Here is a 1,153,433-nt window from a genome sequence, read left to right as displayed (position 1 = left end):
AGAAATAATTAAACAGTAATATCTATTTGACTTAGCCTGTCACAGCCTTATTAAAGTAAGGTTTCTTACAGACAGCAGTAGACTTTTAAGAATCAGAAGAATTATATTAAGATTGATTTTTATGAGTGCATACAGTATGTCATCCAAGCAAAATAGATAGTATTGTGCTTTTCTAATGCAAAAAAATACAAAGATAGACCAAAAATTGAGTCTTTCTTAAAAAGGGGAGAAATTTAAGAGGCCAAAGGAATAAATGGGATTTTTTTGGCATTCTGGGTTTAAAACCCAAATTATCATATTTAATTATGAAAGAAAAATACATCTTTTAGGAACGTAAATATTTTTCAACACTTTCAAATTAACCAAACTTTTTGCGTTATGAAAATAAAACATTTAATCTTTTTTGTATGAAACTGAAGGGGAAGAACATCATTGCAGTTCAGTTCTACTATAAAATAACTCTGGTACCAGGGTTCTGCTTTTTTCCTTTGTGCTTCTGTTCTTGCATGTATGGCATGTACTCGTACACACAGACGTGACTTTTGTAAAGTGCTCCTTGATAAAGTTTGAAGAGACATCCTGGGAAATACAGCTAAACCTGGAAGCATAGCCTAGGCAGAACTGAGAGGGGAGGTCTGACTGTTCCTTTCTAAAATGCTGAATAACGCTGAAGTGAAATCAAAGCAATGTGGAGTTTCCAGAAAAATTACATTACTTCCCAGTCAGCATGCTAATGTGAGATGTTTTGGTTCAGCTTTGCCCATCTTGAATGGAAGTTTCTTATTTTCCCTTTCCTAAGATAAAAGTGAAATAATTTTGCCTTTCTTTTTTTTTCTTTTTTTTTTTTTTTTCCCTGAATCTTTCTATTGTTACTCTGTCATCTCAGGGTAGAGCCTTAGCAGTTTTCTTGAAAGTTTAGTGGGAAGCAGATCGGCAGTGCTAGGTCAAATAAGAGAGCTTTAAATCAAAACATCCCAAGAGGTGTTACTGGAGTTGATCATCTGAACAAGGGGAAGTTTTAGTCCTTGATCTGAACCCAGAGGAATGCCCATAGTGTTCAGTAAATTGTATCATGGTACAGTACAGTTGAATTGGTCTCTCCTCTCTGGTGCAGGCTCAGAATAGTTTCCTCCTGCTGTGGACTGAGGAAGCGTTTTGCATCATGTCTTATATCTGGGACACAAAGGCATTCTTACTTTATCTTACTATGTAAATAAAAGAGAATTACTCACAAAACTTTATTTATTTCATTTTTATTTTATTGATGCAACTTTTTCTTAATTTAACTTAGTGGTCATCAGTCTGATTTGCTGACTCTCAGAAAAGAGAAAGAAAACACCCCAAGCCAGAAGAGAGGAGCACACTTGGTGCAGTTGATTTTACTTACCCAGTGACTAGTAGAGGTGTAAATACTACCAGAAGTAATTAATTAATCCTCCTAGTATTTATTGCTTCAAACATCTTTTGACTGAACACACTATTGGTATATTTCTGATGACCACTTCTAAATTTCCAGGATGTTTAACTTACTTACAAAGTATCCCCCAACACCAGCAAAACCACAAATGATTTCAGATGACAGCAACTACTCTTTTCAGCATCATTGTATCATGTGTCAGTCTTTATAAACTTGCCTCAAAAATCTAATAATGTCTTGATTTAGCTAGTTACTATAGTTTTAGAAATTGCCTTGCTAAATTTCTACTCTTAAAGTCATATCAGGATGTTAAGTATTATCTTACTGTATCTTACTGTAATATTTCCTTGCCTTTTTAGTTTATTTGTTTTAATATTTTTTTGTAGTATAGCATCTTGGGGAAGCATCAGTCGTCAGTTGAGAAATTTCTTTCCTATGGTGTATGTTCTGCTTTGCGCTGACTTTTATTTTAATTATCTGGATTAAAAAAAACCTAGGCATTTCCAAGGACGAAAGAAAGGAAAATGAAGTGATTAATAAGGCATATTTTAAACCTGATTCTCAGTGAGCAGTAGTACTTCCGGTGTGTGAGTTCACATACTTGCTTTCACCTGCTGCTTTCCTTGGGCTGGTGTGGCTGGACACCTCCTGAGCTGAGCGTTTCCCCACTGCTGTTCTCAGTCCTTCCCTCATGGATACTTGGGAAGCAAGGAGGAAGAGTTGACATGACTTGAATATGGAGGGCTGCTTCAAATGGATGTAGTGGAGAATCAGCAGAGATAACAAGGCTTCAGCTTACTTGCTGATTGAAAGACTTTGATGGTCTTTTCTTAAAAATAGATTGTTGTGGTTTGGAATTGTTTGTAATTTTTGTTTTAAAATCAATGAAATATGACAGAGACAGCATTTGTGGCACTTTCATAGAAATATCTGGCAGAATAATGACTGCTCAATCCTTTTAGAAATAGCAGTAGAGCTAAAAGTTTGCTTGGACTTCGGGTGTTTACAGTTCATGGCTGTTACTGTAAGACCACATCACACTTCATCAAACTATGGATGCATTTTTTTCTTTACGACATATCTGGTTTCTTTTATCTAGGCAGAGAAGGTTAGTACATTTGATACCCTTTGTTGCTGCTGCTACTTTTTCTCTCTTAAATCATTATACATCTGGTCTTAAAGCTAAGTTTGCTTACAGTTAGTAAGAATGCATTTTATTTGCCTTAGCTTGGCATAGTTTTGGTTTTCTTTTGCTCTGTTCTGAAGAGGAACTGGATAATATCTTGGGAACTTTCTTCTAATGCTCTGAGCAATTGTGATTTCCACCCATTTTTTTTCGTAAGGATGAGACATGGTAGCACTGATTTAATCAGAGGTATAGGAACTCAGTGCTAAGATTTATCATCAAGATGTTATTTCTTTTTCTTTCCCCTCACCTCCTTCCCCCCAAGGCCTACATTCAGACACTGAGTGCTGCATGATATAGAAGTATTTTATGGATGGTTTTATATTTTAAGGAAGTATTAAGTTCCACTAGAAATAATGCCATTTGAACAAATAATACTATTGATATGGTTAAATGTCTTGGGGTTTTCCAAATAATTTTTTTTCAGGTATGACGAAATTTCAAGTTCAGATAAAGTAAAGAGTTCACTAAGGAGTTTTGATCTTTCAATTTGAGTTTTAAATTTACAAAGGAGGAGGGCAGTGGATCCCAAATGGATCTGGTCTCCTTAGGGAGCCAGCAAGGGTAATAGGTGTGCCAGCCTCCATACCATACCTTGCAAGTACTAAACCTGGAGTTTGTATGTGCACATTTTAGAAATTATCTGCACCTGTCAGTGGAGGTAACAAGAATTGTAAAAAGGAAATAAATTCTCTTGCATTAAACTAAGATCTACTTGAACAACCATTGGAAATGCTTGAATACTTTGATTTTTAAGAGTAGTAAGTTTTACAAATATTTCTATTATCTAAGCAGTACTGTTTTTTCTGTGTGATGAGGGTTTGGGGTTTTTTGTTTGTTTTCCATAGAGTGGGCATTTTAAAGACAATTCTAGAAAACCTTGAGAGAAAAAAGGTCACTTAATGTAAGACGTGCACCTGTACAATTTATATTTCTATAATATCCTGAATCAGGGCAGGCGATTGAGTTAAAAATCACTATGGTTTCATGCCAAAATCCATAACATAACTTTCATTTTGCTCTGCATAATATAATTTTATTTGGAGAACATATCTGACTAGATGAAGACATCAGTGTGTCTTGGATGAGACTCTGGCAGTAATCCCATATATTTTCCATCATTACGTTATACAGTTGTCACTTCATCTATGCTTGAAAAAACCCCTTCCTTTTGGAAGGCTTCCTTCAACTTCCTGTGGTTTCCCTGCAGAAAATATAATAGTTCTGCAAGGATATAAATGCAGTTAGCTTAAAAAAAAGTATGTCCAAGTTGGAATTGGTTCAGGAAGTTTCCTTAAGAATTAAACTCTTTCCCAGACTGAGAAGCCCTGGGGCTTCATACAATTGGATCTGGGATAAAGTGGACATAGAATATGTAGGGACATGATACAAATCCTGCAAACCTGTATTTTAAATTGTTGCTGTACAGCACAGCATTGATCAAGGCTTTTAATGTAACACATTGACTCCTCCCTTTTCCAAATTTTAAGAACAATTTCTTGTAGCCTCAAAAAAAAAAGTAATATGAAACAAGGAATGGAAAATTAATCATAAAAATAAGCAGTTTACATGGTATTAAAATCATAACTTGAATTCCCTCTACATGTTGGTTTAAAGAAGAGTTATGCCCCTACATTATCAAAGGATTTCTGAAAGTAATCCAAACTGCATAAGCTAAAGGTGTTTTACAAATCTTTCAATCTCTTAAAAAAAAAAAAGCACCCAGACTGATCAGTAGCTAATGCATTTACCCTTGGGGATCCTAGAGTATCACTTTAAGTGATTAAGTAATGGGAAAAGAGCTTTATCTCTTACAGCTTGTCTACGAGTAAGGAAGATCAAAGACAGAGTGATCAGGTTTGCCAGCTTTGCTGCTCTTTTGAGACTAGGAAATTAAAACAGTTCCTCGTAAACTTAGATTTGTAGTCCTGTCCTGAACAAATACGTTCATAAATATATAAGACCTTCAAGAAGAGAATAATTTGTCATATTCAAGATAAATCTATTGCCTTCCTTAAGAACCAGTATATCAATTTACCAAAGGTATGTCAGCACGGTGCGATCAGCTCCAGGATAGCACTGGCTGGAATTTCTCATTATAATGAGTTGTTCTGCTTGAGCATTCCTATCTGCTGAAGATGCAGTGTGCAGACAAGACTGTGCTATGTGCTTCTGTGGCTTCAAGCCCACCTTGTAGCTCTGGGCTCTCCAACTTCGCGCAGTGCATTTGGATACACTGCTCCTAAAGGTGTAGTGGCTACCCAAGGAAACTGATACTCTTGCCGTGCTCAATAGTGACGAAAGCAGATCCTCTCTGTAGTGGTAGTTCATCTGACACCCGAAGCAAATTTTTGTAGAAATGAAATGTGAAATTAAGTCGGTTGAGTTCAGTCTGGTGTTGGTTGGGATCCCCACACGAGGAGCCACTTGGTCATTTTGATGCTTGCCTGTGTTATGCTTTGCTTTTCCATTCGGTCTGCAATGCTTTTGCAGCCAAATTTACTATTTATAGTGCCTTTTTATTCACGTCAGATACTTAGGCTTGGTTTTCTTTGTTACCCTGTAAAACCAGTTTTGCCCAGCAAAAGTAAAAAATTAGCTGTAGCCAGCTAATCAGTAGAGGAACTGTTCACATCTAAACTGCGCCAAAACAAACCACCATGCAAGAGTAGGGCTTGCATGTGTTACCCCACCTCTCCCTTCTTCCCGGACCCAAATCACTTTGTTCCCGGTTTCTCTCCCTCCTTCCCCCCAGCGGCACAGGGGGACAGGGGATGGGGTTTAGAGTCAGTTCACAGGCTGGTGGTTCCTGCTGCTCCTTCCTCCTCAGGAAGAAGGATTCCTTACAGTCCTGCCCTGCTTCCCCAGGGAGTCCCTCCCATGGGAGAGAGTCCTCCACGAACCTCTCCTTCATGAGTCCTTCCCACGAGGCCTGGAGCTGCTCCAGCCTGGGCTTCCCACAGAGTCACGGGCTGCTTCGGGAACAGCCACCTCCCCTGGTGCCGGGGTCTTCCACAGCTGCACAATCAGAGTCCACTGGCAGCAAATCCTCTGGCCACAAAATCCAAGTCCAGTGGCCAAGTTCACCCATCCTGGCACCTTCCATGTTCCTCCATGAGTGCAGGGGGACAGCTTGCCATCTCGCCATGGGTTCTGTTAGGGCACCTTCTTCCCCAAACCAGAACAGCTTGGTGTCAGGGTTGCCCATACTGGACAATTGCAGGGTGTTAGGGTTACACAGCCTAAAGTACTTAATGTTTTCTTAGTATCTATTGTACAGAAATGAAAGCCTACTTGGAAGAGTGTTAAAAGCAGTTTAACCTTGCAAGAGAGCTTATGTTGAGACTTGTCACAGTATCTTTGATTGCCAATGCCCTTGTGAAAATTCTGTTGTGTGTTTTGTGCAGGGAGCTTACTAAATACACAGATCTGACCCATGCTGGTTTTGGAGAATATGGTGTTAGCTCAGGTGTTATGTTATCGCACCTTGCTGTGTTGTGTACAAATAACTGAAAGGCAGGGTGAAATATACGCTGGTGGTGAAGACATGCCCAGGAATACATCCTCAGTTTCTCAAGGGCGGGGGCAAAGACCGTGCCCGGGAGCAGAGCATCCTGGTCCCATCCCTCGGGCTCTGACCCAGTGCATCAGGCAGAGCATCGAGAGAAATATGGACTGCTAGCACAGCGTGGCTGTTCACTAATAACCTGATCCAACCAAATCATTATGTGCTTCACTGTAGCTATCACCAGGTGGCGCTGGTGTCCATAGCCGTTACAGTTTAATCTGTGTTATTTCTGGTTCTTGGGGAGGCTTGCTGTAGCAGTGTTATCTTCAGGTGCTATGCTATTCTTGGTGCAATAAAAGCTAGGAAGTGTTACTGTGTGAAATGCAGGGCAATATCCTTCAGAGGCCGGAGCTGGCCTGAGCCTAGAGGCAGGGATGCTCTTGAAGAATAAGCTTTCAGCAAAGGCTCTCAGTAATCTTGCAAGTCTCCAGAGGGTGTAATTTCCACAGGAATATAGGTGAAACCAAAGGAAATTGCACTTTCAATATAATTACATTCATATTCATTATATTGTCCGCCACTGTGAAGCTGACTTGCAATGCCCTGAAACCATTTTTCTTGGAAGAGAGCTGACAATGGCTTCAGAAAAAAGGGCAATGTGAGGTGGTGTTGGAATTTTCAATTGGGCCAAGGCCTCCCTCTTTCTGCTTGCAGACAGCTGTGGCTCATATACAAATATAATTAACAGGAGAGTGAGTGTAATTAATCTGTTAATGTAGAGGCTGTTTGTGAATCTCTGTAGTTACTTGTTTACTTGTTGCTGATTTGGAACACATGTTTATCATAACGGTTTCATGATATTAGCTGTTGTAGTTACTAACAAAAATAAGTGCATTTGAAAAAGGAAAGGATATTGCAGGATTCTTGTGGCTACAAAGGTGAATTATTGTTTATCTTTTTTAAACAGGATAAAGGAGCGAGTGTAATTTTACAATGAGCAAGAAAATGGAATGCATAATTTAAAGCTAAAGTTTTCATATCTAAGTCTTAGGAAAAATGTGTGGGAATTCAAACTATGTTTAATTTTTAAAATAATTTTACAGAGAGAAAGCTTGCAGATGATTAAAATTGCCCAAAATATGTTTTTCACTGGAAATCTCACACCTGTGAAAATTCATTTGATGGAGAAATTATTCTGGGCAAGGGACCAAAAAGGAGTAGCCAAATGACAGGTTTTTGATAGGGGAATTAGAATGTGTTGTAGCCAAAAGGATGTGGGTGCAGTTTTAAAAATCCTTTGAATGACTAACAGTCTCATTAGACTTCTCTTATGAGATATTATATTTATAAGCAATTTTTTAAACAGCTGTTGAGTAAAAAAAGTAATGAAATAATGTAGGACTGCTGGTTTTCAAATTGCTAATAGTATCTTTGCTGGCTGCTGCTACAAGATTTTATTACTTTAGTTTTTAACTTAGTAATTTAGTTAAAATTTCAAAACTGTAGCTACAAACTTGTATATTTGGCTTTGATTTAATTTAAATGATTGAGAAGCCAACCAAAGGAAGAAAAGCTCCAAAAACTTACTCCAATGTATAAAAAAATCTGAAGCATAGTACATATTCCTAATACAACAGAGCAGAAATTTGCATTAGATAGGTCAATGGTAACCCAAGCATTTGAGACTCTGATGAGAATTTACTACTTTTACATGATAGTTAAGTAATTATTTTCTAGTTCTAAGAACAGTAAAAATAGTTTAAAATGCCTTAAAGTCGGAGCAAAATTGAACATGGGGTTAATTGATTAAAAAAAATGAACAAAGGGAAAGAGCCTAATAAGCACTCTAGTTCATATGCTACTTGTTTGGCCTATTTCTGTGAGGTGTATTTTCTAGAACTGTTTTTTTCAGATAATTTCCATCCATATGGTTAGGTCTTAGAGGACTCTTATACTTCTCACTGTATTCTACTACCAGTGTCTTGATGTAGAGCTAAATTATGTAATTGCTTTTCTGCACACATACCCAGATACCCAAACACAGCGTATGTATGAATACAGATAGTATGGACTGTTTCTGTTCTCTCTCCTCCTCTCTCACATCTGCACTACAGGCTAACTAGGATTTGCAGGTCAGATGCCCAAACAGCTTCAAATTGGACAGGACTCTTTTCTAGCTAGTTTTCAGCTGCTTAAGGTTACCATGCCTTCCCTTATGCTATTACATCACTTGTTGAGTGACAATGACTGCCTTTATGCAAATCTGATTCAGAAATATGGAACTACAGTTAAGTTAGTATAGGAATATTGTTTTCATAAATCAATTGAATAATGTACATTGAGCTGTAGGCATAAACCGAAATATATCATGGAAAAAGTATGTACGTTGATTTAATCCCTAAATCCATGGTTGAAGTCCCAGGGCCTGTCATTATTCAGCTCAGTGGCATCTGACTTAAAAGTCAATTAATACTTGGTTATTATTTTGGAGGTTCAGGAGTGGAATTTAAAAAAATAGTTTTAAAAAATTAAAAATAATTTTAATCCTGCTTCAAGCAAAATTTTCCTGAGGAAGAATCTTGTTCTCTCTCAGGAGGAAATAATGTACTTTAGCCTATACAAATTAATGTTTAAAGGAGTTTAAAAAGAGACTACGCACTATTTATGAAACTTAATTGTTCCAAGTCCTCTTAGCAGCCATCTAAGCCATCCAAGACATAAAGGATCCAGAGTTGTATTTCTCCTTTTCAATGGAATGGTGAATTTAATAGTGTTTCGTCTAACATTTCAGAAGAACTTTGTAACTATTGGGATAAAGTAATCCTAATGTTTTTCATATGTGAGCTGTTCCACTTTATGCTTAGTATACAAAAACTATTGAGAAAACATGTTTTTAAATAGCCAAAAATAGCTACAGTGATCTGAGAGGTGATCTGTCTGAGCTCAAACTTCTGCTACATTGACAAGTTGATATTTATATCAAATAATGTTTGTATTTATATGAAACAGAACAGGATTTGCAAATAACTGCCAAAACATTTTCTACTTTATAACATATACCAGGCTGCAGAGTCAGATTGTGGAGTCTCCATCCTTAAGAATACGCCAAACCTAACTGGACACGGCCTGAGCACTCAGGTCCACCCTCAAAGCCAGTTTTCACAAACTGCATAGCCTAGCAGTTTTCTTTCCTCTGCCTCCTTAGCCTTGCTCAAGAGACTTATGTTGACTTTAACACTGATGGCCACTTACTGTATTACAGTATAATGTATAGAAGGCATGCTGTGAAGAACTGTAACGGCATTTCACAGTGTAGGCATTTGTTTTATAGGGGAATACTCCATTTATACATTCAATTGAACAAAATTTAGATAGTAATTAAAAGTGTTTAACCCACATAAAAATTTTATGTGGGCTATACAATTAATTTTATTACAGAAATTGCATTTAACTTAAGAACTGATGACCTTATCTTAATGCACTAATGTATTTTTCATTAAAATGAAACATCCTGTTAGCCAGGCAATAACCAGCAAGAAAGGAGGAGATGGAAAAGGTCCACCATATACCATGTACAACATCTATCTTAAAAAAAAAAAAGCCAGTAATGCAGCATTTTTCAATTTATTACTGTGTCAGATTGGAAAGTTTAAACTGTAGTTAAATGGATGGGCACTACTAATACACTGTCATTTTACAACTTGGATGGCTTCTACTGCTGAGCTGTCCTACCTCCTTCAGTAAATTACAGCTGTTGCTTGGTCTTTTATGCCGGCTTTTTACACGTGGGATATATTAATCATCAAGGAAGATTATTGAATGCATTTCCAGACACGGGAACAGCCAGTATTTCTTCTGTCAAATCCAGTGTCCAACCTGTTTGCTACAATGCTACATGTGTTTTTAGGGATTTCTTGTGTTTATGTTGTATGCAGATAATGTGTCTGACAGCTGAAGTTATCTAAATTACTTAAGATGATAACTCTGTGGAACAGTGAGTATTGAATAACACTATTTTTGCTGTCATAAGATGGTTTCTGAAGTACAGCAAATCTAGGTATTATGAGATAAGTGTTTGTTTTTTAGGAGCAAATTATATTTTTAGCAATGTTATACTACACCTAGTAGGGGAATTTTTTAATATCTAACGAGTGAGGAATGTTCATGGATTTTGTATTGAACCCTGCTTAATCAAGGCTATGCACTAGAAGGTAGAGTGCAAGCACAGGCTAAGGGGTTTAAGACTACATTTCCTTTTCTCAGAGAAATCAGATTATTAAACTGTTTTTGATGGGAAGTAAAAGTACTTTAATTTTTTGCCTTTTTTTTTAATCGCACGTTTAGATGCCAAGTTCTCGTAAACAGGTCAGGTTGGTTATATATAGCATGTTGTGATTCCTATTAACACATCATGGATCTGATTGTAGAAAACTGAAAAAGAATTGTGCTGCTTCTTCTCAGAAGCATTAAAAATACTCTGCTTCTGTAGCTTTCCAAAAGTATGAACCACAGAAGAAAGACTATTCTGTGTAAATGACTGCTGAGTTAATCATCTTGGTGCAGTAGTTAAATTCTTTGAACAAAGAAGTTCATGTTTCAGATAAGAATTCGTGAACCTCAGTGGAGTTTAGCTTAATTTTATCTAGGTGGTTTTTGTGTGGTGGTGGTGTGTGCCTGTGCATGTGTGTATTTGTTTTACTTTAGCTGATGAGTGTTGTCAGAATGGTAGAAAGAGAGTAAACTGAGATAGATAACCAGCCAGTGTGAGTTTGATTTTCAAGGCAGGAGGACAACCTCCTGCTCAGAGCAGGCTGTGTCTATTTGGATTTTGAGTACCTCCAGTAATGGAGATTCCACTGCTGCTCTGGACATCCTGTTCCAGTGTTTGACAACCTTCACAGAAGAAAAATGCTTTCTTATGTTTTGGTGGAATTTGTTGTATTTTGCTTAGTGCCCATTGCCTCTTGTTGTCCTGTCTCTGGAAAGCACTGACAAGAGTCTCACTCCCCCTTGCACTTTCTTGCACCTTCTTGGCTGTCCCTAACAGAGCACATGCATTCAATCCATCTTAGAGCAAAGGCCAACAACTGAGCTTAAGCCTGTCAGAAGGAGTTTAACCTGGTGTATGTGACTTTGCATTCAAGTGGACTGGAAGCAGGCATGCTGTGAAGGGCAGATGACATGTGAATGAGGAAAGTTTTTCTTCACTGTTTCTTGCAGCCTTCTGTCCCTCTGTACGTTCTTCACTGCATGCACAGCTGGCACAAGCACATGCAGATCGATCACTTTCACTTACACGGCTCACATGCTAGCAAGATGAACTTGAAGTGCAGAGATCAGGAACTTGAATGTGGATGGGAAACTCATCACTCCAGGACAGCTAAGCTAAGGCAGGTTATTCTGCAGGTTGCTGGCTTTCAGACAGCTCCTTAGAAACTGCCATTCTTAGCAATCAAATAGCCTGGCAGCAGAGCAAACACCTGGTTTAGACTAGCCAGGTTTTGATTTGGAGGATCCTGACCTAGGACAGACTTAGAGACTACTGGAGTGACAGGTATCACTGCAGGGAAGATAAAATTGTTATGGGAGATGCAAATAGCATGTTATCTGCTTTGTGAAAACAAAACCACAAAAAATAAACTGGGGGAAAGAGTACAAAAGGTATGTACTGCTTGGTAATTAAGACTTACCATATCAACAGTATATTAATGAAAATATGACAAAAGAAGAGTTAATCTGAAATGTTAATGTGAAGGAAGATTTCATCAAAGTTGCTAAATAGAAATTCTGGATTTGATTAATCATTTTTGTTGTTCTATATTTTTTGATTATTTTTAGCAACTTTACTACCACCAAAGCAGTAATTGTGATTGGACATCAGTAAGTAATAATAGTAACTCAAAGGCAGGTGATGGCAACATGGAGATTATGCAGGAATGGCTGCTCTTGTTTATTTTGTTTTACCATAAAGAAATAAGAATTTAAATTAAAGCCATAGTGATCAGACCAGGCAACGTTGGTTTCTAGACTGTAACTATAGAGGGAGCCTGTACTCCATCTGGGGAAACATGCCCTGTTGTGCACTGACTTTAGAAGAAATATGTGTACTTCTACTGGCATGACAACCTGAACTCCCTGGGTGACATCCAAACTTATGTAATTGCAAGACCTAGATGACATTAATCATTCAGCCACAAATTGAGTTTCAGGCTAAAGAAGTATTTGTCTTTCTTTCAGCAAATACACCATTCTTGAATACATAATAATTTCGGATGTTTTCTGGGCTTTGGGAGAAAAGGTGAGTACAATGTAGAAGAAAGAATATACTAGGGGGGGAAAAAAAAACACCAAACCTGCCTGCCCAGTTCAATGTGTTTACTTCCACTGAATAACCATTTTTTTTAATTTAAAAAATACTTTTTTTTTTCCTTTGAGACCACTCAACTTCTTTAATGTTTTTCATGTTTATGCACTTAAAAATCCCCTAACAGATCTTTATATACTAATTTTTAACATTTTACTTCTTTAATATTTGCATTAAGGAAAATCCATAGCATTAATACCCAGGAAGCCATATGCAGTATGAAAGTAGAACTTAATCTGTGTTCTTTTTGCATTGTGTGTAATGATGTTTTGTTAAAAAAATAAGCAACAGCTTTCTTGTACAGCTGCCTGCCTGCCTCAGTCTGAGATTTGAAGGGGGGAGGGGATAAAACTGGGCCGCCTGTAAATAAGACTCAGGGGACTGGGCTTGCTGGAGAGGAGCCTGTGCTCAGCATGCCAGTGCTAAAAAGGCCCAGCTCAAGTACATCCTATTGCAGCTCAAGTTCATCTGTACTAATACACACAGCATGAGCAACAGCCAGGAGGAACTGGAAGCCATTGAGTGGCAGGACAGCTATGACATAGTTGCCGTCACAGAAACATGCTGGGATGGTTGTCATGACTGGAGTGCTGTAATGAGTGGCTACGAACTCTTCAGAAGGGATAGGTGCAGGAGGAGAGGTGGTGGTGTGGTCCTGTATGTTAGGGAAGGTCTTGATTGTCTTGAGCATGATGATGATGATGGTGACAATAAGGTTGAATGCTTATGGGTAAGAAGGGGAAGGCTAACAAGGTGGATGTCATGGTAAGGGTCTGTTACAGACCACCCAGTCAGGATGAAGAGGTTGATTAAGTGTTCTATACGCAACTAGGTAAGGTTTCAGAGTCGCTAGCACTTGTTCTTGTGGGGGACTTAAATTTAACAGATGTCTGCTGGAAACACAATACAGCAGACTGGAAGCAATCCTGGAGATTCTTGGAGTGTGTGGAAGGTAACTTCCTAACTCATAGAAGATAAAGCTTTCCCTCATGTCAGAATAATTGAGAACAATTTTGGTAGGGAAACTGTTTAGATTTTAAGGTTTTAAAGGAGCCTCTAACAAGTGACACCATTTCATTGGAGCATCAAAGTCTTAACTTTTCATAATTGCTCTGTAATCACTGTTTCTTGGATAGAAATTATGATACTCCTATTTGCTTTAAAGATGGTAAGGTTCATGAGTAATAAAACAATAATGTAGGGGGACCTGTATGTCATTGATGCCTGCACAGTAGCAGGTCTGAGCTTTTGCAGAGATCTGTGAACTTCATTATGAAATTGTTCAAATTGCAATACTGTGCAGTAACTATGACATTATATCTTTTGAATTGGCAACACTGATTAAATTTCTTAACTTTCATGTTTCCTTTAAGTGGTATATTTCATTATGTATACCAAATTGATTTTTAGATTGTAGTTCTAGATGGGCATTGTTATAATCTGGTTATTGGAACTCACCAGAGACCAAAACAAAGAACCTTGTTTTGTTATTTTTCTCAGCCAACTACCTGTCATGATGGCTACCCTTTATTTTCAACTACCTGAAAAGGTTGGTATGAAAAGTGCAACAGGCTGCTTTTGTTTTGAAGCTTGTTCTGCCTTTTTTTTATCATATATTTACTGCATATATTACAGTCCTGTTCGAGTCCCACAATCTTCCGTCTTTATTTAAAAAAATATTTTCCATTTTGAATTCCTCAGTTTTGCATAAAACTCTGGCAAACAGTGGTTTAGTATTTGTGAAGTCTGTTTACTTTGCATACAGATTTGGTCTCCTGGTGAAGTTACACAAAACATCATAGGATTCTGCAAAACTTCTAAGTAAACATTTTTTGTAGGATTAATAGAAAGTTTATATAGCAAAGGTATTTGGTGATAAGTCTTGGAGGGAGTTGTCGGCAGATGCAGCTAAAGAGCAAGCTGTTTAAGTAAGATGGCAAGTATAGTAATAAATACAATGTTTTAGTCCCTTGATAAAACATCGTTAGCCCATTGCTAGCCCCTAATTACAATCTTATCTGGTAAACGTAGAGATTGCAGAAGGATACAGAGAGAACTGCATCATGATTGTAAGAGGAATGCTCCGTTGGAGAAGTGTTTTGAGTATAGACATTTGGAAGACAGTAGAGGACGTACTCTGAAACATGTTAATTTAAATGTACTGTTTCTGCTGAAAAGAATGGGATTTAAATCAGCATGCCTATTCAACATAAAGAAAATTAAATTACAGGTGGTGCTGATTCAGGTCCATACATTAAAATAACCTGGGGGAGGAAATGACTCTCATTGAATGTTCTTTTTAAAAGGGATCCCAACTTCTTGACACTGCTATAGCTCAAATAGTAATTAAAATAAGTCTTGAAGCAGGAAAGAGATAAAACATACAGTGCACATGTAACTCTCATTTACATTTCTGCAAGTTACTGAGTAAAATCTCTCACTAGTAAGACAGAGAACAAATGTGTTTTCTTACAACAACTTGTCAGGCCAGAGTACTCTTCCAAAAAATGTATTGGATAAAACATAAAAATCTACATGTGCTATGATGTTGCATTACTTCATTTAGTAAAAATCACTTGGTGCTTTAAGAGACTTGAGCATAACAGTTTTTGCTATAAAGTAGAATAACAAATATCAGTTATGTAGGGCTGCGTAACTTTGCCACGCAAGTTCTTAACAAGATTGTTGCTGGAGGGGAACAGGTTTTTTCTGCCTGTTTTTTCATTAAAAATAAATCTAACATTCATAATGGATCAAATGCTAGTTGATTAGAGGGATCCCCTTAGTCCTGTTATATCTTCTTACTGTCATTAACTTTGTATGCTGCCATTCTAAGTATGAAATGAGAACAAAAAAACCTTCTGTTGAAGGTTATTTTTTACAGTTCACTCTACAGGGGGGTTGAGGGACGTGGCAAATGAAGATCTAAAATGTCCCTGGAAGGTGAAATTACTAAAATATCAGTGCATTAGTCAAACCTTGTGTGAGATTTTGAACACTCTAAAGAGCAGAAAGGTCTTTCTAGAGAGAAAGCAATGAAATAGATATTTTATGTGTGTCACTTTACTGGGTCTTTGTTTAGCTGGAATAAATCTGTATGAAATGGCATCATTTAAAGGACTACATAATCTGTAGGAGTTGATGATGAATTTTTAATTTGAGAAAGACTGGCTTTTTACAAAATAAGCCTCATGATCTAAGATGTAATGACTACAAATTGCTGTTTAAAATGCCAAGGCTGTGGCTTCATTATTTTTTGCACATTAAATAATGATTTTAATAAAAGTCTAGAGTTCACGTTCTCTTCTGAAAGCTATTACCTCTCAGCTACTGGCATATACCTCTTTGTCTAGAGGGCAAAGTGAACAACATCTCATATTTTTCTTAGGCACTATATGAAAGCATTAATTTCCTTCTGATGCTTTGATGGAACTCCAATGCTGTGGGGCAAGTTAATGCAAAATGATCACATTTTCACTCATAATCAATATAGCTGGATGACAGTGGGCATCTATTTTTCATTTCAGCATTCAGTAAAACTGAATGATGTGTGGATTTTCTACAAAAGGATATTTTTTGAAAAGCAGGGATGGAAACAGCATTTTTAGCAGGAGGCTGAGTCACTTGGTTATTACTGCAGTTGCCTTCCAGCAAAGAAAGATCTCTGTGGTTTCACTACACACACACACCTTTTCCCTTATTGCTTACCTGTCACATTTGAATAAATCAGATTCTTGCTATTTTACTTAAGAAAATAAAACAACCAGCAATTGATTTCTTGTTGAGTTTTTGGTGGAATTTTTTTTTCCATTCTTGTTGCTCTGTCTGATGTTTGGCTTCTTACACCATGGTGACAGAAGCAAAAACTGCTGAATAGCCATACAGTCCTTGTGCATTATTGAGAGGAGAACGATCAAAGACAAGAAAAATGCGGTTTTAACACAGAAATTTAAGTTAAATCATCTGTTCTTGTGATTCTAAAATTTTAAAGTGACAAGAGAGAAGTTTGATATTTGCATATTTATATAGAAAGTAGTTTATATCCTCGCAAGGAAACTCTTAGTAGAACATGTGCAGTAGTAATTTCTGTTGTTCCACAGACAAAACACAAAATACATAGTTAATACTTGCATCATTAAGCCCTGTCCTTCTAATGAAAATAAACTCACTTTAGTTTACTGTTAGTTTGAATACTGCTCCAAAGGTCTGCAGAAGCATAAAAAAAGAAAAAAAATTCTAAGTTCACATTTTGACTGGTATGATTTTCTCATATGACATATTTTGAAATAACTTTTCGGCACAGGGCATTAGAGAGAAACACTGTTTTGAAAAAGAGTTGTATTGGATTTGTTTGGCCAGGTTTTTGGTAGCAAAGGAACTACAAGGGCTGCTTCTGTGAGAGGTTGCTAGAAGCTTCCCCCATGCTCTACAGTGTCAATGTCAGCCAGCTCAAAGACAGACTTCGCTGCTGGCCAAGTTTTCTCTCCCCTGTTCAGCTGAGGAGTGATCAAGCAGCTTTGGTGGGCACCTGGCATCCAGCCAGCCCATCTTGAGAGTTTAGTATTATGTTTCACAAATACAAACAAACTACAAAAATCTCAGTATATCCTGTTCCTCCGGCCAATTACAAATATTTATCAAGAATGTAGTAGATTGTTCTTATTATCAAGTGCTTAAGATTCAAAATAAGGTAGTATGATATTTTGATCCCTTAGGAAACATTCACTAAGGGCAAATCATGCCTGACCAATTTGATAGCCTTCTGTGACAAGGCGACAGAGATGGTGGATAATGGCAGGACAGCTGACATCATCTATTGGATTTGTGCAAGGCGTTTGACACTGTCCCACACGACATCATGGTCTGCAGACTCACAAGACATGGATTTGACAGGTGGACCACTCGGTGGATAAGAAATTGGCTGGATGGCCACACCCAGAGAGTTGTGATCAATGGCTCAATGTCCAAGTGGAGGTGAGTGAGAAGTGATGTTCCTCAGGGGTCAGTATTGGGACCAGTGCTGTTTAACATCTTTGTTGGAGACATGGACAGTGAGATTGAGTGTATCCTCAGTGAGTTTGCTGATGATACCAAGCTGTGTGGAGTAGTGGACACCCAAGAGGGAAGGGATGCCATCCAGAGGGACCTTGACAGGCCTGAGAGGGGGGCCAGTGCCAACCTCAGGAAATTCAACAAGGCCAAGTGCAAGGTCCTGCACCTGGGTTGGCGCAACCCCAGGCACAAAGACAGGCTGGGGGAAGAATGGCTGGAGAGCAGTCCTGAGGAGAAGGACTTGGGAGTGGCAGGAGATGAGAAGCTCGACATGAGCCGCCAGCGTGCGCTGGAGCCCGGAGAGCAACTGCATCCTGGGCTGCATCAAAAGAAGTGTGGCCAGCAGGGCCAGGGAGGTGATTCTGCACCTCTACTCTGCTCTGGTCAGACCCCACCTGGAATGCTGTGTGCAGTTCTGGAGCTTTCACCACAGGAAGGATATGGAGCTGTTGGAGAGGGTCCAGAGATGGGCCACCAAGATGATTAAAGGCCTGGAGCACCTCTGCTATGAAGACAGGCTGAGAGAGCTGGGGCTCTTCAACCTGGAGAAGGGAAGGCTGTGGGGAGACCTTACAGCGGCCTTCAGTACCTGAAGGGGCCTACAGGAAAGCTGGGGAGGGGCTTTTCACCAGAGAGGGTAGTGATAGGACAAGGGGTAAAGGTTTTAAACTGAAAGAGGGTATATTTAGGTTAGACATCAGGAAGAAATTCTTCATCATGAGGGTGATGAGGAACTGGAATGCGTTGCCTAGGGAGTTTGTGGAAGCCCCCTCCCTGGAGCTGTTTAAGGCCAGGTTGGATGAGGCTTTGAGCAGCCTGGTCTAGTGTGAGATGTCCCTGCTCATGGCAGGAAGGTTGTAACCTGATGATATTTAAGGTCCCTTCCAACCTTAACCATTCTATAATACTATAAAACATCTCTTCAAGGATAGGAAATATTATTTTTTTAGGAGATAGAAATAATTTTCAGTAATAGAGTAAGTTAAATTGAAGATATTTAAAATTAGAGGCAGTCAGTTGTAAAATTTCTGTTCTGTGTTTATTGGAAGATCTTCCTACAGCTAACTTAAGATGAATGGGGAACTGATTTCCTGAAGTTTTGCTATCAAATTCATAATAGGCATATAAACTGAAGATTTAAATTTAAAAATGAAAAAGGTATTTGATTTATAAAAACATGCATTTTTCCACTGGTTTCTAGGGATGTAGAACTTCTGCCTCAGCCTTGATTGAACTGCACTGGTGTGACAGCTGTCCACCTAGAACAATAATGAACCGGTTGTGGGTTTTAGTCTCTTTTTGACAGCAGCGATACTTACTAAGGCCTTATTTTAGGTCTGTCAGAGTAGTCACTTTTTTTTCAGTAGAACAGTGCTAAACTGTCAAATTCTTTTAGTAGAAGATAATTTTTGTTTGATTATTTCTGCAAAGGGTTATAAATGGAAAATGTTGATCTAAATCTAAGAAGTCAAATAACAGCAGGTCTTAGAAATCATGTAATTATAATCCTCTGATGAGAACATTCTGGAAGATTAGCTCGACTTTAGAAGTTCTATTTCTGGCAAGAAACTGACAGTGCAGAAATTCTCAGGATTCTTGTTTCTACGCAGCATTGGTGTTTAAGATATTTTTCAATTAGAGTATTATGCAGAGATATATGGGAGAAGGGAACTGAGTGAAAAACAACAACTTCACTCAACTTTAGCATTCTGGGATAACTAGCTCACTCACATGAAAAAGCAGGTATCGAGAAGCCCTTCTTTGGGACCTTGAACTTAACTTGGAGCTGATTCGATACCAGTTGCACAGCTGCAGCAGTCTGTGAGGTGGCTTCTCCTTTCTCCACCTGGAGTTCTGAGCAGGTTTTATGTATTGTTCTAAATATGCCTGTCATGGTTTGGGCCCAGCTGGCAACAAAGAACCAGTTGGCTGCTTGTTCACTCCCAGTGTGGGATTGGAGCTGCAGTCTCTCAGGAGCAGACTGCTCCAGCACAGGCTTCCCACAGAGTCACAGCCGCCTTCAGGCACAGCAACCTCCCCTGGTGCGAAGTCTTCTGTGGCTGCAGATCCACAACTGCTCCACTGTGCTCCTCCACCGGCTGTAGGGGACAGCAGCCACCTCACCAGGGGCTGCAGGGGAACCTGTGCTGTGGGGCACTTCCTCCCCTCCTTCCTCACTGACCTTGATGTGTCTGCTCAGGTATTGCTCTCATCTCCCCCTCCTCTCCCATGCAGGTCTTACAGTAGTTTCCTTTTTTCTTTCTTGAATATGTTCAAAACAGAGCTAGTACCACTGTCGCTGATGTGCTCACCCTTGACCAGAGGTGGCTTCGGTTTTGGAGCTGGGGGAGGTTCCAGCAACTTCTCACAGGAACCACCCCTGTGGTCCCTTCCCCCTACCAAAGCCCTCCCACACAGACCCTACACAACACCACAACTGATTAGTCTTGAAACAAGATGTGTGATATTTTTGCCTTGTAAAAGTGCCGTAGGATGTTTTAGTTGCATGAGCTTGTGTTGTAAGGAGAGCACCAGGTAAACTGAGATGAATTTGACAGGCACAGGGATGTACATTGCTTTACCAGTGAACTGGCAGATGCTTTCACATGAAGAAGTGTCATTTTTAAATTCTGCCCCTTCTTCAGAATATGTCCACCTGCCAAAATACTCTGACCTCCCTGCTATCTGGACTGTGTGTCAGCCAGCTGTCTCGTCTTCTGGGCTCTCTTTCTGCCAGAATAATGAAGCAGCTCCTTTTGAAAGAAAAAGAGGTCTTAAAAACTTGTTCTTGTCAGAATATTGATGATTTTCTAGCCTATGTTATAATGTGCTCTTCATTTGTTTGCTTCATTTAACTAGTAAAGAAGTGATGTGACAAGCTTTCAGCCTCATGAAATATGACAGATTAGGCACCCTCATATTTGAAAATAAATATATAGATTTTAAAAATCTTGGCAGCAAGATGTGGAATTGGTTTTTGTTCTGCAGTATCTGTAGGTCTAGCACTCTTATCAAATGCAGATGACCACTGATTTGTCATCCTGAAGACATAATTATTGACTGGGTGCCATCTGTAAGTATGGCTAAACCTTTCAACGACTGTCAGACACATCTAACTCTTGCTAACTACATTTTGAAGAATATGAGAAGACTTAGTTTTTAAAGGTTACTTTCAGTGTTCTCAATTACATTAATGTTGTTAGAGGTTTCCTAAATTAAGGAGCCAAAAAGATTTTTAAGCCAGAAAGAAAGGAGATGCGAAACACACTGAATTTTTGGGTAATTTAACTTTTTCTTGTTTCTGCAACTAACACAGAAACCCTCCAGTCTGGTGTTCTCCAGAATGCAACATGTAACGAAGAAAGTTCTTAATATTTTTTTCTAGAACCTGTAAATTGGCTGTATCAAAACAGCGAAGTTATCACAAGCTACTATAACTGAGTAAAAGACTGGTTGTGAAAATTGTGGAAGGAAGTCTGAGTTGGTGCAAGGTCAATATCAAAAGCATGTTTTGAGCGATCATGTATAGAATGAGCAGAGTCTAGACACTTGTACACAAAAGTAATGACCATGGGAAATGACCAAGAAACTACCCTTGTTCTGTGAACTGGGTGCTGCCTTTGGATTTTGAAGATCTGCATTGTTGAAAGATACCTTTTTCTTGCTGGACAGCTTTGTCCTCATTACACAGAACTCTCAAACTTCTAAAAGCCAGCATTTGAAGGAAATGAGTTAGCTGTCTAAGGTGAGAAGATGGAAAAGGCCTTTGGTCAGTTATGATACTGTCACTGCTTCTCTGAACATACTTTCCAGCACAAGTAAAAAGGTGCATCAAGTGCTGCCAGCTTTTAGTTTATATTCCTCCTGCAAAGAAGCTGCAATTGTACTTCTGGTCCAGCTGGACTGCACTGCTGGTCTTCCTACGTAGGTGGAAAAAGATTAGAGTCATTAGAGTCTACTGGCCGATGTTTGTGGAATAATTAGTTGTAGATGAATGAGAATATAATATAGAGTGTAGATTAATTTTGCATGTCCATCCACTTCTGTTTGTGGGGTCTCTTTGCACATACCTCTGTTCTTCATAGCCAGGATGGCCAGCTCCCTCAAGCTGGACAGAGGACAGAATAGTGAGAGCCTTACACTCCCAGCACGCTCCTCGGAACTGTTATTAGTTAGTGGCTTAAGATACTGATACTACCTGCACTGACCTGAGAAGAATAAATTTCTGGCACTACCATGATTCCTTGTATTTATTTCTGTGCTGTTGGCCTTGATCTGTTGCAGCACACAATATATTCCATTTTACAGATGAGCAAATTTGGCAGCTGTCTATGGTAGCAAACTGGGAAGGATAGGGTAAAAATGCCAGGTCAGGAAATAGCAGGGTGTATGCCAGGTCTTGTGTCAGCTATATCTCCTGCTCTTTATTTGGTTGTTGAAGAACCAGAGCATTGAACCCAGCTCTCCAGTCCTCTGCAAGCTTCTCTGCCAGCAGAGTTAGTTTGGTCTCCACTCCAGGCAATGTCATGGTGTAACTTCAGCAGTAATGAGGAGTTTGCCTTGCGTCACTTACAGTGGTGATGGCTAACCATGCAAAGCATACTTTGCCTATTGTGAAGAAGGCAAATTTAGCATTAACTTATTTTTTCTCTGGAAAAAGCATTGTCTTTATTTTTAACCCTGTACAGCCTCTGTTTGGGCCACATGTTGTATTGCTGGACACTTTGAAGTTCAGGGACCTGTCTCATTACAACAGTGGTTTAACCTGTTTTCAAATATAAATCAATATGCTTTGGTAGAAAAGAAGTAGGAGCCAGTTAGGGGTTCGTTCTGGTTCTGCTCTTACACACTGAGTAACTTTGAAGCACTCTGAGTTGAAGTTTCTTTGACTGTTAAATGAGAATCATTTTTATTTCACTTCTAGTAAAAATGTCAGTTGGAATGGATGCAAAATTATTATTGGCATGAATGTTTTTTACTGTAAGAGAACTCTTGTATTATTGAATATATAGCAGCTGACGGGATCGCACTGGTATAATGAACATGCCTGTGAACGCGGATGAAACTGTAACATCATTAACATGTAGGAAAGCCTTAAGCAACCTCTTGATTCTGATACCGTTGTCCCCTACAGCAGTATCCATTAATGATCTTCACCTTAAAATCCATTGTGCTCTTCCTGTTTCTTAATTTTATTTCTTGTTTATGCATGTTTGTACGCTGGTCATTATTCAAAACAGCTTTTTGGGATTTACATGAGCTTTTGTCTTTTGGAGAGCTTACAGAGGTCCTCTGCTGTTTTCTTTTTCGGTCTCCTCTCTCTTTCTCTCTCCAGATCTCTCCTCCTTACCTCCAGTAGTGAAGCACCCCGCCCCCAACCCTGTTCCAGTTCCTTTGGACTAATAAAACCCTCATACTTGGGTCTCGTATCCTGTCTGTATCCTTGACTTGTGGGCATTTCCTTACAGCCGTAAATCACACTTTAAAAGTTTTATTCACCACTACACACAGATCACTCTGTGTTCTGCAGTGTGTTATTACTGAATCTATAAATAAGGAACTAAATCATTGGTTTCTGACTTGCAAAGAATATGCTATGGCATATGAAAATAGATCAATTTTTAATTCATTTCTGAAGGTGACCCAGAAGCAAATGATCACCATGCGAGTAAAATAGAAATATACATATAATACAGTCCCTGATAAAGAATTATATTTTAAGAGCATCTGCAGGATTTATGATTTCATATTTATAATTTGCATATGTTCCATTTTTTTTTATTTAATATGCTGTAATTTCATAGTCATGTAAATAAATTCAGTGGGTACTGCTGCCATCTCCTGGTCAATATGTAAATTAAACACTGATCTCAAAAATTAAATCTGATGTTTAAGTGAGATTTTCAAGGTCTTCATTGCAGAAGCTGAATTTAATTCCCAGACACACCACCTTTCAGTATAGGAGCCTAAATATTGGACTGATTTGCTCATTAAAGACTGGTACTGCTTAATTATTATTCTTTTAATATGACAAATTTCAGGAGGCATATTACCTGGAAGTGCACTTCCCAGATTTTGAAACTAGATTTTTTATTTTATTTGACAATTGTGAGAATGAAGACCATCTGCTACCTGGTGGGACCCTTCCCAAGTGAGGTTATGATCTAGAGTAATTTATCTTCTTTTTACTTCTTCCCCAACCAATGGGCTCATTACCTTTATTTCTTTCTACCAACATTTGTGCTTAAGGAAAGTCAGCAGGGTAAGATCTGTTTAACCTCTGAGCTGAAGTTTTAGTATGAGCTGATTGAGCTTCATTGTTAATCTGTCCATATTCATTGTTTGTAATGAAGTGAATTTCAGCTTCATAGTGAATTCCACCATTCCAAATGAATGTCACAGAAAAGCTATTTCTTAGCTTTGTGCTTTCAAGTGTGCCTAAAACATATTAAATCTCATAAAACTTTATTGAGAAAGATTGTGCTGTTTTATTCAAAGCCTATAGCAGTACAAAATTCTGCAAAACTAAACCACAGCCACCCTCTTTCTTTGAGTCTTTTTAGTAGTTTTACCTCATTTTGAATACAGAATGTGAAAAAAGCACCTCATAAAATAATTGACAGTTCTTATGGTAATTTCATTAACACATAGTCTGTTTTCAGCTGTGTTCTAAGCTGGTGGATGTGTGCAGGGTCTCAGAACTAGCACTACTATCAATCTTTAATATCTTGTTCCTGTGAACTTTAGCAAGTTTTTAACACTGTTGCAATGGTATTTAGCGTCTTCCTTTGCAACACAGTTAGGCTGGCTAATTTTTAATGTTAAGTGATTTATTGACTCATGCATGAAATGAGAAGAAAAACTTGGAAATTTTACATTTGTAGCATTGCTTTCAAATTCAGTGGACTCACCACTCTCTGTTTTGGTGGCAAGTTTATGTACCACATTAAATTCTCTCTGGAGAATGCCTAAAAGATACTCCATGCACAGGGAGGAGTGAATAAAGGAAAGGCAAAATGCCTTAATATGCTTACTCCTTTCCTAGGTGCTACAGCAAAGGCACACAATGTGACCTATTTTTTTATGATTATACAAAAGTGGAACTGGTCAGAAAGCTTCTAACTTCAATATTTTATCTTTTTACATTTAGTGATGTGACTAGAAAAAAATCTATTAAAAGTAATTGGAAAAACAGAGTAAACTTATCTGAAGAAGGAATGAGAAAAAGGAAAGAGCAAGATGGTAAAAATCTGCTAGATGGGAATTTGATAGGATGCAGAACTGAACTTAATCTCATTGGTGGCTTAAGTACTTTGAGTTCAATATAGCAACATGTTACCACAGATAGCAAGCCACATCATTGTTTTAAAATTAACACAATTTTGAGTAATAAGAGCAACATAAAATGTTAAAAGATTATTATACCATTTTAGATGAAAAATATTTACCAGTTGCAAAAATCTGGATGTGCTGTGAAGCTTTTATTCAAGCTCTCCATTTCTCCCTTTCTTGTGATGGCAGGCATGTAAAAAAAATTCCCCACAGAGATTTCCCCTCCTCAGAATAACTTGCTAAAAGAAGTGGGGTACAGAATGGCAGGTATTCAGACCCGCTCTGAGCAGCCCTTCAAACTAGGGATTGCCGCACTGCAGATTAAGAGAGAATATTTATGTATCTCTTCAGTCAAAAAATAGCAATGTGTGTCTGTAAATATTCCCAGTCTAACTCTGAAAAAAGTCAGATTTCTTGTTTAGCAGGGTCATCTGGACTGTTTTGGGTGGACCAAATCTGATATCAACAGGACTTTTTCTGTTGGTGTTCAAGGCTTTTAGCTCCTAGAAGCAAAGATTATCTTCCTTTGGTGAGATTCCGTGGTGCCAGCTGTGACAGTTTGGATAATGCCAAATTCTGGTGTTCACCTGAAATTTGTGGGAAAAGTTGTTTCAGTTTGAGGGAATGCAGCATGTAGTGGCTAGATCTTGACCAATTGCAAATTATCTGCAGCATGATTCTTTCTTGCTGTTATTGATTGCATTGAAGTATGGCTTTGTTTATTTCGACAGCATGCAAGTCTGCCCTTTGGCAGGGAGATGCTGGCAAACCAATTCCTTGGTTAAACCAGGAAGAAGAGTTTGTAACTAAATATAACTCATCAGAACCAATATATATATATATTTATATATTTTTTTTAATTAGTGTTTGCTTGTTTATTAAAGCCATGAGGCAAGGTCCTGAAACTGCTCTTTAAATAAGAAATAGGGGTTGATCATCTTTGAAAATAATGTGGGAAGATCTTATTTGAAAATAATACAGGAAGTCTGATTTAGGAATAGAAGTTGAGTGTGAAGCTTTGAAATCAAAAGAGGTACTGACGGGGAGCGATGATTTGTACTCATACTTGCTGAAGTGGTGGGGAAGATGCAAGGAACACAAATCAGACTGCCTCAGTATTCAGTCCCATCTGGAAAAGAGCCCTTTGCCTGTTGTTGCATTTGTTGAGGTTAACGACATATGTACAGTTTCATTTAAGTTTTTCGGGAGAACTTTTATGGCTGGAGTGGGGGTGGGTAATAGGTGGAGTCTAGAGAATCAGTTAGGACAGAGTGACCTCATGGTGTTTTGACCTTAACCTCACTGAACAGCTACAGGTGATGTCTGTGAAGACAGGAAAGGATTTGGGGAACGACTGAAGGGATGTTGTATAATAGGGGTTTTCCACAGACATAGAGCTCTATTTCTCTGGACAGCTTGAGACACAGAAATATGGTGCTCAGTAGCAACATAATGGCTTTTATTATTAAAGTACTGATGTAAACAGCTAAATGAAAAATGTGAAGAATGAGTATCATCTCATTTATTTAAAGTTTAGATTTTTCGGAACCAGTATCCACCTGACTATCTCATCCTGGTCATGTGAGTTTACTGTGTCTGGATTCAATATCTTGCCTCAGGAGCTGATGTTTTGATTACTTAAAGACAAGGAAGATTTCACTGTGTTTTTGTAAAGATTAAGATGATAACTTCAAGGCAAATATGAAAAAAATAGTATTAAGAAATTATTCTAGTCTAAATTCTTCAGTCCCATTCAGTTCCTAATAATTCTTCACTCGCTTCCATCATCTCTTTTTGTAGTGCTGCTGTACTGCCAAACACAGATTTTGTTTTGTTATTTTTTTTCTGTAGAGGTTGATTGGTTTTTCTTGCTTGTGTGGTAGTTTATTCCTGTATAGAATGAGTTCCTACAACTCTCTACATCCTTGCTATTCACATGCTTTTAGGAAAGATGGACTGTCCTTGTGTATGTGGTACGTCAAGTACAGGTGTTGCTCTCTGAGAAGTGGTGCTATGGCAGGACACGTGCAATAGGGCATCCTGCCCAGTCCAGCACATATGGAACAGGATGCAAAAATAATTTGGCTGTGACAAGTTTAGCTACAGAAGCAGTATATCTGTATCAGTGTGAGGCTGTGCTGGAGCCAACTGGCCTTGGTTTTGGGCCCTGTGGTAGTATTGCTACACCGCGTTGCTACCATCCCACAGCCATACTAGCCTGCTCCAAATTTTACAAATGCTTTCTGCACCACAGTCCTTTGGATCTTATTAGCACACCCTAAAATCCCCTCCTTGCCTTATGGTGTTCCTAAAATGAATTACTGACCTCAGCTGACCGATGATATGTGGTGGAATACAGCACTTCCAGTTAGTGTAGCTACGCTTCAGAAATGAAAAGTGTCTTTATTTGCATACATAACAATTTTTAAATTTAATGTAGTAACAAAACTAATTTTAATTGATTCCTTTAGATAAAGATTTTAAGTATACACGTCTAAACAAGAGTTCTTAGCTCTACTGGGTATCTTAAAGAATTTGTTTTCTGAGGCAAAATTCACTTGTCTCCAAAGGACTGCTGTTGTATTGAAATATTCAGCAGGTGGAGGAACAACTATTTAATCAAATGTATGGCTAAAGCTTCTGCTGCCCAAACCCTCCAAGCAGTCTGTAGTTGAGAAGCTAATTGTTTACATTTTATAAACACGCTGGATCTGTAAGAAACAAAATTATTAAAAAGCTTAAAGATAAGTGGGTAAATTTTAATTTCATTCCACTGGAGGACAATCCTATAAACTTGGAGAAATTTCATATATTTGTGACAATCCATTTAACCCATGGTTTTTAATGCTCTTTTCAGTAACACTTGACGACATCTTGTATGATTGGAGTCTTGCATTTGCACGCCCTGTGGTGGTATGCATAATTGACTAATGATGGCTGTAATTTGCCTATGTGATTAATTCATTTGATGCTATAAATATTCTATATTAAATTATGCAGAAAGTTAGCAAACTTTTAACCAATGTGTTGAAATGAAAAATAATTTCTGTCTCTTTTTTGTCACTAAACAAACCAAGAATTAAAAGAAATCAAATGGTATTTTAAATGGGAAAAAATGTACAGCAATAGTAAATAATATAGGTGCACAGTTTTCCTGTAATATGAATGGAAGAAAAATGAATTCTGCTTGTATTGCTGATTTTTAAAAACTTATTCTATTAGTATTTTTGCATAATCGTGTGGTTAGTTTATGTTGAAATCTGCTGTGAACCCAACAGAGAACAATTCTTTTGGAATTTTTTTGGGAAGTTTTTATAAGTTCTGTATGAAAAAAGCAAGGGACACTTTATCTTTTATTTTCCTCTTACAAGAAATTAAATGCTTTCTCTCTTTCTCAGAATGAAAAAAAAAGCTGAAAAATGCTATTAAATGCTCAGAACTTTATTTCATTAAACAAAATTTTTCATAGTTTATTTAGTGAACTGATGCATTCTATTTTTGTGTGGTTTGACTTGAGCCTATCAAAGCAACTTATAACCATGTAGATACTGAAGTTTAGTTGGATGACTTTATTTTACATATGTTCACTGATTATAGGACACTTCAATTAAGCAAGTCCTGTGAATATTCCAAATTTGGGTGACAAGGGAAAAAGAAAGTAATGGTTTGTACATATCTCTCTGCTCTTTGAAGAAATCAACAGTTGAGAAGAAAAATCCATTTGTGACAGCTTTGAAGAGATGCAGAGATTAATGAACTAACACCAGGAACACCATTTGTACTTGTGCTGACTTTCCTCTAGGAAGTTTGGGGCTATCTTGCTACAACAGCCCAAAGGGAGCAGTTCCTTGGTAATTTTTATCATGAGCATAATTTCCATGCAGAGGTACATGAAGACCGTGATCAGGACTCAAGATTGTGCTCTCATGTGTTTCAGTTCCTCTTACATAACTTTTTGAAAACCTCCATGGAGTTGTAGGAGTGAGATTTTACACTCAATAGTATGACTTCATCTTTTGTTAGGGAGACCATATTTTAATATCAATCCATTGATTTGAAACTCCCGAAGGACAAAGAGTTGTGAAAGCAGTACTGAAGTTGAGAATACAGGTGTTCAGAGTGGCAATTCCTAGGTACTCTGGATGTTTGTATGATGAGGAAATGTCGCCTTGCCCGTGGCCTTGGAAGAGTTGCAAGTAACTAAGTTACTAAGTAAGTAACTGTGCTGACTGCAAACAGGCTATACAGCTGGAGGACTGAGAACTCCAGACTAATGCCTGGAGGATTAAGGAACAGTCTTCAGATGAGGCTCACAGCTATATCAGAAATAAGCAGATAAAGATATTTCCCTTATCTGAAGTGCAAAGAAGAGAAGAGCAACAATACAAATGTGAGTTCCCTCTTCCATCTGGTTGTAGGAATTGCCTGTGTTATGGCTGGATATTGAGGGATAATTCAGCTTGGAAAATTTCTGCCTGTCTGCTTAAGTAAGGTGCTATATTTGAACACGGGATTTATAGAAGGATTAACTAATCTTCAAAAATACAAACTAGAACACTAAACTGTTTCAAAACTCATGGTGTTTGCTGTAAAGCTTTCAGGTTAAGCCCATATCCTACCTAACATGTTAAATGAATGGCACTATTAGGAGCAGCAACAGTGTGACATCAGAAAAATCACAGTGCTAATTGGCACTGCTTTTACAGACCTTAATATTGCTTCTTTAAGTTCTCATTGTTTGTTTAACAGTTACATTACAAATCTCCTGATTAATAGCTTTTTGTACAGAATTGTCAGATTCTATTTTGACAATTCATTTAATTTAATGGTTATGTAATTCAGATAGGTTAACTCCAGAAGGAAAGGGTCAACCTGAGAGTGTCTGCAACAGAAAAAAAAATAATTCCTTGTGTCTCTGACAAAGTTAGCCAGAAGAGTGTTCGTATCTAAGGATGCTTAATACGCAAACTGCAGGATCCAGATCATATGTATTGTCCATTAAATATAGGAATAACTTATTTAAGGTACAAGTAGTCATGATTCCACAGTAAATTAAAAAGTAGATTAAATTAGTCTTAAAAAAACTGCATTTCCAAAAAAGCTGGAAATCCTAGTTTAAATCTTGTTTTAGTAGAGCAGATATTGGATTAACTAGCATATAATTCATATTGTAATCTTAATACAACACTATGCAGTGCAATAAGTGATGAAACTAAATCAATCTGTTGTGCGTTGAATGACAATGCTACAGAGTGTAATCCCACTGTAAATGTAAGCAAGAAAAATACTCTGAATGTCACGTCAACCTAATATGGAAAATTTTATTTTTTTTTTAAATGACAGAGTAGCAATTTTGTAAACTAACTACAGTAACCTCATTCTCTATCCTAAAATGTAGCATTTAACATTATGTTTAACGTAAAATGTGGATAGGAGACTGCGAAGACTGCAGTGTATTGGGAAGTTACTGGGAAGATGTTGATGCTGTGAGGACTGTACCTGTCATTGAAAAAGATGACAAGAAGAAGCTGGATCAGCCTTGTAGAGTGCTTCTGTGTGCTTGCTGGGGAAAGCATCCCTTCTTACTATGCCCATTTCTAATGGCAGAAATGGCTTCAGCTCCTGTGATAGTATTTGAACAGGTTTAGTTTATTGTCCTCATTTAGTCTGCAGTGATGGGCAAAGAGCTACCACATGTATTCCCAGAAAGGCCCAATTACAGGGACATTTATACACCTTATTATGTTTCTTCCTATTTCTTCACTCTTCTCTTTATCACCTCTATATTTCCTTATCTCTGCCCCAGTCTTCTCTCAGATAACCTATCCATAATTACTTTTCCCCTAGTGGTGCCAGTTTTACTATTTCCATACCCACATTGGATATTTGTGACCCAATCACCTAGGTAACCTCGACCTCAACCACCTCAATGGCCAGTCTGTTCCAGTGCCTGACCATTCTTTTCAGTACAGAAATTCTTCCTAAGATCCAATCTGAGCCCTCCCTGCTACACCTTCAGGCCATTTCCTCTGGTCCTATCATTATCCACTTGGGAGAAGAGGCCAACACCCACCTCCCTACAACCTCATTTCATATAGTTGTAGAGGGTGCTGAGGTCTCCCCTCAGCCTTCTCTTCTTCAAACTAAACATCCCGTTCCCTCAGCTGCTTTCATATGACTTGTTCTCTAGACCCTTTGCCAGCTTTGTTGCCTTTCTCTGGACATGCTCCAGCACACCTGAAAGTCCTTCCTGTAGAGAGGGGCCTAGAACTGAACACATTACTTGAGGTGCAGCCTCACCAGTACTGAGTACAGGGACAAGATCACTTCCCTGCTCCTACTGGTCACAGTATTCCTGATGCAGGCCTGGATGTTGTTGGCCTTCTTGGCCACCTGGGCATACTGCTGGGTCATGTTTTGCTGGCTGTCCACCAGCACCCCCAGGTCATTTTCTGCTGGGCAGCTTTCCAGCCACTCTTCCCCAAGCCTGTTGTGTTGTCTGGGGTTGTTGTGACCAAAATGAAGGACCCAGCACGTGCCATTATTAAACCATATACAATTGGCCTTGGCCCATTGATCCAGCCTGTCCAGGTCCCTCTGTAGAGCCTTCCTGTCCTCAAGCAGATCAACGTTCACACCCAGTTTGGTGTTGTCTGCAAACTTACTGAGGGTGCACTCTATCCCTTCATCCAGATCATTGATAAAGATGTTGAACAAGACCAGCCCCAAAACTGAGCCCTGAGGGATACCACTGGTGATCGGCTGCTAACTAGAATTGACCCCATTTACCACAACTCTTTAGGGCCAGCCATCCAGCCAGTTTTTTGCTCAGTGAAGAGTACGGTTGTCTATGCCATGATTCGCCAGCTTCTCCAGGAGAATGCTATGGGAGATCATGTCAAAGGGCTTACTGAAGGAGGAGAGAGCCATGTATCCAAAGCACAAGTTCTGCTTAGGCAAGAAGGCAGAAAAGCCCAAAATGTCAGTAGGGCAGATCACAGATCGTATTCCCGAAGGGTGACAAACTCAGCAGCAGTGGAATCTGGCTGAGGTTTTAGGCAGCTCACTCTGAATATTTCATCTGCAGTGCTAGGAGATGCAGTGCTAGATTCCAATTTTCAGACTTGTCTTTGACTGTGGAAAATAGATATAATCTGTCAAAGGCTAGAAGATGAAATTCTTGAGAAATTATCCATGGGAAATGAATGCCACCATAAATTCTGTTTCAGTGCAAGAGCTGCAGTGGACCTGACCGTTATGACATGTAGTCATCTCAGAGTAAAAAAAAGTAACAATGCTGTGCCATTTCATAGTATATCCCTACTGCTGTTGTCTTCCTGAATGGGAAGTTGTTCCTATTTGCTACTTATTTTAGTATTGCATATTGCTTTATTTAGAGGATTCTCTCAAGTGCCATTTTGGGGCTTTGAACACACGTATCTCCTTCTAAAGTTTACTCAAAAGGAAAAATGAAATTATAGGTAATAAATAAATATCTCCAAGATAAAATCTCATGCATATGAGGATTTTGAACTTAAATGCAGTGAATTATGAATATTAATTTCAGAGCAAAACTGAAGGAGTTAACTATAAGGTAACCATAAGACTAGGCTCGTGTATTTTCCATCTCAGAATCAGTGAACTAAATTAAACACTGATGTCTTTAATGTCTCTTAAGTCTGTGCATGCGTAGGAATAGGTATTAGATTTTTAGGTTACAGGAGGGTTTGGACACATGTGAGTTAGATGTAATTTAAATTTTATTTGATGATCTTCAATTTCTACACTGTCTTTAAGAGATCTTTTATGAAGCCTGAAAAAGAACGGTGTTTCTGAGAAGTGCTATCAGTTCAGAGTTCAATAGGATTACAGAATCAGGTCATCACTAAAAGTTCTACATTATTAAGAAAAGTTTTTGGTAATAGTTCATCTTCAGAGGTACCGAAAAGGTTCAATGAATTACTCTTCACTTTTTCATTTCAAAAGGGAAAACTTGAAAGATGTTTTATTTTTTAAGTTATTGTCCCTTTTGTTGTGATTGGACTTTAGATGCATGTATGTGTATGGACATGTGATCATCCATGTATATATAAAAGTGCAACTTTTAAGAGTATGTCTGCTAGAAATATTACTAATGAGAATTAATAGGAAAATGTGCAGAATAGGTCAATGTGGGGTCGATGCATAGGAAACAGTTTTTTAAGACTAAGCAGATTAGAAAGTGCTACTACATTTTTTAAAGTTTAGAGGTCCCTCAGGTTCATGCAGAGAAGTTTATGGTATTGGAATTTTTGCTGTTACCTTCTTACCTATTTGTGTTACAGTAATTTTACTAAATAGTTTAAAAAAATTGTATACCATTACCATTATTTTAAAATAACATTTTCCTGGTCATTTGTAATTGAAACAAAACCAAAACCCCACAAAAAACTCACTTGAGGAAAAAAAAAAAGGCAGGTACTGTAGATAAATATTAAATGTTAGAATTAGTGACAGTAAAGTTAATGGGAAGAATGGGTTTTCATCCTCTGGAGCAATTTCTGTCTATGCTAAAAACTAGAAATTTAGAGGGACTTAATGTTTTAAGGGTGCTGTCTCTGTTGCTGTTAAAAGCATGTAATCCATGATGACAGCTTACCAGTTAAAATATATGTATGAAAAAAAGATACTGAAACCTAATTCCAAATGTCGTAAGGATTTCTCTGCATAAAGTCTGATCAAACAGAAATAAGCACCTACTTAACAGTGGCCATTTATGCTTGTCTTTATTAACACTTTTGTAACATAAAAACTTTCTAATTTGGGTGCAAAAAGATGAGTGAATTCTTGATTCTCCTATGGAATCAGTGCCTGGACCTTGAAGTATGGTAGCTAAAATTCTGGGCAAGGTAATATATTTTTCATTGTAGAGTTAGCAAACTATAAAGTCATTGAATCATCAAGGTTGGAAGGGACCTCTGAAGATCATCTAATCTACCCCCCCCCCCCCCCCCCACTAGAGCAGGATCCCATACTCAACTCACCTGTAATGCTCAAGCGGTTTTTATTTTTGGCACTTCTCTCCCTCCCCACCACAAAATCTGTATTACTCACTAAGAACAACTGTTTAGTTCTAGACACATTTTTCTATGAGACTACCTAGTCCATCATTTCGTTTATCTTCTTTCCTAAAGAAGGAAAGAATTTTTTTTTCACAAACTTAACTAGGAATAATATTCCTTTTAAAATAAATATTTTTTAAACAGAAAAGTGGCTTTTGCTTTTAGTGTATGTCCATAACCAGCTCTTTACAGTTGAAAATGGTTTGTCAACATATTACTGTCATGCTTATCAAAGCCTCATTCGAGCTGTAAGAGTGAGTCAGAGAATGATTTTTCTGCCAGAGGAGCCTGGCAGTGATTACAAGCCTAGTGATACTTATGCTGTGCAGAAAATTATTATTGATGGTGGTAAGGATAAACCTGATGAGGGAAAAGATGTTGAGCTGAGCAATAATAGGGAGAGTTGGGGTTTTGAGTTTTATTATCAATGAACTGACCCTGGTCATGTCCAGTAAAAAAGAATACCTTTTATAGGCCACCTGGTGCTTGACTTGACAGTCTTAATCCTGTCCTCATTTTCCCCCTACTGTTTTAAATTATTTTTCTGAAGAGCCCATTAATTCTATTAGAGTGTCTTGATAAGATGGTATCAAAAGAGAAAAATCAAATAGGTTGTATAGGGGCAGAGAGTTTCCCAAAGACCACGAATGAGAATCTTGATATAATGGGACAGTAAATACATAAGATTGAAAATTCCTAATATTTTTCCACATATGTAGTCTACTAATAGGATGTTGTGGTTTTGGTTTTTTGGTGGTTAGTTGTTTGTTTGTTTTGTTTGGTGGGGTTTTGTTTGTTTGTTTTTCTGAATGGAGTATAATTCTTATTTTTTAATTCCCTTTAAATTACAAAGAATGCTTGGTTTCTCCTCTGCAGTTATCTGTAGTGTCACCAGCTTCTCCAGTGCTAGCTTCATACTGATCTCTGTTTTCAGTAAATTAGGCTCTAAAATTTCTGTAGATCAAATCTATTACCCACATGGGAGTATGGGTATGTCTAATAGGAAATCAAAGCCAACAATCACTGTGAGGCTCAAATGTGTTGCTTTGTAATATGTACTTGAAAGTAGCCATTGGTCTTAAGTATTGATAATACCATTCATTCAATGGATCTTGGTTTCTGAAGTTATTGCTGAGTGCTCTAGGAGCTTACAGTGTTCTGGTGAGATGTTAGTGTTTTTCCTTCTCCTGTTTAATATCAAAGCCTTGATCATGCTGTGTATAAAAGCACCGGATTTAGTCCCACTGTTTCCCCCTTGCTTTGTGCCAGCCCTCCCTGAACTATTTGGAATGAATCAAGTAAAATAGGGGGTACTTAACTGGATACCATTTAGTTGTATTTAATTGGGATATCTGTGGTTTTAATGTCAGGCCTTGAAGACAGATAAAACATGAACAAAAAATCTTAGATTTTTTAATTATTTTTTTTAAAGAAGAGGAGCCAGAAGCAAAAATAAAAAATATTTTTAAAAAAAGTTTGGCAAAATGGAGTTTGCTGTTAACCTGAAGGCCCCAAAGCTGTGTCTTCATTAGCAAGCTAAACAGGGTTAAAATATAGTCTGAGCACTAGCATGTGTTTTGCTCATTTTGTGAAATATTAGGCCGATCTGTGGCATGATTTTGGTCTAGGCCTAATCCTCCTTCTCTAGAGACTGCCAGGACATGCGTTCGGGAATAGCACACTCTGGGGCTGCTCCGAGGGCAGTGAGGCTGATGGTGCTGTGCCTGGGGGCTGTGGGGACAGGACAGGGTCATGGACCTTAGCACAGATGATGCGAGTGGTGCTGTGCAGGGCCAGTGGAGGTCAGGGCTGGAGAGCAGACCTAAGCCTCTTACCTATATTAGCATGGGTGTAACCCAAAGGCATTTAGTTTAGATCCTTTAGTGAAGCGTTGCCCCTCGGGATGCTGTGTAGTAACCCTGAGTGTCTGTAGGCCTTCAGCTGAAGTCATGGAAGAAATCAGAAGCAGCTCACATTTTTTTTAGGTTTTCAAAATAATTTTTCATGCAGAGTAATAATAATTTTACTGGTGGCTGTAGAGGAAGTTTTCTGTGTTTGGAAACATATATGACTTTATTTGTCACCTCTCTGTAGGGAGATTTTTGAGTTGAGCGTAATGTCCCCATAGTCTGTGGGGAGATGACTGCTATGCTTCTTAATGATTTTTTTTTCACAGAATCACAGAATAATTCCAGTTGGAAAAGACCTTTAAGATCATCTAGTTGAACCATTAACCTAACTCTACCAACCATTGACCTAACTTTACCAAGTCCAGTGCTTAACCATGTTCCTAAGCACCACATTTATACGTTCAAAAGACACCTCCAGGGATGTAGATACTACTACCTCCACGGGCAGCCTATTACAGTGTTTAATAACCCTTTCAGTGAAGAAGTTTCTTCTAATCCATAATCTAAACTTCCCCTGGTGCAACTTGAGACCATTTCCTCTTGACCTGTTGCTTGTTACTAGGGAGAAGGGACCAACCCCCACCTTCTTACAACCTCCTTTCAGGTAGTAGCAGAGTGATAAGGTCTCCCCTCAGCCTCCTTTCCACTAGACTAAAAAACCTCAGTTACCTCAGACACTTCTCATATGACTTGTTCTCCAGTCCCTTAACCAGGTTTTTTGCCCTTCTCTGGACTCATCTCAATGTCTTTTTTGTATTCTTTCATGCCTAGCAAAATTTCAACCCGTGCTGAAAACAAAGGACATTGACAGTGAGAGGAACCTGAGAGGGGAAAAAATTAAAAGATAAACTAATGGTAACCTCTTTGACCATCTAGTTACACTTACTCACACACTATTCAAATAGCTTTGAGCTGTGTCACTAGCAGCAGATTAGGAGGTCTTATCATGTTGTAAGGTTAGCTGTTCTTTTACAGCACCACACAAGAGGTGCTTGTAATTCTGTGGTTCCAAAAGGTTTTTCATCTCCAATTCCATTAATCCTCAAAGTGCTCCTTAAAAAGGCTAAATTTGATGCATCTAGTATTGCTAAAGCAGCTGAAGTTTTTGCATCTGAGAATTCTTCCTTTTTTGTTTAAAACAAAACAAAATAAAAACAACAAGAAACCTCAAGCAAAAGCAGAGCTGAGGATTAGCAGTGTTGGGATGCATAATGTCACATCTGCTGTGTGATGGGCTCAGTCCATCCCATTTCACCTGCAGCTGTCTGCGCTAGTCAGGACGTGACCCATCACCCCAGCAATAGCAGAAGCAAGAATAAATGCTTACATTTAATGCAACCTGTGCTCCTTTCACTCTGTTCCTGTCTTTTGACCTAGAATAAACCATTTCAGTTCACCAAATGGGCAGAAAGCTAACCTAAACTAATATTTTTGTATTAGCTGTTTGGCTTAGCAAATTGAAAGAGCTTGTCACAGAAGATGAGAAGTGCCAGGAAGGGACAGAAAGGCAAGACTGTAGCAGTGGCTGTGAACCTACCTGCAGCTGCAAAAGAATCACAGCCTGGAAAGAGGCAGTAATGCTTCCTCTCTGTGTCTGTTAGCAAATCTGGGTCTTCATGCTGTGTTTGTTGTGGTGGTTTTTTTTTTGTTGTTGTTTGTTTGTTTGTTTTTTGTTTGTTTGTTTTGTTATTTGTAGTACATTTCTCAGTCCCATCTCTGATGTATGTACCCTGGTAAAATCCTCCCACCCCCCACCTTAAGTACATCATAATGAGAATTTCAGTGACCTGGTTCCTGATCTTGCCAAGCATTTGGCAATTTTAAACTTGGTAGGCATGAACAATTCATATTTAGTTGATATATGGGTATATATATACTTACTAGACTGTGCTTTCTTGAGCATCATCTGTGTGTAAGAGACTGAGATCTTTTTAAATAAGATTCTTCTGCATCTCTCTCAGACAGTAAGTGAGATAAACTGTGTGAATGATGTGAAACAAATAAAGTGCTACTTAGGATTGCATCCACTGGAGATAATAGATAAATCTTGCTCTCAGCCCCATGACATTATTTCAATTCTACAGTAAACATATTTTCAAATTCAGAATTAACTTCAGGGGAATCTCTAGCAAATACAGTCTTTTTAGCTGCTTGAAGGATCCAATCAACTAGATACTGTGGCTTATGAAAAGCTGATTTGCAAACTTGTTCATCCAGAACAAGAGGGAGAACATTTATAAAGATATGAAAAACAAATATTTATGAAAAGTCTGTTTTATTCGCTTTTAATACATCTATGCCATCATTGCATTTGTGTATAGTTAAGCACCATAAATAAGCAGCTGTCTAGCTCAGTGGCATAACCATTGCGCTTCTATTGATACCATTTTGGGGAGGGGGGTGTACCACAGGTTCTCTAGGAGAAATGTTATTGAAAAACCTACTTCCAAAATTTGAGTGACTTAATCAATTTGTTGATTAGCAGTCAGTAATCAAATATATTACAGTGTCACTTTATTATCACATAGGTATCTGATAAGGTATCTTGTAAGCAAATGTTCATGGGATTTTATTTGTTGTGATTCATATGATCTAGGAAGATGCTCAACTGTATATTTCATGCAGCATTTGACCTTGCTCTGGGTTCAGCAAAATCTATTTCTTTAGAGAAATGTCAGAGGTCCTTAATTTAGGTAGTTCTCACTTTTGCCCTGTGGGTACCAATAGGAGTTTGCATTAGACACTCACCAAGGAAGTTCCATTTACAGACATACTTCTTTTTATTAAGTACAGAAGATCATAGTAGAGTATACAATGTTATAGTATGGCATAGCATAATGTGACAGAGGAAGGATACTGGATTTTTGAGGATAACAGAAATGACACTCAGATCTGATTATCTTTGATTTCGTTATGCTTAATCTGATACTAAGAAAATACTCATATATATGCTAATTCATATTAAAATCATTAGCTTTAAAGTTCCACTATCTTCCCTTTTTTTCAACATGACCTGTTACAAAATAAATGTTTACCTGAGCAATGATCACAGGAAAAAAGAAATTTCCTAATTACTGTTTCATGAAAAAGGTCTACAGGTGGAAGACACCTAAAAACTTGTCTTCTTTTGCCCTTGCAAGTTTTCAGCAGGAAGCTGGTCTGTAGGACAGAGACTGCCATACCAGCTTCGCTGATGGGTACTGCTCAGCACCCCAGCTCCAGTTGTATGCCCACAAGCTGTTAGCAGAGCTGGCTGTGCACCTGCACCTCTTCTGTTGCACTGCAGATTGCTGAATTTTAAGTTGCTCATGAAATGGAGTTGGAGCTAACTCCAGGTTTTGCACCCATATAGGCAAGGCAAACAATGTGTTCACTTCCACCAGCTTATGCTGTGGTGGCAGCAACCTCTTGCAGAAGAGTGGGGGGCTGAGGGGGAGAGGCAGCTGAAGGTGATAATGTCTTTCGCTAGCACAGCTAGATTTGCAAGGTGTCATTGTTCAACACCTTTGTTGCCAAAGTACACCATGTATTTCATCACTCTGCCATGAAGCAGAAGATCCCTTTTTGTATGAATGACAGACTCCACAGTTGCAATCAAACAGCAATGTGGGGATATTTGCACTCATGATTTTCATACTTCTAATAGGAAGGAATAGCCTTGTTGCTGTGCTGTGAAATATTGTCTACAGAATATTTCTCAGTTGTAGGAAATCAATTCTGACTTGAGCTGAAGAGTATTTTGCTTATTTTTGTTACAGTTTTCACATTAGAAGAGGAAAAAAGTAAATTGTGCAGAAGATGAAATCTGATTTTGATGGCTTTTGGATTACCTTGATTCAAGAAGAGCAATTGCTTCTTTGCATTTATGTGTTTGGAGGATGAGGGTGCTGAGAGATAGACATCCAAAAGGGTGGTATTCTGGGGAAACTTTAAGAGTAATTTTTAAATTGGAAAATCAAGAACGTTGATCAGGTCCTTAAAAAAACCCAACATAATAACCTATGCACTCTGAAATTATACTACCAGTTTTACTCAAATCTAAGTTGAATTTTACTAAATTGAAATATTTTCATGGCCTAAAAGGATCTTTGTATTTCAGTCTTTCTAAATACAATATGTTTGGAGGTAATCCTTTCAAACTTGGCAGATTGTGGCAGAGTGGTGCATGCTACTCCATCAGAATGTGTTGTTTCACCCTCAGTGAAGGAAAAATCAGCTGTCATTTGAAGTAGAAGGTGACTCCCTGCTGACTCATGCCCAGGGCAGTTTGGAGCAAGTTTATTTCCTGATGAAAAGCTAGTCATGGAAGGCAGAATTTTCTTTTAATATTTTTTTTAACTTTTAGGAATTTTAAGGATTTTGCTTGGAGGAAGGCAAACTGAATTTTAAACCTGGGGAAATTTAAGTCACATTATGTTTGCAATCCATTAGAATTTGGAAATAAAAATATTATTCCTGTGTTTCCAAATGTTTTAGCTTGATTTTGACCTATTTTGCTTAGTGCTTTCCCTACATCTTAAATTATACTTCCAAATGTAGTCTTAAAAAATGAATAATAATAATAATATGTTCAGGTTTTTTTTGTCTTCAGGAATTCAGAGACCCTTTTGTTTTCTAGGAGTAATATTTTTACTTTAAATCTCATCCTTAATTCTGTGCAGATTCAAAATTTAAAATGGAGCCACATGAAGGTACCATTCTATCTTTTGCTGTCTGCTACTTTAAATGATTTTTATTTGAAAAACAAGTGGCAACTGGGCCACAGAAATGGGTCTTGGGTTTTCATGGTTCCAAAAAGTGTGCATTAAGGAACCACAAAAACACCATTCTTTTTTGGTGTTTGTTTAAACAGGAGGATCACGTGTGACAGGCTACTGTTGTGCTCTTCTGGACTTGGTGAGGCCTCAAGTGAAATATCATATTCTGTTTTGTAATGTGGTAAAATGTCCCAGCACAAAAAAAAAAAAAAAAAAAAAAAAAAAAATCACAAACCCAGACAAAACAACAGGAAAAGCCCTTTTTTTATTACTGCTGCTTTCCATATCAAATCCATATGGAAGTGCCTTACAAAATTAAGCAAGTGATTGAGCCTTAAAATAAAGAAGAAATCAAGATGCAGGTCAAGGCAAAGGGAACAAAAATAACATTCTAGATTTTCACAGTGGAATCTTAGAGACAGGTAAATGCATAGAACAGAAATGCAGTAGGTGGTGTCAGACTGAAGAGGAGAAGACTGGTGTGGGGAGATGATAGGGAGGAGAGTAGCAGCAGGTAATAAAGAGGGGAATACTAATATGTAGCTTGAGGTCTCAAGGTGACTTCTAGGGACACAGAGAAGAGATTTTATGTACCTTCTGAAAGAGACTCCAAGGAAATTGGCTGTTGGAAAGTGTTCAGAGGAATTGCTTGTACAAGAGAGGAGTTTTCCATCATGTACTTCTGCAGACTGTTATGAAGGGTTTGATGCAGGGAAAGTCATATGTTTAGCCCTCAGCACTTCTCCATCCTATGTACTCAAGCTAAAAAGAGAAGAGGCTTTCCTAGAAAGGCACAGTGCAATTAATTCAACCTAGGCACCAGAGAGAAATTTTGGGGATATAGACTGAAAACATTGTTTAAGAAACACTTTAACAGTAAGAATAACATAAAAATGTAAGACTACTGGGAGAAACCTTGCTGTTAAATGAAGGGCATAATTTGATGACTGAAGAGGTCATAAAGCTCCTCAAAGAACACTTTATAGCTCTGATTAATATAATTCATTTAATTAAAAAATATAATAGTAAAGGCTTTGGAAAAATACCTTGAAAAATAAACTGGCTCTGAAGAGTTCTCCAAAATGTTAGCAGGAAATGTTAAAGAACCCAGAGGTTTTTAGCTTGGTAAATGACTGTTACCAGGAGGTCTGTTCAGGCTGCAGAAGAAGCTGAAAATAACAGGAATTATCTTACTGCCATGCCTGCTTTTCAGAAAAAGAGAAGAAGTAATCCAAAGTGAAGCCAGAATATTTGCCACTGCTATTTCTGAGATAGCTGCTTCTAAAGGTTTCCTTCATCACTGTTGGAACTTTGTTTGCTCTGGCTGGGAGGTGTGTGAGGATTGATTCAGAGATCCAGCTTCCAATTCATTTTGGGACAGACACACACACACACAAACAAACAGATAAAACCCCAAACACAAAAGCAAACAAAAACAACAACCCCTCCACACACATGCACACACACAACCCCAAACAAACAAACCCCAAAACCCCACAAAAAAAACAACGTTCTACCTTCCAGCCTGTGTTTGGAGTTTTTTTTTAAATTTATATTTCTAGTTAAGCAAGATTGAATAGGAAAATACATGGTTCAAACTGCAGGAAATATAAAATGTTTGGGATTTAATTAAAGGAATTTTTCTTAGCATAGTAGCAGTTTCAGCTCATTCACAAGAAGAAGAGCAGTCTAAGTTCACAAGCCTGCTGTGTCATTGCCCTTTTCTGCAATAATCTAGAAATAGGAATTCTCACTGAGAATGGGAGAAAGCAAATTCCATGACCTTCTCTGCTGTGGGGATCCTGCATCCTTCTCTCTCCTAAAGGGGATACTAAAATCATCAGGGTATTTGTTATTCTAAATGCTTGTCATTTCCCTTTGCATAGGAAGAGAGTGTTTCAGCAGTGGTTGGAATCCATTTTTCAGGTAACTATCCTGTAAATGCACTCTGAATAAACAAAATATTAGGGATTAGGAATTTCTTCTTGAATGTGTGATACCCAAGTTTAAATGCGCTTGGCCTTCATTAAAGGCAGGACAGTGAACCAACTTAAAGCACTGATAACAGCACCCTGACATGGGGTATTTTTCAACACGTGGGCCTGGGATTATATTTGAGAAAAGAGGGTTTTGTATTTAGATCTTCTAATTGTTAATCATAAAGAGAGTCCAAGCCCATAATGACACTAACTGAATTTGAATTACACTAACCTGAATTTTATTTTCAGAGAGCATAACATATTATTTGCCTCAGTTCTCCCATACAGAACAAAATACTTACTTAGCTTCTAATATCACTTGTGTTGGGAGTATAAAAGACTTCTGACTATTGTTTATCTGGAATGAAGTCCCTGACTAATGCTGGTTGTGGATGTTACATTTCCCATATGTGCCTGTGTAACTTAATGGTACAACTACATCTTTAAAAGTATTGGGATAAAAATCAATAAATAAACAGAATGTAATATACAGCAAGAGGCTAGTCTGTAAAAATTCTTTTATCTAGACTAGGAACTGAAGATCCCTCTTTGTCATTGTAGGCACACGTGTACAGTCAAGGCAAGTCTATTGCACTTTCTGTTGGGTAGGAGCTGGTTTATAAGATATATTAGCTAAAGATATACTAGAAGTAATTAATTACTTCCTAGTGTTCCAGTTGTAAAATTTCTTTTCAGCAGGCAGGAGAATCTGAAAAATGGAGTCCCATTCCCACCTATGCTGCATCTTGGTATAATTTAGGAGTTGGCACAGATCCAGGAATTGGGAGGCGTGTATTATTTTCAAGTTTAGTACATACATCATTCAGTTGTACTTTGAAGCTTTTTGTGTTCAGTCCATTTACACTGCTCGTCTTTCCACCTGCTAGTCTTCACTTGGAGCATTTTTTAAAAGTTCCTTTGTAATTAATAATTATGAAACTTGGTGCATTCTAGAAAGTGTTTTGATTTTTAAATCCTCGACTGGAGCAACATTTCCAATTTTAGCCACGTCAGAGGTCTCAATAGTGCCCTAGAACTTCATAATCTAGGATTTTGGTGCAAACTTGCACCTGTTCAGAAAAATTATAGAAGTACAGAAAAAACCAAAGGTGTTCCAAAGGGAATCCTTTAATTGATATATAGCACTTTTTACGTTACGCCTGGGTAAACAGATTTACTCGTTCAACTGGAATTAGCATCACACATGAACCATGGGACAGTGTTTTGGCAAGAAATGAGGCTTGTTGTCTGATTTCCAATAAAGATTTGAGATGAAACATTGTATGATCACTTCATCTTGTTAAACGTAGCACAAAATACTAAGAGTATTAGAGCATGTATTTCAGCGATAACAAATCCTGCTGTTTAGACCTAATAGAAAACAGCCCTTTCTCCACTCAGCTGCTGCTCTTAGAAGGCATTCCTTTCCACTTTGGGGCTATTTATGCTGCTGGTTTTTTGTTGACAAGTGTGCCTTGTTACACACTTTAAATCGTTTGCTTTTAAATGTTTGCATTTATGTCTTGGTTTAACCCCAGCCAGCAACTAAGTCACATATAGCTGCTTCCTCACTCCCCACAAATGGGATGAGGGAGAGAATTGGAAGGGTAAAAGTGAGCAGATCCGTAGGTTGAGATAAAGAGTTTAATAGGTAAAGCAAAAGCTCCTCATGCAAGCAAAGCAACACAAGGAATTAATTCACTACTTCCCATGGGCAGGTGCATTCAGCCATCTCCAGGACAGCAGGGCTCCATGATAATGGAGACTTGGGAAGACAAATGCCATACCTCTGAACATTCCTTCCTTCTTCTCCTCTAGCTTTATACTTTATATGCTGAGCATGATGTAATATGAAATGGGATAAAGAATTATACAATGGTTAAGGTTAGAAGGGACCATAAAGATCATCAGGTTACAGCTTACTTGGTATGAGCAGGGTCATCTCACACTAGACCAGGCTGCTCAAAGCCTCATCCAACCTGGCCTTAAACAGCTCCAGGGAGGGGGCTTCCACAAACTCCCTAGGCAACGCATTCCAGTTCCTCATCACCCTCATGATGAAGAATTTCTTCCTGATGTCTAACCTAAATATACCCTCTTTCAGTTTAAAACCTTTACCCCTTGTCCTATCACTACCCTCTCTGGTGAAAAGCCCCTCCCCAGCTTTCCTGTAGGCCCCTTCAGGTACTGAAGGCCGCTGTAAGGTCTCCCCACAGCCTTCCCTTCTCCAGGTTGAAGAGCCCCAGCTCTCTCAGCCTGTCTTCATAGCAGAGGTGCTCCAGGCCTTTAATCATCTTGGTGGCCCATCTCTGGACCCTCTCCAACAGCTCCATATCCTTCCTGTGGTGAAAGCTCCAGAACTGCACACAGTATTCCAGGTGGGGTCTGACCAGAGCAGAGCAGAGGGGCAGAATCGCCTCCCTGGCCCTGCTGGCCACACTTCTTTTGATGCAGCCCAGGATGCAGTTGCTCTCCGGGCTCCAGCGCACGCTGGCGGCTCATGTCGAGCTTCTCATCTCCTGCCACTCCCAAGTCCTTCTCCTCAGGACTGCTCTCCAGCCATTCTTCCCCCAGCCTGTCTTTGTGCCTGGGGTTGCGCCAACCCAGGTGCAGGACCTTGCACTTGGCCTTGTTGAATTTCCTGAGGTTGGCACTGGCCCCCCTCTCAGGCCTGTCAAGGTCCCTCTGGATGGCATCCCTTCCCTCTTGGGTGTCCAGTACTCCACACAGCTTGGTATCATCAGCAAACTCACTGAGGATACACTCAATCTCACTGTCCATGTCTCCAACAAAGATGTTAAACAGCACTGGTCCCAATACTGACCCCTGAGGAACATCACTTCTCACTCACCTCCACTTGGACATTGAGCCATTGATCACAACTCTCTGGGTGTGGCCATCCAGCCAATTTCTTATCCACCGAGTGGTCCACCTGTCAAATCCATGTCTTGTGAGTCTGCAGACCATGATGTCGTGTGGGACAGTGTCAAACGCCTTGCACAAATCCAGGTAGATGATGTCAGTTACTCTGCTTTATCTACCATCTCTGTAGCCTTGTCCATGACCAAATGGGTCAGGCATGAGTTGCCCTTAGTTTAGCAATTTTGGCTGTCACCAATCACCTCCTTAATTTCCATGTGCCTTAACAGATTTTCCAGGAGTATCTGTTCCTTGATTTTGTCAGGCACAGAGGTAAGACTGACCAGCCTGTAGTTCCCTGGGTCTTCCTTTTTCCCCTTTTTAAAAGTAGGGGCTGTGTTCCCTTTTTTTCCAGTCGGTGGGAACCTCACCAACCTGCCATGACCTCTCAAACATGATGGACAGAAGCTTAGCAACTGCATCTACCAACTCCCTCAGGACCTGTGGATGGACACCATCAGGTCCCATAGAGTTTGCACCTTCAGGTTCTTTAGATGGTCATGAACCTGTTCTTCTACACTGGGGAGTACTTTGTTCTCCCCGTCCCTGCCTTCATCTGCTGTGGCCTTTGCAATGAGGCTGGAGCACTTGCCAGAGAAGACTAATGCAAAGAAGTCATTGAGAACCTCAATCTTCTCAATGTCCTGCGTAGCTAGGTCTCCTGTTCCCTTCAGGAGAGGGCATTTTCTTTGGTCATACTTTTACCCCCAAGATACCTATAGAAGCTTTTCTTATTGCTCTTTACTCTTTGCTTTTATCACTTTGGACAGCTGTTCCCTCCCAGCTTCTTGTGTACCTGCACACTAGCAAAACATGGGAAGTGGAAAAGTCCTTGATTTCTTAGCAGCAACTAAAACATCAGTGTATTATCAGCATTCTTCTCATACCAAATCCCATATTAAAGTCAAATCATAGTGCTATTATAGCTATTACATCCCAACCAAAACCAGGACAATTTATTTATTAGTGTATATACATATTTAAATATAAATCTTTGTGAAGTAGTAATATACATTACATAACTATACTATATAATTTATAAAATGTGTATAATTATAAAAATGCATGTAATAATGTAAAATATACAATATATATGTATCATATTGTGTGTTACAGCTACATTGAGAATCTGTGCATACAGCTCAGACTTGATATCAATAAAAAAGTGTTAAAATATCCATGTCCGTGAAAGGAAGAATCTGCATCTCGTTCATTATTTTCAGGGGTAGTTTGGGTTTTTTTATAAAGTATTTTACAAAGTGAAACAGATTGTAGACTCATAGAGTAATTTTGTTTGGAAAAGAGCTTTAGGATCATTAAGTCCAACCATTAACCTAGCACTGCCAACTACTGCTAAACCATGTCCACCATGTCTACATGTGTTTTAAATACCTCCAGGGATGTGTGGTCATGAATGTCAGTGAAAAGAGGTGATGGGCAAAGCTTAAAACAAAACAAAACAAAAAACTCTGCAGTTATTCAGGAATTGCGCATAGCTCCTGGTGCAAAGAAAAGGTCACAGTTATGCAGGTTGCAGTCTGACCCAGGTCTCTGCCACTGGTAGCTTTCCATGCGTTAGCACCAAGGTGCTTTCCTCATATTGGCCATCAACACCATTTCCCAGTATTTCAGTGTGGAAATGCAGCAGATGTAAAATGCTTTTCCTCATACAGATAAAAAGGTAAAATTTCTTCAAGATACACAGGAGGTGTATGTCTCTTTCAGGACTAGAGACTAGGGGAAGTTTGTGCACTGAAACTCTGTGTATTTCTCACAGTTTCAGTAGATGGGTATGACTTCCACCCACTGCTTAAAAATTATGGCTTTGTTTTGATAGAAGAGTATGAATTAAGGTTGCTGTCTTCTAACCTGTTTTCTAGAATTAATACTCAAATACAGATGTAAAGGTCTGAAATAAAATAAAACTTCTCCAACTCCTAAATATCAAACACTTTGATACTGAAACATTAATACAAAAATTTGGTTTTGTGCTCATGTTTGAGAATTTTGGTTAAGTTTCACACGTTGGCTTTGTGTGTTTACTCATAATGTTAAGCTGTGATTGTAAAATACACACATTTATATTAGTGGATGTATCTGCACATTCTTTCGTGAATGTTCATAAAATACAGAATTGAAAAACTGCACGTACCAGTTGCTGCATATTCTCTGGGTACTACCAGTTGTCCTTGTTCCTGTCAAGTAGCTCTGCATGCACATGTCATCCCTGTAATTTTCATCACATTGATGTGATTCATTAGCTGTTTAGGAGGAAAAGACATGTCAGATGTAGAAGTAGATTAACTTTGAAGTTTTATCAAAAATAGAGAATGAGTGTTCTGCAGACTCCCCATGAAAGTGTGCCTAGGGTGTTTATATGAAGTAAATACAAGGGATGGTGACTTATGGCAGAACTGCCATAGCTGTGCACAAACTTACCTTTTCCCCGTTGCAAAAGAAAGTATCTGGCAAATTATTTAAGAATCTATATCTCTGTCACATTTGCTGGTATGGCCATACCTTGAGTCAAAGCCCAGTAAAGAGGGACTCCACTTTGTGGAGTGGCATTGCTAACATGCTTTACTATTTCAGTCTATGTTTATTTCAGCTTTTTGTAGGAGTTATCGCCTGGTATGAGTGCATGGCAAGGTGACTAATGGATGGTTTTCTCTTCTCTCCATCCCACTCTTCCTTTATTTTCCCTATCTGTCCTTGGCACTCGTAACTCCAGTTTATCTTAATATTAGAAATACCTGGCCTGGTGACTAAATATCCTCTAAACTCACATGTTTATATGTTTTTTATTGCAAAAGGAAGAGAACAGGTTACCTTACTGTATCTGAAAAGTTTTTGTGGCTGTCCAGGCTCCAAAGGGAATGCTGAAACTAATAGCAAGTTGCGGGTTTTTTGGAAGGGTGTTTTTGATCAGAGTGTGTGTGTAAAATAGCTGAGGAACATAGGAGAAGATACTGGAGAATCATAGAATCATAGAATCATAGAATCCTAGGGGTTGGAAGGGACCTCGAAAGATCATCTAGTCCAACCCCCCCGCCAGAGCAGGGTCACCTAGAGCACATCACACAGGACCTCTATGTACCTCTGTCTTACAGCTGCCAAACCTCTACCATAGAGCAGGACCCTGGAGGCAGGAGCAAGTGTGCTGTAGCAATCACTGTTGGGTATCAATTAAAACAAGTAGCAAAAGTTAAATCCAAACTTTAATCGTGCTTCTGTGGGGTAAACCTATTGCTGGCTTGTAGCTCTTCTAGCTTTCAGATAGTGGTTTGGAGAACACCCTGTTTCTTCCTGCCTGAGGGAAGGTGTTTCCCACTTCGAGGGCTAAATTAGCTATAGTGAGATGTTAATGTTGCTCATTCTAGTGAGGCTCTGAGGGTTTTTTGCTTGACTGAACCCTTTAAAGCAGGGGATGAAAACACCTTCGGGGAGCAGTTCCTCCCAGCTCTGCAGGTGTAGAAACAACAAACGCTGCCTGTGTGCTGAAACCAAACTTATTAAGCAATTGTTGCTTTTGTAACTTGTGCTGATGTGGCAATTCCCTGAGCTTTGATCCTGAAACAGCCTGACCCTGCTGATGGGGACCTGCCTCCCTTGGACCAACAGCCCCAGCTGTGGGGGTGTGCTGTGACCTCTGTGCTCCTGCACTGCCATGTCAGGGGGGACTTAGAGCATGAGCATGCCTTGCTCTGGGGTGGTAGCAGTAGGGGTACAGCCTGGCCTCTTTGTGGGGCAGGAGGTGGTGGTGGTGGCCAGGGCTTCTCCAGCTGTTTCAGCCCTCTGAATACTCTGGAGCAGTATGTACTGGTGGGGGAAGCACTGATGGGGAGGGGGCTTGGGGTAGGTTGCTGGCAGGTGTGGATGGAAACAATCTCTGGGGCTGGAAGGGCAGCAGTTTTAGGTGCATCCTGGGCTGATGCATAGGTGCATGCTCGGGTAGCCTCCTCCCCTTGACCTCAGGACCTGACACAAGGTTACTTGTGTCAGGTTCTCCTGCTAGAGGATTTGCATAGTTTCTGGATCAGCAGTTTAGATCTGTTCCTGCTAAAAGGCTAGGCTGATACCTGCTCAGAACACAAACCTGTGCAGTTTATGTGCTATGGACATGAACTTTTTTTAGCTCTTGCAGGGGAGACCTCTCCACTCACCAAGCAGGGAAATGGGATGCTAATGACTGACTTCAAACAGTTTGTGACATAAACCTCAATTTATTCATAGCAAAACAGGGAGTTCATTAAATTGCATACGCGGAAAATACAGTGCAACCCCTTTGCAACCATGCAAGTTACTAGGCTTAATTGTTGAGAGTACTCCAATATCATCTTTCCATTTTTCCTTTGCTTTTTTTTTAAAGATGATGTATCTTTTATTTTAGCCATTTAAGTTCTGTTTCCCTTGCTTTACCTTGGTTTCTCATTTTCATAGGTACTTCCCATTTGCATTATAGCATATCTTTGAGTTGTTTTTCTGATTGACTGCATGAAATTCCATTGTATCCAGAGATTTTTGGATGTGGTGTTTAAAAATAAATAAATAACCAATTCTTCTGGTTGGTGGGGTAGCTACTGTGTGCAGGATTTATCCTTTTCTTGAGGAATACTCTTGTTCCCTGCTTGCTTTAGGTACTATTGCTTTCTTGTTGGTAAAGGATTAGACTTGAGAACTTTTAATCTACTTTACTAATGGTGTTAAGCTGCTTTGTATTACAAATTGTAAACATTGCTAGGTATATCCTGTAGTAAAACTCATAGTTTATTGTAAATAATACTACATGATATTGCAGCTATTAAAAACATGCAGTTACTCAGTCTTGATACAAGAATGCTTCTTTAAACTGTTATGCTGAAAGCTCACTCAGCAGCATGACCTACATTGTGCTTTTTTATTCCTGACATTGACAACAATTGTAATCAGTCCTCGTAAGGAAGCAATTTTCAAGTTGATTTTTGGCAGAAAAAATAGTTTGTGGATTAAACCAAGTGGAAAACTTGCCACCACATAGCAAAGCATGGACAATCTTATAGGATAGAAAAATACAACCAATACTAATAACAGCACTCAAGGGTATGTCAATTGATATGAGATGGAATATGGCACAATGCTAAGAAAATGTGTGTTGTTCAAACATTTTTTCCTTGTATAAAGGATACTTATAAAATATATGTTTTAATTAAAAAAAAATCTCCCAACAGTACATTCTGTAATGCAGAGCAGAAGTTTATATCAAATTTTAATATTTGCCTTGGCAATAGCTTGGTACTAATGAAATCAGAAATGTAGGGAAGATATGAAAAATGAAACAGCTACTTTATGAGCATTTTTTTTACTGGACCATGTAAAATGTGTATCAGTTACACCAATAGGTTGAGCATCACTAAAATAGCTCTTTAGGAAAAATAATTGCACTTTTACCATCGTTACTAAAAATGAAGATAAAAAAATAAAATTACTAATAGATTTAATTTTCATCTGATTGCTAGTGCATGTCAAAGCAAAAATATGAAAAGTGATGGATGTTCTTATTTTATAGCACCAGCCCTGTATGACATACACATCATTTTACATTACATTTAATGAGAGAGAAGCAGGTGATGTTGACAGATGATTCTTGGTTTTTTACTCTTTAACCAAATCCTTTATGAGCTGCACTTATATTTCTTTTTATCTTTAAACCTATTGATGCCTTGAACCATGTGCAAATCCTAAATAATCAAGTGAGAGGAAAACTTAGCTATGTTCTCCATGTGGACATTAAAAAAATACAAAAAAATCCAAGCCCCTCCAAAAAAAACCCCACAAAACAAACAAACAAACAAAACCAAAACAAACAAAAACCCACCAAAGAATGGAGAAGAGAAGGCTCTGAGGAGACTTCATAGCAGTACCTGAAGGGGGCCTGCAAGACACCTGGGAAGGGGTTTTCATTAGAGAGGCTAGTGATAGGACAAGGGGTGTTTGCTTTAATCTGGAAAAGGGAAGATTTAGATTTGATTTTAGGAAGAAATTCTTCACTGTGAGAGTGGTGAGATACTGGAACAGGTTGCCCAGATGAGCTGTGGATGCTCCTCTCTGGAAATGTTCAAGGCCAGTTTGGATGGAGCTTTGAGCAACCTGGTCTAGAGTGAGGTGTCTCTGCCCATGGCATAGGGGCTGGGGCCAAATGATCTTTAAGGTTCTTTCCAACCCAAACCAGTCTATGATTCTGTGAAATCAAATGGCTTATGGTTCCTTGAAAGGAGCTTAAGCTGGAACAAAGTGCAGTAAGCATGGGCATATAAATTGCTATTCTGTTCAACTGCTGTATATAGGCAAACTTGAAGTTGCAAGGCTAGCAACAGAGTGCTGTTCATGAGCAACAAAATGTACATAAAATTAAATTAGAAATTGTTATACTGCCAGAAATAATTTGGGTTTCTTCTAAAACTTGTACTATGATTATTTTCAGAAGAGTGTGCCTTAGTTTAAGATCTTTCCTTAATGCATCTCCCACATTATGATGGGTTATTTTTCAGATTCATAGGCTAATGCAACAGGGTAACCCTACGGTGAAATGCTCTGTACTTCTTATGTTCTGCAGGTAATTAGCTATTGCACTTTAGTTCATTACTTCATAGGTGATAAATTACTTTGGGGAAAAATGCTTTTAAAGAGTTTGACAAGTTTAATTAATCTATTAAAACTTTGACTCTTGAATGAATTTACAAGAAACATCCTCCTGTTTCAAGGGCAGCTGAACTACCACCCTCTAGCACCACATCAAAATTACACTGAGTGAGAAGCACAAACATACCTAGTGAGTTAAAGGAAAATGGTAGTCCTGTACTTGGACACCCTGAGTACAGGCAATTACACATTTCACTGAATGTAAAGCAGAAGAAAATGCTGTCTTTCTGCTGTCCCTGTAAAGCAGGTAATTTGTACCCTAAGGAAAAGAAATTAATGTGGTCAGACTCCATGCTTTTTCTAGTGGGAGTGCTTTTACTGAATCACAAAATCAATGAAAAGAACATTAATATTTTACTCAGAATGCAAATTTAAGTGATCAAAAGGCAAAACAATACTTAGAGTTTCCTTAAGTGTTTGTATGCTGGTACATATTAAAGTATGTGTATGTTTTTTACTTTTTTACCTCATTTAATGTACAAAATAACTTTAAGAATCAGCTATTTGGCATTCTTAGTTTTTTCTTTCTAGTTCTGTATGTTAAGTTTTATTTCTAGTCCACTGTTCCAATCACACTCTGAAGGTGGAGTTCTAAATTTCTTCAGGATTCTTTCTTTAATATTGTATCTGAAGATTCCAAAATATATCCATTAAAACACAAATTAATAATTTATTTTTACAGCAATTTTGTAATATAAAATAGTATAATTCCTCATGTTTTGGTGTCGGTTATGTGAGGCAGCAAGAGCAAAAGCTGATGTATATAATTATATGGGCATTCATTTTGAATCACTGAAAAAATGGCCACATGCATTGTGAAAGACATAGTATGTCAATCAGAAATCAGCTGGCATTAACACAACTTTCTGGTGAGAACATTCAGCAAATGGACATCGAGGTTTCAGCCACAAAACAGATGAAAAAATAGTGGCCGTTTTTCCTAATTTATTTCAGTGACTTTCCTAAGTTTACATGGGGGTCTCTAATTAAGACAGAATAGAATCCTCTGCTCAAAAGCATCCTTCACCTGGTTTAACCACGGTCATAATTTCTTTTCTTCACTTCAGTTTTACAATTTCTCTTTGCTTGTAAATATCATTCTTAACAGGAACAGTCATCATTCTTAATAAGAAAGAAGGTTGTTGGTACTATGTCTTTATTGCTGTAGAGCTCTGATTTATTCCAAAACAATTTTATTCCCATCGGAAAATGAATTAGCAGTTAAAAAAATAATTCTGTAATTGTATAATTAAATATTCTAGTATCACAAAAACAGACAAGACATGAAGCTGCAGAAAAAAGTCTCTTTTACATATGTGACCACTGATGGAAACTTTTGTCCCACAATCAAAGTGTCTTGCTAACAGTAGGTATGAAAATAACCAAAGCTGAAGAGTGGAATGTGTCCATTAATTTAATGGATATGTTTTAACAAGTAATTTTGCCTATTTATACATAAAATAAAAGAACCAAGAGCTAAATTCCCATCTTTTTTCTCCTCCTTCTCCCTGCATGGAGTTGATGTGTACAGATAAAGGTGAAATGTCTTTATCCATTGAACCTTATGCATCAACCTACATATTAACAACACTACTATCTAAATAGTTAAACGCCTATAAGGCATGTCTGGCCATTGATTGAAGCTAGGTACAAAATGAATAATGAACCGCTTGGCAGTTGCTGGGTTCCTAATGGGTGACTGATCCTTAAAACCTTTTCTAGCAGGACACGATAATACTCAGCTAGTCCTGCAGCGTTAAGTCTGTGGACACAAATGTGTGCGTATGTAGTGGGCCTATGAATGTATTTTGCTAATTTGCTAGGAAGCATTTCCACCATATGATAGCATACGGCTGTGAATGCAGGTCATCAGCAGTGTCAGGAGATCTGTGTCCACCCTGTGGACATTTGCTCTTCTCAGTCATGAAAAAGCTGGTAGAACAGAAGGGTGCTTGGGAGAATTTCTTCTCTTTGCAATTCATAAAAGGCTATTTGCTCCAATTTGAGAAGTAAAGGGTGTTTAGCAGCAACATTGGTCCTTGTATGCACCTCATGGCAAAATGTTTTCTTACAGCCCTGTGTGTTCACTTTCAGTGCTATTAAAAATATTTAGCACTTCTTTTATAATGTGTTTCTGGGTTAGCTGTGTACTAGAAGAAAGAGTAACCCAGGCAACCCAACAATCTAGCCCTTAGCCTACAGGCAGTCAGCCTTTAGAGAATAATAATAGTAAAAGACCCCTTACGGTGCTAGCAGCAAATGCTACAGCATTTTTGAAAGGTGAGTGTGTACCTCTAAGGTGAAGCAGAGGGGGAAATGGGCAGCATGTCAAAGTGCTAGTTCTGTTAGGCTTATGGTAGTGCCCTTGGAGATTTAATAAAATAGTATTTTAGAATCAGATTGAACCATGTAAGAACACTGTCCTGAGACAGAGAACCAGGGCAGGAACTGCAGGAGAAAAAGAATTCTGTGTGCTCTGTAGCAGCAGGGAGAGTTATTTATATCTTGCTCTGCAGCAGCAGTAGAGGGCTGAAGACAGCAGTCCCTTCCCCCTGGATGGCCTTTCTTAGTGGTGAGAGAGGCTACTTTGGTTGTGCAGCATCTGTTTACTGTGTTCAGCTTGTTTCTGCATTCCATAGAAAAGATGACTGCCTGGAGCAGTCAGTGAACTAGATGGACAGCCCTCGGTAGGCTCAGGCAGGGAATCCCTCCTCAGCAGGAAGACATTACTAATTTTAGAATCTAGGCTTTCCTGGACAAATTCAGATTATAGAGTGAAATATTTCAACACTGTATGATGAACAGCATATTTTTCATCTGTTTAAGTTTCTGTTACTAATTGAAAGAATGGTTTGGCTTAATCCCTTGAGAGGAGTGATTCCCTGGGAGGGAGAACACTTCTCCCTGCCTTGAACAGTAACTGAGCTGGCACCAAGAAAAAAAGAGGGACTGTAGGGTGCAAGAGGCGAGGGGAGCAGGACCCTTATGTGAAGGGGCAAATAAAGTGCAGAAAGGAGCAAGGAACAGCCTCTCAGGCCACAGAGGAGATTGCTAGAGATTTGTATAGACGAGAAGTAACTAGGCAGGGTTTGCTAAAACTCAGAAAGGGTATGTTTAGAAAGAAGCATCTGCCCTGGTTCTACAAGTTCTCCCTTCATTAAAATGCTAATTATTCCAGTTAACAGTCCACTAAAAGTTTGGGGTTTTTTTGTTTGATTTTTATTTTAGAAACCTTCACATCTAAACTCTAGAGTTTAAAGCTTTGGCCAGCTGGAGATGCAGACTTACCAGGCAGCTGCATAATGTACAGGCCTGGAATTGCAGAAACATAGACCTGTTAATAAAGTAATGGTTATGTCTTCGTTTTGGCTGGATATACCTCTTCTAACCTTACTGTGGCATATATTGTACATGGAAGATTTGAGAATTGCAGTATGGACTCTGTGATTGCATGAGTAACTCTGTAGAAATGACTTATTTTTGAGAGATGTGAAACTTTGCACAAACTTGAGACGTGATCAATTGACCTTGAGTTACTGTGATTTTCTTAGAAGCTTTGTAACTTGTGCTCACAACTTGTGATTCCCATGTTGAGAAGTGTCTGTTGACTTCTTCCCTTAGGTTTTCTGATGCCATTCATTACATACAGCAATATAGGCAGTAGAGGAGTAACCTAAATTATTCTTGGCTTTTGGATTTTTTAAAATGTATTTAAGCTGTAATCAAATTTTCATCAGGATTTTCAGCTATTTCTTATGGTAGATAGGAGAGATACTTGCTAGGAGATGAATATGGATCAATGTGCATGTTAGATGTGTAAATAAAGGTAATGCATTCCAACTATCCCACACCTCTAAGAGAAAAAATTGAAAAGCTTGGGAAAAAGTAATTTGTTGGATGAATGGAGCGTCTTACCTTATTGGAGATATGCTGCTATACAACAATGAAATAACAACCTCTAGGTTATCATTGCAACATAGGATCTATTTTACCCATTTGTTGGGGCAGATGCCTTATCAAGATGAATTGACATCAATTTCTCGTTATTGAAGTTTCTGTAGTTGCATTTGGTTTTGTTTTTCCCTTTTATTGACACACCTTACATCCAAGTTTCAATTACAAGTGCATATGCTTTATTTAGAATATTACATTTCCATGTAGTGGGGGAGTTGGACAAATATAGTGAAATCAAATCAAAATCCCTAGTTCTTACTACATACAGTCACACATGCTATTTGCTTTTTGAATTAACCTTTGAATTTTTTGTTCCTTAGAATATGACAGGCATGTTCATTTTTGTGTCCGCATCATCTGTTTTTTATTGCTTTTCATACTTCTAGGGGGTTCAATTAAGTTTACATAACCTTGGCTTCAAGCTATTGGTAAGAATGTTGAAAATACTGAGATACCAGGATAACTATGTATATGGGCATGTGCAGGCACATGTGCATTGTATGCAAGTGCAAAAGGAAGGGGAAAAGATGGCAAGCTCTTAAGACATAAAAGGAAATTTTAAGTTTGTAAGTTATATTCTTTATGAAGTGTATGTGTAGTATGGCAAAGGTAATTTTTTTACAAGGCTGCTGTAATGCACATGAGTGCACAGGACTCTGTGGGAGCATTTCTTAGGGACCCTGTAAAATGAAGAGCCCTTTGGACTCCTTTGTGGGTGCATGAACTGTCTATCCTAATCACTTAGTTTTTTATTATAATTGAAGTGTGTAATAGCTCAAACAAAGTTAATGAGCTGCATCAGGCTCATTTTCTTTTTTTTACAGGATATATTTTTTTCTGCAAGAGATTTTTTAACTTCTTCAGCTAAATGTATAGCAAGTATAAATCTGTCTAGCTGTAATTCAGTAGCATAACTTACATTGGCTGACTATTCTTCCTGTGAATTTTACTGGATAAATTAAAAGCATGAAATTTCTATGAATGGTTAAAATGTTTGTTCAGCAATAATAAAGTTTCCTTTGGCCTTTATGAAATAATATACTATTTTTTTGAGAAGCTGAGATTTTGAAGTAACTTTAGATTAGTGATTCAAAGAGAAGTTGTAACAAAGGGTTAAAATAACTGTGAAATATGACAGAGAATGGTTGAGTGACATGGATTTCATCCCACTCCCTTCGTGCTTTAAATTGATCTACATGCCAAACAAATGTATACTATTAAAAATCTCTTTATGTGTATGAATTTGTGTATATGTGTAAAAAAGTAATTAACCAACTGAACCTCAGCTGCAAATCACAGCAGATCATGAAAATAAGAAATCCTTATAGAAAAAGGTATTTTCACTTAGAAAATATTGCTGTTACCTATTCTTCCTGTCTAAAAAAACATTTGGAAAATACTGTTTTAATAATTATTTAATATGTTGCAATAAAAAGCTGTATTTAAGCAAAACATAAAGGACAAATTTATTTTACTCGTAAAGCTGGACTTGACTCTTTTATCTCCACTAGCTTGTTAGTACTTTAAGACTCTGAATTTCATATCTGACAATCTTTTCTGGATGTATTTTGCTATTTGTTCTAGCCAAATAAGTCCTTTAGGGTTATTTTTTCCAAAAGTGAACCTAATAGAACCATATAAAATATTCCCAGAAGTGAAGATCTACTAGTTTTGAGCAAAGGAGCAGCCAAGCCCATGTGATAAAAACATAAAAATGTAGGTAATAGAATTCAGGAGCTCTATAAAGTGAAAACTGTGAGACACTGTAACAGGACTATGAAATGCGGTAGTCAGTCAGTGATTTTGTGGATTTTAAAATTATATGAAGCAGGGAGTTTAAAATGTCATTTATCTAAAGAACATGCTACCCTAGCAGCAGAAGAGACAGTTTAATACTAGGCTTTAATAAAAAAGATCTGTAATAAAAATACTCGGGATGATTTTGTCTTGTCTCTTGGTTGAACTGCTGTTCCAGATAAGCATCAGAATGAGGGAAACTAATCAAACTCTCCTCAGGAATGGCAGTTACGTGTCTTATACCTTCCTTATGTATGCCACTGAATGTTTAAACTGAGTGGATATTTTTTTAAGAATACTGCTTTTAGTAAATCAAACAATTTGAATAATGTACTAACAAAACAAAATAAAAAAGGAAACTAAATATTAAATTACTTGATTTTAAATTCTTGACCCTTGTTTTTGAGCTCATAAAAAACCTAGAAAATCTCTGAGATCTTGCTTCCCACCTCTTTTTCAAGTAAACCAAGAGACCAGAATTCAAGGCAATTGTTCCTGGGTTCTGATGGTTACAAATAGAGCTGGATTTTTTCTTAGTGTATATCAACTGGCAGGTTTTTTATGTTCACAGACCACCATTTTATACCAATTAGTATGGCAGAAGATAGCAGTGTACTCTTGCAGTTATTTCAAGCTGCTTTCAAACTGCTTATCTGTGAGCACTCCTTTCCTTGCCACTGTGGGTGGGGGGTTTTGTTTTAATTTTTTATTAACTGCTCACTTTAGCTGTGCAGTCACCGAGGTAGGAACCATTACAGCACAAGAAGGAGGTGGATAAAACTGCTTCTCAGACCTGATGACATTTTTTAGATAACAAGCCTGTGGCTGAAAGAACCTTTCTTTTATTTTGGATGCTTTCTACTCCTGTCAAATACTATGAGTGGCAGAAGTTCCCAAGTCCTTATTGAACTCCCATCTGGCTTCTGCGTCTCTGAGAATAGATACTACATATTAGATTTCTTTATTTCAGATTAACACTATGTTTTGGATAATAACATACAGACCTGCCATGAACTGCTCTACCATAAATTTCCAAATAATCTGAAATCAATTGTTCATTCTTAGCAATTTATTTAAATATGATAGTTTAGAAATTGGACATATCCTTCAGAAAAATGAAGAAATAATACCTTTTTCTAAAATTTACTATTGATGTAATACACATATGTCCTTATAGCACTGTCCCCTTCATGAAGAAATTATGGTACAAACCAAATCAGACATGCAGTGACTTTACGTGTGTGCTGACATGCAAGGACAAGACTACATTTCTGTCAAATACATCGATGCTAAAATATGCTAAAAAAGAGGCAACTGGTGTTGATGGAGTGTTAATTAATTATCTTGAGAAGTACCAGCAGCCATGGGTACACCTTATAACCCCAAACTGTCTCTTGATGTTTCTAATGATTAGGCATAGCTAGAAGTCTACAGCATTGTATCATTTGTAGGTTGCATTGATTTTACACTTCCTGAAAATTCATTTGTTCTTGATACAAAGAAGGCCCCTGGTGCAGAACAGAAAAAGGGAGAACATCTGAAGCAGGTCTGTATAAACTAGTGCCAAATTAGCTCTTGTGGGTAGAAAAGGCAGAGGTGAAAGATTAATAGTATATTGTCCAATCTAACATTCCTGTCAGTGTGTTTTCAGCCAACATCTAGACATAAATTAGATGTATAAGCCTTCCCACAAGATAATTCACTGAAAAGGTGTACACAAATTCTTGAATATGAACTGAAGGATAAAAAACAGTTTAATCATACAAACAGTTGAAACTTTATTTTAGTGAGATTACACAGAAGACTTAGATACTGTCTTGTGGATACGTTAGACAGCTTGTTCTATTGAAGCTAAATATGATGCTTTGAAATTATAAAAGTTAAGGCCTGCTATGTAGCAATGCTTTCAGACAATTTTGAAAAAGGACACAGTCAAGTCTCTCAGAGAAAAGTCCTAATGAATACATTAAAGACTAATAACATTTAGAGTTTGGCAGGGCATTTACTATACTTCAGAATTCAAACAATAGTACGGTAACTACCCAAGCCTTAGAAGGAAGGAGGTTATAAATCAAAAAGTTAACTGATGAGGCTTAGATGAAGTAAGAATGCACAGAATACAATAGCTGAGGAAATGCTGTAACTCCACATTACAGATGTGTTGTGAATATTTTCGGATTGCTAGGCTTAAGTTGAACTATTTCCTTGTATTATCCCACCTTCTTGTCCTGCTCCACCCCCTTATTTTTTCAATAACACAGACTCATTGCCCTAATGAGAGTTAGAAAGCCTATATAACTTGGGTTGCCACAGAAAGCTTCCAAGCAACTTGTAACCATGAGGTAGGAGTCTGGAGATGAAATGGTAGATTTGAACTGTAATGTGTTACAGGTTTTTGCTTTATTTACATTGAGTGCCACTGACTACTTTTTCCTCTGGGGATATAGTTAGGTTTTGTGGTGCACAGAAGTATGTTTAATGATAACATAAAAATGTGTATTCCTTTCTTGTGTGGAAATTAAATATCCAGAAGTATTTAAATAAAAACCCGTATCTTAAATTTCTTGTCCAAAGAAACTTCCAGTGTACCTTGAGTGGACTACTGACCTGTTCAAACCCCAATTTTAGTGATGTTCTAACTATCCTTTTGATTTTTTTGACCTCTCCATGCTGTTCCTGATAGATAGCAGTGGATAGTTGGCTCTATTTGTCATCCAGCAAGAAGTACTTTTATCACCAACAGTAGCTTGTGCTGCTGGTCTCTAATCTGGCTGCTGCTTTTCATGAAAGGAAATCACAGGACTCTTTGTCAGTAGAAATTTAAACTAAGAAATCCTGATGAAGGTGCCTGTCCCTGAGGAAGGCAATGTTTGCAGTTTTCCAACCAACATGAAGTAATTTGTAACTCTAGGAAACAATAAACTTACTGTGAGTCCAGTTTACCCAAGGGCAAGGCTTAAGGCATCTGCCTCTGTTTTGAAGATGTGTGAAGAAACAAAATGAGAAGGCTTGTTGATAATGCTCTTCAGGGCACAGGTACTTGTGTTGGCTTTGCAAGGAGGCTATTTGAAAAGATGCTGCCGTCAGTGCTCTATGAATTCTTGTGCTCTCCTTTTGATTTTCGCCAAATATTAGATCCTGAAAATACCAGTATAAAAAGATAACTGTTTTGCTTTTTTTTTTTTTTTAATTTTTCTTTTGGAGGTGGTTTTGGAAAGAAGAAAAGCACTTTTAATTTGGGCTGTGCAGGATCAGCAACTCCATGGACCATCAAACTGCTACACTCTATGGGGCAGCAAACTGCAGCAGGAGGATGGGATGGGCAGGGCAGGCACTTAAACAACAGCCTGCCCTGCAAATAGATTTGTGCTCTTCTCTGGTGTCAGTGTGCTTCGTGTAAGCCACAGGAACCACAGGTTCTTAGCTCATGCTGTGAACCAGGCAGGCACTTCTGAGGGTGCATCCTTTAAACAGCTTTTCAGGTGTAAAGGGAGAAATACTGGTCTTGGGCAAAGATCTCTGTCCAATGTGTCTATAAGCTGTAAATGTCTTATTTAAGAAATTCTTATGAACTTCCAGACTACATACTGGTGAAAGTATCACCTTCTTTCTGCCTGAGAGCTGAACTATCTGAGACAGTTTGGTTGCTGCTGCATTAGGATGCCCTTTGCCCAAGGTGACAGCAAACTTGGACCGTAAGCAAAGCCATTCATGCAACAGACAGGTCAACGAGGGAGGATTGTATCACCTCTGACGTTAAATGCGTGAAATGTATGTGACATCTAACTCTTGAACAGTTCATCCTACAAACATGTTAAAATAAAGGACTTGCCACCACCCATGGAGTGAAATTGGTAGAAAATCAGTGGCTTAACTAAGTAATAATTTCCTCCTTCTAGAATTTATTTTGTCAGCTCAGATGAAACCTGAGAAGTGTTTTGCATTCCCTCTTTCTGAAAGACACAAAATAATATAATGTGAATATTTACTTTACATAGAAACAGGCATATACAATTATTTAGTCTGTTTCTTGTGGAAAATGTAAAAATATTCAGAATGTTGAAGAGCTGTCACATTCTGTGTTGTAAATGCTTTCCATACTCTCATCTCAAGGAGGAATAGAGGTCAAAACTCTTATATTATGCTCAGGGCATTTTGGTTTTGTTGTGGGCTTTTGTTTTTCGTTTGTTTGGTGTTTTAGTTTGGTTTTGGGTTGTTTGTTGCTTGTTGGGGTTTGTGTGTGTTTTGTTTGTTTGTGAGTTTTTTGGGGTTTTTTTGTGTTTTTTTTTTTTTCAGAGCCAGAAAGTTTCAGAAGTTAAAAGCAAACCAGAATGAGAAGGAATCCTAATAACATATTAAAATAATCCTTTTCCAGCCTTTTCTGAATACATCTGTCTGATTTGAGGTAATTTCTGAAATAATTTATTGAAATTCATGTTACCTCAAGGTCGAGAGTGTCTGAAAGCAATTAAGAGAACCCATAAATTTTCAAAAAGTCAGCTATGACAGGTATTTAAAGACAATTCTTCAGAGTAGTTTAGACTTATTATCCTTACATGGTAAATGTGAAAATAATTCCGATATCTGGATTTTGTGATTGGTAATCCAGCATTCTTCTTTATTTCAACAAACTGCAGAACTGTGTTAGTTCATTCATACAGTGAGACAACTACCTATTACAGGAATAATTGCTCTTTCTTTTTTCCCCATGCATCTTTCTGTGTCTATGTGCTCTCTTATATTTTGGTTCTTTCTTCTTTGTTCTACGCTTGTATAACCCCTAAAATATTAAGGACTTATTCTCAAACTGGGAATCTTAGACCCAGTGGAAGTATGAAAATAATATCAATCTAGCTTGTTACCAGTTTAGTTACGTATTTGTGACACTCACCGAAATAGTAGAAATGGCAGAAGGTTCTTGACAAGCAGTGTCACTAAAGTCTGTTCCCAGAAAAATAAATTAATAGAAAACTGTTTCAATAGAAAAATATAGAACTGTTTCAAGAGAATAGTTATCAACACTTCAATTTTCAATTGAAGTAATTCAAAGAGGGGATTCAGCTTGGTTCTTTCTTGGATCTGGTATTATTGAGTAGCTTTGCTAACAGCTTGGGTAGTATAACGGGATGTGTGGTTATTAAGTGAAGAAATGGTATAGATAAAGAGGGGCTGCATGCACTATAAAAGAGAAGACTGGGATTTAAAAGAACCTTGATAAAAATGATTAAAAAAACCCACAACCTATAAAAGAATAAAATAGGTTTCAGCTAATGAGGATGCATGCAGTATGCTGTACTAGTTCTTTGATGCTTCCTCTCAATCCACCTGCTTTGTTTCAAGAGCCTCCCTGGAGTTCCCTGGTCACCGCTTAACCTGGTTGATGGTCAGCTTCCTCCTTCGCAGTGTTGGTTTGGGACAAGGCACAGTTTGGGGTGTGTGATTAATCCTTAGTATTTTAATTCACTTTCCTGTCCTCATTTCTGTTGTTACCCAGGACAATTTGCCACAGGTGGGCTCTGGGAGCACCCCACAAGCAATGCCACACATGCAAAAATGTCAGCCTGTTGTATAGAGAGGAACAATACTCATGTCTCACAAGAAATAATTCCTCTCTTGTGTTCTGTACTAGTAAGCTGAAACAGTCTCATCCCGATTTTGTATCCTACACCTGTGTAGACCATGGAGAAGTCTACTAATACCAGTTCAGAAAACTGACCATAGGAAATACTGTACCAAATGGGCTTATTTGATCTAGAAGGGTAACTAATGTGGAGTTAGTTACACTTGAAACATTTCTACCCCAATGGAAATACGTTTTCTTTTTTATACTGAGCCAAGAGGTAAGAAGTGATGGGTTTACCTTGAAGCCAAAAAGATCAATATTAAGCATCACAAAAGAGTTTTTTTAACACAAGGAGGCTGAAGTGTCTCCAGTATAGGAGAATTTTAAGAAAAAGTTATGGTAGCATCTTTCAGGGTTAGGTTAGGCAGAGTTGGTAATTTTTGAAAGTAGAGAGATCGACCATATAATTCAACAAGTTTTCTTCCATTATTTTTTTCTGTTTGTTTATGGGCTGATGATCTGTTTAGGTTACAGAATTTTAATGCAATCGCTTGGTTGTAGTCCTTTATACAGTGTAGTTAAACATACAGTATCACCATTCAGTCTCCCTTATAGTCAATGAGATCTTCCTTGGAAACATACATGTATATTTTATGTGTGTGTCTATATATATATATATATATAAAGTTGTCCATCTATATTTTCATTGTGAAAGACCTCAAGAAGTGGAACAATAATTCTCCCTTCTGTATTCAGTAGTGTAGCTGGAAACGATGTGTTTACCTAATGCTGTGCTGAAAATGAACTAGCTTTATAAAAATAATAAAGCTGAGGGGTTTTTGGTGTGGAAAAAAAAATAATCAAGAAATGAAGCAGTGTAAAATTTAACTGCTCAAGGAGGAGGAAAATTTAATTTGAGAGTGTTGAAATATATGATTTGGTGGGGCTAACCCAAGGTGTTTTCAGAATGCTAACTGGAAAGCAAAAGGCCATGCATGCTTGCTTTGTGTTTTGATGCAAAAGATTGAACTTCCCATTCAAAGCCTGTCATTTTGAAGAACAGCCAGGCCAACTATGATCTAAATTTTCTGTTGACAATGAAAGTATGTTTAAGTGACAGTATCATAACTTTTTTTAGGGGTTGGCTGCTTTGGTTAGGATTTGCCAGGGAGCACTGCTTGAACGTCTAACTTGCTAGTGTGACTCTTAATCAGAAGGAATGGTTTCTGCATGCTTTATGTGCATACTTTGACAGGGTTATGCTGGAAGTATCTCAGTCCTATTTGCAAATAAAATAGCAGTTGATTCTTTAACTGGCTGTTAACACACTCCTTTATCCAGCAGGTCTCCTCCTGAAGTCTTTAGATATATGGCCAAATCATTGTTTAATTTATCTGCCTGCTTTCATCTGACCAAGTAATTTCCCTATTCCTCAGGTCCAACACCATATTTTTATCTAGGTAGATTAATTTGATCAGTGCTAGGAGGTTTGGGTTTTTTTATGTCTTAGGCATGTGTTGCCTGTGATAGCCTTTTGATTCTTGTCAGTTTAGCCAGTTGCTTTTATTGTATTGATTCGTTTCTAATTTTCTGCTTTCTGTTGCTGTTCATTATGGATAATATTCCCCTTTTGCAAACTCTCAGGTGGCTACAGCGCTCACCAGTGCATGTGCCTGAGTTTAGATTCTGGAACACTGGTGCATAACTAGGGATGTGAGTCAAGCTGGAAAGGTCCTAAAGAAGTGCATGATTTGGTTAAAAATAAATATCAGATATAAAAAACATAAATAAATTATATCTATTTTATATTATAAATGTCAAGTCACTATAATCAGAATTGCCAAATAAGTGTTAAAAGTAATGATGAAAGAATATCAGCCTTGTGGCACAGAGTCAGCTCCTGATGGACACGGGGTTGTGTGACAGGCAGACCTGTAGAGTGGGCAGATATGGCTTGCTTTGTGATTGCATAACTACTTCATTCCTTGATGAGAGAGAGTCCTGCAAGAAATCTTACTGCGTGTCTTTGGAAGCAGAATATGTAATTTACTTTCCTTCATTCATTTGCTCATTGACTCCTTCAGAAAAATGGATTTGAAAAGCATGACTTCCCTTTACAGGAGATACTTAGGCTCTTCCTTCATTATCGTATCAATCTACATTAGTTTATTTAGGGCATTTCTTATTCCTGGATCTCTCCTGAAGCCATTAAAAATTGCTACATATTTGCCATGAAGGCAATTGAAGTGATACAGTAGAATTAATACTTTGGATATTTTATTCCTGAGTTCTTTTAGAACTTAGGTAAATAATGATGATTAGTCACTTTCCCACCTCAGTTTGTTCTACAAGTATTTCAAGCAATTTTTGCAACACATTTTTTGTTGTTTGGGTTTTTTTTAAATATTTAAAAATTGGCTCTTGAGCACTCTGCATGTTAAAACCAGATATGAGAAAATTCTTTAGCTTTTTTTGCTGTTCTGTCTTCTCTGACCATTTTTTTCCTTTTAATTTCAACATCTGTTCACTCTCTCTAGCAAGGTTGTGTTCCTGAGAAAATTCTTCAAGTTGCTTCTCAGTTGCTTTGGGCCAGCCTACTGTGTACATTTAGGCTATCAACATTTATAATCTCCTCTATTACTTAATTTAGGCATATATTTTCCTTCTGCAATATACCGTTCTTATTTCCAAAAGCTTTCTTACCTGGATTTTCAGACAAAGAATATATTTTCTTGTCTTTTTGGACAGCTGAAATGCATTTCCATTGGGCCTACTGTAAGTACAGTGTTGAGGAACAGACTGGTTTGTGTCTGAGTATTTCTGTCTTTTAGGTGATTTTATCTTTTGAAAAGAGCTCTTACAGTTGTGTACCTTTTTTTTTTTTTTTTAAATCAAGTATTGCTACAGTTAATTTTCTGTCTTGCTGCACTTGTAAGATGCAGACCCCTGGTATGTTATTGTCGTGGGTGCCTATTGGGTCTGCATGTGTGTTTTGAGCCAGGTCCTACATGCTGCTTCAGACCAGCGTCCTTCTCCTCTTGTGGTGCCCCAAACTGCTGCCTTTGTGTTGTCATCGAGAGCAGCTAGAAATGACAACTGAATGTGGTAACTGCACAACCCAGCTGGAGGGTAACTGAGGTTTCCCATTGCTGTTGTGTTTCCTCGGCCTTGTTAGACCCCTCAGTCTCTCACAGCATACTACAGTCGCTGCCACTTTCCTGTCTGGGCTGTTGCTTTCTCTGCTGCAGGACTTAACTGACTAGAATATATACACATACTGAAGTATATACACAATATCAGGCACAATAAATCAATCACAGAATTATCCTAGAGTTTGCTTAATAAAAACTAATTTCATTTTTTGAGAGCAAAACTGCATTTCAAATTAGTGCTGAGAAGTATCAGCAGGTCTAAAATTACTTCTGCTATCATTTTTTTTTCCTGGTGTCCTGACTTTGTTAACAGCAGTGTCCTTGCCATAATGTTAAAAGAGTGATCTTTCATGCTTTCAAGAAGAAAGAAGACAACACCTGAAAAGTAAACTGGTTTTTATCTTGCTTGGATCTTTGATGTTTTGCTTTATATTTTTCTTATTCAATATACAAAATAAGTATTTGCATCTCCCATCACTTTCCTGACAAACTTCCTATGCTCTGTTCTTTAAGACAGGAGTCTCTTCTCAGCTTTGGTAAAGTGAGATTTTGCTTTTTGGGTTTTTTTGTTTGTTTTGTTTTCATTTGATATTTAACACATTTTTAATTCCCTTAAAAAGAGTCAAAAGATGGCTTGATCAGCTAGTGATTTCCATGTATTCAATTGTTCCTACCATTATTCTTAGAAGTTTTGCTCGTGTTTCCAAAGATCCAGCACAACAGGGAATGATCAAGACTCAAAGTCACTCCATAAGAAATAGCACAACAAAGCAGAAATGTGCCAAATTACCCAGAAGCAATTTGGACGTCTGGCAAACAGGGTAGCCTGCTGGTTTGTGAACAGTGTAGGTAATTTGCCACTCAACTCTCCTCTGTGTGCTTCAATAAATTGTAGGGTACTTAGCACCCTACTATCTGTTATCTATCTGTCTGTGTTTCTTTGCACTGTCAGTGTCTGACAGTAGTTCTGCTTCACTTTGTCTTTGCCTGTCTTTCACTCTCAGCTTGATGGAAAACCTCTAAAAAAGAAGGTGTACAGTGTTTAGAGGGCTGGCATCCGAAAGCTTATCCACCATAGTGCATCTGTGTAGTCTAATCTATTCTTGAAAAGGAATAAAAAAGATTAATCTAATACACCTAAAATATATTTCAGCAACACTATATGAAAATAAATCACCAGTAAATTCTCATAATGCAAATAGGAAGAGTGCTCAAGTAATAATTTTCAATCAATAGCTTCATAAACAAGATGTTATAAAATGTGAACCACATCTATGAGATACAAAGATTGCTTAAAATAATCGATCATTCTTCTTACACCAGAACTGCAACTCCATTTAAATAGAAGGGCAATAGTGGTGTGTTTGAGGAAAGGAGAACAGGAATTAATTACCTTGTGAGTAATTTGGAGGAAAAATGGAAAGATAAATCCTTAGCTGCTTTTCTATTTTATTTTTTTTTATATTGTATGTGTATGTTAATGTTTGTGGAATACTTTCCTGTTGCTTTTCTTTTGTATTGGTGTTGTCCAAGTTCAGTTTGGACCCCCATGCCCCAGCAAAAAATACTGACATTGCTGCTTTCTGAATGTGCCTGAAAGGGAATGACATTTCTAGCAGAACATATTATTATGGCCAAGGATTTTGATGTTAGAGCCTTTGTTGTTCTGTGAAGAGTGAAACAAATCCATTCTGGTATTTGAATGTACTGATTTAAAGTCTGGACAGAATTTTTAGTAGTACATTCTTAGAGTGTCTTAGCTCTTAGTTATTTACTATTTGTTGTCTGCTAGGTGGCTGATACATACATTTATGATTTTTGTTTCTGCAATGTTTTAAAACTTGTATTAGTATGTAACTTTGGAATATTTTTGTATGAGTACATTAAAACTGTATTTTTAATTGATATATTTATTTATTGATTGTCCGTACAAAGTAAACTGAGTCAGCCTGTTCATATTTTACAATACACTGAGGGTGTTGGGAATATTTCTTTGCTGATATATAGAGAGACTTTGAATGAAAGGGGGTGTTATATTATTCTTTTTTTCCTTATGCACCTCCCATCCACCTAGTTAGTGATGCTGTGTCAGAAACAAAAAATTACTTGTGTGAGAAACTGGGAAAATACTTTAGTTGCTTGACTAGGAATTCATTGTTCCATTTGATGCTAATAGAGCAGCCAAAATGCTGCCCCCTAGAAGTCCTCAGACAGAACATAACTAGTAAAATAATAGTAGAAAACCCTAGAAAAAATCTACATATGCTATCTTTCCAGAAAATGACTACATAAAGTGTAATTTTATTCAGATGAAAATACACGTGTGTGTTGGAAATGCAACAAAAAATGTCATTACATCAAAAAAATAACTTGTATAATGTAAACTGTTCATTCCAAGAAAGATAGCTTAGGCTGTGGCAAAACCATATGAGATGGGAGATGAAAAATCGCACATGAGCTAATAGACCGTGGTCAGAACAGGGGTTTAGACCGGGTGATCTCCTGCCTATCATTCTGTGCGAGTCTGAAAAACATATTTCATGTGGCTACATTAGTATTTTTGGCTGTAAGTTATGAATAATAGTGGCTGTGAGATTTTTCCGCCTGATTTGTTCTAGTTGACACGGTAGATACCCAGGTAGCATTAGTAGGGGGTGTGTCTTGAAGCTATTACTAGCTACATCAGTAGCTCATAAGTCATGGTCGGAAGAATAAAGATAGATGAGAAAAAGCTTTATTACAGTTTCAGCCTTTCTGGGACCTGGGAAGGCTTTAGATCTTCAAACAACGTGTGCAAAGTCTGATTTCTTTAACATTGTTTCAGGAAGCCTAAATTAGCACTGCTGACCTTAAGTTAAAAATGTCCTTGCAATTGCGGGCGTGTGAAACTGTATGTCTGCACACTGGCACTAGGATATTCTTTAATGTTCTTTTAGCTGGCAGACCAAAAATACTATGTAACTTTACACTTAGTCACATTGGACTTGTCATTGTTAGGCTTATGGTTGGACTCTATGATCTTAAAGCGCTTTTCCATCTTAAATGATTCTATGATTACTTGCAAGAGCACCTGTAGACTTTGAATTTCTAGCTGGCATTTTGTGTGCCATCAAATGCACTCACATGGACACCAGCAACTGCAAAAGCTGCAGGACCAGCACTTCTCCAGAGGTGAAGTGCATGTGTGCAGTTTGACCCTGCATTGCATACGCTGTGGCTCAAACACGTCTGTGACACAGAGAGTTCAGTCTGTGGACACAGAATCGTTTGCAAGCCTACAGTGGCAAGATTTCTGGCACCTAGCAGCCAGAATGGATACAGAGACTTTGCAGAACATTGTTCCATGTGGGAAGGTGGCAGTGTCCAGCCAGAAGTGATACTCTTACCAAGCTGAGTAGACAGATTGGTAGATGTGATCTTAAAGGAAGATCTTTAGGCACACAAAGAATATTGGGTGATTCTCGCTTTTAGGGGGCAGGAGAATTTCACCTCATCAATTACAAGTTGTTTAAAGCTATGTAAGGCTCTTTTAAACCCTCAGTGTATCAACAGCTTAGCTACTGATTTGGTAAATATTGCTAAGAAATATGTATGACAAAATGTTTGCATTACCTTTGCTATTCTCCATTTTTAATGATACGTAAAACTCAAGAACATACTACCATAATATTGTTAGGTGGGTTGTTTTCTGTAATTGCTTTTGGATAATGGACAGCAAATCATTAGTGAAAAAAGACTGTCACAAGATAATTAGAATCCATTTTCTCTCTCAACTAGTGCTTTTGCTTCCCCTCAGCGTATCTGTGAGTGAGAGACCATTATCTCATTGCAGCATCCCAGCTCATTGCTGGGCTCCCCTAATGAAACTGGAATTTCTGCAAGAATCCTGGATATGACTAACAGATTCACTGAGCAGTAAGGTTTCCAATTTCTGAGTTCTGGACACCTCTTCAAGGACTCCCTTGACAACTGTAAACTTCTTTTAAATAAATATTGATACACCAGTTTGAAAAGTAACGAAGTCTCTTTTCTTGCTGGAATATGGAGCAGTAAAGATGACATGTGAATTTTTTCAGTTACTTTAATGGCTGGAATTGAAGATAAAACAATAGGTAGTTTGATTATACAAGAATTTGAAAATGCATTACTTAGCTATTATTGCCAACCTGCATTCTAGGTTTGCTAGATTATCTAGATCTGTATATTATTTAAAACCAGTATGTCAACACTTTGAATTATATGTGTTTAATATGGGGCTAGACATTTATTTATGATGAAACCTCTTGGTAAATGTAGCTATTTAGAAGATATTTAGAGCTGGTCATAATTTTAATAACTTATGTATATTACTGAAAATCGTTGATGGCAGCAGCCCAGCATTCCATCTACTTCTTAAATCTTCTATATGTATATATATGCTGCAAAAAAACTGAACATATTCTACTGCAGAATCATTTGTAAGCTCTCTTTGGTTTGCAAAAGTGGGTTTGTTGTTTGTTGTTTTTTTGTAAGAAATTGACTATACAAATGTCATGGCAGGTATAGAAGTACATTTGTTTACAAATGTTGGATTGTTGTTCTCAAAACAGAATAATCCTCAAGAAGCTGAATTACTGTCCACATAATATTTTTGAAATAAATTTACTCTTTAAAAGATAGTATTTTTTTCCAATTTTTTCCAATTTTAAGTGTATCATCTGAAATACAGATGTCTAGATGTTTTAACAAGTGCTTTAGTTTAATGGGGAGCTCAGTTTTCCACTGAAAAAAATAAAATGAGAAATTCCAGGCAAAGCCTTAGTGTTCTCTGCTACAGCTTTTTATAGCACATTACTACAAATAGTGTTCTGAACATATATTTAAGTTGATAGTTATAAGAGTTGTGCTCTTGCTTTATAAGAAGAGGAAAATAATTTTCTACATTGCTTTTTAGTAATAAAGGGATGCTGCTGACAGTGCTAGAATTTAAGAGTATTAATACTGTTGTCAGTTGGGACAACGATACCACTCAGTGTATATGACAAATATTTTTCTGAACAGCAGCTGCACAATTTCTGATTTTGAATTGAATCAGAGTGGAGCAGAGTGCTCTCCTGCGAGTCTGACAGCTGTGTGCTCTGCTTCTGACAGAGAATGCCTTCTCATTATTTCTTCAGATGGTCACTTGTGTTTTTAGTGAGGCTTCTCAAATTTATTTATATTCTTCCTCAAGTAGAATAAACTTCAAATAAATGAATCTTCGTATCATATTGCCTTCCTCTGTGTGGTCTGCTCTTTCTTGTCCTAGTCCAGTAGCTTATTTTTCATTTAAAGTAATGGAGAAATGCAGAGTTGGGAAGAATTAATAAATAAACAATAGCAGGAGTTTTCATTAACTGTTTATCCAACAAATTTGAGAAATGTCTTACTGGTTAGTTCTTATTTTTGCAGCAATCTTTAGATCTTAAAGTTCTTCAGTATTTTGTTGTAGAGTGAGTTCAGAACTGCATGCTCTAATTATTACAAAAAATAAAATAATGGCCAGGAATATATGGGTGGGGAAAGCAGAAATATATTTTTTTCTTCTTTTTTTCTTTTCTTTTGTTAATAGTAATTGAGAAATTACTTCATTATTTTGCATAGGGATGTATGTTTCTGTTTTTCATTCTTGATTGTGCATATATTCTTAAATTGGCAGATTTATGCTTGGAGGTAGTGGTGGCTTTTCTTTTTTTTGAATGAATGTGATTTTGGAAAGTAATTACATTGGTATATTTATTGGTGTCAGAGTTTTTTATGTGTAAAACCAACATTCCCATGATTTTTTCTGTTGAAAAAAGGAAAATTTCCCAAACTCTGAATTTCATCAAGGAATGTGTTTTTAATAATTCATTCTGCTGTGATTTCCCCTAATTCTATATAAGGACCAGAAAATTGACAGGAATGGTACAAATGTGAGCACTCCATGCTTAAACTTCTAAATATTCCATTACTCTATGTGCATTCATAGCTACATACAAATGCATCAAGGTATTAAACTCTCACTGAAATGTAAAAGAGGGCATTTGCCCTAAAGATTGGTGGTGTGACCATTAACTTTAAATCCCCACTTGTAGTCCAGTCATTCAGAGAGCACGATTCTACAGAAGCTCATTAACTTTTGGAGCCAATACTGGTTTCTAGAGGGAATGACACAATACTTGGAGGAGAGGGCCAGAGGCGAGGGTAACTGGGTCGGAAGATCTCTGTCTCAAGAGATCCGTCAGCACTTCTTTCAATCTTGCAGGCATATACTACATTTTTTCTCTTCTCCTGCGTCAAAATTCCTTAATGACAGAGGGGGAAGTGCGGTGGTAGCAGTAATTTTGCCTAAGTACTGTAAAGGATGTGGAGAAAGTTTGTTTAAAAAAAAAAAAAGTGGGGGTGAGGAGGGGGGAAAGAAGCAGAAACAGAACTTCAGTGGCAGACTCTTAATTTCCATGGGCTAGTTAAAATGCTAGCTAAAACTCAGAGAACAGGAGTAAATGCCCAGCTATGAAAATGTCCATTATGAAAAAAAAGAGATTTTCTGTTCACAGGGTAATGTTCAACCCTGTTTCGGTAACTCTGCTCTTCCTTTGCATAGTTTTAATGTTGAAGCACTAGTGCAGCTGCTCCTCTTGTTGGTAGGGGATTGCTGTTGGACTCTATGAACAGGCACTGTGAGCCACCTGAAGACCTCACTACCACCGTTTTACCCAATAATAAGTGCAACAAGTTGCTGACGTTTGCAGACTTTCAAATAATGGAAAAAAAGCAAAACCAACCAAAAAAACCCCCACAAAACCAAACAAAAACCCCACAAAACCACCAACCCCCCAAAAAAAAACCAAAGAAAAAAGAAAAAAATGCAATATTAGAGATTTCTATTTTAAACTGTTCACTTTGTGAAATGTGGGAATGAGGGTGTGCTGACCTCCTAACAGATCATTGGAAAGCAGATGGGCAATTTTATTGCTTGGCTTGAAACTGAGCTCCTGCTTTCAAAGAGTCACCCCAAATCTGCCTTGTAATTCCTCTGAGGTTCCTAACTGGCACCACATCAATATTCAGTTCCTAACTCTCCTAAGTGTATAGCTTTTTTCATTAAATTGAATTTTTCTATTGAGGTACAATACAGTCCATTTACATTTAGCTTTCTTCCAAGTGGAGCATACAGAATATAGCATGGGATGATTTTATGGGCCGCACATTGAGAGCAATTAACACTGGAATTGAATCTACATCAAGATAACAACAGGCTATTATGCTATTTAACAACTGTTAAATGGTGTTAATGGCTAAGTGTAGACGACAAACCCTACAGATTAGGACACAGTGAAATTCAGCAGGCATGTAAATTAACAGAAATGAAATGGATAATATTTGCCACTGAAAAGCTGCAAATTATTTTAGAATGCACAAATTACCTAATTTTTTTGTAGGTGAACACACTGATAGGTTAAAGAAGGTCATTTTGCTGGAGGTTTTTCTAGATTGATTAAAGTGAATCTGAGAGTGGGTTTTAGGTAAATCACATTCCTGTTCTTTTTAATGTCCCAGTTTTATGGGTCAATAGCTGCTATTTTGTTGTGTTACACAGAACTTACAGTCTTAGCTGGATGAAGGAACCTAGATGACAACAATAGGCCATCAAGTACCCAAATGATGATTTAATCCAGGAGGAGAAGCAATTTCAGTTTCACAGTATTTTGGAAATACTTTGGTTCATTTCAGCAAACTAGACGTGTTTATTTAAGTCGACCTACCTTAATAGGGGAACTTTTATTTCCATTCTCCTGATAGATTTATATATAAACATTTGAAATTTTCTCTTTAGGTTTCATTTCACCACTTTAACAACCACTGTGAGCACAATTTTAATGTTTGTCAGGTTTTTTACTTATTCTGTAAGTTACTTCAGTTTTACTTAGCATTTGCATAAGTATCCAGAAAGGGCAAATCAATACTTTTCTCAATTTCATTCCCAAAAGCAACTTTACTGAAGACACTCTAATTCACTTAGTTGGAACAGGAAAAATTGAACTGGTTGTTTGGACTTCAGCTGGATGAACGTGAGGATACAGTCCCAGTCTCTCAGTTCTGCACTGAGGAAGAGATGCTGCGTGGGTCTGGGGGAACTGGCCATTCCCCTCTTGCCGCTGACCTGTACTGTGTATGGGCTCCTCCTGTCATGTCAGTCTTTCTGGAGTGCCCAGCACACACAGCTCCTGTCCTGAGAATTAAAACTCCTCCTCTAGTGTTGAGGGCTTTGTGCCATGAAAGCAGTGGTAAATATAGAAGAAAATACTGAAGGCTTTTGTAAGATCTCCATTTTTATTATAATAAAGATGTCTCCCTGTAGTGTTTCTTACCATCCTGATGGATTTGAAGATACTTCTTTTGGAAGTAGTTTCAATGTACCAACATATTAGGCTAGGTAACAATTTTTTCTTTGACACCCCTCCCTCCCCATTTTGAGCTCTTGCTAAAGTCTTTCTGTAATCAGCTTTAGATTTGGCCACTGGGAATTAGCTGGAATTGCCTACTTCAGGCAGCATTCTCTATAGTTAAGTATCTATTTAGTATGGGCCAAATCCAAAAAGATCTTCAATTGCCTTTGAATGGGAAGTCCCATAAGGAGCAAATGAACGCTGATGGGTTAGCAGTCCAGATAGATGGGAACAGAATAACAGAGGATGTGAGTGATTCATTAAAAAGACCACTTTTTTATGTTAGCTCGAAGCATGCATAACCCACTCAGATACTAGGCCTTGCTTTCCATCTGTTAATTCTATGTGATTAAGGTTTTGATATCTTGAGAAAACAGATGGCTATCAACTTAAACAGGTGTTCACATTGCACTTTTAAAAGTTTAAGTGCTGAACAGGTATAACTTGAAGTTTGCATTGGTATGAAGGGAATTAGTGCTTTGAAAGATGTGAGAATGGAGAATAATTGGGGGGTAGGAGGGTCAATTAATTAACTGGAAATACACCTACACACACTTACCTATGAACCTTTGCCATTACAGAATTCAAGGAAATGTGACAGCAGAAAGATTTAAAGGAACACAGTTAATTTTCAACCCATATTTGATATCCTTTGTTGAGAATGTACACCACAAAAATGTGACCTAAATGCATTACAGTACGTGAAAGAGAAGGATGTAGAGAAGTGTTTGTTGTTCAGAGATTCTTCCACATCTTTTGGGTGGCTCAGTACTTTTTCACCTTGTTAGAAAGCAAACACGCAGAGATGGACTTCCTCTGGTTTAAATGAAATCTCATTCAGAATTTTCAATTTGTTGCTCCAGTAAGCAATTGTAAAAATTCTCTGATTCGACCAAAAAATTTGCTAAAATGAGGTGGATAATGTCTAATATAATTTGATTGTAAACTGGCATAACATTACCTGCGACACTGAAGGTCTGCATTGTTTTCTAGCATAGCTTCTTTATAACCTCTTTGTCAGTCAGTTTGGCATTGAGAGTGATATAAAAAAAGTATTGGTAAATAATGCAGCAGGATTGGGTTGTTCTCACACACAGATAGTTTTCTCTTTACACTTCTCATCAAAGATTCAAGAAGCCCCTCCTGTAGTGAGATGTCATTGTGAAGACTCTATTTTTGTTATATGTTTCAGCAAATATGCCGGTATTCAATGAACAGGTAAATAATCGAAATAAACAACATGGATTCAATGAGGCAAAATCTTTGCTTGTTCATTTACTGATTAACAGATAGATGCATCTATACACAAGTTTCAAAATATAACGTATAATAGCACCCTGATTTACTCTCCTTTATGGGCTCTGCCACCTTGTGGCAATCAGCAAGGGAGAAGGTTACAAAAACTCTCCTCCACCCCACCCCGTTTCTTTTCATGTTGATGTGCTCTGGATGGTTGAGAGGAGGGCATAATGGAAAAACAAACCTGACTTACCTTTGGAAGGGCTTCCAGAGTAGTCGATGACAGTGCTTTCTACCTTTTGTGACCATCTGTAGAGTATTTTCCCTCAAGAGCAGAGTGTGACTAAGAATAACTGACAAGGACATTATTTATCCATAAATACATGAGGCAGAGCCATACATTGAAGTTCTGTGGATTGCTTCTTTCTTTTCTAAGTTTCCAGTCTGTAAGGATGGAATGTTATTGAACTTTTTGAGATGTGTCTCAACTGTGACTGGAATTTCATCTCTGTCTGACGGTGGCCTGAATGTACTCACATTTATTAAGCTACTGTGTGAAGAATAACAGCTGATTAGCTAAGGTCCTAGTAAGCATGGAAGACTGGAGTGCTATATACAATGTAGTCCTTCACATATAGACTCTTTTGTACCTTATGTTTGAACATGAAGCTAAACATAAAGAACTATTAAGTGTTGTTGTTGTTATTATTGTTATTGTAGAATTAATATACAATAAAACTTCCAGGCTTTTTAGCATAATAAAATATTAGACTTTGATCAATTTGCTGGTGCATGAAGACTGCAGCTACGTTAGCAGTTTGGTTTGCTGAAGGGTGCAGATTTGCTTTGTATCTAACCTCAGAGCTTTGCATCCTCCAGTTGTATGAGTGCACTTGGGACACGTTTCCTTCAGGTGTAAAAAGGGGCAAACTACATGGATCGTCCAGCAGCTAGCACTCCATGCATGCTGATGGGTCCCCACGGTGGTTACAGCCAGCACAGGCTTAATTTCCAGTAAATACAAAAAGTGGGACTGGGGTGCACTGGAGCAAACTGAAGCTCTCTCCTTGCCTCTTGACACGAAAACATAGATATTCCATAGATGTGCCAATATAGTTGCTGTATAGACTTCGCTCAGTTCTGAATTTTGAATGTCTCAATTCTGAAATTGCGTATTTATGTTATATTAAAGCCAAAAAAGCTCCTCCTTACTCAAAAAGCTCCTTTGAACTGTTGATGAGGCTATAGGGAAAAGTCTTAGGGCTGAGGAACTGGCAAAGACTGCCAAGGGAATCCTTAGAAAATTCTGTATGTAATTGTATGGATTCCACAGTTTGCCTATGAGTTTCATCACAACAGATGTAGTTTCTGGGGATATGCTTGCTTGTTTTCTTTTGCTTTAAAAAGTGGGGTAAATACGAATTTAGTATTGTAGACAGTGCTATATAGGGAAAAGAGTTAAAGGAAAACAGTAGTTTTTTGAATCTTTATGCTCTATGAGTTGTTTTCTTGTGAGCTATCGTAATAGTTAGATACTAGAGGAAGAAAACAAAAAAATCTATTACCCCTCTAGTCAACAGTAGGATTATGTACACAGGAGTAAATGCATTTCAGTTGTCAAGTGAGACAGTTGAGGTTTCCTATTAAGAGCAAGAAGACTTAGTCTAAGAGGCCAGTGCACTTTTTTATAGGTCAAAGAAAATTTCTAATAGCAGAATCAAAGGAAAATCTATTTTAAAAGGACTTATGGAGTCATACTGAGAAAAGCTTTTGTTGATATGATTCTATGATATGAACCAAGAATTATTGTCTTAGTTGACAGTCCCAGCAACAGGGAGCAGACTGGCTAATTCTGTACATGCCAAGTCAAATCTCCGGTTGGTATAAATCAGGACATATTTATTGACATAGCACATCTCTACTGACCTTCAGAGCTTGGGGACATGTGGTCGGCTGTGCTGGCAAGGCCCTCCTCCCTTCTGCCATTGGGCATCTTCTGTGTTAATGTAGTTTCAAATGAATTTCAGACATGCTTTTAGTTGGCCAGAGTGCTGAAGGATGTGAAAGAAGATACGGTTGATTATAATTTTTAGTGATACAGCCAAACACGTATTTATGCAGACAACTTAGTTTTTGATATGGTATTTCTTATTGTTGCACTTTCGAGCAGGACAGGGTGGATGTTAGTAAGGCTACTAGCATGTTTCAGGGTTGATTGCTTCTTGAATATAAAATTAATATATACAATACTGAAGACTACATTTAGCTCTTGTCCTGTCCTACAAGCATCTTGTTTTCAACAGCAGCCTTTGCATGTAATGCTGGGCACAGAACTACCTAAAACAGACGAGAATTTGCCATGTCTGCCACCTGCTGCGCTCACTGCCTGCCCTCAGTGAATCCAGGGTGAGAACGAGGAGAAACAGCCCAAGTGGGACAGGGAGCTGGTTGAACAGGCTGCCCTGGCAGGTTGCTGGATCCCAATCTCCTTTGGCACAGCAGTCATGTGCAGCATGACCTCTGCAGCTGTTGGTCGTGCTGCTCTGCATTTGCTTTCTCTCTTTTCAGGAATTTGAAATATTTATTTGCATTCCTTTTATTTATTTCCCCCCCCCCCCCCCGGCTTCAACACTTGCTGATACTTGCATAACAAATAAGCCACAAATAGGTATTGATTTGCTTTTTATGTATTTGGGGGATTTATTAGGGATAGTGCTGAAGCTAACCCTAGGTAAAAATTTGAGGGAATGGGTCTAAATCCAGTCTTTGGCATAATGGTATCTCTCTGCATGCAAACTGAAGTGCATTTTGGGTGATTCAAGGCCACTGTTCTGAAATACAGTGACAGCAAACTGAGGAGAGAGGAAGTTAAAGAAGAGAAGAAATAGGCACTAACCCTAAAGCCAGTTCAGTGCCGTAAACAACCACTGGGCTCACTCATGCTAATAGAAATGTAGTTGAATTTCACAGCATATCCAATTTTAGTCTCGTCTGAAATATTTTTTACAGTTGAGCTCTATGATTACCCTGTGATGTTACAGAGCAAAGCGTATATATAAAAAGTATGTATGAAAAATCTCAGCTTTAAAAATTAGAGATGGTCTGTAATTAACATAATTTGTTTGACAGCTTCACAGCATGCCTGTCGTAAAAGATATTGATGATTTTTTTTTTAATGTTTAATTTTCACTCTGTTCCACTTACAATACATGCTAAATTGACAGAACTGAAGATTCCTTTACATTGGACATTTTCATATTTGTCATGAATTTGTGTAAATCCCCTGCACCATTAATCCAAACTTGGTTCAGGCATTATGAAGGAAGGAGGCCACTTATCTTTCCCCTTTTTCTAAGAAGCAAAGGTTTAAATTAGGTGTCTGACACAGAGAAAATTGCATCTAGGAGTGTGGAATCGAAACAGTGTAAACACAAAAATGTTCCTGTTAATTTATGTGAGTGGTTTCACTGAAATAAATGAAATTCACAGGCTTTTTAACATTTGTAGCATCAGGGCTAAAATTTGTTGGAATAATGCCATTTATATCATCAAATGTATTGTTTCTACAGTGAAGTGGTCTTACGAGTCCTTGACTAATGTTTTGCTTTTTTTTTTTTTTAATAAAATAAAACAGGGATTTAGTTTAGGTGGTAAAGATAATGAACTGCCTTAAATAAATTGCCTTCATGCTAGGGGAAGTAGTGGGTTGGGGCTCCAACTATAAAATTGTAATATAGGTCAATTAAAATGAGATTTTTTTCCCCTATTGGACTTACGACTAATTCTTAAAGTAGAGTTTAGGAAGAAAAGAGTGTAATTTTTGTTTCTTATATTCTGCTTCCAGTTAGTGTAAGAAGTCAGTTCAGGTTTTTTTCTCCCTCTTTAGGAAACTAGATAATATTTTTCATTGTTATTTCCCTATATTTAATTAACTTAATACAACATTGTCTGGTAATGGCATAATAAAATAGTTAGAAATATGCGATTATTTATTGTCAAAGTTGGAAAGGGCCTCTGAAGATCATCTATTCCAAATCCCCTCTAAAGCAGGATGCCCTAAAGCACATTACTCAGGACTGCATCCAGGTGGGTCTTGAGTATCCCCAGAGAAGGGGACTCCACAACCTCCCTGGCCAGCCTGTTCCAGTGCTCTGTCACCCTCACAGTAATGTGTTTACTCATATTTAAATGGCAATTCCTATGTTCCTGCTTGTGCCCTTTGCCTGTTGTCCTGTCACTGAGCACTACTGAAAAGAGTCTGGCTCCATCCTCCTTGCACCCACCCTTTAGATACTTACAGACATTATTAAGGTCTCCCCTCAGCCTTCTCTTCTCCAGGCTAAAGAGTCCCAGCTCTCTCAGCCTTTCCTCATAAGGGAGATGCTCCAATCTCCCAACCATCTTTGTTGCCCTCTGCTGGACTCTAGTAGTTCCCTGTCTCTCTTGAATTGGAGAGCCCAGAACTGGGCCTCATTTCACCTTTTAGTAGCTCTCTAGATTGTAGTAAAGATAAAGACATGGAAATGATATCCAGTGCTCAAATAATGAGTCAAATACTAAGGATAATATGTAAATTATAAAAGTCTTGCTCTTGAAGATGTAGCATCTTCAGTGTGTATTGGAAGATTTTTGAGGATAAGAAAGCTGGCAATGTTAAGATTTTTTAATATAATTTTAAATATTAAATAGTAGTTTTTGTCTGTAGCTTATTATACAGCATTTAAAGATTGGTGGTTTAAAATACATGTGTATTTCTAGGTTTTCACAGTAGTCTTCCAAAAGCTAGACAAATTCAAAGATGACCCAGTCTAAATGTGTACGTAAATTTTACCAGCTCTGTATATCAATCTAGAAGAGTTTCTGAATACAGTGCTTAGCAAGAGAATCACAGGTTTAGAAAAGCAGTTTGAAGATAACCCTTATAAATACTAAAAATAAGCATCCTTAAAAGGTAGAAGGAAGAAGTAACTTTTGATTTTTGCAAGTAACCGAGTAGCAAATCTTGGATCCTCCAGGCAGATCTATATTGTTATACACATATAGGAGTCACAAGTCACTTGTTAGCAACTCTGATTATCTCAGAAGCTAGAAGAAAGTATGACATACATAAGCTTCTGCAAAGACAGAACAGTTATTTAATTTCAGACATTGTGACCAGTCCCCTGAAATCTGTGAGACTATTCTATGCTTAAATGTAAGTGATTATGTAAATATTAAGAGGATTATTATTGCAAAATAACTAATCCAAGAGTCTCCAAATATAAGTGTAGGATTCATCAGGTTTTGACACTTGTGTTCTCTTTAAATAGTTGTTTAGTTCTGGATGATATTAATACATTAATATATATTTTAAAACTTTAAAATGTTGGTGTCAAATTTCGTCTGAAAGTCTGTCAGGATGCTTGATTGTTTCTTAATTTATTCTTTAGTGGAAAATAATGCAAAATGAAAGTGTGATGCATCAAATCAGGCAGTTGACAAATATTATTATTTGGCAAGCACTGTATGTTTATAAATCTATCAATAAAAATAAAATTGTGTTTGGCAACTCATGACATGGAAGAAAGGTGAGTGTTATGATGACATAACACTTATGAAGAACACTTGAAGAAGCTGGGAATGTTTAGTTTGAGAAAGACGAGGCTGAGGGGAGACCTCATCAGTCTCTACAACTACCTGAAACGACATTGTAGAGAAGTTGGTGCTGGTCTCTTTTCACAGGTAATTAGCGACAGAACAAGAGGGAATGGCTTCAAGCTGCAACAGGGGAGGTTTAGACTGGACGTCAGGAAAATTTTTTTCACAGAAAGAGTGGTTAGACACTGGAATAGGCTGCCCAGGGAGGTGGTTGCATCACCATCCCTGGACATGTTTAAGGGTCATTTGGATGTGTTGTTGGTTGGTGGATATGGTTTAGGGGAGAACTTTGTAGAGTAGGGGTGATGGTTGGACTTGGTGATCCCAAGGGTCTTTTCCAACCTGAATAGTTTTATGATTCTATGGTTCTATAACTGCTAAAGCAAAGTTGGAGACTTTTTCTGAAAGTACAGCTGTTGGAAATACCTGCAGTGTGGTTGGAAAAGCTGAGTTATGACAAATTCCATTATCTGTTAAAAAACACTAACCACCATGTTTAGATTAAAAAAAACATTAATTCTGTTACAAGTTAATTGAATAATTAAATTTTCTCCGTATGAAGTTTGGGTGTATAAAATCAGTCTTTACACAAATGATCCCTTGATTTAATCATAGTTAATGAAATAACAAAGCCAAATTAAATAGACATCTGACTAAACAAAACAAAAAGTCAGTCACACTTCTCACTGATTTCCTGAGTGAATAAAATTACTCTCTTCTTACTCTGTTAGTAAGTACATATTTTCTGAAGATAATGCAAAACTATACAAGTATATTACCTACATAAACTCAAATACTTAGCAAGTGACAAAAACATGGCAATACAAGAACTGATACCTAGCCATCATAATTTCTCCTTAGCAAACTGTCAGCAAATGCAAGAAATTATATTGAGGTATGTATATTTTTCATTATTTAGACATTATAGTGAATATAAGACAAAATTGCATTGGAACATTGCATATTGAGACACCTAATATACCTGTGAGGGCACTCTTATGAATGCCTATTTTGACCAAGCTGTGGAATACCAGAATGTCAGGTAACATTAGCCACTGGATTATGTGGTACTGTTTTTGGTGAGACAGATTTTCACTTTTCAAATTTGCTCCCTAAGAGGGTATATTGAAAAAACAACACACGTTTTTTGAAGATCAGTGCTGAATAAATAAGAAGTCTTCAACAAGCAATATACAGTTGAAGTCCCAACCAATTTACAAGTCTTAAAAAAAAAAAAATAAACCACAGAAAGTTTTTGATAAAATAGGGGACAAAGCCTTACTGTTTCCTGGAATGATGGTTACAAATGAACTTTCTTTGGAGTTTCATATTAAAAAAAAAAAAGTAGACATATTTTAATTATTTCATTTTATGCTTTCTATATGCTTTTATAGCAGTTATGATCTAAAGCATCTATATTTCCAAAGTAGTCATTGTAATCTTAAAAGAAGGAAATCCTTCATAATTTCTAGTTTTCTTCATGTTTATTCAAAATAAAGTGATAGTATCTGTAATATAATTAAGTTTAGAATTATAGTTATCAATTGACAATAAAATGTATTAGGAACTGAATTTTAATAATGAACTGCTGAGCATCTTCTTCCTTTTTTTTATTTCCTCATAACAATGGCAAGTAAAGAAAAGCCAAAGAACTGATGTGGAAGAAACTCTGATTTGTTGCCCTGGCTTCATGAAACATTTACATCAGACTGATTAGAAAGAAGCAACTGTTTGTTCTATTATATCATGCTTAGCTATACCCTTTAGCAATCTGCATTCAAATTACCACTTTAATAAGCCCAGAGTATGAATGTCAAGTTGTAATTTTTTACAAAATAACCAAAAAACAAAACATGGGTTTGTCCTTTTTGTTTTGCTACACACACACACAAATACATAAAACCAGAATAAATATTGCATTGATACATCAATAAACTAAGGACCATTAGAAGAGTTTACCACTTAGATGAGAAATGCTAATAATAATTTTGCTCCACTTCCTTATGTATGAACTCACGCAACAGAAACTAATTAAGTGTGGGGTTTTTTTTAATAAATATGTATACAATCAATGATTGATATTATATTACTGTTTCTCGTGGTGGGCTAACTGGAAAATAATTAGGCACAAATTCTCAAAATAATGTTAAAATTGCATGGGATTTTATTTTGAAACTGTATCACTGATGACGATGGAAACTAGGAAAGCTAGTCCTTGCAGTTGAATGTGAGCTCTGATCACTGAATGAGCTAACCAGCTGAATCCTTCTTTGAATCATACATTTGGAAATTTCAGTTATTTGACTTATTCTTTAGAACAATTCCTATAGCACACGTCTGTGTTTATTAGCATAGCACTAAAAAACAGGAAAGCTGGGATGTTTGACTTTAAAGATGATTGGAATAATTCTTTAAAATATTGGTTCATTGGGAAAAAATTTGTCAGGATGCACCAAGAGAGTGACATGTCTTTAACTTTCCAACATGGTCTCTTTGTGTTTCTTCTTCTGTAAGAGGCAGTGAAAAATATTGGCACTTAGTAGAGTAACTGTTGGGCAGCAATATCCCTTACAGCATGCAATCTTTCACAGAATCAGAGAATCACTTAGGTTGGAAAAGACCTTCAAGATCATCAAGTCCAACTATTAACCCTACTCTACCAAGCCCAGCACTCAGCCATATCCCAAGCACCACATCCAGACAACTTTTAAACACGTACAGGGATGGTGACTCAACCTCCTCCCTGGGCAGGTGGTTGCAGTCCTTAGGACAGACTCTTTTCTATTGCCAGAAATGGTGTTTTATGGTGTTTTACAGCTGTCCTATAGGCCCCTTAGGGTTGTTGGTGGTTTCCAGTATCCATTGGGTGCATACTTTAATGTACAGTGAACTCAAACGATGTTTTAAATGCCCGCAAGCATCTTCTTAAGCTACACAAAGTGTAGGAAAACATGCTAAGCCTCTCAAAAAGGAAAAAAATATCAGTGTTTACTTTTTAAGTGCAAATGTAGTTGAGAGGCCTAATGAAATATGGTAAGAAGGTATGCTTCACAGAAAACCTTGCCAAACATTTAGAAAATAACGTACATGGACAATTGGGTGTTATTTTGTAATTTAAAGGTCTCCTCATGATTTACTTTCTAAATAACATACTTTTATGTGTAAAACTAAATCACAGGAATGAACATATAATAAATGGGAATACTTAAAAAAAAATCCCCAGTCCTTCACCAGCTGCCATAGAGGGTTAAGTTAAATATTTTGCTGCTTTAATATATTCTCAAATGAACTGTATTCATCCTGTTAACAATTGTGTAGCCACATTAATATAATAAATTGATCTTCCTGTTAAGATGCTCAATGCAACCTACAAATAGCATTGTATTTAATCAACCACTGATCTCAGTCAACAGATCCTAACATCTGCCAGTCATATCAGATCAATCTTCATAGTTTCTTTGCATGCTCTCAGTTGCTTGTTGAATTAAAGATATTTTACCATTTCAAGAATTCACAGAGACTCCTCTTCTGTAGAAGCAAGAGCTCTCAGCTCCCCTCTTTGTGACACCGCTGACATCCACATCTGCCTGTTGCTCTTTTAGTTCCTTTCAGTCTACTTCTCTTTGAAGAGGAATGAGCTGGGGGCTCAGTTTTATAGATTTCCAGATTTCTCTAGCACAATGTTACTAGTCCAGCTGCCCCTGTAGTACAGGGTCCATTAGAGGCTCCACTTCAGAATTACTCCTTCTGATAGTTTAACAGTTATGCCTATGGCAAAGCAAATTACTTCTGACATTCACTCCATCAGTCTACTACACATTTTTCATCTTCCAGTCCAGAGAACATACATTATACTCTGCAACAGATGAGGTTTTTCACCAAATACGTTATCTGCTTGTTGCCTGATGGCAATGTTAATGACTCTGCAGATTCTTGGAATTTGGAGCACTGGAAAGCCAGGATCCCTTCAGATCCAGACATTTTGACACAGTCATTATGTTCACTCAAGGACTCATCTTATATCCCACAATTGTAGTTATTTCAAAGGAAAAAAGCCTCCTACCAGGTTCTCCAAGTATGTAGCAGTAACGTAATAGAGAAAATGAGTATCTCACCCCATTCATGAATAAGAGATCATAGAAAGCCAGACTTTCCATTTGAATGAGACAGTCTTGCCCTATTCTGAAAAGTAACATCACAAAATTTTTAACAGAACAACAGAAAAACAAAATTCTGTACATGACAATATTCCTTGGAAACATTTTAAAATAGTGAAAGAGGTACTTGCTCAGATGTATGCTATGGCTCCAGGCAATTAAGAGTTACATAGTCATTGGACAGAGGGAGAGAAAGACATGTTTAAACTAGTGCTTAAACTACCTGGAAGCAAAGTCTGAGATGAAGATTTTTCATAAGATGCAACAGGAGGAGTACTTAGGACATTGTACCATAATGTTACATGACTGAACACCACAGATGATGGTGGTGGTTAGTACCACTGCACACAGCTGAGACTCGGGCAATTTTGCTTTAAGCTGTTACTCTGAAGTAGGCTGAAACAGAAATTGATTCACGCCTCATATATTTTTAGTGAATACCAAAACAGTGTTATGGGGCTTTGGTGGCCTTTTTGTGAATAGCCCTGTTGAGGTAATTAATCCTAGAAATTCTTAAACATATCTGATATTTTTTTATATTTTTCTTCTATTTCTATTCATCTGAATCACTTAGCAAAATTGAGTTGAATTGCACTTTTTCAGGAATTCAAACAGTTTTAAAGGTATGGTGAGAAACTGGGGAAAGGTGTTTCCTCACAATGACCATGTTGTTGACTTCCAGTTTAGCAGCATCCTGTTAAGCCCAAAAATTTAACTTTGAGCTTTAAGTTACTTTACTTTATGATTGGATTCACTACCATCCAAGCACACCCAAAACGGTTGCAAGTTATAAATATTAAAAACAACCAATGAAATTTAAAAGCCTGGTATCCAAGATTTTGACCCAAGCAGTTTTGCTATCTAGTGCACAGCAGTGCTGTGTTAATACACACATAAATTCTATTGCAATTTTAGCTTAACATTTTTTACAATATAGATTGAGTAGAGATACTGCTCTCAGGCTTTATACATTTAAGAATACACTTTGTTCTAAAAATAGTGCACAGAAATTTAATTTGTCTAAAGAAGATGTTTCTCTCATGGTGACTTTTTTGCCCTTTGTTTCTTTATCTCACTGGGATTGAATGGGATATACCCAAGGTAGGATGGAAATTTTCCACTCAAGGCATGTATATGCCTGTCTTTTAGAAGGTCACTAAACATCATCAAGCCACTGGATTTCTGAAGGCTGATCCACTGCATATAGATAAGGATACATTATTAGTTACAATACTTTCTGCAAGGTGACTGAGAAACTTTGCTCTAAATGGATTTGCCCTCTAGTACTTTTCAGTGTCTTCCATGGAATAGCAAGTCAAGCAAAAAAACTTAAGCAACTGGCTTTGTAACATTGAAAATTATGCTCTACTTAGAAAAAAATAAACATTAAATTTAAAAATTACCATATTTCGTGGTTTGGGCCCAACATGACTACAAAAGGAAACAGCACTGTGGCCGCTCACTCAGCTTCCCCCAACACACACACACACTCTCTGGGATGAAGAGGACAAAGCTCATGGGTCGAGACAAAGGACAAGGAGGGTTCTTCACCAATTAAGGTCCTGGGCGAAACAGACTCAACTTGGGGAAAAATAATAATTTCACACTAATCAAACACACACAGGACACAGACAACACAAACAGCAGTGCTTGCATATGTTATCCCAGCCCTCCTTTCTTCCTGGGCCCAAATCCCTTTGTTCCTGGTTTCTCTCCCTCCTTCCCCCCAGCGGCACAGGGGGGCAGGGGATGGGGTTTAGAGTCAGTTCACAGGCTGGTGGTTCTTGCCGCTCCTTCCTCCTCAGGAAGAAGGATTCCTACAGTCCTTCCCTGCTTCCCCACGGGGTCCCTCCCATGGGAGAGAGTCCTCCATGAACCTCTCCTTCATGAGTCCTTCCCACGAGGTCCGGAGCTGCTCCAGCCTGGGCTTCCCACAGAGTCACCGGCTGCTTCGGGAACAGCCACCTCCCCTGGCGCCGGGGTCTTCCACAGCTGCATAATCCAAGTCCACTGGCATCAAATCGAAGTCCAGTGGCCAAGTTCACCCCTCCTGGCGCCTTCAGGGAATGTTCCACCATGTTCCTCCATGAGTGCAGGGGGACAGCTGCCATCTGACCATGGGTTGCAGGGAAACTTCTGCTTGGGCACCTTCTTCCCCTTCTTCCTCACTAACCACCAGCACTGCTTTCCCTCTCCAGCACAGCTCTTACCCTCCAGTAAAGCTCTTCTCCCCGCAAGTGCTTCTCAGCTCAGGTGTTATGTTGATTCTTCCATATGTTAATTGCTGAGGCGCATCTATTGTCCCTCTAATGGCTCCATGGCTGGGTTTTGCAGCTGGGGAAGCTCTTAAGCTTCTTACTTGAGCCACCCCTGTGGCCCTTCCCCCGCTACCAAAAATCCCACCGAACCAAACCAGAACATCGTAGAAGCACAGAGTGGTTTGGGTTGGAAGGGAAGTTAAAGATCATCTAGTTCCAACACCTCTGCCATGGGCAAGGACACCTCTCACTAGACCACATTGGTTAAAGCCCCATCCAACCTGGCCTTGAACACTTGCAGCAATGGGGCATACACAACTTCCCTGGGGTCCTTGTTCCAGTGTCTAATTTCTTTCTAAAATCTAATCTAATTCTACCCTCTTCCAGCTTAAAAATGTTCATCCTCATCCTATCACTACATGCCCTTATAGAAAGCCCCTCCCCAGCTTTCCTGTAGATCTCTTCAGATACTGAAAGCTGCTATAAGTTCTCCCCAGAGCTTTCTCTTCCCCAGGCTGATCTCAGCCTGTCTTCTTAAGAGAGGTTCTCCAGCCCTCTGATCATCTTTGTGGCCCTCCTCTGGACTTGATCCAACAGTTCTATGTCCTTCTTATGTGGGGGGCTCCAGAACTGGACACAGTACTGCAGGTGGGGTCTCACAAGAGTGGAGTAGAGGGGGAGGATCACCTCTCTTGACCTGCTGGACACACTTCTTTTCATGCAGCCCAGAACACAATTGGATTTTTGGGCTGCAAGCACATCTTGCTGGCTGATGTTGAGCTTCTCATCAACCAGCTCTCCTAAGTCCTTTTCCTGAGGCCTGTGGTCTTTTACTTATATTCATGGATATTCATGCAACTGGTGTTTGTTAATTTTTTGTGAAATGGAATTTTTCTCGATTCCATTTAAAATTTTAAACTAAACCTTTTTACAAGTGCTTTAGGGAAACAGACGTCCCTTCCTTCACATTGTTCACATATTAATGTAACAAGTAGGTATCCAAGTAATTTTCTTTACCACTTGGAAGTTCTGATAAACCATTAAAAATTAGTTAAAAAATTAATAAAATAAATATGTTATTATAATTTTATTGGCATACAGATTGAGCATAAAATCAGTCTAAATATTTTATATAGATGCAGAAATAAAAAAATCAAAGTAAGTATTTTAATATTTAGCTTGTTTTCAATAGTATTGAACTAAAAAAAATTAAAAATTAAAGCAGGAGAAGATTTGTATTTCCATGAAGTAACATGGCCTATTTTAATTTTACTGATTTTTAGTTGTAGGGTCTTTCAAATGTAATACTCTTCCTCAAACCATGTTTCATAATGGTGAAATACACATAGTTCGGAGATTTTGGACATGCATTTCTTTTGAGCTTTGTGCTGTTTATTATGTATGTAGCTTTTGTATTTTGCTTCTCTTTTCAGACCAAAATTAGTGCTAAATAAGCAGAATGGACTTTGGACGATCATATTCTTTTAAGGAAATGGCTCTACTTTTCAAGCTATTTCAACATAATGATAGGACAAATATTTTCACAGTCTTCCTTTTGCTGTCATTTTAAACAATATTTTGAAGAATATTTTCTTCAGGAAGGGTGTAGAATTATACTTCTCTCACAAAATACAAGACTGCAATTTGTCTGACCTTCTTTCTGTTTTCCATCTGCATACATTAAATGAATGACTCTCCATTTTGCAGCTGAGGGAAGCACAACTTTGAATGAAAAATGTTGCCATTAAAAAACAGGGAGCAAATTGCATAAATTATAAATGACCTGCAGAAGCTGAAATGTACTACCACGTTATCCTGATTATACATGCATGGGTTTTTTGTCATTAATCCAACAAAATAGCATGGCAACGTATGGAACTCATGCAGATACAGATCTTTTGGTAAAGAAAGAGAACTCCAAATGGATTTAAATTTATAGCATTTCATTATGCTTTCCAAGGAGAAGAACAAGGCTGATTCCATTCCTGAGTTATTACTGTTATTTTTGCACATTCATGCAGTTGGTTTTTGCTTTGTATTTTCTAAAAGTTTGGATTTTATTGGAATATGTAGAAAGAAAGCAATTGATGCTTCTGCCAATCTCCTAGCTAGCACTTCAGATTGCACTATAGTATAAAGGTTTCTGTAGAAAAAAATCTCCTTGTTGCAGCCTCACTGTGTCAAAGAATTTGGCAAAGCCAAATTAAGCACCAAATTAAGTTTTTCAGTGCTTCATTCTCTGCTTAGGCCTTTCACGATTTCACATCACTGAATATTGATGGAACAATACATCTCATTAATAAATTAACCCGTAGTTATTATTAAGTACTTTTCCTTTATATGTATTTTTAGGATGATTATAAGAACATGGAGAATACCTTGTCAGGCCACAGATACATCTGGCACGTTGTCGTGCTTCTAGTATTCTCTGGTAACAGCAGGTATCATCAGTCTCTATCAGTTTACAGCTCAGGAATTCAAATACCTATATTTTGGTGCATTCCTCTTCCAAGAATTTCTTGAGGTACTTCTTTAAATTATGTAAAATGCAGTAATACTGGGTAGCTAGACAGGGCACTGCTGAGCTCTCCAGTGTGCAAACAGTTACACCTTTTGGTTTGAACTTGTTTTTCAGTAGTTTCATCCAATGCCCCTGATTCTTCCCCTATTGAAGGAAGGACTGAATTAACAGTTGCTGTCTTCCTCCTTGACATTTGTGGCTTGACTGCTATCATCTTCGTATCACATAATCTATTTTCCAGGCTAAAGTTTCCCAGGATTTTTTGTCATTCTTCGTGCTGCAGTTGTTCAATTAATAAGGATTTGCTTTCATTGTCCTTATTGCCCTTTCTATCTGTTTTCTGTTCATGCATCCTTTAAGATGGAGAAAGGAGAAATGTGCCCTGCATCTGACACATCGCTGTGTTCTGACTCATCTACACTGCCACAACAGCAGTTCCTCTTTAGTCCTCTGTGCATTCCTAACAAATCCAAACATTGGAAAAGCTTGCTTTCATAAAAGACTGATTAAATAAATTAACAAAGTCAGGCTCCTCCACTGATGAATATTTTTCCCAAATGCCTAACTAAAGTTGGACATTAATCTACAGGGATTATCATCTGCTACATTAACACTGAGTCATCTGGCAACTTCCTGCTCTGATTTCCAGATAGCCCTTGACTGTACTGACACTAAATATAATTAAGTAGCCATAGGTAACTTCATAATCTTACTTTTGCCCCCCTCTTCCAGGTAATTTTCGAACAGCATGTCAGCAGACTTGCAGGTACAATTCAGGGAGTGTTATTGAACAGCAGCTTCATACAAAAGGAGATTTTTCTGTCTTTTCAGCATGTATTTCAACAGATAAAGCATCTCACATTCTGTAAGGGATAAGTACTTGGTCTTATTTCAGGTCTATCTCTCAATAATTAATTATTCCATCACCGTGCTTTTTACCAGTAGCATTTTTTACACACTTCTGAACATCTTTCTTTTGGGAATGTCGCTATGAACACCTGAGATTTGGACAAATAAATCTCTTTGCCTCCTAAAATAGTATTGCTGAGACCATTTAACCTGGATATTTTTCATACCACCCCTAAGCTGACCAGGATTCAAGAATCACTGAAAATTACATTTGGTCTTGAAGTCTTGAAGGGTCTACTGTGCTACGTGTAGACTACTAGAGCTACTAGTCTAGTAGACTACTGGAACTTCTACAGTTTTAGTGATCCCTCTACCATTTTCAAGTTTCAAGACAAAGGCATTTCTATTTCACATTAACAGAACAGTAACTGTGCAGCTCAAGTGTAACTGAAAGATATCAGGATTTTTCACAGTAGGTAGGTGGAAAAAAATACTGTATTTATAGGTCTGGAAAAGACAGCTTAAAGCCTTAAGCTTCTGTTATAACTAAACTGCTGATGTTTACACTACAACTTTAGTAGATCCAATGCCACATCCTGCCCTGATATGTCAGTAAATTGGCAAATAGTGACATCATGGTAGGTGATACAAAGCTAACCTCAGGTTTCTAGTATGCCTACATAACAGGAATCCTAATTTGCTATTTTTTTTAGTCCATTTTTAATCTTAGAAGCAAGTGGAGGTATTTGGGAAAGGGAAGAGGTGAATTATACAGCATGAAGTCTGAGTTATTAGTGAAAATTGAAGGATGTGAAATGTACTCCTGTGTAATGTGTTTATAAAAGTGAAGTTCATCCAAGTGAAGATATACTGAGTAATTTTTACTCATTACATGTATGTAAGACTTAATTTTCTCCACAACCCACCCTTTCCTGTGTATGTAAAAAGAACCTTTGAAAAAAAATAAACAGAATCTGCCTAAACTCATGACTGGTAAATAGTTCCTGCTTTTAATTAATGGTATTAAACTTGTATTCATTGAGTCCAGATACCTCTTGGGAAATATGAGAAGGGAGCTAAAATACTCTTTCATCACATAAAAAGAATTCTGAAATTACTTCTTTGTCATTTTAAACTTAATACTGTGTCATTTTTCTTAAACTTTATTAAAGTAACATTTATAAAATAACATTATAACATTTTAAATTTCAAACAGTTTAAAAGATAAAGCTGGATTTTAATGAATTTTCTTAATTAAAGGAATGGTTAGTTGTGCATGTTTTCAGTAAATTAATTAAACTTTTAGTCATTAAGCAAAAAGTTAATTCATTATTGAAGGATACAGGAAATATAAAAAAACTGGCAATTGAGATGGATACCATACCCTAATCTATCATTGGTATTATGGCATTACATGCTTAAAGATGTTCTTGATAGTATAAAATATTATAGAAAGTGCCTGGTCACTAACTAGGGATATTTAAAGCATTTTAGTTTCAATCATCATCTCCGATACAAGAATCTTATAATTGGTGTTAGAAAAATGACTTTTCCATGCGAGATGTTAGTGGACAAGTTTTTAAAAAGAAAAAGATAGTGAAAATCATGTTCTCATTTAACATGCACTGATTCGGGGTGACAAGACTGTTTTCCTATGCAGAAGAAAACGAGTATTAGCACTATATATATGCCAGGTTTTGAACTGTACAAATGAGTAACAACTTTTTTTTTTCTCCACTGGACTTTCTCTGACTCAGATCCTGTTTTATCCTGAAGTTGCTCTGTTTCTTTTAGTGAAACTCAGTATAAAATGTCTTTAACCAGACTTGTAAAAATGTTGCATGAGGCAACTCTGCAGAGGAGTTCTCTACCCAGTGTGCTCAAACGTATTATCAGAGAGACAGGCAAGTAAATGTCCCACGCTGCGTATTAATCTTAATAATCAGTAGAGCAGATTTTAATCCATGTTCTCCTTGCACCAACATTCTTACAGTGTGATACAAAAAAATTGTTTTATTAGTGATACCTCAGTGTGATCATTTATGTATTCTGCCATATTTTCCTGCATTAGAGAGAAAGATACATAGAGGCAAGCAGTGCAGTTTTATGACACAGGGTAAAACTTTCCCTTATTATGTGAAGTATTGCTGTGCCCTGGCTGGTCATTACTGCACGCAGCTGGCAGCCTTGCAGTTGCTCCTGCTTTGTGTTGCTGGAGGTGTTTGGCTAATAGAAGGCAGCAGGAGGAAGGAGGGCTGGACTCCTCCCTGCTAAAAGCTGGTGGGCAGCTGGAGTGTCACAGCTTGGCCATTGCAGGTTGAGTATGTGTTAGGAGAGTAAATTCAGCTGACAGCTTTGTGAGATTTACTTTAAAGATGCCATTATTTTTTATTTTATTTTATTTTCTGATGGACAATTTGTCTTAGAAAACTGAGGCAAATCAGCTTCTCCTTAATGGATATAATTGCAATAATTTTTTTCTCCATCCTTTCTTGTATTTGCCTAACATAAGGAGAAAAGGTGTTTTCTCCTTAGCTGCAGGGAAGTGGAATGTGACAATGTGACAGGACAAACCCTCCTCTGCTATCAGTGTTGTGCCATCAGCAAATACTACTGTGAAATAAAGCATATGCCAGTATGAATTGCACATGCATGGTTATCTTTGTTAATGTAACCTTTTTCCTATTTCCTGTCAATCATGTTCATGTACCACTTCACATCAGCTTTGATCAAGATATGAAAGTCATTATCGAAACCTTGTAATCCAGTGTATTGTGTTTTGCTTCAATAGCAGCTGTGTTGGTCAAAAGAACACTTTTAAGGAGAGGAGGTTAGCTTTGAAATAAAAACAGAGACTTCTTTCCTGTGTTTTGCAAGTAAGAAAAATACTGTGGGATGCTCATCAGATTGGAACTTAACAAAGTAGATTCTATCATAAAATACAGCTCTCCGAACAGACCAGACTCTGGATTACCTGATAATGTGTTTTCAGTGAAAGCAGATTCTTACAAGGTCGGATGTTTACACAACTACAATTTTAACCTCTGCATTTTTAATTGCATGATTCTACATAATGTGGCTACTTTCTGTTCACTGTCAGAGTTAAAAATAATGATTAAGTATCTCAGAGGAAAAAAATTATTGCCTGAATACCCATCTTGTAAAATTTAATGGTTTCTCTTTTTACAATATTGTATTATTGGCTGTAGTAGATTAAGACAACTTTGATAGAGGAATTGCACATAATTAAATTTTCATGTGTGTTCAAAGTGCAAAAAGATTAGAAGGTTATTTAAGAGTGCTGGAGTGCTGTTATATTAAGGTGCTGGAAATGTCACACCATATCAGTAAAGTCTATGAGACAGTACAAAGGTACTGATTTAGTGCAGCATGTCACATTATTATAGCAATAACTATAAGGAAGATTCCATGGATGGGTGGGTGTCTATGAATACTTGTAAAGATATTGTAGAATCCATTTTTTATCAAAAATTGATATGGAAAATGGATCCAGAAGGTGCATTCAAAGTTGTAATTTAGTAATCTGTTTATTCAAATAGGATACTAAGGAATTTTTTAATTACCTTTCTTTTCTCTAGGCTTATTAATACTTTTGTGTCATGGACATCTATGAATTATTAATGTACTTTTTTACATTGTGGTGAGTTCTAATGGGTTGGTTTGTGGCAGTATTTGCCAATTCAGTGATAAGTGGTAGGAATCACTGCAGCTCCAGAAGTGCAGGATGATTCCTGTTAGTTCCACCATAGGATTCCCTTTTCAACTCAAAGGAGTGAAGGTGGGCTCATATTATGGCAGCAGTTTTTCTGGCACATACGGTTTGTAGTTCCCTTGCAGAGATAAGCTGATATTTAAAGATGGAACATTGGTATGAACCTATTGAAAATTGCTTCATACTTATTTTTTCATTTATTATTTATTTTATTATTGGGAAAAGAAGTATTGAGATTCATTTGAAATGTGTTGACTTCAAATATGATTGAATAGGACTGTTCTGTAGAAACAGAATTCCGACTTAGCTCCTTTGCAATATTTTTGGAATAATACAAATCAGTATCTAAGATAATCAGTGCAAATAAATAAATAAATAAATGAAAATAGTTGATAGTTGCCGTTTTCTTTCTGTGAAAGAGTGGATTGGATCCAAGTGACAGGAAAGCAGAACATCAAAGTGTATTTTAGTAATAACCCACACTGCAGCCCTTGGAATGGGCAGATAGACTCTCTCCAAAGGGCACTAGTGAGATTTGGCTCTCTCTTGCATTTGAGGTCAGAGGCACACCTTCTAACAGCTGTGAAGCAGCAAATGAAATATTGGCCATATTATTGTGTCATTTAATTTGTAATGATCTTGAATACTTTTGAAATGCTGGACAAGACATGTGGCAAAATCCAATTGTGTCATTCCTTGTAATCTTAGGAAATAAGACAAATCACAATATAATGAGAATATAAAAGGTTAATGTAGTTTTCCAAAACTAATGAGCAAGCACATATTGTGCTATAAGATTCAACTTTCTCACAGCTTAGTATTTCTTTTTTTTTTTTGTCTAGCTGAAACTGATATGTATGTCCAGCATTAAATGATTTATGAGACTTTTATTACATTTTGCCTTTGTCCGATGGATTAAACTTCATTTCAGAAACACATATCAAGTTATAAAAGTTATTAAAAAAAAAATCCCAAGCAACTTGCCAGTTGGTTTGGACCCAGATGCTTCTCCAGTATCTAAGAAGCAGGGGTTCAAGGTCATGCTTGGGAATTTAATTTCCTTGGTCACAAACTCAAGTAGAAAGTGTAATCTTGTTGCATCATTCAGCTTTCAACGAAACAAGTGGGAATTTTGCTATACAACATTAAGGGAATGGACAATGGACTTTGAAAAGTATCTGAATCAAAGAAGCATAAAGAAGAGTGGAGTTACTCATCCATGAACCCAGCACTGCTTGAGGGAAGGTTTTGCATTTTGCATGAAACAAAGTATTTGCTTGTGTTTTGTTTCTTGAAACGCAGGGCAGAAACAACAACAACAATAAAACAAAAAACCAAACCGAAACAAAAAAAGACTTTTAGGGACATACCTTTTACTGTCTCCTCACCTCAAAGAACAAAGATCCTGCTAGAATAGGCAGCTTTTGTTGCTGCCTTTGACATGGTCCGCTGCAACATCCTTCTCTCTAAGTTGGAGAGATACGGATTTAATGGGTGGACTGTTTAGTGGATAAGGAATTGGCTGGATGGTCACATCCAGAGAATAGTGGTCAATGGCTTGATGTCCAGATGGAGAAAGGTGACAAGTGTTGTTCCTCAGGGGTCCATACTGGAACAAGTGCTGTTTAATATCTACATTGATGATATAGACAGTGGCATTGAGATCACCCTCAGCAAGTTTGCTAATGACACCAAGCTAACTGCTGAGGTCGACATGCCACAGGGATGGGATGTTATCTGTAAGGACCTGAACAAGCTAGAGTAGTGGACCAAGGTGAATTTCATGAGGTTCAACAAGGCCAAGGGCAGGGTCCTGCACCTGGGTAGGAGCAATCATTATCAATACAAGCCAGAGGATGATGTGATAGAGAGCAGCTGTCACAAACTGGATGGGATGGCAGACGAGACATATATGCACAGATCAAGATTTACTGCATATAACACTGAGGTCTTGACTCCTTAAAATTAAAGGCACAAGTACAGTCAAAGCATAGGGACACTGGGAGATTGGAACGGAAGATGAAGTTTTAAGGGTATCTTAACAGTGAATTTTATTACTTATAGTTGGATACAACAATAAAGTTTAACCATGTAAATACTAGCAACTTACTTATTATCAAGTTTTATACTAGGCCTAGAACATTAATTATCAATCTTAAAGGATTTTATAATATTAAACTTAATGATGAAAATAACTTCATGTTGTTTGCTAATAAAGACAATGAAAGAGTTAATATCTCTCACTGTTACCTGGCCACAGCTGGGTATTCTTGGGTGGACCTTAATTCTCTAGTCAGTCTCTCTGGCAGGTGTCCCTGCTGGAGAGGAGAAGGTCCAGAAACCTCCTGTGAAAGTGTATGGAAGTCAAACTGTGTTGTTCATCCGTTTGTTATTACTTCATCACCATTTCAGGCCTAGTTGTGGGTAGGCTAGGATCCATGTTCTTCAACACCGGAGAGCAGCTGGTGTTATGTATGTCAGCTTGGCCTCTGTTTGTACCTTCCAAGGCTGTTCCCAACTCAGAGCTTGCTAGGCCTTTCCCTTCTCATGGGAGTTTTTCACTTCAGGGCTGGGCCTGCAAAACTGAGAAACAAAAAGCAGTTGAATCATAGAGGGAAACTGAGGCAGGCATATTGAGAGGTGCAGCATCCTGCTACAGCAGCCCTGGAGAAAGGATCTTGGGGTAGTGGTGGATGAAAAGTTGGACATGAGCAAACAATGTGCAGTTGCAGCCCAAACGGCCAATCGCATCCTGGGCTGCATCAAAAGAAGCATGTCCAGCAGGTCAAGGGAGGTGATTCTGCCCCTCTACTCTGCTCTTGTGAGACCCCACCTGGAGTACTGTGTACAGTTCTGGTGCCCTCAACACAAGAGGGACATGGATCTGTTGGAGCGCATCCAGAGGAGGGCCACAAAAATGATCAGAGGGCAGGAGCACCTCTCCTATGAAGACAGGCTGAAAAGGCTGGGATTGTTCAGCCTGGAGAGGAGAAGGCTCCAGGGACACCTTATAGCAGCCTTCCAGTACATGAAAGGGGCCTACAGGAAAATTAGGGAGGGGCTGTTTACAAGGGTGTGTAGCGATAGGACGAGGGGCAGTGGCCTTAAACTAGAGCAGGATAGATTAAAAATAGACATTGGGAAGAAGTTCTTTACAATGAGCGTGGTGAAGCACTGGAACAGGTTACCCAGAGATGTGGTGGAGGTGCTATCCCTGGAAACATCCAAGGTCAGGCTTGACCAGGCTCCGAGCAACCTGATCTAGTCACAAAGGTCTCTGTGCATTGCAGAGGGGGCTGCACTAGATAGCCTTTAAAGGTCCCATACAACCCCATATGAACTTTGATTCTATGAGTATTACCTCAGGACTCTTACCTCTCCAAGCATGTCTAGTTTGCCATGTTCACTTGGTGAAATCCAGAACAATAGAAAGTTACTATTTCTCTTTTATTGATTTGTAATGTGGCAATTTAGGTCACAAGGTTGTAGTTTATATAATACAGTTTCTCTTTGCTATTTTGAAAATGTAGCCTGTGCATTTGTGTATCAGTAATTAGAACAAAAGGCACTCCTGTCCGTACTTTCAGATGCACTTGTAATAATTTGCAAAAGCAAGTAAAGCTTGGCAGCAAACTAGAACCTGAATGGTATTTCCTTTTCTTGAACCCAAACAACAAAAAAATAAATGTACATTTTACCAGTTTAAAAGCCTACAAAAGGATCACTCATTTCCATTATTCTCGTTCATCTGTTTTTCCTGAGATAAATGACTTCACTTTCTGCTCTTCTTTTGCCTGAAAGGAAAAGCTTTTAATAGATCTTCTCATGGAGCAGATGCCTTTTTGCTGCACACTAATCTCCCACTCTGATTATCAAATGGGGGACATTATGTGGAGCCAGGACTTACCTGCTCCCTTGCCCATTACAGAGAATATTTTTTGTTGGGTTTTATTAGACTTGCAACCCCTCTGAAAGAAGGAATCACAGTTCCCTTTCTGCCACTTGAACCATGGCTTGAAGGGATGTTTTGGCTTTCCTTCCTGCTCTTACCAGTATCATTTAATTAAAATCTTTCAGTCAAGGAGACTAGTGTTTGAGTGTTTGCTGTAAATTAGTCCTTTTCTGTACTTTGAACTCTGCTGCTCATCAAGGAGCAGGTCAGACAGACATCCTTTTAATCTTATGGATATTAAAAACTTTCAGTAGTAACAACTAAAGTGAACACCTCTCAGTACTAAAAACTGCTGTAATTGATAGTAATATTTTGCTCTCCTACTATCTTTTCAATTACTTCGCATTCCTTCATGAAGTAACTGGTGGTGCATCCAGGCTGGCCATTGGTTCTGATGACTTTTGGGTAGTGATGCCAACTTACTCCAATCTTAGATTTGGCCTAAGGCTTACATTTAAAGGTTTTGTATTGTTTGGGGCTTGGGGTTTCTTGGTTTGTTTTTGGGGTTGTTTTTTGGTTTTGTTGTTGTTGGTTTGGTTTGGTTTTGGTTCTGTTTGTTTGGATTTTGTTGGGGTTTTTTTGTTTAGTTGGTTTTTTGTTGTTTTTGTTGTTGTTGTTGTTGTTGGGTTTTTTTTTATAGTGCAACATTTTCCTAGTTTTCTGCAGTTTGACCCTTTAATACAAGAGTAGAGTGAGACTGATGCAGCGGGAGATTCCATTCTTCTCAGCAGTATGTCCTTGGAATATTACATTGCTGCAGTGCAATGACTAGGTGCTATGGAAACTAGTCTACCCAAATCTAATGATTGCCTAATACCCATTATATTGTAGGCATGTTTCTGGGTCAATTTGGGATACTTCTCTGTCACCGTTTGTCTCAGGTTCGACAACAATGACAATGTCATATGACAAGAAATCTTTAATGTCATTCGTTCCCATTCATCAAGAAATTATATTTAGCTCAGTCCTGCTGTTTGGATCATAAAGGGTACACCCATGTTGAACAGCTCTGTTGTATTGCTGTCAATCCAGAATCAGTATGAGATGCATATTCTTTTCCCATCCTAGAGCACTTTGTGCCACTTTCTACATGGATTTGTTTGGTGCAGTATTGTTATTGTTACTGCTGTTATATTAGCTTCCAGGCTATTTTTTGTATCCCTGCAGGCAGGCAGCCAGCCCTGGAAGGAGCATCTAATTTTTGAGGAGAGCATGTGGCCAGCAACAGCCAGCCAGAAGAGAGGTCCATGTTCCCTGAGTAGAGAAAAATAAGGGTAATTTTCTGAGATCACAGCTAGCACACTTGGTGGAGAAAAGAAGCCATGAGATAACAAGGCAGTAGGCCAAAAGCAGCAGGTTGAAAGCAGGGTACAGAGGAATGATTGATTAGGAGCAAGCTGCCAAAAGGTGGTTATGTGCACCTCATTGCTGCTGCTGCTACAACAACAGTAGCTGTAATATGAAGCTCATGTAAACCAACAATCAGTGGTTGACACCATTAGCTGTCGGGGGCAGAGCTGGGGCTCTGCTGGGTGAATGGGCACTCTGCCTTGGCTAATACCAAGTAGTAGCAAAATGACAGGGCTTGCTTAGGAGCACTGCATGTCCCTGGGGGTGTGTGAAATTACAAGGGCACAGGAAGGGCAGGGACCACAGAGTGCCTCTAGCATCAGCCATGCTCCCTCCTAAACTTGCGTGACAGGGTGTATTACCAGACAGCTAAGAAGTGGCAGCAGACATGCCACTGCAGACATTACTTCTAATCTCCTCTAACCTGGTCCAGCTGCTCTGCCTCAAACAGCTGAAGTTTTGGCTTTCAGAAATTGAGTGCTGATCTTTTTCCAAAAAATTAATTTTGAAATTGAGGATGCAATGTGTATGCTGCTGACCTGAACATATGTTACAACCTGATAATAACAGAATCATCACTCAGCATCACTTCACAAATGAGTGTACTGCTTAATCTTTCTGAGCCAAATTACAGCTTCTTTAGGACTCCCTTATCACTCTGAGACATTGCCTCTTCTTCTGTTACCATTAGCTGTCCTGGACAATTACTTTCCCAGAAAAACAGCTACAGATTCACCTTGGTGAGAGGATGAAGCTGGATGTGCAAAAGATTTGAATGGCCACATGTATTGCCACTTTTCCAGAGTAAATTTTCAGTAAATTTGACATACTCCCCTTTGAGAGTCTTCATGCAGTGGCATACCAGTAAGAAAGTAAAAGAATAAAATAAAATCAGGTTGTCCTGTGGATGGGAGTGAAAAAGAAAGGGAAATTATTAGTATCATTTCAACTGCAAATGCTCATCAGGCACCTGGATCTCAGTCACTCTCATGAGTACAAGTAAAGTGTAATTCAGGTAATTTCAACTGCAGGAACAGAGAACCATCTCATTCTGGTTTTGTGACTTTTTTGTGATTTGCAAATTACATTTATAAAAGCTATATGATAGCTGAATATTTTAATTGGTTTCTGATGCAAAGGATTTGAATTCTAAGGTAAAATAACTATGCTCCAGTACAAATCACAATCAGTAAAATCTGCACAGCCATTTACACAGGCATAACAGTTCATTAGCAGGACAGGAAAATTCCCTGTCTTGCAAATTGTGGAAATAGGGCCACAAGGCAGAAGCACAAGCCCTTCCTAGCTGCTGCCTAAACATGTCTAATGGGTTGTGTCCTGATGCCTAATCTGAAGCTCATCTAATTTAGCTGGACCATTTCCCTTGTGTAGAAGCACCAAGCACCTTGCACAGAAATACTTGTCAGCAAGGTTTAATTCATGTAGGTCTAATGCAATCTCTCTTTGTTGTTTTTTTTTTTTCATCAAAGATCCATTGCCAATAAATTGAGGGGAACTAACATAGCTTGTTACAGAGTCTAAGTTGCAGTGATGACATCCAAAGCTAGCTTTATATTAGCTAGCTAAGGTTTAAATAGTAGTCTGTGGCAACAGAGCTCAGAGAAGAACAATATCCCTACTTCTTGGGCAGAAGCAAATAATTTTTCTGAACTGGTGATTACTAGCATGCTGAATATTGGTTTTGCTCCTAACAAATATGGGAGTTACCCATAAACTTGCACACAGCTTTGTACTCTGGCTAAGTATGAACCCTTTCCCTGGATGATTCTTGATTTATAACATAGGACTTTGTTCCAAGTTAAATGTAGATGTATCTTTGAGGCTTCAGTTTAAAAGCATGTTCATTTACAAGTGTGGATTTTTGTGAGGAAAGAATCCTGGATGTTGACAGATCTGTTAGTGACTTAAATCTCTCAGACCACTAAGCCCCACATAATCTTAAGAGTGATAGCTCTGCATTCAATTTGCTCCTTCGCAAGTCAGCATCTTCACTGCATATTTGAGGAGGAGTTATTTTAATGTCAGCTAACATGGTATTGCTGTATGTGTAATCCCCAATCAGTAAAACCTACACATTGAAACATACGTGCACAGCTCACATTCATTAGTGGCAGATCATGCTGGATATGAAGTTCATAAGGTTTTTTTCATCAGTATTCTAACAGGTTGTTGTCATCTTTGGATCATCTCATTCTTACAATATCTTTTAGATTGCCTAGTGCTCACCTTGTGATGCTCTATTAGTCAAAACATCTCTTTGCCCATATATTCAAATGAGCTGTAGAGGTTATTACCTTGCCCTTGGCAAAAAGATTTAGTTTTCTAGGGCAAATGCTTTTATAAATTCTGTGTGTGACAGTTTTATTACGTATTGTAAATAGAATACCCTGCCAGATTTTTATGACAGCCATCACTAAGTCATTCAGACCTTATTACTTTTCAACCCTTCACATACCTTGAATGCTTTTTTTTATTATTATTTTTTTATTTTTTAAAAATCATTAACAGGCCTTGGTTTGGTCAGTGTACTTTTCTTCCATAGCCAATTTTATTTACTAACATGCCTATTTGAAACCTTTTGTATTAAGTCAAACATTTTATCTTGCAGAAAATCAAGGCTGCATTTTAATTTGGCCCACACATTAATTTGCACATTCTACATTTATAGTGATAGACTCATTTAAGCTTGTACACTCTCTGCTAGCAGTTAATATAATAGTTTCTGTGCTCAGCTGCATACCTATCCTGGGTCCCACTATCTCTAACTGAATGAGTATTCTGCTGAAATACTGCTGCTATTGCCTTGATTTTCCATTTTGTGTTTCAAAACAATGTACATGTTGTGAAAAGAAAAGACAAAGCACACCAGCCATAGTGGTGTTAAGAACTACTCGGACATATCTAGTTATTCCATAATTTATCAACTCATTTCTCTGCTCCTAAGGATGCTTTCAAAGAATTAAAGGGTTATTTAAGAGATTTTATTTAGATTTGTAGTTTATTAGCAATGGAAATCTCACATGTGCTAGGCTTTGTTAACATGGACAATAAAAACAACAGTTCCTATTTTAGTTTTGTTTATCATTGAGATGACAAACCTAAAAGAAGGAGGCATGAAATTGGCTGTGGTAAAGATCTAGGAAAAGCAAAGAGTAGTGATTTCAAAAGACTAAGTTCCTAACATTTATTATCCTTTTGATACTATTGAAATGTTACCTTGAATAGTAATTTAAAATATAGAAAAGCTCTGTCGCTGGAGAGTCCACTGGCAAAGGGGGCCAAGCTGCCTGGAAAGGGACATTTTGCTACTAGAGGAAACAGCTGCACTGTCAGCACCAAGGCTGAGGAACATGGGAGCCCTTCGCCTCCCTCCCCACTCCCTTCCAGCTGTAGACCTTGGGATAAGCCTCTGCTCTTATGCCTTGATAAACCAAGCCTTAACTCTTCCTGGGGATGTCATATTTGGACAGATGGGAGGTGCGGCTCATACAGTCGTTCATTAGGCAAAAATGTGGATGCACTGATGGCACTTCCTCTTCCTGAAGGTGATAGGAAGGTGGTGTGAAAGCAGGAAAGATTCAAGTCCTTCTGGTTTTCTACTGCTGCCAGACAGGGCACATGTCTTCTTACAACCTGCAGTTCTGATGAATCAGAAAAAAAAATCCCTTTAATAGAGAATTTTGAATTGGCTGTAATGAGGCCTCATTTAGAAATTCTCTGTATGTTGCTCCTTTTTTCAAATGTTTCTGCAAGTATCTGTACTCAGAATCTTATAAAGGAAAGAATCAGGTGATTTGCAGTTTTAAAATTGTATATTTTGCTGTCTAGGCAACTTAACAGTAGTTACTTAGGTCACATTATGATAACTAGCCTATTTATAAGGTAGCTAAGAGAGTTCTTTGTTTTAAGCACTATAAATTCTAAAATTAGTGAATAAAACTAGAAGCCCATTTTCAGATGCATTTGGATGAAAGGTGCTATATAATTTTAAAGCGATTATAAATGATTGAAAGATGTTTTCACAACTGCTGCTAGATTGCATGGGAATGTGGAATAGCATTTCAAAAGATTTCAAAATTAATGTGGCTCTGGGTGCGCTCTAGAGAACTGCTGAACCTTCACTAAAGCTTCCTTTCTGCCTGCTGTTGACTATTGCAGGATTTCAGTAATCAGGTACTCATTTTCATGCTAACTTAGTTCACTTTCAGTCCTGAATCTCCTAGCCCTCCAAAAAGGCATCACATTTCTTTTTACTTAATTACTTTATTTATATGTTTATTTATTTTTCCATTTGCTAACAATAGATTAGAGAAGTCCCATGGGACAGGGTACTAGATGATAAAGGGGCTCAAGATAGTTTGTCAACATTCAAGGACCACTTCTTGCAAGCTCAGGATCAGAACATCCCAGTGGGTAGGAAATCAAGTAAGGGAGGCAGGAGACCTGCATGATTAAACAAGGAACTGCTGGGCAAACTCAAGTGGAAAAAGAGAATCTATGGATCATGGAAGGAGGGCGTGGCCACTTGGGAGGAATGTAGGACTGTTGTCAGAGGATGTAGGGAGGCAATAAGGAAAGCTCAGGCCTCCTTGGAACTAAACCTTGCAAGTGAAGTCAAAGACAATAGAAAGGGCTTCTTCAAATACATTGCAGATAGAACTAACACCAGAGGCAATATAGGCCCACTGCTGAATGAGGTGGGTGCCCTGGTGACAGAGGATGTAAAGAAGGCAGAGGTGCTGAATGCCTTCTTTGCCTCTGTCTTTACTGCTGCAGACTCTCCCCAGGAGCTCCAGATCCCTAAAGCCCTAGAAGAAGTCAGGATGAAGGAGGAGTTTGCTTTGGTAGATGAGGATTGGGTTAGGGATCAGTTAAGCAATCTGAACATCCATAAATCCATGGGTCCTGATGGAATACACCCGCGGGTGCTGAGGGAGCTGGCGGAGGTCATTGCTAGTCCACTCTCCATCATCTTTGGTAAGTCGTGGGCAACAGGAGAGGTGCCTGAGGACTGGAGGATAGCAAATGTGACTCCAGTCTATGAGAAGGGCAAGAAGGAGGACCCGGGTAACTATAGACCAGTCAGCCTCACCTCCATCCCTGGAAAAGTGATGGAACAACTTATCCCCGGTGCTGTCTCTATGCATATCAAGGATAAGAGGGTCATTAGGAGCAGTCTGCATGGTTTTACCAAGGGGAGGTCATGTTTGACTGTTGCAGAATGGCTTGAGCAGCAGGGCCATGGGCCCCTGCTATCTCCTCGAGAGGCCTTGAGAGTGTGGCACAAACAGCAGCTGTACAAGCAATCTCTTTTTTTAGCCTAACACAAGTATAAACAATCTCTGTTAGCTTAAACTAACTCAAGGACAAGGTAGAGAAGTAGAATGATAGAAAACAAGGAAGAACCCTGGAACTCAGATGTGTGTTACTATCCAGTAAAATCACTGCAAGTAGTTGCCGTCCAGTGAAATCACTACAAGTAGTTACTATCCAATGAATTCACTATGCGTGGTTACTATCCAATGAATTCACTACATGTAGGTTTGGAAAAGGGTATAAAAGTAACACTGTGTATTCAATAAATCGAAGTTTGCTTTATCAATCACATTGATTCTGGACTGCTTGCTTCCCTCGCCGCCGGCATTTGACCAACCTTATAGCCTTCTATGAGGAAGTAACTAGGTGGATAGATGATGGTAGGGCGGTAGATGTGGTTTATCTTGATTTCAGTAAAGCATTTGACACTGTCTCCCATAGCATCCTCGTAGATAAACTGAGGAAGTGTGGTCTTGATGGTCAGATAGTGAGGTGGATCATGAACTGGTTGAAAGGAGGAAGTCAGAGAGTTGTGGTCAATGGGACAGAGTCTAATTGGAGGTCTGTGACTAGTGGAGTCCCTCAGGGGTCAGTACTGGGACCGGTGTTGTTCAATATTTTCATCAACAACCTGGATGAGGGAACAGAGTGTACCCTCAGCAAGTTAGCTGATGACACCAAGCTGGGAGGAGTGGCTGACACACCAGAAGGCTGTGCTGCCATTCAGAGAGACCTAGACAGGCTGGAGAGTTGGGAGGGGAGAAATTTAATGAAATACAAGGGCAAGTGTAGAGTCTTGCATCTGGGGAAGAACAACCCCATGTACCAGTACAGGCTGGGGACTGACCTGTTGGGAGAGCGGTGTAGGAGAAAGGGACCTGGGGGTCCTGGTGGACCGAAGGATGACCATGAGCCAGCAATGTGCCCTTGTGGCCAAGAAGGCCAATGGCATCCTGGGGTGTATTAGAAAGGGTGTGGTTAGTAGGTCAAGGGAGGTTCTCCTCCCCCTCTATTCTGCCTTGGTGAGGCCGCATCTGGAGTATTGTGTCCAGTTCTGGGCCCCTCAGTTCAGGAAGGACTGGGAAGTGCTTGAAAGAGTCCAGCGAAGAGCCACAAAGATGATGAAGGGAGTGGAACATCTCCCTTATGAGGAAAGGCTAAGGGAGCCTTGGAGTAGAGGAGATTGAGGGGCGACCTCATCAATGTTTACCAATATGTTAAGGGTGAGTGTCAGGAGGACGGAGCCAGGCTTTTTCAGTGATGTCTAGTGATTGGACAAGGGGTAATGGGTGCAAACTGGAACATAGGAGGTTCCACGTAAAAAAACCTTCTTTACTGTGAGAGTGACAGAGCACTGGAACAGGCTGCCCAAAGAGTTTGTGGATTTTCCTTCTCTGGAGGCATTCAAAACCCGCCTGGACACGTTCCTGTGTGATGTGATCTAGGTGATCCTGCTTTGTCAGGGAGGTTGGACTAGGTGATCTTTCGAGGTCCCTTCCAACCCCTCAGATTCTGTGATTCTGTGATTAGTCATCACTATGGTTAGGGATGGTGATACAGATGGTTCTTTTTAATATGCAAGGTCCCACAAATAATGGGATTTTAAAACTGCTATTGAAAACAGAACCAGACTTGACTTCTATATTAGTATATATTAGGATATATGCTATTTATATTATCATGGTAAAGATTATGGTATCCATTGCATTAAAAACTGTGATTCAGTTTCCTTATTTATGTATGAACTATACAGAATGTTCTTCCAATAATGGTGGTATTAGATTTTTTAAAAATTGTTAAGGATGCATTTGCTACTGAGTCTCTTAATTATATTGACCTAACACTTACTTTTAAATAACCGCTTTAAGAGATTTTGCCATCTGTCAGACTTCTTTTAGTTATTTCTGAAATGTTCCCACTGGCGGAGAAAGAGTTGCAGGTTCTTTAATGTCTCTTCACAGTTAAAGCTAATGGAAGTCTTAGATTTGTGCTTAATGCCAAGTCCTGTCTTTAATAATTAACTGTCTTTGGACATTGTGTAGGTGATAGATGTCGGTCTCTTCTGCTTAAAAAGTTACCTCAAAGCTGCTGTAAAAGGAAAAGAAACTTCTGAAATATGCTTGAAAGAATCAGGAACAGATTTCAGCAAAAATTCTGCTTATAATAAACAAGGAGTCTCATTTGTCAAAGAAATATTATTTTTTAAAAAGGAATCTTAAAAACAGCAATTAGAAGAGAACTCCTGGGTTTTCTAAAAGTATCCTGCACTTAGTCCTCCAGTTCCCATTGGCTCTTTTAGTTTGTGCAGTGTGTCTCCTACTCTTAGGCCTCTCTGCATCATTCGTACATCAAGGATAGAATGGGAGAACGATATCAAAGAACAAGCACCAAGAACTAAATTAATTACATAGCCTACACTTTGAAAGCTGGTTAACCAAAAGATTTTTTTTTAATTTCCTTAACTCTTCCTTAACTGAGTATATTTTTTTATTTCCTTTATATTTTTAGTATTGTGATACCTCAGGGTGAACTCAATAGAATTGTTACATCGTCTAATATAATAAGACGTGACATGATGAAACTTGATCTAGTGCCTGAAAAGAATAAGTTATGATGCACTGCAGAAGGCATTTGAAAATTCTGAGCACTGCAGGTAGAAAACAGCCAATTTGAAATCTGGTATGCACATAACCTTCATTTTTGCTCTCTAATTACGCTATAAACAAACCTAATTCATTATAGCACTTCAAAGTAGTTGGCAATTATTATTTTCAGACTAGAACATTACTTTAGGCAGCAAGAACTCTTCACTCCTTTATATATCAATATGTTACTGTGTTAATGTGTCTATTATTGTACCATTTTGATTGACAATGCTAATTACGATTGTTCTTGAACATATTGTGATTTTCTGAATGACAGTGACCATTTAATAAATAGGAGCAACTTCACTACAAGACGTATGATATTAAATGTGACCTGTTCTTCGTTTCCACAAAATCCACACACCATTTCTCTGGAACAAAGTTGCACTTCATTGTACCTTTAATGCCTTTCTGGAGGGTGTGGTTATACTAAAATAATCATAGTGGTGGGGAATATTCAAGAAAATGTAAAAGTTAATAAATAACAAGCATTGAGGATGGGAGTGGAAGGTCTTAAGGTCCCTTAAATAATCAGTAGCAAAGATATTAGGAAATAGTGATTTTAATACAGATTTATGAAAGTGCAACTTAACAGAATTTGATTGCAAGGTTCACTTTATTACTAGGTGGAAAGGAAGTATAGGGGTTTGAATTGGATTGGGGTAACTTACATGGGGATCAGAGGAAATCATTTATACAGGCATAGGAGAGATTGAGTCAGGATCCAGTTGGAGTGACTTGCACAGGACCAGGGAAAAGAATGAGGAAAACTCTCCCATTGAGTCATGAGGTTCACAGTGGACCCCCTTGCTTTCTAAACTCCTTCTCAGATAGGAGTGTAAGTGCAGCTGAGTCCATTCCTAGTCCCAGACTTGGTCAGTGGCTTATGACAGAAGGGTTTAGGTGTAGGAGTTTCAGTGTGGTGCTTTAACACATAATTATGGGTCTGGTGTGATTTGGAATAGCAATAAATTGAGGTTGATAGACACTATTATAATAAATCAATAAATTAGATGATACGATTTTCTAACAACACTTAATTATCAAAAATTTGTTATAATCAAGTAGAGTGGTTCAATTACAGACTTATCAAAGTTTCTGAACTGAATTACTTACATACACACATATACAGATGCAGAGGTTAACCTATGTTGAGATGTTAATAAATGTTGATACCTAATGATGATCGATCGAACTGCACCAAAAGAAGTTGCAATTTGATCTTTTTGCTGCAAAATGAGAAGTAGCTGACTAGTTACTGTTTCCCATCAGATAGGCCAGCTTCCTTCCTGAAGCACATGGTAGCAGTTTGCTGCAATCCTGGGTAACTCCAAAGGGCTGATTTTAGGATCGATATTTATGGGTCACAAAATTATTGACTTTGGTCAGTACTTTTCCATTGTGGCCACAATTTGAATTAGGTCATCTTTGGCAACTTTCAGAGTGGGCTTGTGATCTGGGCAGAAGGGCTACATTTCCCAGGCAACAGAGTTTTGGGTATGGTTAGGGAGTGCTTGATTCTCTCAGCTTGCTATATTTGCACTAGGACTAGAGGTACCCAATTGTTCCAACTCAGTGCTCCAGTAGGGAAGTTCAGAATGTGCCAGAATGTCTCAGCCAACTGCACTTGTGATTGAAACAAGAGTAATGCTGGGCCCAGCACCCTTATAACTAAAGCAAGAACAATGTCAGCTAGTGTTGACATCACAATGTGGCTCAGTGAACGGGAGATCTACACCATCACAATGTTGCTCAGTGAACGGGAGATCTACACCACCACAATAAGTCCTGGGACATAGTTAAAACTCTTTCTTTGGAATCTGCTAATTTGTATGTGAAAAAAGAGAAAAGTTGTCGTTTAATTGCAGTAAGCTCTGTAACTGAAAATTGGGATAATTCATGCATAACTGAGTCTTTCTAGTCTGCTGCATAGAAGTGCTCACCATTTCAAAGGACAGAAAGAGCAGTTGATAATCCAATTTACCTGGAAGCAAAACTAATGAGCGTCTGTGTAAAATCAGTGTAGACAAGTAATACTTAAGGAAGAGAAAGATTCAGCTGTGTAAACTGATGTTCTGTTGCTATTTATAAAGTTAAATTTGTGCTTAGACCATTGTTGAGAAAATGGTCATAAATATTTGTATTAATTATTTTACTATGGCAGATTAAATTACGGCATTTGACCTTTGTGTGGGTAGGAAGGGTCCTCTGGAGCTCATGTTGTGCTGTTTGAAATCAGAGAGATACTGCACTAATTAAACTCACTGGAAGTATCTTTCCAGTCTCATTTAGCATTATTATTTCAGTGTTCCCCTTAACCCATAGGATAATTAATTAGCATTAGGAGCCATATGCTTGCATTGTTCGTCCAGCCTTCTGAACAATGCCTATGCTTTTTGTTATAGGGCTTAGCAGCGTTGTATCATATCCAGGTGTCTGGAGAAACCGTGCTGGCCTCCTGCAGAGGGCCATGCCACCACCCTGAAAGCCTGTGGCTTCCCAGAGGGATGTGGTGGAAATACCTGCCAGAGGGGTGCAGGGGATATATTAGGGGGTAAATTATGAGAAATGCCATTATAACCCCTTGTAGGTAAGAAAATAAAAGATAGTAAGAGAGGAAGGAGAAACAGGGAAAATAACAACTTCAGGCTTTTATGGGAGGACAAGACAGACTGGTAAGAGTCTGGCATTGGAAAGAGAGTGCTGAGCAAGGAATTTGTCAGAAAACGGGTCTAAAAGGGTAGCAGGAGTTTGGGAACAGAAGGAAATAGTACTAGTGTAGAGAAGGTAAAAAGCATTGCTGTCCTGCTAAAAAACAGCCTGGGAGCTGCTACCTCATGATCACAGAGTCTTGCACAGAGCAGTTCATCCTGCTGGAGATTAGAGCAGTGCCCCAGCAGGGTCCTCCTCTCACTGTTGGTTGCAAAAGAAAATATGGTCTACCATGGTCCTAATTTAGACCACTCATACAAATGTTGAAAACTTTCAGGGTTTTGGGGTGGAGTCTTGCTCTTTCTGGTTTCACTGCAGCTTTCCACAATATAGCACCTGCTTGTGTTGCTCAACTTTGATGACTGTTGTAAGTATAAATAATAAGAAGAATGATTCCTGCTGTTATTTAAAGTACATTGTAAACAAACTGAGGGTTCTAGATTTTTCTTTATAGGAAAATGTGAACATTAAAATAATCCCCTGCATAGGTATAGAAAACCAAAATATTATTTGAAAATAAATTAGTTTGAGTTTAAAATAAACTTTGCTGTACCCCAGTAAGTTTTGCAAACTGCAGAAGCAAAATATCTGGACACTTATAGGATATTTTAAATTTTCCTTTATTAAAAATTTTCAGTTTAATAGCAGTGTATGAGTGCTAAATAAATGCAGTGCCATTAAATCTTGGTTATATTCGTTATTAGCTGTATGTATTGCTTCTGTTCTTTTCAGATTTGATTGTGAGTGGGTACTTCCTGGGACAGATGGCTTGGTATCAGCTAGTGCTGACTCCAGAGAAATTAAGGATTTCCATATCTCACCTACTGAAAGCCTTTGCTTTGCTTCAGCTTGCTTAAATTCCCTGCTCATATTTTTGCCTGGGATTCTTGTAATGAGTGAGTACTTAGATCATCAGCCAGATCTTGCCCTCAACACCTACTCCTGTGGCCCTTGTGCTGTCACATGTGGTTGTTCTCCACTGCTGCTGCTGCCCCCAAGCACAGCCCTGGTAGGGTCATCCGGGAGCATATCCAAGCCTGGTACGGCTCATTGCCCTCAGTACTGCTCAGCTGGAATGGAAGGGATGGAGTGGGACAGCTGTTAGCTTCCTGACGTCCCAGTATTCCCCTGAACTATTGAAGCTCATAAAACCCACTTTCTTTCCTTGCCTTTTAACACAGAAGATTAGTGTTAAATTAAGACAGTTAAGGCCTGGTGTTCTTGTGGACCTTTGAGGAATACTCACTTAAATATGCGTTCATTTTCAGACACATAGTGAAGCTGAATATTAGTGTCTATCATTCATTAAATGTAAGTACATTATGTTTATCAGTCATCAACGTGCTTGCATTTTAGAATATCTGAATTACTTTTACTGTAAAATCATTTGCTTCCTCTCCTTCCATTGGAAAAGGAAAAAAAGGGAAAGAAAGATGAAAAGTCTAAGTGAAGATATGTAGGATTAATCTGTGTGTGGAATTTTGCTGTTTCTTATAAAAGAGTAAATTTAATCTTTGATAGGTGAGCAAATTCTCTAATTACCCAACAAGAAAACATGATTTTTGTATATAATAAATGGATGATGTAGTGTTGATAATTTATAATTGAAATATAGAAATGTCTTTTGAAATTCCTCTACTTTAAACATGAATTAAAAAAAAATAATCTTGATTGGTTAGAATAGCTGACAAGTGACAACCATTTATCTAGTCTATCATGTCTGTCTGCTCCAAACTACATCTTATGATATTTTAGCCATGGACTATTATTTAAAGGACTCCAGGGAAGTGAAGGCATCAGGCATTTTATTTTCTTCTGTGTTTTTCTAGAGGCTCATCAACAGTCTTCCCTCTGCTATTTTGGAAAAGGTGATGAAAAACATTTATTTGTTTTGGAGGGGACATGGGGGGAAACCCACATGTGCACACAGTAATCCATGACACAGCTGACTCAGTGATGGGATTACTCTGCCATCCTCACCGTTTCCTTCTGACTGAAAATTGTTAACACACCCAACTTGAGACAGTAAAATGGTACTGCATAGATGATCAGCTAGTGCCAAAGTTAAGCTCCTGGTGAGTGGCACAGGCACAGCTGGTTTAGGCACAATATGTACTGTGTTGTCTGTGTATCTGCACTGACTGTGCAAGTCCTGTCATACTGAAGTCTTTTACCATGCTTTTTTATGAGACATGGATCTAGACCAAGGGGAACTCAGGTCTTTGTCCAACGGCAGCTGCAAAAGTAGAACAATTCTGAAATTGATAAATGCAGTAAAGCACTTAAGAGTCATACTAGTCATTAGTCAAGACTGCTTGTGATTTTTTTAAACATTTACTTTTTAATTTACACTGGATTATTTCCTTGCTTTAGATATTGTCTCATGCTCTTTGCTGGAATAATTCTTACAGAACATAATAGGAACTAAGATAATGCTGTTTTATAAATGGAGATCTGAGCTCTTAAGTTACTTTGTTTTCCTTGTGAAAAGCTGAATTCATAGTTTGAGGGATGGGAGATTTGGTCCAGCATGAAAGGAATACTGTGCTGCCACATGCCATCACAGTCTTCCCAGCTCAGTCTTAACCTGCTATTTAAGTAGAGGAGGATTTGCTGAGGTTTCTAAAAAGCCTTTCTGCTTTCTGGATTGTGATGAATCAAAAGGTATTACTTCAAAGGTGAATATTTGAGCAGGGCACCAGCTCTGCTGCCCCTGGGAAGAGGAGTGGCTCCCTCCCTGCAGCAGCCTGGCTGCAGTGTTGGGGGAATGCAGTGCTTGCCCCCCCTTGCTGCCTCCTGCTGCCTCTTCTTGCAGATCTTGAGGGTTTCTAGAGAGAAGCCCTGATGCTGCACAGCCAACTGCAGTAGCTGCCTTGTGTGAGAGGATACAGAGGCAGAAAATAAGGCTTTACGTGTTGTGAGGTCCCAATATATCTTAACCATGGGAAATTTTTTCTAGTAAACCTAACTCCTTCTATATTGTTAATTTATTTTTTTTAATTTATGCAAAAACAAACCCTAAAATGGAAAAATCTACTAACTACCAGTAAAAACAGGCATTTTTATATTATTTTCTTGGAAAAAGTTAAACCAAGCACAAGTTATGCCTTTTCTCATGTGTCTGGTATTTCAAACGAGCATCTACTCACAAATAACCGTAAATGCTACAAGGGATGATGATTCTCAAAGTCCCTTCTTGCCTTAAAATCTGTTTATTGGAATAATCAGCATATGGGCCCCTATAAGCCTGTAGGATTGCTGCAGCAATTTGCATATTTAAAATATGTTGACAGCATGTACTGTAGTATAATGATACCAAAAGGCTTGGATTAACCATTTAGAAGAAGTTGTATGGTTTGAATGTGGCAAGCTTCTCTAAGTATTCCTGAAATTAGGGCACTCTACTGTGTAGGGTAAGGTGGCGATACCATTATATCCTGGGCTCTGGGCTAAACTAAAGCATTTATCCTAAAATGGGTCACCTCCAACAGTGAATATCAACTAACTCTTAAATTGTTTGTCATAGAACTTGCAGTCTGATTTGCATGTAACATGTACTTGTTAATCTTTGTCCTTAAATGAAAGCCATATATGGCTTTGAGTAAAATACATTGCAGCTAATGAGGGGGATTGATTTCTAGAAATCCTCCTCTAAATCATGGGTTCAGCTACAAACTGCCCAAGTCTCCAGGCTTGGTTTGTGTCTCTGCTGCTTGTTTGTAAACTGTCTATTCTTCTTTCACATCCTGTGAGAATGAAACCTTAAGGGATTAGAAATTGTGCGGGTACTTTGGTGGTAAAAGCTGTGTAAGTATGTAGCTAGATTAACATATGGAGTAAAACGACATCTGCTATGACAGTGATAGGAGTTAAGAGCCAAAATCTGACAAGGTATTTGTACTTATTGAAGTATTTCTACCATTATCTTAATGCAAGCCTACAGGAAACATCTGCTTACAGTTTGCGTTTTATTCAGTTGACATCATTCTCTGTTTTCTGAAGCAGCCACATGGTAGTGTTATTTTATTTACATACAGGTTATTCATACTTGCATCTGGAAGTCTCAGAGGCACAGCATAAGAATTTTTTCATTATTATCTGAGGGTGGTATGCAGTCTGCTCTGCAACATGACGTGTGGGTTTGTTGGGTTTTGTTGGGTTTTTTTCCATGGGAAGTGGAATCGTCATTTAAAAATTCGATCGTGTCATTTTACAGCGCTGTCCAGACTTTGATGTATAGTAATAATCTCTTGTAAAGGATTATTGCTAATGCTGACAAGTTATCAGAATGACACGTTGTAACTATAAATTCTGGTTGGCATGGATATTGATCAAGGTTTCTGCTAATTTCACTTTTGCTCTTACTGTGAAAAGGAGAAGCCTTGGGACTTACCTAGAACTGCCTACTTGTTGCCTCATACTTGATCAGCAAAAACCTCTTCCTCACAGAAAATAGAAGTTTTAAGGGCTTTTTAGGCACCATAAACAGCACTGGACCAGAGATGAAAAATTTATCTACAGTATGTGGGTCTCACAGTTCAAGTAGGTACTTCACAGGTCCCACCAGTGGACATGTTTGAAACTGTCAAGCCAAGTGTCTGGCTGCTGGTGCAAGGGAACACATTTCTGTCTTCTTAGTCTAAGACTGACATCTGAATTGACTGCCATGTACACACCTGAGTTAGAAATCCTTCCCTGCTCTTCTGCTCAGCAAACAAGTACTGTGGCAGTAGAAGCTCTCTCACCACATCTACACTTCAGATTCTGTGAGGACACATCAATGAAGAAGCTTAGGATGATGTTAAAAGCATTGCATCAAGAAATCTCATGGAGCTGTGATCTGCTCATAAATGGTCCATGGACTGGACAAAGCCCTGTTATCCATGCAATTCATTTTCTGAACCCTATTAATCATAAACTTAATTTCAGTTTATAATTTAACAATATGATTTGCTCTAGATTATTAGGGTTTGAAGGTCAAGCCAGATGTCATTCGAGAGTAGTTTTCCCTTGATTTGCAATCAGATTTCTCAATTGACCTGCAACCTTACTGACATATAGTGTTAATGAACCACCCATGGCTTGCATATAGAGAGATGCAAATACAGAAATTTTTAGAATTTAGTAAGAATCAGTATTTTCTCTTTAATTCTTTTTGGCATTTAACTTCATTGAGTCTTACATGCATATACCTGTGTGGGAAACTAGATCTCTTCATTTATAAATATCTCTAATCATGGAATATCTCTCATTTGGTAAACTGATAAAGTAACAAAGGAACAAATGAGGAAATGAACCAGTGCAGGACTGAAAATATGTTACCTGTATTTTCTTAGTCCTGTGCCAATTGCTTGAATTAGATACCATTGTGTCTCTGCCATTCAGTGTTCTTATAGTGAAGAAACCCAGTTTAAGATTAAAAACATTTAAGTACTCTGCCTACTTTCAGAAATGCATTTAATAATTAGTTGTTGTTGTTGTTGTTTTTTTTAAAAAAAATCAGTGTTATTCATGGGTATTACAGGATCAGTTATGGAATCATACAATCATTCCAAGAGATGTAAAATGAACAGAAGTTATTGAGGAACAGTGTTATAAATTAAACTTATTGCATGTAATCACAACGTATATGTGAATTCTCCAAGTCTTTTGCGTGTATAAGGAATTATTGGCAAAGCTAATAATTGTTTCCTATGTTTTTTAAACTATATTTTTCTACTTTTTAAATTAACTTAAAGTTGCAGAAGATGTGTTAAAATAAAACCCACCTTCTGCCAGCTGCACAAAGAGGTCAGAAATAGTATATAATTATTGCTGAGTTAATTGCTGGCTGCTAACATACATACAGACATACAGTATTCAATTCAGACATTATCACAATAGTGGACAATTAGGGCAAATTCAGTGACACATAAAATGCCAATATAATTTTTAAGCAAAGTACTCTACTGGTTATTTAATTTTTTAATAATCTTAGAAAAATTGCCACTTTTAATTTTTATGTCTTACAGATGTATTCTAAAAGGGTGGCTAAGTCAGAGTAACAGTTGTAAATTCCTTTTGAAAGACTATGCTTAAACTCAAAACTACTGATTGTAAAATTAGAGATTGTATTTTCCTTCTGCTGCTTCTGAATGTATAAAATGAAAACTAGATCCACAGCAAATACACATTATATAAACAAAATCACCTATATTGTAGATGTAACATACTTCTCAATATCAGCCTAGTTTAGTCTTCATTGAATTTGATTAAATTATAAGACTTTATTTTTTCATAAGTGTTTTTTAGGCAAAAAATGTTTTTTTCCTCATGTTGGCTTTTTTTTTTGGTGAAGCACAAAAATGAACTTAGAAAGCATAAGTTTTCTTTGGAGAATGTGTTCTGCTGTTTAGTCCCTGACTAAAATAAAATTTTGGTAAAATATGTGATCCTTTAATAAAAATGATGTATTTTTATATTTTGGGGAAAGAAGATAAATTTCAGGAGTTTTTTTAATGCTCAAATATCTTAAAAGATGTAGGAGGATATATGAGAAGGTAACATAATTAGAAGAAATCTATAGCAACAGTCGGTGCGCTTCATGAAGCTTAAGGGTATGATGTCTCCTCTCAAACTTTAACAGTTTAATGTAGCAACACAGAAATGGTATGAAGTGCTGATAGTTTGACTGTACTTTTCATTTATGAATGTTAAGGAAATGTCAGGAGGATGGAAAATCATTCTCTCTGTGTGTATTTAGATACGCGTTTCTGATGGCCTTGTCTTCCAAAGGAGCAAGAACTTGAAGTCACAGCTTCAGGGTTTTGATGCAGGAGGACCATTGGCTAGTTATACATAGGTTTAAAAGACATTACTGCTCTAGAGATATATTCCTTTTTTGGAATTAATTATGAATATTAGAGTTTACTTAGCACTTTAAAAGTCAACAAAGCTTTAAAATCACTTCAGCTGTTTCCACTATGTGTGTATGTTAAGAAGTAAGAATCCTTTTAATTTTCATTTGTAAAGAAAAAACAGAAAAGTCAGAAAAAATAAAAGTTGAAGTTATATTTTAAAATCATAGATAGGTAAGGACAGACTTTGCTTCCTTTGTATGTGCTTTTAAGCACAAGAACCTTACTAGTATCTATTAAGGAGCCCTTTGATGGCACGTGTAGACACCAGCCCCTTCCCAGTACATGATTTTCCCTTACTTTACAGATCAGAGACAATACCTCTTCAAAGTCTTTTACAAACTTCTGGTTGTTTTTTCAAAGTTTATGATTTATTTTTCACTCAATACCCTGGATGTGATTTATTGCCTGTTTCACAGAGGGAATGAGACTTAAATTGCTAAAGGCAGATGTGGGGAAAGCTGGGAGCCAGTGTATGGCAATTGATTGCAGGGATATAGGCAAGGTTTATGGGGGCCATATCTGATAAGGCTAACTCTACTTGGACAAGAAAAACCTCTTTTTTTCAATATGAGCACAGATGAATGGGCTTTGAATTGTTCAGTTAGTAGTAAAAATGACACTGAGTTTTAAGCTGAAGGTTGTGAGATTGATCTGAATTTCATGGAAGTCAGCGAGTGTATGCTACTTGCTTTCATAGATATCATGTGGTTTTCAAGGCTATCAGCCAGGACAATGATTTGGGGCTTCTGGCCGAGGGGAAAGGAGAGGTTGAAGAAACAGGATCAATAGGTGTAATTTGCTTAGCCTCTCAAAGGGAGATCAGGGCCTGCCTCTGCATAAATCTGAGATCAGAGTACCTGTATGGCAGTTCCCGTTAAATGCTCACACAGGTATGGCTTGATGATTTTGAGTGACCAGAAACTTCACAAGAGTTTCAGTTCAGCATTTTTTACTTTGTACCACTGTTCTTTGTACAATGTAAAAAGGAGCAGTGTGCTGGCATGGTACTCTAGGGTCCAGTGCCAAATTAGAGCATCCTTCTCATCTTGTTGCTCAAAGGCGAGCTGTGTGGATGTCAGGATTCATTTCCAATTCACCTCATTCTGTGTGTGATGAAAGCTCTGCTCCTGTCAGCATCCGTGTGTTTTTGTGGGGTTGAGTTGGTGGCTGTTGGGACTTGCATGAGTCCCATGAGGGGCTTGGGTCATAATTACGGTATTGTAAATTTCAGAGACCTCTGGTACTCAGGATGAAGTCTGCAGACAAAGCTCACTTCTTGGGTACAAGAATGATACTACTAGTCATTTGCACTGTACATCTTAGGGCACTGTATCCCTCAACTTGAAGTAGTTCCTTCCTGTTAGGTATATCTGCAGTGCTTTATTTGAAGCCAGAGCAATTGCCTCTGCATAGGGCAGAATTTTCCATGCTGAGGGAAAGAGCAGAATTATTAGCTGTTAAACATATAAGTGATGACCTTATTAAAATCAGTGTACCAGGAAAAGGTAGTGAAGTGTACTCCGTTATTCACCTAATTTAGGTGCCTTAACAAAATATTTACATATATGCAAATTCCCAGTTGTTTTGTTCAACCTCTGAGCAAGGCATGTTTAACATAGATTTGACATGCACTGTTGCATGTGTGCAAATGTGTGCACGCTTGTTTGCACACCTGGGCCTTGGAGACCAACTTGTTCTGCTTCCTTGGGTGGTGGTTTGCTGCTGTGCTAGCTTGTCTTAGGAAGCTGCTCTGTGTTACAGTGCCGTGATAAATTATAGCCCTTGCTAATTATCCACTGTCATCTGGCCCCTGGTCACTGGACTGAAACCAATGAAAGATCACGTTTCTTCCTACTGTGTTGCTATAACACAACCTTACAATGCTGTAGGCAAAAACCTTATAAATTGTTTTATTCAGCCATGCTTATAATGCCACCTCTATTGAGCCTGCAGCACAGGACAGCCAGGTAGAGAGGAATAACCCAACTTTATTTTTGCTCTACATAGTCAGTCTTCTAACAGCAACAACAGTGTTTTACCTCCTGGTTTGATTGTTTTGTTTTGTTTTGTTTAACGCTCGCTGGTTTTGTATAACTTGTCTAAAAACCATTTTTGGTTGAACATTTATGGAGTTGTTTAGTAATGCTAATTGTTTAAAGTGAAAATCATGTTTATGTGCTGAAGGAGATGTAAGGCAGTTAACTATTATGATAAAAGCCATCAAAGGAAGAGATTATTCTTTTGTTAAAAAACAATGGTTGAAGTGTGGCCTTGGCTCAAAGTGGGATACTCTGACAATGTTGTGGAAGAATGGGGTTGGGGATAAGCTTATCTTGGAAGGACTTACATGTACATTTTTCTCAATTCATGAATAATTAATTATATTTTCTAACAGAACAAACTGAGTCTAGGATTATAGCCTTGCTAAGTTCGTTTGCCTTGTGAACCAGCACCATTAATAAAGATTCCTGTAGGTCAAATGATGCTGTCATTTATACTTGTGCAACATCATTGCGTGTACTCTCTGGCCTTGGTTATAGTCCATTGGGGTTGGCCCTTGCATTGGAATGTAATTATCAAGCAGTGCCTGATGTGTGAGCAACATTTGCATGTAGTCTGGTTTGTTTTGCTGGTGTGGGCTCTGTAGTGCTAACAGAGGTAACAAAAAAAAATATTAAAATAATAATTGAATGAATGAGTTCAGGATTGCCAGTGAAGGCTGTGGCAGAGGAGGGGTCGTATGGTAGCTGTGTCTACATTTCATCTGTGAACATTAAATCCAGTTCTGCAGCCTCTGCCGGTGCAGAGGCTCCCTGCCTGATAGGCTGTCTCCCATCAAAAGCAAAAACAGACCCAACATACGTAGGTACCATGGATTGTCAGACAGTTTGGGTTTGTCTCCTGCTGTTACACAGCTGGGCAGATGTAGACTATGAATGAATACTGAAGTGTAAATATTTCATAACAGTAGAACACTGTGAAAAAGGCTTTTTGTCCTTATTTGACAGAAAAGAGACAGATATATTTCTCAATATCTGCATCTGTATTAAAAATGGAAAAGAAAGAATAAATGCAGACTTGAACGTATCCTTAATCAGCAATTGGTTTTGCACTGTTGTAAACAAAAATATTTGGAAAACATAAATTGCAATTAAACCCAAATGCATTTTAAATGCAACAGCAGATATTTGGTTAGCAGGAGTCTGTGGTGGTTTGTCTCAGTATTTCAGACAATTATCCAATTTCAAATGATTATCCAATTCTTGCTGTCTCAGAAAGACACTCATAGATCCTTAGAGTTAGAGAAATCCTCTGTTTTGGCATCCTGTTCAGAAAAATTAACAAAGGATTGGAGCAGGTGTGTCACAGTTGCTATTTTCTGCCATGTAGATGTTTGTTCTGAACTTGAATGTGATGAGCAAACAACCCAGCCAAGCCAGCCAAACCTTCTTCCTTCTTTTGCAAGTGGATTGCAAACATGGAGCTCTGCAGAAAAGTTATTTAAAGTATTTAAAGCTGCAGGTGTATAAGCCTTGTGGCATTTTGGCAAGGCTTTCATACTGACACGTTACACCCTTCTCAGGTAATTGCTGGTACTTCTGATACTTATCTGGAATCCCAGCTGACAAATGAGATTCTTCACTTGAGCGTTTCAGAAGTCAAAGGCAGAAGTGTAGAGCCACTGTTACATCTTTTGTCTTGAATGTGTCCTTAGGGAAAATTCAATACCACATAAAAGCAAAACCAAGCTGATATCTTTAATAACTGCAATTAGTCAGGGTTTCATTGTTTCAAGTCACCTGAAACGTGATAGCTTCAGCAACACTGGAGGCATCCCAAACATAAAACCTACTGGATCAATATTTGTTTGGAGAAAGCAGATTTATCTCTTGTCAGCAGCAGTATTTCCTGAATAAGCTCTACTACGTCTTGGTCCTTCTTTCTTTCTGATCTGAAATTCCAGATGCTATCTAATTTCATTTTCCAATAAAACTTTTCTTCTCCTAGCACCTTTATTAGCCAGAGATACATAATACTCTGTGATTTAGATTGTAGTTTCCATGTTTAATTTCTGTAGATTGTATCCAGAGATACTTGATTGACTGATGTTAATCGATTGTTCCTAATGGGGCTACTGGGTATTGCAGTGCCAAAGTGCTTAAAAAATTCATTGGAAGCAGAAGGAGAACAGTTCAGTACTTTGTGGCTTTGAAGTTGTGATAGTAAAATTTAAAGTGAATTGGTCTAAAATAATACCAAAGAAGGCAAAAAACTTAGGGAGATGAAATGCTTTGAGGTTCTTGGATTTAAAGATCTATTTTAAAATGAAATATGAGCCTGACTTTTTTTTTCCTTTATTTTTTCCTGTGAGTGATAACAAGATTTTGTTTACTGACAAATCAAAGCCTTTAAGTCATGGTAGGCAGGTTATGATTCTCATAAGAATGAACTGGAAGTTTTCAGCTTTGCTATCTCCTCTTCATAGGCATTAGAAATAGGCCCAAAGGAAAAAAAAAAAAAAAAAAAAAAGGGTTGTTTTGCTATAATAGTTCAAGCATTTTCAAAGTATAACTATTGCTCTACTTAAACTTTGTGAAAATACATCCTGGTATCTTCTCTAGCTGCCCTCAATTATTTTGTTTTCTTGTTCTCTTTTATCCCCTCCTGTTGGGTAAGTAGTGTGTGCCAGTTTTTGTTGCAGATAATTTCAAAGTTTTATTTTGGATAAATGTTCTATTTCTGGATAGGAAATAGAACAAAATGTGATACAGTAAGATAACAAATATATTAGAATTTTTCTATACTAGAAAACTAGAAAAGAGGTAACTACCTACTCTTGTGATTTATGAGTTCATATAGTATTTTTCTTACCAAAGCTTCTTCTTGCAAAACTACATATATTTGTTTAACAATTGTTTAGCAATTTGTATTATTATTAAGTACACACTTCTTTTGATGCAGCCCAGGACATGGTTGGCTTACTGTGCTGCAAGGGCAGTATATATTGTATATACTTTAACATATTACCATTTAACTCTATGTACAGTTTATGTTATACAGAGATAGATGCAGTTTAGAAATTACATTTCAAAGTAACAATATAGCATATAATATTATGGTTTTGATTGGGAGGGACCTTTAAGGGTCATTTAGTCTAACTCCCCTGCAATGGGCAGGGACCTCTTGAACTTGATCAGGTTGCTCAGAGCCCCATCTAACCTCACCTTGAATGTGTCAGGGATGGAGCTTGTCCCATTTTGAGCCAGGATTGAACCATGTTTCTTTCTAGTCATTTCACCTTTCGGTTAAGTCTTTTCTAAGTAGCTGCACTTTCTGAAATAAACAGCAAGTTTTTCAGACCATGCCTGCTTCTAGGACTGATAACGTTCATTGTTTATAGTTACTGCAGGGGTAACAATATGACCAGTATGTAGAAAGGCTCTTGCTTATACTTATTCTTATAGAAACCAAGGCCACTGCTTGGTTCTGCTATACTTATGTGCCAGAAATGAAAGGGAGGAACAGGGGTCACACCTGCGACCCTCCTGTGGGGAGCAGAGGATAGGACAGGTGACCAAAAATTGACCAAAGTATTCCATCCCGTACATGTTGTACTCGGTATAAATCTGAGGTATCATGAGAGTCAAGCTCCCTTAATCCGTAGCCAACATCCTGGGAGGACTCTGTTTTTTCTTGTGCCTTTGATCTTGATCCATCCGGTCCTGAATCCAGTGCTGTCTTTTGGGATAGCAGCAATGGTTATGTGATCTTCATTTTCAGGGTGCATGTTGGGAGCATGACACTGGTTTCGTATATATTTCATTGTTTTTCCTATTATTACTGTTACCTTTTTTGTTTTATTGTTATTGTCTCACTAAAGCTGTTTTAATTTCTTCCAGTCCATCAGTCTCTCTACCTTTTCTCTCTCCCCCTCCCAGGAAGGGAAAGTGCTAATAGAGAGCATCTGTTGTCTGTTTAATAGCCAGCCCAGCCTTAAACCTTGACAAGGCTTCTACTGCCTCTCTGAGCAACCTGTTCCAGTGTTTCACCACCCTCATAATATTTTTTTTTCCTTATATCTTGTCTAAATCTACAGTCTTCCAGTTTAAAACCATGCCCTGCTAAAAAGTTTCTCCCCAGCTTTCCTGTAGCCCCTTCAGGTACTGGAATACTGCTAAAAGGTCTCCCTGGAGCCTTCTCTTCTCCAGGCTATCAGAACAGTCCCAGCTATCTCAGCCTGTCTTCATAAGACAGGTGCTCCAGCCCTGGATCATCTTCACAGCCCTCCTCTGGACTTGATCCGATGGCTGGATGTCCTTCTTATGTTGGGGGCTCCAGAACTAGACATAATACTCCAGGTGGGGTCTCATGAGAGTGGAGTAGAAGGGCAGAATCACCTCCCTCAACCTGCTGGCCACACTTCTTTTGATGCAGCCCAGGACATGGTTGGCTTACTGTGTTGCAAGGGCACATTCCTTGCTCTTGTCCAGCTTTTAATCCACCAGGAGCCCAAGTCCTTCTCCACAGGCCTGCTCTCAATCCCTTCATCCTTCAGCCTGTATTCATGCCAGGGTTTGCCCCAACCCATGTGCAGGACCTTATACTTGGCCTTTTTGAGCCTTAAGAAGGTGACACAGGCCCACTTCTTGTACTTATCCAGGTGCCTCTGGATGGCATCCTGTCCCTCTAGCATGCCAAGCACATGACTCAGCTCGGTGTTGTTTGCAGATTTGCTTGAGCGTGCACTCGATCCCACTGTCCATGTCACTGGTTATGATATTAAACAGTACTGGTCCCAATATGGGCCCTGGAGGGGACACCACTTGTCACTGATCACCATCTGGTCTTTGAGCTTGTCTGCTACCCTCTGGATGTGATCATCCGACCAATTCCTCATTCACGAAACAGTTCACTCGTCAAATCCGTATCTTCCAATTTAGAGAGAGGGATGTTGTGGGGGACCATGTGAAAAGCTTTACAGAAGTCCTGTCCATATTATTAGTGCTGAAAGAATTTAGAATCTTTGTGTGTATTGTAGTGGATAAGATGATTAAAATGATTTTATTAAAAATACTGAAAAAAAGAAAAGTTGTTTTCTCACACTTTACCACATATTTAAGCAGTTACTGGTTGTCTATGAACTCCATCAAGCAAATGTATACTTTTGAACTGAAACAATTTATTCTTATTTAAGACTGGAATAATTGTTATATTCAAATGAATTATTGTCATTCTTTTTATACTTAATTTTCAGATAAATCCTGATTGGTGGGTACAAAATAATATGAAATAACTTCCATGCACTTCTTCATTCTACAGAATATAATATGCAGACTATCAAAAAGACCTTAGACCTCTAAGCATGAACAGGAAAAAAACACTTTGGTGTAGAAAGCTGAATCTTGGACTTATTGTCCTTGTTTTATTGATGTGTTCTAGTGCACTAAAACTGGTATATCACTGTACATCAAGCTTTCATGTTGTCTTGTGCAAAAAAGGAGCTACTAATTAGTTATGATGAAAAGAGAGACCCTTTTGAGAGTCTATATTACTAGTGAAAGTCAAAACAAACATAATATTTAGGGAGTGGCATGCGATGATTGTCAGAACTTCATCTTATTTTGTTATATTTGCAAAGGGGAAATATAAATGTTTTTTCAGAATACCTGCAATGGAAGTGCAGATTTCATACTGGGCAAGCACTGTTTTCTTAATCCTTGAAATCAAATGAATTGGGAGGAATTTCAAATGGTTTTTTGGTTCAAAAAGGCTATGTGTTTATTTGGCAACGTACTGTATTTCAAGTATCAAAAAATGTTGTTCCCATTGGTGTCTGTGGCTAACAGAAAACCCCAGGAGTTTCCACAGATACTCAGAATGCCCTAAGCTGAAGGTATTTAAAATCAAAACAATTTTCATGCCTAAAAAGAACTGAATTAATTATGGCTTACGGCAACTTGGGCCTCTGTATATGGTGAAGTAGACAGTGGAAAAATATTCTTCATGCTTATAATGCAGGATGTGATGTTTCCATCTTGTAGTGTTTAGTGTTGATTATATTCCTTTTGCAAAGCTAATTTAGGCATGGCCATTTTCATGCTGCCAAATGCTGGCTGCACAGCATCTTTGGGAGAATAGAAAAGGAGAGGTAGGACAAAGTAAACAATTTGGAACTTCTTGGGGGTGGGAATAGGCATTTCATCTTTTGTTTCCATTCCTTCTCATGTTAATGATGACTCTCTAAACAGTAATTTCTATTTTTTTTTTAATCTGTTTAATCTCTTTATTTTTTTATTTTAATTGTCCAGTTTTCTGAAATGTTTTGAAAGAGTGAAGGCTGTGATTTCTTCCTCAGCATCTCCAAATGTTAAGACATTGCTACAGTTTAAAAGTGCCAGAAAATACAAGCATGAAAAATGCCTGTTCTACTGAGTGCTGGGTTTGATCCAAGTGTTCGTTCTTGCAGTTACTGAAGGATCTTGTGAAAGCCTGTAACCTTTACCATAGTGGAATGGGATCTGGATGGCAAATGCAAAGGGCCAGTGAGCATGTCAGCAAGTAAGCAGTCTAGGCTTATGTCTGTCTCTCCTGTAGTCTGTGAGCAGCAGGCCTCTCCAAGATATCACCCTTAAAAGAGCATGTTGCTCAGAGGCTCCAATATTTAATCTTCCGTGAAGTTATTGTTGCTATTTATTCAAGCTTGAGGGTTTTAGCCAAATACTTATACCAGCAGTCATGTGTGCTAGATAGTGATTAGCAAAAAGCAGGAAAATATGTAAAGGAAGGTTGACCAAATAACTGGATACAACTGCAGATTAGCTAAGTTGGTTGTTTTTTTGTTTGGTTGGTTTGTTTTGTTTTGTTTTCCTGAGTATCTCACTGGTACTTTGTTACTAAGGTTCCTGATGTAGCCTTCCACTGAGTAAACATCTTACAATTCTGATAATTAAAAACCACCTCTGTATCCATTAATGTTGTAGGCATTTATAAAATAACTTCAGATTAATGTAATGGTAGCTGCTGCCCTTTGGCACCATGAGAATGCAGGAGAGAATATGCAACTGACAAGTCATCTTGAATACTTGAGGCTTGTCTTTTCACTTTACCACATACCCACTAAATTGGAACTGGATATACTTAAGATGAAGTCAGCAAGGACATTTCTGAGTATGAAACAATTTTGATGTGAAAGAAGAGTAGGTAGGGCTTTTCACAAAATCACAGAATCTTAGGGGTTGGAAGGGACCTCGAAAGATCATCTAGTCCAACCCCCAAGTATTCTTACTGGAATAAGTTGTATGAAGGGAGAATACATTGGAAAACCATGATATGAGGAAATGTGAACGGAGATTTTTTTTTAATGGTAGAAAACCAGAATTATCTCAATAAAATTATCAAGTTTGCTTTTCAAAGAAACAAGAGGAAGTATGTTTTTCAGGCTGCAAGTAATTAAATCTGTGGAACTCCTTGACAGGGACTGTGGGTGTGGAGAAAAGCGTAACTGAATCAAAAAAGGAACTAGACAAAGTCAAGAACTATAAGTCTGTCACTCTCTAATCAAACTTGATAGCTGTGATAGAGTCTCTAGTTTAGAAGCTTCAAAGCGTTTTACAAACAGGGGCTGGCAGGCTGGGTGATGCTTTCTTATCATTCTTGTACTTTTCCTGTAAGCATCTGAGGTTGACCATGACTGAAGATGAAGATGTGAGATAGGCATTTGGTCTGTCTTAATGTATGAATTCTTCTGTGCTTAGAAAGTATTAGTCTCATACTTATGACTGGTGTACGCTGTCATGAAGAACCTTGGTAGGTGTAAAAGATCCTGGCAAGGACGGGTTGGATGTCTGGGACATTTAGGTGTAATGGGATCAGTTTGCCTCATGTAGCTCTCATAGGAGTTCTTCTTGTAATAGTAACAGACATAAAGGTAGAAGAGACTGCTTATTTTTTCTGTTTCCAGTGTTACATATTCCAAGCATGAAACAGAATCGTAAATGAGTTCTTTTACATCTCTAAAACGTTATGTTGACTTAAAAATCATGATACTTGAAGGAAAAATAAATGTTTGGTTTCTTTGTTTGCTTTTCTGATGTTTCAACCTATAAAGTTTGTATAATCTTTCTTGAAACTATATATTTTCTCTGGAGGCATTTCAACTCTGGAAAATTGAAATTCTTATGAACCTAGAAACGAGGACATTAAAAACCAACTAAATTTCATAAGAAGTGACAACGCTTTTTTCTGTATTTCCCTGAAGGTCTGCCTGATCACTTTTAATAAATGCAAAGTGGATTTAATAACTTACCTTTTGCTAAACAACCCAGAAAACCATCAGCAGAGTGGAAGTCTGGGCACTTTAGGCATAAGACTGAACTAAACACACCCATGACCAGCAGCAGTGATGGTTTCGCGTTTGCTCTTGTGAAGGGTGGTCCTTCTTTTCTCTTGCCACATCACTTGAGCTGCCTACTCAAGTGGTACTTGATCCTGCTGAGACTGCTGGAGGCACATGTCAGAGCTGGCAGAAAGCTGACAGAAACTTGTAATGCCTTCCAATAGCCACTGCTTTCATTAGTGCTGAAATTACAAGGTGTCCAGGCTGAAGGAGTTGAATTCTTCTGCAGTATAGGAACCAAGGAGGTAGTTTTAGGGATGCCTGCCACCATTAGGAAACAGGTTTCCCCATGGCAGCTGGCTTCCACGTGAGTAGAGGTAGAAAAAGGGTGGCAAATTTTCCGGGGATTATACAATTTGAAAGCAAGGCAGAGAGTGAAGAATGGTTGTGGGAGGCAGAACTGACATAAGGCTGCAGAGATGGCTAAGAGAATGATCCCATCAGGATTTCTGAAGCATGACTGATATTGTCACACAGGTTTTGGACACTGGCGGTGTTTGCGTTCTGATTCAAAACTCTCAAGGTAGTGAATTTGCGTAGTGGTATCTAGGGATTGTAGTGGTGGTGGTTGTTTTAACGTAAGGTCATTTCTTTATCTAGACATAAAATGTTTGCAGCCTAGTAATGTGAACTCATAATTTTTTTGATGCTTCAACATGGCAGTATGGTGCTAGTTTCAGAGGAGTGTTACAGAAGCAATCAAAATAAACACAAGTGTCAGCCTCATCTTGGTAACAGTTGGGAGAGAAACAGAAGAAATGGTGTTTTAATTATTAGCAGTGAGACTGGTGATTAAGAATGGCTCGATGGAGAAATTTAACAAAAGAAGCCACAGCTTAGTGACTCTACATGATAGATGCTGACCCCATTTTTGGCAACTAAGAGCCATAAACATCACCCTTGATATAGCAGACCCAGCATCTGGTAAGCTGTCTTACAACTTTTAAGAATTAATGCACAGAGGATTGAAAAACTACTGTACATCAGCATGCAGTTTTCTGTCTAAATGCAAATGTTACATCCTCTAACCAGCCCATAAATATATTTTAGAACTAAAAAAAGAAAATAAAAGTTCTTTCATAGTTTATGTGGTGGTGGCAGAGTCCAAATATTTCCTTGTTTGTGATGTTATATGTTCTTTGTTTAAAAAAATCTCTGTATATACATTAGATGTTCACCATTGTCTCCATCAGTCAAAATATCATTCTTTATTCGGACGAATAAACAAAGCTTCAGATTTATTAATATAATGTTATCAATGTGGTGCTGAAAAGGGCATCATGTCCCTGGTTGGAAACATGATAACTTCAGGGAATTTGTGACCGTTGTTGCTTTGTCACTCTAAGGACATTGATTTTTTTTATTTATGTAAATCTACAGCACAAGGTTTGTGGCTCATTGATTCAAGTAGTGAGAGCTTATACAGAAACAACTAAATGCCACACCGTAGATGAATTTAAGCTATTGGGCATACTTAAATAAGCAGTGGGCAATCTCAAGACTGTTTGCTACAAGCAGTCTTAATGTTGTAAATCTTCATCTGAGAAGAAAATTTTGTGAAAATCCAAAATTCTGTGCAGCAAGTCTTATGTTTACTGATACAGCTTTGGCATTCTTAAATAGAAACATCTGGAGACATAGGTAGCAGTATTATTTCTGTGGCACTATCAGCAAATATTAAATGAAAACCCATGACTGCAGTCTATTCTTTTGAAAATGTCAGTACTTCTGAACGTCCCCTTTATCTTTCCCTCTCTCTCCACCCCCAACTCCCGCGCCCCAGATTTAGGAGAACCTGAGGACAGACAGTGTGAAAATATAAAATGCATAGCTGCTCTGTGCAGTGAAGAGATTACTGCTACTGCTAAGGATTTGTTCTTCCTGTTTGCTACTTTAAGAGAAAAAAAAAAAAAAAAAAAGGAAGCAAAAGCATGCAGAATATTTTCCCATGTAATAATTACTTCAGAAATGCTTCGAGTAATTAGTGTTTCAAAGCTTGCATTTCAGTTTAAAGAATGAACTAAAGCCTTAATAAAATGCAGTCAAAAGTCCTGAGCAGTTGCACACTGTAAAGCAGGAAATCTCCTCCACACAATAGAGATTAAGTGCTCCCTGTGCATACTGTATTCTGCTCAGCCCTCTGTGTTCGGAGCTGGGACCGTGGCAGTCGTTATCTCTAGCAGGTTTCTTGGTGATTTTCAAGCCCTGCACTACCTACCCAAGTGGCAGTGACACCAGCTTTCACTGAAGCCTTATTACTCTTAAAAGAGCAATTTGGTTGGTTGCACGGCTATTAGGATCAGACAGTCAGGCTTAAAGCTGTCAGTACAACTGCTTCTCATCTTTTTTCACAATCCTGACATCTTTTCTCTTTTCTGCTGGACACAAGCATTACTGTTTTTATCATTTTCAATCAAGCTCACGCTGCAAGCTGAGGAATATATTCCCACAGAAACCAAAGTGAGGAGCAGAAATTATTTTATAGCTACTGTAGTAGCAGCGGTGCTGGCTGCATGTTGTGTGGGAGAAACCGGATCAGTGAGAAATGTGGCTTTCCTCAGGGCTACATCATTGAGATATTACTTCAACATCTCAGCAGAGCAAAGCTACTCCTTGCTCTGATTTTTCAACGATTAATCACTCCTCCATAAGCAAACAGAAGGTGGGGAAGAGGATGTAAAAGAATTTATTTTTTAAAAAAATAACTTGTGGAAATGTTATCATCAGTGAAACGGGGGAAAATCACTATGCTTGAACTTCTTTTCATTTTGATGTTGCTCTTCTCTGGACCAACCCTCAGCAAGCTTAGCAGGACCAAAGGCAAACACTGGAAGGGGGGTAAGTGGAAAAAGTTTTATAATGGATCTTTGGGTAAGATTTTAAAAAGCTGTTGTAAGGGTGATCTAAGGAGACTACCTACGCTGTTTTGAGTTACCTTGTGGTCTTGCAATAGGATGCTGAAAAGAGAGCAAAGAGTTTAATTTATTTTCATGTTAGTTCTCTTGACTGACTCTGTTAGGCATATATTTCTTGCAGAAACTTTGCATTTTGTTAGCAGAAGGCCTCTATACAAATAAGTGTGTGCTGTTTAGACGCTTTTTCTGGGCTGTGAGAATTCAGATTGTTCCTTTCATTATGGAGACTCTGGGACAGATGCTTGTGGCTTTATTGCAGGAGTTGTTGCCCCCATGATAGGGGGTTATAGTGCTGGAAAATAGGAGGAGGGAAGAAGAGAGAGAGAAAGCGAGCAAGCAGCCTGTTTTTAGTGCAGAATTGTTTGCCTATATGGTAGAAATGAATAGACAGACATTCTTTTAGAGTATATGAATGTTGTGAAATGCACTGCCAGCAGCACTAATTGGCTGACTGGCTATGTCAGTGTTGATGTGTTAATAAAGATAAATTGCATTAACTTTATTGAAAAAAATGCTGTGCTGAGAAAACACTTAAGATTTTTGAAGGCAGCAATCCATTTTCCTCTTCTGTTAAAAACTGCTGAGAAGATTTACCCTATATGTGCTGTGAACAGTTCACTAATTGTGCCTTTTCATAAAGTTCACTTTGTTTTGCTTCCTTCCTTGTATGACATTTGTTTATGGAAAACACAGGTTATTGAGGTCTCATAGTCAAATAGCTCAGTGAGCATAAATGGTATCATAAATATTTGGACTGAGGGACTGTGGATTGTAAATAGATTGATATTTTCTCCCTGGTTGTTTCGTGGTGTTACTGATTGGAGGCACCCCAAGATTTTTTTTTTTTTTTTTTTTTTTCCTTACAAGTGTTGCCACAGCATGATGTGTTTATCACAGCTTTAATAGCACTTCCAGTTTTCCTCTGCTGTCAGTATTGGGATCTGAGGTTAAAGAGTAGCATCAACATTAAAAAAGAAGTTTTAATAATTTATCACAACATCTCAGCAGGAGACTCCTCCCTCCTCCCTCTGTATTTCCTTTTGTTGCTTTTAAAGATATTACAAATCTTCTGCCTACAGTACCTTTAAGGGAAAAGTTGCAGCACACAACCTGGACTCTTAATGCAACACAGGAGATCTGAAAATTATTTCCTGGTCCTCTAAATCACATTATCACATGTATCTCACCGTGCTGCTGGGTATCCTCCTTGCAAATTACAAGCTGTTTACTCTGGGCAGCAAGACCTCTTCTCTGAGGCACGTGAGTTAGGAATATATGTCACTGTCAAGTTCCTGGAATTTAAAAAATGCTGTTAACTCGTTTCCCTTACTCCCATTTTCAATTAAATCCAGTACATGAGGGGTGTATTGCTTTTAGTCTCTTACCTGCTCTCTGACAGATGCAAGGAGCTCTACTGAAGAATTTTTATCATGGGTAGAAGATGATCCCTGAATCTGACTGCGGAAAATAGTACCTTTATATGGGATTTTGCTTTTTGTAGAAGTGTTCTTTGCAGATGAAACAAAACATGAGGAAGTTATCTTTTTCAAGGAGACTAAGGAGCAATTTGTCTTGTTTACTCACAGTTCTTGAATTAGCCAGAAACTAGGCATACCTCCTGTACAGTAGTTTTTTCATACATAGCTGTTATTGTGAGAGTTGTATGATTTGAAGATAATGCATTCTTTCCAGTGCAAGTTTCAAGTTCAGGATGTGTCAGAATCTGTGTGTTGTAGTATCATGTAGTCTTTCTGACCTCCAGAACATATTATATGCACTTCTTTTTCCATTAAATATTAAGGATCAGCTTTTGCTTAATATATCAATTATTTGAATTCTGTTAGTGTGCAAATGGAATTTGTAGTGTTGCTGGGTGAAATTTCCACATGCAGACTTCTCTGGAGCACACTGGAAAACCCATCCCAAAATGGAAACAGAGAGGTTATTACTTTTTTAAAGAGGTTCAGAAGAATCAGGCACCTGCATATCAACTTCCAGCTGTATTGTTCAGAGGGGAAAGCTGATGCTGGATGCATGCATCTGGAAATGGAATGTATGAATCATAGTAGTGCTATACTGAAGTCAGTTTCCATGGTAGTCAGCCATAGCTGGTTCAGACCATCCTCTAAAGTTTTCCTGCACCACATTTTGTTTCAAGAGTGCTGTGAAGTATAAACATCCTTGAAAAGTGCTGTTCTTCCCTGTCTGCATAGGCCCTGATCGTGATCAGTCCAAGTACAGGCTAATGAATCTTCTGCTATAATTAAACAGACAAACAAACAACTTTTTCAGTGAAGTTACAGGCTCTGATAAATAATTTTATGTGGTCTTGATGTGTAACTTCTCTGCATTATTCATGAGAAGAACAACTCTGTTCACCTCTACTTTTCTCCTTGGAATTTAAAAAAAAAAAAAAAAAGAAAAAAGACCACCCACATACAACTAAAATAAATGGCATTATGGGTAGAAATCACTTCCTGATTTAGTTGCAATGTCAGGTGTCAGGGAGAGAAATGAGTCTCATACGTGGGCCTGGAGAAATGTTAAGATACCATTTTCTTTTCCAGATGTTTTTAAGTCTGCACTCCAGAAAACCTTTCAGAATAATTCATTGGAATGCAGGCTCTAAATGTGCCTTAAACCAGGATTTATAAACTAATGATCAAGATAAACTGGAGTATAAAAGCAGACTCTGAAAGTACGAATCAACTGGATTTTCTTTTTCCCCTTGAGCCAAAATAACACACCACAGTACAAGTTTTTAAGAAGGATTTGTAATATGGAGAACAAAAACTGGGAAAAGAAGATTAAGTACTCTTTTGAATTTACCTTAAATTGGAAAGCAGATTTCAAGCATTGCTAATGCCTATCCCCTCCTGAATTTGTTTCCACGGTGGTTTTACTCCATCACACATTATGGGGACAGGGAGGAAATAAGTTTGCGTGTATCCATCCATACATACTTGGACGTCCTTTGTGTCTATTCAGCAGAGAATTTGGAGACTGGGAAGAAAGCTGTCCATTCATGTCATGCTTGGGAGCCTTCCCAACAACTTTGCTCATATAAATATTGTGGTAATAGTAGTGCCTGGCCAAGGAAAATTGTGGTGTGAGACCAGGGGATACAGTTGTACAGGCTATGTCCTTACATGTTGCTGCTGGGATCTCAGCTTTGTTGAGGAGCTGGCAGGGCCAAGATAGTGCCTGTATACCAAAGCCCCAATGTGTGATGGCTAGGTGTTCCTTCAGTGGGCAAACAGCAACATGATGATTGTTTTCTGGTAGACATCAGTGTGTTTTACAGCTCTGTGTGAAGGCTGTGTGAGAGAAAGGGTTCAGAGGAGAAGCATTAGGACAATCACTGTGCTTGGTGGATATTAATCCTTTACTCATCTTGGAAACAACTCACATGTTCAGTCTGGGATATAGCTATACCCTTCCAGGCCACCAGGCACTTTTGAAGAGCTGACCCTTTATGTAGTAGTTTCTGTAACAGGACCAGGTCCATCTGACAGGCCAGCACCCACCCTGGCTGAAAGGCTGCAGGCTGAGCTGCTGTGGGATGTTCCTCAGGGGTGAGACAAACCTTGGCAAGGAAGGGATTCTGCATGTGATTCAGGATGCCTAGGTGTAGGAGCAATCCACTGACACTGGACTGACAGCACCACACAAGGGAAGAAAAGGCCTCCAGGGTTAGGGAGAGGAGTCAAAGATGAAAAGACTTCAGAGGGAAGGGACCAGACCTGGGGCTGGGAAAGGCAAATTAAGTATGCCTTTTTCCCAAGGACTTGGTTGCTCAGGTCTCCCTTGTGCTTCACGAGAAGAATTTCCAATTTCAGAACTAAAAGTGTGATTTGATTTACTTACGATCAAATTGGAGAAATAAAAATAAAATGCAGCCACAGTGCAACACCCTGCAGAACTAGATGAGGACAGTGCCTGTCCTTTCTGTCTGCATGGAAGTGAAGCAATAATCTCTTTAATGACTAAATCAAAGTTTATTATGCAAGTGATCCAGCCTTATATTTCAGTTCCAATTTCATCTCTATGGCAGTTTAATCATTTTTATGGCATAAGATACCAGCATGAGAAATCTTAAGTGTCACTGGCTAGGTGTTACTGGTACGGGTGATGCAAAACTGTGTGCCTAGATTCCTTCAGCATCCCTGCAGATTGATCAACCCATGTATTATTTAGGTTGCATGTAACCCATCAACACTGGTTTAAATGTTTTTAAAAGCATAATTCAAAGATTAGCTCAGAAGATTAAATTTCAATAAACATTCTTCAATACAGAAAGAAACTACCTCTCAGACCTTCCAAATTTGGAGGTAAAGTATTAGATTATTAGAGTAATGGCTACAGTGTTAGAGTTGAAGGTGTGTTACTGAACTGCTTCTAGGTGCCTGGTAGCCCTGAATACTCAGATGTCTCAGGTAGACGGACATTTGCATGCAGAACCACAACCCTGCCGTGCATACACAGAGTTTGGTGAAAGCAGAGCCTTGAGATATTCTGCATTTGTAGTGAATAGCCTCTGCACAGTCATGAAGTCCCACACATCAAGGTCACTGTGAATTGTTACAGACATTTAGATTTCTTCTTGGCAGCCACTCAACAATACTATTCACTTCCCTCATGGGGAAACTCACAAAGCTATTTTCACCAGGAGGAGCTTGTTTTCATTTGTCTCATGGCTGTGGGGTGGTGAGGATAAAAGGATGGAGGCTGGGACCTTTGAAGTAGGGGAAATAGAGAGAAGGCATTTACAGGGATCTGGGAAGCTTGGGCTTCAGTGCGAGTTATCATGAGGCACACAGAGTCTGGTTGGATGTGATGAGGTGGAGCCTTTGACTTGGTGTTTGAGTTGTAACACTAGGAAAGCACACTTACTTGTGCTGGTATGGGTTTACTGCGTTGTTATGTGATTTTGGGGGTAGCATTTAATGTAGTTTACCATTTATCTAATCTAGGTAATTTATTTCATGGAATTTCAAGGATAAACTGAAGGAATTATTTTTTAATACATTATCTTGTGATATGATTAACATTATCTTAACTTAGACATTAAGTATGCTGCTATGCACTTGTACATTGTACATTACAAAATGCTCATCAGAAGTTTCAAACTCAGATTCCTGAAAATATTTCCCTGCATTTCATACAAGCAACCTGATTTTGAGTAGTTCTGAAAATTCAAAATTCTGGTAACTTCAGAGGAAGGTAAATGTATTTGAGGAGGTGGCTTGTGCATGTATAAGGATCTAAAAGCCTAATTTGAGAAACTGAGGACTGTAAGTGTGGATCTGCAGTTTTCATCTGACCGCAATTATAGAAAAGTGTGTGACTATGGGGAGCATGTGACTTCATGTACTGGAGATGTTCTAACAGTTTTGCTTTGAATATACTTAAAAGGAAAAAATATATTTATTTGTATACTGAGTGACTGTGAAATTAACTGGGTTTTATTCAGTCTTGTTTCCTTTAAAGTCTAGATTTATCCCCTATCCCACAAAAACAACCAAATTTTTGCACCTTCTTTTATACCACCTTCTTCCGAGTGAAATCTGAATTCAAAATGATTCTGCTGATGTGTGAAGCTTCCTGTAGATATTTTCTTAAAGCATATGGCCTTTGCTTGTCTATTTTCTATCTCTTTGAAGACAGCTGAAATACCATATAACAGTCTGGTAACCTGTATTCAGACTTACACAGGCAGAGATGGCAAAGATGAAGGCAATGGAAAACAAGTTTTTGTGAGTTTTCTTCCTAGCTAGAAATCTGGGAGGGGGTTATGTTGGGGTTATTCCAATCATGAGGGAGCAAATGTGGAGAAGATGTAACATCTACAAAAGAACAGACCAGTGTTGGCATAAAACTGAACAGTAACAAATAAACGTATGCTGGAAACTGGAAGTGTGTTTCCAGCCATCAAGAGGGCACTGTCATCCTTTGGCATATGAAGTCTGCCTGAACAAGGTTTCCACAGACTCCTTTAATCTCTTCTAGTCCTGGCTGCCAGCACTCCCTCCACTGATGCTAGTGCTTTTGCACAGCTGCTGGCACCCGTATTCAGGGAGCTGATCCAGGTAGCAATTATCCATATAAAAGAGAGGATAACATTCATATAAATGATGGGACCCCTTAATTCTCACATTCTCAGATCATGGGGGAACCTGGTACACAAGAAAGCTGTGGCCACAAGGGAAAAGAAGAGGTTGCAATCCTGGCTCCATTTAGACTGGTTTAAGATGATACATAACTTCAGCCTGCAGCTCTGGTTTATCCAGAAGAAAAAGAAAAAAAGATTTAATAAGGTGGTGCCTTACATAGAATCCTATGTCCACATCCTGTAATTGGAGCCTTGCATGAAATGTTTGCTATCATATTAAAAAGTATGTTGATCAAATAGTTATAAAAGAGAAGGAATATTTAAATACTGTTCACCCACACATATGCATACACATCCCTGTCCTTTGGTTATTTGCATTTATTTTTTTCTTAAAACAGGGTTTGGAGCCACCATAAAGCATCATTGGCATTAGAAAACTAGCAAGCACAAGCACTCTTACAAATAAAATGAACTCCTGTAAATCCTGCTCTGACAGGGGTGGTTGGACTAGATGATCTTTCGAGGTCGCTTCCAACTCCTAAGATTGTGTGATTCTGTGAAATCGCCTTTTAGGTGTTGAAAGAGCACAGATCAGAGACTCAGAATTATGAACAAGTTTGAACACATACCAGAGTGTCTGAGAAAAAGTTGTTTTGGCTTTCCCTTTCTAGCAATTTTGACAGACAATGATGTTCATCAGTTAAACACTATTGATTTTTTACTTCAAAGAATGATCTAAAGAGTACTTCAGAGTACATTACTTCTTTCAAGAGCCATCACTAAATGCCTCCAGAAAACTTCTTTGTTTATTACTTTCAAAATTGAGGGGAGTTATATTATTTTTTTACATATTATTTCATTTGGTATATGATACTTGATTTGCCAGCAAAGGAAAGCTTTTGATGTTTTAGAGATGCTGTTCAGTAATAACAGCACCTCCAATAGAAATTACTTTTTCAGTCGTATATATCTGAATCACAAAATCTTGTTCTCAGTTAAATTGTGGCATGTTAGATCTCATTCTAGCACTGATTTCATCCTACTGTTTTGAAACATCATCCTTCTGTGCTAGCTGAATAGTAAAACAAATTCATGTTTGCGTATCTGTATTGCACAGAAAATTGAACTGCAGTAATTCAGAAACATCACAAACTTTTTCTCTTTTCTAAGGTTCTCTCAAAACCTGTATTTTTCATTGTCGTGTTTCCTTGCATAAGGAAACTTAAATGAAGTAATGGAAAAAACAAGAGGGAGACAACATTTAGTTTTGTTTGTGGAGACGCTGATCACTCACCAGAAGCTGCAAGAGGTGAGGGTTCTCAGCTTTGTCAGAAATCAAGAGTTTTGATAGGAGTAAGTGTGTAGCTCCACTTTCCTCTGTGCTCCTATGGCCTCTGAATAGCAACTGTCTTTGCAGCCTCCCCATTTCCTTTCAGGTGTGGGCATGCATGCAGTTTCTGTGCTGGCCTAATTTGTGATGAAACTGTATGGACAAAATTCCTGCTGTGATTTGAAGCACCAGCTTGGCTACAGTGGTGCTGAGGAGCAGCAAACTCTTCACTGTCTTTCCCATGCAGGATGATGGGGAAAAACAAATTACAATGCTCATGTTAGCATGTCATGTGTTTTTTTGTTAATGATTAACTTTCTACTAGCTAGGTTTTCTGTGTACTTTGAAAGTCTATTTGGTCAGTTTTGATTTTAGAGAGAGAATATCACAGGTTTACCACACCGCCGAAGGTTTCTGCCTCTGGCTCAGTAACTTAACCAACTCTACGTGTGTTATACTGGCAGTGGAAAACAGACAAAAGGGATCCTTAGCTTTGTAAACAGGAATAAATGAGCAAATGGTTTGCTCCCTGCATACTGCCCTATTGAGAGAAGAAATGGAAGAGTGAGTAATACTTGATACAGAAAAATCGGAGAAAATGAGGAAAATCCACTAAATTATTTTGAAATCTGGAATAAATGTTTTTTCAGAGAGGTTGAAGGAATTTAGTTTGCTGAATTATGGATGATTTGAAAGACAGCTTTCATGCAATTTAAGTGTGTCGATAAATTTCTTCTCCCATCAAGGGAAAAGCATCCTTAAAACTATTACAGAAAGGTATTACAGATGGATGAGTGAAAGCCCATGTCAGAAACATCCAAATACAGACAATAAAGAAGTTTTAGATCGAGTATTTCAAAAAGCATTTTTCAGTTGTATTTTAAAATCTTACTGACCTGCCACAATTTTGCATGCCATTGTTATACTTTGTGCTTACTTTAGGAAACCAGAGATACTGTCCTGAATTTCTTTTATACCTTGAAAAGCTGCATGGAGAGCGGGTTCTTCAGTCATTGCATTCAGTGTTTCATCTGGGAAGTGGTTGGTATGCCAAATCTACCACTTCTGATTTAAAAATTAGCATGGTATACAGAAGCCTTTAGGGAATGCCCTTGCTTAGCTATCTTCTGCAAATTTAAGAGTGTGTCTTATTTTTTGTACTTGCCTGAGCAGTACTGCTCTGTTGTGCCATGTATTGGGATGTGCCTGGTACATACTAATAATCTTGTACTTGGTACAGGCAGGAGTAACTTCACTGGAATTGATGCAGTTTATGTCACTTCAAGTGAGAGGAGAATCTACTTTTCAATCTTAGCTGTATTATCATCTATTTGATAATCAATCATGGCAGTTCTCAGCAGGTAATGCTTGCCTAATAAGAAATCTAGGCAGCTGGGGAAAGACTGATCTGAAGATGGGAGAACAGAAAAGTCCTGAGGCTGATGAAGACAGAGGACAGATTGTTACATTGATGCAGTTCCCACTGCTGTACAATAGTTCCCACTTGTTAAGGTGGCTTCACACTGCTAGTGATTCTGATAAAGCTTGAGAATTTGCCTACCATTCTTATTTGCTACCCACCATCCTGTGATAGGTCTAAATGAGTTATTGTTATCCTTCCATTTGATTATCCGTGAACTTGGTATGAGTTCATACACTAGGACAGAACATGTTTTAATTAACTACTGTCTCTTCTGGTGTCAAGGATTGCTTAATTCAATAGTTTTCAGTTTATGCAGAGAGTAATTTCAAAGATATGATAAAACTTACTCATACAAGTTTACTAGAAAAAAACATGAATGCATACTTAAAATAATTTAAAGTTACATAGCATAGTGAAGGTTAAAGAGTTCATTAAAATCTGGAAAACAGTTTTTTCATTTTCAATTTTTATTTTCTCTACTGCTAGATTCTTTGGTTTCTGCTTTCAAAAAGTGACAGTGTTGAAATATGAGTAATGTTCTTGCTGTTGGTAGTCACTGTGGAAAAAAATGAAAAATTACTGTTCTTTGCAGAAGTTTTATTACCTTTTTTTTTTAAGTTGGAACTTAAGTTGGAAACTACTTCAACTTCTGAACACTGAAGAACAGGAAACCTCCCTTAATTTATTTCTTGATGCTGTTGAATTGTGTATTTTAAAGGAAAAATGTCTTTAAAAGAGGATGGTTGTGGGAGTTGAAGAACAGAGTTGCAGTAGAGTTAGAAAGGTAACTTCTCTAAAGTTGCTGGTGGTGCCTCTTGGCACAGTGTGTGAAGACAGAGACGCTCTCAGCATATCAGGGCAAAGACAACTTTTTGTACTCTGAGAAAAAAAGTTGTGATAGTATTTATATAGAACTTTATTTTAACCAATTTGTGGTTTAGGTGGGTCTCTACTTCCAATTTTTTTAAAATTAATTTCTTAATGGATAGATTTTATTATTGTGAGGAGGAGAAATCCTGTTTAACATGGTATTGTGTTACTCTTTCTACAGTAGCCTGGCATAGGTTGTATTTCAAAATCCAGATTAACAGAATCTCACTCCTTGAACTGTCTTAAGAGCCTGTTTTGCATTGCAGCTCCGGGGCACCAGTGACTGTCATTTTTAAATCTGCATCTTGGCTGTGCTTTCTCTCATCCTCTTTCATCTTCATGTTCAGTGCATAGTTTCTTCGATTTGTGATTTGTCTTCTCATTTTTAAAAGACCTACAAATGGTTATCTAGAGAGGATATTTATCAGAGTTTTCTTAGTCTTTTTTTTTTTTTTTTCCGATCAGCTTTAATAGTTTTTCACTGTATTTAAATAGAAAAATGTTACTATTAAGTAATTTTACCATGAAGAAATGTTACCTTGAATTATTCCTATAGACATAGATACAATATCGCAGACCACAAGGAACACATAGACACATTTTTGTTCCTGGCAACATGCTTTTTAAAATTTACATTCTCTGGAAAATATAGTTTAGCATCTAGACTAATTTAATTTCTGGTGCCTTTTGATGGTATATCATTGCTCTTTAATAAGAAAGGAATACAGTTACTGGTTAGAGGTTCCATACCATTGAAATGGCAAAAGATGCTTTGCCTTTAAATATCTTGTGGTGCTTATAGCTTGGTTATAACTTGATTATAACTTCATAAACTTACTTAAAGCCTAGCTTAACAAAAACTATGTTACAAAAGCTTGCATGTGCTCTGAAAAACTACTGAAAAACAGCTCATGTAGAGAAAGTGAGCTGTGTTGAGAACACAGGGTAATATAATGTATTATGCATGCAAATTTACTTTATCTGTATTGGTCTTTTCAATTCCCTTTCCAAACAATGAACATGGTAATTTCATTTTACAGATAATATAGTTTGAGGCCCTAAATCAGTTTAGCAGTACAGATTTTTGATTCATGGCAAGGGCAGTTGCTAGCTCTAAATGTATCTGTTCAAATCTCTTCAGCAGAAATACAACAATAACTGATAGGTTTCATGGCACATATGTTGTCTTTGTGTATTGGGAAAGATCACATGATGATCTGTATGACCCATCAATCATCAGAAAAGCTGTAGATAGTCACCACAGGGCAAAATTTTGCTATGCGTTTAGAAAGAAGAATAATTTGAAGAATATTTCACTGACATTGTGGCCATTCTTCCACTGATGTTGTGAGTACGAGTTATGTTCTTCTATTATCTTTATATTATTTTTTATGTGGGCATGTACATGTATATAATGTTATGTTGAGTTCCAATTTTGCATTATGATATAAACAATGGCTGAAAGCAAAAAGGTTCCTATGCACATTCCTTATTTATTCCTCTGTTCCCCTGTGCATTTAAGTTGTGCATAGACTGATGACCAACTTGAAGATTGTTCCTTTCTGCTGCTTGGTCTGCAGCAATCCACATGACTGCTAGTAAGCAGCTTGCCATCCTTTAGTAAATTATCCTGTTAGTTTTCAAAAACCCTGTAGATATAGGCTTTTATGACAGTGTTAAAGGTGCAGCAAGAACTGTCAGTTAACTTGCTCAAAATGCAAAGGAGATACGATTTGTATTGATTGCTATAGACTTTTCTCTTCTCTAATGGGATTTATATTTTTTCTATGAGCTTGTATTGAAAAAAGTGAAAACAAATAATGGCCAGACAGAGCTAAGGCCTTCTAAGTTAAAAAATAACTCAAAACTTTAAATTTCTCATGCATACCATTGCATCCTTGGTTTCTAAGGCAGCCAATCCTATCTGTCTTTTTGCCAGGGCAGCGATGCTAACATGGGCTGAAAACAACATCCTTTCACTTTGCATTAAAGCACACAGACCAGCACTCAGCTTTGTGCGTTTTGAACTCGCTGCAATAAAAGTTTTAAGAGATAAGAAGCTTTTTCTATTTCAGGGTTGCCATTAGCCTGAATAATACATAAACATGGGAAAAGGTCTGAAGTCCTTTTGAGGATCACAGTATAGCTTCAATTAAATTATACATCATTATCACAGCTGCCAAGCCTGGTGTGGGATTTTAGCCCCCTATCTCACTAAATGTTCTATGTAGCTGTCTAGTCCAATTCTTTCTTATTCTTTGTTGTTGTTGTTTTGTTTGTGTTTTTTTGTTTGTTTGTTTTCCTAAGCAACAATAGCGCTCTTTGAAAAAACTAGTGTAAGGAATAAATTGGGGGATGAGGTTTGGTTAATCAAGAAAGAACATTGAGATGTCAACAGTCAAGCATCAAGGGAGTAAAGAGGTCAACTCTCTAGCCTTAAAAAACACTAGGGAGAAATCAAACTCTATTAAGTCATGGCATATTAAGTTCCTTTTGAACCAGGGCTCTCTGCACTCCCTCTGTGTGCTGAGTGCTTTGCAGTGTAGCTCCGAGTTGCTTATGAAACCATTTGTTAAAGCAGAATTGCTAGGGCTACCCACTGGGGATGCTTTCAGTAAAAGTCCACATAGATGGCAGTGACTTTGAAATGCAACCTGGACAGACAGATTCTTTGCCAGTTTGTCCATCTATGGTTCTTTCAGGCTTCACAACCCAAAATTTTCACAACGGCTTGTAATGTTGTAGATTATTGTTTTCTTGGATCTCACTACGATATAGAATTATTCAGTCATCAGATGTCAGCTGGTTTTTACTTCTGTGGTGGCTTTCACATAAGTCTAGGATATACAGAACTATTACTCCATACTTAGGAAAATCATAATGGCTTTTCTTTTTTCATTTATTCCTATAATATCCCCTTAAAGTGTTAGAAGTGTTTTGATTAATTAATTATGCTATTAACACTCCTAGTGCCACTGCATTTGCCATTAATTTTATCAGTTTGCTTGTCTTATTCGTACTAGTCTTACATTATCAAATATTCTGTCTTGAGTAGCCACGTATGAAAGACTGAAATCAAGATGCCATTGCAGAGTGTTTTGTGTAGAATACTTTTTTAAGATTATAACTTACCATTGATTTTTACACTGAACATGTCATTGAATTCAATGGATGCTTAAGACGGAGAGCTCATATGGTAAGATTTGATATTTAAAGCTGATTGGGCCAGTGGTATCGCTGAGTTTCAAGCAGGACTGAAAAACTTTGATAAAAATCCAAACTTCCTTTAAATTTCAGTTACAAGATGTTTTTCAGGAGGAACAGCTGGCCATCATTGTGTGAGGAATTGTGTTTAAAATGCAAAATGAGAATTCATAGGAAAACATCTGGGTTGAAAGTTGTTTGTAATGTGTATTTGTTGCACAATAGCACTGGGAATGACCTCGCAAACCTTTACACGTTGACTCATAGCCTGCCAGGCCTATGCTGGTGCCTGACCTCCTGCACAGCTTCCTGCCCACATACATCTCTCACAGATGTGTTGGATTTGATGTGTTCTGTGTCTGTGTGCTTGCCTGGTACAGTAGTAGTTTGCAGAGTGGCAAAAGAATATTTAGTGTATACTGGGGAGAAATTAGGCCATATAATTAATTATCCTAGCATCCTGAGTTTCTGGAGTGCAGTTGGAAGTCCCTTAAGAGTGTTTACATTAAACTTTACATGAACCATATACTTTCCGGTCTTGTTTGAGGGACAAGGAGAGATGTTTGACTTGGAAATGTATTATGGATTTTTGCAAGCCTATTGAACTAGGAGACTAAATTTCTGAATCCCCCACTTGGCCCAGTTTTGTTCTGATGTAGGTTTCTCAGACCTATGTATGTTCTCAACTGTACTTGCAGCTTTCAGAAATTCTTCTTAAGCCCAGGTTCTGATTTCTGCATCATTTGTACCACTAGAAGGGCACTGAGTTGGAGGGTGGAGTGTTCATTTTTGATGTTTTGCACTGTGTTTCATTAAGCCTCAAACTACAAAAGAAACTCAGCTGTGCTTTAGTACATACCTTAAAGAGAAATGCAGAACCTTTAAGTCTGTGCAGGCTGTCAGACCAAATATATAGAGTTAAATTTTTGCTGTTCTGTGGCAGAGCAATTTTATAAGCATTTCTTCTGATATTGAAAGAGAAGTAGTAGAAGCACCTTCCTCAATCACTTCTTTAAAATGGCTTGAAAAATCTGTTCTCCAGCATGTAAGGGTCCTGGTTTGAGCTCTTCAAAGCTGCTCCTGTGCTGCTGCCTTCTCTTATCAGTATGGGCCATAAATTTTGCATGAGTATAGAGAGAACTGCAGATTGAGTACTTGAAATAGTTAGCAAGATGCTGCTGAAGTATACAGAGAAAGTACCTTGGCAAATGGGTCTTTGTAGACAGGTGTTATTACCAAGATCCATGTGTGTCAAGTTGCTTAAGCCCAAGGAGCACTAAGGCCAGCGCTCACAGGAACCTAATTTTGGGTGAATAGAGTCCTTAGATTCATTGTGATATCTCACATAAATGAAAATACCAAATGTCATTGACTTGTCAGGGAAAAAATAGCCTAGGCTTTGTAACAAATGGATCAGCGATGTATATTTGGAAGCTCCGTGACATATTAAAGTAGTTTATGAGGCACAATTTGTTTTGGTGGCCTACTCTGATTGATGGTGTGCTATCTGCCACCGCTTCAGCTGTTGTGGTATGTTTGTAATAAATGTTCATTGTGAGACAGTGCTAAATGTGTTCTAGCTAAATCATTCGTTACTTATAACAAGTTTCAGTGTATATGAATCAAAGGTTGTTTATTCTTGCCTCCAAAAGAATTTATCATGCTGAAGCAGCTCTATCACCTCGCATGGGGCAACTGCATGCCTAAGTGCTCAGACCCTTTCCAGCAGTGCCTACTAGAAACAGAGCAGTGTTACATTACATACTACTTTAAAAAAGTATGTTATCTTTTTCAATCTGCATGTCTTGTTTGTTTTTCTTTTTTCCTCTTCTTGCTTTTTTGTAAACAGACTATCAGAAAATATCAGAAAAAAAACAACAAAAGTGAGGGACAGGAAGGCAATGTTCGTGTGACAACTGGGACATGTCAGAGGAAGCACATCAGTGGCTGCGATTTTTGCTGATGTTTTATACCTGTGTATCACTAGGTTATCAGAAAACTATTAAAAATGTATGCACTATACACAGGGGATTTCTTCTTTCTTGAAAGTGCAGAGTGCACTGTCCTTAAGCAATCAGCATACTTTGTTTCCTCTTGATTGGTAGGAGATGGGATAATTTTTCCCTGTGGGCTTTGCCTGTGTCCTTCCTCCAAAATTCAAATGAAAGACAAGAAACCCGAAGGACTAGCATTTCAAGGTGTTGAGTATAAAAACATTACTTCATTTTTTATTGTATAAACACTTTTTTTTTTTTTCTATGCTGCACCTGAAGGAAGAGAGCTTATTTGTTCTCCCTCAGTAGCCACTAGGAAGTACGAAGTAAAGAAAGATGTCTCCAAAGTAATACAGAGGTATTTAAAATAATCTTGAATTCTTAATAGAACAAAAAATTGAATACTAAAGATTTGAATCAGAACAAAAAATTGAGTAATTCGTTTAAAATCTGTGTACTGTTGAATCATAGGATCATAGAATGTCTTGGCTTGGATGGGACCTCTAAAAGTCATCTAGTCCAACCCCCCTACAATAAGCCAGGACATCTCACACTAGAACAGATTGCTCAGAGCCCCATGAAGCCTGACCTTGAATGTCACCAGACACAGGGTTTCCACCCCTAGGCAACCTGTTCCAGTGATCCACGACCCTCATATTAAAGAATTTCTTCCTAATGTCCAATCTAAATCTGCACTTCTCTAGTTTGAAACCATTACCCTTTGCCCTATGATTACATGCCCTAGTGAAGAGGTCTTCCCCAGCCTTCTTGTAATTGTTTTTTGACTATTCCTTAAAGACAATTTTTTTTTCACATAAAATACCAGTGTCTGTTAGAGTGTAGGTCAAGAAAATAAGATACAACTTTTAAAATTACTTTGTCTACCAGCAGTTATATTTGAATCATAACAAATATGTGAATATATAAATGAGATAATTTCTTCAGTGTCCTTGGTCCCTTATAACAAGAGAAGAAGCAGACTTTGGTACCAAACAGTTTGTAAAATAGAGAAACAGCTTCGACAAATAATTGAAAGGGGAAACAGTAAAATTACTTGCCTGAGCAGTCCAGATTTGATGCAAGGAAAATATCTCTAACTCTTGATTGCCAATTAAATTTTTAAAATGCAACAGAACTGTAAAAATGCAAATTATATTATGGCATTTGGAAAGAAGCATGTGGTTGCTTTTTTCAGAAAGAAAACAGCACAGTATTAGAGAGTTAAAGCTGCTGTAGCAATGGGTGGAGGCCATACAGTTGCAGCAACATCGGTGAGGCAGCTGCATGGCAGAAGGTGGTCTCTTAATTCCCCCAGCAGTACGTATCCAGTCTTCTGTTAAGTTCATAATTTTGGGGGTTTTGTTTGTTTGGTTTTGGTTGGTTTGTTTTGTTGTTAGTGTTTTGTTTTGTGTTTTAAACAAACCAACCTTTTAGCTGTTGATTGATCCTGTTCCTTTGTTTCTGTTAATGCTTTCTCTCCAGAAGTTCTTAAGGTGTTAATAGCATCTTGTAAACAGTGTATTCAGGACTGTCTGTCAAAACCTGAAAAATTTTATAACTAGCCCTTGAGGAAAAACAAGATCAAATACAGGAAAACATTGAAACTTGTAGCATCAGCAACACATAAGATAAATCAGTTCAAAATTCACTGCTTCCTACAGTTAATGAACATACAGTATGTGGCAATAGATGGAAATTAAATCTTCACTTAGTTTAAGATCTGTCTTATCTGCCTCTAACCACTCCCCTGCCTTTTAAATTGCAAATCTTTGCCTCTGCACCTACACATTTATTTCTTCTCCATGGGTATCTTTATCATCTCATAAACAACCAACTGAACTCTATAAAATCCCTTATATAGGCCTGGTGGAAGATGTGGCCATCTTGAGTATGTTTCTTTCTAAAACTGATTATCCCATGAGTTCACAGAAACTATACCCATCCATGGGTAAAACATGGCTTTTACAGGTTGCCCACTTGTTTCTCACTTTTGTATGTGGAAAGATACTGTATGCTTATGTATGACATATGTATGGCGCATATATATATATATATACATTATACGTATGATCTACAAGAACTGAGGTTCTAAATGTTTTTATATATATAACTTATAACTCAAAATGACACATGCTCACCTCAGGGGGAAAAAAAAAAACAAAACAAAAAAAACAAACGAACAACAGGTGTAGGCATTTGCATCCTCTGATCAAATAATTGCTCAGACTTCAGCAATGACAACAACTGTTCCTGGCTCCACGTGCCAGCAGCTCTGAAATGTGGTGGTGAGGGGCTTCAATATCTGCTGTCTTCCTTTCAAAAAGTAGTAAAGGTCTTAAGAGGAAGGCAAGACACAGATCCCAAGTTGTCTTGATGATTTTTGGTTTTGCTCTTCATCTTGTGCTTAGAATGAGAAGAGAAAAAGAGGGGAAAAGGAGGCAATGGGAATAGCCATGATGTGTCAGGAGCAAGCAGGCCAGTCTTGAGACTACTGCCTTGTGCTGGTGACTGCAGAAGTTATAGCGCCTTGCCATTCTGCTTCTTCCTTACCTACTGTTTCCACTATTTCTCAGTTACAGAAAGTGTTGTAAAGTTCAGCTGCTACTCTCCTTGCAAGCCTGGTTGATTTTCAAGATTCCCTGCAATAGCTGGTGTTGCTGCGTAACCAGCCATCTTTCTTTCATATAGAAACTTTCCACACAAGTTTTGCACTCAAGAATTTTGTGAGCACAGTACAGACACAGGGGGTTTATACTACCAAGATAAGGTCTTTTGTTCTGGTTTTTTGACAGTGATGCACAATACTCACCATGTTTGGGAGGAAGCAACACATTTGTCTTTTTATCCACTTCAATAAACTCTACTGCTTGTGCTTGCTACTATAGAGGGAAGACTAAGCTGGGGATCAGGGCTTTAATTTTTAACTCCCACTTGCTGGTGTAATCTGTTTGCCCATGCCTTTTTTAAATTTAGCTTTGTTGAAAGGCAGCAAAAACCACCAGTCTGCAAACTTTTCTACCAGCTTTGACGGACCCTTCTGTCCAGGCAAATCTGTGATATTTTTCACTTGTCCTACTTACAGGGGGTCTGCCCTTCCCAGCAGCTATCACTGATTTTTTTTTCCTCCCTTTTCTACAAAAGTCAGTTTAAACTCACAGCCCTCTTGCCAAGGGAGAATTTTGTCTAGTAAACACATAGAAATCTGAGAAATACAGGTATTAGATGATCTGCCAAATTGTGCTTCTTATCTTCTCTTACAGCACAATATTGAAAATATATCTTTTGTAATGCCTCTTCATTTCCAGTTCCCTGGTTGTTCTTCACCTAAGTGCAATTAATTACTAAAGGGGCTTCCCATATGGAAAACTGTTGATGGAGCATCTGGAAAAAAAAAAAAAAAAAAAGCAGTAGATCATAAATCCCTGGAAACACACTACAAGGGGGGAAGAATGTATTTCCCACCCAGAGGATGCCCTTTATTCCTCTCATTTGCATTCTGAGGTTTTTGGTGTTTGCATGGTTGGGTTCCCCCCTCCCTCCTCTTCTTAACTTGTCTCTCTCTTCCTTGTTACTTTGTTCTTCATTTATGAGCAGGTTAAAAACAGTGAAGGAGTGTTGTCTGCAGAGTTAGCTCCAGGCTCCACTGTTCTCTTTTAAAATGACAGGTCTCCTTCCTCAGTTTACGCCAAATGGCTTAATTTGCTTCCATAATCTAGATATTTAGTATTATTGTGCGTTAATTCAGAGATTAAGGATAAAATGAAGAGCTGAGCTGTTGAGTGCTTAGAGACTCCTGAAAATAGGACTGAAATGTTACTGTCCCTTATGGTTTATTAGGGAAAAGACACAGTTTGCCAATATTTTCTTTAAATACATGTGAACTCAATCTTGCAGAAGTTGTAAAAATCAATTTCACTAGTAATTAGAGTTATAGAATTTTCTGCCAGTAAATATGATAAATATAAGTAGGCATTGGACTCCACAAGTTCAATATATTTGGCTTCAAAATATATCCTAATATCTGTTAATGTAATCCACCAATTAAAAAGTCTATAAATAAGTATTTACTCAGTGGAATATAATGTCTCTGAAGGGAGCAATTAGGCTTTTAAGGAGAACTCTTAAACATACCCATGAAGGTTTTAGTATTTTCTTGAATGCTTTGTCTAACACAATTGCACATTTCAGAAATTACCTTTGAAAAACTAGTTATTTATGGTAAACTTGTACTTTGTGCCCTGATGATAAATGGCCCTAAAATGAGTGTTGAAAATGTATAATAATATTTATTTCAGTATGTAAATGATAAAAATTAGGAGGCAGGTTTTCTTCCCTACTATATTGTACACTTTGCTACATACTGCAACCTTTGGTGCAATTAGCACTCATGTAAGAATATTTTTTGTCTCATAAAACTCTTTTAATGTATTTTATGTACTGGAGATAAAAGGATTTAAAAGACTGAGGCAGGCTCTAGATGTAAATATCAGTGAGCTGGGCTGATTTAAATTAGCTGAGCATCTGGCCCATTCTCTCTGAAAACAGATAATCAGCTTCAGTAATTGACTGAGATTTGTGGGTTTCATTTCTTTCATTATATATTTAATTGTATAAAATAGTGGCATGCAAATGTAGTAAAGATTATTAGAATTATTGATCATCTATACTGTCCAATCAGCTACAAACTATGTGCATTTATAAGCCATTAGTTTTAGGTTATATTAGAGATTCATCCAATTAGAAAAAAATAATAAGAATTAAAATGATCAGGGATGTGTGTCAAAGTATAATTGCACATTCCAGAGCTAGAAAATTGTAATAGTAGGACTGGCAGTCATTCTTATAAGAGAGGGCAAGGGCACAAGGTGAAAAATTAAAATATGAGTGAAATGCCAGTAAATGTCATACTAATAACAGTATACGTTAAAATCTGCTGTGATTTCTCTCCCCCCTGGGTCATATCTTTTTCCTCTTTTCTCCCAAGGTACCATGACCATGGAAGAAAGCTCTTTCTCAAACCTGTGCCCCTTTTTCTCAATGTATATTTTTTTTCTCTTCACTTAATTGTTCAAATTAATACCTTCTATAATTAATCAAAAAGTTCTGTAAGATGAGAGCTATGAGTCACAGACATGCAAAAATAAAACAAATCCATTTATTTTGACATCATATTGTTTATATGTTACATAATTCCCTTTAGAAAAGATGGGAACAAGAAGAACAACATTCACCATGTTTTCTTGGCAAACTTTGAAAATAAAACTGTACATGTTGTCTAGTTATATCAGTATAGCAGGCTGTAAATCATACCAAGTTACATAGTAAGCAATGGCAAAGGTGACAAAAAGTGACTTGCAAATATAACCCCAAGCTGATTAACAAAGTGATTTCTTCTCAAACGATATCTGAAAGAAAGGCATTATCATAGAATCATAGAATCATCCTGGTTGGAAGGGACCTTAAAGATCATCAAGTCCAACCATAACCTAAATCCTCCTACCATAACCTGATTTACCCGTTCAGTGCATCATCCCTGAGATGCTACTTAAAATGGCAACTTCTAGCAGTCACAACTTTTTTTTTTTCTGTCAGGAATCTTCTCATTCCCACAACAGGATTATTACTATTTTTTTTTGTCCTTGGGAAATGTCAGCATTTTGGGTGTTCTAGGGAACCTCAGATTCTCAGCATGATACGGAGTCCTCTCCACGCTTGCACAGGGCTTCACACTGACCCGTCTCAAAGGCAGTCTCTGCCTAAAAAGAAGTTTCTGTCATGTGGTTGATACCCTGAGAAGTGCCTAAGTAATTTAGGATTGATAGAAAATAAGATGCTACATGAGAGCTGTTAAATAAATAAAAATAAATAAACTTTTGGTGGCTGTTTCAAATATGAAAGTAAGAAGGGGTCAGAAAATTAGCTTCCTAAGGTAACTGAGCTGCAGCCTCTCCCTTTCTTCTCTGGACGAGAACCTCATTCACAACCAAAACCATTAGCAGAGAGCTGGGAAGAATTATAACAGCCAAAGAACACCTTTTAATGCTGAGTACTTTCAATGACTGAAATTACTGGAAACTGCCCATTTCCCTTAAGTTATTTAAGTGTCCAAAGTGGCAAATGGGTGCAATTTTCAAAAGTATATAGATGAATAATTCTCATTGATCTGAATTGCAGAGAAATGACCAGGTTCACCTGTGGAATCCCTCTTTGCACTCATCTGCCTCTTTAGGTGCCTGCATATTGCTAGTATTTCCTTTGGGCACCAAATCAAGAAACCATCTTTGTTTATTTAAACTCCTGCTTAAGTGTGGGTACGTGCTTAAAATTAAGCATATGCTTGTGTGCTTTTCTCAATAAACATAACTCAGACATACGAGAGTCCTCCTGATCCTAAGTACTGGCAAGGGGTAGGTGCCATTACTAGCTAGCAGTTGCATTGCTTCCTCCTAACTTCCGCAGTTTTGAAACTCTGATATTGTGAATTGAGATACAGTATCTTTTTGTCTTGAACTCAGAGGGGAATTCAAAATCTAATCTGTTAATGTGGAACAGAAAATAGACAGGGTAGAGGCTGAGGGTGCTCACTGAAAGAAGAAAATAAAGACTTAGAAAAATAATCCTCATTTAAATCCCCTAGGCAGCGTTTTGAAAATCTCTGCCTGGAGTATCAACTGTGCCAGGGACTGGTACCAAACAATGGGGGAAAAAAAGTACTTCTGATAGTCGGAAAGTATTTGGTTCTTAAATAAATAAAAAGGGCCATAGACTGTTGCTTTGGTTGCTGTGCTAGTTCTTTTTTTTTTTTTTTAAAGATCTATTCATTGAATAACAAAGATAAATGATGCCAGACCCTCAGAAGGTTTTCAGTGACAATGTAGATTACTGAAGTCTTAATTCATGTAATTAAAGAAGAATAAGAAATATATTATTCATAGTCTTTCAAAAGAATTAAAGAAAAATGAGTGGACTGAGGATTTTCCCCAGTCTATAATTTATAACAAGGCTCTCCAGTCTTAGTTAAAAAAAAAATAATAATAATCAAACTTGTGATCTATAAAATATATAAGTACATAAGAGGACAGGATTAGTTACTAAATGAAATGGTTATTTGAGGGACATGTTTTTCTTCTACAGGAGAGGGAGGAAAAATTGCTATTTTTGCACCATCTGATTTGGTTTGGTATTTAAAATTTCCTGGTGTGTTCTGGCCACAAGAAAAAGACAGCAAACTGAGTTACAGGCTGTGGAGGTTGGAGAAAGCAGGAGTGGCCCCCAGGCACTGTCTTGTTTCATTTCTGCTCCTTCCTCCCAAGCTGGATCTCAAAGGTGTTGCCAACTGGGGCTGTGAGTTTGCTGTTATGTCATCTTGGATGGTCCACTTCAGGAGCATTTTACTGCAATATTTGAGAGGGAGGGAAGGTGATACAGTCTGGGGTTTCAGCCTGACTGGACTTTGGAGGAGGGAAGGAGCAGGGGGCCAAGAGAGGGGCACAGGTAACAGAGCAGAGGTGTTCTTGGGCAGGTTTTGGTGGACAACTTCCTGTGATTTCTAATTGCCTTTTCTACTGCGTTAGTCCAGTCTGCCTCTACTGTAGCCTTGCATCCAGGGAGTTTTCTGTCTCTCTTGCAAGTCTTGCCCTACAAGAGAGAAAAAGAGTGGAGATAAGCTACAGAGAGCAGGCTGTCCTCTTGTGAGCAAGTGGAGAAGGGTAGACCCAAGGTCCTTGCAGGCTGAGATGCCCTGTGGTCTTCTCTCCCATGGCAGGAACCATCAGTCATATTCAGAAAGGAGCTCTGCAGTTAGGCGAAATACTATTTAATTTGAAATAACTCACTGTGAGCGGGGAGGCCACTGGCCTGTAAGTGGGTCCAATGTGGTGTCTGCTAACTGGGCAAACGAGAACCACTGTGGCTTTGAAAGCCCACTCCACACCTTCCCTTGGCCTATGTGTCCTAACCCACAGCCTTTTGCTTTTTTTCATGCCAATTATTGTACAACATTTTAAACTACTTTGGCATAGCATCAAAACTGCAGGAGTCCAGAGACTCATGTTTTGGCATGGTTCCTGAAGAGATAATAGGTCTTAATATACTTTTACACTGTAAAGGAATGTTTATACACAGCAGATACTTCTTACAGCAAGTAAGGAGACATAATTATTGGAAATTCAAGCTGTAGGATAAACTGAATGTATTTCTAATGAAAGAAAAAATAGGATTGTATTTTTTATAGAGTGGGTGACCTTATACTGAAGTACAATACTTCTGTGTTCACTTATTTCAGCGGAAGATTGCATGCTTGAAAGGCAACTATAGTATCAGCTCTACATTTCTGTTACTTCAGGTGAGAATTAAATGGTATAATACCACACCACCATTTCAGCATAATTTTTTGTAAATATTTGCCACTGCTTAGAAAGTATGTAAAATTATTTTGTGAAATGCCAGGTTCTTCATTCTCTGTTTACAGATATGCTAGAATTTAGCAATCAAATTGTTAAATATCTTTATATTCTTATGCTACTAGATTAATTTTCATGTGGATATTTCCTGTAGTTTAGTGAAGGCTTGTGTAATTTCTTAACTTTCAGAAGTGCAACTATACTCAATTTAATAGGAGAGTTAAAAATTCAATATATTCAATGTATTATTTGGAATTGATCCAACTTACCTAACTTCTCATGCTAAGGCTTGTTGATCTAAATAAGCTAGCCATGTTGCAGTTTCTGCAAAGCATATGTTGTATTTTTTGCAAATACACCAGCTATATTAAAGAACTTGATCCTAATAGTCTCATATTTTGAAACTTTTCTCCAGCTAGTTAAATACAAAGGTTAGTGAATCAAGTAATGATGCCTATTTTAAATTGAAATTTCAATAATGGAAGAATGCTTAATATAAATAAAATAACATCATGTGCAAGTGTTATACTCTAAACAATAATAAACATCTTCCTTGCCCTTTATTTACTCCTCTAGAAAGAAGTGACAGCCTGACTTTTTACTGTTACCTGTAAATCACTGAACAAGAGAAATTATGTCAACTTAAGCATGAGGTTTCAGAGCAAGAAACCAGCCTTCAGTTAATCAATCTGAAAAACTGGAGCACAATTTCTTTTCTATAAGTAGCATAGCTTGCTTTTACATTGTTTTCCTTTGGTATAGCATGTTTCTTCATGAAATGTCTTACATATGTATTATATACCCTACTTGGTTCCACTGCATACACTACAGTCAAGGACATTATGCAGATCTGGAACAAGCCCCAGAGGATTTTCATCCTTAAAATAACAAGATTTTGTCAGGCTGTGCCATATATAATCTTGCTTCCTTAAATTAACAAGTATTTAACAGGAAACTTTCCAGATTTCTACATCATTCTGAGCTTTAAAAGAGCATGTATCAGTCCGAGTAAGTATGGAAATTTGAGATACCTTTTCATATTACTAGTGTAGTGTATAATTTGCATTCTGCCTGCTTATTTTCAATCTAAATATTATTGTTCTTAATGTAGGGTGTTTTTGTTTGCACAGTTTTTTCTGTTTCATTAGTGGAAAAGCAATCCGAATGTTTTTCTTAAAAGTCCTCTCACTAAATAAATGGCGAGTCTATTATAAATGCCATCATTTTAAACTAGGTTGTAAGTTTATGATATCTCTGGGCCTCTGTGTAAGTTCTTCATGCAGGGTGATTGACTTAGTCGATAGTAGCAGGGTTTTTTACTAGTAAATCGATGCAGTTATTCCACAGCTTTGCAAATGGATGTTGCTTACTGTGTTCTGTCTTGCTGCTGGAAGATTAGAAGGCTGGCATCAAAAAGCATGAAGTGAAACCTTTATTTATTGGTTTTAGCTTCAGTTCTGAAAAGCACAGTAGTAATGGGAAGTATAAGATGTTTATGAAAAATGGTGGTGCTAAAAATAATATGAAACTCGATGGCAATAAAAAGAAAATATTAAGCTGAGAGAAAATAGAGCAAGAAAAGGTTACCGTTTTCTCTGTTATCAGCCCTTTTCAAATGTATATATTTCTGAGGCAAGAGCATTAGATGACAAAGTCATAAAATCTCAGTGGTATTATGTACAAACATTACCTCCTCTGAAGCTCCAGGAGGCTGGAATAAGAGCTGCACATGTGCACATGGAATGCAGCCTCCCTTTGCGTGAATAGTGCAGATGCTGGTACTTGCGGTTCTGTCTGCCTTTCAGTAGCTGTGTGTATGGGGCAGAGGTGGCCCTTCCTCCTGGAAGAGTGCAGAAGTAATGCATGTTGGACAGATTTCTTTTTTTTCCTTTCTGCACATTGTAATGAGTTTTAAATAATGTAGATCAGAAATATGTTTGGTTTGAGATGGAAGCTCCTCAAGAGAAAGGTTAAAATATCAACATGCTTACAACAGTCACGATCCGTGCCTACCACTTGTACCTTAATAATAAAGAAGTCCATGGAGTCCTAACTCCAAAATGCTGAGTGAAAGCAAAAGCATATAAATATACTTTCAAGAGAGCTTACTGGGGACTGCGTCTGGGTCTTCATTCCTGGTTTTGGTGTGGCATCGCCCCTGGATCTTTGTTTGAGCACCTTCTCTTATCCTGTGTTTCCCACTCATCCAAGTCCTTCAGTTTCCCACAAAGGATGGCTTATTATATTTTCACAGTTAGAAGGTAGATAGGTATTTTTGACAGTAGGGCCCTCTGCCCTGTGGGTTAAACTCCCAAGGAGAATTATAGATTCTCTGTCACCTTGACAGAGCAGAAAAATTGAAACATTGGTAGACTCACCATGGATGATCATGTCATGTTTTGCATTCTTTTGGTTGTATGACGAAGGCCATATAAAATGGAAACCAGTTTCTTCTGAGGAACATGAAATAATAAGCAAACTGTTGCCTGTTTAGTCTGAGTCGTGTACAGAAATGATTTAGTAGATCTAGTGCTGTATGATTAATGATGATGATATGTTTTAAATTTCTTGTTCCATTATTAAGTTTGTGGCTTGTGTAAAATAAGATTAACTCCTTCAACCATATGGTATGAATAATAAGTTAAAGAAGGAGGTGAATTTTCTCTGTCCACAGCATCTTGAAAAATTCAGCTGCACACAGTTTAAATCTTCTTAAAATACACTTTTTAGAGTATCAGCACTATATTATTTTTTATAAATCAATTTAAATAAAAATAAAGTATTTTAGAGACATAGATAGCAATTATTTACTACATAAAGGGAGTTTGTATTTTGGTTCATGTTGATTTATTTTTAGAAAATTATTGTATATACAAGACTGAGCAGGTGTATAAACACACATGCCTTAAATTTGCCATAGAATGATTTGCATTTTAGGTCAGCTGATAGTGAGATAATAACTAATACAGGTGGAAAATGTATATGCTTTTAAAAAAAATAATTCTAATTTGTTACCCAAACAGTAGTCTTTAAAATTCCTTATGCTAGTGTTCATATATGTAAAAGCAAGCTAAAAAAGCTGAAAAAGTTAATCTTACAGCATCTATCTCCAGTTTTCAGAAATCTGTTCACACAATCTCAGTTTGGCAGGCTATGATTGATATACCTGAGGTGGTTTCTGTAAAGCTACCCTGATTTTTCAGGTGGAGGCGCAATGCACTCCTGCATTTCTGCTGCTTTCTTACCTTGCCCGGCTCATCTAGAGTCCAATGGCATGTTGCTGCAGAGCAAACTGCAAAAATAGCACATACATGAAGCGCAGAAAAACAAAAGGAGGGATTATCCAGTGTAATTATCTGTGTAAAACTCAAAGTTTTTCTGCTGGCAGACTGAGAGCAGTTCTGTGATGGTGTTCAGCCTGTGCAAAAGCCCACTGAAGTGAGAGCAGGGATCTGGGCTTTGGCTGTAGTGAGGCAGGTGTGGGCCTCTAGTCATTTGCAGCCAGAGTGATGGTCAGCCCTGCAGGTCATGGTGCACAGCCGTGGCCCATTGACCAAATTTGGTTTTGGAATCAGCAGCCCAATTCTATCTAACTTATAAGGCAGCAATAGCAGAGTTTAATCTACGCTCAAGGAAATGTTTAGGTTTCAGCACTTGCCATCTTGCATCGATTTATATTTCAATGAAAAATGCTTTAGCTCAACAAAAATAATTGGTATCTTAACATTAATAAGCTCTGCATGAAATGTGAAGGTAAGAGATGAAATAAAATTATAGTTATTAAGCTATGGCAAAATTACTTAGATGCATTTTTCTCCTTTTTATAAATAATCTACTTTTGTTGTTCCTTAGATGGACACGCATGATCTGAATGCTCAGATATTTCTATACTGTCTTTAGGATCTAGCTCTCTTAATTCCGTATTTGTCACTGGGTCACATTCTGATTCCCTTCTTCACATTAAACACAGCTGTGAGTCCCACTAGGTCGATATGACTATTTACTTCGTTTATGTGCCATGCAACGTAAAAGGGGGTAATGGAATCTGCTCCTTCACAAGTTAGAGATGGTCCCATTTGATACTGCAACAAAGTTTTCTTTTAGCTTTGCCCTTAGGTGTGCTCTGCAGTCTTTACTGTCTAATTTACGAAGCTCTTCAGTACAATTTTGGTAATCAGTACTATTATTTTTCATCAAGAATGGTCAGATGGAAGACTTACGTATTGGAAAGTGCATGGAACAACTCCAGAAGTATGTTTCACTGTAAATAAAACAACTTAGGTTTATGCAACTTAGAATATGTAGAAAGCTTTTCTCTGAATAAAAATACCAGATAATCTCATGTGAAAAACAGAACATGAAGCTGAATCCATTTTTTAAAACAATTTTGTAACTTCATCTCTCCTCTTACCAACTTGTATTTCTCTTCTGCTATTTTTTTTTACTTTTTCTATCTTCTAAGGTTTTTCAGCATTCATTCTTTGCTAACAGCTATATCTTTGCTAACAGCTATATCTTTTTTTCTATGTATCCCAATCAGCAATGTTTTTTTTGTCTTGTTCTTTTGTTTTTGGTTTTTTTCTGTGATACCTTTTTATTATTTTATCTCACCTCACTGTTTTCCTCTGTATTCATTTTAGGAATATATATTTTTATATATTGCTACATTCTTCCACATAAAGGTGACCTCTCCTGCTTAATCCTCTGCATTATTGTTTAATATTGGTTTTAGTTCTACTACAGATGGTTAAAATGTCTTGCTGTAGAGATGGTACAGCAGAGATTGATAAAAAAAGCTGAAGAAAATCAGTGTTATTTAGAAAGAAATGACACACCAAGACATGGAGAGTCTTTTTACTTGCATAGTTGTGAATTTTTGTTCTTCCTCCTACATTTCATTATAGTGGTTCAGAGCATGAGATTCTGATTCTTAACTCTGCTTCACCCTACCCCTCCCAAAAATAAAAACTCTATTTAAAAAAAAAAAATTGCCTAGGGGAAACTGACATCAGTACATAGCTCATAAAGTATGTATTTCCAATTTTGGAAGCATTTTCATGTTAATAGGTTGTGCTTTTATAGTGGATTTCCAAAAGCAAAGAGGGAAGTCCCTGATCTAATTCTTTTTTAGGTTTTCATACTGTATGGCTCAAGAACATAGATTTAGGTTGTGCCTGCCAGATCAGTTTATTCTGAGCAGCAGGCCTCTTTTTTCAGGTATAAAGGCATCCAGTTTGCAGGCAGTTTTATACTTTGCCATAAGTTGCAAGTAGTTTGTTTTTATGAGTGTTACCTGTAAGAGCAACTCCGGAGATAGGAACTTCCAAGTTTATGACTCAAATTAAATCCCTAATTTCAATGAGGAGACAGGTTGTTTGTTTAGGATAAACTTAAGACAATAACTTTATGCCACGTTTCTACAATATGCTTCTGCAAGAAGCATATAGAGGTCCACACAAGGTCATTTCAAAAGACATTGCAAGATGAATCTGTGTAGAAGGGGGACTTGATACTTCAAAACACTTTGCAATGTGGTTTATGATTGTCTCCAAAATGTCGGATATTGCTTTCTAATTTAAGAACTGTTTTTATTCTAAACCATCTGCAGACAGTGATTGTATAAAATTTCTGAAAGTTTTCTTTTTTGTCTGAACAGTTTTCACAATCTCGTTACATGGGCATATCTAATACTTGACTGGGTTAGCCAGTTTAGGAAACTGCATGGCCTCAAAGCTTTGAGAATTGTTTCCTTCCAGTTTTAATAATTTTATAGTTTGCCATATTAATTAATTGAGAAAATCCTCTTTCTGTGGCCAAATATATTGGTTATTTCCATCTGCATAGACTTTTCAGCTGCGGTGTTTTCTGGTATCCGTAGTGTCAAATATCTAGTTGCAAACATTGGTTTTGATTCAGAAGATGACAGTTGTTGACTGCAATCTAGAAATTTTCATTAAAGGCATAATTTCTTAATTCTTTCTTCTTTAATAGAGAAAAAATCTATAGCTTTTACTAAAGGGCACACCACTTAACCTATTCCTGTAATTCATCCTCTTTATTCTATTTGTAAATAAAAATTGAAGCACCTAACTTTAGACACATGGGATAAGAATTATCTTCTCTGCCTTTAGCATCTACAGCAGAGATGCCTACCCCTGAATTCATAACCCTGGATTCTCTTTTGAGTCAGTGGGAAGCACTAGCATTTTTAATGCATTTGACAAAACAGCTGGATGAATTTCACCCTAGATATAGCCTTCCCCCTCTGATGACCACAGTCTAAAGCGAGGTGAGATAAATACTGCACTTTTAAAAATCCTTAATATACTAATTAATATGGGCTGATATTTCAGTTTTTTGAAATCTACTCAAATCTACTTAAGCATGAGACTCAGGATGTGAATTTGCAGGTTTGGACTTCAGGAACTTCAGGAGTAGCATGATGACTTTCTTACAAGGTGGAGAGTAAATCTCATTCCAAGTTTTTTATTTTCCCTAGTGTTTTGTGGCAGTAAGTTTGTTCCTTCATGTCTTGGGCCTGGGGCCACCTTACAGTGTTCAAAAGCTGTATAGTAAGGGCTTCTAACATGTTATTTTTACCCATCTAATACTTTAAAGATCTTTCAGTTTAGGTGAAAAGGTTTCGCTTTATTTTCCTTGTGGTGCTGCTTATGTAAATGTTTGGGATACAGAAAAAAAACAAAGAGAAAGATAAATTGGCATGGTGTCTTGTAATTCTGTATTGCACCTGCTCCTACTTCCTAATCCATTGTCATGTCGAACTTTTGTGAGAAGATGATTCTAGCATTGATAATTAATGCTTTATCTTAAAATTGACAAGATCTTGTATGTGAGCAGACACCCATTCCGTGGGCCTTCCTTCGTCTGAGTGACATTTCATCTGATCCCAGAATGGGTGAACTTTACGGGGCCTGGTTGTGTTTTGCACTATCCAGACTGACAGCCTTCCATGGCCCTTGGCTGATGGTGCCTGCCACTTTCTGCAAGGTGCAGAAGACAGGAAAAAAACCCAAACCAAAACAAGGCAGCATGAGGGGATGTTTTAGGTCCTCTTGATGCTCTGGGGAGTAGGCAGGGATCCCCTGGTAGGAAAACACTCAGCCAATGCCCACCCATCCCTGTTCAGGGATTAGCATATGCAGTAGCAAAGCTATGCACTTGGAAACTGGTATCGGTGTCATACCTGTACACCACTCACCACTTGGCCTATGGAGTAGTTTATGTTATTACCAGAGGGCCTTATAATTAGTCTCATCTTTGAAATGCATGTACTGTACAGTGCAGTACTAAGCAGTAGGAAAATCATCTTTTATCTTTTTTTCCCCCTTCTCTTTTGGTGTGCAATCTTCTCTGTACGGATTTTTGAAAAGGAAATCCTGAATCTGTTCTTTAACATATAATTTTGGTATCTAAAAACAGCACTTGTGGTTAGCAGGCTTGTCAGAACAACAAGAATTTGGATGTTCAAAAAAACTCAACAGTCCACCCCCAGCTTTTCAAGTATGTCAGGCATTATTTGCCTGTACACAGCTGCTGTAAGATGAAGAGAGAGGAAATGTAATAAAGGAAAAGGTGTTATTTTAAGGGCATGATCTGAAAATAATAGAACCACCTGAAGTGCTTCATATAAGGTACTTTACATGCTCTAGAAAGAGTAGATGAAAATGGACACTGATGTCACATTTGGACACATGTTAATTGCAGACTCACAGCAAGATTAAGTCTCTTAGAACTTGTTTCTTTCTTTTAGTTTTCTCCAAAAAACAAAGGAACTGTAACTTGCATTCATCCTCTTTCTCTCCTCTCTGCACACAGTCTGCTTTATAAATCAAGAATTAAATGAGTTACAGCCTGTTGACACTAATAAATTATTTTATGGAGGCATGGAGACTGCTATCATTGTTTCTGACAATAGATAAAAAGTTGTCTTCTTCTGCTTCCACTCTTCCAAAGTATTTTTGTCTACCTGTATTTACTAGTCATGTCAGATGTAGCTCTTTGGTCAGATTTTTTTTTTGCTATTCTCCTGCTCTGCTTTTCAACCTCTGACAATATTTTGCTTCTATGGAGCTACAAAAAAGACTGGATTTTTATAACTTGACATGTTTTCTTATCATGGCATATATGTTTACTTCCAGTGCTTTGGTTATGAGCCTAGTAACACCCTTTAATAATGCTGGCAGGTTTTTTTGGTAGCTGCTGATCACCACAGTTTCATTTTAAAATAGATTAAGAAAATAACATATATAATAACAAGTCACAAAACTGACCTCTAGTAACTGAAAAAGTTTGAAGCATTACTTTAGTTTTCCAAGCAAAATTTTCTCTATGTCCTGTTTCTCCTCATAGTTCTCTAGTTGCTCTTTTAATGTTATCCATGGAAGGTTTTTATTTCTCTTCCATCAAGCTTTCATTGTGGATTCCTCAGGAGACCATCATTGGTCTTGAGACACAGGCATCTTGGATACTCTCATCTTCTAGTTCTGGTTCAACCACCAACTGAAGGGTACCTCCCTACTCCTGGAATCTGCTCAATGACAAACTATCTTCATTTATTGTAGCCATTCACTCAGACTCTAGATGCATAAATTACTCTTATGCCTCCCAAACTCTCTTCTTGTTTCCTTTGTGAGAACTACTTTCATAACTTCCTACCCTATCTGTAACTCTGATGTGCAATACTACAATACTGTTTTTCCCTTCCTTTCTTTAGTTCTAGATATACAGCTAAACTGGATATGAGTGCACATAAATACATGCGAACATTACTAGAATGCTGGGGAGAATTATGGGAATAGAAACAAAAAGGACATTTGCCTCTGAACTATATTTAACTTTGAAAATCACTCAGGAGCTGAGTTGAAATTCAGTGCTTCTACATATATGGTCATACAAACCTGTATTTTCCTACACTGCACATGGGTTTGATTGTGTTTTCAGAATGAGACCTGCTCAGAAACTCAAGGCAGGGATCATTCTTCTTCTTTTCTCTCCAAAGAAATAATATTATAAACAAGGTAAGAAAACAAGTTAATCTTTCTATGATCACTTCACTCAAAACTTTCTAACACTTCATTCATAAAAGCATGATATTGGAAGAGTGTCAGGGTTTCAAGTGTGCATGCTTACCAAGCACCTAAAGGAGTCTGTCAGAGAATCTGACATTCCATCTTGTAAATGTGCCATGATAAAACCTGACACATCACTGTATTTTTCATCAGAGGCCACCATATTCAGTGAATGGTTCGATTAACAAATGATAGATTATGGAAAGGGTAAAGAATATTGTCATGTGTGTTGGAATAGACAAGAAGTTGGAGATTCCTACTGCAGGTGTGTGAGGTACTCCTAACATGAGCGTATTAAATCTCTACAGGCCACACTAATTATGTAATCTCTTGTGTTTCTCTGGAACCCCACTGTTTCTGTTGCCACGTGCATCATGTGTATCAAGTGGGAATTCACAGGACATCTCATGCCTTTGTGAGATACCACGCTTCACAGTGGGGAAGCAGCAGTGCTTCTCATCTCTCTTTGCTAGCATACTGCACAAAGCAGTTGAATAAAAATATGGGATAATGTGGCTTACTGAGAGGAGGAGGATGTTTGTAGTCCTCCAAGGAAAAACGTGCTTGTGAGATGTGTTCCTTGTGCTGCGGTGGCAACTGGGGAGAGGTTGGGGAAGAGGAAGGAGGAGGCAGAAGCCTCCCAAGCCCATGTACTTCAACTGTCTTTGCAATCTCCAACAGTGTCACTGGGGAGTACATTTTTAATCTTTCTTTTGTCATGTTGAGTAATGCAATCTAATCTTTAAGTGGCTGAAATGAAACGTGTTGGTAATAACTTCACATCTTTATCTTTTTCTGAATCGAGCCCATAGTTCTATGTGTAAAACCACATTAAATATTTATACAGAATCTCCATGTGGTAGAAAATAATTGTTTATATGAATAAAACAATTATAACACATGCACAGTAGCAAAATCTAGTATTTGAATCTCAAAATTTCAAATTTGTCACTGAAACAATGGGTTTAAATTTGAAAGAAAAGCTGACATTTATTCCCTACTATTTTAGACAAAAATATCCTCATTACAGCAATTCTTTTCCTCAGATACTTTGCTACTTATATTTCAGTGAGTTTCATGTGCTTTAACAACTCTGCGAAAATGTTCACATACTGTTCAATAACAGGCCAGAATTATTTTATTCTACAAAAAAAGAACTGGAGTATAAATATATAAAAACCAAAATAATTCACTCCAAAATTTCAAATTCCTTCCACTCCCTTTGCAAATAAACAAATGGATGTTTGCATTGTTTTGCTTATGAAAATGAGAAATATACAAAACATGGAAGCAATAAGTGAAATAATGTGGTTTGATATGTTTGCATTTCATTTTTGTGTGAAAATGCAAAATGCCTCCCACATCTGCCTTAACCACTTACCAATGATTTCTTTCATCTGCTGCGAAACTTGTAAAATACTGAAGAGAAGTACCCAGATTTCTGATGATGTTAACATTTTGATTATTTCTTGACCTTTTGGAATTCATGTGTATCTCATCTTCTGAGTGTATTAGGGTGGTGTCAAATACTACTGCACAACATTACATATTTCAGAACTGCGTTTATGTAGGAAGTAGTAGCTGGTAAATTACAGGCCCTTCTGCCACTTGGAAGCATCATAGGTTTTGCTCCCCTGAATTTTAAAGCCTTTCCTTGTATCTGCAATGTTGTTGAGCTAAGCATGTGCCATAAGAGCACCATGTGTTAGTAGATGAAGATGTATTTATATAACCTGCAGCAGTACAGATACAGATGAACTGCAGTAACCCAGATGCACATACACATCTACAGAATATGGAGGGGGGGAGAGAGGAATCTTGTAACACTTGTATTTTAAAAAATGTGAGTTGGTATTGTGTCTTTGGAGACATTCAAATACTGTGTTCTTTAATTTCTGGAAGGGAAAAGATTGAAACATCCAGCTACTAATTTTGTATTTTGACTTCAAAGTTTGGAATTAAATTTGTGGGGGAAACTAAACAAAGGCATACAGTAACATGAAAAAAAAAAATGCAACATAGACTGACAACATAAGTCATGATAAAGAAGGTTTTTAAAAACAGAATTACTTAGAAAATAAATAATGATAAAGGATTTTTTTTTAAAGAAGGAGGCTTATGGGCTTGGATATTGAAAGATTCTATATACACTTATTTCTCTTTCTTATCAGAGAAACTGTGCACTTTATTATGCTTTAACATGTTGGGTATGTTGTAGCTGTGGTCTGACAGGTTTGTTCATCATAGTTTATTTCACAGCATAAGAGCAGCATTTGTTTTTCTTTCTATCCTTAGATGAAGTTGCTGAGATATAGTGCAGGTATTATTTCAAGACAACAGCCGCTGAAACCATTGCAAGCATTATCTATTGCTAAAAATGAATGCTGAAACAGGTTTGTGATGTGCTCACTTTTATGTGGCTTTAGTTTAGTTGAAAGCTGTCAGTGCTCATGCAGGCTGGTCCACAGAAAGCTTAAATATCCAAGGCAATTTATGGAAGTGCTATGGCATGATGTTACTGATAGTGCTGAGAAGTCACAAAGTCACAGTTACAACATGGGCAGGGTTGGAAGGGACTTCTGAAGATCATCTAATCCAACCCCCTCCTGCTAGAGGAGGACCAGCTAGAGTAGATCACACAGGAACATGTCCGGATGGATTTTAAATGTCTCCCGAGACTGAGACTCCACAACCTCTCTGGGCAGCCTGTTTCAGTGCTCTGTTACCTTAACAATAAAGATTTTCCTTATGTTTAGTTTGATGCCCCTAAGGTCCACCTTGGGCCCATTGCCCCTTGTCCTGTCATTGGACACTGCTGAAAAGATACTGGACTCATCCTCCTGACACCTGCCCTTTAGATATTTAGAAGCATTTATGTGATTGCCCCTCAGTCTTCTCTTATCCAGGCTAAGTGACAACAGCAGAGAAGGGTGCACGCTGCCCCTACTGGATCTGTGCTGTCCCAAGTTCACCCTCAATTATAGACTAACCCTCACCTGGGGAGTGTGCAGTCAGGAGATCTCATTTCCAATCCTGAATTTTATTAATTAATTTGTGTTGTAGGTGTTACAGGAACTCAGCAGTATGGAAAACACTCTGTGTGACTCTAGGCAAAGGCTTGTTCTAACACTGGAAATGTTTGTTACATCTTGGAAATATATCATCTTATGATTGTTCTGAAAATTTTTGTAACGTAAGCTATTCCAAATCCTATCAGATTTGAAAGTAATTGGTGTATTTGTTGATTTCTATTTTCATCCTTTTCTTTGTTTTTTCTTGCAATATTTCAGTCTACCATCTACAATGTGTGCAACAATAGAAGAGGTGATTGGTTATCTCTATGAATATATAAATCCAAAATGCAGGCAAGGCTGCAAAAGAAGAAGGGAAATGCAGGTGATAAAATTTAAATAATCTCAAGAAGAATATGTTCATATTTGGATGATTAGAGATAAGGTACTGCCTGGCAAAAAAAAAAAAAAAAAAAAAAAAAGGCAATGCATAACAGTTGTTTGTAAAGTTATTTACATTTAAATACTTCTGCCCTCAGAGCAGTTGTATTTCCTACAATACAGTATCTCTTATTAATATTTCTGGGTCTAGCACTTCAGATAAAGGAATCCACTCCTGAATAATCCTGAATAAAAAGTACTATAGGGATATTTGGAGTGTTTACATGTATGTACATGTTTTCAGATTGGGAATTACTGTGGAACAACTTTATGAGAATTCTAGAGGTGTTTCCAGAGGTGCATGTTTGCTGTAGCAAGCATGGTGTGGCATGGCATAAAATGAATAACTTGAGTGAACGGCACAGTGACTTCTAATGGGACTTTGGACATCAGGCAAACTGTGCAGCTGTGAATACCAAGTTACTGTCTTTCCATTCCTTGCATGATAGCAGGCAATACTCATCACTGTTCAAAAGCTTCTCTTTAAAAGAGAAAAATCTTTAAGGCGTTTTGCTATGCGTTTCTTTATTTCAGCAAAAGCTCCTTGAAACAGATAAGAAACATACACAAGGGAATCTGTTCAGAGAGATCCTCAACAACTTCCTGTTGTTAATCAAACAGCCCCACAAGTGGTTTCAAGTGTGTAAGTTTCCTTTCTTGAAGCATTTTTTTCCTTTTACTATTAATCCTGGTGCTGTGACAACTGAGTTTTTTTCAGATAAGTATCACTTTTAGAGCTGGAGTGCTGCAGACATAAGGAGAGCATAAAGCATCAAATGGATCAAATGACTATTGAGTGCTATCTTGGGAAATTTAGCACAGTCTGAGAGGGATAATGAACTGAAGGGATGTTAACACAAGTTATTTTTGTTCATAACCCCCACTCTTCTCATCTTGTTGCTTCCCCAGCATTTTTTTAAGTTCTTTTTATTTTATTTTCACTCAAAAGTTTGTTCTTCTGGACTATAGCAGGGAACAGATGAGCTGAGTCCAATGTTTCCATTGATTTTTGTAAGATTTGGGTTAGGACTTATGTTTATAGTTAACCCAACAGGATGCACAAATGTCTATCAAAGCTCAAATGATGAGACTTCCTTGCTCCAACAGCTCCATGTCCTTCTTCTGTTGGGGACTCCTCAACTGGACACAGTACTCCAGATGGGGTCTCAGCAGAGCTGAGTAAAGGGGGAGAATTACCTCCCTTGACCTGCTGGCCACACTTCCTTTCGTGTAGCCCAAGACACAGTTGGCTTTCTGGGCTGCAAGCACACATTGCTGGCTCATGTTGAGCTTCTCATCAACAAACTTGCCCAGTTCCTTCTCCTCTGAACTGTTTTTGATCCATTCTTCACCCAGCCTGTAGTTGTGCATGGGGTTTCCCGAACCCAGGTGCAGAGCCTTGCATTCAGCCTCATTGAACTTTATGCAGTTTGCACGAGCCCACCACTCAAGCCTGTCAAGATAGTTGAGTCCCCATGCTTAGGAGTAGTGTATGGGAGCCACACAGTCACCACTGCATGGCACTTGGTGAGCACCGGCTTGCAATGTGGTTTCTAGAGAATTGTTTGTAGTGTAGTTTAGGTTGTGTATCCTTCTCTTTTGTCTTTCAGTGTTACATTTTGCAGACGAGTTGCATATTAAAAATTGATGAACCATCAAATGGCTTTCTAATTCAATCTTGTGAAAATTACAAGCAGAAAGTATTTCTTAAAGTCTAAAACCACGTGGGTGAAATGTTAGATGTAAGAGTAAACATGAGGCATATGTAATTCACAAGTCTTCCAAATAAAAGAAAAGCCATAGGACTGATACTTGCATCTGCGGCAGAAAACTGAGCATGTAAATGAAATCTTGTAAGTACTATCTTTTAATTCTTAGAGGTTTCTTTTAATGCTTCACCATTTTGAGAAGTGGGAACATTTATTTAATACTTCAAATTTTAAGGTTTTTGTTTTTTTAATTATGCCAATAACTCAGAAACATAGATCCTTCTAAAACTCAAGAGAATATGCCGTGATAAGTGAGAATTATGTCTTCTGCACGGAAAACATCTGCATTGAAATTACTCAAATGAAAAACAAAGAACACAAAATGTTTTTAGAAAAAAAGATCTTAATGAAAAAAAGTCATTATATGAAGTTAAGAAGTTTTGGGTTCTCCAGTGTTGACAACTGCTTCATATGTAATGAGTCAGAAGGTTCCTTTTTTATTGAAGATAATTAAAATTTTTCATCGAAAATGTAGTGGATACGAATATGATTTAATGAATGTTATGATTTAATGAAATCAGGGGGAAATCCTAATTTTTCACTAAACAAATCTATTCTCATCATTATTTTTGAAAAGCAGTGGTGCATGTCAGTGTCAGATATATGTTGTTATCAACAGTGCAGAGTCCAGTTCGAGACCTGTGACTAGTGGTGTTCCTCAGGGGTCAGTACCGGGCCCAGTATTATTCAGCATCTTCATTAATGACCTGGATGAGGGGATGGAGTCTTATCCTCAGCTGATGTTTGCTGATGCTGCAAAGCTGGGAGGCGTGGCTGATACACCAGAAGGCTGTGCAGCCATCCAGCGAGGTCTAGATAGACTGGAGAACTGGGCAAAGATGAAACTAATGAGGTTGAACAAGTTATCCATGGGACAGCAACGTGCCCTCGTGGCCAAGAGAGCCAATAGTATCTTGGGATGCATTAAAAACAGTGTGGCCAGCAGGTCAAGGGAGGTTCTCCTCCCCCTCTACTCTACCCTCATAAGACCACATCTGAAGTATTGTGTCCAGTTCTGGGCTCCCCAGAGAGCTACAAGGATGGTTAAGGGACTGGAACATCTGTTGTACGAAGAAAGGCTAAGAGACCTGGGACTGTTTAGTCTTGAGAAGAGAAGACTAAGAGGGAACCTTGTTAATGTCTATAAATATGTGAAAGGTGGATGTCAAAAATAGGGCAATCTCTTTTCAGTGGTGCCCTGTGATAGAACAAGGGGAAATGACACCAAGCTACAATACAGGAAGTTCTGCCTCAACATGAGGAAAAAATTCTTTACTGTGAGGGTGACAGAGCACTGGAACAGGCTGCCCAGAGAGGTTGTGGAGACTCCTTCCCTGGAGACTTTCAAGACCCATCTGGACATGTTTCTGTGTGATCTTCCTTAGGTGTTACTGCTGCAGCAGGGGGTTGGACTTGATGATCTTCATTGATCCCTTCCAAGCCTTAACATTCTATGATTCTGTGCTTTGATGATATAGGTTCTTTTTCAACCATGATTGTAGAAGATTTTAGGAAACACAAATATGACTATAAGTCTGCAGTGTGTGATGCACTATGCTAGAAGTTTCCAAGCTAGAATTGCTGTCCCTTAGTCCATCTTCATGGCTTTTACTACAGAACATATTGTTGGCTACTGTTCCTTAAAAGAATAATTTTTTAAATCTGGCAACAGTTCACTGGCGACTCTCTGAGGAATCATGTGTAAGGGCTCTGTTTATGCAAGAAATTTACTCATGTTTATTTTGGCATTTTCCATTAGAGATTAATAAGTAGTATTCGTGTATATCTTCAGTAATCCTACATTAATGGCCCACTGGGAACTGAATAACATTTCTGCCTGTAATTTATTTGTGCTAATTCTTGAAGGCTTATCAGTGCAGTACAGCACCATATAACTTCAAATCTCAATATGTTTTCTTTTTAGCTTTTGAACTCTTAAGATATTATCTTTTACCTCAGTTCAACCTAGTGTTCCCAGTAGAAGAGTCTACTACTGATTTTAATTTTACAAACTTATCAGCTTGCTGAGTGCCTTGTATTAATTATACAGTCATTTTATACCCAGTAACTTAAAGCAAAGCATTGGCACAGAACAGTTCATAGGGTGAGACCTTAAAATAACTGTGTTCAACGGTTGTTTCTGTTTGGAGCTTTGTTTTGATCACTAAATGAGTGTTCTACATGAGACAGCAGTGCTTTCTATCTACATATGTTTTCATATTTACCTATGTTTCTTATGTTTTATTGCCTTTCAGTTTTTAGGTGAACAATTCAAATTTTGGGTTGTTTGAAGTTAGGCACTTAATTCCTTGTTCAGGCATATATGACTGGATTGCATTTCTGAGAAGCTGCAGCTGCTGTTGACTGTGGCTGAAAATGATTTTTCAGTCTGAAAATGAGCTTATTTGTATTTTGATGGCTAAAGATGTATACAACTGCCGATTTTAGGCACTTGAGTTTGCACATGTAAATTTTCAGCTGAGAGCGATTTCCTTATGGTGTTTATAAAGCTCCAAAACTTCTGTAATTTTCATATACCTTATGCACCTAATGACAATGATCATTTATCCTTGCAATGAAAACTGTCCGTAATGTTCCTTGCTGAACCAACCTGAGTTCCTGGGATCTGCTCCTGCACTCTCAAAATTCATAAGGAAATCTTTCCTTCTCACTGCAGGAGCAGATTGTGACATCACCAACCCCTCAAAACAGGGGTTTTGTCATTTGTTCTGAGAAACTTGTTCAGCATCAGATACAAGTCTAGCAGTAACAGCAATAATGTGATGTGTCTAGCATTAGGATTTGTTATGTTGAAGTACCTTGGTTCAACAGTATTTCATGTTGAGGTCTGAGTATTTTGAGCATATGTGTACTTTCTCATCAGGACAAAGACCTTAGGATGTGTTAGAATCTTACTTGGAACTGGGAATACATTCTTTCACCTTATGCTATCATAGAACCAGAGCACCATGCAATAACATTAAACCCCAGGCCTTCCCTCATTACACCAGAGGTGTCAATAGTGTAAATGCACCCAAACTGGATTCCTTTTGTATGAAACTAAACAAGATTATGTGTTACAGCAACACAGGCAATCTTCTTCAGCCACAAATTATCACTAGAGTTACTCTGGTTACATCTCCTAAAATGGGTGTAATGTGGACATGGGAGCCTGAACATGAAAGATGTTGATCTGCAGGTCAACTCCAACTGAAATTCATGATTTACTGGTACAGGTGTAACCTATGTGCTGTTTCACAAGAGTTGAGGCAGAAACGGCTATAGGTCCAATTTTCACAGCTCCCTCTCTACCCGTAGTAACAAAAAGATAATTAATTTTGATAATTTGCTGTTAAATTATGTAGTCAAAGATAGAATCATAGAATCATAGAATCTTAGGGGTTGGAAGGGACCTCGAAAGATACATGGGAATTTGCTGTGCAGTCTCCAAATCCATGCTGGACTGATTTTATTTCTCTCAAAACTGCAATAATTGAATCTCAACTGTCCCCCCATTGCCTCCCAGACCCTAAAAGGATGGGTTCAACTGTGATTAACCACCAGAAATAGTTTATTTGGATCTAGGATATATGCCTCACTCCTTCTGTGTACTTCCACAGTAAAATGTATCTTAAAGTCTATTGCTTTAAGTAACTGATTTTTTTTTGTTGTTGACCTGAGCACAGATGGTTTATGTAACCTCGGCTGCACTCTTGCATTGCAGAAGCAGCTGATGGACATACAGAAGTGATGTTACCAGCATCTTCGTTGAACTCCAGGTAGCAAAAGGCAGTCAGTGATGGAGAAGTTTCTCTGTAAACCTTCTAGTCTTTGTGCTGGGGTTTACATCCCCTCATGCTCTGCAGTTTACCATGGTTAAGGAATCATCACAAAATTAATTTTGCAGTTTTGTTTTTATTTTTGTTTGCTTGTTTGCTTGTGAGTCCAGGCATTTGCTGAATGAATGATGGTCATTTGCCAGTATGTTCTTTCTGGAAAAGTGTAGTTATTAAAATCTGGGTCATTGGTGGGGGAGTGGGAATCAACCAAGTAAATTTTTTATAATCTGAATTAGCTATGTTTACTGAAAACATGACAGACATTACCAAGAAAGCAAGCTACCCAGATTACAGAAACACTAGTAAGATAAAAGAGATTTTGTATGCTGTAAATAAGAATAATTCACCCACATATAGTGCTTTGTATACTCTCTGTATATATTTTTAATAGAGAATATGAGTTTCCAGAACCTGAAATAAATGTTTTGGGACTATTCCCAGAAGAGACATGGATTTAAAGTTAGATTTGTTGTTGGTATTACCATAGCAGACCTGGCAGATCCAAACATGTGATGAGCCAGGCCAGGCTGAAATGCAGGTGAGCATCAATTTTAAGACATGAAACAATATTGATTTATCTGCAAACTGGTTAGAAACAGATCTTTCACTAATCTAATCTATGTACATAATTTCTCTGTTTAGTGCATGCTGCTTTACATTCAGCCGCATTCAAGAGGAATGCATTTAAAGTAAAAAATGCTTTGGATTTTCCTGATCAAGACTGTGGAGAGTCTGATGAAACACAGTACAGAGTTTAAAAAAAGAAAGGGCAAACTACCCTGCTACACACGTATCAGTTCACTCTATACATCTTTATTTTGCTTTATGGAAAGCTTCCTGATCTCTGCACAGTTCGTTGGCTACTCAGGAAAATCTTATCTGCTCACTGGTTTACAGGAAGCATGTTAGACCCTGCTCAGCCCACGGAAACCGCATGCACAAATCCTTGGGGAGCATCATGATGGCAGAACATACTTTCAGGCTGAAAAGGCAAGCAAATATGAAGTGTGTGATATATAATTGATGAAGGAGAAATCTCTAAATGTAACAGTTTCGTTCAGTCAAAATAAAGTAGTCAAGGGCATGCAGGTGTTGGAATTTTCACAGATCAATATTTATTCTTGACTCTAAGGCAGTAAGGAGAAATTTGTAATTTTTGCGTAAAATAATGAAATTGACTTAAATCTCACAAATGTTTTAAAAAGAAGAAAAAAAAAAGAGCAGACCAGATTTCTGGCTAAGACATCTCTCTTCTCCTTTGGTAACAGGAGCAAGCTTCTAATTGTTCTAATTTTAAATAGATTGCGTCAATCACTTGCAAAATCTTAAAGGAAAGGAAGGTTGCAAGATGCAGGGCAGAGAAGGATGTTAGTTGCAGAATGTGCGAACCTTGTAAATCTTTGCAGTGCAAAGAAGGATAATTCCTTTTCCCTGAGGTATTTTGGAATTTGTTGGGAGTAGGTTGTGATGAAAATTGCAATGTAATATCATCCCTCTTGGATCCATAAATCCTCATTTCCAGAAGTGTTATGGCTTTGCAAACTTTCCTATGGGATCAGAGCTGAAAGTTCAGAGAGTACTTTTGTGGAGAATGTGCTACAGCAAATGGGCGTGGGATTAAACCGTGGCTGCAATGTACCAGATGTCCAAATGGCTCTAGATGCCAACTAAATCCTACTTTGGATTTTTAGCTCATTCTAGCATAGAGAGGTGTGGGATTTTTTTTTTTTTAATTTCACCTGTGAACAGTCTTTGAGGTGCCTGATGGTGCTCTTGTAGCCCCACAGTGCACCGCTGCAGGATCGCCGGTTTCTGTGACTCAGCTTGGTGGGGAGGGCAGGAGGAGGGTGTCAAGAGAGCTGGAAAAGAGGTCAGGTTTTTTATTTGTTACTCTGGTACAATCTGCTGCAACTTGAGGGGTTGTTGAAAACTGGGATATTTCTTGTAAAGCATGATCTTTCCAGAAAGACAGCATTTATTTAGTAACTTTCTGCATTGGTTTCATTATTTGTGTGATATAACTGTCAGTGGCATTATGACCAGGAAAAACCTCCTTTTTCTGTTGTTCTATTTTTGTTCATGATATTGAGGTCATTCTGCCTAAGATGAAACTATTTCTTCAGTGGAGTGTCCTGAAGATGGAGTCTTCAGACTTCACTTTGTGGTGAAGAAAGTGCTGAACTCCCCTTCTAAAAGTAAATCCAGTAGTATCTGAGGCTTGTGCATAGTACAGACTCCTCATGCATTTGGAGTATGTTGCTGGAGGTAGATGTATTGTATAAAGGTACTTAGTAACGTGCAACTTTTGGGATGAACGTGGTGGTTGACTGAACTGATACAAATGCACTGCTTTTCCAAAGACGATTTTGTGAAGGACAGTGGTTATTTATGTTTTTTGGGGGGAAAACTGTGAGGAATTCCAAGTTTTGTACCTGGAAAGAAAGTGTGCAATGTCTGTGTGTCTCAGCACTGTGTGGGTCTGGTGTGGTGCTTCTTCCTATTTCTTCTCTAATTTGCCTCATTATTTTTGCTGACATATTGCGGGGCTTACTTGATACCTACACCCATGCCCATGATATAGAAAAGCACTGTTTAATTGGAGTATGCTTTCCTGATAAAATGATTACCAATGCAGTTATTCCTAATTAGTATTTAGCTTCAAGTATGTTACATTTGTTTCTTGTTGGAAGAAGGTCTACGTAAACAGAAAAAACTCTGTTTTTTCCCATTTTAACACAAAACATTATATTCCCACACATATGATATTTTGTGTACTAAAGCATATTATTCCATGCTATAAATTGCATAACTTTTATTTTTAACCATGAAACCAAAAAGGCCCTTACTTCTGCAAAAACACCAAAGTGTGTGGGTGTGAAGTTAGTCAATTCATTGTGAGTATTGCTGTGGATAATAAGTACACATGTGGCCACAAAGACTTTGTTCATTGCTGCTGGAGGGCGGTACCACAGGCAATAGCCAAGCCTGGAATTTCCAAGTTAGGGATCAGGATCTTTTGGGACTTTAATTAGTAGTGTTGGTGAGAAGGACGTTTTGCTGTCTTTTGTAGAAAGTAGCAGCAGTGAGACCTCATTTAGGCTGAATATTAAAGTATGCAAACGCTTTCTAGCACTGCGATACAGAATCACAGAATCACTTACGTTGGAAAAGACCTTCAAGATCATTGAGTCCAACGATTAACCCTACTCTACCAAGTCCAGCACTAAGCCATATCCCCAAGCACCACATTGAGAGGACTTTTAAACACATCCAGGGATGCTGACTCAACCACCTCCCTGGGCAGCCTGTTCCAATGTTTCACAACCCTTTCAGTGAAAAAGTTATTCCTAATGTCTAGTCTAAACTGCCCCTGGTGCAGCTTGAGGCCATTTCCTCTTGTTCTATCACCAGTTGCTTGTGAGAAGACACCAGCACCAACCTCTTTACAACGCCCTTTCAGGTAGTTGTAGAGGGCAATGAGGTCTCCCCTCAGCCTCCTTTTCTTCAGACTAAATAGCCCAGTTCCCATACCTGCTCATAAGACTTATTCTCAAGGCCCTTTACCAGCTTTGTTGCCCTTCTGTAAAGATGATATTCTGGTGGGGAGCAAAACTTGTTTTAATCAAAAATGGTATTTCCAGTGTCTTTTTCCAAGCTTTGTTCAGATAGCAAACACAATGATTAACTGGGTAAGTATTAAATGGTGTAGCTTTCCAATGACATTTTCTTCCAACAGTGATAAAATGGGATTTTCTTGTGTGCTTAGAAGTGGATATTAATATAACTACAGAAAGATTGTATCATGAACGATACTAACTCATTTATTAAGATTACTTTTTTTTTTTACTGTGATATTTCTGGCTGTCTCTGCCATACGTCCAATGTAGGTGCTTTCGAGTCTTCATTTTATGTTACGGTAGATAAAATATAAACCAATATCATAATAACATTTTGCTTTTTTTATATTAATCTTATTTACCGAAGTAATACTCTTTTTTTAAGTCAGGTGTTCTTTCTGTTTTTAAGTCTCTGAAGACATGTACAAATAAAAATATTAGAGGGTTCTTTTAGAGTGAAGCCTGGTCATTAATCTCTTTCTCCTTTCATCTCTGTCACCAGATATTTGTATTAAAATAGATGTACTTAGACTGTATCAGGAGAATAAGAAACTGTGTACAAGATCTTTCATTTTTTAATGGTTTAAGGTTAAAAGAAAATGTCCCCCATGCTTCAAAACATTCTTTGTCTTCTAAGGATGCCTGCAGAGGAATGAGATGTTATGGGGCTTCGTTTAGTTTCTAGAAAATATTTAATTGCATGAGTGGCTGTTGCCTGGAAAGGCCACTTGCTTACTTTGGATCCTTCTACCACAAGAGAAAGTTTGCCCCTCTGGAGGAAGGACTGGTCAGTAGCTCTGGCTGTAGTGTGATGGACACTACAAAAATAGCTGTACCTTGTCTCTCCTTATGGCCCAAGGTGTCTTGGATGTTATTCTGTATTGTGGCACAATGTTAGGAAGGGTGGTCAGTGACTTTTCAGTGCTGTCCAGAGCCTGCGGAATGTCTTACCAGATTGGAAAGGTGGCTTTGAGCCTGCTGAGGAGAATATGAACTTGTTAACTCTCGTCTTCTGCTGTAGCCTCTAATTATGAGCATGAAGGTAATAAAGGACTATGTATTGTAACTTTCTGGATACCTACTTCAATTTCTTTGTGCTTCAGTCTAGAAAGTGGCTAAAATGGGCCACCATAGACCGTTTGCTTCCAAAGAAGTAAATAAATTACGCATACTCATCTGTACATTCATGGATATAGTTTACTTATGTATACAAAACCATGTAAGTTGCCTTGTGAGTCTTCTCTCAAGCTCAGTAACCAGTTAAAATAGATCTGATCTTAGACAGGCAAAGAACATTCTATGATCTTTAAGTGCACTTTCCAGGGGTTTTATTCTACAATTTAATGAAAAAAATTGCATAAATTTAAACCCCTTGTATGATAAAATAGTTACCCACGACCTTGCCCTTCTTTGCTTGCTTTCTCTTACTCGGTTTTAGGGGATGGAGCAAATGAGGTTTTTGGTTAAAATTCTGCTCATTTAGGCTGTGTTCATTTAACGCTTCATTGGACACCAAATGGACTGCTTCCTGTGGGTGTATCCATGCACATCCCTTGAAAAAGTTAGAAAGGCATGGTAAATTGGGGGTGGGGGAGAGTATCTACAATTTCCAAGCATGCAAAAGCTTTTACTAAAAGAAGGCTGAAGTTTCTTCTGTTTCAGCTCCTTTCAATGCCACTGAAACAGTGATGCAGTGGCAGATTGAAAAGCTTGGTTTTGAACTCAGCAATTTGGTGTTTAGCTTAAGTAGATCAAAGTGAGCAAATAGTAGAGTGAGTCAAAGGTGGGTAAACCCTATTTACTTGCATTCAACCATGACTGAGAATGACATGAACCGTTCCTAATTTGCTTAGACCAATAACATGGTGAACCAGATTATGTTCCAGAAGAGATTTCAACACACTTTATTTTTTAATGGACTAGATTTCACCTCATTTGAAATACATGTTCTATTGAGCCTAGGGTGGAAGTTAAGCTCCCCAGTTCTACATAACAGTCTGCAGCTGCATTTAGAAATCTAGTGAGTTTATAAGTAGTAGTGATTAAAATTTGCTGAGATAGTCAGCTCAGCATTGCTCTAATCTATAGTTTTATTAGAAAGATTTAAATATGACAGCATTGTCATTAAATTTTGTTGGCTTTTTTTAAAAAAACTGCATATATCTAGACAAAATTTGCAAGAATATCCATTGCATTAATAATGCAAATCTTAATTACTTGTTATAAAATTGATGTTACCCCTCCAAGCTACATTATTGCACAGGCTTCCTCCAGAGTAAGATTATTTGGGTAACGGTCTCCTGAGGATCTCAGGTTTTGTGTTGTGTCAAATTTTTTGCAGCTATGTGGCTTACATTTTTTTGCACAGCAAGGGTGAAAAATAATCTTGACTGGCTTATTAGTAATCTTGTTTAGACACCTGTACAAATCTTATTGTTTGGAAGAATGATTTGGCTTATGTGTATTAATAAGACTAGAAATACATTTCTCAACCATTACACATTGACAAACGTTTCAGTCTCCCTCTCCTTTTCTCATTAAATGTATAAGAAACATGTCTGTGTATATATTAACTGAGCACAAAAACTGTGAAAACCTTGCTAGTATTTTTAGAATTTTTTAGTCTGAACTTTCTTATGGCATTCTCAAATCAACAGTATAAAAATCTGTGAGAAAAATTAGAATTAAGCTACATTCTGAAGTTAATAATGGCTACTTTTAAAGGCACCTAACATGGTAATATCTTGGATCTTCTCTTATTAGTCTAAAAATATTTCATAGTGAAAGTGCAATAATAAAACTTACTGAAAACAAATCTTGTTCTTGTTTTTTGAGTCACTAGGCTTGCCAATCTTCAAATTTATTTATTTTTTTAAAGGCAGATTGTATTCTTGAACTTTCATTATTCTTAAGGGAATATAATACTATAAAGTGATACTAGATTTTTTAAACCAAGAGCAATAGTGTTTCTGTTTGGAATATCATTATAGTTGATGCCCATTAGTAGATTTTCACCCATTTCTTGGTTGGCAAAGTGGCATTTAGTGATGGCATGAGCATACTGTTGGGAATATTACTCTGCAGACAGGATATGGACCTGCTTGAGTTTTAAATATATGAAAGCTTTAAAAAAAAATCTGATTAACATTAAAAAATGCTTTCTGTCAGGAAATACCCCATTGTATCCCCAAAGACTGAACTGAAAGCAAACCCGAATTGGCTGAATTTCTTGCAGAACACAGGTGCCACATTTCTACCAGCTTCTATGGATTATGCTTGAGCACTTGATTACACAGTTTTGATCTGCCCTTCATATTCACTCCAGTCTTTACTGTTTGAGAAAAAAAAAACACAAAACCAGCTTAAGGTTTATCACATTAATGATTGAAATGTCATGCCAAAAATAATTGTAAATAAAAACTTGCTTGTAATATATTTCTGCAGCCAAATTGTTCACGATTTTGAGATTTACATTTTAGAATGTAATTATTTCTGATGGAATGTAGGGTATTCATTATGTCTTTATTGTATGTAAATAATTCCAAGAATGTTGGGTTTTTGATGGAAACATTTTTAGAAGTTGAGAGTTTATTTTATTTGATATCTATAATTTGTGTAAGGTTAATTTTAATATGAACACACTCACCAAATAAATTTTCTGAAAATTATTGCTCAGCATTTATTTAAAAACTACCTCCAAAAGAATACAGAATTGTTGTCTGTTTGTTACAAGAATCCAGAAGAATACATCAATTTGCTGTACTTCTATAAGGGGTGTGCAGTGTGATTTTCCAGAATCTTTTAATCTTATTTATATTATATATGTGCAGAGGTACTTCAGCTAGCTTTATCTAAATTTGTTGTACCTCATATTTTCTCACTGTGTTTATCCTCCCAACAGCTCTTTCAAGTTGTGAGTGGCTGTATGTTTTAATGTGCCTGGGGTATTATGAGAAGGATATCAACTTCAGTCTTCCACCAGCTCAGTGGCCATTCCTGCCACTTCAACAGCTCTTGGAATTAACATGACAGGAGCTTGCTTGGAGGAAAGCAAGAGTATTGGTATCAACACTTTCCAGTGCCTGGAAATGTTGGAGCTCAAAGACAAGATGGTTTCCAGCACGCTGCCCTGTAGCTCTAATAGCAAAAACAAGGGGTAGGTGAGGAGCTTTAGGTGATGGAATGAGCTTTTACTAGTAATCTAAATGAGTCTTTTGAAAAAAGGTCTCTGTTGCTGGCCTTCAAAGGTCACTTCACTGGCAACACAATTAGTACAATATGGAGCTTGGTCGAAAATTCAATGCAAATGCAATCAATACCGTAATGATGTAATAATAAATGAGAAGAAAGCAGAACCGAATAATCTGTTTGAGAAATTCCATTTTAAAGAAGCCATAGATATCTGTAGTTTACTTTTTGTGTGGTGAAAACTTTTATTCTCTTTGTCTGTCTCATCTTCAAAAGTGCCAGACATATCATCATATCATTGCAGTGAGGTAATATGAGATAATCATGATTTTCCTACTAGTGATTTAATGAAACTTTTGCTGGAAAATTGTCAAATCTCCATTTAACATGAACTACTGAAATATGCAAACCTTAGAAACTTCTAACTACAACGTATTCTTATTAGGAGGATATTGATTTAACCTAATTCAGTTTAATTTATTTATAATATTTTAAAACTTGAAAGTGATGAGTTTAGAAGAGTTCTAAGTACTGCTCAGCAGTCAAAATACGGGTTTTTTTAAAGGCAGACCTACTAATGTCACTTACTATTCATAACCTTAAGCTTCTGCTTCACTGTGCTATTTTTAGGGCTTTTTTTTCTTTTAGTGCTATGGGTTTTTAGAGCATGAGAGTATATTATGACAGACTTTATTTTTATCAAGGCAATAAAATAATGTGGTAAAAAGCTGTTTAATGCTGTTATAGTCAGGAAACTAATATTGAGAGAAGTGATGTGACTGGAAGGCTAAACTGTTCTAAATAAAATTATGCCTCAGCTTCTCAATCACAGAGTCACAGAACGTTAAGGGTTGGAAGGGACTTCTGGACATCATCGAGTCCAACCCCCCTGCCAGGGCAGGACCCCCACAGAATCCAGAACAGGTCACTCAGAAACACATCCAGATGGGTCTTGAAAGTCTCCAGAGAAGGAGACTCCACAGCCTCTCTGGGAAGCCTGTTCCAGTGTCCTGTAACCCTTACAGTAAAGAAGTTCTTCCTCATGTTGAGGTGCAACTTCCTGTGCTCTAGCTTGCATCCGTTGCCCCTTGTCCTATTACAGGTGTTCCAGTCCATTAATTATCCTTGTAGCCCTCTGTTGGACTCTCTCAAGTAAGTCACTGTCCCTCTTGAACACAGGAGCCCAGAAATGGACACAATACTCCAGGTGAGGTCTCATTAGGGCAAAATAGAGGGAGGGGGAGGACAACCTCTGTGGACCTGCTGGACACACTCTTCTTAATGCACTCCAGGATACCATCAGCCTTCTTGGCCACAAGGGCACATTGCTGTCCCATGGATAACTTGTTGTCCACCAGGACCCCAAGGTCCTTCTCCACGATGCTGCTTTCTAGCAGGTCAGCTCCTAACCTGTACTGGTGCATGTTGTTATTCCTTCCCAGGTGCAGGACTTTATACCTCTTCTTATTGAACCTCTTTAGGTTCCTCTTTGCCCAGTTCTCCAAATCCTGTCCAAATCTCACTGAATGGCTGCACAGCCTTCAGGTGAATCAGCCAATCTTCCCAGTTTTGTATCATCAGCAAACCTGCTGAGGATACACTCTGTCCCCTCATCCAGGTGGTTGATGAAGATGTTGAACACAGCTGGACCCAGCACTGATCCCTGGGGAACTCCACTAGTTACAGGTCTCCAGATGGACTTTGCACCATTGATCACTACCCTCTGGGCTCTATTGTTTAGCCAGTTCTCATCCATCTCACTGTCCATTCTTCTACCCCATACTTCCTGAGCTTGCTCACAAGGATGTTATGGGAGAGAGTGTCAAAAGCCTTGCCAAGTCAAGGTAGACAACATCCACTGGTCTCGCTGCATCTATCCATTTAGTCACAACATCATAGAAGGCTATCAGGTTAGTCAGATATGATTTCCCCTTGGTAGATCCACGCTGGCTACTCCTGATAACCTTCTCTTCCATGTGCTTAGAGATGATCTCCAGAATGAGCTGCTCCATCATTTTTCCAGTGATGGAGGTGAGGCTGACTGGTCTATAGTTTCCTGGATCTTTATTCTTGCCCTTTTTGAAGACCGGAGTGACATTGGCTTTCCTCCAGTCCTCTGGCACCTCTCCTGTTTGCTATGATCTTTTGAAAGTGATGGAGAGTGGTAGGGCAATAACATGAGCCAGCTTTCCCAACACTTGTAGGTACATCCTATCAGGGCCCATGGATCTGTGTATATTCAGTTTACCTAGCTGATCTCTAATCCAGTCCTCATTGACCAGTGGAGAGTCTTCTTCCTTCAAGCTTTCTCTTACATCCAGGGTCTGGGATTCATGAGGGCTAGTCTTAGGAGCAAACACTGAAGCAAAGAAGGTATTCAGTAAATCTGAACAATGTGAAAATATGCAGCTTTTGATGGATTGAATTTGGACTTTTACAGGCATGGTCTGCTTCAGTGTCCTTGGCTGATTTTTTCTGAATTTCACTTGAGATCACGATCAGGCCTCAGGAGTTGCTATTGACTCATATATGGGAAGGGCAGTAACTCACAAAGACCAGCAAGTAATACATTAATAAGTAAATTCTGGCAAATATGTATCATTCCTTCAATAGCTGGCTAGAAATGGTGAAAGGGGAAGTCAGATCAATGCTTTGTTTGCACATCTTAAACTTCATTGTGTTTGCTTTATTAATAATAGAGATGCACATTCAGATGAGCAGATGGGATTGCAATAGTATCTTCACATAGCAATAGGAAACACTATTTCTTGGAATATCCCTTTTATTTACGGATCACACCTGTATCATTCAAATATAAAGATTTTATCATTTTTGAATTTGATACTTTAGAAAATTAAATGTTAAAAGATGTGATGGTAAACTGGAAATCACAACTGGGGAGATCTAATAGTTTTAGAGCAAACCTTCAATTTTTGGTATTTAGGATATTTTTTTTGTATTAGGTATATTGTGCATATATAGATGAGATTTTGTCATTCAGTGCCCAGTTAAGGAAATTTACATCCAGATCTTTTAGATGGCATTGGAAAATGTTGACAATCAAATGAGAAAGTATGATATGAATTGTGGCTTTACTCAAGTACTTTGGTAAAGTCCCTTCCATGTCTGTTTGAGCAGAGTCCTAAAGCTGACTTGACCAAGGATGCTGGCTGCCTAGCAAAACTGTTCATCTCAAACTCTCCCTTTCCTTCCCTGCAGGAACTGCAGAACAAAGAGCCAGCTTTTCCCAAACACAATACCCAAATAAGCTCAGCACCACAGGTTGCTGAGATAGATTTGAAAATGTGCTTAAGCAAAGTCTATAGAGATTTTTACCTTTGTGGAGAGATCTCTCTAACAGATGTGTCAGGGCCTCAGCAGCTCAGAACTGCCATTTGCAGTTTGACACTCTGTTTTCAGCTGAGAATCTCTTAATGGAGGACTTTCATTTTAAGTTGGGGCCTTTACATCATCTGGAAGAAAATGGCAATTTTCTACTTCTTTCTTCTTCTTTTAGGAAACTAGATTTCATCCAAACACTACACTTCAGCTTTTACATAGATGAATCTCCCTCTCTGGAGAAGACCTGAAGGCAGAGAATTACCTACAGAAATCACTTTGAGGTCAGAGTCCTGGAACTACAGTTACCTTTTTCATCATAAGTGAAAATATATAATGTCCCACTGGGCATCCTGATAGCCTGAGGAGATACAGATTAATTAATTGCTCAATAGCAATATGCACAGAGCTTCCTTGCTTTATGCCTCTGGTAGTCGTATGCACCTACGTTTGCAATTTGGGAGTATGAGGAAGAGCCAGAGTTTGAATTTTTTTAGTGCCTGCCAGATGGCCATGCAAGAGAAAGCTTTTTCATGTTACATAGGCCAATAGCTACCTACTTCGATAGCTACCCTTGCAACACAGACCTTTCTGTTTTTTACTTAGGTGTTGATAGAGGAAGTAGTGTGTGATAGTTCCTCTAGAGCTACTTCTCATTTGTAGGCTGATCTCTGCTAAACCAGAATAATGATTTGGCCAGTAATTTGGGGTTAGAGACAAAAATGAATATGAAACAATACCTGTACATCAAATCTTCCACAGTCCCTGCCCAGCTAAAACTGCAGCAGTCCATTCACACTGCCAGTAGTGTTGAAGGATAATATCATTTATACATAAAGCTTTGTCAGTATGTGTGCAAGTTAGTAGATAAAAATGCATTAAAAATGGATACAGCCTGAAAAGCATTAGTCTTTTACTTATGGTAACATAACCTGTATTCCTTCTAAAAACTGTGAAGATGTTTTCCAAAAATCCCCCAAACCAAGTTTATTGCATCAAGCTAAACCTTAAACATCAAAGCAGTTAAAATGCTGTCTGTGAGTAAAATGTACTGTGCCAAAAAAAAAGTCTATATAGAGCGGTGAGCTCTCTCTAATAAATTAAGAGCCCTGTGGTTAATGTATTCCATTTTTTTCTCCATGGACCTTAAGTACAGGTAGCTTGGTGATTTCAATTAGTTTTTTACCTGCCTCTTGCAAAGCCAAATTGGGCAAGAGTCTGATTTGCCATTTATTTTTCTTTCATCTTACAGTAAACAACTGTGTTCCAAGATTGATAAGAAATTTTACTTCATTTTGTCTTTGCAATGGGGAAGAGGTGAGGAAGCTGTCAGAAATCATAGAGCTGTTGTGCTATAGGGCTTCCAGTCTTGAGGTTTTTAGATGTTGTTCTGAACACTGTAAAGTACGGAAGTCCAGAGAGCAAGTGATGCAGTAACTTAGAAATAACCCAACCCAAACCCTTTCTTACTTGGCTTAGTGTGTCTCAGGTGATTGTCTTGAGCTGCTGAGTCACTCATTGATGCTGTGCTCCACAGGGTGCTTACCTTGCATGTAAACATTTAAATCTGCATCCAGCTGCAGAGTCCGTTATTTGGGAAATGCCTGAAGGGATCCTCTTATTGCCAGTGATTATCTTCTGAAATGCACAAAGTTGTTTTTTTCTTTTCTATTGCAGAAATTTTTAAGCTGGTGCTGTTGCAGAGAATATCTCCTTAAATCCTGTATGCAAAAGGTTTTGTATGCTTGAGAAAAAAGTCTAGTTTGATATAAAAAATGATGTACAGCTTTCCTGGACAATTATTTTTACAGTTCACAGCCTAACAAGGGACCTTCCAGCACATATGATGTTTTCATTTTTCTCCATTTTCAGGAGACTTGCATCAATCTCTTATTGTGTTGCAAGAGAATAAATGCAGTTTGTTTTCCTCTGTTCAGGAAAAAAACCCAAAACACGGTGATGGGAAGATGGGAGAAGATGTCGTAATACAGATTTATGTATGAAATAAAAGCACCTCTTGTCTCAATTTGATTTCAAATAGGAACACCTGCTGATAGCTCAGATTGTGTCCTAAATCACTTTGCTTTTGATGCATAAAAATGGAAGAAATTAATATGTTCATTCTATGTTCTTAAAAAGTTTTCTTAGAGTCAATGATGAGTTTCTCAGAATTTGGAAAAGATTTGCTTATGACTGTAAGAAGGTGTTGGGATGTCTACTCAAAGTTGACTTCCAAGATTAGGGGATGGTTGATACCAGCCCATGATTAACATTGTGTTACTGGTTTGGGTTTGGTTTGGTTTTTTTTAAAAATAAAATAGAAATTTGCTAGTGAGACAATATATTTAATGGCTTTCTGAGAATCCTGTACAGCTGAAACCCTGTGATTCAGTCTGCCTTTTTTTCATTTTTTTCTGTTTTGTAAAGAAAGTTGAAGGATAAACAATATAGTTCTATGTGCTATACACAGTTGATAATTATAGACTAGTGTGGCACAATGGAAGAATATCTTATTGGGAACTTTTATAAATCACTCTGACTGCATCTCTCGTAAATGACTGGTACTGGGTAGATTCCCCAGGAGAGGAGAGGGCTTGGTATATCTCAGCACTCACCTTTTGTTGGATGCTTGGCATCAAGTAATATAGCCAGTGCTAATGTAAACTTCAGGGACTATATTAGATCTTGCGTTTACCATTTGAGTTTGTTACATGCTACAGTAAGCACTCTACATAACAGTGCAGTGCAACAGCACTATTCAGTGAGGTGTCTGACATACAGCATACTCACATGTGTGATACGTGTGAATTTCCCTTCTGGGTGGTGGAGAGGAAGGAGGATCTTTCTAAAAAGTAATTTCCTTGCTTTCATGTTTGCCTGCTGGAAGTGGAAAAAGTGGAAAATAGTATTGCAACTAATGCCAGTGCTCAGAATTTAGGAGGAAAATTAACTTCTCCTATACCTGGCACAAGGTTTTTTTGTAAAACAACTCTTTATTTGGGAAAGCTGACACAAAGCTGGAGTACTGTGATTGCAGTAGGCAAATCTGGTATGGCATCTATTATGAAATATATTTAACACCAGGCCTCCATCAGCTAATGTACTTCTTTTAATTTCCTCCATCCTTCCCAGTAATTTAGACAATTTTTTCTATTGTTCTATTTTTTTAAATTTTTTAAAAATTTATTTTCCTGTTTTAATATGGAAATTTGTCTTGAGAAACAATTTGAGGGCCCTAAGAGACAGTGTCCAGTGGCTGTGATGGTGGAGGTGAAGGAGTGCAAGTGTTCTTTCCTTTCTTCCTGACCCTTTTAACTGTTGTGTCAGCAATCTTTGCCTTGCGTTGGCACAGCCACACATTACTACAGCTAGGAGAGTGTGTGCTGGGGGGTATCCTTATGGCTGTAGTCTTTTCTTGTGAGCATTTATTGCAGGCTGCTTTCCCCAAAGGGGATGCTAAGCTACATAGGTCTTTGTTTTCACAGAATCATCATGGTTGGAAAGGACCTCTAAGATCACCAATAACACAAAAAAAACCTCCAAAACACAAAACCACAACCTTGGCCACTGGAGCAAGTACCAAATCTACATGGCTTTTTAATATCTCCAGTGATGTTGACTCGACCACCTCTCTGGGCAGCCCGTTCCGGTGCCTGACCAGTCTTTCAGTATAGAAATTCTCCCTGATAACCAATCTAAACGTTTCCTGCAGCAACTTCAGGCCATTTCCTCTGGTTCTTTCATTATTTACTTGGGAGAAGAAGCTTCTACATACTATTTTTATGTTCTATACTGCTATAATCTGCCTGGCAGAAAGGAATCAGAAATGTTGATCAACAGCCCGCTGAACATGAGCCAGCAGTGTGTGTGCCCAGGTGGCCTGGAAGGCCAACAGCATCCTTGCTTGTATCCAAAATATTGTGTCCAGCAGGACTAGAGAAGTGACTGTCCCCCTGTACTCAGCACTGGTGAGGCCACATCTTGAATGCTGTGTTCAGTTCTGGACCCCTCACTACAAAAAGGACATTGAGAGGCTGGAGCAGTCCAGAGAAGGGTAACAAAGCTGGTGAAGGCTCTGTGGAGTCACCATCCCTGGAGGTATTTAAAAGACATACAGATGTGGTGCTTAGAGACATGGTTTAGTAATGGACTCGGCAGTGGTAGATTAATGGTTGGACTCAATGATCTTAAAGGTCATTCCCAACAAGAAAAATTATATGATTCTATATTATATTTTTATGGTAGAGTTTAGGAGTAATTCTTGATGGGGAGGGAGGCAAGAGGGGCTTAATCGTTTTCTGAGGTGGCATAATTTTGGAAAAATAAACATTTATGTGGTTTTAGATGCAGGATTAACTCATCAAAACTCTTGCTGCTTGTGGTTCCTGGATAAGGAGCAAGAATTACAAGCTCTGGTAGAATTCTGGTATTTATCTTAGCTAAGGACTTACAAAGCTGCCCAACCCCTGGAAGGACCTGTCCTGTCTCTCAAGTCTCTGGGTCATGACCAGGGTACACAAGGAAGAGGGCTGCAAGCCTTTTAGATTGGACACTCTACCCTAAACATTTCTAAACCAAAGGAGGAGAAGGCGAGACAGCAGAAGGGGTCAAGGTCTGTGTGAGAATTACTTCTCAGAGAAACAATTTATTTTTTTGCTCTGAGAGTTGCTGTACCGTCGTAGTTTAGACATTGAGAGGTAAGGCTCCTTGCTAAGTGGTGTGACTTCAACCGAGGCTTTTTTCAGCCTGCAGGATTCCACCAGGGGCTGGACAGTTTTGTCTTCAAAAGGGAAATATTTAACAGAATTGTAAAAAATTCCATTTCTGTCATGCAGCCCTGGCAGTATCTTTGTCTCATAATCCCAGAATCTCTACTGAATTGTGGTTATGCTATGGCATTGCTGAAAATAAATCCTAGCCTGTTTTAGTAGTACACCACTTTGGATATAGAAGCTTCGAAGGATATCTATAAGCAATTCTGAACAGCAGGCCTTCTCCAGTGTGCATGTTTGCTATCAAATTAAATACAGGAATAAATAAGAAATTATGTTTCTATCATAACACAGTGAATTTAGGATTATAATGGATACAAGTATATAATCTAACTGTTTCTTGGCAATTATCAGGGGATTTTTTTGACAAAGGGATCCTTAATTTCTCAAAAAAAAAAAAAAACCAAACCGTATCAGTGTTTGTGCTGTTAATTTGTGTAGTGGTAGGAACTGCAGCAGTAAAATTTAAATTCTCCAGGGTTTTTTTTTTGCATAATTTGGCAATCTGTAAGTTGCTGCAACCCTGGGCAGCAGAAACTTAATATGCATCATTATCCATCATTATTTTTCTTGGTAGAAAGATAAGAAGTTGCATTAGTGGAGATTTTGTAGTATTTTAATAATAGGTAACTCTGGCTTACTTTTCTAAGAATAAACTTCTAAATAATATTTTATATATAGTGTTGTATGATTCCATTGTTACCAAATAATGACAACATAAGAAGAGACAAGAAGCAGATTCTTTCAATAGATAAGAATATTGTGACTTGGAACAATACAAGTGTCAATTATCTCTAACCTAAGGAAGAAGTGTATCTTTGCAAAGAACTCCACTGTGTGTCACGTCATACTTTTCAGAGATAGGCTTGTATACCTAAGGTGCTTGTGGAAATACTTTGATGTTGAGCTCACTGTATTTTTACACAATGCAGGATTTATTTGAAACTTAAGTTTAAGCAGCTTACTGCTTCCAAACAAATGTGTACAAAAAGATTTAAAATGGGCAATGAGACTAGCTTAAGCCTGCCTCACACAGAGCTCCCCCTTTTTACTTTTGTGAGGGGGCATAGCACTTGGAATATATACATAATCAAAAGTCTGTTTGTTTTGTATTTTGTTTTATATCCACAAGCCTTTGGCACTTTACTGTAAGGCTAATCCTTGCTATTTTCATTAGAGCACTAGGCTAGTGTGTTTTGTCTCTGAGCATGTGAGTATGATGAGCCTCCTTCACGGACTCTCAGGTCCCACCATTCCAGGAAACAGGGACAAACCTTGGGAGCATCTCTTGGGAATAACCAGAGCTTGCTGATACTTTGCTTTGGCAAGTCACTTAGCCTACTCCCATTTTCCCATCTCTAACACATATTTTATATCCATATGTTGTTTTTCTTTTTAATACAAGCAACAAGTGAAAGCTCAGGGTCTGCAAAGTTATTTCTGTTAGGATAGAAGATGTGACAAGTTGGACATGCTTGATGCCAGCATGTTTATTTTAAAGAATTAACCAATTGTGAGGATTCTGGGTTTGAATGGAGAAGGGACTGCCTTGAGGGGCAGTTTTCTGGCTCATAGCCCTCTTGATTTTGAAACAAAACTTCCTCAGAGTACTTTTCCCTTCCCTGATCACTTCCCAGTGTTTTTAGGTTAGAATGAAACCTGTCCAGCCACCTGGCTGCGGTGCCAGCTCTTGTCAACAGGGCTTCTCACTGGCACAGGCATCTTCTCCCCACAGCCTCTTGGCACTTCTCACAGAATCGCAGAAACACAGAATCACAGAATTGTCATGGTTGGAAAAGACCTCTAAGATCACCAAGTCCGATTGTCAACCCCCAAAAGACGCACTGTGCCCACTAGAGCATGCCCTGAAACGCCACATCTACACATTCTTTGAATACCTCCAGGGATGGTGACTCTACCACCTCCCTGAGCAGGCTGTTCCAGTGGCTGACTACTCTTTCAAGTAAATAAATTCTTCCTAATATCTGCTCTAAACCTCTCCTGGTGCAACTTCAGTCCTATTGTTATCCACTTGGGAGAAGATGCCTCCTCTTCTCCAAACTAAGCAATCCCAGTTCCCTCAGCCACTCCTTATAGGACTTGTTCTCTACACCCTTCAGCATCTTGGTTGTTCTTCTCTGGACTCGCTCCAGCCCCTCAATGTCCGTCTTCTAGTGAGGGGCCCAGAGGTCAAAATAGTGCTCGAGGTGCAGCCTCACCAGTGCTGAGTACCAGGGCAACAGCTGAATACAGAATTTTCAGTAGCCTTGCAGATACTTCTGTTTGAAATTTTGTTAATTTCATTCATGCGTTTATTTTGGTTAACTGTCAGCTTTTTGATGAAATTTGTTACAGCCTACTTGTATAAATGTTTTAACAGTGCTTTTTTTAATCTTGCCTGAGTTATTTCCAGGGGCAGAGGGGTGTGTTACACCATTTTTTTATAAATTACATGGATTAGTTTAGGGTTAAATATCTTGGTTGTTGTGAATATCAAACATTCAGATTTCCTACAAAAAGAAAAAAAAAAAAAATAGAAGTGGCTCAGATTTAGGAGTCCAGCAATACAATAGTCTTTCTTAACCATTTATTATTTAGTGCCTTTTAATTGTCCTTCTGCTATTTAAATGTAACTCCTTTCTAAGCAAAAGTATTCCAGCTTTGTTATTTATTCCTTGTAGAAGAGTTTGTGCATGTCCTGGAGTAGTCATGCTGCCTCCTCTCAGCCATCCTCCACCTGAGTCAAGCAGGGCTTACACTTTGCTCCAGCTGATAGCATCTTGCAGCATTATCTCTGGTGTTCACGACATGGACTTCTGTGCAAGTTTTTCCAGCTTCATATTTATTAGATCTCATCCCTGAGTTCAGCAATGCAGAGATACTTCACTCTCCTCCCTAGCAAAGTAAAACTCTTTTAAGTTTAAAGAGAGTTTCAAGCTTCTACCTCCAAATATAGACTACTTTCCCTGTGTGACCTCTTTTACATTTGAGGTTTACCTGATGTTTGTAATTATCTTCCATCCTGATAAAGCTGTGCAGCTTTGTCATCTCTATAAACATTTCCGCTGTTCATCAGCATTTCTTGATTATTAGCTTATATTTTAATCATTTATATTTGTGGCCAGATGACATATTTACCATGTCTGACATAGTAAGCAGAGACTTCAGCAGCCAGTGACTTTTCACAAAATATCCAGGAAGAAGTCTGAATCGCAAGAGTTTCCATAGAACTCATATCTCCCTTTTAAATTCACATTAAAGTGGACAGAAATGTCTATGATGTCATAGTGAATGAGGACATGCTTTCAATCTTAAGATAAATAAATCCTAAATGAGAATAGTAGTTGCTATTTTCCTAACTGGTTTTATGGTGCTTATTTTATAGGGAAATATTAGTAAACGTTAACTAAAAGACTAGATGAAACTTGGTGAAATATACTAATATGCTTATATAGTAAAAATAAAAATCTCTTTAAATGGTATAAGTAAAAAAATGTTTATTATAAATAGTAGAAGTAAAATATCTTTATATAGTAAAAATATAATATTAAATGCTATATTTTCCTTACTGTCTGCTAAGCAGCTTTTGATAATTTAAAATGATTTGCTCTGATACCCAATTGCTTACATTTTCAGAGATTTTCTATGTGAGACTTTCACAAACAGATTTGAAAGTCCAAATAAATTATGTCAACTGTTCTCTTTTATCCATTTTACCCATTACCATGTGTATGCAGTATGACCCACTTTGAGAAGTATATCAGATGAGAAAGAGTTACATGAAGTGCTATAATACAGACCAAACCACTGTGTAAATGCATCTTCAAGCACCATAGCAGAAAGTGGGACTTTTCAGATCACTGTAAATTAAATTGATTAATAATACATCATGTTAAAATGAATTTTTCATGGTTTGGGAACTAATGTTCTCAATTATTCAGGAACGCAAAATGTAGGAAACTTACATATAAACAGCATGCAAGAACTGATCCATAAAATCTTTATTTAGAAAACATTTTTGTTTTAATATGATAGAACAATTTTTCATAAATATATCATTTACATTTGGTGGCAAAAATGAAATTAAATTGGCCATATACACACAGCATAAATGTCCTGTTTATTACAGCAACAGGACGCACTTTAAATTGATCACTGTTTACCCACAATTTTCCCATATTTTACTTGTTCAGTACTGTGAAATAAAACTCTTGTTCCATAGCTAATATCAGAGTTTCTGGAAGGCACTGACCATACAGAAATGGGAAGTTCTGTTGTGTTTTGCAAAGCTTAAGAAATTTTAGAGCATTCCATTATTAAGTATTGATGTTATATTCCTTGCATCTTTCCTTTACCATGAATCCAAGTGATAATCCTGTGTTCTTAAGCCTTGTAGTGTTTTAGTTCAAATGAATTTCAAAAATTCAGAAATTGTACATTCTTGAAAATATGGCCAAAGAGGATGTTTCATATTTAGGAGGGCTGTTTGGTTACTTTTAACATATAACTTCAATTAGAATTAGAGATTTTTCACAGATATTCTAAATGAGATCAATTATATTGGGAAAAAAAAAGTAATTATACTAGTCCAGGTACTAATCTCAGTAATAACTGCATAATTTTGCTACGAAGCAGTAGCAGTACAGTCCTCTGCATTGTACTTTTGGACATCAAGTATTTTCACACCTTGTAGATGAACACAGATAAGGACACTAATAATGCCGAGCACCCATAATGCCTGAGTGTTCTGGGGCATTTGGTATTTCTCAGGATTTGGCCTGTAGAAATGGGAGATGGGAAACACTTGTGTGTTTGTCTAAATCATCTTTTTCTTACTCATGGGCAGTTCCCTAGGGTGAATTTTTTAAGAACAGATGCCATGATCACCTGCTGTGTGGAATACCCCTTAAGCTTGGTGGGGGGTTAAAATGTAAAGTGATTGCAAGATTCAACCTGTTCTGTCTAGTGTCATGTTAAATGACTCAAGATTAGAACCTCCACATATGGTAGCAGTGGTGGCTAATATTTATAAATTATTCTCTATTCATAATTTGTATGAAGTAGAGGCCTTAATTTGTGTTTTCCATATTGCTAGATAAATCGTGTATCTGAGGTTGCACGTGTAGTAAGGTATCACTTAATAACCTTAATGCTAAAATTATATTCTTTATGATGACATCTTTGCACCAAAAGAAAGTTCAGTTTAACTCTGTCAAGCTAGCCATGGACAAAGAGGTGCATTCACATGCAATGTGTTATAAAAGGTGAAAGCAATTAAGGAATTGAAGCAAAGATGCTCTCTACATGACTACTTCTCAACAGAAACAAAATGGATATAATTCGCCATTTTTCCTTCTCCCTTAAAATCGCAGCTCTTGACCTCATTAAGAGATTTGGGTTGCACCAGTGAGATGTTTTGTCAACAAGAACTATGATGTTCCCAGACACACGTCACTATAATTTTCTGGAGGTTTTTGATTTGACTGGTTCTTTTTTCCTCTCTGAGAATCTTTAAATTGTTTAATGAAACTGAAGAAAAATCTACTTGAGTTCTAGGAATCATGCTTGTATTTTTCAGCATACAAATGTAGAGACAGATGATACTGGTTTGAGAAAAAAAGTGTCTTTTTCTCAGAATAAGAAGACTGGTAGGGAACTTACCCTGCATGACCCCTATTCAGTGTCAAAAGTCAATGGAGAAATTATTGCTAATGGCATAATCTCTACTTTAGTGAATTAATCAGCATCAAAAGAGTTCTGTTGCATGCAATTAACCATCACTGTGTCCCTGAGCACAGGATTATTGCAGGCTACTTTGCTGGGTTTGCCATATGCTTCTTGCATGGTTGGAAGGAACCACAATAGCTTTCTGTGTTTCTGTTTTCCTCTTTACAAGAATGATCACCAAAGTCTGGAAAAAAAAGTCAGATTTCTCATGAGCATGAGTGAGTTGTTTCCTGGAGAAACAAAGATGCATTCATATTTGAAAATGATAATTTCCTGTGAGTCCAGATCTCACGGGGAGACCTTGTACCTCCCCTGACAGCCTGTTGGGATCTGTCTCAGTGGACATTCTGAATTACAAAATATTTTTTAGTGCCTAATGAGATATAAAATTATATAACTTAGAGATGTGGAATTTTTGTGTTATCCATTCCTCAAATCTGTTCATGATGAAAGAAAACTATTTTCTTTTTCTGATGTACCTGTTTCACAAACACATCGTGGGTGCACAGGTAGACAGAGACCTGGATGTGTGGGCCACAGTAACCTGCCCCATTCTACACAGGAGAATCTGTTCAGAAACAGCATTTAACCCACAATACTTAGGAGTTCTATCCAGCCACCAGGTTGTTCTCAACCTTGCTATCATCAATCCTTCTATCATACCTCACCATCAAATCTCTCTTCCCTCAATGTATTCCATTGCTATACTGTTTGTTACTAGAGCTGATTTTTGAGTGCAGATGTAAAATTGAGATTGCGTAAGCAAGAACTAGCCCTGGTATCCACTGGTGCCTATTTATCTTGGGTGAGACCGGTTAGCTCTGTAAGATTTGTCAAAGCACTGTCGGCAATGTAATCTAGAGCAATCATTTCTCTTCTGTCAGTGCAAATTCTGCCTGGGAAACTGTAAACCAAAAGCAGACTTTCTTAGAGTGTGGTGCAGAGTGAAAACTAAAAGACTGGGAACTGCTGAATATCAGCAAAGGTTACATAGTCATTTCTCATGTCACTTTGACAGGCTTGCCACTCACATGAGAGCCAGGAGCAGGGGAGAAGTGCAGAACAGGGATCCAGGGGTACATGGGGAGAACAAGGAAATGCACCATTGATTAAGGACATCCAGGCAGCACATGGGAAAGGGCTCCATGGTTCAAAGTGGGGTTGACCCTTAGGAAATATTTAGTTAAGCAAAGTAAGCAACATAAACAATGTAGTTAATGTTCTATGTTCATTGCTTAATAAGTTGAATTATTTATTACAAATAAATAAAAGCAAACTTAAAAAGAGCCGTTTTTAGAGACATCATTGGAGCAGTTCTGTTCAGTTGGTAGATCTGTTTGTTAGATTTATGACACTGTCTACCCCAGATTTTTCAGAGCAAACTTTTTGGTGATGCTGATAGGCACTGTGTACTCAGCAAGATTACACTAAATTGCTCATAGAGACAGTGATACATATTATTGCCCCATTGATTCATGAGGTGTTTTATACTATGAACTGTAAAATCACTAAACCTCAGGTTAAATATTCAGTGTGGTTTGGGGTGTTTTAGTCATAGAAATCCTATTAAGAGAGAAAGGGATCATACAGTTAAACTCCTATAAATGGTACTGAACAGTTACCTCTAGTGTCCTGTAATGTTCTTAATAATGGAGAAGTCATTTGATATTCATTGTTGAGCTATTGATCATAATGGATTCATTCATTATTAATGTGGCTATAGCAGTGTTGAAAGACCTGTTGCAAAGAGAGCAAGAAGATTACTTTTGCAGAGGAAATCTTGAGTTATCTTGAGATCAACAGTCTTACCTACCGTGCTGGCAGTATTGCTACAGAGGAAGTTAAAGGATATCAGTGGTTGACTCTTCAATAAGCTCAAAGAGAAAAAATTGAAATTGGGAGGAGGAGATATTGAAGCTGTATAAGGAGCCTAAATTCTCCAGGCTCAAATATTACCTTCATAAATTGACGCAGATTCCTACCCATCATCATTACTGGTTTGAAGATCAAACGCCAGCTTTGGTTACACAAAAGCCTGCCAGCTGGAGGCAGATAGACTAGAAGATATAAAAGGGCCTTTGGGGACAGAAAGGGATCCTTGGGCCAGCTGTGCATATGCAGTTGTCACCCACTGTGATGCAAAGTATCTTTCCTTTTAACCCAACGGGCCATTGCTTGCTGAAAGCTCTAGCTACATATTCCAGATGATTTTCCTGTATCCCAGTTACTAACTCAGTCTGTTTTTTAAGTATCTTCACTGTACTTAGTTTTGTACTTATTCTTACGTTTCTCTATCACCTTCCGTATGCATGAAGAAATACTCAACCAAGCTACCTCCTAGAGTAACTATCTAACTTAAAGTACATCCAAAAGTATTGTGGAATGCAGTAAGACAATACCCCCTTTCTAGGCATCTCCTTTTGTGCTTCCCAGTTGTATGACTGCTACTTTCTTGACAGGAGCAGAAAGGCAGATTGGTTATTCGGGTGAGAGCCTAACAGGTCACTGTTTTACCCCTTATGTTTTATTCTGATGCACCAAAAGCTCTGAAAAGGCTTTAAACAACTATTTCCACAGAATTAGTTAGCTAGCTAAAGATGTAATAATCAATAGCTCACCTCCACTTTTTTGCCTTTTCACATGCTTATTTATTTATTTACTAATGTTACTGGGAGCAAACAGATCTTTTTAAAAGTAGCAATGGAAGATTATTTTCCAGCGCTTTAAAAGACAGGCAAGAAGTTCGTCTTTGATGCACTTTGCTTAATGGTCCTTTTAAGCAGTTACTTTTTGCTTCGTAAGTCGTTGTGGTGAGTTGTTGGAATTTTGCTTGAAGATTTTTGTACCACATCCTTGACTGGTGTGAGCTAGGTAGAAGCTGAGCATCTGACTCTTACTTTCCTGTTTCACTGAAACTGTACACACCAGCAATTGCACTGACATTTTGTATTTCTTTCTTCCATAAGTACCTTTTTTATTCCATATCTGGATTTACTTCTCAAGCAGGTGGGCTATGATGAAATTAGAGCTGGGTTTGGAACTGGTGTGTGGGTGGCATTTTACCACATAATCCTCAGAGAGAAAATGTTAATTTCTTTAATTTATTTTGATCAGAAGAAAACAGTGTTCCTATTTGTGCTATTCTTTCTCGTGTTTTCCCTAAAATACTAATCGGTGAGGACGTAATGGTCACCTCCAGGTTTTGAGACAAATGAACTCCCATTTTCTCAACCTTTGTATTTCTGCTTGTGTTGTTGTAGGATCACATTGCCTTCACAAGCATACTGTTCATCCTAACGCTAAAGCTTCTGTGATTTGTGTAGCTTAAGAATGTAGAATATTATTAAGGCAAAGCAGTATTATCAGTCTTCATGTGCAGTGATGTAAATCTTCAGTAAATTAAGCAAAGTTCATAGGAAATGGTGCCTGTTCAGCTGAACTGAAACACACCCCGCAGTTGAGATTCTGTAAGAGTTCTTTAAAGGAATGTGCACAGGTATCTTTTTATAACCTCTTCTCTGAATGTGCTTCTGATTTTTCAGCACTCCGATCTTACCTATGTTGCAGCAACTGTTACTCCTTTTAGCAACTTCTCCTTTTCTGACCAAAGATAGTGAGTAATTAAACCAGTCTTGTTGTGGTTGAAAACATGTTCTCACCTAATTTCAGAGAAACTTGAATGTTTTTCTTCCCCCCCTCTCTGAGCAGAAATACTTTCATATGAGACCAATAAAGCATCTGTCAAGCAGGATTTTAAAGCTGCAGAACAGCAAAGCAGAGGTCTGAAGAAGATTGCCAAAGGCAATTAATACCTTAAATATTAAAACTAATTATAATTTTCTTCATACTGTGATAGTGAACTGATGGAATGTCTACCTTATTGCAGATGTGCTGGGTCGGAGACAGTAAAGTCATCTCTTGATTTTTTTCCTTAGATGTTTCAGGAGTATACAGCAACATTTTATAGCCCATCACTAGACAAAAGATGATGTGTTTTAAATATACTCAGCTCTGAAATGCCATAGAAATCAGTGCAAATTTGTTGATTCCCATTTAAAGCAGCCCTCTATACAGATAGAAACCTGATGGATGGTGTTTAAACATAAATACTTTAAAATAATAAATAGCAAATATAACAATAAAATGCCAGAGTACAACTTCTCTTTAATTCAAATAATTATTAGCATGTGACATCTTTAAGTGGCTGTTAAAAATAACTAAAAGCAAGTATGTCTTTCAATAAATAATTTCCATACCCGTTTAAGCAAGCTTGAAGCTAGGCTTATAATGACAAAGTTCTGTAAGTGTAGGAGTTGAAATAATTCTCCAAAAGCTGCTGTATCAACATTCCTGGACAGAAAACATGCCCATGCATCAATTCATAAGCTTGTTCTCTTGCATGCCTGCACTTCTACCATCTGTTAGAGTGGCATTTTGCCAACTCCAAGAAATAATTGTTTCATTTTCTACTGTCTATAAATATCAACTTGCTTTCTAGAGAAATCTGGAAAAAATACGGCTATTATTTCTGTTTTTTTTCTTCCCACACATTTCCTCTTTTCAAGCACGATAGCTGTGTGCTTTCAGTGGAAGCATAATGGATAGTTCAGTCTTAGTCTTTTTTCCATTTGCCAAAACCTTTTCTGAACATCCAATTTTTTGCTTCCTCTGGATGACCACAGGTTCCCCAGGTTCAGTGGTACTGGCTGTTCAACTGGTGTTTTAATAGTTTAAACATAAAACTTGGCTTATATTTTACTTGGCCACAAAAAGTGGAAATACAACCAGTATCCCTGTGCTCTCTGGAAGTCAGCTGACAACCTGTCCATGCTAATGTGCCCATCAATGTATCCAAAACACAATGGTGTATGAACTTTCTCTTGTAGAAACTCCCAGACAGATTTCTTAATCTTCAGGATGACAATGATGAATATTCATGCTGTTCTGCTGAGCCCCTGAGCATTGCTCTTAACCTCGTAATTCAAATTCTCAGTGTTTTAATGCCCGTGAAAGCTGAATAATCTATTTTGTTCTCAACTCAAAACACATTTCTGCATTCTCCAAGTCACCAGCTCCACGTTTGGTAGTAAATGGCATGATTTCATGTAAAATAATTTCCAAAGCTCTCATCAAGTTGGAAAAGGTGGCAGCTAAACAGGTAAGTTGCATATGGCTCACATGAGGTCTCTTCATCACAGTGCTGAACTTACACTTGAATACAGAAATGCCAAGAGGGATAGTAATTACCTTAAAGAAAAGTAAAATATACAGGCATAATTGCAGGATGTGTGCAGTGCATGCCAAATAAAATGGAGGTTTCACAAATGCCTGAGTGATGTGTGAGTGCAAGGGGAGCTGAAAGGCCCAAGCAGGAATGGGATTGCAGGGGAATGTCAGTCAGCCAAAGAGCAGCTTTTGTTGTGAATTTAAGTCTCAGTGGCATAATTTGCTTGTTTATGCCAGAGGATCAGATCTGACTGATGATTTATAGAGGTTTCCTTGAGATCACTGACAGGTATTTTTAATTAGAGTCGAAAATACTGTGGAAGCTGAGTTAGGAGCTGTGACTCCCTCTGTGTCAGTGGAATTCCTCTCTTTGTAATAGCTGCATTGCATAAAGGAACTGTGAGAGGAATTGCTTTGGGAAAAGCTCCTGGGTGTGTTGGAAGACTTTTTTCAGGTCCATTCCCAAGTAAATGTTATCAAGAATAGTGCCAGACAACAAGGACTGAAAGGACAGCCTTAATTTTTAAAAATTAAAAAAGGGGATGACTGCAGACCAAGTCATCATTGGTTCACACACCAGACTAGTGAGAACATGGGTTTCTTTTTGGGATTGGATAGAGTAAAAATTTATGCAGGAGAAAAGAAGGCTGCTAACCAGAGAAGCTGAGAAGTGTCCTGGGAGTGTGACCTCCTTGCAGGATCTTCTCTCCCCTACAGATCCTAGTGCTTCTTTCCCACATTAAAGCTCCATATCCACTCCACCTGCCATCAGTCATCCTGCTGCTCTTGCTTTTTCCAACTTCAGACTCATTCTTTCTGTCTGTCATTCCCATACTGATTTGCCAGAGATACAACTTTCACAGACAGGGATTCTCATTTGCAGTTACTAACACAAAATGCAAAAGATAAGTTGGTTCAATAATATATAATGGAAGAGCCCTTTAAAATTGGCCGATGGCTGTAGCTGTTTACAGAAGACTTTGCATTAACTGTGGTAAAGTTCAATATTTAATTTATACCTGATGAGAGGTTTGGCAGACAAGTGCAGATACTTTATTTATTATAGGTGTAACTGCTAAATGTTGAGCAACAGCACAGTATTGTGTATACTTACTTTTTAAATTGCATTGTATATATTTATATACATGTATCTACTCTGTATGTAAACATATGCATAAAAAAGGTTTTGTTTCTTAGAGAAACATAAACAATTTACAGAGTGTACAGTTGATGCTGTACTGTGGCCTTTAAAAATAAATGTAGCTGCACTTGGAGCAGCTTTTGGAAATGCATTTCACATAGAATGCAATCCAAATAATTTGTCTTCCTTAAATAGAAACATTTGGTATGTACTTGTGTGCTTACACATATGTATACACTCATGTACATGTATATATTTATAACTGTGTCCTTAATTACATCTGCTCTTCAAAAGAGGTTTCCCAGAACCAGGCTCTAAAATCCCTGTTAGTGTCCTTCTGCCATTTGGCAGGAGCATGCATTCATCCATGACCATTGTATATATGTATATATGAAGGCAGTAAACAATGCTTATGGCAATGGCAAGAAATAATTCTCCTCCAGAGTGCAAGGACAGACTCTTTATTTTGGGAAACAGATACTGTAGGTAAATTTTCACAGGTAAGTTTTGTGGAGGTGACTCAAAATACCCATTCCAAAGTGCCAGCCCTCCGATTTCACACAGTACACAGCTGGAATGGGAACTTGACTGAGCAATGAGCAGGTCTTTTCAAATACATCTGTTGGCCCAAACACATCTTAGGGTTTTTCATATGCTTGTTGCACAGCATGCGGTTGCAGGAATGAAGTAATATCAGCAATATGTTATTTCCCTTTCACCTACACTTTTATGAAAAAAATCCTGTAAAAGAATTCTGAGATTAGAGAAAATAGCTTATTGGGATTCAGTCTTTTATCTCGTTTTGTTTTATATTCTGTCCACTGGGATTGTCAGTATTGAAAATGAAATCCTTACTTACATGTCAATAAAATGTCACACTAGTCATTGTTATGGAAGTAACAATAATGGTAATAAAGTGATAAAGTTCATGGACTGAGAAGACCATGAACTGAAAAATGACAACTTGAGATGGAGAAACTAGATAAAAGAGAAACATGAGCTGTACTGTGATTGGACTATCAGTCTACCATTGCTGTAGCTAATAAAGTACAAGGACCAGATTTAGGAAGCAGGTAGAAAGCTATAGATGCAGGCAAGTGAGTGTTTCAAATAGTTTCTTAGGATGGGAATTTCCTAAAGGGACTGTAGTAGAGCTAGAAAATAATTTTCAGTTTGGATGACAGTGGCTCTCAGTACAGTTTATTTTACTGGTTCAGTGATGGTCACAATAGATAATTTTTTTCAGAAAAGTTTTTACTACTTTGAGGTACAGAGCAAATACAAAGTTGTCTTCATCTAATTGAATGTGAATATATATATATATTGCTGTCTTGTCAACAGTAAAAGTTATTAACCAATATTTAAAAGCTTTGTCTTTTTATGCTGCAAAAGATTTCATATTTTAATAATGGCAGTAATAAATTATTATTTAAGTGTGGCCTAGGGATGTTGGTCCTTTTTGGCACGTGCAAAACAATAATTTAACAATTGCTATAGAAAAGTGTAATTATACCATGTAAACTATTAGAGAATTATTTCACATTAAATTTGTCTATGCTTTAAACTGCATTGCCCTCCATGTTCTGCTTTAAATTTCAATGGTGCTATTATATTTATATAACTCTGCTAACCAAGAGAGAACCGTACCTATCAATATTTAGCAAGGCATAACTGAGTACATTATTTATGGAGTTTTTCTGATGCAATTAAAAAAATATTCAAATTATGTTAAAGTACGTGGCTTTCACTAACAAATAGTTTGTCAGATAGCAATGACGTATTTTAAGTCTATAGCTAGGTTATGGAGATGTGATTATGACATATTTACATAGAATTTCCTTTGGAAGGGAACTTACGCTACCGTTACATGCTAAACATGGTTTTGCAAAATCAAGGCAGATCACTTTTGAATATCTTTCAGCATGGTCCTTTTGAAAGAAATATAGTGATTTGAAATTATTTGAATATGTGGTCTTTATAATGTCCAAAGGAATAATAAACAAGAGTGCATTCCTGGTGTGCATTGCATGCTTGTACCTGATAGGCTTTAGAAAGTGAGCACAAAAAAATTCATATTGGAATATTCAAACACACTGCCCAATGTGCTCATTAAAACACCTAAATTACAACATTCTTCTAAAATACAGTGGATATGCCAGCACAAAGTCCCTCTTTCATTAACCCAACAATAATGATTTAATGAAGTCCAGAAAGTTGAAATATGTCACAGAAGACAATTAACAGAAAAATACATTTGCTAAAGAATTATTTGGAAAGAAAATTTCAAGATGTGTCCAAAGAAGGGTTTTTATCTATTGCTAGAAAAATAATTTATTATTTGGTATGGAATCTCATTACAGCTAAAAATATTGCAGTCACTATTTCAGTGATTAAAAACTAATCAATTTAATGAAGGAAGTATGCATCCTGTAAGAATTTGCCTGGTTTTCATGTAGAGAGGTGTATATCTTAAACTGGTGTAAAGGGTCTTCACATTGATTTAAAGAAAACTCAGGGACAGTGATGAGGCATTTTCCACTGTGCCCAGCAGATGTGGTTGGTCAGCCTTGCTCCTTGAAAGAGGAGCTGCCTTCTTTTCCAGGACTGGTGGAAAGACATGTTGGGAAGGGTGTATCTCCTTTTCAGCTTCTTCTAAATAGTTCATGGTCCTTAAATGCAGATTTTGTTTAGAAATTATAAACTGATTACATTTCTAAATATTTTAGTCTATGCTTTAATCACTATGTCTTTAAACACAAGTATTTTCAGGGTTGATATTGATAGTGTCCTTGCTGGAGTCAAGGGTGCTTAAGTAGAACTGAAAAACTGAATCTGTATGTGCTAAGCTAATATATATGTAGAATAACAGTAAAATTATACCACTTTATTTTGGTAAACCAAATGTAACCTGAAATAATTTATCTATAACACACTGCTAGATCTTTTTAGTTGGGAGAATAGGACCATAGGAATAAACCAAAGCAAAACAAAAGAAGATTGGCTGGCTTTCAGCAGCAGCATTTGATTTCTCTTGTATAAACAGGAAATATTTTCAAAGTTTCACCATTCTAGGTTTCAGAGCCACCAAGTAACGTAAAGAAGTTTAACTTTGACCTCAAATGTTGCAAAACTTTTGCCATTAGGTTTTCCTGGGTTCATGCCTAGATGTCAGTGGGTATTAAAGTCTGTCAAAGTTTAGATAAATACCTGAACATTTTCAAGGTTACAGTGTTCAAACAGAATTCCAATACATTTTTTCCCCTGGACAATATTAACAGCACATTATGTCACAAAAAGTTCCATATAGAATACTTTTCCAAACCAAATATGACATATTGAAAATTACAGACGTTTCTGTGGTTTTTACTCAACACAATTTCACGGGAGTTAATCTATGAGTAAGACCGTAGATGAATACTGCAAGTGTTTTGACTTTAATGTACTCCTTTATCACCAGTGTACTAGAATAAAACTAGGTCTCAGACTGTTGTATGGTAATTGCTAGAAAATGAGCCCTTGTAACATTATAAAATAGTTCTTGTTTACATTTTTACTGCAAGGTTTTCTGTATCATTTTGTAAGACAGTGTATATGTTAAATTGACAGCAGCTACATAGCAATAATTTACATGCCTTGATATGCTTTAAGATATGAGCATGGCTGTTCCTGGGGTTTAGGGAAGGACAGGATTGCTCCTTTGCTTGATGTTTTATTTTTTAGAAATACTACACAATCTTTATTGTTCATTTTTCATTTTGTTTTCAGTCTTATCTGAAGGGCTGTATTTCAAGACGCCAGATGTCAGTATACCCAGTGGCAATTAACTAGAAAAACAAGTTCCTTTGTTCAGGCTTTCACATACCTGAACTGGATGACCCAGAAAAAAAAATGGGTATAAATCGAATTATATTGACATTTATTTCCGTTGGAATTCTGAATCACCATTTTTCCAGTAAACTGGTATTGATTAAATTGATATGGCTGTAAATTTAATTATATTAGGAGTATATATAATTAATAATTAAAGTCGAGCTGATAATCTGTAATCATTCTTTCAATAGTAGCATGGTGAGAATTTACATAAGGTAGTTCTGAAACTGAATAATTGAATTGATGAAGTTCATATGCGTTAGACTTTAAAATACTCATTATGTACCTTAACTTGAGTATTTTCATTATTTGTATGTATGAAGACAGTCACTGTAGGCTTTTTCCCCATCTTTATTTCCCTAGTGAAATGTTACTTTTGTTCTATTCCAGTGGAAATTTTGAGGTTTAATGCTTTGTATAACTATAAATAAATCAGTACCCTTGTTAAGGAAAGGAAATGAGTACTTTGAAGAGGGGCAATGTTATCTGTAGTATAAAAAGGCAATCTGGAAGTGATATAAAGGGAATGGCTGGTAGAAGTCAGCACACTGCAAGGGAAGACTGGAGCTCTATAGAACTGGATTGTGACAGCCAGGTTGGATCCAGACACTTCAAAACTCGTACCCTGGATCTGACTCTCAAAGCTCTCAGTCAAGGCAAGGTTTTAAGGCATTTTAACATTCACTATAAAGTACAAATGTAAGCAGTGTCCTACAAACATCCACAAAAGATTAGCTGGAAATTATCTAGTGATGCTACTGAGACTTAACACTCCAGGTGCTGTAATGACACAATGCCTTTTTTCTTTTTTTTCCCAAAAAACCCACCCACTATGAGTGAGAGACTGCCCTGCCCTGAAAAATAATGACTTATATCCATGTGCACACTTTCATTACAGAGATTAGCTGAACTATTGCAATGTCCAGCTGCATAGAAAACTTATCATTAAAACTTGGGAAAATTGCACACTTCAAATGAGTACAGAATATTGTAGCATATTATTTCAGCACCGTGATTCTCCCAGATAGACTTCACACTGAATATCAAATCAGGGCAGGGTATTCAGTGCACTGGGTCCGTGTTAAACATCATCTGAAGCTCCAGAGTAAACACCAACCCACATTTCTGTGGTGCCAGTCAGTGTCCATGATAAGAATTAAATAATCTGGGCACAGAATCTGTATTCTTTAGGGGGGCAGATAAATTGAAAACATGCAAACTGTCCGTGTCTGACAGAATTGTAAACTATGAACACACAATGAAGTATTTTGTTTATGGAAGTGTTATTTTATGTAAGTGCTCAAGCCCAGGTTGGATGGGGCTTTGAGCAAACTGATCTAGTGGGAGGTGGGAGGTGTCCCTGCCCATGGCAGGGAAGTTGGAACTAGATGATCTTTAAGGTCCCTTCCAACCCAAACCATTCTATGATTCTTTTATTTTGTTCTATGTGGGGAAGGTAAAAAACTGAAAACTATTAAAATATTTGTTTGCAAGTGTTGTTTTAATTGCCCTCATAAGATATTTGAGTACTGTAGTAAGAAGCATAAACACATCTGTCTATCCAAAACAGTAATTCCCTGTATTTTCTGACACCTTTCAGGCAAATGAGTCCTAAGTACTGGTTTCTTTAGCTCACACAAATGGAAGTAAACCTAAGAACAATAATGTTCCTTAAGTCATCTTAGTTACACTTTGTGTTTTTAATGACCTTACCCATAGCACAGCCAATAAACAGAAGTTACAAGCTATAGTGCAGCAGGGAAACCATGATATAACTGCTGTCATGGAAACGTGGTGGGATGATTTGCATGGTTGGTGTGCTGCAATGGATGACTAAAAGGCCTTTAGAAGGGATGGGCAAGGAGAGGTGGTGGGGTAGCGTTATATGTTGGGGGTACTTTGACTGCCTAGAACTCAATGTTAGACACAACAAGGTGGAATGTTCATGGATAAGGATGAAGGGGAAGGCCAATGAGGTTGATATCTTGGTGGGAGTCTGCTACAGACTACCCAACCAAGATGAAGACAGTGACAAGACACTCCTTCAACAACTAGGAGATGTCTTACATTCACTAGCCCATGTTCTCCTGGGGGACTTCAACTTACCAGATGTCTGCTGGAATTCCAACACAGCAGAGAGGGGGCAGCCCAGAAGGTTTCTGGAGGCTGTGGATGACAACTTCCTGTTGCAGCTGGTAAGCGAGCCTACCAGGGGTAGTGCACAACTAGACCTGCTGTTTACAAACAGGGAAGGGCTGGTGGGAGGTGTGGTGGTCGGAGGCCATCTTGGCCACAGCGACCATGATATGATAGAGTTTTCAATACGTGGTGAAGTTAGGAGGGTCGTCAGCAAAACCTCTGCCTTGGACTTCCAGAGGGCTGACTTTGGTCTCTTCAGGACGCTGGTTCAGAGAGTCCCTTGGGAAGCAGCCCTTAAAAACAAAGGAGCCCAGGAAGGCTGGGCTTACTTTAAGAATGAAATTATGCAGGTGCAGGAGCAGGTTGTCCGTATGTGCCGAAAACAGAGCGGGCGGGGAAGAAGACCCTCCTGGTTGAGTGGGGAACTGTTACAAGAACTCAGAAAAAAACAGAAGAGTGCATCAACTTTGGAGAAAGGGGCAGGTGAATCAGGAAGCGTTTAAGAATATTGTTAGGGCATGCAGAAAGAGAATTAAAGATGCAAAAGCTCAGCTAGAACTTAATCTGGCCTTTATTAAGGATAATAAAAAGTGCTTTTATAAATACATTAATATCAAAACCAGGGAAAATCTCCATTCTTTATTAGATGAGGGGGGAACATAGTCATGAAAGACAAAGAAAAAGCTGAGGTACTTAACACCTTCTTTGCCTCTTTAACAAAAATACTGGTTATCCTCAGGGCAACTGGACTCCTGAGCTGGTAGACAGGGATGGGAGCAGAACTCCCCTCCTGTAATCCAGGAGGAAGTAGTTAGGGGCCTGCTGTGGCACTTAGATCCCAGCAAGTCCATGGGTCTGGATAGGATTCATCCAAGGGTGCTGAGGGAGCTGGCGGATGAACTGGATAAGCCGCTCCATCATTTATCACCCGTCCTGGCTAACTGGGGAGGTCCCAGATGACGGGAGGTTGATCAATGTGATACCCATCCACAAGAAGGGCTGGAAGGAGGATATGGGGAACTATAGGCCTGTCAGCCTGACCTTGGTGCCTGGCAAGCTTATGGAGCAGGTCATCTTGAGTACCATCAAGCTGCATGTAGAAGACAACCAGAGGATGAGACCCAGTCAACATGGGTTTAGGAAAGGAAAGTCCTGTCTGACCAATCTCATCTCCTCCTATGACTGGGTGACCCGTCTAGTGGATGAAGAGAAGATTGTGGATATGGTCTACCTAGACTTCAGCAAAGCCTTTGACACAGTCTCCCACAGCATCCTCCTGGAAAAGCTGGCGGTCAATGGCTTCAACAAGTGCACCCTTTGCTGGGTTAAAAACTGGCTGGATGAACAGGCCCAGAGAGTGGTGGTGAATGGTGCTGCATCCAGTTGGTGTCCACTTACCAGTGGTGTCCCCCAGGAATCAGTACTGCGCCCAGTCCTATTCAATATCTTTACTGACGACCTGGATGAGGGGATCAAGTCTACCCTCAGTAAGTTCACTGGTGACAACAAGTTGACGGGGAATGTTGATTTGCTGGAGGGTAGGAAGATGCTGCAGAGGGGCCTGGACGCGCTGGATCGATGGGCTGAGGCCAATGGTATGAGTGTCACAGTTTGACTCAGGATTGGCAATTAAACCACTGACAATAATGCCCTCGATCCCCTCCCCCACCCCCTCCCAACCAGGTAGGGAAGGAGAGAGAATGAGAGAGAGACTCCCTGGACTGAAAACTAAACTAGACAGCTTTAATTAAACACTAATGATAAAAGAAGATATGTACAATTATATACAAGTGTGTTCAGGAATGTGCAAACCCCAGTTGCCTCCCCTGACCCCCCAGCAACTCCCACGTCACCTCCTGAGCTGTGAACAGTTCAGAAATGTTCCAGAGCACTGCTGGAGGGAGCGGCAGAGCAGACGGGAGCTGAGGGGAGAGTTATAAGGGTCAGGAGTGCAGGAGCCTGGGGATGAGTGGTGATGGATAGATGGAGTCCTCCCTGGACACCAGCCATGGACAGAAGATAAGGGAAGAAGAAGCAGTAAGGAAGTTGGCTTCCATGATCTCTGACCTTACACTGAACTTACGTAGATATATGCATGGAATATCTCTGGCCAATTTCGCTGTCCGTCTAGTCCACTCCTCCCTACAGGAGGGTCACAGATGCAACTCTTCTGGTGACCTTGCAGTCCTGGCAGAGTAACATAAACATTCCAGTGTTGTCAGTCCACTAGCTGGAAAACTTGCTGCTAGTTAAAAAAGATCTCACTGAAGGGGAAAAAAAAAAATCAATAAAAGGAAAATTGGCTTCATCTTGGCTCAAACCAGGACAATGAGGTTCAACAAGACCAAGTGCCGGATCCTGCACTTTCGCCACAATAACCCCAGGCAGCACTACAGGTTGGGGAAAGAGTGGCTGGAGAGCAGCCCGGCAGAGAGGCACCTGGGAGTACTGGTTGACGACTGGTTGAACATGAGTCAGCAGTGTGCCCAGGTGGCTCAGGCCAATGGCATCGTGGCTTGTATCAGGAACAGTATGGCCAGCAAGACTAGGGATGTAATTCTCCCCTGCTCTCAGCACTGGGGAGGTCCTACCTCGAGTACTGCACCCCTCCCCTCAAGAAGTATATTGAGGGACTGGAGCAGGTCCAGAGGTCAGCAACAAGGCTGGTGAAGAGACTAGAGGGAAAGTCTTATGAAGAGAGTCTGAGGGAGTTGTTTGTTTTTTTTGCTTGGAGGAGACTCAGAGAACCTTGTCACTCTCAACAACTACCTGAAGGGAGGTTTTAGTCAGGTGGGGGTTGGCCTCTTCTCCCAGGCGACTAGCAACAAGACAAGAGGGCATGGCCTGAAGTTGCGCCAGGGGAGGTTTAGGTTGGGTATCAGGAAGTACTTCCTCCACATCTTCCACCAGGAAGGGGTGATCAGACATTGGAAAGGACTGCCCAGGGAAATGGGGAAATGGTGGAGTCACCATCCCTGGAGGTTTTCTGCTTTGATTTCAGGCTCTTCTTCTGTTGCTTCCTTGTCTGACTTTCCTTTCCATCATGCCACCCTAACCTTTACCTGCCGCCTCCTCTTCTATTCTTGTTTCCTGTTCAGAGATTAAATTAGTTTCCATTTTTGTACTCCTTTCATTTTCCAAATGGTCCCCTCCAGAAGTGGCCCCTTCTTCACTATCTCTTCATTTGCAAATGTTCAGAGTGCCAACAAAGTCAAACTTTCTTCTATGGTTGTTAAGAATTCATTGCATATGCCTAAAGAGACCACACAATCTCCATATAAAGACAGGTAAGCACAGGGTAAAGTTAACCATGACTCACTGACAGTAAGATATGTTTCTAAGTATCTTGAGCTGCCCTGATCTTTACTGCAACACCTACTCTTTACTGACTGCTGGCTAACTCTGGTAGATTCCCCAAATTCAAAGTGAATTCTTGCATTCCCCAGTTCATCTCAGAAGTCCAACATGGTTGGAGGGTAAAAAAAACCCAAAACTGATTAGCAAATGCCTAACTCAAACTCTTTTTCATATACAAGTATACAAACACTCAACCACCTCCCCCCCCAAAAAAAATAAGCCTTCCCAAACCAGTGTTTTTAATTAAGCTTCTACAGTTTAAAGCAACATTGGCAACATGTTTAGGAGTGAACTTTCTGTAGATTTTATTCAGTGCTTCCTCACTGAAAGACACAGGGGACCTTTTTCTGTCTACAAATCATCACCGGTCAAAGACCACTATTGCTGTTCTTGGGAAGTGTTCTTAAGGAGTGAGTATTTCAACACATTGTTGTTAATTTTATCACTGGTATTTTAATGATATAACATATAAACCAAATCAGTGCTCAATTTATGCTATAAGATCAGGTTTCCAGATAGGGTAGAAGATGCACAGATGCAAAGAAGCTTTCTGAATGTTAACGCTGGTTAATGCTGTACTATAAATAAGAATTAACAGTTACGAGTCAGAGAAATTAAACCATCAGATGGATTGGAAACAAGAGCAGAAATCCAGTGAAGTATCATGTCTTTTCTACTGTTTGATAAGTTAGAAGTTAACATTTCCACACATGCATGTGATCTGCCACATAAAATTACTTTAACTGCTGTCAGATAATTATCTTAACTGTAAAGACTGAGTTTTTCCATGTACAACCTGTTATACCTGGATTCTCTCAAACTTTTGAATATGTTTATTTTAGGCCAGTGCTTGCTGTGGAAACATAATCTGGCTCAACTCAAACCTTGTCAAGGACTTTCTGGACAAACTGTAAATTATATATATATAGTAATTCATATTGATTGTAAACAACTGTAAAATGTACCTAAAGCATTTTTCTCAAGGAAGTAATTTTACCTAGAGCAAAGTTTTCTAATATTTGTTCAGCTTGTGGATTTCTAAATGTTTGCTCCTTGGTAGCTCTTTTTTTTTTTTTTTCATGGCAATAGGCATGTTTTTCTCAATTATTTCTGCAGGAAAGGAAGAATTCTTTACTGAAAGAGTAGTCAGGCACTGGAACAGGCTGCCCAGGGAGGTGGTAGAGTCACTGTCCCTGGAGGTATTCAAAAAAAGGTGTAGACATGGTTCTTCAGGACATGCAGTAGTGGGCATAGTGGGTTTTTCGGGGCTTGTGCGTTGTTGTGTTTATGGAGTGGGTAGTTGTGGTTTTTGTTGGGGGTTTTTGTGGGGGTTTTTTTTGTTGTTCTTGTACTTTGGATGGGTTATGTTGTACTCCGCTCCACCCAGGTTGATGTTTGGACTAAGTGATCTTAGAGGTCTTTTCCAACCATGATGATTCTTTGATTCTGTGATTTTATGCAGATCCCCAAACCTAAAGACTTCAAGGAATTAAAATCAAAAAGCCATAAAGATCATTAAGCTACCTACCTGCTACTAATGTGTTGGGGTTTTTAAAACCTTCCTTCAGAGGCCAGGTTGTTAGATGATTACTGAAGATTTAAATATGCACATTAACTTTTTTCAAACTGTCAGATTTCCTTCCTCATGCCTGAAGATTGAGGGACCAGGCGTATTTTGGGTGAACTCCTTACAAATTTGATCAGCAAAAGCATGTCTTATTTAGTGTCGTGGTTTGGGCCTAACATGACAACAAAGAACCAGCCACGTGGCCGCTCATTCAACTCCCCCACACACATGCTGGGATGGGGAAGATAAAGGCTAACTAGAAGCTTACAGGTTGAGACAAAGGGCAGGAAGGGTTTTTCACCATGTCACATGCAACACAGACTCAACTTGGGGAAAAATAATAATTTAACACTAATGAAATGCACACAGACAACACAAAGAGTAGTGCTCACATACGTTACCCCAACACCTCCCTTCTTCCCGGGCCCAAATTACTTTGTTCGTGATTTCTCTCCCTCCTCTTCCCCAGCGGCACAGGGGGACAGGGGATTGTGGTTCCTGCCGCTCCTTCCTCCTCAGGAAGAGAATTCCTTACAGTCCTCCTCTGCTTCCCACAGGAGAGAGTCCTCTATGAACCTCTCCTTCATGAGTCCTTCCCATGAGGTCCGGAGTTGCTCCAGCCTGGGCTTCCCATAGAGTCAGGGGCTGCCTCGGGAACAGCCACCTTCCCTGGTGCCGGGGTCTTCCACAGCTGCGTAATCAGAGTCCACTGGCAGCAAATCCAAATTCACCCCTCCTGGTGCCTTCAGAGAATGTTCCACCACGTTCCTCCATGAATGCAGGGGGACAGCTGCCATCTCACCATAGGTTTCAAGGAAACTTCTGCTAGGGCACCTTCTTCCCCTTCTTCCTCACCAATCACAGGCAAGGCTCTGCCTCTCCCAATCAGCTCTTCCTAACTGCTTGTTCTGCTCAGGTCTTACATCATCTCTTTCATATGTTAATCACGGAGATGCACCTATTGTCTCTCTAATGGCTCCTTGGCTGCTTTTGGAGCTGGGGAAGCTCTTCAGCTTCTTACAGGAACCACCTGTGGGGCCCTTCCCCCACTACCAAAAAACCCTCCAAACCAAACAAGCGCATTTAGGAAACAACATCTTTTAGAGTGTGTAATATCTGAATTACTTGTACTTGAGGGTTTGTCTCTCTTAATAGAATAGTTTGGTTGAAAAGGACCTTAAAGATCATCTAGTTCCAATTCCCCTGCATAGGCAGGGACACCTTCTGCTAGACCAGATTGCTCAAAGCCGCGTCCAGTCTGGGCTTGAACACTTCCAGGGATGAAGGTTCCACAGCCTCCCTGGGCAACTTGATCCAGTCTCACCAACCTCACACTAAGGAATTTCTTCCTAATTTCTTCTTCTTCTCTCTTACGGATCTTGTTTCTTCTTTTGTTTGCTAAAGGATACTGCTTTCCTTTCCTTTCTTTCCTTTCTCCTTTCCTTTCCTTTTCCTATTTTCCTTCAGCAAAACATACATTTTTTAGTTTGCAAAAACCTGTGGGGCACAGTGTGAAACCACCTAGTCATGGGGTGAAAGATTCTTTTAATGGACAGCGAAAGCTCACAGTGTGAGCACGGCACTGGTCTGCCTCTTGAGTCATAAAAAGCAAGAAACTGTAAATGATGCATAACTTTTTAATGAGTAAGTCCTAAGAATAAACTTTTAATATTTGACATGGAAGGACAAATTTGGCTTTAAATCATGTATGCTCTTTATTTTATAGTACTAATTTTCAGTACAGCAATTGAAAATGTTTAACAGTTGCCAAATGCAATTACTTTACTAATTTAAGTATACATAGGCCCCTCTAATGCTGTGCAAAATACAACATCTAACAAAATCTCCCCTCAAAATTTTTTTGTGTCAAGTATGTTTATTGTAGAAGTACTTCCAATGAGACATAACAAAACAAGCTACCAAACCTAAAATGAGACCAGAGGCCTCAATCAAGTGAATCTCCTTATATAGTACTACGGGCAATGTCTTCTTTTAAGGGACCATATTGAATGCAGCCCATTTCACAAATAAAAAAATTGAGAGCTTTAAGTGAGATGCTACATCTAAGAAGCAAATGTTTTGAGTTTATTAAAAATACTTCTCTCATCTAAAAACTGAGAGTCTTTCAGACTATTTTTAATATAGAAGAGTAACACTATCATCACAGTTTTGAGAAATCATGTTTCTGGTATCTATGCTATTGCTCAGCAATAATTATTGAAACAGTGATTGTTGTTTAAAAAGCTCATGTGAACACCTAAAGGGAGTATGTATTACCAAGATGATACCTCCACATACATTTGGGTAAAGATCATGGTACTAGGATACATAAAGTAGATTTGTGTTTCAGAAAAAGTTCAGGAAAAAGTAGAAACACCTAATAAATGTAAAACCATTTTGTATACCTGCTACATTTTCTTGAAAGGATATTATTCCATGTAACATTTGAAAAGTTGTAAGAAAGATGTCAAAAGTAATGTTTTTTAATGAACGGGATATGTTGAACTCAATGTGCTTACTAATATGCTCTCAGCCAAAAAGGGATGGGATTTTCTCTGTCTCAGCAGTGGAATATTGCTAGAAAAGACCAATATGACTTGAAACACAGGATGGTAAGAATGCTTCGTGGCCTTAAAAATATGGGTTAATGGGTGATTGCTTTAGGGGAGATAGGGTGGAGGTAGGGATTGTATCAGTAGCAATAGCCATTCCATTTGGAAGTAAAGCCACAGTATTGATCACTGGTTTGCAGATTCTTTTCTTAATTTCATCATCAACAGGTATTCAAGAGACCAAATTCCAAAGTTCCTTTTCCAGCAATGTGCTGGGATATATTATTTCAGGTGTACTTTGATTTATGCTGGATCAATTTTGTAGCTCATGCATCATCCTTTGCAAAGGAAACACGAATGTATCTGTATCAATTAACCAAGTGGACTCCTCAGGGCATCATTAATTCCTTGTCTGGGGGAGAGCAAGGAATTGTGAAAGGGTTTGCTTGAAGTTTCTGAAGTAATGCATATGCTTTCTGTTTTAATGCGTGTATAGAGTAGAGCTACCTCTCTGGCAGGTTATTTAAGTTGTATCTTCTTTTAAATAAAATAAACTATTCTGATGAATGAAGAATTATCTGTTCCCATTTATGGAGAGAAGAGAGGTTGCTAAAAATCAACAAATAATTTCTTCAGATGAACAATCTCATGTAATTAAAAGAATAGCAAGTTAACTAGTTGGAGTAAAAACATTTCAGTGTATTTGCAGAGTCCAAAATTTTATGGCTATTTTAAGTGGAAATTTGTTAATGTGATTTTTAAATAATTATTTATAAATCACTGGTTTTTAAATAATGATCCTGACTGGTTTTCAATTAATTGTCTTAATTGGTGCTAGGAATACAAGGAAGATTTAAGATGTGTTTAGGAAAGCAGGTTGCTTTCCTGGTCCTGGCTAGTCTGTGCCACATCAGGTGAATTATAAACAGAGAAAGAGATTTTTCTGTTGTCTTGGGAGCCCCAAGGCCCAGGAGAGATTGCTCCAGACAGTAAGATAGCAGAGCGTGTGGAAACTCACTAAGCAGTGCCCAGACCTGTGCTCCTCAGAGGCAACAGGACAAAGGAAGCCTGACGAGCAGTTGCGAAGTAGGTGTTTCTTGACTTGCTGGGCTAAAACGAAGCCCAGCTGAAATTATGTGTCCTGCCTGACTGTGATGGGAATATATGTCTTTACAAAACCTGTTGTTTCTGTTCTTATTCTGAATTTTATCTATTTTAGAAAGTTCCCTGTTGCAGTTTATTTTCAAGTAAATCCTTGCCTAGGTTCTTAAAGCCTTTGAGTGTGTTTTGTTGTACACTCAAAGCCCTGGTCAGCTTGTGTTCCACCCTAGGTGGCCTTTCAGAGAACCTGCTCTGCTCACTGCTAAAATGGGAGATGAGGTTCTTGGAAGGCTGAGGGGGGAGAAGGATACACATTTCAAAAAGCATGTCATACTACTGCTGTTATGGTAAGTCTTTTCCAAACAACCTGTGCTTAAGATGTGTTGGAGAAACAAACTGTTTCCAAATAAAGTGAACAGGTAACTACAGACCAACAGCAATACAGAACCCTGCTGTGAGAATGAGAAGCTGATACATCACAGAAACCAATCACTCGAATGCACTGGGATGTGTCATTCAGGCCATGTGGGCAGGCACACCACTGTCTGCTTTCTGACTAGCCTAAGTTTAGGCAACCCCTCTGTGTGCTCATATTCAGAGCTGCTGGTTTCTAAATTAACCCTTACAGCTGATTGGAAAAAAGTTACTGTACCTTAGAATCCTCTAGCCTGGTCCTAGCTTTCCAGCCTTCAGAGTGCTGGTCTTCATTATCTTGTTTAAAGATTTATTACCTCTGTCGAAGAAATAAGTCAAAATTAAAAAGAGTTTCTGTTGCAACACTGAATTCATAATTACATATAAAAGAAAAAAAACATACAAAGCTAAGTAGTAACTAATAAAAAAATGGTGTTTTGTGCTTGACTCCTATACATCAGTAAGCTTGAGAGATTTCAGGTGATATTACCTTGCTCTGTTATGTAGCTGAGTTGTTAAGTTTGCCTTATTAAATAGTAAATAAAGCAAGCAAACAAACAAAACCACTGCAGAAGTACAAGAACATGGAATATTATATTAATGTATTCTGTTAGATGCTGCAGTTTGACTTGAAAACTTGACTAGGTTCCCATTTTTGAAAAAACTTCCAAGTGGCTCTGAAATATTGGCTCTTTCTTATGCAAAGACTTCTTATTTCCTGAAGTGTCTTTCTTGTTCTCATTAATCTATTGCTTAAATAAATATCAGAGCAGCCTTCCCCTCTAGTGAACAATGTTAGCTGTTTGGACTGTAGGAAGCAATCCTGCTGCATCCTGCAGGCTTTTTCCTGCATTGAAAGGTTTTGTGCAGCATCCAGGTTCAAATGTCACTAAAGCTTGTTATCAAAAAGATACTGACAAACTAAAAGATCACAGCAGTGTGACTGATGACAGAGTTAATGGGATCCCTTACAAAAACAAAGGTTCAAAGAGCCTAAAGACACATTTTGGCCAAGAGGTGACAGGGCTTGATAACAGTGTACACGTACCTGAAGAGCACAAATGTAAGAGAGGAATTTCGTGTTGTAGTAACTACTGCCTGAATCGTAGTAAGTACATTTGGACAATTAAATTTAGTGACTTGTGGAGCTCCCTCTGGAGTGCGGCTGGTGCTGCAAGGCAGACATCTGAAATCAGGTGGTGCTGGGGGCCAGCAGTGGTAGAAAACCCACTGCTGGTGGGGAGGTGGCCAGGATGCCCCATTTTCTGCTCTCCATCTTCAGCACTGGGCAGTCTGTGCTTCTGTTGTGTTCATTGTGGATACACAGGAGCAACTGCAGACTATGAAATTTAATAAATAAATGTGTTTTAAAAGCCATGGGTGTTGTATATGAGGAGGAGGAAAAGGGAGGCAATTTCAAAGTTAATCTGTGTGATTATGTTCAAAAATTCATTGAGATGTATTTGTGTTTCTGTGCATTTAATATAGCAGATATGTGAAATGCATGGTGTGCTATGCCAACGGTTGTGTGGGCTGATGGATGACTGACATTATTATTTGTTTGGCACACTGTGGATGAGGCTGTTAGGCAGACTTTATTAATAACAAATTTTACAAAGCCTTTTTTGGGATGATCACAGTAAATGTTTTGAAAATCTATTTATGGTACAGACTTGTCACCATAGTTAGCTACAACTACAAAAAAAAAACCCCACCCAAATTACTGGTTCCTGATATTTCCCTGTCAGATTTCACAGGTTTTTGTGAAGATGTGATTCAGTATTACCTTATGAATTCCATAGTTGTAGAGTGTTTGCTGTCACGTCTGTTAGGTTTTTCTAGGTTGATGGTGAGGGTGGGGTTAATGAGATCTATTGAACAGCCCTATCCATATAGTTCATATGGGTTACTGGCAGATGTCATATCCAAGTGGATTTCTGAGTGAAAGTGGCTGACAGGAGGAGTTACACCAGGTTCTGATTAGCTATTTAGTGTTACAGTGTATTATAATTTACATCACTTCAAGCAAAATAAGGCCCTTACCTGAGAACTCACCTGAACTGACAGAAGCCCAGAATAGCAGTTAGCTCCATGCACCAGGATGCTGTCCTTGGGGAGAGCGAGATGATGGAAAGAGTAGCAGAGAAGGGCCTGAGGATCATGCGCTTAAAGTTTTGCAGCAGTTGGGATTGGGGTATGTACGGACCCACAGTATTCTTACTTCATTCAGGTGTTCAAATACCTTATATTCTTTTGTTTCACCAGCAGCTGCTGTTGGTGATGCCCAGTTGTGGATTTTTTTGGGGTTAGGCCTTTTTTGTGTAAACTTTTTACTGCATTTAATCTTTTTTTATCAGCAGTGAAGTGTACATCCGTGCGACTCAAATGAGAAAATGACATCAGAGAATGAAATTTCATTTGACTCTCAAATGTTAAAAGCAGCAGTTGAAATTTCTAATTGCAGGTTGGATTGTGAGTCATCTTTCTAACAAAGAGATCTTAAGTGCTGCCATATTAAGTTGCTTTTTCATAGATTAGAAACATTTGTTAAGCAGACTGATTCTCCCTGAACAAAACCATGTTCTAAAGTGTTAAGTGTTTTTCACCCACATACTGAAGAGGAAAAATCCCTCTCACTATGAATCTCATGCCAATTGAAACTTACTTAGGAACAGATGCATAAACTTTCTGAAGCAAACATTTTTCAAAAATGAGTGTAAAGTAGCTATTAATTTATTTCCAAACTAGGCAAGCTGAATGTTTCTTGGTAGATGTGCAGTTTATTCTAATAAATTACTCAGTTTACCAAAAAAAAGAAAAAAGAAAAACACAACAAAAAACCCAAACTTCCATAGAACTATGAATAGTGACATATAGCTTAATAGTTTGGTAGACTAAGTATATAGTATGACATAATCTGGAGATTTGAATCAGGGTATGTGATTCAGAGGTCCAAGAAATCTTGTTTCTGCAGGAGCTCAAGTTCAGTGTTACTAACCTTACAGTGTCAGTGTAAGAGCAAAATTAGATCTGAATGAGTTACTTGACCTTAAATGTGACTGTACCAGTGGGGAACTACAGATCCCTTAGTGAGCTTAAAAAGTCCACACTAAACAACAAATGTGATTTCTTTTTAGTTCAAGTATATCCTTGGTGATTGCCAGAATTTCCTTTTGATTTTTTTTTTAATTATTATTTTTAATTATTCTGCTGCTGTGAAGATGTGGAGGAGTGCATTCTGGGCAGCAATAGTCAGAAATAAACGGAGCATGCATAATAGCTGCTGTTTCTCAGTGATCTTTATAAGGCCGTTGAACAGCAATCTGCTGCTCCATGACGCAGCAGTTCACAGCTCTTGGCCACTCTCCATAGCTTATTGCAACACAGGCCAACAGAGACAAGTATGTGATGTTGATGAGGTGTGCTGAACTGTTCAAGAGCTGAGAGATACTTTGGTGTAGAGTTGTGTTACCTAGAAGTAGGTTTGGTTGAAGGACTATGAGGTTTCAGAAGTGGAACAAGTCGTAAAGCAAATAAAGAGTAAGGTGTATAGCCTTGCAGAGAGCAGCTTTGGTCATTCGCACATAGTCCATATAGGCCTCACATTTTTTCTGTTCGTGCTGCTTCTTCACCAGGTGTCTGGTGTTTTGAACTACAGCAGCCCAAAATGAAGTTAAATGATAATTTCCAGCCAGACGAAATATTTCATGAGTAATCTCAAAATAGGTTAACTTGTCTCTGATACAGATATGCAACATATTGCATAGATTGTATTAAACACAATTGTATAAATCTAACTTTTGAAATAGAAGCAATTGATGCACTTCTGCAACTACCTTTCTACTGAAAATATTTAAAGTTTAAGGTCTTCATGTAGTACTAACTGAATCAAAGAGAGAGCAGAGAAGTCAGAAGTAAATAAAAATGGGAGGATTTCTGAAATGGTGCAGTTACAAAGAGGACTAGCGCTGATTACTTTCAAGCAGTGAAGGAAAATCCAGGTACCAGTTTAATGATGCCATAATGATGGCATAAACTTAAATCACAAAAGAAAACATTTAATAATCACAGAACTATGTGTCATGCATTATGATTTGGGCTTTCTTTTAATGACAAATTTCTATATAAGGGAATAAAAGTTAGTAAAGAACATTGTCCTCTGACAGATCTCTTATACTTGGCTTGCTGTAATATGGCCTCTTACAAATTGGCTTTTCTTTCTTTATCTAATCTGTGTTATGACTGCTGCTAGTTGTGGTTTTAAGCGTGTGGCTTGCTAGACATTGAAAGGAATAATTATGTTACTTTGTCTCTCTGATCTGTTTCCTCAGACCAGAGGAAAGTTAATGTGGTTGAAATTTTGTCTATTTAAACCAGATAACGAATACTTAGAGGTCAGCCATTTATCTAGTTTCAATCCACTTTTATCTAGCGTCTCATTGGTAGTCTCAGCTGCTGTATCCCATGAATTAGCTTGTCCCTTTACAAGCATTGTGTAGTAAATAAAACAAGTTCAATTCTCCTAAGGTTTTAATTTACCCACTAGCCTTCTGTTCAATGTGGGACTTCTATGGGAATATTACAAGGGTTTTTTTAAAGTGTTTTTTCTGTGGCAGACTTGTAGGCTAGTACAACTGCAGAAACTTTGTGATGCACTAAATGGAGCGTGGCAAGGGATTGGTCTAGTTTTCACTTCATCTCATTTTGAGAGCTGAAAATGAATTATTTAAGCAGTGAGATAGGACAGACTTTGCAGATTAACGCCCATTCTGGATGTTTGCATTGTTTTTCCATCACATGTGAATGTGCATTAATCAGCACTAACGCACAAGCTAATGTTTCTTAATAAGATTTCACTTTATTCTTTCTCTTGATAAAAACAGAATTTAAGAAATATTACATTCCTGTTTCCAAGATGTGAAATGACAAAAATGCATTCAAAACCAGATATTATTCAGTGGGAGTTTCTTTGGGAATTTCCTTCCTTATCTTACTAATTACAGATCTAAAGCACTTCCATAGAATTCATATGTTTGCAGATCAAGTTTTCTTTTTCTTTTTGCATAGACAGATCCATACAGCTTCGCATTGAGGCATAGCTAATGTGAATTTGTTTCTGGGACATCAGCTCCTGCAGCATCACAGTAGAAACTACTGCTAGAAGAGTTCAAAATTGCATTGATGTGTGCAGCTACATTAGCCTCTCAGTTTGGAGCATGAGTTTGCTTTTGAGTTTTTTGTGGGTTTTTTTCTGGTATCTGAAGGGGGCGTACACGAAAGCTGAGGAGGGACTTTTTGCAAGTGCATATAGTGACTGGACAAGGGGGAACGTTTTAAACCAGAGGAGGGTCGATTTAGATTTGATATTAGGGGGAAATTCTTTATTGTGAGGGTGGTGAGACATTAGAACAGGTTGTCCAGACAAGCTGTGGCTGCCCCATCCCGGAAGTGTTCAAGACCAGGTTGGATGGGGCTTTGACACATCCTGATCTGTGTGAAATAGAATCAATTAAAATAGAAGCTTTTAGCAAACAAATCTCTTCCTGCTTTCTTGTTCCTTTCAGGGAAAATCCTTTCCTTCAGCTTTACTGTCAGTACGGTAACTTTTAGTAGCTTTTTGGCTTGCAAAAAGCCTGAGTGATGTGTTCTGAATCCCTCAAAAATATCTCCCTTTTTATTGTCTCTGCAGTATGTCTTTGTGTCTGCTTTTCCATTCCCCTGGATACAAATGGATAGTGTGTCCTAAGAAGGAGGAATTTTCCTTGGCAGCATGCAGAGGGAACTACATGAAGGAATGAAATTGCATGAAAAGCAGGAAAAGAAAAAGATTGTCAGTTGGCTGTGTCTCAGTAAAACAATGCATGTGCAATAAAACCTAGATATACAGGTTGGAAAGTTATGCAAACTATTATAGTTGTGGAAAAAAAATAATCAAATGTATTTCATTTTACACACACAAAAAAAAAGAAATGTAAAAAGAAAAAAATATGCTTCAGTCTATGGCAGCTCAGAAATGGGTTTGGTTTTATTGCTTCTTAATTTACTCCTGGTGATGTAAGGAGAGAAAGAAGGGAGAGGATCATCTGGACTGATTCAGAGCTGAGGGCACAATATGCATTTTTTCTGTATTACGTTGCTTTGAGTTTTGCAATATAAAATCTTGTTATTTGTAAACACCTCAGGCACATTCAGTAGTTTGGGGACACCAAATCTTTTACACAGTGGCCTGTGGCCTTACTTAATGGAGTGCTTTAGAAAAGCTTTATGTTATCACCATCAAATGGGAGCTAAACCACAATAAAAGTTGGGATTTTCTTGCTGGAAGCAAAGGAAACAAAGCATGATATGCGTAGGCCTAGGATCACTGTAATCTGTGAGTGATCCAGCTTTCAGGTGTCAAAATGCAAAAGATCCATTCCCTTTCACTTTCTCTTCCTTCTGGTCTCTGAAAATTAGCTATGGAGACTTTGTGGCTCTTTTTATACTGAAAGATACACAGGTTTTGATTAAGTAAAATTTGATCCTTTTTAAGTGTAAAATAAAAAATGAAGCAAAGCTATGCAGTCCTATGACTATTGTTCACTAGTAGCTTCTGCTAAAAATACAGGGTTTTCTGCTTGCTTTAACAAAAACTCCTGACATTTTTCGTCTCTCTTGTCCACATATGCTCATTCTTTTATATCTTTGCTGCTGAAATCTCAGTATTTTTTACAGTAGATTTTTATTTCATCTTCACTACTTCAAACATTCTCCTTTCCTACCCATCCAAAATGTTGACATAATTATCAACTGCATTGCTCTGATCACATTTCTCTCCTTCTTAAATTATTGAGCAGGTTTTCCTCTTCCACATGTAGTTCAAGTTTCTCCTTATACTTGATGTATTTATTCTAAACTGCTCTCTGGCTAATCCTTTCCACGCTTGCTCCCTTCTTTCCCCTCCTCCTTTTCCCACTGGTGCTTATAATATGTTGGTCTATATTAAAATCACAAAGCACATCCATTCTCCTCTTTGGAAGCACTTTAAATAATCTATATATTTGGCAAAGCCTGTAAGTATGGGCACCCCTTGGAGAACCCATTTCCAATGTATGATGGAGGTTTTACTCTGGTTCCCTTCAGCATGTGATGACAAAAGCACTTCTGTCCTCTCTCCGTGGTAGGTGCCTTCAGGGAAATGGAGCTGATGGGACTTTGGGCTCTAGGCCCTATGGTTTTATTCCCTTGAACTTTTAATGTCACAGTTTGCCTCAAGAGCTGCTTTTTCCTACCTCTTAATACTTTACAACATATGGGCTATTTGCCTTTGGGAAACATTGTGTAAAATTCCTAGGCTTGTTTTACAGCTTTGAAAGCAGTTTTTAATTTGGATTGCGTTTAATTTTAAAATCTAAAATTCATCTGAATGTTTCCTCAGTTGTATTCTTAGTCAACATTAGGACTGAACTGTCCTTTGGGCCACTTCCAGATGATTATAATGTGAATGTCCTAGGCAATGCTGAACTAGAATTGTAGCACCCTGCATGTCTGTTTGGAACTTACTCCTGCTATTGTGTCCAGCAGCAGCTCTGTTTCTCTTTCCAGCTGCCCACAAATATCCACACTTAAAAATATTTACCTCTGCAGTGGAATAATTTCAAGAGCTGTTTCGAATAACATGGGTTTCTTTTATCCTAAGACCATCGGCTAATACTCTTCCTTGGAAATAGCAATGGTAGTTTGTCTTGACATTTTATTGATAGTAAAATCTTCATTTTTTTAGTAGAAGATTTTTAACTCCTGTTTGATTTATACATTCACATTTGGACCTTCACTTCAATTTCCATAATATGAGGAGCACAGTCTGTAGAGATTTAATATAAGAATTTACCGCCAACTGGTGGAATGGTGTTTTAATGTAGAAATTAGATAAAATGTTACTCTGAGTGAGCTTCTGCATTTAGAGAGCATAATTTCATTTTATGTGTTTAGGAAGATGCAATTACATATTCAGGAGGAAGACAAAGTAGCTTCATGTCATTTTTCAGTTACATATATGGAGAGCTCTAATGAAAGTGAAGATACATTGGAATAAACAAATCACAAGTGAATTTTTTTCTCAACAGTGCAACACTAAGGCTTCTTGAAGCTTCTCAAAAATACTTGTATTTTTTGATAGTAGAAAAGGTATTCTTAGGAAAGCAAAATAGACTTCTTAGAATTGCCAATTGGTCATAAAGTATTTCTGATTCCATTAAGTACAGAAAAATTGTGCAAACGTTGAGATCTCAATGGAGACTATCTTGCAGTGATAGTTTGTCATTTAGGAATTAAAAGTTTCATTTGCTTCATAGGCTTTTTTGTTTACAAGCTGTGCTTGAACAACTGCAGCATTCCTGATGGAAGAATTCAATTTTTTCTTACTATGAGTTCTTATCTAAGTAGATCCTATAAATAAGCTATAGTCAAGTTCACAAACAGAATAATATACATGTCAGCGAGTGTTCAGAGGTGTATAGCAGTTATCAAGACAATCTATAGATAGATGTTTCTAATTTTAATGGTGCCTTTAAGCAAGTAACATTTCCACTGTTCATCACATTGAAGGGCCATCATTTTAATATAGTCTTCTGTATGCTAGCACGTTCTTTCCAATCCATTTCACTGGGAAATTGTCCATTGTTAGAAAGATATTGTTTGCATGGTTTGGTACATCACTGTCACACTATTAACCTTCAAATATTATGCACACAATTGACATACACCGAAAGAAGCAAATCAAGATGTTTCCACTTATTTTTGCCGTCTAGTGGATATGCGTTAAATAATGTGCTCTTAATTTGACTGACAACAGAACACAACTATGATACTTGCATATTATGGAAATAAACTGTAAGATGAATTTTGAAGATGTCATTGTTAGATGTGTGGGGTTTTTTCCCCTTTAAGTACTGTAACAGATGAATGCCTGAACTTGGGCACTGACCTGTGTGCCAGCCAGCCTTCCATGGGGAAGAAAAGTATGTTCAGGTCTGCTGTCTGGAATACTAATTCACATTCAAGAACTTAATTGTTTGCCTTGATAAACTGCAGGCTAGGCTTTTTCATTTCCCTTGCATACGTTTATAATCTAAATTAAGTAAAAACTGAAGCACTAAATACATTTTCAGCACTGGAAATATGTTCAATATATTGAAAATAGCAGCTACTGTTATCAAGCTCATCAAACTTTTAAAGTGTATGTGGGTATTCTTTGTCTTAAGATAGAAGTCGTATGAATCCCATCTATTTAAAGAAATGAGTGAGTCAATCATTGCTTTGCATGAATTTAAGTCTTTGAAGTTTTTAGAGAAGACATGCTGCATTTTTGAAACTAAAACATGCATATGAACCAAATACTTTCTTCCTGGGTGATTTACAAGATCTCATTTAAAGTGAAGAATGACTTTTCCTCTCTAGTTTTCTAGTTATTTCACATATTAACTACATCTTAGACAGCTAAATCTACCACAGTCTTCATGGTCCCATAGAAGGCTTATTCCTTATTCTCCTGCACTGATGTCATGAACATGGTTAATTTTTTTAATTAGTTTTCTGTATTCCACCCCAAATAAAGTGGCCTTCCTACAAATACCCTTTTCCTGTGGACTTCCACAAGTGCTCTGAGGTCTGTTCTCGCAACAGAAGGGATTCTTCTACTCTTACATTTTTAATATTTTTTTTTTTTTGGAGTGGGGAAACATGTTTCTCTGCCCCTTTCTTATTACCAGTGAACAGTGTTGGCTCTTTGCTTTAGCCCAACTTCTTGTTTTGTGCTGTGCCTCTATTTGGATGTAGCTTAGGGAGGCAGGGAAACAGGAGATGGAAACAAAACAGTCTGAAATGATGCAGTCTCACCAGGAGTGGGTCCAGAGCATTTATTCTACACATCTACTGCCACCCCATAAATTACCTTTTCAAGCCATTCTCAACAGAGTGCTTTTTCAAGGACTACTGAATACAAGTATTTATTTTCCAAATGGTTGAAGAAAACTGCTGGTTTTCTGTTCACAAAGTGATTAGAATTTCCACCTGGAAAGTCACATTATGTATTAGATAAAGCAGTTTCCTAGGCATATATAAGTGATACTGAATTTCAATATGTTGTTTGGCAAGAAGAATACCTGAATGTGTTTTGTGCTCATGTAAAGTATCACAGCAAGACTTGGAGCAATTGGTTTCCTCTAAAATGCTTGCACTTTTATGTGGACTGCTGGTCAGTGGGTGGAGGGCTAAGAGGGCTGAAAATGTTATTATTGCAAAGAATTTTTAATGGTTTTCATTATTTGAATAAAATGTAAGGAAATGCTGTAAATTAGGCTTCTGTTGTGCTAAGGTACCAAACTTGTACCATAATCTAATGGCCCCACCTTATTGCAATTAGTCTTTTGTTTAGTACCTAGTAGAGAAAATGACTGGTTTTCCTTCTGGATTTTGTTTTAGAGATTAGTGGTGAGGGAAGTCTTTTATTTAAGAAATTAATAACAGCTGTTTGTCAATATTTTGAAAGAGTAGCACAGAAAGACATGAAATATTAAAAGTGTTCCAAATCCCATCCTTTCTGCAAGCATGCCTTTGGTTCCAGTAATTCTGTTTGGTATGGGTTATTTATACTTTTCCAATGAGAACTAATTTAGACATTCATATTCCTAGATCTCGGTTAAATATTTATCTAAGTTTATAAAGCTGCTTCTGCTGATTAGTGAGCTACCTGTTATGGAAGAACAAAGAACCTCAAAAGGCAGCAAATTAAGGTCACAGGTCAGTGTTCAGGCAAAATAGAGCTGAGCTACCAAATGATTTCCCGTTATTAAGCCAATAAATCAGGCAGATGTTGATAGATGCAAGCACTGGGGCAGTGTGTCAGCCTCATGAAAAAATTGTTTAACAGATTCAGGTGATCAATGCTGTCAGAATCCTGCATGTGAAAAATAAGATGACAAATTAAGCTCTAAGGCTGTGACACCAGAGATTATTATGTGCCCCTTCCCCCCACCCCTATCACTGCCACCATCGTTTTACATCTAGCCTAAAAGCAAAAGCACAGCAAATAAATAAATAAAATTATTTGTCTACCCATTTGTGTCCCTTGGAAAGCCCACAAGTGAGACGGAAGGCTAATGGATTTTCAAAGCGAATGCAACCTGCTGCATAAACCCTGATTGAAGAGCTCTGAAGGGGAAGAAAACAGATAAGGGAGTTATTGAATTATTAATGGGCTCTATGATAGTGGTCTAATTAGAGCTAAAGAGGTATCACTTTTTACTTATGGTACAATGAAAACAAAAATAACCATCAAAAGTCATCATGATAGAAATTATGTTAAAATGTAACACCTTTTCATGGCAAAAACCTCTATATTTACTTCTAGGAATTTCTGAGGTTTGCAAATTATGAAACGTAGCAGAAAACCTGCCATTCATTTTCTCTGTATGACACCAGCAGAGTAATCCAGTAATTTGATTTTGAAGGCTTGCGTCTTCTTGTTTCCTCAACATTAAGGCACTTAAAACTGACAAAAACATTAGTCTCTCTTAAAAAGAATATCTTCCTAGACATTGTGTCTAGTATCATGAGCCACTGAAACCTGAGTACTGTTGTTTTTTCAGGGGTTTTTGGAAAAAAAATAAAGGTGTTTAATTAGATGTTAATTTTGGAAACTTGAAAACTAGGCTCCAAGAGACCCTTAATATGCTTTTCCTGGAAATCTCACTCTTGGGAGACAGTGCCCCTCATGTGGGGTGTGCCAGCCCCCTCTGCCCCACTGCTTGCCCTCCCCACTTCTCAGGCATTACCAGAGTTCAAAACTGTTGGTTGTGGTGAAGTGTAAGGGACCCAGCAAAGGGCTATATGAGTGAGGGACTTTGTCGTTTTCCTCCTGAGCCAAGCATGAACCCTTTCCTGATTTCCTGATGTGTAAGTTAGACTATTGCCTTCAACAAGTGCTGAACAAGCACATGTGCAATGTGAAATACAAATTCTCAAGCACTGAGCTAATTTGCAAACTGTTAAATATCATAAGGCCACAAGATTGATGAATTCATGGGGAAAGTTAGCGGAGGAAGACAACTAAAAATATTCATGCTTACCTTAGGAGATACATGGATGCCAGGATGAACTCTCTCAGGTAATTTAAGATTTTTTCATAAATTCTTTCTCAGGTCTTTGACTGGTTCAGTTCACAATGACAAAGTCATGGTAAATGATAATTGGTAAGCATTTGAAGGAAGCAGGTGAGTAAAAGGATCCAAATTTAATTCTGATTTTTTTTACAGGAAAAATAAACAAGTTCAGTAAACTGATAGGATTGTTGGAGTTTGCTGAATTTGATTGATTCTGCCAATTTGAGTGAAATGCAGTTGGAGCTGTAATTTTGCAAGACTGGTACTGATTTTTAGCATCAGACCTTAATGGTGCAGATATTCAGATTCAGGAGCTATTTTGGGAGGTGTTGTGAAACTGGTACATAAAATCCCTGGGCCAGTGCGAGCTGCAGTAAGGCTGTGTTCATTGAGAGGAGGCTATGGGAGCATGCTGCTCCGGGTGGTACCCATAAAAGCTGCTGAGATGGTCTCTCTCCCCTCCACCAAACAAATCCTTTCCATCTGGCTCAAGTGGTTAGGTACTGAATACTTAGTTCAGTTTTTTCAGTTATTGCAGTATGATTTGTATTTGGAAGTTTTAACTATTTGTAATAGGCAAGCTATTACAATGGATAACTTTAACTGACCTGGGTTTGAAGGAAAGTACAAGATTTGATGTCCTGCTGTGAAAGGTCACCGCCTCCATTTTGGGGGTAGCAGGTAGGAGGTTTTATCATGTTCAGCTGCAGTTAGTTCAGGACAGGTAAATGCAACCCAGTGGTGTCAAATCTCCATGAAACTGTTGAACCTCACTGAAGGGTGTCTTTCTTTTTCTTCTGTGTTTAGCCTAGGCCAAAGCAGACACATTTTTTTAAGATTCTAAGCAATCATGTCTGAGTTTGGATTGTCAGTGCATAGCTTACTGAATGGTGTCAGGGATAAGCAAAAAGGATGAGTGTTGACAAACAGAAACACAAGTGCTTTGCTTGTCACCCATGTGAACAATCCTGTAGAACATTTTGCTGTCACTAAAATAGCGCTACCACGCATGAGTGTCTGGATGACACATCTGGCTTGGGGGACACTATTTGCCACAGCTTATTGCAAATGTTCAGTCCCCCCAAACACCACCTTTTTATTCCTCGCATAGGCCACAAATAGATCTGCAAGCATTATTCACACAAGAAATGTTGTGGAGGTGCTGGCACTGCCAGCAGAACACTTCTGGCCCCATGATGTACAAGCTGCTCCATCACACAGCTGTCACACAGCTGTCTCTTGTATCTCCTGGATGATGCTTTCTGGCTATTTCAGGCAGTTCTATTTCTTCTTGTTTTGTATAGAAAAAAAATAAGAAGGGTTAGAAAGCAAAAATGTATTAATATCATACAGACTCATAAAATATTGCTTCCTTTGCAATCCTGCAAGAATGTATGAGCAACATAGATCAGTTTGTGAAGTCAATTTCTTTCAAGAAATTCTGTGTGTTGCAGGAAACTGCATAAATACCCCATAACAGTGCCATTTGCTATGCTGAAGCAATAACCATCTATTTTTGTGAGTTTCCAAGTTATCGTATGAGGGTCTTTTATTATTAACCCCAGTGGTCTCTGCATAGGTTGCTTTCATCTTTGCGGAAATGTACAAACCTTCTCTTACCAACTTTTACTTTTCATACATAGAGAGCATTGAAATGGGCCCTGCTGGGTACACTAGTGACCAAGACAGTGCATGTGATGTATATTGTCATTTCAGTGGAGACACGTTAACAGTTTTTGAGTACACAGTGTACTTACTGTTAAACATTGCCTTGAAATTTGGGTTAAAATAGAAAAATGTAAGTCCTTGGTTTATCATGTCCATAACAACTGTCAGAAGACTACATGTGGTTATATAATTAAAGGCTCCTGTTCATCACAGCAGTGCTGTTAATGAGTTGACTCGATTGAAGGTCTCTTCTCAGATATAACTTAGGGTGCTATATGCTATCGTTTTAAAACAGCATGAGTACAATGACAATTTATTAAAACACCGTTAACTCTCTCAATATGACCATGAGGCTAATTAAATATAACAAGTTCACTTGTGGGATTGGCGGCATAGTCTACAGGCTATTCTTTATCCAGATCCTTTAGGGTTTCCCATCTGTGTGGGAGATCAAGTGCAGCCCCATGTGACACAGTTTTCTGCACTTGGAGGGATTTGTAATTCCCTGTCAGAGAGGTGAAAATTACATTTAGGTATCAATTGCATCCAAGATTTAAGGGCAATTTTTTAAAAAATCTAGAAGTCTGTCTTAATGCTGTAAAAGTTTTTCTCCCTTAATAGTGGGTCTGTGTTTATACTGTTAAGTTAAACATGGCTGCAAACACGTTGGCCTAGTTCCTGAGGCCAACTGATGAGAAACAGCCCATATCCCTTCCTGGTTTAGCTATCTTTAGCTTCCACAAGAGGCTGGCTTTGTGCAAACTGCCTATTGAGCTCTACCTGTCCCCTGTTAACTCCTGAATTGTATGCAAGATCAGTTGGGAGAGTACTAATTGTCCTGGGCCAAAATCCCACCAGGGATGCTCTAATAATGAAGGGGTATAAACAGTCTTGTCCCAGATCCTGAGAGTTTCCCAAGGTGCTTTTGAATTTCCTGGTAACCTGTGAGTGCTGTCACAGGGAAAAAAATGCTCAGTTAACATACTTTTAATCAGATTATTACCAAAGTGGTTTATTGACTTATTCATGACACATAATTAACCAGCAATCAGGAAACTGTAAGTATCAATATCCCAAATGTAACCAGTAAACCACAATAATAGACATTCACACAATGTTAATTAACACCTACAAATTTCTTGGCACCCCTTCTATAGCTAATCCCCAAAAGCTATCCTCACACCCACACCAAGTTAGGAACTCCAGTCGCTGCACACACTTGTAGGAATTACGATGCTCCAGCTCTGTGAACACTTGTGCTGCTTCCCACAACCCAGTGATGCACAGGCTGGTGAGAAAGCACCCTTGGGGTTGCATGTGTACACCCGAGGCATGGGTCCTGCCAGTGTCCCCAGGATGGTCAGTCCCCCAGCTGGAATGCAGAGGCTGCTTGTTGTCTTCAGACCCCAGTGCGGAGCCTGTGAATTCTGGCCAAGACAGAATTCTGACCATGGCAGAAGTCTCCGGGGTCATGCAGGAGGTCAGGGGGTGACTTCTGGCAGTATTAATCCAGGCTTGACTCTGCTGCCTCCACTGCCAAGTCTCTACCCAACAATGTTCATGCCTCCTTTGTACTTCTTTTCCAGCTGACTCCTATGTCTCAAGAGTGTCCTTATAATTCCCCAGTTACTGCTTATGCCAGCTAGGTTGTTGGCTTTTCCTTAAGCATTATCTGCAGGTGCCCTTTTAGGCAGTCCTAGGCAATCAATTCACTGATGCCACTTATACTGTTATGCCTTTCTTAGCAGCTGTTGTCCAAGCCATTTTGATGAGTGGTGGAACACAGCCCCACAGGGTAACTTCTGTCTTCCGTAGACAGATAAGCATGTGTTCAACTGGACTACACAGCATGAAAGGTACACAGATCTAACCTTTATTTTAAAAATAAGAAGCAATAAATATTTTTCTTGCTAAGTAACAAAGCTTTAAAAGGCTCTACACTAAACACCTCTTTAGCAAGAAGCTTGATATCCTTTCTTTCAACTTCATTGTATAAGAATTGAAGTACATCATGAAATTGAGTGAATACAGGTTTTACTCACTTTCAGGATTTGATTTGCACAAATGAGATTGTGGTCAGATAAAATCATATTGGTTTTATTTGCATATGTGTTTTCTTATTTTCTGCACGCTCCACTGACTGCTTAGAATTAGCACATTGTTTCCAGTAAAGCCATTGGAGATTCTGCTTTTCCTTTTTGCTTCTCTCCTCCCCACCCCAGCTCCTTATCTCATGTTTTCAAAGGCTGGAAATAATCGCTTTTCCTAAAATCTCTTTTGTTAGCTTAAGAGACATTTCTAAATAATACAACCTAAATCTTCAAGACTGGCTTGACTGATGCTCCTTTTTTTATGACTCATATTTGAGTGTCCATGTAGATATTTTCTTTTAGGTTCAATCTGTGTGCAGCCTTCCAGTGATTCTTCCTGTGTTCTTTCTACTCCAGACCTGAAATTCCTGTCTTGTCTGTAATGCCAGCTCTGGAAGCCCTGGTGAACATTCTAGGTACATGCCAACTACCAGTGCACAGCTTAATTTCTGCAGTGCATTCTACCTTGTTTTCTTGTGTGAGTCAAGATGGTGGACCATGTTGCAAAGCACAAGCATCCACACTCCAGAGATAGTGGTAGGGTGTGATTCCTGAAGTTGAAAGTTTTAAAAGGAGAGCTGTGAGTCAGCAATTTTAAAAATAGTTTTTTTCAGGAACATTTTTACAATAGAGGTGGCATACTTAATCTAACATTATTATAGGTAAAAGAAAAATATTTCAATCTGAGAGTTCTGAAAGAACTATTATCTCTTGGCCTATGTTTCTCTTTCTCTGTTTCTGTATAGTAATAGAGGTGTGTCACACTTCTATGAGTATTTTGAGCTTTGATCAAGGCCTGTGTATAACAAATAGCCAGTAAGTAGAGTGCAGTAGAATAAATTGTGTGACTTCCTTTCAGATTACCCCATAATATCCAGGCAGCGTTTCTTACTTTGAGTACTAATTATCCTGCAACTTAATTGAGCCATGAATTACCCATAATTATCTATTTTCCATGGTAAAACAAAACCATGTAATTATGCTCTCTTCAATGCCTTAAATTTATACGTGCTTTGAGGAGAATTTAGGTAAATGTGTACTGGCCTAACAGCAAGAATGGGCTTATTCTTTTAGCCTTGAACTTCTTCATAGCGATATTAATTTGATTTCAGGAGAGCCAGAGATATCACCCAGAGAAGAGAAAATCTACTTTCAGGATGTGAATCATAAGGGTGTAGTCTGAAGTGTGTTTTTAATCATCCTGATCATGGCTGCTTAAGCTAGGATCAAGTTAAGGTGTGTGGAGATACATGGTCATAGTGCACTAGTGTTATTCCGCATGCACTGTGGCTTTTGGAGATGTGAAATGCTTTTGCACTTCATTTGTTTACAGCAGGCAGACAGGGTTGTGAACAGCTCCAAGATGAAGTGACCTTTGAAGGTGCTTAAACTTATCCATCTCTGTCTGAAGCGTAGTAATTGAGACTCAAGCCCATCTTTGCCTGTATTAAATTATTAGGTAACAAAAACCAACGCTAAGAGTTTATTCCTGGGAGTAGAATAGATACAAATCTTTAGGATAATACAGTCCTAAACTTTATATCCTGAGATTTGGCATCTCATTTTACAAAGGCCAATAGATTACATGCTCTAAAACAAATATAATGCGGGAAAGTATAAAACAGATAAAAGGTATTGAATCATGTCATTCTCTGGTGTGTATCTCTGTTATGTGTCCCATGATGGAGCACCTGCATCAAGGCTTTCTAGAAATGACATATCACAAAAAGGTCAGATATCATGCAATTCCTCTGCTGAGGCATCTGTCAAGTCATGTTTGCTGTCAAAACAAGGTAACGTCCTGAAAAAAGCAGTATGTTCTGTAACAGTCTGTAGCATATGGCACTAGAAATGTATGTCAGTAAAGTAAAAGTCATGCCACGTACCTGCTTTTCAACTGTAACTTGTTATTTGTCATAAAAAGCTGCAGTTGTTTAATTTTTCATAAACAATTTCCATGTTTTCATATATTGCTTCACATACTGAATTCAAAACAAAGAGCAGGAAGCCTCTTTGTTCAGTATAGAAGTCTGAAATGTCAGAATATAATGTGTAATAAATAGATCATTAGACAAAATATGAGGCTGATTCTCATTTACACTAAGGCCCACTTACACTGCTTCAGCAGTGCAAAGCACTGTGAGTTTAAATCACCCACTTGAAGTGAAATTGAGAATCAGGCCCAAATACTTGAGTTTAATTCTAATTAACTAGGATTCTTATTTTGAAAACCTGCTGTGAAAATCTCAAACAAGTAGTTATGGTTGCTTCTAGGGAGAAGGAAGTATTGAGTAAGGTTATTTATAGAACTAAATTGTTCAAGCATGGTTTCAAAGCTGCGCAACATCCTTGAATGCTAATATTTGCAGGGGGAATGTATATGATGAAATGTGTTTTAAAATCTTCATGGATACGACAGTGATAGTAGCATGAGAAACGCATATATTTGATAAAAGATGAAAGGGTCAACTTCCTCCTTAGTGGCTCCACACAAAAAGAGTTTCTGCGTTCCAGTTAAAGACTGAAGCACCTTCTTCCTTTACCACTTTTAAATACTTGCCAGCAAGAAGGAATTAAACTTAATTCCTTGTTTTATCTCACCACAGCAGAGAAATTATGTGGATTGTTTTATTGGTCAGTGCAACCAAAACTTGGCTTTAGGTATGACTGTATTCACTGAGTGCACCTATTGTATGCTCCCTGGCCTAGCTCCTGAGAGCCAAAGAGAAAGATGCTCAAGTCAAGGTCAAAGCTTATATATGAGAAAGCCCCAGGTACTCCTCACTGGGCTAAGAAAATCCATTCTCGCTTAGGCCTACAGGTAGGTGTAATTTCTACCGAGCATGTCCATTAAACACTAACTGCCTTGATTTGGGAAGATAGTAACTGGTAATTGCCCCATGTCATGTACACTCTTCTTTAATGATTTGCATGGCTACTGCTTTAGAAAAGAACTTGCACTAGGTGAGCCATTAGTTCCTGTCTTTTCATGCCTTATTTCCTGTTTGGGAAACAAATAATTTGATTGCTGAATAGACACAAAGTCATAAAGCTCCAGTGTCGGCAAATTAATCTTCTTGCTTTTTAGCAGTTCACTGATACTCTTGTATATTCTTATTACTGCAGTGCATTATAGCCTGTAAAGGAAAAGCCTGGTAGAAATCAGAACAGCCTGACTTCTATATTACACTCACCTTTTTAATCAAAGTACATTTACATGCACTATTGTGAATATGTAAATCAGAAAATACACAGTGAGATAAAGATTACTTGGTACTTTATGAAAGCAGAAACTGGAGGAACTGTGTCCCTCTCTAGATCTAAGGCTAGTCTGATCCCTAGAAATATTTAGGGCTAAATGTTGAACCTGCAAAGTTTGTGAAATGCCCTGCCTTGTTATCTGTACATGTCAGAATTATAATTTATTTTGCAAATTACAGCAGGATACTAAATATGTGAGCTTGGAAAATCTTACCTATCCTTAAGATATGCTAAAAAACCTAGCAAACTTCCCAACCCCAAAGCCCTAGGAGTAAATTGAGGAAAGTTGTTACAAGATGTTAGAGTTAATATAGGGAAGAAAGATAGTTTCACTTAACAATTTTAGAAACTGTAATAAATGCCACCTGTCTTCTTATTTAAGAGGATTTTGTTTGGCTGGTCCTTCAAAGATGACAAGAGCATTTAACATGAACTGTTGCAAATGTTAAAATCCCAATGAATTATGAATGTAGTGAGAAATCCATAAAGCTATTTACTTGGATAAACCTAGAGAGAACATTTACTTTTGAGTCCTCACTATTTTAGCATTTATGCTGAAAAGTTACTCACTCCAAACTCTACTTTGGTTCAAGTTCTCCCTGGAGTACGGAAACAGGTTTGCAGTTCACACAACTGCCTGGCCTTCTGGCTTGAATGTAGAAGCACAGCTCTCCTTACAGTTGATTTCTTTAAAGTTTACATTCTCAAGCCTTGAATTCTCCATCATTTGGATTGATTTTTCGATAATTTTCCAAGGTTTATAGTCCTTTAAGCTTTTAAGGCTTTTCTGTCTGTAAACTACTTGATTCAGGAGTATTTTAAACATTCTTTATCATAGGAAATACCGGGCAATGGGAAATTGCTATGCTTTTCAAAAGATATAATGTATTACGTTGTGAAAAATATGTCCAGACTCTCCATGTGGCAGTGTGAAAAAAATGGATCAATACACAGAATGAGCATGTCTGATATACTCGTGTATACTGTCTCTTCAGATCCAGCACAGCAAAATTTCTATCTTTGAAGAATTCAACTTGGGATTTGTTCGATTTGAACAATTTTTGCTCAAAGCAGTATCTGTGTGAGACTCACTCTCCTGACCCCTCTTTGCTTTCCCCTGCCTGCCTGCTGCTGGCACCTGGTTCCATCTCAACTCCAGGTCTCTCTTCCCATGTGCGATTGATTCCCCCATGACAGATGCCAGTGCTGCCCAATGTGGATCCACCATCAATCAGTGTCTGGCATGAAGACCACTGGAGTCAGGCACCTTCAGGCTATGGCAGTGCTTCAGCCAGGATTTGATTCATCCATGGTTTCTCGCTCAGGGGAGTACTGTTGGAAAAAGCAAATCCAAGCACAGAAACCCTGTGTTTCTCCTAAGAGTGTCTGCACTTCTACTTAGGAAGAAATGGAAGGAAATTATCCTACTCTGACCTTGGTATTCTGTATGTTGTTCCTTTTTTGTCCCATGTTTTCTGCCCTTCCTTATAGAGACTTTCTCCAAGGCATCACCATGGTGGCTGTGGGACTCTGCTGTGCCCTCCTGGGGGTTGGTTGGAGCTGGCAGGAACTGGTTGTGTCCAGTACGGGGCAACCTCAGTCATTCCCCAGAGGGGCCCTGCAGACCTGATAGCAATGGGGCAGCTGCACCCCATATAGCTACATTGTGATACAGGTGGAAAATTGAGATATCTCCCACACCCAGTCTGGTTTTCTACCAGGTAACCTGTAACCATCTGCCTCACCAAAATCCCTTGATTCTTTTACTGCAGTCAATTTTATAAAAGTCTCTATACTACTTTGTCGATTTAAAGTTTATTTTTCCCCTTCTCAGTTTCTCTATGATGGGTATAGGGAACATACCTTCTCACAATCAGAGAGAAATGCAGTGATACAAAATAAACTCGCTTTGTCTTTCACTGGTAACTTATAGTTTGAAATACTTCATGTGGGATAAATTTCTTGTCCATTTCGTTCACAAATATCTTTTCTCTTTGACGCTGTGTTGTGAGTCAAAGGGGATGAAAACAATTTCCTCCTCAGCAAAGAGTTGTTAATGAGATTTTAGAACTCTCTGAATTGTTTATAAATCTTTTCATAATTCAATACTCAAAACCTTCAGAATTACATGATCTGTGGTGATATTAAAATACATTAAAAATATATTGAACAGCATTTTTTCTTCAGTTTGTGGTCTTCATAACGTTTGCAGATGCCAAAAATAGTCCATTACACTGTGTTAACAGTTTGAAAATCTGATCTACGTCAGAACAAATACAATACATTTTCCTATTGCATTCTTTTCCAGTGGATATTTACCTCATTTTAATGGCTGTTCACCTGAAACTACTAAGTACATGACAAAAATCTTTGACTGTGAGCTTCCAGGTACATCAAGGATGTCATGGGGAGCCCAAGAGGAATGGGCTTGATGTTGGCTCCCAAGGCTTCCTACCCTGCCCAAACGTGCAGTAGCCATCTGTCTGGCTTTGTCAGCCGCTGGATTTTCTCACCTTTCCAGAACTGCACAGCCTCTATGCCATACCAATGGCTGTGTATATTGCTAGGGAGAAAGTAGTGTTGGTGAATAGGATGGATTGACTGCATCACCAAGAACATGTAAAATGGATCAGTCCTAAGGAACTGATCACAATGACAAGGACTTTAGGAAAGCCCTAGAAATGGGAGGAGTGGACATGAAGTCTGTTGATGGGGAATCAGGAGAGAACTTCCTGAAGCTAAATAGGTCAAGATACATCCCAGCTGAACTCTAAATTTGTGATTGAGTGAGCTGAATATTAAGGTCATTGCTTAGTGCGATGCAAATTTAATAGAAGCTGAAGGGATGTGGAGTCCTTTTGAAATATGCTCAGAATTATGAATTTAAATACAGACATTTTAAAAGCATAAGTTTTGAAATTAGAGTGTACTTTTACACTCCATCTTTTAATGTCAGTATTTTAATTAGTTTTTATTCCCTGTGTCTGTTTGACTCTAGGATCCCTTTTAGTACTTTCAGTTTTGAAAAAAACAATATCATCTGAGTCAGGTCATCCAGTGAAAGTAAGATCTGGCTATATGTAGGAAACCATTAGGTGGGTTAAACGTTGTTCACTTCTGTTACCTTCAGTTATTTCTTTTCTGCATTACTACAGTATGCTGCAAGTCAAAACATTCAGCTTAGCATGTCTTAGAGTGATCAGTTAATTATTATTTTTTTTCAGTGTTTCTATAGAATTCCTTGATTTGTCCCACTGAACTTAAGTCTCTCTGATAGTGAAGATGTGTAACCTTAACTATAGTCTCCTTGGGGCATGGAGCTTGTCTTATGTTAATACATAGAGTATATTGATTGTATTTAATAGTCAGTGATTCAATAATGCTAACAGTTATCTTTCAAACTTACAAAATATTTCAAAATGAAAGAATGTGGCTTTTTTTAGGCAGCAGGATTAAGTTAAAAATCTGTCTTAAATGTGTATGGACATAAAATTGTACTGCATTTTATGCATTGAAGAGGAAAAGAGACTTTAAGTTGCTTATGTAGACAGAAACATGTTTTTCTGTAGCCAATTTAAATGCAATGAAACAGCTTTATATTTTAGTACATATGAAAATATTAAAATGTCAATATTTTGCCAGTAAATAGTACCTATCCTATTATTAGCTTGCTGATACGATTTCCTGATGTTCTCCCTAGTGTTTCACAGATTTCTCATTATTCTGCAGTGCATATGGTAGGCTAAGTTCAGCCCTTAAATCTTTCCAGTGGTCACTAAACTCTCTTCCTTCTTGTTTTTGCTAGAAGAAGGGCAATTCATGTGGTCTCTGGAGAATTCTCTGGTGGTCTGTGAATCTGTCTGGTGATACAATTCTGATTCTTTAATTCTCAGTTTAAATTTTATTAAAAAGAAGCTTAAAGGAGTTTAAATACCTTCCGTTATCTGTTTTCCAGATAATGAATTGCTGGGGTTGGTCCTGTAATCAGTCGCTAATGAGAAGATCTGTGCAGAAAAGTACTTTATTTCACACAACAGTGTCTGAAAATGGTGGTTCACACTCCCAAGAGTAATTGTTTTGGCTAGGCTTGGCAGTTGCTTTTCCTGAGACCTGGCATAATAATGTTTTTTGGCATTTCTGACTTGCTCTGGAGCTAGCAAAACATTATAATTGGTGGTAAAAAAATACTTTGCTTCATGTATTTTAAAGGTATTTTTAATTTGGTTGTGAAGATCATGGCACAGCCTATAATTATTTTATTCTGTTAAACTGGAAACCAGTATTGTGTGGTACTGTTGCAGCTACTAAGTCACTAGACCTCATGCTCTGGCTATAATACGCAGGCACTCATCTCTAAAATGCCACTTTACTACTTAGTGCATTTGGAGGATTTGGGGAAGAGTTTTGTTATTATGTCTCTTACATCTCTTTCGCCTCATTTGCTTTTGCAGTTGAGTCTGTTTTGAAATACTGTTCCATGTGGGAAGGATCTTTGATAAATTTCTGTCTTGTTTATTATAGTCAAGAGCACTCAGTCTAAGAGGTATTGGGATGCCTTTCTAAGGGAGACCAAAGAACTGTGCAAAATATTCTGAGTAGGCATTCCATGCAAATGCATTTTAGGGCATTGTATGTCATATATTCTAATCCTAAGCTGCCACAGAAATGATATAATAATCATACAGGCTTTTGATAGTTTAGTCAGTGGAAGAAAAATATCTGTAAACATTCTATCAAATTTACAGTTCATTGAAAGTGACAGAGAGATAAAAGAGCGGCTAAAATGTTATAATAGAATATGGAACACTGCAAGAATGTATAGAATTTAATCTTGTATATACAGATGCATGTAACATTTCTGCACAGTTAATGATCCAGTGCTTAAGCTTGAGTGATAATGGGTCACTGCTCGGCACATCTAAGAATGCAGAAGATAGCATTGTCTAATTAGTTTTGCAGTGGCTTGGTTTTTCTTTTATGTTGAAATAGGTGATGAAAATCTTTTCTGCCTCTTACTCTTTTTTTTTTTTTTAATGTGGTTTTCATGAAATTACATGCATTTAAATTTTTAGTGCTGTTACATAAAATATTCTGTTCATTGCTCTTTTTATCTAGTTTCATAAATGTAGTGGGTATTTCTCTTCCCTTATTCCTTTTATCCCCGTTTCCCCTAGAAAGAAGATAGGAGCTGACAGAATTGTGAAATTGACTTGGAAGTTAAAATCTTTCAAATAACTGGTCCTGTCATTGACAAATCTTTTTCTTCCATTCTCATGCATTTCATGGTAATTTTGAACAAGTTTCAGAAATTTTACAATAATAAATACAGTTCTGCTAAAAGCATACATTATACAAGCAATAATTTAAAACTGTTCATGACATCAATTCTATTTTGTCATGGTGAAATATATAACACATTAGATTTTATCAGCACAACGAAGACATACATTCCAGAATCATAAAGATGGAAATCAAAAAGGCTTTTCCTTTGCCTAATGGATTTAATTGCAGGATACAATAGAACAAGGTTGCTCCTTTATTTAAAATTTCATTTTATCAAGTGTCTATAACCTGTCACAGTATGACCAGTGCATGACGGTTGTACCATTCCATTCAGTTCCACCTCAACAGACTTGTGACAATATGCCAGCTGATTGTTTTCTTCTCTTTCTTCATAAATGTGCAGGTTCTGCACACTACAGATTTATTAAAATGCTGTCTAAGCTCCATCATGGATGAGTATTATCCATTACCCACTAGCTGTCCATCTATAGACTCATGATCTGTCCATCCATCCATCCATCCTCCACCATAGCCATTTGTAATAATTTAGCAGAGTTCATAAGTAAACAAAACTGTTGAAATATAATCATTATGATAGTGCTTTTTGCATGGTTTGGCAGATAATTTCTGTCTCAGTTCTGTGCCCATACAGATAAGCTTTACAATAGTTATTTTGAAAAAATGCCTTTGGCTAAAGCTTCATTCCCTGCATAGACTAAAGACAGTTTTATTGTATTAACATACACATTTTCTTTTATAGTTGTGTCTAATGCATATAAAAAAGTATATATAGAAACATAACTAAAGTCAGTAGTGGGCCAAATTACTTGATAGCCATACTGCCCAGAGGTGACTTGGAACAGGAAACAAAAAAAATGTGTTTTCTCCTACACATGCATGCAATTAAAAATAAAGAGAAGAGCACATCCCCTGTATGAAAAGCAAGGTGACAGTGTGAAAATTATAAAAAATGGCAGGGTTGCCATTCCATTTTCAGATGTTTCTTAATTAATAAATAAAAAAATAAGAAGAAAAAATCCCATAACATTTTTTAAATGAGAGAGCACTCAAGACCTTAAACATATCAAGAACTCTCTGGACAATGTGGCTGACCTTTGGAGGTTTGAAAGGGATATTCCAGAATATAGACTGCTGGGAAAAGTTGTACCCTCTTCAGAGGGTGCGTTCAGAGCTCCCATATGCTGCTTGGTGGCTATACAGCTTCCTCATTTTAACTTATTCTTCTCTGGTGAGCAGGAGCCTATTAAAACTATAAAAAAAAGCAAAAGCCTTACTTTGTTAAATATCCTTCCTATCACAGAAATGCCTTGAATCTATTTAATGTACCAGTGTGTCTATTTCAACATAGTCTTAGGAAAAAACACTTTAAAGCAGTGTTTTTAATGTCAATATATATTCAGAAATGTAAAAATAGACAAAAACATAGGAAAAGGGATGTTAAAATATAAAGAAAAAGAAAAGATACATATGTGTTTCAATATGGACGCAGACATCAAAATAACGATGCTTATTTTAACTTTCCTCTGAAGACTATCTGTATTTAATATTTATGAACATTTAATTAGGACCAATATCTTCTCTCCCAAGTGCTCCCCATAACCAAGGTTCAGACTAACCTGTTGTTGTGGTATATCCAATTATCGACTTTACCCTTGGTGTTCTCAGTGGCTCCATCACTTTCAAGACAGTATAATCAGGATTTCCAATAAGACATAGCACCATAGTATGTACTGGAGGAGAAAAAATGAAGAAAAAATAATTAAAAAAACCACCACAACAAACACATAACAAGCAATAAATAATTACATACTATGGAAAAAACAGTCAGTTCCCTTACAGAACACATGGTGGGACTAGACAAAGGCAGAAATTCATTGGCTATGTAACTATGAATGAACAGGCAAAATAACAACACAGAATTATAATCTGTGGTCCTTGTTGTAAGAGACAGTTATCAGACATTTAAGAGAACTGAAAGGGTAGCCAAACAAATCTTTGGAAGCTGGTATTGCTCTTTGGACATGGTTGTGAATCCTAACATGATGGGGAGAATGAAATGTAAACTAATGCCAACAGAGAAAAATGCAATCAGCTTAGGTGGAACACAAATAACATACTGGATGAGAGCTCTGGCAAGTATATGCCTCTGATCTCTCTCAGGCACAAAGTTATGTGCATTCCACTTTTAAAACTGTAAAAAGAGGGGGAAAAAAACATAGCAATTTCCAGTTGTATGAATAGAAATAACTATTCATTACCAGGCTTTGTGATTACTTTTTGAGTGAGAAGGAGCAGGTCCAACTAGTTTGTAAAGAATTACTTTATTATAGCTTCATCCCAGTAAATAAATTTTACAAATTTGGACCAACAAAATTGTCAATCAGCCAAGTCCATGTAATCTAGATTTAAATTTCTATAGGCAAGAATGCTATGTAATCTTGGGGCATCTGGGCAGGGAACAGTCTATGATAAACTTCAGCAGCATATTTACTCGCAGAAATATATTGATTGAATGGTGGATGTTGTCTACCTGGACTTCAGGAAGATCTTTGTCCTGTAAGACTCATAGACAAGCTGTTTATGTATGGGCTGGATGAGCAATGAGGTGGATTGAAAACTGGCTGAACAGGCAGGCCCAGAGGAGGGTGATCAGTGTCACAAAGTGTAGCTGGAGGTCAGTAACTAGAAATGTACCCCAGAGGTCAATATTGGGCCCAGTCCTGTTTAACATTGTCACTAATGATCTGGATGAAAGGGGAGGGTGGACCCTCAGCAAGTTTGCTAGTGGCTCAAAACTGGGAGGAATGGCTGATATGCCAGAGGATCATGCTGCCATCCAGAGGGACCTTGACAGGCTGGAGAAACAAGCTGACAGGAACCCTATGAAGTTTGACAAAGGGAACTGCCCAGTCCTGCAACCAGAAAGGAACAACTCCATGCACCAGTATATGCTGGGGGCCATCCAGCTGGAAAGCAGCTTTGCAGAAAAGGCCCTGGGGCTCCTGGTGGACACCAGGTTGAATGTGAGTGAGCAGTGTGCCCTTCCTTGCTGCAAAGATGGTTGATGGTATGCTGGGCTGTACTAGGCGAAGTGCTAGCAGCAGGTCAAGGGAAACAATCCTTGTCCTCTGCTCAGCACTGACGAGACGAACCTGGAGTGTTGGGACCAGTCCTGGACTCACCAGGACAAGACAGACATCAATGTCCTGGAGGGAGTCCAGGGAAAGGCCACAAAGGTGACAGTGACTGGTGCATCTGTTGCATGAGGAGAAGCTGAGAGAGCTGGGACTGTTCAGCCTGAAGAAGAGAAGGCTCAGGGGGATCTTATTAATGTATATAAATACGTGAAGGGAGTGTGCAAAGAGAATGGGCCCAGGCTTTTTTCTGCGGTGCCCAGTGACAGGACCAGAGGCAAAGGGCACAAACTGAAACACAGGAGGTTCTCTCTGAGCATTGGGAAACAGTTTTTGATTTTGAGGGTTGTGGAGTCTCCATCCTTGGGGATATTCAAAAGCCATCTGGACACAGTCCTGGGCAACTGGCTGTATGTGCCCTGATTGAGCAGGGGGAGTTGGATGAGATGACTTCCAACATCAGCCATTCTGTGACCCTGATTTATGGTTAGGAAAGTTGTGGTCATAAATCAATCCTCCTTTTCTCCCCCCTAACAACATTGAAAAGGTGGACATATTCATTGATTTCATATCCATGAGAACATTCCTCATTGATTTTTTCTTTTTGGTGAGTTTAATTTGTAGTCCCTATTCTATACTTAAAAGTTTTGCAATTTTGAACATAGTATATTTCAAAGGTATATTAATAAATCTTTTCAAAGCTTAGGAACAACCTTAAAATAAGATTTAATAACCTATTATTTAAATGCTCATTTTATAAAGGGTTCTAGCTAATCATACATAAGCAATATTATATTGTACCAATCTGTAATATGTGCTGCTCATGTCTGTAATATTCTTGTTACATGTATGAGCGATCATTTCATGCTTTATAAATAATTTTTAAGTGTGAGCATTAAGTGTTATCAAATGTTTTTTCTTGGGTCCAGAATTATTTCTTCGTCTTGCCATGCTTAAGGAGCCAAATATGCTGTTGACAAAGCAGTATCTCAATTTATAGTACTTCAAGGGTGTTCAATGTTAGGCCTCAGAAGTAAGAAAATAGTACCATTAATACTCAGAAATTCTAAAACTGCTGCACTAATTACTTGTAAACACAAAAGACCAGTCTAGTGGGGAAGCCTATTGACTGGAAGAAAATCTGGACTTAATAACCCTTTTGTCTTAGCAACATTTTCCAGAACATGAGACTCTCTGAGATGTTTCTGTGATGGTGATTAGCAGTGTTCTACAATGAAAAGCAGTGCTTTTTTAATGTGTTTCAGAGGAGGAGTGTTTATTATTAATTAACTTATATTTATCATTTATTATTTAATTTTTATTTGCTATTGGTTTTGAAAATAGCCACATGGTACTTTGGGGAGATAACCTACCATTTTCTTTTCCCATGGCTGCTGAAAATGGTGACATTGTTAACACTAAAGTAATCTGTATTAGCAAAAATCTGTATTAACATTTTCACTGATTACATTCTGCTAGAATTAAACCCATCCTGACAGGAAAATTGGCACAATTCAAAATAATATCCAGGTCTGAAATGGAGAGAGAGAGAAAGAAAACCCTAGACTGAGAATGAAACAAGAAAGCTGGAATGACCATGGATAGCAGCAGCCTTTTAAATTATAATCGCACACAGAAGCAGATGGCGTTCTTGTACCCTCACCCATCCACAAGCATGCCCAATAACTTGCTTACCTTGTGGTTCAGTGGGTGTAATTAATGTCGTAGAATCATGGAGTGGTTTGGATTGGAAGGGACCTTTAAAGCTCATCTAGTCCAACCCCACTGCCACGGGCAGGGAAATTTTCCACTATACCAGGTTGCTCAGACCTGCACAACCTGGCCTTGGACCCTGCCATGGATGCGACGTCCACAGCTTATCTGGGCAACCTGTTCCAGTGTCTCACCACATTCATCTTAAAGCATTTCCTCCTTATATCTAAAACTTCTGATGAAGCTCCACGGTCTGGTCTGTTACCTTGATTTGCCAGCATTGTTTGCATCTGTCAGCACCTGTATAGAAGGGCCAGTCCTAGGGCCCTGTGGGCAGGGGTCAGCAAGCCCAGCCCCAGTCTCCCCTCCACAGCCCCACTGAGCTGGGTGAGAGTGGTAGGTGGAGACTGGGACTGCCTCTGCTCCCTCAGTGCCTTTAACTTTATCAGGATGAATTCTGTCTCTTATGAATGAAACAATTTTTATTATTTGCAATACAGATCAGCTGGCACTCCCACTTGTGGGCAACACTTGAGTGACATGTAACTGCAGCTTCTTGGAGTGATGCCCAGGTGGACAGATATTATAGAAAGATCTGTGAGTCCCTGCAGATAATTTGCTGGCTGGCTCATTCCTGAATCATTGTCAAATCCAAATTCTTCATCACTACTTCTGAAATATGATGGCACAGTAATGAGTTCTAGTATAAATAAAGGAGCAAAATGGCAGTAGCTTTATATGCTAATTATTCTGAATACTATGCATTCTGCGGCAGATTTACTGAATATACTCTACACTGAAAATTGATGATGCTAATTCTATTTAAATATTATGGATTGCCAACGTCAATTTAGGGATTATTCTCCATATTTATAAGGCAAGTTACCTAACCATGGCAAAATAGATATTGACAGTCTAGTAGAAATAGTACCAAAGAAAGTAATAGACCAGTAACAAACTGTGTGTCAAAAAGGTTTTACAAAAATAGTTATAGATAGATGACAAATTATGAAGATGATTTCTGACATCTTACCAACACAGTGTGGAATACCATATTGCAATGGTCAAAACTTTTCCTGTGCTCAAGCACAAAAAAAATCTGTTGCTAACTGAAGATAGGAAAGTGTGTTTCACAAATTGATCTATAAAGGTGGAAAAGGAAGAACAGCTTTTACAGTTTTGCAGTTTATAAAATGCTCATTTTGAGTTGATAAGGATTCTTTAAAGAACACGTGATTCGAATACTCAATGTGAGTAAATCTGTAAGATGCTAAACAGATGTATTGCTTTTCAGTGTTAAATCAAGGCTGATGAAATATAATCTATGCAAGAACATTTTTTATTATTATTTAGAATAATAACATGTTATAGCACTCTGTCTTCAAAAGGCTTTGTATTCAAGATGTTCCAAAAGCTTTAATTAATACTTGTAACACATCCTCTGTAGAGACTTTCTGTGTTTTACCCAAGAGGTCATGATCATGATCGCCAAGACTAGGAGCAAAAATATCCATCCATCTTTATTTTATCTTTGTCCTCTTCAGAACCCCTACTTTTCTGGTTCTTCCCCTATTGCATGTTGTTATACTGGTCACAGTTCCTTGGGTGTGGAGACTGTCTTTGTGTCTGGCAGCCTTGAAACTGTCAGGTGTTACCTCAGTGTATGACCATTGTTCTCTTACGCCCTGCGTATTTTTTAGTTAAAATGCATAATGTTGCAGCTTTGTCTGAAGTGGTAGAGTGGGAATAGTTGGATAACTAAAAATGTGTACAGAACAGGAAGCCAAAATCTATTTCCCCAGTAATGAGATACCAGCAGTTGCAGACACGTTTTCTTTGCCTTTTTTTTTTTTTTTTTTTTTTTTTTAATGCACACTTATCTGAAGTTCATTGCATTACTTTTAACTAAAGTGATGGTTACATTTAAGAATTCTTCAGTAATTTACCTTCAAGCAAGTGTTGGTGAACTTACAGATAAAAAGGTTTAGCTATAGCCATGAAAATCTGACTGACATAGCTTCAAGCAGCACAGTTGCTGTCAGAAGATTATGTTTTTTCTCTCTTTACGTTTTGGAACCAAAGTCCCAGTTCAACATAATGACTGAGCTGCTGATAACTTCAGGGAACCTTTTGTACAAGGAGGAGGCTTACAGGGACTGTTATCCTGAAAATGACACTTGAGATGTTGAGTATGGACATAATAAATAGGATACAGTTGTTATAAAAAGTCTGGATGGAAATGAAGCCTGTAAACTATATATTTAATTAATGAAGAGATGGACAGGTTTGGTTTTGCCCGTGATCCAGTCGGTCCTTCATCAGTATGCTGAAGTCCCTTGTCACTTCCTCTCCCGGTTAATTTGCTGACTGAAGAAGGAGCTGAAGGCTCAGAGTATTTGAAGAACAGGAAGTTTCTAGGTTTGTGTTCTTTCTGATGTCAGCACAGTTCTCAACTGGCTGACAGTAAGGGCGTTGAAATGGTAAAGCATCAGGCTGTTGCATGTGGAAGAAAAAACCAATACATTTTGAGCTGTGCTTTCATTGAACATGATCCTCTTCTGTGCTTTTCAATTATTTGTTAGATGCTCACAACCTCCTGAAAGACAGTTGCTTTGTAATTTTCTCTGTACGTTTATATAATTTGTTTATATATCCCTGCATGTCCATTGCCTCAGTGAAGGTGAGTTCTTTACCTAGGTCCACCAATAACTGTATTTCTTTCTTGCAGAGGATGAAAATTGCTTTATATAATCTAGACTTGTTAGTACAGTATGTAATGATAATTAAGTTGGCCTTACCTATTGCTTTACATTTGCTCTCATTACTTACTGCAGGATTTGAACTGGTTAGTGCTCTGTCGTCACAAGCTCTAGGCCAGGGACAAACACCTTTCACAAACTTAGGTCAAGTGTCACACTACATTAAATGCTACTGGCTGTCATGATGCCAGGCAACTGCTATAGTCACGCTCTTCTTCCACTGTAATTCTGACAGCAAGCAAAGTTCATGTACTTAAAAATTTTGCCTTCTCCTCTCCACCTTGTGTAGAGGTGACTGTGATTCCCAGTGGATGCAGACTTTTAGGACTGGTTGTGTGCCAATGCAAAGCTGTTGACTGTGATATGGTGTAAACTTCTGGGGGGAGGGTCTGGTAATAAGGTCTGCAGAGAAGGATGAAGCAGGTATCTAAACACAGGGCTCTTCATAAAGTCAATCTTTCCATGCAGATAACATTGAGAATCAGGTAGGGACAGTCCATAAACACACAAATACAGACATTGTAACTTGAACAACATTAGGACTAGAGCCCAAGTCTGAAGTATTTGTGGACTCTGTCTAAATTAATTTTATTTGCCTTTTCCAAGAGTTTTTCTTATTTCTTCTCCCTCTCTGCCCTCCTGAAATGCTTAAAAAAAAAATCAAAATATGCAGCCCTTGACTAGTATAAACTGGTGGGAAGTTCTCTATTCTTAAACACTCAGCTAAGATGTGAGCACTATTTATTGCTAGCAGTTAGGCCAAATTAATGCCTTACCTACTTTTAGGCATCTTATTGAGTTCCCTAAGGTGGAGCATAGTCACCTTAGATCTCTTCTGTGGTCTGTGGAGATCAACAAGCACTAATAGCTGCTAGAGTAAAATCTGTGTCACCCCTGGAAATCGAATGGGTATAAAAATGGCTCAGCAATTTCCCTCTGAACTCAGACACCAGAGGTAAATGCACAGTTATTCAAGGTGAATCTAGACTTTCCTGCTCTGCCTGCCCTTCATCCCTGTCTTCTTAAACCCTCCAGCCTGCTCTTTCAGATTAATGTCTGTGTGTTGATTCATGTTTATACAGACCTCAGCTGGGTTTGACAGGGCACAGATTAGCCCTGCACAGGGCTGATTACAGGGCCAGGATGCATATGTGTATATATATGTCTGCTTCTGCACATCAGAACTCATGCAAGTAGCTGCTTATATAGATATGGTGTAAATAAGGATCAAGTCCTATGTTAGAAGGTGCTTCCAGTGTTTTTCCAGCCAATTTGTCCTTCCCATCTCTGCTATTTTAAGAACTTGCTGTAGAAGGAGCACTTGATTTCTCTTATCTCCTCTATACAGGCTATAATTAGAATTAGCAGAAGTGTTTTACTTAATGTTTCAGTAGTTCTTGTGTACAGCACTCATATCTTAAGTATAATTAACACTATATAGCTCCCATTAGTGTTTTTAAGCACTTGAAAGGTACCATAATGGCCAAAGCTAAAGTTGTCATTAAAGGGCCATTGCTATTTATTATGGTCATAAAGTAGACACTTTGCTACAGAAAAATATATAGTTTGGTTCCATTTAGAAAGCAGTAACAGCAGCATTAGCGATGGCACCCTTGGGATTAAAGGACGGCTTTAAATTGATCCCATTCTTATTCCACACAGGAGTCAATAGGGAAATGTAAAAGCAGGTGACAAATCATTGCATTGCACAGCATAACTCTGACTAGCTGAGTTTTGCTAGGAGGCAGGTTTGCTGTTTTCTGTGAACGTTCTTTTTTGTAAATGCTTGACTATATTATTTTTTTGTGTCTGTATTTTCCTGGTAATCGCATGGATATTTCATCGATCAGTTTCATTACTTTCCAGCTTAAATGCTATGTTGTTTTAAGCAATTATCAAAAGAAAATGTTTTATATCCTCTTCATTGTATTTTGGGAAAAGAGCCAGGTACATTATTAACATGAGGATCTTGCAAGAATCTTTCCCTAGCACTCTTGATCAGATGCACATGGTTGTGAGCACATAAGGTTTCATATTGCCACTGCTTCACTTAGTCCACTTGGTGATTGAATTAGACAGTTTTTATAAGACATATTTTCTCATACGCAAAAATAAGAGGCTCCTCTACTTTCATAGCTCCTTCTTTCTGAAGAAGTTAATCCTCTTTGCCAGCACTGCTCTGAGGATACATTTTAGTCACAGTCCAACTGTTGGAACAAAACATGAACCACTTATAGCAGTAAACAATTATCACTGAAATGAGATAACAATTTGATGGTCTTGCATGATTAATGTCCTACATAAATTCTTTATGACATAGAATTGAAAGATGGTGTTATGAATGTATAATAGAAAGTCAACAGAACATGTCATCTTTTGGTTAGTTTCTAAGGAAACAGTCCATGCAATCAGTATTTTCATAATAATCAGAGGTTTGTAACAAAATTATCATATATTGTCCTTACTAAATTAAATTTCCAAAGGTACAGTTGTTGGCTTTTTTGGCCTTAGTGCCAATTATGCACACAAGAGGTGAATTCAGTTAATGGCATCCCTAGAGTCTTTTTTATGTTTGTGATCCAGGGCCAACATTTTCAAATGTCGGTACCTACATTTAATTTAAATTGCCATCTACTTCTAGGCATATAAATAAGTGGTCTGTTCTCCATAAGTGCTTATTATTCACAGCGGGTTCTGACTTTGCCCTCTGGATCCAAGGTGAATAAATGTGTTTAGTATCTTCTATAATCAGGACTACAAACTTACGAAGTTCAAATATTATTCTGATGCAAAGGTTTTTAAGAGAAGTCCAGTATTGCAGCCCTAAGTTATATTCATGTAGCCTAAAGAATGTCTAAATTATGGGAAAAAAAACTATTGCATTAAAAAGCAGTAAAAGCTGTGAAGCATCTAGCATGTTTAAGATCAAAACTGTTTTTTATTTCTTCATGCATTTCTGTGTGTTGGGAGGACAGAGCCAGGCTTTTTTCAGTGATGTCTAGTGATAGGACAAGGGGCAATGGGTGCAAACTGGAACATAGGAGGTTCCACGTATAAATCAGAAAGAACTTCTTTACTGTGAGAGTGACAGAGCACTGGAACAGGCTGCCCAGAGAGGTTGTGGAGTCTCCTTCACTGGAGACATTCAAAACCTGCCTGGACGCCTTCCTGTGTGATGTACTCTAGGTGACCCTGCTCTGGCAAGGGGGTTGGACTAGATGATCTTTCGAGGTCCCTTCCACCCCTACGATTCTGTGATTCTGTGAGACTAAATTTAAATTTATATTAAAGCAAAATAAACTCAGATATCAGAAGCATCAAAAATAATTTGCTTTACTTAATAATTTTTAATATCTCTCTTCTTATTCCTCTACCTACATATACATACACACACGTATGAAATAAGCTTACTACAGTAACAAACTGGAAAAAATAAGTGTTTTTGTGACCACCATGCGTCTATCATTTACTGAGATATTGTAGAGCCCTCTGCTGACTTTACTGATGGTTTGGAGCCATGCCTGAGAGGAACAAGTTTGACTTTCATTTCATTGAAAATCCTTGTTTGGTCCAAGGGATGCTCTGAGTTGAGAAAAATTGTGTGCTTGTCATTTCATCATGCTGCCATTGGAAACAAGGAGAGAAAAGTATCATTTCCTCTCCAGATTTTTTTTCCCCACAATGGTACCTACTAAACATGAAAACTCCCTCTGTCAGTTTTATACGTATTTATCTGTTTTCACCAACTCCTGTCCCTACTGTTTCATCAAACCTGTGGTGTCTTAAGGTAGCATAAAGGTCATTTTAACTGACTTGATTATTCCTTAATCCTTAGGTAGGTCCTTGGGTAAAAGGACAAGTGGAGGCAGAGCTAGAGGGTTATTGTATTAAGATATTCTTGGATGTGAAATGGGTATTTAGGGCCACAGTGAGAAGACAAATATGGAGTGAATACTCTGATGTTAAGGAAGATGAAAAACTTAGTACAGTATGAAAGAGAAAATGGTATAATTCTATTGAGAGGATAGGTAGTACCTACAGAAAAATGAAAACAGAAAAATAAAGAAACACTTAAATTGTTCCCAGAACTTAAGTGAGTCTGTCTCCTAAAATACATTCTGTAATTTTCAACTGGAGTTTGTCCAGGAAGGTATGTTCTGAGAGCTAATATCTTTTGGTAGATAGATTAAGGGTAATTTTCCTTTGGCATTTACAGAATTCAGGTTCTAAATTAATTTAAAAAATCGTTATGATTGGTTTGATACTTTAATATGTGTACAATCTTAAAGAGATTTCAGTTAGTATGTTACAAATCTGAAAACTGCCACAATATTAGTGAAGGCAGCAATTTATTTTTGATGTTTCTGCTTGGGTGTTTCCTAGTGATTTATCAAATTTAAGTTAGCAAACAGTAAACTATAAAGGGTAATCAATCATTTATAACCACAGCCACATGAAGCTGTCCTTCCTCAAAGAAGAATAGAAATAGGAGTACCTATTACTGTATTTATAGTCCATCACTAGGAAATAAAACTCATCAATAAACTTTGTTGTGTAGTCCAATTAGAAACTGTGACTGGGAATAAAGGTCAGTAACACACTTACCTGGTAAGATGCTGATATACATCTGTGGTGAAGCAAAAAGTGAGGCATAATCTTTTACAGTTTTATTTATTATGTCATTAGTAAAGCTAAACAGAACTTGTGCTTTCATGGAATCACAGAATCACAGAATTGTCAGAGTTGGAAGAGACCTTTAGAGATCATCTAGTCCAACACCCTCTAGAGCAGGATGCCCTAGAGCACATCTCTCAGGACTGCATCCAGGCAGGTCTTGACTATCTCCAGAGAAGGAGACTCCACGACCTCCCTGGGCAGCCTGTTCCAGTGCTCCATCACCCTTACAGCAACGAAGTTTTTCCTCATATTTAAATGGAACTTCCTATGTTCCAGCTTGTGCCCTTTGTCCCTCATCCTGTCACTGGAAACTACTGAAAAGAGTCTGGCTCTATCCTCCTTGCACCCACACTTTAGATACTTACAGACATTAATAAGGTCTCCCCTCAGCCTGCTCTTCTCCAGGCTAGAGTCCCAGCTCTCTCATCCTTTCCTCATAAGGGAGATGCTCCAATCTCCTCATCATCTTTGTTGACATCTGCTGGACTCTCTCTAGTAGTTCCCTGTCTCTCTTGAACTGGGGAGCCCAGAATTGGATGCAGATCTTCTACTGTGGATATGTTATTTCCTTTTAAAGTTGATACTTTCTATGGAAAAATTTTGACATGACTGTTTTGTTTTCTTCTGTGTGAAGTTAAATGTTCTGTCCAAATTGGTTTCACTTGCCATTTCTACTTGTTGGAGCTGCCAGAACATCTCCAGTGAGCTGCAGTTTAGAATCTCATGTCCATATGATTCTGCAGAAGGTTTCTGGCTAAGCTACATCTGTCCTCTGACTCAGGGAAATTAATCTGCCACAAAATGATGTAGCATAGGAGATGTCATTTGATCAAAGGGCCAAGTATATGAAGAAACATATGCACACCAAACTCCTGATGTTCTTAAGAGGTATTAAACTGATTCAGAACAAAGTCTTGTGACACACAAGCTTTCTGAACCTTAAATTTTTTTTAAAAGCCATTCTATTGGGACTTTTTTTCCCAAAGTAGGAGTGGAAGAGAGAAATTCCTAACCTTGGCCAGTTTTTCTTTAAGAGAAATCCAGAATAATTCAGTTTTCTCTGAGACAGAGGATGAAAATGAGGCTACATGGCATAGTGTTTGTTTAGCAGGGGTTTTATTTATTTTTGACAAATAGGAAGATGGTACCTCAGTACTGCATAAAAAGTTCACACAATGTTTCAGTAAGGATCTGTTCGTCAAACTCTGTGTATTTAGAGTTTCCTTAAGTTCAATATAGGTCATATTGTAGATATGTATTATGTAAAAATTACTTAGTCCAACTCAACCTGTTTTGTTTGGGAAAGACTATTGGGCTCCACCAGAGGTTAAGATACTAGGAGCTGCTCATGTCTATTGATTACTTTCTTTTTAAAAAATGTGATCACTTTTCTTATTAATTAACTAAGAGGCAATTAATTTACTGCATAATGTTAAGCACTAGAGGACTTAATATGCAGGTTTTCACTCATTCAGTCTCTGTTGTAGCTGTGAAGTAGTAAGAGAGCTACCTGATCACTACTCAGCCCTGTCAACACCAGAGTGAGTGGGTCTGGCTTTATGCAGGATGAGTGCTCTCTTCCTTTCAGAGCTGGCAATTTCCAGAAGCATTCACAGTTTTTAAATGTCCCTCAAGCCCTTGTAAAGCTCAGTTTTACCCATCTTGTAGTATGCTGGTAGAAAACCTACTTTATGCAAACAGTTCTCTTTTCATCGACAGATTGTCAAAGAGTTATTGAGCTTTCTGGTAAAAGTGATAACACCACCTCACACTCCCTGCTTCTGCCTGAAGACCTCAACAGGGCTACATTTCTGGGCTTCTGTGAGATCAACAACTTGTGTTAGTGGGGCTGTCCTTGAATCCTGGCCTGCGGGAATCCCTCCTTTCCCAGCTACCCCTAGATACCTGCTCCTGGGCAAGGGGCTCTGTCACACCTGAACCTGAGTGACATGGAAAATCAGAGGCCAGGTCTCAGTGGGGCAGACCAGTTTCTTCCCCTTAAGATAATATTTCCTTTGAGGACCATCTTTGAATTTTAAATGTGTGTTAGGATGTTTTTTCTTCAGGTTTAGATTCCTTTTTCCCAAGAAGTGTGATTTATAGATAGTTCCATGTATAATCTTCCTATTCAACAGTGCTTTCTCCTCTGCTGCTTAGCAGTTTTATCAGTCCTTTACTGTCAGAGTGCAGCAAGAGTTTTTTGCAGTCAAACAGCAAATAGTGAAATATTCCTGAAGTAGGCTTCATTATTCTCATCACACCCAAAGTTTTGTTCAGATAACCTGAGCCTGCCCTGTCTTCTGAGACACCTAAATTAAAACAGGCTCTGAATCAACCATTCAAATATTTCTCCTCCTATATTGTTTTTCTCACATGAAAAAAACCAAACCAAAACAAAACAAAACAAAACAAAACCACACACACCCAAAAACCCAGCAACCAACAATAACAAAAGAAAATAGGAAAGAAGGTAACAATTCTGTTTTCTTAATAAATTGATTCAATAAAAATACCCAGTCTCCAATACCTTTTTACCCCAATTTTCTCCATCTCTTTTGAAGAAAGCAGTGAATAAGTAGGATAACAGGAGTTTTCTTTTATTTGACTCATTATTTCCTTTAACATAAATGGACTATGGTAGAACCCATTTTATCTCTGCTGAAGTCAGTAACAAAGTTCCCATAACATCATCTAGGGCCAGGATTTCATTCCCTGTGTGTTGCTGTGAAAAGGTAAAAACACAGTGTATTTTTCAAAGGTTTAGCCTAACTATCTTCTCCTGAAATCACTTAGTCTGTCAGGCCGCTGCTGAATCCTTTTGAAAATGCTGTGCAAATAATATATTCTTTATTTCTTGTTTTTCTATTACTATATAATGTAGAATTCTAATAATGTTTTTTTTCCATAATGTCAATTGTTCTTTAAATGGCTGAATGTTAATATTGCTGGAAAATTAAAAATCTTTTTTCTCCTATTCTAAGGCCAAATTCTTTTCATTAATTCAAAGACCCTGAATATGTATGAAAACATGTTGACCTTTCCTCTTTTGTTGTTTTTAGATATATGTAAATATGGTAGGTGTTTATGGGTGAGTGAAATCCATGAGGTTCCTAAGATGTATTCTGTCTTTTCTGACAATAATCTCAAAAAAAAGTAGGAAAAAGTTCATAGATAGTTCCTCAGTTGGGCAACTCTTTAAAAATTCCCCAGAGTTGAGAGAATGTGCATTTATAAAAATACATAGATCATAAATATGATGGGAACCAGTAAATAACCTAGTAACCTAAATATTGCTGGGTACCAGTAAGTACTCAAAAGCAAGTAAGTGATGTAAAACAGGATTCTCATATGCCTTCTTTGATTATGTTTGAAAATTTATGTTCTTCTTGAGATAATTGTTAGTTTTTAATTAAAAACATAGAAAAAGTTTGGAGGTTTGGTTATCAAGAGTGATAAGAAAGGATTTGTCACATTAAATGCACATTATTTTCAGTGAACCACAGTTTAAAAGTAAAATGTTATTCTTGTCCTACAAATGGCCTGTAAATTGCTAAACCACCTCATATGGCCTTTATTTTGTCCACCCTGGCATATCAAAGGAAAATAATTCAAGCATTTTGGAGAGCTAATTATTTGTTTCTTTGATAATCCTGTTATATGCCGTCCTGGTTGATTTCTTTTAAGAATGGAAGTTAGCCTTAGAAATTGAGATTCTCTTTTGATCATTGCATCTGTGGAAAAGTGGAGCTAAAGAAACACATGTGCTGGGGGTCCCATTAGGGAGAAAATTAACATTCTGGCATGTACTTAGTAACTGCTGTCATTTGTTGATGGTGAAAGAGGCTGGAGAGCATAAGGATCTTGTGCTGTGCACTTCTTCTGACAGCAGTTCTTACATCTGCAGAAAGGCGTTTAGCAAGAACTAGGAAAGTGGAATAATTAATAATAAAATTATACATATGGTGTGAAGGTGACAGAGACAAATGTATTTCCATCTCTAGCTGTACTATTTCTAAGCCATCCTTTTGGTGACTAAATCAAGTGACAAGATACTGAGAAAGAGCATATGTGATTATTATGCACCATGTAGAGTTCAGAACAAAGCATAGATAATTGCCATGCAATATCAATTTGTTTGATCTAGGAATAAAATCTTCAGCAGATTTTCTAGTGCCTGAGTGTGACTTTGAACAGTTTTATTAGTACATATTAACTAAAAAAGCCTCATCTGACCGAAAGATTGGCCTTAGGTGGTGCAAAGCTGACGCAGAGAAGGTTACTGCAGGAAGCAGCAGCATATAAAAATGATTTGGCTAGTATTTGTAAGGATGGACTTAAAGTGAGGCTGAGGCTATTCCTTTGTATTTCATCTCTCTTACTGTAGTGATCTGAAACTTCTACTCTCTCAGAATAAATTAGTGTCATTTCAGGAAAGGATTTGTTAGATGCACTTAAATTGAAATTATTCCCAGTATGTACAAGTTTCTGAGACTTTATCTTCTGTTCTATGTATTTATTGAAAACTGTACTAGCTGCCTTGACACATCTGATTTGGTTGTTGGATACTCTTGACAGACATTTTACCACCCATTTCGTCTGTGTAATGATCAACAGTTTACCAGCCTGCATTATGTTCATGGTGGTAAGAAAAACAGAAGAAATACAGAAAAGGTAACATGACTGGTTAATTTTCGTCATCAGTTACATCAGTGCAAAATTGCTGTGTGTGGTTTCCTGTCCCATTTTTTCACCTACATTTACTCTTGTCCTAGTTTTTCACCTACATTTACTTTTCTCTCACTTTACTGCCAGCAATGCGTACACAGTGATGTTTTCTCCTACAGACCATCTTGTGCAAACACTAATGCTTCTTAAGTGTTGACCTGTCAGCACTTCACTGATAACCCAGCGAAAACAGCTCCAGTATTGTACTAATTCAGAACATACACACAAATTAGAGATGGCTTTTCAAAAATTGCCTTGTCACTAGCATTTTTTTGGGGCATAAGCATATTTTCCAGGACAGAATATTCTCAGGAAGGACTTGACAATAAAAACTCCACTGAAAGTACTGAGCACTACTTCATATAGCATTCAGTTGAAATACAAGAAGTCTGCTTGAAGCCAAAGTAAACATTCATTCATGTTCTCTCACAATATTTATTTACTGTGTCAGTCACGATGAATCTCCCATTCCTGTCAAATTAGACAGTCCCTCTGGCAGGTCACAATAGCCAGGGTGGCATTATCAATATTTTTAAAAGGTCATCTATCAGAGAATGCATCTTGTAGATAATGAACAAGGAGGGAAAGAAGACTGCTTTGTATGCTTATAGAAGTAAAAATGCTACAAAAAGCTGACATACCTTAAGAATAATATTATTTTTTTGTATTTTACAAAACATATAAACATGCCCACAATTCTAGTCTTGCCAAATAAGATAGTTATTCTGTATCTTATTTAGATCAAGGGCCCATTCAGAGCTAGAAGACTTTTTGCCAGTCTTGTGTGGGACAGGAATTGGTCCACACATGCAGGAAGAAGGAGTTCAAATAATTGAAAGCATTTTATTTAAAAACTAATGAACAAACAAGCAAACAAAAACCCTATTGGTATTAAAAGGTGTTGTATTCAAATGTATGTATTTTGTTGTGGGAACATGCACTTGGTTATCTGGAAGCAATTCAGTTATTCTAACTTTTATTTGTCTTAAACTGAAAGGGAAAAAACCCAACAAAACAAAACTATTCTTGTAAATCCACCAAAATATCCCATTATTTTTTGGTGTATATAGAACATGGCAAGCATATCTGGTACTTTACAGATAAATGTGATCATTTCTTTAATCCAAGGAATGTACAGTTTAAATCTAAGAGCTTGGCTTTATGTATCAAATATATGATTTTTTATTTGTATGTATTAAGAATCACAAATGAACTTTTAAAATTTTATTTAGGATGAATAATTATTCTCATAGATATAAGTAAATGTTTAGACTTTTTTTTTCCTTTCTCCCCAGGAAATGGAAGATAAGGCAGATAAAGCCAAAAGTTTTTTTTCACTTCCTGTGGGGAATGGAATCTATGTTAAAATCTTTGAATTTTTTCTTCAGTCCATGAAAACATAAAGGTATTGTCCTTTTAACTGAAAAATCCACATCTGACATCAGCAGTTATTATCAGCTCTGTGATCACTGTCAAGATGTGTAGGGTGTTCCACGCAATTGTGAAGAAAATGTGGTCAATTTCTTTATGATGGAGCAAAATCTCACCATGCGACCACTTTGATGCACAAAAGACTCCTGGCTGAGATACACATGAATGAAAAACCCCTTGCTTGGCTTGTTGAGATGCCTTGCATGACCCAGAAAGACTGGACCCAGAAAAATGTGAAGTTTCTAATGCAGCATGGCTCTGTGGCAGGTTTCAGTCATTTCAATAGTCTGTTGGCACAGCAGGAGAAAAGCACAACGGGTGGCTTTGGCTGGCAGCTCAGGTTTTCTCAGGCAGCAGCTCCAGGGCATTGCTGCTGATTGTGTAATTTCACTACAGAAGTTTGTATTTTAAACTACAGAGATGGTTCATTAACAACAAATAACTCCAGCTCACAGTGTGCCTCTTCCTTTCTCAATAGTTAGAACATAAAAAGACTTTGGCACAGCTTTTTTATACTGAGATTCCCTACTGACAGTCAAAATGCTGCTGTCCTGTTTTCTGGTCATTGGTGCATATTTAGGGCTTGACTTAATGTCCACCATAGTTTATGGAGAAGCTTCACAGCGTTCACTTGGCTTTACATCAGAGAAAAGAGAGGCAACACTGGATCTTCATCAGCTAACAGAAAATCAATTTTAATTCCACAGGATGGAATTATTGGGGTAGAAATAGAAGTCATTAAATAGCCGTGTTTGCTCCAAGACTAGTGGTATGAAAGCAGAACCAAGAAGAAAAATTTTAACTTTGGATTGCCATAATTTTTATACTTGCCTACCTAATGGTGGATTCCCTTGTTAACCTAATAGCCAGCTGTTATTTTTAAGCATCTGTTTTTTCTCATGGAAAGGAATGTAGCTATTACTCTGTAGACAAATGGTGCTGCTACTTTCCTTCTGTAATTAAAACTAGTTGACATAAAAGAAGGCAGCAGGGTACCACAGCACCATATTTTTTAAAAGCTACTGTAAAATACAGGCCTGTAAACTTTATGTAGTAAAAATAAATGGATATGAAATAAACACTTAAATAGTATAAGGCACAAAAGAAAAAAAAAAAAAGGGAAGGGACCCCACAGTCTGGGCTGGGAATGAGGCCTCCCCTGGGCTGAGGTCACACAAGCAGTGGTTTGTAGCAGGGCTACCCAGGAGCACCTCTATTCAAGCTCCTTTGAGCTCTTCTTCCAGGGGCTCCAGGTTTTGCTGAGGTGCCTCCAGTGATCTTACCACCACGATCATACTTACCAGAGAGTAGCTGATGTGCTGCAGCACCTGACAACAACAAAATCAATGTAAGGCAATTAAAGGACACATGAACAAATTTGAGGTTAATCCAGCTAATCTTTTATTAACTTGCATCTGTCTGTGTATCTTGGATTTCAGTATTTGAAACTGTTCAAATTTGGGCTCCAGGAGTCTTTCTTTTTAGGCTGGGCTTGATGATCTTAAAGGTCTTTTTCCAGCCATGGTGATTCAGTGATTCTGTGATTGTATTGATACATACTCTTGCTGTATCTGAAGAGCCTATATCTTCTAGCAGGCTCTTCAGATACTTGCTTCTCATGTAAAGATATGTTGATTTATGCAAAGACTTGCCATGATAACATTTTCAGTAGAGCTCAAAAATCTTTAACTCAAGGTTGCATAAGCACCTTATGCAACAAAGTTCGTACTCTGCTCTTCTAAACTGACTTCTCACTAGAGAAGTCCAGCTTAAAATCTGAAGACTCCTTGTCCTAGACTGAAGTCCTGCAGGATTGTTCCTTAGCACTTGTAATGGACAGAGTTTACTAATAGACACTTTTGATTTTATTTTACTGTCTTCTAAGAAGAAGTGAACTATTGAAATAGAAAGTATGCTTTAGATACTACATCAGCTTTGTAACTTTTAAACTGTTCAGTTTGTGTACACACTCTGAATTAATGACAGTGGGTTATGAAAGGGCAGTCATCAATAAGACAGCTCATTATCTATGATACTTCTAATTATACTGATGTGAGTACTAATGTCTTGGTTTAACCAAAGCATATTAAAAAAAATGTCCTAACAGGACATCTCATTATCACCCTTATTTTTGCTGTGGAGTTTATTAGAAAATCAAGCTACTCGTCTCAACTGCCACAAAAACAGCATTATCCCTAGGGCGTTTTTTCATATCAAGGTTAATTTAAAGTGATTAGCATAAGCACTACTGATGTTGCTATGGGGATAGGAACCTCACATCTACTATGATGGACATCACATGATTGCTGGTACAGCTCCAGTATGATTGGATTATTTGTTTTAATGTCATGCGAAATAAGTCACCTGATGAAGATCAGAATCTCTTTAATAGCGTTCCATATTCTCTAAATCAATCACCTTTTCTCCCTTTTTCAGTATTCAAAGTGCCTGAAGAGCACATAAAACAGATGTCTTTGGTTTACTGCTACTTGTATCTGACTGTCTGGTAAAATCTGCCTCTAGTGACTAAAATACAAACCTATATGAAAATGGAAAAAAAAAAAACAATTAACTGTATTTAACCATAATTACAATATTTTTTTTATAACCTGGAATAAAAACTTAGCATTAATACCTTTAAATCACACTTTATAATAAAACCCTATCCCGAATGCATGCAAAGTCATGTATTGATGGATGACCCAATACCATTAAAGTCAGCGAGAAACACCTTACTTTCCTCAGCAGACATCACTGTGTGCTTCTTTCTCAGTTCAGTCACAGCAATATTTAAGTATATAGTATTGCAGTAGAGAGAAAGAGAAAAATGTTTCCTGATGACTCAATAAGGACAATGATTACCATAGAAATGCAGCATATTTAAAATGTTAATTGTAACATGCTTCTTAATAGCACCACCTTACTCTCATAACTGTGGACAAAAGGCTATGATTAATGGAGTCTTTAGCAATATCACTCTAGTGAAATGAAGTGGGTTTGTCATCTACAGGATACTTTAAAGTCTACAAGGTGCTGTGTAATGCCTCTTGGAGACACTTTTAGCTTACCACTGACTGCATAGGCAACAAAAGCTCCTAAATTTGGTCTTCTAATTTACATCTAGAGCACACTCTAACTTCAAACACAGCTTATTAAACTTTCATCCACTTTTGTCTCGTGAGTATTTCTGTCTCTGATGTTTGGATTTTATATCTACAATGTTCTTGTTTCCAATAAAGTAGAAGCAGTTAATTGGGAAACTACTCCAAATGCTGGCTTTACTTTCTAGATAATTTTGTCTTTGTTATGTGATTTTGTTTTAAGCATGTTAATATTACTCTATACAGTATGATATTACACTGAAAATGAATATGAAAAAAGAACAAGTAAAGAGGATTTTTAACATACTGAGAATAACAAAGAATATCTTAAGCTCATGCTTCATTTGCTTGAACACTGACTTAAATAATTCTCACTTCTACTTTTAAGATGGAATAAATTTGTGTTTTAGATAGCACCTTTCATCCCTCAGAGAGTGTCAGAAAGTAATTAGAGATTGATATTACAGTCTGATGATGGGTGATAGGTAATCATGACATTAGTGGTACTTTGAGCCCAAGCTAACAATAGCACTAGGTTGTGGAATTTGATTTGTTTGTCATGTTAGCTGGAATTCTGTGGTATTACTGCCATCTGTTCACAAGACATATTCTGATCTTTAACTTTGAAAGAATAGTCACGTGGGAAGGGCAAGGATTCAATTTAGTGGTCTCTGAGAAGGCAGAAACATAGCAGCTCAGTACTCAGAACCACCTTCAGCAGTCAAATAAGCAGTGGATTTAAAAGCTCATATCCCTGTGAAAGTGTTGTGTCTGCTGAGCAGTTCAGTTCCTTGTTGAACAAGCTGTACAATATTTGGCTACACAGAGAATAAACACATTCTAAAAAAAAATGATACATTAATTGATCAGTTTCTTCATAGTGCTGGCCCTTTTTATTCACTCACACCTATGCAAGGAGACTTAATACTCAGCTCTTCACTCATATTGATATTACTGTTAGTTTTTTAAGTGTAAATGAATACACCATACAGTTAATCATAAGAGATGGGGAAGTTGTGCTTATGAATGTAATAAAGTAAAACATTTGTTCCTGACTGGAGTCTGAAACAACTTCTTACTCTGCCCGCAAAAGAGAGAATGAGTTTGGGCCTTTTACCCACATATGGTCCCACTCCTCTGCAGATAAGTGGTAAGGACATGGATCCAAGCTCATCTCTGTTAGTAAACATTGCTGTAGTACCTGAAGTAGCTGGAAACAATCTAGAAATGCTGGCATAGGCAAGCCTTTTTATTTTCTGAACACTAGAGCTGAGATATAAATCAACTCCACCTCCTTATTTCTCCTCAAATGTTTGAGGAGTCCTTGATGTATGGGACTATTCAGCATTATATTGCATTGAGGTGGAAGATAGTGCATTAATGACACTACAGTAGAAGTAAATAATGCAGAAGTAGTACAGAGGCTTCTGTTCAACTCCTGAATTTCCAAGTTGTTAATTTTTTTTTTTTTTTTTTTTTTTTTTCCCCAGGGCTCAGTATTTGGGCCAGTTCTATTTAATATCTTTACCAGCTATGTGGATTGAGGGGATCAAGTGCACGCTCAGTAATTTTGCAGATGACACCAAGTTGGGCCAAGGGTTGATCTGCCTGAGGGTAGGAAGGCTCTATAGAGGCTGGATTGATGGGCTGAAGCCAACTGTATGACATTCAACAAGGCCAAGTGCCCAGAAGAAAAGGACCTGGAGTTGCTAGTTAACAGCCAGTTGAACATGAGCCAGCAGTGTGTCCAGGTAGCCTAGATGGCCAACAGCATCCTGGCCTGCATCAGAAGCAGCATCACCAGCAGGACTAGGGAAGTGATTGTCCTCCTCTAATTGGCACTGGTGAGGCTGCACCTCAAATACTATATTCAGTTCGGAGCTCTTAGTACAAGAAATACATTGAGGTGCTGGAGCGTGTCCATAGAAGAGCAAGGAAGCTGGTGAAGAGTCTGGAGAACAAATCTTAGAAGGAGCATCTGAGGGAACTGGGGTAGTTCAATCTGGAGAAAAGGAGGCTGAGGGGAGACCTTATAGCTCTCTACAACTACCTGAAAGGAGGTTGGAATAAGGTGGAGGTTGGTCTGTTCTCCCTAGTAACAAGCAGCAAGACAATAAGAAATGGTCTCAAGTTGTGACAGAATGGTTTGCCATGATGATAGTCTGATAATTTTCAACAGCTGTGATGATACAGTACTGTAAATCTATGGCTACTAAAATGACAGATCACACCCAAAGTATTTCTGTTTAAAAATTACTAGTTTTTTTGTTTTTTTTTTTAATTAAAATTTTATCCCTTCAGGAAAGTCTAGACACTTAGGATACTAAATTTCATTTATAGCAAAGGCATTTCAGAAAAATCCTAAAAAAGAAGTTTAAAGATATCCAAAGACATTATTTGGTATTCAAAGGCATTAACATTTTTATCATTAAAAAGTTTACTGAATAAAAACATGAGCCAAACTTTTTTGATTAAAAAAATATTTTTTTTTCTAATTTGAATGTTTCTATACTTGCACCTACATTCAGATAATATATATGTTATAAATTATTAATAGTTAAGAAGACTGCTCCTGAATAATTTCACACTCTCCAGATTACCAGAAGAGGAAATTGTATAAGAATTTCAACCCCTTGAGCAAGGAAAAGACTTCAGGAAAGGTGTTAAATTCTTTGGCTAAGCTTTTAGAATTACTGCATTTTCTAACAAAGTTTCCAGAAATTCACCTCTCAGTACTTAGGGCTGCAGTATATGTTGACACCAATAGCCCTCAAAATCACTTTCTCTCCTACAGCTCAATTTTCTATGCTCCACTTTGCTGCCCTATATATATTTCGAGTCTATGAACAAGTGCTGTATTTTCAGTATAAATATGTAAATATAGGGTTTCCCCCCAGAACTTCTATGCAAATTATTTGACTTTTTATTTGGTTATAATTATGTAACAACCTACTAAACTTATGTTGACAACATGTTTAAAGATTAATGGTTAGACAGCAAAAGGGAACATTTTGCACTGAACATGACAGTCCCCTAAAATTTGGCAGCTGGTAATTGGCACTGGTCATTTCTGTTGTTCCATTTAATTGTGTAATTGTATCCTAGCTCCATTAAGAAGGATTGTTGGAAAAGATTGTAATACAGAAATGCTATATTCAGGTATATTTCAAAACATTTTTATAGGATTATGAACTTGCAAATGTAAGGTCAATACTTTCCCAAAGCTCGCATGTGGTCCCACTTTAATTTTAGCACTACCAGTGAGATGTAGTTGACGTTACCAGAGATCTCCCTGTGTAACTCTTAAAACCAGAAGATGCCAGTTCCCCAGCTGTTGTGATTCAGTATAGCTCTGATGAGGTCAGAATTTTAAATATATTTCAGGAAGGACTAGAAACTGGTATTTAGCATCATCTTTCTCAGCTGAGAGGGCTTACAGTTTCAGTTGATTTTAGTGTAGCTAAGTTTGTGTTAGTGACATGATTGTACTCTGATAGAATACAGCTTCATGAAATGATGTTCAGGCATGCAGAGTTAATTTGTGAATGGGTTTTGTAAAAACCCTTAGTGTTGGACTGTGTTCATATAAAAGAAATGGGAGGCAGAGTGTCAACGTCAGTGGGAGGAGACCTAGGGTTCTACTCAAACCCACCCTAACCATAAAATTGCCAGTCAATAAGCTTTAAATCAGCACCTCCATGTAGGAGGTCTGTATTTTCTTATACTTCATCTGTGAGTATGATGTGCATCAACTACTCAGAAGTTTGGAGTTCAAACTGGGATAATAAAGAAATGGTAACAATACAAGACTCTGTTTGCTTCTTTGCTAAGAAGTACTTCAGGGTGGAAGTTATGTTATTATTACGAATTGAATGCATCACAGGATATGTATGTTTTCAAAGCTGAAGGAAGGGAAGGAAAGATTTATAGGGGGTTTTTTGCTTAAAGGATGCATGGTCAGGCATGGTTCTGTTATTTTCTGTAGTGGGATCCTGCCGTTCTTGCTCATAGGCTTGATTCTCAAACACTTAACTACACAGTTTTTCTCCTTAGGTATTTTTCAAGCTTGTGAGAAAAAAAAGAAAAAAATCCTTCCATTCTCTGCAGTGAGCATAAGAAGAGAGGGCAAGGTTAGGATGGGAGTTCAGATTCTGTTCTTTTTATTCATTATCTGTAACAGTTTTTCAGCCATAGTGGGGGCTTCTACATGTAAAGAGAAGGAATTTACTCCACAAAGAGAGGGAGAGGACAGTGGAGCACATACACTTCTCTACCCCAGATTTCTGTGAGTGGTCAAACTGTTTCAGGGCTAGTAAGAGTAAAGGTACTAGGATTTAAGGTCACAGTTCTGCTTGTTAACATTAACCTCCCAAATTAAGCTTTTAGTGGCCTATTTCATCCCACTCGTGAAAGAGATGAGAATTTATTAAGAGCTCCTTCTCTCTAAATTTCCCATTACTAAATTAAGCATGGAAGTGTGGTTTTCTTTTTCCTCAGATGCCATTTGTTTCCCAAAAGTAATTACAATATCAGCTTGATAAAGGCTGCTAGTAATTTTGTTAAGAAATTTTCTGAAAAAGAGGAGGGAAACTTAACAACCTAAGAGAATTGCCTGTGGAATGGGTTGGGCTCCAGAGACCGCTCTCCTACCCATTAGGAATTCTAACCACTGTAATTAGCAGCAAATTTCCCTATCTCTGTATGTTAAACAGGGAATTAATCTTCAGTTTGTAACTGCCTGGGGCAGGAAGAGGCTGAAGGAAGGAAAATGTAGGCATGCACCTGCTTTCATATAAGCAGTATTAGCTGCACTAGAAGGAAACAAATCCACAAATTGCACTGGCTTCTGATGTATAACCCTGTTAAAGTTCAGGGGTTTTACTTTGGTTATAATCACATGAAAAATGCAAATGCACAGGTAGATGGGAAACACCCAAGCAGGGAAATTATGTGAGTATAGATGCAGTTTTTTTAAATCTGATGAATAAGAGATGAACATTCCCATTGTAGAGTTACTATACTGAGAAAAATAGTTACTTTTTGTGAGTGTTTTGTTTGTTGGTTTTGCAGTATCAAACCTTAAGTGAGCAAAAATTTTCTGTACCAGAAGAGTGAGAAGAAAGGAAGATGATTACTATGTAACAAGACTTATAATGTCTTACATTGTCTGTTAACACCCTATGTGACTCTTGACCAGCTGCTTGTTGCTGACTGGTAATCTTACAAGGAAAAACAGATTGAAAAAATAAAATATCATACATTGGTATAATGAATAACAAAGCTAGATATAAATAAAAAAAAACAATTTGCCTTGCCTTATGGATTATATTTGATTGTTGTTTATCTATCAACTTTGGGAGAGAGTTGGGGTTGGTTGTTCAGCCTGGAGAAGAGAAGGTTCCTGGGAGACCTCATAGTTGCCTTCCAGTAATTGAAGGGGTTCTACAGAAAAGCTGGAGAGGGACTTTTTACAAGCAAGACAACAAGGGGTAATGGATTTAAACTAGAAGAGGCAAGATTTAGGTTAGACATTAGGAAGTAACTCTTTAGTTTGAGGGTGGTGAGACACAGGAACAGGTTGCCCAGTGTGGCTGTGGAGCCTCCATCTCTGGAAATGTTCAAGGACAGGTTAGATGGGAATCTGTACAACCTGATGTAGTGGGAGGTGTTTCTGCCCAAGCAGAGGGGTTGGAACTAGGTGATCTTTAAGGTCCTTTCCGAACCAAACCATTCTGTGATTCTATGATGAACATTATCAATTCTTTTTTACTTTCCTGGTTCAATTACTACTAAAGATAAAAACTGAGTTAAACTGCATTTTTACTTACCCCAAACTATTATTTATTTCAAACTTACACTCTTTCCTCCCTGATGCTAATGAGAATGACTGAATAGAGAATGAAAAGTGACCAGTGAATTAAAGAGCAAACTGTACCACCTAGAGTGCTTTCTTTTTTAAATCTGGTGCAAAGAAAATAAGTCTGCTTTAGATTTGGCTTTGCTATTGCACATATAAAAGAAAAACAAAAAAATTCAAACAAACAGAATAAACCCAAACATTTAATTTCTCTGGTGTCAAAAGCTTTGCTCATTCCAAACTATTTTGCATATATTTTGTTGTTCACCTAAGGTAATTTTGTTCTGTGTTAAAACACTTACCTAAAAAACCTTGACTGTCTTTAAAACAGAACAGATTAGAACAACATCACCAGCCCTATTTCTTGGATTCACAGAATGAAAACTAACATATCTGATCTTCAGCAAAGTGTTCCTTGGATGTCAGTTTCCCAGATTACTTTTTTTCCCCTATTATTTATGCTGCTTATAAATGTAAAGCTAGACTTCAGTTCAGCCATCAAGCCATAGCTAAAGCCCAAGGACAAACAACTGTTAATTCAGAGTAACAGAATAACCATTAAGAAAAAGCATCTGAAAAGTACAGTAATTTGAAAAATAACATTGTGAAAAATAAGTTATTTGTTATAATGAGGTGTTTTGGGTTTTTTTAAATACCATATTGACATTGTCATAATTATTCTTCCAATGCAAGTATTACCACAAATGCTAAATTTCTGACTGAAGTCAATTGAATTCATCAGTGGAAAACATGAGTATTTGTGAGGCTGGATGGAGTTTGCTGTATGAAATTTTTATCTTTGCATTGTCTTGTTAGGAAGTAGTGGCAATCTGACTACTTTGGGGGAAGCATCTGCAGTGCACTTTTTGTGTCAGTAATAGACTGTTAATTACATGCTTCAGAGGCTTCTTTGGGTCATCTCTAGAAGCCAGAAAGCAATTTCTTTTCCTTTATTGCATGACAAATAGTGGAGGGAAAAATTAACCAGGGAAGAGGTGAAGAGTTGAAACATCAGAGGTGCACTTGGAACTGGAGACAGCATGCTAAAAATTCTCTGGTTTTGTTTGACAGTAAATGTTAAACCTAATGATGGTAGATTATATTTATCTGCTTTTCATTGAGTCTAATGGTATTTATCCTCCACTTACGTAAACGTTTTTCTTCCTTGTACACAAATACGGTAGAATTTCAAAGCTACCACAGTCCACGCTAGATCACCGAAAGAGACTGGACCTCCTCCTGCTGGTAGAAACAGGGCCTGCTCTTCACAGCAGAATCCCATTGTAGGAGTGTTCAGGGATGTCCTGAGTGAAGATGGTAGCAATGATGAGTGAAATACATTCCCTTGAAATACTAAGGAAGCCAAAAACATTGACAGTACAGGATGAGTATTCAGGTTCTTATAAACAACAGTGCAATATATGTGTCATGACACAGAGGGAAGGTCAAGAAAAAGGTCTGTGTGACAGATGGTGTAGAAGAATCTGGAGTGTACTTTTCAACTTTGTGACTTTTTAGTACAGGCAGCGCTCTCCTGACGGAGATGTCAGGAGATTGTTAGCGGGGAAGAGAAATCATGCTCAGGAAAGAAGTATCTTCTATTTCTCTGAAAGAAACTGGCATAACTGCTAAGTCATTATGCCCTGCTTAAGCCTTTGGCAAGGGGTATCTTTTTGCTATAGAATTTAAACCAAGTACATAAGAATATGACATTTGTATGTTTGCTCACACATCTAGAATGATTTATTTGATATAAATAAGCATGGCTGTCACAAAACTATTAAATACAGAATGCTTAGACTACCCCTGGAATCATCCTATAATGTTTGCATGCCTATATGTGAATAATATTTACCATTATCTGGTCTTGAGTATTTCATATTATTTTGCATTTTTATGTAGTTGCATCCATTATTTACCAAAAAACGTGGAATTGACAAAAGCATCACAATTGAAGTTTGGTGATGCAGTTAATTGTTGCTAGAACTTGTACCTCAAACTGCATCCCAGATAATTTATGGCTTGGATTTCTAGGTAGTCACCATCCAACTGTAAATACATACAAGTGCCTTAGATTTGATTGTTGGAAGATGATCCAAATGAACAGTAATGTGATGATTTTGAGTGCTAAACCATGTCTGATTAAACTTCTATTTTTCCTCAGGAAAAAAAAAAAAAATCTGTTCTAGGATTTTTCTATCAGGGTTTTGGTTTATAGCCTCCTCTGATATTTTACATTATTTGAGAATATTGGGGGAAAATGACACTACTGAAGTAGAGATTTTTTTTTTTTTTTCAACCCCATTTCTTCTTTTTCTCTGCTTGGTTGTAGTTCTTCATGAACTCTTGTATTACATATTTTAGTTTTTAAATGCTGGTGGAGCATGGACGCAGACTGCCAACATCAGTTAGCTCATCACTTGAGTATGTTGTCTGTAGATGAGCTTGAGCATAAATATTATATGTCTACGCTCCCCTAGTATCTCTTTTTCTACATGAATGACTTTATTTTCACCACAGAAAGAACAATAATGAGGCCATTAAGTGACACAGAACACGCTCCTGTTTAGTCAAAAGGAAGCATACAACTCTGTGTGCTACCTTAGCATACCTTTCTCTTTTACTCTGCTATTCTTACAATATTTTAAAAATACTTCTTCTGTGTCACCTTACAAAAGTCCTTAATTTCTGTCCTGACTACTTGTGGCACCCTTGCTTCTCTCTCCAGGACAAGTACTCGTGGAATCTAATTGTTCATAGACACGTTAAAGTCAAGAAGCTGTGATTCTTTACCCCAGATGGGTATCTGAAATCTTATATCTGTTTAGTTCCTAGCACTGTTGTCATTGAAAACATTGTTTCCTGTGGGTTTTCTGAGTGGTGATTGGGTATCTGCTACACGGAGCTGTTTGACTAAGAGATTTTGCCTGGATGACCAAAAAGCTTTCAGACCTGAATTGCTTGCTTTTCTGCTCTGAGCATGTAAATCTCCATTGAAGTAGATTTCTATATACTTCTTTGTGTCAGGCTTTTTTTGATATAGGTGCATATAACACTCCTACAGGTAAAAACAAAACTGCTTACAAAAATTCTAACTAGACATAGATACAGATATTCTGATGTGAAAAGGTTAATTTCTGAGGGAATTACTGTATTTCCCCATTGAAATTTATTTCTAAGCTCTGAACAACTTAAAATCAAAGCAATCAAACCAACCAGGCTACATTGTTTCCTCATACTTTCAAGACATAAATCCTTAGAGTGCCAAATGTGTATCTTCAGGGCAGCAATAGAAGGGGAAAAAATTTATTCCAGCACTTTAAAAAATATTTGACTAAAATACTTGCCATCTTCCACAGCAGGTAGAAAATAATGAAACATTTACACCCAACTATCTTAATAGCAATTTATTAAACCAGTTGTATGCAGATGTACTAAAGGAAAAATTAAATCAAATATCTTTATAAAATGTACTAAACTAATTTATTTTACTGCACCTCAGCAGGAGGAAAAAAATAAAATGAGGACAAGCCTGCCACCAGTAATGAATAAAAAACACTCCACAGCAGGAAAGAAAAGAAATAGAAGGACTGAAAAATAAAACCTAAGATTGAAGGCAGTTCATCATAAAAAGTACCATGTGGAACATGACAGCTGTGGTCAAAACAGGTGCACCTTTGTAACTGCATGCTGGTGTTCATTCAGATATGACAATCTCATCTCATTATTAGCACATTGTTGCAAACCTTCTCTTTTGTGCACATTAACAGAAGCTAAAAAGGCATCCCATCTAGGCAGTTTACAAAAGTTAAAAAGAATTTTACAAACCCTAACTTCTGTTCAGTGTAACACTGCTTTTTCCATGAAGCTGTAAGAAAGGGAAAATGCAGCCATATTGGAAACACCCTCCTCCAGGACTCTGAGGGTATTATTGTCTCTTATTTGGGTCATATCCCATCTGTTTTCAGAAAGAGTTTCACCTTGCTGTACTGCCAGTTTGAACCTCTGGAGTAGCTACTAGAGCATTCCCAAAGGGTCTGGTGGATCAGTGTCCATTCAGCAGAGCCCATCAGTTTTCTTGTTTCTGGAAAATATTTACCTCGAGACATAAAAAAGAAATGGCAGATATGCACAACTATTAACAGAATGTTCTTTAAAATGTTGAAAATGTGTGTTAATATATGTCTGTGGGCAGAGATCTTATTTAACTGCATTAAGCAGGATATAGAAAGCTTAAACATGTTTTTCACCTTTTTTTCCCCCACTCTAAATGTATTAATTTGATCTATTTCCAGTTAATTCAGATGTCTCTGCTGTGCTTAGAAGTACATATGTACTAACTTACTAACTTCAGTAACAGCAGTTCTTGCTAAAATGTTGTCAGCTGTCACAGCTTAATGTAACACTAAAGTTGTTACATGGACAATATGTGTGCACAGGTACCATGCAGCCATGGAGGTACATATTCCTGTTCCACAAGAGGACAACTGTCAGAGGTTGCTAGCACTTTTATGGTAGCATCACTGATGAAGAGTGAGCACCTGGATAGGAGTGGTGATGTTGACATAGGCCACTGGTAGCACATTTAGCCATGTTTAGGGAAGAAAACTAACATTAAAGCCCTGGGGACCTAAGAGAAATAAGCCTGAGGTGACCTTTTTTTAACATTGTTTGGACCAAATGGGCTGACATAATGGAGTCAAGACGCAAAAGCAGGCTGTATTTGGGTGAGTATCCCTTGATACCCAGAGAAGTTTTTGCCTTGGGGTTTTTTTTATGGTGGTTTTAAATGTGGAATGACCAGTCAGTTTCGTGTTATCCAGTGTCCAGATTACCTGTGGATAGTTACAAATACTCTACCATTTCCACTTCTGATACCTTTCCCCTTGTCCTAGAGCTCACCATGGGACCTGGTCCAGCTTTTTAGCCTTCTCTTGTCTTCAAGACTGTTCAAACACTGCTTTTATTGCTGCCACTCTGGTACACAGAAATTACTAAAACTGAGGGAGTTTTGTGGCCAGCAAAGAAAGGTTTGCTAAGTGTCAATACAAAATTTAAGTGAGAGTTCTATGCAATCTTACTTCCGAAATACTAACCTTAGAAATGTCCATTTGCTGTAACTGCAGAAAGAGGGAGCTGATGATAAAGCCTTGAGACTACCTAAGGGAAGTGCATTGAAAAAACTGTATTAAATGCATTCTGTTAAAAAAAAAATAATTCCACCAAAATTAGGATTTTTTAAAATATTGCTGAATTTTTTTTTACTTGATACATAATTCTGTGTTGGTGGTTGACTTTGCATCAAGTGGCCATAAGATTTCGATGCAAATCTGGAAGGTATCTCATGGCAAAATGGTGGAAGAGCAACATTAAATTTTCCTATTGGAAGCTCAATACCCAAGGAGAATGGGCAAAGTTGTAGATTGCTATTAATTAATTTCCAAAGAACTGTTCTTGCACACAGCTGTTGTTCTTCTAAAGAAGCCAATATAAATTGCCTCCATGTGACAGAAAACTTGTAGCCACAAGCAGTCCTGGCTTCAGAAGATTTTCATGCAGACATAAAGATGATGGAATTAGAGCTAAATGCTATTAGGGAAATAAATACATACATGCGTACATACATACATTCATCACAGATACATAAACAAGCCCTTATTTTCTTATTGCTACAAATACTGTCTAACATTTTTGAAGCAGTGAATTCACTGCTAAGAGGTTGAGGATGCAAGTAACAATTAACTGAGGATAATATCTGATCTTTTGGAGAAGAGATGTGACTAAAAATAAATCTGTTGGCTGTTTTAGTTGGGTTCAGTGTTCAAAAAAAGAAAATTATTTGTGATGGAAACAAGTACAAGTGGAGACTATCAGTCTTTCCACCCCAAAAAAGCTATTTTTAATGTCCATTATATCTCAGAATATGAACATGACTAAACCTGTTTCTTCCCAAGGAATCCTCAGTGGGAAAGATGCTCAGAAGACATTTTAAGATTAAAGATTTTTTTTAAAAAAAAGGAAACCAAAATAGGTCCTTAGCAAAAATCATGTTACGATTAATGAAACCTTCTCAAATAAAAAAAAACATAAATGGGCAAACTGCAGGGATTAGTTTTAGGGCCACTACCATTTCTTATAAATGACTCATAAGACAGGATGGAGAGCAGAATATAAATTTCCTTGTGTCATAAAATGAATTTAAGATCAAACAATCCAAATGACATTGATAGAACTCAATAGGATTTGTACAGATTAGAGAGTAAGGATATGAGGGGGAGACAAAAAAAATTGCTACACAATGGAAATGCAACGCATGGCATTGATATATTTTATCACTTCTGGTCCAAATAACATAGCTTATAAAGTGATGACATAGTCCTACATATAATCTGTTTTTCTAATAAAATGTATATATCTTTATAGCCCCTTAAACTTGCAAAGCTCAACTACATAACCAACAGTCTTTGTCTCTAATGTGGTTGCACCATAATTCAATGGTTTTAGATAATTAGAAGGTGGAATTCATTAAATGCATTGTGCTGGAAGGATTGCAGCATCCTACCCCATGTTCTTCTTAAGGTGTGCAAACAGAAATGTGCTTCTCAAAAGCTGTCACCCATTAATGTTCTGCTGCAGAGAGGGATAAAAATTTAAACAGATCTCAAAGTCCAGATTGATGTGAGCCCAGTGAGCCATGGTGAGGGACATGCAAATAATGCTGGGGAGGGCTAGTGAATTTTGGGTTTGAAGCTGGAAAGCAGGCCTGTTCTTTCTTTCCCTTTATGTAGCTCATATTGTAGAATCGTAGAATCATAGAATCACAGAATCACAGAATCATAGAATCATAGATTGTCTTGGGTTGGGACTCATCTAGTCCAACCCCCGTACAATAAGCAGGGACGTCTCACACCAAAAAAAATTGCTCATAGCCCCATCAAACCTGACCTTGAATGTCTCTAGGAATGGGGCCTCCACCACCTCTCTAGGCAACCTGTTCCACTGATCCACCACCCTCAGATTAAAGAACTTTTTCCTAATATCTAACAGTCAGTTCTTCCCCAGCCTTCATATAGCTCCTTTCAGGTATTGGAAGGTTCACTTGGTGTCTTCTCTTCTACAGGCTGAACAACCCCAGTTCCTTCAGCCTGTCTTCATAAGATATGTGCTCCAGCTCTCTGATCATTTTTGTTGCCCTCCTCTGGACGTGCTCCAACAGATCCACATCTGTCTTGTGTTGGGAGCACCAGAGCTGGATGCAGTACTCCAGGTGAAGTCTCAACAGGGATGAGTAGAGGGGCAGAATCACCTCTGTCCATCCCGTGGCCACACTCCTTTTGATGCAGCCCAGGATGTGTGTGGTTGGCCTTCTGGGCTGCAATTGCACATTGTGGCTGATGTCCAGCTTTTGATCCTGTGTTACACCCAGGTCTTTTTCCACAGGGCTGCTCTCTAGCATGTCTTCCCCCAGCCTGTATTCATATCTCTGATATTCAGAAAGCATCTTTTGGCATTTGCTGATCAGGAGATGAGAAAGAACCTACTTCTCTAAACATGGTGAAAATCTTTCTCATTACCCTTATCAAGGATGCCTTCTCTCTGTTAGGCATGACTTTGGCAGGACAGCTGTTTGGTCCCCTTACTCTGTTGTCATGGCAGAACATTTTGCAGTCACGGAAGGAAAGCTATTCATGCTAATGCACATAATACTGACCCAATTTTTGGTCTTCATCTTGTAATTTTTCAAACTAGAGCAACTGTGGGTCTTAAGAATTGTATATTACATATCAGAAAGTGTTTGGAAGTCATTTAAAAACTGGACAAGGTAAAGACCTGGTTCTACAAATACTTCCAAAATCAGCATTCACTATGTGAAGTGCATACATTTTACTAGGAAAAAACACTGAGGAGCAATTAGAAGTTAAATTTCACTTGGAAATACACATCTTGTGTCTTCTTGCTATTGTTTAATAAATTTGGTTAGGGATTTTTATTACTTTTTTTTTTTTTTTTTTTTTTTTTGCATGTTGGGCTTCTTTCTTGAACTTCCAAAGGCCAAAGGACACACGTGCTTTCAAGACCTTCCCTTTACTAAAGGCTGTATTTATTTTTTTTTTTTTTCCTTTCTCCCACCCCACCTTGTTTTGGTTCTCCTGTGGTTTACTTGCTTGGTCTTCCCTAGGTCACTGGTTTGACTGCAAGGGTGGAAGAGCTAATGATGCATAGGCAAAACGAATATGAAGCTTGTTGTATGTTTAAAACATTTGATTTACAGGCTTTCCTTAGTCCAGGAAAAGCCTGTAGTTGGGGATTATTGGATGATAGCAACCTAGCTATGGTCCTGATGATAGAGAATTAGAGTGTGTGTGCTATTTTTCCTAATGTATACAGATATATTTTGAAAAGATGGATTAATTCTTGAGTTATTTACTGCGGAAAACAGGATCCAGTGGATAAAAGCTCAGTTCTCATTCTCACTCTCTAAGTGCAGGAGTAGTAAGACTTTGAAGAAAGAAATTATGTGAGATGTTTCATATGAATGAAAATTAAACTGTTATGAAAGTCTGTCTCTAATACAGAGCAAAAAGCAAGCAGGCATTGTGATGCCTGCAATTATCTTAGAAGGCTTCTATCTGTGTAAAAGGAGTTGTGAGAGTATCTTGAGACTATGTGCCAATTCATAGAGTTTATAGCACTCCCGTTCCTTTTGTGCTTTCTTGCTTTCTGGCTATTTCTAGGTTGCAAAATGTCCTATATGTTTTGATATAAAGGCTTCTGAGCTGTATTTAATCCTTTGACACTTTTATAGTGGGTTATTATATTCCACTTTTGTTTCCTTGCTATTAATGCACTTTCTATTCTGTGGAGTATTTGATGCTTGTAGCCCCTTCTGCCCCCACTTCTCTATTGATGCTTTTCATGTCAGTCTTTCCTGAGCAAGGAAGACTCCATATAATTCTCTAGGAGCTGCTGCAGAAGGAGAGCGGAAGCCTCTAGATCTGTTAAAACTCTATTTGCTTAATGCCTGCAGGCTGTGAATGTGTCAGCCGAACAGTTCACTAGCTGAAATAGGGTGAGAAAGAAGCAGGGGGTCACGATGAATGTTTTGGGATTTTGCTGGGGGTGAAGGTAGATGTCTGAAGTCACTGTTTATTTAGCTGTGTATGAATGATATGCTGTTTCTAGTCTTTGTTTTTAACTGGAACAGAGAAGCGAGGCGTATTGGATTAAGGTGTTAGGACCATGGATATAGCATGCAACAGAATTGCTGCCTGTCATTACACCTTGAGAATGAACCCCAAATGAGAACCAAATAAAACCTCTAATATCAGGATGAATCTTTCAGAGTTGTATATGAGGGGTATGTTCATTAGTTACTGTGCACTGATACTGACATCACATGATATACTTGCTCGCCTCTTACAAGGCTATACAAAAAGTACAGTGATCGTGCTTCACGTTTAGTGTACACAAAATGGTATTTAAGTGAAAGAATAATTTGTTGTTGCTATAAATCTGCTAATGCAAGATAAAAGCCTAAACATTCAAGAATGTGATCACATCTACTATTGAAATGTAATTGCAATATCAGTTTTAATCTAATTTTATTGGCTATCTGAAGCATCTCTGCATATTGCTTCAGAAAGCATGCAGTATAAATTTGGGTGTGTGCTGGAGTTTTATTAGAATACATTTTCATATGTAATCATGAAAGGAGAGGTTAAGATGAATCAGTTTTAGTAGGATGTCATGTGATGCTCTGCCATGAGTCTCATAAAACCCTGAAGCAGTTATTATGTTGTTCAGGATTTTAGTGAAGATTAGAAGGAGAGAGAAGGAGAGAAGCAAAGTGATCTTTCTTGCTCATAGATGTTGCACAGGCTTCTTCCCTTATGTGTTGGATCTGATCTGCAAAATTAATTAGGCCTACTCCAGCTAAATGGAAAAAATATGTGGATTTATTTAAATCTCATAACAATATGCTTTACAAATAACCAGAAGCAAGAAAAACAGTATTTTTTAAGTCAGAGGTAAGCTATAAGATTCATAACAAAGTTCCTAATCTATAATAAATTTACTGTGATATTGCATCTGTACTCAGTCATGAAAAGCAGTGTTCTGGACATTGTTTTGCCTGAGAAACATCCAACATTTATGCATTGAAGAAAACAACTCTGTCTAGCGTGGGGAGGGCTAAGAGTCCTGTCCAGACATAATCTCAAATTGCAGCAAGTATCACTACACTTCATACTTGTTTTGGAGAGCAGAGTTGCTCAGACAGCAAGAGCTGAATGCTCAGCTGTCCCAAGTGTCCATGGAGACAGGCTGGTAAACATCTACTTGTGAGGCCCCCAATTGTGCCTTACCTGCAGCAAACTAAGGTCTGTTTTCTAGGGGCTGGAGTCATGCTTACTTCATGGGCTGAGAATTCTTTACTGTTGTCCTAAAATATTTGAGAACTAGTTCCTCAGTAACAGCAGGGTCACTCTAACAATATTCAATGACAGTTTTTGCTTGCAGGACTTGTAGAGTGAAAATTATTGAGCTTCCCAAAGCCACCTTTTTTTTGTTTCTGTGTAACAGCATAACTATGTAAGGGGGTAAATTTGCTTGTAAACTTAGCTGACAAGTGTAATGATAAATGAATTATTTAGAAAAAATATTTTAAATAGAGTAGGCTTAGGTAGCCAGCTCAAGTTGGAGGCTTGATCACATCCTTTGAAACTTGCTGGAAATGTGAAATGAAGTCTTGATGAGCATGAAGATCAAATCTGAGAAAAGCCACACTTAGTGTATACAATTGAAGGTCTCCTCTTCTGATGAAAAGATTTTTAAAAGCAATCAAAATCAATAATGCTTATAATTTTGAAATGTGTCTGAGCTGTTCTTCTTGCTGAGGAAAACTGGAAAAGTAGTAGTGCTTTTGGGGGAGAATTATATATTATTGGAGGGTAATATTGTATTACTGTACCTGTTAGACATGGTAGTCAATAACCAGAAGAGTATTTCTCAGGGGTCTGCACAAACACAGAATCAAAAGGTGGCCTGTATCCTTAGCAGGGTTGAAAGAAAAAGTGAGACAACAAAGTAAGCAATCAAAGAGGGAACCAAGGGAAACAATGGAATAATAGTAGTCAAGATCATAGGCAGTTGCATCAGTGGCCATGCTGGTTTTGTGGCAAGAGAGACTTATAAGGGGAGAATTTTAATAAAGCGATCAAGAGGTGTATCAAGATGTCCCATGGACAACAACAGTGCCCTTGCAAGTGAACAGCAAAAATTATTTCCTTATTCTTTTATTTTGTTTGTATGTTTGTTTTTTCTTCCTTCTCCTTTCACAGTTTCATATAAGCTGTGGAACAGAACTTGACCCACCAGCTGCAGCTGGCTTGTATGTTAAACTAGACATTTCGTCCATGGAGTTTTTTGCATCATGTTAAAAACATAATTCAAAAAGCAAAATAATATTTCTTGGTTTTTTCTAGTACTATTGTGTAATACCACAATGGCTCAACCCTTACCTGTGTCTGCTTTGGAAAGCAGTTGATAAAGATGACTGCGGGAACAATTTTTCCTGCCAGTGCTAACACTCCCTGGAATTATAAGCTCTGGCTAGTGAAACTAAGTGGGTAACTTCAATGGAATCACTGTTACATTACCGTAGAGGCCAATCCTGCACTGGAAAATGAGTGAGCTAAATTATCTAGTTAATATTTTCCATCTGCAATTTCTTGCATATTAAGTACTCTTTCAAAGCTTTTCCTCCCTTTTCCAGCTAAGTTGAAAGTCTTGATGTTCCTAAAAGAGACCAGCAATAAATGTATTTTTTTTTTTCCTGAAGGTGAAAGGCTTTTTCTTGCGTGGAGTAAATCTCAACTGCAGTTTTTCTTGGGAGGGTTTTTTTTTTGTTTGTTTGTTTTTTATATAGCTCTTAGATGGCTGCTGTAGCAGCTGGATGCATGGGAGGAAGGGAATTGGCAATTGCTGATTCAAGATCTGCAAGAAAAAGTTTTCCTTTTTCCAGGATATAAACATCTATAGCAGGTTTCGTGTCATCTGGAATTCAACGTCCTTTCTAAATCAAGTGAACTGTTCTAAAACAGTTCAGCATCAGTTTAAAAGTATTCTCTTAGGTCAATTTTGGTCCTGATTGCAATATTCTAACAAGTTTTTCTATTAATCTTGCCTGTTCCTGAGGATATTTTGTGTTTTCAGTGTATCCTTTTGTGAGCTTCTTCCCTGCTCCATCCCTGCTGATCTTGAAGTGCAAACACTATTTGAGTAGCAACTTCCAGCTAAAATCATAGGCAGAAAATGGAACTACTTTGAATTCAGTTAGGAAAAGAAAAAGAAAAAGAAAAGGTATATTTTCTTATCTACTTTTTACTAGTTCCATGCAAAGGAAAACAGAGGAGCCCCCAAAATAAATAAATAAATAATGGCTCCAAGGTTTAAATCTGTCAAGGAACACCTAAGGAATCTGCAGTAGAACCTTTCTGTGGCTCTGCCATGTTCTTAGATATGCTTTATAGCTGCAAATGGAGTTTTTTTTTTATTGCTTTTCCCAAGACTGGAAGGTAGCTGAGGTCATCGGTGCTGCTATATTGCTTCTAACGTGTTTTTTTCTCAAGTGTGTGTTCCAGAAAACATATCCTATTTGTATAAAGTAAATTGAGTATGTAAATATCCCACTCAGGGATATTTAAAAATGCCTTTGGGAACAATATTCAGTAAAATAAATAAACAAAAAAAAAGGTAAATCTAGTCCAGCCCATTTACTGACATGTGTAGTTAGTCTTTCACATTTCTGTGGAGTGAGTAACTGTAAACATAGCAGTCTTTTGGGGTATTCTGGCTGGCAAATAATATCGTGGTTGAAAAAAATGAAAGAAGCCAATGCAAAACTACAAGTCAAACACAGATCCACTAAGAGGGTAAAACTGTCTCAAGGCTACCTCCTGTAGGTGTGCATGCATATATGTGTGTGTACATACAAATAAGCACAAGATGTGCATGCTTTTTCCCCAGAGGAAAAAGGTGCCTTCTCCCTGTTCTTGATAAATCTGGATGTGAGAGAAGATCCTGAAAATTAGCAGCTGTGAAGCCTCTGGCTGTTGGAGACAGCTTTGAGCCCTAACTTACCTGCAGCTGCACAGGGCTCATCCACTTTGTTTAAGACTGTTGTATCAGCTTCTTGTTTTTCCCGCTCTTTTCCTTGATGCATGATGGATGAGCCCATGAGCTTTCTTCAGAGATGTGGGTCATGTTTTATTCCATGAGGTAACTGGATATTAGGTTGGTTTTGGTATGTAGTTAGACATTTTTTGTCTTTTCATATACCACTAGGGTTCCAGCCCTGTTTAGCTCCCTCTTCCACTGCAGTTATTGCTTTTATTTCAAAACAGTAATGGAATCAGATTTAACTGTTGTGATTTGGTTTGTTTGGTGTTGGGTTTTTTTTCATTTCTTGGAACAAAGAGGTAAAAAAAGGGGCATAATTGCTAATGTACAACTACAGAAGTAGGTGTTATGAGCAGGACTAAGTAAAGACAAACATTGATGTGTAGTCAGGCAAGAACTTATGTCAACATGGCTATAATCTGTTGTGTCAAAGTGGTAAGTAAAGTGTAGAACAGGAAGAAGAGCATTTTGACATCATGATGGCTCCTGTGATTTTTCACTCACCTGTTTATGGCATGCTCATGCAGTGCAAGGTACTTCCAGGTTTTCAGGAAGGTAACAATAGCACCTGTTTCTCCAAGGACAAAGGAAGACTATTTTTAGGACTTCAAGAAATTGATCATTTTTAGAAATATCTTCTAGAGGAATGGGAAATTAACTCAGGCAGAGGGTAGTATGTTTGAAGGTTGTATCAGAAAAGAAGGTATAGCAAGGTTATGCAAGGAGCTAACAGGCTGATAGACCCTGAATGGAGTAACACTGATAACAGAAAACAAATGCAATGGAATAGACCAAACATAAATTGTGAAGCAACTTCATGTGCAATGAGTGGCATGGCTGCTAGACAGGTTGCCTGCTGCAGAAAATTACCAATTAGCTGTGCTCTTTGTTAACCTGGGGTTAATCCTTCATGTGCTTAGGATTTGGCATGTGGTTTAAGTCAAATAGGTCTGGGAGGAAAATCAAAGAGACGTGATGGAGTGACTGTGTGTTATTAGAGTAGAAGATGAGGGTTTATCATGTTGGGGTCCTGCAGCAATGACTATACATGAGCACTGAATAACTTTATGCTTAGGTATGATTCAGGTCTTAGCTCTTAGGTTGTTTTTTTTTAGTGGGGCAACTCATTCAGTCATCCACAGGTCAGTTATGACATGCTATATATGCTGCTTTTTTTTGGGTCTTTGTGGAATTTGTTTGTGGGAAGCTTTCCCATGTGTTTGCTGCTTCAGTTTTGATCACTCCTGTGATTTTAGATGAGACATAATTCAAAATTCTCGGATTAGCTTTCTATACTAGAAGAACTCACACGTCTGGAATTTGGCCATGGATGGCTATGTGTTTTTTAGGAAAGATCGGTTGGTGAAGCGAAGTGGTGGAGTTGCTCTTTATGTGAGAAAGCAGCTAGAATGTATCGAGTTTTGTGCAGGGGCTGATGAGGGGCAAGTTGAAAGTCTGTGGGTAAGAATTAAAGGGCAGGGTGGTATGGGTGATACAGTTGTGGGGGTCTACTACAGACCTCCTGATCAAGATGAGGAAGTTGATGAGGCTTTCTACAGGCAGCTGAAAGCAGCCTCACAACTACAGTCCTTGGTCCTCATGGGAGATTTTAACTACCCCGATATCTGCTGGAAGACTTACACAGCCAGCCTTTCACAGTCTAGGAGGTTCCTCCAGTGCATTGACGACAACTTCTTAATGCAAATGGTGGACAAGCCGACTAGAAGAGGAGCGCTGCTGGATCTTGTGCTCACCAACAAGGAGGGCCTTGTTGAAGCAGTGGTGGTCAATGGCAGCCTTGGCTGCAGTGACCACGAGATGGTGGAGTTCAGGATCCTGTGTGGGAGGAACAGAATACCCAGCAGGACCAGAACCCTGGACTTCCACAGAGCAAACTTCGGCCTCCTCAATCAATTGTTAAGGGAAGTCCCATGGGACAGGGTGCTAGAAGGTAAGGGGGCTCAAGATAGCTGGTCAACATTCAAGGACCACTTCTTGCAAACACAGGATCAGTGTGTCCCAATGGGTAGAAAATCTAGTAAGGGAGCTAGGAGACCAGCGTGGTTAAAAAAGGAACTGCTGGGCAAACTCAAGTGGAAAAGGAAAATCTATAGATCATGGAAGGAGGGGCTGGTCACTTGGGAGGAATATAGGACTGTTGTCAGAGAATGTAGGGAGGCAATTAGGAAAGCTAAGGCCTCCTTGGAACTTAACCTTGCAAGTCGGGTTAAGGACAATAGAAAGGGCTTTTTCAAATACATAGCCAACAAAACTAACACCAGAGGCAATATAGGCCCACTGCTGAATGAGGTGGGTGCCCTGGTGACAGAGGATTTAAAGAAGGCAGAGGTGCTGAATGCCTTCTTTGCCTCTGTCTTTACTCCTGCAGGCTTTCCCCATGAGGCCCACTTTCAAATAGCCCCAGAAGAAGTCAGGATAAAGGAGGAGTTTGCCAAGGTAGATGAGGATTGGGTTAGGGATCAGTTGAGTAATCTGGACATCCATAAATCGATGGGTCTGGATGAAATGCATCCAAGGGTGCTGAGGGAGCTGGCGGAGGTCATTGCTAGTCCACTCTCCATCATCTTCAGTAAGTCATGGGTAACAGGAGAGGTGCCTGAGGACTGGAGGATAGCAAATGTCACACCAGTCTACAAGAAGGGCAAGAAGGTGGACCCAGGTAACTATAGACCAGTCAGCCTCACCTCCATCCCTGGAAAGGTGATGGAACAACTTGTCCTTGGCACTATCTCTAGGCATATCAAGGACATGGGGGTCATCAAGAGCAGTCAACATGGTTTTACCAAGGGTAAGTCATGTTTGACTAACCTTATAGCCTTCTGTGAGGAAATTACTAGGTGGACAGATGATGGTAGAGCGGTAGATGTGGTCTATCTTGATTTCAGTAAGGCATTTGACACCGTCTCCCACAGCATCCTTGTAGATAAGTTGATCAAGTATGGGTTTGATGATCAGGCAGTGAGGTGGATCAAGAACTGGTTGAAAGCCAGAAGTCAGAGAGTTGTGGTCAATGGGACAGAATCCAGTTGGAGGCCTGTGACTAGTGGAGTCCCTCAGGGGTCGGTACTGGGACCGGTGTTGTTCAACATCTTCATCAACGACCTGGATGAGGGTACAGAATGTACCCTCAGCAAGTTTGCTGATGACACCAAGCTGGGAGGAGTGGCTGACACGCCAGAGGGCTGTGCTGCCATTCAGAGAGACCTAGACAGGCTGGAGAGTTGGGCGGGGAGAAACATGATGAAGTTCTACAAAGGCAAGTGTAGAGTTTTGCATTTGGGGAAGAAAAACGCCATGCACCAGTACAGGTTGGGGGCTGACCTGCTGGAGAGCAGTGTAGGTGAAAGGGAACTGGGGGTCCTGGTGGACAGGAGGATGACCATGAGTCAGCAGTGTGCCCTTGTGGCTAAGAAGGCCAGTGGCATCCTGGGGTGCATTAGAAAGGGTGTGGTTAGTAGGTCAAGAGAGGTTCTCCTCCCCCTCTATTCTGCATTGGTGAGGCCGCATCTGGAGTATTGTGTCCAGTTCTGGGCCCCTCAGTTCAAGAAGGACAGGGAACTGCTTGAGAGAGTCCAGCGCAGAGCCACAAAGATGATTAAGGGAGTGGAATATCTCCCTTATGAGGAAAGGCTGAGGGAGCTGGGTCTCTTTAGTTTGGAGAAAAGGAGACTGAGGGGTGACCTCATCAATGTTTACAAATACGTAAAGGGTGAGTGTCAAGAAGATGGAGTTAAGCTTTTTTCAGTGATGACCAGTGATAGGACAAGGAGTAATGGATACAAATTGGAGCATAGGAGGTTTAAGATGAATATCAGAATTTTTTTTTTTACTGTGAGAGTGACAGAGCACTGGAACAGGCTGCCCACAGAGGTTGTGGAGTCTTCTTCACTGGAGACATTCAAAACCCGCCTGGACGCCTTCCTGTGTGATGTACTCTAGGTGACCCTGCTCTGGCAGGGGGGTTGGACTAGATGATCTTTCGAGGTCCCTTCCAACCCCTAGGATTCTATGATTCTATGAACTCCAGTTTACATATAGCCCTCAAAGTCAGGATACTTCTTATCCAGACCCAAAGACAGTGCTTAGTCTGAAAAACTTTCCCATTTCTTGAAGTTCAAGTCCAAGTCCAAACAGATGTCTCAGGACTACCTCTGATACAGACCAGATCTAGAGTAAACTTCAAAAATTTTAGGGTTCTTTTATCACCAAAATATTTTTAATTGGTTCATGTTTTGCTAGAGAAACATCTTGGATTTTCAGTGAGAGAAGATCCTTTTATTCCCTTATGCAGCAATTATTATTTCATTAGACAGATTACTTAGACAATACATTACATTTCTGTTTCCCTTAGGCCTAGTTTCTCTCTCTCCTTCTGTTGTCCTTTGAATCCACATGAATATTGTCAATTAATTGCTAGTAAGACAGGAAGGATTAGAATTTTCTTCTGCTGCCCAGTTGCTCATTGGAAGACAAAACTCAAGCAACAGGGCAAAATGTATAACTGATGTAGTTCACAGTGGCTCTTACGTGGGTGAGGCTCAGCTGACTTAGTTCAGAGTAGGCTCTGAACCCTGATTTGTAAGGAATAGCGAAAAATTGCCACAGGAAGGAAAATACCATTTTTACTTTACTGGATTTTGATTTAGGACATAAATGAGGAAGTGCTTCTCATCAATAATGTAAATACCAATTTACTTTTGCAAATGAAGTGGAACATGAATACTAAGTTTTCTTTAGGATTTCATGTTCTTGAGAGCTATTAGACAAGGGAAACTCCTGCAAGTGAAGTGAAGTATGCATAGTTTTAATAAAGGGTTCTAATCTCTGTTCATTTCTTACCCAGGGTAACCTCTGACTGTCTCTTTTGGATTAGAATCTGATTGTGTCTCTTCACTTCCTTTGAAAATTGTGTGTTTAGTACCTGCCTGAAATGACCTCTTGCAATATTTGGGGATTTTTGTTAACATCACAATACCAACTAGTTTTTTATAGCTTTAATTATTTTTTTCTATCTCTTAAAAGTTTGCAGATACTTCTTTCCATATAAGTTTTGCCTTTTTATTTACCAAGTCATACACTTTTTACAGATTCCCCTATCTTTCTAAATGGGATTTTTGCTGCCTTATTCTTTTCCTTTTGTCTGCACATACCACAGCAACCAGTAACTGGAAAGAATAGTCATGTTTGTGCTCTTTTCATACCAAATTCTACCTGCTATATGCAAAAATTATAAACTAATAACAATTTTAAAAATCAAATATTTAAGCATGAATTTTGTCTGATGGGTAGAGTTTGTCTTTAGCTGCTGTATCCTCATATACTTATTTTCATTTATCTCTTAGGCAAAGCTATTTGCCTTCCTTCTCTACAGATATACATGTATATATACACATATAATAATGTATACAGAAACATTTAGTCAAAGCATTCTGTAAGTGTAGGAGCTACTTGAGAGACACGTAATATGCACAGGTTGTAGGCTCTGGTTTGTCTCTGTGGCTAGTGGCGTGGGAAGGGGCTCCATCCCCTGCTGCAGACACAATGTGTGCCTTTCTACTGTCCTCCTTTATGTCCCAGTAGCACTGCTCAGGGCCCACAAGGTACAGAGTCTGCATATCCCGACTTCTGGCAATGTTAAAAGCCCATAGATAACCACTGAGATATAAATTGGAGTAGGCCTCCAGCTCTCTGAAAAACTAGGAACACAGACCTAGCATTATTCCCTGCCCTCCCAAACTGTTCTTTTAGGATTGTATCTCTTGTGGCTTTTCTCTTCAAAAGCTGAAATACTCCAGTAGACTTCAAGAGTTGATAGAGGTTCTTTCCGAAGTGCTCATTGCACAAGAGGAAGCACTAGCAACAGAGCCTTTCAGAAAAACAGTCCAGCGGTTCTTTCATCTTGACTGCCTTCAAATGATCACAGACACTTTGGTGTGTTATTTTTTTAGGACTATTGCTAGAGTAACCTGAAATGGACATTCTGAATAATCTGTGTATGCATGCTTAAATTTTTTATTCTAGCTTCTAACTTTTTGGTTTCAAAAAGGGATTTTCTAAAGCGCAGTAGTTACAAAAAATGCAAAATGATAATCCAGAATGGGAAACAAGTGAAGAACAAACATGGAAAAAAATACTACACAGTCCTCTCTGCTTCATCTCCTGCTCACTCCCCAAGCTGATTGTATAATCCAGTAAATTTTTTGCAAGACTGTGATGAATTTGCTTAGGGACATGGTTTAGTGGCAAGCTTGCAGTGTTAGGTCTAAGGTTGGACTAGATGATCTTGGAGGTCTCTTCCAAACAAAGACATTCTGTGATTCTGTGAATCTTTTCCATTTTATTTCCCCCAGCCTTGGTTGGTTCTGGATGAGCAGGAGAGTTTGCAGGCAAACACATGTGGAATTATTGTACTGTCTTTTCAAGAGAAAATAACGTTTAGAAATTTTCCTACTGTGAAGGAACAGACTGTGCAGCGACCCACAACCCACATTCCTGTTGTACAGTCAGTGAGAAATAAGACTGTTACTGGGATCTAATTATACTACCAGTGACCACAGGAGTAGTCAAGTAATTTTATAAAGCTAACAAGCTGTAGGCAAATAGTAACATTCAGTGTTTCATGGCTTTCAACAGTGATTGGACAAGCTACAGTCTGACTAGATGCTTGATTCTTTTGTGGGATTTACAGAAAGCCTGGGCATGATTCTTCACTTCTTTGCATGTTACACAGTAGTTTACATCTCTGTGGTAGAGGAGCATGACATCAAGAACCAAGAACACTTTTAGGCTGTGTTTTAGGTCTGTTTTAAAGTTGGGAGTTCTAAAAATAACCTTTGTACAATAAAACTAGCAACAGAAGTGTTTCTTGGTTACAGCACTGCCTTTTAAAACTTTTTGTTGGTTAATGCAGTTGTTGAAGGTACCCTCAAGCAGGATAGGGAGGGGATTCGTGAGAATGGCTCTGATGGACTGCTTCCAACTTGGCACTTTGGCAAGTAGCAAATATATCCTTTAGATGCAGGAACTTTACCTTAAATTACTTCTGTCCCTCTAAAGGAATCTTGCAGATGGCTCTGCCTATGTAAGCCATCTTGGTCAGAACATGTTAGATGACACACAGGCCAAAATCCAAAAACCAAGGCCAGATCTGGAGTTGGTGTAATTGAGTATAGTTCTTGTGGCTGTAGGGTATAGATGAGTTAGTTCAGCTGTGTATAGTATATGCAAGGTACAAGTGCATGAAGGCATTTGGTGTAGCAGTTATGACTGATTGTTATCAGATGACAATATGTGGTAACATTTTCTTTGTTTTAGTTCATTAATGTATCCCATCTGACCAACCTAGCCAATGAATTAGTAAGATAATTACAAAAATGGAAGACAAAACATTATGGGTGGGATATTATATTGTCTGCTTAATCAGCAGTAGAGAGGGATCACATACAGGTAATCTGAGAAGCTCTGTGCTTTCCAGAGTTTCCCGATGCATGGAATAACTAAAGAACAATTTAGGCAACTATTCAAGGCAGAGGGCTGCTGTGAAGAAGGAAAAGGAAGTGAACCCATTTCATGGACTACCATTCCTTCCCCTGACAATGTAAGCAATCCTCTCTGTTTTTCTAAATGGGCCTTTTATAAACTGAAGAGACCAGAAGTAAAGCTTCTTGTGCTTCCCTGGTACTTCCATACTAGAGGAAGAGTTGCTGCTAGTCTGTTAATTATGAAGAATTTATTCCTGCTTGGTTGCTGATTTGTAAACACAGCATATTTGGCCAATGTATTTGAAACTTTACCTTCCCTTTGCAGGCTATGTTTTACGTTGCTTTCCATAATATATATTTTCCTTCTTTTTCCATGCTTAATAATTTATACTTCTTAATTTGAATTATTCTCTTTACCCTGAAGGATTTTTTTTAAATTAATAAAGTTGAAGCTAAGGCATTGGTAGCAACCACAAAAATAAAGGCCAAAAGCACATTGGTTTTGTAGTGAATAAAGTAAAAATTGCTTTAATGAGATTCTAAAGGTTGTTGGAAAACAAAATCAGAATGCTGTCTGGGTATTAGAATCACAGAATCACAGAATATTTGGGGTTGGTTGGAAAGGACCACTGGAGATCACTGAGTCCAATCCCCCTGCCAGAGCAGGACCACCTAGGGCAGGTCACACAGAAACACATCCAGACAGGTCTTGAAAGTCTCCAGAGAAGGAGACTTTCTGGGCAGCCTGTTCCAGTGCTCTGTAACCCCTACAGTTAAGAAGTTTCCTCATGTTGAGGTGGAATTTCTGTGTTCTAGTTTGCATTCATTGCCCTTTGTCCTATCACAGGGCACCACTGAAAAGAGATTGGCCCCTCCTTCTTGACACCCACCCTTCAGATATTTATACACATGAATAAGATCCTCTTCCCTTCCCTTCCCTTCCCTTCCCTTCCCTTCCCTTCCCTTCCCTTCCCTTCCCTTCCCTTCCCTTCCCTTCCCTTCCCTTCCCTTCCCTTCCCTTCCCTTCTCTTCTCTTGACTAAACAGCCCCAGGCCTCTCAGCCTTTCCTCTTAAGACAAGTGTTCCAGTCCCTTAATCATCCTTGTAGCCTCTGTTGGACTCTCTCAAGTAAACCCCTGTCCCTCTTGAATTAGGGAGCACAGAACTGGACATAATACTTAAGATGTGGTCTCACTAGGGCAGCATAGAGTGGAAGGAGAACCTCCCTCAACCTGCTGGACACACTCTTCTTAATGCACTCCAGGATACCATCAGCCTTCTTGGCCACAAGGGCACATTGCTGTCCCATGGATAACTTGTTGTCCACCAGGACCCCAAGGTCCTTCTCCACGATGCTGCTTTCTAGCAGGTCAGCTCCTAACCTGTACTGGTGCATGTTGTTATTCCTTCCCAGGTGCAGGACTTTATACCTCTTCTTATTGAACCTCTTTAGGTTCCTCTTTGCCCAGTTCTCCAAATCCTGTCCAAATCTCACTGAATGGCTGCACAGCCTTCAGGTGAATCAGCCAATCCTCCCAGTTTTGTATCATCAGCAAACCTGCTGAGGATACACTCTGTCCCCTCATCCATGTGGTTGATGAAGATGTTGAACAGAGCTGGACCCAGCACTGATCCCTGGGGAACTCCACTAGTTACAGATCTCCAGATGGACTTTGCACCATTGATCACTACCCTCTGGGCTCTATTGTTTAGCCAGTTCTCATCCATCTCACTGTCCATTCTTCTACCCCATACTTCCTGAGCTTGCTCACAAGGATATTATGGGAGAGAGTGTCAAAAGCCTTGCCAAGTCAAGGTAGACAACATCCACTGGTCTCGCTGCATCTATCCATTTAGTCACAACATCATAGAAGGCTATCAGGTTAGTCAGATATGATTTCCCCTTGGTAGATCCACGCTGGCTACTCCTGATAACCTTCTCTTCCATGTGCTTAGAGATGATCTCCAGAATGAGCTGCTCCATCATTTTTCCAGTGATGGAGGTGAGGCTGACTGGTCTATAGTTTCCTGGATCTTCATTCTTGCCCTTTTTAAAGACCGGAGTGACATTGGCTTTCCTCCAGTCCTCTGGCACCTCTCCTGTTTGCTATGATCTTTTGAAAATGATGGAGAGTGGTAGGGCAATAACATGAGCTAGCTCTCCCAACACTTGTAGGTACATCCTATCAGGGCCCATGGATTTGTGTATATTCAGTTTACCTAACTGATCTCTAATCCAGTCCTCATTGACCAGTGGAGAGTCTTCTTCCTTCAAGCTTTCTCTTACATCCAGGGTCTGGGATTCATGAGGGCTAGTCTTAGGAGCAAACACTGAAGCAAAGAAGGTATCCAGTAACTCTGCCTTCTCTGCATCCTCTGTTACCAGGGCTCCCACCTTTCAGCAGTGGGGCCACATTTTCCCTATTCTTCCTTTTACCACTGGTGTGTTTGAAGAAGCCCTTCTTGTTCTCTTTTACTTCCTTAGCCAGGTTTAGTTCTAAGAGGGGTTTGGCCTTTCTTCTTGCCTCGCTACATGCTCTGACAACTTTCCTGTAGTTCTCCCATGTGACAAGTCCCTTCTTCCACACCCTGTGAACTTCTTTCTTCCATGTGACTTTTATTCAGAAGCTCCTTGCTCGTCCATTCAAGTCGCCCTCCTCCTCTACCTGATTTTTTACTCAAAGGAATGCACCTATCTTGAGCTTGGAGGAAGTGACATTTGAAAATTAACTAACTCTCTTGGGTCCCCCTACCTTCTAGAGTCTTAGCCCATGGGATTCCTTCAAGTAGATGTTTGAAGAGGACAATGTTAGCCCTCCTGAAGTCCAGGGTTGTAATCCTATTTACTGTCCTGCTTCTTCCTTGTAACATTGAAATCTACTCCAGCATTATGACTGCAGAGGGTATATATTTTTAACTCTGAGATTAATAACCACAATATTGCTTACATTAAATCTGTTTTGTACCATTATGTCCAGTGGTCAGGCTGATTCGCTCAGGTTGAAAAATCAATCACTTAATCTCTCTGTTCTGAGTTTTGAATTTAAAGCAATGATTTGGTATACCTGTTGCCTCTACTGCTTTTGTTGTAGCCTTCTGCTTTTGAAAGTAGAAGTCCAGTCATTTAGCAGCAGCATGTCAAACATTCATTTGTCAATTCCTGACAAATGTTGAATTGCATGTGCATAGGCTGATTCTGCTTTGCCTGTGCAGTGCATCTAAAGCATACCAGAAACCTCAGTAACTGATGAAAATTAAAAATGTTGGCAGATGTTTGTCCAATCCTTTGTCTGCCTTGTCTATTTAAACTGGTTTTCCATGGCTGTTGCTTATTATCTGTTTGCACAAAATCTACCATCCTGAGGCCTTTAGATAGCACTGAAGTAAAGCTGTTAAACATTAATACAGTGGAGGTTTTCCTTTATGGATTGAAATCCATTTCCAGGCATACCACTTGAGAGGAGCTTTGTGAGATAAGAAGTACCTGTAAGAAAGTTGCAATAAAACAGATAAATTAATTCTGAAGTTTTTGGCTGATTGTAGTATACATGCCACTGGTGCACTATTTAGTAGAAGTCATTATTTTTTCAGTTGCTACCTTCTTTCCTCTAAAAATATAGTATGGATCTGGACAGACCAGCTAATATTAAAATGTTCCTGAATCATAAGCATGATCTCTGGTTGCAGGTTACAGATACTAGCTGTGTAGAAATGGTAGCTGGAACCTTTCCAACCATCAACCTCATGCAAAATCCAGAACCTTCTGAATCCTTAGCAGATACTATATACTGACATTCTATCCAGGTACTGAGTTTGACAGAGCTAATAATACTATTTATATGTATAATTATTGAAATTACCCATACTCTCTTGATTTAATGGTGTTCAGTAAATTGGCATGCATAATTTATATATCATTTCTGTCAACTATCAATCCAAGCGTGAGACAGCAACATATAAACTGAATGACAGAATTAAGTGTTTATGAGTTTATTCAGGACAAGATCACCATAAACTATGACACTGGGAATTTTCATATCATTTTTTCAGTATTTGTGTGAAATAGGATGCTGTATTTGGGATTTCATTTGTTCCATCAGTATAAAACCTCTTCAATAAATAATTTCAGAGACAACAACTACAGCACTCTGCAGAAAGAACCCGAGGGCAGGATTTATTCTGGAAGTCGGTGTTACCATTTTTGTTTCAATTTGAAATAGGGAAGTCTACAGAGGGCATAGCCTTAAGCTGCTCCAGGGGAGGTTTAGGTTAGATATTAGGAAGACTTCCTCACAGAAAGGGTGATTAGACATTGGAATGGCCTGCCCAGGGAAGTGGTGGAGGCACCATCCCTGGATGTGTTTAAGGAAAGGCTGGATGTGGCAGTTAATGCCATGGTCTAGCTGATGTGGTGGTGTTGGTCATAGGGTGGGCTTGATGATCTTAAAGGTCTTTTCCAGCCTTGGTGATTTGGTGATTCTATGATTCTGCGATTTTATGAACAGAAGCAAAAGAGAAAATGCTGAGGGGTTTTTTGGCACTTTCAAATAAATAAATGGATTGTTTTCAGTGATCTATCAATAAGTACAAGTTAAAATGCACAGGGAGTCGAAACATACTCTCTCACTTTCACTTGTTTTGAACTAAGTCTATTAGAACAAAGAACAACCACGAATCTTCTAAAGACTTTTGTTTAAAAAAATAGATTTAATGTTCATATTCCCATAGATGCTAAAACTCGTGCTTCTCATAGAAACAAAGGATGTAATTGTACTTATTCAGTTAAACATATATTGAGTAAAAATATTTTTTTATCTTATATTTTAATATCTGTGACTGAACACTACGTCATAACTAGTGGCTACTTTCAAGTTAAACATTAGTAGAACTTTCTCCTGACTTTAAAATAGCTCCTTGGCCAGGAGTTATGCCAGCAAAATAGCTCTCCTTTGATGACCATTCATTTAAATCATTGAGAGATCACCCAGAATGGCTATTAAGCTGAGGAAGAACATTCAGAGGATGTCTAAAAAGTAAGGACATCAGTCCAAATGTGAAAGCAATCATGGTACAAATGCATTTAGGATCAAGGTTGTGATGGCACATCCAGTAAGTATGGTGATGATAATGCTTACCTACTAAGTGATCTGGATAAATCATTGCCTTTCATGTCTGTGCCAGCATCCTGCTTTGAGCAGAAGTTTGGGCTACAAGCCTTCCTGAAGTCCCTTTCAGTTATCCTGTGTTTCTAACCTTGAAAAATATAAATGCAGCTCATAGGTTATAATGACAATAGCTAATGACTAGGACATTATTAATGTTTTTGAGAAGCTTACTAGGTCTAGTTTCTTAAGTCCTGCCATTCCTAGTGATAAAATTTAATTTACTGGGCCATAACAGATGTCAAAAAAGAGAAGAGAGGATTATGCTTAAATAGTGCTTAACCTTCTAGATATTATTATATAATTCACAGTCGGTACTGAAAAAAAAAAATACAGCTATAAAATGTGAAAGAAATTAAAGAGTATAACTTGTATGTTTATACATAGTCCTGAGTAAATATTTTCATGTCCCCTAATTATAAATTCCCAGTACAAACCATATGTTCTTTTGTTGAGTTTCATCTCACCTGACTTAAGAACTCAGGAATGTAGTTACCTATACCTGAACTAACCACCCTCTTCTGATTTTCTAGTCAGAAGAAAGGAACAGTCACTTTCATTGTATGAAGTATCTGGCTACCTGCTGATGAAGTTCCTCCTTTCCTAGAACCGACACTTCAGACATGCCTGTTTGTCTCCACTGAATATTAAGTAGGTTTAGATTACCACCTCAGATGTTGAGGCCCACAAAATGGACCCCGTGGACCACACTCAGCCTGGAACAGAAGGCACAGAGTGTTGTGCACACAACCATGACATCTCTGGGAGAAGAAACCAGTGATGTAAACATAATGTTTCTGCTGCCTTTTGTTGTGTCTCTGTTATTTAATATAGCTTGTGAGAGTGACAGGGAAGAGGAAAGATTTGTGTGCTAATTAGCTACTAGTAAGAGAAAGACCATAGTTTTATCTGAATCCTGTGAAAATCATATATAAATTTGCTACAGTGTCCAGCTGTGTAGTTTATAAGTGAAACTCTGAGGCATAGGCCATGTAATATAGCTGCTGTCAAATCCAAAGATGTCAACCAGATTCTACATGTAATGACCCTTCAGCTGAACCCATTACAAAAGTAGGATTTAGTGTGTGCCTTGTGTCAGCAGGAAGCAGCGTAAGGACAAAGCAGAAACTTTGTGACATTTATCTGTTGTATCTAAAAACACACGTAAAACACTTTGAAAAATAAGCAAACAGGACATAAAACCTTGTTCAAATGTGCTAAATTGTGCAGGACTGTTGGTTAGATGGTACTTCAAGAAAGATGGTGTCAGAGTGCACCGCAGTGCCCTCCCTCTCAAACCGGCGAGGTGATCTGGGATGGGACATGAACACTGACCAAGGTCAGCCCCATTCCAGCTGATCACAGGCACTGCTTCAGGTCCTGGGCTTTGGCCAGGAAGGCAGCCTCTGGGATGGGATAGGGTGGGGATGAAGTTGGGGTCGGGATGGGGTAGTTTCTGGCTTATCAGCATTTATTAGTGCTGGCTAGCGTGCCAGGCATGTATTTTCCTGTATTCCAGTTTGTGCCTATTGCTTCTTATCATGTCGCTGGGCACCACTGACAAGAGCTTGGCTCCCTCTTCTTTACTCCCCCATCAGGTATTTGCACAAATGGATTGGATCCCCTGAGCCTTCTCTGCCTGAGGCTGGACAGTCCCAGCTCTCCCAGCCTCTTCTCATAGGACGGATGCTCCAGTCCCTTAATCATCTTTCTGGCCCTTCCCTGGATTCTTCCAGTATGTCTCAGTCTCTCTTGTGCTGGGGAGCCCAGCACTGGACACAGCACTCCAGGTGTATTCTCAGCATTATAGAATAAGCCACATGTAGTAAAGTTGACACCTCTGATAGAAGCTATGCTGGCCTTGATAGGGTTTTAATGTCTGCCAAAAAATGAGTCTGGAGTAGGAGTATGATACATTTATTTTTTAATTACTACTTTCCTCTACCCTATCAGTTGTAGGTATCCTCCTTTCAGCAGCCACTACAGTATCAATGTCATAACCACACTGACAAGACCTCTGGTCCCTGTTGCCCTTCAGATTGAAAGGGTTCACTCAGTGTGTAGCACATGATGCATGGAATCCTTTCTCCATATCAGCAAAGCACGAAATTTTTTTGTCCTTTGATTTTTCTTTTGTTGCTTCTAACTTTTACCTCACTCAGGTAATGGAAGCATCATGCCCTTCTAGAATATCTCGAAGTAACCAAAGGGAGCACTGCCCTCTAAAGGTTGAAGGTGAGATAGAAGTAAGCTTTTTATGTAGCTTAATAGGTCTTTTCAGAATTGTCTTTGTGAAGCTGTTTTAGGTCATAGCTAGCACTTAAGCATGAAGTCTGAATACCTTATATCAGCATAGTAAAGAGAACAGGTGCAGTCTTGCCAGGTTTACCATCAGAGTAAGTAATAATAGCACAAAAAATAATGCACAATTTTAGTAGTGTTAGAAACCTGACATAGTGTAAAGCTTGTAGTCCTTCAGCACATTAAGGTGCTTAGAGGAGAACTGACTGATATTTTCCATAGCTACTGCCCCACTGCTTTTTTTTTTTTTTTTAATTAATGCTTGAATGTGAAGCAAATAATCTGAACAAAAGAAATAGGGTAGAATCTCAAATTGCTTTGGAATGATGGGCTCAGGAAAGTAGAAATACAAGAAAGAAATACAATAGCAAGACTGGAGAACAGCTGGTAATAGTTCCAAGTCCTGCTTACACACCTAGAATAAAACACAAAGCAGACTTCTCATGTGGTTAAAAAAAGAGCTATCTGTCTTGTTTGCTGGATGAAAGTAAAATTCTATGGACATAACTGAATAATTGCAAAAACAAAGGTAAATAAGACCTTGCTTGCACCATTCTGGGATCACTAAAATTATCTTTAGCATTAAAGCTGCTCTAATTTTCACAATTCTCCAACATGTCTTTCTCTCAACATGTTCCAATCCAAGCTCTGCTAGGCCTAATCTGGACTAGAAAAATCTTCCATGAGCTACCAGCCCTTAGGAGCCTCTGCTCCTGATGTCATGCTGGGAATTAGAAGGGGCCCAGAGAGGAGCAGACTGTGTCTTCTGCATGGAGGTTATGCAAGATGTGGGGAGAGCACGTTTGCCAGGGAGAGAGAAATAGCAGAGAAAAATGGGTTGGTCTGCAACTAGGCTGGCAGAGCAGTGAACAAGACCAGTGTCACCAATGTGGGACACAATGGTAGCATCAGCATCTGCTTGGTTTTTATCAGGCGGTGTTGGTATGATTTAGAAATCATAATATGACCATAGTGTTTGTATGCTGGATATGACTAGGAGAGCAGCTCAAAGTCATCTGAGGATTTCTCTGAAGAGGAAGTTCCCACAGTAAGTCAAAATGGGTTTAGAGCAAACATGTGGTGACAGAATATCATAAAACCATCTCAGTGCCAAGAAGTATCTGGTTCAAAGAATTAGATTCTCCTCACATGCTGCTTCATGGAAGCCTGAACAAATGCCACTTAGATCAATGGGTTGATAAGTGAGGGAGTACTTAGTTTTTTTGTACAATGAAAGGAAGCTCATAGCAGCCAAGGTCTTTTCAGAGTTAAACTCATCTGCACTGAACTTCTCACACAGAGTAGTAGAGCTGAGATTTTTCTCCCACACTGAACACAGTTTTTGAGGATGCCAGAGGTTTTCACACCTGCCCACTTCAGTATATGAAAGTATGAGGTCCCAATTTTCTGTCCATAAAAGAGGTATTTAAAAATCATGTTTGAAAGGAAGCCATGTGCAGTGTATTAATGTTCTCTCAGACAGCTCCGTGTCATACTCAGTCTAAATGGCCAAGTGTCACTTTGGACTAGTGGTTTAAAGGGCAGTTTTTAGTTGCAGCTGTTGTGTACATGGAGGAGGAAAACATTGTATTTGTATTTTAATTTGCTTTGAAAAAGTCGTGTATACTGTCTGAAAAGGACTCTGGAATGAGAAAAGGAGGAATTTGTAGGGAAGTTGTGGCAGATAAGAGACAGGTTGTGAATGGCTACTACCAGGATACAAGGATTTTTTTTTTTCTTTTTTTTTTTTTTTTCTATTTGCTATTAGAAAATATTGGCTGTTACTAATTATTTCCAAATTATGGCAAATTATTTCCTATTAGTATAGATTGCTGACCCTTGTTTTGCCTTTTTGGGTGGCTCTAGGTTTTTTATTTCCATTACTTTTTTAACTATAAGAAACATATACTGTGGCATTGTGCATAGAAAATCAATGTTCAGGTAAAATTAACTTGGGCTGAGACAACTGTTGGTGAAAGAGTCAAACAAAACTTCTGAATTATTAACTGTATTCCTGGTATATGGTGTTATTAGAATGTCCCTTATGTTTTTCAACCTCTGTGAAATGTAATTCTCTTTCTTTTTTATCATGTCTAAAACTTTTACAGAAACAAAGAAAAAAACAATTCATAACAGTATGGTATGATTGGTGAAAATTTTGGAATATTTTCTCTACAGAACATTTTTTTTAAGGTAATAAACTGGTGAGGTAGGATGGAAGCAATTTCTGCCTTTTTTTTTTTTTTTTTTTCTGCTCTGTGTGGTATTTGCAAGAGTGTGTGTTGTCTGCTGAACTGCCTACAGCTTTCTAAACTACAAAGTCTGGCTCTATAGTAGTGTTCTGCATTGCATTAGATTTAATAAGTATGGGTAGAATGGCAGAGCACAGATTTCCTGGCAGCCATATGCAAGAAAACAGGGATTTGAGAAAATCCCTGAGAAATATTTAACGAAGAAATCAGTTTCTCCCTTGAGTAATAGTTATAGTAAGGCAGGGGTTTCTGTAATTTTGGTTTTTGTAAAGAATATTGCTTTCAGTAACCTTTATCCAATTTCATTTGACTTGCATATTAATAATATATTCATAACCTCACACATTTGCTCACGTCTTCCTGGAAAGGAAAGCTCATCATTGTGGCAAAGATCTCCAAATGGTGTAAGTTCACATAGCTCCGTTAAATAAATAGAATTACAGTGCCAATGGAGCTACTTTTTTCAAATTTCCAAGATAGTATTTAGTTTTCTTTAGTGATCTTGGGAATACCTATTTGACTGTAGGAACTTGCTCTGCCTGAGTGATTTACAGTGATTTTCCTCTAGTATGCAATGATTTTTAGGAGCCTGCCTGCAGCTAATTTTAATGAGAACTGTGGCTAAGTCAATGTGCTGTGTTTCAAATATGCATATCCATTAAGTCCTTCAGTGTGTTCTGGATTTTTTTTATATGGCTTTCTATCAATATGAAATGTGAATCTTCATTAACTACTCCCTGATTATATTTAAGCAGGATAAATGCCAGGAAATCAAAGGTTATTTCTATTTTCAGAACCAATTACTTAATCTAAAGACCAGCACAATAAACAGTCTACCAGGTAATCTTATGTAGACCAGATATTGTTCTGAAATCTGAGATGCTGGACCAGACATACTTACTATACCTCTTCCTTAGCTTGCATCTAAGCATGTTTACTGTATACTGCTATACCTTTAAATAATTTCAAAAGCTCAGAGAGATCTTTATATGAAGAGGGGCTAGTTTATTTGCCTTTTCAGTAACTATGATTGCACACAAAACTACTAAAATCAGAAATTTAAAATCCAGTTGTGCAAATATTTCTAAAAATTCAAGCCAATGTGCTTTCAGTCCTGATGCAATATTGGATCACATTCTGCTAGTCAGCAGTTTGACAGCTGTCTTAGAAACAGTCACAAAATTATAGTGCCTCCTGTTAAAGCTTTGCATGTTTAACTGACTATACTGCTGTACTACCCTGGGTTGTGCTAGGTCTATTACTTTCTTGTTTTAAAGGAGCATATTTATAACGCTTCTGGCAATGGAAAATTCCTTTTTCTTCTGTTGTAAAATTAATGGCTTGTTCATTCATACTATTATTATTATTTTTCAAATAAAAAAATGAACTTGGTGAACAAAAATCTCCCCACTACCATATAATTTCTATTTTTTTATTGAGTAAAATAATGGTGTACTACTTCTATAACTGATACGTCTTCAAAGAAACAGAGTTTTTTCCTGGCTCAGAGACTGTACAATTTCCTAGTGTAAGTACTTATGTTTGTTTTTAATAGAGCCAAGTATATTCAATAATCACAGTAACAAATGTTTTATATGCAATAAACTCACTGTGTACATTCCTCAGCTTATGCCTGCAGTTACCCATTTCATTTTTGTTCATTTGTTATACTTCAATTTAATATCCTTTGTAAGCTTAATGTGATATGAGAAATACACACTTGTCCCAGTGTGACAAGAAAATACACCCAAAATTTTGAGAAAAGGATATTAATTTTGGAGGCCTCTCTTATTTCTTTTTATTTTATTTTAATGCCCATAATACCACCAAATCAGTCCTGACTTCCCTATCTGGCCTCAGCTGAAGCAGAAGTTCTGTATCTCTTTTGCACACTGTTGTCCAGCTACAACATGAAACATGATGAGTATCCGGACCTAGAACATCAGGTAGGCTTGTGGGTTAAGGTCAAAGGCAGTAGATGTGGAATTTAATCCCTTCAGGATGAGAAAAGCAAACTGACTGAAAACTAACATTTCCTGAGCACCTGTGGGAAGCCCAGGACTGTGAGACACTACTGGGTAGCATCACATTGTCCAGGAAGCAGGAGGGCTTCCATTACATTCAGCGCTCCATGTTTCAGCCTCTTCCTCCCCCCCAGCCCCCTCCAGCCCCACAAATGTGGGCAGTGTTTGGTCACCCTGTCACCAAGGTGATTAGGTCAATTTTTAGTGTTTAAATAATTTGCATACCTAACTTTACATTTGTAGAGCTTTCTCTGGCCATAAAAGCCAAAATAACACATGTAACACAGTGCCTGGCTTGTAGGAAGATAAATTTGCAGCTATGAATATACAGTATACAATATACAATAGTATACAATATACAATATACTTCTACTCCAGCTTCTGTTTCAAAGGCTTGATACTGATCTCTCCCTGAAAAGTCATGAGGTCACTGACTGCCTTAATTTCTGGCTGAAACTGTGGGGATAAATAATTTTCACCATTTTGCAGGTCTTGGTTCTTAATGAGTGGACATTTACAATGGCTGAGCCTGCTCCATCTGAAAATGGTGGCAAAATTCAAGTTGAATAATGGTGTGGAATGAAACCAAAGTGGTACTGCATTCTCCATTTGTGACTTTTTGCCCTCTAATTGCTGCAGAGGTCATTTTGCTTGTTAGTGTGCTCTTTTTCCCATTGTAAGACAGATGCTGTAGCAGCTAATGTGGTCTTTGGTTTATTAGCTCCCATGAGACTTTTTTTCTTTACACTTTAATTCTCTATCTCATTGTTTACTTGAAGAAGGACTAGCAAGGAGACAGGACCCCAATAATTTTTCTTACATTCTCTATTCGTAGGGTTTGTTAAAGATATTTATTAGCTATCCTAAATATCATTCTAAGTAAGTATTGGATCATTTCAGTAACTAATATTTATTTTTATAAGCGCTATTTTAATTTGACACTTTGCATAATGCATGCAATAAAGGTGCCATGTTTGTTGGATAATACCTAGAATAGATCATATTGCCTAATAAATAATAATGGATTTAGATATCCCACTTATTTAAAGCAAACTTGTCATGGTTTATTAACTGTGCTAACTAGTGGCTTGTTTACATCTCTGCATAAAAAAATAGGAAGCTTTTAAAAATATTTGAAACTACCCTTTGAAACTATACAATATTACCCCTTTATTGTCATAGATTATTAATGTCCCCTCTTTGGTAGACAAGTCATCAGTGCAGCCTAAACATGTGTTAGAACACATCTTCATAGACTGAACGTTCATCTCTTGGGATGAAAATTATTCAGACTGAGGTGGATCTGTGTAGTAATTAGTAGAGTTGCATGCTTGTAAAAATGCAGTTCTGAATTTCTGTAGATGGTATGTCTACTCTCAGGGTTATCCAGGTAGCAAGGACTTTGAACTTGCTTGTGTCTCTGGACTGCCTCCCTTATGTTGCAGAGCACCCAGCATGGGATCACAGGATCTGCTCTTCTACATAGTTTCTGAGGCTGGTCGCTAACCAGGATTGCATCAGCAGGCTTAATTTATAGTTAACACCTTCCTTACCCTTCCCTCTGTGACCAGCAGTTAATACCTTACTTTACCAAAGGTTACTTGGGCACTACACTATTTATTTAGACAAGGCATATATATATATATATAAAAAAATATATATATAGAATATTATAGTCTTATGTAGTGGAAGAAGACAGGTCGTTCTCTGCACACACACATATATATATATATACACTATAATATATTTTGAAGAAAAATTGTACACCTGGGATACTGGTAGGAGTGAGCCACATGCAGATTCATTTTCTTCCCACATCTCAAAAGCTGCTAATATTTGGGTGACACAGTCTGTTCATAAAACTGGCCACCTATCCGTATTTCAGGTAGCATATCTTTTAAAGGTTGTTTTTTTTCCCTCCACACTCCTCCCCACTTTTTTTTTTTTTATTTCTCAGCTGGCTTCGGGCTAAACTTATCTCTAGGCTCTGCTATTACCCACTGGTGTACAGGGGGAAATTGCTTACGTAGGTTGAATGTGATGCTTCACTGTTTCATTTTCCACTACTGTCTTTCAAATCTAGACTTCCTAGACCAGCCTTAGGAAAAGAGATCAGTATAACCAGACTGTGCCTTGCCCTCAATACTGAAAACATTTGCCTCTTAACAAAGCTGTGTTCAGAATTATGTCCTTGTTACTATATATCTAACAATCTTGGTTTGCAGAAAGAATCCAGCAATTGTTTTTTACATACTTCATCATTTGGTTTATTTGCAGCCCAGAAGGCCAACTCCATCCTGGGCTGTATCAAAAGAAGTGTGGCCAGCAGATCAAGAGAGGTGATTCTGCCCCTCTAGTCTGCCCTGGTCAGACCTCACCTAGAATACTGTATCCAGCTCTGGTGCCCCCAGCAGAAGAAAGGTGTGGACCTGTTGGAATGCATCCAGAGAAGGGCCACAAAAATGATCCTAGTGCTGGAGCACCTCTCTTATGAGGACAGGCTGAGGGAGTTGGGGTTGTTCAGTCTGAAAAAGAGAAAGCTCTGGGGGGACTTCATAGTGGCCTTTCAGTACCTGACGGGGGCCTACAGAAAAGCTGGGAAGGGGCTTTTTACAGGGGCTTGCAGTGAGAGGACAAGGGTTGATGGTTTTAAGCTGAAAGAAGAGGCATTTAGGTTAGAGATCAGGCAGAAATTTTTCAGTGTAAAGGTGGTGAAACACTGGAACAGACTGCCCAGAGATGCTGTGAGGGCTCCATCCCTGGAGGTGTTCAAGGGCAGGTTGGATGGGGCTCTGAGAGCCTGTTCTAATGGGACGTGTCCCTGCCCATGCAGGGGAGTTGGAACTCAATGATCTTTAAGGTCCCTTCTGTGATTCTGTGGTTTACCACCTTTACTATGTTAAATTTTGCATTTCCCTCTTTCGTTTGCTCTTTTTTTCCCCTATGTACTATTCCTAATCCACTTCTGACAGTTTTTCTCATATTTCTCTCCTCTTTTCTTCTAATGTTCCTTTTAGCTTCAAGCTGGCACTTTTTTATGTTCATTCTGTAGCCTATTAACATTGCTACCTGGTTCAGGTATTCTATCCAAATGAGGCTATCATGCTGCCTCCTACACCTCTTCCTTCCTTGTATCTGCTTTCAACATCCACCCCTAATCAAAGGGCACAGGCCTTAGCATAATCATGATTATAGCAGAATGTCTAGAATGGCATGTTATATAGCTCTGCTCAATGATCCACTTTAATTGATAGCTTTTTGTTGCAATGATTTAGTGGGAATCTGTAGAGGATGGGAAAGGAAAGGGAATGTGGATTTTAAAGAGCCCTGATTAATAAGGGCATGTCTATCCTCTATCTGAAACCTTCTCAGTGGAGGAAATGTTAATCCCTTGAGCCCAAAAGGAGCTGCTGAGTTTTGGGACCTTGCTACAGTGGAAGACATCGTGGTCTACAGCACACATTGCAGCTGGGAAAAAGCTTCTTTCCTGCCCTCAGTTCCATACTTTGAACTATGAGAGCAAAAGTTTAGTCGTTATCATTTGATCTCTGCCTATAGTGGCTAGATTGCCCGCTTCCCTGCAAGCTACCCCAAAACCACACATCTTCCTGCATTCCCAGGGACAGTATATATAAAAAAGGTCAACAGGTGTTCCCTTTTCCTCTGATCTACAAGCCATGGTAGGTCTCACTTGTTTTGTATTGCTGCTATTATTCTAGGTTAATTATTTCCCACTCTGGGTAACTTCTTCAGATTATATCTTTATTCAGCATTGTGTATTTACACCCTCATTATGTTTTTAATAATGCATTTCATTACAGTTGGCAATTGATGGTTTCCATTACTGAACAAACTGTTAATTTACTGCTAATGCTATTTTAATTGTTGATTTAGTTTGATTTCCTTGATTTAATTCTTTCCATCTGTGAGTGAAAAAGTCTTCATCTGCATTTGTGGAACTGCAACATTTAGATTAAATTTTTAAATTATTCTCAAGGGACTTTTAAGAAAATTATTGGTAATTTCCTTCATAATAACTTTCCAACCTGTTCTCTTTTAGTATATATTTGTCAGTCCAAAGCAGCTCATGGCTCACTGTAGGCCTCAGGATAGGGCAATAGTGCTGGTAACTCTATGTGACCATAAACACAGAATTTCAAACATTACTCCTACACTGTGTACAAGTCTAACTTGAAGATACTGAATGTGATGCCTATATATTATCTACTGCAGCATTCATCTTTCTGAAAAGGTAAAAGTTCATAGAGACTACATAGGATTTGTCATAAAATATAGTGTCTCCAGTAATTTATTATTTTTTAATTATAGGAAACATGTATAAATGCAATATCATTTTGGCAGTCCTGTCTTCCATGGTTTTTATTGGGGGAAACCAGAAGATAGAATGTTAATTTAGATCACCTTCCAGAACTTTTCTGGTGGCCAGAGTTTTAAGATGTGTGTTAGTCTTTTCCAGAGGGTGCAATCAGTTGTTCTAGACGTGATGTAAAGGGGCTGTAACAAGATGAATTCTAACTTTTCCCTTCCTTAATCCAGGCTGCAATATTGGCACATAGTTAAAGCTGTTGATTTAGTTTCAAACCTGCTTCTAGTGTATAGTATGGTAAATCATGCCTGTTCGTGGGATTTGATTTTCCAGTACTCTATGCCAATTTTATATGAGTATATTTCTGTTGATTTCTGGCAAGTTACATATGTTTTGTTCCTCTGTCAGTCGCATGGTGGGAAGCAAAAATTTCAATAATAAAATTATAGCATATATAGCAGAAAAAAGAAGAAAACAATTTTTTAGTCACTGTGAAGCAAAGGTCAATTATTGTATTTGGGAGTAAGTAGCTTCCCTCCATGTTTGTGTAGTGACACTTAATCCCAGGGGAGAGTCATGTGAGAGAACTTTAACAGGATCTAATAAAACTTGAGGGTAAATTAACATAGCACAAGGCTGTTTAGAAATAAATGGTAGTTCTTAGTCACTCTAATAGCGGAAGAGGGCTTAAAAAAATACTTTTACAGGGTGTGATAAGTGGATATAAAAAAGTGGGGTTCTTTCCAAGACCTGAGAAGAAATTATCTAGCTTGGGAACATCTGTGGACCCAAAGCCTTGATCTGTATTATGCAGATGCTTATTGGCCTCAGGATCTAGACAGTGATTTTAGAATGACTGTACTGTGTGGAGGTATTTTGCCATGAGTTGTTTTTATTACACCAAAATACAAACTAATGCACAAAAATAAGGAGAGGGGAAATAAAAGTAATACCATTCTCATGACACATTCCTTACTCAGAAAGCTATAAAGCATTATAACTGGTTGAATTAACAGAAATGAGTATACATTAGAGGAATGTCCTTACATAAATGTATTCAAAATATAGTTTAGTTTTAGCATGAATAGGTTATGTGTAACCATTGTAAGCGTGCTAACACAATCAGACATGTGTTTCCAGCAGCCCTGGTGGCTTGCAAAAATAAAAACATACCAGAAGTGTCATCTAGGCTTATGTGCTGGAAAACAACTAATTTGACCATACCTTTCCAGTCCCACTGTGTCTAACCTGCCTTAGCTTTCTCAGCTCAGTGCTGTTCCTCTGCCTCACTTGTCTTGCCGCAGAAGGTCGTTCATCCCAAAGTATCAGGAGAATGAAGCACTGCTTTACTGGAAAATCCTCTTGGGAGTCCTACTGACTAGCAGGATCAAATGTTATTTACAGGATAGGAGAAGGAAGTAGATCCATCCTGAAATGAAAAAGCTCTTTCTTCCATACCTTCCTTTGCTGTGAATATGTTCTTTCCAGGGATGTTATGGAAGCGCTCTGCTACTGTACCTGGTCGACTGCCCATCCCCAGGGGTAGGGAGCATCAGCTAGTGACCTTCATGTGCAGGTGGAGTCCTACAGGAGACGTGAAAGCAGAAAGGAAAAAGGCTTCTTGGACTTCCTGCAGCTGCCCTGGCCAACTGCTCTTTCTGTAGAAGTGGGCAAGCAGGGAGAGTGGTTGGCCACAAGGCTCCCCTCACTCTCCCATGAACATTAAAAATATGCACCTGACTCAGCTTGCTTGCTAGAAAAGCTAATTGCCACCACCTTGAAAAAGGCATCCCTTCAGGGGTAATTTTTTCATGAGTGTTAATAATTACTAGCACGGGTGTTTGGATGTCTAATCTTAAAACTATGTGAAAAGTCACTGTGCCCTTTGAGCACATATTGACTCTGATCTGATGGAGAAAAATACTCAAGAAACACTGAAAGTGTTTGGAGACACTGATTATGTTTCAGAGAGCATCAAAGCAACATGGGAATTTTGCAAAATGTAGCTCCCTCTGGTGATGTGCATTAAAATAGATACTAGGAGGCAACAGGATAAGACAGGAAATTCTTGCTCTTCCAATCTCTAATTTAGAAGCTATTTGCTTACAGTAATGAAGGCTTATTTTCAAGTGCAAGACGTGTAATATATTTCATGCAGAACTGCTTATAATGTCTCTTAAACTCTCCAAAATCTGTCAAAATTAGTTGGCATTCAATCACAGCAGTGATAGTTCTTCAGAATTAGTATGCAGTTTAAAAACCTGGTATCTCATCCACTGATTATTGCATTTTGTTACATTTTAGAAAATAAGCTATTTTGATAGTGGAATCCCCTTTAGAGAGCTTTTCCTAAGTAGTTTAGAGTGAATACTAAAGAGTATTTCTGATACAGTGATGTGATTATACAAACAATAGACCAAAAGGCGGAGAAACAAAAAATAGTTAAGATAGATTTTATTGGCTTCTGTGGGTGTCTGTGTTAAAGTTTCAACATTACAGCAATACTGAACTTTTGGAATAAATAATGCTGAATATGTCACACTTCAATGATATTTCATTGGCATCAGCTGTGCAAAATAGGATAGTTTCATTCTTGGCACCATAATGGGAAACATGTTACTAAACTCTGAAGAGTGAATATATAAAAATTAAATTGTGTGCAGCCATTATTTATCAGTATTTCCTGATTAAATATGCTCAGTATGCTAGTAATGCTACTGGTTATCCAACTGACTGTAGATCAGTTAGATCTACAGTCTTAAGGCAGTCTTAAGGTTATACCTAGCTGGGGCATTGTTCTCAAGTCTATCTGAAACTTTTAGAGGAAGTTGTATGAAGAGGACTGCAGTACCAGAAGTTTTCAGCCTTTCACTTGAATTTATGTGTTCACAAGAGAGAAGGTGAAGTTTAAAATTAATTTCTTGTGAATAAAATAGATAAACTTTAAATAGAGTGAAAATCTCCACATTTTACTGTATGTGGTTTGTTGTGGGTTTTTTTCTGATGTTTGCTGTATTTAAGTAGTTTGCTGTGGGCTGTTCTTTAAATACAGAGTGATTAAATATATAGAAGGATAAAAACAAAAAGGATGGAATTGCCATTGCCAAAGAGAGGCAAGTTTCAAGTGAAAAATGAGACAGCATGGGATAAAAATAAGTGTAGGACATTTCAGAAAGATAAAGCTGGAGGATCTGGATAATATTTGTGGGGAGAAAAAGCCAATCTGGAATTTATTCTTCATGTTTTCTAACACCAGCTTTAATCTTATTATGGGCGGGATGCCAGGCTCTAGGGAAAATAGGTAAGGCTTTATTATCTCCCCAGAAACTGGCTTTTGCACAAACTCTCTCTGCTCCGAGGGAAACTCCTGCACTTTGTCTCCTGTTCTATTAAATAGGTATTTTTAAATTACTTAGAAAATGAAAACTACAAAGTACTTGTGATATGATTCTCCTTTCTTTCTGCTTGGCCATGTGATCAAGCATGTAATTGCATTGTGTTTCTAATTTGAGGACTTGTGTAGCCCCAACATAGACTTCTCAGAGATATCAAACTGTGCCCATTTCACTCCATCAGGGAATTGTTGATGACCGCTTCAGGTGTAGATGTCTATGGTGCATATTCTATCCAAGTAAGCTGTGTCCAAACTTTCAGAAAAGGTAACAGAGAAAAGGTAACAGATGTCACTGATGCCAAATTTATGTTGGTTTTGCCTGAAAAATTATCTGCCCATTTCCTTGGTTCCCAGTTCCTGTCTTTTTAGTTTCTAATTAAAGCATGGTACATTATCTATTTTAAAGGGGGTAGGTATTTTCTTTTCTCATATGAAAATAATTTGTGGTACATTTTCTTTACAGTAAAAGGCAAAAGTATGCATTTTTTAATAAGAAACTGTACTGTTTACTTTAAATAAGAAGATAACTTATTTAAAACATGAAAAACATGTCCACATTGTGTTACTGTCTTAATTGAGCTGTGGGATCTATTAGATTACCTGTAGAATTTCTGTTGATATTTATACATATTGAAGAAGTCATTGATATATCCCTGTAAGAGAAATATTATTGTGGAACTGAAATAATGTATTATTAGATGACTACAGAATTTCTGAATTATGAGAAAGCCAAGAATTAAGGTCACTTCTTATTTTCTTCAAGTCATTTATTATACATAAGCACATTGTCCTTTTTTCTTTTGCTGTATGTCGTTGGAACAGAAACACTGTAAAATAATCCTACAGGTGCTATAATGACTGTTCAGTTTGTTATCAGAGGGAAGATACCTCTTTAAATTTTAGCAGATAAGAGTTGGATATAGGGGTAATTTGGGTACATTTCAGTCTTAAAGATGAAGTTGGATTTTAGGAAAAGCTCAACTGTAAGACTTTTTCTTTTGTCTAGTTAAGTGTTCTTTCCTGAATGGGGGTTTTTGTTCTTTGTACATTGTTTGGGTGTTTTGTACCTGAGCTAGATTTTAATTTTTATATTTATTTGTAAGATAATGATAGGACATACATTATGTCAAATTAAACACTTGGGAGTCTGTGGACTATGTGATCTACCTGACTAACAATTCTGCTAATTACAATTATTTAGTGCATTTTGAGGCTAGGAATCTACAGAAAGTACTAGGAACTATTGAGCCTTGCTCCACATGTGACCAAAAAGTTCACTGAGTGAGGAAGGAGAGAAATCACCACAAAAGGTCTCTTGTGTTAGTTTATTATTTTCCAGCAAACAAAAGGTCAAGTTTCCTGTGAGGCTCTTATAAATTTGCTGTCATGTCCCAGCTGCAAACTCTAATGTGTTGCTGTTGCAAAAAAATTTTAACATTCCTTAAATCCTTTTTGAGAAAGAGCAAAGAAGCATAGCGGGGAAAACAAACAAACAAACAAACAAACAAACAAAAAACCCCACAGGTTATGCTATGTATATACATATGTATGCATCTTTCTTCAGTAGAGTATTTTCTTGATCATCTTGGAAGGCTTATGTCCTTTCACTTTAGTTTTATTTTTTCATTTGAAGACTCTTTCTGCCTTTTGATGACTACCCACTGACTAACAGGCTGCTAACAGAGGTCATGAACAAGAGTTGTAATGTTTTGAGTATAGCCTCCTCAGTGGGGTTGTGATATTAAAGTTATAGTCTATCTCCAAGCAGACCATTATCATTATAAAGCAACACACATCATTAAAGAGAAGCTCCATGAAGACCATTATCATTATGTGGTAACACATCATTAGTCAGTATCTTTAACTGCACAGCCCATCGTGGAGGGTACAGTCATAACACGACAGCTCTCTAGAGTGACATAAGTCAGTCTGGCCATTTATTTCAGCAGGGGTTATTTATGTCTCTGTGATTCCTCTTTGCATCCTTTGTCAGCTACCAGTTGTTAAATGCAAGCAGTTGCTCTAGGATAAGCCCCTTTGCGAAAGAAATTTCCCACTAGAGTTGGAGTATTCCTTTCAGCAGAATCCCTGCTTGTTTGCAAAGTGTTCAGACCTGTCATCTCTGGGCCAGCCAGAGCCAGAAAGGGAAATACCTCAGATGCCTGTACATAGCATATAGATTTCACAAGGGTCACGAATTATGATGGAAACCAGGTAGGCACTGAACATACAAACCTACAGCTACCCAGCAAATCTGCTACACAGTGCAATAGATACACCAGGCTGTCATATTTATGCCATGAGGTAATCCAAGTGGCTCAGTTACCCAAACTTACAATAGTCTGGGGTGAAAACTAGACCCACTCTACCTTGTACCATGTCTAGTCATGAGGAAATAGGAAAGTGTAGAAAGGTCATACTTATACTTTGGGAATGAAATTCAGATAATCCAATGCACTTTCATCTTTTGATGGTGTTATCCTGTCCTTGTCTCTTCAGGTGTACTGAATCAAAGCTAAGTTTATTGCCTAATGTAGGTACAGGAAGCATTTCTCTTATGAATCTGTATTCATGACCACTGTAATCTTATATTCATAAGAAGTTATGGTATATATTCTTTTGCAATGTGCTGTTCTTCATTAAAATAATGTACTATATACTCTTAAAATATGTTCTTCTGGTTTGTGTCCTTTAAGAAATTTGAATATGTAAAGCATTTTTACCATTCTTTTACAGTAAAATATAAATGAAGTAATTAATTCTCTGCCTCCTTTCTGGATAAGGAATTAAAAGAATTTAAGAATAAAATGTGCATAATTTCAGAGAATAAAATTTAGAAAAGTTCCAAATACATGTTCCATAACATGTTTTTAAGGACCAGTAGAGGGTGCATTTTCCACAGTGTTTTGCACAGTTCAGTTTAATTTGGATTCTAATTAAGTACATGAATAGAACTAGTTTGTAGTAAATATATTAGTTTAAATATAACTTTCAGGAAAGCAGAGCAAAATCTGTTCATAAGATGATCAAGCCATCCCTTTTTAATCACTCCATAATAATTTTACAATAAGAAAACCCCATTTGAAGTATTTTCTTCTTTATTCTTTTTACACCCAGTGGCTTAAAATGGCTTCCACTTATCACATGGCCTGAGTACTCAAACATGAGATTCATAGCATCATTACTTTAGCATCTTGGCAGTATATGTAAATATTGAACTGAACAGAGTAAACACCTTCCTTATTTTAACAATAACTTGGTAACAACTGGTGTGCAGATTAAAACACAATCGTCTCAGTCAGCTTAAAATATCATATGACATTTTTTCTCTTCTTCAGATTGTCAAAACTGCAAAGCAATTCACAATCAGGATGTGATAGGTATGCTGCAACATATATGCAATATGGAAGAGCCTATGAAAACATACAAGGTACACGGTCTTCATACCAACCCCAAATACCACAGTGAACAGAGAACCCATGAGGGCAAGCCTTGTGAAGGACAAGTCTCTTCACAAATACATTTATTTATTCCTGACTACAGTTCTACCCTGTGGGAGCAGTATGGTCTGTGGAGCTTCTGTTTATTTTCAAAATATACAAAACTAACAGGTTTCAGCATCAAGTTCTATATTCCTTTTCCAATTTTTTTCCCACCTACTTTTCATAAATATTTAGTAATCCTATTTCTCTATGTCTTCAAAGACAGTAGCATCCTTCAAGAGCTGGTATACATATTGCTCTTTCAGCAGATTAAAATATGGTCATATTAGCTGCACAGCATGTGTCACTGCAGTCCCTGCTCAAATCCTGGGGCCTGGAAATGTAAGCATCTTTAAATGAGACAGTCCTTTAACAGTTCACTTTTTCTTTCTCAAAAGATACCTCTTAGAAAAACTTTCTGCCACTCAGATTAGTGCTGATAAGGAACCCCTGAGAAGGTCAGTGACAAGCTGGTTCAAGCAATGAGGCTGTCTTTACAGAAGCTTATCCCACAACTGTGCAGTAGATGAGAGATCCATGCTGCACTTAGCAATGATGAGGCACATTTACTCTGCATGGGAGATCACCTGAAGCTATAAATAGGTGTGTAGTATTAACAATTCGTATGCCTCTGGCTCACTGTATGTATAATGTCTTTCTGTAATGGTTCAGTTTTCTAGATGACATTTACGTAACTGTTTTGTGTAGCAAACGTGCTCCAGAGCTCACTGGGAAATTAACTTTCAGAGACAGTCACTCCTAATATGTTTTCTTCCGAAGATACACTTCTAACATTTCTGAGATTTGCTTTTTCTTATTATTAATTTGAGAGTGTTTAAAAATGTATTATTTTGGCGTCATTTTTTTCAACATAGAAATATGAAGTTTAGGACTCTCAATGTCATTTAACATAATTTGTAATATAATTAATTCTTGCTGGTAAATCCCAATGACACTGTATTATCTTACAAGATAGTTCTATTAATCTCCGATTAAACCGATAATTTCTGATGCACGTCTAAAGATTTAGCATTACTGCCAAATTCTGTGATGTTGATAAGAGTTTTAATTTAAGGAATGAGAAGGGAAATTCAGCAGTGACTGCATAATCTTTGCATCTAGTTTAGTATACAAAATGAGAAAATTAGTGTAAGAGAGCTAAAATAAAAAGTGCTACGTTGACTAGATCAGTAGCTGGATAAACAAAATGGAGAGTTGAAGTGCTCTGCCTATTTCCTCTAGAAAACTAGGTCAGAAAAACTTAATATGTTCTGATCAAAGCCTGAAAAACAAAAGGCCAAAACTGAAACTTCAGATGCAGGATTTTCAGACGGGATCAGAAGGGTAAGGTCAATTTCATGTTGAAGGACTGTTATGTCTATACTCTGAGTGAAAAAGTGCATGGAATGCGCTGGGTATGTGCAAGTGTCTTGATAGTTTATCTGGGCCCAGTACTTTTTTAGTTGGTTTCTGGTCCTAAGGAGGTAGGCAGTAAAGGAAGGGTGGCAAAGTATAAGGCAAAAATCCTTAAGTAATGGAGCTTCATTGATTTTGCTGTTTAAGAGGGCAACTTTTGTTGTTTTTTTTAGCAAAAGTTGTTGTCTAGCTAAGTTGTGTTTGTAAGTGACCCAGGAAGAGATTTCAGCTCTGAAGCCCAGGAAACATAAGGTTTGCCCCAGTCATACTATGTGGTAGGGATATCTTTAGGGAAAATAAAGAAATGGTGCATGATGCGCTATTAAGGGAGATAATAAAGAAATGTGTTGGAGTAAAAATTTTCTATGGCTGTTGCCACAGTAGTGTCTAATTGAGCAGTTGTTAATTCATTCAGCCAGAATTAATGAAAAGATAAATAGTTTCAGGGATGCAAAGTTGGAAAAATGAAGGAAATTCACTTCTGGTGGCAGATAAGCTTTTAACCAAGAGCAAATAGGAGACACATGAAGTAAACTGGCCTGCTGTTTGCAACTCAGTAGCGTTAGGATTCTGGAACAAACATAGATTAAAAAATGTGAAATACAAAACATTAAGGGGAAATGATGATAAAAGTTATGTGGAGTTACTGGACATAATGATTTTATAAATGGAGTTCTATTGCATGCTTGCATCCTTTAGTTGGATTCACTAAAGCGTTTGATAAAACATCATTAGGGAAGCATGAGAAGATGGGGATTTAGTAAGGCAATCATAAAGCAGTTAGAAACTGAATGAAAAGCAAATACTAATGGACAAAGTATAAAAATCATAAATTCATTAATGGTTTTCTTCAGGAATCAGGATCAGCATTATTTCATATTTCAATATTTTCAGAATTAAAAATAGGAATGTACTGACAAAATTTGCTGTTGACAAAGTTATTACATGGAAAGACCTGCATAATCTGAGATAAGAAGGAAATATCTGAGGAGGAGAAGTTTCTGGTTCCTCTGAGCAACACCAGCATGTCTGTGCTACCTGTATGATGTAGCTCTCAGAATGGGAAATGTGATCCTTGGATGTGACTAGGTGTCGTATAAGTAGAGAGGTATTTCTGTCACTGTACAGAGCACTTGTAGTCTCTCACTGGAATACAATATATGATCCTCTTCACCCAGTATCAAAAAAGGAAAACTCAAACTAGGAGTGCTGCACAGTAAATCTACTAGAGTGAGTAGGGACAACAGCTTTTATTAGAGAGGAAAATTAAAGACATGGTCTTAAACAAAATGGGGAAAAAATGGAGCTTTAATATTGCTGCCTATAACTGCCACAGCAGGAAAAAAAATGAGAAAAGAGCTAAGGGAAAATATCACTAGAGGAGTAGTTAGGTATAAGATGGCTGCAGATAAAAGTATTTGAAAATTAAGAAGTGTTTAACTGGCAGAGTCAGGAGATGCTAGAATATGGAGTCTCCCATATGGGAGTCACGGGCCAAAAGTTAATTAGTTTTAATACGGAGATTCAAACTATTTTTTAACAGATTCTATGATATGGCCACCAGAAATAACAAGGGATTGGACTTTGTTCTGCAAGTTTCCTTTACAATGCAGGTTCCAGCGGTTCTGTCACGAGTCTTGCAGAACCTGATATTTTCCTGAAATCCCTAAGGGCTTGTAGCAATGTGAAAATCTATTCTTTCACTAACTACCTGCTTCTAATGATTACAGTGAACTTGAAAATGTGAACTTCAAGGTTGCAGTAGCTATGAAGAAAATAAGGCCACATTTACATATATTTTAATACTTGCAAGATTTATTGCACTAATACCGAGGAGCTGGAGACAGTGAATTGCAGAATCTGATTGCTAATCCTTTATTGATGATCAAATATTGTCTATGACATCTTCTTATTTCAATTCCTATATATACTTCAGGCTGAGTACTTCAGAACTTGACCTTCATTAGCCCTCTTCTATTTTTTATGTGGACTCAGTTTATCCCTAATCTTAAATCCCTGTCAAAAAGGAAATGTATCCCTTTACAAACTATTTACACCTTGATCTTATTCCTGCAAAAAACTACATGGGTCATGTCTAGTGTATGCCAGTGAAAAATCTATCTATGAATAATCAATTATTTCAATAGGGTTGCTGACAGGAAAGTTAGCACTTATGAATGTGTACACAGAATTATGACCCTAATTTGGGAGCTCTTGTGAGCTCCAGGTGATGTGCGGGCTTGGGGAAGAACTTTTCATGAAGGATGGAACCATTCCAAGGAGATGGCTGTGAATCAGATCATTGAGCCTCTTTCTCCCAGCTGAAAAACTGTAGTTGCATAAGCAGAAATACTTTTCTCCAGTCTGTGAGCTCTATTCTTACCTTGTTACATGGGAAATGCTGTGCTTAGGTGCATTTCAAGCCTAAGTGTTGTGCAATGGAACCATATGGAAATGCCTTTTAAAAATCCAATCAAAACAATTGATTTTTCACAGAAAGGGTTCAGTTTGTCATCAAGTTGTGTTCCTCACAAACCTCTCAGAAATGTAGCCTGCCAATAAAATATACAGAATGATTACAAAACCATTGTCAGTTTTGGTTGTGATGTTTGTTTCTACAGTCTTTTGTTGAAATGTTTTATTTTCTTCCAGGACTGAAGTGCCAAGAAATAATATTATTTTATTCTGTATCTGCCCACTAACCCCCAAAAATGCCTGGGTAAAATTCCAGGCTTTAGTGAATACCCTTTTCTAACTATGACTGATCTACAAATAATAAAAAAAATACGAAAACATCTCAATAGGCAGACATAACAGAAAATGTATTAGAACATGTCTTGTAATGCAAATCCAACCTTATTGTAAAATCTAATAATAGCATTTATATATTTAAAGATAAACAGATGTAAGGTAAAGTCATACTTGCAGTGCCAATGGCTTCAGCAAGATGTCTTTGATTTGGATTTTGTTGTGTTGAGTATTTTTTTTTAACTATTTAATCTTTAAAAGACAGAAGGGCAGATGAGTAACAGAAGTTTTGTATATGCTAAGGAATGGATATATAGCAGATGAAAATAACTGTAGCTTCACTGAAACCAAGGGGGCTTTTCAAGCTCCAAAAATCAGACAGAACCAAAATTTGGCTTATAATTTTTATGGCTTTTTAAAATGGGCTTTCACAGACCTCTCATTTTTCCCTCTTTTTTTTTTTTTTGTTTTCAGTGGCGCCTGTCAATTCACAGAGGGTTGGCTGACAGGCTAGACAATAAAATAGTGTATTTTTTATTAAGTAAGTGTTGCCATAATAATGCTATTCACTGCAATTTTACCACTGAAAACTCAAGTCTTACAGCATGAAGTAGCCAGCAAGGAACATCCTTATACATCACTTTGCTCAGAGCCTTCCTTATTTTGGTGGTTCTCAAGAACTGCTGTGTGGGTCCAGTTGCAAGATTACTAGCAAATATTAATGCACTTTATTAAAACACTTAAATACTGTTTTCTGAATCATGAACATCCATATTATTTAATATCAAAATCTGATTTTTTATTCACATGAAATACGCCTATCTATAGAGGGTACTAGAAGTGTGATGAAGGTGTGTCTGTATGCTTTGCTGTGTGAGTGGATTATCACCAATTCAACATTATAAATATTTATGTTATGTATGGATTTCTATAAATTTAAACATCTCCATGGATGGTGATTCAATGACCCCCCAGGCAGCCTATCCCAGTGTTTGATAACCCTTTCAATTAAGAAGTTTCTTCTTGTATCTAATCTAAACCTACCATTGTGAGACTTGAGACCATTTCCTCTTGTCCTGTTGCTTGTTACTCAGGAGAAGAGGCTAACCCCCACTTGGCTGCAACCTCCTTTCAGGTAGTTGCAGAGAGTGATAAGGTTTCCCCTTTGCCTCCTTTTCTCCAGACTGAACATTTCCAGTTCCCTCAACTGCTCCTTGCAAGACTTGTTCTTTAGACCCTTCACCAGGTTCCTGCCCTTCCCTGGACACGCTCCAGCACCTCAATGCCATTCTTGTAGTGAGGGGCCCAAAATTGAACACAATGTTTGAGATGCAGCCTCACCAGTGCTGCGTAGAAGGGGACAATCACTTCCCTACTCCTGCTGGCCACACTATTTCTGATACAAGCTAGGATGTCACTGGCCTCCTTGGCCACCTGGGCACACTGCTGGCTCATATTCAGCTGCTGTCAATCAACACCCATAGGTCCTTTTCCTCTGGGCAGCTTATTTTTTTTTATTTAGCATTTACATGTACTTTGGCACATGAGAAGTATTTTAGGAGTTTTTGTGTAAGTGCTAATTTTGAATACTTGTTCCTTCTTCTCTTAGAAAAACAAAACCAAAAGAAGATTACTATTGAATTAAGACATTGAAATGGATTTAGTCTTAGCTGCAAAACAGACTGAAATACATGGTGACATATGTCAGCTCAAGCCAGTGATAATTTTCTATCTGTTTTAAAATCAGCTGAAGTTAAATAGATTACAGGCTCAGGGTTAACTCTGGATGCAGAGACCAGCAAAGTCACAGGCATGAGGATATGGCTGTAAACAGCAAAATCTCTGAGTAGAGATACAAAAATTAATGTAAAGGATAGAGTTTTGAATTATTTTTCATCTTAAAAGCTGGATATGATTTTTTAATTAGAAATTAGTTTGGCACAGAGCAGAGGTTACCATTAGATTTCTAAAAAAATATTAAAAACATGTGGTTCTAGGGCCAATTCATGAGTTCAGTGACATGGTTACTCTCCGAGAGTTTAGGTGTGTCTTAAGTCGAGCTGTGACCCATGTGGTTATTCCTCATCCACTCTTTCATCTCTTTAAGAGAGGGTGGCACTCAGCACATAGTTTACTTTTATTTCTTGCTGCCACAGCTGATTTGTTGTTCTTCTGAAATGCCCTGAAAGCTGAAGAACAAGAGCAGAATTTGAGTATAGGACAAGTACTATGGTTTGTAAGGTATTAATCATCCATCTCACTAGCATGTGTTCCAGTGAAAGAACGTACAAATGGAGCTTGCTGAATAATGTCTAGGATCAGCTGCCCTTTTCCATCAGGAATTGGCTTAACATGCAGAAAGACAAATTTTCAACATAAAGTTTACAGTCACACTGACAACATCATTGTCATTCTGCTTCATTCTTTTGTCTGTTATCTTTTTTTAGTTGATAAAAACACAAGGAAGAGAAGGTAGAGAATTTGCTGAAGAATTACAGCTAGAAAAAAAAATTAAAATTGAATCAAGTTACAAAAGGATTGTGTATCCCACAAGACAGTCCTCCTCCTGCCTAATTGTATTAATTACTTCCTCCATGAGGAATGCTGAACAATGACTATGAAAACAAAATCCATCCCTCTATTTTGATTGGGATATAGCAATTCTAGCAGGATGTTGTCATACCTGTCTTTATTTGTAAAAGCTGGCAGTCATTCCAGACATTGCCAGTGTAGCACACAAACACATGCAGGATATATTAGATATTAACTGTGTGTATTGAATGCTTCATTGCATATGTTTGAAAGTCTCATGAGAACAATCTCAGCATGTGCATCGAAATGACATGTGTTGCCACCACAGCTGCTAGAGTATTTTCACACTTTAGCGTGTTGTTTCAAGGCAATCAGGAAACTATTCTTTTGTACAAGAAATACAGAAAAGTTGAAGTGGTGGGTTTTGTTAGCCCTCTGTACATTGTAAAATAAATAAATAAATAAATAAATAAAGCAAACCCCACTCTAAACCCTGCAGTCTACTTCCAAAAAATTAGCCAACTATGCATTCTCTGCCGTCTGTCTCCCAGCAATATCATTCCTTCTCACTTGACAAAAATACTGCCTTTGGCTTTTTGTAAGAGTGGAGTGTAAGATGTGAAGTCTGGGATCCAAATGATATGGAACCAGATTTGCCAGTGCAATGCCAAGTTATCACATTTAACATGCATGCTTAGAATATGTTTTCTCAACTAAACTTAAAGAAATACTCAATCAAAAGGTGCTTTAAGCTGTTTCTCAGTTGCAACTAGGTGGCCTAATAACACAAAGGTCTGACATAATTATGTCTCTAAGATTCTTTCACCTCCCCCAAATGCATTATAATGTGCATTTGCATATTTAAGTTTCAGAATAATTACTGTCATAAATACATGTGCTGAACAGTATTTTTATAGCTTACTTAAAAAATAAAAATTAATAATAATTTAAAAACTGTATTGCTTTAGTATCTGATAATAGCTCTTTTCAAAGCCCAAAACTCAGATCTGGTAGCAAGACTAAAAACTGAGCTGAGGAGCAGGATCCTCTCCATACAGCAGTGACAAAATTTCCCTGCATTACTTCTTTTCATTATGGTGGGATCATAGCTGTTAATCTGTACATGGCAATTTCCCAGGTAGGAACCTAAATGCACCTGTGGTCCCAACCCCTACCCCCAAAGCCTTGCTTGGAACTTGGCACAGAGATCCCAGTGTGTGTGTGCAGGAGCAGCCTTCCTGTCACTTCTCTCCCCAGTTAGAACCGCTCCTGGTTAGAAATGGGTTTTCTTTCTGCCTCCAAGTGCACCTGGAAAGGATTTCCCTTGTTGTAACAAGCTATGACTTTTCTGTGTGAATCTTGGAAAAGTCAGTGTAGTGTACTGCTGCATGAAGCATCATTAAAACATGCTTCCATCAATGGAGGTCTGCAACTGCTCATGGGATTAATAAACAAACTATGGTGCAGCTATTGGTGTGGACTAGGAAGGCCATGAAACCTGCCATGTAAGAGTTAAAAAGGAATGGAAAACCATCACTGCCTCTGGGTAGACAGAAGACAAGTTACAAACAACATATTTTTACCCAGAAGAAGGTAGCAGATGTTCATGGGACAGCACAGAGGGTATCTGGAGTGCCTGTAGTGATAGTAGCATAATGCAGTTCTGCATTTCTGACTTCATCTTAGGTCATTTAGTATAAGGAGTTAAAATCTTGACATGACTTCCATGAATGAGAAAGGCATAAAGCTGCATTTTTAACAAGCTATCTTTAAACAAAAGATTGCAAAATGTTATGGTTATGTCTTGGGAAACATTTGGAATGTGCTGCTTTTCCTCTCTGAACCCTCCTATCTGTAACAACAAATGCCTCCTTTACCAAAATGGAAATACGAATGCCTAGAGGGTTTATGGTTTTCGGATTTTGTGTGAAAGTATGTCCTAGAGTTGACTACTAGACTACTGGGACCATTTCTTATTTCTTTTCCTTTATTGTTTAGACACAGAGCTTGATCCACCACTGCATTGTTTCAATACTATGTATTGTTGCTCCTCTGAAATCAAAAGGGGGACACGTGGGTGTTAGCAAGTGTGAGTCAGCCCTGTGCACCTAAAGTGGACATTGCTTTGCCCTGCAAGATCAGAACTGCTCCATGACAAACATCTAGAGGCACACTGCAACTGAGTGAAACCCGCAAGGGAAGGAGGCAGCCAGTGTCTTCCTGCCATACCAACCTCTTGGGAAAGAAAAGTGCCACTGCTGGGCTCTGCTGTGCAGTGGGCAGGAGCAGAGGAGTGTGCTGAGCCCTGCTGGCCTCTGCGAACCCCAGAGCACACCTCTTCAGGGAAAGGCTTCCTCCTAGTAATACTGTGTTGCCACTTTGTCTTGGGAAGGGACTAGGGCTGCCTCCTGCTTCAGTGGGGGTGATGTGCTGCGGCCAGGCAGTCTGGAGTCACAGAAAGGCAGGCAGCTACTCCAACATGGTTAGTTACCCTCCAGAACCAGTAACAAAGTATGCAATTGAGAAATGTATGCTGCTTAAGATTAAGATATGTATGTATGTATGCTGATTGTATATGTATATGTATGTATGTATGCTGATATGTATGTATGCTGATTAAGATATGTATGCGAAACTTCTAACAAACATTGTTTGAGTGTGAACAAAGAGCAGTTTACCAAGGAATCGGGAAGAAGAGCAGTATAGGATATTCCAAATATCCTTCCAACATTGTGCAGTCCTACTTACTGTTTACAGGTTGGAATGACACAGTAAACAGTCTTGAGGTCTATTGTTTCAGTATTTTGACAAAATGAGGTAGCAGCCTAACCTTTTCAGAGTTGGTTCTTACTGTAATGTAAAGGGTTAAAATTATCCAGCTACACATGCTGTGTAGACTATTACAAAAGCAGAACCACAAATTGTACCTTGATGTTACTCTGTGAATATGAGTGAGAAAAAGACAGTAGAGAAGGCAAAGTCTGAATGATTGGTTGTTACACATCTTTGTTTTGTGAGAAGTTGGGATCTTCAAGAGATGTTTTTTTCCAGGAACTCTGCAAAAATCTTTTACCTATGTTTCCTCAAAGTAAATGTATGCAGCTTTTAACACACACACACACACACACACCAATCAGATCCTATTGAGAATTTCTTAGCTGTTTTTTCAGAAAGTTTCTGCCTTCCAGTGATCTCCTCTATCTCTGTGAAGGCCTCTGCTTTTTTAGAGTAACTTAAAATGAATGTATTACAGAGAAACCACCTTCTCTCATTCAAGTGGCAGTTCTTACACTAAGACAGGAAAGAAAACATCTTTTCCATCAGCAGTGCTCATCTATCTGGAAAGAGATCCAACAATTGTTGTTGTTTTCAGCTGCTTCTTCTCATTCCAAGTGCTGATAAGAAGATGGAGATTTCACACAAATTCTCAGCCCCCTGTGTCTGTCAAGACTACTCCTACAGGTGCAAACTCCTTTTCATGGTGTATTCTGCAAAAGATTTGGAAGAATTTTAAGACATTGCCTTCAGAAGTAGAGGTGGGGACCACAGGAGGCCCAGATAGAGCAATGTAGATGAAGTCTGAGGGGGTTAAGTTGCAGCATTTGACTTCCCATAGCCTTATGCTAATGTCCTTTGTCTTCCATCTAGTACAGCATTATTACTGTGGTGCTGTTTAATTAAACCAACAGAAACTTTAATTAAACAATAAGAAACCCACAGATCATTTCCGTGGTACTAGCTTTAGTAGAAGCATCTTTTTACTGCTCCTGCTGCTTCTTCTTCTTCTCCTTACTATTTTTCCTAAAAATATTACCAGGAAAAAAATATTTCCCATGTCCATTGTACCATGACAGTTTCTGTTTGGTGAATTCACATCCATAGCAGCTACCTACTGACATATCAACCAGTTACGTGAAACCATGTAAAATCATTGAACTATTGACAACACTTAACAAACTACTTTTAAGTTTTGATGTTTCTGTTCCACTAGCATGTAAACATACAGTAGAATTGCTTTTTTGATTATAGCAGAGGAATCACTGATGATTTATCGAGGAGAAGCTTATTATTAGTCTTGTCAAGATGACAATTTCATTAATTATCCAGTGGTTTTGTTGATATTTTCATTTGTTCATATGAATAATTTAAAACTTTGATATATACAGTCATTTTCATGAAAGGCCTTCATATTGGTCAGTTTGTCAGCTGCATATAGAAGACTTAAAGCTCAAATTAAATACCTAGTGTCCTTGGCAATCTCAGTGAGTTAATTGAAACACTGCTGCTTTCACCATTTCTAATCCTGATATAACAGTCTAAAAGAAATTACCAAATTAAAATGTCTTATCATAAGCAAAATTTTAATTAGTTTTATATTTTATTTCATTGCTACTAAATTTTTGTGATGCAAATAATGTTTGCTTCCATATGCTATTTCCCATCAATTCCTTATGGCAAAGCACGCTGAAGAGCTAAAGTGATAAATGAGACAATAAAGCGTTAACTGTTGGAGAGAATATTTATATTCTCAGTCCTTAAAAAAGAAAAAGAAACAAGTGCAATATAATTTTATTAATATGTCTGTGATATAGAATTGCTGAGGACCAATTCTAAATTAAGTATCAAACATGGGCTACAGTTTTGAGTTACTGCCTTTGAACAGCATTAGTATTTATCTGTTGCTTTTATTTTTGTGTTGGGTACTGATATGTGCCTCACCATCACAGCATCTGAAGATGGAGACATGAATATATTTAAATATTTCTCTGTCTTTCCAACACTTGTCTTTGAAAAGTATTTTATCTTTTAAAAAAAAAACAAAACTTTTTTGTGGGGCATAGTGCACCTTAGTTCCATCTCACAGACAAAACTGAGTAAATATTTTTGTCTTGCTAAATTTTTAGGGTATTTATGATGACATATTGTTTTCAAAAGCTGATAAACAGAAACTGAATTTCCTAATATGCCTCTTAGCCAAATTAGGCATAATAAATATTTAGCCTAGAAAATAATGAAATGCTCCAAGATTGTCCATCCAGAATATAAATGTATATTCACATGCTAAGCATGCAAATTGAATGTTTTCCACAAAACTATTTCCTTAACTGGTTATAGATCTGAGTAAATGGAAAAGTTGGTCTCCAATTATCAGCTGCTTCATGTTAAAAGTCCTGGATTATCTCTCTGTGTAGGAGCAGACAGCCAAGTGGTGAGTATCTTTTAATTATCAAGGGAGAGATTTTAGAATGTTACAAATAAGAAGGAAAAAATTACAATGCAAAAGTCAGGTTTTTTAAAAAATGAAAATGTATATTTCTATGGAAATGAGTAAAAAATGTGGTAATGGGATTAAGTCATCTATAAATGCCACACCGAAAGCAATGGTTAAAAAAAATTGTCCTATATTACAATCACTTATGGTATCACAGGTGGAGAAAAGCATGCTTAACACTTTACTGGAATAAGCCTCAAGACTCTGGGTTTGGTTGCCTTTCAATGCAAGGAGACCTTGATTTCTCTCATGCTTTAAACCCAGATTCTCTCTCTTAGAGAACTGAGTCTCTTTTGAAAGAGACCGCCCCACAGACACAAACATAGTTGAGAAGTTTGTTCTAGATGATTAGTGAAGCACCATTCAAATACATCAGATGGGCTTTGATATTTTATTTCTGGTTGCTCTTTTGCCCAATGCCCTTTTAATACCAGTCTTCATCAGTCACTAATGACCTCTGTATCTGTCTGTATGTTGAGGGCTCCAGAATCATAGAATGCAAAAGTATCTAGTATAATGGAAAATTACCTCAGATTATTCAACTCTGAGGCAAGGATAGGGCCCTAATCATATCCCCTGGAGAGAGGGGAAGGCAAAGCTTGCTTACCTATACCCAGGTAGACTGATTGATGTGTATTCAGAGAACATCAGCAAGTCCAATAGTGAAACCCAGAAAAGTATATATTCCTGATGAGGAACAACAGATAATCTGTATGTAACATTTCTTCAAGTAGCACTTTTCTTCACAGATCATCTGTACTGTTAGGAAGGGGTTGTATACTACTCAGGGGAGAGTGAGCCTTCACATAATGGAGCTCTGGACACACCCTGTTGGTTAACATCACCTGTGATTTTCACAGAATCATAGGAATCGTGTTTAGGCCTTTGTGCCTTGGGTCTTTACATATGTGAGTGAAATCCGATCTTGTGCCAGGCTCAACTGACCTCCAGCAGTAAGTACAAAGCTCTACTAGCTCAGTGTGCTCAATTCAGTAAATATTTTTAGTATTGAGAATATTGATTGACTGGTGAATTTGATTGATGTGGTCAGATTGATTTCTTCCCTGGGAAAGAGACATCAGAATTTGAATTTGCTTTTTCAGTTCCTGAAAGATCTGGCAGTGTATTTAATGTTTGGCCCTCTTGCTTTTTGTTCTTTATCTTACAAAAATCTATGCTGCCAAGGTCACTTACCAATTTATTCTCTCTGATAATGTAGCTTATGTGACTAATACTGGACGTGCATGGAAAAACATGCCTGTTGGACTTGTCTTTTCCTGGCAGGTGATGTATGGTTAAAAATCCTTTTACTTCTAGCCTAACAAAAAAGTCTGGTGCCTTTAGTAATGCCATTCACTTTCAGTTAAGCAGTCTGATGACAGTCATTATCCTTCCTCTTGCTTCATCAACCACTAACACTTGTATGGCAAGAAAACCACTGCTGACCCTCTTAAAGAGTACAGTGCAGATGTACCATTATTCTAGGGTGGGAATTCTTCATTAGTTACCCAGGTGCTAATTAGTTTAATTTTTAATGTCATAGTACATACACAGAAAAGTGTTAGGGTGTTTGTTGATAATTACTTTAAGCAAGATAAGGTGTAAAAGGAAATGTCTTCTACTAGTGTGAAATATGCTATTGAAGCATATCCAGTTACATACATGATATAATACACCTTTAGGGTTGTTACAAATGTGATGTGTGACTTAATACAATATGCTCCCCAGTATGAGATTCAAAATAATCCTTGCCAAAGCTACAGAAATAGAGGAAACTCATACTTTAGATTTTTAGGTTTTAGACTTCAGTGAACTTCAGCTGTTTTTGTACTGTGCGCAACATCTTATAATGTTTGCAAGATTGGATAAGAAGCAGAACTATACTCATCTTGGCATACCATGAATATGGGCAATTTTTTTACAAGTAAAAGTAGTTTTCCTACATCTTTTATTTTAATGGAAAAGAGATTAAAACTTTTCAATTATGGATGTCAGATACAGTTTTAATGCCAAACTCTCATACTGCTTTTTTCTCTCGATAATTTTGTTTTTCTAATTAAACCATAGAGATGCAGTCAGATACTAGGAGCCATGCAATTTAGCTGATCAAGATTAGGTCATGAATAAACAAAGAAATAATCAAAGCACATTGTTTACAAACAGAAGAAAAACAGTGATTATTAAAAGTAGAAAGTATACTTGGTGAAGTAAATGTTTCACTGCAATAAACTAATGTTTTCTTTATTCTATTACTTAAAACATTTTAAGCTGTAAAAAGAAAATTCAAGAGAAGACAAAAAAATTGTTACCCAATTAAAAATAGGTTCAAAGGCTAAAATAAAAACCTTAGGCCTAATTATTACAAATTATTTTTTTTAATATTCAGGAAATAAGATTATATAAACTTGAAGTGTTTTGGTATTCCCAAAGATAAATGTTTTAATTAAACCCACAAAAACCCACAACCTAAGTACATGTAAGAAAGTGTTTTCTTTTCTATTTGTAATCAGCTAAAAAAGGAAAAAAATGTTTTATCAAATTTTTCATTAGACATTTTATACACTGTAAGAACAACATAACTTGTTTTTAAAGTGACCACCACAAGCCTGAGCAGAGTTCTTACATTCCATGGTATTGCACACCTCCTCTGTAGTTCCTGGCACAGGAAGAATGGATACAATAGGATAAAGCAGTGATGGTGACTAGAAGCCCACACTGCTGTAGTACTTCTATGTGTGGTTCAACCAAATAGGCCTGCAGTAAACTGCAGCCAGTCAGCCAAATTAATATTCTTATCAAGGCAGCAATACCCCCAGCTGCAGTAGTTCAAAATCCTCACAGTACTGAGGTACCACTCCAGTTGGACTACTTTAAGGCTAATGCAATATGCTGTCCTACAAAAGGAACTTAATAATTCATAATGCAGATGTCTTTGCAGTCAATTCAGAATAGGGTGGAAAAGACTTAATGAGGCTATACCTCCCTCCTCCTCTCACCACCTGGCTGAGTGTGATGGCCTACAGGATAGTGAACAGTGGTCATAAGTTCCTGCACGGCGCAAGTGGCGTGGTAGGTGTGTCCCTCGAGTAACTGTTCCACCTCCCAAAGTGACCTTGCAAAATAGATATGATGCTTTGCAAGGGGAGCCAAATAATGATGAGGATGATGGTTCTCCAAATTGCAAGTGCCACAGAGGCAGAGTCACATCATGCCTTACATCACAACCACCTCAGTGAAAAAAAAAAAAAGATGAGTCTTTGTCGTAGGTGATTCACTTCTGAAGGGAGAGGAAGGCCCTATATGCAGGCCAGACCCACTTCTTAGGGAAGTTAGCTGCCTTGCTGGGGCCAGGATTAAGGATATACGGAGAAAACTCCCTACCCTAATTAAGCCTTCTGATTGCTAACTGTTACTGATATTTCAGGTAGGCAGTGATGAGGTAGCTCCCAAAAGTCCAGGGGCAATGAAGAGAGACTGGGATGACTGGTTAAAGGATCAGGAGCACAAGTGGTGTTCTCCTCTATCCCACCAGTTTCAGGGATTGATGAGGGGATAAACAGGAAGAGCCAGCAGATTAACTCCTGGCTCCAAGACTGGTGTGACCAGTAGGATTTTGGTTTCTTTGATCATGAGTTGACCTGCAGGACACCAGGCATGCTGGCAACAGGTGGGGAAAGCCTAACCCAAAGGGAAAGAAGGATCCTGGGACAGGAGTTAGCAGGGCTCATTGAAAGAGCTTTAAACTATATTTGAAGGGGGATGGGGATGAAACCAGGCTTACTAGAGAGAAGCCTGGAATTCCATGCGAGAGCTTGTGGGTAAAAGTGCTAGCAAGGTCTTGCAGTCTGTTGTCTCAATGAGGGTAGGGGATGGTGATCCATGTGGTAGCAAAGACATGAGAGGTAGCTAAATGTCAGTAACTAGGGAAGTATCAGAGCGTGATCAGGTGGGAATCAGGGCTTGTTCCCCCAAAAAGGTGGCAGGACAATTAGCCCAGCTGAAGTGCATCTACACCGGTGCACAAAGCATGGGCAACAAACAGGAGGAGCTGGAGGCCATTGTAAAGCAAGAAAGCTATGATGCAGTTGCCATCACAGAAACGTGGTGGGAAGACTCGCACAACTGGAGAGCCGCGATAGATGGCTGCCAACTTTTCAGAAGGGATAAGCAAGGCAGGAGAGGTGGTGGGGTGGCCCTCTATGTTAGGGATAGATTTGAATGCCTAGAACTTAACGTTGTGAATGACAGTGTTAAGTGTTTATGAGTAAGAATCAAGGGGAAGGCCAATAAGGTGGACATCATGATGGGAGTTTGTTATAAACCTCCCAACCAGGATGTAGAGGCTGATGATATTGTATAAGCAGCTGGCAGAGGTCTCGTGATAACCATCCCTTGTTCTTGTTGGGGATTTCAACTTCTCAGGTGTCTGCTGGAAATATAACACAACAGAGAGGAAACAGTACCAGAGGTTCCTGGAGTGTGTGGGAGACAACTTCCTGACACAGCTAGTGAGGGAGCCAACTAGGGAAAGTGCCCTGCTGGACCTGCTGCTTGTTAACGGAGAAGGTCTTGTGGGGGATATAAAAGTTGGAGGTCATCTTGGGCAGAGTGATCATGAAATAGTAGAGTTCTCAATTCTTGCAGAAGCAAGGGAGGAACCCAGCAGAACTGCCACCTTGGACTTCTGAAGAGCAGATTTGGCATTTTCAGAGCATGGTTGAGAGTGTCCCTTGGGAGACAGTCCTGAAGGGCAAAGGAGTGCAGGAAGGCTGATCATACTTAAAGGAAGAACTTTTAAAGGCACAGGAGAAGGCCATCCCCAGGACTCAAAAGACAAGCCTGGCTAAACAGAGGTTTGGCTGGACCTCAGGAACAAAAGAAAAGTTTACAGCCTTTGGAAAACACCCTTTGGAAAAGTGGGTTGGCAGCCTATGAAGAATATCAATATGTAGTGAAGCTATGCAGAGGGAAAATTAGAAGGGCCAAGGCTCATGCAGAACTCAACTTGACCACGGCAGTTAAAGATAACATGAAGATTTTTCAGTATATCAGTAGAAAAAGGAAAACTTGGGAAAATATACACCCACTAATGAATGAGGTGGGTGCCCTAGTGGTGGAAGACACAGAGAAAGCAGGGTTACTGAATGCTTTCTTTGCTTCAGTCTTCACTGCTAAAGCTGTCCCTCATGAATCCCAGACCCTGGAGGCAAGGGGAAAGGTCTGGAGAGAGGAAGACTTTCCCTCAGTAGAGGAGGACTGGGTTAGAAACCACTTGGCCAAAATGGATGTCCATAAGTCCATGGGCTCTGATAGGATGCACCCATGAGTGCTGAGAGAGCTGGCAGATGTTATTGCATTCTCCATCATCTTTGAAAGGTCCTGGAGAACAGGAGAGGTGCCTGAGTATTGGAGGAAGGCCAATATCACTCCAGTCTTCAAAAGGGGCAAGAAGGTGGATCCAGGGAACTATAGGCTGATTAGTCTCCCCTCTGTCCCTGGGAAGGTGATGGAGCGACTAATTCTGGATGTCATCTCTAAACGCTCTGCCCTGGTGAGGCCTCAGCTGAAATACTGTGTCCAGTTCTGGGCTCCCCAGTTCAAGAGAGACAGGGAACTACTAGAGAGAGTCCAGAGGAAGGCAACAAAGATGTTGGGGGGATTGGAGCATCTCCCTTATGAGGAAAGGCTGAGAGAGCTGGGACTCCTTAGCCTGGAGAAAAGGCTCAGGGGAGACCTTAATAATGTCTGTAAGTATCTAAAGTGTGGGTGCAAGGAGGATGGAGCCAGACTCTTTTCAGTATTTCCCAGTGACAGGATGAGGGACAAAGGGCACAAGCTGGAACATAGGAAGTTCCATTTAAATTGAGGGAAGACTTCTTTACAGTGAGGGTGACAGAGCACTGGAACAGGCTGCCCAGGGAAGCTGTGGGTTCTTCTTCTCTAGAGATATTCAAGACCCTCCTGGATGCAGTCCTGAGTAATGTGCTCTAGGCAATCCTGCTTTAGCAGGGGAGTTAGACTGGATGATCTCTAGAGGTCCCTTCCAACTCTGAAAATTCCATTATTCCATTAGTGATTGAGAAGAATTTTACTTTCAGTAACAGCCTTCTCTTTCCAGCATTTATAATTTTCATGAGTATTGCCAGTAAAGATGAATTTTGGAATGTGTGCACCAAAGAGTAATGAATGCTGAATTTTTCTCTTCTAGTATTTAGAACTTGGCTTGTTTAGATGTATGTATATATGAATATATATGTATATATATGAATAGATATGTGTGTATATATATATATATACACCTACTCTTCGTTCCTTAATGCAGGACTTTGGACTTCACTGCTCTCTGTGGGGCATCAGCTTCTCCATTGTGACATGCCTGATGTCCCACTTCTGCTCTGCCTGGCTGATTTCCTCATTCTCTTTGTTTTCTCAAAACTTTTGTTTTGCTACAGGAGTGACTCCCCTGACACTGCTTTTGCCTGAATGGCTTGTAAAGAAAAAAAGCAGTCCATTACTGTAAATCATTACCATGGTTCTTCCTTCAGGAGGCCTTTACTTTGTTGCCTCTTATTGATTATAATGTTGTGTCTAAACTTGAGCACTAATCCTGAAAACACTTGCCTGGCTGGCTACTCGCCTCAGTGGTCCTGTTGACTTAGAACAGCAGTTCTGTGTGATTAAGAGTGCTGGAATTGGACATTTCATCTTTGTCTGTTAAATACAGAAGTCCTTGGTGTTGTACAACATTTTCAGGAAGCTATCAGAGAAAAAAAACATCTTGCAGCAGCCCTTTTTGATCTACCAGTTTAAAAAGTAAAAGAAATTTATTCCCATCTAGGCCTGATTAAACTTCAATTTGAACTTGTCCTGACCAGAAAATAAATGGCCTGTGGAGTCTGGATTTTTGCCTACTTGAAAAAGCTTGTGTGTATGAGTATGTGTGTGTGTGTAGAAATATGATTTATGAAAGTATTGATTTTTTTGTTAAATAATGAATTAGATGTCCTACCACAATATTATTTATCAAACTTTTTTGTCATATAATTAAATTGTCACATAATGGATTGCAGCCATATAGATTCATTAAATATTAAAACCTACATATGACAAAGTTCACTTTTCCTTTGGCTAATAACACATTTCCTTTGTTCTTTTCCATTAAGATCAACAGTAGCTGTTCTTCAACCTCACCATAGAAGTTGCAGTATATGCTTGCTAAGGTTAGAAATTAGATTGCAATCAAAGCTGTGAGGCTTGTAGGTTTACCTGTTTTCAGTTTGGAACCTAATTCTTCTTGGTGATCCATAGTCTGCTGAGTAAACTTTAATTATACTAGCTAATGAAGCTTTCTCAGTTGTCTCCAGGTATGAAATAAGCAAGTCTGCTGAACTGCAATAGCGTAGTCAGATTCAGATCTGAGTTCTTATTTTGGAGAAAAAATATTGAAGTCTGAGTGTGACTAAATTCTCAGCCTGTGAGCAAGGAGGAAGAAAAGAACTCGGGAGAAATGTTATCTCATAGTACAATATTTTAATAATACAAGGTGAAGAGGAAAAAGGCAATGTTCATCACCATCACAAATGGATCTCTTAATGGAATTTAAAATGCATTAAAATTGAAATGTTTTAATCCACACTGGAAGAGATGTAGATAAACTGTCAAGTAACAGTAACTAGAATCTGTGTTTGAGAAAGAGGAAATTGATCAGAAATCAGATATGACTGCATGCAATGAAAGGCAGTAAGACCCCTTTCAAGGATGAGTTCTTATTCAAAAAAGAATTAAAGAAGGTCTAACTGAAGAGCATGTTTTGAGAATGTCTTCTTTGCAGACATAAAGTATAATACACTACTGCACTTGAGTGCAGAATCATCTCTAACTAAAGGTAACCCTAGTGATCTCCCATCAAGCAATACTGCTGATTCTCCAGTGGTGCTCCTGAGTAGTCACTAAAACAAGAGAACATAAAACAACATCCAAACCAGAAAAAAAGAAGCCCCACTCTGGACATTTTTAATAAGAACTTCTACCCTTGATATTTTGTAATAATAAAGAAATGATGCATTGTGAAGGAGTACTGCATTTCACTGACCAGGTGTAGTCATTATGTTGATGTCATATTTCTGTGTGCTGCTTCTTCAGTGTCACATGATGTGAGAATAAAAAGCACAGCTTTCTTCTTTCCTCCTCCCCAAAAAACAGTTTGGGATGTTTCCATTTTTTTTTTAACCCCTGATGCGACACTGTCGTCTGTCTTTTTCTTTTTCATGTCATAAATTTTACAAACAGTCTGATTATTGCACTCCCAATATTGCTTAATTTTCTTCTACCTTTAAAGTTAATTATAATTTATGAGATTATAACATGAACTTTAATTACTTGTAACTGGAGTCTCACAAGGGATTTAAAACAAACTAATGTTGTGCTCCACCTTTAGGGAAAGAAGCATGGCCAACTTTTATATACACTATGGAGCAGAAGATGTATGTGGTAAAGTTGACTATAAGTGTCTTGGGTGGGAGTCTTCTTACCTACTTTTACAAGTCTATGTCTGAGCTAGTTAGCTGAAGTTGACTTCTAGTCAAAAGGAATAAAAAGGCACTTCCAGAGGCACAAGATCAATTTACTTCCCCCCTTTTAAATGTCTCCATTGATTTTAAAGGAGGTGTAGACTACTATGAACACAAAAGCATTTTGTAATAATGGGTAACAGTTTCCTTTGTGTCATCCAAATAATCTACTGTGGGAGACAATATACTGCTCTGACCCAGTGAGGCAATTGTTACACTGATGTTACAGATGTATCTGTACATTGCGAAATGCTGTGCAGTGCAATATACACAATTACTTCCTTTACATACCTAGTAAACTAGTTATATGGAGAAGATCCTTTGCTTGGTGTACATGCAAGTATGAGCATGCATGTACTGATACACCCAATAAAGAATGAGATTGTAACAGCATTGTCCTAGACCAAATACACATGCTTTATGGCTTCATTTTTAGGTCTGCCATCTTAGCCCAAATAAACCAGTTTTATGGTAGGACACTGAAGCAGATATGACAAGCTAGGCTTCGATAGAGTCTGTCTTGCACTACTTTGGTGAAAAATCCAACAGTTCAGTAAATGGTGATTTTTAAGTACCCAAGCTTAAAATATGGAGGATAACTCAGCTATGTAATCTTGGCTGGTTTTATTGTTGTGCTTTTTTTGTTGTTGTTGTTATTTCTGAAAATCCAGGACAGATATTTCATGACTTATGTGATTCTCCCAAAAGGGTTATAAAAATAGCTGCCGTCTCCAGCGTAGAAATCATATGCTTTTGTAGGAGTGTGTATTTTGAATACTGATGGCTTAGCTGATGGAAAGGCCAGTATTTTGTGGGCAAAGGTAGAGTTCACGAGGTTTTTCTTAGCTGTAACAGTGAGATCTGTATAGTCTTATTTTGCTGAGTATGTTTTGTTGTTTTCTCTAAGAAAGTTACTATTATAACTAGACCAGTTTCAGAGTGTAGCGGTAACTTTCATTGTAACCTCGTGATGCAGAGAATCTAAAACCCCCTAAATATTCAGGTATTTCATATCTGTACTTTCCTCTTATGTTTTCCTCAGCAAAATACTTCAAGTAAGTGGCCTTACTGAGAAGCAAGACGACTGTTTTCCAGTTTCCTTTGTATTCCTTTTTCTTTTTTCTTTTTTCTTTTTCCTTTTTTTTTTTTTCTTTTTTCTTTTTTCTTTTTTTTTTAATGGTTGAATTCTTCTGGAAAATCTTGAATCAAGGCTGACAGTTTTCCAGTAAATGACTGTTCAGATGAGATATAGTCAGTCCTATATATAAAGAGCTAACATTTTTCAGAAAGAATTCATAGTTCTCTTCCTTTGCAGTCAGCAATTGGGAGGATGTTACTGCTGCCCATCCTAGTGTCACTACAAAAGTCTTATGTGTATTTGTGTCAGTTAATGTTCTCAGCTGCACACCAGAGCAGACTGCCATATGTGAGAACTGTGGTGATTTTTTTTTCAGCTGCTAGAGACAAGCCTTTTTGCTTATATCTCTGGTGGTACCTTGCTTTTTCCTTGGGAAATAACTGAACAGGAATGGACAAGCTGCTGGAAAAAATAAAAATTCCCCTGAATCATCATTCTTACATTTTTTCCCCCCAGCTATTTCAATTTCTAGTCTTCTAATATTGTGATTCTTTCTCACCTCATGTCCCTCTAACATCTGACCTGCTCCATTCTACCCTCAAAACACTGCAAGATATTTTTTCTAATTTTACGTGCCTCCCATTTTTGTGAAAGGATTACTAGCACCTGCAACAACTTTTCTCCTATACAATATAAAATCATGCAGAAAATGAAGGGTGTGCTGCTTTTTGAGACTTATATGCCATCACAGGTGAAATTCAGGTTTTACTGGGGTGAGTTTCCTAGAGAATGAAGCCATCAAAGGAGGTACAGCCGAACCAGAAGCTTAATTAAGGCAGTATTGGTGAGGCTGCAAGAGGAGTTTAAAAACATATTAAAGGGTCACTTGCCCTTTGTCTCAGTGTCACAGCCCTTTGGAGAATGGTGCTGGGGCTGTTGCAGGTGTTGGAAGGGAAGATGGGAAGGCCAAGAGCATGGGGTTGAGGCAGCCAGAGCATGGGTTTCCTTCAGCCCACCAGGAGTGGCAGTGCATGCCCCAAGCTGCTCACTGTGGAGTTTCCTTGGAATGCCTGGGAAAAACAGTCCTCACGGCCTCATGGCGAATCAGCCAAGCTGTTGAACTGTAAACTGTAATTAGCAAATGCTCTTCCAGAAAACCAGCATGAGAAATTGGGTTAAAGAAGCATTAGAATCTGTCATGGGGCATCTTAAGAGTAATTGGTTTTTCCCAGTTAATACGCAGGCCGCTGATGTATGGACCATGTTCTCAACTTTTAATTTACTATTTAATTTTAATATTGATTTGTTTCTGTTCTCATGAAATACCCTGCTTAAAAATAAAATGCATTTTGAGTACATTTTTCATTATATCATACTACCAGCTGTTCCTTTGGTAAATTAATGTTAGAACTGACTTTTTGATATGTTTACTGCTAGATCATTAAATATCACACCTCGCCTATTAGCTGTCTGGCAAGCATGGTATTAGATAAATGTAAATAGAAAAGATTATTTTCCATTCCTATTAGAGTTTAAAGCCAGTCTGCATCTATTGCTTCACTGAAGTTGCGGTAGTAAGTGATGTAGGTATTTTTATCCATTTTAGTTGGATTTCTTTATCCAGTCACTTTCAACTTATGCCAGGTAGTGTGAAGTACCTAACCATAAATTCTTAAGACATCAGAAAGAATCCAAAGTCTGAATTGCACAGGGAACAAAATTAGTATCTTTCTTTCATATTTTGCAACAGTTCATAATTTTTTTTTAATATTACAGTATGCTGCTCAGTATGGTTTTGGAGATATTATTTGTATGCTGCTTACTATCTACAGATATTAAATGGTGTGGAACAAACATTTGTCAGAATATACACATGAAAGTATTACTCTAGAAGTTTTCCTAGATTACAGAGTTTTTTGCCCTTGGCTTATTGTTTCAGAAATGATGGGAAAACATATGGATATGTATCAGTATGTGCATGGGTAATTTCAAGTGTTGTTTCACACTTGAAGTGTGAGTCAATCTATTATGCAAAAAAATGGCACTTTTGATGAAGCCAAAAATGCCAGTGGGAGAATAGTGATATTTTATTAATCATTCTTTTTGTAATTATCCCTCTAATAAAAGACTGTAAGAGAACATGAAAAAAATAATCTGTGAAAGATAGTTTCATCCAGAAAATCTGGAGTGAGTAAGATTAGGATTCATTTATGATATACAATTTTAAAAAGAGTTTCAAAAGTAATGTGAAAACCCCAAAAGCTTGTATAATATTTAAATACCATTTAAAGAGCATCAGTGTCATGCATACATAATTTACACCCACACCCCCAGTCCCTCTCATATCCCCGTATTAGTTCTTTCATTTAACTGAAACAGGTAAAAGAATCTACACTGCATTCAAATAAAGATAAGCACATTTCATTTTTTGTGAGGAGAGAAAGTTTTGTTTATGGGAACTATTGCATAAAAGTATTTAAACCACACTTCTTCAAGTACTGTGTCGAGTTCTGGGCCCCTCACTTCAGGAAGGATATTGAGGTGATGGAGCGGGCCCAGAAGAGAGCAACGAGGCTGAGGGAGCTGGGGTTGTTTAGCCTGGAGAAGAGTTTAATTTTGGAACCATTTTGGTTATAAACAATTAATTAGATGCTGTAATGATTCCTGACATGATAAGTAGCAGCACAGAGAACCTGCCAAAATCATCACATCGAGGTAGAGGTAGGTTGAAGGTACTCAGACCATCACTTTCTCAGTGAGAAGATTCTGTTTTAACTATGGGTATATCAGTGTGAGATCTGAACTCTTGCCTTCTGAGTAGGCTTCTAGTTTCTTGTTTAAAAGTCTAGTGAAATAATAAATCATCAATATAATAATGGTCTGTATTTTGCTTTGTGTTCAGTGTAAGAAGCAATACATTCCTGTACCCTCTCAGAGATTCACAGTGTAAAAAAGCATATCTCAGAGCTGGGTTTCTTTTGGTTTTGGCATTCATTTTGATTTGTTTTGTTTTTACATCTGCCACATTTGTTCCATCTGCTATGACTTATCCTGGCTGGCTCTTTGAGGTGGAAGAGGATGTGTCTTTCCTGGTCATACTCAAAGTGGATTTTGTGGTTTTGGGGACAGACACTGTATCTTTCCTTTTTTTTAATAGAGGACCGAGAATACTTAGGTCTCCAGATATACATTATAAATAAAACTTGTGTAATCTACTTGCAGCAGGTGCAGCATTTAGTCTCTATGCTGAATTGCACTACTAGTTGTGGAGACAAAAGAACTGAGTTTAAAAAAAAATGCTGATTAGGTGGAGGCTACTCACCAGCATGTTTTTTTTCACATGTGAACACAACTACATTAGTATAGGATTCTATACATCACATTAGCCAGCTCCTTGATCTTTTGGCAATTACTTTTTTCTCTCTATTTTTACAGTTACTCTTATAATTTTTATTTATCTTTATTAGTTTAATTGATGTGACATTATTTTGTTTCACCCAATTTTAATAAAATTTCTCTTCCTGAACTTTGTACCTGTAATAAACATCAACTAATTTTGAAGATTAAAGGATGTGTTACCAAGGACCATGTGAGAGAAAAATGAAGTTTAGATTGAATTAAAGTGGTTATGATACCGATATGTTGTGTATTGGTGTTGTGTGGAAAGGTTTTGGTAGCAGAGGAGCCAATGTTGGAGCAAATTTGCTGGCAGGATCTGTGACCCCATGGGGAAGCCACGCTGGAGCAGTCTGTTCCTGGAAAACTACCCTGTAGAAAGGGACCCACACTGGAGCAATTAATGAAGAAATGCAGCCCATGGGAAGGACTCACATTGGTGAAGTTCATAGACCAATGCTGGAGCAGGGGAAGACTGTGAGGAGTCCTCCCCCACAAAGAGGAAGGAGTGGTAGAAACAATGTGTGGTGAACTGACCACAATCCCCACCCCTCTTCCCTTGTGCCGCTGGAAGGGAGGCAGAGAAATCAGGAGCAAAGTTGAGCCTGGGAAGAAGGGAGGGGTGGGGGAAGGCATTTTAAGTCTTAGTTTTTATTTCTCATTATCCTACTCTGATTTGATTGGTAAGAAATCAGACCATTTTTTTCTCCAAGTCAAGTCTGTCTGACTGTGAGGGTAATTGGTGAATGATCTTTCCGTGTTCTTGACTCAACCCATGATCCCTTTACTATATTTTCTCTCTCCTGTCCAGCTGAGGAGGCGAGTGATAGAGCAGCTTGGTGGGCACTTAGCATCTAGCCAAGGTCAACCCAGAATGTATTGAAATAATGGAAAACTCCAGAAGTTGCGGCTAAGATCTACATCAGTGGGATAGTTTCAAATGGACATTTCAGAAAACTTATAATTTTCCCTTATTCTGTGGGGCCCAGAAATTAGTAAGTTATTCCTTTTGAAAATGTAGACAAAAATAATTTCTTTTTTCCTGGAATTTTTGTGAAAGAAATGTATGAAACAGAAGATTTCTCTAGTTAGGAGAGTGAAAGGGGGCTGTTTTGCAGATGTAGGGAACAGAGTGATTGAATGTCCCTCACAAAAGCATTGTACTAAGACAAGAGTAGTTCATTATTACAGTATTATCTGAGACCACCTCAAACTTTTCAGAAGAGATTCTAAATTTACCACAGTATAAATGACTAGCTCTTGCGTTATGATGAGCTGGTATTTGAAGGCATTTATGCAAAGTCGTAGAGCTGGAAAATATTTTAAAAGCCCTAATCTTTGAATTGGTTGGGAATATTGCTCTTAGCCCCATCATTTTAGTGTAAGTAAACATGAAAAAAATCTTTCCAATGTATACGGTAAGTCACATTGCAAATCTACTACAGACCATAAATTTTGCATACTGGCCCAAGTTCTCCAGCTGTGCCTTAAATAGATCTGAGTTCATACTACCCAGAAATTGAAGCTGTTACAGAACTGAGCCTTGAATTTCATACTTTTAAAATTGACTATTGAATGATAGCAGTTAAAAAACCCCAAAACACTGAAGTTATTTAGGAAGCTAAATTGGAATTACTTCGTTATCTAATACTGGAAATTGGATTCCTAAATCATGAGGTTTCTGTTGAAAATTTTGCCCAGAGTCCTTCAAAAGCTAAAGGGATGAGGGGGAAGACAGGTGGTGAGACATCTAATTGCCACTGGCTTTCATATGTCTTTGATAGCAGTCTATACATTGTGCATGACCACTCTGTCGTATTCTGAGAGGAGAACCAGTTTTGTTCTGCTTTTGCAGAGGAATAGAATCTGTAGCTTTCATGACAAGGGAGCTCTTGGCTCTTTTGCCAGACTGAAAGACAACCAGTATACTTTCTTCAGTCTGTCAGGATATAAATACATTAACTTCATAGTTGGAATTTCCTTTTTTTTTTTTTTCTTTTTTTATAAATAATTTTGTTATTCTCATGCAACTGCTGTATGATTCTTGAGTGATGCTAGAATCCCACTTGTAAATGGTGGTGACTTTTTCAGGAAATAATTTTATTTTTATTAATGAGAAGCAAATTATATTTTTCAAAATATGTTTATATATACAGAGAGTGGAGGGCTGGTTACTTGCTATTTGTTGGTGTCTGTTTTGGAATAATGGGTTCAAAATAGCTGACCAGATTTTTAAGGGTTCACTAATGTCACTTGTGTTCTAACCTAATAAAATTAAACAATAGTACAAGTAAAAAAGTTATATTGCTTGTTTGGTGAAGATATTTTGCTGTTATTCCAAGACAGATGTAGAATGACACTTCTAATTATTAGTGGCATAGAGGAAGAAAATACACATCCGCAATTTTCTTCCTGAATTGTTTGGATTTCCAATACGTCACACAGATGATCTGTGAAAATGCTGGTGTTCACTAATTATATTCAGCACTTCAAGGGTTTGCACAGAGATGTTAATAATCCTATTAATCTTCTTCCTTTACATGTAAATCTGTAGCCCAGATGTTGCATCATTTGCAAATCTTGCAATTAAAACATTTTATAACTTGCAGTTATGCAAAGGGGCAATAGACTGGAAAATGGGTAAAATTGCTTGGCTAGGACATTACCATGGCAACACACTGACCTCCATTCAATTAGTTAAAACTGAAGATCCAGCTATTAATTATGATGGTCAGAAAAGAATATAAACTGAATCTCCTTTTACCTTTTTAATGTGGACATTTCTCACTTGCCATAAATCTCTGACTTTAAGAGACAAAGCTCCAGACCTGACACGTTAAAAGTGATAGTGCTTAAACACTGATGGAAAGTGGAGGACAGTAAAGGTATCTCATTTATCAGCTATATTCAAGGTACTTCTTCAACTTTTTATAGTCTAAGCACTCTGCCAGGCAAGCTTCAAAGTGAATATTCGTTATTGCTGATTTTAGCTATTGAAATCTACATTATGTGTGCCAGCAATTATCTCTCACTTTAGAAAGCTAATGTTAATTAGGGCCCAACTAATCACCAGGGGACTTGTGAAAACAGATAGATGCCTCTCTTTGTCAGAGTTTTACATTTTGCTGTAGCAAAGTTATTATTTTCTTGGCATGTTATCAAAGAAAAGCAATTTGTTAATTATAGAAGCCACTCCACTTTCTGACACTGGAGCAGTCCCACCATAGTCATACAGCAACACTCTGGCTAGACAGTAAATACTCATGTATAGCCTCATTTTTTGGGGAGTTTGTGCAAGGTGCATTGCCTCACCACATCTCTGCACATTCACTCAGAAAAAATGCAAATCTTGAGCCTGTGACATATTGAAATTCTCAGGATTGTAGTGTCTTTATCTATTTATGTTCTGGTTGGCTCCACGTTATGCTAATCAGTACCCAGGAGAAGGCCAGGGACTCAGTACAGTGACGACTTCTCTCTTCCCCCTTGAAGTACAGTATGTTCAATACTAATGTAATCAATGCTGATATGTATTTATACTCTGTAGCTTATTATTATGATATAGTGGATTGTGGAGATTTTGGGTGGTGATGGTTGGTGGCATTTTTTGAGTTTTGTATTTATGGAGGGTTGGTTTTTTTCTGTTTTGTTTTCTTATTTTGTTTTAAACAGTTTGCCTGAAAAGCAGGGAATAAACAGAATGACCTAAATGAGAGTAGAGTCTCAAAATCACTGGACTGGGCAAAAATTTCAGCTAAACACAAGGGCTTGGCAAAATACATGATGACACTATAACTGACTTCCAGCAGTTCTGGATTAAACCCATATAAATTAAAGTGTGCATTTAAATATGTATCTCTTATGTAATAAATGCCAAGAAATTTCACCCCAGAAGGTGTTTGTGCATTTTTTATGATAGTCGTACCCTGCACAGATGGCAAGTGTATAAACTGTATCCTGGTTTTTGCAGCCCTGTGCAGGACTCTGATATGAAATGAAGCAGCGTGATACCAAATATTCATTTAAATTATTTTGAAGTGGTCCCTGTGCAAGATGCAAATTTCCACCATTTAGACCCAAAAAACGCCAGTGAATTCTTCTTAGCAATCATAATCACACTGCACCAATTACCTCAAGTTCAGAACTCCTTAAGCATATTGATTTCATAAGTGCTACTGTTTATTGTTGTGATTCTTTACCTCTCTGCTTGTGAGGCCCTTTCCTTCAAGCCTGCAAGGAATTTACCTGTGCAAGTAACCTCATTGCCTAGGTTTATGTTGCAGTTATTTAAGGAAGCATGTGACACCTATAGCTTGAAGACAGAGCATGATAAATTACCCTGTTTATTATATGGGTTGCCCTATGTATATGACAGCTTATGGTCATTGTACAGTAGATGATTCAAAGATGCAAACCCAGCATACTTTATTTCTAAATAGTTTTCAGGTCAGCTTTGGTCCAGGATTGAATACAAAAGCAGTACTTGTCCATAATTTTCTCCTCTTCCCCTCCCAAGGAAATATTGACAGTATCTTTTGCTGTGTTATTTTTGTTGTTGGGTTTTGGTTTGGTTTTGTTGTTGTTTTGTTTGGTTTTTGTGGGTTTTTTTTTCCCCTTTGTAAACAACATTTACCTTCCTCTTCTCCATCAAAAAGAGATGTGTACCCTGTATCTGTTGAAGTATCTGAACAAAACTCTCTCTTTGAACTTCTTAGAATAATTTTGGTAACACGCTCTTTTTTTTTTTTTTTATTGGAAATAAATAGTAAACAAATAGTAAATTCTAGGGAAAATTTGCATTTACTCTGAAGGAAAGACACATACCTATTAGAAAGTGTAAGGTAGCCAGATGTATGAGGCATTAACATAGAAGGAGAGATTCAGATACTCCAAGGGGGGAGGAGAAACACTGAGAACAGAAGGAACATAATTGTAAAAGAACCTTTTGAACCACAGAAAAGGCCATGCCTCTGCATTCCAGCATAATCCTCAGCTCTTCCTTGCAAAAGTACAACTGTACAATTTTCTTTACACTATCTAGGCTTCTCACCATTGCCATTTGACTGTACACACAGAAGAATTTGCATTCTGCAGCAGAGCACTAGAATTCAGAGTGTGGTGTCTGGCAGTAGGCAAATATACTATTAATAAATTCCACCAAGTCAGCAAATGTCCTGTATCATCTAAGTTATTTTTGCCTACTTCTACTTGAATTGAGTGTAATGTTTCCCACCCTTTTCATCAGTTATATATTCTGATTTAATTTATTTTATTTGTGTTCCCTAAAATACTAGTCTGGCCTATCTGAACACTTAAAAAATACCCATTGTATATTTAATTGATACCCTTTTGAGGATTTAAATGTTTTCATGATGTATCTTTTAGCCATCTATTCAAAGTCAATAAACGAACTAAACTGTTTCTTTTTCAATAGATCGTTTTGTAAGCTTCACCTTATACAAGATAATAGCTGAAGTATGCGAGGTTCAGAACCAGATCATCAAAATAAGGTACATTTGGGATCCAGGAGCAAAATAATGGCTAGACCCTATAACTTCCTTACATATCTGCTTCTTATTTATTTCCTTTGGCATATTTATATGAGTATTCACTTGATTAACTGTTTCAAATATTGTATTTATAAAGAAGCAGACTGTCATTCTGCTGACTCTTCATATTCTTCATACTTTCACTTAAGTGCTTTGTCAGATTTGGGAAAGTAGACCTCAGAGGCTGTGTCTATTACACCAAATAAATGAAGAAAATCCTGTCATCTAGGTCTGCAGATAAAAGCTACAGCACAGCTTTTTCCATATGGTTATTTTCCCTCCTTTCCTCTCTTGTCCCCTTCCTCCCAAACTGAGTGGCTTGGTCTCTTCTGCCTGCTGAGAGTGTTTCTTGATCCATGATAGTCCCCCAAATTATCCTTGAGTATTTTCTGGATATAACTAGGTGGTACTGGCCAAACATGTGTCAAGAGAGTGACAACAATCTACATCATCACATCCTAGTGATGGCCTTTTTAATTTACTGTCATGGATGTAGCTAAACAGTTTTATGATCTGTATCCATGTGGGAGACTGCAAGGAGCCACAACCTCAGCTTTAGCCATGGACACAATAAAAGCTGCGTGGCAATCCTGATGCAGCCAAAATGGGTATATTCTGGACATACAGAAGGCTTATTATCTCAAGCTCAGGATTGTACTCAGATTGTACTCATATTTTCATAGGACTTCTGGTTTCTGGTTGGCTTATGTTCTATTAGCCAAGGAGTCACAGCTCTCTTGCATCTGCCTGGAGAATGCCAACTGCTGCTATCTTTTCATTAGTAAATCTAGTAACAATAGCCATGTGTGCTTTTAAACAGGGTGAAATCCTCTTCCCAAACCCCTCTTTTTGGAGAGACTGATCAATTTGGTGCCAGCATAGGTGAATGAGCTTTGGAGGCTGAATTTCATTAGTCAGTAGAAATATGTCATAAAATAATAAAGTTTTTTTCTTTAGCTTTTATCACAAGTATAGAGTAAAAAATGTTTGGATACAGTGTAACTACATGTATATGCATGTGCATGCATGCATGCCTACAAACACGTGTATAAATGCAAGACATGCATATTGTAGATAGTATATAGTTTAGAAGCCCAGACTGTACCATTTGCAGAAAAGTTGGTTGATTAGCTGAGTGGTGAAATCACTCTGCTCTGAAGAGAGGGTTTTGGAAGGAACAGAATTCCTCGTGGCATACAGTGGGTAGGCTTTGAAATATCTACAAGGATAATACAGATTGTCCCATGACTACTCAAATTCCATTATTCATTAGTGTGATGGAGATACTCAGTGTTGAGCCATTTCTCAGAAATACAGCAGAACTATTTTTGCTGTCAAAACAACATGAGCAAGACTTTGAGCTTCCATTTTAAGAAGCCGTTAGACCATTTGTAAGGACATAAGGGGATCTTCTTGCAAGGCTGCCTTACTTTGCCATGGTGGGATGGACTCTGTAAGTCTGCAGTTTGAAGTGTTTTCTAACCATAGTTGAGTGGTACAGGGAATGTATGCAAGCAGAATCAGATGTATGTAGAAATGAAAAAAATATAAATTATTAAATTAAGGGGTATATAATGCTATACTACATGGATGCTCTCAATGATTTTGTTGTGGGTTTTTTTTTTACTTCCTCAAAAAAATTTAACTTATGATCTAAAACTTATGTTACAACAAAGCTAAAATCAGATTAAAGAAATCCAACTTTGTTAGCAAAGGTTGACACACTGTGACCCAGATGTCTGACCTGGTATTGCTCTCCTTGCTAGTAGTCACCCTACAGGCATGATCCAAGCAATTTAAACTACTGTATATTTAATTCACAGTGACATAATTAGAACATTAGTAAACTTAGCTATCTAGTCATTGCAAATAATCATTTTCATACATGATGAAATCGAAAAGTATGAAGGCTCTGACACTTTAAAGAGTGACAAATTACAAGTTATTTTTTTAGAACATTACATCATACAAAAAATCCTTTCTGTCTTCTTTTTTTCAAACATGTACTGGAGACATCCCTCCAGTATGATCCCCCATTTGCCGAAGCTTTGACATTGAAGCATTGTAAAGTGAACCAAAAAGACAACACAGAGAAGAGAGTTGTGTTTGGCATACAAATAGCCCCTTTGCTAGCCACACATCTTTCCGTGAACATCAGTAGACATAGCTTAGTCCCATCAATAGTTTACTGACCTGTGCTGTGATAACATTTCCATCTCTGGAGTGCACAGTATGTGACATTTTGCAAGTACACTTAATGGAGAATGGGGGAAGGGGAGGTGACGCTTATCCTGCTTGTCGGTGCATACTGGACAGGGCTGGGGGTATCGATTGTGCAGAAAACTCTCCTCTGCTGACTGATTGCCACCCCTTGCCTGTCTGTGGTCTTTGAACTTTGTCATATCTGGATAAATGGAACAGTTTGCAGTGAGATCAGTTGGGTCTCAGCAAAACAAACATCAGCCAAATTGAACAAAAAATGTAAATAATAAAAGAAGCATTTGACATTGCAGTCAGCGCACTAGATAGCCAGAGACAGGCTTAATTCTGTTTCAGTCTATTTGACTAAGAATGTAGATGACTGTTTGAGACAATAAAATTTTAAGATCCTTTAGATCACTTACTTCCAGAACAACTGTCCTTCTTGTTAGCCTCAGGTCAACACTGAAAGTGAAAGGTCAGAATACCAATTAACTTAACTTCCCGACCAAAACTACTCAGTTCAGGGGTATTATGTAGCTCAATATTTTATTAATGTAGGGTGGCTGTGATCTGCATTTACTTTATGAACCAATACTGATTTTTTAAAATGTATTTTATTAGTTATTCATGTAACTGGAAATTGAGTGTATGTTTGCATTAAAGATTTTTTAACTTAGTTTCTTTTTATTTTTGTCACATCTTCATTTTTATGTAAAAGGTGAACACAAACAATATGAACTGTTAGACATTGAAGTCAGTCTGCTTTTTTTTTTTTTAATTTTGATATGGTGACTGAAAAATTATTATATTATACCCTAATATATTCTGGAAAAATTATTCTAATATTTTACAGTAACATGTTCTGAGAATAGCTTTCCTAATTAATAGTAAATTACAAGTTCCCTAAAAAATTAGCAGGGACACTAAAGAGTTAGGGTTGTGCAAAACCACGGCTTGCCTATATGAAAGTAAAGAGTTTGAATCTTCTCTGCCCCTCAGCTGGAAGTTTTCCAGCGGCTCCTAAAGGAAACTTGCACATAACTTAAAAAATTATCTTTCTGAGGTTTTCCTTCCTCTCCACCTTTTTCTGTATGTTCTTATCTCCCACATAGACATCCAAAGCCTGCTGAAGGTCCCTGCTATAGACTATGAAATCAGTACCTTACTCGCATTCTTAAGCCATTTACACTCCTGGACATATTCCTGAGTTGGGGATTTTATTTTATTTGTGTGTCTGTGTGTATTGGCTAACTTTTTCAGGAATAAGAAATGCATTGACCATAATCACTTCATGATTGACACTGAAAGATTGCTGACAGAAAAGATTTTTCCTGATTCTCTTCTATGCAATATAGGATACCCACACCCATCTTGCTGCAAACCCACAGCTTTGCCAGTACTGAAGTGCTATGTAGCCACTTTCTGCCTTCTGTGGCAGAATGGAATGCCTGAACATAAAATCATAGAATTGGTTTTGGTTGGAAAAGACCTTTGAGATCATAAGTTCAACCATTAATTCAGCTCTATATAGATAACTACCATTTCCTTATAAGCATTACCCAGTATTCCATTCAGTGTGGCAGACTTAAAGTCTTAATCACTTTCCTCAAATATATATATATTTTTTTTTTTTTTCTGTATGGGTTTTGCTGTTCATGTGGGTAAACCAACAGCCAAGATGCAGCTGAAGCTGATGGCCCTAGGCTACTCTGCATTAGCTTCTCAGGCACAGTCATTCAACTGGATGTAAGGCCTCAAAGAACCAAACAGATCTTAGTCACAGAGGAAGAAAGGAAAAGGCTTAAAATGTTGTTGCTCTTTATTCACTTCATCTGCTTTAATCTATCTTCTGCCCTACCCCAGATGACACAAGTGCAAGGGGCATTCCCTGCTTGCATGTAAGCTATTTTGGAATGTCTTGCAGGGAGAACTGTGTAGGCAGACTCTCCACTTGGTTGCTTATAGCCACATAGTCAGTGAAGCTTGTCCATGTTTTTCCATGGCAGACCTCTTTTTAGGTAGTTTCTCAGCTACAGGCTGTTTCTTGGCCCTCTAAAATAATCACTTAACTGTGTGACCTCTTTTGGTCCTTAACCTGTTTTGATGAGAACAGTAAAGCTTTTGGGGAAGGGCTTTAAATAGTGTCTCAGAACTTACTCTTACACAAACAAGCTGTGTCCAGATATATATTTGAACTAAGATACCAAGGCTGAAATGGCTGAGCTGGAACTGGGAATCCAAGAATTCACCCCTCAAAGAGGCTGCTCTGAAATGTGAAGCAGAATTTTGTTGCTCTAGTCTGATGCTTATTTGAAAGAGCTGTCTCCACTGCTAAAATATTGCTACAAAGAAATAAAATTCTCTTGTTCTTTACTTAGAAGACTCTTGACCTACTTGAGACATTTAACCTGATGTTTAAGAGTTTAGGACTCTGTTGGAATATCAAATGAAGTTCCACTCCATTTAACAGAAACATTAATGTTTAATTAAAATTCACAGCCAGAAATATGCAAATATTAACTATCCACAATGCTCAAAGTTAGGGACTTAAGGCTGGGTTTAATCCTATTTGAATTTCTTGCAGTTTTCTTTCTCTGCAAAATAATTAATGCTATCTTTTTTATTTGTTCATTCTCTAAAAAGTATCTTTGTACATCTTGTGTTAGATCATATTTTATCAAAACTGATTTTGTAAATCATACACTGCTGTAGATAAAATTGGTTTACATAATCAAAACAGGCAAGAACAAACGTGTAGTATTTTGTCTCATCAATGAAATATAATGTGTTCTTTGCCCTTCTAATGGAATTGGTTACTGTTACATAGCCTGCAATTTTCCTCCTTTTATTTTATTTTTTTATCAAACTGTGACATTTATTAACAAAGAATCTGGCTTAATCTCTCAATAGCTTGCTTTCTAGGGAATTCACACTATTTGTTAAACTCTGTTTTCAAGAAGATATAAAATAGGCATACAATCCATGGCAAAGCAGTGCTTAATTGCAAAAGCTATCTTAGTAGCTGAGTGATGGATTAGTTTCATGAAAGAACCAAATCAGATAAAATTACAACTCATGCAAGTTTGTTTAAAAAAAGATACTTTAAAAAAAAAAAATCTGTATCTGAAAATATAATGTGCCCTTAGGACATCATATTGGATATCACTACAATAACTAAATTTCAGAATGACAGGATAATTAATATAATAATTCCTTCCTCATATATAGCTTAAAAGGTATGAGGAGGTGTTTATATGAGAACAGTATTTCCAGTTCTGTAGGGCAAAACCAGGGTTTATATATTTAGGAATAATTTATTTTCTTTGCTGGCATCAAAAATACAGTACACTAATTACTAGCATTTCCTTATTATTTGTAAAGCAAACTACACCTGTCACCAGAATTGGACAGCATTGTGAGAAAAAAAAAAGAACAAGTTGAAACTCGTTCTAGTGTTCTGGCTCAGTGGAACAAGCTGCCCAGGGAGGTGGTGGAATGGAGTCGCCGTCACTGGAAGTGTTTAGAAGAAATATAGTGCTCAGGGGCATGATTTAAGCACTGAAGGGGTACATTAGGTTATGGTAGGTGGATTTAGGTTATGGTTGGACTTGATGATCTTCAAGGTCCTTTCTAACCAGGATGATTCTGTGATTTTGTGATTCTATGATATGTCCTAGACCTAGAGTCTTCAAGTGAGGTCCCCATATTGCTGTACTTAGTGCTCTGAAATAGCTACAGCAACATCAGAACCTGTTTTATGGTTACTTGGCTTAAGCAAGCACCCTCCACCTCTGGAGCAGGGGAAGGCAATTCATTTACTAGTCAGGGAATAGTTTCTGGTTTGGAAAAGTGAGTGAGGCAAGCATGGTTTCCAGCTCTGGCTGCATTTGTTCAGTATTTTATGTAGATAAGTGATGGAATAGGTTAGAAAAAGCATCCAAAACACTTAATTTTACTCTTCCTTCGATGAAGATTGTAAAGGATTTTTGTTCATTTGCTTATGGTCTTGAAAATAATCAAAATACAACCTCCTTGCCCCCAAAAAGTGAAGTCAATAGAAAAGGAGCAAATTCAGATATGTTTACATCATTCAGCTTAGAAAGAAACTCTTAAGTGCCGTACAGAGAGGAGTACTGTATGTTCTCAAGTTCAAGTAGAAGTAAACAGAAATGAATTGTGGGTGTGGGTTCTAGTTCCTTGGTTTGGGTTGGTTTGGGTTTTTTTGTTTGTTTCTTTGGGGCTTTAGGGGGGATGTTATTTGGTTTTTGGACTTTTTGTTTGTTTTCTGTTTTGTTTTTTTTTTCCTTTGTTTTGTTTTGTTTCTTTTGTTATTTGTTTGTGGGGGTTTTGTTTGCTTTTTTTTCTTTTTTCTTTTCTTTTTTTTTTTAAATTGCGTTCAGGATTTTTAAATGTATTTTCCAAATGCAAACTCCTTAGCAAGGCTAAAACCAGAAAGCTGGAAACTTGTATTCCCACAAAGGTGTCTGCAGCTGCCACTGCTTACTTTTGCCTGCCTGCCTGAGGTCAAACTCTGGTTTTAAGGTATTTTAAGGACTCCACCACCTGTGACTGCACAGATGCAGTACGAGCAACACACACCCATGGTAGCATAGGTGTGACGGATGCCTCCAAGCAGGAAAGGCAGAGACTGCTGGATAGGACATCCTCATGCACTAACTCTTATCAGCTGCCAAGATGCTGGAGCCCAGCAGAAGCTGGCAACCCAGATATGAGCAAAAAGTAGATTTCTTTATGCCTTGATGAGACGAAAGAGGAATTTCAAATTCCAGCTTGAGCTTCTGGGGTGGCTGACTGCCTAGAAAATGCTCTAAATCAGTGCATATGTTGTGTGCTTTGGCCTGGCCTTCTCTCTGGATGCCCCTCAAAGCTCTCGTGGGTCCAGAGTGGCTGTGACAGATGGTTTAGACTGCAGTACCCAACTCACTTCAGGCAAACCTTCCTTGCCAAAGGCCAGTAGGCTCAGTTCTCCAGGTAGCTACTGCCTGTCTTTGGAAACATGTAAGGAATTAATAAATTAGGAAATTGAATATAATACCTGCAGCCAGCGAGCAAATTTTTTCAGTTTTTTTTTATTTTAATTTACAGATTGTGCCAATAAGCATCAAATAAAATATTGCAGTTCATACAAGACATTAGCTCTGCTCTCTTAAGTTGTTGTTTGTTCAAGAAAGCTAAAACTGGATGCAGCAGCAGCATCTGTTTTTCAGTTCTGCTTTCATCTAATTTTACAGCTGGATTGTCTGAGCCACAAGAAGGTCAAATGATTTGCCCTGACTCTGACTATGAATTTATGGCATATGTTTGACAATCAGAGCCCATATGCTTGCCAGAAGTGTGTTACACATTTTAAAAGTACTGTTTAAAATAATGTCTTTTTTATACTAGGAAAAAGTATCGCTACTAAAGTTGTTTTGTTGTTCGATAATTTTTTTGTGTGCTAAATTAACAAGAATATACTGATAACACTAATTTGTCACTAGGCTTTAACTGACAATAAATATTTTACTGATATTTTTCTACTGTAATCTTAGGAAAAAAAATTCTGTATTATAGTTTATGGCAAATAGCAAATGGTACTGCACAACACATACGCAAAAAAAATCAATTTTGTTGTGATTTTTTTTTTGCTTTCCTCAACCGCGGAAGAAGACTAGAAAAGTGTTGAAAAGTGTTTCAAGCTATCAAATTTAGTTTGAGAATTAATCCATCTGTGGCAGTTTCACATTTCGGGGTTCCATAAACCGTATTAATTGAGCACAGGGAGAGCCTTGGTGCCTACCCGGGGTCACTGTGGTGTTCAGGCAACACGGGGTCTGTGGGGCCAGTGGTCGCACCCTTATCTGGTGAGCTGAGGAGCAGCCATGCCTGGGCGCTCACCAGCAGCCACTTGCAGGGTTGCCTTGTCCACAGCAGATGATGGGGTGCTAACTGGGAATAACTTTAACCTAAAATCTTGTTATCCTGACCACATGGATCTTGGGCGGGATATCATCAGACTGTGAACACCCATGCCATTATTACAGGTATAGTGTATCACAGTATATCTTCCTCTGCTCTGTGTGTTTTGTCTGGCTGCAAATGGATGTGCAAAGTGGATTGACTCAAAGATCATCTGTTTATTTGTTGTCTTAGATTTGTCTTTGTGAAGGTGATTGACATTACTGGCACACTTGGTAATTTTAAATTTATCTCAACACATACAAGCACATTCTAAGGAGGTCCCAAATAGGTGGCAAACAGACACTAAAGCTGTAAAGGACCGTGAACAGTAGTTACGTAGAGGCATGCAAGGAGTGGAGCTCCTCTTTATGGAGCTCTTCAGGAGAGGGCCCATGCTGTAAACAGGTTTAGCATGCCTCACTGAAAATCACAAAACTGTAAAACTTTTAATCAGATGTATAAAACCCAAGATTTTCTTTGTACTGGGACCCTCACATGTTTTGTTTTGGTTTGCTTGTTTGTTTTTGTTTGTTTGTTTTTAATATGAATTGAGACTTTTAACTTCTAGCCTCTTCTAGAAAAAGCAACAATTGTTGATAAAAAATGAGCACATTATTTTCCAACACATAGTCATTGTTCTAAAACAAGTATAAGGTGACCTATATTTTCTTTCTTCTTCAGGCAAGCTGTCACATGGTGTATTATTCAGAGACCCTCAAATTTCCTTTACTTTGGTATTTAATGGAGGTGTGATACTTGCTCCTTAATAAAAAATTCTGTCACTCGGAATATTCAGGATTTCACTTTCTTCTGTGATCATGCAATTCATTCCCATTAAAGTGGTGACTTAAAACCATACGACTATAGAATATGTTCTTGTTTTGCTCTCAAAGATATTAGCATGCTTGGAAATCTTAAAATCTCTATTATTTTTTAATGAAGGCTTTTTCACTAAAAATATTAAGTAAAATCCTGTTATATGTTGGACTAGGCATATTCCATTGAACTCAGCTAAATGTAAATGTAACTGTAAATCCTTTGAAGTCAAGTGCTGTACATAAACTGGTCTTTCAAAAGAAGCTGTTGAAGTTGCTGAGAGCAAATTTTTAAAAGCTTTCCAGGAAGAGCCACCTACAGCAATGTTAGAAAAAAAAATCTGTTGAAGGTGATTTTGAGTAACTTGGTGAGACTGGAGCTATTTTCAGATATTTGCTTTTTAACCTGCTTGATGTGAAGGTATGAAGTGTGGCATTGCTTTGATATCAGGGCAGAAGTATATCTCCATAATATCTGCTGATCTTTCGCTATTCCTCTCAGTTATTTCTATGTATTTAAATGCAGTGTTATACAAAGAGCAGGCTTTATTTCTTAGTAAAATCTACCCTGTGATTTAAAAAACAGTTATACCACACAACAGATCTAGTAATTTTTCATACATATTCTCATGGACTCTTGAAATTATATACAAGATCAGTATTGAAAGTTTCAAGCAGTTTAGGAAAAAAAAAACACACGTGTTGTATGCTTACTTTCAGATCACATTATAAAAGAAAGGGCTATGTTACTATTTTTAAATTACAATTTAAAATATTATAAACTTAAGTGTATTAAGCAAATTAAATGGTTTGGATTTTGAGATGAGGGAAGAGCTTATCTTAAGAGCTGCAGTTCTTCGATTCCAAAAGCCAGAGCAATTGAGAATCAAGCTCTGATTAATTAGAAATTATGAGATGGATACAATAAGAAGAATATAAGGATTTCCTTTCCACTTATCAATTTCTAATAAATACATGTTTTGACACCAATAATACTCTCTGAAATAGTTTGTGTTACATAAAACTTCCATCTTATTTATGTGGGCTTTTCCCACTACATTGAGGAGCCTCTGAAATGTCATATAGAACTACAATATATGCTGAATTCAACCAAGCTGGAAATGGAAAATTCATTTTAATACTCTTGTAAATCCATAACAATATTGCTCCCCATCAGCCCACATGAGCTTTCCTTTAAACTGTTCTCCTGACAATTTTTCAAATATTTTTCTGTGGAAGACCCAAAGTGCTAGTCTCAAAACAGAGATCTCCCACCTTGCTAGTGTTGGCACATCTTGCCTTTCAATTTGCTCCTTTGTAGTAGGCCATGCGTCTAAGCAGTGTAAAGTAGTTCTGTAGGAAAGCTATTCAAGGTTTCTGATGTTGCGGGCTTTTTGTGTTTTGTTTTGTTGTTTGGGCTTTTTTTGTTGGGTTGTGGTTTTTTGTTGTTTTTTTGTTTGGTTGGTTTGGTTTGTTTTAATGTAATTTCTTGTTGATTCCTAAAATATACCAAATGGATTTAGACTGTGCCTGAGCACTGCCTAAACCTGCCAATATTTCACCAGTAGCACTGCAGCAAATATCCCCTGAAGCAGATCAACCAGCATCTGTGGGTGTACTTTAAGAGCCTGTAATACCATAGATCCTATAGAATCATAGAATGGTTAAGGCTTGAAGGGACCTTAAAGATCATCAGGTTCCAACCTCCCTGCCATGAGCAGGGACACTTGACACTAGACCAGGCTGCACAAAACCTCATCCAGCCTGGCATTAAACATGTCCAGAGAGTTCCACAACCTCTCTAGGCAACCTATTCCAGCACCTTAGTACCCTCATGGTGAAGAATTTCTTCCTGATGTCTAACCTAAATCTCCCCTCTTTCAGTTTAAAACCATTACTTCTTGTCCTATCACTACCCTCTCTGATTAAAAGCCCCTTCCCAGCTTTCCTGTAACCCCTTCAGGTACTGGAAGGCCGCTATGAGGTCTCCCCAGAGCCTTCTCTTGTCCAGGCTATAAGGTCTCCCTGGAGCCTTCTCTTCTCCAGGCTGAACAGCCCCAACCTTCTCAGCCTGTCTTCATAGCAGAGGTGCTCCAGCCCTTTGATGATCTTCATGGTCCTTCTCTGGACCCTCTTCAACATCTCCATGCATGCCTGTGAAGCTATATGCATGATACAAAGAAAAATTCTGTGCCAGAAGAAACTCTATAGGAATCGAAGATGCACTAAAGTCTTAACTGCCAGTAGTGAGCATCTCTGCAAAATCATCTATCTCCCATTTTATTGTCCTAAAGGGAAACTTAAAAAACTTATTATTTGATATACACAACACAATGCCAACAAATCATGGATTCAATTATACAGGTGTTTGGGTTTTGTGGGGTTTTTTTTTTGGGGGTGGGGTTGGGTTTTTGTTTGTTTGTTTTGTTTTGTTATTGTTTTGATGTTTTACAGCACATTCAAAGCTTTTCCTTCTTTCCTCCCCAAACTTTGTATTTTATTTTTTCTTTCCTTTGTCTTTTCAACCATCTCCTTGCCTGTTCCTTGCCAAATCCCTTCTGTAGTACATTTTCTTTCTTCCACTGGACCACCCACTTTTTTCTTTCAAGGATAGGATAACTAATATACATTTAACTAAATGCTAAGCAGTTGCTGTCAGAGGACAACCCTTTCTCTTAAGGGTAGTGCAACAATGAAGGCAAGAACAAACTGCTGTTGGATGCTATCCCAGCCATGAAGAGTGTTTCTAGCACATGCAGGATTGCACAGGTGGCAAATTTCTTTTAAAAATCCACAGATTAGCACAGACCATCTGATTTGAGAGGATGATGTGATGAACATGTGCATTCAGTATGATTTTACTGCAGAAAGAATGAACAGTTTTATTTTTATTTATGCTTATGAAGCACTCACAATAGTCCCATAGGTAAACTTTTTAACTCTTAACAAGTAATGGGGGAAGTTATATCCTGAAGGCACTCATTGGAGGGACATCTGTCTTGCCACAGAAATCCACTGCATAGCTACTGATTTCAAGCTAAGAGAAACTACTTAAAAATATGCAAACCAAAATATGTTCATGATGATATGATGTCCCCTTTCAGCCAAATACTTAGGGTCACTGCTTTTACACCACAGCCACTTGAATTTTGGTGGTGCTACTACCTGACTTCTTCTTATAAAACATATTTATGTGCCTGTTTTCCCAAGGAAAAGGCAAAGGAACAGATTCCAGGGCTCTCCAATGGGTATCTGTAACTTATTTTCAGAATACTCTTAATATTTCTGCCTTGATAGTCTCTGAAAATGAATGGTAAGAAACCTTCTGGGTTGGCAGGAAATTGCCATATTGATCATCCCTGGAAACACTGTAAATAGAAAGAAAAATAAATCCATACAAATAAATGTTTATGTGAGTTGTTGGGGTTATGGGTTATTTTTTTTATCTCTATATGTGTATCTTTTATCTTGAAGAATTATTAATATTGGGGCAAACACAGAAGAACAAAAGGTATTGGTACTGATTTAGATATTTAGAAATAGTTTTCACTACCAGTAAAGCAAATTCAATAAAATTGCCTGAAAGAAGTTAAGACTGCTTTTAAGCAAGACTATTTAAAGCTGTTGTAAAGGAAATACTGCTCTTTAAAAATGTAAAACAAATCCTCTTAACAGGACTTTTTAAGTTAAGCTATCTCTAAATAAAAGATGATGAGATATTTAAAGAGTTTCTGAGTTAGCTTAAATGCATAATTCAGGACTGAATGTTGAAAAGGGAGTAAAAAATTTAGAAGACTTCAGCGGCATATCGCTGTGCTTCTTTATGGTATGTCTGGAAGGTTTAATCAGCACAGAGGAGCTGAAATGTAACCAGTGAAATAGTTTGGATTATACTGATTTTAAGGTCTTAAAAAACTGCCAGCTCTTCAGAAATGTTTCCAGTATATAACAGCCCCTATTTCAGGATTTTCTGCCTTGTGATACGTACGAAAGATTATAGTAGTGTGAGCTAAAGCAGCTGATACTTTCCAATGGCCATTCCTGGTGTTATTGCATAATTCCATGAGCCTGACTTACTGATAACTTTTAAAAATCAAATAACCCTGGATGTCTTCCAGGCTTATGTTGCACGTATACCCATATTGGTCTCTGAAATGCAAACATATATTGAGGAATACCTTGTAAAAATCCTCACTATGTGATTAATGGTGGGATTTATCTAGATGTTTGAGACCAGAGCTGGGCCCATCATTCCTAATGTTTCAGACTGTGAGAGCACAAATGATGTACATTTTCAGGAGCTGTCACTTGAATTCAGTACTCTCATAATGAGGAAGATGACAACTCTCATATCTTACAAAGAGCAGGAAAGAATAAAAAAAATTAATTTACTGCTTTTCTTAACTAAAGTTGCTTTTCTAAACATCTCGGTAATTATTTTAACAGGGTGAGCCTTCAAGCAGTATGTTCTTTTTAGGCTATGAGATATGTAGTATACAAACATCTTAAAGGGATATTTTTTGCTTCTCCAGAACTTCAATAAATGCAATTTTTGGTTGCACTCTTTTCTTGTGGCTGTGGAGAGTCTCAGAACCTCATAAAGGATACTGGCCATTTGGACTGCAGTTCAGTACATTTGCTTAGCTATTATGGTTTGCTAGAAAAATACCATCTCTGTAGACAGAGACAGTGGGCATCTTGCACTGTATATTATGATGACTGAGATATGCTCCTAGTTTTCCTCTTAGTAAGGAAAAACCTGTATTTGTGATTTCAAAGAATTACAAGAAGCAGCCTGCTGTTAGTGTTTTATTTTGTTTTGTTTTGTTTTCTGTGGACTGTGATATTTTGTCTTTTCCTGGTTGCATGAAACTACCTGTCACCCTATCTACTGCTGTTCTGCAGTTTTTGTGTTGTTACTGGATCTCTTGCTTCCTGGGTTGAGCCAAACTAAGCAAAGACAGAATAAAGTATCAACAAAAGTCAAATAAAGATATTTCAAAGTTACTGGTGAGAAATGTGTAGAAATGTCCAGTTACATTGAGGCACAACTGCACTGACACCAGAATATTTGTAGGTACTTTAGGACTAAAGTCCCTTTAGTATCTCCTGTATACGATTTGAATACATGTTTAAAAGTATAATTTTCAAAATATTATGATGCTTTTTAGTGTCAATAATATTTCAAATATCAATGGACAGAGGTCATTAGATAGACGTGTAGTGACTTTGGGTGTCCACAGAAAGGATGAGCATTACAATCTAAATCGTATACAGGAGATACATTTTTCTGCAAAATCATGAAACTTTAGACAAAATGCTGTGTTATACTGATATAAAACCCACTTTAATACAAGAGAGATGGGAGGACATTATCTGTTAATCTGAATGTAGTAAAAATTGCTTTGTTATGGAAAATTAATAAGACCCCCTGTAGCCAAAGAATTGGGACTTAGTATGGTTTAACCTTCCTTTCAGCTTCTACAAAGATAAATTGTTCTCTGAATTGTGTAGTTCTAAATTAAGGTTAGTTTTGAACATATGCTCTAGTCTTCTACTGAGCTATTTTAAAATTTTATGATAGAATAGTATAAATGCATTTCATAATTTGCATTAAAGAGGTAACTTAGCCTTTGAAAACTTGGGATGAAAAGATGGGTGGGAAAGGACAAATGGCAAGATAGTCTTCCTAAGAGAAGAGCGAATGGCCACCTTCATAGGCAAGGGAAAGCAATCTGACTCACTTGGGGGTGGGGCGTGGAGGTGATGTGGACTGTACCTTTTTAAAAAGGGGACATGAATTAATGGTAGTGGTTACTGATGAATTGAATTGATGACAGTTTCTCTATACTTGTAACTCTTCCCTTCCTATACGTACTATAGTAAGTTTTTCCTTAAGGTTTTGGATCCTGAGTTGGCATTTGTTTTAGCCCTGTTGCTCTTATCCTTAGAAGTCTCCTATAGTCCTGTTAATTTTACCCAATGAAACAGTATTTAAGTGCTCTTCCAAATTAAATAGTTCTAATATCTTTTGTTAGAAGGCTCAAATCCACTGTACATCACACTTCGGAAGACTCTCTCTTAGAATATTGTAAACTGTCTAACAACCATTATGTTCTTCTGGAAGAAAAATTTTGCAAAAAGCAGCAGCAGGCATGGAAAACAGATTTTTCAGAGGATGTAAAGGATTAAGAAATTGAAGTTTATGGTGCATTTATGGATGTGCATATTATGCCATGTGTAGACTACTGATTTTTTTCCCCCCTCTGTCTTTGAGCTTTGGAGATTAAAACTGCCTGTGTAATAGCACATTTCAAAGATTCATATGAAAGTAAGCTTCCATGGAATTCAGTGCTAAAGGCTCAGACCTAAATTTGGAAAGAATTAGTTTTTGTTGCTATGGGAACATACTCATTTATTCCTGAATGAAAAAGACTATACAAATTCCTGACAAAAAATAACACTATTAGTCCACTTGGTGGGGCAGGAGGCACTAGAAATAACTATGTAATCTGGGCATGTAATATCTCCTTGTTATGTACAGCATGATTGCACTGAAAAAAATCTTGTCAGTTTATTGCACCATCATAATGTGTTTTTTTTCTATAAGTTCACATTTGTTTGCATTGTAAGATCACAAACTGCACATAAATGAGTGGTTTAGTCATTATTTGCCTTTGTAAGACATCACTGGGAGTGTCTATTAATTTCCAGATTATTATCTTTATTTCTTGCCTTTCATTAAGTTTTGTATGAAGCCTAGATCTCAGCATGTTTTCATTCAGCTAGCAAGGCGTAAAGGAGAGAAATTTGATGTTGCAGTTGAATTTATTTCAAGACACAATTAATATGAAAATGAAAGTGAGTTCTGCTGCTGACTCCTGGGTTTCCTTCTTCACTTGAGAGACAAGTTTTGCTGACTGTGATGGAAGTGGTGGCAAATGCCTCCCAATTAGACTTTCTTTTCTTGGAGATTGATAGAACCGTACAGAAATTTTCCACATTCTTTGCTGCATTATTCCCAAGTTCTTTTGCAGATTTCTATTTTTTTGTGGATAGCCTCAGATTGAAAATTCATCTGTGAATCAGGAAAATGTTGTTTTTTAAGGCCACAAAAGTTCTAAAATGAAATGAAATGCACTTTTTGTATCAAAGTTATAATATGATTTTTTCTTATGATTTTGGGTGCTATGATCACTATCCTGTCCTCTGTATGGGAAAGAACTCACAGTACCTTACTTGCAAATGCAAGTAATGCAGATTTATGTTGCCTTTCATTTGCAGCATTTGTGCAGTTTCATACAGATGTTTATTCTCCAGTTTCTCTGAAACTTAATTAGACTTTCAGGTTCAGAAGGACATGGAAATGTAAAGTGAAATACAATAGAAACTGCAACTATCATGTGATCTCCCAGTGAAATCATCTAGAGGTTCACTTTTAATAATGTTTTGATACAAAAATACTCTCAAGCAAAATCTTGGCTGCTTCAGGCATGCTGTTATTAATACTGGGAACATCTACTTTTTAACAATACTGAATAATATCCCTTATCCAAGAGATGCATCAAAGAGAACAGAGCAAGAAACAGCAAAATCAATAGGAGTTGCAGACAAAATTTAGCATAAAAGTGGGAAGACAAAGAAGCTAAATGATCTCTCACTTTATCTCTGTGAAAGAGAGGAAGTGTGAGCAAAATTCTTTTCATCTTCTGGGAATCCCGTGCATGATCCAGCATGATCTCCACTTCTCCCACATGACTTCTGATTTTGGAGTAAGCAGTTAACATTGCTTTTGTTGAAATGCTGCCATTATCATTTAATCATCAACTATGTAAAGTGCTGTGCCCACTCAGTGTGCAGATCATTCCTTGGCCTAGTGACAAACCATTTAAGTGGTGGTTATGTTTCATTCTTTCAAATAAAATCCTTTTCCAAGAAATGAACTGGTGAAATGTTTCAGTTAAGAAAAAAAAAAAACAACAAACAAACAACCTCTCACAGCATTTTATTTTGCTGTGGATTGTATGAAAATGGCCCCAAAATGTCTCAGGTTTTTCTAAGTGATACTAATGCATTCTACTTTTGTTGTCTCTCCAAAAGCTAACGTACTAAACCACTTGTGCTCAGGTCGCGCTCAACTCTTCACCAAAGGAAAAAGCAATAGTTTAGTATGTCTACATTGCATTTGGTAAGCATTACATCAGCTAAATATACATGATTGAAATTGGAAGAAAGTGACAGTGGCTGTTTGAGAAACCTGCAATTTAACTCCATCATCACTGTGGAAGAGAGATGAGCATTTGCTGCTTCTCACCCATGTACCCTCCAGAACACTGTGCTGTGTGTCCACAGTAGCATTTTAGTTCCCAGCACAGATTTCCTCTTGGGGAAAAAAAAATATTAAAAATCTCGTCATTGTCTCACTTCACTGTCTTTCAGCTCACTTTGCAAAGCACTGTTAAAGCACATGAACTGAGCTCCTTCCAGGAGTCCCAGAAGGTCCACAGGACCATACTAGAGGCCACCTTAGTAAAATGTCCTTGAAATGCTTATGGTGTGTGTTTTGGGGCCTCAGCAATGACTGCTTTGTCACACAAATCTCTTCCTGCTGACCACCCTGCTTGCTCTTGCAGATGTGTCTTATGCCACCTGAATTCTATTATACTCTTCATCTCCCCAGTTGCTCTGCATTCCTTTTATATGTAATCTATCTAGAATTTACATTTACCTCCTTTTTTGTTAGGTTACTCTGTAGCTTCTTTGTTGTGTATCTGTGTGTGCATAGGTAGATACATAAGCCCGTGGATGTGTGGACAGTCTTATTATTAGTGGGCAATCATACACAGGCATTGCCTTTCGCAGTTTGTGGATCCAATGTCCTCTTTCCATTGGCTTTATACAGCATCTCAGTTATTGTCTATGATTCCTAAGGGGACAGCAGAGCAAAGCAGCAGATACCTCTCTGCTTACTCATTTCTGAGCAAATGGTCGCTCCCTGACAGTTCTTACCTACCAGTCTCAAAGAGTAAATCTCAGCATTTTATGATCCTGCTTGTGTTTATATTCCTTATTTTAGCTCTTGGATAGAAAAGTCTTACCTCTGCCAAAATGTAGAGTGCAGAATATGAGAGACACTAAAATGGTAGATACAATTAATTTCTGGTGCTATTCTATCAAATAAAGTGTTATTTTAACGTGTCCCCAACTATTAACTTTGCTCTAGCAATATGTAGGTATACTTAAAGGAAATTTTTGCTCTTTTAATAGTTAAAGTGGGGTTTTGCATACATTTAAGTGTATTTTTCAGGTTGAAAGCTCAGTTTTGTCTGATTTTCAGTTGATGCTTTAGTAAACCTTACTTTATTACTCTCAACAGGAAAAAAATGATGCTCATGTCATAGGGGTTATGAAACTATCTATAGACATTTGCAAACAGAATGAAGCCTAACATTTTGTAAAAGTACTTGTATGGTTTCTATTTAAAAAACAAAACAAAACAACTGTATTAGGGCTGGAGAACTTTACAATCAAGTGAGTGAAATTGGTTGCAAAACCTGTCCTGATTTGAATGGTGATAAGACTGCTTCTTACAAAATCAGTAATTTAAAAATACTCTCTTTTCAGCAGTTTATTTTTAAATTAATCTCTCACGACCATGTCAGTGTAGGAAAAAAATCCATTTATGCGGTAATGGTTTCTCTATGGTATTCTCCCCAACTTTGAAATCTAAATGCCCATGATCATTGGTATGGGCCATTGAGTCGATGCTATTCCCAGCCTTCCTTTGGGGATGCTCATAAAACAGAAAGGAAGTTTCACTTTAAACCCATTTAATAGTTTGATGGAACCCATGCTTCACAGTTACCTGCATGGAGCAGGAATAAATAATTTTACCCCTATTAAGTAATTAATTGGCTCTTTGTTGACTGTTTTAATTTCTTCAGATATATCAGAAATTGTCTTCAGGTGGAAATGGTGCTTCATCAGAATGAACAAGTAACACAAAAACTGTCTTTCCGAGGTACTTCCCTATCTCCTGTTCTCATATGCTTCCTGATGTCCTCAGAAGCACTCTAAGTTGTGGCAAATAACAATTCCCTCAGAAATGGTGATTTGCCAACATTGCAATTAATTTTATATAGGTTGTATTGTGCTTCTTCTAGAGGCAAAGTGGCCTAAATTTACTGACTCTGTCTCTGTGGTGGAGAGACATACTGTAAAGAAAAAGGAAGGTGCAGAGTTGAAACTTAGATTTCCTACATTCGTGGTTTATCAAGCAAATATTTTAAATTATTTTACTCACATTCTATATCTCGGGCCTTACTGCACAGTTTGGGAACTGGGGAATGGAAGGGAAGGAGGAGCAGCAGTGGCAGTCTTGTTATTGTTTTTTTTGTGTTTGGTTGGGTTGGGGTTTTTTTTAAACTATTATTATTACTTTGGAGTGTGTCTTAGACCTGAAAATCCTACCGAGTAAAATGGAACTTTCTGAAAAAATAATGCTATATCAAATTAAGTGAGATAATTCTATCTGAATGTTTCACTTAGGAGTCTCTAGTTCTTTCAGAGTAACTTCATATGAAGTGTGTACATGTATATACATCCATACATTTATTTCCACACATATATATAATAAATAGTGATGCAGGGGAAATAATTTGTCCCTTTTCCTATATATATGCTACATAATAATAAAGAAGAAAGCTCAGATTTCATCTTTGTAAAATATGTTCTTGTATGAAATGCTTAAAAGGTACCGGGATGGATTTGCATTCCTAAAATGCTTGCTTGCAGTACTCATTCAGTTTATTTTCCTGGAAATGTTTTGTTTTCTTTTTCTTAACTTGATCTTTGTCCTGAAAAAATACTGAACACATATGTAGCTGGTCGATGCATTCAGGTTTGCAGTAGTAAGAATAAAAAGACAAATATCACTGTGGTGTCCTTTACAATTGGCTACCTCCTTTTTTCTGAGCTGAGCAAAATTTTATCTTCACTAACAATTAGAATTCCTGTTGGTTTGGTTTAATTTCTTTTCTTGACTTTTTCTGTATGTCCACCGTTACTGGCTACTATTTGAAGTCCAAACAGCTACGTAGTTTCAGGAATTTCTGATCTATCCAAGACATTACTGGGACTCAGTGAAGATACTGATCAAGGGAATTAAAGAAATCTTAATTATCATGGCATCACTTAATATATTATAGACATTAATTGAGCAAAGATTTGGCTTAGTTTATAATGGAAGAGGGCATGTTTGATAAGCAACAACACAAATAAAACCACGGCTGTAGTACTAGGTTATATAAATCAATCAGCTTCTTCCTTCATAGGTCATAAAAGCATGACAATTTTTTTCATGTTCAAAATGTTCGTCTTCAATTTTCTTCATACATCCAAGAACAACATTTCCAGCCAAGCTCCTAAAGATAAAATATCCTACATTTTACGTATGCTTTGCTTGCAATAACAAATAATCTCTTTTCAGTACTGAGCCAGAACTTCAGATGGTTTAAGTCAACACAGACTTCAATAAAACTGTGTTGATTTACTTTTTTTACTATTAGATGTTTATGTAGAGAAAGCCAAGAAAAATTACTGGCCTACAGAAATTTAACACACTACCAAGCTACCAATATGTCAGAGTATTTCCTTGGAGCAGATCCTTTTGATTAGCAATAGGATCTAATTAATTTAGTGGATTCATTTTGTGGTAAGTAAAGTGCAAATGACCCCATAGTGTAACACTTCTCAAAACCATTTTGTGTGACTAACATATTGAAGAGAAGTTATACAATGACAAACTTTTCATTCAAATCCTGGTGTGTGTATATGAAAGGATATACCAATACAATCTAAGATTTTGTTTATTGCTGCTTTGGTTTGATATTCTGACTCTATTAAGATTAGTCAATTTTTATTGTGCTCTGCTTCTTCACATCCTGCATGGTCTTTCGCAATCAACAAATGTGAAATTTCCTTATGAAAGGGTGTGTTTATTTCTCTGAGAAAAGGAGGAGATAATAATCATCTTAGAAGTGTATTAAACAGTGTCAAAAATGGATGGGACCTTAATATTCTCAACATGTTTCACAGGAAGAGAAATACAAGCATTTGAATTCTCTTGAGTTCTTCAGGTGCATGAGAGCACATGTATATGCTCCAAGTGTAGCTACTAAATGCAATGCAGCAGGTGTATAACCTTTCACGCTGCTGTAAATGTTTGACTTAATTCACACTATATTTGTGCTACCCAGTCTGCCCTTCTTTAGACATTTCAGTTTTATTTATGCCTTTATTTTTGAGCTTCACCTTTTCTGTTCCTTAGAAATTGAAGCATTAGCAGGGCTGTCATGGCTCATACTGCTTTTTTTAATTATTCTGCATGGGCATTCAGGAGGCCTGTGCTATTTTCTGCCTTTGCCACAAGCACCCTGAGTAGCTCAAAGGAGGTCTTTCAGTCAGTTTGCTTTGGTGATAAAAATGTCTGTATCTCTGCTCCTTAGACCTTACAGTCTTTCACTATATGCATGTATATGTGAATATGAAATAATTGGTTTCCTAAATGCTACCTTAATTTTAATGAAGAATAACAAACAAACAAACAAACAAATAATAAATAAATAGATGACAGCAGTTGCTGGACACGTACCAGTAGTGTCTGTGGGAAGCTGAGAAGCCTTAAGAAGACGTGCCAAAAGAGTTAAAATGACTAGGCGAAATAAAACCATACACAATGGCAATCTCATACACCTAAACAGCTGCATTAATTATTGCCTATTTAATCATTTTGTATTAATTAATATGTGGGGGTTTTTTCCAGTTCTGGACAGAACAGTAGTCTTTGCAAAAAAGACAGAGAAAACACGAGTTGGAGCTGGAATTCTTTGTTCATCGATACGAAAGTGGGGGAAATTTTGCTTTTTAAAGTTTCTCTGATATATGGTACTTTCTCAAGTAGTTTAATAACAAATGTTCAAACTTCTGCTTGTAAAATGATTTCCTTGTCCTTTCACTGCAGAAGTGCTGTTCTAATTCATGTAGGAATACTCAGGTACTTAGCAAGGGGGGCTGTCTTTCCCACCACCCCACTGCCACCCCAAACCAATTAGGTTTAGGTAAAATTAGGTACACCAAGAGACCTGTAATTACAGAAACTGGAATCTGTCCAGGTCACTCAGATTAACATGCCTGAACAACCTCAGTGATCGTAAGTGGCCATTAGTTTAGTTTTTCTTCTTATCTGAAAGACAGAGCCTCCTACAGCACAGTGCCCTCTGCTATCAAACTCAATGTTTAGTCTAAATACTGTCCTATCTTTTTGTGGTTTAAATAGAAGTTTGTTTTATGAACCAGTTTTGAATTATTTATCTTACAATGGCACTAATTACATAACTATTACTAATGTTTTCTCATATGGAAGATGATGTTTAATGAAGTCTATAGAAAAGAATGTTGGCAAACTTCAGATATTTCCTGTTTAAAAAGCTCTGTGCAAAAGAGCTCGTTCAGTTTTCATTTTTTTCTTCCCAGGATTATATTAAACAGGCAATGAAATGGTTTTTAGAGTTGACTTCAAGACTAATTCAAAATACTAATAATTTTAGATTTCACTTATCTGCGTAGTGTCATCTAGTTGAGATCAAATGTTTTCTGCTAAGAACTGTAAGTTGAAAAATGTGGCATCTCTCTGAAATGGAGTTGGAGGGTTTTTTCTACTTACTTTCATTTTCCTAATGTCTAGGATTTGGAGTGAATTCATGTCAATTTATTTTTCCTACTGCTGTAATTTTGTCATCCTAAATGGGCAATTCTACATCTTCCACTTGCATGTGGTTTGTGGAGGGATTGTAAATATACTGGACTATGTTGACCTTTTCAATACAACATGCGTTGATTGGTTAGCTGGTCCACCTCTACCCCACAGGTTAATGAAGCTGTAAATAGGAAGAACTGAAATGGCAAGCCAATCAAAAAGGTCAAAGTAGTATAGAACACCACTATGGCTGACAAAATATATGAGGCATTAAAATTTGGATACCTCATTCTTGGTGACAAAGATTGTAATTCGAGCAGAAAGAAAAGCTCCATGGATCCCTTCACGTCATACAGAATGTAATGTGGATGGGAAGCGATGCAAACCTGCCACAGCTGTATTCCAAGACGAATGTTCAGAATCTCTTGATGTATTTCAAGGACCATATAATAGTAAAATTAGGTTGCAAGCCATGTTCCCTGATGTGGGAGTACACTCTTCAATGTTTTTGCTATTATACCCACAAAATCTACAAATACGCTCTTTCATATTAATGTCATTTTTTCAAAGGAGAGTATATAGTGGGAGTGGTGTATCACAACCCAGGTAGGGCAACCCAGGGAGATTCAGATTGGATCCCCTTGCTTTCTAAACTCCTTCTCAGAGGGGAGCCCAGGTGCGGCTGGAGCCAACTTTTGTCTCAGACCTGGCCCTTCTAGGGAGAGAGATTAAAATATCACGGTCCAAGGAAGTGCCCGACTGTCCAATACCCCTTGATGAGATTAAGGTGAAATGACACTCAAGGTCTGTATTTGAATACTAGGTTTAATTTAAACTATAGAAGGAATACGTATACTTCAATTATTATCTTAGGCTGCACGATCATAAAGGCTGAAAATTAGATCCCAGGAGTACAGTACATATACGTTTAAGCTGCAGAACCTGAGAAAAAATCATGGTTAGGCCTGGTGTTACATAATGATATTATGAAAGAAGGGAGAGAAAGTAAGAGAAGTTTAGAGAGATAGATAACAGAAAGTTACCAGTCCTAGATTCAGCCTTGGGCCAGCCAACGGGGGAAAGTTGGTGTCAGTGAGGCTCCCAAAGCCCACCATTGCAGCCACCTGTTTTATAGGGCTAGTTTCCTTGTTTCCCAAGGATGAGCAAGCATGTTTGAGACATAAGACTGAGCAGCTGGAGTGAACCTGTGCCCCCTCAGCCCCTTGATCCTTATCTTGCAGGCCATCAGTGTTGTCTCCATCCTCTCAGGCAGGCCTTTTGGGATGCAAACGAGGCTTTGTTTTGGGGTTACAATGGGGTTTTGACACCAATTCCAGCAAGTATGGGTCCTGAGGGCTGGTCCTTCACAGTGTGTGGAAGAGAAAAAGGGGATAGAAAGCTGCTCAGTGTTTATTTGAAGAATAATATGAACATGAGAGAGTCAAAGTAGACACAGTTGAATGAAGTAACTAAATAAGTTCTTTCTTACTCTGTTCAAAAATACTCTCTCAAAATTTCCCCTTTGAGGGGGCACACAACAAGCAAGTCAGCAAAGACATTATGGTTGAAACTTTTCTTTCTTTTAATCACCAAACCATTTACTGATCATTGCTGATCTTTACCCTTATCTGAAGTAGAGCCATCTCGTGCTGGTGTGTTAACCCAGCTACTGTATTATCCTAGTTTTGAACTATGTCCCTGTAGGTCTGGCTACCCTTGTCACTTTGGGAGCTTGAACTGTTAAGCATATTTCCCAAGTAGTTTAAAAGACATCCATACAAACTTCATGCTCTGTGGTGTAAACTGAGTGCACCTATTTGAAAGGTAGGTGAGATGCAGCTATGTCTATGGATTTTAGTGCAGCTTCTGGTTTGTGAAACTTTTCCATTTCTGCAAAGAGTGACAGAATATTTGTTCATGGAGGAGTAACTTGCAGTAGCTTGGCCCAGTCTCATTATTTTAAATATATTTGCTCTGCACTTGCAATATAAGCATGTATAGTTACATGCAGCTTTGACAAATGGCACAGTTTCTCTGGACTCAGAAGGAGCCTCCAGCCCCAGCCTGGCGGGCCCCACTCCTCTGCTGGATTTCCAGGCTGGCGGGATGAGTTACAGGGACCCATGCCAAGAGGTGCCTTCTGCTGTACTTTTTCACGGACTTTAATCCAGCTGTCTGAAACAGTGCCAAGCTAATTAGCTAGTTCAGTGCCTGTTCTATCAAGAGCCCAAATAAGCCCAGAGAGGTCACATTTTGAACGGAAGAGAAGCCTTTTCATTTGTGTCTCTGTTTATGAGGGCTCAAGATTATTCCCATATGGGACAAATCCCAATTAATGCCTCCTATTTAAACTTGTCCTGACATATTTTCAAATGTTCAGCAATTAACAGTAGCATTAAGTTATCAAATACTTTAGGTGAGGAGACAGAGAGCCCTTGTTTTTGTGAGGAACATCTAATCTTTGCTTGATTTGGCTAATACAGGAAAACGAAAGGGAGGATCTACATCACAACATTATTAATCTGTAGGACTTGTAATTGCCCAGACTTACTGCATATAAATACAGTCTCTGTCCTAAGGCATCCCCAACTTTCTAACCCAAGTGCAACAATTGAGGCTAAGAGCAGGCAGGAAAGAAAAATTATAAGATGATGATAAATAGAAAGAAAAAGAACAGTGAAAATAAATATTATTATATGTGAATAGCTGCTTTCCCAGTTATGTAAGCTTAACCTCAACAGCAAGGCAGCTGGCTCATACTCATGAGACTATAGATAATGAAATTACGTCTGTCAAGATTTCCATAATATCTGCAAGAATGAAAACCACAGCATGATATTTTTAGTGCTCTCATTTCATGAAGTTAGATCTTGACTTGACTATGAAAGCCAAGTCCATTTCTTCAGTTGCTTCAAATTAGTTTTCTTCTGCCAGTGTACTTTGTGTAATTCAAATCTTCCATAAAACTACAGAGGAAGAGCAGTCAGGTTGATCTTGGATCTCTGTCCTGTCAATGAAGCAAAGAAAACTCAGAGAATAATGATATTCACAGATGTATGCATTACCGATGGTCTCATTTAAAGAGTTAAGATTCTTTCAGGAGGGTTCTACTGAAAAATGAGTACAAAAGAAAACCGGGATAGTTTCTGGTTTTTTTGGGGGGTTTGGGTGTTTTTACCACACGCAGACATTTTAATGAGAACACCATATCATTAGTTGTCTCTTAGAATCACAACAGAAGTGGTCACTTTAACCTTGGGTGTTTCACAGTAATGCCTAGATAAAATCTGTGTAACAATGAACTCCAGCAATTGAGCAACTTTGGTGGGGCATCAGACAGGTGTCATAATTAAAGCAATTAAAAATATTGGCTGAAAGAATGCAAAACATGTACACATTTGAGATATTTTTGTCTTCTTGTTGAGAATTCTGTGGGTCAATTGGATTAACAGTTTTACCAGGGCAAGCCGGTTTGTGAGAACACGTTTCAGTGCACAGGTAGGTCTGGGGAGAACAATCAACTGGCACTTTCTAAAGGTTTTGCTGTGATGAAAAAAAACCCAACCAAACCAACCAACCAACCAACCAACCAACCAAAAAAAAAACACAAACAAAATTTGTTTGAGTCATAGCTAAGTAATAGGAACTGAAATGGTAAAAATCTCTGACCCAGAAATCTTTAAAAATCCTGCCTTTTTTGTGATTTCGTTTTGTTTTCTTTTCTTTTGGTTTGTGTTTTGGTTGGGTTTTTTTTTGTTGTGGTTTGTTTGTTTGTTTGTTTTTTGCATAAATACTCAAATTTGTGTGGTTTTGACTACTAGCTTTTCCTTTTGAAAAGTGAAAACCTTAAATGCAGCCACTGTGACTTGTTTTGTACCAATATTACAGCTTATGCTTTTAGCTACTGCTTTTAACATGCTGGTGTTTCAGCAAAATGTTAGTTTGGATACCTTGCATCAATTTCTGAATACTCAGCAGGAATGCAGGTGGGAAAAAGCAGCATGTTCTTGCCCTCTCAGAGCAAAAGTCGTGATAGGAGACATGAAGAAAACAGCATTTTCAGTTAATGAAACTGTCGTTTTAGTGAGTAAAGTACTGAATGGAGAACTAAAAGGATAAAGATGTGAATAAACAGAATTCTCAGTTCTGCCACTAGTTGTTTCAAGAAGTCACTTGGAGTGGCTTGTATTACAAGCCCTGCATTACTTTCTTTATATGACAAGCGGGGTAATGATACTTTAATAGACTGCATTTATCAGCCATTAGATATATAAGGCATGATACATAAGAACCAAAGCAAAGTACTGGTGTAATAGCTTATCCAAAATCTGTTCAAGTCAGTGGACATGTTTAGAAGGCCTGATGAGGGTTCTTTTTTTCTCAACACAACATGCACTGTGGTCTACTTTTGACACTGGATACCTGAAAGTGCTGCTCTGGAGGCTCTGAGGGAAAAAGGGAATCAGAAATTGTGATCTAGGAGTTGTGTTTGCTATGCCTGCAGCTGTTGCCATGTTCTGCCCTTCCTGCTCCTCTGTCTTTAGGAGTTCCAAGTGCTTGCTTCCTATCTGCACTTGACTGGCAATGAGAATATTTCTTCTATGGCCAGACTCATCTGCATAATTTTCCAAACCCTGAGTGAGCTTAAGGTTTCTTATTTAACTTTGGAAATACATATATTTCAAAAGTCTATGCCTATAATTCATGAGTTCTATGAGGGAAGCAAAGACTCTTTACAACTGAGCAGTGCACGAGCTTAGTGTCATTCCCCATCCTGATATGCAATATGGTGCTTTGTTCCCATTTGAAAAGAACTTTTGGGGGCCTAAAATAAATGTTGGTAACTGAACGTCACTAGTTTCACCTGTATGGCAAAACTAGTGAGCTGAGTATAAATACTGTCAATTAGCAAAATAATAGCGAGTTGCTTTAAAAGAATCAGTTTTCACATGTAACTTTGAAAATACAGCAGAATAAGTTATCAAATATCAGAACTCAGATGAAATAAATTCTCCTGTCTTTGGACAGGTTTTACTGCTTCAGTCAAGAGTAGTATTAGAGAAGGTTATCGCCACACCTAGTCAAACTGCACTGATTCATCAATGCTGGGGGGGAAAAAGAGACATCAAAGTCAGAGTACTGTGGGCATTGCTGAAGCCGTGTAAACACAGACATGGTTTGGATCACAACCACAGAAAACCTGTAATATTGCAAACATAAGGCCGTAAGGTTAGACTGAAAGTCTGCCACCATTCATGTCACCGACAAAGATGTTAAATAGCACCTGTCCAAGTACCAACCCTTGGGGAACACCACTCATCACAGGTCTCCATCTGGACATCGAGCCCATTGATCACAACTCTTAGAGTCTAACCATCCAGTTCCTTACCAATGAGTGGTCCATCCATCAAATCCATTCTGTTCCAGTTTTGATACCATGATGTTGTGCGGGACAGTGTTGAAGACTGTGCATGGGTCTGGGTAAATGACAACAGTTGCTTTTCCTTTGTCCACCAATGCCATGAGCCCACTGTAGAAGGCCACCAAAGTAGGCAGGCAGGATTTGCCCTTGGTGAAGCTGTGTTGCCTGTCACAAATCACCCCTTTGCTTTCCATGTGCCTGAACAGAGCCTTCAGGAGAGTCTGCTCCATGATCTTGCTGGGCACAGGGCTATTGCAAACAAGGTAGTATTTGATTCAGTAAAATGTTTGACCACAAGATTAAAATTTGACTTTGTAGAACAGAAATTACGCCACCCATCCCTTTCATTGTGAAATGCTTTAAAAGTCAAGTTTACAGAAGTGTTTTATAATTACATTAGTGAAAACACTGAATGACTTCTTGGGTCTAATGCAAGCAATGACAATACTGAGAATAGTAATTTTTAACTGAACAGAGCAAAAGAACATCACTGCAGGTACAAACTATCTGCTCTAGGTCTAAATGTCTAAGTATTTGTAGAACTTTGTGGTAAAAAAAATATTTTTCTATTGATAGTAGACATGTTAATTTAAAAGTGATATTAATAAGGGACACAGAAACCTAAGTTAATGATCATGGTAAGCTCTTACACTTGAAGTTGTGATATAGGGAGTTATTCCCATTTGTTTTTTGGAAAAGCAGGGTCCATAGAACTTCAGTAACCAGAGGTTATCCAAATAGTGATGCTGTGTTTTAGATAGCTCACCAGGTACTTTCGATATAGCCAGCAGAAAGCACGAAAGATGTTATTTTCTCATTATGGGAGCTTTCTTGCAGATGTAAGGTCTGATCAACTGAGTCAATTCAATTACCAAAAATCTGTCCCGGGGAATTGTTAGAATTATGCAGGGATATTTGCTCATCATGGTGCAAAAAATGTTTTCCTAGCTAAGCATGATCTGTGTAACTTCTGGATTGAATTACATCGTCCATGAGGAGATTGTGAAACCCTAGATGATGCTAGTTTGGAAGCTCATTAGAGGTTTCCCATACACTCATGGACCCTGTGTTACCAATGGTGGTTATTAATAGATCAGATGTGGAGTCCTATCCTCCAAGTCTTTGGAGAAACAATTTGCACTGTATTAGCATCAACAACACACTTACTGAAACTAAGAGAATAAAATATATTTGCTTCTGTACAAACTGCAAGTGTAATGGAGAATTTTTTGGTGCAGGTTTATGTGTTTTATTTGGTACCACTGTTACGGAATGACTTGGACTAGTGGGAATGCAAATACCTAATGCTGTACAGGGTAATTTTCTTGTATGTATGAAAATGAGCGCAAAGTGTGCCCTGATAGCCTAATAGCTGACAAGTTGATATTGTTACTAGAAGCCCACTTGGAGGCAGCTGAACACAAGTACACTGCTGCACTTTAAATGCAACAAATGTTCAGCTACTTGCTTCCATATCTTATCTAAAAATAAATAAATAAATAAATCACTTTGCTTCCTGACAGCCTAAAAATCCAAACACTGTGTTCAGTCAACTGATGTCAGACTTTTAGGCTAATGCCATATATCATTAACCATACCAGCAATCTATTATTATGGAGGAACCACAAATTAAAAACAAGTGCCTAGCTCACAGTAAGCATCAAGGACATCACGTTGGTGTCTTAAGGTGCTCCATATGTTTTTCATAACTTTCCAGGTTTGCAGTACAGCAACATTATCTCATAAATTGTAATTCAGTCTGTCCATTTACTAGATGCAACATGATAAAATCTTAGCATTGACAGCCTTGTCCACCTGTCCTGGACTATTATTGTGCTTGGAGCTCTGATACCTTGTTTCCTCTATCCTATGGGTAGAAATTGCATTTAGGAATTTTTTTTAAAGTTCTACAAAAGTCAGTTTTCTGATGAAGAGAAACTGTGTGTGCATAAGTTCATCACTATATTACTCACAAGCTTACATAGCAAGCAGTAAAAGGCATAGCAAAAATACAAAACTCATGCATTTAACGAAGACCTTAGATTTGAATGTGATTCACCTGTAAAACAAAACCTGAAATTTCTCAAAAAGCAGAATCAAGAGACCACTTTGTTTTCTGCAGCTCTTCATAAAAGGTCCTTTTGCTTTCTCGTAGACTATTATAAAATGTTCCCTGTTTTGAACCTACTTACTAAGGATAATATGAGCTTTCTTCTAGATTAGTTAGTTCTGATAGAGTAATAATTAGTTTTGGCCTCACAGTCAACAACATGTGGCTTGAGAATATAGAATTACATTGCCAAATCAATCAGACTCATTGACCTAGCTGTTATAAAAGTGGTGGATTAGGCTTTAGTATTATTTGTCTTGAATCATTAATTTATTTGCTGCCTTTTTCTAATTATGAAGCAACCTTTACTGCTATGCCCTGTAATGGTGTTATTTGTTGGTTGGTTGGTTGGTTTGTTTAAGGGTGGGGGATAATGCAGTATCAGTGCTAGGTGGCAGATCTGGTGCTTGTGTTCTGAGGCAAAAAGAGAAGCAAAGACTCTCCTGCAGAGATGCTCTTCCTTTGATTTTGCCCTGACACTGTTCTGTGCTAAAAACACAGTTGATTTTTAGTACTTAGAGATTACATTTCTCAAAGCTTGTACTTATGAATATATAGCACTAGTCAAAGCTGGAAAGGGATTTATGGTATTTCAAATATTCCTTTAAAAAATGTCAGATGGAACTTCTAACTTCAGTAAACTGTAGCTGCTGAGAAACTCCATTCCTTTGAGTTTCCCAACAGTGATCTCTAGGAGATCCTGCATTCACACCATATAAAGTTGAGCATCTCTTAGTGGAGGCATCAAAAAGCTACTAAAAGCAGAATTCAAATTGCTTCTGAAGAGCCTGTAGATTTATCAGTCTGTCTTGAATTTTTCTCTAGGTGCAGTAGTTGACACATAGCCACATAACCTTTTCACACTCATCACCTTGTCTCCACAGTTTCTGGCCACGCTGACAGCTGACTTGCTGTGCACAAGTGAGGTTGAGAGAAAATGTGAGGGGGAGGCGAAGAGGCCAGACTTGAGGGCAATTCAATTTTAGGATGGCTAAAGATGACCCTGACACTACCCTAAACCCTTTCTGAGGAAATTTTGTGAGAAATACCTCAAAGAAAATATTTGCTATTAACTTCTGAGTGATAGATTTCAAAGAGACACATAGGTTGACTATTGCTATGTGTGCTCTGCTGAGTGTGTGCCTGTTGAGTAGATTATCTTTCCAGTCATGTGAGAGCAAAGATTGCCAATCAACATGTGTGCTAAGAGATATAAAGTTGTAGCTTACATAACCTAATATCCACAAAATTAAGAGCATCTCTGTTATTTAAGAATTCGAAGTGAAACATGCTTTATTGGGGGAGTTGGACTAGAGGTCCCTCTGGAGGTCCCTTCCAACCCTGGCAATTCTGTGATTCTCTGTGATTCTGTGTTTTGTGGCATCTCTACTTCATTTCCATTGGGATTTTTTTTTCTTCTTTTTAGCAATATCATTTAAGTTTTGTAGAAGCTTGACTCTGTACAATTCAAAAGCACACTAATTCGGTTATTAGCATGTGCATGAAGCGATCCCACTACACTCATTCAGAAAATAGGAATTAAGATGATTTGACAGCCCTCCAATTTTGCTTTCAATGTTATCGATTCCTTTCATCAAGGCTGTGCTCTTCTGTGCTTAATCTTGCAAAAGGGACTGATGGCACACTTGCTCTAATCACATTTCATTGGACATTCACTGCATGTAATAATAAATTTGGCTATCCAGATCAATTTTGGCCCAATTTCCTCTCACAGGATGCAATTCAATGATTACTTTTTATTATTTTTCTTTTAAAGACCATTGTTTGATCAATATAGGGTTCTTTTTTTTTTTTTTTTTTTAATCCCCAAAATATTGACTAAAATAAGCTTTAGTAGTATTCTATCCTTTTGTTTGCAATCGGTTTGGGAAAAAGCCTATGCTCGATTTTGATAGGTCTGAGGTTACTACATGATATATTTTAAGTGATTTTCGTAATGGCTTTCAAAGCACTTAGTATGTTCATAGAGACTTCTTGAGTGAACTGTTTGAATACAAATACTTCAATGCAGTGTACTATTCAATGTAACTTGCAAATTCAAAGAGCTGATTGCATAATTTTGTAAGCACTATTGCAATGTTTCTCAATAGTTTCTGTAATGACCTTATAACAGGATCATTATTTGACAGAGAACATTGTAAATGAGGTTAATGTACTTTTTTGTATTTTTTTCCCATAGAAATTAGAGATTGAAAAGATCTCTTAGGTCAACTAATTCATTCTCTGCTGATGATTTTATTATGCCTAGTCACCAGTTTGAAAGGCCACTTTACTGTTGCAAAGTGGAAAGGCAATACTGGATTTGCCTATTAGTAGATTTTGCTTCTGAATGTGTGGTGAGCAGTACGTTTTTCACTGACTTGTGTTGAAAAAAAAAAGTATCTGAAGTCACTTGGAATTGTAACTAAAGGCAAAGGACTAATAGGTCTGTAGTTTGATCCTATCAGAAAATAATGCAAAAACCTCTGTGGAGCTGGAAGAGTTGGATTAAAGATCTGAGGTTTGCAATTAAGCTTCATTTAGCATATTGTGGAATAACGGTTACCTGATCGACAAATGTTTAATAGCTAAGTCTGTTAATACAGTTGTTAAGTGAAATCCAGTTAAGCATATGGATTGTAAATACATGAATATGGCAAGGGAATCTCTTAAGGCAGTTGTTCTCAGCGCATTATATTACATCTAAAGCCCAGTTAAATTTGATTGGAAAAATATGATTGCAATTGAGCACACTGGCATACGCAAAGATTCATATGAGTAGAAGCTGTGGTCTTATTTTCCCTCAAGTATAAATCATTATGATATGATCAGAGAAAATAAATTGGAAGCATAAAACATGCTTCCTTACTTCCAATTAGGCCTGAATAAAGTTCAGCCAAAATAAATCTGTCCAGCATGATACAAAATCTTGCATGCAGACATCTTGAAGCTTTGGTGGTGTTATGTTGTCATCTGTAGAATCAGAACTGAAGGTCTTTCAGTCAATTCTCATAACAAACCTATTAGGCAGAGATTAAAGGTTCCTTTTTTAATGTCAAATTTTACTGATTTGTTTGCTAAAAAAGAAAAAAAAAATTAAACACAATTTAAAACTCTGTCATGGCTTTGGTTTTAATTTTTCTTCTTTTTCTGTAATAAAATATTTTTTAAACATTTCTGTAAGTTTTAACCTTCTTTATTTCAACCAATTACTTTTTTTTCTAATAATGCTATAAACTTGATTAAGTCTCCTGGCTTGAACAAGAGTTAGTTAACTAATAGAATATACTTTATGTAAATAGCTAAGAAACAAAATATATTTGAAATAAGTAGATTTAAAAAAATAATGAAATTGTATTTTTAAGAAAGTCTTTTTTGATTTTCAGTTTTTCTTCTCCAAGAAATTAGACACTGTAATTACTTATTTTAGAAATTTTTTAAAGTTACTATTTTGGTTGCAGGAAGACCTTCCAGGGTACATGTATACAGCAAGGAGTATGAATTATCATTTTGTGACTTAACATTGTCAAAACCATAGGAACTTGTAAGGCCCATAGTTTTCTGCCCTCAAAATATGAAAAAAGTGCTGCTGTATAAATTACATACCACAAGAAATAATGCCTTTTCATTATGACTGGACAGAAAAGTTACAAATGAAAAAAATCTCCTAGATGTTTTGGATTAGAAAATACATTTTAAGAGAACTTGCAGTACCTGTATTTTTTACATGAAAAACAGTAAACAAGTTCAAGTATTAGCAGTGGCACCTTAGGGTTTTGCAGTGCTACTTGTCTGGAAAAATAAGTTTATTTTGACAGAATACTTAACAGCATTCACTAAGCTACAATGAAAGCTATAAACTATAATGAAATGGGCTTGGCAAGTCAATCTGAGGATGAGCTTCCTTTTCTCGGCTTAACTCGATTTCAGTGTTTCCATTTATCTCTCCAGTGAATGCAGGCACCCTTCATGGTCTGACAGATATTCTGTCCTTGCCAGGTAGCTGCTGCTTTTAGGCGTTATCTGCCAAAACAATTGAGAGATTAATGGGAAAACATCCATAAATTATAGTACAACCTTTCCACTTTCACAAAAAATGTAAGAACTTTGGGATGTTTAAATGCTGTGAAATGTCTTAATTTGTTCAGACACCTGCACAATTATTAATACAGACAGATGCAGAATGCACAGACAACAAGCATCTAAATAAGCTTTGAGGGGAATTAATACAAGAAGCTAGCAAAATACTTCCAGAGAATAAATTAGTGTGACATTTTATTATTATTTCAAGACAAGATTAACAAGTGCATATCTTAAACACTGGTCTCTCAAGCCTGCCAAAGAAAGCTAATATCAAATAATGCAGCAAGGGAAAGTGGAATGGAAAGCTACACCTATTAGGCTCATAGACATTCCCAAGGTAAGACAACACATGTCGTCCTGAATAAGCCATTAAATGCATTGTTTTTTTGAAATCTTTAATTACAGCTGGCATTTCCGAGTCTAGTGCTGGAGGCAGCCATCTCATTGAAGAGCAATAACCTTCGTGACACTAAAGTGGGAGAAAACAGCAGTAGGGACCACAGCCTAGTTCCCAAAGTGCTTCTAAAACACATTAGTAGGAAAAAAAAACAAACCCTTTTAACATTGCATGATTTGTGCATCAAGCTTCAGCTGAACATGATGCTTTGCAGGCTTGTAACAACCCCCCAGATCCACTGTATCTGTGGGTTTCAGCCTTTGCACTTGTCACCATCACCTCATTGCACAACAGACCTCCACAAATCTGACTTTGTGGGACTTAAATGGAAATTTCCTCAAAATGTCGTACCCTGTAGCTGCTTAGCCAAATGTATTATAATAGCAGTTGCCCAAACAGTAACATCTGCTGACTCCAGTATAGACAATCATAGAAGCTAATAATGTCTTGTCAAATTCCACAATGTTGTTGCAGTCACCTAGGCTTGATTTTGTAGCTTGCTGCTAATAAAAGAAAAAAGTGCTGGTTTTCCCATAACTTCTACATCTCCATCTCTGCTTTCAGCATGTGATTGAAACTCCCTGTGTTTCTTCTGCCCCTGCACCCGCAATTACCTTTGCTGCTGGCTTTTGGCAGTCAGTTGAGGTACTTTATCTCACCAAACAGAAGAAAACCAGGGTGCTGTAACACTTTTTTGACAGCACTGTGTGATGAAAAGCACTAGATCTTATTTCAGTTTTTGTGGTTAAGCCTCATCTCTGGTTGAAACTTGTCACAGTTCCCTTCAAAGAGTGAATTAGTTCATGCTCAAGCACATTAATACCCAAAGCGACTCGCTTACCACTTCGCCTGCACTTCTACAACAGCTGCCGTCTTTAATGCCAGCCATGTGACTGTGTAGCATCTGTAATTCATATATGCTTATGTACAGGCTTAGGGCCATGATGTGAAAATTCCTGGTTTCAAAATGTCAGGGCTGTAATGCCTCTTCAGCTGGTTCCTCAGCCTTAGAAGTGGTAAGCTGGTCCCAGCCTGACCAAGCCCAGCTTAGCGTCTGATTCCTCCTTCTTTCTGGGCAGGTGGTCATCCACACCTTTCCAAAAGAGCCAGCCACTAGTGAGGTAGGAGGAGCAAGCAGATCTCTTCTTGATTGTTAAAGGAGAGAGGTCAGGAAATAGGGGAATCAGTGGAGAGGAGGGATGCAAAGAGATTCGGACCAGAGAGGAAACCATGGAAATCCCAGGAAGGAAGGGTTTTTAAAAGCTGTCATACCAGCATTGGTAGAAAATGTTGCCTTCTTCGAGGTCAGCTTGTGGAAAGGGTGTGCTATAAGTCTGAGTCCCACGCTAAATAGGTTAAATAAGTGATAAAGGTTAATGGCTGGAATATAAAGATGAAGATAGGGTGAACTTCTGGGGTTTGGGCTGGAATTAAGCATGGTTTCCTTTGTCATCTCTGTCTGAAAAGACACTGAAAGATGTTGTAATTGTATTGTTTCTATGTTCTGTTTATAAAAAAGTATAATACCTTATTTTTTGTTATGCCTTTAATCTAGTTTATGTTAAGAGCAAAGTGTTTGGGGATAAGCAAGGTATATGGGCATGCTGAGCCTTAGAAAGAAATTTAGGAGAGCATTTGAGCAATGTCCAACATCCCAATACCTTTCTTCAGAGTATCAAAAAACAAATTACATCCTTCTGCTGAGTTGTATAAGCTTAGTTTTGAAAGTTACAAGAAAGGCATGTGTAAGTTACATGTACCCAGAATCAGTAGGTTTTTAGAGTTAGTTCCTGCCAAGACACTTCTGGGAGTGTTGCATTCCTGCTGACAGTCCATTGACCCAGGCTAAGGTTACTGCATGAAGTGACAAGTGGCTTGCACTTGTAGCAGCCAACCTAAAATCTGGTACAGCTAGTCAGTCCTTAGGGTGCAGTTCTCCTTCACGCCTCCTGAAATGAGGCGCACAGGCCCTTCCCTCATGCTGAAAACAGCATCTCTTTTCATGGTGATGACTCTGAAATGCCATTTAGCCATGAAGTTCTCAACTTCTCATTTAGAAAAAATATTGAGAAAAAGTGAGTGGAGTTGTCCAAAACCTAAAGTGCTTCAAGACCAAAAGAGAAAAGAAAGAAGCGTCTTTTATTACCTTGTTGAGCACTCTAGCGTGATCTGTAGGATAAATAAATTTTGAAGACAGATTCCTATACACAGCATGACAAAAAAACAGTCAGAGTTTTGGGGGGTTTACTGTTCAGACTTCCACCTCCAGATAATTTTAAATGGGAAATGTTTCACCCAAGATTGTAGCTTTGTTTTATCAAGTAATATCTTAACAAAATTAATGGATACAATTCATTTTAGTGAGTTTCTTAATCTATAAGGATGTCTGTCCTTGTCCCTTGCTCAATTATTTTTTTATGGCATACTTAATTTTAGATCCATGACCTATGATCTCTAATAGATTTTCTGACAATGATGATTAGGATAGTGGATGTGCAGTATCAAATTATCAATAACCTCCTTCCGTGAGATAACACTAGCAAATCATCATCCAAAAGGTATATTCTGCTTAAAACATTGGTCATTAACTGATTCACATTTTACACAATAAAACCTGTGTTTGCCTTTCTGCCATTTGTCTTTAAAATATTATGAAATATTTATAGTTGATTGTTTTCTAGCTTGGGAGGAGGGGTGGTTGATGCAGTTTTGTTTGTTTTTATGAAAGCTACAACTGAAAATTCTTTAGCTTGCACAGTCCCTTATATCTTATATGAGCTTCCTTGGAAGCGAAGTCTTAAAATAAAGCATTTAAAGTGTAGCTTAATAAGCATAAATGAAACCCTCATAATTAACTCTGCCTGGAAATGTGTGAGATCTGTACAATTCTCATTATATTCTGAAAATAAACGGGCCTTAAGATCACATTGAAAATTTTGATTTAAAAAGTGTGACTAAGATAGGCTCCTTAAGGATTATTGATGTTTAATTTAGTATTTGATATTAACTATCTAAACCCGCATCAGGAGAAACCAAATATTGCTTTGCTCTAAGTCGTTTTCAGAGAAAGAGGAGATTTCACAATTGAAACTTTTGTCATTCTGAACATCTCAATTAGCATATTTTAGCAGTCTTTTAAGCTTTGAAATATAATGGAAATAGTAATAAAATATTCTGCTTTGAGTGCTGAATAAAATACTGGCATGCCCATTTCAATTTAATTGTCTTTACCACTATCACAACTTTGAGAAAGTCTCATTTTAAACAAATGTATTCTCTGCTTCAAACCTGCACAGGATTAATGTTAGGGGTCTAACTTTCTTCAAACAAACGAACAAACAAAACCCAAGATAAGCACATTCCCTGCTGGCATTTTCTTAAACCTTTTATTTGTTGAAGCAGCGTCTGCAGAACTTCTGTTCTTGCAGATTTAAGGGAGAAAAAGCTTTGCCTGCAAATCATATATGAGTTTACTAGGTCAATCTCACTCTTCTTTGGCTGAACATTTCTTTCTGCATGTTTTGCAGGGCTGTGCATTCACATACTTCCTTTGAAACCATCTCGATGTGTCACCACTTCCTTTATGGCTAAGAATTTAACAAGTACCACAAAATAATTACTGTCAGTTGCCACCCATTTGTGTTTCCCATTGAAGTACTGTTTTTGAAATATGTCATGTGGTGAGCCTGGAGTCAAACAGAACAAAGGAAGAGAGCAGATGCGCTGGTGGCTGCTTTTGCTGCCAGTGATTCCTGTCATAAAAACTCCTTTATAAACCCCACCAAAACCGTTGAATGATTCATCACTTTTAACACAATGAAGGAGATTACTGATAATCTTGCTGGCCTGATGCACTAGCCTGATCTCCCAGGAACAGAGATTCACGGAGGGGAATCCAGCAACATTTCTTTTTCCAGAAGACAGGGAGCAAATGTTCTGTTGGTTAGCTCACCTACTAAATCTTCCCCTAAGGGATGATTTTGTTTCTGCTAGCTACTAACTGGAAGAATTCACAGAGCTCTGTTTGAACTCATGCTCAATGCAAAACATGCATCTTCCTTCAGGTTTAGAGAAGAAATGTGTCTAGATCATCAGAATGTTTCTAGATGTATCAGAAAAAGCTAATTAGATAGAATCCTTTTTCTAGTTTGATGCTATATCCTCAGCACAGCAAGGAGGGATGTTGTCCCAGAAAATGAGAGTCTTTATGTAAGTCAGTTTTCTTTAAAAAAAATTCTTTAGAAACTGCAACTTTAAAACCAGATATTTTCAAGTGGCATATTGGGAAGTACAAAGATAACAGTTCATTCTCTAAACCATATGGAAGGGTTTTCAATCCATGTTCACAGCTGAGGATGGGAAATAATGTAAAAGATTTCAACAGGCTAAGTAAAGCAAACTAAATCCCTTGCAGTGAAACACTGCTAGAGAGCACTTGATGCTAGATCGCCAGTTTGAGGTGTAAAGGTGGGCTGCATGCTGACATAGGTAATAAATGGAATAAGGCATTTAATGAGTGATGAGATTAATAATGTAATAGCTGACTTCAGAAGGCTTACCGGCTTTACCTGAGGGGATACTTGTCCCAGATATTGAACCAAGTAAACCTTGGTGACTCCATTATTTTTACAATTATTTGTATTATTGAAAGAAGCCTTTGTTAAAACAAATCTATATTTACTGAGGAGAGGTTGGTTTTAATTAGAAAGTTACTTATGTTTTCTCTAAAGTTTATTGCAGCACATGAGAGGGTAAGACCTGTGGGCTTGTTTATGCATTCTGAAAGGGTGGAAGCCATCTTTAGCATATTGGTTCTATTTAAATAGTATTTTGCCCCATTACCCCCAAAAAAGAAAAGGAAAAAAAAAAATCAAGGTAGTTTGCTGTGTTCCCTTTATATTGCCCACAATTTAATCATATATGCAGTAAAATCACTCTTCTTCTCTGCAGCTTCCAGTCTGAAAATGCAATACTGTATAAACTGAACAAATAGGAGGAAACAGTTCTACTCTGCCTTTTTGCACCTTCCTTTCCACCAAAGGACTGTCAAGCAATATTTAGCCTCCAGAACCCAAGCTTATCAACCACAATAGATATTCACCTCTGCTCCGGTTTTGGCCTCATATGTGATCCCTTTGAAGCTAGTGGTTTCTAGCAAGTCACTGAACTTGTGAAGAAAATGTACAGGATGTGTATAAGATACATTTAAAATATAAAATAAGGTGCTTTTTGCAGATTTAGACAAATGTTTAATTTCAGGAGAAACAAAATTGCCAGTTAATCAAATAGCACAAGGGAAAATGTCATGAAAACAGAAAGAAAAATTCCCAAATGATCACTTAATAATAACACTTCACTTTTTTACATCCCAAGTATAATTTTAAATAAGTAAGAAATCGCTTTCAGTGTAACTAAGAAATGAAAAAGCCAAACAACACAGCCATTGTTAGACCCATACAGTATTCCTGAGAGATGTGTATATGTGTGCACAGCTGCACAGACACAGAGACCATATGCCTGTGTATAAACAGAAGATATCTGTACATGTGTGTATGCGCATGTGAATATTTTATAATCATATTGGCAGGTATGCAGGAAAACCTGAATATAAATTAGACTTTTTCCTAGCTCTCTTTATATTGGATGAACAGCTCTGCGGTTTGAATTAGAAATGCAATAAGGCAGTTTCAGCCAGTCTTAGAAACAAGTGGATTAAAGTTGAGTCTTCAACTAAAGTAGGTTCAGATCAGCTTTTTCCAAAATGCAATCTCTGCCTATGAGACAGATTGCTACTGAACATGCCAAGCTGACCTCATTCTCTACTATGCTATTTAATCTTTAAATATTCTGATTCTATAGCAAAAGTCCTCATCTAAACGAAGGATTACAAGTTTTCAGGATATGAACTGTGTACAATTCCAGCTGGTTTGGTATTTTTCCCTATTAGTCTCTAAAATAGTTGAAAAACACATTAAAATTGTCCTATGCTGCTTCTTTCTCACACTTTTCCCTCCAATTTCCTATTGCAATTGATTTCTGCTTCTTTTTTGCAGGTTTAGAAACATGTTACTTCTTGAAGTGCCATTGTTTGCTCAGCCATATTCTTCTTTGCTGTCTATACTCATTTCTACACCATCCATTCATGTCCCCAGTCTGTGTCATTGAGGCAGATCTTTAGTACAGATTTTTAGTTCAGTCTCCAGGGATGTCCTTCAGAAATAACAGAAGCTCTCAGGTAGAGCAATAAATCTGTGCTTATTTAAGCAGGATACAATAGGAGATATCTCCTATTTGGGGACCGATTTGAGGACCACAGGATTTCGACAGTCAACAGGCATGTAGAGAATTTCTTGGCAAAATATGGGATGCCTAAATCCAGGAGTAAGGATTACCATCTGAGCCACCTGAAAAGGTCAAGAAGTTGAGTTATTGATTTTTATTATTTTCAAAGTGTCCATGTTATTATTGTATCTGTATTGTAGAAATGTAGAGAGTCTCAGTGAGAGTCTCACTCCTATTTAAAAGGTTAATTCAAGAAACACATTAAAAAAAAATAAAATCTTTATTATTTAAAGCCCCTACATTAAAATTCTGCTCTCATTACTTTTTGGTTTTGTGGGATTTTTTTTGTTTGTTTTAATGGCAATGCCCTGCTGCAAGAAAGTATGAAAAACTGTTGGATTAAACACAGAACATTTGTCCTCCTTTATTCATCTGTTGTTCCTACTGAAGGCTGTCCAGAAAGTGCCCATGCATCTCAGTACCAGCTGCTGCTCATGACAAGAGCATAGCTGGGATGAAGTAGAGCAGCTCCAACCTCTGCCTGTGCAGAGAAACTACTGAAGAAGGCTGGATGCATGATGAGGAGAATGGGAAGGTGGTGGCATGTTAACTAGCAGTTGAGTTGGCTGTGGTTTGAACTGCCACTAGGGTCCAATACAAATTGCATTTGCTTCAGCAGAATGCTCAGTTAAGTTCTGGAAGGGTAGACCTAAGTATCAGAGTATCTTGCTTCTTCTAAACTTATGTTTGTCTTAATTAAATTAGAAACTTCTGTCAAATGTGTGAATGACTGTCAGATTATGAACCTTTAATTTTAATGCTTTATAAATCTATTAATTTAACTGAATGTAAGACATCGATAAATATTTGACAATTTATATCAAAAAATAACTTTTTAGTGTATGATAAATATTTTTGAAAATTAAATAAGTTTTGTTCTTCAAATACTCACAACTTTATTGGACTGAAAAGAAAGGTAACTGTGTCTTTCAGAACATAACTGGGACAAATAAAGGAAAGTAAATTTCATTATATCACCTCTAATGTGTGCCGTAACAAACCTTCTTCAACTCAAAAAAACCATGCTACTCACTTTTAAAAAAACAAAATGAAAGTTTGTTTTCCAACTGTATCTCATAAGAGGTCTTGCTTAAGTCAGATAGCGAGAGGACCAGAGGAAATGGTCTGAAGTTGCAGTGGGGGGTTAGGGTTGAATATAAGGAAGGATTTCTGTACTGAAGGAGTGGTCAGGCACTGGTGCAGCCTGCCCAGGGAGGTCATTGAGTCACTATCCTTGGAGGTATTAAAGAAATGTGCAGATGTGGCACTTCAGGGCATACTCTAGTGGCTGAGGTTGTGGGGTTTTTTTGGTGGGTGTTTCTTGGTGGGGTGTGTGTGGTTGGTTGTGGTTTGTTGGGAGGCTGGTGTGTGTTTATTTCTGTTGGGTTTTTTTGTTTGTTTGGGGATTTGGCAGTTTTTGGTTGGTTGTTTTTTTGTTTGTTATTTTGAGGGGGGGGGTGTGGTTGTTCTTGTTTGGTTGGGTTTTTTTGTGTGTGTGTTGATGGTTGGACTCAGTGATCTTAGAGGTCCTTTCTAACCATGATGATTCTATGATTCTGTGATTCTGAGGTAAGAATCCTGTTTTTTAGGCGCAATCATGTAAATCTAGGATTATTATCACAAATCAATCAAGGCTATGTGTTCTTCTCTAACGAATATATGAGATTTACATTTGTAGTGCGACTGTCATCCTTGAACTTAAACATTTGCTGAACTATGGCTGTAGGTAAGGCTAATGCCCAATGTGCTTAACTGAGGTTCTAGATATGTCATGTCATGAAAATTCAGCTCTCTTTCCAGGTAGGATTTGTTTCTATAACATTTATGGTAAATAGTTACTGGTCTTCTTCTTAGCTAGGACTTACAAGAGAATCACAGAATCATTCTGGTTGGAAAAGACCTTTAAAATCATTGAGTCCAACCATAACCTTACTCTACCAACCATTGACCTAACTCTACCAAGTTCAGTGCTTAAACCTTGTTCAGAAGCATCACATCTATATATCTATCCAGGGATAGTGATTCACCAACCTCCCTGGGCAGCCTGCTCCAGTGTTTTATTACCCTTTCAGCAAAGAAGTTCTAATATCTAACCTAAACCTCCCCTAGCTCAACTTGAGACCATTTCCTCTTGTCCTGTTGCTTGTTACTAGGGAGAAGACACCAACCCCCGCTTGGCTACAACCTCCTTTCAGGTAGTTGTAGAGAGTGATAAGGTCTCCCCTCAGCCTCCTTTTATCCTTGTTGTCATACCCATGTTTTTCTTGTGATTACTACTTCAGTGCTCATCCCTACTAGCATGTGTGTCTTAGTCTCCCTATACATTTTGGTGAAGTTTGGAAGGGACTGTGACCTTCTCCTCCAAACAGCCATAGAGCCTGATTGTCTTCTTTCGTTGTACCTCAAAATGCAACATTGCAGCCAGTGTAGTACCAGCTGCATCACTAGGTCGGATGCTCTCAGGAACTCGTCACCAAGGTCACTTTGTTAATTCACAAAGCTTATAATGAATAGTTTAAAACAACCTCTGTTCCTTTGACCTGAAGCTGCAGTCATTCTTGAAAACAGACAGAATATTTTCTTTCAGTGCCATGAGGATTTCTTTATATTCCTCCAGTGTGCAACCTCTGGCACCAGAGTGAACCACTGGATAACTAAAATATGCAAACAAGGACACCTGTACACCAGATAAGCAGTGCTCTGGGTGAGCAGCTGCTGGTTTATTTCCAAAGCAAGCTGGCAGGTTGATTGAGCTAAGGTGAATTAGGAGGACAATCTGTTACAGAAAGTTGACACCACATAATTAAGAAACATTTTTTTCTCCTCACTATCTCTTCTTTTACATTTATTTCTGCATTTCAGTTTCATTCTGCATGCTTGGTTTGAATGAGAAATGTTCAGTCCATCTGGTGCTGTCAGTTGCAAGTAATGTCTGTTTACTATGAGCATTAAACTTGGCAATTAACTGCTTGAATGTATTTGTACAGATAGCCAAGTAAATTTTTTTTATAATAACCTGGCTAGCTCTAAAAGGGCTTGATTTTCTTGGATTGAGGTTGCTGTGACTCTGTGTAACCATCATCCTGCATCTGCTGATACACAAGTTTCTTGGCAAAAAAAAAAAAAAAAAAGTGTTGTGGATTGGAGAGCTATTAGAGGAATGTTTATAGGAAATCATAAAGAAAAGCTCGTAGAAACCCTCTTAAATGTTTGCCTGTAATGTTTCTGGCTTTGGTTGTTATGGATTGAGAATTGCTCAAATTAAACTACAGGCAGCTCTAACAAACTGAAACCTCATGTAACTTAAATCTGCAAGCATTTAAGAACAGGTAGTAAGGCTCAAGTCAGGTTAGGCTCTCTGTGATAATAATTTCTAACTTAAAAGTTGCTTGTTACACTCAGCCAGTGCCAGAGCTAGAGAGACACACGATGTGGAGGAGGATGAAACAAAGTGCAGGCTCTTCTCAAGAAACACTCTGGGCCAGATTTGCTGCTGTCACAAGTGGCAGCTTTCCCTTAGTCTCAGTTCTCTTAGCAAATGCTTGTGGGGGGCTGGGGGGAGAGTATGTGTTTCAAGACACTTCACAAGACTGGGTAAAATCTGCCATGACACAAGTTTTGTTGACTTTAAGGTGTAGTAACCAAAGCTATTCTATTTATATCTCCCAAATAGCTTAAAATATATGCCTCTTAAAACTTAAAGTGCTTGGCAGAGGAAGATTTAAACACAGAAGGACAATATTTCTAATTCTTCCCTGAAAGCTGGAAAGATAACTCTCTAATAATTAAATATTTTCAGAAATTAACTAGTAATATAACTTTAATGATATGGTTAATTTTTAAAAAGAGCAGGTATGTTCTGACATTTACTGGAACTATTGTACTTTTGAAGAGTATTTAGTTATTAACAGCAATTTACCTGTGATTTGTGCACACGTGTGCCAACAACATTTTTATTTTTCTAAAGAAAGCAAATCACACCTGAATCCCAGCACATGCTTCATATTTTGTTGGATTTTTTCCTTTTCTTCTATTCTGGGTTTTATTATTTTTAGTTAACTGTTTCCAAGAGGCCTTTAAATATTTCAGCATTTTTAATGAATATCCCCCAGAAAAAAAAATAAAGCTGGAGATGCAGGAAGGTGGTTTTGCCAGAATCAGACCCTTGTGAACAAGCCACTTCCTCATCCAAGTTCACAGCCAATTACTTCACATTATGAGGGCTTAATATTGGTCTTGCTTGCAGCTGTACAAAATACAGTGGAATAGCTTTGTGGTTGTGCCCTGTAACAAAGCTCAGGGTGGGATGCAGTTTCATCCTCTCCAAACAATGTAGGTTTGGAAGTTAGCATTCAGATATACCTATGCCTTGTAATCTGGTCATCCTTTCCATCCCCTCAGCAAAAAATTAAGTGAAATCAGTGAAAAAAAATTACAGCTATCCATTAGAGAATCAAAGGAAAGCAATGCTAGATATTCAGCAATCAGCTGTTCTGTGATCAGTGAGGATAGTCAGTGGCAGTGCTCATATCTCATTTATTCATTTTGACACTGACTTTTGTTCCTAAACTCTTCAAAGATTCTTGACATCCTTTCTTGACACCCCTTCCCTGGACGTAGTTGTCTTTTACAGCTAAGGAGTTCTTTTACTTGTATTGTAGATCAAGCCAATTGCTTCCTGACTTCCTCCTTGTAAATGCGGAAAATTGTAGCTGTTTCAGGACTTCTGTGTTTTCCCTCTAAATATACTGTTTCCTAGTCTAAGCAAACCCAGTCTTTCAGCCTTTTTGTGTGTCATGTTTTCTAAACATTTTATCATTTTTATTGCTGTTCTCTGGACTATCTCCAGTTTGCCGAGGGCAATGCTGGAAGCTGAACACAGTTCTCTGGCTGAGATCTCACCAGTGGAATCACTACCTATGCATCTTCTCAAAACAACTTCTATCGATATGTCCTAACATAAAATCTGCCTTTCATTTTCCAAAACATTACATTGTGAGTTCCTAATGGATCTGCCATTTATTCCAATTTTTTTTCTGCAACAATGCTCCCTGCTCCCATTCTACTGCTTTTGTATTTGTCCATTTAGCTTTATCTTTCCTAAGAGTAATAGTTGATGCATTTGCTATTACTGAATTCTGCCTTATTGATTTCAGTTATCCAGAGTGCCTGTGACCTAGGGATATCTGCAAATCTCTCAATGGTAAAGGAAAATACAGAATAGAGGTGCATCCAGGACAGTTATCTGTGGAATCCCAGTTGAATTTCCTTTCAGTTTTCCAACAAAATATTGAGAAAGCTTCTTCAAATCTGATTTTGGTTCTAAGTTCATATATTTTACTAATTAGCTATCCTTGGCAATGAAAAATATGGAACTTAGTAATATGATTTTTTATATAAAATGGAGGATAGATATTTCAGCTATGTTCAGTTAGAGTAAAATTATTGTTGCATTCTCTAAGTTAAAATTCCTTGACTTTTTGAGTGTTGCTTCCCCTGATAAGACTCAGCATCGTTGAGCAAGTTTCATATACCACTGTAACCAGTGCCCACAGGATTTCAGGATAAATAAAAATAAAATTATGTTATTATAATGCAAGATAAATGCTGTTTCTTGGTTTGGAAAACTTGATAGACTGTAATCTGAGCTGGTCTGGTTATTATTTTCACTGCTGTGTCAAACAGTTTGAGCTCTTAGCCTGCATAGCCCATGAGATATACCTCTTTTCACTTTTAGATTGGACCAATCAGACCTCACCCAAATATGTTATGACAAACACTTATCTGTGCTAAAGCTGCAAAAGAAATTAGTTTACTTCTTGTGAATTTGGACATTCTTGAACTGGTTTTAAAGGCAGCTTCCCATGCAGTCCTTCGAATATTTCAGAGTTCTTCTGTAGTTGGTTGGTGTAACTGATTCATTTTTTAAAATTTCATTTGGTTCTGCTATGTGGAGCATAGCAAGCTGAGTGTTGAGGCATAGATACTTGCATCTCTACTTTCTCAAATAAGAGAATGTGGCAAATAAAATTATTAGTTTGCAGGATATAGTTTTACTGGGACATTTGACCACAAAATGTCAATTTAAAAAAAGGTATTCCATCACATTACAGGCTCCTATTGACTTTTTCCTTTTATTTGGAGTTTCTTCAATTGCAGCCATTTTTATAGCCCATTAAGCCTGATTTGGTCAAAGATACCCTGATTTCTTATTCTCTTACATAAATTGCATCCCATGAACAACTCCAACCCACAGCAGTGAAGCTACCTACAATCAGCTGCATGCACAAGTGTCCAGAAACCCCAAGCACAGCACAGGGTGAGGAGTCTCTGTGCTTCTGCTGTCTACCTGGCATTTTTGTGTTTCCCCCAGCTACAGACAGACCGTTTGCTAATGTCTCCTATTTGTGGATAACAAATTTGAAATGGACAGTCTTAAGCTGTTTGGATCATCATTATTTGTCTTTTTCATTTGAGCACTCTGGAGTTGGGTTCACAACTGAAGAGACATCCGGTATTTTCACTGAATTAATGCTGTCTATTAACCCAGTGAAACTGACTTCATTTTATGTCAACAAACTGTTGACAATAAGATTATCTGTTGTTGTAAGAGCAGAACTTGTGATAGAACACCAAAAAAGAATGTAAAAATATATTATTGCTAGACCCTATGCAGCAGGAATATATTCTGAAATCAACAGACCAAATTCATCACAGAAAAATTTCAGTGTGATCAGTGACCTGATTTGTTGTCTGAGGTCAGAAATTTCAGAAAACATTTAAGTAGATCATAATATTTTTCTGCATTGCTTGATCTGTCAGAATGTGGCAAATACTATTAAAAATGGCTGTTGTAATTTCTCTTGTTTTCATTTAACAAAGCACTGAAAGAGTAATCAGTGATGCCCACTCCTGAAACTAAAATAAGTTATTACTTTGATTGCTTTGTTCAGCTCACACCCATGACTCTTTTCTTCTTACTTAGTCGACTCTTTCTAAAACTAGGTTTGAAGTTACTGATGTGGTTTTTTCCCCTTATTTACTAGCTTTTGAAGGTGGCTATGGTTCAAACAGGGTTTGCTTCTTGTCTTCCTGTTTATCTCTGCTTTAATTCCACTTTGCAGTCTTGAAGTGCTGAATCCACAGCCATCGTTTTAATGGCCAGATAGATGTCAGAAACACAGTTTAGCTTTTCAGCAGGCTGAAACCAAATGAAATGTTTGACTGTAATGAAAAAGCCATATTATTCAAACACAATCTCTTGCAACGACAGCAAAAGGATAAAGCAAGCTAGGTCAGATTTCCATTTGGAGTAGTATAAGAGGATTGTTGAAATTAATGACACTGAATTAATAGGTTACAGCGAAGACTTACTGCAACTTATAAAACTCCCTTACTATTAAATACATTGCTGTTTTCTCCTCCTGTAAGGGTAAGTTGCTAGAGCATTTAAGGTGCCTTGTTACAAGAGCAGTGAAGTCAGTTTAACTAAACTAAAGGATGGGTCAGCCAGCTGATCTGTGGCACTGCTGCACTGGTGATTCCCCAGATAGTAGCTAAGCACCCACACAACCAGTCACTCATTCCCCCCTCCCAGTGGTACCTGGGAGAAAATAGGAGAATGAGAGCAAGGGATCTTATGAGTCAAAAGAAAGACTTGGAAATCACCAATGAAGTACTGCAGCAGGTAAAAAAGACTTGACTTGGGTAATTTAACTTATTTTTTTGCTAATTAACATTGAAACACGTCCTCCCACTTTAACAGGCTCAACTTCAGTCCAGACTCCTTTCCTTCTTCCTTTCTAGTTTTCATGGTTTGGGCCTGACATGACAACAAAGGAACAGCCCCATGGCTGCTCACTCAACTCCCTACCACACACACACACACACACACACTGGGATGAGGAGGACAAAGCTCATGGTCTGAGACAAAGAACAGGGAGAGTTCTTCACCAATTAAGGTCCTGGGCAAAACAGACTCAACTTGGGGAAAAATAATAATTTAATTTCACACTAATCAAACACACACAGGGCACAGACAACACAAAGAGCAGGGTTTGCATATGTTACCCCACCCCTCCCTCCTTCCCTGGGCCCAAATTACTTTGTTCCCAGTTTCTCTCCCTCCTTCCCCCCAGAGGCACAAGGGGCAGGGGATGGGGTTTAGAGTCAGTTCAGACTGGTGGTTCCTGCCACACCACCCTCCTCAGGAGGAAGGATTCCTTACATTCCTTCCCTGCTTCCCCATGGGGTCCCTCCCACGGAGAGAGTCCTCCACGAGCCTCTCCTTCATGAGTCCTTCCCACGAGGTCGGGAGCTGCTCCAGCCTGGGCTTCCCACAGAGTCACAGGCTGCTTTGGGAACAGCCACCTCCCCTGGCGCTGCAGTCTTCCAAAGCTGCGTAATTGGAATCCACTGGCATAAAATCCAAGTCCAGTGGCCAAACTCACCCCTCCTGGCACCTTCAGGGAATGCTCCACCACGTTCCTCCATGGCTGCAGGGGGACAACCTGCCATCTTGCCATGGGTTGCAGGGAAACTTCTGCTAGGGCACCTTCTTCCCCTTGTTCCTCACCAACCAAGGGATCTTCACCCCAGCACTGCCTTTCACCTCTCCAGCACAGCTCTTATTTTCTAACTGCTTGCTCTTCTCAGGTTTTATAGCTGTTCTTTCATATATTAATCACAGAGGTGCATCTATTGTCCCTCTAATGGCTCCTTGGCTGGGTTTGGAGCAGGGGGAGCTTCTTAGCTTCTTTCTGGAGCCACTCTTGGCGTCCTTCCCCTGCTATGAAAAAACTCACCAAACCAAACCAGCACACTAGTCTCCTACTTCACTACTTCACTCCGAGCACCTCTCCTCTCACCTTGTTCAGGCCACAGATTGCTCTCACTCCATCCAGTGAGGCTACAAGCAGTCCCAGGAGGTCTGAGTTGTCTCTGCCACTCCTCGTTTCTCACTACTTTCCTGTCATCTAATATGGCTCCTCCACAGGCTCCAGTCCCTGTGTGTGTGCCTGTTGCAGTGTGGTCTCATCCACCAGGCACAGTCCTTGCAGGGAAGTACCTGCTTCAGCATGGCTTCTTGATGGGCTGTAGCCCCTTCAGGGATTTTCTTTACTTTTTTTACTTTTTTCTTGGAGCTGCAACCAGCATTGCCGACGGTCCTGTAGGTCTGTTGTGGAGCTGGCTGGAACCAGCTGTGACTGGTGGGGGCAGCCCCCACACCTTTTCTTTCAGAGGTCACCCCTGCATCCTCCCTGCTACCCAAACCTTGGCTGGTATGCCCCATATTTTTTGCTTGTGAGAAACTGCTACAGAATTTGTGTTCTTCATCCTTCCTCATATGATGTGCCCATTAAGGCTCTGGACCCATCTCTGATCTTATTCTCAACCCTCCACTGACAACATGTCAAGTCAGTTAATACCTTTTTAGACCAATGTTAAGCAAGCAATTTATGTGATGAGATATTAACTAGTGAAAAGTCATGGATATAAATGTTTGCCTTTCGTTTGCTTCACAGGGAACTTTTCAAGCATAGTACTTCTACATTTTGAAGGCAAAGCCTGAATGTCTGTAGTGCTGTAGTTGACACTTGAAATACCAGATCCCAGAGACATCCTCTTGTACTGCAAAGAAGTCATTAGTGCCTGGTGTGACATTCCCACTGCAGTGAGCAGAAGGAACTCAAGCTGTTTCTCAGTGTGTAAGAACTGGGATTCTTTCTATTTCCAAGGCAGTTTTCTTCATCTTCCCTTTCCAGATTTCTCATTCAACACCTTCTTTGTTTAACTGCCACTTTGCTGGATTCAACAGTTTATAGGTGGTGGGGAGGACAGGGGGATATGGAAGAATTCTGTTTCTGCATTTGAATTAGAATCCTTTTATGCCCAATTTTTATGAAAAATGGTGAAGGGAAGCATGACATCTAAATACTAGGGGGATTGTAGAAATCTCCTTATTAGCAATTGCAACCTTTGCTTCTAGTTATGATGTTTTTGTCATCAGAAGCCATGGTATGTTTTTGAAGAAGCTCTTTCTTCTTATGAATTTGTGCTCATTTATTATTTCTGTGTAAGATATTTCTCTTGTGCGAGAGAAGTCACACTGCTTCATTACCTTTTCTCTCAAGGTCTTGTAGCATCCTGGGTATAGTAGCTCATATCTATCCCTGACCTTCATCAAAGGCAACTTGTTCTCTGTCAACTAATCCTGTGTCTCCTGCTCTCTTCTTATATACATGGTTACATTTCAGGGTTGATAATACATACTTTGTGTATTACATGGGGTGATTTTCAGATGTAGGCTTGACTCAGCCTGCAGCCAAATACTAACTTTGAGACTAGTGTGACATAGTAAGAAATTCCTAATAAAAGACATTAAGCTATAATAAGAATTAGAAAGTTTACCTCCTCTGTTAAAAATGATATTGCTTTTCTTCAGTTTTACTTGGCCTCCTATAACTTTTGAGCCTTATATTTGTTTGAATTTCCAGTGAATCTGAGGGCATTTCTGTTTAGTAAAGAAGAGAACATTTGAAGCTAAATTTTTCTCACAAATGTCTCTATTGACTTGCAGACCAAAGCCAGCAAGGTTTGACCCTTTCTTTTAGAACCTGTTTGTTCACAGGCAAAGACCTAGGTACTTGCCATGGCTTCACTGGCAACATCAAGAGCACTTCCTTGTCATACTCATCTAGTCATCTTTGAGCCTAAGAAAGCTAAGGGGTCTGAAAGGTAGCTGGAGACCCAAGCTCAGCTTATTATAGCCTCCCACCAGGTTTTTATTGAATCTTTGGCCAACTCCTCTTAATTTCTAAGAAACTAACCTGTCAGCTAGCTGGTACCCAGGCTTTGTTAAAGAAAAAAACAAACAACACAACAAAACAGAGAGGGGGAGAGAAAGGGAGGAAAGTAAAAGAAAAACAAAAAAGGCTGATCCTATTATTAACATTAAATTCCAAGGGTTGTTCACATCCAAACAGCAGGAGGTAGACAGATTAAAGTTTTAGAGCTGTAACAACATCTCTCTTTGTGCTGTCTAGTTCAGCAAAGTGAACCCTGTAAGACTTGACATCCGTCACAACATTTCCTGCAGTTACCAGTCTCTTTCTTAGACCAAATTCCCAATTCTGGCTTGCAGTCTATAATTTGAAGATATTAAATGACTATAGTGTGGAAAGTATCTGATGATGTATTGTGCTTTAGAATAATAAAACTACTAAAATTGCAGCTTGGAGAACTAATTCAAATATATAATTATCTGTGTTTGTAGGATTTCCTCTAAGAATGCTATGTTGTTTAAGCCATGCCTTTCTTTCTTTTTCGTTAATAACCCATGTTCTTAGAGAGAGGATCATGCATTTAAAGATGTTCTTGGCACTTAGCCCTACTCCCATCTCTTTTCCTTCCTTCTTGCTGACCCATAACAAATCTTCTGGCTTTGATTTCACTTCATGTTCAAAAGCAGCAACAGAGGCCTTAATGAAAAAAAACTTAATCCAAGTGCTCCATTTTATTAGCTGTAATTCTCACACTTGGAGAGTGTCTTCGTGCCAAAATTATTTCCTTTTGTTTTTCCTTAGCCTTTATTTTTAGATGAGTGCTATCTGGTATTAAGAATAAGCATAGTGACTGAATGTTCAGAAGCTAGTGGCTATAGAAAGCTTGCCAACATACAGTATGCAGTCTATTTTATTCTTTTTTTCCTTGCCACCAGAAGAAGTATTTTACATATTTAGAATCACTGTAGTTATGTTATACTCTAAAGACGTTTTATCCCTCCTTTTCATCACCCTCCGCTCACTGTCATAATGTATTGGCTGCTTCTCTAGCATCTCCCAAAGAGCATTTCTTCAGTATTTCAAATAATTCTCCCTTACTCTCCCTTAGTTACAGTTGACTGCCCTGCCTGTGCTCTCTCCAGGCAAGGATCCTCTGAGACCAGTGATGAATGAAGCTTGAAAGCCTGAAAGCTTGTATATATCTGAGGTCATCAGTCAGCACTATTTTCTGAATTTACTGATTCTGTAAAATTGTCCTGGAAATCTCAGGAGGTGACATTCAAGTATAAGCATTCTGGAGATGCTTCTCCTAGCCCCATTGGGAAGGAAGAAGAGGAGATCCTGCACTGTATCTTTCAAATCCTGGTGACTACCCTAGAGTTTGAAGGAACTATGCAGGGCTAGGAGATTTTAGCCTGATTCGCAACAAAAGCTAGAATCTTTTGCTTTCTCACACATACAAAGTGAGGAGTGATTTGAATAAGATGAATAATCTTATTTTATCCATCCCAGCTTACACGTAGACAGGACAAAAATGAAGCCATGTGGATAAGTTAACACACACAATTAATGTCTGCAGTGTGCCAGACTGGTCTAACATTAATTTATTTTTTACAAGAAGCTACTTAGTGATAAATTCTTCAGAATGGGAGGTGCTTTTTTCTTTTCATAGAAAAAGAAACAACAATAAAAAATAAAAATCATGTAGGTTTGTGGATTTCTTTTTGCCATGTTAACATTCAGTGATCTACAAAAAGTATTAAGAACTCAGTAAGAATGTATTTTTCTCTTCATCGATGTTGTGTTAAAAAAAAGAAAATTAACGAACAGAGCAACTAGGTAAAATCTAAATTGCCTAACTTCAGAAATTGATATATTAAATTTCTGCTTACCCTGGATTGGGTCATGGCATTAGTAGCTTTTCTGTAAGGTAGTAGGAGTATTATTTTTCTCTTAAGTAGAGGAAAGGAAGCTAAATCCATGTGCTGTAAAATACACTATTTTGGGAAACATCAGATGGATGGCAGGTATACCAGCAAAGCAACAAAAATCCTGCTTACAGTCCAGCTTTACCTAAGAGCTAAAAAATACTGCCTTTATTTTTTTTTTTTTTTTAATAAAACACACACAGACACACATATATATATATATACACACACACACACTATTATCAGTTTCTTGGACATATATCTATTTTTATATTATACTAAATAGAAGATTTGAGTTAACTCCAGAGGACTCAGCCAAACATGATCAGATTCCTGGAACATGATGAGATAACTTGGCAACCATTTGTTGAAATGTGGAAAGACGTTCTACATTTATTTATATTTTTTCATTATCACAATAAGGTTTGAAACAACCAGTAGTTGAAAGGGCGACATATTTTATTGTCTCTTTTATTGTTTAACATTGTTTCCATGAGCTATCATGTCAAGTGTGTATAAGGCAGTGTTAATATTGAATTTGCCCCTTGATGATAGCCAGAATGAATTTAAGAAAACACAAGGAATATCTTATTCCAGGCAAAGTTTCCTATAACCTGAGAAAGAAAAACTGAAAAGCTTAACATCATAGAGAAAACTGTAGATATCATTATGCAAATTTCTTTTTTGCTCAGTGACAGGCAAATATTGCAGTGATGAACAGTTGTCTGTGTTCATTTTTTTATAGTTTATGTTTTTTTCCAAATACCCAGTATGAATTTTAACATAGAATCCATGACAACTCTGAACAAGCGTGCATTAAATTGCATTCAGCCATTTCCACTGCCAGAAAAATGATATTACAGGGCTACATTGAAGTGTTTGAGTACTACAGATTAAATCATGGGTGCGAGGGAAAAGTGTTGCATAGCACTTAAAATATTTCTGTTGTTGCCCTTTGGCTGGTCCATCCTTTTTCCAAGGAGAAGGAAGACTAATAATCATAATTTCTCTTTTCTACTTGGCAACTGCTCCTGCAGCTACAGGGAATGGTTAGGCAGTTGCCTCTCCGTTTCTGGGAAATGTATGCCCATACAGTGTTCCAGAGCCTTACAGCCTTTTTTTCTACATGGAAACATTTTGGTTATTCTAAGTATGTGCCTCAAAAAACACGGAGGCAAAATGGCTGCTGTGCAATAGAATTATTCTATTCCTGTAACTTGGCTTTGGCCTTAATAATTAAAAAAAAATAAAATAATAATTTATTCTACAGAGTTTATCCAAGTTCAAAATGCTTTCTTTCCCTCCTCCTAATGGAGAAGGTTTATTTCAACAAGTAGATGCTACACATTGAAGTAACTCAGGTTCCCCAGGACTTAGCATTGAGTAGGACAAAGACCTCTCTCTGTGAGAAAATGCCATTGAAATATGTTAGATTTTTCTCTTTCATGTGCTTGTCCAGTGCCTAGGACAAAAGTGTCCACAAAAAAAAATTCCATCCTATATTTTAGTTCAAAATTTTTCAAATTAGACTTTAATACCAACTTGCGATGATGATGATGATGATGATGATGATGATGATGATGATGATGATAATAATAATAATAATAATAATAATAATAATAATAATAATAATAATAATAAATCGTTTGGCACTACTAGATTTTCTCTGTTATCAACTTCAAAAACAAGTGTCAGAATATTGCGTGGTTGATAGTTATTCACAAGCAGATAAGCAGGTATCACCTACAACACTATAAAAGAAAATAGCATTCAATTCCTCCCTCACTCACTTCCAGTCAGTTATTATTACTTTGTGTACAGGCATTAAACCTCTCTGTCCTGTAGACCAGTGACACAGGGGCTTAGAGATCTCGCCAATGTGTCACTTTTGACTATTAGTTAAATTCCAGGCCAAAATCATGTATAACTTTGAAGCCAAACCCATGTTTCATTTTGCTGATAAGATGTAGCCTATTGAACTGAGTGTGGAAAATGGATCAGATGAAAATTAACACAAAAGATCAGTTCAGGTGATACTGTCTGAGTTTGCAGCTTGTTAATGAACTATTTCTTTAGCAGGCTGGTGGCACAATGAAGCTGAGAATACAGGTTTTTACTTGTAAATGAGAGCCTTAACTGTTCAGGGGCAGGTTATAACCCTTGCTGGTAGTAAAAGTCTTGGAAATACTTATGTAGTAAGAGAACTTGGGGTGAGGATAAAGGAATCTAGCCTTAAATTTTCATCATGCATAATTGCATCCTTTCTCATTAAAATCCCACTCTAATTCTAATTAAATTCATAATTGTTCTGCATCTGATGCCATAAACTGTTGTGTAGTGTTGCTGGGTGCTATTTAACAGATGTCATCCTCCCCCCAAGGGGCAGTGGTATTTCATTGCGGTGTGAATTGATCCTTCAATGTGATATCTGAACAGGTCCCCAGACAGCCTAGCAGAAAGGGGGATGTTGTGAACTGGCAAGAATGAATAAATGAGGTATCTGAGGAGTGTCTCTCAGAATCTATGAAATGCAATTCCTCGTACTTCAGTGTATTTTAAAAGATACATCAAATTTTCTACTTATTTGTTCTATTCATAATAAAGTAACAAATTCTTACTGATACTTCAACATGTAGGTTTCAAGCTCAGGCTTACAGGTGCAGTCCAGTTTAGGACATTTGCATTAAATTTTTTTTTTTTTCAGGACAGGTCTTCAGAATAGCTACAACCAGTCTGACTCATTCGTACACATAAACAGTGCTGAGAGTTAGTTGTTTTGGCTTTTTCAGAACATAACTGTTATCAATCGTGCCAATTTCATTCACCACCACTTCTTTGCCATCTCTGGCAGATACACATATGCTCCTAACACTCTTCACCTGTTTGTTTCAAGATTTTTTGACTGTTTTGGAATTATTCTACCAGGTTATCTTGCCAACGTGCTCAGTGCTTACCTGGGGACTCAACCACATGTGTCTCTGATTAATTTCCTCCAGTACAAATTCCAAGTTTGCCAATCCCACAGAAGCCTGTTGATCTTAAATCAGATCGGAAATATTTATTTCCTAATTTAAATACCTGAGACTCAGTATTTCTAAACTGAGTTGGGCCTTATATGAGTTTCAGGAATAAAACACTGATGTACGTTGGGTAATATAGTATAATGCTGTGATGGAGAAAAACAGGATTAAGAAATTAAGAGGGCAACAGGATGTCAGAGTGACCATGATTTCTAGTTATCTTTGCATAGTAATATGCTGAGTCTGAAATTTTAAATTGCTCTGGGATCCTCCAAGATTGTTGTGTTATAGAATGCATGCTATTTACCATACAAAGTATCACTAAAGTCATCTCTTCTATCCCATTGACAGGCAAATTCTGAGGAATCTGAATAGGAGAATAAGGTTGATAATGTTCTATTCTAAATGTGGAGTTCTTCTTAGGTATTAAATTTGTTCTCTATCCCTTTTTCATGTTAGTCAAAATCAGATCTACCGTAGAAAATCTTTCCAAATGGTACCTAAAATTGACTCAAAAGATTCAGCTAAATGCTGAGCTTTATGCTGCTTAGTATGAGTGGTGGGTGTTAGAGGTGAGCATTCTCATTTCATTATGAATTATGAAGACTGAATCAGTACTGAATGCTGTCTATTGGTGCTGCCATGTTTTTTTTTTTCATTAATATGAAATGTATTTTTTAAAACAAAGGGAATACATGAGGCCTGGGGTCTCCTTGCCATTTTAGTGCCTCTCACAAGATGCTAATTTTAATGTCTGTCTCTTGGAATTCCTATTCTTCTCTCAATTTAATTTGGCTAAGATTCAGACAGACAGGTGATTTTGAGATGCAGTGGAGAGACACATGTCGTGTTTGCTGAGAAAACCAGGCAAAGAAAAACAGAAGTTCAGTGCTGGTTTACTTTACCAAGCCAGACAAAGAAAAAGGTGTGCAGTGGATAACTAACTCCTTCTTTACGGTCTTTTTCTGAGTAACTAGAAATGCTAGCTGCTGCATGGTCTTTTCCTGCTGGAAACGAAGAGCCAGAAATAATCACAGGGATGGTCTGTATTGTTTCTGCATCGCGTGCAAAGTCAGGCTAGCAGGCTCGTCTGAAGTGAAGGCTTGTCCTAGTTAAACGCTGGTACAGAACAGGAACTTACAGACTTACTAGACAGGCTCCAGGAATGAGAGTTCCTCACACAGCTAACATTTCTTCCCTGTTTTTCATGGAGTTGTAGAGACCTTCCTCCTAACCAAGACCTGATAGATCCAATGCCACAAATTGGCACAATGGTGGTGGGAATTCAGATACAGTAATCGTCTGTGTTGATTCATGTCTGTACCTACTATAGAGTTCTGCTTTTCTGATTTTTTTTATTCTTTTTTTTTCCTTAAGGACACAGAAGGTAATATTTTATATTCACTAGTCAGATTTGCTGACTAGTGTTCTTTGCTATCACATTTTATTCAATGAGACATTTTTGGAAATATTCCTTAAGCTCTAAAATAAGCTATTGTACCATTGTGAAGTTGTATGAAATAGGAATAACAAGTAGGAAAAAACCAGATTATTTACACCAAAAATTTCCTTGTTTTGCCTGACTCCAGATATTTTGCAATCCATATAAGTGAGCAGCAGAAACATACATGTCCCAATAAATTGACAGTGGAATGTAAGAGTGAAATAATCAATAAATAAATATCCATGCTGCTTTGAAAGGATCTTGCAATTATACAAGACATGTATGACAGTAACATTAGAATAGCTTGTCAAAACATCAAAATACAGACAGTTCTAATTCACTGGAATAATTATCTACTTTGTGCCTGATAAAATTTTAGAAGAAAGCCCAGTCACACACAGTGAGGAACATAGGATGAGAGTATGTCATCCTGTGATAAATTAATCTAGTTAAAATTTTTTGCATGTCTGAAACGACCACCTGGGGAATCAGCATACCTTAGGAACCTATAATCAAAAGCATTGTTGTCATTACTTTAAAAGAAAAAAAAAACAAAGAAAAAAAAGAGAGAGACGGAAAGGAAGGAAGGAAGGAAGGAAGGAAGGAAGGAAGGAAGGAAGGAAGGAAGGAAGGAAGGAAGGAAGGAAGGAAGGAAGGAAGGAAGGAAGGAAGGAAGGAAGGAAGGAAGGAAGGAAGGAAGGAAGAAAGAAAGAAAGAAAGAAAGAAAGAAAGAAAGAAAGAAAGAAAGAAAGAAAGAAAGAAAGAAAGAAAGAAAGAAAGAAAGAAAGAAAGAAAGAAAGAAAGAAAGAAAGAAAGAAAGAAAGAAAGAAAGAAAAAGAAAGAGGAAAAAAAAAAGGCAAAACAAAAATATCCCCCACCCACAAAACAGTGTAATTCACATTCAACATAACGATCGAGGAACAGTAGAATATTCTAACTCTGGTGCTTAAATGAAAGGTTAGAAAATAAATGTCATTTTTTTCTTGTCCACTTGGCATATTTCAGGCATTTGTTCGAAACTCATACTTTCTATGCTTAAAATAGTTTGAGAATCACAGAATAAATGAGAATGGACAGGACCTGTGGAGGTCGTCTGGTCCAAGCCCTGCTCAAAGCAGAACAAAGCCAGGTTGATCAAGGCCATGTCCACTGATTTACTGAGTGTATGGGGACTCTGCAGCTGCTCTGGACACTGGTCCTGGTGTCTTCTACCCTCGTCATGAATATTTCTTTTCTATAATATCTACTTAAAATTTCCCTTGATATAACTTGAGTCCACTGCCTCTTATCCTGTCACTGTGCACATTGGCTCCATGTGTATAGCTACCTGATGGCGGGGAGCAGAGAAGACACAGCCAGAGTCTTCACAGTAGAGCCCAGTGACAGGACAAAAGGCAATGGGAGCAAACTGAAATACAGGAAATTCCATTTAAATTTAAGAATGTACTTTTATACCATGAGTGTGATTTAATACTGGAATTTGTAGTCCATAGAGGCTGTGGAGTCTCCATCCTTGGGGACAGTCAAAGCCCAACTGGACATGGCCCTAAGCAACTTGCTGTAGGCGATCCCCAGAGGTTCCTTCTACCTCAGCCATTCTGTGTGAGTCTGTGATTGTAAAAATCAGTCTGTTACAGTACAGACAAATTTGACAGTTACTGGAATCTGATAGATGTTATCAGCTGGGGTAGGTGGATCAAATTTTCTTCCTTGGGTTCATCATGTGGAATGCCACTAATGGAGATATTCTCTCCTAGGTTTTTAATTGCATTTACATATCTAAGGCTTAAATTCCCAGACTAAGCTTTCTTGAAGTATCTGCCTCAGGGAATTTGTTTAGTGGAATTCAAGCAAGCATACTTAAATAATTAGAAAACTAAAATGTCACAAATGTGATGCAATGATGCAACTGTGATACATGCTGTGAAACAAGTGGCTGAAGTCTGGTTAAGGGTTGGCTCTGATTGCAAATATATATCACTTTTGTGTTATCTTGGTTTGTGCCATGGGGAAAATAAAAAGTGCTTTTGGCAAGCTAAAGCATGAACAATGTTTTTTGGATATACTCAACAGAAACTCATTAAGAACTGAAGTTTAGGAAATGTTCCATATAAAAATGCACATATTTAATACAGGTGTTTTTCTGCTGATCATGCTCTGAATCAAAGGCTTGGCCAAGTTATCCAGAGCACTCTTTGAAACTGGTGCTGCAGACTGAGGTGGCACATGCCCAAATAAACTGAGTAAGGAGGATATTTCTTCTGTCCCTTCCATATCTTCATTCATAAAATCTGGAGGAGGTGGAAGCAGCAGCCTGAGAGATGACCTTATTCCTTCTGCCTAACTAGGATGACCCTTCCTGTAGTTTTCACTGTTTCTGTGTAATTTGTCATTATGTCACAATAAGGAATATTCTCCTTGAGGCATACATGCTTCCACTTCATGTCTTCAGCCCCATTTCCTATGATTATCATCTCAGTTTTTTTCAATCCTGTTTTCATTTGAAATGCTGTCTGAAAAACTTTTGGTTATTTTCTTTCTTTCTTTGGTACAAGTTTTTCTAGGTCATTTTGAAAATTGTAACTTCTCTTCATCCTGAGGGGGTGAAACCACAGCAGGAGCCCCTGTCTGATCATTTTCTTTTATCAAACCTGATGCTCAGACCTACTCTAACAAAGTTAAAGTCTTTTTACCCACATAGTACAAATATTCTATGTCTCTTTATTTTTCATCAGAAATGCTGTGCTAGAACTGACAGTTCATATCAGAAAATGGCAAATACCTGGGTGTACTTCTGTGGCCATTGGCCACTCTTCTATGGGTCTACAAAGGAGTGCAATATTCAGAGGAGTCAGGAAATTGATGTCTTTTGCTCAATTTGGCTGCTAAAATTTCCTTTATTAAGCCATTCTCTTCCTTCCTCATTCATTCACTTAGGCAGAGGTAGAGTACTGAAGGAAATCTGCCAGGAGTAGCTTTCTTCTTAGAATTGTGATGTTACATCCTGGTCTTCCATGCTGGGATGCTCTGGGCATCACAGAAAAAAAGCACTCCTGTGACCGCAGTTTCTTTTGAAATTTCAGTTCTGTCTAATTTTCTGTAACTCTCTGTTTTGGTTTTTGTGGTGGGTTTTGTTTTGTTTTGTTTTGTTTTGTTTTCCCCAAAGGACAAGATTGCCTAAATCTTATCTATTTTCTGTATGCATATGTATACTTATATATTTATTCCCCAGGCATCCATCCTATTCAATCACAAGAAAATACAATACCTCATTGTAAAATAAAAGCTATGTGTGTATAGAGACAGTTTCAGAATTCATTGTAGGTTTTCTCAGTATAGTATCATGGTTTATGTCTTCATTTTTCATTCTGCAGTCCTCTGATGATCAAGGTTGGTTTTTTTTTATTAAAGAAAGTTTTCCCTAAATTTCATACTTTCCTCTTTTGACTCTTTGGCAGTACTTTCTCATTCCTAATATTCCATAAATTACATAGACACAGAAGAAAAATGTATTTCAAGTTGTCTTTCATCTTAGTGCTCATCATTAATTGTAAGTTGTGTGTGCGGATGAATCTTGATTCCCTTGTTCTTTTATATTCCTTATATTTTATGATACACGGAGCTGTGCAGTATCAGCTCAATGCAGTCATCAAAATAATACATTCATGTGCATTGAACTGTCTTTGCTGTCTATTAATCTTTTAAATGCTCAACCTTCCTGCATCTGATTATATCCCTTTTCCATTATTTACTGTTAAATATCCTCTTCATTTGATTAGCATAGTACTTGCTGTTTTGCTGTCTTCTGTCTTTTCTTTTTTGAAGCAAATCTCTGAGGGTACTTTAACTATCATAATGTAAGTTATGAGCAGTTATTTCGAAGAGGAAATCTTGTTTTCAAAAACTTTAGTTAAAGTTTATCATGCACAACTGTTCAGGGTGTTTTGCTTGGTTTGGTTTCTCCTTTATTCTCTGCCTGCATTCAAGAACATGATTGATGGTAAGAAGACTAAAACATGGGTGCTAATATTAATTTCCATCTTGCAGCAACCCAGCAAAATCTACCTTTTATCTTTCTAAGGGTATTTATTTGGAACAAGCACTTTGAGTATACCTTTGAAGGTGCTTTATGCAAAAATTATACACTTCTGTTTTGCCTTTAAAAAAAAGCAAGTGGAAGAGTTATTTCTTCACCAGGCAGTCCCTAGAAACAGTAATTTTTAGCTTGTTTAGGAATTTGATTCAAGTATCACAGCTGTCTCCTCTGGAATCCATATTTATGCACCCAATAAAAATAAGATAGTATTCTTTTTGGTACTTCTACCAGTTGAATTACAATGCTGAAATTACCATTCAAGGAAGCCATGGCTTTTTTGTGCTGAAGGTAATTTGAGCATATTAAGTCTAGTTATACCTACCAACAATTAAGACTTAATCAGAAAAAAAAAATCAAGGGACTATCAAGTAAGCTAAGCAAAGCCTCTCTCTAGTGAGCAAAAGGCTTAAGGTCTGATACATGTTTCAAGCAAGGTTCTAAGTGTTCTGGTTTAGGAGCCCTGGCTTGAGAACCCACCCCTGGCTCAGCCAGCTAAGCAGTGGGAAGCTGATGCACTGTTCCCTGTCCTCACACACCAAACTGCAACATCCACAAAGGAGCCTGCCTGGGATTGAGAAAAGAAAATACAAGTTACTAACAAAGATTAATGAAATCCAGGGGAAATGTCTCATAACTTCAGTAGCTGTCTTGGGAATAAAAAAGCAACTGTAGCTTGCTTCTCAGCCAGAGCAGTGATCAGACTGGCCTTTTTGCCAGAATTTTTTTTTGGTCTTTCCTCACTCATATTCATATCCTAAAATTCAGTCCCTAAAAAATATAAGCTAGTATTACTCTTCCATGCTATAGTACCAAGTTCAGCTTTAACTTCTCCTGTTTGAGTCAGTGAGCTTATATTTGCCATAGTATTTCAATGAAGATAAAGTGTTTCAGTAAAATAATTTGGCTGAGCAAGGTACCCATTGCTGCTTATTACAGTAGAAGTTAAATTATAAAGCATTGAGACTCTTTGCAGAAGGATTCCTGAAGATGAGTATTCATTAGTGCAGATTCCCGATGACTTCTGAGTACCTCTAGCAGGGTTGATACTTACTATGGAGATACATTGAACCAGATTAGAATAATATAGTCATTGAATCAGGATGATAAATATGAAATAAAATCTGGTATTTCATAATATTTCAGGAACTCTGAGCAGGTTCTGCTGACTCCTTACTACATATATATTCCTGTATATATGTACACAGTCGCATTTAGAAAGGGACACTTGCTGAATGGATGTTGTCATATAATTCGTTATGCCAGAGAAACTCCTAGATGCAAATTTATATCTTCTGGAACATATTCTCAGCTGATGTAAATAGATCTTTTGGTTCCATTTTCCATTAACCCAAATATTGCAAAACCCAGAAAGAGCAGAAACATTGTTTTCTAGTTCTCTCAAATATTCTACAATTATTGCTTTTGAAATCAATTTCAAAATGAAGAAATGTGCAGAAAGAAGGAATTGTATAACCGGATTATCTGTCTGGTTTTCACTCTGGATATTTTTCACTCTGTATTTTTTAAGAAATTGTTCCGCTTATTTTCCATTGTTTTCTGGTATACACACAGCTTCATGGTAATAATTTATTTTTAAAAAAATATATTGACTATTTAATGAGTTTCATACTTTTTTTTTTTTTTTTGTGCACAGGACTGGACAAATATATTTTTTTAGTCACCCTGCTCTAATTAGCACATTAGGAAGTGATGTTGTCAGGTTTGTGAACACTGAGATAGGCAAAATGGCTACTGACACGATGCCTAGATGCATATATTGCAAATGCTCTTGTGTCGCTGTCCTCTAATTAAATACAGTCCTCAGGTCAGAATATGATTAGTTGTCAAGTGACAATTTAAGAGGCTAGAAGTACATGTTTGTGCTGAAACTAGACTAGGAGTTCTTTAGCATTACTTGCAGTGCATGAGCAGTGCTGTTAATGACTTTTTGACAAGCCTTTTGCTGCGATTCAATAACAGCATTGCTGTATATAATGTCAGAAATTTCACAATGCAGGCTTAGCATGTTGTAAATTCATTTTTAGCTTATTGAAACAGAAATGAATGCATACATTGCCTAAGTACCCACCAAGTAAGAATAGTAAAAGGATAGCTAAAATTGCCGGGAAGCACTGGAGGCATGTAGTTTTGCCTTGCTTGTGTAACACAGGGCTTGATGAAAACAGTGGAAAAAAACAGAATAGTTTGCTATGTTGTGTTGTGGCTTTTTAAACATGATAAAGTTGTGATTTGTCTTTCTAAAAAAGTCATACAACTTGCTTTTAGTTTGGTTTAGTTTTTCCTTTAAAAAGTTCTTTCACTAGCAAGACGACCATGACACTAATTTTAAGGAAAACAAACACACCTATGTCATCTAGTGACTTTTTTACTTCAAGGAATCCATTGTGGTGCTTTGGCATAATCCAGGCTTAACCAGGCTGAAATTTAGAATGTAACGTTAAATCGGGTTATATGCTAGGAATGTATAACAAGGAGAAATTCCAATCCCTCAGCACAAATTTCTGTTGATTATATAGCATCTCACATTGACAGGACTACACAAACAAAGTTTCACACAGGAAAATTTGTTGCTGGGGTTTTTTTAGTCAATATGGATTCTTTTGCATTAAGTATGTACATGCTATTTTTTTTTTTTGTGGAGTTAATATAAATGTCTGACAGGGACTGTGAATGATATTTCTTTTTTACATAGTTTTCTGAGATGCTTTATGCCTCTTCCAGAATTAATCAATATCAATGACTAGATAAATAATATGTTTTCCTCTGACCTGCAAGAATATATGGTTTAATGGTTTGTTTTCTGGAAAACAGGAAAGATTGTCCTTGCACCAGTTTTAAGATCCCACTCCACAGATTTTTGAAATCCTAAGCTGTTTGTTTTTTTCAATCATTGAGAGGAAAAAAAGAGTTTGACATTTAAAAGACTTTTTTTAAAGTTCATCCAAAAATTAAATTAAAAAAACTGTGAGTTCCCAAGTACAAATGAATCTGTTCCACTTCATAGATTATGCTAACGATTAGGTACATCTTCAATTTGCATAGGCATAGTATGCAAAAACAGAAGCTCCATCAGAGCCATTTTATGTGTATATGCACAAGGATTCTCATCTCCAGTTTATTTACATTGTCAGGACCATGAAGTCAGTAGGCATAAATATTTAAAGTGTTCCTAAGATGATATGAAAAAGTATTTAAATTCTAAACTTAGTGGACAAGTTTGTCAGGGGTCAGTGGAGACAAAGTGAATGACAGTGTCTCCAAGATCTCACCTCATTCTGTGCTTTTCTCATCCAGGATGTGAAACTTTGCCCTCAGGACAGGAGCTACTGTGCCAGGTAAATAAGAGTTGGGGTACACCCTCCTTTCTCCACTACCCCTTTAGCACTCCTAAACTACCATAGTCATGGTCACCCAGGCAGAGGCAGAAAGCAGTTCTGCTTTATTGAAACACACTCAAGTGGACAGAGATGACTGGCATGATATAGGTCCACTTTCAGGTTCTCCTCCAGTTCCCTTTGTTCAGACAGGGGAGCCTTACTTTACCTGGAGAGAAGACAAGGCATTAGGGTGGAGGACACAAATGGACTCTGCCAAGCAATTCAATAGGTTATGAAATGCAAACTATACCATAGTCATGAGCACTCAGGTTTTTTGTTAGACAGTTATGATTATATTAATTTACAGTTATGATTCTGTCATGGTACTGGAATTTTGCTTGCTAATAAGCTACATTAAATTTAAAATGCAACTCTGAAATCTAGAATAATTTCTTCTACATTTTCTCTTAGTGCTCTGCACACAAGGAAAAAAAAAATCACAGTGCAGGATTCACCAGTTTTATACTTGGACTTGGTACTCCTGACAGAAGATTTTGACAGTTCTGATGCACAGTTTAAACTAGAAATGAAAATAATTTTACACTGAGGTTGTTTTAAATTTATGCCTTTTTTTTTTTTTAAAGTACAAAGTCCCTGGTCTGTGAGGGAGAAAAACCAGTATGTTAGTACCCAGTGACTGTTATTTAGATATGTTCATTTCTCAGTTTCAAATATGGTTAGAGTTTCCCATTATTAATATTGAGTTGTTCTCTCCATTATCTGTAAAATCTTTCAGATTGAATGAACCTAATACACTTCCATACGCCAAGAGCTGTTTAGCAGATTCAGGACTACAATAACAGCTGAATAACCTTCTCACTTTACTGGGAACACGAGCGTACATGCCTGTTTTCCCCAAGGATGTTCTCTGATCTCTGGCCCACCTCCCTGTCTGAAAGGTGTTTACAGCAGAGAAAGGGCACTCAGGGTTTGGGTGGAGGTTGTACCAGAAATGATGCTAATGCCTAACTGACTGTATTGTCACCACTGCAGGGTTAGCCAGAGAGAACAGGAGGGGATCTCCTTGAAAACGGAGTCGAGAAGTATGGCGAGAAGGTTAATTTGCAAAATCCAGCTGAGGTTCCAGCTTTCTCAAACCTCAGGGCTTGAGCTGTGTGTAGGAAAGTTTCTGGTCAATCAATCACAGAAACATAGTTCTCAATCTTTTTGGGTTTGGTTTTGATTTTTTTTTTTTCTTCTGTGGCTGCAAAAATTAGCTGTACCAGAAGAATTATTGTGTTCACAGTTCCTGAAAGTCATGGAGAAATTTTTATTCATTCCATGTTACAGGGGTTGCATCTTCAATTAATTTATGAATCTGGATATATTTTTTTTATATATATGCAAGCAGAGATAAAATAGTATCTGAAAGATTAAAGAGAAAAGGAGAGTAAAGAGATGAGTTGATGTATTATTTACCATATAGGACAAATTTGTAGAATAAGAATTCAATCCTTAGTACTTCATAGCGGCATATTATTCAACAGTGCTTTGAGACAGTAAAGGCTAATCTAAAATCTCTGAGGCAGAAACAAGCATCAATATTTCACAGTTAAAGCCCTCTACATCCTGGCTTTATGTGCCTTTCTATATCTGTATATACCAACTTGCTGAACATGAGCAGGGCTATGAAAGTTGCTGAGGAATAATAGCTCAAAAAATTTATCTGATAAATACCCATATTTCAAGATTGCATACAGTCCTAATTAAAATGACTATTCATATTTTATACACAGCGTATGTGTAACCAAATTTTATAAACTGAATTGGGATTATACATCAAAGAAAAGGTTTTCCAGGTCTAAGGAGCGGCATTTGAGTCATTGCACAATTATTTTCTTGTTTCATAATAACAGCTATGTATGACTGTCTCATCATCTGCAATATCGTGCTCTAGCTTCATGTCAGGCGACTGAAGCAGTGCCATTTTTGAATTAGGCAGTATCTAGCCCAACATACATTCTTTCTTTTCCTGTAACTTATAAAGAGAATGAAGTTCTTAATCTGCCATTCAGCATGGATAAGAGAAAAATGGAATGTAATATTGCCTCGACCTTTATAGCACTCTGGTAATATAATTTCCTGAGCACTCGCCTCCATTCAGGAGTTCAGCAACCTGCTTGATAGCAGAGAATAGGGCCAGACCCTCAAACCACAGCATGTTCAAGGACTACAGCATGCATCACATCATCTAGTGTACTGCACAGGCACTTCTGGATTTAATGCGTGTGTTTTCATTACACTCATAGCCATAACAAGCACAGGGTATGGCACAGTATTAAATCCATTCTCATGGACCTAACAAGAGTTAGAAATGGTAAAACTTAAAGCCTGTTATTGGTTTTCACTGGCGCTTGGCCCAGAACACAGAAAAGTTGCCCTCTTGTTTTGCAGTGGAGAAATGCCAGCTTGCACAATCAGTTGAAACAGTCTTGCTTATAAGATGTACAAATCTTCCAGAGGAGCTAGATATTGTAGTTTTTTTGGTGTTGTCTGTTTCATCAGGATGTTTAGATATGTTTTTCAAGAGGTCTGTGTGAATTATTTTGAAAACGTTACGTTGTGAAGTTCAGTGATTAGTATGCTGGCTGTATTGGAATGGCCAAGAGGCCAGTCAAGAGTTATAATAAGCTGCATTTGGTGCTGTACTAACACTCAAGCAGGAATATCTTGATAAGAAAGACTTAGGACTTTGAATTGGGGATATTAAATTTGTGATTACAGGACACATCTGACCTCTGGACGTTTTTCCTCTTGTTTACTTCTGAATTTGGAAAGGATCTACCATTGTATAACTGATTTAGTTACTCAGAACTCAGAGTAGGACTTAGGTGGATATAAGAAATAATTTTAGGGTATTAATATTCTGATGTGGAAAAATAGCTGAACTAAAAAAAAAATCTATCAAAAGGGAAACTGCTTTATTCAGGCATCGGTGTTGGGTGCTTCACATAATCCATTCCCCATCCTGTGCATGATGAATCTGCAGAGCCAGTCACATAATGGTGTCATGCCTCTTTTACACCAGTGAAATTAAAAGATGTTACAAAATGATGGTACAAAAATTATTCTCTATATTGTTTATGTAAAATAAGAGACATAATTTCTCCACCCATTTTAGATGCTTTACAACATAAGAATAGAAGTCTAGATAGTCTTAACTGAAGATCACTAGTATTTCAAATAAAGATGCTTGTGAAGTTTCTAGTTGTCATCCTTCCTGGGGAGCTGATATAAACTGCCATAGCTCTGGTGGAGTCAGTCTGTGCCCTGAATTTTCTACTTAGCGATGCACAGGATATGCCTTGAAGCACCTGAATGGAAGAGTGACAAGCGACTCACAGTCAAAGTTTATTTTTTTATCTCAAATATAAATTTGAAAGCTTATTTCCCCTTGGAGTTTACTAAGGAAGTATTTAATCATAGAACAACAGGGAGAACAAAAGCCAGTTAAGATGCCTGACATCTATTTCATAAAATATTTAGACAAAGTACATTAAGGAACAGATGACTTTGAAATTAATTGGACCAGTGCACTAATGCAGTTGACTGCCTTTAACACAGTATGTTCACTGAGGGTATTCTAAGAAGAAACTGTATTGCAATGGAGTTCAGCTACATATAGAGTGTCACATATGTTTCTCCAGATAAAGGAACAGGATCTAATTTTAATGTTAGGACATGTAAATGCTAGCAAATTAAATATACACGATCCCATGTCATATATACTGAGTAGAAACTTTCAAACAAATAAGCAGAAAAATGCCAAACAGCTTTTTAAAAAAGGCAGTGTTGTTTAGCTTTCAAAAAAAAAAAAAAAAGTATATTGAATGACGTGTATGTCAAGATGTATAGGATTTGACAAATTAATGCACCTCAGTATTTATTTCACCTGAATTCCCAGAGCTGCTAATTGAGCTTGACTTTTCTGGTAAGATTACCTAAAGGAAGGAAAACCCAGAAGCTTAGATAAAGCACAAATAGCTAATGCTGCAACATATATTAACCAGAATTTAAAGATTAAAAAAAGAAAAGGCGTGATCATATCCTAGATACATCATGAGAAATCTAATCTATTATGTGACTTTGTACTTAGCTGCTTTTTCACCTCATCTGGTGTTTTACCATGTAGTTTGCTTATTAATATCTTAAACATGGGCTTGGTTTACCTTTCTGTTCTCTGGATTTTTTCACTTCTGTTTTAAACTTTATTTGAATTCTTGGCAGAAAGGATTGCAGTAATCAAAACTGTCTACTATCATTGCTGATGCTAATTGCAAAACAGGTTAGCAACAGACAATGTAAAAAAAAAAAAAAAAAAAAAAGGAATAGCATGGATGTGGGGAATGCCAGTAAATGTGTTTAACAAGGTAAAGATATGAAACAAAAAAAAATATTTAATGATTAATTATTGGAAGAAACATGGGGAAAAAACAGTGGCATGACCCAAATAAACATATGAGATTAGGGGGAAATGCACATGTATTTTAAACCTCCAAAAATATAATATTGGTTTTTGTTGGGTTTTATTTTTTTCATTCTATTATTGACAAGCAGAATTTAGTTCTACTGACTGTTTCAGGTGCGTAACTGAAGTGCTGACCGTGGTCACATTTGTTATTTTAGTTTGTAATGCAGACTTGGAAGATGTCATCCACACTTTGGTTTACTACATTTCATTATGTGAGGTTTTTTTAGTTTGTTTCCTTTTTTTCATTAACTTCAATATTTTGTAGGGTTTTTTTAAGTGGTTTAAGTACTCAGAGGAGCTCAGTATTTCTAACTCAAATCAGATTGCATTGAATTTCTTCAAAACATAGGTTTTGATTTGGTTTATCCTTATTAATACTGATTCTCTAAATGAAGAGAGAGTCTTAAATAATTCAGTGGATTTCTGATACTGAGATAAAAATAGTATTTATACAACAAATAATTATTATTTGTTTCTGAGATGTTTGACAGAGGAAGTGTAAAATTACAGGAACATGTTTTAAGTCCAAAGAACTAATCTTGAAATATTTTCAGGCCTTATATTATCTTCATTATAATTCCAGCTACCATGGAGAATTCAAAGGCTCTTGTTCACCTCTGATTTCATTAGTTATATGTCAGTGTGTTTCCTTGGGATAGAAGAGAGGCTTTAATGAAAATAGAACTTCTATATTGACTCAAGATGTAAGTGTATCAAATAAAGATTTTTCATCAGCCTTTCATGAACAAAACCTCCTTTTTATTTATTTATTTTCTTTTTAGTTAATGTATTTTGCTTTAAATGAAAATGTCATGCTTTGCCAACTTGATAAATTTCTGTCATAAAATAAATTTCTAGCCTGATAGATTAGGGGAAAAGAGTGAATATTTTCTACCTGAACTTCAGGAAGGCCTTTGACACTGTATCCCATAAGCTCCTCGTAAGCAAGCTGTGGGTATATGGGCTGGACAAGCAGACAGTAAGGTGGACTGAAAGCTAGTGGAATGGCTGGGCCAAGAGGAGGGTGATCAGTGTCACAAAGTCAAGCTGGAGGTCAGTAACTAGAGATGTATCCCAGGGGTCAATACTGGGTCCAGTCCTGTTTAACATCATCATTAATGACTTGTATGAAGGGACAGAGTTGACCCTCAGGAGATTTGCTAGTGGCTCAAAACTGGGAGGAATGGCTGATATGCCAGAGGATCATGCTGCCATCCAGAGGGACCTTGACAGGCTGGAGAAACAAGCTGACAGGAACCCTATGAAGTTTGACAAAGGGAACTGCCCAGTCCTGCAACCAGAAAGGAACAACTCCATGCACCAGTATATGCTGGGGGCCATCCAGCTGGAAAGCAGCTTTGCAGAAAAGGCCCTGGGGCTCCTGGTGGACACCAGGTTGAATGTGAGTGAGCAGTGTGCCCTTGCTGCAAAGATGGTTGATGGTATGCTGGGCTGTACTAGGCAAAGTGCTAGCAGCAGGTCAAGGGAAACAATCCTTGTCCTCTGCTCAGCACTGACGAGACGAACCTGGAGTGTTGGGACCAGTCCTGGACTCACCAGGACAAGACAGACATCAATGTCCTGGAGTGAGTCCAGGGAAAGGCCACAAAGGTGACAGTGACTGGTGCATCTGTTGCATGAGGAGAAGCTGAGAGAGCTGGGACTGTTCAGCCTGAAGAAGAGAAGGCTCAGGGGGATCTTATTAATGTATATAAATACGTGAAGGGAGTGTGCAAAGAGAATGGGCCCAGGCTTTTTTCTGTGGTGCCCAGTGACAGGACCAGAATCAATGGACACAAACTGAAACACAGGAAGTTCTTTCTGAGCCTCAAGAAACACTTTTTTTACTGTGAGGGTGTGTAGCAGGTTAGTGTGCCACAGTTTTGGTAGCAGGAGAGCTACAGAGGTGGCTTCTGTGAGAAGCTGCTAGAGGCTTTCCCCATATCTGATAGGACCAATGCCAGATGGCTCCAAGATGGACCCACCGATGGCCAAGGCTGAGCCCATCAGGATTTGTGGGTGGTAGCACCTCTGGGGTACCATATTTAAGAAGGGGGGGAAAAAATGTGGCTCAAGAACAGCAGCTTGAGAGAGGAGTGAGAATATGTGAGAGAAACAGCCCTGCAGACCCCAAGGTCAGTGAAGAAGGAGGGGGAGGAGGTGCTCGAGAGCAGAGTTTCCCCTGCAACCTGTGGTGAAGATCATGGTCAGGCAGCCTATCCCCCTGCAGCCCATTGAGGTTGATGGTGGATCAGATATCCAACTGCAGCCTATTGAGGACCCCCCACAAGAGCAGGTGGATGCCTGAATGAAGCTATGACCCTGTGAGAAGCCAGTGCTGGATCAGGATCCTGTGGTCCCATGGAGAGGGAAACCCACACTGGAATAGGTTTGCTGGCAGGGCTTGTGACTTCATGAGGGACTCACACTGGATCAGTCTGTTCCTGAAGGACTTAACTCTGTGGAAGGGACCCACACTAGAGCAGTTTGTGAAGAACTGAATCTCATGCAGACTCATGTTGAAGAAGTTAAAGGTGAACTGTGTCCCATGGGAGGGACCGCACACTGAAGCAGGGGAAGAGTGTGAGGGGTACTCTCCCTAAAGAGGAACAAGATGCAGAACCCAACGTGTGATAAACTGTCGGAAACTCCCATTCCCCATCCCCCCCGTGCCACTGATGGCGAGGAGGTGGAGAAATTGGGAGCAAAGTTGAGTCCAGGAAGAAGGAAGGGGTGGGAGAAGGTGTTTTTAAGATTTAGTTTTTACTTCTCATTATCCTTCTCTGATTTGATTGGTAATACATTAGATCTTCTTCCATGTGGAAGGAGGGTAGCTCTTCCAAAGGTCGTGTTACTATAGCTCTGATTAGCTTTCCCTTTCTACAGATGAGGATTGTGTCAGTTACTTTTCCAGGCAGTAACTGATGTCGGTGCAGTTTTCAGATTTGTTTGAGCTGTATGAGTAATGGTATTTTACAGGATACAAATCTCTCTGAAGATGAAATCAAACTCATACACAGCTCTAATTTGTAGGTAAGGCAGTTTAGAACATCAGAACCCTAAGCTGTGTTCTCCAGCTTTGTGTGCAAAACAAACAAATCAGAAATGCTGAGAACCTGCAATGCTTATTTCAGTCCCCATGAGATGGGGGCTTTCTGTCTCTTTGCAGTTGTCTGGAAGCATGAGAGCAAATTAGAACATACTGTCTCCAAATGTTTTCTTTAATAGACTACAGGGTTAAAAAAGTTCTGTGTTTCCTGTATATTGCAATACAGGGTTGTTTTTTTTTCTTTTCCTGTGTCTGAAGTTTTAAAAAGCCCAAACTTTTAAAGCCTGATGCTCCCTAACTTTTCCTCCCTTCCTTCCTTTCTCCACGATGCCCTCTCACCACCTTTTTCTTCTTCTTTTTTTTCTTTTTTTTCCTTTCAGCTCCAATTGACATTTATTAATTTGATGTTCAGCTGACAAGGTTTTTGAAAAAGATTAGCTACTCAGCTATCAGGAGGATCATGTTTTTGCACATATCACTGCTTCAGCATAGTCCTGTCATTCTAATGAGGCACATTCTTTGAGCTGGCAAGTCGCAATTCTAACACCCAGAGCCTCACTCTGAGGTATTTTTATAATGTCACAGTTTTTTGTTATAATCCCTGCTAGTTGGTACCATTTGGCACATGCTTCCCTGCAGGCTATTTCTAATCCCATTACTGTGGAAGTGACTCAGTTTGTAGCTTTTTTAGCACATTTGAGGGAACATCTGAGAGACACTTTGGTCTCCATCAGAAATGTCTGCATTTATCTGGAGTTTCCAGCTGTGTTTAGCTGAAATCCAATGAGAAAATGCTGCTTTAAAGGTAAAGAGTAGATAAAGCAAATTTAACATATTCACCTTGCTAATTAACAATGCAGTGATGGATGGAAAGCTGCCAGAAAAGTTTCATAGTTTCCAAATAGAAGTATAGATCAATATTACTCAATTGTTTGGCTTTTTAAATTCCCACTTGTTCTTCAGAAAAAGAAAAAGAAAAAAAAAAAAGAAAAGAAAAAAAAAAAAAAAGGACTGCAATTTTTGTCTTACATCCCCTGCTGGTACTAATTGAAGGTTTCAATTTCTTCTTTAGAAATAAATAAGGTATGCTTGTTACCACTGAATTGCTATTATTCTTTATTCTCTGCAGTCTTCAAGCTAATTCATAATGAACTATATTAATGGGAACTTTGGGATGTTACAGGATTTTGAACTTTAGAGAAATAGTTCATTTCTCATTTTAAAGAATATGTGAACAGCTGTACTGGCTCCAGCTGAAGATCCAGTTAGACTGGCCTGTTTTACATGTGGCCATTAGCAGATGGTTAGGGGAAAAGCATAAAACCAGAATGACACTTCCTGTGCTATAACCTTCTGACTTTGGCATTTACAGTATTTGTGAAATAAAAGTTTGTATTTGAAGTGGAGATATCTATATTTGTGTTTTATACTATTCACAGACTTTTCTTTGTATTCCTTTCACTGCTTTTGAAAATGTTAATTTTCTGACATCCCATATATCCTGTGGCAAAAGGTTTCACAGCTTAATTTCTGTCCTGTGGAAAAAGTACTATCTTTTTTTTTTTTTTTTTTTTCAAACTGCTCTGTGATAACTTAATTTGATGTCATTTAGTGATCATATGAATTTTATAGGTTTCTTTGAAGTTATACCAGTACAGCCAGACATCTTGCTCCTTTTCCCAAAGTTATGTCTTTCCAAGAAAGTTACAAAAACTTAAACTTGATAACTTGTTTATTCTTTATCTTTGTATTTAGCCCTTTTTATTTCTTGAATTACTTCTATGTCCCCATTTTTTAATTATTTTTTTTATTGGGCTACCAGAGCAATATGCAGTATTCAAAATTCATATATTAAAGAGATTTATCCATTGCTATGAACTTTTTGATTATTCTATATTTGTTCTCTATTCCTTTCCTAATATTACATTCTCTTTCAGACTACAACTAAACATTAAAGTGATCCGCAAGATCTTAAAAATATCTTTTCTAGAAGTTAGAAACTGAGGTGGTTTTTCTGTATATTTCTGTTCCATTTACCATTTCATTAGCCAGGCACCTAGTATTATGAGAGCATTTCATGACTTTTGATAGTTAATTTTAGTTTTTACCCACCATTAATAAGTACTAGTTTGCTCATCTCCCTATCCACTCTCCTTTCCAGATTATTTATGGACATGCTGAACATTAAGATGCCTTTACATAGGAGCTCTGCAGGGCTCTTCCAGTAGTAAACTTCTCTTCAGAGTAAATATTGGTTATGTAGTTTCTTGTGTCTAAACCTCTATTAATTCATGATCTGGCCATACCTCTTCTCTCTTTTGTAGCTTATTTTCTACAGGAATTTTTAGTGAGGGACTTTGTCAAAAGTGACATGGAAATCCATGCACTGTATATAGCCCTCATCACACTCATCTATTCATGGTTACTTTCCCCAAAGAATTCTAGTAGGTTTTTCAAGATTTATTTCCTTCCATAAAAGCTGGTGGTTATTGCTTCCCTAATATATTAAATTTATCTTTTCATCCAGTAAGTCTAATCTTTTATAATGCTTTTTATTGATTTCTCTGGTGTGGAAGTAGGACGTGTACTTCCACAGACGTTACCGAATCCCTATCTGCTGTCACTTCCCCATTCTTCTTGACTTCAGCACAGAGGCTAAGCAGAGAGGTTGTGGGAGGAGGGCACAGGGCTGGAGGTGGTAAGAAGGAGAGAGTCTTCTCTGAGACCAACAGATACAAGGGTCTCAGAAGCCTCAATCCCTCACTGTACCCAAGGGTTAGGAGGCAGGATTTGTGCTTAGGGCTACACATAACAGGCAGCTGATATTGACAGCAGGGATTTGGCTTCAGTTACCCTACAACCCTCTTTAAGGCTGCAGGACTGGGAGCCACCACATGGATTTATGAAGGAGAATCATGCCCCTCCAACTTGATAGCTTTCTGCAGCGAGGTCCACAGCAGTTTTAAAATCCTATTTTAAAGTTCCCTTAGGAATGGTTAGTGAGTACTGTTGTATCTATGTGACTAGCTTCAAGTTTTGTTCATTTTATCTAAAGCCACTTCTATTGACACTTCTGTTTGAACGCATCTCTTCAATTTGTCCTATATAAAGAAGTTGCAATTGGGCAGTTTTTCTGTGGTGAAGACTATGAAGAAGTTGTTTAACTTTTTTCTGTCATCTCTCAACCTCCCAGGCCCTTTCCTGATTCCTGCTTGTAATGTATTAGAACAGGGTAGAAATAGAAAAAAATATTTCTCAAAACCTTTTTGGTGTGTCCATGAATTTAAAACTAAGTTGCCAGATACTGTGCATTCTCTGTTTTCCTTGTCTTTGATTTCCATACTCTTAGTTCAGAAGGACATAATTCTACTTTTAGTAGGCACTGTGTTTAGTTATTCTAGGTTTGTCTTTGGTGGGCTTTTGGCTTTTGAATTTTTTTGATGTGTTTTTCAAGACTGATTATTGTAGTTAATACACAGTATACTCTGAACCTGTAATGTGATGTTTTCAGATGTGCCCTTCACAAGGGTCTCATCTAATTGGCTCTTTTCAATTTACTCTAAACAAGATTCCTCATTCTTATATTCTTCCCTTCTTTGAATTTTAATGTACTATACTAGACTTTGTGCTTGTTTGCTTCTTTGAAGATAGCAGTAGCTAGAGTATTTCAGAGCATTACTTCAATAACTTTGTCTTGAACCAGATGCACTGTGCTTTGCTCAGAGCTACATGAAGATTTGCTTTTCCCCTCGTGGTTCCTTTGAACAGTTACTCTTAAAAGCAATCACTGTGTCTAAAATTTTAGCTTATGTATCATCACCTCTTATGACAGTCCCCAGGTTTTGTGGGGCAATTTTTTCAATATTGCCATGAGATTAAGGCATGGTCTTACACATGGTCCCACATGTTACAGTAGAAGTAGGGTCAGAGAATGTTATCATGTATGTCCAAACATCTACCATTTTACTTAACAGCTCAGATGCTGCCTTACTGGAAAAGTAATGCAAATTCTAAAGCCTGATAAAAGATATATTTTCACCTTAAAATTATGGAGAATGTTCTTATTTTTAATGAGCTCTAGTTTACACCAGATTGTGCATCATCCCTTTAATTCTGCCATCACATTACTTGCGCAGAGACAAGTGCTGCTTTGAAGTGTCACTGTGCTGTGGAAAATCTGACATTGAGATCTGAATGCAAGATGTAGCACTAAGAAAGTGGAAGATGTAGACTCCCAGACAAAGATGTTTCTCTGAATTTTAATATACACCTGTATGTATTCTTCCAGTCCCTCTGATTCAAACATTGCAGTAGCTGCTTTGCATCAGAGAAATTAAGTCTTCTTTCAATTATAATTTACACAAGAGAAGTCAAAAGTAGGTTAGGAGAGAGTATAATGTTGTGTTGTATTTTTCCCTGCTAAAATGGGGTGAGAGAATCACCTTTTATGATCAATATGGTGCCATTCCCTTTCATGCTAAAAGCTGTCTGTTGCATTCTGTGTTGATTGTAGCACGTGTTCAGTTACTTTAAAAACCAAAACTTTAATTAATGGGTGGAGGCCCTAAGAGATGGAAGATAAAGAAGTGAAAACTGTTATTTTAAAGAGTAAAAATAATCAGACAGTTAGGTCATACTTGAATCACAATATGCTAATTCTCTATTGTATACTAATAAATAATGCAGAGACATCAAAATAAAAGGAGCAGAAGTGGCCTTCTATTTGCACTGACTATTAAATTACCTTAAAAGAATAATTAAAAAAAACAATGCTGTTGCAATGGAAAAGTTCCTGCTGCATAAGAAAATTTGTGTGCAACTAATACATACTAAAGGGAACATTGTTGAAAAACAATTAAACCTAATTGTTAAGACTCAAGAGTCTGGCAACTGAGGTTTATAGTGTTAGTATGATTTATAGAGCCTTTTAATTAAAGTAACTGAAAGAATCGCACAGCTTTGCAAAAGTTTTCAGGGAGACTGAAACAGCATGGGTTTGCAGTACCATGTTCCTGGCATGGTCATTTGCAGCATTTTGGCATGAATCAGAATGAGAGGGTCAGAATTTGGAAACTGAGATTATTGATCAGTGCACACCTTTTTCACACAGGGCCCTTAATAAAAACTTCCTAAGTTGCAGTTTAAGCTTGAGCAATCTGCGGTATATTAAAGAGAAGAAAGAGGTATTTGCAAAAAGTGTAAGATTTATCTCTTCCCTTAGAGATTATCCAGTTCTGCACTGGCTGCAGTAGTGGCATCTCTTGTAAGTGTTCTCTTAATAAATATATCATAGTTCTTAAAATATACTGTAATATAATTGTCACTTTAACCTAGAGAGACAGTAAGTATGATAATTTATGGCTGGGGATTCACTCCATCCTCAATTGCCATGCATTTTTTTAAAGACAAAACGAAAACCAATACTGTACCACATTGTGCTTCAGAAAATGGAGAATTTAGCATTAATTTTCATTCATTCTGGTAATTTATGTAGACAGCATGGAAAGGTCTGTTCTTTGACTACAGACCTGGTCTTCCACTAGTATTAATTATTCCACGTATGTCATTATCATTTATGAATCTAAACTTGCTATCTAATGGCACATATCATCAGTATTTGGAGTCTAAATTTGATATTTAATGGCAGCAAGGCCCAGATTTGGGGGATTTAATTCCAGCTCTTAATTCATAAACTGGGCAGTTGTCACTATGATTTGTGGCACTTGGTGATGCCAGTTATGGAGACCGAAACCTCCCTTCTCCCTCTGGAAATACATGCATGACTACTCAAGCCAATCTCTCATGTTTGTAACAACTGGAACTGCCTTCACAGGACTCTTTTATTGACTCAGGGAGCATTAGATTAATTCCTCCTTTTCTTTTTTTTTAAATCCTTATCTGTGTTTGTGTAAATTATTTTGGGGAATATTAAATTATTGACTTAAGGAGTAATGTTCATTAATATAGCTTACCTAATGACTGGAGTTAACTGCCATTAGGTAAAACCCCATTTACTTAATGGTGCTTTGTTTTTATTTTTATTATAGTATTGTCTAGAAAATAGCTTTTTTATTTATTATCCTGAAGTGCTTAATGTGCATGGAGACTGAAGTGCATAAGCATTCTGTGTAGAAACTTAGTGGTAATTAATAAACTTCATAGCTTAGTATTTTCCTTTCCAAGACACTTAGCCTAATGACTATAGGGATCCAGCAAAAATTATATTGTAATTTTCCACTCTCTTCTGTTTTGTGTTTTAAATTGTTTACCTGTATATAGTGAGCTGATTTGACGTTGTGTTCAAGGCAAATATATATGTGTGAAAGTATAGGTTTTAATGTTAGCACTGTCTTTTCCCAGTCTCATCTGCAGGACAAGAGTTGTCTTCAGCAAATGAAGTGTCTGGCTTTCAAATGGGAGTTTCTGTAAAAGTGATGTGGCCAGGTCTCTTATCTGTAAAATAAGATAAATGTAAAAGAATAAATAAATAGATAAATAAATAAATAAATAAAATTAAAACATTACCTGCCTTCTATTCTGAAAATCATAGCTTCAACTACACTACTGTCCTTCAGATACACTTCTGTTCATCAGTCATGCTTTTCATTGTCACAGTAGAAAATATAAACTTTTTGGTGTATATTTTAAATAAAAATTAACCTTTTTTGATGGGAAATATTTTATAAAGCACAATTCATAGTTATATCTGATGTGTTAGACTAGTTTAGATGATATTGAGAATGGCAGACGTGATACACTATCATCCTCAGATAGAGATTAAGTAGCAAAAGTTTACCTGGAAAATAGTTCTCAGTCACCAAGTAGGAAATGTGTCAGTAGGCTCTTTTGTCAGTATGGCACAGGCTTCAGTTCAGGGATCTGTCTGTGTTGTGAATGACAATGTAAGTTAAAATATTCATGCTACCTCAGTTACGAAAGGTGATTCATGCTGGAAATTTATTTGGCCCAGTATTATTTTTCAATACGTTCATTTCAGATTTAGAAATGTTAAATCCTGTTTGCTTCAAAAATGTATTTTGTGATATGTTGCGAAAATAACGTGACTGTATGACATTAAAATTTGGGAAATATGACTGACATTTCTACTTTATCAGGAAATTATTCCTCCAAGACCCTTAAAACAGAGGGTTAGTGGAAAAGGTGCAAAATATATTTCAACTGTGAATATGCTGATGAATGTTGTTTACAGGTTTACAAGCTTATCACAAGTACATGCAGAGATAACTTGGATTTAATATGAATTGTTGAAAGCATCCATGACCTAGTGCATGTTAAAGTAAGCAGGAATATATATTCAGACTTTATGCTTGTAGGAAAATATTGCAAGAGGTGAGGACTTTACTCTTCCATTTTGAAAATAAGTATGTGAAAACTTGCCAATCAATATTACACCCAACACAGACACTGATAAAACTCCTCCAAAGATTATAATTCTGCTTCATAGCTTTCTACCAAATGATATTATCTTTGTTTACCCATTTAAAATTTCTAAACAAGTCTGTTTTCCTTTGCCCTCCAACTTTAATTTCTGTGATGACTGTTGCAGCAGGGAGGAAGGAGTTAAAAAAAGATGTATTACTATGGGGCATGATTCCTCTTGTTCTAAAAGAGTTCTACAGTTAGACTGTAGAAAACAATGAGTTAAGAAACCTGAATGTGACTAATTTTATTAAAAACATCCATTCCCTGTACATAAACATGATGTTGATATGTAGCTTACAAAAAATCCAAATAAAGCTGTGTGCAAAATACAGTTCACACATGTTATTCTTAAGAAAAATAATAGATGCAAAAGTGTGTATTTTATACCATATGTAGGATATTAATTATTAATACGACCTGAATATGTAATATGTTAGTTTGATATAATGACAGATTATGTTAGTCTTTTTGCCTAAAATCTCATGCTATGAAAATGCAGGAAAGGAGTTCAAGATGTTTGTTGCCTAACTTTTACCCAGGGAAGCCTGAGGCTGTCATTACTACATGTTTGGCCACTGCAGCAGAAAGGAAACCTCACTCCCTGAGTTAACAGTCGTAGCAGGTTTCTGTAATCCAGGTTTTCAGGAGTCAGTAAGGAACAATTTCACCATTTGCTTAAAAAGGTGTGAGGAAATATTCTGAAATATTACTTTGTGTATGGTACAGGACTGCACTATTCTGTTCATTCTCAGAGAGCAAGGAAATGTAAACAGTTAAATAGGAAACATGAGTTGGGGATATGACATCTGAAGTAAAAATTATGGTCCAAAAAACTTGCTCAGATGTTGACATGAAGTGTTTAGAGATGTATAATCTTACTAAGAAAATATCTTTTAAGTTGTCTGGGTTTTTTTTTAAGTCCTTTCCAGTTAATAAATTAAATATTATATGGCAGGTTTAGGATTGACCCAGTCTGTTTCTGCAGAACCAAGTCTGCACAGATTTATACCTAAATACTCATCAGATATGTAAACTCTGAACATTTCTGGAATACTTCAGATGGAAATTGTTTCCTAGAAAATGCTTATAAAATATTTATTTTAAATAAATATTAGGTATTTTGTTTTAAAATTGCATTTAAATGTGCTATAGTAAAGCCACTGTTTATAGTCTTTAAGTTCGATAGCAGTAGCTTAATTGTTAGGCTGCTTTACTAAGAAGTGGAACACAGAGGTTCAATTTTTCTTTCAGTTAAAACTCTTACCTACAGCTTCTGAAAATGTGCTCTGGCCAGAATAATAAGTTTTTCAAGATGGATGCTCTCCAAAATAAGGTAGAAAAAAGGGCTCTTAGGAGTCACATACCCTGAAAGAGACCAGGTGAAAGGGAAGTGATTTTTTTAGCATGCCAGATATTTCATGATCATGAGAGGTTATGGATTGCAGTTCTGGGTCTCAAGATTACTTCTGTTTTAACCAATTGAAAACATATAGCAGTCCAGAAAGTAAGCCTTAAAGGCAGGTTTCTGCTCCTGGTTGTTTACTATACAGGTAAATAATGCCTCTCCCTGTGTTGTGGAGAATCTTCCAGTTCCTAGGTTTCAATGCCCTAGCCTCAAAAGGGAAGTTGCCTTCATTTCAGAAGGTCCAAGATATTCGTGTTCTGGGAAGGAGAGAGATGCTTGATAATGTCCATGCTGAGGATTACCACAGAGGACAGAATTGCTTGAACTTCTGGGAAAGGTGGGATTGTCAGTCCTAGACCATAGCACTGCTGGTAGTTCTTTGATTATTCTTCCTAAGGAGTCACTTTCTCACAGTGTTAATTATGGGATGGATTAAGTCAGTCCCAACGAAGGAGAGAAGTGAGAGCACTTCGCAGTTCCAGCAAACTGTAGGACAGGGGAATGTATGCCTATGCAGTGGATCAAACTTGCAGGGATGTCACAGCCTCCTGAGTTTTTCTGCTAAATGTATTCCCCATAGACAGTGTCTGGATGCCTAATTCTAGGATTTGTCTTTACAATGTGTTGCAGGCACATAAAATTCACTTGTTGCAGCTACCTAAATCTTGATTTACTGAAGAGCAGCCTTTAACACTATACAGAGCTATTACAACTACAGTCTTCTGAGACCTATGGAGGTGTCCTGGCAAATAGGTTACTCTACCCCATTTACTGTTACTGTGTTATACTCTAGTTTGTATTTTCATTTTTATGTGAGTAAATAATGATTTTGTACAGAAGTTACATGTTAAAGTTTTCATGCACTACATGGACTTGCTTCCATTTGATGAGATTTTAAAGAATACAACTGTCCTAGATATGTCTTAAGTAGGAGACTGGTTCAGAGGGAATTATAATGCAGCCACTGCCAATTTGGGAGATCCTAATGTCAGGCAAGAAGGAGTTAATGTGGACTTAGACATATCTGAAAGCAAACACACTTAATGATAATGACAAGTACTTATGCAAATGAACTGCTAATACTCATCCAGCCAGAGGTGATTAAGTCTTTTAGGCCAACTGGAGATTTCACCCAGCAGGGACTATTTGGAAGCTGGTAAAAGACAAAGGCTTAAATAACTTCAGGGGTTATAGCTCCAGAGCTGCACTTAAGCTACATTTCTCTGCATTTTCCTGTCTTTCATACCCCTTCCCCTAAGAAGGAGGTCACAGCTTCAGTTACCTTGTAAATCTTTTAACCTATACATTTTAAGGCCTCTAAGAGCACAGTAACCTATCCCAGAGTGATATGCTAGTATTAAATAGACTAGAATAATGAACAGACCTACGGGATTGTCTAGTCTGATAATTATGTCGACTAGAATCAAGGGGGAAAATGGAGGAATTACATCTGTCTCTAAGTCCTATAGCATATGGCCACAGAAAACAGCTATTGATAAATTTGTATTAAAACACTTGCTTTGGTGAAAGAAGGCAATATAGTCATTAGTGAAATTTAGGTCTATATAAAATAATACAAAAATATCTTTAAGCAAAAATAGCTGCCCTATCTGAAACAGAGAAAAGTAAAATTATTAACTGTATGAATGGCACTTCAATACTTCCTTTTTTATTCACAATACTTCACTTAGTGCATTATTTTTATAATGTTATATACATATAATATATAATTATACATAAAATAAATCACATAAAATATATAATTATAATATTTTATAATGTTATCATATCATTGGATGTTATTGGAAATTCAAAATTGCCAGTTCTCCCTGTGTTCTGTATTTCATTGGTGAAAAAAACTGTCCTCCCTTGAAAAGGAAAGGCACAAAGACATCTGTAAAGCAAAATAGCACGTAAGTAAATAAGCAAGCAGGTGAGGTTGATTTAAAGAAAGAGACTGGATACTTTTGCAACTAAGACACAATAGACTTGTGACAACCATGCGTGCTCTTCAGATATATATGTATATATGCACACATATATATGTGTTTTAGAATAAATCATCCAAATTTTACTTCTCATAATAAAGACTATTATACTAAAAGTATTTTCCATCCAAGCAGAAATTGAGTGTTTGATACATACAGCTAATTAAAAATAAACTTGTTGCTCAGAATTATTATTATCTGTTTTGTACTGTTGTGACTAGTATTCCAGAAAAAAATAGTTGTACAGGCTTATGACTCAACAGCTTTAGGAAAAAGCCAGTAGTTAACAGGTGTTATCAATCACTTCTCAATCTGGCCTCCATAGCTGGGAGAAGAGGATCCAGCTGTCTGAGGTTTTCTGATTAAAAATTCCTTCTTAATAATCTCCCAGTCTTTTGCTTGCGCCCACACATGTTTTATACTTTTCTGTGGGCTTGGGGAAATGGATGGATTAGGAGTATTATGCCTTTGAGTCAGTAAGTTAATTAAAGACTGCATGTATAAAACAGAACAATGAATTATTTAGTGGATAACAAACATAATCTAAAATTCCATTTATTCACATTTCAAGTCAATTTTTAGTTTCTGAATTTGTATACCAAACCCTAATATTTTTGCATATTGCTAGAAGCAAATATTTACAAATAGCATGTTTGCTAAAGTTTCAACTGGAATTCTCTTGAGTGCTTTGTGGCTTTACATTTGGGATATTTGGTTTCCTTCCTATTCCCTGACCTCAGTGAAATCTCACACAGTGCTGGGAAGATACAGAATTGTTTGTTTGAAGGTCAGCACTAAAGATAAAGGGAGATGTGGATTTGGGCCCAAATTCCATATCCTTTCTTGTTTGGAGAATATCTTTCAGATTTTGCTATGACTTTGTAAGGAGCCATCTGAAACTTTAGAGATCCGAATCTTCCAAATCAAGATCTGAGTTTTACAACACAAAATCTATATACACTCTCCACATCCATATGCTTGTTTTTGATACAACTAATTAAGGCAACCTGTTGGGTTGTTTTGTTTTGTTTTGTTTTTTTCTTGTGCAGACCCCTGCAGCACAAATATTTCTGGTGATTTCACTGGGACTTTTGCAGGACCATGGCAAGCCTAGACCAAATATTGTGCTACAAATCAGTTTTATTTCTAGCCATTTTAAAAAGCACTATCAACTGTCTATAGTAACATATACTTTTCTGCACCTTTATCATCACTTTCAGCATGGAAAACACTGTAAAGCTGCAAGACTGACCGTCAGTAGTACTTTTAACTTACAGTATCCTAATTAGAAACAACTCCAGAAATTTTCTTTCATTCAGAGCCAAGAGGGGCCATTGATCTATTGTTCGTAATGACTGACGTCCATTTGGCACGGGAGAATGAAATACCTACTTCCTGAATCTGGTTTATGCGATGTAGTATTTATTTTAATAACTGAAATAAATGGTAAATATTTATAAAGTATCTGACTAATGTAAGCACTGAACTCCTACAGAGTTTCAGTGAGAGCTGGAGCTGAGTCCTCTTTGACTGAAGAGGGGTCTATGTGTTCCTGCTGCACTGCAGATGCTGTCATTCACCCCTGGAGCCCATCGGATCCCAGCCAGACTTAGATATTATGGAGTCCTTTCACGACAATCAAGACTGTCAAGTCCTGCTCTTTTTAATTATTAAAAGTTAAAATTCAAAAAAGATAAAAGAAACTAATCCATCACCACTTTGTAAGAACATACAGACTTTTGCTACGTTTTTGGGAAGAAGGTATTGAAGTGCTCTGTCCTCAAGTGGGAACTGGCAAGCACCAGTTCAGGCACAGCTGAGTTCAGTGTTTTATACACCCATCATCACAGAGACGTATTCTGAAGTTAGGTGGGTTTTTGCTCATCATGACCTTATTCTCCTTCTGATCTCAGCACAAGGCACCAAACAATCTTTTATGAAATGTGTTGTGTAACAGTTGTAAATATTCCATCTGTAATTTGGGAGTCCATCTTTACATTCTTCAACTATTTACCAAAAATCTTGTGAGTTGCAAACACTGGAGAGGCCACAATTATTATTTTTTTTCTCATTGCCCACGAATTTTCCTCAGGACTGAGAAAGTTTTGCCGCTCTTTCTAAATGTTTTAAGTTTCCACATCTAACAGCTTTACTTCTTCAAGAATTTTTAAGTCATGCACTCACTTCTCATTTCTTAAACTTTCCTACCCAAGAATGGCAAGAGATTGCAGAGCTCTCTGAGGCCATCCCCAGCATGCTTCATTTTGAAAACAGACTGGAAGGCAGGGTTACACCTTGAAAGCAGCTTTTGGTTTTGTAAGGAGTCATTGAAAGATTTTGCACAGCTTGTATCATCACTTTCTGTTGTGATGTGAGCAGTGATCCATTACAAGTCTGGGACAACAACAAATGAAAGGTACTCCTACACTTAACTCTTTCATATAGTGGAAACATCCAATCTTCTTCTTAAACTTGTAAATGTATTACATCCTTTTCAGTATATGCTTTCAGACATGGCTTTCTGATCCTGATGTGCTTAGGAAAAAAAAACCTGATCTGGGAGTTAGTCTCATTTTTTGCTTAGATCTAAGAAGTTTCAATAAATAGACAGCATAGAAACATATGTAAAAAGCGCACCTTCCATATATGTATGTATAGCCATGTATAGCCATACAATCCTTTTCCTAAAGAAGGCAAAGACAAAAAAAAATCATTTTGGAAGAGAGGGGTAAGTACTCTATTAACCAACAAACAATAGCATGACTATGACATGGGTACCTCCAATGTTATTAAATACTTTATTTAATGATAGAACTTTTTAGCAGAATATTGTTGTGGCTGGGTTGAGTAAAGTTCAGATTTCTTAAATAATGCCTTTTTTTTTTTTTTTTTTTTTTTACAGAAGAAGCATAACACCTAAGAGGCATATTTTTACATTATTAAGGGCTTCCCCTCCATTGCCCCCTTCCCTCTTTTGTGCTGTGAGAGTCTGCACTGTATTGAACTGACAGCTGTATAATTTTATGAGTGCGTATGTATTGTCTTCTGTGTTTAGGCATGCATATAAAACATAAGTATGGGTTCAAAGCCAAAACCATTTGATGGTGTTCACATTGCTATCATTTCCTTATTGTAAGTGAGCTAGTAGAATTTGATTCAGAATTCATTTTTTAAAGCCAAATGGGAATGCTGCGCAAATTAATACGCATTTTCCTTATTTTTCTCTCCTAATCATGATATATCAACCTTGAACAGAAAATTACAGAATCCTACATCTCTATCATTTGACACTGGTGCAAAAGTGAGATATAAAATATTTTTTCAAGTGTAGCGGTGTCTTCTTTTCTTCCAGTATCTGCCCTACTAAACCATTCTAGAAATTGAAATTTTTTTAGTAAACCAATAATTACCTAGATTTTGTTTTTAATTGCTTATTATCAATCCTCATTGATTCATGTAACTATCACACTGTGAAAACAATTCAAAACCCTCTAAATAGTGATAGTAAACCTGAAAAGCCCTTACTGTTGTAAGTTAAAAATGTTTCAATAAATATATTCAAGCTTAATAGCAAAGAATGGTTCATAAATAATGAACATGTGAGTTTCAAAGTTTTTCTTTTTTCAAAAGAATTTATATGCCTCATCATGCAAGAAAAATGAGTGTTGACTGAATCAAACTTTCATAGAAAGGTGGAGTTTTTTCAGCTTGTATTCCTTCAGAAGAAGTATCTGGGGAAAATGGATAATTACAGTGCCAATTTTTATTATCAAAATAATGTGCAAAATTTATGGCCTGATAAATCTGTCCTTGGATGGAGATTCTCATTTTGATAATCCCCCTAAAATGAATAATAAAGCACCTCTGATAGTAATAAACCATTTTTCTTTGACATTTCATGATAAGTGTAACAACAAATAAAGAAGGAACTTCAAAGACTGCTTACTTCAAAAGCTCTATAAAGTCCATTTGAATAAATCTACAACTTTCATAAAATTGGTATTGAAAATGTCATGAATTAAATTAATGGTCTACATCTCTTTGCTTCATATTGTCTGTATTTTAATCATAATTTATTCTTCAGCACATCCTGCATGTTGTTGATTGAAGGAAATATTAAATCCAGCTGAGCTTTAAGTAATTTTAAAAGGAATGAATGAATATAATTATACATGTTAATAGTCCTGAATCTGCTTTTTTATTTGTTCCTGCCTGTCATAGAACCGATCAGTAAGCGTTGCTTTTTATAACTATCATTAATCTTTCACAAAGATTTGAAAAAAAATAATTAAAAAAAATTCTTTCTGTAGTTACATTGTTTTCTTTTTCTGGCTATCACCTGTTTTTTATGCTCCTTTGCCAGGAAAGTGAACCATTGATGTATTGATGAACTTCTGGAAAAAAATAAAATAAAATCAACTATTCCTAATAAAAAAGGAAAATTTTAAATGTCCCAGTTACAAAGAAAATGTGAGTTGAGAACAGGCAGAATTGACTCAAAGATCATATTGTTATTTGATAGTTTTGAAGAGCAATGATAATATAGACTACAGTATTCAGTTTATTAACATTATTTTATACCAAATTATTCATTATTGGGCTTTTTTGGTAGAATTTTTATGCTCAGAGGAAGAACAAGGTAGCCTGAGTTCTATACTCAGTCTGACTCTGGCCAATGGTAACTTCAAAAGACATACTCTAAGATAGTTTATGTTGCTGTCATTACACTAGGTTTTGGCATAAAGGAAGAAATAATTCTATCATTGATGCTAAAAAAAAAAAAAAAAAAGAGCTGGGGTAACTGAAACAGTTTATGCTTCTTAAATATTGCATGACAGAAGAATACTTCTTGGATACTTCTTTAATGTTGTTCAAGAAGTATAGATGTTCTCTATAATGTATTGTTTGTCATAATGTATATGGTTATATTATGGTTATATTTTCTCTGCAAAAACTGGGTTCTCCATTAGAATGTACTCTAAAATTTTGCTGCTTACATCACAGAATCACAGAATCACAGAATCACCAAGGCTGGAAAAGACCTTTAAGACCATCAAGTCCAGCCTATGACAAACACCACATCAGCTAGATTAAGTGCCACATCCAGCCTTTCCTTGTACTTCCCTGGGAAGTCCATTCCAATGGTTGATCACCCTCTCAGTGAAGAAGTACTTCCTAATATCCAACTTAAACCTCCCCTGGAGCAGCTTCAGGCCGTGCCCTCATGTCTTGTTGCTAATTGCCTGGAAAAGGAGCGCAGGCCCCACCTGACTACAACCTCCCTTCAGGTAGTTGAAGAGAGTGATAAGGTCCCCCCTAAGTCTCCTCTTCTCCAGGCTAAACAACCCCAGCTCCCTCAGCCTATCCCTATAAGACTTTCCCTCTAGTCCCTTCGCCAGCCTTGTTGCTCTCCTCTGGGCCTGCTCCAGCACCTCAATATCCTTCCTGAAGTGAGGGGCCCAGAACTGCACACAGTACTTGAGGTGAGGCCTCACCAGTGCTGACTGCAGGGAGAGAATTACATCCAGAAACAACTTCATGAACACAACTGATCAGATTTGCATATTTTTTCCACTGAACCCTGTGTCACTTCTAAGACTAGGAACAAAACAGAAGTGCCCTTTTCCTTAATATATACCACTGCAGATACAGAATGTAGGCAAGAATTAGATTAGACTCTTGGATCTTCAAATCTTATTTCTCCACCCTTGATTGTTTCAAGACTGAGTGGAGCTAGTCTTCTGTGAATGAAAACTGTATTTGGGAGTAAATCCTTACCTTGAGAACCAACAGGTTGTGTGGTATACAAAGGAAGTGTGCAAGTTCTCTGGCTCTTACAGCCAAGTTCATATCTTTGTTTTTGTGAATTTTTACTTCTTTCTCTGCTGTGTGGAGAAATTTTTTCTTTGTCAGACAATAAAGCAATGGGGCTGATATGAATCAGAGCCACACATGTAAGGTCCTTTAGTGTGGATATCCTGATCACCACGGGTTTGTCTTTCCTTCCAGTCTATGAATATCTTGCTTTCTATTCTATACTGCAGAAAGTCAAATACTGACAATCACATGGAAAAAGATTTCAAGTCAGTTGCATTGTATTGTAGCATTATGCACAACACAGGCTGCAAAACTCTTCCTTAAGAGTTTTAGTCCTTAAGAAACATCCTGCCTTAGTGACATAATACTAACACTAGTCAGCTCACAGGTGCCTGAGCTAACTCTGTAAGGATATCTGATATATACATATGTAGATACATGAATTAGTGGGGCGGTTTTTCATTGTTGTGATTTCAGCAAAGACAAAGCTTTATCTGTTTCCTCTAGGCCATTCTGGCTGGCATTAGCTTTTCATCAAAACACCATTGCCCCTTCTGAATGCTTATCTGTCCCAAACTCTATGTGCCATCCTCTTTGTCCTTTCTCTTAAAGCTGTAAAGCCTGTTTCTGAAGGAAAGAGTTTTAATTGATCTCTCTGTTAGAATGCAGTCCCTCCTCTATCCCTGTCCATGCCATATAGATTTGGAATTTCAGTCAAATTTGGCAGAGGGAGAAAAATCTTTAAGAAATAAGTGTTTTGCAATTCAATGTGTTCACACAAATAGGTGTGGTCAAAAACATCTCTAAATAAAGAAATGCATTTGGAAAGAGAGCATTTGAGCAGAGGACAACCCTAGTGAAGAGGGGCAACAGCACTTGTTTATTGGTCACCTGGGGAAAAAAAGGGATCAAATGTGCCCTGCCTGGGAAAGGGACCTGTTTCTTGGAGTACGCGCTCTGTCATGCTGGAGAATCTCATCACAAATCATGACTTGCAATAAACCAGTCTTCTCCAGTCATATCCCTTCTAGTTCCAGTCTTTTCATTCATTGCTGTGTCTCCTTTTCTATGAGAGTAACAAGTAGAGGCAGGAAGGAGCTGAGAGGTCCTAGGGAGCTCCTCCAGAATGTAGGGGTGAATGATGGCAGAAGAAACAGGGAGGTAAAGGAACCACCTCAGGCTCTGTTTTGTAGCACCCGAAGCAGTGAACCGTTAGGAATGACTGAATCACCAGGATCACTGTTTTGCTGCTTTTAATGAAAAGCAAATTTGCTGGTGCTTTTGTGAATGGTGCTACATGACTTTCTGGAGCTGGCTGTGTAAGCTACTAGGCAGTATATCAGAGATGTGCATTATACTCCATTATATAGTGCCTTTTCTGTGTAGGATACACAAGCCTAAGCAGGATTCAGGAACTATTGCTGTATATATCACTATTATTCATAATCTTCATCTCTCCAAAACTGTCCTGTTGTTTTCCATGTATTTTTCCCTTGTGTGTCATTGTTGGTAGTTTTTATTTTCTGGCTTTTTGCCTTTCAAGTCTTAATTTTATCTTATAAAAATGGAAAGAAAACCTCAGTTACGTAAGAGTGCTAGGTTATGCTGCATCAAAAAAGTGCTATGTTGGGTTTTTTTCAATTGCTGATATATTTTCTTACTAAGGCTGACCATGTAATTTATCCACTGAGGAGCTGGATAATACAGCTGCACCTTTTGAGATTATAATTATTGCTAAAGTAATGTTAAACAGGTATTTATCTCTGAAAAGTAAAGTCGCTTGGTATTACTGGCCTTTTTCAGAAGGGATTAATATTTTAATATAGTATTACCAGGCTATATTTTGGTTAACAAAATAAGTTTGCACAAATTTCTGCAGAAGTTATATTCAGCAACAGAAGTTCCTTTAAGAAAACCCAAGCACATAAATACACTAACTAAATCCTTGTGTAGTTAAGCTACAGAGTAACAATATACCAATGCCTGAATGTTTCTTTGAGATCACATAGGTTTCCTCTTGGGATAGCTGAAAAAGGTCAAGAAGCATAAAGTCAAAGAGGGAATAACAATTAAGGAAGCTAATCCTGTATGTCACCGAATAACCTTTCCTATTCTTATGTGACTCGTTCAAATCAACGTGGTCAGATGTGAACATAAAAATGCACATGCTTTTTTAGCAAGACTGGCAACTTATAATACAGTTTGTAACACTACAGGTACCCTTTTTTGTCTGTGAACTCAGTCAGTACTAAATATTGCTTTGCCTGCTATTGAAAAACCCTGTCAGCCTTTTTGTATAGCCTAAGCTCTATTCCAAATATATTCGGGGTGTGATGCAGGGGGGAAGACTGGACTGAAGTAGCATGGATACACACACAATCAGAAATTTTCAGGTTTCTGAAGGAGTTTTTGGCAAGTATCTTAACCAATATCTCTCACAAAACCTTAAAAACATGATAACCTAAAGTGAATTATTCAGGTTTTTTGTTTGGTTTGGGGTTTTTTTTGGTTAGTTGGTTGTTTTTTTGTTTTATTTTAGTTGTTCAGTTTTGGTTGGTTGGTTGGTTTTTTCAAAATGATGTCTCAGTTCTGATTTCTTTTTTTATTTTATATATATAAAGATTGTCTGTATGAATTTAATTTTTTTATATATTTTGCAAAAAGCACGTGGGTGTAAATGTGAAGCATAGACTCTTGAATGAAAAAGGGTTTGTAAAAGTAGTTCCTAATTTATTTTTGGATTTTTAATTTTACAGTTGTATTTGTGTTATGTGGATGCAAGGACTATTTATGGAAAAAAGAAAGTGTTTTCTGCACTCATGTATTTCAAGTTAAAGATGTCACCAGTTGATGTAATGTAAGCTTCCTGCTCCATACTGTTCTACCACCATAATTTTGTATTCGATGGTCCTTAAAAAAATTACTTGAGGAAACACTGAAATCAGCTAATGAAGAGTGTGCTTTAAAATGCAAAGCGTATCTTTTTAAAAGGTATCTGTGTTATACTATGCAGAGTTTTGTACTGTACACAGATTCTTGACTTTTTATAAAGCAAAAAGGAATTATAAAATAGTAAGATAATTTTCAGGCTTCATTATTTAAAATTAGGTGTATTTTAGGTGAATGACATTGGTGTATATTATATACTGTGTTGAGCCATTTCTACGAAATGTACAGCAAAGCTGAAATATATTATTGTCAGATAGCATGAGTTCAATCCCCAACATGGATCTTAAAATAATATCAGCCATAGTTAAGTAGTGTAAACCATCCTGTGTATGAACCTTCTGTTTATGAGTAAATGTCTATCTAAATACAGTAATTCAAAAATTCCTTCGTTTGGAACTGTGTTGTCACTATTATGTTTACTTAGCTGAAAGAATTAATGTAAAAATACTGCCTTATTAGGTGATGATAAGTACAATTTTGCTTGCCTCTCCCAGTTTCTGTACCATTAAATACGTATCAAGGTCAACAAGGACTGCAAGAAAATGCTCTTCCAAATTATGAAGGCTTAAATATTTTAGCCAGAAATAATATGTAACATGTCTTGCAGTATTAACTATTCTAGACTTCTAATGATTAGACTTAAAGCCTAGAAAATCATTACAATAATTGAAGAAAACATTTAATTTCAGATGGAGCTGTGTTTGACTGTGGGCAGAAAAATAGGCACAGAAATAGGTGAAGTGCAGCAAGGGGAATGGGTATTGATGTGGCCTGCAGGAGTAGGAGACATGCTCTGGTGGTCCTGGGAACCTTTTTTGCTCCTGCACTGCTGTGTTACATCCCACATGTCCTGTACATTATACAGCTGTCTTCAGAACTATACTTTTTAGAGATTTCATAGGACACCACAGTAAACAGCTAAGGAAGAGATGCTTAACATGCTGGCAGTGACCAAGGATTTATATTTCTGCATAAAAGAAGACTGTTGGTTTGTGATATTCAATGAAAGGAAGAGCACAGGGCAGTAAGGAAGCCTGGTGTAACATATTGTATACAAAGTGAGCATGATGGTTGCATATGTGGCATATTCCTTTAATTACTAATACATATATATATATAATGCATTGGAATGTTAGACTTCCAAACTGAAATAACAGTGAGAAAATTATAAAGGAAAGAGCTCTTTGTTAGAGCTTTAAAGTCTGATTTGGCCTGTAAGGAAAAAATCACATTTAATCTATTGCTTAAGTTCTACTTTCTTTCCTTTTAACTGAGATAACATACTGGGTTTTGCTTAATCCAAAATACTTTGCTGGGGGTTTTTTGCTTGTTTGGGTTTTGGTTTTTTTGCATATGTCAACCATACCTACAGACAAAAGCCATTGCTTGTTACCCAGGAGGAAAGTAGGCCCAAAGATGAGTCTAAAACACAGAGCAGAGACCAATATAAATTTCTATTACTTTGTGATAGTGACTGCATTTTTTTAGGTTGGATTATTTTTAATGTATTGTGTAACACTGGCCAGACTTTAAAGTTCCTTTTGATTTTTTCATAGTTTTAAGTCCTGCATGAGTACATTTGCTCAGCTTTGCAATTTAATTCTCCACAACCCCAGGCAAACCATAAGCATATTAGATCTGTGTCAGAGCAAGCTCTTGGTTGCCATTTAAGGAGATTTTTACCATTTAGAGTTAGGCATAAAACTTAGGTCCTCAGAGTTGTGTTCTGATGGTAGATTTGCCTTCCTGCTCCCTACATCAGGCTATTATATTCCTGACCACATACTTGGAATTGCACTTCTAGCAAATGTAAAGCAAATTACATCTAATTGCAAGATCAGTATGTCCAGTATTCCCAGTATTTTTATATATATATATATATATATATATATTTAGTGAGTGTGTGAGTGAATGCAGGTTTACTGCTACTTGCACCCACTCAGATGCAGTCTATAGGTTCTCATATGTGAATGGAAGGAAGAGGGTTTGAGATATCCAAAGGGGCTGGCTGCTATAATAGCAGGACTCAGTGAGGTGATCTGATACTCAGGCAAGCAGATTTTATGCAATGCAGCTCTTTGAACTGAATCTTCATGATACATTTAAAAAAATTCAATTTCTTTTCAAATCCACTGGCCTGTGGCATCCCCTTTCTGCTAACTGAACAGCTGTAATTTTGGCTAGTCCCTTTTTTCTATGTCTTATTCATAGAACCTTCTCCCCTAAAACCACTGTGCTCTGTTTCTCTGTTAGACAATAGATGCTCTTTCTTTTACAAAAGACATAACTAATCAGATTCTGAGGGGAAAAAATTGAGACAGCTAACACATATTCATTACCGTGAGTGTTGTGCAGACTGCATTTTTTTCCTCACAAGATTGATTAATTAAATATTTATGAAAGAGAAACACCTGGCACAGTTCCATAAACAAATAAGTCTCCTGGGGGTTTGCAACAGCTGAGGAGAGTTTTGAGGGACCACAGGGATCTCAGGCTGAAAGACTTCCTCACAGCTTGAATCCTTACACATTGTTGTTTCTCATAAATATGCACCAACATACAAATAATTTCTATTTTGAAGACAGAAAGTGCAATATCAACAGATGAAACCCAAAAGACAGCTAAGGAGGAAGATAAAGATTCAGCAGAACAGAGATACTCTATGTGGGGAACACGTCTCGGTTTTATTTCTCTAAGAAGGATCTAATGCTAAGGAACCTCAAACAACTGAGGCCCCCTTTTTTTTTTTTTTTTTTAAAGTATTGGTCTAGGGCTCCTAGTTAAATAGTGAAAGCCATGGACTGAAGAGATCTGTTGAAATCTAAGGGCAAGGGTTAAGAAATTATGCAAGACACCTTAAAGTGGGAAATTCATTCTGTTCAGTATTTCAGCTGCTCTTCCAGATGGATCTGCTTTATAGACATTTCCCTGACACTTCATCTTCAGTTAAATGTTTTCACTGGTATGTTACTGCTTTGAAAATAAAAATAATTGTGCCACTGACTTCAGCTACAATCTCGCTGGCATGATTGCTTTTATCGACCACTGCTTTACCGTGGCCAGTTTCCTACAACGGATTGTTTTAGTTCTTGGGAGTGGAAATAATGTAGCTGTTAGTGTCAAATTCTTGGGCAATATCTTTTACACGTGCTAACATGCCATGTGCTTTCTGTATGTTGTATTATACTTCATCATACTCCAGCTATGATTTTTTTTATTCTTTTTTTGTTGTTGTAGAGTATTAGAAAGCAGCCAGCTGCACTGAAGGTTCAGGCTACATGAGAAATGATGAAGACATATAAAATGTCTTGTGTATCTGACTCCAAACTCTGAAATTAGTTATTCTGATTAGATTTTCTGGTATTAGTGAAATGTTAGTGTTTCTCAAGTTCAGACACAGCAAAATATATAGGTTGATGAATTTTTAAAATACAGTTTTTTTAAAATACTTGAATTTAGTTTTATTCTTTAGCAAAGCTGAACAGACATTAGAAGAAAATCTGCTGACATTTGCCATTTTTAAATTCTGGAACAGAAAATGTTGTTAAAAAAAGAAAAAGATGTTTCTGAAAGTTCCAATGATTAATCACTGAAATAATACAGATCAAACTTTGTTTTTATTTATTTGTTTGTTTGTTTGTTTTTCTTTGGTCAAGAATTTTTTCTTCCAGTTAGTATATTGTACTTGAATGGAGCATTTCTGAGCTGTGAATTGTTTTCAGTATTAAAATTGAGGGGATCATAAAAATACCAGTATATTTAGGACAAGAAAAAAATGAAGGATTTTCAATGAAGTTCTGCAAAACAACTGGTTTGTAGTAATAAAGTCTGGTGATGTGTATAATCATATGGAGATAAAGCAGCATTGTGTTTAGTAGAGTAGGTAGAGTAAGAGTAGGTAGTGCTTTGTCTTTTATGTAACCTCTGTAAGGCGAAATGGAATTGTTGCTAATCCTATAAAATTTGATCAAAAAGGTAATGAAATAAATAGAAGCTTTTTCATGAGCTGCAATATATCAGCAGATGATGTTTTGTGTGCTTGTATTGTGCATGCTGTCACTGTATGAGGTTTTGGAGAAGGTTTATTCCTATAGAATGCTGAATCACTTCTGACATACCCCTCCTTTTTGCCACATTAATTTCCTTTCTGATTAGTTTCACATGGTTTTCCAGAGAAAATAAGCATTAATATAAAGTATATCTCAATGTAATATATTTTCAAAGGGCAGTTACAAAGACTTATTTAATCTAGAGCAGGCTTCTTACGTACCTGCAGTTTCCTTTGGCTTCCTCTAGGCATCTATAATAACACTATAATGCATTACAGGTTCAACCTGTTTCTTCAAATGAAGAAGAATTCTTAATAAAAACTAAAATCACTCTTTGAAATTAATGTGACTAGATGTCCCAGGACTGGAGAATCCAATCCCTAACAATCAAAAATGTGTTGTGTGTATTGTGAAGGTCTTAAGTATCCTGGCTAGAAAGAATATTAATACTGAATGGTAGCAGATAGATCTTGATTTAATAAAATGTCTTTATTTCCTGCTAACTGAAAATTACCACAGGATTGTTTAAAAAGCGTGAACCATTGAAATCACCTTGTTAGATATAAATACTTAATAGCATCCATTATAATGAGATAAAAAGTGATGGTTCTAAGGTCAATTGTGAGAAGGAGGGAGTTCAAAGACAGTGTAGACCCCTGAACATAATATAACCTAGCTTTAAAAGGGAGAGAGGGAGTGCAATGCTTGATGAGAAGAAAAGCCTCATGTAAGCTTGATAAATATTCAGGGTTTGTGTGTAATGAGAAATGGAATCTGATGAATGAAATGTCATGGTAAAATAATTTTAATCAATAATGGAATGTGACATTTTTCAGACCATAGTAATACGTCTTCTCATTTTTATTCTTTCCCTGTTGTATGCTTTCCATCCATTTTATTTTTTTAAATATTTTTGGGGTTGGGTGTTTTTTGCTTTGGCTTTTTTGTGTTAACTCAAGATTGGTTATGCTAATGTAATGTTGCAACCTTTCTTCTGCAGCTAAAATATTGAATGTGTAGTGTCACAATTCTAGGCATAGACCTAGGAAAACACACGTAGTAAACGAAAGCACAGCATTTTTGGGAAATATTTATGCATTCAAAAATAATTTGCCTTTCCCTCGCCCCCCTCAACCAATAATTTTAAATGTAAAATTGGGTCTGGATTACAGCAGATGTCATGTATGTTTGGGGAGTGCTTGTTCAGACTTTTGAGTAATGTAACAATAACCCCAGTGTAAATAACTGTGGATAAATTATGTACTGTTGCATGCTAGTTGTGATTTACTTTGTTGCAATATTTACTTTAGTGTAATTTAATGAGATCTTTATTTTTCATTATTGAGATCTTGTGTACAGAAGTAAAAATTAGGATGATAATGATGATAATGCTTTTTCATCTGCATGAACACTTCTATGCAAAAATGCTAAAGTTAATTTTGAACAGTAAGCAGATAGTCTGTCAGTTTGCCTTCATAATTTAATGGAAAAATTAATTGAGATATATCATTGTAACTTAAGTTTTGTGTTTGGCAAAACCAGCACTATGTTCTCTTGACTCCTTTTGGTGCCAAGACAACCATACTGTGGATTTTTGTGGACCTCCCAGCTCAGATTTTGGAGTGTGCAAGAAACACAAATCTGCATATCAAACTCCCCTTCAACTATAAGTAAACTTTCTAAAAGTCTTGAGGATGAGCAAAAACAGCCAACCAGGAAGAACTGCAAAGTGAATTAGCCTAATGAAAAAATTGCTTCTTATTGAAAACTTACCATGCCTCTAGAACATCTTAGATGTTGATTTTAGAAAAAATCTTTCAAGAACTTCAACTGCTGTCAAAACAGTCACACTTAGACCGAAACCAGTCTGGGGGAAAGTAATTTACAGAACTTCTAAAGCAGAGCAGGGAAAACCTTACTCCCCATGTTACTGTGTTGGGCTTTTAAAAAATTATCTTCCTGTACTTTTTCTATGAGTGTCACCTACCTTCTTCTTAAACATTGAAACAAATACATATCATCTTTCTCCATGCTATTTCACCAAAACAGTTGATAAAAGACATCTTACACATATGTATTTGTCTTTCTTTCTTTGATTGTTAGTGGCTTATTATTTGGCAATGCTTGAATTGATCTTTTTCCTTTACTACACAACAGCATGGACTGAATAGAGTCCATATATTAATATCAGGTGTTTGTTTTTGTTTGGATCAAGTTGGCTTAATGCCATTCACATCATTAACATTTTGCAGAACTAACGTTGATGGAAGTTATTGATCCCTCTTGCAGAACCCATTGTATCGGTTGTGCTGAAGTCTTACAATTGTTTGATCCTACGTTAGCCACAATGATTGTTTGATATAGCCCATAGGCTCAACACAGCCAAACTCAAGTAACTGTTGATTGAAACATTGGGGAATGAAACCCACATCCACAAATGAATTTTGAAACACTGGGCTTCAGTAAGCTGGCTGCCCACCTCCTCAGGCATTGTACCTCTCTCCTACATTGACTTTGCTGTAGAAGGCACTAAATGATGTGCCCTCCTACACTGGGAGCTGTTGTAGCAGCTGAGGTTTTTACCTTTGTACAAACCCTTCTCTCTCCTGGTGTTTTGGAAATGACAGCACAAGAAGCATGTTTCTCCTCCATTTTCTCTTTCTCTCCTCTCCAGACTAAATTAGTTCCTACTTTGCTGTGTCAGGAAAGAGGAGCAGCAATGGCAGAGTGTTTCAGTGGAAGGAAGGGAGGGAGAGGCAAACAAGGCAAGTAAGACCCCTGAGGGGTCTGGGAAAAGAGGAGCACCCTTTTTCTGGCTGCCTCCCTACATGCTACCTCGGCTCTGGGTGCCAGACCCAAAGGAAGGACAATCCAGAGCTGACCTCTTTCCCAGCCTTCAATAGTTCCTTTTGGACTGCAAAGACTGGTCCTTCCTCTTCCTACCTCATGAAACAGTTCTCTTTCTGTTCTCCTTTTTGTCTATGAGCTGGTAGTCGGACACTTGCGCTTTTTTTGTACATTTTTTTTATGTTATCCGGATACATTATTTTATGTAAACTAACAAGCACAAGAAAAGTAAAACCCCACTTTTAGAGGCATAGAGCACTGCACAGTGCCCCAAAAGGATACAGTAATATTGTTAAGTGACTAATACATGAATTGCAACGTCCATGCTGTGATAAATGATCATATTATTCATGCCTTAAGGATCCTATACAGCCAACTAAAAATTTGCTTTGTATAATGTGACTTTGGCCAAATGTCTAAAGGATATTTATCACTGAACGTCTTTAATACTGTAGTGAAATTTTTTAAGGTTGCAGAGTTAGAGTCACGTAGCTTGAAGATTCCTATCACAAAACAGGTAGAGCAAAAAGTATTAATATAGGATTCCTCATGTTATTTTGCAACAGGGATATTTAAAAACCAATGAGGCTTGCTGAAGGTCTTAGTACTCCAGAAACTCAGTTATTGATGATTCTTACATCAAATAGAGTACATATTGTCATGATATAACAATACATACTGCTCAATGCTGGTATTATTTTTTTAATTTTTTGTAGGAGGGTGGGACACAACGAAATGAAATAAACTTTCATTGTTAGGAGGCAAGTATGACTTTCACCACATGTAAGGCCATTTGTGATGTACTAAAAGGATGAAAATCTAACTTTAAAATTACTTTGTTAAACTTAGAATTGCTTTTCCTGTTACACACAGCCTTCCTGTTTCAGGTGTGGCAGTTTTAGGGAACACATAAATAAAATACAAATAAAGGAGTAATTACAGATTAAAACTTTAGTTGAAAGCTGTTCTGTATGAAAGCTAGAAAGTATTTGAGGAGAGCTGCAATGCCGTATAAATACAGCTTCTAAATACCTGTTGTGTAGGCTTTGAGGGGTGCTATTTGTTCCTTTTTAATTTTTTGTTTTGTTTTGTTTTGGATTTTTTACTTTGAAGTCAAAACTGTTATAAGGGTCCCAGCATAAATACAGATAATTACACATAGTAAAGAGAAGAGGAAAATATATTAAGTATTTGTCTATGTACTTCAGTGTCAGAATGTTAGGTTTATAATCTGATGCAACTGGAACTATGTCTCCATTATCTCACCGAAACAAATCCTTTCTTAAAACTGTGAATGATTTTAGATACATAGTATATTCACAACTGATAATCAACCATCAGCTGCTACAGTTTACAGAAATTTGAAAAGTTGCTTGCTTTGTTCAAGGTGCAGCAGCCCCTCAGTTTTTGTGTTGTAATTAAGCACCTTTAAGCCTTCATAAAATGCTTTAACTGAAAAAATGTGTTGTAATATTATTATTTTTTTAAGTAAGTGCAAAATAAGTTAGTATGGCATTGGAACTTCTAATGGAAATTTATAGCACGTGAGCTTAAAATAACAGAACTACATTGACTGAGTAATGTGAGCAGAATTTTAGTGTGTGTTTAACTGCTGGATGTTAGTTTCAATGAGTATGAAATTATCTAAATTTCAAACACATTTCAGCGTGAGAGTGTGTATTGTGTGTAACATCTTACTGTAAAGAAAATCAGAGTTGAACTCTGTGACCAGTAGCTTCCTTGATATCAAGATTATCCCAATAGGTGTCCCCAGTAGCTAATAACCATTCAAGGAAGCTAGGCTGAAGTAGTCCTAGGAAGAGCCTCTCATTTTCCCTGCTGATGACAGTTAAGTCTTGAAAATTTGTCTCCATGCTTACTTACAACAGTATGGAAGCAGAAATGTTTGGCTCAATTTCACTTTTTTGAAGTAGATGTTGAGATAGAGAAGTAGCTTACTTGAGAAATGTGATCGTGCTTAAAATTCTGAGAATTAACTGTAGTTGTATGATATGTTTTTAAAAAAGGAAGTATTTTTTTAATCAATAATGACTTCTGTATTAAAATTAGAGGGTTTTGTTATCTTAGTTGTTCAGAACATAAAAATTACATAGAAGGTGGCTGGTTTTACTCCTGAAAAAGAAACCTACAGCTGGCTTCACAGGACTGTGACAGAACAGCCCCTCACCTAAAGTTGCCAGTTGTTAATCAAATGTTCTCAGTGACAATATACTAATAAAAGATCCCATTTTGTTTTTTTTCATTTTCCAGTATGTTCATTAAAATTAAATATAAAATATAAAATATTGAATATAAGCCAACAAGTGTCAGTGTCTGAGTTACTAAAAGCAGTGCTAAAGCATGATGGATATCCAGTAGTGTTATTGCTGTCTATTAGCTGCTCTTGGTTAGATGAGTGATTTGTTCTTGGCTTCTAAACAAATAATGCAGAAGATCCAAAGAGGCCATGTCACAGTTCCTGAATCTAACTTGAAACTGTGATGAACACAGATATTACTGGTTGTTGTTGTTCTTTTTTAAGCAATAAAAATAGGGCACTAGTAGAATTTGGTGCCTCTTTGTTGAAAGGGAAGCAGTTCGTTTGGGGAATAAAAATTAACTCCGCCAAGTTCCTCACCATGAATACTAATATAACAAGACCCTAATTAAGATGTTTTTCAGGTTAAGTATAATGATATGTGCTGAAAATAAAATTAACTCCTTCTTTCAAAACTTACTCTTTTTTTTTTTTAACAACAATGAATTGCTTTGAAAATAATACAGCTTCTTTTCATGTGACTAATGTAAATCAGTTATTTGCACTGTTTTATATGACCCATCTCTTAATTAATCTCTTCTGACTGATACACTTAATTAACACTCGTGATATGACAGAAGCTTTCAGACAATGTTTACTATTTTGTTTGTCAACCTACAAAATCATGACATATGATATGCAGGTATATTAATGGCTACTTCTGAGACAGATTTTTGGTTAAGTGTTGTAGAATGGCTTGAGCAGCAGGGCCATGGGCCCCTGCTATCTCCTTGGGAGGCCTTGAGAGTGTGGCACAAACAGCAGCTGTACAAGCAATCTCTTTTTTTAGCCTAACACAAGTATAAACAATCTCTGTTAGCTTAAACTAACTCAAGGACAAGGTAGAGAAGTAGAATGATAGAAAACAAGGAAGAACCCTGGAACTCAGATGTGTGTTACTATCCAGTAAAATCACTGCAAGTAGTTGCCGTCCAGTGAAATCACTACAAGTAGTTACTATCCAATGAACTCACTATGCGTGGTTACTATCCAATGAATTCACTATGCGTGGTTACTATCCAATGAATTCACTACATGTAGGTTTGGAAAAGGGTATAAAAGTAACACTGTGTATTCAATAAATCGAAGCTTGCTTTATCAATCACATTGATTCTGGACTGCTTGCTTCCCTCGCCGCCGGCAGTTAAGGAGTGGGTTAAGCAAATAAAATAGGCTGCTAATTTAAAGACTAACCAAATTCTTGATAGAAGACCAAGTTGCTCAACTTCTTTGTCTTGTTTGTCCTTCAATATTTGTTTACAGATGGGGAAGAAGCTATCATAGGTTATGGAAAGAACATAAAACCAAAAAGTTACTCTGTAAGTCCTCCTCCCACCACTACCCCCATATTTTCCTTAGTTTTTTGGCCAACTAGTTTATCCTCAAAACATTTTTTTTTAATAGTAGCAGAATACCTTATCCAATAATTTCCAGAGAAAATTTCTGATGTTAAGCAATTTTTAATTATGTACGAGTCCTTTTGATGATGAATGTGTATCTTTTAGAAGGGCCAGACATTTAATATCATCACTTAGTATCTTAATGACACTCCTACTCACCTTTCAGAAGTTACAAAGGGAGTCCAGCTTAACTAAAGTTGTATACTAAACATAAATAAAAGCTATGCACCTAGATTAATGTCAGTGCCTGTTGCAAGATAAAACCAATTGATCATTAATGTACAAAATTAGAAAAAAAAAATAGAAATTCCAGTATATTTGGCACAAACAATGCAGGCAATTCCTGCCTTGGGAGCTCTTCTTGGATATTAGTGAGTGGTAATATGCTCTCTATAGAACTGGACAGCCTAATACAAAAAAAATATATATCCAGGAGGTAGTATAAACAAAACATGCTATCTGCTTTTTTGTTATGTTAGATTTAATTCTATTTCTTTTACTTATGTTTTACAGATACTGTAATTAGTACATGAAGGGTCCAAGAAAACAGGATTGATGTGAAAGCTCAGTTGCTGTTTTTCTGAACAAAATGCCACATTCATGAGACTTCAGAGAAAATTTATGATTGAGAGGAGAAAATAGTCCAGTAGCAACCTGTGTTTCAAAGTAACTCTAGAAACAGTATTGGATGCTAGTCATGATTAATAGGAGGGGAAAAGGGATAACATGTCATGCAACTCTGAGAATCTTGCAACAGTCTTCAGAAAATGTTACTTCTCATGGCAAATTTTTGAAAAGTTAATGCCCTAAAACTTTTCAGCCACTTTCAGTATGAACCATATGTGCTCCTTTTGTGTTCACTTTGAAAAATGAATTTGAAGCTGGATCCACTAAGTTTTTGTGGACTTACACACATGTGGAGCTGTTGAAATGAAACATTACTGTCTGAATGAGACTGCTGCATTCTGAAATAATTTGGAGTTTGGAAGAGAGTCAGAAGCTAGCAGTAGATTTATGGGAATTAAATAAAGGAAATAATAATAATAATTAATAATAATAATAATAATAATAATAATAATAATAATAATAATAATAATAATAATAAAAAATTCAGGTTTGGTAGTGTTTAAGTTCAAATGCATAGAAGACTGCATAGGTGTAAAGTTGTTTTCTTAAGCCCTTCCACCCCCCAACCATAAAAGTGATATTGATGTGAGACCACCACCCTCCTACTGCCTTACCTGTGTTTTTTATTGTAACACCTATGAGTGAAGATTCTTGGTTCATGAGAAATGCCCGATTCCTTGTCAGTGTGGGTTTTAGACTCAATTTCCATTTTCAGAACAAACTTGAAAGCTGTTTATCTACCTTTAATGTCAGAAAACCTTACTGGTGTAATGGTATGTAAATCCTGTATTTTCAGAGTGTATATAGACACAATATCAAGTCTTGAAGACGAATTAAAAAAAAAAAAAAAAAAGAAAGAAAGAAGGTTGCAGGTAGACATGCAAAGTAAATCATTCCCACTGCCTCATTTCTTCTCACTGTTTCTCCCAATTGGTGGAACTTCCTAATGCAGGATAATTCTTACCACAAATATTTTACAAATCCTTATGGTTAACTTTACATTTTAAAAAACAAACAAATAAAAACAAAACAAAACAAAACAAAACAAAACAAAAAAACAGTAGTAGGACCATAGGATCAGTTCTCTCTCTGTCTTTCTCTGCCCTGCAAGAAATTTGGTAGATTTAATTTTCATGTTTGCAATCTATTTCCTTTTTGACAAACTTTACAGAAGTGTTTCTTTGGTGAATAATTCACTAAAACAAAACTATCCTGTTTCCTACAGCTCCCAAGACTCATTATGACTTTTGCTTTAATTGGGTGAAATGCTGGATTCCCATAGATACCTTTGTCATAAGAAAGACTAAAACCCTGTTAAGGGAAGAGTTGTGGGTGGCCACGCCCCTAATACACCATGATGCTTATGTAGACCCCTTATCCCAAAATGATGGCAATAACAGGGATAACATTACCTGCATTCTGAGGAAATAGATAGAGCAATCTGTCTGTTGGCTGATTTTCTTGCTTACAATACAACTTCCAACACAGCAGTGAAAACTCGCTTTTGATATAGCAGAATTTTTAAATTAAGTATTTTACACCACAGCGCAAATGTAAGAGAAAATCTGTTCCTCATAAAACTCAGGAAAAACATAAGCAATTAAGCTGAACTGTTTTTGTAGAATCATAGATTTATTATTCATGTCAGAGTGAGCAATTTGATAATGTTGACAACTTCCTGCCATGCAGAGGCTATATAATTTCACAGAGGAATTTTTTCATCAGGCCAATAACTTCCTGTGTAGTCCAAGTATATCCACAAGAAGATAATGACTCTGGGGATTTCAGTTGCTGTCATGCCTCTAGAAAATTGTTTACTGTGATTTTAACTGTTTTAGAAACTGAGCTTTTCTAGTTTCAGCTTGCAGCTGATGGATCTCTGCTAACTTTGTAGTTTAGATTGAAAACCTGTGAGCGATCAGGAAGACTGTATTCTCTCTGTCTACCAATGACAACAGGGCAAGAATGAGTCAGGATTTAGGGATTTAATCTGTTCTACTAGTGTACAACATGGGAGATCATGAAGGACTGCTCAATAAGTATGAGTAGTTTGTTGAACTTACATACCTTTGGTATATTTTTTATTCTTTGTCAGGGAATGGGTGATATGCATCTTTTTGCTGGAATGCTAATAAAAGATTTTCAAAGTTATGCTGAACAGATGCTCTTTGTAAACAGTAGCATAGGAAGAGGTGAGGTAGATGGCTTGTTAGTGTGTGTTAATGACTTAAAAATCATTATTGCTTTCTAACATACACAGGCAATAGAGAAATTTCCAGCCTGAAAATTAGAATAAAATTTGGCTGATGCTCTAATGCCACAGCCATTGGTGAATAGTAATGGTGCAAGAATTACTGGTGTTTCTATTTCCTCTGAAGAGAAAACAAGTATTTTCCACCAAATTAGATCATATTAATAATGAAAATGGAAAATTTGTGCTGCAGCCTTTATCATAATAACATCCATCTGTAAAGTGGCTTTTCTGTTATTATAACCATATCTTGGCTCGGAAGTTTTCAAAATATCACACAGTCAAAATAAGTAATAAGGTTATGAGAAGACACAAAGAGATGCCTCTTGTAAGGAAACACTTAGAGGAGCTAATGCAATGCCAATGCATCTGTTAAAATGCTGTTAATTTTAGGACAACACTTACTGGAAAGCAAAGAAAATAATTTCAGCAGGTGGTAAAAGATTTTTTTGGAGCACTGTTCATCAAAACTTTGTTAAATTTTATTAGGGAAGGGCTTCTTTAAAATTAGTGCTCTGAGGCTTTACCTCTTATATAAATGTTGCCAAATAAGAGAAAGTAAAATGAATATAACTTGCAAACAGTGATCATTTCAGCAGACGACAAAAAAGCATGCATCCATATGTCATTTTGAAAGCTGCACTGCTTTATTCCTGTGTTCTTGACAATATCTGTGAAGGCCAATCAGCAAATTTTCAGCTATGGACAAAATGGATCTGCAAGCAGCGTTGCAGGCAGACGCCCCTCCACTTCTCTCACGAGCTGTGTTTCAGCACTGAAAGGTGCAGATTTACACCAGGTCTGGCTGCCTTCCCAGCCTTGTGCAATAAGCTGTTTAAAGGAAAATCTTGTCACAGTATTTGCAGGAGTACATGTGCTCAAGAGTCTGAATGTATGCACCAGCATATGTTTATAGAAGCTTTCACAGGCTATATGGAAGCAAGTGCTTTTTCTCATTTTACAGGAGAGGAACCAGGGCATATCTACCATAGATGGTGAGATGGTCAGATGTTTGCCTTGCCCCTGTTATAGGCTTTCATAGAAGTCTGTATCCTTCCATCTGCCCCAAATACACAGAAGTTTAGAGACAATACAAATAACTTAAACACAGCCAGAAACAGATCCAAGATCTCTTAATTTCTATTCTGTATTATTAATGTCTTGCAGATGTCTGTCATGTCAAACTTTCCAGGAAGACCAGGAGTTGCGTTTGGTTTTTAATAGCAGCTATTACTCTGATTTCTTAGAATTAGCTTTAATCATTTTAGAAGAGCTGTACAGCAATCTGAAATGTCATCCTAATGCAATATTTTGATATAGCTTTCTCATAGCATATATGTTAACTCTTAGTTGCAGATGTAAGCAGGAACAGCCCTTATTAAAAAACAAAAAACCCCAATCAAACAAAAAACCCAAACAAACCCCTTCCCCCCTGCAACAAATAACCAAAAAACCCCACACCAAACCAAAAAATGAAACAAACAAACAGTGAGAAGAGTGAGAGAATAATAAAAAACATGAACGGTCTTTCTCACAATACTAATTTCAGCTTTGTTTCTTGGGTGTTTTCTGTTAATTTCTCTCTTGTTGAGGTTTCCAGAAATAAATTATGCACTGCTCAGTAGTGTATTTGAGTCCTGAGAACAAAGTAAAGTGGTTTTCTTAGTTTCCCACAAGCATTTAGCATCTCTGCGAATCATGTTTTAGTAATGGAGAATTATTAATGTAATGTAAAAGGCCTGAAAGCTGAAAGCATGTGCATCTTTATTTTACTATATTTTCATGTACTCTCACTCCACAGTTGAATTGTGCCTTTGAGCTTATTTCTAATTTGAAATCGCAAAAACAAAGCAAACAATGAAAAAAAAATAAATCTTGAATAACCTTTCTATGTAGGGTGGCAATTACCACTTTGAAAATGGTATATACCATCATTTACCATGAGCAAACAATGAGAGAGCCAGATACAAATGAAAAAAGATGCTTCCATTCTTGCATGGAGCAATAAATGTAACTTAATGAGTATCCTGCATTTATTCTGAAATGCATTTGATCTCTGAATATGCTGTGAATTAAGACTTGCTTATCTACAAGCTTGATATGTACCTTCATATCTCATTGCAAGAGCACATCAGTTTGATAGATATGTGAGCATATACAAGTAAGTGAAATTAAAATGCATTGCAAAATGAGTTTCCTTTGTGTGGGAGGTGTGCAGTTGGGCCAATATAAACAGTTTTTTCATGTAACCTAGATCATTTGTCCAGTGAAAACTAGGAAGACACATTTTAACTGATAAACTGATTTCTACTTGTGGTTCTCTTTGCACCACAGGCTTCTGCTGAAAATTAGTTCTCACATGTAATGTTTTCAGCCCCAACTGTGTTTGCCTTTGAAATCAGCCTACTGTATACAAGTATTTTGGATTGAAATGCATACATTTCTTCTCTCAATTTAATGAAAAATTTAAGCTCTCTTGGTTTATTGATAGACCATCATGCAGGCTTCACAGCTCTGCTCATTGATAAGAACACCTACTGATAAATTTTATTAACCTCCCACTTTGAATTCTTACTAAATAATTAAAATAGTTAGATTACAAAAGGTTATAAAAATGTGTATTTTAAACTGCTCTCTTAGTTCCTGCTGATGCTGATCTCACTGTTGCTTTTAGTGATTCTTGTATGCATAGTACTTTGTCCAAGTCTGCTTAGACAGACCACTGCTTGGGTCCTGACCAGTTAACCTTCTGCAAATAGTCTCATACTAGGTGTCAGTTTTGTCTGTAGTCTTTTGAGGATATAATAAATTTAGGTTTTGATAATTCAGGAAAGCTTAGAAGTGTTCACTACTCAGCAGGGAAAAACCTGATGAAGTTTAACAAGAGCAAGTGTAGAGTTTTGCATTTGGGGAAGAAAAACGCCATGCACCAGTACAGGTTGGGGGCTGACCTGCTGGAGAGCAGTGTAGGTGAAAGGGACCTGGGGGTCATGGTAGACAGGAGGATGACCATGAGTCAGCAGTGTGCCCTTGTGGCTAAGAAGGCCAATGGCATCCTGGGGTGTATTAGAAAGGGTGTGGTTAGTAGGTCAAGAGAGGTTCTCCTCCCCCTCTATTCTGCATTGGTGAGGCCACATCTGGAATATTGTGTCCAGTTCTGGGCCCCTCAGTTCAAGAAGGACAGGGAAGTGCTTGAAAGAGTCCAGCGCAGAGCCACAAGGATGATTAAGGGAGTGGAACATCTCCCTTATGAGGAAAGGCTGAGGGAGCTGGGTCTCTTTAGTTTGGAGAAAAGGAGACTGAGGGGGGACCTCATCAATGTTTACAAATATGTAAAGGGTGAGTGTCAAGACGATGGAGTTAAGCTTTTTTCAGTGAAGACCAGTGATAGGACAAGGGGTAATGGATACAAGTTGGAGCATAGGAGGTTTAAGATGAATATCAGGAAAATTTTTTTTACTGTAAGAGTGACAGAGCACTGGAACAGGCTGCCCAGAGAGGTTGTGGAGTCTCCTTCTCTGGAGACATTCAAAACCCGCCTGGATGCCTTCCTGTGTGATGTACTCTAGGTGACCCTGCTCTGGCAGGGGGGTTGGACTAGATGATCTTTCGAGGTCCCTTCCAACCCCTAGGATTCTATGATTCTATGATTCTATGATTATTTTCTATGAATTATATCTCAGTTCAGACCCAATATTTTGTCTCCATTACACAGGCACAAAGGCAACAGCATTGTAGTCTTGGTCATTCATAAAAGTGAAATTGAGCTGAGAAGGCCATTTAGATTTTAGTTAATAGCATTGGCTTATCTGGAATGTTCCTTGGTTTATATATTTATGTTTCTCAAACTTGTGTGAGTGGTGAGGCTGTATTGCCAAGCATACATGCAATTTCATTGGTCTTGGCTCCCCTGAAAGACAAGAACTGAATCAACTCTCAGGCAGCTTTTGGGTCTGAGGGAGCTAGAAATGAAAGGCCTTTCTCTTTACTAGGGAATAAATTGAATCTGGGCTTCAGTCTGTTCAGACCATTCTCTAGCAGTTTGATAAATAGGAAAATTTACTCTTATCTCCTTAGATTACTGTTGGCTAGGAATTTAAAATGTTCTTGGAAGTAATATTAAACATTGTCATTATGACTTGGAACATCTGGAATACTACATCCAGTTCTGGGCTCCCCAGTTCAAGAGAAACAGGGAACTACTAGAGAGAGTCCAGTGGAGGGCAACAAAAATGTTGGGGGGGATTGGAGCATCTCCCTTATGAGGAAAGGCTGAGAGAGCTGGGACTCTTTAGCCTGAGCAGCTCTGAGGAGAGGGATCTGGGAGTCCTGATAGATAGTAAATGATCCATGAGCCAGCAATGTGCCCTTGCTGCCAAGAAGACCAGTGGAATCCTGAGGTGCGTAAGAAAGAGTGTGGCCAGTAGACAGAGACAGAGGTCATTCTCCCCATCTACTCAGTCCTGGTGAGGCCACAACTGGAATCCTGTGTCCAGTTCTGGGCTCCCCAGTTCAAGAGAGACAGGAAACTACTAGAGAGAGTCCAGCGGAGGGTAACAAAGATGATGGGGGGACTGGAGCATCTCCCTTATGAGGAAAGGCTGAGAGAGCTGGGACTCCTTAGCCTGGAGAAGAGAAGGCTGAGGGGAGACCTTATTAATGTCTATAAGTATCTAAAGGGTGGGTGCAAGGAGGATGGAGCCAGACTCTTTTCAGTAGTTCCCAGTGACAGGACAAGGGACAACGGGCACAAGCTGGAACATAGGAAGTTCAATTTAAATATGAGGGAAATCTTTATGGTGAGGGTGTCAAAGCACTGGATCAGGCTGCCCAGGGAGGTTGTGGAGTATCCTTCTCTGGAGATGTTCAAGACCCTTCTGGATGCAGTCCTGAGTAGTGTGCTCTAGGCAATCTGCTTTAGAGGGGAGTTAGACTAGATGATCTCTAGAGGTCCCTTCCAACTCTGACAATTCTGTGATTCTGTGAACTGCTTTACAACGGGGGAAATGTCGGTAGGCGTCACACCAAAATGAGTGAATTGCACTTGTTTATTACTGTGTCTTTACTTACTAGATATGTAAAAATATCTAGCTATTACAAACACATGCCTATTATTTGATATCTCTTCTGTAAAATTCTAATCTCAATTACATTACGCATGAGAGGTGTCTGGCTTAATCACAACATATTTTTCTTAAAAAGTGTTACTGAAACACCTCCTCTGGCATAGTATTTCCTTAAAAGATAAGGGAAGCAAGCTTCAAATAAATTATTGCTAAAATATCATGGAATATGTGAGTTTAAGTTAACGTGGAACACAAGAAGATGCCTTGTGTTATTTAGAAAACAATTATATGAATATTCAGTGCTGAATAATAATGTACAGAGAAATTGGCAGTGTTGTGTATTCCCAGATTTGTCTTTAAAATAATTTTCTTCATCTTTAAACAGGGTTTTAAAAGGTTTGGGTATAAAAATCTTTAATCAAAAAGCTTTTATATGGAGTCTGAGAGTCATTAATTCAGATAAATAGTTATGCTGGATAGAATATATTGAGAATCCTTTGCTTAAAACATCATTGATATCTCCTCAGTCTGCCTTGGTTACTTTTTTTTTTCCTTTTGAAGCTACCTATCATAGTTTCCACTAGTCTCACTTCCATTTTGTTTTCAGAAAGCAAATAAGTCTTGCAAAGATAATATGGCAAATAAAGGGTCTGGGAAAAAAAGGTCCATCTCATCTATGTACTTATACATGCCTATACAAGATGTCTGGAGATGTAAAGGGAGAAACAATTTTTTACTCTGCTTAAAATGAAATACTGCTTTTAGGCTCAGGTTCGGTTTGCTAACTTCTAACCTAGACCTCATTTTTATTTTTAGCTTATAAACCCATGAAATCAGGGACTGAGAATGAAAATAAGACACTTCACAGTTGCAGCACAACCAGATACTACTGTAATATTTTCTTCTGATAATCCATGAGGAGATTGCTACTGTAATCTCCACCCTATAAAACAAAAGAGTTAAAGTAATTATCTGTGTTTGCATTTTATTATGTATGGTCCCAAGTTAACAGTGAAAAGAAAGGGCAGACTGGACTGATTGTCAGAAAAACGTTCTTTCCAAATGACCTGGTGACCCATCAATTTAATTTTATTTTGTTTAAATTATATGTATTGAGATTCCAGCCATGAAATTGATTGCATAATGGCACTCCCCCTGAGCCCGTGGGAGTGCTACTGAAGCAGCAATGCTGGAATATGCCCAGGTTTTTCTAGGTTTGGAACCATAAATATCAGCAGAGCTCACAGCAGTCCCTACTGCCAAAGAATTTCTGCATCTTGTTCCTGTATCTTGGATTATTTATTGATATTTTATTTCTGGGGATTGCATCTCAGGAAGCATGGATCTCAGTCAGAGATGATCTTTAAGGTAGAATAGACCAGCTCCAGTGAACCTTTATTGATTTAGTGCTTATTGGGGAGGCAATATAGTGCCCGGTGTCATCAGGTGATGAGATAGAAAGGCTGTGTGCTTCTAAGTAATGAGCTGTAACAAACTAGTGCTCATTCTAAGTCTCCTTCTGTCTTCTCATGTGTTATAATTCAGTACCCAAGTACAGAGAGGATAAATACACGGATTAGATTGACTGGATCCACAGTCCTTAAAGAAGTATATATTCATTTGGCCATTAGCAAGTGGAAGAACAATAGATAATAGGTATGTGGTATTTAGTGTTGCCCATCTTAAAAATCCTCTTAGCCTGATATATATTTTGTCACCTTTTAGGAAAAAAAATAATGCATTTCCCCATTTGCTAAAAAAGCTGAAAGATTTAAAGTAAGATATACTGCTGATATCTGAGCTGGGAGAGAAAACAGAATTTCATACGTGAAATCACTGATCTATCTCCGTTGGAACAGAGTGCTGGAGGAGCAATTTCATTTCTTTGCATGAGATCTTGTGGTTAATTTGACTTTCCTTCTCTGTAATATTTTGTTTCATTTGTTTTGGTTATGAAAAACTAACCAACCTGTATTACTTCTGTGTCTCTCTGCCAGTGTGTCAGCAAAGTCTATGTGAAGAGATAGAAATTGGTACTTTTTTTCCCATTCATTGCATTATATCTTTTTCCAACCTCATCTTTAAGAAAGTAAATATTTCTCATATGACAGGAAAGGAGACCAGGAGCAGTTTCAGAAATTTCTTCACAGAAAGGCTACAAATTCGGATTAACATCAACACGGATGTCCTGTAAATACAAGTGTGCAGTTTGCTTTTTGAAACTTGCAGATAAAGCTTGATGCTTACCAGCTGCCTAGGAAGATTCTCAGACAAGAGGACAAGCAGCTTTTTCTTAATGAGGCTGCGGAAACTAGGTGGCTCAAGTGATTAGTAAGATTTATCTAGGTCATTAGTTCAAATCTGATTCCTGTAGACTTCTTAAAGCTCTTTTTGACTGTGTTAGATTAAATTAAGTAATGCCCTATGTAGTTCCTACTGGAAAAAACTGCTCATATCACAAAATACCTCGACCCATTTAATGTTGTTTGCTGGAGAAAATTTGATAACCTTTAAACTCAGACCTCAGTTTTCCTTCTCATCCCCTTCCTCTGTCAGCCTTCTCATTGCCATTTGAGTAATCTTTCTGGTATTCTCTCTGTCTTCCAGAACAGTAAACAATAAAGCTGTGGTGCTGATTTATGATAATATTCTACTTTACCTTTAAGTAAAGCCTAGACAAGACCATAAGATAAAATCTAATAAAAGCCCCCCAAACAATTGACAGGCCTTAAGATTATCAGAAATTATCATACTTGTTTTAAAAGTGAAATTACTGAGAATCAGCGGGTGAAGTACAGGGAGTTTCTGTTTTTTGTTTGGATGTGGGTTTGGGGTTTTTATTGTTTTAGTTTTTATAGTATATCTGCTATGTAATGTAGGAAATAGGTGTAATGCTGGTTACCTGTATCCATCAATTCAAGGGTGAACAAAATGCTGAAGTAGAAGGATGAACTTCCCTGAGATGAGTACCGAGGAAGCTAAGCCCCGTTGCTTTGTGTTATTTTCTGTGGTGTTCAGAGACAACTTTGAGCCAGAGTCTGACAGGACCATTTTCTTTCAGTGTCAGATGTCTGACTGATGAAAATTTTCTGCTACAACCATTTCCCCTTCCTTTTAACTTCTGTATCAGTTCCTGTGTTTTCCATTCATTTAGTCTGGTGAATCAGAACTTCTGTGAAGGATTTTAGCAACATGGTTGGTAAGCTACTCAGTCTAGATTTTTGGCATCCACTGAAATAATAAAAAAAAAACCCTCTTCCAACTTGACACAGTACAAATGTGTAGACCATATGGAGTCTTGTTGAAGTAGTTAGATTTGTTTTATTTTGCAAGTACTAACTGGAGGAGTAAATACCAGCATCTTTTCTGGTGCAATTCTACTTTGGTGATGAGAAAAATATAAAATTCCCCCTTCTACATCATAGGCTTCCTTTTGATCCCCAGTGGGGCTGGCCAATTTATAAAATCACATTTGCTCAGTTTGTCCCATGCTGTGAAAAAGTTTTCATCTGACTTCACGTCCGTTTATCTCTTTAAAAGAACTTCCAGTTCCCTGAAAAATTATATATAGAGAAATATTTTCTTTTTTTTTTTTTCGTTTGGCATACATTTTAATTGATATTTTAAATTTAAATAAGAAAAAAGATAAATTAAAGAATCCTGATTTTAGACAAAATTGTAAGTGATGGTTGTATATGAAACAGTCACAGTGGATCTTTTCATACGTATGTTTGATCACCTGACTTTCATGTTATCTTTTTTTCTTGTTCCTTGATAGCCTAAGGCATCAGAGGCTGTGCTTGCCAGCCAACTATATAGTTATTACCACAGTTAAGGCCACAGTTATTAAGGTATTCCTTGTCAAAAATAGAAAACCTACTATGTGAAGTATTTCTGCACATAATTATTTCAGCACCATGTGACAATAAGTATTTGTACTAATTTTTCTTTCCAGTAGTAATCTTAATGATCTGTTCTTATGCTCAGAAGTGTACAGATGTAGTATGTTAGACATCAGGATACATTCTGGTGCTTAAGTAGTTGTATTCATTTCACTTGGCAATCCATAAAGCAGATGAGTAAATTTTGTTATTGTTAGTGTAATTTTTCTTTTGATTTTACAAATTTCTCTAAAATATTAGCAATCACCTACATAAGAAATATGAGGAGCCAGCTGAATTAAGACATTCAACTCTGACATGCATAGTGTGAATTCTGTTGTCTTTTGCAGAGTTAGAGCTGAAACTTTAAAAAGCCCTGATTAAACATAAATGGCAACGTAATATTGACAACTGACCTCTAGACACTGGATTAGTTTGAATTCTAAAGCTTACTTTTAGGTGGCCAAGAATTACTATGAAAGCAATTCACATTTTCTCTCACACACCCATTTCAAAAACCATTGTAATGAATTGCTGGTGAGAAGGAAGAGCTTCCCTTCTTCTTGATTTTTCTGCGTATCAAGATGATTATAATCTTTTAGGGCCTTTTTCAATGATAAACCTTCAATGACAATATCCACAGCTTCCCATTATGCATGCAAGCCTGTGAGTCCTGACCATCTTATCCCAAGTTGCCTATTTACAGTCTTGATGAAACACTGATTAGCTCTGATTAGCTAATGGTTCTCTGATTAAAATGTCTAATTAAGAAAGTAAGGTATTTTATTCATGCAGTCAAATTAAATTCCTCCCACAAAACCAATGTGAAATAGTTGTACATGCTGTGTAAGTACTTGATTCTGGAAGGTGCACAGTGTTTCCCAAGCAGTGAGAGTTTAGAGTATCTAAGTTCATTTCATGAGGTATTGCAAGTTATGCAAGCTTATACCACTTTAATGAAAAGTATTTCTGCAAATAATGTTTTCTTGAAAACACTGGTTTATTTTATAAAGCAAAGAATATCTTGTTATTGAAGCCTTAATCATGGTTTTATGTTGTGTACAGATTTAAGCAAGTTGAAAAGATAATTCATTGGGTATTAACTGACCGAGTGGATTTTCTTCAAAAATTTTTTGCCAAAGCAGAAATTTGGTCATATTTCTCATGTGATTGATTATTCAGTAACTTTTAGAAATAATTATTTTTTAATGCTCTGCATAATTTTGGTGATGATACAGTGTGAGTGTGATGAATTAAAATTCATAATCTTCCATAGTTTTTAGTAGTTTTTTATAATTTAAATTTGACTGCCCAACAGTAATAGTGAACAAAGTGGATTGGTTATGTAGACACATAGTTGAAACCAATTATTCAAGTGCAAGATTTAATAAATCAGTGGTACAAGTCTTCTCACAAACGGATGTATCCAACAACTAGGTCAGTATCTCATATGCATCAGCATGGCCAAACTAGGCCTAGCTCTTGAAGTTTTCTTTATGTGATCCTCAGTAGTGATATGGACGGAGTGCAAAAGTTATAAACACTTTCAAGTTCACAACAACTGGATATACTTTTAAACAGGAGATATATCCTCATTTCCACAAAGGACAATGGGAAATAATGGGGTCTATCGGAGATGGAAACAAATCAACTGCTTTTCTTAAGAAATGCACAGTTAATTCCACTTAAGAAATGGACTGTGCAAATTTAATGAAGGCTTTAAGGATGTGGATTTACTATGCAAGTGAGGCAGCCAAATTACCTATCCATGGATTTAGGAGTCCCTTAATACTCATAGAAGTGATAGACCATAATGGCTCTGAGGAACTATTAAGTCCATCAGGTCAAAGGCAACTTCACGTGACAAATTTTACACCTAGATTAAAAACTGTCAGATGTTCTTACAACATCCTAGCTGCTAGAACAGTTGCTTTTGTTCCTAGTCAAACTATAAAGTTCACAAAGTATTCTCTTCCCCCTTTTTTGACATATTCTCCATTGTTTCACTTTCATTTCAATAAAAATACTGTCTCATATGATGACAAGATAATTCATCAAGAATTCATTAAGCCTCTGAAAACTTTGATTTGACATTGTGAAAAAGGAAATATAACGGAGGAGGAAAAAGTATAGGGCCATTAGGAGTCAAGTTCCCTGAAAAGAAGTTGGAGCTTAAGGAAAAATAAACCTGATAACCATGGCACAATACATTTCCAATGTCTAAAATTTCTTCTGGAAATGAGGAGAAAGAAATGAAAATTCCTGTTACAACACCATCCTCACTTTTTTCTATTATGTACCTACTATATATCACTCCTTAGAGACCCATCTAATCCTACTTCATCTATCTTTCTAGTAACCCTTGTGCAGAGTAATGTCACAGAAAGAAATAAAAGGGCAAAGTGGAACACCACTGATAGTGCTGCCCAGGGGTAATTTAGTGGGCCATGACAATATCCTTAAAAGAAATATATGGATGCCTCTTGTGGTGAGGGTATAGAGAGAAACAAATCACTTCTGCATGAGCTGTTGGAGTGAGAAGTTTCCAATTCTCCCTCATTACATATGTTATTAGAAAGCTGAGGCAGGATCATAATGATCCTGAGCCTTGTTTTGGGTGTTAGTCAAGTCATTTAACCTTGTCACCTCCCTTTGACCTTCTATCTCAACCCAAGAATGTTGACAAGATCAAGGAACATAAAACACTTCATATCCTCTTGATGGTGGAATGTCATACAGTATAAAAGCAGAATAGCTTTTGCTTTAACTCAGTTCTTTTGTTTCAACTGGATACAATATAATTAGCAACTTGTAGGTTGTTTTTTTTTAAAAGCCCAGGGTAAATTAAAACTATTCTAAGATTTTGAAACAAGATGTGTATTTAAGTATGGAAATAGCTGCTATTGAAAAATGAGTAGTATCTACCAAGTCGTAAAAAGAAACCAAACCAATGTAGTAAATTGTTAAAGCACTTCTGTGAAAGAAGAGATGCCAGAGAAATGTAAGAAAATTAAAAAAGATAAAGTACCAGATTCTAAGAAAAGAAAATACCAGATTAAGGAAGAGAGAAAGAGAATACTTACATAATAATTATATTATTTAAGAAGAAACCAGGTTGACAGGCAAAGCCTTGCACTGGACTGAGCGTACCAAGTGTTAGAGGTATTAATTGTCCCTGTGAAGTATCCGTAAGACTCTTCCAAATCGCACTGGGAAAAGAGGCTGGAAATAGCGAGTGATGGTGGACTTCTTTCGAGGAGACTCTCATTTTAGTGCTGCAGATCTAACAGGTACTCATGTCAGAAAAAAATACTGAATTTGCATTGACTTTAAGCAGCAGTTGGAAGTGCCTACTCAAACAAATCACTGTGGATGATACTCAAGTTATCTTTGATGTTCTTGTCGTATAATTTCTCACGGGAGATAAAGTTTCATCTTTGTTCCACAAAGTGACCCCAGCTGCTTCCAAAGCACCACAAAAATGAGGAGGGGGGGGCAATTATGGTTCCTTATAAGCGCTAATTTTTGCTGTGTTGATGAGACACAGCAGACTCTTACAGTTCTCACTAGAGTGTTAGAAGTAGATTAAAAGATTTTTTTCTTAGGAACTGTTTTTAGAAGACAAGTTGGGATTTTGGTGGGGCTTTTTTCATTATTGTTGTTTAATTTTGTTGTTGTTTTTGTTTCTTTGCTTGTTTTTGGTTTTGTTTTTAATTACATTGATATTCTTCTAGGATTCATCTCCTAGACAGTACTGTGAGGAACTGAAGAAGTAGAACTGAAAATAAAATTAAAACCTTTGGAAAAAACTAAATTTAAGTTAGCTCTTTGGCAAATGGTGGAAGTTATGGTTTCTGCCTTTTATGCCAGAGATGTGTGGTTCCCACAGATTGACATAATTTTAGAAACTGCTATGAATACACCACAAGAGCTAAAAAAAAAAAAAAAAAAAAAAGGCAGGGTTTGTTAATTTTTCACTGTTACCACTTCAAGGTTCTGAATTAACAAAGGGAAAAAAAAAAAAGCATTTTTAGGTACAATGGCTCTGTTTTCTCTATGTTAAAATGTATTTTCTGAAGTAGTATATTTTATCTTGAGCCTGTATGCAGGACTGCATTCCCTTTCTTGTAGCTGCTGCTACATGGTACAAGGAACAGTCTCATAATGCTTCTTAGCAGCATTGTGTCTTGGAAAACAGATATTCTCAATGTCTCCACTAAAAACTGGTGTTGCAAATAAGTCACCCCTTAGCAGCTGCTGTAGAAGCAGCTGCTGCAGAAGCACCTCAATATTGCTATTGAGGTTAGCATGAGAATAAGGACACTTCCTCACCTGAAGACACTTTCTCCTAGATTTTTCAGGAAGGCTCATCCATCTCTGCTATCAGTTTGCCTGTTAAATAAGGAATGGAAAGAAATAATAGGTAGATTTTTCAAAACAATTTTATTTTTACTAGTTTGAGTTTCTATACTACTAGTATGAATTTGAGTTTGAGTTTCTATACTTTCTGTATTTCATAAGCCATGTCTATTTTAGGAATGTGTATCCTTAAGAGAGGAATAAAGACTGTGTAGTACTACTGTAGGTTGATTTTGATAAGCCTTCGATTAAATCAGTGACTGTGTAGAGCAAGAGTTCTACCAATATCAGTAATATCTCTTTTTTTATCTTGTCTTCCTTTGTATCCAGCATTATATTTTGTCCTTTGCTGTCAAAATAACCTACCACTCCTCTTGCAGAAGAATTTTATGATCTGTTGAGCAAAACCGAAAGAGAAAAAATGATTCTTAATGGGTAATAAATCCTCCAGGAAACATATTTATTAGATGCTCATGTTGCAGAACTGTGTCTGGGAAAGATCCACAAGTGGTACTTTAACTGTATTGTATTGCAAGCCAAGAAAACAATCTACATCACCTTTTTCCACTTTGCATTGGAGGTGCAAAGAAGTCAATATTTAAAAGCTAAATACCACAGCAGGCTTCATATCTCTTTTTGTAATCACTTAACCAAACAAGTAATGGCCCATAAGAAAAAATATCTATCATGATATTTACCACTTCAGCTGGGTACAATTAAATTATATAAGTTAATGAGTTTTCTTAGTGAGTGAGACTGCAAAAATAATTCATTTTTTATTTTGTTTTCTTCAGCTAGGACTATGATTATTTCCCCTCCCCCCCACTAGCCCCATCCACCCTGTTTGAATCTTTGTACAATCACTGCTCTGAAAATTTCAGCTTTGATTTAAAAGGAATACAGATGGTAAGTCTCCTGACCTCAATGGAGGTATGCTTATATTTTCTACCCCTTTGGAATCAAGGTGCAGGTCCCTGTTCCCTTCTGGTGATCACAAAATCACAGAATCCTAGGGGTTGGAAGGGACCTCAAAAGATCATCTAGTCCAACCCCCCTACCAGAGCAGAGTCACCTAGAGTACATCACACAGGAATGCGCCCAGGTGGGTCTTGAATGTCTCCAGCGAAGGAGACTCTACAACCTCTCTGGGCACCCTGTTCCAGTGCTCTGTCACTCTCACAGGAAAGAAGTTTTTTTCTGATGTTTATGTGGAACCTCCTATGTTCCAGTTTGCACCCATTGCCCCTTGTCCTATCACTAGACATCACTGAAAAAAGCCTGGCTCTGTGCTCCAGACACTTGCCCTTTACGTATTTGTAAACACTGAAGAGGTCACCCCTCAGTCCCCTCCAAGCTCAAGAGACCCAGCTCCCTTAGCCTTTCCTCATCAGGGAGATGTTCCACTCCCTTAATCATTTTTTCAGCTCTGCACTGGACTCTCTCAAACAGTTCTTTGTCCTTCTTGAACTGAGGGGCCCAGAACTAGACACAATATTCCAGATGTGGCCTCACCAAGGCAGAATAGAGATGGAGGAGCACTTCCCTTGACATACTAACCACACCCTTTCTAATGCACCCCAGGATGCCATTGGCCTTCTTGGCTACCAGGGCACATTGCTGGCTCATGGTCACCCTCCTGTCCACCAGGACCCCCAGGTCCCTTTCTCCTACACTGATCTCCAGCCGGTCAGCCCCCAACCTGTACTGGTACATGGCATTTTTCTTCCCCAGATGCAAGACTCTACACTTGCCCTTGTTGAATTTCATCAAGTTTCTCCCCACCCAACTCACCAGCCTGTGTAGGTCTCACTGAATGGCAGCACAGCCTTCTAGTGTGTCAGCCACTCCTCACAGTTTAGTGTCATCAGCAAACTTGCTGAGGGTACACTCTGTTCCCTCACCCAGGTCGTTGATGAAAATATTGAATAGTGCCAGTAAATGCTTTTGTGATGCTTTGTGATTTTAAAAATTCCTCCTCAAGGTCCTCCAGAATGGCTTCATGATGTCCAGCCAACCTTAGAGGGGGAAAAATATGGAATGTTTACTTAGAATAAACTATTTTCAATTTACTATATGTCTCATAATTTCAGAGCAATAGAGAGGCATTAAGGAGCTGTGATCTATTAGAAAACAGCTATTATAGCTAGTTTTAAGTAAAGCCGTGGTGCTTTGGTGTGTTCTGGTGTAAACTGGTCCCCTTTCTTCTTCCTCTCTGCCTGCCCCGAGCCCATCTCTAGGCCTTGATCTGCCTGCCTGCTTTACAAATATGGACACACGCTATCCTTTACAAAATGGATTTGTGCTGCAGATGGGACAATTGCCTTTTCTTTTCATGATGGTGAAATATGGACAAAAGGTTGATGTTTAATAATAAAGATAAATGGTATATGAAAACAGTATCCCACCTTTGACATCTTTGAAACAAAATCTTTCTCAAACTGAAAGAAAGCAAGACCCTGGTGCTCACCATTCATTTAATTAAATTAGCAAATCCAAGGAGCTTGTGTGCAGGGAAAAAAAAAAAAAGTCCCAGAGTGCTTGTGAGGGAAAAAAGTCTTTAGTAAAAATCTAATCAATTTGCTGTTTTCTTTGTTGTCACACAAGTAGGGAGGAAACACTTCTGCTTTGCTGTTCCTGTTGTACAGGACATCATCAGCCTGCAGGAACTCTGGATTCTGGCTTTGGATTTTCAATTGTCAAATCCTGAGTTCTGTCTCTAAAATCCCTCTCTCTCCCATTTAGTAAACGTGGAAGATAGGCCCCAATGTCATGCAGTCCATTTAGCAAATACATATTGAGAGAGCTTCTGCTTCTCTGAGTGTGATTTTTGTGTGTATGTGTAATTATGGAAAGAAAAATTTCTTCTTTGGCAGGCAAAGAACATCCAAATAGGGTTTTGTTTTGTTGTGGGGTTTTTTTGTGGGTTTTTTTTGCTTTGGTTTGTTGTTATTTTTTTTTAACTGAGCAGCATCCTTCTCAGAAAGCAAGGTGGACGAGACCAGAACACCGTAAAATGTTACAGAATAAAGGATGCTTTATAGCATCGTACATTTTCTCAGAAAATAGCAGTAATACATTTTGCCAAGTTTGTTCAACTGTATCTAAGCAGCAACAGAAAAAAGACAAGAGTATCCTGCCTTGAAAATATATTCAGGAGAAGGCAACCTGAAGTGCCTGCAGACTGCTGTATGTCAAACTGCAACTATGCCCTTGAAGAATTCTTAAACAGTTGGTTATTCCATGACTTCTCTGATGACACATTTGAATTAAAAGCTTTTTGAGGAGAACTGCACAAGACACATGTGTCTTGTGGTCTGCTTGTTAATAGAAATGTCTTGGTAAAACGCTGTAAATTGTTAGCTTCACATTTGTTGTTAGAGATTATCAAACTAGTTATAGAGGTTAATCCTAGATTCACTGTAAAGAAAAGAAGGAAGTAATAACAATGCTGCAGTATTCTTTACTAGCTTTCAAAACTGGAAGGCAGTGAGATCTGAGGCTTTAAACTTAGTTCCACAACTGACATGGCAAACTAAGTCCATCTATCTTACAATTTTGGATGTTAAAAGATGGATGAAATACTTTCTGTGGAAATCCACTGGATAGGGATCCATAACAGAAATAATTTGGTGTATTTATAAATTTGTAGAGGCATTCATCTTTCCTATTCCACATGAAAACATGTTGCAACGCTCACTCAGGGGTCTTGTCTAACTTCAGTATTAGTTTCAAGTGTCAGCTGAATTTTGCCTTTGACTTCATTTAAGGCCAGTTTTTTACCTGGTTTATTCTTCCCCAAGAACCTCACCATTATTTTTTCTTTCTCTAACCTTGAACCTTCTCCAAAACTTAGTACAATCGATAGGGTTTGGTTTTTTATGCCTGCTCTTAAATGAATTAATTTGAAAGAGAACTGAAAAAAGTATAAAACTGTCACAGCATTACATCAGCTTTATGTATTTATGAAGGGGCAGTAAACTTAGTATGCATGATAGCTTGTGTTCAGTGGAGATCTGTATTGTAAATTAATTCAGCTACAGTTTATTAGCACCGAACAGTCACTCCTGGTCTTTACTCTGTCTTTGGGGATAGCAAGCCATGCTCAGTATTAGTGTTCTTGTTCTACAGCTTGAGTTCTTTGCATGTAATATTATCCCTTCTGGAATTATTTAATTTGATTTTATATGACTGTGAACTTGGCTAGTATTGTAGAGGTTAAACAAAACTAAAAGTTAGATTTGAGGACAGTGACAGTTGCGTGATATCTGTTTTAACCTGGTGGGTTTTGTATTGATGAAATTTTCCTGGGCAAAACATGCTACATTTTGTAAACTTTAATGTTTTAAACACATAAAAAAATTCATGACAATCGATAGTAGAAAAATATCTAAAATAAAGCTATTCTGGAAGCTAAACACTATCAAGGTAATAGATTAAAATTGTATTTGTCCATGTGTACAAAGATAATTTTTCAAGTTTATACAGCCTTGGTAGATGTTCAGCGGGAGGAACAAAACTCACTTGAGCATTCAGTATCATTTTAGGGGTAGGCAAAGAACTTGTATTTCAGCCTCCCTCTCTGTGTTTCTCCACCAGCTCTCTTACATCTGTAACCCATCTTATTCAAATTACACCAACATCAAAATATTACGCTTGACCCTGCTTGACTTGACCTGAAATCAAGTGGGGTTACATATCTATGGTTTTGCCTAGCAGGGGTTCATGCTAATTCTTTGAGTATTTTGGGAGAAGGCACATTTGTAACACCTACATTTCACCTGGAGAATTAAGTCAACTGTGCTCATTGATTTGAGAACATACATCTGAGCTGGATTAATTTCTGAACCTCAGAAGTTCTCAACAGACACTTGTTCTAAAATGAGAAGGGGCTTCTTTAGTCCATGGACCTTCTCAGCAAGGGCTGCTGGATAGAATCCATTAAAAATTGAGGGTTTAATGGATTTCTATTTTAATGTGATTATTTATGTACATCTATTCATTTTTCTATGCCCAGACTAGCTATCTGCAGCACAAGATTTCAAGATAATTCAAACAATAAAACATCAGTGCTGCTTCTTACTTCAAGACAACTTTGTGCTCAAAATGTGCAGATTTCACAAAAATTGTGCAGGAGCAACAAGAGAAATAGTATATTTTTTCCTGTATCTAATATTTCATATTATAAATGAAATTATTCTATAACTAATTTTGCTAGGGAATAGTTACATTTGTGTCCAACAAAATCCCTATAATATGTTGTGGTTCTTGACTTACTGCCATGGAATAAATTTGCATTTATATGTTAAAAATCCCATCATTTCATCTTTTCATATTCAAGGCCACAGATGTGTCTTTGCTGGTCTGTATTAGAATGCTTTGCATAGATACAGGTGACTCTATATATAGTTCTCTTCTATCTGTTTAAGACCTTATTAGTTTTAAAATAGTCTTAAACATGGCCTTCTGCAATTACTTTTATAATTCACTTTTCCAATTAACACAAAGACCCTGAAGTATGTATTTTGCCTGTCCATATACTTAATGGTTTAATAATGATAATTAATCACTTCACAATAAGATTTGCCTGTGTATTTAGAAATTACATCTGTTGAAAATATTCTAAGGGATTTAAAACATTGTTCAGTTCACTAACCTCAGCTGAAGGTCAAGAGGAAAATGCAGTTATATGCTTCCACACATGGTGCTATTCACTGCGAGACTTGCAAAGATCTTGGTCCTGGCTGACACCATCTCACTGCATCTAAAATTAATTTAAACTCAGTCAATCCTCTAGTTCAGAATATGTGTCTATATCTAATCTATTATCTTCTTTTCATGCATGTACATGCATGTACAGTTTCTGTGAGCATGAGGGAGTGAAACAGATGGCTTTAACAGCAAGATTTTCCACTGACTTCTAGTTAATGCAATATTTTTACAGGAAAATAATCCCTCACATGATTTATTAGGTATTTCTTGAACAGGAAACCTAGTAAGTATCCAAGTCATCTTCATTTCTTCCCAAAATATGTGTTATGTCATCCAAATACAACACTTAGTAATTTTCTGAGGAAATAACCTTTTTTTGTAGTTGTTACATTAATAAGAGTGTTGCTTTTACTTTTTAAGTACTTCGCTGGGAGCTCACCGTGGGCATGTAAAACAGAAGTAGGTTTGTGTATTATCACCTAATGTGCATAGAACAGTGATTTAGTCTAACCAAAAAGAATTTACCTACAGCAGGCAGTTTCAAAGGGGAGGTGTTCATTGAGGATGATCCCACTCTAATGTCAGTTTTTCTTCTTCCACATGTAGTTGCTCAGAAGTGAAGGAATGACTGAGCACACATGATTTATAATCCTGGTTATGTTAAGGAGCACAGTGTATTCACTGCTAACTCCTTCTAATGGCTTTATAAAGCTGCAATTCTGGCATGTGCTTTCACTGATTTAAGAAAACAAGTCCCAGTATTCTCATCTTTGCTTTTATATGTGGTGGAGGAAGCCAATGCCACTAAGAGCCAGCCATACATGTTAAAAAAGAAGCATCGGCCCTGTAGAAAGTCCTTTCCCAGTAGACTGAAGAGGCCTGGCACATACAGTTGATGGAGGCAGGTCTGGAAATTAGTGCAAGTGTTACTCCAAAGAATCACTCCTTCTGTCATGTTTCCATAGTCTCCCAAAGGAAATGCAGTCAAATGTTTAACCACAGTTAATCCCTTCCTGAATTACCATTGTGCAGCTGAAGCTGTAGCAGACATTCAGTAACACCACAGCAGTTCCCTTACTTCAGTCTCACAGTGAAAGAGGCTTGACATACGGTATATGGAAACCTCAGCAGATCTAAAACTTGTGTTTACTTTCAAGGTGCTGTTATCTGTGATGTGAAAATGTCATTTTCGTTTCCAACAGCAGCAGGAAGAACCACAACTTAATTTGTGTGTGTATGATAACGCATTTTAATAGTAAAGGCTAAGAGAAAACACTATTTAAAGGGCAAAGTTCCACCAGGGTAACTCACCTGGAGTATTCCAAGTCATACTGGTAATATCACTGTTGACAATAATATGCATATAAGAGTTGAACACCTAAATATTGGGCTACTTCATTAGACTGAAAGGGCATTGCTGTGAAATTTTTGTAGGGACCTCTGAACTCTAGCATTTGTTTTGTTTTTCTTTCTTATCTCATGTGAATTGAAATAAGAACCTGGAATAAGCACTGTTTAATTTTAATGACTTAGTTAAACAAATGCATTTTATCATTTCATCAGGCTTATGGAATTTTTTCTCCGTTATTGAGCTGGACAATACAAATATTGGTTTTGCAGATAAGGGATTCAATCAGCATTTCAAAGGGGTCAAATTCACTCCCTCTCATAGCAAATCCTTATTAGCTTATTTGGGATGATTTGGAGCCCTGATGAAATTAGATAGCCTAACAAAATTAGGGGACATACATAAGGAAAGAGAGGGTAATGTTTTATTTATATATATATTCTTAAAAATCATTCCAGAAGCTTTGGAAAATTTGGAGAAGAGAGTATTCGTAAGTATCAGCAGTAGTCTTTTGCCCAATGGAGGTAAGCAAATGCATTGATATCTAGAATTTTCAGATTTTAGGACAAGTTTTAAAACTAGAAAAGTATATATATATGGTTTAACTTTTATGCTTCTAATTAAAATTAGTTTCATTTGCAATGCATTTATTTTTTGCAGGAGAGTTGAGTTTGCAAAAATGGATCTTGTTCTGTTTCAAAGATGTCTGACAGACAATCTTTCAGTCTTGTTTGACTGTGATTATTCCTGACCATATTTTGAAAGTAGTAAGAAGTCTTGGGAGGAATGGTATGACAAGAGTGTACACTGAATAACTGCCACGCTTTCCAGAGGCTTGGCATGCCCTGTGCAAAGGAGCAGCTGCTGTATAGCCCAACCCTGCCAATGTGGGAGCACCAAGAGAGTGAACTGGTCAAGAGGCCAGTAAAGCAGGGTTCTGCTGTAGTTGTCTGTCCTGGGATAGAGATGCTGATGCAGTTGAATCTCACCTAACACAGAGTCACAGGCATTGCACATCTTCCACTGTGCTCATCTGCCCTCAAATCCTCAGCTGGGAATACAGCTCCAGAGCACAGAGAAGCTGGCCCTCCTCATTCTGTAACAAAACACAGGCTTGAAACTGCCAGCATCGGGACTCTTACATGTTGCAGTAGAATGAGCTTCCAGTTTTATCCACTCTATCAGAAAAATAAAGGGGATCCAAAATTGCCTTCTTGAAGTTGGCAAAGCTGCACTCTAAAAAGTGGATTATTCCTCACAGAAAAAGCCAAATCCAGCTTTTTTATTATTATTTATTAAGATATTCTGTTTGTTTGTTTTTAAAGCTGCTTTTTATAAGAAGAAGGATAGGGAGGGAAGGAGAGGGGAGCTGTTTCTACAGAAGTATCTGAAAAACTGAATATAAGTAACATGAGTGTTAGTCCTATTCAGGGTAGCACACAATAATAGAGGCAGTAAGAGAAGTGGCCAGAGAGCAAACTCAGATACTTGTGACAACTTATGCCAGTTCAGGTGGAGATTAGAAACCATAGCAGCACAGGCAATTCTCCCAGTGCTCTTTCACAGTTTATCTTCTCATTTTTTAAATTCATATTTTTCATATAGTTAATAGATGTCTTACTTCTTCCCCACCCACTGCCAGTAATGTAAATCAATATTTTGTGAAACATCTCACACAGCTCTGGTGTCCATGTTTAAAACATCACTTAGTCACCTCTCAGTATTATCTGCTAAATGAGAACCTCCTCCTAAGGAAAAAAAAAAAAAAAAAAAGTATAGTGGGAGTTTTTACTATATTTAATGATTTTTAGGGATTGTGACTTAGCTGAAAATTAGTGCAAAATATGCAAGACTGTTAGCTGGCACAAAGATTTATGTAACCATTACTTACCTTAGCCTGTGTGAGGTTTGGCTTGATTTGGTTGTTGCCGTAGTGGTGACCTACCTTCCTAGCTTTGCATTTGGTTAGTAACAGCCTGGTAACCCTGTTAAAATGAAAATATTGCAGCCTGTCTTTGATGCTGACTTCAGATTAAATTCAATTTATGTGTAGGAAGATGCAACTCTTACAGACTACAAAGCAAATGTAGTCCTACTGGTTCTTGACTGCTCTATAATAGGAGTTAATGTCCCAAGTTTGCTTCAGAAGTTCTGCCTTGAAGATAGCAGATGTGTTGCTAAAGCCATCTGGCTCTTTTTTGAATATAATTTGTATGCCTATAAATAATCACTATGCATATGGGCTGCATTTCAACCGTGTGTTCCTCAAACTAAGTAAGTTAAGATAATTTATTTCTTCTACTCTTACAAAAAGCTTCTGCCATACATTCCTGGCCTCTTTTTAATATTCTTGTGAACTATCAGAGTGAAAAAGCAACTTATGTGTGCTAAGAAGCCACAAAAGTTGATTAGACAAGGAAAACTAAAATACCCCTTTAGGCTTAAACAATCACTGACTTTTTTGTCAGTATTTTCCAGCATTTGAAGTAGAAATTTAGAGTCCCAGAGCTGATTCCAATCTCAAGTCTGCACATGTGTGGCATTAAGAAGAAAAGTGTTAGAGAAGGGATGCAAACAACCTCAGTCAGAGAGATTATTCTTCTGAAATTACTTCTGCGTAGTGTGCAAAAACCTGATGTGTGAACTCTTGCTCACCTTTCCATTTGGGATTCTCTTACTGATCAGCTGCATAGTTATGACTCATAGGCATAGAAGATTTCCTAAGCCAGCACTAAATTTGGATTTGCTCTGAATTGAAAAAAATCTCAAAAACTTATAAAAAATATTTAAATCAATCCCCATTACTTGTGCTCTCCTTTATATAATTTGTTCATATATAGGATTGCCTCTCTGAGTATCATGAATAAAGAAATAAAAATGAATGTCATTGCATCTCAAGTGAAAGGAAACTGTTTTTGCACTTGATAGAGTCAGCACAATAAAGAATTCACACAATGTTTTTAGAAGACCGTTTAAAAATGCCTGTTATTTATTGGAAAATAGCAAAAGGCATTCTGGCATGACTACTTCTGAATGCACAAATTACTTGCATCCCTATAATAAACAACTAATTCTGTTAATAAAATGAATTTTTTTCCCACTTTTAGGATGGTGAAAGATATACCTGGCATTGCAGCCATGCTTAGGTTGTCCCTGAGGAAGGGACAGGAGATTCTTGTTACTATAGAACACAAGTGTCTTCAGTTCTGTTGTGGGGCTCCAACTGAGCATCAATGTATTTGCATCCTTAGATGAAATAGATGAGCAGTCTTTTCATATAAAAATGTATTTGCAAAGTAAAAGCATCCGTTATATCTATACATTTTGTGGAAATGTTAAGTACAATACTTAGTATTTTAGAGATTATTTAAATGCTTGGCTCAAGAACTTCAACTATATAGTTATTTCAGTTTGCTTTGATACTGTAACTAAGAACATCTTGCAAGTAAGCTTAGATTTAGAAAGTCAAAAGAGAAGGTTGTTTTTTTTAATACAAGTGTAAATATATAAATATACACTGAAAGCTCATACATGTAAGGCAAAATAATATAATATTCCATGTTATGTTTCACTTTCCTTATAACGTATTGATTTTGATCAGTTAAGGCTGGTTAAAAGCTTTCAGATCAAATGCTTAAAAACTGACAAACGTTGATTCAATGGAAGTGAAACACTTCTCTGTGTGTGCATGTATAAATTTGTTTTTCCACATAAGGCTTTTGAAAGGAAAAGATTCTGAAATGTATGATGGCACTCTTCTGATCATGAATTTCATTTTCCCACCATGGCCATTGGACTTCTGGTCACCCTAGAGTGCTTCTGCTGGCCAAGAAACACTTTTTGGAATGTCTCTATGGTAATGGGACATTCATCACCTAAAGGCTCACACATGCTGCTTTTTTTAGACCTGCAATTCTGCAAATACTTGGTTGGGATAACAGCCCTGCTGATGTGGCATTAGGGCATGAGAGTCTTACACCTTCCTAAGGTTGCAGGTTTTCTTATTCCCTGTAGACTGAAAACTAGGAGATGCTAAATAAGATTTTCATCAATTTTTACTAGTGAAATGTATTTAAAAGTTCTTGTCAGTAACTGGCATGAATATGCATCAGTTGTCATGGAAGACATCTAAACTAAGGTCTTTTGGGTTGGAGATGAAGAGAAATAAGCAAAAACCTCCAGAATTTCATGAGCAAACATTAGTGGTTTTCTGTTAGAAAAGTGTTATTATTTGGAGATTTACTTAGTCTCAAAAGTCTGATATGCAGTGTGTTTTTAGCTTTGATCCAAAACAATGTTTTCTATAGCTATGCTGTCTTTGGAGCATGAGGTTCAGAAGCCACTGTGAAAAATCAAATTTAATATAATTTGCAAATCTGGAATTCTGTCGCTAGCCTTAACTTATGCTCAAGAGGTGTTCAAAATATTTGGGTTTTTTACATTTCAGAAATTCTACTTGAGCAGAATTAAATTTCTAACAAATTATGGAGAATGTAATTTACAAGCTTGCTGTAAAGCTTTGCTAGTTTTCAATTATATATAGATGGACATGGAAGCCATGGAAAACTGTCCTGGCATCATCTACAGTTTGGACATGGCTCTCAGGGGTTGAGATGAGAGGTTGATCTGCTGCTCTGCACAAGTGTGACCACACAAAGAGCAGATACAGAGATCTATATTGGGACAGTGCATGACAGAAGTGCAAGTTACTGCTGCTGCCAAGGCTTGGAGTATCTCAGTAAAATGGTCTTTCCTTTTGGCCTCTTGAAGCTTTCTTCAGCCCGTATTATGTACTTATACTATAAAGAAGCAGTTCTGGAACACTGCATATACAGATATATACAGATTATTTAAAAAACCTACAATCTTCAAGAATTTTAACCTGTGATTGAAATACCAGATACTGCAGTTAAAGGTCTGAAGGGATTCTAAGATTTTAACCTCTAGCTTTGGATGAATCCTGATAGAGGGACAGTATTAAGTGTCACATATTCATTCACAACATCCATCTATTTTCCTTTGTGGCTTGTGTTCTGTCCTTCTTACAAAGACTGATGCCTGCATCCTGGAAGCCATATGAAGGACAGGGCCTACAATGAAACTGAAATGGCTAGGCTGCTCAAAAAGGTAAAGGCAGAGGAGAGATAGGGTGTGAATGTACTTCCAGTAACCTGTATCACGTGTTGATCAGTCAGTTTAAAAACAAAGACACCAAAGTCATAAATGCATGGTAGAACTTGGTAGTAATAACTTTAACCTTAACATGAAATGCATGTGAACAAATCTTTACAAAAGTAGAATCCTTCTGATCGAAGTTATACACAGGAGCTTTTGAAACTTTTTCCTGTAGTCATTGTCACTTATATATATATATATGTATATACATATATATAATTCTGGGTTACTAGGAAAAAGAAAATTAGACCTAAGTGATGAATGTTTTATAAAGAAATTAAGCAGAAGTACTCTGTGATGCTAAAAGCAAAGCCTGTAAAGAGGAGTGAATCCATTATGCTGTTAATGCTACAGCTGATCATATTGTGTATACATTTTCACTAAGATAAAAGAGGATAGCGTGAAAAAGCCTGGTGTATGGTGATGGGTTTTTGTTTGTTTTCTGTTTGAATTGTTTGTTTCTGAGGTCAGGGAGAGGGCAGGTATGATATTCTGTAGGTTTTTGGGAAAGTGTCAGAGTACTTATATAATACTATTCAAACAAAAGTCATCTAAGTACTTTTTCTTGATACCCTAACTTGTGAAGCCTGACCTTCTCTCTTTGAGTGCACCACAGCCTGCCTTTGCACGAGTGGGGGCAGGGTGGTGATATATCTATGAAACAGCACTTTCCAGATATCCAGTGAGATTGAAAATAGCTGTTTCCTTGATACTAAATTAATGATCAAAGCTAGAATTCTCATCTCCTTCTACTTTCTTCTCATGACTATAAACTGCCTGAAAATGTTTGTTTGATTAGACATTGTGGTTTCAATTACTAAACATCTGTATAACACTTGTGTCTAACATCCTTTGAAACCTTCTTGCCTCTCTCTCAAATTCTTTCTGTTTTACTTGCATTGCCTTGATTTGTTGTGTTGTTGATTCCTGTTTCGAGAAAACAGAAATAAGATTTTTGAAAACCATCAAATGGTGGATAGGAGTGTGACCATATTTTTAGCTATATCTCTCAACCTCCTTCTCTGTTGCTCAGGTTGTAACCATGGTGAAATCAGACTATCAATATAGTACAGTATGATACTGTAAAATGTCACTGAGAAAATAGCTAGTGATGGTAACAGAGACAATTAACATAAATCCCAGAAAACAAGGAGTGACTCTAACAAGAGCATATCTCATGTAGCTGCAGTATTACATTCCTCTAGCTAAGAGTGCTTTCTCCTGGTTTTCTTAGGCCCCTCCAGATTGTGATCCCTGAGCTACTGAACCAGTGAAAATACAGTGCTGGCTGGGTGCATGATGGAAATGTTCTTCAGGATGCTTATGTTGGATGTCAATACTGTTTAGCTGCCTCTTCCTTCCTTCTGCTTCTGTCCTCTCTATGGCTGCACATTTCCATACATCCTCTTAGGAGACTGAATGCCAATGTGCAGAGCTGTGCATGCTTTGTTTTTTTTTCAAATCAATTGACACCATAATTGTAGAGATCCATAGTATAGTGCAAAAAAAAAAAAAATTAATTACAGAACATATAGAATACTTGCATCTTATGCTAATTCATATTACCCATGGTTCAAAAAAGCTGGTGCTTAAAACACAGCCCCCAAGCTGGACAAATCCAGTCTTGACACTGTTACCGTGACACGTGGCAGACTGACCATCTGAGTCTTGCTTTGGAGTAAGTTATCAATAAATTTCCTTAAAGAACTCAAAATATTAATCCATATAAAAGCAGCATTTCTAAGTTCAATTCAGAAGTAACATAACTTAAGCTATGCCCTTCCTCTGATTTTCTCTGCTGTGTTACCATCTAAAACACCTCAATAGACTAATTAGCTAGGAAATAGAGAGGAAATTTAATAGAACCTTGTGACCTTGACGAGGACTTAACAACATAGAAAGTCTATATGTTGGTGTTGCGACTTGCAGCAGCTACTGCCAGGTAAGTGGCAGAGAAGTATTGCATCACCTTGAACCTTGCAGGTTGCTGCATTAATCTCTAGGGCTGTGCCTGCCCAGGCACTTCACCTCTCGCCTGTCGGATGCAATTCCTGTGGTGGGAGAAGTGGTGCTGTTGTTTCAGAGTGTATAAATTCACAGATGCCATTAGGGCTGTGGCCAGTTCATGGTTTACCTCCTAAGGTTTTACTTCACTGAAGTGGCCATGCCATAACCTCCATTTCATTCTCCAGTTGAAAGAACTCCATTACTTTTTTCTTTTTATCACTTTTTCTCTTGGTTTTGATTCAGCCCTTTTATTCCTATCACTTCTTGGTTTAGTGAACACTAAAATGGGTGCTTGCCTTATAGAAGGAGGCCACACAAAGCTCTTCTTCCCATGGGCCACAAGCTTATTTTTGCAAACTATAAGGCAGTAACTTTTGCTTGCTTAAGTTGCATGACAAAGTCAAGAATCAGAAAGTTAGGGTAAAGGAATTAAAATTATGTGCCTTCATAGTGCATTGAGTTCAGCAGCTGATCTTTTTGTCTTCACAATTTGAGGAGCTTAGTAACACATTTTAATAATCATAAGAGATCTATAAGCCAGCTTGTGAAGTGACATTAGCACAAAGACCATATGGATGATTGTGAAATATCTTGTTGAATTTTTAGGAGTGTGAATTTGTCTAGAGTCATGTCTTCCTGAATATAAAAATAATTCCTCTTCTGTTCACTGTGAAGTCTTAGTTTCTAACAACACAAAGCTTTGCAAACTTTGTAGATTTTTGATTCTCTCAAGACCAACTTTAATTATCACTTATAGATCTTTCTATAAAGGACCTGAACATCCATAGTAATCCAAGTGCTGAATGTTTTATTTGTGGGTGGAAAAAAGGTAATAAACTAATCAGAATATAAGGTCTTTGCAACCTTATCTTTCTGAAGTAATTTTATCTGCAGTCCAACCATCTACCTTTCAGTCTTTCTTTACAGTCACACAAATTTCCACTTTTATGTACACATGCCCTTTTCACTATGTGCCACTTTCAGCTGTTGATGAATTATTGATTTCTCCTGTCACAGTTCTCTTGAGTTATTGTACTTGTGCTGAAAAAGGAACAAGGTTCATTTTTTTAAATATTTTTTTTCTAATGCGTTCCACTCTCTTTAGATTTTCTTATTTTTCTGTAAGGTTATATGAAAAAGGTGTTGAAATTACCACAAGGATAGCACATCAACCTGCACCCAAATGTGATAGTTCTTTGGAAATATGAAATAACTTTATGAAGACAGCAACAGAGTTTGGTAGTAAATGTTTCTCTTGCAAGTCAGTTCTTCTTGTCACTAGGGGAGGGTAAGAATTAAATGTGTGCTAAGAAGGTAATTTTCCTGGTTTTACTATGAGTTTTCAGTCAACCTTTTGAAGCATAATCACATTTTATAAACCTGCTGTAAGCTAATTGTGTGCATTTACCTTTCTTTTACAGATAGCATATCTGTAATTGAAGCAGAGAGAGTTTAAGAAAATAAACCGAAAATTAAACAAAACAAAATAAAAACAAGCTAGTGCTTTCAATTTGCATTATTAAATATTGGTGGTTTGTTTTACATTTCCAAGACCAAGAATTTTGGTTTAAGTAAATTTCCTTTTGCTTTTGTGGGTTTATTCATCATATACAGTCATCGCCTGCTCTTGGACCAGTTCTTCTGCTCAGGAGCTCCAGACAAGGACCAAGGCAGCAGTGGCCATGTCACTGCCAGCCACATACCAGCACTGGGAGCACCAGGCCACCTGTGCTGCCTGCTCCCTCTGGCATCCCAGGTTTGAAGGAGGCCAGTAGTAGACTGGTCAGGGAAATAGAGAAGGTCTTTCCAGCATGCAGGGGTAAGATGCATTTCGTCGTTTTTTTGTCTGTTGGAATCAGGCATAAGACCTAGAGCATATAATTTAATTTAAACTCACATTTGCAGTACTATAGGTTGGACACTTGGTATCCAAGCATTAAATGTTTTAAGTGTTTACAACTTGCCTCAAATATTCTGCATCCTGAAGTTCCATGGACTATTTGCAGGCTGGGATGAAACACAGAAAAATTATATCAGTTTGTCACTTTAAATGGAGTTGAATGTTCACCAGTTCCTTTGACTGTGAAGTTTTTGGTGAAAGGGATATTTTTTTAAGAATTCCATGAATTGCTCTATGTTAATTTATATCAAAACCAGACAAAGTCAATACACATTTCCTAAAAAGAGTAATATAATGCAAACAACTGTAGTATGTGCTGATAAGTGCACCAAACGATGCATACATTAGAAAACAAAGGAATACACTGATTATTATATGTGAATCAAATAATGAACTTTCAGCCTGGAAACCTTTTTTTGACAAAATTTTGAAGATCTTGTTTCCAGGTAATAGTAGACGCAATGTAATATTTGCAAGTAGAATATTATTTCCCTCTGCGCTGAACTCCATAAACGTCTTGTCAGAGAAAAAAATTGTTTTACAATGAAATGCAGGATGTGCAGGAGACTTTTAGTCCAAGTTTATTGTTGTTTATGCAATCTGAAAATCAAACATTTCTTGGCATAGTAGGGGAAGAAACTTCACTAAAAATCCCTATTGTGAGTAGATAACATATGTTTGTATTAGTAAGTATGTACCCTTGCTTATTATCTTCAAAATAATTTGGTTTGCTGATTAGAAACAATGCAAAAAAAGATGTGGCAAGCTTCTTTCCCTCTTATCTGAATCAAACTCAAATTTATCATAGTATAGGAAGCATTTCTATTTTTTCTTCTCAGTCCATTTCTATCACTATAATGCACAGGCTAGCTTGAAATAATATTTAGGTTTTAATATTTTAGGTTACATAGAAAATAGGTCCTTAAGAAAAAAGAGGTTGCTAGTGCTCCCTTTGTCCCAAAACAGTAATGGTTGTTAGTTAAACCCATTCTTGAAAACTTATCTGGGAAATTTTATTCCAGTACTTAAATGTTTTTTCAACTAGACAGGTTTTCCTACCTTAAGTGTTTTCCTACCTTAAATTTATCACACTTCAATTAAACTCTGTTGCTTCTTATATTGTCTGCTATAAATCTTATAAGCAGTATAAACATCCTTTTCAGTGTTAAGCCTCTTTTTCAAAGAGCTTTTTAACCCCTTGCAGCCTGATATGAATTTAAAGTTGGTTCTCCCATCAATTTTCTGGTCTTCTGCAAAACGCCTAATAGTTCAAGGTTGGGATGGAGTCTGATGAAGTCCTGATTGATACTATTTCTTTCTAATTTAAAGTGAAATCTTGAGAATTACACACTTGAGTAGATCTACACCAGAAAGCTGGTCTAGTTCCCATTTTCTGTAGACCTGTTACATTGTACAAATATTTCATAGTGGTTTCATCTAAACCAAGTTCTGTAGCTTGTTCACAGAAAGGGGCAAGTAAGATACTGCTTTACTAAACTCAAGGCATGTGGTGTTTACTGCTTCTTCCCCAAGGAAAGCATATTACTGTGTTGTAAAAGGAAAACGGATTATCTTCAATGAAAGTGATTCTTGACAAATATCTGTTGGCTGTTGCTCACTTAATTTCTTAATTTGCAGATTATCTTTTTACTAGTGCAGGCAATTTCTTTCTAAAGGTATATGACAAGATATAAATAACATTTTATATTATTGTTCAAAGATGTTTTCCCATCCAGCCACAGGAACAACTTATACAATATAATTGCATTCCCAGAGTTTTATGCAAACTGAATATGCGGTTTGAAAAGGATTGTTAACACGGACGTTGAGCTCTTTTCAGTTGATGAGCCAGATGTTGTGTGTTTGGACTTTCAAGTTCCATCCTAGGTATGCTGGGTTCAGGCAGGGGGTGTTTATATTGGCCTTCTTCTGGAATCGTTTTAAACAAAGGCTATGTTTAATTTACATCCACCAGGAATCTGTCCCTCTTTAGTTGTTGACTTCTTTTTTCTCCTCTGTGCAATGCTTTCTAGAATCCTCGTTTCTGGGATGAGTTGGTCAAATTCTCTGGCCTACTTTTATAGCAGCTGATTCATTTGTCTCTGCTGGTGGTTTCTGGGAGTGTCACCTGAATTTGATAGGTTGCAAGCTATGAGAAGGCATGAATGAAAAACACAAACCCATGGCTCCTATGGGTGATAGTCCTCTTTTTTGTGATGTTTTTGGGAGGGAATGTTTTTGTTAATTACATAAGTTTTAAATAAAAGGGCATGGCTTATTTTGAGTAAGATTATTTGCTAAGAATGTGACATTCTTGTAACTTATTTTCACAAATATTTCTTATTCGGTCCTAAACAGAAAAGTAATAAGTACCTCAGGCCTCCATCTTTGTTTGGACAACAGCTCGTTTATCTATCCTTCATTCTCATAAGTTTGAATATTATTGATGCCAGCTAAGGGCTGGCAAGCATCATGCTTTAGAGCATGTAAGCTGCAAAAAGTATTCCTTTTTAAATCAGGACTTTTTGGAATATTTAATTTGGATAGTATGATTTATTGTAATAACATCTTTTGTGAAGAATTTATTTGTAAAGTTTAAGATAATATTCATAAACAGTTGGGCCTCAGCCATAAGATATGGACCTCGTATCTAAATCACTGCATTGGAGCAATAGTGGGACAGTACAGTTGGGAAATTAAGCATGAGCAATAGGGATGACACCCCAGCTCTTTCATTAAGACATGCAATTGAAGCAGTCTTTCACTTGCCTGCAAGAGGTGTTCTCTTGCCTCCCTCAGTGTTCTAGTGATGTTGTATTTGAAATTATACAAAAAACCTTTTCAACTTTGTTTTTGCTCTGGCCAAAGAAATAATTTATTTGTGTTGGTATAACAGAGCAACAGGGAAACTCAGCAGCAATCTTCTCTCTCTTCCAAGCAAATGGTCTACACCTCTTCAATCTAGTATCACCAAACCTAAACTACTGCCTCCTCAACTTTACCTGAAAATGTCAGTCGTTTTGTTACATAAGGTCAAAATCTAGCATGACAAAAAATAGCAGTCCTAAGGGACAACAAGGACTCATGGTGTAGCAGAGCTTGAAACTGGACATGAAAGTTGATGTGAACTTTTACCAGGCTCTAGTTACAGATGAGGAAATTACTGGAATCAAGTGGAGAGTCTTATGTGTTGAACCTGGAAGTAAATTTGTGTGTGAAACTGCATACTTTCAGACAAGATACGAATGAGCTGAAGACTTATTGATGAACTTCATAAATACATCTTAAGCCACTTGCCCAAGGGAAGGAATGAAAACAGTTAGCACCAAAATTTAAAATTTTCCTTTTCATTCTTCGTAGTTTTCTTTTACCATTCCAAATCCCACTGTCATTAATGTCCTACAGTGGAAAACAGTGGGAGATCCTGATCCAAAATCATCATAAATGTTATTCTAATTATGCTTTGTCAAATCAGAATAGCTTTTATGCCATTCAGTTATCACTTGGACTTATATCACATGCTATTATCACTTGGACTCCTCTCTCACTACCACTTCTCTGTGAATAATAGATGTACATACAGTAAATTGAGGGATATTTCTCAACTGAATTGTTCTAAGGCACTGCCATTTTGTCCGATTTTGCTCTTTAACTCCTCTGACTTTAACCCTAAGCAGTCATCCTTCATCCAATCTCTTGTACCCTCAAATGTCAAATCTGGAGTTGAGTTTTGGAGAAACAGCTCCAAAACTAACAGGAAGGACACAACAGGCAGTCAGACAGACAACACGAAGGAAATTATTACATCTGCTCTTCCTCTACATCCTATTTCTCCAAGCTTCTCTGCACACATGCATTTGATGTCCTTGCAGTAACAGCAAGTGTTAGAAGTTGTGACAATCACGGTGAGTTATAGTGACAATTTTGCAAACATCATTGTAGTATGTGATTGATTATAAGTGGTGCTGTAGTTTTTATTTTGATTACTACATGGATATTTGACCTGAAACACACTGAATATAATCTGAAGCTGATATGATTGGGATTTTTCTTTCCCTCGCTGTAGGCAAGACAGGTATACACTGAGAAATTTTTATTTATTATTCCTCTCAAGAGCTCTTGTACCACACGCTCAGCTGCAATTACCAAGTAGAAAGTGTTGGCCTTTCTTTAAAGGAGAAACTGCTGAGTGCTGTATAGGAGTAGCTTTGATATACTTTTTTGTTTTGTTTTGTTTTTGTTACAGGAGCATAAAAATACACAAGGATTCACATCCTCACCCTGTTTTTTCATATAGTCATTTGTGCTCAAGAATATTTGCAAAGACCAGTAGAGAGGCTTAAAAGCAGGTCTTCAAAGCTTTTTCAAGTTTTTATGTGTCTACCAATACTTAAAAGATGTGTTTTAGTCCATTCCTTATGAAGTAGCATTTTGTACTGGCACAAAACATAGGCATTTTATAAGTATGTAATTTTTTTTTTTAATCAAAGAGGCCAAAAAGAGAGTAATTTTTTTCTTATTTCTAAATTAATATCTACCCAGAAGAATGTTAAGCTGATTTAAAAATTAAAATTTTACTTATAGCTTAGTTTTTAGTATTCCATGGCAAGAATTGTTTATGGAAGTAATGTGGGGAAGGTTTCTGTTCCTCCTTAGATGTGGTCATGTTCACTTGTCCCTTATGTCTTCATGGCATTTTTCTATTATTATTTATTTATCAGATTACCATATAAATTGTGATCATATAAATTTCTTTTTGAAAACTTAAATATTTTACTATAAAATAACGGAGATTCTTTGGCTAAGAATTTCAAAGAGCTGGGTTTTTTTGCTATATATTATCATAACATCATTCCCCTTCCTTCTCCTTTCTCCAGCTATACAAATTTTCAGGCTTTGTTCACTTAATCAGAAGGGAACCTTTTCCTTCCCTTCCTCCCCTTACAATTATTATTATTGTCTCTGTTTCGGTTCAAGTCTCATTGCAACTGTACACAGGAGCAGTGGGCGCTGTGGCAGGTGCCCCTTTCAAGCCTGGGAAGCAAATAGGCCTCATGAAAGGGCTTGGATGCCTTTGCTAAAGGTGTTTGTGAAGCGATTCTAACATTTTCATATCTTTCCAATCCCTGTGCTACCCAGTGTTTGACTTAGTTTGACTTAGTTACAAAACATCCCTTTCTCAAGAGATACTGGCCCATGCAGAGGTCAAAGGCAGCCTTTATGAGAGGAATGTTTCAGACCTGCCACGTGTGTTTGATTTTTAGCAGACTTCAAATGTAATATCTCTGGAACAACTCTCAATTTCTGGCAAGTGCCCTAACACCAGAGCTTTCTCAGAAAATGAGAACAATAGAATTTGCCAGTTTGCTTGCCAAGCTAAATTAGAATTGTTGATTATTTTTTTTTCCTTCTACTGTGATATATGGAATCTAAGTCTCTTTTGACAAGTGAGGTACATATTTTAAGGGTCTAGAAAAACTGTCAAAGGCTTCAATCCACCATTGCCAGTGACTTGTTTGAAAACAAGATTTCTTAAATATTTCTATATAGTTCTTATCACTGCGTAATTAAAGCTTGTCAAAATGAAGAGCACCCTGGCCCCACCACACGTCTCTGTCAGTTTTATTTTGTTCATTGCTTTCTGCTGCTGGTTCAGGATGATGGCAGCTGAAGCTGCAAGAAGCTCTGGACCCATCTGCAGCCAGTTTTTTTTTTTCCCTTTGAAGGCCTACACAGGTTCAATTAGCTCTTCCCTGCTCACAGCAACTGCTCAACTCATAATTGTTTATGCATCTCATCTCTTCTTGGGGGTTGGGAATGACTACCCCTATCTGGTAAATGGGAAATTGAGGATGTGTTAAGTGTTCTGTACAAGGTAGCAAGGAAAATGGGCAAGTTAAGAGAACAATCAAAGAGAAAGTACACTTCTTAAAATACTTTTTATTTTGGCCCATGTATAAACTACTGCTACATCCTGTCTGCCATGCTTGAAGTGTGAGCTTTGTATGTGTTGACGAGTTTCTTTGTTTTTACGTGGGTATTTGTAAGTGTAAGAAAACGCACACTTAATATTGCGTTTACTCTTCATTCTCTTGCTGTCTATCTTGTATAATGAGACATAAAAATCAACAAGCATCTTTCTTGTTTAATAATTACCATAATTCATTGCAAGTATGCTGTGTATTTACCACTCAGATTATTTATTTTGTGTGTGGATTTGCATTCTAGAGAATTCTGATATTTTTTTGAAATCGGTGCCCCTATTGCAGTCCCTGACATTACCACACTTATGTTCAAAATTACTGCCCAATGCATAAGTGTATATATCTGTTTGTGCATATGTATATTATGTATATTAGCTGAAAATATTTCATGTTCACCTTCGGAGAACTAACTGTCACCCTCAAAGAGGAGAATGTTTTAAGATCAGCATCTTTTGGCTTTTATTCCAGGTTTGAAAATAATAAAAAAAATCCAACTGTAGTAGCTGTAGTACTATATACTCTACAGCAGTGTTGTTGCATGAAAAAATTTTATTGGAATGACCACTTTCCACCTCTAAGTAGTTTCACAGCACCTCCAACAGCAGCATGCAGAGTGCCAGCCCAAACTCAGTTGAGAGAGTGTTTTATCCCAAAGTGCATTTTTGTTGCATAATTGTTGCAGATGTTTTTTGTCACTGTTAGTAATACACCTAGCTAATTCCAAGCTAAATATTCTAATTTTCTTTTTTCTAACTTTAATTTATCATGATTCTGGGTAGTTAGGCAGACTCATTCCGTTTATACTCTTGTATTTATTGAGAACCACATACCCACAAATGATAAATAGGGGATGGGACACAAAAGGGTAAAGAAACTAAAAGTACAGCTTGCAATGTATGGAGAAGCATACAAAGCCATTTCCTAGGGAGTAAATGAAGAGGCTTTAGTAAGCTTTAATTCTGTCGAACTCCTGTTTTCCAGAATAATACACTTGATACAACACAAGGAAATGCATTCTTACTGGAATAGTTTAGGTCATCTTCTGAAACTGGGAGATACATGTGTCAGATGAAGTAGCAACAAAGACTCTGCATTAGTTTCTCAGTTGGGTAAATATAGTAAATACTTTTCTAGCAGAGTGAAATAGGCACATGACCTGTGAACAAAAGAATTATTTTTTTCCCCTGAGCTAAATTAACAAAAAAATAAATTATCACTTCTTCATTGAAGGCAAATAGTTCTTAGACCAGAAAAACAACTGAAGTACATGATTAACCCCTGGCAACACCAATTTAATCTACTCTCTTCAAAAGGATTGTATTTAAAATACAGTTGGCTGAATAAAGCGTGTAGAGCTACTGGTCATGTTTCAAAATACTGTTCAACAGGAACAAACCAGATAGTGTTATCAGAAGAATCAATTCTATTTTGAGTCTAAAATACACTTCTCAGTTTCCTTTGTGATATACAAAGGGTAAGTAGTTCTGGATTTCATCTGAGAGAGAAAAATGAAAGCATTATATAAATTCCTATAAATTACATTATTTATTTCAATGGAGTAATTTTAAGGGTCTTACTCTTATATGCCATCAGACTTTGGACACTTAATAAGACAAAGTATTTCTCGAGTACACTGAGAGGCTTGTTTCAAGGCTGCGAAGGAGAAAAAGGAAGTGATGGGTTATAATGATCAGATTGAAAATGCTAGCCTAGTTTATATGTAAGTGACATCTTTCAAGTGTGTAAGGTTATAAAATCCTAAGGATGTTTCTTGAGTTCTCATTGATTAGTGCAAGTATTTCAATGCTCAAAAATTCCCTAAAAAATCAGGGGTTTTCCTCAATCTTTTCACTGTCAGAAGATTTAACAGGCACTCCGAAAGATTATTGTCCAACAGCCAATAATTGAATCTGCTATTAAGACAATTACACGCTTCCCATACATGGGACAGTCACCATTATTTGAGACACACTTATACTACTTGTTTTAATTTTTTTAAAAAATAATAATTCTTATTTCTTTTTATTAGTCCATTTTAGAATCCACACCTTTCTTTGTTACAAGATTCAGAAGTATATATGAGAAGCATATACTTTACATATGTAGGACGTATACGCTTTAGTCTTTCTTGTTCCTATGCAGAAAATCACATCTTGTCCCTTCTATGGGCTGTGCTATGTTTAGATTGGGTTTCATAGTAACTGCCACTAAATTTGTCAGTCGACTAATCAAGTTGATTACTCACTGGAAATGAAAATGGCTAGATTTGAGAATGAGATAGATGGTTCTCGTGTCTTAGCATAAAACTAGAAACATAATACAAAAGTGTAAATAAAAATTTAGATTATAGCTTGGAAGCTCTAACGATGGCATAGAGACATGGACCATGCCATCTGCCTTCATGCCCCTTGACATGAGCATTAATATTGTGAAACAGCTCCAGTCACTGAAAGGCAAAATGTAATGCTTAGCAGAAGTTGAGACTAAATTTGAAGTGCTGCTAAGTGGCATTTTCCTTCAAAAATGCACACATTTAGAAAGAGCAGCTAACAACTACTTGTAACAAATATCTATTTATAATAACTCCCCCCCCCCTTTTTTTTTTTTTTTTTTTTTACAAATGTAGTGCCTTTTACTAGATGTGAAAAGGATTTAACAATGTAATGATACAAAATTTATATTCATACACCAAGGTAATAAAAATATTTGTTGTGTGTTGTCTTCACACAAATAAAAAGGGTGGGGTAAGGCTGATTCATGGAGATATCACAGAGAAGAGGAAATAAAAAGAAAAACTATATCGAGCCTTTTTAGCCTGCTGACATCCTGCACAGCTCAAAGGTATACAACTCCAATGTCTGATATAAAAGACTGAGGATGGGTAAGAAGATCAAAACAAGCACAACATCAAAGCACAGCTGAAGCAGGAGCAGCTAATTGCTGCACATTCCACACATTGTAATTAGCTGCACCAGCAGCATCAGCAGCAGTGGCTCTCCCTACCAGCATCACCACACTTAGGTGATGCAACCCATCACAAAACCAAAATAGAGCTGGGGGAGAGGAGAGCACAGGACAAGGTTCTTGTCCTAAAAATGTGGTTCTTAGGGAATTATTTGTGCTTCCTAAACAATTCTAGTTTATTTTTTTGGCACATCCACATGTTTCTTGAATACCTCCAAGGATGGTGACTCACCCACCTCCCTGGGCAGGCTGTTCCAGTGCCTGACCACTCAATGTTTCTTACAGCAAGGGACTCAGAACTGCACACAGTACTTGAGGTGCAGCCTCACCGGTGCTGAGCATAGGAGCACGGTTACTTCCCTTCTCCTGCTGGCCACACTATTCCTGATGCAGGCCAGGATGCTAATGGCCTTCTTGGCCACCTGGGCACACTGCTGGCTCATGTTCAGCCATCTGTCAACAAGCACCCCCCAAGTCCTTTTCTGTTGGGCAGCTTTCCAGCCACTCTTTCCCAGGCCTGTAGCATCGCATGGGATTGTTTTGACCAGAATGCAAGACCCGGCACTTGGCCTTATTGAACCTCAGACAATTTGCCTTGGCCCATGACCTTGATCCCCTGGCTGCCCTGCACTTGCTGTATGAGCTCACTCAAGATGAGCATCTCCATGATCTTTTCCAGTACTGAGGTTAGGCTGACAGGCCTGTAGTTCCCCATATCCTCCTTCCGGCCCTTCTTGTAAATGGGCATCACATTTGCCAGCCTCCCATCATGTGGGCCCTCCCTTGTTGACCGGGATTGTTGATAAATGATGGCGAGAGGCTTAGCGAGCTCTCCTGCCAGCTTCCTCAGTACTCTAGGGTGGAACCGATTAGGCCACATAGACCTGTGTGTGTCTATACACAGAAGTTCATTAACTACTTCCTCCTGGATGATGGGGTGGTGGTTCTGCATGCCATCCTTATCTTCCAGCTCAGGAGGCTGAAAATCCTGAGGGTAGCTCATCTGTCTATTAAAGATGGAGGAAAAGAATTCATTAAGTATCTCAGCCTTTTCCTTATCCTTGGTTGCAATGTTCCCCCTGTATCCCGTAAGAGATGGAGATTCTCCCTGGCTCTTTTTCTCTTGTTGATGAATTTGTGAAAACTTTTCTAGTTCTCCCTTATGTCAGTGGCAAAGCTGAGTTCCAGCTGGGCTTTTGCCTTCCTAATTTTCTTTCTGTATGACATAGCAAGATCTCTGTACTCCTGCTTTTGTTTTGCAAGCTTCAGAGTGGTGTTTCCATATGAGAGTTGCAGTTGAAAATGCCATTTAGTCAGGGATTTCTTGCCACAGCCTTTACCTTTTGCAATGCTAAATATTACTCTTTACCACTCAGGAAAAAATGCGGGTTTAGCCATCTGTATGGATATTTATCAGTGTAATTTAGATTGACTCTAGTGGAAACCTTATGGAAATGTGCAGTGTTTCCAAGACTGGTATTTCACTTTGCTCACTAACAGGAGCAGGCAATGATAGCAATATTTGCTACCACAACTTTTGAAAACAGGTATCCAGAAGTATCCCTTGCATGCCATTTGCAGTGTATCCAAAGAGAGCATCCCAGGAGGCCCCCTCAAGCATTCTTCCTAGCAGCAATTGAGCCCTGTGTGTACATTGTGGTAGGCCAGGGCTGGGGCTGGGAGTGTTTGTGGCGTGACTTCTCCTGAAGTCCCTGCAGAAGTCCCCAGCAACTCTCCCACCCAGGACCTCCCTGCAGTGCTGGCATCAAGAAGTTGCAAAAGTTCATTTCCACTTCTGAGAGTGGCCAGGGCATCATGACCTTGCCCAACACTTACCAGTGTCCTGCACCACTCAGAAGTTTGAATGACTAGCAAGAAAAGTACAGCAGCAGTGCTTAATCTGGAGGTGGTGGTCTAGAAGCCCTGGGGCTCTGCTGTGCCCAATTCAGCTCACCCCCAGGGGTGTGAGTATTAGCTACATGTAAATTCAAGGAGCCATTTGCAGTGCAGGGATGGTCTTGTTGGGCTCAAACTGCCTTACTGCAGCTCTATAGAGTCCTAAGCACCATCTGTTAACCTCTTCATGATGTTCTGTAAGTGTAGAAATGCATTTCTTTTTAGAGCCCTTAAAATATATATGGTCAGATATGCCTCTGAAATAAAATACTTGTTCGAAAAAGGAAGCCATAGGTTTTAAAGCAGACTGTGGGCACATGGTCCTCTAGTCAGCAAAAAATAGAAATAGTTTAAAAAACCAAGAGTGTAACTAGCTTCTACCTGCTGCAGCTTCAGGCACCTCAAGCCAGTTCTATGAACAAATGAAACAGCCTTTCTCCCCTACATCTTAAGATTTTCATCTCTGCAGTCTCCATTGTGTTTCTGCAGTTACTAGCAGCAGCATTTAGGATCCAGCTTGTAGGAGCAAAGTGGTCTCCCAGTTATTGCTTGTGTAAATTAAGCCACTAGTGCAAGGGTTACTGCAGTAAATGTTAAAGACAGGATCAGACTCAAGTAAATGTGATGTGTGTATGTAGGAATTTGAAGGCCTTTTACTGGTCAGAATCTGTGGCCAGTTGGTCAGGCAAAATCAACTATATGCTGTGGTGTCATCTGCACTACCTTGAGCATAGCCAATGCATGCCAGAAATTCAAATAACTGATACAGGCAGAACACTATTTCACAAACCAAAATGACTTTTTGTTGAGAAATGGGAAGCTGCATATTTGGTGTGTTTAGATAACAAAGCAGCAGTTCAAATCCATCATCCTTATAGCGACATGCTCCCTTTGGCAGAAAGCTCAGTTACACTGCAAGTATTTATGTATATTTTAATGTTATTATTGGACTACAGATATCAGTTCTGCTCCTGTAGGTGGATAATCTCTTGAATCCTCAAAATTAATCCTATGGCAACAGCTGAGAGCACCACAGTACATCAAGATTGCTATCACTCCGAACAGCTTGTTTGTGTGACCCTTGACGTTTCTAAATATGTCATCACTATGGCTAGCCACATCCCTCTCAAACATTATAGAGTCTGTACAGAATCTGTACCTCTTAGGACTAGATGGTCAAATCAATCCCATATCGCTTTACAGCAGCTCTCCAGTATTTCTTTCTGTCACTGTAACAGCCATTCTCTAATCCTTTGATATTGTTATAAGCATTTAATTTCTTTTATTTCTTCACAATTAGAGGCAAGATATGCATATGTGTTAAGACATGTAATGATTTGACACCAAAGAAAGGGTGGTTTTTGAATACATGCTATGACAACAGCTTTATGTATTTTGTAAAGAGTAGTACACTAGAATATCTTTGCTGACTCAAAAATGGGCTAGTATCATCCTTAAAAGAACTTTCTAAAATGCATTTTAGATTATTACTCAGAAGCTAGAGGGCAATGGAACAGAGATGTGCTTAAACTATATTGTTTAGTCATTTATGTTAAGGCATTATGACTTCATCATTATAATATTTATGTTGTTTAACAGTAAGAGAGGCTTTTAATGTATGTCTCAGTGAAATGTATTAGAATTTCAAAAGTAATGGGACTAATAGTACAAATAGATTTAAACAGTGCTCTGCTAGACACCTCCAAAATATGGGATTTCTGCAGCATTTTCCATTTCACAGAATAGAAGTACTAAGACACAAGTAGATTGTATCAAAGGCAAGAGCAGACCCTGGCACTTTTGAGCGTCAACAATGTACTTTATTTACAAGACTATCCTGCTTCAATAGCAATATGTTCATTATTGCCTTCTCTACAAGTATTCAGAACTACTTGGTTGCTCATCACACATTGTTCTTGTCTTAATATACGTTTCAACACTCTTTCGTGTGCTCATTAACTTATAGTGAAACATTGCTGCGTGGTATTTCTAACTTGAGAAAGTCATGGTCATTTGCTTAACCTATAAATACTTTGACTACAACCTTGAAATAAGTTACATTGAAATTGTATAAGGACTGCATTTAGCTACATAATTACAATCTTCTAACATGGAAGTTACATGCAGCAAAGTATCTTACAAGAAAATGGCAAAATAATTAATTAAATAAATATAATAACATATATTTATTTTATTCCCCTGCAATTATATAGTTAAATATTCACACAAAATAGATTCAGGATAGTTATTTGTTTATAATTAAAAATAGAACGCATTAATTTCAGACTTAACTGGATTGTGGAGAAGATACAAAAGGACAGTTTCCTCTTGGCTGTAGCTACCTTGGGAACTTGCAGGCATATATAGCATCATATTCAGATGTTTTCACTACCCTTGGGAAGAGAATAATGCTCTCCACTGCTTATATATTTATTGCTCACTGATTAGCTGCTATAGAAATAACAGTGACACTGAACATGTTCCTTTAGAGCAATTTCCCTGGAGCCTTTTGCTCTATGCTTTGTATTCTCCAACTTTACCTCCATCTGCAAATACTTTTCTTGATGACCAACATATCTCTGCATGCATTCTTCCCTTCACTGTAATCTTTCTTCTTTTCTGAAATGAACTAGGTCATCATTCAGAACAAATGACTGTTCCTTTCCCGTGTCTTGGTCCTTTCCAAGTTGCTCTGAACTTACAAGGAAATTTCTTCTTTTCTGAATAAATTAAGTTTAAAATGTAGATTTCTTATGGAGAAAAAAAACCACACTAGTTTATATATATATATATATATATATATACATATAAAAATCCTTTAAAGACAGGATGTTAAGGATCTCTGAATAAATGAAAATTGGGGTAGGGAAAAGGAAAAGTTTGCTTTTGCTTTTAGAAAATATTAAGACGAATTTCCATCTATGTTTCTCATGGAAACAAAGCAAATTGGAATCAACTGCTATAGCTGCATAGAAAGAATGTAGTCAGTCTGTTCTCATTATTCAGTGACTGTTCTGCTTTTCTACTTTCCTTTAACCATAATGTAGTCTGTGAGCAAGTGGTTCTTTAATGCACTTATTTTATCGAGCTACGATACAAGCTTCATTCATTTCATTCAATTCATTTTTTATCTGTTGGTGTGACATCATTTCATAACATTTAAATCCTAAAATAGACTTGATATAAATTTGATTGTGTGTATACAGATTGATCCTATTACTAATACAATACATTGCAAATTTTCTGCAAGGTATACAACCATAGGAACTTGGATGAATATGATGATTTGCCTTTTCAAAGTGAACTTGTAGAAAGTGTGGGTGGTGTTAAAGCTTTCTAGCAAGCTTTTTTCCATACGAGCATGCCAGATACATACTGACATATTATGCTAATTTGTCATTGTGATTTACATTCCTTAATGACCTCAAGATGCTCCAGACTTACTTTTAGATGCACATAGACAATTAATGAAGAACAGTAAGATGGATGAAATTAGGCCAAAAAGTCAAGATATGTCAAAGCAATATGAGTGGCAAATATGAAACAGTCAGGCAACATCATTCTTCCTTGATGTCTAGCTATGCTGAACCCATATAAATATTTGATGCGATTAAAAAAAAAAAAAATAAAAATACCCAGCAGCAGCAAAATTTTCCTTAGGGAGGTAAAGTCCAGCTGTTATTTCGTCTTGCCTCCTAAGTGTAGTGTGCAATAGATTGGTGCAGTCTGAATGAAAGAAGCACAGAAGTATCCTGAATAGAGAGGAAAGAAGGGTGAAGTTTCAGTCCACTAAAACACAATTTTTCTTATCTCATTTTTGTACCATGATCAGAATAACTTGCTGTTTGACATTTATGTAGTGTAGTTATTCTATCTGTAATGACCGTCACTGAGGTGGTCTCCTAAGACCCTAGTAGGAGACAACTTATGAATCTCAGAGATATCAAATATTTTTCGGACTATAATGCTTTTATCAAAGTTAAGATTTTAAATTATTATGATTGGCAATTTTGAGATAAAAACTGCCATAACAGCATTTGGGAAGGTTTAACAAAAGGCTGGAGAAGGATGTGTATGCCTAGGTTACTTATGCCTAAGTACAATATTCATAGAATGCTAGAATAGTAGGCTTTAAAGGGGTTTTAAAGATCATCTTGTTCCATGGCCCCTGCCATGGGAAGGGACACCTCCACTAGACCAGGTTGCATAAAGACCCATCCAACCTGGCCTCGAACACTTCCAGGGAGGGGGCATCCACAACTACTCTGGGAAACCTCTTCCGTTGTCCCTTGGAGTCATTGGCTACTTTTAAGGTCTACTTTTGAAGCAGAAGATAGTTGCCCATTCAATTATATCCTTTTTTTTTTTTTTTTTTTTTTTTTTTTTTTTTTAATCAGTCAGTTCAGGCAGAAATTATGGCTGTAGTTTTACCACTGGAATAAGAAAGCCCTGCAATTTGAACCATTCTCAGGTCTTGTTGTGTTGAACTGAAGCTGAACCATAACATAGGGAAGGGTCAGTGAGTGAAAGTGACCTCAGTACAAAAAGGTTTCATGTTCACCTGAGCAGAGATTTTTGGTTTCCGAGTAGCCATTGTACAAACAAAAGTTCTAACTACAAGGTAGGGACTGAAATTACTGTGAAAATTGATCTTTACTTTCCTGTTATTGTTCCTCCAGATCAGAGTTGACGTATTAGCAGAGCAACATGAGGAGGTTGCTATCGATATAGCATCTGTTTTCTGGCTAGAAGACATCAGTTCTCACAGTTAACCATCAAGTACCTTTTGGCAGATCTAGATTCACTTGGGATTCCTCATTAAGCCTCACTTTAAGTGCAAAGCTTCCCTGATATTCTGTGAGCCTAGGACCTCCCTTATATAAATAAGTCAACTGAGGCTAAGTTTCAAGATATGAAGCAGGAGCTGACACAGTAGCACTTTCGTTTCTATGCTATACATGTAAGCATTAACTGAAATGTAGCAACGAAAACTATTCCTGGTCTTTCCTCTAAAGGGGCTGTGAAAATCTGATTACATCATTTGTTTTCTACTACAGTCCTCAAAATAAGGCCTCTGCCAATTTTTCTGAATAGCCTCAAGCTTGACCTCCCGTGTTAGAAGTGATACCCCTTGGTCAGGTCAAGAAAAAGATTATTAATCTTTCCTTTGATTCTTCTATCTGTATGGATATGCATGATACAGGAACTGATAACTTATGGGGTAAAATTATTACTGTCAATAGAAGGATGAGGGCAAGTTTGTCTAGGCTTTTAATGACGGAATCAGTAGGATATTGGCTTGAGAATTAATTTTTCTTCTGAATGCCTGACAGTGATTTGTGAGTTTGGGAAATGGCATGAAGTAAAAGAATGATAAAATATTTTTCCAAAGACATGAATATGAAAGTGGAAAATAAATTGCAGGCTTAAAAACTTCATGAAAGTAATCATTATTTCACAGTATATATAAATAAGCAAGTTACATGGGTACTGAGGAACAGGGATTTAATGATAGCTGCAGAACCTGATTCAACAGCAGGTCCACTGAGTTCTGTGTGCCTTGACTCAGTAGTGTGCTAAACTCAGGTCAAATACTTCACTTATCTGTGCTGAAGTTACTACAGATTGTGTTCTGTTTAGTTTACTGTTTTTCCTCAGACTTAATTCAGTGAAAATCAGCTTGCTCATTTTCAACAGCACTTAAAACAGCTTGCTTCGATATTCATTTTCCTTTATAAAGACCAGTTCAAATTTTTATTTGTTTACTGAAATATTTAGCAAACTTTCATCTGAACCCATTGCTTTTTCCTTTTTAACAAAGTATTGAAATGCAAAGTATTGAAAGCTGGGTGATTTCCTTTCTTCCAGTTTCCATCCCTTTTTTGTGGCCAGTGGTGGTATGCTTATGAAAAAAAGAGCAGCATGCCCACCCATTCCCCCTCATCTACCTCAGTGTGGGAATAGGACTTAGTGTTCTATCCTGGCTCAAACCAGGACAGTTATTTATGCTGGGCTTGGGTGCTGACCGTGCACAGTTCATGGGCACTGTACTTCAATCCCTGCCCTTATGTATGTATGTTTAATGTCCAAGCAGTCAGACTGACTGTTACTAGGGATTACTTTTATTGTGTATCATGATGAAAATGCTGAGAGAACAACAATCACGAGAAACAATTATATAGCTCATGGATCACTGAAGTATCAGAACAACTTCTTTTGGGAACCACTGTATTATTTTGTTAGTTAGTTTGTTTCTTTGTTTGTAATGCTGTTCATCACAACTAACTTATTCAGGAGATGAGTGGTGTATCATGTCTTTAATCAGCACTGTTTCCGGCATATTTTTTTCAATTTGCATATCTGTCTATAACATAGAATCATAGAATCATAGAATCATAGAATCATAGGGGTTGGAAGGGACCTCGAAAGATCATCTAGTCCAATCCCCCTGCCTGAGCAGGGTCACCTAGAGCACATCACACAGGAACGCGTCCAGGCGGGTTTTGAATGTCTCCAGTGAAGAAGACTCCGCAATCTCTCTGGGCAGCCTGTTCCAGTGCTCTGTCACTCTCACAGTAAAAAATTTTTTTCTGATATTCACCTTAAACCTCCTATGCTCCAATTTGTATCCATTGCTCCTTGTCCTATCACTGGTCATCACTGAAAAAAGCTTAACTCCATCTTCTTGACACTCACCCCTTACATATTTGTAAACATTGATGAGGTGACCCCTCAGTCTCCTTTTCTCCAAGCTAAAGAGACCCAGCTCCCTCAGCCTTTCCTCATAAGGGAGATGATCCACTCCCTTAATCATCTTTGTAGCTCTGCGCTGGACTCTTTCCAGCAGTTCCCTGTCCTTCCTGAACTGAGGGGCCCAGAACTGGACACAATACTCCAGATGCGGCCTCACCAATGCAGAATAGAGGGGGAGGAGAACCTCTCTTGACTGACTAACCACACCCTTTCTAATGCATCATACATCTGAAAATCATGAAGACTATGAATGGTATGGAAATGGACCTTCAGTGAGATATGTCAGAGCCGTTAGGACATAGCTTGTTTAGAAAAAGAGCACATTCAGCATACATAAAATTACACACCATATTGTTCTGCAGTAAAACTTTATCGACATATCTCTGCATGATAGTATTTGGCTAAGGAAGAAACTTCCAGGAATGGTATCCTGTTTCTTTTTTACATCTTGCAAGTGAATGTTTGGTATATTTTGGGAGAAGGCAGGACAGCATAAAGAAAAAAACTTATAGTATATTTTTTTGGAAGTAAGTTAGTTTAGCTGCACTAAACAAAATGGCCCAAATATGTACAAACTTCTACACTATGACTTAACCAGAACACATTTCATGCTAAAAACTGTTGTCTATTTTAACAAACTCTACTTTTTTAGTAAATATAGTACAGTAAGAGAGACATTATTCTGCAGATCATTATGAGGTTTTTTATTAATTATTTTTAATAGAGAGCATCAGGAATAGCAAAGGGGATGTGCAAGGACTGAGTTTAATTTCTGGCGTTTTGACAGTCTTGAATAATAATGGGAAAGATAATTAGAACAAGAACCTAAAGTCAATGAAAATATTGTTAGTGATTGTAATGAGATCAGAATTTGGTCTGTTTCCCCTTCGCAAAATGAAGATATAGTAGTGCTTACCAATCTCACATGGGAGTCCTAAGAATGAAAACATTATTGTAAAAATGATGTGGGTCAAGTTATTACTAAGGAAATATGTAATAGGTACCTAGTTATGACAGAGATTCAAGAATCAGACCAGGTTACCAAAATTTTTTTTCCATGAGTGAAGAGGTGGAAGTCTCTAGGGATTTTTCCTCAAAATAAAATTAAAAAATTGTAGAAAGTGCTCATTCAGAGTCAAAACACGGTATGAAAATAAACTCACTGGCTACTGCTAAGTCACAATGTGAATGCAGCACTGGCCCTTGCATTTGACTTTTGGACATGAAAAGCATGGAAATTTTTTTTATTTTTTTACTTCCTTTTTTAGATCTGATATTTCTTTAACATTCTCAAGTAATAGAAAGTATTTGTATCTCTTTTCTATACACACTTCTTAAAATTTCTGTATGTAAGAAACTAAGATAATATTAGCCCTCTACAATGGTTTCCTGGTTAAAACTCCAAAGACAAAACCTGAGATCATGACTAAGATTAAGAAGTAGCTCTCTCTTTCTTCAAAATAACACAAAAGGGGAAAGAAGATACTGATAATAATTTGGAGAAATGAAATATGAACTTGAATGCTTTTACCAAAACTTCATTTTGTTGAGGGGTAAAAAAATGACAACATCTGGGACTAAATATTTTCAATTGTAGCGGATTGGCGTATTCAGTCAAACTTAATTCAATAAAATGGAAAACAGGTTTCACAACTGCATAAATGAGTGAAAGGGATCAATCTCAATCTGAAAAGAATAGACTATGACAAAGCAACCATTAACATTTTAATATTTTTTTTAAGTAATGTTCATGCAGTGTGTTAAGAAGTTTAAATAATGGTATATTATCAAGAATATTTTGGTGTATTTTACACACCGTAATTAGTTCTATTTTTAAGTTACTTACCTTTTTTGTATGAAGTTATATGTATATTAATTCCTAATTACAGAGGAAGCAACTGTTCTTATTTCTGTAACTCCATCTTAAAAGTCTGTGTGTATATTACCTGCAGGAAACAAGTATGGGTAATATGGACAAAGTAGAATTCCAACACAATGATTCACTAATATGCCTATGGAATTTTTTTTTTTAAAGTGACCAAATTTTCCTTCCCTGATTCATGTCTGCTTAAGAGTCGAGATTTTATTACTTGTTTGGTTTAATTTTGTATTTCCTTTCAAATTCAAAGTAGGTTAATTTATCATAAGATTGCAGTAAGACATTTAAATATTTACATAAAATTAAGGAATGGCAAATGAAATAAGAGTTGTGGTCCAGAGTTTAAGTTTTTTGTCAACATTTGACAAAGATCAAGTATGTGTTATTCAAGTTCTTCAGTATTTTCTATGTCTATAGATGAAAAAATGTAATTACAGACATTATTTCAGGCTTCTTTAGGATGAAATATGTAGTTTTACAAGGATGTCTGTACTTTCTGTAGTTTACAAATCCTGTGAACTACTGGTTTTGACTGGACTGATGAGACCATACTAAGCCTCTCTGACTTCAGTGGGAAGCCACCTGGGAGCAAAGGTCTCTCCTAGGAGTCATCTTGAAAGGTCAGTAGAGAAAAGGTACAGAATAATGAATCGATCTTGCTCATGACATCTTGCAGACACCTGGTGAAATTGCCAAGTGGCATTTTTAAAACAGAAGGAAGCTCTTTTCTTACTTCTGTTACTTAAATTATGCAAATTATTGCTTCAGGATGTTGTTGACGCTGCATGCATAAATGGGCTCAAAAAGGAATCAGGGAAAAAAAACCCTCATCCAAGGTAGAGCCTTAGGATACAGCTCAAATTTCTGGTTGCCAAAAAATACAAAGAGTATATTAAGATCACACTACATTTGGCTTGTATGAACACCATGGAAGATCACACATAGTTTCCACAGTCTAAAAGCTGGGCAATGCATTTTGGTCCCTTTTTAGTGCCTCTGAGTACATCTTTCCAGCAAGTGTCTTATTTTTTCTTCCAGTGAGTATTCAGATCATTCAAAAGAATAGGAAGTGTACTTCACTATCCTTTCTCTAATAGCCAGGTAGGTTATCTTGTCAGACCTAACTCTTTGACAGCTTATTTTGTGGTCTGGTTTGTTTGGGGTTTTTTTTATTGTTTTTGTTTTTCTCCCGGAGAACAAAAAACTAGCAAGTTAATAGAACATCTTAATAAAATGACCTTCTCCAAAACAGTGCAGTCTTTCCTTCCACACACAGACATGGATAAATGTTTGAAGCAAACAAAAAAAATATTCTGAAAAATTATCCCCAGGAAAGACTGAACCTTCCTTTGTGAAGTTTGCATGCTTTTCATCCTTGCTCCACTATTTTGATTTCATGGCACTGTTTCACAGCAATTTTTTTTTTATTATTTTCTTTTTCCTCTCTCTTGTTAAGATGCCCACTCAAACTTACCTCTTGCCTAAACTAATTCATTTGTTAAAATTACATTTATTTATATTTCAGGGATGGATAAACCTTGCCACTGCAGCAAGCCTGGGTTATTCCCCATTTATTAGCTTCCCCTTTGTTGTTTCATTATGAACTATTGTTATGATCACTATCTCTTCTACTTTATTTACTTCTGATTTTATCTTTATGAGGCTACATCAGATAGTATCACACAAATGATGACAAATTCTCCTATTATACAAATGGGAAAGCAAGCACATACTCTTATGGACCTTCTAACAAGCTTCAGATCATGATGTTTCTTCAGCATAAACAATGAAAATAGTGCTTTTACTCACTCAAATTGTTTAATCCTTTGATAAAATACTGAATTAGTGTATTTGTCTCTTAACCTGTCTGTTATGTTTTGGTTTTAAATCTAACTAATCATGTATCCTCTGTATTCATCAGTTTCCCCATCTATAAAGTGAGGCTAATGCTTTCCTCTTAAAAGTCTTGAGACAATATATTAAAATCAATTTCAGATCCTCAAACTGAAAACACTCTGGCAGCACTATGCATTTTTATTATTAGAATATTTATAATCAAGCTCTTTATCCTGGTCTCTTCTCTTAATGGACATTTTTTCTTTTGTTGCAACGTTTTAGGAAAATTGCAGTTAGCATAGCAGTCAAAATTCTCAGTTACCATTGCATGTGTTTCTGCCACAAGGTGGTGATTAGATAGCTGTGCACATCATTACACATAAACTGGGATTACTGTTTGGTGAACGTTGTGTGATGACAGTGAGTTAAATGCTAAGACCTTGACAATCTGCATATATAAAACAAATGTTTTTATAATACAAAAAACACAACAATTCTTTTGTTGCAAGATTGCATAATTCCAAGATAATCATCCATCTGTGTATATAATTTTTTTTTCTTCTCGCTTACTTTAATAGCTTTATTTTGCAACTTAATGTTTTTCCACCAGCAGGTGAAAGCATTCATAAATCTGTCACGAACAGTTGCCAATGAATATTCATATCTGAACTGTCTGATTGCAGTACTTTGACATTTTTATTTGATTTTAGCAGGAGAGCAAACTTAGGCATGCTTCTTATTTCCTAATGTATTCTAATTGATACCTCAGTATTGTACTGCTGAGTAAGTTAATGTAATTGGTGACATCAAACTACTAATTTGGAATATATGCATACATGAAACACACTTTAAAAATAAAATAAAAAGCCCGACTACATGGTAAAGGGTGGCTCAAAACTTTTACGCTCGTTATTTCTGTATTTGGCAAATAACTAGAGCCTTTTAAAGCCAAAAGCTCCTACCGTTCAGTCAAAATACTAACCCAAATATTTGCCTGTTTATCTGTAACACAGAGGGAGGAAGAAGAGAGGCAATCAAATATTCCTATTCTGTTTGTATCAGTTTCTTTTCCAGTGTTTTTTTATTCTCTACTGGCTTTATTATTTAGTCATCAGAAGAAAAGTGAGGGCTTGTAATACCTCCTTAGAAAATACTAATTTGGCTTCTGTGTTTAGGAAGCAGCACTTTTGTACTTAAAATTACTTGTGCCACTGACTTAGCATGTTGGGTTTGCTTTTTTCAGCTAGTGTTCTTTTTTCTATGAGCTCATTCATGTATGACAAGATAAGAGTGTGCAATTTTTATTTTTTTTTTTTTCCTTCCCCGCCCACCTCCCCTCCCTCTGGCAAAAATCTTCCGTCTACGCTTACTTAGAAGCAAGCAAGAATCTTAATTTTTCAGACTTTCCTCTCGGGTTAGTTTACACATTAATGTCATTTCCATTTTTTTTCTTGATAAAACTTTTTGCCTCGGAGTCAAGGGTGAACCTTAGGGAAGTTGCATACATAAATCCTATAGAAATCAATTATGTTTGAACATCTGCCTTCTAAGAAGGTGTCTGGAAATTGAAGCTTCTATACTTCCTCTTAATTAGGAAGAAAAACAATGTTACTGTAAAGTTAGGCAAGAAGAATATTCTAGTTCTGTTTTTTCTTCAAGCAATCATGTAAAATAGCCATAAAAATGCGTACTGCCATTAATCTGTGCAGAGGTAAGATCAAAATGAGTACGTTGACACACATTAGTGAAGGACAAGGTTTGGAAGCTATTCACTGTGTTTGAGTTCCTCACAGAGAAATAGTTGTGTAGCCTGAGCCATAGGATTTACATCATTTCTGAAAATGAAAGGTATAAGTTAGTCTTTTAATAGTAACAATACTTTGTGCAGTATAAATGGTTGGTGGTCTAGTGAGATCTTCAGTTGTGAGTTGTAATGCAAAACCATGAAATACTTTTGACTCTAAAGCTAATGCAGTGCAAGTAACAGTCCTTGAATATCTGTGTATCACTGTCCAAATCTTAGAATTTACCAGTCACAGGTAATTTAGAGGTAATTAATAATTTATTTAGGGAGAATTAATAATTTATTTGCTTTAACACAATATGACTAAGACAAAACAATACTTATCTTTAAATAAGCTTGAAAAAATATTTTTTAAAGTTTTCTTTCTGGATCACTGGCAGTTCCTCATCAACCTGATGAACCTGGCAGCTGGTGAATGAAACTAACGTTATTCATTAGCTGTTTGGAAGGCTAAATCACTTTTTAAAACAGGATTACCACTGCTGAGTCACTTAAACATCACTGAAAATTAGACCTAAAATTAGATCTGTAAAACCAAAGCTACATTCATGAAGCAAGAAAATGGGATTCAAAAGCTTCCAGCACCAGAAAAGGGCAAAATGATCTAGCTGATGTTGCATTTATGCAGTTTTTGCATAACTTGACTATGAACACACATAAGTGTATGCATTATATTTTCATTTTTGATCATGAAGAATAACTATGTTTTCTAGAAACAGGTTTATGAATTACTGCAAAATATGCAGTTCTGCTTATGCATAACATGGGGAATGTTTAGCTTACACACAACTTGAAACATAGGGCTAGTGGAAACTGATCTGATTAATCTTTTTTTAATTAGGTAGGCACCCAGTGCTGCTACTTTTATACTAATGCCCAGAATCATGGGAAGAGTCAAGATGTTTATGAATCGTTTATCTGAATGACAAAAATGTCAAGGTTCTAAGGTACATTTAGAAATAAATGTAATTTGATTCCAACTGAGCACCATATGATGGTAAAAAAATTATTCTCTGCAGAAGGATTTTTCTGGGTGTGTGAATAGATTGTGGCGGAACATGGTATTTTAGGAGGGATATCTTTGTTTATTTCCTTATGGATTTGGAAGGCAATTGGAAGTGTGTTATCTTAGTGAAATAAGACTGCTTTTGTTTTTGTTGTTTGGTTTTTTTTTTATATCGAGTGTCTACAGTCAACAAGCTGGAATTTTATATATATATATATATATTATTTTAAGTAGTCACAAACAAGAAGAGTGACAATTTTGCTCAGAAAAAGGTTTGGGTCAAGGTGTGTTGGTAATGAATTCTGTTTTTCCAAGTATCCTATGAGAATCTCAGGTCTGGTCCTTCATCACCTTGTTCTCTCTAGTAATTCCAGTTAGAAGAGACTTCCAACCTTCTAAGACTCCTGAATTACCTCCTCAATTATTAGATTTTCTATAGAATTAAAGCATATTTCATTTACTTTAATGTTAACCTTGTGGAAGCAGAACTGTACTGATTATTTGACGAGTTATGAATTTTTCAGGAGAAATGGACCAACATATATCACAATGTAAAATTTGATTTGAGGCAATTTTGTCCTTTAAAAAGTACAGTTCTCAGCATGAAAATAAAACTTTTGATGTCATTACATTTCTCTGCACCATACTCATCAGTTGTTTATTTGTTCTCAGGTCTAAAGGAAAGGTGGGGAATAGTCAGAGAGCAGGAGTTGCTCCAATTCTTGGAGAAGGGTACTGACTCAACAACCACACAATTTACCCAGCTGTAGCGTAAGGGTGGGCTGTACATTTACAGAGGCATAGGCCAAGAAAGACAGTGCCAACTACATTTAGTTGAGTATGATTTCATGGAACTATTGAAGTTATCATGGACAGAGCAAAAAAAGGTCTACAGGAAAGCAGGGAAAAATAATGTAATTTCTAATTCAAACTTTTACAGAGTGCCAAATTCCAGTAAATTCCAGTGCAGCTCTTTTGTCTTTTCTCAAATTCAGATATGAAAAGTTAGGATGCCACTCTTGATTCGATAATTACTAGTCATGTATTAACTCAATTTTTTATGTTAAAAAATAATCAGAGTATGGCAAACGCAAAAGTCTGATGAGGGAATATTTGTATAAATACATTTCTAAGGTTTTTCTTTTGTGTAGCTATTTGGAAGTCTGCCATTTCATTCAATAGTGTATGTGAATCCTGAAAGCTTATTGAATGATTTTCCATGTGGAGCAGCAAAACTCTAGGAAATTAGAGAGGAAACAAAAACTATATTAGAGGAGAGATATCAAAGTCATGAAAATACTTAATTCATAAGGAATACATGCACAAATGCCAAAACTTGTTTATGAATCAAAACACGTTATAGATTGAATATGTAATTCTAGCCTTATGTACATTTTAAACAGACCTAATCCTTTTAAAAACAAGCAAAACCCAAGAAACAGAACATTTTAGTCTAACTCAGGGTAGTGTTATACAGAATGCAGGGATAAATCTAATCCCAGAGTACTTCCTTAGTCAAATGTATGTGTCTTGAATCTTCCCAGTGCTAGTACAGAATCTTATTTTTAAAGTAACAATTTATGAATTAACACTACAATGTCTATAATTTCTGTTTTGTTACTTTTTTCTCTTCTGTGTGGTCTACAAAATATGAAGTAACTTTTGAGCAGATATGTTCTGTTAGGCTTCACCAAGCAAACTGCACTGTAATAGCATCTATTTGATCTTTCAGTACCTAAAAACTGCCTAGAGGCTACATGTTTCACTTCATTTCATTGGATCAAAGGGAGGGAAGTCTAGGGTTTTCAAAGCACATCCAGACTCCAAGTGGTGAAAAGTCTTCTTTTGATTTCAACCATCCAGAACAAGCAGCATAGATTTAGTATGAACCCCATTAGTCACTGTACTCTCTTCCATTTAATAGTGAATGATTTTTTCCAAAGTTATAAATTTGTCACAGACAGGTCACTATTACATTCTGTAGATGTTTAACAATGTTCGTATAAATATTAGGTTCAAACAGATTTAATTTTAATTACATCCTGGTTTTATGCACACATTTTTCCTAGTGAACAAACGGACTTAAGTGAGTGTAAGATGTATTCATGATGTGCTCTCTTCCTGATGCTGTTAATTTGAGAAACTCATTTGTGATGCTCAGTCTAATAAAATCCAATTTGAATGTTATCATGAAACACTGTTTTGTGACAGTGATGAAGGTAGTAGCAATTACATTATATACTATGTGTATCTTTAGAAATCATGCTTGTGAGAGTTCTAGCAACTGTTCTAGGAACAGTTACATTTGAATCTGAAAGAAAAGAAGCCTTTTTAACCCAACTTCACTTTTTTGAGTGAGAAGCCTTAAGATGCCTACCAGAAGAATGTAAGAAAATGGAAAGTAGAAAATGGGCTTTCCTCTGTTTTACAACCACCTTTTATGAAATGTTTAAACATAGTAGGTGAATTTTCAGTGGTAAGAAGCTATGGTGATTTTCAAACTATAAAAATATTTCAGATTTCATCTTCTGAAAAGTTCAGCCAACAACACTGGTTTTAGATTCTAAGATAAAATGAATGGTCAGATGTCTGCCTTCAAGAGTCCTTTAAAAAATTGAACAAATTGAGAGAAATTAAACTCCAGGAAGCAACTGCTTTGTCAAAAGTATGATCTGGATGTTCTAATGTATCGCTAATTACAGCACAATTATGGCTACTGCTATTCATCTTTGAGTACATTATGCTGGCCTTTTACAGTTACTGTATCATACTTTACTTTTTAGCTGCTTAAATTGCATAATATCCAAAATGAACTAAGAGCTTTTAGGAAAAGAAATATCTGATTTTTATCAGAGAGGTCAAGACTATTCAATTTGAAATAACTGCTGATTTTATTTATTGGGGGGGGAGTGTTTGGAAAAGGTGCATCTTTGAAACAGTTATTTTGAACTGTACTCTCCATTTCCTTTATAGATTTAATCTACTTTAATTCAACAGGTATTTGAGGTGCACATACAATTATCCCTTACAACAGTATACTTTGGAAAATGAGTCATGTATAAGAAAAGTAACAGAATTTTGCATATGTAAGTATATTTAATTAAATAGCTGCCAGAAGAGGATAATTTCCAGAAACTGAGTAGTAGCACCTGCACATCTGAACAACTACTCTTCATCCTATGAATTTCTCAAGAGTCTGATCTAGTTCAGTCATTGAGCAAATGAGTTAATCACTCAGCCATTCCTACTGGTTTTACAAGAGAGGATGACTTAAATGACCTCAGCTATGTAGCTGGAGCAACATCTCATTAACAACTTGTTTCTTTGTGAGCTGTGTTCCCTTTGCTTCCTTTTAATCCATCACTCCAGCAATCTGAATTATCTAGGAATTAAAAACTGCTGCTGAAGAGTCATAAAAAAATATATATATTTGACTATAATTATTGTATTAAATAAAAAGAAGCCTGTGCTTCACTATCTCATACTTTTCTTAGCTTTCTCTCCCTGAAGTGCAGATATGGTGCCATGTAATGTGTAGACACAAGGTAGTCTGTAATCCAGGCATGGAATTCAGATTAAATCTGCCCTTTTGTTTTTCTACTTTCATGTATTCTCAGGTCTATTCCTCTTGAGACAGTACATATCCATTTACATATTTGAGCACTGTGTTATGTATTTCTTGGACATTTATATATGATAAAATGCCCCCAAAAGGTATGTCAGCAGATGTTAAAGCCCGAATGTTCAGTTTTAAAGAGTTCATGGATGCCCCCATCAGAGCTTCAGACCAATTTTTTTTTCCTTGATGCTCATAGTCACTAACTTCCAAGTGTTAAAAATCTGAGAGGTAATGAGTTGAGTTTCGGTATTAACTCTTTGCAGACTTCCTGGCTTAACCTAAAAAGTTACTGGAATTTTTCTTGGCATAATAGAATAAGTAAACTTCTCCCCCTGTACCAATTCAAAATATCAATAATGAAATAAAAATAATGTTGAATTTTATTTATTTTTCCTGACCATGTGCAGGACACCATTCTTGACCTGTGTTTTCCATTAGTTTCATTTTCTGAGTATCTGTTATGGCAGCCTGCCTTTACAAAAAGTAACCGTATACAAAGAGATTTGAATGTTAAAGGAAAAAAAGAAAATAAAAAGGAAAAAAAAAAAAAAAGACAATATTGCATTTCAAGAAAATTAATGTGAAAGGTAATATCTCTTTCTTTATCACACTTTAATCTCATGTTAAATGAAAGCAGATGTACTCTCTCATAGTCCAGCCTAAAGATCAGTAAGGTCAGCAGGGTCTTCGGTTGTTCCTGTGAGCTTTTGTTCAGTCTCTCAATGAGACGATCTCTAATAGGCTAAATCAAGGGATCTGGAAAACACTTTGGACCAGAGAATTAGCAAATTTATTTTATACCACAAAATATAAACAAATTGTGAAACCATTTAACTACCCAACCCTGCAGTTGTGCAGCAATTTAAGCAAGTACTCTGACCATCGCTAGTGGACACTGCCAGCAACCACTAAGGCTGTGCATGTCTACCATTTCTCCCAGTTTTAGATCCCAACATCTCATTCAAACTTTCTGACCTACACTATTAATAAATTACTTCATATTCAAAAAGCTTCTATTGTAATTAGAGTATGGATTTGTGACAGGTGGGGTGTTACACAAACTGACATGATACATTGTTTTATCAGACTACACACTTTTTTATAATCATTATGCATTTGATTACCTGAAAGAATTATCTTTTCAGTTTCAGCTGTTTTCCATAACTAGTTGTCCTTGTCAGAGACAAGTCAGCAGCTTTTCATTCTTAATGGTATGTTCTCCAACTACTTAATTTTTATCTCCTGCGCAAAGTGCTCATGTGTTCTGGAGAAAGAGAGTGTGTTTACACGAGCTTCTTTACATACTCAGCGTTAAGCTTGCTATCTCTTAATCACCCTTTAGTCTCAGAAGTTTCCATTAGGTACTTTTAAGATATTATAATTTTGAATTGTTAAGTCAAGGCAGATAAGAATAGGAAACAAATTTTAGAAAAAGCAATAGGTCCACAGGACTGGGTGCACTACATGGTCCTAGGAAACAGTGGTAACTGGAAACAGGATTAGAAAAGACAAAATAGTGTAGTTAAAGTGTCAGCTAACAGCAAATATTTCCAGTACTGAAAATCTGAAAGAGGAGGGGATATTGTGCAGTATGAGCCTGGGATGGTGATTTTTTTTAATGCGTTGTAATGCATAATTTATAGAACAATTTTGGTAAAAGATTCATGTGTTTACTAAGATCGATTTGATCTCAGTATTACCTCACAGATTAAATTTAATTTTGATTCTATTGAATTCCATTTGGTATATGAGGATTATATTGTTGTTATAATTAGCTATATGGATTGATGATACACAGTTTTCAATAAACATTTGGTTCTTAACTTGGTTTACTTAATTGTGTTTAGTCAGGTATATTACTCAGAATTGCTTTTGTTATCCCAATGGTGATAATCTCTTCCAGTGAAAATATTTGTGACTAGTGACATAAGATATCTGGCAGTAATTTTCCGTCACAGCATGTGAAAATAGAGCTCAGATGCATGTTTTCCACAAAAATCCAAGAGATATATGTTTATTTTGACCAGAGTGTTAAATACTCTCTGAAACACAGAGTGACTCCCAGTGACTGATACATATAACATAAAAAACCTCAACAACCAAACCAAACAAAACCCAAAAAAACCAAACCAAACCAAACACAAAACCCCCCCAAAAAAAACCCCAACAAAACAAACACTTCACAAGATTTTATTCTAATTCAACAAAAAATCTGAACAAAGAGGGAATACTAGTTGATTCCACGTATTTTCCAGATATAGAGAGTATATTTTTGGCAATAGCTTGGAGTTTGAGCACCGAGAGGAAATAGTTCTGAAGCACTTCATCTTAAGATATTAGTGCAACAAAAGGAAAGCCAGGTACAATGACTTTAGAAACCTCAGGCTGGGCATAATTATTATAGAAAAATGAATACATGGAAGAGATCTGGTTTTATTACAAAGCTGAACATGAAATTCAACTTCTTGGTGAGGCACGATGAGTGCCTGAAATGTAAATTGCAATATTACAACATGCAGGTTTGTTGCATTTATGTTATATGAGTTGACTTTCAAAATTTTCACCATAAATTAAAAATAATCTTTAAAAATTATCTTTATTTTAAATCTCAGAAGAGCAAACTGTTTATTATCACAAGCTAGAACTGCATAGAAATGTTTATAAGCATGATAAAAAGTCCACAACCCAGACATATACTGCATGTTTTAAAGTTAGATGTTTAGTAACTGAGTTTCAATCTTTCATTCAAGACAGCAAGAGTGCTGTAATAGTTTTATATCTTTGTCATAGGTATTGCATTCCTACCAGCATTCCATAAAGAAAAAGAAGCTTTCTATTTTTTTTTCAGCAGCTTACAGGTTACTTACACTGTTAGCACCCAAGTTGTTTCAGGAGTGTATAAATGACCAACCTTTCTTAACTGAGAACCCCATGTAAATAATACACCGCAGTAACCTCATGTCAGAAATCTACCTATTCTTTTGTAGCCTCAATTTTGTTTTGCTTCCAGTATTCAGCATACATCATATTGTTGGCTACATAAACGTAATAACATTCAAAATTCTGAATAATGAAAAGTTACAGAAAGTATTAGATTTATTTTTTAAAAACCCACAAAACTTTGTCTTTCCTGATTTCTTTTATTTTCTTTACTTTTTTGACCATTTACCAGAAAGTACTATCTCCATATCTTACAGTAATTGCAATAGATAATTGGGTTTGGCGTCTTTGCAGCTTCAGGATTGTGTATCTTTTAACGTTAAAGTGCGAAGCACCGATACGCGCTGTACATGACCATGCTGTATTATAACAACGTTACCATGCCATTGCTATCCTTCAGTAATATAGGCCTGATAAGCTCTAGAATCACCTCAGACATTCAGAAAATGCTTACAGGAGTACAGTGTTAGACAAAAATATCTTTCAGTCCACATTAAGCATTACAAAGGTTAATTAATATCCATTGGTGATGGGTCCCTTAATAAATGTTAAGCCCCTGCTAGGACTAAGTTTGTGTCTCCTGGGACAATGAAAGCCACTTTATAAATATTTCACTTTTCTTAAAGGCTTGCTCCAAGCTACAAAATATTTAGGTTGGAACCAAAAGGATGTAGTTGGACTTGAATAAATAATTAATCTTCGTGTAGTTTTAAAAAGCTGGAAGAGAAAATGTGTGATAAAGTTTACTTTATAATTTGCATTCTCTGAAGGCCTATGATACTGGCTTCTTGAGAAATATATAGCTTATCCAAACAGATATTCATACTCTAAAGTTATCTTGCTTGCCAATATCAGTTTCTAGGGCTCTATAAACTTTAAGTTTTAAAGCTCTAACCCCAGATACTGTTATTAAGAATAGGTATTCTTTTTAAGTTTAAGAAGTCTGGTTTATGATCGCTTTGCAGATTGTGCATTCTTGGAACAAATAGGTTACAGTTATATATATTGCATTGTTAAATGTACAATAATGTTAAGATCACTTTCCACATTTCTTTTTTTTTTCTTTGTTTGTTGAAGTTGGACTTTGTGTAGGACAGCAAAACAAAGCCATGTTAAAACACTAAGGCTGTCCAGTCTGTATATCTTTGAGAGATTTGCTTTACTGTTTCCTCTGTTAATATGGGTAGTATTTTACTGAAAAGTACTTGGGTTGAGCCAGAGTAAAATGGCACGTGAACTGTTGTTAGGCAGAGGTCATCTTTGCCTAATACCTGGTATTTAATTAAGTTTTGGCTAGTTATGTGTAGCTCTCAAAATGTAGTTTCTATCTGTTTGTGAACTGCTATGTTGCTTCTTGTCTAAAAGCTCACCTAATGTGCATATGTCCTATTTTACTGGTTGCTCTAGTGGGAGGTGCATAAGAGAAAAGAAGTTTACTCCTAGGTTTTTATTGTCATTCACAGCACAGAGGCTACAAGATCCTTATGGTTCAGACTGTGCAAGAAGTCCTGAGGAGCTTGGAGACCTATGTATAGTGCAATTGATACTGGTGGCAATGACTGAGAATTCTTGAAAAAGCAGCCATCTTTAAATATCTCCACTCCCATAAATTACTCCACCACCATTCATGTAATTCTTAAACTATATACCGTATGAAACAATGTTCCATTGGTAACATGAAAACAAGTATATCAGAGAGAGTTATCTTGAGGAGTGTGAGCAAATTCCAATCAAAACACTTAGATGAGCAACTTCTTAGAGGTTTTCCTTGATAAAGAGTCCAGATGTCTCTTACATTTTTAGTGTTTCTGTATTACATTTATCCCCAAATTAATGGAAAATATTAGCAATTCAGTGTTATTTTGGGCTGAGGACTAATACCACATTCAAACCTTGCTTCATGTGTGTGGTCCTGGACAAACCAGTTAGTCCCCACTTGTCACCAGCAACTCAACTTCTCATGAGTCTAGGAGTGGAAGAAGCTTGGAAATAAAGAACTTAGGTACTGAAGTTTTCAGGAAAGTAAACATATAAAAGCACTTGCTGGAAAACTTCCACTGTTCAACAGTGCACAGAGCAATTTGTACCACATATCCACTTTGTGTTTTTAAATAAAGCCAAATGGCAGATCTCAGCTGAGACTGGAAAAATCTCTGCTATGGGCTGCAATCATCCATCATCCCTGGGAGAGGTAGGAAACCAAATCCCACCCCCATGAATCTCACCACATCATTTCCTATCCTTCAGACCCTTTGGCAAAGTGGGGGGCATGTGAAAGCACTTACACAGGCCACTGGCCTCAGTTAACTTGCTCCAGCCTCACAACCCTAATACAAGTCAGATTTTTTGGGTCAGATGATTATTCCTACATTCTGTGTCATACTGTTCATATACTTCCATTAGGAAGGAATATAACTGCAGTGTTACACTTTTTCAGTAACAGCTACATTTCAGTAAGCACATTCACCTGTATAAACCCTAAAAGCTTATAGACTAGGTAACAATCAAATTGCAACTTTTTCTTTTTTTTTCTTCCTTTTTTTTTTAAGAAAAGTATTGCTTCTCCCTCTGCTAGACACTTATTAAGAGTTCTTGAAGCTTTTCTGATTCTACCTTGATTTAGATAGTACAGAATTGTAAATAAGAATGATATTGTTTACTAAGAACCACTATGGAGAAATTTGTGGAGAAAAATTAGTTTTTCAAGGGGATGTTTAGAGAAGAATAAAGACATCTAACATGTCTCTGGGTGAATTCATGTGTCCTTTTTCTCTTTGTTTATAACTTAGTTTATATGGAAAATGCTTACACTAGGGGACATTTATATATAAATTATGCTGCTTATATTTTGGCTTTCTGTAAACACAAAAATTACTCCTAGAATTAGTAATTCCACTCCAGAATACACAATGAAGATACATTGCATGCAAGAATGTTGCTTATTAAATTAACGCTAAGGGCAATTATCTCTGGTGTTTCTCTGAAGATTTTGGAGCACAATGTAATAATAGCTTATCTCTGCCATTAAACTCAGTATGGCCCACTTAATCTGACAATGTAAAGAGCAAAAATGAACAAGGTATGTGAAAAGAATGGCTTGCCCTTCTTCTCAGAGAGACCTTTCAGGCCACGTCCTGATTGCCTTTGAACATGTCATCATACTAGAAATGTTAGCTAAAATGTTCTGAAAATTTAGTGCAAGAAAGCTGGGTTAAGTCTGCTGACAGCCTAAAGGATTAAATTCAAAGCTAAAAGTAAGTCTCCTCCTTTCTTTCTAGTATTTTAGAATATGTTTCTAATTAGATTCATTTTAATCTTAGTCAAGAAATACAAATTGAGTTGGGAGAATGCAGATTGATCTGGCATGTTTTGTAAGAACCAAGAAAGATACATATATCTGTATATGGCCTTGCAGTTCAGGGACAAATACCTGTCAGGGCTTCTTACTGCTCTGGAGAAGTGTGTTGTTTGCATAAATGTCACGGTTTGACTCAAGATTGGCAATTAAACCAGCAACAACAATGCTGTCAATCCCCTTCTTCTCCCATCCAGGTAGGGACGGAGAGAGAGAATTAAGAGAGTGAGACTTTCCACATTGAAAACTGAAATAGACAGCTTTAATTAACTACTAACAATGAAAGAAAATATGTACAATTATATACAAATGTGTTTAGGAACATGCAAAACCCTATTGCCCCCCCCCACCCCAGCAACTCCCACAGCACTCTCCTTAGCTGTGAACAGTCCGAAAAGTCCCGGAGCTGCTGGAGAGAGAGCAGAATGATGAGGGTCAGAGCTCGAGCCTGGGGGCTGATGGTGATGGACAGATGGAATCCTTCCCTAATGCTGGCCATGGGCAGAAGAGGAGAAGAACAAGCAGGAAGGAAGTTGACTTCCGTGATCTCTGACCTTACACTGAGCTTACATAGATATATGGAATGGAGTATCTCTGGCCAATTTTCCTGTCTGTCTAGTCCACTCCTTCCTATGGAAGGGCTGCAGATAAAACTCTTCTGCTCCCTGTAGCAAAAGAGACTGCAAAGCAAAGAAACAACCTTGGCATCTCAGCAGTAGCATAACCATTCCAGTGTTATAAGTTCACAAGCTGGAAAAACTGCTGCTAGATAAGAGACCTTACTGTAGGAAAAAAAAAAAAAAAAATCAGTAAAAAGAAAATTGGCTTCATCCTGGGTCAAACCAGGACAATAGGCATCAGCTCCATCCTTTTGTTCGGACTTCCTTTGCAGCTGAAGTACTGGCCAGCATGTGGGTAGGGTAGCTGGTGTACCTGATGTTGTAGCCTTGCAGCCCTGAAGCAGCAAGATGAGAAGGAGGTTTCCTCACCCATTTCCACTAGCGAGAGAGGTGAGAAAGTAGGTTTGGTAGGAGGTGTCGCAAGCTGGTACTGAGGGCTACCGGAGAAGCCTTCGCTGGCTTAAAAGGCATTTTGTTTAGACTTATGTGGGGAAGAAAGAACAGTTTCCCACAGGAGGAATCAATGGTTATGTTGTGTTTTGTTTTGTTCAGGAATGTTGTTCTTTTTGCTTGTTTGTTTGTTTGCTTTAATCTTGCTATGGTTCACTTATGAATTCAGGCCCTCTTCATCCCCAAATACATATGCACTATACAAAGTCTTGTTCTGACCAGAAAACTGGAGAAATACTAGATAATTTAGATGCTTGTTTTCAGGTCAAAATTGACTGAAGGATGAAAATATGAGGGAAGATTGAAGCAAGTCATGTATTCGTTAGAAGTCAAGGAGAAGCAACAGGAATAGTTCTTAAACTGAATCACTTCAGGGCAAATTTTGTATATACCCTTATGTATATAAATAATTCATGCCCTTCTATTTCTATAATGTTTTTTATTTCTTTCTCTGAACATTTTTTTTTTTTTAATGACCAGGTCATGTGGCCAGAGTTATCCTTTAATGTCCTTTAATGTATTTTTTCACTTTATCATTTTTCCATTTTGCTGAGGAATACATTAGCCTTTGCTACTTATCCTTGAAACATCTACTTTAACAGCAGGCTTTGAAGAGAAAATGAATAGTGAAACATTAGTTGCATCATGTATAGTTGAAGGAGAAATTTACCTGAAAGATTGAAAATGTCCAGGAAAAAAATTGCCTCTTCTGGCTTACATGTAATTTCTTAAAATGACAACTATATTAACTTTATGTATTAAAATTCAAGTTCAGACTTCTAAAAATTCAAGTATCAGCTCTTTTTTTTTTTTTTTTTTAAGGAATGTTTGTGTTTAAGTGGTTAGAAAAAGAATTACAGATTTGAGAATATAGCAGGAAAGCATAATTTTACAGTGGCCACCAAATAGGACCCTTCAATCTCCTTCCTGTTCTTCTATAAAGCTTAACCAGTGCCTAAACCTTCCAGTGAGCAAAACACCTCAGATAATTCATATTTCTGTGGATTAAGAATTGTAAAATTGTTCTTCAATTGTCTCTTCCATGTCTGACTTTCGTGCATATCTCTTATGCTTTGTAACAAAGCATAAAAATTCCTCTGAAATTAATGTGACATTTCCACAGGGGAGCTTCAAAGTCAGGGGTCTATAATAGTACCTTCCAGAACCAAATTTCAAACCATCCCAAAATATGTATTCAAAGCAAACACTTAAACTTTCTAGGCTACTGAAGTTTTGAAAACAGATCACAATCTTCATTCCAGCCAGTTTTCTAGGACAAGATCCTATTGACATTGAAAGATGCCTCAGTGGTAACTTTGTTGGTCCCTCTAGAAAGCTGGGATATTCAGAGGAATTGGAAGTATTCCCTTTTTTATATGTATTTATATGTATTTATTTATTTATTTATTTAAACAGTGCTGCCTTTCCAACCTCATGAGAGTTTTCCTATATTAATTGCCTCTGTGCTTAGATGCCTCCAATTATTAACCTGCAGGTGTCTCTAATCACTGCATATTCCCATTGGGTTTGGGTTGAGGGCTATTAGCCATGGTGGTTAAATACAACACACATTATGTGGTTTTTGTTTACTGTTTTATCCTGGAATTTGGCCTCAAAGACTCTAGAAAGCAGTCATCAGCAATCACTTCTTTTCATTAACTGCAGTGTCTTGGATCACATTTTCCTCCTTCCCTCCTTTCTCAGGGGAGATATTTAAAGACAGTATACGGCTAAAGAAAGAAGTGTTTTCCACACACTATTCTGTAGCATTGAACTTGAAACACAGTTTAGCCATCCAAAATTTCTGCTATCCAAAGCTGTAAAAATCCCACTTGGGAAGCATATATTTTTACTAAACCTGCAGAACTGGGCTATTTGAAAATATAAGTAAGCAGTGGACTCTGTCTTCATTTGTATGGGGTTATCATGGCTTACTCAGCAGTAAAATTGTATCTAATTATGTTGGTACTAGACTGAATCTCTTTTAATTGATTAATTATTATTCACATGTAGATTAACAGCTTTTAAAGGTCAAAACCTTTCAAATTGCACTGAGTACTTGTTTATCTCTCCCTGTGCTGTGTAAACCTGGTATTCTATTGCATTCTGAAAGTGACACCATAATTACAGATTTGGAGGACGACAAAAAGTGATTAGCAACCAGGACTGGCTAGGAACAAAGGCAATGGGGCTGGTTATTCTTTTGTCCTCCCTCCTGAAAAGCCTGAGCTTTGATAGTGTTTCAGAGCCTAAGATTTTGACAGCCTAAGGTGTTTCAGAAATGAACACTGTTTAAATAAAAGGTACCATTGATTACACAGCTGGCACACTGTAATCAAATACATATTCTTTCTTTAAATTCTGAATAGCATGAAATTCTAGTATTAGTACTTTTTAAACAAGAATCAGACTGATGCAAAATTAGCTAAAATGTTTAATCTAATACCCCATTATTCTTTGTTCTTTCTCTCCGTCAGGTGCTAACACAGAACACTATTTTTTGTGCATGCTACCTAAGGTCCTCAAAGTGGTTGAATAGAACGTGTTATTTTCACCTACTGGAAATATCCCTGATGTTTGCTGTGCTCTACAAGCAGCGTGTGATTGTTATAACATTTTTTTAAAGTGCTTTCAGTGATAGACACATATGAAAAAATATCAAAGTTTTCATTTGTAGTGGAAATGAAAATGCATTTTTCACAATATGAAATTTGCCCTTACTTCTAAGAGAAGGACTACTTATTCTTTCCACCTTTTAGCTATGATACAGGAAAACAGTGGCTTGTTTTTGCTAGGTATTTGACATGTTTTGTGATAAAATTAGCATTCTGCATTTTTTAAGTGACTGCTCTTTTGACCCCTGATATTCTGTTGAAATAGAGAAAATTTAAAGCTGAAGAATGTTATTCACTTTATGCAGCATGAAAAGCCTCTTTGGAGCACTGTGTCTTCTTTGCTTATTTGCCAGCAGAAACTGAATAATATCCATTTCTGAAATACCGTATTTTGCATAGGAGAAGAAATTAAGGAGACAGTTAAAGTAATTTAATTTCACGTGTGCAATTAAGAACACAATGCAGTTTCTCAGAGAGAAGGGAAAACAGAGACCGAAGTAGCAGTGCAGTTGATTGGAGAGGCCTGACCTGAAAGGAAGAGCTACCTTACTTCTAGGTTGAAAAAACATTTTCTGAGTGATGTTTGAATATGAGAAAGCTGGATCCTTGCACAGGGGATGATGCAGTGCAAATTGCCTGAGAAACCAGTTCAGGCAATCCCTGTCTTTATCCAAAGACTGTGCTCCTATAGTCAAACACAACAGTGTAAAAAAACAAAACAAAACAAAAAACAATCAATGTTATTTATTATTACATACATATCTTGTCTATACTCAGTCAGGTTCCTTCCATGCCACTTTCCTTTTTTTAGGCTGAACACTACTAAACACAATTTATAAGGTTTTTCTGACTTAGAAGTGATTGTAAGTATGGCACATCTCAAATATAGATATACATATATGTGATTTTTTTGTATGCATACACATTCTGTCAATCAGTTAAAGCACTTAAGGACAGGACTTGAAAGTCATCAAGATTTGTCCCTGTTGAATTGGGTTAATACAGACAAGTGTCCTTAACACAACTCAAATTCTAATGCTAAAAGACAGGCTTGGGTGGAATCTTAGCCTCACTGAACTTGATGCCAATTTTTGAGAGAAATTGATTTCACCCTTAAAAAGAAAAAAAATTGGAATGAGCAACATTAATTAGTGGGAAGTTGGAACAGGAAGTATAAATACATCTTGCAGAAACACTAAGTAGGAGAGGCTAAGCAAGAGCACAAGAGCTGTGAAGTCTACTTAAAGCTATTTAAATAGTTTTTCAAGGCAGAACATATTGTAGAGACTCCTATCACTCAGAAATTGAGAGAAGATGAAAGTATTAAAACCAGAGGCAGTGTTAAATATCAAAGTGAATTTTGGCATGATTAGTAAATTTAACAGAGACAGGGTTTTACTTGGACGATATCTGGAACAGTAGAAAAATATTTATAAAAAGAAACTTTACATGTTTGCCTTAACTCCACAGAGAGAGCAAAAGGCACATATGAACTGTGAATCAATCACAAGTTTTTACTTCATTAATGCTGGGTGTTATTAGCATCATCAGCAGTGCATTGTCAGCTCCTATTTTGGAGGGAGAAGAGATAGACAACTCCCAAAAACCCCCTACAAAACAAGACAAAAAAACCCAAACCAAACAAACATAAAAAGAGGCTGAGAGGTCTAGTGAAGGTAAAGCTAAAGCTCCTGACCTGTCCATAGCCCTGCCTGAGGCAGCAGTGCCAGTGTAGCTGCCTTGGGCCAGCCCACCTTGCAAGTCCTTCAGCTGCTTCCCAGCACTTGAAGGTGGTTTCCATGATGTTTGCCCTCTGTGAGCAAGACACTGAAGCCAGTACTCCATAAAGACTGCATTTTTACAAATGCTTCAGACCTCTTCCTGTCATCCAGTGCTAAGCATTGCCTTGCTTTCCGAATGGACTGAATTAAACTCCCATCCTGCCTGCACATTTCATAAATTGAAGCATAGTACAAACTATATACTGAAAGAGAAAAAATATTTCTGATGGTCGTGCTGATTATATAGTAAGTAAATCTAATTTTCATACATCTGACTGTTATAACAATGGAATCAATTTAAAAGTCACAATTGTCAGCAACTTGGCAGAACAACAGTAAACATCTAAGCAAGATTGGCAAGGGAACTTTGAGATATTAAGAAAATATGCATTTAAACAACATCAATCTTCACTTGCTTTATAAGCTCTTCCCCTTCTAGGCTCCTTGGAATTCAATTTGGCTCTGGCTCAAAGGAGTTATGAATGGAAGTAATTTAAAGATGGATGGATGTTAATTTAAAGATGCCTTCATTTTCTGATAGTGCCGGGTACTGAAGTGTAAGAAAATGTGTAAAGAAGATAGTGTGTAATCAGGAAATGCCAGTCAGGCACCAATTTGATAAGTTGATGAGAAAGAGACATGATGCTTCTAAGGGCTTTTAGTCTCTACCAAATACAACACATTTGATGAGCTAATTTCTGCTATGGTACACAAAGCAGATATCCTAAATTGTATTACCCAATTGTGTATGTTTATACCATAAATGCAGGGTTGTTGTGGGTTTTTTTTAAAATAAGAGTAATATCAGTATTACTTCCACTAAGCAGTGATGTAAATTGTTTAATATATAAACATTAGCATGAATTGGAAAATTAATTAAAAGAACAAGTCACTATAATTACAATAAATAAAGCTTATCTTTACTGCTAGCATGCTTCTCCAAGCAATCTGTCTAAATGAAAGGAAATTATATGCCATCAACTTTCCCAAGAGCTAAAGTCTCATTTTAAGAATCAGGTATGCTACACTGAAACAAGAGAAGTATCTGCTGACTCAGTATTGTGTTTTAAGGAAGATTATAGAGAAAGGCTGAATGTGTTTTGCCAAATGTTCTGCACATACAGGATACAATTCTTGTCCCATTTAGGTCAGTGACTTTTGTCACTGAATTTCACTCACTGTGGCTAATTTAGTCATATTTCAACACCAGGGAAACTAGTCATTACATTCTAAGGATAATATACATGTAACCATTAAATATGTTACACTTTTCAAACTGGGCTATTTGAATTTGTTTGCTGCTGTGGTATTTTTAACCCTAGCATTCTCAAATAATATCTAGTGTATTTTCATGTTCACCACACTCTAGTCAAAACTTTGAGAGAAAAAAAATAAGTCATCACAATGTTCTTACAACTTTGCTGAGGTATTCGAAAATATATGATCTAGCTGCCCTTGTTTGTCTGGCTGGTCTTGTACACCTCTTAAAAATATTTTTTTAAAATTCAATATATTGTAAGGCAATTAAATGTTTAATTATTCATATTATTATTGAACAAAGAAACATTCAGTTGAAATACACATGCTGTATATTGTTGAGTTCTTTATTATTGTTTTCAACCAACAACTCTCACAACTCCCAAAGAAAACCATCTTCTGAGTTCAGGTATAGAGAAAAAGGACATAGCTCTGATGATTTTTGGGGCTACGTGGAATAAGAAGAGGAGAAACAAAAGTAAGCAAAGCAAACTTCTGGCCTCTTTTTGGTACTGCACAAGTCTGGTGCTACCATGGGCAACTTCTCCTGAACTTGGCATTGGGCCAGCCTGGCTGTGCTTGGTCAGGATCTCAATTTGTTGTGTTGGTCTGACATCACAGTACACAACTACTGCTGCTGGAAGAATTAGGAATATATGCAAATGAGATTCAGATCATTACTTCCTATGTCGTCTCGGTTGCATAATCATATGGTAAAATGATGTGTTATGTTGAACTAGAACTTGTGCTTGTAGTTATCTTTACGTACCAGAAAAATTGCATTAGCTGGGACACAGTTGAGTTTTCCGAATGACATCATGCTCTTTATAGTTTATAAATCACCATCTGGATATGCCCTCTAGAAAAATGGCTTTATCTCATGTTGCTGGGAAAAAGTTGGCTCCAAGTTTTAATCAGTGCCATAAATAGAAGAAGAAGCTGATTTATTAGCTAATTGTCTGGTGTAGACGTTCACACATACACATGTGGCATGTCCAAAATCTTGCTAATGCTGATTGTTAAAACCCTTCAAGCTCATTTTTTCCAATGTTCATCTTCTCACAATAATGAAATAATCACATTAATTGGAAGATATGTTCCCAACTAGCTTTAATGAGAAAAGTGTGAATTTCCTCCTAAAGCCACTTGCAGACCATACACCATAAAATTGCGTCCATTTTAATTCTTGCCTCATTTCACTATACAAATGAGATATTGAACATATATAAAATTCTTGTATTAGTGCCTGCAAAGATTTATTTGACAAACACCATGCCACTGGTTTCAAAACAATGTCTCTTAGTCTTCTTTGCAGTAGCACTGAAGTTGGTTAGCCAAGATTTGCAAATTATCTGTGTAAAAACCTACTGTATTTAAACTGACAAGGTGCCAAATTGTTAAGGATCCCACTAAAAAAAAAATGGACAGCATCTCTCTCACAAAAACATATACTATAAATAAACACTAATTAGTAAGCAAAGCTTTTTTTATACAAGATGATTACTGTATTCAAAATGTTTATTTACCTTATTCCCTTGGAAGATTTTTGTGGGTGTTTTGTTTTGTTTATGTTGCTGTGGGGATTTTTAAGTTTAAAAAAGCAGAAGATTATTTTTAATTTTCCTACAAAAATTAATAAACCTCTCAGAGATTTGAGTTATTTACTTTTTAATTCACTTCATAGGTACGATGTGTTTGGCTTAATTGGTTCTTGCGATGAATTCCCAGTAATACCTTCAGAAACAAACTGTTTACCACCAACTTCTACATGAGTGTTGTGATTCTGTTAAGTTAAATAAAACCTAAAGGCCAAATTCCCACCTGAACTAATAGAGAATCAGCCTCACAACATATTTTTCTACTGGGGAATGAATCCTTTAAAGGGGAGGTGAAATCTGAGGTCCTCATAAAATTTGTGGTCATTTAAAAATCTTGTATGTGCCAAGTTAAAGGTGTTAGCCCTAGTGTCTTGGCAAAATTCCAAATGAAATATTTATGTTCTGTGTACCTGAGATTTCTGTCTAATTTCATTGAAATATTATTTCTTTGCCCAGTGACACCCATCCAGCATATTTGCTGTATTTCACTGGTGTTCTCATGCTTTGTGATGGTAGTCTAAACTTTTCTGAACATACAGAATATGTAAGTATAGTGCACTTAAGGGAATTAAGAACTTTCTGTCACCTTTGGCAAGTTCTTTGTGTCTAATTAAGCTGTTACTTAAGGAACAAAGAGGAGTCAAAAAGGAGAAAAGAACTGTGATGGTATTTCAAGGTGGAGTGACTATCTATATGGCCTCCTTGGAAGTATTACCATCATCATGGACAGTAGCAGCAGGACAGAAACATTCATTAAGATTTCTTGGGAAGAAGTCTGAAAACTGGGTCTACAACCCAGCTAGCTGCCAGGAGCTAACATCACTGTGAAATGTGAGATTTTTTGCCACATCCTGCCAGACAAGTAAGGAGGGGGACCCAGTGGCAGGTTTTGCTAGGTATGGGAACCATACAGGTTGGGAAGTACAGGAGAAAATGCAGTATGGTACGTTTCCACTGATGTGTAGATTTTGTCATATTCCCCTGGAGACAAATGTTCAGTTTAAACTCTGGTGGATGAACATTTCCACCATCCCTATGGTTTTAGACTCCCAGATCAAATACTGGAAGCCTGCAGCTGCACTGCAGGCGATGAGCAATGGGGCTGGGAGAGAGCAGTTTCATATCCTGATCCCAGCTTGAGAGCAACTCTTGGCAACATCTTTGGATGGGTTAATTAGGTACCTACACTTGGGTTTACCACCTTTAAAATAAAAGTAATACTACTTAGCTTTCTTCACAAGGAGTGTTAAAAAGCCTAGTATTAATTGTTTGTGGCAGCATGATCATATCTGTGTTAATTCAGTGATGTTGATTTACTAAACAGAAACTGGTTTTATCTCATTTCAAACTTGTAAATAACTCAGATATGGAATTCTGGTATAAAAAAAACCCAATACTTGCAAGTCTTCCCATATCCAGGAATAATGATTTTCAGTTGTGGTTGCAGTTGGAACTTTCTGAGCAGCGATAGTAAAACATATATGTGTAGATCATTTAAGAATCATTCCCCTAGACTAAGCAGGGCAAACACTGAGATGCCTTATAATTTCAAAACACATACCTAAACATCCTGGATTTTTTCCTCCTGGCCTTATGTGGAGAACCGTTTCCCTTGCTCCCAAATGCCCCAGGCATTCAACATAAATGGGCTTCCAGAGTGAGATGGAGAGATATGGGAAGATGCTCAGAGCAAAGAATAATCTTAGGATGTTTTGTGTTGGAAGCGACCTTAAAGATTCAACCCCCTGCCATGAGAAGCGACACTTCCCACTAGACCAAGTTGCTCAAAGCCCCATCCACCTGAACACTTGGGCCTCCTGGGGCCTCCTGGGGAGGCGGCATTGACTACCTCCATGAGCCAGTGTCTCACCAACCTCACACTAAAGAATTTCTTCCTAATGTCTAACCTAAATCTACCCTCTTCCAGCTTAAAGTCATTCCCCTTGTACTACAGCTACATGCCTTTGTAGAAAGTCCCTCCCCAGCTTTCCTGTAGGCCACTTCAGGTACTGAAGGTCTATGAGGTCTCCCCAGAGCCTTCTCTTCTCCAAGCTGAAGAACACCAACTGTCTCAGCCTTTCTTTATAGTAGGGTTGCTCCAGCTCTCTGATCATCTTCATGGCTCTTCTTTGGACTTGGCCCAACAGCTCTGTGTTTTTCCTGTGTTGGGGGCTCCAGAACTGGACACAGTACTGCAGGTGGGTCTCACCAGACCAGAGTAGAGGGGGAGAATCACCTCCCTTGACCTGCTGTGAATTTCTCATGTGGCACATCTGCAACATAGAGCATTGTGGTCCCAGTGATCTAGAAACAGATCAGTGATCAGGGATTGTAGAGAAGGAAAGATCTATGATCTAAAAACAAAAAGCAGCTAAAATGAGAAAAAAAATTGAAAGATCCTTTTTCAGAATAAATAGGGGGTTTGCCATTGGTTAAAAGTTAAAGAAGCCATGGTTACATTCTTTACCTGTTAGTGTTTTTTCTCTGCACTGACCATTATATGCAGTGTTTGTAAGGTATACAGCTGAAATGTGATGCAAGCTCTACTGCACTTTAAGTAGCTGAAGGTTCTTTAGGAGAGTGCTATTGCATGTAATTTGCGGATTTGTGCCAGGAATTGTGGAAAGTTTAAAACAGAGCCTTTTGCCTTCATGTGTTATTTCCGCTGCCCAGAAGAAGACAACCCATAGTAATTCTAAAAAGGGCAACAAGGATAATTGGGTTCCTGCTGCTACACGTTTATCAGTGCGCTACTGCCAGATGTAGGACATATGCTACAAATGGTCTTCCTATCCCCCAAAGGGAAATACCCTCACCCAAACCAAAACCCCTTAGCTTTCCCCACCTCCTTGCAGACATACTAGTGTAGCACTGGGACTAAAGCCAGGAAGGTTTTTTTAGCTTTGATACCCAGACCTTTTTCATTAATGCTTTTATTCAAGCAATGGTTGCAGATGAAGGACTGTTTCAATTTTGCACATGGAAGAAAAAGTCACAGCTTTGCATGAGAAATGTAGAAACTGTGTGTGGTGTTTAGTTGTGTACAAAAAAGCTTATACTGCTCATGCTTTGTATGTGGCTAGTGCAGATTGCATTACAGCTAAAAATTCAGAATTAGATATTTTTACATCAGGGTGTGTTTTTTGACAGGATGCTTTTGCTCAACATGCAAAAAACAAAGGTTATTTCAACTTTGCTCAAAATGGAAACAGTTGAAAAGAGAAAAAAAAATGTTTAATTCAGAATTTTATGAGTAAAGATTTTCATTGGACTCAAATGAAAACAAAAGGCCCTTTTTTAAAAAAAAAAACTTCATTTCAGTAAACTTTCAAATGAAATTTAAGTTTTAAAGTACTAAAAATCAGTGTAATGTCTCAATCCTTAATAAAATTTTATTTAGGAACCATTTTCTAAGAGTCGCTGAGCTAGAACCCAGAATCTCTGTCTGCTGATCCAACTACATTTGGATACAGCAACTCTACCAAAGTCATTTAGTCTTACCATGTACCTTTCTTCCTCATCTGAAGAAGCAAAAGTCCTGCTATGCTGTGAATTTAGTGAAGTAGTCCAATATTATTACAAGACTTTCACAGCAGATGCAAAACACAGGATGGGAAACAGCCTCATGCGTGCGGAATAGCGTGAGCCCTGCTAGGCTTTCTCCATGTTATAACAGACTGTAGACAGTATTCAACTATCATCTGAAAAAACGGTGGATAATAATACTTTGTTTGGTATAGGTCTCTGAAGCTAAACTTGTATGGCAAACAAGAATTACATTCCAGGCATAGAAATACTTGCAGTTTGTGGAATAAATTGGATTGAGGAGTGATATGTGGGTAAAAGCTGAGGCAAAAGTACTCAGTGATGATTAGCAAGTAAAGGGTTAGTGTTTTGAAAAGATATAAACAACTAAAAAGAAATATAAGTGGGAAAGGTAACGCTGTAATAAAATGGAGCATTTGAAGGTCAGGAGATAATGGGAGGTAGACTCTGCATTGCTCCAGGGCAGTGGGATAATGCAACAAGAAATCTTGCTTCATTTTTTGTTTCATAATGATTTCTCTCTAGATGACATTCTGGATAGATGTTTTGTGATTCAAGTGCACTGAGATATTATTTTTGTTAAAACAAATGTTGGACAAAATAAAGTTTTGAAAATACCAAGCCAGTTTAAAATTATACATACTATATGAACATAATGTATCTCCCAAAATGCATGCAATTTACAAATATGGATCTGATTAATAACTATATATCAAGAGGACCATAACATTGGCTTTCAAGACTAAAGCAAGATTATTTCTCTTTTTATACAGTGCTTTGTCTGTACAATTAGGGATATATATTTACAGTTAATATTTTAGAATTCCACCTTTAAAACATGTAAATAATTTGTTACCACTCTGAAATGAATGCTACCTCAAGGAACTGAAATGAAACTAAGGGAAAAAGAAGTTGATAATCCAAAAAGCAACATTTTCCCACAGAAACCTATTTTGCTGATGATTGCATATTCATTTCTTTTCATGTAAGAAAGAGTCTTGGGAAAATGCTTTTTAAAGCTCTGAAGTAATTGAATTAATTTGACTAAAAGGGAAAATAATTTTAGCATAGGGAATGTTCCCCTTTAATTTTCTTTCTGCCAATACTTACAACTGGAGCTATACGGAGACCATGTCAACAGCTCGAACTGTGTCCAGGAGTAGGAAGTGAGTGCTGTTCCTGGAAAAACTATATATCCTGCAGGTGACACCAATCTCCAAGCAGAAAAAGTGCACCTGGCACAAAGTAACAGCTCCTTTTGTTTTGGGAAAAAAAAAAAAAAGGTGAGTTAATTAATATCCTGGTTTGTTGTAGTTATTTCAGCATGTGACTTCTAGTAGCTGGCTGGAGAAGTCAGGCATGCCGATGCTTCAGAAAACCCATCCTTCTAGGGCTTCTAGATCTTAAAAAAAATTGACATGAAGTCACATCACTGTAGAGTTAAGATAAAATGTAAGAGGCATGTTAAAAATTTATAATTAGTTCAAAAAAAGTTACTGGCCATTATTAGTCATTATTGATCATGGGTAACGGAACTTGTGTTATGCTCAAGATTCTTCTCCTCATCCTTAGTATCTTGTCTCTATGCTGTCAGAATTACTCACATTCAGATTATTGTTGTTTGTGTGTTGGGTTGTTTCCCTGGTACCCCTCTCAGGAATATGTATCCCTTTATGGATAAGTCTCATTATTTCTGTAAGAAAAAAAGAAGAAAAAAAAATAAAATAAGCTGAGGCACAGCAGCTGAAACCTGTGTGTAATCTGCATCTAAACTGGAAACAAAACTTAAACTTTGGATTTCTAGTGTGTTGTTTTATGGATATTAAAGCCAATTAGGCATTCTCATTGCATTTCTGGGAAGATTAGATATGACTGCCTCAAAAGAAAAGCAAAGGTGAGTCTATGGTTCCTGTGAAGATAAGACAAGGCAAAACTTCTGTAGGTAGCAATTCCCTCCTGTTTTATCCAAAATCATTAGTATTAGGAGATTATATATGTTATTAGCAGTGATAAAAATTCTTTGAAGAAGGAGCAAGTCTCTGCAAAAACTCTCTAAAAGTTCAATGCAGAGCAGCTTATTTGAGCCACTTTCATTCTGGGAAACTTTATATCAAGAAGCTCAGAAAAGGAGCTGATTAGGTCCAGAAAACAAACCAAAATATAAAGATTGGCTTCCTTTTCATTTCACTATGCTACTAGTTACAAAGTCTTTCTACTGGCTGGCACTAGATCTTGCAATTGCTTTTTCTCCACAGGATATTTCATATGACATGAGTATTTTGGTATTTATTATCTATGCAAAAACTGACCATCTTCACACAAAGCACCAAATGACATTTTTGGAAGAAAAAAATTCCTGGTGTGTTTGAGTAAAATATTTGTAGAAGACTATAAGGAAAAAATTCTATTTGAGGTTAATTGTATTTTGAGAACAGGGCATACCATCCAAGACCAAGAAATAGTGTTCAGATTTCTCCTTGGAACATGTCATATTTTCCATATCCATGCTATGTGTCTTGAAATAAATGGCAAGAAAGTACATTTACTATTTTACATTTGATTAAATTCTAGAGCAGTGCTTTGATTTTTGATCCATAATGCTTCATTGATGACCCTTTTTCAACTGCCCAGAAAGGAGCGCCCTGCCTAAAGTGCAAGACAGTTGCTGGAATCCACATTAGTTACCTCCTCTGAGCAGAAAATGCCAGCTGAGCAGGACTGTAATGAATTCTTATGTGTTCTGTGGTGTGAACTGCCATCAATTAGGAACTAAACTGAGACCATCAAACGCATTTTAATTAGAACCCCTGACTGGATTTATGCCAACATCCCAAAGGCAAGGAACTGGTACAGAGATTTACCACCTTTTCCAAGTGAAAATTTTAATTCTAGACAAATCTCCTTCCTCATTATTGTATTTCCTTTCTTGGTATGAGGGTGTGCATGTGTATGAGGTTAAACTTTATTTTCCTTGTCTGGTAGAGGAGATGTTCATACACAGACTACTGGGCCAAGAGCATCCCATTATTTCATCCCTGTCATACACCATTCCATTTATACTGGCAGACAGAAAAGCAATTTCACCTCTTACATTCTCATTCTATATATTTAATTTCTAATGACATTCAGAGATGCTCCATTCCCAAGGCACATTATATTCCATTATTACCACAATCCAATATAATGTATAAAATAATAATAGAAAACAATAATAATAAGTAATGTGTAATCATCAAGTTCATTCTGTCTTGAAGCTTTTGTTGCAAAGTCTGACAATTGTATGCTAGCAATAGGAAGACTAACCTTTGGGTTTTTTTCAGCTTGGACGCATATTATTATTGCTATTATTATTACTACTACTATTACTATAACTACTAGTACTACTACTACTACTACAACCTTCGCAGTCTGTAAATTCATGCTTAGAGTTCAGTTAGCCATAACCAGCTCTCCAAAATGCAAAATGTTTTTCCAGATAGCTGGAAAAACACACAAATATGCTTTTTTTGATGTTAAATGTGTCTGTGTGTTACACACATTTGTATGTATAGAAAATTCCACACATAATGTTCTCCAGAACAGCCTTCTTATTGAATAGCTTTGAGAACACTGGACCTTACAAGCAGAACAATAGCTGAGGGGTAGTTTTAGAATGCACGCAGAAAAAATCTATAGGATCCTATGTAAACAGCTAGAGGCTAGAGGAATTAGACAGAGAAAAATTATGTCTGCTCAGGGAATAGACAATGCAGACCATGTTGTTGACCCATTAAGTCACCTATGGTAGTACTGAGACAGAAGACAGTGGACTTCAGTTCAATCCTTAATTAGGTCATCCAATCAAAACTCATTTTGGAATATATCTAACCAGACGAGCTGCAGGATGTCTCAACTACTGTGCTTTCTGTATTCCATGACTAAATCTCAGTTAACTACATCAAGAACAAAGTAAAGATAATACCACTGCTACAACAACAGCTTGTTGCACTAAAAACATCACCCAGGTGTAAATATACATTCATATTGGTATCATGTTTCAGGAGCCTTTGTTGAGATTTAGATGTACTCAAAGAGTTTAATGAGTTACTGAAACAATTCATATCTCTATAGCTTAGCTCTTTGTCAATTTTTAGGCCAGGCTGTAATTTTAAAAATATTTTAGGGAAGAGTTTCCACAGTTAGTTGTCATGACCTAAGCAAGCCAAACCCTGAGAAAAAAAAATTGAAAGTTCTGAATGACGTTTCAGGGAGATTCAGAGGGATTTGTGACACTGAAAACATTCAGGATAACTAACCATCTTTATAGAGTTCAGAAACTCTTTAAAAATCTTTATTCAATTCTGTCTTGTGAAAAATTCAATATTTGAACAAGTAATTTTTTAGCCATTAAATGCATAATCTGATAGCCTGGTAGGTCCAGGTTTTTGGAAAAGCAAATCACTTTACACGTACAAAATATCCAGTGCAAAAATGAAGAAAGGAGAGATTGGATTTTGGAATACTTTTTTGCTTGTGTTTAGAAATAACCAAAAGAATGAGACATCTTTTCTATAACTATTTCCAGTTATTGCCATCATGAGCTCTATGGATATTACGAGTTCCTTTTCTAGGGAAGGTTGCCATGTAATTTTGTTGTATAACTACTTACCTTGAAGTACATTGTGTTAGCTGCTTAGGAAAAATAATTAACCTGTAGTTCCTGAGTTATAAACTAATGCCTATGGAGGATTTAATTTCCTTGTGCTTTCCTTTATATTATGATCATAATTTTTGATCATCAAGTGGAACCCAGTAACAACTCAAGTAGGCATTGAGTAGCCACAGATACAAAAGTTAATAACTTACTTTACTAAATTAACACCATATTCTTCCTGAATCAAATGTTCTGTGCACAGCCTGTTGTTTTTTAATTAGATGTGTACTTACAGGAAAATTTTCAATTATAGTGAAAAAAGGTAAAACTCTCACATGTCTTGGCATAAACCTCTGGTAGGAGGTAAATAAGACATCAAACTAAGTGGACTGGGGGCTTTCACACAGGATTAGCCATCCCTTATATGCAAATTTGCAGAGAGAAAGAACCACTAAGTGGAATCCTCAACATCTATCTATACTAATTTTTTTAGACAAAAATTTAGAGTAATGCAGTACAAAAGGCTTTTGGGCAAAGCAACACATATCTAAAGAGCAAATCCTCTAACTGTTGCAGCCTACATTCAGAGAAAGCATTTTTCCCCACTCCAGTTTGTGCATCGTCAACTGAGTCAAGGAAATAATACGATATTCAGCAGACTCCAGTCAACTAAGATTACATTCTTTGTACCACAAGAGTAAGGGAAAAAAATACATTTTCTGAGACCAAAGGGCACACAGAGGCAACCTCTGAGTAATTCAAACATAAACAGGAAAGAAACTTGATAGAAAAGCCTGGCGCTGGTCCATGTCAAGGCTAATTACTGCCACTTTTTCCATGCAAAGTTCTGAATTAATAAGGTAGAAGAAATACAAATAGAGAGTGTGTGCTTCTCTTCAAGGGCACCGCTTCACCTTTAAAATCCTTTGATTACTCTTGAATTTAGAAGAATCTGTAAGAACTGTTTCACAGAAATGTGTTGGTTGAAACAATGTCAAAAAAAACCCCATTCTGATTTTATTGACATTAGAATAAAACTGTTGTTAGGTAGGATTACACAGTTTTTGTGGCCCTGTATTTCCTCAGTTAGAAACAGTGGTGGATTTGTTTTATGGTAGGTCAGTCTTCTCTGTCTAGCATTACACAACTAAGGAGGCAGTTTAATTTGTCCGATAAATATCAGTACTTTTGAAGTGCATTTTTTTCATTTAGCATTAAGACATGGTGAGTGTAAGAATTACTGAAGTAAAATGACAATTTTAGAATTTAAATGGATAAGGTAAAAGATGTTCCATTGTTTAAGGTAACTGTGAATACAAAACAGACTTCCTTTTCAGAAGTTTTGGCATGACCCTGAATATTGTACTGCAAATTACCTGTCCCTAACCTTGTAAACAGTCCATCTGGAGGCAGTGGACTAGCCTCTTGGGTGACAGATTCTAAGAGGAAAGAGAGGGAAATAGGAATTTTTTTATTTTTTTTTTAAATAGATAATTATAACAAAAAAATGCAAAAACTGTTTTAGTAAACTAAAATGCCCAGTGGAATCAGTGGCAGAATTCCAGTAATTTAACAGGAGATTAAAGGAAACAAGACTTCCAACTGTTACAAATTTTTCTGTTTTGTTTTTTCTTTGTTTGTTGTTTGGGTTTTTTGTTGTTTATTTTATTTGTTTGTTTTCTTTTTTTTTTTAATGGAAGCCCTCCATTTCCATTTGATGTGTTAGAGGACATTACCACTGGAGTGAAAAACAACAAAGCTGGCTGAGCAAGTGGCCAAGCTTCTTTTCCTCTGAGACTTTTTACAAAATGGAGACAAAATTCATGTTCCATAGCAAACAACTTTCTCATGAGTGGAGTCCAAAATAAGCTGTTTCTAATAACTCCATTCCTGTAATACTCTAAAATGGATATATGGATGTGTGTGTGCATGCACACACACACACGTTAACCCTGAGAAAGAAAAAAAAATCCTGGGAACTAATAAACCATTGATAACCATTATCTGTTCCATTTTTCCTTGAACTTAGTGCCAAACAAGGAAGGCTTCATGTTTTCCAAATACTGCTTTGATGTTTTATTGATTGCTTTTGTCAAAGAGAAATATTTGGAAACCAGAAAGTTGCAATAACTTTGTAAAACATGTTTGATATCACTTTCTGCTGTTTGTACTCAAAGACATGCATTGTTTACTAATGGCTTGAGATAGCTATAAGCTTATTTTATGTGTTCAGCCTTGCACACCAAATGTATCTGTTCTCAGTTCCAAGCATTAAGTGTTCTCAGAGTTCAAAAATATCTGTAGCTTGGATGTGTTGCTCAAGTGACATCATTCAAGCAATTTTAGCACATTTTATAGAGGCAGTATGAATACCACATTTTAAATTTGCCCAGGCCTTCCTGCCATTTTTATGTCAAGAGCTGGAAAATACCCGAAATTAGATCCTTTAATTTCAGCCCTGATTACTCTTCTGCATGCATGGAAAAATGTGGTTACTCTACAAACTGTACTTTTTAGTGTGTGCACAATTTTGTGTTCTCAAGGCCATGAGCATTTGATACTTCCAGGCAGATTAAGAGCAATTCTAACAGCATAAATGCAGGACACAGTATGAAGGCAAAGACAAATCTACTGTTTCGCTGAAGGCTATTAAGAACTGTGATTTTTGGCAAACCTATCCATTACTGTGTTAAACTATAACAGAGATACGTTCAGAGGGGAAACAGTATCCCCTTTGTTGAGCCAGAAACAGAAAAAAACGAAAAAAAAAAAAACCTGTTTCCAAGCTGCCCTTATAAATTCTTACTGAACCCTTTCAAGTAGCTTGCCAAAACATTAGGCAGTTTTAGAACACTGGGGTGCAGATTAATTCTTAATAAATTGATTTATATCCCTACAAGTAAGCAAGCAAGCTGTGTGCTCAAATGCCATTTAGGTACTGTGTATCTGACAGTTTCTTCTATAAATTATGGTTTAATTCTTTAAAAGACCAGTGTGTCATCTGTAGTAAAAGTCTTCAAGTGCTTACAGTTGTTTCACATTATAGCTTATTGTATTACAGTTCTGGTATATTCTTTCTATAAGTAATCTTGTGGGAGCCAAGGAAATAGGAGACCATCAGCGTGCAACAGCAATGACTTTTCCATGTGTTGGTTCTGCACTGTGGTAATGGGGGGGCAATTTGAAGAAACTAATGGAAGCTTCCTAGTCATCTAGATTTCTTAAAATTTGATTAAATTTTCAATAGTTTTTGATTTTTTTGTTTTACAAAGGGATCTGGGGGATGCTGGTGGCTCCTCACAGGCAGTAAATATTTAGTGCGTGTTGAGTTGAAAGAGGCTGAAAAAAGTCTTTAGTACTGTAGGCTGTCAGGAAAGACCAGAGGCATGTAGTATAGACATTTTCTTGCACAGCCTGGACTAACTATAATAATTGTTTTTAGTAATTGTCAATAATTCTTAATAATTGTCTATAATAATTGTATATCTATAATAATATAATTAACTAAATCTTAAAGCCTGGTTCCCCATTTCTCCCTTCTTCCTAGACTCAATTTTACTACATATTTCTCTACCTCTTCTCCCCCAGCAGCACAGGGGGATGGGGAATGGAGTTTATGGTTCATCCCATGTTGTTTTCTGCTGCTTCTTCCTCTTCAGAGGGAGGACTCCTCACATGTTTGCCCTGCTCCTATATGGGGTCCCTCCCATAGGAGACAGTCCTCCATGAACTTCTACAACATGATTTCTTTCCGTAGGCTGCAGTTCTTCACATACTTCAGTCCCTCAGGAACAGACTGCTCCAGCATGGAACTCCCACAGGGGTCACAAGTCCTTTCATAAAACCTGCTTCAGCACAGGCTTCTCTCTCCACAGGGCCACAGGTCTTGCCAGGAGCCCACTCCAGCCTGGGCTCCCCACAGGGTCACAACCTTATTTGGGCATCAGCCTTTTCCAGTGTGGGGTCCTCCAAAGGCTAGAGATTGATATCTACTCCACAGTTAACTTACATGGGCAGCATGGAGTTAAACTGCCTGACCATGGTCTTTACTGTGGGCTGCAGAGGAATCTCTGCTCTGGCACCTGGACTGCCTCCTCCCCTCCTTTTTCAGTGACCTTGGTGTCTGCAGAGTTGTTCTTCACATATTCTCACTCCTTTCTCCACCTGCAGTTGTACAGGAATTTTTTCCCCTTCTTAAATACCACCATCACTGATGGGCTCAGCTAGCAAAATCTTACCAGTTAAACTCAATGCTTATACCTACATTTTTTTTTAACCTTATTTTTATATCATTCTGTTTCTGCTCTTTGATCTTCTGTGCATAAATATGATCATGGTCATTTTTCATCTTTTCATGATGCTTTTTGGAGACACTGGATGCATTTGCAATTTCCAGTTTCCAAGGAAATGCCAATCGGATTTACACATACTTCTTTTGTGAAAATGAGGTTCTTGGAGAGCATTTCCTAGATATTTGGGAGGAGAGAATGTAAATTGTTCTACATTGGCTAAGTGTATACATTTGTGATTAAGTTAAACATACCTAGAATTGCTTCATTTAACCTTCTCAGCTAATTTTGCTTCTCAGCCCAATCTTGAACTTGTATGTAATAAAGAAATTATAGACTGTCCGGGGATGCTAGTGATTAGCATGCCCGTATGTTGGACTGAATTCACACTTGAGTTTTATTTTGCTTACCTGGTCAATAAGGGACTGGAATAATGGCAAAGGCAAAGCAGAAGCATCACATACCAGCTTCATTTGAGTGTGTAGCAACAAGTTTCTGGAAACCTGAGACAGTATCTGATATTTTAATATACTCTAGCATTTGGAATAAGTTCCTTTTTTCTTTGGAGGGGACAAGTGAGCTTTTGGAAAGCAAGAACTCAAGTCTTGAAAATAACTGACATGGGCAGGCAGAGAAGGACTGTTACTGAACAGAAAGGAATTAAGCATTTCCTTCTTTAAAACAAATCTTTGAAATTTTCTTACCTGTAAGATTCTGAAGAAAAGGCATTAGTGCTGCTATAATATAATTACATTTCACTGGATGTTTTGAATTATTCCTTTTTAATCTATACTGTTAGAACTAACTTTGCACTCAAATACTCTGAAATTAACCTTTTTGTTCAGTAGATAGCACTTGCATATGTTTTCTCTTTTCTTTAGGTTTTTAAGGTTTCTGCAGATAAAAATCTAAAAATCTATTGTGGCAACCAGATAATCATACCTCATATATTCACATACAGTATTCGTATCCATTGTAAGAACACTGTGCTAGTGTCTAGCCAACTAAAAACCACAAAGGTTGTGGCACCATATTGGTCTTTTTTAGCCTGATAAAATGTACTAGCCTGTTGAGGCATATCTTCTCATATATAGAATCCAAGTAGTTTATAGATAAAGGTGTTTTGTTGTTGTTTTTTTTTTTCCATTTTCTCAATAGGAACATATAAGGATGGTATACCATAGTCTTTTTTATTGTTGTGTTAGAATGCAGTACATTGATCCCGACTGCTAAATCATTTTTATGGCACATTAACAGTATCATGGCATCAGGAAACATAGCTTTCAACTGGAGGGACCTTCTTCCAAAACAACTACATCCCTGAAAACACTGAAAACAAATAATAGCAGTCTATTCTATAAAGACCTTATATAAGCTATTTTTAGTGTTAAAGTGTTTGCTCAAATCAGTCTTTGCTCAGACCTGGGATGACATTTAAATGTTTGGAAATACCTGAGGTTTTATTTATGTGTTATTCCCTTAGCTTTAAAATTTACAGGGTTTGGTTTTGTTTGGTTTGGTTTTGGTGGCATGCACTAAATTTTTTAACCAGACACTGCTTAAAAGAACATCCATTCTGAAGTAAGTTTGCTATCACTTTTTTGCTATTTTTTATCACTGTGAAGAACAGGAAGATAAAGAAAGCAATGGATGGTTTGGCCTTCCTGTATTTCAAAATATGTATCATTCTCTTAATCACATCGTTGGTATGGGGAAAAAAAGTATTGCACTAATCATTCTTTGTATCACAAATACTCAGTAGCAAACATCATTTTTCAAGCAAGCAAGTCGAGCATCTGATTCTGATGGCAGATTTGCAGCATGCTTCACTTCATATTGGGAAAAGTTTTCCAGTTAGCATGTGCACATGTATCTACCTTTCAACGAATGAACCTTGCTCTGTTTGTCCTTCTTTTTCCTTTATTCATGTAATTCCTTCCACTATTTGCTAATAGTGACAGCTTCCCTCTATCTCAGCAATAAAAACAGTAACTACGAAAAAACCTTCATTATTGCCTCCAGCTTTCCTTTGATATGCTCTGTTTCCAAATCAGCAAATGGATGGGGAAGGCTGAAGGAAGTAATCTGAATGTAAGTTTAGTATTTTCTCTTATGCTGTATCAGAGCTGATACCACCTTTGTAAAAGCAAAAGTAATTCTAAAAGATCTGAGACAGGGAAACTAATCCAAATTTTTTTTCTAAGAAAAACATCAGGCGTCTGCTCAGGAAGAGCATAGTGCCTGCAAATAACCAAGTTTATCTTCCATTTACAACAGAGCTTATAAGCAAAAACTTGTCCTCTCCTTTTATCTAACAGAAATACTTGTGCAAACTTGGTAGTTGTTATTAACAATCAAAGTTTATATGAACCAATGCCATTAACTAAAGCCTGAGGATCTTCCACTTTAACTTACTGGTTTTCTTGGGATAAAAAAGTCTCCTTAACTCTTTAAATAACTTCATTATTAGGAGGATGAATACTAATTTCTTAGCTGTTTCTTATTCCCTAGGGAAAACCTGGCACCTGTGCAAATGAAAAAAAGTTAATTATTATGTTTCCAACTTGTTTTCCCAGACCCCTGGTTCTACTTATCTCTTCACATGTGTTTGATGGGGAAGTACAGTGATCATCCTATTGAATTAGAGATTCGAAGACTAACTTTTCTGTGACTATTAGGATGTGATAAATTAGGTAAAAATAGTCTGATCAGTAGTTAATAATTTATTAGGTACATTTATTTTTATTTATGTCTGTTCTCTGAGGTAAAAAAATAAAAACCTGGCAGCATTAAGGTAGCACTCAAAGAAATAAAGACTATATACATGCCAATATATGAAGACAGTATATATATGATATCTATATGACTCATTACCTTAGTATCCAACGCAGAGATATATACAATGGCAAAACCTATCTTTGCTGCGAAAAATACAAAGTATATATATTTTGGCAACAGACTTGAGACACAGTTTTTAAAGGGAATTCATAGTAATGTCTGGGTTTAAAAAAAAAATCTTAGTTACAGTGATAGAGCATTACTAATGCCTTTCCTCAAGTGTTTATTGTAGTTGTAAAACACTGAAAAAAAAAATATACACTACCTGCCTAAAAGAGTAAGGGGTGTGCTTGTCTCATCCCATGCACAACCTCCCCTCTCTCCCATGTACATGCATACACATACACACACACATCTGCAACAGGACTCCTTTTTTGAAGAAGAAGTACTAATTTTCAAACACCAATTCACTAGAATTTATTACATTATCAACAAAACACTGAACAAAAAAAAAAAATTATGCCAGTGACTCTTATTTCCATTGACCTTTTCTGGGTAAAAAAATATTTCCTGACCACTGCCCTGACATTCTGGGGTACCACTGTGTGCACATGCCGTTTTTACCTCATGGAGGTAAAAAGCAAAATTCTAGTGAATGAAGAACTTCTCACCAGTGAAACTGCAAATGAAAAGATTAATAACAGCAAAGAATACCATAAGCAGGCATGTCATTCTTTTACAGAATTTGCAACAGGGAAAATGTAGCATCTAATCAATTTTGCTTTCTGATTATTTTTTTCAGTGTAAATTTTGGGAGTAGTCCAAGTCAGTAAAGTTAGACATATTCAGCTGAAAGTATACCTCCAAACCAGTGGATATTAGGATTGATTGGTCAAGCTCACTTTTAAACCTAAGTGTAGCCTCAAGTGACTGTAGATATTACAGTATTTTTCAGATTATTTTAATAGATATCACCAAATTACTAATTTAAAGTTGGTCTCAAGCAAATGAGCTCTTTCATTCCCACACTTGTCTGAAGACCAGGCTTTGCTCAGATCAACAGTTTCACCCTGACTTTCACTGACTAAAAACAATGCTTGCTTCTTCTCTATTGGAAACAAAATGCTCCAAGACAAAATTCACCACCCTGTATTCCTCTTTTTCACTTGGGGACGTTTTTTTGTCATGTTGGTTCTTGAGTATGTTTCTAAGGTTGTTAGAAACCACTGAAAAGAAATATTTTCACTATAAATATTGTTTAAATTTCAAATATAGTGGCACAATTGAAACTGCTGTAATACATGAATATTTTTGTGATAAAACTACCCGGTAGATCTATGTAACTATGTATGACATTTAATGATTTCTGATGTCTGGAAGGTATTGGACTGTAGTTGTAATAATCTCTATAATTGTAACAGTTCATGCTAGCTAGACTGCACATCTATTCTTCATCTGTCCTTAAAGTAATTTGTTCTACGTATGAATATATCACACTCATCAATTTAAAGTGCCATCCTTTGGCTATTGGTCATTAAGGAGTATACATTATGTATGAATCAAACACACCAAACTTACACAAATGCTTTTTAGCAATGTGCAAAATAGCTGCTTTCTGCTAGAGTTTTTATTTTATTATTCTAATTGAAACTCCAGTCACAGCCACAACTAACCAGCAATCAATTACTTTGCTCCATATATAATGCCTTGGATGATGAGAGTTATACTGTGGCTCTGTGCTGCATTCTAAAAATATCAATGCACACTTTAAAAAAACCCAAAACCCTTGAAAATCAGGGGGTAGTAAGTTTTCCCACTCATTGCTGCTCATAAAGTTTTCATTGCAATTAGTGCAGTGCTGGGCTCTTAAAATTCTTGCTTTCTTGGAAGGGAAATTCCATTCAATAGTGCAGCTAAATATGCAGAGAGCATCTATTACAGTGAGATCCCACTGTACAATGTACTCCTCTGGCCATAGGTCTGATACAGACATAAAGAAACAGTAAGATAATGAGTTCTTGTAGGACATAGGCCCTTTGTGAAGTCTCAAGGCTGTACTTGACAAAAACTTTCCATAAAGAGCCTGAGGACTGTGGAGAAGACCAAGTACCACTGTGCAGAGGACTCACAGTGTTAATCTGTACCAAGAGGGAGCTCAGATAACAATGTTTGATCACTATCTGGTTGATATCTTGCAGCTGAAGGGAAATCAAATGCCTGCCTCAGTTATGTCCCCAGCAGATGGATGGTCAACACCAAAGTAACACAGAAACAACAGAGAAGTCTCAGTCCATCCTCTGGTGAGCCTCAAAATCTAACAGGAATGCAAAATGAACCCCTTTATTTTCAGTCTTTGCTGAGGGAGCCTTAAAAAATTTACATGTGGTTTTGCCCAAGCTTCCTTAGTTCTGGATCAGATTTCTGTTCACTTGTTAAGATCCCCTCCTTCTTCCAGACTGAACATGTAGATGAGCAACCAAAACTGTCTATGTAATGCTTACCCCATGAAACAGAGAAATAGAACTTTTTTGCCGTCACCATCTGTCTGAGCTGTGCACACCCAAAGTTACTGACAAGGAGGTTGCACACAGAAGTAGATAAAGTAAACCATTTCCTGCCAGTATAAGCAGAGTGTCTCTTTGAGGACAACATCTTCAGGAGTGATTAAGTGCCAATCACTTCACTCCCACAGTTAGGTATAAAGACTGAAACCCAGTTCCCAGGAAATTAAAAAGGTTGGCAGTACAGAATTCATTTTGCGTATAATTTCCTACATAATCCCAGACATTGCAAAAAGAAATACATACGCTTTGCCCAAGTCATTCGTAATCTCTTACTGACATGCTGACCAAAGGTTATGCACAACTTTATACACAGAAGCAGCCATGGTGTGGGTACTGAATGATAAATTTCTATGTTATTATTAAGGTCTGGTATTTATATTATAAGGCCTATGGAAAATACTAGAAATGCCATTAACTGGCTGAGGAAGCGGTTAGTCTGTCCAGATGTTAGGGCGCTGACCTGCCTTGTGGAGCTGTTGTGACAATAAAAACATCAAAGGTGTTTAGAGTCAGATACAACGATTACTTAGCCATCTAATATTTAAGCCCTGGGTGACTCCAATTTAAGTACCTGCCCTCAGAAGCACCAAAGGTGCTTACAGAAATGTAGTCTGGCTTGTCTTCAGATCTATAGAGTTGTGCCTACTGGTTACCTATTATTTAGGTATCTTAGCACTTAAAAAAATGAAACTGGAATAAACGATCAGAGGTACCCTTATTATCCCCAAATCATAGAACCACAGAATGGTTTGGGTTGAAAGGGACCTTAAAGATCATCTAGTTCCAGCTGCCTGCCATGGGCAGGGACACCTCCCATGAGACCAGGTTGCTGAAAGCCCCATCCAATCTCGTGTGGACACTTCCAGCATACTCAGAGTGAGCTGGCTTGGTGCTACATGATGAGTGACACTGAACCTAAAAGGTGGAGTGCTAAAACCAGTCCACCTGCTCCTTCACCAGTACTGGAAGAAAGGCTGCACAAGTGATGCATAGTCTCAAACTTTTTCCATTCTACTGCATCTCTTTATTCTTATTGTTAAATTATGAAAGACACAAAAATACTCATGCATGCAAGCAAGGAATAGAAAGAAGGTTCAGAAAGTTTAATAACTCCTACCTGACATCCTACTCTGGGAAAACCTGAATCATCATCAGACTCTCGTATAATAGGAGAAATCTCCCTCCTCCATCCCTCACCAGTCACTCCCACACTCTCTTTTATTAAGACAGAAGAACTTAAGTTATTTTCAAGAGAAAGAGTTAAGTTAATTTGTTGGGGTTTTTTAGCAAGCCATCCCTTGGTATGTTTATGAATGTCACCAAAATGCTATGAAGGTTCACTGTAGAAGCTTCTTGGTTATAATGAGGTTTACATCTGAATTCTTTTGGTCTGCTGCTGCATCTGCTCTAGATTAGACTACATATGGAATGCAAAACACGAAACTCAAACAAGGAGATTAGGATTTTGAGGTTAAATTGACAAGGAACAGGTATTTTCTGTATATATGCATCTAAATTCTAAGTTTTGAAAAAAAACAATTGCCCTAGGAAGTTAGACAGCTACCTGCTTTTTTACTGCAATGGACATTATGCCTTGAAACTCCTCTGACGATCTGGCTGCTAAAATTGTTTTTTTTATACTAGCCTTCAAATACTACACAGGAAGGAATCGCAGAAGTATTCCAAACAGAGGGATAACAGCAATAATCTGATCATGCTGAAAATGCTGCAATTCTAATTCAGCTGATGAGGAAAACAAAAGAACAAGGGAACAAAAATATATTTTTTTTTTCTGGTCCTGCAAAAATTCAGATAAATCTTATACAAATTCTGCTTATAACTGTACGTTATTACTCAAACTGTCATACACAAGGACATACTGTTAGTCAAGTAATAGATGAGAAACTGTAATTTAGATAAGCTGATGCAAAAAAAAACATGAATTCAGAGGAAGGTAGAGGTGTTGTTTGTTTGTTTATTTTAAAAAAGGGTTCCCACAGTAAAGAAAACATTTAGAGTTAAACCTTAAATAATCCTTAATTAAACCTTATTTTAAACATTTTATGTAACTCCACAGTCCACTTGTGTAAATGTAGGTTGAGTATATAGTCTGTATCTTTATATGTAAGTTGCTGAAATAATCCTCAAAAATATGAAAATTTTGGCTAAAAGGGCAAATGGTAGTTTATATGGTAAGATTTCAACTTTAACACTATCTGGTATTTAATTTTCAGGAAATTTCTTCAGCCTCTGCCACTAAGGTCTTTATCCATACCATACTTAAAATGTATCTGTTTTCTTTCTGCAGGAAGTTATTATTTGCTTCCAGCCATTAAATACTTTCATTCCAGGGAGCAACTTGTTGATCCCAGGTTTGTTATAGAGCTACAATCAGGTAGTTTGAGGGGAAGTATCTGAAAGTGTGACCTGTGCTGTGCACACTTTAAAGCTACAAGAGATGTGTCTCTTTCAGGTGCAAAATAGATTCCACAGTGGTTGCCATGCCCAGTCTTAAATTCCTTGGTCCCTGATACACAAGCCTTAATTTTGTGTAGATGATGTTCATCCATGCAGGCTGTTGTGATTGATTCATTGGAGCATACGAGGGAGGGAGGCTCCAGTTGTGAGCTGATGCTAGCAGGGGTCTCAACTAAGGGGTCAAGTGTAGGAGAGGTTGTGCCTTCCTCCCCTCTGCCTTCCTTCCCCCTATGCCTTCCTTTCCCCTATACTGTGCCTTACAATTACAAGAAGAGATGGTGATTTGTTTTTAGCATATCAGGTTATGGAGTAAGAATAAAATGCAGCAGTGCACCACCAAAACAAGAGCAGCAAACAATATGAAAAGAGAGCATAAATTAGTTCGAAAACTAATGTGTGAACTGAGTCTTCACAGTGTTTGTTAAAGTTCAACACCCCAGAACATGTGGCAGCTGAGTCACTACAGAAATGCATGTTCCTGTTCCTTAGGATAGTTCTGCAGCCTGTGCCCAGTTTCATGCTGCTCTACTTTCATTGCTAATAATAGCTTTGAATAGCTATGCCTATTCAAAGTGACTGAAGTAGATGTATCCTAAGTATGTATTGACTGGTGCACAGAAAGGATGGAAAATAGAAGTTTCTCCCATAGATGAAGTTGGTCCTAGTGTGCTGACAGGACTACACGCTTGGCAGAAACATTTTAAATATTAATTTTTTCAATTTGACTGTTCATAGATCAGAAAACCAGAGTAATAAGTAACTTTTCCATTGCTACTCTACACTAAAGGGCAAATCCTTTAATCCAGACTACCTCCGACAGAGGTAGAAATTAACATGTAAATAGTAAGTCTGGCTTTAGAGGTTTCTTTATGTTTGTTTTTTTTCCCTTTACATTCTGTCAATAACTTATTAATGCTATTCCCAGCTCTTAGTCAGAAATTCCCCAGGAAGTCAGGAAGGTCTGTACTGTTAAGTGCTGCTTCAGTGCCATGGGATCTGTGTTCAGGGGATCCTCTTGCACAATATTGTAACCTCTTTATCTCAAGTTGACATTGCACACCACTCATTGCAATCTGAGGCAGAAGCTTTATCAGCATCTCCAGCAAGAAGCACGACTCTCTAGTTGAAAAAAAATCTGTGTTTACAGTTAGATCTGTCAATCATTTTGCCCTGTATTCTCGCTATTACTTAATGCCTTGGCTGTCAGTGAATAGCAAGCTTCCTGGCTTTACCAAAAAACTAATATACCCTGAAAAAAAGAGCAAGGAACAGTCTATAATGGTGCAGGATGTATTTTTTTTAATTTAAAAAAACTTGTTAATAAAAGGAATTTACCAAGTTGTTGACACTTTTTTTGTTTTGTTTTGTTGGGGTTTCTTTTTGGTTGGTTGATTGATTGGTTTTTATTTTTTGGCTTTTTTTGTAGAAGTTCCTTAGCACTTCAGAAAATCTTAGGTAGGCTACAATAATAAACTCTGCTGGTAGTTTTGAGGTATTTAGGGTCACCTTTCGACTGGGGATTGGAAACCACTTTTGCAGGTATAATCTACACCTTTACAAAAGTCAAATTTATTCATACCTTTGCAATGCTCATCAACAGTACAAGTGCATTCTTATGCACGTTAAAATATTGTGTCAGTCTAATCCACTGGCTAAATTCCTGGCTCATCCACATTTTCAATGTTACATATAGTTCTCAGTCTATGTTTAAGTTACACACAAATCATGGTCAAATAATTCACTCAAGTTCAAACAGAGCAGGATCTGATTTCACTGGCAGTAAAAACTATTATGGAAAACTTAAGGAAACCTCAGAATATTTTTGCATGGGGTATGCTGCTCACTGACATTTTTGGAAAGCAGCCTTAACAAGGTAGAGAATCTGATGATGCAGCTTCAGAAAGCTACTTATTTTCTCCTTCAGTCATTTGTAAACTCTCAAAGAAAGCAGAAAATCTGTGCTCATATGCCTAACTAATCCAGTATCTCTTACTCTTCTGGGTCAAGGTCACCCAGTTCTGTCAGATGGGATATAAGTTTTCTGTAATTAATTGACGTTTGGGGGCCAGAAGGTCAAATATGGGATTGCTGTTTTGTTGTGGTCATTTTGGTCTGTGTAAAGTATGTAATGTGACATCTTAAAGAACTTACTTATAGTGACATTCAGCCCATTTCCAAGTCCTGGTTGCAAAGTTTGCCCTCACTTCCCAGGTGCTAAGGAAATCTCTACCAAATATCATGTACAATATATCATACACCTCCTGTGTACTGATACCTTCTCTGAACAAAACAGGTTTTGTTTCTCTGCTGAGTTTTTCAGCAAATGCAACCAGTATTCCATTGGGTTGTCACTTGCTGTTTTAATTTGTGTGGTGGCAGATTGTTTTCCTCCTACAGTTTTTACTAATTTTACAGGTCATTACTAGTTGACTAAAATTGGTGCAATTTGCCTCTGCCAGCTGATGTTTAATAATAACTGTCATTCCTGCCAAGACTGCATCAGTAATTTCTGACAGTACATAATACATAGCACGTATGTGGACTGACTACCTTACATTCTTCTGACAAGCCATTTAATTGAATGATAAAAATCAAAGAATGAATGGATGAACCTTGAAAGGAAGCTAATTTCTGTTTATTGGGAATTTGATACTACATTGGCCGCTTGTAATTATAAAAGTTTTGTACATAGCTTGTTTCAAAGATAACACTAGGAAATGTGTTAACTTTACCCCTTGCACTAGTTTTATAACATCAAAGATGTGCACTGAATGCCAAACCATAGAAAAAGTGAGATGTGGTGGAGTTTTCCTGACCAGGAAACTGTGGGCAGTTGCTTTATTTGCAAACTCTTTAAATCTACTTGCATGCAAAATTTAAACAAGGAACTGCCAAGATTTATGGTTCCTCACGGGGCCCTAAGCACTGCATATAGTGAAAAAGTTGGAGCAAAATAATGGCTTTTACTTCCCCTGGAGAAGAAGTATTGCATGGAGGTAGGTCAGAGAGCCACGTCTGGCTCACTGCTGACTTAATATGTGACCTGGACAAGTTATATAAGCCCATTGTTTCTGCTTTCTCAAGTGTAAAAGAGGTAAAACAATTCAGAGGCTACTTTTGTATTTTAATTGGTTGACTGTTTCCTATATACTGGATAAAAGGAGATTACTGCATATTTAAGCATCACTTTTTCCTTTTATGCTTTGTTTTAACCAGCAAGACAAGATTTTCTCATTCTTCTTCTTATGCTTAGCTAGTCTGTGAGTCTGACAGCTCTTTTCTCTTCTATTTCTCTTCTCCTTTTTTTCTTTCTGTGTTTCTTTTTTTCTCCCTTACTAGCCTGTTTTATTCTTCTCTTTCTTCCTGCTCTATTTCACCATACTTGTGACATGATTCATTTTTCCCCTAGGGTCTCATTGGGTATTAGATACTCTAAGGCACATTTTTGCTGCCTGCTATGCACAGACTCTGTGGAGCATCGGTCCCTGTAGGATGTGTGGGTACATTCTTCTTATTCTCAAGTACTTCTGCCTCCTGCGTGCAAATGCTTCAGGGTCTTCTGGACACAAACCTGCCCTCAGCTTGTGTTTTGTAACCCAATTCAGGGTTACAAAAAGAACAGGTGCCAGCTCAGTTTTGCCTATGATTCTGGTTTGGTGTCTCCCAAGGAACTTCCCTTTAGCAAAACAAAGCTATTGCTGAGTCATAGCTGCTGACTTGAAGGGGCCTGAGAAGCAAATCTGTGACCCAGCTATTGATTGGACTGACATTTTTTCCAGAAGTACTGGAAGGAAAAGAGGAAGAAAGGGAGTTGCTAGAACAGAAAAGTGGGGAGTTGAGGCGCCAGGGACTGATTTTTCTTAGAAGGGCCCTGTGCCAAGGGTCCAAAACAGTGACAGAGTCATTCAGTCTGAATGCTTATATTGTTACTATAGAAATGACTTTAAGGTAGTAATGCTTTGTTGTATGATAGAAGAGGTTCTTCACCCAGAAGGTGGTGGAGCACTGGAATGGGCTCCCTAGGGAAGCAGTAATGGCACCGAGCCTGACAATATTCATGAAGCATTTGGACAACACCCTCAGGGACGCAATTTGAACTTTGGGGTTGTCCTGTTCTGGGGCAGGAGCTGGACTTGGTGATCCAGGCTGTCCAAGGAGGTCATTAATCCAACATCCCTAGTAACATCTAAAGAGACAGATGGGGTGCCAGAGGACAGGGTTTAGTGGTGGACGTGGCACAGTTAGGGTAGTGGTTGGACTCAATGATCTTGAAGGCCTTTTCTAACCAGAGTGATACTGTGATACTGTGGAGATACTTCCTCAGTGCAGACAATGCAAAGTAATACACAGACATCCCAGCACATCTGGCTACAGCACCACAGTGGTACCTTCTCATCTTCCAGGATACAGTAAAGAACAAAAATTTCAACAGGGAAATGAAGGCAGTCTTTTTTAAACCATTCATTATTTTTTAGCTATCTAGTTTCTTTCATTTTAGTCTCTACTCTTAGCTGTCAAAACACTCATTTCCACTTAGAGAGAGACAAAACTGACTGCTGTCCTTGGACATCACAAAACCAGAAAGGGTTAAGATACTGACTTACAGCAGGTCATCACCATCAAGACCCTCCACAAGCCCTGGAGTTTTAATGTATTGTCATGGTTATGTCTTGTTTCAGATTATTTTTTCCTCTGTGGCTCTATAAAAGCCATAACTGACACATCTATAAAAGGCATACTTGATGGCCTGAGTGGCAGTTTGTCATAGAATGAAATTTGAAAATGGTGGTATATTTCTTTTCCATTCCATTTTCACCCAAAGAACAATACCTAAAGGGAACATCCATTGCATGCTGGCATATTCTAGCCCTCACAAATACCATGTCTACTGGAATTTTACAGGCAGGTAGTTATTCACTTTGATTTCTTGTAATTTATCTGTTGAATTGTGTAGTCTGTGAGCTTTAGTCTCTTGCTAGGTACACACATATAGTGTATCTCACCCCTACTCTCTCAAAAGACTCAGGTGCAGAAAATAAGATGATTCGGTGTCGGTCTAAAGACTCTGCAAGGTGCCTTCACTAACAGCTGCATGGGGTGAAGAGGAGAGGGATCAGAAGAATAGACTGAGAGGAGCGAGGCAACTGGTTTATATATATATATTGAGTGGGTTTGGTTTTATTCTAGCATGGACTACTTGAATGCAAATGTTCTGGGGAGTTGGGTTTTTTGAGTGTTGGTTTTTTTGGGGGGGGTTGGGTTATTTGGTTATTGTTGTTTTTTTTAATTTATTTTGTTTTGTTTTTAAAATGGTAGAACATTTTGGTCTAAGCAGTTATATTTGGCCTAAACAGAATATTTTTGGGTAGTTCTTCCTCATTAACAAACTGGTCTTGTTGGCTTATATTTCCACGAGATTCTTTACATTTCACTAGCTTTCCCTTTGAGAAAATGAAAAATATATTTATTAAATGACCTTTAGTTTTTGCTACCTAGTCAAGCATTCTTTGCACTGGCACAGTAATACCATTATCTTGACCTTTGTCTCCCTCATACAGTTTCTCTTCATGCCTGTCACTAGCCCTGGCTCAGCTATTAAGAAGGAGAAAAGAAATGATGAAAAGGAAAAACCACAATCTGATTCAAATTGTTAGGCAATGTAAACATCTGGAGATATTTGTTCCAGCTATGCTTGCTTTCATTCTGTTTATCTTTTACCTTTTCAGCTGGTGTTTTCGATTTGTTTCCTAGATTTTTTATTCTTCAGTCTAGTCTGTTTAAGCAGGTATATACGTGTGGAATAACAAAATTGAGGACAAGTTTAATATGAGATTTTTTTGGTCTGAGTCATAGTTGTGGTTTGCCTTGATGGAAAACCTTCCACAATATCATACTGTTGCACTTCCATGTGCAAAACAGTTGTATTGTTTTGAAGTCAAAATAAAAGGGTGCACTGTTTTCTCTGACTTCAACATAATCAAGCAGCAAGCATCTATGCCTAAATCCTACATTTAACTTTCAGTCTGACCTTGGATTTATCCCTTTACCTCACCATGCTGCTGTTTCCTTTCCTGCCCTGGATCAGCAAGCAGGCAGTGCAGTGTGAGTTAGGGAGCTGAGTCTTAATTCTTTAATACAGCTGAAAAAAATCCCTCAAGACATAAGCTAACAGATTTCAAGCCATGCTTGTTGGCTACTTTCCAGTCTGAGTGAAGTGCAGAGCTACAGGACGGCTTGAAAATATCACTTGAAAGCCTTTATCACAGCAGCATTTTGACTAATGCTTAACTTGCAGGATGACAATAATTTTCTATCTGAAAACATCCAGAAATTTACTGTGTGCCAGTTCTTTCTGCAATTTTGTCCTTTGTTCTGTGATTTATTTCCAAACACGTTGCACGCTGTTGTAACACATAAATTTCATAAGAAATGTAATCTCCACTGTTTCCTTCCTTTCCTGATATGTAGAAAAGAACTACGGAGAATATACATTTAAGGACAAATGACAGGGCTCCACTCTCTTTTTCAGTGGCAAAGACTCCTGAAATGAGACTGATGTGCATACAGATAGATGATTTCCTGTTGTTTGTTTCTAGTCTAATCAAGCTGATTGGGATGAATGATAATGGTGATGTCTTTAGCACATACCAGAAATTTTCTTTGCTTGTGAGCTGAAAACCATTTGCAGTTTGCAGCAGCAATAGTGATTGACTTAAGATGGGACATTTGTTCATTACCCTTATAATGGGAGTTGCTATTTTTTCACATATATGGCTGCTTACGAGCCTCGAAAATAACAGCATGCTTCATCCATCGATCTGAAAAAGCTCTTGTAAAAAGGGTCAGCACTGTTATTTCCATCAAACAAATGATGAAATGGATGAGCAGACAGAGAGAAAAACTGAGGTGATGAGCAGACTGCCAGCAGAGGTGGCAGTGGACTCAGGTCCTGCCGTGGTTCAAGCTCCAAAGGCCCTGTGACTCCCTTCTTGAAAAGCCTAAGCCACTTTACTGCTGCTAGACTTGCCAGACATTCAGAATCGTGGAGTTCCAAAGAATAGAGTATTCCTCCAATAATCCATGGCTAGGCTTCCGTTAAGTCTATTTTTATTACAATCCTTTGAGTTTGTTAGGGTTTGATAGTTTGGAACCTATAGCGATTTTTATTTGCTGTCATGGTCAACTTCAGTCTGTAGTATCAAAATGCAAAATAAAAAACAAACAAACAAATAAAAAAAATTACTTATACAAACCCACAGGTTCTTTGAAGGGGCAATACAAATATATGAGCAAGTTTTGGGTAGGGATGCTTTTTATGCATGGTCTTTGTGAAAAAGGAGAAGCACTGTAATATTTGACACTACTGACATCTACCTGAGTGTAGACAGGGTGCTATTTGTCCACAAAGCTAAGTGAGGATGCATGCCACAAAAAAAACCAAAAGGAAGTGCTAATTATGGTGTATCATATGGTAACCGTGCATAATTTTTAGATTTCCTATTACCTTTTTTTTTCTTCCCATTCATTGGCTTAATTGATACACTACCTACACTCTTTTGTGCCAAATACATTTGTTTTCTTCATTCTAGGTCACAGTTTTACAATTATCACCATAGCAACATTCCAGCTATAACAAGAAGATACATCTTCTCAATGACTGGTGATACAACATTAACAGCTAGAACATAACATTTTTCATGTTGGAAACATCTGGAGTTCACAATCAGCAAAGATTTGTAAAAATGTCTGTAGTTCTTTAATAATCACCCAAGGCTGCACTTGCAAGCTTTATTAGGATGCATTTACAAACATTCCTTAGTCACCAAGCACAGAATGTGATAAAAATAAGCTTTATTCCAACACACACACACAAATGAAAATATAAAGTTCAGCTTACAAGTTGTCTGGCTTCAAAGACAAAAGAGAGCATTTGTTTTGGCCTTTGTGCCAAGGCCTTTATTTTAGAGTTGGGCCATACTCCATTCCTCTGCTGTTCCCAGACTATTACCTACAGCACTAATATTGCTATTTACTGGCTGATTATATCCTCTGGCAAGATTCGGACTGTGTCTACTTCCCTGCTGCAAACTAATCAGTTTTCAAAATTACTTATTGATCTCAGGCTCATTGTGGAGGACAAATTTAGTGGCTGGTTCATTGAGTATCAACAGTGCCACTCTTTGTGAGAGCTGCATAGCAGTGAAAACAAACAAGATATTCAGGTCCACGTACATATATAATGATCTAATACAAGGAAATACAAGACAAGTATAAATGCATTGGCAAAAAAAAATAGTTTTTTTAATTAAAAAGATGACCTAAATAAATCCAAGACTATTGTTCTGTTAAGGTGCACATATAATTCTAACTATATCTACTGTGGAGTGTTTATCTGATAGAGAACATGTATCAGCACTATTACTGGAAAATATTACTGTTACTGAATTTGAACTGGTTTGGGTTTTTTCATGTTTTGTTGTGTTGGGTGTTTTTTTATGAAAAAAGAGATTGCCATATAGGTTCAGCTGCAAAAAATACATTTCCCAGTCCCTTCAGGAAGTCACAGTCCATAGATGCATATTTAAAATATTGTAAAAGTTCAAAATATTTTTAATAATAGCTTACTCCCATTCCACTGCAATAATTTATTTATTTATGAAAAAAAAATCAATGCTAGAAAGGTTTTTTCAGTTTCTTAACATTACTCTCAGTGTTTGTATTTGAAGAAAAAACAATATTCTCAACTTCTCACTGTTGAAAGAGCATACAGATTATCTGCCAAGTGTGTGTGGACATAAATACGTATTTCAAAGTTAATTTAAGATGTTCAGTAATTCTTTTGTTATCAGCTCCTTGAATTTTATATCAAGGTTAGCATTTTAAAAGTGTCCAAAAAATGAGAATGTCAAAAACATTATTTACATAGAGTTTTCATTAAAGCCTATAATTTTCCAAAATTCACTCAAAACTTGGCTCAGATTTTTGAAAAGTTTTATGAACCTGGACTCTGTCTGATTTACGAGAAAACCACAAACCAGGTCCTTGGCTTTACTTGAGTTTCATGGTATGGTTTATTTTTGGTGTATAGAAGAGCTGGAGGCTTGGTGAATAGTGGGTGGTCTGTGATTGTGTTCATTATTTCATGATATACACACACACACAAATTTCCAGAACAAAAGATTTTTATTTGTATTGGTGCAAATTAGAAATTACCAATAATTTTATTATGAGGTTCATTTTAAGTTGAAAGTTTGACCGTACATTTCTGTACACTTTAACATTTCCATAAAACCCAAATAAGAGCTAGACTATGCAAACAGCACAAATCCTAAGTATCATGGGAGTTGAATCTTAGAAAAGAAATAATGAGACAGCAGACTTACGTTTTGAAATTTGCTACTTGTTTTCCACAGTTCTTCAGTGAAGCAAGTGTGTTAGAAGAGCCTTCTCACTTCTACCTCTTCAGCTTACAAAGATGTAGTTAACATATCCTCTAGTTATTTTCACTTGGTATGCTGCTACAGAGAGTAGAAACTATGTATGCCAGAATGTCACTTCTTATTTCTCTAAGTATAGTCCTTTTTTTCCTCAGGTTAGGTGAGGTGTAAAATCTTTTTCACCCAAAATATAATATCTAGAATAAGGGAGTGTATCTATTAATTTTGATAGAATTGTGCTCTGATATAATACTAAGGAGTTGGTCTCATTCTTTTATATTTAATAAAAACCTGTAAAAATAAAGGCAGTACAGAGCTTTTTGTTTCATTTGAAGTATATCATTTGAATAGATCTCCTTAGTGACTGCTGATTCCATAAGCAACTTCTTTTTCTTCAGGTCTGCTCCATTTTTTAAGTACAATTGCATCTACAAAGCAAAAAAGAAGTATTTTAAGATATATGAATTAATTTAATATGTAACCATTTTAATTTGAAGATGGGCACCAAAGTCTAAAAAAAACAACTTTTACTTGTTTCTGTGAAGCAATCAGTGGACAAAGAACTTTATATACAATTGATCTATAAATATAAGTAAATCAATAAATATTTCAGACTCCATTTCTTAGCCTATCTAGGACATTGAAATGCTTTATCCTCAAGGGAATTAATGAAATTAAAAACTATATTACATTTTCATTTGGGCATCCTCTGTCTGCCTGCAATTTCTCTGCTTTCAGATCTGGAGTGAATGGTTCCACTAGTACCTCATTGACAGAGAGAACACTACCATTTTTTGATCCAGTTTTTTGTTAGACTAAAACTGCAGTGAAAGCAATATGTTTAAAAATGTTTTGATGTACTCAAAGATGGGAGTGAGCAACTAAAAAACAAAACAAAAATCTGAAGGTTTGTGTGCAAGATAAAATTCTCAATGAAACAATTTCTCATATGGAAATTAAGCTATATTTTAATGAGCTTCAATTAAGAAAAATATGGGAAAATTCAAGTTCTCAGAAACTCAGCTTCTAGCATACTGGACACCAGTACTGAAGTATAATTACTAAAATCTTTGAAACAGGTCAAAAGATAATTACTCGTGTTACTGAGAAGTTGTTATACTAAACAGCAGTACACTAAAATGGAGTAAGCTTTAGATTTGTATTTACTCCTGATTCTTCTTGGAATTGGTTTTCTTGCAAGTTTTTTAGCAATTTTGTGTGTTTTTTATACTGAAAAAAGTTTTATTTTTCTTCTTATGAAAATTTTAGTAAATTTATAGGGGTTTATGTTTTCATAGTAGATAGTTTATTTGCTATTTCTATTACCTCATATGCCAGCCCTCTTGATAAGCAATTAATATCTGTTAATGGAATAACAGATTCCTGGTTCAGGTATTTTTGAACCTACAGTACTGTTTTGAAAATTTTTAACATCTTCTTTTATACCAAGTATGTATGCAATCTTTGCAAAATGTTTTGTTTCAATTTAATGCTTTCAAGGCTAGAAATAAATTATTTGGGAATTATTTCTTCCTATTGAGTAAGGTAATGAAAAAGGTATCAGGCAGATCTGTTCTCCATAGACAACTAATCAGAGGACTTTTATGAAGGTTCAGCTGGAATCTTGTTGTCATTTTTCAAAACTGTTTTCTTGAATAATTACAGCTAACCAGACACTTTGAAATAGATCAGTACTTCAGCTCCCTAGATATTACCAATGTATGAAATAAATGGACCTTCTTTCTGTACACAAGGCAAGGATCTGCATCATAGTTTTAAAGTATGAGGATCCTACCTTTTTGAGTTTTGGCTACGGGGAGGTTTCCAAAGCAAAAATAGAGTACCAAGTACCAAAGCCTCCCTGGGCATCAATCAGCCCAGCTGTGTTACTATGTGATGTGTCTAACAGTGAGTCAGAGCAAGGGGGTGGCCAGGTCTTCAAACCTTGGCACTGTGGGCTGCAGTAAATGAGACCAAGTGTAAGCCAGCAATTTCAGTATTTCATGTGGCTGTCTGTGTTCCCACATCAGAGAAAACTGTGGGTCAGCCTTCCACATGTAGCAATTACAGATGTTGCTGCCGGTAAGACCACCTCAGTAGCAACTCCCAAACACACCCAAAACACTGGAAGCCACCATCTGAGGGTCAGCTTTCACATGAGAGCTAGACCAGTTTTATAAGCAGCTGTAATTGAGAAGGGCAAGCAGTTGGTCTGGGGACTTTGCTTCTGTGCCTGGGATATATGAATGTACAGCTGGGGAGCAGCAGGGGGAAGTTAGGTAGGATTCCTCCCTTTTGGATGCCACTAATATTTACAATAATTTGCACCAAGAACAGCATAGCTAAGTGGAGCCAAACATGGATCCTTTTCTGAATGAAGTTTCTGCTCTCTTACTAGTTTGGCCACACAGAAAAATATTTCCAAATTAACTAGCTATGCAGAAAGTCTAAGTAAACCCACTTGGAAGCTCAATCAAGAAAAAAGAATCCATAGTGTGCATAACAGGAGCTGTCATACTGCTGACAGCTGATGAAAACACATTTCTGGAAAGCAGAGCTCATATTATACAAGTACATAATAACAGCATTCCAGTAATGTCTGATCTACTACATTCATACCTACCTCATAATCACAGAATCACACAACTAAAAGCAATCTGCTGAGAGGTGCTGAGCATTCCCAGATTAACATGCTCTTGAAAGAAGACAGTAAAGTTAGTGCAACTGCATCCTCTCTTTGGGTTTCATTACTAAAGAAGCCACCAGCTGTGTCTACAGCTACATCACTACTGTTACTGATTTAAAAAATAAATATAAAATAAAATTAAAAAATAAAAATAAAAATAAAGAATGAAAATAAAAAATAAAAATAAAGAAAAGCAATAGTGAATTGTTTAATATAATTTCCATCTATCTTTGGTGCCACAAATCAGAATGAATTGAATATAATTATTTATATGAAAGTAATTCAAAACATGACATCTCCATTCCCATACCCAAAGTACATTCACTGTTCAACAGCAACTTAAATTACAGACATAGAATCTAAGTTAGGAGAAGAGCAATTCCCTATGATTTTGAGTTATTTGAATTGTTGGTGGGTTTTTCTATTCTAAATCAGTACTGCTAATAAAGCATACCAAATTACTACAAATTTAGCATCTAGTATAAATTAATTTGTCATCTGTGAAATGCTAAGTAGCTGTGTTTGGAGTCTATTTGAAGATGCTTAGCAATGAACAAGCTAATGAACCCCATGCAGGATGGTAATGGCATTCACTACAAATAGCAGGTTTGTATTTTACATATGTGATGTAGCTTTTCTGTGTACTAGAAGGAACTGGACTTTTCTTAGATTTGATCCAAGCATGATTGCACCAAAGATTTTATGGCTGATCAGCGTAGAAATGTTGTATCATAGCGTAGCACTGTTTTCTTTTATGTAGATTTTCTTCCAGTAGACAGTGAAAGTCTTAAAATGTGCAACCCAGCTTAAGTCAATCCCAAGAACTACTGAAAGAAAGAAAACCAAGTAGTGTTAAGCAGGTTGATAGATTCCTCCTATTTAAAATATTCAGGTTTGCTTGTATATTGCCATTGAAGTTCAAAGCACAGTATTTGGTTCATTTAACAACTGCAGACACTCCATTAGCCTTTCTCACTACCAGCTTTGTATCCCATATGCCTGCCTGATCCATCTGTCATGTTTTGTCAAGTGAAAGTGCTCTCAGGGAGCAGCCATGATTTTACAGTGCATTGCAAAATGGGGCTTCAACCTGAATACCCACTGAACCACAGACTAAAATTTTAATAATAGAAGAGCAAATGGGAGCCTCTGTAATCATGAGGACCATGAGCAGGGAGGAACAGTGACATCCTGTAGATGTGTGGTGAGCAATAAGTTATGTAAACCTTCACTGAATGGATAACATGAGGACACAGATTATTCGGTCAGTATTCTGCCTTTGAAAGTACCCAGAAAAGATGGTGAGAAGAAAGCTTAATAGGCCAATTACCCAGAATTTTTTCCTTGTGCTTACCTCCATGGCTCAAAACAAAAAGAGCACACAAAAAGCTATGGATTTGGCTTCTTAGAGAAGAAATGGATGATACAGAATAAATGACAATCTAAATATGTACACTTCAACAATCTGGCCACTGACATTTCCATGCTTCAATTAATATGCAGTATGATTCCTGTGATGATATTATGCTAAAAAAAATCTTTTCAAACAGTAGAAGGAGGAGGAGCAGTTTTACTATGTTATTGTCAAAACTTATGTATTTATACACATATAAAACCCTCTTTCTGTCTCTGCCCATATACTCATCCATACACACACACACATATAAAGAGTATACAACTATAGAAATCTATTACAATGACTTCTAAATGTCATTCAGTCAGAAAATCAAAATTATACTGAGTGTAGAATATCTGATTTTATAGCAGCAGCTATTTCATGGTGCAAGTAACTTCTTTCCTGTCTATAGTAATGATCATATATATATATATATATATATATATATATATATATATATGTATGTATGTATGTAAATTGCAAGGTAATCTTCTTGAAAAGAAGTTACAAGTCTCACCCTGAAAAATAATAATAAAATTAATATCATAATTATACTAAAGCGTTAGCAGGCAAGAGACATTTGACTTATTTTGACTGTATATGTATCAAGCTTGTGGGTAATGGTACAAGAACAGCTGCACTAGTTAAGTTATATAGTCACTATCCTCCCTGAAGAGTAGTCAGTAGAAGTTTTTAGGAAAAGAGTTTCATAAAAGGCTGGCTATGGAGCATTTTCTTTGTATATTCTCTCATTTTCAGGCAATCTGCAACATCAAGATTTCCCGAGCCAGAGGCTACATGCACATCTTTGTGCTTAATGGCCCTTAATGAATCTTTTTTTTCCAATCATTTGCCTAATTATTTTTTTAACTCATTTATCCTTTTGGCCTTCACAACATCCTGTGGCCATGAGTTCCACAATTTAATTATGTGTTATGTGAATAAGTACTTCCTTTTGACCCTGGATGCATTAAGAATACTTTATCTGTATTTCTTATTTTCTTTTTTCTCCTTTCTTTTTTTTTTTTTTGTGGATGCCTATGCCATAGGAGCTAACTTCTTGGAAACTTTGTTCTTCAGACTTTACCTCAGTGTTCTTTGAATCTCAAATGGACCTTTTGATGTTGGCATAAGCAAGCATATGGACTATAAACTGTACATAAATGCTGGCTATATCCTGACACATGCAAGAAAAATTGTTCTATTTTGAGCTCTTTTTTTCATTTACCAGAATGTTCTTTTCCCTTTAGTGTTAGAGTCCATGGTCTCTGATAAACTTTTGTGGTCTTTTATTTCATTAATCTAAACCTCTAGATGCTGTGAAGAATGAAAGAATCAAAAGAAACCAAACCAACCAACCAAAACCAACCAACCAAAAACCCAAGCTCAAACCCACAAGAATCAGAAGATGTTATGTGTGAACTAAAAACGTATAAAAAGACTAGATTTGGCCTGAACAGTATGTGAAAAAAAGGTTAGTCGTAATTTTTCCTAAGTTCACTATGGCCACTGGCAGATCCAGCATTCTGTAAACAATAGGAGTTGCTCTTTTATAGGTAACTGGTGAATTTGGCCCAAAGAAATGAGGCATAATTGAATATCAAGGCTTGATCATTAAAAACAAGGAAATACTTATTTAATAGAAGTGGAAGCAAGCAGGAGTTTTGAATGAGTATAATACCATTCACAATCGAGTTATTTTTCACTAAATAACTAAATGTGAATTTATGGCCATACCTGAGGTGCTGCAGTCTAAAAATGTCAGCTTTACATCTTTTGATGTAGTCTGACAGAGGCAGAAGACATAAAGCAAATAACAGATCTGTTTAAATCTCTGAAGCTAAAGTTTTACTTCAAGCTAACTGAAAGAATCACTTTTGTGGATAAAGTATTTTATCCTGACTTCTAGCTTTTTTCTGCCAATTTTCTTCCAATTTTTTTCTTCGTAGTTCTCAAGCAATTGTTCTTCCAATGGCCTTGAGTAAGCTACGAGGGACCAGAAGACAATAAATAATAATACACAATGTGGATAATACACTTTCTAGAGAGATTATCACAAATTATTTTGCACCCTGTTGAGCATATCATGACTCCTGGTGTGATGCTTCTCTGTTCACTGCCCTCCAAATGCACTGTTTGGTTATTTCCTATCTCCTGCAGATTCTGACTTTGCCATGTATCACAGAATCACAGGATGTCAGGGGTTGGAAGGGATCTCTGAAGATCATCAAGTCCAACCCCCTGCCAGAGGAAAACAAAAAAACTAAGGCAGATCACTCAGAAAGGCATCCAGACTGGTCTTGGAAGTCTCCAGAGAAGGAGACTCCACATCCTCTCTGGGAAGCCTGTTCCAGTGCTCTGTAACCCTCACAGTAAAGAGGTTCTTCCTCATGTTGAGGTGGAACTTCCTGTGCTCGAGTTTGAATCCCCCCTCAGTCTTCTTCTCTCTAGACTGAAAAGCCCCAGGTCTCTTAGCCTTTCCTCATAAGGCAGGAGTTCCAGTCCCTTAATCATCCTCTTAGCCCTCCATTGGAGTCTCTTAAGTAAATCCCTGTCCCTCTTGAACTGGGGAGCCCAGAACTGGACACAGTACTCCAAGTGAGGTCTCACCAGGTAGAGGGGGAGGAGAACCTCCCTTGATCTGCTGGAGACACTCCTCTTAATGCACCCCAAGATACCATTGGCCTTCTTGGCCACAAGGGCACATTGTTGTCCCATGGATAACTTGTTGTCTACCGGGACTCCAAGGTCCTTCTCCACGGAGCTGCTCTCTAGCAGATCACCTCCTAGCCTGTACTGGTGCATTTAGTTGTTCCTTCCCAGGTGCAGGACTCTGCACTTGCTCTTGTTGAATCTCATTAGGTTCTTCTTTGCCCAGCTCTCAAGCCTGTCCAAATCTCACTGAATGGCTGCACAGCCTTCAGGTGAATCAGCCAATCCTCCCAGCTTTGTATCATCAGCAAACTTGCTGAGAAGACACTCTGTCCCGTCATCAAGGTGATTGATAAAGATGTTGAACAGGACTGGATGCAGCACTGATCCCTGAGGGACTCCACTAGTTACAGGTCTCCAGCTGGACTCTTCAGCATTGACCACCATTCTTTGGGCTCTATTGTGTAGCCAGTTCTTAACCCATCTCACTATCCATTCTTTTATCCTACGTATTCTGAGCTTGCTCACAAGGATGTTATGGGAGACTGTATCAAAAGCCTTGCTAAGGTCAAGGTAGACAACATCCACTGGTCTCCCTGCATCTATCCATTCAGTCACAACATCATAGGAGGCTATCAGATTAGTCAAGCATGATTTCCCCTTGGTAAAGCCATGCTGACTATTCCTGATAACATTCTTCTCTTCCATGTGCTTGGAGATGACCTCCAAAATGAGCCTCTCCATCATTTGTCCAAGAATGGGACTGATTGGTCTGTAATTTCCTGGATCTTCCTTCTTGCCCTTTTTGAAGACTGGGGACATAGGCTTTCCTCCAGTCCTCGGGCACCTCTCCTGTTTGCCATGATCTTTTGAAAATGATGGAGAGTGGTAGGGCAATAACATCAGCCAGCTCTCTCAACACTCTTGGGTGCATCTCATCAGGGCCCATAGACTTGTGCACATTCAATTTACATAACTGATCCCTGACCCACTCTTCATTGACTAGTGGAGAGTCTTCCCTCCTCCAGGCTTCCTCTCCTATACCCAGGGTCTGAAGTTCATAAGGGCCGCTCTTATGACCAGAAGCAAAGAAGACACACAGCAACTCTGCCTTCTCTGCATCCTCTGTTACCAGGGCTCCCACCTCATTCAGCAGTGACCCCACATTTTCACTGTTCTTCCTTTTACCACTGACATATTTGAAGAAGCTCTTTTTGTTTTTTTGTTCTCTTTTACTTCCTTTGCCAGTTTAAGTTCTAAGAGGGCTTTGTCCTTTCTTGTTGCCTTCTGACATACCCTAACAATGTCCTTATGGTTCTCCCAAGTGACAAGTCCCTTCTTCCACAAACTGTAAATTTATTTCTTCCATGAGCCTTTCTTCAGAAGATCCTTCTTATCCATGCAGGTCATTTACTACCTCTGCCTGATTTTTTCACTCAAAGGAGTGCACCTATCTTGGGCTTGGAGAAAGTAGTATTTAAAAATTGACCAGCTTTCCTGGGCTCACCTTCCTTCCAGAGTCTTAGCCCATGGTATTCCTGCAAGTAGATCTTTGAAGAGTCCAAAGTTAGCTCTATGGAAGTCCAGGGTGTAAGTTAACTCTCCTCTTGTTTTGCCATCAACATGGACACAAAACTCTACTTGCAATACTGAAGCTACTAAGTGATATTTCAGAACCCTATATGTACATGAACAGTCTTCATGTAAGCTGTTTAATACATTCTCCTATAAATTCCTAAACTGTCTACATCATATCTTGGCTGTGGCCCACTTATTGGATGAGAGAAGAGCTTCAGATGTTGTCTAGCTTGACTTTAATAAGGCCTTGGACATGGTTTCCCACAGCCTTCTTGTAGACAGCCTGGCTGCTCATGACTTGGATGTGCATACACTTTGCTGGATAAAAAAATGGTGGATGGCTGGGTCCAAAGAGTTGTATTCAATGGAGTTAAATCCAGATGGTGACCAGTCATGAGTGGTTTTCCCCAGGACTCAGTGCTGGGGTCACTCTTATTTAACATCTTTATTGATGATTTGGATGAGCGGATACCCTTGGTAAGGTTGCAGACAACACTAAGTTGGGTAGGAGTGTTGATCTACTTGAGGATAGGGAGGTTCTGCAGAGGGACATAGATAGGCTTGATTGATGGGCCAAGGCCAGTTGTATGAATTTAAATAAGAACAAATGTCAGGTCCTGCACTTCAGCCATAACAACCCCCAGCAGTGCTACAGGCCGGGGAAGGAGTAGCTGGAGAGCTGCCCAGCAGAGAGGGGCTGAGGGTGTTGATTGAGAACCAGCTGAACATGAGCGAGCAGTGTGCCCAGGTCGCCAAGAAGGCCAACACCATCCTGGCCTGCATCAGGAATAGTGTGACCAGCAAGACCAAGGAAGTGATCCTGCCCCTCTACTTGGCCCTGGTGAGGCACATCTTGAGCACTGTGTGCAGTTTTGGGCACTGCAGTATAGGAAGAACCTTGAGGTGCTGGAGAGGGTGCAGAGAAGGGCAACTAGGCTGATTAGGGGTCCAGAGAATAGGTCTTATGAGGGGAGGCTGAAGGAGCTGGGGCTGTTCAGCCTGGAGAAGAGAAGGCTGAGAGGAGACCTCATTGTTCCTGACAACTACCCAAAAGGAGGTTGTAGTGAGGTGGGTGTTGGCCTCTCCTCCCTAGTGACTAGCAATAGAACAAGAGGAAATGGGGTCAAGTTGCACCAGGGGAGGTTCAGATTGGATATTAGGAAAAATTTCTTCACAGGAAGAGTGGTGAGGCATTGGAACAGGCTGTCCAGGGAGGTGGTTGGAGGCACTGTCCCTGAAGGTGTTCAAAAAAGAGTTAGACATGGTGCTTCAGGAGATGGCTTAGTGGTCACAGGAGTGTAGGGCTGATGGTTGGACTTGATGATCCTGAAGGTCTTTTCCAACCTTAATGATTCTATGATTCTATCAGGTTTCTATGGGGAAAAATTTAAGTAATATTGTCTTGCTTAGCTTCTAACATTTAAGCTTGTAACTGATTTTAAATGCCTGTTAAATACAAAGTAATTCTCATGTAAATATTTAATTCAGCTAAGAGTAATTTATTTCAGATTTTTCTTTAAGACTTTGAAAGTTTTTTAGAGTTTGTAGAGCTGATATCTACATTTTCTTTGCAACCACAATACTATGCTGAACAATTTCTACAGCCATGCTTTGAGGGAGATCAGGCTTTCACCAAAGGAGTCTTTGTCTAGGGCTTGTTAAAAAGTGGAATTGCTAATCTGTATTGCTTTGTATTACTTATACAAGTAATACAAAATACTGTCACCACAGTATGTTAAAAAAAAAAAAGAAAAAAAAAAAAAAAGAAAAAATGCCAGTGGAGAGTATCAGAAAGATAGGGCTCTCTCACAGGGAGGTCTCAGGTTCCAGTCAGCTCTGCCACCACTCTGTTAGTTTTAGGGAAGGTAAACTGTCAGTACCCGCTCTGATCTGCAGCATTTGAGTCCTAGCTTTCCTTTGGGGTAAAAAAAAAAAAAAAAAAAAAAGGCTAAAGATGCATACATACATATATATATATATATATATATATAACCATAGAATCTTTGCATCATAGAATGGTTCAGGTTGGAAGGGACCTTAAAAATCATCAGGTTCCAACCTTCCTGCCATGAGCAGGGACACCTCACACCAGACCAGACTCTACAAAGTCTTATCCAACCTGGCCTTAAACACCTCCAGGAAGGGGGGCTTCCACAGGCTCCTTAGGCAACCTACTCCAGCACCTATGCACAAACTTTTATATAAATGGTATTAATTATATATGTGTGTATACTTATACATGCATGTATATATGGATGGGCATCTGCCACCTTGTAAGCTAAGTGGAGAATAAGACTTTTTCATACCATCTGGAAATAACTTAATTTCTGGTCTCATCTTGCTCTTTCTCACGATTTCTGTTCTTCTCCCTTTTAATCTTGATGTCATAGTTCAATCCTGCTATCTCAAATTTTCATATTTTGTCTCTTTTAATAGTTTGATGTGTCCTACACTATATAGAGATGATATAGAACATATGGTAGATTGCTGAGCACAGAAACATTAGCTAGAATTTCTATAGAGAAGCTACCCCTCCTGCCACTAAGGGCATCATTAAACTTATATAAATTATGAGTATTTTATTAAATACAATAATAAATCCCCAAAAAACTGCTAAAGCCTAACTCAAATATTGCTGCCAGTTTGAATGCTGTATTGCTTCTTTTTCTTAGAACTGATAAGCAATTTTACTGATGCTGGATGTTTGCTGATAGAAAATAAATACTTCAGTTTGGTCTTACAAGCATTGCTTGAGGGATAAGTAAAAGCATTCTACCCATATCTAGATATATTCTGGTGAGGCCACACCTTGAATACTGTGTTCAGTTTTGGGCCCCCCACAACAAGAAAGATATTGAGGGGCCGGAGCATGTTCAGAGAAGGCCAACGAAGCTAGTGAAGGGTCTAGAGCACAAGTCTTGCAAGGAGTGGCTGAGGGAACTGGTTGTTTAATGGCAGACTTGGCAGTATTAGGTTAAGGGTTGGATGCAATCTTGAAGTATTTTCAAACCAAAATGATTCTATGATTCTGTGAAATGGAAGTAAGAAAGAACTGAAAATTTGTATGGAAATGTATATGCAATTAGATCTGAGCTAATAAACGGAATGCTTTCATATAGCATTTTGCATGTTCTGTGCAGTATTTTGAGAGCTCTGTCCTTGCCTTAGAGTTAGTGTTATAATTTCAGTTAATATAGGCAGGATTGGGCTCTGCCAGTACCTGGTGCCCTGATCACACTGCTGCTGTCATCCAGTCCATGTATCCTGACTAACTTCGTATGGAAATAAGAGTGTACAGCTGGGACCTGTGTGGATGCTTGCTATTTGAATGATACAGAGCTGGGATACAGACTGCACCTTCAGACCTGGTAGCACAGAAGTTTTCCACTACTTTTTGAGACCCACCAGATTTCAGACCTCTTGTTCAAACGTGCCTCAGGCCCTTGGGCACAATGTTCTTCTCTGGGCTGTCACCAAGTGTCTTCACCACCACAGACCCAACAACTCCTGCTCCTCAGAAGGGGCAGAAAAACAAGCCGATGGGTTCTGGATATATTTGCCTATTTGGTACTCTTCCCAAAAATAGCATTTGAGTAAGCTCACAAATATAGCTAATGAAAATTGTTAACATATACTCGGCCACCAATCTTTAGGAAACATTAGAATCTAAGTCTAGACTCAATCCTGTTTCACTCTGGTATGCACTCAAATACAAATTGAATCCATCCCACACTTTTTGAACAATTTGTAGTATAAACACATAGATGTTTGTTTTATTTCTGAAGTAATCTCTTACTCCATTTATGCAAAATTTAGACCGCATTTCTCCATTAGAACATCACTGTCATGGGATTCAAGATCACTTAGAATTTCAGGCACAGGAAAGGGTGAAATAGCATAACTAATTGCACTTTCCTGAAAGACAACAGAATACAAGTTCACCAAATTAAGCCTGCAACGCTACCATATGTAAATGTTGAATATGCATTTGAACCACAGCCCATTATTGCCCATAAACCTTAAAAATCCAAGCTTAAAAATTCCCCAGAGTCATGCAGAGCACAGTCAGCACTTCCTCTGTTGTGTTTTGTCCACATTTTAAAATTCATACAAGTAAAATGTGTAAGTAATTTGGTAATTGCTTGGGTGTTAGCATTATTTGTGTTTCAGTGGAGTCCCGATCTTTTTGGATGTTTATTATAGGTCTTTTATGAGAACATTTCTCATTCTTACCTGTTGTTCTCAGTCAGTTCAGTCTTTATGTAACTCCTCTTCTGTCATTCTCCACTTCTTCATTACCAGTGTTTATGGCTATCTGGGTCTCATATGTAAACAGAAAGCCTGATCCTTCAGAGTTGTTTATAACAGGTATTCTATATTAGACCTTTGTTTGCCCACTTCTTATGCTGAAGAAGACAACACAAAGCTTCTCCTAGTTTATATGTCTGTTTAAAGACATTCAAGATGCTCTTAAAAATTCACCTGTTCAATGCTAATTTTGCTTCCTTCATGACAGTCCATGGCAGCTAAGAAGATTTAGGGGGTTTTATCTTTGCTTTTTTACCATATAATGACATTTTAATTTTCATTGGAAAAGACCTTTCAGATCATCAAGTTCAACCACTAACCTAGCACTGGCAAGTCCACATCTAAACCATGTTCCTAAGCACCACATCTACATGTCTTAAAGACCTCCAGGGATGGTGACTCCACTACTTCCCTGAGCAGCCTTTTCCAGTGCCTGACAATTCTTTCAGTAAAGAAATTATTCCTAGTATCCAATCTAACTTCCCCTGGCACAATTTGAGGCCATTTTCTCTTGTTCTATTGCTTGTTACTTGGGGGAAGAGACCAACACTCACCTTGCAACAACCTCCTTTCAGGCAGTTGCAGAGAGTGAGGTCTCCCCTCAGTCTCCTTTTCTCCAGGCTAAACATCACCAGTTCCCTCAGCCATGCCTCATAAGACTTCTGCTCTAGACACTTCACCAGTTTTGTTGCTTTTCTCCAGGCATATCACTTTGTTGCCCTGTGAAAACAGAGATTCTTAGAAAAACATCCTAGATATGACCGTATTTTCCTTTTAGATTGGTAGGTAGCATTTACATAATATATTTTTGAGGAGGATACAGAAGTGCAAGTTATGTTCTGGCAGCCTTGGGAATTTGCCACATTCTCTGTTATCAGTAGGTGCACTAGAGCAAACAACAACAACAACAAACCCCACATGATTTGCACTGGTGGTATATGATGCTGGGATAAAACATAGCCCTCATTGCCCTTCCTGAGTTTCCTCATCTGACATGAATCTTAAGAATAGGAGGAAATTCGTTTAAAAGATATGGACCTATTGGTGCACTACAAAGAACTGAATGCTAAATGATAACATTTACTGGATGCAAATGTCAGGAAAACTGCAGCTACAACCAGCTCTTTCATATTCTCTTTCAAAATATGACAACAGTTAAGCTGGGTGGGATAGTTGAATGTCCAGTTGTCATTTCAGCTGACTTAGATCCACTTGATCAAACTAGGAGAACTAAACGCAAACTGGCAGTCACTCTTCCTTCTAGGAAGCAAGTCAGTATTTGGCCCATGTGCAGCAGATGTGTACCTAATGCAATAAATATAGTTCTTAAATTTTCTGTATATAAAAATGAGAACTATATGGATATCTTTGCTCTTTTTTTTTTTTTTTTTTTTTCATTTTGCGAAGAAGTGTTAATCCTGTATTCCACATTTGAAAGGCAGACAATACTGTGATTCTGAATATTTTGGACAGTTGTTTATCAGCAATAGAGATTAAAGCTTTGTGAAGAAATATAAAAACCCTGCACTTCTGAAAAGCACAGAAATCCTCTTGTGGTAGCTTCTTGTTTGAATTAGTATATTTATAATCTATACATTGAAGATATTCAGCAGACTTATAATGTTTTGTAAATACCATTATGCATATTAATCAGCAAGCTTTTGTGATTTCATTCAAATCAAGTCCACTAGGATTGCTCTCACTTTGTAAGGTCAATCTTTTCTCTTTTTTTTTCTTTTTTTTTTTTTTTCCTATGATGTTTTAGGGAGTGTCTACTTGGTTAATTTCTCCAGGGCTTTATAGCATCCTCCTCCACTGCTTAGAAGCAACAAAGAAAAGACAACAGAGATTGAGGAAAAACAGAATACAAGCTGGGTGCTCAAAAATACGTTAGTTCCAGTCAAATTTTTTGTAGCAGAATGGAATATCTTGTTCCACATAAACTGCATTACTCAGACCTTGTGTAAACTAACCTTATGCCCCTTCCTTCAAGTTTATCCAGACATCGGTCATACCTCATTTTAATTAGGGTGAGAGTTTCTATGTAATTTGATGCCATATAATGTTAAGTGCATGCAAATATTTTGGCTAGACAAACATCTGCATTTTTGCTTCTGAAATCAATCCAGTCTGAAAAATACTGGAAATGAATGAACCAATGTGTATGACCAAAGGTGCTACAGTAATTTAGTGAACAGTGCCTGCCCTGTTAGGTACAGACTGCATATTCACTCAGATAAATAGGAGCTTAGGCTAAAGGAACTCTAACCTTCTCACATCTTTCTGTTATTTACCACTAGGTAGAGTAACACTTCTCCGTAGACATTCCTTGTGAAGGAAGACAAGTTTGTCAGTACTAGAAGGCTGTTAAATGGTTGAGGTAATTAGGAAAAATCTGAAGCATCATTGAAAAGTTGCTCTCTAAGTTCTAAAAAACCACATGGCGAAGAACCAGTGAGGGGCAAACATAGTCAAAATAATTACCAAACAGCCAGGATTCTTATGGATAAAAGATTTTACTTTCTCCTCTCTCCTTTCATATGAAAAGTTTCATTTTGTAGTAGGTGTCATATGACTACACCTATCTCAGAAGCCAGTCAGCAGCACTAATATTCACAAGTTGCTTCCCATACTAATGACCTTTTGCCATACTGGACTGGTATGTTTATTGGAGATGTATAGATTAGCCAAGCACTGGCAGGTCTAATGGACTTTTGTTCTTTTGCCTGTGCCCTTTTTACTCAGGTTAGCTCACTATTGTACATTCTTTGTTGTCTCAGCAAACTGATATTCAGAGAGTTTTTTTCTTCTCTTGTAAGGCATCTTAGAATTTTCTCTCTTGAAAGGCTGCCCCTGATTAGCTTAACGGATGTAGAATAAGATTGTTTTGCTGTTTTCTCTAAATGTTGTCACTGCAAACCCAGCTGAAGTAAATGCACTTGTCAGCTTGGCACACTGTATGCATTTTGCAACCAACAGAAACAGTCTAGCTTTTTTGTCCTCTTTTGAAAATCCAAGAGACCTTGATTCTGCACATAAAAGCTCTGGCAGCAGGCCCACAGATCTCTCTTCTAAGTGTATGCCAAGAGTTTGAGTTAAAAATTTAAACAGAAAATATTTAGGGCAATATGGATAAAAATTCTGTCATCTCTTTTCACCAACTTTAAAAAGCTTTCCCTTTATGATATCATAATCTCTAAAATATATGCAATGTTCTTCAAAGCCTGCCTTCGCTTTAGCAGCTGCTCTTGGTAACAAAACAAAGAAAGATAAAAGAGCTCTTTGGAAAAGCCTTCTCTCTTAGCAAAAAATAAATGTTTCCCTGCTCCCCTTTGAAGACCAGCTGTTCGATATCTAATTCTGTTTACATGGGTCACTAATCATTATGGTTTTGTATTGTACTGTCCAGTTCCCGCGGCAGGTCTTGAAGCAGTTAGCCATTGCAGGGAGGTGGTGCACCATTCTCCTGGCGGTGTTTCCCTTTGTTTCGGGAACAGCAGTGCTTACAGTGCTGCATCAGCAGCCATTGCCCCAAAACCATCCCTTCCATTCTTATGGTTGCTAACAGTTGCAACTACCGTGCTGAGGTTTTAATTAAAGAGATGATGGGCTTGAAAATCAGCTTCAAATGTGGCCAGTGGGTAATTTGAAGGATTATGAAAGAGATGTTGTCTGTTTAAAGACAGAAGGTAAAAAGAGTTGATAACTGAGCGCCTTGTAGATAAGCTCTACAGGGTGAAAGTTCAGCAGATTTTCTTCAGAAATTTAATTACTGTAAAGAAAGTACAGTTTTCTCTGTATAATTTTCTCATTTAAACATCAGTTTCTTCACTCTTGCTTTTCATTTTACAAATGCCTTAATTATACAAGTAGGGTTATTTCTTCTCCTTGCTTTAGTTGAATATATAGGCATGTTCATAGTTGAAACTTTCAATCTTAGTTGTAATTAGCACATAATATTATTACTGGGTGGATGGTATAGAGCTGCTAATCAATCTACATTCAGGAAAAATAATGTGCGTGGAATCACATGAAAACACAAATTTTTTTGCTGTTTTATGTAGAGGTGTAGTACTCAATATTATTAATGGATTATTTTGGTTTAATAGACAATGCTGCTGTTTCAACACCTCAATAGGCTCAAAAGTTGATCCTGGGAAAAAAAAAAAAAAAGCTTACTTAAACAGCTTACATGGCAGGCTAGTATATGAGAGTCAATGGAAATCAATACAAAAAGAGATATTTCTACTACCAGGCTTTTGGAAGAGATGCATAGACAAGGTTGTTAACTGACTTTCAATTGAATAATTTTCAATGGAGTTAATTATTCAGTTGTGTAGATTCTGATTCCACTGTAATTTCCTTCTAACTTGCAAACTGTCCAGTTTCTATGGAGAATTTATAAAAGAATTACATTAATTTGTAACTTTGTGGCAGTTCATGTTCTACAAGTTTGATTTATCTACTATCAAATGGCATTGTGTTTTTAGTGTCTCTTGAATTGTCCTAATTTTTTCCAAGAAATATGTTGCAAACAAATGTTAAGAAATAATTGATAATTTCTATTCTCCAGCTCAAAATATTTTAATTGTCTCAGTTTTTCAGGCTAGCTTTCAATATGCTGCCTCTGATTTTGTTGCCTGCTTCCTTTTCAAAAACCCCGTGGGAATAAGCCTTGATATGGTTATGTCTCCTCTTGCACCTCTTCCTCCCCAATCAAAGTTAATTATAATTAAACACTGACTATAAAAAGGAAAAGACATCTGTCCAAGGACATCATCACAATTTTCTGAAGTTTGTTCAACTGTTGCTGTACATACCACTCACTAGCTGGATTTGGTAATATTCTGCTTAGACATGGAACTAAATTACCATGGAATATAACACACTTTGATTGTGCTACAGGGGTTATGCCTGCTTTGAACACAGTTTAAATTAAGTGGCAGAAAAGTGTAGGGATGCCTAAAATATAGCTGCCAATGCTAGGCATGTCAGTTCAACCTCCATTACCCTGACAACCTTCTGAATGCTATATATAACTACAGTGTGGGATAGCAAGTCCTGAGGCAGGAGAAAGATTTTCACTGGAAACAATTCTGTGAAAGCTTTTAGGAAGATGAGGTGGGAACAGCCCTAGATAGAAGCAAGGCTGAACAAAAGCCAAGTTAGAAGCCAGAAAAGATACAAACTTAGAATACTTTACCTTCAAATAATGTGTTGCAAAGACCCTATACGTTTCAAATGACAGAATAATTTTAGTCTATGAACAACCAACCCCACCCCAAGTTGGGGTACATAGAAAAAGTTTTTGGGTTCTAGCCTGCTTACAAATATGTGATGGTAATATTTTTTTAACAATGCATAAAGGGCAATAAAGTAAATTAGAATTAAAGTATTACGACAATGCTAACTTAAAACTGTGTTTCTTCAGATGTTGAATATTAAGAAAACAGGAGTGGGTCATTAGGTCCAACTGCCTTTCTGAGTTTGCAGACTCCTTTAGCCCAGTATACTGTCTCTGGCAGTAATTGATCCAGGAACTGTTTAAAAGCAAGTCATACTTAGACCTTTTGCAAGCATACCTTTCCTACAGTCAGCAGCATCAAAACTTGCTGCTCTGGATCATAATCCGGATGGTAATTTTTAACTGCCATCAGCACATCTGTGCTTTATGAATGAATTGAAGTGTCTTGAGGTTTTTTGGATTTTGAGCATTGTAAGGCCATCAGTTTCACATTGCTGTGCAAAGAAAAAAAAAAAAGTTTACTTATATTTGCTTTTAGAACTATTATATTATTTTTTTTTAACTTGGTACCTTAATTATTATATTGTATATAATGACTCCTGATTGATGTGCTTCACACCATTTATTATTTCCTTTTTCCTTAATTTCTAGTATCCTTCTAGTTGCCTCTCTGCTAATTGGAGACTATCTAGTCTCTTGGCAGAACTTACTCCGTGCCCTCTGCTCACACTTGTCAGCCTTCTACATGTTTATTACTTGTACCATATAATTTTTTCAGACAGCATAGCCAGAACTGCATACAGTAATTACAGTGTGGGCACACCAAAGATCTACAAGCAGTTTAATATGTATTTATACCCAGACTTCTTTCCCAATAACTCCTAACAATCTGTTTACCATCCTGACTGCTATTGGTAACAGCTAAATCAAATCCAGCATTGTGTGTGTTTGGGGTTTTTTTATTAGCCTGAATTCATATTTATTGATAGTGAATTGTAATTGCTATGTTAGCTATCACTGGCTCAATCCATTTGATCTTTTTGGACTCTTCTTCAGTTTTGCATATATAGTTTCAATTTCAACCATGATGAAAAATTTTGTATCATCTGCATACTTCGCCATCTTTCTGCTAGTTAGTTTCTCATGGCACATAATGGAAAGGAATAAAGCATGTGGAATGAAATTAATGAGACTGATAACCACAACAAGGAGAAGGTGAATGCTATTAGACATGAACACTTTTTTTTCTGAAACAGTCATGTTAAATTATCACTTGCAAAGCCCATTAGCACACTGCATTTTCTTGTCTGTGTTTCAGAGGAGTGTAGTTCTGAGTAGTTACTTATCGTGGGAATAGGGCTTTACAGAATTAGATTCCAAGCTATTTTTTCAGCTTGAGAACATGGCATAAAAGAAACTGCAACCTAGAAAAACAGAGAATCAAGCCTGTACTGGATAATCTTAAAATAGCAGTATATCCTACAGCTTACTCAGGATTGCTGTTTATGCTGTGCCACTCCCAGGAATTCTTTTGGTTTATGATCATCCCTTTGTTACCCCATAAATGTATGCGCTTATACCTGAGTCTGGTCATACCTGTGTGGGGCTGTGATAGAAAACATTTATTGATGTATGCTGAAGTACAGTGACAGTGACATTGAAATTTTTTTTTTTCCTTTTAACTTTATTATCAGAAATATTAACAACCCAATTGTTTGCTAATATCTCAGACTTGTACTTCATCCCATTTCCTCTTTTTTTTTTTTTTTTTTTTTTCCCTCTCCTGCTTATTTAAATAATTCTAAAACTATGAGAAGCAATAATCCTTGCTACCCAGGACTGGTGTACACACATAGATTTTGGGAAAATTTAATGTGTTTAATTCTTGAGAAGTTTCTGTTAAAAGTTTGGTATGGTATTTCTAGCATAAATGAGTATTTCTGTGCTGTGCTAAAGTATAAGAAAAGAAAATCTGGAATGGATAAGTTTTATTTTCAGGTGCTACAGATCATATTTCTTCTATTTATCAATTATCTTTAAAAGAAGTTTGCACTGTTCAAATAATGGCCTCTCTCAATGCGATTCTTATAGATCCACCCTTATAGATGGTTTTAGTTACTTTTTCAAGTGCAGTTTCTATATTCTGTTATTATTTTAGGAATGCAATATTTTTCCAGGAATCACATATCTCCTAAAAATGTATGGTTGTGTTCTTTCAGGGAGTGTGTTCAGAAGTTCACTTCTTCATATAGTTCTGTACAAGAGTATAGGAATAGTAGTACTGGCTCAGACTTAAGTTCCTTTTCTTCTGGCAATAACCTATGTAAAATACTCTAAAGAAGAACTATAATAACCTAGCAGATGGCTTATGTAGGATAATGTGACACTGATTGCTTACACTTAAAGGCTGTTTTAAACCAAGAAGTGCAATTAATTTCCATGTTTGTTTTTTTTTTTTTAATCATTTATCATAATCAGATATTATTTCCTGTATAGATATATCTGAGTCTCATATTTCTGATGTCAGCATCAGTTCTTCAGTCAGATAATATATCTTTATAAAAATATGTTCTGTTCTCATAATTTTTAAATTTTACTCTCATGCTACCATGTGAGAAATTTTGTGCCATAATTATTTTGTGCACAATTACTGTAATTGCTGTTTTTCCTCTTTTCTCAGCAGTAAACAATCTCACACCTTTTCAGTCATGACATGTCTTCCAGATTCATGATTATTTCTACGATTTTTCTCTAATTTCATGACCTGTCTCAAGGTACCTGATTTAAAAATGTTCCACATGAATTTGAACTACTACTGGTAAATAAAAGTTGTTTTTTCATCCTCCATATTCATATTATCTCTCTATGCCTAGTACACTTCTAAGCAACTTTAAATGAAGCTGAATGAGTGTGAAAAATAATAGCTGTTGTGGGGGCCTACATTTGATTACTTCCTGTTGATCAAATAATAAACTCTCCTATATCCTACCTGCAAAATGGGGATGATTGTAGTTCTTTGCTCAGAGAATATTGAATATAGGCACATGAACTCAAATGACTTAAATACTTCAGGAAATGTTTTCAAATATAATATGTTACAGAAGGGCAGGTTATCTGTATTCAGGCAGCCTAGTGGCTTGAATCTAATTGTTTCCTGAGAAAATACAAAATAGATGTTTGACGTGCCAAATTCCAAAGTATGTGACTACGTTTCCTTCATTACAGGCATAAACCACATATAGTTCTTCGAGGTTAAAATAAGAGAAATAGTAATTCCAACTGACAAGAATAGCTGAAGCATTAAGATTATGACAGGAAGATTAGCTAGACAATAAAATACAATACTGGCCTCTTTCTCACCTCACAGGAGCTTCTTCAAAATGAAGTAATAGATTATGAAGTTATAAAGAGGAGGCTTTGCTGTGAACAGCTTTTGGTTTCAAAAGCCAAAAACCCCCCTTTATTCATTCTTCACATAATCCCTAGAGTATGCTGTTTATTCTTCCAAAGGATTTCAAGGGTGCTCCGTGCTTTCTCTTAAGCCTGTCTATGGGCCTTACAGCACTGCTAGCACTGACATTGCTGCTTTGTATTTGTTCCTTGGCCATTTTTTGACTGGTTCATAGCCCATGATTTTGTTATCCTTTGCAAAATAAAGGTTTAAGGAAAAATGCATGAAGATGAGTAGGTTCAGAACTGGTTTTATATTAATCAGAAAATATTTGTTTAGTTGTAGCACCTATATACTACGTAGAAAAAGAATCAGTTTTGTTGTCTGTTTGTGGTGTTATTTGGTGGGGTTTCTTTCATGGATGGTCAGACTAGATTTTGTAATTTTGCCTTTCAGTACTATGGGATTTTAATAGTCATCCTCAGTCTTGGTCACTGTGCTTAACCTACTCTGGTTCTTTGTGACTAGAAATGTCACTACAACTCTTCTGAGTAGTTACTGACTTAAGCTCTAAAACAGATTAATTATCTCATACTTGTGCATGGGTTTTCCTTTCATCTTCAGATGTAGTTAAAAATCTCATCAACAGTCTTCAGGCTTGTGTTATCTAACTCTGAAAAGCTGTTTCTCTTGGCTTGTAAGAAGCTGTGTCCGTTAATGTTAAGGAGATGTACCTAATGCTACTTTTTTTCAGAAACATCAGCAAAGTTTTCACAATGCCAGTGCCTTTACCTTTCCATCACTTTCTGCTTAGCTCTTCCCTTTATAATGGCTGAGTCTAAGTTACACTTGGTCAAAATTGGCCAGTTTGCAGCAGGAAAATGCACTTTTGGCTAGATCTCAGTAGTAGGGTGACTTAGCCTGTAGATAGAGTAAATTAGAGTTTGGATATGTCTTTGTGATGCCCATGAATTGTCTTTACGATCTGGTTGGATATATTTACTGTTTTGCCTTTTCTTTTGGAAGTATTCACAAACATTCCTGCATGGAACAGAATTTTAATTAATTTTGATTATTGTTTTCAAGTTAATGGGTGTGGTTATCACAAAAAATGCATTCTGTAGGGTAGTTTTTAACACTTCAACAGTGCAGAGCTTCTACTAGTCATAGGTAGGCCTAAAAGACCCATGTTTGAATGTTACAAGCAGCTGAAGAAAAGGGCCTTTATATTAGAATTATTCATCTGCCTGAACTATCGCTTGCATTGTGTGACTCAGCTATAATTCTGTTATCAATAATACACTACAGGGAGTATATTTCCATGCAATTATTATACTTGGGTGATTAAATTAATTCTAGATATGACCTTGTCCCATATAACACTGCCAGAGGCATGTTGCAATCTTATGGAAGTGTATTGCTTGTCTCGTCTCATTGCTTAATTATAAAATGTACACAGTAAATATTCTGCAGATAGGAAATGGAAAATCGTGGAACTGATACAAAAAACCCTCAAGTATTAAATTATAAAATAAAGTGTAAAGTATGACTCCTTATTTTGCCCCAATGTCATCTTCAATTTTATAACAAAAAGAGCAAATAAGCAATTGCAATCATAGATCTACTTATTTTGGAGGCACACAAGATGGAAATATAATTGTATCACTTAAAAAAACACCATTCTCTCTTTTTCCTACTTTCTTCATTATTATTGAAGCTTCTCATGTTAATATGAAGCATTTCAATCAATAACATGGTTTTTCTCAAAGATTTTTTTTTTCCTTGTAGCAAAACTTTAATCTGATCCAGAACAGGTACATTAAACTGACCTCTATTTCCTTCTACACTTTTCCTGACATGCACAGAACTAAGATTCAAATTAATTCGCTTAAAGAGAAAAAAAAGTTTATGTAGCCACAGATAGGTTAGTCTTGCTCCTGTTTTTTTTTCATTCTGAGCATAAGAATATTATCACAATTCAGTGCTGGGGAAAAAAGAAAAAGAACTCAATCCTGAAGGAAACACATGTACTGATAATCTCTTCTGCTTTTGTAGGAATCTGTGTGCAAGAAATTTCAATTATGATACAATAAAATCTGTACTCATAAAAGGACTTATTGGGCCTGATTAAAAGCTGACTGGAATAAATGGAGCTACCATGAGTTAGTTCAGTTCAAACATTAAATATTTTGAGTTGATTTAGCACAATAAAAATAGGAATTGCCACAATTTTTAATTTTTTTTAATGTTCAGTTGAAAAGATTTTGAATCTATACTTGTATTTCCTCAAAAGTTGTTGAATTAGGCAAGAATTTGCCCACACAGACCTGTGACATTAATAATTGATGTAGAGGGCATTTCCTAGGGATTAATAACCAGCTGGTAGAGCTGATGGCCTGAGGCAAAGCCAAGGACCAGTACCCTCTGGCTGGTTATTAAATTCCCTGGAAATTTCCAATGCCAAGGTCACGATTGCTACTACAATCTTTTTTTCAAATAAAATTAAAACAAAAAAAGTAAATAACATGTCATTTTATTTCATTATTTTCAACAATTTATTTTCAAATACTGCATGTAAAATGAATTCAATGACTCTGCCGTCTGGACATTTCTAAGGCTCCACAAGAAAACTCTGATATCAACTGAAAGTCTCCTATTTTTTGTGATAGTTTGTGGATCAGGCACTACCTGCCTGTTTACAGGCAACAAGCAAAATGCTTTTCAAATATCTAGTGCATTCTCAAAGTTAATTCATCCTGAAGAAACAAAAACCTTCCATTCGAAGTTGGTTAGGAAGAAAAATTATAAACCCCAATATTGGTTGGAAAAATGGTAGATAAGGAAGAAGTTAAATTGTATCATTTATATTGCATAATGATAGGCAATATGTCATAGTCAAGTGACTTTTCAGGCCATTACTGTACCTTGTGTGCAAAATGATACATTTAATTGTGATTGGATGTGATCTCCAGTACAGCACACAGCAACAGAGTATAAAATAGGCAGAAAGAGAATGCAATCAGTATCCTGTATTCAAATGCCAGAATGCTATTAAGAAAATCAGCTACTTGGTAAAACAAGTCTGGCATCAGAGAAGGAAGGGGGAAAGAGTAATATTTTATTGTCAATAGAAGTCGTGAAAGCATGCATATTAGATTAGAACTAAGCTAATTGGAGATATGGGTGGTTTGCAGTACAGTAGGAGGAACAGGCATTAATTTGTGTCATGCTACGCCATGTCACTACCACTTCAAATTCCATTGGGCAATATTAATTCAAACAGAGGTCTAGGCTGCTAATAAATTAGGTAAATTGAGTCAATTACTAATTTCATGCTTTTCTGATTTTTGGTTTGGATAGATAATATCCACAATTTAATGCACTGTCCTCTAGAGATCTTTGCCACTTATGAAGAACATGTGTTCATAGAATTATTTGTACTACTCATTTTGATAAATATTGCTCCTGTACCCAGAGCAACAGGACAAAGGATAGGAAAGGAGCCAGGTTTTGTCTGCCTTTTCCTCTTGATTGAAATCTTTCATTATTTGTAATACGGCTTTCTTGCCTTCAGGCAGATCTTCACTTTCTCCTTGTCATTTGTCTCCACAACAAAGTCTTCACTCATGTGACTGCAATGACACTTTCCTATCAATATCTTATCACCGCTTTAACTAGTTGGAAAAGTACTTTGTACCAGTGAAGGCAGAGAAGCAGCTTTTACAGCCCTCTTTTGCAGGAGGGACCCAAAAGCTGGTTCCGAAACATGGAATCAAATACACATTATCTTGATTACTCCTTTTTATTTTTTTAAATTTTTTTGAGACAGAGCTTTTAATAAAGCACTGGCTCTACCACTAAGCTCTTGCTTCACTCCAACCTGTGGCTGATAAGGCAGGAACCATACTGTCAGCCCCAACAGTTCACCTTCTACACAGTCCAGGGAGCACTCTCTGATCCACTAGTTCACTTTCAAGTATTGGATGCACTCCCAGAAAGCCCACTTCTAAGAGAATCTCTCCTACTATATCAGAGTAATTTAAAACCTGATAAGTCTGTTTAGGAAAGACAAAACAAAATAAGCATGATGGAAGGGTTTTTATCTCTGGCAGAATTCTGTCTGCTTCGCTATGTCTTCTTACTGAAATGGCATGTTATATATTCTTGCTAAGTGGACTCATCACCTTTAGTTCAAGATGTATATCACCTACTGTAATTTATTTCCCTTTCTCATAAATACATGTCATTCACTTAGAAAAGTTAAAATAAATGAGAAGGACATAAAGAAACACTCCTCTCAAGAGTCCCGTCCCCCCAGAAAAACAAACCAAACCAAAAAACCCTAACATAAACTATTTGGGAGGAGAAATAACAGTATAGAGAATACATGTATCAAGACAATCTTCCCTCTTGCTTCTATGGAGCAAGCTCAGCATTTCTGCTTCCTTTTTAGCTTTCTATATTTTAAATTTTATTTTAGATCTAAACTTACTTAAGTGACTATCCTATTATTGTACAGGTTGATCTTTGCCTATTGTTACATCTTTCTGAGTAGTGTATGTTGTAGTTGGGTTTTAGTGTGTATGGAAGTTCACTGTCTTTCAAAACCTTTGATGTCCTAAGTAAAGAATGAATTATGAGATATAATAAGGGTAAATTATACTGAAGAAACCTTCTATACATACAAAAATATTGTGGCAATCAGGCTAGTGGAAAAGGAAATGCATAGGCAGCTAAATGACAGTTAAATGATCTGAAGCCACAGTCCCATCTTTTATGGTTCAGTACAGGTCATTGGGTGAATTTTATTTTTCACACTAACCTTTGTCTGTGTTTTTAAAATGAGTATTCATGACTACATCTTCAAAAGATATTTAAGTTCCTATATCTTATAGACATAAATACAGCTATCAAAGCTATGTATCTATTCCTTTCAACCAGAACTTACATCTAGTGTATACTGCCATTTCATGACTGCAGGCTAATTCTGATGGAGCTTTTAATATTTAGTTTTCAGTAAAAAGTAATTATGAATTGCTTCCTAGAATACTGTCTTATTCTGAATATAGCAGAGAAGTGCATAGGTTATTCAATTCCTATCAATATTTGGTATTGTGTCTCACTTCCAGTAGTTTCCCTCAGGCTGCTTCCACATAATTCAAACCCAACATTTCAAACCAATGTCTGTTATTTTCTTTAGAACTATCATTTGCTTTATGAGTTACTAAAGCACACTGCATAAAAACATATTTTTACATCATGGCACAGAATTACCTTTACACTATTTTTTTCAATGCATTTTTCAATGCAATAATTGAAAGTAAGGGAGAAAGAAAATCACTTGACTTTTGGGTGAAATATTAGTCTTCAAATTCTGATAAAAATGAACAGGGCAACTTATTAATACTAACCTATTAGTATGCATAACATGAAGATCTCAACAACTACTAATTCTCTAAGTTGATAAACGAACAACGAATGTATCATTCTGCAAAACACCGTTAGCCTTTAAGTGCAGGAGAGAGACACTGGAACTGAATTATGAAACAGATTGGTTTTCTGTGAGATTTGTACTTTGCATGTTGGTGATGATATTAACCTCAGGATAGGAGTTGTGTGCCCCCTAATTACACACTCAGGTTATTTTGAAAAGCTTTTAATCAGACTCTCACATAACAGTGAACATGAAAAACATACAGATAAAAAGGGGCCATGCCTTTGAATTTACATCAGCAAATAGTACTTTAAAGACTTCAGCAGTAATTTTTTCTGTTGACATTGTAGATGTGAGGTTTATGCCATCTGGGTCAATAACCTCCTTGTTTCAAGAAAAATGGCTTATTTTTCTGGAATGTTTAACAGACAGTGGAGGAGATTAAACAGAAGCTCTTATATAATCTTTTAATTTGTATGTTAAAAAGAGATGGACAGGTATATAATGTTATATAGAATGGTATTTGTTGAATTTTTACCACAGCTATCATTGCAATAGAAATCTGGAAAGAAATTACTTTTCCATTACCATCATTCACAATTTTTTTTTCTAAGTTTAGCAGGATAAATTGTTGGCTTAAGCCTTTTCAGTGAACTAAAAGCATTAGGGAGGAGATAAATAGAATGGGGGCAAATCCATTTTACTGCTGAAATTATTGTCTTACTAGCTCAGTAGGAACTACTGTCCTGATGAGTGCAGGACTCCTCAAAAGAAATTCTTGTTACACCAAAATTAGGAGAAAAGCTTAAACTGATGTCAGTGGGGACAGGATTGTGTGTGTTTGCCACCATGTATTCTAATTTTAACCTCAGGAGAAACGTATTTGCCAGTGTCGTCAAAGAAAACCTTTGTGGTATTTAGTATACACTGTCTGCTCTCCAAGACACTACTACTTTTTTCTCCCAATGCTGCCTGCAGATAAATAAAATCTAGACAAGTCATGAAGTCTGTCATCTTTCTGTCTTCCCTTTAATAGAAGACTAATTTTGTTAGGTGGACAGTTTTTTTAGTCACTGAGAATTTTTATTAATAAGATTCACCAGAAGGTATGACCATTAATGGAATTCTGATGTGAACAGCCCGTGTTCTCCTCCCACATAAGACTAAATAGGATTATCCCCTATTCAAGAAAAAATCAAATAGGCATGACCATCAAATACATGTCATTTTTATTTGGGAGGTGTTAGACTTAATAACCAACAATTTGCTGGGTTTAAGTGCAAATGTAGCTTTAGTTTAGTTTAGGATTTTAGAGGTGGGAATTTAGAAGTTTGAATCTTGGTAGACTTAGTGACTGGTGCATGGCCACTTGCTGCAGCCTGAAATAAGGATTTTCTCTCTAGAGTGAGAGATACTGAAACTCTAGCAATGATACATCAAAAATTGTTGCCATCAGGCTCATAGTGGAGTTTTCAAAAATGAGTACAAGTGCAATGCCTAGGGAATAGTGTCTTGAAAAGCTAGCTATTTAAACTTATTTAAGTTGCAAGCCACTGTGTAAGCAAAAGACTTTTAAATTTAACATAAATGTGTGTAATGACCATGTGCAATTTTTCTTTCCTTGGAAAATACACCTCTTTGCCCTGGAGGAACATTGATCTGCCCAGAAAATGTATTAGTAACTAAACTTTTAAAATACCATTGAATCATGCAAGATTTGGGTTGGAATACACCTTCAAAAATTGCCTAGTCCAAGCTCTCTGCCATGAGCACAGATATGCTTCACCAGATGAGGTTGTTCATGATGACTTGTACTTGCTATGGAGATGTTGATTAATATACCATGTAAAGTAAGTGTACAGATGCCCTCCTCTTACCAGATTAAGAATGAAGAAAATTGTATAAAATAGTACATGAATAAAATATCATTGTTAGTATTGGCTACTCCTCTTCTTTTAGTCTCTACTGCAGTCATAAATAGTCTCTAAATTTTACCAAAGCCCTTAGGGGTGAAGAGAGAATTTTGCTCTCTTCTACTGGTTAAAAGACAACCAGTTCTTTGGTAGATTTATTTATTCGAGTTGTAACTTTAACTCAGGCAGTTTTGTGGACAGCCTGGATATGCAGATGCCCCTGGCATATGATTGTGAAAGTGATGGAAATAATTTCTTATTGAATCGTAGCATCCCAAGCTGTAGCCATTTAATTGTTCTGTTTATATAAAAGTAAATGCCAGTAGAAAAATTTTAACTACTGTCACGATTATTTTGTGAGGTGCTGCTTGATTATCAGCTGCAGACTGCTTCAACAGTTAACTTCTGTCCCAGAAGGCCACATACTGTTTCACCACCTCATTTGACACTTTTCTGCCAGTTTTAGTGTCTTCACAGGTTTTTGGCTTGTATTATTCTGTTTTACCTATCCGACCCAAAGCAAATAAAATGTTTAAACTTCCTGCTTCATACTGAAACAATGTTTATTTTACTTAATCTGGACCTCTGTGCTTTCCTAGAGTAGCAGGTCAAAATAATTTTCCAGAACTCTCTACCCAATACATTTAGGCAGGGTTGAGAATGTCTTTTTGTCTGCAAGCTAGGAGTCATACTATAAAGTAGGAGAAAAAAAATCTTGGTAATATCTTACTACCATAGCAAAGGTGAGGTAACTAGGTTTGTTTGTGCAGGCAGGTAAGTCTTGTACTATGACCTGAAAAAGAAGACATATGTTTGTATGTTTATTTCCCATTCTTCTTTTTAGATTGGGAAGAAGGCCATAGTTTCCTATGTGTTTGTACCATACCTATTCTACATATTATAGATAAAATAATAATCCAGCTACACTATAATCTATGTCTTTTAATTCAGTGACATAAAAGAATGCATTTACTTAACTGTAAGTCACACCACTGAACAATAAAGAATATGCTAGCTGACGTGCTTTAAATGTGCAGCAAATGTAATAGTATGTGATGCAATTAATTAGGAACACATTTGAAATATTTTTGTCACTGGTGGACTTGAATGGCAATGAAATTATGAGCTCCTTGGTCAAGCATCTTAACTTAATGACAGATGTTGCAAAGGGACAGTACTAAATACTCTGACAAGCATGTTTATTCAGGCTGGTAGTGCTAGAATAATGTTTTATATGCATTTAAAAATACAGTGGTTGGGCTGCAGGAAATTAAGGTCTGAGAGAAACAGGGCCCAAGGAAATCTAAGTACAAATGAAGTATGTAGTAGCTTTTCTATTTCCTTTGTGCTGCAAGTGGAATAGGCAGTACTACTGATATCAGAGTTCTAACAGCACAGTCCAGATAGCCTTTAACTGGTTGAATTGTAGAAACAATTAAAGTCCATATTGTTCTTTTTATAGTAATTATTTGAAAGCATTATAAAACAGAACACTACATCAGCACTTTGGTTTTGTAGTTTCATGTTTCCTCTCACAATTCTGTCATCCAGTTTAGTATGTTTTCGAGGTTTTCATGAGCCACTAACTGGGCTCATCTCACTGATACCCAAAAGAATCACAGGTTTAGTTGAGGAGACAGGCATTTGATTGTGATGGTATTAATGAATTTCAGATTAAAAATGCTTAAAATTACCACGAATCTGTGTATCAAACAAGGAGGGGGAGGGAAACATAACTTTCAGGAAATACGGTCACATAAAAAATGCTAACACAGTACAAAGGAATGGGGAAAAGGACAGGTGAGCAAAGAATTCAGGGTTCAGGGATTAAGACAATTGTCAAGTCAAGCTGAATAAGGTTTTGTGAAGGATGCAAAAAAAAAGCAGAAAAATTCCTTCGGTTTTGTAAGTTAAGGGATAAAGTAAGAAAGTCACTGTGCACTGGGAGTAATGGTAGAGTGGATTATGAGGGCATTAGAAATTTCCATAGCTGAAATGGAAACCAATCCAGAAGGACTGATTGCACTTTACACAGAATCACAGAATGCTAGGGGTTGGAAGGGACCTCTGGAGGTCATCAAGTCCAACACCCCTGCCAGAGCAGGACCACCTAGGGCTGTTCACACAGTAACACATCCAGATGGTCTTGAAAGTCTCCAGAGAAGGAGTGTCCACAACCTCTCCTGTATTTTAGGATTATAACAAACCTGATCCATCGGTCATGTGGCAAGTGTTTTCCAGAAAGAAATCAACTAAGATTACACTGTGTCACATGAGAAATGCCTGAGTACCTTTTATATTTAAGAAAAATAATGGAAGTAGTATGTAACTGTAGGCCTAGCAATGTAACTGCAGCAGTATGTACAATTCTGAACAATTACACATGGTAGTGCAGGTATTCTATATAAAATACAAAGGTACACCATGCCAGACTATACTTATAGCAGAAAAAAATATGTGGATGTATGAGGAACTGGATAAACAGCAAACAGCAGTGAGAAGTACCAAGTAACTGAGTATCAGACAAATGGGAGCTTTACCATTCATTTCCAACATGATCAGTCTCTGGACTGTTAAAAGGGCACCATTTCAACAAGATGGTTACACAGTGTTATTAATACAGACTAGAATTGAGATACCATGTGGGAAGATCTGGACATAACAGAAATTATAAAAAAATTAAGTAACACAAAGGCAAGAGTTACCGTCTGTCTGGGATATTGTTATCCATAAATACCTGATGGTCAAATGGAGTCCAGTAACTGATCTTGTGATATAGCAGACCACTGTATCTCAATGGCCTCAGTTATGAATAAAATGAAAGTGATCCAAAAATACATCTGGAAGAATATTTTTTAGCAGAAATACAAAATCATTAGTACTATCATTATAATTATTAGTACTACTCAGCAGAATAGAGTGTACAGTGCTGGATGCCCATATCCAGGAAGGGTGAACTGGCAGATGTACAACTGTGCAAGATCATGGAGCAGATCCTTCTGAAGGGCTGGAAAATGTAGAGGTGGTTAGTGGCAATCACAATGGCTTTACCAAGAGCAAATCATGCCTGACAAATTTGGTGGCCTTTTACAATGAAGTCACAGTGTCAGTGAACACAGATGACAGCATCTAACTGGACTTGTGCTAAATTTGACACTGTCCTGCACAACATCCTGGTCTCTAAATTGAAAAGATATGGATCTGATGGATGGACCACTTGACGGATAAGGAATGGGCTGGATGGTTGCACTCAGAGAGCTGTGGTCAATAGCATGATGTCCAGATGGAGACCAGTGATGAGTACTGTTCCTCAGTGTTTGGTATGGGGACTGGTGCTGTTCAACATCTTTCTGTATGACATAGACAGTGGGATTCAGTGCACCTTCAGCAGGTTATCTGATGACACCAAGCTGTGTGGTGTGGCCAACATGCTGGATAAAAGGGATGCCATCCAGAGGGACCTTGACAGGCTTGAGAGCTGGGCCCATGCCAACCTCATGAAGTTCAACAAAGTCAAGTGCAAGGTCCTGCACCTGAGTCAGGGCAATCCCAAGCAGAAATACAGGTTGGGTCGAAAATGGATTGTTAGCAGTCCTGAGGAAAAGGACTTGGTAGAGTTGGTTGATGAGAAGCTCAATGTGAGATGGCAATTCTCCCCGTCTACTCTGCTCTAGTGAGACCCCACAAGGAGCACAGCTTTGGACCCTCCAATATAGAACAGGCATGAATCTACTTGAGTCCAAAGGAGGGCCATGAAGATGATCGAAGGGTGTAGCACCTCTCCCATGAAGACAGGCTGAGAGGGTTGGGGTTGTTCAGCCTGGAGAAGAGAATGCTCTGGGGAGACCTTATAGTGGCTTTGCAGGAAGGGGCCTGCAGGAAAGCTGGGGAGGGACTTTTTACAAGGGAAGGTTGCTATAGTACAAGAGGCAATGGCTGTAAACTGGAAGAGGGTAGATTTAGGTTAGACTTTAGGAAGAATTATTCACTGTGAGGGTGATGAGACACTGGAACAGGTTGCCCAGAAGTTGTGGCTCCCTGGAGGTGTTGGAAGCTAAGTTGGCTGGGCCTTTAAGCAACCTAATCTAGTGGGAGGTGGCTTGAAACTAGATGATCTTTCAAGTCTCTTCCAACCTGAACCATTCTGTGACTCAGTGATTTGATGGAGGGCTTGTTCAGTCTATCAGTGCACAGGCTGAGAGGATTTAGAATCCCTATCTATAAATACCTTAAGGGGTAAAGTCCAAAAGAGTAAAGAGCTGTTTAAGTTCTTTCAATGTTGGCGCAACACATGGATAAAAATAAGGCTGTGAATAAAATTGGAACATCTCTAAACATTAGAGCACTGAAATTCTGGGGACTGTCTTGCAGTCCAACTACATCTAAAATGGAGCTTGAAAAGTTTGTGAAAAAGATAATGTGATGTGATTGCAACACTAAATTAGTGATGCTGAAGAGACCTACATTCTGATAACTTCCTAGCTTGACAACAGCTAGGAGTCTGATTCAAATGCTTACTTCTTCTTAAGACACAAGACCCTAGTGTGAAGAAAAATAAGGGAAGTAATAACAGTTAAAAATTGGAATAGAACTTCCTTCTCCATAAGAAATCCAGACTGGAATGTTGGACAATGCCAGTAGTAACAGTTCTGGCTGCAAAACAGTCAATTTATTGACTCATTAACAGTTCATAAAATTTAGTGCATTCCTCTGTTTCTTGTCACTGGTAAACATATGCTCTGAATTCACAGTGGGATCTGCAGTACCATTCCATAAATATTAAAAATAGTTTTGTGATCATTACAATGAATGTGTTTCAAACCACAGTGGAATTCTGATCTTAAGTAAAAGAACTGCAAATTGTGTCAGACAATGTCACATGATTCATGACCTATTGAACTCACTGAAACAATTCAGCATACAGCTCACTGAAAGCCTTCAAGAACATTATATTTTTCCAAAATCTAAAAGCAATTTTTTTTATAATTATAAACATGATTTTAGAGGAGTCGATTAAACACACTATAGGGCATTTTCGGAGTGCTGATAAACCAATGTGATTATTATAGATCTTTTCAGTACAAAACTGAGTTTTATCTACTATTAAATATGGCTTGGTGTATCTGTTGCTTCCAGATTCTTATAATTTTACTCGTGTTGAAAAATGATATTTACTTTGAGTACAGGAATTAGAATTTCACACACAAGTTTTAAAATTCTTTCATAAGTACATATTAACGAAGGAGTTAAATAACAAACAAAACTCATTACTGTGATATATCTGTTCTTTGTCTCTATAAACATATATAATTCTAATGAAATGTATGATACAGCTTAACAATTAACACAAGAAATTGAAGAAGCAAGATGAGCGTAATTGAAATTTGTTCCATAGCACACTTGCTGCTTTTGTTCAGAGTTTCATGGGATACAGCATACTAAATACGAGATTGCACATATCTGCAATGAAAATACATGCATTCTAAACTGATGCATGTTAACACTTCCTGTGCACAACGGAGTAACACAGTCCAAATTCCATTTCAACTAATGGGAAAATTCCATAAACTTCAAAATATCTGGCAAGTCTCCTCTTGGGAATCCTTCCTAACTGGGAGTCCAGAAACTAAAACTCCCTGACACCAGATGAAACAGTGCTGTCACCCTTGATTCTGCATCTTTACAGGCATTTGTGATCTTGATGAGTGATCAGGCAACTTTTGTGTGATTCTTAGACCACAATATAAAAAACCCCTCAACCTCTGTAATTTTCTGCCTCTGCAGGTTGTTTAAGTGTAAGAAATGATCACATAGGCCACTAAGGCATTGCACATGTGGGGTATAAAGGTATCAGGTGGTATGTAATTAAGGATTATATTACTGGATAACTAAAGTGAGAATGGTCTAACACATAACTGGACACATAAAAACATTTTTAATTTTTTAGTTTATAGTGTTTAGAACTTTTTGATTACAGTATGGTAGTACTGAGAATATGGCTTTAACTAAGACCCGAAATTATCAAAGCTATTAGCATATCTGGCAGCATCTTATTGGTGAAATAAATCTTATTAAAATCTAATAATTGGCATTGATCCCAGCAAGTTCAACAAAAAGGGAGGGTGTTCAAAAACACAGATGCAGAGTAAACCTTGGCAAAGCTATTGGTTCTGGTCAACACTAGGCAATCTTACACTCTAGGTATGTAACAGTGCCTAACAAATTAAATCAAGGTCCTTCAAATATATTGCCACATATTAGCGATAGCTCTTCTTTTAAAAGTGTTTCATACAGGACAGGTTGTAAAAATACACAATTGCATGAATCCTTGCCTTGGTATCGTATAACAAATAATAACTGAGTATATGGTAATACTATATTCATTCAAACATACTGCCTGAAAAGCTACTGAGCATATAGCTGACATCTGATTCATTTTCCTCCCACTTTACTTTCACATCTCAGCTTGCAGCTTCCAGCCTTACATAGGCACTGTCAGGTGTTAACCATATGTAGTGTTATTACTAAAAAATTACAGCTCTTTTATTTCAAAAAGCTGCACTGAATTTTCAGATAAAACAAAAACTCTTGTAGAAACCAGAAATCAACTTAAATAAGACAGTCTTATGTCTTTGCTTTGATGATTTTTTTAATACCATGAAAAAACTGAAGCATGTCCTTTCTGTGATTTTTTTAATACAATCTTAATAACATCCATGGTATAACCAATAGTATCTGAACAATCTATACCTAGTACGGGTTTCTAAATAAATAAGTAAATATATTATTATACATGAGATGTAAATAGGGGGGGCTTACCTTGTCATACTATATTTATCAGCTTTATATTATACACTAGTGTATTCATAGAAGGAATACTAAAGAGTCAGCCTTCATGAAATAAACCTTAAAACACACAGCTGGAAAAACATCAATAGAAAATGTTGATGTGATCATATAGCTAAAATTAGAATGTTACTGTCATTTCTATTCTCTCAGCAGACAACCAGGACTAGCTTTTTAAAGTTCTCTTTCTCACTTTTAGACCAAACTAGAGCTAAGACTAGAACAGTAGGAGGTAACAGTAGTACACATGACAGGTTCAGTACCAAACAGTTACAACACCATCAGCGATAAGTCATATTGTCCATCTCTCTCTCTCATATTTACACCAACTGTACACTAAACAGATGACAGAGCTAGTTGAAATTAATTCCTTCTTCAAAATACGCTTTGCCAAAACTAATATATTCTTGAAACCACCTACAGGCAATAAAAGCTGTTTGATTTTCTACCACACACCTATGTTTTTTGTGAATGTATACTTTAATATAAAACCTAAGATTTTCATGTAAACATATACACTTGCCATTTTATTTTAAAACTAGTTTTTCCTGATCCTACTATTGACTTTTATTGTGAATTCAGCAGAATGGATTATCCTAGAATTCCTCCACAGTTTATTTCCTTTTAATACTCTTCTTTTTTTTTTTTTCTTCTTTTTCCTTTTCCTGTTATTGTGACTCTCTCAAACTTGAAAAGTTTGGAAAAGTGGCAGTTATAAAATTAAATGACAATATAAAAAAAATTATTATATACTTCCAAACCTGGGAGAGTTTTGAAAAGGCATAAGACAGCAAAAAGAGACATTCACAAGACTCTTAATGTTTCCATGAGAGAGAAAATGTGGATATTATTCACCTTCATTGCACTTACTGAAAAAGATGGGAGTCATAGGGAAAAAAAGTTTTCTGGAAAAAAAAAAACTGTTCTTCCCTAAAACGTACAGTTAAAGAAAAGTCTCATCCAAGTTAAACCTAGGGAAAACAAAACAAAACAAGAAACAAAAAAACACCAACCAAACCAAAACCAAAACCAAAAAAACAACAAATACCGGAGGACAAAAAGTTGTTCGTAGTGTGTAGTCACAAATGTGCCAGTGAAGGGGAAGAGCAGGATAAAGATGGAGTGAAGCTGAGATTGCTGTTTTAGAAGGACTTACCAACTTAGGCTGGTTTGAGATGTGAGTGACAGCTTTACAGGGCAGCTTTGGCTAACAATACTCACCCATTTTCCTTCCCTTTCCCTTTTCTGCTTCTTTTCTTTGGCCCTCTACAAGCCTGCTTAATTCACTGAAATCACAGAAAATTACTCAACCACAAAGAAATAAAAGTTGTTTTTTTTCTTCTCTGATTTTAATGAGCTAGTTTTGTCCAGTGAAGGGAAGGAAGCAAGCCTGGCTAGCTAGAAGAAGGAAAGAAAGATATGATGAAGAGTTAATTGCTAGGATGGGGAAAGGAAGGTTGCCAGCCTTCTGTCTGTAGCAACAAGATGTTACATCAGCTCTGCATCCTTTGGGTGGTAGGATTAAGGTAGATAAGGTGATGTGACTGCACCATATTGATTCCTAATAGACACAAAGCAATTCCTACATACAAAGGAAGTGTTTTGTCCTGAAGAAATTATGTGTGGCTATTTAAAAAAAAAAAAAAAAAAAAGTTTTCATGTTGATCTTCAGAGCAACAGTCCTCATACAGAAAGGAATCACAGAATCACAGAATCATGGAATTGTCAGAGTTGGAAGGGACCTCTAGCGATCACCCAGTCCAACTACCCTGCTAAAGCAGGATGCCCCAGAGCACATTACTCAGGACTGCATCCAGAAGGGTCTTGAGTATCTCCAGATAAGGAGACTCCACAACCTCCCTGGGCAGCCTGTTCCAGTGCTCTGGACTGTAAAGAAGTTTTCCCTCATTTAAACGGAACTTCCTGTGTTCCAGCTTGTGCCCATTGTCCCTTGTCCTGTCACTGGAAACTACTGAAAAGAGTCTGGCTCCATCCTCCTTGCACCCACCCTTTAGATACTTGTAGGCATTAATAAGGTCTCCTCTCAGCCTTGTCCAGGCTAAAGAGTCCCAGCTCTCTCAGCCTTTCCTCATAAGGGCGATGCTCCAATCCCCCAGTCATCTTAGTTGCCCTCTGCTGGACTCTCTCTAGTAGTTCCCTGTCTCTCTTGAACTGGAGAGCCCAGAACTGGACATAGGATTCCAGTTGTGGCCTCACCAGGACTGAGTAGATGGGGAGAATGACCTCTTTCTACCTACTGGCCACACTCTTCCTTATGCACCCCAGGTTTCCATTGGCTGCCTTGGCAGCAGGGGCACATTGCTGGCTCATGGATCATTTGCTATCTAGCAGGACTCCCAGATCCCTCTCCTCAGAGCTGCTTTCTTGCAGGTGTACCCCTAACCTATATTGATGCATAGGGTTCTTCCTCCCCAGGTGCAGGGCCCTACACTTGCCCTTGTTCTTCTCTGTCTAGCTCTCCAGCCTGTCCAGGTCACGCTGGATGGCAGCACAGCCCTCTGGTGTGTCAGCCACCAGTTTGATATAACCAGCAAACTTGCTGAGGATACACTCTGTCCCCGTGTCCAGGTCATTGAGGAATACGTTGAACAAGATTGGACCAAGTATTGACGCCTGGGGGACACCACTGGTTACAGACCTCCAACTTGGCCCTGCTCCGTTAATCACAACCCTCTGAGTTCCGTCACACAGCCAGCTCTCAGTCCACCTCACTGTCCACTCATCTAAGGAGAGCTCCTTCTGGAGTGACAGAGTAATTACGTGCTGTGAAGAATGTTCCTTTACAGTCTCCTAAATCCAGTTAGAGAATGGGGAACGGTGAGTGTCCATAGGCTCCAAGAACTATCCTGAAACAGGAACTAATTCTCCTACAGAACTAAAGAAAACAAAATAATTTAAAAACAGTACTTGGGATAAAGGCAGGATTCTACTACATTGTGCTACAGTAACAGTAATTTGGAACAATATCTGTGAATTTTTCTATATCTGTTATACATTACAGCTTATTTTTTAGATCATGTGGAATGCTTTTTTCAGAGGTCTCAGAAAACACAGAATAAAGAACAAGAAATAGAGAAAAGTATTAGACACACTTCTAATTAAATCTATCACTATAGCTTTTTTAAAAATAAAATTTTCACTTCAAATTCACTTTTGCTCTGTATGAGCTAAATGTCAGACATTCTGGGGCAGCTAATGACAGAGAGGAGCTTTATTTTACCATATTTACCAGGCTATTATTTTACCATAGCCATGTATTTTTTAGTTTAGCCATGGTTAATTCTGTTTAAGTGAGGTTTTTAAATACATACATGCATACAAACATAATACAGAGAGTGAGTGATAACAACTCTGTTAAGAGTGTAATTAATTTATAATGTAGGGACTTCTGTATGTTTGTCTCAAATTTATGAGATGCATACACAGAAGATTGCAACATATTAGAGATTACATCTCTGCATTGTCCATAAATGATATATTAACAGTACACTCCATTTTCATTCACAGTCTCCTTGGAACATCTCAAAGGTTACTGTAGGATCATGCAATATTTAAGTTTTCCTTCTATCCATGAATCAAAGCCAAAATATGCAAATTTTGTTTTTCAGATCCATCCCACAGTTAGATGATAGTATATTTATGAAATATAAGGCCTATTTTCAGCTGGATATTTCATCTTTAGGTATTGTAGAGAACAAAACGTACTTCAGTTAGAGGGCAGTATTTAAACCTTTGAATCCCAAGTCACAATTTTCCCCTAACTTTTCCTTCTTACTAAGTAGACTAATTTAAATACTTCTCCCACAGGCTAGACTAGACTAGAAATTTTCAACTAGATTTTAATTTTTCTCTGAAAGTATGACTCAGTATCATGTAAGCTCAATTACCCCTTTGGTGGAAAATGTAAAATAATTTGTGTTATTGCCATGATGACTACATTTTAATTCAGATTACACTCAATGTTTGGACTTTACCACAGCTTCAGTGAGATATAACACAAGGCTTAACAAAGATAAATCTTCCTTTTATATGAAATAGGGATTACCACCATTTTGAGATAAATTTCAGGGCAAATTTTCAAGTAATGTCATGTGGCTGTTATGCTGTCTGTGAACTGTTAAAAGTTTTAGTATTTTTTTAACATGCAGAGTGCTTTGCTTATACAGACTATCCTAGCCAAGAGTTATTTGCTTAATTCTCTCCATGTAGTTGCTTCTTGTTGAGAACAAGATGAGTCATCTGCATGGTGCCAGACTTCCTATCTGTTAAAACTAAATAGTTTAATTCTTTTAGTCACAGTATCAAATTACATAGACCTTTTCTTAAGTCAGCTATGTTCACCTTGAGCAGATCAGGGAGGAAAATTAGAAATGGATCTATCAGGTAACCCCCCCTCTTTCAGAGCAAAACTGGAAATGTATCTCCTAGTATGTAGATGCCCCTTTGGATTCTTGCTTTCCTTTGATTATTCTTTCAAAAGATGTATCCTTTCTGGATATTAAAAAGTAAGGAGTTAAATGGAAGCTGAAAGGAATTTGTATGAAAACAAGAGATGACTCTATTGTAGTGGAATTAACCAAACATGGTGATAAGATAGACATATCTAATTTCAGAAGCTACCAAAAGACTATCTTATCACAATTGTTTCAGTGACCTCATTTTTTAACTTTCAGAGGAAATGCTTTCGATATGCAACCTTGCACTAAGGAAAAAGAGCCCAGAGAAGTAGCCGGAACAATATTATTGAGAATGTCCATGGATTTTTTTAACAGATCCCTTTTTTTTTTTTTTTACAGTCTCTGCCTCTTATAAAAAAAAACAAATCCAAACCAGTGTGGAGATACATATATATATATAAAAATATATATATATTTAAACAAACACACGTAAACATCCAGTTGGAGGAATTCTAGACTATTTTTATTGCAAAAAATATTACGGACCTATATGATCCATGTATGGTTGTGAGTCTCAGCTCAGAAAGCTCTTAATAAGAGAAATGGCAGCATCATGTCCAAACTCCTGTATCATACACAAGAATGCAAACATATAATTGTGCATGCTTGTATAAATAAAAATGGCATCATAACCCTTTTATATGCAATACTCAAGGAAACAAGTTTTGACAAGAATAGAATAAGAGTAGGATGTTTTGAGGAGTAGGATGTTTATTTTGAAGTCTCTTAGTAGTCCCAACTAACCATATGGTCAGTCTCCAAAGAAGTACAGTGATTCAGCTGAACTCTGCTTTTCAGTTGTATCTCAACAAAGAAACGGAGAAAGAGAAAGAAAAACCAGCTCAGTCGTTGTAGGAAAAACAACATGTTGTTGTGGCAGTGGGATTTAATGTGCCAATGAGATTTAATTACTATTTATATTACAATTTCAACTTCTACATAATTAGGAAAAAAAACCATGGAGGTGTGCAGACTCTGAGCAGACTTGAGAATCATAATTCCTGAGGAGTAAACAGAAAAGCAATGGGTTTATTAGCTGCTGCTGTGATCTAGGACTAGAGTTAGTGCAGAGATCTGGTATTCTGATAAAATATTTGCTAAAATCCCTACTCTTTTCTTGTGCTATTGCAAATGCAAAAGAACATGTGGCCAATAGTTGTATTTCATTACTTACATTTTATGACCTTTTTCTTTAGGGGGCGACACTGAAGCAAGTTCAATCTTTCCTGGCTTCTTCAAAGATTGTATGTGATTCCTTTCCTGTGAAAATAACAAAAAAACAGCTTTAAAAGTTGTTTATTTTCTTAGATGTCTACTAAGCTAACTTTGTGTTCCTACTTTTCCCCCTGGCGATGCCTTTCTGCTCCTGTTTATGGCAGTTCTTATTAAGTACAATTTTATTCACTCTTGGCTTTCTCCATCAGTAATTATTTCAGTGCACATGACATAGCTTCTAACCAAGCCCAGCCATGCTGCTTGATGAATCCTGTGGTAATTCCTGTTAATACCAGGTATCTTACTGCTTTTGTTTAGTCTGAAAAAAAGCCAAAACAACAAACAATAAACAAAAAACAAACCTTAGCATTTTAAGCTCCCTTTAAACAGTCTTTATTTTCTAGATCAAAAACTGAATGACGGAAGTTTTCATACACTGCCAGAATAAAAATAAATAGGTACCCTTTAAGAACTTTCAAATGAAACTAATTGCTAGAAACTTAACTTGCACTGACTTGCAACATTAGTGAGGCTTCCATACAGATGCTATCAGCACTGTAAAGCACCTCTAAATGATTTTTATAAACCTGGCCTTGGAGAACATTTTTCTGCAAAATTATTTTGCTCTTAGTATTGCATAAAATGTGGCAGGTATTTTTTAATGGAATAAAATAATATTGTCCAAAAGAGAGTCAGTCACCAGTCTGAACACCCGTATCTTTAATACTGACAGGCATAAATTAATAGATATTATTAATTGATTAAAAATTGGGTAACTACTATACCGAAGCTGTTGCACACAGCACTGTAGTCTTTTCCTTAGTTTAGAATGTAAAAGAGATGACCAAAATATCATCAGAGTTGAGATGTCAAACGTACAGTAATGCCCCTCAAAGAAGTATGGTTATAGTCTTAATAAAAAAGAACATATGGAATTAAAAATATAAAATTTTCTTTTGTAAGTGCTTGAAGTGCATATGAAAGCAATCCTATTATTCAGCTTAATGAGTGTGTCAGTCCAGAATATTAAGCAGCTTGATTTAAGCATCTTAAATATGATGTAGATCTGAAATGTTAATGGTAAGCAAGAGTTTAGAAAATGTAATAAGTGACACTTTTCCTATATTAAAAAATCTTCTATCTATCATCTTCTGTTTGTCTAGAATGTGAAACATAGTTATTAATTATTTTAGCTTTGATTTCTAGGGCCTAAAAGAATTAGAATAAATAATTTCCACCATGTTTTAAGATGTTTCAAGATGTCCTTATAAGAATCTAGAGGTTCTTCACATTTGCTTGCTGTCACTTAGCCCTCATTTCATTTTTTTTGCTCATCTTAACACTCTTTTAAGTAATACTTTCCTCAATTATTCAATCCAACATTGTGATTTGACTTAGCAATCTTCTGATTAAGTCACTGCCTACAAATCTACGATTTAGCAGTTCAGATGCCCTAGCTTTCCTGTGCCACTCTTGCATCTATGGTCTTATTTGTGGCAGAAGAGAGATGTCTCCATGTATCTGACATCCAGTTCCAGCGTCACTGCTTCCTTCTTGTCATTTTGGCGTTACAGGCGGCTATAGCAGTTTTTCTACATACTGGTTGTCAAGGACATGACTTAAGCAACTGTAATATCATATGCAGAGGCCAAAAAAGCACTTTTCTGCAAATATGTTGAACACTGATACATTCAGGCATCCACAAGATTTTAGAAATACAATCCTTGGTGTTTTTATGTTAAGTAGTTTTAAGGGTAGACACTGTGAGTTGTTGATAGCCAAAAAGCAAGCTCCTTCTTGACTCAGAAAATGCTGTACATTTCATTTGAGCAATGTAGATTTCTGACCATTTGAAAATGAACAGATTAAAACTTGGTCTAATTGAGCATATATTGAATCACTAACCAATTCCAGAAAAATTTAATGGATTTATGGGGAGAAAAAAGAAGATTTAAAAAAAGTGCTCACAATTCCATGTCAGGACTGCTATGATAAGATGACCAGCATTATTGTATGTTCCTACAAAACCACTAAAGAACTGAGGATGACAATAAACTGCAACAGAATCTAAGCCCATTTTCTTCAAAATAGAGATCACTTGAGAAGACCTCTATGACTTCCAGAGAAAAAAATTTCCCTGGCCTGCTGCATTATTTCAATTACTTGAATTCCTTCCAAAGGATACTGGAAAAGATTTCTAATGCCTTTTTGTTATGTGAAGCTTCACATCCTGTAAGCACTCATGTAAATTTATCAAGTAAATTCTGTGCAAATTTAAATGAGAATACCTCTTTCCTTCTATTCTTCAGAATGAGCTGCTGTTTCTTTTTAAATATCAGCAAAATAATAAAGCTAGCACACATCTTTCATTCCACTTACACATCCATAGCCATTACTAAAGTGTTTTGAATTTTATACATAAGGGTATTTACCCTTTTTTACTTAAAAGTTATCTCGTGGCTTTACTCCATATATCGGCTCACGTACTTTAAGTCTGACATTTTAATAGACAATCTAGTTACAGATTAAAGAACTAGTATATATATATATATTTTTTTTTTCCCTTTAGGTAATGATTAAAAGTTATTTATTTACTTAACTTTTTTAACAGAATCATGGAAGACACATTTTCTTTAGAAAAGCTTTCAGCAGGTAATGTGGCAGTGGGATCCAATTACTATTTATATTACAGAAGTTCCATAGATACACAGTCAAGTTACAGGATCTCATTGTGGTAGATGTTGTTGAAACCCAATTCTTTCTGGGCCATGGCAGTGCAAAATACCCTATTCTTCTCAAGGTTGTCCTAGAGGGCTGAACAATTGCTGATTGTCTGGGTAAGATAAGCTTACAATGTGTTCCTCTTGTCTACAAAAAGCTGACTCTAAAATTATTTAAGCTGGGAATCAAGTAATAACTTTTGGTCATCATCAACATGGGACCACCATCAGCCGCAGTATTGCAAGCTGTACAATGAAAAGGAAAGAAAAAAACCCCACAAAAACAAGAGAGAGATTTTTTGTGTGGGTAGTGTGCTTTAGATGTGTGTCTTCCTAGCTGTGGCAGTGAGCAGCTCTGAGGTAATTGCTATTTTGTGTTTCAGTTCGGAGACAGATGTTAAAATGAGTCATTGGCTTCTGTTTCTGTGTTCTGAGCTGGCCCCTTTGCATGTACAGTTTTATTGGTTTTAAAGGGACTGTGTACTGGCACAGCTGCTCCCAGTATAATAGCATATGCAGCATAAAGGACAAACATTCCCACATATTTTCCTGGTAAAAGTTTGGTGATTTTGTATACAATTTAAGCAATTAAATCCTATAATAGCTTTAGCTGCAAAATAAACAAAATACAATAGTTCCTCTAGTGATTATAGGATACTTAATGTTTACATTTATACTTATTTATTTGTCATTTTGATTAAACACATACTTTTTAAGGAAAAGTCTTGCTTTGAGGTTTCATTTTTCACCTCTTTTATGTTCCTTTTAAATTTACTTTTGAAATTTATGTCAGTCTTGATCACTCTTTTAGTGTGCCATGCATGGGAGAGGCATTAGCCCAAATTCTGCGGTGGGAACTCTTTGTGCTGCCTTTAATAGGATCACACTTTTTAAAAATAAGTCATATACTCATATAACAATTTAGATAGAAAACTAAATTACATCAGCTGTGAAAAATCATAAGACTGAAACATCAATTCTAATTTAAAAGTATTTCTTGAGACAATGCAAAATGTAATTCTATTGCTGAAGTGAGGCAAGGCTGATCTGGGACAAAACTAATATATAAGTCTGACAAATATTGTTAATAATCCACTGATATGTATAACTGATGAGAACAGTGTTGACAGCACCATATTGCAAAAAAAGAATCATAGCCTGATGGGAACATTACAACCCACTGGTAGAAACATGCAAGAGCATTTAATGCTGTTAGGGTTGCTATCATAGTGATGGACCAGATTCTCAGGAGCTGACATTTTCATAAATCAGAAGCTCTGTGGTACCACAACAGGTCCTTGGTTTGACTAATATATTATTAGAATTGAGGACTGTAGTACAGTAGAAACCATGCTAAGCAATAACCTATCCATGATGCTGACACTTTGAAGGCCAGAGATAACAAAGGGAACTCAGGAAGTCTGGCTTCTTCTACAAAACACTAACTATAAAATCCAGTGAAATTCAAAAACCATTTAAGATCAAAAACCACTACTATGTCTATTAGAAATTTCAAGCGAATTGACTTGTTTATGACATAATAGTTTCCTACATTATTAAATTAAACATTTCTACTGTAAAGAATATTTGCCCACCTACAAATGGGCATTTCCGTGTGGGCAAATTTACATTTACATGGACATTTACATATGGATCTCCTTGTATGAATTTCTGCCTGATAAAGAACTTACCTACATATATAGTTGCATATTTCCATTTAAAAAGCTGTAATTAAATTGTAAATATTGTTGGCTAATGTAGTTGGCTGTCAATATGCACTTTTTATGGAAAATGTGATGTACGTCATTTAATAAGAAAGCATGATATGTTATTCATAATATAATAATGCAGAAATATGATGGTCAGCTTAAGACTTATTTGTGTATAATTGTGTACAGTTATAAATGCTGTGTTGCTGTATAGCTTGGTTTTCTCATCCTTAGAAGTGAGGGTGCAGTAGCTACACTTATTTTCATATGAACCAGTCTGATTGCACTGTGATGAAATACATTTTTTTTAGTGAGACTTTCACCTTTGCATCACTCATGTAGATGGGGTAAGATTTTATCTTCTTCCAATTTATCATTTTAAATGTGTGTTCTTTTTCTGATTGATACCATTAATACCTTATGCCCTCTGGAAACCAAAACTGTCTTTTGACATTAAACTTAACCTGTCTCTTAAGGAATGGTTTTAATTTTTGCATGTAAATTAGGGCAGAGTGCATTTTTTGTTAATTTTTAATAAATATGAATGTCTGGATAGAGGACTACATTATCCAATGAATAAACAAAATCACTCTTGGAGTCTTGTTTTATTTGTAGTTAATAGAATGTGTCTTTGATGCCTTTATTTATGTAGATTAGCACTTTATTCCATAACTGGTGCCTTCATCTTATTAAGTAATTGACATTTCCTTCATTAGACAGATAAATGCATAAATTGCAAAGAGTCCTGGATATAAAAGAAGGAATAGAAGTTCCTGATGTAGCAGACAGGAACACTCACAACTCTTATGAATTAAGGATGTACAGAAATACCACTATGATTAAAATATTCATGTATAAGAGGAAATTCCTGACATGGAGAAGGCTAGCTAGATATTGTTTGTGGGAAGAGTGGAAGGGATGCAGTGTGTCCCATTGCAAGTAATGAACTCATGCTACAGTCTACAATGTGAAGACAGCCATAAGCTTGATATGCAACTTTCAGCACTTGGTAAAAAGGCTAATAATTTTAGATACTGCAGTTGCAAAGGGAAGTCTTTCCAAACACAAGAGAACAAGGAATGCTTTTCTATTCCTGTAATGTTCACTGATCAGTCTACACAGCAGTCACTCAACAAAGGCTGCTACTATTGCAAAAGGAATGGCTTAAATTTGAGGAAAACCGAGCAATTATTTTATTTATCACTTGTGTATGCAGAGAAACCTTGATGTTCAGTGTTAAAGTACACTTACATGCTCAGAACTTTACCAGTATTGCCAGTCATAGAATCATGGAACCTTAGAAAAATATTGGACAGAAGAGACCTCTGGAAATCCTCTAGGCCATCTCAAAGCAATTTTACCTTCAATGTCTAGGACATTGTCCAATTGAGTTTTTAATATCTCCAGCAACAGTAATTTCACAGCCTCCTTGAACACCTGTCTGACTGCCCTAATGGCACAAAAAAACATTTGCCAACATCTGATTAGAACCCTCCCACACTGCAATTGATGTTCCTTGCCTCTTGTCCCATCCTTGTGGACCTCTGAAGAGCCCAGTTCCACCTGTTCTATGCAAGTCTACACAAGTTTATACCGAGCTGAGCATTTTTGAGTGCAAAACTTTAGCACTTATGATTGTGACAGACACTGTACTCTTCACACTGCAGGTTTTGAACATCAGCCACCACTACAGTAAATCGCAAATATATTTCTAATATGTGCTACACTTATCCCTTTAGTATAAAGACTTGCTTTTTACAATGCCAGCTCCAGGTATCTCAAAGGGTGGCATGCTGCCATTTTTACTCAGCAGGAAAACACAGACCTGTGTTGCATACAGCAGTAAATTTATTTACAAATGCTTTTGTGAATGCCACAAGTAGAAGCTTCCTTTCACCTCTCCCTTCTGCCCCCCAAAAGGACAAATCTGACCCTGATTTTATGTATAATAATTTTTTATTATTTTTTTTTTTAATTAAGAATATTTTCTCTGATTTCTTGAGGTTTTGACCAAGCTACAAAGTGTGAAAGACCCTCTATCTTTTTTTTTTTTACTGGTGTTGAAAGTACATCCATAGAACAAATGGGAAGCAGGATTTACAAAATCTTTACATTGTAACATTATAGCTATAATATAAATATTTTTGCTTCGTGCCTAGTATGAATCTCAGTTAAAATATAAGAATCAAGTAGAATTTATTTTAGGTGAGACTGTTTTAAAAAATTCAAAATAACTGTACCATCTTTCTGTTATCAGTTTCTTGCACATTTAATGAGCTGTGGATGCAAAACCTAAATTGAGCATATGATATATATAAAAAAAACCTGCAATAACTTGATTTACCAAATATTTATCTTACCAAGAATATAGATCATTCTTGCAACTGCGGTAAGCACTGTAGCTGTACTAGTAATTAAAAATAGTGCAGACATACTAACACAGTCTAGCAACATAAGGACATTTCAAAATAGGGTTCTTAGTGTTGCTTGATTGGTATTTCCAGAAGAACACTCTGAACTCGCATTCAGCAGTTCCCTGGATGAGTAGCTCTGGTATCCAGAATAAATTCTGTATGATCCACTTCAACTCAACCTCTCCTCTTTAAGAAGATAACAAGAGGATTTTTAATGGCAACCGGGAAATAGAGTATTTTTTATACATTTGTAACACCAGAAATTGCAATGTTGGTTTAGAAGAAATATGTTGTGGGTGGTAGAACTCACCGAAAAAGAGGACTAGTCATAGAACACTCATACTTTAAACACTGGATCTGATCTTTCATATACTAAATACATACTTTAATGCAGATATGTAAGTCTAGGAATCAAAGATGTGAAATACCAGAATGAGGAGACAATTAAACCTTTACTTGTACCACTGACACGTCTCATCTTGCTGCTGCTTTACCACATTATTCCTGCCTCATTTAATTATTGACCTTCGTATGAATCAGGTCAATCTCACTGTGCCATTTCCCTGTTGTCAAGTCCCACCTTAAGAATATTCTTTGAACTGAAGCTTAATGTGCACCAATACTGATCTGGCTTTTCCTCATCTTTCTTACACAAGTATTTCATCAGGTGGCATATTGCTCATAGCCAAACAAATAGCTGGTACATTCAGTTCCTCTGTATACACTTTGCTATTCAAACAAAGAACATCTGTCTTGTTGGCCACGTTCATAGGAGGTTCATGAAAGACTGGAGAGACCAGCATACAGTCTTTTATTCTAGTATCTGGACTGCATCTTGTAATGGAAGCAAACACTTTTCCAAGCAAACTCTGCATAGGCCATGGGTACTGATCTGTGACATGTCCTGTACTTGTAAGCCTTAACACATGTGAACCTCTGTTGTAGTGTTCCAGCAGATTTCTAGATGACCTTTTACTTTTCTCTTTTTTTTTTTTTTTTTTTTTTTTTTTTTACCTTTTTTTTTTTCTTTGTATACTAGCCAAACTTAACTGAATTTTCTGATCTTGGGAAAGCAGCACCAATACAAAAGCCAGTTTCTCAATGCTCTGATTCTGCTAGCCATTTTGGAAGACTGTTAACTCTCTTATTGAAAATAATAAAAAGAAAAATCACTGAAATACATATGGGCAAAATTTGCGCTTGAAAATGCTTAGTTAAATTTGGCTGAAACTTTTAAAAGTTTTGCCAAACTACAGTTTATTAGTTGAAAAGCAGCATGCTGTGGAAGTAAATGAAGAAAACAGTAGCAACTATAATGAATAACCCATTGATTTTACTGAGAATGTTTATATGAGTCATTATACTCTTTTACAGATACCTTTGTACCTAAGGGTTTTGAAGACTGTATATATTTACAGTGTGTTCTGGTCTGTATCAGCTATTTTTAAATTTATCTCTAAAATTATTTGAGAAGCAGAAAAAGAACTGTACAGTGTATAGCTATTTCCAGTTTAAAACTTTGTAATAAACAAGCCAGAATTTTTACTAACTCTGTGTCCTTGAAATGTCTACTAAAAAAGGAAATATTATTTAATATTTCATGTCTTGTTACACATACTGCCATCAGATAGGTGATTTATGGTTTTCTGGTTTTGCCAATTCACGAGCACACTGACAAAGAATACTATTTCTATCACCTTACCCTAATTAGCCTTAATTAGAGCCTTCTTCACAAGGTGGTCTTTCGATGTGTTATGATATATTTATCTGCAGGGCATATTGTGAGTATAGGAGGACATCATTCCATGATTTGCATAAAGAGGCATTGGAATTGTCATCTGGCTTTGTATGGAATAGCAATAATCTTCTCAGACATCAATAAAACTACGAGGACCTCACACAGTCATATTTGGTGATGGTAAAGTATTTGTCACTAATTACACACAAGAATCAAGTAAGAAATAACTTGCAGACGCTTTATTTGAGTATGTGTGGGCAGGGCACAGTTGCAGAAACATGGTTCAGATCCTTTAGATGAAGAACATATTAAAAAAATACATCTGTATTATATGCAAAATAAAAAAGTAAGGCTTGGCGAGACAAAGATATTTTGGATTAGTTGTTTGACACGTAGGAAGCTAACTTGTCTCTGCTTAAATAGCCCTGCTCATCCTAGCGCAGCAACGCAACTCCCACGCTTTTTACTCACTAGTTAAGTTTTATCTATCCTCGTGTTAAAGCAACTCTCAACCTCAATATCCTAGAACTCTAAGAACTCCAAATGTCAGACAGCCACACATGCTACCAAGGCAGGAGAGCAGGTTTCTTTGAAGAAGTCATGTGCAACACTGCTACTTGCTTCGGGTTCCCCGGTGGAGAACAGACGGAACCCTCTGGAGAAAACTCAACCCAAACAGCTCCCTGCTCTGCAGTGGCTCCAGGGCTTCCATCCCCCAGCCCCCCGGCGCCCGCCCTCCCCACAGGGCCGCCCCCGCCCCCCGCCGCCCTCAGCCGCTCCCGCGCGCCGGGGGGAGGGCCACCCCCCCCCCCCCCTCCCACTCCCTCCCAGCGGCGCGCGGCGGGCTCCGCCGCAACAAAAGGCAGCACCGGGCACGAGGGCGCTGCTCGCGGCCTGCCAGTAGGGGGCGCTCGCGCTTCACCGTGCGGCGCTCCCGCTGCCCCGTGGCAGGCGCGCGGCTGCACCAACGGCTGGGCTAACCGTCCCCCCCCAGCCCGCCGCTGGGCTCTCGGCGGCCGCTGTGGTGTCGCGCTGCCTCGGTCACCCCGTGCCCTGTTCTGACACCGGTCATTTTTAAATCCCGGTTTCGGTCACGTTGCTCCCTACTTCGGGCTCCTGGCTCTTTTTTATTTTCTGTGGTGGCTTGGGGTTTATTCTGCCGTGTAGGCAGCCTCTGCCGCGCGCGTAGGGGAGAGGGGATGTTTTCCCTTGCTCCTCGGGGGTGATTCGGCCCCTTGTCTGGTCTCCCTTCCTCACCGCCCCCCCCCCGGCAGCCTCCGGGGATCGCGGTCGGTTCTGCCAAACTTTCCCGCTGACGGCAGCTTAGGGGCCGTGGGGAGGGCAGGGAAGGTCACGGGAGATGCGAGGCGGAGATTGCTCATTCCTGGTTTCAGGCAAAGGAAGCCCGCCAGTCCTACAGACTCTGTAGGTCACGCGTGTTCAATTTTATTTTAATTGTTATTTTCTTTATTTGCCATCTTTCCTTTTCTACAGAGCAGATCAGCAGAGAAATGAATCTCTGGGGAAGAGCCTTTCAAGGGTCTCACTCCCAAGTGTCTGTGTAAGAGAGGGAATGAATAATTAGAGAACAGTTCCATGAAATCACTTACCGAAAAATTAGCTGCCCATTAAACGGGAAGCGGTGAGAAGCAATCATGTAAATTCTACCTATACCCAACTGTAGAGGAGAGGCGGGGGGGTGCATCGCCCGCAGCAAGCCTGCTTTCCAGTCCTGGGGCTGCTGTCTTCTTATATCGCCGTCCCCATCTCCCTACCCCGGGAGAAGAGGGACGCGTGGGTGTGGAGCACAGTGGTTTAGTCCACACCCCGCAGCCTCCCTTCCCCAGGCAGCCTCGAGAACCGTGCTCATTCTCCTCCCTCTCCTTGCCAGCCGGTGTGTCCGCGGCGGCAGGAGGCGGAGGCGGCGGGAAGGGAGAGGAGGAGAGCACAAGCAGAGGGGAGTGGAGCGGAGCGGCGGACGCCGGGCTGCTGCGGCCGCCCGGGAGATCTGCGGCGGCGGGAGGCCCCCGCACCCCCTGCCCGCACCCACCCCCGTCGCCGCCGCCCCAACTGCACCGCAGCAGCCCGCCGCCGGTCCCGCCCGCAGCGGCACCGCGCTGGAGTTACTGCCCTCACGCAGTTTCCGCTCTGGTTTTCAGTGAGGAGGGAGGAGTAGGGAACAGGGCTTTATTTTGAGGGGATGCTGAGAAAGCCTTTCCCCTCCTGTAGCACATTGCCTGGGCGTTCCTATTATGGAAGTTAAGTGAGAAACTCTGCAGCTTGAACTGATTTGGGAGAGAAAGAGAGAGAAAGGGGTAGGGGGAGGGCGAGAGGAAAGCAAAATAGCCAAACCAAGCCAATGATTTTCCTGCAAAGTGCCGGGAAGTTTGTGGAGCACTTTCTAGGAATCAGGTCCTTTCTCAGAGTCTCTCCTTGTCTTCCGAAGAAAAAGCTTGGCTTTTGGATTGCCATGGATCCTAAAGAGAGTCTTAGACACGCTTGAATAGTTCCTCTTCTTGGGCTGGATTGGTGGGAATTTAGGAAGGAGCGTGTGTGCAAAGCAGAAGCCTTCGGAGCTCGCTCGCTGCTCTAATCTGTATGGATCTAAAAGTGTCACATTCAGGACCTTCCCATCTGCAGCTTTTGATTTCAAGATTTCCCTTCCCATTTTAAGCAGCTGCTAGGAAACTGAAAACTTTTTGGACCCACCTCTAACTGGCTTTGGATACTTTTTTTTTTTTTTTTTAAATCTCTGTGGAATTGGTCTCGCAAGCGATCGAGCGATCGGGATTGCTTTTAATATGTCAAAATGGGTCTGCTGACGCCACTCCTGCTCTTTGGATTTTCATTTTTTCAAGTCTATGGTAAGTTCGCTTAATTTAGACATGCCATTTCTGTGCAGAATTCCCTTTCATCTGAATTTGATTTGGGACAGAGCACATGGAGGGCATTATAAGCTTTACCATTACACAACCATAAGTTTGTTTCTGGTACAAAAATGGTATTGGGGGCGGGGGGGAGAAGAGGGAGAATATGTTTCCAATAAGCACTCCTTCCCGTCTGCTAACTTAATGGAAAAGCAGCTTATGAATGGAAGAATGTCAGCTTGAGGTAGCGAGGAAAGAGTAAAAACTACAGTGCTTTTTTTTTTTTTTTTTTTTCTTGAGGGAGTGGAGGTGGTGGGGGGCGCCTTAGAAGCGGGATGGAGAAAGGAAAGGCAGATAGCTGTTGTATCTGGTGTTGCTTTGCCTCCTTCTATTGTTAAACTTTCCACCGGGAGAACCAGCTGATGAAATAACTAGGTTAGCTCTGCCTCGGCTCCAGGTGAGGCGAATTGGCCAATTTCCAGAGTCCCTAAACGCCTCCTTCGGCGCTGGCGGCAGCTGGAGCAGGCGCTGGAGAGCGGCTGGCGGGGGCAGCACAGCATCTCCCACCCCCACAACGCCGCTTCACCTCCGCCCACCCCTCGCGGGGCCGGGCAGGTGCGGCGCGGCTGGCCCGCCACCGTGGGGTTCGGCTGGAGGGTGGGGCGGGAGGGTCTTCCTGTCGTCTTCCCCCGCCCCCTTATTATGGGCTTTCCGAAGGGAATGTTGTCATGAAGCTTAGTCATGTTTGGGGGAAAGGGTGGATCCCCACCCCGCGCTCCTCCCGTTGGGTCTGCTTTACGACACTTCTTGCGGTCGAACTAATGGATGGGGAACTATAAATTAGCATTTTGGAGAAGTACACTTTAGTAGGGCGGAAACTTCACTGCAAGGGTAAATTGTCTTTCCAAGTAGGGGTTGGCGCTGTGCATAGACATTGTATGCCTAACAGTAGATCAAGCACACAACTAGGAAGCGAGCATCTGTAGCAGCTTACCGTTCTACATGAGTGTGTCCTGCCACCAGTGCTCGGTAGTCCTCATGATACTGAGTGTGTCTCTAAACCATCTTTCAGATTTAAGATGAATTTAGTGTTTGAGAGCCTGGCTGCCTTTGCCTGTTATAGAAAACTTTGTTCCAGGAAGCTACTGGCTGCCAGCATGTACAGTATCAGTCCTGAAGCAAGGGCTTTAGGTTTATTGTTTTGCAGTCACAAGCTGCTTTGGGTATTTCTCCCTCTTCTGTCATCTTCTTCCACCCCCTAGCAAGAAAGGAGTTAAAACAGATGAGAAGACAGACACATTGAAGTACAGTTTTACAATGATTGTATAATATGCTATGCAGTTTAATGTTCAGTTTGGTCTACTGATAGTAACGTTTCTGTGTAATGTATGTACATGCTAAACAGTAGAAAGTTTTAACTGTGAAAGGATTTAATGGAACATTTGTGTCTATCAGCATGGTAATAGTTTTGTGGGGATTTTGTTTTCTGTTTGCTTTATTTTTCTTGCTGTAATATATTTTGTTCCTTAACTTTAAGACCACCAGTATTGGAGATGTCTTTGTATACAAACTGAAAACATCAGTCTGTAGAAATGTAATTATTAGTAAGTGTTTAAAATTGTATGTAGCTAGAAGGAATACAATTAAAGTGCTCAGTGGAAGTGACACAGTGAATCAGAGGAGCTTGGTGTTACAGAATGTAATTAATGTACCAGGCTGTTTGGAGATATATTAAACAAATGCAATTAACCAGCTTGCTGGAACGACAGGAGCAAGACATAATTTATTCTAGTTTTGTCATGGGGAACACAAGTAGAACCTTTGTTCTGGTTTAGCCTTTAAGACAAGGGTGGGGGCGTTCAGGTGAAGCACGTGGGTAACTTAGAGCTGGACCATTAGAAAAAAAAACACAAGAAACAACCCAGAATAGATGTGATCCTGCACTTTTGTTGGAAAATATTGCAGAGATTGTCAAGTTTACCTACTTTACAGCTCTTTAAAATAAATAAATAAATTAAAAGCCTTGAGGATAGCACATCATGACCCAGTAGAGATAAGCTTTAACTGCAGATATGACTAACAAGTAGCTTTGAAGACATACTGGCTGGCATGTGCAAGCTTTTGTCTATTTAGGAGCATAGTAATTACAAGTACACCTTAGGGTGACATCTACCACCAGTTGCTTGGAAAAGATAATATGTCAATATCAATGCTATTTATAATGCTTGTTTAATAGATCCTTAATTTGTCTTCTGTTTGAAAGCTACCTCTTTGTGCATTTCTGGTTTTGAAGATTTTTTTTATTGTTGTATATGGGTTGTTGGTTTTTTTGTTCTCTTGGCATCAAGTCCAGACAGAGACGCTGTAGTATTTGAGGCATGTTAGCCATCTTTTTCCCTGTGACAATACTTTTGTTTAGTGATTCAGATGTGGTATTACACAGTGCATGGTGGTGTAGATCAAAATGATAATTTTTTCTTCTAAAGTTATTTTCTCTGTCCATGCTTTTATGACACCTGAAAATTTCAAAGCCCAATGAAAATGGCAAAAAGCATACATATGTATTATATGTAATTTTAATTGTGTATTATATTTTAATTATTATTGTGCTTACAGTTTTCCTGTAGCCCTGCCTATATCCTTGCAGTCTGTTCAGGGGATAACTGTAATTCCCTTTTTCTTTAGCTATCAATCTTGGTTACTCTTCTTGAAAACAAAACAAAAAATAAAACACACAAAGTAAACCCCAACACAAAACCAAAAACCCTAAACAAAAAAAGACCCCACTAGATAGAGAGTCTGTACCATAGAATAAAACACTACCTATTGGAGCTAAAATAGCTGATGACATTTTTTTTTAATGTTCAATTGATTTTTCTTTTGTTGTTTGTTTTTTTTGTTATCTTTCTTTCAATCATTAATAAAGCTTGAAAGAATAAATATTAACAGAAAAGTTCACAACTGCTGTGAACACAGGTATGTGGATGTTATCACAGGCTAGTTTTTAGTGGGCCAAACTCTGCTCTGGCAGGATTTGTAGTGCTTTCATTGAAAATTACAACCTTTTATGTCAGGGCTGGCTTTTAGCCATTGTACTTTGAAAACTTCAAGTGTCTTGCTCTTGAATGTGATGGTACTAAAGATGTGCTAGAATAATTCTGTAAAACCATCATTTTAATCTACATATTAGTATATTTGAAAAGCACTTATTTTCTTAATGAAAAGTATGCATCTGAAATGGCAGGGTAGCATATGCATTCTTTCTTTTTTATTATTTTTTAAAAATATTTCTCAACACCAGTGAGTTATACGTTTGTGGCCATGTGCAGGTCCCGAATGGCTATCAAAGAACATGGCTTACATATAAAGCTAGCATATACTCTTCCAGTGAGTATTTGAGCTGACAGGGTCTTGATCTCTCATGTGATTTTTGCTGTTGATGGATAACCTTTGCGTCTGTGGAACGTGTGCATTTTTATGCACTAAGAGTAGAATTCTGAAGTGGAGCATTTGTGGTTTTGTTTCCTTTAGCTTGTTCTTTCATAGGACCCAAATCTGCAGAGTATTTAAGAGTGTGCTTCTGTCACTTATCCAGAGTCTCACTGAAGTTAATAAAAAATTTAAAGGTGTCTTCCAAGTTAATCATATGCTTTAAAACTTTGCTGAGTAGGGATGAATACATGCCTATGATGAAACATTTTGCTGAATTAGTCTTAAAATTTTGCTTTCTTTACCTTCTGGCTGGCAAGTCATTACTGCAACCGAACGTGTTTCTGTGCAAAAGACAGTCAATGAGAAAATCCTGTCACTGCACATCCAGAGATGGGTACGTTTGAAAAGTATTGTGATAATCCAAATAATTTTGTTTGTTCCTTTGCCAGTTTTGTGCACTGTAAAAGGTCTGATACCCCACAATTGTTTCAGACAAGGTAGAATAGGGGTTTTTAAACTTTTCCATGAGTTGCATTTAGTACAATAATCCTTACATTAGGAACTTTCTGGAATGATGAGACTGATACGGCTTAAGGAAAATCTAGCACTGCATGCTAGATATGTTACCTTAAAAGTAGACACAAGGGTAGATTTTTAAGGATACATAAAAAGCATGTGGAGGAGATGTGCCAAAAAAATCAGTGAGAGGAAATGGAGTCTTTGGCTAGTCTGTCCAGTCAACCCTGTTTCCAGGATTTGCTTTTCTATAGCAATGTTATGTAGACTCATAGCACTAAATTCAAGACATGCTCTGTCTGCTGCTGAACCATTTAGTGGAAATTACTAAAGAGTATGCAATGGCTTTTCAGCCATTTGCTACCCTTGAATTGCTATTCAAATATTGATCTCAACTAAATAGATTGCTAACAGGTTCTGTACATTCTGTTTCAGCCACCTAAGAGGAACACTGCTGTCAGGTTTTATCTGTTATCTCAGCTGGCATGGCAGAGGTTGCTCTTCCTGTGGCTGCCATCTGGCTCGCCGCCTCATATACCAACCTTGTGGAGGATACTTAGTAATCATATTGATGCTGTTTCTTGCCAAGAGGCAGGTGCTCTTTTCTACATTTCTATAGAAAAGCTTTATTTTTTTGTGCAGAAGGAAGTAAGTATTCACTCCTGACAATAAATAAATGTGTTGGCTTTTTGGTTCTGAATGAACAGACATTTCTTACATGTAACTGCTGAATTTCTACAGAACATTTATTGCTGTCCAAGCTTTCTGGCACTTAAATTTTTATAGTATTTGTGCCTTGTACATTCAAAAAATTTCCTTTAGATTTTGGTACATAGAAGGATACAGAATCTGGTCTTATATCACTACTTCAGAGAGAGTGTTGAGGATACCTTTTATGCAGGACTAGCCACCTGGACAGTTAGTTATGACATCTTTGCACACAAAGTAATTGCATAAAAGTAAAGATTTGTGGATGTAGGTTTTAGTCTTACAATTTTCAGTCTCACGTCTGGCTTCTGCTACACAATACAAACTATGCGGTCTCTGCCCTTGAAATTACGTGTCCAGTTGTCAGTGTGGTCCTGACTTCAAACCCTTTCTTTAACAAAATAACTGTTAATCACCTGCGGTTAACGTTTTTTACTGTTATCGTGGATAATTAAACAAGGCCAAATTAATTTAGGACCTGAGTCTGCACCACTGAAATCTGTAAAAATTTTGCTACTGAGTCCTTTGTGTGAAGGACCTTGAAAGCTGGTGATGGTACCTTGCCTTACTGTAAGCAAAGGCTTGCATCTTAATTAATGTAAATTAATCTTGTTGCAAGATGAAGTTGAACTGTTGCTACATCCTTGCATGGGTATAGCTTCCAAATGCTAGAGGATATAAATGCGTGTTGCTGCTTCAGTCCTGCTTACTTCTTACTTGGTCCTATGGTGCTCTCTTTGCTAGTGCAGAGTGTTTCTTTGTAATCAGAAAGCTGTGGATATAATGATATGCATCCTTAATATTATTTCAAGCCAAAAGTTCATGAAGTAATAAATGGCTTTTTAATTCCATCAGTCCAGCTTATCTTGGCTTTTCTGCCATGGAGGATATCCAAGATGTGCTCTTAATTTTATTAAAATAATAACCTTCATCAATAAGTACATGAACAACAATAGACAAACTAACCAGTAGTACCCATGTAATAATCTGCTGATACCTATATTGAGCTGCTGTGCTCTAGTGTCCAAGCCTAATTGAGATTCATCTTTGTATTATGGACAAGCGTGATGAGAAGATATTAAAGAATGTTCTGGCAGAAGTAGATTGTGCGTAGGGTCTATGCCCACTCTCTGCCGCCAGCTCTCCGCCAGATGCTTCTATACCACCGACTCTGCCATAACAACACTATGTGCATCAGTAGCTAACTTGTGGCATTGTGCCAGCACTCCCTGCTGTGCCATTGCACTGCTTCTCCCTGTTTCTCCCTGCTGTGTGGCACCATGCCCCTAGTCCTCCCTGCCACCCGGTGCCACACGGGTCCTCCCCGCAGCGCAGTGAGCTCCACTAAGCTGTTGAACATTGGCAGAGGCTCTGCCTGCACTTGAGTGCCTGGCAGAAAGCTGTCTCTCATGGGAGGTGGAGGGTGGACCACCAGCAAGCCTTGGCTGCAGTACACATTACATTAGAGGGAGAAGGAGGAGGCATACAGGCAGGAGGGGTGGGCAGCGAGGAGGCAGGACTGAGTACTGCTGGCAGGAGAGCCTGCTGTTTTGTCATACAGGCCTTGTTCTGAAATACAAGATTTAGACCAGCATAAGCATGGACAGCTAACATGCAGGTGGGACAAAGGGCAGGAGATGAGAACTCCAGGAGTATTTTGCTCAGGTAGCCAGAGAGCAGGTGGCTGCCCTGCTGCAGGGAGGACTGGCACAGCGCTGTGCCCCATCTGCTGCTCCATGTAGAGTTGTTGGTGGTGGACATTTGGTGGTGCACAGTTGTCCCTTTCTGTGTGCATATGCATTGAACTTGCAGTCTTTACTGATGTACCCCATATATTTTTTGGCTAAGCAAATTGTAAACTCATAAAATCATTGTTTTTATCTGCAGATCTCTGTCAGTTAACACATCTGTTTGACTGGGTTTTGAGCTAACTTTCTGGTTATGCTGTAGATAATTTGAAAACATCTTTCTCTGTGCTTAATTTCTCTTTGAGTTTAGTTGCACTACAAAAGCATGTCAGTAAAAATCACATAGCTTTGTTTTGCTTAATGTCAAAGTTACTTTTTTGTCTTGATATTTGTACCAGGAAACAATGTCTCTTTGGTTTGCTGCTAACTGAAGGCCACCAATGGAAATCGTGTGCATCTAGGTTCTATCACAAAATTTTAATGCTGTTTATCTCTCCTGGTTATGGGGATACTTATTGAGCTCTCTCTATGTATGTGAATGATGACTGGAAGAACACAAAGCATTTTCAAATTAATTCCTCATTATTTTTCAGGTGCTCATTGCATACGACACCATTCCAAGCTTTATTTGGAGCAACCTTAATGTTATGTGATCTTTACTTGCAGAATTACCTGCCTACTCAGTCGTCTTTTTACTCCTTCAGTTCCAGAAGAATTTTTCAGTCTGATTACAGTGAAAAATCATGGCCTGGTGTTGTACTATTTTATGTTTTGTTTTAATTTACTTCTATTTTTGCTTGTCGTTGTTTTCTCAGATTAATTTGGAGAACAGTTTATTTGGTCTGATATGTGGAAATGTGCTGGCAGGATGAGTGGGGAGCCCAGGAGTTGAAATATGACCTAACTCATTAGAATTTACCTAGATTATTATGCCACGATGCCTGTTGTGTCATATGGTCTTTTAGTTTGCGTTTATGCATTGTGTATATAGCGTCAGTCTAGTGTGCTAAGGCAAGAAGAGTCTGTCTGTAATATGCTTGTCATAAATGCCAATTGGTCAAATACATGAAGAATAAATGGCCAGCAGCAGTTGTAAAACATGGTAAACTCTCTAGTTCACTTCTGTTAATCGCTTGCCATTGATTGGAAGATAAACTGAGTGGAAAAAATTTAACCTTTTAAAACCAAAAATGTGAGGTAACTAACATCAGTCAACTTGTTTCTCATTCATAGTGAATGAAAGAATTGTTCATGCTAGGGTACCAGAGGTACTTTTTAACTGCTGTGAAAATGTCAAGAATGAAGAATCAGTTATGTGAAGTATTTTAATGCTGCATGAGCCTTGTAATCATGGTTTCTCAAGCTGTAATTTTGTGCAGTTTTCAAAGTCCACGTGTGCTGTAGCCCAGATGACTTCATCCTGGCAAAAAAAGAGTAGCTAATTTTAACAGTTTATTTGTATCCTAAAGAGAACTCTGTAACTAATGGATGGGTGATCATTTCTTTTGTATCAGTATTATAAAAAATTCAAATGGCATAGCAGTGCTGTTGGACTAGGAGCTAGTTGGAAAAGGTGTATTTTCTTCAGGTGTATTTCCTTTCCCTGGTGAATTTATCATTTCTTTGGGATTGTCACTCAATAGCTGAGGCTGTAGAAAAAGAATCTGTGGGCACATCCTCCTTTTCACTTTGCAGAGATTAAATACTGTGCTCAATGTATTATGTCATTCTCAAGACCTGGAGATGCTTATGGGTCCTGTATGTACATGTACACTAGCACTGCCCTGCTCTGACAGTTTTCTGGGAGAGAAGTGACAATGCAAGCTGGGAGAAGGAGTGGCATAGCAGCTTGATTCTGGGTCCGTGGCTTCACAGATTAAAGGTCTACCCCATTTTGAAGCAGGAAATGCAGGGAGAGAAAGAATAGAAGAGAAGCTGTGCTACAGAGCAGGTGGCAAGGTCAGACAGCATAGTGACAAGGGAAGCAAAACACTACTATAATGCTTAACATGATAGTGCTGATGCCTATTAACTTCAGGGTTGTTTTATGCACAGTATGTTGAGGCCTTTATTATTGCTATGTCATTTGTAGATCTTACATATGAAGTGAATAAACCTCTCTGTTAAATTGTTTGAGTCCAGATCTGTTTGAAGTGACTGATTCGGTGCAGTGAACTAAGGTCTTTGCTGGCATTAACTTGATGCACTGCAGAAATGCTATGATAGAGGCTGGATTTTTTTGTGTTTATATTTTTATTGATTTGCAAGATAAATCCATTGGGCTAACTAAAATAGTTGGTTTACATCAAGGCAACAACTTTTTTTAAAAAGGACTCAGTGCAAAAAAATTAACTATCAGAAATGCTGCAGGCTGCATTTTCCACTTGATATATTGCATCTGTTAACAGACTGGATTTTAAAATATAATGCTTTGATTTTAAGCTAGTCAATGTGCTGTATCTATTCAGATTTATGCCTGAATTGTAAACTTCTGAGGTGGTTTTTCAATGCATGAATTTGATTCATCATCTTAAACTGTGCAATGTGATGTTTACCTGATGAGACAAGACAGCTCAGGGGGTAAAATCCCAGCATTTGGAATAGGGGGATCCTATGATAAAATTGACTTTTAGTATCATTGTCTTTAAACCTCTAAGAATACTTCACTGTGTGTACATTTAGATTTTTATAAAAAAAAAAAAAAAAGTTTTTATCTATGTAGAGATCTAATTAATTTTGTATACACTTATAATGAAGGAAAATAACTTTGCAAAGTGTAAGGAATGAAATGTGTAACAAGTAGACAAACAGATATTTGATTAAATATAAATCATTGTAAACCAGAACTGTTTATTATTATTTACTGAATCCTTTTTCACAACTACTCAGTTTAAAATAAAATGCAAAAGAACATATGTCTAGCTTTGTATGACCCCACATTTCTCTGTTCTTCCTTTCAGCAGACAACATGCCTTCTTTCCCTAAGTTATTTTTGGTTGCTAGGAGAAGTGCAGTAGTCTGCCCTGCTCTTACCCAGCAGTAAAACCGAAGAGTGTATTGAGGTAAAGAAAGGGGCAAAGCACACTATAGGCCATGAATCACAAGTTGTCTTTAATAGGTCCACTTTGTTCCCACTTTTTCTTTGAAAACTTTTGTTTTTACTAATGGTGTTCCTTTTCAGCTTATCTCTCAAAGCCATTCAGAGAGTGAAAAAAACTGCGCTGTTAAAGAGTCCACTTAGAGGAACAAAAAAGGAAGGGGAGACTTTGAGACTTATTCATGGGCCACAGTGGTAGCAGTGCACAACTCACTCAATAGCTTCAGTCAGCTGCTGTTAAAACTGGATGATTGATACTTTCTGTTTATTGCTAGGATTAGAAAGCACACAGAAAGTCTTAAGAGTTTTCATGGAAGATATTGCAGTTTTTTACAAGCTATCTTCAAATTCAGTATATGCAGTATTCCCGAAGCACATCTGGATAATTCAAATAGTAACATTGCATGCCTTTGTTAAAATTAGAAGGAGAGAATTGTTAGTGATCATGCTACTCTTGCTCTAGTTTATTAAACCCTTTATTCACTTTCTAAATCGTGCTTTTTAAATTAACTGCACTGTGGCAAGAATCACTTCAACATCACCTCCCATAAATGATCTGAAACTGTGCTTAGACAAATGTCATTGGCTACTTTTAAACCTTTGCAGTTACAAATGGTTTTATGTAGATAGATATTACAACAAGTATAAGTGATCAGACAATATTGCCTATGTTACAGACTACTGAAATAATGAGAAGTATGAAAGATTTCACTTGAAATTGATTGCAGGATGAATGTACAGAGTATATTCTTTCCTTAGGTGTTTAATGAAACCTAGCCTTAAGAGCAGTCTGAAAACAATTATCATATCGCTCAAGAAAGATTGCCAAAGTGGTCGTGTGTGAATCCCATCGGTGTGGAAATAGAACATGTGACTCCAGAGAACTGTGATTTGTGCTGTAGAAACAGATGACTGCCTGTGAACAGAGCAGGCCTCTGTATCATTCCTTAACAGGAATAAGTGGTGAATGGCTAAGGGTCTCATTACCAATTTAGAATATCTTGACTCAATTTAGCAACATGCAGATAATAGAGAAATTCAATGATGATGTAATTGGAAAAACAGTGCAGCAACTTGTACTGATTTGTTATTCTCATTTGAACAAAATAGGTTTCACCCAGATTTCTGAGGGTATTGGGTGACCTGGCAGTACTGGATTCAGTCCCAGTGTAATTTAATGGAATTTGTGTCTGTTTAGGTCAGGGCTGAATTTTCCCCTTGGGAAGGATGAAGATGGAAGAGTTGTAAGTTAAATTACAGGGAGCTGGCTCTAACGGTCTGCTAAGGGGGAGGGAATGTGTGCTTGTGTCTTTTGTGTGTGGTGTTTTTTTCTTTCCCTTCCTTATCCACACAGGATTTAGGAATAGTTTAAATACCATCTACAGTACCAGCAACGACTGGATTTTCAGTTACTTCCATGAAAACTGCAAAAGCTGAGACTGAAGATTTTCCTTCATAAATTACAGCAGATGTTGCCTCAGTTGTTCTATAGTGTTAGTCCAGAAGTGCTGTTGTCCTTCTTCCTGCTGAGAACTTAGTGGGAAAACAGACACATTTTTGTCACTGCTTGTGGATATTGGTTAGCAAAATTGGATTAACTGTTAATATAAAGGATGTGTTCAGTACCATGCAGGAATTCCATGGCAGAAGGCAGAGTGAGATCTGGTCTCTAAGGTCACAGGGTAGTGGGAGAATTGTGGTAATGTTAATGGTAAGGAAGAAGGGGTAACATGAACTATTGCTGCTATGCCTCTTTACCTGGCATTTAAAGCAAGGCAACTTTTGAGGTCTAGAAGGGATGAGAATGCTAGAATCACAGACCACTAATCTGTCCCTAGTCACAATTTTCCTTCCTGTTACTTGATAGTCTTGTTGCACTGCATTATGAAAGAAAACAGAGGTAGAGGGTGATTTTAAGTGCTGCTGCATTTGGGACAGGGGCTGGGTGTGGTGCCTGTCCTTGGTGATCTTTTTTCTCTGTCCTCAGCTCTCTGTTTCTGGGAGTCTAAATATGCTAATGAAGTAGTCAGGAAAGGATAGCTCTGGACCTGTCCGAAATTGGAGGAAACCTGTTGTTGCATGGTGGCATTCAGCTCTCTGACCTTCCTATTCTTGCGTTTCCCTCTTCAATCAACTTAATGTGCCAAATGAAGCATCATGTTTTCAGGGAACTCATCTGTCCCTCAGAGCCAAATTAATTTGTGGGGTAAATTCTTTCAGATTAAGTAGTACACTATTTAAGTAAGGACAGGCAATAGCTACAATATCAAAGCAGAGAAGCAAGGAATGAAGGCAGGTTTATGTACACTTTTCCTGTCCTATGATATGAAACAAATCTATGGCCATTTCTAATTCTTTCTCCCCTTCTTAAGATTTATTTTTTGTTGTATGTATATGATTTATACATGATGTATACAATGTAAGTAATACAATATACAGCATACAATATGTCTTGTAAGAGAACTGTCTTAATTTTCTGTGTAATCTAGGTGAAATACTTGCTAGGTTAAATTTTAATTGTTTGGTTGTGTTTGTTTGTTTTGGTGTTTTTGCCTAGTTCAGAGTTGATCCTTCTTATATTGGTATTTTTTGTAGTGGGTATGACTTGTATATGAAATCCTGACACAGCAGAAGGTGGTGGGAATTTTGTGAGGCTATAGTTCTGTTTTGGGAGTGTTTGGCAATGTGTGAGGCTAATGCAGAGGAAGAAGTTTTGTTGGTTGGTTTTCATTTGTTTGTTTTGAATAACTATACGAAGCTTAAGATATTTACTTAAACATATAAATAGAGCTGTAATCGCGAGGTTGACACATGCAAGAAGCTTCACCTGTGCTGTGTTAGACAACTAGTGGAAAGCCAAGATAATGATGCACAACACATCCAGTAGTAAGTAGTGGAGCCAGCAGCCTGAGAATGAAGTTTGTAACACCATCAGAACTACATTGTTTCATCTTCAAATGAAGGCTGGCTTTGGGCTTATGGAGAGCACCTTCAGCTGTATTTGTCATGAGGACTGCAACTTTCACTATTAGGGAAGCCACAAATCTATTTTAAAACCAATTTGTAATAAATTTGCAAAGTAGTCAAGCAGATACATAATTTGGCAACAAATTTCTTCCTTATTAGCACTTGTGACCAGGTATCTTACTAGGCCACTGGGTATTTCCAGTGCAGGGATAAGGATTAAGTAAATTCTAGTACTCCTGGAATGAAGAATGATACAGAAGATAATCATTGTTTGAAGGGGAAGGAGCATAACTGTGTGCAAGGCTTGGACTCTTCTGTTGTCTGCAATGGTACTTTTGGCATCTTTTGGGACAGTCTCAGCATATACTTTAAGGCTCCAAATTTCTCTTTTGCCATATATACTACCATCAAAGTCTAAGCCGACTTTGTTAAAGCCTGCATCACATTAATCCCACAGTATTCCTGTTACTGTAGTGTGCAGGTATTTTTGTCCTATGGGAAATCACAGAATCATAGAATGGTTTCACTCGGAAGGGACTTTAAAGATCACTTAGATCCAACCCTCCTGCATGGGCAGGGACACCTCAAACTAGATCAGGTTGCTCAGAGCCCTATCTAACCTGCCGTTGAACACTTCCAGTGATGGAGCTTCCACAACATCTTTGGACAACCATTGTCTCAACACCATCATACTAAAGAGTTTCTTCCTAATGTTTAACCTAAATCTACCCTCTTTCACTTTTAATCCATTACTGCTTGTCCTCTTACTACATACCCTTACAAAAAGTCCCTCCCCAGCTTTTCTATAGCCCCTTCAGGTACTGGAAGGCTGCTGTAAGGTCTCCCCAGAGCCTTCTCTTCTCCAGGCTGAACAACCTCAACTCTCTCAGCCTGTCCTTGTAGAAGAGGTGCTCCAACTCTCGGATCTTCTCCATGACCTCCTGTAGACCTTCTCCAGGAGCTCCATGTCCTTCTTATGCTGAGGGCTCCAAAATTGGACACAGTACTCCAGGTGGGGTCTCCTGAGAGTGTGGGGTAGAGGGGGAAAATCACCTCCCTTGACCTGCTGGCCACACTTCTTTTGATGCAGCCCAGGACACAATTGGCTTTCTGGGCTGCAAGCACACATTGCCAGCTCATGTTAAGTTTGTCGTCCACCATCATCCCTAAGTTCTTCTCCTTTGATCTGTTTTCAATCCATTCTGCACTCAGCCTGTATTTTTGTTTGGGGTTGCCCCAGCCTAGGTGCAGAACCTTGCACTTGACCTTGCTGACCTTCATGCATTTAATACAAGTCCACTTCTCAAGCCTGTCAAGGTCACTCTGGATGGCATCCCTTCCCTCCAGTGTGTTGAGTTCATCACACACTTTGGTGTTAGCAAACTTGCAGAGGGTTCATCAATCACAGAATCAGAGAATCACCAAGGCTGGAAAAGAGCTTTAAGATCAAGTCCAGCCTACAACCTAACACCACCACATTGGTTAGACCATGGCACTAAGTGCCACATCCAGCCTTTCCTTGAACACATCCAGGGACAGTGCCTCCACCATTTCCCTGGAAAGTCCATTCCAATGTCTAATCACCCTCTCTGTGAGGAAGTACTTCCTAATATCCAACCTAAACCTCCCCTGGAGCAGGTTGAAGCCATGTCCTCTTGTCTTGTTGCTAGTGGCCTGGAAAAAGAGCCCAGTCCCTACCTGACTACAACCTCCCTTCAGGTAGTTGAAGAGAGTGTTAAGGTCAATGCCATTATCCATGTCAACAACAAAGATGTTAAATAGCACTGGTCCCAGTACTGACCCTTGGGGTCACTGGTCTCCATCAAGCTGTTGATCACAACTCTTTTAGTGTGACCATCTAGCCAGTTCCTTACCCAACGAGTGGTCCATACATCCAATTGGTATTGTTCCAGTTTCAATACTAGAATGACATGCAGGACAGTGTCAAAATCTTTACACATATCTAGGTAGATGATGTCAGTTGCTCTTCCCTTGTCCACTGATGCTGTGACCCCATTGTAGAAGACTACCAAAACAGGATTTGCCCTTGGTGAAGCTGTGTTGGCTGTCACCAGTCACCTCTTGGTTTTCCACCTGCCTTAGCAGAGCTTCCAGGAGGATCTGCTCCATAATCTTGCCAGGCAAGATGGTTGCAAGATAGTTGCTCCATCACATGGCTTTGTGGGTGGTGGGCACATGTTGAGACGGTGTGAAGGGTACAGGGAGTTCTTCTATGTCTAGCATGGCCACGTCCCATTCTCTTCCATCCTCTAGTCTATCTGCCTGCCCCAGCATTTGGGTCGTGGCCTTAAAATCAGGACAACCCCAGAAGATACTCCCCATGACAGAGGGACCCCAAGTGAGAAGAAGACCTGGTGACAGTGATGGCCCTCCATAACTCACCATACTGAAGGAGTTCTCATCTCCCATCATGCTGTTGTCCAGTCAAAGAGAGCTAAGGCAGGAGATGTCCAATCTTCCTCTTCTATGTCTGCTTCCAATTTCCCACAATACCGTTGGTCTGCCAAGACTCCACATGGGCCATGTTGGCCATTTTCACCCTATGCTGCTGCTTTTGTATCCCTCCGCACTCTTGAGGTTGGGTCAAGGCAGATGATATCCAGGTGGGACCTCACTGTGATCTGACCCAGGGCTTTCAGCCACCTTGGGAAGATGCGGTGGCATCTGGGCCACCAATATCCCATGGATGAGGTAGCACCTGGGCCAACAATATCCCATGGGTGAGGTGGCATCTGGGTCAATAACATGTTATGAATGAGGTGGCACCCAAGCCACCAAAATCACAAGGATGAGGTGACTTTTTTGTCCACCAAAACACCCTGGATGAGGTCACATCTGGGCCAACAACATCCCATGGGCAAGGTGGCTTCTGGGTCACCAGTATCCCATGGATGAGGAACCACTGACCAAGTCTGAGACTAACAGTGGCTCCAGCTACATTCAGACCCTCTAAGGAGTTTCCAAGTCAAGGAAGGGTCCACTCTGAACCTCATCATGGGAGAGAATCACTGTACCCCAGGTTGGAACAAGGGGATATTTGGGGGGAGAAGGTCTGAACCTCTCAGCATGTAAATATTTCTCCATCATTTGAACCCCAAGAATGCCAAGGAATCAATCCATCACCCCTTTATATAATTTTATTGAAAAAAATTATTAATAACATGGGTGGAGCATGAAGGAACATAGTTAGAGCTGTGGTTCAGCATGCTCTTGTGTATTGCTTGCATGGTAAACTTGTGTCTGCTGCTGCAGACACTGCAGATGGGGAGTATTTTAGCAACAACTCAACAACTCAAATAAATCATAATGTTTTTCCTAGATATCCAGAACATCTTTATGCCATTTTCAGGATTTATGGTGTTGGGGGAAAGAATTCCATGGTAATTTTTAGAGAAAGGTGGATTCCAAAGAATTTGAAACTCCTGAAGACAGATATCCATGCAGTCATAGATGCATGCCTTTTTTTTTTTTTTTTTTTTTTCCCTCCCTTCTTTTTGTGTTTCACAGTGCCTTTGGAAATTAATTTCTGAGTGCTCCAGACTTTTGTTTAACACTTTGAACAGACAGGCAGCATTCTCACATCTAACAGGTGTGTTATATTAAGCTAGGGAGAGAAAATGTAGAAAAGGTTACATTTAATATAGACTCCACTGGAGGCAAAGCATGCTACCTAATGAATCACTAATACCACATCCTGCAGTATTATGAGTGCTAGTGGTCTCCTGTTCAAATACAATGCTTTTCCAGCTTCCTTCACTTACTTGTCCACTTCCTTCCTCACACAGTCATAATTCTTAAATCTGCTTTAGAAAAATGATAAGTTACAATTTGGGCTAGCAGAGAAAGAGCATTCTGAAAAGGTTTCTTTGGAAGTGAGGCTTCACTGGAGAAACTGAAGCATAGAATAGGTTAATGCTATGCAGGAGCAAAAATGTTCAGCCTGTACACTGAATATCTGGAGAGGAAATAGGTTTTTTAATATTCTATGCTGAATGTTAATAAGGCTTTTCAGATCATAGTTTGCTTGCATATATTAAAGCTTTTATATAACTTGGTATGAACTGGTTTCATATGCATGTGATATAAATAAAACCGAACTGGATGTTGTAAGCCAAAGAAATAAATCAGCCAATGATTCTATTGCATATATTCTTGGTACAACTGTCTTGGAGAACTATAAATAGATATTCCTTATTACTTTTGCTTGTATTTATTTTTGCTTTAAATGGCAAACAAAACTGTTGTTAACAGACCTTAAAATCACTTGGATAATCTACTTAGATAATTTTGAGGAAAAGAATGAATGTCCTTAATAAAATATTTGTTAATAGTGTCTGAGTGTTGGGAAAAGTAGATCAATTGTCAGTACACATTACTAAAGACTTTTCTTCAACACTTCAAGAAAAACATTATGAAGTTATGGGTTAATAATCAGTTTTCCAAGTGCTTATACTGTGAGTTACCTTTTTATGGTAAAAGCCAAATCCGAGAGGGGAAAAGAAGAAGAAGAAAAAAATGAGTAGCAGTTTCAGTAAGTATCTATTGTTCTAAAACAACTTAGAAAAGAAAAAGAAACACAGTAGAAAAATAAATACCCATCTCACAGATGTATCATTACATTCTTTTGCTCCTTTACAAATAGTTAAAAATCTGCAAATACTGCTAGAGTTTCAGTAATATCTTCTTTGAAAATAGGTCTTGCTGGCTTTTTTTTTGTTTTCCAGTAATGGAAGAGCTTTTGCTTTATAAGGATTTTTGGAGGTTTTGCTCCCTGACAGTAAATGTGGCAAAAACAGGATAGGAGATCAGTCCATTGAAGTGTTTGTGTGTTCATGGAATGTGTACCTAATATATTGTAAATGTCAGTGGCTCATGTTCCCCTTCCCCCTCATGGGGGGAAATGAATACATATGCCTCAGAATACTTCCCTTGACAAAATGAGATAGACAATTATGATAAATCTGGCTAACTGGCAGCATGCCTGTCTCTTTGATAAACCAAATATTTGGAACTTTCAGAGAAATATTGTTAAAACATAATATTCCTGCCATCTGGCACTTCTTGCTCACTTAAGGGAGATGCTTTGGAGGTAAGTGAGAAGTGCTGCTTAAGAAGTTCAATATGACAGAATTCAGAATATTGAGACCTGGTGAGATTCCTTTATTACATAAACAGTTCATAAAAGTAGTAAGGGGGCAGTGGAACAGTTGCTGACTAAACTAAACTGTTTTAAATTTTGCTTGCCTAAGTGAAGACTTTCATAGTGTACCTTACAATCTATACTTATGTTTATTTTTTAAACTTTAAAGTGGTCTGAGCAGTTGGACTGCCTTGCAATAGAAGCTGCAGAATACCAGCCAACTAAATAGTAGGAGGGATTAATGAAAAAAATAATCCCACTAATTTCATCTCAGCCTGTGTATAACTAGGTATATAAAGCTTCTCCTTAAAGTAAAGAAGTTCTTTATTTCCAACCCAGATAACATGCAGTTTCATACTTGCATAGCCAAATAAGAACACAAGCAAAACATCTAAACCCCCTCAAACAGAGAATAGATTTCAAAAACTTCTTAAAATATCGTGACTACTCCATGTTTGCAAATAATAGATCTTTGATTTTGTTACAAACAAATAGTGAATGGAATGGAGCTTTGTCCTGGTTTAAATACTAAGAGCAAACCACAAAGCAGAATTGCTCCCTATTACCCCCACTCCACCCTCCCAAGAGAAAACAGAAGGGGAATAAGTAAGAGAGACTTAAGGGTTGGAAATTGAAGCTGGAACACGTTTACTGTAACACAGAAAAAGGAATAACAGGTGAGGGAAATAACAGATATATACACTTCTATACAAATATATACAAAACTGATCTCACTGATCACAGGAATAAGTGGGTGAAAGGCCTTTGTGGCAAGGCCACTTCATGAGAGGGGTCCATGTCTCCTCACAGCACTTGATGGAGTTGAATTCTGGAGAGCACATGGCGAACTGAAGAATCTCCAAGCAGCATCAAGGAAGAAGGCACAGGAAGAAAAGGGGCTGTGCTTCTGGTTCTCCTATTCACAGAGTATGGCAGGAAGTGGGGGGAATACTGACTCCTTCCTGTTCTGACCCTTCCGGGTCTCTCTAGTGCCAATTAGAGGTGTCCAACACCCTGCCAGGGTAATTTAACCATAACAAGTTTTTATATAGTAAGTCTTAATTGCATTTCTGAGAGCTGTTACATAACCAAGACAAAGAATGTTCTGGGTCACAGATAAACTGGGCACTTGAACAATACTTGAAATTTTGTAGCAAAAGTAGACTCATATGCCTAAGCACATGAATGTAGCCAGTTCATTTGCAGGACATTAACATATAGTAATGTTAAAACACAAAGTTCTAAAAAAGTGTGGGTGCTGTATCTCAAAACCAGCACTGAAAATACCAAATAAAAGAAGATTAATCTTGGCTCTGCTTGCACTCCATTCATTGAAAGGCCCCTGAGGATAAATACATAGGTGACTATAAGATGACATTAATCTATATTCTTCATGAGCTGTTGGCTCCCCAGTTATGATAAAATACTAATAAGTCTACTTATGTTGGTTTATTATGGCCCATAAATTGATGACATACTTTGGGATTTAATAGGCTAATACTACTCCAGACATATCTTGACATGTTAATTTGCTTTGTGCAAAGATTGATAGACAGTGAATTACACCAGCTCTTCTATGAAGAGAGGATGCCATACAAGAAGAAAGCAAATGTCCACTTCTGTGTTGAAGTAAGTTTATCATGGCTGCATGACACAAGATCTGTCAGATTCTGAGCTATTTTGGATTCTTTTAAATTAGCTCTTGGTCAAAAACATGAGGAATATTGTGGGTTCTAACCTGACAGAATAGTGTGATGTTCTTGCACAGTGTTTGCCTGAAGGCTGAATGACACATTGGTGGGATTGAGAAACAATTGCTGGTTTCATAAGTTTGGGGGGGATTTTTTAACCTTTCAGTTATGGAGAACTCTTGTGGGTTGAAATGTTCTTTTAAGGAAATATTTTATTTCTTTCATTCACTACTCTATATTCCTTAATTTATTATTTTATTCTAATGTATCTGTTTGAAAATGCCTTTCAAAGCAAGCAGCACTTGAGCAAGTGGAAATCTGATGTCCCTATTAGTGCTTTTTGTAAGCTAGAAGTGATCTCCTCATTTGAGGAATTTCAGTCAATTATCATCTTGCCTCATATTGATTACGTTTTGTTATTTTAAGGCACTGGAGATTTTTCAAATCATAAATAGGACTATAGAAACTTAACCACTGATAAAATGGCACTAACCCTTTTTTTTTTTTTTTTTTTAAATACATAACATGGAACACATGCATTTTGGGGGGTAAAAATATAGCCTTGAAAGATAAAATTTTAAACATGAAACAGTAAGGTTTATATTTTTTGTAAATAAGAGGCATGGGTTGGATTGCTGGATAAAGTGGTGGCCTTTCACCTCCAAGGCAACAATTTAAATGAATCCCTAGATCCTAAGTTAATTGAGATAAATGGTTTAAGCTTTGTCCCTGGTGTAAAGTCATCCATATTACAAAATCGCCATACATCTGTTTTTGCAAACTTGGCACACTTAGCATCCTCTTGGGACTGAATTGGCATTGAAAATGAACTATTTCTTATTGCTTAGGAAGGTGTTCCCTCTAGGTCAGAGTAAATGTCATTGTGAGGTGTACGAAGGAAATCTGCTTTTGCCTCTATTAATAATCCATAACTGAAAGATTTGTCATAAATGTTTTAAGTGCTATAGCTGTTAAATTTAAAAAAAAAACAACAACCAACCAAACAAGAAAACACAAAAAAATGAAAACAGAACAAAAACAAGTTCAGAGTAAAGAAAGTAAATCAGTGTGAGACAGAGACCTTATTTTCTTATATCTGGTAGGAATTCAAATGCTCAGAGACATTAAAATTGCCTAACACACTGTTTGCTTATGACAGGTAGCCTAACAGTTAAATGGTGATCCTTTAAACTTTATGAAAGATAGACATGTGGAAAGAAATATAAATTAATATAGAATACATTATTATTTTCTAAGGACTGTGTTGAAGGAGTAAAAGAAAGCATGTAGCTTTCCTTCTCCACTCTCCTGCAGGATCTCTAGGAATTGCAGTTCCTTCTCTTTTATTGTGAGGATGATGAGACACTGGAACATTTTGCTCAGAGAAGTTGTGGATGTCCACTTCCTGGAAGTGTTCAAGGCCAGGATGGGTGGAGATTTGAACAACCTAGAGGGAGGTGTCCCTACCCGTGCAGGGGTGTTGGAACTGAATGATCTTTAAGGTCCCTTCCAATCCAAACCATTCTATGATTCTATTATGTGTAGATGTGTCCACTTTAGTAGTAGACTTGGTAGTGTTAGGTTTATGATTGGTCTTGATGATTCTCCAGGTCTTTTCCAACCTAAATGATTCTATGATTCTATGATTCTGTCCTTCTCACCGTCTCCCACAGCATCCTTGTAGATAAGTTGATCAAGAACGGGTTTGGTGATCAGGTAGTGAGGTGGATCAAGAACTGGTTGAAAGGAAGAAGGCAGAGAGTTGTAGTCAATGGGGTGGAATCTGGTTGGAGGTGTGTGACTAGTGGAGTCCCTCAGGGGTCGGTACTGGGACCGGTGTTGTTCAACATCTTCATCAACGACCTGGATGAGGGTATAGAATGTACTCTCAGCAAGTTTGCTGATGACACAAAGCTGGGAGGAGTGGCTGACACACTGGAGGGCTGTGCTGCCATTCAGAGGGACTTGGACAGGCTGGAGAGTTGGGCGGGGAGAAATCTGATGAAGTTCAACAAGGGCAAGTGTAGAGTTTTGCATTTGGGGAAGAGAAACCCCACGTACCAGTACAGGTTGGGGGCCGACCTGCTGGAGAGCAGTGTAGGTGAAAGGGACCTGGGAATCCTGGTAGACAGGAGGATGACCATGAGCCAGCAATGTGCCCTTGTAGCTAAGAAGGCCAATGGCATCCTGGGGTGCATTAGAAAGGGTGTGGTTAGTAGGTCAAGAGAGGTTCTCCTCCCCCTCTATTCTGCATTGGTGAGGCCGCATCTGGAGTATTGTGTCCAGTTCTGGGCCCCTCAGTTCAAGAGGGACAGGGAACTGCTTGAAAGAGTCCAGCGCAGAGCTACAAAGATGATTAAGGGAGTGGATCATCTCCCTTATGAGGAAAGGCTGAGGGAGCTGGGTCTCTTTAGTTTGGAGAAAAGGAGACTGAGGGGTGACCTCATTAATGTTTACAAATATGTAAGGGGTGAGTGTCAGGGAGATGGAGTTAGGCTTTTCTCAGTGTTGACCAGTGATAGGACAAGGGGTAATGGGATCAAATTGGAGCATAGGAGGTTCAAGGTGAATATTCAAAAAAATTTTTTTACTGTGAGAGTGACAGAGCACTGGAACGGGCTGCCCAGAGAGGTTGTGGAGTCTCCTTCTCTGGAGACATTCAAAACCCACCTGGATGCGTTCCTGTGTGATGTGCTCTACATGACCCTGCTCTGGCGGGGGGGTTGGATTACATGATCTTTTGAGGTCCCTTCCAACCCCTATGATTCTATGATTCTATGATTCTATGATTCCTCCAAGGGAAAAGCAATAAATATGGTACTGCTGTTGGCTGGAGAATTTTTTATTGTTTTTTTGACTGTTCACAGCTAAGGAAAATGCTGAGGGAGTTGCTGGGTGTGGGGGAAGCAATAGGATTTTGCACATTCCTGAACACATTTGTATATAATAGTACATATTTTATTTTGTCATTAGTATTTAATTAAAGCTGTCTAGTTTGGTTTTAAATCCAGAAAGTCTCTCTCCTTAATTCTTTCTCTCCTTTCCCTACCTGGGTGGGAGGGGGTGGGAATCAAGTGCATTATTATCACTGGTTTGATTGCCAATCCTCAGTCAAACCATGACAGGAAGCAGCTTCAAAATGGAACACTATCAAATTGCCTTTTTTTATATATCTCTCTTAGCTAATTAGGGAGCAATTTTCTTAATTTCAGGGAAGATTACATCATTTTTTTCTTGCTGATTTGCTTATATTCCTGTTTGAAAGCAGAATGTAAATATTATTTGTTTTGTGAATAAAAAAACAATGGGTTTTGAAAAAATATTTGTAAAATATCTCTGTTTTGTCAGATGCTTTATGTTAAGAACTTGAAAAATACTTTACTTAGCAATGTTTAGTTCATTTTTATAAATTATACAGATGTGCATTTATAAATGTATCAGAGAAACTACCTCGTATGTGTCCATAACAGGATTTTATATACCAAGTTAACACAGGTATCTTGAATCTGAATACAGTATCTGAACTCAAATTTAAGTATATCTTTAAAAGTGTGCACCTTTTGTTTAAATAACAGGTGTCTGAGTAAATGGGAGGGAAGGAAAAATGAGGGGGAAGAAAAAAAACCCTTTTCTCAGTGATGTCCAGTAATAGGACTAGGGTCAATGGATGAAAACTGGAGCATAGGAGGTTCCATGTAAACGTAAGGAAAAACTTCTTTATTGTGAGAGTGACAGAGCCCTGGAACCAGTTGCTCAGAGATGTTGTGGAGTCTCCTTCACTGGAGACATTCAAAACCCGCCTGGACACATTCCTGTGTGATGTACTCTAGGTGACTCCTTTGCTGGCAGGGGGGTTGGAATCTCTTTTGAGGTCCCTTCCGACCCCTAAAATTCTATGATTCTGTGATTCTCCAATTGTCATACTCTCCAAAAACATGGAATGAACTATCTTGTAATCTGATTCATGCTAGCTATTTGCTGTAATTTATAGTTATGGTAGGTGGATAGTATTTTGTTGTAAATTTTCTTAGTACAGTTTTAATAAAAGGCACATCTCGTGTAGTCTTTTGCTGTAACAGGTGTAGAACTTATTGGCAGGAATGGCAAATATGAGCTGTTCTAAGCCTTAAGTAGCTAAAAGGGATTAACTTTACACAGTGGATTTACTAATGAAGACATTACACTTAGACACACAGAAGGAAAGTGAATTGTTTATCAATAAATCATTCTATCTAGTTGTCCTAAATGCTTTTTTTTTTCTTTTTCTTTTTAGTGCTACTTATAAATACAGCTTATTGTATAAATACTCTCATATTTTGTCTCTTCATGCATTTACGGTAGTTTCACAGGATCTGGCAGAGTAAAATACAGTCATTGGACACACAGACATGATAGTCAAACTATGCTGTGATGGCAACCTGTGCAGTATGTGTTCTGATACTTCATTGTCCTATGCATATAGGTAGATCCTACTACTGGAGCTAGTAAAGAATTGGTTTTTTTTAAGGGCTGATGCAGGTAACTCTAATCTTCCCTGGGATTTGTTTAAAAAGAAACAAATAGGAACAACAACAACAACTAGGATTTTTTTTTAAATTGGATACTCCTGCTTTGCTTCTATTCTGTAAACAACCTGTTAGCTCCATAGCTGGAGGCCAGGTGAGCATCAACAAGGTTTAAAAAGAAAAAAAAAAAATCAAAGCCCAGATAAGAAAAATAAGCTTCTCCGCTGAAACACAGGAATACTTAGTGACAACTGGCTTTATAGTCAGTCTGTCTTTAATGCTGACTTGTGTAATTATTAGTTGAGAAGGGCAGAATGAGGTGTGCATGACTGGGTACCCTCTTTTATTAAAATGTTTTTTTCCTGAAAGAATTGTGATCTGGTCAGAACACATTAACTTTTTAGGCAGAGATCAAGCATGTATCAAAAGTTTAGAAACATGCTTGTTGCCTCTGATTCCTCTCCTTGATTTCTTATTGAGTCAGCTGCGGGTTCAGTATTGAGACAGACCACTTTGGTCTGTATATCAAATGTATCATTGCTGCAAAGGGTTGAAGCAGATTTCAAGTATTTTAGACTTACCCTCCTAAGTGGAGAAGTCAAACTTTTGGCTAATAGAGCATGAGGTTTTTTGGGGTTTTTTTTGCTCTTTAAAATATACTATTGTTGGTATTTGTTTTAATACATATGCACAACCACATAGGTAATTGTAATTATTATTAGAGTTGTTGTATTATAAGTGGTCTGTTTTACTTGTAGAGAAATATAAAATGTTATTTGCAACAAAGAATACTGTTTTAATTGGATCAGATATAAAAGTCAACAGTCATTTAAGTAGTTTTCAGATAAGGAACGGTAAAGCTATTGCTGTGACAACTGGAGTGTGATCTTTAAAACTGTGTAAGCTACTTAAAACTAGTCAGTGTATACAACTCAAAAGGAAGTTTATTCTAGTTTTCCAGTACTAAGTGCATATGTGACTTTGGTCTCAGAAATTATTAAGGCTGTTCTTATACAACATATATAGAAAAGTGCATGATATGCACTTCTTTTATAGATTATTGCTATTAATTCAAATTAATTAAAGTTTGCAGGCATTACTATTTATAATACAAAAAAAAAAAAAAAGTTAAGGTGTATCTGGGTCACACCAAGCTATCCCCTTGTCTTTTGTCTCATGGTTGATAAACAGTGCATTTTAGAAATTAAAAAATGGGACAAGAACTCTGTAAGTCATTCCCAGTTTCTAAATGTATTTGGCTTATTGACTTCCTGATATCCCGTCTTTGCGGTTAACTGGCTTTGTGAATTTAGCCAGATGTTTGGGTTTGGGTTTTGTTTGTTGTGTTGTTTTTTTTTTTTTTAACCACTTATTTGGTCTTTGTTTTTTGAGATGATTTTTCACAAATGTAACAAAATCATTCCAGGAAACCATTTCCTGTAGTATTAGCTGGTAGCTAGCCTTAGATCAGTTCTCTCACCCAGTGTTATTACAGAGTACTAACAGAACTGAAGGAATCTCTATAGACATGGTTTTTTTTCTTGCTACAGTCAACTGAAAGAAGATTAAATGACAAATACAGGCCTGCTACCTGTTGAGTAGGGCACCAAATTAAGTTTTAAACTGCTGGCAATTCTGAATCTTTTTGCACCACTGTAGTGATTTTACCTTCAAGGTTAGTGATGTAATCATTTAAGGTTGTTATATTTTATATTGATGTTAACCTTTAGGATAGATGATGAGCTGACTTTCTTCTGGCAGGTATCATTAATAGGAGGCTCTGTGCTGTCTTGAATAATTTTCCTCACAATTAGCAGCATTGATCTTGTAGGTGCAGCAGCAGTTGAAGTTCCTTGAGGCAATCTGTGAATGAAACTAGTTGAAATTCACACTGAACTGCAAGCTCTTTTCATTTGACCATTACAGCAATTACTTTTTTCTTGTCCTTGTTTGTTGACTCTTGAAAGACGTTTATTCTTAATGCTTAGATATATTTCTTACTTATGCTTCCAAGGCAAGAAGTGAAAGCCTGGAGTCACCAGGCTGTAGGAACAGTTCTACTTGGTAAGTCATACTGGATGTGAAGATCATCTGTAAAATTGCCTTTGTACAGAGATGAAGTCTCCTGATACCTGAAATATAATGAAAGCTGTGGGGTTTTTTTGTGGTGGTGAGGTGGGGCAGGGGCAGGAGGAGACAGTGAAGAGGTTGAAATAATTTCTTTTTGAAAAGCCACCTTTATCCAATGATAAGTGAATATTGTTTAATACTAATGGATTGGGCTCCAGGAGGGGCTTTACATGCCTCTTCTGCTTACTAATAAGGTCTCATGTCAGATGTAAAAAATCTCCTAAGGAAGCAGGTCATTTTTATGGAAGTTAAAAAAAACACCCTATGCTTTTGTAGTGGGGACAACTTGCTTATTGAGCAAGCTTCAAAGAAAACTTGATACTGATATGAGGGAATAGACTGGGAGCTGTAATGTTGCTGAGAAGCATAGAAGGGTTGTAGGGCCAGGATGATGGTGGGCAGGGGTAGAGAGAATTCTGTGAGAGAGAGTATCTTGTAATGTGGTAAATGCAAATCTTATCTGACTGTGTGTTTGACCCTTTATTCACTAATTTTTATTATGTAGTCTAAGAGTTGGCGATGGTTCTTTTTTACAAAAATACAATCTTGAGTTTTGGTGAAAAACAGCATCTTACTTAAAATGTATTTGAAGTAATATCCCAGCTTTCATTGGCTACAACATGCTGTCAGATGGTTCTTTTCACTGTACTATTAAGAAGAGGTTCATCAAGTGAGCAGTGCTTTTCTTAAACTTGTATGGGGTATGGCAGAGTGATATGAAAGTTATAAGAGAAGGGCTAAAACCAGACAAAAGGTACACAGAAGTGAAAAAATATTTATACTCTTGAGGATTACAGTTACTGAGTGCCTGGGAAACTTTGTGCTAAGGCTTGCACTCTCTTATGAGGAGTGCTGGAAAAAACACTTATTAGAAAAGCAGTCTTTCAGTGCAGAGCATTTTCTAGGCTTGATTTGTCTTTAAGGAGTCATCTGATGACAGCAGATTCTATTTGTCTTTTTTTCAATCAACATGTTTAATGTCAAGGATGCTTAGAGTTTAATTAGATTACTATTTTTTGTTTGAAAAACAGCACGCAGACAGTAAAGCAACATCTGATTTTTCAGAAAAAGCTGATAGGAACACAATGTGTCGCCCTAGGAGTAAATATAAATTAGAGAGTTTCCATGAACACTTTATTATTGATAGTGCTGTTGCCCTTTCTAATACTTCCTACATTCTGAAATGTTGTGGCATGAGACATTGCATTTTTGTTTACAACACAAGTTAAGCCTTCTCTAACAAAGTGAGGAAAGCATCCTTGCTAGTTTTTTGCCAAGCTACAATGCAAAGTAAAGTGACATTGTTTGTAATCCTGTCCTATCGAAATAAGTCATAAAACCTATAGATTGATTTAAGTACAATAAAAGGGCAAGTCTTTCCAGAGTAACTGTATCAGTAAATAAAATAACTGTTGTCAGTGTCTTGGTTATATAATGTGACAAAAAATTGTTCCATTACCCCCAGAGATTATGGGAGATAGGGTTAAATAATACACAAATCCTGATGGAATGCTAAGTTGGTTTGAGGTATAAACCCTTCTCTGAAACATCAAGGTTCTTAATTTCTGTTATCAGCCTGTATGTCTCTGCTGCAGCAATATTATCAATATTCTTCCAGACTTACATGTAATAATGATTTTTTTTTTAAATGAACAGTTTTTCTTTTGGCCTTTTAGGCAGTGCAGTGGCATAGCAGGAGAGAGGTACTGGCCATACGTTAATTGTAAGCCATCTGTGCATGCAGGGTATAGGTCAGGAAGACACCTTAGTAAGCTGCCAGTGCTCTTTGTTACATGGGATTTTCATCAGTGGATGTTGAAAAGTTTCACAAAGGCATTGTGCCAACATATGCATTTTAAAAATAGCAAACTTTAGGTGAAGTGTGAGTGAAACATCTCTCATATAGCAGAACAGTTTTAGAGTCTGGAGTTGAACTCGTATGTCATGTGTTCAGGAGCACATATGACTGTACATGGAGGCTGAAGTGACATATGTATCCTGAAAAAATTAATTTGGCTTGCAAAGAATTAGATCAGTGTGGTTTCCAAGCAAATAAATGTGACACCATCCACAGGGAGAATGAAGAGGTAACAGAAACAGAGAACACTGTTTTGTAGCACCCACTGTGTTTAGCTGATATGGTAGCCTGCCTTGAAGTGATGGAATTTCTTGTTACTTTGATCCACAAGATAGCAAATCTGCTTGTATGTTGCTATGTAACAAACATAAAAATTTGGTCCTATTCTATTCAGCACCCTTTCTGTGAGGAAATGTTCAGCTTACTTGAACAAAAAAAAACATACATGAAAGCAGTATCTAATGCCAGTTTAAATTTCAATATGCTTCCTAAGGGAGAACTTGAAAGCAAAGATCCAGTTTATATTCCTCAGTAACTGTTTTGTTGTTTTATTGTTTGTTGGGGTGTTGGTTTTTTTTGGGGGGGGGGAGGGGGAAATTTTTTTTTTTCTTAGGGAAAAAATCACAAATGTAATTTTAGGGCACGATTTTGCATGTTCTGTTACATTTAAATGTAGTCTTTGAAAATAATCAGAGGTATCAGTTTTGCTTTGGAAGAGCACATTCTGCAGGCTGTGATAGTATCACTTCCTTTAGGTAGCAGCAGCAGGAAGAAGGAAAGACTAATATTTTGTGTTAAAGATAATCTTAAATGGAGAATTTTATACTAAAATGGGCAAGAAAATTATGATTTCAGCTTTCAGATCTGAATTGAGTGATGTTACACTGTTAATAATGTAAAGGGACATCAGGAAGTTTGTAATATGCTTAAGAAGGAAAATGCGTTGTAATACAGAAAAATTCAATAATCAAATCATATGCATCAAGGAATAAGATGATTGCCAGAGACCTTTGAAAGGCATTTTTATATTCTTACCTTTAGTACAGTGTACCTTAGGATATGTGTGTTAAGTTAGCCACTGCAAGACAGAGGATGCTCAGCATGAGAGATCAGTGGTGTGGCTTAGTAGAATATTGCAGGAGCACTTTAGGAATGACAAGCTATTACATCAATTTTGCAAGAGGGCAGCGTGAAGCTGAAGCTTCAATTGAATATAAACTTTGTGTTAGCTTTCTGCAGATGGGGGAATTTAACAAGTATGGTTCTAGATCTCTCGATTTGAAATTGTGTTAGCAAACTAGAGAAAACTCACAGGTGTTGACAAGAGAACTTGGAAGAAGATTTATGAGCAACTGGGAGTATGCTAGTGGAGATAAAAAAAAAAAATCACTTGAACTGTTGCTGTTGTGAATTGTATAGGGTTTTTTCCTCATCTTTTAATGTTTCTTCATAATCTAAGACAAAAATAGTTAAGACGAGGGTTAAAGTTTAAAGTATTCCTATATCTTACAAAAACCATGATGTAGAGTTGCAACAAAATTTAACTCAACCCTCAAATTTAAAATTTGAGTTTCTAATGATACACAGTAAGACATGAAAATGCATAGTTAAATTTTAAAATTATGAGCTATAGTGATTACTGTTTTTTCAGAAGTAAAGAGACTGTGGCTCAACTGGATATAACACACTGATGAAATGCACATGCCATTTTAGACTTGTATTGAGTGTGGGAACTCTCTGGTAAGATAATGGAAAGTACCTCCCATTTAAGTAATTTACAAGTGGAATGAACAAAGCTAGAAATCACTCTGTAGCTGATGGATGAAAATGCTTAATAGATAGTAAAAGAAAGCATGCTGATTTCTGTAATCATCCTCAATTGGTTATGTGCAGACAAATCCACTCTGTCCTATAATATTCTTTTAAGCATGATGTTTTAGGCATTTAATATGGAGAAAAAATTTGTCATACTGTAATGATTGTTAGACTGATAGACTCTGAGGAAGATGTCGATCATGAAAAGGGCTGCTGAAGACATGAGAAACAGGAAAGGGTTTATGAAGCATTAGTACAGTTTGTTCTGATTATTTTGAGAGAAGAAGGAAGGGAGTGAATTTATTTTATTTTTTTCCTGCCCTCTCTGCCCCCTAGTAAGACTGAATGATTTTCTAACCATGAAGGCCATCTGTAGCTACACAAATAAAATATGGAATGCTTAATCAAAGAGTGTACTTCAGGGTGTAACCTGATCACCTGCAGCTGTTTTTGCCCATGTATGTTTTATGCTGGGTTTTTGTTTGTTTGTTTGTTTGTTTGGTGTAACTTAGGAGATGGCTTGAAATGAACATGAATGTGACACAATTTAAGAGCGATACTTGTGCACAGTAGTACTGCATATTGTAACTGTGACATGAAAAAATTAGGTGATGCTATTCCAATAGAGACATTTTTTTCCCAATAGAAATGAAAACTTATTAAACAGATTTCTTTATCCCACCTGAATTAAAAATAATAATAATTAAAAAAAAATCAGGTTCAGAACACACATTCAGGCATGGAAAGACCAAGGGACCTGTGTGATTAATCTGAAGTAAAGAAGTCTTTCATTATTCATCCATTAATGACAGTTAGGAGCAAGCTGCAATGTTTCGCTGAATGAGATATGTAAAACGCTAGTGTGGAGCAGCCATCTTCCTCTCAAAGTAGAACACAAGACTCAGCCAAGTTCCTCAGTGAACATGCTAATTCCACATGGTTAATCCTTTCTTCTGTCAATATGAAAATTACATAACTTCCTTTCCAGGGTCACTGGTAACTTGTAGCTGTTTATCTTCAAGCTCCGCTACCCCAAAACATACAGCCTGACCTTAGCACTTAAAATGACCTTTATTGTTTGTTTCTGCCCCATTGGACTATAGTTCTTATAATCCTGGAGGAGGGAGGAAAATGGCAGAACAAACAGTCAGTGGCAATTACTGATATGCCAGGAGTAGGTTTTTGTCAACTGCTTTGCAAGTGTCAAAGAGGCTAGACTTGAGAATGGTTGCCTATGGGCAGTGTGATCCTGATCTGGGCTTCATTTAAGTAAGGCATTAGCTTCAGTGTGAAGTTAATGGTGTTAAATGAGAATTGGCTGTTTTTTTTTCTGAATGTTTACAAGAGTGGCTGTGAGTAATTTGTTATGTTTGTGTGATTTACAGTAAATAATTATTCTTGAAAACGAATACTAATACTCTATTGCACTGCCTGGTGTGTTGCAACCATACGTTCACATGGATGTTCTCTCTCCATTCCATTTCAGCTTTATGTATATGCTAGTATAGGCTTAAGGGTATGTTAGTTGCCATGTACACAGAGGTGTATTAGTCACTTTAATTTTAAAGTTGAATTTCATTTTTATGGCACTCATTTTTCCCAAAGTGTTGTAATTGAAAGACTTGGTGGTTTTTCTGTAACAGATGGCTAATAAAACACTTAAAATAGAATATGTTGTGTCTCAGCAGCCTTCAGTCTCTCCTTACCTTGTGTAAGGAAAAGAAATGGGGCCTGATTTCACAACTCAATCCTTCATGTAATTCTTCATGGTGTGCTGAGTAAATCTGTAGCATAAAGGTATTATTAAATCAATACAGGCATGCCTATTATAAAAACTGATTTAAAATATAGCTGTACCCTGTGGATGCATTCCAGATAATAACTTGACCCTCTCTTTCCTTTATACTGTCCCTCAGTGACCTCTGCCACCTGCACACACTTTCCTTGCATTCCTCTCAGCTCTCAATAGTACATTAACACCAGCTGTTTCTTTGGTGTGGAGGAGCAAGCAGATGTGGCATCAAGGCTTCCTAGGTTCTCTGACTCCTGTTAATGGCCAGATACACTACCTCTCTTCATTCTGTGAATATCTGCAGTATCTGCAGCTTAAGCTAGGTTTGCTAGTGTGTAGTGATGTTTGTTCTGAAGAATGGAACTCTTTTAGGTATGGCATAGGTCACCAGTCTCTGGTACTACTCTTGCATTAGTTTTCATTGATAAAAATTAAATATTTTTTCTCCTATATATTCCTTGCATGGTTCCCACTGCTGCTAATCTGTCATTTCAAACCCAATTTATGAAACTGTTAAATAGTCTTGCTTTTTCTAATGATGCTGTCTCACTCTGCAAGATTTCTACAGCCTGGTTTTAGGTTATGACACTAGAAATAATCACAAATAGTGTGGATTTTTCCTGACCAGCATTTCAAAATGATTCTGTATATATTGCTGAGGAGAGAGGCTAATGAAATAGGAGAAGCAAGAGGCTAGCTATCCTAGTGTGATGAAACAATACATGCAGTAGATGAGAAGTAGGGCTCTGGAGATGGGGACAGTTAAGTGTAATTCTACTGTATTACAGTATTTCACAATCTTTTCACTGAAAAAAGTATCCAGAAAATTTGTTTAGGTATCCATGCTATCAGATGAACCATTGGTTTACATCTGTAAATAGAGGGTTACAATTTATAGCAATAAAATGATTTAAAGAAAGGCATCAATTAGTTTGCCACTGGGATCTTTTTATTTGGGTTGTGTCCTGCTTAACATCTTCGTTAATAATCGGAATGAGTGGGTAAACTGCATGCTAATTAAATTCACAGATGATACTAAGCGGGGAGGTGTTGCAAACATAGGGTGGCCAGATTTTCTAAGTGAAAATCTGGACCACCTGTCATGGCAAGCACAGAGAGGAAGGTTTTTAGCAGGGATGAGGGAGGGGTTGTGCACAGAAGGACTTGACAGCTTGTGGGAGGGGAAGAAAGACTGCCCACTCCACCCCCTCCTTAACCAAGCACACCGTCCCTTTACTTCTCCAGAATCCTCTGGCTTGGATCCATTGTGTTTATACTGTTTGCTATATCCTCAGGTCATGAAAAATTTACTGGGTACTTATTAGTTGAAAAGTGAAATGTCTTATATGTGAAAGGTTGAGAGAAGAGGAGGAAGAAGTAGCAAACTCCAGGCAAATAATCCCAGTTAAGGTCATCTTCCAACTGCTGACACAATTCAACTTGCATGACACAATTTTTTGGGTTTTTTAAGATGAAGATTGGAAGTTTACCATTCCCTGTTAGTCTGATTTATGTTGTTCTGACAAATGTGAAGCTAAATGTTTTATATAGAAGCTGTAATGGCAAAAGGGCACTTACACCTCCTTCTGAATCTGTAGACTGTTTTTAATAGCTGATTTTATGTAAGTGGTTGTGTGCCGATGAGAATGTAGCTTATGATGCAAGGCGCTGAGTGCCAAATGGAAATTTTCTTTCCTCCTCTTTTCCTTCTTATATGTGATAGGGTGCTACTCTTGTGTGTCCGCTGCTCACCCTGCATATTCTTTCCCATGCTTTCCTCTTTATTTAGGAAGCACCTGTTACATTTTGATAATTTCTTTTCACTTAACATTGCTTGGGAAACTTAAGTTAGACATTTAATACTCAATTTTTGTCATCCCAGGATTCTGAATAACAAGTTTGAAAAAACTTTGTCTATACCTTTGTCAGTCTATGCTCATGTGAACACTTGAATGATGATACATTCTTTGTGCTGAACCTGCCTTCAGCTTTCTGGAGATGATACAACATTGATCAAGGGGAAAGAACAAAACTGCATTCTTAATGAAACAACCAGTTTTAAAGGAGTGGCACCACTCTTTCTGCCTTTTGCATCAGATTCAGAATTTTTAACTGTCCTTGGCTGAGAAGGTTAGCTTAATTCTTAATTTTTTTTTTCTCATCCTACTAACGATGTATTTGATAGCCTGCAGCCCTTACTGTGTCAGGGACATGAAGGACTCTAGCTTTTTGTAGTCACAAAGTCTGCTTCTGTTTGCATGTGTAGTTGTAGCTGCGTTAAAGTTAATTTACTTGAGAGAGATGGTTTGAAGTTTTGGGGTCTGGCAAAACAATGTGCCTCCTAGTTTTCTCACCATTGTGCATTTTTCTTAGAATTTTGTTTGGACAACCCCCTTGCTCTCTGAAAGTTCAGTGGCAGCAATGCTGAAAATCATGCAATCCAATATTGCATGTAGATGTTTGTTATGTATTTAGCTGTAACCCAGTTCTGTATTTATTACCTCAAACAATAGATAGTTCAAAGTGTAATGGCCCTGTGACAAATGATGAGCATGTTATGCTGTCTTCCTGAAGCTTTTTACTCTTGGCTTTTGTTTCCTAGGCATCTTTTCCTGGCACTGTTATGCAAATTAACCAATTAATGACAGACAAAATGGCCTTCCTGCATTGCCATGTTTGTAATAAGAAGGGCAATGCTGTAAGTCACGTACCTATTCAGCGTGCTCCGTAGGCCTCTGCGAGGGCATGATTAGCCTGACTGTGGAAGACAATTGCAGAGGCATCTGCTCGGTTAATTTTGAGAGAAAATTTACCAGATGGAGGCTGAAGATTTAAGTGATTAGAAGGTAGTAGATTGGAATACAAATTGGATTAAAAGAAATTAGATTGATATAAATCGAATTGAGTCACAACAGTTTGTGTTGTTTGTACCAAGGGGCAATGGATTATGGGAGAAGCAGATGCTCCAATGAGATAGGAATTAATGTGGCTTTGACAGTCCATCTGTGAAGACCTGAATATCGAGTACATCCCTAATCTCTCTCTCCATTTATCAATGCCATAATGTTAATTAGTACTTCATTCATTAAGTTACTTACAGAGGAAAAAATCTCACCCTTAGCCCCTCTCTACTTGAGGACTTGTTACTGTGCCAAGAACTGGAAATCTCTCTTCAGCTGAGTTAGTTACAGTTGACTGTTACACTAGACCTGTGTCATTTTCCTCAAGCTTGCTGCTGCTTTTGGTGTAAATAAAATTTATTTGGCTTTGTTTTGCAATAAATTTCTCTCATAAATCCAGGTGCATATTTTTTGAAGTCATGTCCTGATCCCTACAGCACAATTCCGAGCTACCAGTTATATGCCTCCTTCTCACAATTTTAATAAGATACTAGATTTATATAATTACATAGCATTTTGTTTTATGACCAAGATATAGCTATTACAGTAATAGTGAGAGGCAGATATTTGGGAGAACAAAAAGAGCATTCATTTGCAACTGTGTGTGCATAAGATCTCTGTTACAAAAAGTTTTCTGGGAGAAAAGTGCTATACCTGAGATATACCTGATGCTTGTCCTCAGATCTGCAAAACGGGCAGATAACAGGACTAGTGGCTCTTTAAAGAACTATTGTCAGCCTAAGTTGTATTCTCAAAGGTAATTTTTTTTTTTAGACTCTGAAAAGTGACATGAAATCATAACTTGAGTTTCTTAATTAGATGGGAAAAAACACAATAGGAAAAAAAATATATATAACGTGGTTAGAAATATACCAGAATTGTGAAGGCACTGAGTTTAATTCTTTTTCTAGCCACAGCCTTCTGTAAATGCAAGAGAGATCATAAATTACAAGTATTCTTAGTAAAAATAACAAAAAGATAACTTACTTTTCTCTTTCCTCCCATAAGGATAAACACAGGTATGATGCAGTAAGGTCGTATTAACATAGAGTGCAAACATCGGCAAATGTTGATCCTTGGGCGTCTTTGCAGTGTCAACCTTAAACTTTTCTTTATATTTTTCCATAATTATGTGATATATTTTCCTAGATGGCAAGGAAGCTTTGATTCCACTTCACACAGAAAAATACTTGCAGCTGAAGTTATTTAGTTATTAATCAGAAAAGTATGAGGTATAAAAACACGTTGCTGCTCTGCCGATGGAACTTAAAATGGCAACGTTACATACAAGAATGTTTCACATTATGCCCATCTGTTCTGGAGAAATTAGGTTTACCATAAAATAATTTTGTAGAAGAAAAGATACTTTAGAGTTTTAGTTCTTAACAAAGAATGTAGTAGGCATGGGTAGGCAAGAGTTTGGGAGGGAACACAGGTAGGACACCTGACTCAAATAGATCAAAGGAGTATTCCGTGCCATATGACATTATCACTCAGCAATAAAAAATAATGAAAAGGAAGATAAAGGGGGAATATTCATGGTTATGGCACTTGTATCCTCAAGCAACAGTTACGGATGCTGAGGCCCTGCTTCCCCCTAAGTAGCTGGACATCTGCGTGCTGATGGGAAGTAGTGAATGTATTCCTCTTTTTTTTTTTTTCTTTGCTTGTATATATAGTTTTGTCTTGCCCTTTTAGCTGTCATTATCTCGATTTATGTGTCTCTTGCCTTCCTTCTCCTTTCTCCCCATTCCATGGTGAGCAAGCAGCTGGGTTGGTGCTTGGCTGTTGATTGGAGTCCATCTCTTTAAAGACAGAAATTTGTTTCATTAGTTTGTCTCTACAGCATTCATTATATTTACCAAGGATAGTGATTTAAAAGTCAAAGGTTGCAACCTGAAATGGTGGAATCTACTTCCTCTATATTTTCCATTTACTTCCTCTACCGCTGTTTTAATGAGTTTACTTGCTTCCAGTAAACAATCCCTAGGAATCTGGGTTTTTTTGTTTGACCTACTGTGGTGCCAGCCCCTTTTATTTCTCTGTATTTGCATAGTGAGATTTGCTCTGGAAAAACACAAATTAAATAAATTACACACTGAAAAGAAGCTTTTAGAAGGTTTTGTCACAGCATTACCCTTGCCATTCCACAGCTCTGAGAGGTGGCTGTTTATAAGTAATAATGTGCTCCATTAGTAAAATCAACAGAGATCCCTATAAAATTAGGGTAGGTAACACAGATTTCCGAGTCTGTGATTCATTGTTACTGTTTCAGAAAATATCTTTTTTAATGTATAAAGGGCAAAGCCGTGCTGTTGAAAGGTGCTGTGGAATGTGTATCTGTTAAAAGGCAAGATTCTTCCTTGCTGGGAGTGCCACTATCAACATCAGAGTTAAATATGTGTGGCTGGCTCAGAAATCAGTCATAGGAAGCTGCTCACTGGACAGGTGCCTTCAATACAAGGTACTAAGGGAGACTTCTTTGCTGTGTGCCAACTTTAGGTGTAAATACATGAAATGGAAGAGATGAGAGAAAAATTAGTGAGGGCTACTTAAAAAAAGAGTTGTCACGGTTACAGGAAGTGTTTGTGCCCTGTCACGAGGCTCAAGAACATTAAGTCCTATTTTGGCTGTGAAAATGGCAGAATTATGTTTTATAATCTAATGAGAAAGATAACCAGATTACTCCTGAATGAAATATTTTTATTATTTTTTGTTTGTTTGTTTGTTTTGTTGGGTTTTTTTTACTGGTCATGACATGTGAAAGAGGGGGGTTTTGTTTGGGGCAGGGAAACTCCAAATATTCTTTTAACAAAAGACACTCTCGCAGGTGAGATATATAATTGTTCTATAAATGCAGCAAGAGAAACTGGAGTTAAGATAATATCTCTGCACAGATTTAGATGAAGTGTTAAGATTCCTATTGTTAGTGGTAAGAATGTCCTTACAGTTAAAAATGGAGTTGATAATATGACCTTGGATATCAGTATGATAACAGCTGAAAAACTTGTGACATTTTGGTGATCAAACCATGTCGTACACAAAAAAGATGTAGTATTTACAGTAAAATATTTATTTTTCAAAACTTTAAAAAAATATTAAACAGCAAACTTTGAAATATGTTAAGGGTCAAATGCATGCCATAAAGCACCAGTATAAAATTGTGATCTTTTGAGTTTGGGATATAAGGTGTTTTATAAACATGACATACAGGCAGAAATAGCATGGGACTGAATTTTCTTTAAAAGTTGTTCGTTTTCAAACGTTGTGTGTCTGAGCCTTTAAAATGCAAGCTAGCAAAATGTAAATAAAGGGGCATTTGCCAACATCCCCTGAAGTCTTATATTGCCTGAGCTTATTCACCTGATTCTTGTAAATTGACATATGTAGCAGACACATAGTTACCATGAAGATTATACTGATTTCCTAAAGTCTTCCACTCTGGGCGTATGAAGGTGTATTTACTCAATATGGGGTCAGAAAAAGTAGGATTAGAAAATTTCTATGTAGAGCTTGATCTATGCTTTTATCCTTGGATTTTTGGAAAAACTTTTCTATACCTAGTTGAAGCTTCCAAAGAGAAGTTACTTGACAAATGCCAAGGTGTAATCTGTAGATTTATAAACCAAGAGAGATTAAAAAGAGCTCCTGATGTGTCATGTTGCTTTCAATTTTATTTTCAGCTTTGCTGTTGAATTATTTGGCTAATAGTTACTTAGAACTTTACAAAAGCTTATTTGAGGACAGGTAAAGTTTTAAATACAGTAATGATTGTGTATTTGGAATTTCCTAGCCATTCACAGATGGTGTTTCAGACTAACAAGGTGGAAGCTTTTGTTACCATTGGCTTCAGGCTGTAATTTAGAACACCAAAGTTAGAGGCCTGCTGTGCTTAGGGTAGGAATCCTCCACCTTCTGCAATACATTATTTCAAGACTGCTTCAGATGAGTGAAATTATATTGATTTCTTATCACTGTTGTCTCTTATTCTTTCTGTAATACTGTGCAATTGTTTAAACCTGCTAACTTGAGTAAGATTTTTCTTGGCTGCATTATGTGAGATAGCTTTGTTGATGTATGAGTGGACTAAACTGTATTGCTTCTGATTTGCAAACTCATATTACCTTAACTAACTTGAGGTATGTCTGTCTACTTGCAGCTTCAGGGTATTTGTCTAGCTGTGAGGCTTTTTATTTTCAAGTTATAGGATATTGAATTGTTAGTGATACCAAAGAGTTTTACATGTGAACATGAAGGAGATAAAATAAGTGTCCTTGGCTGAAGTAGCTCCATATATAGTCTTTTGTAAAAGGTAAGGTGTCAGAACTGTCAAGCCTACCTAAAAATATTGTCAACATTCATATTACACTTGTGGTGTGGAGTAAAGATATGTTGTTAATCAGAACTAAAATACAGACAATATTTTTAATTGTTTCTAATGGTGCGATATTGTGAACATTTTTACTTGTGTATCAGGATATTTATATGAACATTAAAAGTCGTGTAATTTTAAGATTGTTTGAAGATGCTTTTTGAAGACAGGCTGAAAGTTCTTAATTGGAGAACCACCTTCTTTGATTTTGTGGATTTTATATTTCTATGCTTTATTTTAAAATTTAGTCTAATTTCACAGATTTTGGCAATTGTATCCTAATCTGATAGCTATTTGACTCATGATTCTTGAGGGGATCTGGACCAGAAAGTCATTTGAAAGCTTTTTTGTAGCTGTTGTTTCAGCTAATACTGTTAAAATGGATAGATTTTCGTATTCGCTCATTTTTAAAGCTTTTATCTAATTTATTTTTAATAATGTCCTAGATGGTCATTATAATCTATCATTAGAAAGTTTTAGACTTTGGATAACCTGTGGTTATCAACCCTTCTATGTAAAAGTATAACATTTACTTGCTCCTAATTAGCCATTGTTTTTTTCTGTGGTATGTGGGAAGATGAAAAACTTTCCTTTGACTGGCTGATAAGAAGCTGTTGTTAGTTCCCTAGTGTTATTATGGTAATATGCTAGTTGTATAATAACTTATTCTGCTGTCTCTAAACAATGTCTGTTGTTTTTCCTTCCATCCTCGACCTGAAAAAGAGCTAAAAGATGTTTGGTAGAGTCAGGCGTTCACTTATGGCTTGCTTTGCAGAATTCCAGAGTGGTTTTGAAAGGCTCCCAAGGGAAGAGTGGTTGAAAAGAGAGAAAAAACCTTCTCTTGCTCTCTTTTTTATGCTTTTGTTACATGCTATGTATATATCATAATATAATATGTATTAGAAGGGACCCCTGGAGGTCATCTGGCACATACCTGTGTGCATCTGTATGTCTTATATATATAAATATAGACATGGTATGTATCTACACACAACATATAAATACAAAGACGTATATACACTTAAGTATTTTCATTTGTTCTGCTTTTCGTAGCTGGAATTGTTCCTCTTCTCTCCCTATTATTTTATTTTTTAAGTGACTTTTATAATCTCATTATTTAGAGTCAGTAAACATTAATGAAACCTACATTTGAAGTGGAACAGCCATTTTAATTTCAAAAGCAAAAGCTTTTTTGAGAAAGAAAACCTGTTAGTAAGGGTGGTTAGGGTTTATTGGATTTTTGGTATTTTTTGTTGTTGTTTATGTGTGTGTGAGGTTTTGGTGTGTTATTAAGTAAACAGTTGTCTGTTACCTGCTTCCAGGGAGTGTAGCTATGGTAGATACTCTGCTTCTTGACTGAACTCGCAAAACATACTGCTTTGCAACAAACAAATCAATATAGCTTTCTAATTTAAGCAGTGACTTCTATTTATAACATCACTTTTCACTTGGAAAAAAAAAAAATATTCATTTGCTTCTGAATGTATATGCCAGTCTTCAGGGATATCATGCTGCTACTCATTCCTCCCTTCACAAACATACCCTTAACATGCTATTTTCCACAACAAGCCGTGTGCTGGAATGCAGCGATTTTTGAGGACGGGTAAAACGCTGCAAAAAAAGTCACAAAGCAAAGAAATCGTAAGCATTGAGATGTGAGGTGAAAAAATGTAGCTAACCTATTTGCAATATGAATGGTACTAGTGTCCTTTTACAAAATACTTTATCGAGAGTAAGGGAGATAGATTTTGGTGTTTTATATGAAAAGTGATCCTTTAGCAAACTTCTTAACCAAGTTGCAATTTACACTACTAAAACCAGCACAGAACTGTTCTGTTCTGTGTTGGCTATTCTGATTTTTGGCCAATAATAACAATAACAATAAATAATTGTTTCATTATTATTATTAAATTATTATTCTTATTTAAGTATTATTTAATTATTATTTCCCCTGTCCCTTCCAAAATTGAAGTGTGTTACTTGTATGTTGGTCTGTGAGGAGAAAAAAATTTGAAGAAAACTGAACTAGCATGCATTTCTGTTAAGTTCTCATGGCAGTTTTGGAGTGCTTCCCCTGTAATGATTTCATAATAATCCTTTATACTGTGACACTGGATTATTGTCCACATTATAATTAAAAAAAAATTGGAATGTTATGTTTGTGGTGATTCTTTACGATTAAAGCTGATTTACACCTTGCTTAGCGAAGTCACAATTGGTACAAGAGAAGCTTACTAGAATCAGCCTCCCAATAATATTTGATCTAATGCTTTTTAATGACAGTTATTGATCTGTCTTGTCAGTGTTGCCTGCTATCCCTTCTTGGCAGATGTGCACTATAGGAAAGGTGGCTTATCTGCAGATACATGTCCTGAGGAAGTTAGAATGTGTTGCTTAGCGGATTAATTTTGCTCATGAAAAAGCTTTCAGAGGACCTTGTCATAGTTCACGCAGCTTTGAACAAAAACCTTACCTTGAAAGCAGTCATATCACTGGAGTCTGTTCCCATCTGCCAAATCTCAGGGGAGAGAGAGATTGTAAAGTAAAAATTTTTGAAATGTAATCTTTACCATGTCACTTTGCCTAGAGGAATGCATCTAGGATAATCAGCCTGATGCCAGTGCATCAGCCTGTATTCCAGTTGAGTTTTCTCATTATCTTGAATTTTTTTACATTATCTTTTGTTCAAACTAGGATGTGACTGACTGGATCTCTATTTGAGGTCTCTGCTTGCTTTCAGTCAATTCTGAGGTTAAAAGGGTAGTGAAAGCAACATACTTACTCATTATATCTAACAGATATGTGTAATAAGTGTTTCTGATAAGTATTTCCTAAGTGAAACAGGGCATATGAAGAAGCAGGAAAATGAACAGTAGCTGTGACTGTCTTTCTGTAGACTTAACTAAGTAGCTGCAGGAGTGTATTTTTTTTTTTTTTAAGTTTAATGTTATCTTGTTCAGAAGTGATAGAGTCAGTGTAGGGTAAAAGAGAGCCCAAGCTTGGCTGTGAGACAGATCCTACTTAGCTAGAAAATACTCTGCAGAGACCGTTGTAGCTACTCATCCTGTTCTTGAAGCATGTGATTTTAATACATTCATTTCAGTTGCAGTTATTTTTTTCTATTTTGTGCAGTGAAAATAAGCCAAGATTCTAGCATAAAAGATGGTTCTTTGGCATTAAAATATATCTTTGGTGCTATCTTCTAAGTAAATAAAATATATTTAGGTCTTTTCCTTCCTACATCTATTATTTCTCTTGCAGAAGATACTATTTTATTTCGTATGATATTTTTCCTGTTTCTTTTCCTGATAAATAGTCTTTTTGCTCCGAGGAATAAAATGTATTGTTTGCACAACTCTTAAAAAGAATAAATTCAAAATGCTATCAACAGCACAGAACAAGCTAATAACCTCTCAGACACAATACTGATTGCTTTCACTTGTTACAGACAAGCATTAAAATGTCAGGATTACTTTTTTGGTTGTTTCTTTATTATACTACTTTTTTATAGTAAAGCATATATTATGAACTTGTCTTTCAAGTTCCATTGTCTTTCAGGCATACCTTTTTTTCTGAACTAAATATAATACACACCTATTAAATATGACCTATCAGAACTACTGAACTGAAAATGTTTCAAATGTATGACACAATGGAATACATCACATAATATTTTAAATTTCCCTTTGCCTAGCAAAAAAAATGAGCCTAGTAGGCAGGATAGAATAGTAGGTAGCAGCTCTGTAGTAGGGATGATGTCTGGTTATTCTGAAATGGCTGTTAGTCCTGTTACTGAAAATCTAGTTCTGGCTTTCTTTTTTGTCCAAGTAAATTAAAGCTGTGCCTTCAAAATGTTAAAGAAATCAAAATGTGAACCTCCAGAAAGGATACAAAAAGAGTAGTAGCCTTGGAGATCAACTTGGAAAGAGCTTTTCTGTATGTAGAAGGAAAAGGCTGGAAAAGAAGTGTAGAAGTGCAAACATTGTAGTATGTCAGACAGCTGAATCACTTGTGGAAAGCAGTGACAGGTGTAGATAAAGTCAGAAAGAAAGAGAGTACTAAGGAGGTTCTTGAAGGCAATTCCAAGATCTGTATCATGAAATACAATATCATCCTATTAACACTTAAACTGATAAAATATTGATTTTTCTTTAAAATTACCCAGTAGTGATTATAAAATCACTAGCCTTTCTATTTACCATCACTAGTCCAATAGCTATGAACATTTTGGTGACTTGAAAAGTGAATTAAATGGCTATGAATTTAGTCCATACTGGTGGGGGATTTTTTGTTTTGTATTGTTGGTTTTTGTTGTTGTTGGGTTTGGGGTTTTTTGTTTGTTTTATTTGGTTGTTTTTGTGGGTTTTTTTATGACAGACCATTGGCTTTGAAGCTGCTTATATAAAGAGTAGGCTTAATAGATGAAATCAACGTTTGGTCTTGATGTGAAGGTAATAAATTAAAACTGGAGGAGTGTGAAGTGTAATGAATGAAAAGTCATTTCCTTGAATTTTGAAAGGTGGTGGCCCAGGGGGACTAGAAGGTGAGTTGCCAGGCAGTGTTTTCTATGAAGAGATGTGTATATATTACATCTATACATATATATGCACAGAATATAGTACCCGTAGGGTAGGGATTGCATAGTGGCATTGTGGAATGTAGTTTAAAATAATATTGACTCTTTGTTTAAGTTTCTTTTTCTTTTTGCTGCTGTGTCTCTATAACAAATCTTTTTCTTTGATTAATAAAAATTCTTGCATCTAGTTAATTTTTCTTAGGGTTATTTGGCTGTAGGATCAACCAGGCTAAATTGAAAACAATAGATATTCTGTTCACATGCTATCCGCGTAGCTCTAAATATATGGTACGTCAGATCTCTGAGGAAACTTACGAGGAAGTCTGAGCATATTACAGCAAGACCATGAGGCTTGGTGGTAACTGAGAGAAAGAGTCTGACTTAGAACACTGATGATGCTGAACTGGTCAAAATGAATGAGTGACCACTGTCTTTCACGCTTTCCAGTGGAGTAGTCTTGAAGCGAATTCTTGGGCAATATCTTGTCTAGCACATCTGAATTGAATTACAACGGGGGAGGTGGAAAAGCAGTGTCTTCAGGCACCTAAAGTACAATATTGGGTCCAGATTTTTCTATTTTTGTCAACTTTACTCAGTTTTTACTTTCTTTCCCTACTTTGATCAGGAAGAACAGAAGTCCACAAATTCGTAAGACAGGAAGGGGGGTATAAGAGCAAGTGACAAATATTTTCTGTGCATGTGCTTCATCTGGGTATTTGAATAACTGGAGCTTCCTCACCTTTTTGCAGCCGAGTACTTCCTCCAGCAGCTTTCTCTTGCTCAGCTCTGGTGTGAGTCTGGGCTCACATTTTCTGTGTCCTGACCTCCATAAACATTAGCCATGACCGATGCAGAAATTACTCATATGAAGGTAGATATGAATGCAAGAACATTCATTACCTATGAATGAATGTTCATATCACAAATCTATAAAGTCACAAATTATTATTATGAGAACTACAGCATTTCCCATTACTCGATATTTATCAGGTCAGCAATTATCAGTAGTGACCAGACTTTGTTATCTGAAAATGAAAGCTGTGGGTTTTAGAGTGCCAAAACATTGTCTTGCAGTATCTTAGACAATGCAAGTTGATAGCCTGATGTTCACTTTAAAATGAAGGTTACTTTATTCACAAGCAAGAATGCAACTGAATAGTGTTAATGTTTAGTGAACAGTTTAATACAGGTTTTCATAACCCATATTTTAGTTTTCATTAACTGTAGACTGTAACTTATGTTTTACCACAGGAATTTCAGATACTATCTTTATGAAATTAATAAAAAATCTGCATTAAAGTAGAAGTACTAGTATCTACCAGTAGAAGCAGAAATAATATAAAAGCTATACTTAGCTGATTTAATATTTTACTCTTTATTTACTCCAAGCAGTGATTGGACCATTTTGTGGAGCTTTACACTGAAATAAATGTTTTTAATAGTTAGTTTTATAATATTTTTCTTTTAACTTGGTGCTGGCTTGTGAATTTGAGCAATAGCAAACAGTGTGAAAGTGAACAATAGCAAACAATTAGCAGTGTAATCTTACTTTGCTGTTTACCTGAGAAGAAACTAGTGAAAATATTTTACTCTATTAAGGTGAAAAATTAACATATGGGATAAAGCTGTGCATTAGTACTGATCCATCAGTTGTCACTTGTTACTTGACAGTAATTCTGATTTACCAACTGAGGACTATTGAACCTAGTAACTTCGGTTACTAATAAAATATTGCCTAAGCACATTGCACATGTTAGGTTTTCTAGGTCTGGTAGTACCCACTCTACTATGACACATCAGTTCATATCTGGACCAAAACCATATTTTCTGAAAGAGTTGGAATTATTTCTGCAAAGAAGCTTCTAATCAGTAGATATCTGAAGCTGCCCTGCAGATACTGCTTTCTGCTTTCTTTGCCTTACCCCCATTAAGAAAGAAAAAAAAAAAAGCTGTTTGAGGGAGAAAACGTGAGGCCAGCCAGTAAAGCAGTGTAAACAGAGAGGGGTTGGCTTTGGCTATAGCACAGTCTTAGCAAAGGTTTATTGGGAGCTTCAACACCATTAAGGCAGAATGGTTTTTAGTTATTCATTTCCACACAGACTACAAACCATCCTCAACCATTTTTTTCTAGCTTTGATTCTCATATAGAAAAATATCAATCACACACATATTGCTGGGGTGTGTGATTAGCAGTGTTCCAGAAGGCACTTGAGGTTATGCTGAACACTGTACTTATTTTCTGTTCTTCTTCTGCTTTGCCTAGTAGCATGAAGACAGAATGGCATTATATCTAATTATTTTATAATTTCTCCTGTTACATACTTTTTAGTACTAATCAGGACTTTATGTGTTAGTACTAACGTAGAATTATCTCACGTTGTGGCAGATGTTAAGAGTAACAGAATCACTGCTTTGTTGGTTTTGTTTTTTTTTTTTTGCTTTTATATGAGATAATCAGTTTTACTGGAGAATTATGTTCAGTAATGAACAGTAATTGTGAATTACTCAGTTTGTGGGAGAAATATTCATAAAATTTAAAATGAGGCATTAAAGATACACTAGAATAAAAGTGTAGAGAGGTAAGTGGAAGAGAGATGGCTTATGTCTTGGGCTTTGTTGGAGTAGCTTTAGTAACTTTTTGTTTAATGCTGCAGTAGGAACAAGGAAACATTAATATTAAAGGTAAGATACTATAACAGACTTGCACATTATCTTCTTTTCATGTATGTTTTAGGTTTTTTGGTTTTTGAACAGTGGTTTTAATTATCCTGTAAAGTAATAAGCAAAAATGTGAACCTAAAACTTTCTCTGTGAATTAGTTGATGGGGCATATGTGAAACTGATCTTGAGGTATGGGGTAACCAAACATCTGCAATAGCTGTGTGAACCTTAGTGTACAGTAAGCATTAGAGTACTCTGAGGATTTGTTTCAAGTGTTAATACTCTCCTTTTCATAGGTGCAGCTTCATGCCAGCTTTCAGTTAGTCATGATACCGTAGGATTTTTTTTTCCAAAGGTGTGTTTTTGCCCAACACCGTGTAACAGCTAATTTGAAGTCATTGAGGTTCTTCATAGTAATGACTGCGTAAGGACTCTTAAACTCAGGGGTTATTCACATGCCATGTGCATTCATGAGGTATTCCTGTATTGGAGATCCTTGAGGGAAGAATGGAGAAAGAAACTGCATACGTAGTCCAGGATACACAACCCTGTGCCTGCTTTAATGCAACTGTTTATCATCTTAAGTATATCAGGGTTTCCTCTCATATTGCAATAAAAGTATAATGTTCTGCCTAGTAGCTCACAGGGTTAGTAATTTTTCTGTTCCTTCTAAAATAGGTTGTATTTCTAAAGGTATTGGGAGGTGGACTTGGGGAAGGCACAGTGGAAGAATCAAAATTCAACTCAGAAAACACCATTTGGGGCTGTTACTTTCTGGTACCTGGGTAGTGTCTCTGTCTCCCAAGAGAGGCAATGGATTAAAATTTTTTATTTTGCTTGTTCTTTCTAAATTGGAGTAGCCTTCTGAATAGCTGTAGGTGCTCAGTTCAGTTTTGAAGGAGGGATTCTCTGTGATTGATTTCTTATGTGTGTTTTTCTTTCCCCATTTTAAGTGCACATTGAAAGCAGTAACTTGCAACACGAGATAGCTGAAGGTACACCCAGCAGTCACAGGAATGCCTGGTATGAGCCCCGGTCAGTACACAGCCTGAATCATTCCCCTTACTGATTGGCATGGTCTCTGCTACCCACATCTCAACCCTTTCTTGAGCACTAATTTCTTAATTAGGATAGAGTGAGGTAAACATTAGTTTTGTGATGAGCATCAGGACTGAAGAGAAATAATTAGTCCTATTATGACCTGAGGAGGGGTTTTGAATTGGGCTGTATAAGGCAGATTTTAACTCTTTAAGGAGAAAGCACTTTGCAAAGGATTTAACATGACCTGTAATTGTCTTTAGAATGTACTACTTTGCGTTTTGAACATTATCAGCAAACCTTTGTGTATTATAAGAACTAATATTTCAGATTAGCATTTTGCATTTTTTGCTACTAATTTTGTTACTCTTGGCTAACCATTTATAAGAATTTAGTTGTATTTGTTCTTTTCTCTGACTTAAGTCGCCATAAATTTTCAGAAAAATGTCAGTTTTCATGTTCGTATTGATACTGTTAGTAGTAATTTCTTAATACTAGAGGGGTTTTGTTTATTTTAAGAGTAAGCAATGAAATAAGTTAGTAGGCTTGAGAGTATTGGGTATGTCTCTAGGCAATGTACGAAGTTTACTTTTTCATCCTACATACTGTGAAATTTTCAAACTTTTGCTTTAATGGTGATTTCAGTCTTCTTCAATGTCTATGGGGTCATGGTCTAGAGGTATATTATAACTGCAAATTCTGTTAGATTTTAAATGTCTTCTTGTCAACAAAAGGAAAAAAATAAAGCTTTTCTGAACATACTCTATCTGTGCTTAGTTATAAATTATCTGTGTGTTTTTGTGCACTGGAAGTACAGATTATGGATACCTTTGCTATATACTGGTAATAGAATCTGGTAACCAATGAAAGAGTCCATTTGTGCAGCAGTAGCATAATACCTGAGTAAAATAGAAATCTAAATGTGAATTCACTTTTTAGAATGCATCCTTATTCCTTTCCTCATAACTTTTGGAGTAAATGAGGCATTGACAATATTTTTAAATATGTAGCGCCTAGAATATAATTAAGATACTGATGTTAAATTGCTTTTCTATGACTCAGCAAAACTGCTGATCAGAAAACTGAGACACGTTTCACTAACCTGCAGAAGCTGATACACCTGGTATTTAAGAAATGCAGTCCAATTGTACTAGTATGGCAGCTCCATTCAAAGGATTTTCATGATCCATGCGAGAAACAATGATTTGTGCTAGCAGTTAAAGGGGTCTTGTGAGAAAGATGGAGACAAACATTTAGCAAGGCATGTTGCTAAAACTAAAAGAGCATAGATGTACACTAGATATAAGGAAGCTTTTTTTTTTACAATGAAAATCATGAAACACTGAAGCAGATTGCCCACAGAGGTGGTAGATGCCCCATCCCTGGAAACTTTCAAGGTCAGGTTGGATGGGGCTCTGAGCAACCTGATCTAATTGAAGATGTCCCCGCTTATTGCAGGGGTTAGACTAGATGACCTCTAAAGGTCCCTTCCAACCCAAACTATTCTAAGAATTAGGAAAACTGACTTCATTTTTATGAAAACTAATGTAGAGGCATGAACTACTGTTGTGTGTCTGTGGCAGAAAAACTGTTAGTCAGGCTAATACACTCTAATTTAATATGCAATAATTGACTATATCTGAATGACTGATGCTGAAGTTAGGAGTGCTGGACTTTGGTTTCCATTGGGTAACACTGTTCCTGCATTTACTCATCTCTGAAGTTTGTCTGGTAATAGCTGTAATGAGGAACATAACAATTAGGAAAGGATTATTATCTTTTTCAGAAAAAAGGTATTGCAAAATTTGGCTAGTGTTGTGATACCATTGATTTTTTTTTTTACAAGAGTTCAGTGGAGATTTAGGATGCTGTGATTTGTGTTGGTGAAATTGCACTACATGGTAAAGGCTGTAATGAGAGCTTGTCGCTGGAATTTTCTCTAAGGTGGTTTTCTCTAGCACAAATTTTCTCTAGCACAAATCTTTGCCACATACCTCACTTCTATTCCGTCTCCCCTCTGCCAGCACCTCTCTTCCTTATTCCAGGACTTTAGTGATAGGGTAAGGCTTCATTGGAGAAGGTGAAGGACAATGTTCAGGCTCTGCTGCTTCCCTGCCCCAGGAAGTAGGAAGGCAACTGAGTGTAAATGAAATACAGAAGGGCAGAACAGTATATTGAAGCAGCTGCACAGGAAAGTACAGGGCAAGGCACAAAGTTGCTATTGTAAAGAGCACAAAATTAGTGTTGTATAAGCTTCAGTATTTTCAATACCTAGTAGTTTTGATAGTTGTGAAGGCTTAAGTACAGCATATTCATCATCAATATTCTGAAATGAAAAAAGTTTTCTGGTAATTGAAAGAAGAAGGTGCTTTGGTTATATTCCTTTCCAGTAATAGAGGAATTTAATTTTTTTTACTTAAACCTTAGTACTGAAAAATATAAGTGGAAAAAGTATAACCACATTCTTTCCAAGGTATGCCATACTGAGACTGAGCTCCTGGAACGCACTCAGGGATAATCCAGGTTTTCAGATCCCTGCTTAGATACACTGTGTAGAAATCCTGGAGCTGTTCAGCTCTCAGTAACCATGTAAACAAGGGTTGTCATGCAGTGTTGGTAGAAATTTAGGGATATTGCAAATGTGTTAGAAAGTACATTTGCAGGTAAAAGATTATGGACACCAAAAGGCAAAGTGAATAGAAGGATGAATGCAGAGATAAGAAAAAGGGAAATGGACCTATAATGATTTCTCAGACACTAATGTTTGCAATACGCTTTCAGGTGTGTGACTTGATGATCTTAAAGGTCTCTTCCAACCAGAACGATGCTTTAATTTCTGTGATTCTATGTCTGCCTATATTGTATTTGTATGTGTATGAGTACGCATGTAATCCACTGAAAATTTTTAAAGCACAGATTACATTTGAGATTTCCAAATAAAAATAGATCTCATGCGTGACTTCAAACACTTTGAATAGTTAAAGTTGGCAAGTATTGTACTATGAATCTATGAAGTTTTCATGTTTCAGTTGTGGGTTTTTGTCTGTTTGTTTTGGGATTGTTTTATTTAATTTATCTTATGTTTCCATACCTGGGCTGTTTGTGGAAAAGGGATACAAAGCATGAATACAAAACTATGAAGAACTGTTAACCAGTGGTTGTTAAGACACTGCTTTTGGATGTCCATGTATTGAGTATGGCAGATGAAAGCATGGGATATGGTAGATGTGAGCGAAATCTGGAAGCACACAGGGATCTAGAAGCAAATGTAAATGGAAAGATTATTGGAATAGGGATTGTCATGCATCCTTTAAGCCCACTCTGCATGTGGTATGCCTTAGAGGTGTATATCTGTAGTCCAACTCAAGTCTTTTAGCTTTGAAAGTCTCTGATATCAGACAAAACAATACCCGATGTGTATGGGTTTACATAGTTTGTTTTCTTTGAAATTTTTTGTAGCATTAAAAGAGAAACTTGAAATAACTCTTTGTGAAAACTATAGTTAAAATTAATTCTTCTTTCCTCCCTGTCTTCTTGTCTAGGATCTCGTCTCCGTCAGGAGGACTTCCCACCACGGATTGTTGAGCACCCTTCAGATGTGATAGTCTCTAAAGGGGAGCCAACAACTCTGAACTGTAAAGCTGAAGGACGACCAACTCCTACTATTGAGTGGTACAAGGATGGAGAGCGAGTGGAAACAGACAAGGATGATCCGCGCTCCCACCGCATGCTGCTGCCCAGCGGATCTTTATTTTTCTTACGTATTGTGCATGGACGTAGGAGTAAACCTGATGAAGGAAGTTACGTTTGCGTAGCAAGGAACTATCTTGGAGAAGCTGTGAGTCGCAATGCATCTCTGGAAGTGGCATGTGAGTAGCTTCTTTGATTACCACTGTGTAAAGCTTTATAGTGACTTTTATGCTGTCATCCAGCACTTGCACAGTCAGCAGTCTGGGTGGTAACAACAGTAGATAAGCATGGTATTTTGTTGTTAGCTATAGCTCTTAGTCAAGGCTTTTCTACATGTGTTTATACAGTAGCAGTGACCATACAGAATATGTGAAATCAAGCAAGGTTTTAGCCACTATATAATCATGATTGGCACAAACATGGACAAAGGCTGATCTTACTCTAAAGAATAATTTTTAAATTATAACTAAAGTTGGTTATACTGAAACTAATGTGGAAAAATACCTATAATTTAATATAAAGTACACTGTCTGTTTCTCTTTATCTAGTCATCTGTTACCTTAGCAGAAGCACACATATTGGCTCATGTTCTGTACTTCTGGAAACCTGAGTACATACTCCTCTATCATAAACTTCATACAGGCCTCATTCATTATGTGAATGGCAAGTGAAATTGTTGGCCATTTCTCATATCGTTTGGAGCAGATTTTCTCTGTTTTAACAGAGAAGTCATCATGGCTCTTTCAGAGAACACCTGGCTTGCATGATCTGCTTCCAGTAGAGTTAGCAGAGAGACTCATTATATTCAGAAAACAAACAAGATCATCATACATAAAATACAGTGTGTTGTGTATTATTTGTTGCTGATTAGTTATGCAGAAGATCAACAAAGGGTGGTAGTGTGTAAAGCTGTATGAATGTTCTTTTCTTGCTGGACTTCAGTTTTTCCCCCACAGTTCTTCATACAGCAATAGTTTCACTAAAGTGTGTTTGACTGAAGTAGGGCTTTAGCACAAACTTGTATTGTTTAGTTGATAAAAACGATGGATTTAAGTACACATTAGAGAAGGTATGTTGGTTTAAAGACGGGGTGGGGGAAAAAAAGGACAGAAGAGAAATCTTTATTTCTGATACAGTCTGCAGACTTTTATAGCTAAGTTTATGTGATCTTGAGGCTTCAGTCTTCTCAGAAATTACACAACATGCCATTTTTTAAATATTTAAATCATGGTATACGTCAAGTAGAACAGACTTGTTCACTGCCTTTCACTTGTCATAACGTAGATTTTGAACTGTTTCAAACAAAAATGAAAACAGTTTTGGCACACATTCAAGGAATGACTAAATGTATACCTGCCAAGGAAGGCATCACAGAATGTTTTTCAGTTTTGGTAGGTATTTAGGAATCAAGAAGAAGACTTAATTTAAGGAAGGCTGAAATCTGGGTGAGTATGACACTAGACAAATTTACTGGATTATTCCTGTCTTTGTACAGTGGTGTTTAAACTGTTGAGAAATCTAATGAGAGGCATAAACACTTCAAAATCTTTATTGCAATCCTGTTGAGATGCAGACATGCCCTGTCAAAATTCAGAAGATTGTTAAAGAAATACCTGAATTCATCAAATTAAAGTGACTGATAATTTTGAAATTTAAAGGTGTCCTATATTTTGTCAGTTTTCACTGGTCCCTACTTTAGTGACTGCTGAGAGACTCCTTTCACAATGTCCCCAGTCTCTGGAGTAACTGTATTTCATTAACTGGTGGCAGGTCATGCATGAACTATATGTGAGATAGTAGAAGACTTGAAAAATAATGAAACTGTGATTCATTGTCAAAGGTATCTTAGAGCAGAATCATAGAATTGAAAACCTGAGATCTGAAACTATAGCCAAAATTTTTGCAGTAGCAACATGTAACAGACACCAGATTATTTTATTGTTTTCATAGATTTGACGTTTAACTTACTGAATTCCCCAATGAAATACTTCAGCAGTCTAAAGCAGCCACTCCTGTTCCACTTCAGTAGTGCTTTGTCTTTCTTTGAGCCGTACTGTGTCTGTGACTACAGGAAGTTCTTAAGCAAAGAGAAATAATATAAATAATATGTACTCTGCTTGTTTACTTAATTTTAGAGATTCTGCTGGGTTTATGTTCACCGGTTTTAAAAGCACATGTCAGTGGTCAACATATGTACCAAAGGCATCCTCTGGACGATGACAGCAAAGCTACTTTGTTTCCCTTAGTTTGGACACCCTTTTTACTGTGATTTTTGGTTCTAAATGAAGTTTTCAAGTGTCTTTCAGATACCAGTTATTTTAAGGCTTTTAACTGTTTTTCTAATGTCAGCATTTCTAGACTGAAGAGGATGGGCGGGTCTGTAGCAATCCATTTGCCCCCTAGGGAAATGAGTTGCTGCTGACAGCCTGTTGTCAGCAGAGAGCCCTCAGTCACCTGTTCTAAACTGTTGCTGAAAACAGTTGAGTTGCCTGGATACTGCAGCCCTGTCCGCGGGAGCCAGGACAGCCGCATGCGATCAGATCTTGCTCGTGCTATCTGTAATGGTGTTGAAAACCTCTCTTTCCACAGTAAGCCAAGCTGTTTTCATCACCAGAAAAAGGACGGTTGTCCTTTGGTGACAACAGGGTTTTAGATTATGATGTGACTCTAGGTGGCCTGAAATTGTTGCATCAGAGACAAACTAATGCTTTTTACAGGTTTAAAGTGCTCAAGTCTGCAGTTTTAGTGAAAGAATCATTATTTTTTTTACTTTGCTTATTAAATTGTCAGTCACCAATAATTGGCACTTGCAGTTTCTGATTGATGAAGAAATATTTATTTGTTTTATTTATCTGTTACGTGTGCTCATGCTTATGCATTCAGGTGACAAACAGTGTTAACTGTGGTTCCTTCTCTTCTACTTCCTTTTTTTATTTCCCCTTCCATGGGCACCTGTCACAAAAGCAGTGAGTTTAAAAATCTTCTGACGTATCCGTATTTATGTGTAAAGACAGAAGAAGAACTCAAGTGAAATTCAGTTGGGGCATGCAGCGATTCACAGCATAGTGTGGCCCATCTTCAGTGCAAACACTTTGCCCCCTTTTTTTTTTCTTTTTTTTGAGTGATTTTTTTACAAGTTGCTCAAGTTCCTAAACTTTTTGGTCAGGTGACAGTTAGCACCTTTCTGAAACATGATGAGTTTAGGTAACAGCCCATTCAAAGCCTTTAAGTACTGCATGTGCATACAATCAAAGTCAAACATTTTTGTGCTGATGTATGTCTTCAGAAAAATTTCTTTGTACCAGTGAAATAGTGAAGAATTGTGATTTGGGAGGTTACTTTAAAAACAACATTAACACACAGAATATGTTTTTAGAATATTTTTACCTTTAATTTAGAAAGTCTTTATTCCAGAAGACATTTAGGAAGAAACAGGATTTTGTATTTGGAAGCAGAGTTGAGTATTGATATGACTTTATTCTATTTCTTTCTTCTTTTAATGCATTAATCCATGGTGTGCTTTGTATGGGCTACTTTTTTCAATAGGATGCTTCTTGGAAGGAAAAATAATGCTATTGCTAGCAGCAAAACCATTCTTCCACTGTGTATGTTTTAAATTCTGATGTAGTATTTGTATGTTTTATGGTTAAATAATTAAAAATAAATCTTCTAGTATTAAAACAGTAATGAATAATTGTATTCAAAAGAGTAAAATGTATTTATTTTGATTTTGTGAATTAGAAGTTTTTTATTGAAATTGAACAGGGGTTGGCATTATTAGAAATATGTTGATGCTCAGATTTTCTTGGGAGGATTTTGGAAAGGGAAGTAGGCTTGAAATAGTTCGATCTTTTATGAAACTACTTCCACATTTGAAAGCCAGAAGTTTTAAAATAAAAGCACAGTTTTTTACGGTGTACGAATTGACAGGATTGAACCTATGTGATGGAGTTTTCCAGTGGGAATATCAGGAGACACATTTGAAATAGAGACTGTAGCTAGGATTTCAGTTGCAAGTGCTGGGGCGCCGCATGTAAGCAAGAGAAAGAGCATGAGGGTCCTTGCACTGACTCAGGCTGCCTCTGATCTAGCCTGAGTTAGTGGCAGCCCCCAGAGATAGCAGCCGTAGCCCCAGGTGTTAAATATGTGACAGCAGCTTGATCTATCGACCACTGTAAGAGGGGGCTTTGGCCTAAATGAAAATTCATGAAAAATTGATGAAGTCCCCAGATTATTTTTTTCCCTTTTCCTTTTCCAGTGCTGTGCCAATGCAGCGAGGAGAGATTAAATGAGGTGTTGAACGCTTTAGTGGCAAGGAGGTTGTGGTTCAAAGGTCAGGGGTCAAAGGAAGGGAAAAAAGACCAATTTTCTACCTTACTTGTATTTGAAGAAAACATGAAGCTTTTCAGATTAGCTGAGATTTGCTGCTATTTTAATATAGGAATAAAGCTCAGGAATATTTACAAATTATATTCTTTTCTGCATGAGCTGGCAAAGGGTAGGAGTGTGTGGGTTAATGCTAATAGAAAACATTGGAAGACACTAAGTCATAATTCAATTGGAGAACCAGAAATAGATTGAATTTTGTAAAGGCAGTATAAATTTGGGCTTCCATCTTTCTGAGTCTGTGCTTGAACTGAAGTTGCTTGGAGAAAGAAGAGGTCTTGCATTATTTATATGTCACAGATTGCTTGAATAGCGGGCTTTGGAGCACTCTCCAAACATAATGATCCTGTTTATGTTAGGTCCAAAACTGAATTATGTTTTTGTCTGCAACAAGAGAGGTTATACAACCACACTAGGTTTAGTGTGAAGAGTCACAGGTGCATTCCAAAGCAAGCGGAAGTCAGCTCTTAAACATGGGAGACAGTAATTTTACAAATAAAACATATCTGTTTTAATGTTCAGTGAATAAAGGCTGAGATGTATAAAATAGATGCCATGCAGTAATCTCTGTATCATAATGCTCATGTAATGTATTAATGATAATGGAGTTAATAATTTAATTTTCAGATATTCAGGGTAAATGCTACCTGAAAAATAGGATTTTAAAAAAACCCCATAATTTAAGTGACTGTAAAATGGGTGGATGATATATTTAATGTAGTTTCTGTTCAACATATGACTTAGATATAAAAATTGTTATTAATCTGTTACTAGTAATTTCAAAGTCTGATTTGCTTTGAGGCTACTTTAACATGTGGAGAGTACATCCTGTTCCTTTACTTACACCCCTCTCATGCTTCTCAACAGTGTGTGAAAAGCTTTGTGTCTGAGCTGGCAGTCTTCTGCTCTCATCAAGACAGAAGTAATTATTGTAGAAAATGAAATACTGGAGACTGGTCCTGCAGATGAGCCATATCAGGACATTGAAAAGCATCATGCTTTTTCTTACTCTACATTTTTCTAAGAAATATAACAAACCATAGCTATTATCACAGCACAATTAGTGAAAATAAAATTCCACTTATATAAGAAAATAAATAAAATTATAACACATTAGATAATCAGGGAAAAAGGCAGATTTTGTAAGATGGAAGAAATCTTTCAAACCCTCTCTGTACTTCTGAAGTTTGCAATGAGCGATTTCTGTTGATTAGGATGAAACCATTGGGAATTCCATTGTTAGAAAACATCGCATAGTGCAGCAATTCTGAATAGGATGTAGTTTAATTCTTACAGTCATTATTAGAAATTAAAGAAATTCACAAATACCAACGAGTGAAAGCATATCAGAGAAATTAAGACCTGGTTGATGTCTCATCACAAAGTTTCCTTTTGAGCCAGAGAAGTGGTTATTATTATTTATTATTTTACCTTTTAGCTGAGCATGTGTTTCTACTGCTTCTGAATTAGTCACAGATAAGATTTGAGAGGGTATGATTTTCGTACGAGCAGCCAGAGTGAGCTAGAATTTTTATGACAGGGATGCTCTTCATCAGGGTAAACTGTTCTATACCTCCTGTCATTAACACATTTCTCACAAACTGTTTAACATTGTGCTTCAGCACTGAGGCCTTAAATATGGGCAAAAACAGTACTTCCCATCATCATAATCCACTAGGATTTAGACAGGTAACTGCATCATTACATCTTCATTTCTTATCCTTTAAGCTCCACTTGGACATGCAGACTTAAATGTTTAGTTTGAGGCTAAAAATGCTAATGAGTCCTTACATTTAAGAGATATCACACTGTTGGTAGATCCAAAGATATTTAACATTTCAGTCATACTATCAAGCTGTACAGTGCCTGTAGGTTTCTCCAGGCCTTGTTCTTGTTCTCCATTTTAATTTTCTTGCTCTTTTCATACTGTGATCATTTTGCAATAGATTTTTTTTTTTTTTTTGATAGGAGTTCACAGCACAATGAGCTCTAAAGAGAGATATGCAAGTTTGGACAAAACAAGCAGCATTGGGTACCAGAACAATGATTGCTGTAAGCGCTTAAGCTCAGCTGGTTATGTATACCAAGAACTGTACTCCAGACTAGTGAAAAGTTTCCTTAACAGTTGGAAGTTGGTTCCACTATGTGAATTAATTCCTTCAAAACTGTTTAGTATGTCTTTGCAATGTGTTCTCTTGCACTGTGTAGTCAAAGAATCACAGAATGGTAGGGGTTGAAAGGGACATCTGGCAATCATCTATTCTAACTCCCCTTCTAAAGCAGGTTCACCTAGAGCAGGTAGCATAGGGTCATGTCTAGGTAGGTTTTTAATATCTCCAGAGAAGGAGACTCCACAACATCTCTGGGCAGCCTGTTGCGGTGCTTTGTTGCCCTCACAGTAAAGAAGTTTTTCCTCCTGTTCAGATGGAACTTTGGGTGTTCCAGTTTGTGTCCGTTACCCCTCATGCTGTTGCTGGGCACCACTGAAGAGAGTCTGGTCCATCCTCTTGACTACTGCCCTTTAGATATTTATAAGCATCGGTGAGATCCCCTGTCAGTCTTGTCTTCTCCAGGCTAAACAGAGCCAGGTCTCTAAGCCTTTACTCGTAAGAGATGCTCCAGTGCCCGGATCATCTTCTTAGCCCTCCACTGAATTCTTTCCAGTAGTTTCTTGTCTTTCTTGTTCTGGAGGGCCCAGAACTGGATGCAGTACTCCAGATGAGCTGTCAGTAGGGCAGAGTAGAGGGGAAGGATGACCTCCCTCGACCTGCTGGCCACACTCTATTTAATGCACCCCAGAATGCCACTGGCCTACTTGGCCATAAGGACATGTTGCTGGCTCATGGTTAACATGCCTACTAGGACTCCCAGGTCATTTTCCCCAGAGCTGCTCTGCAGCAGGTTAACCCCTAACCTGTACTGATGCCTAGGGTTATTCCTCCCTAGATGCAGGACCTTACACTTACCTTTGTTGAACTTCATTAGGTTCCTTCCATCCCAACTGTCAAGCCTGTCCAGGTCTCGCTGAACACAGCCTTTTGGTGTATCAGCCACTACTCCCACTTTGTATCATCAGCAAGCTTGCTTATGGTACATTCATTCTTGTCATTAATTAGCATGCTGAACAAGACTGGACCCAGCACTGACCCCTGGGGAACACCGTGAGATACAGGCCTCAAGTCATACAGTTTAGTATAATCCCCAGTGTTCCTGTAGTAGAAATATTTTCTAACATCCAGAAACAGTTAGAGAAGCTTTCTGTAGGATCCTTAATTTATTCCTAGAATTATTCTCCCCAGGATCTACACTTTTCTCCCCATCTAAAAGATAACTTTCAGTGTTACACTCTTCAGAGCTGTTTGCAGTGTGCTTGATCTGATTCTGCTTCTAATATTTTTTGCACATTTTCTCATTTGATTTTTATCGGTTTCCTTCTTCCCCTTGGCTTTGATTTTATTTTAAATCAAATCCTGCTGTTCATATAACTGAATGCTTTACCTGATAAAATGTTGAAAGCTAAGAAACTATTGATGACTTTACAGAAACCTTGGAAGAGATCAGCTATTGGCTGCTGTGTTAGTGTGCACGTGATCATATACTGATTTTTTTGGTTGATATTTCTTTGATTTTTAGTTCATCTGGGAAATAAAGGAGAACAAGATAAGACTGTATTTTTACAACTCTGTTTCCTTTGCTTGGGAGCCTATAAGCACTATTTGAATGTTAATTGGAATATTAGCTATTGTTGGGATATGCTTCAGGCATGTGATACCATTCTGCAATGTCAGTTAGGCTTAAGAAAAAGTACTCATTTGAAGTGGTACTTCAGACTATTCCTTTGCAAATGCTGCATAATATCAATTATAACAAAATTTATTACTACTGTAGTTTACAGTAATTATTAGGGCGCAGTTGGTAGATGTTTTATATATATACATACATATATATATGTATATATATATGTATGTATATAGTTTTTTCTGGTAATCATTATATTTGCTTGAGGACACCACACCTTACCTTTCTTCCTTTTTCTGTCTTTGTTCAGATATATTATCGCCCTTGTTCCTGTTCTTAAACTTAATCATGACTTTGGTGATACTTCCATTTCAAATGCTCCCACATGTAACACTTTTTGAATAAGTTTCTAATATTTGGAACTTAAGTGTGAAATGTCTCTTGTTTGAATTTTTCAAGTGGCAATGATGTGGATTTATATTCATCCTTTGGAAACGGCTTCACCATGTTAGAGGAGGGAGGTGACATAGTTACTTTCTGCTTTCTTGTAGATCTGTCTGCTACTGCACAAAGGGATGTAGAGATGTATAGAACTGGGAGCCTTGAATCACTGAGTCCCCTGTATTCTACACAGCTGTATTTTGTAATTCCATTCAGAAACATTTCATGCTGCACTTTGAAAAGCGGTGTGACTGCTTTCCCCTTCATCCCTGAGCTCACTCCATTCCCTGTTTCTGTTGGACACCTATCTTGGAACTTAAATATTCCAATGGTGAGAAAAATAGTTCTAATGTTTCCTATGTAAACATAAACATGCTATGTTTATGCTTGTTCTTGTGATCTTATTTTCCTTTAGTTTAGTTGTTTTCTCTCCTTTGTATTTGTAGAACACAGCAGTATCACTTCTTATCTCTGCTCTTGCTAAGTTGAACAAGAAAGGCTCATATCTGTTCTTGGAAAATTTTGCTTCATCCTGGTAGTCATTCTTCACCTGTTCTATTCTGCATCCATTTCCTGAGACATGAGTGGTAGCTTGCATATGATATTTCAAGACTTGCATGCTATGCATTATGAACTAGTGTTAATAACTATCTTCACTGTTCCCTTATCTATGAGTTCTGTGATCATGTTGAGCTTTTTAAAGCTTTTGGCAGCTCATAGTCATTCTAGAGTAATCTGATATCTCTCTCTTTCCCTGTACTTTTTAAGAGGTTAGCTTCTACTTAACAGTAAACTTTCCTGTGATCAGTTTGAAAGCATATGACCTGGCACTTTCTATTATTGCACTTCATCTAGTGTCTCCTACACTAGTCTTCAATATCATCCAGTTCTTCCTGTTTAAATTGATCTTCCCATTGAGTCCTGATGGGCTTGTTGCCTAATCTTGTATGCTGAAGTAGAAAGTGGCTTTGGCATTCAAAATTGGCATTTTCTTACTCCACGTGCATCTTGCTGGAGGACTTCGCTTCTACTAATTGGACTTAATGCTGCCTCTTGCCCAGTCCTTATGCAAATTCATTTAATGAAATAAATAGGAAGGAAAGAAAGAAAGAAGTTTCAGCGTATGAACTGTTTTGCTGATTCCCATTCTGCTTATCTTACAACCTTATACCAATCCATACATGGGAATCAGGAATAACATTCCCAATATAAGTAGTAATATTGAAAAAGAATTTACATTGGTGAATATTTTGGAATTTTTTTTAGATCATTATGTATACAAAGAATGCTCCATCTGCTGAATTCTTGCACACACACAAGTAAAATTTAGAAGAACATAGGTGTGGAAAAAAACCAGAATTCATTACAGCCCTCTGACTTCAACTTTTGGAATTAACACCCCAGTGCTATATGCAGTGCACTAGGTGACGGACAGTAATACAAATCTCTAAAGATGACAGATAATAGGATGATCACTTTGTATTTTAGCAGAGATAGATATTCAATGGAACTTTGAGTATGGTTAGAATGTAAGAATTCCTGTTTTGTCCAGAAGAGCACGCTTGAGGTAGTTACATAAAATGCCTTAGTTTGTATTTTATGTGGAAGAAGGAAATTAGTGATGATGAATGAAATAAAAAACCCTTAGTTTTCTCAGGACAGCTTTATGTTTATTTCCGTGATAGATGCAAATTCTTCACAAGAATGGGATATGCAAATCATCAGCTGTTAGTATGGAGAGACATTTTAGTTCCAAAGTGGTCACACAGTGGTTTTGAGAATTATACTTTGTTATTGTTCCTTAGTTTTGAAAACTGGGACTGTGATCTCAGTTTTCAGGAGATTTTTCCTCTTTTACATTGGAGGCAGTGGCATAATGCGTTACTGGTCACACCAGTCTGTCCACCCAGACCAATGGTCTCTCTTGGATAATGACAAACAAAGACACCGTTTAGGAGAACAAATGAGCTTAAACGCCTTAAGTGACTCATTTCCCTCATGGATTCTGTGGAAGTATTATTGTTTTTCTTAGAATCAGAAAAAAGCACAGGTAGTGGAAAACATGTAGTAGTTGAAAGCATCTGGTATGGAATATTTGTTATCTTTACTGCAAGATGATCTTTATGAAAGAGATGTGTACATAGAGTTAAGAGTTTCCTTTCTTTCTCTGCACCTCACTTTTCTCTTGAAGTATAAAATATTTAGAATAGGTTGATAACAAAGCTCATGTGAGAGCACAGTTGGGGCATAAATTAGGTGTTACTGAAGCAAACTGGAAAGTTAAATGAACCATTTCAAGGTGTGTCAGCTTCTAGCAAAGCATCTTGGTTAGTAAAGGGTCAATGGCAAAATAAATAAGCTCAAAATTATTTTTTGAAAGTATTTGGTTTTGGGTTCTATCTTCATTGTTTCTAACTCTGTCTTCTCACGTTTATGTATTTATATGTCAAATTAGGGTAAGTAGCTAGAAATCACGTATTTCTATAATTCTTGAGTTGATTAAATTATGATCACTGTTTGGATTGTTGGAGAGGGAGATAAATAGCCTGCAGTTTGGACACTCAGCTGGAAAACGTAATTTAAGCCACTCTTCGTGATAAAGACACATACATTAGAGCCCCTATTCATTCAGTTAACATATGTACAATTTGTATTCTATGGTAGAAGCAACTTAATTACCTGATTCAAACTGTAAATTAGGCATTCCTATAGATGCATGCCTAAAAGTCAGTGCTGGCAATACTGAACATCAGTCATCTTTTCTTTGAGATTCAGAGCCATCTGTTCAAGGTCATATATCACATTGATTGCAGAACCATGAACAAAAGCCAAATCTTTTGGTAGTGTAATATCTTAAGAATAGGAGGGATATTCCTCATACTATTTGCTTCCCTCTTCCCTCTACCTACTATAAAAACAGGTGACTTCCTGCTTTTGTTCAGATTGTGTTCCCATTTGAGCAACATCTGATTCTGAATATATTAGTTCCTGTAAATTTTGGACTTTTACATAGATCTTGTAGTTATTGTGTAAACTTCGATTCTATCCATCTTATTGAAACATGTGGAAACACTCCATCCCGTGGAAGCACTTAATAGCTAAGTGATGATGCCCCTGTACTCGGTACTGGTGAGGCCACATCTCGAGTACTGTGTTCAGTTCTGGGCCTCTCAATATTAGATGGAGATTGAGGTGCTGGAGCATGTCCAGAGGAGAGCTACCAAGCTGGTGAAGGGACTAGAGAGTAAGTCATATGAGGAGCGGCTGAGGGAACTGGGCATGTTAAGTTTGGAGAAGAGGAGGCTGACGGGAGACCTCATTGCCCTCTACAACTACCTCAAAGGACGTTGGAGGTACATCGTACATCACAGAATCATAGAATCATCAAGGCTGGAAAAGACCTTCAAGATCATCAAGTCCAACCATCTGCCCTACAACCCCTAACCACTAAACCATCTCCCAAAACACCACATCTACCTGTTTTTTGAACACCTCCAGGGATGATGCCTCCAGCCACCTCCCTGGGCAGCCTGTTCCAATGCCTCACCACTCTTTCTGTGAAAATTTTTTTCCTAATATCCAATCTGAACCTCCCCTGACACAACGTGACCCCATTTCCTCTTATCCTATTAGTAGTCATGAGGGAGAAGAGGCCAATGAGATGGGTGCTTCAGGGCATGCTCTATTGGCTGAGGTTGTGGGGGTTTTTTTGGTGGGGTATGTGTGGTTGTTTGTGTTTGGGTTTTTTTGTGTGTGTGGATGGTTGGACTCGATGATCTCAGAGGTCCTTTCTAACCATGATGATTCTGTGAATAGAAACAAACTTTTCCGAAAGTAAGACATAAGGAAAGAAATTGCAGAATTCCAAACAAGGTTTCCTTTGTCTGTAAGAGTCGACATCTTACAAAAACAGAAAAAAAAAAAGGCAAACCAACCAACCTAAAAAAAACCCAACCCACCAGCCTTCTTCCCCACCCTGGCCCCCTAAAAAAAGTGAAAACCCCAACAAAAAATAATGGGGGGGGGGGGGGGGGGCGGCTGGTGGTACAGTTTGATCTGCAAATCATTGTAGAATTTCTTCTTTCCCTACCAGTGTCATTATTCTAAATGGTACCCCCACTGAGGCTGATGCTTTTACAATTGTTGTGAAACTAGAAATGGGGAGTTTGGGACAGAGCCTTGGAATTTTTGTATGTCTGTTTTCTTATCTAATAGCTTGGTCACATTGTAAGGACTTGTTTTCACTTGCTAGAATAAAAGGTAGTCTTTGACTATTCCTTACATAATTCACTTGCTAATTTTGCCACTCATAAAAATATTTTGACTGGTTATCATAAATACACTGCATATGTGCAGTTCTAGGTTTATACATCACTTTTCTCATTATACATCTGCATCTTTAAGCTCCCTTCCAACCCAAACCATTCTATACTGAACAGATGACAACTTGGTTTCTGTGGTATGAAACCCCTTTCACAGTTCTTCTACTCCAGTGCTGCAGGACTTTTTTTTGCCAATAACTAGGGAACAGATGCTCTCTATTACCTGCCCACTGCCTTCCCAGGGGAAGATAAAAGGATAATAGGAGATTTTAAGGTTGGAAAAAGAACTAGAATAGCTTTAAGGAAACAGTGAATTATACGCAAATATATACAAACAGGTGAATATGGAACCCATGGTCCTCAGATGGTAATTATGTCCCAACAGGAAAAGTCACAGACTGAACTCAGCAGCACATGGGCGGGTGCCTGAGTCCAGCGTTCCAGTGACAGTCCACAAAAACACCTTGGAGTGGCTGTGCCAGCCCTACTCAGAGAGGCATGGGAAGGTGACCTGTCTCAGTGAACATGTTTTCTCCAGCAAGAAAACAGGATTAAAGAACACCAGCAGCAGCAGAGGGAGAGATGACAAACAACCAAATCCAAAGCACTCCAGCTAGTGAGGCCTGAGGAGGGCTCTCTGAGGAGCCTTTTTATCCTGAGCCCCATGGGCGGGAGGACTGTGATGGGTCCATGTGGGTCACCTGACCCACCCTCTCCTCCCCACGTACACAGCTGTTCTCCCCATTGTCACTGACACAGCCACAGGCTGGAAGCAGCTCTGGCGGGAGAAGTGGTGGGGAGTTAATATGGCCTTAGACAATTTTTATCCTGGTTCTCTAAAACCAGGGCACAGTTCATTACAAGGAACAGATGTAAAAAGTAGAAGTTAAGAGCTGTGAGAAAGGAACAGCTTTGTATCGATGTCATCAAGCTCCTAACAGTAACATACAGAACATGTGAAAAACAGGATATAGTATGCAATTTATTTATTAATAACTTAATTATTTGCTAAAGTTATGAGAATATGAACTCTGAACTTACAATGAAGTATTGCCAATATTGTTCAGGACCTGTACAGCATACAGCTGTTTACTATCATATATATTGTATATATATTATAATTTTTATATATGTGAAATACACATGCACTTTGAACATGTATCTTTTAAAAAGTAGGTTCTATCTTTGATGCACATTAAAATTCCTAAGTAATGGACTGTGTAGGGATTTTAATGTCACCTGTCACTGTGTTTCAAAGAAGCTTCTTTGTCAGGCACACAGTGTGCACAGTAGCACTGCAGTATTAAATGTATGTATTTCCATCCCCTTTCACTGTGTATCAGAGCCAATTTTTGACAGTGTACTTTTTGCTCCCTTTCCTATAGTGCAGTACATATGCAAATAGTCACAGAAGAAATACTTAATTGATAGTTGTTTCTGAATTTTGGTGGTCCTCTCTTCAGCCTTCATGCTTCTGCTGTGATACCTATCAGATATTTGTAAAAAACCTTTTTTTTCTCTAACCAAGTAGACTAAAAGCAACCCTAGGAATCTGAGGGACGATGTAACTAATCTGTTAACCCATCTAGCATCAGACGCAGGGAATATGTGTGCACTTGTGCCAGCTATTTTTCCATCGCCTATCCCAAACTCCTCAGCTGAGGTGACCTCTGAAGTGCCTGCTACAGTGAGTGATGGAGTTAATGAGATCCAGCGACACCATGACCCTGACCCCCTCCTGGCCTTGGTTTCACTCATCCATCTTCCTGGCCCCACAGGCCGTGATGTGCTGTATGGAGACAGGATTAAACAAGTGTGAATAAACAAGTTCAAAGCTTTCTGTCATGCCTGCCAACACAGGACATCAGGAAAACGAGATATTAATAACCCAGTGCTGGGAGGAGGCATGGTATTTTGCCATAGGAACACCTGGGGAAAGTACCACTTACTCTGTGATCAGCTTTTTCTTGCCAGGAAAAGTTTGCTTAAGACTTCTGTGAAGGGTTCAAGATTGGCCTGCCATTCTTAGTCATGGAGCCAGCAGCATTCAGACCACAGGCATAATACATAATCAGAACAATGATGAAAGATCTGCTTTGAAAGCAGCACCCTTTGCTTGCATTGTGTGTTATTTGGGCTTTGATTCAACAGAAGTGATTGGAGGTTTTGGGGTATTTTTTTGTGGTTTTAACCTAATCTGTTAACAAGAAAAAATGTCTGAGCTGTATCACCAAGATTATTCTCTAAAGGTAAACCTTAAAGATGAGTTTTGTTCTTCGTCATAAACAAATCTTCTTTGCTACAGTGTGATTTCAGGTTGAATCTGTATCTGAGGGTACAGATGCTGAGATAATATATGCTTTTCTGGTTGTGACAGTGGTTTAGGTAGTTCCTGTCTTCTCTTTGTCAAGATACTCTTTTTACCCCTATGGCACTTTCTAATCAGTTGACTAGTTGGTGATTAAAGAGAATGTATTTAGTTCAATGGGTCAGAGTTGTTGTGGTGGATAGAATATTATTGATGGATTATCAGTTTCATCACCTCTGACATCCAGCCTTAGTTCATCATCGGAGAATTCATAACACATTTGCCTGATCATTATCATGCTCAGCTACCTGTGTGATCATGGACCTAGGTACTGAAAACGTGTTCAGGATTGATAGGAGAAGTGTCACAGAAATTAGAAAAGCATCATCTTTTTTGGTGATAATAACACTAATTAGTACCAAGTACAAAGGAGTGTGCTAGGGTCAGTAACAAGCTTAGTAAGTTACAAAGCCCTAATTCACCAAAAGACAAAAATGTCTTTTTCTGGAGTGCTTAAAGAAATAAATGTCATTTTTGAAACTGGAGGAGCTTTGGCCTTAGAATAAATAACTAGACACTTATGGAGCAGAAAATACATAATTAATTTTGAGGTCGAAATCTAGCAAATTCATATTAAAACAGATATCTTTTTAGAGACCTCAGTTTCATTCCTGTTACACAGTAAATATTATTATTATTTCTGACTGACAGCCCATCTAAGATTAGATCTTTTTCTAGAATCCAATCCTGAAATTACTATCTATAAGCCCAGTTAGAGATAACACACTGTACTTCTATGATACAAAAATCAGAGACTTCATACTGATATTTGTGACAAAAGAGAGGATGGCCAAGAGATCTAGTGAATGAAGAGGAAAGACAATTTTATGTACCTGAGCATTGTCAGGGTTATCAAAGTGACAGTGGCTATCATGCTGGGGAAACTATTCCTCAAAAAATTCCCCTAATGTTTGAGAACTATCTCCTCAGTGGTTTCTGTTGTTGTCATTCTTTTAATTTTATTCATACCTTGTTAAACTAAAGAGATTTCCATTCTTCCTCTTGTGGGAGTATTAATCTGCTGTTTTTTCTGCTTGATCACTGAACAGAAAACCCCTCAAATATCTCTGACTTCTTAGAGATCCAGGGAATGCTCATGCCTTCTGTATTCTGATCTTTAAATATTAATTGCTATTTTTTCTACTTATTTTTCCACACTTACTTGCAACATTATCCATCCCCATAGCATCTTTCCACCATATTTCTACAAATCCTTTAACACCAACAGGGTGTTAAATATAAAGCTAGTTTGAGATTGCATATTTATTCAATAGCCAGATAACCAACAGTTCTTTTACCAGTTAATTATTTTCTTCCACAGAAAAAAATTGCTCCAATGGAAATGACTAGTCCAACAAACTCCTGGACTTTAGCCTGTGAATAATTCTTGTGTTTCTAATTTGAGTTATGCACTTCAAAAAGGGATTTGATTTTTCTACTGGGTGTGCTACCTGTTGTGTACAAATAATGAGAGGAAGAAGAAGGTGAGTGAAAGAATGGTAAATGACTGGAATGAAAAAGAAAGGGTGAAGGTTTGTTAACAAAAATACTTTTAGTTAAGGCCCTATGGTATGATTTTTCTATTTTCTGGCTTTATTGGAGCATCTTATAATTATTTTTTTATCATTTTAGAGAGAAAACAACTAAAGTTGTTATTTTCTCCGGATGGCATATCCTTATTTTCAGTAAACACTCAATATATGAACAAAATTAGAGGCCTTTAATGAAAGGAAGGTACCCTCCCCTGTTATTGAAATAAGGTATGAAGCAACAGTGGAAGGCTGCAGTCATAGAATATCTGCTATATTCATCTTGTTAATTATATGTCATAGTTCATTGGACAGACACTTGCAATATAGTTGCATTTATTTACCTTAATTTAAGGATGTTATTAACCTGTAACTTTGATTTTAGTAGCTTTCCCTGACAATATATACATCTTGAACATTTAGAAGTACTTAAATGTCACTTTATAGGATTTGAAGAGTTATCCCTTCCTTAAGGCATATCTTGCAGTCTTGTTAAGAAGAGGATAAGAGGTGTAGTTTTTCAGAACGTGTTGTGAGTGCAGTGATCTTCCATAGTGAAACTAGACATCAACTCTCATTAAAGCTGCTGCTGCTGAAGTGGAACCCAGTGACAGAGTAGGTATTTAACAGCTGCACAAAAGGATGTAGTATCACTGTGGTATCCTAATTTTGCCATCTCAAATGCAGTATTTTCTTTGAGAAAATACTTGAAAATAGTATATTGAACATGCCAGAGGTGACTTGCAGAGAAATATCATTAAAACAGATGAAAAGTTTGTATCACACCCTAAGTCCAGTTATTTATAGATTGTCAAGTTGTTGGTGCTATCCTAAGGCCTTTCTTTTCATAAAGGTGTATGTACCTTGAAAGACTAATCTTGGTGTCAGAAAGTCACATGCAAAGCCCAGTCCTTCCAGCAGATGCTTGATTTAAAGCTGGTGAAGAACTTTATTAAAGGACATAAAAACATTCTTTATAAACAATAAAACCAACGCCAGCTTCTTAGCTCAAATATCAGATATACGTCATCTACTATAAAAGAATTATAAAGAGAATAATGGACATGATTGCTTCAGAAACTAGTAAAACAAATGTCAGTTCTGAATGGCTGTGTATTCAGTAAAATGGTGAAGTTTAGCAAAGAACAAGTATGTTTGCATGGGGTTTTTTTGTGTTTTTTTCTTAATGTGTGTGGGATTTTTTTGTTTTGGCTTTTATAGTGTTTTTTTGTGGTGGTTTTTTGTTTGTTGGGGGTTTTGTTTGTTTGTCTTGTTGTCTTTGTTTTCTTTTTTTCCCGTGGAATTCCTACATTTCCTATGTTGTGAGTGACTTGTAAAACAAATTCATCTAATATTTTTTTGGGATGAACTCAAAGATACAATTGAGCTAATGAAGTATGTAGTAGTGAAATGAATTAAAACATTAGTGCAGAAATTTCAAATTTATTTATTGCCATTATTCTTCATCTTGCAAAGATGTCCAAACAATGCAGTCAGAATGAAGTTTCATTGTGTGGCTTTGAGCAAATACAACTTTTCATCAATAACCCACTGGACATAATAAAAGAGGGAGTTTTTGGGAAGTTTTTAGGGAAATATTACTTTAATCATTTAAATTGTAATAAAGCTTCTATGTTGGCATGAAACCAGAGATTAAAAAATGCCTTTATAGAAGCAAAACTATTTGTTTTATTTCTGTAGTGGGCTAATAATAGTAATGTTTAAAGTTAAAGGAATCATAACCCATAATTCTCACAGATCTTAATCTGGTGAGCTTTGTTTCTGGGAAGCTTGAGAGCCTATATCTTTGTCTTTCCACATTTTTAGGTCTTTCAAGTACCTAATTTCAATCCTTCTTTTAAATCATAAACAACTTTAGGATCCATTTAATATAGAAGTTCCATAGAGACATCTTTTAATTCCAAATAGTTTACCAGTATGACATTTGAAACCTTTAATGTCATGTACAGCCAAAGGGGAAGGATGGTTTAAGAGGAGGTAAAATGATTGATATTTTGTTCCAGAGGATTAAACTATAGTTTTATTACTCATACTAAAATAAAAGTCAGATCCAAACCTTACAGTCAGTGCTTGCATCAGTTAACCAGTTAATGGATCTTGGTAAAGCTGTTAAGTTCTTTCATGGGTTCAAAATGCTGTCGCTATGAAAATAAAGCTGAGTTAAATCTTTGTAGAAACAGACTGCAGAAACAATTTTTCTTCTTTTTATTTGTTTTGTAATGTCTATTGTATAAATTATTTGCTAGTATAGATTTCCTCCTTTTAACTAATATTCCTTCCAGATTTTGATTAGAATGGATGAGAAAATGCAATATTTTCAGTTCTTTCTTCTGCTACAGACTTCTGGGTATTGCCACTCCTATTTTACAAATTCTTAAAAAATCCTTCTTGTTTCAAAGGTGTTTGTGATGCTAAGTATTTTGTGGATGTGAAATGCTAAAATAATGCTAGTAAGGTAGGTAGCTTTGAGACATTCTGCTCCTGTTGATATAAGGGAACTGTTTACCATTGGATATGATCAATGTTTAACTGCTAGTGCAGCTTTGTACACAAATTGTTCTTTTTGCGCAGAGAGACTTGATGTAGATATGGCTCCTTATTTTCTTACTTGTCTACGTTACTTTTGACTGCCTACTTGATTTTTCTTTTGATAAGTGGTTTGAATAAATTGAGAGGGGAAAAATGATACAAAGGCATTAATCTAGAGGGGATTATCCCAAAGTGTGGAAGAATATGTGCTGTACTTCAAATGACTTTTAACCCCATTTTGACATTTGACTTGCTTTAGAGTTGATAATATCCTTTTGAGATCTCTGACTTATAATCATCCTCATTAATTCTTGTGACTTCTCTTGTTTCTTTTTATTGACACATAAGATGTATTATTTTAGAAAATGTATTCCAGTTCTTTGTCACAATTCCCCATTATAAAAATGGGGTAAGGTTAAACTACACATACGCTTATAATATGACAATAGTTCTGTTCTTTCACTGAAAGAAGCATGCAGGAATTATCAAGTTAGACCCTAGAATTTGCATCAATTGTTGTGATGTCAAAGCTGCCATATTAATATTCTTAGTTTTCCATTTCAGTGGTTAAGTACAATACAGATCAATCTAATAAGGTTTTAGGTACACTAAATACTTCTTGCTTTTACAGCTGTATGGTCTCGAGTTAAAAATAAGCTTTTTAAAACATATAGTCATAACTGATAAAAACTTGTAGATTTAAATAAAAGAGAAATTTACTTAGGAAGGGAATTAGGTACATAAGTTTTGTCTGATTTTCTTAAAACTGAACATGCTGTCCTGTATTGACACATAGTGTTTCAATCTTTATAGAGTTTTGTATATATTGAGTTTGTATTGACCAAGTTCTTAGGTGGGCCTAAGAATGAAAACGGTTCTTGCAAAAGAGAACTATCTTTAACACTTACTGGGGTAGATGACGCTTGTTGCTTTAATATCTAGGTCTATTAATATATTTTCTCACCTAAATACTGAAAAGAAAAATAAGAAATCTTCCTAAAAACAAATACACTGCTTAGACTGCTAGATTCAGAGCTACAAAACCAAAGCCTACTCAAATTTATGCCAGGGGTGTGATTTTTTAAAATTTTATAGTCTAACCAAGGGTTTCTTTGGTATATGGTGTTTTACTACTATTAAAAACATTAAAGTATATTAAAAAAATAATTCTTGTCATCTCTCATCCTCACAGCACAACTGAAATAACAACACAAAATTGAATATGGGTGACCTCTATTTCTTTTTTCATAACTCTTCTGCACCTTATTGGTCCTCTGGCTGCTATAAACATGCATTACTTGCATTCTACATATGCAACATAGACAAATGTGGACACTTTTGTGGTGTTTGCCAGCCAGGAGCCACAGGAAATTGTTTATTTAGAAATTATGTGGGGTTTTTGTTGGAGTTTTTTTTGTATAATTAAATCTGAAGAGGAATCGGCAACAGAGAGTCAAGTCCTATCTCCTAAACTATGAGCAGTTTTAATTAATAAACTGTCCTATCTTTCTACTATACTAGTTTTTTAGTAATTTAACCACTCTCTTTCTTTATGAGTCCCTGTGGAAATATTTTGGAACAGGAAAAATTGTAGTTTTTAGACAATACATGAGTATAGATTATATTTTTTCCTGTTTTCTTTAGAGCTTTAATGTGATTTTAGTGTAGATCAAAATATTTTGCTGCTACACATTTTTATTAAGGAGTAGGCTACTAATAGTTTATTTTAAGCTACTTGCAACTTGAAAGACTCTTTCCTAAATTTAATTTCAGTAAGAGACAGATGTGTAGAGATAAACCAGAAGTTATTTTGGCTCCCTATTGTGTATAAGTTTGAAAACTAATGATAGTGATTTCTATCAACTGACACTTCTTTCCATAGCATCTTTGAAATTAACTAGCCTAGGAATCTTGGACTAGCTTTAACAAATTTACTTTTGTGTGAAAGTTCAATTAAAGAAAATGTAAAAGTGTGTGGAAACAGGAAGGAGGGTGATTTATGCTTCTGATTTTCTATTTCAGGCTGTTTCTGACTTTTGATTAGCATGAATGTTTGAGAAGCAGTCATGGCTCCTGTCATGCCAGATCTAAGTTGCCCATAGAAATACCGAGTACTGACTTGTTTACTAGGGTGCAGGACAGCTTCATTTTTTTATGTAACAATGTAAATCTGTTATTTTCTTAATTTGGGTATGCAGAGGCATACTTGCCTGTGTACAATGTGAAGTTAAATAATCAGTTATGTCTGTGGGGTGTGTGTGTTTTATATATATATAAATCTCATTATTATAGTGATATGTAATTGCATGCTCACATACAGAATTTTTCAATGGACCACAGTCTGAGTCAGTGCCCAGAATAGATGGTGCTTAGTTACTTTTTTATACCTTGCTTGTTTGATATTTTGCTTATACTTTCAACTGCTGAAGTCTTAAATTAAGAGGGGAGGCTTTATTTTCCTCTTTACATTTTTACTGCTTACTTTCAGTACAAGAAGTAGCACTAGAAATATTTTGCAAGTGGATGGGGCTAGCTTGTGACTTAAGCAATACTGACTAGATGGGCTGTGGCAAATGTAGAGCTAGGGTCTTTCAAACCAATAGGAACATTCTTCATTCTTCTGTGACTTGCACATGCCTTCTGGCTTGTCCAGGGAATGGAAGGAGTGTGGCTTGATGCTATGATTATTTAATGTGTCAAGCAAAAAGACTGAAGGAGAACAGTGAAATTTAAACAGTTTACTAATTCTGTCACTAAAGACTAGCAGCCTGAGCCAGAAGACAGGTCAGTACATTTTCATTAATTTGATAGGGGCTTTGCAGTAGTTTCAGTAAGACTAGAAATCCTGTAGTAAGTAAGTAGATGATCACTGCTTGATGAGATCATGCCATAGCACAATTATAAAAATAAATAATACAAGTAATAATAAACCAGTTGCTTTCTAGAATATTTTACTTAGCATAGGTTTATTTCTTTTTGAACAATATTTTTTGTGTTTCTAAGGAAAAAATTAAACTGATTATTCCGTAGCTGCTTTTTTGTGGTTTTTGTGGGGTGTTTTTTTTGTTTGTTTGTTTTGTGTGTTTTTTGTGTTTTTGTTTTGTTTTGTTTTGTGGTTTTTTTTGTTGTTTGTTTTTTTTTTGTTGTTTTGTTTTGTTTTGTTTTTTTTTTTTCTGTAACATGTTAGGTATGAGCTGGAGTTTGTTTAGAACATAGTCTCCCTGTACATGGAATTTTCACTTGTTATGCACCATTCACCTACCTCTCTAAGTACAAACAGTAGTGAATTATCTGTTATTTGTATCTTTGTATACATTTATGCATGCAGACCCAGTGAACTCTGGTAAGTTATCCATAGAACACACCAGAGAAACCAATGCATGTCAACAGCCTTGCAGAACTTTAGGAACTCCCATTTAGTAATAAGCAAAATACAAAGGAATGCATGGGGTTGGACTAGATGACCTTTAAAGTGCCTTCCAACTCAAACTATTCTGTGATTCAATGATATTTCTGAGCCTTCATCTTATGAAAGTTCCCATTTGCACTTGAACTCCTGATGATCTTTTTCAGTCTTCAGGTAGGGGAGTGCCTTTAGCTAAAGCTTCTTTGAAATAGCTGTTGTTATTGGGTTTTATCTTTAACTTTTTTTTCCCAATTTCACATTTTATCCATTATGTCTAACATTTGCAAAAAATCATACCATGAATGCATTTGTGTTTGTAAACCAGTTTATTTTATTTTTAGTGCTGAGGTATATTAATCTAAGTCTTCTGCTCAGGTTATTTCCTCTTCTTAACCATAATGTGTGCAGTTTGGAATCTATATAGTTCAGCAAAGAAAATGCACTATGCTTATATAATAATTAATCAAATCTGTATGTTTTTTTTTAGGAAACTAATGCCACTTGAGTTTTTTCCTTACCTGATCAATCAAGATACAGATGTATGAAACCACATTTATTAAAATCACTGAATGTCACTTGATACTCATTCCCTGTGTAGAGATTTGATCTGTAGTATGGATTTCAGCAGCTCTAAAACAAAACAAAACAAGACATAAAACGCTTTGAAAACTTGGCAAATTTCTCCTTTATGAAGCCTTATCAGGGCCACAAAAGTGGCAGTATGACCCTTGTATGTCATGAGAAAGCTTGGTCACATTTAGCCAAGTGAAATACCATCATTCAACCTCAGCACAGCAAGCAACGTATTCCTGTAAAAAATTGATGTATGTCTCTGAAGAAGAGAAATTCTGAAGACCACTGTGAAGTTAAGTAAGGCTTCCTATTGTGTGTGCAGCTTCCAGCCAGTATACACATTTGACCCCCAAATGACAAAATAAATGAAAGCTGCTCTTCAAAGTAATGCAATCAGTTCAAAAATATTGTGCTAATAAAGTTATAAATTCTAATTGAAAGATTTATGGCAATCCATTTAGTTGTTACTAGGTTATTTGTGACAGACAGATGCAGAGTAACCTGATTAGAGTCAGCATTGTGATGACTTGTAACTGCAGAGGGGAATAAAGCTTTGAACCATTGTCATAGTCCATTCTCTGAGATGCATTTGGAAGCTGATTTAAAAGAAAATGTACGACCATTAAATATGGGTTTGCAGCTGCCTCAGGTTGGCCCAGATAAAGTGCTAAAATGACTGACAGGTCTTTCTTTTAATTTGTAACTCAGTTTTGCAGATGGTTTTAGGAGACATTTTATTTAAAAATTCTTTTCGGTACCAAATTCATTTTCCCATTTATTTTCTAGTATCTATCAGGGATTTTATTATTTTTATTTGATTAATAAGCTGTATGAAAATATGCTACCTATATGGAAGAACCCTTCAAAAATATAAAAGCAGTGGGTTTATTATCATATATCTGTATGATTTAAAGTGGAGGATCTTAACTTTGTTGGAACTGAATAGTAGTTTCATGGATGCTACGAAGAGCTGCTGTCTGGTTCATGTTCCTAGATTTAATACCTAAAAAATGGACATTGTTTTTATATTTTCCTTACGATACATATTCTTTCAGTGACACCATTCAAATAATTTTACAAGCAAGAATTAATTCAGTTCCATATTTGATTTGTTTGACCTATTTATCACAAGTAGAATTAGTTGGTGAAAGGATACAGTTTTATATAATCTGGAATAAAATGTAACAACTTTTTGAATAATGCTGTTGTAATGTGTACTGCAAAGCCATTCCTAGTCCTAGTTTCAGTGTACTTGAATGCTTTGGTGCAATAAAGCAATAAAATTATCAAAGTTCAGGCTTATTGACAAGTGCTTGTCTTAGCCTTTCTGATTAATACAGAGCTTTTAGTGTAATATGTCAATTTATATTGTTTTGAAAGTTATAATCAAAATAGATGTAGTAGTTACAGCTGTCAAAGGGGACTACTTTGGCAGAACTGCTTTTGTATTGAGATTTAAATTATTCTTATGGCTCTAACCTTATAGAATAGTATGCTTTACTTGCTGGCTTTCATTTAATAAACTCTTTCTTTAATGATACAGGAGGAAATACTAATTTACCAGAACATCTGAAAATAGAGGATGAACTGTAAATCTGATCAATGAATGGATTATTCTATTCTGTGTTTATGTAGAGTAGGGAAGATTTCTTTGGCAAGTTGTAGTACTGAAAAATTTCCTGTTTGTTTTATTAGTAAGTGTATTAAAATAGTAGGAAATACCAAACAGGAAGAAATGTAAAGTGTGTGTCCGTATCAATATATTTTAATAAATATGTGTATCTTTGTGTGTGGTACATATATATTTATTATAATCCAGATTATTAATGTCATTTTAAGATTATCTACTCTTTTTCCAAGATGACACTACTTTTTGTTGTATAACTTTACAGCAAGTTGTGATCAGGGTATGTTTGGCTCTGGCTTCTTGTGAGTGCTGTGATGGGGAGAACAAAGGGAAGAAATAGGGTAGAAATTTTGCCTCTATCTAAACAACAATTTTTCATAAACCAAGATCCTCTAAATACCTCCTGCCAATATCCTTCCTAATTCCTGGAAGCGTTTTGGAATAGATTATAGTATCTAGATACTTAGGACCAGGGGCCTATAGATCAGAAACTTCCCTTTCTTCTTGCCATCAAAATTCACTCAAGAAATCACTGTTTACAGGTGTGACTTACTAGATTCTGAGATTATAAGCAGTTAGGTACCCTGAAGATTTTTTCATCAGTGTTATCTGCGTTCAAGCTTCTGCAACTTATTTCTAATGGTGTTCATTTGAAGCTCAGGGGCCTGGAATGGTTGAATAATTCCCAAAGTGATGGATTAGCATGCAGAGAGCAGTTGAGGTGGTTGAAGGTGCATGATAAATGTAATTCATCACACAGATATCACTTCTGTGTCTCTGGGGTTTCTAGGGGACTAGCATAAGCACATTTTGGAAACTGCCAGAACTTCTATTTTTAATTTGTCAGTCCTTATTTTTAAATATTTCTTTAATCAAAAGTAGAAAAATAATTATGATTAAAGCTATCAGTGCAGCTTTGTGTAAAATATTGGAACTGATTTTTTGCTGTATAGAAATACTGATGTTAGCCAACAACTGCTCTGGTATGGGAGCAAAAGAAGACCTGGAGCTTGAAATCTCTTTTCAGTTAACTTTTATTCAGCTTGTATATGACCCTTGAACAAAACTTAGAACTGCAAATAAGCACATATTGAGAACTGCAATAATGATTTTTTTTTTCGCAAGGCTTCTCTGCTTTAGAATTTGTAGTGAAGCACAGAATTGTGATAATATGTCATAACTACCTACAGTCTTCAAAATTCTTTGTTCTTAATATGATAGGAAGGCTGCTGAAATAGTTTTAAGAATAGTGAAGGAGATCATTAGCTGGTGTGCATGGCCTCTATATAATGTAATTCACTTAAATTTTACCCATATGCATGCATCTCTGATGGCCTGGCCTACTGTTGCTAATAACAGACATAATGCAACTGTCCTGGAAGATGCTGGTACACAACTTCCATTAATTTTTCCGCAATTTAACCACACGAAAAACACAGTCCCAGGTTCCCTACTAGAGTTGGTTAAATCTAATTCTGAATCCAATACTTAAAAGCCAACTGTATACTCAAAATGCAGAACTACATGATATTTAAATTAGGAAGAGAAGCTCTGATTTGCTAGTTCTCATCCTAAAAGTGTGTTTTTTGTTTCTACACTATCTTTATTGTACTTCCTTGCTTCCCAGTCTCTAGTGTTTGTAAAATCTTATGTTTTATTCACTGATATTGATGATTCTAAAATCTGCAAAACGTTTGTTAGGCGAAGAAAGATTTGTTGCAAGCTGGTTTGGGTCAGCTTTAATTTGTAGTTGCATTATATCACAATCTAAGTCATTCCTTGTCAATCCACAAAACGGTGGATTGAGGTACTGCTGGACTGAAGATAGTTGTTCTGCAAAGTCTCAAGTGTTTGTTTCAGGTATGTGCCTTTGTGCTGTTTCAGTCAAGAATTGAAAGAGCTGCAATGATAATATTGTGTTTATTCACATTCTTGTCTGTCAACACTTCAGGAAACTTTTCAGTACCCTTTTTCCTGCTGCTTTCTCTGATAAAAGCATGACTTGCTTACTAAGATTCTCATAAGATAATAATTTAATAGGAACTCTGAGCCAGAAGACAAAAGGAAAAGTAGTTCAAGAGCTCATTGCTAATTTCTCACCCAGCATAATCAAATCAGTACAGCTCTCCAGCCGGGACTTATAACCCTTAATAACTCACTCTATTCGATTAAGAGGAATTGATTTTCTTCTACTGTGGATCATAGTGATTATGACAAATATGGTATCTGATGCTCACTTCCCTATCTTCCCTGCTAGTGTCCATTTGTTTGCAGGGTCGGCAGGTAAACGAGCCAGAGAGATGATGCAGCGTCATTAACTGCAGTTGGTGTCAGTGCTCTGACAGCTGTGGAATTGAGTGGTTCCATAGATCAGAGCAGAAGCCAGTTGTGAGGGTCTCACACAGCAATTATGTATTTCTGACAACTCTACTGACAGCCTTAAATGCAGGAAATGATGGTAGAGTAATTTGTAATTGCAACTAGAAGAGCAACTTGCAGTCAGTGGTGGTGTGGGGGCAGCATACAGACTGTAGCGTAAGGGTTAGCCAGCATTAAAACAGGTGGGAGAAGGGGAAAGGAGAACTGTCACACTGTCATGTTTTGAAAGTGAACCAATGTTGACCTCCCCTTCAGTCAGAGGTTACCACTGGAAGCATTTCTTGACAAGGTTACCTATTTGCTTTCCCTGAGCTTTTTAGCAGTAGAAAATTTAATTGACTTGAATTAATTTAATTTCTGGGCAAGCAGGGCAGGTAGAGAGGGAAATTAGTTAAATGTCAGTGCTGTTAAAGATAATTTTGGGAATGGTCACATAAAGGCACAAAAAACATTTGTCTATACATGTGTAATACTTGGAGGTATCATGAGCACAGTCAAACAGCAAAACAAAACATTGTATCTGCCTGGGAACTTTTCCTTCCCCATCATGATAATAGCATCCTATGGTTGGACAGCTTTACTTCTGGATGCCCTCAAGCTGTAGACCACATAGTAGGTGCAGGTGAACTTTGGGAAGAAGTGTAATCATGTAGTTCAGCTCTTTCCTGTTAAAACTGCAGTAAAAACTAAGTAAAAACAGAGCAGAGTTTTTGTATTGACTAACCTGTCTCAGCATCTACTTAAGAAGCTTTACTTTCTAAACGATATAATTACCTCCTTGCTGAGCAAGGGAAACTAAATTAACATTTCAGTGTTGAATTATATAATCTGAGTAAATTAAGGCAAAGTTTTCAAAATTAGTATGATCTTGTAGTTTGATATCCTGCATAACCCACAGATTCTGTAGTAGGATCAATAATTTGTATCTGGAAAGATACACGCTCCTATTTTAAGGCCTGAGTTTTTGTTTTTATATTCTGGTTAGACTTCAGTTCACATTTCTTTTAAAATTATACAAAATCAATATTCTGCAGAGGAGAAAGTTTTTGTGCCAACACCATGTGATATTTCTGAGATATCATATGTCTTTTAAATATTGCAGCTGTTTCATGCAGTTGACATTTACTTTCCCTGCATAACTATGTGAAATGGTGGTAAAATGAGATTCAAATAACCAGGTGCTTTCTCTTAGTGTTTAAGTACAGCTTTCAATAACTGATTAGATGGCAGTTGAATGGTTTTGGAGTGCCTGAAATCTTCGGCCTTTGGAACTAGAGACAGTTTGGAAGGAAGCAAGGTAGAGAAAATAAATTTTTTCAGGTTTCAGAATATTTAAGATTTTTGCTTTATTAACACACACACACACACACAAATCCGGTTTACTTCCATTTCAGCAACTTACTCCCTTCACTAGTTTATTTTGTTTATTGTGTTGTGTTTTTTTTTTCTGAGACCTAACTTCCAGCCATGAAATTCTGAAATATTGTAGTGGGAATTTCACCCTAAGGAAGAAGCCTTGAAAAAATTTTAACTTGCATAAATATGTACTACCTATGCCTTCTAAGATTGGTCTGGCACCTTGAATTTTTTTAATATCATAGTCTAAATTGTGATTTTCAAATTTCAAATTATTCTTATGTCCTTTTTGTGAAAACTATGAGGTTTTTTAGTGTATTTTACAAGTGTCAACAGTAATATTGGGCAAAATATCACAGAACAGCCTAATCATTGGTAGTTACACACTGGGTAAATATCTTTGCTGCTGTTTGGTTACATCCAGAGTTAATTTTAGTAATTTTTAGCTGTACTAAACTCAGAAATTTGTGTTTCCTTGGCTACTTCTTTTTTTCTGTATGTTATGATCTTCCGTTTTGTCATTGTGGAGTTTTTTGTTTGTTTTGAAATATGATGTTACTCTAAATCTTGAACTGTGCCCAGTATACCAACAATGCATTATTTCTATAGATGGTTTATCATTCCATTATCCAGTAATGTGTGTTACCTGAAAATTGAATGATACTACAGTGACCTGATACTTTCTTCTTGACTACAGACAGATATTGAATTGTTTTGAGGTGTGAACCAATGCCAGCATGACTCCACTAGGAACATGCTTTTTCATCGGTAATTCCTCACTGATACCTCTCTGGATTTATCAATTACCAGTTTCAAATCCACTTAGTATGTGCCAGGTTTAATTTGTATGGTGCTAATTTTCTAATGCAAACATCATGTGGTCAGATGCTTCACTGCCTATGTAACCTCTATTCTATGAAAATGTATCAATCATAATACACTGAAATGTGATATAGTCATCAGTCTCTTTCTGAATAGCAGATTTAAAGCTTTTCTTCCTATATTATTGAACCATTTGGTTTCTCTTTTTTTAAAAATAAACAAGCTTGAGTATGTAGTGCAACAGTGACTTGAAGGATGTTCACTGACAGTGTTGCTTTTGAGCAGGCAGTGCTGCTTGTGCTATGAGAGAAGCAAGAGAATCTGCAGAAGTATACCATTGCCATTTATATTATGAGACTAGCTTAAATACATCTAAAAGCTGGATATTGTGAAATAGAAAGTGGAATAATCAGCTATGAGAATAATGTGTTTACCAATGTAAAAGGAAGGAAATTCTTCAGCAGCTTCCTTTCTTATGGCATTATCTGATCATATTTAGTTAGCTATTTTAGTAGTAATGGTTGCTGAAAATAAAGATTTGATAGTTACTATCTACTTAAATAAAATCTTCCTATGGACAGCTCTGTCTTTTCTAGGGCCTTGTTCTTCTTTAGCTCCATTGTACATTGTTTTGGTTGCTGCAATTTGGAAATGTTGGAATGTAGTTAAGGCCTTGGAGAACCCAAGGTTAGCGTAGCATAGAGGAGGTTCTTGTTCTGTCCCGGTTGACTCTATCTCTCTGAACAGTACTTAGAGGATATAGAATGTCCCTGGGATAAACTGTTTTCCATCTAGGAAATCTGTCAGTGACAGTGTATGACATAAATTATCAGCTACTTTTATATATTATAGGCTTTATGCTTAGTATACTCCTTATCATCACTTAAACCTTAAAGTTTTTTGATATAAAGAGATTACGCATATTGTTTCCTTGCTAGAATTTCTGTAATAATGAATGATTAAGAGCACTGGATAATGTAGAGATGATTGCATTCCCAATACCTTACTTAAATAAACACATTTTTGTCATAATGTTAGTTGAAACATAAGCCTATTTTCAGAGTGAAAATTCCTTTTTTTTTTTTTTTTATAGAATTGGTCTTCAATTGTTCTCTTAATACTTAGTGCTAAAATAGTATAGATTACAAAAGCAGTAGCTGTATCATATCTTTGACTTCAAAGGGCTTTTTTGTGTTGTTTGTTTTTTTGGGGGGAGAGAGTTGTTTGTTTGTTGGGTTTTGTTTGTTTTTTTGTTCTTGAGTCTAATGTGAATCAAAGTTGAGAATTTCTTTGCTACTTGATGGCCTAAGGAAAACACTATGGTTGCATTACAGAATCTTGAACAATGCATTCAGAGTGGTATTGCACTCATTGGTCTAATGTAAAAAATGCTACTCTTAAAATAATAATGTACTTAACAGAATGACAAAGAAGTTGAAGGAATGTTTCAAGAGCATAATTAGGTAGTGGAAAGCAACAGCAATCCATTTGGACTTTGCTGTTTGCTGGCTGCTTTCTATGAGCTCATCTGATACTATAAGTCAAGCACAGACATCACAGTGGACATTTGATGATTGCTCATGCTACTACAGCATTAAAATTTTGAATAGAAACAGTGAGGATATAATTAATTAGTTTATGTTAGTAAAGTGCTCTGTAAATACTAGCCATTGTAAAATAAAATGACAGCATATTCTGGAAAAATGGTACAAGCATCCTCATTACTGTAAATCATTATGTTTGCTAACAGAGTTCTGCTTATTATTAAGGAAAATTTATAACTGATGAAGGGTTCAAAAGTGACCTGCAGCCTCGAGTCCTTAATTTATCACAAGACTAGGACATTGCTGACAGAAAAAAATAAATGCTGTGGTGCTTCCAGTGCACCCTAACCTTGACCTAAAGGAGACATCTCTGAGTATGATCGGGTAATTCTTGCTCCGTGCCCTGTAATTCATGACCTTTCTGTTACGATTACCAATAAGGATATCCATTACTCTCTGTTGAAAGTTGGACTTTATTAGTATCACCTAGGTCTAAAAAAATGCGCCCCCCCACCCCCCCCCCCCCGTTGTAAACAATGTATAGGCATAATAAAAAGATCATGTCTACCTCAGAGAACTTATATTTGAGCTCTTGTGCTGTGGACACTGGCACTTTTACAGATGACTGTCAGACATCTTTTGAGGCACTGAAGTTACTGTGGCTTGATTTGTTTGCTCATAACACTTGTCTGCTATGGTTAGTATGGTTTCTTTAAATTTTTTTCCCTCTTTTTAAAGCAGATTTTACTAATTTCAGTTTAAAATATTACTGCATAGCATGTCATAAATGTAAATGCATAAATCGGTAGCTGATAGTCTCCATATGCAGCCATAGAGCAAAGCCTTCTTAGGTATTTATCTTGCTCTGGTGGGTTTAAAAATCTTTGCAGTTTTCTTACTTCATCACAAGGGTTGATTGCAGCAGTGGACATTCTCAACTTTTCTTCACTTGTTTTTTCATAATTATGAACAAATCAAGGCAGATTCTGACATCCTCTTATGTGAGTGAATAAAGCTACAGTTGACATGCTTGTCAGCATTAGAAAAAAAAAATATTAAAAAATCTAGAGAACATCTTTATTTCTGTATGACCAGTTGGAAGTCCTACCAAACAGAAAAAAAAAAAAAACAAAACCTGGGGAAGGATGGATTAGTTCAAATACATTGCCTTTGTCAGCAACATATATATTATGTTGTGAAATATTTCTTAGTTAAAGTTCCAGGAATGAACAGTATTATCAAGGCTATTAAACATGTACTTTCAGTACATTTTACATACTAGAAGAGTGCAGATGCCCTAGTTAAAACAAATCCTATTAGAGGTCTTTGCTTATATGCTTTTAGTTAAAATGCATACTTAATTCAGAAGCCAGTTCTAATAAAAAAAAACAAAACAAAAAAAAAACAGAAAAAAATATGGAAGACAAAGGAAAGTCACTAAAAATAGTCTTCTGCTTCTTAGTTTTCATTGTAAGTGAAAAGCAAGTGCTATTGTGTTGCTGTTGCATAAATGTAATATCAGACCTCAAAACATGCAGTATTTAGAAAGTTTAAGAGGCTAGGGTTTCATGTAAAAGTGTGCTGTTTTGCTGTTAAATACCATGTCTACTTTTCTTTACAAGCTACTGAGATCCAGCTTGAGCTAGCAATAAATCCACTTGCAAGAATATATTAAGGTCTCTGTTGCGTGATGCACCATTGTGAAAAAAATATTCTTGTCTTCTACTCAATGCTCAATAACTGTAGACAATATATGTTCCAAAGATAATAAATAGGATTAATTAGGGCAGGTGTGAAAAGTCAGTTATGACTTTTACTAATTTTGGACAACAGTAGATCTTGTTATAGTAGAAAAGCAGTTTGTTTAGACTAATTGTTTCAGTGAATCTCCAGCCTTGCTTTGGAGGTTTATCTACAGAGTCACTAGCTTACAAACCTGCCTTGCTTTCATTAATACGTTGATTATGAGCATCTAGAATCCTGAATAATGGCAGAGTAAATTAGGAAAAAACCTCTTGGTGAAATGAAGCAGAGAAGAAAAGGAAAAGAAGAAAAAAAACAAAAAGAGAGAAAAAAACCAAAGTGATTGTAAATTTAAGTTTTCACTTATGGGTATGTGTTGAAGCTCTAATACAGGTGTTCTGGAAGGAGGTAAGGGAGTAAGACTTTCCATTGCTTTGTGGAGACTTGAGATTTCAGTCCATATTCCTCTTCCCCTACTTGGACCCTTCCCAGACCAACCAATGAAGCTGGCAGTGTGGTGGGAGAAAGAGTGAAAAGTTCTTACAGGAATTCTTAAAACTACGCAGTTCTTTCATCTGCTTATCCCCTTGAGAGCATTGTTTTGTGATCATGTATCTACATCAATATAGTCCCTGTACAAAACTGTTAAGGGACTTAAAATGCTTGGTGTTTCCAGGTGATTGTTTAATAAGCTTCAGTAACAAATATGCTATTTTCTGAATCTTGAGTGGACAACAATGAAAATGCACTTTGTCAAAATAGGGAACCAAATAAAATCTTGGTTGCACAAGCAATGTGAAAATGTGGTCTTTATTTAATGCATTTCAGTCTTAATGTTCCTAGGCTATATTTACTAAATCATTACCCTTTCAGCTGGATCATATACTGCAGCATTTTTCAAGTTATCAATGACATACGGAAAAACTTTTTTTACAAAGATCAATATTAGAATTGTATGAGTGTTGATGTACCTGAATTAGAAGACTGAAAACAAATTCCTCTTTCAAGTTCTAACCTTGATTAAATTAATTGATAAAAGAATCCACATGTAATTTGAAATAAGTTTGAAAGGCACTGAAATAGAAGAAAAGGCCGTAGACATTATATTAGTATAGCCATCTTTGCATATCATCTTGAAAATACATGTTAGGAGACTTAAAGGAAAAAAGCAGGGAAGCCTCTCTAGAAATGTATACCATATCAGGATTTGTGCAAAATGTAAAGTGTTATTGGATTTGATGATCTTCAATTTCCACAATTCCTGTAATTAAAATAACCCTTTCAGTCATTTACCTGCAATAGTATACAGAGAAATACAGTCAAACACTTGCCTGGCAATGCACAGGTATGTTTTGACACTTTTTTCCATGTGAGTTATTCATTATGGTAATGGTACTTTGTAATGTGCGATTTCTGGATTTATGACCCATTCTCGATAAGCGCAAATCCAGCCTGCATGTGCATCTTTGATAAGGTTCTAATTGGATAGCTGTGACCTTTCTGAATATAATTCTAGGAAGAAGATTAAAAAGGAGTCCAGAAAGTGACAGGTTTGGGACAATAACATATGAATTCAGCTCTGCTGGCAGGCAAGAGATGTAAGCCATGATAAATTAGTGGCAGGCAAAGCAGGCTTGCTGAATGATTGCTCATTTCTGCTGCATCCTTGGGTAAAATCCCATGAGTAGTGCCAGTTGCGCCATGTTTTTCCTGTACTCCAAATTCAGTGTTTGCTGATTACACATGCTACATAATCATACAGCTAGTAAAGTTGCAGAAGACAGTGAGGAGAGCCTTCTGAGAATTGCTCTTCTGAACGATACTGTCCCTTTTTGTGCTAGGGGAGTCATATTTGTTGTTCTCATTCAACTACTTGGTAATAGCCTCCTTCTGCTTGCTGCTACAGATGGCTTTCTGCTGTAATTAAGCTACTTTTAAAAAACTGATCAGCTTCATCCAGTGTCTGATGAAATAGCTTACAAATTGAAACTGAAATGAATCAGCTTGACTCTTCATGCATTCTTTTTTTTCCCTTTGAAAACAAGACAACTATCAAGTTGAATTACGAACTTGTTCTGCATGTGTGCTTAGAGGCCTAAGGTAATGTAGGAATGCACTAGCAATGAAAACTTAAAAAAAGCTGCAAATTGATATAATAAGCTAACACCAAGAAAAAATGGATACTTTGGTTAACATGGCAATTATTCAGAAAACTCAACAGATGTATTCTGTATTGAAAGATACCTTTCATCTCTGGATGAAAATTTGTGCTGTATTTTAGATGTCTTTTTATATCTGTACTGTTATTTCTTCCTTAAATTTTGTTGATGAAAACTTGAGAGTAAGGCAGTGAAAAAAAGCAACAGAAACCTGTATATCAAGTTCTATGTTGATTTTTTGGATTTTACACATACACAGCTTAAGGGCTGTTTTTATTGTAGCTCTTAGTACCAGTCTTTGCATTGTGACAAAAACATTGTGTTTGAAGTCACTTTTAATCTTATGAGAAATGCTTGCTCTGCCATGTGAAATCTAAGATCACCAAACTGAAAGGAAAAATGTTTGTCACTGCAGTAAAGATAACTATGAGTAACCCGTTTTAAAGCTTTGTAAGCCGTGCAGACTGCGTAGGGGAAAATTCAAATGGACTTTAGCTTTTGAAGTAAAATGAAGATGAAGGGAGGGAAAAGTTATAACTATAAATAAGGTTCCAGGTAGCGATGTTAGAATCATAGAGTTTAATGGCATTGTAAACAGGAATTTGTATTTTTATTTAATTTTTTAAAATTAATCATATGGGAAATAAAAAATTATTTTGTAGTTTGATGCTTCATCTTGTGGTAAATATTTAAATCAGGTTCTCCAGTACTAGTGATATTTGTGAGAGAGGGGAGTAATTATTAATGTCTTGGTTTATTGGAGCATGCTGGTAAAAATGAGTTGTTGTTACCTCTCGGATAGTTTATTTTGGCTTACCTTAGTCTGTGCTGAAATATCTAGAAAATGGGGCACAGTAAGAAACTGTCAGAGGTTAAAGTGCGTAGTTGTAATTTAAATCTTAGCCGTCTGCCTAATGAAGATACTTCATAGCAGACAGAAAATGAAATATTCTTTGCTTTAAAAATTTGATATCTGAAATTTGGTAGAAAAGCTTTTACAGTGAAAGGCTGCATTTGGTTAACCTAGTAGAAATGATTTAGAGGAAGGTTCAAAAGAAGAGGAGTTTCCACTGTTTGTCAACCTTACCAGCACAAATGTCCATTTGACTGCTTGCACTAAGGAATTTAACTGATAGAGAGGCGAACTGCATGTGAGATACACGGGGCTGAAAATGTTCCTAGGATCAGAAGCAACCCCACTGGGCATACATTTTAATAGTGTTTCCATACTGTTTCAGTCCATGTGGCTAATTTAGGGCTAATGTTACAGGTAAGGTCAGAATTGTTCAGCATGCAAAGAAGTGTTATGCCTTCTAAAGGCAGAGTTCTCAAATATCGTTATTTAAATATCAAGATCTTACCTACTTGATTTTTAGAAATTTTTGCTGCTGCTAAATTCACTCTCTTATGCTGGGCATGGAGCAGTCTTGGGTGCTTTATGCATTACTATATGTACCAAATACAGGGCAGGTTTGTGTCATGTGAGATACATACATTTATTTTGTATTTTAAAGTTTTGAAAAATTTTAATTAATTGGTCCTGGTTTTTAGTATTTCTGAGCATGGGCAGTTTGAAGTGAACTAATGGCACAGTAGTCATAGAATCATAGAATCATATAATAGTTTAGGTTGAAAGGGACCTTTAGAGCTCATGTAGTCTAACCCCCCCTGCAGTTTCTTCCTTGTGCCTAGTCTACATCTCCCCTCTTTCAGTTTAAAACCATTACCACTTGTCCTATGGCAACAGGCCTTGCTAGAAAGTCTATCCCCACCTTACTTAGTGGCCTCATTTAAGTTTTGAAAGGCCACAATACATTTCCATGGAGACTTCTCAAATAAATGTCCTTCTCTACCTTGGTAGTTTGGCTCTGTCTCTCTACTGTTCTTAAACCAGTATTTTCAAAAAGAACTGAAATATGTAGTATGATATCATGTGAAGTTTGGTAGCTGTTTCATAGTAATTCAGAGCAATGGGTTAAAAGCATCTGTTACTTCCTGAATATATGCCTAAAAAAAAGGTTAGCTTAAAAAACAAGCAGGTGTGCAAAATAAGGTAGAATGACTTGCTGTTGTAAATTGATGCTTTGCACTGAAGCTGATGAGCTTGGTGCAGTTTCTTTAGTGAATTCAGTTGGTTCAGGAATTTCAGCTAATTTTCCTTGTTATCGTACCATACAAATTGTTTTGTTTGGTTGCTTTGGTTTTTTGTGTGTTGTTGTTTGGGTTTTTTATTATTATTATTTGTTATTATTTAGTTTTGTGTGGTTTGTTTTTGGTTTTTAGATCTGAATGAGATTACACTCTTACTACATAAAAACTCTTAAAGTGGGCATGTGCTTTGAGATGGAGATAGTGCTGGCTCACTGAGCAGCATCTAAGCATAATCAAGACTTCTGAGACTGCAGAATCTTGAGTGTTTTTTGAAGTGTTTTGAAATGTCTTAATCCCAAGTCTAGTAAGATGAGAAAAAGCAAACAAAAAAAGCTAACAACTTTTAAAAAGGACTAACAGCATGTAGCAATAAGGTAAGATTGTAGTTAAAATCTCTTTCTGATGAAAAAGAGCCCATTTATATGCCTTGTTACTGGATGATCTCATTTTATATGGAAAACTCGTAATACACGCAGAGCTATTTGTTTTATTACAAAGTTTTCACAGTTAGTCATCTCTTCTCAAGCAGACAAGAAGGCTTATGGGTGAATGCAACCTGATTTGCATTAACAATTTTTCTGATAAGAAACAGAGTCCATGTTCCAGATGCTTGTTGGTTTTCTAGCCCCAGTGCTTTTATGCTCAGTATGGAAAGGCAGCCTTAGTCCCCCATAGGCAAACTCCCATGCTGCTGTTCTGTAGAGAGCCAGGAAAATCAAAGAGCCACCTACTGACCCTACCTATTGTCTGGCCTTGTCGCCTTCTATCAGTAGCATGCCACAATCAGCAAGCTACATGTGTACCTCGTGCTTGCTTGGGGTTTGGCAGACCCTGTCCCTTGCACCTGTTTGCTTATGCATGAGCTGTGCATGTTTGAATCCAAATAGCTGACAGAGAAGGAAGGCGAAGGGGGAGGGAGGGAGAGAAGTCACTGTCAGACCGTTTTCATTAAGCTGCTTGGAGGAATCAATGCACAATGATGCTGTGGAGGTAAAGGAAGCATTGATAGAGTCCACTAGTATACTACAAAATTGGGAATGATATTAAAAATGTGGACAGTTGATCATGGCACATCATTAAATAAACTGTCTGAAGAAAGGCATATGATTTTTCTACTTTTATTAATTCTCAGCTTTGATCTCAGGAAAATAGTATGCAATTTGTGGATGATGGGAGAATGTGCACTTTATTGAATAGAAACTTACTTTATTATGAGGGCTGATAGCAGTGCTATTCAGCAGGAGTAAGGATGACAGAATCTAGCCTGCTATCTTCTAAAAAATCTAATCTATCCAGCCTGCTAGGTCATGCTGGCATATGTTTAAAATAGTTACAGAGGAAGGTCCTCTTGATTTTTCACTGCTGTGAGTACGAGTTGCATTTATCCTTGTTCACCAAATAATTTTCAATTTCTTTTTAGATATTTCTCATACATTATCTCCTATATGACTGTGTGGGAGCACAAGCACAAGAAAACAGATTATACATGTTACTGTATATTTCTTGTCTTTTTAGTGTTTTGAGAAAAATACAGGAAAAGTTTGTTGCAATTCTACTGAGTATAAGTCGGTGCATGGCCACGTTCTTGTTTTCTCATTTGTACCTGCCCAGAGGAAATGGACTGTGCTACTCTAAGCTCAGAGATCAAATACTTTCTCTTAGGTTCAACCTTTTTGGTACTTCTTCCACACATTTCTTTCCTTCTTGCTTCAGGCTGTTCATTCAAAATCACGCTTTGCCTCAAAACACTGTCTATAGGTGAGGTTTAATTTGGCCACTCTTACTCATAGCATAGCTTTATTGAGGTGAGGGTGATTCTCTGCAAATTATAGGAACAGGTACTGTGGAATAAAGCTCTTTGATAACCAGCTATTACCTATATTAGTTAATGTATAGCCTTGTACAGTGGATATGTCAAATAATTTTGCCATAATTCAGAAAATGTCTGAATAATTTTGGTTCCCAGATCATGCATTTCCCATGCAAATACAGGCTTTGTTAAAGCCAACTGGACTTACATTCCTAAAGCTTAAGTCCTTTATGTGTAGTCCCTCAGAGGAAGATGAACTTCTGTATAGTTTTGAGAACATATTCCCTATGTGATTGTTACCTTTGAAAGTGTGTTTGGGGATCCAAGGATATTCTTGCAATGCTACTCTTACTCAAAGGAACCACAGATACATAGAACTACAGAAAAATAGGTTAAGTTGAAAGTTGTCAAATTCTTCTAACTTAGAGCTACTATAAATCTTACTTGCCTTGTGAATGGATTTTTTTACCAAATATATATCTAAATGCAAGCTTTATACTAATCACTCCTTTCTCTTCCTTTTCTTTTAGTGATTTCCTTATATCTCGATGGAAACCAACACAAATTTAAGATGGTAGAAAGTTTTATGTTCCTATGACATAGGAATGTTTGCTTCTTTAATATGAAGAAGGGTCTTAAATGTGATTTCCAAAATGAACTTACTAATAAATTCATATTGTTTCTTCAGGTATTCCTGTAAAACCTTGTCATAAGGTAATTTTTTTCCTGCTATAAAATGTAATTTCAGTAAGTACTGTAGCATATTAAAGTGGATTTATTTTATATAATTCATTATTGCATCAGAGAATTTCCTTTGCTTTTTTTCTAGTGAGAACTGAGCCAGTGCTTCTATTCTTCCAGTGTGTTTCACCTCTAGTCTTTTGTCTCATACAGCTGTAATCTGACAGAAGGGGAAATAAAAAGAAAGAACACGATGCATGCCTGTGGTCTCTTTTGCACTAGTAAGTAGAGTAGCATTTGCAATTGAATATGTATAATTAATTCTGGGAAGACTCCACCTCCTACTTGTGTTGCCCAACAAAGTCTTAGAGCTGTTGTCTTTCTAAACTCCACACAGTCTCAACACATTAACACTTTGGAACTTTTCATACAGAGTTTTGGTACTTGGGCAGAAGGCAGTACATCTACAGACCCTTGCATAACTGATTTCATGTCAGCAAGAGATTTTACTGCTGTTTAAAGAAGAGTTTTTAATAATGGCTGTAAAGTGGCCAGATGGTTAGACTGGTAAGTTTTAAGGCTTCTAAGCTTAAAAATATTTAGCTTTTATTATTATTTTTTTTTAGCGTTTAGATTTTTTTCAATCACTATTTGCCACATTTTTTGGTTCCTGATGTTAATTAAACTTTTTACTGTAATGCAGTTGTCTTTCAGTAGATTATTTTTTTCTTTCTTCAACAGCTATTTTGATCATATTGACTATATACTTTAAAAGTAGCAACACAATAGCTCAGTGGCATGGGTACAGAACTCCTTTTGAATTCCATGTAATAATGGGAATGGATCTGTATTGTGACCCTTTCCCAGTTGAACCACTACATACAAAACCAGTGACCTTCTTTGGGGATTTCATGAAACATTTAAATCCTGACAGGTCTAAAATGTCCAGAGCTAACTTTTTCCAGCTTTACAACCGTTATGAATTTGCATAATATGCCTCATATAGCCATGTGTTTCACCCTCTGTGACACCCTTACCAGTGTTGCACAGACAGTGGGAGCTGTTGCACATAATTTATCTATGAATATATCAATGAGGTTCCACTGGCCTGAACAATAAGCCTCTGAGTTGGAGAAGAATTGTTACATTTATTACTGAAAAGCTATACATAGTGTCTTTGTGGATTACTTTTCCTGTGAGCTTTTGTGGTATTTACATATGCTCAGAACACACAGGGATGCGTTGATGATCTCCAATGTAAGACAATGTATTTATCAAGAGTCCAGTACTGGTTAGAAGGTATATAGTTGCACAGGTCACTGTTGTTTTATTCATCTTTCAATAAATTTAGGTCCTTTACTACCATTACTTGGCCACTAACATCCCCCCCATCCCATTCACAGCTTGAACTTCCTCACCTAGCAACATACGCGTTTGCTGCCTAGAAAGTAAACTGTTGAAGGAGTGCTTTAAAAAGGATAGATTATTGGCTTCGTTACATTCAGCTTTGTTACAGACATGATCTGTATAAAATATTTTGGTGACAGAATCATTTTCAGTTTCTCTCTTCCCTTCTCTTGTTTCAACTGTCAATTAGCGTTCTCTTTTCTAATTTTTTCTTTACATTGTGCGTATTTTCTTTTTAGCTTAATCACATCTAACTATGGTTATAGGTAGTTTGTTGAATAACAGGAAATCACACAAAAAGCAAGAAAAGGGGAAAATGCTTTCCCAGGAAAATGTAAAAATTGGATAATTCCCTTTCTCCCTCATCAGTCTGCCTTTTTTTTTTCCCCCCACCCCCCCTTCACTGGATGTATAATTACCTCATTGTTTCAGTAATGCGAAACAGAAATTAGATGCAAGAGAAGAATCTAAATAGAGGGCTCTAAATGCTTTTTCAAAATGAAGAATTTAACTAAACCACTCTAAAGTCCCCTGCTGGGCTCAGGCAAGCTGAAATTAATTCAAGAAGGCAGATAAAAATTTTAACCAGCCCGAGTGGAGATGACGGATGTGACAGCTCTCAGTTAAAATGTCTTTTAGTGGCAAATGCATGCATATTAGTCAAGTGATGTGACATAACTGTCCTGGGTGAGAGAAAATGAACCAATGACCATTTGCATTGAGAACAAAAGAAAATTTAGAAGATTATAATATAGAAAAGAAGAAAAAAAATGTTATAATCCTCTTCCTATATGTTTGTCTATACATGTGTATATATATATTCACGTGTGTATGCAAGAGGTAGCTTAAAAGATCTTGTGGGTGATGGGAAGTAATTAATGATGGAGATTTTTAAGTTTTCTTTTTACAGAAGAATTAATAAACAACTGTAGTCTTGTTTAAAGGGGAACCATGAAAGCAAGTGGTTTTTTTTCCTTTTTTCTGTGTATTAGTTGGGAAAAAAAAAAGAAAAGCTGAGATGTGTTATTAATGTATACATACTGCATTTTAGAAGCTTTTGTCCTTTTTTTCTTTTCTGGCTCCTTCAATGTGTTTTCAGATTGAGCAGATGTACAGATCTAATACAAGTGGAATTTATTCACAGATCATCCAATAATACTATCGTAAAACACTACAACAGAAATAAATAACAATAGGAATGGACCTTTAAGAAAACAAATAACCTGCAAAGAAAATATTTTGAGAAGTCTTGATCAGTTTGCTTAATGATTTCATTTATTTATTTATTTATTAAGTTACGTCTTAGGACCATATGCTACCAAGTCACAGTAGCTCCCAGTTAGAGCTGCCCTGGTAATTGAATTTCAGTATTATTCTTACTTTTCCCCACTATAATCAAATTGTATTATCATAATTTTGTTATTCAGATATACCTCTTACTGTGTACCTCAATAACATTCAAGGCCGCATCTGGAACTTAACGAAGCAAGAGGGTAGGAGTAGGGACACTGGAGTATCTTTCTAATAAGACTTGGTCACAAAATAAGATGTACTACCAACCGTTGTTATAGAGGGAATTCTTCCTAAAGGTGAATGGTTGAAATCTTAATACTAATTAGCCATTTGGGATGGCTAATTTTGGTATCTTTCTGTGTGAGAATGTGCATAAATTAATCCTCATCATTTTACTTTTAATACCCAGTCTAAAAAAGGTTTACATTGTTTCCAGTTGTGACGTTTTAAAATACATCCTTGTGTGGCATGTTCCACTCTAGTATTTCACTTAAAAGAAGCAGTTTTCATTAAGGGAGTTTCAACTATTGAAGAAAGTACTTTAAAACAGGGTTAGTGGAGTAGGGACTCTTAAAATGCTGACCTCTTCAGAAATAAACTGCAATTCAGCAAGCCTGTGGTAAGCTACTCATTAACATTTTAACAAGGGCAGCTAACATCACAACAACCTTATTACAGCAATGTATCTATATTTGCTCTCAATTTTTTTTAAATAACTCTTCATGGTTACTTTGACAAGAATGTTTAAAATGTTGATCTGAGCTGTCGTAAGATATTTTCTAGAAAGACTTAGTAAAAAAAGGAACATTTGTGTAATTTATTTTAATTAAAAACAAAAAAGCAAACATGTTAAGGGTTATTGGGTTTTTTTTCTTTATCCTGATACCCAGCGCAGGGGTGTACCTTGAGAAGATCAGAGTGAAAATCAACTCCTTTTATAAAGCCACAATTTTTCATGTTTTCTCAGTGTCTTCATAAAGGTCTTTCTTGTAACAGTTTGGCTAGATACTGGTTTGCGAATGAACATAATTGAAGTTCCCTGCTCTGTCAGCTACCCGTCTGACCTTGAGCAAGGCTTCTGTAGCCTTTTTGTGCTTCAATAACCAATCTGTAAGATGAAGACATTAACTTTTTCCAGGATTGCATGGACACTAAATATTAACTGCTTTTTCTAGTTATAATGTGAATGCAGTTAATGTACACCTTTATGGACAGTATACTTTCTCAGCAAGGAGACCAAGGAAATTTCTATAGTCTTGAGCCCAAGAGCTCAGAGTTTTCTGTTGTGTATCTGGAGATGACTGAGGTCTGGAACCCAGGAAAGATGTCTACAAGAATCTCACAGCTTTGTGTTCCTATCTTGCTCGTTAGACTACGTAGTGAAGAAACAGTATAAAATAATACACATGGAGTAAACTGCACCAGAATGAACCCTCTATGTATAAAATGTTTCTACTTAGGAGTTTGATTGCATCATTAAGTAAAGTCACTCTTCCTTACTGTGCTTATCATGTTATCTACCAGGATAATGTCTGCCTGTCTTGCTGGTGTGTACATTCATATTTCAGAAGAAAGGGTGTTCCCCAGAGAGGAGATACCTGTCTGCCTACACTTCCAAATTATGTCTAGTTGAGGAGTAGCTAGTTTATTTCTTTGTTCCCAGCATAGAGTTCTTTCAAACATCAAATATTGCTTTATATTATTATTTGGTATATTTAAAAGCCAAAGGACATTTTCAAGCAAGTTATTTTTTATCAAGGTTAAAAGTACAATTAGTCTTTATCAAGAGTAAAACAACTATTTTAAGATATTGAAGGCATACATACATGTTGAAGCCTCAGCTGTTATGTGCACTTGTACACTTCTACCTTCAAAAAATGCAACAGACTTTACCAAGTTATCTACTATAAATAAATAAATAAAACAAGTCAGATTGAAAAAAAGAGAGATAACATGACTTGTCTAAAAAGGAATACAGGATGCTTGTAATGACTCTAATGGTTTCAGGAAGGCTGGGTTTACTGGAATATAGTGAACTTGCTGGTTAGCAACAGGTGACTTTCTTTTGCCAGCTTAATCTTTTCCACTTGTTCTTGTGGGACTTCTAGTTCAGGCTGACCAGCCTATAATGTGCTTGTCAGATACAATGGGACTTGTATATCCAGAAATAGTGAAAATCAGTAACATGAACTAGTTTGAAGCCTATCTTGTAAATGTCTTTTGTTTCATGGATTTTGCTGTTATTTCTGGTTTCTTCCAGTGCCAGTTGCTTGTTGGTTAATTAGGTTGATGTTCTCTTTTGCTCTTAACATTACCAATAACATACTTTTTGAACACATCAGGTTTATATGACTGGGAAGTCTGGTCTCACAGTAGTTTGAGGCTTGGAAAGTAGCTCGTATATAGAATTAACTATTTTCTTGGCCTTGGTTCTAACAAAGTGATAATTTAAAAATCTTCCAAGCTAGGATGACTTGGGATGGGGGAAGATAAGTTGTTTTTAACCATTCATATAGTTTTATTCCCTGTAGGCAGATCCCCTTTTACATGTTAGTACTTAACCATGAAGAACATGACTTTGAAATACAAAATTCATGTAAATGGTTTAAACTTTCACTTGGTCTAAATAAAACTTCACCCTCCCACAGTCTTAATTTAGGTTTTGCAGCAAGCTCTACCTTACTATATACCTTCTATTACTTCATTATATCTAGGTCTACAAATTTTTAATAAATTTAGGTATTGAAAAGGGAGAAAACTGCCAGTGCTTTTAAGGTCTCTGAAGCACATTTGAACCCATATAGGTCAACAGGCATGCCTGAAGGTGACCTTTTCCAGAGACAACTGCCTAACTGAAAAAGAGAACTCACAGCAGATAGCAGACAAAGTATGTAAACATGAGCCAAGATCTGAGTATGAAAACAGTGTCAATGCTGTATCAGGCTGAATTAAGATTTTTCACTATTCTATTGTCAGTTAGTTAGTGATTGGTTGGGGTCTAAACCAGCTAAAACATATAGGTACTTAATCTGTTTTTCTCTCTGCTTGACTTGTAGCTTAATTACCAAAGTGACTTACCTTTAGGGGATAGGATTTGGGATGTTGAAGAGACATTTTTCCTTTTGCTTTCACACGTGCCTTCAAATGTACTTGTAAAGTATATATTAAGATAATATAGGAAAAATAGTATAGTTAAGGTCAATGCAAAGTCTTATGGAAGATGAAGGTGGTATTTATTTTCCAAATGTTTAAAAAAGTTGCCTGTATGCACTCACACTTCAAAGCTACATACTTAAATGAACCAAGATATTTGTGTCTATGTAGTCTGATCATGATCACTTGTGTGTGACATACAAGACAAGGGATGCCAGTTCCTCTTGACTGACACCAGCAAGGTGGTCTTTGGATAGAACTTTGGTCTTAACATAAATATCACATTCCTCAACCTTATTCTTGGGAGCAGTGTCCTGGAAATAACATACTTCATTGTCAATATAAGCTATTCTTTTAAATCTTTGCTCTGTTTTTATTCTGGTGCTAACACAAAAAGAAATCTATTGTATTTTATTCATACCACTCTTGATATTTTTTTTCTTTTTTTCTCTGGAGCAAATCTGTACAATAACCTATTAGAAAAGATATATACTATTCTCTCTGTAGTAACTCTAATTTTAACTTATTGGAGACTATGGGAAATATCTTCTGTAATGTTGGCCTACATACTCATCTCGGCTAGAAATGTGTTGAAGTTATGATAAGTAGAAGAGATTCAAATGAAAAGATGAAGTGGCTCTAATTCAGTGTCCCTTTATCAGAAAGAGTAATTTCAGGTATGAGGAATTTGGTAGGATTTTCAACAGTTAACCTGAGGGTGAATTTCCTATGTGGCTTGATAATAATAATAAACAAAATATTAAAGATCCTTCTGCTCCTAATGCTTCCAGTTCTAATTTTTGTTTGTTTGTCAGGTGCTATAGATTACTTTGTTATAAGTGTCATACTGCTGTTATCTCCTTTTTCAGTGGATTAATCTTGTAAAAAATCTTATGGAAGAGATGGATGTTGTACATCACTCTTCTCATCTGTTTGCTCTGGTTTGGACCTAACTGAAACTCTTCATTAAGTTAATGAGTTTTTCTTTTCATCTCAATGACAACAGGCTAACTTTTAATTATTTAGCAACTTTGTTTTGCAACATAGGATATTTCTAAGTTACGTTGTATTAATGTATTAAATACAAGTCCTTTTAATCCAAATCCTGATACTTACCCATTCTGCGTGAACTGCAAGATATGAATTGAGGCTGGTGCTGAAAGACCTCATGAAAAGAAACTCATCCAGTGTTGAGTGCCCTGCAACAAAGACTTATGCTTATCAGAAGACTATTTGCACAAATTAAGATGCCTAAAAGCCAACAGATCAAAATTTCACTGTTCAAGCTCTTCTTTTTTTTTTTTTTTTTTTTTTTAAGTCAAACTAAACCTTATGATTTAAAGAGACCCATAAATTTGACTCTTCCATTTGTGGGGTACAGCGCCTCAGATCTCAGTTATAACTAAAATGATTGCTGTGTGACAGTGAGAAACTGTGGAAGTCTGTATGTCATTTTGGCAAAATCTAGAGTGACATTTCCATTTATCTCCTTCTGCGTTACATTTGCCAAAAGCATTACTTGTGAAGGTATTTGTGACAGACTTCAAATAAAATTCTATGTATTGTTGAACATATAATCAAGTGAGTAATCTCATGAATGGAGTACATGTGAAGTTTATTCAAGCTTTTATTTTTGGAAAATAAAATATTTTAATTGTAGTGCAGAGGCACAGGTGGCTTTCTAGTCATTGAATGAGTTGTCAGGTATTCTTTATAGAAGGTTGAAAATTTTGATTACATTTTGTCATGCTCCATTATTTCACTAGTCCCATATGGTAGAAATAAATTTCACAAAGTAAATTTTGGATATATGTTTCTTGATTTTTGGGGAAATAAAATGATAGATTTTAGTTGCAAAGTGTAGTGAGCCTTCAACTGCAGTCCTTATAACTTTTTACTAAAAATGGAAATAAAATACAAGGACAAAAAGTAAGTTCTGAAGTTACATGTGACATAACATATAAAGCTATGATTTTGTCAAACGTTCATTCACAGAGTAATAATATTATATTAATCATGGCAGAAAACACATTATATTCACTCTCATTATTTCCTTTTTTACATCTTCTGGTGAGTTGGACATTCACATGAGTGTACCTTGCAGTTGTGCTTTCTAGTTGTGCTCAATTTTATTAATAGGGAACTGAAATACAGGGACTTAATCATCATCCAGCTGCTTACAAAATAAGAATAGAAGCAATATTAATGTGTGGCACAGCATGCAAGTTAGAGCAGATGGTTTAAAAAATCATATCAGTTATGCCTTTCGTGTTCTGACATTCAGCATTTTGTGTAATTTAGAGCACTTGCTGTCTTGTTCATACTATAAACTTCTTCATGCCGTAAGTGTAACTGACTGTCTTGAATTGAATCTTAACTTCACAATTTGGGAAATAAGCAGGTTCTTCAGACTCTGGCTTTATTTCACTGTTGTCCTTTTAACTGAGGTGCAACCCAACAGTAAAGCATTTAAGCAGATGCCATGAATCTTTGCAGTCAATTATTGGATTATTAAAGATACAAATAAGAATTTTTAAGTATTAGATTTTTCTGAAGGTTGAACTATTGGGACCCATTAAAGAAAGTGGTGCTGAGAGTTTTTGTGCTCTATGGCAATTTCTACTTTTTGTTACTGAGTTCTGAATGCACGTATTGTCACCACCTTCAGACAGCATTAAGACACTAACAACTTATTTGTCAGTGTAAGGAGAATTTCAGTGTAAGACAATTAAAAAAAAAAATGAAGTTTTTATTTCGAAGGATGTTTCACATTGATGTAATGCATACATGTGTTTTTAAATAAACTCCCATTACCCATAAAACCCACTAAACAATCTTTTACTAGTTTCTAAAATCTTACTTGGCATGAATGTGTCTCGTGGCTGTTTTCCCTTTTTAAGGGAATAGTCTTTGAGATTATTCTGGTTCATGGGGACTACAATTCAATTGTTTAGGCAGTTAGGAAGTTAAGAAATAAATTTTTATTATCAAAAGATATTCTGGGGAAAAGTGGCACCTGTAGTAACTGTCCAAATTGTTGGTAGTATTGGCATATGCTGAAAGAGTGTTAATGGATGATCAATTAGATAACATAGGAATGCTAGTGCTAAACAAATATTTGACTGACCTGTCCAACAGTGAGGGGAGATATACACAACAGTGTGCTATACTTATTAATATTTTAATTGATAATTGACTGCTAGGAGTCAAAATAGCAGAAGCTTGAGGTGACACAGCCATAGTTTTGTAGTCTTAAATCAGTTTCTTGTATTTATTCAGTAGTTCCAGAACAGGTTCTAAGTCCTTAATATCAGTATTCCAACAATCTAAATAGATTTATTCCCAATTCTGTTAGTTTTAACACAAACATAGTTGAGGTTTTGCCTTTAATTTTTTTATTACTTAATATAAAGTTACTGAGTGGTATGCAGAGAGATGAGCCCACAGTGGTTTCATAAAATGGTAAATTTTCTCCTATGGTCCTCTTCATTTTCTCCTTATGAGGATGGCCTATTACACTCTGAAAGAAAAGCAATATGCTGTCTTATTTAAACACTCTTAAATAGAAGCTAAATCTTATTCCTATAGATGTTTGCAGCAAATCTCTTCTATTTTTCCACAAGAGTACAGTGGCATATTTTGTAAATCCTGAAGCAAACTGGGGAGAAAAAAATTCCCCTGGACAGCAGATTATGTCACAGTGACTTTAAGAACATTTAAAAGATATGGACTTTTAACTGAAAACGTTATTGAGCAACTTAGAATTGTGGGTTATTGATCCAACAGATTTTGTTCCCTTTGCAGATATTCTGTTAGGTTCTGAAAATCTTTTCCTACCATAGGTTGCAAATTATTGACCCATGATCACAAGCTACTGACCTGTGATCATTTGTCTATTTCAATAAATTCTTTATTTGTTACACATAACTGTAGAGAAAGTGACTTAATTAATTTGTCCTATAGCAGCTCATAATCTGTGTTTTAGTGTCACAGAATGTGTATAGCAATTATGTCTTAATTATGTCTTAATGTTGTTATTGATTATTTAGATAACTTTAAAAAACACCGTGGCAGGTTAACCTTGGCTAAAGGGCCATATGCCCACACAGTCCCTCCCTCAATCCCCCTCCTCAATCCCTTCTAGCATGGGAGAAGACAAATAGGTTGGAAAAGCTCACAGGTTGAGACAAAGACAGGGAGATCACTTACCAGTTACCATCATGGGAAACCAGACTCAACTTGTGGAAAATTGAACTTTTGCTAACAAAAGCAAATTCAGGTTTGGAGGGTTGTGGTCAGTCTGTAATGGCTCCTCTCTGCTGCTCCTTCCTTCTTACAGTTTTTCTTCTGCTCCAGTATGGGTCCTTCCCATGAGTTGCAATCCTTCAGGATAAACCTGCTCCTGCATGGGCTCTCCACCTGGCTTTGGATCCTTCAGGGCATGTCCACCCACTTTACCACAGTCCCCTCTATGGGCTGCAGGGGAATCTCTGCTCCAGTGCCAGAAGCATCTCCTCCCCCTTCTTGCTTTCACCTTGGTGCTCACAGAGCTGTCTCACACACTTTACTCCTCACTGCTAGGCAGGATTTTCTGCCTTTTCTTACACGTGCTCCCCTTATGCTTTGTAACCATCCAGCAATGTGCCCTTGTGGCTAGGAGGGCCAATGGCATCCTGGGGTGTATTAGAAAGGGTGTGGTTAGTAGGTCAAGAGAGGTTCTCCTCCCCCTCTATTCTGCATTGGTGAGGCCGCATCTGGAGTATGGTGTCCAGTTCTGGGCCCCTCAGTTCAAGAAGGACAGGGAAGTGCTGGAAAGAGTCCAGCACAGAGCCACAAAGATGATTAAGGGAGTGGAACATCTCCCTTATGAGGGAAGGCTGAGGGAGCTGGGTCTCTTTAGCTTGGAGAAAAGGAGACTGAGGGGTGACCTCATCAATGTTTACAAATACGTAAAGGGTGAGTGTCAAGAAGATGGAGTTAAGCTTTTTTCAGTGATGACCAGTGATAGGACAAGGAGTAATGGATACAAATTGGAGCATAGGAGGTTTAAGGTGAATATCAGAAAAAATTTTTTTACTGTGAGAGTGACAGAGCACTGGAACAGGCTGCCCAGAGAGGTTGTGGAGTCTCCTTCTCTGGAGACATTCAAAACCCGCCTGGACGCCTTCCTGTGTGATGCACTCTAGGTGACCCTGCTCTGGCGGGGGGGTTGGACTAGATGATCTTTCGAGGTCCCTTCCAACCCCTATGATTCTATGATTCTATGATTCTATGATTCTCTGTCAGGCCTATACTATATACAGCTGGTAAAGCAACATGATTTTTCAAACTGCTGAATCTGTTAATATCATTATTTGTAGTAAGTTGCTCTTATTTTTATTAATTTTGTCACTAGTTACTGCTTTATCAAGAGATAAATGCTGATGTCTTGATTCTGAGTTCCATGTTTTAAAAGGTTTGGAGGAGCTGGGCGTGGAGCATGGCTCTCAGTAGAGTCTCTAATGAGGTAACACTGTAGAACTTATATCTGCTTTCATTGAACCCACCTAGGCACTTGAAATAACTCTCTGCTGTGCATTTTTTTTTTTTTATATATATTCCACAATATGTTCCCCCTTCTCTCACTATAATTTTGGCACTGTACTGTACTAGAAGGTTCCACACGCAAAATATCTTATGGAAGAACATTTTCCACCTCACACAGAAAATTCTCCCAGTCCTTCGAAGTATTTTCCAGAAGGATGATACACTAAGTGTTTCCCAAGTGTTTGTAGATGAAATGCCTCAAGGCTATGGTTTTGCATCTATTATTACTGGATCTGTATTCAGAGTATAACATGAGAGCTCTGTGCCATTTAGGGGAGGCAGATGGTACCAATTTGATGAGCTGTTGCCGGTTCAGCACTAATGTTGTGTAACTGTTATCTGTGTCTTGCTTCCTGATTCTGTGCCCTTGTACCAAATGTATTCCTACTATGGAGCCACTACTGGAATTTGCCTCAAAAATCTTAACATATTGATTAGATTATAATAACAAGCAAGATTTGTTGCCACAGGGAGAATTTGTGGAAGTTAGGAAGAAGGTGAAGATTAAAATCTTGTAGTCACCGTGATGGACCACGCTGGTGAATTGTCCTAATTTTGAAACTTTTATTGGTATGTAACACATGACATCTTCCAAACTGTTTTGGCGTACAAAAATTCAAGCCTTATTTTTCTCAAAGTATATAAACCAGCATAAACAGCCAAAAGTGTCTCATCTCCTCTTCATTTCCTGTTGTATTTCCCCGGACCTACACTGCTGCCCCTTAATGTCAGAAAAAACTGTATAGCCAGTGTTGCCCCAACCTAGGGAACTAACCTGGGTTAAAAGTCCTCCTTGCTCGGTTAATGTATGTGTGTGTTTAACCAAATTTAGAAATCACCTTTAAACTGGATTGCTTTCCAGGATGGTTCTGAACAGATCACAGAAGTCCTTGTGGTGGTTCAAGAGAGGGGAGTATGTGGGACTGAAAAACTGGAAGGTGCAGGGCAGAGAAACTGCACTGGGTCTGACGTGGGTGTGACCTGCATTTGGCAGTAAGTTTAACTCAGGTGTTGATAAAATCCTGCCCTTAGGCAGGAATGTGCAAAGAGGAGCTCAGAGAGGAGTTTCTTAGTGTAAAAAGGTGTCCAGTTTGGCCTGAGGGATGGGCACACTGAGGATGCTGTAATGCTAAATATTATTTATGTTTTCAATAGATTAATAAAATAAGATAAAAAATAGTAAATTAGTATGTTATGGATTAAATGTACATTAAGGAGGTGGGAGGAATGGAATATATTAAAATTATTTTTATATTTAATCAAAGGTTTAATGCTGGTTCATCACCATTTTGCACCTCCTGCTTATTCACAGCCTACCTTTTGTCAGGTCTTATAAATATCGTGAATTCATCAATTCCCCTTTTAAGCCTTTTAAATGCCAGAGAATGGCAGTACATATTACTGTGGGGCTTCAGTTAGGAAAGACCTTTCTTCTGTCCTTCCAACTCATCTTTATGTTTTCATTCATCTCTTTGAATTTCCTTCTGCTTCCCAATGCTTTTGCTATTAATCCTTACTTAGCAGTCACTATTGCTATAATGGCTGCATTATGAAAGGGCTGGTCAGCCCTGTCATTAGCCAGCCTATTGGCAAATATGTAATAAATTTACCTTTTCATGTTATTCTTAAGCTGCTTTGTTTATATTGTGTTAATACCTAAAGGTCTACAATTCCTGCAAGAATCATAACCTCCTGTGTAGTGTTCCAACACAGACCACTATACACAGTATGCTCTCTTGTCTCTAATATTACTCTATTCCTAATTTATTTTAAATCTTCTAATAATTATTGCCTTCAAAACCTCCCCACTTATTGGTTGTATTACAGGTGCTGTTAAACATTTAGATAGCATTGTAAATAAAACAGTGCTTGAAAACATTTAAAAACATAATAGGATATTTCCATTAAAATATATATTAAAACATAATATATGGTATTATTTTACAGTATTTATATTTATATAATTTTTAAAAGTGTATTCCAGAAAAGTAGTACTGTTTAGATAGCACTGGAAAGGACCTAATGTGGAACTGATGAAAGCAGTCGATTTTAAGGGAGAGTTTGAATAAGAATAAGCATGTAGTTGGCAGAAATTAAGTGGTGGATATAGCTCTTTTTCTTTTAAGCTCTCAGGAGCAGCATTTTAAAGGATATAGTGCAGATAGTTCTGAAAATGGAAGTTCTGTTTCTATGAAAAATCATTTAGAACCCATCTGTTTATATTTCACAGAAGCAGCGAGCACAAGATGCATAAATGATTGAAGATTGTGTGACTTGCAAAGGGCAAAAGTGTGAATGACTGTCTGTTTTACTTCTCTTGGAAAGAGAACTGAGTTTTATAACCCTATGCCTAGAACTGCTTCATCTACTGCCAAAAAAATAATTAGAATTAGCTCATATGAACACTCACTCTAGAGGTTGTATTTTAGAGCAATTTAGAGGAAATAGGGAGAGTCTTCATTCCAAAATGGAAGTTGGGTGCTAAGGCCTCTGAGCTGTTAAAAGTATCTAGTTTTAAAAGCAGAGGCCTGAGGAATATTTTTTCCTAGTGTGCCTCATATGGCAAGAAGGGGAATGCAGAAATATAGCGTTCTATAGGGCCTGCATAAGGCCCACCAAAGGAGCTATGCAACAAACAAGAATATTTCTGTAAAACTGCCAGTTGATAATTTTTATCAGTAGAAAAGGACTGTATATGGCCAATTTCTTAGCCATACAAGTTATGTTTAGAGTACTCTTGTTGACAAAAAAATGTCTGCTGGGTCATTATAGCAAATGCCTATAGAAACTCAGCTATTTACAGAAGCAAATAAAAGACAAGGGTGTATTTGGTTTGTATGGCAAGGCTTTGGTCGTGAAGGGGCTACAGAGGTGGCTTCTGTGAGAAGCAGCTAGAAGCTTCCCCCATGTCTGCCAGAGCCAATGCCACATTGGCTGGCCGAGGCCGTGTCCGTCAGTGGTGGTGGTAGCACTTCTGCAGTAATGTATCTAAAAAACAGGAAAAAAAATTCTGGACAACTGCAGTTGCAGGTTTTGGGTGGGGATGGGGGATGACACACGCTCTTTATTACAATTTTTGTCTTCTGGAACAACAGCTACATGTACTGAAGCCCTACTTTCTGGAGAGTGACTGGAAATCGCCTGCTGATGGGAGGTAAAGGGTAACACTTCTGTTTTCCTTTCCTTCTGTGTGTGGCCTTTGCTTTTGCTTGCATTAAACTGCCTTTATCTTGACCCATAGGTTTTTCACGAGTTTTTTCCATCTTATTTCCCCTGACCCCAGTCAGCTCTTGGCATCCAGCCATGGTCTGCCCATCAGACAGGGACAAACTGGTGGCTTTTGTAAATGTGGGCAGGCACATTGACTCTATTCTGATTTATATTTGGTCTATAATGTTCTATGAGGCTGTGTATGTTGTAGTTACGTACAGCACAACATAGCACCCTGTCAAAAAAACAAGGGATTCACCTTGAAAAATCACGTGGCATGTCCAGCAGGTCTGAGAGGGTATCACTGCATAAACCAATGCAAAAAAACACATGCCACATTTTCTTCCTCTTAGTCATTGTGTTTCAATGTTATTTTTAAAAAATTTTTCGTTTAGGTTATTTTTGCTTTGTGTCATTCAACAAGGACTGGATACTAACTCATCTTTCCTGCTGCACCGGGGCCAAGGTCTGAATTGCAGTGTGGAGTGGGAGGGAATGGAATGAAGAGTCTAGGGAATGAGTCTATGGAGAATCTAGGGAACCTCCTAGGGTTGATTACTTGTGGAATATATGTGGTTTTATTCTGATTCTGTTGAGTAACAGGCATCAACCCCTTGAAAGAGCCCTATCTGACCTATTCTTCTTTCTTTTGAGTCACATACTTACAGGTGCATGTCCATGTACATTATGAAAATGAAATTACTTTTTATATATATGAAGAATTATTTTTTTAAAAAAACAAAACCACAAAACAAACACACTTGATATTAATACTAGAGTTTATCAAACTCTACTGGACCAACTTACATTCTGATGGTTTTATAGACTTATTTTTTTCTATTTTAGGGGGGAGAAAAAAAAATTAACATCTTAAAAAAGCCTCACAAAACAAAAACAATAAAATCATCTTAGAATTGCATATAGTTGGATTAAAAAATTTCTGTGACTTCCCATAAAACCATCTGCTGTGGTTTTTTTTATTTATTAATTGTTGTTTAAAAGCCTTAGCAGACATATGCTTTAAAAATCACCTTTCTAATAAGGACTGATAAAGTGCAATGGCATTGCTATAGTCTACCTACACTTAAAAATGTTCCCATTCATTGCTTGCAATGAAAAGGAGATTCTGGTCATAGTATCGGTGTTGCGTATCTTGGCTAAGAACTAATTAAGGAGCATGAATCTTTCCTGTGTGAAAATTTAACTTTTGAAAAAGTTGTTCATAGTTTAAAGGTTATGTGAACTTAATGTTTTAGAACAAGGTTTTAGAAGAGCTTCTGGACAAGCCAAGAGTATTGTTAATAGAGCAGATGTTGGAAACAGATGCCATATATTTGTGTGTTTAGCTACACTTAATTCTGAACTGTGGTTCTCTACAGCTCTGTATCATAAATAATGTGTTGACTCGTTCTTAATCCTTTTGCTGTCTCACTGCAAGCCAGGCTGTATTGAATCCAGTATAATGCATCATTGTATCCAAAGGCTGAGCTGGTGACACTTGCATATCCACTGAGAGTTTCTAAAATTCCATCATTTCATGGCAAAGCTGCAAGTTTACTTCTGAAATACTGGAGTTGGAGGGGGGAGGTAGATTTTTTTTTATGATTTTTTTTTAAATTTCTGGGCTCAGTCTTACCTTAAGCTATTCAAAAGGAATGTAATGGTGGTCTAATACAAAAAGTAAGTTTCTTGATGGATTTTTAGTCCAGCTGACTAGGTGGAAACCTGTGTGAAATTTCAAGGAAATCTGCAGGAGTTCCAATAGGGATGGTAATTTTCAGCTTTTTTTCCCCAGTTTAATTTAAAAATAAATTTAAAAAGGCAGATTTGTTTATAGACAACCTCAGTTAGTTCAACTACAGAATGAGCATAAAACTTTTTAAGGATTAACTAATGCTTGTAGAATATTAAACTCAAAGTGCTAAATAACTTGACTTGCTTAATATTGATTCTTTTCTATTATGTCTTTCACATTGCCTCTTATGTACGTGGTTTTGTATACAAATTCAAAGTGGAAAGATAAATCTATAATTAGAACAGCATATTACAGCTGGAAAGGCTTTAGTTGTCGAGTCTCTAGGCTGGAAGCACCTGCATTTCTAGATGTTTTGATTTACATCTCTAGTATATCTCACTGATGAAAAGCTATTTGATACAGCATGACGTAGTTTTGAGGTCCCTTCACAGGGTAATTCATACATGTCATAAAAGCAAGATTTTGAGAGAGTATGATTAGAAAACTATATCTGAGTTGCTCTGAGGTAGGATACTCAAATTTTTAGCTTAACGATACTTTTTACATGGAGTTGTAAAGATTCCCTCAAATTAAGAGTAAGCTTAATGCTTGATATTTAATTACACTTATTGATATTCCTTGTCAGTCCACACCTGGAACATTGTGGTCAGCTCTGGTCCTGCTGTAAAAAAAAAAAAAGATGCAGACAAGCTGGAGAGGGTCCAGAGAGGGGCCACAAAGATAACCAAAGGACTGGAAAGCCTGTCATACAAGGGAAGGCTGAGAGAACGGGCTTTGTTCAGCCTGGAGAAAAACAGGCTTAGGGGGAGACCTTGTTGCAGCGTTCCAGTACTTAGAGGGTGGGTACCAAGAAGATGGAGACTCCCTTTTTACAAGGAGTCATATGGAAAAGACGAGGGGTAATGGGTGCAAGTTACTCCTGGGGAGATCCCAATTGGGCATCACAAGAAAAATTTTCACTTTGAGAACAGTCTGACATTGGAATTATCTCCTCAGAGAAGTGGTGGATTCTCCGACATTGGATGCTTTTAAGACTCCGCTTGAAAAGGTGCTGGGACCTCTAATCTAAACTGTGTTACTATTTAGAAAGAGCAAATGATCCTTGAGGTCCCTTCCAACCTGGCATTCTATGATGTATGTATAATGGTGATTCTCAGAGTGGAAAATAACACTTTTGTTCCTATTGCTAATTATTACTTCTTGTCAAGCTGCAATCAAGTGATGTTCTCTCTAACCAGTGCTTGAATGAACACTCCAGACCTGAAGTTTTCTTCTGTAAAATATTTATTTTAATTCCCCTGAAACAGGAAGTTCAGAATATTTTATGCTATATCCATCTTCTACCTAAGTAGCAGGCATAGCAGCTACTCTGGAAAGTCAGCCTCAGTATTCGGATGCATGTAATGTCAATAAACGATTTATCAGTGTGCTGAATTTATTTACTGTTATTGATGGGCCATTAACACATATTCTGACTGGTATTGATGTATAGAAACATAGAAATGTTTTGATATTAGGGATCCATAACACAAAATACTAAAAAACTCCAAAGGAAAAATAATTGTTCTCTATACATCGAAATACTCTTAGTTTTTCAGCCAGGACTTTTTGAAGACTGCCTAGCAAAAGGACATCTGCAGTAGAAAATAATAAACACGTGTCCATTAGAAGAAGATTGGAAATGCTGCATAATGGAAGAGAGAAACCAAAGAGTACAGTAAAAATCAGTAGCTGTCAAACTGTCAATAAAGCCTATCAGTAAACTCTAGGAGTAATCAACAGATCACCTGTGTGTCATCTCCCAATATGAAGGTAGAAAAGCCAATCAGGAGAAAGATAAAGACAGCATTCAGGAGTATTCATCTTTGAGTCACCCTATTTGCATGGAAATACTGTTAACAGGAGATATCACATGGCCATAATGAGAGCAGGTGTGTTCCCTCATGGATCTAAGCCAGTTGTGGGTGGTAATGAAACCTATCTGTAAATGAGATTTTAAAGGGTGCAATGCTTCATCACTGGCACTGTTGTCAATGTGCAGACAGCCCTTCCCTCTATTTAGAGTGGAATACGATTAGTTACAGATTAAGAGTGATGATAGAATAGAGTTCAAAGCACACCCTCCATAGCGTCAACAGGCCTTAATGATAACATAGTGCTGCATCTCTTAAAGAGTTTCATGTCTTATTTAAAGTAAATGGTAAAAATGTGTCATTTTAGAACCAATGATGTGTTTTCCTATTGATGCTGTCATAGTACACAGCTGCTGAAAAAGGAGCTGTTTGTCAGATCTCATTTTCCTCAGTGATTCATCAAGCAGTGGCAGTTCAGGCATGCAGTATCAGAATGAGAATAAACAACTTGCAGCAATGCATTGAACACTGGCAGTGTTTTATTGATCTTCGACCTACGCTGGTGCCACTGAGGGTGTCAGAATTTTTTTATAGGTTCACCCAAGTATGGGTCCAGTGTTTTGCAAGTTGCATGGCTATTTTGCAGGAGCAGGACTTATGAAATAGGAATATTAATGAGCTAATGGATGAGAAAAGCAAAATTATGCATTCCCTTTCTTCCTGCTGTAGGAGTCCTACACCCTCCAGAAGCGCCACTGATGCGTCCTTTTCTCTTATTTTTAGATTCTGTATTTTTAACTAAGAGGAGAAAAATCATTTTAATATCTCTTTGATAACTCAAAATTCAAAAGTAAATAAAATCTAATTTACTCGCATATCACCTACTATCACCTGTAGCATGCAAATGTGTTATTTGATATAGTGGTAATGAAATAAATCTTTCTGGCTCGAAAGGGTACTGGCACTACTAAAACATGAGTACTCAAGAAGTTCTGTGCATTTCCAGATGTCATAATATGACCTGTATGGAAATCCAGTTCTTGGATGTGTTTTAGCTGCTATCTTGGGAGAGCAGTGTGTGTCTTTAAGTTTGAAAATATCTGAGAAAGATTAGTTTTATTTATTGTTATCTTTGACTGTCTAGGATTTGATGTGAATTTATTAGAAAAGGGGAGACAGAGGTAAGACAAGCATAAGGAAAGGCAAGTAAAAAGCCTGATACTTCATAGGCTTCTCTTTTGAAAAGTAGATGTTGACCAGTGTTATAGGAGTTGGAAAGATTTTTCTAATGGGAAATTTTGTGAAGGTTTCATGGAAATTGACTTTAGGTTAACACCCAGAGACTATACAATCAATCTTAGGTTCCCCTAGAATCTGTCTACCTAGAGAGGAGATGGTAATATCGTAGTTTATATGCAAATTGTTCACCCAAGCTTTATGTATGAATTTTTGAATAAGAGAAAATACCTATTTGTAGCTCACTACTTAGGGTGAAATTTAATTTTCCCTTTAAATCCTGCTTCATTCTCTTGAGTTCAAGAGACTCTGGCAAGTTCTATAGCATGAAACGTTATTTCCATGGACTGCTGGAAGGATAGATTTTAAAAAAATACATTTTATTTTTAATCCCTCTCTGTCCACAGTAACTAGCAGTCACATAAGTCAGTCTAGGTAGCAGTCATTATATGATCTTAAAGGATAAAAATATTCTAAAGTACAGTTTAATAGGAATTTAATTGGCATAATGTTCATACTTTACAGCAGATATTTTGTGATTATTTGTTTTGTTGCTTTGTGTTCCAATCTTTCAGACCACCTGGTGGAAAAGATGAGTCGAATAACACAATTTTCTATAATGTCCTCTTGCTTTCTTCAGCCAAAAAACAGGAGAAACACAGAAAAAAATCTGCTCAGAGTAAACCAGAGGGCACAGTGACTGAACTTTCCTGTGACAAAGATGATAGTATTCAGCAGGACTCTTTCTCTCTCTCTAGAGCTGCATAAATCACCTTAATATGACTGTAACCAACATAAGATCATTATTAATTAGTTTTAAAAAAATTATAAAAACATAATTTACGTGCATATGTTACATTTGTAGGTCCCAACACATGTACACCCCTACACATAGAGTATATGTTACTCATATTTTGTCACAGCAAGGGAGGTATTTTTTCATGTGTTTGGTTAAGTGTGGTCAGGATTTTTTCCCTTCTTTTTCACTTAAGAGCTGATTATGCATAAGTTGGAGAAACACAGGGAACTGCTATATTCTTTTCAGTGTGGCATTTAGTAACTGCTTTCATGAAAAACTTTCTGGTGGTTTTCTGCTATATTTTCTCATGTTTTGATAATAATCCTGAGCAGTTTTCTGCTCTGGAACGTCCTTCTAATGAGTAGTGGGCCAGAATATGTCACTACATTGAAGATAATGATTTATCAGTTCATGAAACAGAATTAATAGGTGTATCTGTGAGTATGAGAAACCAGACTTAAAGAGGGTTTACACTTATGTTGCTGATCTCTTTAGGCATCTTTATCATTGCCTTTAGTAGAATAAGGGGGAAAGAAAATGCATCAGCAATTTATCCAATACTGAGAGAAGTAGGTAATGCAGAGGAAGTTTGAAGCTGCTGAGTAGGTGATTGTAGGATGCAGAGCAAGTAGTTTTCTGGTTAGAGAGTAGCAGATGTGTATTGAAAATGAAACATGAGATCCTTTGTCTTCCTAACTACAACTCTGGGTTGTAGATAGTTTTATCTGGTGAGTACTCTGTCAACATAAATTCATGAGAATTTCTATGTGAGATATGTCTCCTGAAGTAAATCTTCCAGTATTCCCATTCAAGTGGCATTAAGGACAGAAGTGCTAAGAAATGAATGTATAGAGAAGAATATGTTTTCAAAAATGTGAAATGAATACTCTTGGTAGATATTTATCATGTTGTTGCACAGCAGTAGCATGTTAGTAATGGCTAACTAAAAAGTGCAAGTTAGACATAACTCTCCTCTGAGCTGAAATCACTACAGTACATACTTTATTTTCTCAACAGATGATGAAATGTATGGGCTTCTCAGTTTCTTAAAAAATTGTGGCCATGTAAAATATTATTAAATCTTCTTATGTGGTTAACTGGTTACACAAGTAAAAGAAAGATTACTCTGCACTGGGAGAACCTGATAATTACAAGTCTACTTCACATAGCATTGTAGCACATGGTCTTTGAAAGAGGTTGGCTTCAGAAAGCCAGGGAAGCATGACTGCCTAGGCATGCAGGTCCCAGAGGCTTCGAGCTGTTTATTTAGGATTTCAGGGGAAAAAAACCCACAACACATGATAGTTATAATAGTAATTATGTTTTTTGAATTGGATTTTTCTATCTATTATTAGATACAAATAGAGTAGAGTATTTGTACTCCATTATGTTTTATATATATATATATATATATATATATCAGAGTTATTCCTTGCACAGCAGTGCAAACCCAGCATAATTTTATTATGCTTGATTTGCTAACGGAGCAATGTAAACCAACTTAAATATAGACATGTAATTGACAGGGAATGCTATTGCAGTTAATTTCCCAAATACATTAAGCTTATGAATGCAGTCTTATTTAGAAAACTCATAGTTTACCTTCCTCTGATATCAAGGAACACATCACAAGTTTCTGATGATTTGAGGATCTTTTGAGAGTCAGTAGTTCTCTCTTTTCTCCGCTACTCTTGCTCAGTGCAAGAATGTACCTGGATTCTTGTCTGGTTCTGGCCCTGAACTTCATTTTGAAGGCTCAAATGGGCTGGAAAAAAATGCCTGTATGTTTTGCTGTGTAACTCAAATAAATTACTATGTACACCTCGGTGTACTGGGCAGTGAAATGAGGATGATGTGTTGTGCTTTATTGGAACCACTTGTTGAGTAGATTACATGCTACCATGAATTTTTCCTTTATAATTTTCTAACTTAACTGATAATTAATGAAGAGATTTATTACTGAAGGCTTTGGTCTTTTAATGGAGAACTGGGACCAACAGTGTAAAAAGTCTGCACAGATTAAAAAAAGTCACATCTCAAAGTATTGTTTCTGTAATGTCATAGTTTTCTTTGCTCAAAACAAAAAAAACCACAGTACCTTGAGAATAATTAAATATTCCCTATTTCTGAAAGTAACCTTGTATGTGTCCTCATACAATATTTTGCCCATATTTGTGTTGTAGAATTCTTTTTTTTTTTTTTTTTAGAAGATTCTATATAGAAAATACAACAAATATCCTTGGTCAGTTCCTATAGTTGTTTTTCTTGAGGCTTAAAGTTTGACAGAATTTCTTTATCTTTAAAGATTTAAATTTTTTTTTTTTGGTCAAACAAATCCTTCACATGATGATGTACCTGTAAATATTTATATTAGTAATTGTTTCAATTTAGACTTTGTTTATTGAAGGTGGGGTTTTTTTTAATTTTTTTTTTCTTTTTTTATCTCTAAAGGAAAGAAAGAGGAGGATTTGCAAAGGCAGAGTGAAAATATTGTTTCTACATCTTATTAGTTATAACTTTGATGCAAGTGTACGTCTGGTATTTTGTATTCTTCCATTTGAAAAGAAAGCAGGTCACCTAAGCAGTCCCCCTTAAATGCAGATGCATCGTTATATATGGGTGGACTGAATTATGTAATAGGTAGGTAACTACTCAAACTTACAGTGAATATCCTTTTAATCCTTGGCCTCCATATTCCCTTTATTTATATTATACTTGTGAGCTTAATCTTAACTGTTTTAAAGGCATCCAGCCATTTTCTCTGTCTTCAAACCAACTCTGGGAATCAAGAACGTGCACAAAAGCCTGCAAATGTAACTCCCCATTAAAAATCAAACACCCATGAATATTATATGAGTGAGAATTGACCATTCCCACTAGTCAGGAAATATAATAAAACCAGCTGAGGTCTCAGGCAGAGGATTTTCATCACTTATTAATCCACCAACTTAAAATAGACAGAAAGTGCAACAGGGGAGGACTTATATTGCAGTATAATGCTCTGTGCTCTGCATTTTATAATGCCATATATTTTAAAAAAATCTATAATCAATTAACTCCTACTGAAATTCTGATTTTGAACAGTATGCAGTCCCATGCACATTAATTTCCACTGACATTTGTCTCTCCCTCTGTCTCTCCCCCTGTGCTTCCATGCATCTCTGTTAAGGGAGCCAAAGTTTATTAGTCACAATAGGAGATGATCTTAAATACCTCTTGCCTTGAATTTAAATGGGCCCAGTCTAGCTGCTTTGAAATTAAAATTAAAGTCAAAATTAGTACCCTTGATTATGAAAGAGAGTGTGAGAGAGCAGTCAAGTGTGATTCTTCTGAACAAATTAACCTTCCTTGATAATGCTCTGTAGAGTAGTTTGTAGTTACTCACATTGTGACAGGTCTTTTATACACATGGACATACATGAAAATGACATATTCCTATCAGCCCTCAACACAGGCTGCCTGAAAGTCACAGTACTTAACTTCAGGAGAGGACACTAGCAGATTCTCCATCAAAGTTTGGGAAAGGGGTTTTATAGATGATCTTTGATTGTATGAGAGAGAGCTATGAGTCCGATTGTAAGAGGGTCCCTCTTACTAGTTCAGAAACTCTGGTGCCACATGACAGAAAAGTGCAGATTAGGTATAAATTTATGCTGCTAATTCAGATTCATCCAAACATTTTTGATAGGTGAACATGACAGCAGCAGGCATTATGCCATATTGTCAGTTTTCCACAGTTGGCGTGAAAGCCCATGGCCAGTACAGACTTCACATTTTGTGTTGTAGTGGAGTTAGCAGCAATCTGCCTGTGTATGTCTTGTGCTGATCCGGAGCAAATATGTCCTGTGAACAGTAATGTGGACCTGCCATTAGTAATTATAGAATTGTATCCTTAGTGGCAGTATTGAAAGAGTTAGAGAATTACTGAAGAATTTGGGGAGAGATTGTTGCAGCTGCCATTAGTTTAACATTATTGTACATCATCTTCTTATTGCATGGCCTTGAAGAGGAATGTGTATGCTTACTAAAATTAGAAATGAATGTTGGAATTGAGCAATATTTTCTGCTTCTGCAGGAAAACCAAAAATGTAAGAGTTACCTTGCAGTTACATGTCTGGATAGAATTTTTGTCGTTATTTCTGTTTCACTGACTAACTCTGGGTAAGCTTTTAATATCTATTCTTCTTTTAATAACTCCTAAATTCATAAATGGTTCTGTGCATGGAGTTTGCCCAGGCTTATTTCTTGAATACATATAATCAAGGTGAAAAGCACCTAGGTTTTGGTATTTTGGTTCTTTACTGAAATATGTTAGCACATTCTCAAAAGGTTGTTTTAAGCTTGCAAGAGGTGTGCTGTGCTTTAGTGCATAACCCCATATTTTGTCTGAACTTATGAAGTTAGAAAGAAGTTTTGGTGAGATACAATTTTCTCCCAAAGCCGTATTAACTCTCCTAAGTACAATATCATAAAATTAGAGATGTGTTTCATTTAAACTTTAAACCTTTCTAAAAGGCTTTAATTAGCAATTTAATGATGAATGCGAAGGAGAATGGGGCTGTGTTTGCTCATTAAATGAAATTAAATTAAATAACACATTTTGGTTTTGTAGAGTGTGCTCTTGTTGTGACAAGCATGAATATGTTTCTAAGAGGGCTGATTAGCCTTTTGGCCTCTCTGCTTAATATTTTTAGTCATTCCTCTGTGGAAGTTCCTGTGTGCCTCCCATCAGGATTATTGGAATTTAGAACCTTATCTATAATTGTCTACCAATAGGGGTGACATGGTGTCTCTCCGCTGCATTAACTTTATCTTTCCCTGTAAAACATTAACACAGCAAAAATCTGAGCTTGTAAATGAGATCCATGTCTTCATCTTGATCAGAGAAATGAAATTTGTAATTCAAATGAGAAAAGTTAATGAACTTAATGCACAGGCTGGAAAAAGTGTTGTAATGTGCCAATTTGGTCTGCCTATGGATGCTTCCAAACATTCCCATTAACGTATTGATTGTGTCCATTTAGCAAAGTGAAGGGGACAGTGAACTCTCTAATGGTTTACACATTACACAAGTAGTGTCTAGACTCGCAACCAAAGGAAACCTGTAAGGATAAATTTTACATTTCCTTTAAAACATGGATTTAAGAGTGTAGCTGGTACTGCTACCAGCTTCTGTGGGTAGGCTAATAGGCTTCTTAAGAAAGCCAAAAGCTGTTGCGGACAGAATAAGCAGCCTTTTGTGTTTATCTATGTGAAATTTAACATTACCAAGTTCAAGTAATAATGGTCTCCCATCACATAATGATTGCTGTAGTTTTATAGTAATATTTTATCTGAAGACATAGTGTTGTGATAATTATGATAGTTTGGAAATTCAAACTTTGCTCCTTGTACTTTCAGAAAATTTAACTTCTGCAATGGTTACCAACAGTAGTTGCTGGTGATGGTGCACAAAGGATGTTCAGGCATGCTTACATGCACAAAGCTCTATTAGAGAGGTCTGTAGCTGATGGCATACCTCAATTTCAGAGTTATCTTAGGGGGAAAAAACCCAAGCAAACAAAAAAAACCAAAACAACAAACAAAAAAACCCAACCAAACAAAAACAAACCAACAAAAAAAACCACAACAAAATAAGAAGGAAAAAAAAAGAGGGACAGAGAGTGAGAAGGGAAGATCTCTTCCTAGTGGCTACCTGGGAAGAGGTGTAAATTGTGTCCTTGGACAAGAGTCCTCTGTGATGCTGTAAGTGGTCTCCCCAAGTACTCTTCTGACAATAAGTTTGTGGGCACCAGCTCTGACTCCTAAGTGGCTTTTCCTGCTTCTGATATGGGTAGCAGTAGCGAGAGCATGTGTGACAGATGAAGGTCTTGCACGTTGGTTTGTGGCTGAGCTTTGTGTGTGTGAACATGGTAGGAACCTGCCCACTGTATTTGTGACTCATCCCTGCTACACCATCTGTGGTGTGCTGAAGCTCTAAGCTGAAAGACATGAGGGGAACAGTGAAGACACCTTCACCTGGACTTTCAAGCTGAAAGCATCTGTGCCAGTCATAAGAAACCACCATGACAGTGGCCAGAATCTGCCAGTGCAAGGCTGCGAGGAGAAGAGCACTTGGGATGATAGGAAAAACCCTGCAACAGGATGCTCAATATGTGTGCAGATGAAAGGTCACAAGATTCATGTCAGAAATTGAGAGCCTCTGGCTTTGTAAATGTTAAGGCACTGGGAAGCATAGTCATGCCTCCTGCAGTGTATATAGGAGGTTTGGTACTGAAATAGCCCCAGCTGATTTCTAGATGACTTGTGTATAGAAGAGATGTTTATGAATGAGACAGTAACAGCTGCTCACGTAATGCCTTATGTCAACAGAGTGAAGTACTGCTCTACAACTGCAGTGGCAGATTTGCAATGTTTTTTGCAAGTTGTGAAGTGAACTTTCCAACCACTGTTTTCTTGTGTTGAGGAATTTTGTCTCAGAAGATTCAAGTCATCTAATTTGCGAATAACCTTCTTCTCTTGTAAGACTGTATGTGTCAGCTTGTAATTGTTTTACTGTTTTACCAGGCTAATTGTCTACAGTTTTAGGTTACTGGATGATGCATGAATGGCTGTTGACTTTATGTTTAACAAACTGCTCTGATTGCCAAACAGCATTTTCAGTATCTAAACACATTGTAGTTCATTTTAAATAAGGCCAGTTTTAACACAATATGCATAAATTTTCTCTAAAGCATGGCTACGTAAAAATGCAAGTCTACAAGGTATAAGTAGTAAAAAAAAATGTGTTTTTAAATACTGTGACTTAATTTCACTGTTAATGAAAAGAACTTTTAATCAAGACAATAAATCTGCTAAACCTCCTGTGAACTGAAGTAAATATGTCAAATTCAAGGGAGAGATATTTTTCAGTAAAATAGAGGACGTGACAAAGGCCCCAAAATCTGCTTCCTACGTTTAAGTTTGAAAGGTAGCCTGCACTAAATGCAGACCTTGAGCAGTGGCATGCTTGAACGCAGAACAAGTCAAGTCATTGATTGGAGTACAGTGGGATAAATGTGTGACTTCTGCCCTTAATGGAAGCTGATTGTTCAGGGACGTGCAGGCAAGGCTGGTCGATTCTTTAGCTGTTGTTTACTGGGGAGGACGATATCAATTTTCCAAGGGGATGATTGGTGGGATGTCAAGGCTGTCACCCTTTTCTTCTCATCACTGACAGACAGCTGAGTGACAATTACAGTGATGGGACATTGTCTGCATTGGCATATACACCAGAGGATAACTAGCAAACAAAAAAAGGCAGCAGCACTTTAAAAAAGATATAATCAGCAGTTGTCAGGACTAGTTACATATATGATGTCTGAATAACAAGGCCACAGTGTCCTGCCTCAGACACTGGCATATACTGTACTGTGTTTTCTTCAGCCCACATAGAAATGAACCCTGGGAAAGTTATTGACTATTGCTAGAAGTCACTGGTAATCTAATTGGGAATTAAGTTTCAAGGGACTGTATTTTCACATGGATCTTCCTGAAAAAAAAGAGAGCTTTTCTAAAGAACTTAAAAGCAGCAGAGTTACATACCACATTTGTGAGGTTAAAATTCTGTCGTAGTCTATGCATAGCTCCTTCTAGGAGTCTTGTGTTGGAATTTCTTCTGAATACTATTCTGACAATCAGACAGCAAACTGTGAGTGTGTACTTGTGTTTTGTGTTAGTTATTTAAACTGCTGATTCAGAATACACAGACTAAGCTAAACTTCAGATCTTTAAAACCCTTATTTTTCACTATATAAATGCATACTTGGTGTACATATGTCCTACTTGTGAATTAATGGCTCATTATGTCAACAACTTTGTTCTGCTGCTATGAAATCACAGGTAAAACAACTTTTATTTCACTGGTGCATACTGAGGACCAGTTTTGCACTACATTAACAGCTGTCACTTCCTCTTGCTTCTGGAAGCTGAGATGAGAACAAGGCTATAGGAAAAAATGAGACCCAAGGAGTGACTTAGACGTAGACATAAATGTTAGATTTACAGTGCAAAGCACATCTGGCTTATCTCCAATCAACTGTATTCTTCTCCTTACTGCTTTTCTTGCCGTTTCTTCCCAGAAGCTCTAGATTGACTGGACCTTTTAAGAGGGTGTTTTAGATGTACCCTCTTCAAACCTCAATTACTGTTTTGACAGTACATTACCTTTATTTCAAACTTTTATGTGAAATATGAATCCTGTAGAGACTTTTCTCCGGTCAGTTTCTCAATATTCCTTGCAGCAAGCACAGGAGAGGGCAGATCACTCAGCTTCCCGCATGCCACTTATTCTGAAAGGAGAGATAATGGAGGTAGTGGTTTTAGGAATGGTTGTGTTTTTTTTTCCACAGGCTTGTGTCTCTGGTCCTGCTTATAATGGATTAATAAAAAAATGTGTGTTCAGTTGTTCAACAAAATTGTGCCTTTCCAAAGAAAAATGCATGATTACACTAACAGAATATGAATTTTTCCTGTTAGACCTACATATTATCAGTGGAAAAATGATACAGGAAGTTGTTGAGTCTTTAACAGGAGTCTACTGAAATTCTAAGTGCTGGTTATTGTCTCTACCTTGTACAACATATATTTACACAGTTGTAGGCAGTATATAGTGTGAAGGCAACACATATGTTAATTGTCCTTTTTCTCCTTTTTTAACTTTTTAATCTCTTTTCATGTTATAAATAATTTGCTCTAATATATTAGTTCCTTTGCTCTTTTCTAGTCTTCCACATCTGTAATTTTCATTTTTTCCTACACATTTTATAAACATGCACATTCTTTCTTGTCCTGATTTGAGCCAGAATAGAACAAATTTATTTTTTTTAGTAATTTTACTTTTCAGTTAATTCTCTTCTAAGTAGCTGCACTTGTTGAAATTAACAGCATGCTTTTCAGTCAGTGTCTGCTTCTAGGACTGCTAGTGCTCAATGTTTATAGTTACTGATGAAGAATGATGTGTAGAACCAAGGCCACTGCTTGATTCTGCTATACGTAGACTCCAAAAACGAAAGGACAGAAAAGGGGGTTGCACCTGCGACCCTCCTATGGGGAGGAGCAGACTAGACAGATGACCAAAATTGGCCAAACAAAGTATTCCATCTCATATATGTCATACTCTATGAATATGAGGAATCATGAGGGTCAAGCTCTCTTCATCCATGGCTGGTGTCCTGGGAGGACGCAGTCTGTTCGTCTGTCTTTAATCCCAATCTGTGGGTTCCTGAATCCTTGTGTTCCTGCATCCAGCTCCCATATGCCACTGAGTCCAAAAGTCCAGTCGAGGACTTTATCAGGGCCTGTCTTGCAGTCTTGGTCACCATGAGTGTTATTTGAGATAGTGTGATAGTGATTTTCTATATATTTGTATTTTTTAATTAATATTTCATTATTTTATTTTTCATCATTACTGTTTCATTAAAACAATGTAGTTTAGTTTCCAAACTGTAAGTCTCTCTCCCTTATTCTCTTTCCCTATAGTGAAAAGTCATTTACTTGCTAACCCAGTGTTAAACTGTGACATTTCTAGTTTTCACTCACTCAATAGTGAAAACTATAGAGATTTTATGTATGTTTCTGATTCTCTTATGCAATTAGATCTCTCCAAACTTTAGAAAAAATATTTTGCTCATCCTTTCAGGCATGTTTCATCCTTTGAATTCTAGGTTCCTGATGGCAGCAGGCCAAGTAGTATGAGTTAGGAGATGCTGGTATGAAGCACTACTGTTTCTGTTGTACATTCTGGATCTCAGTGGAGCAATTGCTAATAAAGGAGTTTGTTTCTGCAGCTAACACCTCATGATGGAGATTGTTGAGCCACTGGGACTGTTACTGTAAGATTTTAAAGCCGTCCTGCACTGGTAGCACACAGGTATAGTGTGAACATTTCTGTGAGGGCAAATAATCAATTCACTGTATTATCTTCTCTCATGCATACTAAGGGAGATGTAGTCTTCACCTTTCTGATACAGTGAGCCTATATTAAAGTTAATTTGCTTGCCACCTGATTTTTTTTGGCCTACTGTCAATATGATAGCATCATCTAATGACATTGCTGCTTATGGAAGTTAATTTCTTCTTCTTTCTTCATTCTTGAATATGTTGTGTTCTTCCCCACCACAATAAGGTTATATTGGTGAACTTAAAGGAATTTTCAGGGTTTTTTTTGAGACCTGTTCATTTCTAGGTACACGGAAAATTTCATAACAAATTTCACTTCGGGAAGAATTGCCTGCTACAGTAGAGATATAATAATATGACATATGAAGTTGGCTGTCTCCCATCTGAATGGCATTAGAGAATTACATCACACACTTATCTTCTCTTTCCTGTTCTTTCTGAAATTGTATTTTCCTTGAGTGCTTTTTTTTTTGCTAGGTTATAGCATTTTTCAGATTGGTGGTGTGAAAGACTATGATATAGCGATATAGGGATTTTAATTTTAAATAAATGCTTCTTCAGCCTGCAGAAAAATACCAATGCATGTGATTAATATGGAAGGTTATTTTTGATGAGTCTCATGAAAACGCCAAATAAATGTGATTATTAATTTCTTTTTCTAAGCTACCAGCTAATTGATTTTGCACTGTGCTCATTAAAAATAGATACTTCACCTTTCCAAGGACTGTCTGGGAAACCTAAGGCAGGGTATGAGTCCTCTGGGACACCATCAGCTGACCATTCCATCAAGCGGGGAGAGACTGGTCATGGTGCTTGTCAGAGCTGAAGTATATTTACCTCATCTCCCTGCAGATAAACATTTGCAAGGCAAATAATAAATTAGCCGTTAATCAGGAGAGTGACTGTGTTTGATGAACCCTGAATAGACTGGAGATGTCAGGTAACGAGACAGAGTAAACTGACATTGTAGACTGAGCCACATGGAACTGACTCCTAGCAGTTTTGAAAGGTTTTCTGCTGCATTTTCAGTAAGTTTTTAAAGTTTAGAGTAAAAAAAAAAAAAAAAAAAAGACCAAAGATATGAGGCAACCAGCAGTTGCAAGTTTTTAAATTGATAGTATTATACAGTCTTTCTCTTTGATTAGATCTGTGACACTATTCCAGTGCATGGCTCTATATGATACAGAAAAAAGGCAATTTTACAGAAATCGTACAGAATGCCCTATTATTACCACATTATTCAAGGCCTACATTTTTTCAGACTTAATGATCTCAAGGCATCTTCAGGTGAAAGTTCAGAATTTTGATTGACAGTGTTTCTTAAATATTAATTTCTGTTACATTAAGTAGACTTTTTTGCAACATTTAGAATGCAAATAAGTGTTTTCCTCAAAACGTATTGGGAAAATGGTGGAGACAGTCTACTCTGTTATTATCCAAGCAATTTTATGAAAGATTGGGTGTGCTTTAATGGCCATACTTTTAAACAGAACTGAAAATAATGGCTGAGTTTGGTAATTACCATTTGTGGGTTCTTAATTTGAGCATCATTCTAGAATTGCTAAATAGTCTAGAGAGACTTTAGATGGCAAAACTACTGCAAAGCAGGCAATTGGTGTCTCAAAAGGATTAGTCCAAATTAATTTTTCTTTGTATGGTGTAAGTGCATCTTATAAATAATTTTAAAAGTAAAATATATAGGGATTCTATAAGATTTCCTAAACTCAGATAAGGTTTCTAGTATTTTTTTCTTAACTGACAGCCAAAATTGCTATCCTTACAAATTGTACATAAAATGTTTAGTCACACAGTATGATCTCTACATTGGACATGGTCTTAGCCTTCAGGTGTCACAAAACACTGTTTGAAAAAAACTCTGCACTTTTTTTCTTGAATGTATATTTTATGAAATAGATTACAAATACAGTTGCAAGTTTTTAAAGTTATCAGAATATTTAAGACCTTTCATTTTCATCACCACTTATTCAGCATAGCGTAGCTCCTAGAAATGAACTTCCTAACTCTCAAAGGAACATCTTTGGTTTCCAAGATCAGCTATGTTATTGTTCATCTTAATTCTTACCTTCGCTCTTGAAATCCTTTAAATAATTACTTTTGAACAACTCTTGTTCAGTTCACTAGCAAGACTTCAGGGAAGTGCTTTAAGAAAAAAACGTAAGCAATTCTATGTGGCTAGTTGTTTTCTCACAGAAGTAATAGATTTGAAAGTAAAAGCTTACTGTTTACTTGTTTGTTGCTTGTTCTTTATGCATGCATATTACCTGATGAAACTTTAGTTAAGAAGTATACCTGGTTGTCATTATTCCTTTTTGAGACAGGGGTTTGTTTTCTCATCAGACATGTAGCTGACTTGGAAAGATCTGAATTATTTTCTTTATTTGGTTTGGAAAGTAGTAAGATATTTTTCTACGGCTTTGTTCTTTTCTTTTTTTTCAAGTATTCTTCTCAATTGTGTTAACAATCCAAGATCTTCTATGTCTCTAAAAGGCTGATATTGTAACCTGCTCCACATATTAGGAAGCATCTTTTTACTACTGCTGGAAATGCTGCTGCAGGGGAATGTCACAGTGGGAGAAAGGTTTTCATCCTAAAATTCTAGTTCTCTTGAAAACTGAAAATAAAGACTTCACGAGAAAAATCTCTGAGCAAGAAAGGTTGTTAACCTGTGCATATACAGGCAAAGTAAATGTGAAGGTTTTAGCTATCAGAAAAATGAGGGAACAAAAGTTCAATAAAAATGTTTTTCCATCCACATAGTCTGGGATAGCTACTGAAAGGCCTTTTAAAGGCCTTTTTTTTTTTTTTAAATTAAAGTTAACTGTTGTTTAATAATATACTTGCCTCGAGTTCTCTTTTAAGTTTTTGTAGGTCACAGAAGACTTTTTCTTTTTTAATCTGCTGGTATATAGAAAAGAAAACCCACAGAGAGAGTGTGAGAGGAATTGTTCTCAAATGTAGATGTTTTCTCTTATCTCTTGTGATCACAGCAAATCTCAACAGTCATTTATAATATAATAACATAGTGTTCATTTTTAGTCAGCAGTATGGTTCTAAAATTAATGGTGACCCTTCAGATTTCAGTTTTCTGTGGGTTAGCCAGATTCTTAACCAAGTCTCAGAATGTGAAACTAGCCTTTAATGCCTGTTTTCAAGTACAGGATACTAGGGGTGTTTTGGAATGTCTGGCATTTTATCTTTGTGAAGCTTTGATGGCAAGAGAGAGATGTTAAGTTCCAGTAGCTATTGTTCTGATTAGTATCACCACTTTGTAAGAATGTCAAAACCTTTTTATTGTTTAAATTCTTTTCAGAGACTCCAGTTATCTTACAAACTTTTTTTTTTTTTTTTTTTTTTTTTTTTTTAGTTTGGTTGTTTTAAATGGGTGTTGGTAGGTTTTTTAACTCTTCAACTTATTTAACTGTAATGTTTTTTAGCCTTTTATGAAAGACTGCTCAGTGTTTATTTGATTTGATACAGTTTATTTTTGTTGCTTTATATTTTGGCATTGGCAGCCCACAAGAGGCTGATGGAAAAAAAGGACTTGTGCCTTGCATGTGCAGTTTAAAAAGTATTTGGACATAACCTCTTCCTGTGTTTTTTTGTTGTTGTTGTTTTGTGTTTTTTTTTTTTTCTGTTTGTTTATTTAATCAATTACTTGGTAATGCTTTAGACACTAAATGGAATGGAAGTTTCAGACTTTTTTAGTTGAATTTTGAAATCCTTCTTAATTAACTCCAGTAGCCTTGTGCTTAGCTTTCTACAAGCCCATAGACTCAACAGAACAGTGAAGTGTACTCGTATATAGACAACATGCTCGTTATTTGTGACTGACTTGGTTAGGTCTGATTGAATGCTTAGTCTTGTCCTTTATAGAAAGACCTTTTAATGCTTTGCAGATGTGAAATTTGTCACTAAGAGAAAAAGCAAGATTTGTAATATTATAATAGCCTGACAAAAAATGGTGTGTACATTATACGAGGCAAAATAAATTCAGCCTTGGTTTGTGTGTTTGCAATAAAAGCCTGTTGGATGAAGTGTTTTGCTTAGCTACTCCAGTACAGGAGTCTTTTCTTGCTCTTGAGGTACTTTGCACTGATATTAGTATCTCAGGATCACTACTGTATGTATATATATATATATATATATATATATATATATATATCAGGTAAGAAGGGAGTCTGAATTTCAGTTCCTTAATTTATTTCAGACTTTTTTGTAATTCTCAGGCTTTGACTTTGTATTTTTGTATTCTGATTCCATAAATGTAAAATGGAGATTATAATTTTTCCTTATCTAATGAGTATAGGAAAGTGATTATATTAGTCTGCATGATGCTATGATACAAGGTGAGAAAGAATAAAGCATTTCTTTCTTTTTACCTTCTGTCAGCAATCTTGCTGGTAAGTGGGAGAGAATTATCTTAAGAAAAAATATCCTTTTATTAAGTCTTGGTTATCCAAGTAGCAGGTGGATTAGGCTGATGCTAATCTCATGGGATGTCCTAGCCATTAAAGTAGAAAGTAATAGCATAAAGGTAGACAGGTAAATTACATTGTTACTTGGCTATCAATATGACAAAAAATTTAATATGATGGTATAAGTTGATGCTACCTTCTTTCCCCTAGAGATCTCAGTGTGAGACTGACATAAAGTCTGTTCAGCCAAGCTGTGAATGTATTGCATTTGTGGAAGCTTGGGCTCTGTACCTGCTCTCGCCATCTGTGATTTACCTTTGCTCTTTTCCTTTGTAAATAAATATCCTGGTGAGTTGAAAGTCTGCTAAGTTTGTTATCTTTCTTTTTTCACATTCATGTTGCGAGTATAGTGGCACAGACTGCACCTTAGGGGGATATTACATTACCTAAAACACTAATCTCACAGCACACAAACATTGAAGAAAGGCAGAAGTTTAGTCTACTGTGCTTTCTGAATTAGTAAATCTAGGTCTCTATTCTTCTACCTTTTTTGATTTCTGATCAGCTTTAGGAGAAGAGAGGCCACCACATCTTTGGCCTGAATTTGTTGAAATCATAATTCTGCAAATGAATTCAACTTCCAGGTTCACTGATTTTGTTAGAAAATCTCCACAGTGATTTCTTAGTTTGTAAAAATACTGTCTTATAATATTTAGGCAGTCATTTCTACTTTGCCTTTTCATCAACTATTCTGTAATTTTAGTAATGTTTAAAAAGGCATACAAAGATAGTATGGAGCTTTTCATATTAATTAAGATTGCTTTTTAAAATATTTTGGTTTGGTTTGTTTTTTTTCCTTATCAGCCAGTAACATGGTATAATAACACATATTACACAACAAGGGCTCTGCGGGACAAACTCAGTAGCATTTAAAAGATTCTTTCATGATTCACCACAATTTCACTTTCCCAGCAATAAGTTTTATAAACTCCCATATGTATCAATTGGAATAGATTTATCATACTTTTTTCCTCGTTTTATCCCTGTTGGGTGTGCTTTTTCACTCATGTGCTCTAATACAAGCACTTTCCTTTGTACCTGTCACTGTGCATGCAGAAAAAGGTCAGTAAAGCTTGTTAATTGCTCAGTTACATTTTTGTTCTCAAAGTCATCTGATTACACATTTCAGTTAAAACTGCCCGGCTATTTTTATCAGTTGAAATTTTTTTAGTCTTTCGACCACCCTTTGGCTTTCCTACAGAAAAGTTCTTAGCTTCATCACTAGATTTTGTTCTTTCCCCTTTACATTCAGGACTCTTGAATCATCATGGAATCACAGAATTATAGAATGCCAGGTTGGAAAGGACCTCAAGGATCATTTGGTCCAGCCCTTCTAAACAGAAACACGGTTTAGATGAGAGGTCCCAGCACCTTTTCAAGCGGAGTCTTAAAAGCATCCAATGTCGGAGAATCCACCACTTCTCTGAGGAGATAATTCCAATGTCAGACTGTTCTCAAAGTGAAAATTTTTCTTGTGATGCCCAATTGGGATCTCCCCAGGAGTAACTTGCACCCATTACCCCTCGTCTTTTCCATATGACTCCTTGTAAAAAGGGAGTCTCCATCTTCTTGGTACCCACCCTCTGAGTACTGGAACGCTGCAACAAGGTCTCCCCCTAAGCCTGTTTTTCTCCAGGCTGAACAAAGCCCGTTCTCTCAGCCTTCCCTTGTATGACAGGCTTTCCAGTCCTTTGGTTATCTTTGTGGCCCCTCTCTGGACCCTCTCCAGCTTGTCTGCATGTTTTCTGTAGAGCAGGGACCAGAACTGAGCATAGTATTCCAGGTACGGCCTGACAAGTGCTGAGTACAGGAGGATAATTACTTCTGTATCTTTGCTGGTGATGTCCTTGTTGATGCAACCCAGCATCCTGTTGGCTTTCTTTGCCTCTGCAGCACACTCTTTGCTCATGTTGAGCTTGTTGTCCACAAGGACCCTCAGGTCCATTTCCACAGAGCTGCCCTCCAGCCAGGTGCTTCCCAGCCTGAGCTGGACTCCTGGGTTATTTGCTTCCAAGAGAAAAGCCTTACACTTGTCCATGTTGAAGTTCATAATGTTGTTAGCCTGCTCTTCAAGCCTGTCCAGGTCTTCTGGAGGGTGGCTCTCCCTTCTGGAGTGTCTCCTTCCATACTCAACTTGGTGTCATCTGCAAATTCGTCAAGGTGCACTTGATCCCAATATCCAGATTACAATATTCCAAAGACTGTTACTTGTGTTGGGGAAAAATAAGGAATTAGAATGAAGATTGTCTTCCTGTTCTAGGTCTGACATAGCTGTGGCAAGAGGGCACGGTCTTACTGCAGCTCAGCTGCAGGTTTGAAGTATCTCCTCAGGGGCATTGCAAACAGAGGAGTCCCATTTCCCCTGTGAAAAATCCAAACACTGAGCTCTTTCAGTTTAGGCTGCATCGAGTTACTCATCTCACTTTTGTAAACACATTTGTTTCTATGACTCTCCTGCTGGTTGTGTTTTGAAAGAAATTTGCAATTCCTGTTTATTTGTTGAAAGACAAGACTGAATTGCTTGCCTTCATGAGGCAGTTCTCTGTGGTAGCTTCTGAGTGGAGGGAAATGGATCCCAGTAGTGGTAAAACAGAAAAAAGAAAAAAAAAAAAAAAGTGATGTGGAAAGTGGACAAAAGTCTGTTTTAAATAGCTCTGTGCTTCTAGAGGCTTTCTCCCATCCATTCTGACTTCTGTTTTCTTTCCTTTAATCTGAGGGCAGACTTTCCCCTAAAGGATGGCATTAGCTTCTACCTGGAAGCAGGGGGATCCATTTTTTTGAACCTTGGTCAAAGAAATGCTCGGCACTGTGATACATTTTTCTGGCTTCTAATCTCAGCCTAAATTGAAATCAGATTTAGGCTATACAATTTGAGACATGCTTCCTTGCCTGGGAGGCAGCTAAAAATACGACATTTTATATAAGACAATTCTGCCTGCTGGCTTTTCCCATACAATAAAGCAGTTATAAGGTAGACCAAAATGTATACCTCAGTAGTTTGCTCTATTCCAACTTCTGTAAACTGGATCAGTATCCCCTTTGCTTATAATTTTTATGATTTGTCCATATGTGGGATGTTTCCAGAGGTTCTGAAACTTATTTTCCCTTGCTGTTACTGAAGTGGTGGTTTTGAATTACTGTGTATTTTGCACAAAAATAGATATTGCCAAAAGAGTGGTCAAAGGGAATTTTAGAAGGAGCAGTCCCTGACAGCCTGCAGACCAGCAATATGTGTGGGTCAGTCCGTGCTAGAAGTTGCAGCTGAGATGGACTGGGCTAAGGAGATAGAGTTGCTCTAACTGCAGTCCATTTGTAATTAGATAAGGAATACTGACAGGAACAGTGAGTTAGTGGCTCCCCTCCAACAAGAGCTATTGACTGAACATTAGGTTTTGCATGAGATGGTGATGCAGTCGATAAAAGCATCAGGCCTTGTTTGGAGTAACACTGCCGATTACTCTCTAATTTGCCGCCTGGAAGTGAGCCACAGACATTTCAGCCTTGTGTTTAGTGTTGATGAGATCATTTAATCTTATGTTTACTAGCAAACTACTTGTAACAAGGATGCAGCACCACAAAAGACTAACTCTCTGATGGCTTTCCAGGAATAAAGCTTTGTTTTAGCTGTAACCCAGTTCAAAACTACAACTTGATATGGCTTTTTCATTTTGTGAGCTGTAGCTCAAGGCAATCTGTTAAACCTCTGATGGTGATTTTATTTATTTCTTTTTAAAGGTACATATGATGTTTACCTTGTGACTAAAACACAGTATTAATTTTCCAAATTACAGCAAAGTCTTAGTTTTTCAAAGGGCTCTAGGTGGAAAGGGACACCTATTTACTTGAATAGTCTCTCTGCAGGGGGTCCACAAGCTACTAAATTTGCCTGCCAATGGCAAGCAGTTTGCAGGACCAGAGGTCTCTTTTTTTTTTTGGTGTCTAGAAAGTTATTTAGCATGTATGTGGTCATGTAATTTGTCTTATAAGATACAGGCTAACCAGATACAGGCTAACAATGTATAGCTGAAATATAGCCTCAAGTGTTAGCTAGCAAATGTGGAGGGGAAAAAAAAAGAAATATAGGAGAGGAGGGACAACTGTAAATCTGAAGTGTTTTTTAAAAAGTCTTCCAGTGATGTATCTGTGTGACTTCAGTGTGGTTGTTTCCAGGAAATTTGTTACTTCATGTGCCTAAAAGAGAAATGTTGTCCTATTCTATGTCCAATGGAACTAAATACATAGAAGAAATTTGGTATAAAAATAGGTTAGATTGGGAGACAGGTAATATAAGGTTTTTGGTTTCTTGGCTTTTCATACATTCACACCAATTATTTTATTTGTTACCAAGTGGTGATTTGGATCCTTTGTGCAATGAAATATCTGAATTGTAAGTAATTACAGTAGGAAAAAATTATACACAGACAAAGCAAACAGAGTTCCTTTCAACACCTGAAAGGAGCCTATAAAAAGGCTGGGGAAGACCAGTTTACTAGGACATGTAACAATAGGACAAAGGGTAATGTTTTCAAGCTAGAGAATGCTGGATTTAAGTTGGACATTAGGAAGAAGTTCTTTATGATGAGGGTGGTGGATCACTGGAACAGGTTGTCTGGAGAGGTGGTGGAGGCCCCATCCCTGGAGACATTCAAGATCAGGCCTGATGGGGCTCTGAGCAGTCTGTTCTAGTGTGAGATGTCCCTGCTTATTGTAGGGGGGTTGGACTAGATGACCTTCAAAGGTCCCTTCCAACCCAAGACATTCTATAATTCTATGATTCTATGACATGGTTTCAAAGTAGTAGGCTTGTTTAGATTGTAAGCCTAAGAACACTCATCAGAGATGGAAAACTGGAAAGGACCAATTTTCAAGTCCAGAACCTTGACAGCAAAAATCCTGAACTGTTCTGGAGACACTGATGTAGAAAAAGCAGTGTTTCACAGCAACAGGAAAGGAACTACTAAAAGGAAATATGTGCAAATCTTTGACTGCTCTGGGAATGTTTCCTTATGTGAAGGTAGGAACAATAGTTTTTAAAAAAATTATCTTTATCTCTGTGTGTCTGCATAGGCTAGTAGAAAATACAAGCTGGCCCTTATGAAGCCGTTATGCAGAGACAGAATTTCTGGGAGAAAGTGCATTTAATTTTACTGTAGAGGCTTGTCTAAGTTTGGATGTCATCACTGATGTTCTGGTGGCTCAGTGGATGGGTCGTATGAGCTTATTTCTATTGATGGTTAGCTCTAACAGAGGCCTTATGCACAGAGAGCACAGAGTGCTTATACACCAGAGAAGCAATGGACTAAAATAGCACTGCTATGATTGAGGGAAGCTTGAAGTATTCTGGGCCTGCTTGGCTGGATACCAACAAAGAAGTTTTGTGAACACAGAGAGTAAGAGCTTGAACAGGCTGATGGTGTCTAAAAGCTGAAATCATGTCTGAAAACCCTCAAATTAGTGCTAGAGCCAAAGCCCACTAGAATCAGCTGGGAGAGCAAGAAGCACTGATTTTATCAGAGTTTGAACTGACTTACTAAAAATGCATACGCTTATAAAATTGTGGCAGATTATTTTTCTTATAGAGTAAATTGTCCTGGCAGTTTTTGATTGCTCTTTTTTCCTTTCACTTTAGTCCTCAGTATGTTTCTCAGTGTTAAAAAATTAAAAAACAACAAATACCACAAACAAACAAAAAACCCTCTTCCCATACAAAATACTTTCAGCTAAGGTAATGAAAGCCTGTGTCTGTTGCTACAATTAAAATCATTTTATGAAAACTCTTAACGAACAGATCAATTGCATTTATTCTACCATCTATAAAGGTCATGAGAAGGTACAGAGGAGTAAAGGAGAGATACTATAAGAGAACAGTGTCCCGCTCTAGAGAATAACTTTTTGCAGACAAAATTAGGTTGTGACAGAGACACAAGAGTAGTTTGACAGTTGGAGCTATGAAAGGACTAAATTAGATATGGACTAATTTGGAGATTTAAAGGCTGGAGAAGACATGCTGCTGGTGAGATTAACAGTGATACTGTTCTCCATTTTGCTGGAGGGTAGTGTTTTCCTCAAAACAGAATATCCCTAAACTAGTGTGGGGGATATTAAACTCATGCAGATTTATTCAGGCTCTTATAGCTGCTCAGTGTAATAATTTAATTAAATTAGTTAAGACAGAACAGTACTTGAGCACTGAATAACTTATCAAAATAGATTTAAGGGAAGAATCAAAACAGTTTGTCTCCCCAGATTTTGTCTTGCGTGAGGGAAACTTCTTTGTCCTGCTGTGATCATCCTCTGTAAAAATCTGGGCTCTGTACAAAGTCCTGGAAGCCGTGGAGGTGGGCTTCCCTGAAATCTCTGCTGGGTACATGTAACATGGTACTGAATTTAGAGGCAGACTTCTAGGCCAAGACTGCTGTAATGATGATGTAAGAGTGGAGCTGAAAGGCATGTGACTCCATTCAGCCTGCCCAGGCTGAATTTTCTCATGAGTAAATAATACATAAAGTTGTATTCAGAAGTCTGTGTGGTCTAGGAGAAAGTGAGGGAGAACTGGCTGTAGTAGCTACAGGAAGATTGGCAAAATCACCTGATAAAGAGCCACTGAGGGTGTGCAGGGATGGCTGGTTAAGCTTTTCAGGCCACTGCCAATATGAGTGATGTGTGATGGACCATTGATTTTCTTGATGCTCAAAAGTCACAGACTGAAACATCAGTTTAGATGAAGGTATTTCTTCTAGCTTGTTGTACTTCACTGGTGTAAGATTTTTCCTCTTATATACTTTATATACTTTTCCTCTTGTATACTGAACAGCAGTTGATGCTTGTAATAAGACTTAATTGAATGGATAATCATTAATTACATGCACAGTTGATCAACTGTATCTTAGTAGGGCCTATAGAAAACAGAAGAGGTGAAGTCTTGCAGGAAACCTTCATATTTTTCTCATAATAGATTGAAGCTCAGCTTTTCTCACAAATATTTTAAACTTAGTATCCTTATGTGCTTCTGGCACTTTCTGCTTTTGCAGTCTGTGTTCCTTTATTTTTTATTATTTTCCCAAGAGACTAGAAGAAATTGCCTGTGATTTTGGATTAATAGCTGTTACCTTTACCACATTGCCATAGTGTGCTCTGGTTAGTATCCTGCTTTTTTTCTGGAATAAACTTCAGCTGTCTTTCACATTTAAGTTGTACACCTGCTTGTAACTCAATAAATACATACTTATCAAGGGATATGCACACTAAATAAAACCTGCCAGTTCACCTGAACACCTGGTCAGTAAATAACAATGTATACCAAGAAAGAAATGTATTATTAGATATATTTATTGTTATGCCATATGCTATTTTTAAATACAGTTTTCACAAAATTTACTTTATTAAGTACTCTTATCAGTCACTAAAATTGTCACTGACATACAGCTGCTTTCAAGTTGAAAGATAACTCTGTAATAGCACCTGTACAGGAAGCAAATATGGGTACTTAATAATTTGAACCTATAGGACAGTATGTAGGTAGGCAAAATGTAATTCAGTAAATTGGAATCTGATCTGGATCCTGAGAAGTGCTATGAGGTATTAAATAACAAGAGGAGGACTTCATAAAAAACCCCCAGCCTCTTAGAAATGTAGTGCTGCCCCACTCCAGCCCTGAGGTGTAGATTGGATACCACATTGTCTCTAATTCAGTCTTTATTGAAGTTCATGCAGGAAAAATAAAAATCCCCTGTTTTTAACGGGCTTTGGATCTGTTCTTTGGAGGGAATTGTGTCAGCTTTGAATCATCAAACTGCCTCCTGGTGCACCTGTGTTTTCCTTGGAGAACTGCCATATAACCAGGGGAGGCATGGTCTTGCTCAAACCTGTGAGATCTGAGAAGATCAAAGCCCAGGGCAGGACAGCTCTAGCTGCTGGAGCTGAACAGGACCAGCCACAATGTAATGGCTTATGCAGTAGGATTTCCTGTGGGAAAACCTGCCAGTCCTCCCAAGGTGATGGCCATGAGGAGAACCTCAGCTGAGGAAAGAACTCAAGTGATACTGGACTGGAGGCAGCTGTGCTGCACTGAGCGGAAAGGATGCAGAGCTGTGTTCATCCCCCTTGGGTGGCAAAACTAGAAGCTTGCAGACTGGACTGGATTGACAGGGTTAGCAGAAAGAGCAGCCTTTGCACCTTCCTCCTTTTTCCCTCTGCCCTGCAAGTCATTTTCTTTGAAGCACTTTTTTTGTCTTGGATTGTGTAAAGAAAGATTAATAGGATTAGTTAGCTTCTACAACTAATTGTAGCATAAGAAACCTTGCTAAAACTTCAGGTTTATATAAAACACTTTTAAATCTAATTGCTGTAAAGATGGGCATTCAATATCAGTCTCAGGAAAGGTACTGTCAATCTTCTCTTAATCCTGTAGGACTGTGGTTTTTCTCATGGTATAAGGATAACTGTGGTGCTCTTACAGGGCTACTTTCTGCAACCTTGCAAAATGAATTCAATCTTTCTAAACAACCCTGTGCCCAAAATGCATATAGGTAATTAGGATCCTGCTTGTTAAGATTGGTGCAAATAATAATTACTCTAGAGGCATCCATATTGCTGGACAACACACCTGCATCTCAAGAGATAATGGCATTAATTGTAAAGTGAGTATTTTTTTTTCTCCCTGCACAGCTTACATCATCCTGCTTTGCGAAATCTAAAATCAGCAAGCAATTTAGCTTTCTTTCATTGCTTTGTGGACTGGAAACTGTGAGGATTTTCATTTTAATTTTGTTAAAGGGGTAAAAAAAACCCCAAAAGCAGCCAGCAATGTACATGCTAAAGCTAGTTAAGTGTTGAAGAAGCGTATGCACTGGAGGCTCGAGTTTGTTCTTGTCCTGTATCCATCCTAGAGCATTTTTTTAGTGATGAGTTTGTATATTTTGTACCAACTGGCATGTTTGTTTCAGTATCCATCAGATTTTATAGTGTGTTAATTTGAAATATTGTGTCAATAAATACCGAACTGTTGCATTTTTTTTCATTGTGAAGCCTTTTGATACAGAGGGAGAAAAATGACCTGTGTTATCATCATCTCCAGTATGAATGTATTGTGAGTACTTTAATGTGAATGAGTATAAAAATGCTATCAGAGATGCCTGTAATGTTGGTTACAGTACTGAATAATAAAACTGGAAACATACAGTTGTACAATATTTCCAGGAGTTCTTTCTTCTTAATCCCTCCAGGACCCAACTTTAATAAAGAGGTTTATATAATGTTTATATAATTGTTTTGTTTACAATGCATGAAGTATAATGTATTATTCTGATGACTAAAAAGTTAGGAGCACACTAACTGTTTAGAATCTATTTCAGAATATGATCTACAAATGAAGACTTTTACCATTTTGTGCAATGTGCTTTTTGTACTGAGAGTGATAGCTAGATAGTTCCCCTGGAAAAAGCGGACTTGGAATTTCCTAATCTGCAAGCACTTGTTGCTATGAAGTGAGCCTGCAGATGGAGTGACTTTGTAGTACAATTTTAATAGTGTTTTCTTTAATTAAGTGCATAGCTCAAATAGCAAAATCTCTGTCATGGCAATTGTTTCTAGTAGTAATGACTGCAGAAAGGACTGAAATGGAGACTGTATTATATTGTGACTGTATTCTCTTATAGTTTACTGGAAAGACCAAAAAGCCAACTGAAGTTTAATCATAAAATCTTTCCCAATTTATGTTCCCCCCTCGAGCTTCACTATGAGATTACTAATATGCAGGTAGAGCCATTGCTATTGGAAACATACTTTTGACTTCCTTGATCATTGATGCGTACTATAATTTTATTTTATATGCAAAATGACGTCAGAATTATGGAGTGTGTTCTGAATCGTGCTCTTCTGTGAACATGCGCCCTCAAAAATATGAGGCAATATGGTGCTGAAGATGAAATTGCATCACTACTTTTGTTTATGTGAAAAGAGAAAAGTTTCTTCATGCCATTGTAGTACTTTGTTGCAGAATGAATTCTTACAAGTCTGTAAAATTTCATTAAGTATGAGATTTGTAGAATTTACAATAATAATAAAGAAATCTTTAATGAAAAACAATGACTAATGATATTGTAGATTGTCAATGACCTTACTGAGGCCAAAATGAAGATAGTAGAATATTTAGAATACAAGAGTAAGTAGTAAAATTGTGAGCTAGATTGCTTGTCACAAGCTACAGTCAGACACTGTAGATATTTTAAAACATTTCAGTAGCAGAAGATACCAGGCTATCTAAAGTTAATCTAAACTTCATTGTTGCAGAAGTTTGTAATAAAAGCTAATGGATTAAGAACATCTGCTAAAGTAGTATAACATGTAACTTTGTCATAAATTTGTGTGTCCAAGCCATACATCCATGTCTTCCTCTGTCAAGTCCAAATAAACTTGGTTCAAAGTGATTTAAGTGTGTCCACACGAGCTTTTTAACACTTTTAACTAAGTCTAATTATCATACCTTTGGAAACTTGAATTGAAAAGGGAAATAAAAAGAAGGGAAAAAAAGATGTTTACTGGTCTGGATATTCAAATAGCAGATTAGACAGCAGTACTGAACATGCCTTGCTCTGCACTTTTTGTATATTTCTGGTTGCTTTTATTATCTTTGACCAGAAAAAGTCAAGAGTATTTCTTTTTAAGTTTATTATTATTATCACTTTTACTATTATTAATTTTTATCTCAAAGCAAAATCTTCACCCCACTGAAGTATGTAGGATTTGTTGCCAGGAATTTCATCTGAGCTTTGATTTCACATTTAGTTGCGTCCGTTGCACCTGATGTGATTTAAAGCTTCCTTCTTTGGTGAAAAAGATCTTTCATGCTTTTCTATCCAGGACACTTAGTCTTCTCAAAAGAGAACTGAGCTACAACCTTTACCTTTATTTTCCCCAGGCTGAAGTTGTGCAGATGAAGGCAACTGACTGAGAATGATAGAGCTGGCAGCAACTGCATCTCCAACATTGAGCTGCCAGGATACTTCTGCTGCCAACACTGCCACCCTCTTGGGCACTCAGGCATGTAGTCTGGAGCTGATGCCCTCACAGAGTGTGACCTTGTACTCAAACTTTGTGTGCACTCCTTCTGTGGGGGCTTTTGGTTAGAGTGATCAATCCAGTGGCACTTTGGCCACTGTCACCATTAAAATCTAAAGCCTTCCAAACAAAGCTGTGATAAGTATGTTGAGTTTTAATAGCTGGGGAGTGAGCATCACAGAGGAAGGTTTCTCTTTTGTTTTGTCCTGGCTGCTTTTTCAATGAGAGGCTGTTCCTCCCCAAAAACATGCTGCAGGCAGCCTGAGGGGTAAGGGGAAGAAGGATGTCCAGTGCCTGATGGATACCAGAAATGCAGTGAGCAAAAAGTTGGGACCTAAGGCTTGAGAGCTGGTTTAAGGCCAGGTCTTGGGGGTCATGGACAGCAAAAGACTGCCTAAAAAGGGTTTGCCCTACTGCTAGGTGTAGAGTTTACTGTAACTGAGGCAGTCATTGAGCTGTGGATGCAGGGCAAACCTAAAGAAAATTACCTGCTCTTAAAGTCACAGTTGATAGAGAACACTGAAACATCCTTTTATAACTAGCATGCTTACTTACTTATTATTTTTTTTGCTGATTTTTAAAATTAACTCTTCTGGCATCAAATCCAGTGAAACTTGGACTTTGGTTTTATAAGCTGTCTTGGTATTTTCATGGAGCTTTCTGTAAGAAAAAAATAAATGCAGACAGTGCTTCTTCAAAGCCCTGGCAGAAGCAGGGTCCATTGCAAGAGGGTGTGGCTGTACTGCAAGCCTTGGGGTTCTTATTTTGTACTTTTCATATTTTTAGAAATCCATCTTAGTTATAGGCATTTTCTCCATTTTGTTGCTCTCTTTCTTGCAACGAAATACCATTGTGTTTTTAGATGCGATAGACCAGCAGCTAAAGGAGTATTACTGTTGCTGCAAGTAATTCCATGATCTTTGCCATCATACCAGCAAGTTAGACACAGAAAAAGGTTGCTCAGAGGCTGTTTCCTTTCCTACAAGGCTTCAGGGGTGCTTGTCACTATTATTTCTTCCTGGATGTGCTATTTGTTTCAGAAAGCCAGTAACTGTCATAAGAAAATGCAAAATTATTCTGTGCAGTGTGAATTTTTCAGGATTTTGCTTTTCCATTTATTTATTTACTTACTTGTTTGTAATAAAATAGCTAAAATTAATAGTTCAAATATATTTTCCAGGTAAGCATCACAAGTTTTCAGTGACTCCCAGTATTTGAATATAGGAATATAGCATTATAAAAATATGGCAGGTGAAGTTACACGTTAAGGAGCATGGCTATCCAACCATACAGTGCTTCCCTTAAAGAGCTGTGATTTGCAGCTTATTCAACCAGAAATTTCTTAAGACAAGGATAATCATTCTGAAAGGAAGTGCACAAAACCTGACCTACTACCCTCCTTTTTTTTTCCTTCTTTTTTTTTTTTTTTTTCCTTTTCTCTATGCTTTTATCTCATGACTCATCTGGGGCTGGGGGTAGCAAGAATTCTACCTACTTCTCAGACTGTCACCATTTCTACTCAGAGTGCAGCAGGTATACACTGCTACATTTGCTGTAGCACACAAGGCCATCCTCAAGGGTCACAAATCTGAACAGAAAGAATGAGCCTTGTTGCCAGACATGCTTTGGCCTTTGACCTGCCTGAAACCTACTGGAAGGAATCTTGGGAAGGGAAGACAGAGAAGACAATTTCCACTGTTCCTCAGAAATGGTCATGTTTGTTATCAGCAGTTACGTAGATGCTGTGCTGCAGGGGTATATTGAAGAGGGATAAGAGACCACTGACAACAAGCAGATAATTTTATTTTGCCACCATTTCTGGCATATCCATTCTCCTGCAAAGTATCTGAAAGCTGTAAGATGGTCCTACCCAGAGGTGTATCATATTTATTGTCAAAAAATAGTGCTTCATTCCTCCAATATATTGATCTCCTGCAAAAGATAGCTCTTGTTGTGAATGAGGACAGATCTTCTTTTCCTGCTCCAGGGTAAAGTTAATTACAGAAATGTTTCAGTTCCATTGTGAAGAGAAGGAAAAAATAAATAAAGTGGAACTCTGCATAAAGGTCTCAATTTAAGTTAAAAGCTAAAGATGTATACTTATGTAGATGCATAACTACAGTGCTTGTTCCTTACCTCATTGGTAGGTGTGGGTGAGATGAGGAATGCATTTAATTTTTATTCTTGGAACAAGTGTAGGTTAGATGCAGAGTTAAAACCATTACTTAGCCTTCAGCACTCCTTTCTAGGAAGCACAAAGTTCTTTTTTGTGCATGTCAACTTGACACTGTTCATACATGGCAACTTTAATAATTAGAGTATGTGTGAAGAAAAGAAAATTGGGGAAAACAAGTTATTAGAATGAAAGCAATAATATGGGACATATCTGGATTTATGGTCCCATGTGCTAAACCAGGTAAGATATTTTTTTTTCTTTTTAGTGTCAGAGAAAACAGTGTATTTCATGCTTGAAAAAGCATAGGCTTTTCTCCTTATTGCTCCTCTGCTCTCTCAGCATCTCCTGTCTCTTTCTACAGCCACAACTCATTTTCACAAAACAGAACTGATCTGTATGCTCAAATTCTATTGCTTCTGGCCCTCATGCATCTTCTAGTTGACTGTGTCTGCTCATGTCACAGGCTGAGGCTCTGCCTGAGTGTTGAGAGTTCCACTGCTGAACGGAAAACTACATAAACAGTTTCAGGCTTTCCCAGCACTTTCCCCAATGTTCTTTCACCTGAGCTGATAAAGCCAAAGCCTTTCGGCTTTTCGTTTTAGTTTCAAGACTTAGCATTTTTTCTAAGTTAATTAATGGTGCCCTTTACTCCTAAGGATGCCCTAATACACTTGTAGTTTTATTGAAGAAAAAAAACCCACCCAAACTTATTCCCATTTGACCAAGGAATAAAAATACTGACAAGCGTTCTTTGGCTGGGAAGAAATAAGCAAGTTGACAGTGGAATAAACTTAATCGGTGTAAATTGCAATAGCCAAAATAAAAAGTAGTTTTTGATCAGAACCATTGTACTTTTCTATAAAACAAAAATTGTGCTTTTCAGATGAAAAAGCCCTGTCTTCGGCATTGTGCATGCCACTTCATATTTTACTATTTAAAAAAATGTATTATTTTTCTTTTATTGTAAAGTGTACATTGAATGAAGATATTACCTTTATTAATTTCAGTAGTACCAGAGTTTTAACCAATAGTACTTGGAAACAAAGAAGAGTTCCAGAAACTGAGAGCATTTGCAATGCAACTCTACCCTGTTGATTTCTGGATAAGAAATAGATTTGTAATACAATTTCACAAGTTTGGAAGATGTCTTTGTTGAGGAAGTATATTATTTGCTTCTTCCCTTACAAAAATATGTAATAAGCATTACAAATCTATACAATGAAAAACCACATAAACTACTGCAAAATTGTTCAGCTCATGCACCTTAGCCCTGACTTGTAAACTACTAGGGTTCAGTCCTGGGTCTCAACTTTGATGGAAATTGCTAATTGTATAGTTGGTTCATGATGTGGCTAAATGTCCACTAGGGATTAAGGCAAGATGACAAATCTCTTAACTCATGACCTCAGACAGACATGAACGTTGGCCTCCAGAGACAAAAGACACAGCCCCACTACTGCCATCTTCTCATCATGATCTTGTTCTCAGTAAAATCAAGGATTATTAGTGCTTTGTGTTTTTTTAAGTATTAGATATACGTGAATACAGAGTAACTGCACGGTAAAAAAAACAGCCAAGAAAATGTGGACCAAAAAACCTCAAATAAGGAATAAGGAAACTTTATAAAGCTTGGCTGTGAAAACACATGACTTTTGCATGTTTCTGGGAATTCCATGTACTCAGATACTCTCAGGAGATCCAGGCAATGAGGAATTCCTTTTACATTTAAAAATAAAAAGAAAGTACCTGACCACACTCCAAAATTCTGTCTTTGAGACTTTAATATTGAACTTTTGAAACAAACAGAAAATGTGGTTTTCAAGATCCTTGTTCCTGATAATAGGAATTATAGTGGATCTTCAAAATTATATACTAATATAGAGACTCTACCAAAGTGGTTCCAGGCAGCAAGTGTTTTCTGTGGTGTGTAGGTACTACACAAGACCCTTCTTGTATTTGCATGTCAATGTGTGGCTGCAGTGGAAGGGGAGGCCTAGAGAGAGCAATTGTTGAAATGAGCCTGATCTGATCCCAGGTCTGATCCCATTGCAGTGTAGGGGGATATTACTCCTTGTTTGGCATGAGGTAAGGCTGCAATTTAAACCAAAACAATGGGCACGCCGCTCTGATTTTTGCATTTAGAATGACTGTCATGAGAAAGACTGCTGTTAATAGTAGAGGAGGTTTAAGGAAGCTATTAAAGATTTTTGTGTTGTTAGATTGAACGAGCTCTTTTGTAATTTAATAATGTTACTAATCTTGCCAGTCACTTTTTGTTTTTGTTTTTGTTTTTTTTTTAAATAAGCATGATTAGCAATTTGAACCTTAATTTATGATTTAGGAATTTACTGTATCTCTCATAGTAACAGAGAAAATAACTTCATTAAATATGAAGAGATCTTCCTGAAATGTTCGAAACATAATGACTGTTTCTAGCATCTTTAGGACATTTGCCAAACCAAAGCACTTCATCAGATCTGATTGCCATGGGAAGCGAGATTACAGACATTTCACATTTAATGTGCAGGCTTTTGTATCCTTTTAAAATACACCTTTTCTGTTGAAATCCGATTGAGATAATAATTTGTTTTCCTGTCAAGTATTGGAAACTGTCTGAATAGATGGTAAATTCCTTACAAGAAAACCTTGCTTTGTTTTCCCAAGACTGTGTGTTCCCTCAAAGTTATGAATTTTCAAAGAAATCCCATATGGTTGCACTTAACATTTTCTTAATGGAGGATGGAACGATCATTTAGTTGTAAAAATGGGATGACCTTTGAGCAAGCTTGTTAGTTGTGCTAACAAGCCTATTTTGTTAATCCTTTTTTTTGACAGAACATTCTCTGAAGATTGTGAAAATGAATCAATGCAGAACGGATAGAGAGGTATCAGGCCTCGACAGGAAAGTGTTTAACCACATGATTAAATCTGTTTCTACATACTAGAACATTTTCCATCCACCTTCTGCTTAATTGCAGGTCTATGATTTAATCTTTTAAAAGTTCAGCATATGGTTATTCTTCCTAATTGGGTCTCTAGCTGAAGCTTCTGATGTATATATTTTGGCAGTGTTTCATTTTCCCGTGATGCTGTATTTCTGAAAATGTGCATATTTTGCCAGCACCTCTACAGTTTGTGCCTACCATGTTCATAAATCTCACTGCCCTTTGTATGACAACTGAAAGGATAACTTTTGAGGCAGCATTCACACGGTGATTGGAGCTTCAGCGTGCATCTCTATTTTAATATGAGTTATGCTATTGCCTACCACAGACAGCCCTTAGTAACTCTGGAAGTTTAGAGAAAGATTTTTATAAGGTATGATGCAGATGCTGTTATTTTAATGAGATACTACTCCTCTGGTATGTAAAATTGACATGAATATTTATGAACCAGATACAAAATGTACTTGCCCACCTTTCATTATGTTGATGAAATTATAATGAGATTTCACTTACCTGTCAAAAAGTTGCTGCCTTTGGATGAATTAGCAAAGAGAAATTTTGCGGCACAGTTTTGCACATGGCTTATTGTTTGGGTTTTCTATCCAAGTAAGAAACACTCTGCTTTCCAACTAGAGACTTTACTTAGGAATATTTTGTAGTTGGAAAAGTTCATGGTAGCTGCTGTACACTGCAAGATAGGTGATAAGAAGGAAAAACATTTCAGACTGTGTTTAACTGCATGATACAAATGCCATAAACACATTGTGCTCAAGCCTCCTCTCTCCCACGAGGCTGGTTAAGCTAGGATCCCAGTGCTACCATCCGCTCTTTAAGGCAGGGTGGGTGTTGTCCTGATGAATCAGAGGGCTTGGCAGACCCAGTGGGTGATAAATGTCCAAAGCCCTCCAGGCTGACTACACATTTTTCATCATTAATCCAGCCTATTGTGAGTTGGTCACTCACATTGATTCAAACTAGAGGGCATCATCTGCCGTTAAGAGGGTGATGACTCGCTAAAAATGAAGGCCTGAAACTAATCAAATATAGTTAGAGCCTTTGCTGGCAGCTTGCTTGGATAGCTCTGGGGCACTAATAGGAAAGCAGCAGACGTGGGCAGATCCCTTCAGGCGCAGCGTGGCTTTGTATAGGAATGCAATGGTTTCCTCTGACAGCATGTCATGTTATTATAGCTATTATTGAGTCAAACGCTGTTATGAGAAATTCTTCTGTCTCTTTTTTGCATTTTTTTCTCGATGTTTTGGAATAAAAAAGCCAAAAAGAGGGGTGAATCTGGAACCATAATGTAACACCTGTCCTGTCAAGTCAAGATCATGTTAAATGATCATGCTACAAAGAGAAAAGAATTCCCTCTGCAGAGATCTTTGTCTGCCTATTGAAATAATCTACCTGTCTCTCTTTCTTTCTGTTTAGCTACTTATTTATCTATTTATCTGAAGGCTTCATTGCTTTTCTTTAAAACTAACACATATGCCCAGCTTGATGCCTTATTCAGTGTTTGTTTTTGAAAAGTTAGTCTTGGTTTGTTTGAAATAAATCCAGCTGAAAGTAAAGGCTGAAGATCTGGGTAAATCATAGCCTCAAGTGAAATTACAGATGTTACAGAAATTACTGAAATTACAGAGTTATTGTGTTTATAAGTGACTTTTAACTCTTGCAAAGCAGAGGGGTTTTCCCCTGTGGTTTTTCTTCTTCACTTTACTAAGTGTGTCTCTCTTCTGAAAGTTCACATCACTAGAGGTTCCCCTTGGAGGAAATTTAACACTGCTGGAAGAGAGCCCTTTTCAAGAATGTCTCCATTGTTGGCAGGAGGCTTTCCAACAGTCCGAACTGCTGGAGGGGGGGGGAGCCACCCCTCCTGGGATTGTTTTCTGGGGTTCTCCTACTGAGTTTTCATGTTGGAGAAAATTCAGCATGTTTAATTGGTAGCTCATAAAGCTTTCTCGTTGTTAAAGGCTTTTCCCGCCGTAAAAGGTTCGTAAATGTGCAGTGTTTTACTTTGTTTTTATTACAAGATGTGCAAATGATGACTAGTGGCAACTTTTCAGACTGTGAAGCTGTTGCTCATTTTGAGCATTAATTTAGCTCTCTTGTAAGCAAGTTCAACTTCCAGGTCGTGTTTTCTTAAAGCCATTTATGCTACGGGAGTAACCGCTTTATGTTGAGAAGAATTGCTGAGAGTGCCGGTCTTGGCCATTCATTTAGGCATAATGCATTGATGAAGTGGTCTACTAAAAAAAACCCCAAACAACAAAAAGCCCCCCAAAACCCCACCAACACAAAACAAAACCAAGGCTGGTTTCCTCAAAAACCGGGACAGCTGTTGATTGGAATGCAAGGGTGAGGAAATTCCTTGCTGCAGACTTTCTTAGCCTCAAACAATCCCATTGAAAGCAAGCTAATTGAGGAGCACCAAACCTGCTTTGTGACTGGAATCAGTGCATGCTGGGGAGGAGCGGTCAGGGAATTTGCTTCATAAATGCACTAAACATGCATATAGATGCACTACTGCTCTACTACTTTACTACTGCTCTAAACATGAATATAGATGCAGCCCAGAGGTCAGATTTTTTAAAGTATAAGATGGAATTAAATAACCAACTCGCACTGCACTCATCTAAGCTGCAGACTTTTCCTGCTAACCCAGAAGTTTCCGTGCCTTTACCTGTGCTGTTGTTATGGGGACTGTCTTCAGAAACCTGAAGCAATATAGGATGGAAAAGCCCTTCATGAAGGCTTTACTGCAATGACAGATTTCACCCAGAAAAACACAACTTAATTCAATTACTTGTGGGACTATTCACATTTTTTAAAGGAAAAGCATCTTCTTTACTTCTTTGGATTGTTTAGTTTTTGTGTCATGGCCATTCATGGACCACCACATTTGAATAAAAAATGTAAGAATACTTGGCTGTTAGATACCAATTTCAATGATACATTTCTTTTCAGAATCCCAAACATAACTTTTATGGAAATATTTTTTGTTGTTTGCATAAGAGATATCCTCATAAACTATATTAAGATTTTCCCAAATTTTTCTAGATTTGATTTCATTTTCCTCTGTCAAATCTAGATATTGTTAGACCAGAACAAAGAATATTAATGTTCTACACCGCTGGGCTTCTTAAACAACTCTCTTTAGGTTTTGCTTCTTGTTTATATTGTTCTACCATTGTAGATGGTTGAGTACTTTCTAACATAGTTTATGACATCTTGGTAATTTAATTCAGAGCATGTTGTATGTATTTCTTGTCTATTCAGCATCATCAGTAAAGTGAGCTATTTTAATTTCTCCTACTCCTAAGTAGATGAATGAAAAATTACTTTGCTTACACATTCAGAGGCCAAGGAAAGATTTTACAAATAGTATCAAAGAGGAGAGAAGTCAGCCAACTGTGAAATTACTTATCATCTGGATTTTCCCTCTAGTTTTGACTGCATATAGTGAACTGAAATGATCACATTTTCTGCAGAATACAGCACTTCTACCTCATAGTAGTTTATAGCAATTTGCTTCTGTTGATTACATGTCCATCTTACTAGAGCAGAAGTGGTGTACTGGATGGTTTGTAGCATAGTTTCTAGTGAACCTTCAGGAGAGGTGATGTGTGGCAGGAGGGAAGAAAAACCTTTTTAATGTGTATTTGCCCTTAATGCCATTAAAAAAAGTACTCCGAGGAAACGTTTCTCTTCTAAAAATGGACATAGATTTTTTTCATAGTGTTTTAATACAAGCAGGCACTGCAAAATTACTGCTGTGCAATAGTCCTTTCACACTTACAGTAGTGTGTAGTGAAATGATCTTTTGCTGAGTGTTCAGATGCGCACTGCATGTATTAAACCCTAACTTCTGTTGCGGTTGGGAAGGAACAAACTCAGTCATCTAACAAAGTCTGCAGCCCAGCTAGTCTATCAGATAAGCAGAGCTAAGCCATTCTTAGGAGCTGGGCTTTAGGAAGTTATAAATAAGGGAGCCTCAAGACCGATCTGTTATCATGCATGTGGCAGTTTTTTTGCTGCCCTGCATTATGTATGCAGGGGGTGATTAACTAAGTATATGAATGAAAGGGAAGTTTATAAAAATATCTGGAAACACATGACAAGTACTTCAAGGCAAATTTTCAATGGAGTAGGATGTTTATAATCCAATGAGTGAGATACTGCGCTGTAGTCTTAGTCTAGTCCTTAAAAAACCCCAAAACTTCCCTTGAGTGGAGGTTAACATTTTGTGGGCTTCAAGCTGGATATACAGAGACTGCACTGTTTCCTTATTGGTAAAGCTGCTTTAAAAAGCCCCTGCTGCTCATGGCTAAAAGAGCCAGTAAGTGTGTGGCTTACTGGTTGGCTGGTTGTTTTTTGCTGGATTATTTCAGCTGTTCAGAGCACAGCTTTATCATGTGCCAAACAGTTTCTCTGGCAAAACTGGAGGAGCCAGGGAACTGCAGCACGTGTTTCAGGAGGACACTGCTGGGGGAAGGTGTAATGAAAACTCTGGAATCTGGCATTGTTGGCAGAGAAAGTACAAGGTCAAATGACACTCTGATACACTTGAAGTTAAGTATGTGCTCAAATATTTTGCTATCCTGGAGCCTGTATTGAGTTGCTTTGTATGTGATGTTGCTTGAAACAATAAAGAGCTCATGACTGTGATGTGACAGCTCTTCAGTTTCTAATGCTGTATTTGTTTTGGAGCACGTTTAAATTAAATATCTAAATTCATTTGGGAAAAATGTTACCTGACTTGACATAGCCTTTGTGCCTCCTTTCCAGTTCTGTGGCAGAGAAGATTCTCCCTAGGCCCTCTGCAGGATTCTGCAGTTGTGATTTGTTTCAGTGAGGTGTGATTTTGCAGCACTGTAGTCACACTTGGAGACTGTGGCAGGCTCTGAGGATTTCACCCACATGTTCTTTCCTATTGCAGTGCCCACAGCAGTTTGCCTCAGCTGCTCCATTGTATCTCCTTATGATGAGGTCTCCATTAGGTTGGATCTCCTGGTGGAACCGATTCTGTGACCATGTGCTAGCTTGTCTGAGAAAAAATGAGCTGCCTTTGCTTGAACAGTTTAGGTCTTTTCTAGCCTGACTTAATTTGACTAAAATGTCTTAGAGAACTCTGACGCAGCCTGTACTGCCAAAATCAGAAAATTGGAGCTGTATAGCAGGGTGCAAGCAGGTCACAATTGCATCTTTTGGTTCACACGTCCTTGGGCAGGAAAGGATACAAGACCAGCCCCTGAAGTAATCCTTAAGTTCTGCTCAGTGCATTGGAAGTGTTGGATGTTAGAGGGAACCTCTTTTGCATTTTCTTCTAACGCATCAGTATTTTGTGATGAATGTGTTTTTTGCCTGCTGAAACCACAGCTCTCGTTCCCTTGAATGAGCAGAATTTTAGCCCAATTGTGAGTGTTGCAAAGTAGTGAGGAAACATCAGCCACAATGTCCCCCTAAAACTCTCTTTTCAGATGAGAAAGTATAACATCTAGGTAGCCTAATTAGTCAGATCAGTGGGCATGAAGGTAGGAATGTGCTGGAACCTAATACCAGCAGTTATTGCCTCCTGTAGTTGTAAACCAGCTTCATAATCTGCGCAATTAGAGGAAGCTTTTTTCTTATATTTCAGGTGAAGTCAGAGAAATGCTCTGTGGCTCTATTAGAGATAGTGACTCTAGAGGAAATGGCATATTTCCTCCTGGCTGTACATGTACATCATATTATAAGATATTTGGAACAGATAGGTTTCCTTAGGAGGTTGTTTTTTAGGGACATAGGCAATTTGACACCAAAGGAACAGGAAAAACAGTACTTTTTGTCCCCTGATGGACCGATGGGCTGAGGCCAATCATATGGACTACAAGGCCAAGTGCCGGGTCCTGCACTTGGGGCACTACAACCCCAAGCAATGCTACAGGTTTGGGCAAGAATGGCTGGAAAGCTGCTCAGCAGTAAGAGACCTAGGGGTGTTGATTGACACCTGGCTGAATATGATCCAGCAGTGTGCCAGGTGGCCAAGAAGGCCAACAGTTTGTATCAGAAATAGTGTGGCCAGCAGGTCTAGAGAGGTGATTGTCCCTCTCTACTCAGCACTGATGAGGCTGCACCTTGAGTACTGTGTTCAGGTTTGGAAGCCACAGTATAAGAAAAAGGTGCTGGAGTGGGTACAGAGAAGGGCAACAAAGCTGGGGAAGTGTCTTGAGGATAAGTCTTATGAGGAGCAGCTGAGGGAGCTGGGGCTATTTAGTCCAGAGAAAAGGAGGTTGAGGGGAAACCTTATTGCTCTCTGCAGTTACCTGAAAGGAGGTTGTAGAGAGGCAAATGCTCTTTTCACAAGTTACAAGTGATAGGATGGGAGGAAATGGCCTCAAGTTGTGTGAGGAGAGGTTTAGGCTGGATATTAGGAAAAAATTCTTCACATAAAGGGTTGTGAAGCACTGGAACAGGCTACCCAGGGAAGTGCTGGAGTCACCATCCCTGGAGTTGTTTAAAAGTTGTGTAGATATGATGTTTAGGGACATGGTTTAGAAGTGTACTTGGTAGCGCTAGGTTAATGGTTGGAATTGATCTTAAAGGTCTTTTCCAACCTAACTGATTTTATGATACATCCACATGCTGATTCTTCGATTTTGAGAAGTCCAATTTGTGCATAACATGCTAATATGTCATGCAAATTTGTTGTTTAATCTATTCCGCTGTGTTTGCAGTAGAACAACAAATGCTGGTAATTGAATGCAGTGATTCCTAGCACAGTGAGTGATAATATATAATAATTTTCCATTGTATAAGCAAACATTGTGTTGTAACAGATATTTTAATTATGTTTTTAGATGTTCAGCAGGGAGATATTGGTTATGTTAAAACTGTTCTCTTTCAGGATGTGTCTTTATATGAGCACAACACTCAGTACCTAGATGTAGTCCCAAGATCTACATCTTGTAAAGTTTATGTCTGTCTTGGTATGAATGTGAAGAATGAAAGCTCAATGCATACTTGAAGCTTTTCAGTATGTAAAAAATTTCAGTGTTATAGAGGAAATTTAGTTAAGAAAGTCACACTGAAAATAAGTATTGGTGGCAATAGTACATTCAGGCTGTGTGAGGGACAGTATGTTTTGCAGGTGTAGGAGTGAGGAGTCCTGCCATACTTGGCATGCAACCCCTGGGGCCGAAGTGGAATACATTTTCTCGTCAGCTTGTTAGAAGACTTCCCCATGCTGTCTGTTCTGTTTTCATATTGAGCAGGAACACACCAGGACTGTGTAAAGCTGTGTGCTGTACAAGCTGCCCTTTTTGAGTGATTGTTCTTACATAGTGGTGTTTGATTAATGACCATCATACTTGGAAGGTCGAAGAAAACGGGGAGCCTCAGTGTCTTGAGAGATCTTCATGTTTAGTCTTTGTGTTGCTGCCAATCTCTCCCTGCTAAAGATTAGATCTTCAAAACATTTACATCTCTTTGCATTATTTGTCTGGCTCAAATGTGCCATATTCCAGGGAGGAACTCCAGTTCATGCACATGAGCCTCAGGACCAACACCTGCACCTTTGTATCCTTCCTGGCCCCAAGCTGTGCCAAACACTGATAAGTAATGTGAAGGCAGGCAAGCAGTGGTGCAGGGTTAAAGGCAGAATTTAGTCAGTTGTGTGTAGACAATTATAAAATAAGAAGTTTTCATCACGAGCTATATACAAATTTTAAATAAAATATTTTTGTTTCTTTTTCTCTTTCTGGTATTACTGGTCTTATGACTGTCCTGTTGCACACAAGACTTTTTTATCAAGAGGTATCTTTATTTTGCAGCTATTCTTACATTAAGTCTCTGGGCTAAATTAATGGATGATGAAAAAAAATCTTGAAGTAAAACCGTGCAGACAAAGTTTTCAGAATTGTTTGTAATTTTGGAGGAACCTCAGTTTTTGCACGTTTGAGTTGAGGCATCTCTAAGTTATTTGGTTTGAAAAAGGGAGATGATCAGTATTTCTGGAAAATGATGCCCCTAGAGAAAAAGGGAAGAATAGCAGGTGGGAAATCCTGAAGTTAAAACAATCTAAATCACTGGTAAATTAAAAAAAACAACAACAAAAAAAACCAACTAAAACCACATGAGTCATACTCTTACAGATGAAATCCCATTATTTTTGCCAATGATTGAAATTTTTTCCTCTGTATAAGGCCCACCCTTGGCTTCTGCCATACTTACCTTCCACTTGAACACTATATTCAGATTTCAAGTGGAACTTAAGTGGTAGGGATGTGTTGGAAAGTCCTTCTGCACAATTTTGAGTTTAATAGTAGCAACAGGAAGAGTTTAATAATATAGAACAATAATAAAAATTTAGTCCATGGAAGGAGCCTGTGTTGTCTTTTGTGAGCAATACAAACAAGAAAAGGAATACAAATGCAGATTGCTTTTCCAAATATTGTAATGTTTAGACATGTGCAAATGCCTTGTGATGAAAATGATTAAATGAGAGGCTTAAATTCGCTCTGCTCATGAGAAAAAAAAAGCAGCAATAAAATTATTTTTAATGCATGCCAATATTATGGCATACTTTCATGAAGATATTTGTTTACAAAGTCCACATACTCCTCGTATGACTGCTGTTTAAATTTGCAGTGAAAGAAATCTGTTTCCTATTGATCAGAATGTGTTACCATCCAATTAGAAAAAAAATTGAACTTGATCTTTGGGCAATAAGTGTTATCTTTGATTGGATACATGACCATGTCCAAGCTGTACTGCCCAGGGAACATCAAACATGCTAGCAGATGAGATGCCAAGCAAAAAATGAATCCATATGGAGAATGAGCTATAAGTGTCCTTTCTTCCTATGATGGGGCACTTAACATGACCAGCTGGAAAGGCCCTAACCTGTGGTCCCCAGTTCCTCCTGCCACACAGCCCCCAGCCTGACATTCTCAGATGAAGCTGCTCTTGGGCTGGAATGTAAAGCATTTTTATTAAAACTATTTCACTGAAAATAGGATTTCGATGTTTCACATATTATCTGAGTAGTCAAATAGTCTGACCAGATTTTAGCAATCTGGCTTTGAGTGAGGTGTGTAGATACAATGGTAGAGACACGTGCCATGTGCATACAAACTTTAATATACAAAAAATTGTTTGCCACCTTTTCATTGCCTCTGACCTGCTAAACAGTCTACTCATGAGAGCCTATTAGTCTTGACCTAATTAATATTAATGGACTGAAGCTACTTATAATTTGGGTTTAAATGGGCAATCAATCTTACGTTTGCTTGTGAATGGTGTAGGCATCACTGCTTTGTGCCTTGCCCTACGTCAGTATATTTGGTCATCTGGAATTATTGTTATATTTAAAAATAAGCACCTGCTGTGCTTGCCAGTACATAATTTTAGCACTATATCAAAGTTTGTAACAGCATTGAAAAGAAGTACCAGCTGTGCTTGTAAAGGACAGTCAAAAGGAAAATCAGTTTTTCCAAATCTGACACTTCTGAAGTTTTATAACAAAGCCATCAAGATGTAATACTTTGAACTAGTGATGTCATCTTGCAGCAGTCGACTTCATCTTTTCGTTTAGGGCAGTCACTTGAGTCTTTCTCTTCAAACGTAAAGGTTTGTGGTTAGTGCCTGATCCTGTAGATAAATACTAAAAATTTTGTTCTGAATGGGAACTGAAGAACTGAGAAGCCAGGCATCAGCAAGTCAAGAAAAGAAATAAATGATGCTATTTTGTCATTCTGATCAGTGTTGTGCAACAAATACCTAAATGATAGCAATTATGGAAGCTTATCTGGTACACACACCACCAATGTCTAATAATTATTTTTACAATTCACATGAAGAACAGAAGTTAGATTTTCTTCAGCTTCCAAATTCCAGTGGAAGCTGACTCTCCAACACCTGAAATTCCCATCACAACAGTCTATTTGCAATCGTGAAACTACAAGACATAAACTGTTGTTCAATCTTATATAGTCTGATAGGAGGAAAGAATGATGATTATTTAGTGGCCATAAAATCCTCAATCTTGGTTAATGTTTAAGAATTATTTTGTTCTGTATTATTTTATTGCATATAAAAATATAATTTGTTCAGTTGGTTGTGCTTAGGGTGTTTGGCTGTAGGGTATCTCTTCAAACTTTTCAGAATTCTGCATATCTTTTTTTCAGAAGATGTTTGTAGTTCTGATAAGAAACTAAAATTTTCATTTCTGTTCCCTTCAGACTTTGCAGTGAAAGCTGAATCAGTAGAGAAAACATTTGAATTAGTAAACAGTAATAAAATGATAGTTTAGAATATTTTTAACATAATCATTCCTCAAATGGGATAGTATTTTAACTTACTGTTGAGAATGCCCTAACCCTATGGGGGTTTTGTTTTTCTTTAAATATAGTATGTTTTAAAAGCTTCTCACTCTATCATCATGACCTTTTAAATATAATTCAGTTTTTCTATAATGCATCGTATTATGAGATATTCTGCATGATATTCTGGAGTGTATGCTATTTATATACTGCAACCATTTATTCACATAAGTGATGCATTAGAATAATTTTCCTGAATACAATGCATGATTAAAGGACAATGTCAAGGTAATTTTTCAAATTATTTTCCCCTTTTCTAGTTGTTTATAATAGCTTTTTGGAAGACTAATACTTCAGGCATATTCATTTGAAATCAAATAATGTCTCATAACATTTTCTAACTTGCATTGGCTGATTTTAGTGAGCTAATGAAGAGAGATTAATATCTGTTGCACTATTAAGACATTAATGAATTTTAAGTCCTGGGCACCCAGCTTAGCCATTCATCTTTCCTATGAGACAAATTATTGCATAACTTTCAATAATGCTCCACAGTTTTATTACATCTATAATGAGAATACTTGTTTAAACAGCAGCATTTTTATTTTAAATGGCTAAGGGGCATAATCCAGTTGAAGTATAAATAACTCTGCAACTTGAGTGATGAGGAAGTTCTTAACATATTTCAATTAATAAATGTCTCAAGTCACATTTGGAGTAACAGCCTACCATGCTTCTGGCTTGCCAGAAAGGGGGCAAGGACAAATATTTTTACATTATGCTTTGAGGAGTTTTGCTCACTTCCAGTGATTTTTATCTGTTTTCATATTTACTGCTGTGCCATTATAAAATGTTGAACTGCTATTCCCATAATGAAAGGTGTGTTTATCAAAGGTTTCTTCATACTGAACTGCTGGACTTTTTTCTGTCTCTGGCCTCTAAATAACATGCCTTCCATCATCAGTTTGCTACTAGGGATACTGTTAAGGGGTTATACTCTTCCGAGATGTTCATGTATCTTCGAGATGTCATAGCTGAGTAAATGCAAAGAGACTGGAGCCAGAGTGAGCTTTATGTTTTATGCATGTGTGTAGTCTCTTGCATGAGGGATTTTGATCCTTGATGGATGCCTCCAAGCTGTTGCCACAGTAGTAAGTTGTTCCTGCAGATTCTGTAGAAACATTAATTGAATTTCTCTGTGAGCTGGGGAAAGCTACCAGGGTCTACTTGGATCTGCTTCCTCTTCTAACATTCTCAGTGACAAGGGGGATAAGGGGGCTACACAGGATATTTGGATTATGTGTGGTGGAAGGATTCCTGTGATTTGGATTATGTAGTTGGTATCTGTATTTTGAGCCTTTTTCTGAGATCCTTGATCTCAGGATTTTTTTCTTTCTGCCCATCAATTGTATGAGGCTAAGGGTGTGTTTGCATGTTTTGGAGAAGTTTTACTAAAGAAAAAGCAAATATGGGTTGTTAATTTATTTTTGTAATATAGTTCATCAGCATTATTTTGCTATTGTCACTGATTTTCCTCTTTAAAAAAAAAATCATTCTTAATCTAGCTCAGGCATACTATAATCAAAGCTTAATCTGTTTTAGGATTGGCACTGATCTCATCAATACGTCAGCTGAGTCCCAGTTTATTTTCTTTTTCTGAATATGAAAAATATGCAGTCCATTGCACTGAAGACATCTGGTGTTTTGGGCACTTAAAGCTGCAGATCCTAAACAACTCTGTTATTTCATTTAAATATTCGTGAACTGTCGTTCAGGTAATCCACCCTGTCAAAACAGCATCAAGCGTAGTGTATCGCTGACCTTCTCTTTTGCGTATTAGAGAGAAATTGATACTTCTACTTATACTTAAAACTATATTGTCCATGTTCCCTTCTTATATATTCAAATCTTTGAAAGTGGGAAGATTATAGAAGATGGAACTTTTGTAATAGGTAGCTTCATTTACTCATACTTATTTATTTGACCCTAAACAGGATATGACATTAATCTTTTACAATACACTCTTAGTCTTAGGGATAAGAGAGTGTAATGAGGTAAGTTGGCAAGCTACGGTCCTTACTGAGCATCTTGTGCAAAAGACACCATGAGGCATGTACATTGACTCCTTCCTGACCTTCAGTCTGGAGAGCTGAAAGAGCCTGAAGTCTCTGTAGCTGTAGTTTAGCTTCTGGTGTTGGAGGAAGCAGGCTTGGCATCACTGTGCTCTCAGAGGCCCCTGGAGATAATTTTGACAGAGACAGGCAGAGCAGCTCTTCACTCATATACTTTCTCGGCAGCCAGGAGGGTCCGCAAACATGTAGCAAGTGGCCAGCACTGCCAGCTGTGCCATGCTCTGAGATAATCCTTGATCAGCCAGCTAAAGCAGTCTAGTGATTGAATTGCTTCTGGACTCCCATGGAACAGAAACCTCTTGGGATGGCATTGCATGCAATTTGTATTTAATGCAAAAAACTCTCTGGGTTTACAGTCAAACCGTGGCAGTTTACTTGCCATGTTAACATACCCCTTTCAAAGGAAATTATAGCCTGTGTCAAATAAAATGAATAGTGCCTTTTGATTTGATACTTTTTTTTTTTTTTCTTGTGGAAAAGCTAAATTGGAAAGTGGTTTCTAAAGGATCTTCTAAAATCACTCATTTGCCATCTCTGTGAATATTTAGCAGAATTGGTCTTGCCTAGTCTCGATTAGAATTATCTATAAGCTTTTCAATTTGGTTTTGTAAGGCTGAAATAAGACTGACTACACTCATTCTGGTTTCTTCGTTTGTTTTTTCTTAACTTTACAATAGGAGGTATTGCTATAATGATAGGTGTGATTTAAAATGTACAGGTTTGTCTTCCTGCTGATTTTTTTTTTTTTTTTAAATAGGTACTTAATCCTTGTGAAAGGTGTTGGATATGACAGCACTAGAAGATTAATTACTGTACTTTTCTGCAGAAGTTGTACAGGAAGAGACAGTAGCAGGGCATGCTTCTCTTACAAATATGTCTGAACTCTGACCTATAGAGATCACGTATAGACATGAGTCTCCGTGCCCATTCAATCCTTGACCTCCCTGCTGAGACTCTATCAAGGTTGCCAATTTATGCTGTGGACCTTGAGCTTGAAAGTACCAGCTCATTTCAAGTTGACTACCAAACCAGTTGTAAATAATGACAACTCGATAATTACCTGGAGGTGGTTTCAAGCTAGTGGTCACTGGAGAAAGGCTCCCACCCTGTTACAGGCTTTTTGAATTACCTAGCTTGCAGAGTAGGTGCTCTTCTGTGTAAAAAGGTACTTTCTTTTGTCCATATTCCGTTTCATAAGGTTTTCAATGTGATGTTTTTACATATGTGGAAAAAAAAAGAATAAAAATTGCAGCAATTGCTTTTTGATCAGGAGTTTGCAAATTTAGCAAGCGTGTACAAAAATCACAGGAAGATAACTGTATTTAGCTCTGGCAGATGCACCACTAGCAGCTCCCCTCTTTCAGTAGCAGGTGATACCCAAACTGAATGATGCTCAAACAAATGCTCCCCATCTCCTCCAAAGAAAATATTGCAGATCTTAATATGTATCTATATGTATATTAATATGGAACTATATGTATGTGTTTGTGCGTGGGTATTGGAAATATGTACACATATTTAGACATCTCAAGTTAAAATATTCTGCAAAAAAAATTATTAAATACTCAGTACTGATTGATAATTCCTATTCTGAATCTTTGCTAGGCTTTATCCTACACTTAGTGGGTAGCAGGAAAACTCTCATTGTAACATTGATTCTGTCCCTTGCCCTCTAAAACTTTCAGTAAATTTCTTAGGCACATAAAAAAACCTTGGAACTTTGGAGTAATTATTCAGCCTTTCTGATTTTATTATTATTTTCCTCCTTTACATTAGGAGGAATAAGAGCCAACTAATGCATTTGGTGAGATTTTTCTCTCCCTTATCTTTTCGTTAATAATTGATTCAAACGTGACCAGTTTTTTGTACAAACCGTAATGGTGTCAGAGCCCTTTTTCCTCTTTCCCATTCTGAAGCATTTGAATAACATTGCTCATTTGGAACCTGTCTTAACCTCAGCAATATGCTTAGTCTATTTGAATTCTTGTTCTCTTTTTCCTCTTTGTTATTCACTGTACAATTTGTTTAATGCTGCTGTAGCCATGCATTACCAGTCAACCTTATATATAAATTCCATAATAAATTAAATAAAGCTCTGTATGGGTCAGCTTAGACTAGCCCGATTAAAAAATGATTTACTAAAGAGACAGAGGTAGCAGGATGGTAGAACGTGCTTCTAAATCAATTATGAGTCCATTCACTGTCGGCCTATTATGCGTAATAGTGTATTAAAATGCATTCTATATTGTTTAAAAAAAATTGACTCTTTCATTGAAACTGAGTTAACATTTGCAAGCACATAATAATGTTTGGAAAGCTATAAACATTTAAATTCAATCCCTTATTGCAGGCTAAGTGCACACAGCTAGAATTGTAATAGCAGATAAGTCTTTATGTTGTGCTCATTTCATTATTATAGCAAGATGTTCACTGTACTAAGGGTAAGATTTGGTCAACACTTGTGTTTATAAGCCCATAATTGCAAGGAGAAAATAGTACCACTGGACTGTAAAAGTGAAGTTAACTTTGAACTGAAAATTAGTGTCCATATGTGCATACATGCACACATATTAAAAAACAAAACAAAACAAAACAAAACAAAAAAAAACACAAACAAACAAACATAAAATACTCATTGCTAAATTTTTTAAATATCTGCTTTAGAGAAAGTGTTTCATTCTGAGTGCATTGGCTGGTCCTATAAAACAACATGTACTAGCCCTTGTGGCAGAAGATCCACAGTCCTTATCCTCAGGTTCAAAATACTCTTTCCTCCCAGCTCTTTGCTGAGATTGTACTGGAGAGGATCTTAAATCATGTGTGCTCCTCCCCTGACACCCACACCTCCCACCCCACCCACGCCCCCTATCCCCCCAAACCTCTTCCTCCTCTTTTCCTTGTGAAGGAGGAGAGGCAGGATGCAAACAGGTGGTCTGCCTTGGACGAGCTTTAAATGAAGTCTGCACCCATGGTTGCAGCTTGGCACAGACCTTGTCATTGGAGAGCCACTTTCTTCCTTTCCAGCAGGTATTGCAGGAGGTCTCAGTTCTCTCTAGGGGCTGCCTGCAAAGAATTGCCATGGCATTAGCTGACCTGGATGTGTCTACTGCACTCACCTTCAGTGGACTTGCACCCTGGCACCACGGTGCTAGCACTGAGACTGGCTGGCATTGCTGTCGAGTTCTGTTCCTCTGGAGCATTCCTCTGCTGGGACTAACTCTGTCTTTAGTGGGATTTGCTTACTTCAAATCCAGTTAATTAATTTTTATGGAGTAAATTCAAAAGGAGCTGAAACTGCAGCTTTAATTTCAGTTTTGCTTACACATGTACTTGCTTCTGTGTTTCCAATACACCAAAATTAAACAGGAAACAGACCAAGCAATGTCCTCTGCAGAGTTTGAGAGTTTTAAAGAGGTTATACTGAGGTTTCTTGCATAGAGTATAAATACTGGAGCTGGTGTTTAGTCCTTTTGTCATTTTTATAAGCTGTATTTGCTTCCTTTGTGTACTTAGTTCTTTGAATGAACACTTCCCTGCATTTGCGTGTGAGCGCGTGCGCACACACGCGTGCACACACACAAGCACTTAACTGTATAAATCTGTAACAAGCAGCTGTTTGTACCTGAAGCAGATGTGTTTAAAGAGTGCTGCTTTTTTTATGTCAACACTGATCTGTGGTAGCTCCCAGTGCAAGAACTGAGCTCCTCATGTTTATAAAACATTGGGAGAAGATGTATAAGCAATAGATGGTAACCTTTTGTGACTTGGAAAGCAGATAGTGAGCATCTTGCACAAGGTTTTATGGTGTCTAGTGTTCATAACAGAGTTTCCAGAAGTGCATGAACAATTCTTTTAGCCTTTAGAGTTTGCCTAAATTTGTTGTTCTGAAAGCATGAGTGTGTCATTCGGGTTGATGTGTAGGATGTTTGCAGAAAACTGTGAGAATTACCTAGGTATTTTTGTTGCACCCATGAGGGACATAGGCCTGAGGTAGCATTTTTAGACTGCCTTTTTTTTTCCCTGAAGAAATTTAGCCCTTCAGTTCTCTGAAATGGTCAGTTGAAGCATACATTTGCCCATGTTTATTTCTAAACCAAAGAGCAACATACATGGCTTTAGATGTTGTGCTTTTCAAGAAAAATACTCTTATATGAGTACCATTAGGGCTGACCCTCCATTTGAAATATGGAAGGACTGGCTGTGTGTCTAGAGGTAACTGGATTTTGCTGTAATTTCTTAAGATTAAGAGAAATGTATGTATAAAGAACATAAAAGTCTACCAAAAGCTTCATGCTACAGGATGTCAAGATTTCAGGTTGGTTTTCTGTCATTTTATCGTAAACATGATGTGGTTTTGTAGTTTTATAAATTTACAGGATGATTTAAAACAAACAAACAAACAAACAAAAACCCTTAAATTTTGTGTGTTATATATTCATACATTGTTTCTTCCCTGTAAGAAAAAAATAAATTTATGTCAGATTTTGGTAGGTTAGTTACTACCTGACACTCAAAAAATGTGTAAATGTTTAACCTCACTTCAGCCATTAGGTTCATAGTACAATGCAGGGACTATCCAAATGAAATAATTGCTTTATCTGACAAATAGATTGTCTCATAAGGGGACTGAACTGTATTAAGTGATTTTCCCCTGGTGACTGGAAGTATCTCTCTTCACTGGTTCAGGTAATTCTAAGGTTGTGCCTTCACTCTTTCATGCCAGACTGCTTTTCCAATAAAATAAAAAAGGTAGAACCTGCTACACAAATGTAATGTTAACCTAGATTTCTCTGAGGACAAAGGTGAACGCTATAGGACTTGCTGAAGGCAGACAGGGAAATTATATTAAAAGGATATAAGAGATAGAATTGGATACACAGGACTATACAAAGCTGAAAGGTGCAAGTCGGAGTGTATGACTTTTATATTAGTTTGCATTTCTATTAGACTTCTTGAGGAAAATCCTAAAAGACTTTTTAAATACTCAAGTACTACTTTCTTTTCTCTGCCAGATATAAATTTGAGGCAATAGGTTTCTGGGGTAGAAAAGTAGTCATAGGCAGAAGAGGAAGAACTAATAATGGAGAAAGAAAAGCATAAAGGTCGTCACAGAGCAGGCTAACACATGTCAATGCATTGTCTTAGGTCAATACTTGATCAGGGCTGTGGCTGTCCAAACTGTGTGTGTCCAGCTAAGAAACTGAAAAGAAGCAGGAGTTTTGGTGCAATGAGAAACTCTCCAATTTAAATCCTAAAGTGACCTGTCAGGCCCTGTATTTTTTGTAATGAAACAACGAGAAGGGCCCAAAGGCACAGCTGGATTTTTCTATATTACTGTACATATGTATGTAAATGTTGAAATGCACTTCATGCCTAGCAAGCCATTGTATTCAGCAGAGAAACTGCTTTCATGGCTGCTAAATGGGGTGCAATCTGGATGTATATTTGCTGCTGTAGTGGAATAAATGTACACATCTGGAGAGATATTAGGATAGAGTACTGGTGGGAAGAAGGGAGTGCTTCAGTATCTATTTTATGCACATGCAATTAATGTGCAATTCTGCAGCTTGTGCTCAACTGCATTGCAGATTGCCTGTGATCTGTTACTAGTGAATATTTTGGTGTTTCATTTTCTACAGGAGCTTTGGGTGCCATATAACTGTGGGGTCCCTCTTACATAAAGGTGCCCAAAAATCTGTACTACATAATATTGTGCCTGAGCACCAAAAAAAAAAAAAAGAAAAAAAAGAAAAAGAAGAAGAAACTTCATTAAAAGAATTCTGAATAGAAAATACCATTAAAAGCATGTACTTTGAAACAATCACGCAAAATATTTGGAAAGTGGGAGAGATTAACTGTTATTGCTGCAGTATACCATATAGAATAGATTTTCTCAATAAATTTGGTGTTATATTTAAGCTCAAAGATAACAGATAGAGAAGAATTTAACACTGAAAAATATTTAGTACTTCTGGGACCCCTGTTCATTCTCAACCCTTGGAAGAGAAAACTCATTTTGTCTTGTTCTAAATAAGAAAAAATTAATACACCAATGTGACTGCATGGGAGCCAGTGAAGCTTCTTTAGGCCTAATGATTGAAAGTCAGAGGTGAGCAAAACCAAAAAGACTATTCAGATTATGCCACTGTTTTAAAGATGAAAAAGCCAGATCCAGCAATGGCAGTTGGGATTAGGCTTTTGGGAAATAATTAGACTTTGGGAAAAAAAATTAAATAAATTTGCCTTGATGGTTTCTCTGTGTCAGAATAGCTGACCTGGCTCCTCTGCCCATCAGCTGGTGACCCCTAAGACAGGTCCAATTTGGAGAAAAGCTGTATCTCTCCCTGTCTCCCACTCCTATATATTAATCCACCCAGTAAGTGAAAGAGCACTCAATTACTCAGAGCTCCCCTTCTCAGTCACTGATCTAGACACATGAAAAAAGACATGGCCACTCACCACCCATGTGACACCAAACATGGGTCCTGTTTTCCTGAGATACCGTTGCTATCATGAAAATCTTGAACTCTGTTGCAGAGAGGAGTTAAACATCCTGAAATAATAATTTCTGAAATCCCAGTATGGAGAACAACAATCTTTTGGCAAGGTAAACATCAACGAGATTTCAGAGCAACTTCCAGAATATCACACAGTTTGGAGATTTTAGTCAGTTCACAGCTAGTGCTGTGGTCTGTGTTGCACACAGAGTACTCTGAACAGTGTTTAGTGGGAGCAGCCTGCAGCACAAGAAAGAAATGGTAAAAATTATTTTCCTTTATTGCTACATTTGGCTGAAGACCCTAAGGATAGCTACTGTGTCTGGCAAATTGGGCATCAGTTTACGAGCTCGCTAGTTGTGCTACATTTTGCTGGTTATCTGGCAAATCAGTTGCTTTCAGAAACTGGATCATCCTATTAGCAGTGCAATCCATTTCCATTCTACCAGGCAGCAGTTGTCCAAGATGATTTAAAACAAATGCCTTTAAATTCCAGTGGTTCCTAACCTAGTTCCAGTGCCAGACAAAGAGGGAGATCACACAGGTCATCAGCAGATGAGGTTCCTGGAGAAGTGGAGGGACTCGTCTCACACAACACTGTGTGCTCAGGCCTGGTAAGGAGTCTAATTAGTAGGCTTTGGTGAAATACCTGCCTGGACTCTGACAGTAAGGAGTGTTATCATAGGACAGAGCTTGCAAAGAAGAAATGGAAAGAGAGGTGGAAAAAGTCCTCATGTTAAAGCTTACGTGGAACTACAAACACATTTCCTCTCTCTCAGCAGCTGCATGTCTTTTTTTGTATGTACCAAAGGGTCTGCAGTCATCTTAATATTTATGCTTCAGTATTTTTTTCTTCTGATGCAAATGATCAGGCATTGATGCTATGGACCAGCTGTAACATTGTCTTTCTTGTTGTAAAAATACATAGAAGTGCTGTTCTAGCTGTGATGGTATAGGATAGAATAAAGTCTTGTAAAGTGGAAATAGATTTTAGTAGACTGCCTACTATGGCTGGGGCAAACATACAAGCTTTATAGGCATAAAACAAGTGAATAATATCAGCTCTGTTCACCAGGAACATAAGCATACTCATTCTCTCTGAACAATATTTCAGTATTTTCAGTGTACAGAAAGTTGTCTATTGAAAGCTTCTATTTATCTACCTGCTGTGGGAGGGAAACTTTCATGGCTTATAGCCTGCTGTTCAGCATCACAGATGATGTTGTTGCTCAGCAGCCATTAATATAGCTTTATCTATAATTAGGGAAGATCTAACACCTTTCTGGCCATATGGAAAGTGATAAGTTAGCTTCTTTCATAACAGGAAAATAATTATTGGATAAAGTATAAATACCAAAACATGATAAATAATGATTACCTCAGCAATCCTCAGCTGGATAAAAGTAGCATCTGCCTTCACTTTGTGAATATCACACATGTTTTATTTGGAGACAGTGAGGCACTTTCTCAGCTGTGGTCTCTTCTGAGCAAGCCTGGCCAGGCAGTCAGCTCCATGAAGGAGACTGAGGCAAGGAGAGTCTAAAGCCTTCTCTCATCCTTAAGCTCTGTGGTGGCATCTCCAAATCAAAAGTTTTCATCCAGATGGTTTTCAAGAAAAAGTGGGAAATAGGAGTAGGGGTAAGGTAAAAATGTAACACTGGCTGAAAATATTTAATTTCTGGAAAGTACATCTAAACAAAGTTTTATTTTTCTCAGAGTTTCTGCTGTACTTCTTATGGGTAAGTTCCTAGCAGCTCTCTTGCATCGCAGAACTTGCCTTATATTCACTGTCATGTCACCCATGCAGATACTTTGAACCTCCCATTTAATTCAGAGACGTGATCTGACGAAACTGCTCAAATCTGAGTTAAAATTCCAAAGCTGATGGTGGGTGTTAGGCACTGTGCAAAGCACATCACAAGTTTCTGTAGATTTGAACCTGTGATGGGTGATGGCATTGACACTATGCTGGCAACGGCCCAAAACATTAATCTTTATGGCTATTTATTTGATAACAAAAAGGAGAAAATCAAGATCTTTGTGTGTGTGTTAAATGGGAGATAAACAAGGGAACCACCACCAATCCTAAAGGGAAATTCACTGATCAAGTTGGAGAACTGAAGTTCTCTTTTCATTATTCCTGTAGAGGCTTTTGAATACAAATACTTGGCTGTCTCAGATTTTCTTAAAATTGTGAAGGACTTGTAAAAGCTTTGCTCCTATTTGAAATGAAAGGCAATAGCATAATGCTCTAGAATGTGCTGAAGATTCTCCGGTAAGCTTAGTACTATTAGTCCACCTTGACTTGAGAGAGTAAAGGAGGACTGTGCCAGTGGAGAATTAGGACCAATTTTAACATTTGTTAATTTCATATAATCTCAAATATCTGTACATGGATAGAATTTCTTAGTGAAGTATCTTTTTTCCCCCCTCTACCAAAAGCTTTGAGTTTGCTGTGGATTCTGCATGGGTATTTACTACTTAAAATCAGTTTAAGGTTTAAGGTCTAGTTTAAGGTCCATTAGCTTACCCAGAGCTCTGGGCCTTTGCCCTTTACCTCTAGAAATTAAATATTTAATATTGCTTTTTCTGTGCTTGCTTTGAAAAGCATTCATCCTTCATTTGGGTACCATGTCAAAATTCATTGGGAAGCAACAGCTAATGTTGCCAGCTGAAATCAAAGCTGACCCACTTGTTCTCTTTCTACCCTCAGGGACTTTGTTAGAGTTATCATCTTGGGAACTCCTGGGCTTGCTCGTGATAAAATGAAGTAAAATTAGAACTCTGGTAGAAAGCTGTCTGATATTCTAAGTAGTAATGTAGAAAAGGATGCCTCATATTAGTTTGCTGGCAGTGGGGTCCTTCTTGCTCTAACAATTACTGCAGGCTAAATTAATGTGTATAAGATTAAATTAATGTGTATAAGACTAAAAGATGTGTAGTAGGTGAGTCAGTTGGACTAAATATATAGGAACCATTTTCTTCTTTTTTTAAGAGTTTTGCTTGAAATAAGCTATGCACATGCATAGAGTTTGTATTGCCCGTGTATATTCCAATAAGAATATAAGACAATGTGATGTGGAAACAGACAGAATATATATGGTTTAAATATTATATATATATTATTCTTTTTTTTGGCCATATTTTTAACTTTCTCTCTCTCTAGTTTTTGTGGTGACTTACCTAAGTGCTTTGCCCTGAAGTGTCCTTCTTGACATTAAATGTAGTTAATTTATTTCAAAAGATGCACACTCAGTGAACAACTTGCCCATAATATGGAAAAGATTCAATTTGTATCAACACTGAGCATATCATGTAAACTCTACGGCTGGAATTGAGAATTATTTGAACAAGCTATCCAAATGCTTAGATGTGCAGTATCAGCATTGGTATAATGCAGTCATCCTAGTTTCCAGATGTTTCATCTTGTTAAAGTCTTGTTCAGAGATTTTGATAATACAGGTTACATATCTTTGGAGACAGATGCTTACTGTAAATTTTTAAATAAATGCAGAAATATTTTTTTTTTCTTGGCTGGGTAGTTGAAAAATGCAATTGCATCAATTCAGTTAGTATGTTCACGTTTGTTTAGAATCAAAGAAAAAAAACAGCATCAAATCACTTATTTCTGTTTTTCTTACAAGAATTATGTTATTGATTAAACTTAATTGGTGAAACTAAGATTTGTGAAGGCATCAACTTCCATATTTCATAAAGCAAATATGAAAAAACTTTTTTTTTTTTGTATCACTTAAGGAGTACATGCTGATGTAGTGCTAGTGTTTTCTGAAAGCTCATAATGAGATTTTAACAAGTATTATATTGCTGTAAGGCACTCCTGGGAAGCAAGGAGATAATGTTGTGTGATTACAGGTGGACACTATGCATTTCTGTGGCTTCAGATTAGTTCAGGTGCCCCTGAGCTACAGTGTGATGAGTGCTAATGCTACTTAGGAGGGTGGAAGTATTTTAAAGCTGTTACATTGTTTGTTTATTTTTATTTTAAAATTAATTTATTGTACGTATCTACATTGTTAGAAACATTTTTTTTTTACGTGTTTGTTTTACTAGTTCAACAGGACACGTTTCATATAAAATTATGTCAATATTTAACAGTGGAAGAATGAGATTTCTTTCAGAGTTTTTTTTTTTCTTACTCTTTACTGGAAACAAAAGATGAAGGGCTATATTATGTACTTATGTAGGGCTGGAAATCATAACTGAGAAGTGCAAGGAGATCTTCTTCCCCTTATATTTTCAGTACAATGGAAGACTTTGCCTGATGATAGAAGTGCCACAAGGACTAAGAGCTTCCTGTGCCCTTTGGGGTTGACCACAGTAGCAGCCAAGGGCTCTTCTGATTTCTGTGCTCACCAGAAAAAAAAATGGAGAGCAAAAGCATAATCTACAACTTTTAATAGTCTCACAGGTTCTTTAGATTGTATCCCTGTAGTATTTTAACCACCTCAGGAAAAAGGCTCTGTGGGTATTTGCTTTTGCATCATCCATATACTCATGTTGTCCTATAATTTCTGTTTCAGGCAAGGTGCAATGGCCTTGCTTGAAGGTTTAAAATTCTTAGACATTATATTTTTTTTTTCCTATGTTTTTAACTTCTTCCTGTTTTGCATGATGCATCTTTAATAACAACAACAACAACAACAAATTTAATTGATTCAGAAATGCCTGCAGCGGTTACTCAAGGGTGAAATCTTAGTTTTGTCCTCCAATGAAAATGAAAGGCACAGTGTGCTAAAACTTAGCACTGGTCGTGCAAGCTGCTTAGGTACCTAAATCCTGCTATTGAAAGATGTTTTTTGTAATAAATTTAATATAGCTGGTGTTTTCTTGTAGTCTTTTATAATTATAATTACTCCAGTAACTAATGATTAACACTGGTGTGTTGATATGGAGTGATACATCTAGTGGAAATATGTCCAAGGTCCAGGATCACTGGATGAAGAGTCTTCTTTACAGACACAACCTTTTCTCAGGGACCCAGAGATCTGTCTGGAATGTAAGGGAAGTTTGGAAGGAATGGTCCCAGTGGTGCTCTGAATCTACTACAGCAGTTTTCTGGAGGTCAAGGCAGCTCTCACCTTTACTCCTGGAAACTGTGGGTACGGGACTCAGTCTTACCAGATGTTGCATTTTTACTAAACAGCTAGCAAACACCAGGTTGTTCAGTCCAAATGCCAGGTTTACCAAAGGGTGGTGGCTCCCCATTACATCTTTCTGCTTCATTTCTCCTTACTTATTCATATTTGGTTTTGATGTTCAAATGAAATACTGGCCCTCTGTTCTTAAACAGGCTTGTAGTTGATTACATGTAACCATTGTTAGTTATGAAACTGAATTGTGATATTTTCCCACTCAAAACATCCTTGAAGATAAATTTAGAGAAGATGAGATCATGACTTTAAGCAGCATATTGTTCCTGGTTTCTTAATATGCCAAGTAACCTGTCAAAACAAGAAATCAAATGCAATTTGCCAATTTCTTCCAACAAAAAACAAAATACAATGCTCCATACAATGTAGTAGGAATTTTAAATCTGTCTTGTTCCTCTAGATTGAAGTCAGCCATGAAGTTTCCAAGTGAATTTAATACCCTATAAATGTGATTGATTGCTGATGTGCTAATCCAGTTAGCTGCTGGAATGTTTAATAGCTGAAGAATCCATTTAGAGAAGAATAAGGATGTCGAGGTTAAGATACTCGAGTATTTTCAAGAGGTCTAATTTAAATCCTTAGCTTTCACATGAATTTGGGATAAATCCCTTTCTCTATGCCTCTCTATGAAACAGGGATTTCTGTTTCCTTCTCTGCCTGGTGGGCATACATAGGTATGAATGATATAGTCCCATCAACATAGATACAAGACACCATGTTCTACAATAGGATTTTCCTTATATTTTAGAAAGATCAAGCTGGCAAATGTTACATGCAGTTTGTGTGTTATTTTACAATCTTTTAGCAAATTGATGAGAAAAAAGGAACTCTTCCCAGCTTGATCTCTCAGCTCACATATCTGTCTGTTTAGGATGATGATAATTGTAGTTTTGAGTCCAGTCATGGGTTTAACAGCTTTTGGTACTGCTGGTTTCACACCTAAGTTACAGCATCCCATTAGCATTTCATTCCCTCATTAACAACATAACTTTACTTTTAAAATGTTCTTTCACTTGTACTCACACATACAGGAGACTAATGATTTTAGCTTTTGTCCTTTTCCTCTGAAAAGGGTGAATGTCAAGTGATTTGTGTGACAATCTGTGTCAGACTTACATGCCTTTCTTTTTTACCACTTATCATTATATGTTAAAAAAAAACACCCAAAAAACCCAGAAAAACCTAAACAAAACAGAAAAAGAAAAAAAGCTTGTATGTAGTGGGATGTCAGTACATAAATTCATGCAAAGACTGCTGGTGTGACAGCTAATTAAAATCAGGTACTTTAATGCTGAGAAACAAAAATCTTTAAAGTTACTGAAACCAAAGTGTTGTGAAGGAAAAACAGAATTGGAGAGGGCTTGTTCAAGGGACAGCTCAAAAAATATGTATGGAGTACAAAGGAATATGAATGATATCCTGGAGGAAAGCTGTACTGTTACGGCTCCCAAATGACACGTCGTTATTGCCTTGGTATTGGGAGACTTGCTATATTGCAAAACAACTCTAGGTGACTTTTCAGTTTACAGCACTAGATACCAGGTAACCAGAGTACTTTATATCAGTCAGATCCTCCAAATTCATTGCAGGTGATCCTTCAATCTGATCAGTTAGACATTAGACAACTGTGGTATCATTGATGTTTGCGTATGGATCAAATGAACTGCAGTATCTAATTTTTGTCTAAGGGCTGTTTTGGCCCTAATACAAATGTTAATAACCAAGCAAAAGTATTGTTGGGAAAAGACTGTACATTTAGAATGCTTATTTGCAGTGATCTGAATGCAGGTTTCTGTATGAACTATATGCTTTTAAGTACAGATATATTAATCTAAAACCTTCACATACTGCTAAGCTAGTTTCCTTAATTACCAGGAGATATTACGATAAACACAGATATTTTACAAAGCACTGTTATTTTCTGTGGAGTAATCTGTAGAGTTGTATTACTTGATATTTTAAACATAAGCCTTTTCTTTTAAGTTCTTTTTTATCCTCTCAGTACTTAGGCTTTCTGTGTATGTGTGTATGTACACATGCTGGGCTCCTGTTTCAGTGAATCCTAAGCCCATACTGGGCTACAGAGCAAGAGTATAGTGAGCAAGCTGAGGGAGGTAGTTATTACCCCTCCTTGAGGAGAAGACTAAGCGGGAATCTGTTTGATGTCTTTGACTGCCTGGTTGATGACTGCAAAGAAGACAGTCCCCCTGTCCTTTGAGCTGTTCAGCAAAAGGGCTGGAGGCAATGGCCATAGGTTGCAGCTAAATTAGGGAAAAAAATCCTTCACCGTGAGAGTGGTGATTTGTGGCATGGGCACTGATGCCCAGAGGCATGGCGGAATCTCCATTCCTGGGGTAGTCAAAACCCATCTGGAAAAGATCACGAACAAAATCACTCCTGCTTTGAACTTATCCCTGCTTTGAGAAGAGGGTCTAACCAGGTCACCTTCAGAAGGCCTTGTAACAGAAATTTTTCTGTGATTCTGTGAGATGTGTGTGTATATATGTATATTAGTGATGAAATGTGTATTGCATTATGGTTTGCTGTTGGCACAGCCTCTCAGTGTGTTAAACATACACAGGCTAAGTACAATTTGGAGGAAGTGGCATTTGCTTCAGGAAAAAAATAAGAGTAACATCATACAAGGAACTAAAGAAATGCTTTGAAGTGGCAGCAACATGTCGTGTTCGGCAGTTAAAGATAACAACATTTGGGCCTTGTGGAAACAGATTCCCTTTCCCCCTCCTCCTGCTCTGTTTTGCTTCTAGAACATGCTTTTGGCAATAGAAAATGTCATTCTATGCATCATGTAACACTTTGGTTACAGTTCCTAAAATAGGATTCAGCTGATGGATACTCAGCATTTGAAACCAATGACTGTACATGGACAGCAGACTTAAAAGGCTTGCATTGAAAAAGATGAACCCATTGCTGTTTCATTTGCAGAGCATGTTGGCAAGAGCTGCGATTGCTGACATTTTGGGGGCAGTTTCTGAGAAGTGCAGAACTCAGTTGTCTTGCTCTGTTATTGCCACATCAACATTGACACAGTTTGTTTGTGCAAATGTGTTGTCAAAATGAAAGCATTTGTTTTAAATCAGTCCCGTTTTATTTCAAAAGTGAAAGAAGGTTTTGGCACGTATTTTGCAAAGCCATAGGCGTTGATGTCTAGGAGGCAAAGCAGCAGGAAAAGGGGGGTATCGTGTGTTGCAGACACAAAGAAGCTGTTTGTACAATACATACAAAAACCTGGGAATAAGGAGTCTCTTGTTAGTAAGTTCATGACCACCTAAACCTCACTTTACTTTAAAAATCAAGCATGGCACAAACTACAACAGAAACCATGTTCACTACAGGCATCTGTTTGTCCACAGTTTTGAAGCAGGAAGCATGATGTGACTTTGGCATTAATATTTTGCCTTTTTTTGAGTTTGAAGGATGTGGAATATTTTGATACAGAAAATAATGCGCAGGTTTACTTAGGCATGTATGATCTTTCTCTGGATATTTGCAGAGGAATATAGTAATTTTAACAAGCCCTGGGAAGGAAACAAAATCTCCCAAGTGAGGATGGCCCAGCTATATACAGCTTCAGCTTGAATCCTACAAACATTTCAGGTGGAATTGTCTCATTGCTCATGTTTAGTATGAGCATGCAGGCAGTATACCTTATACCTGAGATGGTAGGAGCAGTCCTTAGAGTCTCATGATTTAAGAAATATATGTAAGTCTATAAGGAAAATGCTGATTTTGTTGACCTTGGAGGCAAAACCTGATGTATTTTACAGCACCTAGGATTCCACCTTATGTTAGGGAATTTCAAAGTAGGCAATGTGATTTACAAGCCTGAATTTCAGTGTGGTTCAGTGGAAGCTGCCTTAGTATGTTTTGCTAATCCTAACTCATATCCTAATGTGTATGTATTATGATGTGTGGTTAAATTTGGAAGTAAAATATTAAATGTTGTCTCTACCTGTGTATACTTTTAACTGTGCTTTCTCACCAGTTTTTCCATTCAACTTGGAAGATACTAAAATGAGATTAATTTGATTTTTCAATTTTATATATGTTGGAGAATATGATATGTCCCCATGCTTGTACAAAAATCTTCCTGACTTGGTGGTGTCCTGTAAACCAGGATAGTTAGCTTCTATTCCTTCTGTACAGATTGTGATCAATAATAGTGCAACACAAGCACTGAACATACAACAGTGAATAGAAATCCCATTTTATTTCCATAGAAATCCCACATTTTATTTTCATAGAAATAGCCAGAATATCTGTGCAATGCCTATAAAGACTTCCAACAACTTTGAAATAGAAGGCATTACCTGTTGTTTTAATTTTTATGCAACAAACACCATATTTCTAAAGTTGTTATTTGATTTTTTTTAAAGATAAAAAGATTTTAAAGATAAACTGATGATAGATAAAATAAAATGAACTAAGTTGTATGCATGTTGCATTTTAACAAGTCTGCTGTCTCATTGGAATGCATGGCCTTCTTGTGCTACATTTTATTTTTGGAATTTAATAAGGCGCCTGTCATATCTGCCTCAAGGCTAAAGAATATCATGAGGGAGAAATCCAAAGTACTGTCATGTTTGACTGACAGGGGGCCAATTTTAATTTTTTTTTATGGGAAGTGGCTGATATTAACAGGCTGTAATGCTGAAGATGCATTGCTCTACCATCTGCTTTAAGCACCGTGTGTTGATGAGCCAGTAATGACGTTGCTCAGTGACATTTATCAGGTGAATTTGGCTCTGACACTCAGTAAAGGATTTTCATTAAAAAATTAATTCTGTGCATTTTACAGTGAAACCCATTGTGATGATAGATTCTGGTACAGTGCCATGTATCTCCAGAAGCTGCTCTAATTACCTGAGAAACTTGGGAAAGCAATAAACTACTAACTTCCATTTCTTGTGTATACTCCCTTAGCATATAATTAACACACTGACTCACTTAGCTTAAATCTCTAAAGATCTATGTCTATGTGATGATTACTAGCTCTTCAAAGTAATAAGCAAATGCACCTCCGTGGCTCAGTGGTTGGATGACAGTGAGATTGGCAGCCTTTGTGAGGTGCAGTCTGACAGTGGCATTCCCTAAATGTTCACAGGAAAAGTCAGTAAGATACAGTAATAATGGAACTGCTACAACTTAGGCTAATATTAAAAAAAAAAACAACAACAAAAACCTAAAACCTCCCAAAGAGACATCTAACCAAATATCCCATCAACCTCTTCAATTCAATAGGAGGAAAAAGTCAGGGTTTTGAGGCCTGGGCATTGACTGAACTAGAGACTCCATGGATGCCTGATTTTGATATAAATCAGAAGTCTTCTCTTTCAATATTTGTCAGAATATTCATTCATCTTGGTTAACTTTATTTCTCATTAGCTTACCATTAGGGGGAAAAAAAAAATAAATCTTGTTTAAGAAATTAATGCAAATTCCTTAAGAAGCAGAATCATTTAATTAAAATTGGTATTTAAATCTAACATCTTTTCCTGTTCTTAGATGTGTTGGGTCTGCATGTATCCTTCTCCACTTCAACATGACTTTCAGGTGACCTGGAAGAAACAAGTAGTCTTGCTATAGCTTTTCAAGCCCTTACAGGTACAGCTGGCAGGCAGTGGCACTTCCACTGACAGTCTTGGTAGAAGGAGTAAAAGCTTAATAAAATATAAGTGGGGTTATGGTTCAGTGTTCATTAATACTCATCTCTGTTAAGCTGGATTCTTTTGCAGAGCCTATTTGATTTGAATCAATGCTGAGCATAAATTCTACTGAATTTTTTATAGCACATGATAAGGTGTTTGTGCCAAGTTTATGCAGCTAACTAGAAGAGATGGTGCTTCCTCCAGTCTTTAGTTAAAGCGACATACACAGAGCCTTGCAGATACAGCATGAAGCCTACTAATGACAGATTGAATATATCATGAACTATGATGATACCACCTCAAATGATTAGGGATATGATATCTAACTAGAGCAGCTGAAAGAACACCTGCACTTTTTTGTGGACTGAGAAAAGACATTAGGCAGATTGCATAGTATTACCCTGCTGATCATCAAAATACTTAAGAATAGCTTAATATGAACCAGGTGAGTTACCAGTTAATGTCCCTGGAGATTATTTGATTAGCCATTTCATCTAGTTAGATAATTCTGGATGACAAATATTATGTTTGAAGTATTACAACTATTTTTTTAAACTTGTCTCTTGGGTTTTGTGGTGGTCAGAGAGGTTTATTATTTAAAACAAACTATAAATATTATTATAATAATTTTCACAGTTAGACTTAGAAGTAGTTTTCAGACTACTTTGTTGGCCTTTTTGGGGGGAAGTGGATTAATTGTCTGACATTTTGTAGTTTTTATCATTCCTTATGTGAAACAGGAATATTTTTTCATTGTCAGGTTTATTAACATGAATATTACAAGTGTATTTGGCTCAGCAAATCATTTGCTGTAAAACAGATGATAGCCTACACCTGGCTTGGGATTACATACGGTAGTAAAAGATGGAAAAAAACAATATTCACTTAATGGGAGTCATGGAAGAAGTAAGTTTGTGACCTTTTGAGAAGGGTCTGTTTCGGGAGCATTTTTACTGCAGGCAAGTACCATATGCATTCATTACCTTAATGTGTACCTGCCCACTGACCTATTCTACAGAGGCCATCTGGATCAGGTCTTCCAGCAGCTTTTCTGAACAGGGACCCCGGTGAGCATCCACTTGATCTGTCCCTGGCTGCTATACAATCTCCCTTTTCCTTCTATGGCACGGCTCCCTCACTCTCTGAAGTGAATCCTGGCCAAAGAAAAAATGCTACATAGCTGGGAGATGGGGGAAGGCAGAAGGGGCTTGCTCAAATGCAGTTTCCTCCTTTAGAGATCTCTAGTTTCTAAACCCTCCTCTTTCTGTCCTCAAGTGGAAGTGTTTCCAGCTGACTGCCTTGTCCAGGTGTTAGTGCTCCTGTTACCTTTGAACCTTTGTAGTGTGCTGGATGTCCTGCTGGTGGTCAAGGCAGAGTTAAATAACCGTATGGCTGCCTGCTGCTGAGCTCAGTTAGCTTGTCGCTCACAACCTGAGCAGATGGTTGTGCTGCTCAGCCTTGAGAGACAGTCTCTTTCTCTTCTAAAAACAAATTAGCTCATGGCTGGAGACTCGTGGAAGTGTTTTTTGTTGCTTGCTTTTTGCTTCTTGCTTGTTTTCCCGCATTAGGAAAAATCTGTGGGGCCTGAACATGAGTCAGTCAGAAGTTGCATGAAAAAGAGCAAAATAATAGATGACTGTCACAACAGGACCTTAATTTTCATATTAGTATAAAGCCTAAGAGAATGTGATTTTTTTGTTTTGTTTGGGTTTTCTTTGACAAATGTTCATTTTCAGCTATTTCATGTTCATTTGCTAGTGCAGCTCTCAAGGCTCTGTCTGATTATTTCAGGTTTGCAGCATGTTGGTGTGAATGTCATCTTTCTTCTTTACAGGAAAGCAGGTTTAAACCATGAGGTTTTTTAATCACCAGCTGTTGGTCATGAGTGACAAACCAGTACACAAAATATGTTTTGTTTGCCTGGGTCTTTCATTTAAAGGGGAAATAACCCAAACAAAAACACCTTTGCTGATGGAATTATTTTTGTTCTTTCTTTCTCCTTCCTTGTGAAGAAGTAGTTGGTAATGAACATTCTAAGCTTTTTTGACGAAATGGTAATTCATCACTGTTCATTTAAGACACACTTCTGTAAAAAATTAATATTTTCAGCAACAGAAAGGTAGATTAGGTGCATCCCTTGTATTCTGCAATTGGAATTAGGGGCAAATGGAAAATTACTTTCCTGAAGGGAAAAAGTGTAAGGGAGGTACCTTCCTTTCCTCTCTCCCAGTCCCTCTTTTTCCTCTCCCTGCTAATTTTCTCAGTGAGTATACAGCAGCAGCAGCTGGCTAAGACCAGATCTTCAAAAGTGCAGAGATTCTGAGGACAAGAAAGCATTAGGGAAATAGAAGAGGAAATACATTTTCCTTTGATCAAAAGAGAGCATGTCTGAGATGGCAGAAAGCCTATGAACATTAACATGTTAATGCAAGAAGTAAGGATTTGATGATATTAATAGTTGAAGCAGTGGTGTTGGCAGTCATTATAGTATAAGAATATAAAATAAATTAGGATTTTAAAGTTATTTTTATCAGGTCAGTTCTATGTGGTTTTGTGTGTCTATTTTTTCAGCATTTTCATCTTTGAAGTAAAAGATGCTTCCTTCCCCTTCTACCCTTTTTCTCTTAGGATCTTAAAATTTTAAGGAAGTCTTGCAAGAAACTTAGAACCTAGTGTTTGTGCAAAACAAATTCAATAAACCATTAGCTCTGCTGCTTAAGTTTTGTTTCCCTTACTTAGTAGGCCATTACAATGGTATCATAGGATACAAAGAGATATTAAGAGAAGCAGGAAAACGTCCTGCTTTACTCCAAGGTAAGTATGCCATTGTAAAGGGGTTACAGGAAAAAGGGACAATTGCTCTTAAATGCTTGTAGAGTAGCAGGTTCCAGAAAAAATCCCTATGCAGCTGTCTCCTTCATAGTGGAAACAGCTTGCACGAAGTAGACAAATTGCACAAGAAAAAAAGATTATTAACATGGCAAGGGAATTATGTAGGCTTTAAAGCTTGGCTTGGTTGCTCCTACAATTTGTGGGATGAAGCGTCCAGAGTATTTGTGGTTGGAAGGGTCTAGATAAATGTTAGTTCATGTTCGAACACTGCAGGAAGAACTGTCTTGTGTGGGTTGTGCTACTAAAAAAGAAGCAGTGTTTGGCTTCAATGAGTAAATACTTTATGATACCCTTCTTTTTCCCTGTAGGATGCAAAAGGATAGATGTTTAATAGTAGAGATTACTAAACTACATAGTGAATGTTCAGTAGTAGTGGAAAGAGCATAATGAAAAAATTAAGACTAGTTTAGATGCTAAGAAAGCTGTTTAAAAAATGGTGATGTTCTCATTGAAATGAGGTTTCTCTCTAGGTGAAGAAGACTAATCAAAAGCACTTATCAGATGCTACTGCCCAACAATGTGCTTGTTTTCTCCAAGTGCTGAGAGTTTTAATTCTTTAGGGATAACTGCAGTTGTGTACCTCTATTCATCTATAAATCAAACCCCAACCTTTCTCTTTAAATAAATCAATGGGAAATAAAGGAAAAGGGTCTGAACAGGAAAATATTTTATAAGATAAAAGAATCAATTTTTAGCATGAAAGAAGCCCTCTCCTAACAGAATAAACACAGAACATGTTGATATAAAGCAGCATCTTGTTGCATTTGCAGCAAAGAATCCAAAGTTACACTGGTGCCTCAACATTCACTTCACTACACAGGAAACTTTCTCAGATTAGATTCTGTGAACTAAAAGATCTGATTTATATAAGGAATAGCACCTCTAATGTGTTCTTGTGGTTTTTTGGCACAAACGTGTCAATCTAACAACTTTCTGAAGTGCCTTCTACATTAGAACTACAGTTACAGGATAAAAAAATCACAGAGCAGTTTTCATAACACCTCAAATGTTAATGTCTTTTGCTGCCTTTCCCTTTAAATTCCTAATGCTGTCAGGAAGAGTAGTGCTACCACCTTAGTTACGCTAGCTTGACGTTATAACCTTATAAATACATCAGGATGAACAACTCATAGATACGGGACATATGTATACCAATTAGGAAAAGTCTTACTGTCTCTTTTATATTATACACCATATGAAATCACTATCCTGCAAAGAAGTTCTGCCACATGATGATGATTCTTATGTTCCTAAGTAGAATTCAAAAATTATTCCACCCTTTTTAAAGTATAATTTTCTGCAACTTCTTTTGAAGAACTGTTTCTAGCTTAAGGCAATTTTCAGTTGTTTTTCTGGCATGACAATGATTTAGATATATCAATTAAAAACCTCAAAAAGTTTAATACTTATGTAATCATATCCTGATGTTGCTTAAGCTCGTAAGTAACTAATAAATATACCAATCAACTGGGGAGTCTTCAATCCCATAGGAAATAAGCTTTACCGGGGTTTTATAAAACTGAGAATTTCAGAGACTAAAAGGGGTAATAAGTTACCTGAAATAAAAAGTAAGGGTTTTTCTCTTTTTCTGAATAAGAATTCTTGCTTGCCTCTGTCATTTGTCCAGTTCCAGAACCCAAACCTGCCTTGAGCTTCTGATTCTTCTCCATAAAGATCACAATGTATTTTCAGCAGATTAAATTTATCCCATAATTGCCCAGAGCTGGAGGGTAATAATATGTATACTGCAAGAAGGAATAAATGTAGTTGACTGAGAAGAAAGGATCCACTAAAGTGTTTGTCCAGTTTCCTGAACATTGCAAAAGTGATTGTACTGGAATGAGAGAATCTGCTGGAGCTGCAGATATTTCAGTGTGCACAACAGGCCACCAGCCTTTTGAAGTCTATCAGCTGACTACAGTTGACATGGTCTTCAAATTTCTTTTTAATTTTGATTTTTAAATAGGATTTAGTTTCAGTAGATAATAGCTTCAATCTCACAAAAAAATGTAGTATCATAGTGTGTGTAGACTGAAATCTCCCGCAGCCTGAACTTTCCCAGTAACAGCTGTGGCCCCTGCTGAATTTTTAATTTCCACTGTATAATTAATTTTTTTTTTTTGAGACAGAATTCCTCTAAAGCAACACTGTTATAGTGTAAATTGTTGAATTGAACTTAAATTAAATTTACAATAATTTACTTTTGCAATGCTAGTGTAATTTCAAATATGAAACATGATCTTATGATTGAATCTACATTTTTCTTTTTTTCTATAAAAAAATTTAAAATACTTATTTGCAATATCTATCAGATTTTAAACATCTGTGTTTTTTCCTTCCCTTTTCTGTTACCTCATTTGGTCCATTTTTTACATAAGGGAAGATGCCAGTAAATTTTGGAATATAACTGAGAGGAAAGTTTGAAGTGGTGAGGTAAAATTGAAAATATTCTGAACTCCCTCAATCACAGAATCACAGAATCTTGGAAAAGACCTTTAAGATTATCGAGTGCCGCCATTAACGTCACTCAACCGAGCCCAGTGCTACACCATATTCCTAAGTACCACTTCTCAAAGCCTTTTAAACAGCTCCAGGGATGGTGATTCAACCACCATCTTGGGCAGCCTGTTCCAGTGTTTAATAATGCTTTCAGTGAAGAAGTTTTTTTCTAGTATCTAATCTAAACCTCCCCTGGCTCAACTTGAGACCATTTCCTCTTGTCCTATCACTTGTTACTTGGGAGAAGAGAGCAATCCTCAGCTGGCTACCACCTCCTTTCAGGTGGTTGTAGCGATATTTACAGTCTCCCCTCAGTCTCCTTTCCTCCAAAGTAAACAACCCAGTTCTCTCAGACATTCCTCACAGGGCTTTATCTCTAGACACTTCAACAGCTGGGTTGCTTTGCTCTTCTCTGAACTCACTCTAGTACTTCAAAGTGTTTCTTGTAGTGGGGGAGCCAAAACTGAACAGTACTCAAGGTGGAGCCTCACCATTGCTGAGTACAGAGGGACAATCGCTTCCCTAGTCCTGCCGGCCACACTATTTCTGAGACAAGCCAGGATTCTGTTCACCTTCTTGGCCTCCTGAGCACACTTCTGGCTCACATACAGCCAGCTGTTGATCAACACCCTGAGGTCCTTTTCCTCTGGGCATCTTTCCAGCCACTCTTCCCCCAGCCTGTAGCGTTGCATGGGGTTGTTGTGGCCCAAATGCAGGACTCAACACTTGGCCTTGTTGAATCTCACACAGTCGGCCACAGCCCATCAATCCAGCCTGTCCAGGTTCCTCTGTAGAACCTTCCTACCCGCAAGTAGATCAACGCCCAAGTTGGTGTCAACTGCAAACTTACTGAGGGTGTACCTGATCCCTTTCATCCAGATCATGGATAAAGATATTAAACAGAACTGGCTCAAAAACTGAGCCCTGTGGAAAACCAGTTGTGCCCAGCCACCAGCTGGATTTAACTCCATTCACCGCAACTCTTTGGGCCTGGCCACCCAGCCAGTTTTTTACCCAGTGAAGAGTACACCTGTCGAGGCTATATGTAGCCAGTTTCTCCAGAAGAATGCTGTGAGAAAGTGTCAAAGACTTTACTGAAGTCCAGGTAAACAACATTGTCAGCCTTTCCCTCATCCACTAAGCGGGTTATTTTGTCATAGGAGGAGATTAGGTTCATCAGGCATGAACCTATGCCTTTCATGAGCCCATGCTGACTGCGCCCGGTCACATGGTTGTCCTGCATGTGCTACTTAATGGCAGTCAAGATGATCTGTTCCATAACCTTCCCTGGCACCAAGGTCAGGCTGAGAAGCCTGTAGTTCCCTGGATTCTTCTTCTGGCCCTTCTTGTAGATGGGGGTCACTTTTGCAGCCTGCAGTCTACTAGAACCTCCCCGGTTAGGCAGGATTGCTGGTAAATGGTGGAAAGTGGTTTGGTGAGCACTTTTGCCGGCTCTCTCAGTACCCTTGGGTGTACTCCATATGGCCTCATAGACTTGTGTATGTCTAAGTGGTACAGCAAGTTGCTAACCATCTCCTCTTGCATTGTGGATGCTTCACATGCTTGCTATCTCTGTCTTCCAGCTCAAGGGGCTGGATACCCAGAGAACAACTGGGTTGAAGGTGTCCTTGTATTTTCCTTCTTTAAAAAAGCTGAGCCTGATTTGCAACTTTTAAGGTGTGTAAATATTTTGTCAGATAATTTTTTTTATAACTTTTATACATAGCAGGTAGAAATGTACGCCTAGATGTGGATTGAGTGTTTATTTTAAAAAACCATGAAGTCTGATCATGTCAAAAAGACCAAAAAAGACTCCTCTTTCGCAGTGACTACCACAGTTTTGCTGTCAAGCAGCACTCTGGTGTGGCCTGTCTCCTGTTCAGTCACGTTATGTGTGTTTTTTCCTCTCTTCCCTACATTTTCCTTTGTGACCTAAATGAAAGTCACAAGGACTCGGAATAAGGTTTATTTTTCAGATCAAGAGGGATCACTAGCCTGCTTGCTTGTGGATGCCTGGTATTGGCACGCAAAACCAATACAATATTGTCATTTATTTAAAAAGCTTTGAAGTCACATACAGAACTTTTAAGTATAATTTGTTTTCTTTTTTTTTCTTTTTTTTTTTTTTTTTCCTAATGGTACTTGCTCTTGGAAATGAAGAGTCTTACTCTGCAAAAATAGGATCTTGGGTTTGCAAGGGAGTGGATGAATTTATATCTCAAATGTTAATAAATTGAACAGCACTCTCTTCATGTAAATCTGTTACTCCGTGCTTAACTTTGGCATCACTTTTTTGAGTGGCAAAAGGGACTTCTGTTTGACCTCTGCCCCTGACCGTTCCATAGCCAGCACTTATGGCCACACGTGGAGTAGCAGCTGGTGACTGCAAAGTCCAGATGCTGGTGTCATAAATGTATTTTTACAGCTGTGTCATCTGGGTCTTTAGACATGTTCTTTTATGGTGTCTTAGTTGTCTTAACTTCTGGCTTTGCTAGATAGAACAGCCCATGGGATGTTTGCTGAATCAAACAGTTTATGATAGTCCCTTGACAACCTTGATGCCATTTATGTTGAATCATTCTTCAGTGAGAGCGATTTAACTCCGTTCATGCATCATTTGAAAGAAACAGAACAGCTGGTCCTGAAATTTGGGAAGGCCACTGGGTTAAATATTACATAAACATGATCTGTACATTTTTTGGTCTGAAGATGATTTATAGGTCAGAAATAAAATCACCATCCTCTTGTCTCGAAGCGCTTCACACAATTGTACTAATTTCTTTCTTTAAGATTTGATGGTATCTCTGAAGATTTTCTCAGAGCAGGGGGGAAGTATTTTCTTAGCACCAAGTGTTTGATCAAAATAATAAAGGTATACTGGATTGTTAATGAAGAGTAGTGTTTAAAAATATTCTTCTAATATACTGAAAAATACTCATCACTTTGTTTATTAGGATTCTCTATGTTTTTAATTGCAGTAATGTAAATACATTGCTTAAAATTTAAATAGGCTTCTACGACATGGAACTGTAAAATGTCCAAAAATTCAGTGTTACATTGCAAGTGTTCTCTGTCAAGAAAATACATAACTGGGAGAGTTGGACCAAGCTGACAGTTTAAAGTGATTGAGAACATTTCTCAGAGGAGAACTCTGAGAAACTCTTTTAAAGTACTGGAAATCTGCCTGTATAATGTAAGTTAATACAAAGTTATATATTGGTGAGTTATCCAGATCAAAGCCCTCTTGTAAACTTTATGCTACACTATAAAAAAATTGCCAAAACTGGCAATGAGTAGCATTGCTACTCAATGAGTAGCTGGCAGTGAGTAGCATTATGGATTGTGCTCCAATCCTGCGTTGAATCCCAGTGACAGAAAGGCAAAAGCCACCTTTTGCAGAGATAGGGACCGAGGCAACTGTGCTTTGTAATGACAGAGAGAGAGCAGCTGAGCAAGCCTCTCCTCACCCTGCTTCCACCCTGACCTGCAGGACACTTCCTCGGGGTGAAAGAGAGGTCAGTTCTTTTTGCAAACTCAACAAGCCATTCAATCCACAACTTGTGTGCTGTGACTGCCGAGGGTGCCAATTAGTGGCAGCTGTATTGGTGGAGTTTGGGATGTGGACAGCTGGCTGCTAGGAGCTGAATGCAGACAACTCTCTCTTTCCACATGGAAGCTAAAAAATAAAAAGGAAGACAGCAACAGACTTTTTTTCTTTCTGGGTGATTAGTTTTATTTATTTCCATTTTCTCTATCGCCTTTTGGAACTTCATTTTTTTTTATGTGGACATGTTATGTCTATGCTTCAGTGAAGCAATGTTGGTTGTAATATATACTTCAGCATAGTATTTAAGATCTTCTCTAGCCAGGGCATGCTCATTATCTAAGATGATGTGAAAATGGGCTAGATTAAGGAACAAACTGGGAATCCTGTGAGACCTCCAGGAAAGCATGAGGAAAAACCTTCAGTTAAAAACTTCTGAACATTATCTTTTGAAGTGTAAGCTGAGCCAATAATTCAGTTCAGATCCTACTGACGAGTGAAAGTACAATTAAAATATCTGAAGCTATCTTCACACTCAGAAGACAGGGCAAAGGTTTTAAGATGAACTACCTTTCTGTCCTTAGACAAAGTCTGGGTCATTTTTAGGAGGCTACTGTGGAGAGGCTTCTTTTACTATCTCTCTTCTCCAAGTTGGAATTACTTTATCATTTCCTGTGTGAAGAAATGGAAAGTCTAATGTATAAAAGTGTACCCAAGTCCCAACGACAAAGATTTTTCCTGAAATCTTTGCATTTTAGATTTCAGAAGATTTTTTAAAAATCTTTTGAACACTCTGAAGGTGTTCTTCTTTCAAAGGCATCCATGACAGAAGAAAGAAGTACACTATCACAAAGTTGTCTGTTATCTCAATAATAAGTAAAGGAAACTGGATCATCAGACTTGTTTTAGCCTCTAAAGCAATGTAGCTTAAGTAGAAACTGTGAAAATACTTCTTTTTGGAACTTGGCAAGCACACAGAAAAACAGTAATAACTAAAAGTACGTATTACCTCATCTGTAGGAAACCCTATAAACTGTAGCAGCTCCTTTAGGTTGTTCTGAAGCCAAAGAACACATTTCAGGCTTCATCTTGTATATAAGTAAGATTTGCAAAGAGTTTACTATTATTCAGTAAAATACCATTTCTCTGATGGGCTTCATCTCAGCCCTGCTGAAATGTAATGTTTTGAGGCTGCCTATGTGGTAATTTTCACTGCTTCAATTTTGTACAGTCTGTCTTTAGCTGGAGAAATGTATATCTTGAAAAACTACTATGGTTACATTCACTAATTTTCGTAATGCATACAGCAGCTCTGTCATGAAAACATCAGCAAGAGTGACCAGCAAACAGATGACCTTTTCATGACTGCTGCAGGCTTCCCTAGTACCTGTGTTCAGGACTCAAAGGTGGGATCATGTGGAGGACGTAATATCATCCAGAGGACATTTTCTGTGTATGCGCACGTACATGTATATGCTTCTGTCTATAGATAGGGGCTTGAAGAAATTAAAATCTACATCCATAACCCTACTAAAAAGAGAGTTACAAATCTGGATGCTTCAAATGGTCAGAGTGTGACTGGCTGCCATACAATTTGCTTCCCTCGTGTAGTCACACAATGGTTCTCTGCTCTGTTCTTCAACAATACACTCTTCTTCATATCCAGGCCTGTATCATTCTGCCTGTCACTCACCACCTCACTTCTCTCTTATAGATTTTTCTGAATATCAGTGGTGATTTGAAGTAATTGGCCCAAGTTCTGTATCAGTTTATGATTGGACCTTGCAAGATGTTAGCAAATTTTTCAACACAGTGAGTCTCACCCTAAGAAACATGACCTTGTCATCTGACAGCTTGAATGCAATACTAGCTCAGAGGTGTACTCTCTGGGTCTTCATCGTCCCTTCACTGGTGCAGCTGAAGTTCATCTCCCTTTTGGAAATAGTGCCTATCACAGCTTAAATATTTTGCAGGAAAAAAGTATGCTTGAACTGATGATAGCACTTGATTATATCTGTCAGTTCACATAAATGTATTTTCCATTTTAACTAGGGAATGGTTAAATAAATACCTTCCCATTATTTAATTATGTGGGACATTGTAACATTTCTGCAGTTAAAATTAACATGGAAATTGTTTTGTTTGTTCTTTCAAGATTGTATCTAGCATAGCAGCAGTATTTAACCAGTGTTCACATGACTATTGTAAGGAAACTAAGAAAGTTAAAGTTGTTGTCAATAGGTGTATATTTTTTGTACAAGGCCTCTACAGTTCCATTGTAGAGGGAAAAGTTAGATATCAATAAATCAAAGAATGCTAAAACCCACTGTTTGGATGCTGCACCTACTTTTCCATTGTCTTCTGCATTCAGGGCAGGAACTGAAGGAAAAGGACAGAAAAAATGTTTGCAGCAAAAGGACTTTTGCAAGTGCAGGCTTTAAGTGGGCTTATGATTTTCTACTTTACTTGGTTAATGGTTGAAATAGCTTGTTTTTCTTTTTGATTAAGGATTTACTGTAGGGAAGTTAAGTATTTTGCTTATTCTTAGTGTTGGTTTAGTATAGTCTGAGACTGCCCATCAAGGTTACTTGCTAGGTTCATGCAGTCCTTAGCATTCTTCTTAGTACAGTATGGCAATTAAAATTAGGTATCATGATGAAAATATTGTCTAGTTGAAAGGTGATTCCAGAGAATCTGTCCGAAAAGGGTGACTTATTTAATGTAGTTCACCGAGCAGGAGTTAGTTAATTTTTTGTTTATATAATGTGATTAGATAAAAATATGTTAAAAATTAGTATCTCTGTGTTCAGTGCTGCTATCAATCTCTTTGTACTTACATAAAATCAAATTATCTAAAAATATGAAAATGCAAATGCATGCTAAATTTTTATCCAATATTACTCATAAAAGTTGAAACAAATTAGTAAATCTGAAGAGGTGCATAATTTATTTTAAGCATTATCAATAGTCTAGCTTAAGAGTAACAGGTACACTATGCTTGTTAGATAGTTATAATTATATTCAACCTGCAGGTAGCTGAGAAAGTGGCATAACAGCATCAAAGGTCTAATTTTGATGATTTAAAATAAGATTTTCTGTACAGCTGATCACACCCTAAAGTCTACAGTTGTATATGTTGTCATCTAACGTAAAAAGTTGGGCTGTGACTCAAGTTGGAGTGTGAAAGTTAGAGCTCTCAAGATCTGCTCTTCAGCTAAATACACCTTCTGCAAGCAGTAGTTGCAACACTATTAGCTGACAGTATAGCACTGTGGGCTGGGCATCTATAAAATGCATAAATGAAATGTAAGACTATTAAAGCCTACTTCTGAAATTCAGATATTTTCAACTTCAGGCTTCATATATCTCATTCATGGTACCTGGTAGGAGATTGTTTTTGATTAGGTGGGAAGTAAGGCAGGTATAACAAGCTGAAGTTTGTTTATTAGTACATCTGTCTGCCCAAAAAATGCCATTGTGGAAAAGACTGCGTCAGTGTGCATGGAGGAACTGAACAATAAACAAACAAACAAACATAAATATAAATATAAATATAAATATAAATATAAATATAATAATAATAATAATAATAATAATAATAATAATGATGCAAAAGCAGTTTCTTTGTAAGTGGGGTGATCCCTTTAGCTCATGCATTAGTGCTTGCACTACAGAAGACTAGTAATTTATTGATGCAGATGGCTATGTAAAGTGCATGCAATTTGTGAGGGGGCTTGACCCTTGACTGATGGGCCATATGTTGCAAAGCCCCAGAGGCATCATTTGACTGAATTCTCTTCCTCTTTCTGTCTCTGCACCTATGGTCCTTGTTCAATCACCACATATTGAACTATAGACTTACTAACTCCCATAATAAATCTCCAACTAATGGCTCACAAAGCCTATAACTTAACCCTTTACATACAAAAGAGCTCATAATTTTACATTGAGTTTTTCACACTCACTGAAATAAATATTACATGACCTAGCTGGTTATCAAGGGTAAAATGTCATAAAATATGACCACCTGCAGGCTTGTCATTGCCTGCATAAACCAAATTCACTTGAAGCATTCTCAGAATTTAATGTGTAGATAATGTACTGTGAGCTGTGCCCTAAACGAACACTTTGTTTGTACATTACTGTACTGTTGAGTTGCATTTCTTAAATGCCATTATGAAACACAGTGGAGTACCTAATGTTTCTAATTTACTGTCTCGTCTTCTAGTCTTTTAATATTCTAATAGGGTTAATAGTAAGTTCTTCATGACCTAGGCATATGTCTTCAGTTGTATAAGGATTTGATAGAGAGTTATCTCAATAGATAACCTATTAAAATGCACCGGCATTTTTCTCTGATACAAATTCTCTACATAAGAACAGTTAATGTATTCATGTGCAGTAAAATTACAGCTGCCATTATTTCTTAAACTGTTCAATGCTGCAAGTTGCTCCTCAGCTAGGCTGGCAAGTGGGCTTCTGCATTGCTGTCTGCTGTAGGAGCTGTAGGCTGCTTCATAACAAAGCAGCCTGTAAGAAAGTTGCTTGTTGCCATTAAGCTATTTTTATAAAAGACGCTGAATAAGCTACACAAAGCAAGACACAGTGGTAAAGGCTGTACAAGATTCATAGTGATATAGCTCTTTTAAAATTTTAAGAAGCAACCCCATACACCTAGCTAATGTAGGTATAGGGATTCAACTTAAAATGTAGACTTTACACTAGGCAGGCTGAAATTTTTCAGTAAGTTCAAAAAGTAGAAAGGAAGAAAAGAGTTCCAGGTAGATAATGACTATTCGCCTTGCACTGCAAAGCAGTGTGGGGTGACAGTTTAGCTGGATGGAAGTCAGTGGGAGTATTAGCATTGACTACAAGGTCTTTACTTAGGGAGAGCTGAGGCATATGTAGGTAAAGGGTCATTATTTTTTTTTACAGTGGTAAACCCTTGTGTAGTAGTTTCATTTGAGAAGCTTTTTCTTACCCTCTCAAGTTCCTTTTGGCAACATTCTGATTAATAATGAGGTTTTATGTGAATATGCACTGTGACAGTGCTTGAACGGTACAGTTAAGTTTTAGTGTATTTTTATTCTTGGAAAAGGTATGAAAACTTTAATTCACTTAGGTAGTCGTGGTTCTGTAGTTTAAAGTCTGCATGCATGTGTGCATGATTCTTTGGAAGTAGAAAATGAAAATAAAAGAGAGCAATTTGGAATTCTCAATAAATATGAACTAATTATCCTGGTATGAAAAATAGTCAGCTCATGGCAAGCTGATGTGAATGAATAAATTCATAACTTCCTATCCTAAAACTGCTTCATTAGCAGTTTGTGATGTAGTCAGAAAAAGAGGTTATTTCAGCACAAGTCACATGTATAAATCATGCACATTTTTGTTTTCATTCATCTCTATTAAGGCCTTTAGGTTTGATGGTTTTCTTCATATGGATTGTTTTTCTGTACTGTAGGTTCTGCACCCTTATTTTGTTACAGGTCTTCAAGCTTGAACTATTCCATGTAACCAGAAACCACTGATAAGCATTCCCCCTGAGGTTATTATTTCACAATTAAAATGATGATATTGAAAATGTCAATGGCAGTGGGATTTACAAGGGCAAAGGTCTTTACCCTTGCCTAGAACACCAGAAGCAGTTGAAAACATCAGTTTTCATATTTTCTACATATATTAGTCCCCATGGAAGATCTGTATATGAGTTTCAGTATATATTCTGAATTAGTTGGACTAGGCTATAATTTGATGTGCAATTTATATAGCCTTTGTCAGAACTTGATCTGCATTTCAACTTGGGTATCCAGGTGAAATTGTGTGCTGCACCCAGTAATGTTTCTGTAGTGACCACCTGTTCAGATCAAGAAGGTTTGTTTCCTTAGCATAGCTATTCAAATCATCCAGACTCCTCAGAGTCCCATTCAAAATACACAAGCAGTATAGAATAATAATGAGAGAACAAGAGGAGAGCAATGTGAGGACTGCACTACAAGCAATAAGCAAGGTAGTGTTTTCCAGCTAAAACAAGCTGCACAAAACTGTATGGAAAGTGTTCTGGTATTATGCAGAGAGATCATTGATCACATTACAGTAGTATTTCTGAAAAATGTCAGTGTCAACAAGAAGTCTGGAGCTGGCTGATGTGTAATATTAGAAGGCACAGAAAGACATTTATTCCATAAAAGAAGTCCAGAATGCTGTCCAGAACAAACTGTGTTAGTGAGCAGGCGCACTGATCAAAGTCCTTACCCTGTTGAGTTACAGGTGCCAGTTTGTATATTATCACTGCCCTACTACATATAGTGGAATGCACCATCCTTGATGAGTTTGGGCATTTTGAGAGGCAAAAACAGATTATCTTTTCTGTGGAATGTGTTTCTGTCAACTGCTGTTTGGTTTTCTGAGTGTCAGATTGGGCACTGGAAATACTAGTTGAAAATTAGTGTGGTTTTACTATGATCATTTTTTTATTTTAAAGTTTTATTTAGAATAGGCATTTTTATTGCATGCTCTTCCCACATGAATAGAAAATAAGAGAATGAAAAAGATTTAATTAATTCCAGTTGAAGGCAGTGCAGTTTTCACTAGCTATGGCACAGCTTTTCCAGTTTAGGTGTCGTACAAAGAATTTGAACTGACACAAACCAATGGCTTGGACCACAGTCTGAAATTTTGCCACTTGTACTGATCTGAGGGAGATTAAAAAAAAAGATTTGAAGTCTACACCAAAGTGGTTACTGGGAATTCTGAATTCTCTTCCTACTTATGCCACGGTATGCTATACAATCCTGAGAAAGGTGCTGCTCTTGGGCATGTTGTAGTTTTTAATCTGAAATAGTTTGACTGTCTTGGTTTGTTGAAGTCTGTTATCTGCCTCCCACCTCCTAAACAGACATATAAGCTAACAAAAGAATTCTTGCATACTTCCAACATAGTAAAGCATAGATCTAGAAATTAAGTTGATTGCTAGGAATATCTTGAAACATGGTAAATCTGATACAACTAAAAAATTATTGTAACCTGGTAAGATAAAACTTCACTTAAAAGTTTTGTGGTTGGGGGTTTTTTGGGTTTGTTTGGGTTTTTTTGTCTTTGGAAAAGGTAAGGAGAGTAGGTTAAGCTGTTCTGTCCTGCAGTTTGAACCTCTTACAATCAGGTAAGCTGAAGAATTTTTTTAAAAAATAAAAATTCTCCAGACAAATAAGAGAATTGTCAGTTGTGCCATTCTACATTTAAAGTAATTTCATTGATGAGATTGGAATCGTACTGTCTAAAACCGGATCATCAATCAGCTATCATCAAACTTTTTGAGTTTTAAGGGAAAGAGACATTGTGAACACATTTTGGAGCTGCCAAAACCAGATCATAAAATTAAAGGCTGCACCAGATCCTTTTGTTTAAGGGAATTTTTCTGTGAGAGTGGAATTTTTGGTAAGAGAGGTACACCAAGAATAGAAGAAAGATTTAATTCTTTCAGAACTATGATTTATGTTTGTTCTTCTTCATCTCCCATTATAGTTTATTCACAGCAAGCTTTTATCCTGAAGAAACAGTAATTGGATTGGTATTGAAGAGAAAGTTGACACACATAAATAAAAAGGACAGCTTATGTCTCTATATATTTCAGATGCATTTTCATTGTGACCTAGGGCTCTAAAGACACAAATAGTAAATTTTAGCTACTTCCTTCAAGATTAATGTATTATTCCCTAATCTTTGTTTATGATACAGTCGGAATAGCTACGTAATATCAAATAAATCAGTCTTTTACCATTATAACCTGAAACACTTTATAGTATTGTATTTTATCTTCTTGCATGAAGTTTTAGGCACAGAATTTAGCACACTTCAGATACACTACAATGAAAATAAGACTTCTATATTGCTAATGAAAGCTAAGAAAACCAAGTAATTACTTCATTTCCCAAAGAGATTATAAGGGTTGTTTTTTTTTTTTCTGACTCCAATAATGATATCATATGATTTATTTCTGAAAAAGTCATTCTCACATATATAGACAAATTACCCCTGCCATCACCTGTGTTTTGTGTTTGCTGACTTATGAGATATTAAGTGCACTTATGGGGTGGATGTCAAAAAGACAGCAATATGATCACTGCTAGGGCATTAACTATGGATTGTTTTGGTTTTTTGTTTGTTAATCCTTTTGTGTATAGGCTTTATTTTAATTTAGTACACAGCCTGATCCTGCTTGACACTTCTTACAGGAGGAGTAGGACTGAGACCTATCATCACCTCTTTCTCTGATTTCAGAGTTCCCTTTTTGCTGATTAATACAGAGATTTTAATCTGCAATTTTATTTACAACAGTCAGGACAGTCTCAGTGGAATAAGGGAAGCTCTGGGGGACTGAGCAGGTTATGCAAAGTTTTTATTTGGTGCTGCATATACTATAACCTGTACTACACCTAGATTTTTGGTTAAAATACTAAAAGCTCATAAACCACCTACTGCTATACTCACAAATACTATGATGCTTGTCACAGTATAAATAAGGAGAAGTTTGTTTTCCTTCATGATTAAGTCAGCTCCAGTGTAGTTTTCTTGGGAGATATATAAAAGAAGGGTGTTATGTGTATTTGTTTGTGTGACAGTTTCAAAACAGAGCCTTTATCCCTAGGTAGAAATTAATGTGTCAGGCATTACCCACAAGGGTATTTATAAGAAGCAGCTGAAGAATTAAGGGAACAGCAGAGTTGTATAAAGCAAACAAAGGTACGCTGTATGATTAAATCACTGCTTGAGGTGCTATTCTTAGACAGAAATCCACCCATTGTCTTCCTAATTTTTTTTGTGTTGGTCTGATTTTAGTGTTCCCGTTAAGAGCTGATGCCTTTAATAAACAGTAGAAACCAACACAATAGGATGGCAGAATAGAGAATTCATTATCTATATGCAAAAAGCTGTTTTATGGTTGTGGGTGGTTTCTATATCAAGTAGTGGAAGCTCAGGAATATAGGATAATGTCATAGCAAAAATATTTTTTTTCCTCATTACTTTTCCAGCACAATTTCTCATTGTTTCTTCATAGAATGAATATATTCATGCAATCTTCTACCCATGTTTGGGAGGGACTTTTTTTTTGCCTTCTGAATGCCTTTATTAGGTTACATAATGCAATGCTGCAGTATTATTTTCTATGACCTTTCTTAATCTGTAGTCTGGATGTTAGTTCTTTATTTTTTTCTCATGTAGTGAACATTTCCCTGCAGTTACCAGGGAGCATTTAAATTTAACTATTTATTTGGTTAATAATAGCAGCATTTTAGGAGAAAGAACATGTGACTGTGCTTTTACTCTGAGTGAAAATGTACCATTTCTGCAAATTGCTCAGCATTATCAAGTTATGCTATCATCTAAATACTTTTAAATAACTTTTTAGGCAGGCAGAGGAAAGGAAGGACAACTCTTAATAAAATGTTTGGGTTTTTTTTTCCTTGTCCAGAATATTACAATTTTTTTCTTCAGAATGAAGTGTTATAAGAAAGACCATGATGCGTTGTCTTTTCTTGTGTGTATAAAAGATGGAAGGAAAAGTAGGAAAGCCATTTAATGTTTCTGTTGGATTGGTATCCATTTGATCTGTGCTGTGGGAAAAGACTCGAAGGTTTCAGTTGTGGTTCTGCAATTATTTTTATTTTGCTATGTTTTCAAGACCTCAAAAGAGTGACCTGTAAAACCATTTGAAAGTCATAGCTAAAGGCAACATAGAACCTCACGATAAAATAAAAAAGAGTATTCCCTTGCCAGTGTTGTTTGCCTGATGGCTTGGCTGATAGAAGATGAGGCCATTCTGGATGTCACACTGTTAGTGACCTTGTGGAAGTTACGAAACTTATGCTTTAAGGTGCTGAAATAATGTTGAGTTTGTGTGTGGTCTCTGTCTTGAAATGAACAAAGGAGTGGGTTTCTAGATTTTCTACATATGGATAAACTGAGGCACAAGTACATTCCCCTGCCTATTTTTCAAGGGGGGAATAATAAGCCTCAAAAAATAATTAGGAATAGATAACTTTGATCCTCTGCCTTCTCTATGTAAGCAGTAGGTAGGCTGAGTTTAATGAAGGATTAAAGCTTTCTTAATCCATGAGTTAAAAATAGCCATGCAGTTTCTGCGTAGTTAAGTGATTCAGATAAGTTATTTCAGGGTGACAATTTGCTCACTGCGCTTAAAAAAAATCCTTTTTAATTTACCAAAAAGAAAAAACATTCCAAGATACTAGTTCATCAGTTTCCAAGTCTGTTTGCTTACCTAAACACATATCCAAAACCATTTAGTTTTGAGATTAAGTTGGAGATCTCAAAAGAATGAACTTCTCTGTGGGCATTTCTGATTTCATTTACATTCAAAATGAGCTGACCATCATGATGTGTAGAATCACTCTTTTTTCTGTCTCTCAACTGGATTTTATGCAGGAGCTGTTGAGAAAGTAAAACAGATTTTTATAATTACAATGTTAGTAAAGCTTTTATTTTAGCTGAAGACATTTATTTCTTAACAGGGTCTGCAAAGGTAATTGTATCTTCTTTTTTGTGATTAAAAAAAATATTATTTGCATTTAGAATAATCTAGGGAACTGTACATTATTTTTCTATTGATATTAATGCAGTACAAATGTTTTTACTAACTAATAAGATTACTAATGAGAGCAAAAAATTGGCCTTTCTTGCACACACACAAAGAAATACTTTGCAAAGAGAACTGGGCCAGAAAATAACCCCTGCCAAATTGTTCCTCAAAACTGAGCAGCTTAGTGTCCTGTCATTTGTAGCTCAGGAGGTGCTCCCTCAATGTTGTGTTAAAGTGGGTATGAGCCACTGATGTTGTAAGCACCTGACTGCCACTTGATGTTTAAGACTTTGTACTTCATAATTAACCAAAAGTGTAAATTATGTAAATGGTTCATTCCTGGAAGTCCATTATTTTTGTAACTCAGCCATCTAATTAATCTTTGGTGGACAAAGAAAACGATGTGACAGTGTCTGAAATTGTACAGAACTAGTGGAAATGAGATACACTTTAGCATCTCAAAAGGAAGCTGAAACAGCTTTAACAGAGGAAAAAGGTGGTGAAAAGCAGCCACTTTAGATGGTGGTTCAGCTGAGAAAGCAGAATCAGAAAATGGCAATTGATTCACTAACCATCACAGCATCAATCCATTCAAGAGGCTTGTGAAGATCCCATTGCAGGTCTGGATCAAAGGAGCGAAATTAAAGCAGGCTTCCTGGAAAGAAGTGAAAGGGAAAAGCAGCACTAGAGAAAATAGGAGGGCATCTGAGTCTAAGAAGAGCATTGATTCAGAATTTTTCATCAGTCATGTGAATTTAAAATCAAATTACGTACCTGTCCTGGCATTGTAATTCTGCATATTCCTTTATGACTCTGTTTCCAAATTGCAACCATCTCTTGCTGAATGTGCTTTTTAATAAGTTTGCCAACGCTATGCACCAAATTTATCATTTATTCTCTCAACATTGCAAGTACTTCCTTATTCTAAGTAAAGCAGTTTACAGTGATTGCTCTTCAGTAACAATACTGTCCAATTACATCAAATATATCATCTGCTATCCTAAGAAAAGAGAAATACCATGTATCATGAATATCAATTATGTCGTAACACTTGGTAAATGGCAAATTTTTAATGGGAGCCACATTATGCCTTAATGTGAGCCAATTTTACAGTGCATATAACTGTAAAATCTTTCCCCTCTTTCCAAATAAATTGTCTCTTCTGTTTCATGAATGCCAGTGTGATAATAGCTCATGCAGTGAAGATGGCAAAAGCGCAATTTCATATAGAATAGATGTATATCTTAGGAGACTTTGAGAAGCTACCTATTAATTTTCCCCCCTTAAAATAAATAAATAAATAAAGTTTTTTGGTTGTTTTGTTTTATTTTGTTTTTAACTTTCATGACATCTATCTGTATTTTCCCAGACTTTAGAATAAGCAATAGAAACATGTTTATGCTAAGCTAGGCAAACTATACAAACTGTTGAATGTGAGCTACACATCCATTTTATGAATAATGCAAGCTTACTAAGCTTGATGTAGCTTACTAAGGCTACATCATTGTTTTTCTCACCTTATTGATATAGCTGTTTAAAAGTTGTGTTTGAAAAGACCTTACCAAGTCCATAGAATAAGAATGTATTTTAAACTTCCTTAAAGAGTAGGAAGAAATAACTGGCAGGTCTCACCAGATTAAGTTGCAACATGGAAAGTGAACCAGTGAAGCTTTCATTTTTTGTGAATACCCATCAGTAGTCAAAAGCAATTTAATAACCATCCATTTATTCCCTTTTCAGACACCCAGGAGTATGCAACAGTCTGAAAAAAAACTGTTACGTGTTTTATTATCAAGGGAAGAGACCTACTTTTTTAGATCTAGCAGTTGGTATGACAGTTCCTGATAGGAAGTTGGGGCAACAAAGAGATCATGGGCATGATGAGGCTGGAATCAGGCAGTGTGTTTTATGGCTTCAGAAGATTAATTGTTAGGGTGAAGGACTTAGTGAATAAAATCCATTCCTGGAAGTAAATAGATGTATTTGGGAAAGAAAATCCACTTGAGTGCAATACCTGTTTCTGTTGCTTCTGAAAATGTTTCTGTGCATTTGCGATGGAGCATGCTCTTTTTGGAATTCGAGGGAGAAATACACCTCCTTTGAGTTGATTTGGATTATTTTTTTGAGTTGTATGCAGGCTACCTAATGCAAAGCTATCACAACTGTGTCACTCTTCATGGTTGAAGTGTGTAGACCTGTGTGTAGCCTGCAAAGGTCTGACAATTCCTGTTGCAGATGTATAATCAAATCCAAATCCTGAATGTACCAGTGTGCAAGGGAAACAGCATGCATAACAATGGCTAAAACATAGAATGGTGTTTTGTTGCTTTTTTTTTTAAAGCAAACAAAATTAATTATTTCCCATGCAATCTCCTAACAGCAGCTAGCTGCAGAGTTACATCTTCTGACTTCCAGGGAAGACTTTCGTTACTAAAGTTGAAGAAATGCAGACAGATCAGCCAAAGAAGAGAGAGAAGAGAGAGAAGCATCATGTCTTTCTATAACTACTAGGAACATGTCATGATTGATGGTTGAGATTCTTTCTTTCTTTAAGAAGTTGTTCGGTATTAGTGCTAGGCAGAAGAGTTCGTGTGTTCAGTTTGAAAGGGATTGTGACTACTTTAGGAAGTCTCTAGTTCGTTGCATAAAAACTTCAGATGTTTCTCCATTCTCCAATATAATTTATCAGGTGCAACCTGCTATTAAATTAATTTGCAAAATATTTCTTCAAAGTTATGGCCTTGTGCAGTGCAAAGGGCTTACAGTATAGCAAAATATACATGATACTGAGTGAAAAAAGGTTAAATTCTTTAGCTTTCATCCTGTGCTCCCATCTTGTCAAGTATTTTGTTCTCTAAGACAAAATACATAACGTTTTTCTTTTTTCGCTCTTAACTTCTAACTAGGTGGTACAAAACAAAGTTGCCAGTTCTGCCTTGGTCTAGTAAATTCTGTCCTCATGTTGGATTGATTAGAGAGTATGTATGAAACCCAAAGATCAAACCATGGATCTTACCTGTATGTGGCTTAACTGTTGAGGTATAGAATTTCAACATAAACAAACAAACAAACAAAAAAAGGCTTGGAAATGTTTTTTGCATCTTATTTTTTAAGGAATGGAAGCTGACTTCCTCTTCTTGTGTTGAGTTTTAACATACAGGGCAAATAATGTTCTGAAATTTCACAATCAATTATTTTAATTTAAACTGTTAAAAAACCCAAATAAATAAAACCCTGCAATGTTGATCAAAATGTTGCAAAAATGTTGCATCACTTTTCCAGATATTTTGTGATTTGTTTATTTGTTTGGCATAGCCATTTTTATGCATTCTTCTTTTTTATGGTGTGTAATAGAATATCTTGCAATTACTCAGTAAAGCAAAACATGGACTGCTGAATAAGCTAAAACACACAGAAAAGCCCTGCAATTAAAAAAAAGGAGATAAAATTTGATTGATTTAAAGAAAAGAAACCCATCCACTCATATAGGCTAATAAAAATTAAGTTATATCCTTTGGGACTACTTGGAGAGCTAACAAGAGGCTTCAGAGAAACAGGTTTTGGTTTGGGCTTTGACAGAAATACTGAGAAGTTTTATCTCATGAGATGTGCTATGCATTAACAGTAGTTTCTGTGTCCAGATGTGTTGTGGCATAATAATTTTTTTTGCAGTAGTATGAATCAGCAATGTCACTCTATATACAATACACTGTTCCTGACTGAAAAACTTGCTCTATAACTCTGAGCCTGCTTGAAATCAGACATGTTAGGATTTTTCCATGAAAGTAACCTCAAGGATAGCTGAAGAAAAAAGGAAACTGAAGGACTGGGAGAAGTGGAGTGTAAAAATCTCAGACTCCTGAAATGAAAAATAAAATAATTTCAGGAGAGTAGGATTTTATTCCTGAACTGTAAAACAAACCAAACGATGAAATAGGAAGTTTACTATACACAGGATATATGTGGTTAAGTGTAAGTTTATAAAGTAGATAATTAATATGCACAATCACTATATGTAGCCAGATTTAAAATTCAGTGCACCACATTATTAAAAGCCAGATAAGTATAGCAAATGGTAGCACTTGGCTCTGTTCTTTGGTTGAGCCATACCATGTATGCCTATATTTCTTGTAAAGCAAGATGCACCATGCAGAAGGGTTGGAACTAGATGATCTTTAAGATCCCTTCCAACCCAAACCATTCTATGACTCTATAAATTACTTGACTCATTCTTAATCCAATAACTCAAACACTCAGATACTGGCAAATCTGGCACTTGATTCTTGCCTAAGTTGTAAATCAGATTCCATAAGCATGAGAAGGGCATTGCTAGGAGTATGCAAGAGAGTTTCCTAAATTCAGTTGCCTATTTTTATAAGAATACAGTTCTCCAAACTGTGAAATTCCAATCTTTGTCTGCCACTTTCTCACGGTTGTAGGCTTTGAGTCTGGTAAGAGGTAGATGTTGTATTACAGGAAAAGACCGTAGAATGTGAAAACTATGATTTCAACACAATGGCCTAAAGCCTCCTTAAATACCTATAAATTTAACTAAATTCTATTCTTCATTGAATATCAGTACATTGTGTGGAAGACCTGCCTCGTAAACCTTGGTTTACAGTCTTCTTCACTGTTTTCCTCAATCCTATTTTCTCTTAGCATTAATATCCTTTTTTGAACCTTTGATGTGGGTGAAGGTTACTTACCTCCTGCTCTTGAGCAAAGAGGTTGGTTTTGCAAGATGATGTCCATGATTGCCTTGTTAAATGGCTTTAGCCTCATGTGATATGCTTGGATCCAATGAGATTTTCCTGAGTTCTCTCAGTTAGGAACTACTTGTGTTTTCTGACCAAATATTCCTTACTATTCCTTAATGAAAGTGTATTAGGGAATCCTTTATCTTATTTCCTGTGGACTTCTAAGCACATCTGAGCACATTGCAGAGGAGCTATATTAACAGAGGAAAGGTTTGGTTTTTGACTGCTGTCTTCCACAAACAAACCCTAAATTTGGTGAGGGCAGTAAGTGCCCTTGCTTGTGTCTTCAATGTACTTGAACAGAGCACAAAACGAGCTGGCATGAACCAAGGAGCCTTGAGATTCCAGGAAAAGTCAAGGGCACAGAGTGAGATAGATTGCATGGTCTTCATGAGGGCAGGAGTTCTGAAGCTTGCTGCAGCTAGTGGGCAATGCTGTAGTCCCAGACTCAGTCTAGCCAGGAAAGCTTCCTGGCAAGGGCTCAGAGGTACTGAGGAGCCTAGATTTTGTGAGTAAACTGCAGATATTAGTTTGTCTGGGTTCTGGTTTAATCCACTGCATGGAGCCACAGAAGCATCAAACATTGCTGGAGAGCCAACAGTCTTTCAGTGTCTTACCAGAGGTTTGCCTGAAGGGAAAGCAGTATTATTGACATAGTTAACTGGAGAAAAAAAAAAATACAGGTGCAAAAAAGAACCAAAAAATAAGATTCTAATATATCTGGGCAAGTGTGAGCAGAGTAACAGGTTCTGTTGAGGGTCTTTTGCACATAAGGTGGATTGCTGTAGGTGTTGAGACATGACTGCCAATCATTCTCTCTTGATGTAGTGAAGTTAAATCTGGGACAGGAAGAGGGTGACCACTTTCAAGATAACTGTAATTTCATAGCACTTCCTTAGCAAAATATCTGTTTTATTTTTTTTTAATCCATGAATGTGTAGCAGAGGATGACAGAATATTTAAAGCCCTCTCTCAGAACCAAGTCCTCTTCTCTATCCAGTTATAGTTGAAAAACAGTAGTGGTTAAGTAAAACACAAGAACCAAAATATTAATGTGGTGAAAGAAAGTTTTAAAACTTAAAATTTACTGGCATTTTGAGGCATCCGTGTACAGCAGGTTTATTCTTTGTAATTTTGAGACTTAAAATCCATCTGTCTAGAATTTGGTTTGCACAACTGTCATACTAAAGACCATGTTCCCATTTGATTGCTTTCTACCAGACCACCCAGGGATTTCCAGATATTTTTTAAAGAGTTGCTGTGGAATTGACAGTGGGAAGAATGCAGGGATGCTATTCTTTTCATCCCCTTCACCCTTCCCCTTCCCACCACCAAATCAAAGACAATAGTTTCACTGTGGATTACTCATTGAATTGTCTTAAATCTGCACTGAGCACAAATGCAGGCATTCAGAAGCTTCTAAAACCTTTCAGTTATACTTTGTCTCTCCTTTGAGTTATTAAATTTACTTTTTCATTTACTTCTGATGCTTCAGCATTTATTTTAAAATAACCTGCTGATCAAATACTGTCAGGATGAATGTATAGAATTATTCAAGCAATAGATGCACAGCCACAAACATTTCACAGTTTTTGGTATGCCATCTTCAAGGACCATCACAATATAAGTCAGAGCTCTGACCTGCTCTTCAAGAAATATCTGTCATTTGAGCTGCTGGAGAATCATTATTAGTTGCATCATGCCTGCCAGAAAGAGTTAGGAAAGTTTAATTCCAGCTGGGAGAGAAGAGTCAAACACATATCCAGTATCTAACATATTACAGAAGAGTGTGAAACATAAGGCTTATTTCAGGAACTTACAGAATTTTGTAGTTTATCTATTATATAGTTAGGGTCATGTTTTTTTTTTTTCTTATTCGTTTAGTCAATTTTTATTTCAATTATTTTTTAATATTTTTTAAAAACTTTCGTCCTGATCATTCTAAGATACAGGATTGGATTGCATTCAGTAGCTCTATATTAAAACATGCAATCCATGTATTTAGTGGAAGAAATATGAAAATGTATTAAAATATCTAATTGTGTGTACTGTTTGGATGGAAAATTAAATATGATAACCTCTTTTCACCATTCAACAGAGAGTGAAAGAGCAAGACAGATTCAAAACTTCATTAATTGCTGTAACATGACTTTACAAGCCACCTGCACTTCAAAGAATTCACAGTGAAGCAGATGGATTGATGAATATGCCATCAAAGATTTTGAGAATGTTTGTTTTAAAAATAAACTGCTTTCTAAGTCATTGACAATCAAAGCATAAAATTTACAAAAATGTCACCGCTCTTTTCTTCTTGTATCCTGCATACTTTGAAAAACATATCCTTGTATTTGGGAGTGGGACTCAGAGATGTTTTCATAAGCAGTGACTGCCGTAGATTTGAAAAAACCTCCATGTCATAAAAAGATTTATAATTCCTTATGTTTCATGCATGTCTAATAACTAAGGGCAGGAGTGGAGTCTTAGTGTTTTTTTTTTTTTATTTGGCTGTATGGGTCTGGGGCTCATGGAAGTCCGGAGTTAGTCCTCTTGACTAGACTGAGTAGTATGGTGGGATGCTGAGTGAGCATAGCTAACATAATAATAATCTACACTGATAATTTTACAAAAATCTTAGGGTTATATTCACTCTTCAATAGAAAGGATGGAAATTTGTGCTACAATAAGTGGCTTTATGATTCGTGCAGTCTTATCAGAAGGCCCAGGAAACAAAAGTCTTGAACTGAAGTAACCTTATTGTAGAGCTGGGGTTGACATCCTAAATCATAGATTAATAGAATGGTTTGGGTTGGAAGGCATATAAAGGTCATCTAGTTCCAACCCCCCTGCCATGGGCAGGGACACTTCTGGACCAGGTTGTTCAAAACAACCTAAATCCAGTCATTCCAATAGCAAAAGTATTATTTTTATGAGCTGAGGGGAATGTTACTGTTCACAACTAAATATCAGGCAGATAGCAGAGGAAAAATAGTTGCATATTTCCCCTCTTTTGACTGTAGACATTGCTACATGTTATTGTTCTTCTACAATAGATTGACTCAAAACTTCTTTCCATGGTTAAATATTAATTATATCAGAAACCTACTGTTAAGTTACTTTTGGACTGACTTCCAGTGCAAACATTACTTTCCTAAACTTCATTTCCTAAAACCATTATAAACTGAAAAACACTGCTCTTTTTAAAAAATCTATTTTAATACTGTGTTATAATGCCTACTAGATGAGGTCTTCTAAGGGAGGAACTGGGATGAACATTTTACTTTCAAAAAGTAATTTTTAATTCTGCATCTTTATTGCTTCATAAAGTCCTGTCCTTCTAGAGGGAGAGTGAATAGTATCTCAACTTCAGTTGAAAGAAAGAAGTAAGCTTATTTCTTTGTTGTGAAAAATATCTGAATGTAAAAAATAGTGAGAATTATCTAAATCTACTGGAAAGAAGAAAAAAATGAAATCAGGGAAAACCCAAATTAGGATAATTCTGTTTTCAACACTTTCTGTGCAGATGGTTGGAACATTTGAAAATGGAAATCAAAGGAAGGGAAAACAGTACAGATTTGGAATGGAAAAAAAAGTAGCACTTAAATTTAAATCTTTAATATTTACTATGAGATACATTAAGATCATCAGTCAGTATGTCTTTTTTTTTGCAATCAGGCAGGAGTATACTCGTCTAGATCTCCAGTTCGGTAAAGAACATTTCAGTTGTAAAAAGATTGACATGTCTGTGGATGGCAGGGCAATTTAGTCTACAGACTCAGTCACTGTCTTGCTCTAGGAAGCAAGAGAAAAATTAAAGACAAAGATTCAAAGAAGAGGAGGAAAATGGAAATAAAGCTGTGTTGTGTCAGATTTGAGTTCTCCAAAGTTGAAAATGTATTATTTCACTCTGTCCTTCCAAGTGTTTTCGATTGACCTTCTTACCTGGAACTGGAAGCATAATAGACTAAATATTTACAGAAGTCTTCAGTTATGAGTATTTGAAGAATGCTGTTGGTTGTTTTTTTTTTCTCTTGCAATACCAAAGAAGATGACATAGTGTGCTAAATACTGATAGTGTCTATCAAATACTTAGCAGTGTAAGAAGTGTCAGAGAAAATGTTCTGGGGTTTTTTGTTTCTGTTGGGGTTTTTCATTGTTCTATGTTTTTTCACTCTGGTTGGAAGGGGAGCGGGGAAGATAAAATAAGGAAGAAAAACTTTAGTTTAAAGAGATGTTTAAATGCACAAAAAACCCAAGTCATTAGGTCAACTTTTGCTGAGCAGGAACTTGCACCTTCCATGGAAAAGAAAATGAAGGCATCCACAAATTAAAAAGAAAGATTGAAAAGCCTTCCTTTCATTAAACGAAATAGTTGGTAAGACATCACTGTTCAGAGGCATCTTTGTCCTTGAGAAACTGTTGGGGTCTGTTAGAGTGTGGTTTTAAAACAAAGAGTTTGTATCTGGTGCTTAACCATACCCCAGCCATGTCAGCCTGTGACATAACTGTACCCTCAGTTGTGTGTCCTTTTTTCTTCCATTAACTACTCATACTTTCTAGGATACTAGGTGGAGTACTGACTGCAGTAACAGATTGTGTTTCTACTTTAATGGGAACTATTTGCCACTGTACAATTTACAGCTCTCCTCTGTAAGCTACTTTTTTTTCTCCTAAGGACAAGAAGATAAAATGAACTTTAGTGAACTACTACTGCCTTTCCATCTTCCTTTATATGACAAGTGATTGAGATGTAATCCCTGGGGAGTTTTTTTGTTTTTATAATGGATAAAAGTTGTCGTTTGCATTTGGCTAGGTTTTGTTGCTATTATTCAGTGTGTGTCAAAGTAGGTGTTAGGATTTTGTGTGTACCTCAGATACAAAGAGTTTGGTGAAATAAGCATCTTTACATAGGATAGCTCTTCTTTTTTCCCCTGAGTGTTACTATTTGAAATAGTAATACAAATTAAAGCATGCTTCTGTGCTGTTTGAAGAAATCAGAGATTCTAAACAACAAAATCCCTTCGTGATGCAGACATGACTGGTCAGGGAAGGCACAAAATTCGGAGGGTGGGGGGAGAGGGAGGGACTGTGTTATTTCCCTCTTGAGAAGAAGGATTTGCAGTCTTCAGATAGCAACTTGCCCAGATTTCACTATCCTGTCAGTACTTTCGAGTGTCATTCTAAAAGATTACTGCAGTTCAGATGTGGTAACCAAGTGCTTTGATGTCTCTGTTCATCTTTTGCAGATCATAATCCATTTTCCTCCTCAGATCACTTCAGACTATGATGTTAATCAGCAGAATTTATATTCACTGTTTAGAAGAGAGTCTGGGTGGTATCATAAATGTAATGTAATATGCTCAAGTAATGTGTGATCTTTTAATTTTGTATTTATTTCGTATTTATTTCAAAGTCTTACTTGCAAGAATGTTAAGGTTTTTGTGAAGGCATTGTAATTTCAATGGTTATCAGAATGAGATTAAAATGAATATTAAAATGAGTATTTTGGGTACATTTTGTGACAAACCATTAGCTTCTATTGAATTCAGTTGTGGTTTTGTGCGTAAAAACCCTTTTAGTTTGTTTTTCCTGCTGATTTCTTTTCTTATAGTACTGAGATCAAATATGTGACTAAAAAAACTGGTCAAGCACGAATTGTTTCTCAGTATTGTGGGAGATGGTTCAAATGGCAGAAAAATCAGGAGGATTGTGAAGATTTTTTTAAGTGATGCTCAGAAACATAAGAGCACCAAATCATAAATGTGTGATGTGATGTTTACTTGCTAAACTGTTAATATTAATAAATACTGTCTAACTGGGGTCCATGTTTAGCTTTGGCAATACCTTTAGCCACAGCCACAGGTGCAAGAACTGGTGTAGATCTTACGACTTACGGCAACTGGCAAGCAATTAGAGATTATTATGACTGTGCTTATGCCATGCTAATTAACATTTCTGTTGTTTTGTTTCCTTGTTTGACCATGTGACAGCCACAGGCCTGATGGCCTCCATGAATAATGAGCTGAGAAATTGCTACCTGCAGTAGAATTTTTACAAAATGCATTCTAACACAGATGCAATCCTATCTTCTTGCACACAGTGTAAGCAAGAGTGAACTTCCACAGGAGTTCCAGTGAAAGAACAGTAGTGAGTGCAAAGGAGAGCTAAAAGAGAATAGTCTTGAACTTGTTCATTTCCATAATAATGTGCTGCATTTCTGTCTACAAAGGCAAGTTATAGTGATCAGACTGTAAGCCAGTCTATGACTGTATATATGAGTTGTTTATAGCTTGGTATGCTAAGCAAGCTTTCCTAGTTGCAGACTTTCTTCTTCAGACTAGAAGAAAAGTGCTGTTAAGCTAAGTGGCTTTTTTTTTTTTTCTCAATTAAGCCAAAACGAAACCAACTTTCCTGTTTTGGGACTTGTTGCATCCAGTTTGGAATGAGAACCTTGCAAGCCATAAAAATGTCCCTGAGAGCACTGTGACTATGGTCAGACTGTGCCCCAGCTCTTCTCTAATGAATTCCCAGCAATGTAACACTTAAGTATCTTGTAAAGGTCTGGAAACAGACACTGTACAAGGCTTGGGAGATGAAAATGAGATGAATGAACAGAGCAGGTAGATGGACAAAGTTTAAGTAACTTATTGTCAAGTGTTATGTTTTTATACTTTTCATGAAGTAGAGTTGGATTTTGGTAAACATTTTATGAATTTAGGGTTTTTTCCCCACCAAGAGTTTGATGGAATTTAGTGTTTGCTGTGGCCAGAGACCAAGGAAGTGACAGGTGGCATGACTCAGTCATGATACAGGCAGATGGTGGACAATTCATTCATTGTGCTGATGTCCAGGGGCAGAAGCTTTTGGATGAGTGAGGCTTTTTGCAAGCAGGGTAATGCTCTGCCTGCTGGTCATGACAAATAGCCTGACATTTTTATGGCCAGTATCAAATTGAATACATGAGGTCTTGAAAACACATTTTCGTTTGAGTTCCAGCAAAGGCAAAATATATTGAATGGTTCTGACAGACAACAAAAGACCCATTGTATTAGGATCTTTTTGCCTTTCTTTATTTTTCATGTTTGCATTAGAGACATATCTGAAGGTGGAAGTTACCTATCTTTATTTTACTTTTTGTTCAGTTTCTAAGTGCTAGGTCTCTAGCACGGGAAAGTATTATGAACAATGTATGAGAAACAGCCTGAATATGAGGGTGTTATTCTTTGAAACAACTACAGTGGGAGTGCAGTATCTCTGGCATATGAAACCTCAAGTGTCTTTGCATCTATAATTAGGGAGGGGAAGGAATTCTTTAACGCATCTGCTGTCCTCGCAAAGTAATGGAGAAAGCAGAAACTATGTAAAATACAGGTGATGTCACTTTAATTCCTCTGTCACCTTCTCTCTGACTTCTTTCCTTGAATTGGGAGTTAGCTGGGAATATTCTGGCAGAACAGTTTTTCTTCAGGACATGCAGAAGCACTTTGGTTTCAAGAAACTTTCACTGCAACACAAGTGAAATTCTGGCCCAGTTTTCTGCCATTTTTCCTGGGGGCTGCTGGGGAACCTGAATCACTGTATCCATGGCCCTGAGAGATCTCTGCTTACACTGCTAGCTTGCATATTGACAAGTCAGCAGCTTCTACAGCTGAGAAAAGTAGGATTCTGAAGGCCTTGAGGGCCTTGTGACAGGCAGTATCAAAGCTTGAGTTTGCAGCAGAGAGCTTGGACATGTTTCAAAATCCAGGCTCAAACTGTGGCAGACTGTGTTTCTGTACTTAGTGTGACTTGGTGTGCTGACATTTGGAGGCAGAGGGCAGTGTGTTCTCCAAGTTCCTCGGAGCAGAAACATCAGCAACTTTCTTTTGGAAAAATGAAATCTTTTTATTTAATACCAATAGTAGCTTAAAATATTAAAAACTTTCAGAGAAAGATGTGCATTGCCTTGTGTTATATGTTTGTATTGGGCTACCTGTGTTACTGGATTTTGTGGTCTTTTTGTGAACCTTGAGGCACTTTTAGAAAATCCTTTATGCTTTTGGATGATCTTTCTGGATTCTCCATAAATTCTCTGGTAATTGAATCTGAACAACAGCTGTTATCTATTAGTTGTTTCCTTACCCTGGAAGTGCCATTGGCATCAGCATCCAACTTCTTGTTTTTCTGGGAAATGCATGTTAAGTGCTTTGTATGAAAAACTGTGATAGTTTTTAAGATAATTTGGGAATTACATAGAAGTATCTGCAGGGGAAATGAAATGTAAGAAATGGAAAAAAAAAACAAGTATTTGAAGGAAAACAACACAAGTCACAGCAGAGACAAGATTTAAAACAATGAAAAACATGGTAAGCTACAGTGGTGCAGAGAATTCAAGAACAGCCCAAGCACAAGAGACAACAGAGGAAGGAGAGAGTAAGTGTAGAGATAAAGAAGACTGCAAGGTAGAAGACAGAGGTTAAGGAAAAGCAGGGGACAATGGGAGTACAAGAAAAAAAGAAAAAGTAGTAGATAGCTAAAGGTAGGGTAGAAGGGAACGTAAAGAAGGAGAAATTAAACAAAAAGTCCAAGGGGAAAGTATTAAGAAGAGAAATTACAAATGTGGTACTGAGAAGCTTATTCCTTCTGTTTTCAATGAGTAGTTAAAGCTTTTTTTTTTTTTTCTTTTAGTCTGTGACTGCAAAGAGAGGAGGTTTCTACAGCTTTGATGAAGCAGGATGCAGAGGCAGGAATTTTGAGAGCTCTGGGAGGAGAGCGCTCACCAGAGCTCTTGCTACTGAGGATTTTGCCACTGCAAGAACTGTAGGAATTGATTCTCAATATGAGTTTTTCATTTTTTAGGGAGCGATGCAGTGCAATTACTTCTATGATTGCAGAGGGTTTGGGATCCTCCTGGAGTTCCCTTCAGTGTATGTGCAAAGGATGCTGCTGCTTAGTAGTGGAATGAGCACTTAGGCAATACCGTCTTTGCAATTGGGAAGATACATTTTATGACATCCATTGGCTAAAAGTGACCATTAATGTAACATACATTGTAGGAGGAATGTGAGGGAAGTTTCATGGAAGGATAGAATTCATGCAGTTACTGTTACTATAGTGAAAAATATTCTTGAAGTTAAAATTTCATCAGCTCTTTGGAACTGAAAGGCAGTCTCCTCTTCAGGTTTATTAGAGACCTAGTGTGGCCGCAACCTAATTGTCACATCCAGCTCTCATAACCAACTGGAGCAAGATCTCAGGATTAGGCAGCTGCATAACACATTTTAAAAACTGAAACTCATTTCTGTGTTACAAAGTGAACAACAATTTACACTTGCTGGAGATTAGAGCACATGGTGGTTTTAAAGCACAAGTGTGTTTTGATACTGTATTTTATACCAAATAAAAAGGAGGAGCTTCAGAAACGTCACTTGAGCCTTAGAAAGATATTCACTTTTTTGCGGGGAATAAGTGTGGATGGTCAGAAATGTTCACGGACACTTTTAACTTAAGCATCTGTAAAGTGTAAGACTATGACATACAGGAAATGTTCAGTCAGTTGTGATAACAATTTTATATAGATAATTGATTTTACCATTGAAGTTAGATGCATATTGGTACATACAAAAAACCCCAAACCGCTGGTGGTCTGAAATAAATTTCTTTTAGATCTTGACCAAATCTGAAGGATATCACATAGTATCTGCAGAATACATGAGTCAACAAGGAGCATATGTATTTAACTCCTACCTGATAGACACTTGTCCTCAGATGAAGAAAACCTTATTTAAATTCAACTTAAATTGCTATCTTGGTAGGTAGTAACATAATCATCTAACTTTGAGTACATCACAAGTTTTACAAGAGTGTATCTTAAAACCTTCTTGTGATGCCATTCAATGTGGGAAAAGTTTTGTATCTCTTAGACTTCAAGATTTAAGTTTTTTTAAAAAATAATTTAAAAAAACCTCCGTAGTTCACAGCCCAGAACCATTAGTAAATGCAGGAAATGGTCAGCTATGTAAGGTAGATAGTTGGGTCACTGCCAAGAAAACATTTAGATAAACCTGCTTTAGTCTCCTTAGGTAATTCAGATATAGGTGCATAAATTAAATGAGGATTTATGATATAGTTATTTGGCCAGGTGAATAGCTGAAAGTGGGAAAAAATGTGCATTCCTTATGTCCTCACACTCCTTCCTTATCCAAAGTTAAATAATATTTGTCCAGTTATACCTATAAATTGTGTTTCTCGTTAAGCATATGAACCAACAATGCACATATGCCACCAGTGTCCACTTTCCTTTGGAGGTTTAGGGCGATGAGAAGATAAAAGGTCTGCCTACCAGATGGAGCTTGTCAGATTAGCAATTGGAGCAGTGTAGAGAGCACTGTCATGTTGTTTTTTTTCTTTTCCTTTCCTTTTTTTTTTTCCTTGAGACACAAAGCAATCCCTTTATAACACATGTGCATATTTATGGAGTTTTTTTAGGAAGAAGAAGAGAATAAAAGGCCTCAGCAGAAGGTTGCTGGTGGTTGTACCACTAGCAGAGTAACCATTGCCTTCGGGCACTTTTCTGCTTTCTTTGTAATAGGGAACATTAGCAACCAGTGGCTCAGGAAAGGCAAAGTCAAATAAGTCTCTTGGGGACAAGTGGGCCACATGAAGTGAGAGCCATTAGACAAAGCAATGAGATTACTGCTCCAGAAAGGGTTTACCACATATATTACCACATAGATTTTACAGGGCTGCCAGCTCACTCAACTCACAAGTGTCAAACATGATTTAAAAGGTTATTATACTATCAAGAGAGAAAGAGGATGATTTTCTATCTCTGAAATTTGTTTCATTCTGCTGCACCTACTGCATCTTTCAAGAGTCCGGTGTAGTCAAATAACCTCCTTTTATCTTTAATAAGTGTTTTATGGCCCTCAAATTGGAAAAAAACATTTTCACTTTATTTGTGTTAGAAAATTTATCTTCTCTCATCACAAAATGGTATGGTAAATATTGCATGTAAGTCAGGCATTATGTATTTGAATACTTGTCTTTTGGACTGAGTGTATTTGTGTGCTTTATGTTGAAAAGGGCACATAACCTTAATTACTGTGAAATTGGAGTGATATGTTTTAAAAGCAATATGTGCTTTTCCAATACATTTTAAAGCAGCACAGCTCTTTAAATACATTCAGAAGCTTGGAGACACTTGTCTCTAGCTTAGTAAATTATATGAAGGTTTTATTTTAAGTGATCTTTAAAGCAAAACTGAGGGAAAATAAGTTTTTTTTAATTTTATACCCCTGAGTATTTTTTTCTAGCTTAACAAGGACCTCTGTTGGGCTGTGTGCTTAATTGTATTTTATAGCCTGACATAAATTTTAAGCAGTTGCTTCTGAACTAGCTACCCTGGTATCGTATTTTGTCTTCCCAATCAGAATTAAAATAAAAACTTATTAACTACTGGCTGTTTTGCACCCAGTTACTTTAAGGCTTCAAGCAGAGTTGTTAAATTACACAATACGATACATCCTTACTTTAATTTTTTGCACACCTAGAATCTATTGCATTATGGAGCAAAAGCTTATTTGTATGATCTGAACATTTAAAAGGAAACTTTTTTTTTTTTTCCCCTCCTTCTGAGGTATCTTATTTCAGCTTCTCTAAAATAGTAATGATTTCTCCAGACTTGCTTTCCACATGTACAAATCACCCCTACTCCCACAGTGAGTGGGAATTTGTATTTATTTGTATAAATCTGAAAAGTCTAATATTGCTAGCTTCTCATCTTTGTCTGACTCACAAGTGCAGCAGTAGACTGGAGCTTGTAAAGAGTGATGGCATTTGCTGGAGTTTGGGGTAGTCAGTTTTTGGTGTCTGATATTCAGATAGTACTTTTTTTTTTTTTTTTTCTTAGTCTAAAGCCTTAATTTTAACACTCTGAATTAACACAGGTACATATTTATCAAGATTATATTAAAGCATTTGTAAAAGCTTAGTGCTAAATCTCAACATGAAAGCAGTGTTGAATTGTTTCAAAGTCAGTACATCTGTTATCTTAATCTGTCACTGGAAGTTTGAGAATCTGCATGTTGCTTTGGGCACAGTGCCTGTTAGAAAGGAAGCAACCTTGAAAGAAATGAGAAAACTCACCAAATTGCCCATAGAAATAACTTAATAAAGAGTAATAATTGATTTTTCCCATCTCTGTTTTCTACAAAACATATAAAAAATATGTTTCAGATATTTAAAATATTATTTCAGATATCTGGAGGTAAGTATGTTTTCTTTATGAACAAAATGTTTTACATTATTCAGTGTCAGTCAGCTGGAAAAATCCATGTACTTCATTCTTGTTAGAACTTGATAGGAGAACAAAAAACAGCAAGATGAAAATAAATTAGGACTGCAGGAATGAGCTAAGTGCTCTATTTTATCCTGCTCTATTGATGTTGAATTCAAGTAGCATAAATATGGAAACCTATTTAAAAGATTGCTTCCAAGATATAAATTTCCTGCTTCATTTTGCTTGGGTGCAGAAGACAGAACTAGATGAATAATAATGATATTTTGCACTTTTTGTCTGAGTATTTCAAAGTACATTGTAAACATCATCACATGGACTTTGTTAGCTTGTAAATAAGATCTCAGCTTTACAAACTGCAATACTAAGACAAAGGAGGAAAGTGTTTTGTGGCAGAGCTTATTGATAGAAAAAAATAAAGTCATTTAGGCAAACTTAGTATATAAAAAATAAATAAATGTGATAACTTATGCTCCATTCATATTCCCAGATAAACTTGGGAGAAACACAAAATCATTCTCCCAGACTAACAGAGGGAGCAGCAGGGTCGTCTCAATGGTGGTGCTGCAGACCATGCAGAGACTCTCCGAGTCCTCTTGGAATAATCTTTGTGTGCAGTTGCACTGGAAAGAGAAATAACAAAATGAAGAACATGCACATGGCACGATGGACCTTATTGCATTTTAGATATTTTAGCTGAATAGGCAGCTATCTGACAGTTTTCTGCTATGTATTTGGTTTTTGAGGGGAAGATCCTTTTGAATTTTCCTATGAGGATGTGATAATTCAAAGAAAAGAAGAGCAGTAGTGTGACAGCAGTGTAGTTAAAGTGATTGGATGTAGGCAAATATGCAACAGTTGCAGTCAATTTATTACAGTTTTTGAACAGTTTCTGTTTTCTGTAGTTTGTCATTTTTTATGAACGCTTAATCTGACTGCATCGTAGCAGTGTGTTACTGGAGTCTGATCCCAGTTGAAATGTTTGGGTGTTGCTGCCGAAGAAATAATAATGAGGAATTTGTTTGTCAGGTTTCCCTTTGTTTTTAATTGGATCTGTCAACTCCTTTTAGCTGGAATGGACTTCAGAAATGGTGTAGTTAGGGGACTGTGTGGTCAATACCTTTTAGGAATAGATTATTCTGTGAAGATTGGTAACATTAATTACTTGGCATTTTTGCTTAACATAGACGTCTGCAAATAAAACTGAACTTTACTGCTTTTGTTTCCTGGTTGTAGCAATTTACTTGTATAAAGTCAAAACCAGCATTACTGTGGTATCTGAATATTCTGTTCACTTCTTTCCAGGTATTTACAACTTTGTTTCTCCAGATTTTTTTGCCATCTGTAATTTCCTTGTTGGGGGGAAGGAGACTGGGAGATCAGTGGACAGTACTGGGGAGATGATAAGTTATAGTTGGTGTATGTCCTTCTTTGCATGGCTGCTTTGAGCTGTTACTTATAAAACAGCAATTACTGCAATCACTTTGTGTTCTTTTTGAAATCCTCTTTCATGTGTGCTTACGTTTATTTATCTGTGCTGACTCAATGGGGTTATTTATTTGTTTTTGCATCAGTATCGTGTTCTTTTATGAACATTTGTGAAAAGCCTGTGATCAGGCCCTGATTTCACTGAAATAAATCACAGAACTTCTACCAGCACCATCTGAATGTGGCATTTTACTCCTTTTCATGAACCTCCACCATGCCAGCTCCTGTGGTGAGGATGGTTCTGAGACTTCTTGCCCCACCAGCTCAAGTCCCTGGTTTGTGTAGTATCACAATATTTGTTCAATGGTCAGTGCAGTAAACTAGTTCATAAAAATGCTTTTGTTTATAAGTTGCTTTTTTTAAAAAAACAACACCCTTTTCCTGTCTCAAGAATGCCCAAAAGCAGCAAGATAGATGAGAATAGGTTAGTTTTTTTTTGAGAGTATTAGATGCCTAACGGCTCTGTGATTTAAGTAGGATTAAGCATTTAGGTGGGAGATTAGTGTGTAATGAGCTTTGTGAATACATTTGTAGGTTCCTACTATCGGGCTGCATTACACCTTAGTGCTTTTCTCCATCTCTAAAAGACCCATGGAGTGGGAGTCACTTACCTAAATATAGGCATCTGCTGACATTTGAGATGTCCCGGTCTTCTAGAATTCCTCAGATAACCAGAGAGCTGATCCACATCATTGGTTTAGGATGAAACTCTACATTTTGGATCTGTACATTTAGGTATCAAACTGTTGGTGGCAGTGGGCGAGCTAGGCATCTAAGGGCCCATTTTAAACAATGAAGACCTGGTCAACAAAGTTAATGGACTCAGAAAGCTACTATGTCTGTTCTGCAGTCTCCTGATGACACAGATTCTGTTGACCACCACTTCACTGCCATATAATTTGAGCTTAGGCACCTAGCTCATATGTTGCCATCTGCATGTAGACACCTATATTTAGGTGCCCATAACGGGAAGCTGAACTCCATTAATTACTTTATTGAAGTCCCTTTTGGTCGAATGGAGATCACAGAGTTGTATCACGGAATCTTAACTTTTTTAGGAAATGTCTTGTCATGAATGGTGATATGAGAGAAAGAAAAATAGAATGGCTTTCCAATCTCAAATTGAATTTGAAGAAATATGAATTAGGAGTCAATGTGTTGTCTTCAGAACTGAGACTATCAGGTAGAGAGGTAAATATCAGTATGGAACTTCTGTTGGCCTTTTTGTCAGTGGCTTTTAGTTCAGCTCAGGTTTTAGATTTTGTCTAGAATTGTAAACATGAGAAAGGACTACGGAGTATGCATATTAATGTTAGCATGGAGGCCTAACAGTTTGTTTGTTTATAGATGTACGAGAAGTATTTCACAATGATCTGCATAACATATTTTGGCTTTAGGGAGACTATTGCTGGAAAACTTTATATAATTCCAGACACTTACTGAAATAGTGGAGTGAATTCAGCTATGAATAGCACAAATTATGGAGCTAAGAGGTCTAATTTACTAAGAATGATTGTGCTAGATATGAAAAGTTTGATGAAGTGATAACTAAAAGGGATCTGTTGACTGTCTTTAACTCTTAATGGTGTGTGATGCCAAAAAGGAGAGAGTAAGTAGCCTGGAGGAACTAGAAGTAAAACATACTTAGTAGGATAAAGAGAATAAATGGACAAGTTAAATCATACACTTCTCATGTCCCAAATACTTTGATGTGTTCTCCTCCCCTGCCTAAAGCTCATATTTTTACTTCCAGACGGTCAGAAAAGATGACTGCTATTTTACCATGTTAGCCTTCATTTCCAGTACATTCACGGGCTTTCTGTTGCCCTAATATGAAACAGTTTCAATCTTCCCATTTTTGCTTCCAGTGCCTGTGTGTTGTGCATCCCTAGCTTAGGTCTTGACCTTGAACATCTCATCACTGGGACTTAGGTTCGTAAAGCCCTTTTAATAGGAATAAATGGGTGCTGAAGTAACTTAGAAAATGATACCTTTAGCTTTTATACCCCTTTTACTCATTTTTTTCTTCCACTTCTATGAACTTCAATGCCACATTTGTTGCTTTTTCTTTTTCCTGCCTCTGTACATCTTTCCATGCTGCTTTTTATGTATCTGTACCAAATTAGAGCTCACAAAAAAAGCTTTGAAGGGTTGAAGAAGTGAGAGGGTAGCATGGCAGAATAACAAGGGACACAGTTAAAAGCTGTCAGCAGATCAACAGTAATTTGTTAAATTGCTGTGATTCAGTTGTTACCTGCACTCAACATTTCTACCTAAATGCTTAACTGCAGCATGTAGGTCTTTACAAAGGCATTAAATTCAGAGGAATGCAAGAGTGGTAGTGCTGCATTAGGAGGCAGAGAATGTGAAATACACCAAAGTATGAAAAATTAATTTTTTTTTTTTTTTTTTTTTTTTTTTTTTGCCACTCATAAGATCCTAAGAACAATTAACTTTTTCTGCATAGTAGTAAAGTTATCTCTGGAACCAAACTGCTAATAATGGAATCTGAGTTTCACAGCTGCTATGCCCAGCAGATTTTAGTTGCCTTACATAGCTCTGCATTGTGGTCTCTTTTTCTGCCCTAGATGTGCTGAGCTTATGCAGGGGGCTGCAAATCTTCGGGCAATCTTGGCTGAGTTGCTTTTGGAAAGTTCCAGTAGGCTCTCATGATTACCTCATTTGCTGTTTGTAGTCAATGCATTGATATTATCACTTAATGCTTTCTAGCTAAAGAAATGAGGTCCCATGATGCAATCTAATGTCATTCATACATATTTAAATAAATTTTAATACAACAGCACCTAAACTAGTAAATAAAAAATACTCTCTAATAACAATTTGTGTGTGTGTGTTTCAAAAATACCAAACCGCTACGAAATAGTTTCTTTGAATTCTTTTCTCATGTCAAGAGGAGGGCAAGATAGCGAAGTATCAGATTTGTCTATAATGGACCCAAGGAAACATTTTTATAAAGTAAAGTATGTGCTTGAATTGATAAAGAAAATCAAAGAAAAAAATCCAGCTTTTGGCACATTCAAGTGACAGGTTCTGTTCCAGGTTTGTGTTCCTTCTGTTATATGCAACAAGGGGGGTTTAAATAGGCCTTACTGGCAAAGAGAAACAGCAGGGTGAAGGAAAGCTATAAAAAGCTCTGGCTTCCTTTAGCTGAAAGAAGATAAAATTCATAGAAAGCTGAGCTATAATACTTGACCACCTAAACTCTGGAAAATGTGCATAGTTTCTCACTGCATGCAGAGAGGGTGTGTATTATGAGGGCAGAAATAGGCATTTTTACTGCATAAACTCTGTCAGATGAAAATTCAGCTTTTGTCAAAAATAAAACAGGTGCCTTTCTACATTTTGAATGCTTCTTTTGGACACTGTATATTCAAAACATGCCTTCAAACTATATAGAGTGAGAGAGAAAGTTAACCAAGCTTTCACTCCTGAAAGTTCATTAACAAGTTCTAAACAGTGTCAGCTGAAGGGTAAGGAGAACAGGTAGACAGCAAGACAGTAGTTCTGCAGCCCTGCAGGCTGCTCTCTGTGTCCTCCTCCCAGCTTTTCTGCCTGCTAGATAGGAAAGCAGTAGTGAAATACTTCACTCTTTATAATGATGAAGTGCTTGCCCATGTCTCAGCAGGTTGCCAGAAAAAAACCAGCACAGACCAGCTTGATAGGAGAGCTCATCCAAGCATTCTCAGCCAGAAATTTGGAAGTCATAATGTATGTGACATCTCTGAGGTGGTGTTGACAGATGAGTTGTAAAGAAAGAAGTACAACTGGTCATTAAGGTGCTAGGTGGTGGATCTAACACAGATCGAGCAGGAACAGAAAAAGGAGCTTCTTTTGTAAATAAATCACCATGTTTTGTTTAGGCACCATATATTCTGTCAGGATTACTCCTTGAGTGAGTAATCACTGCTAGGCAACTGCAAGCAAGACCTGTAGATTATAATGCCATATTATGAATCAAAGAATAATACCCACATCTCAGTTGTTAATAAAGTAATTATTTCCCTTGATAAAAAGTGTTGCACTGGTTTCCTTTTTTGGACACCAACTATTCTAGGTTTGCTAGACTTACTACAGGTATAGAATAAATTGTTGTTTATGTGTGGCTTTCGTGGATTTTGTGAAAGGAGAGCAGAGAGGCAGGATTAGTTGACTCCCTGATCTGTGTGTCACAGTTTGCTTTGGACAGGGTTGAGAACTACTGTAAAGCGAATGAACCTGATGTAAGGAAGAACTGTGAAGATAGCACCCTTGCTTAGTTTATGCATGAACATAAGTCCTTGTTGAAAGAGACTTACTGTGAGTAAGTCAACCAGTATGGAAACTCTTATCCTTAAACAGAAGGTATGTAAAATACTGCCCCTAAGGAAGGTGTTTGTGACTGATGGTTTAAACACTACATAGAACTCACTGTAATATTTCTTCACAGGCAGCATATCCCATCCTTTGCCCATCATACCAAAAGGAAAGAGAGAACATTTCTTCTGTTTGGGTGATAATCCTATTTTCTGAAGCAGAGGAGTGCTGTGGAAAAATTTTAGAGTTGAAAAATTACTAATTTAGGTCCACAACTACTTATTACTGGACAAAAGCATTTTTTTGTTTCACTTCACTGGGAAGTATTTTTTCCATTTAAATAACAGTCTGCAATTTCTATGTATAGAGCTTCAGTGGCAGAACATGAGGTTTCCTTAAAAGCTACTATGAATTTTATATGTTAGCTGGCCAAAATGCTTGTTGAAGTTCAAAAAAGAACAATGTAGTGTTAAGGAAGGAACCATTATATATGTTAAGCCACTTCTAAAGAAAACAACAAAGTGATCTTTTCTAAGTCAGAGAAGGACAGCAGAACTGCCACATGTACTAAGTCCCTTTTGTGGACAAATAATCCTAAATCCTATTAGTGTTCAGGTTATTTAAAATATAATTAGATATTTATTAATTAAATAATAGTATCAAATTATTGCTATTTTACATATAACTATATGAAGGACCATGTTGAACAAATAAGTAATTTTAAATTTTCAGACGTGCAAGTATAGGGTAGGTGTTGCTTCTGCTAAGATACTCTTGGAACATAGCTTCCCGATAGAGGTCTGAGATGGACAATTTTTATTTGGCCAGTTTCCCAATTTGTTACCAAAATGTACCAACACGCCAACTGGTGTCTTGCTCAGTAAATTGCAGAGGCTGGGTATCATGAGCTGAATCATTACAGAATTGCAAAAACAAGTGTTAATGTAAAGAAACTGCACATGTTTTTACAGTAAATGGCCACATGATAGGTTAGACAGTTTATTGACTTTGTTCCCTGGGGTGCACTCACTTACTTGCCAAGAAATTTTTTGAGTGAATTGAATGAACTTTTATTCGACAGTGTACAGGTCTGAATCTACTTGCATGCTTATTTTATATATTGTATTTTGGAAATCAACTTTGTTTGAAAATACATGAGGAGGGATATATATATTTATAGTTATGTCTTTGTTAGGATTTAAGACAAGAGTTTGTCTCCCATTGCCTGTATGCATTTGTAACTATTTCAGAACTTAATTCTGATTTTAACATGTTTATCTGAGGCCTCTACAGAAACGTGAACCTGACATTGGATTTCATCTCACAATAGAAATTTTGGTTATGTCATACGGTTATTACATTTAAGCAGTAAGCTTTTTGGGATAGCAAACTGGGACAGGTAGAAGAAGCTATTCTGTGGCTGCTTACACTATATGTTGTGTTTGTTAGGATAAAATCTCTGTTTCTTCTTCAGGCATTAAAATTCACTTGAAAAATGTAAATAATAGAAATGGAGCTTCTCATCAACTAACACCCCACGTTCTTTTCCTCAGGACCGTTTTCAATCCATTCCGCCCAACCTGTAATTGTGCTTGGAGTTTCCCCGAGCCGTGTGCAGGACCTTGACCTTGGCCTTGTTGAACTTCATGAGGTTGGCATGGGCCCACTTCTCAAGCCTGTCAAGGTCACTCTGGTTGGCCTGCCTTCCCTCTAACGGGAATTTAAAATTCAAGCATTCCTATCTCTTTTCCATTTCTTTCAAATCTTTAATTTTCTGCTAACAGTGGTCCATCACAATAGTATCTTACTGATTTATCAGTGAAGGAGTCTCAAGGCATCTGTTTGTGTCCAAAGACTTGCTCTCAGTAGAATTTACAGCTTTTCTTGGATGATGATGTTTTGGTTTTAGACAGCTTCAGCTTCCTTCTTGGGGCTTTATTGGCTTTGAGTTGTGGCAGATTTTTGAACCTCTATTTAGTAGGAAGGTCTGAATGAGATAAATTAGTTTTCTCAGGAGTCTGTTGGAATAATTTGATCTCAGTATTGTTGACGTGCACTAGAAAAATCAGCCTGGGTTGCAGTGCTTGAGATCAAAAATATCACATTCACTTGAAGTTCCTTCCAATCTGGGAATCTGATGTAGCAACATCAGCATCCCTAGGTGAGACACAGTGATATAGAAGTCTCTCTATCACATGTAGTGGACTTTAGATCAGATTCGCTTGGTTGCAGATGTTCATGATTGTAGAAAGTCATTCAGGTCCTGCAGGAGGAGGGAGATCTCAGGCAAGATTCCTCTTCAAGAAATACAGGTGGAACAAGTCTTGCTATATTAAGATTCAAACACCATGTTCTATTTTGATTATGATGCTAATTTTCATAACCTTTTGATAGCGGTTCTAAAATAGCATTTATTTTTTATTTATTAGCATCTCAAACAGAGCAAAGCAGCTACCTGATATTTTTCTGCTTTTCCTTTTGCAAGCAGGAAAACAAGAAATGCATGAGATGGTTCTGAAGTCAGTAGCACTGACATATCCACTAAAAAAAACCCCTTAAAATAGCGACTGGATAAATTATTATTGCAGGCATAAAAGTGTCTGATTTCTGTTGCTATGCTGTGGTTTATTTTTTTTTCAGTGTTATGGGGTATAGCACAGTTTACTCAGCAAAAATAAAAATAAAGTGGAAAATAAAAAGAAATAGTAAAACTAAACAAAACTTAGTATGATGGCTCTTTTCCTTAACTACATGTGCATTTCTTAATGGTTGAGTGTTACCTCCAACAAGCTGCCACTAGGATCAATAGTGTTGGACCTTTGTCCTGCTGTATTGAGAGCTTATTAAGAGCTTTGCCTGCTTTATTTGGCTTTTTGATGTTTATATGTAGCTTGATTCAGGATTCCACCTTTCTCCAGTGCTCATTAGTTGTAGTGGCCTTTCTAAAACAGGTCTGTTGGGAATGGCTTTGATTGTGACAGATGGTAGAGGAACAGAATTGCTCTGGGACTCTGCTTCTTGCTCTGTCTCTGTCTTGCCTTCTTCCCTCTTATTTCAGTGCTGATGTTGGATTCCCATGCATTTGCCCCTGGAGAGACAAAAATTGCAGTAGTTATTTTTTCCAGCACGTCACAGAGTACTTGCAAGAATAAATTTGTATTCTTCTTTTTGTCAAATAGAAATAAATTATGTTTTGGGATTGTTTTGTTTGGTTTGGTTTTTTTTACTATTGTATTTCTATTTTTCCTTCCTATAAAAGGTAATGACTTGGAGCTTAAAGACACATCTTTGTAGAAGAGTATGTCACAGTTGAGCCAAAGCACTTTTCAGCTTCTTGTCTGGAGTTATTTGTAATTAGACATACTCTGATGGAGTAAAGTAGGATTTTAATTCTGCTCTCTAAAGAGCCAGGATTCTTTATGGTAATATTCTCCCAGTTTGTATGATCAATATATCCTCCATATTTGTCCAGTACAAATGAGAAAGGTATGTTACTGCCATCTGAGCTACAGAAAAATAGTGTTTTGCCTTGAAGAAGCAAAGCAAAACTCAGATAAGCTTCCAATGGAGGGAAAAGGGAGAAAGTGAGAGCAAAAAACATGTCAAGATGATAGGAGGCAAGAAAGAAACAGAAGAGACAATAAGCTTTAATGTATTTCCTTTTCCTGACTCCTGTTTGGTAAGGTAAAACTCCAGCATTTTCAGTCAGTCAGGATGCATGAGGTTTTCTCAAGACATTGTAAAGAGCACAAAATCCCGTGACTTATCATGAGAATGACACCTCCTGGTATTTTTGTAAATTCAAATATGGGTTGAAAAAAAACACTTGGACATATCAGGAATATAATATAGAAACACTTACAGTACAATGTCACGAATGTTTGTGCCATTTATAATTTTAAATCTAAATGCATTTCTTTCTCTCTAGCCTGTCTAGTACTGAAGACCAGATTTCCTTTTCTTTATATAAAATAAAATGTAATATAGAGAGCACTGTACACTGTACTGTCTCCAGCCTTGCTGAGGTGACAGGCATCTTTCTTCTCATATCTGTGTCTTTGCAAAGATTAATTGCCTCTCCAAACCCATGTGCATTTTGCCTTCAAAGCATTCTCCCTTTGATCCATCTCCTCCTTAGCTGCTCATCAGTGCTGGATTCATACAAGGGGAAACCTAAAATGGATTTGCTTGTATATTTGTGAAATTCACTGTGTGAAAGGGTACAGCCTGTACGTTCTTTATTGCTCACAGAGTATTATTGGATTAACTCTAATTGTAAGCTGTAGTGTGTCCTGCAGGGGATCCTGGAAAAATAGGAGTAGTTCTGTAGTTTCAGGGTCAGCACTCCAACTGTCCTGGTGTTCTTTTTTCTTAGTTGGGAAATGAAGCCTGCTTTCTGGTCTCTTTCATTTTTAGGAGGCTATCTCCTAAATCAAAACTATTTTAATCAGTATATAATACTAGAGTGGATAATCATTAGTTTATTATAATGAATATTGCATGTAAATAAACTATGTAAAAAGGTAAATTAATTACAAATACTTAATTGTATTATTTCCTTCTGGAAAATGCAGTGCTCTCTGTTTTCTTCTTGCTTTGTATGACCTTGGGACTTAAGTGTTACTGTACTGACTGTATTTAAAATAAGATTGTGATATATATATATTGTATACTGAAATGTAGAGAAAAATCTTGCCTGCTGCTGCAGATATAACCCTTTTATTTCAAACTAAATAAAAAAATTGGGCAAAGAAATTTTAAGGTAGTATGACTGAACTCAAATCTGCCTCCTTTTTTCTGTGGTAGATTTTCTGATCTGTTTTGTGTTGCAAGAGGTTTCAAAAGTTATTCAAGTGGAAGCAGGCATGTGCTCTGTATGCCACAGCATACAATTTTAATTTCATGGGGGACAGTGTTTTTTTATTCTTTGCCAAGCCTTTTATGAACATGCTGCTAGATCCCCTGTCTAAGAGCACCTGCTGTGCCAGTGATGGGGGTGTGTATAATGGTATGTCTACGTTGGGAGATTATGGGCACGGTGAGGGCAGGAGACCAACAGGGAGGCCAATATGTGTGTATACTTTCCAAATTGCTAGCTACGCCCTTGGCAAGATTGCACTGTTAAAAGTAGCATGCTGCTAACACTGGAATATAGAAAGTGAGGATTAAAAAATAAGATATCTCTGCATGTTAATGACTGTGTATTCTCTGTGCTTCCTTGGAAAAGAGGCAGCAGCAGAATAGTCTCTTGAAGGCAGAGCGATAGAGCCCAGTCTTTCAAACTGGCAACCATTCCTTGAACTTGGAAAGCAATGTTATCTGTTCTAGCCTCTGTCACCCTAGGTTTTGAGCAATACAATGGTAGCTTTATGAATTTCACCTTATAGGGAACAAGTTATTAGGGCAGATGCAACCAGGGAATTGACAGCCTCCTACACACATTGACTGGACTGACATTTGCTTAGCGGTAACAAGCTGCCATAGTATGGTGCCATGGGGGGCCCTTGGGCTTGATTTAAGAGTGCTGACACCAAGGGCTTGTTATTTCATATTTTAGAGCTGTCAGGGAGGCAACTGATGTTAGCATAAAATTATTTGTTAGCTCTAAAGCATGAGTAAAGTATGAATCTATTGACAGCAATAGACCAGAAATCAAATTGTTGAATCTCTCAATAGGGAGAAAACTGACAACTGAATGGTGTGCATGCACACACGTATCATGGGTAGAGTATGTAACAGTAGCCCATCCTGTGCCTTCAATCTGAAATCCATGTGTATGATTCTATCTTTTACTATCCTAATATAAGAGCTGCTGTTACTGCCCAGCAATTTTCAAGAAAATATTGCATTGCAGTTTCCATTGTATTCCTGCTGAACTTTTATTTGGCAAAATTGGTAATGGTAATGTCCTGATATGGTACATATAGTTATAATTACATGTATCTTCACTAATGGCCTTTATGAAATTTTTTTTGTTGAGAGGAGGCTTTTTAAGTAGGAAGATAATAGTGGTCTGTTGGGCTTACTGTGAATATTTATGAAACATGCTGCATTCCAACTCCAAAAACTCTATCAGTTGCTTCACCTGTGTCCCAATTCATGTTCTTAGATTTATTCTGGTGTAACTCCCTTACCATACAGTGAATCAAACTTGTAAGCTTCAATTATGGAGTATCAAAAAAGATATATTTGTTTTTTAACCTCTAGAGTGTTTCTTTTTTCTTTTCTATCCCCCAACCCTAAGCCCATCACATGGGTTTTGGAAGCTTCTGATTCTCTAATTCTGTCCCACTATATACCAATTCAAAACATTTAGTTGTGATTAAAGCAGATTGAATGAGATAATCCCTCTGAGTGAGCAGCTTCAAAAAGCTCAAACACAGCTCTTTGGGGACATGAACTAACCCAACACGAGCTAATTCCTGTGGCATCTCCCATGTGATGCATTAGGCACACCATTTGTTTTGTTTACCAGATCTCTTTATAAATATTTTGTTTAAGAGCTGAATTTTTAAGTAACTTTTAGCAGTCATGCAATGTAGAAGCATACAGTTTAGAATTCTTTAAACAGTGCCCTGAAAATGAATATTTCTGTTAGAAATCAGAGCGAAGACCTTTCTAATGGAAGCAGTGATGCATTGAGTGATGACCTGCAGAGGAAGGGTAATAATATGCAAAGCACAGGAAACAGGATTGTTTCACTTTCGGCAATATAATACTTTGGTTAGATAGTATCATGCTCTCCAAGCCCCACTGCCTGGCCTCATGTTTAATACTTTGCACTTTTTCCAAGTAACATTACAATGCTGGCCAAGATGTTGAATCTGAGGCCTTGTAAGCGCAGCTGGAGTTAAGAATGTTGTAACGTTGACAGCTTTTTCCAGTAAAGGATTTTCAGTTGAGATTATAACTGTTGTTTTTGTTTATATTTAAATACCTTTCCTCATGTGTGTTATAACCATTATTTAAGGGGACCTAAGCCTTAAGTTCTGCAACCTCTGTGGGTAGTAAGTTATTTGAAATTTTTCATTTCATTCTTGAATTATTGAAAGGGGCTTTTTTTGCCACCTCTTTCTGGGATCCCCAACAGGTCTGATGATGCTGGTCACATGATAACCACAAGGCTACATTAGAAAGGGATGTGATTGCTGTCCTCTACTGTTCACTCTGAAGGACAGACTCAGAATTAAAATGGTTGGGGACGTGAGATTCTTTAGTACATGTATGTGAACTAAATTCAGTCTTTGCTGAATGCTTTCATCAGTGGAGTTCAATCCTAAAAAGCAATGACATAATTGCTTCCTTCTGGTCTTCTCAACATTTTTTATAAGATCATTATTATTTTTATTTTGAATTAGGTAATTTCCCACTTTAAAAAAAACCAACAACTTTGTATACGGATTTCTCTTCCTTCTTTCATCTGAATGCAGTCTTGCCATGTATACACTGGTAGAAACAAGTAAGGTGGTATTTGGAAATCTTACCTGATTGATTCTATTCTGAGTCAGGTGCGGAAAGTCATTCTGTCATCTGAGGCAAAAACTTAGGAAGAAGGGAAGAAGAGTGCCTCTACATCAGCATTTTAGTGTAGATTGTGAGTGTGCTATTCTTCAAAACTGAATTGTGATTATCCCCTGTTACTGTCCTGTGGCTCCTGTTACAGAGGGATGTTGGGTCCTGGGAGCTATGCTCCTTTCAGAAGGAATTAAAATGTGGGTTTCAGAGGAAACCTTCATGTGTTCCAGCAGCCCGTGGGCATTCAAAGTATGGAAGCAGACTGAGTCTAGTTTAAAGTGACTCTACCAAAATAATGTACTGTGTGGATATTGTGTTCTTGGTGTCAAGCCTTTTATTCTGCAGATCTGCTCCTGTTATACTACAGTTCTTACTAATGGGGACATGGCATAGACTAAGGTGACAAGTGACTGTGAAAGAAGAAACTAGGTGACAGTGTTAGCTTATTTCAGTGCACCCAGGTTTTTGAGTTCTGAATAAAAACACAGCCATTGTGATGATTTTATATAAATATATATATTTATAAAAAACATCATTATGCTGTGGCAAAAATATTTGTGGTTGAAATCTGAAACTTGATCTCTACATAGTCTCTAAAGAGAACTACTTTGCCATGCTAAATTGGATTGGGGAGAAATTACAAGCTACAGTTTGAAGCAATTGGAAAGATCCTTGGCATGTGCCCAGTTGGCGAGTGTTCAAACGGTGTGTTAGCTCAGCTCAGTCCCCAGCCTTACAGCAGAGAGGTGGTTGCTGCATCTGGGACAACTTGCACATGTGGGAGATTGTGCATATCTTGGCCAAGTGCCACCTACCTCAATCTTTTTACAGAAGAAAAACTAACACATTAGTGATGCGGTAAATTCTGCTACATTTTGATGTTGCTCACCAACAAAGGAAAAAGAAGGGATTAGCTTTAAAAGTTGTGTAACTGAAAGTTAACAGACTTTAATGTGCCTGAGTAAAAAAAATCCTATGTACCAATTGAAAGGGTTCCAGTCATGTGTTAAGTGCACTGTTCATCTGAAGTATAACTTGCCTATTCATACCACCTGCAGTTGTGGCTAAATGAATTAGTGACTCGTGATTTTGAATCTGGGGTTGACCTACTGGACCTGATTTCCTGGAGATCATGCCCTAGAGCAGAGTTGGCTCAAATCTGTCACCTATGGAAAATGAAATTTTGTGAAGCAGGGAAGGTGTTGTTGAGACTTAACTGATACAAAGATCCCTTTGCAAGAAGGAGAGGGAAGAATCAGAACTAGGGCCAGATGTTTTTCTTCCAGTGACATAGGAAATTAGAAGAAGCAGAGCAGGTGCAGCCACCCTAGCAAATCTGACTTTTCAAGATTCAGGCATAAGAAATGTTATTCCTGAAAATTCTGTGTTAATTTGAAGTCAGTTCTGATTCTGTACAGATCTCTTTTGTCATGGTTTTGAAAGAAGTGTAGGAAGTGGGAATAAAAAATATGAGAAAGAAAAGGGTAATTTAAAAGGGAAGAGTACCTTTGCTATAGCACTTATCATCTAACTTTGAGAACAATTCCCATCATATGACTGAACTAGCTGTGAGGAAGGAGTGGGAATGGCTGGTTTAAACCATTTTCCTCTTTTTCACTTAAAAAGCGGTACCAATTCCCTGTCTTTATCTTTGGTATATTGTAGGGTCATTACAAAATGGAATGACCCATCAGTTGGAATTATCCAGGACTTTACAAGTTTGACTGACGATGATCACAATTTCAAAGAGACATTAAGTTAACACACATTGGAATTTGTCAGCAAGTTTTCCGCAGGTCAGATTAATAGATGCATGGAGCAGGAGAGCAAATACTGGTGGGACTGAGGGGAATGGGCAGACAAAAAAGGACAGCACTTGTCTGGACATGAAACAGTTATCCGTGTAACTCCATATATGACAAATTTCATTTTTACCCTTGGGCTTTGAAAAAGTTATGTTTGTTTTAATGCCAGAATACTAATGTACTTACATTTTTTTGTGCTGATCAGTTACCAGACTGTCTAAAAATTGTCTATCCTTGGCCTAGCCATGCTGATTTCAGTGCCTGTTTGAATGTGCAAGGAATTAATCCCATACCTGTGGACCATTAATCTTCAAGAAGCAAGGATACTTCCAAAGTCTAAAGGAAAATAAGGTTACCTTACAAAAGTTTATTTTTCTTGCCAACAATGTATCTCATAATGTAGTCCAGATATTCTAGAAAGGTGGAAAATCAGGAATTCCGATTTTGTTATTGAGAGACAATCATTCTCATTTGTCTCAGATTGAGGACTGAAGAAATAAATCTCCTATCAGGTCCTTTTTATAATTTTAAGACTACAGGAAGATGAGAAGGAGATCAGAAATCACTAGTTTTCACATAATACATCTAGGAAAGTTACAGAATGCTGTCCTCAAGCTGAGAGCTCTTCACTTTGTAGGAGGAATCTAGTACTGTTGTTACTCCCATGGGATACATAAATAAAGTCAATTTGATTAGGGTGGACACAGACAGAGTGGTTTGGTTTCTTTTGTTTTAAGAGTTTTATGTTGTCCTCTGATGAAGTAACATACGTTGAAATAAACCACCTTTGTGCCTGGAACATATTTTTCAAGAATATTATAGAACACAGAAGATGGGCTGCTGCCCTGAACCAGCCTCTCCCAGTGCTTCTCTTTTTCCAGTGGTTATAACGGGGCTTCCAGAAGAAGAACATTCTGTTTAGCTCTCTGTGCTGAGGTGTGGTTGTATCAACCCCTTAGTTTTCCTAGTTGGCATTTTGTTTTGACAGACGTGTTTATGAAATAGAAAGGAAGGAACTTGTCTCTTCCATCGCCACAATTTTTTTAATGTGATGTATGAAAAAAGAATTACAGTTGTGGGAATTTAATTAGTTGAATCTATTGAATACCATTAGGAACTGCTAATTGAATTTTTACCAATAAGTGGACTGTAATATTGCATGCATTTACCTGTAATATCTATCCTTGTAAAACTGAACTTTTTAATTGTAATTTTTAGAGTGTCAAGTTTTCAGTCTGATAGATCTTGATAAAGGCACTTCATGCATTGTTTAGGGTAAGGTTCTGTTTGGGGCTCCATTAATAATGGATATCATCCATCTGTCTCAAAAATGAATTTTCATGATCTCATTGTTTTGAATGTTATGGCTAAAGCTCACAGTTGTCATATGTAGAAAGAAGAATTTGCCTTAGTAGATTAGACCATTGGTCCATGAAATCAGGAATCTTGCTTGCACTGGCAGCGAGTTTGTTGCTCTAAATATTAAGGATACTATTCTGTTCACTCAGTATACAGAATTTTCTCTAATTTAAATGAAAAAAAGCAGCATGATAGGTCTCTTTCATTTCCCTCCAGGATATTAGGACACATTCATGGAAACGAGTCAGGGACAATACCACATGCTGTGCATATACTAAAGGAGGAAGAGAAATACGTAGAAGAGGAGTAGTGAACAGTACAGATTGTCACCTACTGATGGTTTTTTTCTCATATTTCTTTGAAATCTTTTAATAACTGTGTAAGTAGCTGAAGCCCTTGGGCAGCTTTAACTTTTGTGTCAGCAGTTCAGCAGTAGAATAGCCTGTGCATTAGTGACCTTGGCAGGAGCACGTAAACCATATTTTCACCTGCATAAAATATTCCTCAACAATTTTTATTTTGCTTTAAGCATAAATAGTTTTTTTTCTGCAATGTCACATTGGCATGCTAGGTTTCAATTTCTGTGATGCTGATCATGAGGAAACTTCTCAGTTCTCTATCCAGGAGAGGCATGCCATGCTCTGTTTTCTGTACTATTAAAGGACTCATGTAGGCTGCCTTGTACTGTTATCTCCCTTCTCTCATTTAGCATGACATTACTTGGAAGGTTTTGCAGAAGTCACTTCATATTCTCAAACCTTAACTCAACAAAGTCAACAAAATCTTGATACTCCACTGAAGTAAACAAAATCTCGATATTTGTTTTTGCAGGACTAAGTTAGGAAACCAGGAATTTTGTCTCCTAAAGCAGTTTTGTTGTGGTTTTTTTTCTTCTTTTTTTTTTTTTGATGGTTTTATTTAAGAATCATCCCCCAACAAAACTGGACCTCTCAGATCTCTCTAGAATTTCTAAACCTAAACTTTTCCTGGAAGCTGCAGATATCTTGGTGTTTCTGGCTGGTCACTGGGATGATGGGTAGCGCTGTGGGCAGTTTATAAGGTGAAAGTTTGACAGAGGCTTTGCAGTTCTTCTCTTAACTTGCATGTAATGATGAAAAAAAAAAAAAAGTCACAAAATATCAATGGAAAGAAAAAAATGCTGAAAACACTCATGCATGTGTATATTGGCATACTTGTTCCTAAAGGAAATATTCATATAGAAAACCTTTTGGATTTGAAATCCTCAAGTAGAGACCCTAAATGGTACCACGTGACTTGTATAAATAAATGTAGACCACAAGCAGTGAATTACAAAGGTCAAAAAACCCTACCAGAGAAACAGTGAAATTGAAATGTCTGTCACTTATGCATATATACATATGTATGATCTAAACATTAATTTCAAATAAACACTGACAGAGGAAGAAAGATCTGTCGTTAAACTTAGCATGAGCAGGTTATCTTTCTATCTTGCCATCCTACTAGAATTGCAATAATAATATTTTTAGATCAGAGAAATATTTTGTAAATAAGGATTATGAAGTGGTCCAGTGCTAAGGTCACAGTGTCTGTGTATGTGGTTCGATTAATAGATAAGTCACACAAACTAAATGGGACTGAATTAACTGGAAATGCTCTTCTTTGTGAATATTTTGCGTTCTGCTGTTGTTGTTGGCTATCCCATTCAACTTATCTGTTTCCATTCAAGAATATTTTTAAACACAACCAGAAGTCTGTTTCTTGATTTTGATGGATTTAATAGACTGGTAACATCCCAAACCTGTACTTGGGAACTTCTTAGAAGAGGTTACACAGAAAGAAAAGAGAAAAATACTACTTTTGTAAAGAATTAGTTAAAATCTTCCTTTTCTTTACCTCACTGGACTAAAAATATAGGTTTCTTGGATTAGGACCTCAACTGATGTATATCATCAGGTTTACTTGCATTGATGGCAGGAAAGGGAATTTGCAGTGGCTAATGATCTTGCTACTGAACTATTTGCAAAGATCACCTTCCAAATGTCATCTCTGTGTCTTTGATCTATGCTTAATCTGTCTTTTTGAATATTTGGCCAAGTTGTGGTAGAATAGTTAAACATATACATTAAGTGGACCAGTTAAGCATATACACTAAAAAATAACAGTGAAAGAAAGGCATTATATACAAAGTGCTGTCTTTGAAAACAGAAATAATTTTCAACATTGCAGTTCTCAACATATGATACCTTGGTGATTAGTGTCCAAAGGCTTTAGATAAATAAACAGAACAATGTAATGTAAATACAATTACAAAACAACAAGTGTTTCTTTAAATAACATCAGGTCTCAGATTGTTGGAGCACGCACTAGGAAGTACATAAAAAATATCAAAATAAGATGTATTACTTGCTTCGGATCGGAGACCACGTTGAGCACTGAGATTCCACTGGCTTTCATATATGTGGTTGTGTTAGGAAATGACAGTGCAATTGGATATTCCTATGCCTAGAACTCTAGCTTGTCTTGGTACTTGACTTAACACTGAAACCTACATCTAATCCATAATCATTTGGCTATAGTTTCCGTTCAAGAATTGTATTTTCTTTCCTTTTGAACATCATTTTTGCAGCCCTCTGTTGCTCTGTGCTTTTGGATGGATCTTATTCCAGAGATAGCATGAACAGGGTTTTTTTCAGGCTATTGTTTAGAAGCTGTCCTTTGTTTGCCTAGTGTTTTTTAATTAGGTAATTATTATGTTTTCTAAGTGCTTTGCACAGCATAGAGGTTACTGGTCTTAACCAGTAGATAGCACGCAATCTCTTTGAAAGAAAGAAGAAATGACCAAGTTAGGTACAATCTGAGACTGGGTCACTGTCATTCATCGTCAAGAAGGAGCGACGTGGGCCATCACGCTGGTCCTTGCTGGCAGAAATGACAGGTGAACAGCAGGGGCTTTGGTGGGAGCAGCCCGCCAATCATATTTCAAGGGTGCTCACTCACTGCTGAAAAAACTAACCAAATTATTAAATAAACATATTTTTCATCCATTGTTCTCAGCTGACCAGTAATTAAATGCACTTGTCATGTTATGGAAATATGTATTTAATAATGAGGCTGTGAAGTTACCATACCTAGGTGGGCTGAATGTGTAAAGAATGTAGTAGGCAATTTCAGTTTGTGGTCTCTCGCCTTAGGGAGTGTCTTTTAATGACTTGATGTGATGCCTTTTACACTTTATCGCTGGTGACATTTTGAGGACACATACAGTTCATAGAACAAAGAACAATAAAACTAGGGTATTTTCGTGACTGTGGTTTATATGCCCTCCAAGTTATAAGCCTGTTCCAGCAAACAGAAGTAAAGGGCTACTGTATATTTTTCTCCCTGAAGGTAAGAAAAAAAAAGCCTTTCTTAAGGAGAATGCAGTGTGACAATGAACTGGTAGTAACCTAACATGAGAAGGTCATTTTAATACACAAAATATTATTTTATTACTGATTTTATTTATTTACGTTTTTGTACTTGAGGACTTTATCTCTATTTATATACCTTATTTTATTTTTTCTGATCTTTAAGATCTTCAGATGTCTTTAGGTTTTTAAAGATTTTAAGGTATCTTAATGTTTTCAACTTACCTATGTGTTATTTATGTATATGCATATATGCATGTTTACTTACATATTAGAAAACTGCAGTGTCACACATGCAGTGGTTCTAACTTGGAGCTCCAAGTAATCCTAGATGCATTTAACCCCCAGATCAGTCAGTGCCTGGAGAATACAGACAAAGATCTTGAATGTGGCTAGTTTGCCTGTTTCAGGAGTGAGAATCCCAGCTAATTTGGAGGCGTGCTCTCTGGTATTCTCAGCTAGTCTGGATCTCTTCACAACTTGGTTCTCAGTTGTGTCATTTATATGTCTCAGTCTTTGAAAATGCAAGTTTTTAATTGTCTCTGTAAAGAAGAAGTGGGAATACAGCTGAAGTATACATGCAAGTGTGCATGTATACAAATAGACACAGTTTTATATACATGAATCTTCACAGGATAATATATATTAAATTATCTGCAGATAAATTTTTAACAGAAGTATAGCAAACATTCTGACAGGTATAACACAAATGACCCCTGTAATCAAATTTGAGTCGTATCACACCTGCTACATTGTGTGATATATTCAGACTATTTGGATAGTCCTGATCTTTAAAAACTCTCTTGCATTGTGTGACTTTACATACTACTTCAGAGTTGTATCCCACTTGGAGTTATGCTAGATCAGGTTTACCAGTATCTATTTCAAAGAAATTTCTCTTTGCGTTGAGCAGAAAAGAAGGAAAAAGAAATCTAAGTTACCCTGCTGGAATTGGTGTGATCAGGAATTGATGGTGGCAATAGGAAACTACTGGAAGGGTAGTTTCTGGCTTTGCCTGACAGTTAGAGCAGTGACTGTTTGGTGATTAAGTAATCACCAAAACTGAGATTAATGTTAATGGAATAACTTGAATCAGAATGGTACTGCACAGAAGCTATATAGGTAGACAGGTTATTGACCTGCGTGGAAATGTAAGTTAAACAGAATAGAAAATCTGGCCAATGATGGGCTAACAAAAGGAATGTTCCAAAAGTGCATAAGGCACAGAATGTGATGCAGTAACTTTGAGGATCATAGAATCACAGAATGGTTTGAGTTGGAAGGGCCCTTAAACTCCAAGAAGAGTCAAGTCAATTAGAAATCTAGATTGTGCTCTTCTCCATGTGTCCTCGTACCTGACCTAGCACTTGGAGCACCACAGCTATCAATTCCCAGTGCAGTTATATCACTTGCATGCCCAATAGTTTTTCTGCCAACAACAGCACAGTCTCTGTGTTTAATACAAAATCAGTGATAAAGTGTGATGCACTGTTTGATAAGCTGTCCTTCTCTGCTGAGATTTTTAATTTGTTTAACCAATAATATTCCTTCCACTGCAAAGATGAGGGAGAGGGTGTAAAGGGATAAGAGGAATAAGTTGTAGTTGCACGAGGCCAAAACAATAATTTTTCCTTCTCTTGTAGCACAAAGTTAAATTAGTCAGGTGGCTGTTTCCATGCCAGCAAGAGCTGGCTGAGCTCTTTCCTTGGAGTGTACATCCCAACAAATCAAATGGTTTGCATTATGCAATGAGTCTGTAGATATTTGCTGAAGTCTAATTCCACTGTCCTTGAAACGCTCCATTGAACTTCTAAGATTTTAATAACCTCTTGTTATTAGGAATATTAATGTCTCAGCTTAGACAGTGGATGGTGGAGGGTTAATTTCTATCCAGGTCAGAGATCAAGGGTTCAGTCAACAGTCAGGAGAATATGAAAGAGAACAGTAGAGACCTCTGAATGACCCCCTTTAAAACATATAAACTTGTACAAATGTTTAAGACAGTAATTTTCTGTCAAAAAAATTAAAAAACAGTGCTCTTTGGAAATTAATGCCCTTGATTATACTTTAAGTGTGCACACAGTAGCCAGCAAGCTGCCAGTTTCTTATATTGTCCAGTCCTCAGAAAAGCACCCACAGTTTTCTGAATATCTGTGCTGTGACATGGAGAATAATTTCCATAACAAACAATTCCAGTGTCATGTACATGACTCAAGGGAGGCTGAAGCCTCACCACTGACTTCAGCTGAGCTGTGTCTTTTTACACAAATTGAGGCACTGGCCTGTGACTACCAAGAAAATCCAAAGTCCACGAAATATGCTGCTTTTTTAAACTATTTGTGAACATGGTGGGAAAAGAGTGGCACATGACATTACAGAAAGAATAATCAGAAATATCACTTACACAATGGGAGATAGGGAACAGTAAATGTTAAGATTTCTTGTGGGAGATAAGTGTTTTCTTATTAAATTGTTGGGGTTTTGTGTTCTGTTTTGTTTTTTTTTGTTATGTAATGACTGTTTTCCTATTTACGTCATTGTAAATAGAAGCTGTGTAAGAAGAGTTGTCTTTTTCTGTTTTCAAAGCAGTGGGAGGTTATGAAAGCATGTTTTGTTGGCTTGTTTATTTTCCTTTTTAAAAATAAGTTTATTAAAACTGTTTTTTGAGCATTGGCATGTTGTCATAGCAATTCTTCACTTTTTGTAAAGCACCGGAGTATATGTATTGATGAATCATGGCATTCATGGATTAGAATAGGATAGGAAAGTCCATAATTGATTAAACAAACAGAATATAACATTTCGCCGTATTTATTTCAGTACTATCCTTGAACTGTGAGATTAGTGAAGGAAATTTTCCTGACCCTTCTGGATGAGGCTAGGCTGGCCCCTCAGCTTCACGGTTGTACGCTTATATTTGGCACATTAATAGACATGGAAGAGCAAAGCACATTTCACTTAATAATGCCTTCTGTTTGTATTGCTCATGTTAGTAAAGACTGAACTGAATTCAAACAATGTAGCAATATGAATGCAAAGGCTCTCCCTTGGTTTTCCCAATTAAATGGATTGAAGCAGCCTATATCTGTGTCACACACCTAAAGAGATTACCATGCATCTGGGTTCAGAGGCTCTGGGTACGCTGATTGAAACATGTAAACTACAAAAGAGCTAAAACACTGGCATGTAAAAGGAATCTTTGAGAAGTGAAGTAGCTTCTTATTTCAGGTGCTGCTTTAAGGTCCATATTTACATGCCAAATAAACTCTGATAGTCTGCTTTTCAGTATTTCAGGATTTATATTTTTCTCCAGTCTTGTGAATAAATTTTGACTTGTGTGAATGAATAGGAAAGGTTTACTTAATGGTGATTTTGCTTAATTTTAAAAATAACTTACTATTGGAAGAATGACTTAACAAAGCAAGTGCTTTCTCTTTCATATATAGGCTTAGCATGACTCTGGAAAAGTCAGCTATTTGATAAATGCCAAACCTTATTAAAGATTTGGGTTTTCTAATGACAGCTCTTCCACATAAAACAGCTTTTTATCATGTTTATCTATGAGATAAAATCTATTTTGACAAACCTACAGAGTAGGCCACATCTTGGAAGAGATTATAATCCATGGGTGGCAACTGGTACAGTCACCTTTCTAGTGCTCCAGCAAATGATCTTAGAAAATCTTCTGAAGAGGTGCTCGTTCCAAATCTGTGTCCTTGGAACTGTGTTCCTGTGGAACTACAATATTTATGTAGGCCCAGGGAAGGATAACTTATAGATAAGGTTTATTACTTGGGATCATTATACCATATCTAAGAGATGGCGTTAAAGGAAAGGTGTGCTAGCAGAGTTTTTTGTTGGTTTGATTTCAGCTGAGTATATATGACCTAGTGTGAGCATTTTTTTATGGCAATGTCATCCTTTATTTCTTCTATTGAGAAAGAATTTCTAGCTCATGCTACTGGGGCTACACTTTATAGCAGAGAACAGCTTTCCTTTTGTAGATGCACATTATGAACAAGAGCTATATTTGGTACCAAATGAGATGCCCTGATTTGAGAGCTTTCCATATATATATCTGAATTGTTCAATTTCCTTCTTATTGCATAATTTCTATCTTGGCCTTCTGCCTGCTGATATTCAGATAAAGAGTGCATTCAAATCATTTACAAAAATGCTGTGAAAGTGTTTGAATGTAACCTGCTATCAAACATAACAAGATTGTTTGATTTTTATTTATGTGTAAAATAAGTACTATTCACCATTTTCTTTTAACAGCTACTTTAATAACTGTCTTGCTGTAATGAATGGTAATAGGAAAAAAAAAGACTGTTAAAAGTTACCTGCTTAAATGAATATATTCTGGGGTCATGGCAGATTTTAACATTGACTGTTATTTATAGGCTCATTTTAATGCTTTTTTCATTTGACGTAAAAAGCAAGATAGCTTACTATTTTCTTTTTCTTTTTCCTTTTCTTTCATGTCCTTTGAATGTGGTGATGGATTGCTAACCTGGATATCTGATCTGCTGTACAAATGGCTTGGATTTAATATAACTTCAATAGGTAAGTGAATAGTACCAAATTACTATGGTACTTTTGCTGCAACATATTTATTTAAAATTTAGAATGTAAACAAATCAAAATTATTTTCTAAAACAGCAGTGAAAATGTGTTTCATATTGAGTCCAGCAAACAGCAGACAGGGTTGAATCAGCCTAATTCTTCCTTTTCACAGGGAAAATGTATCTTGCCATATTTTGACCTCAGTGTCAGACTATATTTAGAACCTGCTCAGCTAATTGCATTGTAGCATTAATTTAATCGTTATGTTCAAACCTGAAGAAAGAGTTACAGTGGAATGGGAAGTTACTCAAGAGTTACTCAAGGAATGGGAAGAAAAAGGGTGAGAATAAAACCCCTGTCTTTAGCCACTAAATTACAGAAATTTTGTGTTATCAATGGTGTTTATATATATTGAGCTAGGAAGCTCTTGATGATGATGATTGAGAAAGGGCAGCAAAGCAAGGTACATGAATATGAAGAACTGTTTTCTGAAATCACTCAATCCGGTAGGTAAGTGTCCATTGGATACCATAGTAACAGTGTCTATTGATTACCTTGTAGTAATAAATACAACAATGTAGATAATAGCAAAATGGTAGACACTTGCTAAGATTACTCCATGTCCTGGCAATTCTTGAGTTAGTTTTTCATGCATGTATAGCAGAATTGTGAGAATATATGTAAAAAAAAAAAAAAAAAGAAAAAGAAAAAAAAAGGAAAGCTGTACTTCATACCACAAGAAACCAAGGAATGACTGTAACCCATAGTATTAAGTGTTATATCACCTATCAACCTGGTGAAGTGCTTTTTTTAAAAAAAGTAAAAATAAGGATTTTCTGTGTATTTTTGTAGTTTTGTTTTGGCTCTTGCAGAGGCAGGAAAAGAGTGCTAGAGCTATCTGTACTTAAGTTGGTGTTTGAACCTGAATTTGTACTGACATCCTCACTCTCAAGCCCAGCCCGTGTCCTAGCTTTGCTGTGTAGGACCTAACTGTGCTTGGCAAGAAGGATGAGGAGAGGAACCTGGAAGGCACTGGAAGAGTGACTTGCAAAAAGAGCATGTGGATGCTTAGTTACAGCTGAGTTGAACGGATGGTTAAAACTGTGCTACTATCACTTCATAGCTGAGATTAAGGATTGCAATTCAAATACAGGAGCAATAGCTTCAGAGGTTTGCTCATTTATATGTTCTCCAAACGTGAAGTGGAGATGTGCATCCATGATGGCATTTAGAATGACATGACTCTGGGCAATGTTTCTGCAGCTGCACACAACCACCTGCAATATAATCCTGTGAGATACAGATACTGTAACATCTTTTGGAAGATGGGAAAACTGAGGAATCATCCTTTTGAGATTGTGGTCTCAGAAATATCAGTGTTTGTTGTTGTTGCCAAGGGGAAAATTTGACCTGTGATGTTGCAATTGCAATTAGCACACTTGTTGCACAATATTTGCTTTGCCTGTTTTCACTAGGTAGCCTGCATTTGGCAGGACAGATATGTCAGTTTGCATTATTACAATAGGTATTTATGAGATACATTAGGAAGGAAAATACACACTTTTGAAGAAAGCCAAGAAACTATGTAAAACCTGCTAAATATTAAGCACATAGATTATTTTGCTAGTTTATACCTGTCAGATGTACAACTTCTGTGTATTAGAGACAATTGCAGACAGGAAGAGAGAAGCATCAAGTGTATTGTACTTGTCCACATACAGTACAATTCCTTATCTTTTTTTTCTTGAAAAACTTGACATTACTGTACTTCAGACTGGAGTTTCAGGGTTCACCAGGGAAAGAACAGCTGGCTTCTTTATTAGATTTTATGTTGTACATAAGAAAGCCATGTTTCCCATTGTCGGAGTGTAAAAAAAAAATGAAAACTTCGGGCATCATTAAAATCTTGGAAGCGCAGTATGTGTCAGTTCCATTCCCACAAAACCTGGATCAAAAGCTTAGTGTGAGGCCACTTAACAAACAAAACCAGACTGTTTTCTTCTCTTCAAATTTTTTGCATTATGTTTCCAGTAACTTTCTATTTAAACTGTGTTCAGCAATATTGTCTTGGGCGTTGTTGTATTTCTGGAGGATACTGAAAAAGGAAAGTAGGCAACTGCAGAAAACAACTGTTGTATATATTTCTGAATATCTTTTCTTCTACACACTATGAGTTGATACTAGTAAAAATTTGATTAAGATCTTTGCTTTGATCCAAAGAGCATTTTGCATTTTCACATCTTCTAGAACGCAATGCAAATTACAGGTCTGGAGTTGCACAGTTCCACCCTCCCCACGAGATTTGCTGAAGTGGGTTAATAAAGAGAGAGAGAAAAAGAACTTTTGAGTCTATTAGTTCTGAAAGACTACACATTATAAAGTAGAAAGGAGTCAGACTAACTTACAGAAGTTTTTGTTTAAGATACTGACACAAGTTGTTATGCCAAGACTGAAAACAGATATGTGGTAATGTGAATATTTCAGGAGAAATCAATTACTTCCATCCGTGTTCAAAATGCTTAGTAAGTGTATATTAAATTTGTCTGCAATTCCTATTAACACAACAAATTAGCCATGTAACTAGGGAAATTGTTAGCAAGAATAGGAAAGTGTTGCTGTCTTTCTACATTTTAAAATAATGTTTAAGATCTAGGATGCTTTTTGTGGAAATTGTAGGATTGTGAAGAATGGAAAATTGGGAAAAAATTGTAGAATTCATAAATTAGGCAGGGTCTGAGTAGATTATTAATCCTTCCAATGTCACTAGAGGACTGCTTCTCTTTGTCTTGAAAGATTGGTTGAACAATCAGCTACAGCAATTCAGAACTAATGTTAGGACCATTCATGTTTGGAGATAATTTGTTGCTAGCTTCCCCAGCTAGTTAAAGTAACCTGGGGAAGTGTTCAAAATGGTTGATATTTATTGGCGTGAATCTTTCCAAGCCAACAATTTAAATGTCTGTATTCCTCCTGTTTCCTTCCATTCAGTATACAACACAAATTAAAGGATTTATTGTTATTATTGCTAGTACTGCTACTTCAAGAAAGAATAGTCTGAGAATTTCCATCTTGCTCCTCATAGTGCATTCCAGCTTGTGTTATGTTCAGACCCCTAACAATTTTCTACCTGGAGCAGAACATACTATTTAATAGTATTCATGTGATTCCTGGGTCATTAAGATGAGATATTATTTCTTTCTGGTCATTCCTATTCTTTCCTGTGGCCTATTCTACTGGATGTGGTCTTATGCACTGGAATTACTGTAACACACTACTTAATTCTTTCCAGAGCCACACATGATCAACACCATGAGAATTTAGGGGAGAAACATGTAGTAATCCCCTTGAATGATAAGCATCAGATTTCAAAAAATTTGGGAAATGTTTTACCTTGTGAAACAGTAAAGAACATTCATCCTGTGAGAAGTCATGATACTGAGACTGTATTTAAAATGAGAGCTTTCATCTGAACTTTATAAATATCAGTTTTACCTGAAAAATTCGAGCATAGTAGAAGCAGTAAATAATGGGTTAGTCTTCAGGTTCTGAAACATGTGTATCTTCATAAGTATTCTTTCCAACTAGTTCCCTCTAATCATGTCTGTGTGTACATTTGGGTTCATCATAGGAAAGAGCTCCCAAAAGTGCTGTAAATACTTCCATTTCTAATTAAGGAAATACTGGCTTGCAATAAGCTGAACTGGCATTTACAGCATTCCAGCTAATCTGCAGGAATATCTACCAGTGATCCTCATGCCATTTTGAACACATGACACATGGCATGAAGAAACTTACTTGATTTCACCAGCCTGAGTGTAACGTGCAGTTTTTGTGTCAGTGTGTGGTCACTTGTGTGTTGTAAATTCACAGCCAAGTCTTCTAGGTTATCATGTCTTCCTTTTGAAAAGCCCTTTATCAGAAATGAGGAGGCCTTATGAATGATTTTGATCAATCTCTCCTATCGAGGTTTTCTCTAGTCCATTTCTCATTAATGTTCTATTGCAACTTATATCAGCATAGTAGATCTCCAGAAACTCCCACTATCTGCCATTATTTGTCATGTATTTTATTGACAGCTATATTTAAACACATAATGCTCTCAGGATCAGTAACAGCAGGCCATCAATGTAAAGGAGCTCAGTGCTATTAAATCTAAGCTACTAACTTATGTCAATCTAAAATAGACTCGAAGATGTAGATGTTGCTGTCATTTTATGCTCCCTGTATTGCTTTTCATTCTGTTACTTTTGAACACTACATGTTTTTAAAAGCAAAAGCTCAGAGACTTGATTAAACATAAGAGGTTATAGTAGGCTTGTCTGATTAAAAAAATCACATGGAAAATTCATATTTTCTGAAATATTTTCTTTAAAATTAAATTCAGTTATTTTCTTGATATTAGATTAAATTTAAGAAAATATTGAAGCATCTGCACAGTAAACAATAATAAATGACAAGCAACACTAGACTATCTCAAAATGTGCAAGCAGAATCTGAATTTGGTTCTGTGTTTGAACTTAAACTGTCTAAGGAAACAAGCAGGGAACAAAAAACCCCACAAAAACCAAATACAAACAAAAAAATGAAAGCCTATAAAGTTTTTTTCTAATTCAGAATTTGTATTTGAAAGAGAAATGCCCTTGCATGCCACTTTTTTGAGAACTATTATGTTGTGGTCAAAGTAAGCCATAGAGCGACTTAAAGGACAAAAGCTGTTTCAGAAAGCCAGAAAAAAGAAATAGCAGGAAATTAATTTGCACCTGCCTCTTAATAAGATACATGTTTTTCAAACAAACTACTGGAAGTACTCTTGAAATCTACAGTATGACAAATGCAACATACCTACCATACTGGTGGTAACTTCTTTAGAAGCTGATCTTTTCCTGAAATATTTTTTTCCATCTATAAAATGGGCATGTAATTAGTAAATTACTCTATGCACTTGCCTTAAAAACAGCAATTAGCTGTCCATACTGGTTTTATAGGCACTTTGTAGATACCTGAAGAATACACTGATTTATTTGGTGGACATGAGGTTGGTAACGAGGGGAACTGCTGGTTGCATAAGGCATGTGTGGGCGTACCAAGTTAACTGATTTAGACTTGGAAACCCTAAAAAGTCTGCTCATCATTGTTTCAGCTTTGAGGTGTTCTTCTGTGTTTAAATAGTAGAGAGAGAGTTGCTAATATGTTGATGTATGTTAATTGTTACATTTCTAGGGATAATGGTGCTCAGCAATACAGGCTGTGGCACAGCAGAACAACATAGTTCTGCCTTTCTTGTGTTTGCTATGTGTCATCCTGCAGCTAAATTAGTTATTTTTCTTGCCCTGTCCTGAACTGTTTAAAGTGTGGGGAAATCTGAGCTTCCTGTGGACCCAGGGGCCTGGTAGCGCTGTGGGGGACTTCGATGGCATACATTTTGTACATTTTGTTTTAGATTGTTTTCCATTCTGTGAGAACTGAACACTTACATTAACATAGACCTTCCATTTTGCCTCAATATTTTTGCCATTAACATTTCTTATCTTTCTCCATCTATAGAAGTAACTGAGAATGTAATCAGACATTAAAATGCATATTTTCACCTCATGGATTTTTTAGAAGGGGGACTTGACATTTACTTTCAATTTGATCACACCAAATTAGGTACATATATAGGCTCTTGGACCAATGGGATCATGTGGCACAAACCTTTTTCAGCTCCTTCTCCAAACCTTTTTGAAAAGAAAAGAGTGATGGGCTGATATGAATAGCAGCGAGTAAAGCAAAATAGTTGGAGAATGGAAGCACCATATTTTAAAAGAAGTAATAAGCTGGTATAGACTAATAAGTAATAACTGAGACTTTGGCACCTTTCTTAGATGAGCAATAAAAAGAACATTCAACATGAAAAATTAAAGGTGCTGTGGAGATGTTGAAAGTGATTTTCTGTTTCTTACTGAGATTATGAGAGGGATGAAGGATTCCATTCTTTGGGAACTGGAGATAGTAATTCCTCTAGCTCTATGGGACATGCTATACTTAGGAATGAAACTGTGTCTAATAAAATCGGAGGTTGAAATATTACCTGTGGCTTCCAGAACTTTATTCCTTTTATCCTCTCAAAGGAATTGCTACATTCCACTTAACCATCAGAGTACCAGGGTTCACCAGCGCTTGACAATTATTTGCAATATGTCATATGTGTTTTTTCTGTGTATGGATGTATCTCTGCAAGATTTGGCTGAGAGCAGGGATGGAGAGGAAGAAACGTTTTTTATCTGTAAAATTGAATGATGACCTAATGAACAACTTGCAACACAGAAAAGCCTTGCTGTATGTGTTAATCATACTTCCTCCCCCACATTTTGTTGATGAGATTATTCAATCATTAATGAGTACTAGTATACTAGTTGCATGTGCACATGCTAAAGGGTCGTATGAATGTCAGACAATAATACTCAAACAATATTCTTTGCATACCCAAATTATTTCTAATAGATACAAATGTTAACCTCCCATGTTGACAGAAAATCAGGAATTCTGCAGGGGTGACATCAGGAACATAGAAAGGAAATCGAGGCTGCATTCTATTTACTAGGCATACGTTCTTCCTAGCTTTGCCTGCTTTGTGTAAAATATCTTGCAAAGGACATAGTCCAGCACTGAGCTATCTAAAATGTGAAAATTATTGTTTGAGACAAATGTGATATATTTATCCTCAACTCATGCTACTTTGTGTCTTGCAGTCTTTCCCCGTTGCTTCCATACATTTCCTCTCTAATTTTATTTCTTTTCTGAAATGCGGTTTTAACTTGCATGAGTTTTTAGTGTTGTGCATTTTCAAGGTGAGGTTACTGGGACAATATTTTACAATTGGAGCACCTTCCTCTGTAGCATTTTAGACGGTGTATTGGCTGTGGAGCTACTGAACTATATTATTGCCATCTCTCAAGGATTGCAAATACATCTGAATTTTGCTCCTTATTTTTGGAGCCTCATCCAAATCTCATTAAACTCAACTCAAATGTATGCTTGTAGGTCAGTTTCCCTGAGGACAGTTGCTTAAGGCAATCTTAGCTAAGAACACACCTGTGAGAATTGCAAAATCATGGTCTCATCAGTTAAGTGCTTCTGATTTCTGTTGCTTCAGTGAAGGCTTTTTACTTCAATTGTTTATGAATAAGTTGAGAATATAAACTGAAGCAGACATATGTAGCTAGAACAAAAAGTAGGGATAGAGTCTTCAAGGCAAAATACATTCCTGTTCTGTTTTAATCATTATTGTCAGGACAGTAGCCATAATTTGCTTTTCCTTGGGATATTCACTTCCATTGCTGGAGGTGCTGCTCTGAAATACTTATATTCTTTGCTTGCGTTTGTACTCTCTTCTGCTTCTGATTCATTTGAACCATTTTGCAGTAACTTTTCATGGTTGAAAATATTTGTTAACATCACAAGGGCAGTAAAGAATCAAGCTCTCCTCAACTACTTATTTTTCAACCCTGGACAGTGTATGTGACCAGCCTTTGTTTCTGAGCCTTTCCACTTTAGAGATGAGACAGACAAGTTACAACGCTTAGTCAGTAATCCTAAATGGAGAAGTGAGTTTTTAATAAATTAATTTAAAATTTCCAAATGGAAGAGAGCAACTTACTGTTTCACTACTTCCTTCTCTCAACAAACAGCAAGTCTTGTAAGAGTTCCTGTGGTAGTGCTGTGCAAAAGGAAGGGGAAGAACTGGTGGGGAAGAAGTTCTGGTCTTCTTTTTCTTTGAAGAACAGAAGAAAGGCCAGTTTTTCCATAGTTCAGCTGACAAATAATTTTCTTTTAAAAGGGATAAAAGATCTGTAAGTTTTCATCATAGAAAATTCTTATCATATTTGACATCATCATTATGGAACTTTATAATTCAGTTACAGAATTCTTGATTGGAGCTATCATTTAATAGGTACTAAACAGCAACATTTACTCTATTGACAGCCTTAAGAGCAGAACTGCATGGAAGTATAAAGGGTATTTCACCATTGAATTATATCCTTAATGTTCAACTACACCTGGAGAAAGGGAGTATCTGAGAGATGTGTATTTTGATAAAGGAAGCTACAGAAATTACAGCTTCGAGCAGTGTCATTGCAGGGAAAAACTGGCAGCCAGGGAGGAAGCAAAGGGAACTTGATTCACCTCTGGCCAGCCGAATTCCTTGAGGGCATTAGCCAGGCTCTGTCTCCAGAAGGGGTCAGTGCATACCCAAGAGAGTCTCCACATTGCTAGAAGTGGACAGAGCTGCAGAACAGCCAAGTTAATTGCCATCTGCAATACCTTCTACCTGTATAATGATAATGCCCTTATCAATTTCACAATGTAGAAATACAGTATATATTTTATAAAAGAGGAAGCTTGGTTATGGCTGTCTGATGCACATGTGTGGTCTCTATGCAGAGAGACAGTTTGGGGAAGCTCAGGTTAAGATAAGCTATATTTCTAAAATCCCTTTTCAGTCAATAAAGCCAATGGAGACAAGAAAATATCTTCAAGCAGACATGTCCTGGCTGGCTGACTGAATCTTTTTAGACCTCTTTGGCTATGCTGACTAGATCTTGCTTGACTATCATGGGAGCTTAGACACTGATCTCACGCGCTGACCTCAACTTCTAGCTGTCTGCATTTTGCACTGAATCCTATCAGCTGACTGTAACAGCAGGATTCAGTCACCTCAGTATAGGCTATAATTTATCAGTAGTACCATTTTAGAAGTCATCATACATTCACCTCCTCCACAACTTCCACCTACCTGGGAGTGGGTTTCCCTTAAATTATATCTGCCAGCCTTATGCAGATATCTTAGATGTCCACAGACATTTAAAATGGTACTGGTGCTCATATTTTAGGGAATTTTATGCCAGCCTTATTCTTCTACCAGTAGTTACAAAGAAGTAGTAGCAAAGTAAAAGCTAACTTGTCATTTCCATTCTTATAAATTACAAATGCTAGTCCATCCTGGTTCTCTCACTGAAGATACGTCTCTTTTATGTAAGATAGATATACCGTAGGCATATGAATTTGAAGGAAGTGTAATGTATTATTACTAAAATAGCCCATAAGAATAAAGATATGAAAAGGAATCTTAATTCTTTTAACTAGAGGTGCTCCAAGACACAACTATTCATAATTTCCCTAGTTGGGGAACAAGTAACAGAGAAACCAGAGCAGCATTGGCTACCTAGATTGTCATCCAGCATTCTTAATCAGCAATGAAAATATTATAATCATAATTTTTCCTAGCAAAGGCTAATGGCATACTAGGCTAAGTCATAAAACATTATTATGAGGACAACAAGAAACATTATAGCAGTTTTCCCCTCTCCAGCTGGTGGCTGTCCCAAATACTATGCTCATTCTGCTTATGTCTTCATGTGGAGAGTTCCATAATTCAAAGTAAAAGCAATGCTCGTTCTACCTCAAAATAGGCAACACACAGTGCATCACTATGACACAGAGCCCTGGTCAGTGCGTACATGGAGTTCTGAACAACTTGTAGGTATAAAGAAGGACAAATCAGGCAAATGTTTGCAGGAGAAGGATAGAAACAGTGAATTGCTCTATATATGCAGAGACTTAGCTCTGCAGGAAGGATGAAGCTTTAAGCTCACAGTATGTTTGAATGGGATGAGGCTACAGATGTATTTATTCACAGTGACTAGATATGTAAAAGGGGATCTTAAAGTAATTTCTGTCAGCTCTGTTGGAGCTAAACAAGAATGAGGAACTATACGAGAACTGAAATGGTTACACAGAGGCCTTTTCCCCCCCTATCTTCAAAGGGTACTACATATTAGGAAATCAGATTATGGTAGCACTCAGGAAGAAAGTACTGCTGACTGTTTGGACTCCTGTAACAATGTAATAGAAAGGATTAGATGTCTAGTTATTCTTCATGTATTTTACTTACATTGAGTTAGGTTGATTAAAATGTACAAAACAACTGTTTTATTTTTTACTTAAGACACACTTGTAGAACCTCTGACTTTTCACCTTTTTCTGGAGCATCACTCAAGGATTAATTTTGTGTTGATGCCACTATTAGACAAATTTTCTGAATTTGCACAGTTTCTGGCATTTCCTTGTATCTTTATTGTTTTTTTCTTTATGCAGTAAAATACTTAGAGAACCTTCAGTTCTCCTGAAGGCATTTTCAAAAACCTTCTCATCTTTAATATGACTGTTTCAGAAATGGGGAGAGTTTTAAATAGTCATTCTGATGCTGAATACTCATTTAACATGTTGCAGCTGATCCTGGTGGAGTGCTGTGTTCAACTTAAGTACCAACAGTGGGGTTTCAACGGAGCTCAGAGTTGCTGCAAATTTCAGTTCTTGGTGAGAATGTCAGGTTTGTATGTGCCAAGTGCCTGTTATTTAACCAAGCAAAGGATATTGAGTTACTGTAGCAGAAGCGAGATGTGTGATTTGTGTTTTCATATCCTTCAAAACAGAAACAAAGAGATCTCACTTTTAACATGTTGTGCTTCTCTCACTAGCCTTTTTCCATTTTTATTGTCATAATTTGGCAAGAAAAATGCAAGCATTAAGTATTTATTAATGTATTTAGTGAGATGAGTAGTAGAGCATGCTGTCAGGTACTAAACCAGACTAGGAAGGATCAAAAACTGCAGCAGCATAGTATGCTTTTTGAAGTTGTAGAGTGATGCTCTGTGCTGTCAAAAATCTGCCACAGTCAAATGCAGTTTATTTTGAATAAGAGTTTTAAAAAAACATGTTTACAAAGGAATCACAATTTTTAATTTAGACATTCATGCTCGTTTTGGTGGTGATGATTTCTGCTTTGCTTACGGTTGGGATTTTTTTTGATAATTCCTCCTCCTATTGCTTTTTTAAAGGTTGCCTTTTCAAAAGGTGTATTTGGGGGCAATTTGGATTTGATGCTGTCCCTTTACGCATTATCTTAAGACTGCAGTCACTGTCAGAATAGATCGGATCAGTGCCCTGTTTAACCCGGTTTTGTCAGCGTGCCACTGACCACCACTGACTGCAGCCGACCGTGGGCAGCATGTGCTGCCATCTGTGTCAGCTCCCTGCAAGATAGGCAGCGATTCACCTGGCTGCTGCTGCCTGCCAGCTCTGCTTGCTGGTGACTGTTGGTCAAATGATGTCAACCAGCTTCTTAGCACCTGGCAAAGTTTTCTACAGCAATGCTAACCAGATATTCCTGACTCAGCTATTCTAGCTGCAGATGGTTGTTAAGGCCTTTCAACATACAATGAAGAGGATATACAGTGAATTAGTTTTAGTGTGGAGATAATTCTGTAAGAAAACTGAGATGGAAAAAAACCTACCCTTCAGAGTATGTTTCATTTTCAATTCCAGATGCATTTTCAGGGATGGGAACTGACAATAATTCAATATGAGTATCACTAGATAAAAGGATGGACTGTAACAGCATGACCTGTCCTATCTACTCTATGGACTTACCCTACTTGTGGGGTACACATACAGAAATAACTGTGACCCTCGCCTTCACAAAATCACAGAATTGTCTGAGTTGGAAGGGACCTCTAGAGAGCACCTAGTCCAACTCTCCTGCTAAAGCAGGATGCCGTAGAGCACATTACTCAGCACTGCTTCCAGGCAGGTCTTGAATATGTCCAGAGAAGGAGACTCCACAACCTTCTGGGCAGCCTGTTCCAGTGCTCTGTCACCCTCACCGTAAAGAAGTTTTCCCCTATATTTAAACCGAACTTCCAGTGTTCCAGCTTGTGCCCATTGCCCCTCGTCCTGTCATTGGGAACTGCTGAAAGAGTCTGGCTCCATCCTCCTTGCACCCACCCTTTAGATACTTGTAGGCATTAATAAGGTCTCCCCTCAGCCTTCTTTTCTCCAGGCTAAGGAGTCCCAGCTCTCTCAGCCTTTCCTCATAAGGGAGATGCTCCAATCTCCTCATCATCTTTGTCACCCTCCACTGGACTTTCTCTAGTAGTTCCCTGTCTCTCTGGAACTGTGGAGTCCAGAACTGGATGCAGTATTCCAGGTGTGGCCTCACCAGGGCACAGCAGAGAAGGAGAGTGACCTCTCTCTACTTACTGGCCACACTTTTCCTTATGTACCCCAGGATTTCACTGGCCTTCTTGGCAGCAAGGGGACACTGCTGGCTCATGGATCACTTACTATCTACCAGGACTCCCAGATCCTTCTCTTCAGAACTGCCTTCCAGCAGGTCCAGGCCTAGCCTTTATTGGTGCATAGGGTTCTTCCTTCCCAGGTGCAGGGCCCTACACTTCCCCTTGTTGAACCTTGTAAGTTTCTTCTCTGTCCAGCTCTCCATCTTGTCCAGGTCATGCTTGATTGTAGCTTTGTGTGATTGGAGAATCATGCAGTTATCTGCACTTCCTTGGTCAGTATGTGTCATACACTAACAGGTGCTGGAAAGGTCACCTGTGTATAAGTGGCACTACCATGGACCACAGAAGCGTATTAAAAAGTAATGTATACAGTCTCTTCAGTTCATTTGTAGCTATACTACAGTCATTTTTATGACTTTGAATAAAGATCCCCAAGATATTTGAAGGATTACTAGTTTTTCAACAAGGTGAAAAGTGTGATCATCTTATGTTTGCATGATAGCATCCCCAGTAATTTGTCTAGCACACCCCTTTTTATTTTAGTTTTTCTTTGTTTTGCTTTGTTTAAAAAAAAAAAGAAAGATGAAACTATTTTTATTAACTTGAAACTCCTGTATAATTGGAAAGGTGGATTGACTTGAAATTATTGCAACAGTTGTGACCAAATAACAGCACTAAGTTTGCATTTCATCAAAACTTTGCAGTAGGTCATATAGGATTTTAATGTTCACCTTATCTTCCTGGTTAGCAGCAGGCTTTGGCTCCAAAAATGCTTGCTGCTGACTTTTGGGTCAGGAAAATAAGAGAAGAAATGTAATGAAAAACAGTTTGACATAGTTTTCATATTCTATTTCAGGTGGAATCTTGTGGTGACAAGCTGTGGGAGGGGAATCGATATGGAGAAGTTAGATTGTATCAGCCATACTGTGCTGCTTATGGGAGTCAGGTGTCCAGTTTGGGTAAAATAGGCAGCATTTTACTTTCTGTATACAATTTCTAAATAAGGATGCCATGAGTTTGCACAAAGACTCTTACTAATTCTTCCATACTCAAAGAAACAGGCTAAGTATTATATTCATTAATATTACTCTTTACAGTAGGAACTGACTGAAATGGTTAAATGCTTTCTGAAGGAACTGAGAGGCAGTATCGTCTATTTCAAAGCTGGAAAAGTCATATCCACAGGTAGAACTACTGAGGGAATTGATTTTTCATGAAGCTTCCCAATGATATTTTGCCAATTTATTTTAAAGTTTTGTTGACCCTTTTTCTTGATACTGTTAGAAATAAAAATGGTATCTGTGCCTGTCTTCAGGTATTGTGGACAACAATTACAAATGGATAAAGCAAAAAAAGAGAGTTCTGGTTTTATGTGCATGGATGCAAATTGAGTTGGTAGGGCCAAAGTGAATGGGAAAGTTTGCATTCTGGTAATGCTAAATAAAATCAGAGTAAGCTTTGTGTTCTGAGATGGAATACATATTTCCTCTTATTTGCATTCCCTACATGAGAAGTTTTCTTACCATGCTTGGCCTTTTTTTGTTTGTTTGTTTTGTTTTGTTTTAGGGGGCTTTTCCAGGTTTTGTACCATTTTATTTTAAACTTCAGGCTCCTAAAATAATTTCTGAAGTTAGATTTTTAGTGGGCAAGGACTGCCAAAGTCCTGATTTGAATCTGTCTTTGAACCTGTCATAAAATTGAAGCTACAGCACATAAATGTATTTTTATTGAATATTTCATTCTAGAGGAAGAAATGGTAGTTATATATGTCATAGTACTGAGATATTTGGTTTCTTTTTGAGGAAGAAGAGGTATCATTTTGATGATTAGACCTGCGGAGTAAAGAGAAAAGCAAGGGAAAATGGTTTCAGTAATTCATAAAATTGAGGAACTGAAAAATAAAGGAAAAAAGGAGGCAGAATTTGAAAGAAAAAAAAAGATAATGAAAACCAGCAGATGGGGATTTTTGTGAAACCAAAGAAGTAATAGAAATAACTGTGCTTTGTTTTCATGTACTGCTTGGCCTTAAAGCTGTGTTAGTCTAAAGTGTTCTTTTTATCAGAGTACTGGGTGTTGCAGAGATTATTTCAGTGGCGAGCCTGTGCAAAGATGAATGTGCTTCTGTTTCCCTCTGCTGATTAGCACAGTCCCAAATGGCAAGTGTGATAAACCCTGGTCTTTTAATGCCCCTATTTTCCCTTCAACTCAAAGACTGTGAGATCACAGGGTAATTTTTTTTTCCCTAACAAGACACCGATGTTTTCCCCTGAATTCTTCATAAATCAGACATTTAAAATACTTAAGACGCTGTCCTTACATTTCCTGTTTCCATGGAATCTATAGGAGGTTTAAAGTATTTCAGGATGCCCTGCCAGCCCTTAAAGCCATTATCAGATTTTCAGTCTCTTGTGTCTCACTTAGATCTTCTGAGCTATATTGCATAGCTGTTTTCAGTTGAGCAGCTCTGCATGAGGAGCTCTTAAATGATGGCTTCTAAACTTCCTGTATTCCTTTGATTTCACACTGGGTCTATTTTTTGCATCTTCCTGACATTTGTCATTCCCTTGAGGCAAACACTACAGCATATACAACACCCACAGCTAGATAATCACAAGTTTGGACCTGTGACTACTTAAAGTGAAGTCTTTTTAAAGAAAAAAAATGAACAAGCATTCTTGTACTTAATGCACAGGGATAGGATCAGAGGGAAGGCAGCTGTACAGACACTTTACAAAGCACCATCTTTCTGAAACTCCTGTTTCTCCATTTTTATTTGAGATAGCTTATTTCAAACCCACCTGTCCTTTTCCTAAACTTGTCCACAGCTGCCGCAGTTCAGCATGCAGACTAATGGGACTGCTGATTAGTGCACCTGACAACTCTGTTCTCTTGCCATGTGTAAAGACAAAACATGGTCACATTTAAGGCAGGACATGTTCTGTTTTCTTCAGTGGAACCAGGCTTTGGATCTGAGGGCTGACAAATTGGAAATCAGGCCTGACTGGTTTGGTGTAACAAAGCAGCACAGCTCAATAAGATAAACCTCCTGGCCAAGGAAAAGATAGCAAACTTCAAATCTTTACTGTACTGGTAGTGGTCATTTTTGTTTTGTTTTGTTTTGTTTTCATGTGCCACCTTTGAATTTAATTACTGAAATGTTTTAATTTAGAAGAATCATTTTCTGCTGCATGTATTTCAAGGGTTCCCTTGTGAGCTGTAAGTTGAGCCGCCAGTAAGTTGCTTGATTGTTACGAAGTGGTAAAGCATGACATAGCTTCTGTGCACTAACATAATTGTTCTATTTATTTCATTTAAAATGTTAATTTAAAACTTAAAAGGAAGTTAAAACATAGCAAATAAAAGAATGCAGGAGCTTAAGAAAGAGATTATAAAAGTCTCTTACTGTAGAACTGGAGAATGGAGATTTGACTTTTGGAAGAGCAGGCGGAATACAGTTTGGGGCAGTGGTACTAGAAAAAGAACTCTGACAAAGGTGGTTTGTCATGAAATACGGAAAGATTATGCCAAACAGTCTGTAATTAGGAGCAAATGTCCGTGTTTGGCAGCATTACCTTCTGAAAATACTGCAGCATCCACTGTTCTTTACGTGGCTATGGCACAGGGGCTCCCTCAGCTATGCAGGCAAATGTATTTGTGGCTCCATGCTGTGAACCACGGTTCAGTTTCACCAACAGTCACTTCACATATTTTTTAGGAAGGACACAAGATGCAAATTAGGCTGCCTGAGCTGTGGCACAGCGTGGCCCCACAAACTAATGCACTGGCACATTAGTAGCAAAATGAGGGTAGGAATGGAAGGGAGGCAGCAGTTGTTGCACGAGCTCTGTAGCTCTTGAAATGAAGTGGATATTTGGCACTTTAGTGTCAGGAGGGCCTCAAGTGCTCAGAATTGCGTATTATAGATTATTTACAAAATCCTCCTCGGCTTTAGGCATGGTGGATTTCCAGGCTTACTGCTCACTGCCTTTTAGCATGAGGTCTATGTTGAATGAACAAGCACAAATTTGCAAAGAAAAAAATTCACGTTCCCACCTCTTCATCTTCTGCTCCCACCCACAAGCCCCTTTCCTTCTGCCATGCCAGGGTCTGCATGTGGGGCTGGGCCCTGCAGGCAGCACTGTCAGGGCTGCAGGGGCAGTGCAGGGACTGGCATCTGCAGCCCTGGCTCGGCTGGGGGAGGCAGCAGGGTGGCCTAGACAGCTTTTTCTCAGTGTGTTTTGAATGCTTCACTTGCTGCCTTTGTAGCATGCTGCGTCCATATGGTATACATAAGTGATCTGAAATCTGATTTTATATCTATATATCAATATATCAATTTTTTTTCCTGCTCATCTCCCTTTTTGAAAGAATTTTTGTGACAATGTAGTTAAGTTGTACCAATATTCCCTGAATTGATTCCCATTGTTTCTAAGGTTATTTTCTTCTTCATTTGAGTCTCATTGCGGATGCTTCACTGCTGCACTTGCTGTTAAAAACAAGTCATAAAAACATTGAATAAGACCCAACATTCGGCAGGAAACCTCTGAAAAGCATGCAACAGTTGCTGGTGAACTTTTGGAAATCTGCTGAGTAGCAGTCACAGATTTTGTCAGATGAAAAGTTTTGCTAATAAGTAACACTCTCTGGAAAAGAACAAATAATTGCATTATAAAGTCCTTTTTCTCTTAATGCTGTTCAAGCAGAAACTGTTATTCACAAGACTACCAAGTATGAAAAAAGGTCTCCCATTCTTCTCTAGACTCAATCCTGATTTTTATTGAAGCTACTGAGAAAAGCTGAAGTAAAATCAGGACCATGGCTGTTCAGGTAAATCCATAAAGAACAAAAAGAACAGAAAAAGGGTAACAGTAATTGAATGGTGTTAAAACATTGTTTAATATTTATGTTCTCTTTGTGTTACACTTTGGTAGGCTTTTCAGGCAGGTAGAGGCCTTTTAAACACTGAAAGTTAAACGAATGAGAAACACTGTTCACTGACTGTGGATTAAATCCAATCCTGTTGGAGTCAGTGGAAGTACAGTTATTTAGTTCAGTAGGGTCAGGCTTCTACTGTGTATAATGACCTACCGTATGTTTGGACACCATTTCAGTACAGAAATTAGCTTCCTGTCATGACCCGGATTAGGCAACCCAGGGAGATTCACATTGGACCCCCTTGCTTTCTAAACTCCTTCTCAGAGAGGAGCCGAGGTGCGGCTGGAGCCAACCTTTGTCTCAGACCTGGCCCTCCCAGGGACAGTGGCTGAAAGTTTTACAGTCTGAGGAAATGCTCAACTGTGAGGTACCCCTTGATCGGATTAAGGTGAAAGACACTCAAAGTCTGTATTTGAACATTAGCTTTAATTAAAACTATAGAAGTAATAACTCATAAAAGCTGATACTTCTCAGTCTGCTCAATCATAAAGGCTGATTGTTTGGATCACAAAAATCACAATACATTTATGTTCAAGCTGCGTGACCTGAAAAAAATTGAGTTAAGCCTTGCATTACTAAATTATTTAGGGATGAAGAAAGAGAGGGAGGTGCAGAATAGGAGAAGAAGAGTTATAGAAATAGATAACAGAGAATCACCAGGCTTGGATCCAGTGTTGGTCCGGCCAACGGGAAAGGGTTGGTGTCAGTAAAGGTCCCAAGGCCACCATCCCCGATCCTCCTTTTATAAGCCTGTTTCACTTAGGCAATTGTTTTGCAATGTTGAGTGAGCATGGTCAAGATATATCACAACTGAGCAACTGGACTTGCCCAGGGAGGAGATGCCTCGTCCATGGAGGTTTTTAAGGCCAGGTTGGATGAGGTTTTGTGCAACCTGGTCTAGTGGTAGGGTTCCCTGCTCATGGCAGGGGGGCTGGAACTTGATGATCGTTAAGGTCCCTTCCAACCTTAATGATTCTATGATTCTATGTTTTATGTTTCATAAATAAGAAATAGGGCTATTTTGCAAAACTGCAAGAGGAAAGCTGGGTTTCTTTCACTTTTGTGAAAGATATTTGTCGATGGATAATCTTTCTTACGTGTGGAGCATAAATGCCGAATTCCATTTTGAGCTGGGACGTTATCACAGCTCTTCAGTTTATGTGATTTTGCAGCCAGCCTTTTATATTAAACTGACTGTGAATCAACTCTTCTCAGTATACCAAATGGAAACTGTAAAAATCTTTGCAAAGGTGTAAAATTCCTGAAAAGTAACTCATAAATGAAAGGGGCATTTAGCAATCTTAGGTCAGCATTAAACCAATGGAATTGCATGTTGATTGATACTGCCATGTTTAGAAAGCTTCCGAAGAGTTAGCTAGTGGCAGAATTATGCCTTGCAGTGTTTAAAATCCACTACCGGGTAATCTTGTCTACATTTGTCATTAACTTGGGCTTTCTCACCATCAAATCCCTCTCTGATGCAATTAATTTCCTTCACAGTAATTTTCCAGTTTTGTTTAATTTGGTTTGGTTTTTAGTGTTTTTTTTTTTTCAAGTGAGCAGTTTTACGGTATCTCAGATGTAGTTTCACAGGACTATCTCTTTGATACAATTTTCCCTACACCACCGTTGTTTTTCATAATTCCAGATGAGTAAACGTGGGCTAGATGGTAATGCTTTGGGGAAAGCAGTAGAAGTAGGTAGTATGAATAGTGAGAGGGAATTTGAAAAATGCTATTTGCGTTAGCAAGGAAATGGAGAAAAGGCAGAATCTTGTGGGAAGAAGTTGCTATGCCTTTTATTTTACCTTTAATTCAAATACATGAATCCCTATATGTTGTTTTCTAATGTGATACGGTATAACTGAAAATACACTAGTGATGTGTACAAGAGGGAGAAAAAGGGACCAGTATTTCCTGGGGGATATAAAGACTGTTAAGTCTTCCCATTTTCCTAGATTCTTGTCATCTGTGCACTCCAAATTAAAATGGAATAATAAATAAAAAAGACCACAGTATAGCAGGGCAAAGGTTTCTTCTGTAGATCTGTCTTGTTAGCAAGTGTTTTACTTCTCTGTGGATATGCTTACTGATTCCTGCTGATTCATTATGGCAGGAGTGGCTCGTTAACTCTTGCCAGAAAGAGGAATGACAAGTGTGGCTTTCTGGTGAAAAAGAGCAGAAGGGCTGAGCCTGACCTCAATGCAGAGCTTTTGTTCAGAGCAATATGGGATGCTGACACAGGAAGTAGATTTGGATTTTATCAAGACAAAACTGTGTTTCTAAAAAACTTATCAAGCAGCTGCTCAAACATCCTGATCTAATGAGATACAGGCAGACAAACTGCCAGTTTAGCTAGCTTAGGGAGAGGGCTTGAGAGTAAAACTTGTAACAGTGCTTCCTCCTCCATGAAATGTTTGTCCTCCTCTTGGCAGCTTGCTTGATGGGATCATTTGACTTCATGTATCATGATGATTTATATGGGCTAGATCTATGGCACAGAGCTTGACTGTTTGGAAACTTTGTGACAGAGCATAAGCTGATCTTAAGGAGTAGGCATTCAATTAATAAGGTAAATTGGGATAACAGTTCCAGCTTTTGTAGTTCATCAATTTACTTCCATAAATGTGTGTATTTATATACATAGTGTATACATATGTATACTTATATATATATATATATATATATGAAGCCTGCACTTCTCACTTTTAGTTTGCTGTCCCTTACACGTTTTATTACAGTTTTGTGCATGATGCACAAAGGTGCAAGGAAAAGGTGATGAGTTTGTGTCTTGTTCTCATGCTTGGAGTTTGAAAGGAATTTTTCCTACAACAAAAGGGAAACTTCTGGTTCCCTTGACAGTGTGAACATTGGCTTGCTGTCATGGGCTCCTCAAGGTACATTTCAACAAGTTTACTGGCCTTTTAAGTACCCATGTATACTCTAGCCTTCTGCTGTCTGTCTGTAACACAAATTTTGAATGCTTCAATGGTTGAAATATTTTAAGTAACATTTGTAAGCCTGTGCAGTATAGGAGGTTCTTTCTTGTTCTGTAATAGAAAGAAGGCCAAGCTAAATGGCACAGCAGAAGCCCCTTTCATAGATAGCCGATAGCTGTATAGAGATTATACTGGCAAAGTGTAAATGAAATAAAAATTAAATCAAACTAGGTTATTTGAACTTTCAAAGTTGCAGTTCCATAGCTTGCTTATTAGGACAGAAAGTACAGCACCTATTTATTTCAGTGACAAAATTGAATTAACTTCTTAAAGTTCCAACATAGCTTTCAGATGTCATGGCTCATCCAGCTGTGTTATTCCAGCATCTGAATAGGCAATATTCTTACAGTGCAAAAACATTGGCTCTTATTGCTTCTGTGTGTAGGGGCAGAAGAAGGAATACAGTAGTTGCTTCAACACTTATCTGATGGCTACTACTATTAAGAGATTTCTGTTAGTCCAGCAAATTGTAGTTTTCTTCTCTTATGCTTTCCTGGGTCTATTTAGAGTAGGCTATCAACAGATAGGCTGTTGAGAGAACATGATGCAGTTTTCAGTTACCCTGCATGTTGTGACATCACCCAGGATTTAGTTAAGGTTTCCATTAAAGATCATGTAAAGTATTTGTTTAGCTACATGTAAATAACTAATTAGTGCTATGCTAAATGTTTTATTTCTCTTCTAACTACTACAGTATACCCTCAAAATTACTCTTTTCCTTTAAGATGTTGCTTGTTTCAGAGCACCTTTTGCACATGTGCATTTCCAGTTACAATAATTCATACATTTTGTACACAGTTTTAATCACTTGAAAGTCTGAATTATTCTTTTAATTATTAATAAGGTGAAATCCATTGATTTTCTCCAGTTGTTCAAACATGAGTCTGGCCTAATCCTGCCTCAGGCTTCAGGAGCACTGAGATGAACAGCAAATCCTTGAGCTAAACATTCATCTGATGGATTTAAAGTGAGGGGGTGGGGGGGAAAAGCATCTCTCTTTTTTTCTCCTATGACCTTTTAGCTTTTTCCATTTCCTCATAAGCTAACATATATTTGAAAGCTATAATTGTGTGATGACAAAAAAAATTGAAAGCAGAGTAGTTTGAAAAAAATCTTCAGAAGCAAGGTTATTGCTTACTTAAGTCTACCCAATTTATGTGCCTGTCTGTACAACTGATGAAAGTAGATCTGTGGTGCAGAAAGCTTTACTATTGAGACTAAGTTGTATAGCTAATAAGTGAACCTGTGAGTGTTCCAGCACATAAAAGTGCATAAGGTAAAGCATGTTTTGTGTGTTGTGTTAATGCACATGTGTATGTGAGGTTTATCCTATGATTTGTGTCAGATTTTCCCTTTTGTGTGAAGGACTCTCTTCACTAAAGCTTCTGGCTGAGCTGCAGATTGGTGGTTTGATGCAATTTTTTCAGTTTATTTCTTTAATTGATATGATCCTCCTCGTTCTTTACATATTACCCTACTTATTAAAACCTGGCATCCATCCATCCTACAGGAGTAAAATAGTTTCGTTTACTCATTTTTCTTTTATCTGTCTAGTTTTGCTTCACCTCAGACTTCTTCCTGTTGTATTACCGTGAGAAGACTCTTCCATGAGATTTGAATGCAGGCTAAAGTAGCTTTAAAAGAAGAGGGGGCTGGGAAGGGAATAAAAATTCAGCACAGAGTGGGGTTTAAAATCTCTCAGTATCTTAATTTAAAAAGATAATAAAAGCTGCTCTTGTTGCTTTTCCAGAAATCAGGGCCAATCTTCTGAGTCTTACTCCATTGTTTTCAGAATTTTTAGCCACTGAACAGATCCTTTTCAACTGCTCAGAGTCCCTGATCTTGGGGATTTAATTCCCCAAATAATATAAACATTTCAGAAGGCATCCACAAATGTAACAAGTTCAAAGTGGCAAGTATCAGTACCTCAGTTGTGCACAGGAAGATGGTATCCATCTTCTCTGAAGAGAAATAGTGTTTTTCACTGCTGCCACTAAAGGGAAACCTCCTTTGGGACCTTGTTAGATGCTTTCATGTGAGGACCATTTGACCCACTTCTGACTAGTGAGCAGGCTTAGAAGGCAGCAGTAGTCAGGGGTATGCCTTTGGCTGATCTCCTCCCCCTCTTTACAGTGAGAGAAAACCCTCAGAGGAATATATTAGGGATAATAACGGGGTAAAAATGTCAGTTAAAGAAGGGTGACGGATGGAGGTCGTAGCCAAAAATAATAATAATAATAATAAACAAAAATCTTCAAGAGGTGTCTCTATTTACCACAAAGACAGCATCAGGGTAACATCACAGGCCCTTTTTAAAGCAAATGAAAAAAGAATAGTCATAGAGCTAATATTTGTTTTTAATAAAAAATAGTATTAGTTACTTGATAACACTTAATGTGAACTTTTAAATTAAGCCCAAATGTTCCTCTATCACAATTAAATCAATTTAATAAAATTGAAACATACGTTGTTTGGAAGAAAAAAATGTTTTCTGACTGCCTGTTGCCAACAAAGAAAGGAGGACTGTTTATGAGGAGTGAATGGTTAAGCTGAGAACAGAGTAGCATAAAAAGCATTTTTATGGTAGAGAAACCATCAGCAAAATAATTCAGAATATGTACCTGTAACAGATTCTTTTTTGTCTGGTATCTGAGACAAATGTAAAAAAACATCTTTTAGCATTTCTTAGCCAAATATAGTAATTTTGGTGTTTTCCAGTAGTATACTTCCATTGTAAGGCAAGCAGTTTGAAACAGGTTATATGTGTTTTCTTTTAAGATACTGAAGATCTACAAAGTCTTTTTAGGTTTTTTGCATGCTACACAATGTTTTCTGGATTATGAGATTATTGTATTCGTGTCCCTGGAAAAGCTAGTTTTGACATATGATTTCCTTCCCCATCATCTCTAAATATGCAAGAGTGGATCTACAGCAGTACACGTGGAAGAGATCAGAAATAAGTAACTTTTGTAAAAATTATTTATGTTAACTCCTGTATAACTACATGAAATATGAAATGTTCTCCTTTCCTGCCGCTGGAGTTCCTCATAAATAATCTGTCTGACTCCGTACAGAACAAAGTAATAACTGTATCAAGAGAGAAGCCAGACAAACCAATTAAACTGCTGTGCCAAGTGGAAAACAAACAAGAAAGAACACTCTTTATAAAGCAGAAAAAATTGTTATTGCTTTGTACTTGTAAGTCCACTTAAACATTGTTTTTTTAGATAATTTTACCAGGTTTTATTTGTACTGTTGGAAAGTGACTGGAAGCCAACAGATGAATATCCATAAGAAAAAAATTTCCCCGGCATATTTTGAATGCTTGTCAGTATCTTTCAAAAGAGAATATGACTGAAAAAACAACCCAAAGAGACAAAACCAGAATGCAGAGGCAGTGTTAGGCCTGAGGAATCCAACAGGATGTAAAATGAAGACATCTGTAGCTGAATAAAGATGCCGCCTTTAGGAGATTATCCTGAAAATGATTGCAGCTGCCACCAGAGAGCAGAAGTTCCAGATGCTGCCATAGCCCCCAGGGAACCAGCTGTGTGTGATGAGTTGCTGAAGACAGGAGGGTTGGAAGAACAGGCATCCTTCTCCAGATCTTACAATAAGAAATCAGACTGTGACAGCCCTACCCTTAGCCTTTGTCACTAGTAAGGGAAAATCTGCTATAGGCCTCTTCCCGTCAATTATCTTTTTTAGCATCTCATGTGTGACTTGTGTGGTAAATAACTATATGGTACTTTGTACGGATAGTAAAAGCTCTTTGCATAGACTTTGCACTGAAAATGTCTGTTGCTCCATAAAATGTTGTGACTTTTAATTTGTTATTTATATGCTTCATACCATTTACAGCAAAGCACCGAGTTTTTTATAATAGAGGTGGTGTATCATGGTAGGGAAATGAAATATTTTTGGAGCATTAATTAAGTATAGTGCTGCTCACTTTATATACAGGAAGCAAATATGAAGCTGTGTCTCCTTTGTGAAACATTACAAGTAAGATCAGAGAGAGTTGAAGAAGCTCTTCAGCAGCTGGAGAAACTAGAGAAGCTAAAGATAGCTTCTACATGCAGGAACAATCTGCTGAGAGCAAGGTTACAGCAATTCCAGGTTTGTTCCAATAAAGTTTTGCTCAAGTTTTCATATGAGATTTTTCTGCATCTGCAGAAATCTCACCGTCATCCTTTGATTTTGAGTGCAACAAATATTATGGTGGCAAGTTAGTCCAATATCTATAATCAATTTATTAATTACATTCCAGGAACACTCTGAAACTGATTGCTACTATGAAGAAAGATTTTTTTTTTTTCTGATTATTTCCTCAACTCATTGAAGGAAAGGTATTTATTATAGGCTTTGCCTTCCTTTTTTCATCTATTTACTAACTACTACTAAGAAACTGTAGGTTTTGTTTGTCTGTTAGTGCAGGTACTACAGTAATGAATTTAATGCATCTAATGCAGTTTGAAAGCCTTTTATTGTTTAAGGCAAAGTCTTTAAAAACAAACATGCAAATAAACAAAATACAAACACCCATAACTGTGGAAAAAAAAGCTTGAAAATGTGAACCCAGAGGCATAGAAAATATAATGTTTTATTAAATCCTCATCTGTGTCCTCTGTGGAAGTTTTGTATATATTGTCTACTTTTACAGTTTTAAAGCAAATTCTGTGGTTTTCGAATGCTTTTCATGATTTTGAAAGGCTTACATTGACAGTGAAGTTTTGGTTAGTAACAAAGCCGTTCTTGCCTGACTCAAATAACCAGAATAATTCTTGGACATAAGAAGGTACTAGTAAAAGCCTAAGCATCTTATTTTTAGCCCAATTATTGGATTAATGTAAGAAATCTTTGACACAAAGTCACAAAACAGATTTTGTTCCTATACATATGCTTGATTTTCCTTTTTGTATGTTTGTAGATAGTTGCATGTATTTCCTCATTGCTGTGTAGCTCTGTTCTCACGTGAATGGCTCCTAAAATAATTCAACCTTCCTTAAATGTTTTTGACACCACAGTCCCTTTTCTCAGCTGTGCATAGCTGGGGAGCTTGGAACCAACAAGCGTTAATTAGTTCTTCAAGATTTATACCAGAAATTCTGTAACTGTAGTGTAACTGAAAGAATGTAATTTAGGAATTCCATAGGATGCCAAAATTATTCAGGTCTGTGTATCTGTAGTTTGATTTGAATGTACTTTTTGTTAAAGGAGAAGTTTACATGTAGACAGAAAGTTCTTCCCTCCCGCCCTGTTGTCTGCCCTCTATATTAGTATCAAACCTTGATTCTGGCGTCCCTCTCTATTACTGTGTTCACATCCATTATTTTACCACACAGACACTTAATTATGCTGTAAGTAACTCTTTTCTCACTTGTTCAACCCACTCAGCACGTTGAGTTCCTGATTTTAATCTCTATCTCAGAGTTTACCACATCACATGTCTTACAGACAGAGTTTATAGAAGATAACACATATATCAGATAATAACATCATCGTCCTATCCTGTTGACCTCACCCTTTGACCCCACGATGGATAGATTGCTGTCCTGCACAGTCACAGTTACAAAAGTGTTCTGTCCACTGCCAATTAGGATGGATGTCCTGACTTTTCCAGCATATACAAAATACTTTAGCCAATCAGCAGTAGGCTGCTGTACCATTTGTCTTCATCTTGCCAGCACTTCATGTTGTGAGGCAACAAAGGAAAATGGAGGCACTTTTCTGGTCAAAGTCATATTATAATATTGTGGGAGCTAAAGGATTAAGATTTTTCTTCTGTGTTCTATGTGTGGTACTTAGTTCAACACAGTGATGGTAGATCTCAATCATCAGACTTTAAAGTGACGAAAATGAAAAACAAGTTACTGTGTCAATCATTTTAACCTAAATGCAGTCTAGAAATTGCAAACAGGAAAGAGCATAACTCAGTGTCATTCACATGGATTTTAAAATAGTCTCTGTGCATAGAGTCTCTGCATAGAGTCTCTGTGTTTTTTGTGTGTTATACTTTGTCATATCCTCAATATTAATCACATAACTTGTATTCTGTTCAATGATACCTGGATCATATTCTGTTCAGTGATACAGAAATTTAGACTCAGTCATTGCTAAGTTGATTTGCGTAGCCGTAGATAGCTAAGAAGAAAGTATTATTATATACCTTCTGCAGGCTGATTTTCTTAGACATTTTAGAAGAAGAAATACCATGTTTAACTCCTCATACAAAAGATCTGTCTACTTCCCAGATGAAAACATCCATGGAAACATTCTATAAATGATGCTGACCTCAAATTATTTTATAATTATCCTGGCATCCATGTCAGAAGCAAATGAGAAGATTATGCAGTTCACTCGAAGATGCAATAGGTCCTCACCAGATTTTTAGCAGTTTTTGTCCACACCCTTGTTCATGATCTGAAGCTTCTGAATAAGCTTTAAGAGCAATTTTGAAAAGACTGTACTGCAGCAGAGAGTATTTGGCTGACAGAAATTTGAATTTGCTTTGATTAGACTCTGTCACAGAAGAAAAGCTGAAGTTTCTTTGCAAAGAAGAGATGAAGACAGCACTATAAACTACAGTAAGCTTAAGTTTCCTGTTGCCTTTATGAAACATCTGCTTTCTCTTTTCTGGGCTTGAAATTTGTTCCATTCATGTGTTCCTTAGCTAATTACTAGCAAAGTATGCCTATACCCTCTTGAGGCAATTCTGGACTCTGGAGTTACACTTCTATGTAGCATGAAGTCTTTGATTTGCCACCTACTACAGCTTTATAGGACCGTCAATATCAGAGCTGCCAAAAAGGAATGTAGACTTGTTATCTGTAAGTTTAACATGTTGTTAATCTAAAATCTTCTCAGCCTTAGCTGTCTCCTTTAAGCCTTGGAAGGTCTGTTGGGATGCTGTATCAGGAGGCCCTGTGGGAGGCTGAGCAGCTATTTCACAGCTGAATCTGCCCGTTCTCTCTCACATGAGTCAGCAATACGTCATGAGTATTTGCATCAGAAACTGATAGCTCTCATGAACTCATGGGCATCTGACCTATATTGATCTTTAAAAAGAGATCACTGAACAAAGAGAAATATGTTGTCTCTGTGGAGAGACAGGAAAGCAAGATCTTGCCACAGAGGCAAAACCCAGCTTATCCCCATGCAGATATGTACTTTTACACAACTGTAATAATTTTGATATCTCCCCACCCCATATCCAGCATTCTTAACTAAGCAATGATTTAGATCAATTTCTGGGGACAACACTAAGTGGTATGGAATCAATGGTAGGAAGTAAGGGCAGAAGAAAAAAGCCTCTGTTGGTTTGCTCCCCATCTCATTACCTGTGATGGATTGTTCCCCATTGTGTATTTTTTAGTGATTTGTCTCTTCTGCACTTAAAAGTTGCAGGGCCTGTGTTTCTACTACATCCCTTGACAGACTGGTCTAATGTTTCTTCCTGTCAGGAATTTTGATCAGTCTTCTTTCTTAAGGTTTTTTTTTTCTTCGTTTTTATTTCCCTGTTACCCTTAATTATGTTTTAATAAATGAAATTATTATTTGAATGTGCTGTATAATAATAGAATCATATGATAGAAATACAGAATGGTTTGGGTTGGAAGGGCCCTTTAAGATCACCTAGTTCCAACTCCTCTGTATGGACAGGGACACCTCCCACTACATCAGGTTGATCAAAGCCCAACCAACCTGGCCTTGAACACTTCCAGGGAGGGGGCATCCACAACTTCCTGAACAACCTGTTCCAGTGTCTCACTATGCTCACAGCAAAGAGTTTCTTCCTAATGTTTAAACAAAACCTCCCCTCTTCCAGTTTAAAGCCATTACCCCTTGTCCTATCACTACATGCCCTGGTATACAGTCCCTCCCCATCTTTTCTGTAGGCCCCTTCAGGTACTGGGAGACCACTATAAGGTCTCCCCAAAGTGTTCTCTTTTCCAGGCTGAACAGCCCTGATCGTCTCAGCCTGTCTTTGTAGGAGAGGTGCTCCATCTCTCCGATCATCTTCATGGCCCTCCTCTGGCCTTGCTCCAACAGCTCCACATCCTTCTTGTGTTGGGGGTTCCACAGCTGGATACAATACTACAGGTGGGGTCTCATAAGAGTGGAGGAGAGGGTGAGAATCACCTTCCTTGGCCTGCTAGCCATGCTTCTTTCTATGCAGCCCATTAGTTTTCTGGGCTGCAAGCACACATTGACAAATCATGTTGAGCTTCTCATAAACCATCACCCCAAGTCCTTTTCCTCAGGGCTGTTCTCAATCCATTCTCCACCCAACCTGTAGTTGTGCTTGGGATCACTCCAACCCAGGTGCAAGACCTTGCACTTGGCCTCATTGAATTTAATGAGGTTAGTATGGGCCTACCTATTGAGCCTGTCAAGGTCCTTCTGTATGGCCTCCCTCCCCTCCAGCATGTCAACCGCACCACTGAGGGTGCACTCAATTCCACTGTTCATGTCATAGACAAAGACATTAAACAGCACTGGGCCCAGTACCACTACTTGAGGAACTCCACTCAGCACTGGTCTCCATTTGGCCATCAAGCCATTAACCACAACTCTTTGATTGTGACCAGCCAGCCAATTCCTTATCCACTGAATGGTCCATCAATTGAATCTGTATCTTTCCAATTTAGAGACCAGGACCTGAAAGAGGGTAGATTTAGGTTAGATATTAGGAAGAAATTATTTCCTGTGAGGGTGATGGGATACTGGCACAGGCTGCCCAGAGGAGGTGTGGATGCCCTCTTCCTGGAAGTGTTCAAGGCCAGGTTGAATGGCGCTTTGAGCAACCTGGTCTAGTGGGAGGTGTCCTGTCCATGGCAGGGGGGTTGGAACTAGATGGTCTTTAAAGTCTCTTTCACACCAAGCCATTCTGCGATCCTGTGATTCTATGTGCTGCTCAACAGTGTTGAATGCTTTGCACAAAAGCTTTTCATTTATAGCATATATTTAGAGTATTATTTGTATTTGCCATCTCTAAACCAGGACTTTAATCTTTTTAAAGCTCTCACAGACTTCAAATAATCTTTGTCTTATTTATCAAATCTATCAGTATTTTTTTTTCCTAAAAATTGTTCAGAAAATAAGGTAAGTTTGTTAGTGGTGCCCTAACACAGCAGCACAGGAGAGGATTTAGAACCATCTGACTGCCACTTGGCAAGTCTTAAAGTAACAAAAACTATATCAGACTTTCTGTAGACATTTCTTCAAATGGACATCCAACTTTTTCATGCACAAATGTGATTTAGATGTTTTTTCATCTCTTTATGCTTACTTGCTTGCTTAATTTAGATTAATTCCCCTGCAGTATGTTGTTCACTATTAACACACTGTTTTTCCTTGCATTTCTTGAAATCATTCATTGTTTTTATTATTTCTTCTGTCCTAAGTGACGAAGACAAGTTTTCAAAGAGCTTCTGATTTCAATGGCTTCCTTTTGAATTTACTATTAAAGACATTAGGAAAAATGTGAGAATCTTGTTCTTCAATAAGTAAAGCTTTTAATGGAGAGGCATTTAAAACTACTTGTGTAATAATGCAAGCACTAGAAATAGTATTTTTACATATAGATCTAGCAATTAAAGTAACAAAAAAGAAGTTGTATTCATTCTTAAATCAGTCACCAAATGAAGTGATCACTAAGCAAGCCCATTTGTTTACCAATATAAAAAAAAATCTTTATTTTATGCTTTTTCATTCTTTAGAAAGTCATGGTGTGGGTTTGGCTGTTACTTAAGTTTTGTGTTCGGTGGTTTAAAATTGATTGACATAATTTGATTTCCATGATTTCTCTTACTTCATCCAATTTCATATGTGTAGTTGTAATAATATTACCATGTCAATAATATTAGAGGATTTTTACTTCAGAAACCAATTTGAAGTTGCAGATCTTCATTTTGCTTGTCCAATATACACAAAAGTGAAATTTGAATATTGGCTGGATATTGCATGCTGTAAGTCCTGTCCAATTTCCAAAAATCCATTACTGCATACACATTGTTGCTGTTGATAATCTCAACACTGCAAGTTTTGCATCAGTTAACAGGCAGGAAAACATAATTTCAATAAATATTGAGTTGTTTGTGGAGATGAAACATGCTTAAACATTACAGCTCCTTTCCGCAGGACTGGAAATCCAAGATTTGACGCTTTTAAACCTAATTGCATCTAAAGAAGGAAGAATTAACCAAAATAATTGAGTCTGGCTATATTAGTCTATAGTAAGTATTTTCCCACCATCTAAATATTTCTTTGGACCTGCTTACACTTCTGCCCTAGCTATTGCTGTAGGAAAGGAGAGCCCTTTGGGCATGCCTATGGCCAATGAGGTGATGAAAAGTCTATGCTTGGATCCCTTGTACCACTCACCGTCACAGAGAAAATGTATTTTCAATGGTGGATCATGTAAACTGAATCTGGTGGAGGAACAAGCTGAAATATGCATAATGGAATAATTTGTGTTTTGAACTAAGATACAAATTCTGCTTTCTTTACAAGCCAAGATACTGGCAAAATGAGAACATTTGCAAAGACTGAACACAAAGTAATAAAATACACATTATTTGTCTCATCTTGACAATGTTCTTTTCATTCAGGTCCTCCAGAAAACATTATTTGTACAAAAGTCACACATTTTTGGAACAAAAACCCCGCAATACAGCATCTGGAGGGAAACCTGTGTCTTACTGCCATTTCAATTCTCTTTTGTTTATTTTCTCCTCATATTTTTTTCACTAACTAGCAAAAACTAGCATTATTCCAAGTGAGACCAGAATACTGAGAGCTGAAAGGCACAATAAAGGTTCCTTGTAGAGTTCTGCCATTGACTTCAGTAGGAGTAAAAGAGACCATAAAACCTTAATTTGAACTCACTAGAGGCTTATAAAAGCCTCTCAGATTTTAAAAGACTTGATTCCATTTGCTAGTGCAGTTTGGTATTTTGGTTGTGACCGTTTCTTCATGTGTATCCTGGTAAAAGTCAGGTGTTATTTTCTTGGGGTCTATTAATGTACACATCCATGTCACTAAATGTACAGTGTAAAGAATCTAAGTCATTGTGCCAAAGGCACAATGTTTGATACTTAAAGGTGAATTTATATCCTATGGTTAATGAAAATCACTTTTTTCCTTTGTGAATTTCCTTATTTTGTTTTTAACTCTGAGCTGATCCTTTCCAAATGTCATTGTGCTATGTGAAGATCCTGGATTCATTAAAAGTGTTCCGTTGAGAACTGGTAGATATTTTACAAATGTTCCACTTGTTTCCAGGTGACCAAGACAACCTAGGCAGGCAGCATATCAGTTAGCTTTTCATAAAACAGTCAGCTATGCAGTTTTTAGTAAAACAGCATTTTTAGTTGTGGGATTTTTTTCTTCTCCTTCGTTAAAGTATATGCACTCAAATAATGAAGCAGTGCATCGGGGAGAAGAGGGAAAAGTAATGTTAAACAAACACCATGGTCTATAAGAAAATACAATTGCATTTCTAAGATGAGCTCTTTGACTTGTTATATGCCCATGCTGAATTGTCAAGTGGTTTATTTTCTTACAAATATCACCTTTTGCAAATAGTAGTTGACCCACAAAATACACAGCTCTGCATGTCTTAGGAAAGATTAGAACTGTAAAGAGATTTCTTCTGAAGCAGTTACCTTAAATGTCTGCAAGAACACAAACAATGAAAGGACATTCAATTTAGGAAATAGTTAATTTCTCCAAATCCATATAGTGAGATCATTAGTTTGTCTTTCATTTGTACAAATGGACCTCCAGTGGCATATGTGCATCATTGTGGGGCACTGGGTCAGTATTACTGCCAAAGGAAAATATGCAGCAACTAAAAAACCACCTTCCGTATCTGTGGTGCCCAGAGGGTGCTTTGAGAGATTTCACATTGAAGTATTTTCTTAGCCCCTCCCTGCTGAGTGTGTGAGAGCTGATGAGATCACAGCTTGATATCAGATAACTGCAGGCCAAATATTCTCTAAGAAGATAAATAACCCAGCTATATAGGTCGCTGGAAGAAAGCCTGGCTTCTCTAAATCCAATGAAGGGAAGCTTTCACCTTATAGGTATGTAAGTAATCAATTCACTGTCAAGATCTATTTACAAAACAAAAGAGAGAAAAAAAAAGGTAAAAAAAAAGGTTGTTTTATTTGAAAATGTGCTTACTTTTCCCTACTTCCTGATGAAACTTTGCTTTAACATTTTCAGACAAGCTTTTAATGTGTTAAAGTACATGCAGGATTATAATTAAGCTCAATCGTTAGTCTAGTAATAAATATTCAAAGAGCAGACCATTATAAAGGCCTGAATGCTTAAATACATATGATAAAGCTATAGCCCTTCTGCCCTTTTATACAAAATAGAATATCTGCATTCAGAAAAACAGAATGCTTTGCTTTTGGTAACACATGAACAAATAAAACAAATCACACAGGGAAAATGCATTATTTTATAGAGATACTTACGGAACTTCTATGGATTGAAAATGTCTTCAGGTTGTCATTTGGGGAAAGCAAAATCTTCACTGTGTTAATTTGCAATCAAAAAGTAGGACTTCTTTCTGTTCACTGCAGGTCTTGCAATATTAATATTTTAAAGACTCAGAATTGTTTATGGTTTGATTAAAAAATCAGTTATGTTAGGATACCCAGTGTGAATGGATTCAACTTTTTTTATTTATTTTTTCTTGCACTGTTGTCTGTCACCAGCAAACACAAATATGTCCAGAGTCCTGAAAGTGCCTCAGAGCAAGTTAGAGCTTATGTCTATTTTTAAAACAAACAAGTAAAAGCAATAATTTGCAGCCTTCATCTCAATATTAACCTCTTGCAATGCGAGGGATTTTTTTCAAACAGCCTTTGACAAACTTTCATTATGTATCCAATTTTTATATCTAAATGTTTGATAAAACCTTATCAGTCAAGTAAGCAGTTACACATTTTTGCTCAGACACCAGAAATGAAATGAAGCAGTGATCTGGAATACACACCAGTCACCAGTGAAATTACTCTGTCCTGCCCTGAATAGCAGTTTTTCATTCCTGGAAAGAAGGTTTGATCCCAGGGAATGTTTTCAGTTCTTTAGTGACCTCCAATGAATTGCTAATGTCCATTTCATTGCCATTGTAAACTGTAAATGAAGCAGCAAATGGTAAAGTACATTAAGGAATTAGGAAAACTCTGGGATCTGCATGGCACCCTGGATGTTAGTTAAGGATGCAGATATAAAATACTGTGTAGAAAAAAGGCCATGACACAAGTAGTTCCACAGAAACTCAATTTTTTATTATATGCCCTTCCATCCTTAAGGTTACAGTACAACTCTTACACTAACAACTTTATTTCATAAATTTAATTGACACTTGTGCTACAGATAAAATCTCAGGTCTTGAACTTTATAGCATAGTTAAGACCTCAGTGGATGCATTTGATTTAAGATTCCAGGGTTTTAACATAAATATTTCCTAATCTGTTATGCTGCACCATAATTTGTTGCCAAGTTTTGTTTTGATCAGTTTATGTGTTACATTAAATCAAGGTTACCTTCCTAAGGAAATATATTCCTAATTTTTCAATTTTTCAAATATTATATTTTATACAGATTATGTAATCAGTTTGTGCTTAGATCTGTATAAAATCTAACAGTCTGGTAATCTTTAAGGCCTGCCAAGAACAGATGAGAACTGATAAAACAGAAAAAGAAAACAGAGTCTGAATAACGAAGAGTGTATGGGACAAGAAAGACAACCTTGTGATCTATTTTTAAAAATATATTAAATTCTGTCTGCTTTATTGCTGCTCCCCCTCTGCTCCCAATTTGCTTGTGCTCTGAGCAGGGATGCACACAGGAGGGGATTACCTCTTACAATGGAGGAACACAATGGTGCCTGCTAGAAAAGACTGAACATCCTTTTCTGTATTTTTCTCCTTCCATTTATGTTACCAAAGTCTGAGGTTTTTTATTCTTCTTCATGATTGATATTGTCATAACCAAAGTTAAATGTTGATCCTTTGACAATCGACTAATAAAGAATATGCCTCTGTTAGACTGCATGTGTGAAGCATATATGAAAATTATATGGTATCTAGTTAGCATTGCTAATCAATATGTAATGCATATCCTTCAGCTAATCTTTTTGAGCAATTAAAGCAAATTCAAAAGAGAGATTATCATGTGTAAACAATGACCGCTTAGATATCTTGCCTACTGGCCTAAGGTCTTGCCACTGATCCTGCAGAGTTTACCTTCTGTATCAGTAGTTAATTAAGGTGAAACATGAGGTAATTAGGGCTAATCCCAGTGCTATCCTGCTGGCCTATTGCCTCTTAGGCCATGCCCTAAACCAAAGCATTTTCACAGCTTGTGAAATGTTGCCATTTTCTGAGCAGATTTTAAAAATTGATGCCTATGTTTATTACAGACGGTGCTCCTAATCCTTTAAGGGAGCTGCAGTGAATGCAGTCCAAGTGGAAAGACAGAAAGGATGGCTTCATTTATTTTTCTATGGATTTGAAAACTGCACTGTTGATACAACTTTATGCTAGGACATTCCTTGTAATTGACAAGGGATTAGGAGGATTAAATTTGTTCTCTACACTTGTTTCCAACTGCTTGTATGAAGCTTCTTTTTTTTTAGTGCTTTACATTGGTCGACACAGGAGAGGGATGCACACTTTTGGAAGATGAGTTTGTGCACAGACGTGCCACTGTGATATAAATTAAAAGATGTATTGCAATGTCTAGAAGAGCTGCCTCAGAACAACGTAGGGGTGTTATTCCTCAGGAACATTTTGGTCTTCATGAAGTGGTAGAGAGGCCCTGCTGAGTTACATCTGACCTCTCTCCTTCAGGATACATACTCTATTTGCATGAGGAATATTTCAGATGCTAGAGACAATTTTATTAATGAAAGAATGTATTTAACTGCTCATTAGGTATGTCTAACTACACAGAAAGGCTCAAGTTATTAAAAGAAAATACAACAGATATATTTTAAACTGGTAATAAAGAAAATACTCATTCCAGAAGGCATTTTATTAGGCTTTTAAATTTTTAGCCTAACTGAATGATCTTGGGTTAGATAAAAGTACTAAGTTTTCTAATTAGCTGCAAGTTAGTATGAATACCCTGTCAACCAATGAACCACCTTTCTTTTGTACTTCCTGAGTGTAGATCCTCTGCTCCTGAGTTGCATTTAATACCAGGGAAGAATTTAGGTCCCTGTACTCCTCTAATGGATTTATATTTAATAGGCGTGGTTCTGTGAAATTCTCCCCCTGCCAAAAAAACAACAAACAACCTAGTTTACTCTAGTTCTAAAACTGACACAGATGTTGATGATTACACTTTGGTTATTCATCCCTGCTGTTCCAGTACTTTGCTCAATTCTCCTGCATAGTTTCAGGTGTCTGATAGTGCCTTTGACTCTGTATTAACAACATGTCTGGTTAGTTCTTTAATACTACTTTCCTCAGTTCTCAGAAGCCAGGGAAACTGAGACTGTCAGCCTTCAATTCTATATCACTTCCCTGACTACCGAGGGTTTTTAAGTACCAGAGAGTGGATGGATACATTTCTTCAATTACTTGTCATCCATTTTGTTTTTCTTGTTGGAATCTTTATCTTTCTGACTGTCATAATCCTTACAGTTTAGAAGAATAGGTATTAAAGTCACAGGACTAAGAATAAAAGGTTCTCTCTTAGATTTATTGTTTTTTAGACAGTTAATATGCTTTGTACTTGATCCAGCTTCTAAAACTGGAAGACAGTCTTTTCCTTCTGCATAAATGCAAAGAGGATTTGCAGCATGACATTTAGAAGTATATTGTGTGAGGTTTGCTATTGATCCCTCTGGTGGGGATGAGTGCTCAGAGGGAATAAATGGGCTGCTTTTATGAGGCTCCCTGTCATCATGGATTTAGCTGTTTCATTTGCAGATTCCTGTAAATGTTTGCCTGATTTATGGCCAGTAATTTTCATTGGAGAAGGAATCGACGTATTGTCAGCAAATGACTGTGCATTGTTAATACTTTCAAGTGGCATCTGAAAATGTTCATGTGCTTGCATTGATCCAGACTGCTTCCTACTTTACAACTCCAAATGTTTTAGTGTTCTGTTAATATGGCATACATGAGGCTTGGGACAAGTTTCATTAGTGGGGTTTGGGAAAGCGTTAGAAGAATAAATCATAATTTAGATTCATTGTGTTGAGCAAAGTTTAAGCAAAAAAAGAAAAAGACTCAGCCTCACTATGTAGCCTGAAATTAATTCTGTATTATTTTACTGATACAGGCAGTTGCTGAAGATACTTTCCCACTTAAATATAAAACAGTGGCCCAAGTCATAAAGACTCAGTGAAACTTTTGGAGATGTAAACATTTTCAACTTTTGTTCTTTGTCAGCTTCAACACCAATTGATTATATTCTAATTCTTTAAATTGTTCTTACAACATTTTATTCTTTGCATCCTGTTATTATTGTGACATCATGGTCTGCAAACTGACAAGATGGACCACTCGGTGGATAAGTAATTGGCTGCATGGCTGCACCCAGAGAGTTGTGGTCAATGGTTCAGTGTCCAAGTGGATGCAAGTAATGAGTGGTATTCCTCAGGGGTCAGTACTGGGACCAGTGCTGTTCAACATCTTTGTTTGAGACATGAACAGTAGGATTGAGTATATCCTCAGCAAGTCTGCTGACAATACCAAGCTTTATGGAGTAGTTGACACCCAAGAGGGAAGGGATGCCATCCAAAGGGACCTTGACAGGCCTTAGAGGTGGGCCAGTGCCAACCTCATGGAATTCAACAAGGCAAAGTGCAAGGTCCTGCACCTGGGTCGGTGCAAACCCAGGCACAAATACAGGCTGGGGGAGAATGGCTAGAGAGCAGTCCTGAGGAGAAGGACTTGGGGATGGTAGTAGATGAGAAGCTCGACATGAGCCGCCAGTGTGCGCTGGAGCCCAGAGGGCCAACTGCATCCTGGGCTGCATCAAAAGAAGTGTGGCCAGCAGGGCCAGGGAGGTGATTCTGCACCTCTACTCTGCTCTGGTCAGACTCCACATGGAGTACTGCTTACAGCTCTGGAGCCCTCATGACAGGAAAGACATGGAACATTTGGAGATGGTCCAGAGAAAGGCCATGAAGATGATCAAAGGGCTGGAGCACCTCTGCTATGAAGATAGGCTAAGAGAGTTGGGTCTGTTCAACCCAGATAGGAGAAGGCTCTGGGCAGACCTCATAGTTGCCTTCCAGTACCTGAAGGGAGCCTACAGGAAAGCTGGGGAGGCACTGTTTAAAAGGGTGTGTTCTGATAAGACAAAGGGGAAAGACTTTAAGCTGGAAGAGGGTAGATTTAGATTAGACATTACGAAGGAGTTCTTTACAGTGAGGGTGGTGAAACACTAGAACAGGTTGCCCAGAGAGGTGGTTCTTCGCTGGCTTTTCACCAGAGAAGATAGTGATAGGACAAATGGTAATGGTTTTAAGCTGAAAGACGGTACATTTAGGTTAGACATCAGGAAGAAATTCTTCACCATGAGGGTAGTAAGGCAGTGGAATAAGTTGCCCAGGGAGGTCGTGGAAGCCCCGTCCCTGGAGTTTTTTAAGGACAGGTTGGATGAGGCCTTGTGCAGTCTGATCTAGTGTGAGATGTCCCTGCTCATAGCAGGGAGGTTGGAAGTTGATGATCTTTAAGGTCCCTTCCAACCTTAACCATTCTATCATTCTATGATTATTGGAAGTTAATCAGCTGAAGCATCTCGTAACTAAGGTTAATGCTTTTTTGCAGGAATTCACATTACTGGGGTAGTTGCTTTGTTTTTTGTTTGATTGCGTGTTTTTTTTAAATAAGTATCCATGAGAAAAAAATACTGATTTTTAAAGCTGATATTAAGAAAATGTGAAGCGTAAAAATGTCTCTGTTTTTACTTTGAGTTCTCTGTGTGTGTGGTGTCTAAGTGTGAAAATACTGGCTTTGAGTCTTTACACATAAAGTGAGATTTGTCCTACTGGGAGGCAATCGTATTAGCATGATGGAAATAATTTTTTTCTTATTATAATTATCTACTGGTGATCTCTTTTTTTTTATTTGCTGGTAATACCACAGTAGTAGTTGGGCAGGTGATTTAGTTGTTTGGTTTTTTGTTTTTTTTTTTTAATTCTGTATGTTCAATGCTAGTAAGCTAGTGGTTGCTAGGAAGATAAATAAATAGGTAAGTAGGTAAATAGCTACACACAGAAGAGTGAACATTATTTTTTGTATAGTCTAGGCTATGTCTGCTTGGTGTAGCTATGTGTTCCCAAAAGATCTGAACTCCAGGCCAAATGTACTTTACACTATGTATTTAAAGATGCCAACTACTCAGCTTGCTGGTATAGAGCTGTAATACTGTTTACTATTTTGTATAATCTCTAGGGTCTCTGATAGTAATGCAAAACTGGGGAGTATTCAATATTAGACATTGAGATATTGAGTACAAAAAGGCTTTACAGAAGACTATATAAAAGTGTGAATGAATAATACTGTAACGTAACTATCACAAAAAAGGCATCAATTTCTGTGGGAATTCCTATATTGGTCTCACCGTGCACATACATATTTTAAAATGAAGCTCTTGTAGTGCTTCCAGAATAAAAGACAACATCTAAATTCACATTCCTTTTTGTCATCATCATGGAATTATGCATGGAGTAAGACAGATATTAATAGCTATGAGAACAAATGTTAGAGAAGGGCACTTCAGGTGAATCACTGCTTTTGCTTAAGTAGAGTTGACCCCTCAAGCTTGTCTGTATTATTTGTGATAAAAATTGTTTGTTATATCAAAACCAAGAAACAGAGAAAGCAGGATAGTCAAGTAGTCTTTCACCTTTAGGTTATCTGTTTAAATCCAGTTCAGCATCAATGTCACTGCAAAATGAAGCCTTCAACAAGTAGGATCTTTCTTGTTACTGGAACACAAGTGTGCACAAACTTTTTTGTTGATCCCAAGAGATGCTGTAATATGAATCAGAAGAGGGAGGGAGGCTCTCTTTTCTAGAATTGGTCATCCAAGCTCAATGCCTGCTTGTGTCATGTTATGAGTGACTTTTAGGTGTTAACATTATACCTGTGGATGTTTTTTCCTGAACAGATGGAATGCATCCTTACTGCATTCAGACTAGCTTATTTCTGTTTTTTATGGCCACTTTAGCTTGTCCTAAAGTAGTTAAGAGATGTATTTATTATTGTGAATTTGAAGGATAATACATCTTATTCATTCTTCTGTGCAAGTATTCCTCTTGTATAGCCAGTGTTCCTGTGGAGATATCACTTAATTAGTCAGAAATTTGCTGTGTGTTGCCTTTATTATTCCACAACGTGGCTGTTCCACCTCTTTCTCACTGCTGGCCTTCAGCAAAACAAACCCCCTGGAAAGATGAGCTGCAGGAAGCAAAGAAGAGGATTATTCATTATTAGCAAGTGTTGTACAGAGAAAATGTAATCTGTTTCAAGCCAGCCAGCTGCCTTGTACATTAGGAATATTTTAATCTGTTTTTTAAAAAAATGTAAACAAGAATGTTAAATTTTCAAGATAAAAGTAACAGCTGGTTACTATGCAGATGAAATTGTGACCAAAGTCTGTGTATTTCTCTAACAAGGTGCTCCTTCCATTCATATTATGAAAGTGCTGTATGAGAGTATATTTGTTTCTAAACATCAACTCTCCAAACACGCTTCAAGAAGTTAGTCTTTTTTCTGTTTTAGTAATAGGAATTCCGAAGCACCAGTAAATAAATCTTTCCGGTGCACAATCAGGAGATGAGCTGGAAAAAACAAGCTAACATCCAGAGCTCCGCATTCATAGTCTACCCATTTCCTCTTGTAAGGTACAAGAAGATATTAATAATATTTATACTTTACCAGGTATTGGAAGATCTCAAAGTTCTTTGCTATTGTTAATGAAAGAATGACTCACAGTGCTTCTGAAAAAATGCCCATGCCAGTGTGTGAATCTGGGTAGACTGTGAAATTGTTTTTCCAGATGCATCCAGTTACTGCATTTCCTTCTTCTGTATTAGTAAACTAGGTGATGGTAATATCAGAAGCTGCTTATCTTCTTGTTTCTTTTTCAGTATCTTTTACTATCTTGAGTATCTAAAGATACATTTTTAATTTTTAGTGCCACATAGGTATTTGTACTATGACAGAGCTTTTATTAAAGCCTGATGAAAATATAAAAGAGGAGAGTAATTAAGCTATGCTGTGTTATTGATGGTATCAGAATCTTGTGTTCATGTTCTCTCTAATTAAACTTTTGAATTTGCTGTCACTCATGATTTCTGCTAATGTATGAAATAAATCCTGTGCTACTTAACCTTAAAAAATGACGGTGTTTAAAAAAGAATTGGCATGAGTGACTTTGAATACACTAGAATCATAAGTTTGAGAGGAAAAGTGAATGAATGCATGAACGCAGTGGGGGAGTTAATACTAGGCTTTGAGAAAACATCAGATTTGAGCAAGCATTTTCGATTTTATTAAAATAAAAATTGCTGTCTTAAAGAATTAGACTTCTAAGTTGAGCTAGTATAAATAGTAGACAGCAGAAGTTTGTGAACCATTCAAAAAAATGCGGCAATATAGACTGTCAGTTTCCAGAGCTCAGGAATATTCTTTGGCTCTGGTTAATACAGTAGCACGGGCAGAAGTTGTCAGTGTCACTGTGCTGGAGAAGGATTGCTTTGGGGTTTATGTTGGAGAGGGATTGCTTTGGGGATTATGCAGTTGAAACAAGCCCAGAGTGCTCTTGAATGCGGGAGCAAAGTTCAACTCTGACTTCAGTACATAAACCCAAGTAAAATGCAGTAGAGGTGAAATGATTAAATTGTACTGCTGACATATGTACGTGAAGGTAAGGTAGCCTGTTCAAATCCTGCCTATCCTGGGCAGTGACAGTCATCACAGACAAGCACTAAAACAGGTTAATATTTCAACTAATATGTCTCAACCATACTGCAGAAAGCTTACATTTTTGCAATACCTATGGTTACATTATTTTTAGCAACGAAGTAGCTAATCTTTTTGACAGCAATTGATGATGATTCATGTTTTAATAATAATTTTGGACTGTCTCTTTGGGGTCACTTCTAGTCCAGAATAGCTGCTTTCAAACAGTAGGAGCTCCCTTTAGGGGAGGAGGCATTTTTTGGAAACATGGCATAGTTCTGAGCAAAGTTGTTGGAAACTTCATTTGGAGTCTAAGGCTGGAAATAAACTCAATGTATTTGGGCTTTAAGTGATGAATTAACTCAAAACTTCTGAAATTACTTTCTGGAGAGAGGACTTCGGATTACTCTAAGTCTTTAGTTCAAGCCTCTGCTGTTCTTCTCATTTCCTGTCTGTTGATGTCTATTTCAGCACCTCCTACAGGCTGATTGATGCAAAAAAACCCCATTGCTGGCAGCCATGAAATATGTTGCATGTAGCATCCTCCCAGCAGGAGGAAATGTTGCTTGTTGGCGGTTGGCTGCAGATGAGGGAAAGCAGCTACCCAAGGCTAAAACTGTGGACATTTCCTGCAGATAAAAGCTGGATGGTGACTACTGGCAAAAATAAGAATAGACAAAAAAGCACAGCAGGTTTTTGGAACCATAAAACATTTGCTCCCCAACTGTCACACTTGCACTCTGCATCTGGTGTTCTGTTGACTCTTTGCACCTGAATCAACCAGCCAACTTATATCTGTTTAAATTTTCCGTTTTAACACTTAACATGAAATACTTTTCCTGAATACTTCTGTACTGCACTAAATTCATAATTTTAATAGACAAAATAAATTATTTTGCTTTCTCTATTTAGCAAATCTAAAAATATGAATTCCAGATTTTATCTATTTGTTGGTGATCAGCATTGACTTTTAGGCTTCCAGCAGGAGTTTTTAGCATCTTTACCTCCCTTTTGATAGTTATTAAAACAGTAAAAAAAAAACAAAAAAAAACCTGCTTAAAGTATTATTTGTACTGCTTATGGCATTTATGTCTCAAGAATGATTATTCTGCATGATTGCACTTACTTGTCTCATAACACTAGAAGATTCTTACAGTCTTCTTATGTAACAGAATACAGAGAGGAGTAAATCTAATTGAAAGTTTTAAGAAGGAAATATTTCCTGGTTTTCTTTTTTTTTTTTCTTTTTTTCTTTTTAATTTCTTTTTACATTTTCTTTTAATGGACAGAGTCTTGACCAGAGTTTGGTAATGTTAGAGGTCACTCCAGTAGGAATGAAGGTAATAAAAGGAGGAGTGGTGAAGACAAAACTGCATGTCTACACGTCCTTTGTTACCCAGAATAATGACTATATGCTCACTACATGAAGAATCTGCCCTCAAATACTCCATAAGGCAAATTGAATGATTGTGCTGTGCCAAATCCACCTTGTGATTACTTAGGCAGCTCTGTACCACAACTGCACCCAACCAGTCTGGGCTAAATGGCATTAAATACACAGGAGGAAAATAGAGGAAATACAAAGAGAGGAGTGAGAGTGGAAAGAGAGTATTAGTTACTCAAACAGGTATCACCCTGCACACTAGGCACCAAACACTGGTGAGGGAGAAGGTTGGGCAGAGTTGTCCTTGTCTCAGACCATGTTCCTCCTGGAACTTATTGCTCCTTGTGGAGCCACCCCATGGGCATGGCATGTTTCCTACCAAGTGAATAGGTTGACAAATAAAGGTAGAGAAGGATGCAGTCAGTATTAGAGAACAGCAGGCACTAATGGCATCTTGGCTTTGTAATTTGCTAAAAAGACATGGTGCATTTGACTGGATTAGAGTTAATAATGCTTCACAGGAGAATCGTGCTGTGGAAGTGCATATATGCGATGCACAAAGTAGCATGTTCAGTTCAGATTTTCTTTCTCAGTAGCTAGAAGCTTTGGAGCTTATGTTGTCATCCTGCATGTTGACAAGCTGAATGTTGATTAGACACAGAGAGGAAATAAACATTCTTACATTCACACAGTCATAATTTTTTGGATTTAGAATTAAATGAAATAATTGCTGTACTGTGTTAGCTGTCTTTCTTTAAATCTAGGACTTCACATGTATGTGTGGGTATGTGCTCTTATATACATTGTCATTTTCACAGGGGGGATTTTAAAATTAACCACTTCCAGAGAAGTCTAGTTTGGTGTCTTCAAGTTCTCTGGGAAGCATAAAAAGTAGTACTCACACAGAATTAAATTAAACCAAGAGTATTTAACACATGTGGCATGTATAAGGATCTTTTGCAATGTCTTTTGTTTTCAAAGCTGAATTGAAGTAAAAACATAACATAATCTTTTGCTATTTGTGACAGAAAGTCATTAGAAGAAAAGGAAAATGCTTCCAGAATATTGTGCCAAGAGATAAGACTGTTTCTGGATAGAGATACAAAATAAAAAATGCGGTTTATTTCTTGAGGCCCAGGTAGCTGTGGTGGTGAGACTGAAGTTCTGACTCCTTGGTCTGATCACCTGCCTCTCAGGGCCAATGGGAGCAGTTGGGCTCTTTCTGGTACGGGAGCTAACTTCTACAGATATCCAGGTCTGGGCCCTGTTTTAGGCCCTGAGGCCCCGTAGAGGGATGGTAGTTTGCAGCTCTGCCACTCCCGAGGCTGTTGGCCCTCGCCATCTGTGCAAGAACAGCATATGCTGTTCAGAGCAGCACGGGCACAGCAGGACCTGCAGTCATGCCACTGCTGACTGCTCACCTTCAGACATCTGTTACTTCCTACCCAGGAGTTGGATATCCTTATTCCACGGGGTACAGCCTTGCCACATAGCTAGTTTCCCTCAAAGCTAGTAGGACATACTCATGAAGTAAGATGTCGTTCACTCTGAGATTGTGTAATTGAATATAGAGAAAAAATTAGTACACAACTGCCTCTCTTATGTGTACCCTTAACTGATAGAAAGAGGCAACTAAAACAAAAATAATTGTAAAGCTCTTTCCTTCAATTTTTAGTATTTTATTAAAAGGAAAATAAAATAAATTGGAGTTGTGGTTCTACCTTTTTTTTTTTTTTTTTTTTTTTCCTCAAGAACTTTTAGCCTCTTTATTCAGGTTGTCTTCAGACTCAAGCAGGCACTTCTTTTTAATAACATGGAGCTTATGTTTTTCTTCCTTCCTCAACAGTTATTAAAGAGTTATGCTTTTCAATGTGAGCAGAAAGTCTGATGTAATTACATGACTCACAGATTAGCATTTTACTATATTCCCTATGCCTCTTATGCAGTCTTTGCTAGACTTGAGTAAACATTGTGGGCTTGGGACCTTAATTAATGTGATACTTTAAGATGAGTTCATAATTATGGCTAGTAGGAAAGGACAAAGGCAGTTTGTTTAAGACATCTCTTGGGTCAGCAGTGCTCTCACTCTAAACATATGCAAGGTTGCTTGTGTACGTCAATTGTGAGTGGTGGGAGGGTATATTTCTTCTGGGGACTCAACATGTTGTGATTGAGTGGGTCTGTTCCTGTGGAGCTGCTGACCCTGGCCTTTGTCACTGGGTTACAACAATAGCATGGAGGAATAACATAGTAATGGGTAACGAAATTAGAGGTTTCAGGTGATGTTTAAAGAATGCTCCCAGGCAAGTATAGGATCTCAGTATAAAATTAAGCTCAACATTATTATCTTAACTTAAACTGAAGGAGAGGAGGTTTTAACTATATTCTTTGGTGATATTCAGGTTTGATGCTTTCATTTTTTTTTACTTAGTTCACTTCAATCATTGTGTCCTTTTATTACCAATAGAAAGTGAAGACCGCTGGGGGCATGATTTTTATGGCACCTATTGTCCCTTGAATTTATTTAGTATCGTTGCCCACTCACAATTGGAGGGAGTTTGAAATCTTCTGTTTAACTCCAAAAGTTTGCATAGTACTTTAGCCGCTTGTTAACAGGCCAGCAGACAGGTACTAATTACACCCCATCAGTTTAGCACTATTGATCTGTTAAAAAAAATGAAAGTAAACTGAGCAAAAGCCAGTCTTGTTGCTGAAGGAATGATGTATTGATTCCATCTGACAGTGCTTTGTCTACAGATCAATGTAGATGTGCAGTATAGACCAGAAGAATGAAACGGGGGCACCAAAGGTCAGTAAAAGAAGAGGGTGTCCAAGATCATTTGAGACAATGAAACGAACATATAATAAAGTAGACGGGATTGGCATTTGTAAAGGAATCCATCAGTAACAAGTTTTATCATGTAAGATAGGAATATTATATTCTATTTTACAATTAGCTTTAGATGCTATCCATTTAAGAGAGTTAAGGAGAATTCAGTGTCCACTCAGTAACTTTCTGACTGAGAGGAGTCTTACAAAACTGAAATAATAAACTGCTTACAGCTCTACATGTTTGTAAAAGTGGAAGCTACACTTCTGAGAGATGATAGTCTTTATCCAGCATAATAGAACATGTTAGAATTAAAATACTCATAAATGCTTAATCCCTTAAAAATTTCATCCCCTGATTTTGGTGGTTATAATTGCTGGTTTTCCTTTGCACAGAGATTCTAGTTCTATTGCATTTCATCTTTACACATTAAAAAAGTAAGTGCTGGTTTAATTTAACAACAGCACTGAAGTGTACTTGTACCATTGTTATTAATTCACATATTTCTTGTGTTCTTGATGTCCTCTGAGACAAAGAGCTTTATATTTTAAATAAGGAGGAACATTACTATAATGTGATTAAACCCTTACAGCTTTCATGCCTTCTAAATCCTTCCTCATTCTGCTTTAGAAATTTAACTTCTACAATGAGGGGCATGTCTGCTCCTCACAAGTATTATAATTTAGGGCTTAATCCCCAAAATTAATGTTTAATCTGCACTGCTGCCTTGTTTCAAGAGCTCCTGAATAGGTGTCATTCAAAAAAAAAATTACTTCCAGAGCTTTCTAATCCACATTTTTACTTCAATGCTGTGACTTCATTAGGTTTTACCATATTTTGTAGCTAAAGTGTCTAACACTGGGTGATGAAAGGTTGAGGGTACATGTTAGAAGAACATAATCACAGAGGAACAATGCACCACACTGCCACTTTAGCCTGCCCTCTAAGGAATCAGATTTAGCACAGTTTAGAGTTATAGATGCATAGTCACTGTCTCTGTTAGGAGCATATAAACTGGTTTCGTTTAGGTGATTTTGCAGGAATGGAAACAATATCTGCACCATTTATCTCCATCCCCCTTTTTTGCCATCTGGGATAAGATACTTTATGTGGAAGGTGTGCACACCAGTATTTAGTACAATTGTTTTTAAGAAAAAAATGGTTATGATAATGTGAATGGTCAAGATAATGTACAGGGAATTTTTAAGCTTTAACAGAAAATTCTGGAACAATGCTAGATACAAACAGGGACAATCTAGCTGAATTAAAAATTACTTAATGCAATGGAGATATTTATGGCAAAAAATCCTGTTCCTAGAATGTATCCAACCTCTGCCTTACAGAAATAGCTTTGAAAACAAAGGTGAATTCTTCAAAGAGCTGTTAGTTTTCTGGTTTTCAGCCTTATTGTAATCGGAAAATCAGTTATTATTCTTTAAAACTCCACAGAAGTTTTTAAAAAAGGAGGTAAAGATGGTGAAATCACTTTGCAAAGTCAAGCTTAGTGCCTGTTCTCTGGTTTACTGATGTACTCGCCTTTGGAATAAACCATGAACTTTAGTTTTTTTGGTATGATTTGCTATTTGTGTGGACAGTGTTCATCACAATTTCTCCAAGCATATACAGTAGGCCAGAAATATCCATTAATTTGTCTCTTTTTTGAACATTACCTTATTAACCATGTTGGAAATATCCCAAATAATGCATTCATTAGAGGTACGCACTGTCTGAAATTATAATTTCAAAATCTGTCTCCTTAGGGGGTTGGATTTATAGATACTGAGTTAAACAATTAATGTAACTATGGCACATTAAGTATTTAGTATTTCAAGTTACTAGGAAGTGTTCGTCAATGTTAAGAAGATTTTGAATTAAAACAGCACAGTCAACATTTCTGTGTTCTCATTTGTAATTTCCTCTTTCATTTTGTTTCAGTCATGAATGACAGTATTGACAAAATTTCATTTTGCAAGGTGCTGACCCTTTTAAAAATCACTGCCTTTTTTTAAGGAGTGGATAGTTTTACTCTTTTCTCAGAAATACTTGGTAAGTTTCAGGTTTTAGTCCACTGAGATCAAGAGCAAGTTGACTAAATAGCACAAAAATAGGAATGCGTTTTTTGATACTGTTTTTAATGGAGGACTCAAGAAATCTGGTATCTCCTGTATGGAATAGCATACATTTATTTTTAAAATATTACTTGTATCTATGCCTATGAGGTAAAAGAGATTATTCTGCATTTTTTGCCTTTAAGTTTCACATCAAATTTCAAAGACTGTAAGAAAAAGGAAGAACAGGGGCTTGACTTCATTGTGAACATCCACTGGAAATACTAACAGATATATATTGGATGAACATGGTGTAGTGGTGTATGTGTTGTTGATACAGCTTTAAGCTTCGTGCTATGCTGATGTTCCTGTAGTTCTTGCAGTTCTGTGCCATGGTGAAGGTTTCTGAGACTGTTTAAGAACTCAAACTCAAAATACCAGATTTCCCTAAGCAGTTACCTACAGTATGGAAAGGGTGAGCAGGTTAAAGTCAGCTCTTGCTGGCTTCAGGAAACAGAACATCTTTACAAATTATTTCATAGTTTTGGCTTGAAGGGTTTTCTTATTGATAAATATTAACACTACAGATATATTCAGCTTTATATTCTTCATAATTACTAAACATGTCCCTTTGTACCTAAAATGAAGTAGTGTTCTTACTGAACTCAATGTCTTTTGCGTATTCAGTATCTTTTCATGGAGGGCCACAGTATTAAAAAAAAAACAAACCAAAATAACAAAAAGTATTAGTGAGTGTTCTGCTCCTGGTTTCTTATGGAAATGGGGTTTGTAGGATTAGTGTTAGTCACTGTGGGTGTTTGCCTACTGATCTTTTTGTTCTTTGATCCTCATCATTTGAGTTACATTTGACAAAGAGGTATTACAGTAGGATTGTTTACTTTTTGAGAGTAGACCCCAAATTGAGAAGATATAGTCTAAAGAGGGAGGGAAGGAGCCTTTATTGGAACCTGTAGAATTAATTGTTGTTTTTAAAGGATGGAAATTAAGCAGTGTGGGAAGAGTTAATCCCAAACAATGTCTTGCTGAAACTGGAGAAGATACTGTTGAGAAAATTCCCAAGCCCTCATATTATCCTGATGAAATTTATCAGCTAATATGACATGGCAATAAGATGAGAGGCAATGGCTTTAAACTGGAAGAGGGGAGATTTAGGTTAGACATAATGAAGAAATTCTTCACTATGAGGGTGTTGAGACACTGGAAGAGGTGGCCCAGAGAAGTTGTGGATGCTCCGTTCCTGGAAGTGTTCAAGGCTGGATGGGGGTTTGAGCAACCTGGTGTAGTGGGAAGTGTCCCTATCCATGGCAGGGGGGTTGGATCTAAATGATCTTTAAGGTTCCTTTCAACCCAAACCATTCTATGATTCTACATTATGAAAAAAAGACCAATACTCTTGCGGCATTGCTCTGGCTATTCATGTTAATCTGTCAGAGAATGTTTGCAAGTGTTTTGGGTAGAAAAAGACATTCAGGAATGTGATCTTGTATATCCTGTATGTGTAAAAAAAGAAGAATACCTTACAGCGTTTACACCTGGCTGCAAACCATTTACTTTAATAATGACAAATTAGAAAAAACTTTTAAATAACTAACAAGCAATTAACTTTCTTTCTAGACTTTCAGCAGATAGGGCTGTTCATATCACTGTAACTGCCTAGGAACTTTGTGTACCTCCTAAAACAGCTTACTCTGTTAGATGGCAATATGTGATAACGAGCTTTGATATTTCACAGGCGTTTTGAAAATGGAGACTATACAGAAACTAGCCTTTTCACCTGATACTGAAATCCTCTTGATCTCTTGGTGTCTTCTCTTTCAAATACATGTCTGTTGGTACAAATAGATTTTGTAACTTCAGTGGGATCAGTGTAATCAATGCAATGTATTTGTCCAGTATAGTGTACTCCCACGCAGAGAGGATAGCTATTCTATATATTCAATATTGTACCAGTATAAAAAGTATCTGCAGCAGACAAGCTACTAATATAGAATGGCATTTCTGCATACAGACCTGGGCTGTATCATATCTTGCATAAGAGAAAATAGTATTATTGATAAAAGATTTTCAAAGCTTGTTATGGAAAAGTAGATTCCTATATCTCTTTTACTTGTAGTGAGTTTAAAAAATGCTAGTCCACAGTGCAAAGGATTCAAACGTTAATTTAGACGTGTCATGAGTATGGATTTACTTGATTACTTCTAGACTCCCGTTATTTAAACTCCTGGTTTGTATAATTTTATAAATAAAAAACCTAAGCCCTCTTTTGTGGAAAGTTATCTTTCTAAAAAGCTACTAATAAAAGCTGATTACTGAGTTGTGAGTAAAATGAATGTGCATGTGACTTACGTATGTCTCTATTTATTTATTTATTTAAAGAAAAATCTTTTAAAATAGTAGTAGGTGTAGGTGACTCTTTTCCAAATTAAGTTTTCCAAGATAAAGTTGAAATAGTTCTCTTTTCTGGAAACCAAGCAGCAGCTAACCTTATTTCTGCATGGAGACTTACTATATACACTGTGACTTGTATTAAAACGTTTGTTTTGTTATAACTTTTTAATTAGGTTGCCCTGCCTATGAGAGACTCCCACTACAATATTAAGAAAATGTTATCAGTCTTGGCATAGTTTCTCACTTTTGCCTCAGTCTTGGGATTCAAAATCCCTACAATGCAAATTAAATTAGCAACACCCCTCCCAGAGACAATGTGGAACCTTTCTGAAGTGTGTGACAGACCAACATGCAACATTGCCTCTCTTATATAATCCAGCCAAGGTCTAAGGAGTTAAGACTCTGTTGTGCCTAACAACCACCTCAGAACACTTTATCTGAAGAAAATAAATGAGTTTCTTGTCAAGGCCATTGTAACGGAGGAGCTGGGGGCATTGATAGTGAAGGGGTCATTTTTTTCCTGTTGTACACTAATTTGAGGGTGACATGTTGTAAATGTTGCAGTTTCATAAGTTGCATGAGACATCACTTTGTCTTTTCCCTTCCAGATCTTTTCTAAATGTGTCATCATCAGTCATGTATAAAGCATATAATCTTTTATCATCACTATGCACATTCTGACACTGTAGTGATTTATTCTTAATGCCATCCCTATCACTTGGTAAATGAAAATCCCATATTGTATTAGACACGCAGTAGCTTGTTTTCCTGCTGAATTCTTTTTACTGTTTCTCTCCTCTGTCATTGAGTGTCGCTTGCTTCTGTGTACTAAGAGTTGTTGGTAAGCTATTTCAAGGAGTTAATTCAGTATGTTAATTTCATTAAAACCAGTGTTACACCAGTGAAGTACTACAGGCAAAAAAATGAAGGTAGGGCAGGGGTTTTCTCACAGAACAGGGTTTTGACTGGTAACTAATCTCTAGAGAAGTCATTTGAGAACTGGTGAAAGAATTGGATAACCTGGACCCAGAGCCAGATCCTCAGAGTATTACTCAAGCAAAGTAACAGTTGAAATCTCAGATCCCAAGGCTGAGGTCTTATGTGTATACGTAACTTCATGCACTGTGAGTGTTCCTATTGACTTCAGTGGGATTACTGAAAATGAGTATAGTTAAACACGTGCGTAAATCTTTGGGGCATACAGGTCTTTAGAGTTTTCCCTGTTTATGTCTGAGTACTTCAAGGTTTATTTTGTAGAAGCTCGGGAGCAGCTCATTTATCCTCATTGTTTGAGGCTTCTGGACAAAGCAGGAGCACTGTGGTTTGTGATTCCAATTTCAACAGTGTTTTTTTTTTTTAAATGGTTAAGAGAATATTTATTTTGCAAATGTAGTTATAACAATAAACATGTGATTTTAGCTGTCATATGGATTCATATGTCATATGGTTTCTGATCACCTGACTGGCATTTTAAGAGAGAAAAAAACAGTGCCATGTAATTACTGTATTTGATTTTAAAAATCTATGTATACGCCCAAGAATATATTCACACCCAGGCACGCATGCATGCACATATAATATTTATATAAGTTCCTTGGGGAGATGGGAGATTTTTTAACATATTGATTTTTACCTTTTCCCACATTTACTAAATGGATTAAGTAAATACGAGTAAAATGTCACTAATTCTTCTGTTTACTTTCAAAACTTTGGATGAAACAAGGTCACCATACAGCCATTTTTAGACAGAAAAGTTTTTTGAGAATGCAAGTGTGAATTACCATAAAGGTGGTTTTGCCTAAATGCAAAAGGTGACTTTTAACAAAAATACTATAAAGTACTTTGCTTCAATACTAAAGATAGTTTTTAATTGAAAAATATAAGTGAACCTAAAAAACAAGGATAACGCTTATTCATATAATTTTATACATGCACTTTGGCAGTCACAAAGGCTTTGATTCAACCTTGACTTCCCACAAGATTGTAAAAAGGGCACAGAATAATTTGTTATAAAAGAAATGAGAAGCAGAGTACAAACATGAGTTGCATAACAAATTCTGAAGATGAAATGGTGGTGTTCAAAGGAAATCGAGCATTTTATGCCAGTGCCATAATTCCCAGACAATGTTACAAAGAAAGAAGTATGACCTGCAATTCAACCTTCCTTCCTCCTCCCCATTGTAGCTTCCTAATGATGTTTAGAACTTTTTATCTATGTTAAAAATATTTTAAAGAAATACAGTGTCCTGTACCCTCTACAGGATACTGACTTCATAATCACCTTAAATGGTCTGAATAATCCTGCCTACTTCTTGCCAAGGGACACTGGTAAGCCATTGATATGTTCATCCTCACATTCAGAGGAGCCACACACAACTTTTTGGGTAAGCTTACATGTCAAGCAGCTTAAGATGATTGTCCACACCCGGTCTTGCTCCTTTTTGTTTCTTCATGCAGCCACTGAAATAATGGAAAGATTAAGTGAGCGCAAATAAGACCCAGTGCTCCAGTGAGCACAGCAGAAGATACTGCTCCAATTAATGGCTTGCTGAAGGCCACAGGCTGGACTTCTCCCTTTCATTCATGAGCTGAAGTAACCAGGCACTAATCTTTTATTCTCACTTGATATTAGACTGCCGAGGAGAAGTTAAAATCTAAATAATCAGGACATTTTTTTCACAACAAAAATGACATCATCCGAAGTGTATAACAGCTATGTGGGTTATAGAATTACTGAGTATAACTTTGAGCGATCAGGTCTCTATCTCAGTGACATCAAGGTATTGTCCTCTTTGGAGGTGTGTCTTGATTCATCATGTGAGTGACATATGCCTTTTATTGAAGTAGATCTAAAGCATCATTTGCTTGAACTGAAAGATATCATAGCTTCTTAGTTTGTGTTTGTTTTGGGTTTGGTTTTGTTTGCTTGTTTGGGGTTTTGTTTGTTTGTTTTTTTTTTAAGACCAAAAAGAGATCACTGGATTATTTTTTAATTGTTAGGAAAGAAATTATATTATTTGTGTGTGTATGTGTCTGGCAGTAGGCCTGTAGCTATTTCTCAGTAGCATTTAGTGCTGAGGAATCTCTTGGGAAGACAAAAAAAAGCAAATTGAAACAAAAAGAATTGAATTGAATTCCAAAAAGAACTGAAGCCAAAAAGAAGCAAAAAACATTAGGTGGTGACACACAACTGGCAGACTGCATGTTCTGATGGCTTATGCTTTCCCTAGTATAGAATTTTCATGGAGGAAGTAATATATACTAGCTAACAGCAATAGGCCAAACTGAAGCCAAATTCAAATCTTACATGCACTTCATGTGCTTGTATTATTTATTGTGATTTTTATTCTTATATCTAAGGAAAAAATTAGCTTATGGTCTAGAAATTTAACCAAATGTCATCTTTCTTTAGAAAAAATGCAAGTGACAGCCTCTTAAGAATGTGATATATGCAAAGCCTAATGTGTTTCTGTAACAATGGGATACATTATTTAGTAATGTATTTAACAATTTCTCCTTCAAAGTCTGTATTCGTTTCAACTTTTTAAAAGTTTCAACTTTTTTATTAGTTGTGGTAATGACTTCCATTTGTGCCTTAGCTTTTCTGAATGTTGTTTCATATGGAAAGTCAAATATACGTGTATATGTGCATATGAGTTTTCATTTTCTGTCTATTTTACTTTGAAAACAAAAGTGGTTGCTGTTGACAATTGGTTCTCTATGTCCAGAATTGTGATGCTTGTAAAGTTGTGGCAAACTCACTTTTGTAATCTGACTAGTTTTGCAACAATTAAGAGCTTTCAGGAATAATAAAGAAGCAGCAATGCATTAGTAAACAACAGTGGCTCAATAACTTTGAGGAAATTTAGGAGGATATAAACATGGGAAAGAATGGAGACAGATCCTGCTGGATGACTGCTGTGGACTTTTTATACAGAGAAAAAAGCTATTCCTGTATGTCTCCAAATACGCATTAAAACCAATGTACCTCTTCTTTGACATCTGTTAGAACAGAATGAGTCCATTTGAAATCCCCCAAACACTCGCAGTGACAAAGTGTAGTAAATGAAGCAAAATGGTTTGGGGAAATGAGGATGTGTAAACAAGCCAGTCAGATGTCATTTACTTTCTTGGATCACTTTGTTGATTTTTTTTCAGGTCTGGCTGTATTAAGTCTGTGTGCACAAAGCTGTATTTACTGCACTGAACATAGATTTTCCACCTTAAAGAACAAGGCTAGTTAAATCACGGCTGTTTTGGAGCTGTTTCTCACAGTTGTGTTTGATTTGCAATAGGCTGTGCAACCATTTGACAAAAACTAGTATATGAAGTTCTTTACTGTCGTTACTAGCAAGCAGGCTATTCGTGGTAGCCTCTTCAGGCTCTAAAAGTATTTGTTGTTCTCTATTAGCACACACCAGTTCATTGCATTTTTTTTTTGTTTGGATGCTGAGTAACGAGGTTTATGTCACTTTTTTTCATATGCCTTTTGACTGCACCACAGCTGAAGGTCCCAGAAAAATTAAAATAGGAACACACATAATGTTGTCTGGTAAACTCTTGCTATTTGCAATAATTGGGGACCTTCTTTTATACTTAGACTACTGATTTTTGATGCAGTAGCACTCTGCTTTGTTTTGTAGATGTGAGGGAAACAGCTTTAGTCGATGGTACATCATTTTTTATCTCTTTACAGCACATTCTTGCCCATATTGTAGTTTATATTTTAGAGAACATGTGCCAGAAAATGGATCAGCTATTGTGACACTTACAAACTAGTGTGTCCCTAAAATGAATTAAACTGTCACTCAGCAGAACCTGTGACTAGCCTGTTACTGAGTATCCTGAGCTCACAGCAGAGTTTGGGGGTCAATCAGTGTAACGTGATTTACCTCTGATTTAAGTGAAGAATAGAATTGTGCCAAATGTTGTGAACTTTTTTTCTTTCCTAATCTCTTCCCTCTCAATAGATTAGATAAATTAGAGTGCATTAGGGGAGGTAACAGCTGGTATTTATACACCTAACTCTTCCCCAAAATTTTATCTACTACTTTCTGGTTTTAAGGAAAGTGTCTTCGTAGCAGTGATTTCACATGCATTTCCAGTTGTCCTCAAAGTTTTTTGGCATGTGTTGAACTTTTCTGACAGCACACATTTTTTAAAAATGCATAGACACTTCTGGGAAGCTCTAGATGTGCTTTATCATTTCTTCTGAAGAGCTGATGCTTTTTTAACAACCAAGCATTCAAATTCAGTTCTGTCTGATACCACTGTTGTCTGCATTATCTGCTTCTAGCTATTGCTGCTTTTGTTTCCTCTAGAGTCATCATTAATTAACTGCATGTGTGCATCCAAATTTAAGATCTTAAAAATAATAAAAAGCCAAATCCCCAACCACAGAAATAATGTCTTGTATTTAAAATGTGTGTGATATTTCAGCTCAGGTAAATTTTCTTTGATCATTTTAATTTTTCACCTAACCTGTTATCCATTTATCCCTCAGTAAAGAATGTTTCAAGTATACTCTTTCTTAATCGTTCTGAACTTTGATTTGAACTTAGGACTTGATAGAACCATGATCGTGTTAAAATGTATTTTACTTATTATTTCCATTGAAATCATAGTACTGCGTATAAGGAATGTATTTCTGAACATGACTAAAAGCTGAGGATTCTGACTACTTGGTAGATTTAAAGCATACTAGAGAAAAAAAAAGAGTTGGTAGAACAAGAAGGTGGGCTCAGGCTCTGAGGATGGATCTGTCACTCACACACTGTGCAGCCCTTGACAGGTGATTTAATCTCTCAGTGAGTCTAGTTTTCTTATGTAGAAAAGCAGTAAGAGTGAACACAAAGAAGAGTTGTGAAATGGTTTACTCAGACTTCACTGTGAATAATGATACCAGCTTTAATGTAACTTGCTAACTTTATTAGACAACAGCAACAGTAACCAGTTTTACCAGCCCCCTTCCAAAAATGTACTGAATTTTGCTGTAATCCATTTACTCTGGGATATTGCTTAAGGGTAAATCTAACAATCCAATATAAAAAGTCTCATTGTGTGAGTGATTTTCTTTGCACAGACCTATATTAATTTCCATAAGAGCTGTGTGGACAGATTACTGCTAAGATGGTGTTTTGTGGTTTCAGGATGAAATATGATTAATGTCCTGTTCATATTAAATATACTAAGAGTTAGTAGCTGGAGCGTAAGATATTTCAAAATACAATTTGTATTTTAGAATGATAGTTAAAAGCACAATAACTTTGCCAAAAGGACATTTGATTCTGAAGCACAGGACACTGGGAAACTGAGAGATGTGTATAAAATCCAGCCCTTAGGAGTGTTGTAATCAACGAGAACTGAAGACAGTTACAGATTATGTCTGTAGGCTCTTACTCATATGCTTTTTAGGGACACAAGTGTTATAAGGAGTATGCATATGTTAGATTTATTAAAATACATATAATAAAAATAATGTGTTGACTAGGAAGTGTAGGCTCAGGGTGTGGTCTGCAAATGGATTTATAAAAGGTATTTTTACCCCCCAGTTGGGAACTGACCTTTCCACAATTCTCATTTGGACTGGGAAATTGAGTATTTAAGCCATCTGGCAAAGATACATTTTAAATCGTAAAGTATGTGTGTATTTTTTTTAAATTTCTTTTTAATGGCAGGTCTGTATCTTTTATTAAAATTGTGGTTTAATAACATGTCTATAACAGCTCAGTGAGAAGCCTCATAAAACCACCTTCCTGGTACCTTTTGACACTAACAGCCTCACAGATTTTTTGTAGTATTAAATTTCAAATGCTTATACCCTATGATTGCAAGTGTTTAATACAGCATCCATGTGCTTACCTGGCAACATTTCAATTTATTTATATAAAGGCATTGCTGTGAGTATAATGGCGAATATTTGCAGTTCACTGAATAGCTAGACTCTCAAACTAGAAAAGAAAGACTGCTGGTAATCTAGCCATGTCTTTTACTAGTCAAAGAATGCAGTCAGGTTCCTTGAGACAGTTGCAACAGTAAGTTGAATTAAAGATGCTTTATTTTGCTTTCTCTGATGGCTTTACTCTTGTATTGAAAATGATTTCAGGAAAATAGCATTGAGACCCACATTCTGGATCAATAAATCTATTCTTCAGCTATTGTGGACATGACATTATATCACCTCTTTCACAAAGTTATTGAGCGAGCTCTATGTGGAAATCTGTTTTATTCCTTCACTATACTTGTTAGAAAGTAATTTCAGGATCTGATAGCTCTTATACTTAGGGTCTTTCTAATCTGCAGCATAAACATATTTATGGCCAACCTATGACTTTTTTACTTTTTTTTTTTTTCCTGATAGGTTCTAGTTTAAGTAGATTTTTTTCCTCCCTATTTTTTTATAACGTAAACAACATTCCAAAGTATGTCTTGAAGACCAACTCATATAATACAGCAAGAACTATAGCGAGCTTAAATCACAGATAAAACTGCCCACATACTTAATATTCTCATTACATTTATGAAGAATTTTTAAAAGAAATACAGAATATCCCTGTTCCATTTTGCTGAAAGTAAGTCCTACTGCATTGCCCAGCATTGCTGCAAGGGGCTGTGTAAAACTCTATTTGAATCTGATTCTGCTTCTGGAAAACTTCCATTAGCTTTCAGTGTGGCAGAATCAGACCTCATGTTATTAGATAAGCCTATAATGGTAAGAGAAGCCAATATTTTGGCTAGGTACTGTGTCTCACGCAGCGATAGAAGCAGAGGAGGCGGTACATATTTGTCTTGTATGGTGACCCTGCATTTAGCACAGAAGGGACAAACTCATAGAAACAGGTGCTGGTGTATGTATTTTCTACCTTTATAGCTGCTATAGCGGGTCAGAAAGCTGTTAGAGGAGAAAATGGAGAGAAGTACCATGAGATTGAGACATACAAAAGACTTAAGTGCCACTCAATTGCCTTAAGGCATCCCCATTAAACATAATTACCCTACTTACTAAGCACCAATCATAGCTATTAAGTATCATCGGGTTTAAATTAGTTCCCTGGGAGACATCCCGTTTAAGCGGATTTCCAAGTTAAGCACAGGAAACTTCTTTTTGATCAGTCCTTCCTCTTCTCCTCCTCCTCATTTTACCTGCTGTAGAGTTGGTTGTTTCATAACTATTCTGACAAAAGAATTCCTGATGTGTTTATTAGGTGCTTTAATGCAAGAGAAACATAGTGTTTGATTTACACTTCTAAAGTAAAGAGCAGAAGGAAGAATTCCTTCTGTTTTCAGTGAGGACACTGGAAGTGTTTAGGCTGGCCTTGCTCTTCTACATCCTTTTTTCTTACATTTACTGTCTTCTTGGTTTAAACATTCTATGACATTTCAGTGTCTGCTCGGAGTGCTTATTCCTTTGAAGTATCCATGGATCATTATTGCATATATTCTCCTAGAATGTAATCAAATGTGGTTATTCTGATTCATCTGTCCACCTATAAGTCAGTTCTTCCAACAAAGGATCACAGCATAACTGAAGCTAGAGGGAACCTTCAGAGCTCTTTAGTTCAGCCTCCTGCTCAAAGCAGGTCTAAATAGGCCAAGTTGCTCAGGGACATGTCTAACTGAATCTTGGAAGTCTTCCAAGGGTGGAGGTAGCACAGACTCTTTGGGCAACTTGTGTTTGGTCATCCTCATTGGTGTAATTTTTTCCCTATAGCTTATCAGTATTTCTCACATTTCAACTTGCATCTATTGCCTCTTGTCCTATTGCCATACACCTCCAAGAACAGTCTGACTCTTTTCTTGTATCCTTTTATCCTCTGGCCATAAAATCAGTCTTTTTTTCCCACCCTTTCTTACATAAAGTCTACCATGTCTTCTTATTTCTCTTCTGATCACTGTTTTTTTTTAAACTGTTGCATTTCATTTTCTTGGATGATTTTGCTGGTAGAATTGTGAGGTTTTTTATTTTTCAATTGAAGAAAATATTTTTTTCAATATTTGCAATATTTTTATTAAGCTTTCTTCTGCTGTTTTGGGTTTATTCTTCTTTAATGTCATGCTATAAAAGACTGCTTTGCAATGATAGCTGCTACAAATCTGTTCATGTCTTTGAGCAACACAAAATCTGGAGGGGCTTATCTACCAAAGTGCTGTTGTCTTGCTAGCAGTTTGGTTCAATTCTAGATTTCCCTTTTCAGCTTTTCCTTGTGGATGCTCAATAGATAGTTTAAACAGCAAGTCTCAAAGGAGTACTATCATTTGAAGAGATTATCTTTGGTGGAAACTATTTTATATGCCAATTTTTTCCCTCTATAGTAATGAAAATGAAGCAAAATGTAGTTATTTTATGCCTTCCGCATTGGATACATTACCGGTTCAGTTATGGATTATAAACCCGTGTCTGTTTAGTACCTATATTACTTAAATATTAGGTGGAAGTTGACTAGTATGACTCTCATTAAAGTTATTAGAAGATAACTGCTGTCTAATTATGATGTGATTAAAGTTTCTGATTGATTCACTAGATACATATGTGCCAGCACTTCTAGTTTACATCCAGGAATGAATTTCAGGTGCAAGCTACAAGAAGGCTATTAGGGTGAAAGTTGGGGGAAAAAAAGGCTGAGTTTCAGAACTTGGAAAGCATACAACCTCTCTGAAACTGTGCCATGTGCTGGGATATCTGAGGTACATTCTGTCAGGCATCTGCAGCTTCTTAGGACAACTAGTATTGTGTTTAGAACAAAATGTGAGATACTCTGACTACCAGCAGTACTGTTATTGGAACAATCTTGGGAAACAGTGGTCTTTAATACAGTACTAACAAAGTAAAAGTAACAGTAACTGAAAGATAACATAACACCCCAACAGACGTGTAAATGACACATAATCATGACTTCTTTTGAGGAAGACCCCTGGGCCTCTAATCTACTATTGAGTGGCGTAGCAAAACTTAAAAACCATTTGGTGGTAGGCTTTTTTATAGTCTTGGGGTGAAAGACAAAATACTGTCCTGGAGTACAAACTCAGAAAAAGAACTGAAACTAAGATTAGAAATAAGGAATTCTTTTTCATCACAATGCCAAGACCAAAAATGAATTGCCTTGAGTTGCATACTAGTTCCAGCAATGTTTAACATATATATTAAACAACTGGGAAGGAAGATGAGGACTAGGGGAAAAATAATAATCTTGTAAAAGATTTAAGTGTTTGAAAGGTGAAAAAGACTGATGAACTTTAGGAAAACATAACTGGATGAAAGACAGTTCTTCACTATTGAAAGGACTAAAATAAGTTTTTCTTTTTTTTTCTTTTTTTTTTGATAATTCCAAGTTTTTATTAATTTTTCAGAGTAGATAAAGATCTATACATGTTAAATTTATTTCTACTGAGGTATGATAGTAATTACTCAAAAAGCACAAACTTAAAATCCTTTAAATAAACTGAAATTGCTGTAACAGTAGGAAAAGTACTAATCAGAGGGGAAAAAAAGGGGTGATGATATAGTTCTCTTGTTAGTAAGATTATGTCTTTAGTTATGGGTAACAATTTTTGTGGAAAAGAAGGATGGTGTTTGGCCTAGCAGTTGTGACAGTTCTTATATACATTTGATATGCCTTTTATCCCACATCAAATAATTCACAAGTAGTTTGCCCTTTCTACAAACACAGCTTTGTTATTTGAAAAGAGTCAGTCTAACATATGGGGCTTGTACTTGCTTAGCTGCTGGACTTGCCTACTCTTCTTTCAGCTTTCACCTTCCTCACTTTGACTTTTGATCATTTTCTGTTCCTGTGTTGTCTCGCTCTTCTGTTATCTAAATCACAGGGGAATATAATAGCTGTCAAAGGGAGTAGCTGAACACTCCCTAGCGGGACGTTTCTCACTCAGATTATGTCTCCAGATCCAGCCAGCTATTTCCAAGTTAGAAGGTGAAGTGATGAAATGAAGGAAGCATGGTAGCACTTTGCACTGTACTTCCACCTCACCTAGGAACTGTAGGGTGAAGTGAATGCTGAGGAAAGAGAGAGAGAAAGAGAGAAAGAGAGAAAGAGAGAAAGAGAGAGAGAGAGAGAGAGAGAGAGAGAAAGAAAGAAAGAAAGAAAGAAAGAAAGAAAGAAAGAAAGAAAGAAAGAAAGAAAGAGAAAGAAAGAAAGAAAGAAAGAAAGAAAGAAAGAAAGAAAGAAAGAAAGAAAGAAAGAAAGAAAGAGAAAGAGAAAGAAAGAAAGAAAGAAAGAAAGAAAGAAAGAAAGAAAGAAAGAAAGAAAGAAAGAAAGAAAGAAAGAAAGAAAGAAAGAAAGAAAGAAAGAAAGAAAGAAAGAAAGGAAGGAAGGAAGGAAGGAAGGAAGGAAGGAAAGAAAGAAAGAAAGAAAGAAAGAAAGAAAGAAAGAAAGAAAGAAAGAAAGAAAGAAAGAAAGAAAGAAAGGAAAGAAAGGAAAGAAAGAAAGAAAGAAAGAAAGAAAGAAAGAAAGAAAGAAAGAAAGAAAGAAAGAAAGAAAGAAAGAAAGAAAGAAAGAAAGTCCATGTTTATTTGTTTAATAACTTTCTCAACTTACTTTCAAGAGGCTGGCACCTACAGACAGTGTATCAGGTATTACGATATGGGGGCAGGAGAGCATCTTTTATACAGATGGAAAAAATTCAAGCATCTCAAATCCCTCAGTGGGGTGGCAGTTGGCAAAGAATAAATTTTTAATTTTTCTCTGGATGTGTTCAGTCAACCAGTAATGTAATGTGTTTTTTTTTTCTTTGCATTAGTTTCGTGTCTCTAATGTTCTCTTCTCAGGTGCACTGATGACTAGAGAAGACAGGTTTTCAAGTTGTCTTTTCAATGGACATTAGATGTTTTTTCCATGAACAATAAAACTTCACTTCATGTGTGGCCTAATATGCAGAACAGTCTTCTCTGAGTAGTGCTACATGACAGGACAATGCACACACGCAAAGATCCTGAGCCCTGTTCTCCTTTGCACTTGTATCCACTTTACAAAGGGTTGCTCCTCTGATTTCAGTACAATACTTTTATATTTCACTTTAGTAAGAGGGAAATTTTGTTTCTTTTGCAGTAAATAAATTGCTGTTAGTCTATTATACATTATCTTCATTAGTTGGATGAGCCCTTCCAATGAGAAATGGTCAGTATATGTTTGCCTGGTGAACAGAGCTAGATTTTAGCTCAACCCTGCTTGTTTATTCCTGCCAAATGAGCACAAAAGTGAATAAATCTAATATATTTTGTCATATCTGCATGTGCTAAAAATCTTTTCTATACTTACAGCATCTATTTAACAATGTTATAATTATTAGGAACAAAACAGTAATTACACCACTGTTTCCTTGGCCATGGGAGAACACCCCCAGTCAAAGAATGCTTTGGAGGATAACAGATGTTTTCTCTCTTGGCCTCTGACTTCAAAGGAAAACAGTTATCTGGGAGGTGAAAAAAGGCAGTAATCAATTGTACTGTCATATTTTGTGAGCATAGCAATTGCTGACTCAGGTGTTTAATACAAAGCATCTGAACCTACCTGTTTGGGCAGGCTTAATATTTCAAGTAATGGCAAGATGCTTGAAATGAAATGCTAAAATTAATCACTTTGTAGTTTTTAATTTTGTTGTTGTTGTTTAACAAAGTCCTTTCTACTGTTTATGACTTCTCAGAAGTAAAGACTGCATGTCTCTCTCAGTGGATTTCGTAACATTGGCTTCTCATACCAAAAGAAAAAAAAATGTTTCCAGGAGAGTGTTTAATTAAATGGGTCATAACAGGTAGATTAAAAAATCAAAATATGTATGTAAAGTAGAGCTGAGGGGTTTTTATCTTTGTTTCAAGGTTTGGTAGGTGTCAAATCACCTCTTTCCTACCCCAAAAACCTACAACAGCTTTTTATCCTTTAATTTACTCTTGTTCCTCTTTTCCCTGAAGATTTCTTGCAGGACAAAGGTATTACGGTATTTGACTGCTTATACTAAATATGGAGAAATAATATAATCCTCATGTAAAACAAGAGGTAGTCTGTAGTTTATGTTCAAATGCCCTTGTGAAATAAGAAAAAGACCCAAAATTTAAACACTTAGTCCTGAACATTTGTCATTTTTTCATGGCAGACACAGGTTATTGGTTTCTAAACACGCAGTTGAAATACAGTGTGTTAGTCTTTAATATTTTTCTACTGAAATAAAACAAATAACTCAATTCTGTCTCTCTTTAAAATGACCAGTAAGAATATACAATTAAATATTATCTACAGACCCATTCATTCAATTGATGCAGTTGTATAGTAGAAAGAAAAAATATCAATTTCAAGCTCCATTGGTAACCAGGAAAACAGCATTTGCCAAATCATACAGGAAAAAAATGGTATTACATTATTTTATTGCAATATTTTTAAGATATTAAGAAAAAATATTAAGAAAGTGATGTGTTAAGCTAATTAAAAATATTCTGTAAAAACACACATGCTGGTACTTCATGCTTGTGTAACTGGATCACCCCAATGCTGCAAATACTTTTATTCATACTTAGATGTGAACCTAGATGAAAATAGGATTGGTTTTCTCTCCTTTCACATTGTCACTTGATCATTAAATCAGCCTTTTCAAAAAAGGTTGAAGAACATACCCTGTTGAGGAGTCTTTCTGTGTCCTTTGCTTTTGTTCTCACCTCATTCTCTTTTCATTTGGCTTCCCCCTTCTTTCCTACTTCTTTACAGTACCTGTATGAACAATATAGCATCCACTCTGAGCCCTTGGGGGTGTAGTACAAGAATCAGGTAAGCTCAGATCTGGATCTCTACCCTGTGACTGCCTCTCTGCATATCTACTCTCCTCCACAAGCAATGGCAAGTGGAGATGACACAACACTGCAAGAGTGCAGCCAAAATTTGGTCTCCTGGGGAAACCTAATGAGTTTGCTACAGGCTAGCAGCTACTGGCCTGGGATGCAAATTGACTGGAGTGTGAGGCTAGGGCTTACTTTTCTAGAATTTGGGATATGCAGATTTTGTAGATGGAAGAAGAGTTATAGGGTTAAACTGCAATTCAGGTTGGAGCATGGAGTTATGTCATCAAGCACATGTGCAAATGGGGCAGTGGGAAGGTAGACCATTTGTGAGCACTGCGCCACCAGAGAAATACCAGAGGAATTTAGGGTAACTTATATGGATGGAGAATTGCAGAATGTTTATTTTCATTGAAACATATTGAACACTGCCAGATTACTAGTATGAGTATGAAGAGGTGCAGTGGATAAATTATTAATATATTACTATTTAAATAGTAGCAGGACAATTTTCTTAATTACTTCATTTTTATTATGGAGACATTAATCAGAGAAGGGACCTCAAGAATCATCTGCTCCAACCTTTCTAGGCAGGAACACAGATTAGATGAGAGATGTATTTTGGGAGAAGGGTAGATAGAAATCTAATCAGTTTAAGCACTGGCCATCACTCCAAGTAACCATAACATTTAAATGTTAATCAGACAAATTATTAGCATTGCTAGTTGGATGTGTTGTGTGCATTTGGTAGTGTAACTTCATTAACTGATTACACTAATACTCAAACAATCAGCCTCAGTCCAGCTGTCCTCTTTGGGTATTTCTGCATAACAAAGGCTTTAGTTTAGGGTAGCAACATGATGTAAACTCTCCTAGGACTCCAGGCAAATTCTCCAGAGTTGCTACTGAGTACTAAAACTCATGCCGTTCGTCTTGACTGTATAGCTGACTGGGCCAGCTAGATTAGGCTAATGTAAATACATCAGGATGTATTATGCTTAGTTCTTAATACATTTCTTTAGCTCTGCCCTGTAATTGCAGCTGGTATATGATAGATTCTTTGTGCTGTGCTTTATTCTTTTAATATTTGAATTCAAGGCAGGAGGCAGAAATACATGTTTTTGTAATCAGATTTGAAAAGCACTTCTAACAGATGTTGATAATTGCTTGGTACTTTTGGCACTGCTAGAGGGAAGGATGAACACAGCTGGTTGAACTCTACCAAAAATGCTGTGAAAAGTTCTGCTTATTTTAGTACAGTGATTAGGCTGATACAGTGAACAAGTATGTGAATGAAAAAACAACTGAAAGTTTGGGTGTCAATTGTAAAATAATATTTTGGAGTTCAGAAATAATCTAAATTGACCATAAGTAATTTTGCTGTATTTCTGGGACCTTGTTGCTTTTATCTTTCCTGACTTTTTCACCCCTTTAACAGTTAGACTGTTATTCCAGAGCAATTCCAGAGTACAGAGATAACTTTCAATAATCCTCCCAGATGTATATACCTTCATCCTTGTGTAAGATTAAATGTTGTCTGCTGTTTCAGTATCACCATCCCGATTTAAATGGATCCTTGTGGCACAACTCAGCTGTTTTTATCCTTTGGAAAATAGTTTTGTGTTGCTCACAGATTTACTTTATTTTTAGTGTATTTCAGTTTTGAATCCATTAATATCTGTATTGAACAACTGTCCTGTTTCAGATCCCAGAGGTACCCAACTCTTAACTTCTCTGTACTTGTAGAAGCAGCCGTTAATTACTAGTCTTTGTTTCCTGTCACTTAGCTAATTTTTAATCCACAACAAGAATTTACCTCTTACTCTATGGTTATTTATTTTCCTTAATAGTTTATTGTCAAGGATCTTATCACAGGCTTTTGTCAAACCAAGTAAGTTATGGCTACCAAATCTCCCCGCATTCTCTCTGTTTCATTAACAATGTTGAACAATTCAAATAAGGCAGAGGCAGTATTTTCCATTCAGGAAGTCCAGCTTCATCAGTATGTATTATATAAATGCTTTGTTGTTCTGATCTTAATCATATGCTATTAGCTACTCTACAGCTAAATGGAGACCTCATGCCCACGAAGTCTTTAGTTTAATTTTATTAAAGGTTAACTTCACATTACTGCTTTTTTTTTTTTGCCTTTTTTTTTTTTAATCTAAATTGGTAGATAGATAGATAGATACATATCTGTGAGAGCACCTTTCCTGCCTTTTTGTTTAGATGAACTCTTAAACACTTATGGATCACCACCTTCAGAGTGGGGAAATCAAATTGAAATGACAGCTGATTTTCTATTTTTCCAAATCTGTCTTGAGAATATCTTTAAAATGTAGGTTTTGAAAATATTTTAATTATTGAACATGTATTTTTATACCATTTGGAGATCACAATACCAGTAGCTTATTTTCATTACTTTATTGGCTTTTGTGTTGTTCCGGGTTTTTTTTTGTTGTTGTTGTTGTTGTTTTTTGGGTGTTTTTTGTTTGTTTGTTTTATTGTTGGTTGGCTTTTGTTTCTTTTTGTATGTTTATTTGTTTTGAAAAATAAAGAGAGTTAAGAGCTGTCTTGAAGAGCTGTCAGCATAAAAACTCTGACAGATAAAGTGAAAGGGATGAATGTGTGATGACTTCAGCTTTCCAGAAAATGAATAACCAGAAAGGTACAGTCACAGCACAAGCTCATGGTCACTCAGAGTCTTCCAGATCTTAAGACATTTCAGACTTCAACAATTAAAAAAAATAATCTAACATTAGGAAAAAAAAAACACAAAACAGTAGCCTCTTTTATGGGAAGACACAAATATACTCAGGCAGAGGGAAAACAATGGAGGGAAAATATGCTAAGGTGCAAAATAAGCAGAGAAACAATAAACCTGAAGAAACAGAGACAACACAGAAATAAAGGGATGGATCACAAGAAGCATCAGGAGAAAAAAAAAATAAAAGGAAAGAATTCTACTGAGTAGAGCATGAGGGGGGTAGGACTAGATTATCTCCACAGGTCCCTTCCAACCCCTACCATTCTATGATCATAAAATTCTATGAAATATTTTAGGAATATCCAAGGGATAAAAATATGCCTGTCAAACAAAACAAATGTAAAAACATTTCTCTCTTCTGCAGTCAAGATTCTCCCACTGATCAGCATTGCTGCATTGTTTGGAGACCACAAGCACATCCTGCCCTCCTAATTCTGTTACTATTGATGCATTATTGCTATAGGATGGTATGGTACGAAAGGTAGAATTTACCTGAGCAGGAAATAATAGGGAACATGCAGCCCGGCTGCTTTCTAGCACTCCTCAGGCTACTTGAAGACTTTGTGTTACGTCTTCATGGCTGCATTACTCCCTTCCACATGGTAACCACATGGGCCTCTGCCAATTTGGTCTTTATTTCCCTACAAGGCTTCAAATTATGCAGCAGTTTTTCACACTGACCATCTAATTTCCCATTGCAACATGTCTGAGTGTCATTGCAGTTCTTACTGTGGACTCTCAGAGAGTATTTCTGTATGCCTTTAAACACAATTTGAACCATTTTATTCTGGGGAGGAGTGAAGCAATGCTTGCATATTTCTTCTTTTTTCCTAGAAGTCAGTGAAGCTTGTTCAGAGTTTGTGAAGTATTTCAGAATCATAAGTATGAAAACATTTTAGATTTCTGAAGTTCGGTTTACCATTGCTAATAAGTTAGTAAAAATTATAATGTTCAGTTGTCTTACTGAAGGTATTGGAGAAAAGATTATAGGAAAAAGACCTTAAAAGCTGCCTCTCTTTATAACCCCCACTTGTATATCTCTCTTTGAAGTATTCAATCATGGATGAAAATTAGAAGCCCACAATTCTAGGTGCCAGACTTATTCCTTTAATTATTGAATGTCACACTCTTTGAAATACCACTCTGTTGTGCTAGGAGTGCTATAATAGCAAAGTTAGGAGACTTCATGGTTGGGTACCAGCTTTATCTTCATTTTCCACCTCCCTCCCATCTGGGGAAAAATACTTTCTAATTATTTATGGGTTTCCAGATCACTCGTGGTCTTTGCTCCCATGCTGATCTGAGATTATACTTTCCTATTAGCCCTTTTAAGGTCCAAGGAATGCCAGCCATGCCATGTGTGAGCAATCTGCAGGCACCATTAGCACTGCTTGAGTAGCTCTTGATAACACTCACTATGAAGTCAATTAAAGATGTCAGGGGGTAGGCTGGACTGCTTCTTTTTACTAACAACTCTCATTAGGAGGTGGAAGATGGGGAGCTTGAACAGGTGATTTTCAGTATTTTAAATAAAAAAATTGCAAAAAAACCCAGACTAGTTTTCTTCTTTGTTTGGCATTCATTCCTCTCTCTTTCTTTCCCTTCCCTATTTCTAAAACAAGTTTCTAACAGTTATGCCATTTTACAAAGTCTGAAATAAGCAATAACTACAAATCTCAACAGAAGAAATCTAGACAGACCGTAAAGACAACAGAAATCAGATTAGTGTTTCATAACTGAAAGGAAGTCTTGGGTAGTCATTTTTCGGAGCATACTCTGATCAGTGACAGCCCCTCTTGTCATGACTTGATCTGAGTTAAAGACATTTGCCCTTTAATAGAAATGTTTAGCACTGTGCAGGTTGGGAAACTTGAGAGTTAATACACAATCAGGAATATAAAGATATGTAAAGAGTTAGTAGAATGTGATTTAATCATCCCTGTGTATATATATAAGCTTCCAGCTTCTATGAACCAGGGTAGGGAGGACACCCATGAAGCTGGTGTGTGGCCTTAAGCATATGTTTTCAGTGGCAATGCGAAATTCCTTTGGCAGTTAACACCATAGGTGTAAGAGTAGGTGTTTCATAAAAGAAATTTAAAATGTAGAATAAGGCACATATAAGCTATAATAATTAAGAAATTCAAAACAGAAATAAAATTTGAGGGCAAGTGTTTCTCACCTATCAACATTGTTTTACAACTATCACAAATAAATGTTAAGAAAGGGGAAATGTAAAATACCTGTTGTTTTTCATAGCAAGACATCAATTTTTATTTTTTCTGCTGTTTTGGTTTTTGAGGGGTTTTTGTTTGATTTTTGTTTTCTTGTATGTGAATTTTTTCATTATTTTACAGATTTTCCAATGAGATATGGAAGTATAAAGTTCAGGTTTTTCTTTCTGAAGCTTTTCTTTGAGTAAAAACAGCAAAAGCCTGAGCCTTAAACTGAGTCAGGATGTGTATTTTTGCTCTAGGAACTATCATAGGATCACAGAATGGTTTGGGTTGGAAAGGAACTTAAAAGATCATCCAGTTCCAACTCCTCTGACATGGGCAGGGGTGCCTCCCACTAGACCAGGGTGCTCAGAGCCCCATCCAGCCTGACCTTGAACACTTCCAGGGACAGGGCATCCACAATTCCTCTGGGTAACCTGTGCCAGTAACCACCCTCACACTAAAGAATTTCTTCTAATGTCTAATATAAATCTTCACTCTTCCAGTTTAAAACCATGCCCCCTTGTACTGTCACTACATGTCCTTGTAAAAAGTACCTCCTCAGCTTTCCTGCAGGCCCTATTCATGTACTGGAAGGCTGCTACGAGGTCTCTTCAGAGACTTCTCCAGGCTGAACAACCCCAACCTTCTAAGCCTGTCTTTGTAGGAGAGGTGCTCCAGCCCTCTGATCAGCTTTGTGGCCCTCCTCTGGGATCTCTCCAACAGCTCCATGCTCCAGGTGGGGATCTCACAAGAGTGGAATAGAGAGGGAGAATCACCTTGTTGACCTGCTGGCCATGCTTCTTTTGATGCAGCTGAGGACATGTTTGGCTTTCTGGGCTGCAGGCGCACATGGCCTGCTTACGTTCTCAATCCATTCTCTGCCCAACCTGTCATTGTACTTGGGATTGCCCCAACCCATGTGCAGGACCTTGTTCTTGGCCTTGTTAAACTTGAGATTAACTCCTAGCGGGGAATGGAAGGACTTTCAACATTTTTTAATAAAATGTTCTTCCCTGGAATGGGTGGTATCACCCAAGTCTGTTTAGTCTTGGCATGGTGTAAAAATGAAAAGAAAACCCCGAAATTCCTATTCAAGTCTTCCATTTTCCTTACAGGACCCACAAAGTATTCAGGTGTCCTTTTGAAAAATAAATTCATTAGGCTAAAAACCATAATCAATTTTGGAAACAGCAACACTTAGTGTAACCTCAGCAGGGAGACACTACGTAAGAATGCATTACACACTGTTTTGACAGGAAGAGATTTGATGCATTTTATAATGATCATCTTATCATACTGCAAGAGAATACAAAACACCACATGTATCTGGCAGTTATTTTACCGCAAGTTAAAAAATAGTCTGGAATGGCTAGTTTAAATTCTTTGAGCATTTTCAGTTCACAGCAGCACATCACTTGTGTTAAAACTGCCATTCTGTCCTGCTGGTGAGTATATCTCGTCTCACTATGGCTTTTCTCTCTCCACAGCAGCAGGGGGATGCAGTGAACAAAATGACTCAGGCAGCAAGAAAGCACTGTTTCTCATGTTAAAATTATTTTATTAGCTCTGAATTAAAATGGTATCAGTTTTCTTTGCTTATGTGTTCATGCAATTAACACAACAGATGGGTTTTGGCTTTTGAGGTTTGGATAAGCACAGCCATGATTTCCAAAATCTTGCACCAACATTAGTTGCTGTTGCATATTTCAGCTAAACACTAGATTTAATAGACTAGTCATCCCTCCCCTACATAGCAATTGAAAACTGAAACTTTAGAACTTTTTTTTTACAGTCTTCGTTGCTGCTTGTTCAATTCACACAGTGCTTAGGTAGAGAAAAACCAGGAAATTTAATAGGCAATTATTTTTTTTTTTCCCCCCTCAGAATACCATCTATCTTCTATTTTACATTTATGATATCTCATGTAATTTTACTTAGTCAATAGAAGGAAATACAGTGGAGAGGGTTTTCAACATTAATACTTATTATGCCAGTTACTTAGTCTCAGAATTATCTATTTCCAACCATGTTGCTGAGTGTTAGAGAAAAATGACTTATCTGCTAGTGTGTGTAATAAAGATAAAATGAGAGATTGTTTGCTTGGCTAAAAAGACACATTATTTGTTTTCTTTTGAAATGGCTAAGAATATTACATGTAAATTAGTGCAGAAACAGTGATGTGCATCTCCATCAGGACTTGATGTGTTAAAGGAGTATTAAAATCAAATTTAGAATTATGACCTGAATTATTTTATGAAACAACAATTTTCAGCCTATGCACTGATGTGTTACTATGTAACTATCAGGAATATCTTTTTATAAGTTTTGTGAAGATATGCATTGTAAGACCTATGATTTGAACCACTGTACTGGGAACTCTACAAAGTATGTAGAGGAGACTGTAAAAATGTATGAGACTGATTTATTTTAATAATGAAAATAGTGAGCAAAAGTAGTCTGATCATTCATTACGTCTGGGAACTGAGATCAGTTAACTGTCCAGACTTAACTAGGAAAGCTATGGTAAACCTGATAACTAGATTTCATTTTGTACTAGGCTTGTAGAACAAGAATGTTGCCCTACTATGCATAAGTGGATTTGTTTTTGCTTGTTTGGTGAAGCAACAATTATTGATTCACTCAGCTGCTGCTGACAATCTTAAATCTGGCTAGTACTTCCCTTTTTTCTTTAGATTATTTTTGTTCTAGTCTGTTATTCTATACTTATGATACAGAGGTTGGAAGAATACAGACCACTTCTCTCTGTTGTTCCCCTTATGCTGACATGTCTAACCTGCTGCATCCGTATTAGATTGTTTCTTTGACATGCAAGTCAACTTTCATAACAAGTCGGAAAAATCCATACTGGGTGCATTTTGATGCATGTATGTTAAAAAAAAAAAAAAGAGTATCTGTTTTATAGAAGTAGAAATGGCAGTGATTGGTATTAAAACAATACTTCAAGGAATCATAAATGGTATTACAGCAGACAGTTCCTTGAATGACTCAAGGCTTCAAAGCTGTATTTTGTCCATCTAGGAGTCCAGGCTGCATACCCTGGAAGGTATGTCAGTTTTTCTAGTAACCCTTCTTTGCCAGTTAAATGAAAGTTAGAAAACTTCTTCCACACTACTGTCATACAGCAAATAATGGACACTAGTGCTGAAGTTACGGAGATGTAACTCTTATCTCTAGCTTTTAACTGTTTCACTAATACATTTTTATTTGCTACTGTGAAGTGACACGTTGTGAAGCATCGAACTTTAACTTTCACATTGAATTTCTCTAAACCAGCACAGCAATTTATTCCAATATAAGTTGTTAATATAAATGTGATTAGGGTTATATGTTAAGCATAAATCTATAAATCAAATACCTAACCATAATACCATCCACCAGTATAGTGCAGACAAATCCTACTCCTGATGCACATACTGGGCTGGAATTTTATTAGCAGTATCAACTTCATGCTAGTGGTGAGATGCAAGAAGATGGCATGCAATTAGCAGGACTGTGCAAGGGAAGTGCCTTTTGCCTTTGAGTTGTGGCAGTCCCTGTCAAGAGGGAAAGCAGAAAAGCAGGGGTGAAGTTACAACAGTGCTGTACAACCAGTACCCTGGCTCGTGGGCTTCTGCCTTGGAACATGAGCTAGGGCAGATTCATGATTACTCTGACATCCTCTAAAGCCACATTTAGGTCCCAGCTGACCTCTGCTTGGGTGCTCTGTCATGTGCAAGCATATAGTGACAATAAATTATGAAAATTATAGTAAGGCTTTGCACTTGAAAAGCCCCTGCATAATTCCTGATTGTCCCTGGTGTTGAAAAAATGATTGGAGCAATATTATATGACTTTGCTAGAAAGTAAAATATATTGATGGCAATTTCAATTTATTATTTTGAAAAAGAAATTTGCTAAGGGCTTAGACAGCTGTATCTTTTAATGTCAACGCAGGTATCAGAGTTGTTTGGTTCTTTAAACTGCGTCAACATGAACACTCCCTCCAATTGCAAAAAAACCAACAGGAAGTAAGCAAGAACATAAAATTATTTTTAGAAAATGCATTTTTAATTACTGAACTGCTTAATTATTGAATACTACTGAAAATATCCTGTGAACCTCATCACTATGCAAATGTATTCCATTTTGGAAACAATTAAATGATAATAAAGCATTCTTTTTTTCTTTTACAACATATTACTGTAATGAAGCTGTTACCTCTCAGTGTGCATTTTAATGAGTTTTAAGTAACATTTTAATGAGCTCAACATTACCATAAACCCAAGGATTAGACAAAATTGAATTTACTGGGAAAAGGGAAGGGTTCATTAAGAGTTAATTATATAGTTTTAGAAGAAATATAATTCATTTTATGACATCCCATCAACCAAGAATCCAGAAGTAGATCTGTTCTTATTTATAGGCATAGAAATGCCATTATTATGTTGACATAAAAACATGAGTTTGCACACCACCACTCAGGTTTCCAATGAAAGTTTCTGTATTTAAATCCCCAGGTCAACTTTGGTCTTATCCAGCTCATTGTTACACCTGAGGAGAAAAAATACGAAGTGTTGTATTACCAGATTGCAATTCCACTTACAAATTTTATAAACATTATGAACAGTGAAAGCAAAGTTTAATGGATATACCATTGCCAGCTGGATCTGAAGGCAGGTTATGAATAAATGTCTTGGATTTATTATTATTTTTAAAAGGGCTAGTAGGGACTGAAGTCCAAACTGCCAGCACGACTGACATGCCCACCCTAACAGTGATCAGTTGATTGACTGCAGTCCAGACTTCTGGATGTCCAGAAATCACAGGTAAATTCCCAGACTCTGTACACATTACAACTCTACATCAGCTGCACTGTGCATTCAGATGCGCATTCAGATGCTCAGTTCCCGCACAATGTAGAGTTAAATTGCTCATACTCCATGAGTTCAGTTAACACATTGGTTTTACTGCTTTGCATCTTCCAGAGTTGGCATTTCTCTTTAACTGCTTGAAAAAGTATGGAGGGTTCTAGGTCAGTGTGCTGAGATGTCTGGTTAGAAAAGAACAAGAGACAAATTTTGAAAACTTAAGCAAATTATTAGTTGAGCTAAATTAGAATTGTGTACTCTTTTTCATGCAATAGCCCTGTAAAAAGCAGAAAGAAAGAAAGAAAGAAAGAAAGAAAGAAAGAAAGAAAGAAAGAAAGAAAGAAAGAAAGAAAGAAAGAAAGAAAGAAAGAAAGAAAGAAAGAAAGAAAGAAAGAAAGAAAGAAAGAAAGAAAGAAAGAAAGAAAGAAAGAAAGAAAGAAAGAAAGAAAGAAAGAAAGAAAGAAAGAAAGAAAGAAAGAAAGAAAGAAAGAAAGAAAGAAAGAAAGAAAGAAAGGAAAGAAAGAAAGAAAAAAGGCATTTTGTTGATGTCATAGATTTTTAGTGGGGTGAGGGAAGGTTCGGGGTGTTTTAAAGCTTTTATGAGTTTCAGTAAAATAGAGTTGATCTTCTGTATTCTGCTGTTTTGGGGGAAAGAGCATTCTAGCAAATGTCTTTTTGAGAGAGGAAAATCATGAGCACAGCAAATAGCTGTGCTGGAGTTCATCACTCTCACATGTGCCAGACCCAAGGGTGTGCCCTCAGAGCGGCAATCTGATTGCTGAGCTTCAAAATGCTAAGGTGAACCTGAGACATACACTGGAAGGGTGATTCCTTGCAACGTAAGTCAGGGTACGGGTAACATTCAAAAAGGAAGTCTAGTTAGTACCTTGGATTGAGTAGGTGCTCAAAAGGGAGTGCAAAAAAGAGCTATTAAGCAGGTGATAAATTCTGGGTATGACAGGAAGAAAGCACTGAATGTGTAATTATAAGCCACATTCTGCTAAGCTTCCATTTGTTCAGAGGCAGAAGTGTTTCCATCTCTTCTGAGTTGTTTCCAGTTCAACCATTTGTTGCTAAGTAAGTAAGGAAGTCCCAATTGGAAAGAACTAAATATTCAAAATCAAGCATGTACCAACTATTGTCTGAGAATTGTTTAGCACCCCTTGTTTTCTCTCCCAGAAGCTCACCTCTTTCTATGACTGTGGCAAAACAGCCAGGCATGTGGAAGTCTTCAGAGAGAAAAGGAACATGTTCCACACCTACATCTGGAATTGTTCAGAAAAGGAGGAGCAGAGCTACAGAGGTCTTCCTCAAGGGAGAGTTTAATTCAATTTGCCTTAATTGAAGCTGCACAAGCAAACTACAGAGTGTTTCTAGTTCTCCTGGTCTCAGGGAAATCTCACAGCATGCACTGGTTATATGAGCTATTGTATTTTATTTATTTCTTATTCTAAATGTAGGAAAGTATAATGCATAGTTTAACAATACATTTTCCTTGGTGGAAAATTTGGTTTAAGTACTATTCTCTCCTGGCCATTTACTTCCTCTGCTTGTAATAGCTTGTCATTCTCCCAGTTGCTTATGGGTATGGGCTGTGAACTGGGGCTGTGGAGTGGCCTGGGTTAAAAATCCTTAAAACAGGAGATTATTTTTTTTCTTTTCTTTTTTTCCTTTTTTTTTTTTTCCCTCTAGTTGGCATAGAATAATATGTTTGTACTTCTTGGCCTAAAATCTATCCCAGGTGAATACTGTGGCAAGCTAAAAATTCTCTCAGTGCAGTCCTGTCTAGTCTAATAATCTAATCTGCCTATTTCAATATTATACTTTGTCTATCATATGGTGCTTGAATACTTTGTCTTCTTGTTATAGCCTCTTGTTTTATAATGCAATTGAAGAATGACAGTAGCTATATAAATGTACATGAATCAAATCTTTTGTGGAAGTTACAGACACAGGTACTATGTGTCTAGTTAAATTCCATGCTAAGGTGTTAAATGAGTAACTGAAATGTGCCAGGGAGGTTCCTGTTTAAAATAATACCTATTTTAATATTTAGTTATTAAATGTGCTGGAATTTTTTTTTTTTTTTTTTTTTTTTTTTTACATTGGTAGTTTGTGTACAAAAAGCCAAAGGAAGAGGAAAAAGGTTTGTGCTCTAATGGGATTAATAGAAGTCTTTCAGACACTTAAGAGGAATGTGAGCAGTTCATCTGAAGGGCTGCTGCAGCTGTTTAATAAAAGACTCATTAAAAGCTATTTCATAGACACATCTCAGATTGTTTCTTCTCTGTACTCTGAGATAAACAATGAATTGAATTGTGCTGTTTTCCAGTTTTCTCTTATGGTAAAGCCATCAGCAGTTGAGTAGTTACCCTGATTTTCTCTTGCACTGAGCTATTCAGCACCAAGGGTTTAGAAGGATGTGCAGCACGTGGAGGTTTCATTTTCTTATTATAGTTTTATTGTACTGTTCATTTTTCTATCATGCAAAAGTTTTTGAACATGAAATAGCACTTTGGGAAAGTGGTATTTGAAGGAAAAAAAAATATTGTTTAACCTTTACTGCAACTCAAAATATTATGCTGCCACATTTTTGACAGTATGTCTGAAAGCTGGTGTAACCACTCAGCTGAAGGTCATTTTGAGTCTCAGGCACAGCATAGTGTAACTGGAGGGTGGAGCTGGACACCCAGGTTCTGGTCTCCCTCCAGCTGCTGAAGTTCCCCTTTCAAAATTGTTGCTTCAGGCTATTGCAATTGGTCTTTGCTCCTGCTTCTTTAAATTTTTTCTTTCCTCTTGCACAATGGAGTAGAATAATAATGAGGGCAATATGAACTGTCATACTCTTTTTTGAAAGTAAGCATGAGTTATATTTCATATTGTATAGAAGTAATTCCTTACACTATTTGAGCAGATCAAAACTGAAAAACATTTCCTGCAGATAGCACTTTGCTTTGCTTTGCATAAAATCACAAATCTGGGGCTTCTTTTCCATCTTTAGATCATGCAAAACTACAGATTTAGCTAGTTGTTTGGAGATCAATTCCTAGTTGGTAGTATGTTGGCACAACTCAAGTAACTCCTAAAAGCATTTAATACAAGGTCTACATATCATATTGCTCCTTCATTTATTTAGAATTAATTTTAATCTTTCATTCATCTTTAGAATTATTTTTTAATTCATTTTGCATAATGATATGTTGATGAGAGTGACAGCTAAATTATTTTGTGTTTTTCAAGATAATCAAGGAAAAATGTCATCTAACACTTTTGATCAGTTGTTAAATCTAAAAGTTGTTAAATCTTGCCTTTTATGAAGGAAGAACGCAAGGTGAAACTTCAAAAAAACTCGACACTTGAATTTGAGAGGAAAAAATATTTTAACTGTCCTGAGAAAAGGTGGAGTGGAAATTCTAATGAACAATGCCTTTGGACCATGTATCCTTGCTTTTTAAATCTATTGTAGAGTATTAAAATAATATTGAATTAAAATTGTATGCAATAATAAGTGGTAGAGGAGTTTTGAGAGGTGGGCTTTTGCTGGAAATTCTTCGAGTGGGGATGCCAAATGTGACTGGAACAGAGCGTCCACATGTTGGGCTTCTGCTTCTGCTGTCCCGCTCCCTGTATACATCATTCTTTCTTCACACAGCTCCTATTCTCCACTAGATTTAAATGACTGGGCATGTCTCAGTGGAAGCTATGCAAACACGTTTTATGCTTTACCAGTTTTCAGTCTTGATTTACCTGGGAAAATTCTGAAAAAAATGAAAGCATCTGCATCCTTCAGAAGGTTAACAATTAAAAGCAGCATACTCAGGTCAGGTCCTACAGGAAATGGTACTGCTGAGCCTGTGTGCAACGATGTACCTGTTATGGGACAGAGGACATGAGGCCAGCCAGGCCCATAGAGCAGGCGTGTTTAAATGGCACCTGGCAAGCATCTCAAAATGGCCCATTGACATAGGGACAGTTTGCAGGATAGGAAGGGAGGTATTCCAGAAGCAGCAGATGACTCCCACTGGTTCTGAGCACCAGCTGTGGATGCATCTTGTGCTCCATATCCGATGAAGTGTGGCTGCACAGTCCCCTTTCAATGGAGTTATGAAAGCTTATTGAGAAACATGTGCCTTACTATGTCTGCTCAAATATTTTGTTTTCTGTCCTGGCTTCTGAAGGGAACAACAGAAAAGCCCTGACAAAAAAATCCTGCTCACAATAACTGAATAGATGAGTTTTACCTTATAGTTAACAGATAAAGCTTGACAGAGACCAACGTTAGGCATGGAAGTTGAGGGGGGTTGGACAGAAGAGAATTCCTATGTCAGGCAACAGCCTATTTTGTTAGATGCTTTGCCTAATGTGGCTAAAGCATAGCAGTAATGTGGCAGTGACCTCCTGCCAAGATGGGAAAGCATCCCAGCTGTTGTGTATGTGTTGTGCATGTGTACACAAGAAGTTTATTAGAGGCTATTCACACTTCAGTGGAGCTTGGAGATTGCAGACTCTATTATATTGGTTAAATGAAGCATATAACATTCTATATTTCTGGTACAATAAATAGTCATCTATTTGTATTCATTTTCATGATTCTCATCTGTTCTTATTCCTTTGTTTTACTGAGGGCACATGCACATTTTAGGTGTTTTGGCTGAGCTTGAACTGTAAGCCCAAGGGACTGAAGCAGCTGAAGTGGTGCAGGAGATGCTACTTCAGTCTGGAAACAGAAAAAATACATTTGCTCAATGCTGTGTCAAACTGTAGGTAGCATTCATTAGGTTGAGCACAGTGCTTCAGGTACTTGGCAGCTCCTTTTGTACCTCAAAACAGTAAACCTGCATGCTATTATTACACTGTCTATGAGGAGTCTCTGTAGGATTGCTGCTTTTACTAAACACCCTACTGGATTGCCAGGAGAGAAGCATAGTTGGTATGATTTGAAGAGTCTTCTGGTGCTTTTGGTGAAACTAGTCCCATATTCTTACTGCGAAGAACACATGCTGGCATGCAAGTGACACTGAAAGTAGAGAAGTTCAGTTGTGATGTGGTATTTTTTGAAGCTGTGCTTGTTTCTGCATCTGATATTCACATTAGTTGGGAAAAAATAAATTACTTGCTCATGATTTTCTGAATATGTAGTCCATTAAATGTGAAGAGCAAGTGAAAGTTAATGTCAGACTTCAGTTTTAAGGGTCATTAAATAACTATCTTAGTAAACTGCTAAGTGTCTGATCCTTGTTAAATGTTACAACAGAGCATCCACATTTTTCAAAGTTCATTGTCTGCAATTGTGGTACCAGTTTTTCTAGAAAGTCTCTCAACTTTTAAGCAAGTAATAGGGTTTTTAGTTCAAATGAAATAAAACTCTTGGTAACGTATCTTGTTAGCATTAGCAATCTGTGCAATGCATTCATCAAGAGTGATTGTGCTTTAAGAATAAGAAAAAAGAAATCTGCTGCATATACTAGAGAAAATTTTTCAACATATTACGTTACATAGCTTTAGATTTCTGAAATTACTTAAATGTGGTCTTCAGGATATTTGCATTCATAAGGAATACTTGGTTATGCTTATTGCTTCCCTTTGCATTTCTTGACTGTCAAAACACAGTGATGCTTTTGAAGATTTATGGCAGATGCGTAATGAGATTGCTGACTGTTAACTGCAGCATTCAGAATTTGTTGGTGGAAGGAGGCGGGAAATTAAAAAAGAGGGAAGGCTATTGGGGTTTCATTGCAATGAAGACAGGTGATAGAACTTTGTTTTTAATCAGAAAGCCTAAACATAAATATCTTACATTCCAAATTAGAAAAATCTCTGCTCTTCATGCTATCAAGTACTCAAATAAAATCTTTCAGGAAAAATTATGGAGGTGTCAGATTGCATTCAGTTGAGCACAACGAATCACAAGAAAGGCCAGGACATTATACAATTTTTCAGTAAGCAAGTGTACTCAGTGTATTGCATACACTTAATTCAGCACAAATAATAGCCTTTAAAAAATAAATAAATTTAAAAAGTTAATGTCTGCAAGAACTATCACTTGTACACCTGTGTAACTGTGTAAGAGCAAAAACAGGACAGCAGTGCTGTCTATTGGGTTAACTACTGGGCTAACTAATTTGGTTTATTGTTGAAGAAAGATTTCAAAGGGTGACTTTTGCATTGTACACAGTAAATAACAAAGGAAAAAGCCGATCTTCTTTCCTGACCTTTTTGCAGTCAGCTAGTTGGGATACACCTCAGACTGAAATTTAGAGGAAAAAAACAACTGTCTCCCACTGAATCAATCTGGAATCTATTCACTTACTTGTCAGTGTTGATTCATGCACCTGATTTCCAACACTGTAGTTCTCTGTTCACTTGGTTTAATAGATTTTTTGTTTAGAAGCAAGGGTTTCCAATTCCATGTTTAGATAGTAATGTTCATCACAAAATTCAAATTCTGTGTCTCTATCTGTATGTATGAGCTGTTAGACATTTTAGAGGATGTGTCAGAATTGAGTGTTTTTTCCACATTTTGGTCCTTCCTGAGGCCTGTCCATAGAAAGCAAGCCACCTTTAACTGTGAGTACTGAGTAGGTTACCGACTGAGTTGAGAATCACATGAAATACTGAGTGAAACAAGGGATAAAGCCAAAGAAAGTTGCTGGATCTGCAAGGAAGATGATTCCCCTTATATTATTTCTTGATGCGGTACCTGCCTGCTACTCTCTTCCTCACTAGAATTTCTAGGGACCCTACTTATCAAACTTTGTTGAAGTTACTGGACTCTTTGAAAATACCCTAACACTTCTGAAAATCAATCTCGCGGGTTTGGGGCCTCATTTTAAAGTAAATTCTGAACATTTTAAGTCGTGGTAAATTAGCTAGCATTCATGTCTCCTAGGCAATTTCTGTCTCAGGAGATAGGGGAAGGATGGAAAAAAGGACAGGAGGAAAAAATGTATAGTTCCTTACTGTCTTTTCTTAAAAAAAAAAAGAAAGATTGCAGCTTTTCCCAGGCTGCGCACATGCAGAGGGAGCTCAGGAAATCCCTGGGAGTCCTGCCTAAGACAATTTTCTCGGTTGTGATGTTCTCTTTTATATTTTCCTCACAAAATGTGATAGAGGCAGTGGCTGAAACAAAGAGGTAGGGCAGTAGCATCCTCAAAGTGTATTATTATTCTTCATGAGGAAGGCTGTCTGTGAACCCTTGTTTGTTTGTTTGTTTTCTGTCACCCCATTTCAGCAGGTAGTGCCAGCTCACTCAGGGCCTATTTCAGTGGATCATACACATTAGCCACGTTCTAAAATACCCCCCTGCACCATATGCTACCTAAAGTATAATAATCCTTTAATCTTTCCGCTGCATGACATCTGGGCAGTTATTTGACATAATAGTTCATGTTGATTGTGCATAGCAGTATGTTTTGAAGGAGAGAAATGCCAAAGCAGTGGTGGAGAGATGCGGGTTTAGGAAAATGTCTATGGAACAATGCCTTGAGTCAGGGAAGACCTACTTACGTGTGGCAGGTGATCAACATGCCATCAACGGGGCTGTGTAAAATCTTCATATCAGAATAATATTATCTTGAGATAGACACAAAAAAGAATAGGAGGGTAAAGATAACTATCAGGACCCAAGTTACAGAAGCACATTAATATTTACTTGATATCTCTTTGTACCCTCTAGTCAGCACGACAGATGTATCTGTGCTTTTAGACATTATCATTCATTGAAAGAGGCAAAAAAGTCTTTCTCTCCCTCCCATCGCCGGTAATCTCAGATGTTTGCCGTGGATGGGGGAGGGGGAGGAGTGGAGAGCCGAGTGCTAGTGGGAGAAGAATGCAATTATCCCAAAGCCTCCTGACGGGCATCCACTTCTTCCTTCCAGCTTAGCTGCTCTGACCACAGGCTGGGGGCTCGTGGGACATGGACCAGATTGAAAAAGTGGAAGCAGACAGATGGTTATTTGTAATCATCATGTAAATGTAAATCCTGTAAAAATGTTTTCTTTCTAAGGACCTGAAAGCTTTTGTAGCGGGAAGCAGGATTAAGGCATGGACATCTAGCCTAGAATAACTTTAACCCTACCACATTCCCTCCTACCCTATAAACATTGTGGCTTTATCTCCACTTCACTTAAACAAATTGCTGGTGCCTCAGTTGAGGAAATTAATTCAGGTTTCCTTGTAATTCCCTGAGTTTATGAGCATCAGTTTGACCAAGGCCTGGATTTGGGCCTAAGCTGGCAGGTGCTGGTAAGCAGTTGCCTTGGTAGCGAGGACTTTTTTTCTCTCTCTCTCACCCTGGCAGGTGCATGGCCTGCGAGTGTTTATCTCTGCTCTGCTGTCGCTAGATGTGCTTGCTTACCATGACTGTGCTTGCAGGTATCTGTAAATGGCCATACAGGACTTTTCATGCCTTAAAGACTGACATGACAGCTCACAGACATCTAGCTTATTTGAGAAGCATCAGCCTGTTCAAGCTAATAAGAGACCGATTAAATTTTAATTAACTTTTGTCCACAGAAGTAGTCTAGGCAGTGTTTAGCTGTCCTTTCCAGATCTCCTGTCCCCTGGTGCCTTTCCAAACAGCGAGGTAAAGCTACCCAGAAGCTTTTGCTCTTCCAACACTTTGCCTTTTGAAACATGAGTTTGTTTGTGCTGCCATCAGGCTGGCAGAGAACAGCTCCCCTTTGCATCCCCATTGCTGCTGCTGGGGCAGCACAGCAGCCTCCAGGGTCCTGCTCTCCAAGGAGACCAGCTGCACTGCAGTCCCCGCATGGGCTGGCAGGGTGGGATGCCGGTGAGCTTTCTCTTTGGCATCCCTTTCTAAATGTAGGGTAACACCCATGCAAGTGCAAAGAGAGCTGCGTGACTTCTGTTAAAGCTGAAATGAAGCAAAATAAGATCATGGGAAAAAGGAGAGGAGCCTGATGGCAACCTTTTGCCACCTGTGTTGAATTTTTTAAATGTTGGTATTCATACCCTCCCAAAAAGGACCTGAGGAGGGGTGGATTCTTGAGCAAAATAACCTTTTGCCAGCAGTGAAGGCAGTGATCTGCTCAGGCGCACTAATATTTTTTTTGGAAGTATCCAGCAATTGTGGATAATTGGCTGAGGAATATTTTTGCTGCTCTCAAGCATTTTTCTGTTTTCACAGATGATTGTGCCATTAGATATGGTGGATGCACTAAACTGTGCTGCAATTTTTCCCATTTACTGTGCTAATAATTGTGAACTCAACTTCCAGTTGGTGCTCATTTCTTCTATAGCTTCTGTGCTAGTGGAGTGGGACAACAGCACTCACCAGCTTGTGCCCTGGTCTCCTCCTGCAAGCATCCTTTCTCTTCCCTGCTCCTTCTCTTTTGGGACAATGTTTGGATATGCTGTGCTGATCAAATTAATGCCTGTTGCTTTGTATAGTCATTGTTATATTGCATTAAAAGCACTGAATCACAGAAATAGCAGCCTGTGCTTTCTGCTCTTTACCTTGTCTTTCTCTCTGTTTTTATTCTTACTGTTTTCCTTCCTGTACTTGACTTTTTGTTTTTGCTCTCCCAGTACTTACAGTATTCCTTCTCTTCCTCTCAGTTGTTTTCTCTAGTTAATTTATATTCCACACATTTTTCTCGTATCTTTGTCTTTTTGCCCCTGCTTTATTTTTTCCCTATTCAATTTTTCTCCAACCATTTTTTGTTCTTCTCCAAAACACAGACTGCTTTTGATGGAAATAGTGAGATATATCTCTTCAAGATTCGCATATGTGCTGTGGTACAGAGCTAGATTAAGTAAACCCCATAGCATCAATTTTGTCTTCCATTCAAGCCATATTTGCAGTAAAGGAATGTGATAAAATCAAATCACCTCTTAGCCTCATATTCTGAGGCTGATTGGAACCTTACACAGATGCTGGGATAATTCAGAGAAAGTTAATGTAATTTGCCATGTATCACCCCAAGAAACAGTATTTGTCAGCTTCATATAGCAGTGTGAAATGTTCGAGGAAAACACTTTCCTCAATATTGCTGCCGGGAGTTAGTACTTAGAATTATAAAGTCATTATGTTGTGGGATCTGCTGATTTCCTGGGGATTTTCCACTGATGGATTTGCAGTGAAGTTCTCTAATTGTATGAAGAATCAAGCCAATAAAAAAGAATATATATATTTGGTGTAATAATAAGGGAAGAAATTACTGTTTATCAATCTGCTAGTTGTATGAAAGAGGGCATAGCACTGTCTGAAACTATTTTTTCCTCCTGTGTATCATAGTGATCACAAAGACTCATGAAGACGTTTCCTAAAATAGGTGGTTTTGTAAGACTTTTTTCTGGTTCATTCCGTGAAGTTATTGGGCTATTAGTTTTCTTGGCTTTGCAAAATGTTGTAATGCCAAATAGTCAACACGCCATAATCTTCAACATATAATTTTTGTGTTGTGCATTGCATAAGTTTTTTATTTCATTTGATCTTGAAACTAAATTCTATTTCTGTCAGTTTAATTATTGTGAATCAAAAAGGACATAAGTGATCTGTATCAACCAGAAATATTTTGAGATTTTAGTCTTTTGTTATCTGTTGGAAAAATGTATCACTTGGGTGTGTCACCTAAGAAGACTAGGTGCTCTTGCTGGAGCTGCATTTGTTGCCAGCTGGGTCCTATCACTTGTATGTTTCCAAGAGCAAGACCTGAATAGTCACTCTTTTTTTTGCTTTAGAAAAGGAATTAACTTCCAATTAATTTCCTCTGGGATCTGCCTGTGTATCTCAAAATGGGGAACAATAAAAGTCACCTCATATGTCATTATGAGTGCCACAAATACACAGCACGCTCACCTCACCCCATTCAGAGACCCATTCTTGTATGTATTAATTGTATTTTCTTCTGGCTTATTACAGAACAGAAAAATACTCAGTACCAAATGTTAAAATGGGGCACATTTTATTAACATTGAAAGCAGTAAATTATCTCTTCTTATGAAATGAGACTGAGCAATTTCTGCTGAACTCTCCCTGACTTGCCCTTTCTCGAGGATACAGTGTTTTCTAATTTCTCAGAGGGCCCTGGTTCCATTAAGGGCGAGAACTGTTTTAAAGCTGTAATGAAAGCCATACATAGCTGAAATTCAAGGAGGGGAAGTGCCCTAAATTCTATTTCAGTAGCTCATCTACAGCTATTTTCAGTTTTATGTTTATAGGAATGTCAATTAACCTAGAGAGTAGGACATACATGGAAGAATAACGATGAAGTGGGTATTATTTTAACACACGGAAGCCAGCTAGTTGGACCTAATCCTTGATTTACATAAGAAACTGGCCTTTGTTGTCTACATTCATTCTCAAACAGGTTGGTGATTTAAATACTCTTTCCTTTCAATGTCATGGATCAACACTGTACAAAGTTGCAGAACTAGTAAAACTAAAAAAACACAAGGAAGAAATAAATATGCTGGAAGCACACCACCATCAGCTCAGTTTCTCTCATACCTTTTATAACTGCTGGTCACTTCAGCATGTATTTGGTGATAATAATAATAACAGGAATAATAGCAATGCCCTTGATCAAGGTGTAACTCTACAATTCAGTATCAGTTGAATCACTTCTTTACCTAACTTTTGCTAAAGTTGGAGATCCAGGCAAGCCGCATTTTCCACATGTTGTATTGTTATGAAAAGAAATCCACATCAGACCTCCAGTGCCACTCTAGCAAGGATGGCAAGTGACCCTGTCAAGGTTAAAAAGACTAATGCGTGGCACTGATCTTTCTAATATAAATGCAGAGCAGTGTTTTTGTCTGGAGAAAGGAAAAAAAAACCATGTATGTGAAATCTGCTACCATCAGATAAAACATCATGCATCACCAAGTGATTTTATGAGATCTTTTCTAGTAAATATAAGATGCCAAGCCATCACCTAATAATAGTTGAGACTTGTTTGTTTAATATTGTTTAGTATTACATGTTATTGTTTATATTATATGTATCTGCATGTATTTTTTTCCCGTGTCATCACTTCTAGTAAATATTTTCCTCTTTCCCTCATTTATTACAATAGTGCTACGGGATGACTTCCGCCAAAACCCGACAGATGTTGTGGTGGCAGCTGGAGAGCCTGCCATATTGGAGTGCCAGCCACCTCGTGGACACCCTGAGCCTACCATCTACTGGAAGAAAGATAAAGTCCGTATTGATGACAGGGAAGAGCGGATCAGTGTGAGTACCACTCAGGGGGTTGTTTATAGCCACCAGGCACACACTGAAGCCTCAGAGCTGAGTGCAATAGAACTTAACAGCTTCATAGCTTTGCCTGTAGAGACTCCTTGGTACTGTTGGCAGTTTACGTCTCTGAGCTTTCCCAAATGAGGGGGGAAGGTTCTTTATTTCTTTTGGTTTCAGTCTCCAGCTCAAACTTCTTGAGTCTTGATTTGTGCAACCACTGTAACAGAGGTGCATTAGAGCTGTAGATTTGGTCATGTAAGGCAGTCTGTTAGAGGGGGGACTCAGTGGATGTATTTGAATGATTTGGCCTTACCTTTTCTAGATCTCAGTTCACTGAAATGAGCTATCAGTCCAGTGAATGAGAATATCAGATCTTATATCAGAGAGGTGTTTTGAATATTAAATCAGTCATATCTATGAGGTACAAAAATGATCTCAGAAAAAAACAAACAACAGCAGCTCAGGATGATATTGGTAATGTTGTGTTTAATGTAGTAATTGGGATGTGTACTCTAAATAAAGACTGAAGTTACACTTTAAAGAAGTGTGTAAATGAGTAACCCTGGTTGAATTCTGTGACAGTTCATTCCATGTACAGAATAAAGGAAGCAGAAATACCTAACTTGTCAAGTGATTAGAAATTGTATCATGGTATGTGCAAGCAAATAAGATAAATAAAAGGTGCCGGAATGTATTTAATTTCTAATTTCTAGATGCTTATTCCTTCAATAAAGTTTTATACTGGATGTAATAATATTTAACTCATACAGCACTGACCTTTTTTAATATGGAAGTACTATCAGGAAGCTTGTTTGTTTCTTTGGATATCCAAGGAAGTATTTCAAGCTAAACAATCTGGAGTCGTTGCTATTTGTGGGCCCTACTGTCTAGTAGAAGAAAGAGTGGCAGGGAACTGGTTATCATTCCCTGACTCTCATGTTTCTTTGGCTAAATTCCTAGCTTATTCTGAAGCACCCCACTGTCTAACTGAACAGTGTCTGTGACTTTACAAGCTGTAAATTTGTTACTTTATTTCTTTTGAATACCCTGCTGTTTCACTCTACAATCACCCTTTATAGCCAGGAAAATGTTAAGTCTTATGGGAATCAGGTGAATTCTCAGTTTGGACTAGATTCTGTCTATTTGCATCAAGAAAAAGACAAAATCTGTCTTAATCAGTACAGAATGAAACTGCTCAGACACCAGAAAAATAAAATTAACTACATAAAGCTAAGTAAAATTGCCTTTTTCTTAAGAGAGATGTCAAGGGTGCTTTACATATCATCATGCAAGAAGTACTAGTATGTTGCATTGCCAAAGAGGCAGCAAGTAACAAAATCTTTGAAATGCAAAGCATCTAATTAAAAATTAAGAACAAAATGAAATGCAATTGAAGTCAGTCAATAGGATAAAATGTGTTCTAGAACAGCTTAGGGATATTTAGGTATACAGGATTATAGTTTTTAAGCAGTACGTGTATTAATAAAATGTTTAAATGCCTTCGTTGTGGAACTTGCTGCCTGAAAAGGTAGCTTTTTTCTCATTTTTTGTTTATGTGAAGTTAAAAATATATTCCTTGTTTTGAAACAGATACGTGGTGGGAAGCTGATGATCTCCAACACAAGAAAAAGTGATGCTGGCATGTACACTTGTGTTGGAACCAACATGGTGGGGGAGCGAGACAGCGATCCGGCAGAGCTGACTGTCTTTGGTAAAACAACTCAAGCTTTTGTTTCATTTTCACTACAGATGTCATGGAATGAATTGACCTGGGTGACTCATCAAAATATGAGACAAAACAAGGTTAACAAAACACAGTAGTACTCCTTAAGCTGCATTTCACAGATTCTGAAGAAGACCAGGTTTCAAAGGCTGCAATTTATGATTATGGAGGTGTGATGGTTCAACATTTTCCTTCTAAGCACATAGTTTCAGTCTAATTGGAGGTCCTTGGTGATATGCATACACACAGAGGCAGTTATGCAGGACATAATTCTCTCCCTCACAAAATTGCCAAATGTAATTAAACCACTTCTAATGCAGTTGACGATTCCTGCTTAACAGAGATTTGGACCAGCATTGCCTATTTAAATAATTTCTTGTTCCTGTAGGGCTGTGAAATCAAACATTTATGGGAGAGCACAGAAGAGCTCAATTGATCAGTAAAAGATCAGTGGAGAAAATCTGAGATCAGATTTTTGAATATATAGAGATACTTTTGTCCTTTGTTTTTTAAATGGCATGAAACAGCTTTTCAACCTGTCAGCCAGCACATCTTTTAGGTTTGTTGGTGTTGCTGAATCACTACAAAAATTGATAGGTTTCCTGCATAAAAGAGCTTCCAGACCTGATGGGTGAGGCAAGAAGTTGTTGAGAACTTTTGCCCTGTGGTTAGGGTCTAGGGCAAGAATAGAGGAATAAGGAACTTAGAGCTGGATCCATCCTGCTAACTAGGTAAACACTTGCAAACATCCTATGGTCATGACATTTCTATTTAGTGTTATCAGTGTTTTTTTAGAAATTAGTCAAGAGATCTTGAACAAACAGAAGAAAATCAATAAGGAAACACCCCTCCACTGCTAAAGAAAACACATGCATACATACAAAAGAGAAAGACAATAGTGTTAATGTTCCCTCCTGATACACCTCCTTGATATACTTGAAACAATACCAAAATTCAGAGAATCACGGAATCACAGAATTGTCATGGTTTGAAAGGACCTCTGAGATCACTAAGTCTAACCATCAGCACAAAAAATCCCCAAAACCAAACCAAGCAAACACAAACAACAATTAACACTCCACCAAAAAACACCCACAAAAACCTCCAAAGCCTCAGCCACTAGAGCATGTCTAGAAGTGCCATATTTACGCGTTTCTTGAATACCTCAAAGGATGGTGACTCAACCACATCTCTGGGCAGACTTTTCCAGTGCCTGACCACTCTTTCAGTATAGAAATTCTTTCTAATGTCCAGTCTGAACCTCCCATGATGCAACTTCAAGCCATTTTCTCTGGTCCTGCTATTATCCACTTAGGAGAAGAGGCCAACACGCACCTCACTACAGCCTCCTTTCAGGTAGTTGTAGAGGGCAATGAGGTCTCCCCTCAGCCTCCTCTTCTCCAAAGTAAACAACCCCAGTTCCCTCAGCCGCTCCTTGTATGACTTGTTCTCTAGACCCTCCACCAGCTTGATTGGTCTCCTCTGGACACACTCCAGCATCTCAAAGTCCTTATAGTGAGGGGCCTGGAGCTGAACACAGTACTCAAAGTGCAGTCTCACCAGTGCCAAGTACAGGGGCATGATCACTTCCCTACTCCTGCTGGCCACGCTATTCGTGATGCAGGCCAGGATGCTATTTGCCTGCTTGGCCACTTGGGCATACTATTGGCTCATGTTCAGCCAGATGTCCACCAGCACACCCAGGTCCTTTTCTGCTGGGCAGCTTTCCAGCTACTCTTCTCCAAGCCTGTAATGTTGCATGGGGTTCTTGTGACCTAAATGCAGGATGTGGCACTTGACCTTATTAAATCTTACACAATTGGTCCATCGATCAAACCTGCCCAGGTCCCTCTGCGGAGCCTTCATACCCTCAAGCAGATCAACACTCCCACCCAATTTGGTGTAATCTGCAAACTTACTGAGGGTGCACTCAATCCCCTCATCCAGATCATTGATAAAGATGTTGAACAAGATTGGCCCCTGATGGACACCAATGGTGACCGACTGCCAATTGGATTTGACCCCATTTACCACAACTCTCTGGGCCTGGCCGTCCAGCCAGTTTTTTACTCAGTGAAGAGTACACTTGTCTATGCCATGATTCACCAGCTTTTCCAGGAGAACGCTATGGGAGACTGTGTCAAAGGCCTTACCAAAGTCTAGGTAGACAACATCCACAGCCTTCCCCCATCCAATAGGCATGTCATATGGTCATAGAAAGAGATCAGGTTGGTCATGCAGGACCTCCCTTTCATAAATCCATGCTGTTTGGCCCTGATCCCTTGGCGGTCCTGCACTGGCTGTGTGAGCTCACTGACTAACTCTTCCTTCCAAAGAAGACTTCTTGTAATTCCAGTAAGAGTTTCCACAGAAATTCTAAGGTCCTTTTCTGAAGCAAGTGCTCCTTATTTTTTCACCTTCTGCCTCATACAGTGCACTGGAAAACCCAGTCACGCATATTGCCATCTGTGTTTGCACGTATGTGCAATTCAGCATTTATCTGTCTGCTTTAAGAAAACATTATGGGATTCACAAAAGGCACAAACAAGTTTCTGCTAGGCAAGATCCATGAGTTACTGAGGATTTGTTGCTTTCCAGCATTACAAGGCTGTACAGGCTTCCACTCCACTAAGTTTATTGTGGATTCATGGAAGCGTATGACTTTTAAAGAACTAGTATACTTGCAAAAATAGACAGAAAGGATCCCTATAAAATTATTATGTCCTTTGCAGTCAATTTGTTGAAGTTGTGCCTTTATACAGATGCGAAAGACATGACATATCTTCTTCATCAGTTTAAGCACTGATAATCTCTGGTAATACTCCCTGTGGATAGCAAGCAGGTTGCAGACCTAAACTACAAAGCCTTAAGAAATCATTAAGAAAAGAATTTGTTAAAAATCATTGAACTGTAGGAATAAAAACTGAAATATGCATGTAATCTCATATCCTGCAGAGCTACAAAAAGTACTAGGTTTTTCTTGATATGTAAAATATTACATAGCCCATTACTATATTCTGATTTTTTGTACAGAATTTAATCATAGCAATCAACTCGCAAAATACAATCTAAGCCTATTTTGTGAATACTGAACAAAATCAGCAATACATTAAATTAGATATTTTACTTCTTCATAATTGTGTTAAACCCCCTAAAGAAAATTGTATTTAAACTTCCTTTCCTATCTGTGTATCTTTCTATCTAAAATTCTCCTCCTCTTGAGGTATTTCCTTCTTCATTTCCTTTTTGCTGTGTAAAAATAGCATGCAGAAGGCAGGCACTCAGGTTACGATCTGCTGTTTGACAAGGCGGTTCAACTGTCCTGTGCCAGTTTCTTGGCTGCCACCTGCCCTGAAGTGCTCTGTTGGTGTGTTGTCTCACTGTGTCCTTGTTAGTCCTTGTCCATTCTGTACAAAAAGAGGTGGCTTGGCTTTACCTTCCTCTAGCAGAACAGTTGCATTCCATTCCTGAACTGGAGGCAGCAGCCCGTGTGTGGGTGGGTGCATGCACAGGGCACTGGAGATCATTACCCATGATATTTCCAGGAAGCAATGTATCTACTGGACAGTCCAATCAGTCTAAGCATGCACAATAAATCCAATAAATCCAGCAACTCTGGGAAACATCAGATGGGCTGTGCATGTTCATATTGACTTTACTGAGCACAGGCAAACCCATGGATCATCTGTTAAATCCACAGCCTTCCTCTAATATGACTCATGGGCTTGAGGAACGTGGGAATAGTGCACATGTTGAGAAAATACACTAAAAATACACTTGCAATGCTTCTATGTTATTCATGTGCCCAACTTCATCTGTTTTGAACCTATTTTAAAATGGGCTTTATAATTAAAATGAAAATATCTTAGCTAAGAGACTTAGAGAATTTAATAAAGTGGATGGCAAGACTACAGCTGGTGCTGATTCTGGAGAGGAATACATATTAATTAGCTGATTATTAATGCCTCTATTCCTAATAACAAACCCCTGAACCCTTTCCAGAGTGTGAAGGGGACCTTACTAAACATGCTGCTCTGTAGGAAAGGGAAATGTTTTATACTTGTTCCTTTCCAGAAATCAGCTTGTTACTTTTGGCTTTGCAAGTTTTTCTGTAATACCTGAAGGTCATTTCTGCATGTGACTCTTGACAGATCTCTGACTCCCTATACAGCAAATTTAGCTTGAGGCATTGGCTCTGGAAAAACTGAGTCAGTGTGGTGGTAACTGGTGGCCTGAGGCAACTGCATGGAAGCCTAGCCTAAAAGATTAGACCTTTCCTGAGTATAAAAAACATGAAATAAAATGGGCAATAAGAAGCTTGGAAAGAAGAAGGAGGAGAAAATGAAAGTTTCTCATGTGCAGGACCTATCCGCTTGGCTGTGTACCCATTCAATAACCTTTGCTGAGAGACAGTTGTGGATAATACATGTAAGACTTTCACAAAACAAGTAATTTTTCTTTTCAACCCTAGTTTTGAGGCATTGCTACAGCATACTGTTAGTGTCGATGCAGATTGCATTTCATTTGTTCCCAAGTCATGATTCTTCTACTAGCTGAAAATTGCCAAACTTTCACAGTAACATAGCATAAAGCAAACTGATTATATAAGCAGTGCTTCCCCAAATTATTCCTGTTTTTGGAATATAACAATGATGCATAACATTTTGTTAGTTTTCTCTTTCAAGCACTACTACTAGTTTTGCCTTTGTGAGGCTTCAAGGTGTAATGTTGGAGTAAAGCCAGAAGACAGGGTCTGTCACAGTCTCAAGTTGGCCTTTAAAGGAAGTTAAGTAATCCATCTATCCTAATATTCACAAAAAGAAGCAGCATTGTACTTTATTATTATGGACACACTCTTCGAAAGGCCAAACTCAGAGTAAGTGATACAAATTAGACTGCTTTGCTTGTGTTTGGGCTCATAGCCGTTGGCTGTCCAGAATTAAAGCAAGATGCAAAACTAAAACAGCTTTATTCCGATCTGTAAGAAAGCTTAGTTTGTAAACATATAATATGGAGCCAGAAGTTAAATAAAGTAAGGATTGCACTTGAAGTTAGCCTTTTATCATTTTGTTACACTATTACTCTGTTCTCAGATAAGTTTTCAAGTTGTTTTAACTATTTCAGACTCCTTTTTCTTCTTTTGGACTTAAAATGGTATGTTTGAAGAGAATGTACAAAGGTATAGCTTGTATATTGATTCTGAAGCTCAGTGAAATCAATGAAAGCCTTAATACATCAACTTCAAGAGGCTGGCATCAAGCAGTGGAAAAAGATATATTTAGAAGACCCTCAAAAGAATATAAAGCATAACTAAGAAGAGTACAAAAATGTCTTAAAAGATATATCAATTCAGACATATTAAAGATTGTTTTGGATTAATCTTTGATTTTAGCTTTAGTACCTGAACCTTTTTTCAGCTAATAAGGTCCTGTGGGATGAAGAGGTTATTTTTGTCTCATGCTTGAAGAAGTAGTTGTGTTTGATGTTCTCTGATTGTCAGGCTGAAAGAGATTGTGTAGTTCCAGAAACAGTGTACTGTGATGACATGATGTTAGGGGAAAAAAATCCAAAAATCCCTCAGTGAAGACTCTGTGGCCTATTTTACTTTCCTGAGCTCTTACTATGTGGAAGGCCTTAGCAAAGAGCCTTGTTCTATTGTATCCGGGAAATAGTCCCAGAAGCTTTCCCAGCCACACAGAAAATGTAGCAAAACTGGGTATACATTCACAGTTCAAGATAGAAAAACTAGCAATGTGTGTGTTGTACTTCAGAGCAAAGCTCCTCCTATTTTTCTTTAAATCCTTGAATTTCTCACTTGCAGCATACTAATGGCAGTTACTTGTTGGCAATATTTTTTATCCAGATACTTGACAAGTGGCATTAAGATAATGATACGGCTGTTAAAAAAGGGTCTGATTTGATCTCCAAAGTCCCTACCTAATGCTAATTACCAAATTCAGTAAAAACTGATGTTAACAAGGTTGTAGATGTGATATAAAAGGAGAAAAAAAACATTGACAATTGATAAAAATAATTCTACTTTATTTGCACATGCCTCTTCACAGTTCTCTGTGCCTGCACTGTTCAAGTTCTTTCCATCTTGTTTACTGCTTAGAGTGTAGAAGTTTGCAATGTCTACACAAGTGCTTATTTCTCAAATGAAAAATGGAAAAGTGCCTAAAAAAAAGCAGTGGAAGAATGTCTTTAAATATAAAGCCATCTCCTTTTGCAATTGCATTTTCATGTATTTGACCAACATAGGTAAATTTAGTGTGATCCTAATATCCTGTCTTCTTCTCCACCTTCATTTTTGGCAGAGGGCTTTACTTATTCCGATCATGTTGCAGTTAATGAAATATCTACACTGTTGGCAGCATTCTGAAGTATTTCTTTACATCAGAACACTGAAGTGAAAAAAGCTTTTATTTTGAACTATTTACTATTAAATGCCTCCCCAAAACCTTTTAATTTGTGTTTTACTACTGCTTTCAAGAGCACAAAAGCGTTTTAAAAAATTATGCCTTCTCTCCAGCAAAGATAGAGAAAACTGTTCTAAATCAGATTGAGCCTCTACATTATGGGGACCATCAAATCCTTCACTCTAGCATTTCCTTCAGCAGAGAAAATATATTAAGGTAGTTAGGATCATTTTAATTAGATTGAGGTCCTGTATATGGCAGTCTAACTTTTTGAGGAACAGAGAAAGGGCAGTAATACATCTGAAGGTCATCTGAGCCTCTCTAACAGACTGTGATACTCAGACTAATTGTTAAATAGAAGAAAAATTGAGTTCTAGGGTGAATTTGTGTCAGCACCCAAAGCAAGGAAAGGATTTTCCTGTGTTTCTGGTTAGGGTCTGTTCTGTAAGTATTATTGCCATGCATATCTCAAGCAGTGCAACAGATTGTAGCTGTGTGTCCAGATTGTATTAACAACCCCCTTTTATAACTGCAAGCAAAGTTTATTCTGAAGTTATAAAGGTCACCCTAATAATAGCACAACTGGTTGACATGACATATAACCATGACCTATTTTATAGTTCTCTTCAGAGATTTTTAATATTCATCAGAGAAAGCCTGCAAAGTGGGTATTTTATTTACTCAGTGAAAGCTTATAAAATAGCTATATTAATTTTTTTTTATATATCTATGATTTTGATTTATTACATTTGCTTGTTGTTTTTCAAATATATTCTGTTCTGGGTGCTGTTGACAGAGTAACAATGTTTAATTATACCACAGGGCTTTATTTCTGGGCAAACCATTAAAAAAAAATAAAAATAGAAGATTTTTTCTTGAGGTTAGCTCTGAAACTAAATTTGACCTGACTGTGTGAAGAAACCTCCTTTATTTAGCTTGCTTGGGCAAGCAGCTTGCTGTCTCTTGAGAGCTTAACATTATAAGCAAGTTATGCAGGTGACTCAAACCCAGTTAATCTCACATAAAGGATGTTAATTGCATTAGCAATGGCATTCACTCTGATCACTTTATAGCTGTATAGCTATTGGACATACTCATAGGATCACCTGAGTGATACAAGTACAGGAGAAAACATGAGAGAGAACTTGTTCTTTCCTGATTCACACTGTGCAAAATGCAGAGAAGGTGGAAAAAAAGGAATCAGCAGTTATTGGTATTTTTATGTCCTTGCTAACTGGGATCTGTAGTTAATAGCTATTTAATTTCTAGCAAGTTCTTAACTGTTTTGGAAAATACATGGTTTGAGAAGCTGATCTGAAACAAACATGTATGTATACTCCTAATTTGCCTTGATGTGGAATCAAGTGATTTACCTAATGACCTTTGGGCTATTTACTCTCTCATCATCTGGGTTGTCCTCAAAATATGATAGGGATTTATTTTTTAATCTCCTATATAGAAGCATTTACAGCCACAAGTAGTGATTTCATAAAAATGCATACATTAGTTTCGTAGCTGTTTAAAGGCAGCTTTTATAAATACCGTCTAACATAATTTTTATATGCAGACCAGGCCAACATGCAGGCACATACAGAGTTATTTAAATTCAAAGTGCATGAACCAGGGTCTCCACATTACTTACAAGGATGCTCATATGGCTCTAAACTTCTTGGTTTAGGATCATCTCTTGAAAAACAAATACCAAAATGTAGACAGTATTATGTATTAGCTCAGAGCAGGGGTTAGCTCTTTTTTGGAGAGAAGTTGTGATTAAGACATTGTTGCAAACTCACAGAAAGCTTCATTAGGTAGTTTTTTTCTAGATCCACATAATTACAGAGAAGCCAAGTGCATTACTTAGCATTCAGGTTAACAACTAATGCTTTTTTTTACTTTGTCCAGTTTTAATAAGTTTGACAAACTAAAAGGCTTTATCCAAAATATTCTACGCCTCCTTGGAAAATTGATTTTACTTTTTTTTTTTTTTAATTCCCCACATAATAAATTCTTCTCTAAGATTCTTGAGATTTACGCATTTTGGAGGTGAGAGGAGTAATTGGAGGGGAAGAATTTGAAGGAGAGGAGTGAAGGAAGCTTTTTGTCCAGAGAAATGCAGGTACTTCATATTGAATAAGAGGGTCCGAAAATTTGATGGGAAATAGCTACACTATGCCAGAGATGTAATTTTTTTAACCTTTCTAAAAATAAATAAATAGATAAATAAATAAATAAATAAGAATCTATTTTTATGCCAGAGATATCAAGTAGAATGTAGGTCTGAACAGTGTTTTCCTGGAACTGCACTGAGTTCCTGTTGATGTCACTTTCCTGGGATGATGCTCGGTTACTTCAACTGATTTTTCTTGTATTAATATTGTGGATGGGCTATATCTGGGTGGCACAGAGAAGCTCCAGTTCAAATGTAGTTCAAGTACACAGTGGAGAGAGTCAGTATCCTGTGAGTTACGAAGAAGTGAGAGGCATGGATAGTTGGAAGGAAGACTGGACTTGTGATCTTGCTGGGTTCCAGCTGTGGAAAGCAAGGAGCTAGGCTAGGGGGAGGAAAGTTGTCTAAGAAAGCAGTCAGCAACTGGAAAGAGCTGGCATACTTAGTGGCTGGAACAGAAAGGGACATCTGCTGACCAAAACACAGGTGAGAGTAGGTATAAACCTGGATGGAGATGGGGAAGGGTCAGGAGTTTGCATGCACAGGGAAGGAAAGATCTGATGAAGCACACTCAGGACAAGGAGCTGTAGTGAAGGTTATATATGACTTGTACACCCACTTGAAACAGGGAATAAAGACTGGGATTTCAAGGTGCAGAGAGACACTAGAACTTAATGTACTTGTCCAAATGCTGGAACCTGCAGGTCCTGGGCAGGATGAGGAATAGGACAAAAGCAATGTCTTGGAAGCAATGGGGTGAAGAATCTCCACCTCTTAGGCATGTTTTTATCTGTATAATCTGGAAAATAGATTATTTAGCATGTCTGTTATTCTGCTGACAAAGTAAGTTTTTCCCTGACAGTAGGTCCCCCTGCTAGCATAATGGAATTCCTATGTGATGCAATCATTCATTTACATAATTATTAACAGGTGGGCTGTGTTCCTTTTTTCTGACTTAATATTCTGATCTGTGAAAGTGATGAACAATTTATCAGCTGCAACTGAATTAAATGGAAGCTGAGCTTAGAACACAGAAAATAAATGCTAAGTTAAAAAGAAAAAAAAAAAAAAAAAAAAAAGAAAAAAAAGATTGGCACTTTTGTGTCTCAGGTTGATCATTAAAATTTAGCAGATATTTTTTACCTTGCTTTCTTGGATCCCTATAACACTTCAGAGAGAAGCTATGAAAATAAGTGAATGGTTTATGAAGCATTAAGATAGGTGTAATGGAGGTCAAAGGGAAATTAATAATTCTGTCTTTGAAGTGAAGTTTGAGTAGTATGACAGGAGGCCACCCACTAAATGCTACAACTGAAGCAAAATATTAAACACCTGTTCATTAAATGAACACCAACAAACTGGAGATGTTTGGGGAAAAAAATATGTGATCGTATAATTGCAAGCAGTCCCATAAAGCATGACAAGAAAGGGAATGATTAAAGGGCATGCAGACAGCCTTAGTTCTGGCACTTCTGCCATTGAGGTGTGTGCTTGGTTTTGCAACCTTATTAATGTTCTTTGATTTTTATTTTATTTGGCTATAATAAATGTGAAGAGCCAACCCATAAACTCATTTTTGTAGTTATCAGGACAAACTATCTAAGTCAGAATCTGGTATTGCTTACATTTGTGTGAATTTTGAATAATTTTTTAAGTGACATCATATCCTTCAAGTAGCTGAGAATGTAATATGAAATGTAGTGTGTAACCGATTTTAAATGTCTTCATAATAAATCCCTGTCTTGAGTGGAAATACTGCTTCATATAAACCCAGTCTTATAATGGTTTGACTAGCATAAATAATTTATGACAATAAAAGTGTGGTATGGCTTAGAGGGGACAGAACAAAATTTATGCAATCCAAAGGCAACTTGGAAACTAACCCCAGTGACATCCTTTCAAATTAAATTACCGGTACTTTCAGTTTGTACCAGTGAAACTGAGATCAGATTGTGTCTCTGCATCTGGATTTTAAGCAGGCCTGTACAACATTATGATGATTAATAATATTTGTAGCTGTGCAGGCTAACATAACAAGGGTAAACAGAACTTATTATTTGGACCTTAATTTAGTTTTCCATGGTGAAGGTAGCAATGGGGATCAGGGAAGCTCTGACCTCTGTACTGAGGTCCACAATTGCCTGACATGCATAACATGGAGTTTACATTTTACTCTGAAATACTGAGATATTGACTTTTGCCAAAGGCAGGCTATCTCCATTGGCCCCTCTTATATCACTGGAGCAGGCAGGAGCTTTTTGATCACTCTCTGTCTATGTAGAGGTGCAGAGCCAAAATCTTCTTAAGAAAGGGCACAGCCTTGGAGCCTTGTTGGCTAGTGTGGCAGGTGGGTAGCACACGTTTCCTTCTGGTGGCACTCAGTTCTTGCATGAGGGACAAATGTGACAGCCACCTCCTCTCCAGCCTGGCAGTCATCTTCTGGGCTTTTTAGGTACATCATCAGTTCCACTTGTCTGAATTTGTGGAGCTCAGCCTCCTTTCTTTGTTCTGTGAACTGGTAAAAAAAAAAAAAAAAAATGCTGAAAAGTCAAAAGTGTTCATTTCAACCTGCTGACTCACTAAAGAATTTTAATGTCTCTTTCAAGAACGGCCCACGTTTCTCAGGCGACCGATTAACCAAGTGGTGCTGGAGGAGGAGGCTGTGGATTTCCGGTGCCAGGTGCAGGGCGATCCCACACCCACAGTCCGATGGAAGAAAGATGATGCAGACTTACCGAGAGGAAGGTGAGAGCAACATTCATGTTCCCCACACTTTCTAATATCAATTGTTGAGTAATGCTGGAATCACTCCCTACTACTTTGTGTTTGTTGTTTGACATTATGGCCAAGATTTATTTCCTGTATTGCTGGTCTTTGGTACTACAAAACCTGTTCCAGAGCCAGGTGAGCAGGGAAGCCCAGTCTGGGTTGAATTGTCCAGGTAATGGATTCCTGTGGAAGGAAGAAAAGTGATGCATGGGTATTGTGAGCATATGGATATTCACTGAATCTGCTGGAGAAAATAAAGATGTTTTAGGAATGTACTAGTAATATAGCCTTCATAATAATGTGCTGATATTAAAAGAGAGAAAATTTGGCTGCAGAATGGCAGAGCTGCTCTGTTGCACTAGCAGGATGAATTAGAAACAGAGCTCTGTGGTGAGCTTTGCTGGCTCTTTGGCTCATGTCTGTTAAGCCTCGGAGACAAACATTTCTCTTGAGAAACCAACCAACCAAACTAGCAGAAGTTGAAATCTGGAACAGGCCCCTTGTGTTCAAGAAAGATTCATTTAGTCTCGAACAAACAAGAAAAAAATTCCAGAGTGAGCAGGGAATGACAGTGTGTCCTATAAAAGGACATTAACTTCTCTTGGGCTCCTTTCAGCTAACAGAACAGAGTTTGGTCCTTGCTTTCTAGAACCATTTCTAGTTTTGATACCGAGTTATTATTATATTAAAAGATAATACAGAATAATACATAGATATAGATTAGATATAGATATAGATATAGATACAGATATATAATACAAAGAAATAGATCTGGGAAAAGGAATGACAGCCTAGGTCTCCATACCCCAACCAATCCTTCTGGCCCTGTGAGTCCTGATTAATATTTGCACAGTGCTTTTAATTTCAACAACATACATGAACAGTGTGCTTTATTTCTCCTCACCACAGTTATTTGTTCTTTTCCATCAGTGTTGGTTATTCTTGGAATGTTGCTGATGGAATTTGAAGAAAGAAAAATTAAATATCTAACTCTTCTGATCTTCAAACTGGATAGCTTTAAACACTGGACTTACATAGGCTGGCTGCCAGTGTTATTTCTGCTCCTTCAATCACAGTCTTAAAAGAAGAACAGCTGCAGTGGTGTTTGTGGCTAGTTGGTGTCAATATGTATTGAGTCTGCTGTGAGCACACTAATAGACAGGGCCTAACTAAAACAAGTTGGACATTGCTGTTTGCTTTCTTAATCACAGCATATTTTACATCTTCAACCCAACAACGTGAAAAATGTTATCTGGCAGTCTTCGTCCACTTGCTAAATATGACGTTCAGTGTTGCATACACTTTCATGAAAACTAATGCCAAAATTCCTCAAAGTCATGCAGCATTTAGTCACATTTGCATCCTGGTTTAATATCTTTTGTTTCTCAATTCCTGAATCTTTAACAAAACCCCATATTTCAAGTTGGGGAATACTCATTTTAGTTTCCACATCCTCATCTCAGTAAGATGTCCTTCATGAGCATGCAGTTATTCAGTTCAATATATTAATATAAAGATACATAATCTAGAAAAAAAAATCTGTGTATTTTGGACTTTTGGATGGCAGGATAAATTTTTCTCTTTGCTTGCTATTTAACTGTGCATTGTAAAGTAGCCCATAGTACATAGATTTTGCTTCTGTGATTTATTCTTACTGTTGTGCTATTTCTGTTGCTTTAAGTCTTTTCTACTTCTAGGTCTCATAAGCAGAAGCAATAGATGATGAACCAACAGTACCTTTGATTAGGCAACACCTTTGCTAGGTTTTTTTTAATTACTATGTTCCTTTTTTATATATCTTACTCTGAAAAGCACAGTACTGTGTGCTTCAAGGCAATTTTTTTTTGTTAATTTGTTATGTATTTCTAATGAAGAAGAAATGTAACAGGAAGCACAGGAAGTTTTCACTGGGCTTTTAACTAAAAGAAGAGAAGGTTCATCAGATACATTCAGGTCATAATGAACTTAAGGCTCAGAAACTGTTCACTATGTTTTGCAGTCTTTTTGTACTGCTGTTTAACATTTCATTAATTCTCTTTTGGCATTTTAAAATAGAAAGTAGGGTTATGTCTTCATTTATGTCTGCTTCCCAGAACACCAGAGGAGTGGGTAGAGAAGGGGCAAGATTGCAGAATCTCATGCTGGAGACCACCTTGAGTGATAGGAGACTACCACCACCCCTGCCCATGTAGTGGGTTACCACCACCTGAGCCACATGGATTGTAGTCATTTAATAGAGTCCAACATCTACACTTCATAAGCAAATCCTCTGGTGATCAGGACTGTATGTTTTATTTTCTAAAATTTATCTTTTTTATAGCAAGATAAGTGAGCAGTCTTCACTGTTCAAAAAGTGGAAATTTCCAAACAATGATGCATGCCTATTCAAGACAGATAAACTTAGAACATCTAAAAGAAAACCATTTGTTTTTTTCTGTATTTTTAAATTCAAGCACAGAAATTTTCCCAGGTATAGTCTAAATGAATGCATGGATGAGAAAATTGTAATACAGCAATTTTTACAAATTTAATACGAGAATTTATAAGTTTTTCCTCCTTGATGAAGTGAGTTGTTGGTTTTTTTTCCTTTTTTGAGGTAAAACTGTAATTAGCTTTCAGCTTCTGAACTCCTGTATTTTAAGCATTTAAACATCTTCAGTGAAATATGAAACCCTCAAGGAATTCCTTTTTAAATTCTTCCTACTTGCATAAATCCTTCTGAACAGATCTGTGCAGCTACTTGTCTTGTAGCTTTCAATATCAATTTCCTGTTTCTCCAGCTAACATTGTTCTTTACACATCTGGCTGGTTTTATTTCTTCAATAATTTCATTTTGGCTTCATCCCTACATTACAAGACAGTTATAGTAGGTACCTGTTTCAGCAATTACTCCAAATTTTTAAATGTGACTACTGTTAGTTTAGCTTTCAAAAGTGTCTCATTCAGTGGTAGCAGAGTGGGGTAAACTGAATTTTATATGCATTTTGTTTCTCTAATTTGCTCCTGGTGAATGCCAGAATCAGTGACAATGGATCCAAGGTCTTTCGGAAATCCTTCTCTGTTTTTCCATCTTACTTCCTTTTAGCTTTTTTTGTGACATGTAAAAAAGCAAATACAAGAGTAATCACAGTAATTTCTGGTGTCAAATATAAACAATATTGCTGCACCAATTGGTGTGTTTGGTAATAACTGGAAAATAATTTCTGACTGTTACAGTTTTAATTATACAAGACCTTGGTAAACTGTAGGCAAGCAACTTCTAAAGAAATTACTATATTTCAAAAAATGACTACTTAAAAAAATTTCATTTGGCCATTTTGTTGACTTGTCTATGCAATTACCCAGAAATTTATCAATACCTGTGATTTAAAACTGAGGACAGATGGACTTAAGTTTATTCTCAGGGTGCAAGACTTAATCCAAAATTTTAGCTTTTTTTGAACTGATGATCTAAACCAACAATAGTCTATATATTTAATTTAAAAACTTAAAGTGAGTCTGATAGGGGAAGTTCTCAAAATGCCTAGGAGTCTCACTAGCAGTCAAAGGAAGTCACTTTTCCAACATCCTGTACACCTGACCTTTCAAAGACTGTGGTGTGCATCATGACACTCTTTTGCGTATCTCTGGGCAGGAATTAAGAAAGTGGTAAGAAGGACCAGGTGGAAACAGTGTTGTGACTTATGTATGCAAACTGTTTTCATAGTTCTTTTACACTGTTGTCATAATGAGTTAATCAAATTATTCAGACTTGGAAATTCTTTTTAGAGCCTAAACTGATCCCAGCAAATGAATAACTTGCTATTAAAAATGTTGTTTGTGCACCAACAGTGAGAAACTAGAGTGCAGTGTGAAGCCTGAGGTGTGTAAACCTTTTTCCCGGAAGCTGTCCATTTTGAATCAGTGACCTGAGACTGAAAGGCATTATGAATCAAGGGTAGGGGTGCATGGTGTATATTTTATTTTAATTGCTCTAAAAATTCAGCATCACATCATAGTTTCCACAGTACACAAAGGCTAGGGAATAGTTAATCAAGTATGACTCATGTCAAACTACTGGAGGTGAACAGGATATTGCGGGGTCACACATTCTATGCCTTTGGCTGAAATATTAGCTTCACTATTTTATGAATAGTTTCTTTGCATTATAAGTGACACAAGAAAATGGCACAAAAATTGTTTTAAAGTGACTCAGACAATTATGGGCATGCATAATAACCAGGACCTATTGAAAATTAAATAAAAATTGTCTTTATACATGGAAGTCTTTTTCCAGCCGCATATTCAGGTAGCTTTCCTTTTGATGTCTTCTTGGCAGAAATAAAAGCTTATACTTTCCTTCTAAGGAACTGATGGTCTCCTCCATGGTGAGGAATTCAGTATGGTCTGTATCAACTTTTGATTTATCTGCTTTTTAATGCAGGTAAAAGGAAAAGCACAGTATTATTTGAGAGCCTCCAGTATGAGAATGGCATATCTATGACTAGCAATTTAATACAATTTGTCTAAGGTTTGTACAGTGTTTTGTGGCTTCAAATTTTCTAGCAAAGCCGAAGAGAGCAGCTGTGTAGTCTGTAATTACATAGCAAGTAATACGGATTTCTTTTTTTTTTTTTTTTAGGAAGTGAAGAGATTTTCAATTATAAGTTAAAATTTATTACACACTATAATAACTGCTTAAACCTTTTACACAGAAGGAGTTAGCAGTGCCAGCTCTTTGGGAGAGTAAGGTTAGCTCAGCAAATGTATTTTTCAGTTGCCTTAAAAATGACTGAGTAGCACCCACATGGGCCTTTTTTTTGCATTCTAGCCCAGAACAGCTGGTTTAGCTCAGTAAATACATCTTTAATGAAATTACAACCTGCTCTTGTAAGTTGCATTTACAGGCACTGTCTGATTAGATGAATATTGTGCTAGAGATGAAAAGTGGCAACTGCGCTAGCACGAAGAGATATTTGTTTCACACACCACCCATGCAATGGGAGTGTAGGCAGAAAAGCCAAGTGATGCTTCAGAATGAAAATGGTGTGTGGTTTACACAAAGTATATTGCTAAGTGTTGAAATATTGTAGGTTATTAAATTAAAGAGACCAGTGACACACAGCAGTGAAAATCATAAACAGCACAGTGAGCTTTTTTCTTTATTGAAGATTAGAAGTATTCATTAAAAATTATTTGGGAAAATGTGTTTTTAATGCATAGACTTAATTTTTTCTAATATATGTGTTAGCTGCAAAACAAGTCTATGTAGGTGTTAAGTCTTGCTTTTTTAAGACTGGCCTCTTAGTGCCTAAAAAGTAATTGCATAATCATAGCCTGGGTAGAAATACTGTCTGTCACACTTCTGGTAGGTGTGCATTTTCAGTAAGCACTATAATTTCTGCGCTTTTCTCCATGACTTGGCGGGAGCTCAGAACTAAGGATAAATGATGAAATTTTAAAAATATCTTCTTTTCTTCCAGATGTAGATCTTTGAAATGGATTTAAATGCAACTGACAGCAAAACTTATCCAAATAAACACAACAAAAGTTAGATTTTTTAAAGATGAGATCCAGAAAGGGTCTGATAGCCAGAAATGAGTCACCACCCCTGAATGTATTTAAAGATGTGTAGATGTGGTGCTTAGGGACATGGTTTAGTGGTGCACTTGGCAGTGTGTTAGTGTAATGGTTGGGCTTGATGATCTTAAAGGTCTTTTCTAAGCAAAATTATTCTTGATTCTATGTTGTGCATTTGTACTTTTCCATGATTACAGGATAAGGCCCTGTAAGTTGGAGAGACAGTAATTTAAAGAATAAACACAGTGCTACAGAATTCTATTTATATTCCATGAATGGGATAGTGAGGTATTTAACTACAGCCTCCTCTAGATACAACCAAGGGGAGAATGACCTTTCAGTGAAATATGAGTTAATAACACCACAGTGCTGTCTGCTTTGGTTGTGTTAATCTCTGTGCAGATTGTAGCAAAATGCAGTCTAATGTGTATTGAAAATTAATTAGGGTAAAGAGTGTGTTTTAGTAGTGTAATGGATATAATCTTTTGTCATATCAGCAAATTTCTGTTGCAATTAATAACAATTAGTGGTTTTAAATAAAGGGCCAGAGAAAAAGGATGTTTTTCATATTAGCTGTATCACATGTACTATTCATCACCTCTGGTTATATCCGGTATGATTTGCATGCCCATCTTTTGTTTCCTAAGCTAAAGCATCAAGGAGAGATTAAGTCCCTTTATGAGGAGCATAGGGGAGAAGATTGGATGTTGTTAATAGCTTGTCAAAAGGAGACAGTGAAAGAAAGAGGTTTAATATGCTATTTGTATTCTTACATACATCTGGAGGGAGTGGAGGCAGCTTGCAGAGATGATGTTATCTTGGGTTTAAAGCAGCACATGGCTGGCTCAGGGCAAGCTGCAGTGCAACTTGTGGAGGGTCCACATAGCCTTAACTGAACGCAGGTGGATTTCAGCAGACTGCTACAGCAATGTAAGCATCTTTTTAGCAGCTATGTTGAATCATCTGAGGAATCAGATATATCATTTAGAGGTATAGATGTTATGAGGTGTAAAATGGAGGCAGGGACTGGTTTCATTTTGTGTATAGTGTCAAGATGACGTACACCAGTGCTGGTGGAGAACCCCCTCCTGTTGTTCTTTTGGTTGAATATCCCTCTTCTCTGATTGTTATTTTGCCTCGCAGTGGTGTCTTCCTGTTCTGTAAGTGGAAAAATATTCCTTACAGTTCTCTGATTAATACATGGCCAAATGAAAGTGTAAATTAAAGTATTTTTTGACATTTTAAATCCCTCAAGACATAGCATTGATTACAGTCCTGTAAACACATTGTCCACAGCTACATTAAAGGTCTATAGTTTATCCAGTACTTATTTGCCGTTCAATCTGTATGAAATACTAAATGCTGGGAGCAAAAATGTTAGATGTGTGGCTCTGCTAGAGTGATCAGCACAGAAATGGTTAATAACATTGACATTTAAATTGGCTTCATGTTAAGTGTCAGTTCTCACCACAGAGCTGAAGAAGAACTATTGTTCCAGGCAGTCTGTTTGCAGATGCATGAAAACAGACTCCAGTTGCTTACATAGGGGTCAAGATTGGGAAAATAGCTTTACAATTCCATGGACAGCAACCATAAAGGAATTGTGCCAACTAGCGGTCCTGCCTACATTTTCTCTTTACGTTATGTGAACCATTGGTAGTCTATGAAGTGATCACTGGCAGTGCACTTGAAATAGGATTTTAACAAAAGAATATTTTGTGTTTTACTCTCTCTTATTTAGCATCTTAAAATTTTTAAATTTCAGAGAATTAATAAAGTCACTAGCAGAGTTCTGGAAAAAAATTTCATGTCGGTAGTAGTAGCCTCAAACATGGATTTCTCTGATTTTTCCACTCACAGAAGACTGCACTAAATAAATGGTCTTGCAGGAAGGAGACGTGAGAAAACAGAATGTTTAATTTCTCACGAAATACTAATTCTAGTGCTTGAATCTTCCTGTAGTATCAGAAAACAGAGTATACTAATTAAAAGGTCAGTAATCACATAGTTTATACATTGTAAGTTTCAGAATATTGAGGTATCCTGCTTTCTTAAAAATTATCTTGAAAAGGATAGCAAACAGTTTAAGTTCACTATTATCAGTTTATTTGCTATTAAAATTATGGAATGAAAAATAAAGATAGTGTAAAACTGTCAACAGAGCAAGGAGAGGGAAGCTGGTAGTCATCTTCAAGCAGAAATAAGATTCAAGAGCTCTGACCACAGCATCCTGGATGCTACTGAAATGGCTGGCCTGAAGGGATTTCTTCTGCTTTAACACATAACATCCCTGCATGGGATACTGAAGTTGTCATCTCAGTTAAAAAAAACCACAACAATCAAACAAAAACCATCAATGGAAACACTGCAAGTGTAAAGTTTTAATCCTAAGAGCTCTCCAGTTCCTATTGCTATGTCCTATGTTGAGAATTACTTACCTTAGCAAAATACGTATTTTAATAATATGACTTCTGGCTCAACTGTATTGTTGAAGACAGTTTCATTAAAACATTAAAATGACTTCATCTTTAATTACCACTTCAAGGTTGGTTTCTGATTTGAAATACAGATTAGAAAATAGTTCGGTTAGTTCTCTGACAAGTTTATCATGATCATTCATCATGCTTAAGGCAAATAATAATAGACAGGCCAATACAAATTCTGTTTATTTCAAACTGCTCATGATCTGTGTGCTCTAGTTAAAAAAAAATGCATCAAGCTATATTTAGTGAGTGCAAGATGCCAGTCTGGGCTCAGATCTTCTTACTGTTTTCCAGTCCTTGCAGTATCATTTTAATTTTTTAAGAAGAGAAGTGGAAAAAAACAGAATTTTGCTTTTCCTTAAAATAAATTTCAGTGGCCTGCACTGAGCAGATAACTGTTAAAATCAAGGATGCTTCTCTGATGAATGGGTTTATGACATAGGCATTAATAATACAAATCTCCCCAACTGCCTGACAAATGTGTCTCATCTGTGAGAGAAAGGACTACTTCTGGTGACAGGAGGATAGGTCTTCATGCCAAGTCATTACATGGTCTCTTAGCTCATACTTCCACCGACGTTCCAGTTTTTGAAATGTGGAACTCTGTCTGGAACTAAAATCAAATCAGAAGCCCATTTTGGGTAATTATCATGTGGTAATTCCCTTTGAGTACTTTGTGCAAACAGAGATGTGGAGGTAAAAGATGGAGTTTGCATCAGTTCAGATAGAGTTTACTGAGACACTGATTCCCCAACATATGTTTTGTTCTTCTATTTGTTTCAAAATTCTTTCGAAGAGAAAAAACAGTAGTCTCATTTTTCTGCCTTGGTTCATTCCTGAGCTACTGACTTTGTGAAGCTTTAGTTACATGCAGTCACATGTATATTTGCACGTGAGACTAGTACTGCATAGTGTAATGCTTTCAGAGAAGTTGGTTAACACCATCTCCTCAGGCATAGGCATGGTTTCACAGTCTTGGCCCAATGACTGTAACTGTTGTGTACATCTTTTATAAGATTTAGGCCACTTCATTGAATGCTGTGGCTTAAGGCCCAGTGCAGTGTGGATTTGTGGTTTAGATTATTGCCATTGAGAGTGTTCACTATGAGAAATTGCAACTAATTGGCTGATGACAACCCATGAAAGATTTTGGAGTAAATCAGAACCTGTTGTCAGTATATTTTAAGAAAATCAAAATAGTGAAGATTAACCTGTATCACTTAGCTCTTCTTCTGGTTTGTTGGAATACGGCCAGTGGATCATCTTATATGACTGCTTTCATATATACCTGACACAAAGAACTTCAACGTGATGTCATATCACCTTATACCTTTCTGTGGCACGAACTGGGTAACCAAAGGATAAATGGAAATCTAGTCATGAGTATGTGAGTGGCAGCCATCCTGTCAGCACCTTGGGGATAGCTCTCTAGTAGATCAATTTATCATAGCTGTAAGCAGTGTCTTAGAGCCACCCAGCAACAAGCAGCCTTGATTTCAGGGGGACAACAGAGTAATTGGAGACCAGTGCACACAAACACATACATCAGTGCCCTCTCTGTCACTGATTTAAGTTTTGCTAGGAAAAAAAAAAAAAAAAAAAAAAAAAAGAGACTCCTTTATTTTTCCCTCAGAAAGCTGTCAGTCTTGTAGGTTTGTGCTTCTTTCTTCTTCTGCTTATCAATGCACAAAACAGAAGTGTAACATTTCTTGTAAGGGAGCTGGCAGTAAGGCTGGCTGCAGCGCTGGCAATGGAGGCTCTCCATTCTGCTCCTGGATCAACACAAGGCTGAAGCCAGTAACGAGCTCACGCTTCCTATCTCACGACAGCTTCTCTCTGGCTCCCTCCATCTGTCACCGAGAGCCAGGGAAAAGCTGTGGCACTATGCTGGGAGCTGAAGTGCCAGCGCCACAAAAGAGAAGTGGAGACAGAAGCTTGAGCCTCCTTAACGACCTCCTGTTTACTCTGGTTTTGGCCAGTAGCATCTCTTTATTTGGCCTCCCTAATCATTGATGTTGTGAGCAATCTTCAAGCTTTGTGCATGTTTTGCAAAATAGTCTGGCAAACAGGCAAAAGAAAATGGAGCAAAGTAATTTTTGTGCCATCTCTAAAAAAAAAAAAAAAAAGGAAAGCCTACAAAGCCTACACATAAAGTTGTTTTGGTTCTTTTAATTTTAATTTACAGTTATGTTTTAGTACCTGGTACAAGTTGATGTACATTTTTTGAGGTCAGCAGCATTAGTTAAGATCTGACTTTTTCTCTTGCACACTCCCTTTAGCAAGAAATATGACTTTTTGAGTTGGGTTTGATGTATTAAATAATGCATTCTCACAACTTCAAAATACACTACTGAAGCAAGTGTATCCTTGTATTACCCATTAGGCATACTTGGTTATTTAGGACTGTAATGACTCCAGCTGCAGACAGAGTTTTGCTACCTGTACATGCGAAAGACAAAGAGGTGTGTATATTTTTATGCATATCTGCATGCACATTTTTGAAAATCTGGAAATCTAGGGGTTATTTGAAGCCCTCACTAAAATGTGTAATGAATGCAGAAAAGTATATTACTGAATCTATCTAAGTTCAGTAAATTTTTATTTTTTTTTAATTTTTATTTGATGACTGTGAAAGATTGGTGGCTGAGTATGAACACATACACTTTTGAATGTGAGGGAAAGAAAAAATCTAACTGTGACAAAACCAGTTTAATTAAAGATTATTCTCAGATACTTAAGACAGTGTATGAATCCAATGTCAGTACATTAATTTGTGGCACTTAAAAACAGTTAATGTGTTTTGTTTGATTTGTTATTTGGTTGAGCAGATGGTAATGGTTTTGACACAATTCAGGTTTTTTTTCCCCTTTTTTTCTTTTATTGAAAAAAACAAGGCTCTTTTTCCCACTTTGTCACAGCTGGTTACCAATCAATCTCAATTCACGGTACAGTGATGATAGCACATGTTGTTCAGGGGCCAAATCTGATTGGGTTGCATTTTCAGCAGTGTTTCATATTAAAAAAAATTGTGTCTGTATGGCAGTGACTGTCAGCACACTATTGTACAACTGTCATTAATCAAAACTAGCAACAATGAACGCATTCATATGTGCCAGGGACTGCCAGATTTCACTCAAAATCACCCAATTTCTATTAGAATTTCCTCACCGTCAGTGTTTTCTCATCTGCTCGCTTTTTCTCTTTCTTCCTTTCCAGTCCCCTTCCTCCTACCCCTTCCCCCACTCTCCCTTTCTTCTCGGTTAATTAAAGGCAGACCTGCTCTATTACCTGTAGAACAGAAATTATGTAATGTGGTGGCCAAAAGTGGCTGGTTTATATCTAGGCACAGGCTGACTAGCTGTTTAAAAGACCTCATCCAGCTCAGTCTGAGTGCTGAAGTCTAAACTGAACTGAAAGGTTAAGCACCTCCAAATGTTTGACAAAGAGAAGTACTTAAAATCAATTATCTGACCATAAACATGTGAAACTGATGTCTGATGCTGTGTTTTTAGTTGAATGTTGGCATTAATTGGCTAGAAGTCAGCAAGATTTGGGCAATATGTCAGAAGGTGTTTCTTGACACTGCACATATTTGGAAGGCATTGCTTTCTTAGCACACTGGCAGCATTAAAGATCAACTTAACCAGTATGCTCTGGTTTTCCTCCATTCCATCATCCATCCAGGAGCCTGGTATCCTCTCTCTGTGATTAGTGTTGGCAGTCAGAGAGGCCCTGGTCCTGATTTCGAAGTTTTCAGTAGCACTAATACAGAAGAGAGTGCACTTCTTCAGAAACTCAGGTGGCCATGGGAATATGAGGCTCTGGGACGGAGAGAAGCAAGACACTGTTCCAAGACATTGTTCCACTGTTCCACCTGTGCAGGTGGATGCTTGAGAAACTAAAAACATACTCAGACTTCTCCCCTTGTAACTTCATGGTCCCTATCTTGCACAAACTCCTGGTGCTGCTGTGGATCAGGCTAAAAGCCAGTTTTCTTCCTTTCTCCTTCCTGCCTGCTTCATCTGTCAAAGCTCTTCACTGAACCATGGTGACTTCTGGGGACACTGTGGGCAGAACAGATGACTGCGGGGCAGTGTATCAATACCTCAGGACAGCAGATGGTTGTAATGTCCCATGGGTCCATCGATGTATGAATCTAATTGCTAGATGGCATGTTCTGTCAGGGTGGTCCAAAACCCCAATATGGCCTTGTTGGAGAAGCAGACTGGGAAAGCTGGACCTCTCCTTGAAGTAATTGATAACTGGGCCATGACAGTGACATGTTGACGCCACCCTCCGTTTCACGACCCAAGTGGGAGATGATGGCAGTACCCTCACTCTGCGTCCTGGCATGCCATGCAGCTGGCTCCTTCCCCCAGCAGCCTTTGCACAGTTTGCATGATTGCCAGGTGCAAGCATAAAGCCTGCCGAAGCCTCCAAGGCAGCTGGCTGGCATGCCAGCACCAGCACACTGGTGGGATGGAGAAAGGCAAGTCAGCTGCAGCCCACAGCAGGCTGGAGGGACCTGTCTGAGGCTGCCTGCATCACAGTTCAAGCAACCACTCAGTCAGATATAGTCCTGCTGCCTGTCTGGTTTCATCTCAGCAGCAGTGACTGAACTACAGGGATGTTACTTGTCCTAAACAAATGAACAAACGAACAAACAAACAAAAAAGCAGTAGAATAAAAGGCTAATTTTTGCCCAGCTTTTGTAACTGTGATTCCTATATCCAACTCATATTTATATTACAACTGATCTTAATTTTCTCATCTTACAGGAGCTGAATAAAACTTCACATTTTTAGTCCCCCAGGGCTGGCCTCATGTCAAGAAAATAAGCATTTTCTCTTGTCTGCAATTCTGTGGTTGTCAAAGACAAATAACTGTTCCATCATTGTAGGATACTGTTGTCATGTTGAGATTTTTAAGGGAGAAAATTTGCCTTTTCTCTCTTATGAAAACAGTGATTTCTATTTGCCATTGACTAGTGCAGCATAGCATGCAAAATCACATAATTTGTGAGCAGTTGAGAAGAAATGTTCCTCAACTGCATATGGCTGTTGAATGTAGTTGCAATAGATCTGTACCCCTCCAGAAACAGTGTATTTAGTTCTCTAGGGTCATAACTCACTCCCTGCCCCCACCAGCCCCCACCCCCCAGTACTACTATGCTAGTAAAAATATTGTCCCTAAAACTTTCTGAAGTTTGCCATGGCGCGTACTTATTCTTCCCCTTGGCTTATCTCTTATTTTGTTAGTTAAACCTGAAATACTGCATATACATATAATTACATGTAATTCTTAACAAAAAGGATATTATATGTGTTCATGCTTTCATCTGACAGAATGGTTAGCCTCAATTTGCTCCTATTTAATTTATTTTTTGCTAATGAATAGAATGGACTTACTGAACATAGAATGAAGCTGCACTGTATTGTGGTGAGTGTGAAAAGACATGTTGACTTCTCTTTATTCTTGGAATTGTTAGTAATGCTCTAATTGATGCTGTGAGCTTTCATTAGACATAACAGAACTTTAAACAGATAGGATCCTTTGAGTTAAGATGCTTTCAAGTGTGTTAGGATGCAGTTCTCTCTCTACAAATCTGTACTAAAGGAACCAATAGCAATGTATATGACATACACAGAAATTAATGTTTCAGATTCACAAAGCATTTATAGATGTTAATAGAGCCTCACAACATTGCTGTAACTAATTACATTACATTCTTATTCCTCAAAACATTTAAGAGTGCTCTTCCATAGGATTTCAATGTTTGGTGAACAAATCTAGAAGGTCTTTACTGTATAACGAAAAGGAGGCAAATTAATTCTTCTGAAGTTATGTCATGAGTATGTATACAATGAGAAAGAGTATCAATGTCTACTGAAGTCCTCATCTCTCTCTAGTTCTGTGTTCCTGTTTCAGTTTTTGATATATTAGAATCTGAAGCTAACTCTAAGGTGACTTAAGGTATCATGGGCTTATTATGTCTAGGAGAAATGTTGTTGAAAATAATTTTACAAGAAAGTATTTCAAGAGTAAAATATCCATGCTGAAAACTGTGGTTTTCCTGATTTGGGAGCCAAAGAAATTTCATATAAGCTAAAGACTCCTTTTGAGTTTAATGAGCCTTGGATCAGAGCCAAAATAGTTTGTTAAGCATGACTTCTGCAGAATGATAACAATGTAATTGAAAATATTTTACTAGGTTTAAGCAGTCTAAATTGCTTAAGAATGAATGTACACTGCAAGCTGAAGTACTTTATTAATATTATTTCAAATTTTATACATCCTCATAGTTTTAGAATTATTACAAGAGCAGAAACAAACAGACAGAGCATAATTGAATTGTTTCTAGTTTATTTTAACAAAGAGAAAATGTTATTGTCCACTCTTAATGAATAATTTTGTAGTCTTTCTGTGAAACTGATAAATCTCCTTTAAGCTACCTCTTCAATAAATATCACTTTCCAGAGCGTAAATATAGTTTCTATTGTTTGTAATTGTGTAGTGTCAGATCCTACCAACATGTTCATAGTTTCCCTAAGGAGTTGCTGGTGTACAGAAAAACTATATAGAAAGGAAAATTTCCAAATCAGCAGAAGGTAAAATGCATAGCTCATATGGTTAAAGGCATGATAAACCTGAGCTGTCATGTATTGATAACTGATGTCTGATAGCTTAATTTTATCTTATTGCTCTAGATCAAGGACAAAGTGAATGATATTATTAATAAAGCCCTAATACTAAGTGAACATAGCAATACTAATTCTATGTAAAGTTTCTAACTAATGTAGAGTGCAATAAAAATGTCATGAAGATTAATGCTTGGTGGAATTATCTAATGCTAGATAATAATTTATCTTCCAAAGTCGGCTCCAATATAGATTCAGACTGGCATATTCCAGGTGAGAGTTTTTGTTCATTTCTGTTGTCTACAGAAGGAGTTTTCATTCTTTTTCTGTAACGCAGGTATGACATCAAAGATGACTACACTTTGCGTATTAAGAAGGCCATGAGTACAGATGAAGGAACCTACACATGCATTGCTGAGAATCGAGTTGGAAAAGTGGAAGCCTCTGCTACCCTCACTGTACGAGGTGAGTGTTCCCATGGAGGGAGGGCCTGTGTCCTATATGGATAAATTTCTTTCTGACAAAATGGGCTACACCTTTATCTGGCATTGTTTGGGTTTTATGTACCACTTGTAATTGCAGGTGCTTCTTTACAACAGGAGTGAAATCCCAGTCCTGTTGATATCTCAGGCAAAATTTTAATTTACTTCAATGGGATAGGATATCTGCAGTTAAAGAGTGGTTCTAATGGGGTTTTTATTGAAGAACAGATGCATATATATGCATATAGAGACACTACAGAGCTGTGAGCCATCAGTTTAGACTATCATTCCTTTCTCTAATAAGTATAAAGAGTATAACAAGTAACTATGTTGATTAATGCCAAACATAATGCAGATAGTATTATCATGTACTTAGCTGTGCCATAATTAAACCCTTTACCATTAGTCTTTATTTGAAAGATAAACCCTAGTCATAGGAAAAGGAAAATCCTAATTAATTTTTTAAGTATTACAAGGTAAACACTAATTTACTCTCTCCTAAAATATTTTTGGTCTATAATACCCACTCAGTGTTTATGTGCTGCAGTTTGATGTGGTAAAGAGGTTTTAAGACCAGTAGAATAATGAGTTGCCAAAATGTCTTTCGTGACAGTAGATATACACATGCTAAATATTATGGGGAGAGAAAAAGTTTGTAGGCTAATATTTCCATATGAGTAAGTAGAATATTATAGTTATTAGTTCATTTCAAAAGATAAGCAGCAATTTGGCACAATGGATATCATGCAGATACTATTTCACAGTTTAGTGGTGCATGCTGACGATTTTCAGTAGAGCTGTGAAAGGTTAATAAAAACATTTTTGGCTTTATCTGTTCTCCTCTTTTCATACACATTAAATCAAATGTTCAAAGTCTCAGTGGATTGCTTTATTAGAACTGGGGTCAACTGACCCAAGAGGCCAGCTTCCATTTCCATCCATTTAATGCATAGACACAGTTCAGTTTAATTTGCTGAATTCAAAGGGGAAAAACAGCACCAAATGGCTTTGTAGTGAGGGATATGTTAGTATATAACAAAGAAAAGAGAGTATTGTGATAATGCAGCTGCTAAAATATTACCTCAATGTTCACTTTAGACAATAAGTGAGAATGCAACTCTTCCCATTTTAAACTGAAGAAGTAGAATTACCTGCTACATGCTTGTATAGAGATTGTTTTTCCATTTCGTAACATGAAAAAAGTAGCCACTACAATGAACTCCAGGAAATATTCTGTTCCTTTGTCACAGGTGTAATCATGGCATCCAATAAATCTGGCAACCCATTTGATAGCCTTTAAACACTCCTAGAACTGTATCCACTGTATAGATTACTGGAGCAAACCTTTTAGATTTGCAGTCGAAACTTGTGATATAAACAATAAATAGAACCAAGAAAAAAATCCTTTGAAATCACGAAATCTTGAACCTGGTGAAATTAAGGTGAACAAAACCTGAGGAAATATATAATTTAATCAATTTTCCTACAGTAAAAGCAGGTTTTTATTATCTTAGGTATTTTTCCCTCCTAGGTTTGTTAGTCAGATACATACTGTTTATCCAACACAAATGAACCCACAATATTATGAGCATATTAAAGGTTCAGAATATGACAGAAAATGAGAAGTCAATAAATTCAATAGAGAAGGCTATTACTGTGAATTTTCTGAAAACAAAGAACTGTGCAAACTCCCATTGATTTTAAAGAGACCGCAAACAATAGCCTTTTTAGTTTAAGAAATCCTTAATTCTGAAATCTTAAATGTTTACCAGTTTTGTCTAAAACTGTTTTTACCGCAATCACTTGTCATGTAGAAGAGCACAATCATATTGCATTTCAAAATTAATTTTGAGGGTGCCTTGATCCTTGGAGGTGTTGTGTAGTTACAGCTACAAAACTGGCAACAGCGTAGTCCTTAGTTTCCCCATTCATGGCTTCATGATCTCAAAGCAAGGGATGAGGATGCAGTCAGAGAGTTTGTGAAAAACTGCCACAAACAACAACAGAATTTGAATTTCGTGATGAATTTTGTGATTTGAATTTATGATTTTTTGATGCTTCATGCTCTCTCTTGGAAAGATGCATATCACTCTTATTTCTCATCTCTCTGCAAAAGAAAGAATATGTTCATAGAAGCAAGAAGGTCTTTCAATAGATGATGGATGAGAAAGGACAGAAGGCTTGAAATAGTTAAATGAAGCGGTTATGCCAAAGGATAAAGCCATAGAAAAGTTGAGAACTAGGAAGGTCTTTGGATGCTGTGCTACCTTTGAATCTGTTTATTTTACATTTGAGTCCAGGTTGCACATAAGCATTCAGAGATGATTCACTTCTTGGGGAAAATAATAATTAAAAAAATAATAAAGAAAAAATTTAAAAAAAAGGAAAAGAATTGTGCTGTTGCTCAGAAATATGTAACTACTTCTGCTGCTAAAATAAAGGGAGTTTTGCCTCCAAAGATGTAACCTAGAGTCTATTTTATGTCCAGCTTTTCAGCTCTTCTGAAAGGAGTTGTCTGTATTTTATTAACAGAGGGACTGACAGCCCTCTTCCTCAGCATGAATGTAACGAAGGGCTGTTGCTATAATCGAGGAATCACTTGTTGCAGCAGCAGCTGTCAATCTTGGTATCAACCTGAAACAGTATTAACCTTTCGATCATTTAGTAGCAGTTTTTTTAGGAAGTAGAAGTTATCTAAGCTGTAATTTGGGAGTTTCTGGGTTGAAATCCCTGCGGCCACTTCAGCCTATTTGTTATATTTTCATCAGCCCTGTCAGTGAGGAAAAAGAAGTGTGCTGTAAGCTTTCATGCCAGTTATTGAATGAGAAAAGCTGTCCTGGGCTTCCTGGAGCCCTTACTGCTGTACTGACTGGTCATGCTTAAAATTCAATTGTTATTTGACTCAGAAACCAAACGCCTTGCATCTACTGGCATGACATTTGGCAGTCTGCAGCTTAAATTGATGTGTTCATCAGGATCTAGAAGTTTGTGCTAATGCAATGCAATGCAATTTTTCTCTTATCAGGCATTAACAATGATGCTTGATGATGGCATGCAAAGATGATAAAATGTTTCTCAGAGAGCGGTTCCAGTCAGCTTGTTCAGATGCTATGCTTAAGTCAATGTGATCATAGTGGCATATGACTAAACAGTAACAACAGTGAACATTTTACTTAGGCTGTCATTTGAGGGGTTAGTGATCATAGTAGTGTCCATAGTGGAAGGTAACATTACACGTCATGCATTCTGACAGATATTCTTTTCTTTTTTTAATTTCTTTTTTATGTTCTCACTACACCATTGTAATGTCAACAGCTCGCCCCGTAGGTAAGTAACCATCCTTCTATCCATTTTAGCATGGCTTCATGCAATGCTTCATCTTTCATTTGCAACAGCATTTAACTGGCTGACATTAGCAGCCAGTGCTTAATGGTTTTAACTGTCTAACACCAGGCAAGTGATTTTGACTGACAAACTGCTATTTCTGAACTTTGTATTTTCTGCTGTGTCATGTATAAATGCATTTGCCAAATCACCAACAAATACAAATCAGTGAAACAGAGTGGGTGTGGTGATACTGAGCCAAAATCACTCATTCAGATATTTCTAACATTCTATTTAAGGGCCTGGTGTAAAAGCCACAGAAAGGATGGTATTGACTTTGGTGAGCTTCTACCAGGCCCTAAATGATCAGCTCATTATGCTTTTATTGCATAGCAGTAAAAGCAAAGGCTTTGCATGTCCCGTCTTTCTTGTATCTTTCAAAGAGTTTTGAAATAAAGTAGTCCTGAAATTGAAGAGGGGATGGAGTAGATTTCCGTGCTTGTTAAGAAAGTTCATTATTTATTTTTGCTCTTGGGTCATGTTGGACTGCATTTTGGAATGCACTGTAGAGGATACAGACTGCTTTGAATAACTAGTTCAGCGGAAGACAGCTTCTGGATTTTTAATTCCCACACTAAAAATGTTTTTTTTTCCTATGCCTTTGAAATTGCTTCTGAAAATTTATAGAAATCTAAATGAGCATAATGGAAAATTTGCAACTGTCAGTAGCTGAAATTCCCTTTGGTCTTCAGAATATCCTGAACATCATATTTAATTTGCTTTCACGGATGTTTACTCTAGACGTATATGGATTTTCTAAATAATTAACTAGTTGCACTGCTCCTCTGATTTTCTAGACTGTGTTTAGATGTATCTTCTAGAATATTAATATGGTTACTCTGATTTTTTTGGATTAGTGTTAAAAGTTGGTACTGGTGTTTAAGAAGATTGCTGAGATTTGGTCTTTATTAGTAAAAACTTTTGTTAGGTATGTGTTTCACTGAAATTTATGAGTTTGAACTTGTTACAAGTTTGGAGGAAGAAAGGTTGGAGTAATTTAAAGATAAAATCCGGGTTAGGTCTTTGTTTCCAGAACTAAGGTGATCCCATGCTTATTAGATTACTTGAACTAGCACATGTAGAGCCAAGCCAAGTATCTCTGCAGTCACGACATAGCTTATCCACACCTCGAGAATTCCTTGTACAGAATGGAAATTCACAGTTCTCTATTTGACATTTTGTTAGCAAGCTTTAAGCTACAGTCACTGCTATATCACTCTGGCATTATGCTAGTGCTGAAGAAATCAATTCCCAGGAGTTGTAACAGTGTAAAACCAGAGTAAACTCTTTTTTTTTTTTCCTTTTCTTAGGAAATAGAGCTTGAATTTAGTATACTTCCAATTTAAATATCTTATATTGGATAGAGGGTATATCTGTGGCTGCTTCTTCATTGATTGAGAAAATGCTACAAGATTAAAAGTATCTTAGTTCTAGAAATTTTTCTCATTTTGCTCACTCTTGAAAGAAAGGCAAGAAAAAAAATCACAAATCAGAGATTGTTTCAGGCTCTGTGCAAGCCACATAAAATAGATGACTGGAGATTCACAAGAAAATTGCAGGTTTTAGCAGTATTGATGGTGTCTCATTTCAGAACAATGATTCTTTTTAAAGACTTTTCAGGCCATTGAATCATCCATGATTCCACCTCCAAAGCCTATACAGAAGCTCTTAGTCTCAAGTTACTTTATTTCCAGGTGTATGATTCCCTTGTGTGACCATGCTGTGGTCAATTTGACATATTGTCCTAGTTTGGGCCCAACACAACAACAAAGAACCAGCCCCATGGCTGCTCACTAAACCCCCCCGCACACACACTGGGATGAGGAGGACAAAGCTCATGGGTTGAGACAAAGGACAAGGAGGGTCCATCACCAATTAAGGTCCTGGGCAAAACAGACTCAACTTGGGGAAAAAATAATAATTTAATTTCACACTAATCAAACACACAGAGGACACAGACAACACAAAGAGCAGGGCTTGCATATGTTACCCCAGCCCTCCTTTCTTCCCGGGCCCAAATCACTTTGTTCCTGGTTTATCTCCTTTCTTCCCCCCAGCGGCACAGGGGGACGGGACGGGTTTTAGAGTCAGTTCACGGGCTGCTCATTCCTGCTTCTCCTTCCTCCTCAGGAAGAAGGATTCCTTACAGTCCTTCCCTGCTTCCCCATGAGAGAGAGTCCTCCACAAACCTCTCCTTCATGAGTCCTTCCCACGAGGCCTGGAGCTGCTCCAGCCTGGGCTTCCCAAAGAGTCACGGGCTGCTTCAGGAACACCCACCTCCTCTGGAGCTGGGGTCTTCCACACCTGCAAAATCCAAGTCCACTGGCATCAAATCGAAGTCCACTGGCCAAATTCACCCCTCCTGGCGCCTTCAAGGAATGTTCCACCACGTTCCTCCACAAGTGCAGGGGGACAGCTGCCATCTCCCCATGGGTTGCAGGGAAACTTCTGCTAGGGCACCTCCTTCCCCTTCTTCCTCACCAACCACCAGCACAGATCCCTTCTCCAGCACAGTTCTTCTCCTTCTTTAAGTGCTCGCTCTGCTCAGGTCTCAGTTCTTTCATATGTCAATCGCTGAGGCGCATCTATTGTCACTCTAATGGTATCTTTAGCTGGTTTTGAAACGGTAGCTTCTCAGCTTCTTACCGGAGCCACTCCTGGGGCCCTTCCCCTGCTACCAAAAAAACAACCAAACCAAACCAGACAGATATTCCCTGCCTACACTGCTTTATTTTGTTGCAGGTGAATATCTGGTACAAAGAAAATTATCTTTTTACATTATTTATTCAGAATACATAAATGAGAATGGGTGATCTTAAAATAAATATTATATGGGCATGTGGCCTTTATCAAATAATTTAATTTAGTGTTTATCTTTGTCAATTGTGAAAAGACTGTTACGTAAATAAGTCAAATCCCAAAGATACTTAACTTATGCAACTGCCAGAAGAGTGTATATGTAGTGATTACTGTGTATAAGTAGATCAGTTTTCTTTAGAACACTTTTATCTTATCCTGCACCTGTAGAAAAGGCACTGCTGTCCTTATAATAGTGTATATCTTTGTTGCCTGAAATTAAACTGATTGCAGTTGATATTACTGTTTCATTCAAGAGGTAGCAGGTGGCTACCAATCTTGTTTATTGAACAGTTAAAGCCCAGTAAGGTAAAACAAAGTAACTCCCCTTTCCACCACCAGTTCCCCACTAGGAATCCCAGTTGATCTGTTAAAATTGTCATTTGACAAGAATGGTGAATCAAGTCTTGTAGCATTTTTTTTTGTTCAGGAAGTTAACTGGAATGCAGAGCAAAAATACCCCTCCTTACAGAAAGGATGCTAAAGTAGACACTGCTTAAGGTTATTAAGCTCACAGCTCTCTAGAAGACTGACATTATAGCTGAAGTATATTTATATATTTATGTATACATTAAACTGCAGAGGAGCATTTTAAAAGTTTATATTCTTTTGTGACACCTGAGAATTATCTAGATACCTCTACCTTTCATTAATATGTCCAATTCAAAGCAGACATGTTTTGCCTTTGTTGTGTTTTAAACGAGACCAAAGCATTTTATTTCAATGACTTGTCACTGAAGAATAAAGAAATGTATTTTTAATGTTCCAGGATTTAAATTTTTGTTGCAAACTGAAGATACTAATTTTCTAGTTGAATGAATGTGTTGCCCATTACCAAAATAGATGTACTCTTATTTATAGCTTTTTAAAAAGATTTCCAGAAGGATTTACAACAGATGGGTTTAGGAAACAAGATATTTGTCCCTATTTAGACTATTTCTAATGTTATTTCACTCATTAGATGTGTTTTCCAGATGAGCAAGTTTGTGTTTTTCACTTTTGCACTCTGCTGTATTTCTTATGGGAGCTGAGCAGGAGAATAGCTGCTAAAAGAAGCACAAAAGTTGGGAGGAGCCTCAAAGCTTCATACAGTCACGCTGAAAGTAATGCTGGCTACCTTTTCAAAAGCAGTTGCTTTGAAACAGAGGACCTGAAGTTCAAACAGAAGTTCTATGAAGAGCAGTCTGATATTTCAGTTACCTTTTTTACTAATAATTGAAAAAGACATTAAGATGACAAATTACTCCATTTTCAAATTAATTTCTACTACATCCAACTGAAAATACAGTTATTTATATTTAGTTGCCTTGCAGTAAGTCAGGTTTATTTAATATATTGTTATATGCTATGACTCATCTTCCGAGAAAGAGGAGACATGAAGCAAGTAGCTAGCTACTTTTTCTGCCTGAATAGAAATTACCTGTTTGGAATTCATTAACAAAGTAAAAGGAGATCAAACAAGTTACAAAAATTTCACCTACCTACCATGTTGGAAAAGAGAGAAATGGATAAGGCATCTATCATGAATTTTCCAAATTTAATATTAATTAAATGGAGACTACTCACATTTAAGAGCAATGTGGCTGTATGATGCATTTCACTCTGCTCTGGGAAGTTTTCATGACATAAATCAGCCTGGCATGACTTACTGGTCTATTAAGAGTGGTGCAGCATGAAACTTAAATAGAAAGGGCTGTATTTTAAACAAAGTTGTATTAGCTGTTGTGACCAGAAACAGTCTAGTTTAGATGGTTCAGATTTGTACAAAAGAAAGATCTCTCTTTATTCTTCTCCATTCTGACTCTTGCAGGGAAAGTCTATATAGGATGAATTCTTTTATTTTTACTATATTCATACTTGAGACACTGAGGATTTTTAAAAGATCAATGATGGTGATCAGTATGTGACAAAAGAGATGAGATTTTGCTTGGTACTACGATGGCATGTTTCAGTAGCAGAAATCTCAAATCTACATTGAAGTGCAATATGTTGCCTGTTTGCCTGCTGTTTTACTACCTATAGAAATTTTCAGACAAGGATAAGGACACCAGTGGGCATTAGACTTTTTGGATTTGTTTCTTATGTGAAAGAATAATGCATCATTCTCATTTAAAAATAGAAAAATTCTTCAAATTAAAGATAAACAGTTGCCATCAAATGAAATTCATATTTCTTTAATCTCACCAAGAGATTAAAATATGGAGCTGACTTATTCTGACATTTCCTAGCCTTTTAAAGAGCAGTTTAAAAAATCCTGAAGTCCTTAGCATTTCTACTTTGGGAAAAGCCAAATAGCTGAACTTAAACAGGAATCCTATTATGACCAGATATCACGGAAATACAATGTTTGAAATACAAGGGGCCACTATAGCTTTGCAAGTGGACACTGAGCAAATTAACCACTGAGCATTTAAGTGCTGATCCACAAAACTCAGCCTCATTTCCATCTGCTCCAAGTCTTCTTGGGTCTGCCCGGTAGTGGTCAGAAAGGTAACACAAGATCTAAGAGAGGATGCTTTTTAAATGATAAGTGTGAAAGATGGCAGTGTATGTACTTGAAGTTTTAGCATGTCATACTGTGATCTTCTGGCTCATTCCACTATGGCAACAAGTATGTGTCAGTACTCACAGTATTTATCTTAGAGAAGTTCCAGTTACAGTGAGTGCAGGAAGTGCCCAATTTTTAATTTTTTTTTTAATTATTTTATTTTTTATAAATAAAGCTAAACTCTTGCTTGAGAAAGTTTTAAGAAGTTCAATATGTAAATCTTTTTTACCTTTCCCAAAGCTTGCTCAAATCAGTGGGAGTTGTTTACTTCACTGGATTCTGAGTTTCTCCATAAATTTTTAAAGATTAATGTAAAAAATAAAGAAAAGTCTTTTGATGTGTTGCTTCCCCCAACTTTTCCCTTCCTTTTTCTCAAAGGAGAAATTGCCTACTTTTCCTTTAAGAGGAACATGGAAATCAATACATTAATCCATTCACTTTTCCCATTACGTTCTTTGCTCGATTGCTACTAGTTGTTACAGTTTGGATATGATCTCAGTATTAAACAGCAAAACTACTGTATGCCCCATTCCTTGAATGTTATCACTGTCATTCAGCATAAATAGTCTTTTTTATTTCCTCACTCCTCTTCCTCTCATCACTAAACAGTGGCCCAGATTAAGCAGAGTATCTCCTCTCAGCCTTTTTCACTCTCAAGGATAAACAAACCAGGATCTTATCATCTTTCTCGCTATAGATGTAGCCTATTAGCCTGTCTAGGTTCTCTACTCATATCACCTTCTTAGCTCTTCTCTTCAACATGTGAATTTTTGTTTTCTTGAAAGAAATAACCAGGTTACACTCATTATTTTGATGAAATCTTACTATAACATCAAGAGGTATGCTTTACTTTTTTGAACACTTTATGAGCAAACCCTCTTGCTATCACCCACAACAAAAGGAATAATGGCAGATTATATGGTTTTTTGTTGGCATAATTAGTTTTGTTTGCTAAACTCATCGAAGGTATAGTCGCACTAGTCATCCTACTGGTACAGTTTATATTAACAAGTGGGCTAAAATGTTAAGATTTTAGGAAAGCACATCTTTTCTATCTGATCTGAGCAAAAGTTATATCCTGAATCTCAGACACTTGAGGAAAAAGAAATAAATTAAAAAGTATCATCTAGAGTAGAGACAGTCCTAAGTAATGTAAGTTACTGGGCAGACAGAATCACTGCTGCTTCTCTTTATATGCATCAAAACTAAGTGAAGGATTTTCTTGAAGGGATTTTCCAGGAGTATTTTTAAGGTGAAGGGGCCATTGAAAATATTATTAGCCAAGATATAGAAAAGTAGTGATACATGATTAAATGAGACCTGGCTACAGTCTAACATTGAAATTAAATTCAGACCAGACATTTAAATTTAATGTTTACACTTAATGTTTAAGTGTACTGTAAATCAGAGAGGAGAAGCAGTGAGGTAAAGTGCTGCTGGAAATGGTGGTGGAGGGTAGAAAGTAGATGCCTTTGTTTCCTGCTATGTAAGAGACAGAGTTGGATTTTTTAATAATAATTCTCACAGTTTAGTTGTTTGGGTTTTTTTACTTTAGTTCTAGGGAAGAAGGAAGAATAAACTCTTGATAGTATTTGGTGTGTGTGCTTCAACTTCTGTCATAGAAATTAAAAATGCAGATTTGGCAGTTATGTTAATTGAAATTGGCAGTGAAACTTTGAGTATAAACCAAACCTGCTTTTTCATTATTGTTTATCTCACATCTCTTTTTTCCATCATGCAGATTTATCCCACTTTCTTTCTTTTAGGTCATCCAGGGATAAAATAAAGATTTTATGTGTCAAAATATATAGGACAGTTAGTGTTTTTTATTTCTTGATTCTCTAGACTTCTTGCACCTCTTGCAAAGAAAGAAAAAAATGTTTATGCTTCCATGCTTTCCAAGACTATCTGTTTCAGTGTTTCAGAACAACTGAAGGATAAAAATGATTTTATATTTGAAATTCAGAACCTGAATTTAAATTGAAGATTCGAACAATTAGTCCAGGTATGAAGGAAGGTTTAGCATTCTCAAATGATTGAAGCGTGATGTTTTCACATTGCTGTGTTTTCACATGGCTTATATGAAAACAGCAAACAAAACAAAAGCAATTTCTCACTTTCCATGAGACAGAGCAGCATGAAGGACACTTACAGCAGAACTGGTCCTGGTAAGAAGCTTGCTGAGACCCCAGTTCCCCCTGCTCTCTGCCTCTGCTTCATTGTAGCCTGATTCCTCTACCCCCATGCTTCCTTACATTCACTCTGCTAAAAGTTTACCCCATTTGCCCCCTGTGTTTCTAAGTCTGTGTATTCGATCCATTGGTGCAGGACAGAATTAATTTTGAATCAACATCAATATTAGAGATATTATTTGAGCTATGGATTACTGATAGTCGCCTAAGTTATGGGAAGCTGCTTTTCAGAAGAATCCAAACCAAATACTTGCTTTGCCACCTCCACCTGTGTAATTTAAAAATAATATTATAAGTCTAGTGAATGGCTTCATCAATCACTTGTTATCCCCACAACCTACCAATTCCTCATTTTTATTGGCAGAATCATCCACCTGATGAAGAAATCATGGAAGAAACAGAACACTCTAAATGAGCAAGGAATAGAATATAGTTAAAGAAAAAACAGTATCCACAAAATGAGATCTATGTACTTTTTTCAAAGTCAAACTGCACTCATACAAACTAGGGAACAGTTAGAGGTTCCTATGCTAACATGATACTCATGGCTTAGAGAAAAAAACAAAACTCGTTTCACAGGCAACTCAGTCGCAACTAGCACGCTAAAAGCTTCCTTCCTGCCTTGTCTGTGAACACAGCTAATCACTGGAGAACACCATAAGATTCTGAAGCCCCTTTAAAGAAAATTATCATCCCCAATAAAAAATAGCCAAATTAGTAACAGGCATAAGCTGTCACCCTCTCAGGCTTCAGAAATGGCTCCTGTGTCTTGATTTATCATTAGTCATAGCTAATAGTGCACTAGTAAGTTTGTGTCCTAAGAACCACACATCACTTTTGGGACCCAATAAGAGTATCTGAACTTCTGAGGAAAAAAACTCCTGATTCAGGCTAGGTTTCTGGTGCTTGAAATGGGACTTATTTTCTGTTTTCCTCTCTTTACTCTATCAGGAATAATATCCCTGCAAAAGATCTTTCAAAACTCGTAGACTTCTGTATCTGCACTTTTGGCAGCTCATGCCACGCAAAGGGCAAACGTTGTTACAGCAAGGCGTATATATGGAGGGTCTTAGTTTTCTTTTATAATTGTATCACAAAAGCATCCAAAACTCCAGTATCTACCAGACCTTCTAGTCAAATTCAACCAATGACATACAAATATGGAAAATCATTATTTTCTTTCAAGAATTCCTGTACTGCCTTTAACTGTCATCTAAGCCAGTATCTGGAACAGCAAGACAGTCCTACAAATAAGCAGTCCTACTCCATGATATCAAGGGTTACCTCCCTTTTCAACATATGCAGTACTTCAGCTAGAGCTGTGGGGGCTTCTGCTATCCTCCATGTAAATGTCTCAGAGGCAAGTCTTTATCTGTATTTTGTAAGACTGCAACTGGTTTCGATCTCTTAAAATATCAAAACCTGCTGAAGTGGCCACATGAATATTGTCACTGTGGTAAGGGTTTGAGAAGAGCATTGAGATACCCAGTTTCAAGTCTTTGAGGACTTTGCAAAAGAAGATTGTGATGTTGATGGAGTTCTGGAATTCAGAAGACAACTAGATGAAGGAGCCTTAACTGACTCTCTTACTTTCAGGCAGTGCTACTGAGTATTGTACCAGGTTTAACTTTGGTTGTTTAAAGGATTATTATGAAATTTGTTGCTGCAAATGTAGAATGCTGAAAAAGACTGTAGATGGGAATATCAGGTTGGTCTGCTGTGTTTCCCCTGCTGGAAGTAGAACTGAGTCTTGCAGAATCTAGGTGCTTTACCAGCCAGTGTGTTTCTACTTGTTCCTCAAAGATTTTTCCCATATCAGTGAGGATTATCTGAGTTTTACTTAGAACATTTACAAGTCAGCATCTTTCCCCTTATCGCCTTTGAACCACTCACAGAAATATGTGTATCATAAACAATTCCAACTTAAAATGAAACACTTTATCACATTAGCTTGCCTGAGTAATCTTCATGATGAATTTCATTTGTAGTTCACTATCAACTGAAAGTAATTGCAATTAAAGGTTGTCAAATCTCTAATTTAAGCCCTTTGAAATTTGTTGCTGTCACTCTTTTCCTGTAATATATTAATTTTTCAATGAGTTTGATCCAAAGACCACATAAGCCAATAGAAGAATTTCTACCAACTTCAAACAGCTTTGATATACACAACGGTACATGAGTACATTTTATCTAAGTATGTTTAATTACTTGGTGCTGTGAGCAAGTAATGATCACAAAGTTCCCTTAGGATCATTTAATTTAATGTGAACCAAAACCTACAAGATCAGCTTAGAAAACTGTTGCTGGAAGAATATGTTCCTAGCACTTGATATAGGATCAGTGTACTTTTTGCTATAAATGCACACTTTTCTGTGGTAATTTTCCCCTCCCCTTTTGAATCTTCTGCCACATTTCTTATCAGGTGACCAGAGTTCACTTCAGAAGGGATAAACTCACTGTCTCATTCAAGCTCCTTGTGACTCAGCATCACCTTTAGTATTCAGTACTGCTACTGGGAAAGAAATTAATTCAGTCCTGGCCATCAGATTAGAGATTCTGCTGACTATTAAAATTGGACAAGACTTGAAAAATGCCTTTGAAATAATTTGCTTATTTATTTTTTTTTTCCTATTTTTTTTTTTTTCCTAAAGCTGTTTAGCACTTGAGCAGAGGCTACCTACATGTACATTTATTACTGGAGTGAAAGATCCATTCAGTCATGCATCAAATGACATCTAGAAAGACTGCAACAGAATGCACTCTTCCCATTTTGAACAACATAACCAATGCTCACTACTGCTCATGCTTTTCTATCTCCATTTTAATTCTTGCAGTAAAATAATGTTCTGTGCTGCAAAAACAGTTCTGAACATGATATGATTAACCTTAGGGTCCCCTCATCTCAAAGCCCCCTCATACATGGCCTATGCTTCCTATTCATGTTCAATCATCTTATTTCCATATCATCCCACTCAGCCTCACAAGCAGCTATTAGCATAACAGAGCTTTAGTGTGACATTGATTGAAGTCAGTGCTTGGTGAATGCTGTATCAAAGCATAATTTTCCAGAAATGAAATCTAATTTACTGTGTATTATTTAAATTTATTAAAAAAAAAAAAAAGTTTAATAAAAGAATACTAGGTCTCTAATCTTAATTGTTGGGGTTTTTTTGTATTTTTGGTTATTCCCCTGGAACACAAGCAATATATTTTCTTTCAGAGCCATTGCCTTTCACTTTCAAATGTCAATTAAGTAAGAGTTTTTCCACTCTGTTTATTCCAATGCAGTCAATGTTACATCTGAAACAGTAAAGGGTAATAATCTGATAAGCACAACACTTGGTTTGCTGCTTCATAGCAGTTTTTTTTCAACAGGTTCTTCTAATGATCTTAATGTTTATCTTGAAGTAAGCATTAAAGCAGCACATAACTAACAACTGAAGCATATCAAGCCTGCTGTAATTTCTCTAACTTTACCTTTTCAGAACATTTTAAAAATTCACCTGCTTTGAGAGAAGCAATAACCACTTGAATTAGTTTGGGTCCAAAGTTCCAATGAAGCTTGTCTTTGAAGAAGTCATGATCTCAGTTAACCTTTCTACAAAATGGGAGTAACAATATTTATCTATCTTTCTAAACAGCAATTATATCTGAAGATAATGATCTCTCTTTTTAGGAGAACTAAAGAGTCCAAGTGCTTATTCTGTTAAAGAAGCCTTGATATCTTTGAACAGGGTCAGGTTGTGTTCTCTGGGGATAATGGCATCCTTACTGTGTTTGTAGTTGTACTTGACTAAAAATTACCCTTGCAATTATGGACTGTAACTTTCAGTTTAAAATTTGTGTTATTTAATTAGAAATTGATACCTAAAGTTGATATGGAGAAAACACTTAAATGCTGTAAAATATGTAATTTCTATCAGAGGCTGTCTATAAAGAGCTATAGCTGAATATAACAACAAACAGGAACAAAATGGTGGTTTCCTTCATCATAGAACCTCATTGTTGAATAGATTTTAAAAAGCACATGTAAGGTTTTATTTTTACAAAACTACATTTTTCATATTCTTTAAAGTTATGGTTTAAAATATTTTGGCTGAAGGAATTGGTTTTGTACTCTAATTAACATAGTAACCAATAAAAGTCAGCTCTTTGTGAGATCAAGTGATGATATTTAAATAAAGCTATCATGTTTAAATAAATATTATTTTTACAGTTAATATCTAGTAATTAGGGCTGCAGAGAAAAGCTAGAAAATATATCCTTGCATCACTTCACTGGAGTATTTAGCAAGCCTAAACTAGTAACTCTGAGGCCATGGATCTTCTGTTAACCTAGTATGGCAAATGCTGGAGAGGACTCGGTGTGTGGCAGGGAGAAAACAGAGAAACAGAGTTAATCCATGACATTTAGATTGTCTGGACTGAGCTACAGCCTTAATTCTTGTTTTTTTTTCCTTTGGTGTTTGTTTAGTTGTTCCTTTTGGGTTGGGTTTTGTTTGTTTGGGGTTTTTTTTGCAAATGAAAGGATCCCTTTTCTGGTTTTGGAAGGGTTCCAGGTTAGGGGTAGGTCACAGACTAAAAACTAGGTGGAAGCTAGGATGTTTGTCTCCCATTGTTCCTTTACTACCATATTACCTTAATTGGTCCTTGGACAGTCTGCTACAGCAGACTCAACAAGTTCTGTTCCATTACATCTGGGCAGAGATTTTAATTATTGAGTCACAGTGTAGCCATGTATGTGTGAGAATGTTTCAGATAAACCCTTTAATTTACATACCTTGCATTTATTTGGTTACATGATTTGAAAGGTAGGCTCATGCCCCCTTTCTTTCTCTGGAGCTGTCTCAGATCACTGTCTGCATAACATTGGTCCAGTGTGCCAGGAATGCCTATGAAGTGATCTTAGGCATCGATCATACTGAGGTATTGCACATCTATGGAATGATCTCATGACACCAGGTGTTTAGTATCACAATAGAAAGATTATGGGCTTGAGGCCACCCATAACACAGCGTAGACATAGGACTCGTGCATAGTTCCTGTCAAATGCAGACACAACACCTGAAGAGGTCAGAGGTTTTCTGCTCTCCATTCTGCCTGTGATTCTTATTGATTCTATATTAATACTCCAGGCAATGAACTTCTGTGGCTGAGCAGCAAACACTGAATTGTTTCAGTGACCTTTAGTAAGTGGGAGGTCAGAACTGTAGAGATACCTTAGTGTATGGTATGCCTACAGGAATGGAAGTTTAAGATTCACAACTGAAAGGTCTTCCTCTCTTTCCCTTCCCATATGATTGAATAAACAAACACATGCACTGATTATCATGTTACTGTTTTCTGACACCTGTAGAGATTGCATACAGATCTGCTAAGTAAAACAAGGTGAGGGGAAAAAAAAAAAAAAAAAAGTAACTTGCTGCAGCCCAGCACTTTGGGAATAGTACTGGATGAGTTTGGATCCTAAGGTAAGGGCAGCAATGCCTACGCTGTTATATAAACCTCAAAACACAGGGGTATAAAATGGGCAGCAGCAAGGCACGTAGGCCTTTATCCCTGCCCCTCCAGATGACTAGTACCTTCTGAAGTGCAGGGAAGAGGGAGACACTTCTCCCTTCAGAGAGCCTAAAACCTGTGATGAGGAGTGTGAGTCAAAAGGAAGACTCCTCATATTGTCCTCATCCTCTGCCTTCTAAATTGATGATGATTCATCTTTATTAAGTGCTTCAGGGTTCTTATTTTAAGAGCGCATTATATCAGCACTGTTCAACTGGTGCTTTTTATTCTCCTACTGATCTGTAAAGCCTTGGGAAGCACCTCATGAGAAAACTGCAAACTACATTTCAAAAAAATCAGATCTGAATACATTTCTATGCATTTATGAGATTTGCTGTCTGTGCTGTCAGCAGGTGTAATCCAAAGCTGGGTCTTGATTGCTCTTTGTGCCTAATTAAATAGTTTGTAATTATAATGGTGAAAATATGGTTTTCTAAAACAGTTAAATTCTGTTTACCTAGAAGCTTAGTGTCTCTAAACCATCCCTCTACACAGCCACCAAACCAGTAGTGGAATAGAAGAAAATTAATGTAGGGATTTTTTTTTTTACTGTTTTGTCCCCTTCTTCATCCTGCTCCAAGAGTTAAGTAGTCCTTTGGAGTGAATATTTGCAGATACTGCTTGCATTTTTAAGGTATGCCACATAGTTTAAACCCAGTTCCAGTGAATTCCGGTGTTGAATTTACTTTATCACATCATGCTCATCATAGTCACTAACATCAGGTTTTTTCTCTCAAATCCTCCAAAACTGCTTCTTCTCCACTTTTGCTTCTGCACATTAACAAATTTTCTCTCATTTCTTGTTCCCACCAAGCACTGACTCTCTGTTCTCCACCAGTACTCCCAGACAAGTGAAACTACACCAGTCTTTTAGAAATTGTTCACTTCTGACTATGCTTCCTGATCCCCTATGTCTGAATACTGTTAATGCCATCTACTCAAAAACATAGTCAGTCCTAGTTCTTCATTCTTGTTTTAACTCAGGATCTCCTGAAATACCTGTTCCTTCTTACTCACTGCTGCCCACTGACTCTTCAACTCTTGCTTCTTTCTTGTCTGTACACAAGCAGAAATCTCGATCTCCCAGGTTTGGGTTGTTTTAGCAGACTTTTTTTTTTGAAGTAAGTCTTCCTTCCCACTGCATCTTTGGCCACAGTACCCCTAAGAGAAGTGAGGAAGCTCTTGAATAATCTCCTTCTGCTGTAATTCAGACCTTCATCTCCTTTCTCATTCATTTTTTTAAAGTCAAGAAGAGCAAACTGAAAAAGGCAGTCTGTATATTCTAGCTCCTACCTTGCAATACACAATAGCTCCATCAAAACAAAAAGCTCTGTGAAGGGTAGAGGACATGATATTGCTAATACCTGCCCAGACGAAAGGTAGAATACATTCAAACCTGGCACTATACACCCAACTGCTGCTCCTTTATTTATTTTCATCAGAATTTACTCTAGCATGTATGGTTGTAATGTGTAATGTTACCTTTTTTCTTTTATTTTTATTTTTCTTAACAACTGGGGATATCTCATACTGATGTTGCTGCTCTTTTTGTTGCTGTTGTTTTTGTTTATGTATTATTAGTCCTGTCTATACTAATTAATGTTTCTGGTTAATTATGTCCTCTGGCATAAACCAAATCTCCATAATGTTGTCTCTTTCCTTCAATATTCCTCATCTCCCACTTGCAAATTGCTGTCAGTTTACACCATGTTTTTTCTTACATTGTAGCTCCCCCACAGTTTGTGGTGAGACCACGAGACCAGATTGTGGCCCAGGGTCGAACAGTGACTTTTCCTTGTGAAACTAAAGGAAATCCCCAGCCAGCTGTTTTCTGGCAAAAAGAAGGAAGCCAGGTAAGTTATAAGCACACTGTAAGTCATTCAAGCCTTTCTAAATAGTTACATTGTTATTTTTTGAAGAAAACTATTTCTATTATCTTTCACAGGTATTATTTTAGTCTTTCAGAAGAATTTGTCTTTTTAACTATCACTATTCTCTGCCAACATTTTCATTGCTGTTTTTTTCAAAATTCTTAATATTGTGAAGAACTCAAGGGCCATTTAAGTTGGTGAAACTTGCACTAAGTGCTGTATAACATATAGACAGCAACAGTATATATCTTAAAGACTTTTCATTCTGAAGCTCCCAATAAACAGGTGGGCGACACAAACATAGTACATAAAAAGTTATGACTGAATTTTTAACTAATCAGGATCAGTAATTACAGTTCATGACCTGTCTAGACATGATCAAGCAGATAAATATCTAGCAAGCTGATTTGCATTAACATACTCTCATACTGCATACAGATAGAGACTTTGAACATGGAGATGCATTCTTTGGTAAAATTGTTTCAAGAAATTTCTGAATCTAGTTTTGGAAATATTTCCCTGATCCTTACTGTAATTTTAGAAAGCGAAATTCCTGATACAGCAATCAATGTTGCCATCAGCCAATAGTAACTTCTGGAGTTCAATATTTGAATATCAGGCCATAACATTTTTTTTACTGCTGTTGCTGTACTGGCAGAATGTGAAACCAGAAATCAGTCCTCACTTTCAACATGCAGTTCATGTTAATATGATAAACTTGAACACTGTAAATTATGTGCTGCATTCTCTTTTTCACCTGAAAAAAGGTGAAAAGGGATAAATGGATGCCCAAGGACTGCATTCTGCAGCTCCCCGATTAAGCCTGTCATGACTACCTCTGTCTAAGGATCTATGCTATGAACACTTCTCCATTGGCTAAGTTAGTATTTTCATAGCCCATTTTTCCCATGCGGCTGTATGTGAGCTAAGAATCGACACTGTGCTGCATCTCATCTGGTAACATCGTGTGTACCAGCTCAGTTAAAATGTGAGATAAGAATTGAACCACAGATCTCCCAGTCTGCCCCGCCTGCTTCTGCTTCACCTTCTCACGAGGTCAGATAACTGGCCCAGAATAACAGGACCAAGGCTGATGGTGTTTTGTGCTCTGTTGCATTTGTGACTTACAAAGATACAGCACTATTATTTTATTAATGTAAGCTTTTATGAGTGTAAGCTTAGTCTTCAGTGTGTTTCTTTCAGTGTATTATTTGGAGAACTTTAGATCTAGCCTCCATGGAGCACATTCTGGAAAAGCACAGTATTGTGAGTCTCTCTAAAGTGAAAATTGTTCCAATGGGAAAGTAGAACTGCATACTGAAATTAAAGTAGGAAGTACTGATGTGTTAGCAAACATTTCAGACCTCTTCCTTGTAGAGCATTTTAATAACATGGTAATGTTTATGTAAAGTGAGCTTATAGTGTCACACTTGAATCTAATAAAGTGGACATCCATCATGCTGTAATAAAGAAAAGAGCTTCTAATTAAAGTAGGACATCATTTGCAGGATTAAAGTCATTTAGCGTAATTGAAAAGTGTTAATACTCTATTTTATCCTCTTCCATTGGTATCACTTCAAGGGTAAAAACATTTTAAGGTGAAAACGCATCTTGTGTCTTTAATTGAATGTTATTACCTACTGATTGTACTGTGTTGAAGCTGCTTAATTACAAACCTGGAAAATTAATTACCATATTGAGAACCTGATCCTGGAGGGTTAGAATGTCTTTTTTTGCCAAATAAATGCAACATAAAAATTGATACCTACATGGTTTATACTCAAACTTTGGAACATATCTCAATGTGATTCACTACACCCACATGTTAATCTTAATTGACCATCAGTGAAGTAACACAGGTTAGCATTACCATCTCAATATACCACTTGCAGATTTTACAACAAGGTGCCATAAAATAGGTGCACTCCTACTTACTGTATATCATCATACAAATGTGAAGGATGATATTTTTTCCACTGAACATACCTGACTTTTCACCTTTGCATGCCTAGCTCTAAGCTGTTGCTTGGCTTTATAACGCTTGCTTCCGCTTTTACTCGAGGAACGATTTGCAGAACCACTGTGAGTGTTCAGACTAATCTTATGTAGTCATGTTAGCCCAGTCCAGTAATTGTAGGGCAATTTTCTTTGTGCATCCATTTCTTGATCCGGTATTTCTGAACACAACCAGCTGGAAGGGAGGGAAGCTGTTTCCTCCTGAGTAATTTTTTGTGCCAACTTGTGCATAAACAGCTGGTCCTTTGTACTCTGTAGCCTTTTCCCCAGAGCCTAACAGCCATCCCCCAAAGGAAATGCACCAGGGGAGGGTGTGTATAACCTTTAGACTCTCTAGATTAAATTCTTCCTCAAGATAAATTCAGTGATATTACATCAAGGATGACTCCGGTCCCCCTGTTTGCAACCCAGCATGCCACCATTGTACCCAGATGAACAACCTGACAGCTAATTAATACTGGTGAAATTTTAAGAACGTTTTAGAAGAGGTTTTACTGTCATTTAGGACAAGTTATAGTTCACAGTTACCTGTTCTTTGAAGGGAGGAGTCATGAAACTGATGAGGTCCTGCTGAAGTGTGAAATATTCACTGGGATGTGGTACCTCTCAAGAACAGATAAGCCCACATGGAAGAAATAAAATAAAGAGTAGCCTCTTCTTTCTAATACATTGTTAAAGAGGATTCCAGATTTTTTTTTTTTCCCTCTTAAGAATCAGGAGCTTGTTCCTTGCACTGTCTGTTGTGTTTCTTTTTGCACTTCACATAATGAATGATAAATGGAGTCACGCTCAGCCATATTAAGATTCTCTGCTTTCTCAGAAAATTTAGTGAAGTTTTTTTTAATACCCTTATTTGGCAGGTAAATGTGTCAGGCAGAGGTTATGCTGAAAGCTTCAAGGCAATTCAGAAAACAGGGCAATTTTTTGAGATCTACTTAGCCCTGTAGCCTGACATTGTTTAAGAATTTTCACACTTTTTTTTCTTATTGATTCTGACACGTTTACTGGGTGCATATTGATTTCTAAGGAAAAATTTGTTGTGAAAAATTTCTTGAACATTGATATTGAAAGGAGGTAAGGGGAAAGGCTCACCTTAGGGTGAAGAGTAGCCTAGTAGGTTAATACAACTTTAAGGATACTTGAAGTGTCTGATCTTAATAAAGCATATCTCTCTGCTTTTATTGCCAAAACCAGAGAGGCAAAGGTGTGAGTTTCACTTCAAAGCAGAATTTTTTAAAATCCAAGTTTGTTGCTTGTCAGTTCCAAGTCATTTTTTGTAAACCATTAAGGTCTACTGCAGAAGAAGCAGACCTACAGAAAATTAGTTTAGTATACTACTCTGTACTTTTAGATTTTCCTTTTAGCCCATAAAGACAAGCTTAAAATTAGTAGGTAGTCATCATTAGAAAGCACAACAGAACTATACAGAGCTGCAGTAATGACTGAAAGTTTATCACAGCATGGTAATAGTGTGTTGGGTTATTCCTGATACAAATAATCACATTTTTACAGAGAAGCTTGTTAAGTTAACACAAAAGCTTGACTGGAATTAATTTTGTCTAATTATTGTTTTATCTCTTCCCTTTCAGTCTTATTGGACAATGTGACTGACCTTTCTGTTCATATTGCCTCCCTTTTCTTGTTATTTTTTAACCCAGACTAACAGTGTAACTTTTTCCTTGAAAACAGAGCCACTAAAAGCTTTTCTGTCCTTTTCTGTATTATTGATTCATTTAGTCCATCATATGCAATGACTGCTACATCCATTCCGGTTATTCTTATTGACATCTCTCTTTTCTCCAATCCAGCCCAAAGGCAAAAGCCAATCTCCCTCTTTTGTGCTAACTGATGTCTTATCTTACATGATTTTTTTTTTTTCTCTCTGATGACTTCTTCATCAGATTTATACCCTTTTTCTTCACCCTCAAGGCTCCATGCTACTTTTCTCCTTTGGTATCTCAGTTTTAATTTCCTTTTACTTCTGCTTCTCCTACTTTATGATCTGTTTGTACCTTCCTCCCAGCTTTCCACTGTGCTGCATTTTTACTTCCTCCTTAGCCCAGAACATATTCACAGCCAAACAATAGTGTTGTACTCCCTCAAGTCTCCAGGATTCAATTCTTTCTGCTAGTTTTCTAATGTTTACTGTAGTATTGTGTCCTCCTGGTTTGACAGCCAACTAAGTATATTATTGCAATTAAATTCAGTACAAAGATGAATGTCTCACTAATACAAATCACTCAAATGCAATTGTTGAAGATTTTCTCCTCGCCTGTATTCCCAGCCAGAACACACCACTGTGTGCTGTCAAAGGGCTGTTTCTAATTTAAACTGCAAGTTGCCCAAGGCAGGGAAAGCTAGCTCTATGTGTTCATAAAGTCATAACCACACTTACTTTTTCTTCTGGTTTATATATAGTACTTTTAAGGAGAAATCATTGTCTCTAGCTGAGGGAAGAGTGGTGCTTTTGTGTTCTGAATTGATGTGAAATGAATTGTCTTTGCAGAATCTACTCTTCCCAAACCAGCCTCTCCAACCCAGCAGCAGGTACTCAGTGTCACCAACTGGAGACCTCACTATTACAAACATTCAGCGGTCTGATGCAGGCTACTACATTTGTCAAGCACTGACGGTTGCTGGAAGCATTTTAGCAAAGGCTCAGCTGGAGGTTACTGATGGTGAGCTATAGAAATTCCTATTGTTTTTTCCTGTCAAAAGTATTTTAGAAGCAGTGTAAATAAAGGCATAGGATATCTCAGAATTCATACAAGTAAACAGACATGTTTCTACAGAAAATACAGTGAAAAAAGGATCTCTGTGCAATTCTCTATGGTATCAAAGAGACACTGAAGTCTAATTTGCCTTTTGCTTGCTTGCTGGAGGTTCCTTACTGATACAAACAAGGCACAAACCAGCTTAGAATAGGGTTGGTGAGAAAGTAGAGTTGAGATAGGGCTGCAAAAATTATCGTAAAGGAGTGAATAGGTTTGTGACTAAAGCAGTGAACTGGGGTGCAGAAAAATCAGGCTCAATTCCACCTCTGTCCCAATCTTCAGTATTATCTTAGGCAGCTAGTTTGTGGGTGTGTCCTTGTTAAAGCTCAATTAAATCAACACAGTTGCTTTGAATTTACTGGAGTACTGTTGGTTTAGAGCAGCTACAACAGGTAGTTCTTTGGTTTCTGTGGCAATGAGACACCAAGATACTTCCTTACCTCAAACCTGTGCTCTATGAATTTCTCAGTATGGCTAGATGTGAAAAGAGACGTTTAAATACGTAGGTAAGGTTTTTGGAAAACGACTATATGACCTGTCTTGATGTTTTCCATTTCAGAATTTGGGGTTTGAAAGTTATCCTGCCTTGAAGTTTACCTCACTCCATCTACAAACATGAGTCCTTTTCATATGTCAGGAATTCTGTTCATGTCCCTCTTCATCCCATTATGGATAGAAGGCAGTTTGCATCCTTTAATCTTAGTGAGGAAAACAACAGAATTCCTCTCGTACCAGGAGACTGTTGCATTCCCTGGCATCATTATTCCTTATCTTAACGGACTCATTAAATATCTCCTGACAGACTTTGATGAATTTTTGCCATTAAAACTGTTGTTATATGCAGAGGTCTACTTTTACTGTTCCCTTAGAGACCTGCCTGCACCATGAAAGTTTGAAAAGATGTCTGATTCTGAATAATCTGGCTTTTCACAAGAGCGTATTCATCACAAGTGACAGTTAGAGTAGTTCAGGCTCATGTTACAGAGGTTTGAGCATTAATTTGATGCCTTTTCTTTGTTTTCCAAAAGCTGTCTATATTTTTATGACAAGGAGAGATAATTTCTGCCTTATCCTTGCATCTTTAGAAGCACATTGCTTTTCTATAATGTAGCTTCTGGATACTAAAAGCTAACCTTCGCGCTGCGGTCTCTTTAAATCCTTACTCTCGTGGTCTATGACAAAATGATGCATTTTCATTCAATTCAAATTTAAATGTAGATTAAAAGGTAATTTAAAATTAATGGAAAGGCAGTATTTTTTAATATTTGTCCATAGTGCTGTCTGATTCAGTGCCATGGCTATGATTGGAATAAATAGAACACACAAACATTGGCTAAGAGGACATTGAGCTGTTAATGGTTGCACCTGCTGATGCTGTACAGATTTACTGCAACAGCAGCTGAGAGGATCAAATCAGGTTCAAGGATGTTAGTGATGAGAAATTTTTCCTTTTGACAAGCAAGGACTGTGGTCCACCTTTATCTATTTCTTGTGTGGCTGAAAAAAAAAATAAATCCTAATGACCTCTTTGGAATTTAATTTATTTAACAAGTCAACAAAAAGCTTGCAAAGGTGTCCCTGCTAAAATGCAAATTCAACTACAATTAATGCTGATTAAAGGCAGTGTACATTCCACATTGCTAGAGAAAGCTTTAGCTGGTGGCTCTGCTGCTCAAGGAATGCAAGGCCTATGTTCTTCAAATGCTTTCCAGAACCCACTGTCAGCATGATCATTTTGAAATAATACAAGGTTGCTTTATAGAAATACCATTTCATCCTTGAGTTAAAGGGCAGGTCAGGGCAGGAGAAAAGTGCCAGGACAATATTGTGGAACTGAGACTTTATAAATAGGTGTACCGTTAGATCACAGATATTTTTTAATTGCTTTCAGTCAGGAAGTTAATCATAAATGTCTAAATAATCTGTTCTCGTTGATGCTGAGCAGAAGTTATGGAAGCTAATGATTTTTATCAGAAGGGAAATCTAATTTAATTGTTTTCAAAATACAATAAAATGTAAACGCTGTGCATGCTAGCTGTATTCTTAAGCACTAGTTGTTCTGGCTTTTGGCTGGTGATTTCAGTTTTACTTCATAGCCCAGAATTTTTCTGTTTGGTTAATGATTTAATAATAGTGGTGAGCCATCTTTTTCATTTTTAACACATTTTTGTTTGATCCAGAGCAATTTAGATCCAATTGAAGTTCCAATACAGAATGAAAACATATGTCATGTGCAGAAACACAAGTGCTTAATTATACCATATATAGCAGTGTTTCAGTTGTTATATTTTTTGCACTTACAAGTCTTTACTGGAAATATTTTTAGCTCAAGTGTTCACATGAGAAGAGATTACTAGCTGTGACGAAATGTGCTGAGTTGAGTGATATTTTTTCTGATTATGGACTGTGCTAAGAGTCTTTAGTGTATTTGAAATTCAAATCTTTTATTTTCTTGAAAGGCTATCATATAATCCACTGTCTAACACACATCTGGAAAAGCAAAATCATTTTAAAAATTGAGACAATCTTAGCAATCCTTTCAAACTCAAATGAAAATGCAGCTCACAGTCTTAAAATGACAGATCATTCAAATAAACCAAATGCTTCCATCTAATTACATTTGTACTCAAGATAAAAATAATAGTTTCCAATTAATAATTTATTCCATAAATGGATCCGTCATGCACAGACTATTTTGGAGAATATCTCAGTGTCTACTAATCTAGTCATTATTTGTATTTATTAATAAACATTTTGACCACTGCATTCTCAACTATAAGGTTAGCCTACCAATGCTAGTTTATCCAGCAGTTGTGGTTTAGGATGAGTATTGGAATGGAGGGGCAAGCTGAACCGCTCCCAGTGGAAGCCAACACGGGAATGAAATGGTTTAGGATATTAAATTAATTTAAATAAAACTTTTCTGGCGTTTTGAATGAGAATGAAGGGCTGGACCTGTAAGGAGAATGCAAACGTAAAAAAAAGCATGCATAGCTCCCTCTCCAAAGATTTGGAATAGACAGTTAGGGCATTGTTCCCTCTCAAATCTTCCTGGGGGAACTGAATATCTCTCACAGTTTACTCATCTGTAAATTTGTCCACCATCATTCCTGTCACTGATGAAATGTCTGTTACATGTTTTATAGCAAGTGTGACAGTATCAAACAGGAAAGATTCAGAAAAACTTCACAGCTCCTCCCCAAAAAAGAAGTGATGATTTCTTTTCCACCTTTCAGGAGAGCACCCTTCCCCATCATGCTATTGTTCTTCATGAGAATTTTGGGACTTTTGTCTGATTTTCCACATTAAATCACAAGGAAACCTTTAGAAAAGTTTATTTTGAAAGTGTGAAGTAAAGACTTAATTTTGTCATTCTCTTATTTAGTTTTCTGTTGTAATTTGACCAAATTTTGCTGAAAAATATACATGCATTAAGTTGATCCAAACTGCATTTGTAGAGAAGATCTGTTTATTAACAAATATAATTTGTTATTTACTGATAATTTGCTCAAAACTTAATCTGCATTTTATCACAAAACGAATCTGTTAATTTTTCAGTTACCAGAATATGTGAATATATGGTTACTGAAAAATATTAAAAAAATAAAAATAAAATTAAAAAAATTGAAATCCACTTCTCTTTCACTGTGCAAATATACTTTAGCCACAAGCTAAAGTATCCCCAACCTTTTTGTGAATATTGTTCATTATCTCTCTACTCTTCAGAATGCTTACATCTTTTTGAAGCTCTAATCGAGTTTTGAATCCTTGCATAGGAGACCTCTGTAGTAGGAATACAAGAACGTATACACGTTTTAGAGAAGATTTACAAGTCCTAGTTGTGAAGACAATACAGTCGTTCACAGATCAGTGGAAACCCTAAGTGTTCATTTAACCTTTAGCCTTAGTGTCATGGAAACCTGTAGTGGTCTTTCACCCATAACACCCTTGAAAATGAAGATTCCTTCTGGCCAGGAGACTTTCAATTACACTATTGATCAGAGCTATTTAAAGGATTATGAGCTACTCATTTGGGCTGTAAAAAAACTAATTACAAGCCAAAGAACAATATCTGTAATGCAGTAGGTTTTGAAAATACCTGCATTGCTACACATATGCAAGGCAGTTAAATACAGCAAATAACTGCAACTGGATATTTAGCAACTTTAGTAATTATTTTTCCTTAATTTTTAGCTACCTAGAAAAATAGGATTTGCTGTTTTATATTTAATCAAAATAAAACTTACGCAGCTAAGTTTTTATTTGAATATACTGGTGCTGAAGGTATGTTGTTGGTCCATGTGAGCTCAGATCAATTTTTGTTTCACCAAATGGCTGAACTGTGTAGTCATAAGGAACCTTAATGAGATTTAAAAAATAATAATTAAAAAATCATATTAAGGTGAAAATGCATTATGTTTTTTCTTTTCTTGTAATGGTGTTTTCTGTCCTGTTGTTGCATTCAGTGGGTGATATTTCAGAATTTCCAAAATAACTTTCACATTCTGGTGTTAATAAATAATCTGTATTGGCTTTCTATTTTCAGTTTCAACTTCAATAAATGTGATGAACTCACACTCCAAGGTGCTGCTAATACTAATGATTCTATCCTTTGTGTATCTTGTTAACAAAATAATGTAGCTAGTACTTTTGCAAAATTAAAATTTCTGAAACAACAATTTTAAATATAAAATGTACCACTAACATCTGCTTAATATTTTTATTTGTTAAATAATGTAATGAAAGTGCTTAGGATCTCTTGAGGGTTCCAGAGGTTTTAAATCAAACAGCTCAAATTCACCAGAAACCATATTGCTTCACAATAGTTTATTTTCACTTCCTTGTTAGAATCAGGTGTATGGGCTGTAGTGAAGCAGAGTCTTAGCTCAAATAACTGATTCAACCTCATGTGGCATCAGTGGAGGCAGGCTGATTTACACTGGTTTAGGAGCTGATTCTGCCAGTTACAATATTTAATACCAATCATATAATTGTTCAGTTGTTTGAAGATTTAAAACAGCAGCAGTATGGCAGGTAAGTATTTGAAAGCAAATTCTCAGTTCTGTTATGCTGATTATATGCAGGAGTCATAGCCTTTTTTATATTCAAGTATTTCATATTCATTGTGTGTAAACACATTCTTTAGAAACTAAGAGCTATATTTTGCTGCTTAAGAGATGGCTCTGAACAGAATAGATTCAACAGCAGAATTATTTATAAAAACTGGACTTTCCCAAAACTGAACATGAGCATTTTACCTCAACTTCAAGCTATCTTAGTGATCACAAACTGAAGTTTATATGCAGGCACACACTTGTTCTCTATTTAGGGACTCCTTTAAGCAATATTTTAAGCATGCAAATGTAAATTATTAGGGGAAAGAAAAGATCGGAGTTCATGGCTTTAAAAGCTGATGAGATTATTTGATAAGTACACTGTTAAATGCCTTGATTGAGTTTTTCCCCATTGGAAAAAGGGGTACAGGCATTTAAATGACTCAGATATGAAAATACTTTGTGTTTTTGCTGATGAAAACCTGCAAGTTATGTTTGAATGGCAAATAAGGTTGCTACCCGTGCTAGAAAGGACAGTGTTTCAATTTGAACTTTTAACAGATTTTCTCCTTTAGTCCCTAAGCAACTAAGCACATTCTGATGTGACGTTTTACATGTGCTTAAAATTCTTTCCTAAATTGGAAGAAATAAAAGATGTATCTGAGTCCTTTTCTGGATCAAGGTCTTAATTTTCATCCTGTTTTAATCAAATTAGTCTGATGATCTTTGCTAACATAAGTTTATATATCTAGGTTTTCTCCTGCAGTGTTGAAATAAAATTCTTACAAAATATGCTTTAAAAATATATCAGTTAATTGTTAACATGTATCAGTGGGTCTTCCAAAAATAACGTTTTTAGCCTTTAAGAGGCTAACTAAAACCAGTCTGTTGAAATTGGCACTATGTCAAGGAAAGGGCTAACTGGAGCAGAGGATCATTAAAGGTGTGGATACCAATACTTGTCTTGGTGTTTAGTCTTGACAGATAGGCCCCCACCCATCATCCTCCAGGGGCCAGTCAATCAGACACTGGCAGTGGATGGGACAGCTTTGCTGAAATGCAAGGCAACTGGTGACCCGCTTCCTGTCATCAGCTGGTTAAAAGAAGGATTCACCTTCCTTGGCAGAGACCCTCGAACATCCATACAGGACCAGGGGACGCTTCAGATTAAAAGTCTGCGGGTGAGTTGTGATAACAAGTGCTGCAAGTGGTACATGGCTAGTCTTGAGGTGTTGGAGTGTGTCTCAAGCAGCTCTGCTGTCTTGCTGTCTGTTACCTTAAAAATTAACCTTATTGTCTCTTTTACTATTACATTTTCACCAGGTCCATGGACTGTTTAATTCTTTGACATTGTGAAGGAAAAAAAAAAAAAAAAGAGCCAAACTACCGTAATATATTTCTTCATAGTATATTTCTTTTAGAATTCCCTAAAAATAGATTTTATATTTAAAATCTTATATATGTTGCAATAAAACACATGAGTTATCGGGATGGATAGACATGTAAAAGTACAGGCCTTCCTTATGTTGTCTGTCGGTCTTGCCATGAAGCCATTGGTCTGTTGTCTCTGTTAAAACTTAGAGCATAGTTCATTTTCAACACCTGACCATCATTTTCCAAGGAGCTGTTGTGCTAGCAAGTGATTCTGGAGTTCATCAGGGTTTGGCCAAGTGCTTTCTCCACCAGTGAGCCTTGGCAGTCTTGAGCTGGCTGATTTATTCCAATGTTATGCTTGCTGGAGTTGTTCCGTAAGGCTGCAGATGGGAGAAGACAACAAATACACTAACATACATGCAGTCCTGTGCAGAGGGATTTCTATTCAAAACAAATGCCTATGATAATATTTACATTTTGACACAAGGTAATACAATATCTTAAAAGTAATAAGAAATCTTATAATATTCCAAATAGTGTAATATCAGATTTTATTGATAAACACTGCATCAGTAATTTTCATCTGGACTTTTATTCTTGTTCCTGTTCCATGGTAAAAAGCATAGCTGTTTGTGTGTATGTGGACAAGCATGTATATATAAAAACAGTAAGGCAAATGTAATTATTTGTCAATAACTTAAAGATAATTTCAAAAACAATTTAATTTAATCAGCAGTAATTTCTGCACTTAGCTTTGCCATCCAAAAAAATGTCAATAAAGATGCCTACTGAGAACAAGAGATAAAGTGCAGGCTTTTTTTCTGATACCATCTCAACAGTGATTTGAGATGAATTGTTAACTTCCTTGGAACGAAATGGAATTTATTAAAAAATTTATGCTAGCTTTACTTGAGTAAACAATTTATCCTTCCTCCCTGGGCTGAAGGCAGGTTTAGGCCATGAAGGTTAATGCATTTTTCCTGTAGAGCTGGATTAAAGAGTGCGCTTGAATAGTCAAGATTCCCCAGTAGTGTTAGAAAGCAGCAATTAAAGGTGGAAGCTTAGTGATTTCAAACAAACTTTCAGGCATCCATGATGGGCTTCTGTGGAGTGTCCATGATGCAAAAGCTCCTGGGATACCTGTCTGCATGCAGCTATGCAAACAATGAAATTGGTTCTGAATCGTGCCAGTGCATTAATCTCGCTGTTAGAGGCACAAGGTTTGTAAAGGAAAGGAAAAAAAAATTGCTTGCAAGGGGGGAAGAAATCAGTATTAGTAGTGAATGTGGTTTTGAAAGACATGAAGCTTTTATTGATCCTTAAGTGGCTTATTCACTAGTAACCAATTTTCCTTAAAGCCTCAGAAAGAATTTTTTTATAAACCCCTCAATTGCAGTAATGTGCACTGTTTGACTCACACTTAAGAACAAAAATTATACATGACCATAAAAACCAGCCTTCTCCTGTACCTTGCAATTTTTATGAATTAAAGATTAATTTAAATGTGGAATGTGTAACTTGTCTCTCAGGTCTACCTGAGCAAGGATTAGCAGCAATTCCTAAGCAAAAATATGTCCAAGTACACTGACATACCCAAGTTCAAAACAAATTAATATTTATCATCCATATGTCCTCAGCCTTCTCCTGCCTCACAAATGAGAATCACTACTGCAATCATAAAAGATTTCAAGGTATGGATGAAGATGAACCACTACTATTTAAACCTTTGAGACAATCTTCTTCTGCTATGTGACTTTCTCTCTCTGTGTAAATCAAATTATTCATGAGTCTGCAGCAGTCATGGTGAACCATGGGCCACAGTCATAAACATGAACCTAGAGATTTTGTGATGAGCCAGTTGCTCTGAGGAGGACAACTGAAAATTCACATCACTCACTCTTTCACATACACCCTTTCAGACAGGTCAGCACAGACAGAAAAATCCCTTCTGCTCCATAGAAGTGTACCACACCGGATTCATATACCTGCATTAACTAAGGAAGAAAGCACATTTATTTTACAGAATAGCAAAGATTTTCCATTCACCTCCCTTGTTTTTTTCCATAACAAAAAAGAGGTATAAATAATTGAATTATCAACACACTATGTCTGTATCTAATCCATCCACAGTCCGGAAGTTAGATAATTCACCATAACTTGCAGGATGCAGCATATGTCCAGCTTGCTTTATATGTTGAGTTTACTTTCTGCAAGTTACTCTATTATATGTTCCACATACTTCATTGAGAATACCATATACCATCTGTCATGGTAGTACACAAATGAAGTTGAGAACCACAGCCTTGAGAAATATTCACATAATTAAGATTTCTATGTTTAATAGAAGGTCGGAAGAAGCAAAATAAAGCACTACTTCAGAATGCAGTAAGTTAGTTGCTCTCCTCTGGAAAATCTGTCTCCTTTCTCATTTCATTAGCCATACCTCTACATTTTGAGTCTCTGAGTCATTGTCCAAGGAATTTAATTGTTGCCTGTATTTCACAGCAAAAAGATGTCCTAAAATGCAAGTCATGCTCATCCTGACTACTGAACTGGCATTAGTCAGTTACTTCTTGCCCCTAAGAATGATATATTGCAGTCCTGGTTTATCTGAAGAAAATACCAAGAAACTTCAAACGTGACAAAGTTAAATTACATATCAACAAGTAATCAAGAGAGAATCTCACTTTTTTGTCATTCTTCTTGAGGAGTTAGGTATAAGCACTTTTGTTATATTGCCAACCTGCATTTAGCAGAACACCCATTACAATTCCTTAAAGTCCACTAAAGCTTCTTGGATCCATTCCTATTTCCATCAAGTCATCTGGTGGGGAATATAATTCTTCTCTTTTATCACTAGAGTCAGCACTCTCCCTCTTCTGCTTCCATCTCCAGTTTACCATACTTTATACATAGGTCCTATGTATATTTTCCCCCCATCTCTGTACTCTTTGCTACTTTCTTTCTCAGAATTCTTTACTTTAAATTTAAGTAGGGAATAGGAAAACACATGGCAAATTTTCCAGTAGAAAAAATTATACAGCAATAGATTAATGCTGACAATATAATTCAAAACAGTTTTCCCAAATAAATTTGAACTATATGAACTGACAAGAGAATCACAACAGGTTTATACAAACACATTCTTTTTTGCTACTAAAGTGCCTTGCAAGCCTGAAATAAAATCCCATGTGGAACAGAATAAAGTTAAGTGCAGTGTAGGATTTGATTTAACTTTGCCGTTTGAAAATGGCTTGGAGGACCGTCTGTGTAGAGAGAATGACTTTGAAGTCTCAGCAACAGTATTTGTGTGTGTTGATGGCCTGTATAGAAATTACTTCATCAGTCATAAGAGTCTAAGATGATATAACAGCCTTCCTGGCAGTGGTATTTCTGTGTCGTCCTGGGATGGGATAATGAACTGTGAGATTCTATTCTACAAGGCATTTATTGTTGTTATATTGTTATCTGCTTTCACCTGCATTTTTGGTAACCAATATACAGATTAACACTGTCTTAAACATCCATTCTGTAGCACTTTCATGCTGTATGGGTACCATTAACAACATGAAAATTACAGTTAGAAAACTATTAGAAGCAAGTAATCTTATTATAGTTCTCTAAAAGTAAGCCACCATTAAATGATTGTTTGAAAATTTCTGGTCCCTTCTAGTCTGGTGTAAAATATAGGCTAAGTCCTTCTTAGCAAGAAACATTTAGAAAAATAAAATTAGAGTAAACTCTGTCAGCTGATTCTAAAAGGTTGTTGAAACTACCCTTAATTGTGTTGGGGTTTTTTTATGTCTAGCTGTCCGATACTGGGACTTACACTTGCGTTGCTACAAGTTCCAGTGGAGAGACATCTTGGAGTGCTGTGCTGGAGGTGACAGGTAAGGGATGTCCAGGGACTGTTTTTCAGTTGGCACAAAATGAAAGTGTAGACTATACTAGAGCAGTCTGAATCAAATAATTTGTTCAAGAATTTTTGGGTTTGAGATGAAGAAGTTTTAAGTGGGAAGGCTAGGGGCTTTCACATGCCTTGCATTTCATTGCCTGTTGTTGACATTGCGGCATGTCAATTGTATTGTGCATTGCAACATTTTGTATTTGTCCCCAGTGGCAGTGGTATGCTGTAAATCTTCTAAACAGGATTTGCCCAGTAATTGTCTTGGGCAAGAAAACTATTATGCCTACACAGGGTCCTGTCAAAGTCCAATGTGTTCTCTGTGAGTACTGGAGTTGATCTGGATATAGGAACTTTCTCAGCCTTCTAGTAACTGAAGGTTTGATATTTTATGTAAATTTCAGCAAAGCTGGGCTTTCTGTTATTCTTTCCTTTTTTCTTTTTTAAAATAAATTTACATATAACCTCTTGAGTTTTGTGGGTTTTTTCTTTCATTATGTACCTAAAGAATGATAGCTCTTAATCAAAAATATACGTGGTAATGCAATTGTTGACATAGTTCTTTATAGATTAAGAACATTGGTTATGCTAATTTTGCAGAAGTTTGGCATGCTTTTTCTTTTAATCTTCTACTTTGATCAAATTTACACAATCAAGGATTAAAAGTAATTCTTTTGTGTTTGCTCCTTACAGAATCCAGTGGAGCAACAATCAGTAAAAATTACGATATTAATGACCTCCCTGGGCCACCATCCAAACCACAGGTCACTGATGTTACTAAGAACAGTGTCACCCTGTCCTGGCAACCAGGGACCCCTGGAAGCCTCCCAGCTAGTGCATATATCATTGAGGCTTTTAGGTATGTGAATTATTCCACTTTTAATCTTCCTTTCTCATTTTGCTTAAATGCAGGTACCAGCTGTTCTCCTGGTATTGTGGTGGGTTTTTTTCGGACTCTACACATATCATTAGAAGTTCATTAAAACACTCAATTCCTGTGACAATCATTGATTCTTATTTTTTTAACTGATTTTTTGTTTTCAATTTATCACTTTTTTCTAAGTGATTAATTAGAAGAGCATCTAACTGTTTCTTCAGGTCAAAAGGAATATAACAGGACAATGCAGTCATTATTTGTTGCTTTTCCTTTGGCACTGATGATCAGTGAGTCTCCTGTGGGAATGCTGCAGGTCAAATAATTTAGGCCAGTGTTATCTTGACTGTCATAGTGCTAAATAATATGAAAATAAATGAGCAATGCTGAAGCCTCTCTGCATATTTTAATCCCTGTTCTTGTTAAAGCAGCACCTATGAAAGAGTCAAAGCACTTTAAATTCCTATTTTTTACTGGTTTAGATAGATTAAAATTTTAACTAAAAAAATCTGTGTTGGTAATTTAGGATTTCATTTTGCAGCCTAAGGTTGAAGAGAATCCACACTCCCTCCCACACAGTAGCACTTAAATCATGGCACGAAAGAGCCCCTGAGCCCCATTTCTGCAAGTTTGTTTAAGCATTGGCCATACCTCTCAAATATATCAGTCATACATGCTGCCATTTGAAAATGGGTACACTCTTAAATGCTTTCTTTAATCAAGATGTGCAACAAATGACAAATCATTTAGTTCATCTTTTAATTAAAATTACTGCAAGAATTTGACAAAATCATCTGCATGCAAATTTAAGAAGTTACAATGATAAGACTTTGTCTTGCTATGTTAATATGCAAATAACATTACTGTATGTGCAGAATGCTGGTTTTGTTCTGGAACCTGTACTATCTTTTATGCATTAAATGAATAAAACAATGGAAATACCATGAAACACATAGCTTTCAATTTTCCTTTTTTAAAAAAAAATATATTTAAAGATTTTTTTAAATCAATGCTGTATAACAAAGCACAATAAAATAATACTTTATTTTTAAACATCTGTGGTCTTTCACCGTAGATAAGTTTTAGTGGCATCACATCAATAATTTTAACAACAGCCAGGCATTTTCATTAAAAGCTATTTTAACAATCACACTTGAAATCTCTTCATACAGTGGATTGCAATGTAATTATAATAATGTCCAATGGAAAATGCACTGACAGAGAAAATAGTCATATACTTTCCTTCATTTGCAAACATGATTTCAGACCTTTTTTTTTTGTAACTTTGAGTATGAATTTGGTTCAAGGAGAATACTTTTCTGCCAATGACAAGTTATTGACACAATTTACTTAGCAGTACAGAAAATTATTCTTTTAACTGGATTTTCTTTTTCAAGATTTATGTTCAAGAGTGGTCTATCTATCATTCAAATTTACTTTACAGCTTTCCGCATGTTCATTTTGCAGGTGTTTATTTTGGAGAGATAACAAAAGCTTTTGCTTCTGTTGAAAGGAGACATACTATTGATGGCTGTGTTATTTTGTTTTTATCCCATCTTGATGAGTTACCTGAAACAAAAATGTTTATTTTTACCCTGCTTTTACTACTTTTTCCTGTACTTAGGTTTGACATGGGGTTACAAAAGTAGGTAATTTAACTTCTTTATCTTTCTCTTGCATTAGCCTATAATCCTCAATCCACTTCTCATTGCAGTCAATCTGTGAGCAATAGTTGGCAAACAGTGGCTAACCATGTCAAGACGACTCTCTACACTGTAAGAGGACTGCGTCCCAATACAATCTATCTGTTTATGGTGAGAGCTATCAATTCACAAGGTCTGAGTGATCCCAGCCCTATGTCCGATCCTGTCCGAACACAAGGTAATAGTAATTATGAATGCTGACGTGCTTGAGCTAAAATAGAAAAAGTAACTAAGAGTTGACTAGTAGGTCAGACTGGCCATTTGGCTTTAGCACTCTGACTGAAGGAATAATGAATCAAGCTAAGCCAGTAAAGATAAAAAGTAGTCCAATGTTTGCTGTCTCAGTCTTTTGCTTAGAAGAGATAGGTCAGCTCTTGAATCCTTGGTATATTGTAGTTCTTTTGGTTTGCAGTTCACTTAGACTTGGTGGGCTGCCTGGTACCCAGTTGCTGTTGAAAATAATGAGAGTTCTTTCCTGTGAGGGTGGTGAGATGTTGGAACAGGTTGTCCAGGGAGGTTGTGGATGCCCCTCTCTGGAGGTCTTCAAGGCCAGGTTGGATGGGGCCTTGAGCAGCCTGACGTCGTGGGAGGTGTCCCTGCCCATGCAGGGGGGTTGGAACTAGATGATCTTTAAGGTCCCTTCCAACTCAAACCGTTCTATGATTCTATGATTCTACAAGTTACCCAAGCTTTTCTGAAAATTGCTCTCCTCAGTATCTTTTCTCTCCATACTTCTCCATTTTGATAATAGGAAAATACTATAATAACAAATGCTTATGGCACACAGACACAGTGTTTAGCACTAGTTTTAATCAAAAGACATGTACAAAATTTCTGTATTGTAATGATTAATCTGGTACAACATTTCGGCAGAGAATTCATGTAAATTAAGGCATCTGCATGCTAAGAATGTTTTGAAGTTATTATGAGAATAATATGGGTCTTCTATTTATATATCTAGATTTCTGAATTCTTTATATATAAACCAAAAGGGAAGGCTGAAGTGAAATCTCTCACTTTTAGGGTGGTGATATAATTGCTAGCTGTGTTCGTACATTGCTATTGAATTGACTATACCACAAACAAATTTATCTTCACAGCATGTCTTTTTTTGTCTTCAACAAGAGATTGCTTGAATACTTCATTAAAGCATGTAGTACTGTATTAAAACAGGTTGAAATAGAGGAAGTAATAATTTTTTTGAGTCCTAAGTAATGAGTCTCACAGTTCATTTAGAATGAGATCCTCTGTCTCTGTTTATGGAAGTTATAAAACTGAGTGTAGACAGTGCATCCTCTGTCAGTCTCCAGCATGTGTCAATGGTTTGGGTCCTTTGCTGGTCCTAGATGGAAAGACAAACAAGAGTAGGCTGGTATTTCGTTATCACATAACCATGATATTGAGTATCTCTCATCCCAGTTTATTCGCAAATAAATCTGTCCTTAATAGTGATCCCCTCAAAATAGCAATCAGTGCTCTAAAAGCAGAAATAAGGCTAATTTCTGAAAAGCTGAAGGAGTGAGTCAAGCAGGGATTTCATGGCATGACTATCCAGAGAATCACAAGTTTTCTTCTCTTTTCTTACCCTTCCATTATTATAGGGTGATTCATGCTGTTCATTGCACCAGGCTTTTAGTCTGCATAGCTTAACACCTAGTTAAAAAAAGCAACTGTGTTTGGCATTTGAGTGTCAAGTGTAGACTTTTTATCTGACATACTGACAAGCAACTTGATTTCACTAAAAACATGTCTTTTAATTAGATACAGCATGTGTTGCAGATTCCATTTCCAGAAGCTGTTTAGCAGTCAAGCACACTGAGACATGTACAGGATTTATAGCTTCTTTGCAAGCCTGCAGTTTAATAGAATTAAATCATAAAATCAATTGAAAATTAACATAATGTTTTGATGTGATTTCTAATTATGCCTGAATTCAATTCATGCTAACAGAGGAAGCTGACACACAGTAGAAAGCTTATTCACCGTGGCCAGGGAAGAAGAAAAAAAGCAGCTATAACAGTGCTATATAATATTTATTTGCAACAGGTGTCTGTGGCAGCTTTAATAGCTGAACATTTAATTTCCTGGTATTAAGTATAGCAAATTGTTTTTGTATTTTCACCAGTGAACTAGAAGTATACAATCAGGCACTTTCAAAAGTGCCTTGTATGACTTACATAAAGTAAGGACAGAGAAATCGGTAATTACTCTAATATAAGAGTTGATTTCTTGTTTGGATTAATAACAGACCAAACCATGTATTAAAAAGTGCTTCAAACAAACTTTGTATAATCCTATCCCTGGAATTTAAATTGCTAGCCACTAGTATTAAGTTCACTGGAAGCTGTTAAAAGAGGTTAGAAAAAACATATAACCAATTTAATTTTGGAAGCCTCTTAACTGTGATCAGAACATAGCTTCTTGAGCCAGTTTTGCCTGAGTCATGATTTTATTATTCCGGTACTTGAAAATATCCTTTTAGGTAGATCAGTGGCTTTTCCACCAGGAGTCTCCTGGTAATGTGGAAATGATATTACAGGACATTACACTGTGGTCATCACATATGCCTCTTTCCCAGTGTACATACCAGAAAACAGATTTCCACATGTACATCTTTCTGCTAATTTCTTACTGTTGTTAGCCCATGTTACTCCTGTACTTCTGGATGCATATCCCATCAAAATGATAAAATACAGTTCATACAAACACACCAAGTAGAAATCTCTTTTCCCTGGGGCAATACAGGTATTTTGTTTGCTGTATACCATAGGATAGCTTAATCTAAAATGTAGCCATGGTTAGCTGTAGGTATTTTGTTCCAAGGATCATACCTTTCTGTGTATAGTGGCATAAATGATTATCCTGTAAACCAATCTGAGTTCTGTCTCACAGGTTTATTTTATTGTATCTCTCTGTTTCTTGGTCACTTGGAATAGGCATAATTTGCTAGACATGTTCCTTCATTGACATTTATATTTGAGTTATATTCCCTTTGAAGATCCGTGGAGGCATTTTCATTTGATTATCAGTAGAAGTCTGTGGCAATGTTGTTTATAGGTGGCTCAGAACCCATAACAATCCAGAATTAGGAAGCTGAAATACTGATTATCAAAACCTACTTTCTCTCAAAATCTGGAGGCATGTGATTCAAACTCAATTGTTGTATTTAAAGGCTCAATTTTTAAGAGCACTATTACTTCTTCTTAATAATATTTAGAATATATAAAAAAAAAACAAACACAGGCTGCATGCTATGGTATCTAAGGGGGGTGGGGGAGGGAACCGTTTTTATGTACACATTCTCTTCTCAAGGACTAGATATTGATCCAAAAAGAGGGAAAGTGTCTTTGGCTAGTGAATCCCATGGGAAAACCAAGCAGAATTCACAGAGGCCTAGACAGGCAAGACCATAGTCTATCACGCCCTCTTGAATATAATTTGTGCTTGTGTTTAAAATCCACTCTTCTGGAAAAACTGCAAGCAAAGTCCCACAGAAATAATCAGTATGTGTATTTCTAAGAGGCATTATGCAACCCTTGTAGACAGTTTACATAGTAAGGGCATCTGTGAGTGTTGAACAAGAATGGTGTTGTAGTAGGATCCTTAAAGGATCCATTGAAGGGATCCAGACCTCTCTGTCACAGTTGGAGGGAAGAGATGTGCTGTGGTGATATGGTAGGTAGGTGATAGCAGTAGTCCAACATTCCCCTTTTGGTGCAAAGTAACAGAAAATTACGGTTTCCAGGAACCGTCACTAGAAAAGACACAGTGCGTATCAACTTCTCCATTTTCTGACACATTTTGTATTTGCTAGTCCCATTTAGCAAAGGTAATACAGCTTCATTCAACTTAACATCATGGCATAACCTAAGGAACCAGGGACCAGGGCTGCATGTGGTGCTGGAGATAGAGTCACAGTTTTCTGTAGATGTATACTAAGTGATTCAATTATTTGACTTCAATTCATATTTTGACTAGAAGAAATAATTTCACCACACATTTTGAAGGAATCTTTGATGTAATCTAGAAGGGAAAATTTTGAGGTACAGTGTTTTTGTTGCCTTATATTAGATCAGAATCAGTTCGGCTTCATAAAATGTTTCTTATTTCATATTTGCTCTAGTTTCATTATCTGTAAAGAAAAAAATTGCTTTGCAGAAGAAAATACTATTTTTAGTGTTTGGTTTCTTGTTTACATGGTATGTAGGGAGGGGAGGCTTAGTGGAAGTTTGGAAACATGTAATGACTTAATGTCATGTATGCTCTAAGACAATAAAAATCAAAGACCTCTTAATTTTCTTCAATTACACTAACCAATTTGGTTCCAGACATCTGGGGAACATTATTATTATCTGAGTATTTTGGAACTAGTGAATATTGCATTTCTCTTCACTTACCAGATCTAAGAACACTTTGCCATCAAGTCTGAATACTCATTTAAGCATTACTTTTCATTTTTTCCTAAGCAGGTAAAGGTGAATTTTTTTTTTTTTTGCATTAATTGATATGCCTTGGAGTTCATATTCAAACCTCAGTACTGTATTGTTTTAAAAAGAGTACTGCAAAGGATGTTTAAATCATGTCATTCAGAATCAAGTTATTCAGTATTTCTTACTGATGCCTTCTATAACTCTTCTCATTAAAATAATGCTTTCATCTGTGTGCCTGGCCTGGCAGATATCAGTCCACCAGCACAAGGTGTGGATCACAGGCAAGTCCAGAAAGAGCTGGGAGACGTCATTGTACGGCTGCATAATCCTGTTGTGCTGACACCCACTACGGTTCAAGTCACCTGGACGGTAAGGCTTCTGTTATTAACTTAAGAGGACTTTGCCTATTCATTCCTGCAGCTTTTTACTATCCTGAAAAGCTTCAGTCTTGACTCCAAGCATTGTACAGGCATGTATATGTGATAATGAAATGGTCTTTATATTTTCTCTTTAAAGTCAGGCAGGTTCAAAGTTTTAAGTGTTCAGCTCAAAGCTGTCTGACAAGAAATATGTTATAAAAATGAATATGCTTAACATCATAATGGAAAGGATAATTGATCAGTGGACTCATTAATGTGCATGTCAAAAAATAATCAAAGTTAAATATCAACATGAAATTGCTGTATGAAAATGCACTTTCCACTTCAAGACATTGGGACCTCTGACAACATCGTATTCTTTGGTGACCCTCGAATGCAAATATAGCTTTGCTATAGGGCACTTGTGGTGAAGTTAGAAGTATGTAGTGCCAATGCCTGATCCACTATTGTAGTATTTGATTTTCTAGTATAAGCCTTACCCAGTGGGTATCCTTTCATTATAGAAGACCAGAAACTTTTTTTGGCAATACTTAACATTTTTTTGAGGGCTCAAACTACTAGCTAGAGGTTCTGATATAGTATTTGGCTTTCAAAATGTTATGTTTCCCTTCTTGAGGCTTGAAGGAAAGGATTTGTAACTGTAGAAGGAGTTCCGACGGTGCTACTTTGCTCTTGGGGCATCTGCCACAGAGGAAAGGGAGTCATGCCTGAAAGAGTGAGAAAATAGTATTGCACTACATGTCACTGAAACCATTGTGTTGTATGGGATGGGTTCTGCTAAAGGGGTATTCACAAAACTCAGGGTTTTTCTTCTACATGTAATAGTGCTAAAAGGTTAATGTGTACAGGGGATTATAAAACAGGAGGTAAGAAGTGTAGTGATAGACTGTGTATTTTAGGGATTATTGCTGGTTTTGCACTACTCAGCCATATTTATAGAGGCTTAGATACCATCCTTGTTCTGACAGATTTCAGTGGTTGGAGGGCAGATTAGCATAAACAGAGAAACATACAATTTTGTCTTTCTTAGCAGATTATTTAGAAAATGTGTCATTGCATTTTGCTATTGATGATGTCAACACTTGGCTTGCTTTTCTAAAAATGTTCTTTGTTTCAGCTGCCTAACTCCAGGGCAGGCTGACTTTCTTACTCGGGCACCGTTATAGCAAACCCTTTTACCCAAGCAGATTTTTGCCCAAGCAGATAGGTCAAGTAGTTTAGAAAGTCTGGATGTTAGCAGCCATTAATTATAAACATGGATCCAATCCATGTGGTGCTTCATTAAGTCCTTTCTTGGCTGTGACAGCTATCAGAAATGCAATTTCTTAGGCTTGCCCTTGCTTTAGCATATACTACAAAAGGAAGCCTCAGTATAACCAGAATTCCGTATTATGCAATATAAGCAATTTAATTATAATGACATAAACGTATGTACATGTGTGTCTGTGAGTGTGTATATGTGTGTGTTTATATATATATATATATAAATATAGAGTCTGTTGGTGCCCTTACTGAAAAGTAATGAGTGAAAAAGTTGTGGTAAGATAGAGGTAAATTGTTAGGGGTGGTATGGATATGATCCCTCAAAGCAGTGACTCTATGCCACCTGACAAGCGTACAGGACTCTGTTGAGACATTTCAGAATTGCCCAAGGGAAGAAAGACACAAAAAAGATCTCTGGAACAGCTAATTAGAAACTTTCCAGCAACCAGAACAAAACCAATTAACTAACCATAGTCTCTGGGAAAAAAAAGCCACTCTATCCAGAGAATAAAGTCCACACTGCTAATATGAAATGGTTAGAGAGTGTAGCTATCATACAATAAGGACAGAAGTGCCAAGAGAGTCGTAAGACTCTTTGTATTGACTTTCTGCAATTCAAAGAGTGAATGCCAACTGGTGTCCTTGATGACTGAGTTTCTGGCACCCTGACTCCCAGCAAATTAACACCAATTTCTCCCTTATTTCTGAAATTATTTTGAGATTGTTTTCTCTCTCTCTCTTTTAGTTTATTTTTTTAAATTTTAATTTAAAATTTCAGAAATAGTTCTCTGCTGCAGTGTTGCAATTTAAAATAAGCACATACATATACGTATTTTGTCTGTTTTAAAAGAAGGTCACCCTTGTAAAGTGAGTATTAAAAAAAAGAAGAGGAATGTCAGAAGTTAGGCTTTCACTGTTACTTGAATTTATCCCTCTTATGCCTAAGTATGAAAGCATAGCTCTAATTATCTGGTCAGATACAAGATCTCTTCTTCCTGGAGCTATTCAACATTTCTTTTTCTCTTCTTTATTCACTGTGTGGTGCCAGGTCTTACTAAATTCATACCATTGAAACCTTGCATTGAACAAAAAAAGATTAGTTGGTCTCACACGCTTGCTTATCTGTCATGCTCTCAACCATAACATTTGGGTGCTTCACAAACATTACTGAATTTAACATCACAGTGAAAAAAAATGTGTCATTATCCCAACTTTACAAATAGAGAGGTGAGGTGCAGAGATATTTATTCCTGATGAGATTTATGGAATCAGGTATGCCACTGTTATCAAATGGCTAATTTTAAACCTAATGGCTGATTTTAAAGCATTTTCATTGCAACCACATGTTGTGTGCTCCAAGCACTTTTTGTCTGACCTTGAATATAGTTCAGCACTTATAGCATCACTGGGCATTAAACTGAGAGTCTTATTAGTGGCCAAATGTGAAAAGTTTCCTAACATTATAGAGGAGACCTGTGGCACATGCAGGGATGAAAATCAGTTCTTCAATATGGCAAAATAATTTTTTATTTGGAATGCTGACTGCCTTCTAGGAGGCTGACAAGCAGGGGGATAATTATTTACCTCTCTCTTTTAATTTGACATTGATTGCAAATGAATGTTCTTCACCGGAAGCTTCATGGATCAAGTCCTTTAGTCACTCTTTGTCTTGTTCCTGTAGAAGAGATAAATGTTTGTGATGTTTGAATTTCCAGAGATCACTGAAAGTCAGTAATACTGAGTTCAGTGCAATGTGTGAGGTATTCCGCCCAGATGGAGAGTTGCTATGGGTATTGATGTGGGAGCAGAGTATTACTTAGGATATTGTGGGGTAGAAATGTACATATTAAAGAGCATATTTCAAAATGTCTTTAGGGTGCAGATTAGCAGATTTGCCTGAAAGGAGCTTATATTTGCAGCATAAGCCGCATTATGAGTTTCTTGCCATCTTTTTAACAACTTAATAGCCTAACTGAATGATCTCACAGCCATTGAACCTGTCTCGTGTTTAGCTCTGGTATGTGCAGATTTGAACATGCAGGGAGAATGACTTTCCTGTTCTGCAGAAACGGAGAGCTGTCGTCAGCTTTGTAGGGACCTCCCACACTAGGTGTTCAGTGTAAAAGAGTGTGAGAAGGAGCATGCAGGACTTCTTACACTTGTAGGTCACCTTGAAGCATTAGGTCAGTGCTGAGCAGAATCTACTCAGTACTTGCTCTCTTTTGGCTTTTAAAGGATCATCTGCATTTTCTGCCATCCGTCTTTTTTGGGAGAAAGTGTATCTTTAGATCAGCAACTGCTGCAGCTCTTTTGAGTGGATGTACAATCTCAAGAGTAGATAAGAGCGTCTGTTACTGCATGACTAGAAATGTGCTCTGATCCCAGTATTTAACACAGAGAGTTCCTACAATCTCTGTAACAATGCAAAGTACTTTGTACAAGGAAGTGGCAACCATCTAAAAATAAAATAAAATAAAATAAAATAATGACATTCTTTCATCAAATCTTGGTGCATATTTCTGCAACTCTGCCTATGTGTGAACGTGCACCAAACCTATAGAGTTGTTTGATGCAGGCATTTAATGCTAAGCATATTTTTAGTGGCTTGCAGTTGACATGACACATAATTACCACATAACGAACATAGGAAATGATGAAGTCACAGGCTTTGTATTATATGTGACTGTGTGTACATATATGTATAGACGTCTACACATGTAGGTAGATAGATAGATAGATAGATAGATAGATAGATAGATAGATAGATAGATAGATAGATAGATAGATATACGTATATGTGAAATATACCTGTCCTATACCTCACAAATTTCTCTGGTTAATCCATGTAATTACCCAGGAGTAATTTTTCACTAACCAGAAAACTCCAAATAAAACAAAAAATCCACCTTTCTCAATAAGTGAAGCGCCCTCTGAGTAATTCCCCAACATTCTGACCATATCAAAGGCCCTGTTAATTCAGACTAGCTTTAATTGGGTGTGAGAGAGAGCTTTGTATCCTCTTCTTGATACTAACTGCAACTGGGTGTTTATAGAAAACTTTAGAAGTGCATAGTATTTTATTTCGTAAGTACCCTCCCAGACTGTGAATAATCTGAAAACTGGACAGATCATTCAGCCCTGTTGTAATCAAACTTCTAATTGAAAGTTCTGTGAAACTTGTGTGAGCCCCAAATCTAACCAGTTTATTGCACTCTAATACACAACATCCTTGCTGTGTTACTACATTCTCTTCCTGTATTCCTTGTATTGTTTGTTTAGTCTTTTAGGTTAGGAACTTAAAAGTCTAGGAGGAAAAGAAGTGTATGAATAATTTGTCTATTGCCTATTTTCAAGTAGATACAAAAGGATGATAGACTCAGAATTAGTGTACTGTAGGTATAATGTAGGCATCCAGTTCTTTTCATTGGGTTGGTGGGTGCATTTGAGTTTGTATCATGCCATACAAAGCAGTTTTGTAGCAGCACACCATTACAGTTCAGCCTAGTCAGTTCTGAATTTTCAGATGTTCTCCAGTAGGCAGCATTCAGCAGAGCTTAAAAGCACAGCAAAGGCAAAATAGAAAGCTCTAACAAAGTCATGCCATCTTTCAGCGCAGCTTGTAACAGAAATTAGGTAGGAATCAAACTCAGCTTTTGATTCTTAAACGTGATAGCCTTATATTACAATTTAGGTGAAGAATCTGTATTACAAAGTGAATGAAAGTGTTATTCTTGCTGAATTTTGTAGTAAGCATGAGGTTCATAAAGTCTTTACATCCTTAAAACATTTAATTAATGAAAGTCAAACATGGATAAAAACAATTTACTATGATTTACAGACTCCCTTCATCTGGAAACAGCTGCTTAATGTTCTTCTTAAAAACACAGCTTGATTCTTTCAGTATTAACAAGCTATTATTTTGAGTTATATCCCTCTTCCAATGCATAAATTCACTTAAAGTGAATGTAGAGAAGTTTATAAAATGCAAGCTTAATGTTGTTGTAACATATGTTGCAAGGTTTTTAGCACTGACAGTTTTGATGAAAGACATTTCTGTTTTGCTCTCATAAATAAACCTTTCCTCTTGCTTGCCCTGCTTTTTAATATCTTAAGAATCTGTGTCCCCTCTGAATGCCTCAATAAACTGTAACAAGGTTATAGGAAAAGCATAATAGACCCTGGTTTGTGTTTTCAGCCTTTAATTTATTCTTAAGATAAATCAACAAATGTGTGTCTAACTCCTGAATATCTTTGAGTTAACAAATAGTTAAGAACAGAAAATAATTTCTACTTGTTGAATCTTAGTTGTAACCAAGAGCTGTACCAAACAGCTAGTCCTGTTCTTTGTGCTGTGCTTTCTTCAGTGCTTTATTTCACGGCTACAGAGGCAGATGGATTTGGTTTGGTTGTATCCAGCAAATTGTTTTGACTATTTATTTCATATAAAATTCATGCAAACATCATAAAAGCTCGAATCATTAAGTGCCTTTTTTTTTTTTTTTTTGCACAAGAGAAAAAAATGCATGCAAACTCTCCAAGATAAAACACATTTTAAGTTTTTCCTTCAAATAAATATCCTATTTATAGCTATGATAGGTTAGAATCGTTAACTGTCTACACATGGTCCAGTCTTGAGTTGTGCTTGCGTAGCAACATATAAAATATAAACCAAAACCAACATTCCATCTCCATGTGATGGCCTGGGAGCATCACAACCCTAGGATGCTAAGAGGCTGCTTAGACTATGACCACAAGAAACAGCACATATCCTTGGAAGCTGTATTCTTTGCATCTGTCTTATGTTTATTTTATTTTCCTGAGCATCGCATGAAAAGATGAGCTGTGAGCCAAGTAATGGACTAACTGAAAACATGTAGCGTATCTTCAAAGGCTTGCCCTTTTCTGAAAAGAATTTGTTTTTCTTTTCTTCTCATTTTTCAGCACATCAGTAGCCAAGATGTGCTTAGTAAGTTTACATGAAGTAAGCATTATGCCAAAGTTCTCTTTGCATGATTTGTTGCTGGAGTGGAGCCATGTTTTACGATTTAAGGTGGTATTTGTCACTTTCTATAGAGCTGGAGAAAGTTAAATAGAAAGAAATGTTCTATAACATAATAGGAGAAAAGTGTCCTTTATAGACAATCAACAGTGACTTACAAGAAGGCAGTTTGATTTTTAAATTCAGCAGCTTAAATAACTGTTCATTTTCTTCTTCTTTTTTTTTTTTTTTTGTGAGGACGAAAGTTTTCTAGGCAACTAGTTTCTTTGCTTTTTATACTGTTTCATTGCTTTAATATGTTTATTGACACATTATTTCATGATATTTTTCTAGGTTGACCGCCAATCCCAGTTTATTCAGGGGTACCGAGTAATGTATCGCCAAACGTCTGGGCTGCCTTCTCCAGCTGTATGGCAGAATTTGGAGGTCAAAGTTCCAACTGAGCGCAGTGCTGTCCTCGTCAACTTGAAAAAGGGGGTCACTTATGAAATTAAAGTTCGACCTTATTTCAATGAATTCCAAGGAATGGACAGTGAATCAAAGTCTGCTCGTACCACAGAGGAAGGTTAGTAAAATGATCAGAAAAACAAAGCTACTATACCTAGCCCTGAAGGTGAAATCAAGAGTGACCATTTTGGTTATTGTGTGTATGCATATGTTCAGCCTTGTTTCTTCTACATGATTTCTGTTTGTTAGATATAGGGTTGGCATTAGAATTTGATATAATATTTTGTGCTCTAAGTATTCCATGAGAAAGCACTGAGCCAGTTCTATGTTCTTCTGTCTGATACCTCCTTCTAATCTACAGGTAGCTTTGGGTCTTCCAAGAAGTATGCATAGGAGCCATTCATTTATAATCAGTGTTGTCACAATTAAAGACTTCAGTCTGCACTTTGAAAAGAAAACTAATAAATGGAACCTTTGCAGATGAGTGTTTGATATTAAGCACATCTTTCTGAGTGAGTAATAACATAGATGAACAGTTTGGTTGGGAAAAGGGGACTAGCGAAGGACAGATATTTAAATAGTCTGAAAGAACTCCAGTCTTAAGGACGTGCCACTTCATTGTTTCTGCTAGCACACCATCCATGAAATGACACTATTTAGTCCTTTGGAGGATTTCCTTAATTATCTTTCAAGCCTCTATGAAACATGTAGGATGCAGACGTAATAAATGGTTTACACTACTGAATGCACAAGCATTTTTATCTATAGCGTGTTGCAGGGTATATAGTTTTACTAAAACATAGGCTCCCCAGGGCAGCTTTATTATTGGAAAGTAGAGAAGGGAGGTGAGATATGAGTATTTTTCATCTTTTTCTCTTAGCAATGTACAATGACCTGCCTAATGTAACCTTTGCCTGGAAAATCTCTCCTGTAAATGTAGAAGGATGATCATAACAGTCTTCTCTGATTCACTGATTTATTTCAAAGCAAGGGAGAGAAGAAATACTAGTGAAGTTTCAAAATGCTCATATGGTTTTGATGGGTTTTGAGTACACTCTTTCCTTTCCTATTGAAGATGCATTGTAATAATTTTCAGTAGACTCCTGAGGTTTAATTTGGTGCTGATTGCCATGTCCTTTTTATTCTATTCCTTTCTCTTTTATTTATTTTGATTATTGCCCAACAAGTAAGTAATTCTGCAGATAACTTGGTTGCCATTTGTACTTTACAGATGAGGAAATTCAGTGTCCTGCAACATGTAGAAAACTGTGCAGAAAGGCATGGTTCAAGTCTGATTTCAAACTTTGGACTTTGTTTCCCATTTCTTTTTTCAGACTATAAAGCCTAAATCCATTGGTAGAGAATACCTTTGCAGCACCCTGAGCAAAGCTAAAAAAAAGAAATTTTTAAAAAATTAGAAAGCTTTCTACAGATGGAATTGCTTTTCTAGAGTTAGAATCTAGGATTTTGTCCCCATACTAGCAGATTTTCTTCTCCAGTTTCAATTTTTTGTTGTTTATTTAGTTCATCTAATGGTCTCTTGCTAAAGGTAAATTAAGAGCTACAGTAAGAGAGAGATTTTGTACCTCCTCTCTGTTTCTGTAGAATACTTGATAAAAACATGTTTTCTTTTCTAAACCTTGTCGCAGAGCCTGTCAGTTAATTTCCTACTTTAAAGGCCACTTTGTTCATGTGGAATAACTTTCCACATCATGAAGATTTAAAAAACTTTTCTTACCTGCAGGTATGTATCATAGCCTAGGATTCACTTTCGAGATTAATATAGCCTTCTAGGAGTCTATTTTCAAATACGTCTCTCAAAAAAACATCAGCCTATAACACATAGTATTATCACCAGACAAATGTCAGCCCCTGTAAATAATTTTCTCTTGCTTGAGTGATAAAGTTAAGTACTTCCATGTGAAATTTAAGACATTCTTTAGATGCAGTTCTACATATATTTCCTTTAATTCCTCACATTTTCTTTGTAATTATATTGGTGCTCATGTATTTCAAAAATAACATCAACTAAATGTTTAATGAAAGTGGTTTGCTTCTCATCTGATGAAGAAAGATTGCAGTCTATTTAAAGGTATCCCACTTGCTGGGCTGCCTGTGATTCCATTTCGAAAATGAGCTTTTTTAGACTTGACTTTTAAAAAATGTCAGGTATACTATTTTTAGAAAATAATTTGGAAGAGTGATATGCACGTTACAAGTTTTTTGCAACATCAAAACGAATAGCCCTGGTAAAGGCAAAGTGCAACCAAAAGGTAGCAGCAGCTTTCTGCTGAATTGAATTTTACATGCAATGTTACTTCTGAGGGCTAGCTCCAAAAATCAATTTTGCTGCAGTTAGACTTTTCCTCTAGATCAGACATTTGTCACAGTTCAGTATCCATCCATCTCGTGCCTCTTTGGCCTTGTGAAGGTGACAAATGGAATTCTGTTTGGCTGCGTCTGGAAAAGATGAGCAGCGATTTGGGTTCTTTCATATCTGTAAGAAGAAGCTGAGCACTGGAATAATTGACCTGTCAAGAATCAGGCAAGGTGTTCTCCACAAGCCAGCAGCAAGGGAAATGAGAAAACAGTTTTAAAAATGTTATTTTTCAATGTGGTCTATTTAATAACTGCAGCAGTGTCAGACAAGTGGCTTAATTTATATCATGGTGCCAGCTTACAGAATGATACTATCAGAGAGAGGAAGCAGAACTGTTAAAGACATTTATGTGTATACCTATACAAAAAGGAAATAAGTAGATTATTTTCGAATTTTCACTATTTCTTTCATGCTTAGTCTAAAGATAGATGATTTTTTTTCTCCAGTTACATCCACTGTTTTAAATCTCTCTTGGAATAATTTTGTGGAGGAGTAATTTTTCTGCATGTTTGTCGCACGAAAATGACAGTCAGTAATGGAAGTCTTCTTAGTTTTTATCAGCTGCTGTCTGTCAATTCTTTCTTGCCTTAGTGCAGCTCTTAAAAAGATAAGTTCAGCTGTGTTCATCAGCTGCAATTATAATTTTAATTCAAACTTACCATATATCCTAAAAAAAAAAAAATCACACTGGTAGAATATCAAGTAGAATATTAATGCAGTTTAAATGCAAACACAAATTAATACCATATGTTTTTCTTTAAATGTTAAAGCATGGTATTAATTTTACATTTCTTTAGCATTTACTCTCTCCTCTCTCTCTCTCTGTGTTTCCAGGCATGTGTATATAAGAAATTATATTTCTGAATGCCCTTTGTGTTTAAGGAGGAAAGTAAATACGTGTCATCTGGCTGTTCTATTGTACTTAAAAACAAAAATTAGTTATATAGCATTGAGCTTTGCCATTTTTATGGTTATTATTTTCATATACAATTTTATTCTAATGAGTATCACACACATGCATTTATTCATGGGGTTTTTTTTGTTATTGAATAACTTCAAGCCTTTAAAAATGCTGCTTTTTTTTTTTTTTTTTTTTTTTTTTTACTGTGTGGCAAATTATTTCACTTGCCATAAAATTCACAATTCAACTATTAACTTCACCAATTTTATGCTTTGCACGATTGCAAGGAGTAGCCCAAGGGCACCTTGAGCTAAGAGTCAAATTGTCCACAATATAGCTCCATTTCTCCCCTCCAGTATACTGTTTCTTTGCATCATTCAAGGTCACAAAGATGCAACCTCGTATTATTTGCTTTGCAGCTGAACCAGCATCTGAAAATGTAGTTGTCAAAATGTGCAGCCTCACAGGAAAGCAATATTTGTGTCATTTTACCTCAAAAGTATTTTTTTTTCTGATATGATCTTATATGATCCCTTGTCCCCACCTCTGATGCCCTAGTTTAAAGTGTGATTCCTGCAACAGGCTACTCCAGCACTTCAGAGTTATCAGTATAAGAATTTGAGCTCAGCTTCTTCAGCCAGATCAAGTGCTGAGGATCATCTGAAGTTGAAACATAGCCTGTCTGAAAGAGACCATGGGGAGCAATAAGGAAATATGGATTGACTCAGGAAACTTGAATACTCCTGATATCTGTGGCTGTGTTTAATTGTGTTAAACCTGCCAGACTTTAAAACAAAGGTGCCAGTGGCTCTTTCCTTTTCCAAGAAAAGTAGTCCAAGGGTCAGGAATATTTGTTAAAGATAAGACTAGAGACCTGTTGCCATAGAACTTGGCAGTGAAGGAGTCCTCTCTGGATAGGAATACTCAAGAGCAGGGGACTGAAGTCAGCTATCTGTGACACATAATGCGAGATGCCCAGAACTAGAGGGCTGTCTAGATTTCAAATTGGAGCAGAGGCAAATATCAGTATTTTAGGTTCTGGTAAGTCTTCAACATAGGCTTCCATATTTCATATCAAATGTTCTAAGATCATATTAAAGGTGATGACAAATATGTGGAACAAAATTCCATAAGGAGTTACTAAATATGAAGACACTGCCTTGGAAGAGAAGGTGTCTAAGCAACTAACTTCTCTGAATTGGAAAATTGTCCTGTAGAGATATCACTAGGTGGTCACTCTATTAGTTCACACTTTCCTGGGCTCTTTCTCATAGCTGAAGACTGGATAGATGGAAAGGGATAAATGGACTAGAGGGATCCTAGGACCAGCTCAGTGCAGCAGTTATCAATAATTTTTTTTTTTGCCCAGGGACTATACCTTAATATAACACACTTGACTTTGGTGACTTAGCTTGCCACTGTGGTGGAGTTTTGACACTTGCCTAGAAGTAAAGGAGGGAAGATGGAAGGCCAAAAGAAGTTTCAACTGGCTGAAGAGGGCCATATGCCACAGGCCTCTGCCATGGTAGCTATGGCTATGGTGGGAGAGCCCCTCATGGAGATGCAGCAAATGTTCACAGAGGGGACTTATCCATAGAGTAGCTGCTGCACTGCTTCTCAAACAACGTGTCCTGTGCCAACGAAAGCATCCTGCTGCTGGGGTAGCTGCAAGAGGGGCTTTACCAGCATAATTCTGATCAGTAACAGCTATGATTTTTTTTTAATTTTTTTTTTTCACACTTCTAGCCAAGAAAGCAGTGCTGTCAAGCAATTGTCTTGTAGCTGTGGCCTTGATGTGCAGTGACCAGCCAAACAGCTTTGAATGGTTAAAATGAACAGAAGTCTGAAGAGAACACAATTAGCCTAGAGAAAAGAGAGCATAAGAATATATCTGACCTAACTTAGCACCTCCCCCCTTCACTGGCATGTGATGTAAAGCCCTGAAGTCTTCAACACTTTTCTACCTCACAGCTGCAAGGCTTTATGTTTAAACCTGTTAATGTCTTTGTAGAGAACTAATAGGAAACACAAAAAGATACTTAAACATTTGCTGCTCATACTATTATTAGATCATGTGGGGTAAAAAGAATCAAAACACTTCTCAGGCCAAGTGAAGCAGCCTCACATTATCACTTCATTGATATATTCATAGCTATCCATGCATATTATGGAATACAAATGCAAGCATGAGAAGAAATCCAATGCAAACTTAAGAAATGCTAAATATAAATAAATTACAAATGATTTGTATTGATTCTCCATTGCCACAAATTCCACATTGTCATTCAGCACTATGCTTCTCTTCAGAAAGGCATTTTTCAAAATTGTCACTGGCTAACACGATGTGCATACCTAGGCCTACAGGGAGTATGAACGTTATATATTTTCTGCTTGTTCTTACACCACTTCAGCAGAATTTCTGCTCTAGCAAATGGATTAATGTCTTGCTTCTGTTTGTTCCCTCTCCTTGGTGTAGCTCCAAGTGCCGCTCCTCAGTCTGTTACTGTCCTGACAGTTGGAAACCACAACAGCACAAGCATCAGCATCTCCTGGGATCCTCCCCCTCCAGATCACCAAAATGGAGTCATCCAGGAGTATAAGGTAGAAATTATGCATAATGGGAGAGTTGTGTGTTTAAGCAAACAGCCTTCTTGAATTACAGAACAATAGTACTGTTTATGGATTTAGGTTCTGACAGCATCAGCTTTTACAGCAGCCCATATAATTATATGGAGAAAGAGGACTGAATGCTTTTAAATTTTTATTAATTTATTTTTAATGCATTATTACTGTTATATTAAAAGCAAAAATACCATGAGCTAGATCCAGAAGATAGCTGTAAATACAGAATCCTTCTCTTTCTTCCTTTTCCTTGCTGTGGAAAGAGGTAATAGAAGACAGTTGTTTTTTATGTTAAGGGCTTCTGCATTCTCAAGACAGGTGGTGATGTCCCTGTCTTAGAGTGTCTACAATGTGGCATAAAAGCTGGCAGGAAGGATAACTCTTCTTTCCCCTGCAAAATGCTAATCCTACTGCTTCAAGATCAAAGTCAAGGACTGTGGCTCTGGGAAAATAATAAGACTTCTTCCAGGTACTGTTGCTGTTAGGATTCACAAAGTGCTATGTGGTTTGCTCTAAGGAACCGTTTGAATGTCACTGCTATATCCAGAGTTTGTTATATGAGAGCTCCCTACATTGGTTTTATTTTCTCCTCCTTTGTTGCTATGATGGCTCAAAGTATTCACTCTTTATGTATCACCTTAAATTTTGTTGTAGTCTCTAATTGCCCACTAAGCTTACTTTTGCACAAATTAATTTTTACAACATGGAAAAAAATGCAATGTGTTATTGGGGTGGAAGACTAGGGAGAAAATCTTCAGGCAAGGTTTAGCATTGTCACAGGCTTATGACTATGGAACACATTGTTTCTTAAATAACTTTGCTGTAGCCAACTTGTATAACCTAGAGTGAAGTTCCTAGTTGAAATAGAGCCAGGCGGCTTTCTTGACAGTTTCACAAAAGGTCAAAGTGGTGGATACAACTTATTCCACTCAAAAAGATGTCGTATTTTTCTCCTTTCTGTATCTTGAGGGAGCACAGTATCAAGAAAGGAGAAAGTACTTGACTTTTAAATCAAGCAATGGTTCAACTTCTTCCAGCTTATTCCCCGGTGAGAGGGATGCAGTAAATGCTCACAATATTTATATTTAGCATAGCACTTCTTCTGTTTTGCTTTTAATCAATATGAAGATTTATTAATCCCAGTATTTTATTGATCTCATTTTCATGTCAATTAATAATTATCTTTTGGCTTAATTAATCTCGATACTGACTCCAGTATAAGTCAATATTAACCATAAGGGCTTATAAACAAATAAGTAAAGTACACTCCTAAACCACAAAATATGTAGATATGAAACAAAGTAGACTGATGGTTGATAAAATCCATGTTCCAGGTGAGTGCTCAGATCTCCAGGCTGTTTATAAGAACAACTGGAGTCACTACTTATTACATCCCTTCTGCATTAGATCAGGTGGCTGCCTGGTTAGTGAGGTGGGTACAGTAAATACAGTGTGAAGAGTCCAATGAAATGACTGCTGAGGTTTCACAGTACGTTTTCTAACAAATTGAATGTAGATCTTTTGATTCCACCTCAAACAACAGAGTGCCTGTACATTAATTTATGAATTAAATGCCTTTAATTAGGGCATCTCATGGCTGCTATAGCCTCAGATCAGGACAGACAAGGAGTGAAAGAATGCTTGAAGTAATTTCTCACCCTACTGCATTCTGGCCTGCAAATACAATCTACATGATCTTAGGAGAACAAGGGTTCTTTTGCCCTTCAAATTGTCCTCAGTGTTTCACAGGAAAGAGATAAGTTGTGATAAAACACTTAGTAGGATCAACAGTGAGAACCTTACTATTGCTTAGACACATTGGTTTGTTGCTGACAGTGGTTCCACCATTAGTGTTTTTTTCTGCTGTTATAATGATCTAGTGTATATGTGATATCTTTATGCATTGATTTTCTTGAGTGGTAGTAAATGTTTTCTTTAACAACACAGAAGCAATATATGCAGATAACATTAACTGAATAAGAATCCCTAAAAGGTCTTGGTTTTGAATTTTCTTGGGAAAAACCTATCAAAAAACACAAGGGGAGAAATAGGACTCTGAAATCATAGACCATTCTCATCACAAAATGCCAGTTGAGATTATAGAGTGTTTCTTTTATTTAGACAGTAAATGAGTCAGTAAGTGATATCTGGATTCCTGAACTATGTAAGTAATCACAAAAGCACCTGAAAAAAATTAGTTTGTGCTTATTCCATTTCAGAAATTTCACATATCCCTGTTGTGCAGTGAAAGGAAGTTGAAAATAATTTTGGAAATTGTTTCTTCTTTAGTACTTTGAGAAATGTTTGAAGTAGTACTTGTATTATTTTGTGTCCTTTTGCTATTCATTGGGAATTTTTTTTATTATTATTATTTTTTTTTTTAGGAGACGTTTAATGGTAATCATATTACTGGGCAAGATTTCAATTAGTGTATAACAGCTCATTTTTTGAATTATTCTTGTCTGTGCTTCTAAGAAGTGAAACCACAGAAATTTGCACTTCATGTTGAGCCAGAGTCTAGAGAAGAATTTGCAAGCAGTCTTTGCAGCTGGCTTGGTCCTATGCTAATCTGGGGAAGCTTGATGATATATATCTTCCCAATTCCATCTACTCCTGGACAGTGACATTATTAAGAAGTCCAAATTAAGTGATTGTCATGCAATACCTTGATATGTCAAATCTATGTGCGTTTGATTACGAGTATGAAGAATTTCACATTTTTTAATATGTCCACTTTTGTCCCAGATCTGGTGTTTAGGTAATGAGACTCGATTTCATATCAACAAAACAGTAGATGCAGCCATTCGGTCTGTAGTAATAGGTGGCCTATATCCAGGTATTCAGTACCGCGTGGAAGTTGCTGCAAGCACCAGTGCAGGTGTGGGAGTAAAAAGTGAGCCACAGCCCATAATAATTGGTAAGTGTTTGTCTGTTTTGTTATTTTCTTTTGCCTGTTTCGACTTTCAGAAATGCTTTCATAAATCACTTCTGGGAGCATAAAAATCCATGGAGCAAAAGACAAGATTTGAACAGAGCTATTTAGTTAGCTTTTCATGTCCCACTGCCTGCTAACATTGTGTCTCCTTTTAAGGCAGAGTTCCCATAGCCAATGGAGGGAAAGATGTTATAAAGACATAGAAAACATGGATAATCTAGTGAAGCTGATGTAATGTTTTTTTAATTAATTTACCACTTCTGCAGGTTGACAGACTTATGGAACTAATAGCTCAAGCTCCCTTTTCCTCCTGTTGAGATGACTGTAATATTGTCTTAATCTTACTGTTGGTACCTAAGGCACTATTTAAAGTTGGTGTTCTGAACATTTGAAGTTACTGGAATATGGAACAGTAAGAAGTATATCATTTCTTTAGATAAAAATTGTGCCACTGTTAGTGAAATCCCGTGCCCATACTGCAAGAAACACATTGAAAAAAATTATGGAAGACTCTAAGAGAATCAAGAAGAAAAAATGTATTATCATTATTGATATACTAAAAAAATCACTTGGAAAACTAGAAATAAAATTGGAGATAGCAGCAATGTTGGTTAATGGTATAGCTATTATTTCTCTTCATCATTTGGTCTGTTCACTCTTACGTTCTATCATTGGCATAATAATATGAGGAACAGCTGCAAACTTTCACAGTAATAGGTACAATTGAATCTGATGTGTCTAATTAATTTTTGGTCCGACAAATTAGTTTTGTTCTTCGTTACTCTCCAATGGGAGGAAGACATTATATTTCATTATGTTTTTGTCTTCAGGAACAATGGACCGTTACAGGTCACACACTTCCCTTGTCTATGTTCTAATTAGTTGAACTGACAGCATTGTTACAGAAACACCTGCAGTATGTGAAATAGTACACTGGTACCTTGGGTGACTTATTTATTACTTCTTCTTTAATGTTATATAAAGAAATACAAAAATAATGCTGTTTGTTTCTCCAAACCCTCAAATTATATTAATTTTATCAAACGTCAGTGGATAGCCTAAGTATGTATTCCTTTATTTTTCAGTCACCACATTCAAAAAGCATATGTTATTTTGACACTTTAATGAATTATTGTCTTTGTAGTTGCAATAGCTAGGCACTGAATGGTAAGAGCAACCCACCAGACTGCCAACTTTAGAAGGTAATTAGGAGACAGATTGCACCTTCCCCTAGAAGAGAGCGAGAGCGTTAAGTCCACTGCCAGCTTCCCTTAGGTTCACTGCAATTTGCTCTCACACCCTCCATTCTCAAAAGGCTGGTTTCTGACTTCAGAGAAGAAAATGGGATCTTCAGCCTTTTTGGAAGCGTTACTGGAAAGCAGTTGTTCTTTTCTTGAGTCCAGGCACGTCTGCTCCTTAAGCTGGTGTCTCTGGAGTGCTTCCCTGCCCACTATTCCCCATGGCAGCATGGCTGCTTCCAAAGCTCAGAGACATCACTTGTTTCCTCACTGTCCCACTGCCTTTACCTCACCTCCAAAGGGCACAGAAAGTAACTGAAAGTTAATGGCAATTCGAGCAAAACCTACTCCCATGCTAGTTTCTCCTACAAAACAAATTGTGTGCTTGGAGATGTGTCTGTGTGTTCCATGAACTTTTCTGGAGTGGGAAAATCCGATGAAGCAGCCACCGCTGCCTCCTTTCTTTTCCTTGTCACCGATGCTCACTGAGTTTTATTCTCACCTACTGCAGCAGGACTGGAAACCATCAGGCCTTTGGCAGCTGCAAGAAAAACTAGGGAAGTATGGGAAAGGATAGCTGCAGCTACCGAGCCCTGACACTAGTAAAGCTTACCGGCATGGTCAGCATAGACTGGTACATGATACCAGTACTGGTGTACTGCCTTCTTACGCATTAGCAGGTGTAGTCTGTCAGCATCCTTCTGTGGGACCTATTTTGTTTTTTTGGGAAGCCTGCTTTTTCTCCTGCACAGAACTGCTGAAAGCAAGCCAAACTCTACCGGAGTTTCAACAGTCTGTTTGCAAACGCAGATGGTCATCATTTCTAAATATCAACATGGTGCAGAAAGTGAGAAAGCTTAATAAAATCACCAAGATCATTTACAGTGTGGGAGCAATGTGATACAGTGCATTGCATTTCTTCCTGAACAATTTGGTCTAGCTCTGAACACAACAGGGGCCTGAAGCTGCATTGTGGCCATGGCAGCACTGGGGCAGAGTCTATCCCTGTGGCAGGGGGCAGAATGTGGCAGAGAAGACATGCTCAGCCCCACCTGCCCTCTGGGAGGGATCCTCTTTCACAGCTTGACTGGTGCAAACTCTGAGTGTCCTGCAAAGAGGTGTCCTTGGAAATAAAACTGGAAGTGTCAGACTTCTTGCATCTGGTTTAGCCAAAAATCTTGTTTGCTTGCTTTAGGCTGAAGCCAGTGAGCCAGTGAGCAGTAAATTTAACAGCTGATGAACTGCAGGAATGCATACATTTTCACAGCAAGGCATAATGCTACAATACTTTTAATAATTTCATCTGAATGACCATTTCAGTGTTTTATTGCCATATTTTGCTACCTTTACATGTGTGCAATAGACTCTCACAACTGAGAATCATGGTATTTGCATCTTTTTTGTCTCAGTAGAGTAGCTATTCTTGCAGCTCTTCAGCGTGCATACAGGCATCTGGGAATACTGCACAAACATTTCAATGATTGAGCCATATAAATGCTTTTACCAGAAATTATGGATGATTCTTTCACCAGTTTCAAAACTGCAGATGTAGGCAGTTTATTTCAAATGTACATATAATCAATATTAATTTTTTTTGCAGAAAAATATGATATGCATTTCCTAATTTTAAAACTAACTATTTTTAACAAGGGAAGGTTTGAATTGGAATAGTGGCTAGTCCTCGAACTATACACTTTAGCATTTCCTGAATTTCCATTCTTTTTTTTTTTTTTTTTTTTTTTTTTAATGAGCATTTGTTTCCAAGCCAGACACCGAGCTTTTCCTTTTAGAAAAGTTCCCTTTTAGAGGAATCTTTTTTTTCCCATTGGTTTCCTATGATCTACTTTCTCATAATTGTATTCTTTTTGTAATTATGTAAAAACAAATCAACATGTATATTGCTAAAAAAAGGATCTATACTGTCATCTGTGAGATGACTTGAGTGGGTGTTGTAGAACTATCTTTTCAAATATGTGTTTGCAAAATTGAAATGGGTATGAATTTACTTTCTAGAAAACCTGGTTTTTGGGTATGTGCTGGTATTCATTAAAGCTCTCATACTGTGGATAATTATTTTGAGGTGCATTACTGTCTGTTTTTTTTAATTTTCATTTGTGGTGCTTGGTTCCTGTTTGTATTACAGAATCCATAATAAAAATTGTCTGTGGTTCTGTCAAATTTCTTTTGTGCAGGAGGCCGTAACGAAGTTGTCATCACTGAAAATAACAACAGCATAACTGAGCAAATCACTGATGTTGTCAAACAGCCTGCCTTTATAGCTGGCATCGGTGGTGCATGTTGGGTAATTCTGATGGGTTTCAGCATCTGGCTGTACTGGCGCAGGAAGAAGAGGAAGGGGCTCAGCAATTATGCTGGTAAGAACAGTAACTATGTATTACCATCTCATTAGGTTCTATCACCTACGCAGATAAGAGGTAGTGTTAAGCCTACTTAAGATACATGTTGAACTTTCACTAAGGGTGGCCTGGGTGAATTTTGTATGCTTGTTTTAAATGTATGCTGTGAAAATGCTGGTGTATGAGAAGCTTTAAATGCATTGCTCGGTACCACATTTCATCATTATCATAAGACAGTCTTTATTTTTATATTTCCAGCACATCTAGCATAAAAAAGTACAAAGAGGATTAACTGTACCTCTTCCTTCTTGCTCAGAAGACACTCTGTTAGAGGTCAGGCTGCATTTATGTGTTCAAATGTGAATTAGACTAGTGCCTTACAAGGAAGATTAGAAAGAATATTTGGCCTTCTCTGTATTCATTCCCATGCATTTGCATGTCTTTGAAGCCACGTGCATGGGAAATAAATGTGGGTACTTAATCAGTGACTATAGCTAAGCTGGAGAAGTGAGTGAGGTATTAGAGAGAAGTGTGGTCAAAATTTACCTGTAGTAGAAGCCATCAAAAGTTTTGTCTTGGAGATAAAACACTTTGGAATGCTCTCACAGTGTGATCCCATCCCTCTTGCAGCAAGTGTGTTGTGCCAGTTACAAATTAGTTTTTGAAAACTATATCTGAAAAATAAATACATTTGGCAAATGAAAATATTTTCTTCTTCCCCCAACCTATTTATTCTGTGTATTATTTTGTGCTTCAGGATTCTTGCTTTTTTTAGGAAGTCAGGTGGATTACCATAAAATGTGTCACTCTGAAGCCTAAAGTAACACAAAAAAGCTGTTCTTCAAATATTGGGGTAGGTTCTTTTATAGGCCTTATCAACATTCAAAAAGAGAAAACATTTCCTTTTTGAGCAAGATTTGTACAGTTTAGGACACAGTATATTTAATGTTGACATTATATCACACTAAAGTTACACTGGTACTCTTCTATTGACAAGTTATAACATGCAGAGAACACAGGTTCCCTAAGTAGCACTGCATATCTAAAAACTTGCCAAAAAAACCAGTGTTCTTTCCCTGTCCGCAGCCAAATGGTCCTAGGCCTCCTCATGTCAGCTGTCATCAGGCTCCTCAGTGTCCTGACTGGGCTAATTAACCAGAGGGAAACGATTCAATGTTGGTTTTCAATCCTTCCTGCTGGATTAGTTTTCCACTGGCTTAGTAAAACAAGCCAGGCAGGAAGAAATCAGACAAGCGGCGAAAGCAGAGAGAGAAGAGACCCCTTCAGTGGCTCTTGGGCTGTCTTGGTTTCTGTGCAACCTCACCTTGTATCACCACGTGGCTTATGTCATTCATAGGTTATGCTTTTTGCTGAGTTGTTTCTTTCTTTATCAGCAATGACTTTTACTCTCTGAGAGTTGGGAAGGCATTAATTGAGAAACTCATATATATAGCACGCACACCTACGCATGTGTTTATATGAAATATCATCCCAAGTTTTTTCATATTAGGAGACAGCTGTACTGTTACTCCTCTTTGGAAACAGTCCTATACATACACTTTAGACACAAGCTAAGATTTTAATTTTTTAAAAAGCAGAATTATTAAGCCTGTATCTGAGTTGGCATGTTGGGAGATGGGGGAGTGGCTGAGAGAAAAATCTTTTGTACCTTAAAATGCATATCTGTAATTATGAAGCCTGTATCTGAGCTGAAATGTTGAGGAGGTGGGGGAGAGATTGAGAGCAGAGTCTTTTATACCTTGAAATGCATAGCTTTAAATAACTGTAGTAGTCATAAAGAGTGTGTCTCCTGCAAACTCATTCCTTCTCGTGTTGTTTGCTGCATCTAAGTGTGATGTGAACATGGCATCATGACGCAGAATTCCCATTATCAGAATTATTAAACAGTGGATGCTTTCAGCAAGGAAATTTCATAGCAGATCATGCTTCAAAATTCATCCTAAGATTTAATATTTGGAGACCAGCATGTCCACACAAAGTCTTTAATTGCGGCTGTCAAAATTCACTACTCACCTTTCCAACTATCATTTTTCATTGGCTGCTGGCTGGTTAGTGCTTTAAGCTTAACTGTTATGTCCATGCTTATGATATTCAACCACAACTGAGTAAATTCCAGAGGAAACTCGTACCCTGAAATTGCTACTTGTTATCAGGGTGTGTAACTCACAATGTGTTTGCTTTCTTGTTTTACAGTTCAGTCCTTCACCTTCACCCCTGCAGGTACTGTCCATTAGTCTGTCTCTTACCTCACCAACACATCATTGCAAACATTAGCTAGCCAAGTGTTTATAAACATCTGAGGTATGCAGAATTAGAACCAAGTACAAAGAGAAATACTTCTGCTGCCTATCTGTGATAAAAATGTAACATTCATTCTCCTACTGTTTCCAGGGGAACATAAAATCTATCACCATTAATGTCTCTACTGTAATTCTGCATACTTCTTACTCACCTAACTCCTCAAAACATTGCAGTTTTGAAAGTAATTTGCAGGGCAAGATGCTTGAACTAACTTAACATAAACAAGCATTAGTCTTGTGTAACTGAATTTTGATTTTAAAGCTCAAAAAAAGGTATCTCAAACATTTTGAAGACCTAATTGCAGAAATGGAATTTTCTTCCACTTTAGTGGTTAGATGCAAATACATCTGCCTTACTGTAGGGTGTTCAGCTCTGCAAGCAACCTGGTGGTTAAGCTATGCATGCATTGCCTTTACAGTGCTCTTGAAATTGAAGCATTTGCTCTGTTTATGCTTACCCAATTCAAGGCTGATGTCCTAGTTTTCATATATTTAATAAACATAGCATTCAGTAGACCATTTTAATATGGATGATCAAAGATATGTGAAGAATAAATGAAGTGTGGCTGAAACAGCAGGTTGCAAGCATATGGATAGCAAGGAAAAATGGAGTAGACAATTAATAGTAATAACTAATACAAATTATAAGCTTCTGGTCTCATAACTAAGCTCAAGATTCAAAAATTCAAAAGTAATGATACCTCAGTGCTACAGTGTAACAGGCTGATAAATCTCAGCATTTTCTAGCAGAAGTTTCTTGCATGTAGATTGGTCCCTCAGTTGCACTTAACAAAGCTGTCTCTTCTTCTGTCCCATCTGCTATTCATGTGATAGAGACCGGTCTTCCTACTGCACTGATGAACCAGTCCTTATGCCCAGGTAGCTGCTTTCTTGCTCTTGTTAATCTTCAGCCACAGCTTGAGTGTTTAGCTTATCAGGAAAGAGCAGATGTGTGTCAAGACAGATGAGTGAAGGTCGTGGTGTCTGTCCCAGGAATCTGTGACATTTTGACAGAAAAATGTCCTTGTGAACAAGCTCTAGGGGCTCAGGAATTGCTCCTCTGGCTTCTGGGCATGTTTGTTCAAGTTAGTGCAAGGTGTGGCACAACACATCCTACCCTAAGGGCTTTACTTGCTTTTCTTTGAGACACGAGATTTTTTCTGAAATTAAATAATGCATCTTTGCATTTGGTCCCTCTGATTATGCCACTGTCAGCTGTCTGTAACTGTGCTGATCTTTTTCCCATTGCCTTTGTATCTTACATTGGCATGACATGGGGTTGTGCTGAAGCTACCGTGACTATGCATGATTCAGTGCAGTTGATCTACATGTGCTGGGCTTATCAGGATATATCAGGATATATCAGAAGCACTGCCAAAAATTTGTTTTTTTAAAAATAGTTTTGATATTACATGGGCTTTATAGAACTATAACAACACATAGTTCTATTTCCTGACCTATAATAATTTCTGGATGCACTGAGAACCTAAGTCATCCAGTAGTAAAGTCCAAAAAAAAATAATCAATACATAAAAAAATAAATGCTCCTATAAAAGAACATTGTCCATGTTTTATAATCAGAATTCCCTAAGAAATGTTGCTGGTTCTCTAATATTTGGATTTTCCATTGATAATATCATGTAGAGAAGCATCTTTAATTGTGGAGGTTTGATGACACTCAGAACTGTATGTTGTTCTATTCAAAGTTATGATTCATAAAGGTTTTGGATTCAGATCTAAATATTTCAGCAGTAGTGTGTAATTTTCAGAATCTCATTAAAGACAGCTGTTGATAAAGTTTTACTAAATATGAATTTGTCCTAGTATACTCAGCTTTTAGAAAGTGCACAATTTTTGTTCAGACATCTGCTCTAAATTTTTCCTTCAGAAAGTTGCAGAACATGCAGATTCAAGTGTCTAATAACGAGAATTGGAGGTATTAGTGGAGCATTCATATACTTACTCTGTTTCAGATACAAAACAAAACCCTATTTATTCTCTTATTTCTGATTAAAATGTTTCTTGTTTTGTTTTTCTTCAGTCGTATTTGCATGGGTGGGGAACTTAAAATACTAAAAATAGTTCTTTAGAAGTCTGGATTCTGCAGTGATTTAATTACTTGCTAAAAACATTATTTTGGGTAATTTTCACATTATGGGTCATTCACTAGGACTTTTCCTTATTTGTATTCTGTTATTAGGCTCCTAACAGGTATAATTTCTGCTTTGTGACTAAACTACAGTAAAACTGTGTAGGAGAAGAGAAACAGTGAATATCACACAACTGGTAAAGATTTGTGCCAGAGAAGAATAATTGATTGAGTTAAATTCATTAAGCTTTCTGTCTTGGTGAACATTTTCATGAGCACTGATTGATTGCTTTGATGGTCACAAATAAAGTGACATTCAAAATCATAGCTAAATCTTTTTACTTCTTTTCAGTAGTGTCTGAGCCATAATTCTGCACACCACTATTCCTCCATGTCCCTTTCCCCCATAATGGCTCACCAGGCATTGATTCTTGGTCATATAAGTACTAAAAAAAGCATATGATGTTCAACTATGTTTGTTAGATTATTACTGGTATGTAGTAGTGTCATCCTCTGCAGCTGTACAAGAAGTATACATTTTCAGGACCATGACATACTATCAGCAAAACCAAATTTGGCACAGAGACACTAAATACAAATGTAACTCCTTAGGGGAACCTGCTCTGTGATATAAAGGACAGATTGGTCTTACTTTTGTGAATTTCTGTAAAAGTTCAAGTACTGCTGCACTGAAGGTTTTTTGTGTTTTTATGATTACTCTTTATTTAGATTGCCTGGATATAAGCATGTACTGTGGGTTTTCACATGATACAGGAAAAGATAAATGGCACAAAAGAGATACCTGATCACTTCTTGTTTAACGGAATAGTAGTTTCATTCCTTTATTACAATGACCAAACATAATATGTTTATTTTGTACTGGAAGCTGCAGTTCTCTCTTCACATGGTATAAGGACTTATACAACAAAGGCATGGAATCAATTTGTAGAAATAAGAGAAATTTGATTTATTTGCTTATCTTTCCTGTTCCCTCAAACTCATTGTTGTGCCAGCACCCACTGTCTTGAGTACTCAGGTGTTTTCAAGTGTCTAGGCCATCAGTCATGCAAAGAAAGTAAATATGTATTTTCACTTACAAGTAGGTAAGCTTATTTAGTGACTAGTGGTCCTTGGGATTAAAGATTTCATGAAACTGAGTAGACAAAACCTAATTAAAAATAAAGAATTAGAGAATGCTAAACATTTTATGTGCAACTCCTGAAACTGTTAAATGAGGATAAATTATTTGACAGAATAATCCAAAGGTGAACAGAAGATTTGATAGAATTTTTATATGCTGATTATAATTTCTGAGTTAATGCTTATTAGAAGAGGATTAATCTACATTCATATTTGAGGAACAGCTTATCAGAAAAAGGAATGAGACTTGGCTGGCAACATTAAAGTTTTCATTTGCAGTAGGAAAATGTGGCCTACTAGAGATAGGCATACAGAAAGCTTTCTAAAGCTTTCTTGCCTCAGAATGTCAACTTACTATACATTCATATTTTTCCAATTCTAGCAGGCATGAAGATTAAGTTTGACCTTGTCAGATAATATTAGTGAATGGTTTGGTTACCTCCTCATATATTTAATAAAAAGCATGTGAAAAGCTCCTTAACATATGCTGTTCTTCATACAAATAAATACAATATAATTTTCTCAAATATTTATGCATTTAAAATGCACTTTGTATTGTATTTTGGCATTTTTTTACAGTCCTTGAAATATAAGATGGTTGGGATTCCTTCAAAATCTCTCTATACAGAGGTTATTTTTTCATCTTCTTTTGAAAACCAATCTCATCCCCGCAGGTCTTCAGCCTTTCTAAGAACACATATCAGATGCACAGTGTGCTGAAAGAGCATTTTGCTTCCTCAGTGCTAAAAAGCAAGGGAGATGGGTGGGTCAGTGATAGGAACATCCTTCCCTTCCTCCTCATACATTGCCCCTTGAAATTGCTCTGCTTCTTTTTGAAGTGGAGACAGGATGAATAAAGCCAGCTGTCTCTGTGTTTTATTTTTACAGTGACATCTACAAGCCTGCACTGCATTAAGTATGCTCCCATTCAGGGATTTAGACTTGTTTTGTAATTGCAGAAATCAAATTGCAGGCAAAAATGCTGACAAAATGTGCTGCAGGAATGATAAACACAGTGCTTGTGTTGGCAGCCTGACCATATCTTCTGTTGTTAGCTGTCTTTCCTTTCACAATATTGATGCTAAAAGGAACATGTCTCCTCCATCCAGCCTCAGGTAGCCCATTTATGGATGACATCAGGAATATGATCTTTTTCTTGATGGCATGTCCACACTTCAAAAGGAATTTTTACTAGCTTAGTTGGTATTTCAGAGCCTTTTCCACCAAGAATAGTAACTAAAATACTTGTTTATTTTCTCATAAAGATTATAACCATTCATTCATTGGTATACAGGGTGGAGGGTAACCTGTATTCCTTCCCATTTTGATACACATCACATAAGTCAGGCACAGTCTTCCTCAGGAAAAACAATGTCACTGTTAGACAAGTTCTTTTTTAATAAACTAAGCTGAACCTTTCTTCTAAAAAAAGTTTTTATATTGGGAGGGTGTAAGATTATTGAAGGTAGGAAAAAGAAAGGAAATGGTTACTACCACCAGGATACATGGATAGAAGAAAAAAGCGTAAATGCTCTGATAACTGTCTCTTCTCAATAAGCTCATAAGCTTCTTGATATGTCTCTCACAGCATGCCTTGGAGTTTTTTCCATACTTCACTACATGGAAAATTAAATGTGTCTGGCAAACATTGCTGCAATCTCCTACTTGTTCCCCATTTTCGCTTTGCTTTACAAAGGTGCACGACAGATATAAGTATTTTGAAGACCAAAAGTATTGATATATTTTTTCCATATGACATGCATAGTTAAAATCTCACACATCTCTACATGGTATACATGTGGTGAGAATATTCTTTTAAAATTATTTTGGGTAGATAACAGTCTAAACAGCAGCATTAATGCTAAGAAGTTTTCAGAAAATATGTTTTACTGGAATTATCTTAAATCTGTAACCTTTATTTGTAAGGGTTGTTACTGAACACAACTTTATTTTTAATTTTCCATATTTCTTGTTGCTTTCACAAATGCAGAGAGTTGGAGAAATGGTGTATTAAATTTGAAATGGATGAAAGGAAACAGCATCTAATGTACTTTTAAGCAACATACTTTGAAACACAGCCAAGCAGTACCCACCTCTTTGCATATTCACACATGATAGCCACAGCACTTCAGATTATTTACTTTTAAGCAATGAGCAATAGTCATTTGACAGCCTGTTAGAAACAACGTGAATGAAAATAGCATCATCTGTAAAATTAATTAGCTGCAATGCTTTACCATGTCTTGTTTTCCAAAGCAGACTTCGATACTTCTCATACTTGCATTTTTATTTTCTTTTCATTAATTGGTTTCATTATATCCTTTCAAAATTCAGCTATTAAGCATTTTGATGTGACATATGACTGCAGTGATTTTCTGATATTGATATTAGCCTATTCTGCAATGAAGGGTAATTAATCACCCTACCCAAGCACTCTTCCCGCAGGGCTTCCAGAGGGGCCAGTTTTGTCCCCTTTGCTGAATGTAGACTGCAAAATTATCATAGGAGTTAATAAAGTGATAGGGATTCTATAAAATATCAGAAGTATTTTCCCAGTGGATTTATGTCATTGCTCATTTTTTTAATGATCGCAGCATTTCTGCTGGGTGTAGTAATTTTGTCTGATTAGAATGGTGTATAATAGAAAGCCTAATCTTGAATTAGTATAGTTTGGATTAATATTTGGAAAATCTTGGAAATACCCTGGGAGCTATAATTTAAGAATGGGAATGTCTATCTTACAAAAGTAAATAGTATTTGCAAACTAAGGCCTATTTTAAGTTAAACTGGCCACAGACTCCTCTCTGAAATTCAAACCCTCAACTTATCAGAGGCCTTTAAGAGTGCAGGTGTCCAGGACATTTATATAGTTTGATAGTCTGCCTTATCTATGCGTGACAATAAAAAATGGGATATTGCCAGTGAGAACCAGAGTAGTCTATTGGCCTTGATTCAAAATATTCACCAATGCTTCAAAAAGGAGCATCAAAATATTGTCAATTAGCATCTCACCAGTACTGTGGGTTTACCTACATTGCTCTGCAATGTGATCCTGTTATTAAGACAGATAAGGGATAGGCTGTTTTTTGTCAAACACCCATGAATGGATCCATAAAAACAATTGTATCCCTCTAAACGTATCCTTGCCATCCCCCATGGCAAAACTGGAAGCAGTTCTTCTAGCCAGTGATACTGGCTTGTATGCATTTCTGGGTGCTGGTTCTTATACTGCACTTTTCAGGGTAATGGTGCAGCTGTATGGCTTTTTTCATCCCTTCAGCTCTAGTACAGTTGCCACCTCTTTGTATTTGTCCTGGGAAATGGCAAATTTGTGTGGTGACATTATATTACTGCTTTATGACACGCTGTTATTAACTCACTAGTGCAATGTCATTATATACTGAAGCAGAAGCATGCCAAGAAAACAGTTCATCACATGGCACAGTCTTGTGATACAAAGTCATATGAAGGGGCCTCTGGTAAATTCAGACCTTTTGCCCAGGGAGCTGGTTTGCCTCACAATCTATGGAGTACAGTGATGTTAGTCAGTAAGGTGCAGTGAAATCCTGAACAAATTGTAACACTAATGTGTTTGATCCTTTCCTCATATTTTTGGTACTTTATTATGTGGTGATGCCAGGAGGCCTCCGATCTCAGAGACTGAGCAGTTGGAATTGTTTTGTTTTATTATTACTAATTGATTTTTCCCTGTCTTATATGTCTGTGTGTATGTGTATGTTTGTTTTGTTTTTCCAACCAAAACACAGTCACTTTCCAAAGAGGAGATGGAGGACTAATGAGCAATGGAAGGTATGTTTCCTTGTATAAAGGTCTTTCCATCCTATTTATTTTTAAAATTAGGGATCTGAAAAATGGTCTAGGTGATGCATTTATGAAATAACCGATCATTTGGAAGACTGACAATGCTAGGAGGAGTTAAATAGCTTACAAGAAGGTTTAATGACCTATCTGTTGTGCACTTTGGAGGAATCAAGCCCAGATGTTTCATATCTCCCAAATGCCCTGGAAGAAATGAGTAGTAAATATCACAAGGAATGTGTTCATTTGTTACTGGGATGTTTATTGCATTAATTAGACATTAGCAAATGAAGTTGCTGTTGTTTAAGACTCCTTATTGGCTCCCCCTAAATTGCTGTGAGTGAACAATTACACTTAATCGATCACAAAATAAATGATTCATGGATGATGAATAGGCTGTAGATTGGTAGGACTGGATTCCACAACTTTGGCTACTCAATTGAAATTGATAAAAGCTGATAACGGGCCCATACATCCTCATCTATTTTCCCTTTGCCAATATGGAGATTGTAATTAGGCCCTGGTAATAACTTCCAATCTCCCATTTAATCAATATTTTAGCAAAAAGAGATTAGGCCTAATGAGAGCAAGTAGATGTGGCAAGAAAGCGACTGGGTCGTCTTATTGCCGTTTCCATAGAAACCAATGTTTCTCTTAGGGATTGTGCCAGGCAGGGGTCTATAACGTACAATGATTGGAGATGTTGCTCCAACTTCATGAGTGCATTAATAACCTAGAAAAGCTGCAGAACTGTGGATGTTTTTTTGTTTTCATTTTGGGGAGGAGGGTGTCTACAGGAAATTATGTCTTTCCTCCATTTAATACAAATACAAACAATCCACCCTTCTTGCTAAATTTCTGGCTGTTTGTCCTGGGGTGAGGGAGACACGGTGCTTTATGGCCCAAGTGTGCCTTCTCACTGTTTAATACTGCTCTCAAAGCTGGGAATTACAGGGGTATAAAAACCATGCAGTAGTGGCAGATAAAGATAGCTGCAGAATTTTCATTAATCCTGCTCAAACCTGTTTGCCTCTAAACCATCCAAGGGTGCTCAAAGAAAGAGGTAGCAGCCTGTAGATGACAGGTGTGCATTTGGGATGCAAGGGAAAGAAGAAATAGTAGCTCAAAGTCCTGGAAATGTCTGATACAGAACAATCAGTTTGAGTGATGGCTCCCTTGAGGTGGTAATTTATCATGAAGCCCTGGTGTAGGATCCTGTGATGGTGCTGCCTAACCCGTTTCACACGGACAACGGAGTTCATTTGGATTCTGGCAGAATCACGACGGGTGCCTAGTCCCACTTCTACTGACAAAGTTGATTTGTATATATCCTTAATTAACTGCTCAGGGTCTTTAAATCATCAAAGGCTACAGAATTTTAATTTGAAATAAATTAAATTCTCCTAAACTGTTTGTTGCCTATGGTGTTAGGAGAACACTGATCTGGTTTCTTCACTCGCTAGCTGCCTCTCAGATATTTTATTTTTTTTAAAAAAAGTATATATATTATGTATATATTTTTTTCTTATTCTGCTTCAGCCGACCAGGTCTGTTGAATGCAAGCGATCCCAGTTATCCTTGGCTTGCAGACTCTTGGCCTGCCACAAGTCTGCCAGTAAACAGCAGCACTAGTGGACCCAATGACCTTGGCAATTTTGGTCGTGGAGGTAGGTTTCCTTTTATGAAGTCACTGTATAGTATTCAATAGGCTTCTGTTAATTAACATCGACAATAAACACCATGAAATATTTTAATTATTATAGTTATTTCTAGGTTTGACTCATTATTTTCTTTAGAATTGACTTTAAAATATTCATTTTGCTTTGTCTCTTTCTGCTTTAAGATGGAAGTCTAGTTTGTAATCAACTCCACAGCAGAGAGACAGGGTCTGCTTATCACCTCAAGAGAAATGTATTTGTTGTTCAAACTCATTCCCTTTTGCATGGACATGTGCAATCTGCTGTGTAGGGCAATGTATCTAGGGATAGAGGGTATCTATGAGACCAGAGAAGAACTTGGCCAATGTTCCTTCAGCAGAAGAAGGACAGAAGAACATTGTTGCTGTCACCTTACCCATCCCCTTCCTGCTGAGGGACTCCTCTCAGTCTCAACCATAATCCATAAAGAAGGCCTCAAAGGTCTTCAGAAACTTTCCTTCTCATTGGAGCAGAGAATGGATAAAAGAGAACTATCTAGATTTTTTAGGATTTTATTTCCATTTTGAGTTGAGGAAGGAAGACCCTTGGGGAGATGAGGTAATGATTTATAATTATGATGATGCATTTTTAGAGGGATTATTTACTTTCAAACACTTTACTCAAATGGGAATTTCAAGATGTATGATGGGTATTTTTAAAAGTCGTAGCAATATTCAAATCTATCTGTTACTTCCTTGGATTGTGGTGTCATAACACAACTAGTTCTGCATAGTGTTCAGGACAAGACTTCCTAATGTAAATTAGGAAATATGTAGTAAATTACTACATAAATATTTTTTAAGACATAACTAAACAAAACTCAAGACAACTTTGTATATATAAAATACATTAAAATGTAAAAAAATCTATAGTACCATCAAACTGAAAATGTGAAAATAATTCAGTTTTGAAGTGTACCAGGATCTGCTTCTAGAAACCATCCCTCATGTCAGTTATATGTTCCAATGATAAGCTTCTTGCCTGTGGCTTGACTGCTGTGACTTCGAATTATAATGACACAGTCTAGATTTATTTTCCATGTAAAAATGTTGTAATGCTCTTGTCTTATAAAAATACTATAAAGTAAGAAAAGCTTCTGATAACATTTAGAAGGCAACTGAATATCTGCCAGTTTCTTTGTTGTGAATATCTTGAAAATAAAATGCTTCAATATTTTTCCATCTTTCCATAAGCTCATGTAATACAGAAAAATTGCCCTTTTTTTAGCATTTGGCACTATACAATGAAATTTGAACCATGTTTAAAAGCTTTTGGCTTCAGTGTGGATGAGGTATAGGTCCAAATTTGTTCAAGAGATGCAATGGTTATATTTGGAATTTCAGCAGCTTAATTCCACCCACAATCTTTACAGTTGAGCTCACACTTATATTCTGGTGGTTTTGGGATCACTTATCCCTATCTGTTTCAGCAGTTGAGTTTGGCTTCATCCACATGGAGTCAGTTGTCTTTTAATGTGAATTAACTGTATAGATAGAACTTGGGTCTCTTTTACTGGTTAAAAGGTCTATGATAATATAAAAGGTCTGTAAAAATTTTGAAAAGTAAAGTGGCAATCAATCACTCTGGAAACGCAGAGGTGAGGCAGGCAGTTCTAACATTGCCTATATGAGTGAAATCCATGTTATGTCCTATATAGGCATTTGAGACCAAGTCTTTGAGTATGAAGCACAAGTTATGTCTGGAGTCATGTAAGGTCACATTATGGTATTGGGTGTCCCAAGGCAGCAAGAAAAATCTTTCCTCAAGAAGTGCTTCATCACTATTTCATTTATCTCCAGAGGTACAAAACAAAATGGACTTTGGAGAGTTTTTGAGAAAGGGTCTGCTGGAAAATGTGTGTTCGTCTTTGGTTGGAAATGTACAGTGTAGGTTTTTTTTTCACTATGACACCTTGGTAGGAAAATCACAGTTGATTTTTACTAGGTGATTATGGCACTTTGTAAAATAGAACTTCAATAGCTTTTTGAGTGCTTAGTGTATACATACCATTGATGTAAAAAAAGCAACCTGTGGTTGTACTGAAAATTCCCAGAATATCTGGAGAACCTCAGCTCGTTAGTAAAAATGACTGAAAATTCTTGACTGGTGGGAAGGTATGTAACTTTCATTTGAAGTGTGTGCAAATGTGTACTTCTCCATTTTAAAATGACTCTATGGAGATGGTACCTCTTCAGTTGGCAGAAACATGCCCTAAAATATAAATGTATGTCTGAGTACTAGAGAGATGAGATTTTCCTAGTGTTCACTTCCATGGCTCTGCAAATCCAACACAAACAAGTTGAGCTGGACTGACTTCATTTTATGTATCAGCAACATAATTTATTTACTAAACTTCAATCAATTATATTTTGATGAAACCCATGGTGGAAAGTAAAAATCTTCATATTGTGGGTGAAACGCAAGAAAGATAGGACTCTGCTTCTCTCTCACATTTCATGTATTTGCACATAGATGCATTTATGATTGTGTACTGCCCCTAGAAAGCACATTGGATATGTGCAGATAGATACCAATAACCCGATTTTGAAATATTACCGGTAATTTGTATTAATTGTAGTTTTTTTGCACTTATAATTTATCTGCAGATACACGTTGATACAATTAAGGCATTTTAAATACTTGATTGTGCCCATTTCCCTCTTGTTGTCTGCAAAAACAGATCATGATGATAGACCCAAATTTAATCTCTGTTTCTGCAGTCTCTCTACTGAGCACTTATTATTGCCATGTTTATTGTTAATATCATGTTGTTGCTCTGAGACTGCAGATGTTATTAGGCTCCATATTAAAATGTTCACTCTTGCACATATGAATGCAGTAGAGAATAGTTCTGTGGTCTAAATGTTCATCCCAGGAAAACAAACAAACAAAAACAGCAGAAGGATTCCATGGTATCATATCTCATTGCTGGAAAAGTCTTGAAACAGTGAGAGAGCAACTGTCTTCCCTGAGGTTGCGCAAACCCCATGTCTGAGTATGGAACTGCACCTAAACCCTTGTGTAGGAGCAAGAATCACCCCTTCTCTTTGGGGCTTAAGGTCTATAAAAATGTCTGTGATACCCAGAAATGAATCTGATCATCCTCACCATAGAAGTATGCATTATCTCAAATACAGTTTAACAATTGAAATCCATATCTACCATCTGGCTATATAAAGTGAACAGCATATAAATGATGCATTATTCTAATAAGTAAACCCCAGAATGGATTCAACTTTTCAGAGTCTAAATAAGTTGTAAAAATAGTACCATTTGATATATTGACCTCTGAGAAAGCAGGAAGAGGGTTATCTGCTGAGCTGTGGCTCTCCTTGGGACATCATGCCAGTCATCATTACGTTCTTCACACTTCATTGGTCTCAGCTTCCAAATCTAGTATTCCACCAGAAAAGGTAACTACAATGTTTAGTAAGGAGAGAGATTGCCAATCTAACTGATTAAAGGTACAAATTGCAGTGTATGATAAGATTCAAAACATGTAGAAAAGTCAACAGATATTTAGTTAAATATGCTGTACTGTTTTTTCAGGTAAATGTACTGGAGTATTTGAACAAGTTTTTCTCCATTATCAACACTGCTTTGCCATTTTAAGAGACTGATCACTTAAACCCCTTCAGAATAACAGATGTTCTTTCACATATCAAAAACAACTTGTTTTTGTCAGGTTTTTCTTTTGTTGAAAAGAAGAAATGTACTACCTAATGTCAAAAAGAAAATTAGATAAGCTGATGCATAAAACTTCAAGGAAGTCAAGGTGATGCTCTTAAAAAATTGCTTTGAGAGCTCTGGCATCCATTTAAGAGTTTTGCTTCATATTTGCTGGGAAAGTTTCCTCTGTGATTTGTAGATTCACTCTTTTCATCATTTCCCTGAAGCCCAGACTGTTTCATTGGTTCTGACATAGAGTGAACAATTGAAAACATTCTTCAGTAGAGAAATATTCCAAACTTCACTTTCACAGTTGAAGGTATGGAAAAAAAGAGATGGTTTTAGGCAGTGAAACGTGAAGGACAAGTGGTAGGCTTGTCACAGATGCTGATAGCTTGGTGATGGTTGTACATCATCTTCCCTTCATTGGCTCATAGGCCTGTCTCAGCTGAAATGCAAAAGTGCAAAATGACACATTTATTTTTCATCTTAAACCCTGATACTTTCAAGCTTCTTATGCATCAATGATTTGTTTCATTCCCCTATGTTCATCACAGATGTGCTGCCACCAGTGCCAGGACAAGGAGATAAAACTGCTACTATGCTTTCTGATGGAGCCATTTACAGCAGCATTGACTTCACCACAAAAACTAGTTACAACAGTTCCAGCCAAATAACACAAGCTACGCCATATGCCACCACCCAGATACTGCATTCCAACAGCATCCATGAGTTGGCTGTCGACTTACCTGATCCTCAGTGGAAAAGCTCAATTCAGCAAAAAAATGACCTGATGGGCTTCGGTTACTCTCTCCCAGACCAAGGCAAAGGCAACAATGGTAATTGCAGTTCTCATTTTCCAGAGCCCGTAGCTTTGTAGTGTATCATCTATGCATGAAATAAAAAAATCTCTTTAGTATGTGAGACACTGCACATATTGAGCATAACTAATGTTTGCATACCTTACATATGTGCTGAACCTCGCACAATCACAAAATATATCGTTCTGTACTTTCAGTCTTTGTCCTGTGCTCATCACCAAGCCATCTGCCTTCCATTAGGTTAGGATAGATACATATTTTTTAAATAATGAATTAAAACTTGCTGCCTCCCCACATCTGCCCTTGACTTGCTAACTGCATGTGCTGCATGTGCTTGTGCTGTCAACTAATCACACGATGCCACTGTGACCTTTGCCCTTTAACCCTTAGCCTTGCTTTACATCCCTGACTACCGGGTGGCTGAGGGACTGGCTAATAGGTTGCCACACAACCAGTCACAGGATTTCAGCACCACCAGCTCCCACAACAGCTCTGAAAGGAGTGGCAGCCTCTCAGGTTGGTTCCACCGCTGTGGGTGGGTGAGGGATGGAGGGTGTTGGTCAACAGCTTACCAGGGAGGCCAAACACCTCCCCAGCTGTGCTGTGTGGAGAGTCCAAGGGCAGCTCCCCACTGGTATGTCAGCAAATAATGTCACCTCGGTCTTGGCTTAATAAGCATGCCTTTTGCAAAACCTCATGGGAGATAACTGGAGAATCCTCCCAGCTGGTGCTTGTCAGTGCAATTGCTGGCCTTGCCTCGTCACATCCTTTCCCCAACAGTACGGTGCGCAGAGCAGATACATTTCTGCATCAGTCCTCAATGTATAGGTCTCCCCACACTGAACCTCATGAGGAGATTAATACTTTTGTTGAGCTGTTAATATATTCCACAATCCCATGAGCTGTTTCTAAGTGTTGTTTTTCAGTGGAGCAGCTCAGAAATAAATGGAGGGCACCTTGCAAGATGGCTTGGGTTTCAAAAAGTGTGCTAAGTCTGCATATAAACAGAATGTAAATTTTATGTGTGCGCTGCATGTTCTAATGAAGACAATGCATTTTCAGTGGATGAACATTACTGTAGTACATGTGGTTGTGTATTATATTTGAACACACCTTTTTCCTTGATTTCTTTAATTTTGCTTACTTGTTGCTTATGTTACATATAACCGTGACTTTTTTTTTTTTTTTCCAAGACAAAAACTGAAGAGCTAGCAGTAAAAATCAAAGTCTGCTATTTCACTTAACCAAATTATGAGAGATCTTAAGGGTTTTCAATTTTCAAATTCATAACCTTTTGAATTTCCATTCCAAGTTGGAGGAATCATAACAGTAACAGATCAACACCAGAAATGGTTTCTTTATGTCAGTTTAAATGACTATTCAAATTGAACATTTTGATTAGAAGCCTGCAATCATTGGCCCATAGCTCCAACAGCCAAATGTGTTTGCAAGTCATGTGTTCTCATGGGGAGTTTTAGTTGTTTTGAGTGAGATAGAAAAACAGGCTTAAGACATTGACAAAGAAGTATCTGGAAGCTAAGTTCATACTTCAAGAAAGGTTCTTTGTATGTGAGATGTGTTGACAAGTAGGTTAGGAAATCGGCTTGCTCTTCTGACTGCAAGAAAATGCAGAAATTGATACGCTGAGGTACATATGTGCCAGTTATCAGAGGGCAGTATCACACTTCAGATGTGTTGACAGCTACAGCTGCCTGAGAACTTTCTCAGAAAATACAAGGTTCCATTGGAAAATGCCAGTTGATCAAAAGCTGGACTTTGAACAAACATTTCATGTAAAGCATATTTTGTTCAATGTTTCTCAGTTTGAAGGAAAATTTCTGATGATATATGGAAACTTAAGGTTAGCCCATCTTTCTATGGCCAGGGCATGCCTCTTGTGATCAAAGCAGGTCACACCTGGATGCTCCAATGCTCAGATGAGTGTCAGACTACTGGACTCCAGAGTCAGTATTTTGCTCTCCTTTTGCCACTAATTATGTCTGTACTACAGGGTAATTATGTCTGTAATACACGAGAAACTGGGGGAGACCTTCAAATAGTCTGATAATTAGAGTATCAATGGAGTCAGAAACCCACTTTGATTACCTAGTTCCCATCAGGGTGAGCAGGGACTTGTTCTCTCACTTCCTTGGTTAGTACTTTAAGTACTACTTACTATTCTGACTAAGTTCCTATCTTTCAAATTAGTATCTTGAGAAATCCTATCCCACTGTGGAATGGCAAATAGCTAAAAAACTCAACTGTTTTGTGAGGCAGGGAAATTTTGTGGCTGTACTTTGCACAGCTCCAAGCTTATGTCAGTGCTGTGATCATCCGCCCAACTGCCAAATTCTTTTTCCAGGACCTGATTCGTCTAGAGATTTAAACTATATAATTGAATTTCAGTGTGAGGAGACATTGAAACATAAGCATCATTGCTATGGGGAAACAAGGCTTCAGTGCAAGTGTTTTCAAGCACACATCAGACGTTAAGTACTAGGTATCTTTTCCACTAATCTGACAGAGGAGTAACTCTGCCCATGGAGACAGAAATCTCTGGCTCAACTGTAGGGTGTAGGCTGCTTTCCCTACCATTAAATGGCCTTGGAGGTCCCTTCTTTTATTTCTTCGTCTGAACAGTTCCTCAACTCTCTGCTTCACTCTTTAAAATATGTTATCTTTGACCTTTCTCTCTAAAACCCCCAAATCTAATTGACTCTCTATTGGCACCCCACACATCCAGCCTCTGTTTTACTAGTCTCCTAAGATTGTTACACTTCCAGAATCTCCCTCTCCACCTCAACTAATCTCTAAGATGAAGTTCTCTGCATTTCTCTGAGTATTCCTAGTTTAAACCCCCCTGCAACATACACACACACACTCACATTCTTATGCATGTGCTTTCACTCCAAAGCAGCCCCTATTGCCTTAGCTCTTGTTGGCTCCTATTCCTGCTGACTTTTCAAAACTTACCCCATGTCCCACAAATTAAAATGAATGTACTTCCTTTGTACAGTTCTGTGACCTTATTTTTAACTCTGCTTTCTGCCATATCTGTGCTTTGAAAGCTTTGTTTTTCCCCAGAAGTCTCATGTATTTGTTCCTCCGTTGCCACCATCACAAGGATTTCTTTTCTGTTGATCAGAATGTTCTTTCCCTTTTCAAGAAAGCCTCCCTCTCTGCCAGGCTACAAAAGAAGGGGAGAAAGAGCCTGTCTTGCATCCTGATAGATGAAATATCAGCTCAGTTTGCACATACTGAATGACAGGATATTGGCTGGAATTACTAGACATACACCAAGACAAGGAAGAAAAAACTCTGGTCTGGAATTAAGTAGTAGAAAGCAAAGTTTTGTTTGCAGCATGCTGCCAGCCAGGCTGATTAGAAACCTTGCCATTCTTGTTGCCTGTCTCTAGCAGCCACAACAGAAGGTGAAAGAGAAATCTTGGCTACTTCTGAGTCACAGGATCACCTTGTTTCTTCATTCTCTATGCATGCTTTCTATTTGGTCCAGCTAACATTTGAAGATAAAACAGCCACTGTCTCTCAGACAAAAAGTCCTATGACAAGTGCTTGTTTATATTGCCAGGATTGCAGCTCCTTCTGTATGTATATCTCTATGCCTAAAGCTAGAACCATGGTGAAGAGGTTAATGCATACCAGTGCACACCACTGTGCCTTACAAGTCAGTTGTGGGTTTTTTGACACATTACTGTTAAGAACTTTTTACATGTGTTTTTTTTGGCTGATCCTTATAAATCAGCAAGAGATGTCAGTGGGTAAGATGGACTAGACTGTGCTTTCTGCAACAGGCGAGGGATGAGGGACTGCCATCTGGGTATCCCCCTGAAAAAGCGTATGTTGATCTGTTCTTCCACCCAAGCATCCAGAGGGTTTGAAAGCCTCAACAAAATGGCAATAAATATATGAGTTTCTAGGCAGTCAAGGGGTTTGAAATCTTGTGCCGTTCTTCTTAATGAATTCCTGACAAGAAAAAGGAGTCAGGACAAAATAAATGAAACAAGTGAGAAGAGACTTTTTCTGTAAGATCACTTTCCTACAAATGGAAGTGACTCAACTGAAGGAGTGTGTACAAGGACAAACAAAGACAGCTTAAGCAACATGCATTGCTCACTTAATTTCTCCTAGCTTTCTTCATTAGAGTTGTACATCAGAAATAGAACCTCTTTTCCATAGTGGCACAAGATATTTGAATCTTGTGAAACAGACGTTCCTAAACCATTACAGATTACTTCCTGATATTTTTTAAAAAGGAACTTAGTAAATTCCTATCAGCAAAATCCTGTTTCTTTCTGTGTTGACAACTTACACTTGTCATTCTGGCTGAAGAATATTGAGTGTAATGACAAGTTTTTTAGATTGTGTCCTTAGCCTCTGTGGTTTCCACAGAAAGAGATTATGTAAAACATAATTGCATTGGATAAGCACATTGGATTCTGACACTTGAAGTAATTTGCTATGGTCTATCATATTCTTACCAAACAGTGAATTCAAGAAGTCATAAAGTAGGCATGAATAAATCAGTAAATATATTTCTGATGCAGCAAAAAGCACCTTTCCTTGGTTGTGCACTATTGTTGTGCAAATATTTGGAGTTTTAAAAAGAAGCAAATTCCAGCAGTTATTCAGAATATTTTTCTATTCCATTCTATTATTATTTATAAACTTGTAACATCATTAGCACAGTGATGCTGATTCTGCTGAGATATAAATACATCTTCTTTTTTGGGGCATGCCATCTGGAATCAGACTTCTTGAAAGCAAAAAAAATGTAAATAGCTAGTTTTTTCCCCACATTATATCTCTAACATTTTATTTTTCCTTTTGGATTTGCAGGTGGCAAAGGAGGGAAAAAGAAGAAAAACAAAAATACTGCCAAGCCCCAGAAAAGTAATGGTTCCAACTGGGCCAGTGTTCCCCTCCCACCCCCTCCCGTGCAGCCATTGCCAGGCACAGAACTGGAACACTATGGGGTGGATCAGCAAGAAGCAGGGTAATTTTTTGCTTTTCGCTTAGAAGAAAAAATTGTGGTTTGCAGAGATGAGGCTTTAAAAAAATATTTTGCAAAGTGACAATATTATTCTGTTTTGTTTAAAAAAAAGAAGCAAGAGAATCTTATCCTATAGTCTTATTCAACGCTGTGGAGGAGGAGCGTCTGAACAGCTTCTCTTGATAGTGGCTGAAGATGGCAATAAAAGTGACCTTGCTTCTTCAAGCTTCTCTGCTTGCTCATGCTGAGAAGTATCTTGCTTCACCTGTAGCTTAATTGAATTCCATTGGGACTTCTTGCAGATGATGGGACTCAGAGTGAGTAATGATGACATCATCTGACTGCTTTTGTTTTTTCACTGGTTTAGCATTTATTAGAGCAAACAGAACAAAATCCCCCATGCTAAATTGGATTAATTTTAGAAGATCAACCAGTGTGGATAATAATCTTCTCATCGGCTTTTAGAAGAAATTTCACAGTTGAAGAGGGCAGGCTATTTATAGACCTTTTAAAAAATTATTCAATCAACTCTTGAGTTTCTGAAACCTTGCAGGTTTTTTTTGATAGCTTAAACTTGTTCTCAAGGACACAAAATCACACCAAAAGCACTAAATGAGAGGAAAGAGACATTTCCTGCAGAGAGAACAATCATGGAAAGTTGTTGTGTTGGTTTTTTTTCAAAGTGAAACTCTACTAAATACTAGGTTATCAAAGTCTGGAGGAAAAGCAGAATATGTAGAAAAATAGTTTACTGTGGTCAGCTCTGTTGAAGCCTTTGAGAAACATTGTTCTGTTGGGGACAAATTTCTGCCTGTTTAAATACATGGATTAATCGGTATTTCCTAAGTCTGAATTATATGTTTCAAAAATTAATGTAGTAGCTTTTCTAAATAAAATATTTCAAGTGTTCTCTCTTTTGTAAGCATGGGTTGATCATAATTTCTTTTATAATAAAAAATCAGAATAATTAAATATTAATACTTGAGTTTATACCAACTTCTTGAACTCTAAAAGTTAATAATAACGAACTGTGTAAGTCAGTGGAGTTCCTTTTAAAATGGTCCATTCAGCCTGTATTTGAGTTAGAATTTCAAAGCAAATATAAGGGAAAATGATAACTTTATTGATCTGCTATTCCTTGCTTAAATCTCAAGCCAAAAAATACATATAAATACTATAATTTGTATTCTGTTATAAAAAGCTAAGATCAGTTTAAGATGGAATCACCATATAATATTTGTCATTATCAGTTTATATCCTTAAAATACATGTGCAGCCATTTCACTAAAATAATTATGCTGTAGAAGGCAAACAGCTTGGACTTTCTTTCAGGACAATGAAATAGCATAAAAGGTAAATGGAAATACCTTCTAAAGAAATCCCTTGTGACACAGGGCTTGATTTCTCAGTTGCATAAAGTATCTGTTATTTAGCTGGAAGGTATTATGCTAGTCACCAAGACAACAGTAGTTATTTAAGGATAAAGTAATCACGAGCCTTCCAGGTTCCCAACAATTCAGACTTATCTTTTGAAATACTCTTCTTTGTTTTTATAATATCTCATTAATAGCAATTGTAACAAGACACTCTAGTGTGCATTTTACCAAAAACAAACAAAAAAACCAACAAACCAACCACAAAACAAAATAAAACAAAAAAAGGAAAATACAAGACTAGCACATCAGTCTCGAGTTACAGTAACTTGCAACCAGCTTCGCTGAACCAAATGAAACTGTAATGCCCATACTTCATGAGGATGTATCCAATAGTGATACTATAATGATAGTTCTCTGTTCAGGAGGTGATCTTGTTTCTGTGGTTTTCAGCATGCTAAAAAGGAATAAATCATAGCCTGCATTCCTTATGTTGCATTTAATATTGTCATATTGGCTAAATTTTTTTAAAACTGACTCGTTTTTCTTGCTTTGCTTTAAATTATACTATGCATGACACCCTCAATGTGTTTTAATTTTAGCTTGCTGATGTAATTATATTGTGAATTACAACTGAAAAATGAACTTTCAGTCAGAAAAACTGAAGGCCTTATTAAAGTTCTCACAATGTGATATGAAAGGTGAACATTTAAAGAAATAAAAAAAGGAATCTGGCATCTAAACAGAGACTTCTTTTTCTGTGTATGTCTTCCTATATAACTCAAGTGTGAGTTTCATTGGCATGCATATCCCTAAGCAACTTTGACACCTTCTTTTGCTTACTAGAAATTAACACTAGTGGTCTATAGGCATATAAATAATAAAAGAAAATCCACAATAGCAACAAGTGAAAAAAAAAGTTATCTAATTTAATCATAGGTAAGGAAGGAAAATAAAATAATTTCTTAGTTCTCTCTGTCATCTTCTCCCCAGAAGAACAGAGGTTTGCATTCACCAATTTTTGTATGTCTGCAGCACACATGAGAAAAGGTTAACGTGTTAATCCATGCAGCCTTTTTATATAATGTGGTAGCTTTTGGGATGTCTTCAACTCCTATTTAACCTGTATTGAAAGTCTTTTTATACTGTTGTTACCCTACTTCCCTATACTAAACCACTTTTTTGTGGTTTTCTACGAACTCTGTGCTTGCTCCTTGTTGCCTTCCTTAATTTTCTCTTGTATATTCGCAGTCTGTGAAGTTTCTTTTTTTCCTGTAGTAGCTCCCAATCAAGTATGTTCCCTTTTTCACCAATCTTTTGCTTGTTTTTATCTTATAGATTTGATAGGAAATGCTTACTGCTTATTAATTATCAATTACTTATATTTTTTCACCAATGCATTATCCTGAGCCAACTCCATTAAAGACAGTCTTCATATTGTTGTCATTGTTTTTTTTACTTCTTAATATTGATTACACCTTAAAGTGGAATATTGGCTTCTGTTTGTCAATATATTTGATTTATAGTCCTTTTCTGTCTTAAGAAAAAGTAAAGAAGATAATATCTGTTACATGAAAAAGTCTGTTCTGGCAAGGCCTAGAGAGGAAAGCTTTTTTAGTTGTAACAATGTGTGTAACAAAACAGAATTGTTATAGAATGTAACCCTTAGCTATCACCTCTTTTTTATTTTGAAGACAAAAAACTTTACCAATCTAATGAACCAAACTTTGACTAGCAAAAGATCGCTATAAAGTAAAAGTGCTAAGAACAGAATAAGCATTATTAGAAACATACAGAGCCTTGTTTGTTAACCGGAACTTACATAGGGTCTTAATTATAATGAAATTACAATCAGAGGTCGCTAGTAAAGTTAAGGTGCTTAGATTTTAGTAAGTACTTGGAAAAGATTGCATGCATTTTCACCAAATTGTATTGACTCAGAAAACTAAAAGAGCATGCATGTGATTCTTACTCACGAGGCTGGTACCAGAGGTTTCAATAACTGTGCCATTCACATGAGATATACTTTCTCTGTAGTCTGTTAGGTTTGCTAGCTTTTCTTGCCGATTTTACTTTGTAAAATGCATGTTAGAACTGGTGGCTTTTTGGACATCTTACATCATGGAAACAAAGGTTCTGAAACCTTGAATCTCAATGTCCTGAACTTCAGGCTTAGGTTCCTTTCCATTTCAAACAAAATCCAGATAAAGATACGGCACTTGTACCAAATCTTTTTACTACGAAATCTTTTTACTAAGAAATCTTTTTACTATCAAGCTGAACATTTGCAGGTTTGAAGCTAGTTGGGTCAAAAGGTGAGCATACCCAAAGCTCATTTATGCATTACTGAAAAGTCACTAATGAGTGTCATTCTGCCCCGTCCTTTTTAAAGAAGAAGCTGGTATACCAAAGCATGAGCTTGAGAGAGTAATAGTAGGTGACAGGGCTATTGCAGTGTACAGTTTTACCAGCATGAGTTAGGATGGTCTTTTCACCCTTGAGTGGCAATGTCATAAGTGAATATTGCCAGGGAAGAAATTAGAGCTAGTCATATCTCAATTGTCTCCTAAGAAACTGAGTATGTATCATATAACATTGTATTTAATCCCTGTGTTATGAAAATGGTAATGGTCATTCACTCAAAAGCTCTTAAATGCCAAGCTTTAAGATGCAGCACTTATTTGCACCTCTGTATCTGAACATATATTTGTGTATCTATATATGATTGTGTCTAGATATAGATTTAAAGTGATACCATTAATAGGTCAGGTTGATCTAGCTATCCAGAATCTGTACTTTTAAATATGGGTTACAGGCTTCTGAATAAGGAAAAGGTAGTTCAGTTAATTTAGAAATCTTTGGCTTTTCCTTAAAGTAAGTGTTATCGTAATACAGATTTTTAAACTTCTTTGCCTCATTGCTTCCAGCCCTTTTGTAACCCAGCTTCACACTTCAGAAAATTGGCAGTGATTAATTTTTCTCTGGGAAACTGGTAGTTTCTGCCTTCCAAACCAGGATATTTAAAGGAGCATTTTTAAACTGGTTTGAGAAATTAACTATATAATGCAGTGCATTGCTGGCCTGCACTGCAGAAAATAAAGGGGTGTAACTTCTTAACTTCCATCAGTCATTGAAGGTGGGAAGAAGAGAAAATTACTTAGATGATGCTTGGGCAATTGCCTTTAGAGTGTGAGACAGTTTTACAGTGATGTAACAGTGAGAGCTTTCTGTCATTTGGTTACTTTTTGAAAAGAGCTGTGTATCTTAAGGTTTTTTGGAATACACTAGCAGTTAAGAAACATGCAGATGCTCAAGGGACTGCAGACTCACTGGATGTTTTGAAGGTGCAAAGAGTATACACTGTTGAGATCTGAGTGGTGTGATCTTCAGCAGACCTGTGCACAACTGGACTAGTGCTCAGAAAAGGGAATAGGAACGCTGGGGAGATAATGCGCAGGGAATGACCACAATCATAGGGCCTTCATGTTCTGGATGATACTGGTGTCCCTAAAGAGCACGGATTATACTGTAATACAACACTAAATTAAAAGTTCTGTGATGAGGACAGAGTCAGAAAAGGTTTGTGTTGTTGGCAAAACTTACATAAAAAATGGTAGCTGAATATAAAGGCTCTTATTTACTAGCCCTGATCAGATGTAGCATTGCCTCTTACACCTTTTGGTACAAGACTAAAAATGGAACCACAAAAACCTATCAGAACATCTCTTACATGTGAAGAGAGAAGAATTTGATGTAGAAGAATATTGGTAGATGTTAATCTTTGAATTTACTTTGGGCAAGTATGTTGAAAATGTTCAGAAATTTAGCACTGCCTAGCTAAGTTCCAGTAGAGATTGGTTTGGAGGTGGGGTGCTGGCAGAGCTGTCAACATGTGTGCTAATGTATTTGGTGCTGTGACATAGCATATGCTTAGGGTCAATGCTGCTATGATATGAATGTATTCCACATCATGATAGGTACCCATATGCACTGTGGTAAGACCAGAATTTATATGGAAAGTGTAGGTTTTTATTTAACTACAAAATAAACATAAATAGTAAATTTATAGACAAATAAAGGGGACGATGGGAATAAGGAAGCAGATAAGTGCGGCTACATCAAGCTCACTCTGCCTTTTAAGAATGCTGCTGTTTTCATGTCTAGGTCAATCCTCAACATATTCTGCTAGGTTAATGATCCAGGAAGCAAGTTAGTTCATTTTTGTTGTTGATTGTGGCTTAATATTATCTAATCACCATTAACAAATATGATAATGGGTCAGTAATTTTTTTGTTGCACATCTTGTTCAAGTTGCTTAGCTGCTGTGGGAAAACTTACATAGACTCAGTAAGGAGAATTTAAGCAATTGTGACCCTATTTTCAATAAATGTTAAAGCAATGTGCAATGTTCAAACTCTAGCAAAAATCCTATATGCACTCTACTGCACATCAGAGATGAGGTGTCATATGTATGTACTAAGTTTACTTGACTTTTATTTTAGATATGACAGTGATGGTTGGTGTCCGCCTTTGCCAGTTCAAACCTACCTACATCAGGGCATGGAGGATGAGCTTGAAGAAGATGATGATCGTGTTCCGACACCTCCTGTCCGAGGAGTAGCTTCATCGCCTGCAATCTCTTTTGGGCAACAGTCAACTGCAACCCTCACACCTTCTCCACGAGAGGAGATGCAGCCAATGCTTCAAGCCCACCTTGATGAATTAACTAGGGCTTACCAGTTTGATATAGCAAAGCAGACATGGTAATTGTTTGAAGGGGGGCACTTAAGGTCTGGGAAATGAAAGCATAATAATAATGATAATAATTTATTCCTTGATGACATAAATATTGACTTTGTTCAATAATGTTTCAGAAATGTTTTCAAAGCAGTAAAGTGAAAGAAGAAATAGCAAAATTGTATCTACAGTTTGAACTTAAACATAAGTATGTGCTTTTTAAAATCATACTGCTTGATAAACCTAGACAATTTTCCTCTGGAGTTTTGCATCTATTAAACTAAGTGCTTAACACCCACCTACTCACAACTTTTATAGAGTTCAGAGTATTCTGTTTTCAGACTATCAAAACATATATATTTTTTTTAGGATTTTCAAAATTATTGAGGTTCTAAATCCCTGATTAAAAATAATGCTAGCTACCTGAAATAGCAATGTAGCAGCATTCGTCCTGTGTCACATGAGAATGAAGCATTTGCATCTCTGACTGTAGTTTGAAATGCCACAAACATTTCTGATTCATAGGGAAAAACCTAGAAATAGCAGGAAGGAAGTTGTTAGAATTTGCAAAATGGATCTGGCTTTTTAGTGTGCTTTATGCCTATTGAAAGGAAGAGCAAGCAAATACCACAGTAACATTTCCCCTGCAAAACAAACAGAAACAATCTCTTTAGGGACTGAAAAAGAACTTGTCAGCTGCATCAGACTGGGGATATGGTGAAGGTCAGTTGCTTTCTGGATGTTCCCTAAGCAGCAGTTGTCCTTTTACAACTTTTCTATCCAGACAAAGCCTGTGAATCTCAGAGGAGAGGAGCAGAGCTAGTTACCGAATGGCACACTGCCAGCAGAGGAGCAGCCTTTCTTTGCTGGTAAATAAAGCCACAAAGTTATTCAGCTTGAGCTACCATAAATAGATCAGGCAGGTAGGCAGGCGGTGCCAAATCAAAGCCAGCTGTTTTCCCTAGACACTGTCGGAGCCTCAAGGCTTGTTTGCAATCTGCACTCAATCAACAGGGTTCTTTGGTCCTGCTGCAGGGCCATGCTGCCAAGCGCAGACCCCGGCCTGCCTGTGGGAGAGACCCAAATCCCAGGCAGCAGCTAGCCCTGGCCTATTGAAGGTAGCTGACTTCTGAGCCAGCACACAGATGCATACCCTGTCTGCACAGTTACTCACTGCTGCATTTTGCAGCTGTTACCCTTTCTGTGCCCTACAAACCGTGGGTGCCAGTCTGGAAGCAGATAACATAGTAGGACTCTGTAGCAAAGCCTCTGGCACTTGACAGGAAAGGTCTTGCTTCCTTTTTGCAGAAATGAAAATTGATTTGGAACTTTGATAGTGTGCTTAGGAATATACAGATTTTAACGTCGCTCTTGTGGAAGGTCACAATAATTGAGTCTGGAACTCTGTAAAAAATATAGAGGAGATAACCTGTATTTTCATACCAGGACCTTAGAGCAGATGCTAGGGTAAATATTGAGAGTTACAAATGCTAATGATTTTTGCAGTAGTTGTGACATGAAATTGTTTAATGCTTTAATATTTTTTGGCTGGACAGGTACCATGCTGTTCAGCAAATGTGGTTCAAAGTCAGGGGAAAGACTTTCATTGCCTTAAGTGGGAAGGAAGATTTCTTACTTTTATTTTCAAAAAGTTAACTTGTCCAGTGTAGAGGGGGAAATAAAAAAGAACAAGATGAGGCCCATCAGATAGGTTACTACAGGAGTAACAGAAGAGAAATATAAAGACTAGCCAACTAGAAATTTGAGAAAGAGCACATTAGAGATTACTGGAAAAGTACATAATCATTATGGCCTCGATCCAGCAAATCACTTAAGTATATGCTTAACTACAAGCACATTCTTCTGTCACAGGCTTAACATTAAGCATATACTTGAGTATTTTGCTTGATTGAGAGCTAATCACACTGTTTATTGAGGGTTAGTTAGATGGTAGTGCCCTTTTAGCACAGTGTTTTGAACACTGCATAGCTAAGAACCTGATGTCCAGGCAGAAAAGCATTCAAGAACTGCTAATCAGAAGGCAGTTGTATATCAGAAGGAAAGCATTTGTTTTTCAAATATGCTTCAGAATAAGCAATAATTTAAAACCTCCAGGAAGATGGAGAGAGATTGCACTGGTATGCAACATTTACCATGACATTCTCAGATCCAATGGAGTTAGATTATGAACACAAACCAAAAGACTTTGAATAAGGAAAATTACTGCACTTATCAAGTGTAGGCAATAATACAGCACAAAGTTTTCATCAAAAGTATGTTAGAGCTAGGTGAGCAAACAGGTGACAGTTGCAATTTTTTCCATTATGCTGATGTCCAAGCAAGAGACCAGCAGAATCCTGGATCTCCTCCAGAGTGCTGCCAATTCGAATCAGGTCATGGCACCTCATGAACAGCCACCCAAGGATTCCCATGTGCCTAAGCTTGCAGTTCAAGCAGTGTTCATGCTCTTATGTCAAGGCCAGTCATGCCTGGGTCCCCTAGCACAGCATGCTGTGTACCTGTACTGCTGCCTTGAAAGCTGTTGGTTGTTCTTTTTCTTTCTAGTCTCTCAGAGACCACACAATTAAAACTCCAAGTTCCGTGCTTGCATTTGGTCATTTAGCTATCCTGTGGGTGTTTTTTGTCTTTGTTTTCCCTTTTTTTAATCACGATTGCTGCATGCAGTAATTTCACACATGCATGTCCTAATGTGGCTGCAATTAAACCAATTAAACTACTTGGAATAAAGCAAAATAAGAAAGCCTCACTGCTAATGAGTTCATTGGACTTGAAAAATTCTTCTGACCCACTGGTCATTTCCTCTGCTTTAGGGTGAGTTTTGCTGAAGAGCACTGAGTCTGTTTAGGCAGAAGGAGTGAAATTTAATTTTGGCTCAAGGTATGATTTGCAAGGTGGAATTTTGGATGAGACACTTATAAGCTAGGCTAGGATTCAGAATGGTGCTTTTCCATGGACTTCCTACCTGATTTACATAGCCTCTGTATATTGTTCCTCATCTATAGAAAGACACATTTGACCTTCCCCATCTTATAGGAAGGGAAGTATATTTAAGACTGGAAAGTGCACATGTACTGTGGTATTAGAAGCTATGGTGAATAACTGCACTGACTTTTCTTGAGTTTGACCTAAAAAACACATTTTATAAAGCTACTTCTGGACTTATTGAAAGGCTTATCTTCTCTTGACCATGGGGTACAAAGTCTCATCTATTCTGATGATGTTTTCCTGTTTGTTTGTGTAGGCACATCCAAAGCAATACACAACCTCCTCAGGCTCCGGTTCCACCCCTAGGATATGTATCTGGAAACCTTATTTCAGATTTGGAAACAGATGTTCCAGATGATGATGATGATGAGGATGATATTGAAGAAGAAACTGTAGAAATCAGTAGGCCACTAAGAGGTCTAGAGCATACTCCAGGCTCCAGTATGGACAATCTAGAGAGCTCTGTGACAGGTAACAAAACACAGTTAACAGTGATGCCATCTTGTTCCTAACAGTAAAATACATCGTCAATCAAACACTTTCTAAGTGCAAATTTATTCCACTCTATTTCTGTAACATTTTAAATGTGTTAATACTAAATACCAAAGTTAAAGAAGGATTTGAAAATACTTTGCTTTACTGCAAAATGATAAGAAACTCCATGAATTTTAAAAAGCTTTAAAGACTTGAAAGAAACCTCAATTATATCCTAGCTTTCATGCTTAGTTCGCTCTGCTGGAGAAGCAAGCCAGATACATGAAAAGGAGAAGGATGACCTCGGCTTAGGAATATATTTTTCATAAATCAGGAGCAGCATAGAAACGTTATCATAAAGAGCTTTTAGATATTTTGCTGGGTAAATGCTTTCATAGATGAACACAGGGAAGTTAAAAGACTTCAGAATAAGAGTAGTTAGATCAGCACAACATTTATTTGTAGAGTAAATGCAATGTTTAGATAGGCAAATGTGTATTTTGAACTTACTTTTTATTTCTGAATTTAGTAATTGTTCACTTTCAGAGAAGATATTTAATTATTCTGATGCTACTTCCTTCACTGCTTCTCACCCTTTGTGTGCCTTGAAAAGTTACCACAAGGATCATCAAAGGGAACCTAGAATGTCTTGCTAAACTAATGCACAGAATCTGAATTAATAAAATTGCTGTTGATGAAATGTAGGCTCTGAAAGATATTTTTTGAAAAATACAGATTTCATATGGATTTTTTTTAAGCATCAGTGTAGTTCCCTTTAGGTTGAACTTTAGCCTTTATATAATATACTGTACCATAGTGTATAGCTGTATTGAATACCCAGGTGTACATAGTGTTCATAGGTCATAAAAGCTGGTGGGTGCTTCTTCAGCCTTTGATCTCAGCAGAACAGTGATTGTTAGTTGTACTCTAAGGGAGACTAGCTCAGTGAAACTTAATACTATAGCACCACTGAGTTTCATCTCTTTGTTCTGAAATTCCAAAGATTTTGCATCCTTATTTAAACATGCCTATTCTGAAAACACAACAGGAATATGACAATGATGAAGCATCAATGCCCATAATTTTCTTCCTTTTCCTTCATTGAATTAAATAGTGTATAGCTTAATCCCACTTTCCCAGATTTCCTTCACCCTAGGTCCAAACAGCTTGTGAATCCTAAGATTTACGCGTTGTATCTCTGCCGCTGCAGTTTGAAATCCAGATTCAACTGAAGGTCATAGAGTTAAAGTTTAAATCCCTGAATTGAGAAGGTTAACTTATTAGTGCATGAGTATGTTAAGTCACTTCCCTTGAATTTGTAGTGTAATCTCCTTCAGGCTATAATTCTGCATATTATTGCACATTGTACTAATGGCTTATAAGCCTTTCCACTAGGAATGCAGGAAGGGTTTTGCATTGCTGATAAATAAATAAATAAGTAAACAAACCAAGTTGCTATGTATTTTCCATTTGGTATGTATTAATATGTCAATGTTGATATATCTGTTCAGCAGAAAATTAATCTTTTTCACATTTGCATTTTCACGTAATGTTTTGCACCATCCTATCTAGAGCAAAATAAGAAATAGCTGCATTTCTGCTCCAATTTGCAGACTTCTGTGCTTATTACAATTTATCCTTTTAAGAATAACATTCAAGCTTACAATAATAGTTATGAATCTTGTTTAACTATTGGAGTGCTAAAAACTTCCTGGTGCATTTTTTTGTAAGAATGTGGGCAGAACATGGTAATGGGAATGTACTTAAGGTGATCTAAATGCATTCCACTCATTTCCACCACTGTCTTGATGTGGTATCATGCAGCTGAAAACTAAGGTTTTGCTTTTGCTTTAGTTTCTTTTGTTTAACTAATAGCTGTATCCATTCCTTGATCTAGTTCACCACATGGCAAGGTGTTTGCGAGCACCGCAGGAAGGGAATGTGCAGCTGGAAGGGAAGCAAAATGACAGACTTCCCCTATAACTTATAGCCAACACATTGATTTAAAACACTTAGGAAACTATAGCTTTACAAAAAATAGACCAAGAGTGTTAGTCTAAATGATCTGTAAAATGGAAAACTCCCCCAATAAGTTTTTGTTGGTTACTACACAGGCAAAACCTCAATTTCCTGAGGGATTAGTTAGGACTTGTTTTTTTCTAGGAGTGGAAGGAAATTGCTTATTATACTTGTGGGAATTGTTCCAAAAGAAAATTTTATTTTCTGTGTATCTGTTTCTGTTAACTCTTCCAGGCTGTGTTTACTGATGTTAAGGAAGGTATATAACAAATTGTACTTCATTCTTCATGGCTGAGCTGAGACCAAGGTTTTCATCCAATGCCAAATGTGGGATACTCTGAGGGGGAACACTGGTGCTGTGTGAGCCAAGTTAAAACTGCTAAATTCCTCTGAGACCACGGTGTTGCTCCTTTAAACTGTTTAAAAGTCAGGTTGTCTTCCAGGCCCTTGACTTTTAGTTACAGCTAACTGAAGATTCAGACAAGGATTTAATCTGTGCTATTAAGCTTTTCTCTTTGCAGGTGGCAGAGACATAATGCTGACATGTATAATAAAGTGAAAAGAAAGGAGGAGTGCACAGTAACTATATCTTCACATTTTCCAGATATTGCGAATAAAACTCAAGTAGGGAGGTTTAGGTTTTAATTGTGAAATTAAAGCCTGGGTTTTACTTTGTTTCCAGTATGGTTTGTTAGGATACTGAGTTAGTGATTCTGATTTTTTTTTTTTTTAAAGAACAAACTGAAAAGCAGCTGTAAAATTGCTCACTTGACTTTTAGTTCTCAAGTATTTAGGCTTAATTTTACTTTCAGAGACACAATGAAATATGTTTTTTCTTTTGTTTAGGTTTAACGATTGCATTCATAATGAATTGTTATGCAGAGTTATGGCATGAATGGTTGCAGTCTGTTATATTATTCTACTTTAATAGATGAAATTAATTGCATATGATAACTTGCTTCTTGCTGAAATCACTAAGAACAACACTGGGTTTTGTCAGATCAAAGTATTACGGTTTGGGTTTTTTTTTTATCCTTTCCTTTCCCTCCATCACCACTGGTGAAGCTGGTAGTGAGAGCTGTGATACCTTCAGTCCTGGTGCATTTTGACTGAGAGTAGAGAGATACACCCCTTAACTAGCATGGAAATTAGAACAAGCCCTTTTCTACCTAACTGATGCAAACTAATATAAGCAGAGAGATATTCTTGCAAACAGTATCACTGTAAATGGATAACAAATTTTGGGGGTTTTAAAAATAGAATTATATAAATCTGAAATGATAAAGATCTCCATAGTTTCTATAGCTCAGCAAGGAGGAAAAGCCTTTATTTGGCATGGTTTGGTCGTGATTAAAAGAATCCCTGATTGCTGTCTGTACTGTAAAAGTTGTTTGCTATTTGAATCTGAGCACAAATGGAATAATTCTTGAAAATTACTGAAAATAATTTTCATGAGCCATATTTTACCATGGAAGAGTTCAATAATTATATTGTTTTGCTTAGGGATATCTATTGCAAAATATTCTGTTTTATAAGCAGTTATACAGACTGCATTCAATAGGAAGAATGTGTTTCATGGATTAAATATATGCTCAGAAAATAGGAAACTGCTACTTTTTGTATCTCATAAAAATGGTAATGCAACAATTAGCAGGGTCATATTATAAAGCACAGACTTTACTCTAGCTTAATGGATCTAGGGATATGCATTCATCAGCATGGATGGATTTAGCATAAAACGACATGTAAATGAATTGATGACTGATCATAAATTAATTTTAGTGCTGAAGAAGTAATAGAGACACAGCAAGATGCCACTTTATCATAGTATTTTACTGTTCAGCAACATTTGAGCAACTACTTAATGTTCTGTGTGCATTCCTTTTTAACAGCTTGAATAAATATGAGATTTTTTTGTGCCTTTCAGCAATATGGAAACCAAAAAGATCTAGAAAGATTGAAAGTGCAAACACAGATAAATTTGGCTAAGTGACCTAAATTCATTTTTCATTAATTTTTTATGAAGGGCATTAATTATGGTTAGACTTGTGAAATTCCATATATATATATATATGTATGATTTTTACCTCCTTTTGTTTAGTGTTTCCTGGGCCCAAAATGTATTTTAAAACTTAAGGGTTTATTTCAAGTGTATACATTTAAATATTTGGCCATTTATGGTGAAGTAGAATGTAAAGCATAAGACCATGTCTGATTTTCATAGTTTAGTCCTATTTATATTCTACATTCAGACCCTTCTATTATTGTGATTTATTTTAAAGGCACAAGGGCTATGGGCCCTTTTATTTCATTACTTGCACCAAAATCAGTGTACATTCTTTCTTTTTAATCACATCAGTAGTTAGATATATCAGATATATCTGAAAGATGTATCTTATAATGGCTTTCTCTGATACAAAGGCTAAAAGAATTGTGTAACTGATGTCAGCTGAAGTAGCATCAGTCCCCAAGGACTTAATCTGAACTTCATAAACTTAAGCAGTCTAACCCAGTTCTATGAAAAACCTGCAGAGGAGCAGGGGCTTAATATTAGCATGCACTTAATGCTCTTGTGAAGGAAAGCACGTAAGCATACACACACAAGTCCCAGTGCCATAATTTATTAACTTTAAGCAGGCCCATAGTTTGTTGCATACAGAAAAGCATCTAATGGAATTTTCCAAGCGCTGGGTCTGTTGTGGGCAGCTTTTACTTCAAAAGTCCATTAGGGTTTTGTTTTGGTTTTGGGTGGGGTTTTTTTGGGTTTTTTTTTGTTCTAAAGTAAAGCAAGACTACGCTTTCAAAGAAAAATAGCATTTTTATTGCCTGCAAAATGTCACTAAAAGCAGTAGCATGCAGTCTATGAGAAGCTAGCACCACCATTCCCCTCACCTTTTCCAGAGATCAACGAAGCTTTCTGTTTGCATTAGCACCAAGAGATATTTTATAGAGCAAGAAAACAGAGTTCAGCTTTTCACAGAGTTGATTTGGTTCTGCATAAAGCATTTACTGCTGCTGTCAGCAAGAGTAAAATTTACAGTTGCCAGAAAGCGTAAAAACTCAAATGTGCTCTTGAAAAACACATAGTGAGCTGCATGTAAAGGAGACACTAAAAGCCTGCTTCATTTCATTTCAAAATGCATAGTTAATCTGAAAGGGACGTCAGCATCTCTTAGTCAGCCTTTATTCAGAGAGAAACAAATGTGCATCTGATTTGGAAAACAAGACACCAGTGGATTTCTTTAAATAAGTGTTCACCATGTGCCCTGTGTTAATACAGCTGTGTAGCAGCCTGAGGTGCCTGGCTGTGGGTGCTGTATATGTCTCATGGTAGCTTGCTGATTTTAGCAGTTATGAATCATAGAATCACAGAATAGTTTGAGTCAGAAGGGACCTTTAAGAGCATCTAATCCAACCCCACTGCCATGGGCAGGAACATCTTCCATTTGATCAGGTTGCTCAAGCCTGATTCAACCTGACTTTGAACACTTTCAGTGATGGGGCAGCTTCTCTGGGCAACCTGTTCCAGTGTCTCGCCACCCTTCTCAAATTTTTATTTTCCTTTTGTTCAGTCTAAATCTATCCTTTTACAGTTTAAAGTTGCTGTCCCTTGTCCTGCTACTACAAGCCTTGATAAATGCCTTTTTTCATCCCTCTTACAAGCTCCCTTGTTTATTGAATGAGAGCCTGCTCTTCTCCAGGCTGAACAGTACCAATTTTCTCAGCCTTTCTTCACAGGAGAGGTGATCCAGTCCTATGATCATTTTTGTGGTCCTTCTCTGATATCTAAGAGGTCCATGTCTGTCTTGTGCTGGGGACCCAGAACTGGGTGCAGTGCTCTAGGTGGGGTCATTGTTTGCTTTAGCTGTCAACTGTGTTGGCATCCTCACCCAGTAAAGCTCACATCCCTGCAAGAACTGAGCTATGCTTGCAGCCTGACAGGCAATCCCTCCTAACACAGCTGCTGGAGGAGAAGGAAAGGGGAAGCAATTCATGGGAAGAGTGCAGTGTTCCTCACCTTGCTAATGTGTCCTGTCCGTGGTAATGTAGAGGAATTCAGGAATGGGGATTTCTTGTAGGGCTAACATGAAAAATTGGCAATCTGACAATGACACTTTACTGATAACTAAAATTTAGGTCTTATTAAGGAAACCTGATATGGCTGTGAGTGTGTTGCATTATATGTATGTGCACACACATTGGAAATAGCATTATAGACTCTTGAGAGAGCATAATAGGCTTTTGCAGATTTTTAGTATACTTCATACTTAAGATGTGGATCATTTTGTTGGACTGAATTAATGGTCCAACCCTTCAACGAGCAGATGAAAAATAACAAATATTCCTAGACACAGCCTGAAAGCAACCTGTCCAAATTGCATCTAGTATATGTTGTATAACAGCTAAGTGACTGGTTAGCAAACAGACAGAATAATGTGAGCAAATGGAAATTCAAACTTAATTTCCTTTACATTTTTCGTAGTTTTGTGTCTATGATACTGACACCATACATATTCTGTTCAGTATATGATTTTATATGTGTCTGTATAAGAATTAGAGTGAGCATTCAAAACCCTCAGGCCTCGAAGCTAGCAAGATACATGGTAAATTTTCAGCACTGGAGTATTGTCCTTTGATATCTGTAGGTCTAGTATTATTTTTATGTTTCAGCTTGTGCTTACTTATTTTGCAGAATTTGTTGATAAGAATTGTTTGAAAATGTTCTCGGCTATAGCATTTCATTTTCTGACATCTTTTCAAAGTGTTTTATCTCTAATATTTCCTTTCATACATCATCAATAACTGTTGCTAAGCTTCTTTACTCTCTTTTCTCTATGATGTCCTATTGCACTTTGATTGTTAGTTCAGAACCTGTCTTCTCAGAGGAAATTCAGTTTTAGCCTTCCCTTGCTGTTATCTAGGCTTCCTTCCATGTGCCTGCATGAGGTAGAGTCTGTTTGGAAAATAACAGCTTTATATGTGCTCTTGACAAACAGAATCAAACTGTTATTCTGTTGCACTTAACACACTTTCTCCCTGTCAGACCTCCATAGACCTCTCCAGTTTGTTTTCTTGTATCCTAGGAGAGCACGGTCTTTTGTGATTATAGTCTGCCACTTTACTGACATTAAAAGGTTTGGTCACTGCAGCATCACAAAGTAAACTGTTGTTCTTGGACTTTCTGGTGCAGTGTGCTTCTGAATAACTTCCAGTATTCATTTGTTGTACTTGTGACTTATTTTTGCAGAATATTTTTAATATTGTTAGTTAATTAGCCTATCTATTTGGTACTAAAAAGCAAGCCATTATTGATCTACTAGTTAAAAGTTTTGAACACAGTAATACTTTCTTCAACATGGATTGAAAAGAGGCTTTGAAAAACACTGTTATGCATCTTATGTACATTTACACAAATTCAGCAGTGCTAACTGAACAATAAAGACAGGGCCATGATGTATCTCTCTGCACCCGTCTTCATATCTTTGAAAACCAGTTCTCATGGATTTACTGGGCTATTTTTTTTTGACATCTATATGCAACTGCTTTTAAAAAGCAGATTTAAGTGTTTCAAGGTATGTGCCTATGCTATCTCAGAACAATATGCTGTGTCTACACAGCACCATGCAGCACCTGAGGTCCAAAATGCAGTCTGGTAGCTCTATGTCTAAGGTGGACCTGGTAACTAATTAACATGGCTGACCTGTTCCTGGAGCAAAGTTATTAGGTACTTGGTGCTAGCTAAGTTTCCTTCACCTCCAGCTCCACTACACAGTGTAGAATTACCTTGTGACATTTACCCATGATTTTTAGAAGTACACAAAACAATCAACTCTGTCTAAAACCACAAAAGGATTTTCGGTACTTTGCAAAAAGTCTGAACTGGGCAATAGCTTTTGAAAATATATTGTACTGCCATGTTGGGTAGCTGTTCAATGCTTTGTGCATTGTAAAAAAATAAAACAAAATAGAAATGAAGAGCAAATAAGATTAATCTTTCCTTCACTATTTTGCTCTTTACACTTCAATTATGTAAAGTTTTTTATATAACTTTCATGTGCTTTTTCTGGTATCTGGTTTTCTGGCTGCATTTTTATGGTGTTATTATTACTTTCCCCTCCTGCAGTGGTGGTAAACCATGGCTAGAAGGTATTATAAAGCCAGCATTGGCTTAGTGACTTACTCAGTATTAATTCTGAGTATGTATTTGCTCTGCTCTTGAATGTTAATTATTTCTAAGCTTTCAAAAATAACTTTAATCCACTAGAATGAACTGCTTTAGGTCAGCTTCCTTCAGACCATTAAGACTGCACATTTCTTTTTAAGGTTTTGATTGAGAAAATGCCATGATGCTAATCTTGTTCAGGATAGCTGTTGAAGCCCATATCTGACTTCAGCCATATATACTGAGATTTACACTTGTGCTGTCCTAAATTAAGACTTTGTTTTGCAAATATCAAAGTAGATACTGATTGATAGTAAGTAAAATAAAAAAACTATCACATTCATTTCAATCCCAGGGAATATGTATTAACTTTCAAAAGAATTTATGATGGAGCCTTCATATTTGTAGAGAATATGTACCATTTTGTTTACAGGATCAAAGCAACATGGAGCAAGCTGTGAATGTGATCCACTTAACTTTGATAGTGATTTTTTTATACCAAGCTGTTTCAGATAAACTTTGGGTTTCCTGTTGTGGAAGAATATATTAAGTGGGTCTTTAACTTTTAGATGAATACTGCTCTTTTGTACCAACTGTCAAATGAATTTTGGGTTTCCTGTTGAGAAAGGAAATATTAAGTGGGTCTTTAAGCTTTAGATGATCAAAAAATATCAAATGTGCACAACTCACTAGACCCCTACATTTGTTTTTAGGTTCAATGGTAAATGGATGGGGTTCTGCGTCTGATGAGGACCGTAACTTTTCTAGTCATAGATCTAGTGTAGGTAGCTCCTCAGATGACTCGATCTTTACCAGCGGCAGTTTTGCACAAGCATTGGTTGCAGCAGCAGATAAAGCTGGTTTTAGGCTGGATGGAACCAGCCTGACAAGAACAGGTTTGTAGACTCGAAGTTGATGCTTTCTGCATGAAGGGTGTCTCTGCCTATTCTTCTTGTCTTTTTAGTGAACCTGCGTCTCACACTCGTCTAACATGCATGAGTTAAGGTGGATGGAGATATTTTTATCAGTATATTTGAAATGAAACATTGCATTATGTTTAATTTTTAGTGATTTGAGTAGTGAATAGCACAAGCTTTTAATCTGCACCTTCAATCTGCTGCAGTTTCCCTCTGTGCTAACTCTGATACAGATTTACTGACATACGCTGCATTTAATATTTCAGTGAAGAACTAATTTTGCCATGCAGTCTTTGATGATTTAATTTTTTGCAAAATTTCCTTACTATCATTCACATTTCCAGTGATGAACATCATGTTTAAATTATTATCTCCATCCCTGCTCTTTTGTTGCATCTCTTCTTGCAAAAGTGTATTTTTCTGTGAATTTTTTCTAAGCATGGGGTGAATTGGTGTGCTTTTATTGTTAACAATACAAACTGTTTAAAAGCCTTAGAAACAGCTGATTTAAAAAATACTTAATTCAATAAGTTAAGATATTTTGATAAAAATTAATTTAAATTAGACCAACTGAATCTGCCAAGTTAAATGTAACAAAGGTAAAATTACTATTGCTTTTGAGAACAGCCAATCTTCTAAACTGAATTAATGAAAAGTAAACATAATTTATTCCATATTTTTAGAGCTCCATATATTTTATTCTACCAAAAAAGATAAGTAAAAATGATTTGTAAATATTCTGGAAAAGAGGATGTATTTGCATTTGCTTGGTCTTATAAAAACAGCAATAATATCCAATTCTTAAAATCCATAAATCTCATAGCAAAGTATGAACTCAGGTCATATTTTTATTATGCTTTCTCAGCCAATTCCTGCCCACAGGTCCCGTAATATTCCTATCATTTAAATTTTTTACTATTAGCCTGGTATTGAAGTCTGTGCTTCAGTAAAATGTGTGCATTTATAAGAAATGTCACCAGATATTAGGGCTGATAACCACAAGCTTCCTGCATGCAATGGCTTCAAGTCAAACACTGCCTTTTAGCAATGTTAGAAATTAAGAAAAGAACTGATGACAAAGGCCTAGGTTGCCAACAAACAGACAGTTTTACTCAAATCACAGGGGCTTTTGCCTTTGATTTTGATCAGACATAATAATCCTTAAAAGACAGTTATTTCAGCATTAAAAGTAGTTAAAACTCTCACTTCTTACACTAGTGGAAAATTGTCAGAGTAAATGTCTCATCATTTGAAAAAAAACAAAGCAAAACAAACTAGAAAACTGATGTAGACCTTCACTCATCTACTCTGGGCAAATATGGCAGAACTGTAGTTTAAAATATACCATTTTACTTGAAGAGACTCCTAAAAAGTCTTGAATGAAAGATGCAACTCATCCCCAACCTTTTTTTTGAGCTTTCTTCTTGGTATTGGTAAAAGCTAATGGAAAGATTTACCCAGTGTTAATGTTGCTTGTATCAAGTTATTGAGAAGTACAGTTTCCACCACAAACATAAACATAACAGAAGTAAACTGATACACAAACACATGGACCCTTTAAAATAAATATAATATTCCTATTGTAGCTATGGAAATGGAAAGTGCAAGGAAAAGATGAGAGCCCTCCTGTCAGTTATATTTTCCCATCTTAATTATGTCATGTTAAACCAAGTACTTGTATGTAATTCCTCCAACAGACTACTAGAATTTTGAGTACAACAGGGTATCCAACAGTTGTGGTGGAGACTTTATGATTATTACATTCTTATTCTCTTAAGGGTCCAGCAGTCAAAACAGAAAAAAAAAAAAAAGTCACATGTGAAAAAACAGCCTTCCCCTCTTTTCATCACAATAGCCTCAATAGATGGAAATAACTCCTCCATGATTACTGCAGTTTCATTGTGATATGATACCTCCCAGGGTATCATGGATCAATCAGACACACCTGTTATGGGCGTTCTATACCACAGCAAAACCCCCATTGTGCAAAATGGTGTCTAGTAATGGAGAAGCAGCAGTATTACTTCTCCTCATGGCCCTGGAGGGAAGCCAGAATGAATGGGAAGGTTCTGTGAATGGGAAGGTCCTGACTCTTTACTCCTTTGCAGTCTGGACAGTTAATTTCACCCCATCAGAACAGCTGTTAAATATTGTCACTGATACAAAAACAGAAGTCCAACTCGATAGCCTCACATGGGTGTATTTGATTGCCAAGAGGCACCAGTAAATTAAGGCACAAAGTGTCTCTCCTACCAGACACTTTGATTCCAGTTTCCAGAAGCCATTGAGTGATTTGCTGTGAAGTTCAGACAGTTTTCCTTTTTAACAGCCTTGGGATATTGAATCAAGAATTAGTGGATTCATCCTTGTCCCTGCTGACACCAAATCTAGTACAGAGTCTGGCACTGCTCAGCGGATCTTACTGGAAGGGCTGCATACAAATACAAGATGCTGTAGTCAGCTATCAGGTGCTTTGAAAAATGTGGTTTGGGAGCCTGCACATCATTTGTGTTTGCCCCATGTCTGATTTAGGTCAGTGGTATTTATTTTTCCTCATTTTCATGGAGAGATAAAAGAGAGAATGTTTGGTGTCTATTTCTTTTTGAAACCAACATTCTGAATGAATAATCACATTTATTTAGTCAAGAGAATAATGTGAAGAATCTTCATCCTGCACTCACTAGTTTCACTTGCATGTTGCAAGTTTATTTTTGCCAAACATCTGTGTGATGTGCTGTGAGCTAGGAAGGAATTTCAGGCTCATATCTGAATTTCTTTGCATTGATTTTTTTATTATTTTTAAATGAAATTTTAAATTTTTTTGTCTGTGTTTGTCTGCTCTTTTATCCTTATCTATCAAATAAGGGCTTGATCACTTCTTTGTTTGGCTGCAGCTGTGCCAGCTATAGAGGTTAATGTTTCCAGCCTTCCCCAAATGCTTATTACTGCTTTCTCCCAGCTCCAGAATTAGCTGCTTGGGTGGGCATTCTGTAACCCATTTCACTTAAAATAAGCCAGGTTAGCAAAGGCATACTTTTCACACTGTTTAAGTTCAATTTGACTTATTTTGCTAGAGGAGAGTTAGGGAATGTCCACATGAGGGGTTCGAACTAGGTAAACTCCGATAGCTAGTAGTGACGCAACTGAGACAAGCCTGCCTAAGAGCAGTGTCCTCAGTGTGCATATCAGTCAGAAGACAGAAGATCAAGCCTGAGACAGCCAGGAAATCTCTGAAGTCAAATACTGAGATGTTATTCTAACATGTATGTACTAATGTACATAATGTACCATGTTAGAGAGATTTTGGCTATTTTTGTTTGTTTTTTACCTTGCTCTCTTTGCACTGAGAGTATTTCAAATAGTGCAGCTGGGAGCAGATTGCTCCAGACTAAGCTTACCTAGATCAGGTCATATGGGACAGCATGTTGGAAGTAAGTGCATCAGTCGAAAGGTTTTACTAGAAAATATAACCCTGGTCTAAGTTAACAAAGCGCCTTACTAGCCTGGAATCAGATGACCAGAAAAAATAACATAACAACCATATTGCCATGTCCTATCAACTCTTACACCATTTGAGCCTATGGTAGGACTGAAGGAGAAGAAAGTTTGATGGGCTTACACATTTTCCATTGCAGATAGGATTAAAACAAGTAAGAATTATAAGTAACAGTTTTAAATGAGTACTTGAGTAGAATGACATACAGATGACAAAAAGAAGGTAAAAGATGGTGATCATTAGTTTTCACTAGTAGTTATTAAACCAGAAACCTAGTTAACTGAATAAAAATATCAAAATAAGAGGAAGTTAATGTAGTTAATGAACTGTGTTCCTATGGTTCCTGCCATGATGCTTTTAATGATCTGCTCCACAGAGTAGCAGCAAAGATTTTTTTTAAGAGTAATCACATAGCTTGATTAGTCTCTCTATATGTTAAAAATTATGAGGAATAAATTCAGTCAGAATACATATTTTTTAACATAGGAAAATACTGAAAATGAACAGGAAAATGTTAGCATTTAAATACACCCCCATTTTTATTTATTGAGAAGAGAGAGCCCTTAAGTATGCAAACCTACATGTCTACATAGCTTGGAAAATCAGTTATGTTTATTCTACTGGCATTACTCCAGATATACAGTACATATGGAAGCCCCTAAGATGAGAATCTGGCTCTGCAGTCATGAAGGTGGAAGGCAGGAGGAGATAAATTTGATATGATTGCAGAACTGTTTTCTTTCTCTGCTCAAGGCTGAGGAATTGTTAAGACACATCTGTTCAGCACAGAGAGCAGGTAGGAGTTACATGGCATACAGTAGTTCTATCACAACAGATGGATGATTTTAATTATAAAAGTTAAAGACAAAAGAATACCAAGTTCTCACTTTGCTTGTTGTGGTGTGTCTTAAAGCAGTTGTCACCATTGGCTACCTCGAGGGGACACATGCTTGCCTCTGAGAATTAGGCCAGATTTAATGTTTCAGAACAGACATTAGTAGAAGCCCATTTCAAGGCAATAACATTTTGTCATCTGGTTTCTCTTTTTTTTTTTTTTTTTTGTTATTTAGGCAAAGCATACCCTTCTCAGAGACCTCGGCCGTGCAGCCCTTTTTCTACTGACAGCAACACCAGTGCAGCTGTCAATCAGAGTCAGAGGCCAAGGCCTACTAAGAAACATAAGGGAGGAAGGTTGGACCAACCTCCCTTGCCTCATCGTAGGGAGGGAATGACAGACGGTAAGTGTTGTGGTGTGAAGTCACTGATAAAAACCTGCAACAAGCAGGTGTGCAGAATGGGAGAACATAAAGAAATCTTTAATGGAATATGCATTACAGTTGATGATTGTTTTGCTAAAGTGGGGTTGCCAGGTGAGCAATACTGCAGTGCTAGCAGTGTGGAGCTTGGTTAAGTGAATCTTTGAGGAACTTTATTTCATCTCTGAACATGTTAGCGTCTCTTAGTTTTTCTTAGGTCTCAGTATAAATTTTACCCCAAAATGACTATGTTGCAGGTGGACTGTCATTAAAAAAAGGGCCTGTCGTTAATTTGACATACAAATGAAAGTAGTCACTGCCAGCAGTAGCTGTATGCTGTGAATTCGTAAGAAACACAGACCCAGTCCCACAATGCCCTCTTTGTTTTGTGCTGGTTTAGACAGCCACCCAACTGCTATAACAATAGGTGCTGTGCTTTTCTCATGACTCTGCCTCATGTCTTTGTCTGTGCTTCTTCTTTCCTGACACCCACCAGCCTCAGTGACTTTGTTTCCCTCTTTGGCATTTCTTCTTCCCTCTGATCACTGCTTACCATCTGGAAATTTCAGGCATGTCCGTTCTGCTCTTCTAATGAGGAAGTTCAGTCTTCCATTATCTTTATCTACCCCCTCTTGAGTTTGGCAGAGACCCAGTTGCTGCCTGTTACTCCTTGAAGAGGACTAGATAGGAAGGTGGCCAACTGACTGCCTCTTCTGATCTCTGGCCTGGCCCCTGTAAGTGCTGAAATGATCTGAGGGGAAAAGCAGGCAAATGGAAAAACAGCATTAAAGGAACAACAAAGGATATCTGTAATGCCATGCAGATGGAGTCATAATAATTTTCCTCATGCTGACCTCTCAGTGTTAAGAGCAGGGAAACTCTGAGACAGACCGTCTTACCTGCCACAGTGACCCTCATAACACTATATGGACCACAAGGTGTGATGCCAGTGAGTCTGTCTCTTAAGTATATCTTGACAATTCTTCTAGTGTATGGGGAAAGTGAAAAAAAGAAAAAGAAAAAGAAAAGTTAAAACAACGTTAGATGTTTAACGATCCTCTTTATTCTAGTAAAAATTACTTAAGAATCAGAGAATCGTAGAATATCTGAAGTTGGGAGGGACCCATAAAGATCATCAAGCCCACCTCTATTCATTGTCTTCTTTGGACAGGTAACATAATAGCTTTGATAGAAAGTATATTTAGTTTGGTTTATTTATAATATGCTATTTATTACTGAACGTATATATATATATGAATATATTAAATTACAAGGTGAAGTGTGGCCACTAAAACCACCAGAGCTCTCCTCTCAGTAATGTTATCAAGTGTGCAGATATTATTTTGCAGTATGCTCTGACAGATTCCCTTTTTGTCAAACCGTGAAGGAGGAGAAAAGATTCCAGAAATGAGAGTGTTCACCAAAGAGAGTATCATTACATCTCATGCTCAGTGGCTCATCCTCACTACCAATTATTTGGGAATGGATCTGAATTGGTTTAGACTTTAATGCCCTCCCCTTCTGGATATATTCCAGAGACCTTCCTACTACACAGATCCATTAAATAAATGTGTCTATGGGAATAGTAAGTGGGGACTGTGGGTGGCTTGCAGTGCTGTCAATGCTCTTTTTGTGCATTCATCAAGTCAACCCTTTTGTGTGGCATACCCTGTCACCCTCAACCATTTTGGACCACAAATTCTGTTTACATATCAGTTTTTACTGACATGATATTAAGGTGGTGGGACCTTAATTCTTCTGCTTTTGAGTACTATAGCTATAGAAAAGTTATATGGGCACCAGAAAATTAATGGGGATCCAGTTCAGATCATGCAACTGATGGAAAAGTGCCTCCTAGGGGAGTGACTCCATTATAAAATTTAACATTGTTTTAAATTAAAGAGATCTCATTTTAAGATTTATCTAAAAAAGAAGAAAAAAAGAAAAAAAAAAAGGTGGAATCTGCTGTCTTTTTATTATTCTTTATAAAATACTGATCTTATCGGAGTTTCTTTCATATATATTTGAGTCAGAATACATATGATATACCATTTCCTTCAACAAACCACCTCTCAGACACAAGCAGTAGCTGTAACAGCTTTGGACAGTGCTACCTTAACATTAGCCTGTTACAAACCTAGTTAAAATGCTTACTATATGTTCCAAAAATGTATAATGCCCTGGAGTAAAACAGGATTCTTTCCAGTCCTCTCTTACCACAGGAACAAACAAACACAAATTGTACAATATTTCCACTTCAACTTTTACTAAATACGTGTCATTAAAGTGTAGTGGCAAGTCTGAGTCATAGCTAAATTTGCAGAACATCTGTCAATTAAGGAAGCTAAAGGTTGTTGCTGCCACCTGTGTGTATGTAAACAAAAAGGAATTCAGGAACCTCTGGTATACAGAAATTAAAAATTCTAACTGGATGCTTTGTGTGGAATATTGCAAGGAACTTTACAAAGTGACACAGTGTCACAATGCTTAAGTTATCATTAGAAAAAGTGAACAGGAGAACCTGGGATAGACCCAGCAATTCTGAGCCCTAATCTGGACCAATCTCTTCAGTTCTGGTCCATTCTGGTTTCAGTGGGAATTATCACTATAAGTTTTTCTCCTAGTTTTGAGGTGTCTCCAATCCATTCTCTTACAACTGTTTTCAGTTAGATTTGTCATATTAGAATATATTTGATTTGTCAGTCATATTCAAATTCCCAACCTGGATGAGTCCTAGCATCCTCTATTTAACTCTCATCACATACTGGATATCTGTGATTTAAAACTTTTTGTTGACCAAGTAAGATCCAGCCATGTCCTCTCTCTGCCCTTTCCAGTACACTTCCTGACTACTTACCCCTAGGTAACTGTTACTGTGTGTTGGTACAAAAGACCAAAGGAAATATCCTATTTAACACATAGTGTGCTGTTCCCCTACTATGTAAGCATATGAGGGTACAACTTCATGCTTACTTTTGACAGTAATGCACACAAATCCCTTAAAGCCTGCTTCTTCATTTTCTTCAGTCACAGGTCTCTAGTGACTGACTCTGAATTGAGTCTTCATATTTGTCTTGCTGTACAACTTGGGTTGTAACTTCCCCTTCCTAAAAGACCACAGACACAACAGCAAATTCACAGAGGAAGAATACCTTATGAATCCCTAAAATTATGACAAACCTTGATTCTGAAGCTCACAGTCTTATAATAACAAAATAAATAAATAATAAATAAATAGGAGGTTTTTAGTTCTAGTGCTCAAGGAATAATTTGTTTTCTTGGAACCAATGTGTTAATGAATTGGAAAACAGTGGAATCTGCCATATATGTTGTGGCATGGTAACTGCATGACTGAAGTTAAAAGCTCATTCTTAGTTTTAATTTAAAATACCCAAAGAGGAGGGAGAAGAGAAATATAGTGAGGGGTTAAAAAGGAGAACTGTAACTTAGGATTTCTATTAGCTTTGCTACTGACTAGCTATTGTGCATTACAAATAAGTTTTTGCTGTTGTAGATCACTATAGATGCTTACTTTCTGATACTAGAAAGTGGTTCAGAAGCTTCTTAAATGTCGCAGTAATTACCATCCCTAGGAAATGAAATCACTGGCACAGGTAGAAAGGAATGTCCTTATACTTGTTGGTTCTGTATCTTGCTGCTTTCTCCAATTAGTAATGAGAGTCTCTGCAAAAGCTTGACTAGTGACTGAATCATCTGACCAATGTTCTCCCTTCTAAAGGAGGGCTGGAGTAATCCCAGGCCAAAAATCCATCAACCCCTTATCAGGCACTCTGATGTCCTACAGCTTCTCAATCACAATCCCTCCATTACTAAATCAATAAGACCATCACCTCCCCACCAATGCAGTTATAAATTGCCTTACATGTTTGATAATTCTACCATTAGAGGCTGCAAGTAGCAGTCTCAATGATGTCCCATTGGCCCAGTAAGTTGCTAGCTCCTTGAGGGCATTTTACCTTGCACCTGGAAGGTAATGTCATTTAGGTGAAAGTACAGTGATAATCAGTGATTCTGCTCTGGGTATTCTCATTGAAAATCCTGCTGAAGTCCCTAGATTTCTAGATTCAAAACTTCTCTGAAGTGATTGACATGACGGAGTGGGTTGTCTTGCCTCTATCTGGTAATAAGTCAGCCTGATAGGGACTGAGACTACTAACTTGTTTGATCTCTGCTTACTAGCAGCTGGAATGCCAACCATTAACCATCATATATGTGCATACTCACAAGTGTGCATGGAGACACATGCACAGTCGCATACAGACATGTTTGACTGGGAAATGAAAGGAGAGGTAAGACTGTTCTCTGTGGCATAGGAGAAGGAAATTTTATTAACTTAAGACAGAAGATGTGCACTACAGGATTTAAATTCTGGAGCAAATAAAAAGCCAGATGTCCAAACGAAGCTCTCTTGCAGCTTCTATAAAGAAGGAAATTACGGTGTTACTGTGATCATCCGCCTGAGTAAGAAAAGGAAAAAAGCAAACAGTTTAATCAGGTTATGATTGACTAGAATTAGTAACCGTTCTTACAGACCTCCTCAGACATGTCTACCACAGTTCAATAAGTCTGTACCCAGGCTGAATCCATCTTGCATTAATTCTGTAGTATCTGTATTTCTTCTAGAATTGTGTGAAACTTCATCAGAAGCTTATTTTTTATTTTTCATTTCAACTCATCCACAGGTATCAAATACCTAAACAACTTCACAAATATGTTTTTTCATTTCAATTCTGTGCATCAGGCAATCATCATGACCATTCTACAGATGGATTAAAGCAAGAATCAGGTTAACAGTAGATGAGCAGGATAAGTCCAGAGTAATTCTGGGAATTGCAGCTAGCTCTAGCATATGCAGTATGGTTAAAGTACAGGCCTTCTTTCCTTCTCAGTATCTAAATATTAACAACTATTAGATGGTAATTTCTAAAGAAGGTTACTTTATGTTAAAAGTCTAATAGGGCAATCATTTTAACTTTTTTTGTGTTTGTTTGTTTGTTTTTTTTTCTATGATACTACTTAAATTTTTTGTTTATATTGAACAGTAAATATTTCAAGTTGGAAAATTGCATTGTCAGATGTCATGTTATGACTGTTTATTGGATTCAATGCATCTCCATAAAGTGCTTATAAATCACAACTTCAGTAATCTCTATTTCAGATTGCATGAGCAGATGCCAGTGTTGTGGTTCTGTACTTTAACTGGTTATGATTGCAATAAAATCAATTATAAGAAATGCCTTTTTGGAAGCCAACACTATAAAGCAATTTTAACGTTGGCAAGCTCCCATACCCTCCCACTTCCACCTACAGTAACTCAAGTATAGTCATTGTCATGAAAGGTCACATCTATATTCATAACTAAATATTTCTCAAATAAATTAGTGCTGAACATAAAGCATACACCAAATTCACTGACAGATTATTATAAGGCTGTTCTAGCCAGAAGATGGATATCTTAATCAGAGGTATAGCACTTCAGCTATGAACAAAGGTACAGGGGCAACATCAGATACAACTTCTTTCCCTTGTAGACATAAATAATCCACATATCCTCATTTATCTGTAAGAGACAATGTTGACTGCAGTGATATCTCAGCAACTCTGGAAGCATTTCTGCCCCTTGTATAAGATAAGGGTATCACCCCTGACAGCAAGGACATGAAAAAAGTCTGTGTAGCATTATATAAAGCTGGATTACAGCCTTTGGAATAGATTCACTCCAAAGGCCTCTTTACCAGCTTATAAAATTAATTTCAGTTTCACTGTAGTTATAAACATCTGCAATGTAACAAAAAAAGTTATAAACATCAGCAGGCAAAACAAAGGTTTACTTTTCCATGCCTTTTGCTGAGCCAGTTCAATTCCTTGACAAACCTTGACAACGCTGTAAGGTACAAAAGACTAGAATGGAGGACAGACCCATAGCTAGTGTAAAGTAACGTAGATTTGGTGAAGTTGGTGCAGCTGCACAAATTTATTTGGGCATGCATTTCTGAAAAACAGAATTATCAACAAGTGTTGTTCTTATAAAACAGGTATCCTCTATGGGAGTTCTAATACTAAAGGCACTTCCCTTCTCTAATTTTTTTTGGTTGGTTGGTTGGTTTTGTTTGGGTTTTTTTGTAATCTGAGGCTTTTCTGGACTATTATAAGTCTATTGTGTAGTTTACGCGAGAATTACAATTATCCATATTCTGTAATTAACGTCTGTCAAGAAATAATAAACAAAATGTACTTTCACCTCCACAAATGTGATTAGAAGCTTGATCTTCAATTCTGCAAGCATCTTCTTAGTCCAAGTCACGAGCTTGAAAAGAACAAGATTTGTTAAAGACCAGGAAAACATATTTCAGTGTTCAGCTGAAATGATATTTTAATTGGTTATATTTGCAAGATGTCTCAACTTAGACTGGCCTTCCTCATTTGTGAGACTAGCTCTTGGCTGAACTTCAACATAGTGCTTGAGTAAGTGCTCACCTGCCATTTAGTGGTTTCATTTAAACACACATTTTCACTGATATTTGATGCCTTTTCAATGACGGTAGGTTTTGTGAATAATTTTTTCCCAACATTTTGTGGAATTTTTGTATTTTTGTTGTTTTATATTTCAATTTTGATTTGAAGCCTCACGCTGACAGTGAAGCCCAAATATGGGAGTGATGAAGCAAGACCTAATATGATGGGGGGAAATCACTCTGTCAACTGGCACAGACCAGTTTTTCGTAGACTTTCTTAATTGCTTGCTGTTACTGAAAGATCCAGATGGAGTGTACCCCACAGAAAATAAATCCCATGCTTATAAATGTAAGTCAGGACTCAGATTCCATAGATCTTTATGGAAGTTAGAAAGAGCAGTAACATAGTAACCCAAGTATAAAAACTAGTGGCAGGTAAAATCACGTTTCTGATTAACACAGAATTTCCTCCTTTTAAAATCAGCAAATGAAGTGATTCATGCCATTTGCAAGGGACTTTCTTTTCAGCATCGAGTAGACCTTCTGTTTCAATTAAAACATTAGTTCATCTAAATCTTATTCACATTTTTTAGATCTTCCACCACCACCTGACCCACCCCCTGGTCAGGGTTTAAGGCAGCAAATAGTCCCCAGCCAGCGTGGAAGCTCGGCAGAGAGGAAAGGAAGCTCTCTTGAGAGGCAGCATGCTCCGAACGTAGATGAAACAAAGAGCTCCCTGGACCGGCATGCTAGGACTTCACTAGAGTGGCAGCGGCAAACCCAGGAGTGGATAAGTTCTACAGACCGCCAAGAGGATATCAGGAAAGCCCAGCACAAACAAGCCTTTGATTCAGGTGTGTGTCTGCTGCACCAGCCGAGGCAACGCAGATGGCTTCTTGACGCTTAGCAGCGGGTTTCTGGGTCTGGCAGGATTCTAGGGTAGCCTCATGCCCCTCTGTGCCAGCACTGGTGAGGCTTGGGCTGGAAAATAAGAACAGGCAAAGTGAAATCAGAGTTTGCGCTCCAAGCATTTTCCCTCCTGCAACAAGTCTCATTAGCACCTAACTTGGTGTGTTCTTCACAGTGTTACAGCAGTTAATAATGTTGTCAAGCATAGTGGTGGAAAAAAACAGGAACAGTTTCAGGCAAGCAGGGAAGGAAGGAGAAATGGATTTGTAGTGTATTTTCTGTTAGATGTGTTTATTTACACATATAGGGCCATATTTGCTAGTTCTTTCAACTTGCTTCTAAATTTTTTGCATGTCTAAGAGGCCTGATCCTTCTGAACTGTTGACATTTTTTTCCAGCTGTATTTAACACACTGTCTACTCGATATTCAAGGATATGACAAAGTAACATTTATTAGGCCCAGCAAGATGACAGCACAGGTTTTCACCTTTTTACAGGACCTGTTCATTGCTGTGTGCTGACTTTATCTCCTAAATAGGTTTCAAGTCTGTAAAAATGGATGGATGTAGGAAGTGATGTTGAGCTGGAGTTGTAGTTCTACAATGTTTGCAGATTCCTTCTCTCAACCTGACCTCAAGTAAAAGCTTCTGTTTCAGGCCCCCTTAGTAGACTATGTTCTTTAACCCACTAATCAAGTGTCATCCCAATGCTGATTTGAATTATGCAAGAGGACAATTAAGAACATTAAAAAAAAAAAAAAGTACTTGGAGCTTCCTGTAGGGCTACAGTTTTTTCAAGTATGTATGTACCTCCCACAGTAATACTAAAGGTACTCATCCATTTTTTTATTGATTTTGTTCTACTGTTACTACTCCTTGTTAATCTAGCACAATAATATCAATGACATTCTAAAAAAAAAAAAAAAAAGTTAGTAGTATAGAGGCAAACCTGTAATGGGGACAGAATTTACTGAATAAAGTCCTCCAAGGAAATATTGCTGCCCATATTTAAAATGTAAATATTTTAAGTAGAATCCATATTTTTAAATTGTAGCAATAGTGGTACCAATAAACCCCCTCTAATCTTTCAGCTGCGTAAAAAAGTAAATGGTTGTTCATGTTGTGGAATGATGATGTGAAATCACAGTTTAAAAACAGTGTGTGAAAGTCATGCTACTTGGTGAAAAGGCAATTTTAATTACAATGTACAAGATGTACAAACACATAGAAAAAATTCCAAATATACTTTATACAAATATACTTTATATTTATAGTTATTATTAAGGATGTTTCTCTGACCTGGTTAGAAAGACCCGCCCTCCCCTCCTTTTCCTCTGTTTCATACATTAACAAAATAGAAAATGTCAAGTATTCTGCGCTATAGAGGGTGTATAGTAGCAAAATCCCCATCCTGCAGGACAGATTTCATCTGTCTTTAAATAAAAAGAACTTGATATTGACACTTCCAGGGCCCTACATGAGCACTGAATTTAGAACTGGAGCGATTACGTGTATCTTCTTCTTGTCAAGTTCAGGATGACCAGAGCAATTGCATATTCTTTATGCATGACAAAGCATTCCTCCAGAAGATATTACCCTGGTAGAAGGGGTTAATAAATTTTGTGCAGAAGGTGGGCCAGAGTTTCATACCTATCTATCTGTCTTCTCATTCCAACTTCTTATACTACAGCTTTCTTGCTCTGTGTTCTTTCCTCTAGTAATTTTCAAAAAGGCTATTCTTGTGTGTGATGCTTGTTTGTATTCCTAAATTTGGGGGTTTAATAATATTCTTGATCGATATGTTTCTCCCCTTTCTCTTTATTAATTACTAAGATCTTTGGAAACCTATTCTGCCACAGTTTTCAATATATTTCCAAAAGGAGTTATTGTAGTTATCAGCTTCAAGGAAATAGCTAATTTGCTGTCTAAGGGGCTTCATTCAGACAATACCAAGCTATGAGTGAAATTTTGAAAGCAAGACCTCTGGCTTGAAGTTGAATAGAATAAAATACCTAATTCTAGGAACCGCGTTTCCACTGGTTGCTTTCAGTATACTTAAGATCACTGAGCTCCTGCCAATGGCTTCATTGTGAAACTGCAGTTAGAGCACATAAAATATGACATTCTCATCTACCCCTCTGAGGAAAGTAGTACTAGATCTAGTTACAATAGTTCTGATATATTGAAAGCCTCTTGGTTATCTTATGGGGTATAAAAACATCATTACACACATATATCCTGATTTCACAGGGCTAGAATTATTTCTTCAAATTAAAGATTCAATATTTGGAAGAGAAAGGTATCAGCAAAGCCACCCCATATACTCTGCGAGCCTGGGGCATGGGGCGCTGTTTTGAGTGTTTAAATGTGAGCCCATTCTAAGGACTTGAGACATCTACCTTTCATGTGCTAGAATGTTGTGAAAAACTTCGCCTGTATCACAATTGCTTATTTTATGGATTGTGTCTATTTCTGAGGGCACAACAGATAATTTAACACACCATATGCTCTATAATGGCAATGCACTTTATTCATGGTCATTTTTTCTTAATATTTCATTGAACCCAAATGAGGCCTTATCCTGAGTCCACAAACTAGAAAAAACAAATCAACTCACCATATCTGTCATCCTCAAACTCTTTTGCAATGCTAGTGACTTTTCTTTCCAACCTTTAAAATGTATCCAGCTTTCTGCTATACTGATTTATGCTGCTTGCTTTATTGCTACCTTAATGCAAACTGTTCCATATTTTAGCTAGCCTTTGGAAACCAGGTTTCCATCTGATTTTATTGTTAGGGCTTGATATATATATATAGGTAACATAATTTAGGAGGCTATGGCTGTGAAGCACTATTTTACTATGTCTTTTAAACATTTCTCTATATTTCAGCAAGGACAGCATACAGTCAGCACAAAACATTGATTATGTCCTTATGGCCTGCAGCACAAATATTCTGGTCCCTTGGGCAGGACCAGAGGGCCATACTTTGGCAGAGAAACAGTCAGCTGCCTGCCCTCTTCTGCAACAGCTTTACCTTACAGGCTGGTCCTGTTCAAAGCAGGTCACACAGGGAATTCCGTTTTCCTACTCACTTGTGGCAGTAGGCACAGCGAATGAAATCCTGGGTTTCTTCCACAAATTTGTTCTCATTTAGCACTTCCTTAAGTTAATTGTCTCTCTGCTGCAGCCTTTGCAAAGTCTTTGAGATTGTGAATAAAAGCATTTTTATCTCCTCTTTCTTTTCCAACCACCCCCACCTACTTTTCCTTCTGTGTTCTTGCCCTCTGTCAAAGAAAGTCTGTTTCTCCTCATCAGATTGTTAAGAGTGAAGACAATGGGAAAAGCAAAATTAAAGGAAAAAATCCTCTTTCAGCCCAGGTTCACTTTAAAAAATGCCAGATTCAAGCAGGAGATATTCTACTGATTTCAGAAGGGGCAGTTCCTGTGTTTGAGATTAAGCATATATACTCACAGTCTTTCTTGAATCAAACTGTATTTAGCAAGGTATCTTTCTTCAGGTTCTGAGGCAGTAAAAGTGGATCATACACAACAAAGAAATAAAACTGTTTCTATTTTAGTGCTAAATCAGTGCTGCTGTTTTGCTTCTTAGGTTAGTATTATTACAAAAATATATCCTGGAAACTCTGATCCTGTGTGATGTCTTGTTTTACCTCGTGCTGTAAGAAAACATACGGTCTTATGCCTTATTGATATTAATCCTACTCTTGCAAGCAGCTCATTATTACAGGTCTTCACAAAGGAAGAGGCCAAGTGAGCAAAAGTAAGCCTTTTGCTCATAATGAAACATGAAACAAGCTGCAGGAAGATCTGCTCATCCCACATATTCCAACTACCATTATTATGTATAATATAATAGATTCCAAAGTAATTCACCACCAGTTAAAAAATCTTGTGTGCTTTGCACTGTTAGAAATTACTGAGCTGCCAGAAGCTAATTAAATCAGCTGATATTGTAGTTCTTTATCTAAATTGATTGAGGTAATGTTGCCATAATTTAAGCCAAAGGAAAGGAAAAAGGAGAGTCATGTAGACTTGAAGCAAAAATCTAATCATAGTTGCATTGTTTTCGAAATTGTATGTGCATCTGTTTTTATTAAAGTATCTGTGATTTCTGATTTATTATTTCGTAATGAATCTAGACTTTTTATAATTAATACAAACTAATTTATGAATTTACATGAAAGCAAAATTAAATTCATGCTGTTTTCTTTGTGGCATACAATACCGAATTGTATATTTTCTTAGGTAGAATTGCCATGCTATAAAGCAAGAAAAAAGACAGATACCTGAGGGCAGGAATTAATATGATGTCCATATAAGAATATCTTGATTATTCCTATATATAGCAATTTATTTGGTATTTATGTTTTGTTTTTTTTTTCATTTTGCTTTTCTAGAAGAGGCACTCGTACCATATAGTAAACCCAACTTCCCATCCCCTGGTGGCCACAGCTCTTCAGGAACAGCTTCTTCTAAAGGATCCACCGGACCTAGAAAAGGTGAAGTCTTGCGAGGAGGTCACCAACGCAATGCCAGTGACCTTCTCGATGTAGGCTATATGGGATCAAACAGTCAAGGACAGTTTACTGGTGAATTATGTAAGTTTTTCTCTAGCTACAGTTTAAACTCTCAAATAGACAAAAAGAGAAAAAATATAAATCTGTTGAGAAGAGAGGAGGAAGCTGAGTGTGATAATCAGATGCCCATGATGGCAAACAAAGGAAGTTCTTTTGTCCTTTGGTTTGGACCGGTTCAAATATGTAAAAGCCATGCCAATATTATGTACATAGTACATCTTCCAGTATGCTGTGCTAGTGAAAAACTGGGAAAATTGAAAAGATGTTCTAGTAATTTAGAATTTTCTAAAGGCCACACAAAGCGTAGTGTGCTTGTCTTGGAAATGCCATTGGCAGTTTTCCTCAAGGGAGTGAATTAAAAGGGTGTTGAACTTGTTGGGCAGCATGGCAAGTTTGTGGTGCCTTCTCTTTAACTTTCTGTTGCTTGATGAGCAGTATTCTGCTCTTTTTGACCTTTGATGGAGGTCTTCTTTTGCAGCTGTAACCCAGTTTTTCAGTTGTAAATCCCAACTCTTTCCTCAGCTTTCCAGGCCGGGGGAATTATTTTCCAAATTTTTTTCTATTACCACTCAGTATGTGTTAAACCTTCTATAAAACCATGTTAATGTTGTGTATGTGATGGCAGTACTAAATGTCCAAAGGTTTATAGTTGTTTGAAGCAGTACATCAACATCCCAGCTAGCTCAGGTATACTGGTGTGTTTACTAGTAAAAGCAATGTAGCTGTTGGCGTGTCTGCCTCCTATTTGCTGCAGTCAAACCCTCAGTACCTCCCAGCAGTTACTGCCCAGTAGCTTGTAAGAGAGCTGATGGTGGTCCACAATCCCTGAAATGTGATGTCTCAGATACAGTGTTGGTAAGTGCTGAATTTATCATCCATCACTTTCCAACTTAGAAACAGTTAACTCTCTTCTCCCAATGAATATTTATCCCGTGCTGCAATAATGTTGCCATAGGCTTTGTTTTGTGGTTTGTTTTTTTGTTTTGTTTTGTTTTCCTTATTACAACCTCTTTCTCTTTGTTTCTCTCTATAGAGTAGTTGAGAAGACACATTGCAAGATGCTCTGATGGACCATCAGGTCTGAACTCATGGAAGTGATGACACTAAACAGTGCAATGAACATTTTCTTTATTTATGTACTATTAAAAGAACTGTAAATGCAATGTAAAGACACACAGCCACACATATCCCACAGATACTTTACTTGTGTTCTTCTCTTTAATACACCATCCACCTTAAACTATTCCTTGTCAGGAGTATATAAAAAAGAAAAAAAAAAGGGAAAAAAAAAAGAAAAAAAGAAAAAAAAGTAAACACAAAAGCCTCCAGGATGGAAAGGATTTCCTTCTGTATATAATTTCTTTTGTTGCATTGCTATGCAAGCTCACCTTCTTTTTAGCTATGTTCATATTCATGTCTGTTTTTATTGGTCTGTTGTACTATATGTGAATTAATAGGCTGTGGTGCCATATATTAACTTTTAATTGTGTAACTTTTATGTTTAAAGTTTGCACTGCAATTTTATTTGGTGATAAGCACAAAACTCTACTCCTCATGACATGAAGAAAAAAGACTGAATGTGTGAAGATTTACGTACTGTAAGCTACTTTGGATAACGCTGGATGTAAAGGAGTGTGTTAGGTGGTTTTCCATTGGGGTGTAGAAATGAGAAAGTGACAGGCAAAACTGATGTCAGTGAAGACATTAGAGACAGATTTAAATGTTTGAAAAGCAAGCAACATAGTTGCTCTTCTTATTAAAGATGGGGTCAGAAGTTGAAAGTGGGAGATTAAAGAGTGAATATGAAAATCAAAGGTAGCATGAGATGGCCTAGACCCTTTCACTAGAATGATGCTCTTGGTATCTGTTTTTAGCCATCCCATGCCTCTAACGGGGAAGAAAATCAAACCTTGCTACAAACAGAAGAACTTAAGGTGTTTCACTAAAGCTGTTTTGTATTGCAGTTTTAAAATAATTATTACCATTAATTTCTCCAATGCAAAACATGACAGAGATTTCCCAGGAGAAACAAACAATATAAACTCAAGGAATACCTAGTAAGTAGATAAGGGTGCAATTTATTATTAAGACATATTCAGGCTGCTTCCAAAAAATTGAAATGTCAGAGTATCACATTTCATCTTTCCACTACATGTACAGTACAATAGAGGATAGAGCTGCACCACTGAAATTCATGACATTAATTGTTTTGATGCAGTCTAAACAAACCTTTGTGTTCTGTTACCTGAAGTCTTTGAGAGCTGCAGCTGGATCCACTTAATTTGTAGTGAAATGTTTAGTGTTTGGAAGGAAAGCAGCAGTCAAATTCTTTTTGGCTTGCATTAAGTACATTTCTGGCAATACAATGTATCCAAAAAGTTGGATATATACAAAGAAAATTTTTTACCTGTGTTTTAGTGAGTGACTTCAAACCCTACGATGATGAGGGAATAACGCATGTTTATAGAATTTTTGAATAAACCAAACTCTGTAAGTGGACATTAATGACAGCATCCTGCCTCTTCATTAGTTTTCATGACTTTGTCCAAATCTTCTGTACCTCTCAAATCTCAATAAGTAAATTGTCAAACTTTTCTTAGAATATTGTATGTGGAGAGTCCGTTCATTTGATGCTTAATTTAAATACTGCATCCTACAGCTTATTTCTGTTAGTTATCTGACCATGAACACAAGTTTCCATTTGAATACCCTTTTCCTATAACCAGTCTATGTTGTTTTATATATTGCCTTGGAGCTCACCAGTATTAAGAACACTTTTAGTAATGGCAGAATTTTAGAAAAGTAAATCACAATGCTAAATATGTGTTGCTTTTCATTTCATTAACTTGTTCCATGATAAGATAAAACACTACAGCTATCAACTATAACTCAGCACTATTGAATATTTAAAAAAATGTTAGTTACCTTCCTTAAGGTCAAGTTATTTAGCAGGCTACAAATAAAAAATTCAGGAAAAATGTATGTGTCTATATACGTGACCAATGAATATATGTAATTTTCCTGCTTGTTAAACCCTTATAGTTAAAACCATTACTAAAAAATGTGAAAAAATTTTAAAGTAAGATAAAGAAGGCATCATATTTGCATATGTATGTTTTTATTTTGGTGTTATATGAAGAGAAGAATATTAAGGGTACAATTCAAATTTAATTCTCCGGAATATCATTAACTCAGTCACCAGTAGATTTTTTTTTTTCCTTTCAATTTCAAGGCTTGTGCTGAGCTTTGGTGGAACACCTTACTCACTATATTCTATTCAAAATTCAATATCATTAGACGTTGATTAAACCATCCCAATTACTTTCAAATATGTGTTTTATCTCTTCCACTGGAAAGTAAATGTGTGTCAGTATTAAAGCTGTGCAGTACCATGGTATTCACTAACTTGGCCATCTGCTTCTGTACATTTCTGTTCATTAATAATTTGCTTACAATATTACATAAGATGTTGTGTATCGCAAAGTGTCTCCATTATCTTACAGGTGGTGTCTCTTCTTTTTTTTTCTCTCTCTCTTTTCTAAACAGTGTACTTCCAATGAACCACAGTACATATTTTTTAAAATGCCATTTAATTTACTATTTTAAAAGAAGTCTTCTTCTTTTTTTAAAAAAATTGAAAACATTTATTGTGAATAATGTGTTTAAAGAAAGGGATGTTGTGGCAGCACTTAGAATTGTTTTAAATTTGTTTTTTTTAAAAAACCTGTTTATTGGCTACAGTTTGTTCACGGAAAAGTATGACCTCTTAATGTGTTTCATTGGTATTGTTAGTGCAGCAAAGATTAATTGGCATAAAAAGTTGGTTAATAGTACTGTTGAAGTGTGTATTGTATATTTACTGGGGAAAAAATAAACCATATTCACATTTCAAATCTATGTCAAAAGAGCCTGAGTAAGGAGTCAATATGTGAAAACCCAGACTGGGAAAATCAGGCAATAATAACATAGACTGAGCTATAATCATCACTGTCCACTTACAGTAATAAGGAACATTTTCTATGCTGATTTTTGACCTAGGCTAACAGCTGTCTTATAAATAGGCCAGTGGTAAGCCTGTCAGTCAGAGGGATTTCTGTGAAAGGTCCTGTCTCTATTGGGAATAGTTGTACCAATGTAGTTACACTGATACAACTATTCTGGTGATGCATTCTCTGTTTGTAGACATACTTTCTAATTAAGGACTGCAAGTGCACAGCTTACTTTGCTGAAAGCCCATGAAGTAGTGAACATGTAAGACCTGTGTTCAGTGGGTCTGAACCCTCGGGCTTGGGGTTTTGTACTGGTGGAGCTACTGCCAATCCAGTACAGAATATCACCAGAACATACAAATACTAAGTCAATCTTTTTCAATCTTTGTATTGACTATATGCTCAATTCTAAATACTAGAGGGCTAAAGGACCAAATATTAAATTGTTACATGTGCTTCAGTGGTGTATTGCTGTACGGGCAGCCATTTTGGTGATGGAAACAACAGACTTTTCTTTTTTGCTATTAATTATTTCTCAAGTCCTTATCCAAGTCAGCAAACATCTTGAGCAACCTTTGGTTGTCACATGAAATACAACAGAAACACTGTTCCTTGGGAAAAGCACAAAAGAAAAGGATCATGTAGTGTTTTAAGTATATTTATTTAACTATACACCAATACAAAAGGAATACATAACTGTTTGAAATAATAATATGGTGGCTTATGCTTGCCTCAGAAAAGGTGTGTACTAAGACTGAGAAAGAGATCTCATGACTGACAGAGAGTGGTGGTTGGGTTGGGGGAGATTCTGGCAGGAACTTTTTCTTTAAAAAAAAATATATATATAGGCAGCTTCTTTGGCTTTTCTACAATTTATACAGTTTGGTCTTTTTATTATTAAAGGCCTTGTGGAAATTTATTAGGGGAAGTAGAAGCAAAAAAGTTGACCTTCTTTTATAAAGACTCGGGGGATCTTGTTCACTGAGGGAAGGATTTTTTAATTTATTTTTTTAACACAGTTTATTTTGGCTATCAGGAACAAATTAGTTAAAAATAAATTCTATTCGAAAACCATGTGGGCAATGGACAATTCATTTAGGAGGTATATTGAAAGAGTAGGAAACGTAGCAAAGACTAAAACTAAAAAAAGGAACACATAGCTAAATCCACTAGAGTTTCACATGTAATTCCGGATTGTTGTTAATTAGCATAAAATTCATTGTTCTTGGTTTCCATACTAAAACCAAATTATCCAAAGTCCACAGGAGGTCTAGATCCTTGAGACACTAAATCTGATACTTTAAATGTGTGGTTAATCCAAGCTGTTGTGGCTCGAGCATGCTCAGGGCACAGGAGGCCCCAGCCCTGGTTGCTCACACACCAGCAGTCTCAAGCACAGCAAGTCTCAGGCTTGGCAAGCTTAAGTGGATGCACTCAGTAGGCACCTGGTCAGGCATCATGTTTGTAGAGACCTGGTACTTCACTGAGGATGGGAGTTTTTCAAGGCAGGGAACGTCTCCAATGGTTCAGGCATTGTGGTACTTCATATTGGAGCTACTTAGTCAAGCAAGTCTCATGTTTTGAGACCACTCTCCCCAGTCCTTGTCTCAGTGCTGTCCTGCTGTGGTCTGTGTACTTAGTGCTGTTGCAGTCTCCTGGATCTGGGGAGCCTAGCATGGGGGTGCAAGAGAAGAAGAGATGCAGTGGCTCTGAGAGGCATGTAATGCTCTGCATGCATTGAGTGACTGGATATGTGCCCTATTAGTTAAAAGGGGACCAGGGAACACAATAGAGCAGTGGTCCCAAATACCTGCTCTGCTGTTTGTAGCTCGTTCCGTGTTTCTGTTTCAGACTGACCTCTTTCCCTGCCAAACATTCGTACACCCAAAATAAGAGATAAAACTTAAGTACACCTCATGGGACCAAGAGTAGATGTAGGACGATGCCTACATGCTGCCAGTGTGGACTGGGGATTGGGGAAGAACTAGCTCTGAGCTCTAGTGTTGATGTGAAGACTAGGTAGCTCTCTAGCCTGCCTTTATTTAACTGTGTAGCTACATCCAGGAAGACCAAAGCAGAAAACAATTCCTAGAGCACACCTCAGCATTGCAGCAACTCTTCTGGCATGGGACTCCTCATTCAGTCCGTCTTAGACCTATCCTGAGTTCAATCCTGGCTTCTCACCAACATGCTGAGGACTGAAATGGCTTACACTGACATTTAAGCAAGGGAGGTTGTTCCCCTCTCTGGAGCAGAATGCAAAAAAACTCAAACAAAAACAAGCAAAAAAAAACAAACCACCAACCCTGTCACATAAACACAAACCTTTAAAAACAGTCTTAAAATATCCTAGAAAACCAAGCATTTCCAATTTACATATTTGGGGACTATTTCTTTTTTTTTCCCTTTTCTTGGTATTTTGTCCTAGGTACCATTGAAATTATGTGTATTTTTTCAGAGCTGCTACACTCTCTCTCCATCCCTCCCATTCTCCAGTACTTATCTTTCAGCTGTACAGAAGTTATGGTAGAGAATAATTACATTTGTATACTTTCCGTGTTATAACTTTCAGCAACAAGGTGCAGAGTTGCATTCAGTTCAATTGATCAAAGCCAGATGGGGATGAAATGTTTGTGATTTTTTTTTTTTTAAAGGCCTGCTACTATTTGTGCTGATATTTGTTACCCATTTATGCTGATCAGTGCATCTTTTGCCTTCAAGGATGCCATTAGAAATTCTCCTTTGTGTTCAAAAGCAGGAATCCATTGTGCAGCACTTTGAGAGCCACTCGGATGCAGGTAAAGAATATAACAGCTTGAGCAAGTGCTAATTAGAACCAATTAAACTTAATTGACCTCCTTTGGCAGTAAAATGCATAATAGAACTTGCTCTGTCCTTGCAAAATGGAGATCTGCCTCTAAGCATAAGAGTGAAGCATGGTTTCATGTATCAGCCTGCAGTAATTATGTGGGTATAACAACCAGGAAGCTGGTTACTTCAATTTGTTCTAATAACTGAGCTCTACTGTATCAGGGCAGTGCAATAAAAGTGAGATTTCTTGTTCAGTCTATTTAAAAACTTAATTTTTACAGAGCAAATGAGCATCCCAAGATACCAATACTAATATCTAGGAATGAGTTGGCAGAAAAATACAGAGTCCCTTTTATAGGTAAGTGATGCTGTGAGCATAAAAGAAGGCAGTTATATGCCTGCGAGTTGGAAATGGCTCTGATGCTCAGAGGCTGTGTCTACCCTGAGCAGTAGGTGTAAGCTCCAGTGTGTGGTTTGGTGCCTTGTCGAGGTGAATGATCTGCCTACAGTTTAGCATGGCTCCCTGCTGCACCTTGCAATGAGGTTGCCTTCTGCAGACTTCTGCTTGAAAAGAGGCACTGGCATCCATCCATCTGATGTTTGCCATGCCATGGGACTGGGGCATAAAGCAGGTGTGTGCATCACTACCATGGGCACAAATCTGGACACAGAGGTACCCAAATAAAAATAGAGAGAGAAAGAGTAAGGGAGAAAAAGCAGGGTAAGAAATGTAAAACTGTATGAATTCAAAACTATCAGTGGAGACTGCTAAACTGCACATACCTGTAAAAAGCTGAAAAGCCATTTTTATTAGTAAAACAAAACTGATCCAGTTTCAGTGACCATGCTTTGCTGACTTTTTCCATATCAGGAACTGAATGTGACTGATTTTGCTGCTAACTTGGCCTTACTATTAACAGCAATAAAGGTGTTAGTCAGGTGGGGACTTTGATGTGACCAATAACATCACTCTCCCTTCAGGGAATGTTCATGTGGTAGCTTGTTAATGAATTTCTTTCCTAATGAGTATCATTAAAAACCCTTTGATTAGCTATTTGTGTGAATGCCCTTCCTTTTTCCTCTAAGCTCCTACTTGCACAAGTGGCAGCAGGATTTTGCCCTAGGCAGAAAGCATACAGCTGTATTCCTTATCTCATGAATACAAGTCTGAGGAAAACCTCAATAGGATAGGGAGGGAAAGAAATAATAATAATTAAAAAAAGACCTCACAGATGAGTTGAAGTTGTTTTCTACACATGTACAACCTGAGCAGGCCACTAGCATTCAGATGAGAATGTCATTAGGAGAAATGAAGAGCAACAGGTAGTGATGGTGACGCATGTAACAATAATTTGCATACACCTCAAGCACCAACAAGCAAAGAAACAAATAAAGCTATAATGTGGGGGAAGGGAATGCCGGAGAACAAATGGACTGCAACAAATAAAAAATGCCATGTCATAAAATATAGCAAAAAGCCTAGAAAAAAAATTAGAAACAAAACCAGGCATTTCACATCCCAGGGCCCTTAATGAGATATTGATGGCATAGAAATTGCCTACTCCTCTGCAAGAAAAAGGGAAGACTGAGAAACACAAAAACAATTAGGAAACAGATTTGGCTATCTAAGGCTTAATAGAAAGAGATGTGGCATAGCAGAGCACAATTAATCACCAACTGCCTGAAACACTTTCTTTTTCTGAGCTACTGCAGACCTGTGTCCCCTGCTCCCAGGCAGGCACCTGGGAGGTGACAGGCACCCCATCCAGTTTGTATTCAAAATAAATCTCTCTCTGCTATTCCTTCCCAATCCCTCAAATCTCCTGGTGGATTGCAGGTTATTATAAAGAAACCTTTTGCATTTACTCTGGTGTCACAGGCTTCAAACTAACTTCAGCCTACCCACCTCCTTCTTCCTTCTCTTATTTTTTCCCCAACAAGCATAAGCTTCAATTGCATATTTTCTGCCTTGTTTTTAGGTGTATATAAGGTTTTTCTATTTTTTTTGCTACTTTGCCCAGAAAGCTGTCTTAGATGCATCACACATAGAGAGTTATACTAGTTCACTTTTACGTTTGTTCTATGTGGAATATGTGGTTTAAGTTTAAACTAGGTCATTGGATGCCTTTAGAGCATCTCTAAGTGAGGAAGAGCCATTGATGTGTCTTGATTTGAGTGTTTCAGCCCTGTAAACAGGGCCTGAGAAACTCAGGGTGAATGATCACAGTTGCCAAAGGATTATAGCTGTGTGTCACAACCCAAATCAGGGCCATACGTGATCCCCTGCATCAGTGGGTGTGTATTAATAGCAGCACAGGAACATACCTTAAATGTCTGCAATAGTAAGTCACTCTGCATAGTGACAACCTGTGAGTAGGTCTTGGATCTGGCAAAATCTGTGATAAAGTTTTAGCCTTTTCTTTAGTCAAGATAAACTACTGGTTTCTAAGGTAACTTCTGTGGTGTAGTAGCAGATATTTGCCCATCAAAGGACTGCCTTTCTATTCTGCATACCTACCTTACAGCCGTGGGACATCCAAACATGCTGATTTTCTGTACATAAATGTTTGTGTTCATAAAAACCTGTTTCAAAACATGGGGCTTTGAATGCCCTTCTATCATAGTACATTCCACAAGGTGTTTTTGGATCTTTGGGGAGTTACCCAAATCCCACGAGTTTTCACAAGCACTTTTTGCTAGCTAAGAATATTCAAACAACCCTTTCCATACTTTCATTTTCTTTACTGTCTCATGCAGGCCCATGAAAAAGAACTGATACCACTTTCAGCTTTTTATTGCTGATACGTTACACTTCTGATTTCACTGAGGGACTTAGGAGGCATGATTTTCATAGTAACCACTGTCAATTAGTTAATTGGAAACTAATGGTAAAAGTACTAGACCTCTGAGATCACGTAAGTACCCTTGTACTTTATCCAAGGGCGAAATCTTCCAGTAATTGTGCAGCTCCTTTAACTAATCGGATCACAGAGTTGTAGCATTTTGTAATATTTGCCGTGGAGCTGGGTGAAGAAACTTCACTTTGAGAGTGAGTTGCTCTGATAAGAAACTCCTGCTTGGACCAATATATGGGCTTTTTCTTACCTGCCTTTGGAGTGGTAGCAGCACTTTTGGAAAAAATAATAAATCATAAAAGCCAGTTAATGTTTGGTGCAGGGATGTCCTTGTGCCTGCTGACATGCCTGGCACCTCTCGCCTCACTGGTTACACTCAGAGCTGGAGCAGCCACAGGAGTAGTGGGCAAGGGGAAGAAAAGGAAAGGGAAGGGAGAAGAAGGCATTCAGTATTTCAACCACAATTTTTAGGACCAAAAAATAATTATTGTATTTTTTTACCAGACAGTTGTGTAGCCCATTGTGGATCTGGTACACAGAAATACGCCTTTTGCCCACTGTCAATTTTGTTTCTTTATTTGGATAAATGTAAATACACGTCTCAAAAAATAAAATTTCAGAAAAAAAGCACCATACAAACTGCCAGGATAATGTGAGTCTGTCCTCAGTGCAGGCCTCTGATCATCAATATTAGGATATGTCAGTAAATTGATTATTGTTAGTACAATGTTCCTAGTGCTGACAATAATAATGACAAAATGCTCTTAATTGGTCCCAGGGAAAAAAAAATATAACACAAAATTATCTTTTTTTTTTCTTTTTTGGTGAACAGTTGCCTTTTTTTCTCAAACACTATATTATCACGGTAGTCTTAAGGGTGTTCTGAACCATGTTATGCTGTTCACTTTCCTAAATCTATTTAATATATTGAATGTTTTTGAGCATGAGGCTGACATTTGGTGATTCTCACGCAGTTTCTAATAGCTGCAGGGTGCTCATTTTTGGAAGCAGTTTTATGATACTACAAAATGTCTTCTGCTTTTGCTGGCACATATCATACTATATAGCTGAAGCAGAGCTGTCAGGGCAGCATGTCTTTATTTAGCAAACCATTGTTTGTCATTGAACTGATATTCTTGGAGTTTTTTCAACTATAGCATTGTTGCCAATGGTTAAAATTTCAAAGCTTCATAAATGACTGCGCACAGGAAGATTAATCCAGCTGGCAAAATTTCTACTTTTAGGATTTTTGTAGAAGTCATTAACAGGGAAGCCAATAAATTTCACTCGCTGTTGAAGTCTTCATTATGGAGCATCTGAAACCTTATTATAATGTGGATGACTTTGACATTATATCTACACTTATGTGCTTGCACTTCTAACAATTATACAATGGAAACTGAGCACGACAAAGAGCCTCTGAAAGTAGACTACATTTTCTTCTGCATTCATACAGTGTACAGGTTTAGTAAGGGTTTCTCATGTTGTTTATAATGTCTTCAGTTGTCACATTCTTCTTCTCTTACTCCCCTGGTATATAAAACCTGGCAAATGTCAGCACTTGTAACTATCAGCTTTCAATAAACACAATCTACATGGATGTGAGTCATGTAGACCACAAAAAGGGTAGGTCACTCCTTAATGAGCCGCTGCGAAGGGAGGACAAGTTGGCTCAAAACGCTTTCTGTGTTTGTCAGATTTAATCTGAGATTTTGACTGTACACAGATTCAGAAACACTTGTCACAGGTGGTCAAGACATGCTAGGAAGAACTACAGTGAATAATAAGGCAGTTGTGTTATAATGGTATCATAACACCTGAAGCAGTCTGGGTAGCTGTTGCTTCATTATTCTTCAGCATTGATTTTATTATTCTGAAACAAAATTATTGCAACTTTGGTTTCTGTGATATTGAGGAAATGCTAGTAACTTTTTTTTTTTTTTGGTCTCTGTTCCTTGTCCTTATTTTTGGCTTCTACACCCTCCCTCTTCCTTCCCCCACCCTATTCCAGCCCCCCAATAGATTCAGGTTCATCTCATTTGAAGCAAAGCCAGTTATCAGCATAACCCTGCTGATAAAGCACTCCTGGGTAGCTGCATTGGGGGAAAAAAACCAAAACAACCAACAAAACAAATTGTCCAGTGCCACTAGAAGAAGCAGTATTTCCTTTTTCTCTTTATAGAACTTTAGTCAATCTTCACAGCTCTCCAGAAAGAAATTTCTAATTCAGGAAAACAAATTAAGGTTTCCTTCAGAGAAACAATTTGATAGAGGCATTATTAATTCACTGCCAGACAGGACCTGATCCTTACCCTTTCATACACATTAAGCACCATCTTACCTACAGCAGTCCCAAATAGGAAGTGTTGTTACTCAGAGTACAACATCTATCCCATGCTGTTTATAAAAGCCACTTGGACCTTTCTTTTTTATGTGATTAATTTTTCACACCACTACTCTTAAATTTCTGATGTTCTGCATTCTGGACTCTAACATTTTTAATATATTGCTATTTTAGAACTAATTTCACAATTCTTTATTTTCTTCAGTTTTCATTCCTTTTTTTTTTTTCTTTCTGAAAAATATTATTTTGTTCTTTGAGCCCCTTCCACAGATTGTACATGCCTTCTTTGCAGTTTGGATAAGGCAAATCAGAGCCTAAATATTCACCCTGTGTGAGCAGAATTGTTTACCGGTTGCCACACTTACGTGCATATTAAGATAGCTGTTTCCAGTTTTACAGACATATCTTGGTTATGTGTTCTGATGTGCCTGCCTTTGGGTCCTTATTTGACGCCAAAAAGTTTGACTGAATAAAATTTTAACTTTGAGAAGCTTTTTCACATCTCCTAGGCAAGCCTAGCTCCCATTGTGACATATTTACTAAAGTGCAATACAGCTTCGAACAGTTTCTCTTCCAAAATTTTTCTTCAACTACAAAATTTATTGATGCTGGTTATACCTGGAAACTCAATAAACAACTTCAGCCTCTGAGTGTGCATCCACATAGGCAGCTAGTGATTTGGAAAGGCTTCAGTTCAGTACAGCTAGTTAGGAAGAGACAGAATGTAGCCAGCATCCTCACTCAGCTATAGTCATAAATCATTATACAACCTGGCACTGACAAATTGATCTTGGCCTAGAGCATTGTGGAGCTTTGTGAGAAAACTGTCCAGGGTAGGACTAACACATTAACAGCAGGCACCCTGGGATATACTTTCAAACTTCTGGATGTAGGTGGATATGTGAACAATATGCTTTGTGGGCAAATTTCCAGGAAATCTATTGAAATTTTTAATTTGTCTTCAATTACTTTTCCTAGAATTTTCTTTCAGCTCAGTTGCTATCTTTGTTTTCCAAACGAGCATGGGCAAGGTGGATCTAGGATGATAATTGGGCTCATCTGTCAGCAGTGATATGAGAAAAATAGCAGGCCAGTTACAATTTAGTGCACAAAATAACACTGTGAAAGGGTAACCAGTTACTCAAACTTCGCTGAAAATTATGAGGTTTTCTGGTGGTAATTTAGACTAGTAGTGAGAAAGAAGTTATGATCAGACTCCAAGGCCAGCAGCTGTCATGTATGGTAAATCTCCACAGAGAATTAAATTAAGCTGAGAATTAGTGAGCTTTTAATTTCAAGATTGATGTCTCTTGAATATGTCTCTTTTTTTTCTCAGAGACTTTCCTTTTATCCCTCCTCTTCCCCTCCCCAGTCTTACCCTTTCCTTAGTACAAATTCCTTATCTCATAAGCAGTCGTTGAAGCACTTTTCTATTCATGTGCCTATGTATGTATAACAGAGCTTAAACCGAATGGTATAAACAGGCATTTCAATATCTCAATCTACCAGCAACTGATTGGCACAACTGGAAGAAAGGTAGGACAATGGTGCCAGTAAGTTATTCTGTGAAAAATAGCATCAACTTTGTACACAATAACACATTTCTTAATAATTAATGCCAACAAAATGCTCTTATCTGAACATTTTAATGTTTCTATTAGCTGCTAATCTTTGTCTTTTCACTTTACCTTTTCATCAGATTATTCACTCTGCCTTCCAGTCTTCTGTCATACTTTTTCTTTCTTTCTCTAACTAATATCTTTCTGCTTTTCCCATTCTGCCTCTTCTCTACTTCCATTTTTCTCTGTTTTGTCTGGGTTTTCCAACTCTCATGCTATTCTCCAACATGTCTTTCCACCACCTAACTTTCCAAGATCATTCGTTCCTCCATCTGCATTGCTAATGTGAAATTCGTTACTTTAAATAAGTCATTCTAACACATGAATAGCTAAATCTCTGAGCATGCACATGAAAAACTAGATGTCTCCAGAAAAATTAAGAGACTCAAATTCACCTGACTGCTAAAGTGACTGATAGCCCTGTTTCATCGTCTACCTGATTTCTGCTTGTTACAAAACAGTAAAGCATTTTCTGCACCTGTATGTAGATGTTATTACCATCAGAGAGGAATTAAAAATCTGCCACAAAAATACTAGCTCTTTAAGAAGGTCTTACAAGAAAACTTCAATCCTTTAGAGGGGTGAGGGGCAGAGGAAGCAGGCAATGCGTATTTTTTTTTTTACAATCTCTGTGGTGTTGCTACAGAAAGATTTAAAACTGCTTACAGGCCTATTGGCAGGGTAGTGTAAGATGTGAGTACAGTAAAATATTATTCTTTTTCCTCATTAAAGTATTATGAGTCCACTTTGACATAAAATCCATAAAACCTATGGATTTGGGGAACTCTGAATCATTAATTACACAATGGCTTATTTGTGGAATAAATATAAGGGAAAGATGAAGTGGAAATCAAATGTAATTGAAAAGGAAGTGAATTTTGCAAATATTATATAACTTCGCAGTATGGCTTAGTCTACTGGTTTAACTGTAAAAGAGAGCAGATTAGGATAATATTTTAATCCAGGTGATTTCAAGTACAGCTGAAAGTGTTTGGTTTTGTTTGTTTGTTTTTGTTTTGTTTTGTTTTTTAATAGTCAGGAAAATCGTCCTCATTTTAGGGCACAGCTTTCATTTTGGCTGGTGTCCATGCAACAGTCAGGTCCCTGAGAGTACCCTGGCCATCAGCAGGGCCAGGCAGGGAGCAGAGGTGATATGGGGACAATGCACAGGGCTTTGGGCATGTTCCTTTACACTCACTGACTGCTAGTTTGCCTCTCCTGGGGAGGAGGGAAGCCAGTTTGTGTCCTGTGTGACACCAGAGAAGTTGACTGGGACGTGCAGAAGCTGCTTCTATCCATGCAAACCACAACAGCTCTCCAAATCCTCAGCAGGCTGTAGAATTAAAACAAAACCAAACCAAAACCTGGCATTTGCTGTCTCAACATCACATGGGACACAGACTGGCTTCCCCCCTCCCCACGAGAGGCAAACTAGCTGTCAGTGAGTGTACAGCAGCATGCCCAAAGCCCTGTGGGTAGTCCCCATGTATATGTATTGCAAACTACTTGGCAAGTATTTTCTATTGACACTAAAATAGTTAAATTACAGGTAAATTACTTCATAGTGTACACTGCAGACTGGCAGCCTTGTATGCAAGGATAGCAACATTATGGAAGTAGCCAGCTGATATTCACAGCATCTCCTACTCATAATAGAACATTAATAACCATTTTTCTGTAATGTGAAAAATGACATCCAGCACCCATGCTTCTTTGGTTTTGAGCATCTCATGACCAAGCACAGGCAATTGCACCGAATTACACTGGTGTTAAGAACAAGGATTACACTGTGTCTCTTAAATGTGTTTCAGTCAAGATTATAGCATGAATTTATACCAAATCATGAAGACAAATGAAGATGTGACATCACTCTACATTATTGAAACAACTGTATTACTTATTTAAAGAAATATTCATTCTGTTTAATACGTAGCAAGTCTGAATAATATATGAATGCACCAGCATTTTACAAAGATTCACAGGCAGATGGATAAAGCAAGTAATAAACACTGTTCCTCTGTGTTACTGTGCTGTCAAGATTGTAACTAACAAAAGCATGCTCAAAAGAGTCCTCACAACCTGAGAAAGATTTATATTTTGTCAGAGGAATGCTCATAGAAGCAGGTTTCATGAACCAACAAAACAATTCCATGGATGTGTGAATTACAGAATTACCTAGTAAATGAAAAAATAAATGCCAGAGCTTTGGGGGACATTATGTTTGGTGTCATTGTCTGATAAATTTGTTTTAAAATGTAAAAGGATTAAAAATTATTGTTACTTAGGCTAGGATTAATAATAAATAAGCATAAGCTTTTTTGCTAAAGCCCTGGGTGAACAATGGCACTTGAAAATGAAACACTGGCAAAATGCCCATCTCCTCTGGGAAAAGCCCGAAAAGCCAGCAGTTCCTCTTTGTAAGCAAACAGCCTACAGAACACAAGTGTCTTCCTGGTGCATTAAGAGCATCTCAACAGGGCACACTTTCTGTGTGTTTTTGTGATTACTTGTTTAATCGTAAGTAATGATTAAATTCACAGAAGCAAATAAAGGGATGGTACGTTTTTTCCATCTGCTCTTTTGAGAGTCATTTGTTTACATCTAAATTCATTTTTCCCTCATCTGTGTGTGTGTGGTTTTGGTTTTTTAATTTCCTCTCCAAATGTGTCACACAAGAATGAAAAGACCAAAATGTGACCGCAGACTTTAAGAACTGATTTTTCTCACACTTTTTTTTTTTTTTTTTTTTTTTTTTAAATATATGTCTTACTGGAAGCACACACATTCCAGCATTCATTTACACACAGCAGAATTTCCCTACTGCAGTTGCTCTGGCACAAGATATTTGCACAGTTCCTCATAACAATCTACCTGTGTGAATAGGGTGGGGAGGGTTCACACATCAAAAGAAATATGTCAAATTCAGCATTTCATTTCTGAAATGAGAAAAAGTAAAGCATTTGACACTGTCTCCCACAGCATCCTCATAGATAAACTGAGGAAGTGTGGTCTTGATGATCAGGTAGTGAGGTGGATCATGAACTGGTTGAAAGGAAGAAGTCAGATAGTTGTGGTCAATGGGACAGAATCTAGTTGGAGGTCTGTGACTAGTGGAGTCCCTCAGGGGTCGGTACTGGGACCGGTGTTGTTCAATATTTTCATCAACGACCTGGATGAGGGAACAGAGTGTGAACTCAGCCAAGTTTGCTGGTGACACTAAACTGGGAGGAGTGGCTGACATATCAGAAGGCTGTGCTGCCATTCAGTGAGACCGAGACAGGCTGGAGAGTTGGGCGGGGAGAAACTTGATGAAATTCAACAAGGGCAAGTGTAGAGTCTTGCATCTGGGGAAGAACAACCCCATGTACCAGTACAGACTGGGGGCTGACCTGCTGGGGAGCAGTGTAGGAGAAAGGGACCTGGGGGTCCTGGTGGACAGGAGGATGACCATGAGCCAGCAATGTGCCCTTGTGGCTAAGAAGGCCAATGGCATCCTAGGATTTATTAGAAAGGATGTGGTTAGTTGTGAGAGTTTCTTCTGCTTCTCTATTCTGCCTTGGTGAGGCCACATCTGGAATACTGTGTCCAGTTCTGGGCCCCTCAGTTCAAGAAGGACAGGGAACTGCTTGAGAGAGTCCAGCGCAGAGCCACAAAGATGATGAAGGGAGTGGAACATCTCCCTTATGAGGAAAGGCTGAGGGAGCTGGGTTTCTTTAGCTTGGAGAAGAGGAGACTGAGGGGCGACCTCATCAATGTTTACAAATATGTTACAGGCGAGTGTCAGGAGGACGGAGCCAGGCTTTTTTTCAGTGATGTCCAGTGACAGGACAAGGGGCAATGCAAGCAAACTGGAACATAGGAGGTTCCACGTAAACATTAGAAAAAGCTTCTTTACTGTGAGAGTGACAGAGACTGGAACAGGCTGCCCAGAGAGGTTGTGGAGTCTCCTTTGCTGCAGACATTCAAAACCTGCCTGGACACATTTCTGTGGGATCTACTCTAGGTGATCCTGCTCTATCAGGGAGGTTGGACTAGATGATCTTTCAAGGTCCCTTCCAACCCCTAAGATTCTGTGATTCTGTGATCCCATGTTATTTGGCAGCATGTAACTTGGACTGTGACTTGCAGTTAGTTCCAGGTTAGATTTTTGTTCAAAAGTGAGTTTTATAAAATCATGTCTTTAATTCATTATGAAGATGGCTAAAAGGCCATTTCATCCCCTTTTTTAAAAGATCAGTGCCATCATAGCATGTACAAACATTGCAACAAGTCTCAAGAGCACTTGTATGGCAGTACAAACAGCATATTTTCATCAGTATATGTTATTGGCATTTAAAAAACATAATTAATCAGTTGCACACCTTCTCTATTATTTATACTTAGTTCTCTTTAAAAGAAAACACATTTGAGAGTCTAAAAACCAGGCCAAGACTAGCTCTGGGAGCTGAAGACCAGAGGAAGGAGCCACCTTACCTGGTAGCTCCCATTGCTCACCACAGGATGCAGGCACCCAGGGGCCTGGGGCTGCTGATTGCACACACTCTTTTGGCAGCCATGGGTCACATGCCATGCTACACCATTGGGCCAGACCAAACTAGAAGTAGCAGCAGGAGGAGCTTGCTTCATCATGTCTGAGGGCTGTAAGGCAGGAGGAGCTATCTTAGCATTGCATGTCTAAGCCATCATCCTACGGCAAGAACCTTTGGGTCACTGTGCTCTGGCCAGGAGTAAATCTGGAGGGGAGGAGAAAGCTCACAAGCATAGCTGCACATGGCAGAGCTGCCACTCAGGCCACTTTCACAGAAATCTATAGTTCTTCATAGAGCACGCAATGGGATATAGACATGAGCTGTCTGGTCTTTTGTGTGGAAATGTCAGCCAGAGTGTTCAAATTTGTTTGGCTTTTCCAAAAAAAAAAGGGGTTTTGTTTCCATCTCCTGGAGGATGCTGAGAACTTGCTAGTGCTGAAGAATCACCTGTGAGTATAATCAGAGGACTTGCTTTAATGCTTAGGATCTGGTTTGGGGAAAGGCTGCATTTATTTCTAAAAAAAAAAAAAAAAGAAAAAAAAGGACTCTTGGGAGACACGTGCTTGTGACTTGCATACAAAAGAAGGGATATACTACCATGGTGTACAAGGTGTGCCAGAGGCTTGTACTAAGGATCTGGATTGTGCACATTGGCACTGGTAACTTCTCCCAGGACCACCGATTCCCTGTCCTCAGTGTCAAGTGATGCAGAGAGGTTGTGTCTGTGCTGCTCTGCACCAGGCTCCTGTAAAGCCTGCTGACCACTCCACTTGGATTTCTGTGGCATCCCCACTGTGCTAGAAACTATTTTCTGTGTGTTTCTTCCTGAGTTTAAAATGTCTGAAACAAAGTGAGAGCCATGCTTTTCTATGTATATCATTATAGCATCAAACTGAGGTATGTCAAAAGAGCCGTGGGATGTACAAGAGAGCAGGAGCACTTGGGACAGTGATGAGGACGTGTGTTTGTTTTAAGAGGGAATTTTATTTGCATTGCTTACCCTTGAAATGGAACATAGTAGTAACATATTTAGATTATCCCTACAGCAACAATAACAATTTAAAACCTCCCTGAAGTCAAAATATGTCTTTTTCTAAAGTCGTGTTGGCAGACAGGAGGGTGTGATAACCTTCTGCCTCTGAGCAGCCCTCAGAGGGGTGTCCAGCACCTCTGCACTAATAGACTGAATGCAACAGCACTGTGGTCGCAGTTGCTTCTGCTTCCTGAAATTGCTCCTATTTTAAGCCAACAATTTACAGACTTAAAACATGCTGACTTTGTAATGGATACAGATACTCTCCAAACAGATAATGTTTACAGATAGGAGAGCTCATCAAGTTTCTGGGCTCTGTACACCTGGGTAACATCAACAGACCAACACAATGACAGATTTTGGATTATCTCTAAATCTGGGATTTAACTAGGAGTAACTTCTGTGTAACTGGGTGCTTAACCTACCCTGAACTGAGGAACAAGGTTTTTTTTTGTTTTCCAGGAAAATGGGTGGTTCTCCTTTTTTGTGACCCATGTGTAGTTTGTAAGGAACAACTCAGTAGGATGCTGCCTTTACACTCAATGAAATTAATTTAGATTTTCCATGTGCCTCTGGTCCTACGGATTAAGCGAAGATTTTAACATACTGCTTATTGTTCCTGTTCAATTCTGTTGTTTTTTGGTGGATGTTGTGGGTTTTTCTGGGTTTTTTTTGTTTGTTTGGCTTTTTTTAATGGAACTTTGTAATTTCTGTGTTTGCATTCTGTATTTTATATCTAATGATTTTGGTATTAAGTATGCATTTTGTGTGTGCTTTACAATGCCTGCCCCCAACACACACACTTCCGCATATGTTTCCTCTCTCAATTTGAATAGAAATCTAACATAGCAAGTGAAGAATGCTGAACTACTGTTGCACAAGCTGTCATTTAAGTGATAGATGGTAAATTGGAATTTTGCCATGTAAATTAGTTAATGCTCAGATGAAGACAATGTTTAACTATTCAAATAAGATCTCATTCTTGATCAGCTGTTTCAGCTTACATCTCTAGTGAAGCAGACAACTAGCTTTCAACTGGAGCAGACAACTAGAACTCCACAAAACCACCAACTCTGTTCGCTTAGTATCATCTCAGTAGATCAAATGATGTTCAAACATCACCGATGTGTAGCTATCAACTGGAAACAGCCATGGATGCTGATCCTTCAGGCAAAAAAATTGTGACAGTTGGTAGTATTGTGAAAGAAGAATTTACATCTCTGGAATCCATTACATCCAGAAATGTAAAAAATCCAAAAAACTCACAGTGTGAGCTTTCTTTTAACAAAAGCATATGTAAAATTCACACACAAGGAACAGTATATTTAGAATCTTAGTAGGAACCAGGAGTGACTTCTATAGCTCGGTTCCCTGAGCCTAGATTTTAAATGTGTATAACCTTTATTTAAGCAACTTGCTACTGCTTTTGTTCACAGGAGACCTTTGAAATCTGGGAGGAAGAAAGCCCCTTGGCTATACAAAATGCCCTGTCTTTACCTGATAAAACGCTATGCCACTATACATTTCTAGCACTTTGTTTCAACTTATTTTGCTTGAATTCCTCACGGAAATGTTGGTAACCTGTCAAATTACCAAGAAGGAGCCATCTACAGTGTCAGTCCTGCTTCCTTGCTAGGAGACCTGCAGCAGCCTTGCTCACCCTTGGGAGGTACCAAAGTCATTGTAAAGGAAGTGGGGAAGCAGAGCATCTTCTCCACTGCAGAGCTTCCCCATGGCCCTTTCCCAGTCTCCTTGAAAGAAGCGCCACAGTCTTTAGGAGGTGAGGAATAACTACAGCTGAATTTAACTTCATCTGGTTCCTCACAATCATTCTCAACAGTTCATGTATGCCTTTCTTAGCCAGAGTGACAGATGCTTTGCCAGCTAAGGTACTTGATCCTGTCGTACAGGTGATAGTAATCTGTGCTGTGAGTTCATAGTACAATGCAGGGATGGATGATGTGGATTATAGCAAAATTGTTATGCTATTTCAAGAAAAGAAAGCACACAAAAAAGTGGGTACTATCCAATACAAAAAATGGAATCTGGCCAACTACGCCTTCAACACTGTGAGTGCCCTCAAGCATTTGATTGTGAGGTTGACATTTTGTCATCAATGCTTTTTGTTTCAGACTGCTCAAGAGCCATCCAAATTTTCTCTTGAGAGTTTTTTCTGCCTGTCTTCTAAAAAAAATGAAAATACTGCCCACAGTAGAGACACTCGATCTTCTCTTACACCCACAGTGACAGAACAACCAGCCTCACCCACTTGCTCTTCCTTGGATGATGGATTGTGTTGGTTTTCTCAGCTACTGTCAGGGTGAACAAGCTAAACAAGTTTCTCAAGAAGTACAGAGTGTTGAATTTTCCAAAAGAAGGAAACAGTGGGGGAACCAGCACAGATGAAAGGAACCTGGGGCTGAGATGTCTGTGAGTGAGGAAAATACCAAAAGAAAGGCCTTAGAGAAAATTTGTTTAGGTAAGGAATGCTGGTAAAGAAGCGCCAGGCTTCTGAAGCCACCAAGGAGAGGGAGGAGACAAAGCTGATGATGTACTGGAGATGTTTGTAATGGAATGTTGTTTAAAGAAGAGGGCTGTCAGTTCTTTTTCTGTAATTTTATGAGGGGAATGGGCCATTTTCCTGTTCACTAATGTGTATCCTAATCATGCTCCATTCTTTATATGCATCTTAGTAGCATTTACACTGTTAAGACATCTGCTGGAAGTGATGTAGGTATCCAAATCACTTTGGGCTAGCCTGGCATTTCTCCCAGTGTTCTGACTCAAAGATGAAATGTGTTGCTATCTTTTGCAAGATGTTCACAAAACAACTCTTTACAAAAGGAGACTATACAGTGTGCCACCATTTGAAATCTATTTGCAGTGTTCGTCCATTAAAACAACAGACCTTGGCAGTTACCATCTACTGTTTTCTGATTTGCAGCCAGCCAATTCTATCACTTAGAATGCACTTGATTAACAAGGACACAAGTTCAAGGCACTGTTATCTGCCTTTGTGTAGTTCTAATTGTGCCTTAGGAAATGCTTACTTTTGTCTTCCCTTGTTTTGTTACTTCCCACTACAAGAAGTAGTTCCCTTGCAAACATTATTTTAGCAGTGATCTCACAGTGTTCTGAGGGCCTTCTGAAATGTCAAATACTAAAAGAATCCAGTAGCCTCAATCTTTTAGTGTGACCTTCAGTCACAAGAATAGATCTGATGGTTTCAGTGGGAAGATGTGCAAGATTGAAAATTATTCTAGTGAATCAGGGCTTAGAAAACCAGATTCTATTTTTGTGGCTTACCAGATGGAAGAGTCACTGTAAGGTCTGTAATCTGAAGGGCAGGCATGCTAGTTATAATGGAGATGAAAACAATAGGATGGCCTTCAACACGGGCTAACCATCCAAGCACAACAGAAGGACCCTCCTGAATGTTTAAAATGCATGCTGAGGCCTATACAAACAGCCCGGCTTCTTGTGCTCCAAGAGCATAATTGCCCTATCTGGTGCGGTATGTCACCCTGTAAAGTGATGCATACACCATGGCTCAGTAAAGAGGAGTCTCACTGTGATTTGTGTGGCTCCACTGCACCAACAAACACCACATATGTTCCACACACACAAATACACATGAAGAGTGGTCCATGGTTGCCACTGTTGCATCTCATGAAACATCTCCAAATCATAACGTGTTAGAAATTATGCCTGACTTACTTAGTCATGTTTATGGAAAAAAGGCGTTAGTTCATAGTTGTACAAAATTTGCAGTTTCAGAGCATCACAAGATGAAAGGCTTTCCCATTATAATCTTTTATCTCTTGATGAAATCATAATAATGACAAACTTCTAATGGCATAGACTGTTTTTACCGAGCAGTGTACCACAAAGCCTAAGATTGGAACTTAATTTTCCTGTATGTATATAGTGAATGTAAACAACATTCAAGAGAACACTGAGTTTCAATTCATTCCTACTATTTACTGAATCAAGAAGTCTAATATTCTGCATTAAGAGTCCTACAGATAAATCATTACAGTCTTCATGTTTGCTCTTTATATCATCATTTTCATGAAAATACTTTTATTTTCACAAAATAATTTTAAATGTGTGTTTTCCTGCTCTGTTGTCTTGTGGTCTGACCTTCCTGGACCATGAGGAGATTTCAGTTTTGCAGTGACACCTCTCTGGTTTTAACTTTGCTTGAGCGTGTGCAAGAATACCCAGTTTAAACCTAATTCTCCTGTCTCTAAATGAGATTGAAGTATTAAATAATCTTAATCAAAACTATATGTTCAACATAAGGTCCCTGGCCAACTTTTCCTTCATGCCTATTCAGATTATAGCACCCAGGCCCTGATGGGTGACTGCCATAAGGAAATACAGTAACAATAATACGTCAGTTGTGCATTTAATTCCCCGCAAAATCTTTTATTAGTCTCTGTCCCTGCTTGAGCACTGCAAAGGGAATGCAAGAGATAGAGCTGCTAGAAGGAGTGGAAACGAAAGTCTTTGCAATAGCCAGAGAAGTTCAGTGACATGGTGGGCTGTAGCTGGGGTGAGGGATGCAGGTAGCTGGCAGCAGTGCTGCTTCTGTGGGGTTCGGTTGCTGCTGAGGTGTGCTTTCTGGTTACTCCTAACTGGAGACCTGTTTCTGACACACTGACTGACCCACATCTTTTTGTCTTCTTTCTCCCTGCCCTGCAAATTAAGTACAATTAACAATTGATTTCCACAAAATGGCCAGGGTGATATTTAGCCAGAGTTGAGAGGTTTTGTTAAGTATCTCTGCCTACTCTTATCTACCTACAGTCCTGTCCTGTCCTGTCCTGTCCTGTCCTGTCCTGTCCTATCCTATCCTATCCTATCCTACCCTACCCTACCCCTATCCCTATCCCTATCCCTATCCCTATCCCTATCCCTATCCCTATCCCTATCCCTATCCTATCCTATCAGTGATGTAAACATTAAATAACGTTATCCATATGTGATACAGGTTACATGTATAGACTCGAAACATGGATCTGGACAATCGGTGTAATTTCACCACATGTGCATTTAAAACATTTCCAGTCCAAAGCTATTCCTGCCTGTTTTGGCAATCTGACATCCTGGGAGTAGAGCGGGGGCAGATGCTGGCTGATCCAGTAACAGTGGATCCAGTCACCTTATTCAGCAAAGGAGAAAGTAGTCTTGTTTGGCATCAAACCGGTACTATGTCTCTATACTATTCTTCCTTCAGGAAATAGTGGAAGCCCAAAGCAGTTCAGTTCTGCTTACTTTTGTGCTGCTTATGCTCCTCAGTTGCTGAGCTGTAGGAAAGAGAAGTGTGAGTCTGGTAACTTTATTTAAAAGACTGGTATTAACTACAGTATTAAAGAAACCACACAGCTTTCAGATTTAAAAAATATATGCTGCATGAAAAATATATGCAAAAATAATTCAGCTATTGACTCCTTTCTTCACTCATGACACCTTTCTTTTGTCTAGCAGTGAGAACACTGTGGAGTGCCAAGTTTTCCTTCTCTTTGTGGCTGCCTTCTACACCATTTTTGTTTCATGTTGGCATATCCAAGCAGAACAAATCTGTTTGCAAGCAAAAGAAGAGAATAAAATGCATGTTTTGGTTTTTAAGCTAAATGTTTTCAGAAGTCCCAAGTATCATAAACAAACTAATTTTAGGACCAAACCTCAATTTATTTGGGGTATCTTCATCTGTCTTTGCTTTCAGAGGTATTTTCTCTACTAGTGGACGTGCTACTCTTTTTCATTTTATCTAGTGCTTCTCATGAAGACACTAGTCGTATGATCAATTGTCACTAGAAATAACTTTGAATTTTCTCATTACTGCAAGACGTTAAGTTGCCAGAGAATGATTTATTTTTGCAAGTGGCTTTTATGTAATCTATATTTCAGAAATTCTGTGGCTTGCTTAAATTTCCATTTCCTTGGCAATGTATCTGTATGTATGGTGAAACAAAGAAAGGACTAACACACCGAAAGCATAAAGCGTCTGAAGCTGCCCTGTTAGACAAATACAACAGCAGCACGCTGCACCACATGAAACCAAAAAAACCACCTGGAAGAGAAGGAGAGAAGAGCTTAGGGTATTAGGACAGACTTTGAAACCACTTTGTCAACAAAATACCCTTCTTTAGTTTGACTGCAGAGATAAGGAATGACATGAAAGTGTAAAAAATTAGAATATGCAACTACCCTAAAAGTCTGAATATATGCTGTGTATTTCTTCTGGTCTTTTGCATATGATTTATCTTCTGTTGACTTACTGGCAACAGGAATTTCCCCTTATGCAGCTTTTTAATATAAGTCCAAGTGAACAGCTATGTATGAGTCCAACCATAGCCAAGGTTGTGCATATGCCATATGCTTCTTTGTAGTGGCTGCACTGTAGAGTTCGTGTGCTGCTATCTGCTGGAAGAGGACACTGGAAAATGAAGCTGGTGGCAACTTCCTGCCACATCAGATACATGATATTTAACTAAGTTAACACAAGGCTAAAATGCAGTGGTGTAGCAGGATGCAGATGGGTTTACTGTTATTCATATCAACAAAGGACTCTGAGAAAATGAAAGTTTAAATAAGCTATTTTGTATTAATCTCAGACCTGAATATCTGCTGAAAGATATTCCCCCTACAAAGCCTGTTGCTGATGGTCAAGCCAAGTACCCTCTGTTGCTAGACAGTCAGGTACTTTTCCTTGGGCATCTTCTTGAGCAGCACAGCAATGAAGTAGGCCTGCTTGTCTGTCTGGAGGAAGCACCCTTACAAGTTGGGCCCATGTGAAGCACTGCTCTGCTGGTGGGAGTGCTTGCTGCCCCTTCTCAAAGGGGACATGGTCATTTCTGTCACTGGGCGAGTGAGATGCAGCTGCAGAAGTAGCATAAGAGAGCAGTGTCCTTCCTGGGACCCAAAGGTATTTTCACCAGAGATGCACATTTAAGAAATAAGTGGAGACTGCCTAGTGGCAGCTGGGTCACAACGCCATATTGTTCCTCACGTCTTTGAGGACATGAACCTCTGCTGGCCTGCTGAAAGGTCCTGGCCAGGTGCATGTCACAGAGATGGGCAGAGCCAGCCCTTCTGCTGGTGCACAGCGATATGCTGCGCCTGTCTGAAACACTGATAAATGGAATAAAAGGCTTTCTATTCAGAGTCACCTTTCTGAAAGGGAAGCTCAAATGCTGTCAGGTTTCTGTGACTAATTAGCAATTAACTTGGTAATGAATTTTTCTATCTACCTCTGCAATACTTGCATATCTTCTTTATTTTAACAACCAAAGAGTTGAAGTCCAAAAGCAAAGGCAGCATCTTACACCATCTGAGCAAGGCACATTTTAAAAACACCTCACAGTTCCATTGTGAGTATTTTAAAAATAGTCTTACAGCATTTAGGTTTAATAGACAGGCAAAATGTCACTAACATATAGAGCAATTGTAATACTGCAGAAACCTCCTGAAACACTTTCTTAACAATCTGTTCCCATTGTACCCTTAATGGGGTTTCAGGTATACCTCGAAGGCTAATGGGCTGCTCTGGATGCTACTTGCACAGCAGCAATTTCCTCTATAGCTACAGGAGAAAACGGCTTTCTGTAACTAGCCTGATTTTTGTGAAACTGAGCACCTACTTGTGCAAATAGACTTATAAACCTAGATAAAATTAGTAACTGAATGATAAAAGGATACTCAATGGCATTGTATGTCCAGAAGAAAGAACAGGTCTGATTTGTGTCTTTATTCTGGCTCTCTGATAATTGGGCAATGTCAGATATTGGAACAAATGTTTCCTTCTGAAATAAATCTGGATACGAAGGGGAAAGCTGTATTTTGAGGCTTCCTCCTGATGTGCAACAAGACTCTGGCCATCAGATTCTCATGCAGGAATGAGGACTGCAGGGTTTACCATGGAGCAACACTTACTCCACAGTGTGGACTGAGTACATTTGTGCCTTTCTTGGAGCTGCACAAATTCACACGCCCAAAGAACACCTGGGCTAGTGAGTGTCTTAATATTATTCACTTGATGAATCTATCTGATTTTTATTTTCTCTCTGATACTTTAACATAAATACCACTTAGAAACTGAAGAGCTGTCTCTATACATAATAATTTGGGTGTTAATATGGCCCAAATGATAATTTTGTGATGTACATTTTAAAATATTTAAACAGACTGAAACACTGTGATACTTTGTTGACTCTCTGGACATATTTAGTTTACCTGAAATATGGCCAAAGGAACAATTTAGAAATATTTTGGGAAAGATTCAGCTATGAAAAGATGTATAGAGAGTCATCATAGTTAAATATGGAAAAGTCCTTCAGAACATCAAAGCAATGCACAGGCTTCATATATTGTTTTGAGGAGCTTTGGGTGCTATAAAAATGCAGGACCTACGGAAGTTAATAGGAAATACTACTCTTGGATTGGACATAATAATACACAGCCTTTTCTTCCCTTTCACATCCTTGAAACACTCCTTAGAGATTGGGTGAAAGTCTCTTCCTTTTAAAACCAATGAGAGAACAAGACTATATTGTGAAACACTGGCATGGGTGCTCTTTTTGTGCATTCACTGGCTGATAAGGACACTCACGATGCTGTTCAACACCCTGTGTTTGAGAGGATTTGAACCCAAACCTCCCAGGAGACTGCCCTAATTAGCAGTCTGCAGGATAGCCAGCCTAGACTGAGGTTTGGCACACCCATTACCTTTTGTTGGAGCTGCTCTGATACCTGTCACATTTTATGTTTACAGAATTTGTGTTTAAGCATGTGCACATGCCCTGACTGTCAGGCCAAATGGCTACGGTGGCAGACTGCTGCTTCTTGTTAAAGCACTTAGAGGGTTCTTCTGTTGGGAATTTTGCATTGCCTGGTTTTGCAGTGCCATTAGGGCTAGGTGTGTTTTTGAGGATCTAAATTGGACACTGAATCGATACTTAGGTGCCTGATACTCTTAAGTCCCCGTGAGACCTAATGTTTAGTACATATTCTTGAGATTTTCCCAAGAAACACTTCCTTTTTGAGCTGAGGAAGAAAATTACGCAGAGAAACACTACCTTCAGGCTTATTATAAAAACCCTGACTGTGCAGTAAAGATGCAGCTGCTTGCAATTCATCACCTGCCTTCTTTAAGTTTGTTGGTGGGTGGCTTTAATAACCGTATTTATGCCAGCAAATGTAACACTGCTTGCATTTATATGTAGTATTAAAAATATATATATAACTGTATAAATTATGCAGTTTTTATATGTTGTGCTGTGTTGTGTTTTGTCTTTGTTATCTAAAAGCTGGATAAAAATGCACATTTTTGTCCACCTTCTAAATGGAGCTCAAATTTTGCAGTCTTCTCATAGAAAACCTCATTGATAGTACTGAGATTTCATGCTTACTGAGGCCTGCCTGTATAGCTCAAATTGTCTACACCCTGATTCAGTAAGGCCATTTAAGTGCATGCTTAAGTCCATCTCCTCTCACTAATATTCTTATGCATGAGGTATGTTCTGTTGATTATAGCTGAATTGAGCAAAGCCTTGAAATCTGCCACATGCTGAAAAGCTTTGTTGATTAGAATGGACTAAGTCAGATGATAAGAATTGAATCTACTGACACACACTTGTGAATCAATGCCTGTTTTTCCAACATATGTTTTGAAATCTGAAAAAAAAACCCCATTAATTCTTCCATAATTTTAGTAATAATTTGCTAGGATCTTTTCTACTGAATGGCAGCAGTTAAAAAACAAAACAGAATCATTCTTCCTACCTTTGCCTCTGTGACTTACATTATTTGTGAAAACTCCAATGCTATGTTTCAAAATTATTTCTGTCTACATTTACTGAACCAAGAGATTCTGCTGCTCAGTCAGTTGGAAGTAATGTGGAAAAAAACCCTCATTCTTTTGCTTGCAGCAAGTCTGAATCTCTGACTATAGCAGCAGACTCTACATCCTTATTTTTGCTGATTACAAAAAAGGGGGTGCTTGTGAATGTAAAATCGGAAACATTTTTGCTTTAAGCAATAAGTTATGTTCCTCTTGCAGCCCTTGCTCTTTTAGCACAGCTACAAAATAAAGTAAAAATACTCTTGGGAGGGTAATGAGAAAGGCACTTGTGCAATCTTTCTCTTTCCTTTTAGTGCTATGCACTGTGTGCAGGCAGATGCAAACTGAAGCTTCAGAGCGCTTGACTGATAAAGGACTTCATCTTGACCAGAAAAGAACTATTTTTATGATGAAGCTAGAGAATATTCCTATTGTTCATGGTCATTCCATTTCTCACTTCATTTAAAGGGAAAAAAAAAAAAAAAAAGCCAATTATCTTTGGATGAAGCATTTTCATTATAGATTACGATTTACTTGGAAATCAACCCTGAACTTAATTTCTCCGATTAATCCTTTATGGATTTGCTTTTGTTATTCAATATAACAGACTAATGATTATTAATATCACCTGGGAGAAGGAGATTATGCAACACTGGAGCTATATAATGTCCATACACTAGATATGTATTAATTCATCATGCAGCTGTTAAAAAAAAAACACAACACCAAAACCCATAAACAGAGCATATATGTATGTGTATGGAAGGCAGGAGGGGAATAATTATAATTCCTTGAACAAGAAATTTGGTAAACCTTAGACATCCAAGTGTACTTCTGCTGGGTAATTAACTACACCACAACTGGATGTGATCAACGCTTTCTTTGTATGGAACATTTGCACTCAAGTATCTGCAACATTTGTTTTTACACTGACTGTGCAACAAGTTTCTTGCCCCATACTTCTTTGTACAAAATAAAAACGCAACTCAGCCACAACATCAACAGTAGCAATGTACAATAAGCAATAAGCATTGTATAGCAATTCTATTGTGAAAAAAACCACAATTATTGTCATGCAGCCTTCGTTTTAAAATCTCAGAACAGATGGCCATACTTTGAAATCATGAGTATTCTCCACAGACAAAAGCCTTTTGTCCAAATGGATCTGATTGCAGAATCAGGGCCTATATATATGGAAATACAAACTTATATGATATTACTCAACAGGGTCTGTTGATACACAGGGAGTGTAGGAACCGAATGCTGTTGCCACAGTCTAGGTGACAGTGTGAATGCCTTGACGACTCTGCAAAGCTTGATTTTGTTTCAATAAACAGTTTCTTCAACCAGAGAAAAGTCTTATTGGGAGCTAAAAATTAGGGAAGAAGTTTGCTGAGAAATTTTCTCCTCTCCAAGCCAGCTCAATTATGTAATAATTTGACTTAAAAAATTAAGGCTATAGCACTTATGAAGAATATAAGGCTATCTTGAGATTATAAATACGGAATTTTTATTAAAAAATGAGTACCACTGCTTTTCAAACTCATACATTCTGAACTCCAGTCTCTTGAGGGGCAATGATATAAAGCCATATATTTATTTTGCTACCACCTTTTTATTTGATCAAATAAGCCATTATTCAGTGGTTTGGGTTTTTTTGTTGGTTTTATTGTTTTGTTTTATGTTTGTTTATTTTCATTCTGTAAAACAGAGCTCAAGAAGGAAATGTGCTGACGTATTTGATGAGTAGACGGAATAGGAATTGTTGAATAACAAGGGGGAAAAACCAAGCTGATCAAATTGGGACTGTCTGAGGCAACTGCATAGTTAACGTTGCTGCTACAGTTTTACCCCTTTTGTTCTCTTTTCTTTCTCTAAGACATACCACAGATCAGTGAAATTTTGGGAGAACAGTTCTGACATGTTTTCACAAGTGGCTATCATAAGAATGCACTGATCCTAATTTAAAACTTCTTAGTAAAAGCACATAAGAAATTATTTGATTATGGTTTTTGCTAAGTTAGTAAACAACATCAAAATGAAAGGAAGAAAGTGTGAATAAGAATGTTAGAAGATATTATAAGGCAAACTCCTTCAGATAGATGAAGAAAATAAATAAGTTACTTTGTTAGGATATTAAATTGTAGAACCACAAGAAATAGAAGAACATGCCAATTTAAAAATTTAGACAGTATTTCACAAAGTGTATCCAAACAGTAGATTACGGTTTATGCCTATTCTTACTCAGAAAAGCACATAAATACCTGGTAAATTTTTTGCCATGTTCATAATGCTGGAAACCCCATATGCTTCAAACTCTGGCCTTTAATGATATTTGGAAGCAGGATGAACTTCCAATTTGGGACTCAGCTGAAGAATAAAGATGAGACATGAACCACAATTTACTTTTGTCATTCTTCAGCACCTTCAGCATCAGTCCAGCACCATCAACATAATTTCTCATGTATCACTTCCAGTTTCTTAAAGCCTATGCAGTCAGACTTGCCCAAACCTGTGACCATTTCCAGATGGCACTGTAGAGCTTAGAAACATTTAACAGAAAAATTTGTAGGAACAGAAAGACAGTGAACATTTACAGTTATATTTTTAGCACTGAGAACAATTTCCTTATTTTTGGAAAATGACTGACAGAATCTGTTATGACATTTCAATAGAACACCATTTTGTAGACTTTTAATACTTTGTCAAAATAACTAGAGTCTTTTCTCGCCCCATGAAAAACATCCGAGAATTTCCTGCTTTTTAGGAACTACAATCTAAATAGGTTTTGTTAGCCTTATTTCACAAGCACAGTTCTTAAAGTTTCTATACATCAGCTGTCTTACTGAAAAAAAAAAAACAAATAAAAATGTACATGGGATCCAAGTTAGTGCATATTCATCATCAGCAGTTAATGTGATTGAAATCTAGTAATATTATCTCATTAGAAGTATTAGAAAAAACATCTCCCATTATTAGACCTAGTTTTTCAAAAGGGCTATGGCTAGGTAAGGGACACTCTTTTCTATTCTTGCATTTATTAAAATATTCATTGAATACTTATTTCTATTTTTAGGTGACTGTATCACAGCTCATTAACAGTGAACAAATTAGTTTGAATCAGAATCTAATCTTCCTGCTGTTTAAGGGAATAAGGGTGCAAGGGATGTGTTCTGGGTGTTGTTCTTTAAGGCAGTCACCTGCCCTCTTACACACTACAGGAAGTCAGTAAGGGACAGAAGAGTACTGATGATGTACTGTTTTGTCTGCTGACATGCAATGTGAACCGTTTGAAGAGAGACACTTGTTTTTTCTTGTCAGTGTGAACCTTCCAGCTTTCTTAGTTAACATTTTCTGGATGAAGCAATCCCTTTCTGTTGATTCAGAGCAAATATTTTGGTCCTATTTGGGGAATCTTTAATTAATGTTAAGAAGAAGAGCTAAAGATATGGATATAGGCACTGTGACAAAGCTGTAGAAAGCTTTGTCAGCCTGTCAATGAGGTAAATAGTAGGGAACCCAAGTTCGTTGGCTCCGGATATTTCAGCAGCTCCATTGCTGGGGTCACTCATAATTGCTGAGAGAGTTATTTTCACACTGTGAAACATACAGTATGCACCATCTCACACCATGTAGACAGCTGTAGCAGGGGATACTGGGAGAGACCTGGAGGTTTAGGCTTGCCAGGATCAGCAGATACGGGTCCAAGAAGAAGAGCATTATGAACTTTGGTCCCTCCCACTTGCTCCATGGTTGTCCCAATCACAGTACTAACAAAAAGGTGAGTCCCAGGCCTTCTGTTTTCACAGGCAATTCGTGTGTGTTTGTGTGTGTGTGAGAGAAATCCAGTAGAAACCTTTTGATGGATTTGACCCAGTTTTACAACTATTTTTCAGGTCAGCTGAACCTGTTCTTTTTTGATGAATAAATCATTTGTCTATATTCTTCTGCTCTGCTCTAATGGGGTGAACAATTGATGGTGGTGAGGTGATGTATAACATTCATCCATCTTACTAGATGGTCAGAATAACTGAGCTAAGGAGTTAATTAAGGTAGGTATATCCCAGCAGCGCACCTACTGCAACCACTACAGCTTCACCTCTGAGGAAAAGTAAATGGAAAAATAGTGAAGGGCTGCTGAATGTTTTGGAGCCTTTGGAGATTGCTTCTATCGAACTGAGTGAGCTCCTTCACCAGCACTTTTTCAGTTTAAGCCAGCTGTCAGATGTATACCACAAAAAAATGAGCAGAGGTCAAACTTTTACTGAACTATTAATTATTTGAGTAAGGAATCAAAGGAAAGAGGATTTCTTTTTGGAGTAGTGTTTCTCTCTTAATTTGATAAAAATAAAAGGTAATTCAGTCTTGAAGTGGATAAGACATTTGCTAAAAGTTTACCCATTCTTAACCATTCTATTATTTAGAAAAGTCACTGTGCATTGACAGAGTATCTCAACTGAGCAACTGATTTCCTCATCCGAGCTTTTGTATTTCTTTGACCCTGAAATTTTGTAATACCAAAAATCTTGGGAAAAAAAGATGCAGAAAAATGTGGAATTTTTCACTTATGTCAAATTAACTGCAACTGGAATAGAGACTTAGCCAAAACTTAAGGGAAAAGAAAGAATTAAATAAATTAGAAAGCAGAAATTATCAATGTTTGTCGTTTTCCTAACCTGGGCTATTACTTAAACTGAATGTGTGATGTAATTGACAATTGCATACTGCATATCCACAAACTTGAAAATGTTATGAGGATGTTTAGGTCTTATCACACCTTAATTTTCCTTTTTACAGTTACAGTGTAATGATGCATATAATGCAGTGATGTACAATGCAGATGGATTAGTCATAAAAGGGATAGAGTAGTTTTATAACACAGTGGTTTTTTATGCCAAGCAAGGTGTGCAACTATTATGTTAAAGACGATTTATATTTTTTAAAATTTATTTTTGCAAGTGCTGCCTGTCAGGTAATGTCAAAATAGGCTTGTATAAGAAAAATAACAATAGCAATCTTGGTAATAAGAATTCTTTTAGAAAGATAAAATAGTTTAACTAAGCCAAGTAAATAAGCCATATTTTATTTGCCTATTGGTTCATGCAAACAATGTGCCCCAGAGGGCCAGTCACATCCTGGGCTGCATCAAAAGAAGCATGGCCAGCAGGTCTAGGGAGGTGATTCTACTTCTTTATTCCACTTTCATAGGACACCACGTGCTGTACTGTGTCCAGCTCCAGAGCCCTCAACACAAGAAGGACATGGAGCTGCTGAAACAAGTCCAGAGAAGGGCCACAAAAATGATCAGAGGGCTGGAGCACCTCTTCTATGAAGACAGGCAGAGGGAGTTGGGGCTGTTCAGCCTGGAGAAGGCTCCTGGGAGACCTTATAGCAGCCTCCCAGTACCTGAAGGGGCTACAGGAAAGCTGAGGAGGGACTTTTTACAAGGGTGTGTAGTGATAGGATAAGGGGCAATGGCCTAAAACTAGAGCAGGGTAGATTCAGATTGGATATCAGGAAAAAGTTATTTACAATGAGGGTGGTGAAGCACTGGAGCAGTTTGCCCGGAGAAGTGGTGGAGGCACCATTCCTGCAGACATGCAAGGCCAGGCTTGACAAAGCTCTGAGCAACCTGATCTAGTCAAAAAGGTCCCTGTACACTGCAGGGGGAGCTGGATTACATGTCTTTTAAAGGTCCCTTCCAACCCCACACGTTCAATAGTTCTGTGATTCTATGATTCTCTTTTTTGCTCAGGAGGAATTAGGGAACTGCTCAAAACAAAAGAAGCATTTATTTTAATCTTGATTTTCATAGCCCTTGAGTTTGATTAATCTATGCCTGTGGAAAACAGGGTTGTTTTTTGTGTGCTGTCTTCTCACAAAAGTGTGCAGGCGTTTTATGCCCAAATCTTAATGTAGGACAAGTTCAGGCCATGTAGAAAGAGAATATCATTATAAACTCTGATAACATTATTACTGATGTTGTGGTTCACCATCTTTATTTATTTGTACTTCAATGAAATTCAGGTATCTGATTTAAGGACAGCGCTGTGGAAATCACTGTATGCACACGTAACACAAGAAAAACCTTGTCCAAAAAGAGCTTATAGTCTAAATAAAAATGTCTATAAAGAAGTGAATATACTAGCCATAAGCCAAGCACCAGGTTTTTTTCGTTTGCATTTCTCTGTCCTCTGACTCACATCACCTTTTGCAGCACACGCCTCATATCTCCTCGGACTAATTTCATCCAGAGAGGCCGGGGTAGCATGAAATCATCTGAGCATTACGGAAGTGATTCAATCTTGGTGTACTTATCTGATTTCCTTCAAAGTTATTTTGATATGATTACCCAAGCATGTAAAATAGTCAATAAGTGTAACATAGAAAACATAGCTTCTGATACAAAATTCTGGTGTCCCAATGATTATGAATCTCTTGAGAATGGAGCCAAAATAAAACAATTAGCAGCATTCCAGAGAATGCAGAATTTGGAATACGTGAAGAATGGGAATTCGTTGTTGATGTTCCAGGAACAAATGCTCCCAGGGACCTCACATCTCTTAAATCAGCTAGATGACCATTTGCTCCAAAGTGTTTATCAATTACTACATTCCTGCTTAAAGGAGTTTTAGGTATTCAGTGATACTTTCCTCTGCCTCCTTTTTGCTGAAAAGGTTTCTAATGTGCCTTTTATTCCATGAAGCTCCAAATGAAGTGTTTCTTGCTATATGTGTCATTACCCACCCAAATACAGGCTCCACTTGTAATGATTTAAAAAGTTCTTACACCTTAAATTTAAAATACATAAAAAGCAAAAAATGTTACGAACTAAAAAATTACCACATTCCTTTTGCTTTTTATTTTGTGCTAGGCAGTGTTGAAAGGAAAACAGGGCCATCTCTTTGAGTGCATGTCTGGCTCATAATTCCTGAAAACACAAGAAAGTCTATGTTTTCAACCATCTGCTATTAAATTAATCTCAGGAACTTTTAGTCTAAACTTCTCCTGTCCCAAAATTACTTCAGCCCACGATTGTCAAATTCTACATTCTTAGAAATTTCCTTCAGCTGGACTCCTGGACTCTTGTCAGTATTGGATATTATAGGTCATACAACTGGTTTATAAAGAACGTCTTTACATCTTACCATGGTAAGTCAGGGAACAAATTGTATTGGTCAAGGAGGAAAGCACAATCTTAAAAATGTTCATTATCTAAACCATGTGGCGTTTATATAAATATGTTGTTTCTGCATGTCATTGTTCGATCAAAATCTTTGCTATAAATACTCAGTCTTTAGGATATTGTTCTTTCATCAGAGTTTGTGCACTTGATGATGCTCCTACGTCTTTTTTAGCAGAACAGTGAGGGTGTGTATCCCTCTACATTCCTCAGGGCCAGGCTCACTGCAGCAGATCACTGTAGCTCTGGACTCTACCAGGAAACCCAGAGCCATCTGGGTCTGTCCTTGTGATCGGATGACTTCATCCTAACCCATATTGCTGGTTGTTTGTTTTCTGCTAAAAACATTTCTATTTATTAGGAAATGTGTTAGACAGTTTGACATTAGAATTTGGCACATGTCTTCTGCTTAACTTGGCCAAAGTGATTTATAGTTGCTTGTTCATGACCAGCATCCATTAGTGGAAAATGCTGTCCAAGTAAAATCCCATGAGAAAGGAGCAGAATGGGGGATTGGTAGGAGCTTGCTGCACAGCCAGTGCCCCAGCCACCACTGAGTGCAAGAACAATTACCTGATGGCTTTTCTCTGGCCATGCAACCATACAATTAGGGACCTGTTAAATTCTGTTCATATTACTATTTTGTCTTCTTGAATTTTCAGAGATGGATAGAACTCAGTCATCAATGCTGAATAGCTGCTTTGCAGAAGGAGAGAGCCAAATTATGGACTGCAATCTGATGCTGTTCCAATGATTAGCACCTGATCCTCACATAGTCCTATTAAAACTTCTTAATGTAGTAAGCATGAGTAAGCATATCATTATCCGATCCTGGATAAGCATGAAGCTTTCACATCTGATGGCATCTCTTATTTAGGGGAAATTAATGCTTTGTCCTGTACATTAAATATTAGATGAGTGAGGGAGGGAAAAAGGCAGTAAATGATCTTCCTGATGTAGGCTGAAGAGAATGATTGGATCATAGCATCTTCATCCTGTGGCAAAGCACTTTGTAAATAATATAGGAGCTAAATTATATTACAGGAACATGGGGAGTTAAGAATAAAAATGAACCATCTGAATATATGTACATTACAGTAAGTACTTACTGTTAACTTTGAGACAAGCTAGGTCATGACTGGCTTTATATTTCCCTTGTTTCATGAGTACTGTCAAAATTCCAGAAATATGAGAATTCATTCAATGTATTATAATGGAGTTTTCTCCTGCCAAATTGTGAACTCGAGTGAACGGATGTCTTGCCTACCTCACTGGGAGAGGTCCTGATGAGACAGGATGCTTTGCACCAAGGCTTATAAGCTTGTTAGGATAAATACCAGACCTTAGAAATAAACAGGCAAAAGGTGAACTTTAGCAGCGGTGTTCTCAATTCTATGTTAAGTTATTAGTCTGAAAATATAGCTAGTAAGCAACAGCATGGCAAAATTTTGGTAATTTTTGAGATCTGTTGGTTTGGATTTTGTTGTTGTTGTTGTTTGTTGGTTTTGGTTTGCTTTTATTTGTTTGAGGATTTCTTACCAAAAAAATAATAGATTTTGATCCCAAATAAGTTGACTCTGTTCCCTGTTCAACTGTTCTGCTAATCAAAAACAAGTTGGTTTCCAGTTAACTTTCTGAACTATATTATAAGCATGATAGCTGGGGTTTTACCCAAAGGACACAGAATTTAAAACCAGACTTAAAGTTTTGATGAAAAAAATGTATCAAGCAAGAAACAAAACCACAAACTTCCTGTTCCACTTCTCTCCTGGACATACCTTTTATGCCAACACTGGCCAACTTTCCTTCAATTCAGACATTTCTATTAGTATCAAAAATACCTCTGCATAATAATTTTAATACAGAAATATTTTATTAAGGAAAAATATTTAGAAACGTAGTAAAAAGAACCACTTCAATATCTGTATTTTGATTTTTTTTTCCTGCAGTTTTTTATGTTTAAGAAAGCATACTATACTTGAAAAAAAGTTTGAAAAGACGTTCTCATGCCATTAGCCTCGGTTCAGGGAAGCAGATACATACGTATATGTTCTTAACTGCAGACACTTTCCTAAACGATACACTGTCTATCACCTGTGTTCTAACATAAAAAGGAAAGTTGCCATACAAATACTAAAAAGTAATATTATTTTTTCCTATCATAAAGTGGTCTATATATAGAACATAACATGTATTTCCATGTGGGTGGAGAAGAAGCAGCAACTAGTAATCCACGAACAATCAAGAGAGACTTCAGGGATTTGGGACATTTAGTGAGAGAATCTGGGATGCAGAATATTTTTTCTTCCCTCCTTCCAGTTGAAAGCAATGACATGAGAAAGAACAAGAGGATCCAATCTAGCAACACATGGCTTCGTTGCTGGTGTCACCTCCACAATTTTGTGGGTTTTTTTGCTAATAGGATGGCCTACACAGCACCAGGAATGCTGGCATCAAACAGGAGACACCCTTCTCAAAGGAGGAAGAGGGTTGTTGCCCGGGAGATTGCAAGACTGATTGAGAGGGCTTTAAACCAGATATAAAGGGGGAGGGGTATAATCATATCAAGATTGTCTATGACAAGTGGCTGGAAGACATTCCAGGGTCAGAAGGATGGGGTGATAGTAAGGGCCTTCAATATGTTGCCCTGGACATGCTGTGGACACTGCAGCACAGGCAAAGTCTTACAGAGATGAGCCAGGGGTTCCTGAGGTAATACGAAACAGTAGGGTAACATCTTAAACACCTTAGGGGAATAAAGGAGTGTTCCTCTAAGAATGTGACATGGCTGGCAGCCAACTGAAGTTCCTCTACACCAATGCACGCAGCATGGGAAACAAACAGGAGGAGTTAGAAGCTACTGTGCTACAGGAAAGCTACAACATAGTGGCAATTACAGAAACTCGGTGGGATGAATCTTTCGACTGGGGTGTGGCTATTGATGGCTACAAGCTGTTCAGAATGGACAGAAGAGGAAGAAGGGGTGGAGGTGTTGCCCTCTATATAAAGAAGTGGATAGAGTGTGAAGAATTGTCCCTAAAGAATAGCCATGAGCAGGTTGAAAGCTTATGGGTAGGAATTAATGATAGGGACAACAAACGGAGTCTTGTGGTTGGAGTCTAATACAGGCTGCCCAATCAAGTGAAGCCTATCAATGATGCCTTCTTACTCCAGCTCCAGGACACATCATGGTCACAGTCCAGGTCATCCTGCTGGGGGATTTCAACCACCCTGACATCTGTTGGAAAAGTAGCATGGTAAGCTACTCCTTGAGTGCCTCGATGACAACTTCTTAAGACAAGAAATTGACAGCCCTACCCGAGGGGATGCATTATGGGACCTGAAGGTCACAAATGCAAGTGAACTCATCAGGGATGTCAAAGTTGAAGGCAGCCTGGGCTGCGGTGATCATGCATTAGTGCAGTTCACTGTCCTAAGGGGAAAGAGGCAGATGAAAGGCACAGTCATGAATCTAAATTTTAGGAAAGCAAAATTCCAGCTGGCAGATCCTTAAGGATGTTTTTCATAGACTGCAAGAGACCTCAATCCACAGTTGCAGGAAATCAGGCAAGGAAGGCAAGACACCAGCATGGCTGAGTGGAGAGCTGCTGGTCAAACTAAAAGGCAAGCTGGAACTACACAGGCAGTGGAAGTGAGGACAGGTATCCTGGGGACAGGATGTTGCCAGGTTGTGTAGGGACGAGGTCAGGAAGGCCAAGGTGCAGCTGGAGCTGAACTTGGCAAAGGATGTAAAGAAAACCAAGAAGGGCTTCTACAGGTATGTAAACCAGAAATGGAAGGTTAAAGAAAACAGAACCCCCCTGATGAGCAACAGTGGTGAACTAGTAACAATAACAAGGAGAAGGCTGAGAATGTCAAAAACCTTTTTGCCTCAGTCTTCACTGGCAACCCCTCTCCTCATGACTCTCAAGTTGATGGCTCACAAGACGGAGACTGGGGAGACAAAATCCATCCCATCGTAAGTGAAGAAAAAGTTTGTGACCAGCTAAGGAATCTGAACATACACAAGTCCATGGGACCTGACGAGATGCATCCCAGAGTCCTGAAGGAATTGGCTGATGTAGTTGCCAAGCCACTCTCCATGATATTTGAAAAGTGGCAGTCAGGTGCAGTCCCTGGTGACTGGAAGAAAGGGAACATTACGCCCATTTTTAAAAAGGGTAGAAAGGAGGACCCTGGGAATTACCGACCTGTCAGCCTGGGAAGATCATGGAACAGATCTTCCTGGAATACATGCTAAGGCCACATGGAGGGCAGGGAGGTGATTCAGGACAGCCAGCATAGCTTTACTAGGGGCAAGTCCTGCCAGACCAAAATTGTAGCTTTCTACAATGGAGTGACTGCATCAGTGGACAAGGGAATATCTATGGATGTCATCTATCTGGACTTCTGTAAGGCCTTTAATATAGTCCCCCACAACATCCTCTTTTCTAAGTTGGAGAGGTATGGGTTTGATGGATGGACTGTTCAATGGATAAGGAATTGGCTGGATGGTCACAGCCAGAGGGTAGTGGTCAATGGCTCAATGTCCATTTGGAAAATGGTGACAAGTGGTGTCCCTCAGAGGTCCATCCTGGGACCAGTGTTGTGTAATATCTTCATTAATGATATTGAGAGTGGCACTGAGAGAACCCTCAGCAAGTCTGATGATGACAAGAAGCTGGGTGGTGTGGTTGATATGCCAGAGGGACAGGATACCACCCAGAGGGAACTGGACAAGCTGGAGAAGTGGGCCCAGGTGAACCTCATGAGGCCCACCAAGGCCAAGTGCAGGGTCCTGCACCTGGGCTGGGGCAACCAGGGATACGAACACAGGCTGGGGGAAGACATGCCAGAAAGCAGCCCTGTGGAAAGACCTGGGTGTACTACTGGATCAAAAACTGGGACATGAGCCACCAATGTCCAGTTGCAGCCCAGAATGCCAACCACATCCTGAGCTGCATCAAAAGAAGTGTGGCCAGCAGATCAAGAGAGGTGATTCTGCCCCTCTACTCTGCCCTGGTGAGACCGCACCTGGAGTACTGCATCCAGCTCTGAAGCCCCCAACACAAGAAGGACATGGACCTGTTGGAGCATGTCCAGAAGAGGGCAACAAAAATGATCAGAAGGCTGGAGCACCTCTCCTATGAAGACAGTCTGAGGGAGTTTGGGTTGTTCAGCCCAAAGAAGAGAAAACTCTGGGAAGACCTTATAGCGACCTTCCAATACCTGAAAGGACCCTATAACAAGACTGGTGAAGACCTGCCAGGGCATGTAACAATAGGACAAAGGGTAATGGTTTTAAGCTAGAGAAGGGTAGATTTAGTTTGGACATAAGGAAGAAGTTATTTAATATGAGGGTGCTGGATCATCTGAACAAGTTGCCTAGAGAGATGGTGGAGGCCCCATCCCTGGAGACATTCAAGGTCCGGTTTAATGGGACTCTGAGTAATCTTTTCTAGTGTGAGATGTCCCTGCTTAGTGTAGGAGGGTTGGACTAGATGACCTTTATAGGTCACTTCCAACACAAGACATTCTATGATTCTGTGATTCTGTGGTTCTGTTTGCAGCATCTGCTTTTGATGCCTGAAAACGAGTTAGTTTTCAATGTCTCTCTTCCCCTGCTCCCTCCTCAAGTATGAAAATAAGCATTGACAATAATTCATCTTGATATTTATCTTAAAAAGCAGCATAATTTTTTTTTGGCTTCATAGAAAAAATTTTAAAAAGCAAAAAAAAATACACACCACCCCCCCCCCCCCCCCCCAAACAACAGTGTCTCAATCTGCGACTTGCTTGTCTCCCTTTTTGGAGAGACTTTAATTTATTGGGATATGCCGAGAGTTCTGCGTGCGGCACTCGCCTCTCACAGAGAAGCAGTGAACTTCGGCACTGACTTTTTGGGAGAGACACTTGTCTGATACTCACTGATGCTTCTAATAAAAGCAGCCGACTCCCAGTTGGAATTTATGAATCTACGGTTTATTAATGGAATAAAAATGGATTTTTTATTCCATTAAAAATGGAATAAACCAAATTTGGGGCAGGTGGTTCAAAGAGGGTAACCAGGAAACAATAATAGCAATAATAATGATAAGGAATAATGGAAAACAACAATAATACTATGCCAAGGTAACTTCAATTAATGACAACAGCAACAACACCCCATTGATTTAAGCAGTAACAACAAGGAGAAAAGAAATGAATGGGAAAGGAGGAGGTGGAGGGCTCGCCTAACAGATGGTTAAAGGGATTGTGGAGGGAATAGGGATGGGGGCCAGGTAGATGGGCAAGGAAGGATTAAGGGCAAGTAAATATTTTTCTTTACCCAAGTCCCGAGATGGTCAGCTGTTTTATAGGTTTTCACTGTCTTCCTGCCTCACTGGTGGACAGGTTTAACCACACCATGAGGGCAGGAAGAGCAGTGACAGTAGAGTCCTTTTGATGGTCTGCGATCCAGGTGGACAGCCACTCGTCATCCTTCTCACAGGCAGGCAGCATTCCCCAGGAGCTCACAGGAACAGGCAGGCCTTCTCCAGCGCTCTCGGGGAACAGCAGTATTTCGCTCCTTTAGGCTACTGACCCTATCTCCTTTACTCTCTCCAGAGAGCCAGCAGATCTCTCTGTCCACTGACCAGCAGCACCTCCCTTGCACTCCGAAAAGCCAGCAGGAGCTTGGGTGCTGCAGTCCTTTTTGTAAGTTGGTACAACATATTTCCCCATGCTGGGTTGGGCTTTGCCATCTTCCCAGGGCTGCAATCCAATCCCTGCAGGGTTGGCAGCAGTCTCTGGGCAGTGCCTCACAACAGTGTTTTCAGTGGATTCCCACCACAGGATTCTCTGTCTCCAACATGGAGTACAGTCTGCAGTTTGTGGCAGGGAGGAGAGGGGAGACAGGCAAGATCCCCATGCAGTTCATGGGCAGCCAATTTGTGCTCACTCACTGCCTTGTGAGCCACGGAGCTTTTAGGAGAGGGGCACGGTCTTCTTCAAGCAGTTTTGAAACTGCAGTCAGTATAAGCTACACACAGTAAATATTTTTCATCTGTGCACAAAAAGGAGAGAGAACAACTGGAATGGTTTCAAAAGGCCACAGCATGAATAAAGGTGTCATCAAGAAACAGCAAATCACTTTGAGTACTTTACGGGAATACTTTGCCTTTCTCAGAAGCACTAAGTATAGGCCATTTTTGAGACCCTCACCAGAACTTGTTGTTAATCTGAATTATGTGCCTTAACCTACCTTCTAGGAAGATGGATTCTTTAGAAATGTTTACAACTGATTTAATAATAAAAAATGAATACTTTGTAAGTGAATGCTTTGTAGCCTTTCAGTCTGATAGGCTCTTACACTTTCAATGGCAGATTAGTCTTTATTTTCAAATAATCTCAAGAAAACTGTTATTGTTACTACATACTGGTACTTGGTGACTATGTGACAGCATAAAAATTGCATGGGAGTTTTATGGTATTATGTGGCAGAAGGCATAATTCTAAGCACAATGGATAAACAATGTGTGTATCCTATTACAATTTAGTTGTAATGCTTTGTAGTAGATAACTGGCTAGCAAAGCCTTCCTGATGAAGTACTAGAAGCAGATGCAGTGGTAAATCTCACTTTCTTCAATGCAACCTATTTAGGAGGAAAGATTTATGTTAAACTGCTTTGTGCTTGTAGCCACTCTCAAAACTAACCAGGTTTCTTTCGTTACCTATTTTTCACATTAGAGTAGCTGTTGCTATCATAATCCTCCATCCCTGCCCCCTTCCCCCTCACTGTCTATCGTCTGTTTTCACACTCCTTCTTGCTTTATAATCGCTCACTCACACTCATTTATCACTGGCTTACTCTGTCCTGCCTACACTATCTCCCATTTTTGTCATGGTGCACTGGTACATTACAAATACAATTAAACCTTTTACGATACCGCAGCTTTTGGCTAATGCATCCCAGCTTCAAGGTTGAAAGATTTCTGATATTACCACTGATATCAGTCCTTTCCCATTTATCGGCAGTGTCCGGACTAATGCAGAAGTGTTGCATTAATTAAAGGAAGCATCCAGTAATGCTGCTGTTTTTGCCAGTCTGACACTGAATTGGAGCTTGATGCCTGCTCATGTTTTAAGAGCCATTCATCACACATGTCATCCCAAAGCAGCCAGCTGTCTGAGAAAAGCCTCATTTGCATTTCATCAGCTACACTCTTTCTCTTCTCCCTACCTTTTGTATGGAGCTTTGGCTTTTTTAAAAAGAGCATAGTCTTCAAAAGCAGCTTAGCTAAAATTAGTATTCCATTTAGAAAGATGATTTTCTTCAGTTCAGAGGTCTTAGAAGTGATCTGAGTGGAAAAAAGTGTCATGCAAACATAGCCACGCAATCTGTCTGTATAAAGAAATTAATGCCTTACAGGAGAAGAAAAAGATTTTTATGATGGATGGACTACACCTCTATTAGTTCTGTACATTAGGCTGTTAGAATTAATAAAACATTTCATTTATTTTGAAAATTCCTTAAAGAGCATGGGATTTTAAAATCCCAGCAGCTCCGAATGATTCTGCATTATGGGTTTTGATTTCCTTTATTGTTAGACTGAAATTGTCTGTGTCAGGTTATATTGAAGCCATTTTAGGGGGCCAAAGATCATGTGAAACTGCCTCAGTGTGCTAAAGCCACCTGGAGAAAAGAGAAAAAGATAAAATCATAAGCTCACACTTTGATTCAGTGACTGACTAGATGAACCCATTTTTTCTTTTGTTGCTTTACTGAATAGTGCAGAATCTGTAAGCAAACATATCTACCACATAGCAAAGTAACTGAAATGCAAATCTCTCTGTATCTTTATATATTAAACACAAACTCTTGTAGATGTAGGCATATGTGCATGGTTACCTGTCTTAACTTCAATTTTTTGCACAACATAAGAACTTGTTTAGTGAAAAAAACCCAAACAGTCCCAGTCCAAAATTGGCTCCTATGTCCTCTCATCTAAACAGCATTAATGCAGAGGCATTGTAGTTCAACATGATGCAGTTTCCAATATTAGAATAAGAATATATCTTTTTCTGAACTGTATAAGAAGGTTTCCAAATTTTGTATTTGTTAAATCAACAGTAAAAATCTATTCTCCCATGCAGCGAATGAGATGCATCATACACAACCATCATGACTTAAGTTGTTATCTGTCACTAATGGAGAGAAACAGATACAGGCATCTATGTACAATAGATGTCTACAGCCAAATCTAATTTGAAGTGCAGATGCTCTAGCATGTGCTGAGGTGTCCTTTGTAGTTTTGCTGTCCTGACTGCAGAATGTGCCTCCTGCTCGCTCTGGGTTGCTTAACCAACCTCCAGTTGAAACTATTATGCAGAGGGTTACTGGTGTGCACCTGGATCTTATTCTGACTGCCTCTGGAAACGGCTGTTGTATGCATCTGGAAAGATCCTACAGTTTCAACATAAATTAAATAACTCAGACAAGGTGCTTAATCATTAAAGAACTCAAAATTCATTCCATGCCACGTGTATAATATAGGCTGAACTCTTGGGCAAAACCTGATACTTACCTGAACCTAGGGAAATATTAGTCTACAAATTCCTAATGTTATGCATATGTACTTAAATCCTGTTCATTTCAACAATGTTTAGGAAATGAGTGTTTGGCTGAATAGGCTGCATAGTTGAACTGGTAAAAAGAAAATGTGTATTTGCTTTGACAGTACAAATGTTAACTTTTATTAATTTTGATTTTTCCTATTTTAGCTGCCCTATTTGACACTGAATTTCAAATAGATGTATTTAATTTAAATCCTGGCAGAAGTTATTTAAGTCAGTTTCTGATCCCAGCAGAAGTAAAGGAGAAGAAATGCCTCTCAAGTCTCGCTGTAACAGTATTGTGGCAGCATTTGAGCAGACTATTGCAACAAAGCCAGAGTAGGTGATTTACCTGTGTGCATGGTCAACAATGGAAAAGGACCTACACCTTAACTTCAGGTTGACACTGAGCATCATCTATATTCCAAGATATAAAAGATTGTTCTATGTGATGCACAGGACCCTTTTTCCTATAATTTCAACAAATTTGTTCATCAAAGGCAAGAAATGAGCACACGTTGCCGTCATTTCTCTCCATGTGTCTATAGAGATCTACAAGATTTTGTCTGTTTATATTTCAGAATGAACAAAACTGAAAGCAACATGCTTTATATGGATCTATTGTAACTTCTAATTCCTTAAAAGAATAACTTTTTTTGAGTCAATAGGAAAAGAGACCCTCAGAGATAACATTTTTCTATGATACATAGGATTGCAGCCCTTCCATGTCCTATTCTTTCTTCTGCTGCATGCACCATAGCTATTCTTTGTGTGACACCATAGCTGCTCCCACCTTGCCACCATAGACTTGGAGAAAACAGAAGTAGTTGGCTCAGCTTTTGTGGGTAGTTAAAATTTAGTGCATTTGTATCTGTTATTCCTTATATAGTTCCTCAATAGACTTATTTAATATCACATTTGGGAATGTACAGGGTAAAAGAACTTGAACATGCACTATAATACTTTAATGTTATTTATAATTTTTCAAATTACTGGCTTTTAAATAGTATATATATATATAAAGATTTTAAAATAAAATTGATTTAAATTTCCAGGTTTTAGCGTATTATGGACTATCTCACCAATGCCTTGAAACTAAATACGTCTGTCTTTATTGTACAATAGTAAAAAAGGATCCTCTTTGTTTTTTTGACACCTGCTATGAATTTAGAGCTTTTTCTGATTTTTTTTTTTAACCCGTTTTAACCCATCTCACTGTGTTCATCACTTATCTGTCCTCCAGATTATGAAACTTCTCCCTTGCTCTGACATGCACTTGATTCACTTTACTCTTTCTAGGTTATTTTCCACTAATATGATTAGTGTGCTTTTATATAGGGATTATTACCAGAATCAGATCTCCTTTTAAATTCTTTAAAAGTTGTCATCTCTCTTTTGTCCAATTTATCAGGTACACAATTATAATTTTTTTTTTTCTTTCTTTCTTTTTCCTTTTCAATCTCAGAGCAAAATTTATATACACAACCTTATCTCTATTTCCAGCTGGAAAATAGGAATTATTTGTAAAAGTAATTAGGAAGGATTGATTCCTAATCAAATTAAAATACTTGCAAGCCATATTCTGTGAACTCAATTGTCATTTAAATAGCATCTGAATTGGTCCTGAATAGACTAATAGTTCTGAAGGCAAGGCAATGATTTTGGTCCTTCATAAAGAAATTACATATAGAACTGAGCAAATATGTGACAGCAACATCATCGTATATTAAGACCTTGCAGTCTATGCCCAGACAAAGGGTAGAAGATTAGACTTTGTCTGAGAGATGGGGTGGAGACAGCCTGTTAGGGGGATAGAATGAGAGCAGCAACTTTGGGCACAGCATGTAGGAAGCTGCTTTACATATGAAAGACAGCCTGAGAGGGGGTGCAGGGGGAGGGAGCTGCGCTTGGGGGGACAGGGAACGTACCTGGCCTAGGAGAAGAGGCTGGCATGGGGTTGTGAGAAGAAGAGAAGGATCAGGGAACACCAGGGCACTGGCACAGATGTGCCTTGCGGTGCAGGTTTCAGCATAAATACAGCTCCTATTTGCAATCATACAGAAATAGGATGTTTTCCCCTGAGAGCCATTTTGTGGTGAGATTTGTGACAGTCAGAACTTGCATGAACATCGAAGAGGAGGGAATTTCCCCCTTAAAGGTGGCAGTGGAAGGTTTTTAAAAGGCAGTGGAATGTATGACAACAGAGCATGAGCAATAGGGTCTGTGATGCAGCAGAAAGGCCTGTGAGAAAATGTAGGGGAAGAAAGGTGGTAGCATCTGTGCTTGGCATCCAAAGAAGAGCAACAGACACTTGAGGAAGAAACATGGGTTGCTGTGAGGGCAAAGCAGTCCTGGACACAAAGACTGGTACAATCCTCTCTTTACATTGCAGTAGCACTTTCCTCCTGCCTTCATGCAGATTTTATTTTTTTCCCTACAGTTTTGTCTGTCCTCGAGGTTGTCCACTGTCAAATAATGAGAGTAGCCTGGCAGCATGCAAAGAAAGCATGAAAGAGGACTCTGAACTGAAATAAGAAGAGCACCTACACCGAGATGAACCAGAAAAATATAGCTGCCAGAAAACCTACAAAAGGCTATATGCAACTGTTTGTTGTGCATAGCCTGACAGTATACTGTTTGACTAAAATCTGCAAGTTGTCTTCTGTATATTTGTGCATTCTTCTGATAGCCCTACCCTTCCATCTACCTGACATCTTTCCCTCCTTGAATTTCTATTATCATATTTTTCTGGTTCTCCTTGACATTTATTTTTTTCTGGTTCTTCAAGAGGAAGATCATGTGAGGCAGAAGTAAACAGAAACATAGAAATATACAGAAGAGGCTTGTTGACTGTGGTCAAGGTCAGTTGCCCTTGGATATATCCTCTTGTAAGCTTTCTAAAGAAAACCTTTTAAATCTTAGATTCCTGGTTGTGCAATGTGTAAATGTGAAAAAGACTGTTGAAAAAGAGGATTGGGAAAATGATTTTCTGTGAGAGAAACATTTGTGAATTAAATTGTCTTAAAATCTTCTATTTTAAATTTCACTCAGAATAAATTTTAGAAATTAAAACTTAGATTAGACCATTAGGAATGTAACTACAACTCTGAATGATTGTAATGTAAATGTATTTTCTTCATAATTATGTTTTTTTCAGTAAGAAAAACAAAAATAGGAATTGAAGAAAGCTTATTCATTTAACAAAACAAAATAGTTGCAGTGACTGTTACAGGATTATGTTCCAGACTGGTTAAAGCTCTGGAATAGTGAGATAATTTGCAAAGCAAAATGCATATGCAAATTAGTTGATCAAATCACTACACTGTTTTTCCTGGTGCCTTGAGTAAAAGAAAGAACAGGCAAGACCAACAGTAGCAGGATGTCAGAAAATACATTAATATTGTTAACACAATGTAACACTAAGCACAAGGAAAATGAATTTTTCAGCACTTGAGAGGCTATGGCCAGCAGTAATTTCAGTGACAATGCAATATAACAGAGATTGCATCTGATGCACAAGAGAATAGGGAAGGTATTTATTCTATCTGACTTACATTATCTACAGTGTTGTCATCTGGAGTTCTCTTACAGGCAGAAGAGTGAAAAGAGCTTTTAGAGGACAACAATTCAGGTTGCAGACGGCAGGTTGCATCTTACTGTTCTTGCTGATTCTCAATAATATTAGTAACGAGATGATTTCCAACAACTTGACAAATGTTAGGTGTAATTATTATCTGTCAGACTTTCACACCTTTATATATCATGTCCTGGAGGATTTTCAGGATCTTACTATGGGAACACTTTTAACAACTTTTTAACATGCAACTATCATTTTAAAACAAATGCTCATTTCTAGATTCCTAAAGTTTTCTAAAATCTATACTTATTTGGCAGTAAACTGACAAAAGAAGATTTTTGTTTATATCCATACTAGGTCAAAGGCACGGCAGGTATATATTGAAGAAGCTTTAGCTTGACTCATAGATATATTGAGGTGTCTTACTGTGAAACTGAAACTGGTATTAGAGAGTGATCAATGGAAAACAATGAAATTATCCATTTTGAGTAACAGACATGTTGATTATTTATCCAATGCCTTTTTTCCTCTCAAGAAGTGGAATATAACCAGAAAATTTCTGTCCATTGTTTGAAAACTTGGATAGTAGGTAATAGATAAATAATTAAATAAAGATAATCATAACACTGGATTCATTTATAAAAACAGTAGACTTCCAGATCTCCACAAGTAGAAGAAAAAAAAAAAAAAAAAAAAAAAGTGTCTGTTGCTATTTGTAGCCTCTTCTAATCACAATCCTTCTGCTTCGCTGTTTATTCAATACACAGTATCAGCTCCTTAGAAGTAAGTCCTTAGAGTTGGACTTAAAATCTCTGTAAAACATTGTATCTATGCGATTTTATAAACAGGATAAGATAGTTTCACATGCTGTAAAGATGCCAAATGAAGTAGCATTACTGACTGAAAAATTCTAATAGCACAAAAGAGTAAGGTTCAGTTCTCCAGAGAAAACCCAGGGAAGGAAGTGGCCATCAAGCCAGACTTCATCATAGAACAACTCTCATTAATTTAAAAAATCTGCTGACTTTTTGGAATGGTTACAGCAAATGACTTATGAAATGAAAAATTCTTTCCCAACTCAGTGAGCTTTTCAATCAACATTTTCCATGATGTGCTGTTTGCTTGCTGTCTCAATTCAGCAACCCTAAAAATATTTAGCAATATAAATGTACATTTTAATAGCTTGCTGTGATCTCTCTTTTGATATTTGGCTTTCATGATCTATCTTCTTCCATCCACAATCTCTGGTGCCATCAGCCGAAAAGTCAGTTTCTCTCAAGTGTTCACCTGAAGGCATCTGCAGTACTGAACTACCCCCTAGCCCCTGCCTTTGCACTGCTTCATGTCCCCAGTCTCACGATTTTTCTTTTTTTCTTTTTTTTTTGCTCTCTTGTGAAAAAAATAACAATTTCTTCCTGTGCATACCCCATACCCTGAGAAGATTAAATTAAATTAAAACTTAAAAGAGGAGTTGCCCATGGCTTAGATTTCTAGTTATACTGCCTGAGCTACAAATAAGTTTGATTCAGATTGTTGTTCTCTGTCAAACATAGCTTTACTGCAAGTCTTTGCTAACAGACTAATCACTGCTGAGGTAGAGAGGGCCTGTTATTGACTTGCTGTTATAGCACTTTCTGACCAATTTTACCACCTTTATTCTACTGACTATCTATTTACTTTCCCAATGGTAGAACCACTGAGACCTTCTGGGAAGGCAGCAGATACAAGCAATCTGGGAAAGGGGTGCATTTTGCACCAGGAGTTTAAGCTGTTTGAGGCATATGCTTTACACCATTCATGAGAACCATCAGCATTAGGAAACCGGGTTTCCTATGTATTTTCTTTGTGTTTTCTTCACAGCCAATGCAGAGAGGTATTTGTCTCAGCCAAATTATACAGATGCCTAAAATAGCCTGTTGTAACCTCCAATATCATCTTCCAGCATCATAACTGCTGGTGGTAAGGAGCAGCAGAGAAGAGCAAAGGGCCCTGCAGAGACTTTGAAGAGGTGAGTGCTGCACCATGCACAAGCTCTGTAACAAAGCTGGCAGCTTCAACATGAGTCTCTCTGCCCCCACATGGCACAGCTCCGAATCCCGGCAGGGTTGGAGATAGAACGAAAGGACCTGCTGATGTCAACAGCCCTGGGGCTGTATGTCGAGGGAACATGAAGAGCAGAGGGAGGTACTTTTATCTGGGATTCTCTATTTCTTGTTTCAGTAGTTTTTTATGTCCAGTTGGAGAAAGATGCTGTGGAACATTCTGTTCCTCAAATATGCAAAAGTTGTTGGAACTATTAATTATTAAGTAACATGCAAAACAGTTTCCAGTGCTAGATGTGTCTGAGCAGTTTGTATTTGGCCAATGTCTGTGCAGATTTTTGTCAGTCTCCTTGGCTCTTAATGGCATTAGAAGATCACAACCTTCCTTGTCTCACAAGCTTCAAAGATATTTCTGTACTGATAAAAAATGGAAGCACATAGGGTTAGGCCACTGAGTAATTAATAGCTAATGAATAATACAGATGTGTAGCACTTGTGTGTGTAATAAATATTACCTTTCCATTCAAGGTAAATAAAATCAACCTGAAATGTTTTTTTGCATAGTCCATAATAAAAGTACAGGTTTAACTCTCTGTGATAAATATGAACTAGGTAATTCTGCAGCAATAACGGTTTTTCAGAGACCCTTCCCAAAGTAAACAAGCAAGTAGATTTAAAAACTTGCCAATCTGTTTCAGTTATTTAGGGTATGAGTGATAAAATTTTGAACAATAGCTACTTGATTGCATCTACCTGTAAAACACACATAAAGGCCAAAAGAGGCATGGAAAATTCAGGAATAAAAGTACAGAGAAGTTTGTGCCTTTAAAATTTGTTGGCATAAACCAAAGCAGAATCCTCAAAGTCTACATTTGTTCATCAGAAGGAAGAGTCTGTTTGGAGGTATAGCTTGTAATGATATAAACCTTGCTATTAGTATAGCATGAATGATGTTTGACTGTGGATTAAAGAAGAATGAGAAGCAGCAGGTTTTCAGAGTTCGAGCCATGACACCATCAATTACCCATCTTGCTTGAGTCCTGGGAAGTCTGGCAGTTTCCCAGCTGTAATTTCTTTTAGGCAGTATCTCTATGCAGGAGCTGAGAAAAATCACTGTGTTACATAAGAAACCTGACTTGTGGGGAAGTCCTTGTGCAACAAGTGAAGCCCAGTCTAAAATTATGTTGAAGGCCACACAAGAGGCAGCTCAAAATGGTCTTAATGAATCTGGACCCTTGCAGTTTTCATGGCAGCACTGGCTAGAGTTTTATAAGCTACTCCAAAAATAGCATCCAATTTGGCAGTATTTGGGTCTGAGCCTTACAGAATGATTTGAATTGATTCGAATGTCTGATCCTTTTTTTTTTTTTTTTTTCCCTTTTATTTTGTGTATGAGCATGCACAACAGCAAAAATCAAATTCCCAAATCTTGAGCTGCAGGTATAAAAATATAATACTTAATTCTTCTTGTCTTTCCCTTGTTTCACAAGGGTGTTAACTTAAAAAGGACAGAGCAGTAAAACAAGAAAAAAAGGACAACCAAGTGTAGTTTGAATGGTATCTTCACATTTTAAAAGAGTTTTGAATTATACCATGTGCCAGAAAATGAGGTGTAAATCTGTCCCGTCCCCCCCCGCGGTATAGGTAGCAGATCACTCTTAGAGAAAAATATCAGAGTCTATGCCAGAGTGACACACAGCCAGACACTGCGTGCCTTCTACCACGGATTTCAAGGCTTCCCCTTCTCTTAAGCACAAATGAATCATGGCAGCAAAATGGTTAAACCAAGCCTTTTTGAGTCTTCCTCCACAAATAATATGCAGTACCTGTGCCCTTTCAAAATATTTTGTATTTACGTTATTTCTTGTCAGAAATACCCACTTTGTGAGGTTTTTACAGGTCTGGTGCTAACAATTTTTGCACCTTTCCATTGTCTTTCAGGATCCCTAAACTGCATGTTTCAGTCCTACCAGTCTTGCATGCTGCTGGCACATGTATTACAGTAAACAAATGCACTGTTTTGTCCAAAGGCTTTCAAATTCTTACAGTCTCAGGACACAAACAGGAAGATGGCCTCAGGGAAGAAATCATAAATAGGTGCATACTTTGCACTTGTGCTTGTATAGTTAAATCTAACTGAGCAGTCATGGGGAAAAAATTTGCTTTAATAGTTACCATAAATCCAGGATAATTCTATTTAATGTTCCTTTAACTGACAAAAAAGGATACACATAGCTAACTATAAACATGACATAAATAAAATCTAGTGTTCCTCCCATTCCCCACCCACTGTCCCAGTTGGCTATTTTATCATATCACTCGATATAAAATTTAACAGTATGGTATATAAATGATCCTTTTTTATTATTTTGCATAATAATTGGCTTCTTTCCAGTGATAAAGAATAGCAAAGCTGCAATATATTCCAAATCATAAACATCTTTGTTTTATATGTGCTTCTTTGCTTTTATTGGGGAGAAAACCATACAGTGGCCAAAGCAGAGCTACGTCAGAAGATTCCAGTAGTTGTTTCAAAAGAACTAGAACCACTTGAATTCAGCCTAAATTTCACTGACTTTCTGTCTTGGCTCAGGGAAGAGGAGAAGCATCTAAAATGGTGACACAAATTGATGTTAATAAATTAGTAGACTCATAAAAGGGGACTTCCAATTTTACTGCTAACAGCACACCATTATATGCTGCATAATGTAGTTTAAAAGGCACCCTGATAAGTGGTTGTATTCAAATCCGTTTCTGTGCCCTTTTGTGTTCTTATCTACCCTGGTCCAGCAGACAATCCAGCTTTTCACTAACCTTTGGCACTCCACCATCAGCTATAGCCCGTGCTCTTCTTTCTGTCTCCATAGCTTCCGTAATGAACATCACCTGTGGTACGCTCCATTTGGAGCTGCAGCATCAGCAAAACGCATCTGCTCTGGTGCCCACCAGTGGAAAAAGCTCCGTGGCTCAGGGCTCATGGGAACCTGTCTGCAGGCCCTAAAGCAATGCCAGAGGAATGGCTAAATACCTATCATCTCCAATGAGCTGAGCCTTAGTCTCTAATCCTTGTAATTGATGCCTTAGTAAAAAGATATAACCAAAGAGGGTCCTGAACTGACACAGAGTGCCTGGGCGGATTCTAGGAAAATTATAAGCTCGCTTGCTTTTGCAGGAAATTCTTTATTTGAAACAAATACTGTGGCAGCACCTCAGTCTTAAAATAACTTATTTCCTTAAAATGTTGATTTTTAAGGGCTTTTTTCCCCCCCCATTTTTCCTGGTGTTTTGTTGTTGTTTGTTTTTTTAATACCCCTTGTACATTTTGAGGTTTATCTATACTGAAATTGGAGGTATTTTCCCTTTAGGAATTTATATATTTATTGATACATATAGATACATACTTTCAGATAAATGTAAATAAATTTGAATTAATTTAATAATGAATAGCACTTTGAAAAGAATAGGTTTTGCAGAGCTATAGGCAGAATACCAAAAATAGAGACACAGAAATGTCACTTCAGTTGTTTGAACTGAGTGCTTCTCAGTCCTCGTTATTGTTTTGTTGTTTTGTTTTGTTTTCCTTTTCAGAAGACAAATCTAGCTAAGAAGTTCAAGAAATATACGCATTTTTTTAAAAGCAAAGGTCATTTTAGTCATCAGTCATCAAGACTGTTATACTCAGTCATAAATGTACAGAGGTGGTGTCAGGGGTTCCAGCATGAAGCTGGAAGTTGAAAGAAGTTGAATTCAAGTCAAGAAACATCCCAAACTGAAAACAATGTCTCTAGTAAGAGAAATACAATAAGATTGCCAGGTCTATAGAAAAAAACCTTCTGTCTCACAAAACAAATTTCAATAAAGCAGGTAATTTTATTTTCCCTTTCGAGAGTTCACTGGGACAAACAGGAAAGAAATGCATTTTGAGCTGTCAGATATGCTTACCATATCTTAACATCACATTTATGTGTATCTAACATCTGATTTTCTTCTGGACATTCCCAAGGAAATATATGTATAGTTTCAAAATAGTGCATTTTAAAAAGAGAGAGATACTCAATTATGTGATGAATCAGCAGATAACATAGGCAGAATATTCTGAATCTTGAAATTGAGGGACTAATAATATTGCATAAATTCTAACCCTGTTCCGTATGTCCTTTAATTTTAATTGGAGGAAGGGAACAAGCTGGCAAGTTACAACTGACGTTAACTACTCTCTATTGAAAGTCTGGGGTTTTTTTATAGCAAGATATGTATACTGAGGAAAAAAAAAGACCAGAAAAATCTCTGTAAATATGATAATCGAAAATCTTGTGCTAATTAAAGAAACTTGCTACCTCAGAATGAGGAGTCCAGGACATCACCCAGCTGAGAACATAAACAGTAACAACAGGATTAATAAGCCATTCACCAGTGCTGAGGATTAATACAGCAATGGTTTGGCTCCCCCATACTGGCACAAACTAATTCTGCCTAGCAGGAAAACAGATCTCTTTTAGCTAATGTGCTCACCAGCAAAGCAATTTACATTGTTTCAGACTTTGCCCCCATCTTGTAAGTGCAGGAGATAGGGCTCCTCATTATTTTACAGACATCAAAAAAAAGGGATTTTGAGTTAGATCACTTTATTTTATTACCTTTTAAAATCACCTGGCAGTTTTTTTGAAAATGTGCAGAAAGCATATAAAAATACCCATAAAATGCAGCTGTGATGCATAGCAAGGCCAGCAGTATTGCTATAAGAGATGTCCATGTACCATGTCCATCTCAGAAAAATCTCCTAAATCATGAGGAAAATATGCATTATCAGCAAAAGAAAGATAATGACAAAGAAAATATGCAGACACAAGTCAAGAGTCTGGCTGTCCTGTGGCCAGTGATGTTATATGGCTTAGCCTGACCAAGCATTTCACCCAAAATTAGCAGAATGGTTTGAATTTGGCTGGAATCAATCCAGATCACAATTAGTTGCTACAATTTCATTCTTATTCAGTCTTACTCTGTTTCAGGTGGGATCTTGCTTACATCACAGACAATAACCTGTGGGCAAATGCAGTCACAGAAAGGGAACAACAAGATGAGAGCTGAAGTGAGATTCAGAACCCATAGATTTCAATCACTTCCATTTTCCTGGTTAAAATTCAAGCTTGCGGGTTTTGGATTGGATCCTCTGTCCTTCAGAAACAGGAGAACTGGAGCTGTTCACACACAGCACACATGCATTCCTAGTCATTCACCAAATGCTGCCTTCAGCATAGGAGCAGCCAAGCACAGTGGGGCTGGTTGCCCACCGAGCCACCTGGAGAAGAAGCTGGGGTGATTGTGAGCACCTTCAGTAAACAGAGCAGGAGGAAGATCCCCAAGCTGCTTTGGCAGTTTCTTCTCTCATTGGTTAACAGAACAGAAATGTATTCCTTTCACCAAGATCTACTTCCTCAGGCCTTAGTGATTCATTAGGAGCCTCCTTCATATGCATGTGACTTCTGTTGGAGAAGAGTGCAAGAGTAGAAGGACCAGGAAAGTGTTGAATAAGCTGAGGGTGTGCAAAAATTGCAGGGTTCCAGTGTTGTTGTTATTTTAATTATTCAAATAAACAAGAGACATAAATTATCTTGACAGTGCCTGCTGGCCACCTGCCTAACCAAATGTTGGAGAAAATATGTATGATGTACAAGAAAGAAATATGGTTGAAAATGGCATTTCACCCCTCTAGTAAACCTTAACTGCTACTAGTGTTCAATTAGTAATTGCCAAGATATTTCTTCCTAAACTACTGAATGGGATTTTAAAATAGTGACCATACTATCTAAGGATAGTTAAGTAACTATTCTGAATATAATCTTAGCCTTCTTAAAGAATGTGGGAATATTTCTTTTCCTCCCTCAGTTATTACTGTTTTGAAAGAAGCAGAACAAAATAAACTGGTTTTATGCTTAGTAAGTTCAATGAGACCTCATTGGAAGCACTTCTATCCTGAATAAATTAATTTCCTTAGTGAAACAGCCGTTCAGTCAAAAGTTAGCAATAGGTTTAAATCTAATGATTTTGTGGTTGTTACATATTTCTTTGTTTTCACCACTTCACTGTATATGTTGGCTCAAGATAATGAGTGATTTTGTTAATTCTAGTAAGTGTCTACTCCCTGGTCTCTTGAACTCTTTCTTGCTTACATCTGCCTTTCAGTCTCACTTGGTATCGCACATCCAGTATGCATCCACTATGTTTTCGTCGACCAGGGAACAGGTCCCTTCTTAAAGTGCTGCTTCCTACCATCTTATCCTCTCTCAGCTCACAAAACGGAATGCTTGTGCTGGAAAAATGGAGGATTTCAGCTAAAACAACAGTGGCACGAAGTAAAACAACATGACCTTCTGCCACAATAGGTTTCTGTTGAGTTTAATAGCCTGACACACGGTGATGGTCTTCAGCCAAATAGGTAGTGGCATGTCTTCTGAAAAAGGAGAAAGCCTATATTTTTATGATGAATATCAATAGAGGACTTCCTATGTTTGTCTTAACAAATGAGAAGATGAAGGAGTCCAGGGTGGAGGCGAGAAGCTTTAAAGGGAAATGTTTTAAAGATTTTATTTTTTTTTTTCTGAATTCATTAAATAGCTTCAAATTCTAGAGTTAACCCTGAGCATATATTTCCTTATTAGGGATGCATGGGAGCAAAAATAGTGTTACAATAACCTGCCCAGATCTAAATAGTTTTTTAACGTCTCTTTTTAAATATTAAAATTCCTCTCAGTTATATTTGCAATGTTTAATGAAAGAGAAAAAAATGTAGCCTGTTCCAATCTTTTCCCCAGCTGAGCAACAAATTTGCTTACAACCTTATTGTTATCATGAAATTCATAATCACAGTGACAGCAGAGAACAGCTGGAGTGTGTGAGACTTATTTCTGGTAGATTCAAAATCCCGCTAATGACTTCGATCAGCTCATTTCTTCCCCCCCTCTTCTGGAGTTGTCAGATGCACGCCACCTCTCAGAGTGCATTAAGGCTAATGTAGGATTCAAAAGCATGTAGAGTGCTGCCCAATGTCAAAGCTCTTTAAAAGAGGAGTTGTTTGAATTAAATTCTTACAGTAACAGTTTAATGGAATAAAAATAAAACTTAGAAAAGGGAGAGAAAGCCTTGGCATTTCTTCCCAAGGGTGTCACCAGCTAGGTGTCTGCATGCAGCTGTCGGATACAGCAGGTACTTGACAGCAACATGAGCAGGAGCTGGGACTTTTAACTTGAAGAAAACTTCAGAGGACTCTCTGATCTCATTTGGCTCCACAACACATTTGACCAAAACTGTCTCATGAAAACCTGTAAATAAGATGGAAAAAAAAAAGAAAGACAGGCTGGAGCCTTGCTGACCTCCTCCAATCACATAGTAAAGTATAAATGACACGTGTTCAAAAGGTTTTAGTCTTTAACCTTCCTTCTACTAACCCTTTCATATCACAAGGAAAGTGAGATTTTTAGAAATGCAGAAAAATGTATAGTTTTTCATAGATGAAAAGGCAATACTGCATATTGCAAAAAAAAACAACCAGACACAACCCAACCAAGCAACCAAGAAAAACAACATGATATGTTCATGAATATAAACGTTGTTCTTTTTTCTCAGCTAGGGGAAATTTTGTTATACCATTCACGTGAATGTGTTCTTTGTTTCATGTAGCTCAGCCATTAGTACATTGAATATTTTTTCTAAGGTTATGACATAGTTAGGAGCAGAGCAAAGGCATCTCCAACACAGTATTTGGCCTCTGACAGGGGCAAATTATAAGTGCTTTGGGAAAGAGAAACAGGGAAAATGTGGAGTAATCTTTCTCCAATGCTGTCTGAAAATCTGTCAATAGTCAACAAGTAAAATGCAGTTTCTGATTTGATGAACCATAAGTTTCAGTTTTATCACTGTGTTTCATAGATACTAATGGATTTTATCTCATGTCTTTACTCATTTATATACTGAGCAGGTTAAAAAATGCTACTGCAATGAGTACCATCATTTAATTATAGCCCGAGTAGTACGTACTTTCATTGAGTGTCTCCCAACCCCATATTATGAACAGTGAATGTTTTCTTCTTTATTTTCTCCATGCCACTCATGGTTTTGTAGTAATGAATCAATTATGTTATTTTTGGTATCATATTTATATTTATTCTATTTTATTATGTTATGCATGCTCTCTCATTTCTCCCATTTCTAAACTGTAGAGTTATAGATTATTTAAGCTCCCTATCAAAAAGAAAACATAATTCTTTCTGCCTCTTTCCTGAACCTTGTCTCATAATCAATTGTGAACTTTGAAATAATATGACCAGGTTGACTGCACATGACAGTCAAAACCTGGGCACGATCTTTGCTAGAAGATATGTAGTCTTACAAAGAATGCAATCCATTGCAGAGAGTGACTTCTCAGGCTATTATCCTAATTCAAGTATGACAAATAGATGGTAGGGAGGGGGGATGAGGCATCAGTTGAAGACAAGTCCTTCAAATTTTTGTTTTAAATGCTTGATTTTACAACATAAGTGATGTATTTCTAAAGTATATTTTCATACTTCCCAGAAGTGACTGTGACTTTTTTACAAGAGACATGCCAATTCGCTGGAAAAAAAGTATAGAAAAAAAGTTTTATAATAAGATTTTTAGAAGCACTGCTTCAGATAAGTTCAACTAAAGAAAATTTTCTGATTTGGGGGTTGAAGAAAATGTGAGATAAGTAGGTTCCAACCAGAAGAAAGAATGAAGTTTTACAGATAATTATTTTTTGGGGAATTATTAATATTCATGTTGAATACGAACGTTTAACTTGAACATGTACAAAAGCAACAGAAAGAAGACCGTTAATACATTTGTAAAATCCAGAATTCAGAAATCCTGAAATGTAAAAATCAAGACTGTGCCTTTCTTGTTCACTCTTCTTTGTATTTAGCAATATACTAATTTTAATTGCATGAACACTTAGAGTATGGCCATAGGAACCTTTCTTTGACTCAGGATCAGCAATTAAACCAGTGACATCAGTGTACAGAATTAACCGCACTCCCTGACCAATTCAATAGTTTGTTTTATCTGCTATGGTCAGTACGAGGTCATAAACTTTACTTAATTGCAGCCTGCTAGAACTCTGCTCCAAAGCCAATATATTAATTCCTGATGAGTTTTTCTCTCATACCATCATTTCAGTATTTTAGTGCTTTAGGGACATTAATGAATTTATCTTCCCTGAGCAGTAACTGAGGGACGTTGGGAGCTGGCTTACAGAGATAAAAGTTTAAAGTGTACACTCACTTTGGGGCTTAGCTTCAGGTGTACAGCTGGTTTTCGAAGTGCTTACTGCTAATTTGGATGTTAAAGCACAAAAAACATTGGTTAAGTTGCAACTGTAGAACTCAACCGTTTTGCCAGTCAGTCCCACCTCCAAGAAGAAACTTTCAGCTAATTCCAATCAACTGTTTGCACACCCACAAGAACTAAGAGGTGTGCAAGGGCCACGCATCCATGTCCTGAATGTGGTACTCCTCTCCACTCTGAATGTAAGACTCCCTTTTACTCCCGTGCAAGAAGTTTACAGAATTTTGATGCACTCCCAGAACATGTGTGGTCCTCTAGTCTGAGCACTTTGTCTCTGGTCTGCGAGGCTCAACTTTTCAGATATTTTAGTTAACTGGAATCATGTTTGCATTACAAAAGTATTTTTTTAATTTTTGTGAGTTTCTTTTGCATTGTAGAGGAAAAGCAAAATAAAAATCTGATAATCTGTGGCCCCACTTTCCAGATTTCATAAGACTGCTTGAAAAAAATGCAAGCATCATTGCTGTTCAAAGAATGGTCACTGAGATTTTCAGATGGATGAAAAGTTAAGTCTTAATTTCCTTGGCCTTGTTGTAGAAATGGTACATGTTTTTTCTAAAATATTTCAACTAGAATGGAAAAAACCCTCTCAACTTCCTTACTGAAAGTTCAGCAAAATTATATGCTACTCAAATAGGTTTTACAACAGAAAGTGAGGAAAACTTGAGTAGTAAGCAACATTAACATACTTAACAATGACAGATCTCTAGAACTTCCTAAGACTTTCTCTGGATGATGAACCCCTTTTCCTGTAAAAAGTAGAAAACCTCTCCTATTGCAGCATTTATTTTAAAACAATGAGCTTAAAAATTTGTTGCTCCCTGTAGGCATTAGAAAGTGCCCTTGAACTTTTGTGATTTGAATTATGCAGATTTATTTGTTTGTGGTTATATTTGTCTCCGTATGTTCTGTTAAATCATCTAAATTACAAGATGTAGTTGATACACTATTGCTAAAGTTTGTGCCAAAAGCACGCATAAGTGATTAATATATTTTGGATGTGTCGTCTTCTAAGTTTTTCACCTAAGACTTCAGAATTTCTTCAGGCCATCACTTGTTTTTGCCAAGGAACAGGGTTTTTGTTTCTTGTGGAAAAGAAAGCAATATTTAATAGTAGTATTCCTTCTTTCACTGCATTTGTTTCTGAGATTTATGGTAGGTATGGTGATAGTTTTAGCAGAACGATTGTTGATTTATTGGATTTGAGTTTCAACACTGACTCACATTAAAACATAAATGTTTTAATCAATTGCTGTAGAATGATTCAGGCAACAGTAGTTTTCACAGGTAAACTACAGAGTCACCTAGCTTTCACAGAGATTAAATGATCTTCCCTCTTCTGCAGTTGTTGCCCCTCCCCCCACCCCCTTTACCAGGTTTCACATAAGCACGGCCACAGTGAGTGCAAAACCAACACGCTGCATTTTACACAGCTCCAGGGTAGGGCTGTCTCTTTTTCCACCAGCAGAGAATTCCCCTGGCTCTTCTGCCCACCACATTGTCCTGCTGCTTCGTTTGCTCTATTGTTTTTTCCTGCAGAGTGATACATTGCTGTATCCTCTCTTGCTGCAGCTGAAGTAGAGCCATCCATCATCCCAATCACTGGAACTAAGCACCTTATGGACTGGGAGTAAATTATGTAGCTTTGGGGGGCAAGAGAGGAAAAGAGCAAGGGTTTTTTGTGTTTGGGTTGTGGGATTTATTTTTTTTTTTCTGTCCCTGAACCTGCTATTTTACGTTACTGTTTCTTTTTACATGAAATTTCTACCTTGCTTGGGATCATTATAAGGTAAATGCAGGAGAAGCAGTTTCATTATTTCCAGAATGTAAATCTAATCAATAGAAATGCAGTTAGCAAGTCCATAGCTGACTTGACTGTTGCTTGGATTGGAATTTGATTTTCATTTGTGGCTTTCCCTTCAACTTTAATGTAATGCAGATGCAGACTTCACTAAAATAAATGTCCAGTAAACCATAAAATAATGCTATATAGGTGCTGAGTTCAATTTACTGTTCCAGGCAAGCTTCTCTTCCTATTCAGATAAAATAAGATCCAAATGAGGCTCCTGGTTTTAATTTTAAACACTACAAATTACTAAAGCCTGCTACTTTGCCCTCAAACTAAGTCATATCTTGGGACTTAAAATTAAGTCTTAAATATAGCTCATAAACGAAACTAGAGCCCAAAATCTCAGCAGTGCATCCTGCTGTCAAAGTAGGACAACTGAAACCAAAGGAGAGTATTAGGCCTAATTTTCACTCCTTAATATTGCTGGATATCTCTTCCTTCAGGAGTCTTATGATAACTTTGGTCTTTCACTTAGAGCTTCTAGCCACCAGTGGTGGGGTATGGGAGGGCTACAAATATCCCTTTCCCTGAGGTCAATCCCAGGCATCCTTATGAGGAAATCAAGTTCTTAAGTATATTTCCAACTTCTGCCAAACCCATTACCTGATTTAATTCTGCAGGCTGAGCTGAGGTCTTAACAACACCACCTCATGCTGCCTTCCCAGGCTTCACACCCTCTTCCCCACCTTGTCATCTGTCTGGGAGAAGACCTGAAAAATGCTTTTTACCCTTCAAAATTTTTCAAGGCCTTAACAGCATTTTTCCAACTTGAATTGAGCTGCGAGCTTCTGTCAGTTAAATTGCTTACAAGGATCTAACAGCTAAACTACAAAGAGAGCTGAAAGATTTGGGTATTAAGGTAAGGTTTTTTAGTTAGAACAAGGCCACACCAGGCTTGATATCCAAGTTATGCTTCAGGTTGCCTCTTGGTGTTCAGGGCATATCTGAAATAACTCAACAAAGGAATAATGAAACTGCAGTTTAATAACAGAAGTGTCTTGTTTTTCATAGTGTAGTCATGGAAATTGTGTGTAAAAATACATTTCAGCAAGCTTTGGCATTATAGTTAGTGAAACAATCAAAGATGCTCATATAATCTCTTTGATTATTATCTAACAAGTCTTAATGCCACCATTGAAACAGAGAACAATGAAATATTCTTTCTAGTGTTTCAAAGTAAATGAATTTTCACTGCCTTTGGTAACTTTACTCAGAATATCAATTTCAAAATATGCTTACAGCACTGTTTTGTAAAACCCTCAACTTTCAGCTGCCCCTTTCAGGAGAGACACTACAAGAAGCTGCCTTGCCATCAGAAGAGATTTAAGCTTAGATCCATTTGGCAAAGGTATGACCAAAATGACTCTCTCTGACCCTTAAGGTCTGTTTTGTTATGAGATGAAGCTGAGAAACCGGGCCCTGGCAGGTTATGAGGCAATCACCCCTCCATATTGAAGCTTTGGCACAACATGAGAGGAATCACTTGTGCATCTTGTTAACAGCAAGTGCTAAGTGCCGCCATATTTACATGAAAATACACTTTCTTCTTTGTTGAAGGAAGTGCTGCTCTCTGGGGCTCTGTACAGCTTATCAAATCAACAGTCCAATGAAATTGGCAATAATTTCTTTTTTTGCTGCAATATGAATGAAAATTATGTGTACAATATAAGTAGAGACACTAGGATTTTTGTATGGGTAAATCCTTTCTTTACAAGTTGCACTGTATTACACTTTTTCCAAAAGAAATCACCCTGGCTGACTGACCATAATGAGCCATGGCTGCTGCAGCCAGGGAATGCTATAAATATATCCGTACTCACAGAATAAGACCCAGTACCTGTCTAATGCTCATGGCTCCAAGGCTGTATATAAGGATAGAATGTTACCCTATTGAATAAAACAAAATACATCAAATATTGTGAAGGATGTTATGTCTGTTGCTGATTAAGAAAAGAAAAGCTGATAAAATGAGATAGGAGAGGGACCCTCTGTGGACATATGAGGCTGGATGCAGTGTGATGTCAATTACACTGGGGCTTGTAATGTAAAATGACCAAGAATTTCACATGGTGACCATCAATGTGAGTTATTAATCATCTTCATATGGGAAACCAAGCTGTATGTCATTAATTCATTTATGTCAGATTACTCTGAGTCAAAAATATTTACGCTAAATTGAATTACTAAAACATGTTTTTGTAACAGGAATTCATAGGTGTAAGTTTTGGACAGAAAACCCTAAAGCCATTTCACACGCCCCCCTGAACTGTCATCAGACTGGCTTGCTGTTATTCTGGACTGGATTTGGGATGGTGCAAGCTCTCATAAAACACAGTTTTTGTCATACATTTGGATTCAACAGTTATCACGTTTCCCCTTCAGTCATCAAAGATAGATATTTCAATTTCCTCACCCGTTCCTTCATGTGAGAAATGAAATTTGTTGTTTTACAGAGATTACTAGCTCTTTATTTCCTTTTCTTACCTAGTAGCGTGGAGATTTTTCCTGACAACGTGTTTGTTTTGGATATTAATTTCTTTGCAGTATCTTGCAAATATACTTTGTACTGAAAATGGAATAATTACATCTATTTCTGTTCCAACTCTGCTGTTCTTGGACTCATTCTGTTGCTGAGCTGACCTGGCATGTTCTTAGCTAAGTAAGGCATGTTCATATTAGCAATTCTAATGTTCTTCTTTTGAAATTCATATGAAGAAAAAAAAGGTTTTTAAATGTAAGGAAGAGTGAAATACTGATCCCTATAGGATAATCACTTTCAAAACAGGGAACATCATCACAGTCAATCTTTTTATTTTGGAAATCACCTTGGTTGGGAGAAAAAAAGGATTGAAGAAATAAGAAATATTTAACTTCTTTGTTTTCACACTTATTTTTAACCATTGTTACCTCAGTGTTCTTATTCCACACTCAGAAATCAACTTTGGCTCTTTCTGTATTTATGTTCTCTATGTTTTTATGTTCTTTATCCTAAGCTGCCATGTTAAGCTCATTTCCCCTTAAAATCTCACCTCTTGGAGTCAGATTATTATTCGAAGAACTTTTTACATCATTATTATTATTATTATTATTGTTGTTGTTGTTATTATTATTATTTTAGGCGATTTTGATCTCTCCCAGGTTGTCCTAAAATGTTTTTGAAATGGTGAAGTGTTATGGTCCCAGCACTAGAATGCAATATTTTCCATTTAAAAACTATAGCTTGGAGGGCTAATTTCTGACTCAATAACCCTTAGAACCTGTTTGATATTTGTTATCTTTCTATGTCATGCTATAGAGATATTAAAAATTTTAAAACCTGGCATCTTTTCTGCATGCCTGAACCACAGAAGCTGCCATGATCATCATCATCATTAGTACGAAAAGCAAAGGGGTCATTATGCTACTTTTGATTACAGCTGTTGCCATATGCACAGAGGACTGAGGAACCTTCTGTAATCTCAGCTGACAGGAAGTTCCTGTAAGTATTCAGGAATATATATATATATTTTTAATTCACATCTAAAAAGTTATTTTTACAGAGTGAGTAACTCTATGTTTTTTTTCACATCTCCTGTATGAAATCTGGGCCAATGGAGTGCCAGGTAAAGGGACAACCTTGCTGTCCCGGTTTTAGCCAGGACAGAACAAGTTTTCTTTCTAGTATTTTACTTTTCAGTTAAGTCTCTTCTAAGTAGCTACACTTGCTGAAATTAACAGCAAGTTTTTAGCCCATATTTTCTTCTAGGACTGGTAACACTCAGTGTTTATAGCTACTGTTAAGAATGGTATACAGAACCAAGGTCACTGCTTGGTTCTGCTAAACTTATGTACTGGAAATGAGCGATCAGAAAAGGGTTCACACCTGTGACCCTCCTGTTGAGTGAAATGGACAGGTAGGCAAATTGACTAAAGTATTCCATCCCATATGCATCATACTCAGTATAAATCTGAGGGATCATGAGGGTCAAGCTCTCTTCATCCATGGGCAGCATCCCGGGAGGACCCTGATCCTGATCTGTGTGTTCCTGAATCCTTGTCCCATCTACTGCTGAGTACAGGAGTCCAGTTCTGTACTTTCCCAGGGCTGCTCTGCAGCCTCAGTGGTGATGTGAGCATTACTGGAGGAAGAGTGTGATAGTGGTTTTGTATATTTTTGCATATATTTGTATGTATTTATTTTTATTATTTTTTATTGTTGTTTTAATTGAAGCTATTAAGTTTCCAACCCGTAAGTCTCTCTCCCTTATTGTCTTTCACTTTCTGGGAAGGGAGCGGGGTTAATTGAGAGCATCTGCCATTTGTTTAATTGCTGGCCCAGAGTTAAACTTGCCAATGTGTGGAAAAAGAAAAACAGAAGAATGCTTTATATCTCCACATCTTTAAAGTATGAAAATACTCTATTTTTCTATTTTAGATCTGCCACTGATTCAAAATTTCATCTTTTTCTTACATGAAATTCTGATTAGACAGGAGTGTATAGGTATTGACTGATTTTTTTGTTTGTTTGCACCCCCTTTCTGAAGAATCCAGGCTATAAAATCAACATTTTAAGCCATATGAAGTAGGAAAGCACCATCCAATAATGTTCAGCTAGAAGAGGTGAGAGAGTGCGGCTGTTTTTATGAGGAACTGTTTAGGTAAATGAACATATTGTGCTTCTCTGTTGTATTTAATGTCTAGACAGGGAGAATATAACAGTAGAATTTTTTATGCTATTTTTTTCCTCCAAAAACCTATAGGTGTGTTTAGAGCATGCAAATCTTTATTTTTATCTCTGCTACTTACAGGAACCCCGCTGATATAGCTTCTGGTGTCTCATAATCTTTAATGTTTCCACTTCAAATGGCTCCATTTTACTTCTCCTTCCCCAAGCAAGTTAGGCTCTTATTTTCCCAGTTTAAATTTGGGGAGCTGAGGCTAGATTTTTAACACCCTTGATTCTCAGAAACAAAAAAAGAACAACCTAGAGGGAAGAATCCCAGGTTAGATTATTTTAGCTTAAATACAAACAGAACAAATGAACAACATCGTACTAGGGACATCTTTGCTTTGCCTCATTTCATCCAGCTAGTACCTTCACTATGTAGAGCACAATTTCAGCACAAGTTTAAAGCTCCCAGAAATTCTCAAGAAAGAAAAGAAACTGATTTTTCTTCTAGATCAAAGCTGGGCAGTGGGCTGCTGGAGAAGAATACAGAAAAACTGATTTGGGACAAAGGGAAGAACATGTAGGAAAGAGAGGGTCTCAGAGACTGAGTCTTGCTGCTGCCATCACTGCTGTGGGACTTGGGAGGAACCCTGGAGGCAGTCATCCAGCTGCTTCAAAGGGTTGCCTCTCTGCAAGTCTGGACCTTGCTTCAGCTGCTGCTACCCACCTGGCTCTAGGTGATGGGACACTAACCATTATGCTTCTCAAGAGTAACTTTACTGGCCTAAGCATCTGTCTATTTTGCCTTTCCCACAGCTGGCTTGAACAGTTTAAAATGGAAATTGTTTTGTGGACCCGTCAGGATCACACGGAACAATTCTCATATTCGTAGAGCATCTCTGGGACAGCTCCAGCCATTGTTCCAAGGGAACTTCGTATTAGGAGATGTTTAATGTGTTTTAGCTCTTTTTAATGAGATTTGGCTGGACATAAGAACAACAAATCAGACAATGTGCCATCAGCCAATTCACTGCATGCCAGGGTCTGGAAATATTGGCTGTGTGGCACCTTTTGTTTCACACATCCACCCCATAGCTTTGGTGAGCTCTGCCTGGCCTGGCCCCTCTCACCCTCTGAGCAGTACCACAGCCTCTACTTGGCAAGCTGAAGAGGCCAACAGGACTCTGGTGTATTGGCTGGTGCCCATGAGACCCTATGCTGTTACAGCTGAGATCAGACCACACATTTCTAGGTTTACAAGCTCATGCCTTGATGACCTCACAGGGAAAGTGCAAGTATTCATATTGGTTCATGTAGTTAAAGTGTGTTGTTCAGTTTACAGATAGCAATTTCTATTTGTTTCTGACTGGTATAATAGCCAGCACTGGTTGCTATTTTTCCTACAATGGCAGAACTGAAGAAGGCTCCAGAGCCAGGTACTCAGCTGGAACAGTTCAGCATTGATGTGTTCATGTCAGTGATTAGTCACTGTTTTACCATAGCTACAACATGTCCCTTTCTGAAAATGTTTCTGATTGTTAGTACCCCTGCTGGTGGTAAGAGGATAACTGTGCATTGCCACTCACAAAATTTCTTGCTTGCATTTATTATAGCTTTTCTACTTCCCACACCCTGCTCTTGCTGTTTGGCTGTTGTTATTAATACAACTCAGTAATGTTTTTCAACAAATCTGTCTTTCCCAAATATTAATTTATATTTGCACAAATTTTATGAGACTGATTTGGAGATGTTGAGTAAAATTCTGACCTGCAGCGCTGTCTAGACCTCTGCTAAACCCCTAGGGCGTTGTGGATGACAAGTGACAGCTTTTGAGATTAACTTTTTTTCCGACAGGAGGTGTTTAATACTGCTAAGGAAACCCTTATGAATCCAATATGGCCATGTATTTCCTTAAACTGTTTCATCTAGAATATTTGCTGGGTTCCTGTTCTCTGCAGGAAAGGTTTTGCCACGCATGTTTACACTTTCATTTTTTGCTCATGTTTTCTTGCTTTTTGACAGTAATGGCTTTGAAGATAACTAACTGCTTTGAAATATGTGAAGATAACTAACTGCTCAGAGGTCTAACTACATACTCAGGGGCTAAAATGCCTGTTATTTAAAAGTTGGCGTGTTTATTGGAGAAGAGTGCTTTTTTTTTTTCCCTCTGACTTAATTATTTCTTCCAAGAAGCAGTGCAGCTAGGGCAGGAAGGCCTTTTCCCTGGCTGAACTGCAGTGTTGGCTGCTTAATAATTTCAGCATTAGAATGCACTGGGTGTAAATGGCCATTTGGTCTGACTGTTCTGTCTGCTATTTTATCTCCAGAATACGTTATCTAAAGTAATTCTCTGTAAACAATGAATAGACTATTTTTGTAACACCTTTTGCTGTAAAAGGAAGGTACAGTGGGATGAATTCAGGCGCAGCAGAAACTTCCAGTTCCAGCAAGATAGTGCATATCAGCTCAAGCTGGTCTGCTTTGCAGTGCCTGGAAGATTTCTGAGGGGGGCCCTGCTTGCCTTGATGCTACAGGAGTGTGAGGCACGGGCTCCCCAGAAGAAGCAGAAGGATGCTAATGTTCAAAACAAAGCAGTGGTATTAGGGCATGCTGCTGCACAAAGGGCACCCGCCTGAGCAGTAACGAGCGCTACGTTGATTTATATTTGCTGGTGGGTAATACAGCCCCTCAGTTGCTCTATATAGGTTAGCACTGCTCATCTCTCCTTCTAACAGTGCTAGAAAAAGGGAAATAGTGCTTTATTCCCTCCTGTCCCCCGATTAAAAGCTTCTTTTGGAAAGCTCAAGGATCCCTATCTTTTGCAGCAATAGTCTATTGTGCCCAGGTTGCCTACGCTGTGTACATGTAGTGGAGACTTGCTGAACTTCAGCTGGTAAAAATCTGTCTTAATTGCTTTTCCATTGCATATCCTTGACACTTTCAAAGCTCGTGTATTTTCAAGGCAGAAATAAGTGCCCTCAAAAAGTGTGTATGCACCATGAATCTGAAGTATTCAGGCCATGTCAGAACTTCCAAACAAACTACACAGGTGACAAGAATATGTGTAGCAGATATGTTCTGGATGTACTGGATTAACTGTGCATACAAAAATTGTCTTCACAGTGCAAGCAAAAACTGGAATATCTGTCACGGATGAATGATAGTCACTACACATGCACTGCGGTGCTGAGATCTGGCTAGATGTCAGCTCCTCCTGAGCTCGTGCTTCTGGGAGCACAGGTCTACATAGATGGATGCAAAGTGCCCCAGGGGAGCAGAGGCTCAGAGCATTGGCTTAAAAGATTACCAGAGCCGTGGTAGGGACCAACAGAAATTCTCAGCTTCCCGAGTTGTAGTTAAATATCCTACCCATCGGATTGCCTTTTTGGGATACATAATTTCACAGAATCATGGAATGGTGTGGGTTGGAAGGGACTTTAGATTATCTAGTTCCAACCCCCCTGCATGGCCAGGGCCAGGGGCACCTCCCACTAAAACAGGTTGCTCAAAGCTTCATCCAACCTGGGCTTGAACACTTTCAGAGAGGGGGCACCCATAACTTCCCTGGGTAATCTGTTCCAGTGTCTCGCCATTCTCACATTGAAGTATTTCCTTCTAATGTCTAACCTAAATTTGACATCTTCCAGTTTAAAGCCATGCCCTATCATCCTATGCCCCTGCCATGCCCTTGTAAAAAGTCTCTTACCAGCTTTCTTGTAGGCCCCCTTCAGCTACTAGAAGGCTTCTACAAGGTCTCCCCAGAGCCTTCTTTTCTCCAGGCTGAAAAGCATCAAGTCTCTCAGCCTGTCTTCATAGGCTCCAGCCCTCTGATCATCTTCAGGGCCCTCCTCTGGACTTGGTCCAAGAGCTCCATGTCCTTCTTGTGTTGGGGTCTCCAGAACTGGACACAGTACTCCAGGTGGGGTCTCATGAGAGCAGAGTAGAGGGGAAGAATCACCTCCCTTGACCTGCTGGCCACACTTCTTTTGATGCAGCCCAGGATACGGTTGACTTTCTGATCTGTATGCACACATTACTGGCTCATGTTGAACTTCTCATCAACTAACATCCCAAGTCCTGCACTTGACTTTGTTGAACTTCATGAGGTTGGCATGGGCTCATCTCTCAAGCCTGTCAAAGTCCCTGTGGATGATCTCCCATCCTTCCAGTGTGTCAACCACATCACACAGCTCGGTGTTGTCAGCAAACTTGCTGAGGGTGGACTCAGTCCCACTGTCCATGTTGCCGACAAAGATGTTGAACAACACTGATCCCAGTAGGGACCCTTGAGGAGTACCACTTGTCACTGGTCTGTGTTTGGAGATTTCACAGTATTTTGTTATGTATTCTAAAATATTCCATTCAAAAGTAAATAAATGTGTACTGGGGAAAACGCGTATACTAAAACTGTCCTAAGAGAAATCAATAGCTCCTTAATGTGTATGATAGGGCCTGATTAGCTGGAACAGACAGATGCCTTCATGAAGCCTGCAGGAGACTCTTACCATGCTGAGCATGAAGAGAAACACATGAAAATCAGGTATCCTTTTTTAAGACAGCTTTGCTGCACCTTTTTCTTATGCTACTGCTGGAAAAGTTAATAAGGACTTGTTTGAAATTGCTGTTTATTTACATTCTGCAGTTGTGGTACTGCGTACAGAAGATGCCTGACATACAGACACTGTAAGAACTCACCCTGCTACTGTAGGACCTAGTTAGCTATGTTCTTCTCTGCATCTTGTGTATGTTCAACCATCGTACGGTGACACTATGATGACTATAAGTCTGCATGACAGTTTTTGCAGCCTCTGCTCCTTCTGCTCAGACAACTGTAGTTGAGGGCTACTGATTTGGGTAAACTATTGTTTCTTTAGTGTGCTTCATAGTGCTGTGTCAAATCTAGGTTTGGAATTACTTGAGAACAAAGGAAAAACCGTCCCATCAGTTTAACATATTCTAATGCTAGAATTCGTGCTGCAATTACAACTTTATTCCTACACAGAGGCAGCATGGAGGGACTTACAGCGAGGAGTGAGCTGTCCAGTGTTCACCCATTTTCCAGAAAGGGGATTATAAACTCTGCATACCAATACAAACAAAAGAAATTGGTATATCAACATCTGTTTAAATTACTTTTAAAACATAAGTGTTGAGGGGATAAGGTGTAGATGGAAATAAGCCCCTGCCTCAGAAACAGCCAAGCCATCACAATGCAGAATACTGAAAAGGTCATTCTGAAATGGCATAGGACTGTATTTCATAAAATACAGGCATTACATTTCTGGAACCTCATTTGTGTGACAAAAACTGTGACAAGAACAGAGGTTGGCACAAAATCAATATACTCGAGCAGAGACTGTAATAAATAATAACAATGAAGAACAGCATAAATTTTAACCTGTTTTCATTACAAGTTAAAGCTGGTCTGATTTCCTGTGTGATCTCTGGAAGCTGCATAATTTCCAAGGAGACATCAGTAAAGGTATATTTTTCATTTTGGATGAAAGGTGCTAAGACAAATATAAGGAGAGAGAGAGAGAGAGAGAGAGAGAGGGATGCTCATCACCTTCACTTGCACTTGGATGTTTCCAACAGGAATGGAGGTGTGGAGGAAGGGGCAAGAGGCAGGTGGGGGCCTGCCAAACGCCATCACAGCTACAGTGCTCCAGGACCAGGAAACCTCAGCTATTTAGGTTTTTCAAGTAATCTGTTTTACATAGCATGGAGCAACTTCTCACCCATGTACAGTTGTTCTGTAGCACAAGCCTGTTTCAACCATCTTTTTAGAGTGCTAGCTCAGCATCCAGATCCTGACACCTTCATTTTCCAGTCAAATATACCAGTAATATCAATTAACAAGAATATTCCTCCTGTGTTAATCTATCACTGTCCTCTCAAATTTCAGCAGCACTGCTGTTGCAAAATGATAAATCTGTTGGAATTTTATCAACCCAACTGAACCCAGATCTCAGCAGCCTGACTCTGCCCCTGGTGTCAATTGTCTCTCCGAAAACTCCTTAGGTAAGAAGAGTGACTCAGCTACTCTGGTTTCCCTGCCCCCGGAAGGCAGGAAAAGTCGAGCCTGGTCCTTCACAATACGTCTCCATTTAGAGTGACAACTTCCCGTGACTGCAGGGTTAACCTTGTTATGACAGCACAGCTGCAGTTGCCATCTCTCCCCATCGCACATGATAGCACAGCCTTCCCAAAGCAATAGCAGCTCTTGGAATCACAAATTACAAGTGTTTCATCTCTTGTGTTGTTATTTAGCCCCAAATGACTCTGACATCAGTTTCCAATGGCACAGATGTGTTTTTTTCTTTTTTCTCCCAAATGAAAGGTTAGCAGGGGACAGTGCCTGTTATACTGATTCTGTTTTGTTTTTTTGTAGTGAAAAATATGAATTGGTGTCCACTTTCCTGTTCTTATTTGGCAAGTACTTTCTTGCCTGAGCACTATTTCCAGCCTCCTATTAAGAGCAATACTTTTCAGATGAATCTGTATGCCACTTTACCTTGCATATATTTCTGCCTGGAAAAACTGTGTCTTTAATGCAAATCCTAATTTGAAATTTTTATTTGATGTGTATAACATTTTTTGATCATTTTCGTTTTAATATCAGAGGACTTGGCTATATTTTTTTGTAGAACGACAATAGTGCAGTAGAAAGACTGATTGTCCCTTTCGGACAGTATAGATTTTATTATGGTCAAAATATTTCAGATAGAGGCCATGTTTAACTGGATCCTCATTTCTCAAATTCCCCTTTAATATTTTCCTTCTATCACATTACAACACTCATAAAACACAACTAATTATTGCAAGATTGGATCTCTGACTATTGGTAATTTTTTCTATTCGTTAGCAGACCACAGTATTCTCTTTACCTTCTGGATAACCCACTAGGTAAATACAATTTCTGGACAAACACCACTCTAACTTGTGACTCAGTATTATGGGATGTTCATTACTACCCAAATGCCTATGGTACAATTTTATGCACAAAAATCCGATAATATCTAGGTGCCTTAGAACCGGCTGTTATTAGACAGAAACAAATTTTGTGAGTGGGTTTTCTTAGCATTGACAAATATAGAGTGCGGCATTATTAAATTTCTTCGGTTGCCCTCTGTGTCTCAGGAATGTGCCAAACCCAGCACAGCTTTTAATCACTTCATTCTCTACTCAGTAATTTTTCTGCTGTTGTTAGCACGTGCTGCTCAGCAATCACTTGGAGCCAACGCATTTGTCAGAGATTTCCTTTGTGTAGTGTTTTTGTTTTGCCTCTCTGCACTTTGTAACACAGCTCTGCACATGAATTTCTGCTCTACAGCATAACTGGATCTAAGTGGTGCTTGGAAGAACTGGGGGAAAATACATTTCTCTATGAAGCATGTCTTACAGCTGTAACTGGACCATGTTTCTTAGATGCCTATGAAAAAGAGCTGAAAAGATTTGGAAGATCCATTAAGAATTGGAGACATATGATTTTCAGTCCCATGAGGAGAGAGGAAGAAGCATCAAGCACCTGTGGGCACTGCCCTGGGTTGGAGAATCCTGGCCTGTACAGTCTTACATTCTACAGTTACCTATTTTTCCATCTATCTACCTATCTGTCTGTCTGTCTGTCTATCTATTTATCTATCTATCTGTCTGTCTGTCTGTCTGTCTGTCTGTCTGTCTATCTATCTATCTATCTATCTATCTATCTATCTATCTATCTATCTATCTCATGTGAAGTTGTAATCTTTACAGCTATATGGAATTCAGAGGGACATAAAATCCACCCAAATAAGGGCAAATAATGAACTAGAATATTTTTATAAAGTATATCTTGGCTTCATAAAATTTAAAATAACATTCTGTTTATTGGAAGTTGCAAATCTGTACACTCTGGTGACACAAAACCATGTAGAAACATGTTCTGATTTAGTTGGCAGCTTATTGTCACTGTTCTGGAGATCATCTTGAATGCAGATGCATGATTTCAGCACAGAGTGGACAACCAGCTGTGGAAGGGCATGGCTGTGTGTCTCTGAAGGCAGCTGCAGAGTAAGTGGCTTGGAAGTTAGCAGATTCATATTGAAGGAAGGAAAATTTGGGTTCTTTCCTTGAGGCAACCAATGCAAGCCAAGATGGAAATAAGAGCACTTAGGAATTTTGGAGACGTCCTTCAGAAGTACATATCTATTATAATAGTAATGTCTTTTCTGGTTGATTATGCAGTCTGAATCTTTGACATTAAGTGCTTGGCAAAAGTATTATGCTCTAGCTCTCCCTACTGGATTATGATTAAACAATTTCTGTATTTAATGGGTGCAGTGTATGCCTGTGTTAAACAATTAAACATATAATCCAGGCATCTCACTGTATTGTATAGATGTTTTGTACTTTATGTGCATTGAAACAGATAATGCTATGGTTGATTTATTTTGCTTATCATTTTGTAATGTATCAGAAAAAAATAGTATGCTGTTTCTCATGTTGCACTTTATGAAGAGCCAGTCTAAAACATTAGAATATTTCTTTTGGTGGTAATTTCCAGAAGTACCTACACAATTTTTAAGAACTTAAGGTAATTTTTCAAAAGTGAGTTTGACTCTCAGAAGCCTGAACTTCAATGGCTTTCACTGAAACTTAGTTGTCTGTCTGAAAGATCTTTTAATTATATTGCATACTGTTCTAATATAACTGATATTTGAAAGCTAATGAAGAGACTAGTCTACTGTACCCAGTTGTGGTTATCCACTTTTTCCAAGGGAATAAACAAGCAGGAATATTTTAGAAGAGTTAAAATATGCATAGGTTATATTTTGCCTGCCTCTCCCAGTATGACATCTGACATATCAGGATTTAGCTAAGGAGAAGACAGGATCTGCACTGATAAAAATGTTGCTAAAATATATTTACTTGAATGTTGCAATAAGCTGTTCTTTACTGGCATCAAGATGACCATTTTGAATTTTCATGCCAAAAAAAGAGTGTATTTTTACTTTTACACATATTAGCTAATGATGGGCTTATAAAAGAAAGTTTCACATTTCTTCTGAGACATGACATCCACTGAGATAGTTTAAAAATAATATAATCATATACTGTGATTGTAAATGCAGCAATTTACTGTATCAAGTAGTGGGAGAACAAATTTAATTTTTTTCAATAATTGCTGCTTCACTGCAAAAATCTGTACAACAAAAAAACCCAAGGTTTTTCATCTATCTATGGTCTGTTCTAAATATCACCATAGGAAGTGGTTTTATCATCACTATAAAATCTGTAGGCTTGAATTCACCCAGAATAAGGAGATATTTCTATCCTGACAAATTTTAAAAAGGACTAGAGACCGATCTTTATGTCTGAAAGCAACAGCCACTGAAAGTTTAAAGTCTTCAAGAATAGGGGAGGCTTGATCTGGGCAGTTTGTTGGTGAGGGCCAATGCAAACGAAAGGAATCCAATAATGATTAAGCATGTACAGATCAGGGGACCGGTGTTCATATTATCCTCTTTATTTTTCATTTATTTATTTGTTTGTTTGTTTGTTTATTTATTTTTCAGCACAGTAGATATTCCCTAGGATGCTTACAAGATGAATCCTTTAAATCTACGCCATGTAATAACTTAGACCCTAACTGAATCTTGGCTCCTCGTCTCCCTAGTATGCATAATGTGAGGCAGTTCACTCATTCATTCCTGAGATGTCTTTCACAGCAAGTCAGCTAACTTCTTTTGAGAGGAAAATGCTATGCAGCAGCTCTGGGATATGGTCCTAGAACCATCTCTGTACAATATGGATGCAACTACTGCAGGTTGGACTCAGTTCTCTGCAAAATTTTAATGAGATTCCTAAAGTTTTTACATCTTTACCTGCTCCTTTGTATCCTCATGCTGCACCTCTCTACCACTGCACATGGAGACCAAGAATGTTGCAGTGGAGCAGATGCTGTAAATGACACAAGTTTAACCATAGCACATGCAAGGTACAAACAGATTTTAGACGAGCTGAATCTCTTAGCAGTCTGCTTCTTCATGAGCAGAACAAGGGCACTTCTAGTTTAGGTGCTTTAGTTTGGTACTGGAGATATATTTCCTGAATCTGGGCTAGTGTAAAATCCAGCTCCTACAGTAAATTTTAAGAATATTAATGTTTTACGCAATATATTTCAATTTTAACCTAAAAAAAAATTAGCAGTGGTGTTACAGAAAAAATGTCTGGGCCTATAAATCACTCAGTCTGTGTAGAGCCTCTAGTCCATTCACTTGTCTAAAATTTGTCTTGCCACTCTTTATGTTCACTAGTTGTATTAACATGATTTACTGACATGGGATGTTTACAGAAGATTACAATGGATTAGATTAAAAAAAAAAGATACTTTAATTTCACCTAAAAGTTTTTGACAGGTGTTCAATAGTGCTAAAATATTGACTTGAAGTCTACAGTCTTCATTTCAGAACTGCTTCTGAGGGGGTAGCAGTTCAGAAGGATCAGGGTTTGCAGTGGAGCTCAATGTGACCTCCCAAAGCTATGCAGTGGCAAGAAGTGGTTGGGGTGGTATCAGGTGCGCAAGGAACCAAAAGCATGGGAAAAGACTGAGTTTCATCTCTGCAGTTAAAAAAATATTAGCTTAACACTGTCTACCACAGGTTTGGTCCAACACAAGCAAGGTACCAAAAAGCTAGAGAAGATACAGAAAAAGGAGAAAAAAATAAAGCTAAGCAGTGAGTAAATAATGCCATGTATTTTAAAAGAGACATCTAGAACACATCTTGTTTAATTTGTGAAAAAGCAGGCTGAGATATTACTTTGATTATATTGATTATCTTTCCTAGTGGAAAAATGTCTAGGTACTGAATTATCTGTAATACAATGGAGAAAAAACAGAGCCAGTATGTGCAAATCATGACTGCATAAACATGAGAAATAACACAGTTTTTATGCAAAGCTGATTAACTAGTAGAATAAAACACCTACATAAATGATAGATTTTTTTATTTCTGGTGCCTTTAAGTTAGTTTCTAATAAAATAACTGCTTGACTTAAAGATATTCTCCTTAGCAGAACTCTGAATTAACATAGCTATACTGCTTCTGTGTCAGCTTGCTTCACAAATGAATTGGGCAGTGTAGAAATTAGTTGAGAACCATAGTCATGTTTGAGATAGAACCCCACCTGAAAACAGAGAAGATGAGCAAATGTATAAAGCCATCTGTCAAGATAAGAAGCTGAAGTTTGAAAGAGTGTGTAAATTCTTGCTCTTCCAGAATAAAATCTGTACCACTGTTCAGCTAATAATGTCCTTATAGTATCAGATGCATAGAAAAATAAGTATGCATGTATGGCTATTAAAATAAAATCCTAACTGGTACTTGATGCTGAGCTTGCACATTCTTTTAGAAGAATTTTAGGGTTGTTTCTAAACTGACTGTTCTTAAATTGGGCAAGTCCCCTTGAATCTAGGTAAACTGTCTAGTCTCTACTCTTTCTTAATTTCCCCTTTCCACTTCCTTTTTTCTTTCCTCAGAAATGCTTTGTACTCTGGCTTTCCAGTCACAGGGGAATCTAAAACTTTCAGTGACACAATTAGGACAAAGAGACAGACTGTAAGTGGCCCACAAAGACTGTGACCTCAAGTAAGGTTTGCACACTGTTCATGCACAGAGTTGGAGAGAATACAAATTTTATTGCAGAGAAAACAGACCCTGCCCTCCTTCTTCTGGTTGTTGTTTGGGTTTTTGGGTTTGTTGTTTTGTTCTGTTTGGAGTTTTTTTTGTTTGGTTGGTTTCTTCCTTTTATTTTCCTTTATTTTCTTTTTCCTGATTTTGACCATGAGCTTCTAGATAAATGTGAAAAAAAAAGAAAAAAAAAAGAAAAAAAACCCCAACAGTATATTGAGCTGAAAAGAAAGCAGACACCCAAACTTTATAGTAATATCAAGAGCCACCTACACAATTTATTGTTTATTGAATAGACCGCCATAGGCTATATACATTTCATCTAACACAGAATTATAGTGTTTAAAAACAAAGCTGTGCACCTGCAATAAATTGATGAATGGAATGACAAATCCATGGAGCACTTTATCAACTGCCTGCCACTTTCAGTATAGCAACCAGTAAAATCTCACTCATTGTGACAAAGAAAGAATCATTAAAAATAGATGCATCTGATGGAGAAACTGGGCTAAAGATGGCCTACTAATAGCATCATATATCAGTATATGACCTGGTGTGGAAAAAGAAAAACCTGCAGAAAACACCACTTTAAGGTTATTTATAAGAACTAAAAGAACTTTATAATATCGTCAGATATGCCATAAAAATGTCTTAAAAGCATTTTTGATAGCCTAGTTAAGGGAAATAGTCTTTTTAATACTATAATCTAGAAGCAAACCATTTACATGGACTTGAATTGAAATAATATTCTACAAAATAACCCTTATAAGAGCTGACCAATCATATTGTTATAAAAAAAAATTTGTCACACTTTTAGGATTAATTTATCCTGCTGTTTGATTGAACCCTTTTGATGTTCCTTATATGTATTTAATATAAGACCCACTTGCATGTTGCTTACATGTATTTCATGTAAAGCCTTCTAAAAGACAAAATTTGTCTTCTTCCACAAACAAGATTTGGAAATAAAATATCTCCTGCATGCTGGCTGATCTTTGATCTATGATCCTCACTTGTAGAGCAGATTTGGCTGCAGTAAGTAGAAATAGCATTCTATGTGGGCTGTGACTAAACTTGTTTCAGCATATTTGGAGGGTGCAATATGAGTCAGCCCTCATTTTCTGAGTTTCTGACTGAAGTCAGGAAAAGTGAGACAATGAGGTGCAAGAACAAAATGTCCCTTAAACATATGCATGAAGCAATTTTTTTTTTTTTTTTTGCTTTTCCTTCATGGCTTAATGACAGAAGTGATGTATCAAATATGATTTGTTAATACTGATAATTCGAGTAAATTCAAACAATATATCTTTCACATGATGAAACAATGATAGAACATAAGAATATGTGGGTGTACATTCGTACGAAGCACAGACACAAAATATACAGTTAATATATTAATCCAAATCAATTGTATTCTCAAAGGAAAATGTCCTGTCAGCCAAGAACCATGTGCATGCTAGACAGTAGATTCACAGGAGAGATGCTTCTAGCACATCAATACCAGAGAATGAGACTTATTTGGCCCAGATATTAAATCCATGCTTTTCTGTTTTGATTGTTACCATTTTTTCTTGTCTCCCTTTTAGCACATTGAAGATGGACAGGAGAAACTGTTGTGCTGCTCACTGTATTTTATCAGGAGTTTTGCAACAGTTTTGTTTCTCTTGTAGTTCTAATGAATGGAAAGTCTATGACTGGGATAAAATTTCAGCATTTATTTTAGCGAAAAAAAAAGTTTCTAAGACTTGTGGGTATAGAAAACATTTCAAAATGAGATCCTTCAAGTCTTTAAAATGGATCAGAGTAAGAAAATGTAGTTCAAAAATTATTATAAAGCCATGAGTGTACATCAGATGAATTTTAGGGTGGAAAAGAGAATAAACATGGAATTTTTTAATCATTTTAAAACACTGGTGTAATTTATGTCTTCAGAAAGAGGAAAAGAAGACTCAAAATTAAAAAAAAAAAAAAAGCCAAAGAAGAGGTGAGGATTTGGAAAAAATGAATGGCAGCTAGGGACTGATGGTGACTATAGGGTACAAGAAGCATTTTTGTATTCTTGTCCTAGTCCATTACTCTGATTATATTTCTCGATTTTCCTATCCTTAAAATAATAATAAAAAATATAGCTTCCCAAATAAAGACTTGAAAGTAGTGGTGAAATAGTAAGAGCAAGAGGAAGAAATTATAGTTGAGAGGCTTTTTTTACAAGTATGTAGTGAGCCACAGTAAAAATTAAAAAAAAAAAAAAAGGTTTTAAATTGCTCTGGAAAAAATTGAAAGGTATCGAGACTCTGCATTTTTCCTTTTAATAGTTTAGGAGAGGATAAGCTGAGAGGAAGAATCACATTCTTATGCCAGTCAATGCAATATTAGACTGAGGCAAACTTCTCTCTTATTTACAGGATTTCAAATGCCTTTCTTACTGATGTGAAATGTTAACTTTGGTAAGTTCACCTAGAGCAAGATGTGCAGCTCTTCTGCCTCCCACTGATAAATAAGGCAAAGAAGCTATGCTGTGAGACCATTTGCTCTTCAAGGCATTCATGTGGCTCAGTGGGTTGTGTGGAAGGGCAGCTGTCAAGGTGAGTTTGAGAAACCTGTGTGAAGAGGGAGTGCTGACTTTCAGATAAATGCTGTTTTACAGCTATATGAAACTCTGACCTGCTGAATACTATGGGATTGGCAAAAAATATGAGAAAAAGTATTTTCTCACATAATTTTATCTGGTATTCTTGATCCATTGCCTTCTGCTGAATTGCATAGCTGAACACATATACCTTGTAGATAAATTCCATTGTTTTATAGATTTTAAATAGCATATGATAATATTTTATTTTACAGCTTGGGGGAGGGAGCAACCTCTGTAACAGCCTATGGGTTATTTTAGACATACTCTTATCTGTATAATTTGTTTTCAGGACAGTCATCTATGTTTCTAGTATAGTTCCATAGTGCAGCTGGGCAGGTTGTGTTACTTCAAACTAGACCACATACAGGCAGAAGCCTGGGACATACTCTTCTCCAGATACTAATTTTTCATCTGTGCATTCTGAAGCTTCAAGTCATACTCAGGCAGAAATCTAGCTTCTGTTTTTTATAGTTCACAGCCCAGAATACTATTCTGATATTTGACAGAAAAGGGGAATGCATTTTCTATGAATGATGAGAAAAAATGCCTGATTTTGATACTTACTTTTCATTATCCATAGTTTAAGGTGCATTAGTGTCTGTCCTGTGTATGAGAATTGGTCATATAGTTACATTTTCAGTACTAAGAAATACTCATTTCTGGCCTATCACATAAGAGTGAAGAAGCAAGGAGAACTCTCACTGTCATGCAAGTAATTGAAATATACACTTGATTACCTTTACACTACTAAATTTAAAGAAGGAATGCAAAAAATCAACTCTGTGGCATAGCATTCCCTCTGAGGCACACAAAGAAGGACAGGTTGGGCAGGGATAATTAGTTTTCCTACTTCTTAGCCTGGCCTCATAAAAAAAAATGAAGTTTGTGCTTGCATTCTGTTCCCTGTGTCTGTTCTCTTTCTGTTTCTATTAACATTTGAACCCATGGATCACTTTTAACTAAATGAGATGGAAATACAGAGTTTTTTCAAGATGATTTTGTTTCTACAAGTTTCATGACAACTGTTGGAGAAATGATACTCAAATTAGTTCACCTATCTGAGAAAAAGTCTGAATAACTTGCTGTCTGTCCATAGCTATGTATGAGCAAGTAATCGGCAGCAGATTGTACCACATTCATCCAGTCCATCCTGTCAAGGACAAGAGGAAAACAGTGAGGCAATGAAGCTATGTAGCAGAGAAAGGGGAAGCACTAAAAATAGTTTTGATGTCAGAGTGAAAATCTAAAAGAAATCAGTCTCCAACACTTCTGCAGCTTGCTGATATTTTAATTCATTTTTATATTCCCTTTATTATGCGTAGATCAATGAATCTACTACAGAGCATGGGTATTTTACATAGAGTCTTAGAAGAAAGACAAGCTCCCTTTCTGAAACACAAAATCTTCGCCTTATTGGTTCTGGAAAGGCTTTGTGATGATGCTCTGGGAGAAAGATAAGGCTTGTCATCCTATTCTTTGTTGAAACGACAACAGCTTTTAAATGTTGATCTTGAATCAGTTCTTTTAAGGGTATTGGGGGATACCTTTCCCTTTACATAGAATTCAGAGAAAAACTAGATTTTCATGAAAAATTTCAACATTTTCTAGGTTTGTAACTCACTGGTGCAAGGCAGATACATGGCTTTTCACAGAAAACAAAAAGTACATATTGAAACAGAGAGTTAGCAATATGGTTGCAACTGCTTTACAGAGTTGCTGGGTGATCAAGTTAGTATTTCTGAAGTATTTAACACCATTGACTACAAGCTGATTACTGAGATTCCTGGACTCTACCAATTACAACATACGGACACATAAAGCCTATACAAGGTCTGGAGAGTCTTTCTATTGACAGTGATTTTAAGACTTTTTAAAAATTTACCTTATTCATGCTATTTCCAAAACTTTGGGTAAACCCATGTCAATTCCTGTATTTTGTAGTGTGTGGTGTTGGTGATTAGATTAGATTAGGAATATGGAGGGCACACTCTGCATCAGAGTATTTGATAAGGGGAAGTAGGGAAAGGTGGCACTGTGAGTTAATAACCCTTTTCCAACTTGTGATGAGCATTATTAAAAATGAAGGGGAATGTGGAAATATGGAGTCAGTTTAAATTGAGGTATTGAGGGGGAAGGAAAAAGTGTTTACCACCTGTGGTTCAGGGTAGGGAAGCACACTCAGAGATAGCTGAGAACATTAGATTAGTGACTGCAGTTATATCTAGGGAATTTTAATTTGTATAATTTATTCAGTTGTTAATAAGGAGCACTGGAGTTTCATGTAGAACTCATTTTTGTATCAGTATGTGTTACAGGCAACTCAGCAAGGAAAAACTGCAGTCTGAATTCTATTAGGTAAAATGGGTATGGTAAGTACCACAATCATTAGGGATGGATTTTGGATATAAATACAGGTGTATTAATATGTAAATGGTCCAATTTAATACAATCAGAAATGTATTAAGTAAAATAGATTGGCGGTGTTTATGAGCAAAGAACTCTGAGGGGAAAAAAAAAAAAAAAAGAGTAATTTGCAAAAAGATTGGAAGGTTTTACTGCAAAGTAAAACCTGAAATATAAATTATGTAAAGCCTCTGTGGATCAGCGATAAGTTTTTAAGTTAATTGCAAGTAACAACAGACAAGTCAAAAGTCACATGAAGTCAAAAACTTTGGCACAGATACAATGTCATTGGAAGAAATGGAGGAAATATAGAAAAGAGCATTTGAAGAATAAAACAGCCCCTGGAGGGCTGACTGGGGGATGGGAATTTACCTGTGATGGAGCCATACCCTGTGGGGGCAGGATGAGGCAAGGAAAAAAAGTAAAACAAGTAAGAAAATAACAAATTCAAGAGAAATTTAACCTTTTCCTTTTCAACAACCTGGAGTCCTGTTCCTAGTATCCCCTTAATTACAACTTTGCTTTTAACATACTGTCTTATAATACTGCAAACTACGTTAGGGAAGGACTAATTCTTTCAAGTGCCATAGTACTCATGGAGCAGCACTCAACTGTGTCTGTCCCAGGGAGGGAATACCCACCTCCAGGCACTTCTTCGCATATAGATCCTTAGACAGCTGGAGGTGAAAACCACAAAAAAATTGTTCGGTAAAGATAGCTTACTCTCCCAAAAGAGGAGGAGATGTTGATCTAGTTACTGGTGCTAACAAACATGAGAGAAAAGATTACAAGTACATGTATTTTTCCAATATCTTCTTAAAAAACACCAAAACAACAAACCCGAACAACTGAGCAGTTGCAATACATTAAGGGAAATACTGAGTATCAAACTACTGGAAGGATCAGACATAATCTTTTTAGCAGTAGGAAACTGTTTTTCTGTGTCTAAAGAAAGACATCTTCACATTTCAGTGGGTGGCAAAGTTTTGCATTAGTGATTTTTGTACCCTATGATGACATAAAAAAAAAATGTTTAAACATTTATAAAACACGGATTATCCAGTGTTCTGAGATGACAGTGTCAAATCATGGACAGAGCAGAGATACTACCAATTTCTTTGCCACATGTAAGTTGTTTTATTAGTGCTGGACATAAAGTGACACAGAACAGAACATTTTTGAAAGTCAAACTTCTTTTTTTGTGTGTGTGTTTTGGCTTTGGTTTGTTTTTTTTTTTCCTTGTTTGAAGCAGCACACAGTATAATAAGATACAGTGTTCAGAGACAAAATTTAGGATGTGAATGAATTAGTACAATTCCTAATTATTTCCAAAACAGAGTAAAGCATTAAGTTGAATGATCATCTTGCAAGGAGAACAAGGTCTTCCTCCCTCTTCTCTAGCTGCTGTGGCCAGGGGTGTATTGCTTGAGAAAAGGAAGAATCTTGAGGTTAACTGTGCTTTTTTCTTTGCTGACTTCTTGGAGAGCACCTTACAATTACTGGAAATAAAGTATTAGTTAATGCTACACTGTCTATGTTGGAAACAAACAAACAAATAAATAAAGATAATGATACATTAGAAGAGCGTGTACTATATTGGATAATGGTGCTAGCATCTTGGCAGATATGTCCTGGTAATGCTCAAATCAAAACATACCTACCACAGATTTTTCTTTAATCTTAAGGGAAGCACATCAGCTGCAGCCTTGTAAAAGAAGAGTGAGATGTTTCTGCTCTGGCACTAAGCATGGTCATGTTCTGTACACAAATACTAAGAAAAAATGCTATTTTTTGTTGGAAATAACTAAGAAATACAGCCAATGAGTAAAGTCTGCATGATTTGAAGTGAATGAGGGAAGAGTTGGAGAAAGGTCTCCTTTGAAGGAGGGCAAAGAAGGTGATTTATCATGCAGTTCAATTCTGATAAAACTGAATTTACCTTCTGTAATCTAAGTTTTAGCTGTGCAATAGATCTTGGGATTGCTGTGGTATGACAAAGAAATGAGGAAAGTTCCATATTCCTTGAATGTGAATTTTCTAAGGTTTTAATACCCCGATGGCAAACTAGTGCTCTATAGAGAATTTTTGAACCAACCTTTACAGCATGTTCAATCACATTTATTTCCTTCACTTACACTTTTGCTCATTGTCATTCAGCAGTGTATCAGCACTGCACCTGATCAGCGGGCAGCAACCCAAGGCTGTGCCCTGGATCTTTGTCCCTCCCAGGCAGGCAGGCGAGGAGGGGACTTCTCACTAGCACTATTGTTCACTGCAGCTCAGCCCGTAGCCAGGAAGGCTGTGGCTGGCAAGGGAGGGACAGTGACCACCACCAGGAACCTGGGAGCCTGCTGCCGTGTGTCCTCAGAGGAGAGGTCCCCATAGCAGGAGTGCTGAGTGTTGGGCTTCACAGTCTCCAGGGGTCAGTTTTCTGAGAGGAAAAATAATAGTTACATGGCTCAGGGTAAACAAAATACATGATTGTGACAGCTTCCAGTGCTTCAAGGATAAAATGACAACATGCTCCTGCTCTGAAATCATGATGCCAAATAAGGACACTGTCCCTTTGGCCTCCTTCATGCCTTGAAAATGTGGCAGGAGTCCTGGATGGGTGAGCAAGGAATTCCTGAGTAAAGTCAAACATAAAAAGGGTACAAAGCATGAAAGTCAGGGCAGGTGACCTGGAATGATTGTACAGACACTGTCCAGGTGCACAGAGACAGGATTAGGAAAGCCAAGTACTCCAGGAGCTGGATCTGGTGAGGTATGTGAAGGGCAACAACGAATGTCTGCAGATCCCAGCAGAAGAAAGACCAAGAAAAATGGAAAAATGTGGACCTGCTGCTGTAATGGAGCAGGGTACCTGCTGACAGGAGACATGAAAAATGCTGAGGTGCTCAGTGCCTTCTTCACCTCAATCTTTACTGGTAAGATTTCCCCTCAGGTATCCCATTCCCCTGAGGCCAGAGGCGAAGTCTGTAGCAAAGTAGATTTACACTCAGTAGAGGAGGACTTTGTGAGGGAATGTTTAAATAACTTGGACATACAGAATGGGATATAGCCATGAGGTGCTGAGAGAGCTGGCCCATGTCACTGTGAGCCCTGTCTCCATTATTTGTGACAGGCTGTAGTGATAAATGGAGGTTTCTGAGAACTGGAAGAAAGAAAATAGCATCTCTATCTTCCAGAAGGATCTGGGGAATTACAAGACACTCAGACTCACTTTGGTTTCTGTGAAACCATTTCCAAACATGAAGCAGAAGAAGGTGATTGGGAGTTGTCAGCATGGATTTATGAAGGAGAAACCATGCCTGACTGACCTGAGAGTGCTATATGATGAAGATAGGCTCAGTGAACAAGGAGGAGTAGTAGATGTTATTTGCCTTGACTTCAACAAGTCTTTAGACAGTTATAAAAGTATATAAATACCTGACTAGGGAAGTAAAGAAGACAGACTCTTCTTAGTGATGTCTAGTGACAGGTCAGGCGGCAATGGGCACAAACCGAATTACAGGAAATCCCATTTAACAGTAAGAAAACATTTCACTGTTGTGAGGGTGGTTGAACTCCGTCACAGGTTGCCATAGAGGCTGTGAAGTCTCCATCCTTGGAGATACTGAGAAGCCAACACAGTCCTGAGCAACCTCCTGCAAGTTTCTCCTCTTTCTGATCAGGGGATTGGAGGTTTTTTTCAGTCCCTGTGAGTCTGAGATCCTGTAACATTACAGAGACATACACTGGCTCAAATAACTTCTTTGTCTACCTTTGGGAGCCTTTCCTCTTAGCAGAAATATATTAAAAATATCTGAATAAAAAAAATAGTATTCTTTTTTTCATAATTAATTTTAATATAGAAATATTTTTTTAATAAATGAAAACTCTTTGCAATCCAAAAAGACATGTCTGTTTTTAAGAGCTGAAAACAGGGCTACAAATTCCTGTGTTTAAAAGTTTCCATGCTGTCATTGCAATAAATTAAGATTCTAATTAAACACATGCTCACACACTCTTGGATGGGAATGCTATGCTTGATCAATAGCCCTAGGCTACACAGTAGCAGGCAGAATTATAGCAAATGGAACTGGATGAATGGGTTTACTTAATGACCACAATATGATTTATTTCATTGGTGGTAAAGGGGGGAGGAAGACATCAAATTGCTAAAAATAGTACCCAACCAAATTAAGATATGATCTTACAGGAGATGTATTCCCAAGAGATCCTGTGTGACTAGCAGATCAGAGCTCAGATCTGTGTACTTGATGAAAGTGTGTCAGTTAATATGCATTCAACTTGTTTTCAATTTATAATCAAGAAGGTTTTTTAATTATTTTTTATGTAGATGCCTTAACCATGGACTGTTACTGACTTAATCAGCACGCTTAGATAGACAGTGTCATGATTTTAGTCATTGTAGGCGTCTTAGTACAAGAAACAAAATTAATACAGGTAATTCCACATATAGATTAACAGATGAAAAATGCATATTCAAATAAAGTGTCACAAAGTTTAATTTTTTTATCTCTGACCACAACCACTTATTTTTTGGCATTGGTACTCAGAATTAAAGCAGCAGCCCTTGCAAGACTTGCAAGTGTGGCAATGTGGTGGTATCTGCTATTGGTGAATCAGGAACTAGCAGCTGCATTGTTGGCTCTGTCACTTGGGGTGTGTCACTGACAACTCTGTCCGGTTACTTACCTTGCCGGTGAAGAGAATAATGTCAACCACAGCTGAGACACAGAGAGAGAGAGATGAGGCAGCTTTCTGGGTCTTTAATTCATTGTAAAGAAAGTTTTGTGTTATGTGACTTAGGAGCTAAAGGGAGCCAAGATCAGAAGAACTGGCAAAACTTAAATGAGTATCAAGAAAAGAAATCTTCTCCCAAGTACACATGTACATATATTCTAATTTTTGTTCTAGTTATTGGAAATATTCCTTCAGTTTCCCTTTCTCCCTACTGCAAAAAATGTAGAAACTGAATATGAATCAGGTTATGAATTTTTCTGTAATTGTGTTTTTCAAAGGAGATAATTAAAT

The 1,153,433-nt window shown here is 37.4% G+C and overlaps 1 protein-coding gene and 1 long non-coding RNA gene across 13 annotated transcripts; one reads left to right on the top strand and one right to left on the bottom strand.

Moving 5' to 3' along the window:
* Positions 1-550,514: 550,514 nt before the first annotated feature.
* On the bottom strand, positions 550,515-601,749 carry LOC127389126 (uncharacterized). Its single transcript, XR_007890560.1, has 3 exons — positions 601,489-601,749; positions 591,257-591,342; positions 550,515-550,583 (listed from the first exon to the last, which is right to left on the bottom strand). It is a non-coding gene; the product is annotated as an uncharacterized LOC127389126 (long non-coding RNA).
* A 311-nt stretch (positions 601,750-602,060) lies between these two features.
* ROBO2 (roundabout guidance receptor 2) lies at positions 602,061-1,072,198 on the top strand. Of its 12 annotated transcripts, none has more exons than XM_051629266.1 (30): positions 602,061-602,742; positions 653,195-653,521; positions 919,950-920,107; positions 921,704-921,824; positions 933,029-933,167; positions 948,209-948,336; positions 966,620-966,744; positions 971,285-971,456; positions 977,582-977,787; positions 981,789-981,870; positions 982,578-982,743; positions 984,473-984,639; positions 989,139-989,260; positions 995,867-996,098; positions 1,001,738-1,001,862; positions 1,004,629-1,004,800; positions 1,008,249-1,008,431; positions 1,010,628-1,010,654; positions 1,011,569-1,011,613; positions 1,017,731-1,017,773; positions 1,019,322-1,019,449; positions 1,023,706-1,023,987; positions 1,024,360-1,024,485; positions 1,028,827-1,028,983; positions 1,034,856-1,035,116; positions 1,038,353-1,038,567; positions 1,052,236-1,052,403; positions 1,059,491-1,059,751; positions 1,064,226-1,064,327; positions 1,065,439-1,072,198. In XM_051629266.1, exons 1-30 carry the CDS (start codon positions 602,688-602,690, stop codon positions 1,065,441-1,065,443), a joined length of 4,500 nt encoding a protein of 1,499 aa, XP_051485226.1. In that variant the 5' UTR covers positions 602,061-602,687; the 3' UTR covers positions 1,065,444-1,072,198. The 12 variants fall into 12 exon arrangements, with proteins under 12 accessions (XP_051485226.1, XP_051485198.1, XP_051485207.1 ...); XM_051629238.1 differs by having other exon boundaries at positions 1,064,226-1,064,426; XM_051629247.1 differs by lacking the exon at positions 1,011,569-1,011,613 and having other exon boundaries at positions 1,064,226-1,064,426.
* The last annotated feature ends 81,235 nt before the right edge of the window (positions 1,072,199-1,153,433 follow it).

Source organism: Apus apus, chromosome 1, assembly GCF_020740795.1.
Source record: "Apus apus isolate bApuApu2 chromosome 1, bApuApu2.pri.cur, whole genome shotgun sequence".
Classification (NCBI taxonomy): Eukaryota; Metazoa; Chordata; class Aves; order Apodiformes; family Apodidae; genus Apus; species Apus apus.
This window is presented reverse-complemented; position numbering and strand designations above follow the sequence as displayed.

What these genes read in the sequence shown, in the direction of transcription:
- ROBO2 (XM_051629238.1), top strand. Translation starts at nt 602,688, where the DNA reads ATGGGTCTGCTGACGCCACTCCTGCTCTTTGGATTTTCATTTTTTCAA. An exon ending in GGCAGAGCTGACTGTCTTTG is followed by an intron (nt 921,825 to 933,028) that starts GTAAAACAACTC and finishes GTCTCTTTCAAG; the next exon opens with AACGGCCCACGTTTCTCAGG. An exon ending in TGCTGTGCTGGAGGTGACAG is followed by an intron (nt 981,871 to 982,577) that starts GTAAGGGATGTC and finishes TGCTCCTTACAG; the next exon opens with AATCCAGTGGAGCAACAATC.